The sequence below is a fragment of the Myiozetetes cayanensis genome, unplaced genomic scaffold (genome assembly GCF_022539395.1).
Source record: "Myiozetetes cayanensis isolate MyiCay16 unplaced genomic scaffold, myiCay2020 scf6-25, whole genome shotgun sequence".
In the NCBI taxonomy this organism is placed as follows: domain Eukaryota; kingdom Metazoa; phylum Chordata; class Aves; order Passeriformes; family Tyrannidae; genus Myiozetetes; species Myiozetetes cayanensis.
The window spans coordinates 40940219-42093651 of NW_026087853.1; the positions used below are offsets into that span (position 1 = coordinate 40940219).

A 1153433-nucleotide genomic window follows, 5' to 3' on the forward strand; every position below is an offset into this window, starting at 1 on the left:
GCCTGTTCAAAGTAGTTGCAAGAAATTAAACAGCTGCTGTTTTCTGCCTGCCATATTAAATAGCTGCATTGCATTACTGAATGCAGTCATATGTTTCACCCACTCACTGTCTCCAGCCCTCTTTTTCATTGTCTGCTCAGGGAAATTTTCTCTGAGAACAACAGGGAAAGGTACAAATTTAATTTTCTGAAGTGTCAGGGTCCCACAATTCCAAAGTGAACTCCCTGTATTTTTTTTCAGCCCACTTTGGCTTCCTACGAAGATGGAAGTTCGTATATAAATGTGAAAGATGAATTTAGTATCACATCTCTTTCAGCAAGAAAACAAATATTTCTTAGATGATCTGGGGCATAGTCCTGGTAGCTGAGAGGAGGCAGTGTAAGACACTGAGGAGTTCTCTGTCTCTCTTAATTTAAAATTACTTTTTAGAAAGAAAACTGCAGATTCAAGAAAAAAGTTTAAACTGACAGTTTTCTTGTATGAGCTCATACATCAACTGTGATGAAATGGAGCTGTCTTGGTGGAGTGTATCATTAAAACAGTCCCTCACTTATATCTCACTCCTCCTAAATGCTCAGCTGATTTTCCACCTGGCACTGGAAAACCACCACGTAGGGAGTGATTAAAAAGAAAGAGTGGGAGAAAAAAAAGACATACTGCTTATTTAAATTTGTTATGAACACCTGGTTTTTGACAGATTGGTAGGAAATGACAATAGAAGGCAGTTAAGTAGTATAAAAAAAAAAAGAAATGTGAAGTGGCTCTAAAGAACAATTTGAATTAAAGAATATCTGAAAGACAATTTGTGCATTGTCATTCCATCCATTTCACACAAAAGAGCTTCACAGCAGCTATGGTGTACAGACACATTTGTTCTACATGTGATTGTCTCTAATGAAGATTATAGCTTAAAGCATATTCCATCACAATTCCTCCAAAGTCAAGAGACTGCATTAAACTTCCTTACAGGGAACTATAGCCAAATTGCTTCTACTGTCCACATACACCCTCTTCATATAAGTGTCATTAAAAGTAAAGAACAAACACAAATATGGCTCATGCCAAGATAGGTGAACTTGACCAGTGACGATCACCTCACCACAATCATGAATTATCAGTGTTGTGTGTCCCATGGTCAGGCCTAAGACAGCTTTGATCTTATGGAAATGAATTTTCCTCTGTGAAGATCATTCTGGTAAATTATGCTACAAATGGTATAGTCTGGTACAGCTACTGCAGTTCTTTGGGGGAAATGTAAAGCCATGTTCACAACAGGGAAATCTTGCTGGAAGTATCTATTACAAGATGTGACTACACATCAGTGCCTGTAAGATGGATGGCATAATAAAAACGCAAAAGAGGACACTTCTCAATTCAAATCAACACAGTGAATCCCAGAAAGCCTCTTTTAACAAGATTCAATGACTCCAGGACACAATTGTTGTTACTACATTTCTAACTTATTCTCACTTTCCAATCAGTTATCAATACTGGCAGGACTTAAATGCCTTTGCTGTGGGTAGGAGCTGATAACTTGGGAATTCAGCCCAAGTTAGGGCTGTTGAAAGTCTATGTCTGTGACCTGAAAGCTGTATTCAGATAATACCCTGTTTGGGCACATGTTGCCTACAGCAAGCCCTGATTTCCACATCAGAAATTAAAGCTTGCATGTATTTTAGACTCAAAACTTAGAGCAGGCTGATGAAGCACCACTAAATGAAAAGCTATAGAAGAGCAAAAAGCTGAGAGTAGTAGAAGGAACTTAGGGTCAGAGTCACAGGAGGAGACAAAGTGGCCATCAGCACCATTAAAATTGAATTTTTATTTAAGAAAACCCATAATATTACAGAAAAGAGGAATTTACTCCCACCTTCTGCTTTGCTGCCCCTCCTATTATCTGCCCTCTCTAAATCCCTTCTTGCAAACTCCAGTGAACAGGAACAGAAATCCTAGGAACAGACTCATTTTTGCTCAAGCCATTTAGCAATAAGGCTAGCAATATGAATTGCCAGTCACATCAGGCTATTGTAGTAATCCTTTGTAAGAAGAAATTGGACCATTTTATAGGTCACATCACTTTTTAAAAAATGTAACCTGTGCAACACTGTTTTATACTAGTATGAAAACACAGATCTAAAGCCATTAAACCAAAATGACAATTTGGGGGATGGAACAGAGTCAGACAGCGGCTGGAAACAAAAGATTATTTCTCCTGTGCTTTCTTTACTTAAGAAGCATAAGTATAAAATCCTTTGTAGCAAGTTCAATAAGAAAATCTAGTGGGATTAGCAATTAGCACCATCAGGGTCCTTTTAAACACTGCATCGTCCACACAGAGCCTTTGGGGATCAGAGAGAGAAATCTGAGTTCTTGTTCATTGCTGGACTCCCATGTGGGGAAATTAGCAAGTAACACACACTCATAGGCAGTACCAGCACTTCACAACGAGCCAGCCTAATAGACCACTCACTGAGGATGACATAATATGCCAGCAAGAGTCTGCTCCCAAAAGACACATTGCTGTGGCTGCTGCTGTTGTTGCTATCCAGTTAAAATAACATGCAAGGACATGAAAGAGCAAATAATCCAACGTGCACAGTACTAAAGTGGGACAGAAGTTTATACTTTCAATAAGAGTTTTCTGGAACTTCTTCATTGGTAAAGGCCTTATCTTAAAATTAAAAACCAAAAGCTTTGGCTTGGCCAATCCATACTGGTGGAAACATGAAATTTTTAAAAATCAGATAACAGACATGCGATTTAGAACTGGTAAAGATTTAATATTTTTCTACATATCTAAGTGGGACTTATAAAAAGCTGAATTCTACTTAGTCCCTTTTTTGGGCTGAAAAATTTTTAAAGCAGTAGAGGTATTTCACAACTCTTGCTTTCTTGAGTGCAAAACTACCAAACACTCAAGAGTCAGGTTTGGTGCATTTTCAGGAATCAATACAAGAAGAATCAAGGGGATATGCTATTGCGGAGACCAGGGAAAGAAACAAATTTAGTCTTGTTTGTCTCCAATTCTAGGTCTGCCAAGAACCAGTATGACACCTGTGATGATAGCATCTAAATTGGCTGGAGATTTTTGTAGTGCTGAATTGCAGAACTCCCTGTATGAAGACTGTTCTCACTGTAAAGGGTCCTTGTCCTCATTTGCCCCTTTTAGTCCATTTCTACCCCACCTACCAAAGCAGTTTCTGAACCTTCTGGTTGATCTTGGTAGGGAGGGGAGACACAGCATGATTCACATCATCTCAGCCACAAACCATAGGAAATTATCATGTTCCCTATACAGCTGTCATCTGTATATGCACTTAACAATCTCAGACATCAGTTTCTAGATATAGATTATCCTAAACTTTGAATCAAACACCTTAGAGATGGTAGAAATTGTTCCAGAGCAAGTGTTAGTTCTTTGAAATGTCATTTTCAGCCATGACATTTGAATTTGCTTTTGCTTTTAGACCATGACACATACTATGAAAACTTTTTCTGAAGAAAGAGATATGGGAAGAGAGTGGGAAAATGACAGTTCTTCTGTATCTATCTGTTTCCCAGGCAGGCGTATTAGAAGCATTTTTCTTTTGTTTTTCATAGGCATTATCATGTTTTTCATAATTACCTGATTTTGTTTCCCAGCTAAAACCACTCTAGTTGTAGCTACATGACAATGGAATATGAGGAACTAATTAGTGAGGAAACTGGCTAGTGGAGAATAAATTCAATTACACTGAAATTTAATGAATGCAGAAAAGAGAAAATATAACGTGAGTAAAAAGAACAGTAAATCTTGCATAGGAAGGGAGCAGGTCTATTGTGAATGGGTCCGAATACTCCCTTACAGCTTCTGTGATGACTGCAGATGGTGACAAGGTGACATTTTACGGTTGCTCTCCTGACCTAGACATAAACCAAACATTAAGGGGCTATTTGCAGAAATTGTCTTTCTCTTGAGGCTCTCAGCTGTCTCTGTGAATGTTTTGTCCCTTTCTCCTTCCTTCACTTTTTGTTCCTATAGGCAAAGATGATGAGTTTTATACCCTCCGATGTTCCTCTGCAGAACGTCAGCCTTAAAAATTCAGCTTGAAAGTTTCCCTCCTCCCCCATCTATCTTCTCTCTTCTGTCTCAGAGTGACATCTGGTGTATTGGCTGAGGTCTCCAGGCAGCTTAGTATAGCTCCAGACTCGCCTAGGGCAGCTGGCTAGAGTGATCAAAGGGGACGACTGAGTTGTTTTGTCTTTGCTGAATGTCGGTTTCTTTAAGTCACCTTTGGCTTCTGGGAATTTTCAGAGCAGTTTTTTATTTGCAGATCCCTTTCACACAGTCTCAATAATGGAGGAATGGAAGTAGATTTCAAAGAAACCTTTTCCTTAGTTTTCCTTAGTTCTTGAAATGTGCTCTCCTTCTCCATCCCCCAGTAAATTAAATGGAAGAAATTTTCACCTTGGGAAACAACAGTGCTTCTTTTTAATGGCATGTTCTGTTGTGTACTGGGGAGTCAATGTATATTCTCCACATTTGTTAAGGGGAAATGTAAAACTGCCTTTATTCACAGCAAAGAACATTTTCATCAGAAATGAATATGGAAGACCTTAGAAAGAAGAATGTATGTAGATTAATATTTTGTGATGATGAAGTTCCACTGTCTTGCCAGACTGTCCTCATCTTTTATCCCAGCTTACAATCAACTCCTCACCTGCTTGTTTCCTTGACATAAATACCAGTGACACCAGTCTTTTGAATACACAGTTTCTAAGATAATTTTTTTAGTCTCTGTTCTTCAACCCTATTTCTTTGGGCTTTATCCATGATATTCGAAAAGCTGCTCCTTATGCCTACTACCTAATCCTGCACTTTATGCCCCTTGCCTGTTCCATCTCAATTGACCTCTGAGGCTAATGCTCCTTGAGCCTTTACTCTAACTGGACAGGAGGCAGAATGGTGACTGTTGTGAGCTAATCCTAGTGCCAAATACCTCGAGGGCCAGGCAGTCAGCATTTGTGTTCTGCTAAATTCAGAAAAAAAAGACCTTTTCATGCAGAAAATCAAAGTACAGAATCATTCTGCTGACCATTTCATCTAATCTGAGGGCTAACTGGCATAAGAGACAGCTTTGCTACTTCTGCCAGTTTTCCAGGAGCAAAGCATTTCTGTGCTGAGGGACGTGCTTTGGAAGTATATTCATTTGAAGATACTTGAATTTAAGGAGTGTAGTCTTATGACTTACCTTAGGGGTTGTACCGTTTTGTGGACTGGTTCATAGCAGAAAATCCACCAGCCACGGTGCTCAGTTTTATTTAAAATACAATTGTGCTTTAAAGAGATCCTGATCTAGTGGATTGATTGTAAAGTTTCAGGTTTCTACCTGTGTCTTGAATGCATATTTATTCTCAATGGCAACAGCCTTCTTCATGTAATAACAGGAGTAATTTGCCTTCATCTCAGAGGGAACATGTCACTCATTTACCTCACCTTCCAGCCTGGCAGTCTTCAAGGCTCCTCAGGACACTTTGGACATCCGATGTACACAAGAAAATAATTAGTTATGAATACATGAGCCTCAAGCTCTGCTGAATATCACAGCTTGAAATGCAGGATATGCCTGTTAGTTGAATTCTTGCTTAAGAGCACAGTACAGCGTTACCATGTGTTCAGTGTGAGCAATCATTAGATGAGACATGACAGACTGCTCAGTCATTCAGCCAGAGGTATTAAGGGAGCTGAAGATAGCGTACTTCAAAAGAAGTTAAAATCCTAGAGTGTCTAAGGCTATCTCTCTATTAACAAAGAAAACTCTTCAAAGGAGAGACTGGGGCCTTTGCAGGGTGTGAAGGTGAGGGAAAAGAACATTGGCAAAGGCAGTAAAAATATTAACTGGGAATAGAAAGGGAGATTTAAATGGAAAGAAAAGAAGATCCAGCAGTCAAGTTTACTGGTAACTTCCCTGGTAGTTGAGTTCATCAATGGAAACTAAGATCTGCAATCCTGTTGCCCTATTTCAGTCTTGTGAAAAGTCATGCTTCTTGCTTCTACAGAGAAAAAATAATATTGCTGCTTAAGGAGCTTTGTTTTATTCACTCTAATATGCTGTGGTTTTTAGAGTAAATTATACACTTTCAGTCAACAGAACAGCACTCAAAATCCATGTTTGAAAATACGGCTGGAAGGATGATTTTTGTCCTGAAGGATGATAAAATTTGAGTGAATCCCAAGGAGGTGGTTGTGCTTCCAGGGACAGGTTGAAGCCTGTTTTCACACATCATACAAAAAAATAAAAGAAGTCAATAAAGCAGACAGTTGGGGAAGGAAGAGCAAGACTTACAAACATACGATAATGTGATTTATCAAAGAAGACATGTGAAAAACAGAGTCATCTTTGCAAATTAAAAAAAAAAATCATAATAATTAAATGTCTGACACATTGTCTTTATAAACAGTATTTCCCCAGAAAAAAAATAGTGTGTTTTTTTCCCCCCACACATTAGTCCGTTATCTCGTGAGAGCAAAATACAAATTTCTTTTCATTTCAGGTACTTCCCACATTTACATTACCATAGAAATTGTGATTATTGTTTTTCCCCTGGCAAAGGCTGATTTATGAATATTTCTAAAGGAACTAGACATTTTTCTTGCCTTGGCAAAAATGCGGCTCTTTCCAGTTTGTTGTTCCACACTGTTGTCTGCAAATGATTCACAAATACTAGTTTTTCTGCCTGTTCTGGTTACAAGTAGTTGAATTGAAAAAAAGTCCTTATTGAAATATTTTAAGCTCTTTTTCAGCTTGTAGCAAGTCCATAAACATTTTGTCCAAATGCATTGCTTAAATGTGTTCTGCGGGCACTTCCACCATACTTCAGGTAGTTAATTCTTATCATTAGGAAATGCTCTTTATTGAATCCACTTTTAGGCAGCAGGGAAGTAGCAGTGGTTTGGAGAGAATTTTAGAATTACCTGAGTGAGAATTGCTCCATGTATTACTTTCCCTAAAACTAAGAAGTTCTACAGTTGTTTGGCAAGATGTGCAGTCTCAGTTTTGATCTCTTAAGAATGTTATCAACTCAAAGTAATTGCCTTGACAGGAAAGTTCCTAGCTGAAATGTTTGCATTCATACCTCTAATTTAATATTTCCTGGTCAGACTCAAGTGAGGTATGGGTTTTTTGGGAGGTTGGGGTTTTGGGCTTTTTTTTGTTTGCTTGTTTGGTTGGTTGTTCTTTTTGTTAGTTTGGGGTTTTTTGAGTTTGTTTTTTTCAATGAGGAAAGACCCACTCTTACAGTTTTGCATAAGTTGCTAGGACTTTAATGTTCATTATTCTGTTTGGATTTTGATTTCGCACATACTTTTTCTGAAAATCGGTTGCTCAGCTCTGCATAGATAGTGTTGACAAAAGAAATTTGTTCTGTGATTTTTTTAATGGCCTTTTTCTTTTTCATAAAGCATGATTACTCAAAAGTGTGACATATTTTAATCACCAGTTGATTAAATATGTATGAGACAGGAAACAGTACTGGGTTTTGTGCTCCAGGGCTTTCACCAAATGGGGAAAAGTAAATTTTCATCAGCTCTCAGTCCTGGCAAAAGTTTCCATCATCTCTGCAAGAATCAGGCTGCTCTAAGAAAAAATCACAAATACCTCACCAGAGCTATATCCATGCTTAAGATGGCAGTATTGGATACAGACACCATCTAGCTCTAGGAATCTCACAGAAACTGAACATTTTTGATGGAAAAGCAGTGGTGCATATTAGAGAAAAATGTCCAGATTGGCTTTAAAACGCTGCTAAACTGAAGATCTGACATGGGCTACATTCTGGCTGTGCTGAACTGTAACTACTTCAGTGGTATTAATAAGGTCAAAGCAAACAGCGTGAGAAACTAATGCATGAGCTTCCCCAAAATGCCTTGCTTTGTGGAGGTAGAAACTACTTCACAAGATGTGAAAGGAATTTAACATGATTTTAATCCTAAATCATACTGGTGAATGACATTAGAGAAACCAAGTAATGCCAGTTAAGACAAAGGCATCCCTAGTGTGAGTATTTGGATCCAGCACACTTTTGTCTAGATTTGTGAGGTGTAAACAGAGTGGTCAGACCAACCACAAGGGTCAGTGGCTACTAGGAACTTTCCTGTGGCAAAAACATGCTCTGTGTTGTGGACCAAGTTCAAATGTGAGATTAAATACAGTTTTGCTTCTGACTACACTTCTGATAAGGTGTCAGAAGAGAATTCCCTGGTAAAGCTGGGAATAAGTGTTAAGAAATACATGTAACAGCATCATAAAACAGGGATATTCGCCAGACTTGCCTCCATAAATTCAAGTTTTAGTGTGCTCTGGAAAGAACTGCTAATCATTTGTGCAGAAATCTGCATCTAAACCTATAAAATGAATCTACGTCAGTGGCCAGATTCACCTACAGCAAATACAGAGCCATAACAATTTCCAGTCAAAACGATGCATTGTCATTGTTCTGGTTCTGGCCAGAGCAAGTTAATTTTTGCAGTAACCAGGAGGGGGCACAACCGGGACCCACAGGTTATTCTACACCACCCCACCACATTGCCGGAGGTAGAGGGGAGGGATTCTTTTCTGGGGAGAAGAGGTGGGTGTGTGTGTCGGGGAAGTGGTGGTGGTTGGAGGTGGGGGTGTGTTCCTTGTGAACCACTTTTTTTCGTGTACCCTGTCATTCGTATTGTTGCTGATACTCTTCCTTTTCTTATCTCACTGCTGTTTGCAGTAAATTGTTCTTATCTCAACCCGTGGTCTTTACCTGTTGTGCCTCCAATGCTCCACTCCAGCCACCTGCAGGGAGAAGGGGAGGAGAAGCAAGTGTGTGTCTTGTGGTTTGGAGAGTCTCTCCCTCTCTCCTTGGAGAGACTGGGGAGTACCATTCCTAAATCATGACAGTCATTTATAACAACTGCAACCATTTTACTAGAATGTGGTTTTCAATACAATTGCAAAAAGAAATGTAAAAGCAAGACACATCTATAAACACAGAAAAACAAGATGTGGTTTTGGAAAGAATTGAGAAACTTGATTGCTGAAGATCTGAGTTTGTCTCAGCGTTTTGAGGATATGTACATTACTAAAGCCAAAGGAGAAACCCACTTTCTTTCCACAAAAATTTGCCTTTTCTTCAGGAGCTCTACCAAGTCCTTGATGAGACCTCGCTGTAAAATTTAGCTTTACTGTTTGTGGATGAGTATATTTGTGTTTGGGAAATACAGGGTTTTTTCCCTTTCAGCTGTGCCTCAACATCAGGTACAATAGTAAAGTCTATCATCAATAGGAAATTAATATATAAAGCAGGTTTATCAATCTGTCAATTTTAAATTAAAGATGTAATAATCACATATTTCCAGTTTTAAAAACCGTATTGTATTAGTCAACAGCATGTAGAGCAGCAACTAATGAGCCAGAAGCACTTGAGCAAATGAAGACATTAAGAATTCAGTTCAGTGAAGATTTCATATGAAAAACCTGTCTCAAAAAAATCAACATAACCACTGTCTGACCAGATAACTTTGAGGGATAAGAATTGCTATCCTCAGTACTGTCTTATCTGTTTCAGAAGCAACAGATGCTTTAAAAGTTATTACCTGCTAAGTGGAAAATTACAGACCAGATGGAGGTAATTAATTTGCAATTAAAAAATTGCCACAAACCAAATTATATAATTAATTTTCTGCAAGATATGGTTACACAAAAGATTGGTCTGCCACTTTTAAGACATCCAAAACATTCATAACAGTTATATAAGCTGATGGATGCCAGGGAGTTGGATAAGCATCTACAAATTCCAGTGTGTAGCAAGTTTCAGCGCGGAATTGCAGACCTGGACAATAAACTTTCAGAGCTCTAAAACTTGGTGTTAATCTGGCAGCTTTTTGATTTCAGCTGAAACCTCTGCTTGGAAAGAAATGGAGAAAAAAAAGTAAAAGTTTGTATAGCTACAAACCAAGTTACAGAATGATTTTTCCAAATTGGAATCTACAACTTACATGAAGCTCTGAACCATGAGAGAGCCTATGCTTCCCTGTAAGACTCCTGTAGCTATTGCTTTGACTCCCCAACATACTAAAAGAGCTTTCTTACTATAGACATACATAGCAAATAATCAAGTGATTAGAGGACTCAACCTCCCAAAATTCACTAATAAACCTAGAGCTAGCTTGAGCTTTTTCCATGTGTGTACCAGTGTGCATGTGTGTACCAGTGTGCATATATATATATATATGTGTGTGTGTATACATATTAAATAAAAGTTTCAGGGTCAAGCCTTGCCACATGGTTTTAAAAAAGATATATTTATCTCCTTGATTTTTGAACAATTTAGATATTTTTCATACAGAAAAAAAATCAGTCATGTTTGTTAAGCCATATAAAAACCTTCTAGCTAAACCCTGTGGGATAGAGGGAAAAAAGACTTAAGCTATTTCTCCCAAGAACAACATGCTCAGGACTCTCATCTTACCCTTTATTCAACAGCATCACCACTTCCTTAACATGAAACAGACAAGGAAACATTTCCAGCCAGCTAATGCACTTTGCACTTGCAGAGACCTCCTCTCAAAGGGATGTAGATGTTCAGAATTCCCACCGCTTCTCTCACCACTGTTCTGCACAGCTGTGGCAGCCACTTCACCACAGTGCACTTCGCTACTTCCTGAGCACTGGTGAGTCACACTGTCACACCAGGGCTCTCAGAACCTCTCCAGAGACTGATCACAAGGCATCATACACAGTAACTAAAAGGGTAGGGGAAGAGATGTGAAAGGTTAACTTGGAAACTCCTCATCTTAACTAGGCTCCTTTTAAAAATGTATTTATTTTTATTTAAACGTATCTGCAGAAATCAGTGAAATCTGGTAAAACCACTAGATGTCATGTGAAGTGGGAGATAACAGTAAAAAAAACAACACCAAAATCAAAATCCAAAACTAAAACCAAAAGACCTTAAATTAGAAGAAATTCCTGAATTAGGGGTCCTATGTTAGCAAATTTTGCAAACTGTCTGTCAAACTTAAAGCTGTAAGAACCAGATTGCAACAAAACATAGTGTAATGGAGGTATGGCCACAATGTTATTGGTTGTAATTTCCCCTGGAAATTTAAATAATTTAATAGATAATTCAATTGCTTTCCACTTCTGTGTTCTGGGTAGTAGCATGAAAAGAGCCTTATAAACGCATATACAGGAAACCCTTTGAAACTGCAGCAAGTGTAATTAAATTTGTACTTTCTTTTCATGGCACATGACACCACATTATAGCTAAGAATTCTGTATTTGGCTGCTTCAGGAATGCTACAGAGTGATTCTAATGAAGGCAAAAATGTATGGGTGAGTCCACTGCCCTGCATCCTTTGTATTGTTTTTTTGTTTCCTAAAAAAATTACATAGTTAACCTTCACGTTGATCTTCATTTGCTTTAGCATCTTTGAGAAAAAGTGACTGTGAGATTCTATCTCACTAAATCCTGACCACAGGCTGTGATCTAAGAACAATTTAAATCTTCTTGGAAAATACCAAAGGACATTTTGCAAGGGTGGAAGGAGACCTGACTCAGTGATTCATATATAAAATCATTGTTTCATAGAAGTCTCCCTCCAGAAGATATACTTGGGAGATTTTTCCAGCACTTCAGTTCACATAACTTTGCTTACAGGAAAATGGCAAGAATAACTAAGAGAAGATTTAAAGTGTTAGAGATTGCAGGATATTAGAATCATGGTAAAAGTAGGCAAAAGATGTCTCAAACAAAATATGTAGCATTCGGAATGTTGAAATTGTTGCTTTGTTTGGAGTTGTCTCCTTGTGCCTGATCCTATAATGAAATAATAGAATGTTTGCTTCACAGTGGTACATTCATACACTCAAATGCAGAATTAGTTACAGCGTAATAAGAAAAACATATGCAAATTTGCTGAGTTCTCTTTATGGCTGTTCAAAAATGCTTTTTTTTGATCTGATGTTTTCAAGAACATTTAAATGCATTAATAATTATTTTAACCTTATAAATCAGGTACTCTAAGTGTTAATTCTCTTATTTAAGCAAAAAGACAACACCATAAGGTTTATTTCCAGGTGTTATCCAGTGAACAAAAGGAATAATCTCAGATGGAAACTGATGATTAAGTATAAAAATAAATAGAAAATTTGCCATTAATTTCAGTAATGTATGCTCCTTCTCCAGCTTTAGGTTTTGTGGATTTTTTTTCTCTTTGACTTCCTCAGTATATTCTGAACTACTATGTTAAAAATGGAATACAAGATAATACATTCAGTAACCAAACATGAGTATAAAATTTCATCTTACTCTGCTCTCTTTCTAATAACAATACAACACTTTGGAAACTTCAAATGCATCTGCATACCTAGAATGGTCTACAGGGATTATTTTTACCTAGGTACCATTTAATAGGACAAATGCAATGGTATACTCAGGAACCACCTGTAATGATTCTGAGGAAAAACACAGGCTATGCTCATGACAGCTAAACTTCACAAATGGGCACATCACATTTTAAACTCAAAGCTATTAAATAAAAAAAAAGAAGGATACACTTGAGTGAACAAATAAATTGCTTTGTGGGATGACTAAAGGTGTTCTAAATGTATCTTGAGCAGATATGACAAGAGCTAAAACTGCAGCTTATGACAAAATCAGACCTATTCTAACACACCCATCTCTGACCTTCAAGAACTCTATTATGCAAGAAAAAGGGAATATTCTTATCCCAGTAATTTTCATAGAAACATAGAAAACCCCTCACAATGGTACAAACCACAAAGCCAGAAGCTGATTTGCATTATGCGTCTGTTTCTGGCTGCACCCTTTTCACTGACTGATAAAACAGAAGAAAAAATTACTTGAGTGCCAGCATTTTTCACTTGCACCTCCAGGACTTTGTAGTCTTCCTTGATCCTGCCCAGGTTCTGACTTGCAGTGTCATTTGTACCCAAAGGAAAGAGTAGCAGTGGATAGTATAACGGAATCACAGAATATGCTGAGTTGGAAGGGACACATAAGGATCATCAAATCCAACTCTTAGCCCTTCACAGGACCATCCCCAAGAATCACATCATGTTCCCAAGAGCATTGCCCAAATACTTCCTGAGCTCTGTTAGGCTTGCTGTTGTGACCACTTCTCTGGGGAGCCTGTTCCAGTGCCCAACCACCCTTTGGCTGGAGAACTTTTTTCTAATATTTCACCTAAACCTCCCTTGACAGAAGTCTATGCTCTTGACGAGTTGTGGCACCCTCTCAGCAACATCTCAGGCCTTAGCTCCCAAAAGGGGCCCACCTCACCTGACTCCCTGTCAGTCTGACAGATGGGCACCTCAGTGCTCTTTAGGAGTGACCCACTGACCCACTGAAAGTACTCATCTCTTTTTGCAGTATCCACTGTGTGCTGCTGGTACAGTTTATCCTTGCAGACCTCGCTCGTGGGTGACTGGAGCTGTTAAAGCTTCTGATCTGGTTTTGGTTGTAATACTGGAGAGTGAGGACTGAAGAAGAGTCCTGATTTTGTGGGTCACCAGGGCCAAAGGCGCCTCATTCTCTGTGGTGTCGGCCACAGATGCAAAGTTCTGTAACCACTGATCTATCTCCTCAGCTGCTCTAATGCTGTGCAGCATTTAAACTGAAACAGACCATCAACTTGTGCACATCTTTTGCAAGTACTGACATTTTCTCCAGGAAGAGGGACTGGAGACTCATTGCAACCTGCCATCTGTACTGAAATATCCTTCCTTATCAGTTCAGCGTAGGTGGAAGCCTCAGACATCCCAGGGGTTTTCTCTGTAGAAACATTGTTTTTAACTCACACAAATGCCCACCATCCTGGCAGAGACCTAGGGCACTTCCCTGGGCGGTGGATGTACAGTCAGGGTACGTGGTTCTTGTTATGCGACCTTCTGTGCAAAATACTGTGCAAACTACTGCTCCCTCTCTCTGAGCCCTCTCAATCCCTGTTTGCATGTCCTGCTGAGGATTAAGAGGTAATTAATCCTCTAACACACCCTCAGCTAACTGATCCATCAAGGATAGCCTCTGAGTCCATCATCAGGGAGCTCAATGATAGAGCAAAATAAACACATCTGTACCCACCCTGCTCTTTTTGGACTCAGAATAAACACTTACTCCTAGCTTTCTAAAAGCTTTTAGAAAATATTTTGACTATATGTATTCTTTTGAAAATAACTGGAAGTTTTGCTACAACTAAGTCTTAATTGTGTTTCACGATATCCACTGGTGAAATTCTGTATCTCAACTGAAGTTCTCGTATTTCTTTTTTTCATCTTCTGAGTGGTGACTTTCCAGCACTCTTTTTGCTGGCAGACCATCATGTGGTGACAATTAAATGACACTGATGATCTATTTCTTTTAGTCCTTTTGCTCAGGACTTCCAAGCTTAAACAACTCTAAACAGAAGAGAAACAAACAGGTGAATTATTTCAAGAAGTGTGAAGAGAAAATACATTCTTGAGATTTATGTTTATGTTCTTCCTTTTGCAACAATTTTAGTAATTTAGTCCCATTAAATGCTTATATTGTAAGCCATGCCTGCTTACTCATAATTTTGATAAGAAAATATATCCTGCAAGGTCAATGACAAAATCAGAATTACATCACAGGATCAGGGAAATACTTGTCAGAAGTGTTCTCTAGAGGTCAATTAGTCCACCAACAACTCACTCAGGAACATAAGATCATCTTTCACAGGATGTTGGGATCTGAATTCTCACATTAGCAATACATCCAAAATGGAAGAAATGTAGGTGTAAAGAAATGGGAAATCCTTCAACATGTCTTATTCTTTCCCATTTTGTGCTTTCCCATGCTGCTCCTTACAGACCTAGCTAGAATTTGTTGACAGGAAGGTATAATTTGTTAGTATTCCTGACAGAAATGGAATTAGAATTGGGATGTGTAGTTTTGCAGCTGTCAACCATTAAAACCATAAGTTATAAATCATAGATACCTTCAATGAAATTGTCAGTTTGTGTTGGTTTTTGTACCACCAACATTGCTTTTCTCAATATATATTCATGTTCCATGAATTCCAAATTTCCAGTATGAAATGAGAAATGTCTTACATCTTACCCTGATTTTAACTTTTTTTGAATCATGCTTTTTATTATTTCAAGACTGACCACTTCATTTATAAAATGTGTGTGTTTTCTGGCAGACTGCGCTTAAGCTGTGACTAGAATATTATCACTGAGAAAGGTGAATAATCAATCATAGGAAAAATAAGGTTTGCTGTACTATTCTGCTTGATGATTTGTCCCGCTCTAGGGTTGAGACTGAGTTCTAGGTGCTTAGGCATGTTCACTTTATTGATACTATTAGTCTAAAATTGTCTGAAGAAAGCAATATTTAACTTAAAGGTTAAAGTACTAGTTTCTTTCTCTGACTGGAAAAACAATCAAATTGGATTTACATTTCAGAAATTGGCAAGAAGCAACAGAGGAATAGAACTGAGGCTAAGTAATAATGCATTTTTTTCCTGACTGGCACTGATTTCCCTTAGGACTCTCCTCACTATGTTGTAATGATGAAATTAATGTGCACGTTCACTCTGTAAAAGGTCAGTGTGTCCAAAGAAAGAATGCCCTAAAGTGAAGCTGTTCTAGATTTATTATCAGGCTTCCTGAGGAGCTCACCCATAGAATCCAAGAATGATACTGAAGTCAAAGGCAAACATGAGATGACTGTTTTCTACACATTGCAGACTGTCACAAACTTGTACTTCTGACTGTTTTGTTCTCATCGCAAATTGTTCAACATCTCCCTGGGTTACCCCAGTTCAGCTATACTTTGTAGTGCTCCTATAAAGGACAGACCACGCCAACTACTTTCACAGTGGGTAGACCTGAGCTCCTGAATTTCTTGATCCCGTCAGGCTCTGCAAAGAAAACAGAAGCATGCATAGACATTTGGATATCATCTGGCCTTAATACATTTTTATGCAAAGCAGCATTTATTGGTCATCCAGGCAGGGCTGAGCAAAAATGTCATTTTACAGACTCCTGGCAGTTGCATAGCACATTTACTGCAGTACTTTCCTAAATCTCTTTCTCAAGGTGCCAGTGTCTGCCTTCCTCTCCCTCTCTGACTCCCCTGCAGTTTCTCTGAAGAACTGTGTTTCATATGATTAATTTGATCAGCAGCACAAGGCTGGCAGATGTTCAATAATTTCTGGAAAGGTGTTTTCTTCAGGTTGTTGTCTCAGTTTCTGAATGACCATTTGGCTCTAGGTGAAATCTTTAAATGAAGAACCCAAAGCAATATTTTAACCCATTCTTCCTCTCAGAAATCATCCACCAGCAATTAGCTGATGAAAATATGTGTGGGAACTGCTCTACTCTACATTCAAACATCACAAAGAATGTTTCTTAAAAGTCAACATTGACAATCTCAGTGTCAACAATTGCTAAGTAAAGATTTTTATTTATTTTTTCAAGGTATACAAGTGAAGAAGTTTTCAGATGTTGTGATTTTCAGAGAAGTGAGATTAATTTTTTAGAGAACATGTATATTAATTCATATATCATTTGGTGATTAATTCTACACATTTGAGTCTGGGACAGCATCAGTTGTCGTGGCTTTGGGTAGTTCAAATGGTTTTAAGAGAGCTGTATGTGCTGCATAACTTTTCCTTGCAAAAATAAACATTTTTTAGTTTTGTAAATAAATTTTCTTCTGATGCTCAAACAAGTAGAAACTTTCAGAACTTGACTATTACTCACCGTTATGTTTTGCAGTATCCTATAACTTCTTACAGAAGCATAAGAGGAAATCCAGTTAGGGAACAACACGTTAGAGCGGAGATTTTCTTCAGCTATAGAAATTATTGTAATAAGGATAATTCTTTACTTGTGGGAGGGTGCAGAGAGTGAACTTTGATGGCACTGCAAAGCCTAATTGACTGGTTTGGGGCATACGGGCTTGTTGATTTGGGAGAAGGAAGAGAAAGAAACATTAATGTTGTACAAAGTATTCCTATGACTTTTTTGTAATTTATTATTTATCGCCTGCTATGTGCATAAAGGCTTTTTCCTACTCCACCTGCTTTTGCCCTGTAATAGTCATCAGCCTCCAAGCCTACTATTGTTCATGCAATATTAACATTTTGATCTTGCCAAAATGTTTAGAACAAGAAGCCAGAATACACTTGCACGCTTGCACACAACAGGGATGGCATACTTTCAGATCTCAGAGGCAATATCCCAAGCATATGAATGCACTATGTAAGCAGAACTTGAGTGATTAGAAAAACTGGAGAACTTGGCTGCAGTTGACTATATGAGTAAAAGGTTAAGTAAAGCCTTTCCAGAAATTTTTCTCAGCATAATTACTCAGTGAACTGCATTTCACAGGCTGGAGTGCTTTGAGCAAGACTAACTCTGAGCGGGGCCTGTACTTATAGTTCAAGGTGATTTTTCTTTTCATAGAAGCCAGTGTATTTACAGAAACCACAGGAATGCTATATAAATTTATGTTTAAAATCTTGTCTTCTACTTAGAGGCAGAAGTATATCAGACATTTCGAGTAGGGAGAAACACATCTACTGTTTGTCTGAGAGCAAGCTATGTGAGCATTACAATAATTTAACAAACATTATTTTTTCTCATATTTTACTAGATAAAATGGAATCATTGAATGAACAGCCTCAGTTCAAGCAATCTCTGCTAACTGGTGAGAAATGCCAGTGTATACAACCTTATGAACCACATAAAAAGAGGTATCCCCATTAAAGTACAGTGAGATTGGATCTAATCCTGCAAGTGCCTCATAAGGCTACACCCATAACACTGAGCATTTCAAATTCACAGGAAACCAAAAAAAAAAAAAAATCCAAAAGGCTTACCATGAGAAAAGGTGTTTTATTTTCACTTCAAAAATAATTGAAAGTTCTAATTATACTTTTCACTCTTATAAAGTTATAAATCATATGATCTCAAAAGGCATTGCAATCCCTGATGAACTTAATCTCATAATGCCCAAGAAATAGAAAGCTTCTTTAAATTATATTTTATAGGTCTCATGGGAAACTGTTAGCTTAGCCAAGCATAAAACCAGATCTCCTTACCCCTTTATCTCTGCTTCAGTCATCAAAAAAACTGTCTAACTAATGGCTCTCACTTCTCATTTTATTTTCTTAATTTTCTTTTCAATGAGATAACTCTGGTCTTCTTAAGAGGCATCAAAAAACTGTGACCAAACAAAGTCTAATTTGCTGGAAAACCAAAGTAGTTCTATGCTAGATCTCACTTTTTCAAGTATTTTTATAAAAGGCTTATGCTTTAATTAAAGTAAGTAAAAATAAATTACAGGGAAATGTTGTTTAAGAAGCCAACCATAATGAATTTCATCTCTAGTGAAAATTTTCATGCAACTATGCCTTGGGTGACTTCACTGAAACTGTTAACTAAGATTCTCTTCCCCTTCACCCCTCACCCTCTGTTTTTATTTTCATCCCTCTTGTCAGTCTCTTAAGGAAACTGTTCTTTCTTACCTTTCCTTTCTATATCACAGACAGAAACAGCAGAGATTATATATTTTTTTCTTTTTTAATGGTAGAAATAGATCTTCTTTAACACTTCTGAAATTTCTCCTTTTTATCTTGAATCAGCTGAATTTGAGAACTATAATGAGAAGATGAAATATAAAGAGAACTGCTTTAGAGATAGAAACACATGTCCCACTGTCTAAAGCTTTCCATTCCCTGAGCAGCAGCATGAAAGATGAACCCTGCTATTTTGTTCTGAGCTGCAGTACAGATTCTATGTGAAAAATGGGAGAGGCCCAAGTAAAGAAAACACATAGACAGATCAGCTAGATTTAAAGAAAGAGGGAACCAAACTTTGCCCAAGTATAATGTTGAGAATCCCCAAATGAGGAACATGCAATATTTTTTTCTTTCGCGTAAATTAGTAAAATAATATGAATGAGTTGAGCAGTCTTTTGCCATTTACAAGTGAGATATGAATATGTATCAATAATAGAGATACAGTCAACCTGCTTCTAACTTACCTGAGTACTTGCTATTGATGGGCTGTGGTGTAGGTGGTAGATGTGATTGCAGGATGTAGCATGTTATTTTCATTACATTTTTCTTTTTTACATGGTGATAAAATCTGAAAACAGATTTAACCAAAACACTTTTAAATCTTTTTGAATCCAGGTTGTTTGGGAGCAATGATTGCAATTTAGATTAGTCTAAAGTTCTGTTAGTCTGAGTTCTTTAGCTTTTGCAAAAATTCCAGGGAGAACAAAGAGGTTTGAAAGCCCTAATGTCAGGAAAGTTTAATTTTTTCCAGTGTGCTTGCCTCATGACTTTCTGCAAGCCATCCATATCACATTGAATAGGAATTAAATGCCATAGTTACAAAATCTATGTTTTATCTGAAAACCAAATGCAAAATTAAAAACTAGTGTTATTTTGTTAACCTAGAAAAGGTAGCATTGAATAGGCTGAAAAGAATGTGCACACTCAGAGAGAGAAAATGGGTGTGCCATGAAATCTGGACCATTACTCTTGATGTATGCTACAAAGATGTTTGATTTCTGACAGATGCTCACTGGTAGATTGCAGCTTTTGGTGTCCATATCTTCATAAAACCATAAACAGTGTGCTGCATGAACATTTTTCAAAAGAACATATTCAAAAAATTAATATATAATTTGGATAAAGTTAAACCCTGGCTATCAATAGAGATTAATACAGGAATATTAGCCCTAACTATTGAGTTGAACAGGGAAGAAAAAATAGGGTGTATTTCATAAAAAAACTGTAATAGTGAAGTTTTCTTAGAGTGTGGAATAATCTCCAGGGGGCAGTTGTGGACCTAGGTCAGATATTCACAAGTAGCTAGGATAAAGTAGCAGCTATAAAACTATAGGAAGCAATTCTACATTTAAAAGATTATGTGATCAGTCTGTTGATTTCTCATTTCTGCAAGTGCTTTCAAGATTTCTTGCAGCTTGAGCTTACAGAAAATCTTGTCCTATCCACTCTGTACTGCACATAGCATCCTGGTTGACTTCAGTCTTTCATATTAATCCCACCCTTAGCAGCTCCTTTGTTCCCTGTTATTGCTGAATTGTTGGCTTCTTGTTTTCAACTGCTGCCCTTTCGCTATTGCAATTGTTCTCCTACTCTTGTGACCTTGGCAGGCAGTGAACATTTTTAAGGGGCTAATCAGTACTGGACATAGCACACATCAGGCAATGCTAAGGGGACAAGCCTTACTATTTTATGATGCTTTTTCTATACTTGTTTTGATACACACAGATGTTTGTCCACACAGCTGACACAGATACATACAAGCAAAAGTGATTTATGTTTAACTAAAATGTCTTCTACAGCTTGTCTGAGCATAAAAGTCTTTCAAAAATACAGTCCCCAAATAAGGACTCTGGGGAAACATTTACAAAACGAGATAAAAATGTAAAAAGCACAACACAATTACTTAGCAAGCCAAGTTCCAGTTTAATAATTCATGCCATTCCTCCATGCCATTAGTTGAGATGAGGAAGCAGGGATGGTGACAAAGTGTTTTGAAAAAGCCTCCTAAATGTACACTTTGGGCTTTCTGAATATTTAGCTTTTTGTGTGGCTCAACAGAATCAGCTCCTTGAGAAGTGCATCCTCATCCCACAAATTATGTTTTGATTTATTAACCATTCAAGCTAACTCCTAATTTTAAGTTCTGTAATTCATTAGAGCTGCATTTTTCCCATGATTTGCCCCATACCTACTTCAAAGTTTCACTCTTTCCCCCTTAATTCACACTCTGTCAAAGAAAATGACCTTTTTTCCCCTTAAGCCTTTACTTATATTTGTATGCTCATATAAACCAAGACAGAGTATGAAACTGTCATCTGAACCTAATCACCATCAATATGCAAAATATATACATTACTTTATCCACACTTTCCCCGTAATAAAAAGTAAAATATCTACTTTCTCAATTTCATAGATGCAGAAGAAATTTTTCAGGTAACGAATCTTGCTAAACCCAGTCCCAGTCTCCCCATTTTGACTACTGAACAACACTACTTGTCTTTCAGAATAAAGAATACAATGTCATGCTGTCCCCAACAGGAATTACAGATGTGTCATTCATTTGTTTTGAACAAGAGAAGCAATCTAGCAGGATAAAGGTCTGAGATTACCAGTCTACCATGTGTAATATTCTGGTACCGGAAATAGAGCTGATTGATGTGTCCTGACTGACCCTTTGTTCCTCATGATATATAGTGGGTTAATCATGTAATGTTAAGGATGATGCTGGAAAAGAGGAAAAGGAGATTAACTTTTGCTCCTTGTGGTATATTCTGACACTTCAAGGAGAAAACATAACCCAAACCTGTATAAGGGTTATAGAACTATTCCTTGACAATCCAACTGCCTTTTCCCATCAAGGAATACTGAAAAGAAATGTGAAGTTTTATCATGGTACCATTATAATTTGCACTTATGTAAAACTACAGAGGGTTATGGGATTATATACTGAAAGAGTACAAGTGCATTTATTTTTTTTAAAGTTTTTTTTACACCATTCCACTACAGTTAACTATACCCACAACTCCTACCTATGAGTGGTAAGAGCTAGGCCAATCTTATCGTGAGACTAGGAGAGTTTTCACACTTGAAATTGCAAGAGACTGCACCAAGCTTAGTGGCTCTGCCACAATACACCTCTCTGTGTCCTAGTTTTCTGATTCATCTAAAGAAAGCAGTTATTCTAAACGAAGATTAGGATGGATAGATGTCCATTAAAAACTTCCCATCAGCCTTAATATGTCTGTGAGGGTTACTGCTGCTCTTTGCCACTCCTTTCTGTCAACCTCCTGGCAGCAGGCTGTTCCCCAGCCTGTTCTGAGGACACAGCATTAGGGTAAGAATGAATGCAGAACAGGAAAATCTGGGTTTGCAAGGTTCTGAAGAAAAGGGTGTGAGGGGAAGCTAACAAGAGTAGCAAGTGTTGATGGTACCGACATTAGCAGGTCATCAGGAGGCCAGTAGATGAGGGCAGGGGGTGAGGAAAGACAGGACAAGAATACTGATGACTCACAGCAGTGGACAAGATAGAGAGACTAATGATTAGGTTATTATGGAGTAATAACCTAAAAAAAAAGCAGGAGAGATTATTTTACTAGCCGGCATCCATTGTTGCTTGTTTTATCCCAAGAAATGCTGTAAAGATCGCTTGGATACAGTCTTCTTGGTTTCATGATTGCTGATCAGGCTATTTGGATACACATGTGTAGTGCTGCAGTATGTAAGTACAAAGGTATCAATTTTAGTTACTGAAATCAGCTTTGATTCCAAATGAAATTTTCCTCTCCTGCTAGGATATTGCTTATTGAACTTTGCTACCTTGTTGCTTCAATGCTGCATCAGTTTCTCACAAATCAATAGCTGTCAAAATACTATAATGCAGCCAGGCAGGACTCATCATTAAAATGGAGGGGTGGGCAAAGAACTCTATCCCATAGAATTAAAGTAAATACAGGTAGCAAAGGTGCAAGTGTACCACTTATGCTGCAACAGCATCACTAAAGATGTTTTATTTCTCTCCATGTTGAGCCTTCTTCTACATTCCATTTTCTAGAAGATGTGTCACATTCAAGTTACATTTTGTGGCCGAATGCCAAACATGCTTTTTCTCCTAGAAGTAGTAAGGAATAAGTTAAGATTCTTAATCATCATTATATTAATATAAAAGCTTTTTCTTCCCATTAAGACTTCTTCCTCATTTTTCAGATGTCACTTACAACAATTGATTTGTATCTTGTTAATTTGAAATAATTCAGCTGAGATTGAAAATAATAATTAAAAATAGTTGCATAAATGACACTTATTCTTTAATAGGATTATTATTTCAAGACATTTGTCTAAATGGGCTTCAATGTATTATCGATTTTTTATCATTGCATTTTCTAAAAATAGAATGATTATTTCTTTCATTTTGTCATCATGTTTTCTTGTGTTATGGCTCTCTGAAATTGAAAGTGCATTATACTATGGATCTCTGTTCTTCCTTATACTACTATGTGGTAGCATACAGCTTTCCTCTGCAGCTCAGACTTCTTGTCTTTTACTGAGCTGTATAGAAATGTTATATGTGCTGGCAGAGTCAAATAGCAGATCCAAGTCAGCTAGATGGAGGTTGACAGAAACAAGGATGTAACAAGGAAAAACATGCAGCAGGAGAGGACAAATAAAGATTGAAGAAACATAACATCACAAGGTAACAGTGATAGCTGGGGATTCAGTCCTGAAATTTCTTATTCTACCATTGATTTGCTGGGTACATGTCTTAACCTCCAACTGGGTGGTAGTGGAAAAGAATCCTAGATTTTTGTTTTACACCTCTTCCTTACAATTCATACAGGAGGAGAGGTGACCAAAATCCATGTCCCAGATGACAGCTACATTAGCCAGATACAGATAGCTTTGGCTATCTTAACTTAGTATGAAGAAACATACAAGCTAAACTTGATATCCAAGAAGGTTGTAAACATGAATTCTTAAAATGTTGTTAATATATTAATCCTAACTTAATAATTAAAAAAGATTGGTCACTGGATTATCTGTGCTCAATAGATAGTTTTTAATATTAAAAATGTAAAAAACATTTACATCTAATCATACTTTAAAAGTTTTCATAGATACAATAAGCCAAGCTGCACATAATTATTTCTTATTTTTTTAATTTCATGTGAGTCTTCTCTGACTTTTCATCATCTTGGCTTTCCAGATTTATCTCAAAATGAGAACTTTTTGTCATGCAAATTCAGTCAATAAGCTGTGAAAACCTTCAACTGAGATTTATAATTGTCACAATCACCCTTCTAAATAAACAACTGATAGGAAAAATGTTGGCCAGAAGAAGACAGGAAAGTGAGGAATGAAAAATGTCCTGTTCAGACAGCGGAAGAACACGTTAATCAGTCCCTTTGTGTACTTTTCCTCAGGTCTAGTGCATACCACCATCTAGTGGCTTTGAATATAATATGGAAAATGACACCTCTTTATAGTATCATTCATTTTGGTCTTTGAAACTGAAAATTCTCAACTAAAATTTTACAGGAACTATTATCAGCTATGTAACGTTTCCTGCAGAATTACAATCCAGCAGAATTACATGTGAGATTGCAAACTATCTTGGCCTTGACTAGTACAGAAGTGCCATGCCAGAATAAAAGGCAACAGAGGCAGGAGATAAATATCCCCTAATCCCGTTCTCCTCTCCTCTTGGCACAGAGAGCCTCTGGAAGAGAAGATATAATACTAATCTATAGAGGGAGGGAACTTCTGCCTTTAATAAGGAGGATTTCAAGTACATTATCTGCAATATTGTGTGAGCAGTCAATTAAAAAACATGACTTTGCATCTACCTCAGAATTCTTTTTCAAAAGTGTTTCAGGGGTATTTAATGGTAGAACTTCCTGCTGTAGTATATATAAGGCAGTAGGTAAAAGCAGTGCTATAACATAGGGTTTGTAATTATGGACTTCAAGACCTGAGGTAAATGGTAACTCTTAGGAATTACGTTAATCAAAACTGCATATTTGAGTATAATTTAAAGTGTATGAGCTGTGTGGATCCTGAAATTGTTTCATGATTAGTAAGGCTTTATATAACTGTGATAGATGTTTCTCTGTGTAATGGTAGTGGTCATCTATGTAATTGATAATGACCATCAAAATCTGATCTTGAATTCAACAATGCATAAGTAGTCCCATTGGACCAGATGATCAACTGTATGTGTGGAAGTCATGAGATAGAAGATGGAGAGAAGACTCATGGACTAGATGCTGCATTTTTATTTTATCAGTCAAGTGATACATTTTAATTTCTTCTTGTCAGTTCAGACTACACTGGAACTAGGAATGACTCATTCAAGAAAGCTGGCTAGAAGAGGGACTGGAGGTATTTTCCCATGTAGTTCAGAGACAGGATTTGACTTGGCAGGTGAATTTCCCATACATAGTGAAAAATCATGAAGGTGGGCAGAACTCTGAACAATAAATAGGCAGCAGAAAATAAAGAAAAAGGAAGTGCCATGGAAAGTATACAAAAATAAAATGAAGGTCAGATGGCCTCTCCCCTATTTATGTGCATATCTATTAACAAATTCATTAGATTGTTCACAAAGCTTCCAACAAGCTCAGACCCTCTTCCATAATACAGTGAAATCCCACAAGTTTATTCTGTGACAGACCACAACTTTCTCTCCTAGCAGTGTGTGGGGTTTTTTTTGCCCATGGGAATCATAGGCTGTGACTGGACATACCAGATTTTCTTCCATTAGCGGCCACTGCTCCCTGTGGTGATAATGGAATCAAAAAAACCAAATCAGCTTTATCAGTCAGCTTTTCAGAAAGCAATTTTGGAGAGAACATTCCTATCAGGATCACATGTAGGTTTGTGAAACAAGAATACTTTCCAGAAAAACTACTGTTATTCAATATATTTATCTCTCTCTCTCTCTTTTTCTTTTTTTTCCTAGTTTCTGTAGTAGAAACCATCAAAGATGCTTTGAGAATTGCCAGATATCCTGCTGTTTACTCATAAAAAGCACAGTTTAGGAGATGCATTATAATGGTATTTTAACCAATACTCTCTCTCTTTAATTAGTTTTGGTCCTTTTCTGCATAGAACAAGAGTTTAATATGTGATGGAGATAGTGACACTATGTTTAGTATCTAAAATTGTTCATCCTAAGTAACCAAAATCAGCAACTTATATTTATTTGAACCCTTGGAAATTTCTTACTGTAAGGTTATTGCACAAAAGGGGAACATAAACTTTGGATATGTAAGAAAGAGTAATTAATAGAGGAAAATAAATTATTTTACTACTGTGCTTATCACTCATGAATGTAATATTAAACACATCTTCTTAAAAGAAAGGCAGTTAAAAAGAGTGAAGGAAATACAGAAATTGAAGAACAAAAGGAATAGAGAGAGAGAATAAAAATGTTCACGTGTTTGGCTTGTTAGGGAAAAAATGAGAGTTGATAAATAATTGTACAGCATCTTGATAACAGAAAAGTATTAGATATTGAAGAAGGTGCACCATGTAGTGCAGGTATATGTAACAAGGAATTATGTCTATAATTTTAAGAACTGAAGTTGGAGATATAGCCTGTATCTTTAGCTGTGAGGGTAATTAACCATTGCAAAACATTACTTAGGAAAATTGTCCATTCTTCACCTCTTCAATGAAGGCACAAATTATTGCACTGCAATCAAAATGACTTGATGGAATTCTATGGTCTGTTAGACAAGAGGTTCAATTCAGATGATAAAATTGTATTTTACTGACCTTAAAAATCAATAAAAGGTTTGTAATTTTAAGCCCTAAGTATCGTGAAGATAACTAATCATGCAAATCTGATTTGTCTGTGTTATAATGAATCTTCATACCAAGAAAAACTGTCAGAATAATGTAGTGCAAAAGTAACATTCTCTTCTGCTGCTTCTTCTGCCTGTCTCCATATGGTCACAACTTTGGGACTTGTCATCATATCCATTTCTCCATTACATGTAACAGTTCTGGATTGCTCCTGGAAATAGTTGTTTACAGCCATACCTAAAGTACTGGAATTAAGTGCAGTGTTTTCAGTCACTAGATCTACAATTTGTGGGCAATCATTTTTAGTTCACAGCTATACTCTGGCAACATTGAGGGGAGGGCGATTGGGGGGGGAAGTGTTGAGTACTTCACTTCATGTGTGAAACTGTAATATTGCTTCTAATAACATTGCTCCAGTCTGCATCAGCCCACAAAACACATGGAATTGTGGTGCATTTTCATGCCAGCTGATCTGTTAGATAACTCTATTTGCAATACAAAAGAACTCTCAGTTTTAAGTAGATATCATCTGTCTCCTCACACTTTTTGTATCGCTTCTTTAGCAACAGTATTAAAAATTACACATGATGACACATGTTTGGAGTGGAAGGTGCTGCGTATGGGTGCAAATGATTGCTTCTGTTTAAGCCCCACAGAAATCTATCTGTGATGCTCATAAGTAGTTACAGGAGTTAAAAAAAAGGCATTCCTAATTTCATTCCTCAGAAGAAGGGGAGAGAAATGACTTATAAAGGTAATCAAATAGAGCATCCTGAATAATAATAACAATACAGAGATTGACCAAAGAGATTTAAACACTTTAACACATCCTAGAAAAGAAAATCCATTTTTCTGATAACAGTTAGTGAAGTTGAGCTATGGCAAAATGTAGTTTACAAAATGAATGAGCAACTACAGCACAGGAATAAAAAAATACCCTAATGTACAATCTGGAATGATCAGTCGTCCTTTTGGGGCAGACCTTGTTACCCATCAGTTCAACAGGTATCTGCAATAACAGTCTTCATCATGAGAGCCACTATTGGTTTCTAGCCTATTTGCCCTGATAGCCAGTTACTTCTTATTCTGTGATTTCTTCTATACACTGTTTTGCTCTATTCTAGGCATGAAAAATGTTTGTTAAAGTCACATTATTCACATTCTGTTGTGCAGGTGCTTCATACATATCTAGGGTCAAATCTAGGGTCTTTTATTGACATGAAGTAAATTCTTCTTGTTTAGACTTAAGTTTATCACACCAAAGTAAAGTGGATTAGGTCAATTTAGTGCACGTTGCATATATTTTATTGTTTTGTTTTTTTTTTTTTTAGGCTCTGATAATTGCACTAAATTATTGGAATAGACAAATGTGTCAAGTGTCCTTAAAAACTTCTACCTCCCATTGATTGTTGCATCCATTTCTTCAGCATTCACCCACTTGAAAAGCAAGGCATATAGCCAGTTTTGAATTTGAGCAATGCCTTCTTTGCTTTTGGCCCTAGCTACATGGCACAAAGTGAGTCAATCCACAAATTTAAACAAAGAGGATTTTGCTCTGTCTGCAAAAAAATTATTCAAGCAAATGTGGCAGTAAAAATGCTTTATCTTTAGTCAGGGCAGTGGAGCCATAATTACTGAGCAGCCACTTAAGACTAAATGTACTTTGATTCTAACGACTGATTTCCAGTTGCCAAGCCTGTAATAATCTTGCCAATTTATATTTGATTTTTTACTCATTATGAATATCACAAAACATCCCTAAAAATCTTAGCTTTTAATAAGCCAAAACTTACCTCATTAATGGCTTATTTGATATAATGCACTCGAATAATATGAATCATCCAGTTACAGACTGGTTTTTAATTGCACAAAACCGCCTTGGCTAATCACATATGATGGGTTTGTTTGGATTAAACCTTTTCCCTGCATTTATCAATAGGTTTAGTCAATCCCCACAAACAAATGCCCTTACAAGATCCCCATTTAGGGGACACTTTTGCATAAGTTATTGACATTTACTTTGGGGAAAATCTCATGTTTCTTTTGTTTCTATAACAACAAGGACAGTGTTCATAAACACCTCAAGGCCGAAGAGCGGTTTTGGGGTCTATCACCTTGCTGTTCCTTTGTCTTGAGCCATACACAGTGAGGCATGGAAAGTTTTACAGTGTTTTTCTGCTGCCTGCATCTCTTTTCTCCAACTCATTATCTTTGGTCTTGGCTCTAATTTTACAGTGTCATTTTCAGCTAGTGGTAGTCAAGACTTTTTTCAGCCTTCTAGAGTTTTATTGCCAAATTAATATAGCCTTATGATATCTTAGTATATTTTGGAATTTTACCACAGGTATTTAAAGAGAGCTCAGGTTAGTTTTATACAAAATGTAATGATTCATAAAAACTATGAATTGCTGTATATGAAGTTTTGTGTATAAAAATAGCTGAATAAGTGATTAACAGAACTTTTGGAACAATATTATTTTGTTAATTTCAGTGTGATCTGTCATTGTTCCAGTTGTTGTCTGTCTGGTTACACATAAAAGAACAGGGATAACCCTGCCTTGTCAGAAGTTTAATTATTTTCTCATCCATACTTGGTTTTGAAGCTTTGAAGCTTACTGAAGCAAAGTATGTGGGCAGCGCAGCTGTCACCGTTGTTGCTGTAGCTCCAAGTACCGTAGTCCTGATTCCCATTGTAATGCAATTAATCTTCTGCTTTGCACTACTGGATGAACAAGCATATTTACTGCAGCATAAAATCCTAATTATTTCCTGAACAGATGCATAAAGGGAATTTAAATTAATGGCAAGTGACAAATGTGATAAATGTAGATAACATCTTTAAATACTAATATTCTGCATTGCAGACATTTTTTCAATACTCAGTTTCTAAACCTCCATGGGATATCTTCCCCTTTGTAATGAAGTTGTCTCACAGACAGATGTTTCAGGCAAAGACAGATGTTTCAGGCACCAGGTAACTCCCTCTGGGGACACCTCTGCCCAGAAGACATGGCTCAGTTGTATCTGATTCACCAGGATTGCAGTCCCTGATTCTTCAGTAAGGTGTTTGGAGTCTTTTCATTCCAAACCCTTTGCTTTATAGTCCTGTCATATTTCTGGTCACAAGCTTATGAGTGAGGTCTTCATCCTTGTCTCATTGAACTGTCTTGAAAATTAATGTGTTGCATAGAGATAGAACAGATTTGGGTTTATTTACAAAATTCTTTGCAAAGTAAGTTTGCTAGATGACCTTATGCAGCTGTCATATTAGGAACGTGAACTTCAACAGTGTAGCACCTAATATTTGCCATGGATCCAGAGAAGACTAACCTAAATTTTCATCTTCAAGGCTTCCAAGGACCGTCACTGCATGACATACAACTCTGTTTCATTCACAGAGCACAGACATATTCTAGGATCTGCTTCTGCAGATGCATCAAGGTCTAACTTGACTTGACAAACCACCTCTTATCTTTATGTCTTGTATGTTCTCAATTTTTTGCCAAGGCAAACAAATGTATTGATTTACTACTTTATTTTAGCTATAGCAACAGCCCAAAGCCTGTTAATGAATGCATCCTGCAAGCTATATCCCTTGGCAAAACAAGGGTAGTATCTGGTCTGTGTAGGTGTACTAATGCTTTCATAAAATAATATTTTTGGGGGGTAATGAATAAATTTAAAGCTTTTCATATTGTCTCTGTTCAGATTTTTCTCTGCAGTTGTTCTCATCTTCTTTTACCTAGTCTAAGGCAGCCTTTGACACATCCGTGACTTCAGAACTTCACATAGGTTTCCTTTTTCCCCAGTATCCATTCATTTTTTCCCTACTCTTTAAGGTCCCCGTGTCCAAAAATGTCATATCGCTGGCCATTTTTGCCTCTTTCTAGTTATGTCTTTTTTTTTGGCCAAGTTACTGTTCCATCTTGCCCACTGCTGTTATCAGCTCCTCACAACTTCTTTCTCAAGTGTGCATTAGATTTAGATATCAGTATAATGATACAGCAGGGACTCCAAAAGTGCCACAAATTAGATTTGAAAGCCTGTATTAAAATGAGCTTTCTCTTTCTCTGCATACCAAGGGGGATATTAGGAGAACCTAGGATAACTGGATGTTTACCACTTCCTGGAAATAAATGACACAAGCAGCAGAGTTAAAAGTGCAGACAAATACAAAGGAAAATCAGTGTATATACCAGTAGAATTAATAAGATAAAAACCTAAACCTAGGATTTAATCAGAATATATTTGTCATAGAACATTGTTAGAAGCATTCAGGCTGCTACCTTTTAGCAGTTAACTTCTGCCCTTAGATATGAAGGTTTACATTCTACATTTTTATCATGTCTAAGTTCTCATTATCCATGTAAATGTATAATTCTTTATTAATTCCATTTAAGCTCTTAACCTCAATTATATTCTATGGCAGCAAGTTCCACAGGTTAATGATGCATCATGCTTAAAAAATTTCACCTTTCATCAGCCTTATATTTATCTTTTAGCAGTTCTTTCTTTATGACCCCATTACAATTTACGTAATTTTTTAGAAATTGCCTTTCTTGTACTCCAGGTCTGGATTTTTAAAATTTTGTTTCCTTAAGAGTAGAAAAGTTTGACAGCTTACCTTTTTTATTATTTTAAACAAGGAAGTTCTAAAATAATTAAAATATGTGAGACCAGTGTCAAAATTTTTTCTTTGACCTCAGGGTCCCCTGACAGAACACCTTCCAATATTTTATTTGATAAATAGAACTAATCCAGAAAGTTATCAAGCTCACTTGGTTAAAGCATGGTGCTATTAACACCAAGGTTATGGGTTTGATCCCCTTATGGGTCATTCACTTAAGAGTTGGACTTGATGATCCTTGTGGGTCCCTTCCAGCTCAGAATATTCTTTGATTCTGTGATTTAACATGTGATTTCTGAAACCGATACTTTGTGTGGAAGAAATAACTCTCCACTCAAACTATTGTGCTTGTTAGCAAACTTGATATTGTGTTAATTTTTTCAAGCTGCAAATCAGGAATAAAATAGCAATAAAATCACCTTTTTTCTCAAAAATCTAACCAAACCAAAGACTATAGATGTTATTAGATGAGAACTGGACTACTACAAACATTTAATTGGGCCATGGAAATGTAATTCTCAGGTTATATTTTTCAAATACAGAAACACAGTGCATGCAAAGATAAAATCTATGGAGATAAGCTTTATGGAAGTAGTGTCTTTTCTAGCTTTTCAAGTGTTAGATATAGCCATATTCATAACCTGTTTTCTTCCAGAGTCTCTGACTGATATATTCAGTTTATTGGAAATGTATCTTCTAAATATGACAAATCAATGTTGCCAAAGTATGATTATATTTCTAGACCTCTGTTTCCTAATTCCCATTTTTAGAAGGGCTTATCAAAGGAAACCTTATGACATATATAATGATTTAACTCAATTTTATCTGATTAATACATTCAGTTCTTTTGGGCCTTTGTTTTCCCATATTAATTCCAATATGTTATTATTGCTCAAATTTTGTGATAAATCATTATGAGATTGGCTACAAAAACATTATCTACAACAGAGTGTTACCTGTGGCTCTTCAGGCCATATGTACTTCCAGAAGATACAACAGAAAAGTTTTTAATATGTATTAGACATACATATCCAATACAGCTGTGCAAAAAAAGTTAAGCTCTTCTTTTCTTTGTTTGTCCTTAACAGATAAAAGAAGTTACCTTTTGTTTGACTGAGTTTCTTCCTAGCACAAAACTCTCTAAAAGGGCTTGTAGAAATTCACTTCACCAAGGAAAACAACAGATTTGCTGAATGATTTGGAGTGTGTCATCAGGATGACACTTCCTTCCAGCAAGCCCACCTCAATGTCTTTAAGGTACTCTGTAAACTTGAACAGGTAAAGAGAGATGAGCAAGGAGAGGTAGGTCTTGTGACCATCTTCTCCATACATAAAGGAATAACTCTTGACTTTTGAACTGGTTCCATTGATTTGAAACTGGGGGAAGAATCAGCTTGGAAGCTCACTGGCCCATATCGTCCATGACTGACACTTAAAAGAGGAATTCTTCACCCTTGTCAGTTCTACATTTACACAAATATAGAAAAATAAATCCTTAAAAATGAGCTGAGACTCAAGTTTCATGAATCCATTTTCCTGGCACAAGTTCAATGGACTGAGTTTTATGAAAACTTTAAGAAGAATGAAAATGGAGGTGAAGGTTTATTTTTAATACATCTTTCTGTGTAGCTTTCCCAGTCTCTGTGGACTCTGTTACATAAAAATCCCAAACAATTCCTAGGGTTTCTTTGTTGTGATGACCTTCTTTTACATCCATTCTGCATAACTACAAGTGAGTTACACAATATCATCAGCCCCATAGCTCATAGTTATTTCAGCACAAATTCTCAAAGAATAAATACCATGCCTCTTGCTACAGTATTTGATTGTGGAAACTTAACTAAATCACACTTAGTAAAATCATGGGAAGTCTAATGCATGTCATTTGATAAAATTTACACTAGACTTATTAGAAATCTGACATACGTGTAAAGTAAAAACATTTCTTAAAAGTAGAGTAATATCAGTAATTCTGTGTTAGATTTGTGGAACTGTAGGAAATCATCTGTCCTCCCTATAGTCAGGCTCAGAGAAAATGACAGGCCTGGGAACAGAACCAAATTTTCCCATGTGTTATCCCTATGACAATATTGCCTTTTCCTGCATGCTATGTAGTGCTCTCAGGTTTTGGTGTTCAAGGAATAGTGGGTGAGACCTCTCAGACTGTAATTATACCTAGAATAGAGTGCTGGAAATATATGATACAGTTATTTTCTCTTTTGGTAATCTGTCTTCCATTACTAATTGTAAGAAACAGAGCTGTACAGGAAAAAAAAATCAATTTGAAAGACATTTTTCATTATAAAGTTTGTTTGTTTTATTTTTACTTCTCTTAACATAAACTTTAAAACAAAAGGTCATGTCAATATTAAAGAAAAAAGAGAACACTCTTTTCCCAAAAGGATTAGAATTAAACAATTTCCCTTATGAAGAAGGCTTTTTCACTTTTCCTTAAGAAAGTGCCTATCAAATTGACATATCCATGTTAAAGCTTGTGTTTTTTTAACAAAAGAAACATTCTCTAGAAGAAAAAGAAGATGGTTTCACCAGTTCTAATGAAGATTTTGTGTTTGAAACAGGATAGAAAATTCAATAATTCATGCAGTAAAATAAGACCCAGTTAATTCTAGTTTAGTGGTTCTGCCCTTCAAATCTAATAGAAGGAAACTTGTTCAGTCACGAAGTCAGAAGACAATTCAGAGGTAATCCAGCAAATATGTATGTTGATAGGGAGTAACTGCTTTGTACAGGCTTGTTTTCTGGCCGTAAATATACTTTAGGACTACTCTCCAGGAGAGCTGCCAGTTACCAGTTACATCACTCTTATCAGTTACAGTTGAGCATGAAAGGTTGTTATAGATTGAGGGTGTCAGAATAACCTCACTTCAGATGGTGATTTTTATACAATTCTCCAGTTGTACTACATGACACTTTGCAGCATGACATAAAGGAACAACAGTAAAGTATTCATTACTTGTTATAACTGAGTGAAAATGACAGCAAGTTATGAATGGTCACATATAAAATCTTTACTGTAAGTAGAGATTGCCATGGCCCATTATGGACCCATGTGCGTCAAGGGACAGATGTTTATTATAGTAGAGATTATAGTGTTGGGTCTTTGCTCATCCACAGCTGAATACTCCTGGCTAGAGCATGCAGAGGATTTTTTTTTTTTTTTTGCCTAAATACAAACCCCTATTATCTGGGAGAAGAGAAGGGGCTATACTAGTACCGGTATGGATTTTGGACTTGGTGATGCCACAGGATGGCTTTGGGAGACCAGGATGATGAGTTATTGCAAAAGGTCCATTGGTTTAGACATGGACAAAGACCACATTACTCCACTCAAGTAGCTCATGGGTGACTTTATAGGCCTCAGGACAACCAGTACAGGAAAAAACTTTGTTCAGGGACATTTTTGGTGGTAGCCTTGCTTCAGGAAATTTCAGAACTTCTCATGAAATCTTACTGTGAAAAACTCTTTAGAGAACCATAAGAACAGCAACCTGTGCAAAAGCTGCAGAACAAACATAGAAGATTAGACTTTCTGTCAGGCTGGCCAGCCAACCATCAGTTTTCATGGCTCCCACTGTCTGTCTTTTTCTACCAAAAATGGGTATGTACTGGAGCAAAATTTCAGAACCAAAGACCCTACTAAAAAAAAGAGATTGCAAGACCCCTAGTATCTTGTGAAACAACTCTTCTTTCTCAGAGGCAGATGGTGTCCAATATGAGCTCTTGTATTCATCTGCCCTATGATGACAGCTAAGAAAAGAAGTCATTCATGTAAAAAGATGATAACACTTGACAAGCAAAATCTGTAGTTTATTAATAATTAACAATTATTCCCATGTTCTCTTACTGATTGAATATTTAATAATTTGTTCAGTCAATACCAATGTCTCATTTATTATTCATTAAAGATAAATACTGTGTAGTGCTTTTGGATTGAAATGTGCTATGCCAAGATTATTAAGAGCACCCAGAGTTGATTTATTATTTAGAAATCGATTAAACTTTTGTACAGAATTTAATGACTTAAATAACCTTTCAGTTTTTTAAAGTTAATAATAAGTTTTATTTAAAGATTGGTTATGTGAACATAAGCAGTGATAGTGAAAAAAGAAATTCTCAGACTTAAGTTTAACAATTAAAGTGAGATTTGGAGAGAAAAACGTCACTAATACCAGACCTTTCTCACATACCCACAAGAACTTCCTTCTACTTTTAATGTAAAAGTACAATACTACATGCTGTACCATAAGCTTGTCACCACTTAGTCCAGTCTTCTGAGGAATCATCAGAACTCCACTCCATCCCCTCACCTTCTATCCCCTTCACATTGTGTTACTTGACTTTTTGAAGAGACTCACGTATGATTTCTGGCAGTTTTGTTGTACCCCTTCTTAGTCTGTATCCGGAATAAAGCCAAAGATCAGGAAAGGAAAGTTCCGTCTCTTCACATCCTCTCAGTGGTAACTTACCACCTGAGGAGTATAAGGAGATGAGATGCTTCTTTCTTCTCTGCAAGTGGACAGTCAGACTAGCAGCAAAAGGGCTACTGGCTCTCTTTCTGAAAGGTTTTCTGACTTGACTTATAATGACTAACTACTGAGTGAAACCAGTCTTGAAAATGAAAAGTCTTTGATTTTTATAGCTCCCCAATTTCTAGGGTAAATTGGAAGCTGCAGCCCAGGTCAAGGAATTGAATTTACTTGAGGAGAGTAAGAAGAGAATAAGTCATACTTGGGTGATCAAACAACAACTGTGATATCTATTGTTTATACCTTCAGATTAGAGATGTCTGGATAGAGTATTTTATGCAAAAATTTAGGAAAAAATAAAAACTTCAGTTTACAAGTTTTTCATAAAAAACCCCCAAACAAACCCTTGAGGTATTAACATAAAAAGTGAAGGTTTTCCTGTAGTACTTCCTTTTCAAACTCATTATTCAAGATTTGGAGCTTTTTTTCCTTCCTTCAAATAATGTAGGCCTTCCCAACGTCACTAAAAGAAATTTTTTCTGGTAATTCTTTTCTCAAACACAGGGAACAGCTTGAAAGAGTTCAGCTACCCAAAAATATGTATTGTATGGACTTACAGATTGTAAGGGTAATTGATGTAGGTGACACATGGTTTTATTCTGGCTCTATCAAACTGTATTTCCTGAGGTACCTTTGCTCCCCCATGCTTCTCAGTTAGGCACATGCAGCCATCAGTGTTGGATCAGGCACCAGAAGAAAAACAGATCATAGCTGTTCCCTTCATCCCCCTCCAAGAAGGAATAACAATGCAGAAGAGACCGTGTTTATTAAAATTCACAGATATTCTCTCCCATTCTGGCTCATCCATACTCAAGAAGAATAGGGAGCACCTATGCATCTCCTACATAAATTTACTCCTCTCAAAAGCAGATCTTCCTTTTTTTCTTGTATATACATTGCTGAGGTTATTGATGTGCATTTTCCATGCATGTATTTTTGGGAGAAGAAGGATATTTCTCTGCACACATAAACAATGCTTTATTTCATGAACAGTGCATGTAAATTTCAAACAGAACAGGTAGAAACATTTAATAGTAATTCTTGAAAAAGTACCCAAGCGGTTTGTGCAGCAAAGCAAGGGGTCCCCTGTGTTCAGTGCAGATGCAGCTGTAGCAGAGCACCAGGGCTGGCAGGAATGATGGAGGTTGCTTGGTTATGGAAAGACTTGGTGGAGAAGGGAGGCTTGAGGAGATGGAATTGTTTGTTCAGAAAATGATGTAGCCTTTGGCTGCATCCTAAGAAACTAGACAATTAACAGTGAGTGCCCTGCCATGGGAAGGAGCAATATCTTCTCATCCATCATACAGGAAGCAAGTTAAAATAACTCCTACTCTGTGTGTGACCACAAAGGCTTGACACACAGGCTTTACCCTGAGAGCGTTTCCTCATTAACAGTGAAGGGTAGGGACAGTGTAAATATCACCACTTTTTTGTAGTTCTACCATGATGTTGGTTTTACTGAATCAGAGCCCTGCTTTTCTTTAAATTCAGATGGCTGGAAAGGGAGTGTGTCTGGGCTGAGAAATGATGCTTGGCATTACTGTGAGACAGTGTGGGACTGGATAGAGCAGGGTGAAATTCAGGATGAAAGTGCTGGTCTGAGAAGGACTTCAATAAAGACAAATTTTCTAATTTTTATAAATGCAAGGTATCTATCAGCATATTTCTAAACACATTGTAATTATGATAATTACAATGTTGTAATTAATTTCTTCATGTTATGATTATATAAACCAGAAGAAAATAAAGTGATTACAATATCATTAACATAAATAATCATTAGAAAATACATTAGAAAGACACTCTTGAGTTCTTTAGGACAAATTTTGGTTTTAGGTAAAGAATTTTGACTCTTCTTTAATTTCTGTTAAAAACTAGAACAGTGTCACTTAATACAGTATATCTGAAAGAAAAACAGTCACTAAAAAGACAGGACTTTGATGCTTTTAAGTATGAGTTTTAAGTAGCTTTTAGTGAAGAAGATGTAACCAGCTATGAAAAAGGAAAAAAAAAAAGAGAATTTAAAATAAATACAACTTTGGAAATGTGTAGAGGATTGTGTGCTGTAGAAAATTCTGGTAACTTGAAAGCTTTGCACTTACAGAAACCCATCTTAAAAACTAATCACATCAAGAGAAACACTTTCATCTGAAAATGACTTTGCTGGGCCTATTTATGACAGACTTCATGGATCAAATTCATTGAAAATACAGTTAATGAGATTTTCAGTGGAACTCAGAACCAGGATACGAAACTCAATTTGAAATCTTTTACATGTTATAGCTGGATTTTTTTTTAATGTTGTTTGAAAAAGAGATATGTTTCTATCAGTTTATAACTAATCAGATCATTAGCATGAAGACTTTAGGGCTTTGTACTGTTTGGATATTTATTTTGCCTTTACATCTATTGGGAGGAGTGTAATTCCATTAATAGCAAAAATAAAACCCCAAAAAACCATACCCAAAAACTAAAAATGCATTTTTCTACATTCCTCAAAATAAAAAAATAAAACCGTGAATACATTCTTCTCCTAATAGGATTAACTTTTCAAATGCTTTGGTTTCAGTGTGTAGGTACAGCAGAACCTAACATGTTATGATTTATATGTATATCTGAAAGATGCTCAGAATATATGAATACATGACATCAGACATTTATTGTGACTTCACGAAGATCTGTAAACTGCTAGTTCTGGGCACAGTAATTACACTTCTTACTGGACCTACTGTCTCTAGGGAATATTTTTGCTGGATTGGAATCTTTATTTTGCTTACGAGTCTACAATATTAAAAGTGTGTTAAATATATTTTTTAATAATTAGCATCAGATCTTCAAACCTTACACTGTTACAAAAACGTCAAAAATATTAGAATTGTTTAAATATAATTAAATATTTCAATATAACACACCTAAATGAGAAGGCAGCATGGAAATACTGCACTTTCTCCCTGCCCTTCTCCCCATTTCTAGATAAAATCTTACTCAAAGAATAAGGGAATGTGTGTGATATAAACAGATTTCCATCCTGTCTTTAATTTGGTTGTAAAAAACATCTTCCAATGTGAGATTTCTGTTTTCATCCCTAGAACTGTATTGATCCCTCTACAGTTCAAAGTCTTAGGAAATACAATTCCATGACAAAAATACTGGAGGCTGCCTGCACTTCCCTCCTATGGAATAAAGATAAAATATCAGAAAGAATGTATGGCTTGAGGTCTTGATATTTGGCAGGTTGCTTTTACCTGACCCTTTCCCAGCAAGGAAACTCCTACAGACAGAACAACACACTGAAGCAAAGATTAAAGGAAATGGAGATTATTGCTGGTTTAGGCCATTAGAAGGTCTTTTTCATTTCTGAGGCAGGGATTTTAGTCTCCTAAAGGAGACAGTGATTTAGATGCTCAGTTTATTCAAACTGAATGGTTTATACCTACAAGTATTCTCAGTGTTGCCTTCATGTAAGTTATCTCTTAGATTGGCTGTGTAACAGACCTATTAAAAATAGTTTGTAAAGAGTCTTCTTTCTGACTGATAATGGACAAAATGGACCACAATCCTGGATCTGCTTCCAGCTTTAGTTCTTGGGAATCTGTAAAAAGCCAAAAGGTAACAGAGCATGCAGACTCTCACAATTCTGCCTAAAGCAAAATGCTTTTTAATTAAAGTGTCATAATCCATCAGAAATTCTTGACCACTGTATGAAAGGGTCAGACTGTAATCTTTTGAAGGCAGGAGAATTAAGACCTTTTGCAAATTAATTAAAAAAATATAATAAATTGTTTGTTTTCCTTTTCTAAATTTGATCACACACTGTTACACTCTAACCAAATCACTGGGGAGCACGCAGCTGACAGAGTTTTCTTTCTCTAAGATCATGGGAAGGCTTAAATAAGAACGAGATGATCATATATTGTGTATATATATATATATATGTATATATATAAAATAGTATGTAATATGACTCATCAGTTCCAGGCAATGCTGGAAAAGAGGAAATGGACTTTCAATATTACAGTTGTGCCCATCTTCATACACTCGATCCAAGGTATGAAGTCTCCCTTTTAAATGGATAATTCTCCATTTCCCAAAGTTTGTGAACAGTGTGGTGAGAGTGATAATTACATTTCAAGGATATCAGAAGTGTAACAGTTGGATGAACAAACAGGTGGTATTACAACAGAAGCTTATCTTAGCAGGAACTGTATTTCAGCAACAAACCCTGATGCCCAGTTGCACACCAAGGCCAGCTCTGGGTATGTCTACCTCAGTTATTATACACCAGTGTTTACGTGATCTTGGGCAAAACAACATTTCTCTTCTCTGTCTGAATGCTTTCCATGTGAGATTTTATGGTAAGGTGTTGCCAGTATCCAGCCTTCCCTAATGCCCACAACAGCTTCAGACTGTGGTAACCTCTGTGGGGCGATGGAAAGCCCATCTGTTCATTCAATCTTTAGACTATTGTGCATTAGTCGTGATGAGGTTTTGTTTATAGTCTTCCTACTGTAATAGGTTGGATGCTACCCTTGTGTTTACGTTTTTATAGCATGGAGTTGCAGTTATAAATTTACATTCCCTTCCTTTGCAGGCAGTTCCTGGCAGTATGATGCTGAATGGAATCTAATTGCAAAATAAATTCACCCAGAGGGACCTTTTTTTTTTAACAAATTAAAGCATTCACTTAAAAATAAATCTTTGTAAAATGGCATTAGTTCACAGAGTATCTGCTTCCTAAATGTTAAAAGTGACTAAAAAATCTTATTTAACAGAAGCATTTTAAGAACTATGTCTGATTTGATTCTAGATCAGCAATGGACATTCTGATGTTACCAGATACTTATTCTTTTTATTGTGTATTAAATCTTCTTTACAGATGTCCAATCTGTTCTACTGCAATTTTGACATCAGCAGAAATCATGCAGTCTCAAGAAGGTTACTTGTCATTTTCGTCTGTATGAAGTAAGAATTGTATCTTTACTGTTCAAAACATGTACAAGAGCCCTACCAAAGTTATCTCTGAAGGGCTTCTGTGAATACTAGAGAAGACAAATACACACCTCTTGGGAGAAATCCTGCAGTTATGAGAATCCCATGCTAATTTAATGAAGCTGCTGAGACATTCAGGTAAAGTTTGGGATACTTATCTTATTCAAACTGTTGTGGATTGTCTTATGCCTCTCTATTCATTGCTCATTTAAACAGAGTTTATTCCAACTCCAGCTTTTGTTAAGAGTGATCTTAATAGCCGTTATTTTACTGCTCTGATATTTTTCTAATAAAAAAATAGTAGCTAATTATTGTGGTTGAAATGTCTCTCTTGACATGAGGGAAGCCTTCCTTCACTTTTTTTTGGCTGATCACCACTGGTAGCATTTCAGATGATGGACCCCCTTCATAATTTTGCTAATGCTGTCAAAGTCCAGTGAATCCATTGGCTAAGTACCAACAGCCATATTTCTTTTACTAGGTGCTGACTTTAACTGTGAAATCCCTAATTGGTGTTCAAGACAACGCTTCTGCTTCAAGAATGTTCGAACTTGTTAGGTGGATAAAGTGATGTAAAGGAGTATGGTACAAACTGCAGGTAGCTTGAGGGATTTTCCTTTTTTATTTGTAAATATTTTGGTTCCTTAGGAAGTAAATCTCTGATCTATCAGTGTGAAAAGGGCTAATTTCTGTCTTGCAAGTTCTTTCATTCAAGTCATGAACTATCTCTGCCTGGCATTGTTGGGTCTCACCCAGCTCCTATTTAAAATATTTCTCAAAGGTGCTTATCACATCATGGGCTAGATTATGCTGAGGTGATTTCACTACCAACTTGGGAGCTACTTTCTTGTTACAACCCATCTGTACCCACTCTTGTACTAAATATCTTATTGAAAGCATACACTTTGTGGATTGCAGACTGCTGAATTAAATCAGAATGCAACGGGCATATTCTGCATTTGTTTTAAAAGGCTACAGTCCACTGATTTTCGTAGAATCATGGAATTAACAGGGTTGGAAAAGACCTCCGAAATCATCAAGTCAGTTTTGTGTGTGATGTTCATTTTTCTACCTATACTGGAAAACCCAAAAAGTTCCAAAATTACAGAAGCAAAGATTTGGAATAAAGAGTTGCTGACAAGACCTACATTTTTGTAATTCTTTGAGATATAAGTTAACATAGATGAGCACAAATTTTGTAACTGCTTCAAAGGTCTCTTGAAGATTACTCTGAAACATGGCGCTACTTCACCATGGGGTCAGAACTTTTGGCTACATGAGAAACTTATTCAATCCACTCATGCTTTCTATGTTTCAGGCAAATTAATACAAATGTTGCTGCAATGAAAGAATTGCGGAATTATTGCAATGAAAGTACAGAAAAGTCAGACACTAAGATGTCACAATAGTTCCATTCTTTGAAACAGTTCAGCTCTGCAAGGTTTCACCATAGAAGATCCTCTTGGAGGAGTATTGGAGGAAACAGTGAGTTACACAAATTAATTCCACTAGGATTCTTAGGCCACATATAATTCACTTCTCTACTACTTTACAACTTGAAAAATTAAACTTATTTGCAAAGAGCAAGTGAAAAGCAGATATAAAATACAGCTCTTCTACCTCTGGCAAAATTGTATATAGTCTGTGTAGAAGCAGATTACAAATGGCTAAACAGCAGATAATTTAGGCTACGTATTTCACAAAACTGAATATGAGATAGAGGATGTTTGCAAAACCTAGACAAAATCTCTTAAACAAACACATTGGATTTACAGGCAGGTTCCAGAGAAATTATAGTGAACTATAGAATAAAGTATGTCTGTTTAAAAAAATCTTGACTGAATATTCATTCTATCATAGTTTTTTATTTATGTATCAGCAACTCAAAGAAACCCCAAAGAAGGCCTCAAAAAAAGCTTCCACATTAGAACTGCTGAGTAACTATACAGTTATTAGCATCAGCATAAATTCAGCCTATTAAGCTTGTGCAGTTAAAATTTAAATTGATCTGAGAGGGAGTAGTTTACAGTAGTTTTGAAATGACTGCTTGCTGCAATGAGGAATTGGGTTTTTTCATCATTTGTTATAAGTGATTTCAAATCCTGATCACTGTGCTGCTATTAATTACATTTTCCTGAGACATTCTAATGGAAGATTTTAAAAATAGAAATACAAATTAGGTTTACCCATGTAATTAATTCCTCACCCTTTCCAGGCTGTCATTGAAACTGTCCCTGTATTCCTCAAACTGCCAGTCTGAGTTCTTTTTCTGAGGCCAAGGAACAGCAGCATTAACAGTCTAGTGGTAAAGGAATATCTAAATGGAAAACATTTCTCTTCTTGATTGCTCAAAAATTTCTTATATATGCCCTGCAGATTATTAGCAGAGGTGATTGTCAAGGCTGTGCAAATGGCTGCAAATGTGGAAGATATACATATGTACAAGTGACTGAATAAAAAAGCTGGGTAAAAATGTGCTTTTATTCTGTCACTAATCAAAAAGTATTTCTGCACTATCATCAAGTCATCTCTTCAGCTTTCTTTAATAAGATAAGCAGATAGAATTTTTTAACTTTGTCAATGTAAAACATTTCTGTTATCCTTAGTTAATTTCTGAGGTTCTTCTCTCCACTTTTTAACTTTTTAAAGATCCACTAAAAACATTAGAAGGAATACATGTAATTTTCTGGTTTTCGTTCCATCAATCACATGCAATTATACTTTTCTTATGCCCACTACAACCTTTTCATTTTTCCAGGGATCTTAATATCCAATTTACAAAACTGCATACTAGAAGCTCACCTTGAGTTGCTAGACTGCTATGACCATTTTTATGTTTATCTTATTCTTAAGTCCTCATTCTATACATTTTGGCTGTCTTTGTTGGCTTGGTTGGGTTTTTTCTGAGATAATACCCAACTTCAGTTTTGCCTTCATTATAACAATTTCCTTAGAATGTTTAACTCAGTAATTCAAGCAAATTACTCAGTTCCATTATTATTTAGCATTTCCTGCTTTTTTTACAGCTTGCAATTTTCATTAGTAATTTCAGGCTTTCCCTCATGTCATTGACAGAAATACTAATAGCAGAAGTATAGTAAATGCATAGTGTCAAGCCATGATTGAGCTCTCTCCTTGAATATGAATATCATACCGAGAAATGTTTTTCAAGACCTCTTAGCTAAATTTGTTGATAAATTTTTAAAAAAAAAAAAAAAAAAAAAAAAAAAAAAAAAGTCAAGGCTTCTTGCTACAGATTACAACTCCCTGAAAATGCTTGTGTGTATTAGCAAAAATACCTCCAAACTGTTTGGATTTAGAATGAGATTGGACTATCATGATACCTAAAATTTAGGAAAAAGGGAAGAAATTTAGGAAAGAGAAGTAAGGAAACGAAAAAAACCCACAAAACTATGTCATTAATTATGTCTATAACTGTGTTGTTCTTGCAAACAAGGAATAAATTCTGGTACTGAACATTGCAAGCCATATTATTCTGTTGGAGATGGCTTTTATGGATTTAATAGATTTTAATATATTGTATTATCTTTTCATATATAATCCTTTATTTATTATGTATGTAAACCCTGTTTTCCTATTGGTTAACATTTGGTGCATTGCTCTATTACCCATGCAAGGTTATATTGTCCATCTGTGGTTTTTATTTGAATGTTCTGCCTAAAGTCCACCTCTTGTTTCTATCCTACCTGATAAAAGGCAGGAGCCATGTTGATTAGGCAGGGTTTTTTTGTTCCCCTATGTTGGCTGATCAGTCCAAGTCTGTTCTGTTACCTTAATAAAAAGGTTTTTTTGTTAATTCCCCAAGAAGTGTTGCGGTTTCATTTCATCGAACCCACGCGCCGCATTATTCATTCCTGTTCTGAACGAAACATGCCTTCTAAGTATTGCAAAAGGCCTGAACTCCACCAAATAATGCATTTTCTTACCAAGTATGAATTTTGAACAGGAATGGAGCCTGGAATCGTTGCGTTGTCTCTAGCATAACCTGGAGGTGAAAGTGGAAGGAAAAGTGCAGGACTCACATAAAAACCTAGTAATTCTGAGAAACTGCCTTCAGCTGTTAGACCCTAACTTTGTGTACTTTGTGCAAAGCTGCCAGGACTTGAGAAACAAGTTCTTCATAGTCACTTTTTACATCTCATGCATAACTTGGGATCAAAAATTGCCTGCAAACAAGTAGTGACGTACACCAGCTTAAGACTATGGAATGTCAAAATCCATAGGGTATGTGAACAAACCTTAAAACAAGGGATGTTATTTCAGAAATCAAGTTCTATTTTCAAATAGAAAATGAAGCAAATTAATTGTTTCACTGAATTTATTATCTTCTCCTACTTTTAAATAATATTCCTGGTATAGCAAATAAGACACAGTGTAAACATTTTCAAGAAAAGAGACTTGACAGCTGATATGCAGTAATCTAGTGCCATAAATAGGAATGGAATCCATTAAAAATTATTAGAGGTGTGAATCGTTCCAGAAAAAAAAAAAGAGGAATAAAAATGTTTAAAAATTTTGGTGAGGTAAAACTAGAAATGCTGGGGGACAAAAACAAACAAACAAACAAAAAAGCTTAGGGATAAAAAAGACTTTTCAAGGAAATTCTAACTATTCTGACCAGTGGAGAAGACGATGTCTAGAAACTTGCCCAGCTTCTGATGGTTTCTTCTGATTAGGATGCATTTACTGTCAGCTGAAGGGATTATTGACTTGTTCTTGGTCACGAGAGCATAGAAGAATGAGCAGAAAAAACTAATAAATTAGTATCCTAAACTGTTGTGAACATTAGACTTAATTGTTAGCTTTGGTAGGAAAACAGAAATTCTATTTGTCTGGAAGTTCTCACATTTTGAAAATAATTTTTGTCTTCAACAAAGCAGAAAAGCTGACATTTCAAAACATTTCATAGACTGGGTTTTTTTGTTGTTTTTTGTTTGTTTGGTTGGTTGGTGGTTGGTTTTTGTGGGTTTTGTTTGTTTTGTTGTGGGGTTTTGTTTTGGTTTTTTTTATTGTTGTTGTTGTTGTGGGGTTTTTTTGGATTTTTTTTTTGTTTAGGTTTTTGTTTTAAAAAAACAAAACCAAGAAATCAAACATTGCAGTATTTTATTCTTCAATTCTGCATTATAACTTTGAATTTTTTAAGAAAATCTTTTATAATATTTCCAGAATATGCACACACTTTTTACATGAAATAGCATTGTCCAAACAGAATACTATTTTTTCTAGCCTCTTTACATAATTTTCCTTGCAACAGTTGTACATTAAAAGTAAGATAATAGCTAAATAAAGAATAGTTGCCATCTCTCTTTTCATGGGTTGTTTTAAGAGATAGTGAAATGACTAACTTTGTTTATCTGAATAAGTTTTTACAAGTTTTTCATGATGGAAAATAATTTGCTTATAATTGCAAATAATATTTGCCAGATAATTTTGAATAAATAAACAATAATGGAAATTATCAACGAAAATTATAAACGGAATTGGTAATGAATTATGGCTTAACTCTTTTTAAGTGTACCCAGTTCAAAAATTCATACAAGAAATATTATTTCTCTGTCTTGACAGAGTCAGATTGACATCCAGCATAATGTGTGTGAACTGCTACTTTTAAAATGAGCTTATGAAAATCTCACATTTTTTTTTAACAAAATATAATTATTCAAGCCTCAGATATTTTTTTCGTAACATTTGTAATAGCAAAGCATGAGGACCTGAAGAACACAGAATACGTAATTGAAGCAATTTCAAATGCAATCAAACAATTTGTACTAAGACAATAACAAACATAATTGCAGAAAAATTCCTAGTTTTCAGCTTGAAAAATTAGCAGGTCAGTTTCTATTTGGATGACAACTTGCTGACATACAATCAAGATAATATCTGAATGTATTTTATTTTAAAAGAAGGGGCCATCAAAAATCAGACAAATATTTTGTAATAGAATTCAAGTATTCAGTTTCCCAGAAAAAAACCCAAAAAACAAACAACAAACTTATGCCCATGGTGGACTCTAATAGGAGAGGTTAGGAAAAGGTCAGTACTTCTCTCTCTTTCTAGCATCATCTTTATCAAGAAATTGCACTCTAAAATCCCATATACAGTGTGAAGACTAGCAATGCTGAAAAGATGATAGTCTTATAATGTGGCATAACATCCCTTACTGATAATTCTTTCTATAAGCTTCATAACACAGTTACTTTGCAGATTCATAAATTAAATTTCCGCATAGAACACACACGTCCAAATTGAGGGATCTAAAGTTTTAGTGACTAAACAGAGTTCTTTATTTTCCCCATACCTCCAAAGTCAGTGCTATGGAGCACTTTAAAGCTGGGTAGCTTAGTTCCAGCACTCTTTTGATGCATAGTGATGTTTAATATTTGGATATAAACAGTTTGACTTCCATTGTGAGAGCTTATCAAATCCTAACTCTGACATTAATTATAGGAATTTATGCCATTGATCTCAAGAGAGCCAGCCTTGACACTTCTTTCTTCATCCATTGACAAGAAAAATTTCATTTCTGAGTTCAAATCAACTACTGTTGCTTATATTCCTTGTGGTATTTAAAAACAGAAAGTTAAAGGAATCTTTTTTTTTTTTTCCCCTCTACTTTCAAAATTACGAGCATCAAATGGGAATCAGACACTCCTTTGGGTTGGAAGGAATCTCCAGAGGTCTCAAGTAAAGCCTCCTGTGCAGAGCAGAATGAATCTGTTTTTAATGTTACTTAAGGTTTTGTTGATTTGTGTTTAATTTCACAGTGATTTCTTTTTTTTTTTTTTAAACAGTTATACAGGGGTGCATCTATTCTACTTGACTGGTTGATATGCCAAATCTTTCCCTTCTTTCATACCCATGGTATGATGCTACGGTAAGCCAAAATATCCCAGCAGAAAGTTTTGTGAAGAGCAGGTTTTAGAACAGAAATACCACACAATGAAAGTGGACTAGAATAACTGGTCATTTTAATTGAGACTTCAAGTCTTATAGTTTCACTAATTGACAGGAGAAATGAGATTAGAAAAACTGAAAAATCCTTAGGCTTCAAGACTTTATAAAATGTCTTGCAAGACTTCTTAGGGTTTCTAAAACTCTACCTGCTGAAGTTTACAGATAGTATTTGTTTAACAAGGATAGTTGCTTTATATTTTTATTCACTACATTAAAATATTTGTAATTCTCATGTCTTGTCTGATCAAAAATTTGACACCTTGTATATGTCAAAATGAACACTGAGTATTAGGACCACTTGCTTCTGGACCGCTTGCATTCCATGCATTGTCAATGAATGAAGCTGAAATTGTTATCTGCCTAGCTCAGTAGCTTAGCTGTCTTCAGATAAGACTTCACAGAGGTTGATTAGTTATAGCCAGAGAACCCAATACTTCTCATCTCTTGGAGTATAAAGTAAATATTATCTCAGAATTTCTCTTGCTCTGTGTCAGATGTAGTGTGAGGTGTAAGTTATATTTCTGAAATAACACATAAGAATGCCAGTGTAGGAGGTTCTTTGACATCTTTATCTGGTACCAAAATAATATCGCCTAGATTCATGATACAGAAAGTGTCATAAATCAACATACAAGATGTTGGTTAAAATGGAAAATTCTTGTTAGAAGATGTCAGGTTGTACCATATTGATTTTTTTTTTTTTTTTGAGTGTGTGCTGTGTAAGGCAATTTTTGGCTTGTTTTCTGTTGTATGGATTTGAATTAGAACACATATGAATGCATATTCAGTACTGTATAAGACAGTTTTTGGTTTGTTTTACATTATATGGATTTGAATTAGAATACATGTGAATGCATATTCAGTGAAGATTATTTCTCTGTATTTCACCTTTACAAAAACAGATGCTTCGTCATTTAAACTGCTCAGAAGATCACTGAAATAATCTTTTCATGATGGCTAGGTTGCACACATTTTCTTTTGACTTTCCTGTTCAAACGAAATGGCTGACATGTTCCTGCTCATATATTTCTACTGTCATGTTGAAGATCTAAAATCAGGAATATTTCAGTCACTAGAGTTAGTATTTGAGGGGTTTGAGTGGTTGAAGCCTGGAATTAGAAAGAAGCCCTTTCCAAACATAATTTTTGCTGTCACTGCCCTCCTGTCTTTCTTGTAATATATTTATGCATCACTCAGCCTGAAAATCTTTAGATTCAGATCTTAACTGTGAGATTGGGATGTGTTAATATATGTACCTGTCACTGTCTCAGTGTGACTAGCCTTTATAGATATATTAGTGATCTAATGGTGGCTCACAGCTTTTTCTGTGTGAAAATCCACTCATCTTTACAGTGTGTTTGAATCACAGTTGGAATCTCTTCAGATTTTTATCTGAAGACAGGTTCCCATCTCATTTCCTGCAACTCAGGTGAAAAACTGGCTGAGGCTGAATGCAGAAATCCACATAATCAACATCTTTAATGCCACCAAAGCAAAACAGGGGTCACATTTGTTTACAGAATGAAGGCTCAGTTAAATAAAGGAGAAGGATTTCAATTTCATCCTTATTTGATATGGGCTTTTTTTCCTTCTTTTTCTCAAAAGACAACCAATCTTTGAGTAAAAAATAAAAGGAGAAGCTCTGTCTATACTCGCTTGTATATTCATAAGCAGATCTAAATAATTTAGCAAGAGCTTAATCCTTTTCATTTTTAAATACATTATATTAATCCATTTATATGAGATCATTATTTCTGGCTCTTCTGTGAGGCAGAGACTCATTACCTAACATAGTCTTTTCAGTGACAAAAAAAAAAAAAAGAGAAAAAGGTGGCAAACTTCCATGAATATCAGCAAATACAAGGTTTGTTCCCATTACAGTTTTCATGCTGGTAGCTTTTACCCCTGCTCACAGATGATTAATACTAGTCCACAATCTGAGGCCAAACTCAGTTTCAGTTTTTGCACATAACACTGCTGGCTCAGGTTCTGCTTCCTATGCTTTTCCCCCCTGTTCAGCTACAGGCATCCCCTTCTTTCTGGGATTCTTCCCTTCACCAAGACTGTCTGTTAAGGAAGCGCCTAAATCCAATTCAGGAGTATATTTACGTTCCACAGCTCTCATTTCAGGAACTTTGCAGATATCTAGCCCCAGATAACATACAAGATGGCATTTATAATCATTAAGAGCCCATTACAGTAAATTCACCCTAAATCCTTTCCAAAGGCCAGGCTATCCAGGAAGTCTCTTAGGAGCTAAGTCTGCCCTTTGCAGATCAGACTTTCTGTGTTCCCACAATGCATAATTAAGCTGAAGCACTGCTTGCAACGGGGCGCTGTGGATGCTTAAACATTTACATAGTGTCAAAAAGCAATTAAACAAATTAGAATGGAAAATAGATCCATGAGGGTGTTATTAACTACAGGGATAATGTTTTTGGTTCAGGATATCTCTAAGCCACAAACCCTGGAGCTGGGAAAGTACACCAGAGTCATCACCATGTGACCTCTAGGTAGGCACTCACATATGGCCATCTCTCATAGCAGGATGCCAGGCTAGATGAACTTTTATGTTGATCTGCTACAGCCACTTATCCAAAGTGTGAGGACTGCAACATTTTGAACAGATGCCACAGAGAAAAGCCAATAAAACTTATCCTAAGGGAAGGTTAGATCTGTGGGTTTTTTAGTCAACGATAGCTTTGTTCAAATCAATGAACCACTGAGGACATTCCATCTGAGGTGATTCCAGTTCTGACAGAGGTGAAGACACTTGTATAAATGTGGCTAATCTATGAGGAAAGAGGTGAGTGTGTAGTGGTGTTAATTTCTACAATATTGCCTGTATAAATGAAGACGGATTTAAAATTAATTAAATTTGGTTAATAAAAAAGGGCCATAGTTGGCTGCTGCTCATATGCCTGAATAAAACAGCTGGAAGGCTACAGACTGTTCATAAGAGCTTTACAAAGAACAATTGATTCTCAAATATTTTTATTTTCTTTGTCACTCACATGAAGAGAAAAGAAAGTTTGCTAAGTTATAAAGTTTCTGGGATTTATCTTTGTCTCTTATAACAATAGCAATATGTGAAAGGAGGCTGAGTAGGATATAGGAAAATACTCACCTGTTCAGATATCTGTATTGTGATAAATGAATTAATTTGTACTTAGATTCACTGCATAAGCTCAATTTCTATAGCTCCTTTCATCCAAATGTGTATTCCCTAAGCACTATTCAGATTTACTCAATGGATATATAAATGGTATACAGAAAATACTGGCATTTCTTTAGCAGTACAAAGCAACCCGACCTAAATCTGTAAAGCAGGAAGAGGCTTGTTAATATTCATTGTTCACATGTAGATAACATCTCCACTGAATCAAGTGCTGTCTTTGCTAGTTCTTTGCAGTGAAATTTGGAGTTACATCAGCAGCTAGTTCTGCCCACAGTCCCAAAAGCAGCACAGAAGTGTGAGCTGATGGAATAGTACAGGTGTTACTGATGCAAAATTTAAGGAATGATTAGAAGATTCCCAAATGACTGGGAAAACAATTACCAAGACCATCAGCCTGCATGCTTAAGGGCATTTAAATTGCCACCAAATAGCTCAGAAAAGATTTACATATGTTATGTTACAAGGCTACTCCAGTTGCATTTTCTTCTGCTTTCCAGTGAAGCATTGGATAAAGGACAAGCTGTCTGCCAAAACAGTTGAATAATTTATTTCACAGAGGCATTTGCTTACAGAATTCATTCACTATATTTACATAGAATATTCTCATGGACTTGTAGTGTCTAAGTTAATTGGTCTTTCTATATGTATACAAACCTAATAAACAATTCTAAAAATGCACAAAAATACAATCTGAAATTCTCTCCAGTAGCTAGTTATGCTGCATATTTTATTAAATCTCTGCAGGTTTTTTTTTTCCAGTTGTACCTAAAAGTGTCATAAAAGGCCACTTTAAGGCTGGTTATCCATGAAACAAATGTCATAGCAGTATCTGTAAAAGGTTTTACCCACTTAACAGTGCACAGGGAAATTGAACAACAAAAGGTAGGCTCATGAATTAAAATTACGTATCTTATTTCATTATTTCCATTGCTGTTAGCATGATCACAGTTGGTGGTCATAAAATTAAGATTTTTTTTGTGCACTTAATTTTAAAGGATGAAAACATTCTATTTAGTTCCACCAACAAAAACACATTTCAAAATTTAATGTTCTTTTATTAAACTCTTTCATTTAAAAAATCCTATTTCTTTAAAGATTATTGTGAAGGATAATATGTTTTATTACAATTCTAAGCTAATACTATTTGAAACTGTTGTATGAACACTGGCATAATAACATTTGTTTCGCTTGCAGGGTTTAGCTAGAGAAAAATGTTACATTTGCTAGATGCTTTATATCAAGAAACAGGAAATTTACAGTAGAGATTATGTGCTGAAAGACAGGGAGCATTGATGCATTGCAAAGATTGTTTACGTTCCAGACTGTGTCAGTCCATCTAATTGTGTTTCAGTTAAACTGATTTTCATGTTTTTCTGAGGACTGAGTTGAAAACCTCTAAAGACATTAGAAATTACTTGCTTTTGCTGAATATCAGTTGTCCTCCATACTGGTGGACTTTGGATCCCTAGAGAGCCATGTTGGGTTAATAAAATCACGCTTCACCTCCATGCAGCATGGTGTTGCCCTGTTTTACAAGGTGAAAGACATCCTTGACCTTGAAAGCAAGGGGTAGTGATCTTCTGGGAAAAGTACCTTTATTTCTGCAATGCAGTGCAGTATTGGGTGGGTGGGTGGTTTTTTTGTTTGTTTGGGGTTTTGTTTGGTTGGTTTTGGTTTAGTGGGTTTTGTTTGTTTTTTAAGGTTTTAAATAACAACTGTAATAAACACATTTCAAAATCTTAACTTTCATGCCTTTAAAAACTATGAAATATCCTATTTCTTTAAATTACAAATAATGAGTTTCAATGCAATTCTGTGTGCATGGTTGAAGTTAGAAGTATTGAGAGGGAAGAAACTAGATCTTATCCATATTAGTTCATCACCTCTTTCCAGTAGGAACCAGACAGGCCAGATGACAATGAAAATGAAAGTAATTTCAAATTTTTAACCCTCATAGACCAAGTCGCATTATTATCTCCATCAGATCTGTTCAGTACATCCACTGGGTCAGTTTCTGACTGGTTTTCTCCAGTTCTAGTTGCATTGAAGTATTCCAAAAGTATAATAATTTTGACTATAGTCTGACATGGGAGGTTGAACTTAATTCTTTTCAAATTCAATTTAAAAAGTGTCATGTGTAAAGTGTGTCCACACCATAGCTTTTAGTTTGCCTTTAACATGTCTGCACTGCACCTGAGGACAAACAAATTTTGACTTGCCTTTTGGACCCCGTTACAAGGAGATTTTTAGCATAAAGACAGTGCCCTACCTTACCAGTCTCACAAGACCCTTCAGCGTTACATGACGAAATATCTATCTAAGCATCCATGGTAGTATTATATGATGCTGCTTGGTGATGTTCCTGCTATCAGGCTGTACAATATCTGCAACACAATCAAGGAGACCCTTCATGGCTTTCTGTGGTGAAGCCACAGATACTAGGAGGTGGAAAGGTGCAGCCTTAAGGAGGGGAGTTGTTGTATCTCCTGACTATCATAATTATTCTAAGACCCATTTGAAGGTGCATAGAACTGCTAGTGTGTAGTTTTTCTAGGACAGGGACAAAAGCTGCTGATGGGATCATATTAATTCTGTGCCCCTGGTATACTTCATAGCAGAAACAGGCTTTAGGAAGGTAAAATACACCTTTCACTACATTGCTGGGTTTTACCTTTCTCCATTCATCTGTGATAGACTGTGCATTCAGACCTGCTCTATATTCTTGTAACTAAGGACTTAGACTACCCTTTTCCCAAGTAACCCAGCCTGATGACAGAGAAGTTATTCAGGAAAAAGTTGGGATGATTTCATATGCCAAATGTTCAGTGAGCAGATTGGCATAAGATATCTTAACACTTAAGGATATGACAAAGTGTAGAGAGATGCAAACCTAGAGAGATTTCCATCGTGACACTGTGGGATGCTAGGCTTATCCTGGTATATTCATATCATGAAAAGGAATGGTAAAATGAGGTACTTAGAAAGGACAATGAGAGGATAATTTACCATTTGTATGCAAGCAGACTGAATAAACCTGAAGCTTTTCTGTTTGTTTGTTTGTTTAGATGTTACTAGAGGATACATATTTGTTTCTTGTTATCTCTACTCTGATGAGTGATCCAAACTATCTGAAGCTAAAGGAGCCAACTGATGCATACCAAAGGCTCTGCCAATAGGCAATGGAATATATACATATACTTTTGTTTTTGTGTATTTGTGTTTTTATCAGGCGCTCTGGATAAGAAATCCTATCTCATTAACAGAATTCCATGTTTTGTGGTTATCTCCATTCCCCCGTTTGATAGAAACAGAGATATATGTAATAACATTGAGAATACTGAGAGGTAGCAATGTTTATGAGCACTGATGGCTTCCTCCAGTGAAAGTACCATTGCTTGTTTGCTTTCCAAGTCTCAGAACAGCTCTCTGTTGAATGCTAAAGAGCCACAAGCCTTTGGAAATGAGGTGAGATATTACATGTTGTCTGAAAAGTATGCTGACCAAAACAAATTTTGTAGAGAAAGTCTAAGAATTCCAGACACTTGAATCCAAAGGATGGTACTTTTCACAGTCTAGACAGTCTATTGTAGTGAGTTTTATCTTTTATCTCCAGAAATACTTTTGTTCTAAGTGAAAAATATTTTACTTTGGGCAGGGACAATTTAGCCATTGCTATTGCATAGTCCTGAAGGGAACAGGTGCAGGGCACAAATAGAATCAGACCTGCTGAGCTTGATATGAACTGGTATCACAGGACTCTACCCCAATGACTCAGCTAAGAAAGGAAGAATCTTGTGATTAAACTCCCAGATACAAGTGCTAATTAGAAATTGAAGAAACAAACTCCATCAAAAAATTAGCTGAGGTTTTGTTACACTAGGAGAAAGACAAAGTTGTTGCCTGCTTAGCTGATCAGTATTTTAAAGAATAAACTGTTTCTGTCCTGCACATTTTCATTTTTCTTTAACTTAGAAATGGGTATATGTTTTTCTCTCTCCTTCTTATTCTGTTTTAGACACTAACTTCTTAATGTAAAAAGTGTGTATACTCATATGAATGTTAGGAAGATAACAGGTGTTACCATATGTGACAATTGCCTTTGTCAGTATGGGGCCTTGAACTTGCTTGAAGAATAGTTGGAGTTCTGGGGAGCCAATTTACCTTTCAGGATTCCTGGAGTGAACTCTGCTGAAAACATTAAGAGTGGCTGACTTTTCAGTCTGTGAGGTGTCATGTGCATATATGCATTTAAAGTTTACCAGGAGACCAGATAGAGAAACTAGAATTCCTTTATGTGTTCAGACAGGTATTACCTGGTTATCAGCACTGAAACTTTAGTTTAGATGATACAGAATGTCTCAATACTTAAGAAACATTAAAAATCATGGCACATTTTCAGTCATCCGACTTTAAGTCTTCAGACTGAATGTGAATATGATATTTTTAATCTTGTCACAGGTTAGGATTTTAATGCATTGACCTTGTCACAGGTCAGAATTTCAATGCATTAACTCAAGTGTATTTAGGAGAGCTTATGTGAAAGCATATGGTCCATGGCTCTCTAAATACAGGCTTATCAGGCTCTGGTTCCTGAAACACAAATATTGCATCACGTATTGTGTTTGGAATAACCTTTTGTGCCTTTTCAGGGAGTGGAAATGGAACAGTGGAAATTTTGTCACAGTATATCATATTCAGAGTTAAATCACAGCACAGAGAAAACACAGACTATAATTGTGATTGAGCAAAAAGAAAAAAAGACAATATTAACTAAAAATCTAAGGGCACTTTATTTATCTTGAACATTAAACTAATGCAGTTATTACAGACTTGGAATCAGGGACGTACTTTTCCTCTACTATTCAGAACTGATAAATAGTTAAGGAAAGCTCCCTGAATAATTCTTCTGGAAGCTTTTCCAAAGGCCCCACTATGTGATAAGAATAGACTTTAGGAATTTAAAACCTAAATAACAATGCTTGGTAAAGGGATTAGAAGAATTAGAGTCAGTCGGTGAAGTGAGTGGTGTCAGCAGCAACAGCAGCAACAGCAGCAATGGCTATGTGAGTTCTAGGGGCTGAGCATTAGAACGAGCTGGGCAGGGGGCTCCTAGAGGCAGGGAAGCCCAAGCAAGAGGGCTGAGAGACCTGCCAGGAACACGCCAGGAGCTGGCAGCTGTCTTAGCAAGGCTGATGTGGTGATAATCATTGCCAGGGGCAACCGTAGCAGATTTAAATGGCTCCAGGGAGCGCAGCGAGCAGGGCGTGTAAACAGGTGGTGAGGCAGTTTGTGCAGCAGTTTCCAAGAAAGGCTGCATAGAGAGGGCACAGGAAGGGCTCCTCTCTGTTGGAGAGCCAACAAAGTAGCAGAATCAGAGAGGAGCTGATAGCAGCAGCAGTTAATGCTGAGAAGAATGAGGAAGCCCCTTCTCCCCAGTCTCAATAGTCTGAATTCCCAATGTTAATGGCTGTGATGTGACACAGAGCTCGTTCCCCAGCAGCAGTTGAAGTTGCTGCACCAGTGATGACAGAGGCTTACACCAGAACAGTAGATGTAGCTCCGCAGGCCACTGGTTGTAGAATGCCAGCTGCTCGTCCAGGAAGCTGAGGCTGAGAGTCGTCTTCTCCTCAGAAAGTGTGTCCTTGTTGAGGAGTTATGTCACCAGGTCAAGGAGTTATGCAAGGAAGTAAGAAGGTTGCGTAGCATTCATGAGGACAAGAAAGAAAGAGGATATTCTTGGAGATCTTACAGACACAGGAGTCTCAACCTCCCTCTATATCAGAGATGCAGGTGGGCACTGCACCTCATCTCACAAGAAGTCAGAAGTCAGTAAAAGGCAGACTGGAAACTGAGTCACTCTCCATACAAGGAGGTATCCTCCTGTTCTTCTTGAAGACTTGAAATTAACAAACAGGTTTAGTGTCCTCCAAGCCGAGGAGGAGGTGAGGAAGGCTTGAAATCAAGCAACTGAGCCACCAGACCCTGAGCCACACAGGATCTCCCAGAAGCAGCAGCAAGCAATAGCAGTGGGTGACTTCCTACTGCAGGGGACAGGGGCATCCATCTGCCCACCTGATCTGTTGTCCAGAGAAATTTGTTGCCTGGCCAGGGCTCAAAGCAGAGATGACAGGGAAAGACTGCCAAGGGTTGTCAATACATATGGCTATTACTCCCTGTTGGGAGTAATAATATTGGAGTAATAATGCCATGTTGGACATTAATAATAACAAGATTAAATTTGAAACCATCATACTCAGGGGACACTGGTCAAGGGTCTGGGTGAAGAACAATGTATCCTCATGGGCAAGATATGGGCAAAGGGGGAAAGAGACCTGTGTGGATAAACAAGAAACTCTTGTCATTACTCATAATAACCAATACTCAGCATAATCAGGAAATACACAGAAGATGAAAGCACGCACAGCCCCACTTGGAATGAATGTCATTGGTGACACCAAGCTGGGGGAAGTGGCCAATACCCAGAGTGCCGTGCAGCCCTTCAGAAGGACCTCAACAGGTTGGAGAGATGGGCAGAGAGAGACCTTCTGAAAATCAACAAGGGCAAATGCAGGGTCCTGCACCTGAGGAATAATAACCCCAGGCACCAGTACAGACTGGGGGCCAATCTGTTGGAAAGCAGCTCTGTGTAGAAAAGAAAGACCTGTGGATCCTGATGGACAAAAAGCTGTCCATGAGCCAGCAGTGTGCCCTTGTGGCTATAAAGGTCAATGGTATCCTGGGCTACATCAGTAAAAGCACTGCCAGCAAGTTGAGGGAGGTGGTCCTATCCCTCTACTCAGCCCTGGTGAGGCCTCACCTTGAGTGTTTTGTCCATTTCTTGGCTCCTCAGTACAAGAAAGACATGGTGCTCGTGGAGTGAGTCCAACGGAAGGTGACAAACATGATTTAGGGGACTGGAGCATCTCTCTTACAAGGGCAGGCTCAGCGATTTGGGTCTATTCTGCCTTGAGAAGAGACAACTGAGAGGGGACCCCATCTATGTCTATACATACCTGAAGGGAGAGTGCTAAGAAGATGAATCAGGCTCTTGTCAGTGGTGCCAAGCAACAGGACAAAAGGCAACAGGCAGAAACTGATGCACAGCAAGCTCCACTTGAACACGATGAAAAACTTCTTTACAGTGCAAGTGACTGCTCACTGGGACAGATTGCCCAGAGGGATTGTGGAGTCTCCCTCACTGGAGATATTCAAGAACCATCTGGGTGCAATCCTGTGCAATGTGCTCTAGGATGACTCTGCTTGAGCAAGGAAGTTGGACCAGATGACCCACTGTGATCTCTTCCAGCTTACCCACTGTGTGATTCTGTGATTAATACCTCGAGGTATATTGGGCCTGGGAAGTAAGGGAGGGCTATTGAAGGACTAATGGATTTGAAAGGAAGAAAATACCAAAGCAATGAATATTATGATTTGATTGGGGTACAGAAAGACTGTAGTCTAAGACTAAGGACTTCATATACATTATGCAAGAGAATTTTAATTTGAAAAGAGACAAAGAAAAATTTGGAAGCATACTGTCAGGCAAAAATACATACATGGATAAAGTACTTGTGCATAGCTCAGTAGAACTAGGTGACTGTTCAGTATTCACAAGTAATTCTTTTCTGCTAGTAGATTTAAAATACTTCTTTCATGTTCATAGACATATATGCCTATTTCTCAGTTCTGTGCATACTTGACCAAAGTTATAATATTTTCCTTTCAGCTAAGACCAATTATATATGTAAAAATGCAAATGCAAGAATTTTATGCCCCTGGCCTGAATTTTTATTCTAACCAACTCTTTCCTCCCCCTTCACAGCACATCACACTAGATTTTATATGCAAATGTATTGAAATGGTGCAGCTTCGGTCCCCCCTCTGGTGGGAATGGGCAGAACTGCAGATGCTACAAAAGTGTCTTGTAGCACATACTGGTCGGCTTAATTGCCCTGGAAACATACCTTTTCATTCCTTTTCTGAGCCCTTGTCTCATGCATTTTGTTTTGTGTTAGCTGTGCTTTTTCTTTATTCCCACTGATATAAAGTTGCTCTGGAAGATAGTGACAACAAATTAAAAAAGACCTATGGTGTGTAACAAGGATAGAACAGTTGTATTTCTATGTTGTTATTCCAATGACCTATAGAAAGTAGTAAAGAACTCTTTCACTTCTAATTCTTAAATTCAATGGACAGTATTAGTGAATTTTTTGTAACAAACCAAGTCAGCAACAAAGTCAAGCCCAGAACATGTCAGTGGGAAGGTGGCAAGGGGAAGCTGCCTTCCTATCTGCTTCTTTCATCATCACTTTCCTTCGGAGAACCCTGCATAGCATATTCACCCTATCTTAAGATAAAGTGAAGATAACACTGTCCTGAGGTTAAGCAACAATCATTTACTAATTTAACTGGCTGTGAGAGACTGGACTGTTAATGGTTAATGACTCAAAACAATTGTGGAGATGCCAGGGTGCTTTGCTGAGGCCAGGTTTGCAACCCTCAAGGAGGGGAAGGCTACCAGCTGGACTTTGAGGCTGAGAATAGGCAGATCCTGCAAGGCAGGATGGTATTTTTTATCATGCTAATTGCTTTCCCTAAAACAGCTTGTTCAGTTGTAAAACTTCACCCCTTCCTCCAGGGAAGATCTGTTGGCTTAACTACATTGACATGAGACGGAGCTGTCATGTCTTACAAGGTATTACTAACCATCAAAGACCTCCAAAACCCTCCCAGACTAATTTCTGAGGCCTTCCACCAGAGGACTGAAAGCTCATCCTCCCCCCAGGGGAGGTGTCTGTGTTTTCCCACCTGGCCTGAGCGTATATTAACCCACCTGGGCTTTCTCTCCCACCCCCTCTAGATCAAGACTTTTATGCTTTTGTATTGCCATATCACTATAGATAATAACCAAAACGACTACATGCCTGCTTTCCATTGCAGCCAAGTTGTTCCAAAATAAATGTTACATATATATATATACATTTATAAACACCAATCATTCAGTGTCGTTTCACTCTAATTCACCCCAAGGGATCTATTAACAAGAACCTGGGTTACCATCAACTTCTGGGGCAGGTCATAACACTGGCTTCCAACAACTGCCCTAGGAACAACTGAGGAAGAAGCCCCTCAGATAAGCCTCTTAAAATTCTCACATGTCCCAGATCCTTGTGTTGAGCCCCAAAATCTTGCACTGAACCACACGGGCAGCTCCTTCTCAATCTTGTGGCTGTTCTGTAACACTCAGGCACCTGTCAATCTCAACAAAACAAGGAAGGAGGTCAAACAAAGTAGTATCTTTGCAATAATAAGCTACACGAGTTATGGTAGCTGCTTCAGACAGTTTTAAATACTTCCAACAGATATGAACTAGATATCTTATGGTTTCATGAGCCCTAGTAACTTGCAAGAATGAACATTCTTAGTTTTAATCCTGTTTTAATAGGAGTCCCCTTTACCATCACAATGTATAAGATGACATCCCTGACCTTTACCTTAAAAAGACTGGTAGAAATGTATGTATTTGGCTCTAATAAGTGTATATATGGATCCGTTTTAAAAATACAGCAAGTTCTTTTTCTTTTTATAAGTAAGTTTTCACAAGGAGGTACAATTAGGGAAATGTAATAAGACTCAATTAAAGTTTGCAAATAAGAAAAGATGTTCCAGAAAAGAGATAAAGTTCTGTTTTTATTTTGCAACAATCAAGATTTTAAAGAATTAGGAGGTGGATATCAGAAACACTTGTTCAGCTGGATAGTATATAAATTATTACTACACTAATAGCTCTTGGGTTTCTTTTGTGTTTTTTGGTTTTTTTACAGGTCCCATATTCCTTAATAGTTAAAAGCAATATGTAATGCAAGAGAAACACTTCCATGGAAAGCAAATTTACAATTGCTATATTATGTAGAGGTTATACTGAAATTAATGTCTACCTTATTCTTGAATTTTTGAAGTGTGTTAGCTTCCCTGTGTGTAGAAATAAACATTTTAATGTCATGTGAAACTAATGTTATAATTTTATTTTTTCCTGAAAATTAGACCAGAGCTCTAATCCAGAATCTTGACAGTGGATGCCCCACTTATATTGTAGACTTCTGAATCTCAGTGACAGAGAAAAACTTATGAAAAAATAAACAACCCACACCCCCAAATTCAAACTTAATACTTTTTCTACTATTAAAGTGTCTTTTCAATATTCTAAACTTACAACATCCCTCTGAGAAAAATTTCAGACTACTGTTAAATCCTAAAAATATTCCTGGCTGCCTTTGCCTATCTCTGTAGCACTCTGAAATATTACCTGTACCTGTAGTTATTTAAACCTGATCTTAAAAATTGAGGCAGTAGTTTGAAAAAAAAAAGAAAACAAACCCACAAACTCTTTTTTCAAAGAACAGATGACTGCTAAAAAAATCAAATGGGATTTGGTCCATGGTTGGAGAAACATTACAAAACTTACAGTAACACCACATTTCCAGGGAACTGGCAGCAGAACATCATTTTGTCAGGAGGGTCAATAACAGACATATTTCAGAGAAATTGTCATACATCAATGGGTGCTAGGCATAAAAAAAAAAAGTTAAGTCATGTTAAGAGAAGGTTAAAAAGAAACACAATTATTATATGGTTAAAGATTTAATAATATATCAGGAAATATTTTGTAAAAATTATCTAATGTCAGAAGACATTGAATAACAGGAATGGTTACTTAAGGCAAGTAAATCATAAACTGTATGTAATGAGTAGAAATTCCAGTAGATAGAATTAAGTAACAGTGGAAATGTATTTTCTCATGTAGCATATAGTTTTTTAGAATGGACCCAGGTTTGTAACCCTATCAAGAGCCTACATAGGAGGTGGAATATTTTAAGAGCTAGAAAGGCACCTACCTTCTAGGTAGACTTAATGAACAATAAATTGAGTTGAACATAGGTTTAATGCTCTTGAAAACTGAAAACCCAAGGGCTTTGTGGCATCTTCATGTGCATATAGAAAAAAAAAGCTTATACAAGAATATCAAGAATAAGAATATCAAGAATATCTGTACTTCTTATCTGTATAATAAATTGCACATAAAAAGAGAATTTTGATGCCCTTTGGTGATGTGAGTAACAGCCACAGGTGAAGCAAACAGAAAGCACAGCAAAGAGCCATTGAGAGAGTAAGAGAAAGATGGTAATCTGGCCCAGAAAAGGTCAAGTCGTAAAGTAAAAGAACTTCTGAATGCTCTTGCTTTGAAAGAGGGAGCAAATAAATTGCGTGTTCTTGTTTGTTTCCTTCTATGGTCAGGTTCATGTCCTCTGCAAATAAACAGGACTGCAGCAATGAAATATACAACGCTAAATAGGTATTTTCCCCAAAGGTAAAAGACCACAAAATCTGAATTTTTAGTTTTGTCTATCAAATGGTAATGATATTTTTCTCAGTGTGCAATAGAATTCATGTGGTTTCTTTTTTTTTTTTTTTGGTGCAGCTGTCATGTCAAAAGCTTCTGCTTTTAGAAGAAATATTCACCACAGAGAATCTATGGGACTTTGGTGTTTATAAAACCTATACTAGCAGTTTCTCCAGAAATAAAAAGATGGAATATTTCCAACTGCAAAATCTCACAGACAGAGAGAAAAGTCTGAAGGCAGCTGAAAACTTGTACATCAGGAAGGAATCACAGAATCACTTTGGCTTGGAAGGGACCTTGAAGACCATCTAGTTCCAAGCCCCCTGTCATGGGCAGGGAATCTTTCACTAGACGAGGTTGCTCAAAATTCCATCCAGCTGGCCTTCAACAATTCCAGGAATCCAGCACTTGTCTGGGCAACCTGTTCCAGCATCTCACCACCCTCACAGCACAGAATTTCTTCCTAATATCTGATATAAATCTACCCTACTTCAGTTTAAAGCCATTCCTCCCTATCCTTTATAAAAAGTCCTTCTACAGCTCTCTTGTAGACCCCTTTAGATACTGGAAGGCTGCCCTGTGGTCTTCCTGGAGTCTTTTCTTCTCCAGGTTGAACAACCCCAACTCTCTCTGCCTGCCTTTATAGTGAAGTGCTCCAACCCACTGATAATCTTCATGGCCTTCTCTGGGCTCTCTTCAGCAGGGCCCCATCCCTCTTACGGAGGGGACCTCAGAGCTGGACGCAGTACTCCAGGTGCCATTTCACAAGAGAAGAATAGAGGGGCCGAATCACTTCCCTCAGTGTGCTGGCCATGATTCCTTTGATGAAGCCCAGGGTATGGTTGGCTTTCTGGGCTGCAAGTGCGCGTTGCCAACTCATGTTGAGCTTCACATCAGCCAAAATCCCCCAGGTCAATCTTTCTTCTCTGGGCTTCTTGATTATGAGGATGCTCAACTCCCAGTTGACCCTGAAATAGTGCAGGATCTGCTGCTCCAGCTGAATTCCTACAAATCTATGGGGCCTGATGGGATTCATCCCAGAATCCTCAAAGAGCCATCTGACATCATTGTAAAACCTCTCTCGATGATTTTTGAGCAGTCTTGGGAATTTGGAGAGGTCCCAGCTGACTGGAAGCTAGTGAACATTGCCGCAGTTTTTAAGAAGGGCGGGAAGGAGGACCCTTGAAACTACAGGCCTGTCAGTCTCACTTCAGTGCGTGGTAAAGCTATGGAGAAGATTATTCTGGGAAGTATTGAAAAACACCAGAAAGACAATGCAGCTATTGGTCACAGCGAGCACTGCTTCAGGAGAAGAAAGTCCTGCTTATCCAACCTGATTTCCTCTCATGACAAGGTAACCCACCTAGTCAAGTAACCTTCCCTAGTCAAGGGAAGCCAGTTGATGTAATCTTTTTGGATTTCTATATTGTCTCTCACAGGATCCTTCTGGACAAAATGCCCAGCATACAGCTGGATAAACACACTGTGCAGTGGGTAAGCAATTGGCTCATGGGTTGAGCACAGAGGGTAATAGTGAATAGGGTGACATCAGACTGGTGACCTGTCACTAGTAGGTTCCACAAGGCTCCATCTTAGGCCCTGTGCTCTTCAATGTCTTCATAAATTACTTGGACACAGGACTGGAAGGGATACTAAGCAAGTCTGCAGATGACATAAAACTGGGAGGAGCTGTTGACTCCCTCGACGGCCCAGCAGAGGGACCTCAACAAATTAAAGGACTGGGCAATCACCAAGCACATGTAGTTCAACAATGGGAAGTGCTGGATTCTGCACCTGGGATGGGGAAACCCTGGATGTTTGTACAGACTGAGGAATGAGATTCTGGATAGCAGTGCACTGGAAAGGGACCTGGGAGTCCTGGTCAGTGGCAAGTTGAATATGAGTCAGCAGTGCCCTGGCAGTCAGGAGGGCCAACTGTGTCCTGGGGACATCAGGCAAAGCATTGCCAGCCAGTTGAAGGAGGGGATTGTTCCACTCTGCTCTGCACTGGGGCGGCCTCACCTTGAATATTGTGTGCGGTTTTGGGCACCACAATATCAAAAAGACATTAAACTCTTAGAGAGTGTCCAAAGGAGGGCTACAAAGATGGTGAAGGGCCTTGAGGGGAAGCCATATGAGAGTGGCTGAGGTCACTTGGTCTGTTCAGCCTGGAGGAGTCTGAGGGGAGACACTGTAGTCTACAACTTCCTTGTGGAGGGCAAGAGGAGGGGCAGATACTGGTTTCTGTGGTGCCCAGTGACAGGAGCTGAAGGAATAGCCTGAAGTTGTGTCAGGGGAGGTTTCGGTTGGATATTAGAAAAAGGTTCTTCACCCAGAGTGTGTCTGGGTGCTGGAACAGGCTCCCCTTAGAAGTGGTCACAGCACCAAGCCTGACAGAGTTCAAGAAGCACTTGAATAATACTCTCAGGAACTGAGAGTGACAAATGGTGTGACTCTTGGGGGTGGTCCAATGCAGGGCTAAGGGTTAGAATAGATGATCCTTTTAAGTCCCTTCAACTCAGCATATTCTGTGATGTATCCGTGTTTTTAACTGCCCTGACCCAGGCACAGGACCTTGCACTTTGCTTTGTTGAACTTCATGAGGTTTGCACTGGCCCACATCTTAAGTTTGTCAAGGGCACTCTGGATAGCATCCAGAAGGAAGGAAGGGGCACGGCTATGAAGCTGTTTTTACTTTAAGCAATACCCAAATGCACGTGCAGTACCTTTGTAGAGACAGAAACCAAGAATGAGAAGGCTATAGGCTCCTCAGGAATATCCTAGATAGCTGTGGCACTTTACAGCTATGAGGCCCAAGAGTTTGTTCAGCACTCATCTGTGACAGGTCATGAGCTTAATTTTTTAGTCTAGTTAAGGGGAAATGACCAAGAAGCCCTAAAACGTTACAGAATGAGGGATAATCTGAGCCCACAAAATAAACAGTAAAGAACCACCTGCTATTCCTGCATTAAGAAAGAATCACAAACTATTGTGTACTTCTATGAATACCATCCAGCATCAATAACCCTCTGTTAGAACTGAGGACACTTGCTTTGGTACTAATGGTTGCTTTAGCTGTGAAAGCTGAGAAATCAGTGCTTGCTGTAAAATTATCCAAGCTGAGTTAATGTTTGGGTCCTTCGCCTAAGCATGTTGCTAGGCCTGGTCTTCTGCAGAAACCAGTTTACATTAATTTTTCCACATTCTGTAAGCTTACTTATTCTGTTTGAGTTTTGTCACAAGCTCCTTGCTCATCTATACAAGTCTCCTGCTTGATTTCTTACTCACAGAGATGCACTGATCTTAGGTTGAAGGATGTGATGCTTGAATATTACCAGTTCTATTGGACACCCCTACCTTCTAGAACCTTAACCTATGGGATTCCTCCATGTATGTCCTTGAAGAGGCCAAAGTTAGCTCTCCTGGAGCTCCTGAATCTTATGGTAACTACAGCCAAGGCTGCCTTCAAACTCTACATCCCCAGCCAGGCCTTCCTTGTTTGTCAGTACAAGGTTCAGCAGCACACCTCTACCCATTGACTCCACCACCTATGTCCAAAACTTGTCATCAGTGCTCTGCAGGAGCCTCCTGGACAGTGTGTGCCCTGCTGTGTTGTCTTTCCAGTAGAGATCGGGATGGCTGCAGTCCCCCATGAGCACCAGGGCCTGTGACTGTGACACATCTTTTAGCTGTCTCTAGAATTTCTACTTCCTCTTCCTGGTGGAGTGGCCTGTAGCAAACACCCATAGCAGTGTCACCCATGTTAGCCTGTCCTCAAATTCTTACCCACAAGCTCTCAACTCCTTCTTCATCCGCCCCTCGACAGAGCTCGATACATCCCAGTTGCTCTCTCACATAAAGAACACCTCCACCACCTCCCTTTGCTAGCTTGTCTCTCCTAAAACATACATAGCCATCCATAACAGCATTCCAGTCATGTGAGCTATCTCACCATGTCCCTGTAATTGCAAAGAGGTCATGGCCCTGCAACCACACACAGATCTCTAATTCTTCCTATTTACTCCCCACGCTGTGTGTAAAGCTGCGGGTGGGGATTGAACTCAGTGTCCTTCAAATGAGCATCCTGTGACCTGGCCTCTTGTCTGAGAGAGGCCTCTGACACTAGGCTGTGTTTGATGATATTATGAAAATATTGGTTTTAAAGAACTCAGGTATATAAATTATTCCTAGTTATATTTATCCGTGTGTCAGTTTCACCATTGCAAATGCTGCAGTATGAAAGTCCCAAGAAGGATGATTGCTTTGGGAATTATTCATTTCAGGCTACATCTTACCACACAAGACAGAATGCTTTTCCCCAAATATTTTCTGAGTGTTGTCTAATTCTGATATAACAAACATTATTCTAACCTAGCTAAATATTTACTTGATATTCAAGTAAATATTAGAGTAGACCATGGACAATGCAAAGATAATGGTCAAACTATCAAGATATTTGGTGTGTAAAAAACCAGAATCTGTCCTTTGCTAACATAATTGCTATATTTCTTCTGTGATTTAATGCTGACATATATAGAGAAAGCAATAGATTATAGTCTGGTGCTTGCTTTTTTTTTTTTTTTTAATTTATTTTCCTTTGTTGTGTGAGTTCATTCTCTGATATATAGCATGAAACATCAATAACAAAGAGAAAACAAATAAATTAAAACTCTTTTTGTTTAACTATCACCTGTCAACTAGAGGATCACAACACACTTTTTAAAAAGTATTGTGTCTACTGAATACACACTGAAGTTGATGGGAGTCTTTCCACAGATTTCCCTGTGCTTTGGATCAAGGCTTAGAGAATTAACTCTATTAGCAACCCAGCGGAGTAAAATATGTTTGGGGAAACTCAAAGGTAGAAGAGATACTTAAGTTATACGTGCTGAATTAATAATACTGTGAATAGAATTGAAAATATTTTCAGTCTTGTGTCATGCACCTCAGACACATTGCCAGTCATCAATTGCAATAATTTTAAGACTTATATGTGCTATGCAGAAATAAATACTTCTAGTACTGTAAGAGTAATGAGAGTACTAAATGCAGCAGGACAGAGCAAAGTTAACCTGTTGGACTTCTGTTTGAACAAGATTATAAGAGAAAAAGCAAAGAGTACACCTCTTCCTCTAAATGAAACTCATAATTTTTTATTTATCATCTTACAGAAGAAATATCACTGTTACTCTTGGGGAAAGTACATTTGGTAATTTAAAGCAATTTACTTGGAAATATCTGTGAAACATTAAGGACAGCCTGAAAAAGAAAGCTTTCTACTCAGCATCCTGTCAAAATTATCTGATTCAGTGGTCAAATGGGTTTAAAGTAATGGCCTTCAGGAACATTTTATTTAATTTACAGTAATTTTCTTCTCTTTTCAGCTCTTTAAAAAAACAATAACATATTGATACAGTTTAACATTCTGTGGTTCAAAACAGTTCCAGGCATTCTATGAAACAGTCCTAATCTATAAAATATGGTCTTATCTAAACAAATCATTACATCCATGAGTAACTTTATGTCCATGAGTTATTCCATGGACTTGCAGGGACTATTTACACCTCCTCCCTTAATCATTCACGAAGTGTGCACATTAAAGGCACACAGGTAAATAAATGCTTGTCTGAATACTGCATCAAATTAACAGGCTAGGAGTGGCAGGGTGTTTCAAATTCACCTGTAATTTTCACCAAGGTACTATGACTTTTTAAAATCATACCCATGATAATGGTCGCAGGATGCAACAGAATTTGTGCGGCAAGTAGAAATCCATACTGAAGAGAAAGCACGGAGAAACATGTCTGGAAGTTATCATGATTTGTTAAACTGTGTGCATGATATTTCATACCAGTAGCATGAGAAGTGTAGAAATCAACTGTGTAGTACCAGGACTCTGAAGAGCTGGAAGTGACATGCAGGAGTTGCTTAGAAAGAGAATAAAGGGGGTTATTTAGTAAAGCACTTGACGGTGAGAGGCGGTTCCCCATGTCAGTGCTGTAAACTGGGGCGTAGATAGCTGATGCAGTGATGCTGAACTATGACAGTGACTATCGAGTTACACTACGGAGTGATGGATGTGGGAGCTCTTGGCACCACTGACAGATAATTAGGGAAATTGGCAGGGCTAGAGGGAAGAAAGCTGAGATCTATTGTGAACATAAAGAAGATGAAAACCTGTTGTTGGGAGGCATATAAGGGCTTTTATCTCCAGTAAGTAAGGAGGGAATTGAAAGCTCTCTGATGAAGGTAGGAACTTAGTGTCAGACAGTGGAGGATAACCTGAAGGATGACAATTTGCCAAGCCTGAGCCTGCTGGTTGTGGAGAGCTTGCCATTTGTAAATGAGAAGCTTTTGACATGGGAGAAATATAGAGACAAAAATACTATCTGCAAAGGTGGATGTTACAGAGATTCATGGAAAATACTGACTAAAAATGCAGCGTAAGGCTGAATGCTGTGATCTTTTTTAAGATGACTTGGAACTTAATCGAAGTTAACTACAACAGTTCAGTGTTAGCTGTAATAATAATAATAATCAAGGCAAGGTACACCTTAAGAGTCTTTCAGTGAACTTCTGGAAATCTTATGCGCTAGATACCTGTAACTGCTGAAATCTGCATTAAGCAAATTCTCCTTTGTATGCTATGTCCTTTCACTCTAGTGAAAGTGGATAGGAGTGCTCATGTAGATTGCAGTGTCAAATACTGAAAAAAACACAGAACCTGAGAAGACCTGTGCTTGGTCAGATTAAAGGATCCTTCTAATCCAGTATTGTGCCTCTGATGAGTGGAGATAGGGACAGGGTTGCTGGCAGCCATAGGAGAGCCTAGAGATAATCGGTTGCTATTACGGTGTTAAATCAGGTTACTTTCAATCAGAGATTAAAAAGTTTTTATAAATGTAGCCTAGCTTTACTGCAACATATGTGCATTTTTTTTTTCACTCTACATAAAGTGTACTTAAGGGACTTAATTTACCCCATGTTTCTTACCTGGGCATTCATCGTTTGACTGATAATTATAATGACTATTCTTGGTACTTGGATTCTTTAGAGAGTGGGCTGTAGGTAAAGTACCTTATACTCTTTAGGTGTTTATATCCTTTTACTTTCATTGAGAGTAACTAATTAGAAGGCACATGCCTGAAAACCTTTGATAAGGTAGGCCTTTGTCTCTGCAAACAGATGCTATGCTGCTGATAGTATTGCAACAGTGTAAAGCTACAATGTGGATGGTTTTGTACATAAGCAAGGAATTGGACCTTAGAAAATCCAAGACTCTTTTTTTTTCCTGAATGCCCTACAAAGTATTCTGCAACTTGAGAAAGTTATTCAAGCTCAGCAGATCCTAGTTCTTCTGTAGCCACTTTCAGTCACCAATATCTTTCTCTTTCAAGACACAGTTAGGGCCATGTTTTCAAGATGTTTGTAGAAATATAGGACCAGCTAATTAAAAATTAATAGAAAGGTAAAAAATAGATGCAGATAGCACTGTATTTTACATATTTCCAATTAATTTCTGTATAGTCTACCTATACATTCTTCTTGTTTAGGTAGCGAAACAAAACACTTTCTTGGGATAACGTACAGCAAAGATCTGTTTTCATGACTATCTAAATGTCTTTGTCTCAGTAATACAGATCTCCTCTACGCTGCATTATAGTATTCTACAAGTACAGTCTGAAAATTAATCTCTTCATAATTTTCATTTTGTATCTTATTTCTGGCTCCAGATATCAACAAGAAGTGTATTTTAAGTGAGATTTTGGTTCTTTTGGGGTGTTTAAATATATAGGTCAGCCAAAATATACTTGATCTAAACTGTAACCCCCCAGAAAGGCTGTGAGACTTTGAATTTTATTAGTGAAGTGAGCCTACAGCTAAAATGGTTTCCTTCCCTCTTATGTGCTATTTTCTCACAGTTAGACTGGGGAGCAGAACCTGATTGTATAATAAAATTTACTTAGTATGCAAAATTCCAGATGTGGAATCAATGAAGTGCTCAAACAGAATTTAATGGTGATGATGAGTGACTGATGAAAAATCAGCTCTGTCTTCTAAACCTGGACTAACTCAATGAAGCCATTGAATTGTAGGTGTTCACTAATTTCAGAAATGCCAGTAATTGCTTAATTTCAGTAAATTCAGTAAAAATCCAGTAAATGCAGCTTTTAAAAATGTAAATCATGAGCTTTCTCAGGAAGAACTGCCTCGGTGTTTGTTTTTAAAGGAATATATTGTCTGTACGATTTATGCAGTTGATACTACACAGTGTGACCTATGATCCCAGTGGCCGACTAACAGCGAGGTGCAGATGGGTTAGCATGAATTGATAGCGAGGTACATACAGTGTTCCTTATTTGGGGATTCTGGGATACTATGAGTAAAGTTTCTATTTCTTCTATCAACAGAGTATATATATCACTGTACTCAGTTTAAGTAGATGAGAGGCTATGTGGGAATGTACATGATTTTTATTAGTCAGCTTTGGAGTAAAGTCTGCACCATGTACAATTCCAACAAGTTCACTGCATCTGTCAATGTGTGACAGATTTTTTTTTCCACTTAAGATATAGTTATTATTGTGCCTGGTTGAACAACAGCAGCTTTTTTCTCTTTTCAAGGCTGCTTTTTTTTTTATACCAAGAAAAATAATCTGTCACCCTAACTCTCATTTAGAGTTCAGCCTGTTTATTACTCGTAAAGATCTTGGAGATGCTAGGATCAGGATCAAGGTCAGTATGTGTGAGACAACAGCTTGCAGAAATGGTTATTTTAAAAGCCTGAGGTGAAACATATATAACCAGTATTTTGCTTCTGTGAAACGATAAGCATATTTCTCTAGTTAATGAGAAACACAGTCGTTCTGAATTTGAATTTTATTAACTTGGTATATCAGGTTTCCCCCCCACCCTCCAGTTGTTATCCAACTTTTAGACAGATTTTTCTCTTCATTTTTGCAACATGTAGCAAGGAATAAATTCCCTTCCTTGGCTTACAGACCATCCAAAGTTACACTAATACTTATACATTCAGGAATGTTCTTCCACAAAATTCTTTGCTTTGTTTAACTAAATATGCTCTTTCCCTTACTATCTGTATAAAGCCCTTCAACAGTCCTAAGTTTTTATAGATTACACTGATTCCTATAGTGATATTTTGATTATGAAACTTTTTCTGAAGAGAACTCTTGAACTAAGACTACATCTTTTCAAAGACAATTTGCCCTCAGTGCTGTACAGCGGCTGAGATACAGGACTCATCTATACACAGCTGTATTATGGCTTAGCAGATGACTATGGATGCAAAATAAATTCTCTGAGTATAAATCTCAGTTGAAGAGTATCTAGGCTGAGATATTTTACCTTTCATTTGCAAAGGGTTAAAATATTTCTTCTCAGCTGCACTCAGTAACTCATTTAAATGTTGTAAAACCTTCACAAGTCTAAGCCCTCTATGACATCTTGCTCTGAGCACCTCAGTCCAGGTGCTCATATTTACAGGATAACAATCAAGCCAATGTAGTCACAGGCTTAGTCTCATGTGGCTCCAGCTATGTGAGAATGAAGGTGCTTATATGTAGGCTCACGGAAATAGCTGATAAATATCATTTTATATCAGTGAGTATTACAGGCCATAATAAAAGCTTGTAGCAGCTTGTCAGTATGGCTTTCTTATAGCAGCACGTGCCACATACGGGGAACCAGTGCAGGTTTGTGTGTGCATGGACAGCACAAACACAGAAGTTTCACTGTGAAATCCCTTAAGGTCAGTAGTGAGAAGATCATTGAAACACTGACTTCCTAAAAGAAAAGAAATACGAGTAAGTCCTCAGAATGCCTCATTAGAACCAGGTAACACATGCATAACTGAAGCGCATAAAAGTTCTGATGACTTCCTAAGGTCACATAATGGGTGGAAGCAGCAAGTGCAGAAAACTTTGCCCAGTAGGCCACAAGCAATGAGTAGCTCTAACGCCCCAGGCCTTTAGAGGTTTCCTTGTGTCTCGGAGCTGTAGTAATAACCTTTGTGTGTTTTTATGCTGGTGACTGCACGAGTCAATCTTATTCTGTATGCTGTTAAACTTGTGGTTTTGCTGTGCCTGACCTTGCGCCTTATTTGCTGCATTTCAAGTGCTTTCATGGGAACAGAATTATTAAGCAATAGGCTTTTCCATGGGGTTTATCCTTAAACCATCTGAGAGTTTAATGAATATTAATGTTCCACTGTTTTTTTCCTCTGTTCTTCTCTAATAAGGAGGTAATATGATCCCCATTTTACATATGGAACAGAAATTCAGAACATTTCAGATTAAGAAATGAGTCACAGTACAAGGAGACCAAGATTTTGGATTTCATGCTCTTTGGCACACCCTGACTGCCAGAAGCTGTGAGGAGTCAGTGCCAGGCTGGTGGAGCACAGCTGTTTGGGAGAACTTGTAGCAATTAGTGTCCAACTGGGTGGGGTAGGTGAAGCTTTTCAGGTGCAACCTGGGAGGTGCCTTAAGAGGTTGTGGTGATATAAGCTGTTTGAGGAAAGAGAGAATGTCTCTTATTTTTTCTTTTCTGTGGAGCTCTGTCTTGTTCAGGACTGCTAGTGCGGTTATGTGCTTAGGGGAAAGACTTCTGATTCTAGGTAAGGGAAAATTGCTGAGAAGTGCCTGAGGAGTCTGAATGTAGGACTAGTGAGGAATGCATATGTGATGTGTTTAACTTGCCTTTAGCTAGCTGATGGGGAATTCTGATTAAGGGATAATGTACAGAAATAAAAAAAGATGGGTGTATAAAATTCTTCAATTTCTTTAGGAGTCCTAAGCTTCTGAACTCAGAACCTTTATGTTGTTTGAAGCTTTCTTCTGAAGGTAAGCATCCAATGTTCAAAGAGTGTGCAAAAATTTATTATATTTGCTTTAATATACAAAAATAACTGTGTGGAAATATCATGTGAGAAAATGTTTGCTCTTTCTGTGTAAGGACAGGTTGGGTTGGACACTTGGACAATGGGAAACCTGGCTTCTTTCTTGCTGTGAGTTCTTGTCTGCTTCTTCTAATTCTTAGCTGAGTAGCCTGGTCCCTTGGACTTTTCTCATATTTGCTGCTTCTTTCCTGTTAGCACTTAGTGCAAATTCAGCTTTATGTTCTCGCAATTTTTGGTTCTTCTTGTCTCCCTGTATCTTCAGCTAGGCTGACCTATGCCTTTTATTAGCACAGCTGTCAGCTCATAGTAACTTTGTTGCATGAGTGCTAAATGGGTGTATTAGGTTTTGCATGTTTTTCTTACAAGTTCATAATACTTTCAAAATATGGATAACAGAAACTTTATGATGCTGGTGAGAGTGGCCTGTGAAATTAAAAGTCTTATTCCAAAGTCCAAGTTTGCTAGAAAAATTCAATGAATTAGCTATTACACCGTGCTTAGCAAATCAAAGTAATTTTTACTGTAATTTTTGCTTTCTGAAGTTTTGGTATTAATTTTTCTGCAATGTTTAGCCTGAAGGAGGTACTTGACAGGATATGTATAATCTATAAGTGCTACAGTTATGTAAAATTCTAAACTGTCAATGAGAAAGTATTTCTAAGTTTTTTTTGCTTTTACTTGGAGTGGCTGGCCTAATAAAGTAACCTTAACTATGTTTGGTAAAATCAAAAGCTTTTTAATAATTTGGTGATTAATCCTTTTAAAAAGGCAAATAAAAATGAACATTTTCTTGTTGGAGTCTTTCTAACACTCCACATGGAAAAAACCACTTGTTTTTCTTCCCTAATCGTGTTCTTATGAAGAACCCAATCAGCGGTTTGGGTTTTCTTTGTTGTAAGTTAGCAATGGAAAAGACTTCCTTCATTAGGTGACCTAATGCCCCTCAGTACAGTATTATTCACTATTGTACTCTTATTTTGTCTAGTCTAATATAAAGTGAGAGCTATGCTAGGACTTGCGCTCTTTCCTTTGAGTGACGTTTCCGTAGCTGAAAATAATCTGATTATCATGCATGATTTTCTGGTCTACAATCTAAATTTTTATTTAGCTTAACTTCATCTAACAATTCTTAGTGAAAACTTCTTTGTTATGCAAAATAACTTTCAGCTCCTGAATAAAGGTTAGTCTGCTTTGTTTCCATATGTTCACATATGTCTCCAAGAGCTACATTTTCTACTAGTCTTTTGTTTCCATCTAATGGACCTAAGCCTAAAAAGGTTTTCTCTTCTTACTCCTGATTAGCCCAGGCAACTTGGCAAATGTTCTTTTTCCTGCACAAACTGTTTGCAGTTGGGGTTAACTTTTGAGTAGCTTGTATTTATTTGCTCTTGAGCTGAAGTCCTGTAACAAGCTGTCAGTGTTAGCAACTGGCAACCAGTGGACTCCAGTGAGTCTTAGAATGCATATGACTTGGTTTTTGATGCATGTTATTATAGAGCAGTGTGCTACTGAAGGGGGTGAGTTTTGGTTGGATAGTTTCGAGTTATTCTAAATAAGGATGCGCTTCTGAAAGTTTTCTGGAAGATGTTTATTTTCATTCCTGTACTGTAACTTAAAACTCTTCAATCATACTGTCTCTTGCTTAATCCTTCAGCCTTCTGTTCATGTGAAACCTGGAGTTGTTTTTTTCTTGAGATTTCATTCTTAGTCACAAGTTTTCAAGCTTGCCCTATCTCTCCCTGACACACTGTTCATTTGAAGATATCATTACTCTTATTTCAAATGATCTGCGGAGAAGCTTTTCTTAATGGCTCTTTTTCTTAATTGCTCTCTTTTCATTCTTTCTCCCACCCATGGCAGAAAGAACAGGTTCACTATGATGGCAGCTAATAGGGGTAGCTCATACCCAATTCCATCAGCTTTCATTACAACTCAAAAACATATCTGATGGACCTTTTCAGGCTGTCTTAACTGTGTTTTAGTAATTACAGCAGAGTCCAGGGCATGCAGGTGATCCAGGCAGAAATGGGATGTGAGGTGGTGTATTGACTGCAGTACAGAGAAGCCTTTATCTCTGGATCATCCAGGCCAACTGGCCTGGACAGAACAAATATAGAGAATATGGAGGTAACATTAAAAAGAGCAATCAATTAATGTTTTTAAACAATTCTCTCTAGTGTTGAACTTCAGAGAAATATTTGTTTCTTATGGTTGGCACTAACAGGCCATTGGACCTTTCAGTGTTGAGAAAGAGCTTATATATTTGCATATCAATGTATGTGGCAGGATGGTTTCTGTAATGTGCTTGCAGATTAATCCTTGGTAACAATCTGCTAACAGAAAATAAAAGCACCTGCATGAAAGTTATCTATGTCTGAGCTGCCCACTCAAGCACCTCTGGACCTTGGAGGGTTTGGTCTCCTACTCCCAATTGTAGATGCCTGAAATGATGCCTAAATTATAGTGCCCTGAGGTATGAACTGTTGCTAAGGGTGATTATAAAGGGAGTCTGAAAGCTTGTATATAGATGTAAAATCACACGTAAAAGGACTACTTTAAGGGTAGTTAGTCTTTAATGGTAGTTAAATGCTGTTTTTGCTGAGACCAAAAAGAAAGATGCATCTGTAGGTATCATAATATTATTAAAATTATTATTGCTGAAGCACATACTTAGAAATGCTGCACTGGTTTGAGTGAGGAGGAAAAAAAACCCAATTCCACAACCTTAACTATAAGTCCTAAATGATCTGCTCTTATCTGTCATCTGTAAGCTTAAAATTTAGCACAAGAAAAGCTATCTTTTGCTGTCTGTTGCCCATGGTGATACGTAGGTGCTAGTAAGAAGAATCAAGGAAAATCTTGTGGAAAAAAATGTTTCACTGCACATGTGGAGCATGGCTGTAATGGCTGACAAAAATTGTTTAATAGGAAAATGAGTCACCTAAGCCTGTAAGAGCTTCTATCAGCATATGCATTTCTGAGGTAACAGAACTCAGTGCTCATGCAGTTGCTCTTCACAGAATTAATTTTGAGACCTATTAGGCTCTGGAACAGTCTCCCATGGGAAGTGATGGAAACACTATTGTTCAAACTTTAAAATGAGACTGCAAGGTGGTGAATGCACATTAGAGAGCAGTAACTCAGAGGTTAACTCGGTTGAAAGAGATGGACATAATAGGTCTAATTCCTTGATCAGGCTAAACGTGTTAGTTTTTCTTCTTTAGGCCACATTAATGGGCCAGCTTTGTTTGTCATTGAGCACATTACTCTAGCCCTTAAAGTCTTAAAAGTAAGGTTGTGTACAGGGTTTTATTAACTTCTATACCAATAGTTTTAGCTGCTCTGTTTTGAAGCTAAAGTAGCTTTTACTTTGCAAATTTTGCAGTAGCTGTGACCTCTTAAACATTTACAAGCCTTTGTCTCCATTGTGAAGTGAAATATCTTATTTTAGGCCCAGCTTGGGTTAAGCTAGAAAGTACTAAAATACCGTATTTCAAAATTACGTTGATATATGAAGGAGAAAGTTTGTTGTCACAGAATGCCTCTGAATATAGGTAAAACTCGGAGCTCAGATCTTTTTGTCCTTCCTGTGAATCCTGAAATTGGTCTTTTTTATAAAAATTTTCTCTTATTTTAAGTTATTTCTCAATGCAAACAAATATTAATGATTGACGTGTCAGCTTGCAAGTTTTTAAGTATTATAAAACAACTTTCCAAAATACTGTGCAGTCATAAGCATACAAAAGAGGCTTTATGAACTCTCCCAGTCATCTTGGTAGTCAACTAGAGTCAGTCTACAATGCTCAGATAAACGTATAAAGAACACCTTTTTGATGAAAGAAAACTAATTTTACACTCCTCCAGATATTTTGCCTTGTTTAGCAATGCCTGTTCCCCTATTGCTCAAGTTGATTTGTTGAATTTCTGTGCTGACAAGTGAGACTTGAAAGGAAACCTGGAACTGGGGCTAGAGGGAAAATGGTAGTCTTGAGAGAAAGAATAATGACAAAACCATACCTCAAGCATTCTTAACTGTAGTCAGTAAAACTCAGTGTAAATAATAAACTGCTTATGGGCATAAGGGCTATGGAGAGGTTAGTCAAAGCTCCTGGAGAATTAAAGCATTTGAGAATTGAAATACTGATTCAAGATATATGTGGTAATCACAGCTTCCAGTTTTTCTTTGTTTTAATTTTTTTTTTCCCTGAACGTATGTTAAGTTAAAGGTCATGAAAAGATTTATGACCCACTAAAAAAATCAAATTAAAATCTTCGTCCTACTTAGAAAAGAAATATCTTCTAGGGAATTGAAATGTAATAGTGTAATACCCTGATCGTTTTGGTATCAGTGTTTCTTTGGTATCAGATAAATAAATCCAAAGTGTTTGAGTTTTCATTTAGTAACTTTCATCTTGTTTCTTAAACAGTGATGCAGTATACTCCAACAGTCCAGATGTTTTTAGTAAGTGCTCAGTGATGCAAGAATAGAATCCAGACAATTAATTTGTTTAAATCTTTTTGGTAAAAGGCATACTACACCCTTTAATTCTTGCAGTAGCTCTAGAGAGAGGAAGAGAGATAATGACTGTCACAGAACAATGCAAGCAAATGTAAAAAGCATGCTCATGTTAACTCAATCTGTGGTTCTGTGTATTGGACTATCCTGCTTGCAGCAGCGGCTACTGAAAGCTGAAAGAAGAAAGTACTTTCTCTGCTCTCTTGAGCAGAAAGGCAAAAAATTTCATTTCCTTTGGAAGGGGGGTGTGGTGCAGGAACAAGTATATATCCAAATATAACACCTATGTAGGAGTTTATGGCTTGGATTCTGTGGGCATTTTTTTTTTTTTTTATGGTGATGAGCTGAACTTCTAAAATAACCTTTCTTTTTAATGCTTTCAAACAAGCCTTTAAAACTTTTTCTTTTCTAGTAAGGAAACATACACCTATTTTTTACTTCTGATTTTTTTTGATCAAATTGTATTTTCTACCTAAATCAGGTATAAGGTTTGGAAAATCTGCATTCAAATAATAGCATCCAAATAGCAGAAATCAAGGTGATTATGATTTGTATTTCAGCATTGGGGGATTAATTTGAAATCACAGCCTTGAGGCAATGAATTAGAATAAATTTTTTAGGCAGGAGATTTACATCTGATCATAGGTCTCTATTGGAATTAAAACTCCTGTGATGTAAACTGCTCAGTTTTCCCAAATGGTTGGTTAAAAAAACAGACTGCCACTATATGAAATGCTTACCATTATCTTAGGGCAATAAATATAATACCTAGTATGTTTCTCAAACTCTGAGAAACTCACTTGTGTTAGCTCAGTGAGTTTTAAGATATAAAGAACATGAAAAATCTCTTTGCTGCATTTTTAAGGTTATATTTTTTTCTCTGGAGGAGAGGTTTAGGATGAAAGAATTATTACTATTATTCATATGTCTTTTGCAACAGTACTGTATAGACCCTGACCCTATAATTTTTAGAGAATGCTCAGAACAGTAGACATCTGTTTACCCCTGATCTTGAATATAAACTTTCTAAATATTTCATGAGTTAGCTGGCAATTAATTTTTCTTTCAGATAATATGTTCTTTTGTTTGCTTGCTTTTTTACTTCTCTCACTGTTTGTCTTCTGAAAATGTTTGTGGTTAACAATAGCTTCACAATTCTTGGGAGAAAGAATACTGTGATCACTTTGGAAAGAACCTTAGCATTGTAGAGTTGAGCTCTAAGGATGTCTCAAGTCAAACAGTGGCAGTGGGTGCTGGGTTTCCTTAGGAACACCTGCCACTGCCCTCTAACAGAGGCAGCAAAAGCCACATGTGCTGCTTCACAGTCCCTGCAGTTTTGAGGCTAGTGTATAAATTTACACCATCCATTGATCCTGGCTTGAAGTCAGGACTGGACCAAAGAAAGTCATAGCTGAGAAATTGGTGTGTATTTGCTTCTGATGATTACTAGGATGCTCATCAAGGTAGTGTATGCTCTGCTAGTAGTAGATTCTGGCAGTAATAACTCCTCAAACTTCATCAGCTAGGAGTGCCTGTTCATAGTAGGTGACAGCCTTAACCTCTCTATACGAGCTTCTCAGCTCTTCTTTCACCCCTGCTGTAGTTTGCCAATAGTTTTCTCAGTGTGGGAACTATAGTCTTAAATATGACTATTACTTCATAAAGAAACTGAAAATTAAGAGGAAGAAAAGGAGCTTGAAAATAGCATATGGATTTGGGGTTCGCTAAATCAAATGATGTTGACATAATAAGTGAAACACTGCAAAAATATTTGATGGACTTTGGAGGCTTTTTGTTTTGGGTCAGTACTTTCTCTGCTGAGGGTTTTGCTGAGAAATAAGCTTGTGTGCTTCACTTGTGCTGAATTTAAGTTTTTTAGAGGTGTGACATTGATATTAACTGACAGGTCATCAAGCTAAGCTGAATGAGGTGAGGGCTAGAGTGGGAGGGAGTTGAAGTAAAGTTCCACTTTTACTTTTTTCTTTGTTGGGTTTGGTTTCGGTTTTTTTGTTTGGTTTTTCTTTGGGGGGAGCAGGGGGAGTTGTGGGAAGGGAGTGGTATATCTGCCTAGTTTATATTGTTGTAACCTGCCTTTGTTTTAAGCATAAGGTGGAAACATGAACAAAGATGCTTGTAAGACTGTAGTAGTCAGGGAGTGATGAGATGTTTTGTCTGAAGTGCAGCACGTGCTGCCCCCTGGGGGAAAAACCAAAATCAAAAAGCAAGAAACCCCTGGAAGTGCAAAGGATGTGTTTTCCTTTTGATTAATGTGAAAGTAATTAGCAGGTAGTATGGCTTTAAAAATTACTTAAGGACAGATGACTTAGGACAAAAGTCCTTGCCTGCACCTTTGGGATTATGATGAGCCATATTTGGAAGATACCATTAACAATAACTTATTCTTGCACAACCCTTAATATTTTTCCTCTCCTTTAACATGTAATCTGTGTCACGGAAATTAAAATTAAAATTCAAGTCAGTTCAATTATTTTGGTGTTGCTCCAGTCCCATAGATTGTAAATATTAGATGTATGAATAAATTTAATTAGCTTTGGAGTAACTTTTTTTTATGTACTCAAGAGATTCTGACTGCACCTATAAAAAGGTAGTGGAAAAAGTTGTCCACAGTGGTCTTTGGTCTAGACATGAGGTCTTCCTTACAAAACCTTAACTGACTAGTTAGAACTATAAATGCTATGTCATTGATGAAGTTAATATTCTGAGAGTAGCCAAATTACTCATGCCACAATCTTAGAAAGCAGAACATGCCACTAGCTTCATTAGTACATGCTCTGGGATGATATGCTCTCAAAGAGGAAAGCATCAATGAAGTGCTATAAGCTTGTGGCATGCCTGTGGCATTTTGGTCACTGCACAAGGTGTTAAAGGTTAGTGACAAGTGTTCTAGTGAATAGAGCAAAGTCAATATGAAGGGCAGTTAAATACATCAAGGCTTCTCAGCATGAAGAAAGGAGTCCAGGCTGATTATAATAGAAGACTGAATCTGTGAGTGGCATACTAAAGTGCATAGAGTGTTCCTGTCTCTGACTGTGCAACTCCTTGTGGTAGATAATTAAAGGTTGACACAGTCTACTTGGGAAATACCACCATTTTCTTCCCTTTATCTGATGGTGACCGACACAGGCAAAATTCTGGCTAGATGATCTTGGAATCTTCATTCCAATCTACTGTGTCTGCTCATGTTCCTATGTGGATAGGCATAGTTATGTTTGTGGATGAACAAGAATTCTACCTAAGGTTCATAAGTCAAGAAAACAGCAACACAAGGTCTCATGCAGTGTTGGGAATAGGGTTGTGGAGAAGCAAAATAATTTCAGCAGAGAAAACCAGTTACCGTTTACAATGTCTTCTGTTATTTCAGTAGACTTTCATATAAATAAATCATTTTAATTTAAATTATAAAGCAATTTTAGCTGAAAAAGTGAACAAAAGCCCAAGTGACTATGTGTGATTTATGAAACAGTTCAGGTTTTCTACTTTTTGAAACTGTTTCCTACAGTGCCCTATCTTTCCAGATGCCACAGTCTTCTCATGCTGTGTGGTTTGCAGGTTCACTGACAGTTGAAACTGCAAGGTTTTCTTAAAAGTAGAAGACTTTTACTCAGTGTTAGTGTCAGTGTTGTGGCCACAGTGCTTATGGACAGTGCTGTGTTACATTACAGTCCTCTGTGCTACAGTAACACTACCACGGTCAGCTGGCAAGGAAGCCCGGATGCAGTATCCTATGGCTGGAGTATTTAAAACTCCACAAGCATTTCCACCTTGTTAATCACACTTTGGTTGCTAGAACTTGTGGTAGCTCTTTCTGTTACATAAAGCACCAAACTCATCTCGTGTAGCTCTTTCTACTGGGAACTCTGTCAAGTGTATTTTGTTGCTCTGACCTATGAACTGATTCCTTAACAGTCCCATATAGTTCTAGCTTACTGTAGTAATCCTGGATTTGCTTCTGAGGAATAGTTTATTTTTGCTTCCCAGTTCCTAAAGGAGTCTCAGTCTCCAGTCTCCTGAAGGAATTTGAAGTGTCATCTGCTGCAAAAAGTTGAAATTATGGATGACAAGTGAGACAGCAGTGTTTGCATCCTGAACCTGATGGAGAGGGTCTGAATTACCTGTGGGAAAGCAAAGGCAGTATGACTGCTTTCAAATTTCATGAGTGAATTACAGCTAGGGCTTACTTGCTATAGCAGAATACCCAGGTTCATGCACCAGTGCAGATCCTCTACTTAGACATTTCATGGAAAATCTGTTTTGGTTGTTGGACTGAGAACTCTAAACTCATTTCACAAGTGAAGGGTTTCAGCAGAGCAATTCTCAGTAAAGGAGGGAATTTTGAGCACCTTCATAAATGCAATGCTGGATGTCTGCCTCCACTGACATTCTAAATTTTTCTTTTCCTGCCAGAAATCCTTTCTTTTCTAAAAATATTTACTTGACTCTGCATACTGCTGTCTAATCTAAAGATGGATAATATAGTGCTGATTTGAAAATCCTGACTGGTACAGGACATAAGAATGACCTTTTAAAACATGACTAAAACGAGTTGCTTTGAAACAAATTTTCTAACTGAATATGCTCTTCTGGGTATAGTGTGGTTTCTATACCACCAAACCCTGCTCCTTCCCCCTAACCCCCCTTCCCCTAACCACTACTGCTGTCCTAATCTTCTAGACCATTTTGTACCCTCCTCTCATCCTAAGTAAAATACAATTGCTAGCTCTGATATTCATTAAGTGATAATCCAGATTAATTCAGACTTTGATGTAGAAACAAGTCCTATTTCAGCTGCCAAGAAATCCAGATCGCCCCATGGAAAATGCACACACACATGCACGTACGCACACACGCGCACACAGTATGTAGAATGCCTTAAAGAAACTGTAGCTAACCACCTTATTAGTATTCCTCCCTCCTCTGTGTTTCACTTGCAGCAACAGAGGGCTGAGCAAAATGCAGTAGAACAGGGACAGAGACAGAGCTGGCAATCATCTCGGTGCAGGCTGCTGAATGTAGGGGGGGGGGGATGCAGCAAAGCAAGATTAATAACCTTGCCATAATCCTGTGCACCCTGGAAGGAGATATCTCCGGTGACTGAGCTGTTCTTGTCTTGATTAATTGGACTGAGTGAATGAGTGGCTGGCAATCCACCTGGTTTGGAGGCGACCCCCTGGATTTGCTGATCTCTGAATCCTCTACCCATCTGGGAAGGTAACAGTGAGACATACCATCTGCAGCACACACAGCAGCTATTGGAGGCTACTACTGACAGTTTGCACTACAGTTTTTTGGTGAGCACGAAGCCAGGTATATTGTGTAGTAGGATATTTCTGTGCTGAAGCTACTGAATTTCACAATCTGGTCTTTCAACAACCCCCTACGTTCCCTTTTCCAATTGCCTTTGAGTTCTGGGCTTACTTTTGGCATCGTCTCCTGGACGCATTTTGCTGGGGATGGAAGAGCAGTAAATGGAACCTCTGAAAACTAATTGTTTTGCTTCTGTGTTACTTGAGAAAGAAAAAAGCTGAAAGAATCAAATCTAGCTAGAGGAATTTAAATTTCTTTTTGAGAAGTTTACAGAGGAACTGTATAAAAGGTGAGTCGGGGGGGTTGTCTACCCCTTCTGTTTCCTTGATTGTTTCCTTCTTGTTTGCTTGAAGTGGGGGGGAAAAGGCAAAAACAGTACTAGGTGCATACGGAGTGTGTAGTGTTTGTGAAGTCTTCTTGTAATTTGTATCTCCCATTTCATTTTCTGTTTCCCCTGCATGCCCCCCCCCTTCTCCCCTTGTCATTTCCACAGTAAAAATGCTTGCAAAATAATGATCTATAAGGCTTCTGGAAGATGTTAATTAAATAGCACTAGAAAGCTCCTTTCATTTCAAAGGTATCAGAATTTCTAGGAAGAGAAGTCTTTTTATTAAACAAGCTAAAAATATGTGGAAAGTATCTAGAATGGGCAAGAAATGTAGCTCATACAGTATCTTCAGTGGAAGCCTCCATATTTTCATAAATCTCGTCTAGTTTTTTCTTTGCATTTCAGTCAGCTCTGGAATGATGAATATGTAAGTAAAAAGCTGCTTCTGCTGCTGTTAGCTGAAGTAGAAGGTAGCCGAACAGAAATTTTAGGATTTGTGCATCACTTATGTGAAGTTCATCTGTTTGCTTCTCATTATGCTTTTGAATGCAGCTTCCTTTTCCTTTTTTTTGACTACAGAATTTATACAATATGTAGGACCAAACAGTAACTCATACAAAACAAAGTGCCAATCACAAATGAGTTCTTGTAGACCATTAATTTTTGGGATGAAGGTACTTCTAAGCCCTCAGGTGACCAAAGTAAATGCCTTATTCAGCATGGCTCATGGCACTCCAGATTTTCTGGAGATCTATCAGTCACATTGCTCTGGTGCTACTCGGTGTTTAAACCTGGCACTTATCCTCCCACCTGCACCCCTTTCCACCAATGCAGTTTCTGCAGGACCAGTATGACTGTTGTAGCCTTTCCCATCTTTCTGTTAAATAATAGAAATAAAATACTATTGCATTCCAGTAGAATCAGAGCTCTTGTGGATTGTTTTTTTTAATTGCTGCACTGATAGTACTTAGCATTCCCAATGAGGTAAGAAAACCATCTGTAAATACATTTCAAAGAGCTTCATCCTCCAAATGGAATTACTAGGTACTCACGCCTTCTCAATTACATGAATATAAATTACTAATATTGAAGGATATGGTATCTCTTTGAAATATGACCTAGCTGGATATTTAGTGTAAAAAGATGTGGATCAAAATACAGTTCTACTGAATAACCAGATGCTGAGGGGCTTCTATGTGTACGTATACATATGTAATGTATGTAAAGAAATTGGGAATTACGTCAGATTTATAAGTCCAAGGACACATCAAATAGGATGATCCATTTGGTACAAAGAAGTATAATGACCCTTCTTGTAATAGATCCTGTGCTGTAAAGCTTAAAACTTAATGAAAAGGCTCTGCTTCAGAGTAATCAAATCACTTTGTTATTGCATCCTGTCAGTCAGTCCCTCTATTTCCCACTGGTTTTGCATAATAGCTTTATAGATAAATTAAGGAAGAAAGGAGAAGGGTTATAGGTGTGTTTCTCCTCATTTTCTGGAAGTGATGTCTGTGTTGCATGTGCATTTACTGTATTATGATTATGACAAGCAAATCTTTCTGGGCAGGGTGCAGTTTGCCATAGTTTTCCTTCACTGTACTTTCCTCAAGCCCCCACTGCATGTAGCACAGGAATCTCTTTCATCAGGCAATGAACTATGCTCTCTTTTAACTATGGGGAACAATCTGTGTGTAATAAAGGCTAAAAAGAAAAAAAAGTGTGTGTGTGTGAAGAAATGACAACACATGATTTTTAGAGCCTTACCCTGGTTTTAGAATTGAAGTATGGAATGAGACCATCAAAGCAGAGATGTTGACTGGATGAAAGCATGGGAGAAATGTTCTGCCTGGAGATGAAACTTTCATGTTCTTGTGAAAAAGACAACACATTTGCTCCACTAGTATTTCTATGTATTCTGATGTGTGAAATATAATTTTAGAAGTGTTGCCCTAAACCAAGTAGGAGGGCAGTCACCTGTATGCTGGAAAACTATGTCACCACTCTCGTTATGGTGTCCAGATAATATTATTAATCATCTTTCTCTGGCTTTGCAGGTAGTATTATCTCCTTATATATTGCAGACTAAAACAAATGTGGTTATTCGGCATTTTAACAGATTCACTGAAAAGGAAACTTGGTGCTTCTCTCCCCCTGCTCCCCTAGTTTTGTTGGTTTATTAGACTTTGCTTAGAATTTTTCCTTGATTTCAGTTCTGATTTCCTAATTTAACTGTCACATTTGCAATTTCTTTGGCTTTGTTTGTCCATCTTGTACATGACATTGTGTATCAGATAACATGTTATCGCAGGATCAGTTTTGGTTTCTAATACCACTATTTTTATGGTAAGAATGGAACTGAATACTCAGTGTTAGCAGGTTTTGTGTGGGAACAGGCTTTAGCACCAGTTGGACTGTGGGGTTTTTTTGTTGTTTGTTTGTTGTTTTTGTTGTTGTTTTTTTTCTTTGTGGTTTTGTTGCTTTTTGTTTGTTTTCTTTTAAGGAAAAACCCCAATAGTTAAACTGTTAAAAGAATGTAAAAAAAAAAAAGCTGTTAAAAGTTTCATCTTACTGGTCCTTCAATTTCAATAGCATTTCATAGTGTAATGCCCCATATGCCTTCAGTCTCACCTATTGTGGAAATTGCTTTCTCCTCTGTGCTATTTGGTTGCTTATATGAGCTCAATCCAGTACTCGTGTATCTTGCTGAAATATGAAGGGAAGGCCTGCACAAGTCTAGGAGTGTATTGTAGGTAAAGTCTCTCAGTAGGAATATGGGTACAATGACATTCTTATGATCTGAATTGTCTAAACGTTCTTTTAAGAAGAAGTGGAAGATATAGAAAACCGAAATTTCTTTCTCAGTTCCAGTTAATTGAGCATCTTCCTTTCCTTGTTGCTGAAGTCAACCAACCAGGCACTAACCTTCTCCAGCACATGTTTCTATGTTTCTAAGACCCAGGGTATTTTACACATGAATTCCTTCTTCTTTCTGAAACAAGCTGGGCTGACAACTGGTAAGTAAATCTTGGAGCAGTGTAGTGGCATGCAAGCAAGGGGAGGATGGGAGACAGGAGATGCACCAACAATTCCATGACTTAAACCAAAAGAACAAGCTCTGTGGGATTGCAGAACATGTCATTTTGATTGCTGACTCATTGTGTTGGTCTGCAACATTATCTTACACTACTGAATGACACTAGGCCTGGTTTTGTAATAATGAGGAAGAAAAGAATAGTTTATCAGTAAACACACATTGCTTATGATTGCTTTGACAAATAGTATGATTGCTTTAAATTCATGTACGTGGAGTTAAGGCTCTTAAATCTTTCAGAGAATTAATAATAAGTAAAATTGACTTTTTACCATTTGAGGAAAAGAAATGAAGTTACAAATATATCTTTTCAAGAGACAAGTTAGTTGACTGCAGTAAATGACACTTTTCTTGTATTGCTTTCCTTCTCATTTCATCTGATTCTGTGTCAAAGGATAAAGTTTAGGATAAAAGGAGTGCAAAATTCCAGGCTACCAAACATGGTAGATAATATACTGCTTCAGAGTTTTGAGTTTAAAACCAATTAAAAAAAAAAATTTATTTAGACCTTGTAGCTTCCAGGAATAATGGTCCAAAAGAGTGTTCAGAGCATGGTATACATGAGCAGGTATTTGCTTCTAGAGGCTATTGACAGTGATGAAGTTCTCAAAGTTAAGATTGAAATGACCCAGTGGTATGCTGAGTTCTGTACAGCCATTTCATACTGCAAAGGAGGAAACTTACTGTGTCTGTGTGCTCAGAATCTGCAAGATGCTGCCATGTAAGAATGCTTGCTGCCAAACTTAGAGTGGTTATGTAAGGTAGAATCCTATTGATCCTGGAGGAGGGTGGTGGGCAGAGATTTCTTAAGAACCTGGACACTTTCCTTCTCAGAACATATACTGCAGAGGCAGAATTGTACCAAGAAATCTAGGTCTCTTTCCAGTGTATACTGAATAAACATTTCGTACAGACAACAATTATTGTGTAATATGCTGAAGTTTCTTTACTTAGTTGACCATCAATGGTGAGTATTGTCTGTATTTTGTGCATTGAAAAGGCTAACAAATGTTTAAAACTTAAGTATGTTTAAATGAAGCTCATAACTGCAGACATGAAGGGCTTCTGTTGCAGCATTTTTGACATATCTTTGAGCTTGCAAACTGTGACCGGGAAATTTTCCATGAGGCCCATTCTAACCTCTTTGATAATTTAAGATGTTGTTTTGCTGGGTTAAATTTGTCAAGGGCTCATGAAGTCCAGCACGTACTAGTAATTAGAGAGTCAGATCCAGTCCTGTTATTTGTCCTGTTTACAAGAGTAAGAACAGGATTATATCATTCTTAGCTTAGCTTCTCTGAAATTGCTGATTTGGTGTGAAGTAAAGGTACAGGCAGAGGTGGAAGGACAGTAATTTTTTTTGGAAATGTTTACTTAATTTCATTTAACTCCCTGTGGGAGCAAGAAAGCCTCCCCCTCTCCTTTCTCTTGTTTATTTGTAGGAGAAAATGCACGGGGCAATCAAGCAGTGCGCTTATTTGTTGTAGAATCTTGGCTTGCTTTTTTGAATTTGTTTATCAGTATATAATCTTTACTGTCTTTTCTGCTGTCCCAGGAATAAATTGGCAAATGAGAAAGAAAAGCAACACTTCTGCCCTAGAAATGTTGTGGTTCACCAGCTTATTCAACTAGTAAGGCATTTTGGTATTATTAGGTAAACCTAGGGATGGCACTTCTCTGTGATTTCCATCTCCCCCCTTACTGTTCATCATTTAAACATTGTTGAAAGCTTCACTAATAGCTTCTAGTTGAAGGAACAAAGAAAGTGAATGTTCTGAGATTAGGCCTTTCTACAGAGGCTCTCACACTGCGGCTGCATTTATTTCAACCTATTTTTTGTGTTCTCGGGCGCCACTCACAATAATTGTGCATTTCACGTAAACCTTTAAATCTTCACTATACCCTCAGTTATTTCAGGAAAAAAATATGCACTTCGAAGCTAAATGATCTACCTACTTATGCTTCAAGAGTAGCTTGCTTCTGGAAAGCAGAAAATTCAGTAGTAGAAACTGGAGAGAAAAGGGTGGAATGGATGAAATCAAAGAAAGAAGGAAAAACAGTACAGTGATTACCACAAAGATAAAAAGTAGCTTCATATTCTTGTGAAAGTATAGGCAGTGACTGCATCACACACACTGCATGTGGAAGAAAATTTTAATTTTGCATGCAGCCAAAGTGTATTTTAGCAGTTTGAGTGGGGGAAAATGGGTTGTAGAATGTTCTTTTTAAGCATTTCAAGCATGTGTTTCAGAAATAACACTTAGGATTCAAGTCCACATTTTTATTTTGAATGGGAATTTATAGATATAGCAAGGCTAATAACAGGAGTGGCATTATCAAAACTCCATAAAGGAGTTGGAGATCTCTTGGAAAAAGGTTTGAAAACTTAAACCTTGGACTGGGGTAGTTACAGTCTAGTTCTGAAAACAAATGATCAGAGAGATACAATTTGGAACACATTTGGGTGAAAGGAGTGTATGAACTAGAGAAGAGTGCAGACCCAGAAAAACAAGATGCTTTGTGTGGTTGGAAATTTTTATGGGCATGAGCTAATGAGGTCAAACTGAGATTAGATAGGGTTTTGGGAAGAATTCTGGTAGTGGTAGGTTAACAATAGTTAATGCTAGGATCGGTTGAATTCAGGAAACCTGAAACAAACAAACACATGCAGAAGAGGTAACTTAATGTGTAGGTATGGAAGAACCTTAGAGATAAGATTCAAAAAAAGTGACTAATACATTGAAAATTTGAATCATAAATTATGAAATAATATAACTGAATGGGTAAGTATTTTAATTCCTGGAAAGGAAAGTATAATTTCTGGGGTTCATGAGTTAGACCTTAAAAATTACCACAGTCTATATAATCACCTGTGTCTTCCAGTGAAAAATGTAAGCCAAAACTGTAAACTATGATGATCTTTAGTGACTAAAAAAATAATGAATTTCTTTATATTATTAGCTCTAGAATATGCAGAGGAATTGACTGAGTTAGTGTATGGTTGGATTAATGTAACCTGGCTGTCAGGCGGTGGATACTTTTCTTTCTCCAAGTTTCACGTCACACCTGATCCACATAGGGTTTTTGCCACTGAAGTTTCAGTGGATGCTTGCAGTGGAGTGGGCTGTGTATGGCAGTGCTGCTCAGAAGCACCTCTTGTTTTCCTGTGATCTGTGGGAGAGTATCTGTGCTATTTACTGCAGAGCAAAGAGGCCTCAGGGAGCAAGGATTGCCCTAGCCTTCCTTGGCTCTGTCCTGCCTTGCAACTACCCTGCGATTTAGATGAGGGGTAGGGGAGAGACAGTATAGCCTGACTTGTTAGCTTTCCTTTTCCTCCATTGTCAATGATAGTCAGGGCTTGCTACAGTAACCTGATGCCCTCCTTTTACAGAAGTCACAACCCTTTCAGGCCGAAAAAGATCCCTTCAGACTGGGATTCCCTTGACAATCAGCTTTATAGTTTAAGCAGCTTTATGCAATACTGAAAACAGTGACAGTTGAGAGAGGTAACTAGGAGACTTCTTGTATTATAAATACTTGGCTTGGGAATGTGTACTTAAGGGTCTTAAACTGACTAAAAGAGTCTCCTAATCTGCCTTAATTCTTATTATATTCTTTTTCTGAAGTGGGCGGAGATGCAAGATCTTTTTCATTTAGATGAATAGAGAAGTCCCACACCTGTCTAACATATAAGGATATGTATGTTCCTACTAGACATGTTTACAGAATGTAGAAAGACAGGAGAAACACAGTAAAATGTCTGCCCAAAATACTTATGTAATTTCCCCCTTGAAATCGGAGATATACTGTGAATCATGAACATTTCAATGTTTTTTCTATCTGAAACGTAATAGAAAATTTTTGAGGTCTAGCAGTGGAGAAGCCTAACTCTTTTCATCCTCTCTTATTTGTCAGTGACATAGACTTACATCTTTGTCTCTGTCTAGGAATGAGCCAATTTGAAATGGTTATGGTGGTATCAACAGGAAATATTCTTCCCCAACACCACTCTTCTCTTCACCCTTTTGGATATGGGAAGGGAAACTTCAGAAGCAGAATGTTATAAAGTGATGGCCTTGAGGATGCAGAGGAAGTAGAGATGGATAAAACTACTGCTCTGATATTCATAAATGTTTATTTTGCTGGTGGAAGTGAATTTTTTTATTTTTGAGAGGAGGAGAAAGTGCATTTTGGCAAACCATGATATTTCTAAATCTATGAATATTTTGAAAAATACCACATATTTCAAAATGTAACAAAAGTAATTATTTTGTAAGGTTATTTTGTCCGAGTTTAATATTTATTGTACAGTGAGAGTCCTCTCCTATTTTTTATCAGAAACCATACCTGAGCTTTTAACACGTAAATGCTTTTACTTCTGAATTTTGCTGATAATTCTTTCTTCCTTTCTTTCCGTATTGTTTAACTGTAATTGGTGTACTAGAAGGCTGCTTTCATGATCTTGTCCAGACCCTCAGGCAATGGAAATGAGTAGGTAGTTCCAATAAGGATGTCAGTTTATGAGAATAAACATTTGGCCTCCAGTTGTTCTACAAATTATTGTCTAAATAGTACTTTTCAAATATAGGTGCATTTCTGCAATCACATCAGGCTTAGGCTTTTTTAATTATTTAAGCCCAGTGGTAAGCACTACAAGAGGCAGTGGAGAAAAGGTCACTGGAGCAAGAGGAGCCTGTCTTCTACAAAAGGCCCTGATGTTCTGTTTTATTTTAGTAGGATAACACAGACACTAGAAAACATTAAGAATTTAAGGTTACATGGGCTTTTTACCATTGTTAGTAATAGGACTGGTAAATGCCCTTTGTAACTGTAATACTCTGTTTGAATTTTTCATATGACAGAGGAAAAGAAATGCTTTAATTGTTTCCTTTTCTAAAACAAACTATGAATATACACATACACTAAAAATGTTTTGAGCAAGACTACTAGTGTAATACTGCATTGTTTTGGTTTTTTTTAAACATCTCATCTCAAGGTCTGCTCCTTGACCTGTTGATTTGGGGTTTTTTTCAGTTCTCTAGAGCCTCAATTTTATTTTTAAGACTTGAGGCTATTGAGGAGGAGTTGATGTGTGGGTGATATGAGATGAAACTAATGGGTTTTGTCCTTGCTTTTGTCTGGGAAGTCTTTGTTGAATTCCATTGTTTATGTAGATGAAAGAAAATAATATACCTAATCAATGCTCTTTTTACCCTATTCATTAGACATACTAATTCTGAATAGCAATGGGATTATGTTGTGCATTTAAATGTAGGGAAGTGCTCTGGCTCTTCTAGAGGGAGCAGGCTGTTGACATTAACAAAGTTCAGGTAGGTATGGTCAGAACAACAGTCTTATATTTGATCTACTATAACCATATGCAGCTACTTTGTGATCTGTCTTACTTGGTTTTTGCTTTCTCTATGACCAGTTTTCCTGTAGGGTAAAGAGTGTATAGATTTATATACTGTATAGACTACTAAAACTGTTATTGAGCTATTGCATTAAGCTGGTAAATTGTTCCCCTAGTGCATGGCTACTACCCCTCAGGACAAAAATGAGAAGCTTTCATGTCACCACCTTGTGTACTTCTGACACTTCTGCTATTTCTGATTAACTTGCTTTCTCTGTATTGCAGTAACAAATATCTTTAATGGCATTTCATTATATATATGATGCCCTGAGCTTCATAAGATGAAGAAATACTTTTACTTGCTTGGACTTTCAATTTCTACTTGCAGGTACTCAGCAAGCAGTAATTTTTTGGATTTTTTTGTTGAATGGCTGTTAAAATGCAGTCATTTTGTGAGACAAAGTGATACCTCCTTTTAGAGATTATGCAATTTAAATTGGCAGAACTGGAACAAAATAGGATGCACAATCAATACAATGTTGTAAGGGTCAAAGCTGTGGTTCAGATATTTGGTGTTTTGTTGCCTGTGATCTTTAAAGCCAAAAAGTTTTTATTAAGCTGCTCCTCCACAAGCAGGAGTGAGGGTCAGAACACTAGTATTGCCTTGCTGCTGCCTTTTACATTATGTTCATTGGATGAATAGGCTTAAAACTACACTTCAGTAGTGCAGGACAGATGGGGAAATGGATCATGTTGGAGATGCCTACCTTTGAACTATGTGCAACGAGCCCTGTCTAGAACTGATGCAATTGGTATTTCATATTGAAAGGGTGAGAGGGCAGTAAAAATGGATCACCATGTCAGGATAATGGGCAGCTTTTGTGTCATTTTAGGGTGTAAGGAGGAACTAGACTATCAACAGTGGTTTTGATTCTAAACATTGCTGTTGTTAATTCTTTTTCTTTAGTTGTTTGCGTGCCCTATGCCGGTAAGTATGGAAATGAAATACATAAGCAACTTCTGACTCATTCTCTTCCACAAAGGCTAGTTCAAGAATAATTTGAGAAGCATTCAGCAAGAGTCGAGTCACTGAATCAACTATGAATACTTACTGTATTGGAGGCTATGTCTTCCTTTCCATTGTTTTGCATAGCCCCTGGTTCAATAGTGGGTGTGAAGATCCAACCATAGTCTGTACAGCAACGTATGCAAATATGTCATCTTACAGATTCTGCTCTGGAATTGCAAGGTTCATTGTGTTTCCCTCAAGGGTAGAAACAACAAAAGTAGAACTGTGGGATCAGTTTGAACAATAAGGATGAATATTACATCACCCACCCAGGTGTTGAGCTGCTTTAATTACCTTTTAGGTGCATAGGGAAACCTGAAGAAAGACACTGCTTTCTGAGAACACTGACTGATAAAATAGAATAGTCAGACCTTGCAGCAGCTTTGAGGCTCAGACACCCTGCAGCAGTCCAGTCAGCTTATCCCAGCAAAGGATCTAATTGCAATGTTTGGTAAAATAACTCCGGTAGCGAGAGTTTTAAAGAAGGTAAGGCTGTGGTGCTGAAACTGTAATCACATATTAAGAGGAATCTCTGCCCCCCAAATATGATCCATATGGCATTTAATGAATATGAATATTATAGGCTTCCATCAAAAAGTAATAGGACTACATGGGGATCACTCTTAAATTTATGGAATATAATAAAACATCAGTATAGCGTATTTCTGTTGTACTTGTTGAACTATCCCATAACATTTAATGTTTGGGGGTAATTTTCTATTGAACTTGATTGGAGGATCCAAAACCAGGAAACTATGGTTAAAAAACAGATTTTCACACCCACCTGCCTTAATATGTGTTCCCTTACAGAGCAAATATATTTGAATTTAGGATTTTATCTAGAGTTGAAGTATAGAAAAATAGTGTAACATTTTACGTTATCACACCTGTTGTGGTATAGAAGATTTGTTTAAAGTGTTACCTGAACTTGCTGTTAAAATTGTTTCTATATTTGAGACTTCATCTATATTAGGTAAAACTAATATCACAGCATTGTAATCAGCAGAGGATTTTTTGGGTGTGCAAAGTGGGGAAGAAAGGTGTACAAAGATGGTGACTTTGACTCCTGCTTTTGGAAATTAATGCATTAAGAACTTAAAAATTGGTAAGAGGTGATGGAACTATGCAGGGCTTAAAGTTTTCAGTTCTTGGACATGGCAGAGGCAAAATTGAAACAAAGGGTAGGCATTCATTAGGATGTATGTAGTTTTCCTCTTGTCCAGGCCCAGGAAAGTTTAAACATAAAGTAAAAAAAATTCTAAATCTGAATAAGATGAAGCATTGAGTTCGAGGCAGTCCCTACCATCCTCTACATAAACTCTCTCAACAGTGCATGATGTCAACTTTTTCAGACTTTATTCAGAGTAGCAAAGTATTTATTTAAAAATGCATTCCAGTTCTTATGTATACAGCTAGAAATTGTGTATGTAATATATACAATACACATACAGAGAGCTACTTCTTCAGAAGGTTCAAGTGCTTCTGTCATAATCACTTCTGCTACAACAGAAGCTGATTTTCTGTCCAAAACAATAAAACCTCTTGTACTTGTGAGGTGAACAAATATTAGAAGCTTTTTAAATGACCTTTTTGCTTTTACTTGAGTCTGTGAAAAGAAGGTCAAGTTTAAACTCGAGTTGGAACCACTGTTCCCTGCCCTGCCTTGTCTCCAAACATCTGTTGCACGTTTTCCTAACCATAGCCATTTGCCTCCTCTCCCATAGAAGTGTGTTTCCTCTGCAAATCTTTTATGAACGCTGTATCTCAAGCCCAGCATTAAAAGACCATTTAAGTGAGCCCTATCTCTACTTCAAATCTTTTAATATTTTCCATTTTCTCCCTTTTTTTTTCTTTTTCTCACATCTTACTGCGTTTTATTGTGACTGAAAGTAGAAAATTTAAAAATCGGTTTGTTTTCTTCATGACCTGGAACTGCATGAATCATAGAATCAATCAATCATACAATCATTTGGGTTGGAAGGGGACCTTGAAGATCATCTAATTCCAACACCCTGCTATGGGCAGAGACACCTTCAAGCAGACCATAAGGTCTTAAAGAAGTGCCATTTCTGAATTCAATTTATCATGGTGGAGTGTGAGCCTTGGGAACACAGAGTCACCAGCAGGGCTTCTGAAACACCAGTTCAGCTGTTTTCTCTTGCCTAAATGCAACAGGAGGGGGGACAACGGGGGGTGGGGAGGCGGTGTTAAGGGACTGCTCTGAGGTCATACCAAGCCTGGCTCCTGCAGAGAGCCATGACCCTTGCCTGGCTTAGCTTGTTAAAGCAGCTGGTAAAGAAATATATGGTGGTGGTGCCAACAACTCATTATTTCATTAGCTGTGTGTTTTGTTGTGGCTTAGTGGGCTTACAGGCAAGCACGTAAATTCAATAAAAATTAGGTAAAATGCACTTATTACCTCTCCCAGTCTCCCCCATCCCTTTTCTATATCTTCTCTTATATAGAAATATAATTTATTTTTTGCCCACTTTTGATATCAAAAGCTAGCTGAAGTTTAGGGGGTATTAAGTACTGCATTAAGAAGAGATGTTGATGACAGTACCTTTGCTCAATCAGTTCACTGAGTAGGGAAGGAACTGAGCAGTAGAACAATGATCTAAGCTTACTTCAGACACTGATCAACCAAAAAAGAGAAGGCCTGAATGTTTAGAGAAAGTGTTATGAGGCTTCTGTTTGTGTTATATTAGTTTTGATCACTCTGGCTGATCATTTTGTTTATTTATGTGGAACTGGGCTGGCTAATGTAACCACTAGTGACTGAGCCACCTCTGCCCTGTCTGTTAGAGATGCAGAGGTTGCTGTTTAAGGTACTTGGTTTGATGGAGACTAAAACAATCTTGTAACTATCATGAATAATGGTTATCTCCACTTGGAACAACTGAAGTTTTATAAAATCCATTTCTTTCCTAGATGGAAGGGCACAGATGCCCTGTACCTGTCCCCTTTATATTTTTTTTTTCTGCACTTTTTTCTCTACCACAGGGTTCTTTTGCCAGGTTGGATTTGGTTGATGTGAAGTGTCAGAAGGTAAATGGCAGTACTTTAGGTCTACCAAGTGCTTCTTGAATTTCTAGATGATCAGTATTTCCCCTTGAAAGAGAGAGACTATTTGGCTGTTTATACACTAGAATAGCTGGTAGGGTTAGAGTTATCCTCAGGAATCAGAGTAAAACCCCATTGAGACAAGTACCAAATGTTCAGAACTCTTGTTTTGTGTTTCATGTAGACTGAGGTGTGTATAATCACGTTACTTTTACCTGGGTCATATTTTAAGGTACTTCTTAAGTCATAAGGTCTTAAAGCTGGAAGACCTAAAATCTTGTGTTCTATCCTAAATGAAACCTCTTTAGCAAAGTGCTCTGACCAAGAGCTAAAACTTGTGCAAATTCCACAGCTGCAAAATATTGAAATTTTCTTTATCTCAATTTGAAACTGACCCAAATAGAAGTCATGAGTGTAAAAATTAAGCCCATTTTTTTAATCAGGAGACCAGTCATGTCTAGATTCTAATGGTTTGGAAAGTGATCACAAATCTAAAGTGTATCTCACTAGCAGTATAACAGAGTTTGTGGTGAATTGGAATAACTGTTTCCATTTTTGTGTTAATCCACTTGACTCTTGAACTACAAATCTTACTCTTGGCTTGCCATGTAGAACTAGTCTTGCAATAGGAAATTCAGTGGCTTGATTTACAGATGGGCTAAGTGATTTCATAAGTCATTAATACTTATGAATCCATCAGTGGGGAAAAAAACCTCACTACTTTAAGTGTGTATGCATGATTAATTTTAGATTCAACCTGGAAATACAAAGTGGTCTCTTTTTTATTTCAAAGCATTAAAAATAAATAAATAAATGAGAAAGAAATCTACATCTGTTAAATGGAAGTGTCCATGAAGTTTTCTAAGCTTGGAGTAAGAGTAGTCCTTTCAGGACTATCTTGAAAAAAATCATGGAAATAGGGGTGTTCTTCTTCCAGAGTTCTTTCCAACCATCAAAATTTCTTTGGGAACCAGCAGTCTTTGCTTTTCTGAAAACATTACTCCTTGTGGCAGCTCATTAAATAAGACTACATGTAAGTGAAAGACCGTAGCACAAATCAAACCCATATACATAGAGGACTGTAATACATCTGTTACTGGTAATAAGATAATCAGATGATGGAAGTGATCTGAATTCTAATATACACATGGGGAGGATGGGTGTTCATAGTAAGGCATACTAGAGGTTTATATTTTTAAAACATGTTATAACCATTTCATAATATTTCTCTCTGCATCTTTGTTATAAAAAACAGTAAATGGTCACTTTCCAAACAGAAAATAATACTGAAATATTGGTAATTTTTGTGTGTTCTTGTTGGGGTAACACTTCTAGAGCATCTTGCTGTAAGCTAACACTCACTCCTCCACTAGGTTTTCATATGAGAGAGCATCTTAGACAGTGTATTCAGTGGGCTTGAAGCCCTGTGCACTGTTGACTCTTTCAATTAACAAGATATTACAAATGATCCTTCAGAAAAATCCATCTGCATATGAAATGTGCCATGCTGTACTCTGTGCCACAAGTAAAGGTATTTTTTGTTTAGGATGTTAAAGAATGAATGGACAGTTTAACACATGGCAAGCTACTTCCATATAACTCTTCAAAGGACTAGAACAGAGGCGTGAAGTAGAAAAATAATAATTACTGTTTTCTTGGTTCCTTCTTTAGCTATAAAGAGAGTAATACCAGTGTCCAAAAGATGCAATTTGCAGCATTGTAACTGATTCTTTCTCCTGCTTAGAACCGGACACTTATTAATAATTTGTATAGTTGACAGTAATTTTAGAGCTTTTTTTGAAAACAGTTATTTGCTTCCACTTCTGTCTCACTTTCTTTTCTTATCTGTGTAAACTTTGTCCTTTTCTGGGAAGAAAGGCATTTTTCTTTCCCTCTGGAAATCTCACTTGACATTTAGCAAGGGATGTTTGTAAGAATGTCAGACTGATGAGAGCTGTTTGTTAAAGTCTCACCATGTTCATTCAGCTGAACAATATCTGCTGTTAACAGCCATAATTATTATGAACAGGTTTAAAAGGACAAGCTTATTGTTGTACTTTGGCAACATGCTTTTGAGCTGCTGGTTACCCAATAGTAATACTTGGCACATGACATCGCTTTTTATCATCAAAGTGCTTACAGATATTGACTAATTAAATGCATTAGAGGCTATCTGTTTGTCCCTTGGTTGCGGGGAAGTAAATAACTGCTTCTTCATTTATATTGCACAATTTGTGAGTGTTTGGGTTCCTAATGACAAGTACCAGATAGAGGCATGACCCTTTTGATTGAGTTATGACTTCTGCTGAAGTTTTGCTTGAAGCTTTCAGATGTGGTTTCCATTACCATATACCCTATGGGAGTGCTATCATAGAATCATTAAGAGTTGTAGAATATATATCTTTTCCAACCATATCAAGCTTTTATATCAAGTCCAACCATATAAAGCTTTTCATCTCTGGTAAGGCAAGGCAGTACAGGTGTGGATATGAAATCAAGATGAGGCAGCACGATCACCCTACTGAAGGTGCTGGAAGCTGCAAAAACTAAGAACTTCCATGAACCTTAGGAAAATCAAGTATGTTGAGCTTTGGATTTATGGATATGCAGTATTTGCAATGCAAGTAACATGTCCCACAAGTTGCATTACTGAATCTTACTAGGCCTTTAATTTTTTTTTTTGATCATACAAATTGTTAGTGAGGGCTGTTCTGTAAAGAAAAATGAAACAAAGGCAGCTTACTGGGCATAACACAATTGTCATGGGTCTTCTAATGTTTATTAGATAGCCAAGCATGAGATGTGTAATAAATAAGAGATTCCAGTACTTGATTGAGTATATTTTACTTTATTATGCAGACAGCTCTGGGAAGATATGTAATCAGATACTTGAGCACAGCTCTGGTGACTATTTGTGCTAATTGATAAAAGGGTTGCTGCATAGCAGCCCATGTGGTAATTGGGCCATATGTTAGGAAAAGAAAGCACACGTTTGGCCCTCTGCCTCTCAGTATTGAATCTACCTGCCGTAATGAGACATTATCTTACTTATGTATTTCATGTGTATGACACATAAAATTAGAAATCATAATGTAACTAGATAGCTACTGCAAATGCAAAGCTCTTTTCCCTATGTTTCTGGGAGAACATTGCATTTGTGAAAGTATTTTCGCATAGGTCATCCTGTTAGTTTGTGGTAGAGAAAAATATCTACTTTCCTTAAATTTCTTCTATAGTTTGGAGGAAGGTGATTGCAAGTGATTTTCAATACATGAATTCATTATAAACTATGTAGTTTGCTGTTGGGGCATTATATACATCATTGCAAAGAATTAAGAAATTATGTTTAGCTTGTTAATATTCCTAGTTAACTGAAGTGTTCTCAAAACAGCTGTACTAAGCTTGAAACTGTATGACACATTTGAGCCTTTTAGACTTGAGAGCAGTTATCAAGAGATCTCAAAGATGGATTTTCGTAGACCTTATGTGCCCTTTTTGCATAAGCAAGCAGAATTCACTTTGAAAAGTCCTCCATGGTTACTGATTCTTATTGTGACATTAATAGCTATATTTGTTTAGAAGGCTTGCATGCATAGTAGTTTACTATTCATAATCTGACATTTAGACACTTGAATCAGGATTGAGCTTTTAAAAATTCAGGCCTTTGTTCCCCTGTTGTTTAGATTGTTATCATATTTTAGCTTTATGCCCTCTCATTCCCCATTTTATATGTCTGCAGTTATGGACAAAGTGATCATGAGACTCTGGTTGCTCTCTGACATTGTTGGGAAATTGTAGTCCCTGTCTCTCTGGGCTGATTTTTTTAGCTGACCAGGTGTTGTTTTTCAAGTCCTGAGGTGCTAATATATAATTATAGAGAAGATCATTCACCTTTCTGTTGGCTTGCTAGCTTCCTGTGAACCTTAGTTCCCACTTTACAGCTGCTCTTTTGGAAAAATTGTCTGAACTGCCCCTGAATAGCAATGTTGGCTTTTTCTCTCAATTAAAGATATGCAGTTTGGGGGAGTAGGATGATTCACAACCCTTAAATACAAAAAACTTCTGAGTGCACTTTTTAGGATTTGTCTACTTACCTATTTAGTGATGTCTCGTGTTGAGAATTATTTCTGGTGCAATGGAGCTTATGAAGGGAGAGACCTACACACTTTGAGGCTAAAAATTAGATAGTTCAAAGGACAACCTTGTGTGGGTTTGGAAGGATGTCAGAATGGTGTCTGTCCACAGAATGATCAGCTGTACTTGTATTACTTTTGGCAGATGTCTTAATTTATTTTTTTAAAGACTTCCAATGATGAGGACTACAGAGGCTTCCTAGGCGAATTTGTCCTTTACAGAAAGCTAGTGAGTTGTTATTGAGAAGTTGGCTGTAGAGCTACTATAAATACAACTGATAGTATTAATGCTGTCAGTGCCCTCATCCATGCACCAATATACTCATCCTTATTCCCACTAGAATGTGCCTGGTGACTTCACAGATTCTGGTCCTTTATTTAGAGCATGGCAAATTCTACCAGAAACTGACATTCCGAGGCTCAGTTTGGTTTTGTGCATTCTGCCAACCTATTGCTGGGAGACCTGGGAGTTTGGTTGTGGACTGGTTCTGGGGAGATTTCAGGCATTTCTTCTGGAACTTGACTGAGTAAACAGCCAGCTGCTAAGGACAGTCATGTGAAGAAGTTGTATGTAGGGTTTAGTTTTTCCCTAGTATCTTGTGGTTTGCTATCTGAAGTCACTTTCCTTGTAACCATGTGATCTTCCCTCCAGCAAATATGTCTTCATAAACAGAACATAATTGATTTCATAATGCTTTATGCGAGTAGGGATGTTTCCATACCCAAAAGGTAGGGATACCAGATAAATGATAACAGCAGATGGCACTGGCATTATCAGAGGAAAACAGCTAAAGAAGTTCTTGAGATGGGGAATTTAATCAAAGAATACTGTGCATAAGCTGTCTTTGCATAGTTACCATTTTAGATTCAGCTTATGCTGCTTTTGCTACTTTGCTCTGTTTTCAGCTACAGGCAAATCCTCCCTATGCTCTGTAGACAAAGAACAATGGCAGAGCTGTGGACCCAGGAAGCAACAGGATGCAAGGACATAAGACAGAACTGGTCTCCCATGGCTAGAGTCAGTCTCAGAGTGCTGAGTGACCAAAAGGAGGAGCAGAGATAGGACAAAATGGGAATCATGCCAGTCCTTGAAAACAAGCTTTGCACAAGCACCTGAAGCTAAGCAATCTCCTTGTTTATTTCTCCAGGTGCTCTGTCCGGTTTGATCTGCCAGTTGAGTTCAGTTGCTTGCAGTGCTTGCATGCTGAGATTGATGAAGTCTCCATAATGTGGCTGCATGTTTATCATCTTCCCTTCTTAAAGCACCTATAAGATGAATCAAGTCAGTCTTGAAACTTTGGCTGTGGAGAGAAATGCAGTCCAGTGGTCTTGGCTTGGGGCTAGAAACTGAAATCTGTGTGTGTTGCTCCTGATTTGTGAATAGGTTTTTGTCATAAGCCCTCCCCCCAGCAACTGGAAAAAAATCAAACCCCACTGCGTCTGGGAATGAAGCATTCGCCAGTCTTTGTCTGTCTGGAGAAATGTTTGCTGGTTGTAAAGTGGTTGGAGACCTTGGTACACAACCATAGGTCAAAATATTTTGTCATTGTGTCTACTTTGCATGACACTCTTAAATTGTTTTATTTTATTTCTGATTATCATCCAGGTGTGGATTTTTTTTTTCTGGTGTGAATCCTAAATAATAGAAATGCTTCCCTCAGGCTCTTCTGTTTGAAGTTGTAAGAATATAATTGAAAATACTCATTTTCACTCTCATGAATCCTTTGTTTTGTGGGTGTTGAGTTGTCTATTTCATGTATCACGTGCTACTGCTTTTCTTGCTATTTTGTACATTAGTTTTTAGGCTCTCCAGAAGATAGTTATCTTGTGCTATATGCTGTGCAAATGTAGGAGAAAGATGATTTCTCCCTGCAAGATTCCATGCTTTCATGTGTGAGATGGGGACCATAGACAGACAGATTAAAAAAAAATGTAGTGTGTCAAGGGTTCTTAGCATATGAAACATGATGTAGGCAAAAAAAACACCACAAAACAAAACACCACTTTAGTAATTAGGTTCTCTATTTACAGTCCTTTGCACACCTTTCCAAGAGATACGTTAAAACTACATCACCTGACATCATCTAGCAATCAGGTCCCTGAGAAAGTGCTCTTGGAATGAAAAAGCACGGAGAGGCTATGGAAGACCGAAGATCAGGTTCCTTAGTGGCTCCTTATTGTGGTAATTAAAGTCAAACCCCTTTACTGCCTTGGTGTTCAGCTCGCAGAGGCAGAACGGTGCTGTCTGCCCTTCGGATGCCGCTCGCCGCTCCCACCGAGGTGCCCCGCGGCGACGCTCCCGGCGCGCTGCGGCACTCGCTCCTCGGCAGCGGGCTCTCTCCCGGGCTGTCAGCTTCCAGGACGCTGCCGGTAGCTTGAGAGGAGCTCTGGAGTCCCTAGTGGTGACGGGAGGGAAACGAACAGCTCGTTCTTCCCTTTTTATCCCCGGCGAAGAATGAGACAGGCGCCGCAGCTGACCGCCGTGAACGCTATTCGGCGGCTGGTACGGCATCGCTAGCTTTCCTGGATGCCTTTTGCTGACCTTTTTTTTTTGGCATGCTGTCTTTACGTCTTTAGTCGTGTGGTTGCTGTTTTGTGTCATGCTTGCAGTAAGTTGTTAGCAGGGCTTCTCTGTCCCCCCAGTTTTATTGTATAATTGTATCGCAGTGCCTTCGTCCTGAGGGAACTGCTGTAAGTGAACAACAATAGGAGTGAGTAAGTTGCTTCCCGTGACTTGCTTGTTTTTCTTTTACCTTCGGGACGACTTCCTAATAGTGCAAAATGCAAAGTTTTCCTCTATACTCTGGCAGAATCTGTGAGCACTCATTTTTTATGCTAATTTTAGTCATATTAGTGTTATTAATGGTAAAACTTCTGACTAGTTACTATTTTACCTTCTGGGAAAAAGGCTTATGAATTGTTGTTGTGGGTGTGCTGGAATATTTATTGTAAAGATGAGAATATGGCAACAGTACTGTGGGATGTTAGGTACTGCGTCTCCTCTATGGTTTTTCACCTTTCAACTGAAGTACCTTGCCTCTTATCTACTTCTCACTTCATGATGATGATTTTATGGAATCTGTTGCAGTTCTGTAGGTGTTTGATCATTAGTTTGGTCTGAAATACATTCTGCTATTTGAATATGTACCACCTCTTGCCCCTTGCTTGTGACTTTATACAGAGCAAAGAACAGTTTTGCAATTTGGTGTATGCCAGTGGCACAAAGCCTGGTTGGAACAGACAGCTCCAGTGACAATTAGTGACTTGATTTATGTTGGGTATTGAATGGGCAGGGTAAAAGTGTACATGTTTCACCAAATGTGAAGTAGGACATAGCAGATTGGCAGAATCTGCAGCAAAGGACAAATGTAACCTTAAGTGGGATTTATATCTGTGTATCCAGGTTGCTTTCTGTCATCGTGTAACCAAGGGCTCAGAAGTCACGTGTCCCTTTCTGCAGCATTGGTGCTGTAAGTAGAGTTGCTTAAGGCTGTATATAAAGCCTCACTAAGGTATAATTTAACTATTCCCCCTTCAACTGTGGAAGAGTGAAGAGCACTGTCTCTGTACCTTGTCATCCCGTATGTGCTGCAAAAGATTTTTCTGTCATATCTATACCCACATGTATTGCCTTCCTTTGCATAATTCATAGCTGAAGAATTTGCATTTCCCTGAAGTTGAAAGTTCCAAGAGTGCATTGTAATGATGAGAGAAATGGGGGCAGAAGGAGCTGACTGGGTTTGTTTTTTTTGACCTAGCACTTTTACAAATTTATTTATTGTACAAAAACCTCTTAACTAAGAGGCAGTTGAACTGGTGCCAGCAGAATATTTCAGACTTAAAAGTGACAAGACCCATTTATATTTTTACTTGAAAAAGCATTTTCTGAGCTGCCTCAGCACAAGGTGACCATCTGTCTGTGTCCCCTGCTGACCTAAGAGTGAGGGAAAGATAAACCTTTGACTGTCTCTAGATACAGACATAATCAGTAGTTTGCTTGATCTTTGGTATGGGGAATAGTCATGAGCAAATGGGCAACTGTTGTGGGCAGATATATAATAGGGAGGCTTTTGGTGCTGTACCAGGTATGGAGCTGTTGTCACAGGTGTAATAATATATGAGTAACTTATACTGAGAACCAGTCTCTAGTAGATGGGCATGTAATAAAATGCATAGAACATAGGTTGGGAAAGCTAGAGCAAGTTGAAAGAGCTCACTATTCTTGAAGAAGAGCTTAGCATGTGTGCTGAAGTACACATGTGGCTTTCTTCACAGATCACCATGTGAGTATCTTTCATGTGGGAATCTTTCCTTTTGAAGCAGATGAGTAAAGGACACAAGATACTCTCTTAAACTAAGTTACTAAAATGTCGTTATGTTGTGGGTTTTTCGATTTATTCTTTTTTAATGTGTGTAACAGAGCATATATTAACAAGGCTTTAAAGCACATACTAAAAGGAACTTGGTGAGAGAGCAGTTTAGATGTCATTAGGGGTACTCTTTGTTATGCCTCATGACCTGATGTCATGGGAATAACAACTATTGTGCTAGTTGTCCCAAGTACCATCTCTTCCTTTCCAGAGTGTCACTCTTAAGGCTTCAAGGTCTATTGCGATTTAGGACCTTGAATGTGTGATAGAGGCCATATCAGGTTGGGATGTGGATCATCACAATACCAATAATGTTATTGATGCTGCATGCACTGCTGCTTGACAGAATGATGCAAACATAAAAGACAAAATAATCAATTGTAGCTGAGAAGTACTTAGCTGGGAGAGAGAGGGCATGCTGAAAGGCTGGTATGACCTTTCCAGATCACTGCTCTACTTAGTATAATTAATGAAAAGCTTCCTGCTGAAATGAAATATGTAGATGCTTTTTTTTTGGGCAGGGGAAGGGAGCTTAGGGAAAGATGAAGATACAGCTTTTGAAGAGCCCAAATGACAAAATCTTGTTGTGAAAGAAGGAAGATTGTAAAGAATTAGGCAGCTCAGGTATGCACTGTTTCACTGTCAGATTACTGAAATTAATGCCTGTGTCACTGCATCACTGCAACATGTCTTCAGACACCTCTGGCAATTTCCCTCTTGAGTGAGAATCATTTTTTATCTTCCTGATGCACCAGGCATCTTTTATCAGTGCTCCAGAAGTGCTGTATGGCTTGGCTTTGAAGGAGAGGCTTTTACAATAGGTTAAGAGCTCAGGCAACCATAATTTCGCCTTTGGCAATACTCTGTTTGATCCTCTTTTACAGATCAAATAAGTACAGTGGAAGTCAGGGGAAGTGTTTAGTGTAACAAACCCAAACACCGAGTGACATAGCCTATAAGTGCCCTATGTTAGCTGAAACTTGTATTCAGACAATGCTGCCACTGTTTCCCTGTTTAAAAAGAAAAATGTCTTCAGGTTTCTGCCAACAACCAAAACTGTCCAATTTAAATTTAGTCAATTATTTGTCACTGTCTGGCATATTTTGTCTGAATGGTTATTATACATTTTTTGTCTTTGTTCCCCATGTTTTGGTAGAGCAACAATAGCATGGAGACATTTGTCTTGCAGAAAAACCATCTCTGAGAATCATTCAAACCTGTTTCCTTTGTTATAACAAATTTGTATGCCTGGGAAGTAAAAGAGACTGGTCACTTGTTGTATTTTCCTCTTCTGCTCCTTCTCAATGGTTAGTTACAATATCAAACTGCTTCCTTTGAGGAAAAAAAAAACAAAACAAAACAGTAGTGTGATATTTGGTCCTTCCACAAGCAGAAACAACTAGAGTCAATGTAAAATTGATGTAAAATAGCTTTTGTTTAAAAATATTCTGCTCCTGTTGCATGGTGAATAAATAGTTCTTTTTGAGACCTCAGTGATTTTTAATTTTAGGAGTAACTGTATGGGGCTTTTTGGGGACTAGGATTTTTTTTATTACATTTGAGACTGCAAAACTGCCAGGACTCTTATATAAAAGTTTATTTTTAAAAACTCCATCTAGTACACTGGGAACTGTAGAGTGCACTTCTGTAAGGGACAGACACTCAGTAGGGCAGAGTGATTATGAAGTGAATTTCTTATCTCAGGAAAGAAAACTGCTTTCCAGTTATCCAGGGCTGCAGTCAACACATCCATTTCTTCTCACTTGAAGAATATGGTTTCCATAGTTAAACACTTGGAACAAATGTCAGCAGGTTGCCTTTAACATGTGGTAGAGAGAGGGTGTTCTGGCAGTAGTTGCATTTAAATCTTGAGCAACCTTTATTATGGATTGTGCTGCTAGTGCAGTGCTTCCTATGTACCTACTGTAACGTGACTCTCTGAAAAATTGAAGAGTATTCAAAAATGGCCCACTTGGTTGCTTTTAAAATTCACAACCACCTTCACATCTTATGATGGAGACAAATCTGGATTCAAACTACTGAACAGTTTCCTACAGGCTGTGTCATACCAGTGTCTTAGTAGAAAGGCCCCATGGCATTTAGAGAGTTTGGAAGGCAAGCTAGGAAGCTCCAAGGGTTTTGTTTTATGAAAATGCTGTTCTAATTTCAGCAAAATAAACCATTTGTGAATGGCTGGCTTTTTCAAAACACTTTCCAAAAGCAATAAACAGAGACAAATATGCACAAAAGATTTTTATCAGTCTTTTTTTTCCCCTTTGATAGCTGCAGCTATGGAAGCTGATGACTTTTTTTTGCACAAGGAAAATTGTGTTTTCTTCTGAATGTTTATTCTTCCACACAAAGGGGAAGGACTGATGTCACTGTGAAATCTTCATGAAATTTTGGACAAAGACATAACTTTTGGAAGAGGAATATTAACAATAGTCATCTTGCACTGTATTTTTAGTCTTAAGCATCAGTACTTAAGTGATTTCTCACACTTACTGAAAGCTGATGTAAATGCAATATTCCTGCAGTTAATGTGAATCCCACAGCATTTTGCAAACCTTTAATTGTGTAAAGAACTGGAGAAAAAACATTTTATTTCTTAATTTGACAGTAGAAACTTGCCTTGTTTTTGAGCAGGATGTGTGACCTCCTTTAACCTTTCCATCTGTAAGGATATCAACACATTTAAACAAGTGGATTTTTCAAAGACATGTTGTGGTCTGTTTCCTCCAGTTTTGGCTTACCTGTGTTACTCTGACTCAGTTCAGAGGTGATCTGCCTCTTGAATTTGGCAATACACACTTAGCTCAGCCTTTGTGACTAGCAGTGGAACAGGTATAACTTTTTGGATGCCAATAGCAGCACACTTGTTTAATTGACTCTGATCCTTCACTCTTATCTGCTCAGTGGGATACTTGCAAAGGAGCATGTTCTTCTGCATAGTTTGTATTGAACAGTGAAGCTTTGCTTGATGCAAAAAATTATTCACTGCATGTCAGCCATCTGTTCTCCCAGTCTTTCAGTGGTTTATCTGATCAGTAGAGCTCCTCAGTTTTTTGAGTGAAAAAACGTCAAGTGAGAAAATGGCATTAGTGTTTTTATTGGGCCACCTTCTTTTGGTGCAATAAATAATAGTGAAACATACAAAGGATTAGCAAATCCTTCCTATTCAGCCTAAGCTATATTATCCAGAGGAATTTTGTGTGTGCTAAAATACGAGCAGAGTAACTCTGCTGGCATAAGTTATTTGACTTCTTGAAGGATAACCTGTCACCCTAAAGACAATTTTTTTAAATTTACAATGTACTGTAACTTTCATGGTCTTTTTCCAGTATGTGCCCCCATATGCAGCACGCATTAACGTTGGTACCTTAAAGAATCAAATCCATACTCTTGTGTAGATTACAGAAGGCTGGTATTGTGTAAAGCTGACCAACAGAAAATATAAGAGACAGCAATTTGCAATAAAACCAAAGCCTACCGTGAAATGTTTTTGCTTTTTTCTTGCTCTCCATGTGGGATTAGGGTATTGCTGTTGAGTGTGGGAGCTTGGGGTTCAGGTTGCTGTTTTGACTCCTGCAGAGTGATGAAACCTGTTGGCCTCAATTAGGCAAATCAAGGACCCAAACCTGAATGTTGTGTCATGAATCTCATCAGTGGCCTCTTGCTGAGATGGCTGTACCTTCATGTGTTCCTTTTTCCAACAATCAGAATTGCCTACCAGAGTTTATTTAACACTTCTCAAGTGTAATTTTGTCTGAAATTGCAGTAGGCCAGAGTGCATATTGAAATCTTCTTTTCCTACTTCTAGGCATCACAAAAGCTGAAAAGCATCAATTCTGCTGTTTCCCTTCTGACACTGACTATGAAATTTACTTTTTTATATGGTAAATTCAATTCCACTTGAGTACTATGTATGTATGTGTATATGAATGCATTTGCAGGACTGTTCTTATCAAGACCTAAGTGACTCTAAGTTAGACCTGATGCTGGCTCACTCCATAGGATTGTGTTTTATTGCATTGAAAAGTCAAAGTGCACAGAAATTTTGAACAAGTTAAAGCTACATGACCCTCAAGATAGCATGTGTTCATGGTATTATATATACTAACCAGATATTAAAAAGGTGTTGATTTATCAGACAGCTGCCTATTTCTTTAGTATGCTGAAGAATTTGTAGCTTGTTGCTCAAACCTAATCTTGGAGCAAGGGCTGTTGTGGCATTGGTCTTGCCCATCATGCGTTAGCTCATCGGGGGCTTTTTCAGGTCTGCATATGATCTGTGTTAGCACCTCTATATTGTTTTATAGTCTATGAATTTATAAAGCCTCTAAGGTTTTAGTGTTGCAAGTATTGGTTAAAGTTTCTATGGACAATTTCAGATTATGTTCTTACTTTTGCAAAGATTTCACAACTCTAACTGGTTTTTATCTCTTAATCTTTCTTTTTGTTGCTGTGATGCCTTATCTCTAAATATTAGAGGGTGACTTCTGTGTACAGCTGGATTTGTGTGCTTAAGGTCAGCAAAGTTTGTAGAAGTCTCCTCTAGTACAATAGAAAAACAAAGCACAATTTATTTATTGCTCAGAGAGCACTGTTACAGTTGTTGACCACCAATATGTTTTGTAAACCTTTGGGAAAAGAAGCTGTTGTATTAATTTAACATGATCCAGATAAACCAGTGTGGCTTGTGTTAAGAAAAGTATTTTAGATAGCCCATTATAATGTTTCAGAATCAATACACTAAAGAAAGAGTTGGGCACTGTATTTTGGACTAAACTTCTTTAGAGTATGCTTTCTATAAAGGCTTATTAGGGGAAATAAATTACTTGTATTGAAGGTTTGTTGATTAGAGCTGGTTGAGAGACAGAATAATGTTTGCACTTGAGCAGTTTTCCATAAACCAAGAAAAAAGGTGCTGGCGGAATCTTGTCTCAGAATTGTATGATGTGTTGAGATGCATGCTATTGAAGTCATAGAATCATCAAGTTTGGAAAATAATTCTAAAATCATGCAGTCCAACCATTAACTCAACAGCTACTGTGTTCATTGCTAAACCATGTTCTCAAGTGCCACAGCCACAGATTTTTTTTTTTTTTTTCACACTTCTGTGGGTGGTGACTCAACCACTTCCCTGGGCAGCCTGTTCCATGCTTGATAACCCCTTCAGTGAATAAATTTATGCTAATATCCAATCTAAACCTCCCTTGGCACAAGTCAAGACTATTTCCTCTCATCGTGTCACTTAATTCCTGGGAGAAGAGTCTGAGCTCCACCTGGCTACAGCCTCCACTCAGGTAGTTGTAGAGAGCGATAAGGTTTCCCTGGGCTTCCTTTTCTCCAGACTAAACAACCCAGCTCCCTCAGACACTCCTGATAAGACTAATGCTCCAGTCCCTTCACCACCTCCACTGCCCTTCTCTGGATATGCTCCAGCACCTCAAAGTCCTTTCTGAAGTGAGGGGCCCAGAACTGAACACAGGTTTCGAGGTGTGTCTTCACCAGTGCTGAGTACAGGGGAACGATCACTGCCCTAGTCCTGCTGGCCCCACTTCCTGATAGGCCAGTATGCTGTTGGCCTTCTTGGCCACCTGGGCACACTGATGGCTCATTTGCTGAGCTGGCTGTTGACCAGCACCCCTGGGTCCTTTCTGACCAAGCAGCTTTCCAGCCAGTCTTCACCCAGCCTCTAGCTCTGTATGGAGTTGCTGTGATGCAAGTGCAATAATTGGCACTTCACCTTGTTGAACCTTATACCACTGACCTCAGCCCATTGATCCAGCCTGTCCTAATGCCTCTGTAGAACCTTCCTGCCCTCCAGCAGATTGCCACTCCCATCCATCTTGGTGTGATCTGCAAACTGATAGAAGGTGCACTTGATCCCCTTGTCCATATCATTGATAAAGGTACTATACAGGTAAACACCGCTTCTGACTGGCTGCCAACTGGTTTTAAGACCGTGCACAACCACTCTGTGGGCCCAGCTGTTCAGCCACCTTTCTACCCAGCAAAGACTACACACTCTCACATCATGGGAACCCAGCTTCTCCAGAAGAATGGTGTGGGAAACTGTTTCAAAGGCTTTACTCAAGTGCAGGTAGACAACATCCACAGTCTTTCCATCACCTGCTAAGTGGGTCACCTTTTCATAGAAGGAAATCAGGTCAGTCAAACATGACTTGCCTTCACAAACCCATGCTGGTTGGGCCTGATCCCCTGGTTGCCCTGCACGTGCTGTGTGATGGCACTTAAGATGGTCTGCTCTAAGACTTTTCCTGAGACTGAAGCCAGGCTGACAGACCTCAAAAAAAGGATTTGAATCTGAGACCCCTTGTCTGAGTGAGAATCATATCCTTAGATCAACAAGCTACCATGAACTTTAATAGTTATTTCTAAAAATTTTTCTCATTCCTGAATATTTGAAAATAGAAAGAAATTAAAATTGAGACTTTCATATTCAGTAAGAAAACCTACAAAACCCTAGAAAGCAAATCCCAGCTTTTCTCCTGTTATTTCATTGAGATATTCTGAAACAGAAAATGGAGGAAAGGACATAAGTGACAAAAGGCATCTGAATTGGCAAAAATTTGAAGGATAAAAAAATTGGTACATGTGAGTCTTTTTTTAAAGTTCAAAATGGCTTTTAAAGAGCTTATGAAGTTGTTACGAAGCTAATTCAGTAAGGGCAATAGAAGGGCAAGGTAATGAACTTTAGAACGAGCAGTTTGAAATGATCAAACCCATTGATGGGTTCAGAGTTAAATGCTGCTTTTCTCACACACAAAATCCTGGGCTTTGTTATTGGATTATTGCAAATATCTACTTAGTAGTTAGCTGTGGTCAAAATTATTTAAAAATTACACTTGATAATAGTGTTTTAATAAGAAAGGAATGAGAATATACTAGAAACATGCTGTTGCTGTTTCAACAGAGGATATGTAAAATATTTTCTTGATTTTTTTTGTTTGTTCTCTCTTTATTTTAGAGAAGAAAGAACAGAGTCAGGGCTAGGAAGAAAAAGTTAGAAAGCAGTAAAATCCCCAGGATTTTTCTCTATTCTTAGGGAAAACACTTTCACTGATTGCAGGGGTATATCAGCAAGGCTTTTGTGTGGGAATTGTGATGAACCTCTTAAATAGGGAAGAATCAAGACAACAAGAAGACTGATCTCCTAAGTGTTCATAAGATATTAACAAATGAAGAGAAGTTAAACAAATAGTATAAACTCTGTCATCTGGATTTATCGATTTCTGTGTTTGGACAAGTGGGGGTAATATGCTTATTTAATGAGGAGAGTGAAAAAATAGTCTTTTCAAGCAACACTTGTGGAGAAATTAATTTATTTGCTCTTGAAGCATAACTAGTGAGAATCTCATTTTTTTTCAGAATCTTTTACTAAAAACAATAAAAAGAAAATAAAGAAAATGGGTGGGAAAGAAGTATCTTGTTTCTCTCTCCCTCACCCCTCTCCCTAAGCAGAATAAATGAGATGAAGACAATTTTTCTTGAAATTGGTAAACTAGAGAAAATCAAGATATTTGTGCTGTGGGGTTTTTTTTATTTGCTTGTTTGTTTTTTTGTGGGCTTTTAAGGCAATCTGTAACAGCACAAGAGGATGAAGTAGCTTTGATATTAAAATACAAGAAACTGCAACAGAATTTGATTGAAGAAACTAAAATTTCCTTAAAGAAGAACTTTATCCACAAATACACTGATTTTAAAATGAAGAGAGGACTGTAAGCAAGCTGTGGCATACTAATTTTTGTTCTTTCAAATATGTGCCAACTGCTGACCGTAGGATTTAGGAAGATACTTTTCCTAAAGGAAGGCACTTTGAGCTCTGCAACTCACCTCTGCTTTAATATAAAGCCCTGTTGCTTGTTGCACTCAGATCAGGTGAAGCTTGGGTCAGTAGCCACATCTTGCACATCAGTACTTGTGGTGGTGTTTGCCTATATCACATATATGATTTTTGTCTAATATTATTCAGCTGATCTGTATCTCTTTAACTGTTGTGTCATGACCTAAAAAAAAAAAAAAATGACTTGTACATAAAAATACTGAAGAAAGTATACTACAGAATATAGTGGCATATCTTAGAACTGTACTGCTCTTTAAAAGATCGTGAAGTGAAAAGAGAGGCTCCTGAGATATGTTACTTGTACAGTCTTAAAATGTGCATAAATTATGGTGTCAATTCTGCTTCAGGAATCGGTGACACAACTCCTGGGGTTTATGATATGAGTGGCCTAAGGCAACAGAATTTAAGAAATAATGTGCTTCATTTTTCTTTTCAATGAATTTAGCACCCAACAGGAGTGTGTATTAGCTGTTTGCTAGGACTGCGGTCTTCAGAGTACTGGGGTAACTATGCACTGAGGAATTCTATGAATTTCAGCTGTGTGCATTATTAGGTGTTGAAATCACTGAAAATAGACTATGTCAGCAGTATAACTCTTTGTTAACATTTTCTTGAATATGAAGTGTGAGAATACTTATTTATTTGCTTTCCAGTGTTAGCAGTATGCTTTCAGCCAGACAGTGAATATCGTGCTTTGGGGTTGTCTTTGCCAGTGGCAGAGTTGTTTTCATTTATGGGTATGGTAACTGTTACACATACTTGCATGCATCTTTGTCGTTGGGATTTTTTAGATAAAATATTCTCATTTGTCTCTTAGGATTTTTTTCTCTCTTTTCTCTTTGGAGAAAAGTTAAGTTGTGCTGAAACTGTTAAAACCCCCTGAATATTGAATTCTTCTCTCTCTCTCTCTTTTTTTTTTTTTTTTTGCAAAACCTGACCTGCCAAAGCAATGGTAGCTTAAGCTTCTGAATTCACCTGATTTATCAACAGTTTATCCAGGAAAGCAGGAAAGGCTCTCTAGGACCAATTTAAATAGTTCAATACTGGGATGAAAAAAGTATTGTAGACTTCTCTGTTAAGACTACTGAATATGTCAGTAGATCTTTGGATGGCAACAGGTTTAGTCTTACTTGGTTTTTAGTACTTGGCACAAACTATATAGAGGAGAAGCATGAGGCATTTCTAAGAAAAGGTCATTAGAATGGATTACATTTGCAAGAAGACTATCACTTTCATTAGAATGACTGATGTCTTTGATTCTCCCCACTCCATCAATTCTTTTTCTCAGCTTATTGGAAAATATTCCTTGCCCAAATAAATATTGTAAAGATGATGTAATAATCTTAGTAGAGATGAGCTAGTTGCTAGGTTAATCTGAAATATTTTGTTGGTTGAGAATGTGTTTTTATTTAAAAATGTGTTGATATTTTTATGCCAAACATTATAATGGCAAATGATAGTTTGTTTCAGGTGTCACTTTTCACTTCTTGAAACCCATGGGTGCTGTATATTACTCTTTTTTGTTTTTTTTTTTTTTTTTTTGCTTCCAGTGATGCATCCATGGCAAAGAATGGTACTATGTTTTTGGTGCTTTTATATAAGAGTTTTACTAGTCTCATTACTTCAGTACTGTGGAAATGGTACACACCCATAAACCCCAACCAAAGAAAAAACCTAAACTGGGAAAGAACATGAATATACAGTGCAAAACAAAGATACCATAGAGAGAAGGGGCTAGTATAACATTTTTTCATTCTTTCCTGCTATATGAATTTTTCTGCCATAACTGTTGAGTGCTTTGTATACCAATGACTATTTAGAAGGTATTTTCACTTCAGTTATGCGTGTCTGGGCAGGAAAAGGAAATTCACAGAAAACATAATAGATCAGAGTACGAAAGGAGGTCTGATGGAATAAGATGGTATTTTTCTACATGTTACTTTGTTTTCTGCGAAGAGAATTATTATTAGGCAACTTACGTGTACAGCATCGAGGAATCTAAACACAGAAATTCTGTGTAGCTCCCTAATAATGTGTTTAGAAAAATGCAATTTCATAATACTTCAGTTCTTGAGCATGTAGAAAAGCAAGTTTATTCACTGCTTATTATTGCTACACATTTGCTGAACTCAGTGGTTCGTAAGTTGAGAACATTGAAGTGTTTCTGGTTACGAATATAACATATGACACATATGCTAATTTAAAAATATATTTTAGCTGATTGAACTATTTATGTTGTTACTTAGCACAATTAGAGATGTTCAAAATAGCACTCAGCATTAACTGTTGTACTGTAGCAAATTAGTGTTTCCAATTAATTGCCCCTCTGCATGCGTGATTGCAGCATATGCCTGCTCAGGGTTCAACATCCTGAACAGTATTAATTCAACATGGCTAATAGTTAAAGAAAAGTAATTATTTAAACCTTCCAATGTATGTCTGGATTCTAGTGGTTTCACTGTTGTTCCCCTGCTCCAGTTATCTCTCAGTAAGTTTTTATTTATGTTTATTTTTCCTACTAAGATAGTAATTCTTTGAAGATTTTTTTTTCAAAGTCTTGGTGAAGTTTGGCAGATAACATACCATTCATAAAAGCATCTCTCCACAGGAACTTGATCCACCCAATATTTTTATTTACTGCACCTAAATATGCTAGAAAAACATATTTCCACTGACTGATTTAGAAAGGGAACTGCCTGTAAATCTTATCAAATTTTGATGTAATTTTACCTATATCTAGATCTTTTTTGTAGACTCACAATTCCATGATTGTGTTCTGAAACTTATTTGCCATGTCTGTCAATGAGTAAATGTTGTGTTGATCACTGTGAAATATAGGGTGATTCATAGCCACTTGAGATGTTAGAATATCTTTTGCTCATTGTAGTTAGTAGTTGTATATATTCTGCATATGATTTTATGGATAAGAAATTAGCATAGAGATTAACACAGATGGAGGCAAAGGGTATTTACATTTAATACATTATTTACACTTACTGTCCATAAATACTTTATGTGAAGGCAATGCCAGAGCTTAAGAAGCAGAGATCTCATAGGACTGTAGTTATTGGAGTTTTTTAAATGTGTCTCTAACCTTATTGGGGCTGGGATCTGAAACTTAAGATTCACTAGCACATATATGGTAGCATGTTCTTTGTATGTGCTTTTCCTAAATCATACTTAGTTTAACTCTGAACCAAACTGTAAGATGATCTTGAAACCCATAATTTTTAACTCTGGGAATAATCATTTACCTGGCATGCTTGTATGAAAGTATCAGCTTTGATGAAAACCAATGTGAGTCTCTTTTGCTGTGTTTATGATCATTTAGTTGAGAGGTTGATGTTAGTCAACAGCTGTTATGGAGTCAGAATTTTCCTGGGCTTATTCTGTTATCCTGCCTGGTACCTACCCAATAGGAAAGTGTGTAAGTGAAATCTATTTATGATGCTTGTGTCAGGACGATCATGTTGTACTTCTAACAGGTGCTGAGAAGTAGCTTTTCTGCCCATTCAGACTTAAGAGATAGACTTCTCAACAAGGGAAACCATGAAGTCGTACACCATGCAAGGTGTTTGCAGCTGTCTGATGATGTGGGTGAGCCTTTGCAGCAGCTGCCATTTGAAGGTCATGGTACTTATTAAGTGTCAGTAATACTAATCATAGAACCATCAAGGTTGGAAGAGACTTATTAGATCATCAAGTCCAACCCAGCAGTATCACTCTAATCCTTGAACCACTAAACCATATCATTCAGCGCCAGATCTGGACTCCTCTTAAACACCTCCAGGGATACTGACTCCACCATCTTCTTGGGTGACCTATTCTGATGCTTGACTACCCTAAGAGTGAAAGATATTTTAAATATCTAATTTGAATTTCCCCTGTCTCAGCTTAAGGCCATTTCTTCTAGTCCTCTCACTGCAGGCATGGTAGAAGACATCAATTCCCCTCCCCCCGCTACAACATTCTTTCAAGTGGTTCTAGAGAGCAGTGAGGTCCCCCTAAGCTTCCTCTTCTTGAGACTAAAAAACCTAGCTCCTTCAGCCATTTCTCATGATACATGTTTTTTAGGTCTTTCATGAGCTTTACCACTCTTTGCTGGACTCCAGCATCTCAATGTCCTTTTTAAAGGGATGGACCCAGAACTGAACAGAGTACTAGAAGTGTGACCTCACAGTGCCAAATACATGTGGACAGTCACTTCCTTAGTCCTGCTGTCCATGCTATCTTTGGTACAGCCCAAAATGCCACTGGCCTTCTTGGCCCCCTGGGCACACAGCTGGCTCATGTTCAGCTGCTGTCAACCAGTACCCCGGGTCCCTTTCTGCTGAATGACTCTCAAGTCCCTCTTCCTCCAGCCTGTAGCACTGCATGGGGTTGCTGTGACCCAAGTGCAGGACCTGACACTTATTAAATCTCATGCTGTTGTCATTTGCACATTGATTGAAACTGTCCAGGTCTCTCTGTAGAGCTTTCCTACCCTCCAGTAGATCAACACTTCCACCCAGCGTTGTGTTGTCTGCAAACTTACCAGGTGTGCTCTCAATCTCCATGTCCAGATCATTAAAAAAGATGTTAAACAGGAATGGACCTAAATGGAGCCCTGGGGAACACTGCTAGTGACTGGCTGCCAACTGGATTTAGGTCCATTCACCTCTGGGTCCAGCCATGCAGCTGTTATTTTACTCATTGAAGAGTCCACCCATTCAAACAGTGAGCACCCAGTTTTTCTAGGAGGAAGCTGTGGGAGATGGTGTCAAATGATGAAGTCTAGTTAGACTCCATCCACAGCCTTTCCCTCATTTACTGGGTGGGTCACTTTGTCCTAGAAGATCAGCTTGATCAAACAGGACCTGCTTTCATAAATCCATGTTGACTGGACTTGGTCCCCTGGTTGTCCTGCATGTGCTCTGTAATGGCACTCAGGGTGATCTCTTCCACAACCTTGCCCAGAACCAAGGTTAGGCTGACATGCCTGCAGTTCCCCAGGTCATCCTTTCTTCCAACCCTTCTTGCAGATGGGCATTACATTTGCTAATTTCCTGTCAGCTGGAACTTCTCCAGTAAACCAGGACTGCTGGTAGATGATCAAAAGTGGTTTGACAAGTTCTTTTGCCAATTCTGTCATTACTCTGAGGTGGATTCCATCAGGGCCCATAGACTTGTGAGTGTCTGATTGGCATAGCAGGTCACTAACCATCTCCTCCTGTTAAGGGGACTTCACTCACCTCCCCATCACCAAATTCCGGCTCAGAATGCTGGGTATCCTGAGGACAACTAGTTTTGATATTGAAGGCTGAGGCAAAGAAGGCATTAAGTACCTCTGCCTTTTCCTCATCCCCTGTTTTAAACTATAATGGGCAAATCAAGTTCTAATTGGACTTTAACCCTTATAATCTTCTCCCTACACGACCTCTTGACATCCTTATAGTGCTCCCAAGTTACCTGATCCTCCTTCCAGAGATGATAGATTCTTATTTTTTCCCCTAAGTTCTAGTCTAAGTTCTGTTTAACCAGTCTAGTCTTTTTCCTTGATAGCTTGTCTCTCTACACATGGGGACAGCCTGCTCCTGAATAATTAAAAATTCTTTTTTAGAGCACATGCAGCCTTCCTGGACCTCTTTGCACTTCAGGACTGACTCCCAAGGGACTCTGTCAGTCAATGTCCTAAAACAGGCCAAAGTCTGCCCACTGAAAGTCCAAGGTGGAAGTTCTGCTGGTGCCTCTCTTTACTTCACACAGTATAGAAAACACGAACGTTTTGCAGTCACTATGCCAAGATGACCACCAATCACCACATCACCACTGTTCACAAACAACAGATCTAGGTGGGCACCACCTGGTCTTCACAGATATTAGTGCTGGATGCTTAAACGGCTCATCTCCCACAGTCAGCTTTGCTTCAGCTGTTGTTCAGAGAAGTGACATCAGTAATCCCTCTAGTCTTGTTCAATTTGTTTGATTTTGTTTGATTAAAACATTAGGCTTATAAAGCTCAGGTGCTAGAATTGTATACTTAAGGGCTTGAGCTTTGATGGATATTTTTGTGTGCTGCTAAGACGTCTTGTCTGAAATACTTTTCCTAATGCATGATCTCTGATCTGAACCTGATCACGGTTCATAACAAAGGATGAGACTGGATCTGCAGGCTACTAAATTGATTTACAGTGACCTTGCTTCCTCAGATTTACTTGGGTTTTTAGAGTAATGCTTGAAGTTAGTTTGCAAGAAAGATTCATGGACAGCAGGGAGCAACTTGTACCATGGTAGCTGCAGTCACTTATCAAATGTATCAAGCTTCTTTGAAAAGGATAAACTTAACTATTTTGCCTATTGAAATGCCATAACTTCATTATAGGAATTAAAAACTGTCTCCTTTCTTAAAAGTGCCAAAGAAATTAAGCACCTGTGTGGGCCTCTGCCTGGAAGCTGAAGGTAATACTTTCAGAAAAGTTCAAACCTTTTAAACAATTGTATCAAATTGAAATAGAAATGGATCCATATTGTTGTAACAGTAGTTATATTCTTGAACAAATGGTTATATTGGGCAGCACTGGAGACTGTATGGATCTTTCATATTCTGTATTTACCTGCTCATGATAATGTTTCAATTACTGAATGTCTCTTCATTAACATTTTGTAGTTCAGGGAGAATATCTGGCCACAATATTCTTTTGGCAGAACCAAGTGAAATTGTAGACCTAAGTTATAAACCATGGATTTATTGATAGCAGATTTAGAGAATATATCCTGAATGTAGTAAAAAAATTGCACCTCAACTATTTGTATTACTAGAGAACTTCAGAGAATGAAATGACTGAAAGTTGGAAATCATGCATATCCAGATAGAGTTTCTCAGCTCAGGATCTCTAGGTCCTACTTTTGAAGTTTCTGTAGATTTTTTTGGGGGAGGGCAAGTAATGCAAGCTAATGTATGAATTGGAAAGTCTTGTGTACATTTTTAGAGGAAAGTTGTAATGGTAAAATAAATGCAGCCTACTTATAGAATAGGGGATGGTGGTTTACACTAATAATGTGTGACCATTTATTGAAGTAAGGAGTTCACTTTATGGGCCTTTATCCTTCCTTATTATTTTCATCAAATCTTCTTCTACTAATGATGTAGCTAATTGGAGTTCCACATAATTTTGTTGGTGAAGTTAATATTTCTTGCATCATCAAAAACATGCTGAGCACAGCATTGATTTATGAGCCAACGATAGCCACTTCCATTAGAAGTTCTCTTTTTTATTACCTTCCCCTGTTTATTTTTTCTCCTCTATGTATCTTTTTCTGAGTTCCATTCCAGTTACAGCCTATTACAATTCTGCAAAGATTTGTTTCTCATTTGTTTCTTGTTTGTGTGTTTTGGATCCATATCTCCTCCAACCCCTCCCTGATTTGTTTTGCTTGGTGAGAAAAGTTGAGCAAGGAATTGATTGCCCTGTTTTCTCCTTGTGGTTAAGTGGTCCTTTGCTGCCTTTTGCTGTCAGAGCTGGATTGCTAAAACGTAAGGTGGTTCAACTTTGTTTCACTGAACTCTTTTAAAGAGAACCTACTGCAATTTTTTTTCAAGTCTGGTTTCCTACTGTAAGCATACAAACTTCCTTCCCCTGCTGGCATGTCTGTACCTCTTGGTCATTCAGTTGGTTACCACTGGTATTGACTGAATACAGAATGTAAGTGAAATCAAAGGTACTAGATGAGGTTTTTTTTTTTTTTTTTAATTAAAATGTATATGTAAATTCAGACTAAAGAGAAACTTGAGTATTGATGGAAGTATTACATAGAAGAAATCCAGCAACAAAATGTTTAACCATTTCTATATTTCTGGGAGGGGAAACTCTGATCAAAGCTTGGGAGTTATTAGAGACAGGCATCATAATATCCTATAGGTTTTTTCTGTGTATTGAACTGTTTTGAATGTGTAAGAGTGCACTGTCACAGAATATTTTGTTAAATCCATTAACGTGTCAGTTTGCTTACCTTGGTGACTTCAGTCTTCTCTATTGATTAGCTAAGTTGTCTTGTTTCTTTGCTAAGCTTTTGCTATGTATAGTTTTGCTGTGCTCATTGTGACACAGTGTTACAGGTAATGCCTCAAAATTGTTTTTTAGCCTCACAGGAGGAAAAGTACATGCGTTGTGACTTTTCCCTTTGTGACATCCTGCTCAGTGACCCAGTGAATGAGAAAGAGAAACAAAAGGGGACTTCTGTCTTCATATTCTACTCTGCTGGAATGAAGGAAGCCCAGCTGCTTTTAGACAGCAAGACTGAGGAGAGAACCAGATTACACACTGAGAATAATTAGAACAACATGGATTTAATATCATTATTGCCAGGCATTATTGTAGTCACTGTATTGCAATCTCTTTCTTCCTGGTTTCCATATATATCACAAGGTCCTCGTTTCCATAAATAACACCAGGCTCAGGGCAATCAGAGAAAACAAATTCAGATTCTGTTACCTAAGTTATTGCTCATATATTTCTCTAGCTTCTCTACTGCCTCTTCAATATAACATTTTTCTTTGACCTAGATAACTTCTTATTTGCCTCCTTGAACATGATAACAGAAGTGTTAAGAATTTTCTTCCTTCATTTTAGATGACTTTGAGGATCCTTTATTGATCCTCTTTCCTTATACTTGTCATTTCAACAGCCTTGTAGCATGTATGATAGATACTACCTTCTGAAGGGCGAAAAATAAGAATCAGTGGAGGAAATATAGGGGGAAGAGGAGAGGAAGAAGAGGCTGTACACTTATAAAACCAGTGGTGGTGTTTGTGACTGCAGTAATTCTGAAGGTGAGCTCAGGAATTTTAAATGAAAAATTCTGGCTTCTGTGAGATGTGACAAATTTGAAAGACTGTTATCTGTGACATTCACTGAGAATCCATAGGACTGTGTGCACTGAGTAATGCAGGTGTCTTCTGGAAAATGGAATAATGGAATTTAAGGTGTATAATTAAGAATAAAAAAATTGGGACATAGCTTTATAGAAAAAATATTTAATTAGTAAAAATGTTCCTGGTTATATTGTTGATGTTGATATGTTTTTTTTTGGGGGGGGGAAACCCCATGGAAATCTAATTTCGCAATGGAAGTGCTCACTACATGTATTAGCATTGCTGAGTCAGATTTACTTATTAATTTGTCCCTAAAGCAGACCATACCTGTGTAATTTGACATTCTACAATGGATGAGGAATGTGAGATGCTGCCAGTAACTTACATATACAAGCCATTGGCTTTCGAAAGCACCCATTTTGTGATGCTCTGACTTCTAGTCCCGCATAAGCTGGCCAGGTGTCAGTCAGAACCTGTGTCCATGTGTTCTGCAAGGGATGTGATTATACTAGTTAGCTGATTTACATCAGGACTGTGATGTGGATATTGATGCCCCGGTCTTTGGCACCTGCCTTACTTTGGCTTATCTCGTAGATTGGTCATGGAGCATAAAATCTGACTTGTAGATGAGTGTATCCAAGGCAAGCATGTCTCCTGTGTTTCAGCACTGAATGAGTGCTCAGTTCGTGGGATCACACTGGGTATAGTCAGAAGTATGTGTTCAGCACATGTGCCATTTGAATGCTGAGTTGCTCCTACTGGGTTGTAGCTCCTACTTGGCAGAACTACTTGCCAGTGAGCCATAGCTTTTGGCACAAAAGCTGTAGGTTACTGACTCCTGTAGCAACAAATACGATGATCACTAGGAGTGAGTTAGATTTGAACAGACAGTCTTAATAGTGTCTAAGTCTGACTTGAGTGCATGACCTAATGATCACTTCACATCTGTTTTTGTAATATGTGGATGGAAGGTGTTTTTCTACAAGCCGTGTAATGCTTTGGATTTACTTATTTTTTAAATGGCAAAGATCTGATTTTTAACTTCTGTTTTCTTTTTATTGTAAGTTTCTTTTCACTGAATTGCTGCATATGTTTCCTTTTGTACCCCAACATGTTTTCTGTTCTTGCTCAGTGTTTCTTTTGTGTAATTTTAATTGACTACTTCTCTCTTACTTAGATATGTAACTGCAACTTTGAGGAAAAAGTCCTGACAATTGTTTTATCTCTCCAAATTCAGGTTTTGAATATCTTTAAAATTGATACAGTGCTATTAAAATGTAGTGGAAAACTTTAATATCAGCTTAGCTTACTTAGGTGAATTTAAGATAGCAATTTTTTTTCTGGTATATTCTCTAAAACTTTGGTCAATGGGTAGAGTAATCTCCCAAGCCCATCTGCTTCTAATATTTGAGTGTAAGTAGAACTGGGTTTACGTATAATTTGCAGATGGATAATCCCTGATGGTTGCTGTATTCTCTTAGGGTATCAGCATCAGGAAAAAGTCATAAAACCAGCTGAGCTAGGAAGGTTAAGGAAGGAGCTACTCTCCATTCTGTGTAGTAATCCTATGGAAGTGAAACTGCTGCAGAATCAAAAGCATTTAGGGTGAGGGAATCAAATGGAATAATCTTTAAAAAAAAATACTTCAACTTCAGCAGCCACAGTACTGTGTGCTATTTCCATAAATTCTTGCAAACTAAGCAGGAACTGGTCAAGTTAGTGTAAAACACTGTGTAAAATGTTCTTCATGCAAGACCTGTTTCCCAGAATTCTTCAGGGTTGAACAATGTGGTGTTACTCTGGCACTAAAATTTATTATACTGACAGAGGTGAGGAAAGCAGAAGGTATTGCACAGCAGGGAAGGGAAGGCAGGCCTGCAGATGAAATTTTTTTTTCCTCTAATGGGAAGGAAAATTGATGAATCCAAGAGATACTTTGATACTTTTTGGGAAATTAATATGGACAGAAGATGGCAAGGTGCTAAGATGACTGTTCTGTACATGTGAGAGGCAGGTAATATATATATATATATAAATATATATATAAAAAAAAGAGAAAGAGGATATTGTGTCTGTGGATAAGGATGGAGGCAGTGGAAACAGAGACTGCAAAAGCATATTCTAACTTCGAGTAGAACATTGAATTATTATTTTATTTAAAGGGAACCTCTGTTATGACCAGAATCACAGAATTATTAGGGTTTAAATGGACGTCTGGAGAATATCTAGTCTGACTCCCCTGACAAGGCAGGGTCATCTAGAGCAGGTGATACAGGGACTTGTCCAAGTGGGTTTTGAATTCCTCCAGAGAGAAAGACTCCATAACATCCCTGGTCAGCCTGTTCCAGTGCTCTGCCACCCTGAAAGTGAAGTAATTCTTCCTCATGTTCAGGTGGAACTTATTGTGTTTTAGTTTATGGCCTTTACAGCTCCTTCACTTGCTTCCTCCTTCAATTCCTCCTGTAACTGGGCACCACTGAAAAGAGTCTGGCACCATCCCCTTGGCACCTGCTTTGAGATATTTATATGCATTAATGAGATCCCCTCTCAATCTTTTCTAGACTAAACAGGCCCAGCTCCTGCGGTCTCTTCTCATAAGAGATACTCCACAACACTGATCATCTTTGTGGCCCTCCACTGGGCCCTCTCCAGTAGCTCCTTATCTTTCTTATACTGAGGATCCCAGAATTGGACACAGTACTCCAGATGCAACCTCACTAGGGCCAAATAGAGGGGCAGGATCACCTCCCTTGACCTGTTGGCAATGTTCTTCCTAATGCACCTCTCCTGGCCACGTGGGCATACTGCAGGCTCACAGACAAATTGTCATCCACCAAGACTCCCAGGTCCTTCTCTGCAGAGCTGCTCTCTAGTAGGTCAGCCCCCAGCCTGTACTGGTACTTGGGGTAATTCCTCCCCAGATGCAGTACCCTACACTCACCTGTGTTGCACCTCATTAGGTTTTTCTCAGCCGAACTTACCAGCCCATCAATATCTTTCTGAATGGCAGCACACCTTACTGGTGTATCAGCCCAGTTTTGTATCAACAGACTTGCTTAGGCTACATTCTATTCCTTTGCCCAGATCATTAATAAACCAGCTGAATAAGGCTGGACCCAGTATTGATCTCTGGAGAATACCACTGACTGTAAACGTCCAACTGGATTCTGATCTGCTGATCTGAGCTCTACCATTTAGCCAGTTCTTGATCCACCTTACTGTCTGTTCATCTAACCCACGTTTCCTGAGCTTACCTAGAAGGATGTTACGGGAGACAATGTCAAAAGCTTGCTGAAGTCAAGGTAGACAACATCCACTGCTCTCCTCTTGTTGACCCATCCCCCTATGTCATCACAGAAGATTTTCAGACTGGTCAAGCATGATTTCCCCTTGGTGAATCCTTGCTGACTACTCCTGATGACCTTCCTTTCTTCTATGTGCTTGGAATGATCTCCAGAATGGCCCGTTGTGTCATCTTTCCAGGGGTGGAGGTGAGGCTGACTGGGTGGTAGTTTCCTGGTTCCTCCTTCTTTTCCTTTTTGGTAAGATGGTACTAAATGCATTTCACCTTCTCTGACAATACTGTCTTCAAAGTAGCCTTAAGTGCATGTGCTTTCTACTTTAGAAAGTAGATCAAACGTGACAAAACAGCGTACTGCTATTGAACATCCCTTTTTGTACATAATGGTTTTAGCTGGTTTTGTTAAATAGTTACTTTAAAGTAACAACTAAAAAAAAGAGTTTCACAGCACTGATTTCAGGGTTCTCTTTTTTAGATGAAACATCCTGATTTCTTTTAACCCTTTAGAAACAGTGGAAGATCTTAAATTTTTAAAGATTAAATTACATTTCATCTCATGTTGAGAAAAAATTAATTTGATATGGAACTATTTGCTTGCTTTTTGGAATTAACTAATAGGGCTCATTCTTGTATGTGATACCTCTTTTTATTTTAGATAGTCAATGTGTGATTGAATTTTGATCTTGAATGACTTGATCCTTTCACCTTGAATTTTTCCATATAGTGCCCATATATTATTTTTTTATTATTATTATTTACTTGTAATCTTGAGTACTTGTGTGCCCTAAATATTTTCAAGTTTTCTTCTTGAAATTGATCATATTTACTTCATGGGTAAAATCTGTTTGTGCTCCTGTATAAATATTTTGAGAAATTTGGGAAATTTTTGGTGGAAACTCAGGTTGCTAGCAGTGTATTCTTTAGTAAGGTATTTAGGATACCATGAAGTAGCAAAATCCCCCTCAAAGAGAGCTCTTGTTACATTGGGGAAGCTTTTGTATAGCTTTCAAGGACAAATGGATGGATCTTTTACATAAAGAATACAAAGATAATTGCAGCACCATTTGCAACCATCCTGAAACAAAATAAAATGCCTTGGGGCAACATCTCTAGTTACATGTATTTGAAATTTTCCAGTAAGGATATGCATGGTTTTGTAACCAATATTAACTTTTTCTGAAACTTTCATTGCACCAAAGTGAAATTATACCAATCCTTGTAGCTTTCTGTACTTATTGAGCTGAGAAACATAGCACAACCTACGTTAATGGGTTCTAAATGGTATGGTTTAAACTTGTCTCACAGCTCCACTAGGTTTTGGTATGCTTTTCTGCCCTCATAAATACTTATGGTGGAGCAACTGAGAAAAGTCTTTCCAAGCAAGCCTTTTGACCTTATCAATGCAACCTTACAGAAATTTCCTTTTGCAGTGTGAAAGGCAGAGGAAACAACTGGACCACTGGCTGTGGAGGTGTGAGTCTTAGCCATGTGTCACCAGCAAACTCACTCTCTTGTGATATGGGAAGTGAGATGAACCAACATTCCTAATAGTCTGAATGAACTAAATGCTCACAGTGCAAAGAACTTCTCTGATATGTTTCCTTGCCATTCCTTGTTAAAACTTTAAGGATTTAAAACTAGAAAGATGTACCAATTTCATAAATTGGAATAGCAGATCTTTATTGTGCTCAGTCTTCCTCATCTGTGGAACCGTATCTTCTAGCTCTTTCCCGTGTTATACTGTTGGTGAGAAAATATGGGAGTGCTTATGGAAACTGTAATATGAAAAAAAGAAAATCTTGCTTTCTATTTGGGGGAAACATACTGAATGGCTAGGAAACCCGGAACTTTAATGGTGTGAAAACAGTAGAAGTTGCCTTATAATAGATGAAGGGAAACTAAGGAGAGGAACTCAGTTTTGGATGGCACATAGCTTATTTGCAGGATTGTGTTTGAACAATATCTAGTATCTTTTGGGAGTTTTAAGGATATCTAATTATTGCACACTCTAAAGATAATGGTAAAGGTAGTATAAGCTCTCAAGGATTCTTACTGCAAGAAAATGAGACTGTGTGAGAATATGGGTAGTAGACTCTATAACTTCTAGCTCTTTTTCCATTTCATAATGAGGATCCAATATCTGTTGGAAGTCAATGAGTTTTGAATGCCTTTGTGTTTGCAGCAACTTGAACTGAATTTTCTCTGATTAAATGTGTTGTTCAGATGTGGATGCTGCCCTCTGGGTGCTTGAGTGGTGGTGAGAGGAGTAGAGGTAGGAGCAGCTGGAGACATTAGGCTAGCTGCAGGTTTTGCAGATGCGGGAAAAGAGACTGCATGTAAGCGAGCATGTAAGAGCCCTCCCCTCTGGCAAGCTGTCAGGATCCATTTGGCAAACTGACGCTCAGCCTGAGCGAGGGCTGAGCCTGCCCTGGAGAGCCCAGCTGAGGCAGGTGCTTGTGCACTTGGCAGCAGTTTGGGCTCTGGGCTTTGCTGTCTTGGGAAGGAGGGGTCTGCTGGAAGCTGAGAAATTGCTATGACAAAGAGGTTCTTGTGCCTGGTGATGATGTTATGTAGTAACTACACTGTAAGGGATTGATTTCAGTGTGTATTCAACACAGATAGTAGGGCATAACAGGAGTTTTTCTAAAGTACTTATGGGAGAGAATGTGTTAATGCCCCTCACTGTTTTTTTCTTAATGTAGTTAGGGGTAAAACTTTGAAATAAGTGTTTTAAGCTGTTTACTTCAGTTAGGTTCACTTCAGACTTTCCGTGCCTTTTTTATATGAGTGTACTACCTTAACCCTGCAGATAATATTACACATATATAACATGGTGGCTGTGATGCAGATGATCTGAAGATCAAAACTGCCAATCAGTACTGAAATCATTACTGTATAGGATGTGATTTATGCCATCTAAATGTGTCTAGCTCAAAGTTAAGCATCTGGCCTAAACTACAGTGCTATCCCTCCTTCTATTCTTATAGAGTCAATGTAGGGAAAAGACTTTTTCTATCAAATAATTATTCTGTCTAGATCTTTTATGCACCTAATTTTAGGGTATATTAAATCATATTACTGGCAGTAGATATTTATTATTTAAAGTACCTTGGAAAATTTAGTTGTCTAACCTAAGAAAGTTAAATGAGTTGGATTCTAAATTTTTTTTATGTTCAGGTCAACTGATGTCTCACAATTGGTTTCTTAAAGATGTGAACATAAATATCTAGTATGGCACCTAGTAACTGTTTGGTGTTAACCTTCTTCCTTCTTTCGAAAATACATAAAAAAATAATTCTAAAATAATTTTGCTAATTTTGACTGGATGATTTCAAAAATCAAAACAAATCTGAGAAGCTGAAAAAAAGAATTCAAGAATTGCAGTATCTAAGTCTATTTGCTTTTACTTGTGGCCTAAACAACTGAAGAAAAACAAAGAAAAATTGTGATCTTAGTAAATGTTGCTTCTGTAGTATGCTTAAGTATTATTGAAGTGGTAATCTTACAGTTAAAAACAAATTGAAAGAAAAAAAAGGCAGGAAAACAAGCCTGTGAGCTATGGGTGTTTTGCCTTTGGAGACTGAGTACATTTGGCTGAAGTTCTCATTAGACAATATTAACTATATAACATTTTTCATGATTTTTAAAATGTATTTTGTGGTGTGTTTTGGCATATGACCAGACAAAATAACAAGACTTCCATTTGGAAGTTTGGAATAAAATCCATTTGGAATAAAATCTCTCTGGCAATGCTTGTTTGCATAAATTCTCCATTGGATTTAGCCAACTGAGTGATGTGGCTATAATCATTTTGCTTGCTTAAGCATGTGTGCTATAAAAATAGTGTTTATAATGCAGTTGTCATGTTGATGCAAAAGTCCATTGCTGCCATCTGTGGAGATGTCTGCGTGGTTTCTTAGCTGTAGGTGTTGAGGGGATATATTGTTAGTTAAGATTTTTCCCAGAGAATTGATGTTTAGAACCTTTAGCAATATTTGGGAAAGTCTGAACTCCATCCCTGTCCTTTTGATGTTCCAAATGACCAGGTGCCACCAACTCTGTACATTTAAGTGGTGTGGAGGAATGGCAAGCTTACGAGTCTACTAATATAATAGCATGGCAATGGGATTAGTGTTGATCACTCTGTTCAGGAGAGAGGCCTGATTGAGGGTGATGTCTGGTAATATTATGTTAGGTTTCTGTGTAATCCACTCTGTAATAGCTGCTGTCAGCTTTGACTTTGGACATTAATCACAGTTTGTCCTCCACACATACTCACTCAGCTGGGGTTGAACACCGTAAGCCTTCCCTGTACAACTATCTGTGATTCAATATCAAATTCTAGTCACAGTGTGTCTCCCTCTGTATCAGCAGTCAGGCTACATCAGACTGTCTTCAATCACAGTGAAGTGTGGAGCTGGAAAGGACCTCTATTCATATCTGTTTTCAAGCACTTTTTCAACTCTTAACCTTGACCTAGATTTGTCTAGCTCTCCCAAGAATATATTGTTCATCCAGAACAACATTTTATACACAAGCATTTCTCATGTGTGCTATACCTATCTAAAATGAATGGTAAATGAGACTCTCACTCTGAAGGGTTATTTTGCTATATATTACCTTAGTGCTGATCAATTATAATCAGAGAATTTTACATAAGTGTATTTTCTTAAATGGGAAACCATTTTATTTCTAGAAGCGGTCATGTTTCTTGTAACTTACTCTAATAATCAGTTCTAATCAGATCCAATAACAGCATCTGATACCTCTTCTACCAAGGGCAGCTTATCTTCCTCACAACTTTGTATTTACACAAAGATCATTCCCCAAGATTTAAGTTAGTTAATTTGTGTTTCATTTATGTCAGGCTGCCTGAGGACCTGGGTATACTTATTGACCAGTTCTTTCCCTTTCACAAAAATTGTTACAAGGAAAGATAATTACAATATTGAAGATGAATGATCTAATCCCCTGTCTTGAATTTTCTCATTTTCCTGCATTATTCATATTTTTTGGCTGGATGTGGGAGGCACAAGCAGTATGCTGATGCCCATGCTGGCTGCTGTCTGTCCACTGCCACCTGTTTCTTTCCAGGAGAACATCTAAGGTGAGCACCTGTTCTCCAGCTCGTGATGTAGGAGTGTTGTAGTTTAAATGAACTTAGTATTTGAAACTGTGTTTTCTCTCGTTGCTGTTTCTGAGTTAGCAGCCCTTCAGATTAGCTCTGTATTGGTTCTTCTGGTCAGAGAATCACTATTTCACTTCTGGGGCTTGGGTGAAAAAGGTTGGGTCCCACTGAGAAACTATTTGCTATGAAAGTGACCTCAGTAAAAGGCTGTTATAGGCCCTAAGTTGATAATAAACACTGAGGTTCAATGCAAGACCACAGTAATATGAAAATTTAAAACCAACCTTTTGTGGATGTGATAAAATTGTATCTGCTAGTACCTCAATGATAAAAGCTGATAGGACTTTCACTCCTGACTACACCCAGTGTTTTTTGTAAATCTAAAACTGAATTTTTTCAAGTGATTTTACAACCTTTGTTCTGCTACTTATGTGATTTTTTTTTTCTTTTAGAAGTAATTATTTTCAAAAACAAAACACACTTTTGTAATGTGGATAAGAATCACCAACATTGTTTTGGGATTTATTCTATTTTGCTGAACATAGGTCAGAATTTAAATACATTTGTGAGATTAAATTCCCTCTGGAAGAATACTTCAAGTACAAAATAACATAATGACACTCTGGGACATTCAATACAAAGGTTAATGCAGCAAATGTCCTAATGGTTAATACTCTTTCATACAATTTATGATTTTATTGTATAATCAAGAAAATGTATGACAAAAAAGACAAGGACTTACATTGCTTAATTTGTAGTGACCTGTGTGTATTTATTTTGTAGCTATCTTAGTTAGTTCCTCTGGTAGCTGCACCAATTGGTACCTAAACCAAATATAGTTTGAAATGCAGTCCTAGAGAAAATAATAAAAAGGCAAGATGGAAACATGATGTGAATTCTGATCTGGACCATGCTAGAAGATATTTTCACTTAAATAAATTAATTGCCACTTAGACTGACTCAACTTAGAATGTCTACTGCTGTTTCCAGTGTGGAACTCTATGAAGTCTCTGCAATCCCCTGAGAAACAGGACTGGGTTTATGATGGTTTTTGAACAGAGGAAGGTTCCAAGATAGACAAAATAGGTGATTTTGCAGGATGAAACTGCAGTCTTCTCATCTGTGTGCCTGTTCCACTAGGGAGAATCTTCCCCATGTAAAAGATGTCAGAGAGGGAGAGAAGAACATCCAGCAGATAAGGAACTACACCTCCAGTCTCATTAATTCCACAAAGTAGATGGGAAGAGACAAGAAACTGTTGATGAAAACTGGCAATGATATCTCAAAATTAGTTTGAATGGAAACGTTGATTGAAAGATTGAGTTAAGCAGGTATGAAATCAGATGCCTGAGTCTGTTTTTGCAAGATCAGGTAGTCAGAATGATTGAGTTATTTAAAATACCAATACAGGAGTAACGGAATAGGGACAAAGAATTTTTCTATGGAAAGGGAGGCTGTCTGGGAGGTGATGATCAGTAATCATTAGTCAGTGCTCAGAGGCTATATCAGAGTTGTAATTGCAATCTAAAAGTGAAATTGTGATTGTCACCAATACTAAATGTTAGAGGAACTGTAATTGGGGATTTCCTCACTAGCTTTGGTGAGCAGAAAGAGAACAAAATGCTGGTTTAAGTGAGTTTACTATATTCACTCTTAATTTGGAAAATGAATCTAGATCAGTGTGAGTATCTTTATCTGTCATATCCTTTGTAATGACTGTGCTGCTGCAGCCATTCGTCTGGAATCATTAGAGAAATGATACAAGTTTATATCATCTGTGCTGATGCTGTAAAAGTTCTGCTGGCTGCTGGACACTTGCTTTTCCCTGTGTTTTAATTCCATTCTCTTGTAGTGGCAGTTTGAAGCAGTTTCCATGCTAGGAAATGGAAATTTCAGAGTTGTCATTTTCATTGACTTGTTTACATTTGTCAAACACTGATTATTTTGGGTTATCTCCATATGATACTTTCCCTCCATGCATGGGCAGTTTCATATTGTTTTCCTCCTGTAATAAGTTAATTTCTCCTTTGGGCTGTCTGTTATCTCCTGGGTCCAATTTCACCTACTTATTTCTACTTAATGTTGAGTGGGTTTTCTTTAATTTTTTTTTTTGGGGGGGGTGGTGGTGGTGGTGTAGGTTTTTTGTTGTCAGGGGCAGTTTCTTGTAACTTTCTTGTTTTTGTTTAGAAAGCCACCTCTTTGTCAGTTTGAATTCAGTTTGCTTAATGGAAAGAATTTTGTGGAGCAAAGTTCTGAATGATCCTTGCCTCCTCTGCTGTGTGACTTTGTCATGAGGAAGTACTGCTGTTAGTAGTCCATTAAATATTAATGGCTCTCGTTGCAATTTCTCTCTAATGTACTTTATTTTGATATCAGTCCAAGCTGTGGAAATGAAAACCCCCTCGGGCCCTTACGTAGAATGTAATTTGCTCTGCAGTTTTGGCTGTAAACATGATAATAAATTAGAGGATGTAATGAATATTCATTGAAGCGCACAGGGGTTTTCTTCACCAATGTCTGCTTATTGGTTTCCCTCTGAACTACACCTGATAAGAGATTTGCATGGATGTTGGCAGCCTCAGTGGTTTGGTATGTTCACTGTGTTAGTGATGTTTTTGCATTAGAAAAATATTTACTAAAAAGGGGCCAAAAGTTTTTGTCCTTGCAAAATTCATAGGAGAAAGGAAAAAAATCCCTTGGTCTTCCAAACTGTTTAATGTGGGTTAATAAGTTTAGAGTCATAAATGGTCCTTTTATTGTATGTGGATGTAGCTTCACTACCTTAGTTATCCTTGTGTTGGGATTCTGATCAGCTCCTCACTGGAGCTTCTTGATCGGCTTTGTCAAGTCTTATTGCTCAGCAGGATTAAACCAGGTCAGTTCATAAAATTCAGTTCATAGAAATAATTTTTTTTTTTTCCACATTTCAGTGTCATTTCATCCTTTACAGGAAAACTTGTTCCAGTTTTAGTATTCTCATTTTATTCCTTTGCAATATTGATTCTCTTTTGAACTATTTGGAAATTTACTGTATGTGGGAAGGATTAGGAAGAGTTTGTAACATTAAAGTCACTTAATTTGTGGAGTTGTGATGAGAGCTTGTCAAATTCTAACTTATGAAAAAAATCAGAGTAAACTGTTCCCCTAACTACGTCTCAGTATATAACTATTTTTAGAATATACACTAAGTATCAAGCATGTATTCTACACAGGCTTTGGATGAGGAAAGCTGCAGTTTAGGAAGATTCATACCCTAAGTGGTCTGAAACCTTTTCTATCTACCCATCAGCATTGAACAACCATTACGAATCAGTTACCTTTTTCTTTAGTGGAAAGTACCTAATGCTTTAGCATTCATTTAGAAATTGCATAAATTTTTCTTATAAAATAATTTGGTTAAGTAAAAAGTTTTAACAGACTTTTTTTTTAAACTTTGTCAGTAGCTTTGAGAGGAATAAACAGTCATGTTTTCATGGAGTATTGGGTACTTGATTGACTTGGGATTTCTGAGAGATTTCTGTGGTCTGATTGAGTCAAAGCAGCACTTTGAATCTGGATCTCTCACAGCCTGACCATGGACTTTAACACCTGTTAAGCAGTCAAGTGTATATTTTTCCTTTATACTGGATCATTTTGGGGTACAAATAAAGATGAATCGTTTTCCATCCAGAAAAAGTGATCTCTTAAATCTTTTGACTCTTTTTTTTTTAATTATTATTTTCTATTCAGTTTGATTGTTTTTGTTGCTATTGGTGTTTCTTCATGAAGAAGTTCAAACTTGATCAGGAATTTCTGTGTTAAAACAGTTCTGGTGTCAAGAATATATGTGCAGTGGGAAGGCTTAGGAAAACCAGTAGATTAATTTCAACACCACTTTACTTAATGCTGTTAACAATATGCATTACCAATGGCTACCTCTTAAGCATCATCACTACATATTCAGGTATTTAGTCTATATCAGTCTGCCCTAATTCAGCTATGAGTGTACAGTCAAGTAGAGGTGATGACACTTCATTGGCACTGATAGCTGCAACTACTTGACAGTCTTACTTGAAGGTGGAAGTGATCTTAGATGCTCTTTTGAAGGAGGGAAGGTTGAATGGAAACTAATGTAATGGTGTCTTTTTTCACGTACTTGCTTATTCATTACTGGTATCTTGTCTTTCTCTTCCCTGAATAAGAGTATGGTCTCATTGTCTAGCTTCACTAAGCACCTTTCCCATCTGTATGGTAAAGGCAAAATAGTCCAGCAACACGTCTTTCCTATTTGTTTGACAACTTTTTTGCAGATTTTACTATTTGCATGTCTTGCTCTATCTCATTTGTGCAACTCGATAATAATTCTCTGTTTGTCCCTTTGCAATTAATTTTATTTATGTTTAACTTGGTTAGAAGCTCTGGCTGCTGGTTATGTGATTAGTGATGTAACAATGTCACATGGTACTTATCTATTCTTGCTGGTTGTGCTGTTTTAGTTTGCTTATGCTTGTGCTTGAGGCAGTTGAATGTTAATTATGTCTTGCTGAATATGATTTTACTTCAAGTGCAACAGGTGTCTGCTTCAGAAACACCCATTCTCTGCTGGTACTGGCAAAAACAGTCCTTTGAAGTGTTTATGTTTGTGACACAGATGCCAAAGTTGTTCATTTATTCTTTAGTCCCACTTGGTGGTGTAAACAGAACAGAGAGTAATGTGGTACTCCTCATTTGGAATGTTGACTCTGATTATCAGAAATAATTTAAGATACCTTCATAGGGATACACTGTTACCTTCTTAAAAGAAGCTCGTCTAATGATTTTTAATGTCTGATGACTTAGTGAATAACTCAGCGTCTGTTCTCTCATTAATAGTTTATGTAACTGGTCACTGCTGCTATCATATGGGTAAAATGACTTGTTACCATATGAAATAAGAGCAATATTATCCTACAGTTTAGGAAATGCAGAATCCCCAACAACAATGGGTAATGCAAAATATCTCAGTAAAATCTGACTTTCAACACTGCAGGATTGCAACTTTGACAACTTGTCCCTTCTTGAAGTATACCCACTGTTGGTAATTCTGTGCATTGGCCTGTAATGACTTAGAAGGAATTGCTTCAGCCTCAGCTGGTCAGCTACCTTGTTCACTTGGTTAAGCAGGAATAAACTTTAGAATACTGGACTAAGACTAAAACTGAATACCAGTGTTTTCGGACTATTATAATGTACTGAGCTAATAAGGAATCTGGCCTCACCCAGAGGATGTCATGGCTGGTGCTTTTGATAGACTCTGTTCTGCCAGTGCATACATGTCTCTAGAAACGTGCACACCAGAGCCTTGTGTGTTCTGCTGTTGACCATGCCCAGGTCCCTTTCAGAATACTTAATCATCTTAACTTCTAGCTTTGATGTGGCTAAGACAAATTCCCAAGCTGCAGCTGTTGAACTCTTCAATCTGCTTCTTTCCTGGATGTGTAGAAGGAGCCTATGGATCTCTTGCAGCAGTTTTCCTTTCCCGAGAGCCCTATGCACCAAGAGGGCTCCTGGACTATCCTTGATGTCAGCGATTCTATCTTAGAAGCAATTTCTCAAAGTTTAAACTGTGTCAGTTCATGGCTAAATTATCTTCAAAGCAGCTATGTCATTAAATACAGATCTTTGTAGTCACTATCATCTAGTTAGATCATCTTCTTTCATTTCTGTAGCTAATCTATTGCTACCATTTCCCAGCATACGTATTTTTCATCCTCATACCTCTACTGTGATATCTTTTCTAATATTTGCTGTCAGAGTACATGATTTAAGATTTGTTCAACATTGTATTTAAAAGAAAAAAAAGTAAGCTCCTAATAGTATTTGTGGTTTAAATACACATTCAAAAAAAGGATATTTTTCTAATATCCTACCTTGTCGAAGATGAAGACCCTGTAATAAAAGTAAAACAGAAAAATCATGAAACAAAAAGGAGAGACTTGTGCAGACACATGAGAAGCAAAATAAATTGGCACTCATACAAACAACTCTGATGAAATTATAAGAGCATTTTTAGTGCCTCTGGATATTTCTTATCACTAAAACATAAAATGTAGCTGCTTATTTGAAGTATTTAAGTGGATTCTTTGTCTAATTAGTCTCCATCAAACAGTAGAATTTATTAAGACCAAAGAGGGACATGTTACCTTCAGAGGAAATTATGTACAATGGTAATAATAGTATTAATTAAAATAAAAATCCATAAAACCCAGATGATGAACTTCAGATTCCTGATTCAGTTCATACTCCTTGCATGAAGATAAATCATGCCATGACTCATCTAAAACTTATCAAAAGAAATCATTAATGTATTTGGATATAGTATTTTCACTTGTAACATATGTGAGTCATAAGATGTAGGTTTTATATTAAACTTTTCTGTATCTTAGTGAGTGTTTGTGTTACTTGGAACTGATTGCAAAAAGGTGATAAAGAATGTGTGATTATATTGGCTGATCTTTCAGCTCAGTCAGATTTGTGTGTTGTCATTAATCTGTGATTGATTAGCAGATGACTTTAATGTCTATATATAGCCTGGGATGTAAAAGGATTATGCTGTTAATGTGTAAAGTATATGATTTTGAGATATTAAATCTACCTTATTACCACAAATTATATTTGATCTTCTGCTAATATTCTGAAAGGAATTGAAAATAATAATAAAGAAACCTATCCTTTATCAAAATTCTTTCAAATATCTATAGATTTTTTTTATTAGCCACTTCTTTATCCTTAGGAAAGGACAGCAAGATTAACCAACATGTACTAAGTGGTAATTAAACATCAGATCTCTGAAGTTTTGTGGATTAAGTTATCTTCACAATAGTTGTGCTTTAGTGTAGGCAGTTTTATTTTGAAAATGGCAGAACTAAAAGAAGTGAAATGTTTTACCTGTGCAAAACTTCATCAACAAGGGCATTGGAATGATCAAAATTTAGCAGTTACTCTTACAATTTTTTAAACACTGTTGAAGCTTATTAAAAATCAAATTCCTTTACAGTTTACTTTAGTTAATGATCTTGAGAACAAAAGATTTTAGAACAGGCTTTGAGTTAAATACTGTGGAGAACCTGTTTCTTTTTTTTTTTTCCTTGTTGTGGGTTTTTGTTTTTATTTGTGTTGGTTTTTTTTTTAAATTTTGGATATTTCTAGAAACTTGAGAACTCTTGAGTTTTTCATCATTTCCTTTTCCCAAGAAGTATTGAAAATAACAGCACACAGGAATTGTGAATAACTTGATAAGATTTACTAAAAAAAAATATGATCTATTTGGCTGTTTACCATTTCACATCACCTACCTCTTTTCTTTCTGTGTCTAAGACAGATGTTAGAAATAATTTATTTTTTATATAATGTGCACATTTAGCCACCAGTTATTTTTCTACTGTTTCCTGGTTAAGAAATCCAGGAATGATTGTGATTATCACTGACTTATTTGAAAAAAACACATTCTTTGTTTACTAGAACTATATTTATAGTTTGCTTGTGGTCACAAATAGACAAAGTTTTCAGTTAGAATTTAAAGCTAGTTTCCCAATACTGACTCTAGAAATATAAGTGAAAACTGATTTATACAAACAGTTTTTGGTGAAAATATGTGTAAACGTTTGCCTTTTTATTTCTGGTGAATTGAGAACCAGGATCTTTTCACAGCATTTCAGAAAATGAATGCACTTTTACCTCATCCATTAATGGCTTCAATTATCAGTATAACAGCTGTTGAATATATAAAGCAAGGGCCAACTATAGTGCCAAAATAAATATCTGGGAAAGAGTTATATAGGAGCTATATTGTTATTAAGGAATAATTCAGATCACATAATGACTGTGTTGAATGACCTAGCATTGCATATTTGCTTTGAAAAGTGACAATAAAAGTAGGTATTTTTCTTTATCACACATAGCAGTAAAAAATTCTTTTGAAATTCAATGACTCTGTCTTCAGCAAGGTTATAACCACTGGAGGAGTTTGATTCTATAAATGAAACTTAATTAAATATGAAGCGGCATGAATCAGAACAGAGTCCAGCTGGCTCAGTTGACTTTAGAACTAACAGCAGTGAAACCAATAGAAGCTTTTGTCAACAAATTCATTAGTGGATAATGATGGCTAAAACCATCCATTTTTAATATATTTTTTATTTTTTATTAAAACGTTCTCTTGGACTTTGAATTAATGTGAAGAATGGATCACAGTGCTTGATGCAGTATTGTTTAAAGCGTATTATGAACCCTAATGAGTTGCTCATTGACTTCTCATCACTTGTGTTTCTCTAGTGAGGACAGAAAAATGCTTGTTTTGCTATCTATTCCTTGCATAAATAGTACAGGACAAAACATAACTGTTGACACTGCTTCCAGGTCATCACTTGACTGTCTTTTCTCAATTATCTCAGCAGTTTGATGAATAGGATCCAAGGTCCAGTTTCCCTGTTTTACATTAAGTACAAAAAAGATATCTGGTGAAAGTTTGGGTACGAGAAGGACAGCTCCTGTATATTGCAGTCAGACCAGGAAAGGACTTTGGCATCTGTCTGTTTCATTCAGATCTGTATGTTTAGATCAGTCTTTAAAGGTAGAAGTTAGTGTTTTAGCCCTACTCCATGCTACAAGGCATTTAATTTTACTGAGAGTGTTCAATTGTATTGAAGATTTTTTTTTTCCCCTCTGTTTTGTTTCCTTCCCCCCTCCCCCCAATATGTTAATATAAAGTAGAAACCCACTGCTATGTCAGTGTCTACTAAAGATTTTAAAATAGAAGAGGCCAAATCAATTACATGAGTGTTTAGGAGAGGGAGAGAAGAAGAGGGATCTTCTCCCTGCAGAAGTTTTGATGGGGAAGCTTTGCAGAATGGATTTCTTCTGCATTTTTAGTGGGATAGGCAACAATGTTGGGGGACAACTAAAAAGGTAATTTAAAGCAAGGCAGAAAATCTCCAGTTCAGAAATAAAATCTGCCTTGATAAAATAAAAAAAGAGTATGTTCCTTGTTCCTGCAATGCTAAACTCGCTCTAAGATTAGCATCTGCCTCATTCTTCCTAAGAATCAGTGAGAAATCAGAATGTTGTGATAGTGGTACCAAGACTAATACAAAAACTATGTGCTGTTATTATAACCTTCCTTGGGAAAATGGGGTATAATTGTGAATATAGGAAATGGAAAAGATAGGCTTTTTCATCTGAATTCATATTGACTTTTTTTTTTTTTTGGCAACTGCTGTTAAGAATGGAGCACAGAGACCAGAACAGGGATCAGGTTAATTCTACATTTTGCATTTAAAAACTCTGTATGGTAGCATTAGGGTGGGCAGGACTTGCTGGGTCTGCTGTTTGGGAGGACCAAAAATTAGGACAGTGGTTGTATAAGGAAGGAGAAGCTTATATGGACTGATACATCATACTGAAACTGGTTTGGTGTGGTTCTGTTTTGTTTTGAGGCATGTCAGATAGAGGCACCTTTTGTAATGCAACTACTGATTTATTGGAAAAAATTGTAAAGATCAGCTTGATTTTTAAAAAATAAAATATGACTGGTGCATATACCATGAAGTGAACATCCTGTGTTCTCTCAGAATATGCCTTCATGGAAAAGAATCAACAAGGAATGGGGAGACGAAAAGGTGGTCATGTGAATGTGTCTGTGTAATTGAATGTCTGTTGCTTTTGACCTGATTAAATAGTCTACTTTATCTCTTTCTGCTCTTGGCGTCTGCAGTCATAAATAATCCCTGGGATCTGCACAGTGACAAGGCTGCTGTATGCACTGGATTTCATGCCCTTGCTGTTATGCTTGATGGTGTAACCTGTGAGCATGTTGTGATGTCATACTGCTGGTATGTGTGTAGATAGGTATGAATTTTGAGTATAGGCTACTGACTGTATGCAAAATATAAGCAGACTAGTCAGATCTTTACCCTTTGCAAGTCTTGAGTGTTACCTGTATTAGAGCTTAAGCGAGATTAGTAAATAGGTTGAACAACACATAAAGAGGGCACATTTTTGGCTTTGGGGTTTTTTTAAGCTGCATTTAAACCTGTGTTTAAAAATCCTTTTGCAGTTGCAGTTATAATACAGAAGTGACACTGAAGTCTGGTCTTCTGCTGTTAAATGCAAGCCTCCACTTTGGGCAGTGAAGAAGAGATAGAATTTCTATGTGCTTTTCGCAGACTAGCTTTTGCAGGGTAAAATTCGAATTGGCAAATTATGTTCCTCTTCCAGGTATCAAGCACTCAAGCACTTAGCAAATGTTCCAAACCTAGAATAATGTTCTCTTTCCAAGTCTTTGCTATAATGTATCTCCCACTTTGATAATGTGCGTGATCTCTCTTGCCCAAAGTGCTGTGCTCTTCTGTAGTTAGGTGCTTGTCCTGTTCAATTTCAATAGAGAGGCAAGTGACATGTTAGACTTGTATTGAGACCTTTTAAAGAATTTTTCTATGTGTCAAACTGTGTTCTGCACTTGGACTATGTGTCTGTGACACCGTAATTGGATAGATATGGGAAGCTTTTTTTGGTAGATACTTGGGGGGCAAGGCAGGGGATATGAAAATTTAATGTAAAAGTCATTTCAGATCATGGATTAATTTCTAAAAGGCAGCAGTAATTTCAGCCTCTACCACGTCAGTTACCCTGTAATTTACCTGACTTCTTCACATCTATAGTGCTTACAGATCTGCAAAGTCTGATACACTACATTTTCATTTTGATTAATCTTTCTTTTTCAGCCATGCTGGTAATTCTGAATTTTTGCCAATGCCACTGTGACTTAAAAAAAATTGCAAAGCCACTCCTTTAATTATACTTTTGATTTTTTTTTTTTTAATACTAGTAACTAACATGTAAAGGACTTTATAAATGGTCATGTTAACAGCTGGAATAAGCTTCCATTGCTGCATTGAGCAAGTAATCACTTTTACTTAACTGGACTTACTGCAGTTTGCATCAGTTGAGGATCTCACTAAAGCTGGAAGCAGCAGTTCTAGTGATTGCTTTACTTTCCTGCTTGTTCCTGTTTGTAAATGAAGCACAAGCTTGTATGTATTCTTTTTCTGAAATTTATTCTGCTTACATTTTTCAAGGTTGGTCTTCCTGGATGCTGATGGAAGCCACACCTGTCTGCTAAATTTAGAACAAAGAATGCAGTTTATTTGCAATTCATCAAAATTGGTGTTTCCCTTGGATGAGAACTTGTGTCTATTGGTGCCAATGAGAGCCACCTGCGTCTGTCTAACAGCATAATGTAGACATTGGTAATAAGCTGCAGAATAGGAAAAGGGACTTGTACTCCAGGTGTAATAAAATCAGAAAAATAATAGTGCTAATGAGGCAGGTGGCCCTATATGAGGAAATTACTTTCTCTTCCACTTGGTGAACATAGCGTAATGTAGTCATTTCCAAGTCCTTGTATAAATGGCCTCTTCTGCTTATTCAATAGTAAATGCTACGAAAAATCAGAGAAAAGTATTAAAATATTCTAATCTACATCTCTTTCCTTACAACAGGGAACTGCTCTTTTAAATATAGTAATTTAAGGAGAAAAGGAATAGTTTGAGTTTAATAATGATGTTTTGGTGTTTCAGAATGTGCCGCAAATTTCTCAACTTAAGCTGTAAGTTTAAGTATAAAAAGGCTTAGAAACCTAAACAGTTAAAAAAACCCGTTGGTTGCCATCTTTTAATACATACAAGTCTCAGCATTATTGTTCTTTGTGAGTGCTAGTAAAGTGACCATTTCCATAAAAAAGAAGCTTACCACTTGTAGCATAACAGTGTAATGTCACAGGTAACTTCATTCTTGACAAAATTGTTGTGATGGAATTTGCAATTGGTTGGTCCCAGTGATACCAAGTGGTGTGTATACTCGTGGTAGGGAAGTTAAGATGAAGAACTTAAGAGAATCAGCTGCATTGAATCACTGGCACATAGGAACTGAAAGCAAACCAGAGCAAAGAGCTCTGAATATCTAAAAAGGTGGGTTTACAGGTATACAGAAATAGGTTGTATATTCCGATGAACGTGGCTCTTTGGTTCAAAATAGAAAAAAATTAAATAGAACACTACATAATTTCTTGTGTTAAATCTAACTCCATCATAATGATATGCTTTTATGTGCAATACTTGTGTCTGGCTCTATTTTCATTCTGAAGTGGCTTATTATATTAGCTGCGATGATCCTTACATATTGATAAAGACAAATTCTGAAAGAACATTCTGAAACAAATTATAAAAATGTGCTGGAAAAATTTTATATAGAGAGATTACTATTTTTCAGTTACTAAGATAGCCTTATATTGTCCTGAATAGCAATAGGCTTCTTTACCACAAACAATGATTGATCCTGTATAGTGAAAATGTAATTAAGGTTAATTATAGGGAGGTCATGGAAACTGTAATGAACTCCAGTGCTTATAACACTAAAACTATTCCTTTCAAAAGACAAATATATTAGAAATGTTCAGGATGGAAGGTCAAAAAAGAAGTGTAATTGTTTTGTGTTGGTGTTGTGGTGTGTTTGTGGGGTTTTTTTAATACTATGGTAGCATATTTATGGCAAACTCAGTGAATCCACATAGGAACCATCAGGACAGCATGATGCTAGAGCTTTTCAGTGCTATCTGAGTTTCTTTTGTGTTCATGTTGTAAAAGGGAAGGGAAAAAGAAGCAGTGAGTGGAAAACGAATGTATCCTTGTGAGCCCCTCTGCTAGCAAGTAAGGGGAGCTGTGTGTCCACTTGTTGAACAAGATTAAGGAACTGATGTGGCATGTTAAACCTTTTGTTTTGCTTTGTTAACTCTCTTGATTTGTTCCAGAGTCTGAAAGATGCACAGGAATTGGTAGGGTAGAAGCAATAGGTTGATTGTTACTTGACAGGTTTTATGTCAGCTTAATGTAACGAACTACAGTGTTTGCACACTTAAGACTGACATGCAGCTGAAGGGTGGACTTGCTTTTTCCTTTGCTTGTAGCTCTTTCTACTGTTGCTTTTTTGTGTGTGTGGGGGGTTGTGATGTTTAGTTTAGTTTAGGTAGCTGCACAAAATATTTAAACTAATTTGTTAATCCAGTAATGGACTCATTTATTTAATGCTTTGCAGCAAACTGAACTTACATGTCTTTACATTGCTAGTGTATAGCTTGCAGCTAAATGTTAACCTACTAAACCTATGATTTGTTGATCTAAGATAATCATGAACCCATTTTTAAAGACAACTTGCATGCCACTCCTGTTTTTATTTTGAGATGTAGGCTTTGTAAAAGATGGATACACCTTGGTGTAGGTGATTAACTTTTGACCTGTAGACTGATGAAGAGCTGTTGTTTGACTGCTGTTTTGCTACACTCACCTAATATTAGGTACTTCATCTCAGAGAGTGACTGATAATCACCAATATGATTAGTGCCTGGTACATTAACATGCATTCTAATAAAGTTCTGATTTACATCTCTTATCTACTTCTTACATAAATGACATATGATGCTGTAAAAACAGATGGTGGACTTGGTAACAAAGTCCTTTCTATTTTCTGTCACCTACTGTCAAGTTTAAGGGTTCTGGAGTGTCACTTCCATATACTTGTTATTAACTCATGAAGAGAAGCTCCACGCACTCCTTTGCTGTTGGATCTTGACAGTTTAGTTTAGCTGCTTGTTAATATGACAGAGCACTCAACATTTGATTTAATAATTCAATCTCTCTTTTTCTGAACTGCTCTCTGTGTTTCTGAGGTGGGAGGCATGCTTTAAAGATCTTATGCATATTCAAGGCTTTAAGATAGCTTGGGTTTTTTTACATTCTGGACCATGCGTAGTGATGAAATAGAACCTCTCATTTAAGCTGTAGCATCAAACAAATAATTTTTAGTGGATTCCTTACCACAGAGGTTACAGATGTAGGGTGTTTATGTCTACATGAGCTGAAGGAGCATAATACAATATGTGAGTCATGTCTGTCTGAGATATATAATATTTAAACAGCAAGCAAAACAAGGCTATTTATGAACTTGGAACTGAGGAGCTTACAAGTGCTGATGTGTTTTTTAGCTTTCTGATTTTTTCCAGCAAATTTTTATCAGATACTGATTTGGATATTAAAGTATTACATCTTGTTCACAAAGTGCTAGACGTTCACTCTTTGAAGTTCGATCTTGCTAAAGACTTACTGACCTTGAAGAGTACAGACAAAACAATACTGTTTGCATGTTGATGCCAGCAGTGTTGGCTGAAACTAGGTGTGCTGAAGTGGTGGTTTTTTGAATGCAGCTTCTGGATGAATGAAGCTAGCCAACAGGATTTACAGGGAAGCAGGTTTAAGGATGTTTGGAAGAGGCTTGTTTGGGTACAGGTTTCTGCTCAGTGTTGTTGTAGCATAAATAAAGATCATGGCTTCTGTTTGCAATTTGTGCCATATTTCTTCTTGTTTTGTGTGGAAGTGGGGTTAGTGGTGGAAGGTTTTGTTTAGGGTTTTTTTCAGGAATGCAAGTTACTCTAACAATTGATATATTGTATAGTAGTATTGTATATAGTCTTCCTGTGTAAGACTATTGAGCCGGTATATGTACCCAGAAGACAGATAATCATCACTTGAATTTTTGTATTTAAGTAAATAAAAGTAATCTTTTCTAAGACAGTGAGAGTAGGAGAAATTGTTGTCTGGTAGATGTGAAACAACTTTCTCAAAGAACAGAGGCTACCTGTGACTTGTAGGTGAGATTTAATGAACAGTGGTAAAAAACAAAAACCAATCAACCACAAACATTTATGGACAAATGGATCACTTAAGAGATCCCAGAGGAAAGAGGAGAGAATTGTCCCAAATATTCTGGATCTCTTTTCTGTTCAAATAGAGGATGATATTTAATGTAAATCACTGACTAAACAAGTTCACACTTGGTGCCAATGTATTTTGGTTCATCTTTAGTGGCAGGATGGTGTTGTAGAACTTCTAATTTTTGCCCAGCGTAGAGGGAAATTGTACTCAAAGAATAGACTTCTGGATACATTGGAATCTCTTTAAACTCATGAGGGAAATGCTGAGGGAGTATGGAATCGGCTAGAGCAGAGTCAAAATGGAGAAACACAATAATCAGTCTGCCAGAATATGAAAAGAAATCATGAAACAGCCAAACTCAGAGTTAGGAGCTCAGTTACTATTATTTTTAAGATTAATTGGAATTGCTCATTTCCAGATTTAAACTTGACAGTGTGGTAACTAAAATATGGCTACTTCAGTTCCTGGAATTGAAATGCTAAAATAAATATTTAAGGCCTTATTAAGAATGAGTAAGTGGGTGAAAAAAAAAAAAGTTGCACTCATGTAATAAGGTGTCACTTCTTTCCGAATTCCTGTTAACTAGGAGCAAATGGGCATACTTGCATGCCCGTGATATAAAATGTAAACACAGTAGTTATCATTCTCCTATTAATTGCCAAACCACACAAGAAAATAGAATATTCAATTCATGGCCATTTATAGAATGATGGGAGAAAAATGCTTTACCATAGATAGTTTCAACTTGGATGGCATCTGCTGGAGATGTTGCCAGTGGTGCTGGGTGACCCCTACCCCCACAACCCAAACAACTTCAGCACTCATACAGACTACAATTCAAAAAAACCTTACATACAATGTTTAGTTTTACAATGGGCATAAACCAGGTAGAATAAAACATGACAGAACTAAAAAGTATACAATATAGTAGGATTACGACAAACGTGCAAAAAGAAAGCTCCAAAACAGTAGTAATCATGCTGGGTTCTTGGTGCAGCTAGGTAGAGTTGAAAACAGATGAGATTCCTGAACTAGGAGAGGGGGTTTGGAAAGAAGACTAACTGATGCTTAAGAACAGTTTTCAGAATGTTTTATAATTATGATCTTAAAAAGTATGCTCCATGGGTCAAAACAAAGTTTGTAGAGAAAAAAAAAAAAAAATTGATCTTAAAGTACTTTTTTTTTTTTTTTTGGAACTACAGATGATAATACAAAATGACACAATGGGGTACCTCAGAGTAATAGAAGCATGATGTATAAAAATTGTTAAAAATATATGTGTATTAATAACAAAGTACATTCTTGTTCACAAAGATGTGTGGTGTATGTCTTAGGGACAAAAGGAAATAAAAAGATATGAAGAAGGTATAACTACATGGAGACAGTGGTATTACCAACAATTCAGAAAGATTAGTATGCCCTATTTTTGTTTTGCAGAAATATCAATTAATATAGCTGACAGTTCTTTTCCAGTTTCCTAGTAGTATTAATTGAAGCAAAGTATTTTTAACCTTTGATTCCCATCAAGATATTTGGATTGAACCTCTGGCAGATATTTTAAAACTTATCTGGACAAGTCATCTGTAACATAGAGATATCCTAAATCTTGGAGCATTAGGGAAAATCCAGAAAAAGGTTAATAGCTTTGTATCAATAATTAAGAATGGATGCATGTCTAATCTAATACTTGTGTCTTAAGTGTAAAAAGTAATTATTTCTAAACAGTAAAATAAATTTTTTAAAAAAGCACAATCAAGCTAGCTTTGTATTTTTAATTAAATTCCAAATGTATCTGATAGTGCTTTAGCTTAGAACCTTCTCAGTTCAAATAATCTCTCTGGAATGCATGATGATCATCAGCAAATGAGATTCACAATTAACACAAAGTTAAGAGGTCTGCAAGGTATGGAGAACTATGTCTGAATCCTGGCTCTTCAGAGACCCTAAATTGGATGAGCTTGGGATTCACACCCTGTGCTCCCTTCCTGACTTGAAGCTTGGGTTAGATCTCTGAGTTTAAGGACTTAGTTGGTTCTTCTAGTGAAAGTAAAAGTTCTGTAAAGTGTTCAGTTCTCCTTGCAAGACTTATTGTATTGGTGTGCTGGTGTAGTAATGATGGCGTATTTGGTGCTATGATGGCAGTTGCTCAGATGTCTTGGTATTACAGATGTATTTCTACTAAAATCCACTGGGAATCAGTTCCACCTGGAGGAAAACTATACAGCAGTTAAGATCTCTGGTGATATAGAGTAAAATAAGTGGTTTTCAAGAATCAAGTGAAGGTAATGATATTTTTAGGAGAAGGAGGATACAGTTTGTGAGCTGAAAACTAGTAGAATTAAGCATTTCTACTGTAAATAGAAACAATTTCCAATATTAAATGTTGAGATAGTGTAATGGTAGATAATCCAGAAACTACATTACAAAAATACTGCCTAAGCATGTTTCATTGTAAAATAAAAGCAAGAGGAAGACAACAGAATGGCAAAGAAATGTTTTTAAATAAGACTTGAAGTGCCTTTTCAGTCAGAAAAATATGGATAAAAGCTGCCACCATGCAACAGGAGAAAAAATGATGAAGAAGCAGCTGTGGCAGAAGACTATCTGAGACTATTTACAGAGAAAAAGGTTGTGACAGGAAGGTAATATTTTCCATACAGTGTCATTGGAGCATCTGTGGCTTCTGGTTTTGTTCTTGTTTGTGTAAACTTTTGGCATTAGGGCATGTTGTTGAATCCTGCTTTAGAAAAGATAAAAATTAATAAATACTTAATAAAAATTAAACTGTTTCATTACTTAACTAAAGGACAGAAGGTAAAAAATGCTACATTTTAAGTTGTCATCCTTGCATGCTAATGGTAATGTGCCTTAGTTTCCTCATTTGAATGAAAGGCTGTGAGGGTACTTCTGTAAGAGACTGAGTTTTAAAATACTTAAATCCTGTGAGATACTTGTAGGAAGAGTATTTCTCGATCTAAATTAGTAGTATAATGATGAGAGAGAAGCATGTACAATCTGAGATGTATCACCATTGTATATTTTTCAAGGTAATTAATTTTTAAAGAGAAGAATCAGGGGAAAATCCATCTTTTATTGGGTAAACTTCATTAAAGATGTGCGCACAGTTCATTAATAATGAGATTCTTCGTTTCCATGAGCTTCCTTGTCTATTCATTTTTCTTTCCCACCTGCACTGACAATGGTGGCTGTTTGTTCCCACATACATTCAACAATGCATCATTTGTAAGCTGGCCCTAATTCATTTCATCCCTGTTTGAAAGGCCTGACAGAAAGCCCTGTGAAAAGCCTTTCAATGCAAATGCCAGTTTAATGACTTGGTTCTTTCAGCAGAGGGAAATCTGAGATAACTTGACTTCTTCTCACTGCAAATACAAGAAAATGTTTTCATAAAGCCTCAGACGTGCCATGCTTTTTAACAAGATGCTTTCAGTTTGCAACTAGAATCTGATGGCTTTAGTTTTTAAGCTAAATAAAATCTCAGAATTTTTCTGCAACGTCAACCTCCCACACCTCTGCTTGCATATGAGGGTGGCATGAGGGTGCAAGCTGCCCTTGCTCTGCACCCTCAAAAATGCATCTGCCTTTGAAAGCTTTGATTTGCTTGATTTCCTTGGCGGAGCAGTGTTCTCCTTAAGGATAAACCCTTGTTTAATTAGCTCTTCCTGAACATGTTCAGATATCAAATTATTGAGAAATTACAAGTTTAGTTGCTTTAGTTAAAGCCAAAGAACAAACACATTTAGTCTGTTTCAACAGCCTGCATTTTGTTTTGGTTTTGGGCCACATATTCTTCTTAAATTAATTCTCTTTCATTTCTAAATCATTTGTTTGCTGGATTTTCTCACAGAAAGAGGAAATCAAAGTTATGATAACAGTGGATCTCTCTAGGCAACTTGTGTGCATTTGGTGCAGAGCTTGAAGACAGTGGTTGTAGCATTGACACTGTAAAATAAATTAATACTTTGTTTTTTGTTTAAGTTTACAAACTCACATTAGTTATTGGAAAGCTGTGAGGATCTGACCAGGGATAGAACTAACAGGGTTTACACAGACTATGATAAAGTTTTATCAAAATTAATAATGACAAAAAAAACTAAGAGAGTGACTGCCTTTTCTGTAGATTGGCTGGCCAGGATTTTGAATATAGTAGTGGTATGTCTTTTATGTGACAAACTTCTATGAAGCAAGAACATAAATTTCTCATTTCAAGTTTGACCAGCATTAATAATGTTGCACAAATGATTCCAGTATAATACTCATTTCAGTTGCCTCCTCCACTTGCACATTAGCCTTTGATAAAAAGCATTAAAATATTTTGAATGGTATTCTGTTTTAATATTATTTTTAAAGAGAGATACATAACTAATGTTTGGGATTTCATGAATGTTCTCAAATCTGTAACAGAATATGTCACAGAAGTGCCAGACTTGGCAGTTTCTTGTCCCTGCTGAGCAATATTAGACACAAACCAGTCATCCTGACAGTAGCACCTCTGACTAAGGACTTAGAAATCAGGTTGGAAAAGTGGAGTATAAGACTGAATAATCTAGAAAGGAGAAGAAGAGTGAAGAAAACAAAACTGCTTTAGTGTTATCAAGTTCCATGTAATTCTTTGACAGCTCATTCCCCGCTGATAGTTCTTAAAATCACAAACCCCACGATATTATAGCTGTCATTCAACTAGGAATATTTCTCAGCATCATAATACATGATAATTAGGTAATTACACTTTGCATATTCGCAGTGCTTTGGAAATATGTGCTGGTTACTGATTCATAGCAAGATTATATTCAGTTTTGTCCCTCTTTTACAGACAAGAAGACTGAATCAAAGAGGTTAAGCCATTAGCCAAATCTCCAGAGTGAGTTGGTTTTGGAACCGGTAGTAGTTTGTGCTTCTGAAAACTAAACCTATCTGATGAGTCTGCCTGTCTTTAAAAACTTGGGGGGAGACACTCCCCATCTCTCCCAAGTGCAGCAACTTCAAAACCAGATCTCTTGAAGATCTTCAGTTATGTGTCTCTTATAAAGATTCAAATATGAACTTCTTGAGCAAGCTATTCACTGTTTCAAATACCCTTTTAAAATTAGTACATAATGACATATCAGCTCAATTATCTTAAACCTCCTTGATTGTATTTTGTGCTGTAGTAGTTTTATTAGGATAAATAACCATGTACCATAATAAATATCCATGGATCATGCTGTGCTTTTGTGTGTTGTGTTTGGCTGCCCTTGACACACACACAGGCACATGAAAAACAAAACATTGTAGCTTCTACTATTAAAAGATGTGGAGGAGAGGTGTGTTAGGAAATCACGTTCATATGATTAAGAGCAGAAGCATTTTACAAAATATATTACATATAACAGAAAAAAAGTACAGATATTGAAAGTGACAAAGTATGTTTGTTTTTCCTTGAGTCTAAACTTAATCATTTCAATATGAGCAAATCTTCTTTGTGGTAGTTTGTTTTGGGTGGGTTTTTTGTGTTTGTTTTTAGTTTTTTATGTGTTCTTTTTCCTTCATGTACAATGTCTTTCATTGTTTTTCCACTGGACCAAAGGAGGTCTTGTGTGACTTTCATAACAAGTGATCAGATTGGTGAATGGCATATTGGTCTAGTCTCATTTGTGTTATTTAATATCTTGAGTAATTTACAAAAATCGAGGGCTTTTTTTACAGCAGGAATTGTATTGCCATGTGTGGGAGGAGAAATAGCTGCTATAGATATTTCATATACTGTACAGATAAATTTGTACTGACCTGTCCAAAGTGAGAAAGCAGGCTACAGTGATAGGACCATAAATAATGATTCTCAAGTTTATAACTTGGTGTTGGAATTTGATCTCTTTTTCAGTGCACACTACTGAGATTGCTCTAGTGGAAGGAAAGAATGACTCCTGTGGCAGAGCTATTGCTGGTGTGGAATGTAATGAATCTGAATACCTCAAGTCTGTCTGACCTTCCCTAAAGCACATCTTGTGTGATTTGAATGGGTAGCAGACTGCTACCAGAGCATGTATAACTTGTGTCATTTTGCTGCTTCCTCCTTGCTGACTTCAAGGCAAGGCAGATTTGAATTGGAGAGATGACAGTTTATTCAGAAGTATTTTGGCTGTTTTTGTCTCCATTTGCAAGAAGGGAGCATGTGCCTAAATAAAAGTTCAGTGGGAATACTGGGGGTTTTTCTTTGTTTGGCACAAGTAAGAAATTCCTGGGGTCTAGGTGTCTCTGTCCTTGGTTGTTTTTTGTTGTTTTTTTTTTTAATTCTCTGAATAATATCTGCTACTAGGAACAAAACAAAATCAAATATTAATCTAAATAAAATGATAACAAAGCTAAAAGATTCACTAGGTGAATCTTTAAACTCCCCAGGAATGTGAGGATAACTCAACGATTTAAATAACTTGTCATTATCTGGCTATTATAAATTGGTTTTAATTGAAAAGTATATTGGATTCCAATAATAGTTCTGAAGTACTTTGCATTTTCAGTTGTTTTTGCTTTACTGAGAGGATGATAGTGTATTTCAGGAATATAAACTCACTCGAGCACTCACTGTAGGATTATCCAAATGCTGGACTTCAGTCTGGACCACAGGTAAACTTGTTGCTAGTCCTTATCAGTTTCTAGATGTTCTGTTCTTATGTGACAACCTGTATTATTATTTTCCTGTCTTAAAATCCCAGAATCACAGAATATGCTGAGTTGCAAGGGACCCATCAAAGATTGTCTAGTCCAGCTCCTGGCCCTTCACAGAGCCATCCCCAAGAATCACACCAAATGCCTGAGAGTGTTGTCCAAATGTTTCTTTAGTTCAGACAGGCTTGATGCTGTGACCACTTCCCTGGGGAGCCTGTTCCAGTGATGAATCACTCTTTAGGTGAAAAACTTTTTCCTGATATCCAACCTAAACCTCCTCTGACTCAACTTCATGCCTTTTCCTTGAGTCCTGTCACTAGTCATGAGAGTGGAGAGATTGGTACCTGCTCTTCTGCTTCCCTTTGTGAGGGTACTGTAGACTGCAATGAGGACTCCCTACAGTCTCTTCCAGGCTCAACAAACAGAGTGACCTCAGCCACTTCTCATAAGGCTTCCCCTCCAGACCCTTCACCATCCTTGTGGCTAACCTTTGGACACTCTCTAATAGCTTAATGTCTTTTTTATATTGTGGTCCGCAAAACTGCACACAGGACTTGAGGTGAGGCTGTGCCAGTGCAGAGTAGAGCTGCGCAATCACCTCCCTTGATTGGCTGGTGATGCTTTGCCTTATGTACCCCAGGACACAGTTGTCCCTCCTGGCTGCCAGGGCACTGCTGACTCATATTCAACTTGCCATCAACCAGGTCCCTTTCCACAGTGCTGTTCTACATTTCCCTAGTCTATACACACAGTCAGGTTTGCCTCATCCCAGATGCAGAATCTGGCACTTGTCCTTGTTAAACTTCGTACTGCTGGTGATTGCCCATCTCTCTGATTTGTCAAGGTCTCTATGCCCTCTCTGCCAACAGCTCCTCCTGATTTGGTGTCACTGGCAAACTTAGTATTCCTTTGAGTCCTGTGTCCTGATCGTTAATGAAGACGTTGAAGAGAACTGGGCTGAGAATGGAACCCTGCAGAACCCCACTTAGTGGCTGGATGCCAGTCTGATGTTACCACGTTCACTATAATGCTTTGTGCCTGACCTGTGAGCTAGTTGCTCATCCATCACATAAGATGCTTATCCAGCTGTGTGCTGGATGTTTTGTCCAGAAGGATACTGTGAGAGACAATATAAAAAACTTTACTGAAGTCCAAAATGATTACATCTACTGGTTTCCCCTGATCAATTAAGTGGATAACCCTGCTGTAGAAGGAAATCAGGTTTGATAAGCAGGACTTACCTCTCATGAAGCCTTGCTGACTGTGGCCAGTGCCTGTATTATCTTCCAGGCCTTGTTCAATACTTCACAGAATAATCTTTGCCATGATTTTACTGGGCACTGAAGTCAGACTGACAGGCCTGTAGTTTCCAGGGTCGTCCTTCTTGCTTTTCTTGAAAATTAGGAGAACGTTCACCAGCTTCCAGTCAGCTGGGACTTCTCTGGATTCCCGAGACCAACTGAAAAGCATCAAGAGAGGCTTTGTGATGACGTTAGCTGGCTCCTTAAGGTTTCTTGGATGAATCCCATCAGATCCTGTAGATTTGTAGGGATCCATCTGGAGCAGCAGTTCCTGCACAAGTTTGTAGTCAACTGGGACTTGATCAATCTCATGGTCATGGTCCTCCAGCTCAGGGCACTGAAACCCCCTTGGTCCCTCATTTATGTTATTCTTATCTTAGGTACAGGTAGATTTCATTCCTTGGGTTACTCATAAAGATGGTATACCAACACCAGCAGGCACAGAGATGGTTTGTTTGTTCCTTTGGGGTCCATAGGAAAATTACTTTGCAAGCCTTGGAAAAGTAATTGAATCGCTATTGTGCAGTGAAAAAAAGGTTTGTGTATATGTTATCTGGGGAAAATAAAATAAAAGTCTTATAAACACTAAGTATGAAATTGATGCAGAAAGGAAATAATATAACTGAGGAGTAACAGAGCATACAGGTAGAAATGCTTGAGTCCCAGTAATGTAATCAATTTAACTTATTTGTCTCTTCTCAAAGTGTGCGTGCTTGTAACGTAAAAACAGTGAGTCTGTATGACAAAGCAAAGGAAGTAATAATCTGCTTGCTTTCTTAATAGGCACATGTTGTGTGTATATATATTTATATAGACATAGACACTCATGCCCTTATATTAAAACAGGAAAAGAAATGCAGGAAATTTTTATACAAACCATGAGAAAATCAGTTTTGCAGAGGGGACTGTCATACCAATTGCTGATCCTGTATATAGCACTGAGTAAAAGGAGACACATTTGTGCACACTTAGCTCTGAAAAGCCTAATGGAAAGACCCCACAAGATCTCAAATGTGTTTTTGTAACACAGACTGAAATATGTTAGTATGAGAACACTTAATATAACTCATTTAATTTAACCCCACCTTTAATAAATTTATAACCTGTTGCGCCTTTGGTTTTAATTCTAAAAGGATTTCTTGCCACAGAGTTATTTCAATTACAAGATATGTTGAGCTCTTAAGCCACCAGCTGAAGGCTTGGAACAGTAATTGCAAAAAGGAAGCAGTCTGAAAATAATGTAAATGAAAAGAGACAGGGAATGAAGAACAAGCTATTGAGCAAAGAAGCTGAGGGGAACAGGTTGGTAAATATCTCAGTAGATGTGAAAGGGAGGAGGCAGAATATTTTTATCTAATGAAGAAACAAAAGTAAATCATGAAGAAAAACAGTACTGCCATTTATGGTATGCAGTTGTTTTATCAATGTCTTAAACTACAGAATTAAATAAATGAATATTTCTTTCTGAAAGATTTTTAAGTCACCTTTACCTCATATCGTAGTGATACAAGGTAATAGAAGGAAGCCAGAGAGTTTCTTCTCTTTTCATTTCCAAATAGTTCTTTACTGGGAGCTCATCCAATGTGTAATGCATCATTGGACACGATACTTCTTACTGGATAAGACTTTAAGAAATAGTTTACCCTGCAATACAGAGATTTGAGTTTTTATACATATTTCTCAATGAAATTCATTATGTTAAGGTGCCAAGAATGTTTTTTTAGGGTGTTTGGATAAGCCAGGCACAAGGCTGCTTCTCATATAGTTTAGTTAAGAAATATTTGTGTCTGACTCTTAAGACTATACGTTGAGTCTGACTGCATTTAATCAAGTCCTCCCACCCAGAAGAGGTTCTTTGATTTGGTATGATATACTTAAAAAAAAAAAAAGAAAAAACCTAACAACACTGCTCCCTACCCCCAAACCAGTGAACCAAAGAAACCCCAAATACACAAACAAAATAATTTTTTTTTTAAATTAGTCAGTTAAACAGGATGCACCTGTCATGAACTTGAGTTCTGTGTGTGAATGCTGGTCACTAGTGTCAGACAGAGACTCAAAGAAAATCTTGAAAGTCTGAAGTTCTGGAGTACAGACAAAAGAGAATTTTCAAGAAAAGTTAAGTTTAGGACAGTCAATCTAATTTTGTTTAGAGTGGACAATAACTGTTGTTATAGAATGAGATTTTTTCCAATTCTCAGGCCAGGCTAGAGGAAAGACTTTGTGTTAGAAATTTTTGAATGATTTCTAATACTATCAAATCCAGATGAGCATGTAAATACTGAATTGTGATCACTGTATTTCTGCTATACATCCATTTCAAGTATCTGCATAAGCAAGACCTCCATTGAAAGCTCAAGATGCATCTTTAGGTTTTTATGATAGCTTCCTCCTGATATTGCAGGCCTTCTAGCAAAGTTTTCTGAAGTCAGATATTTATTAGCTATCCAATTTATCACAGCTTAATGTTAGTTGTTAAGAAATACAGAGTTCTTGACATTGTTTATTGCTTTTCTACAGAAGATATGCACAATCTCTAACTCCTTACCACATATGACTTTGCAATGCCCTAGGATCTGATCCTGTGAAGAGTTTATCTGCTGTTAAGATTAGTAATATTATTTATCTTTCCCAAGTGTAAAATTTTTAAGGGTATTTATTGAAGTGTTTTTTTCCTGTTTTGTTTCTGTACAAATCATGCACTTTATTTCCAAGATTTTATTGCATTCTTGATTTTAGTCTTCCTTGTATGTCAAGTGTATGGTTTTCTTTACCTGGAGGGTGGTTGGGCACTGGAACAGGTTCCCCAGGGAAGTGGTCACAGCAACAAGCCTGACAAAGCTCAAAAAGTGTTTGGATGATGCTCTCAGGCCCATGGTGTGACTTTTGGGGATGGTCCTGTGGAGGGCCAGAAATTGGACTCGATGATCCTTGTGGGTCTCTTCCAACTTGGCAGTTCTGTGATTTTCAAAACTTGTCTGTAGCACAATTTCACATTTGATTCTTTCCTAACTAAGAAGGAAAGCTGCATGGTTTGCTTTCATATCTGATATGAATAATTATACTTTGTCTGCATCTTTATAAATTTGAAAGTGATGAGATGAATGAAAGTATTGAATCAGAGAAGACAGTGTGTGATACTAGCAGAGAATTACTATTCAATTTCTTCTTAAGACCTGATGACTTAGAGGAGGCAGTCCACATTCACTTCTGTCAGGTCTGTAATGCTCTACAACACCGGAGGTTTAAGTTTTACCAGTTTTTGTTTTATTCCAAGACCTGTGTATAAAACCTATGAGAAAACTTATAAATACAACTCTCTAATTTTGATCTTTCACTTCTTTTGTTCCAATAATGCCTCTCTGGCTATAAATTACACTGTTTACAGAAATTGTATTTTTCTTTTAGATATGTCTGGAACAGTTCAGCTTTGTGTAGAAATTTCTAGACTACAGTACAATACAGACCAAGCTATGTGTTTAGTTTAGAAATTATATCATGTTAATGAATTCAAACTCTTATCCCTGTTCTTGCTTCCCTGTCTTAGCTCTGATTCCATTTTACAATTTTTTCTCTACTTTTGCTTTATTGCAGTGACTCACTGTGTCCCACCTAGTGCACCCTGAAGCTTCAAACTGGGTGCTGAATTGATTTATCACAATCATGCATTTCTAAAAACTAGATTCTGATGGTTAGTCAGTAGAAGAGAAGCTAAAGAAAAAACATTGGCAAATGAGAACAGTTTTGCATGACCATTGCTGTCTTTGAGAATCATCTTGGTATTGTCACTTTGATCTCTCTTCCTATCTTTTTACACAACAGATCATCATTAAGAAATGTCAGCTCAAGATATGTGATAATGTATCTTTACTCTTATTAGTTCCTTGGAATATTTTGCCTAATTATAAAAGTGCTGGTGAATAGCTTACATTAAAAATGTAGGGAGATCCCATAGCTGTAGGAAACCTCTGATAATTTTGGTATTTAATTTAAGATATAATAAAACACTTTGAAAGTAATGTTACATATAAAAAGCAAACAGGGTCAGCATTTCTACGTGCTGTGAAATGACAAGATGAATACAACTAAAGTACTGCATGAGAAAAAAACCTCTTTTATATTGTCTTTTATATTGATCTCGTGAATGAAAAATACTGAACCTTAGAAATAAAGTCAACTATGACCTAACATTTAACAGATCAGAAACAAGAGTATTGAATAGATTTCTTCCTCTCCATCCTCATGATTGAATTTTTTTTTTAACTACTTAATTCACTCAACTGGAGCATTACATTTACCTTAGCTATTACTTTATTGAGCAGTATGTGTTCCATCCAGATAGTATACTGAAGAACAGAGGTTTTGCATGCCTTTGATCTTAATGTAACACTTTGTTATTTACACAGACTGAGAAAAATTCTGACTTTTCAAATCCCTATATCACACTGAAGATGGTTTTTTTGTTTTAATAAAACCTATTCTAAATTTCTTATAACTCTTCTGAATTCACCAGAAGGCAAACTGGGCTATACTGAAAAGGCACAGGTCTTCAGCAGTGTAATGTACGTTATTGCCAACAGCCTCTTAGTATCAGCTAGATTAGTGGATCCTGTAGTTGGTCACTAATGCTTCCTTTCACGCTAGATCCCTCTTCTGAGATTTAAGATTATATTGTAGATCTGCCATTCTTCTTTATGAAGTGGGATTGGAAAGCAGAGGGAAGGACTGTGGAATCATGGTAAACCAGGAATACATTGTACATGTACAGAATGTGTTCCTTACTCCATGTGGAAGGAAAGACTTGTGTGCTGTCTCCTGGGGGAGTCCTTATTTTTGAGAAGGATGTATTTATTTTAAAAGATCTATCTCAAAATGAAGTTCTCAAACTATATTCAAATATAATCTAAAGGTGTAACTTTTCTCCTCATTTTGTAGTGCCCCCATTTGTAGCTTTCAAATATTGTAGATTTAGCAGTTTAGTTTATTAGTATGCAGAAAAGAACTTTACAAAATGTTAATAGCTTATCTGGCCTATAAGCTATTTTACTACCTAGATCTGCAGCAGAGTTGAGTCAGATTTTGTTAATCTGTGGACACTCATGTGTTTTCTATTTCACATACCTCATGGCTGGTAATGGGGAAACAATAATACTGCTAGTTTACGTCTGGAAGACTGAGGTCCAAGGAGAATTCAAAAAACCTCACTTGAATTTCATGAAAAGAGGCATCTTTAAAATCTGAAAATCACTAGGAATCAATAGATCAGTTTCCAACATTTGGGTTTCCATTCCAAGGCCAACATTTTGCCTGATTGCTGTAAGATTAGCTCATTGGTCTCCTTTTATCTGTGGTCAGTTTCATCTGGTTTGTGATCTTATAATACAATGAAATTCAGTAGTAGGTTGGATGAGTTCCTGGAAGATAGTTAAATGAAGGCTGCTTAATACATTGAAAGCATATTTATTTCAGGAACTGTCTGAGGTGAAAATAGTTCAAAGTTGGGAGCATATTGACTGGAAATACAATCTATGCATTCACTGAACTTGTTTTTCCCACAGGCAACTGTGTGGCCACTGCCGGAGATTGCTCCATTTAGTAGAGCAAAACCCTGTTGGCTTAGTATCACTTAGTATTACTAATTGACCATTATCATTAATGGTCAATAACCTAGGATGTGGAAGATAGTTAAGTAAACAAAAATCTCTGAAACTATGAAATCTTGAATATGTAAAATCATGTCTGCTAAGATTGAGTGAATAAATTTAATGAGATTTTCAGTGTTACTGTCTTGGTAACTTTCACTGTCCATGAAATGTCCATGTTGCACTTAAGGTACGACTAAGCCCCTAAAAACTAAGTAGCATTCAGAGAACACAGTTTTGGGTGTCTTGCAATTTTAAACTCCTGGGCTGACCAAAACGTTAGTTACATAAAAATGCCATATTCCATGGAGCTAGCTCCAGCACTGTCCAGATTGTGAGACATTATTGGAAATCCCTGCAATATCAACTGTTAATGAAAATACTTATCATCATCATCTAATCATAGAATGGTTTGAGTTGGAAGGGGCTTTATTCACCCTGCCCCAGGCAGGGAATAACTAGAGGAATTAATTTACTAATGACTAATGTTACAGGCCCTTTTGTATTGCTTAAGACTTTTCATCATTTATTTTTATGTTCTTATGCATATGTCAGTAGGGAAAGGAGAAAGGAAGACTTAATGGCAAAATTGTTTGTGACCAAACAAAGGTAGGCAATCCTAGCTTTGTGAATTCAGGAAGACAAAACTTGGTTTTCATGTAGCAAGCAAGAAATGTCTGCTTAGACACCCAAAAGTTTAAGATTGAAACTAGAACTGAATTTATGGCATTAGGGTTTATTCCAAAGATGATAAAATATAAATCAAGATCTGTATCTCGCTAGAGGGATGTCTTATGAAGATATGTTCCTCTGTGTTCTTTGCAGTAGTCAAAGGATCATTCCTCTTAAAGGCTTTTCTGGCTAAGGTCCTGGAGAGTTTTCCACCCTCACTTAAAAGTTTCTGTTCTTTGACTAGCCAAGGATTTCTCAGTAGGATTGGGAGCGGTAGGTTCACTTTCTGTTTGTTTGTTTGTTTGTTTGTTGTTTTGTTTTTGGTTTTTTCGTTTTTTTTCGATATAGTGTAAGATATGCACATGAATGCACCTATTGCTCAAGCTTTATAGTATTATCTTTTCCCTTCAAAAATACTTCATCTTCTCTAAGAATGTTTAAATTGCAATTGATATGGCACAATCTGAGAGGAGCATGAATATACCTCTAGGTTGGCTTTTATGTAGAGCCAGCACAAGGCACATGCAGTGCCTTTCGAGAGCAAGTTTAGTCCCATGTTACATCTGGTTAAAAAATCTCCAGATGTGTTCTGCATGAAATTTCAGAGAAAAAGAGCTCTCTTTCCCCTGTGCCTATAACAGAAAGCTGTTTTGTATCTATAATTAGAATCATTAACGATATAAATCATATAAGGAGATTTGTATGAAATACTTTCATGGGACGAATAAAAGGTGCCACATAGAGCATTGATACAACTGTAAGCAGTACCTACTGTAGACAGATTTTTTTTTTTTTGCCTTTCTGGATAGAATATGATTGGTTAATGCTTCTACAGTGAATGCAGCTGCTTAGAGAAAGGCAAATAGAGAAGATAATGACTTTTCATGCTGATATAAAATGCAAAGCACTGTGCCAAAAGAGGCCATTTTTATTTCTCTATGACAGCTCTCAACTTTCAGTAACTCTTAAATTTCAAGCAGTTATAAGCAGCACAGCGTTCCCAGGATATCTGATGGGTACTACAGTTGACTTTAGATTTTGGGTCTTACATTTATATAGATCGACTTTACTTACATTCTTTATGGCTTTACCCATTCCCTTTTTTTTTTTTTTTTTTTTAAATGACCACCATGGACCCTATGTCTGTGTTTTCTGAATAGATGAGTAGAGCTCTGCTTGAAGGATATAGTTCATATTGCAGTTGGGCAATTTTTAAAAAGAAAGAAGGTGGAGAGTAATGGAGCTCTGCCACCCATAGCACAAACTAAATTTATTAACAGGAAATGCAAGTAACCTCCCAAGTTACTTAATGCTAATGGACTTCTGTTTTTTTCTGTTTATTTTGTTTCTAGCAGAGTAAGAGGTGATGAATGCACCTAATGTTTTGAGGGTGCTTGGTGAGAAAAAGCTGAGGAAAATCTTAATCAAGAACTATTTTCCACTTGAGGAAAACTTCTCCAAAAAGCCTATATTTGAGGTAAAGGTTGGAGAAACTTGTTTAATATTCTTAATACAAGAATTAGCTGTGAGATTTCTAGTGTATCTGAGTATCAGTCAGATCACCTGAGTTCATCTTATGAGGAAATTGCTGTGGTTCTGTGGGGTCTGCCCTGCAGGGCACCTTTCCAGGGAGCAAGATCTCTGCCAGGGAGCAGGGCTGGTGGACTCGCTGTGGAAAGCCCCAGCCCTGGGGCATCAGGTGACATCATGGGCCAGACCAAGGTTGGACCAGGGTGCTGACCTATAGGTGAAGTTCAAGGTCAGGCTTGGTGAGAGAACTGAAGTCAGATGTTGCCTCAGGATGGCTGAGCAGGGCCTGTGGGGATGGAGTGGGACATCAGACTTACTTTGGCTGGTTTTCTTTGTGGAATTTGAATGCAACAGTTGGTGTCATCTCACACCCTGGTCTTGCATCAGACAGCAATTACTGTTTTCTGTCTCTTCCATTTCACAGAAATAAATGCTCATTTTATCCTTTCAAATTCCCATTGTTTGCAATTTAATGTTCAGCAGTGATTCTTTGCTCTATCAGCCAGGTAATTGAGTATACCTCACTACTGTTACTGACAGAAATGATTGGCTTGAATGAGAGGCCTATGAAATTTGTTCTTAGACAATATATTGCTTATGCTGCAAGGAAAAAAGGCTACCCAATGTCAGCCACATGTAAATTCTAAATTTCAACAAGAAAGGTAAATATCCCTGTTTTCACAAACAGGTAGAATTTTCATAAATTCATAAAAAACATTAGTATACTCCTGCTGTGACAGGTATCAGTTTTTTTGTACTTTGTATGTATGTTTCTAATTTTAGTCATTAAATATGACATTAATGTTAATTTTGAATTTTGAATTTTAAAGATAAGCTCTAATTTCAGGGATTCATATTGGTAATTAGATATAAAAGCATTTTGTAATATATAGATACTTTTGCACAGAATACTTGTATGGGCTGAATCTATGAATTTGTAAATAAGGAAAGTGTAGAAGAAGAATAGGAATTAAAGGGAAAACTAAAGGGAATCTGAAGTTGAGATCCCTGATAGCAGAACTGCAAGACTGGAGTGACTATCCAGGATGCCCTGCATTTTCAGAATGTCCATTTAATCCACCTTGTGCTTTCAAAACGTGTGCTTTCCATTCCTTTTTTTTTTTTGTTTGTTTTAGTGGTTTTTTTTGGCTCCCATGGTTGTTTTTACAGTGGAAATAATCTGGGATAAATACATGCTTAAATTTATAGGTGATTGATTAATCCAATGAATGATACTTAATAAAATATTCATTTTCACCTTAAGGTACAGAAGGCTTCATAGTTGGTAGGCAAGAATGTACCTGTTTCTAACACCAGAATATTTTTCTCTTTTCTGTCCTGGATATATTCAGCAAATACACTTCTAGTACAATAAGAAGTACTTTTAGGAAATTTAGCTTCCCCCGTTTTCCAGATGTAACCATTACTCCTAGATATAAGCATTATCCCTAACCTTTAATTTCTGTAGATGAATAGTTTGCTATGTATAATTTCAAGGACACAGTACCTGAACTTCTGGTTAACAATTGGTTAATCAGTCCAAGGTATCTAAGGTGCAAGTTAGTTTACATGCACAACTATTCCATTACCAGAAGCCAGACACTTTATTTTTCTTCCTCCTGTCTAAGGCATACTTTTGCTGAGAGAAGTCAAAGACAAAATTAGCATCTGTAAATTGAGAATGCTGGCATTAAATTAAACAGGCAGAGTACAAAGAAAGTTTTTGGTTTTGCAAACCTTACAAAAGCAGTTGCCTATGATTACTGCAGCTGAGAAGCAGCAGCTGTACTGACTTACTGTATGAATTTAGAGAACTAAACTACTGTCAGCATGTTCTCAAAAAACCATAAACATTCAGTGAACATTCACTTTGTTGTATGCTTATAAAGTGCCTAGTTACTTCTGATAGATCCATATTTGTTACATCACTCGTTGACCTCTGGAATGGAATAATGACTTAAAGCAATTACACTTGATTCACATTTTAAGGTCTAATTGATATTCCTAAATTATTCTTATATTTCTGAATTAGAGAGTCTTTGCTAATTAATTTTTATTATATGAAAGAACTACCGAAGTGCCAGAGGTAAATAAGACTGCCAGTGCAATGATGGGATGTCATTCTAAGAGCTGATTGTGATTACAGTTCTTTCTGCATCTCAGCTCAACTCCATGAAGAGAAAGCCTGAACTCTGCCTGTTCAGGAGTTATCAAGAACATTAACAGGCTTAGATGGAAGGAGTACAAAATGGAGACTGTTACTATTTTGTAGGACAGATACTTAGAACATAATTTGTTTCTGATGTATTGCATGCTGACTTTTTCTGAGTGGTCTAGTTCCCAGAGGGGAGGAAGATATGCCCTGAGAGGAAGTTTGCTTGAGAGAAGGTTTAAGCATCTGGAGCTTCTGAAGCCCTCCTGAAAGAGTTGTTCTTGGCTAACGCTTGCAAATGTGCAAAGACATGGACCACTCAAGCAAACCTCTGTCCTCCTTGCCTATGGCCTATTTTTTTCTCTTTGTATTGAATCCTTCTAAATTCTGCTGCATGAAATGTGAATTTCCAGATATATCTGGAATTATATATTAATGATTCCAAGTATAAAGCTACTCATACTAAGACTTTACTTGCTTTTATGCATATATTTGAATTTCACTCTAAACATGATAGCTTTTTTTTGACTTTGTGTACAGGCATTCAGGGATTATAGTCTTTATTCTTTGAATGAATACTGACAATGAGGACATGTCAGCTGTCTTCTAGAGGTCAAATGCTCAAATTTTGTTAATCACAATTTAAGTGAGAAAATACACGGTAAGAAATGTCATGCTTTGATCTCAAGAACATCATCATTTACCTGTTGAATAGTTTAAATAATTCAGTTTTAAAAAATTTCCTACTGTAATATTTCTTTCATATTCTCTCACTAGAGTCTTTTGCTTGGATGTGTAATAGAATACTTCTGTAAAGCTGTTTTGTGCTGAGACTGTGTCTCAGCACAAAACATATGTGTCCTATGGAGGGCAACAAGCAATTGCAGCTTGTACAGGCACATCCACGTGACCTTTAAAATGTCAGTGTATTCTGATGTAATCCTTCTTCCAGTTCATATCAGGCTTGTTTGCATCCTTTTTACCAATGGGAAAGGAGAGGGATATATAAAATGTCAGCAATTACGTATTGGTTAGTAAGAACAATAAATAGGTAGCATTATTAAATTTGCCAACCCTGATGGGGCAGCTGATAAGTCTCTGCTGATCAGCAGTCCTCAGTGATGTGAAGAAGCCAACGTTTATTTTTCCTTGAAACAGTTCAATCTTTTATCATTTTTGCTTTGACTTTTTCAAGTCTTTTTTGGTCTTTGCTCATGCACTTCCTCACATCTTGAAATAACATTTTCAGCAAGAATGAGCCAAGGTCATACCTTAGTGCACACAGTAGGGCCAGGGCTGAGTTTTATGGTCAGGCACAGAAGGAGCTCCAGGTATAGTTTTGGAGTGCTAGTAGAGCTGTTGAACATACTGTTGAACCACCACTCTCTGGCTACTTTGTCAACTGTACCAAAACTATATTAAAACATCTTTGGTATTTCTGTGTGGGCTAAAATGCATACTTTGTACATTAGAAGCCATTATGTAAATATGAACATCACTCTGAAGGAACTAGTTTTAAAATTGAAAGCCTTAACAAGGGATAAACAGTGTGATTAAAATAAAATTAAAAAAAATTAATGATATTTCATAAAAACCAGATGTGGTTTTAGTATCAAAAATATAATTTGCAGATTGCAAAATATGGAAATGCAAGTTTTTATTGATGCAGTTTGTGGAATTTAAGTTTACAGTCTTAAAGTCTGCTTTTATTTCTTCTGAAAAGTTTGTAGTTAGGAGTTAACATTAATTAAAATTAAACTAGTACATTGCACTAATTTTCACTTATTTTTTGTATACCCCATAATGGTGGGCAAGATAAAGCTAGTCCCTTTAAATAGCTTTCAAGCATCTCTGCAAAATAAATTTTGCCTAGGTGGTCTTGAAGTCTCCTGTTAAATTGGTATGTGTTCTGGGATCGGGGATGTCTCATGAAGGATACTTAGCAAGAAAAGCTGAATTTTAAGAATAAACTTCAGAAAGTCAACAGCGAATAAGTTCTGAACACTAAATGATGATTAGAATGCTTTTGTCTATTAGATCTGATTACATAGAACAAAGGTCTGGGCTACTGTGTGTAATGGGTCATTAAACCAAATGAAAAGGACTGTCTTGGGTCAATACTGGTGTTAGGTAATTCTTGTTATTGTAACAGCAAATATTTCATGGTGTCCTTTAAAATTAGAACACTTTCACCATAATTTTCCCCCCCTTCATTTCTTTATTGATAAGCATTTCTGTATTGATAAGCAGGAACATGTTTGTCATAATATTCTATAACTTTCTTCAATTCATGCTTCAGATTTTCTTTGGAAATTCTGCTTTAGACTGACATTTTAGTGTCAGAGAGAAAAAAGATATTTCTGAAAATGGGTTGGGAGACTTATTTACTTTCATACACGTGGTGAAACAGAGAATGCAAGAGGGGTTTTGGTATCCATAAACTAATTTTTTCCTAGGCGTCAGTAAATCAAGTACTACAACTAGAGACTAGTTCAAGAAGCACTGAATTTATTAAGTTTAAGAATTTCTAACAATTTTACTTAAGATAGCAAGTATATATTAAACAGACTTATCATAAACCTTTTCATAGTTTTTCAAGTCACTTGTATATATCTGGCAAGAATGTTTTTATAATTTTAAATTTATATCTTAATACCACTGCATATATACACATCAGCTATATTTGCTTGCTTCTAATCCAATTCTTACTTGTGTTTTGTAGATTGTTAGAAATTTTGGTTAAAAGGTATCTCTCAATCTATGAGGGTGGAGGTTTCAGCAGTTGTCCCTTGGCAGCCCCACCGTCCTGATTAACTTGCCCCTAATGTCTAATCAGAGCCTTCCCAGCTGTGAGCAGTGACGACAGGTTAGACTTGCAGCATCATGAAGTGTGGAGAGAAACATCTCTGACTGGCATAAATTCTAACTCCCATTGCAATAGTTGTAGACTGGTATTAAGTTTCTGCTCAGCTTCCCTTTAGCCTGGCTAAATCAGTTCAGCTCAGGTTTTATGCCCAAAGCATTTAAACTATTTTAAGATGCTTATGTCTCCTGCAAATGAATATTCTTGTTCTTCATCTATGTCTTGTTTTGTTTTCTGTGTTTTTTACAGACTCTTGAGTCTCTTCTTTCTCCTTTGTCAACCTTTTCAGACAAAGTTGAACCATAATTCTGTGCTTATATCATTCAGTCTGGCACGTCTTTGAAAAGTGGTTGTAATCTTTATGTAAATAACTCTTATGGTAGGCTTGATCAACTATAAACCATCCTTTTGACACAATAGATATTTTGTCTGTAATGTTACCTTCATGGCTAGATATTAATGCAGAATATTTAGTGGATTGTGGGAAATATTTTTAAGTGAGCTATTTTGGATGTTTTAAATTATCATAGCTTGCTACTAATGAGCACATCTAATAAATTGGCAGATAAACAGCAGCTAGATATTTTTCAGTGTGTATTTAAAAACCTTCCTTATAAATGTCATGAAGATTTTCACAGCAGTGTCTCAAATGCACTGGCATATTTGTTACGTAGAGTCAGTAGCTGTCAGATTGCTTTCTTCCAGCACTTACTTTTCATCGGTTGGGCATGAGCTTCCTTGGGAGATAAAAATCTTGTTTAGGAAATATTTCCGTTGTCCCTTTTATTTTTGCTGTGAGATAATACAGTGCAACATTACCACATAAAATTCTCTAGCTTACGCTTCAAATATTGATGGTGGAACTATGTTTCAACTGACCTCTAGTTCTGTGGCATAGACATGAATATAAGACTTGGTTTATGCAAGATGCAATTTAAGGAAAGATGCAATATATCAGAAAGAACTGAGAATATAGAGCAAATGAGCTCACAAGAGGTCATTTCTTTTACAGGCTCTTAAGTCACAAGAGCTCATTTTAACTGCAATAAATATGTTTACAAATTCAATGGCAGTGATAAGGAATTTTCAGTTCCAGTCAAACTTTGTTTAGTACACACTAGATACTAGCATAACAAGAAGCGACTTGACACCAATGTCTCCCACTACCTGTACTATAGGCAACCAGTTCATGTCATTAGCAAACAGTTTAAAAAGAGGTAGAAGTACAGAATAGTACTGTATGTTAAGATAAGGGAATCAAAAGTAGTCAAAGAAGAAAGCTGGTGATACAGTAGGTGCAGTGGACACATCCCAGAGGGAATATTTGAAGTTCTTAAAAATGGCAGTGTGTTTTTCCTGTGCAAATGTCTGGAATGTCTTTGCCATGTCTGTTAGGTCTGAGTGATGAATATCTAGAGTAAAATCTTTTAAGGAAAATAGACATACAGTTCACTTTGACCTTCCACCTTATCTTCTCCTGCTGTAATGCTGTATTTGTTATTTAATGACCAGTGTAAAAAGACCAGTAATTTCAGTTAACCATAGCAGAAGGAAGACTACTTTAAGCACACCAGGCTGTTTAGTAGTAGATTTAGCTCTAAAAACAGTCTGTGCTTTTTACTTCACTCCAACATTCATTGTATTATCTATCCTAATGCTTTTTTAATGAAGTATCACTGATGTAACTTTTGACACTTTGATGAGATTTTTAGCTACTAGATATATATTAGAATAAAATTTTGTATGTACTTTTTAATCTGTTTCTTTCATGATAAGAAATTCAGGCTGTTTTATCTGCTTAGAGTGGCTTGGAAAAAATTAAAAACCATGGCTTCAAAATTTCAAGGTTGATGACAACATTATAGATAATTGCTTGGTGTTTAAATATAGTTGATCAGCTTTTCCATGCTGAAGATGGGGGGTGCTTTCCAGTGGAACTACTGAGGTGAACAGCTGCAGCTAGCCTCCACTCTACTTTAACAAAACGTCGAATTTTATGCATTAGATAAAAGATTTACTTAGGAAATACTAAATTTTTTATATTCTTCAGGAGTAGAAAATACAATGTCTTAAAATGTAGGCAATATTTTACCTAATTTGAGTGTTTACAAGTTATTCGGTTTACTCACTTGCCTTTGTCAGCCTGATAACATGTATTTTGACAAAAATATGTGTTTTGATGAAAATATGTTTCAGGAGAGATCCAGCTTTCATCACAGCATACTTGAGTATCAAATGCTGCACAAAATTCCTATTATAATATCTATGGCTCCACAAATATTGAATGAAAATTATTGAATCGCTGCTTAGCTTTTCTAGTTGAAAGCTTTATCAGTGATTTGATCTGTTCTCTTTCTTTAAACGTTAGAAATAAGTTAGTAAACTTCCTTTCCTCCTTCCCTGAGAGAAATTAAAAGATGAAAAGCAATTATGAGTACAGTAGACCTAAATCATAACATTTATATGTAATTAAATTAAAATCAGTTGGGTTGGTTCACTGATTTGTTTCCACTAATCTTAAAGAATTATGTGCCAGAACTATATGTGCCAGTTAAGCCCTTGGATGAACCACTCTGTCATATTTTAGGAGAAACAGCTCAAAGGCAGGATGGCTGGCAGAGGGCTGGCCCAGTTTGTAGAGCACTACAGAGACTTAAGCAGACTCCACATAGTCCAAAATCAAGCTGACATGTGTGGTGCTTCTTGGGAATGGAAAAATCTTCATTTTTATCCCAAAATCTTTGTCCTAGCACTTTTGGCCTTCTTATTCTTTTGAGTCTGTATGTAAATGGTAATCTTGATGGAAAATGTAATTTCATATGTATTTTCTCAAAGAATAGGAATTATTGCTTTTCAGCTTTTTTTTTTTCTTTTTTTTTGGTCAGTTTTTAGGCTTTCTGGATAATTTAGAGAATTACTATCCCAAGAAAGTAAGAGCTGAGAGCAGGTAATTCTCACATCATGCTAATTACTTGATTTCTGTACAATTTTGTACCTTCAAAAGTAGTGAGCAGATATTACAGCTATTTGGAAATATTAGCTGATGTTTTGAGGTGAGAAAATTTCAGATTAAATGTAACTCTTTAGTTTCATTTCTTTTTATGATAGGATGGCTGTAAATTAGAAAAAGAAAGAATAGGATTGGAGCAGTCGTTCAGGAAATATGGCCACATCATGTGTTTGAAACATAAAGACTCGGTGAACCTGGGATTAATTTCACCCAGGAGAAGAGTTTTGTTAACAGATTTGAGTTTACACCCTTACGGGAAACAGACATAATTGGCAGTGGCAGCTGCAATGCAGGTTTGCTGGCGGGGATCCCCTGTGCGAGGGCTGCTGCACAGATGAAGTGCATGTCCAGCTCCCGCCTGTGCTGCCTCCTCCGGCGTTGCTGCAGGGCTGTGCCTGGCGCTGAGGTCTGCATTGCCCACGCTCGGTGCAGGGGGGAAATAAAAGAGTTGAAGGCATGAAAATTATGGTGGAAGTAGATCTACTCGTCCATATGGTAACAACCATCCCTGGTTATTAATGGTTTTGTAGTGAATTGTCTCATGAGAAGCGTTGATGGTAACCGTGCTCCCTACATACGAGAAAAGACCATTCCAATGGGAAGAAGAAATAGAAGTTTGTGCTTTCTTGGCAGTCATATAATTTTTATTTTCTTTCAGTGCTAGGATTTAAAATACTCATAAGGTTATTTAATGATGTTATTATAGAATTTATTTAATATTTATTCCCCATCATAATAAAGTTATTGCCCATCTGTGCTCCATCTTTAGTTGCATGTAGTGACAGATAGCTCCACTTCACAGAGTATTGGTGGAGGTGATTATTACAGATAATTTTCAAAGCTACAAACTCAGAATGAATAAATGGATCAGGAGGGAACTGCAATCTGAAAGGATTTTCTGCAAACCAGTCTCTGAATTCTACCACAAGAATTCCTTAGGCTTGCTTCAGTTTCTGGTGGAAGAGCTATGCAGAGTATCCTGATTGTTTTTGTATTTTAGTAGTACTTTACCAGGGGACTTGGGCAACACTTGTGACCACTAGTGTGACCACTAGTGTGGGGGAGGAGAAAGGAATCCTTTCTCAGAAGCACAATACAGGGAACTTTTGTCCTCTCCTGTTGTTTATGCATTTCTTATTTTTCCATTTCACAACTGCACATATCAGGATTGGCCAATTACCTTGTACTTCAATTCATAGTTTGAACATAAGGTGTTACTTTTGCTTCATGTGACCGATAGTTAATTCTTCTTGACAGGTATCCAAGATGGACATCAGACATTGTTGGTTTTTCTAAATTGCTTCTTTAAAGAAATGGTTTGTTTGTGTGGTGTGATTTAAAATAATCTATTCACTGCTTATGCTGGGCTATGGCATAGCTAAGGCATTTTGAGTCTTGCTTCATGCTAACGTTATTTAGTACAGTCTCTTTTATTACGTGTGTTATAGCAAAGTTAAATCCCTCTGCTTTTCTTGCAGCAAAAGAAAAATGAATTGAATTAATTGAACTCTTCTGTTACTGAATAAGGTGTCTCTATGTTAAAGATTTAAATCAGATGTGGTGGAAAGTGGAAGAATTCTCTAATTAGGAGTTGCTTTAAATACTTTCTCACAGGGATTATCAGCATTTTAATGGGGCAGTTTTTTCATTTCCCTTACCAATACCTGGATTTGTATATCTGTCTGAAGTTTTTATAACTATTAGTGCCTTATGACAGTGTCTCTGAAAAACAGTATTTGATTTATATGACTCACTACCTTTGAATAATTCATTTCTTCATTGTTTACATATATTCTCATAGTACTTTAAAGATTTTTGTCTTCCTAATGTTGATTAATTCATTACCTTCCTTATTTTGAGCCAGTAAGAAACCAGATAATTGAATCTATGTATGAGGTTTGGGTTTTTTTTTTGTTAACCTCAGGTAATAAAGAGGAGAAGGAAGAAGGTGATGTAATTCATGCTACCTTAGTTCCCAGATAGGAAACAAATACATGGAGCAGTTGACACATAATAACTTAAAATGTAGGTACCTGGTTGTACCTGCTATGTACATACATATCTCCTAAAATAAGAGTAAGATACTCTAGAGGAGGGTTGTGCAGGATGTCTCCTGTGAGCTGCTCTGAATATGAAGGTTACCATGTGGCATCCTGCAGAGTAGGAGCTGCTTGTGAAACAAACATGCATAACTTCAGATAATGTTTGCATCAGCATGGCTGTGGGTGGTGGAATCAGGGACCCTGATACATACTGAAAAAAGAGCTATAAAAAAACCTGTCAGCTGAGGTAATGTAGACAAGTTGTATAACATTTAAAAGGACTTACTGAACTGTGAAGACTGACATTTGCATCATAAAATCAGGCTTTGTTTAACTAAGTTAATGCATTTTAAGCTTGTTCTGTCTTTTGGCTTAATAAAATAGGAACAATGGATGATTCCAGAATTGAAAACTGGTTGGCTCCCATTTTTTAAACCATGTCAGGTTTAATTTAGTAGATATATTAATTTTGCCTTTTTAATAGTTGAAAGCAATGAAAGGCTTTCATGAACAATCTGAGCTGTGCTTATGCATGGCACCAAGTTTGACCTTCAAATGCAAGTAGTTTGAATTTTGCATTTTCTACAAAGCAATTCTGGGATCCTGAATGAAGGGAGTGTCCCTTTCTTCCTACCTCCTTTCCTTCTACAAAATGAAGGGACCTTTCCTCCCACCATTTCAAACTAGTGGTTTGCACTGTTGCTATGAAATTACTGAATAGCTTGGGCGAGGAGAACAATAACAAATTCCTCTTGTGCTTTCTCCTCTCCCACTAGTTCCTCCATCTCAGCAGCAGCCATTTCACTACTCTATTTATACTCCCTAAAAGTCTGCTGTGATATAGCCCCTGTTTGCATGAAAAGTCACATGGATTTTTTTTTTTCTCTTAGGTAAAAGTTTTTTCTAAGCTTGATTAGGCTCATGATTCATTAGGTGGGTTTTCCATGGTGTCTCTGTTTTGCTGATATAATACCTCTCAGGTGATGAGAAAATGAAGATGCTCAAAGCAGCTAATACTTCAGCTGATTGATTTCTGCATACTCAGACAAGAGTTATCTGCAGCTTACTTGATGCTTACATCTGCATCCATGATCCCGTTCCTAGTCCCCAGTCCCTGCTTTTTTCTATCCTTTACTATCCTTTTGTGTAAGTGCAATTGCTTGTTTTGACTGCATAGTGTATTAGATCAGGAAACTAATGAGTTAGAAAAAAATAACTTGAAAAAAATAATTACTTTCCAAGTGAATCAGTGAATAGAAAACCCACATCTGGAAAAGGTGTGGATCAAGTTGATAGGTAGAGTTGCACCTGCCCAAGGTACAACAGTTTCTTTTTCTTAAAGGTACAGAAGAATTTTTAAAATTTTAGAGTCAGTTAGGCCAGGATTAATTAGAGCATGCTTTGATCACGTTTCCTGAAAATTAACATATGTACATAGAATTGTCCATTTTTGTAAATATAAGTCTAATTTCATGTTTTTAACATGATGATTAGGAAGTTAGGTTAGTTTGATTTTACTTGGATAGTTCTAGAGCTACTGAATAATGGAATAGCTGCATATTAGGGTTTTTTCCTTCTTTTTAATGTATATTTTTAGGTTTTAAGTTAGTCTGAGGTTATATTGCTATCTTCTGCCAATAAAACCTATAAACAACATTTTGATATTTCTAAAGTTACAGCTAGTGATAGTGCTTGAGCTTATGTAAGGCAAACCTTATCTAAAACTTGGTCTTCTTTTTGCTGTTTCTTATCACATGTACTGTACAAGAATGTCTGCAGAACATAGACTTAATAGAATGTAATTGATTTAATGATGCAGAGCTGTGACTCCAACTAGAAGGACAGACCAATACCTTCCAGCCCAAGTCTATAAATTAAATGCTTTTAGTGTTGGGCAAAATATATTGAATTTTATAAAAAGAAAACATTTTTATGAGCAAAACAATGAATTTGAATTAAATTCGGCAGAAAGTTTAAATGCTAACCTTTTACTTTCTTCTCTTGAAGTTTTTCTGTGGGATAATTTGCTTGGTTGGGTGTGAGGGAAAGGCTACTCATGCAAGGCTACTCATGCTTTCACCCCATGTATTGTTTTGGGATGAACAGAATGTGCTTTTCCATTATGAAAATTTTAATTTTGTTTTTTTGCTTAATTTTATAAAAATAGCTTCATGCATCTGTAGCTTATTTTCCTGTCCCTGATTCAGTCATCAAATGAAAAAAAAAAAAGGAGTTTTATGAGGAACTCTAATTTGTATTTCACTTAAAATGTTGCACTGAATATGCATAGTGCGTTCACGTGACACTGCTCGCTCTAGAGCCACTTTGCTCACTGCTGGCCAACACCAGCCCTGCTACCTGTCTCTCACCACCTGCAGCTAAATGCAATTGTTCTTTGCCTTAACCAGTGGGTACTACAGGGTCAATAGGAAGTACACAGTCACCATAAGCATCTCTGTGGCAGGGACATTTAATTTAAAAATGAGAAATATTAGGATTCATACAATTTTTTAAATAGCTCCTCAGAAATATTTTCTGTTATCTTAGAGTGATACTTTTCTACATTTATCTGTATTAGCAATTTTGTTCATAGTGGTAACAAGCAAATCTAAGCCTCCAAGTAGAGAGAATATTTAGGAAATACAAGCAAAATAATTGAAAAGATGTCTTGTGGGACAAAGTAAAATGACCAAAAGAACATGTTTTATTTTCTACTTAAAAATAGTATTTTGTAGCTGTATCCATTAGAGATCAGAAATTTCTCTTTAGTTTCAAGATTGGCTAAAAACCCCTGCAGATCGAATTAACAAAATGTCCAAATGATCACACTGGCTAAATTATAGTGATTGCCAAATGCTTAGAACACAGCTTCAAAAGTTCTTAAACTTGCTTTGTTAGGAATTGCCAAAGTTTAGAGGCATAGATTGACACCAGAATTTTCTGCTGACCCCATTAGTATAGCCTCTTCTCCTATTCTGTCCTGGAGTATGTATGTTACAGGTGGTTAATTTTGATAATTGTGGTGTGGTGTTTACATTATTTAAGAAGTGTGTAGTATTTAATTAGCTCGAGTAATTATTGGAAAGATACTTTTAAAACCACATTTTTCTTTTAATGTATGTCAGTATGTAGAAGTATGTATTTAATTTTTATGACTATAAATATAAAGCTTTTGCTTACTGGGGTAAAACTGACTGTGATAGAATCCTCATAATGTGAGTTACCTCTGAGACTGCAGAACCAAAAGTACTCTACCCTCATGTAATCACTTTTGAATTTTCGGTAGGCGAATTGGAGTTGCACTGCTTAAATTGGTTTAGGTCACTAGGGAAGACCTTTTAAATGTTTTAATAAATAGGAAGAGTTTTAATTCTGTTTTATACCTACATCGAAAGATGAATTTCCCAGTGAAATTACTTTCTCTTATGAAGTGGAGAACACCATGTTCATCTTTGCATGGCTTCTCAAAATCGAATTTAACCTTCCATCTGCCTTGCATAGCAGTCCACCAAATTGTGCTTTGCCCAACTTGCCTATTTCAGCAAGAAAAATACCTCGGACAGTATTGTCTGTGTTTTTCACAGCTTTTTTATTTAACCTAAGTTTTCCTACTAAAGTGTAGTTTTAGGGGAAAAGCAGGACTTAATGTCAATTTTCCATACTTATTTAAAATATTTAACATCTTCACCACTTTTTTTTTTTTTTTCTATCTAGTTATTTTTCCCCAGCAGCTTCCTTTCCTCCCCAGCAGGTGCCAACTTGGCACCATGCAGGCTTCCTCTGAACTTGGTGATGTGGCTGTTTCCAAGGCTGTTTAACAGGGAGCTCTTATGCGAGCAAGTGCAGCTGGAATTTTGCTCTTCCTCCTCCTCTCCCCAGTGCTCCCCCCGCTTTCCCCCGGCTCACTCAGTGGCAGCAGTGCCCTCACAGCCTGGTGAGCTGGAGAGTGAGAGCACTTTGTCTCCTGCCAGGAGCAAGCCTCACACACGGCTAGGCAGCCTGCCACAGCGAGCTTGGATAGATGCTTGGTTCAATTAGGATAACATGCACCACACGGGTCTGTAGCTGCACATAGCTGCCATGCATCTTTTCTAGCTGAAATGGCACACAGAGCAGCCACTAGTCTGCCCACTCACTTGAAATTCCTTATGCAGAGGCTTTAAAATAAAATCCAACCTCCTTCATGAACTGCACGGGGACATTTTTTTCTGCCTTTCTTGCTTTAAAAGCAATAAACTTCTGACACAGTTGATGGGGCAACTGAGATAATTAATCTATTCAAGAAGAAATAACAACAGTGATCTTGGAATGGATACTGTTTCAGTGTTAAAATGTAGTAAAATGGCGCTACTGCCTGTTGTTAATTTTATTGTTCTCTTACGTTATTTGAACTATAAAAAAGGGCACTGTGAAGTTTATCTTATTAAGGAAATAGGCTGTTCAAGCACAAGAAAGATAACGAAAGGCAGATATATTATCACTTCTTGCAAATAGTTTCTATTTTAGAGCAAAGTTTTGTTGTACCTTAATCATTTTTAACTAAAGTATCTTCATAGTAGATGAGTAAATGTTTATTAAAAAAGTGTAAATACTAATATTAATGTAAGCACTAATATTAGGATGAATTGAGAATTAGCATTTAATAATAACATTATTATAAGCTCTAATATGGAGTTTTGGAGATGATAGAAGTCACAGGGATGTAAATTACTTAACCAAGATTTTATAGTAAGTTGGTGGTAGAGAAAGAACAGGTGAACATTCAGATACTGTCAGTGCTCTTGTATAGATACACTGGAGAATGTCTGGAAAGCCAATCCTTAAACAAACTTGTTCTTGAAATCTCTGGATATTCTTTTCTTTTCCTCACAGTAATTCTGTGAGGAAAAGAAAGATTTAGTAACTTCGAAACTTACTCAGACTGCATAGGTGCCAGCGCTAAGCTTACATAGACATAACATGGGGAACCAGAGGAGTCTCAGTGAGAAAATACGGAACATCAGAAGAAAGCCCAATACCAACTGAAGTGTATGTGACAATGCAGCTCATGTATATTTTGTGTCTCCATGTATAAACATGCGTAGGTACTGTTGTCAGTGATAGAGAGGAATAGGATATGCAGAACCTCAGCACACTATCTCATACTCTGCAAAAGTTGCTGTACTGGAGATGTCTAACCTAGACTTAGCTTCCTGGGGTGGCACTGAGTGTCAGGAACCCACAGTTGCACCCTGTTGAAACGAAACTCAACTTTGAGGGCAAAGCAAGTAACACACTGATGCAGTCAGTCTACCAACTGAAGCATTCTGCTTTAGACATGCTCACACTTTCCTAAGAAACAGGATCACTATAGCACTCATTTATTATCGCTTCCTTGGCTGCACATGCAAATTTAATCCTCTGAATTTCTAAGTGGAGTGAGCAGGGAATCACATAGAGAGGTTCTGTTTCTGGCTTGCCAGTTTACTGCCTCAGACTTCATCTCCTTCACTGTCACCCTTCACCACTGCTCTCTTTAATTTTCTAGGTTTTTTCTCTTCACCTGATTAAGTAGAGAATTTACAATGCTGTATTTTAGTCTTAGTGTTATCTGAGCTGATTGTTTAGAATGGGTGGGAAATTAGCTAGCGGTTTGCATCACATGCTGTACTGTTTTGACTATGTGGTATTTCAAAGAAGTTGTATTAGTTTAAAGTAGGAAGGGATTAGGATCAGCAGGATTGACCAAGAGGGCCAAAGACCTTCTGTGCTGCATTAGGAAGATGATTTCCAACAGTTGAGGGAGGTGATCATGCCCCTTTACTCAGCTCTAGCGAGGCCACATCTGGAGTACTGTGTTCAGTTCTGAGCTCCTTGGTATGAGAGAGACATGGAGCTCCTGGAGCAAGTCCAGTGGAGGGCTGTGAAGGTGATTAAGGGACTGTTCTTATGAGGAACAGCTGAGGGACCTTGTTCAACCTTGAGAAGAGACAACTGAGAGGGGATCTCATCAATACTTATAATTGTGTGAAGGGAGGGTGTCTAGAGGATAGATCAAGGCTCTTGGTGATGCCAAGCAACCTGGCAAGAGGCAACAGGCAGAAGCCAATGCACAGGAAGTTCTGTATGAGGAAGAACTTTACTGTGCAAGTGACTGAGCACTGGATCAGATTACCCAGAGAGATTGTGGAGTCTCCTTCACTGGAGATATTCAAGAACTGACTGGATGCAATCCTGTGCAATGTGCTCTCATATGACCGTGCTTGAGCAGGGAGGTTGGACCAGATGACCCACTATTGTCCCTTCCAACCTTACTCATTCTGTGATTCTGTGATTAGTTGACCTCTTCATTTTACTTTGCTGTAGGCTATTAAATTTTGTCCAATAATTCTATGGAGAAGACAATAGCTTTAGTTTCCTGAGGACTATCATGTTATAGTTTAACTAGTGTGTTTCATGAGACTAGCAGTCAGGGTATCACTGTTGCACAAGGCTTTGCCATGACAGCATATTGATTAATTGACAATTCATATTCCATAACGAGACAAAAGGAGAAAACAGCAGCAACAACAAAATTTTTCCTGCTTGTGTCATCTTACCAAATCTGATGATTAACTTAATATTTGGATACATTAGTGAATGTATCCATTATGTGTTCAGAGCTGGGTTACACTCACAGATACGCTCAGATATACACAAGTCTCAAACAAGTTGTCAAAAAGTTAATGATACCTGAATGCAAAGCTAGTATTGTGAGCATGGTCAGGGCAATTAACATAACTGTAAATACAGATCAGCATGGAAATTAATGGATTCACTGATCACAACCATGGAAGAAACTATTCTACCTATGCATTTTTATCTCTCAAAAACAAATGGCATGCTCTTCCCAGAAAGCATATTCACAGGATGATAGTTAAGTCCCTAGGTTCTGGGCACAGGATATGGTGGGACTCTAGCTTCACCTCTTAGGCCATTTTGCTGTTGGTTCCCTTATTCCTAAGAAATTGAAGTTTGCTTCAAGACTTAATTTTTTCACTTATGCTTTGCTATTAAGAACAGAAAATCTCCATATGACTGTGTGTTTTCCATGTATAAATCTGTCTACAGAGCCATGAAACTGCTTCTTAACTTGCTTTTGGATCAAATGGAGTGAATATGAGCAGTGCTGGTCAAAACACCAGTACAGTGTAGTACAGAGATCACTTCCACATTGAATACTCTCCTTTTACACAAGTTGTGGTGATGCTAAATGCCTAAGTCTGCAACTTCAAGGCAAACTATACTTACCAGATACTTGAAGCCATTGTCTTATGCTAGGCTGTATTACAGTGGGGGGAGTGTGTGTGGAGATTTACTGAATTTTGATGTTCTAACCTCTGTGTAAAAGTACCTATTCTCATTATTAGTATCCTGTTGATCTGTATGTTGCCCTGAGAAGGTACTTGAAAATAATTTTTGTCATAGGTTCAATAATCAAGATACCATACTCTGTTTGGAATAACTCAAGAATATCTGCCCACTAGTAGATATAAGACATCTATGAATCTGTATTTAATCTAGCAACTGAGAGAGACAAATTGCATAGGTTTTCAGCAGTTTTGCAGTCATCATGAAGCATATACAAGTCATGCATATTCCACGAAGGAACAGAGAGAGTATATATGACTATAAGGTACTATTATGGTATCATACAGAGGTATTTCTGCTAGGCTTTATACCAGGTGTACTACTTGCTTAAATTCTCATGCTCAGTTGAAGTAGCTGTGGCAAAGACTCTGTTTTTTACAACCCTCCTGGAATTTCCTGAGAGCTAGAAAATACTGCACTCCTTTATCACTGCTGCCAAAGAAAGAATAGATGTCACTGATCTTGATAGTGGGCATCACTTACTTGAAAAGTTAACAGGTTTTCCCAGTTCTTTCAACACTTGTCAGGAAGGCGATCTAAATCAATTCATAATGGGCAGAACCTGACCAACAACTTAAAATTATAGCTTATTTGATTGTTCTTGATGTATTCCTCTTTTCTCTTTTACTTGTTTCTCCACTTTCCTTTCTGAAATTCATTACTACCGTAGCAGCAAATGGTTTGAATGAGAGTTCACTCTGATTTAATTTCTAGAGAGTTGTGTATTTGTGTTTTCCATTTCACAAAACAAAATAAATAATAAAAAATACATTATAATGTGTTTGCAATAGATTGAATCTCCATTGTAAGAGCCAACCTTGTTTCCCAGCAGAAATCTAACCTATTCTCCTGATAGACATTGTGGAAGTAGATAGTATTGTTGTTGTTATTGTTGCTATTATTATTATTATTTTATTAGATGTTTTGTGCCTTAGGGACAGGACTGTGAGGTGGCAGTTGCTACGGAAACTGCTTTGAAAAAGTGTTATTGAGAATCCATGAATCTGCTTCTAAGACAGCTGCCAATGTAGACATAAATTAGATCTATCCTCATTAGTTAGGTGCTCTCTTTCAGGAGTGGTAGTTGCTAATCAAACATTTTTTCTTATTTGAAAGAAATATTTTTTATGCAATTGTCCTTATTTATGAGAACACTATGGCTGTTAATGGAGTCAATGTTTTCATTAATTTCTTCTTGTTATATATCCTAATGCTGAGTAAAGATGCTTCTTTTCCCAAGATGCTACTAAGGAGAAAAAACTGCTTATTTGTTTTTAATTTCACAAATACCGGTGCCATCTATTCTACAAATACAAGGTGGTAAAGTTGTGTGACTGAATACAGACTTTTTTAGTGTGACCAAACACTTCTTCCTTATGGGTTGGTCCTTGGGGTGATAATTCAGCCACACAGTTTTTTCATAGCTACAGTTGTTTTGCCCGATTAGTCTTATACCCCAGTTTACTCTTCCCGTAGCTCCTCTATGCATAAAATAGAGAATCCATTTTAAACAACCCATGTCATCTAAGCCAATTGCTGCCTTTGGAGAACTAAATGCCGACTCAACTCTGCTTTTTTCAGCATTTCCTTGTAAGGCATTTCAGCAAGTATGCAGTTTTCTTCCTAGGGAAGTGGTGGTTATTCTGTCTTTATGTCCTCATGTGGTCTGAAACTACTTATTCATATGCTGCTTATTTTTTATTTTCCAAACACTCTCTTAAGGGGCATTTTTCTGGACTGAGACCATATCATGTAACCTACAGATGATGTTTCCTCTACATCTGCTCTTCCCAAGAAGAATTTATTTGGTTAGTAGTTGATGATCTTGGTCAGATGGACAAGTATTTTCTGTGTGATATCTGGGTGTATTTTGAGTCTTTCATCATTCTTTTTGTCATTTCATTATATTTGAACCTTTTGTATCTCTGTTTCTGGTTAGTAGAATTAGTATGTTGATAGTCAGAAATTTTCACTGGGAGGGGAGAAACTAATCCTGAACTACCCTTTAGTTAAAAATGTCTTGTTACAAAATACTGTAGGGCTTTCTAATCAAGTTGGGAAAAGGAGCAACTGCTTTCTCCTTTTATATGGAGATAAAAGGAGATAATTACCCTAGGAAATTGAGGCCAGCCAAATTTAAATTAGAAGTGGTTACCTTTTAACATGATGAACTGCTAAAACAAACTATCATGGAAGTCGTATTTTCTTATATTTTCGTGTAATTTCTGTCACTTTACAAAATATGCCTTAGCCAAATACAAGTTAAACTTTCATTAAATGCAAATTAATGAGCTCAGTGTAAAGGCAAATAAGTGACAGACAGAAGTCGAATTAGAATGCTCACTACATCCTCAACCTTAATATATCAGTAACAGTGCAATTTTCCTTTATTTCCATTTTATTTATTACATAATTCACAATATGAAACTAACCATAAATAGTATTTTTGTATAATAGTTTTTGTTGCTAGTTCATGTAAAAATTCTTGAGAACTGAGAGAACAGGGTTTGAGTTGAAGGTAGGAGACTGCCACTATATCTGCATGTCTATAGCAACTCCTTGATGCAAACCTGTAGCCTATGAACAAACAGCACTGTAGCTTTATTGCCATGCTGTAACTTCATTAGGCCCATGTATGTCCTCATTTCACTGGATCTTGTCATCCCACTTGAAATCTCATTCCTGTATGCAGAACCTGGTGTTGCATATGATGGTTTTTTTTCCAGGATGCAAATAACTGCTTACTTGAAGTAACTAGATCTAGCAAAGTAATTTCATTATGAATGAGCTAATAGTAATGAGATTCCTAAAATACTTTGTTGCTTTGTAAAGTACTGGACTAGTTTAAATGAACCTGAACTGCTCTATCTCTGTTTCTGATACTTTCTACTAAAGCAGTCATTTTGTTTTGGTTTTACTTGCTTGCACAAATAAATGTATGTCTTCCTATCCTGTTACATTTTTTTTTCTGTGCTGATAAGGTTGCAGGAGAAAAACATTCTAATTTGTAAAGGGTGGAAATTGTATAATGGATTAAGCGGTTTGTGGCATTTGCATTTTAAACTGTTGTGTCTAATGACTTTATGAGTGGGTTCAATTTAACTTTCATTCAAGATGAAACTTACTCATTATGACTGTTCAAATGTCATTTCTCTACACCTGTGTATGTATAATGTTAGCTGATTATAGTTGTTGGCTGAAATTTGATCATCAGACACCCATTTCATCTATGCTGTTTTTCATTTTGGAAATCGATTTGAATGATTCAGGCTGGGGGGGCTTGTTTGTTAAGCATAGTTTGGGTCATTCAGTTCTTGGACTACAGTATATCAAAGGTTCCTAGAGCTGCTTACCACAGCTAGAAATCTGTATCTGATTGCAGCACATTCCTGATACCTGTTCCAACACCTCAATGCAATGTATGTTATTAGGAGATTAGCAAGTAAGTGAAGAGAGCTCTGTTTGTTATCTCATATTCTGTACAATAATTTTATGGATTTTAATGTCTATAGTTTTTTTTAAGAGCAGCAGAATCAAAATAAGGAACACTACTGATTTAACAGATAAATGCAAACACTAGATAATAGTTTTCTGTGGTAACATTAAAATATACATGGACAATTGCTTTCAGTTGGTATTTGCGGAGGAGCCTGAGATCTTAATGAGTCTTTTAATACAAATTTATTTATAGACATACAGACACATGTATGCACATGCAAATATGATTTTTAAGTTAATACTTTTTTCGAATACTGCTTTCAGTGGCTTAGTTATGTGTATGTTTTGAGGAAAATTATATTTAGAAATATTTTTGTGAGGGGAAAAACATCTACTGTTTTGCTTAAAACTCTTCCTCCAATTGATTACAAAGGACAGGCTATATTTATGCCTTGATTTTATTTAAATTGTTTGGCTCAGGCTTTTTGTTATCTGTTTAACCAGTGATTAATGGTCCTTGATATGTTTTGTGACTTCTCTCAAAATCATCCACATTTTTGTCTGGAACATGAGGCTAGAGAACCCCGGAATACAACCTTTCATCTACTCTGTGCTTCCTATTAATAAAATTATTAGGAACAACATTTACTCGTATTATAGTCATGGGCTTAAAGCACTGCAGAGACTTCCTACATAATTCTGTTTATGCAGGGAATTCTGATGGATTCTGGGGGCCTTATAAACCCAAATGTCACTGGAATTCTGTGGAAGCTTCTGTGAATCTCAACTAACTCATTATGTCCCACTTTACTGTCAGTTTAAAAGTTAAAAAAAAAAAAAAAAGGGAAACAGAAAAGAAGAGGGATACAGAAAACCCCTCACACTTGGTGACTTGTGCTTGGTTACTATAGTGATGAATTCCGTATGAAAACCCACACAGTTCTGATTGGAATCCAGACATGCAGATACTTGTCAGAAAAGAAAACAAAGAAAGAATAAATTCAATAGTATAATACTGAATTGTGGTGGGAACCAAATCTTTTTGGATGAAATTATTACCTGAATTTTAATCTGGATCTTATTGTTTTGGGCACTGATGTTAAATAGTTCTTTCAGACTGATTTTAAGCACAGAAAGTGTTGACACTTAGTGGGGCATGGTGAAGGTAGGCTAAAATTAAACTCAGAGTACATTTATCTTCTTGGATCTTTGATTTCCTTTTGTTTCTAGTTAAAATTAGGTCACCGTCTCTCAAAGTAGTTTCTGCACAGGCTCTGAGATTGGCTTTTGCTTCTGGACTTGAGCACCCTGTAGCTTCCAGGTCCCCATCTGTAGACCTGGGGTATTTCCACACGCTCTTCCAGCTGGGAGAATTCCTGCAACCAATGTCCAGAGGATTTTGTCCCTGAGGCAGTGACAGGAACTGGATGTTCCTTTAGCTTCCCCTCCAAAAGTATCCTGTTCACATGCTTTTTGTTCTTATTCAGTTGAGTTGGGAAATCTACTGCAATTTTCATTGTTACAGATCCTTGTATTCATGTTTCATAGAAATACAAGGATTTTGTTGAATTTATGATTAAAATTATGCCATGATAGCTTATCTGTTTCTTTTCCTCCTGGTAAACAACATGATCAGAAGCTGCAGGCAGGCCTACTCCCTGGAATGATTCCAACTCTAGAAAATGCCATATGAGTATTTTGGAGAGAGCACTCAACCCCAAACAAAGAAATTCTTTAGTTTGTTGAGATGTCAGGAGTCTTTAGTCTGGAAATCCATGTATGGTCTTTTAAGGCTTTTAAGCCTTAAAAAGCCCCAGATTGGCACTAGGATTGCTAGGACACGAGTGGTGAGAAAACTGTAAAGGAGATTCCCTAATGCAGTGTAGATGTATGTGTGTTCTCATTTCTTATTATCAGAACTCTTCTGATCTGGGAACTGTTGCACCGGCAGGAGCACCCAGAGATCTCAGAATCAGCCTGTGAGCAGGAATCCTGGATCCTGCCTCTGCAGAAAGTCCCTTGGCAGTCCTGACTCTGGGTCCTCCTGGTCCAGTCGTCTGGCAGGACTACAAGGAAGGAGAGACTTACCATAGCCTAGGATCTCAGTTCTGGGCTCTCAGGTCAGCTTCTCTTTAAGGGGTGGTAAGGGTGTGATACACCAAAGGTTTCACTGTCTTATTCATGAGCTCTGAGTTTTTACTCTCTCTACAGCTCTGAGATCATCTCAGTTTTGGATTTAATATATATAATATTATCTGTTTTCAATCAATAGTAAAACCAAAGAGGATAATCATCTTGAAATCTCAGATTAAATTTTACAGCTAGCCAAAGTGTCTCATATTCACACTCACTCTAATTCTCCACTGTGCAATTGTCATATCTGAACCTTTTAACACAGGTTTACACTACTGCATCTTCACAGCATAAACTATTCAAACTTAATAAACTTCCTGCTTTGAACAGCTGACCATAGTGAAACAGAATTCACCTTTGTAGTGTTTTAATGTATATCTGTTATTACAAGTCAGAAAAATAATCTCATTAAAGATACTAATAAATTAAGCTAATTACTGCATTCCTGTCTATTAATGAGTACTATATTACATGGATCAGAAGGCTGACTTCAAAATGTTTATATCTCATTATTAATAATTACTTCTATTAAGCTTTTGTCTTTAATGTTGTCTCAGTGCCTTATCTGAACAATGAAAATGCTTTAAAAAAAATTGTAATTTCATTGTTGCTGTCTATAAATACAGAAAATACCAGTTTGGCTTTCAACATTATTTGCAAAGCTTGACTGTTACTGGTAACAGCCATGAATTGAAGAACATGCAGAACTTTAATAGGTGACTTATACAATGTCACATCCAAATGATCCAGACCTGCATTTACTGTGTGTTAACATGTACTTGTACAAAGTCACCTCAAGGGGATTTGGTGATGACCCTTTTAACTTGAAGCCAGTTTAGCGGGACTATAGCAATTCAATCTTCCTTTGTCACTGTGCTGACAGTGTCCTCCACAATCTGAAAGGTCACTCATAAATGAGATCAGCAATTTCTGTCTACTGAAGCTCTAACTAAGGTAACAAGAGCAGTTACAATGAAATTTGATTGAAACAAGTTTACCTCAAAAAACCCTTATCAATAACTCCTTCTCCCCCAGTTCCACCCTGCCCTAGGCAGGTGAGAGAAAGAAACAATGGCAAGTCCCCTCCTGTTTATAGTCACTCAGCTAGATTTAAGTTAGGAGCATATCTAGGAGCTGCCCTATCTTGTCAGACTAGTGGCACACCTACCTATTTTGTCTTGAGGCCAGATAGTGTTTGGTGTTTTTCAAAATGTACAGACCACTCCAAGCTAGGGAGTTACTGATCATGGAAAAATTTCTTTCTGTAGCCCATGTTTAGTTTCTGCTGTGAAACATAAATATTGAACTGCATTATGCCAATATTAAGTATACTGAAATAATTAATTTGATTGTCTCTTAAACCTTTTTACAGATACCATCCAGAGGCAGGTGTAAAGTAGATAAAAGTAACTAAAACTGATTTTCTTTTTGACTCAATTCTTAGGCTGGAAACGAAAGATTATATTCTTTGGAAACCTAAAATACATTTTTGAGATGTCACTTAATTGAAGAAGTTTTGCCAGTGTTGGGGGAAAACAGTTGTTTTGGTGCAGGTTCACTCTACCACGGCTGGAGCAGGTGCTGTTAGAGCCCCACACTATCTCTTCTGAAATTCTAATAGGTCCTGTACCTATAGTCAGCAGAACATCACATCACTCAGGGGAGGGCTCCTTACCCACTGAACTGGAAGTCAGTCATTTTAGCTTAAATAATCAAGTAATATGGTTTGGAGTGTTAGATATCTGAAACAGTTAAAATACTGTCCTGTTGTATTTAACTGGCTGAATTGTGAAACTGCTAAGTTCTGACTAATGGCTGGCTGATGGTAAGGGAGACCTAATGGAACCTTCAGAAAGACTTATGAGTCCAGATAGGTTGGAGAGAAGTCTGTTGGTCTGTTTTAAGAAGAGTTTTATTGGTTATTGTGACACAGCTTAAAGGTGGTAGTTCATTAAGCTTACAATACTTAATCTACATGCCTACACTTTAAAGCTTCACTTAAATACAATGAAGAGTGCCTTCTGAAAGTGGGACTTATTGCTCATATCTTGCTTAGAGGCTTGTGAAAAATTGACTTTTATTTATTTTACTCCTCAAGGAATTCTTCATGTGACACCAATTAAGTATTTTGGTCATGGTGACTCATTTGATAGAGGTGAATGTCCAGATGGTAAAATCACTTGGCATTAATTTGAAGTACAATGAATTGATCTGGAATAGGTATCTCTTGACAGCTCAGCAGTTTGCTAAAATTATAATTTAAAAATAGACAATTAGGGAAATTTAGGTGAGCTTATTAGACATTTAACTAACTCATGTATTGAACTAAAAATAGTCTTAAATGCTGTTAATAGCCAATTTCTTGAAGATTATTGTTTCATTAATTATCCTATTTCAGCATTTTTGTCTTACCAGAATTAAAATATTCTATATGATACTTTTCCTGCTTCTAACTTCCTTTTTCTCTATTGGAGGCAATGAACATTCAGGGGAAGAATCATTCAAATTGTGGGGTTTTTTTGTGTTGGTTTTTTTTTTTTTCTTCATCAGGATTTGGTTACTGTTCAGAGATAGGACAACAAGTTATATTAACTGTTTGCATATTCTTTATATGTGACCTGAAGCAAAACATTTTCATTGCTGTTGTGTAATCCTGGCTTATTTTTCTCTTCTCTCAGTTCCTGATATTTTATTTCTTTTTTTTTTTCTTTTAGATTGTCTGTATACTTTCAAGGCAGATGCTGCTTGTGAAAAGTATTGGACACTTGGGGTTTTGACACTTTGAGCCTCAAGAAATTTTTTCAATATCCATAACAATAGCAAAATTATTCCTTCCTAATAATTACTGGTTTTGTAATTTCTTAAGAAAAGGGAATTAATAAATTTAAAATCATTGGTTTATTACAAGAAGGGGACTCTTTGGAGTCAGGAAGATCAGGTCTTACTCTTGGATAACAAGCTTGCTTGAAAAAAATTTTCATAACTGTATCAAATATAAAGAAGGGGAGGCATCAGTCCTGCTGGAAGTCTTTTCTAGAGTATAATTTCTATCATGATTAAGAAACCTTTTTAATATTTGTCCTCTTTGCAGTTTATAGAATTTCTTAGTGAGTGCAATTTCCATACCTAACATTTGTAGCAACTTATTTAGAAAGGCAACCAATCTTTCTTTAAAAACTCATTGTGAAGATCTGTTATTTCCCCGGTAATCCAACTCAACTTGCTGCTACCATCAATTTGCATTGTTGCTTTTTTCAAGGTTAGAATGCTACTGACTACTGCTTCCAGCTGTTGAAGTTTTTGTGCCTTTCTTTATCAGACTAAAAAGTCTTTATAATATCAAGTGTTTTGCGGTTTTGTGCATCACAAGACCATTAGCAAATTGACTATGTTCTTGCTTTTCTTAAGCCTTTCTCAAAGACTAGAGAAAGGTGTCCCTCACTACCTAGGCAATGAAGCCACATGAACTCCAGAATGCAACCAGTCTGATGAGGCACAGGGTTCCTCTGAACCTGTTAATACTGCATGTCACAAATTAGGATAAAAAAGACTGATGCACACCATTTTGTCTAGATATTTTTAAGAGATTTGTAATTCTAATGTTCAAAGAGAACCCCCACCCACCCACCCCTTCAAATACCTGTCTCCTTCCTGCAACAAACAAAAAAACCCTCCACTTGGTTTATTTTGTGCATTTAGTGTTTGGGGATAGTTAAGAAAAATGAAGAAAATAGCAAAGTGCTGATTTTTAAGACATATTTTTAGTTTATTTTTTCTTTCTACTCTGTAAGCATATTTGCATATATTAATAAGGAACGTTGAGCCTCAAGGACATAACTGCAGTCTAAAAATGTGTTGTTTTGAATTGTTTTTCTATGTTAAGTCCTGGCCTGCTGTAGAGAGACTGATGAGATCCTCTTCTTACCTGGAAGTTTAATGAAATTAATGAGTCTTGCTTTAGTGCTGCTGTAATGTTTGTTGTTGTTGTTGTTGCCTTTTTTTTTTTTTTAATATATATACATATCTCTGCAACAGCCTTTTGCTTGTCCATATAGCTGATAGGAGCAATACTGTGTCTATAAGAGGTGTGGGGTATTGATCCTAGCTGAACACCAGGTGCCCTCAAATCTGTTCTGTCATTCCCCTGTTCAGATGTACAGTGGAGAGAAAATATAATGAAAGGCTTTTGGGTTGAGATAAGAAAAGGGAGAGATCGCCCACAAATTACTGTCACAGGCAGAACAGACTTGACTCAGGGAAATGAATTGAATTTATTGCCAATCAAAATCAGAGTGGGGTAATAAGAAATAAAATTAAATCTTAAACCACCTTCCCTCCACCTATCCTTTGTTCCTGGATTTAGCTCTATTTTCAGATTCTCTGCCTCTCCCCCCAGCAATACAGGGAGACAGACAGTGGGGGCTGCAGTCAGTTCATCACACGTTGTCTCTGCTTCCCTTTCCTCCTCAAAGGGAGGACTCTTGCCACTCTTCTTATCTCCAGCCTGGGATCTCTCCCACAGGAGGCAGTCCTCCATGAACTTTTCTAACCTGAGTCCTTCCCGTGGGCTGCAGTTCTTCATGAACTTTAGCATGGATGTCTTCTACAGGGTACAGACTTTTAGGAACAGGCTTCTCCATCGTGGGTCCCCGCAGGTCACAGCAAAGGCTTCCCACAGCCTCCTTTGGGCATCCACCCGCTCCCATGGACCTCCACGGGCTGCAGGGACACAGCCTGCTGCACCAGGGGCTGCAGAGGAATCTCTGCTCCATCACCTGGAACACCTTCTACCCCTCCTTATTCACTGCCCTGAGAGTCTGCAGAGCTCTTTGTCTCACATATTTTCACTTATCTCTATGCTACTGTTTTTGCCCAGCAGGGTTTTTTCCCCTGCCTTCTTTAAATGTGTTATCACAGTGGTGTTACCAGCGTTGCTGATGGGCTCAGCCTTGGCCAGCAGCAGGTCTGGAGTCGGCTGTGTCAGACATGAGGGAAGTATCTGGCAGCTTCCCACAGAAATCAGTCCTGTAGCCCCCTCACTACCAAAACCTTGCCATGCAAATCCAATAAAACAGACAACACAGTTATTACTTCGTGCCGAACAATAATGGCCTGACATTTTTGGGAACAAGCTTTCTTTCCCCTTCTTATCATTTGTGGTCATTCTGAATTTGTATTAGTCTTAGAGATGAGCACCATCATATTAGTTCTATAAATTCTTTTTCAATGACAGGATTAAAAATGAATATCAAAATACCAGTTGAGGAACAGAGCAGACATTGGACCATATGAGACAATATTATTATTGTTGTTTAAAAGGTTGCAGCCTTGAGAGCGTGTGTATAATCTGGTCATTGTCACTAATCTCTCTAACATATATGCTAGAGGTAACGCCTGTAACAGCCAGCTATATAAATTATGGTTTGCATACATATATCAGTGTGCTGTATTTCAGACTGCACATCAGGATCTCCTGACTTAGTGAGAGAGTAGGAATTGCCTAAATATTTTCATAGATCTCATTTTAAGTTACGAAAGCAAAGCAGTATTTAGAAAATCTGTATGTACTATTAAACCTTATCATGAAGAGAGTATTACAGCCTCATTAAGACCATTTAGTTGAGAAATTCCTGTTACTGAGAGTGTGATCAGAAATAGAATTAAAAAAGTTATGAAGAAATAAATAGATATTTGATTGTCACCAGTTATTAGTATTTTAGAAAGGCTCCTGATATGTCTCAGCTAGTTCTACCTAAGAGGGGAGTAAACAAAGCAATTCCATGATTTTGAGAATACCCAGACTTTTAATTCTTATGTGAATTCAAGATGTTGCATGTAAGTTTGCTCTAACTTAAAAATACATGTGAATCTTTTGGAAGCAGAAAATAACCTTCTGAAAAGGCAGTGACGGGGTTAAAAATGCTGCTGCCACTAGGTGTCATGCTGGGATCATCTCTCGAAGCATGAGTGATTATCAGAGGTGATGGATGAAGGAACGGGATCTCCCTTATGTATTTGAGTATCTAAAATGGTTAATTTTGCAGACTTTAATTGATACATGTGCCTACACAGTATATCTGGAGCGTTCACATATTGCTGGGTGAGAAGGGGTTGGTGCCACACAGCCTAAAGCAATGCAGGTACCGGATGTTTCCTCTTTCATTTCAGATGGCAGAGATCTATCAGAGAGATCCTCGAGTCACACAGACCTGTTAAAATTGGCTCCCATGGGCGTACTTTGCAATATGAGGGGAAAAAAATACGATTTTTTTTTAAATCTTCCTCCAGTATTTCTATCATATAAAACTTAAATAATTGAGCCAAAAAAAAACCTAACCAAAAAACCAAAACAAAAAAAAAAAACACAAAAAACACTAACAATACCCAAACAACCACCAGCTTAAACGTAATACAGCTTTTTATACAGAAAGACAAGAGGAGCAAGAGGAAAAAGGCACAGATTTGAAAAACTGGAACTCCTAGTTTTGCAAAAGAAAAAACTTTTAACGTGGAGGTGATTGATTCCCCAACATGTTGCCCAGAGATGTTGTACAGTCTCCTTGGAGACACTAGAAACCATCTGGATGTGGTCCTGGACAATCAGCTCTTTGTGGCAGGGCGGTTGAATTTAGATGATCTCTAGAGGTGGCTTCCAGCCTCCACCATTCTGTGCTTCTGAGTGTTTCCATTCTTCCTATTATCACTGGGAAAACTCAAAAAACAAATAAAAACCCCAAACGTCACAAACCAACAGAAAAAACCCCAGCCAACCAACACCAACAAAAACACCCACAAAAAAACTCCTATCAAAGAAAACCCCAGGAAATAAACACCCAATCCATAATGTCAAGCATTGTGCTCATAGGCTTTAAATGTCAAATAGCAATGAACATGTAATAGGTTTTGGTTTGGTGTTTTTTTTTTTTTTTTTTTTTTGGTTTTGGTGGGTTTTTGTGTGTGTGTGTGTGGTTTTTTTCCCCCAAAACAGGGGAAAAAAAATCTTTCTTTGCATCAAATATAACTATATTGCTATAAACATAACAGGTGATGAAGTGGGTTCTATCTTTTGAATCTATGAAACCTCCTGTTTTGTCCCAGTCCTACTGTACATAGCTGAAATATGTACACTCAGGTACTGTGAATCATTTGTCACTGTTCTGAAGTTGATTTATGGTTCTCCTCCCTACAGAATCAGGTTTTGTGTTGGAAATCGAATTATTATTTGGGTGTGTATATAAGCATCATCATCAACATGTGCACAGAACTTTTCTCAGTTATTTCAGGTGTCATGAACAACAGCCTTAATACAGTAAATTTGAATTGACCAGGGGGGAAAGGATAACACATTATGTAATATCTGTCCCTTAGTATGATGTTTGTGCCTCACAGACTCAGTTGTATCTATGTTAGCATGGTTGTGCCCTCCATCACAAAAAAATGTGGTTTTATTCCTGTTACATAACTGCCTGGTCTTAGTCTCCCCACCTGAATTCTCCACTTACAAATATAAGACAGACTTCCTTAGAAGTTTTTCTACAAAAAGGAGAGTTTATGTAGGCCAATGCAGTGTGGGAACACCTATGCTGCAAGTTCATCTAATGGATTCTTTTGGATTTCTATTCTGTACATGTGATTTCTACTATCTCGGACTATAATGTGCTGAAATACAAAAAGAATGAAATTTACTTTTGAATTTTTTTTTTTTTTTTTTTGGCTATTGATCTGTATCCATTTGTTGTCTTGGTGCTTCTGGTTTGTTGCATAGTGTTTAACACAGTGAGACCCTAATCTGTGCTCTTTGTGCCACCAACATTGTGGTGAAAAATATATTACTGGTAATTAAAGAAGCAGAAGGATTTTTTATCTGGTATTTTCATTAAGAATGTGTGTGCAGTAATAACGAATACACTTGTATATTACCTCATTTTGGGAGGAATACCTGGGGAGACAGTATTTGAATGTAACATTTTTATGACATTTATGGGGAGAAATGACCTAAAAGAATCCATACAAAATTCTGTGAAGATAAATCAAAAGTGCTACAACTAAAGGAAAAAATGTGCATAGGTACCAAATATGTAATTGATCAAGCAGTGCAGCATTTAGAAGCACATTCAGAGTTACAGGAGACAAGATCCTATAGATAAACAACAAATATTTTGCACTCTCAGGATAGTCAGATCTGTTGCTGTTTATGGAACAATTATGGAGTGGTTCAGCTTCTTCTGGCAGTGATGAGAATGAGGACTCATAGAGTACTATATCCACTGCAGGCTTGGCAGTGTAATAGAGAGATGCAGGAAACTTGGAGAGGGCTGTGTTTGGAATATGATGAACTCATAGCAAATCGTGGTGGTGGTATCTTGGAGGTAAGGAAGGAACTGTTAGATCTGGAAGAAAAAGAAAACAGGGGAGAGGCTAAGACTTTAAAGCATTTTCAAGACCTACAGAGTACTTTTTGGTATAGGACAAGTATGCAGCATCATATAGTACATTTTAATTCTGGATTGAAATGTAATAATAATAAAAAAATCTCAAAAATTTTTCGCCTACCATCATTTAAGACTATTTTTAGTTCCAACAATATCTCAAAATATGGAGATAAAAGAACAACCCCTTGAGCAGTTTGGTGACTGGGCACCTATCTTGATCACTGGGTGTCTGCCAGCCTGAGCTTCAGTTTTTGTCAACCTAGTCTGTCAGAGAGTTCTCATTAGTAAAAATAAATACCTCGTAGATATTATTATTCTGAAACTTGAAATTTAGAGTGGTGATGTAAATATTTTAGACTATTATTTAGACTTACACAATCTAGTTAATAATTGATAAGGTCTTTTCCCTTTTTGAACTTTCACTGTAGAGTAAAAAATGTATTCCTCCTACCCCCAAGGCTGTGTATGGAGCTGTATGGGATTGTAGTTGATAGCATCTTAAACTATTAATTGTTTATTCCTTCTCATAACTTTAGAGAAGATGGGTATTGACAGTTGACCATATATTCACGTAGTTTGTTTTCAGATGCTAACATAGGATTTTTATTAATTTTCCTTTGGACAGATGACTAATGTTGGGTAAGAATGGTTAATCCATTTTCTAGTTTAACAAAGAATATCTATGCAAGTGAGTGGGAATTAATGGTATTACAGTGTGACAAAGATTTTAAAATAGTTACCTAATATCCCTTTTTGGACAAGTATGTGTTTGGCCTAGCATTTGAAACTTCTTCATACTACTACTTAAACTTCTTAAGTCTACTACTATAGTAGACTTAATACTCCTCATTATATGAAACTTTTTTTTAGGTATCTTAATTGTAGATTTCAGAACTTAATCTTCTTTTGGTATTAAAGCTGCTGTCTAGAATTTTTCCACCGTAGAATTTAACTTTCTTAAAAAAAAACACCCCAAAGTCAAAACCAAACCATAAACATTTAGCATGGAAATCTGATTTATGCCATAGGCCCTATTACATAAATACAGTGTGTATCTTCTCTAATGAAGAGCTAAATATTGTACCACTATCCATATTAATAGGAGGTAAAAAAAGGCTCCTTATCAGTACTTTCTGTCTCAGCTTAATGAATGATGAGACAGACTGAGTAATGGTTCACTTAACTAATTTTCTATTAACTAATTTTTTAGCTGTCGGTCACTGGAAAGGCCTCATTATTGCATATGCTGGCTGCCTGTGGTTTGTCCTAACAAACTTGGAAGCAAGTTTTGTAAAAGGTAAATGTATATAAACCCAACTTCAGCCTTTTGAAAAAGAGACAACTCAGGAAATAAAATATAGTAAATAATTTATATTTTCCTGGGTTTGTTTGTCATAATACTGATTAAAGGCATTACAGTGTTCTCTCTTTAGACAAAGACAGTACCAGACATCTCTTGCTAGTAGATTTCCAGGGAAATTGACTAGATGTTCATTAAAGGTTCCTTCCAACACAAACCTTTCTATGATTCTATCATAATATTTCTAAAACAGACAAAAAAACAAGCATTGCATTTCTAGTAAATAAACTCTAATATATTTAGTTGAGTCCCAGTGTGTGTCTTTTCATTCAGCCCTATTGGATGATGTTCACATGGGGCCTTGTTAACCTATCAAACCTGCTTGCCCACCCCCAACTCCTCAGTGGGATAGGGAGGAGAATTTGGGAAAGGTAAAACCTGTGGGATAAGAAGCATTTTAGTAATTGAAATTTAATAATACTAGTGATGAAAAAAAGAGACAACAAAAAAGAGAGAGCGAAATAAACCCCAAGAAGGACAAGTAATATACAATACAGTTGCTCACCACCCACTGACTGATGCCCAGCTCATCCCTGAGCAGCAATCAGCACCTCCTGGTCAACTCCCCTATGTTTATGTACTGAGCATGACATTCTATATTATGGAATATCCATTTGGGTAGTTTGAGTCACCTGTCCTGACTATGCTCCCTCCCAGTTTCTTGCACATCTCCTCACTTGGCAGAGCATGGGAAACTGAAAAGTCCTTGACTTATGGTGGGAACTCTTCAGCAACAGCTAAAAACATCAATGTGTTATCAGCATTATAATTATACTAAATGAAAAACACAGCACTGTACCAGCCCCTAGGAAGAAACTTTACTCTATTCCAGCCAAAACCAGGACAGGTATGATCCTCTATGTAAAAATAATAGTAATAATAATATTTTTTATTATTTTTTAAATTATTTTAAGTTCTGATTTGGGTGGCTCTTCAGCTACAGGTAAAAATGAGTTAGACAAAATTTATTGCTATCAGAGTCTATGTTCAGTTAGAAAAGTTATTTTTAGCTAACACTAGTTTACTGATACTAATGTGTGATCCTGACATGCCTCTTGCTCTTAATTCTCTTTGCCAACCAGCACAGGTTGTTATACTCAGCTGAGCAATGCAACTGCTTTTAGATCTGTGCTCTCAAGTAGGAAAAAACTAAACTTTGGGGAAAAAACCAGCCTATAAATCTTTTAAGAGAGGAATTTTCTTTTTTCTTCCATATCTTTCATTTAGAACTCCATGATTAGTGCAAGTCCTCTGAAATTTGAAAGTGCTCACTGTAATTTATTCACTACTAAAATCTAATTAATTGTAGGCAAAGAAAATGGAAGGTCTTGTTTGCTAGATAGCTTGTCTGTGGTGCAGTTCACTTTGGAACAAGCTGTTTAAATAGAAGGGGTTTGCATAGTCTGAATGAACTTTGAGAAGACATTCAAATGTCACATTTCTCTGAATCTTGTCACAGTGCTCATCCCTTCAGAGACTTATCTTCTGCTAGATATTTACTTAGAAAAGTGGGTAAGAAGCTGCATTTTAACAATCTTTTTCTTGGGGATTTTCTGACATTGGTGTGTCCTTGTTTCACAGAGCATGTCTTCACTGAATGGAATTAATGAGTTTTATCATAGGCTATGCACTACAGACATCTAAGGACGATTGCCTGTAAAGCCAATTATTAGGACTTTGCTTCTCTCTTTGCATTTTATTGATCTGGAATAGGTTGAATGATCATAATACTGTTTGCATTGTAAGGTACAAAACACCTCTGGTGTCACATCACGCTGCATATGTGATATACACTTGTGTATCATATGGTGTGCTTAGATCCAGGGGTCTTGTGTTTTCCCTACCGAATCCATTGTGCTTTGTGTGGCCATGGGACTTACCCATAGACACGTAGTTCTCATTGAGAGCATTGGAATCTCACTGAATTATTTCATCAAGTCTAGAAAAACAGCAATAACGTGTTCCTTCTTAAAGTCTCAGTACCTAGTAGAAAATGTACTGCATTAGTTTTGGTTTAGAAGCCAACCTTTCAAGCAGAGTTAGTATATCCATGATTTTCTAACGGACTTTAAGAAGGGTAGGAGTAGATGATATCAACCTGGAAACTAACAGTCCCATTTGCTTTCACTAAAATATAGGCAGCTGGAGTAGGGCAAGAACAACAGAGTAGTAGTGGGAAAAGTGGGGAAACAGTGATTTCTGTAACTTAAAATTTAGTACACCTGGGAGTGATAAGGCATGAAAACTGAATACAGGCAGAGAAAATGTACATCAGGTTTTGGTTCTGGCCTGTAGGAAGCATGGCTTATTTATGTTTCTCTCTCTCAAAGAGAGAAAACATTTTCAAAGTTTCTTATACGGGATCTCTTATTTTTTCCTTAGAAGTATGCTATAGGAGACATTAGACTATTTTGAAGAATTTTAATTACAGATGGGTTTTGAGAAAGACTTTATATGAACAGTATTTATATGAACTTACTATATGCTTTTGTGTTTTTAGAGTTCTGTTTTTTTAACATGCCTAGACTGATTTTTATTAATTTAGCATGTCTATAATTTCAATTTTCCTTAGTGTATGTGTTCAGAAACTAAAACAACACAGAAGAATGTGATACTTTTGTCAGGATATTGCAATAAAAATTGCAGTCGTGACTGAGGGAAGGGATTATCATATTTTTTTTTTCTTTTTTTTAAGTAAAAATATTGAAATAAAGAGGAAAGGGAGTGTTTCATATTAGCTTAAGTGTTCTTATGAATTAAAACTAGTTTGGGTCAGGGACAAGGGATACTTATGAGAAGTTCACAAATGTCACAAACATGTATGTTCTCCTGTTCAGTAGATTGTTGAGCAGAAGAATATTATGTATTTTAGGGCATTTTGCTCTATCCCCTGAGACTGCAAGGTTGTTTTACCATGAAGGAAAACACCTTGGAAAACCACCGACTCCAGAATTTTTTAATACATTGTTTTTATATAAAGAATTTGTAAGCAAAAATGTTTCACTTTAAAACCTTCATCTCTTGTGAGGTAAAGTCAATAACAGATTTGTGGAGAGCTCCAGAAGGACTTTTCAGCATGTCCAGAAAGCATTCAGTGATGTGTTGTACCCTTGCTGGGGGGGGGGGGAATCTCTTTCCATATCTTTTTCAGACCCAAAGCTTTATGTCACCTTTCTGTTGGACATCTATACAGCATACTTGGATTTTTTTCTTAAAATGTGGTCAGTATCAAGCTGTAGCACAGTATTTTTCAAATTGTGAATTTCTTCCTCCTCTGTAAAGTTGATTGGTTTCCATGACTTCACTCAATGTTTTGAGCATACACTGGAGATGAGGTCTCACTTTATTTATAAAGGTGACAAGCATGAGATTGACCTATTACAAAGTCGATCTTGGTTGCATAGTTTTAACTATAAACATAATAAACAATATCTTGTGTATTTGGCTGACAGGCGATTGGTCGTTATGCAGTTAACAACTGCAGCATAATATGAAAAATTTCCCATTTGTGGGGAATAGTGTTAGTGGAAATTACTGAAAAGATGCAATTCAACAGAAAATTAAACACAGTATATTTACCATAAAACGATTCAGACTCATTAAGCAGATAAGATATATTTTTGAGTGTGACTCTCGGCAATACTGAGATAAAGATGAGAAAACAGATTTAGAGGAGGAGGTAGATATTCCTTGGAAGATCAATGAAAAGAGGTATGATGACACATGCTGGCTTAAGGCTCTTATGTCTAAGTGATGGGGGTAGGAGTAATGTTTATCAAGCACAAGGTGAGTGGGTTGTCTGCTTTTGTGCAGAAAAGCATTTGTTTTGTTGGCATTGTCACATCATGTGTAGTTATATGTGCTGTTTGTGTGGACTTTGACTTCTGGGCTTCACAAATTTTCTGTCTATGTGTTTTTCTTGCATCATTTTAAAATCTCTATCATGACAGATTGTAATCTATTCTGTGTAAGTTACAGTTGGAACTGTGTCACTTTCCCTATATCTGCTTAGCAGGTTCCCATTGGTTTGTTGATGGCTTATTCTGTATTTTTCAACAGTTTCTTTCAGGTTTTTTTCTCAGATTGCAGTTACAACCTAGTATGTTATGCTAATCTCAGCTTCTGAAAATAGTAGGATTGGTCTTTAGCCTCATATAATTTACATATATATTTTTTGTTCTTTCATATAAACCTCACATTCCCTTTCCTGCTTTTTACATTAAGTACACAGCTCAGAATTTGTTTTTGTAGTCCATTTTGCCTGGCTTTAGCAGTGTTCAATGTCCTTTAGCTGCCCTGACCATACAGAAGCTTTATTGTATGTCAGGACTACTAACCACTCCAGCCTTTCTTTCAGGCAGTCCTTTAACTTGATTTGTTCTTGGTATTATGGTTCAGTACTGAGAATGACCAAAGAGTATGACTTTGGTTCTAATTAACTGGTACTGTAGAACACGTATACCATAATCATTCTGGATGATGTCTAACAAATCCTGCTAAAGGTGCAATTCCTAAGCAACACTACCAGGTGCCTGGGCTTCATACATAATAGTCTGCTACTCTTTCTGAAAATAATTTCTGATTGTGTATGTATGCAAATCAACTCTACCATGTGTGCGCAGTCATTTAAGAGCATTGAAGATACGTCAAACTTATTAAAACTTCTGTACAGGAAATCTGCATGAGAAATGTGGTGGAACCACTCATTCCTGACCAGGAAATCCAATGACTGAAGTAAAGGGCATCTGCTTCTGTGTTTAGATACAATAGAGGTGGATTTCAAAGTAGGTGTTACATTCCCATTATTATCTGATAGAGATAATTGCATTTAAAAAAGTATTGATGTGAAATTTTAAAAGCCCTGGTCAGGGATAACAGGACATAATTCTGTTGCATGTGACGTTATTTCAGCTTTTTGGTATTTTCTTCTCTTTGCCTAATAGCTTGCTCAAGTAAATATTCTCTGAGTAGCTCCTCCTGCTGCAGTTTGTACAATCTGATAAACAGAATATAGTTGAGGAAGAAGAAAGAAATACATTCAGTTTGAAGGGAAAACTGAAAAATAATGGAAAGAAAAAGATGGTTTCAGGATCAAAACAGTTCCTCCCTCACACCTGAAATGAGACATGTTGTGTCAAGTCATTCTTTTAAATATCTTTGACTACTGAATTTAACTATTTTTTCTCATAACTTAGATAATTTAAAAAAACCCCATGAATTAAGTACACGATTTAAAAAACTCTCTTAATGCAAGATATTGTGATGCCTGAAAGCCTCTTTCGTAAATAAGATGATCAGTATTTGAAATGCTCCCTTTTCATCTCAAAATATTAGTTTTGAATTGAATAATTATAAATTGAATTCAAATTAACTTTTTTTTTCTTCTCCAAGACTTTATTTTAATAGATGTGCTGCTTATCAGCGAATTTCTAGCATACGGTGTGACGATGAAAACCAGAAAAGGAGGACAGGGAGGAAATCTGTTTTTGTTATGGAGAGTATTGAAAAAATAATCAAATTTTCATATCAGAATTTCTTTAAAAATCAAGCTGAAAACAGAGGAATTCCATCTAAGAAAATCACTTGTAACAGCAGTAAAGATGATACCTCACAGTGGTTTAAATTGCAGGAGTATGTAGCAAAGTGGCTTCTGACATTGCAGATTGTCCTTCCATCATCCAGGCTGTGCCTGCCATAGGTTATCAAATTTTTTAATGCTGCCAACCCATATATAACATTGAATACCTACAATTATAGTGAAACAAATAAGAAAGCCCTTATTTATTTGCAGTTGGTATTTACAATTGCTGTGGTTTGTGCTGTGCAGGTTCACTGACTGATTTCATTTACACTCACCTATCCCTCCCCAATGGAAGGAATTCACTTTTCTGTATGCACCATTTGTGTATTAATGACAGAATTTAATCTATTCAACTTCTACAATTAGCTGTCTTCTCAAGTCATCTTCTTCCTCCTTGCTTTCTTTTCATTGTTTCTCTTTTTTGCTTCATCTTTGCTCAAGAGTAACTTTGTTCTTACTGGCTGAATATACACCTCCATCTCAGAGAATTGCCTCCTAAAAGTACAGTACTTTTGTCCTTCTTTTTTCCCTCTTCTAGATACAATTTTTTCTATGACACTTATTGCTGGACTATTTCAGATCTTATTAAGAACAAAAGAGAGTCAAGGATTCAGAATTTTTGAGCATCATAGCTTTTGTTGGGTTCAGCTGGAGCTGCTGTGTATCCTTGTGCCAAAACATTATAAATTTATGTTTATGGACTTTGCAAAGGGTTGTGCACTCAGTCCACAGCACAGACAGAAATATAATTATTTGATACGTCTTTACATTTCTTTCTACAAAGCTTCCTTTCGTTACACAAATTTACAAAATGTGTATGTTCTACTTTAAAAAGATTGAGTTTAGGAATGGATTAGGAATCCATCTGTGTTGTTCACACAGAGGCAGACAAGTTTTCAATTACCACTAAATATTTTATTACCTTTTTAAAGTGCTGAATTTTCAAAAGTTCTACTGAAATAATTGAACTGCAAAATGCTCTGGAACCTGGAAGACAGCTATTATTTCCAATTTTTTTTTCTCCACTTTGTTTTGACTCCTCTGTGTTTTCTGTGGTTTATGTCATTACTTGATTCAAAAATTTGAATATATGTATGACAAATAAGATAATATCACTTGTCTTCACTGGCTGGAAGGCTATTAACCTAAGAAAGCCTTTCCCTTGGCTCTGGAAAGTCTGAAATGAGTTTGCTTGTTCTGAGGCTGAAACTAGAAGCAAAAGAATGCAAAATGCACAGGAGAGAAAATAGATACTCAAACTATGGTGCTAAGACAGAATGCTTAAGTACTTCCCAATCACTCCATGAAAAGGGGAAAACTCCATCATTTCTGTGTAATGCACAGTTAATGATAAAGTAACACATGTTTTTGAAAGTTATGTTCTTGACTCTTTCATCATTGTTGTACACACAGGATGGATTTTGATGGGACATTTGTAGGATCTGCCACTAGATCTGAGAAGGCAATGGGAAACACGTAGTGGAGGCTGCAGTCAAGCAAACTAGTCTCATTGCCTGAAACCCAAGTGGCTGTTTTCACTCGGTGAAAGGTGAGGGGTCACAAGATTTGAGCAGGATTATAATGGGTCTAAGCCATATTGTAAACATGGTAACGTATTTGAGTGTCTTTCCTGAGTCTTTCTTTGTCTATGTTGTACTATTTACAGTGACCTACAGTGTTGTGATTTCTGTATTGCTCTTGCCTTATCCTTCAAGAATTTCACACACACAAAATTGCAAACAAGAAAGCATTACTCACAAATAATAATGCTGTTTATTTTGTTTAATAAATGAAACTACTTGAGGAAAAAACTACCACTCAACACAAGTAACAGTATAGATATGACCCTTGAATCTTTCCCATTTAGGTGGGAAAGCAAAGAAAGTTTAATATTTTGAGATAGGAAAGACAATAAGCTACCCATTCAATGTGTGAGCTCTCTGTAGTGTAAATTGTGAGCAAGATGAGCAAAACTTCTTCTGTGGGAAGGAGACAGAAAATGTATATTTTGGATGATGTTACTGATATTTCATAAACTGATAAAATCCAACTTACTATTGGATTTTTAGCTAATTCCTCTTTAAGTAGTGTGTTCCAGTGTGATGTGTTGATCTTGACTTGATACCATGTGCCCACCAAGCTGCTCTATCACTCCCTGCAGTTGGACAGGGAAGAGAAAATAAGACAGAAAACAATTCTTAAGTTAGACAAAGCAGTTTACTAAAGCAGAAGCAAAAGATTGTGCATGAACTAGTAAAAGGAAAAAAAACCCAAAGATTTTTCCTGTGCTTCCCACCAGCAAGCAATGTCCGGCCACTTCCCAGGAAGCAGGGCTTCAGCACGGGCAGTGGTTGCTCTGGAAGGTAAATGTTATAGCTAACAAACGACCTCCCTTCTTCCTTCTTTTCTTCACTTTTATATCTGAGCTAATGTCATATGGTCTGGAACCTCCCCTTGGTCAGTTTGGCTCAGCTGTCCTAGTTGTATTCCCTCCCAAGACCTTGCTCATCCCTAGCCTACTGATGGGGGGGCAGAACCTTGGAGGGACAGAACGATGTTGCGCCAGCGCTGCTCAGCAGTAGCTAAAACACTGGTGTGTTATCAACACCTTTTTAGTTACCAATACATAGCACTGTGAGGGCTGATATGGGGAAAATGAACTCTGTCACAGACAGACCCAATATATCCAGGAAGAGCTTTAGTAGTAGTATTTGGTTTATAATTTGTGTAACACTGGAGTATTAATAATTCATTAATAACAAAATTATACTTTATGTTGAGATACATATTTTTTCTACCTATAGAAGTAACTTAGCAAAAAATTTCTTTGGATCTGAATCAGAGTTTCAGTTTCAAAACTCATTATAGATGTGCTGTTTATCAGCAAATTTCTAGCTTATAGTGTAATTAAGAATAAAGGAAATGCCATAATGGCAAGACTGTAGCAGAGTTTAAACTACTTGACCATTGGGGTCAAAAGCTGAAGCTACATTTGACGTGCAGTTTATGTGGCTAGGTATTTATGAAGGTCAGCAAGCAGGTAGAAAGAAATAATTTAATAGTACCATCTCTTTCAGTTCAGTGCTTACTTGAGTAAAGTCAAGGGCAATGTAAACTCCAAAGGTTTAAAAAAACAAATTAAAATGGAACAATTTGAGTATGTAGAGACCAAAATAATGGCATACAATTATTTTTATTGGGTACAGGAAATCTTTTAATCTGTATCTTTTTATCTTTAAAATATTAATCTCAGATATATTCTTCTGTGAAATACTTAATCTGTCTCCCATATATGTCTAAAGGGCCCAATTACCTGTCCCCTTTACAAAATAGCTCATTACAAAATCTGTTTGTTCTTAGCATAAACATTTTTATACTGCAAATGCAATTGCTTGTGATGACAAACAGAGAAAGTACAGATTGCTGTTGGTCTCCCTATTATGTGATACAAGCATACAGTGTCCAACTATCATTGAATGGCCTGGGTTGGAAGTGTAAAGTGTCTACAAAAATCCCAGTGAACACTGTGTAGGTGAGTGACAGCTTGCTGAAGAAATGAGTAGAAAAATATAAAAGAAGAAAGGAATTCAGAATCACACGGTCTAGAAGAGAGAAGGATGCAAAGTTTTGGACAAAAGAGCTTAAGAGGCTGAGCAGACTAAGCAGGATGAGTGGAAACCTCAGTCTAAACTTTGAGCAGGAAAAGATTGTTCAGAAACATAGCTGGAAAATTGCCTTTATTTATGCCACACATGTTTTGTGCTGACCTAGAAAGGAATTGGTACCACAGGCCAGTGGTGAACGGAGTCCTTGGGCTCACTTCTGAAATCATCAGTGGGGAATGTATTTGTGTGTTATGAACTAAAGCCCCTCATTCATCTCTTAGAAGTCATCAGATAATCTGTAGTAATTGCAGTGTCTGTAATAAGTAATATAAATCTTAAATGATTCCTTCTAGGGGGCAGGCTTGATTCAAATCTATCCCAAAAATATATTTTAGAGGGAAAAAAAATTGTAAGTATTTGTTTCTGACATATCTAAATATCTGCTGTGGATCTTTGGCACTGAAAAATCCCTGCCAATTTAGATAAAAGGTTTATGATTTTTTTTCTCCTTCAGATGCTTTTAAGAAAATTAAATACTTGTTGGGGTAGTGGAACCTTTTTGAGTCTTTCAGAACATATCTACCAGTAAAAAAAAATAACAACAAAAATGATTGATAGCTATTGTAGAGCATTTAAAGATATTTGGTTCTGTTCCTGCAGATATAACTAGAACTTTCGCAACATTCATCAGAGAAGAACATTTGACGAACTGTTTGAGTATTTCACTGCAATTTGACTTCAAGAGTAGAGCTTCGAGGAAAACATTAAGGTACATTGTCAGAGCTCAAGGGGAAGAGTTTGACCCTGTCATAGCCTCAGCAGAGTTTTCTCATGAAAAATTCATTCTCCATTCCTAGCACTTTGTCACTGACAGGGAATATATTTAATGAAAAAAAGTATAAACTTTTCTACACATCCAGAGAGTAGAATAAATATAGTATAAAGTGCAGTAGAAATACATTATCTTATAAAAACTCTGCACTTGAAACAGCTTTGTTTTTGTGATGCTTACAGTTCTATAAAGTTATATGTTTCTTAAACATAAAAATTTTGCAAAACCATCTCCAAAAATAATTGCACATTTTTGCTGGAAAAATTAATAACAAAATGTTTCTTCACTTGAAATATAGGGGGTATATCAACCATATCTACTAGCCTGGCTTTTGAAGAATTTCTTTTGATTGAAGCACTGCCTGGTGATTTTCAAAACTATTTTGTTCTTCACAGAGGAAAGCCTCAGGCTGATTTTTCAACCTTATGAGGAATTCCTACTGTCTTTTGGGGATGGAGGGAATAACAGACTATTTAAAGAATTGGATTAGGCTTACAGACAGCAAGACCATCTAAACTCTGCCTGTCAGCTTCATTACTCTTAACTACTTCTGGTTTTCATCCAGCAAGGTCGGTACTCTAGCTTGGTAAATATTTTAGTCATTTACTAAAACTATCACCTGTACTCGTTTAGAAGAATCTGCTTTCTGTTTGTAAGTATTACCATAGAGATGTGTGGCTGCATAAGACCCCAATACACAACAGCTCATACAGATTTACTTCAATGCAGAATTAGGTGAAACTTACCCATGGGAATAAGGAGGCTCAGAAATTCTAGGAGAAATCCCTATAGACCCTTTCCAAAATTAAGTCTAAGTAGGATGAGGGAACCTAGAGCCATAAAAAAGAAGAGAAAGGGAAAAGCAATATTTTTCAACCTGTGGAAAATGTAAAATATTTCTTATGCCAAGTATTCTGTTAGTACTGACTCATATTGACAGTCGTTGATAGATCAGAATTTGTAGATGCCTACAGGGTCAATTGTTGTTATATTAACATTTGTATGTCAGACTATAATTCTGTATGACATTTGGTATTAAAGCTACAAATCCTGATCTAAAGGAGCTTACAAACTAACTTAAATCATTAAGAAAAAATAACGAAGTGTCAACAGTCCAGTATTTTGTGTCTCTGCCATGAAATTTGAAAGACTTTCTTTGCCAGCAAGTAAAGTGTCTGCTTTGATTCTAATGAGTGAGAGAACCTGAGTATCTGGATACTGATTCAGGTAGTGGCCTTACTAGTCTGCCTGTTTAGATATAGCACATAGCCCTCTTGTCTCTAAAGGTAGTCACTGGAGACATATGAAGATCAGAGACTCTTGCCATTGGGACTGCTGTTTTCTAGTAAGCAGAGGCAACTGTGATATAGTTTGAGAGAATTTATTTTATGGAAAGGTCCACTTGCTTCAATAACTTGAAATTGAAAATTATTTTGGAATTTTTCCAGTCAAGCAAATTACATTCCCATTGCACATGCATTAGTATATTATCATGGGATTTTTATATTAAAACCCAGAGGATGCCTAAATAGTTGCTGGTTCAGGAAGATCTTTTGCTAATACCTTCACTTACTGAGTGGAACTGCTCCCTTGCCAGCCCATCCTGCAACAGAGAGGGGAATCACAGCCTACAGGGAGGTTTCCTGAGCTGGGAAACCCTCAGAAAGCACTGAGACTGGCTGGGAGCTGCAGCTGCGGAGGCACAGGTGAAGCCAGGAGGGATGGCAGCTGCTCCCACAGGAAGGATGTGGTGCTTGAAGTCCTGCCAGCTTGACCAGTTTGGATATTAAGAAAAAAAATTTTATGGAAAGTGTTGTTACCCATTGGAACAGGCTACCCAGGGAAGAAGTTGAGTCACCACCCCTGGACGTACTTATTAGCCTCAGTGTTTCAATGATTCTATGATAATGTGTCCTGAAGAGCACCCATGACTTGAAAAAAAATTCATATTGGGTGAAATATCCTTGAAGCTTCATGGCTATGAACATGGTTATTAAAATGCGGGGTATTTTTTAAGGAGGTAGGAGAGTGAAATGTGAAAACCATCACTAACTTAGAAGTAATTTTATAATCAAGTAAGCAAATACTGCAGTATCTGCATCTCAATATTTGAGTAGGTTTTTTCTAAAAAAAAATTAGCATTTTCTAAAGTAATTTTTTTGAATCTTCAAATTTATCTTTCTCATACATTGTTTTCCCAACTTAAGGCTAGTCTAAACTTAGTATATGATGCCCTTGACATCAGAAGAGAGTACTGTATCCAGAGGGAAAACTGTTTTCACTAGTTTCTTCAATCTGTTTTATTTCAGAAAGGTTCCCAGTTGTGGTCCCCTGTCAGAGACCAATGGATCATACTGTGTTTTATTTTACCAGGAATAGTGGTATGCTAACCATGTAGTAGATCTGTAGTCAAGATAGGCAATCTTATTTGAATTCCTTGGTAGTTCTAGAAGTCTTATTCTGGGAAGGAGTTCCTATCATTAGCCTGCCTGAATATGCTATCAAGTGATATGGAACATAATGTCTGAGCTTTGTGAAGAGAAAGGATGAGTTGTGGTGTGTCCTTGACAAAAACATACCATTCTTCCCTGGCATACTGCATAATACTAAAAACAAACACAAAAGTATGTACATATCTCTCTCTGTATGAATTGCAGACTCTACATTTCTCATTTTACTAGCACAATTGCCAGTGACAGCCTTCCTGCAATATGGTGCTCTGTAAAAGGTATAGAGGCCAGTGTAAGGCACCCTGAACTTCAGAAGTTTCTTTGTTCACGTGGATTTCAGTAGAGCTTCATGCTCTAAGGAAACATGTCACAGATAGTAATGGGTCCAGTGTGGTCTTAAAAGAAAAATGGAGAGGAAAAACCTCTAGTATACTGATAAATGTTAAAAGATATTTCCCTAAGTAGAAACTGATTATTGAGAAAACAATGTCTTGTTGAGTTGCCAGAAATCCTGCTCTCTTGGCAGTGGTTTTATATTCATTGAAAATTAAATGCAGATAATAATGCTCCATAGCTTTAAGTGAAACGCAGATAAAAGATGGAAATGACAGAAATATGATTGTTTTGCCTTCACGTCTCTTTATACATTTAGAATCCAGTATTGCTTATGTAAAAAACCCAATAAAAATAAAAATTAAAAGAACTCAGACACATGGGTATCACTTGGATTAAATGTTCTGCTTAGAAAACTTGAACAGGAAAAGAATGAACAGGAACCAGGGATTCTGAGAAGGCTTAGTTAGAATTAGAATAAGTGTAGGGAAAATAGCCTACACTGGTACCAACATAAGAAGTATGGAAAGTGAATGTTTATTTCACAGTTTCTTCTCATTGTCCATTTTAATGTATCGAGGGTATTTAATTTTAAAAAAGTAATTAAAATTAAAATAGTTACAGAATAGTTTTATTGGTTTTATAAATGGATCTGGTTGCTGGTTTGGGAGGCTGAGAGAAGAAAGCAGAAATAGGGAAGATGAGGGAGAGCTCACATTAGAAAGAAATGCAGTATGTGAGGAAATGAGCAGTTTCTCCACAATAGTTTCAGTTCAGGGAGGTGTGTCAGAATTTGAATTTATGTATGAACACATTTCTTTGTCTGAAGAAGGGTACTTCCTCTGCTTTTCTCCATTTGGATGTATGAACTCTGACAACCACATTTCCATTTTATAAATAAATTTAAGTAACAAAGCACTGAAAAAATACTTGTGCTTTTGTCCTGTTCTCAAAGAAAAGCAAGGAGGTAACAGAGCGTGTTATGAACAGTGGGGTTTAAGTAGTAACTTCATGTTTTGACTGCTTTACAATTTATAAGTGAATCCTATGCACTCTTGAGTGCTCATCCCTAACTGCTTAAAAAGAAGACTGGATAGCCCGGTTAAAGGGAAAAATATACTCCTTTGGTCATTAAAGACTCAGACATTTGAACAGCAGTCTGACCATCATTATTTCTTCCAGCTATTCGGGTTATCAAATTGGAAATGGATCATTGCTTCATTTTGCATCACTTCACAATTCATAATGATAAATGTTTTTTAATGGTCAAAGATGTCAGGCCATAATAATAAAGTGGAAATATAATGAATTGGGCAATGAGCTTCTAGGCCAAGACTCCTAAGGTTAAGGGAAAACAGAAAGACTATTAAGCAAGATGTCCCTTCATTCTCTCTGTAAAATGAAACTTCCTGCACACCCTTTCCATTTTACCTTGATTGCAAATTGATTTCTAAAATTTACTTCTATATAATATCTGATTTTGTGAGCAGAGTTAGTTCTGAATTAAATCACCAAATCCAGGCATGTCTGAATTTCATCTGGGCAGCATGATTGAACTCTGTGCCTAGGCTGTTTCCAAAAGCTGTATGAAAGACAGGTTATTTACTCTGTGGCGTGCTTCAACCTGAGCATACTAAAATGCCAACTATGGAAGCAGTTTCCATTGTGGTTTTTAGGTGGCTACCTTACTCAAAATAGCAAGCTTAGTTCAGTATTCAAAGTCACTCCTGACACTCAGATACTAAAAACACAGCTTTAGAGGCAAGCTAATTGTCAAAGTGGTTAGAAATGTAAATACCCACCCTTGGGCAATGCTGGAAGTCATACTGAATTCCTTGACAGATTGTAATTCCAAATACTTTTACTTAATATTTTCTTATTTTTCAACACAGTAATTAGATTTTCTCTCTACTGAATTCTTGACTGCTATTTAATTTTTGGAGCTAAATTTTGAACCAGAACAAAATGAAGTATCAAGTATCCTTACTACTGGTTTGCCCATCAGTTCAAGGTTGAATCCTTTGTTTTATGACTCCTGTATTCTCATTTCTTATAAGTAGATCTAAATATTAGTACCAGAATTAGTCTTACAGTGCTACTGTCTTTCTTTCAACCCCTTAATCTAAAGAATCCTTGGTTCTAGAGAGCTAGGACTGAATGGTACAGAATTTTTCTCCCAAGACTAGGTTATGTCTAAATTTCCCTTTCATCACTAACTTTATTTCACATTGTAATGGTTACTGAATAAGCCCTGTTAGAATCATGGCCTATCAGTGGTGGCAGGTTCCAGGAGGATAACAACACCCTACTGTTCTCTAACCATTGCAGTTTCTTTTCAGTATTCCCATTAATCAGAAGGTCAGAATAAGTATGCTGGACTGTCTATACTACTTGAATACTCACAAGCAGTGTCCTTTTTCAGGAAATTTTTTCAACTAGTTACCCTTTTCTTTCTTACCTTCTTCTTACATAACTCATGGAGCAAGAGTAGAAGAACAGAATACCAAAGAGTAGAGCAAATAAAATATATCTATCGCTTCTTTTTTTGTTTTTGAATCTCTTTTGGTAGTGCCCATAGCAAAAATAAAGCACCCCAGAATCAGATAATATAAAAGGAAAATTAGTGGACAAGTAAAATTTTGAAAGATCTATAGCAGTGATGTCACTACAAATTGATGAGCAGATCATTGGCTTACCAGACTATTACTTGATTTGTAGCTGTTATTTTTATCTTTCTAAAAGGTCAAATGATGTTGACCACTCACTGCTTCTGTGAAGTTAGTGGAAGCTGCAGATATTTATCATCTAGAAAAGTCTCTATGATTCTTACTATGTGAAACTTTTTATTGAAAACGAAGTTTCCTTCTGTTGTGTATTTGATAATAAAAATGTAGTAATTATGATAAATGACTTACAGAACTCAAATCACAAAATTGTTCATTTAGCTTAGTTGATTCTTTTCCCTTTGAAATTATACATGAATGAACAGATGGCAAGCAATCCAAATCCCTGACTGTTCATGGAGTACTGTCATTTCAGATCAAGATTGAAGTTCATTAGCACAGAAGAAATAATCTGTTCTTTTTGTAATGGGACATCTTAGTATCAGGCTTGATCAGAAAGATTCATTTAATAGGTAAAGTAGCAAAGGAGTTTCTGTTGTTTCTAACTCTTGATATTGAAACGTATGGGCTAATGGATACAGTAAAGATGGGTTCTCTTCTTGAATTTACCACTGAATTACTTTGGACAAGTGACTCGTTCATTCATTCTTGATTTCTCTATGTGTGAAATGTGAAATTGTTCTCCAGGGTAGCATAAAATCTGATGAATACTTTAAAAGCACTGCTTTCTTAGGCATAAAATGCTTGCCCATTGATATGTGTTGTGTGCTATCTACTAATCTGGGAAAATACAGAAGGAACCTTATAGCCAAAACTGAGCATGCTTTCTTTTCAACAGTGTTCAGAGATAGGCAATGATATCTGACAACAATAAATCTTTCAAAATGCATTTTCCTTTATGTGGACAAGGAAAGGAGTGACATAAAATGAGCAATGACTCTGCATGGATAGAGGTAAGAGATTAACTGCTTTTTTCAAACCTAGTGATAGGTTCAGATTCTGCTCGTTTGAGTAGTCCTGATTCCGTGAGAGACAAGATGACACAGGAAATAGTGGGCAGTAGAAAATAGAACCTCTGTTAAGTGGACTGTTTCTCAGTACAACTTAGTTTCCATAGATGTTAAAATAATCACAGGACAGCTATGAATCATGTAGAATAACTGCATTATGAGATAGAGAAAATGAAAGAGGCAGGATGGGAGAGGAGGAGGGGAGAGTATTTTTCAGTTGATATATAGAAAAGGTTTTGTAATGAGGAGGTTATTATAATTGGTAGTTGAATGTAGAAGAAAGGTAAAGCAAAGATTATTGCTTCTTCCTTCACACTGACCTTTTTTCCCTTTCAGTGTGATGGGTGAAGGCTTCATGAAAACTCTAGTAGTTATGAGGATAGTACTTTTTTAGTGCAAACTTGTTTTCATTACAAACTTGAACAAAGGTTAAATTGAAGGGATGGTTTGGCAAAGATTTTCTGTCCTTTAACTTTGATTATTCATATTCCCAGGAAGAGAACTATGAATTAGTTTTTCACTGGTTCCAGGAAGCATAGGAGAAAGATCCTTAGTCCTTAGATATTTCAGCTGAACTTATTTGCAACCACTGCTGTGCTTCAGTTCAGTGCAGTATTCAGCTCCAAAGCTGCTGTTCTTTAGCAAGTTAAGTATTACTTCAGAGGTGAAGTTTTAGAGTTGTTACATGCAGGAGTTTTTGGTGAAGTAGAGGACAAAGTGAAAGAATAATGTTGGTGTCGTGGTTTTGCCCAACCGGCCAGCCCCTGGGGTTGAGGATGGTTTTGTCCAGGTGGATTTCCGGACAAAAAGGCCAATCAAAACTCTTAGTGACACCTTTACTAATTACATATTTAAGAAAACGGAAGAGAAAGTCTGTTGTGCAGTTAAAATTAAGAGCAGCAACCATGTAGGAGAGGCAGCAGCCCCCAGGTGGGGCTAAGGCCCCCTCCTCCCCTGGCTTGGACCAGGGACAGGTTTAGCATTGAAACCCCCTTTCTCTCTTGTAAGAGAGTGAAGAAAAAAAACTTCAGAGAAGAGCCTGGGTGAGAAAAGCTGCAGAAGAAATTCCAGCAAAGAGATAACGGAGTGTCCAAGGTCGAAGCTGGCAGCTGGAGGAGAGAGAAGAAAAGTGCGAAGGGAGGCCTGTTTCTCCCCCCTTTCACCCTCTCCCTTCAGCAGGGAAAAGACTAGAAAAAAATAATCCCTGCCACTTGTAGAAGTTTGTTGGAGTCAGGAGACCCTCATGCGGCTCAGAAGAGCTTGTGGATGTACCAGGAAGTCGAGACTTCATGAGAGGGACTGAAATGAGGCAGAGTCCTGTTGAAGATTTATGACCCTGAAGGGATGAGCCTTACGCTGGAGTGAAAGACGGCTTGGGTAAGCTTGGGATCTGAGTGAGAGATCCATGCTGCTGGTGCTGAAGATTTGAGACCCTTACGCCGGAGCGAGAACAACTCGGGTAAGATGTTGGGATCCGAGTGTGGGATCTATGGTAGACCCATGCCGGAGAGGTCTATCAAAGACTGTTCTCCCATGGAGAGGGACCTCCATAGGGAAACAGGGGTGGACTCATAAACCATTATCCCCTGTAACCCCGTGGAAGAAGATCCATGGTAGGCAAGTGTCCCCTTGCAAGTCCGTGGAAGAGAAGACCTTCAGGGCCTGGGTAACCCCCAGCCTCTGGTCTTAGCCCAGGAAGGGGGTAGGCCCAGCCCTGGAGGCTAACACAGAGCAAGAGAAAAAGAGAAAGAGTTCCAGCTGCGACGAGAGTGCTACAGAGTTATTAAAGAGACCTGGAGCTCCGAGAATAGAAAAAGAAACTGCTTCTCCTCCTTGCACTGGTATAAAGGGGGGAGAAGTATTTCTGTAAATACGTAGCACTTTTATTTAAGTAGAATTGTTATAGATGTAGTTATTTAGTAGTTTTTATTTTACTAGTAATAAATATTCATACTTTTTTCCCCAAATCCAGTCTCTTTTGTCTGCAGAAACCTTCTCTCAACTAATAGTAATTGTGTGGGAGGTGTGAAAGCAAATTGACCCAGAGCGAAACCACGACAGTTGGGTAGGACACATCCTGGTGGATATAACTGGATCCAGAGTATCTGAAATTAGCAGATATATGGTGGGTTTACAAATGGAATTTTGAGAGTGTCCTTGGCTAGCAAGCATAGATGGTAAGGAGTTTTTCATCCTTGTACTCAGAGGATCCAGAAAAAAAAAAATCCATATTTTATGGCATATTATTGCCTAATATAGTGTACTTTTGGGGTTTACAGCTTCCTTTCAGCATCTGTTGCAAGTCTTACTGTTATCAAGGAATTTGTGTTAGGTGGGTCATTGATACCTTTTGGAATGGATACTACCTTGTATATTAGTGGAACTGTTGGAGTACCGTTTTAAGGTCTTCATCTCCAAAGCTTTCCAGCTGATCCCTTTTATTGCAGGTATGGGCTTTGACAACATAGGCTTGATCCTGAATGTATTTGTTTCTATTAATGATATCTTGTGTTTGCTGATGCTTGTGTAATTCACGTATCTCCATGTCTCACATGGAGTGAAACTATTTGATGGCTTCTAAAAATATACTTATTTTAAAATCTCTCAGTGTAATTGTGATTTGAGAGTTAGTAGGCCTATTAGCAGTACAGAGATTTTCACTTTCTTCTCCCTAATATACTGTAAATTTGTTAGAATCAACCTTGAATTTGCATTGATTTGCAACAAATAATTAAAATTAATTTCCTAACAAATTGATTTAGGCTGAGCATCTCCTGAACTGCTACGAATACAGAGTATTTGTGAGCAGAGTGTTGAACAGTATTGAACAGAGTGAAGACACAATGACTTCAGCTATCAAGCTTTTGTCATTCATCAACAGGCTAATCTGAGTCATCGTTTTTTGCTCAGTAATAATTTTTCTCATTCATCCTTTGTTCTGCCTTTATTGTTTTTCTGTTTCACTTCTTGTAAACCAATTTCATCAAGAGAAATAGTTGGTATTTGAATGTTGAAAATGCGCCTTGGAGCAACCCATGAGCAGTGCTATAGCATAGCATATAATGCTTACCTTTCTTGGTAGTGTATTCTCTGGAGGCATTTATCAGAGCTATTCAGTGATAGCTTGCAGCATGTGATTAACATGCTACCTGTGGAGCACAAAGGATTGATTTGTTCATTCTGCAAAGAAGCTTCAGTAAAACTTTTCTTATAATATGTGTCTCCTTCTTTGAGGTGCAGAAGAACAGTAAGACTGTCATACTTCTCAGACATGAATGTATCTTTTTCCCTAATGAAAGATTGGTGCATACTCACATTACATTTTTTTACCCTGATAAGAAAAATGATTTTACTACTATTACTTGTTCCATATACATAATTTAAAAAGCATACCACCACAAAATGCTATGGGTTTGTGTGGCTTTTATAATCTTTCTGCACTAAGAAAGAAAATTATACCATCTGATAAACCTAAAGCGTGCATGTGTGTGCATAGTGTGCCTTTTGTGATTCCCATAAAGTAGTAGAATTATTTTACATATTTCCTGTTGCCCTTTCCCTGATGATTTATTTACCAAAATTGCCACTGTTGGCTCAACTCCAGTTGTGTGACTGTTCAGGGTAGTGTTTTAAGGATCTTTTTTTTTAAGTTGTTTTAAGGATCTTCTAATCAACCTGGACTAGATCAATTGCCAGTGTAAGGGTGATCTGCTGGGAAGAGGGAAGGAAGAAGGCTACTAGTTTAACTGCTCATTATTAATCTTCTACTTCTAATAATCTTCTACTTCTAATCCCTTTCATCCATACTTTTATATTGCGTTTTCATATAAGAGTTTTTCCATATCTTTAATAATTTTTGTGTGTCACATAACTTCTACTGATTTTGTATTATTTGTCTTTTGAAATGTTGTTACCAGACAATATGATAATGTAAGTAATCTTAAGCAATGTATTTTAACATAACCATCATTTTTTAGCTGTTTATTTTTACATCCTTTGTTGTACATGGGTGAAACAAGATGTTTACTTCCTTATAGGTCTCTCAAAAGTAACAGAGGTTTTATGTCAAACATTACTGTCTTTTTAGTCAAAAGTCATGTGATCAAACTCTGATAGGCTGTAATATGGTCAAAGTTAACAGAGTCAAAATTAGCCGATTAGAGTATCTGGAAAAATGTAGGTAGATTTGGATGTTCCAAGCTGATGAAGGCTTTATTATGGTTTCTCACTGTCTGTCATTGTGCTAATTACTGTGCAATTAAATAGGTTTTAATCCTGTGGGGTTTTTTTCCTCCTTTTGAAGAGAACTGAGGGGTTGTTTTGTGTGGTAATAGGCTACCCTATGCTAAAAGAAGCATTGTTTCTCTGTGGCATTGAGCCACTAGAGAAAGTTATGACTACACTGATGAATTCCATTCCATTTTTGACCACTCTTTCCAACAAGTGTCTCATTTGTGAGCTGGAGACAACTAATCAGAGAAGTATTACTCTTTCTACTTCGGTTAGAAACAAAAACAGAGCCATTGTTGAGGATGGGGTGGGGTGGGGGGGTTGGGAGGGGGAATAAATCCAGTGGCATATGTGCAAATTAAGCTTTTTGAGACTTAGTCCAACATCTTAATTGAAAGACTTTCTTCTTGCTGGCAATAGGTCTCCTTGCCCTGCACCTCTAGCTTTCCATTTCAAATAATAGTATCCTTGCTGTGTTTGTATTATGAGTAACTGCTGTAGTGGAAATGTAGTTTCAGGCAAGAGGTGCAGTTTATCATTAAGGTTTGATGAGAAAGCTGCAGCAGACCTCTATATATTAGCATTAATAAATAATAAATTCGACATCAGCTTCAGGTTTAGAACTGTAATTTTTAAGTGATTGTTGTAACTGTTTGAATCACTAAAACCATCAAATTATTTTTCTTATGACTTTCTCTGAAAGAAAGACTGTTTGTCTGGAGAGGGGGCACAACCCTGCATGTGGATTTTGTTCATTTTAGAAATAAACAGACTTGTTCTTAATGTCTTCTCAATTACTAAAAAAAAATATAATTCTGGCACTTAGCCTTAGGATTTCCCAAACTGTTGAGGTCATTGAAATTATACCCATGAAGAATATAGCATTACTATTTCTAAGATATAGCTTGAGTGAAACCAAACATATTTTTTTCCTCTCTACCTACTTCAATCCAGTGATGTCAAAGTGATAGCAAGCACTTTCTTGTGGATATTCCTTCCACCCCATAACTATTTTTTTAGAAAAGTAACCTATTGTACATTCTCTTCCTGTTATTTCTTCTGGTTTGATGTATCTCAAGCAAGTATGAGTACATAGCTGTGTTTTCCATCCCATGAATCTGTGTTTATAGCTTTTGGATTTTTTAATTAATTGTCGGAATTGTCACCATACATGCACATATGCAGTGCATTTACTCTCATGATTACCTTTCAACAGATGTGTGTATGTTCTCACTTCAGGAAGATTTTTGAGTTCAGTTCCTAAAGATCAGATCATTAAATCCTACACAGTTCTAGTAAATAAAACAAAATTTGCCTGCACAGTGTTGAATTCTTTTGGTGACTCAGACAACTTCACTTTCCCCCAGCTTGTTGAGTCACTCAGCAGATTGCTTTTTAATACCAAATTTATTTGGATAACCTTCCTGTAGAGGGTTTTATTTCAAGATGATGTCAGGATACTGTATTTCTAGGACATATTTAAAGTTGCTTAATAATTAGATAATTATTTGTGTAAATAATAAAGAAAAACCTTCCTAGTGCTCTGTTTTTGGGGACTTCAGTGTGCCTGGTTACATGAGGAAACTGTTCATAGGAGGAAGCTAGTATCTTTTCTGTGCTCATCTTTGCCCTACATGATTTTTTGTCTGTATCGCATGTCAAGGAAACTTCTGTGTGTGCTTTCTTTCAGCTTTTCCTCCTCCTCCTTGCCTGGGTGTTATCGTGTTGTTTTGCAAAGTCACGAATCCCTGAGATACTCTAAAAAAAATGATTTAATGTACTGATCAATTAATTTGAGGTTTCTTTTTTATAGACTGTTTAGGGGCTCTGTGTCGCTGATTTCAAAGATTCCCTTTTCAGTTATTTCATTTATAAAGGTAGGTTTTCTATTTAATATTAAGAATTAAAATAATGAAAAACATTGTGCAGTTTTTCTGACCCTTGTTTAATTCCCAACCACTTCTTCAGCACAGTTTGAACTGATATAACTTTTTACTGTGGCCCACAGTAATGCTTACAGATATAGTATTATAAGCTACTAATATGATATTTTTTTTTTCACTCCAATCGTCCATGGATTTTGTCTTAATGAGAAAGAAATTTTTAAAAATAGAGAGCTTTTCTGGCATGTCTAATTCTTTTTCTAATGCTGCAGTTTCTTTTCACCTGGCCCCTATTTTCCTGTTTTGCATGTGATATAGAGCAGTAAACAAATCAGAAACATATGAAGGAAAATTAAAGTAAAATAGGCAAAAATGTTATGTTTTTCCAATAAAACAGTTAGTGTAGTTTTGGGATAAATGTTTATTTTTTTAATGCTACAAAACACTGATTTAAAATGCATACTATAATAGATTTGGGCTTTTAATAGCACTGTTATATTCTTTTCAGAAGAGGATTGTGTTCCCAGAAATACTTTATCCTTTGAAAAGGTGTTTGAAGATTTAATAGAGTAAGCATTCTTTTAACCTCATAAGAGATAGAAATAAAAATGGACATGTTGGGTTTATTACATTTCACTGAAAGATCTCCTGGTATATAACACATGCAAGCAAATCCCTGTCTGCGTGCCTTGCTCTTTGAACAGCTTTGTATTGTTCTGCCTTTTCACCTGTTTTAAGTATAGAAGCACAAACCTGTCAACCTGCAAGTATTTTTTGACTTTTGGACAGAACATGCTCCAGAATCACTATCTGGCGTCATAGCAGGCTTGAATCGAGCTGTTGCTTTGCCAAGTAAGACCTAATAAAGGGGTAGGCCTGTTCTGTGGATAATATTGAGATAATGGAAAGTGATACATAAATTTCTGGTTTCATTTCTGAGTGAATTGGAATAATTCAAAATTTAATTAATTAACTGAAAGTCCCAATGAGTAGAAATGTATTAAAAGATGACTTGAGACCAAGATTAGATTTACAGTTTTTCTTTACTAGATGGTTTTCTTATCCCTTATATGATCTGGACCTGCCTGTGTTTATATTGTAGCATTTGCTTCTTATTGTTTTCCCTTTTGGATTTATTCTTGTTAAAGTAGCCAGAGAAAATACATTGCTGATAAAGAATCCTTTAATCTTTTTTTTTTTTCTTTAAGTCTTCAATAAACTTAAATTTTTTCCTTTACCTTCCAAGGAAAACATGCTAAAAATGCCTCTTTTCAGACAATTAGACAATCGGTTCCTAGTTTTTTGGTGGAAATTCCCTTGCTAATTATACAGATGTCTGGAGAAGGCCACAGGTCCCTGTGCTAGGTCTTTAAGGCAGTGGCCCATGGCATTGCCATCTGTTGTACAAGTGCATGATATAAGCTAAGGCTATAGGGAGAACCAAAAAAAGCTCACAAGTCAGAGCAGCACTGATAAATTAATGTGTTGGATTTATGTGAGATTGTAGATATCTACATTTTAATCCTGGCTTTTGCTTTGATGCCTAATGATTTTAATTCTTATTTTTGCATTTCTTCTGCCCTATATGGAAAAGGTGCCTTTTTTTTTTTTTTTTTTTTTTTTTTTAATATGTGTAAGAAATGCTGTTCTGAGGAACAGAAGGATTCTCACTATGTGTTTGAATGCGTACATGTGTGCATTCCTGCATCTGCACATTTGGGTGTATGGTTTACATGTTGGTTTATGATTTAGAAAAAATATTTTCACTAAGCTATTCATGCATTCTGATTAACAGACTTCATATATCACTGCAAGAAAATGCTACTGTAACGAGATTCATATCTTGGTAAAAAAACTGGCATATGCATCTGTGTTCCACTGCTCTTGTCTATGACTAGTGCAAGGTTAGCTTTTCACTTGTTTTTCTGTATTGAATAGCAATCACACCAGTATTGAATCCCATTAACAAAAATGAAGTTAAATTTTGAAACAAAAATTGGAAACTTCCAAAGAAAAACAATTCAGGATTTCTTTTTAAAAAGTCACTGAAAGGAGGAAATGCTGGCACAGTCTGATATTTGCTTCAAACTTCTATCATATATTTCTGGATTAGTCAAGACTGGTTTAAAATTTAAAACTATTTTCTCTGTTCATGAGGTTTAGAGTCTGTGTTAACAAAACCCACATGACCTCAAAAGGGATATGTGTTTATGGGCACTAATTAAGCCAAAGGTCTGCTGTACTTTGCAGTAAGTCAAAGTGAACCATTTTAAATGCTAATGCTAGAACTTTTTGGTTGGGGGAAAATAATGCAGATTTTACATACAGCATTTATAACTGAAATAAGTTTTTGAGATTTGATGAGAGGATGTATTTTTATCTATATTCTTCCATCACAGCAAAAGTTTGCTATTGTTTTCAGAGCAGTTTCTTCCCTTTTGCCACTCTTTTCTGCAGCTAGTGAAACAGTAAGGAAGATTCACTGAAACTATCAATCTTTGAGTGCTTCTGCAATCCATAAGGGAAAATTTTGTCTTGTTTTAGTTTCTTCTGCTGAAATAGTTTTTTTCTGTGTGGTTGGAACAAGAGAGTAGAATAAGAAAAGAAAGTTTCCCATATCTGTTTAAACTCCTTATTCTTCCTTTCTTTGTTTTCTCATCTTTTCTCTATTGTTTCTTCAGATTCAGGAAAAAATTGTCTCCTAAAAGGATTGTTCATTTATTGTAGCTGCAAGCAATTTCAACTCAAATCCCAAAGTACTCAGTAGTCTCTCTTTCAGTTGCATGCTGTCCTTTTTGCAGTGAAATTTATTTCCTGAAGTATTTTTCCTTTTTGAGGTAATTTTTCTTCTTAAGAAAATCTTTCACTTACTTTAAATTGCACTAGAAACCAATAATATAATGTTCTTGCTTACAGTAATCATATTTCCCATGTGGGAATATATGGTGATTTATAAGGAAAGTTTTGCTCTTTAACTTTAATATCTTACAGTTTTAAAAAGTTGTAATTTAGGTCTTGGCTCCTTTAGGAACTCTTCTAGATTCTGTATGGTCAATATTTGCCACTTAGAAGCAAATTCTAAGTGTTTGAATTCCACATACAGATTAAGATTTCAGTGACATTTTTTTCCAATTTTTTATATTGAGAAGTTTCACTTGTTTTTGTGGTAGTGATTGTAGAAGTTTGGTGTGGTTTTTTTTGTTGTTTTTGTGTGTTTTTTCTTTTTTTTTACTTTTTGTCCAGATGCCTTATTTTACTGGAGTTGCTGAATTTCAGAGTCTCTCAATGGAGTATATAAAGTGGATATTAGGATATTTGTGTAGTTCTTGGAGAGCATTGTTTGGAATGGCAACTGGACATATTTAGCTTATGATGTCTTGTGGGTATATCTGGGGGCATTCTGTTCATGTACGTATGACACGGATGGGATTAATTCTCACTTAACAGGGGATGGGAGATTTAGGCTAAAATTTTCAAAGGTACCAGGTGAATCCAGAAAGGTCTTGCCATAGTGGTTTCACTGAATGTCAGATTAATTTTTCTTCATATCATGACCAAACTGAGTCTAATCCTAATTATCCATCCAGCTAGGTCTTCAGACCACTATTCGTATGCCATCTTGAAATATAGTTTCACAGTTGACATTTTTGTTCCAAGTTTTGTGCTGATGTTGAGTCTGAACACAAAATATTTGGGTTTAAGCATTTTCTCTTTTCTCCTTGAGAATTCTAATGTATGAATAATTGTCTTGCTTTGTAGTGGTAATTTTGTTTAATTGAGTTTTCATCTGCTAATGAGAAATTATTTTGTCTGTCACTGCTTTTCCTTATTTCTCAGGTAACTTTTTTTCTGCTGACTTCATATGAATTAAAAAAAATTCTTTCACTTTGCCTAGACCTTAATAGAAGATTGGAACAGAAGTCCTTGGTATCCCACTTTTCATATTTCTTCTTAACTAGGTCGTTATAATACAACAGGCAGAAGCATCCACAAATCATTCTCCATCCAATCATTTCTCGTTTAAACCACTACTAATTCCCTGATGAGATCTTCAGAAGTGAAACGGTAACTATAACTGTAACTGCTTTCTTTTTACTATCTTTTGGCAGTTTTTTGTGTCTCACGTCTGGCTGAAGTTCAAGTACTGAGTCTTAAATTGTGTTTGCTTCCTCTCCTTTAAATTAGGCTTTCTACTTTTTCCATTCTTTCTCCTTAAGTCTTAAAAAGATCTTCTCTAACTCTTTCTCACTGGGTCAAAGCTTTCTTTTAATCTACTTCATCTGAGTGTTCCTCTTCTGTAAGTTTTCCCTTACGCAGAAAGTTACTCTATCCATGAAAAAAAATTTGAGTCTTGCTTTGGAACAAATATTTGTGTATTGAAAATAGTGGAAAAAAAATCAGAAAGTCTATATATACTTTTTACCCCTCCGAAACAAATTCAGAGGGAGGTCTGATAAATTTAGGAAAAAGAATTTGGAATGTCAGGATTGTTTGTGAATTTTCTGAATTGCATGTTGCACACAATGAATTATGACTTTGTAGAAGGATTATTCTTAGAAATAGTAATATGAATTTATTCTTATAAATATTATTAGTATTAATATCGTTTGAGAAGAGGTTCACAAAAACTGCTGTGTAGAAGAAAGAGAACTTTGATGTAATGTGTCACTGTTTTGCTATCAGCCTCATTGATACTACCCAAATAAGTTTTTTTTACCTCTTCTTTAAGGACTTCCTCTGGACAGCTGAATGAAGGAACGATGGTAGTAAGGTAGTTCATATGACTGAGAGCAAAAGCCCACACTATTTCTAATATGGACAGTGATTTTGCTTTTATTTGTCCTATTACACCTTTTTTTTTTTTTTTCTGGAAAGGAGGAACCAAGATATTTCTCTGCTTTTGAACAAAGCCAAATGTTATAAATGTTTGCAATATCTTACATGACTATTAGGATAGAAAACTCTTCTGAGAGCTTTAGAAATCTCTTTTCTAGGAAGTCTTTTGTTTCAGTTTCAAAGTTTAATTACAAAGGAAAAGCTTGACTTCTCCCATGAGAATTTTCTTTTAATAATCTTTCTAATGTAGTTGTCCTCTTACAAATAAGAAATGTTCTTGGTTTAGGAACATGTGGATATTTATTGAAATGTGCACACTCCCCCTGAGCTGTATAATACCTGTTCAGGGACGAAAATTGATATATTCACGATGTCTGGCATCTGTTACAATTGGATATATACAGTTTGTGTTTGCTTGATAATGGAGAGGACTGCTTTTTGCCTTTCATTTCTGTGCATCTGTAGATGGATAGCACGTTACAAATATATTGTTGTTAGTAGTCATTGTTTTGCTGCCTTCAAAACTCTTGCAGTCATTAAAAATGTAATGAATGGCAGTTTAGTAGTTACACTTTATGTACTTTTACTTCAATTCTTGTACTTGGTAGTACTTACACTAGCTGGTATGTATTCCATACTGAATAGTATCTGTGTTCCTCTGGAAAGGCAGAGCTTCAGTGGGTGTGCTGCATACATGGCTGTGAACTTTAGGCTATAAGAAATAGTACTGTTTTCAGAACCACTTGGAGAGGTGGGTTATTCTCATGGTTAAGTCTTGTATCAATTCACCAATAGAAGCAGTTCAGTCCTGCTATACCACTGGTAGCTGTTCATCTTGTGCTCAGTAGTCTTTGGTCCCTACTTTTGGCTATGTGGCCATGCTCTACATACTCTTCTCAGCCTTGGATCAATAATGCTAACAAAGACTGAACCTGAAGGATTTAACAAAGCTGTTACTATACTCTAATACATCCCTAATCAACTTTACTCTGGAAAACAAGGTACAGATCCAGTATTTGAATGGTAAATATGTTGATCATCACTTGATGCTTAGCTTCAGAGGAAGCTTCAGAGGAATCTGATTTGTGAAGATCGGGTAAAAGTTAAGGTAGTTCAGAACAAATATCATGGCATATTTCATTGAATTCAAGTGGAAAGCACAACTTTTGTCAGAAGGTGGATAAGATCTTTAAAGTTAGCAATACACTTCTGTGATGTAATGTAGTTTTTCTTGACTGACCTGGAAGATAGATGACAAGAAACATTCATTTTTCAGAAGAGACTGGTTATGAATTTGAGATGGTCCTTCCTCTTTTTTTTTTTTTTTTTTTAATAGTAGAAATTAACTTTCATTTTCTCGCTTTTCCTGGTCTTATTCTCTAGGGTGAGGTCATGCTGTTCCCCTGACAACATATAAATAGTTATAGTTACGAAAAAATGAAAGGACATTTTTATTTTTGGATCTGAGAGAGAATTTAATTTTTTGGCATTATTCTTCTCTGAAGTCCTGTAAAATTACACCTTTTTTAAAGCTTCTGAGTAGAATTCATGTTGTTATGCCAAGCACCAGAGATGCTTCAAAAATGTATAACACTTGATCACTTTATTGACCTTGAAATGTGTGTTGAAAGGAGTCTGCTAAGCTATGTTCCTGAAGTAATTTACATATTAAAAAGAACATGTTAGTTCTCACATTAGTATGTACAAACTACAGGCTACTTAAGGGCACAGGTGACCTCCTGCATCCCAATTCAGCACTATCTGAAGAACTGTGTATCTTTTGGTCTGCCTAGTAGATGATGCTTTTACTTAAGGATTTTCTGTGGACATTTGATTTATGGGTACTACACATACCCCGTGAAAAATCATTGTGCATCATTAAGTGGATAAGTGAATTTGTAATTACAGTTTTCTTCAGGGGGAAAATACTTTGTAACATATTTTAAAATAGTTGAAGTTTCTTGTATTTTTCTTTTAATTTGAGTGGTTAAGATGAACAGTCTTTGACATTTATAATAAATCGTGTAACTGATGAAGGTTATACAAAAAGACTTGAAATCTTGATTGGAATGTCAGTGGAAGATTAGAAATTGGGTGTACATATTAGGTGAAAAAAATGAAATTTTGTTAAAATTCCCTGTTTCTGAAATGTTTGGGGTTTACCTCACTTTTCTGGAACAAGCTCTCCTGACTTTAATAACTTGGCAACTATAAAAAAATAATCTATTAAGTTATCTACTGATCTATTAGTGTTGGCAAAACAATTTTGTCTGTTTAATGCCATGGTCTACGTAGTAATGGTTTTACATCAGTAAAGAGAATATGAGGATGACTCTGTAGGCCAGGAAATAAACAACAACAACCACCACCAACAAATTTAAAAAAATTACACCAGTCTGCAATTTTCTATCAGTGAAATTTCCAATTAAAAAAGTAATTTACTCCATTTAATTTTCTTTTCAGTGAAGAATTACCTTGGATTTTTTAAAAATTCCAACCTTTTCTCCACACATAATACAGTTACTCTCTGATCTAGATGTATAAATGTGAAATTAATTCCCAGAGAGTAGGATTTGCCTTTAAAGGTAATATTCTGTATTGAGTCTTATAATAAAATGTCCAATTATAAGAAGGTAAATGCTTCTGAAAAAGGGCCTTGCCTGCTGAGAATTAAGCCTCCAATGTTTTCACATCTCCCTAGTGAATGTTTAAAAGCATAAAACAAATGAACAAATTGATTTAAGTTTAGATGTAGGAAACATTATGTGTATGGTAGGCGATTAAATAATTTGGTATGAAGGCATAAAGCATCCATTTTTAATATTGCTTACTGGGTAAAATATGGCTTTTAAAACACCTTTTGATTTCAGATCTAAATAAAAAACATTTAGCAGAATCACAGGATGGTTGAAGTTGGAAAAGGAAAATTATGTAGCTGAATGTGCATTTCACATATATTCAGGACTGAAAGACAACATGAGTTTAATGTACACAGGGGACAGGTAGAAGTGTGTTTATAAGACTGTGTACCTTTCATGTTTGTAAAAAATTTTGTGTTGAATTAGTGCATGTGGTTTAAAAACTTCTAAACATTCTTAGACTTTTAGTTAGTTGTACTGCAGCTTTGCCTTCTTTTTCTTGTATAAAGTATTTATCAAATTTTTTTTCCTCATTGTTGAGGAAATATTTCAAAAGACAGTTTTTATAGTCACCAAGATAATGGTTTATTATATATTTAGTACTCTATGATATGCAAAGGTAAGGAAATCAAGTGCAGAAATGAGATGGTAGTAAATGCTATACAGGAGTAGAGTTCTTAAAATGTTAAATGGGAGGATAAATGAGCAGGAAGAATATGAGAAGGAAATGAAAATGTTATGTGCAGTCTCAGATGGAGGGCGTAAGGGAAGGGACAGAGCATAATGAAAGTTTGGCAATGAGGACTGAGCAACAAAGGGACTGGGTTTTAAATGGAAGGTTAAGAAAGCCCTGTATGAGGCAGAAATTCAGGGCAAAAGTGCAGGTTTCTTTGTGAGGATTCTATCCAGGAGGTATAAACACAGCTATCTGAAAGGCTCCTTGCCTCCTAAGAAACAAGAAAAGAAAAAAAAAATACCGCTTTAATTCCTAGGCAGACTATGCTCTTCAAATACCATGAGGTTCAAATCAAAATGAACAGTGGGAGGATCAGTCCCAGCACATGGCTTCTTTAATACTTAACAATTTAGTACCGGGTGAAATCTGTAATTTCAGAGAACTGAGTCCAGCTATCTTCAGAGTATAAATTGCATGCTCTTTTCTAGACTGTAGCTCTCTCTATTAGCCTTTGATGCTGTCAATTTAGTCTATATCACATTTTCTATGTTAATTCAGAAAGGCCCACTGAACTATTAAATCATAACAATGTCTTTCAGGAAAATAAGCCATCTCTGCAATTATTTTTCAATAATTTTAACTTTAGCATGGGCATTCCTTGGGAATTCATTATCATAGTGAATTCTTTCTGTAAAAGGAAGTAAGAAAATCAATTATCTCTGTTAAGATAACAGAAACAGTCTTAAGCTTAGATGAAGTCTTAATACTTTGAAGATGAACTTTGACTTGCATAAGAAAACAACAGAGATCTTTAAATCCGTGTACAAAAGGAGATATTCCTCATCTGGCATAGTAATTAAGCTAGTGATAGTAGTGCTGGTAGTGTAGTGTTTATTTATGTAGTTTCTAAGCAAAATATAGCACTTGTGGTAAATTAGACTTTATTTGAAGCTCATGGAAATTGGTGAGAGAAATCTCCTTCAGTTCACAAATGGGTAAGTTCATATTTTTGCAGATCTGACACAATACTTTACCACTATAGTATGTCTCTGCTTATAGATCATAGAGCAGTTTGCAATCTTTAACTAAACAAATTCAAACATAATTTTGGCAAATGTTTTCAGGAATAAACTGAGTCAGCAGAATACCTAACCAGAAAGAAATGTAGCAAAAGCAAACATTGGGTTTTGTGTGTTTGAATAGGAGTTAAGCCTCGTTTGTAATTAGTGTTATTTGCTCTATTTCTTCTGGCAGAGTGTTCTACTGTACCTAGAATTTTCCTGGTATATTTTTATTAGAATAGTAATAGTTCACCAGAATCACAGAAATTATTTGTTTCCCCATTGGCAAATTCAGTAGAGTTCTGTTCTCAAGCAGCCACTCATTTCCACAACATTTTGCACATTTTTACTATCAAGTAATTTCTGAAATAGAGACTGGATGTGACACTTAGTACCACAGTCTAGTAACTGTGGTGGTAGTGGATCAAGGGTTGGAATTGATCTCAGTGGTCCTTTCCAACTCATCTGATTCTATGATTCTATGAAATTCTTTTTAAAGTATATTCCTATGAATATTTGCCTAAGAGTTTACTCATCAGTATTAAAATATCAGAGTGGTTGGAACCAAGTTGAAATCTCTTAAACTGCATTTGTCAACTGTGAGATTGTAGAATTCTTAACCCAGCTCTACCATGTGCTGGTTGAACAGAACAAAATTGATTTCTGCTCTGGGTTGTGTCTAATCTAAATAAATAGTAGACTAACATCACTGAGTGTGAGAACACAACATTAGGCTCAAATAATACTGGTTGATTTGATGGCAGTACTAGTTTCAATGCAGTGACAGCAGACTGACTATTAACAGAAATTAGTGATTCAGGAAGCCCTGAAATTAACATGATCAAAAGAAAGGGAGGTGGTAACATAGTGTGCATTATCTCTTTCCAGAAGTTTATTGTTATGCTATACCCACACCACCCACTCCTTTTCTTAGACAAGAGGAGCTTGTGTGTGTGTTACTTTGATAAAATATGGGAAACTGTCCAGATGTTTCTTAATGTTCTAAGTCCAAAAGTCTTGAACCACACACACCAAGTTCTCAGTTATTAGTAATTTACTGGCATGCATCAGTATCCATATTGTTTTTATTTGGTTGGGTTTTAGGATTTTTGTATTTGATAAAGCTTGAACTCCTTATAAACTTAACCTTTTATTCTTATAAGACAAATGAACTAGCCCCAAATAGCTACTTTTTTTTTGCATCTTGTGTTTTTTCTAATGAAAAATTTAAAACTTCCTTTTGGCTTTACTACCTATGGAAAGGAAAAGGCAGATAGCTCAGGAACACAGGCAAAAGATTAAGTAGGGAGGGTTGGAGCAGTGTTGCACTTTGCATTCTGTGATACATTGCTAATATAGTTAGCTCTTACCTTGAAAATTTTAGCATTAATTCATGCAGCAGTAATTCCTCACACCTTGCACGCACCATATACTATGTAATATTAAAGGCATTACACTTCTCAACACGCTTGCTTATTTTGAAGGGATCTAAATTCCAGAGCAAAAAGACTCTAAATGTTTCCATCTTCAGAACAATATTTCTAACTGTTGCTCCTTTTTCCAGAAGTCTTGGACATATTTTCTCCTGTGTGATTAATGCTCTTTATTATTCTGATATTTGAGGGATGAAAATGCAAAGCTAACTCTGGTGCAGAACAATGATCCCGTCTTTGGTTTTATCAAAACATTAACTTGATTACATTCAACCATAATCAATTACTGTAATTTCCAGTATGTGCCCTTTAACCAATATAATGTCTAGAATCAAGCCAGATATTATAAATTAAATGAGAGCTACTCTCTGAGGTTTGCTAGTAGTGATTATTTCAGAAAATGAAATAACAAACAATGTTCTTGCTGGCAGAGCCCTATATAAAAACAAATAGTATAACTTTGTTAGTCATCTTTATTTTATGTTTTCCTAAGAGTAAACTATTCAGACAAAGTGGATTTTTTTAATGACACTAAGCTAAGAAATTTATGAAAAGCACAATCAAATACAGTATTGGAAACCCACACCTTGAGTTTCAACCATGGTTGAACAGGAGGAAGACATATAATCTTACTTTTGAAGAATTGACTGGAATTTGATACAAATCTTATACTAGACTTTATGATGATGCACTGTCATCACCTTCCCCAGTGATGGAATAGTTTCCAGCTGCATTAGGTTTTCAAACAGATGGAGTAGGTAGGCAGTTGAAATTAAATTTACAGCACACCTGAGGAAGGCTAAATGAGGAATTATTTCTCCATTCTCTCTTCCATGAGCACTAGTGTTTCTGATGAGGAAGTGCATGAGAGTACAGTACCTACAGAAGGCATCTTATTAGCTCAAAACCATGAACAGGTCAGACAAGTTGTGTTGCACCACAGAAACCAGGCAAGTTTTTCTTGAAACTATGTATTCTCTCCATCCTGAGGCTGAAAGAGCTGCAATTGCCTAACAGGAAGGTAAAAGCTCATCATGGGAGAATCATAGCACATGTAGCTCTGGGCCAGAAGAGCAATGGTCAATCTGGCTTAATATTCTCTCTGAAAGGATTCATGGGAGCCCTGGGATGGGGAGATCTACAGGAAGAGCATGCCCAAACCTGGTCCCCTCTCCTGTACTTCCCTCTCATTTAGAATCAGGGGTGTTAGAGTGTACGTTTCTCCCATTCCTAAGAATATCAATACGTACTAATTGTTGATCTTTCCTAAACTTAGGATCATGTCACAACTATGGCATCAACATACTTTCTGAATTGGCAAATAAGCTCTTTTCTTACAGGTGAACAATACTTAAAATAGATGTGGTATATTTAATCATTCAGTTCTGTGGTGCTGAGTATGACTTTCAGTTAAAGAGTCAATTATAAATCATATTTTTCTAGAAATGCATTCAGTATTCCCACGTACTTCAATATGGTTTTTTTTCATTAGGAGAAACAAGATATTTAATATAATCAGAATTTTCAGTTATGTCTCATGTATTCTAAATTTTTGGCACTGTAAGGGAAAATTCCCTTCCTAAAAACAAGTGAGTCTTTTTTTTTTCTCTCCTATTTGCAGGTACTTTTTTTATCCTTCATGTGTCTTGGTTTCAGATTTTACTCTGTTCTAGTGTTTATGTTGGAATTTATTTCACACAGTTTTCTCACCATAATTGAAAATTGCTTCACTTTGAGACCTGAGGAATAATATATTACCACCTCTAGATAATGGATATGAGCTTGTAATTTTTTATTTCCCTTAGCTTTAATGCCTTTTTAAGGACTGATATGCTCTATTTTTGAAGCAGCAGCTTGTTGCAGTGACCCATTACCAGATGTTCCTGGATCAAGGTGCTGCTAGAGAGGCATGTCAGGGAAATATGCAAGCTGTAGCTTCTCTCACTGAATAATAATAATAACAATTTTGAATTTGTATCTTGGTAAGTAATAATAGGAAAAAAAAAAAGCAGAGATTATCTTTTGCAGTGTTGATTCCTAAGTGATTTTCGGAAGCCTCTACTGCCTCTGGCAATGTGTATTAAAACCATTATCCTACCATACAGTGTAATAATGACAGAACACATGCTGTGTAATGTAAACTTATAATCCAGTTCTAGGCATATCTTATTAGACTGTCATCTCTCCAAGTAGCAGTAGTGGAATTAAAAAACCAAACAAAACCAAAAGAACTGCAGAAACAAAACACCCATATCCCCCCCCCAAAAAAAAAAAAAAAACCAAAACAAAAAACCCCCAAAACTAACAACACAAGGAACCCCAAATACCCTTCTCTCCCTCCTACCCATCCATTCCAATAGCAATATCTGCCAAGTGATTTTGCACTGATGAAGGTTTTCTTCCTTAAAGAGATTCTTTTCTATTTAGTTTTTATTTGCTTGCCTCAGCAATGAAAGCCAGTTCAATCCAGGCCATGTGTAATCCAGCGAATGATGTGACATCACTATATTTTTACTTAGAGGGGGGAATTTGTTTTCTTTCAAAACAGTCTATCTTAAAGAGTATAGGAAAGTCTCTGGAATGTAGATATTAGGAATGAAACATATGCCATAATCATTCTGTGCATCTGAGTCTAATTTTATAAAAAGGAGCAAACCTGCCTTTCATTTGCTCTTTTTTAGTTTATAAACTAGGACTACATTCAAAGACTTTGTGACAAAATATTTTTCAGCCTCTAACAGTTTTTTTCTTCTAGGGATGTTTGTGAGTTAGGGAAGCATTGGCATGGCAGACATGCAGATAATTAAGTTCCCTGTAAAAAGCTGTTCCAGGCTGTAGAGAAGTATATGCAGCATTTTTTCAGCACTGACTTGAACCTCATCTGTAGTTTCAAAGTTTTTACAGCTTTCATTGACACAACCTCGTGGTGAGAGGAGGGTGCCCTAAGGGGGTGCTTCTTGCAAGACCTTACTATTGCAATGAATTTCTTTTTCCTTGGCGGTTCAGATTCCCTTCATTTTAAAACTCAATTATGTAGTTACATTGACAGAAAACAGTTTCTTGGTGGTTCTGTGTAATATTGTGCTTCATGGGAAGCAAACAGTTATAGAAACTGAAGGTACATGTCTGAGCTCATCTCTATTCTGTGATTATCATGACACTGAGCTTTCTCCCAGCTTTGCATTGGAGACAAAAAAATCTGGGGCATCAGAAAGGACCATTATACCTGCTTTCCTGTGTGTTCAGGTGACATATAGTCTATACTTAGGGTACTGCTTGCTATGATTGCTCCTTTAGATCCTTATTAGCAGTCTTTATGATGAAGCAGTAGATGGAAACAAGCATTTCAGTCTCTTCTTGCTACAAGACGGTGATGTGACCCTTTAGTTACAGCAGCATAACACTTTATTTTACACACAACCTTATGGATTTTTCTCATCTTGTCTAAAATATCACCCAGCTCATTAAGGAGTGAAGAGAAAAAACCCTTTCTTCAAATTTCTCTTTATGTAGCTTGGTTTTGATAATAATTTACTACAGTATTTCCATCTGGTACTTTCTTTGGTCATAAAGAGAGAAATAAAAGAAAAAATTAACATGAAATAGTGAATAACACGTCACTCATAATAATAAGTTTACTCTTATAAGCCAGTTTGGTGCCCCTCCCTCCTCCCCCCCATAGGGAAGGACTTGTGAATCTTGCCATCTTGAATGTTTGGTAGGTACCTTGCACTACAGAAATAAATACATCCAGCAGCTTGGTTTAATGTGTACACATCAGCTGAGACACAAGGAGATGTCTGGGATATGTAAATAGTTGAATAGGAATTTTGTACTGTTCCTTAAATAGCCATTATGTGTACATCAACATTTTGGAAGAAAATTTTCTGGTGAGATTTATATATGAAGAATAATATGAATAATCTGAAGGTGACTTAATCATTCATAGGAAATCTTCCAACTGTCATGTGAATGGTGTGTATCTTAGATGTTTCCATCGCATTATATGATCGGAGTTCTAATGCTGAGTGCTTTTCCTACTCTTATAAAGCTGAATTCTCAGATCCACAAGGATCATTGACTAAAAATCATATCCAAATATCTTAAGAATGTGTACTCCTAAAGGATTTGATTTTTCAAATCGAATTTTGATTTTGATCTTCCTGTGACTAATTACTAGAGGAGAAAGTTTGGATTTGGACTCTTCCTTACCTCAGTCTTGTTTACAGTATCTTTTGCCTACGTGTTTCTGCCATGGGCAGGGTTACCTGCAGCTTTCCTATCTGACACATAAAAGTGATGTGCTGCAAGTGCATTGCTCAAGGCTGAGCTCTTTATCGGGATATGTGGCCAACAGAGCAACCTGATGGACCAGCAGTTGTAAGTACTAAATGTACAATGTAAGTTGTAAATGCTTTATCAGAAATTGAATCTTAGAAACCAAAGATGAACGTACTTGGAATGAACAAGAAAATTAGTGCTGCCAAGACAATATTTGGTAGCCTGTGGGATTTCTCAATAACTTTGAATAGCTTGCCCAGTAGCAGGAAGGAATCATACCATTCAAAATTAAGAAATCCTCTGGCACAGAGACCGGAAGAAGTTCCGATATTCTGTCCTGAAACAGCCAAATATCAACAGTGTTAGAGTGAGGGAAAAATGTTTATTATAAGTTTTTACTGCCAAATGATTATTTAATGTTCTAAATATCCTGAAGAAATAGGCCAGGACTTAAATCTCTGTGATAAAATATTTACAGTTGTCAGGCCAGGCGAGGTGTATGGGGGGGTGGATGGAGTGTTGTATGTGACCTAGATATATCTGAAGTCTTGCTAGATGGCAGAATATGATCTGAGAGGGATGATCCCTGAAGATTCCTATCACATGTCAAAACAAGGGTGGTTGTGAAATTTTTCTCTTGCTGAGATGATCACACCTGAAAAACCTCTTCTCAAGCTATTCACAAATTATTTCCTACATCTAAATTACTTTGAATGGACTTGCTTCTGGTGTATATCACCTAATATTCTATAAATTGCAATAGTACAATCTTCTCTAGTTTATCAGTTAGATAATTGAATTTTCTGTGTACTGTGCAAGGGAAGAGAGCACAAGGAAGTGGAAGAGCCTGTGAGACATAATATAATTTAGGCTTATAAAAAATTACTGATTTTTCTCTCTTCCTGGGAGATGTGACTCTTTGGATTTTCAAAATCTGAAAAAGGTTCTCTTTGGGCAAGATGATTGCACAGTGGCTAATTCTGAATGGAACGTTAAATGGTAAAGGACTAGTGACCTGCCAGTTTTAGCAAATATATCTGGTTTATAATTTAAAATACCCCCACATTATAATTTAAAATTATAATTTAAAATAGCCCTACAGCTCCTCTCCTCCTTTTTCAGCTAGTCATTCATATCCTGCTCTAGGTGTGGTTTCCATTACATGATTTTCTATGTCCTAACAGGGTGCAATAAACTGATCACTTTGCACACCTGAAGAAATGGAAGGCTTTGCAGGGGGATAATAGGGATATGGAACTGGATGGTGGGAGAAGGAGTCACTACAGTGACCAGTTGTTGATGGACTAGAAAATTTTGGTTAAAAGAAACTGTATTAGTGGAGGATTTTTTTCTGCTTCCTGTCTTATTCTTCAGTGATGCTGACAAGGTTATAACTTCACTAGGAATGAAGCACATACACACTTCATTGCTCCAAAAGTAACTGCTAACTGTGTAAAGCAGTAAATGAAGATTTTCCAGTATTTCAAACCGTAATTTCAGAAGACAGGACTATAATCAGCTCTCATGAAGAGTTTTTCAATCAATATTTATTTTACTGCAAATGTTAATACTGACATGTTTTTTAATGCAGCATCCTATTTTTATTACTTCATACTTTTGAAAAGGTATAAGCTTATATTCCATAGTTTAAATAAATTTACACTAGAAAAAAACCTGAGAAATGGGGGAAAAGATATCAAAATAAAATATTGAAGTTGTACCATTTTCCAACTGGCTTTTTGAACCATTAGTAATAGATAATATTGTGTTTTAATTTTCCCCTACAAAATTCTTTTGTCTTTAGGAATTTCATCATGTAGAAGAACTTTACCTTATCCTTTCCTTATGGATGTGAGTGACCTAGTTCATCTTACTGGGTCCCTACAAGACCAAATATGGTTCCCAAGGAGAAGGAAAAAAAGCAATTTTTTCTTTAATTTTTTTGAGGTGAAATGGAAGTTACAATAATAGATTCCACATTTTTTCCAGTGCGAACTGGGTTGATTTGACGAAATTTGATAGGTAGTACTTTCTACAATGTAGTTCCTTAGAGATTCTGAGTAGCAACTCCAGTAGTGTCCTAAGTCACAGAAGTGTGGGAAATCAACTTAACCTGGAATCTGATGTGAGTGTGCACTTTCCAACAACTTCACACAGCTGTAGTTCACCAAGATGTTTGAAAAATTATTGCTATTCCTAGGCTATTTTACATTAACCAAGGATGCTTCCATAGGTATCTATTTTAGTGTTACATGTTTAGGAATGTTTCTTCTTTATTAATGTTTCAGTCACTTGTGCTTGAGTTCTTCCATCATAAGAGTAGTTTAAACTTACACTGGCCTTTGCCTTTGCGATTTACTTAAAACACACAAAAAAGTTTTAGCTTTACCAGCAAGAGTTTACAATGTATTTATTTTTTTCTTGAATATCAGACATATATAATAATATTGGTTTGTTTCATGCTTTGCATTTCCATATCTCTAAGATATGCAGGTGAGATTAAAAAATATACCAGAAATATATCTATAGTGTAATCATAGATGATATTCTGTATCCTGATCTTTTCAGTTGCTGTTGAACTGTAACACACCAAATGTCAGTAATATATACTTTCAAATTGTTGATCGGTTTTCATCTTTTATGTTTGGAATCAATTAAGGGACAGAGTTTAAATAAATTGAGTTGAATTGGTCTTCTAGACATTAAGCCAACCTACAAGTTCCAACTGATAGTCAACAAAGTAAAATGAAAATTTTAGTCTCTTGGTTTGTAAAAGCTCTGCTTGTATTTGTGGTTCAGATTGTTTTACTAAAGATGCAGATATTACAGTTGCCTTCTGAATAACTTGGAGAAAAAAAACAAGTATTTATTACACAAATACTGGCAGGAAAAAGAAAGAGGAAACTGAATTCTACTCAGTTATTTCAGATAAAATTTCAGGCTCCAGTGAAAGCTAAATCTCCAGATTATCTTTTACAACTTTTTTACCTCCACATACTAGTAAGTAATTGAGTGATAATATTTTCAAGGCTGATGCAAAACTGATCTATATGACAGGACTTTACGTATCTGTCGCGTCTCCTTAAGCCTCTGAGATGGGGTGCATTTGAGCCAAAAGACAGCATCAAGGATCAGATGAAGGCTCAAGGGCAATGAGATTGTTGGGGTTAATGTGAATAATGGATTATATGTCTCAGTACTCAGAAATTCATGCTAGGATACCCAAAGAATGCTGTGAATCCTGGACCAAGAACAGCATCTGGATTTCAGCCAGATGTTCAGGGAACAAGGGTCAGAACTCATTCTGAAAGCCTTCCCCTAAAAAGGGCACATAACCAGATCTCTGAAAGCAACATTGTTTGTCTTAAAGCATCTTTGGCATTTTTCTTTCTACTTCACCGAAGGAAGATGGGTATAATATCCCTTACTCTCCCTCTGGTCTAACAGGAAAAGCTAAAGATAAACAAGAGAAATGGCTCAATTGTCTGTAATGAAAAAAATACGCTCAGTGGACACTTTCATTTTACAGCTATTACCCTTAGGGCCTTCCTTGTTCTCTCAACTAGCTTTTGCTGATGATTAAAGTCTTGACTGATCATTATTCTCTGAGGTACTTTGGTAGGATTTATGGCTTAGAAGTGGTTGTCACATATGCCACTAAAGTACTTCACTCTTTTTTTTCCCCATCCTGACACCTACTACAACCAAAAAGGTTTGGCTGGACTGGAGCTTTAATAAAACTGAAGCTTTGCCAGTGATAAAAGGTTTGAGATCAATTTAGTACAAAGACAAACTGTTAAAAACAAAATCACAATGTTTCAGATGAGTATGCCTGGGTAAAATTTAATATTGCTATTTTTGAAAGTATTTTCTGGGTTTTGTATTAGTGTTCAATTGATTAAATCTTGGTCAAATATGTAATGGAAGCTATGTTTGTGTTTTATGTGGACAGCATAAGAAGGGAAAGATTTTTTTATTGGTTTCCTTTAAGGAAAAAAGTAAACCTGAGTATTAAACTGTTCATTTGTAGAGTTGTTACATACAGAAGACACTATTACAGGTACTACACCAGTTCAGTGGAAGATACACCATTTGGGAACCTGCCCAATAGGGTTAAGCCAGAACAACTCAGATGTGAAGCCAATAAACTGAATCACAGAGTTCATAGAGCTGAGGCAAATCCTTAGTGGAAGAACTGTGCAGGTCCTCATCAAAACAATTACTTCAGAAATGTAGAACAATGAAGTATAAGACCACCATTGAGTCAATACCTACTGTATGAACTGAGATTGATAAAATGCTAAAAGTACTGTGAAATTTCTGATCTCTTTAACTAAGTGGGAAAAGCTCAGTCACTATGAAATAACTGAACTGGAAAAGCAGCTGTTCTTTAGAAGAAAAATTTTACTGTACTCTAATTTCCAGTTTTTTACATGAAAAACAGTTGAAACTCAGGCTGTGTCTCCTCAGCAAGTAGAATAGCAAAGGTATCCAGGCTGTAGGATAAATAAGAGTCTGCTGAGGTCAGGGCAGATACTGGCATTTTCATACTCATTGTCAGAGTACTATGTATTATGTATCTGTGATAGTTTAGCTAGATCTGAACTCCAGAAGTGCCTGACTTTACCATTTGAGGAAGTACTATGCTCTTGATCTTACTTTGCTCTTTACTCTTGTGATAGTCACTCAAGAAAGCAAATACCAGTGTTATTTCTCAGTGTACTCGTGTGATGTTTCTCTAGCGGTTCCTCAGTAGTTTCTCAGCTGAGCGGTCAGAACTGTTTTTTCATGGGCTCTGTTGTATGGTGTTGCATGATCTAAGTTAAACCAAAAAATATCTTTCAGAGGCAGTAGGGCTGATGCTCCTTACAGAATATAGTCCTCCACTACAGGTGTGTATTATTAGCTCAAGTAGTAGAGTTGAGGTGATCTCTGTTGGCTTACCCCCATGGGAGACTGGTGAGCAGTGTTACCAGTTCACTTTCACTGTGTGCATGGGAAACAGGGTAGGGTGGTTGTGTGGTGTTTTTTTGTTTGTGTTTTTTTTTTTTTTAAATAATTAGTAATACTTAATATCACAAATCCTTAAAAATGAAAGTAAAGAATATTTTAAGGATTTAGTCATCAAATATTCAAAACATGAATGCTATTGCTACAGCTGCCTGTGATCTCAGAGAGGTGAAACAGCAGATAGGATAAGATTTCCCTACACAATATCTATTTATCACACATTTTTTTGCAAGCCACCAGAGTACATTTTGTATCAGTCACAGACCCTTAAATTAGTCTCCAAGATTATCTAGTCATCTGATTCTCCACTGAGATTACAACTGTGAACTGGAAAGAAAAATCATGTCCTGATCTAATACTAGGAAACCTTTTTAAAAAATCTTGTTCTTCTGACTCCTTAGGAATGACAGCTTTAGTTCTGACAGTTTCAGAAAAAAGACAGGAGAGAGAATTACCTGCTTTCTTGTCAAGTGTCTTACTCTAAATGTACTTGATGCAGCCATTAAAAGCTGTAATGTCCATATAGCTTCTTTTGTTGTCAAAGTTTCCATCTCAAATGCAAAGGTGAGTTGTTGAAAGACTCCCAGCAGATCTAGGCTTTAGCTTTCTCCCGCAGTACATCCCATCTCTCCTTTCTTCTTATCTTATTAACTGTATCAAATTGTGGCTTTTTTTCCTTTTCCCTCAACATGCTCTCTGCCGTTGATTGCCCCCTCAATGAGGCAAGGCTCCAAGACAGAATCCTACAACTAACCCACAGACCAGCATATCTACTGCAGGGATAGAAGTACCATGGGGTGGCCAGCTAAGAGGCAGCCAGCCACTTGGACTGGTGGATGCCATCTGGCTTCCCTGTCAGCACCTACCTGTTTGCTGGCCAAAATACATGAGCTATCTGACTGCTTAGCTGTGCACCCAGAAGGTACCTACTGTTTTGTTAGTTCTCATGGGAAGTGAAATGTCTCAAGAAGTCTATCTCATTTGTTTGACGTGGATTTGAGGAGAGTAATTCATCAGATGAAAAATAATTATATTTCTGTATTGCTGTTTTACTATCAATTTAATAACTCTGAACAGATTTAATAGGATACAGAGTGAAGACAGCTGACAATGAGACACTGGGAGAGAACGTGAAGCCAGCACTTTAAAACTTGTCTACCTCTGTTAACATTAAAATATGGAGTTTGCTAATATATTTCTGAATGACAACAGAAAAAACCAGCTGGTGTAAGCACTGTACTGGAAGCTCTGTTGTTCTGCTCTTAAGACACCCTCTTGTCCTCTTATTGCTGCACTCTCGACTAACTCTCCTTTACAGAGAATGTGTTTACTAACAGTTTGCTTTTGTGGAGGAAGAGGAAATAGATCTTTTGCCAGTAGACTGTAGCTTTTCCCTTTGTTTCTGAGGGTCTTGTTTATGTTAGAAATGTTGTTTGTTATGTGCTAGTTTAACAGAGTTTTAATCAATTTATGACCCCTTTTTAACCCATAAAAAGCTTTCCAGGCTCTTTCAGCACCTTGATGTTAACCTCTGTTGTGTCTTTTGGAGAAAATTGTAAACCTTTTTCTCTTTCGTAGAAAACTACTTTAGTCAATCTTCCTCTCTTAAGTTCCTTGAGTGTTTATACCTAGATTGATTTTCAGAGCATTATCAGATATTTTCTTGTTCTTTTAACGATGGAATATATTTCCTCATGCCAGAAATCTAAAATTTTCATGTTTCCTCATATCCAAAATCTGAAATAACTCCACACCCAGGAAATTAAGTCAGAGAAAACGAGAGAAATTACTGTCATCATAGCAGACATCTGCTGAATCACCTTAGTAATTGCTTGCAGTTGGACTTAGTTTCCAGTGACCATTACAACACTCCCATTAATTGATTGTTTCTGTTTATTCTCCTAAACTTTGTTTGACAGCTGGATGTTTTAGTTTCATGACAGCTAATAATAAGATTTAGAAAAGAGAGGAGGGGCACTGTGCTCAGAAAGCCTTGCAGAACAGTGGTGAATCTACCATGGAGAATACAGACTCTGCTGCTGAGATACTTAAGAGACCCTTACGGTAGTGAAGGAAAAGGAAACCAGAGGGACCCCTATAAGGGACTTGGAGTCAGTTAATGGGAAAACAAAGATGAAGACTGAAATTATTCAATAACAAACAGTATGAAGATTATGTGATGGAAAATGAAAAATAGAAGTGAGAAATGCAGCAAAAGACAAACTGAGAAACTGATACACCTGTTTGCATTTTGGTGATAGAGGTTATTCCTATTTGGGAAAAAGGATGTAAATGGGATCAGCAGTAATGTGATGGCTAGATGTAAAAATAAATAGGATATGGAGGGAGTGAAGAACAGGATGTCTGCAGAGAAATACAGGGCTTGTAGAAGTTGGGTGCTCTATCCATCATGTCCAAAAGACCATGAAGTTTTGATAGCTATTAAGTATACAGGTGGTATAAGCATACACATAGAATACAAAAAAAGGAAACCAATGATTGAATGGATAGAGTCAGGGCCCTTTCAATTCTTTCATATGGGCCTACATTGCTTATCCTCTATCACTTGGGAAGGGAGGTTCTGGGGCTTCTGACATGGAAAAGGCCAGGACGGAGAGCTGAAATGCTGGGATAGCAGGGAGCATGGCATGGGACCACTGAATGTTAAATGAACTTGACTTTCATAAATACTGAATGTTTCATTTCTCTGAAAATATTTGTCAACTATATAATTTTTTTGCATCTCTCAAGCAAAAATGGGTTTATTTTAAGTGATACACAGTTGGTACATTTCCCCACTACTTTGATGCAAAGATGGTATTTGTCTTTGTGTTTGCTGTCCTACTTGTTGGACCAAAAACTCTTTAGTGATGTCCAGCCTTTTAAAAATTCAAGGAGACATCTGGAAAGACTGGTTAGTACAGTCATTTCTACTTTGCAAGTCTAAAGCAGGAGGATTAGCCAAGGGTTGAGATTAAATCCACCTGTTTGTGAATTTGAATTTCTGACAAAGAGCAATTGTATATTGCATAGACCTGTGGTCATATTAATGTTTTGATTTGTATATTATGGCTACCATAAAAATTTCATGTGGCTAGTGGTAATGTTTTGTGTCTTTTGCCTACATTTGCAGTCCAAAAGATTAAAGAAACACAATCCAAGGGCAGAAATATTTTATTCTTAATGCACTGTGTGTTTTACATATTCCAAAATGGAAAAATAGTTCAGTTCCCATGGCAGATGCTTTGGGTTTGGAAACCCACTTTAAAAAGAGCAAATTTGAAAGGCTTTTTGAATGACGTTTTTATTTATACATTAAACCTGATGTCAATGATGTGTGTGGTACTGACTGTTACCAGCTCTGTTAAGATAAGGAACTTGGATAGTACATTTCTATTGATGTTTTAGTGACTTTTTTTTTAAACATCTCAGAATCTGGCTCACAAGACTGAACATTCAAAGTTCCAGCCATACCTAATGAGTATTGCTTTTGAAACCCTTTTCAAAGCTGAGCTCTTAACTGCATATGCAGGTTATATTTATCATCCATCTTATATTCAGAGTCAAATTTTTTACTTCCTTATTTTTTTAAGTCTTCAATATCTTCATTTGGAGGTGGTGTCACTCCCTTTTTGTAGTATGCAAATGACATTGAAATATTTCTTGTAAATCTGTGCATGGAATAAAGGAGTATTTCATCTAAACATGAAAGGGAGAACATATATGCAGTAAATGCAGGCTGGAGTGTGATAGATGAGAAGCTGTGATACTGCAGGGAGGTTTAAATTACTATTAGCAAAAAGCTGCTAATCTTCATGAGATGAAAATTATTACAGGCCAAGATTTTGGAGACTGCAAGGGTGGCAGTTTCATCTGAATTGCCTCTAAAATCCTGTGGGAAATGAGATAACCAACAAGGATTTCAAGTTGGCTTATTCTCCAGCATTCCTAATCTGCTTACTTTATGATGGGGTTTGATGCAATAATATACTTTTCCACTGTGTTGCAAGCTGCTCAGTTTGAGTCCCTAAATTTATATTTTGGCATGAGAAAATAGAAGAATGCTGTCTCAGCTGTCCCGTCATAGTCACTTTGCCTCTCTGTGACAAAAAATAGAGGTTAGAGAGGTCTGCTGAGAAGGTTTGACAGTAAGATAGTGGCAAGGGTTATATTACTCATAAGAACAGCAGCATGACAAAAAAAAAAAAAGTCAAACAAAAAAAACCAATATAGAGAATAAACTTTTCCCCATCCTTTCAGAATATTCTTAGCAAACCCAAATCTGGGGACTCTTTCAAGAAAACCTCAAGCACTAGAACAGTGGAGTTCATTGCCCTTTGACAGGTCATTAACCCATCCTGACAGTGAAAGACAACCAGAGGTAGATGAGAACAGATTTTTAAGAGAGTTAAGTGCAGAGTCCTGTGTTGAAGAAAAAAGGAAGGAGGGGTGTGCTGTCCTTTTCTCTACTGACTTTTTTAAACAGGAATTTCACATATAGCAGTAGTTATTCCTTCAAATATATGTGTCCTGTAGGAGTAGACAAAGATAAGCATGGTTGAATAATGGAGAAGTGACCAGGGATACTTGTAACTGAGTAGTTGTTGAAAATCAGATATCTTTCTCACAACTCTACATCGAGTAGGTTTATGTCTAAACAAAATGAAACAGAGTCTTGTTGCTATCTTCTGTCAGTCTATTTATTGGTTTTGCTAAGCTCAAAAGTAGTGGCCCACATGAGTCTGAAGACATTTGAATTCTGATTTAAGTCTATTACCTTCCTGTGCAGAACAAATCCAAAGGGCTATTTTTGGTTAATATGCATTTATTCTAAATTATTTTTGAACTATCTGGTCTTGAAAGGCTATATAAAAATTTAGTTATTTGTAAAATTTGACCAATTAGCAATTGTATTTTATATCATTCCTACCCATGTATTTCCTGCCCAAACTTGTATGCTTCTGTATTACCATGCATTAACAGTTTTGATGCAGTGCCTTTAAGTATGGCCTTGAACATATATGCTCTCAAATATTCACTCACATCTGTTAGTCTTTGAAATCTTTAGGTGCTCCTCTTCTCTGTTGTCTCCCACAAGGAGGTCCCTAGAATGCCATTGTATTAAATCTAATATCAGTAACAGCCAGTAGACTTTGCCACATGTTTAACCATTATGCTTCCTTCTGAGCTTAGTTCACAAGAGCAAGCATCATATAGAATTTCTGCCAGTTAATTGGTTTTTCTGTCTGCTGCTGTGTCAGAGTGGGCTGGAAAGCAGGATTCTGCAGGTGGTAGCAAAACTTATTAGGTTTACATTCAAGGGAGTTTCCAAAATCCAAGAAAAAGAGATTTAGCAATTGGTTAGTTATGACTCAAAAAGATCTGGAATAAACTCTTGGTAAAAAAATCAAACTCAGCTCTTTTCGTTCGTTAAAGCCTTGTCTTTTGTGAAACCGCCTTGTGAAAAGACGTGTCGACTGATTCCTGCATGAATTCATTGTGGAGCATCATGTAACTTTCCGTGAAATTCAGTGAGGGGGAAGGTGTTAAAGATATTTTGTACATACTGTTTTCTTATTTAGGAGTATTCAAAGCTGGTGTCAGTTGCATAGCAGATTTAAAAGTCAGCTTGCTTCTTTAATTTGTGGTTGATTATATTTTAAATCCAAAAATGAGTTTGAGTGGCTGCTTACTTTTACCATACAGGAAAAAATGAGTGCCACACATATAAAATGAAATCTGGGAACTTCTTTCCTGCCTCTGAGTCATGGAGCACATATAAGACAGCTTTCTGTCAAAAAGGCTGAGTACACATTATGAATAAGTACTACCCTAAACAGTCATAAATAATATTCTTAGCTTTTAATGTATAATTAATATTGAGTACTAGCTGATAACATAGCTGAATAATTATGCCACATTTTAAGACTATTTCTGTCTACTTCAGCCACACAGTCAAGCAGTTAAATAATGACCAGTTCTTTGGGGTTTGACACAGTAATTTTTAGCTACAAATTCCCAGTGAGCTCTTTAAAATTCTGATTAGTAACAACCATTAGTGTTGGCTTATTACTCTGTTTTAGAGACTGAATAAGCAGCCTGCTTTAGTAGGGTAAAGTCTTATGGTGTACTCAGAGTACTAACTGCAGTGGTTCATTTTCCTCTTCCTCTGAAATCAAAGCACCTTCAGTTATCCAGTGGTCCAAGTGGCTGAACTCAGTAATACATCACTCTCAGTTGGGTACCAGACTGCTTTCATGTCCTGATTCCTTGTGACCAGGGCACCCCATCCTACAGTAGGAGTTGAAAGACCTCTCTAGTTCACATATTTAGTGTGGACCTGTGCTAAGTGGTCTGCTTTGAATAAATACACAGAAGAGAATGATTAGCTGAGCCTGCCCACGTGAAATCTGACTGAGGTTAAGTGAGAAGACTGGTCAGGGAGATTGGACAGTTCAGTTACTTTCATGAGTTTCTTCTCAGTCCTCTACTTGAGCACTTCATTAGGACACAACATGCAACCTGGCCTGATTCAAAGGAGCAGATTACTATCTGCAGTAAGATGTAATGTATGCAAATATACCATCATAAAGCTGAATTTTAAATAAAAAACATACACCTTCATTTCTGTGGTTTAGCCTGTAAGGTGACTCAATGTTTAATATACTGTCAAAATTTAAAAGCCATTGTGTGCCTTTGTTTCCTCATTTACAGCAAATGTTACCTTATGTGACTGTAGTGGGGGTTGACCTGATTTAATAGTACAGACTTCTTGGAGATACTTTCCAGAGAAGGTTTCAGTAAAAGCAGAACAAGGGCAAGATACATGGCTTTACAATTATTTAGTACAAGAACTATGCAACAAAAGAATGTTACATGCACTGGAGAATGATAGTTGTGCAGTGAATTGTTTGTAAAACCCACTTTATGCTCAATACCTGCATTTTGTCAATACTTTATGAGTAGCTGTTACAATTTATATTATATACATATATTGATAGTATATTTCACATTGAGTTTACAAATTGTGCATGGATTATAAGGCCATGGATATCAGTACAGGTCTTGGAAAAAGGAAATATTTCAAATTCTAATTATCTTATTTTTAAAGTATTTTTATATACTGCAGTCAAAAAAGCCATAGAATTTTCAATACTAAATAAAAGTATAATGCTTTCAAGGCTACTTAGGACTTCTGCCTGCCTGCTGCTTCTACCTATAGTGTTATTAGAAATGGTTATCTTCTGTCTTTTTTATCCTTTAGTGACGAAAATTAATTTGTGAAGTTTTAGTTTTATTTAAAATAGTAGTTATCTATTTTGATGATCTCTATTTCTTTTCTGAAGAGCTGATTTCCAAAATAATTAGATCTTGTTCTGATTTGACTTCATGTAGGATTTGGTGGCTATTGAGTTACCCTTCCTCTATGTAAACATTTCTTTGAGATTTTATTCCACTCAAATCACTATCTAATGTCTATGTGCTTTCCAGGTTATCAGTTTAGGGTATGTATTAGTCTTTGTTCTGTGTAACAAGTGATATTGGATCTTTAAAAATGGTAATGATAAATCATATCCTTCGATGTAGTTTTACCAGGGGCTTTATTCAAGATGTATTCTTATTATGTAGTTGAACTTTATATATTCATATAGGTGATGTAATTACTGTTGGACATAATGGGTCATCACAGTAAAGAATAGATACTGAGTTTTTATTATTTTTTTGGAATCCAGTTTCCTTATTCTTCCTCGAATGTGTCAATTCACCTGCTTCTCACCACATCCTGGTGTAATTGGAGAGAAGGGCAATGTGTTTGTCTGAGTTTTTTAACTGATCTGCTGGCTCTCAGATTGTCTAGGAGTTCTCAATTTTTTCCCCCCATCTCTCTTAATTTTATCACCTAATCTCTTTGTAGTACACTTTGTCCTTTCCCTTGCCTTGTTTACCCAGACAGGTGATGGCAATGACTCCAACAGGGACACTGCAGGCATGATATATCCGAAATTCATTGCAGAAGGCTGAGGCAGTGGCCTTGAAAGACATCTACTTAATTTCTGTTCCCTGCTATGGATCCAAGCAATTTTCGCTGCTATAAAACTCTGTTTGCTAATGCAATCCAATAACTGATATTTCTGGCATGAATTAATCCTTGCTGGAAATAGCCCCTTTGCTTTCAGTAGAGTTATTTTAGGGATAGATTTAGTCATCTAGCTTGTTAAATTATGTTCCTTTCTTTTCCTTGATTTCCTCCATTCCCACAATGTGAAATCTATAGTCTTCTCTCTTGGGTCAGCATTTTATTTTCAGTGTGAAATATACATTCTGGCTCCAAGGCCATAAACCATTCAAAGAGATTCTATTTCATTAAGGATTAATATCAAGTATTTATTCTACCACTGAATAGAAGGAGCTGAATAGTGGCAGGTCTACTATTTTTGCAAAATGCATTTTTTACAAGAAAGTACCAGGCTAATGATGTGTAAGATTGCATTTATACTATACAGTCCTTTAAATTTCAAAAGAAAACAGAAAATCAGGAGGGGAAAGAGGTGAGAAGATGCATGTGGATTATGCAGCTGACATCCAACAGACCTGAGAGCATCAGAGTAGTAGCAGGCAACTGACTTACCGTGAGTGATTTTTGTCCATGTAAATTCTTGACTTTTCACATCTGCAAAGCTGTTTTGCTAGTTCTACTTATGATTTAGTTTAGTTTTTGTTGGGTTTCTTTTTTTAGTAAGGTCTATTCTATTGCTGTTCTGGAAATGCGCTCTATAAAGGAATGGGTATAATTATGAATCTGTACTTTTGTCGGTCCTTCAAAGAATAACAGGCTGTTCAGGGCATATCAGAACACCCTTTCTGCATCCACCTCAAAGAAATTTAAATTCAATAAGATCAGTTTTCTATTCTGTTCCTGAATTTCCCACAGATTAAAACATTTACACCAGCTATCTAGAAAAATATCCAGACCAATGAAATACTTTCTTGGGTGTCCGAGGCATTTCTTTAACCAATTTGGGGTATTTTTGCTCCCAGTTCTGAACAATACATGCCTGAGTCACACATTTGCAAATATATTGAACGTTAAATCTAAAGTACACAAAAACTAAAATAATATATTGAATATTAAAGTAAGTAGTTAAAAGTTTTATGGAAGTGGTACAGAAGAAAAGGATTGGTTTTGGTGGTGGGTTTTTTTGTTTGTTTTTTGTTTTTTTTTTTTCCCTGTCCATAAAAGTTTGCTGAGACTGATTGTGTATCTGGATCTGTTTCTGGCTTCATTAACAACAGTATTGTCTGTACAAAACATAATCTTTGGCACATGAAGCTGAAAAGAGAAACACCAATTAGTGATACTCAGTCTCTATGGATAAGCTTTTGTTCAGGTTTCAGGGCATAATGTGATCAGTACAAAATACTTATGATAAAGCAACCTGAAGGACAGGCTATATTTCCTTGCTTTGTCTTCCCATGTTAGTGACAGATTCTGAGGTCTTAAACTGGATGAATGCACTGAAATGTCGTTGCAGAGACTAAACATTTTCAGCAGTAAAGGCTGTGCAACCGAGAGATGAAATGGACAGGCCAGGACCAGAAAATAATTCAAAAGGAAGGTAAGGATGAATTAGTCAAACTATACACTACACATAACCAGTAAATGTGGTTCGTATGCTCTTGCTTCCTGCTGCCTAGGTACTTGAAGGTTGTGAGGTTGAAGTTACTAAACAGGGTTCCAGGAAGATCTGAAGCACAGTATGTGGAAAATTGCTGGAGTCTGTACAAAAAGCAAATGGCCTTGTGGATAAATACACTGAGGATGGGTCAGCATAACTTCTATAAAGTGAATCACTCTGTACAAATGTACAAAGCAATGAGCAAGGGAATAAGAAAGGAAGTCCTTGAAATGGTAAATCAGTGATCTAAACATGGGAAACACAGGGAAGGAACAAATGATTGGTTCCTGAAGTCACCAGTGGAGTTCAGAAGTATTTGTGCAGGTACCTGGGCTATCTAGCATATGTAACAATGTGCAACTGGTAGAGTAAGAAAGCTTATTGATGGCTTTAAATGGAAATACTAAAGTTAAGTTGAAGAACTGAAGGAAGATCCTATGCAACTCAGTAGCTGTATAATAAAATGAGAAATGAAATTTGGTGAAGGTAAAGGTTAAATTTTCCATATGGAAAAAGTAAATTTTGATGCTATATGTGAAATGATGAATGCTGAGATGACTTTTTAGTAGTAAGAATCACAATTTGTGAAGTTATACAGCAAAAAGTCCATAGAAGTATCAGTTTAGTATCTACTAGCAAATAAAAAGAAATAGAAAAACAAATTAACTGAAAGGAATTATTAGAAAACAGACAACTTGTGCCACTGTATAAATCCAGAGATCCCCCACACCTTGGATATTTTATATTCCCCTAATTAATTAAATCTTTAATATCTGCATATGTGGATATGAATAACTAGAAGTTAGGAGATAGTAGGGAAAATATGACATGATTGCTCATGACTTGCGTTCTGATGAGGCCAACTTTTGACCACTGAACTGGGATGGAGTATTTGGGATGAACTGGTATGGCAAATCTTACACTTTTTTCTTATGATACAGTAGAATAAATAAAACATCACCTGACTTCTGTTTCTACAGTCCTTCATTTTATTCTTAAAATGAAAAAATTACTTTCTCATTAGTATATGTGCTGAGCCCGTTCTTTGGCACTTCATATTCGCACATAATATAATTTAGTATCTTGGATTTTTTCTAAATTTTAAAAGTTTAAAAACTTTTCTAAGAAATTGCCATGTCTAACAAATTACCATTTTTTACTCATATATTTTTTCTCACACTTAGAACTATTTGATTCTAGTTTGCAAGAATAACTACACCATGCATACAGATTTTTTAAAAAGCTATTCTTCTTATTATTTTCCTCTTTTTATTCATCTCTTCTTTAGCATCGTGCTTTTGGTATCTCTATCACACTGTGAGAAAACTTCCTTTGAAGTGCTCAGCACTTTGAAAGCAGGACAGGAGAGAAGGTGGTCAGAAGTTTCCTCAGAAATCTGCTGAGGCTTGCCTGTTTAGAAACTGAGGAGTAGTGTCCAAAAAACTGAGACTTTTTCAGGTGTCTTTAAATCCCATGTATACTTGATTTGCTAACAGGCGCGAACAAAACAACATGTAGTGGTAACATCGGGTTTAGAGCAACAACACTTCTTTTAGCTATACTTAGTGTGTGAAAAAAAAGGAATGGAGAAGTCAAGTGTAACACGAGCAACAAAAGGACTGAGACCCATGTCACCTCTGCATACCTTTCATTTAGATGGTTGAAAATGCTAGAACCTTCTGAATGCTTTGTAAAAGCTGTTGTTGCTTCCTTATCTGTTTTCCATTTGTATTGTAAGGCGTGAAATTGTAACTTGAGGTAATTTTCAGACTTTCATTCCAAGTCTGGTCACTTGGAATAAAATGCATTACAGATCAGACTAGTTAAACTATTAATTATCAGTGCTATTAATTACAAATTCAGTATCTTCTATCCCTTACCTTTTAATACATCCTTATTGCTGTGATTGTCATAGTCATTCATAAATATTTGCTATTTTTAGCAAACAATTTTCAACTAATGGCATGAAATGAACCATTGAAAATGAGCAATTTATTTGCTTCAGTTATTTGTTATTCGCTGCTTGGTGTATAGCTGGTCTGTACAAAATTTGTTATTATTTTTCAATAGATAACTGAAAACTTTTTAATCTGGCAAATGATAAATGTGGTGATGGAGAGTTAACTCTTGTTCTGATTTTGAGCATTTTTCAGTCATTTAAGTTCTTAACAAATGAAATTATATAAGTAATCCAGTTTAAATATAAATGTAAAAAAACTGGAGATGTACCAGTGGTGGATAAATAGATAAGTGGTAGGGAAGATCACTTCTGAGGAGAAAAGGAGGAGTTATGAGTGGGGCAAGTGTATGCAAGAAGTCATATTTTGTACTGTAGAGATTTACATTAACAGCTGAGTTTGTATTTAGTGGATTTACACTAGTCCCTGCAGTGCTGCTAAGTCATACCAAGAATACCTATACAAAATACTGTGTTTGACCTCTTTTACCTTCCCTGTCTTACTTTTTCTTTTCCCTGCTGCTGTCATTTAATATACATTTGTTAACGAATGAGGGTTAGATTTTTTTTTTTTCTTTTTTAATCTGGCTTTTTTTTTTTTCCCCTTCTACTGGCACTAAGCTTTATAATAGAGCACAAGTGGCTTCTATAGGCCACTTTGAAAACTAACTTAAGACGTAAGTTAGTTTTTGGTTATTTGAGAGACGTTGTGTTAAAGGTAAAATAATAAACAATTCCTTCTTTACTCTGGAGGAAAGATAGGAAATAGAGATCAGAATGGCATCACCAGATACCTTTTGAGAAAAAAATCAGTGATTGTATGCAAAAAAAAAAAAAAGGAAAAAAAAGCCCATGACATTCAAAGGCAAACTAGGGAAATGAGATCTAAATAAAATCACTATGCAAGAAATGACTATACATAATTTATAGACAGCACAGAAAGCATAAAAAATTACGCCCTGTAGTAGCCATCTTAATTGACATTTTTGAAAGGTTGCTTTGATCTGCATCTTCCATCCATATTCCTACTATCTTGATTGATAGTAATGTTAAAGGTGAATGTTATAGTGAGATTTCATTTGCATTTGAAGCAGTCCTGCACATTTGTCTCTTGACTTTCGAACATCCCAGCAATCTAATTTTTTTTTAAATGTTAATTTATGTGTGCAAAAGCTAATGGGATATTAGACCATTTTAAAGCTCTGGAATGTGAATAGAGAAGATTTTTAGATGTTAATTAAAATTGATAAATGTAGTTGAATACTAGAAGGCTATTGTTAAAATTAAAATAGGTCTAATTTAGAAATAATACTGATAACAAGAGGAGTTTGTGCATTGCGACATTCTATGGAGTGTTGTACAGACCATTGGCTTGTGGAGAGGAAACCACATGAAGAGATGTGATGGGATCTTCTGTTCCTTCTGTTGAGATGTTCCATGTTGTAACTGTGAATCTGGGATTATTTGAGAAGGGCGCTTCCACCTTTCTAGCAAAACACAGAGTGAGGGAGTTCCTTCCCCTTCTGTTAGACCTATAGCCATGTGCTAATTTGCAAAAGGAACTGTGAACCCTCAGTTATCTCTTTAGCTGGATGTTTGCTGCTCAGTCCTTGAAAATAGGAGGAAATAAAACTACTGGATCAAACAGAAAATTCAGCTCTAATATTTTCCTTTATTAACTGAATATGTTTTTCTTCTGATTTTTTTTGGAACTGCTGTGCTGTGGCAAATGTCTCTGTAGGGAGGAGTCTGAAACAGGTGGCAGAAGCTCATTGCAGTGCAAAAGGTTCAAACCCCTCTATGTGCAGTTTATAAGTAATTGTGTCGAACTCACAGAAAATTACCAATTCATGCCAAATTAGCAAAAGATTGATATTTTTTTTTATTGTTATTGCATTTCTTTTTAAGCTTTGGAAGCACTAAAAGAAGCAGCAGCAAAATTTACTATTTGTTATGTGCAGATTCACATTGAAATATGGGTCAGCATGCAGTTTTTGGTACCATTGTGTTCTCCATTTGCAAGCTGGAGGCTTCATTTATGAATTGAAAAACAAACAATAAATTAGGTGGGTGACTTTACAGAAATATGAGAGTGAAAAGATGGGTGAATCTGGGAGGTATAATGGGGAAATACACATTATAAAATAAATGTCTCCATTTTAATATTTCCACCTACTCTCCTTATGGTGATACCATGTGGCTCTTCTCAATTTTGTCTGCTTTGATAGTTTCAAACTTTTGAGAGAAGGAATATTTGGGACAATGAAACTGTGAAAGAAAGGAGTTTGTCAGATTGTCCTCTACAAGCTGTAATTCCTGCAAATATTTTGTGCAGAAGGTTAATCAAATCTTTCTACCCTTGAACTTTGCATCTTTTTATTTATGTCCTTAAAAGCACAGTTACGTTTAATATCCCTTCCTGGTCCACTTCATAAAAAATGGTAATGAAGTGGTAAAAACATCTTGGAATGGCCTGCAAGCTGTAAACAAAGCAACTTTTAACAGAACATTCTCTTGTGGAAAAGAAACAGTGGGCTCTGGAATTACTGACAAGGACTGTAATGGAGACAGTTATTAACCTCTTGCCTAAAGGACACCTATTGCCTTCCTTTCATTCATGTGCAACTTTGAGTACTCTATCCATATCTTTGAATGTTTCTACAAGGGAGCTTCTGAACACTTTCTAGGATTTCCTAGTGTTTCTACATACTTCCAAAAGTTTGTGGGAGATAGTTTCAGCAACCTTTTGCTTTTTACTGTTAGTAAAAGACCATCACTACTAAAGCACTTCAGACTGCCATCTGTCTTTTAAACTCTTAACTGAAATATTTTGGCTGTAAACCTACAGTCTGGCTCACAGAATCCAGTATAAAAATATCAGCAAAAAAATAGAACAATGTTGTTAGGAGGGAAGGAAAAAGAAAATTCTGGGGGAGGGGAGAAGAGAAAACCAAAGGAACACAAATTAAAATGGCCCATGAAGAAAAGGCGTCAAAAATTATGCATTCCTGGAATGAGGCCATTTTGAATGAGACCAACTGAAGTAATTAAAACTCCAGCAGATAGAGATGCCTGTGTCTTATTTGCCAGAGTTATTTTTCTATAGTAAAAAGATAGCAGGAAAGGTGAATTACTGAAAGCATATTGTCAAGTTTCCTTCTTTTTTTCTTTCCACCTCCAACTATTTTTTTCCCTTTTCACCTCTTCTCTGGAGGTGAATGGGTCATGACTTCTCTGCTGTGACTCCTCTCCTTCTGTTTTTTATTATCAAAGAACGTCAAACTGTCATTTTGTGTTGATGATATCTCAGCAGAACTTTGGGATGTTGATAATAGGAAAAAAGGAAAACATGGAACATTAATGTACATATACACATAATGAACATAGTGTAATATTAATTGTAACATTAATCTAAATGACAACTGCAGACTTCAAACCTAAACATCAGATCTCTGGATTTTGGCCATATAGACCATATAGGTATGGTTTGGAGTATCAATATTGGTCTGTATCTAAACTCAAGATTAAATAATAACTATATCAGAAATGTGTTCTTTACTGTAACACAATGCAAGTGAAAGGGCTCTTAAACATCATCCAGTTCTGAGCCCTCTGACATGAGCAGGGAACCTTCCACTAGACCAGGTTACCCCAAGCCTTGCCAACCTGGCCTTGAACACTTCCAGGGATGGGACATCCACAGCTTCTCTGAGAAACCTGTTCTAGTGCCTCACCATCCTCATAGTAAAGAATTTCTTCCTAATATTTCTTCTAAACCTTTTTTAGTTTAAAACCATTCCCCCTTGTCCTGTCACTACATGTTCTTGCAAAATGTCCCTCTCCAACTTTCTCTTTTTAGTTATTGGAAGGCTACTGTAAGGTCCCTCCAGAGCTTTCTCTTCTCCAGGATAAGAAACCTCTATTTCTCTCAGCCTTTTTCACAGGGAAGATTCTCTTGTTCCTTTTTTGTGGCTCTCATTCCTTACTATGAAAACATAAATTAAAAATTTGAATGCTAGTCAGTTCCTTCAGTGACTTTCTTCCATGCTCTTTATTGACTAATGGCATTACTATTAAGAAGTTACACTCCTTTGAAGTTGGAGAAACCACCAACTTTCCTTAAATATGCTAATAGTATAATCTTTTATATTTTATTTTCTTGCATTACAGTAAGACTACTTCCACTTTGTCAAGTAAGAAATGTGATCTTACTAGCATGTACCACAACACTATTTAAGTGGCATTACAAGGATTCATGACACAGAAAAGATGTGAGAATCCTCTGACACTCTGCTAAGGAAATTACCTGGAACTGCCAAAATCTGCTGGGAAATTCACATACAAAATGTAAATGATGGTGGAGAGATGAAGCTGGATTAGCAGACTTAAGGGGATTTATGATGAAATAAAGGAAAAGAAAGCTAACACTTTAAGGGCTTTTTTCCCCCTAAAAATCATTGCAACCCTGTTTTATTTTTACTGATAGTCCTCATATGAACATTTTAATTTTCAGTAAAATATTTTTAATAATATTGAAAAGTAGCCTTTTTTTTCAGATGTATCCAAATAAAATTAATAGCATGGTTATAGTAATGTTTCTTTGAAACATTAATTTAATCTATATCATAATTTGAAGTGTTAATATTCACAATGTCTTGGCCAAAATCCAATCATAGTAATTACAGTTAGTGGTTCAAATTTCACCTGGCAGTTTGCAGTGGAGAGAATTGTTTTATTTCTTTCCTGCAACATTACCAGGTTCTCTTAACAGCTGTCATGTAAAGCCCTGGAGAACTATTAATCAGAAAGAATCTTAGTAATATACTGAAATGTAAAGTGTAATTCAAGGATTCAAATCTTAATTTTCAGATTATTTTATAGAGTAATGTTATTAATAGATAAAAATAGACCTTTTGGCAATAACTTATTCTGGTTCTCGGTCAGTAAGGCAAAAAATTTCTGCTTTTTTTTTACTAACATGCTCTAGACAGTGGGTTTATATTAGACACTCATTTTGCAAACTAGTATGTGGCTTATTTCAGGGAGACTACAGAAAAATTCGTCTTTCTGGCCATGTGTCTGGGCCTGTTTCAGAAGCTGTATCACTAGAATAAGGATTTAACTTCTGAGATAAGATCTGAGTTATATTCCATGGCATAGATGTTTTTTTTGTTTGTTTTGTTTTCTGCTATTTGCCTCTTTCTGCTCTTTCTTTTGGTTATTTATTTTTAAAATACATATGCACAAACTGAGGTGTAAGACATGGGCAGTTTATTCTGGGTGATTCTATATTATGGTTTTAAAGGATAGGAAAGGAAATTATTTCTTAGGAGAACCCATATAGTTTTTTCTAAAAATACAAAAGATCTCCATCTTTATTGTCAGAAATATTAGATACCAGTCACAAAAATTAAGACCTCGTTCAGGACAGCTGTTGAATAGATGACAAAAACCTGTGTTTTTTAAGAAACATTATAGTTTGCTTTTAGTGAGTCACAGTGGCATTTTGGAGACACTAGAAGGCTGAGGTTACATTACTACTTTGTTTTTCTTTTAATGATAATGCACTCTGAGTGTAATCGAGACTATTTAAGGGAAATTCACTTTGTTGCAGCATCCATGATAGAGTCACTGCCTAGTGAAAAGGATGTTGGTTTCCTGCCCTGCATTTAATGCAACTTGGTAACATTTAAAAACAAGACAAAACAACAAAACCAAAACAAAACACCAAAAAATCAAATTAAAAAAACTGGTGTGTTTTTTTTCGTTTGGTTGGTTTGGGGTTTTTGTAGCAAATATTTACATATATTTGTATGATGGAAAACATGACTTGGTAATAACAGAAGATCCCAATTAGTATCTTTGGAAGAACGGGTGTGCCACTTCATCCTCCGGAGTAGGACTTAATTGGTACATGGTAAATACTACTAGCTCTCAAAATCTTTTTTTTTTTTTTGTGACTCACAGTATTTAGGGTGTTTCTTCAGGTGCCAAGTTCTGAATCTCTTCAAGTGCATGAGAATCACAACAAGAAGTTGAAATAGAAGCAAGTTTTTGATTCTCTTGATTGCAGACATGAGCTTGATTGTTGAAAGGAAGTAAACCCAAACTTTAGCCATTTTAAAAAAATCTCTTGATTATTTTAAACAATTCATGATTATTTTAGAATTTGAATGATGAACTCAGAACTTCTCAAAGGGACAATGGAGTGTATGTGCTTCTTTTCCTGTCCTATATGCTGCCTGAAACCACTATCTACCAAGGTACCATTTATATAAACCTTTGGTCTAACTCAGCACTTAGAAAACATATTGCCAGATCTATTTAAAATATTGTTTTCTCTTTAAATAAACAAAACAACCCCAAGAATAATACGGTTCCTCTCTTCTACACCTTTCTGTTCCAGGTGCATTGTAACCTTCTTAATGCTTGCAATGCAGTGAGCGTACAAGAGCTTATTATTTCAGAAGTGTACTGAGTACTGAGTTTTGGATTGTTTTTTAATTAACATTTTAATTGCTCATCAAAGTAAATTGAAAGCTATGTTGGAAAAATTGTTCATTTACTAATCCCTTTGGTACCAGTCAATATTAAGCTTCTCTGAAGGTCAAATGTGTGCTTGTGATGGTGGGAATTTTTTTTTGCTGCTATAATGCCAAAGACTTGGTGGGTAGAGATGTTTTTACCATGCCTTGCAATCTGTCTCTGCCTGTGGTGGGGGAACAAAGAGCTATTATCCTGTGCGTAGTTACTTAGGAAAACTTGCTCTGAGATGATGTATTACCTTATTGCTTATCAAAGTCAGTCTTCACTTGTAAACATACAAGATGAGTCTTAAGTGATTAATGCTGGTAGGCAAACTTCCATTTATGACTGCTCTTGGACAGTGTGTGCACTCACAGATGCTCCTCCCACTGCTGAATTATGATCACTGGAATCTAAGCTAAGGCTCAGTTCCTGGAACTGTCTAGGGAAGACATTGAACAGGCAAGGATTTAAGTATTAAATCCATATTAAGCTGGAAGCTGTACTTAAAAGGGTATGAAATAAGTATTTAGATATTGTTTAAACAAGCTGTATAAGTCCTCACTAATTTTTACAGGAAGCAATGAAATGACCTCACTAATCAGTTTGTCTTGCCTTACTTTAAATGTACTTTGGAAAATCTTGTCTTCTCTCCTCAAGTCTCATGTTTTACCTTGCAAAGAACTTACCCTTCTTCAGCTACAAAATCCCTGCTGAGAGGATTCCAACAGACTTTCAACAGGGAACTGAGAAGGAATATTGAAATATTAGGTTTACCTATTTTTTATTTAAATTTAAAGCTTCAAATAATTAATGTGAAGTACTGGAAATTATTTTGCCATCCCACTAGTGCAAAGGCAACAATGTTGTATGGTCTAAAAATTGGTGTGTGAAAAGTAAGAAATGTGAGATGAACCCATCTCTTCCGTTCATGTCTTTTTTCCACATAATTTCCTCAAACTTCCCTTTTGTTCATTCCTTTTAACGAGAAGTTGGGTATCATAGTGTTCATTAACCGTATTATATGTCTTTATGCATTCAGGCAGGGCAATTCACAAGTCTTCTCAACGGTTTTGTTGGATTTTTTCTGATTTTGTACTAAAAATATTTTGTTTTGAAAATATTAATACACTTCTCTGAGGAATGAAAACCGAATAAAATGGAGCAAAAGCTTTTTGTTTCAGAATTAGATTTTTGTTCAAATGTGTGATTATATTTTTACAGTATTTGTGGTTTCTTGCATAGCAGGGTTCCATGATTACATTGTAAATCACCTATGGAACAAATTTCAGGTCTTGACAAACTCAAGTTGCTTTTCTCAAATGCATGAACTTAAAATGGACTAATTGTTATTTAATCTGTAGAGTTTTTAACATATGAAAAATGCTTAAATTCTGCACTTGAAAATATTGTCCTTTTAGTGAAATCTTATTCTAATTTTTCAGAGCAACTAAATGGTCACAATATTTGGTAGAGTTAGCGTAGATTGTTTAAGCCCATCTAAGCCCATGTTAAGAATTTATTTTTACTTCCATGCTAAAATGTAGGCCTTAGTCTTTTCAGTCAACCAATTTCTGAAGCAGAGGCATATTGGAAATTGAGGAAGAAGAAGAAAAAAAAAATAAATCATTGAACTAACTTTGATGAACCTTCAAAGCTCTTCTGGGTATTATAATGGTCACACAACGTTTGAAGTCTTAGAAAAAGCCTATTTTACTTTGTGCTCATTGGTAAATTAGGATAAATTGCTAACTGAGCCTGCAGTTGAAATGTAATTGCCTCATTGTCACTGGAAAGGCTTAAGACAGGAAAGTACACTGCTTATTGCTTTGGAAGTTATAAAAAAGGAAGTCTCTACTATGTTTGAAATGAAAATAAAACAGCTAGAGACTGACCCATTGAAACACTTCATACTTTTCATTGCTAGCAGGAGATCCTCAGTGAGGCAGATCAAATGTAATTATTGAGAGAACATAAAGAAAACATCTTTGTTTACCCTGTTGTAATGAGGACAGCTCAGCAGGATTGGTCCTGAGTGTGCTGGCTTCTGGCTGGTGTACAGGCTTGTATGCTGCAGAATTAGCAGGGATCTTAGTTGTTTAATTACACAGAGTTATTTTTGCTTTTGCAAGCACTAGTGACTTTCTTTTGAAAAGAGGTAGGAGCTTGCAATACTTAATATGCACTTCATATCCTAAAGGAGCTTTACAATTACTAAGCAATTAGTGTGAATGCCGCTTGGGTGTACTTCTATCCCTCCATATGTACGCTGTAGTGATGGATAAAACCTAACCCCGAATAATGTCCATTTACAGATGTAGAAACAAACTAAAATGAGTTCTTTGCTATGTTTGAAATCAAGTTCAGAGAGTAAAGAAGTTGTTTTCCATGTGATAGCTAATCAAAAATCCATTTGGAAATATGTCTGATCATTTTGTACTAGATAAGGGTTTCTTAACTCTAGTACTGGTGTCTGAATCTTGGCTTCCAGTTCTTGTACCCATCTTTTTCTTTCATAAGTATGAGTTTTAACATCCTTTAAACTGGGAGAGAGGGAAGGATACTTGTACTTCTTTGGTTTAGGTGAGAATGTTAATTCCTTAAAGGTATGTTAGTTTCAACTCCGAGAATTCTACTATATTTAAAGAGGACAAAGAGGATCTTTCATCAGGTGACTGTGAACAGAAACCTGATCGAAGAGGTGTGGTTCTCTTACTTGCTGTGCACTACACAGAGCCTCAAGGGTGACAAATCTCTTAACTTCAGTAGTATCAGGCAATGTTAGTATGCTCTTCTGTCTTCCTGAAATCCAGTTAAAAGTTTCTTATAAGAAAGAGCTTTGGCAACTTATATACATAAGAGGCTAAGGCTTTTAAATATAAAAATAGTGAGTGATACATGCAAAGAATATATAAATAATATATCTAAAAAGTAAGTCATCTTACTCTACAGTTGATAACATTTCTTCTTGATCTTTAATTCTTTGGATACTGACCACCACTGAAGCTGAAAACTTTGGCCACAAAGTAATGAGACACCCATGTTTTGTACTGGCATGTGCTCAAAGTTATAATTTTCTCAAGTTTCTCAATGTGTAACATATTTAGTCACAAACAACCCCTTGAACAACCTTGATTTGTCTTTCCAATGGGAAACCCCACAAATTGGTATTGTTTTGTTTGATTTCCAAATTGAAATGGAAAGGTAAATGTCTTGTTTCTTAAAGAACTTATTTTGGTAATTTCAAAAAATGTTATTTAGTGCATACAGTTTTCAAATAACACCTATAATGGCAGAGAAGGATGAAAAATCTTTTTTGTGGGTTGTTCCCCTACTGTCTTCTCTTATTTTGCTAATAAACAGAATGCAGGACACATCTATGAGTTGTAATGTTTCATAGTGTGTGAGCTTTTTGCTAGTATTTTGTGGATGTAGGGTGCTAGAGACCCTAGGTTTATTTGGGGGAATTTTCTTTAATATACATAAAATTTCCATGGAAAGGAAAGTTCAAGAAAAGAATACAAATGTTGCAGTACTTTAATTACTTTACATACTTTAATTACTACTCTAATCACAGGATTATTGCCTATTCTGGAGTAAAAATTATCTTTTTTTCCCCTAAAGAACCCCCAAAATATGGCATTATTTCAGCAGAGTCTGATTTCTTTGTTGTTGTTTGTTTTTGATTAATTTTCAATTTTTTTAGGATGGAAAATAAGTAGATCTACTTACTCAGACCTCAAGTGCTCCAGTGTTCAGCTGGTAAAAGCATTGCTTTGATGGTTAAGTCAATGTGACTATACTTTAAAACAACTGTACATGCTTTGCTTTCATATATAGTCTCTTCCTTTAAGGATGGGAAGGATAGGGAAGGGCTGGGTGCAGATACCCTCCCTGCAGGTAGTAGAAATTAGCATTTGACTGTTAGAGTAATGGTTGCTTCATGTGTTGGAGCAAAAATTGTGGGGAGACCTTTGAATTATTTAATGTGCCTTAAAACCAAGAACAACCTCTGAGAGAAAACATGTGGGACACTATACCTGGTATGTGTAAAATATGGCAATAGAATTAAATAGATAACAAAACTGTTGAGTGAGGAATATTTTTAAAATTAAATTTCATATACTCATTAAGGTTGAAAAATACCTCCAAGATCATCTGTTAACCGCTGACCACATCATCCTACCACTAATCTAACATTGCCAGGTCCACCATTAAACTATGTCCCTAAGCACCACATTGACACATTTTTTGCATACTTCCAAGGAAATTCCACCACTTCCCTGGGAAGCCTACTCCAATGCTTGATAATCCTTTCAGTGGAGACTTTTTTCCTCATGTCCAATCTAAATCTTCCCTAGTAAAACTTGAGATCGTTTCCTCTTGTCCTGTCACTTTTTGCCTGAGAAGAGACTGATCCCTGTCTTGCAACAACCTTGTTTCAAGTAATTGTAGAGAACAAGGTCTCCGTTAAGGAAAAGTCCCTTTCTGATCATCCAGGAACCAGTCTGGTAGTCAGTCCTTGCACCTGAGTTGGGACCAAGGCCACTTCACAGCTACACACCCCACTCTCACACAGTCAGGCCAGGTTTGCTTACTGGCTCGACCTGAGGTTTCCCATAGCAGAGTCTGAGATGCAGATGCTGTTCTCATAACTTAGGGTGATATGTGTATGAGCAGTTGCTTCCTTTCCCACAGTTTGCTACAGCAGGAATTTTTGTCTGGGTGTAGTAAAAAAGATGTGTTAACCAGATCTTATCTTGGTCACCTGGGCATGCTGTGGTGCTCATGTTCAGCCAGCTGTCAATTTATTATTTCTTTATATATTGTTATTATATATAGTGCTGTATGTATTTGTATGAATATATTAATTTATATACCTTTTAGAAGGGCTCAGTTATGTGATCATGTGATCTGACCTGTTGGTACTAGATCAGGTGGGTGTATTTCTGGCAATGTTATATGAGTAATTAGAGTCAGTGCCTGCAAGACAAGGTCACCTACTGGGAGCAGCAATATTAGAGAAAGTATGAGCTGCTGCTGTCCATGATGTAGTTGTATTGCATGGTTTTAGTTTTCAACTTTTTTGCATTCCCTCTCCCTCAAAACAGTTATTTTCTTGATTCTGTGTATTTTTCTGGCTTTCAATTTATGCTATTTATTAAATGCTTCATACTTACTAACTACTTGATACTTTGATTTTCCCTTATAACATTTTTGACAGTCTTTTTATTGAAGGAGAAGATGAAGTGATAATGTAAGAATAAAATAAATGCATTGAGATTTCTCAGGTTCATTTTATCATCTGATGACTCCAGAACATGGTTTCAGCAATGGGGAGGTGATTGAATTTACCTCCATCCTGTGCTCATCTGGATTGTAAAAGGAGACTTGTGTGTTGATTTTCCATCAGGAGGTAGTAGTGTGCAGGCAGAAAAAGAACAGCAGGATTTTCCAATGGTGTTCAATACAGCTAGGGAAGCAGAATTTCAGGCTATTAGAGCACATTTAGCAGGCAGTGTAGGCAAAGCCTTTATGTGCCTGTCTCTAGACGTAGTAAAGGATAACTAATACCAGTCAATATATAAAACAGTGTTTTTAAAATATTGTCTCATCCTTAATGTCTTTGGTGTAAGTAAACCATAATAATCTTAGAGAAAATTAAAGGTATTGAAGGAAAAAAAGAGAAGATATATTCTAGAAAATAGTTATTTTGTCTGTGTGTCTGTCCTTCTCTTGGACAGCTGATAGGGAGGGAGGAAGTTAAAAAAATTTTTGCTTTTCAACAATAATCAGGAAATGGGAAATTTTGTATTGTTCATTTTTGTTGATTTGGTTTTCTGCAAAATGAAGCAGTTTCCTTTTCCAGAGCCTGGGAAAAACAAACACTTCACCAGTTTTACACGATTTTGCATTTCCTCCTGGCTGATCTTTTATGAGTATTTTTTCTCTGACTCATGCCAAGAGCTATTTCAGCTTGACATGCTGTAAGTGCATATTCTGTCTAAAATGAAATGGAGAAACATGAATGATGGATGTGCAGTGGGCTTGCTCACTCCTGTATGCCTTCCTATTGATAAGTAAGCTGGGGTAGCCAGAAATGAACTTGTATTTACTTCAAAGCCATCTGGGCTCCCTTCACTCAGGTTGTCTGTAGCCCTGTGGGTGTCCTCTTCTCTTTGCATTGATTCATACCTCTGGCTGCAGAAGATTTCCACTTGCTTCTTTACCTCAGTCCTTGTAAATAAGTAAAATAAAATAGGCCACTTCTTTACATGGCATCTTTTAAATGTCTGATCTTTCCACTTCCACAGACAGCTAGAACACTCTTTGGTAGCTCTATTAACTTTAGGAGCATGTATTTTCATTTGATTTCTATAGTGTATACATACTGATATTACTACAGCCAGATGTTAACCTGTTGTGCTTCAGTTTTGGAAGTGTAAAGTGAGAAGAGTTTCTTTACACCACAGACTGTTTTGTAGCCTTGCTAATTAACATCAGTAACATTTCACATAGTGAGGGTCAGTTGCTGACAGCAAGAGTCAAGCTTGCTGGCTTCTCCATGAATAATATCTTTATGATTTTGACATTGTGCATTTCAGATGTCCACACTGATTCATTGGATTTTGCATTCCTAGTTAAATGTCTTCTGCCACTGTTATATGACATTTTAACTTGGAACCCATTATCTGGCTACTGTTAGGGGAGGCTGATAAGTAGATTATGAGTGCTGTAATCCCATGTCTAACTGATGCCAGTTAAGTTTGGTTGGTAGGTTTGTCATTTCACACCAATAGGATGTTGATCCCTCATTCAGCTTTCAGATACACGCAAAATTCTTATTTCACAAAATGAAGATGAAGTTGTCTGAAGAGTTCCTGTACCTTACCTCTCCCTTTGCTTCAGCAAATAAATTTCAAGGCATTTTGAGATCTGACTCAACTTCTAAATGCCTGAATTAGACAAATCTGTAATATATTTTCCTCTATTTGCGATAAATTTTGTATCTGTGAAAGCAGTCAGTACAAGTAAATCTCAGTCATGTTAAAGAAATAGAAATAATCCCATGAGTAGGGAAAGCAGATCAAAGTTCTGACCTAGTCTTTTCTTTATCAGGGTAGGAAGCTAAAAGGTGTGCTAGTGCATCAAACAGGACATTGGGAAATCATGGTAACTTTGTGAAACTCATGGCATGCAAGTGGAAACCCCCAGTCACATTTCCATGCATTCAGCAGAAATTTAAAAAAACCCCACAAGAAACAAAGAAACAAATAAATCCCCAGACAGTTACTGTTTTGACCACCTGGAGATGTTGCTACTTGAACCTTGGTTCATGCATTAGTGTTCATTTCAGCAATCATTAGATCTAAAAAAATATCTTGAGCAAGGTAGCCAGAAGTTCTCCATCTCTCCAGTCACAACCAATCTTCAAATTGAGAATGCTAGGTGCTAGTTATTTTATACAGTTGCTGGATTTTTAGGAGAAATTAGCAAATCTACTGTTTCCAGTAGGAGAAATGAAGACTTTTGATTTATAGTCTTTTCTTATATTCCTCTACTCCTTCTGCAGTAGCTTCCATAATTTGAGATATTTTAAAGAATCTAATTGCTTTTACACTTTTACTTTCTCTTACAGATAATTTTAAAAGAATGATGGCTAGAAAATTAACCTTCAGAAGCTGAATAGTGGAAATTTAATGGGCACATATACATAGACTACCTGGTACCCAGTAAATTCTCAGTTCCTAATTTTTACCCTTGTCAGTGTTTTCAGCCACCAGCTGTGGAAAGAACATAGTAAGTCTAAAGCTCTATAATTCATTCTTTTTGTTACATTACTTACTAATTTTTAAACCTACAAGCAACTTGAATCTTGATCATCAAGATTATCTTTTTTCTCTACAGTAATTAGCAATACCTTTTCAATTCAGCTGTGAGATACTAACTGGTTAGGAAAAACCTCATCACATGGAAAACTCCAAATATTTAAAATCAAATATAAGAATGTCCATCATGTGGTTCTATGAGGGCGAAAGAATTTTGAAATAAGTCCTAGCTTAAATTGAAGATGTTGCTTATTCATAGGTTTAAAACAGACTTAAGTTATTAATGTAAAATTTCAGGTCATTAAATGTGCATTTTTCCTCACTCTTCTCTGATCTTGAAAGTGGATTCCTACCTTTCTTCTTTCTTGCTGAGAATCTTAGAATTCAAAAACACATTCTATCAAGACTCTTTAAATAAAAAAATCTGACCATGTTTACATTGAATTGTTTTGCAGCATTCTTTAATATCATTTACACATAACTATTTCTGAGGGGAGACTTTATTGCAGTCTACAGCTTCCTCAAGAGGGGAAGCAGAGGGGTGGGCACTGATCTCTTCTATCTCAGGACCAGTAACAAGACCTGAGGGAATGGCACAAAGCACTGTGAGGGGAGCTTTAGTTTGGATATTAGAAAAAGGTTCTTTACCCAGAGGGTGGTTGGGCACTGGAACAGGCTCCCCAGGGAAGTGGTCACAGCACCAAGCTTGACAGAGTTCAAGAAAGAACCTGGTGTGACTTGGGGATGGTCCTGTGCAGGGCCAGGAGTTGGGCTCGATGATCTTTGTGGGTCCCTTCGAACTCAGAATATTCTATGACTCTCTCTTATTAAGTGATAGAGATGTCTTAATTGGCATGAATCTTAGAGACCTCCTTGTTTTCCTTTCAAATGAACTTTAAGGTTATAAAAATTCAATAGCTTGAAGAGCTCTAGTAAACATCTGAACTTGAATATTAGGCAACCACATTTTGATGGAGAAGTGATGAGATGAATAATTTATTTAATGTTTTCCAAAGGTCTGTACTTTAGTGCTGAAAGTCTTACTTTTCAACACTGCTGACAATTAATAAAAAAGTGTCACTCTGGATTGAAACCACTTTTTTTGTTGTTGCTGATTTGGATTTGAATTACAGTAGAGATGCCTGTGGTGGATTTTACTGGGGAAGTTTTGTATCTGGGAACAAGAGAAGTGAATTCCAGCTCCATGCCGCATTTGTTTATATATAATTTTCATGTCCTGGACAATGTCATTCAAAATTAGCATAGTAGTTCTACTACTATAGTGTGGAATTTAACATGATTGCACATTAGAATACGTGACTTAGGAAAATTGTACAGGTTAGAATCACAAAATAAATCTCTTTTGTGTTTATAAGAGCATGTATATATCATCTAGACTTCTTAGTGAAATCCTAAGTTTGAGCTACTTCTTGCAACGTTCATTGTGTGTGCAAGTAGTTGTCTGCTTATTCTTTCTGTGGAAGAGCTATGAATGGCATAATGAATAGACAGTTTGCTCGAGTCTTGCTTCCTTCTTTTTATGAATAAGTAGGTACTTGGGTGCCCCACTTGCTGAGTATGTCCATGTTGATTTTTTAGTTTATTGTATTGCCATTCACAGTATGCTTGTAGAGCGGCCCAGAAAGAGATTGTTCTTGATGCCTGAATATAATAATATACTTTAGAAATGGGAATAGTTTATTTTGCTGCTTGATTAAATATGTATTATTAAATGTCGCTTAAGCTAAAATTTTCTGAAGAGCCATTAAATGATGTGGCTGATTGATGAATTTTCAAAGCACAAGCCTCTCTTCTGCTTAATCACAGGATCTCTGATATTTTAATTATGTTTTAAGACCTCTTGAAGTGACAAGGTTGATATGAAAAAATAACATGCAATCACAAAATAACTGCATTTATGTTTTGCAAAACACTGAGGTAGCTACACAATAATTAGTTTTGAAGCTATTAAATGAAAACGCACAGCAGTATTCAGGAATATGTGATTACTCAGAGGATTTCTTTATTAAATCTTTAACTTGTATTAAACAATAGGTGTCCCCCTTGCTCCCTTTATGCAACACCTTGTGCTTGATGATGTTAAAAGTATTTTCCAAATTTGGTTAAATTAATTTAGGGGGCAAATCTGCTCAAAGCCAAGGCATATCAGTGACTAAGCATAGACATTACTTAAGACTGAGTGATGCTGTACAATAGGAGGAGGGTGGATGAAAGAAGGTGTAGTACTCCTTTTTGAGATGGATATTTTCAGTGCAAACAGAGAACCACTTCAACAATGACATTGTCAGATCTGAATCACACATTTGAATCTTGTGGTCTGAAATTAAGCAAGCCAGTTTTCTCTCTTTTGCAAATGTAATGCAAATGTAAATCTATAATTTTTATAGGTTATTAATGTTGAAAAAAAAAGTCTTTTCTTGAACAGACATTAAAAAATGTAGCATTTCCTGATTTTCCTAATAGCCTTTATTTATAGTACACCAGCCCATTAAGAGTTACTACACTCTCCTTTTCTCACCTGCTCCCCATCCCACAAAGAATAATCAAAACTCAAAGTAGGACACTTATTTACTGAAGGACAAATACATCAGTGGAAATTTCAAATGCCAGGCAGCAAGCCTGAAAGAAGGATGTTTGTTTCCAGACACGTTCAACATCTGTGTAGCAATGGTTTGTAGTAAAGCCTATAGAAAAGCAAGAAAGAGATATGTTTGCATCTAAAACCTTAGCTTTTACATCAATGCTTCCTTCTCTTTATTATTACTGTAATAATAATAATAACAGCAACAACAATAATAACAATAATAATAGTGATGATGATGATGTCTTCTAGCATCTGTTTTACAAAACAGTTGAATCACCTGTGTGGACTAGAAGGACAGTAATGGATTGGATGTATCTGGATGTGCATAATAATATGTAGTAGAGATGGAGTGCATGTAAAATAGCCATGACAAGACAGAAATCTAAGTCAATTGTGCTTTACTATGAGTGACTCAGAAGAGATGTTTAATAATGTATGCTATCAGAAAGCCAAAGAGGAAAGTTCACAACACGGTAAATTTTAAAAAGGCAAACTTTGAAACATTGTGTGTGATTAGAGTTACTGAGAAGACAATTTGTACCTAGAATGCTTAAAGTTTAAAAGGAGCTACATCAAATTACCAGATGTACCAGGTGGAAGTAATAATTGATGGCAAACATGACACAGGGTTGCATTTGCTCTGGGTCATGCTTTGGGGGCTGCACTGTATTCTGGGAAGCAGAGTTAAACAGCCATGCTCAAGTGCACTGAAACCTACTTGTATAAGCATCTTTTTAAACACACAGCTCTGAGAAATTCTTTCAGTGACTGAATTGCCCATTTTCATCAAGTCTTTCAGGTGTAGAAGGCCTTTTTTTTTGAATAGTGTATATGGGAAAAATGATGGGAGTTATTTACCTTGAGGGAAACAAAGAGCAAGAAAAGGTTCAAGTAACCAGATATTCTGGAGATCATTGCTAACAAGGAGTGTATAATGTATTACCACGGTGTCTGACAACCTGAAAGTGAAAGACAATTAAAAATGCTTCTTGAATTACAGGTTTTATTATAAATGGCAGAGTTAGCAGGAAGATTAATTGCTTTTGGCAGCAGCCAGTTTTCTATCCATTTTTGAAGGAAGCATAAACGTATTTCCACTCTTATACTGTGACTATTCAGGTTTTTACCACTCTCTGAGCCTGAGAAAATGGACGCAGTGTATACGTGAGTTTCAAATATAACAGTAAGTCATAGGTGTAACTTTCACAATGTATATATATATTTGCTATGAATATTTGAAGCTTCATTCTGAATTTAGAAAAAATACTCTGATTAATAATTGAAGTCTTAAAAAAATCCATCCTTTTTCATTAGTTCTGTAACTAAGACATATGGTGCATTATATTTTATTTCAACTTGAAATAATTTCTTTTCAAAACCTTCTGTGTGTTAAAGTAAGTAAAAAAAAATTCCCTTCACTCCTCCTTCCCCTCCCCTTATTGTTCATGTACATTATTACTTACCAAATAGCAATACTATGCTTTGTGCCAGATGAAGGCAGTCACTACCTGTATCTGTTAGGTCAGCAGAATTCCAGTAAGATTGTCCTTGTCTTTTGTGATATATAGAATGACAGAGGGTGGAGTGTGGTCTCTGCATTTTGATGCAGGAAAATCTCAATCTCTAATAAGTGATGTGTTAATGGAAGTGAAGGCTTGAGAGTTTGGGTTCTTTCATTCCTTTCTTCCTCAATGATCTTTTTGTTTTCTTTGTTTTTCATTCCAAATGTTGAATAAGATTATTTGATCATTTCACTACTGACAGAGAACAGTACCATGTCTCTCAGATATTTTTAAGAACATTTACTTCTCCATTCACTGGCATAGAGAAAAAGTAACAGTGAGGCTGTTCTCACATGAGGTACACTGATCTTTACAAGATTTTTTAGGACCATGATTGAATTTTCATGATGCTGCTTTTGTTGGTCTGCACTGTGGCGAATTGGTAATTTGTGGCAGCAGAAGTGGACTAAAACATCCATAAAACTGAGTGACATTGGCTGGTCTGACAGTATAATTAGTCTATAAAAGAGAAGTGTCAGAGTATGTAATTGTCCATTCTAGATTCAGTCAGGATGATATCCTAACATTTCTAGTTTTTAAAAAAGCTCCTTAATGACCAGCACCTTCATTTCTACATTCTACTCTGCACACAAAATAAAACATGTGAATAAGACATCAACCTTGTCCTCGGTATGCAGACATAGATGCAATCCTTGGAGCTTATTGTGAGGTGACAGGTGCTTGATAGAGCAAGCAGCACAAAGGTAGCTGGAGCTGTGACTGCATATGGAGCTGTCTGCTAACTGTTCAGAATTAGAATTCTCTGTTTATGAGTCTGGCCTCCCCTGAGGTTTTTTCTAATTTTAACAGGAGCTGCTCAGTTGAGGCTGACAGAATTTAGCCATAGATACAGTAGCAAGATAGATAACATGTAATCAGAGAGTAACACTTAGGGAGAACCTGTGGTGTCCTCATGCCAGCATAATGACCTTGTGTTTATTAAAATAAATATCCTCGAGCAAGACAGTGCCAAAGAGTTCAATAACAGAAACATTTGCCTCTCCTCCTGCTGCTGAGTGAACAGGGTCTGAAGGTGCCACCTCTAATTGAAAGCAGTCTGCATGATCATAACAGTTAAGGCTAATTTATTTGTTTATGACAAATAACTGCATGCAGAGTACATGGGAAAGGGGTGGTGTAAGGCAAAATTAAGTTAAATTTTCCAGCTGTGCTGAGGAAAGATAGCAAAATCCCTGCACTATTAATATAAGTGATGATGATAATGATGGTAAAAATAAGAAAATAAAAATGTGTCAGGGCTGCTGCAAGCATTTTTCTGATTTATAGGTAGGTTCATGATACTTTTGTCTTTATGGGTCAAGTAGGAATATGTACCATTCAAAACTTGACTTGCTATGTGAGACCTGAACTTGAAAAACAGGAAGCTAAACTGGTCACCAGAAGTCTTCTGTGCTTGATATTATCTCCATCCAGATCCACATGGTCCTGATTCAACTGCTCTACTTGACTGAGTTTTGAGACCAAAATTGGACTTGGATGATCTTCAGAAGACTCTTCCAGCTTAAACTATTCCATCATTCTGTGAAATTGTCTGCTGATAGATCCTGTGTTGTCGACTGACATAATTCCTCAAAATACCCCTGCAAATAGAAAATTCTAGAATTATAGAACTGACATAATTGCTCAAGGTGATGCAGTCATCCTTGTGATATAGGATGCAATCAAGCATGCTTATGTCATTCCTGATACTGCCTTATGAGGAGGATTTGATTTCATGGAATAACCTGACAGCAGCTGTGGAACTCAAGTAGTGCAGCTACTACTTTGCTGGCCATACACTAAGATCAGGTAGTTGAGGACTTTACTCACCCAGGTTTTTGGTATCTCCAAAGATGGACATACCGCATCTTTCTGGGAAATCAGCTGATTATTTGACAACCTTCATGGTAATTTTTTTTCTTGCTTGCATCTAAGCACATTACCCTTGTTGCAGTTTCTGTTAATCTCCTTTCATGTATCGCTGGCACTGTGAAAGAGTGGCTCATGCTCTCTCTGTTCTTGACAGCTTCCCGTTAGGCAGTTAAGTAAGACAGCCCATGAAATTTCTGTTCTGGACTGAACAACCCTAGTTTTCACTGCTTCCTTGTACGTCATGTCCTCCAGACTCTAAATCATACTGGCTGCGCTTCAGTACATCATGTCTTGTAATCTGTGTTTTGTACAAGGAGTACACATGGACAACAGTTGAGTCTCACAACTGCTATAGAGGGAAATAATCACTTTCCTCAATCTGCTGGCTGTCACTTTGCTAATGTAGCCCTGTGTGCAGTTGGCATGGGTTACTCTATCCCAGCGGCAGGACTTTGCACTTGCCCTTGTCAAACTTCATTAGGTCTCTGTCAGCCCAAGTCTGTGGAAGTCTCTCTGAAGGGACTGATTGTGGGGCCAGAGGCATCACAGTGTCCATATTATATTTTATTGTATTATTTTTCAGATGGATAGGATTTTTTTTTCCTAGGACTAACTTGGTTCTTCCTTTTGATGCAGTTTAAATCTGTTACTTTGGTCATGTAATCCCTGGGCATTGAAAATTAATTTGTGCTATCCGCTTTGCTGCAGCTCTTTAGGTATTTGGAAACTTATCATAACCTTCTATTACTCTTTTATAGTTTTTTCTCCTCCTCCCTTTTTCACAACTCATAATCTCTCTGTAATTTTTCTTGTTTCCTCTGGACTATCTGTAGTTGACCCTAATCTTCACTGAAATGCCTGAAATTTGAGGTGATAGTCTGTGTGATTCTTATCCTTGATAGAGGATAATTTCCTACCTTTTCAAGGCTGTGTATTAGCAGGTACATCCCAAATACAATTTACTGCTTTTACAACAGCATAAAATTACATTTAGCTCCTGAACCACGAAACCCTCCAAATCCTTTTCTGTGAAACCATTTTTCCACACTTCTACACTGCTAGGGTAGCAGGTTGCTGACCCTAGATTCAAAATATTCTCCATGTTTTTAAGGATAATTTGACTTGGTTGAGTTTAGTTTTTCAAAGTGTAGTTCCACATTGTCAAGATAACTTTCAGTTCTAGGCTTGTCCTTCCAACTGGAAGCTTTTAGCTTTTAGTATCCTCATCATTAATAAAAACACTGAGTAGGCCTGAATAAATAGGAAACTTCAATAGATGTATTTGTTTCATTTGATGAAACAAATATTGATAATACCTTTTGAGAATTTTCTCTAAGCAACTGTGCCTCTGTGATAATCTGTTTTTATCTAGGTTGTGCTTTTTCCACTTTTATGAGCATGTCAGATGAGGCAGTGTCAAAATCCTGAATTCAAGTGCTAGTATATGAAACCTTCATAAAACCTTTTATATTATTGTAGAAAGAAATTACTCATTTAATTGTTTTGATGTTGGTTCATTTTTTTCTCCCAGTATTTTTCTGATAACTTAAATTTAGTTAAAAACCTGAAACTCTCTAGCTGCGTTTTGTTCCCAAGTATAGAAACAGTTCTTGCCCTCTGTTTCCACCACTGTTCTGTGTAGAAAAGTTGTCATAAAATAACATGTTAAGTGTCAGAAAATTGTCACGGGACACTGTATATGATGCTGAACAGTCTCCTTGACACAGAATTCCTTTCCCAATAACCAGCTCTTTAGTTAAACTTCTTAATTATCATAAGGCAAAATTCTTTCTGTTCACCTAATTTTCTTAGTTTTGTGATGTATACTAGGTGACTATGTACTTCTGTAGGTTTGTACACTTTTATGATACTTGGATTATTATGCAATCAGCTTAGATAGTTGGCATGCATATTCAGTGTCCCTCTTTTCTTCCTTTCTGTGATTATTCCACTTCCTAAATTTTTAGGGTTAGTTGTGTTTTTTCTGCCTCTATGTGTTTCTGTTGCTGTCTCCTCTAGTCATGAGGAGACTTGTAATTTGGTAAGCAAAGTATTTTTTAATCTCTCTGGGCTATATTATGGTGTCATGAAGCACATCCTATAGTTAAAGGAGCCAGAGCCTTTCTGGACCCTCCTCTTCCCAAGCATATACTGTCTTCAGGATGCACCTACTTTCACCCTGAGCCCTGTACATTTGCCTGAAGGTACTGGAAACCCAAAAGCTAATTATGTCAACCCTTACACCACTAATTTGCTTTATAGGCACCTATAATTTCTTAGAGAAGTCCATGTCAAAATCAGTATCTGCATGATTTGTTTATATTCACCAAAACAAGTCAGTAGCTTTAGAGAAAACTTTCAGATACAGTTTCTAAATGATGGATTATCTCCCAGCCCTGTGTATGGGTTATATTAAGACTATTTCAAAATGAACTTTAAGAATTAAAGTATCCTAACTTCCAAAGGAACTGGAAAGTAGATTTCAATCTGATTTCTTTTCCACTCCAGATTCTATATGACTCCATATTGACTGTGGATACATGCCAAGCCAACTTTGATTAGGTCCTCTCATCAATAAGCAATGTCCTTCCAGGAAACCACTTTAATTCAATTAATGTAGCAAGTCAAGCTAGGTCAGAATTGAAATTCAGTAGATATTTGTATAGGAGACACATTTGTTAATTACATACAGTTTTACATAAGGGACCTCATCAGATAAAGGACTTAAAGAGCAAATCCGAAGTGTCCAATTGTAATCAATACATCAATGCACATTCTGTGGAGGTAGAGGTAATTAACAGTGCATGTGTCAGACACTCCATTGGAAATTTAAAAAATGTTACCAGAGAGAGGCAGGGGGGTGGTGGAGGGAAACAGTCAAGTAAATGGTATTTATGTGGAACCCCAATAGTAAAGGTAACTGAAGAAAAGAAATATTCATACTGTCAACGAAATAGGGTCAACATAAAAGTCTGTGTATGATTATATGCAGTAATTGCTGAGGAAATAGTAGAATTTAATGCAGGTCACTTAACAGTATTTGTGAGACTATCTCTACATGTCTTCTACTCTTCATATTTAATATATGGGAAAAAGGCAGGCAACAAAATTGTACTTGATCACAATTTTACTTTAATGGCAAACTCCTGACATGACATTTTAAAGTCTGTCAAATTTAAACAAAAAGATAATGGAGGAGATGATAATGTACATCATGTACTTTTGTTAATTGACAGTATAAGTAGAGTTAGATCATCCCTGGTAGAGACAATCACAGATTGCTGAAGTGAATGGTTAGAGTTTTTCTATGTTCCAACATGAAAAGAAAAAAGCAGAAAATATAAAGCATGCTAATGTCTGAATTACTGATTTTTGTAACAAATGTCTCAGTAATTAAAAGAATTTTGCTTCATGTTTTACTTCATGTGATCTTGTGCTGGTTTCTCAGGAGCATTATATATATCCTCTATCCCAAAAGTATCATGGCATAATTATTGAGTTAGAAGGTAAACATCAAGCAAGATCCTGAAGGGTGGTACTGCTCTTCTGTACATCAGTGTAACTGTTCTATATAATAATGTCCAGATTAGTTTTGTTTTTATGCAGAAGTAAAGATGAGAATATAAATGCTGAGATGAATTCCAAGAAGATACAAGAAAGGCCTGGGAACCATTACCAGTGAAAGACTTCAGAAATTCAGTCTACTAAATTTGTCAAAGTGTTGATTGACAGGTGATCTCATATTAACTTTCAAGTATGTTCTTAAGGAAGAGATTGCACATAGATTGTTCTTTATCAAAAAGTTGCAAATGTGGCCTCCCCTTTTTGTATATGAAATGAACTGATGCTAAAAAAAAGCAGTGCATAATAGCACAGTAGAATTTCTTCTTCACTAGTGGTGTTCACTTTAAGGTCGCAAAACTTTGCATGGGAGGAAGACCTGCTGATTCCAGTTTCCCAGTGATGGCAGTTATATTTTCAGAATGTAATAAACTTCCTGAGTGTAAAGTAGCACTTTCAAGAAGACAACTGTCTCTAATCTTTTTCAGGCCCTGATTTGTTAGCCATGCTGTTTCCATACATCTTCAACTGAAGATGCAACTCTTTTAAACACAGAGCATTAAATCAGTAATAGACATTTGCTAAAATGAAATTGGAGTGGTTGGTAATAACAACAGGCAGGTGCTCAGACAGATTTATTGATGTGTTATAATGATGTGAAGAAACCACAGCGAGAGAGCAGGGACCTGCTTCTTCTGTTTACTTAATGCAGTCTCCTAAGGAAAACACCATATTTCTGAATTTGGGTGGTTTTATTGACACAGTTGCTACCTGAATGAAGTTAGAATTGCAGCCACCAAACTGATTTGTTTTGTCAGATTTTAAAGCTCCAGTCTTCTTTAACAAATAAAACACAAAATAGAAGAGGGAGGCACTTATTGCTCTGTTTAACCACTACTGCTGCGAGAAGATGAAAAAAGCCAATATCCAGGTAGGTGGCTGGTTTGCCTAAATCACATTTACAAGCATGGTACACACAGCCAATAAAAGATATAATCACACTGTATTTTGTGAATCCTACATGGTAATGGGAAAATAGTTGTTTGTCATCGTTACATGTCCACTCTACCAATGGTAGAACTGTCATCCAGAGTGATTACCCCAATGTAACAGAAACTGCAACAGAAGTGTCAAAGTAATTTCAGTAGTTAGAACAGAAGAGTAACTTTGTTTAGGTAGTTTATGACTGATTTAGTAAGCTAGCGTTAAGTGTGGGGCAATAAAGATTTTCCTCCTATGACTTTTTTTTTTAGTTGTTTACTTTATGCTAATAATGTGTGCTTATGCCAATTTTTATCTAAATGCATTATTTTTTTCCTGAACATTATTTAACAAAAAGTTTTAGTCAAATTTAAGCATATTTTTAATGCATTCTTAATTTAAAACAGGGGTTTGAATCTGATTCAAACAAACTGTCAGAGTTTTTTTTGTCTGGAAAGAGAAACAATTGAGATGATCTGTGATGTAACCAGTGTGGTTTCTGAGCTATTGTAATACTTGGTCCCATGTTTCTGCATGTGAATTCTAATAGCTCCTTGATACATAGACCCATTTTATCACCAAGATCTTACTTAATTTGTAGTTGTAAATGGACTGTTTGCAATGAACACAGTTTCAAAAATGAAAAGAGATTTGGACATTGAAATATGTTCTTTTAATGTCATATAGTATTTAGTAAGTCTGTGAAAGTAATGAGAATATTAGTGTGGAATAAAACTCTGCTTAGGTCTCAGGTTCATGGATTTTATAGAAGAATAACCTCATCCTAGATATTGTGAGATTTCCATACCTATGCTGCATTATTTCTAAGTAGACATGTTCTTAGCTGCTCATTTGCAATGCAGATGAAAGAGTGCTCTAGCAGCAAGATTTCAGTCTTTTACCAACAGCTTAAATTTTCATTTAAGAGAATGTTTAAGAGGTGTTCAGAAGATAATATAGCAGAACTCATTAAGAGAAGACAGCAATGTAATACACAAGATCTAATTACTACCACTAACTAAAAGAAAAGTTGAAAAAAAAAAAAGTGTTTTCAGAAATGTCTTAAATCAACTGGTGTAGGACTAGTAATACAAGTGGGAAGATTCCAGCTTCTCAGAACTAAGATAGGCTTTAAAGAATTGGTAGAATCTTCTAGAAAGGATTTTGCATATTAAGATATTATGAAAAAGAAAGAAATTTTAAGAAAAGAAATCATATTGGCTTGTAGCTGTAAGTTGAAAGTGTAGTGCTTGCATTTAGAGAAAACTAGCAGTTCTTTAGGTTTGAAATAGAATGTGATCTCACATCAACTAAGCATGTGTAATGTCATCTTTACAGGATAAAATTTTAAATCAGACCTTGTTCTTTAAGGAAATAAGAAAAAATAATCTATAAGTAATGAATCTGTCTCCAAAAAGTAAATAATCTTTCACCAAAAAGAATCCTTCATCCTAGCTTAAGATCTGCTTACTTCTGTTCACAGAAAAGGGACATTGAAAGGTCTCAGATTGTTTCAGCTAAACCATTGAGGGGATGGAATTTTATAATTTATGATATGCTTGTAATATAATGTATTTAATATAAAAAATTCCATATATATAAAGCATTAGAGGGTAGTTGAGGTTAGAAGGGAACACTGGAATTCAAGGCTCCTGCTCAAAGCCAGGACACCTATGGAGTTGGACTAGGTTGCTCATGGCTTTACCTGAGTCTTAAAAACCTCTGAGGACGCTAAGACAGTAGTTTCTGTTGGCAACCTGATCTCCTGCTTGGTTCTCTCATGATAGAGAAGTCAGAACCTCTCTTCAACTTATGTCTGTTCTTTCCTGACTTCCTTCTGTGCACTAATAATATAATAATGGCCAGTCTTCGCGAGCGAAGATCCGGGGAAGGTCTTTCCACCTTCCAGCCTGCACAGATATCCTCCTGCGGAAACTGACCCTGCCAACTCTCAACCCCCCAAGTCATTTGTTCTGAACAAGCCCAGCTCCCTCCCTTTCTCCTCACAGGGCAAGTGAATCCAGCCCTGACCATCTCAGTGCCCCTTCACTGGAGTTGCTTCTGTTTATTTTTGTCCTTTTTTTTTGTATTGGGAAAAAAAATAATGTGGGTTTTTTTCAGTGATTAAAAACTAACAAATTTGCTTTTGTGTAAAATTTTCTTACTACTGTAGTTTGAGATATTTGTCCCCCAGTTCTTTGGGGACACACTGCTTCTCAATAAAGTCATAAGGCTTCCTGCCAGACTTGGCAGTTTGCTTCTTCTCAGATTTCATGGGAAATCTCAAAATGAAATATAAAGAGGGACAACAGAGAAATGACCTCACTCTACTCGAAATCCCACCATGTGGTACAATTTTTCTTTTTCTTTAGGGTAAAGAAATATTTCTTTAGAGGTTATTCGGATCAAAAATTTTATTTACTCAAGACTGCAGAAACACATTCTTCTGTGACCCAATCAGCTGCTGTGCTACTACCCTGGGAAAGCTTAAAATCTACTTAGTTTCAAGCAAATTTATTTTTATGTGATTGCAGCCCTTTTTTTCTTCTTCTTTATGGCAAGTTGTTGATGCATAGGAGAGGAAGATTGGTTGTCCAGTATGAAAGCTTAAAGCCTGCCATTTGCATGATATGACAAAAGAAATTAGAAAAATTTGTTATCATAGCAACAATAAAACTCTTCCTCTAAATGCATTGAAAAACAACATCTCTCTATGCTCTCCTCCTAAACTGTTAAGAAATTAGAATTCCACTGTATTTTTTGTCCTTGTTCTGTTCCTGAAAACCTAGTATGGAGATAGAGAAGTTTTTGCAAAATTGAACAAAAGTCATCCCTGGTACAGTGTTATTTTGTTTTCTACTGAAGAATGTCCATTGTCAAAGGGACTAATACATCATCATCATAATCATCATCATCAATAGTAATAATAATAATAATAAGAAATCCCATACTTTTTGATATCTTGAAATTTTTCCCTTATGTGAATCATTTTAATATTACAGACAGTACTGCTTTTGAATTTGATCTTTTATACTTCTGTTATACTACTTGATTTTTATTGCTAGTTTATACTGTGTATTTCAAGTTTGCTCCAATATACTGTGAAATATGCTGTGGCTTGGGTAATGATGAAGTGGCGCATCCGTTTTAGATAAAATTCCTTTAACTGCTCTAATTTCAGGGACCGAGCTTGACGGTCCACTCCTTAAAGATGATCACATCCAGCAATCTGTGTCAATGCTCCAGCACATCTTAGCAAAAAGTATTTTGAGGTCAGCAGGCTGCTGCATTGCTTTATACAGTCTTCAATAGAAGTATTTAATTTTATTACTGTCTCACATGTAATGCAAAGAGCTTTATAGTCAGTCAAACTGAGGTAACATGAATTAAACAACTTGTGAAGGAAGGTGTTTGTTTGGTTTGGTTTTAGTTTTTTTCTTCCCTAGATCAAACCTTTCTCTTTATTGGTAGATTCCCCTGACAGAACAATTTTCTCTTGAAATACTAAGTGACATTCAAATAAAATTGAGTCAATTTTAAAAAAGGGTTTTTTTAACCATCAAAGTGAAGTTTGTTTATTTTTCCTTTTTTATCTCTTTTAAATTTCAAAATGTGCTTATATGACTTCAGAATATTTTACATTAAAAACCATTGAAGTTCCAAATTCCCTTGGGTGCTTAAAAAAAAAAAATCTTTCTAATCTTCTCTGTATCTTTTGAGGACAGAGAATTACTGTGCATGGTAAATACATACTAGAGTCAAGAATAAAACTTTTTGAAATATCAGACTCACATTTTAATCATTGTGCACTGTGATGTGCCACAATATTTCACCTTTAAACAGTACCTGTAGTTAAAAATCCAGTCTTTGAACAGAGTGTACTCATTATTATCTTATCTTGATATTTAATTGCTAATGTTATATTTTTGAATACTGTTTGCGTTCCATTTTCAGTAGGCTGACATTGTGACAGCCACCTCAAATCTCCATATTTTAGTGAGATCACTATGCTTTTTAAAATAATTGTCTACTCTCATTTAAGGAAATTGGTTGGCACTCCTGTGCTTGAGTGACACCCTCTGCTAGAGTTAATTTCCCTTCTCCATACCTATGGTAGTACTGACTTGGGGTTATATAGTCATATTCATGTTAGTGAAACAACTTAGCCTGTCTTAAAGCTGCACAGAAAAATGGTTGATAAAGGAAATAGAAATGTAATTTTTTTCCTCCCTGTGACTGTACTGTTGCAATTATTTAGCAGGCAAGTAGCATACACAGTGAATCTGCTGAGCAGCTTCTGTAAAGAGAGCGAAAAAGCAGTTCAGTGCCACAACTGTAATATTTAAATAAATGTACCTGTTTGCTGAAAAATTACTTTGCCACTGTATTCTATAGACACAGAGTGCTGTTTTCTTTCACTACTTCTTGCTTTAGCAGTTTTTCTCACGTATCCAGAAACTGTCATGCAATTTGATTAGCTTCTGTTCTGTAAATTTTTGAACATTCTTACCTAACCTCTAAGGTTTTAAGAAAAAATATTATTTCTCTATGTTAATTATAGGAAAATAAGCAGAAAATTTTCCTCTGCATGTTTATTACCTTGAATTTTATAGTTTGGACCTGTGCTGTGGAATGAAAAATGTGGATTTAGACAGTAGACATTAAGCATTTAGTGTACAACCTGGAGGTGATATAATCATTCTTCAGTATATAACAAATAGTACAATTTTCAGCAGCTACTGCTCTCTTACTTGATAAACTTCTTTTGCAGATTACTTAGAGTTTTTCTCTGGTTTTGTAGTAAGATTTTGTTGTCAGCAGTGATTGTCTGCTCTTCTTTGCTGATCAAACAGCAAACTGACCCTCAGCCAGATGTTTACCTCTGAGGCTGTCTGAATGCCAGGTCTACGATGTCTTTGTTATTCAAGACATCTTCAAAGCATCAAAATTTACCACCATTCTGGAAACACTTCCTCTCCTACATCTCACGCTGTGGCTTTCTTCCCCTTTTCACTTTCAGTGAAGTCCTCATCTTTTTTTCTACTTAAAATCCTTTTTATGGATTCCCTTAACAATATGGTATGTTCAGAAACTTTCCTAATGATAATACTCTCCCATAATATTATGTTAATTCCAAATCATATGCATTTGGGGGAATTCTTTCAAATTCTCTGACAAAATAGTTTTGACTGGAACTAAAATGTTATAGCCACAGCTGGTTTTGCTCCAACTAATCTTTACATTAGAAGGTGTTTCACAGAGAACTGCAGAAGAGAAAATTCATCTTTCTGAAAATTGTCAATATCCATCAGCACTGTAACTGGCTAACAAACTGTTACCAGGGCATATAAAATTACACTGAAAGAATTCTTTTCCTGACCTTCAAACAGGTTAGTGTTACTAGCTTCCAGTAAAAACGCAGGTGATGTATTTTATAGAAATATATTTAAAAATGATATATTTAACCAAACAATCTTAGCAATGCTGAGAGTTATTAGGTTCCAGGACATTGAAATTTCTCAGAACTTTTATATTTATCCTATCACTCCACTGTCAACAGACAAGAAAATATATTCTTGGAGACAGCATTGACCAAAAAAATAGAATCACAGAAGCTGAATTAGTCTGTTGACCTTGTGTATGCGTGTCCTCATCTTCTGTAATGAATTACTTGTTGCTGCACTGCTCAGGCCAGCATTGTACAGTCATCTTATATGTGGGGACTCTGAATACTGGAGAAGTTCAGTCAATCTGTAAGAGTAATAAACTCCACACTGTCCCATAAAGCCCATCCATTTTTTCACATGCTGTACTGCTTTGATTCTTATTAAATAATCCCTCCCAAAATGAAACATCTCCATTTGCTACTTCTGTGACCAGTTTTGTTGACTAAAGAGAATGGAGTATTTGTGGCCTTTGGTGTTTTTGTTTTGATTCTGCTTAAGGACTTTACTATCATGATTGAAATTGAAATCCTGGTAAATTAAGTATTCTGATATAAAGATGCAGTTAGTTTTAATATTTATCTAAAAAATCTCAGAAACTTTTCATTTTGACTAATGGATATTTACAATGCCCAACAATGATTCTTCAGAAAATTGCCTTGTTCATTTATTCAGTACAGCTTCCATCAGAGCTTTGAAAGTGGCCAGGTAAAGGTTCTTGAAAATAACATTCAAGAAATGCTATTAATGGTATGCACTTTCCCAGAGATACTGTCTGTCTCTCTTGCTCTTAAAAATTAAATACTAGATCCAGTCTTGAAACGTGAAGATTTTGGTCTCTTATTAAACTCTCTGATACTTACCACAATATTTTATTACAACTTTATAAAGAACTATTTCTATAAATAGAAATATTTTATATTATGGTTCTTAGTGTGAGAACATAAGCACATTTCTACTGAAAGTGTGGGCACATTATTTGGCTCTTATTTGCTTCCAAAGCATCTAGTGACCATATTCCACTGGCTGTGTTGGAGACTGTTTTCTTCTCAGTGTTTTATGCTTTCTGTTGCTGAAATAAGTCATGTGTCAGGCAGGAGAAGAAAAGGGAGTTATGCTCCTCTGATCACTTCTATGTTTAAATGCCTGCTTAATGTAGTCTTTACTATTTGATTAAGCATTCATCAGTTTTCTGTGTCCTTGCCTGAAGTTTCAAATTATATGTCTTTAGGAAGGAACTTCTTTGTACTTCACTGTTTTCAGGTCTGACTGTTTAGGTATAAAAGTTGTTTTCTGTCTTTGCTGGAATAAATGAGATCCTGAATGTTTGAGTTTTCCTTCAAAAGAAATACATTCTGTTACAAAGTCTGTCAATGAAGTAATGTAATCATTCAGATCAGATGACTACAATACTATCTTTTGGCCTGGAATTTAGAGTAACATGAGAAGTTAGAAATGAAAAATGCTGGAAACTTGGGTTAGTTGTTATATAATGTATTTTCTATGTGTGAATGATATGTTCTGTCTATAATTGACAGATAGATATAAATGTGAATACAGGACACTGCCATCCCAACAGAATGGGATGGCAGTAAATGTCAGCAAGGCTAGAATCAAACATAAATATAGAGAATCCAACAAAAGACCAGCCTTCCAAAACAGTGATTCAGGAGCTGATGGTTTGATCTTGTTTGGGTTTGCAGCTATACCCTAGCAGATATTCCAAGGACTGGACTGTCAGAAACATCCTAATGGTCCAAGAGTGCAGCACTACGGCTTGAGACCACATAGCACCTGTCATTCATGCACATCTTTGTTGTTAGTATCTAAAAACCTTCAGATTTCATGCTGGAGGAGATAGAACTTTTGTGATGAGCAATAGAGAGACAAGAGTAGAGCATTAGGCTTCTGGGTAAACTTTTAAAAAGCTAGCTCAAAGGATGAGGAGGAAATTAAAGTGTTGGGATTGACTGTGTTGTATTTATATGTTATTGCATGTTTGGAGCTCTGGTGCACATGGGAAGTTAGTCACATATGTGTTTAGAACCTTTGTGCCATGCCACAGTACCTGAACTTTGAATCAGGATGCTCCTGATTACTGATTACTTCTGCTCAAGAAGTTTGACTGAGCACGGCTCAGGAAACCAGTTTTCTTTTGTGGGTTGTTACTGTCAGGAATTCAGGTTAGTTACTGTAAAAATGTTCCTAAGAATTGACAATTTATATCCTTGCAATGCTGGTACTGAGAATTACTGGCATACTGTAACCTTAAAACTGTGCAGACTTTAAAACATTTATCTAACTCCTTGTACTGTAAGTAGATTCATGGCCTGACATTGGCTGCTGTCATAATAACAACCATTGTCATAAGAAAGAAATATTCAAATCTGAACTGGTTCAATGTCTGACTTCTGAGAAAACACAACTGACACGAATTCTACAGTCTCAAAATATACTGGTAATTCCCATTATCAGCATTATTTGAGTCCTTCATTTGAGTTGTTCTTCCATTTAATCATCATCATTATAATTCTGGAACCTGTATCTTATTTTCCCCTTGTAAAATATTTTCATTATATGTATTTTGAAAGTATCTTATTTGTCTGAAAGTTTTTCTCAGCTCCCTCAAAGGACAGAGGAAAATAGAATATAAGTCTTAGATATTGATGTGAAATAGTTTTCTGGGTTGGTATCACTTCAAGGTCTCAACTTGAGATGGATGTTGCCTGGGAACTGAGAACCAGGAGAAAGATTCTCTCTTACTAATGACATAGTCTTTTTATCTCCCACCCTTGCCTTCAAGTGTTCTCTGTGTCTAGAGAAGTTGGTCTGAAAATTCATAACCCTAGTTGTGATACCAGAGTTAATAAATATTTTCATAGGAATGTTTAAGCAGAAAAGATAAAGGTAGCCAGGATTTGTTGATATCAGTAATGGAGAAAAAAGGGATAAAGTAAGGGTCATTAAATTACATTGACATGATAATTAACTTAAAAAGTATAAAAGCAGAAAAAAATGGAGTATATCTGTAACGAGATCTTGCACTAAGGCCTACATTTCTCTGCAACTAGAGCAACCTGCTTTAAATAGAATGAGATTTCAACCATGATCAAATGTTGCATTTCTACAGTAAATCAACTACACTAAAAATCAATTCCCAAGTTTTTTCCAATATTCTAACACTATTGAAAATTCACAAAGTTCAGTTTGTTTGAATTCAATGGTCATTCAGATTTTTTTTACGTTATTTTTTTCTGTCATTGAACTTGTCAAAATATGAATCTGAAAGAGAAGATCAGATTTGAAAAACACAGAAAGTTCTGCTTTTTTGTTCTATCCTCATAGAATTTGAGTATAAATACAGAAATTAACTGTGAAGGTAAACTGTGTGTTGATGAAAGTGTATAATGAGTGTTGCATTTAGTTTTGCATCTGAGTCAGTCACAGTTACCAAATTTTTGCTATTGCAGATTTCTCTCTCTCTTTTTTTTTTTTTTTTTAATTTTACATTTGTACCTCATTCTTAATCAGAGAAAGACAAGGAAAAAAGGTCAATAGGTCATTAGCAGGATACTGATTTCTAATGTGGGAATTTCAGGTTTGAGATGCTGTTCACTTGTTCCAGGATTCCAGCTTAAATGTTTAAATGAATTAGGATGTTGAATATTTGTCTATCTGGTGTTGAACAAAAAATATATCAATAATATTAACAATTTTTCATTATAAAATTTTTCTTTGAAAACTATGTTCTCAAAAAATCAAAGGAATGGAAGATACAAAAAATGATAATTGTTAACCTAGATTCTTTACTGAAATGTCTTTGAATCTGATAGTGTAAGATCCTTATCTGTGGCCATTTTATTCTTTCTACTGTTAAGAAAGAAACTGAGAAAGAAGTCAATGCTATTTTATCCTATAGATGAAAAACAGGTGGAAAAAAACATATTAAGTTCTTTCTGCCTATTTGATGATGATGTTGGATTGTTTCACAGCAGTAGAATCTATATGGAAGAGGTTGTTTCTGGCTTCTATTTTACTAATATATAGCAAGTTTTTACTGAAAACCACACTTTCATTATTATACTTTCATACTAGCCAAGCTAATTTTGGTTCATTTTGAGATTAAGTTTTTAAGATAATGATTTTCTAAAATCCTGCTATATTAGAACCTTGCATTCTCTTCTTCCACCAATTTTAAAATGCCATTAAAAAGGACTGTCTTTCAGAATCTTTCCTATAATATGTATACAAGTTGTTTGTAGCTTTTCAATTCACTGAAGTTGTGGAGCTTTTTTTATTCAGCCTTACTGTTTGGTCCATATTTTTCTAGGAATAGAGAGCAGTCTTACACATTTGCAATTGCTATTGTGTTATGTTCTAATTACTGTTAATTTATTCTTGTTCTCTAAAGTTTGGAAGCAATGTCAACAGTCTTTTCCAAGGTAAGCAATTCTATAACATGCCTTCTCTGCACCTACAGAAGTTATATTCTTTGTACTAGAGCACCTGAGAAAATGTAGTTTATAAAAAATTCTGTAGAATTATGTAGAATTTTATATAGGTATATTCCTAAAGTCACTTTAACACCTTATTAGGTGGATGGGAGAGTGGAATATGTTATTTGGGGTGAGATCATAACTCAGAAAAGATAATATAAAACCAGAATGACCATTATACCTTTGGAGCAGAGAAGAGAGAAGGGTGGGAGGACTTCGAAGTGAATCTGAATTGCAAAAAGACTGATGTGCAAGAATTATGGACAGAAATTTAGAATAAACAGTAAGTTTTCTTCTCCATAGATCAGCTGTATCCTATGAAAATAATAATATTAATTAATATTCTCCTAGTGTAACTCTAGCTACTTCCCTTTATGGCCAGTAGATCTCTCAGGGGTTATATGCTGGAATCAATTCCCTTATTGTTTGACTAAATTCACCTCACAACATCTGTCTCAAATCCTGTCTGATCTCTAGCCTCATACAACCTGAAGTTCACTTTCAGAGTTCTTTGCAGTTCTTAAGTTCCCTTGTGTTTCAGTACTCAGGTCTCTTAGGTCTTATCCTCTGAAGTATTTTTTTGATGGAATAGCATTAATTTTCTTCAGAGTAGCTTGTATAGATTTGTGCTGAAAACAGTGTTGATAATACAGGGATGTTTTTGTTATTCCTGAGCAGTGCTTACACAGAGTCAAGACCTGCTCTTCATCTCACACTGCCCCACTAGAGAGTAGGTTGAAGGTGCACAAGAATTTCAGTGGGGACACAGCCAGGAGAGCTGACCCCATGTATCCAAATGGTGTCATGCTCAGCAGTGAAAACTGTGAGGGGGAAGAAAGTTTGCAGGGCTTGATTGTTGCTTGGGACTGGCTGAACACTGGTCAGCTGATGGAGAGCACCTGGGTCTTGACTGGATTTTTTTATCTCGTTTTTTGTTTGGGTTTTTTGTGTGTTTTTTTTTTATTAGCCAACTCAACAGATGAGTTTTCTCAGTTCTGTCATTGCTGTTCTCTCTCCCATCTCACTGCAGGGTGAAAAGTAAGCAAGCATTTGTGTGTGCTTAGCTGCTTACTGGGTTTAAAACACAGCATTAATTCCATTATGCATGTAAGTTCCTTTCATTTTCAGCTCTATACCTTCTCTCCTACTTCTTTTAGCACTTGGTTGCGTTAAGTTTCTTTTCTTCTGATCATCTTTATAACTTTCCTTGTGTTCCTTTTTGCAGAGACTTCCACTGTGGTTTGTTCTCCAGCTATTGTGACTTAAAATCAGTTAGCAATAAAATGATTCCTATTTAAATTAAAAGAAGCTGACAGAAAAATATAATGATAACCATTATTTCATTTTGTTGAATTGCTTTATTTGTTTGACTGTTGGTCTGAATTACTAAAGATTCTGCTCACATGCTGCTGCGAGGTTTCGTGCAGTGCCTTATAATGAATGCGCTGATAGTACAGTGTAGTTTTCTGAAACTATAGATGAATAATTAGCTCTTTTTGAATATGTAGGCCAACAAATGGGAACTCATTTTTGATTAGCAAATTGATAGTTTCTTAATAATAATATTCGAATGCATATTTGTTTATTTCATGTTCATAACAGTTAATCTATAGATAATTCACAAATACTTTCAAACTCATACCCAGCACTTAGAATTTGATTCGTTTCAATTATCTCCATAGTTTTATATCTGTATGAAGAGGTTATACAACAGTCAATGCAATTGAAAATTTTGATCTGTGTGTTTTAGGAGATGGGTAGGTCTCTCTTAAATTCTTCATATTTTCCGTGTGATCTTCAATTTACTTCAGTAGGTAATCTAATATTTGCTTTTAGATCTATGCCTGGTGGCTAGTTTCTTCCCTGATAATACTGACCTAAAACACCCTCAAAAATTTTATTCTCAAACGTAACCCCTTTCTGCTTTAGGAAGCCACATAGGATTCATATTTCAGTACAGTACTGTGCCTTTCCTCTGGCTCTTTTTATGTAACTGGTATAGAAAACTCTTATGCCTATTCATAAGACCATTTCTATTCTGAACAAAATGTGATGGTTTTGATTCTGTTTAAAATCAGTCATTATAAGCAAAATTTCAATTATATTTAAAGATAAATTTTAACTTTAGTAAATGTTTAATTTCTGTTATGAATATAATCATCACATGTGCAAACAGGGGCATGAGTATAATGGTTGCAAAAATTGTGTAATTGAACATAATTACTATTTGGTAATTGTTTTCATGAATGTTATAACGTTTTAGATATTATTTTAAAAAGCACCTGTCTCAGCAACTGTCAGTAACTTCTGAAAATATTCTGTATTTTTATATCAGTGTGTTTAACAATAGTCATGTGGGAACCACCACCCTGTGAGGTCTGAAGAACAAGTCAATGTATGGCCTGCTGCCTCACATAGATCTTTCTTGTGCTTTTATTATAACTGACTGTTCATTGTTACTTTACTGCAGTCATGGTTCCTGTTTTTTAAATACTCCATCAAATTTATGTGAAAAACATTGGGTTCCCATGGCATTGTCTGGACTGCTTTTAAGTTTTCTACTGTTTTAATGCTGTTTATAGAGCTTCATGCAAGTATTTTGATTTTAAGGAAGTAATCCTTGTCCGAAGACCTGTTGGAAAGGAATCAGTTTGCAGCACTCACAAAATTCTAAGAAATTGCCAATGACTGGATTACATGTTTATAAAGACAACAAAGAGAGTTAAATAACATCTTGCATTTTAATTATGAGACGGTCTCAGAATTGAAATGTAACATATATTGTTTTCTCAATTCTGTTTTAGCTGATAGAGTGAGACTCTCCTTTCTATTTGCTTTTGAGAGTGTAGAAATACTGTAACCAAACTGTCATCAGTTTCTTTACATGCAGAGCTGCAATTTCAGGACTGAAAGCATGAGAAGGCTGTTTAAACTTATGATCTCACCTTATTCTTTCTGAGCTGTGTACCTATTTTCCATCTCAAGAAACTTTTATTTTCTCCTCACTAAATTGGAAGATGAAGTAACATGACAAAGTTCACGATGGAGATACAAGAAATTAAGTGAATTTTGCATGTATTAACATGTAAATTTTGAGTGTTCCTTGTCATAGCACCTTAAAGTCCATTGATTTAAAATAGCTCACATTTCTGTGAGTGACCAGGGATTCACAAATACTCATCATCTTTCTCTGTTATTTTTTCCTCGGTAACACGCATACTGCCAGAAATGAAGTAGAATTTGCTTTCTGTATCTACTCTTTTCCTCCAGAGATTTGATACTACACTTTTGAAAGATGTGAAATAGAGGAATAATGTTCAAAATAGAAAAGTAAAGCATTTGGCTAAAATGGAGAAAACATAAGCTAATACCTTCAACATATTCCCTCAACAGCCAAGGTGCCAGCTTGAGATAGCTCTTACTGGAAGGCAGAAGGACTATTCTGGGCTCTGAAAAGATTCTGCATTTTTTCATAATGTTAATAAACTCTGAAAATAGATTGATTACAATAATGTCTTGTCTGGGCAGTACTTGGCTTTGTTCAAAGCATTTATTTTAAGAAGGCAAGAGAGTGGGTGGTTGTATTAGAAGAGTAAGTGCCTAGTGGTGTTACAAAAGAAACAGTCCAAAGCCTTTATAATTTAGTTGTGAGATGTAGTGCAACTGTTCAACCCCAAAGCAACATCACCTGATGTTGTGAAGATCCCTGCAGCCACGGCATTTCTTGCAATAACTTGAGTAATTACTCACAAGCTTTATACACACCTGAAAACTCAAAGTGCTACTCAATTCACTTCTTATCAGCGGCCTTTACTGACTGTTCCTTATGCTACAGTTGTAAAACAAACAAACAAAATATGTAAGGAGATAAACTTGTGAATTGTAGGCACTAGTGTAACTTCATGGCTCTGTATTGAACCAGTACCTTACAAAGAGAGCTTGAAGCTATCACCTTCTCTTCTGGATAAAGCATAGAACTAAACCTGAGCTTTTCTGCAGTAATTACACTATCTTTTGCTTGGCTTTTGAGCAGTAGAAACATTGAGCAAAGCCTGAGCTCTTACAGGTTTTGCAATTCTGCATAGCTGTATAACTTGTGAAATTTGTGGTTTAATACCAACAGCGCTCACTTGAATTGTTTTGTACTGCACTTGTTTTGCCTCTTAGACAGTTGTGTTCTGAATTCTCAGAGGGATTTTTGATTGAGTACTTGTCCATGACAATTTGCATTCCAATGTTTTTAAGGGAAAGAAATAATTTGAAATGTAAGTGATGTTATATAACATTCAGGTATGCTAACCCATTTTAAAGATGAAAATTGAACCTGAAGTAAAGTCCTTAATTGGCCCTTCTGTTTACCCAGCACTACTGAAATTAGGCATAATTCAGTCTTTTTTTTTCTTTTCATTTTTTTTCCGCAAAGAAAGCTCTCTTGTTACATTTTCTTCCTATTTCTCTCATTATAAACATTGTTTCAGTCCCCTCCACACTATTACTTTATGCTTCTGTAAGTTAATTTAAGGGACTGACTAGCACAGAACTCATTTTGTTGTGGGATAATTAGTTGGCCTTGCATCAACTCTGCTGTTCTTCCTGTCATCCAGAAAACTTCATTTACTTTGCATGGTTGTGCAAAGGGTTACCTTTGTAGCCAAAAAAAAAAAAACCAAAAAAACCCAAATCAAAACAAAAAACCCAAACAAACAAACAAACAAAACACAAAGAAAAAACCCACAACAACAACAACAACAAAAACAAAACAAACAAACAAAAAAAAACCACCCCAAAACGAAAAAAAAAAAACCAAAAATGTGTAGTAGAAAAGCAACATAGAGGTGTAGCTATGTAAAAAAAAATGCCTATGTAAGGGAGAGTTTGGAAGGCTGGGTCAAAATATGACTTATAACTACAAAAAAGGTTATGACTTTGTAAGGTGAAGGTTTTAGAAAAATATTATTGAGGTGAGCATGTAACAAGTATCTGAAAAGAAGATGTATTCAGTGATCTATTAATCTTCACAAAAACATTAATTACAGACCTGTATGTAATAATAACAAAGAAAAATACAGGTAAGAATAATTGAAAATGAATTAACACAAATGTAGATTTTATATTTATTGTATCCTGATATCCTGGAAATAGTTAAGTGACTAGGAACTGTTAATGTTGGAGAACTTGCAGGGCAGATGGCTTGAAAATGGTCAACATTGCACCTATCTGGGGCTTACAACAGACTGTAAAGTACATTTGATACATTATCCTGATGCTGAAGCAGCAAGTCAAAATAAAAAAAAAAAGTACAAATGCAATAGAAATGTATGTATGACATAATAATATTTCCACTCCACTTAACTGTGGATGGGATGTTTTGTTTGTATATGGGTGCTGGACAAGTTTTGATAAATATAAAAGTCCTTATAGTAGGAAAAAAATTCAGGTGAAATTCCTGAATACTTATAGTGTTGGTTGTAACACTGAAGGCCGAGATCAGCGGTTTTCATTCTCACTGTAGGTGAGAAAAGAATTTGTAGTTTCTATTTCATGCTTTAGAACACTGTGAATATGATATTAAGAGTAACAGAACAATAGAAAAATAATGCCATGCATGCTGGTATTTTCTAGAAGTAACTAGAGGGTAAGTAAGCAGGCAGAGGGATGTCTGAAGATCCTTGATTCTATTTCAGTAAATTAGCGTGTGTGCTAGATGATTAGTTGAATTCTCCTGAAATCCTGTGTTTGTAGGATATTAATAAATAAATGTAAATGGCAATACTTTGGGGGTGTGGATGTTGAAAAAAATTTTATATTTTTCTGTCTGTAAACTTGCCGTGTATAATCATTATCATTCTCTTAGCTACAATATTTCAAGCCCAACTCCCTCTGTGCTGTAGGCTACACTAATTATATAGTATTGACTAATGTTTGTGTAAAATATGTTAGTACGGTAGCAGCACAAAAAATTGATAATTACAGCAATATTGCATCATGCTGATTAAATGTGTTTTCATCTTTAGAGTATCTCACTTTAATTTACTTTCTTCCCTTACTACTTTTTCTACTTTTAACTCATGGTACTAAACTTTTTAAAGTATAAAAATATTATTATAATATAAAATATTTTTACATAAGATAATTAGTTTCAGCTTTTTGTGATTATTAGTGATAGTTTTGGTCACTATTGGAGAGTGGGCTAGGATACAAAATATTTTGGAGGACTTCATATTTCTACTGCAGATGTGTTTCCTAAAAACATTACTCTCTTCCCTGATCTACTTTCTATGATGTGTCATATTAATGTCTTCTTAAATGTCAGTAAATGGATTTTTTCCCAAAATTTTGCATTTCTTTGCCTTCATTTATTTTTTTTCTCTTTTAAATTTGTAATATTTTTATTCTAGTGATCCTTGCTTCCATATATTGTATAGTCACAATATACAGATGATACCAGCAGCCAGGTATTTCTGTGTGGTCACTGCAGGCATGGACCACACCTATGCTCTTAGGTGGCAGTCCTAATACTATGCAGCCACATGTGTGAAACAAAGCTTCACTGTACTATCCAGGGCAGAGAGACTGCGCTGAACTGCTGCATTTTTAGGCAGGAATAAGTTGTCTTTTACCTGATCCTGTGGAGACATGTCTATGAGAATCAGAGCAAGTGAGCTGCTCTGAATAAATCTTTGGAAATTTTTTTTATAGGAGACGTGGGTTGATTGAGGGGAAAGCTACAGTTACCTGAGAAGTGTAAATGATCCTTTTACTGGGTTTCATATGATGCATTCATCTACTCTCTGTGAACTCGTACACGACTTTTGAACAACTGGAAGTCATTGAACCAGGCAAGCGGTTTTTGAGAGTAACAAAATTAACTAGGTTGAGTCAGAAGGGATCTTTTACAGGTCAGCAGTTTCAATTCCCCTGCTATGGAGAGGGACACCTTCCATTAGATCAAGATGCTCAAAGTCCATCCAATCTGGCCTGTAACACTTTCAAGGATGGGGCATCCACAACTTCATAAGAGAGGTGAAGAGAGGCTGAGGGAGCTGGGGTTGTTCACTCTGGAGGAGAGGAGACTCAGGGGAGACATCACTCTCTACAACTACCTGAAAGGAGGTTGTAGCCAGGTGGGAGTTGGTCTCTTCTCCCAGGCAACTATCAGTAAGACAAGAGGGTATGGTCTCAAGCTCTGCCAGGTGAGGTTTTGGGTGGATATTAGGAAGAAATTCTTCACAGAGAGAGTAATCAGGCATTGGAATGGGCTGCCCGGGGAAGTGGTGGATTCTCCGTCCCTGGATGTTTTTAAGATGAGACTGGATGTGGCACTGAGTGCCATGGTCTAGTAACTGTCTTGGTAGTGGATCGAGGGTTGGGCTTGATGACATTAGACATCCTTTCCAACCTGGTTGATTCTGTGATTCAGCTCTCTGATCATCATTTGGCTCTCCTTTGGCCTTGGTTCAGGAGGTCCAGGTCTTATGTTGGGGCCCCCAGAGCAATATCCTAAACAAAGACTTCAGCCATATTTCTGTTTTTTCCCCTCTCATATACTAAGAAGATTTAACTATTGTGAGATGTTTCTAATACTTTCATTTGTACTATTTCTGTGTCTGTATTTCCAACATTATAAGCCAAGCTAAACTTCACCATGTGTGCTTATAACCAGTCTGTATTTCTTTATGGCTAGATAAATGCAGTATGTCAGAATCACTGTTCCATGAAGGGCTGACAAAACTGGAAAGCTGTATCATGCTACCAGCAGTCATTCCATGAGCACCTGCATGCCATCACTTGTTTCTTTGTAAGAATTTGATAATGAGTGGATGACTTATGATAATGAGAGAATACAACCTATTGTATTCTCTCGCTTCATCTCACTCTCAGTAACATCTTCTCTTAGTCTTGAAAGGTTAAAAGTTACTACACTGATGGAAATCTTCCCAATTTTGTTATTTCAGAATAAATAAGAAACAGAACTTACTAACTAGAAGGTATTTGTTTACAAGTGCAAGAGACAAAAATTTTAAAATTAGTTTAATTTCATACTAGAGGGAATGTTATCCTCTCTTAAACTTCTGTCAGAGCAGAAAAAAATTAACTGGTTCTCATAAATATTCCTGTATTAATCTATAGAGTAGTCTTCATTTGCTTGCAAGTCTACTCCACTGTAAAATTGATTTCACTATAAGAGTCTATTATTCAGCCTACCTGTTTCTTTTCTTCATGTGTTCTCATTAATACATATTGAAAAGGGATAAAGGGAGGTACTCTGGGATTTAATATACAGGATTTTCTTCAAATCCTTCTCACATTAACATTCAAGGAAAATGTGAATTTTTTTTACATAAGAAAAGTGTCGGTGTTTTTTTTTTTTTTTTTGGACAAGATTCTCTTTTTGTTAGACTATTTCTAGAAGGTATTTTTGGTTGCTGTGGTAATGCATTTTCATGTATAACCACAATGCAACTACTGAAAAAACCCTCTAAATAATTTAACCTCGTGTTTTGTTTTGTTTGGTTTTTATTTTGTCTTTCCAGAAATGAATTTCTTTTTTGCAAGAAATCATGATTACTTATTGATGCCAAAAGAAAACGGGCTGATGTTCTTCTGGGTGTTCTGAATAACATGTAAGTGTAACATGTTTACTGTAACACTGATTATGTGTTCAATTTAGGTAGTAATTATGATTTAATTTTAACAAGGAAACAATTGGTTAGAGATGTTTCTTTATTTTTGTCTCTGCAACAAATAAGGTATGGTGACAGATTGTCTGAGATAACACCTTTTGGAAGGTATTTTTATCTCCTCATTTTACTTTGCACATTAATATTTATCAGACTCTACTGATCATTCATAAGCTTCAAAGAGGAAAATTCGTAGCAACAAAAGTCAAAATTAATGGTAATTGATAAGCGAAACCCTAAAAAAATTATACAGGTCCTACCTGGTCAGCAGAATGACCTGATACTAGATAAAAGTCTTTATTTGTTAGCCTCTCCCAAAATAGCAGTATTTTGACCTTTTCTGGTAGAAACTGTGAAAACACAACTGCACAATGGTTGACAGCAGTGTAAACTCTGATTAAAATCTTCAGTTTGGAGGAGACACTAAGTAATATTAATGACCTTCTCAAACTTAATGTGCTAGTACAGAAGGGAAGGCAAAAGGGCCATTTGTTCTTTCCCACAGCAACGTGTGTGGAGCATTGTCTCTGTTCAATAACAAGATTGTTTTGGATATTGCTAGTGGCACGACAATCTTAACTTTTTTTCTCTTTCTGTTTGATTTCATTGCCATAAGCATTTCTTGCCAGATAAAGGCACAGTTCTTGAGATTCATGTTGGATCTCTGAGTATCCATTCAATTTTTGAAAGGCTAATTGATCCAGCTTTGTCCATGATGTTGTTTCAGTCTTTTCTGTGCACAGACATTTGTGGGGACAATTTATGGGTGTCAGTGTTTGGAGATTGAATATCTATCATTCAAACAGTCATGTACTCACACAGAAAGAGGATGTTGAGCATCTTCTTATTCAGTGTTTTCAGTACGATTCCTGTAACTGTTTTTAGAAAAGCTCCAGTCCATTGGTAGAAATTATATCAGTGTTTGAGGTGATGTGTCATATATAGTGACTAGTCCAAGCCTAAATGTGAGGTTTTACACACAGCCAGTCAAATTGGCTTTGTTCAAGTGAACTTTCCAACAGCTCTAAAAAATAAGTTATTTAATAAAAGATGGTATTTTTTGTGAATAAATTATCAGTTGAAGGGAAGAGGGGTTTGAATCTATTGTTGAAGAGTAAGTGGTTCTCAGACTGGGATATAAAAGCTATACAATGGGAACTGCAGAATGTCTGTGTGCTCTGCTGAAAGACTGACAACATGAAGCTGCAAAAATTGTCCTCTAGTTGAAAAAAATAGAGATAAAGTGTTAAAAGTCTTGTTCTATCTGCAAGTTGACACTGATGTCTCTAATCCTTCATTCAGGATTAGACTGGGGGGAAATGAAAACACCAGGCATCCCCTAACAACACCTTATATAGGTTTTTGTTGTTCGTAATTATTTTCTTTAATGGTCACAGGATTTAAGATCAAATTCTTCATTGTTAGGGAAAGAAAACAGATTTTTCATTACTGCATTGTGAAGATGAATTCTTTTACTTGATGTGCTCATTAGATTTTGTGATAGAAGAGATCAATTTGAAATAAAAATTAAATGTTTCATTATACAGACTAAAAGTTAGGTTGCAGTTGGCTTAATATGAATGTGTACCTACTGGCTGTAGCTGATCAGGAAACTTCAGCTTTTTGTATGTGATGTCCTATCGTTTACATTTTCTGGTGTCAGAATCCTTATAATTTTATGATACCCAGTTCTTCTCCCTGCTTTTTGGAAGGGACTCCTAGTCCCTGTTGCTGTAAAAGGTTAGTGAAAGATATGCTATGCACAGTGTTAGTTTATTTGTGCATACCCCAGGCTAGTACCTGTACAGCATGTGTTTTATTTTCAGCACATTCAGCAATCAAAGGTATTCTGGCAGTAACAGGATGGTGTTGGTACTGAAGAGAACTGATCTACATTTTTCCAGATTTTTTTTTCATGTCAGAAGATGCAGATTGGTGGCAACTAAAATACCTGTCCTCAGTCTTTCATCACAACTGGTCCCCTGATAATTTTTAGGAATACCAGTGCCTTTCCAGTAAGAGACAAGCTAATTAAACACAGTTCTATTATGGGAGCTGTCTGCCACAAAGCCTAGAGGGTAGAAATTTTGATATGCTCCTAGTCATGGTATTTTGGTGCTAAGGAGTAGCTCTGGGACAGGAAGGCCTGAAGACCTGAAAGATGAGGTTGGGGTTGGAGTTGGAGCTGGAGTTCTCAATGCTTTGAGAATAGTCTGGCTCAGGGAGCTTCACTTTTGTGGTTAAATTAACATACACCTGCTGGATCAGCATATGGGATTTTTGAGTGCTGACAGTGCATTGGGGGTCTGTGAACCTGAGGCAACTCCTGATGTGTTTCTTTTGTTTCTATAGTGTAAATAATGTCTTTCATTTGCCAGAGTTCTTCCTGATTCAGATTGTTCTGTTTTTACAAAATCATTATTTCGTGAAATAGAAATTCTATTAGGAATTTATTGCCATATGACTTGTGTGTGTGTGTGAAATTAATTATCTGAGTAGCGCTGATAATAATCAAGGTATATATTATTTTAAAGGGATTTTGTGTGGATATTATTCTTCAGTTGAAAACACTTTTTAGGAATGATTGATTTAATTCTTTCTCTCATTAGAGAATCGGCTTCTAACTGAAAACATTTTATACTGTGCAGTTACTTGAGGCACTGTTATTTTCAATTCAACAGAAAATGGCTCTAAGTAAGAGCAGAGAAATGAGTGACATTGTGTTAGGGGACTGTGTATCACAAAATACACAGCTTCAACTTACATGCAAAAACATAATTTAGCTGGGATTATAGAAATTAGATTTCAATCAGTATGCTCTTTGTTATTAATCCATTTTTCTCCTTTCATGTGAAGAGGTCCTAATAACATGTTAGACAAATCATACTCTTTAAAAGCTGATTTGAAATAAAAATGCTTTTGAAGCCTTGTAATTTTGGGCATGCATTTTGTAATAATAATATGTTTCCTTGCTGCTAATGTATTGATGCATACTTGTAAATGTGCACAATGTTGTTTTTTTATTTTTGGTCCAAGCTTATTGTTAGGAATGAAATTGTTCTTCCTATTTAAGCAAATTTGTGAGAGAACTGTGGCAGGTACACTAAGAATACTAAATTTCAAGACCTAATAAAGACCTTAAATTGTAAGAGGTGATTATTAATACGTAGAGTTGAAGTACTTAGAGTAACCTTTTCCTTTAGGGTAAAAGTGGTGGTGTTTGTAGTAGTTATAAATCTTTGATGTTTCATCAGTCTCAGTTACTGTCTGAAGTTCAGGAATCTGTAGTGTGTGCACCTAAGCAAACACTTCTGTGCTATGCATCTGCATAGCGGAACTCTCATATTGATTAGGTTGCTATTAGAATCTTAACTGTACGTCTTTATGAAACTTCATTCTGGCAGACAGTTTTTGTGATACACAGAAAGACACTAATGTATGAGGGCTTTTGATCAACTACTGTGATTATCTTTTTGGTTTCTAGGGCCAGCTTAAAGAACAAAAGACTTATTGTCAAGATGCAGAGAAATTACTGCTAATTTAGTATCATTTCTTAGTTTTTTCTGCTGCTTTTGGTTTAGCAATTTTTTATCTATATCCCCTTAAAATACACTCTTTTAGAGGGAGGGAGAAAAAACAACCCTATCATTTTTGCAGTAGTTTATTTTGTTGAATTATAATCAGAGATCCATTACTTTATAGTCTGGAAACTTCAGCACTATTCTTGTTTCAAAAATGAGCACTAGTTCGGTTCAGTGTCAATGGCTCCTCCATATTTAGTGTCTGTCTGCATTTAATGCTCATAGCTTCTGTGTGGCCTACTTGAATTAATGCTTATATCAGCTGCATCTGTGTAATACTGGATCACTGTGTCCAGTTCTGGGCTCTCTGGTTCAAGAAAGGTGATGAACAACTTGAGAGGGTTCAGCAGAAGGCTGAAAGATGATGAGAGGGCTGGAACATCTCTCTGTTGAAGAGAGACTGGAGGAGTTGTTCCTGTTTAGCCTGGAGAAGAGTGAGAGGGGATCTTATTGATTCATTCAAATATCTTAAGGGCAGGTGTCAAGAGGATGGAGCCAGACTCCTCTCAGTGGTGCCCAACAACAGGAGAAGTGGCAACAGGCACAAACTGAAATACGAGAAGTTCCATCTGAATATGAGGGAAATTTCTTCATGTTGAGGGTGACTGAGCACTGGAACAGGATGCCCAGAGAAGCTGTTGAGTCTTTTTCTCTGGAGATATTTAAAACCCACCAGGACATAATCCTGTGCAACCTGCTCCAGATAAACCTGCTTTAGCAGGGGAGTTGGACTAGATGACCTCCAGAGGTACCTTTCAACTCCAAACAGTTTGTTATTCTATGATACTAGATTCTAAAACAGTTATTCAGCAAAACCTATAGCCACTAAAATATCACTCAAAAATGCACTAAAAATGATTCATAGATTATGGGCCAAGTGTGTTGCTTTCAGTAGAGTCTGTGAAGTTTATAAAAATATCAAAAAGAATAGCATTGTATTTTAAGGTTGAAAAATTTGTTGTCTGAAATTGAAATTAATTTTTGAAATTGATTTTTTTCAATTTCTGTTTGTTTTGTTCTTCTCATCCAAAATAAACAGGGCAGCATTGTTGATAAGCATCACAAAAGAAATTATGCAGATTACAATAATTATGTTGTGATGATGTCTGTGAAGTATTGAGAGTGAAAACATTATTTTTTCAAACAGAGCTACAATTTATTTTTCAAGAATGTTACTAAAGGAATCTGTCTGAAGAAGGGGAGCTTTTCCACCTCGTCAAGTATTATTAATATCTTGCTTTTGTCTCACCACTGTAACTGCTCATCTTGGGCTCCCTGTGAGAGGAGGCTCCAACTGGAGCTGTGTGGTCTTTGCTGTCCACACCTTGTAGTGTTTTCTGATAAAACTTCATTCATGTATTTTGTGATTTTACATAAAAACTTTTATATTTCATACAAAGATACCTCAGCTTCTTCCCACACGTTTACAGTGTGTTACATAAAACACTTTTAATTTCTTTTTCCTTCCCCAAAATTGAAAATGTTTCTCTCCAGTTGTCTTGCCATCATGCATTGCCAAGGAGGGTGCCAAAGGAAAAGCTTCACTTTCTTTTACAGTCATAGCAGTGACTGAGCTTAGTCAGGACTCAGCCAAGAGAACATGAAATTCATTCAGGAGACTCAATTAGGTACTATCCTTCTTATGGGAGGACAGAAGTTGACTTCTCTAAAAGCTCTTTCCAAATGAGTTTTTAAGAAAGATAAGATGAATTGTCTCATAGAACTCAGTATTTTTGTCCCATGAATTTTAAGGAAAGTCGACGTGACTTTTTCAGACTTATGCAACATATTTGAGATCTTTAAATTTAAACTGGAAATCCCATTCTTTGTGGAATGCAAGTTTATCTTGATGGACTGACAATACTTAAGTCAGTCAGTACAAGAAATCATTTCTACCTTGTGATGTTCTACCAGAACCCTTAGTTTTCCAAGTTTTGCCTATGGTGTTAAGTATTTTGCCATCTTGTATACAGTGTGGAAAACAATGTTGAAAGATGGTTTTTCTTTTGTCTTTCAAGGTATAAACTGTGAAAAAAATTATCACATTCTACTATGAAATGATGATTATTCCCAAAGAGTGGCACTACTAGTTATGCAGAGCTAGTTTAAAATTGAATCTCTTCAAATGTGTGCTGTAAGGTGCCTGTAATGCTGTGCGGCATCATCTCAGTGTTACTTCAATCATGCAGTTTTACTGTGTTTTGTTTTTCCCCATAACATTCCACTGTCTTGCAGAGTGATACCAATGATCTTCCTGCTGGTTGGCTCTTGATCTACTAATTCTCTTACTCTGACTTTATAAGCAAAGTCTGCTCTGGGAGCACGCAATTACAAGTGGCAACATATAAAGCTTTTGGAGGCTTTTTACTGGTATTGCTGTTTTAGAAAGAAAATATACTCTATTTTCTCAGACCACTTAAAATACATAATTTTCAGCAGCTTGCTGAGGGAATTTTCAAATTTTTTGAGTTGTTTTTCCCCATCCACCATTTCAACTGAATCCTTTCAAACTTAAAACAGCAAAACTAATGGACAGAATACCTTATTGCTCTTGTACACTCACCAGGATCTAATCTCGTTATGTCCATGGGTAAAAGAACAGCATTCAGGTGATGGAAAAATGTGACACTTTAAGCATGTTCTCTGTGTGGTTCTGTTAAATTAGTCAGTGGTATGTCTGTGGCTTTGTGTCAAAAAAACCCCTGTGCTTACCAGATTACAAGAGGACCTGAATGTTTCTGTTGATGTACTGAGCTTATAAAAAATAGATTTGAAATGCTTCAAACATTAACATCCCCAAAAAGTATAGCTAATATTATTAGGTATCTGAGCTCCTGCCACACACCCAGGGCAGAAACTGAAAGAATAAAAAAGAAGTATTTGATTAGAGGATGTCAAGACCACATTCAATTCAATCTTGTCATAAATATACATGTATATTAAACACAGGTATTTATATCTTTAAATTACATTAAATTTAATTTTATTAATTAAAAATATTTACATTTCTTAGATACTGTCATACTCAACAACCTAGTGCACTGTGTATTATGTATACCATGTATCACATGTTAAATACAACCCTAATCACAAAAATGTAAGGTCTACCAACTCATTTGTATACTTTCAATTATCAGACTACAAATCTGTCTGACAGTGAAATTACAACAGAAGCTTTGTTGTCAATTTGAAGGTCCCTTTGGAACAGAAATCAGATTACATCCTGTGCATCACCAGTTTATGGTCTTGGAATCTAAAATGTTTCTGGTAGCTATGGCATAGTTGATATTGATCAAACTGAAGCTTCTTAAGTTATACTCTAAATGTTGACAAATGCCAGGTTTTTTTGCAGTGTCCATAGAGCTTTGATATACTTACATATAACCATTTCCTGAAGATGAAAAATAAAATACATGTGATTCAATGTTATCCTCCATGACTGCCCTTTAAAATGCAGAACAGTAATTCTAGGTTTGAATTTACTCAAGTTGGAGTGTCCTTGGTTTTTCGGAAAGGCTTGAAGGAATATTTAGCTGTTAACTCTTCTTGTTATATGGTCCTGTGATGTTTTGGACCAAAGAATTGAAAACTCTCATGGGTGACTGAAAAATAAGAAAATACTATATTTTTGTATGTACTTGTTATGAGCTTGTTTTCTGCTAAATAGAAAGAAGTTTCCTTGGTGCTGTTTCCTCAGACTGCTTAGCTAGAGAGTTTGCCATTCTTCCCTTGTTTTCAGAGTTGTTGTTTGCCCTGGCTAGGGCAGAGGTGCAGCTGGCAGCTTGGCCCTAGCACAGGTAGCAGCTGTCCATGCACAGTGTGTTAGCTGAAAGGTTGCAGTTTGTTTTGGAGGCGAGGTGTGTGCCAACACCACAGACATGATGAAATGATCTTGTTTTGAAGGAAAATATTGATAGAAAGTGTTACAGTACTTTGAACTTTCTGCACCAAAGAGGCGTGAGAGAATTGCATTTCTCCCCAGTACTAAAAAATGGTGTTTGAAATTCCCCAGCTTTGAGGTATTGATATCAAAACAACTGCTGCATGCTTTTTTGTAGCTGCTGTTTTACTGGAATCCTGCCAGTACTTATCTTTGTTGAAGTTTCAATCTGTTACAATTCTTCTGTTTGATAAATGTTCCAAACTGTTTTATTAAAAGAAAAGCCTTATACTCTTGTGAATCACATGAAGTATATCCTGCATGTGTTGAAAGTTGAGCAAAGGGGGCAGAATTGATATGGTAAAATTGTATCTATTGACTGAAAAATGGATACCAAGATTTTCAGCTGTGGTTTTCTTCTCTAGGAAACTGCATTATGCCTGAGAATAAATTCCAGCTTTACTTTATGCATTTATTTTGTGACCATAGTAACTATTTCTAATGTTTTTCTCATAAAAATGAAGGTAAATATATAATAGTGTAGTTTGACACTTGCTATGCTGTTGTTTTTCTAGCAGATCTGCTTTCCTTAAAGATAAGATGCCAGGATGTGATTTATCTATATGTCTGTCTACATGACCTAAATATTGATGTCATAGAGAAGATGTATCACTTCAGTTCTGGTACTCATTGCCAGTTTTGCTGGAGAACTGTCAGCTCTGTAAATGGAAATATTTCAAACATAGGGAAAGAGTAATTAAACTTGGATAATGCTGTTTGGCTAAAATAAAACCAAGCTAATTTTTTCACTAAACTCAATTCCAAATCTGTTCAGAGTTCTGAAATATTAGTTTGCCGATATCCTAACTGCCACACACATACTCAGTCCTGTTAACCACTCAATTCTATTTTCTTTTTTAAGATAGATACTTCATGAAATCAAAAGTATCTGTCTCTCTTTATTCGTTCTCAGTTCTGGTGGTCTGTGTCCAGATGTATGTGAATGTTTGATCTTATTATTTAAGGCAACATGTCTTGTGATTTGAGAAAACAGTAGTTTTAATTATGGTATGGGCATGACCATACACTTCTGCCTGAAAAAGCTATATGCTTTCCTTACATTGACTCCCACTATAATGAAGTGATTAGCACAAAAGAATTAAGTGCTATAAGTTGTTTTATTAAGCAGGCATTTTTTGTAAAAAGTCACCCCAATTCTGTTGCTGGCACCTACATAGGCTTAGGTTGCATTAAACTCTGCATTGGTATCTACTATATGTGCTATGGATCTGAAGTCATGGTGGGACCTGTGACTAGAGTGTTCTGTGGGTGCTCTATCAGGCAAAATGAAGAATGCAGCTGTTGCCACCCTGTGCACACCTGAGATGAATCAGAGCAGCAGTGTGGCTTTAGACATCTCTGCTGTTGCACCATGAACGTGACAATGGATCACTTCCATTGTCCAAAACACAATCAAAACGTTCTCGACAAGAGAATAAGAGAGCTGCTGCAAGCTCTCTCAAGGCACTAAAGAAAAAAAATTATTGGAAATCTCCTTGGCTGAGCCCAGAGTGGAAAACCTTAATAGCATTTTTGATATGGGTCTGCAGAAGCCCTTTTCAAAAAGCCTGTGAGTTTTGAGTAAGTCAGTAATAATGCAGAGACAGAATGTGTTTTTACATCATAAAAGACGGTTGGCAGGGATACTCTTTTGGGTATAGAAAGCTGCATTAGGTAAAGGAGCTGATCCAAACCAGATAGCAGTTCCAGAGATACAGAATATCTGCTCCACCATTCTAATCTGAACTGTGAGAGGCAGACATCTGAATGCAGGTATAATCCTAGATGAGATCTATAAAATATTAGTATACCACTCTCATTTTTTCTCAACCTGAGTTCCATTTTATATATTAAAAATGTTTCATAAAAACAACTATGTTTCTGGGTAATTTGATTTGGAGGAAAAAAAAGTGAAAAATTTTAAAGTAACCTTCGAAAAATGGGTGTTGAAGTAATCCCTTTGAGGATATTGTGATTTTTCCTAAGGGAATAGTCCTGTTTCAGAGTCCTATAAGACTAAACTATCACTTAGGAAAAGATGGGATTTTACACAAGCTTCATGGTCCTGGCATCTCTATTAGAAAGTACTTAAATTATTTTCTATTTCAAGTTGGCTAAATCCCCATGTTTCATGCTCCAATTACTGTATGTGTCTTTTAATGTTAATATCTTAGTAAAACAATTGGTAAAAATACTGGTGTAAAACTGATGAATGCTACTTAATTTATATTTCCTAAATGAAAACCAGAAAATATAAAAGAAATCACCTCTTGTTTCCCTTTCACTATATTAGTACCCTTTGAAGCCATTTTTCAAGCATTAGAAGCATTCAGCCAGAGATATGAAAAAGGGATCAGAATTATGAGCAGCAAGCCCCGACTTCCTGCACTTTCTGTGCCCTTTCTGCCAAACCAGAGCAAATGTTTATTTGTTACTCCTCAATGCATGTTATGAATCAGCAGCAAAAAGAAGGACAGATACAGAAAGATGTCATTCAGGGTGAGCCAGAATGATATTTTTGTAGTCCTTGCATTATGCCTTCTGTTTTCTTGATGTTATTGTCCTCATAGGTCCTAAAACCCTTTAAGGAATAAGATGAAATAGCTTTGGTAGTATACTGACTCAATTCCAACTCCTATCTCCTAGTAATTCTCACATGGTATTCTGAACACAACTTCTTCAATTCTATTTCATTTTCATAAGCAGCTATCTTAGTGACCAACAAAGTGCAAAAGTCTCTCTTTCTAGTAGGAAGAGCCAGAAGACACATAAGATACCTAAAATGGACTGAAAAGGTCTGTCCAATGACACGAAGTGGCAGTCGTCCACTTAGAAAGATAAAACTCTGTTGATACAGTGATGATGGAAATGTATTACACAATATATCCAGAATGAAATCTATTTATCTTCACTTGGTTTACTGCTCATTCATAGTTTGTGTTGTGTTTTCACTCATGGAAAAGCTTTGCAATCTTTTACTCTGTTTGAACAGAGTAATTGATGTTGAGATCTGTGATATATTTACTCTCTTTAGTAAAAAAAATGCAAGCAACACTTCCCTTAAAGTATTTGATTTGAAGAACTAGTAAGACATGCTTTAAGGAGTGTAAGCTCCTTATCTTTACTGACAATTTGTCTATATTCCTGGTAATACTTCCCAGATGATAATTAATATCAGTTTGCTTGATACTATCCAAAGAGGACTTTATGTTTCTTGCCATGATGGTCTTTTAGGATCTATCTTTTGATATATTTTGTTCTGTTCATTCTTTTGCTGCTGAAACACAGAAAGTGTTTCCTTCACATAGAAAAAATCCCCCAAAACACCTTTAAAAGTATCATGTTCTTTTTGAGCATGAATGTGCGTGTGTGCTTCCCCATAATCACAATCAACATTTCTTGAGTTTAAATGTAGCTCGTTGGGCTTGTTGTGGTTGGACTTTTCCAGTCTAAATGGTTCTATGATTGTTCAGCTTGCAGTTGGCAATTCTGTTAGAGTTAAGTGGTGTTTTAAGGCAAGGAAGAACTGCAGATGAAACCTGTGATTTTGTGTTGGAGATACTATCCCCCGCAGTGTCCCGACTTCTGCTGGCAACACAGCTGGACTAACTGCCCCAAGAATTTGCTTGTGTATGGCATAGGAAGAGAGATGCATCATCAGTCGTATGTATAATATTCCTTAATACATGGAAGGACTTAGTTTATTAAAGGAAGTCTTCATACCTGCTTAAATATGCTGTATCAAAGTAACTTGGTGGACTGAGACATGGATGTTATTTCTCAGGGAAAAAAAAAAAGGAAAAAAAAGAAAAGAAAAAGCAGCAGTATATTTAGAAAGTCAAAGTTAATGCAAGATTCTGTGAACCCAGAGAACTTTGTCACAGGTTCTCACTTTGTCACAGAAGGATTCAAAGAAACCTGAAAAAGAGATGGTAGAAGTAATTAAATATATTTGAGGAAAAGAATTGGTATCTGTCAATATATTGACAAATTGGCACACTAATTCATCCATAAAGTGCTACAGAAATAGTAGGATGATCATATTTACTGATAGATTAGATTATCCCATCTCTTGAGTCTTCAGAACTGGTTATATGCAAAGGACCTTCACTGAAAAATGCTTACAGAAATAAACCTTACAGAAGCTTACAGAAATAAAACTTCAAATGAAAGCTTGAAGTATACACCAAGAAAAGAAATCATAACAAAGAATTTTTGTAGAACATGGTATCTGACTCTGAAGAAATAGTGTAAGACAAATATATTGCAGTTTTTCCTTGTGTTTTGTTTCTACCAAGAGGGGTAATATTACTTTTGAAATGAAAAATTAAAAAAGACCTGACAGTAGCACTTCTTTCCTGGTAAGGCTTGCTGGGCTCCAGAACCCTAGCCTTAGGAGAACTTTGGTTTTACAGACAGAGGCTCTTGAATGAGAGCCTGATTTTTTACAGGACAGATGTAAGGCTTGTCTGCTACTGTAGGGAAAAATCCATAAAACTCAATTTGTCCCTCTTGAGGAGTTTTCTTCTGTGTTGCCTTGTGTATAGCTTCTGAGAAAATCAGAACAACTACTTTAGTGAACACAAATGTTCCAGCAAACTTCATTGATGTTACTTTTTAGGTCAAGGAGAATAAAATGAAAAAAGGTACTATCAGTAAAAGTCTCACTGAAAGATCACAGAGAATAAGGGAATGTAGTCTGAATACTAAAAAAGTAAACAGCTAGGTAGCATTTTGCAAATTGTAGTTGTTTAATTACAAAATGAAGAAAAATTAATTTAAAAAGAGAATATTTTCAGGATTGTTTGTTTTTTGAGTGACTTTCAGATTTTGGGGGAAAAAATTCTTCCCGGTCTGCTTGGTAAACTGTGCATATGCAATGCTTTGCACTCCCAGATTTTAAGGAAAAAAAATTAAAATAACTTCTCACTTGTTGCTATTTTATGTTTCTGAAAGCTTACTGAGGTAGGTATGATTACTTTTTAAACTGGAGCCTGAAACACACAGAAAGTATAACACCAGCATTAATACCTAAGATTCAGGGTGTTTTCTAATTGATTTTAATCTCTGGCAACATTCAGGTAGATTTTCTGAGATCATTTGTTATTTCTGATACATTCTAAGTGATTTATCTTGATGCATTTGCCAGATGCGTGACTTTAACGTTGATTAGGCTACCAACACTAATCTGACAGAGGTGACAGTATTAAATAGTTAGAACAATACTGAGAATTGTTGTTCATCGGTTGTATCATTGATAAACTGCCTGAACATTAAATATTTCTTTTCCTTGTTTGGTACTTGTAAGCAAGTGTTAATCTGTAGCCTTCGAAATTACATCGAAACCTGCCATAGAAACTAAGTGAAAACAATACCTCTTTTCTACTGACAGGATAAAGTGTTCAATGCTTATATATACCTTGTGATTTCAAAAATAATTCCTGAGGGGACAAAAAAATCCTGGTGGTTACAGGCTTATTCCAATGAAACCTTGAAAGCTTAGAATGGTTCTGATAATAACAAACTATACTTATGTCATAGTAATCTAAAACAACCCCTTACTAGCCACTGTTATGAAAATTAACTCTACCCCAGACAAAACCAGCACAACTTACGATATATGACAGCAGTTTGTTAATAAATTTTGTGAATAATCAGCCTATTATCCTTGCACATACTCAGTAAACCTTGCAGTGTACCAAAAAAGCTAAGTAATTATAAAGGGGAAAAGTTGTCTGGCATTCTGGTAATGTAGCTTGCATATATTCTAATGAACGGAAAAAAACCCAAAACAAAACAAAAATAAAAACAAACCCACAAACAAACAAAAACCCCAACAAAACCACCAACAACAAAACCCCAAATAAAAACAAACAAACAAAACCCGGATGTGTGTTTCTTTAGACAGAGAGAGACTTAGGTGCAGCAAAAAGTAACAATTCGAATACTGGTAGGTGGCAAGACACAGGAACAAGTAAATCATGATGTACATTTATATTATTTTCTTTTATTTCTTAATTTAGCTTTCTGTGCAAAGCTCTGAGATATTGACAGTTAATTTCAGAAATCTTTTTCATTTCATCTTTGAAATGTTCATGTTTTGCTAATGTAATGAAAAAAGAAATTGTGACGTTTCCAAATGAATAATTCTGCTTTACTTAAATTTCTTCAGTGGTGCAAAAAGTTGTCAAATACAGACCTTTCAAGATTATTGTGCTAAAAACCAAAACAGCATTTATCGGTTATATCATGGCTTCAAAGATTTTCCTCTTTTAAAAGTCTGCCTGTATTTTGTGTATATGCAAATAACAAATTTCTGAGATAGCAGATTTATTTTAGGAATATAAAATTCTTAGTGTGTCCATTATTTGAATTAGCCATCAGTTTAAAATCCCAGATAACAGAAGCCTAAATCAAGAAAAAAAAAAAAAGAAACAAACCAGAAAACAAGAAACAAGATCAGCTTTAGGTGGCAGAAATCAACTAAGCTGATAAACTGAATTCAGCTCCAGTATGAAGGAAGTGATGAATCACTAACTGATAGCTTAGGCACAAACAATCTGAATAAAAGGCGTAGCCCACTCTTATATTGTGAGCTAGAAAAACATAATATGTTCTCAACTCACCAGTGGATTTCATTAGTGGGTTTGTGATTTGTTATCTTCCATGTTCTTTATTTCCCTCAGCTTTAAAAATGAATACTGTAATTACTGTTTATTTATTAGATACTTTGAGATGAAGAATTTTAGGGAAGAATGAAAACTTGATTTGTATGTTTCAAGTAATTCTCTAGCTTTGCTCCTCTTTGGTCCCTCTACAAATCAGTTATGAATATAAATAAGTTTTTCGTATTGTTTATTATATATTTTAAGAGACCTAAAATTCAGCAAATCATTATTTTCCAGTGAGACTTTATTTCACTAGGAGTTTTCTGGGCAACTATAAATTAAGCAATTAGTTTATAAAATTGTTTATATTTTAACTGAGAGAGCAAAGCTATTTCTTTTTTGCTTTGTCTCCTTGTTATATTTATCCAATTGCATGGTACAGGTTATGATCAATCATGATTCAAATATAAATTTAGGCTGTTTTCTGAATCCTGTTGCCTTCAGTCTGACAGCTGCTCCCTTGACATCTCCCCAAACTAGTCAGACCTTAGAAGTAAATAATGACAGGCAAACTAAGAACTGTCTCTCATGCTGACAGTCATTTTTCATTCCTGTAAGATGCTGTCAGTTTCTTGGGTGACTGGTTGTGTTTCTTGGACTGCAGCCACATTTGTTTTTATTTTTGAGAAGTTCAAGAGATAGCAGTGTGAAATGAGTGACCCTTTTCATCCTTCATCTTGAACAAAAAGAGAAGAAAATAACCAAGTTGTTTCTATTTCAGCATAAACTTAGCTTTTTCTCTTCTTTTCTTCATACAAATTGAAAGAGTTATTCCATTTAAAATTTTTGAGGAACTTAATCCACTGATTTTTTGCAGTAGTCAAACTGGGCAAACACGTTATCAAAAGTATTTATTCTTGTACATGCAGTCTGTTAATGTGTTTGACTGGTATTTCTGACCCTTTCAAATAAGTGACTACTGTTGTGAAAAAAGAGAAACACAGGAAAAACAAGTTTGTTTTTTTTTTTAACAAAGTAGTCGTGGGATGTTAATGAATAATTTCTGAACTAAGGCCAGATTTTTTTTCTGCTCTTATTATTTCAATGAAAATGCAGTGCCATAAGAGCTATGGAATCAGTCATGTGTACATGAGGAGAAACACACAAATACTAGGAATAGAAAATGCTGACTGAACCATTAGTTGAAAAGTGTTCATCAAATCTGTAAACAAAATAGATAAATAACTAAATAGTGTCCTTTTTCTTTTCCAGTCCTAGAGAGCAATGTGTCCTTTTCCAGTGAAAATGGAATGAATGAAAGGCATTGAAATGTTCAGTAACATTCTCCACAGAGGGGCTGGAAATTAAAATATAAATAAAGCATTTTCATGATGACACTGCATCCAAAAAATCCTTTGAATTTAGGCCAAACAGCTCTAGAGAAAATCAGAAATTCCTAATGCTTCCTGCCAAAGAAAAACAAATATGTTTTCAAATTAAAACCCATGAAGATAGTTGCATATTTGGGGTTATGTTATACAGTAGAAGTGTTGTTTATTGTTTGAGTACATGAATACCAATTGTAGGTCATGGGTTTTAACCCTCAATACAAATGGAAGATATGATATTGATCTTCTAGCCTCAGTTCATAATAGAGTTATCAAAAAAATTGACAAATTTCATTCAGTATACATACATAAGAATTAGTGTGGCAATACAAACTAAGTATGATTTCATCTTTTGTTGCTTTCTGAAGACTCTCCTTTGGAATTCTTTTGATCCCTTGGGCTATATATTTTGTCTCTTTTCAGGTGTGAAGTATACATAGGTACAGGTATTTAACATAGAACGGGTATAATAAGCTAATTTGTAAGTGTCCTTCTCATTATGTGGAAAACCTTGATAGCATGTCTGTTTTTTCCTCAAAGGAAGGTATTTGAAATGTCTCTCCAAAATCTCATATCAGAAGAAATAAATGTGCCATGTCATTAATGGATACTAAAGTGAATGTAGAAGCAGCGTCAAGAAGGAACTACCATTATATTTTGTGCATAGTTAACCTGAATAATCTGTATAACTACAGAAATGACAGAAGTCAGGTATTCAGAAAGGCATGTATAGATAATATCTGTAATGGTGTTAGTGAAAAGCATATGATATTTATTATTTCAGGACATAAATTTAACAAATCCCAGGTATTAGAGATAAATGTGCTCCTTTGGTTAGAATATAATTGTAAAATAGTCTATTTTCACAGGTTCTAATAAGGTTAAAATAATGGAGCAACTCAGATTTAAAATGGCACTTAAAATCTGGGACTTTTTTTGGAGTTACAGAAGTATTGTAATGGTGAAGGCAGCAGAAATAGAATGGAGGGAAATTCCAAATACAAGAGGGAAAAACTTCAGTGACAGATGTCTTTGTCTTGGCAGCACAGAGCATCGTCTTGTTTTTGGTTAATCGCTGTACAAATTTTATGGTGTATAATTATCGTTAATTATAGAGATACACTATCATTATTACGCTGAAAGGAAGATGATAGTTGTGCACAGTCAAACAACTTTCCTCTGTATCTTTTTATTTTCTAGAAGAGATATAGGTTTATAATACTCGTAGGTGTTTCTTCTGTCAGTTTAGGAACAGTATACATAACAATTGTTTCTATTGTCAACTTTCATCACTCATTAGCAGCTTTGAAGAACTGGGAGAAATATCTTGCTTTGGAACTCTGTGTCAGTAGCTGGCAAAGCAAAGCTGAACAGCAGCAGGAAAAAAGATGAGGCTATAACTGTATTGGTGTTGCACACTCTCAAAATTATCTGAGACACTGGTCTGTGCTGGGGAAGGGTATATTCCTCTGTCACCCAAAATTTACCATCATTGCCCCTCAGTCAGGAGTGACTGAGTGGTTCCAAGGTCAGGAAGGAAATACTGTTAAGTCTTGAGAGATGCAAAACAGGCTTTGGATAGCAAGCAGTCTGGAAATATGTCTGCATGCTGCTCTAATGTAAGTTTGCTGCTCCCTGAGGGAAAAGCTTCTCTGTGCCTCTTGGACCATATTGAGACCATTCAGTGCTGTGAAAATACTGGATTATACAACTGGAAATGAGTTGCAAAAGGAAAAACAGTACATCTCATTTTGAAAATTTGAGATATAGGTTTGCTTCTGAACAATCAGAAATATATCATGGACTGTATTTCTCTCTGTCAAAACTGCTAATGTATTTCCAGATCATACTCTTGAGTATTATTTCTCAGAATAAGCTTCTTTCTGGAGTCAGCACTCCTTAATTTATCAAAAATCAGGGAAATAAACATATCAGTGATATATAATCAGATGATGAGTTGCAGTGGAGGAGGAGACAAAGTAAGGGAAGTATTGGAAATTATAGGGTATTATGATTAATTGTATATTCTTTGGAATATCTTATTTATAAATAACAGGTATAGTTCCTTTAGGATTGAAGTCTGCATGTCTTTTAAGAGCTGTAAAACTAAAAGGAAACAGAGGACAGAAGTTTAGAGAGATTTACACATTTTTATTACTTGCTGTAATATAGTGGGTAAGTGTAAAGGCTAAACAGAACGGTACAAGGTAGATGCATGAACACTGAAGAGCAGGTAATCTCAAAACAGCAATTTTCCATAAAGTTAGTTATTGGTTACCTTATATATGTAGAAAGTTATTAGGAATCTAGCGTATGGGGGAGAACTGTGTTTATAGAGAAGATTTTAATTTCATATATAGAGGACAGTGAAAAAATACTACTAATAATGATAAGGCCAAGGTGTGAGAATCAACAGCTGTGTTCTCCAAAAGTCACTAAGTTAGAAACTATGCAGTCCTGTCATTCATTTTGATGTTTTGAAAAAGTATTTTAAAAGCAGTAGGCCTAGTATATAGTACCTCAGATTGAATAGGAATTTGTTGCTTCACCTTACATTGACCAGAAGAAATTTAAGGAGGGCAATGACTGGAATTTGTTACATGAAAGTATAAATTGAGGAAAAATACAGTTTCAGCTCCTCAAAATTGGTCTTTGACTGTAATTATATCTTGTCATTTTCTTGTCATTGTCAATGGCTCTGTCATACAAATGTCAGTGTGCTAATGATGTGATGATGACATAAAATTAGGAGAAAAAGTAAGTCCATCTAGTCAGCAAAATACTGATTTAGAATACAGAATTAATCCAGTAATTTTACAAACTGGAGAGACAGAAATGGGATGCGATTCATTAGCTTAAAAGGCAAGTCCTACACTAGGGTAAAAGCAAATAATATTTTTTGCCAAAGCTTTTAGTCAGTTGTGACAAAGAAATATCTGAGTCCTTGTGATCAATCCAGTACAAGGAAAACTTTCATAGGACATTGGTGAGATTGAATATATGGACTATTGTACAGATGTGCATATTATGAGCAATAAAACCTAACTGTAGTTATCAAATTCCTGAATTTACATCATGACAGTGAATAGAGAGATAAAAAGCTTTTTTTGTGATAGGAATCTAAAATAACAAAATCCAAACCCAAAAGACACGTAAATATTTTACTTTTTTCTGTGCAGTTTTAGTAGAGGATTACACAGTGTGTTTACTGTGATAGGATAGAAGAGGACCATGTTTCATGGGAGATTCTTGAGTTGGCTCAGTTAATTCATGTACTGCCTCATACAGCTCTAGATGTTCAGTTAGTCTTGGAATACCCGAAAATTTAATTTTGTGTAAACTACACTATTCAGAGCTGTTTTGCTTGTTTTATTCTAAGGACTTTGCTGCATGATGCATTGGAGAATGAAATCTAAAATGAGCAGGGTCCAGAACCTTGGATACTGATTAAAACTCCAAAGGAATACCAATAGTATTGTCAGAAAACTGTCAGAAATTAAGTAGTTTTTTATGGTGTCAATGAAAAGTAATAGCCAAGTTCAAAACATAAAAGTGTTGAAATTTTAAAGTAAAAGTCCCATGGTGACTCTTTAGATTAAATTACTCCTACTCAGTTGTATCTTCTTTGAGTACAGTAAAAGTGATATCCATCAATGTTGGATTGGAGGCTTGGTCCAGAATTCAAAGCTACCTTCTGCAGAGTTTTTGACTGAAGAAGGATGTGACTTTTATTTATATGCATCTTCTTTTGTAGGTGGAGGTAAGTTAGCACTACCTGCTTCTGAAACTATCAGCAAATATTTGTGCCATCTGGTTGTGACAAACTATTTATATGCCCGAAAGAGTGAGAAAAGAAAAACAGAGTAGAAAGCAAAGTCAGAATACTAAATGAAATCACTTACTGCAAGTTACTTAATAATTATTTGGGAGGTGAGAAGGGTGTCATTTTATTTTCCATTCATATTAATTGTAGTGATACAAAGAGTTAAGAATGAAGAAAATAAGACTTAAGTCTTAAGGTCTTAAGACCTAAAGAGCAGCAGTCTAGTGAAAACAGTTTTAGTGCCAACATACTAACATCCTCAGGAAAGATGAAATACAGGGGGACTGCTCTCCTGGGTTTTTTTAAAATGGAACTGAACAAAGCATGTCAGAATACATAACAGTGAATATTGTTTTTTTAAATGAACTAGTTCTTTTCCGGTAATTGATGTCAAGGCAGAATTAACGCTTCCAGAAAGTGAGAGCTTGGTATAAAAGAACAGAAGCTTGATTTATTAGGAAATTTTGCCCCTTTTCCAGAGCTACTTAGTTAGCCTGGAAAGCCCTGTTAGCCATACTTAGGCTGAAGAGGTGTGTATTTCTTAAAACTCTATCTCATTATAACAGCTGGAAAAAAATACGTCTGCAAAAGAACAGATCTTGTGGTTAAATTATTAAAACTAATAGAGAAATATTCAATGCAACCAAGATAAAGAGACTTATAGGTACCCACTGCATTTTTTTTTTTACAAATAGGGTAGTGATTTGTCATCATTTAAATAATAATCTTCAAACAGAAAATAAGGAAGATATTTTATTTTATAGAAACTGTAATATTCATAAGAAAATACACTATAAATTACACGTCAAGAGCTTCATATAATGGAGGTCTTTAAATCACTGTCTCAGGAAATTTATTCCTTGGCTTTTTGGAATAGTAGATAGGTTAATTGCCCATCCAGGATTTATCTAGTGTTTATTGTGCAGAAGACACAATAAACATTGAGCACCTGGTGAAATGATATTTCACCAGGTGCTCAATGTTTTTACATGGGATATTGACAAGAAATGTAGAAAAAAATACCTTAACTATGCTGAACCTGAGGAAAACTTAATCAATTGAGAAATCCTAACAAAAATGTTATTAAATCATAGTTTACATTTCTTTTTAAATATGCACTTGTTTAATTATATTTTGAAAAAATATAAATAAACAATAACATTTGTAGATATAGAGGACTTGTTAAAGGATAGAGGTTAATGTAACAAGTTTCTCATTCTTTGAAAGTTGAACTAGCCATTAATGATATTTCTGACATGGAATAAAACAGTATACTAAATCGCCAAAAAGTCTTTTGCAGCAGATTTAAAATTGTAATGTCTATTAAGATGGCAAAAATGGAACCAGTGACAGTTCAGTTCTCTTCTTTTTAACCAGAGAATACTAAATGGCAGTTATTTTTGCTTCGGTTTACAGGTCAAGGAAGAGCATTCCCCTTACTTTCATTCTCAGGTCACCAGCACCCTTCTTCCACCATCCCACCTTGTCATCTGAGAGACCTGATCAGAGAAATACTCATTCTCTTTTCCAGGCAAAGCTGGGACATATTAAAAACATTATATTGATTCTGAGGAAAATTGCTGCTATAATGGCACAGGTCTAGCAGCTTCCCAATGGCTTCCTACAACTTGTTGCTTGCTATCTCCCATGTGGACTACAGGAGAGTTACTGCCATGTCATGGTAATATGTGTGAGGTGTGCAAAGACTAGATACACAGTCAGGCACTTGAATGGTGACAGGCCTCTACATGATTAGATTTAAGTTCTATCTAAATGCTTGTCAGGTTGCATTTGAGTCTGCTTTCAGTTTCATATGTTAATGCTACACAGTTCTGTATAAAACTTGACTTAACGTTGGTAACAAAACAATGAACTTATGAAGTAGAAGGATCAAAAAACCCCACACTATTAATAAATTTGAGAAAGGAATTTCTGCTATAGCTCGTTAAGTATTCTCTATTTTCATCACAATTACATTGTTTACCTGAAATTGAATGTGCTTTTTCCTTTGAGGAACTACTTTTGTTTGGTTGGTTTTTTTTTTTAAATTGTTGTATTAGGAGCCCTGGAGACATGCATAGCATGGCTTTGTGCTTACCCAACCACTTTGTGTCAGAGGTACTTAAGTGTAGTTGAGGTTTTGTAATTGGAGGAAATTTTTCATAAATTTATTTCTTTTGGTTGGTTGGTTGGTTGGGTTTTTTGTTTGGTTGGTTGGTTTTTTTGTGTGTGTGGTTTTTTTGTTTTGTTTTGGGTTTTTTGCTTGTTTTTTTTTTTTTTTGTCTGCCCAGGCAACAAGTTAACTTTGTGCTATTTGTGATATGCTTTGTTGTTGGTCTTACTCAAATATCTGCCCAATAGGGAAGTCCTGGCTACCCTAAAAGGCATTTCACAGAAACAGCTGAAAATGCATAAAAATACTTTCCTTACCCAAAATAGACCTAAAGAACAAGCAGTCTAGTGGTTCCCATTTCTCTTCCTAATTCCTGAATAAGTTGTTTTTTCTCTTGCAACCTATATTGGCTGTAGCATATAGTAGCTGACCAACTTTCATATCTTTGCTGAATAGAACTTTTATTTCATAATAGAATACAATTTTTATAGGACAATTTTAAAAAAAAATACTGATTTAGATATACCTTTTACATTCTTAGAAAGAGTCATCTTTTCCATATTAGCTATACCAGGTAATTGTTATCCATTATTTCTTTTTCATTTATGGGATCATTATTCACTTACTGTTGAGGTAGGCAAAGATTACATTACCATCTGAAGTATGTATACATTGCTTGATATACAGAGAAGTCCAGATATACTTTTCAAGAAATCAACATTAAAGTTATATACTTAAGTATGGCTATGTATGGTTCATAAGGATATAAATGTTTAGAAATTCCACTGGTTTATTATAGTCTGATTTGTTTGCCTCTTTTTTTGCTTTTCTTTGTTGTTCCTTCTTTTCTCAGCTAATATCAGCATGTATAATAGGGCAGCAACTTGGAAAATTGTCACTTTGTTGAGTGGCACTTACGCGATTACAAGACCACCCAAGGCAAATTGAATCTTAAAACATTCTGAGCAGTGAAGGAGGGATTTCCAGTGGGGATGAGAAAATACAAATTCAGCAGTAAATTTATACTGTAAAGGCTTCTTTTATGTGTTCCATATTCAGGTGGTGTTTTCAAATTACGGTAAACAATAGCATCTACAATACTCAGAGGAATAGAGACTTGTGTTATGAGGGAGATCTGGAAGAGGATGACATTTTTAATGTAGAAAAAGGAGCAGTGAGAGGGTACCATGCTTATTTTCTCTAAATACATGATGACAAAAACCAGAGCAGGAAGAATCTATTAAAACCCAGTACTGGCAGATAAATAAATGGAGAAATTAAGCATGAATATATTTTGGTGAAATATTTTAGAAAGGAATTGTATAGTCTAGATTGAAAAAAAATGCTAACTTTCTGGGAAAAGGAAGAATTCTTATCGCAATTCTTGACAGCTTCTGATGATTATGACTGTGCTTGCTTGACAGCAAGAAGTTGGATCTAGTGACCTCTGCATTCTCAGGTATATTTCTGTTGTCTACTTGCCTCCCTTCCTCTAACCCCTGGCATCTCAATATGCAAAATCCCTTGTCCTTTGTCTTTGGATGCCTGTCTACTTTTCTGAGACAAAAATTTTTCTTCATTTTGTTTTTTCCTTTCAGCCAGCAGGTCTTACTTAGGAGAACTGCAAAAGGAAGGCTACAAACATGAGTAAAACCAGTTGTTCTACTGAGTGCTCTCATTAAAATATCAGAGCAGTTGGGACTAACCTCAAGGTGTTTCTCAGTTTCTGAAGTTCTTGGTAGATGGGCTGTAGGCAAATATAAATGGTCTTTATAGTCCTCTGTGGGTTTGCCCGACAGAGAATGGTTTGAAAAGGGAATATGGGGAAGTCTGTAGAGTAGTGGATCTTTATTCCATCTAGGGACCATCTATTGAGTATTGCATTTTATTAACTTTCTTTTATTCTTGATGTTCAAGTCACATTAAATAAAATTATTTAATTAAAGAGATTTATAGTAGAAATGGATGTAACAATCTGATACCGTGTAAATGTCTTGAATTTCAGAAGGGGTCAGTCTTTAAAGACTTTGCTGATAATGTAAATCACTGTAAAAAAACTAATATGCTACAGCAAATCCATTATACAAAACTGAAACACAACTGTTCCTCTGGAGTGATGTATGGCAGCTCTTCAATAACACATACAAACACTGGAGACTAAAAAGAGATTAAAAGGACAGGATTTTAGCCATACGGTCAGCACTGCAGTAAGTATATAAAAGAGAAAAACTGTTTCAGATGAGTGCTGGAAATTTTTTTCTTTACTTCTACTTGCAGAGGTTAATAAGAAAAACTGAAGGAAGTGTTTCTCCTCAGAGAACCCATTGTTCACAGGGTTGAATTATTTTACAAATGCTGAGATTCAAATTTCTTCTGTTAATAATTCACTTCAGAATGCATTTGAAAAGGCCTCAGATGGGGTGAATTTTACAGCTAATTTTAGTCTTCAGTTATAACTCTTTTGAGAGCTATTGAATTGCTGGAATTTTCAGAGAGGAAAAGGAAATTTTTAAGTGTCAACAGTGTCTATTATGGCTATCGTCCTTGGTGTTTCCCTTGGAATATTGGAAATTGGAGGCTTTGTATATGAAAAGATCCTATATGGTCAAGATTTCATGTACTACCTTGCTTATATTTATGATACTTCTGCTATTTTGAAATCTGCTGAAAAGGTTCTTGAATTCAACAGTACCCAAGAATTAGTTTTTTTACTGGTTTTAACTAATTTGGGAAAGCAGAAGCAAAGATAGACCAAATAGAAGTCATATATCAAACAAGGGTCTTTCCATATAGTTTCTCTGCCATTGAAAAAGAAAAAAAAGCATCTGTTTAGGTTCTTTAAATACTGGAGCATGCTGAAGTGGCTGCTCAGTGCAGAGAAAGGAGATGCCCATGTATGGTCATGCTCCCAACATGAATAAGTGATGCTTCCATTAGTCACAGTCACAGATGGGTATGCTTTATAGTTTTATCTCTTTCATTAGACTCAATTATTCTGTAATTGTCCTCCCTTTCTTTTATGATGGCTTTTGTGCTGGTGCAGGCTATCAATTGATAACCCTGAAGACTATAATCCTCTATTGGCAGATTAGGTATAAGGTATACAAATGCAATGCAAGTTTTTTTAACTGTTGCTCCTGAAACCTCACTCGTTGAAACCTTGTTTATAAACTGGAGAAGCTCTGTCTGCACAACCAATTTACTGAAGATTTTATAGACATTCTTCATCCTTCTGGTTCTTCTATTTAGGCAGCACTGCAATCACCAGGTGGTTCTATCAGTTTGTTCCATATAAATGAAGAAACCAAGAGGTAAACAGTTGATAGACTGACTAGAGCTCTTCAGTGAACTGATTATGTTCTAATACTACTGTACTGTTTTTCACAATTTGCACTGGGTTTTTTCAGGTTTGAATTTGAACTAAGTTTGACTTTTGGGCTTCCACTATGTCTGACTTTGTTTTGGACTTTATTTATTGGTTTAAACAACACACACATGTACACACATCCATGACCCTAGCAAATTTGTGCTATTCCCAACCATTCAAAGTTTCATGATTCAAATTAAAAACATACCTCTTGTTTGTCTACAATATTTATAAATGTGTTGTACTGGTTTTGCATATGGTATTTGAATTTGTACCTTAGTTACTTTAAATGCTCACAAAGTTAAAAAAATTAATGATTACAAAGCCGGTCAAGGCTCAGTGTAGAAAGAATTCTACTTAAAGATATTTTACCCAGCTTTGCTAAAAGAGCTGTGCTTGGACTTAAATTCTTTATACAAATTCTGTCATAATTTATTAAGCCACTGTGACTTGGAAATGCTCAAATTGAAAAAAAAAACCACAACAAAGATCAAAAAAAGAAGTTTATTGTTCTAGTTCTGGAATGTGCTTTAGACCTTTAAAGTAGTTTATGCACAAAGTAGCGCTTTCTTTCCTGAATTAATACTGTAGGGAGAAGGAAAGGCCATGCAAATTAATTTTAATAAACCCACAACATTCAATTCCTTTACAAAAAAAGTAAAACCAGTAAAGCTTAAATAGTTTATGGACCAAATAATATAACAGTCCATACACTATTTCTAGGGAAAAACAGTAAGTTTCTAAAGGGAAAATATTTTCAGTGGACTTGATGTTTACTTGAAAACAAACTGCAATTAGCAATCAAAAAAGCAACACTAAGTTTTGATTTGAAACCATTTAGTCCTTCTAGAATAATGGACAAGTTACTCTGTGTGTGTCTGTGGTTAGGCAGAAGATAAAATTACAAACACAGGTTTGCAATTCCTAGGGATACAGAGAGGCTTTGTGGCCCCACAGTACACACTGCACCAAGGGGTAATAGTGAATGGAAGAATCATCTCTCTTTCTATAGTACTCTGTGTTTCCGCTCTGATGGTGTCTGGCTGCAGTACTGAGATATCTCCTAATTAAAAATTTCCCCAAACCAGAAAACTTGTCTTTGGTGGTAGGTTGTTGTTTTGGTTTACTTGTTTATATGTTGCTTTATACTCAACATCAAATTTAACCTGAATTTCTGTGTTCAGTACTAAAGAGCATGATGCAACATTATTTTCTGAAAGGGGAAATTACCATTCTGAGTAATTTTTGAGTTTGTGGTGTGTTGCTCCCTAAAGACAGCTTTCTACAAAAAGCAGCCCAGGTACTCAGGTTACTTGATTGTACATGTTCTTGCTAGAATCAAGAATGGGAGATATTGAGCAACGTAAGAGGTAATGTACTCAGCAGTACATAGTTGCTGCATTACCTTTGTGATCAATTTGCAACATTTTGCATTTAAAATATTATCTAAAGATAGTAAGCTAGCTAAGAATCATTATTCTTTTCATTTTCAAATAGCACAGTTGAGATGCTGTGATGTTCAGGTACTTGATAAAAGTTTACATAGAGAATGAGGACCATCTTTGCTTGGTAATACCATCGTATTACTGGAAAAATAGTGGGCAATATTTTTATTAAGCACAGATATAACCTTTAAAGAAATAGCCTTTTAAAAAGTTTCTTTTACAACCACAATCAACTAACATGGTCTATGGAAGGAAAACCAGTTGTTTCAGGACTTTACAAATTAAAAAAGAACCTTACAGTTTTAACGTAGAGTACTGTAATTGCCTCAAGATGAACAGGTATGTGCATATTTTACAATAAGTTTTGAATGAAGGCAACTTCAGCTTTATCATATTTTATCCAGCCCTTTAATTCATTTCAAAGGTAAGACAGATTATTGCTAAATTGATTTCTTCATCTTTCTAATTTTAAATTATAAGAATTATTTTAGCACAGTAAAGAACTATAAAAATATTTCATACCCATGTTAAAAAATGTCCCATCTAAAGTTTGACATACTAAAAGAGGATTTTTTGGATAGAGTTCATATGATACACAGTATACTGAGACTGTGGGAAGAAGTTTTATGGTGCCATTTGGCCTTTCTGTAGCATTATTTTCTTATACATATTTACGCAGGAGCTGGAGGCGGATCCCTTGACCTTCTTATCAGTATGACAGGATTCATGAAATACCTGCTGAAATTAGGGTGTTGAATAACTCAGACAAATTAATTCTTCTAAGGAATTGAAAAGGAAGGAAAAAAAAAAAAAAAAAAAAAGGAAAATCCTCAGTAGCAAGGTAAATTAAACCTAAACTACTTTTTCTTTGATTCTTTGCACACCATATTTAACCTAAGGACCTAGGTTTGATGGCTGAACAATGGGTTGCTAGTACTTCTCCAGTACTTATTGTCTTTAGAATAGAAACATTTAAACCTCTTAAACTGTCCAAAATAGGAGAATATTAATTGTATTTATTCTATTTGTTACAAGTCTTCAACTGTCTTTACAAAATTATGAAATTGAAATATTCTTCCTTATGACTACAATCAAGTATGACTTCAGTGTGTTTGCTCTCAATTTTTAACAGATACTGACCAAATTTTCTTATCACATAATGCTTGTAATGTCTGTTACATGACAAATATAAGTACAATATTAAACTATTCCTACTGATTATAAATGTCTGGATAATTGTAATGCAACCTCAGATTCAGATGATGTAATTTGTCAAGGACACACTTTCTAAGCAGAACCAGATTCACTTTCTTTGCCAGTGAGATCTATAACTTTTGACCAGTACACTTGTAGGAAATCCTTCCAGCTTCTGAAAACAAGAGAAATTTCTATGTTGGCACTTTGATAAGAATTTGTATCACTAGATAAGATAGGCAGAAATTGTAGGAAATAAGTGGTATATGTAGCATGAGCTTGCTGCTTTTTAAATTTGCAGTGGAGGCTTGATTTAGTTGCCTAAATCTAGCCTCCAGCTGCTTTTCCAGATGGGCATGAGTCTCCCATAGATCCTGTTATATCTGCCAGATTCTTGACAATGTCTCACATAATCCTGGAGCATGACAAATAGCATTAGGCATTTATATTTAAGCAACAGATTGAGCCCTGTATGTTTAAATACCAAGAGTATATGTCACTTAAGCTTTACTGAGGAACATCAAGAAGCACTGTGGAAAAGTAAAGTGTTTCTGAGCTGGGATCAGAACAAATTCAGTAGTTTAGTTCATTGTGAATCAGGATTTAACTGCAGACCATCAAAGGAGACAGTAGTATGAGTTCAATAGATGGAATTAATATTATCTAAACTCAAATCAAATTCAGTATTCATTTAGAATAATGCTTTCTAATAATTCTACATTAAAAACAAAACAAACAAAACCCCCAACAATAACAAAACAAACAAAATACAGAAAAAGAAAAAGGAGAATACACCTCCAAGAGAACAGGAATATTATTTCTGGTTTCTTGTCTATTTAGAAGTTTGGCTAATACTACTCTGTATAAAAGCACCCTATGGTTTTTAAATGGACAAGATATTTACATCTACCTACTAATCTAAAGGGCTGACAGTGTTCATCTGTGCTGTTAAACCACTGCTGTGTTCTGTCTCATAGTTGGCTGCACTTCAGTAGTAAACGGAATTAGTCTATTATTACAGAGTTGTGAAGTGCTTCGAGGTCTGTCAGAATATATGATATTTTGTGACTGCTAGACAAATAGGAAAATATTTCAATCATTTTAAACTCTTAAAAGATTAAAAATTTAAAATACATATTTTCATTTTCATTAGCATTATGACTTCTTTTTAGCTTTACAGGAAAAAGAAATTCTGAAGAAGTGTTACACTGAGAATTATCCAGCCCGCCCTCCCTTTTTGGTTTTTTTTTTTTTTTTTCCAGAAATATATAGTAGGTGTTTGAATGGCAAGGAAATATATTAACTTGGATTTTTGTGGAGGTTTTGGCTCCTAATTGCTAAAATGTTGTAGGTTGCTACTAAGACATTGCATTGGGAACTCGATGATACTGCAGGTCAGTGCTGGAGATCTGTTTGGTGATCTGTGTAGTGTGTGTTCTGCCAGAATCTTGATTACCACTAAAATTTTTTTTTACTAAACTTTCTTTTGTTTGCTTGTATGTTTGTTTGTTTACTAAAAGATGTTAAAATATAGGATAAATGAGAAGAGGTATTTTAGGAGGGGTAGCCCTAAGTAACTGACCTTGATATGTTGTCACAAACTGCTTTGGAAACCCCATTAGGTATACAGAGGGGAGAAGGAAAAACCCCACAAGACCCCCTACCCAAATCAGTACGGGAATATACCAGGCCAAAAAATCCTGTACTTGCTTTAAGATGGATGACCAAGAAACCCCTATTACATTTTGTTAATTCTTCATGAAGAAACAGAGGACAGAATTGTCAGGATTTTAGATTTCTTTTCGAGGCAAACCAGTAGTAGAGACAGTGTAAAAAATATAAGCAAATTACAGAGAGAATGATTAAAAAATGTAGCATATGAAAGATTTATTTTTGAACAGTTCATTCCTTGAATGCTTACTTTATACTAAATATTTGGCAATTATTAAATAAAACTTCTTTACTTAATGATCTGAAAAAACAATTGGGAAAGAAGTAAACAGGCTTCTCTACAGCCCAGAAATTATGATTCATGGTAGTAGCTAGGCTAAGTTGTATTACAGTCTAAAATGAGAAGACAGCACCAGGTGTGTTTGAATAAATAGATTCCAGGTGGTATAATCTCCAAATATTGGATGCCACATGGAAGATAATTTTTTCATGAACTGCATCCCGGTATACAAGATAATCCAAGACATGAAACATTTGCACCAAGGTTACAAATACTCAAGAATAAGTGAAATGTCAAGTATATTTCTAGCTGTTATTTCAGTCAGCAAAAGCCCTTTCAAAATTTCTTGACAAACATAAAGAAAAACATGTGTGCATGAATTCTGAATAGGTCTCTCCTCCCTGATTCCATTTTAAAATCCTGAGAACTGCTGGTTATGAATGGTTTTTAACACCACGTACAGTATTGGTCACAATTTAGCTGCAGTTCTGAGATTAATTGAAAAAAACCCAAAAGACATAGTTAGCTACAAAGCCTACAAGTGTCATCACAGGTTTGAGATTACATATGCACATTTTTTATTACAAAATGCACATATAGCACTCAATTTGCATTTTTATTGATTTTGTTCCCCCCCCCCATCTGGAAATGACTAAATACACAGTGTCTTCTGAAAGTGACAACTTGCAACAAATGTATACGTTTGAATGTCTTAAAATCCTTTTTTTTTTTTTTTTCCTGTAAATTTGGACTTAGATTCTGTTTGAAACTGGCAATACCCCTACTGAGTGAGAACTAGTGTGGGATCATATTCCTTTCTCTCAATCTTATTGCTGAACCATATGGACTTTGGGTTCCCTATAGCTCTGAAAAGTATCTTTCTTTCACCACTTTGGTTTTGCTTGTAGAACTCTATTTTGCACTTATTTGAGTAAATCCCACAACAACATGTTGAGTTCTTTTTTTGTGGTTCTTCAGTGCAAAGCATTGCAAGAATCATGGATATGAGTATTCTACCAGTATGGTCGTTCCTGGTAATAGCAACAGGTGCAACGTATCAGTGAGACAACAGAACACAGGATTTCTTGTGCTCCTGTATGTAAATTTTGTCTTGGTGAACAGAAGTAACCACAGTGTTATCTGTTATGCTGGCATTACTGCAAAAACTTGTTTGAGAAAGAATCAGGCAGCTGAGGGCATGGAAGCATCTGTCTGGAGACACGCTCTTGGAAGGAAGCACAAGGAACAGCCTTGAAGGACTGTGGCCTGCAGGTGAACCATGCAGCAAGAGTACTGAGAAAGAGAGCTGCAATAAAACCTGAAGAAGCAAAGAACATCTGAGAAAAAAAGCAAAATGTGGGAGAGTAAAGCAGGAAGAAACACAAAGCATTTGAGAGAAACCATTGTGGACATGACTGACATCCTCTGCTGCCTATTGCCTGCTAGGGGAATTGGGATGAATTTGATAACCTTCAGTGAAAATAAGGCAAGCTTAGACTAGGAAGTGGAGAAGAGGTGGGTTTGAGTTAAATTGAACCTGGAGAAGGAGAAGGAAGGCTGTTTATTAAGTGTTTACCTGATTGTGTTTTGGTTTGTTGGTTTGGTTTTTTGTTTTGGTTGGTTGGTTTTTTTGTGTTTTTTTTTTTTTTTCTTTTTCTTTTGCTCTGTACCTGTCTTGGTGTTCAAAAGTGTTAATTAGGAGCAAATTAAATCAAGTAAAAATTCCCTAAGTTGAGACTATTGTTTGTTGCATATACACATAAGGCTGAAAAAAGAAATTGCATATGTAACACTAAAATAAATCAACAGTGACTGAAAGCCTGAACAGCTTAATTTCTAAAACTAGATCTGATATTAGGTATCCATATTTTTCTCAGAACATCTGTATTTTAGTTTTTCAACCTGGGAAAGCAAATATTTACAATCGATCACCAGCCTCGTACAGGGTTAAATACTCTCTCATATAATAGGCTTTTCGTGTGAAGGATAACCAGGAGGTAATGCTTGCACTACTCTCTTGTGATTTAATATAGTCCTAAGCATTTGCTTCGTTTAAAATAATTAGAAATTATGAAAAGCGTTTCCAAAAGCATGTGTAAATGTTTTTGCTACATTTTCCCTGTCAGCATACATTTAAATAAAACACACTTCCCACACACACCCACATACAGACTTTCCACCCTCCACTCTGCAAACATCCCTTCATCCTTAACTTTTATATTTAGTGCTAGGACCACTGGTTTTAATAGTGCCACTCAAATGCATAGTTATGTTCACATTTACTTTGAGGCTTTTAGCCCCAGGGCTTACTTTCTTTGTGGAGTTTAGTGAACTGAGCCAGATCACTGAGCCAGGGAGCTGGCTCCATTTTTGTAGGTATTTGAGGAGAGTAATCTGTTGCTATATCTTCAAATGTCAAAGGAGATACATGCCCCACTCCCACCCCACCCCTGCTCAACTTCTGCCTACAAGATTGAAGATACACATTCTTCCTTCAATGTGATTTAAGATCTGTGAGTTCAACCACCAGGAAAGATAAAATTTGGTGTCAATATTTTCTTTATCCAGGTGAGCATATTCTATAGAAATGTCCTGTGAATGGAATTATGGAATCCAAATATCATTGCATCCATCTCAAAAAAACCCAACAAAAATAAATCATGAGACAATGGTTTGGGTTGGAAGGGACCTTAAAGATCACCTAGTAAAGATGATCTCTAGAAGGTAAAGAGGAGCACATATGTAGAATCAAACAATTTAGAGACACCAAGCTAAAATATTATTATGCACTCCCTTGGCATACTTTAGGGTAGTAGTAATTTTCCTAACAGATAGTTTGACAGATAACAAATACTAAAAAAAGGCAATTATTTCCTCTCCCTTACCTATTTTCTATGGCTTTTAAACAAAACTTATGAGAAATATCCCTTATTTCAAACTCAAAACCTGTCTTTTCCATGCAAAATGCATACCAGTTGCCTCTCAAATTTCATTTACTCTATGTAATTGCACACAAATTATCACTTTACCTCATGTTTCCCTCATGCTTTTATTATAGGATATTGAATAGGAGGTCAAAGCAGTGAAAATCTGCCACCTCCTATGCTGTTACTAACATTTTTATTACCAGCTTCTCTGACATCTTCTGTATGATGCTAGAAGTGACAAAAACAAGCATCTAGTGAGCAAAGGTCAACAGAAATGTTTGGGTTGTGTGGAGGGACTGGAAAGTGAAAAGTGCCCAGCAGTAAAAAATTGTTGTTCTGATATTTCTTTCTCTGAACATCATCTCCACTGTTCTTTACAATCTCCTTTAATCAGTACTCTTCTAATGTTCAGCCTAGAGATCTAAGCCACTGAAGAAGACTGTTAGGTTGTATGAAATAAAAACATGCACCGTATATTGGAATGATTTAAAATGTAGGTCATGAGATATCAAGCTGAAGTTTAGGAAATGCTGTACAAGAAGTCTGGCCAGCCTGCCAAGAGGCATGCTGAATGTGAATGCATTATAGAATATAACTTAGAGATGCGTTCTACATTTTAAACTTAACAGATAGTGCAAAGAATATCTAGAAATAGGCTATCTGTTTTTGTAGATGATCTTTTTTCTATCTTACATGATTGTTATAGTTGTTTTCTAAAATATTATTTCTATGATAGATGTTGAAATAGGTATAAAAGGACCTTGTCAAAACAGTATTCCTTTTTTTCTTTCCCACTAGATTTGCAGATTTATCATAACTTGGTGTTGGTTATTGGTCTTCCTTCATTAGTTCCTCAGTTACGATAGTTCCCAATAGAGCTCTTCTAATTTGTTGTCTGAAAGTTATTTTTCTAATAAATTTATTAATACAGCTTTACAGGGAGCTAAACTATTATTTTAGGCATAGGTTAACTATTGTGGAAAATATAGCAATAATATGAATGTTTTCTTACTGTTTCCTTTTGAATTAAATGGTATATATGTCATAAATTTATCAAACTAAGTTGGCACTGTTTAGATGCACCTCTTAAGCCTTATACTGCTAGTAACTAGGGGGGGATTTTTATTGGGAATAATTTTTTAGGGAAAAGGGATTTGAGATCAGTTTGCGCATTCACCCTAAAATTCCCACATGAGTGTGTACTTGTTTTTCTTTATTTTGGTAAAGACTTAGTTTTTCTTTTAAGGGAAAAAAACCCTCATAGTACATATCAGGTAAAACAGAAACTCTAATCAGTGATTCTTTGGACATCTCATATATTGCAGATGTGTGATTTTGGAGGGGTTCAGCAATCCAGATGAAATGGGCAGCAGGTGTTGGAAATTTGGCTGCTATGTCGTTTCCTACTGTTTAATCTGTTCGTTTTAGTGTCAAAAGGAATTACAAGATAGACCAGTCATTGCCTGATGATTTAGCAGGTGAATTGTGGCAAATATTATTGTATCGACTAGAGTAAGCATTAGGGTCACTGAGGGATCAAGTTTCCCTTCTTTGACTGAATGTGCTGTACTGTTTTCTGACCCTCCCGATGGCCTAACACCTCCCTCACTTATCTCTTAAGATAAAGGCAGCTTTGACAGAAAATAAAATCCTTGCTTCTTTCTCAAAGGACACATTAAAGATGCAATGGAGTACATGCCTGTCATTCTGTTGAATTACCCTGTTTGTGAAGAAGGTGATAATGTTTTTAAGTGGCTTCAATTATCTAGTTCTCCTCAGCTCCCTGGCAAAACCATTTGAGATTATTCTGGTCTGGAAGAGAGCTGAAACAGCTAGAGCTTGAAACAGCTCCTAAGTGTTGGAGTTTAGTTACATAAATCCTATAGAAACAAAATGCATACTGATCTCTTTAGGTTTACTGAATTTGCAAAACTGGATGTGGAGACCACAACTCAAGTGTATCTTGACTTTAGGATTTCATTTATATTTGAAACAAATGTAGAAGATTGGACTGTGGGAGAAAGATGTTAGTGAGAAAATTGAGAATAGGACTTGGTCTGATTGCTTCATTTTAGATGATTTTTAGTAGCATAATAGCAGGTAGTGTATAGTAATGTAGTAATTTTTTGTAAAATTTTCTTTCCAGTTTTCCCAACAAATGAAAGATTAGTAAAAAGATAAGTGAAAGTATTGCACTTCCACCAGACCTTTAATGCATAGCAAGTTAAGTCTAGTTCACCAGTTGTAGAAATGGGAGTTGAAAAAATTAGGGCCCCATTTTCTGTAAATCAAACTCACTTCAGTGCTTTATCATATCTGTCCTTGGCCAAATCACTTAGCCTTCTACTTTGTCCTTTTTACCATGTATCTCACTGCTTAAGGATCTCAATTTTCATACATTAGTGCAGACAATCACTGACAGTGATAACATCTGAGGCTACCTCTTATTACACTTACAAAAGCATATGAGAAATTATGTGTTTACAGTTTGTGTATAGTCACACACAGTTCATCAGAAAAATAAAAGCTGACTAGTCAGCAGATGTAATATATTTATGAAAATACAACTTTGTGAGCTTGATATTTTCAGCAGCCAGACAATACTGAGAAACCCAAGTAGGACAGAATTTAGCCTCAGAATTTACATGTGGGAGAGGTTTATGGAGAAATTGATATGGTTCCATATCTTGGAGGAGGAAGAGGAGATGTTAGAGAGGTAAAGGGTTATAAGCCATGAATTTCAAGCAAAAGTTCTTTTGATGAGTTCATCAACAGAAAATTTTGACGTTTGGTCTCCATGAGTATTTGAAAAAGATAATTTGCAGTAAAAATTTCATATATAAAATATTACAGCTTAGATGCCATGGATCTGTGTATCCTCTAGTTGTGAGCTGCTATCTTCAACCCCTTTACATCTACTAAATCGTATATTGAAATAAAATATAGATTGCTATCTTTTCTAGTAGTTACTTTCCTTTAGAAAAAATGCATATGTTAAATAAATGTTCAATTGCCATATATGTATATTTAATGGTGTGAAATATCATGATAAATTGCTGAGACTGCTGGTTTTGGTTACATTACAGTTCTTTGTGTCTATAATAACCTCTAATCTAATAAACTTTTCTAATATTGTTGGTAATACACTTTTAGATATTTCTTATCTTTTTGTGTCTTTTTAATAGTTTCTGTTCTCCCCTTCATCAGAATCTGTGCCATCCTTAGTAGTAGAATTTTGACACCTCTGTCCACTGTAATATCTCATCTTTCTTGCATTTATCAAAGGTGAAAATTGTCAAAAAAATGTTAGTAGTTTTCACTGTCTCTTTTAGAGGTGTTATGTGCTCTGTGGAGACTAGCTCAGAGATGGAAAAAAAATGTTCAAGGTTTTGCTGCTATTCTTAGAAAGTTTTCTTCTTAGAAGTATGATAGCAGGAATTTATGCAACTGATGTTTTGAAATTTATTAAGGTGTTAACAGTAATGGCACCAGGATACACATATATATTATCCACTAAAAATTACTAAATAACACTATTCAAAGTTAAAAATTAAAGACATGGGTAAAAATGCGGAGCCACATGGGAAAGCCACAGTAAAAAAAAACCCACAAAAACAAATCAATACATGGAAATGATGTACAATGTGCTTTACTTATTTTATGAAACTTGTCTATTTTCAAGTGTATTTCGTTTCAAGGACAAAACAGTGTATAGTGGTAGCATACAGAATCAACAGGTGGTTCTTGTTGTGTGCTAAAATAGGTTAGGTGTTATTGAATCTTCATTTAATTACAGTGAAAGAAAAGCAACTTTTACTCCCCTGAGAAAACCTTGATAGGAAACAGCCCATCAGCAAGAACCTGACTGTACCTGGCAGGGACACAGGCATTTTTTTCAGGGTGGCTGAAGAGGCCCTCTTCTCCACAGCTGGTTTTCAGTTATGAACATGTATGTTTGGTATGAATACTGAAATACTGACGTGCTACATTTGTCATGCTTGTTCTAATGTTTCTCTGTGGTAAGGTGAGTTCTAAGGAAAGAGTGTTTTTTAAGTATAATGAAAATATTCTATGAGTAGACATTTGTGGATTCTGTGACAGAAACTGATAGTTTCCTATTGAATGTATCACATAAATGAAAGTAACGCGTTACTTTAAATAGCACACGAATCTGCTTAGAAAATGCAAGTAGTCATGAAAGAATCCTACCAATACAGTACCTTTTGTGCCCTCTAGCTGAAACTGCTCTGTAGGAGGGGTTTAAGGGTTGCTCAACACTGAACGCTGTTAGTAATGATACAGTACTAGGCCTATGACCTATTTTCAGAACTAACTGAAGTTCAAAGAGAGCTTATGGTTCACCTGAAGGTCTTGCAATTTGAATTATTTGCTTCTCTTCTGTCTTTCAGTGAATATGTTAAAGAATAGAGTGTACACAGGGAAAACGGATGCCACCTCCTTCATGGTCTCATTGGCTAATGTGATAAAGATGAGAATCATTGTATTGGGTTTGAGTGGAAAGGTTTCGGTAGTTGGAGCATACAGGGGAGGCTTTTGCAAGGAGCTGTTACAACCTTCCCGTGTGTCTGAAAGAGCCACTGACCATTGCTGAGACCCTGTGATACCATATTCAAGAACAGGGGGGAAATCCTTCCTGCAGAAGAGCAGTCAGAGAGGAGTGTGAATATGTGAGAGAAACAGCCCTGCAGACACCAAGGTCAGTGAAGGAGGAGGAGCAGGAGGTGTTCCAGGTGCCAGAGCAGAGATTCCCTTGCAGCCCATGTTGAAGACCACGGTGAGGCAGTGCCCCTGCAGTGCCCCTGCAGCTCATGGTGAACACCATGGTGACACAGGCTGTGCCCCTGCAGCCCACAGATGTCCCTAGTGGGGCAAATATCCTCTTTGAGGATGTGGGATGACCCACATCCATTTTCATATGGGAGGACCCCATACTGGAGCAGGTAGATGTCCAAAGGAGGCTGTGATCCTGTGAGAAGCCTGCAGTTGTGCAGTCACCTGGCAGGACCTGTGGCCCATGGGTGACCCACACTGGAGCAGGATCATGGTAGGATGTATGACTCCACAGGGTGCCCTTGCTGGAGCAGCCTGCTTCTGAAGGACTGCACCCTGTGGAAGAAACCCATGTTGGAGAAGTTCAGGAAGAAGTGCAGCCTACGGGAAGCAGTTGTGTTGGAGAAGTTCATGGAGAACTGTCTCTTGTGGGGGGTACCTCATGCTGGAGCAGGGGAAAAGTGTGAGGAGTCCTCCCTCTGAGGAAGAAGGAACAGGGGAGATGTGATGAACTGATCATAATCCCCAATCCCTGTACCCTTGTGCCACTGGCAGGCAATGGTGTAGAGAAAACTGGGAGTAAGACTGAGCCTAGAAACAAGGAAGTGGTGACAGGAAGGTGTTTTAAGATTTAGTTTTTATTTCTCATTATCCTACACTGATTTCATTGGCAATAAGTTAAGTTAATATCCTGAGTTGAGTCTTGCCCATGACTGTATTTGGTGATTGATCTTTCCCTGTCCTTATCATGAATTTTTTGCTATACTTACTCTTCTCATATCCTGATGAGGAGAGAGGAGTGATAGAACAGCCTGTTGAGCACCTGTCATCCACTCAGGGTCACCCCAACACAGTCGTGTAGAGTTTACAAATAGATAAAGTAGATGAGACCACCCTTCTGCCCATGTCTTCTGCCGTGGTTCAGAGGTGTGAATTCCCAAGGTTCCTTTAAAGAATTACTGTTTTGTGGTTATTCCACTCATGTGTTCTAACTCCTTACACTAAAGGAAACCTTGGTGATGAAAGATGACCCCTCACAACAAATCATACCTAAGACGCCAGACCAAACACTGAAATGTGAGTTCCCACAAGTCACTACTCTAAACAGCAATTGAAATACTTCAGGGACCTGTACCTGACAACCTAATGTTCAAGAAATATGATGAATGAAAAGATATATAATTGCAAGGAAGACATTTGACATTTTCATTTAGTTAGGATTCTAACTGCAGTTATTTGTAAAGATCACAGGTTTTTTTTTCTTTGCAAGGGGTCACTTGTAGTACAGGAGATAGCTCAGTAAAAAAATGCCTACCTTTAACCTGTGATATTGTTTGCTTTGCTGAAGGTTGATTTTGACTTTGGATTTGATTTTTATTTTTACAGTGAATATGATTCTCTATTACCTTCTGGATATGTTTCTAGGTCTGGAGTTCCCTAAAATAAACCAAAATGCTTCACCTCTGTGTTCTAGAACTGATTGAATCATTCTGAACTAGTCTGAATCAGTCTGAACTAGTATCTTTGTTTAACATAGTAAATTCTACCATTTATTGAGGGATTGTTTGTGAACTTTCCTGTTGTGTGTTCTGTTGTATGCAGGCCAGTGTTACGTTGCTCTCAGAGAGGGACCACTCTTTGAAATGGTGCTGGTTTTGCTGTATGTTGTATTTTATCCTGTGTAAAGCATTACTCTGAGCTAGAGGCATGTGAGCATCCAGCTGTTTCACAGGGCATGACCTTTTGTTGGATCACTTCAGTGATAGGGATAGGTTTTACCCTGTCTACTTTTTAAAAGTAGTATTACTGCTCTTCATTACTGTGGGTGTATTATTGTTTCCATTACTTGCAGAAGAAACTGTGTTTCTTTTCTCTTGTAACACTATGAAATACTTATCAGGGATATTACTGAATATAAATCAATAGCAGTAGTGCACTAATGCAAGTGCTTCTTTTTCCTGAGAAATGGAGACTGGCAAGGTTATCAGGGAAGGATACAGGTGTCACATTTTGTACATATCTCACTGGATGTTGTACTCAAGAAATTCATTTAACACTTCTGCCCATTTGTTGTTATAAATGAGAATTGTTGCACTGTACCAAGTAAATCTATTTATGAAATAAAGCTGAAATGCAGTAAGAAACCCTGAATTTCTTACACTGTTTTCAGAGAGGGAAGATGTGAAAACATTACTTAAAAGCCCTATTTTCTTTTTAAGGGATTAAGTTGTTAAATGAAATGGATACATTTCAGAATTAATAGTATAATTGCCTCAAAAATAAGGACCTTTTTTAACAAAGTAAAGTAACAAGGAAGGAGAGAGAGGAAAAAATCCACACTGTTGATCATTCCAAATTTCACTTTCTGTCTGAGACTGTTAAAAAACTTATCATTTAAATAAGATTTTAAACATCAGAAAATATTCTCTGTTGTATAAAAAAGTATACAAAAGGATACCAGAAGGTCCTCCCTATCCTTCTCCTCTAGAAGAGTACACCTGCAGTGTGTCCTGAAACATGATAATCTAACCGAATTTTAGAACATTAGTGATCCAGAATTGTGTATGTGTTCTAGTTCTTACTTGCAGAAATTATCCTAAAATGTGTTTATAATATAATATTTCTTTCTGAGCTACCCAGAATGCTCAATAGAAAATAGTTTAATCTGTTTGCAATGGTCTTTTACATTTCTCAGTCGTGTCTTCTTTAAACTGAGTAACAGCTATTTGTTTCATCTGCTGTCACAGAGTACAGATTCTAGATCAGTGTTCGCTGTCTAGCAGTGAGACTTCCCATTACAGAGATAATTCTGAGTTGAAGCCATTTTCCAGGGAAGGGTAGACTGAAAATGCAATTTCCCATTGTCTCACAGACAATTTCTAGTCTACGCTTTAAGGTTTCGTAATTACTTTTTTCATTAAGCCTGCTTATTTTGACTTGAGGTCAGTTTCTGACCCATAATATTCCATTTGCTGCTGATCTTTACAGGTCAGTGCTTTCTGCAAAGACTTGAGTCTGAATTATTTAATCATAACAAATACTCTTTTTTATCTGTTGGTACGTATTGATAAGATTAGTTTTTATGCTCAGAAATGTGATGAAAGTCTTTACAGTTCTTTTGCATGGGAGAGTTTAAGCTTACTATCCATGAAGTATTTCCATTACGGGGAACTGCTTTACTTCAGTCCTGCATCGACTGCTGCATAAATACTTGTTTTGTGCTGAACCCTTTCTAGGCAGTCCACTAGGACATGGTCTTACAGCGCTTCATTTGCAATAGCTTCTCTCACTGACTTATATATGTTTTTCCTAGAACATGCTGAGAGTATCTAGTAGTGTACCAACATGCCCCTGGCTTTTCATAACATGTCTCTTTTGGTTGTCTTGATCTCATCATTGCCTTTCATGTAGTGTGTCAGTAAATGGATATGGAGCTCAAACTATTTTTATTTGAAATCTATTGACTTTTAGTATCCTCAAGTAACACTAAGAATAAAACTAAGGCCTGTTTGGAATGAGAACGACAGGTTATTAGCCTTCTATACTACAGACATTAATTTTTGGTTTACTCTGTCAGCTAGCCAGTGGAAAAGGAAAGAAACACAAAGCATAACCTCTACATGTATACGCAATTGGATTTCACTAATTTACGCTTGTGATTACATTTTTTTTTATCTTTATATTTTTTTTTTCTTTGGGGAATGATCTGCTTTTCACCTGGTTCGAAACTCTCATATACATAAATCAGGTCCCCTGCATATCATCTATGACCAGCAGAGAGACTTTCACTTTTAGGATGAGGTTGCTCATTCAGTTTGCTTTGTGTGTGTCTGTGAATAGACTATTTCCCCAGTATGGCATTTTGGGGATTTATCAAACCTGTGTTGAATTTGGTAAACTGAGTCAATTTTGAGAATTTTTACTTCTTTTATCATATTTGAATTTGGAACACCATGAGTTTTGCAACATTTTACGTTTTCTTTTTCTTATTTTTATTCATTGATAGTTATTTTAAGGAATAGATACTCTCCATTTTCTCAGGTTTTCCTCCATTTCAGTGAAATTCATATTCATTTAGAGGTTTGGGGTTTTTTAATGTTAATTGTTTTGTCCATTCAAAAAGACCCATAAACACATATTAATGACTAAATGCATCACTGAATCCCATGTGTAATTTTTTTTTTTTGCATATGTATTGACATACATAAGAGGCAACCAGAACTTCTAGAATATCTCCTACATTTATTTCTTTGTTTACTGATTTCAGTGTTTAACTGTACATACACAAAAATTAGACATTTTTCTTAGGGCTAACATATTTTCATTTTGGACTTCTGAAGTTCCTTCAATACTTGAATTGTATTCAATTTTTAGAAATGGCAAGAGAACAAAAATACCTTAGTGATCTGTTAGAGAAACTTTAATTATAGTGGTTGCAGGGGTGAAGAGAGACAGTGGGTCATGTCTTTATTACAACACATCTAATTAGGTAGTGTAGATAAAGCTTTCCCTTCTTACAGTATATCTCATTTTTGATGAAAATCCAACAGCTGATTGGGCTGGAGTTAAAGAGTAAGTTTCAGGTCAGCCAGTGCACTCAGATGTTGCTTTCCCATTGAAGCCACACTCAGTCAAGGCAACAGGAGTCAGTTTTAATGAGGCTGGAGCTGCCTGTGAAGGAGATAGATCATAAATTAGTCACACAAGAAAAAGAAGGCATAAAAGGACATACAGATGAGATAAAGTAGTTTTGGCAGACAAAGAAACATGGTTTCCTACTGATGGCACTCACAAATCCTTCAAAATGAAAGTAGCAGATGGCAGGGGTATTGTCAATAAGTTGGAGTGACAATTCTTTAGAAACTGAATATTTTCAAGGATATTCCTCTGATGAAGAATCAGAGATGGGATTTTCTGAATTTTGGTTGCAGTCTCCTATTTGTCCTCATGCAAGACAGACCACTTTGGACTGTGTTAAAGTTCACCTCATCCCATAACAGTGATGTCCATTTTGTGTTTACAACTACATGAGCAAATGATAATGTCAAAGCTGTGAATTTTGATGGAAAATCTGAAGCCTGGATTTATGGTAAATTAAATTAAACTCTGAAGACAGTCTATTCAGAGAAGCTGGCTTCTTATCTTGGAAGGGGCTGTGGTTTTTTTTCCTACTTCATACTGGAATGTGTCTTCCAAATGTTAGTAAATTTATCCTCATAATGAAATGATAATTTAGGAAAACATTGTTAAGTCTGTTTACCCACAAATAACTGAGACAAAACTTGAGTAGGGAGGCCTTAATGACTGTATATTTCTTTTATTTTATTATTTATAATTATTTATTATTTATTACCTTATAACCACTAGCTTCTTAAACCTTTTAAAAACCCAGTTGTGTATTTAGAGTATGTATATTGAGCAGCTGTATTATATTGATGTTGTTCTGTAGTGTTCAACCATGCAAACCCAGCAAAATTCTTGCAGAAGCAAATTACAGATTGTGCATGGACAAGATCTGAGGAAACTGAGGCCCCTATAAAGAAGCCACTTGCCTAAGATTGCATGAGTAGTCTGAAGTATAGATGCGGAAGAGTTTTGTGACTGCACCACAAGCACAAGGCCATCCTTCTTCCTTGTAGTGTCTCTGGGTAGAAATATATTTGTTTTGTTGGTGGGTTTAGATGAGAAAATGGAAGTGTCATGAATACACTTACTACTTTTTTCAGCGAAGTTCAGAAAATATAAGTCTTGATATTCTTTATATGTATGAACTGTCATTATAAAAGGTATGCCAATTATAGCTTTTCAGCTAATTTATTGGTTTGATACATCATGAATCAAATAACTCACTAGGTTTATTCATTATAGGCAGAAATACTCAACTCTTCCAGTATAGCTAATTCTTGCAATTCTGCAAACCTTAACTACTGTGAGTGGTTCCATCTAAGTCAATTAGTTTAATGAAGCTTACTTAGAGTAATAGGAATTAAGTCACTGCTGAAAAATAAGCTACTACAAACTATGTTCTGTGTGATAATTTATGCAAAAAACATTGTTGATTCTAGGGATACAGTGGCAAAATATTTCAGTAATTAAACATGTCAGAAAAAGCCATATTAAACTGCTTAAATGAAGAACTCTTTCCTGGCATAAGATAATATTTTCCTCTTTAGATTTTATTTGAGCATGTAGAAGCTGTTTGCAATCTGTGCTCAACTGAATCAGCACAATTGAACATTCTCACTATTTGGAGCATTTAAAACCCTGAATCAGATCCTAAAAACCTCTATTCCCTTGTTTTCTGAATCTCTAAGTATTTTGAAGTATTTGGAGAGTATTTTGAAGTTTTGTGGTTTGCTTTGGTTGTTTGGCTGTTTGGTTTGGGGGGTGGTGGTGTTTGGGGTTTTTTGGTGGGCTTTTATTCTTTCTTCTTTTGACATGTGTAACATTAGAATCTGGTTACTGAGAAAAGCATGCAAATTAACATTTTGAAAAATGGATTAGTTCTTGAGTAGTGCTTTAAAGAGAAACCCAGCATAACAAAATACGTGCTGAAACACTAGGACCTGCCAGCATTACTAATGATGTCCTTTTTCAAACAATCTGCTTTCTACAAAATTATTGGTAAATTTGGTCATGATATGTAATTAATTGTCATTTGAATGAAAGACAAATGATATATTAGATAGTCTTTCTGTACCAGTGTGAATTTTAAGAAAGGAGTCTCAAAGCATTTTTTTAATAAAACTTGTATAGAGTGACAGCACATCAGGATGAACTGGTTTAAGGGATCAGTGTTCAGAGGCTGCAGACCGCCAAGACACCCTGAATATTTCCTTTTTGTACTGCTGTTCTGCTTTACTTAATAACAGTATATCAGAATGTCTTGACTTTTCTTCTGGCTACCAAAACAGAAGTCCTCAGAGATAATCGCCCCCTCATTTTTTAAAGAGAAATATACACTCACCAAGAAAACCCAGGATATATTATCGTATTTATTTATTTATTCAGTTTTTGATGTCTATTTCTGTTGATGGTGTTTCAGAGATGATAACTTCACTGTTAGGATCAGTGAGCTATGAAACTGTATATTTCTAGGCTTTACTCTGACTAGCAAAAAGCCTAGAGGATGGTAATTTCCTTTCTACTCTGAAAAGTTTTCTTTACAGCTGGAAAATGACCTTTAATGGTTTAGGAGAAAAACAACATGTTTACTGGAAGAAAGTAAACTTCCACAGACTTTTCAGACCTTTTCCCCTGTTTTCCTTCAATGCCTGATTATTTGATAGAATTTTTTAAATGCACTAATTTAACATTGGAATCCAAATTTCAGGGGAAGAGCATACAAACAGGAAGAGTAAAATATCTGTTTAGCCTAGCGATAGAGCTAAGCTTTCGTTCATTGCAGCATGTTCTGTGCCATCTGCACACACTGTTCTGATTGTTGTCAGCCAGGATAACTGACTGCTTCCCCAGTTTGGCAGATTCAATAAGGCTCCTGTTCAGAGGTGTATGGGAGATAAAAATTGAGGAAGACTTCAGTAAACAGGTAAATGCAGAATCCAAGAGGATGATTCTTGAAACAACTGTCCTGAGTGGCTTTGGTTTTGTTCATTAATTTTTCTACAGGAAGGCCTGCATTTATTTAAGAAGCATTCTAGTGTTCATCTTGTCTTCCTAACATCACAATCTCAAACACATGAGTACATTTTAAATGTTTTAAACAAAGAGCTAGAGGTCTAAAACTTAGGTTGATCTGAAAAGGTTGTTGAACCAAGGTTCCGCACTTCCTGGAGGGCATTAGGTGATTTTTTTCTCCCTCACAGCCTTATTTTCTGAGTCTAATAAACTATTTCACTTTCAAAAATAAAAGGAAAAAGTCTTTTAGAAATCATAGAAGTCTTCAGGTGTGCTCCCCAGCTATGCTGTCAGAGAGCTTTCCTGGTTTAGCTGTTTCTTCAGAAGATGTTTCTCCTTCCTAGACTTTCAAACAGGCCTGATAGCTTATGTTAAAACATACCAACTTTATCTTATAAATGCTCAGGAATTTAAAAACTATGTAGGAGTTTAGGTCCTGCTTGATTGTCCTAGTAAAGAACTTCTTGAAAGCCTCTTGATCAGCTATTAACTAACTTTTAAAAAACCACAGAAATTCAAGATGACTTAAAGTGAAAACTGACAAAAAAAGTGAGTTTTACTTTGACTTTACCAAGTCTGAAATGGGAAACACAATTTCTTCACTTTACCAAAGACAGGTAATTTATGTCATTGTAAAGAAACAAGGCTGTCTTTGTGTGGCATTTAGATTATCTTCAGGGTTTTTGTTAGCTTACTCCTTGCTTGTACTCTGTTCTGTGGAGGACTGTATTCTGAGTATTCCTCAACAATTCTTCACAGCCGTATTCACAAAAAATCCCCACTGAAAAACCTTGGTTAACTAACTCGACTGAGAGTCTTCTATATGCTTTTGAAGCTTCCTATTGATTTGATCTTAATTTTACTTGATTTTCGAATGTATAAATTAATAATTTTCCAAACAGAAAAATAAATCTCTTTTATTTGGCATATCGAACATCTGCAGATAAAGATGACCTATGTGATCAAATGAAAAGAACTAAAATATATGCATTGGTCTGATTTGACAATAAATTTATAAGCTATAATGATGCTTATATTTCATTTCTTGGTGATTGAATTAAAAGGTTTAGGGACTCTGAGGGCCAAAAATAATTAAGAGAGAGATCACATTGGAAAGGTTGATATTTCAATAACAACCAATATCCTTATCACATCAGAAAAATATACCTGCTTAGACAGTATGCCAGAGTCTGTGTGGATATAGTGGTTTTTGTAAGCCAGACTGGGCAAGTCTCTTAAAATAGTTAATCTGCTCTCAGAAACACTCTGAAGCACTACTGAAATAGAGCTGAACTCAGTTATGTTTCCTCAGTACTTTTCTATACAAAATTTATTCAACTCAAGGCAGGCTGCCTTTACAACCCTCACCATTTGAAGTTGCAGATAATGCAATACTTTACATGCAAACGAGCTTCAGTGAATTCTGCAAGGTTCTTATTCCTAGTAGCAGTGAAGTGTGAAGATAAGCTTGTGACTTGCACATCATATTTCTCAAGTAACTTATTAAAACTGACTCTTATGTTTTAGAGATGATTGTTAATGTGAACAACTCCATTGAGATGAATGGAGAAAACATCTTCTCTCTGAGGTATCTTTGCTGTCTTTTCAGGCCATCTATTTGCAGCCCAACCTGATATCAAGTTTGCATACAAAAAGTTTTTTTCACAATCATGAGGTCCAGCTATATTTTCTTGACTTGAACCTTTGCTGAAGTTACAGATACAATACTTCAAAGACTGATAAATTTGGCTGGAATCAACAAAAAATGTCTTTTTATTTTTCAGTTCTTTTCCTCAAGGAGTTATTTTCAAAAGGTAACAACAATCATTTAATTTGTTAGTCTGTTAGTTTATTATTCAAAATTTGGACTAGCTTTTCTTACAAATACTTACAGTACTTGTAAGCTTGAAAGATCCTAAAGGGTTAACCTAGCTAGAATATAAACCTGCTTTGTTTGCCATCAAGCAGCAAACTACTTGCTTGTTCATTTTGATTACTTATTATGAAAGTTGATTATTTATTATCAGGTAGCTATTATCTGCTCTAGAAAAAAAAATTAATTCTGGTTTATTCAGCTCAACTGAAATGACATTCCTCCCTACCCCCAAATTCTCTCTTTTATGCTACAGTATTTTATAGTATGTTATTCAACTGTTGGCACAGTTTCACTGCACCCAATTGAGAAATGCTTTACATTTGGTCACCTTTTGTCTCAGTAACATGTTGAGCTAGGCAGATAATTCATTCACAGAATTTAATTCTTTGTTCAGTAGCCAAGTTATGAAATTAAACATAAATTAAATGGATTTCAGTTTTTCCCACATGAAGATTTTTCATTTGTCATGTAAGGTTGAATGGATACATCAGAAATTTTGAATTTCAGAGGTGGGGTTTTTTGCATGAAAGCAGTGGAGTTTTAGAAATAAATTCCTAAATTGCACAAAGAATTGAAATAGAGCAAGAAGTACTGGTTGTGCTGATGACACATCTATTATCTTCCCAGAAAATGGTATTTAGAAAGCTCAGCTGAAACAGGTGAAATAGTATGATTTAGCCTTCTATCTCTTAATGTGTGTTTATATGGGTATCCCACTTCTGTAAACAGCACACTTTACCTTGTATGGCATGCTGTAGTTCCCCAAGTTGAGGGATGGTTTAAGTTACTGTAAAACTTAATCACTGTTAATTATTTTTAACAATAATCTAAACATGAAAAACTTTTCCTGAAACCAAGATTATTATTTAAATGGAACTTTTGTCTGTCACTAACCAGAAATTTATGGCAATATCTTTACCTAGAGCCAGTTACTACTCATATATGTTCATGTGTCTAGTATATTTCTTTAAATGCTTGAAATAAAGTATCCATGTCACATAAGGGTGACAAATATATTCTGGGAGGCTGAAAAAACTGGTGCAGAGGATGAGGTAAAAGCATGACTCTTGGTTAAATATTAAGGTCACATGATTTTACTTATAATTTAATTGTACACTGTGTAATGAGAGAAACACATGCACATTCTGTTTACATTTTAAATTAGAAAAATTAAGGAGACTTCTAAACAGCTTCCTGAAACTGAAACAAAATAATATACAGGACACATGCATTAAAGAAAGTAGACAAGACCTAATTACTTGATTTAGTTAAAAATGCTTTGAATGTAGTTATAGAAAATATACTTTTAAGGACAATCTAGGCCAAGCAAGGAACAGTAATTAGGTATACAGCAAAGCTTTCTGATCCTAAAATACATTCCAGCCTCTTTTATGTGAAAACCACATAAAAGCAGGCTGTAATAGCTGTTGAGAGTCCATCTCACTAGCATTGCTGCTTTTTAAAAGAATTTTCTCTATCAAATCAGTACCTAAGGAAGAAGTTTGTACAGTATTGAGGTAACTGAACAGACATGTGAGAAATTAAGCTGAACATATTAAGCCAGTGCCCTTCTTACACCTAACATGCAGTCTTTCCTAGAGTCCTAAGTTCTGACTAAACTAATACATCTTTTTAAAGCAGGCAAGTGAGCTGTGAATTTGACTTAGAGCCTGTGCTTGCTGCCTTCTCTGTGTTTGTCAGCACAAGAGTTACAGTGTCATAAAGAAAAAATTCCCTTCTGGTGCTAGAATTATTACCAGAAAGGGAAGTCAAAGGAAGTGAAATCTGCTTGGTTTGTTGGTGTTGTAGAAATTCTTCATTTAGTAAGGAGCAAGAAAACATAAGCAACTGCCAAAATAGTTGTTTTGTATGTCTATATTAGTTCTGCGTTACTCTTTTCTGCAGCAAACAATATCCTTGTAGTGCACATTTCCTGAATGATGAAAAGAATATTTGTCAGTGGTGTCTAGAGCTCACTTGCTACATACAGCCATTAAACATATTTCTTGTTTTACCTGCTTCTAGCCCCAAAACAGGCTTTTTTTAAAAAAAACTGTAATGAGCTGTGAATTCCAGTGAATTCAGGTAAGACTGCATGAATGAATTCTAGTGTTGGCTGGAAGGACAAATAATTGCAACTGAGGAAATCAGATTCACAATCATCAAATACACTCCATGAAAGCACACTTATGCACACAGAACAGGTCATCTACCAAAAGGGAATATAGTGCAGTTGACTATAGCTATACTATAAAATCTGTTTAGGTACTGATGGTATTTAGAAATATGTAAAATTTCTGTGGAAAGCAGGCATGTCAACTGTTGACATGCTTTCTAAAAATCTTTTCTGTACACCTAAGCATCTGATGTCAACTGCTTCACAGTATCAAGTCTAAATAAAGTGAAATGCACAGTATCCTGGGCACTAGGAGCAAGTAGGAACTTGTATTTAAACACAAGTTGAAAACAAGTGGTGTAAGTTTAACTTAATTTTACGCCATCTGCTAGGAAAATGTGGCTGTTATCTGTGTAGTAGAAAAGTCTGGGGCACAAAAAGTGGTTCTCTAAAGTGCAGAAACTATTATGTTTCATAAAATTAAGCTCTCTAATGGGCCTGTATGAGTTTTGGTTTCTGGCCTACATATTTGAAAGTGTTTCATAGTGTTGCCCTGACTATAGAATCAAAAATTCAGATAACCAAGTCTCTCATATTTTGAGGGGAAGGATTCCATGTCTCCAATCTGTGCTGAACTTAATGTTGTGTAAGTCCAAGACTACCCAAGTATTTGAGGGATTTGAAAGCATATTTTTAATTTCCTAGAGTATTTTGGAAGGCAGTTAGTAGATTTGCTGAGTATCATTTAGTAATTTGCAGAGAATGTATGTCTGGGAAATGTGTTTGTAATATTAAGGGCAGGAAGTGTGAGGAGATTCAGAAGAAAATGTGTGCACTGGAAACCATTACAGAGAATCATCAGTGATATTTGATAAGCAGTGAATGGAAATGAGTTGCCGAACTGTACCATTTTACATAGCCAGGTAACTTCTTGTAACTAGGTATTATGCTCTGGAATGCGCTTTAAAACACTGTTGTCATAGAAAGGAAAAGGTAGCTTAAAATCTTGATTATAATAATGGCCAGTCTTCGCGAGCGAAGATCTGGGGAAGGTCTTTCCACCTTCCAGCCTGCGCATTGGATTTTTTAGGTGAGACACAGTGTGCGCGGAACTGAGCCCACCCTTTAATCCTAAGGTTCATCTGCCGGGGCCAAGCGAGCTTGGACGGTGGCAGCGAGGTCCTTAGGACGTAGATGGGTTGCCTTTAAGGGCTAACGAGCCCCACCTGCCCGGGAGTGGCCCTGACCGGGAATCGAACCCGGGTCTCCGCGGTGATAGCGCGGCGCCTTTACCACTAGACCACCAGGGGCTCCAATCTTGATTATATATAGGCATAAATTACTGATTTAATACTTACTTATTTTTTTAAAACTCTAATAGATTTGAATTGAAACACTGAGGCCTGAGATTTTTACCAGCTTTGTCGCTGTATTCATCTTCAGTTTCCTGATAAAGTGAGATACAAAAAATTTTCTGTGTCTGGGGTTTTAAACTAATACTCAAGAGAGAAAAAAGTAAATTCAGGAGAAATTGAGGCATCTTGCTTGCTTTATTGTACCTTTGTAATTTTTGACATCAGTGAATTCAATTTCCAGATTTGAAGAAAGCCAGGAAATGCTTTGAGACAGGATTTTTTTCTAAATTTTAATCTTTGTATGCTTTTTAGGAAATCAGAGGCTAATATGCATATTTTTGTAAAATAATTCTTTGTATAATGCATTTCACCTCATTGACTTCGTTGTTTATAAAATTTGCATTCCTAATGATTGTTTTTAATCTAGGATTCCTTTTGTTTGGGGTTTAGATCAGTTTAAAGGAAGTACTGAAAATGAAAGACAGAAAAAATAATTTATCAAATGAATCATATGAGAAAACTGTGCAAAAATTCAGCGGTCCTCATTTAACTCCTAATTGGAATATTTTCATGAAAGATTGTCTACCTCAATTATCCTAGTTTACTAGAGAACAAATACAAAGAAAACTTCCGTGGCTGATTGTGTTTGATCTGCTGTCATTAAAATATCTATACCCAAATGTAGTTCCTCATGTGAAAATACAGGTGACACTGAAGTGAGAGAGAGCATGAAGAAAGTAAACATAATGAGAGGGTCTTTCGTTAAGGTCTGAAGATTTGAAATTGGCTACAGTTTATAGAGAGTTAATTTTCATTGCTTGTAGAGAAATTGAAATAATGCAGTTATCCCAAGTCCTAAAAATCACTGGAAGTTGGTTACAACTAGAAAATAAAAAGTATACTATAGAGTAATGAGTTATATTACAGCAGGAAAATGTTACTCATTTGACTTTTTTTTCTTTTTTTGCAAAATCATATAGTCTTTAGAAGAATAACTGTTCCCTTTTTTTTAGGGGAACATTTAATGTTACTTTTCTTTGGGAGAATTAATTTTATAAAATTGCTTTTTGAGAGGTTCTGCTGAAGTATCTCGTGGATTATAAAACAAAACTGAACATTCATGTTGCAGTTAAGTGTCTAAGTTAGGCAAAAGATGGGACTACAGTGAAACATTTAAATCTGAAGGTGTATTACAATGAGTTTCATGGAACCCTAGAATTAGAATGGTTTGGGTTTGAGAGGACCTTTAAAGATCATGTGGCCCAACCCTCCTGGCCCTGTAATGGGCAGGGGCATCTCCAACCAGAGCATGTGGATCAAAGCCCCGTCCAACCTGACTTTGAACACTTCCAGGGATGGGAAATTTTATGGCATTACTGTTCAGGGTCAGGAATCCAGAAATTCTGTCTAAACTAGATTTTTTTTTTTTTTTTTTGTGGTCAGCACCAGCTTTAAGGTAATTTTAAAGTTTTATGTTGCATCTATGTTATCAACATAAACATTGTGTCTTGGAAGTACATGGAGTCCAGAATTTGCGAATCAACTGAGTTATCTGAAAATGAAGTATTTTGGGGTTTTTGACAGGAATTTCTGTATCCAAGTACTTTCAGCTGTGGTAACAGTACAAGAGAACTTAGGAAGAAAAACCAAACTGTTCTGTTTAACTGTGGATGTTAGGCAATGACAAATTAAAAGCTGGTGCTGCAGGCACCATATTCTGATGATCCCTCACAGAAAGGGCTACACTATCTCAAAATGCTTTGGGCTTCTTGTCTGTTAGTTTAGATTTAAAGGAAATAGATGCATGTATCACTGTATTATAAAATATATTTACAAGTCAAGGAAACATAATATTATGAAAGCTGAGAGCAGCCTTGGCTATAGAGAACATAGAATTGTGGACTTCAGTATAGGGTGAGGAGGAAGCAGGGCAGCAAGTAAGATTACAGCCATGGACTTCAGGAAATCTAAATTTCCCTTCTTCAGGGATCTTCTGGGAAGAATCCCATACAAACAAGTTGTGCAGGGAAGAGGGTCCAAGTGAGTTGATTGATATTCAAGGATCGCTTCCTCCAGGCTCAAGAACAATGTATCCTAATGAGCAAGAAATTGTGCAAAGGGGGCAAGAGACCTGCATAGATTAATAAAGAACTCTGGTCATTACTCAAGTGTGAGCAGGAAATACACAGGAGATGGAAACAAGGTCAGGCCACTTTGAATGAGTACAGAGAGATTGTCAGAGTAAGTAGAAATGAGACAAGGAAGGCCAAGGTGCACCTGGAATTAAGTCAACAGCAGCAAGAAGGGCTGCTTCAAATACATCAGTAACAAAAGAATAATTAAGGATAATGTGGACCCACTGCTAAATGGAGGGGAGGGCCTGGTAACAGAAGATGCAGAGAAGGCAGAGTTACTGAACACCTTCTTTGCATCGGTCTTCACTGACAAGACCAGTCCTTGGGAATCTCTGATACAGAAGACCAGCGTGAAGGAATGTTGGAAGAAAGACTTTCCTTTGGTCAAGGAGGATTTGGTTAGAGAACACCTAGGCAAACTTGACATCAGCAAATTAATAGGCCCTGATTCAATGCATCCACAAGGGCTGACAGAGCTGGTGGACATCATGGTGAGGCCACTCACAATCAGCTTTGAAAGGTCATGGTGATCAGGAGAGGTGTCTGAGGACTAAAAGAAAGAAAAAGTCTTCAAAAAAGGCAAGAAGGAGGACCCAGGGAACTACTGGCCAGTCAGCCTCACCTTAATTACTGGGCCATATTATGAAGCACCTCATTCTGGAGGCCATCTCTAACCACCTGGATGACAAGAAGGTGATCAGGAGTAGCCAGCACTGATTCACTAAAGCTAAATTGATTCACTAAAGCTATATCATGTTTGACCAACTTGATTGACTTCTATGAAGAAATAACTACCATGGTGGATGAGGGGAGAGCAGTGGATATTGTCTACCTCAGCTTCAGCAAGGCTTTTGACACTGTCTCTCACAACATACCCATAGACAAACTCAGGGAGTGTGGATGATAAGGTGGATTGAGAACTGGCTGAATGGGAGATCCCAGAGAGTCATAATCAGCTGCACAGCATCTAGTTGGAGGTCTGTCACTGGTGTTGTCCCCCAGGGTTCGATACTGCATCCAGTCTTGTTTAAATTATTTACAATGACTTGGATGAAGGGGCAGCTACCTCCTCAGCCAATTCTCTGTTGACACAAAACTGTAAGGAGTGGCTGATGCCCCAGAGGGCTATGCTGCCATTCAGAAGGACCTTGATAGGTTAGAGAGGTGGGTAGTGAGGGACCATCTGAAATTCAGCAAGGGCAAGTGCAGGGTCCTACTCCTGGGGAAGAATAACCACAGACACCAGTACAGGCCAGGGGCTGACGTGCTGGAAAGCAGCTCTGTGGATAAAGACCTGGGAGTTCTGGTGCCAACAAGCTGTCTATGAGCCAACAGTGTGTCCTCATGGCCAAGAAGCCAAATAGTACCCTGAGGTGCATTAGGAAGAGCACTGACAGTAAGTTGAGGAAGATGATCCTGCTCCTCTAATCAACCATGGTGAGGCCACATCTGGAGTGCTGTGTCCAGTTCTGGGCTCCTCAGTACCAGAGAGACATGGAGCTCATGGGTGGGTCCAGTGGAGTGCAACAAAGTTGATTAAGGGACTGTAGGAAAGTCTGAGGGAAGTGGACCTGTTCAGCCTCAAGAAGAGAAAACTGATAAGGGACGTCATCACTGTTTATAAGTATCTGAATGAAGGTTGTCAAGAGGATGGAGAAAGGCCCTTCTTGGTGGTGCCAAGCAACAGGACAACAGGCAATGGACAGAAACTAATGCACAGCAAGTTCCATCTAAACTTGATGAAGAACTTCTTTACTGTGCAGGCAGCCACGCACTGGAACAGATTACCCAGAGATGTTTTCCTCATTGCAGATATTCAGGATCTGTCTGAATGAGATCCAGTGCATTGTACTCTATGATGATCCTGCCTGATCAGGGAGGTTGGACCAGGTGACCCACTATGGTCTCTTCCAGCATTACCGATTCTGTAATTATATTATATTATTCTACTATTATTAAGATTAGTGAATCACCATTCTCTCTAAAATGTCCATATTTTCTGCTAGTGCTCTAAAAAATGGAATAATTTAATATATTGCAAAAATGCAAGAACCCCAAGACAGAATCATAATATCTGTTTAAACTGATGGATTATACATCAAAGATGTATAAACTTTTACCATGTTTAATACCAGTGAGACTGATGCACAAGTACAGTTTTTATGTACAATAGAAAGTGTTAGATTGAATAGGAATAATATCTATTTGCAACAGGTGTGGCAGTCTTAGAAAACACTGTAATTACTTAAATTCAATTTAACCAAATTGTGAAAAGCAACACATACTGCCTCATAAAATGATGTACTTTTTACATTAAAGTAGTGTCTTTTGTGTCAGTAAGTAACTATCTAATTCTCTACTCCATCCCATGATGAAGTAGAAGAGTTATTCAAGCTAGTGAAGGTGAAAATAGCAATGAAAGATTGTGGAGATACGAGGCTGTTACGACCTGTCCCAGAGGGTGAAGGTAACCCAGGTTCTTGTTAATAGATCCCTTAGGATGCATTAGAGTGAAACAACACTGAATGATCAGTGTTTGCAAATATATATATATGTAGGGTTTATTTTAGAACAATTTAGTTGCAATGGAAAGGAGGTATGTATCCATTTTGGTTGTTATCTATTGTAATATAGCAATATGAAAGCATAAAGATATCAATTAGGAAAGGATAAGGGAAAACAAAGAAAGAAAGAGAAAGAAAGGACAAGAATAGAAAGATATCACCACCTGTGGATCCTGTGATGAGACTTGATTGTTGTAATTTTAGGTTTATTCCACTGATCGAAGTTATGGTTGCAGTCTTGTTCTGTTGTGAGTGGGGGAAGCCCACCAAACACAACGTCTGATGGGTTAATATACACTCAGGTTCAAGTGGGAACCCCCAGGTACTTTCCCTGGGGGAAAACTTTCAATCCTCTGGTGGAAGGCCTCAGAAATGAATCTGAGGGTGCTCTGTGGGTCTTTGATGGTTTATGACACAGCATAATTGAGCCAGTTATGCCCCATCAGAAGGGATGAGTTACCCTCAGGCTACATGTGAGAGTGAATGTGAATATCCCATGTACATGTGACATTCTTTGGGGCATGGGGGAAGGAGTGGTGTAAGGAAGGACAATTGGCATGATAAAGAACACTATCCTGTCTCCATATAGTCTACTTCTTATCTGGCTCAGATCCCAGCTTGTATCTGGTGGTGGGTTTTCAGCCCCTCTGTCTTATGCAGACCGGAGGCTTCATCATCACACAACCAAAAACTCACCTCCTTCCCCTTGAGGGGTGTAAATCTGTCCTCAGCAAAGCTCCCTGCTACCTCCACAGCAGGGCTAAGGGTTGGTCTCTTCCAACTCAGCATATTCTGTGATTCTGTGGACTGGGATAAAAATACTCATTGCTTTATGAGCTGAGTGCACTGAGGCAAAGGTGTCGATCAGATATCAGTGTTACACCTGTATGCTGTGTAAATATAATTCAGTGTGATATTTGGCTCAGATTATTGACATAGTTTGGATATTTGAGGCTTGCAATTCTTTTTCAAAATTCTTTTGCCACTTCTAGTTGTATTGTTTTGAATAGTTCCTCCATTACCAAGGGGAAAGGTAGATAATTTCTTTGCCACTTAAGTTAGATGAGAGAATGGCAGATTGTTTGGGTTTTTTTACTAAGTATGAATAAATGTGTCCATGCACTTTAGCCCCCCCACACACTACTTTAGGAAGAGAAATAATTGTTCAGGGCCACTCTGACTTAATCAGAGGATGTGACAAAATGCTACTGTAGTAAGGTGAGACGTGGCTAAAAGCAAATCTGCCAAAACTATAATTAAGGTAGATGGAAACCTATATTAATGAAACTCATTAAGAAGCTGATGCAAGAAGAAAATGTGGTTTGAGAATAATTATTTGAAAGCAAAATCATCAAGACTTATTCTGTGAAGTAAAAAACAGTTATGCATTTAATGACAGTTTGAAATTAAAAGAATGTAAAGGATTGCAAATCAATAACAATAAAAAGTGCACTAAGCTAATGGATCCCTTGTTTCAAATTGAAAGTGACAGTTTTGAATTCTAGAGTAAATCCTTAGTGATGGCCCTTTTCATTACCACACAGCAGCCCTTGCCATTTTAGCTTCCACAGCTGTACTCACTCAGCTACGTGCTGCTTTGATCTATGACTCTATTTGCCATGCCTTTCAGGGATAGGGAAGTGGGAACTCATTACTGAAAAACACCCGAGTGATTTGGAAGATAGATTTTCATGTCACCAGCTGATCCCTGAGGCTCAACATCCACCCTTTGAACAGAAAGTTAAGTAAAACCTGAGAAGATGTTTTCCATGTTGCTCTTTCAAAAGGGACCTTGCTGACTAACTGATTTAATGGGCATATCTGTTTACAGGCACTTCTGTGTTTTCCAGTAGAGTAAATGCTTTTCCTTGTAGCAGAGAAATAGGTTGGTGGGTGTTTTCACTCCTGTCTCCTGCTTTAAGTTGTGTGCTATTCCAATTATACTCTGGATTGCTCATGCTTGACATGTAGGAGTTGAAATAATCAGAACTGATTGGAATAATCAAGATGAAATAATGCAATATTATACCATGGGAAAATATTCTGTAGATGGAGGTGCTTTTGTCTCCCCCTGTCTCCTGAATTTCCTTAATGCTGCATTCATCCTTTCCTGTAAGACATTTCTGATAGTTTTTCCTCTTAATTACTCTTAAAATATTTTAATCAGGAAAAAAATCAGAAGTACCCTATGTTTACTGGTATATTAATGAGTGTGCTTCAAGGCAGCAGCTGGGTTGTATGAATAATTAGTTTTGTTTCTCAAGATAAATAAAGGATGACTCCAACAAAAATCACATAAGGCTTCCTTTTTAATATTATTGAAAATATTCTTATTTTATTTATGTTTTTAACAGGACGTCTAACATTTTTGGAGTGAACACATGTGGAGAAAATATAATTGAGAAGAGATAGAAACAATTTTGTATTAGTAAAATATTAAAAGTCTTTGAACTAAATGTTTCTATGATCATTTTTTCAGAGTGTCTGTAAAATAATAATAACTCATTCCGTATTCCAAACAGGATAAATCTTCTGTTTAAAATGTGGTAGACAGCTGTTCTGCTATCATATAAAATATTGGAAGAAGTGATAATTTAATGATTAGTGGAAATTGTCAGAGTCATTTTGATATTATCTAAATAGCTGACATTCAGATAATTAGAATTGTTTGGACATTTAATTATTGCTAAAATATATTTTATACCTAATTCCTTCTTCCTCAGATTTGGGGTCTAATCCTCTGCCTTTGTAATTAACAGAAAAAATTCTGAGCTTCAGTTTTGAGCTTCATATTATTCACACATTCATTTCCCCAGAAAAACAAATGGCTAAAATGAACCAAGGCCAAGAGAGTTGGGACTGTTTAGCCTGGAGCACAAGGCTTAGGAGGGATACTTATTAATGTTTATAAATACCTGAAGGGGGGGGGGGTGTAAAGAAGACAAAGCCATGCTCTTTTCAGGTGCACAGTGACAAGATCAGAGGCAATGGGCACAAATTGGAACACAGAAAGTGGCCTTAGAATATCAGAAATACTTTTTGCAGTGTGAGGGTCCTGAGCACTGGCATAGATTGCAGTACTGGAAAAGGAGATTGAGTCTACCTCTTTACAGATTTTCTGGGGCCATCTGGAGATTGTCCATCTTATGTGTTGATGTTAGCATAGTTCTGGAATTGTTTAGTGATACAGTTGAACTTCCACCAATGAAATCAGCAGTATTGATATTGGTTTCAATGACAGAAGTACTGTGTTTTGTTAGAAGTATTAATTAGTATTACTGTTATGCTTATAGGATTAAAGAAGAAGAATTAAAACTGGGAACTTCAAGTTGAAAGTTGTATTTCTGGTTTAGTTGATGGCTCACTCTCTGACCTGGGGCAAGCTCTTTTAATTATCTGTGCCTTCATTTTCCAATTTGTAGAACCCAGAAAATAAAATGTATCCACCTTGCAGGGATGTTGTTTCAATTAGTGCTTGTAAAGTGCTCTGAGCTCCACAGGTAAAAGACACCATAGCAGTTAAGAACTATTGTTGTTTTTATATCATTATAATACATGTTAACTTAGCTCCGTGACATTAATCTTCATTTATCAAGAGACTTATAACTCACTCCTGGCTAGCTCTCTTGCATTATAATTTTCTCTATATACTGAAGATACATGTTACATTGGTATATAACGATGCTAAATTTTATATCTGTATGCACTATATATTCATGAGATAACAGATATTTTTTCAGGCTGCTGGAAATAATTTTTGCATATTGACTGTAGTGATTTTACACTTGGCTGATGTTATTTTACCTGTTCTTATAATATATTGTAATTAATTAATACATTTGTTTTAAGTGGGACTAAAATGAAGTGTTGTGTCATGTGGCATTATTGCACTTTGTTGAAGTTTACCAGTATGAAAATCATAATGTGCATTTGTGTACTTGCTTTGGTAACTGCATTATTGCATATCAAACCTTAGGACAACTACAACACATCACCCTGAAGAATGAAACTTTTTTCCTGCACACAATGTCTAATATATTATTTTTATTGTACCTGAAATAGAGAACTTATACTATCAGGATTTGTTGCATGACATTCACTTGCAGAGCTGTATCCCTCAATTAGTAATCAAACATATTGCATAATGCCAAAAGAGTTTTGAAGGGAAAGAGCTATGCAAAGAAGTATTAACAGTAGGTGATGTGGTGTCAACTGATTGATGTTCTTGCTTTATGCATCAGAGATAATCTGGTAACATGGTGAATTATGGTAGAAAGACCTGAAGGGGAAACCATATAAGGAGCTTGAGGTAATTTGGTCTGTTCAGCCTGGAGGAGACTGAGGGAAGACACCTCATTGCAGTCTACAACTTCCTAGTGAGAAGAGGGGGAGCAGGCACTGATGTCTTCTCTGTGGTGACTGGTGATAGGACCTGAGTGAACGTCATGAAACTGTGTCAGGGGAAGTTTAGGTTGGATATTAGGAAAAAGTTCTTTAGCCAAAGAGTGGTTGGGCACTGGAACAGGCTCCCCAGGAACGTGGTCACAGCACCAAGCCTGACAGAGTTCAAGAAGTGTTTGGACAATGCCCTCAGGCACATGGTGTGATTCTTGGGGTTGCCCTGTTCAGGGCTAAGGTTTGGACTCAATGATTCTTGTGGTTCCCTTCCAACTCAGGATTCTATGAATCTATGGATCTCTCCATCATGTGTAAATAGTTAGTTTTAAATAAAGGGTATCTGCAATTTTTTTTCACTTTATTTCTGTTTGCTTTACAAGCTTTATAGGTAATTTTTTTGCTAATGCCCTCCTGTTGTTTTCAGAGTTGCTTGACATTTTGCGAAAGGTGAGGAGTCATTTTTGTCTATTAGTATTGTTTCAGATACTTTACTGATGTAAGTGAATATGAATATAAAAATATAATATCTATAAATATTATAAGTTATATCAATTAATATTAATTATCTTAATTAGCTAATATCAATATTATTGTTAATTATTTTAAATAGTTTAATGTAAAATTGTATGATTAATCAATAAATATTGGTTTTTAGATAACATAAATAAGTGAATATGTAAACTATATATTTGATTGTAAAATCTAGCATGGTTTTTGTTGTTTTGCTATATGTGGTTATCATATGGTATGTAATAGCCAACAAAAGTTATGGTTCATAATGACAAATAGATGATGGTCAAGGGGTTGCTGCAGAAACTGACAGTGATGTTTTAAGTGTTCTTGCTTTACAGTGTATTTCTAAGGACTCAGTCCTCTCATCTCTTGGACCATAGGACAGATTATTCAGTAATGTCAGAAGTAGTTCAATGTAGTTGGTGTGGTTTTGAGTTTAAGCACACCAGATGCTTTCATGGAGTACTTTGCACTGACAGAGGAGGATTGTTATTTATATCACTTCTCTTGTGGGGAAGAAAGCTGTAGCAAGGAGACTGTTAGGGTGAAAAGTGTAAATAGACAGCCATAGAGGCTTTTACAATTGTTTGACCAAAGCCACACTTCAGCCTCTTTTGCTTTAAAATAAAAAGTCTAGGTTCATACTGAAGTACAGCGATGTGTTTAGGATAATTGTATATATAAGTTTAGGTATCTATAAAACTGTTTTCATTGTGAAGATGGGATCCTTAGGTGAATATTTACAGACTGAAGAGACTTTTTCCTATCTAGATTAATTATTATGCTATTTCACTTCTAAGAGTATGATTTTTCATCAAAGCCTGTGTCATTTTACAGACGTGTCAAACTGGTAATAGTGAGTAAGAGGAGATTAATTAATTAAAGTATCACTTCTGTCACAAACAAATATTATACCATGTGTTTTTCATTAGTACTTGAATGTCTTCTTTTGCATTTACTGGTTTTACATACTAACAGAAAAAAACCACTGAATATAAGGGGTCTCTACTTGTATTAGTGTTGCCAGTTATATTTAGAATAGATGTTTTGCTGCCATTTTAACCTCAAGCAAAGAAACTGTTGCCCCAACCAGTCTAATTTAATTGATGTCACAACTGAACAGAAGTGGTTAATCCCCAGCAACGTCTAATGTTTTCGTGAATTTAGGTACATAATGAGATAAAGGGTACATTCATGTTGTGCAGAGCATTTAATCTGGAAGTTAAAGTGTCTACTCAAAAATAAGACTTTTAACAACTTGATTTGATTTTGATCTTGAGCACTCTTCCTTCCTACTTACGGAAACACTGAAACATTTTAAAGTTCTATAGTTATATTTTTCAAGACATACTTTAGAAGAGTATTTTTGGTGTATGTGTGTGTAAAAAAACAGACTGTGAATTCTCTGAAGTAAAAAAAAAGTTTAATTAAGGTCTTCCAGAATATTTAAACTTGACAGAAATATGTTCTCAGTAGAAGTTCTGCCTTGGATTGAAATGGAGTTTGGGTTCAATCTCTTAAGTCTCAGTACTTCTTTGCACTTGATCTGAACTGAGAAATTCTGAGATTAACTGGATAAAAAAAATTTAAGTCAGACATTGAATTTGTGGTTTTACTTTTTTTCTAGCATGTCAAACAGTCTTTATTAACCACATTTCTTCATTGGCTTTTCTGGTACAGTTTCAAATTCCCTCCCTAATCATCATTGCATGTCTTTTCATTAAAATAGTTGACCTTCATAAAAATAAGTTACTTCTTTCTTTCCCTCTTTCTCTCTTTTCCTTTTTCCTTCTTTTCCCTTCCTGTTGCCAATCATATGTCAAACTGGTATCATGTCAAATGCAATGTATGAATAGTTTGGCACAGTTGATGTCCTGCAGCCTTTTATCGGTGTTTGCTTCCAAGTGAATATTTTTAATTGGATGATGCCAATAAGAACTCTGTTTGTCACTGAGCTGCATGTATCATGCATGTAGCTTGCTGTCCTTTTTCTTTCTCACCCCTAACTATATTCTATTAAAAAAAATATATATTTTTTTTTTGGCAAGGTATTTGATTGATTTTAAAGCAGATAATATGAGAGACAATTTGTCAAGCTTAGCTGGTTTCTGAAAGTATTTTGTGGTGAGTAGTATCTGTGAAAACAAAACTATTGAGAGAATAACTATTATAATAATGAAAGTATTTATTTTAGTTGCACATTGTTCATGAAAGAAAAGTCACTTTGCTGCTACTAAATCTTATTTTGATGCAAACTGTTTTAATATTTCTTCCCGAAGATGTTTTTTGTTGTTATGTTATTAAGCAAGAGATGCAGTTTTGGTAAGAGACAATTGTCTGTCACTGTGTAGTGTTAGACTGTCACCTTCCCCAGGTTGTGAGAGATACTGAACTCATGCTCAGGTTGGACAGTATTTGAGCTCTGCTAAAGAAGGCTAGAAAAGACACTCCATTCAAACTGAAAAACAAATTTGTGAAATATGAAGGGAAGAAAGAAAGGAGAACATAAATGGAAGAGAGTATACAATGTATGCAAAGTTATTTCATAGAAAGAACAGAGAAAGGTCAACAGAAAAAATTAAAGCCTGTAAGATATTTACATTCGTTAATGTTAGTGGATTACCATCAGATGGTATATGTGGATGAGCTGCAAACAGGATGATGAAACAGATTTCGAAATACTGGATAAACTTTTTAGTATAGCTAACTGCTGCTTTATCCTGCTGTTGGCACACTAATTTATACAGGGAGATGGTGATTATTAAAATGATAATCAAAGTTAGGAATCATATATGCCTGATGAGACGTTTTGCAAGTTTGCATTGAAATTAAACTCCACTTTGCAGATTGAAGGGAGTAGCCCACCATCACTGCATTTCTGAGAATACGAGTTAAAGAAAGAAACACAAAATTCTGAACATACATGGTATGGTTTTGCTTATTGCAATTGATATAATTGTTAGCTTGGAAGGTAGACAAGAAAATCTGTATATGCTCTCATCTTTAAGTGTTTATGTGGCCAAGAGAAAGTACTGCAATTCTCATGTTAAAAGCATTAAATTAAAAGTAATCCTGGATTAATTTAATGATTGTGTTATTGGGAAAGCATCAGGTTGCTTATGCTCACAGAAACTTGGTCATGGTGTTCTTCAAAGAATTCCTTTGTTCACATTCATGAATATATTTCTAGTCTTCTTTAGCAGGATATTTGATCCTGATCCTAAAAAGTGTTGATCTGCCAAAAAGTTCAAATTATTTTATTGAACTTTGATAATCTAAATTCATGTCAAGATAAAGCTTTTTTGTTTGGTTGAATGCTCTTTCTCTAGAATATGTACATCTAAATCACTCAACAACAACAAAAACCCAAAAAACAAAGACCAAACACAAACAAACAAACAAACAAATGAACAAAATCCCTGTGGAGTACAGAAATTTTCTTATGGAGCATTTTTTGCCAGTATTACATGAGAGAGGCAACTAAGAGACTACGTCATCCTTTGAATGATGGAGTATTTTGGTTTCCCTATTAAAGAGAGGCTATCCATTAGCGTCCATTAGAGTACAGTCCGGGTCACCCATCGTACAACATAATTATTGTTCCTAGAGCAAAATTAGAGTTGGATCCTTACAGAAAGGAAGTAAACTTACAGTTTTTTATGAAGGACAAATGATTTACATAGGCCAAAAAAAAAGAATTACTGGTTTCAGTAAAAATTGCTGGAGGGACTTTTCAGTTCATCCTCAGGTGTACTGGTCTGTGAAAGTACTAAGTACTTCATAATACTTGTTATACTTGTGATTTCTGTGACATTACATCATATAATCAGGGGTACTGCTGATTTTTCTCTTGTTATGTTTAATAAAATCTGAAGTCTCCAGCATAAAACTGTGCATTCCTTAAATAAATTCATTTAGAAGTATGAGTGCTTTTAGTTGTGGTGAGTGGTCATTAACAGCAGGCAATGGCAATTCTTTAGGGCTTCTTTGTTTTTGTTTTGGGGTTTTCTTGGTTGGGTTTTTATTGTTGCTGTTGTTTTGGGTTTTTAGATTGATTGTGTTGTGCTTTAACCCCAGCTGGCAACTAAGCCCCATACAGCTGCTTGCTCACTCCTCCCTGGTGGATAGGGGAAAGAGTTGGAAGAGTAAAGGTGAAAAAACTTGTGGGTTGAGATAAAGACAGTTTGATAGATAAAGTTAAAGCCATCTGCACAAGCAGAGGAAAACAAGGAATTAAGTCACTGATTCCCATGGGCAGGCAGGTGTTCAGCCAAGGTTCGGGTGTTCTCCAGGAAAGCAGGGCCCCATCACACAGAACGGTTACTGGGATGACAAACATCATCACTTCGAACGCCAACCCCACTTCCTTCTTTCCTCAGATTTATATGCTAAGCATGAAACCATGTGATCTGGAATATCCCTATGATCCATTGGAGTCAGTTGTCTCAGCTGTGTCCCCTCCCACCTTCTTATGCACACCTCCTTGCCGTGGTGTGGTGAGGTGAGAAGCAGAAAAGGCCTTGACGCTGTGCGAATGCCACTCAGCAATAACAAAAGCATCTCTATATTGTCAACCCAGTGTTCACCACAAATCCCAAACACAGGCACTGTGAAGAAAATTAACTCTACCCCAGCCAAAACCAGCACAGTTTGCTTTTTCTGTGTATTGTTTTTAAATGGTGACCAAGAGGTACACAGATGAATTGGCTGTATTTCTGTCATTTGTAAAATTGGTTAATTTCTTGTGAACATTCCTATACATTGTTAATTTAGGTTATAATTTGAAGTTGGGAATAAAAAAAAAAAAAGGTAGTTTATAGTTAGCTAGAATCTCTGTGAAATATTGTTTAAAAAGTTTCATATATTTTGATTGAAGTTTTAAATGAGTGTTCAAAATTTAGGAATCATTGTGCAGTTCTTATTTCTGTTCTAGGTATTGTAGAAGTACTAATGTTTCATCAGTTGGAGTTATCAGATTATGTTTTCCTGATGTTCACTGTTCCCTGCAAGCGCCTATTCCACTGTTCTGCTCACAGAACTGCCTTCATAACTTAGTTGACAATAGTGTGGATGATTTCAGGAGAGGAAACTTGGTACAACACACTTTACTCTCCACTAGTGATATTTGCTATGCAAAGTTCAGAGAATCGGAAAATTACTGTTAAAAGTGGTTGAGATATTCCTCTGAAGATAGGAAGGGAGCAATTGTATTAAATGTCGTATTTTCTGTTATCGCTTTTCTGAATATGACAGCACTATAAAACGCTACCAACATTTGTATGGTACCCTATAATGTATCTATCAACTGGCCTTCATCTTCTCTTATAACAATACATGAATTAAGTATGTTTACAGTTGGCAGCAATCCATCTGAGTGCTGGGATATAGCACTGGAATTATGTGGTACTCTCCAGCCCTTTCTCTTCTTCCCTTTAAAGAGCATGATGACATTCTCACAATTTAAAAGGTATTATACAGAAGAAAATTGTACACTTTTGGCTTCTGACAGTTGAAGAGAATTACTGACCATTTAAATACATGCTTTGTCCAAGTAAGTGATTCATATGTGAGTTTACATAATGTCTTGTGTTAGTTTCAGTGAAAGTGAAGAACAGCTTGCAAAATACAGACTCACACTTTTAAAAATCATTATTCGATTATATGTTTTAGAGTAAAAGCAAACATCCATCTTTGTTCTTCCTTTCCTACAGTGTTTCTCTAGTAATTTCAAAAGCCAAAAAGAAAATAAACAAAGCAGTAGTAGACAAATGTCTTAGATTTTTACATTGTTATTCTTGTACATTTGGTGTGGCACCATTGAGCTGGTGTTGGATCAAATAATGAAATTTTATGTAGGTATTTATACAACTTAATTAATATGCAAAAATTATGCTAAAATTTTCATCAAATACTGTGCAGTTACTATAAAAATTGGAATGGAATTATGCTGAGTGATTAAAATGGTTGCCACATGAGGCATGCCATGAAGAGAGTGGTATAATTTGTGACAAGAGAGCAGGAAAAGGTCCGTTGGAGGTAATGTCACACTCTCTGAACCAGTCTGGATTACTTCTGCTATACACAAAGAGACAGCAAGCAGGATATGCTCCATTTAAAAGTAAAAAGCAGTAATTTATTGACTGAGACACAAAGAAATTAACTAGGACTAGGGATAAACTAGGCTAACCACTAATATGCTTCATCACTCTTGATGAGACACTTGGGGATGAAAAAGGGTCAGCTGCTACTGCTCTTTGAAATCAGGTGATCTGTGATGTTCCTGTATTGCCAGGTTCCAGTTCTGTTTTTCTGCTTAGATTTTTTATACTTTTTATCACATCCATGTTTTTTTCTCTTGAATCTTTAAGCTGCTTGACAGTCCTTTTCTCCTCTATTTTACCTCTGTAGTTTTACCTTTCACGTCTTGCATGGCTGTAGGCTTTTTGTTTTGTCACAGCTCTTTCCTGTAACCTAGTGGGTTTCTAAAAGGTCCTAGCCAGTTATGCACCTGCTCTGTGTCAAAACTGAGGTGGAGTGACAGAAAACTGAATCCCTCCAGAGAGAAGTAGAGATCTTTTTATTTTAGTCTGACAGCTCAAACCTGAAGTAATCTTGGTTCCATGAAGTCAATACTAGTGTTACTCTTGAATTAAGGAGGCCTAAAATGTCCTCTTCAGTCTCTATATGCTCAGTCCTGAGACTTTTCAGCAATTACTCTTCTTAACTGCATTTTAAATTAATAATGGTGATTTTATTTTGATATCTACTTCATACGTAACGCTGCTTGTTCAAAGAGGATGTACATATCTTTTTTTCAGATGTACATTCTGCTACTCGTTCATCCAAGAAAAAAGATGACTTGTTTGTCCCAAGAGCTAACCTGATTCTTAGAGGTAGGATTCCTTAAATATTTTAGATTCTTCAGGAGTCAGAGGAAAGTAACATAGAAAAACTAAAGTTATAGTAAAAATGAATTGATATTTTTATAAACAGAGGTTTGCAGTAGGGTTGACAAGGATGAAACATAAGACTTCTGTTTTGCGTATTTGCCTTCTGATTTCCAGAGTACTATAACAGATGAATGATAAGGTTGCAAAATGGATAACTTTTCCTTGTCTTTCATTTTCAACACTACACATGTCGTGTTTCTTCAAAATTTCTTATCATACCCTTCCTTCTCAACTTTGAAATAGTACCAGGAAAAGAAATAAGTGGTTGAAGAAGACAGAGTTTTGGGAAATTAACAATGGAGTTTATTAGGAGGATGAAAAACTCTTCAGGCTCTCATCCAGCCATGACCTGCTTGTCACAGTGTAATGCTCTTCCTTCTAATGTGCTGGCTCTAATGCATGGAGAAAAAAAAAAAAAAAAATTTAAAAAATGCTTTAGCTCTGCTTTTGGAATCCATCCAGAAATATTTTCCCCTAAGCTTGTAACAAACAGCTGCCAGGACTCCATGAGTCCCTAAACATACAGTACTGAGTACTCCTCATGAACACTATGTTAATTATGTGCTTGGTCACCACTTTCAGAGAGGACTGATTCAAAGATATACAAAGAAGAAACAAGGACTTCAGTGACATTTGCTCTACTTTCTGCCAAAAAAAAAAAAAAGAAAGAAAAAAAAAGAGAACAAAACCATAAAAATGTCTTTGTTTTATGCTTCATTTCCATGGCTTATTCAATTGAACAGTTATGAAAGTGGAGTATGCTGTAGGTATCTTCAGTTTCACTTGTCTATCCTTTCAATATATTGAGAACTTTGTTTGCAAGTCTGAGCTTTAACCCTCTGTTATAAACTCATGGCTGGACAAGCCCAACCACTTGAATTATGCTTCAGATGCATATTTCTGAGAAGTTTAAAGTTATCATATTGACTTCTAAAGCTCAATAAAAGTTATACCAGTATCCATGGTATCTGAATTTTCATCCATGGAAGAATGGTTAACTAAATGCAGGAAGATTTAGGACACAACCAGGAAGCAAAAGGTTTATAAAGAAGATGATGTGGACTTAATTGTCTGACCTGAACAAGATAAACTTTCATGTGTGTTTTGGAACAGAATAAATTATGTATTCATAGCTTGTACAAAAACACCAAACCCCACTGGATTGGGAAACTTTAAAGAGAACTAAACTTTATGTTTTAGTAGCATATGTAGTTCAGTGGGTGGTGCTCTTCCCTCTTCATACTATTTATGAACCAGCCATTGAGGCTGTGATAGAAGAGAGGCTCAAACATTTTGACCCTAGAGGTCTGTGGTTATTTGGTAATTGTTGAGAACATGTCACTGTAATAAGGACAATAAACGTTAAGAGCATGTTTCAGATGAAGTTTGCCTGTCGTCCCCCTCCTTTTGCTCCTTCCCCTGAACTGTAAGTGTGGATGGGGGCCTATATATTCTCTTAGTTTTGTGCCCAAAAGCATTTCTGACTGAAGTAGCTATGTTGACATGTTTCTGCCTCATTTGCCCAGTAGGTTTCTTAATCATAGTTAGTCATCTTTCTATATGTTCTTCATTGGATGATCAGCCCTTCCCCTGCTAACAGTTAACATACACCTATGCCCCTGTCCCATCCCCCTCCTCCCCCCCAGAAAAAATGAACAAACAAACAGAAAAAAGATGTGGAAAACCAGTAATTGTCATAACTGCCCCAGGTATGGATAACAAACTCTCTCATGGGTATTTTCGAGTGGTCACTCTTCTTCCTTACCTTCTTTGCAGTGTTTTACCAGTAATATCCCTCCAGCACACTATTCAGAACTCAGGAAGGCAGGGCATTGCTGGAGTCTCAGCTCTTCCTATATCATTAATGCATTAGAAGAAATTCCCAATTTAATTCCAGATACTGGTCTATTTTATTAAATATTCATTCCATCAGTCCTTTCTTGGGCACGTCAACTTCTTGCTGTAATGCATAGAACACTGTGGGCTGTTTCAAGTAGTTGGGGAAGAGACATCAGAAGGCAAACCACAGTGCAAAACTGTGCATGAGAAATTCGTTCATTCCTGTTGATACTCTTTTGAGTGCTATCACAAAGCAGCCAGTCAGCTGTGCTTGGCTTCTGGAATTTAAAAAGAATGATGTTGCACTTCCAACGTACAATTTGGAGGTGCCAAACAGGTACCACTGAGTTGTCAGATCTTGTTTGACCTTTCCAAGCTATGTATCAACATAATATTGACTCAAGTTTTTCTATGTCAAAGTGTAACTTTAAATACAATCATATGGCAGTATTTGGTGAGTTAATAATATTCCATTCTCACACCTTTTTGATTCTGCTTCAGAGTCTCTGCCATTGTGAAAAGAGAAGCTGCTTCTGCTTTTCAGCTGTTAGAAGTGACCAAGATCTTACAGGCTTGTCTGTCAATGTAATGCAAACTTTTACACATGAAACCATGTCTGTAGTCCTATGAACATGAGCTTATATGGACATCTTTATTATAGGAAGGTTGAAAGGTTTTTTTCTATGAGGAATATAAGTCTGTCTTAAAGTCCGATATAAATTTAGGTTGCTAAAGTGCTTTTATATTAAATGAATCCTATTTGTTTACAGTGGTCATTATAAAAATGAACTCATGCCAGAAAATCAGTATAGTTTCAATTTTTGTTTTGTAGGAACATTCTGCTGGATGGTTGGCATTCATATGTTAGCAGTTTTTGAATTTTATTAATTATGACATGTTTCTAACATGTAATTTATTACATGTTTTATTACATGTAGAACCCTTCTCAATCTTTGTTTGCGAAGCCTAGCCATGATGATGACGTTTCTACTTTTTATCATAAGATTTTTTGTTTTGAATCTTCTTAAGACATTATCATGTTTCCATTAACGTTTGTTTTAATTGAGACTAAATGTCTAAAAACGTGGTAAAAGGTAAGTAGATCTTTAAGATTATTCTGTGTGGGGTCTGGTTATAGCATGGGTGCTGGCGGAGCATCCTGGGAGTTGTAGTTGTAAGTGCTCTGTCACACAAGCACAGTTAAATGCTTGTATAGGATTGGCTGATAAGGTCACATGTTGTGACGTGTCAGCATTTGAAACTACTGTATAAGTTGTGCCTCTTTCAATAAACCATGCTTTTTCTTACACACCATATTGGTGTCCTCATGGTCCTTGGGACCCATTACTTATTATATTAATATAACTGCTACAATTCTAAGATTTTATTTTGTATGATATATGATATTAATAATGCCCTACAAGAAGAAAACCTGAGAACTTTATTGTAATAGTGTAGTTCAGAAAGGAAGCATGACAGCTGTACATTACTGATAATTGAATTTACTGAGCTTCTTAGCACTATGCAAGTGAGTCTTTGAATAAAATCATTTAACATTTACTATGGGAGATGTCAGAATTTTAATTAGACTTTTTTACAGAAAGGTAATACCATATATTTTTGCATCTATGTAGGTGCACACTTTTTAAATACTTCTATTAATCAAAGTTTAATCTTAAAATAGATAAATATGGCAGCATTTTCTCTGTGTAAATTTTACTAGTTATGCGCTTCCTGGTTTTGAGATAAAGAAAAAATATTTTTCTTCAAAATATTTTTATGCCCACAGTTTTAAGATAGTGATACCAGATCATTTGCCTAACTAAATGGTACTTTGACTTAAACATACTTACAAGAGAGTGGAAGCTTCAGTATGTATCGTTACAATTACAGGAAACTTGTGATTTTTTATTGCATTAGGTGACAAGTGAAGCTGGGCTTGCAGTTGCTTTCCCTCTTATTATTTTCTTATGCTCCTTTTGATCTTACTGAAGTCCTCAGTAAAGTTTTTACCCATAGTCTCTTATTCACTTAACAGTGAGGAAGAAATTGCCAACATGTAAAAAAAAATCAATCTATGTGATTCATTAGTTGAACCAACACTGTTAAAATTTATATTCTGCTTTTTAAGTTCTCTTCCACATGGTTACAAAATTTATATAATCAGTTTCTTTTATTGCAGTATGTTTTCAAAAATCTTATGTTTTTCCCCACATTTGGAGTTTTATGTATTTAATAACAATTACTTGAATGACTTTCTTTTGTTGTTATATTTAAGAATCAAAGGATTTATTTTTATTTACAAGATGACTGCTAATTTAAGCTCCTAGAATCTAAGGTGCCTTATTTCAGTACAATAAGGACTTGTCTTTCCTCTTTCCATGGTTTCAAGTTGTCCTTAATTTCTTTGAAAGTCAGTTTGAAATGCAGGTGCTTATCAACCCTTTAAAAGAGGCAACAGATGACTCAAGGCTGTAGGCATTAGCGTATAAATTAAGAAATCTTTTACCTTTAACAATAGTCTCTCCAAGTGGGTGGATATGAGAAAGATCTAGTAATACAGCTACTTACACTGTTTCTGCACTGTGGATGAGGAGAAAAATTAAGTCTCCAGGGCTGTCAATCCAGCGTGAAATTCAGATATTTTAAAAATTATTGTTTTAGCTTTGTGAGTCATTCTATGATACATAAGGATATACGCAATAAATAGATAATGGGTTAGATCTAGCCAAAGTGTTTCAGTGTGACACTGGAGATGCACTTGTTATGCTTCTTTGTCTTTGTGTCATTTTTTAGCAATATTTCTAGGTATGTAAAAGCAATGATTCAAGGTTAGGTAAATTCTGCTCATTATCTTCATATTTAAAAAAAAAAGGCAAAGAAAATATAGCAAAAATGTGTGATTGTCATTTCAGACACATAGATTCATCTCAATCTCTGATTCAGTTCCAGTCGTCATATCTGATTTCTCAAAACAAGTCCTGCAACAGAGCTGATAACACATAATGTTGTATGAAAACAGAAGAACTTGTGAAGATCTAAAATTCTGCATAAATCTAGTAGCAGTTTGTTTGCTGCACAAACAACAATTTTGATTATCATTGATTCAGCCTTAATGAACAGAGATGCATTTAGTCATGCAGTTATTCAGCATTTAGATATGTAGCTATAATATTTGACTCAGTGTCAGCATTGATGCTGGAATTTTAAATGCTAAACACTGATCAGTATACTCAGTAGTGTGTGGAAAAGTTTGTATCAATTGGTTGGTGTTTTTTTTGCCCAGTGGAATGTGTTAAAGAGAAATAAGGGAGAATAAAATATATTCAGTGCTTCTCTGATTAAAACCAATTAAGACTATGGTTTCGTAGTAGTAATACAGTTTACTGACACTGGTTCCCTCTTCTGCGAGACCCCCATATCATGTATTTCCTTTCTTTTAACCTGTCTTAAGAAACAAAACTCCCTGAATTTAGCTGACTGTAGATAAGAAAAGACAGTTGTCCCCACCATTACAGAACTCCCACCATTTCAGTGTTCAGAAGTCTTCTGTTTTTATTAAGAAATGCATTATGGTATGCACATTTGATTTTATGACACTGTCCTTTACCTTAAAAGTTCCTTGTGTCTTTCTACTTTTAACCAGCCAATGTATTTACAGGCTGTAATCATACCTTCTCTTAACCTTCATTTTTCTAAGTAAATGAGCTAAGCATTTTCCACTTGCTCTTATAAGATTGTATTCTGTTCTTTTGATGATGATCCAGTTATCTTCTACAGCTTGAATTTATATTCCTTCCACATGGATTGTCATCTGCTGAAGCCCACATTAGGATTTGTGCAGTTGCATTAAAAGAGGAATACTACCTGATGCTTTATGGGAATGTTCTCTTGGTTATCCAGTAACTGTTTAGTAGCATTTAACTTTTCACCGTAGTCCTCCCATATTTAATGTAAATCATTTTTACTCAGTGAGTGAAAGACCTTGGATGTACAATTGAATGTCATCCTATTTCTTTTCTCCATTTTCAAATGGAGAAGACAGATAAAATAATCAGACTTTATATGCATGGAAAAAACCCATTGGGTTTCTTACTACAAGTATCTGTCAGGTTAGGGATGGACAATGTACCTTCAGTCAAACTACGTTGCATTGTACTATATTTTTCATGTATCTGCATCTCGGATAACTTTAATCTTATGATTTTTCTCTGAAAATTCCCAGAGCTGCAGCTCTTGGGAGCTTTGTTCCCACTGTTTTTGAGTAACTTTAATATTTAGTATTTATTAATCTGTAATCAAATATGTATATATACATATGTCTGTGATAATAGATTATATAACACTTTTTGACCTTCCTTTTTTCTCTTTTTTTTTTTTTTCTGTCTTGGCTTTTGCTATGTTCAAATCAGAAATCATAGTAATTATCATGAAAAAAAGTTATTGTTTTCCAGCTGAATCTACCTAAATTCCTAAAAAGTCTGAATTAAGAGGATAGGATAATCATCAAAAGATAATACTCGCTGTATGTATATCCAGACTGCACAGCCCAGCCACTTCACCGTTGAATATCCCTGCCACCTACATGCCTGATTAAATGGACTCTACACAAAGAAGCAATGTATAGTTAAAATTTTTATCCCCCTACAGGGCTGTCTTGCTTTCTGCAGTTGTAAACACATCTCCACACAGGTTTTTTCAATACTCCAGTGATATAAGATCATGTCACTGCATTATTGATTGATCGCTATAAAAATAATAAAATTGACTGCTTTCAGAATTGCTATGTTTTAACACAGTTCATAAAATTTGTAATGTTCTACCAAGGTTAACTTTAAGGTTAATTCAAGTTTACTTGAATTAGAACATTAGAAATTAGAACATTAGAAATTAGAAGTTTACTTGAATTAACACACACAGGAAAAAAAGTATATCTTTGTATTTTATTCCATCTAGACTCTGGATATATTTGTAATACTTTGTCACTTTTGTTTCTTTGCATCCATCTCAGATAATGATTTATTCTTCTTTTGTTTTCCTTCTTATGCAATGTATGCAGTTAGGAAAGTTAGAAAAGTCATATGCGACTGACATACTAGTGGTTATATAATACTCATGAGACCTTACAATATTTACAAGTAAAAATTTTGACCACAAACCCACAGTGGATTTGCTGACTTCTTCTGAATTTAATTAAGAGGGCAAGAAGGATGACTATTATTACAATAAGCTATTACAGCATTTTACAAAGGAGAAATATTTTTCTGATGGAGTATTTTCTTATTATCTATGGACAGAAGGTCAAAGAAACTACTGTGACCGAAGTGACATACCATCCTTGATCTGTGGCCATCTGAACCACATGTGAGTAATGGCCGGTGATCATATAAATCAGCAAGCAGAGGTGATAGGGAGATGATTTTTTATCGTAACTCTCTCTCTTATCTCTCTATCCACAGAATTTGAATCTCAGATTGTCAACAAAGCCATTATTCCACTCATTGGTCAATGTGTGTTCATTTGCTGCTGACTGATGCAGGGATTGATTGCAGCACTGTGTGCTGGTGTTTTTCTTAGGTTCATTTTTCCAAGGGCAGTTATGTGTAATCCTCACAGAATCACAGAATATTCTGAGTTGGAAGGGACCCAAAAGTATCATCAAGTACAACTGGTAGTGACCCCCAAGGGACCCACAAGAATCATCAAATCCAACCACTAGAAAATGTCCCCCATGGAGATTAAATCCACAACCTTGGCATAGCTAGCACCAGACTCTAACCAACTGAGACAATCTTCGGGTCACCACAAAGCTGCTCACTCACTCATCCACCACTCCGTGGTGGTATGGAAAAGAGAATCGCAATAGACAGGGTTGAGATAAAGACAGTTTAATAGATAGAGCAAAGGCCATGCCTGCAAGTAAATCAAAATAAGGAATTTATTCACTTCCCTGGGTTCTATTGTGCATGTAGGTTACTTGGGAAAACCAAATGCCATCACTCTAATTGTGTTTCTCCCTTGCCTCTTCCTTCTTCTACCCCATATACTGAGCATGATGCCATATGGTATGGAATGCCCCTTTGGTGAACTGAGGTCAGCTGTCCTGGCTGTGTCCTCCCCCAGCCTCCTTGTTGGTGAAGTGGGGTGGGGTGAGGAGCAGAAAAGCCCTTGACCTTGTGTAAGTGTTGCTCAGCAGTAGTGAAAACATCTCTGTGCTCTCAACACTGTTTCCAGCAAAAATCCAAACACAGCCCCTTACTAACTACTGTGAAAACTCTATCCCAGACAAAACCATCACCTCAGTTCAGCTGTGTCATAATAACAGATCATAACTTATGATTATTAGGTGAAAAAATACTTAAATAATAATTCACACATGGGGAAAATCAAGGACAAAGGAGTGATGAAAATTTACATTTCTTCTATAGGAAATTATTGTAGTGGTTGTTATGGTTTGTGTGCTAATTTTTTCTTTATTTTTATTGGTCTGGTAGTTGTTTTTTTTAACTTTGTTAAAAGAGGTCATATGTATGTTTTCACACACTTGGGGGGGAGGTTCTGTTCATAGATGGATCTAGGAAGAGAAGGAAGAAAAAGTAAATCAGTAGGTTCTCTGGAAAAAAGCTAAGCTTTTGACTCCAATTTACCTTAATATGTAGCCTACATGGGTGTCTTATTGCTGAAATATATAAATGCTATTAAAAAAAAAATCTCATGTCTTTCACCAAAAGTGTTTGCTGTTTATTTTATGATATGAAAAATGTCTTTTAATTGAAATTAGTCTCTGGAGGGTAAAATGACCTATGACAATACTTGAAAGAAGTACCTTGATATGGCACTCTGAACAGCATATAATGAAATAAATCAAACCATACTGAAAATAAACAGAACCACATGACAACTTTCTGTATATTGCTGACTGTGAAAGGCCCATATAGAAGATGAGATATATTGGCTCTATCCAGTTAAAGGTCTCTATTTGGATCAAAAGTTTTTAAGGACACTGATGTTTAGTAGGCCGATGTTTAGTTTTACACTATTTCTAGTAAATATGGATTGATTTTACTAGGAAATATCAAGAACTAAATCTGTAAACCTGCAAAGTATAGTAAGAAATATATATTTCTATAAATGTTTAGATTACAGGGGTTTAGATGTTTTTCTCTTTGCTTGCTTATTTAATTTTTAATTTCAGTCATTTTTGAGTGATAATGATGACATGATTTCTTTTGTCTTTCTCGGGGATCTAGGTGTCTTATATTCATAAATTGCAGAATGTGTATCAGCTTGTCTTTAATTCTGAGCAAACACTAAGGGAAGGATAATACGATGCTTTTTACAATATAATTCTACTATGAGGCTCAAATTCTATTTCTAAGACATTTGTAAAATGTAATAGCAATTCCGTAAACTCAGGCTAGTCTGATTGCAGGATGTTACTTATTTAAATTTCATTTATCCATATCTGTATATTAATGAGAATAGTATAGTTCTTTTTTTATATGAATTAGGTATGGACTAAGGTTTTTAGATGTCTATGGATTCTAATTAGATGATCAAATTCTGTGACTTAAATTATTCAATTGTTAATGAATAAATATGAAGTTTATTTTTTTAAGCAACATAAGTATGAAATTTTTCTGGTTTAACAACCTTTACTTTTCTGATTAAATATTGTCCTGTCTTGATAAATTAAATAATTGGAATTTGCAAATCACAGTGTGGAAAATAGTTTCATTTTCTGCATATGTAAATAGTAATTATAATAAGTCTATTCACTCTGTGCAGAAGTTGTTTTCCCTTTTTGTGGTAAGACAATTCTAAACTGACCTTCTTAAGTGAATAGCATTTGTCACAGGGTATATGAAGATGACTTAAGTCCAGACATAAATCTGTACTGAAACCCTGTAATGACTCAGCTTCAGTTCTTTCAGTGTAAGCCTCAGTGTAGACATTTATGTTCCAGAATGTGTCATATCTTGATTTAGTTTAAGCCAGCTAAAAATAACTTAGATCAATATAATGCAGTGTTAAAATTAGGAATGTTTACACAAAGGCTTAAAATATGAGTAGTCTTTACACTGAAATGTTGTGCAAACTGTATAAATAAACCAAAAAAGCTTTACAACCAGTAAAAATTTCTGCTGCACTGTCCTGTTTCCCAGTCTATCTCAAAACTATCACATCCCAAGCTGTTTCTGTTACGTTTAGGAGGTGAAGGGACAGATTTGAACATGAAGTGAGAAGGGTTTCCTCTCAGGAAACCTTTTGTGCCTGAGAGAAGGCACACTGAATCAGCTCCTGGTGCTCCTTCCCACTTTTTTTGAGCCGTGCTGCTTCCCTTACAAGGATGAGGGGGAGGCTTTCCTGCTGCTGCTGTCTTTTGGAAGCAAATGAATCCTGGGCATCCCATAATTAAAGAAAACTGTTTTAATTTTGCTTTGCAATACATGTAATCTTTTACACCTGTGTGAGACAGGTATGAAATGTTCCTGTTCTGATTTGCTTGTGGAGTGCACTTGTGTAGTGTTCATCCTGCACAGGTGCTACTGATTCCATCAAAAACCAAACTAGAGAATGAGTGGCAAAAGGGTGACTCATGTCAGGGAAAGTTATTCACTGTTTTGTTCACAGTACTTTTAATTTTTTTAGGAATGGAGAAGTGAAGATTTTATAGAGGAGGGAAATGAAAATATCATTAAGAATGGAGAAATACACCCTCAGAATAAATCAGGTAGTTTAAAGCAAGAACAGAATAAGAAAATGTCTTTGTAAAAAGTGCCTAAAGTGTGGTCTATACCCCATGCAGTGGGGTATAGTTTAAGAAATAGTTTATCAATCTGTCTTTAATTAATCAATCCATTTTATATGGCTGGGAACACTGTATAGTGGTTCATTCATTCAAGCCATTTTCTATGTGTGATACATGAATATTGTTTAAAAAATAAAACAATAATCTTAATTTAAAGCATTTTTAAAATTTCTGTAGTTGAAAGCTGAGTCAATTTACTTCGCTGAGGGTACTAGAAGTCCCTTTCAGAATTAGAATATAGGAAACATTTTAGTCTTTTTTTTTAACTCAGCTGATAAGTAAGAGAAATAGGTGTGCCTATTTTATTTCACATTCTGCAACTGTGACTACACCAACAAATTGTATGATTTATTTGCTTAGTAAGAACAATCAAGTGAGTTCCGTAAAATCCCAAGTGTAAATCCAACCTAAGATTGGATTTATGTGTGGTACTTTGACTCCTATTTAGGAGCCAGATTCCTTTCAGCATAGAACCATCACAAAACAAGGAAATTCTTCTGAATGGGGTATTGAAAATTTACATAATGTAGGAAATTCTGGATAACCATATGAGCTTGCAGAATACATTTTTTTTTCATAACATTATACATGGGCAAAGCAAATCCATATAATTCAGTCGCAGTCACCACTCATCAGGAAATGATAATACCATGGATTTTTTCTAATTTTTCACTTGTGTAATGTGAAATAATTTGACCTTGATATTCCTGTGAAGGATGAGAAGGACTGTAAAATAAGGTCTTACTTAAATGCAACATGGCAACAGATGAGAGAACTTGTCGTTTCACAACCATGTAGCAAAGTATTTGCTGTGGAAACAGAGAAATCACATCAGATTGGGAAATAGTATTTTTAAAGGAGAAAATGCGATGTAGTGATATGTACACTGTCAAACTAACAAAAAGCAGAACCCAATCTGAATTTGAAATTAAAGGGTCAAAAAAGAATTTAAAGTTTTGAGACACCAACAGGTTGTTGAAATACAATAGCATGTGGTAAGGGTTTTAACAAGAAAATGTTGTGCTAGTAGATGAAAGATCAGTCTTTCCTTCAGTGGCCTTTCTATTGTAGGAATGTGTTCAGGAGATAGGATTCTGAGATGTTAGAGTCAGTATGAGAAATAAATAAACTTGTGCTCACTTTAGCACATCTGTAAAACGTTATAGATGTCTTCGAAATATTGCAGTAGATGGCCTTCAGAGATGCCTTCCAATCCCAGAGATTCTGTTCGTGATTCCCAAATACAGAATGAAAATATTTCAGTAATTAATCTTATGTGTAATTGTATTTATACTCCAGGCAGCTCCTCAATTACAATTATAATGTAATCGTTGTTTAACTGTAAAAAGATTACTGATAACTGTTGTTATTACTTCTATTATGAAAACATCAGTATAAGGTTGTTATCACTGATATATGCATTTTATAAATAGTTCTGTCTATTGTTTACACACACAAATATAAAGCATATGATGAATTACCATTGCCATTTTAGAGATGGAAAACAGGCTGAAAGATAAATCCTTATGCTCAATGCTTTTTTTAAGCATAATGCCCGTTACCACCCTTAGTGACCCATTTTAAATATATGGCTGAATTAGAAACTGAATCGCAGTAGTCAGTCCCTGTGTTATGAGTACCTGTTCCAACATCCATTTCCCTGAATTGTGTTTGAAAGCAGAAGAGGAACCCAGTGGTGATGGTTACCACCATACACAGTGTATATGTGAGTATGAACTCTGTGTTGTTGTTGAAATACCTCAACTAACTACTGGTAAAGCTGGATTAGTATTAGGTGCTAATTGATTCTGTGATATATTAAAAAAGACAGGACAGATTAAGAAAGCTTTTCATTGAAGAAATACCTTAACACTTTAATACAAAGTGGCAGTTATTTCTGTAATTACTGAATGAAATTTGCTGTCTGTACAAAGAAGGAAGGTATGTGATCTAGTTTGCAGACTGGAATGCCATCTGATCTGTTTATCTACTGCTGCCAGTGATAGTTCATGTCATCCCTGTGAAGGATAAACTTCAGCTTTCCCTTATATAATAGAAAATTTAGCTGTGGTATAATCTGTGACTGTGAATGTGTCTGATGCATTTTTCTCTCATGTGTCTATTTTTATCCCCTGATTATTCTCATTTCTTATGAAAGATGAATAATATATCAGTGGTGTAGGTGTATGTGTAAAGCTTTTTTTCCTTTTAAAAAAAATAACACTTTTTACTTTTACATTCTATTTCTTATAAATTGTATTAATATATTTTTTCTGTAAGATTCAGTATGTTTCTATTTCTATTTTTATATTCCATAAATTTGAGGAAGAATATGTTTATAATAGCTGTGCCCAAATGGAAATTTTGATGGTAAGAGACTATTAGACCCCTCCAGTTAAGTTTTAAATAATCGTTTATTGCTTTTATAGATACTGAAGTGAATCTTTCTTCTATATGTAGAAAGCAGTCAGCAGAGACAAGAAGCTGACAATAGAGTAATTTAATTACAGTTAATTAATAAATCCACCAGGTCACGAAAAGCTAATGAAAGCAAGCAGTAATGTATCTTTGGGATAGGAAATTGCTGTTTGGGGAAAACAAGATCTAAGTGATCAAAACATTCCTTTCATTTCCATACTACCTATTAACTAGATAAATCTTTTTTAGTAATTCAGAATTGTTATATATGTAACTGATGAGATGTGATACACAAGAGAAACTGCAAATATTACAGTATCTCAAATTCAGCTCATTATTAGTTATAATGAAATGTTACCACACTTTTTTTCACTGAGTTTTCCTTCCCACATTGCCTTCAAATATAGAAGAAATGAGCCTTCTGGAATTCAAGTGACTTCATATTTTCTGTGCAAGTATTTGATGTTTGGCATGAGTTTGTCAGATACCATACATCTGTGATCTGTTGATTAATTAGAGATCACCATATTTACTACCAGATGTTTTTTTAATTCAAAAGAGAAATTACATGTCCAGGTATTTGAACAGCTACATTGTGTGCAAAATTAATATGGTACACACCTGCCTTAGAATTTTGATGTTCTTCAGTGGAATGGCATGAAGTAGTTCCAGATGAATAAAATATATAGGTAGCCATTAATGTCTGTCACACGTATATAAAACTGCAATGAAAGCAGACTGGTGAAAAGCTTGTCCTAAGAGATAAAAAAAGCCTCATATTGTTCCGAACTTCAGTTAGTAGGGAAGATTTATGTATGTCATGGTGGTACCTGGCATTTAATTCATGTCAGGAAGTAGCTCTACTGTGGCAGGCTGTTTGTGAGCAAAGAATACCCAAGTTCCCAGGTGCTCCCTAGCATTGTACATTTGGCATTGCTGAATGTACAGGTCCTGCCAAATGCTATAAAATACTATAAACATTGGAAAAAAACCCCAACTACAAAATAACCGGCAGCATTTCAATGTATGCAGTTCAGAAAAGGATACTGACTCTTCTTTGCCATTGAGTTATGATATGAATTGGTGGATATTTTGTCCGGTCAATGGAAAAATGGCTGTAACACAGATTACCCACAAGTTTCACACTATTATTAAAGTTATTGTTGATTAAAATAAACAGAACAGAATACAGTCTCTAGTCAAAACCAGGTAAATTCTCTTTCCTTTTCTATGTTTATAGATTGTATGTTTTAGAGGGTCTGCCTAAAAAAATTTAACTGCTTGTACTTTAGAGGTTATTTCATTATTAATCCTGAGATTTCTAACCGTGTTCATTCTAAACTACATGATAATCTCAGACTCTGTCAGTGTGAGACACACTACACCATGAAATTTTATCTTTTTTTCCCCTCAACACACACAGGTTGCCAGAAAAATGGAATGTGCAACGGAGATTGTTAATATGGACATATCCTAAGATACAGCGTACCACTTGAGAAAGTAAATACATTACACTTTGGCTTGAAGGAAAATTAACTCTGCCATGAGTTAATGAAAACAGGTAAACTGAAAATTACTTTCCTTCCATTCTTTCATTCATTAATATCGTGTACCTACTAAGGGCTGCTATTAACTTCTTTCAAAACTTTATTCTTGGTTGTTCGTGTATAACTTTTTTTACATTCACATATGGTTGTATGAGAGAAAAAGTGTTTAAATGTATGATTGGTGAACAATGTTTAGGATGCATCTCAAAATGACTTTTAAGATAGTAACTGTAGGCTCTCTACGGGCAGCAGAAGTAAATAGGGTATGAATTTCTTGTGACTCATCTATGCCAGTCTTGTAGTCAGGTTTGTTTGTGCTTAAAGCATAAAAGAAAGCTAAGTATTATTTAATTAAAAGTTTAAAAAGTCCACATGCAGTCCAAGGCATGTGGAGTGAAGCAACCATAGAACCTTTTATTGTTGTTGTGAGCACAGTCTTGTATTTTGTATTTGTACAGAGGAATACTGAATTGTGAGAGAAATTTAGGGCATAGAAGATCTTTCAGTCTGATTTTTCACTCTGTTGCATTTTTTGTGCAGTCATGATTGTGAAAAAAGAATTTGAATGGCTATGAGCACCAGAATGGGAATTTTACATTTTCACTTTTCATATAATTAAATGGATTTTAAAACCTTTTGGTGGTGAAGGAACAGTTTAGATTTTTTTTTTCTTGTGTTAGTATTTTCTGAGACATTTTCCTACAGGCAAGTATGCTATTAGGTGAGAATTATTTTGAATTGTGAGTTTTATAACCATCTGGGTCTTAAAAAAAGTTTTCAAGATGAAAAAATCTGGCAAAATTAGAAATAATGGTATAAGAATATCAGGACTTTTTTTTTCTATTATCTTTTCTTCTCTCCAAAACCCCACAGTCTTTATGAATCAAAGATTATTTTCTTCTAAAGAATACTTCGGCATTTTTTTGGTATTTCAAATGTATAGAAAATGATTTTACTGAAGAGCAGTTTTTAGTGTGCCTTATAGTAATATTCTGTGATAACACTATTAGAAATTGATGGGAAATGATCAATGTCATGTTTTGAAAACTGTTAAGAGGTGTTTTGTGAAAGTTTTGATGTGTTGATGCAATATAATTGGAGAACTTGCAGTAATGGTGATTAACTAATTTTGAATACATTTGCAATAGTTGGTATTAATTGAAAGGCAAACTGAAGTAAGATAGAAATTCTAAATTTTCTAAGTCTCATAAATGGGAAAATATGATGGCTGTAGACCTGCCTACATTGTCATTTAGTCTTTTTTCTCTTCCCCATAGGAAAAAAAAAGAATTAAAACTAATTCTGTACTATAGGTATTTATTTTATTACTTCCACTTGTCTTTGAGACTTCTTATCTCCAATCTGTGTACCACCTGTAGGGTAGAATTCTGCTCATTTATTTATATATGTCTTGGAGCTTCAGGGTTTTATGGTTTTTGGCATACTATTGTGGTCATATCAGCAAGTTTTTTGGCTAATATATAATATTCCTCAAATCATATGTCAGGGTACAGGTAGTACCACTGTTAGTCTTATAGTTACGGAAAAAAAAATACATTTTTGTATTACTTTTTTATTACAGAAGAGAATTTTTGTGTATGAAAAACTTTCGTTCCATAAACTTCTGCTTGAAGTGTATGTTTTTTATAATGCTGGAGGAAGCACAAATGGCATATATGGTGTTTATATTATCTACTTATACTACTCATACTATTGTCTTCTGAATTAAATTAGAAATTCACAGCCTTGGGTATTCAGTTTTCGTGGCAGGGTTTTGGTAGTGGGAGGGCTACAGGGGTGGCTTCTGTGAGAAGCTGCCAGAATCTTCCCCCGTGTCTGATGGAGTCAATTCCAGCTGGCCCTGACATGGACCCACCATGGACTCCTCAGTGATAGTGGCAGCGCTGCTGCCTGCACAACAGCAGCAGTAGTGAGAAGAGGGGAGTGAGAATATATGAAGGAAACAGCTCTGCAGACTGCAAGGTCAGGGAAGAAGGAGAGGGAGGAGGTGCTCTGGGCAGCCCGTGGTTCAACCCATGTTGAGACTGGCTGTGCCCCCGCAGCCCACAGTGGAGCAGAAATCTACTCCTCCAGCTGAGGAAAGGAGTGATAGAAAGGTTTTAGGGGCAACAAGACCTCATTATCTAATATTGGACATGAATTGGACAAACCTATAGCATTTAAAGTACTTTGTACTAAATGCACTTGTTATGATGTTGCTGTTTTTTCTTGGGTAACTTAACTTTAAATAATATCATAGTGTTTTAACACATTTTGTTGTAATGGACAGAAAAATTGGAGTTTATGACAGACTTTAATGCAAAAAAATTTCAGGTGTATTACATGTAATTTAGCAACAATCCCTTCATAAAAGCCTTAACAGCGAAAAGTAACTCTATCTTCCTCTTCTACTGTAACTTAAGCAAATGCAAGGTTGAAAGCTCGGCAATTTTCATAACTTTTGAACAGGAAGGGACTTGTATAAAATGCAACTCCCTTCTGAAAGAGTTGACCCTTCTAAAATTTATTTACAATGGAGCAAATCTTTTCAAATATGTCTCAGAAAACCCTTAGGCTGAGCTATTCCTTCCATCACTTAAGGAGATAAATAGATGTGCTTTAGTCATTTTGCTGTTACAGGTCAAATTCTGCATTGCATCTCAAAGTTTAGACAATCTCTCTTTTTGAGGGAAGAGAAGAAGAACATTCCAAATAATAGCTGTTATAAACCACCAACAGATGGCATTTATTTTCCAAATTTTATACTCACTTTGGGTAATGAATTGGACCTACTGAACCTTTGTCCTCTTACAATTTGTCATCTGCATCAGCAAAAATTCCTTGGAGCTTTTCCCAAGGACCAGGATGAGAACCAATGGACTGTGAGAAAATGCTTGCAGGTTCTTCAGGCTTTAAGTACAAAACAACAGTTGAAAATAATGGCTCAATACTTTGTATCTTTGTGACTTTGTAATCCAGATTGTATGGTCCTCAAAATGTTATAAAATAATGAAAACTATTTCAATACTTAGTCTTTAATGTGCTCCAGAAGGAAAAGATTGATGATGTACTATGCTGAAAGATGCTTGAAAAATCTATGAAAATAGTAGCCTTGAAGTCATAAATTCATTTATCCTAAACTCCTTGGAAAACTATTACTCCTGAATAAGGTTTTCTAACTGACCAATGAAATTTCAAAGCAACAGCTGTTTTAGTAACATTAGGCTTTCATTCTTAGGCGAGAAATGTTGAAAACTTCAGTATTAGTGGTTACTGGTACTCTTTAAATCCTCATACTTAGATGCAGGAAGAGACTAATTACTGTGAGACTAATGGGGGAGGGCAAAAAACCCCAAAGGACAGAAGTCTAAATGACAAAAGAAAAAAGCTAGCAAATATATTTTAAAATATTTCAAACCCTTTTGGATTAAGGAGTTTTTATGTGACCTTATGTGACATTCAAGAGGAGCAGTTGTTATTCCAGAATGATGAGTTAGTCCTCAAGCAACTGACCTGCCATGAACAGGTAAAGGTATTTTGGAAGATAATATAAACTCTTGGAGCCAGTAGCTAATGACAACTGCTTCTTACTGTTCATCTGCAGAAAGATGGATTTGCTTTCTACTTGGGGACTAGTTTTTTACTGGCACATTTTCTTCATCACATTTTAAATTAAAAATGAGGCCATAACAATTGTAGTTAAAAGATGACAGAAATGGCTCTCAATATTTTAAATTATGTTGGATTAAAGGATGTCTTATAAATACTTACATTATTTTGGAAGAAAATAATTAGGGTGGCAGGTCTATTGTAAGCATCAGTTTTTTTCAACCACTTTTTTTTCTTTATATCCTATTTTAAATGTAGGCATAGAGGACATTTTCACAAGTAAAAATTTAAGCACAATTCCAATTGAAATACATAAGAATAATTTTTCCTCATTTCCCACAGTGTCTGAAATATTTAGCATAAATCTGTGAGTATTGTGTCTTTCCTGATGCATAGGAAGTTTATGGACAGCTCTGCTTCTAATTCAAAGTGTGTACTATATGGCCTGGACTATTCTGTGAATTATACCTATATTGTCTAAGCAAACAACTTTGTGACTCAAATGACTGTTTCTCTTCACCCTTCTTGCTGCCACCTCAGGTAGTTTCCATATTGAGCTACATCATTATGTTGCTGATCAAATATTGCACTGAAAATCTCCAACAGTTTTAAATTCCTTGAGAGGAAGAATCCTCTCAAGTTTGCTTTTACCAGGAAACAAATAACACTGCTTAGGAAAATGATCAGTACTCTTAAAGCTACTGAATATACTAAGTCAGAACTGGTACAGTTCTTAGTAATAATTTCTTTAATTTAAAACTCTCTCACCACAGTTTGAAAAAAAAAAAATAAAAAAAGTTAATCATGTGATTCAGTGTAGATATCATACCAGGCACCCTCTTGGAATGTAACACATCAAGTAGCAAAAGAATTTATGACTATTGTTTCTCTTATCCATCTGCCTATAGATGTTTTGCCATTCAAGATCCTTGATAAATCACTTGAAATGGATAACTTCTTTCTCTTTTGCATATGATCTCTTATTTTTTTATTTTTTACCCACAAACCCTCATATATCCAACGCTGCAAAATTATGGGATACCAAAACTTAGAGATTCAGAAGTGAATATTTCCCACCTCTTAGGACAGAGGGTGAGGCTCTATTTCTTACTGAAATAAAAATAATGAATATGAGGCTCTGCAGGGGCTTCTGAGACATTTATATAGACTGTGAAGATGAATTAATGAGGAAAGTGGAGGGGATGAATGAAGATCATAGTTTCATGGTTAAGTGTATTATCATAGGAACATCACACAAAATGGTATATAATTAAATGATTAGTTGCAAGGGTAGAAAGGTCTCTAAAAAGTATTATCTTTTACTGTCTTGATTCACATATCTGGCTTAATGTGTGATTTAATGAAAAATTAAGCACTCTTAAATTACTGATACCATCAGGTGTCTGTATTTTATATGTTATTGTGTGTTTAACTGCATGTTAGAAGTCCACCTTTAATTGAAAAAATAGGAATTAATACAGAAAGAAATGTGCATAATTTTCAGTGAACACCAGAAATATGTGTAGAATTGCTCGAGCTGTGTATGAGAACCCCCTGAGCAAGGCTGACATATGGCTGGTGATATCCTGTAGGGAAATGTAGAGTGCAAGGAGGTAATAATAATCCTTCTTAGAAAATAAAGGTCACAAGTGATAGTAAATGCCAAGAAATCATCAGGGATTTTTTTTATAGCCTATTGGGTCAGTAAAACCTCAGTAGGCTCATATATTTCTTTAACTGTAAAAAAAAAAAAAAAAAAGGATTCAATTTGGATCAGGGAATATAAGGGTTTGTGAATGAAGTAGAGAAACTGCATTAAGGGGAATTTGATGACTCCATGATAGATAAGCTTGTCAATACTTTAATTTCAAAATGGACTTTGTATATATAGTTAACTTACTTTAACTAGCTTTAATTCACTAAACTACAGTTCAACTATTCCATCTAACTCAGCCATCCCTTTAGACCAGGCTTTATAATGAATTTTTGCATTATGAGAGTCATCATACAGGAAAATTACAAGTTTTTCTAGTAGACATATAGATAACAACAACAAATTGAATTACAAAACAAATTTTAAGCTTAGTGAAATTTATATGTCTGTAAAAATACTGAACTCTATCAAAATATTTTATTGTCTACTAATCTATTTGTCCTGTTTCCAGATGTAAGAATTTAATCCAGTATGCTTTTTATGCATACTGGATTAAAGATCAGTGAAATTTATATGTCTGTAAAAATACTGAACTCTATCAAAATATTTTATTGTCTACTAATCTATTTGTCCTTTTTCCAGATAAGACTTTAATCCAGTATGCTTTTTATGCCTAAGCAAACTGTCACCAGATTACTTGAGAAACCCTAAGAATATAGTTTTGTATTTCATGCTAATATCAAAATACAGTGCTGCATTATATTTTAGTAATATTACTAAGCTGGTTTCTTCTAGTCATTGGGAAATGAGAGTTAGTCCTCACTCAGTATGGTTCGGATTCTGTGTTAGTAATAGTTGATACCATTAGATAAGTGCATGATTCTTTTGCAGTTGCATTAATAGGAAATTCTTAGATGCTTATAGCCTTGCGTATTTGGGCCATAGGAACTTTGGCTTTGTAACCATGTTTGTAAAAATAAACAGGGAAGCTAAAACTGCACTGATGGCTGTAGTGCCTTTTTTGGATTATTGCCACTATGACTGGGAAAATCATTCATGAGATTATTCCAGCAATTATACAGGGCTATAGATCCAGTAAAGTGCATGCCTTATATAGCAAAACAATAAAAAACCAAAATAGCAGAGTGAAGAGCAAAGGAAAGTCATTTCACTTAGGTTTTGTCAAATGCAACACTGTATTCACTCATTTGATATGGCATCCATCCAGCTCCTTGGTCTCTTTGTCCTCTGTCCTTCACACTAGATATATAAGATGTATAAAGAAAGTGTGTGGACTTAGTTGAAGTCAGTATTCTTTAACTATTAGCATTTTAGTGCTTTGAGGAATTACCCTCTCATTGAATTAGACTACCTTCTGCCCTTTAGCCTCCAGTGATGCAAGAAAAGGACTAACTCTGAAACTGATTGTATGCAGTTTTTTTAAATGTTAGAACTCCTTTCAGAGTAACAAGCAGGTATGATGAGGAGGAAGAAATAAATGCTTTTGTTCAGCTTTGCATTTGCATTTGCATGCTCTTTTATGCTAGATATGTAAATGTTTTATAGCTGTAAATTAAGGATTGACTGGAACCTGTAGATATAGCTCAATAAACAACCTGTACTTCCTAAATTATTTTACAACGTAAGATTTAGGACCATTACACTTCCCTAAAATGGCAGGCTTTGCCTTTTTTTTTTTTTTTTTTCTTTTTTTTTTTTTAAATTATAGTTGCAGGTCAGATCTTCCTTCCATGCCTAAGTTTAGTCAAGGATCGTTGCATTTTTATACAATTAATTGACAGTGAAAGGTTCCTATACTTAGAATAAGAGGGAATCGGGGTGTTCTAAAAGAAAAGACAAAGAATGAGAGGAAGGTAACAAAACTGCAAGGTTTGTCTTGGTGTGGACTGTGATAATGACTTTTATATGTCATGCTGTCAAAGTGGATCCAAATACAAGGAGGAAGGAGGCAAGACAGTAACATCTTGGCTGGGGCTGATCAGTCTGTCTGTTTCATTTACCCAAAGTGTCTTCAGTCCTGTTCCCATTTCTGTCATTTTGGAAGGAGCTTAGATTTCTTTCTTCCAGCTTCATGCTGCAAATGTAAAGTGTTTTAGACTTATTATTCCTTTATATAGATAAAGAAAAATGAATTATGATTGTAGAAACTCCTGAATTTTGCACATGAGAAAAAGCAGTTTCTGCCCTCTCTCCAGTGCTGCTCTGTAGAAAGATGGGTGATCAGCTTTGAGAAGAAAAATTTCTTTAATACTGCTGGATTTATGAAAGGTTTGCATCACATTAAAACTTGCATGTTGTTACTGAGTTTTTTGAAGAATATGGAGAGTAAAACTGTGTAATACTTTTTTCTGCCTTTATTTTTCAGATATAAGGAGGAGCTTTCATACAGCCAATTGTGCTGCTCAGTTATTTTGTGGTGGAAGATAGTGGGAACATAAAATGTATGTTTTGAAAAACTCACTTATTCTATGAAAGGGATCACAGATTTTCTGATTCTGTGACCTCCAGTGCCAAAATCTTCATGTGTCTGAGAGGTGTCAGACGTATGCTGCATACCTCAGAAAACTGACACTAGCAGAGTAGTTCGTAGGTGGGGGACAATAAAAGCTTCTTAGGGGTTCTTAGTTCCCTGTTAAGTGGATGGGCCTCAGCCTGCAGATGTAACTGGACTCTTGAGATACCCTGTGGTGTTAGCTTTGCAGTTCCTTCCACAGGTGTAGAAGCGGCACCTACACTATGATTGTACTGTAACTCAGCAGCACCTACACTGTGATTGCTTTGCTGTTCTGGATGCTCTCTGTGGACAGGAGAGAAATAGTGGCTTTGATGGATTCAGTGGCCCTCTGGAGAGGTACTTTTGCTTGCCAAATAAGTGCTAAGGCTGCTCAGGTATGTAGTTTATACCAGCTATCTGACTTGTAGATAGCAAAAGTCAGTTGAAATAAATCCCATCGTGGGTGATCCAAGCAAAATTTTGTACCCACTTCCAGCTCAGTTTGCTCAGATGAGTCTTGTCTGTTGCCTACTCTGAGGGAAAAGCACCACGCAATTGGCATAGACATATAGGAACAAATAAAATATTAAGGTGGTTAGTAACCACAAATATTTTTTGAGGAATATTATGGAAAGTTTTGAAAAACTTCTGGAAATTAGCGCAGCTTTCCTGAAGTCAATAGATTTAAGCTATCTGAAAATTTGTTCCATACATTTTAAAAACTAAAATTATTTGTCAGTAAGGATGTTGGCTTGACCATGGTTTTGTTGTACAGATGGGATGATATCAAATTTCCCAGGTCACTTTCCCTTCAGCAAATGCATTGGAAGCCTGTTCTGATCTTACTGTACCCATTTAATCATTATTATTTTTTGCTGCTATTGCAAAGAATGGTGCCCATTTTAGTTTGACTGGTGATTTTTCTGAACATCAGTCTGCTGTGCACTGTACTGAGATCCACCAAACTTATTTCAAATCACAAGTGAGAACATCCCACCCTTTACTCCTCCACACACTGCTCTTAATATAGGGATTGTATTCACATCAAAGCTGTCAGAATGTTTCTGTGATCTCATTAGCTATACTTATTTCTACCTACAGAATAAATGAATCATCAACTGAAACAGCACTGAAGACCAACTGGTAAAACTCACATGGGTATATGTATATCCATGCTGAGAATAGATATCTTCTCAAGTCTGTAGATTCAAGTTGTTAAAACTGCCAGTTTTGCAGACCTAAAAAGGGTTAAGTCATTTTTGAGATGAAATTGGGTCTAAAGTCTTTAACATGGAAACAAAATTCTTAAACCCACTAAAAAATAGTTTTATATTTCATATAGCATATGAATAAAAATTATTTCTGTTTATAGAACACTAAAGGAAGTGAACCAAAGATATGTTTTAATGTTTGTGGATTTTTTTTCTCTGTTTTTGTTTATGTAGTTAAAATTCAGAGTAATTTCATTTTATGATTGTGTGATGTAAATTACATAGGTGGTACCAAACAGAAATTAGCTGAGTGAGTTCAGCCAATTTAAATGCTTCTGAATATAAGCATTCACTGTAGGGGAGTGAGATCATGTTAAATGAGAAAATGAAGAGAAATTGAACATAGGTGGAAGCTAGGTGTTAAGTAGGTGAGATAGGTGTATTGGTGGTGGATGACAGCAGGTATAGGAGCCTCACAGTGAAAAACTAAAAGGAATCTAATGTCTAGCTACTGATTACTTATATACTATTTGAAGATAATTTTAGAAGCTCAGTTGGGAAGTGTGGTGACTGAAAACTAAAATCTGTAATAACCAGCAGCCCTTTGCCTAGAGAGGCTGGGCAATACAGAGTGTGTCTGTCAGCAAGCTGAGGCAGGTACCTCTCTGAAAGTTGAGAACTCTCATTCACTCTTCATGGATGAGAGAGAGAAATAGGCCTAGCAAAGAAAAGATGGAGAATTCAGTCTTGATTTGGTGGACATGGAATTCTTCTTATTCTGTATCCTCTTTCTTTACATCTACAGACTTGACAAAGTGAGATTTATTCTGCTGACAAGGAACGTAAAGTGAAGGAAAACATAAAACACTACATCTTCTCTTTCTTCTTCGGTGAAACAGAGATATGCAGTCTAAAAGCATTCTTTGTACAGAGGCACTCCATGTGTCACTGCCACACACAACTCCTCTATGCCTGTGCAGAACCAATCTAGTGGAATAAGTAAATGTATGACCAATGAAAACAAATCTTGCACTAGTACACACACACACAAATATTCTGAATTGCAGGAGAAACAGATTTTCCCTGTAGAGCTTTGACAGGAGTTTGTGTCTGCATCTTTCTCATTTCCAGACACAAGAACAATAAATCTGAACTAGAATTAAGAACTCCTACCTGCACAACTGAAACTCCATACTTCCAGAATTCAATGTCATATATTTTTTGAGTTATAAAATTCTTACAAATGGAGGAGTGACTTCTGTAAAGGGTCATGAGTACAGAATAGTGTTCCTCGTGATGCTGTGGGGAATTTCCCAAACTATGACTTTGAGATTGAAGTACATTGCATCAAAATTACATTTCCTTAATAGTCTCTTGCAATCATTCAGTCATGTCACCTTATTATCAAATGCTGGAAAACCTCTGTAGATATCCAATTCTACATCATGCAATACATTATTCTGAGACAAATTTTTATAGACCAAAATGTAAACCTACTAAGTACCAATAAGCTGTGTAACCCCAAAAGCAAAAAATTGCTGTGTAGATTCAGACCTTGTCAGACAGGGAAACATTCTTCTCAGGTAAATTGGCTGAATGTTTTGAAGTTTTACATGAACAGTGACCTTCAAAAATCTGGTATTTTAGTATCATGAAGTCAAGTAATAAATTATGTGATACAGTATAGCTGATTTAGCTGATTCTGTTCACTGCCAGTCTGCATATCTGTATGTCTAGATCAAGGAACTAAGAATTTCAGTGCAAAGGCTTTGAATGTCCTGCAGTCAGCTTGTGTCCAGTCAGGCTGACTGCATTTGGAAACCACGGAGTTAGGAGTTGGCAGTGGCATCCTGCCAAAGGCAAATGAAGAAGGCAGCATGAAGAATGAAGCATGAGCTACAGGAGAGGACAGAAAGGAGTATATGGGAGGGAGCAATCTGTGATAGTCTAATTTGTCTATTGTAATCTATTGTCCAATTTATCTCATTCATCTATTTTATCTCTGTATTTTTTATTTATCTTACTTCTAACTGTTTTAGTGTAAGCAGAGAGGCTGTAGAATCTAGAAAAACAGCGTGAGAGGCATAGCTTGAGCCAATATAAATCAGGGTACTTCCATTGAAGACTGAGAATCTGGCCATTAATATCATGTAAAGTTACTGGAGTTTGATTTCCAGGAGAGTTGACAGAGCACACACATCTCAGGGTGAAGTAAATGGAAGAGACAGGCTCAGTATCTCTGAAAATCAGGTCTGTGATTTCTAATATGTCATAGGAATTTATAAATAAAAGAATAAATTCTGCTATATTTTACAACCTGCAAGCCAACAACCCTAGCCATAGTTACACAGCTGTGTGTGGTAAACAAGTATAATTCAGCTGATGGGGAATCCTGGTTTTGTTTTTTTGTGTGTGGGTTGGTTTTGGTTTTTTTGCATTTTAGGTTAATTCTGAAAACACTTTTGCTTCCAGATATATTTTCTATGTTATGAACCACCATTTTGTTTACAGATCCCAGTTAAATTATGTTAATAGGTCTCATAAAGAAACATAGTACATTAGGGAAGATGGAAGAGGCTGAGTAATACCTATGAAATATTTAAGAAAACTGAGTACAAGCTTTGCTGCAGGGATCCACTGAAGCTTTAAATACAAATTCTCTTTCAGTACGGAGTAGGCAAAGTCTAGAAAAATACCACTTTCTAGTTCAGGCAGGTAGCATTAACAACTATCAGGTTCAATTGAATTTTGCCTGTGCTATGATCTGACCATCCTCGAGGCACCATGCTGCCCATGAAGGTGACAGAATAAGAATTATTTTCTCCATGGAGTTTTCACACACATAAGGAATCGTGGTGATTCATTGTACAGATAATCATTAAAAGCAAAGTGCTATGCTAAAACCAGATTTGAATTCTGTGACTGTGTATGTTTGTATGGATAAAAAGAAAGGAAGCATGGGGCGTAAGTCAAAAACCTGAAGTAATGTAAACTTCTGTTACACTTGACATTTGAGCTTTTCCAGTGAGTTCTTTGTGTAAAAGTCCATTCCTGGGCATTACTGTCACTTCTGCTTTCTCTATGGAACATTAACTCTGTTTTCATTGCTCACATCTAGCAATGATCAGATGAAGCGTGGCATATCCAAGCTGATAACCTATGATTTGCTTTCTTTATATACAGACATACACACATATTTCAGTACCATCCTTTTCATGCTGGCTTGTTTTGTTAAAATGCTGGTTCTTCCATATAGAAGAACAAAACCAAAACCAACAACAAACAAAAACAACAGAACAAAAAACCCACCACCAAAACCAAAACCAAATCCCAAACAACGAAAATCTCCTTTTTTTTTTTTTTTTTTTTTTCCTTTGCTGATGAAACATTCAGAGATGTGCTTGTGAAATGATATAACTGACCCATCAGGTTGGATCTTAACAGACTATAAGGTATAAGGCTCAAGCATTATACCTGCTGTGCAAGTTGGTTCGTCTTTCAGGATTATTTTGTTTAGGATGAAAAGAATTACAGGAGGGATGTATCTCTGCTCTGCATGTCATTCTGTTTTGGGGATTTGCTAGTGAAAAACCTTGCTTTGGGAACTAAGACTGATGCAACAAGCTACTTCTCTGATCTTCCATTTCGGGTGATGTTAGTGTAGTCTGAGATACCCACTGAAAAGTGTGGAGATAAACTGTTTTGCAAAACTGTTGGTGTGGTAGCTTGAAAGGAATATGCATAGCACAACTATCTGGTGTAGGCAGAGGAGTTTTGTTGACAGGACAACTGGAGGCTGAAACAATAGGAAAGTTGTTAATCTGGGATGTAATGCAATCATCTATTTACAGAAGTCTACAAGATTTAGTTTTACATAGCTTTCTAGTTATCATCTGTTATTACATCAACTGACCTGTTAATAACTCTTATTGAGTTTAGGGTGATCTGAACTAGGGTGATAGGATAGAAAGTTTGGTCCTCTGTACATTTTAAGTGTTATGGTATTTTCTATAACATAGGGCTATCGTGTGTCTTGTAATATAGGTCATAGCCTAACTATGCTAGAGAAATGAGGAATTCTAGTAGACAAAGTAAAGAAGAATGTGATGGGGGCAGAAGGGTAGAAAGAAAAGTATGGTGGTTGTATAATGGAAGTGATTAGAACCATATGTTGTATTAAAACTTTTGAAGTGTTAATTTTCCCTTGCCTCTGCAGGCTCTCCTAGTCTCCATAAGAAGAGAGGACAAAGATGAAACAGATCATACAGAGACTTATAGAGGCAAGTGAGAGTTAAGCCACTGTCCACAAGGATTAATATTCCAGTGGTCAGTATGTTGAAAAGCAGTGGATAAAGTAAGAGAAGGTGGAAGTATCTTGCATTTGTATTTATACTGTATTTCTTCTCTTGAGTACTGATTGTTAGGTAACTTTGAAAAGAAAAAATGCAGGTGTGCTGCAGATTTAAACATCTCCTATACCTGAAGTCTCTAACTTGAAATCACTAATTCACTAGGAATATCTTATGTCCATATGTGATAATCGCTAATTTTCAGAATTGCTCAATTCTTCATGCGGATCTGTGACGTTTTCAGATTTAGAGATAGACAAGTGCATGAACTTCACTAATTTCCATATCGTGTGTGGAAAATTATCCAGAATTTTTTGCATTAAAATTCAAAGTTCATACAGCACACCTTCCATATAGCATTGCTGCAGATTAAATTCACTTATGCATTAGGAAAGGTGCCAATGTAATCATAATAGAAGGCTAAAGTGCTGAAATGATAAAGTAGTTTTTTTTTGCTGCCTTCCTTGGCACGTGTTCAGCACCCCACTTTGATTCAGACATCATTCACCCTTTGGTAAGACTCTTGAGAGTAATAGTAAATTATGTATTATGAACCTGATTTTTTAGGAGAGGATGTGAAGCACATTGGAAATCTGGTACAAAATAACTGCAGGTTTTTCAGATCACGTATATAACAGTTCTGGAAATTTGGTTCTTATGCCTGTGTACTTCTGAATTAAGGACTTCCTTACAGTGACTCTTCAATAAAAGTCAGAGGAAATAATCCGTGTTTGGACATGTGCCAGGCAGAAGAGCAGCCACTCCCCCAAGATCATCAGCTGGACTAAGTGCATTGAATTGTTTTGTTCATGAAGTGACGTCATCTGTGTCAAAATCATATAGCATGTCATTTTCCTGTGCACTCAGACTGATTGATTAGTTCCCAGTCATTCTAAATGTATTTCTGTTAAATAGTTTGTAGAGCTAATAGCTTTTGAAAGGATTTTTTTTTAATAGAAAAAGGTCATTAGTCCCAATAACAATTTGAAAGGAGCTGCTGCTTTTGACATTTTATTTTTGTTTCAGCATTTCCCATAGATATACTGTTTGCATTAATTTTTATTGGAAATATTATGAAAATATTTATTGACATTTCTTACTTGAGGCTGATCTAATAATCAGTGAATGATAAAGATCATTTTGATGACTTCCTAATAATTTCCCAAATACTCAAAAGAACAAAAAAGACATTTCTTAAAAACACAGTAATGTGAAAACAATATTTTATACTGCTTAAAAAATGTTTTATGCATGTTTGCTTGTTTAAATTTGTAACGCATTTTAATGCTTGAAAACATGTTTTCCTCTCCAGTAATTACAATTTTAAGTTATCATTTGGAGACACTCCTTTTGTGTTTCATAGGAAGGTGTCAAATAGATACTGTGTTCCACCTACAAACCTAAGGGTTGTACCTGTTGATGAGATGGGCCTTTTAAAATATATATACATATAGGCAAATACATACATATATTGGTGATCAAGTAGTTGTAATAAGAATGAGTCATGATTTGTTATTCAAGGACAGATAAATAGTGGTAATAACATAAAATCTTCACTTTTTTCTTTCTGGTTCAGAAGTGTAGGCAAAAATATGACTGAACATGTTTTTTAATGAGATAAATTATTTCTTAGACAAGGCTTCATTCAAAAGTGCGAAAGCTGTAATTAGGCACAGATTGATTGTATCATTCAACAGTGAAAACCAGGGGGAGATCTTGTTCTGAATAATTGCTCTAGATTAAAATCCAATAGTAAAGTCTGGCAGGAAGAGACTTCTACTAGGAATTTAGGTATAATCTGGGGATTTACCATCTGGAGGTGGTGGGAGAATCTGAACATATTGGTCAGAGAATGACTGTATGCTGACAGTATTAGGTAGCAGGGAAATGACAAAGCAAGTTCTAGAAGGCATTAAGTGAGAATTATTAGCAGCCTTAGAGGAACACTACTGCCATTGCTACATAAGCCATATGTAGTGTGACATATCAGATACTATTCTAAGAAGAAATAATGTGATTTCAAATAGAGTGGGGAGAGCTGTAGTGCCGTTTAGATAACATGAAAAGACATGGCCTGTGTAGTGTAATCCAGCTGAAGTTGAGAGAAGGTGAATTTCTATAAACATATTGAAGGGGGAGAATAATTATGTTATAAGAAAAGATTAGGACCATATAAATTATTATTACCCAGTCATAAATGAACTGAGAATAGATATGAAGAAGGTCTGCGATAAGATGTGAAGTGAGATTCTAAAATGATTTCTAAGTAGATTGGAGTCAGAGCAACTAAATGGTTTTAAGGTGAAGCTTGAAATAAGCCTGTGAAACAGGTTATGTAAATATGTCAAAAAAATTCCTGGCATAAGAAGTATGAACATATTGATATCTGATGTTCAGTATATCTAAAGGGTGTTGGAAGAAGTCTTTTCAGCCTCTAATTTGCACTTTTATTTGTGTTAATTTTAAGCTTCAAAGCTTTCCTGGTCATTTAATGAGGTCAGGAAGGCTTTTTCTTCTTTTCTTTCTCTTCTGTTGTTGCAGAATTCAGTGTTTAAATCACCAGAACTAAAACCCAAGAGGAGGAGATATGGTAGCAAGTTGCATTGGAATTAAATTCTCCTAAATGTTTTATTGGTGTATCCTAATAATATATTTAGGTTTAAGTTCTTCTCCATATTTAAGATCAGAATGAAATTTAATCATGTCAGTTGAAGTTAGTATGACTATCAAGTTAGTATTTTTGTAATGCTGTCTTTTTTTAGGGTGATCTGGAAATTGTATATAATAAATTCCTTTCTATCATTTTTATATAAGATATGTATGATATTACAATCATCTTTGATCTCTTCAATTCTCTTTCTATGGTTCATTATCTCGTTCTGTCTCTTACTGTGTTACATACACATGGATAGCCAAACAACCTTAGCAAAGAATCACAGAAGTCATTGAGAAATAATTTTGATAAAAACATCCCTTTTTCCAGTACAGGGTTGATATTTTAGTGTATGTGGAGTATATCTGTACTGAAAGACACTGAAGGAATTTTCTAGAATATTAATTCTTCAATGTCAGAAAGATAACTGGACGAAGACACATTAGATGCTCTCTATTTTGTTTGTACAAACTAAAATGACAGTTGTATGAGCCCATGTAAAGTGACAGCTTGAAAGGAAGAACTTCAATATGTAAGAAACTTACTTTCAAGCACCATAAACATAATTCTTATTTATAATTCTTATTTAGAATTGTTTAGAATTTACATATATGTTATTGATGATTTACATATACAAATAGTAACAGCTGCTTGTATGTGCAAAGTCTTGTGCCTCTATAATTACATAGACAGTTTTCAATCTTATTTGTGTATCAGAAGTGACTTTTCCTTCTCCCTGAGAACTTTTCCTACTCAAATGGAAAAGACCTATATATCAGGCAGGTAGAAAACTATAAAAATCTCATTAAAGTCTTTGCCTGGCAACTCAGAACTGCTGCTAATAACATAACAGCAATTACTCTTATTTCACAAAAGAAATACAGTGTACACTGTCTGGATCCACTTTAGGTTTAGGTTGTGTTTGCTCAGGGTTTTGTAATCTGGGAGACAGCAGTTTTGACTTAGAATTGTCTCCAAAAGGCTCTGATAAGGCCATGTAAGGAGTGAGAATGGCCTGGGGTGAAAGCTGCACATGAGATCCTTGCACTGTATCCTGACTGGAAGATGTACTAGAGTTCTGATAGAGTTGCAGTAACCTGAAGTGGACAATGGACCTCACGTTTAAGTAGTAAGCTCAGACAAGCTTAAAGTGAGTAGTCTTGAAACTAAAAATGGTAATCTTGTAGTCAGGTAAGTAAGGAAGAAATGGTAATCTTGTAGTAAGGTAATCAGGAAGTCTCCAGCTTCTCTGTTAATTATATAGTAAGCAGTCTGAATGAAGGGTTAAAATAGGCACCCACATTCAATTTTTGTAAGGTAAAACAGTTCTGTCAAACAGTCTTCAAAGTTTATGATCAAGGAATATAGAGGGAAAAGCAGGTCCTCTCTGTGTGGTTTGGATAAACCTTTTTTATTCCCACTTCTGCCTCTTCCCCGTGGTACTCACGCAGATTAAAACAGCTCAACGCTGTGCAAACTGTTTCTTTTACAAACTGTTTCAGCTTAATTTCAAATCCCAGTTTCACTGGGTATCCTCTGATTTATACTCACAGGTGCTATGGGTGCTACAGGTTGCTAGGGGATAAATTCGACTGCAGTGTCTTCTTAGGCAAATCAAAGCATTCTTTATGTGTAATTTCTAACATTTGGGACATATAAACACCTGATAATCTTCCTGATACTAGGTCAGCTGCATTTGTGCTCCAGTGTATGGACAGCAATTTGGAATTTTTTCCTATCTCTAATGCTTTTGATTTACCACCTCCACTCTTCTCTCTAGTTTTTCTGCCCAGTATGTAAAATGCCTATATTTTCTATATTATTAGAAACAGTTCACATAAAAACCTGACTGCTAGTACTTCTTGAGTGAGTGGTATCTGATTCCATTATAACAGTAACCATCTCCTCTGGGGAGGGTATATAACTCAAATGTTATTTTCTGTGGGGCTTGAAATTTGATAAAGTCTGAGTCCTGCCATGTAACCTTAGAGTAAGTACAACAATTTTCAAAAATCTGAAGTTAATTGTCTTGGGTTTTTTGTTGGTTTGTTTGTTTTTCTTTATGCAAAAGCATAAAAATATAGTAATGTTTTTGTCGACATCCTTCTTTTTCTCTATTGAGGTATAGACTGGGGAGTCAATCTGTAAACAACCTGTGAATTATCTCCGACATTGTATGTCAATCCGCTATTATTATTTTGTCATATTCTTGTCCATTATGCCTTGTATTCAGAAGACAGCAAACAGGTTACATGGTGTGGAGTTTGGAAGACTGTTGAAATCCAAAGAGCTGTTGCCTAAAAGGAACAATATCATGGCTATATGCCAACTATTTTTATTCAGACTAAATGCAAAGAATTACTGTTTTGCAGGGGTAGGAAAGTCTTCCAAAAATGGATACAGGAATAGTTAGAAGTCCAACAAAGAAAGTTTGCTGAGATAGCCCAGTGGATAAAAAAATGAAAAAAGAAAATGGAGGGAAGGAGGTGTGTTTAGAGTAGGATTAAATACAGCTAAAAGTGAAGGCTACAAATTTTGAGACCGAGAAGACTTCTCAGTCTGAAGATGTGTGATTGCAATAAGGATGACTACCATAATACTGTAGATAGCTAAAGGGCAGATAGAGAGTCTAATAGAAGAAATGGTACAAAAGAAGTTTGTATTTCATTTGGTTGAATAAAGTTCTATGTGTTTTAAAGGTGCTTAGTATTAGAAAATGTTTACAAAATATATTCTGCTTTCCTTGAATTAACATTTCTATCTGAAATTTTGTACTTTGAACCCTAGAACTCATGCAAATCTGTGTGTTTAAACTAGTGGCATTTGTTGTTTTGTTGTCCAGTCTTCTGTCATCATTTTTGTTGGGAACCACTGTAGAATGAAATCGAAACTGTATCATAAAATAACCTGCAAGTCAATGAACTTCCAAGAAATCACAGCCAAATCTTTTTGTGAATTTTCATTTTTGTGACATGGGGGACCATGTTTCCTGGGTGCACAGTTCTGGGTAGCCTGTTTCCATGTTTTCCCAGGAGCTGGGGGGGGACAGACTCTGTTGCACTAGAATGGGAAGCCATGCAGTTGTCTAGGAGCCCTGCATCATCTGCTTTTTGGCTAAAGTGGGGGATGAAGCTTGATAAAGTTTTCCACTTCGATAGAGACTTTCTTTAGATTTTAGGAAATCTATTGTGCTTCAACAGTAGACTTCATGTCTAAATTATTTATTCTTGATTTATATTTTTAGTAGTTGAATCTTGAAGATGAGCCTATAGGTTATTTGCACATACCAGACATCAATACATGTACACGCACACACAAATATAATTTTTATATCTTTATACATTCTTGCCAGATAAAACAATTCCTTATTCTTTTTAAGGAAAGTTACATTTTTGATGTAATGAGAAACTAATGATTATATTTAAAAGGTAAAATGTAATGTATTTCTAAAAAATTTTGCCTGGCAATTTTTTTTTCAAGAGCAGTAAATATGTCATACGAATAGAATTCCAAATTTTTTCAATGGTTACTGCCAATTAAAAAGAAATTTATCAATTTCCTTGAGGTTAAGGATCCACTTAACTAAAATATTACATAAACCTTTATTCCCCTTCTTCTTCATCTTCTTTTTTTGGTTATTTTTGCTTTTTGCTTCTCTTTTCTACTTCTTCCCTCTTATTACATTTTTCCCTTTTTTCTTTTCTTTCTTTTTTTTTTCCCATTTCTTTTTGAAGGCTTTATTTTACCTTTTTAATAGCAATGGCTGGTCTGCTCAGTAGAAGTGGTGTGGACCCTTAATCGTAGAGTCATAGAATATGCTAAGTTGGAAGGGATAATTCCAATTTTTTAACTTTTCAAAGTCATTACAGGCACATTGTGAACTAATTCACAGCAAAATTTATAGAACTTTAGATTTTACTCATCTACATGTGAGCAGGTCCATTGAGTTACTACTGGGTGTGAATAAAATAACATCCTATTGTATATCAGTGATATAACTTTTTTTATACAGTTATGCAATTTTAGATCCTGTTCTTCCTACCTAAAAAAAGAAATGAAGCCTGAAATTTGTGAAAAATATATTCTCGTTTCAAGGCTGTTCTTTTATCTGACTTATTATGCTGCCATCATCTTTATATCATGCAAATGCTGCCCTTTTCATACTGAAGTATGATGAGTAGGTATTTAATGAAGGCTTATAAAACAATTGTACCAGAATGCAGTAATGTCAGGAAAACATTAGTGTGCCAATATCTAGTGCATATATTAGCACAGTAGATGCTCTATATGGACATAATTAGTGTAGTCTTTCAGCATAGGGACTGATTGTAGAGGAAATGCAGCCCCATTCCTAGAACTATATATTCAATAACATGCTAGTCATGTTCAGGGGGGGACACACTGCAGTTTTCAGAGCTGGAGTAGATGTAATGTTTTGTTGTAGCTGATATTGAAGCAGCTGTGTTCTGAGATAAAGTATGGAGTATGTTCAGCATCACAGCTGCTGTGCTGTGCTTAATTTGACAGTGAGAAAGGGCTTCACAGTAATCCTGTTTGCTGTAAAGATAGTGTACATGGAAACCATGGGCAATAAGACTTTACATTGACATCCTAACCTTTACTATTCATTTATCATTACATTTATTATTACAGTTCTTTTCTGGAATTAGGTACGATTTTCAGCAATACTATTACAGTTCTGCTATTTTGTGAGTTTTAGTTGGGATCTCCACCTGATAGCTAGTTTAAATAACACAGTTTTCTAGTTATAAGAGTTTTCTACTATGTAAGAAATTACTTTTGCCCTCTGACAATGTCTGGAGGACCTGAGCTGGAATTGTCTTAGCATCTCTCTGTCCTTATCTTTCAATAAATACTTAACATAAAGCTTGTAGCTCCTTATGCATTTAGTACATTATGTCTTCTAGCATTATATTATAACCTAAATAAGAAAAGGTTGTTTGGGAAGAGGGTTTTAGAAATTACAAATTGCCTTTTTTTACCTACTTTATAAAATTTAATTAATATTCACCCATCTGTCTCCTTCCACTTCCTGCTTCTCTACTTATGCAAATAAGGCTATCAGTTTAGTGTGGAGGCTGGCAGGCCATTAAGGGGAGTGCAAATGCATTGGAAAAGCAGAGTCTTCTTGTTTCTTATAGTTAAGAGACTGGCTTTGAGAAAGCATTACTCCAAGTATGGAACATAAATAAAATCTAATGCCAGTTTATCAGAACAGTCTATTTCAACAGTTTATGGGAGGTGTGCCAGGGAAGAGTGGTGTGTATTTCTGCAGGAATCTGCATCGTGAAGTGAGTCAAGGAACTGACTAAAAGTCAAATCATGTAGGCTGTTGATGAAGCCAGCACAGGATCAAGACCAGTTTCTTAAGGCACTTTGCAGCCCAGTCACACACAGAATCACACAGCATCATTTAGGTTTGAAAAAACCTCTGAGATTGAGTCCAACCTTGTCAAGTAGTTCACAGCACTAAGTGCCATGTCCAGTCATTTCTTGAAGACTTCCAGGAATGGTGACTATACCACCTCCCTGGGCAGCCCATTCCAATGCTTAACCACTTTTCTGTGAAAAAATTATTCCTGGTGTCCAGCCCTGGTGCAGCTTGAGGCTCTTGTCCTGTTGCTAGTTGCCTGGGAGAAGAGGTTGACATCCACCTTGCTATAACCTTCTTTCAGGTAGTTGTAGAGAGCAATAAAGCCATAAGGTCTCCCCTGAGCCTACTTTTCTTCAGGCTAAACAAACCCAGCCTCTTCAGCCCCTCCTTTTAAGACTTGTGTTCAAGTCCCTTTACAGGCCTGGTTGCCCTTCTATGGACCTGCTCCAGCACCTCAGTGTCGTCCTTGTAGTGAGAGGCCCAGAACTGAATACAGATTTCAAGCTGCAGCCACACCAGTGCCAAGGAGTAGAGAAGACAATCAGTTCCCTGGTCCTGCTGGCCCCACTATTACTGATACAGACCAGGATGCCATTGGTCTTCTTGGCCACCTGGGCACACTGCTGGCTTGTGTTCAGCCAGTTGTGGACCAGCGCCCTCGGGTCCTTTTCTACTGGACACTTTCCAGCCACTCTTCCCCCAGTCTGTAGCGCTGCCTGGGGTTGTTGTGACTGAAGTGCAGCACCTGGCACTTTGCCTTGTAGAACCTCATATCATTGGTGTTGGCACATGATCCCTCTGTAGAGCCTTCCTACGCTACAGCAGATCAACACTCCCACTCAACCTAATGTCTTCCAGGCAACTGTATCTTCCTAAGGTTGCGCTTTGCATGATTCCTTGATCTTAATCCCCTTTATAAGATTTTTTTTTTTTTTTGGTAGGTAGGAAGGGGAGGATAATGGTTGAAATTTGGTCATTGGAGGTCTGCATGTGCTTTGCTGAATCCTAATCCAAGCCTTATTTGTCATCAGCCATAAAATCTTTAATATCTCCATCCACCATAATCATTAACATATTCATTATACGGTGAACAGATATTATACAGATGTTGTTAATGCTATTACATGAATGAGCAAATAAGACACAGACTGAATGCTAGATCCATAAAGAGAAATTCCTGACTCTGGGTCTAGCAATTAAATTGGGCTTCTGAACTCTAGGGTTTATATATATGCACTATCCAAAGAGTATCTATTCATAGTTATGATAAGAGTAGGAAGGAAAGGGGGGCTATAAATTCCCTCCAGTATGAGAACAGTTTGTATTGCAAATAATTGCAACAGACTGAAGAGGGCTCTTTGTTTTCTCTCTTTATTTTTCAAGTGTTCATTTCTGACCATGCCTACTCTGAAAAGTGGATCATACTGGAATGAACTTTTTAGCTTTTCTCATTTCCTGATTGATATATGGCTTGGAGCTTGAGGTCTTATACCTCTCAAAAATTGTTCTATTTCACATGTTCTTATTAAGCCTATTAGTTCTAATGCTTATCTGAATTCTGTTAATCTCCGGTTTTCTGTGCTATCTTAGCACAGCTAAAACTATATATTGAAGGTACTCTGTGTTTTAAACTAAAAAAAAAAAAAATTTCTAAAAAAACCCCTACTTTTGGCTGTAATTGAATATTGACCTGATTGTGTTCTTCTTTGAGTAGTAAAGATAAGAAACTCCAAGGAAGTTCTCCCAGCGTGGGTTTGGAGAATCTCTTTTGCATTGGCAGTATAACTGTGTGTGATCACCACGGATTTTTTAGATTGTCTCCAAATTACAAACAAGTGGCCAAGATCATCCATATCAGAGCCTTGAGTGCACTCTCACGCTCTTATGGCCCAGACCAGCCTCACCTTGGACCTCCATCCATCCACATCCCTGCCCATAATCTGAAGGGCTCCATGTTGGCTCAGTCCTGAGTGTTAAGCCTCTGTCTGAGCTATGCTGTCAGTGCTCGTGCTAGTGCTGGCTAGCTCAGGTATTCCTGTGCCTAGACATAGATCCTGTTGACCTGAGCCCTAACCCGTGGACTGACCTCCTTGCTTGACCTGCCTTGCCCTTCTGAACCTGCTTTGTGATATCTGGACAATATCACACTCTGATGACCCTTAATTGCTTCTGACCTGCAGATTGTTTTTCTGATTTGATCTTGGTCCTGCCTTATTGCTGTGAACCTTCCTGCTGATTTACACTCTTGGTTGAACCTGGCCTTGATGTCTGGATCTGCTCCATCTCTGTGGGGGCTCTGCCCTGCTAATCTTTTTATCTCATTTGACTCTTGTCTCCTCAACATTTAGGTAGCAGCTAACCCTTGCTATGCCTTGGTTGATCATTGTGGGTTCAAACATGTGATGAGGAATGATAGAATTACTATCTGTGGAATCTAGCTCATCATACTTTATGACACAATGGTCAAATAGAGACTGAGGAAGCAAGGAGTTTAAAATGAAGGCGTTTTTATGAACCTACCTTAGAAAATTCTGAAACCATTCTTCATGTTTAAGTGGTATCCTTTCTTGCATGATACATAAGTAGAAAAGTTCAAGTCTGAAAGCTGGTGGAAGGACTTGCTGGGATTTTCTTGTCCTTGTCAGAGTAGATTTCATGGTAAGGCCTTTGGGTATTCTGCAGACAGGACTTGCTGTTCCTTTCCATTGTAAGTACGTTATATGATTATCAATTTAGTTGAGATCTCTTTGTTCCTGGTACATGTTTTCTAATAAAAAGTATAATATTAGTGTCTAATACATAGTCCTAAATATCTATATATCTATATCTATATATAGTATCTAATAGATAGCCTTAAAAAATAAAGGGTACTCCTCTTGCTAATAGGTGTTGTAGTTGTTGACCTTCACAATGACTGTCAACCAAAAAATTTTCTGGTACTAGAAAACAGACTTTGATTAAAAATATGTATGTGGAATATATTCATGGTGTAATATCTGTGGTAAAATATTTGTTAAAGATTTATGCCTTTGTAAATGGGAGAAGATCTTGACATTTCTCGGTTGTCCAGTAGGTGTTCTGGCAGGCACATAGCTGCTGTCTTCACTTGGTCATAACAAGTACATCTCAAAACTACTTACAGTGCCTTCAGATTCTAGGTTTTTTTTATAAGTCTTATCTTTATAAAAGAAGTAAGACTTACTGGTGAGATTATCACTGGGGATCCTTTCTAATTTCATACAATGAAGATAGTTTTATTTTTGTTATGTTCAATACTAAGTTTGGAAGGATGAATCTGAGGTTTTACATCACCAAATGCTAGGTTATGGTGTGTACAGAAGTAGAAAGTATTGTAGAGGACGCAGTACTGGTATTCTTCAGACTTCATGGTGTGTTAGTTAAACATAGTTTGGATTTTAAAGTGCTTTCAGAAGAAGGACAGAGATTCTTGTCCTTCCTTTTCTATTTCCAATTATTTGTCCTAAAATGCTTCTGAAGCTCCTCTGATATAGCTACTACCTAAATGAGACAGTCTTAAAATGTTCAGTGATGCAATCAGCAAAACAAAACATTTTGTTGGAAATGAAAGACTAGGTAGTGCAGATACTGATCTTCATTAGATAGCTACATATTTAAGTAATTAAGTAAACACATCTGAAAACAGCTTAGAGATGCATGTTTCTTCATTACTCAGGTATTGATTTAGTCATCAGAATGGTATCATGCCTGTGCTGTATTTGAGAGAGCAGGTACTGTAAGCTGATAGAAGCATATTGCACAGCGTATTAGCGGAAATTTTTGACTGCGTGGTTCTAGGATATAAAATTCCAAAGCTTAAGGGTGCAATTTTCTCAGTTTAAGTTTTACACTTCTATTTCCTACATTTATTTTTAGCAGCTGAAATGTTCCCCTAGAAAATACCATAAGAAGACAAATGAGAATGTTGAGATTGCAACATGAGTTGTAAAATTATGCAGCCCATTTTGGGACTTGCATCTATAGTTTCTGAATTATAGAGCCACTCACCTTCATGGTTTTTAGTCCATGCTTATATGTCTCTTTTTTCCAGATGTAACAAGAAAAAAAGTCAGCATCAGCTTTTCATTTTTTGTAGCATTCAAAATGAAACTTCTACAAGTCTCAAGTTAAAAAAACTAATGTATTTTCACTTAGCACAAAAAACTACTTAAAATGAGCATTTAAAGGCAAGGATTCTTAACAAAATGTTTTGGTAATAGTAACACTAACATTTCTTTTAAATTTACTTATCAGAATGGAGGACAGATCTAGACTAGGCTTTTGAAATTTATTTGAAATAGAAGAAAATTTTATGAGTGGAGTTTATTCATTGCTTAGCTGGAAAGCTTGTTTTATATAGAAATGCCTCTAAAAGAAGTTTCCACTTGTAAACAAGCATCTTTACTCCTGAAGTAGTTATCTTTAAAGACAGGTTATATGTTTTAACACAGGATTTAGACCCACCTGACGGCTGCACTAAGGGGCACTTTTCTTTGATCCATAGATAAAAAAGTTTTGTGTTACTAGTAGAGAGATAGCAGACAGTTCTTGTTTCACTTCATTTTTGGTCATTTTTGGGGGTATGTACAAGAAAAGGAGACGGAGTATTAGTGCAATATAGCGTTTTCCAAATAAAACCAACATCAAAATGTGCCAAGCATTAGTGCCCTTAGTGTAAAACACTGATGCTTAAGTTAGAAGTTTGAGCACCATTCAGGACAGCTGGCATTCTGTATTGTATGAAGTACTCTGCATACACTGAGTACACAGAGTAGCATCCAGTTGAATCTCTAGCTCAGTGACTGAGGCCAAATCTAAAAAAAAAATAGATTGGTGTTTTTTCCTGCTGTTTTTTTACCTGCTGTTCCTTATAGTTCCAGACCAACCTGTTAACCTGAAAATAATCATTCTCTTTGTGTTCAGGCTGTATTTTGTATAGTTTAGCATTTTGGCTTACCTTTTCCTGAGGATTTGGAAGAGTTTCTTCCATATTTTTGACAACAGAAAGTCCAGTCAGTATTTAAACTTACTTGGCTGTAATAACTTGATATTCCAGTGTTTAAAGTAATATATCTATTAGGAACTATCCTCTGGTGGTCTGAAAATTGTCTGGAGTGTACAGGTAGCTATGAATCATAGTTACTGTATTGTTCTGATTACTGCCCTGGAAGCAGCCTTTAAGGAGTTATAGATCAAGTCCACAAGTGTTAAAGTGTTAATGGGCTCATCCACTGCAGCAAACACTACAGCTTACATGAATCCTAAGTTGCACTTTTGAAATCTAACCTTTCATGTTCTTCGATAAAAAGTGGAAACAAATACAAATAGTTTATATAGCAAAATGAAGGAGAAGAGCTAGCATTAAGATATCAAATGGTGATCGCTGAAATCTACATTCTTATTACTATAAATTTCATTTCTGTCAACCTAACATGCCAAGTGGCACGTATGGCAGCAGTTTCTTAGCCAAGAACTGAAACCAAGACAAGTGTTCTGAGTGTGGTAACTCAGTGCAAACAAGACCTAAGGGTATTGAGCTGTGTTCTGAGCTGCAGACCAAAAACTGAGAGGACAATACCTGAAACTGTTGGACAGGTATAGCACAACACCATGTGAATGGTTGTACTTCAGCTTGACCTACCCCTGGCTATACCCCTTAGCCATTTAATTTATTGAATATAGCATCTTTCTGCTTGGTATTCCTCTCCCCACTGTGGGTCAGGTACACTACTTAATAGCCCACAGTATGACTCTTCATGCTTTTGGATATGCAAGAAAAGCGGAATATATTTAGATGGGAATTACAACCATTTTATAATGCTGAAAAATCCATGACTCTCTAGCTGGTACCCATACTGATATAGTCAAAATGGAAAGAAAAAAGGTGAGTCTAACAGTTTGTGTGAGGGTAAAAGTTCAGGGGCATGAGAACCCTCCAAGTATTGGTTGCCTAATTTCCTACAAGGGTTCTTCAGTTGTTTTCAAAGTTAGAACTGTCAGGACTATAGCAATATGCTGAAATCTAATAAGTCTAATGCTGGAAGAAATAATAATAAAAATATTGTAGTTCTTGATCTTTTAATTTTGCATATGTTTGATAATTTATTTTCGTGCAAAAAGTACAGCATATGAGGACATGCACTCACATGGTTACTGAACACCTACTGAAGAGGAAAACTTTCCTTTGAGCAATAATGTTTGACTAGTGTAAATAGCATGTTCCTAAGATGACTTATATAAAGACCGTGTGACAAATTAAAACTGTCATGTTTCTGAGACCAAGGCATAAATCCAAAAAATTAATCTCAGGGAGTTTGGGGTGGAGATAAAGAGAGGAAAGAGTGGGAACAGAAAGGAGAAGGAGAGAATATCTAAGCTCTTTGAGGGCATAGAAGAATAAGTGATCGGCTTTTTCTGTTTAATGGCAACTGATAGGGAATCCGTAACCTTTTTATTAATTCATTATATGAACTGAGAATAAAATTCAGTTTCAGAGATGGAATTTCCCTAGAAGGAGTGATTTTCCTGTCTGAAGGATTTTAAGTATTATTAAAAGAATAAAGCTTGTAAATTGGACCCGTGGACTGCAGGTTGATTCCTAAGGTTGTCTTATGCATCCCAACCTGTATTTTAATTTGTGTATTAACACTTGTAAAGATAATGTGTGTGTGTTTGAAGACTTTTATTCTTTGCCAGAGGTAACCTGGTCTTCAGTGGTAGATTTTCTAGTGTCTCTGATGGCTTGTTTCTCCCTTTGATAAGGATAGACAGCAGCATTGTTGCCTGACCTATGTGGGAGCTGCTCTAAGCCAAAGGTCTAATACTGTTCCCCACTTGAATTCCTAATGCCTGGCCTGACCTGGCCCAGCCTGGCCAACCTGTGCTGTGGTTGCCCCTGTCCGATCTCACTAAATCTGCCTCATCACTAGCATAAAAGTTAATTGATAGTTATTTTGAGCAAATCTAGGAATTATGCATCTGATCTGGATGGTATCCATGTTGATCTGTTTGTTCTAGAAAGTCTTTTAGAGATTTTGATGATTAAATCACATGCATATTCTAGAAAATTCTCTGAATATATATTGAAATGAGACACTTGGATCAACCAAGGTAGCAGAAAACACTGAATGAACTATTTCACATGTAGGTTATATGAATTTAATACATTGGGTTTATAAATCTGGAAGGCATTGGTGGCAACCTAGTGCTTTCTGAAAGTGCTTGGGACTTTTCACTGAAGGGTAAAAATTATTATTATTGTGTGTGTATATTTAAGTTTAGACTTTACAACACAACTTTCAGACTTCAGTCGGGTAGTCCAGAGCTGAATGGAAGAAACATCTTCTAGTGAAGTAACTGAAACTCTTTTCAAGTTAATATAGTTTACTCACACACTCCAAAGATCAGCTCAAAAGGCTATGAAGAATGATTTTATCAGTCCAACTTTACCTCTGAATCCAAAGGACCTTTTACTTAGCACTTTAAGGAGTACTGAAGGCACTTTTATATTTACAGTTTTTGACAATGCAGTCAGCCTCACAGGCCTTTCTTCCTAAATTAAATAAAATCTGCAGTGCAAACTATGCAAATGTATTTTGTCATTCTCTCCCCAGAGTTGCCTCTTGGTATTTTATCACAGTGAACATGATTAGGTTAGAATAGTGGTTTTCCTACAAACACCTGTTGTACATCTAAAGGGTAAAAAAAAAAAAAAACCACCCAAACCTGAAAAAAAACCAGAAAACAAACAAGGAGAGGGAAAAACTCCTAACCCATGGCCTTGTGTCAGGGAAAATTGTTTCTGTTTTCTCCTCAGAGACTAACACTGGCAGATGTAAATGTGAAATCACTGTATGATATCCAACATTAAAAGAGTGTTTGTGATCACTTCATGTGTGTGGTTTCTGTAGCACAGCCTAAATTTCTTTGTCTGGGTAACTAGAAAAGTTAAGATTGTCAACACTTAAACTGACTAGATCAGTAATCCACGGAGCTCACACAGAACTTTTTCCAGATGAAATCTAGGGCTGAGGGTCAGAAATTTCTTTCTTTTACTTCGTCATTCACTAGCATAAAAGTTAATTGTGGAAAGGGTAATGCCAACTCCTATCAGCAGGGCCTGAATCTAATTAGCAAAGGAATGGATGTTACACTCTGTGAATTTTTGATTACTAGAAGAAGTATAGTAAGCAGGAAGAATGGATTACATCCTTTACTGACAGCAGATGTGTACAGAGTGATTAGTGCCCTTGTCAAGTAATGGTGTTTGTCACTGCCAGAGATGCCACTCATGAGGAACTCATTCACTTTATGTGCTTTCCATTCTCCATGCTAGCAAAAAAACACAGTTGTTTTGTTTTAACTTTAGTCTATCATCTATGAAGTTGTCAAGTCATTCCATATCAGGACTTGTGTTGCATTTTAAGTTTTACTTAGCTTAATACCTTGTAGTTTTGGGGCTATCTAAATCTAACTCAGCTAGAGCAAGTGAAGATAATAATGAAGTGACTTGCACTACTGAAGCCTTTCAGGTAGCATTTTTATTTAATGAGTCCTCAACAGTCTGACTACTCCTCAACCAAAAACACTCAGCACTCCCTCAGAATCATTACAATTAAGGCATAATATTGATCCATTTCCCTAGCAGAAGCAATAATCTGTCATTTAGAGACTGTATCATACCACAGTCAAACAAGTATTGCAGAAACAAATAATAGAATAATACAGCCATATATTAGATTCTGCTCTGAAAATAATGAGAAATACTACCCCTTAGATGATGCACAGACTTTCAAAACAGTAATTTAAATGTGTTTGAGTATCAGGAGAGTTTGCTTAATAGATAAAGATGTATTATTTACACTGGCATTGTCTAAATTGAAATTCAGGAATGGAAGAAAAGAATGAACCTTAAAGCTGGAGACACAGTAGGTGTCTTGTCTATTCATCTCCTACAAAGCCTAATTGTTTTTTCCTACATTTTCTTTTAATTTCCATAGGTAGTTGTCCAAACAAATCAACCATGAAAGGTGTATGAGTTCAGTGAACAAGCAAAAAGCTTGAGCTAGTAAATGCACAGCCTCAAGCAATGCTCCTGGTGCCTTTTTCTGTAGTTGTCGTAGTAGCTTTATGTATCTTATGATGAATGATGTGATACAGCATACTGACAAATCTCTGGGTGTGAGACATCTCCAAGACTACAAAAGACTGAAGTGAGACCGACATGCCTGCAGTTTCCAGAGTTCTCCATCTTGTGCTTTTTTAAAACTGGGACAACGTTCACCAGATTCCAGTCATCTGGGAGCTCTCTGTATTCCTAAGACTGTTCAAAAAGCATCAAGAGAGGTTTTTCAAAGAGATCAACCAGCTCTTCTAGGATTCTGGGATGAATCCCATCAGGCCTTATAGATTTGTAGGCATCCAGCTTGAGCAGCAAATGTCGTACAATTTCACAATCAACCGGGAGTTCATTCTCGTAGTCATGGTCATCCAGCTCAGGCCACTGCGACTCCCTTGGTCCATTATCCATGTTGAAGACAGAGGCAAAGAAAGTGTCGACCACCTCTGCCTTGTCTCTGTCCCTGTTTGTCAGGTGACCATCCTCATTCTGTAATGGTGATGATATTTCTATACTACCTATTGCCGTTAATGTATTTGAAAGAATCCTTTTTATTGTCCCCCACACTTCTGGCCAGCTTCAGTGCCAGTTGAGCTTTGGCTGTGCAAATTGTCCGGTCTGTCATTTGACCCTATGGAACCCCTGTCCTGGCTTTTTCCCGCTTGCTCTATGGGATGGGCAGTGAGGAGCCAGGACACCTCATGATTTCTGCAGGGTGCAGACAGACTGCATCTCGTGACACTGTAATGCAACCTTTAACATCTGAGGTAAGTACCCTTAATGTTTTCTGGTCAGTTTTTTTTTTTCTTGGTTGTTCCTTCTGAAGTTGTTTTACTCCATTTCTTCTTTGATAGTTATTTTGAGCGAATCTAGGAATTATGCATCTGATCTGGATGGTATCCATGTTCTAGAAAGTCTTTTAGAGATTTTGATGATTAAATCACATGCATATTCTAGAGAATTCTCTGAATATATATTGAAATGAGACACTTGGATCAACCAAGGTAGGAGAAAACACTGAATGAACTATTTCACATGTAGGTTATATGAATTTAATACATTGGGTTTATAAATCTGGAAGGCATTGGTGGCAACCTAGTGCTTTCTGAAAGTGCTTGGGACTTTTCACTGAAGCGTAAAAATTATTATTATTGTGTGTGTATATTTAAGTTTAGACTTTACAACACAATTTTTAGACTTCAGTCGGGTAGTCCAGAGCTGAATGGAAGAAACATCTTCTAGTGAAGTAACTGAAACTCTTTTGAAGTTAATATAGTTTACTCACACACTCCAAAGATCAGCTCAAAAGGCTATGAAGAATGATTTTATCAGTCCAACTTTACCTCTGAATCCAAAGGACCTTTTACTTAGCACTTTAAGGAGTACTGAAGGCACTTTTATATTTACAGTTTTTGACAATGCAGTCAGCCTCACAGGCCTTTCTTCCTAAATTAAATAAAATCTGCAGTGCAAACTATGCAAATGTATTTTGTCATTCTCTCCCCAGAGTTGCCTCTTGGTATTTTATCACAGTGAACATGATTAGGTTAGAATAGTGGTTTTCCTACAAACACCTGTTGTACATCTAAAGGGTAAAAAAAAAAAAAAAAAAAACCAAACCTGAAAAAAACAGAAAACAAACAAGGAGAGGGAAAAACTCCTAACCCATGGCCTTGTGTCAGGGAAAATTGTTTCTATTTTCTCCTCAGAGACTGAGATTAACACTGGCAGATGTAAATGTGAAATCACTGTATGATATCCAACATTAAAAGAGTGTTTGTGATCACTTCATGTGTGTGGTTTCTGTAGCCCAGCCTAAATTTCTTTGTCTGGGTAACTAGAAAAGTTAAGATTGTCAACACTTTAACTGACTAAATCAGTAATCCATGGAGCTCACATAGAACTTTTTCTAGATGAAATCTAGGGCTGAGGGTCAGAAATTTCTTTCTTTTGCTTCGTCATTCGCTATCATAGAAGTTAATTGTGGAAAGGGTAATGCCAACTCCTATCAGCAGGGCCTGAATCTAATTAGCAAAGGAATGGATGTTACACTCTGTGAATTTTTGATTACTAGAAGAAGTATAGTAAGCAGGAAGAATGGATTACATCCTCTACTGACAGCAGATGTGTACAGAGTGATTAGTGCCCTTGTCAAGTAATGGTGTTTGTCACTGCCAGAGATGCCACTCATGAGGAACTCATTCACTTTATGTGCTTTCCATTCTCCATGCTAGCAAAAAACCACAGTTGTTTTGTTTTAACTTTAATCTATCATCTATGAAGTTGTCAAGTCATTCCATATCAGGACTTGTGTTGCATTTTAAGTTTTACTTAGCTTAATACCTTGTAGTTTTGGGGCTATCTAAATCTAACTCAGTTAGAGCAAGTGAAGATAATAATGAAGTGACTTGCACTACTGAAGCCTTTCAGGTAGCATTTTTATTTAATGAGTCCTCAACAGTCTGACTACTCCTCAACCAAAAACACTCAGCACTCCCTCAGAATCATTACAATTAAGGCATAATATTGATCCATTTCCCTAGCAGAAGCAATAATCTGTCATTTAGAGACTGTATCATACCACAGTCAAACAAGTATTGCAGAAACAAATAATAGAATAATACAGCCATATATTAGATTCTGCTCTGAAAATAATGAGAAATACTACCCCTTAGATGATGCACAGACTTTCAAAACAGTAATTTAAATGTGTATGAGTATCAGGAGAGTTTGCTTAATAGATAAAGATGTATTATTTACACTGGCATTGTCTAAATTGAAATTCAGGAATGGAAGAAAAGAATGAACCTTAAAGCTGTTCTGGTGGAATAAGTGGCTGGAGACACAGTAGGTGTCTTGTCTATTCATCTCCTACAAAGCCTAATTGTTTTTTCCTACATTTTCTTTTCATTTCCATAGGTAGTTGTCCAAACAAACCAACCATGAAAGGTGTATGAGTTCAGTGAACAAGCAAAAAGCTTGAGCTAGTAAATGCACAGCCTCAAGCAATGCTCCTGGTGCCTTTTTCTGTAGTTGTCGTAGTAGCTTTATGTATCTTATGATGAATGATGTGATACAGCATACTGACAAATCTCTGGGTGTGAGACATCTCCAAGACTACAAAAGCTGCATATATTTGTGAGCACACTTGCATTAAAATTAATATTCCCTGGGGAGCATTTTAATGGGTTTATAAGTTAGACCTGCAACAGCGTAGGGATCTAACTTTACTTATGATAAGATTATCTATATATAGTTGTGTAAGACATGAGTTTCAGGTAGTTTTAATGCCAACAATACTCTCTTGCATAGTGTTTTCTAAAAATACTGAGGAAAATATGCATATATGAGAAAAAATATCTGCCACAGTTCTGAGAAACCTGAACTAAGGTAAAAAATAAAAGTAAAGTAGTAGTATAGTAATACAATAAAACATGTAGTTATCCATACCTGCTTATCCTACAGCAGTTTCCATACTTTCTTTGAAAATCAAAGCAGAATATGTCCTATTAAGAAATTGAGATGCTAAGTAAGCAGTTACAATTAAAGAAATAGTTGAACTGTTCATTGATGTTACTGGTTTGTCACCTCGGTATTCAAATATTCCATGAGTAACTAAGCTGAATAACTCTGTTACGGTGTAGGTATTCATATTTTCACTGTAGAGCTATAGAAACTAAAATAACTTTATTGGCTTCAGAGGAATCTGTCTCTTCTGAACCAGTTAAGGCAGAGCAATATGGATTTCAAGTGTAGTGCCTTTTAAAAGAGAATGAGAATCTGAGGAAAGATTTCAGACCTATATGCTTGGCAGTTAATGGGCAATTGCACAGCATCCAAATTAAAACTAATATTTATATTTCTTGTTCATTGTTTTTCTGAAGCTAGTTCTGTGTGACCATACCTTTCAATGCAAGGTTTACACTCCCAAAATCTTCTTTCATATCAAAATGATTTAGCTTGTACATCTGTCATTGATTTAATAACAACTGGATAAAAATATTGTGGTCTGATGCACTTGGAGTTTTTCAGAATTGCTATCAAAAAGATCTTTATTGACCAGATTTATTTACAAAATATTCACTTAAGCCTAACACAAAGATCAGTGTGGCACTGAGATGATAGTTATTTACGACGTAAACATGTGGCACCTAAAGAAAGTTGAAACACCTGTCATCATGCACTTCAAAGACATTGAACAATATTTTATGGTTCATGCTGTTCTAAAAGCTTTATGCAAGTTGATTCAGTTCAGCAGTGCCTTCAAGGTCTGTGTGTTTCTGATCTATATGAATAGAAGCACAAGTAGAAAATTCTTGCCCTGGTTTTAGAATTAAAATATTCTTATATATTCAGATTGTATATGTTACACTTGAAGGCATGCTTGCCAAAATGGGTAAATGATTTCTGAAGAAGTTTACAAGGAAATTACGAGTAAGTCAATGATAAGGCTGATTGCAAAGACATGTGGGATGGCAAAGCTACTGTTTTTTCCCTGCATCTGTCTTGTGCCTCTGGTGCAGAAAAACTGAAATGTAAACAGTAAACACTCTCCACATGGATCCAGATCATCTCTGGTATTTTTGCAATCCAGTCTCTGGATCTGGAAAGTTATTGCTCCCTACATAAGCCATAATTTCAAATGGTTTACGAAGTTTATGTAAGGGTAGCTCTTTATACATTCCTGTCTTTTTCACTAATTAAATCTGAGGGCTCTACTGAGACAATGGCCTTTTGTATCCTATCCTATCCTTCTCCCAAAATAGCAGTGTAAAACTGTCAGAGACCATTTCTGTGCAAGATTAGTGTTGGCTTATAAATACACTGAGTTGAGGCAAAAAAACCAACAGAAATGAAACCACTTCAATCTAGTTCAGGCAAATAAATACAGATGTGTTTGATTCCTTTTTTGATTGTCTTAAATGAACTATCTTATTGGCTGCTCAAAACCAATTGAATGATCTAAACCCAAAACAGCTGATGTGACAGAAAATTTAGAAAAGTGTGCAAAAAGGAAGAGTTCTGAGGCCTTTGCTTTTTTTGCCTTCGTTTCATTCATGGGGTCAGCAGCCGTGTAGTAAATTCATAGAATCGTACAGAATTGTTTCACTTAGTGTTTCCTGGAGTTGCTAAATTTATAGACTAGATGCAGTCTTGAGTAGGTATTGCCATTATATCTATATAGATTTCAAGTTCAGCACTCTGATGATGTCTGCTCTGTGTGGTGGAAACAGTTCACAGAATGCAGTTGTGTTTTTCAGCTTAGGTCTAAGTTGAGTTCTTGTATAATTCTCAACTCCCTTGAATTATGACCATGATAGACCATAATAATTTTTTCAAGGCAAAGCTATATTTGTTTAATGTGAAAATATTTTGAAAAAATTACCTCATGCTGTGTTTGCCTCTAGGTGTCTTACCATTTACGTGGGGACCTTAGACTCACCTTCTAAAGAGACACTTCCAGGCTTTCCTCTCTCTTTGCTTGTCTTCATGACAGAGCTGAATGATATCACATCTCACAGACTCTGACAAATCTTACTGGAAATGAAGTAACTTTTTAACTCTTTTTAACTATTTTCATGCTTTGCTCTCCTCTAGTAAAAGGCAGTTTTTCTATTCTGTGTATTAATGATTTTAAAACTTAATAGCTTTGTTGTTTTTAAACAACTTCCAGGGTTGTGTACTTTTGTACAGAAGTAATTCTGTTCCTCTTTTTTTTCCTCCAAACCCTAGTAAAGCTAAGGTGCAAAGAAATAATAGACATAACTTTGCAATATCTTCTACTTCCTGGACCAACCATGTTTATAAATTTATTGTGTCATTGTATTTAGTATTATATATAAATTATCAACTTGAGAAATAGATTCCACACTACTAACATGTACCATCTCTACTGCTTTATTGCTGCATGACAACCTATCATACTTTGTAACTGTGTGCAGAACAGGAAGTCATTAATATATGAAAGAACATGGCATTTTTGAAAGACCTTTCCTCTTAGGATAAAAGAATAAAACAGTAGTTAATGCTCCTTTTGGCCATGTTTCTGCTGACTGCTGAGGCAGACATTCTAGACTCAAACAACTTGTCGCTGTAATTACTTATATTCATTAGTGAGTGTTTCAGCAATCACTGGGAATTTGCATGGAGTAAAGTCAGCTAATTTAGTTACATAAACCTGCAAAAAAATTCTTTAACCTACCTCCTGCCCTCTTATATTTTAAGGCAAAACTCAGATGAAAGGCAGACATACACAAAACCTTCATACTTCTAGCAGCTTGATTTATCATGAAAAGATTAGTCTAGTAAGGAATCCTACTCTATTTATTCAGAACTGTACTCTGAGATAGCATTCAGAATAGCATAATAATAGACATTAGTGTCTCAGTGAATAGCAAAAATGACTATTTTTTTAGTCACTAGCATAAATCTATTCTAGTTGAATAACGACGGAATATATTCTAGCAGGTTGTCTCAGTCCAATTGCTCAGTAGACACAGATATCATGGGTACTGTCAGTTGTCAGTTGCACAGGTGGCCAAGTCATCTGGAAGCCACAAAGAGTGTGTAATAACGACCAAGCTATGCTTTAATATCTAAAACCAGACTCTGATCTTCTCAAAGTGCAGGTGGTATGGAGCAATTTTGCAAATGCAGCATTACTTCTATTGCTGAGCATGGTGTCTGTACTCTCTCAAACGCTGAAAACTCCCTCATAATGTTGTGTCTATGCATTCTAAGTTTCAAAATCACTTAAAACTTTAGAACAATTCTTGAATGTGGCTATCTGCAGTATGGGCTACTGTGAGAGGTTAATCTTTGTACTTCATATCATGCATGGAGATTTCTAAAGTAGTATTTATTTCCTAAGAAACAACCCCTGATCTTGCTGGCTTCATAGTGACAAGCACGTTTTACAATTTATTTTCTCAGAGGTGAAAAGTTTATTCTTAAAAGCAGGAAATTAATTTTGAATCTCTGCCAAAGCTGTTTATTTGCTGAAACTAAATTATTCACAGCAGAAGTAGTTTTGATGAATCAATCAACTTGAAATAATATACATAGTGGAAAGGAGAAAATTTCTACAAATATTGAAATGTCCTCTTTCAAAATATTATTTTTAATAGCAGTTTTTTAGTTTGAAATACTGACAAAATTAGCTTAAGAAAACAAAAAAAAATAAGATCATGACTGTAAAATGTAATATTTTATCTAGCCCCAACTGAACCTGTTGAGAAATTCTTGACTCTGTGTTTTAAATTCTTTTCAAATAAGGAAATTAATATATTAGTAGGGAAAAAATATTCTCATTCAGTTCTTGCAGGAAACAGCTGCTTGGGTCTGGAAAGTGAACAGCTACCTGTTACAGGGTTGGCAAACATTAATGCATTCATTTATCTTTAGATTATATAAAAAGTACATAACATAATTTAGGCATAGTGATATCCTGAAGTACACATTTAAAACAACTTTCAAGTGTTCGTGTAAAACACTGATTTGGTATTTCAAGTGCATGACACAATGTTCTTGTAGGAAGTTCTGACACTAAAAGGGTCTGCACTTTGCAATATATAGCATTTAAATAAAATTACAGATCAGTATTACTTCGTAGCCCTACTTTTGGCCGTATTGACAAACAGAAAATCAAAGTAAAACCAGCCTTGACTGACCTTTTCCACTTTGTTTCCCAGAAGTTTCTTATTTTTTCAGACCTTAAAACTAGACAAATTTCTACTGAAAATAATTTCAAAATAAGAACCATTTATAATCTGAATCTGAAAAATACCTATGGTTTTCAAACATTTGTGGGGTTTTTTTCCAAATAAAAATTAGCAACTGACTTCCAGAGAATACACCATTCTCTTCTGCCAAATTAATATATTGTCCAACTAAGAAAAAAGTTACCAGGTCTTCTCATGTCCATCCTCTTTCGAGAATGTACTGTAGTATTTAAAGTCACTCATCATAGAGGAATTGCTTGACATAACTCACCATGCTTCCTGTATTAAACATAATGGAGACATCTGTGTGTGGACTGACTCCATAGCAATCTGCTTCCTGGCTAAAAGAAAAAATGGTGCAGGTGTACAAGGTAAGCAGAAATAATTCTGCAATAATTTGGACGTCTAAATATGGCATTTAAGTGAAAGGTTTTGAAGTAAGTGGAAATATTTTCCTTGTCTGTTCATCCTTTGATGTTGGCTTAAAATATCTTTCAGGAAATACAAACTGATCTTGGTAGAACCTTTTTTTAGGAGACTAGAAATATGTTTATTGCTCAGAGACACAAAATGGGATCAAACCTTAAATGCCTTATGATCAGCTGCTATGAAATTTTAATAGAACATCATATGTTCAATTGGCTCAAAAAAGTTGCAGCAAACTGCTCTTTACTCTGACTTAAGTTTGGATCATAGGTTCTGCAAAAATTGAATGTAATGGTAAACAAGAAATCTTAACTGTGTGTTTTCTGTGGTGCAAATTTTTGTCAGGAGACTCTTCTCTGAAGATGAGACAACCATAGTGAGATGTCCCAGTTGCATGTGGAGCTTTGACAGCATATTTCTTTGGACCGTAGGACAAGAAAGTGCAATTAACATAAATGCTGTCAGGTGCTGCACCGAATCTGTATTGACTGTGTTGATTGCTGACATCTCATTTTCTCCATCTCTCATGGGGGGAGGAGAAGTGTTGTTGTTTTGAGCATCGAGCCTGCTTAATAATAGCTTCTGAAATGATCATTTTGCAGCATAACTTTTCTGGCAGGTGTCATGGTTTGCTGTGGCTGGGTTCCAGTGCTACACTTTATTCTGATACTGGTTCTTCATATGCTAGCATTCAGAATTCATATAAACCACAGTTATGCACTGCTGCTTTAACTAATCTTAGAATAATAGAATCATAGAATGGTTTGGTTTGCAAGGGACCTTTTAAAGATCATCTAGTTCCATTCTTCCTGCCATGGGCAAGGACACCTTCCACTGCATCAGGTTGTTCAAAACTTGGCCTTGAAGACTTCCAGGGATGGGGCATCCACAACTTCTCCAGGTAACCTGTTCCAGTGCCTCACCATTCTCCCAGTAAAGAATTTCTTCCTTGTATCTAATCTAAATCTACTGTCTTTCAGTTTACAGTCATTCCTCCTTGTCCTGTCACTACATGCCTTTGTAAAAAGTCCCTCTCTAGCTCTCTTGTAGGCTTCCCCCACCATAGCTTGTAAATAAAATAATATTATAAAGTACTTTGAGGATATTGTTAAAAACACCCAGCTCTAGAATTCATGCAATTACTGGTGGTATGTTTAGCAGTGATGTTAGAAGGATTGTAGATAAGGGCTTTAAGAAAAGGGTAAGTTCTTTTAAAAACAGACTGACTTGAGGAAAGCTTTGTGACACACAGAATAAAAAAAGAATTGGGAAAAGTGAGAAAAGAATTGCTTCAAACCAGTGGCCTTCAAGAAGATGCTGTAGTTCACTGAACTGGACCAAATTATCCAACAAATATATTCAGTAACTTGTTGTGACTAAGGGCAAAACAGAATGTTTACAAGAAGTGAGCTTCTCGAAGAGTAATAAGACTGGCTTAAGTTGAGGACACAAGTAAAGTGCTGGTAAAAACTTTTGTCCCTAGCTTTCATAAAGTCAGAATCCCCCTTAATTGAAGTTATTGAAATTCAAGAAATTGAAATTACTTGATTCCTTGGTAAACTTAGATGTAAGCTTTGGTGCACCATCAATTATGGTAGCTTTTATGCTTTATTTCAGATTTTTAAAATGTTTTGACCTGTCCTCTGGGGCAAAGTAAAGAATCTAGTAAGCCATATCCATCATATTTTTTATTTGGTCCAAGACCAAATTTGGCCCTGTAGGTTTCTCTGTGGTGCCCCTGTGAACCACAATGGAAGAGGTATTCTTAGTCAGAGGTTTGGCTCCCACTGGAGTCCAGAAAAATTCAGTATTAAAATTATAGTTAGGAAAAACTGATTCTCATCAGTCTTTGTCACAACAAGCCATGCTGGTATGCCAAGAGAGATTTTTCACCTTTCTTTAACTATAAAACAACAACATCACTGACAGGTGTCTTACCTGCCTGGACTTTACCTTCTCCTTCTGTGTACAGTCTGTAGAAAATTTCAAGCTGTCTTGTTTTCTGTCTTGCAGTTGCTTCTTGGAAATGGGAATAGGAACTATTTCTTCTCTCCAGAGTCAGTCTCATTTTTAATGAACTCTAATGGGCTTCTTTGAACTCCATCATTATGGAGATCTATAAATAGTAAAAAGAATAAAATTCCAGGACACTGATATTTAAGAATGGTGAGCTCTGAGTAAACCAGGTAACACAAAAGCAGCTTTTCTGTGTCAGGCTTTCAACAACATTATTTTTCATTATAATCTGCAGTGCAGTAGATTATAAATTCATAATTTGATACAAATTTATCTTACTCTGTCAATAAACCTTTCAAAAAGGCTTATTTGTGTGTCCTGTTGAAAGAGAAATTGTTACAATTCAGTGTCTTCTACTTGCTTTTCCCTGCATTAATGTAGCTCATCTACTGTATGGATCCTATCTGCCATTGCTAGACAAAAATGGGTCCATATTTTTTTAAGAATTCATGGGGAAGGGAATAAAATTTCTTTATTTCTCCTTATAAATTAAAACAACATGACAAGTACACTAATTGACCACAGGAAAAAAGATTGACTGTTACATTCTCATGTCAGATTGCAGTTTTGGGTCTATAGCTGACAAGTGCTAGAGGAAGAGATAGTAATGTTGAAGAAATGACACTAACAGTTTACTTTGGAGACAGAATGGAGGAAACGAGGATATTCAGTATTAACTGTATAGAATGTCTGGACAAGGCATATTGAACAGGATGGAAAAAAAGGATATTACAGTTCACATACATCAAAGAGAGGGTCACACTACAGGTTGTTCTGGAGACAATTGTAATTGCATTAGCAGTGCTGAGCTTGACATTAAGTGTCATGTTCAATTCCAGCTTATTTAAGGTGATACCTCTGGTTGTAAGAGTGGTGAAAAGGCAGATGAATGTTTTATCTAATAATAACTGGGAGATCGATGGGAGTTTGGCCTAACACTGATGAAAGGAATAGAGAAAAATGTATCTACAATGTTGTGTTATTAAGCAATACTTTTCTATGTGAATGTTTAATTTAGATTCGGTCTCTTATCTTATTGTAACAGAAATATGTATGTTTACATCGCTATTTCCAGTCAAAAGATTCTTTCTGTGCCTCTTTCAGCACAATTTAAATGTGATCTGTATCACTGGGCACTGCAAAACCAGTGCTAACATGTAATTTGATGCCTGCCATCTTTTTTTTTTATTGGTTTACGGTTTTTAACCACTCCAGATTGTTTAAAAAAAGTATTATTTTCTTTAACAGGTCCAAGACAGAAATAAATGTAATACTCTGATTTTTCAGTTAACATTGGAAGTGAAATGAGGGCTAGATAACTTACATGTACAGTCGATGTCTCCAGGATGTCCAGAAGTCTCTTAGGGGTTTCCAATACAAAATTTGACATGTAGAAATCATGGGAAACCACAAAATATTCTTTGAATTATACTTGGAGTAATATTGCAATAGAAATAGAAAAATCTTTCTGTAAGCAAGAGATATAGAGTAGCCCTAAAGGAAGGTCTGAAATATGGCTCTATGTTTGATGCTCATCTGCTTTCATGACAAGCTAAAGCAAGATATCTCATTGTTTCTCTCCAGTTGCCACTGAAATAGGGGATAAATGGCAGTGAAATGTGTGAATGCATTCTGAAACTTCTTCAGAGATCTGTCTTGAATAGTCATTTTTAAGTTTATGGTGCTGGTGGTCAGGCATAATTGTGGCATTTTATGTCATCCTGTGTGAGACCATATTATTGGCTTGTGTGAGCAGGCACCTTCGTGAGTACCTGAGTATGATTTGGAATCGGGTAATAATCCATCACCAGAATGAAATTAGGAGCATTGTTATTACTATTTCCACTGAAGTACTGACTGAAAAGTCAAATTCAAAAAAAGGCTTCATTATACTATGTACTGGATAGGAAGAGAACAAAGATGTTCCTTCTACAAAAGAACTCCCAGTCAGAGCTTTAGATAAAATATGGTAAGACAGTAAATAGGAATGAGATAAAGGGTTGAGGTTACATTAGTAACATGTGAGGAATTCATGATTACTGATAACATTGTCCAGATATTAGAGACCTATCAGGGATATGGGTAAGGAAGGTTATAAATGGTTTTTAAATTGGTAAGATGGCACTAAACTATGTGTGCATATGCAAATTTAAAATGCTCTGGAAGTTATTTATGGGAAGCATGAATGTGCAAAGCATCATTGGGGAAAATTCAGGAGACTATAGTACGAAAAATTCAGATGTTCCAAGACTGTAAGGTGCCCTAATGTAAGAAAGAAAAATTTGTTTGATGTTGTGTAAGTGATGGGACTAGTGGTAAAATGAAAAGGTGAGCAGGACAGAAGGTTTATAAGTGAGATTTGGAAGAATATTCAAATATAACTATCATAAGATGAAGGGATGAGGATGGAAGAATTCAGTGATCAAGAGAGATGAAAAAAAAAGCTTCAATAAGATCGTTATCACTCTATACAGGCACAGCAACCACATCTTCAGTAAACTGCAAAGGAAAAAGTATAGAGACTCCTGTTTTGTCAGATCAGCACATATTTGTCCAGTAGAGTGAGTGTCTAAATACACTTTCACTGCAGCTGAACTCTGCAGTGAAAAAAAATTGGTTTCAATGAAACTTTCATCAAGAAAGCACAAATATATAGTACAAAACTAAGTGAGGATGAGATAAAGATGCTGTCCTACCTGATAAGAAGTGATCTGAGGTGAAAACTTATGCCCCAGTTCAGGTGGAAGAAGACTTTCCCCTAGTTTTCTGACATGTCATGCCTCTGTTCTCATCAGGAGACCACAGAATCTTGATAATCTGACTTCTCCATTTATATGGAAGTGTTTTAAAAGCTCTAGCATTCCTCATAAAAGCACCAGAGCACTCTATAGTTTGCTGCTATAAAGGTTGACTTAAAGAGAACAACCAGACTGTGAGTCTAGATGATGGATAATTTCCTACATCCTTTATTCACACCTGATTGCTACCAAATTACTCTATGTGATCCTCATGATCTACATTATGGTATTCAATGAAATAACTGATTTTTTAGGGAATCACACAAAGCAGATACTTCAGTTTAGTTCTAATTTGGCTGTTTCTGAAGCTATTATGGTTCTGGTTTAGTCCTAGCTAATAACATTCATTAATATACATTTTATTTAAATACATTTGAGTTGGATCACTGTAGTAAATACATCATTAAGCAAAGAGTCGTATAATTATAATGGAGTTCAAAATGTGACTTCATCTAGGGAAATATTTTTGCTCCCTACTTTACCTGCTGAAGCCTGGTTACCATTTGGCTTTCCAATGCTGCACCATCACTTCTCTGAAAGTTTCTCAGACTTTCTAAGGACTGGACAGAAGACACTGCACCATATTGCACTGAAGAGTGATTCCCCCATGGTAACTGGAAACTGAGGATTAGTGGATGGAAAAACTTAACACCCACTAAGACCCTGCCTTCCTCTTGCTCTAATTAAAGTCCTGTACAGACATGCTTGAAACAGAAGCATGAGATACATACATGCAGTCATGATTATGTCTGCAAGTGACCTCTGTCAGTGGAGTTTCCGAAAGGTCTCTCAGAGAGGAGCCCTTACAGGCAAAAGTGGAATGTTGTAAGCTATCCAGCTCTTCAATATGTGATACAGGAATGAAGATATGGTTGTCATATCTACACTTAAGTAGAGTTCCCTTTAAAAATGAAGATAAGTTCACTTCATAGCAAAGATGACCCTGTAATAATTTGTGGAATAAAACACTATGGTAAATATTCTCATACAAGAAAAATGGAGAGACACTGTTTACAAGAGCATGTAGTGACAGGGCAAGGGGGAATGGTTTTAAGCTAAAAGAAAGTAGGTTCATACTAGATATTAGGAAGAAATTTTTGACTGTCAGTGTAGTGAGGCACTTGAACAGGTTTCCCGGAGAAGCTGTGGATGCCCCATCCCTGGAAGTGTTTAAGACCAAGCTGGATGGGTCTCTGAGCAACCTGGCCTAGTGAAACGTGTCTCTGCCCATGGCAGGGGGGTTGATATGAGATGACCTTTAAGGTCCCTTCTAACCCAAATTATTTTGTGATTATGATTCTTGTCTTAGTCTCTTAATGTTTTTCTTCCAATAGAGAGTAATTAAGTGTGAAATTCATGATGATTTATATTTACTCATAGGAGATGTTGTCTGATGTTGTATTTATATTGAATATCAGAATGCTTAGCTGAAATGTACTTTGAGTGGGCATTTTTTGCCTCGGTGAGTTGGAGAAGCAACTAGTAGTTTCAGCTATTAGCAACTATTAGTACTGATTTCAGTAGTGGAAAAATGTGAGCTAAGCAAGCATGTTTTGTGTCACTAAATCTTGAATACCCTTATCTGCAGAATTACTCAAATTTGTAGTCTAGAGAGTTAGTTTTAAGCTAGATTAAATATGTTATTGCTTCCTTTTATTAGTGTAATGTCCTCATTTCATAAAAGTGCATTTTTGCTTAATGCCTGCGTAATACACTACTAATTGCCTTTGTATGTGTGATAGTATATTTCAGACTCTCAGCTTTTAACTTTTTTTCCTTTTTTTCAGCAAACTTTAAAAAAAAAAAACAAAGAAAGAATTTTTCATTTCTTCATATTGAGAGAAATTGATATTCAGGGAGTATATCCTAGGCATCAATTTTAGGTTACCCAGGCATCTAATTAATAGACTCTAATGTGATTCAAAGCATTAAAATTTAAGCCCTAATGTAGTCTCTGAAATCAGTGAAGTGCATCCAAAAGTTGATTTAGAGCACTTAAATTATGTTAGAAGAAAAAATACTATATCTGACTTGCATAAGACTAAGTAATTTTATGTGAAAATACACTTTAAAATTTATGTGCTTAAGTCAGTCCTTAATGCTAATCTTAAACAACCAAACACATTGTACTAAGAAGAAGTAATTCTGTTCTTTGAGTCTGGGGAACCAATGAGGTAGCAGTTTCTACACCAATATAAATTATTTGCATTTAATGGTGGTTTTTGTATTTTAAAAGCAGTACATGATGTTGATTTTACATTCCTACTTTTCATCTATGGGAAGAGTGATAATATGTAATGCATTAGCAAGTTTTTTAAAAAGCAAAAATACTTCATTAATTCAAGTACGTTATTAAGAATCTTCTAGAAAACCATCTAGTAAGTACAACTATGTAAAAAAAAAAAGGCACTTTTTATCCACATTTAAGAGTTATATTATTAAAAGGGAAAAAAAAATTTAGGTAGTCTTCAATATCTTTTGCAGAACACTTAATAACCATCAGTGTTTTATTAAAATATAAAGGCCTGAAGGAGATTAAAGAAAAGTGTTATTTGTTGAAAATATTTTGCACTTCTGACTATGTTTAGGTTGGACAAAGATTAAAAAACCCCACAAACTTTATTTACAATATTCTTTGTATTCTATATAGGTTTAAAAACCCTTATTAGAAAGAAGAATAAGTGAACAAGTGAGAACATGATAATGGTTATAAAAATTTCATCATATAAGATGAAAAATATGCATATTTTAGCCAATAGTCACTTTTTGACACTTCATATTTCCCAGTAGGTGAAAGAAAACAAAACCCTCTTGTGGTGTCTTAAAGGAAACAAATTATCTCTACAACAAAAATAAACTAATAAAGAAAGCCACATCCCTCTAAGAAAGCATTTCACAACTACATAATCAATTGTATGCTAGCAAGGATAGTGAAAATAATTTGCAGCGAGCTAATGTAACAGAAATAAATCCATAATTGTTTGAACAATAAATACATTAATAAAATCTTGTGTTTCCTTCCAAACGGTTTTTGGACATAGTAAATTTTTGTAGATAGTTTGTTATTTTGGTTGTGTTTCTCTGTTTCATTTCATCTCTACTTGGAAATTTTGATTGGTGGATCTGTGCCAGGAAAACATCAGTGTTAATGTCATCACAATTGAACCCTCTGACATGCAGTACTGAATTAGTACTGAGAATGAAAATATTACTGCTATTGTTGCTTTGAACCTCAGCTAAAATAGTCTAAAACACTTTGGAAATGTTGACAGAAAGTGGTGGCAACAAACTTCTGATTTCTGAATCCATTGCAATATTTAAAATCAAATAGATATGTGTGACACTGTGGGCAGACAAAAGTAAGTTCATTTCGTTTGTATTAATTGGAAACCACATGAACTTAGTGTGCTGTTGAGCCCGAACTGCTGCAATGTATGTTGACTCTCAGGAGAGGTTACTGTCTTAGAATGAGTATCACATTATTCCGTTTTCATAGCTCCTGTGTGGGAAGAATGAGACACTTTTTTATAATCGTTGGTGTTTCTAGAAAGAGTTTTATAATAGTGATGACATTCATGTGTGAAAAACAATGCCTAGAACAGGGCTGTAAGTGGGAGGAAGGGGGTTGAAGTGAAAGAAGTGTGAACACAGTGTTATGCTCTTGGGTCTGATGTCTCATAGATGATGTAGCCTCTGTAAGAAGGCAAGATACTCTGGGTCAGACAGCATAGCTGATGTAACCTACCCCAGAGTTCCCTCAGCAATAAAGATGGAATGTCTTGCCTTCTTCTAGTGAGTTCATGTGAACATACTCAAAACAACAATTTTTGGGCTTTTTCCACTTGGTGTGTTTTTGTTTTGTTTTGTTTTAAGATGCAGAAGTTATGATTGATTACTGCTCATCAATCCAATTAATGTTCTGGATATATAGAGAAGAAACCTCTTTAGCCCACAGCTATGTCTGTGAATCATTCATATTTGGTAGTATAACCTTTATCTCTAGTTGCACTTCTTCCTAAAATGGTGATTGTAAGACTTGAAATTTTCTTTTGACTGTAAAGCACTGGAAAATGAGAATCTTCCTGACACTTCTGGTGTATTTTAATATAGTCTGAGATGCTTACCTACCACTGCATCAACCTCCAGCTGAGTCATTAAACAAAATGATCTAAGATTCCACGACTTCTTTGAAGGATTCCAGTCACATACATTTAAATCACAGTTTGTAGTGAGACAAAGAATCCCCTAGATGTCTGGATTTAGATTTTAGGTTCTTGATACTGAATTGTCATTGTTTCCTTAAATAACAGGGCTTAACAGCTCTGGAAATCATACTACATACATATAGGTACCAGAACACTTAGATGGTCCAAATTCCAGGCAGAGCCAGGACGATTTTTTTAATGCAAATTGGTAAACAACACTGAGAGGTACCTACAGATATGGTGATTATCAATCACTTCTTAAATGAAAATATTAAAATATAAATTACAGCTGAAATAGAACTGCAAAAACACGGGGTGAGACACATCAAGATACTTTGTTTAAGATGCCGTGGTACATAATAACAGTATCACCTGCTCATAAAGTCTTTGCTTATGTGGCCAACACTTTCATATCTGCATGTTTGATCTTTGTCAGTAGATCTTGTCAGTGAAGGGCTCACAAGATCTCAAGCAAGCCTTTTTTTTCCTCCTTTTGTTGTTGGCTAAATTAGTTAATGACATAGTTGTGTGGATTGAAGAGAATTCTTAATTTGTGATTTAGTAAATTTTTTCTTTGTTTCTTTTTGTTTCCTACCGCCAGACGAAGTGGCAGGAATTATTAGGGTAGGCTGAACGTTTTACCAATGTGAAAATTTGTCAAAGTAGATTCTTTGGTTGTCTATCTGAATCTTTGAGAGTTTTGAAGAATGTATATCTTTGGTAATATTTTGTCAACCTTTCTGCAGTGCTGACGTCATTCACACAATATATTTCCTCCTGTTGCACTCAAGAAATGGTTACATGACTAAGAACCTCTAGACTGATTCTGCTTGATTCAATGTGTTCATGGAGGGGGTGGGTGACTGTGTTTCTTATCTCAGCAGCATGACTGGAACATGCATGTTATACAATACAATTTCTGAACATATATAGGATATATACATATATCTCATGTATACAGAAATAATACTACTACAATCAAGATGAGTGCATAATCTGAGCTCCAGACTGTTCCTAGCACCAAAATCCATCCTTTCAGGATGCCTGTGCTTGAGACTGAAATTAGATTACTACAAACCTGATCATTACTTATATTTGGGGACATCGGTGTTCCTTTAGAAATCAGTGTAAGGAAGGCCTTTGAAGAGAACTAGCCTTTTTTTTTTTTTTTTTAATCTGTTTGTTTGTTTGTTTGTTTTGTTTTTGTTGTTGTTATTTTTTTTGCTTTTAGTGCAAAAGCAGTGGGCTTTGCTAAAGGATTTACAACATTTGCTTGTGAACTCTAGGGTGAGCATTTGGAATAACCATTGTTTCTTTTTTTAAATATAAATATGTGTATGCCAGATCAGCCCTGTAGACTTTCCTTGAGTGAGCAATGCTAGCAGGTGACTGCTTTGCCCTTCAGGCTGCACTCTGGACCTCCCTGCACAATGCATTCGTGCATTCTGTGATGTCTCTGATATTTAAAATTAGGTACATGTGTAAGCACAATGCTGGATCAGAGCTACAGTGCAGTGCCAGCACTCTGTGCAGCACAGCACAGTCAAATGCTCTGCAACAGAGCATGTTGAGAGGAAGAGAGGTGTGGTGAGCACAGTCAAGAATATTATGCTTTGATTCTGTTTACCAGGTGAAACCTCACCTGTGCTGAATGACTTGACAGCAGCACACCTGCATGCCCTCCTGAAATGCAGGCACGAGCATGTTACCAAGTGTCCAAATCATGATTAGACCATATTCAAATGTGACATTATAAAAATATTGTTTGGGACTTAAATAATTTTCATTACCTATTAAAATTTGCATATTATATTTGTTTTGTGCCTTTGATGGTTGTATTCCATTCCTTTCTTATTCATGTTCCAGATTCCATCAAAACTGTGTGTATGACGTAGGGAGACGAACAAACTTTTAAAAATACTTAAGAGGGGGAGACAGGTAGGGAGAAGTAACATGTAAACAGGGTTCATGGTTTTGAGTTGATTTTTCGTTTTTCAACAAGCAGAACAAAACTAGGTGATCTCTACTTCTTTAGCATCCAGATGATTCAGCTGGCTGTAATTAATGCACACCACTTGCTGTTTTCAGACACAAAGACACATTGTGATTCTGATGAAGGCTCTATGCCTTTAGTTGTGGTATTTGTTTGGTACAAACTAAGCCTCAGTAAGGGAGTTCTAAAAATTGCCTTGTGCCTAGGATGAAATAAAAGTTAAAGGCAAGTGATGCAGAAAGGCTTATGTTCATGTTATAGCCGGATGATAACTGAAAGGAATGTGAGGGCTATTTAGAAAAAACTTTACTAGATAAAAGCACCTTTGGGGTAGTTTCAATGCTACAGGGAATGCGATGAGAAGTATGGCACAGGGAGATGTCTGAGAGAGCAGAGTTCCCCAAAATATGCAATTGCAATTTGAGAATGCACATCTTTCCTGGACGAGCTGCTTCTCTATGTATTTGACTCTTGCCTATTAAAAATTCTATAAGCATAAGACTTAGGCATTGCTGTGCAGGTATGTAAAAACATAGATGAAAGCTGTGATGCTTTGGGAGCAGAACTTAAAGGTTGTAGAGACTAAAGGTAATAAGTCAAGTTTCAGGAACCTCCTTCTCCAACTCTGGACTATCTTTGTTATTCTCTTCTGTAGTGATGTGTTTGTATTTTGTTTTAGCTCCATATGTTAAAGACTGTGGATAATAAAAAGAAAAGATAAAAAGAAAAAGGTTAGTGTTTCCTTTCAGTTTTGTAAAGCTGGTAACTTGTTTGTATTTACTGTGTGTATGTTAGAGGTCAGATGTGTGTAAAGAGTTATATCAATTAATAGTTAATACAAATATATTTGCAAACTGAAATCCCAGCCATGTCTGTGCTGTGTGTGCAGTAAACATTCCAGGGTAGGGTCTTTTATTCAAAGTGATAAGCCTTGCTGGAATACTTTTGAATAGTATTTTTCCAATTTATCTTTGACTGTATATATATTGGAGATAAATTTTAAAGTTATAAAGTTATACTTAGAAAAACATATCGAGAAATAAAAAGCTATTCAAAACAAAAATTGACAAATTCTGCAGCCACACACTGTGGTCACTAGATTAAGAAGAAATTAACTGCTTCTTTTCCTTGAGTTGCATGGTGGCAGATTTAGTTGGTTTTCTACATTATATAGCATATACCATTTACTGTTTTAGGTTACTTCGGTGTGTGACTTAAAATTGGATGGTCTTCATAAATAAAAAAAAATGTGCTAGCTATGTATACTATCCTGTAGTTTAAAATCCTGGCCCAAATGCTACAGGGTTAAAGCATTACTTGTTTTTCAAGGAATATAATTAGATCCTACACAAAAGTGCTTTGCTTGGAAAGACAAGTTATTGACAGGAAAATGCATGTATAAAAGAAGCAGTAATGTTTATTTGGCAAATTTTGTTTTTATAATTAAGCCATCTGGTGTATCTAGTAAGATTATATAAATATCAGTGTAGCTGTCCTAGAAACACATGTTTACAGAATACCTGTGGTGCTTATTAGTAGAAAGTTCTCAAGAAATGCAGATCTAGCAGAGAGAGTCTAGAAGGCATGATTTCCAGGCTAGATAGAGCTCTCCAAAATTAATAGCAGAGAAAAAGTATCTCTGCATTGGGATATCTACAGGTAGTTTGACTATTGGTCACCTCATCAAAAACCAGTCACAGGAATAAACGAAGGTAGGCAGTGAATGATAACATCTCTGTGAATGACTTGTAAATCATTGTTACATATAGTTGGCTAAAACACCGCACTTGTCCCCTTCAGGTATTTGTGTCGGTGCCAAATGTTTGATAAAAAAGAATTGTTTCAGTATGGTAGTGAGCTCTAATGCAAGGGTGAAACCAGCAAGCAGCAAACCATAAGTCATACAGACAAGTCTAGGGTGCCAGTTAAATGGTACAATGAGAACAGAACAGATATAATTTATACACGCTCAGTAATTTCAATGTTTAAAAATTATTACTGAAACCTTATAGCATTCAAGTAAAGCAGATACTATTAGTCATTTCATTCTTTTCTACATGAAAACTTCTGATCTTGTGATCTGGAAGTTCTGGTATCTTTGGGAGCTGAACTCTGGATTTCTCATTCAGCAGCAAGTTTTGGATCACACTTTATCCAACTTTGCTTTCCCTTGAACCTTTTGCTATAATGCATACCAAGAAAAATGAATGCAAATTGCATATATAATACTGCAAAAATCAAATTCTTTACTACCTTGTGTTTGAGCTTGCACATACATTTCACTCTTTCTGACTCTAGGGGTTATTACAGGTTTAAAAAAATGGGCATAAAATTGTTATGGTGAATAATCAGACTTTATTTATTTGTTGATATAAATAGTTTAAAGATGAGCTCCAAAACTCAAAGACTGGATGAGGTCTAAACAAAGCTGTTTGTATCTGTGATATTTAATTAAGTTTTATAATTCTGCCCACATTCTATATAATAATACAAAATCTTAGGGAATTTATGTGCATGTTCTTAAATTACTGACATTATACAGAAGCTCATTATTTGAATAATCTTTCTGAACAGGACCACTGTGCTCTCACAAGATACTTTGTACCTAATATTGAAGTTTGAACCTGTTCTAAAGAGAAATAATATTAAGCAGTTAAAAATAAATTACTTTTCTTTTAATCTGACATTTAAGAAACATAGGGTTTCACTTTTCATCTTAGAAATCATAGAGCCATATAATCATAATATGGTTTGTGTTGGAAGCGACCTTAAAGATCATCTTGTTCCAATTCCCCTACCAATGGCAGGGACACCTTCCACTAGACCAGGTTGCTCAAAGCCCCATCCAACGTGGTCTTGAACTCTTTCAAGGCTGGGGCATCCAAAGCTGATGATTGTATTCAATGTCCTTAAATTTATCTGACACCTTTCTATTGTTGTACTGAAATGGTAAAAAAAATCCAGCAGAACACCTGACTCTCTTCCCTCCCAACCCTCTTCTCTACCAAAGAAACCCAAAGAACCCCTAAAATGTATAACCTATGCATTGCTCCCTCTTTGATAGAGTTATACTTTTGCTTTTCATAAAAATATTTCTCTATAAACATAACTGATCAACCTTTATGATGTTCTTTATGATTCTTGAAGGTGGAAACAAATGTATAAATATGGGTTTAGGCCTTCACCATCTTGACATTCAAACAATATTCAAATATTCATTTGTTAACCTTCAGCTTCTGATTTTCCCGCTTGAGGAATTTGTTTGTTATGGTCCCTCTATCAGCAATTTGGAAAAAGCACATACCACAGAATCAGAATATGCTGAGTTGACCACACAAAGGTCATCAAGTCCAACCCCTGGCCCTGCACAGAACCATTCCCAAGAGTCACACCATGTGCCTGAGAGCATTGTCCAAACACTTGAACTCTGTCAGGCTTGGTGCTGTGACCACGTCCCTGGGGAGCCTGTTCCAGTGCCCAACCACCCTTTGGGAAAAGAACTTTTTCCTAATATCCAACCTAAACCTCCCCTGACACAAATTCTGGCCATTCCTCAGGTCCTGTAACTGATCACCACAGAGAAGAGGTCAGTGTCTGCCCCTTCTCTTCCCCTCACAAGGAAGTTGTGGACTGCAATGAGGTCTCCCCTCAGTCTCCTCCAGGCTGAACAGGCCAAGTGACCTCAGCCACTCCTCACGCAGCTTCCCTTCAAGGCCCTTCACCATCTTCCTTGCCCTCCTTTAGACTCTCTCTAATAGCTTAATATTTTTCTTATATTGCAGTGACCAAAACTGCACACAATATTCAAGGTGAGGCCACACTAGTGCAGAGTAGAGTGAGACAATCTTGACCGGCTGGCAATGTTGTGCCTGATGCCCCCCGAGGACTCGGTTGGCCCTCCTGGCTGTCAGGGCACTGCTGGCTCATATTCAATTTTCCCTAAATCAGGACCCCAAGGTGCCTTTCTGTGGCACTGCTTTCCAGCATCTCATTCCCAGTCTGTCCATACATCCGGATGCCCCGTCCCAGAGGCAGAATCCAGCACTTCCTGTTGTTGAACTTCATGTGGTTGGTGAGTGCCCAGCCCTAGTTTGTCGAGGTTTCTCTGTACAGTCTCCCTGCTTCTGAAGGAGTCAACAGTTCCTCCTGGTTTTCTATCTATCTGGAGTCCTCCTTGAAAATTAGGAAAATGTTCATCAGCTTCCAGTCAACTGTGACCTCTCTGGATGTCTTGAACCACAAGAATCACTTGCGTGTTATGTTCCTGTGCTTTGCATGTGTAGCATGTCCACTTGTTGTGTGACTTGCCATTATGATTTGGAACATACTTTATCTTTTGCTTCCTGACTTCCTTGTCTTTTGGGGAATATGTGTTTGAAAAGCTGTCAGGTTTTCTATGTGCTAATGCAGCAGTAGTACTGATTTACTTTCCTCTGAGAAGAGATATTTAAGAACTTTGCAAAGAAAATTATACCTCATGCAGTTCTTTGTCATTTACTATACATTCGGAGCCAAGTAAATGAGTCCAGGTAAAGAACTAAAATCTTCCCCAGAACACTGTATGTTGATTTTGAATTTTGGAGTGTAGCTTTTAAAACTGGGATTAGAATCAGCTTTCTCCAGTAGTAGCAGGACCACTCTTTTCATAGGAATTCCCAGACTGGTTTATCTGCTGGTTAACGACCATTGGAGTATCTTGTGTATGCCACAAAGGACCATTTGGACAGCAGCCATCCTCAGCAGAGCCTGTTGACTGTCAGGGCTGTAACAGCTGCAATATTTCTTGAGTTGCCAGAAAACCCTTTAACTCTGCACTTTTGATCATAACTTCTTCCCAGATCAAGCCACACTGTAAGTATTAGTTATGTATCCATTTTTCCACTGGTCCATTAGTGTCATCTATGTGTCCCAAGATGAATTCACACTACCTCTATGAAAATAATTTTTTGCTAGTTAAAAGAGTTCTGTGGTCCTCTACATGATGTCTCATCTTTTAGTGACTTTCTGCTTTAGGAAGTGTACCATCTTGGACTGTTGCTGGACTATGAGATACTGATCTTGTTTCATCTCTTTAGTTAAAGGTAGAGAGTAAGAGAGAAGATTTAGGATGCTTGGCCCCAAGGAGACAAAAAGGCTTGTTTCAATGGTAACATTCTTATCACTGTAACTGACAGTAGAACTCACCTAGAAAAAAAAAAATTAAAAAATATTCCCTTTTTTCACACTTTGAGCTCCAGAGCAAGCTCCACATGATTTGCTCCCTCAGAGAATTGTGCAGAGAGAATATGAAACATATACTGACAAAAATTCGAATAATGCATATAATAGTTGAAAGTAAGTCAAGGGAATGCAGAGAAAACAACAGCAAAAGCTAACAGCTTAAAGAGTAGGCAGAGAAACAGGAGAAAAAGGTAGTCATAAATGAAAGCACATGCACTTATTGTGCAGATTCAAGTTTTTGATGCAACTTTTGGCTATTTCTACAATAATTACCTTAAAATAAAAAATGCCGTGAAAAGACTCACTTACATATTTCCCATATTTTTTCATCATTGTTCTGTGAAATACTACAAACAAACCACCCTTCAAAATACTAAAATGCTACAAATTATTTGGTAGTTACAAGAGATAATATTTTCTTTTTTTCATGAAGTTCTTTATTCAATTAAACCAGAATATTTGATCACAAAGTAGAAATTATTTGTCTTTACCCTTTGGACAAGCTTTGCTCTTCAAAGTGCTGTCATTTACCTCAACATGTTCAAGTTTAGGATGTCTTTTCATTGAAAGCAAATTGAAAATGAAGAATCTATCTGAACATCAAGCATTTGGACAGACATAAATTATATATATTCATTAAGTAAATTACAAATGACACCTTCAGAGCTGAGACTTGAAAGTTCTATAACACAAATGAGACAGATATAAAGAAAATTAGTGTGAGAAAAGCAACAAATGCTCTACCCAGAAAAAAAAATAACCCTGTCATGTGATGTAGAAGGTAGATGACTTCCCAAATTCTGTGAGAATCCTGTCTGCCTCTTCAGAAATAAAAATAGTTTTAAAATTATGCTCCACCTAACTGGAGAATAAATATGAATTACTTTGGTTATTCTTTCAGATCTACTGTTTGTTTTCTGAACTGTTACATAACAAATACAATCACACAAGTGTTGGGTAGAGCACTTTTTAGTAAAACTGTAAATGCAATAGCAATTTCACAAACTCTGGAGGGATTTGTCTCTGGGAGGTAATTAAAAAAACCAAACCACATAGTCCTTGCATAAGAAAAAAAAATTAAAAACCTTGTGGAAAATCAACTTCTTCCCTTCTTTCAAAATAACTATTTTAAAGATTTTTGCCAACCCCTCCTATTATATTTCCAGTCTAATCTTCTCTGTCAGATTTACTACCTAGAATTAGTTTAAAATTTTAATTTGATTAATGTACAAACAAGCAAACAAACAAAAACCAATAACCAACTCTAAAAGGTACATTTCTGGATTTATGATTGCATAGACATATAAGGTTGCCATCTGGTAAAGAGATGCTGTATTTATTGTTTTCAACTTGTGTTGTCCCTATACTTTTCAGAGTAATGCCATATGCTTGTTTGCTTTTTAATGTATAGGGCAATATATAAAAAATATACAACAAAATGGAAAGGAATTTCATTTTGCTGAAGCCTCAATGAGAATTAAAGTGCCCCAGAAGTAATTGGGTTAATGCTGTCTTAGTTTAAGAACTTAAGTCTATGTGCCTGCATGGCCAAGATTCCACACCTAAATTTACGTTTCTAGTTGAGATTTTACACACTTGATTGGAATGACAGTAGTGGGTATATACTTTTGAGACCTAAGGTGGGAAGTATCCTTGGGATTTTCCAGTAAATCCCATTTTGCCAGCTGTTTTAAGTTTGCCCAAAACTTTTTACACTTAGATTAACTGCTTAAAAGCACAACTTGCCATTGGAGCGCATGAGTCATAAAACATCGCCTGCAATTTTAAGCAGTCAAATCAAATAATCACTTTCATAAATATTATGTGTGTGGAGAAGGGCAGATTTATGAGGAGTCAGTGCATGATTGGAGTGCTTAACTCGACCTGCAGCCAGTTGTCCTATGGAGCTGGCAAGAAAATTTGGTATCAAAACTTAGATGTTTTCCTTTAATTGTCATATTAATATGCTGGAATTTTCTAGCAATGCTAGAAAATTTCTAGGTCAATGCTGCTGGGGAACAATTATTATAGTGTGTTTTGTAATGGGAATCTAGATATGCTTTCTGAGATATTTTTATGATTTTCTGCTTCTTTTATTAATTTCTTCTTAGTGTGCTATCAGTTCCTCAAAAACCTTGCTCACTTAAGGCCTGACCACAAAACATTCAAATCCACTGTTAGATGTATCTGACAGAAATCTGACTAATTTTAGTTAGGATACACATAAGCAGAGATGTCATACCATATGGAGTCACTTTTACACCAACAGCCTTTTAGACCATACTCCTGTGCGTGAGAATTCAGAAATTTAGTTACTCTCTCCCTGAGTGTCTGTAAAATTAATGCACTTTAGATTCTGTAAAACAGAAAGGATTTTGTAAAGCCATGGGAGGTTATTAGCCAGTGTTATTTTAAAATTAATTTCTCTTTCAGTTTGGGATGAATGTTCTATTTGTATTTTAATTTAACAAGGCATAATGCTTTCTTTTTGGCACATGGTAACAGAGTATGGGAAATTGAACAAGACTGGCAGATCCCTGAGAAATGGCAGTAGGGATTTGTGTAAATGAAGACTATTATGGTGCAAACTTGTTTCAATGAAAACAAGATATATTTTAAATTTCCAAGGGACATAACTAGTTCTTTTATCTGAAAAAGATCTTATTTTTGGGTAGAAGATTATCTTGCCATAAAAATGTATGTTAAATTACAGACTAAAAAGTTTGGGCAAATTTTTTTTTTTTTCATTTTCTTTTAAAGTTAAATATAGACTGGCTATTTCTGGGTCCACATGAAATTTCTATATTAAGATCCTGGATATCAGTTTGAGCTTACCATGGCTAAAATTTTGCATTCTTCATTATATGTGGACTGGAAGACTTTGTCATTAGAAATTATGAGCATTTTCCAAGATTGGTATAGATTTGATCACCAGCTGCTAAGTGTCAACACTGATGATCTTAAGTTTACTGTTGTCTTTGGGTCTTTCTATATTTATTATATATATGTATATTTCAGACAAATCACTCTTGCTTTGCCTGTGCCTCAGTAAAAAGAAGTTTTGTAACAAATATAGTTGAGCTAAAGCCAGGTTAATAAAACTTTCTGCATATATGAATCTATAGGAGTTGCAATGTGAATCAACTACAGCAGCCTTCCTTTCAAAATGTGGCTGTGGAGGAAGGTAATGCAGCCATTGCCTTTCAAAGTACGAGTGGATAGCTAAGGCACTCAGTTCAGATAAAGGACACCAGGGCCTGTGCCTGTTGTATTTTAGATCTATTTGCACTTTTCCAAAGAGAGAGGTTATGTGGCAGCTGAAAGTCATATTGGTATGTCATAACTATTACAGTTTAGGGTGATATCTCTCTCTGCTTGCTGTTAAATTCTCTCATTCATTTTCATCATTCACGCTATGCCTAATAACAAACCAGATTCAGTTATTAATTCTTTGCAGACATTGAAATATGAAGCTATCATCTTCATCTGCTTGAAATTATTCCAGAACACATCCTCAAGGTTTATATGGATTAAGAAGATCCTGGAATGTCTGGAACTATAAGAACTTGATGTGCTTATCATTTTCTTTGCTTCTAAAGGAAAAGCTTTTGATGCAGAGTACTGCAGAACAAAACATGGTATAGTTTCCCAAATAGATGGGGGATAGCAGGTGATCATGCATTTCTATTTAAACAATCTCACAAGAGTTTTGATGATTATATAAAATCATGGTCTTCGAGATAGATATAGAGCATGGCTTCTTTAAGTAAAAGTTAAAGCAGTTCTTACCAAAATGCATCTAATCTTTCTTGTTAGGAAGTTCATTAAATAATACAGTGTAATGTATTTATAATCATTACTTCATAATAGATTCTTATGTAAATGTCATGAATGAGTAGTTAAGGTCACTTAAAGATGCACTAACAAAGGTAATAGCAAAAGCCAGTTTAATATAAATTTGCAAAAGCAAAAAATGGGGCTAACCAACTTATGGGGTTCATGAGAGAGACACAATTTTTGAACAGTTTCAGTTACAGGGAAAACCCCCAACATAACAGCTAGAGGATACTAATGATTGACATTATCTTGTTGCTATCCCCATATATGTTCAACCCAATAACATCTTGTAACAGAACAGGAGTACCATTGTTATAGGTCGCTTATCAACTGCTCCCAAAGCTCCCCAGCTACTTGGTAAATCTTGGGAGTCATCATCAGACTGTGAATATGGTATAAGTGAGATCCTTCTGACTCATAGTTAGCCCAAACCCAGTGCCTCCAGATTCTGTGGCTCTTTAGGAACGTACTCCACTCTTCCTTTCGATTCATGCACCTGAAAATGGATTATATTAGGAATTAAATTAAATTGATTGTTTCCAGGATTGGAATGTGGTTTGTGGGATATTGTTTTTGAAGACAATGCTTAAGTTTTACCTTATCTGTCCCTCTGCTTCATGGATACACTATGGTATGATCTCATTCTGCCAGTACTACCATTTTTAAGGAAACAGTGATGACTTTTGAAGGTATTTCTTTCTAGAGAAGTATAGGAAAATGCAGCTGATACATCTATCATGTGAGTGCAAAATTTAAGTGCTTGTTTGACATCAAATAGAATGTTCTTATTCCATACCTAGAGACTTTCTGTAAATTAAAATTTGTATTAATCTACCGTAACGGATGTGGGTGATAGAGATACCATGAAGGAGTTGTTCAGGAACAATATGACACTCTTTCTGTTCTGTACCTTTTGCATGGATGATTAACCAGGAGGTTTCTGTTCACTAACATTTCCACTGAAAATCTATACTTCAAAACTTGAAAATGCAGACTTCCCATATATTTTTATTTTAATATGGTGATATATAAGATGTGGTTGTTGCTGAACTTATTTTTGATTCATTTTCATCCTTGAATCAGATATTTTCACAGAGCTGAAGAAGCAGAAACTAGATTATTTGGCTAGGAAAAAAAAATTTCTGTAGAAATAACAGTGTTAAAAAATTTGAGGTTAGTTAAAAATGATGTAAGTTGACTATAAACCCAAGCTCCAAAGTACTATATTTTGTGTTACCACGAGACTGAATCTATTAAAGGAATAGAATTTTCTTTTCATAAAAAGACATCTTAGACACTCATTATTATATTGAGGGTTAAAGAATAAATTAAGAGTTAGGCTTTTCATCCCTTTCTCCTTTTTTTTTTTTTTTTGTCTGTTTGTTTGGTTGGTTTGGTTTGTTTTTTTCATAAAACGTGGTGAAAAGTAGCAAAAAATATTTAGATTCGCTTTCCATAAAACTGATGTGCTTGTTTTTTAGGACGTCCTGTTGTTTTAATCAGAGGATCACTTGATGCTGACATTGATCTTTAGATCAGACACAGCTTGCATGTGTGCATGCATGCTGCTTCCTATAATGGCATGAAGGTGGAAGCAGTTGGGTAGCATATGCTGTTAATCTGCTGCATGGTTACACTGAATTTGCCCATTAAAGCTGTGTGAAAGTAAAGCTGCATGATGATTGATGGGGCTGGACATTTTCGTACAACATATGGCTATGGAATCCCAGGTATTTTGATGCCTTTTTTTTTTTTTTTTTTTTTGTCAGTTGAGAAACTTAGTCTATTTCTGATTCAATTCATCCTATTACCATAGAAGATGCTGTGAAAGATTCAGAATCTTCTACAGGGTTAACCATTTTGACACGTGAGATACCATATGACTGAGTAAATAACTATCTGGTGTTTTTCTGAAATATAACTTTTCAAAATAATAGGAAATATGATATTTATTCTAAATGAGATTGAAAGCCCAGCCTTTGCAAGAAGTAGGAGTTGCTTGTGTTCATTAATACTTCCACACAATTTTTGTATTGTTTTTGTCATTATAAATTATAGTATGAATTCTGTTCAAATTCTAGTGTGGCTAGTAACTGTCTTCTTATTTCCTAAGTACTTTTCCCTATATTTTTCCAATTAGAGGGTTTCTTCTTCTGTAATTGTTTTGTCATGTTTCCATGAGTACTTTACTAAAATTTTGCCTTTATTTCATGACCAATACAACAATTTTTGATGTCTTCCTCTGCACTTTATGAAGTCATTTGAAGCTGGTTGAAATTAAAACAAAAAACAATCTGAAAGTGAGCCATAGTAATATAATATAATTTTTATTGTATTTTATATCTACTTTGATTCACTTAACTTCCACTTTGTCATTAATTTTTGAATGATAGCACTATCTCATTTTGAAGTATTCACTTTTCTAGCTGACTATGAGGGCAGACTTAAATTGTGGGGATTCCAGACAAGAGAGAACAGTATATGCCCCCTGACAAGTTCTGGCTGTGACAGTGCAAATGAGTTTTTATCTCTTCTTCACCACCTTACAGAACTGTACAAACCATATGGGGTCAGTGCACAACAATCATGAAAAATGTAGGACAGGAGGAGCATCAGGGACAAGTATGCAGTCAACCATGACAAAAGCCATTTACTTAAATTGTAACATGTTATCTGAATGGGTGGAAATTCATTTATTGACTATAACTAAAGTTCATCCTACTGCCTGGATTTTAGAATTAGAAATTGCTGATTAGAAACTTTTAGTGGTCATTTCTTTTAAATTACTAATCATCTAGAAGACCAATGACTCAGTCTCTGATAAGGAAAAAACTAGCCTGCCCAGCAATGCTTATCCCTCTTAATAGATTATGGATTATTTTTATGTGTGCTATGGTTTCAAACCAGTTTCCATAAGGCATAGCTAGAAGCCAGATTCCATTACTTTAGTTCTTTTAATTACCCGTGTGATCTGTCTGCATTTTCTTTTTCTAGTTGTGGTGACTGTGTCAGAGCAGCCCCTTCAAAACCCTGAATTTGTTAAAAAGTACTGCAGAGCCCTATAGTTCAGTACTCGTGCCCTATAATTCAGTACTCATGCCCGTATTAGAAGTGGGGTGTTGGAAAAGGATAGGTAAGGAAGAAAAAAAGTCTGGTAGCATTACTCCTTCTACTACCTAAAGGACAATACACCTTCATTAGGTAATGAGAAGGCTTTTTTTATTGTCAGTATGTTGAATAAAAGGGAGATGTCTGCATCATGCAATTGATTTTTTGAATGTATTTGAGGTAAATTGTGGGGAGAGACTGCTACTGAGACAGTCAGTGTCATTTCAGCCATTTTAAATATCAATTTGTCTTTAATAGAAGGGAAAAGGATATAACACAATGTATTACAACACAGTAATACTTTGTTGTTTGCATAGCACCTTGGAAAATGAGAAGTGAAACGGCCTGTTGAGCATGTGGTGCGATAGGTGAGGCCAGAGAACTATGAGTCAGCTTTGCTTCTGAGTGGATATAGTACAGAAGACAAGTATCAATAATACCATTATAAAGCAGAGTGCTTGCTATGCTGTATATGCATGGTAATGTACATTCATGCAGAACCAGCAATCTCTGCTGATCCATGTCAGTGTCCATCCTGTGGACCTCAGGATGCTACCTGAGGTCAGGAACAATAGCACAGTGTGTATGCAAGAACCAGCAGCGCTGTGAGGCTTGAATAGCCTGAGCTCAGTTCCTGTCTCTGCAACAAGTTCTGTATAGTTTGAAACAGGTCCTTTAGACTTATTTACCTTTTTTGGGGGGGATGTATAATAGATAACAGGTAATAGATAATCAAATAGATAATCAAAATACATACATTCAGGGGCTAGAATATACTGTCATACTAGCACAATCATAGAATCATTTAGGTTGGAAAAGACCTTTCAAGTCCAACCATTAATCTAACACTGTCAAGTCCACAACTAAACCCTGTCCCTCAATGTCATATCCACGTATTTTAAATACCTCCAGGGATGGTGACTCAACCACTTCCCTGAACAGGCTGTTACAGTGCTTTACCACCCTTTTGGTGAAGAAATTTTTTCTAACATCCAACCTAAACCTCCCCTGGCACAACTTGAGGCCTTTTCCTCTAATCCTATTGCTTTTTATTTGGAAAAGAAACCAACACCCACCATAATAAATAAATAACACCATGCAAGATGATTTTTCTGAGCCATAGGTATCCTATGGAAGCCACCTACCTGCAACCTCTAAAATGCCTGCTGTCTGTGGTGTTTAGGACTCTAACTACGGAAGAACCCTGGCTATACTAGATGAGATTTGATCACTTGATTGCTAGATAATTTAGTTTAAATGTAATCTGGTTTTCCCAAGCTGTGTTCAGATAAAGTTCTGTGTTCATCATTCCTGCACAGTTATCAGCCACCATATTTTACTGTGCAAAAATGATTGAGACTTAAAAAAAAAAAAAAGAAAACGTCCTTCAGTTGAGAAAGCTAAGTTAAGGGAACCTGACTAGGGAATTCAAAAGTTTGGCAGAACATCAAGAGCGAGGTCTGTCTGCTCATGAATGGCATAATGAAATTCTTAAAAACTAATGGTTGCAAAACCTAATTTTACAGCTCATGCTATAAGATTAACTACCATGTAAAAGCATAGCAGGTTAAGGTGCAAAATACCATATGATTTATAGAAGTAATCTGATTGCAGATGTTTGATATTTTGATTTCATAGTTCTTAAAAGTGAAGTATCAACTCTTTTTATATGTTTCTTTTGTAAAAAACCTTTATTTAAACTATCATTCTGTATAACAAACAATGACTGGATTCAAGTTTCCATGACAGGATATCAGCAAGCATTCATCTTATTTTCATGTTCCTTCTATAGGGCTACCTCCCATACCAGAAGGGATACTATCACTTTGGGTCACAAAAACAAACCCACCACACTACCAAGCCAAAAAGTGGAGTTCAGGTATCTAAAAAATCTTTCACTCCTTAGAAGGCATTCATATAAAGCTGAGACTCATAGAAACTTCATTTGATTTTAACTCTACAGGCTCTTTATAATTTTACAGCTCTTAGTTTGATCAGTAGTATTTCACTATCTTTACACATTTTACAGAATTATCCCTAATAATGTCTTACAGCTTCATCCAAACAGTTTCCAAGGCTTTAATGATCTGGCAAGAAGACTTGATTTGTTCAGCATTAGACTAGTTGCCTAAATGAAATATATAAACAGTATGTCCTACTCACAAGATTTTTGTACTCAAAATTGTCTGACTTGTATTTTTGAAAGCAGTATATTCAGTTTAAAAACCTGCCATGTTGAAAGAAAATCTGCTAATGCAGGAGGTAGTGTTTATCACAGTGAATTCAAAATGACTTGAAGTATTTTGATAAAATAATATTTTTTATATATACATACACACACTGTTGACATGATTGAAAAATCTCTATATTATCTAAAAGTAATTTTATCATTTTATCCCAGCTGCCCTCATCTGACCTTGATAGAAGCCCAAAATGAATTTTCAGTGACTGTACAAAGCAGATCGTAGAATCATAGAATCATAGAATCATAGAAGGAGATGGGTTGGAAAGGACCTCTGAGATCATCAAGTCCAACCCTTGATCCACTACTACCACAGTTACTAGACTATGACACTAAGTGCCACATCCAATCTCTTCTTAAATACCTCCAGAGATGGAGAATCCACCACCTCCCTGGGTAGCCCATTCCAGTGTTGCTTCTTTGGAGGTGACAAAATAATATTTCAATTTCCAAAGGTTCCCAATTTTTAAAAGCAATAGGGCAGATATATAAAGGTATTTTTGCATCCAGGAAAACAATATTAGCCAAGAATCAATCTTATTTATTTCATCAAGGTCTTAGAGGTGTTAGTTGTTTTGGATCTTTTATAAACCTCATTGGGTTGTTGTCTGGTTTTAACTGACTAAATAAGTTTGATAATATGATCTTTATGTAGTGAAAATCTGAAATTTTTACTGAACCCTTGACATGAAGTTGAACTAGAATGAGCTTAAGGAAACAATTAGCTTTAAGGAAACAAGAAGTTTATATATTACTACATTCCAATTATGAAGAATACATTGAACATATATATTGTTTTAGCAGTTGCACTAATGTCTAATATATGAATCTGAAACATTGTTCATTATTGTCTCCTTTACAGTTATTTTTCAGGTGCAAGAGGGTATTGTTTATATTTTTATGGTGGCTAATGCCTTTCAAAAACAATTAATTTCTTTTTTAAAGATGATTTTTATCTTAAACATTTTCTTAATATAGGAAAAATTTAATTTTCCCCCCTCTGTTAGATTGTAAAAAGAAACTCTAAAAAACTAAAAAAATAGCAAGCAGAACAGAAAAGACCAGCAAAACTGATATATGAGAAAGGAAAAGTGTAAGTTGATTGCAAAAAGGTAACTACATTTTTTAAGGCTGGTTGTTTAGTGCTGGTTAAATAATAGTTTTTTTCCAGATGCTATTAAAAAAAAAAATTTAGTTGCAATTGATTGGAAATTTCCAATATAGAAGAATAAAAAAAAAAGCCACTCAACTAGCATTATATGCAGGTATTTTACCATTAATAAGCTTGATTTTGTGATATGCTCCACAGTTCCAGTACATTTAACATATTTTTATTCCTCCATACACACCTTGTCAGTTTTATTTTAAAGGTGTCAAATAAAAATGAAAAAACATTTATATACCCTTTGAGTATTCTGGAATGTCTTACCTTTCTGATCAAACACAGGATGCCTGGTCAAAAGTGAAGAGTAATGGTGGGTGAAGCAACAACTAGCTTATTTGCATCAAGTGACAGCTGGGCGACTCTGAGGGAGTTCTCTCTTACTCTCTTCCTCCTGAAATTTTCATCTAATGGTTTTGACACTTAAGGAAAATTATCATGTCTGCCTTTTTTTTTTTTTTCCTGATAAAGCACTTTTGATACAGATCAGTGCATCTGAATGTCCCTTTATTTTTAATGGTGCGGCAATGTTAGATACTGACAGCTGGAAACCTTAATTGAGCAGATGACAGGAAAGTAACGGACATTTGCAATCACGTATTTTGTCTGACCTTGTATTTAATATCAAAGGGTAAATGTTCATTTTTCTTGGAAACCTTGAAGAAATTGAGGGAAGACAGAGGCAGGTGAGAATCTGATCTTTCTTTGAGATACAATAATATTGTTACAGGAAATATGCATGTCACATTTCACCTTGTCTTTTATAAAAGTAAGGATCTTTCTTTGTTTGTGGTGATTATACATAACATTGTGTTGTGGAAGCCTATCCATAATTCTTTTAGCCCCATAAAATACTGTAACAAAAATGAGGACAAAATAAAAATAGATCATGAAATTTTCCTGGTTGGAAATCGGTCATGTAATTAAAAAACCTGCAATAATTCATCATTAGATTTCTGATCAGTCTAATGACCAACATCATATCTTAAGAACTCAAAGTATTTTGGCATTTTCTTGGGGTTTAGGTTTTGGGTTTTTTGGAGGGGATTGGTTTGGGGTAATTTTTCAGATGAAGGTAAGATTCAAGCAATCCAGCACCTATCCCTGCCTGTTGTATACTTCTAATCCCCACTGTTGCTCTAAATAAGAGTCTTCTTTGTGACCAGCAGAGATTAGCAATTTGTATTCCTCAAGTATGAGGGATCACTACTTCAATTCACATGACTACAAGCATACTTTGAAAATCAACTTCAGTAATTAGGTTCTATAGGTTGACTACACACTGCATATTTAAGTATTTTCTTCTCTCTTACAATGCACAGTATGCAGTAAAATTAATAAAACCAAACTAGCATTTTCAGATCTTAAACAGATATTTAAGATTCTGGTGCTGCTATAATGATAGTTTCATACTTTGCTTATATCTTTGTAGATTAAATCTGGATTTATTCTAATGATACATAGAGGCAGTTCTCATTCTATATTAATGCTAATGTCTCTGATATCTGCTCATAGATGTATGAATGTTTAATAGAGAAAAAGCTTTCACTTTTTTTTTATTTGGGTAAACCCACTTGTCTTTCAGTCCAGTATTCACATATTGATTGTACCTGCAAATATTATCTGCTTTATTTCAGTGAGAGTAGAGATAGGAACTTGTTCCATGAGGGAGTTTTCAAAAAGACTTATTTGCCAAAAGAAAGCGCTGAAACTGTGAAGGAAGCTAATGATTTACCGTTTGGTATGATCTCAACAAATATTCTCACTGGGAAGTCAGGAATTCTCTTGTTTGACATCAGAGTTATTACCTAGAATCTCAGTTATCTCTTGTGCAAAAAAAACCTAAAAAAACAAGCATAGGTCTACAAAAGCTGGTCTATAAAAACTGATCAGCAAAAACTGATGTTCTTTATTCTTAGTTGATATGAATTTTACACAGTCAACTACAATGATTTCTCTTACCAGCAAGGATGGCCTAATGAGAACATGAAGCTGACCAGGCAAAACCTGTACAATAGGTGAAAGAGACATGAGGTGACAGGGAAGGTGTGATGGGAGGGAACCTAGGCTTCTGGAAGTTATAAGGATATTTCTTAGAAAATTTCTGTGTTTATTTTATGCTTCTAGAGATACAGATAGAAAAGATCTTTACCATACTCTGTTAAAGCTCTGACATAAAACTAATACTGTGAATGTCAGGTTGGTAACCTTCATGTCATAGTCAAATAAGAATTGATTAATCGTATTTCACCTCTGAAAATTTTATCTTTCTCTCTCCATTGGTTACAATGAGTGACCTCGTTCTTCTTTTGCATTCTTTCCTTACAGGCAGTCTGCTTGGTCAATGCAAAGTGAGTAGCAAAGACTCCCAGTCAGAGCAGTAGAGTTTTCCCCTCGTTTTACTCTATCTGGTAGAAATGTCTGTGCAGTTGAAAATCTAATGAAGAATGGCTGTAGCCAGAAATAACTGCAACAGTCCTGAACATTAAAGGTATTTACATGCTTCTACCATGTCCAGAGCCTTAGCTGGAAAAAGGGTACAATTTGATAACTTGTTCTCATCAGTACCTATTACCACAATTTAGGCACATGATGTGTTGTCTTACACCACCTCTATGATGTAGGCCACACCTTACTGTATAGAAAGAATGTTTTGTATTTTCCTAAAGCATTGGCATAGGAAAACACACCCTTCCAGTTGCATTTTTTACCTGTTCCTATAGAAACTGAAAAATGTGTGATTCTAGGAGCTCTAATAGTCCTGTGCTCAGCTCAGCTTCCAGTCAGCTTCACTGCCAGTCCCTATTTCACTGGGACAGCTGAGCCCCTAGAAAATTAAGTACCATCCCCAAGAGTTCCCTAAAAATTCTTCTTAGAACAGAAGTATGTCTTAAGCAGCTACTTTCTACATCTCCATTCTTACTGTTTCCTGCACCTGTGACTGTCAGGAAAAATTTGGCTAACAGTCTGTCAAGTTTTGAGAAACTTTTTGGGAGTTGGGTAACTATATAATCATGAGATGTTGTTATTATTGCAGTTGGTCTTCCTGTGCAAATATGTGTTTGTTTTACACTTGTATCTACAAAGGTTGTACAGAAACTGTTTTTAAAAATCTACAAAACTAGCTAATTCTCTGGGGAAGTGGGGAGAAGAACCTTTCATTGCACTTCTCTTCTGAAATGCATCACTGACATGCAGTGGAGGGAATACGCAGTAAATTCAATTAATAATGGATTTTTTCACCTTTCAGCTTCCAAAAGAGAATGTTTCTTGCATTCTGTAGAGTTTTATTTTATTAGCCACACAAAGAGAAATAATGCTTCATTTAACTATGTCAAAACCAATCTAAACTCTCTGCTATTTACTTTCCTTTCTATAAATTTTAATGCATTTTTAATTCCACACCACTGGTTGGCAAACCAACCATTGAAGTTATTGCTGCCCTGTAATGTATTTCAGTCATTTCTAATAAACCTGGACTTTAGGATGATTTATTATTATCTCTGTACACTATGAAAATGGATTTGCTGCCTATGCTGGTTTTCAGCCCTTTCATTACTATGGGTAGATATAAATAAGATTGAAGAAACAAAGAGAAATAACTAATTGGAATACAGACAATTTCTAATCTTGGGTTCTTTTGTGAGGAAAAAACATGTCTGAGGGAGTAAATACAGAAAATGGATTAGTATTTTATGTGTTTAAAGGAAAATATCCTGAAATTAGAGCAGCAAATAGATTAAAATCTATTTCAACAGAAGTTTTTATTTAAAAAGGTGTGTTGTTTTCTCTTTGATATTAACCCTGACATGTTCTGTAGCCTCACTCTTAAGACATTATGAAAATATGTAAATTTATGTTGTAAAAATCTGTATCTTATTGATTTAAGATTTCATCAAGAAAGTTGAAAAATATTAAAAAATAAAATTATTGAAATTTTATTAAAATATTCTATCAAAATGTTGTATCATAAACCAACATTTTCCTCGGAATTTGTTTGTTCAAATACAATACTTATTCACAATTCTCATTTTCTGGAAGTCACATCAAAATTGCCTTATTTATCACATCTATTACAGGAAAGTAATTACTATAAAAACAAAGCATATTCGTTTGTGTTAAGTTTTGTACAAGTCAGAGTGATATACAATTGAGTTCAGGTTATTTTCATCCTTGATTTCTTAAGAGTTTTCTGTGTGTCCTTAAAAGTTTTTCTGGTTTTAGAATTGTTCTGTTCCTTTGTGTGACTGTTCCTTGTAACCCAACATTTACATGCTGAGTGTTTTTCATGGAAGAGGAAAAAGATTTTCAGCTACCGTTATGACTGGCAGCTGAGCAGCTTTTTCAATTGCTCTCCTTCAAGCTGAGTTTACTTTATTCAGAAATTGCCCAGGGAATGTCAGGTGAAAGTGAACAAATTTATCTATTCTTTCTTTTTACTTGCTTGTGGCTAGAGGCTCCCAGTTTCTAGAGCAGATAGTATTGCAAATTCCTACCAAGTCTTTTATAATGATTTACCTTTCTTAAAAGAGCTTACAGAACCTTTAAAATTACTTTCAGCATATTTTGAAGGGAGGAGCTATTTCAGGAAATGTTGTCTTGCAAAATTTCCTTGAAACATTAACTTTCTGCCTGTATAAGGCTAAATTAACCCGGTTTTTCTTTAATAACGACGCTGTATGGCTTCTTTACTGAAATCTTGGCCTACTGAAATATATCATTAGGCAAGTTTGATTGCTTCTTAATAGCTCACATATTTTAAAAAAATTCTATTTTATCTTTACCAAGTTGCTTTATGAGTCGTCACAGCCTGCACACAGCCAGCTGACACTGAGGACAGTTTTTGTAGGGACTATCATATCTTCATACATCTTTATCTATGTGGTAAGTCTTGTTTGTGTAGGATTTGAGTGTAAAGTACCCACATGGTACATTAGAACAAATCTGTTTCATTTTGGTAATGTAAAAATACACTTGGCACTTTGTGAATCAGCTTATCTATTTTTAAAAAGTAGATGATGACAAGGTATGCTAATCATTATTTTATGCTTCTGCTGGGTTACTAACAATAGTTCTACTAGATAGGTATTTAAATATATCAACTCTTGTGAGAAATTCATGATCTAACAGATTCAAATTTGCTAAGGTTTATAAAGCATCTTGAAAGGTCATGTATTGATATTAAATTAGTCCCTCCTCATGATAGTCTGCAACTTCTAATCAGTGGGAGGTACAAATACAAGCTAGATTACAAATGGAATGTGATTATAAACTAGATCACAGAGGAAAGGGATCTCACGTAGATTTTATTGATATATGTCAGATGGCTTTTTCTACAGCAACTATAAAAGCCAAATGAAAATCCATACTTTCTACAGCAAATTAAAGAATTCATAAAGGGCTAATTTGTTCATTTTTTTATTCTACCTTCTTATTGTTCTGTCTGATTTTCTGTGTCTTTATGATTAGGTGTCATTTTCAGAGCAGATGGCAGTAGTTGGTGAGAGGGAACCTTCGCCTACATGTATGCAAATTTTTTTAGTGTTTTTCTTCACACTGGTGACATACTTCCCCATATGTTGAACTTTATCAGTATTTGACCTTAAAATCTCAGAGGAGCAAAGAATAAACATTTTTAAGACATGGGTAAGAGTGACAAGAATAAATAGAGGTCAGTGGATTAATTTACAAGTAAAGTTTAATTGAGCTTAATTTGTAGTATATCATTTAGTGGAATTAATTGAGTTTTGTATGGATCAAAGGGACAGTGATATACATATCATAATGTCTCTGAAGGGTATAAACTGCAATGACTGAAGTGTGGCTGGAACTCAGTGTGGACAGTGCAGAGAATTATCTTCAGAACTCAGGGAATAGAAAGAAAAAAGTTATGCTGCCTCTTAGTAAATAGAGGGCAGGTTTCTTCACCTTGGCATCAACAAACAAGTAATTTTTAGATTTATATCAGACCTTTCACATCAGCTAATTTGAATATAGACAGCTATTTTGCCATTCTGTATTATGAGTCAGGCACAATCAGGCCCAAATATCAAAACAGACTAACATGAAAATTGTATGTAAGTACCACTACCAAACAGCTTGACAGTGGAAACATAATTGTGGTGAACTGATTTAGCAGATCCCTTGGAACTGGACATAACTGAGTCAAGGTCCAAATCTCAATTCAATATTCTAGATTTTTAGTGCAGAAGTTTTATGTTAACTTTCAAGTTCAAAACTTTTCCCATACCTACTATAAGACTATTCAAACACCATTCTTCTAAATATCCCCTAAAAAATGTCAATTTTTCATCTCGGATTTGATTACTCTTTGAGCTCAACATTTAATCTTCTTTCTTCACATTTTCTGAAGCAATTGGAAGCCATTAAGGGCACTTTTCTTCCTCTTTCTGCCCTACAGCATTTTTTTAGCTCTGCAAAATGTTGTTTAAACATTGGAAAGAAAAAAAGTACTGTCAGGACTGGGAAACAGTGGAACAGGCTTCCCAGAAAGGTTGTGGTGTGTCTATCCTGGGCAGTCTGCACTGGTTTGAGCAGAGAGCCTGGATGAGATGATCTCCAGAGGTCCCTTCCATCTTCAAGTATTTTGTGATTGTACTTTGGTTCCCCTAACTGAGTAATGATTAGAAACTTATGTTATGTTTTACAATATAATTTTTTTCTCTAAAGAACACGTTTTGCAACAAATCCATTGCAACCTTTGCTTGAAATTATTTTTTATATATATTTTGTTATTAATTCTAAGGGCTGAGTAAACTTCATCATATCTACTTTAAACATTAATTTTAATTAAAAATAAAACAGTCCTATAATTTTAAACCCTGTTGAACTGTAACACAATCATCATTCTTATTTTGTCTGGCTAATAAATTGGTCTGTTTTATTACTAGATTCTCTGTAGTAACTGGGTTTATATATTGGAACTGTTCTTGTGTGTTGAAGTAAAATTATAAAAGTAGTCCTTACTAATAGTTCTGTTTTAATTTTGTTCTTTAAGTAAATAATCTACATACTTTTAGTTGCTAATAAGATTGAACTAAGTTCTGACAGTCCTGACTCTCCACCTGTTTTCTTCTCCTTTTCCCCTCCACAGTAGTGAAAGTGTACAGAAATACTTTTTGCAGTGAATATCTAGTACTGGTATTTATTTTGATAGGAAGAAATCTAATAAAAATGAATGACCAGTTTTCCCTAAATTGATGACTTATAGAGGTTTCCTTCAATCTAGAACATTGAAGGGATTAATTCCTGAAGAATTAGTTTAGCCAGAAATTAATGCTGCACACCTCAATCAATCAAAGGAATTTAAATACCCGAAGGGAAAGTTGAAATGAAAATAGGCTGTTTCTAAATGCTGACAAACAGGAAAACCAATATGACAGGCTTGGGCTCTGCATCCAGTAAAATCCCCAAGTTTATTTTGGCTTGCAATGTCTTCAGCAATTACTCTAATTATCTAATTGTGTGGATTATGAGGTGATTGTGGTTTGGTTTTGTTGTTCTTTACTCTTGATCAAAGTACATGGTTGGTCCCAGCATCTTCATAGCATCCGAAAAACCTGTGACAGTGTCTGCCTATTTATAGCAGATGTTTCTGTTTTGAAATTACCTGTATCAGACTTGTACACAAATCATTAAGTCATATACTAGGATGGCTGGTGGCATAAAGGACCTTTTGCAAACAAGTGATAAAAGTATACATCTATCAAAGATCCAGCATCTAAAGTGTGTCTCTAATTCCATGCGCACACTTTGCCAGGAGTAAGGAAGAAACAACTAATATTGATCCCTTCATTTATTTAGAGGCAGCAGTCTGAAATTTGTCCTTTGCAATATTTTGTGTTGCAATGTTGTCATTGAAACATGAAATAAAAAAACAAGGTAGTTGTTTATAGCCCGCAAAATTTCTATGGCAAAACAAGCTTCTTTTTCCATATTCTTCTCTATTCAGGATTTAAAAAGAAATATTAGTCCCCTTAATTTGTCTGTGATGTTTTTTTGGATAAATAGACTAAACCAATTTTTTTGTAGTTGTTGAATACTGTAACTTGGCTTGAACAAACTGGTTGTGAATTCCAGGTCATTGCTTATGCATATGACTTGTAAAAGTCTTGAATTTCTGCCCTTCTGCAGCTCTAGTCTCAATTATTAACCAGGATACTTGTGATACTGGCTTCAATCCAAAAAATCACTTGGACCTGTGCTTAATTTTAAGAATGCAAACAGTCTTTTTATGTGTAATGATGCTGTACATCTGCTTACATGCTTTGTCTGACTGGGACCAGTATTACAGTATAGTAGAATAAAAATTGGTTTAAATGCCGTTACTGTTAATGCCAAAGAATAAACATTGAGTTCACTTAGTTTTTCCTCATAGTCTTTAAAAATCATACATCTTGACTCACATGACTTGGAAAATATCTTTCAGTCTATGTATTTCTTTGAATATGTTCTCTTTGAAATGTAGTTAGTGACAGTGGGTATTAGACCCACATAGAAAATAAAAGGTAAAAAAAGTTATCAAGATTCACCTAGTTAAAAATATTATTTCTTCTAGTACTATATAAAACTGGATGGTTTCTCATTATAAATTTTTACTGAAGTTTTGGAAGAAGAGGGTTGAATTTTACATTTATGGAAATTAAGAATTAGTCAAGGTATATATCACTGCATAACTCAGATTTTCCTCCAAATTAATTCATGATTGGAATATTCAGACTTGCCTACTGACATAAAAGTTGACTTTTTCGTTTTTAAAAACCACAATAATAAACCTCTTCATAGAGGTGTTATTTATGTTTTACCTCTGTAATTTTCTCTGCATACTTATAATAAACAGATAAAATGTGATTCCACTGAGTAGGTAAGTAATACTTTATTTTCAACATATTTTCACTTATCTGAAATCAGATTGGTATCTTCTTCAATGTATTGGTTATTTGCAAATATTTGATGTTTAAATTACATTAATAATTCTTCTGCAGTTCAATAAGCAGCAACTTACTACGAATTTTTGAATTTTTAAATATGAAAGAAATTAGTTGTTTCTGATACAGTGCAGAGATAATCTGCTCCTATCTCATACGTCTCTGACTTCAGCTTCTGCTCTGAATATATATAATAAATTGAAAATATTCTACTGCAGATAACTACAATATTTTTGTAATTTTTGAGAAAGATCTCTCTTAGTAAACAAATTTACTATACTATATCCGGAGGGAAAAAAACCCACCAAAACCAGAAATGAGATGAGTTAAAAACAAACAAACAAGCAAAACAATTGGTGAGTGAGCACTGGTGATTCCTAAGGCAATAATATTTGCCTAACATTAGTTATGTTTTATTAACTACCTAAATGCCCAGATATATATTTTTCCCCTGAAATACCTTGGCCTGCACTAAAGAAAAGTATAAATCTACACAGTTTATTTTGCTCACTGAGTTAAAAAAGAAGTTGACAGTCTCCTATACAGTGGATAAAAGTATTTAAAGACCAAGGTTCAAGTCCTCCCTTGCGTTTGGAGAGGTACCTTCATCATTTTCTGTCTTAGGTAGAAGAAATAAGGAGAAAAGTCTTTCTCAAAAAGTCTGCCCTTCTTGAAGAGAGGGATCTATCCATCAAAGAGCTGACTTACTGAGTGCAGTTTCCATGAATGTTATCCTACTGAGCAACAGGCTTGCATCTGAGAATTATAATGACCAAGATGAGTGGCCTTTGCCCTTCTTTAAACCTTTTTCTAAGACCAAGATCTCTGAGGATGTAGGCACTCTTAGTGCTTTAAGTAACATCCATTGAAGCAACATGCTAGAAGATTTCATTCAGTTCAGACTGAGTTAAGCAAATGGAAAAATATACAAAACACTGGTCTTGGTCTTTTTGTTGAAAGAGCAATATTTTATATAAATTATTATTTCAATCAACTGTCCTGCTTTCAGAGAGCCTGTTATTCAATTTATGAGTTGAAGGACAGCAGCTGACCACTGTAAATTGCTGAAGTGGAAGGAAAAGTAGTTAACTCTGGGAATATTTAAATTGCATTTTGGCTCAGTTCACTCTTTTAAGCATCCAGTCAATTACATCTTATGATATTCCTAATTTCATTCTGTCTTCCTAAGAAACTGTATAAATACCTTTCTTCATATTGACAGTGTTTACAGTAAATAAAAAAAATGTCATAAGGAATTTTGAAGTAGTTTTAGAGGTCTTGCTGGGAGTGTAGAACAGAATTAAGCAAAGGGCTACTGATGAACATAGAATATAAAAGATGAAGGAATTAAGAAGTTACATAGATTGATCTTGGTTTAAATGCCTTAACATTAAACAGTCTTTTTTTAAGACTATCAACAAAATAATCTCTGTGGTCTCAAAAACTTAATTGCATCGGGGCATACATCTTCAAAAAACATTTCTATGTGCAGATGGTGCATGAGTGAGTTGAACGTAACTAGAGAATGTACTTCTTACAAAAGTATTTTCCATGTATAAGAATTATTTGTGTGGACTCTCTATATGCGCACACACACATAATTAATTTTTTCAATATATAATACTCTAACAATTTTGGATTATGAGTTTTGAGCTAAAAAAAGCTACAAGCTCTCACCTAATGGCCCTGACATTTATTTTTATTCTGTAGATATGCAGTTAATCAAGATGCACAGTCTCTGATAAAAATATTTCTTCTCAGGGTGTAAAGATTGCACATCCATTATTATCTTCCTAAGGAGAAAAAAAGCCACGAGTTTTCTGTTGCTAGGGAAGGTTGCACTACATATGTCTGGTTTCTTATGTGGTCTTCATTATTGTAGTATCATAACATTCTCAAAACAGATGGAGAGATGTATGGTGAAAATAAATTCAAAATTACACAGGAAGTCAATAGCAGAGTTAGAAGCTTAAATGAGTCTCCCAGTTTGTTTAATATAAAATTGTCCATTCATTGTAAGAAAGATGCATTATCTGAAGTAAGAAACTTTGGCATACTTTCCAGAAATCATAACAAGCTGTTGATACATGGAAAAATAAAGGTCTTATATAATTATTAGGGGTCCCTGCTTGAAGATTAGGTCATTATAGTTCTCCTAAAGCTACCTTTTCAATTTTTTTTTTTTTAATAATTATTAACCAGAAACTTTGTTAATTTAATTTTTTTTTCCAAAAAATACGGGTTTTTAAATCATGTTGAGAAATGACCCTGAAATTGTCCACCCCCTAAGTCTTCAATTTCTTAACACTGGTTCTGCTAGCCAGATCTCTGCTACTTAGGTATTTAACTCCATGATGTAGGTTGCATCTGCTATTTCACTATATACTGGAAGGTGCTTTTCAACATTCTTATATTTTTTCCCCTGTGGTTAATACAGGCCTTGGTTTTTTATAACAAGTGAAAAAATACAAATTTAATAACCCATCTGTATCCTGATTTTCATCTCCATTTCTCCTTTACCTTTAGGCTATACTGTTTTATAGACTGTAGCTATGATGATTGTTGTTGTTGTTTATTTTTTTATGGAACTTTTACTTTCAAAACAGCTTTGTATACATTTGGACTGGAAATATACTGGAGCCAAAATGGAGACCCCTTTAGATCATACAGAAATAGTAAAGCATATCCCAAGAATTGGATTTTATGTATCAAATTTAGTACAAGAAGGTAGTTATATTCTGCAGCCAAAATACCATTAGGGCAAATACTTTTGAATTTAAGGTACCAAATCTTTAATCAGTATAAAACATTACCCCTTCAGGCTGCAACTAATTGGAGCTATTTATCATTTGCTTAGCTGTTAAATGAACTATTTCTATGTTGGAATGTTACAGCTGTTTCTTAACACTGAACAATATTTCAAAATAGTTTAAGTGAGGAAACAGAGAAAAACCTGCTGAAAATGTAGTCAGTTTCCTCAAACTATAATGTTCTGAAGATTCTAGAACTAAAAATAGCCATATTTTCTCCAAAGGCATCCCATTTCAATAACTACATGTGGTTAATGATGAACCTGAGATGAAAGAGTTCAGCAGAGGTTTTAAGTGCCAGTCTTAGATGCTGGCTTAGATTGTTTCTCTGTAAAAAAGGACTCCAACCTGGCTACCATGTTGCTGACACTGCAGTGTTTCTATCCAAATACAGCTAATCCTGCTCTAGCATTTTTTTTACAATCAGAACCTGAGACTATATTATAATATGATGACAGCAGTTTGCAGTAGAGGCAGTGTATTCCTTTTACAAAATTGCTTAGACTTTAAGTCTTAGTGTAAACTAAAGACACTATTATAACATATTTAATTATCTTTTCCCCCCCCCTTTCCTGTTTATTACATTAATTTAATTTGTTTAATCTGCATGCCAGTTATGCTTTCAGTGGCATAATTCTTTGTTTCCTAGACCTTTAGCTTGGTTGATATGCTTTAATTGTAGTGTTTCCTAGATTAATTTTTGGCACCACGGTTTTATCCTATCTCCAGTTCTGATGTTTAATCCAATATGCTAATGTATTTTTACAAAGCAAGGAGACTCATGTGTGTTAGTGGGCAGCAACAGGCACTTCAGAATTTGGAAGCAATTTCTAGAATCTCTACCTTATGTTGTCTAAAATGGAAATTACTTTATTAAAAATAACTTGTTTCACCTCAGTGCGCCTGTTTCTATGCAACAGCAAAGGCACCTGTGTCCTATTAATACTTACATTATGCAGCACATTTGGAAATGTTATAACTCAGGTGGATGATCCTCCTGGGAACCACATATACTACTCTTGGCTCAGCTCTTTCTCTTGGTACATGTCAAGTTGCTAAATGATTTTTGGGTTACTTCAATGTGTTTGACGCTTGAATTCTTAAAAACATGATACTCAGGCAAGTAAGAAGAAACTGATTCCAGATGGCTGTTAGCAGATCTCCATGTTCTGGTTGTCCAATATTGATTTTGAATCTATCCACTCTTTTGTACTACCCTTTAAAAAGAAAGAGATACATAGCTGGTAGATTGTTTATATTCGCTTGCCTCTAGTTCTGTCTGTTGTTCAGCTAGAGATAATAAAGTCTCTCATGATGCTTCTTGTCTAGGTCACTTTTTTTGCTATATCAAAGATTGTGGATATATATTTAAGAGGATTTGCTACTTTACTACTGTAGCAATGTTAATTTAATATTCACATTAACATATGGCAATTGGAACTCAAGCTTCGGGTGACTCCCACGGAAAAGATGAAGAAGAAATTTTACTTCTTTTACCCTAAATCTTATCCAATTTGCCCCAATACCAATAGTGTAAATTGACATCAACATTATGGAACCAGGTTGCATATTACTTCGTTAGTTAAATAGGCTGTGAAACTTTTTATTTTCTGCCATGGCACCACTATGCACGACTAGTAGTGGTATACTAGGAAATGCCCAATCCTATGTTATAGTTCATTTCTAGTAACCAAAGACTGACTGAATAAAATATGGATCTTTAATTATGGAACTCAGTGGTGATTATCCAAGACTTTTATTTCCTTTTATTTAGAATAACATCTTCCCTTAGCTACTTCATAATTTTCCTTAAATCAGTATTTTAAAAGACAATAACACTTTAGGTTTTTGCAGTATTGTACAACAAGGAAGCCTGCTATGAGTAGTAAAGCAATCACCCAGGATGAGTGGAGCTCTATTGAAAGAGACCTAAAGAGGTCAACTAGGCTATCCCTATCTCAAAACTAAGATGAAATATAACTAGTTCCTGACATGTGTTTATCTAGCTCATTCTTAAAAATCTCACCTAGCCACCACCCAGATTTCACAGGATCCCTTGGCTGGCAAATAAGTCATATGAAACTTCACTGAACCTGATTCTGATAGCCTTTTTTCAAACATGTTTGGGTCTTTTTTCAGTTGTAGCTTTTTCATTCTCTCCTATCTTTAATGACATGGTAAGTTGGTGAAAGTTTGAACCACTGATAACCTCGAGAAGATGTGATCATTGTCTAAGCAGAGTGTCTTCACTGTATTTATTTGGTTCAGAACATAAATTATACATATTATATCCCTACAGACATGATTTGTAACCTGGTGGGAGGAACACAGTGGCTAGTGTCTTTTCATTTCTTTGAAATTTTAAAAAAATGACTGAAAAAAAAGTATGGAAAAAATAGAGCATGTGATACTTAAAAATCTGAGATTAGTTGTGTCAGAACTATCATCAATCATTAGTTAGTGCTTGAGGTTAGTAAGGAATTTTTACCACTATTAGAATAGTAAGGACCTTTTTGGTTGGTTGTTGTTCTGATTTGTGTCATATTCTATATTATAGAGCCTGGACCAGTCTCTAGGGTCATGCTTGCAAGAGGTTGCAAGTGACTGTTGGGATAACTGTGTAAATAAGAGAACTAATGTAAAAGATCTGTTCTAACTCACACAGTAAAAATCCTGTTAATATAGTGTTCTTCCTAACAGTCTTTTCAAGTGCTTTTTAATTAATTAATGTCCTATCATCACTTAAATAGTTCTTACATGTTTTACTTCATTGGAAAGCTTGTGAGACACTCTGTTTGCATTTTGGCTAAAGAAAATTATATCAGTCTCCAGGGTAGCCAGTTTAGATAGAATTAAATACACTAACCACCACCACTTCTGCAGAAGTCAAGCTTATTAATTACTATATTTTTATTTTTTATTTCATTTTAAATATACTTTTTTATCTATTTACTTTTTGCTCTGTTTGAAATGGAAACTGATACTGTCTCTGTAGTGCAGAATGCTTCATTTCTCAGGGTCATGTTTCCATTGAGTCCCAGATGTCAAGTGCTTTCATGGAACAAATAATTAATTTTTTTTCTGATGCTTTCCTAGATAAGCCCCTTGTCAAATCCTGACAACTTGTGAAGATTTTAGATTTTGGGACAGAAGGTATAGCCCTGATTTCATGAAAGTGAAAATGTGTATGACTACTGCAGCATATGATTTATGAAATGATTGTGTTACTCTGTTAACCATTACATCATATCTGCTTCTGCCATGTTTCTGACGATACTTATTTTTCTGCTAGAAGTAGAGAAATTATACACATAACTCAAAAGTATGTATTTAATTTTGATTAAATATTTCTTTTGAGATGAAAAATATTTAAGAAAGGATTATGGTTTGTTTGTAGAATAAATCTCTTTAAAGGACTAAAGGATTATTCTTGTAACTGTCAATATACAACCTTCCAGTGCTTTAGGAAATAGGATTTGTAAATGGACTAAGGCAGTACTATGGATATAGGATTTTAAAATCTCAGTAATATGTTCTTACTATTGTATATTAGCCAAAACAGAAACATACTCTTACTGTTCCTATGTTCATTCATACATGAGATTACATGATGACTGGTCTTCCTGACCAAATCAATGACACCGATCTTAATTGCAGAATTAACAGTTTGAATGTTGGTTACTAGTCTTCTTTTGAAATTTGTCCTGAGCCCCATTCCTAACAAGTGTTCAAATATTTAAATTTACAGGCATTTTTGTTGATATAAGGATAAACGAAGAAGATCGTATTGGGTTGTGGGCTTTTTGGTGTGTTGTGGGCTTTTTTTTTTCCTGTAGCCTTAAATTTGGCTAAACTAGAACTTAAAGCTGAAAGTTTTCACTACTAGAGACAACTCTTCCAGTTTTTTATTTTGTTATTTAGGATTCTTGTCATATCACTATGCTGATTCAAGTCTGTAGCACATTACAACATTCTAAATTGACATTTGGTTCTGCCATATGTCATTCTGTGTTGTGGCACACCAGAGTAATATCATGTTTTATCAAGTTTATCAATACTTAATTTATCCTTAACATAGTTTTATCTAATCCACTTATTCATTTGACTTATATTCTTAGTCACTAAATGCCAAAGCACAGACACATAGTTTCTCCTGGAAGATGGTATTTTGATGCTGTAGTATAGGAGGAGTTTAGTACTAGTTTAGTTAAAAGACAATTCTCTTACATTATAGAATTTTCTCTGGTAAGTTTTCAAATGGATTGATTTGGAGATTCTACCAACAAGATATGACAATTTATCAATTAGATTAAAAGACTAAGGCTAGAATGTGTGAATTAAAAGAGTGAGTTTCTTGGGCCTAGTTAGTTGTTCACTATCAGTAATACTTAATTATGCCATTAAGGCTGTTTTTCTCCATTTGGAGTATAACAAAGTCAGAGCAGGGAATTAGAGTATAATTTGTCAAGAAAAATTAAAAGGCTTGACTGGTTAACAATGTCTGTTATTTTATATTACACAGCAAAACAGTTTTAAAAAAATGCATTGCTGAAAAAGGTAAAGGGAGCAGGTAGACAACAACTATTACAGATGAAACAATGATCTGGAGACACTCGGTTTTTATTATAATAATGATATTTTCCTTTTTTTTTTTCTTTTTAAATAAATGCATGGTAAAGTGGCTAATTAGGATCTGGGTATGTGAAAGAACATTTCTGTGATGCAGTAATTTTGTCCATTCAATCATGCTGTAAAAAACACTAAGCGTAAGAGCTCAAATAAGGTAGAAAATTTCTAAAAGGCAAAACGAAATTATTCCATGGAAATGAGGTTGATTTCACACATATTTGTCTGAAGGCTGGTTGTTCACTTAGTTTTACTGCTGCATTGCCCATAATAAGTCATAACAACAACAAAAGGAAAGCTTGCAAATACTGAAATTATTTTACTACAAACCAAATTATCTTGAAAATGAAATGTAAATTCATAGAAGGGGTGATATGTAAAAGGAGAGGAATTTTAACTTATGTAATTATTACTGTCACCTGTAGGAATGTCATGAATAATTTGCTTCTACTGTGCCTTTCATTTGTCTTTTGCACAGAATGATATTCTGACTGAATGCTGTGGATTGGAGGGAGTTCAGGTGTTTCCTTAGAAAAATATAGTTAAGAATTCTTTTCTGTCCTGTCTGTTTTCTATTTAATGTAACCCTTTAAAATGTACATATGTACATGTACTTTGAAGTGAACTATAAAGAAGGAAGTTTTGCAAATACCATATGGATATATTTTCGCACTGAATAATTGTTACAGGAGCCTCAATTGTTAACATAATACATTATATTCTTTCTCTGATCAGTTGGTCACTAAAAACTTAATCCAAAGTTCAGTCAAGTGAGCTGAAAGTATCTACTACTGCAGCGTTAAATGTAGTAATGGCAGCAGGAGTATGTTTTCCTTTTTGTCTTCCCTCCCAGGTTACAATCACTTATGCAATGGAAAACAATGAGACTTTTTATGTAAGTAGCACAGATCTAGTGACTAAAATATTTCACCTATTGATAGCGGTTTCCTGCTGCATATTTTGATACATATGGATCTTAGCAGATGGTAAATTTCTAGTTCCCTTCATTGAAACTGCCCTACCTGTATCCTCTTTCTCCCCTCCAAGAAAATGCCCTACCAATGAGGTCAATAGCAGATAGTCTTAAATTCCATTCATATGATAAAATAATATTTATTCCTAGAAAGGAGACTTGTATTTTGCTTGAAAGTGATAGCTCAGAAACCACTATGGAAATGCATCAGCAGATGACTAAAAGCAATCCTTGCTAATAACGTTTCATCCCTTGGTGTATCTGTCACGTAATTGTTCATTTAATCTTTGCAAATTTAATAATTCATTAATAGAAACTTATTAATGGTTATTATATGACTTAAGAGCCTAAGTCTTATAATCATAGATTAAATACACAAGTAGAAACCAGAAACCCATTGGAAACCACCAATTAATTTTAGGTCTGTAAGTGCCACTGACACTATGGAAAACAGAACTTAGGTTTATAAATCATTTAAGCACTTAAATATTCTTATGTTATGTTGTTGCTATAAAACAGATACAAAATTTTCTGGTATCAGCTATTGAATCTGGGATAATGATATTAGTGTAATTTTTTATTTTGTTTTGTTTTAAAACTTTATAAGCGTGAAAGCAACAACCATTTTACTCAGTAAATTTTAAGTCCAACAGGAGTAAAGAGTTGAGTAAATTTCTCTGTTCTAGTTGAAGATACTTCATCATAAAACCCCTCTGATAAGGGGTAAACCTCAAAAACCTTACACAGTGTCAGGTATTTATCTTTCCTAAAATAAGCACGATCAACATGTCGGTTCTGAGTTCTGTTTACAGGTAAGGGAAGAGAATATATCAAAGAGGAATAAACTACTAAGGAAGCTCTCAGAATTGCCTGCACATGAATTCCTACCAGATTTAATAATGATCTGATTAGTAGTGTGTTTGCTGGAAGCTTGCACATTGCTCTTGTGACTTCTTCTATTCTTGGATTTCTTAGTAGTAAAGTTTCAGATATCACCAACATCAAACAGCAGGACTGAACATCTGCTGCCCTCATAAACTTTCATTAGATATCTTCTCTGATGTCTCTGAGTGCAAGCCCAAGTATGGTCTTGGAGATGTAGTATATGGATGCGTTTTCTAGGGCAGATGGCCAAATTAAAATTATTTATTTATATAGCACAGATACACTATTAAATCTACATAAATTAGTCCAATAAAATACATACTACAGAGGAAGGGGAAGAGATGGCTTGATGCATAAAAAAAAAAGATATTGAGTTAGCTTAAAAAAAATTTAAGTGGGAAAATATGAGCATGGTAAATTTTAATAATAGTGTGCTAAAATAAGTAGTCATATATGCTACTTTTTGCATAAATAGAAGACTAGTGTATTATGCTGGCAATTCTCTATAGGAATCACAATATATAGTGAATATATATCTGTACACATACACAGAGTCTTGTGTGAATTACAATATATGGGCTGCAGGTAAGGATGGAACAATTAAAAAAAGCATCTATGTATGTTTCAGTGTTTTGTTCTAGAGAGTTTTTGCTTTCAGAAGTGAATCTGCTTCCCTCAGTCATAAATATAACAGAAGTATTGTTGCACATTTTTAAATTTTAATCAGAGTACTAAGCTACTGTAGAGCCCATTATGAAAAATAGTAATGAAAATACCTTATAAGTAATACTCTTGACTAATTCTTGATACAAAAAGTATATGGGTGGAGATTAAATAAATAACTATGTATTTCTTTAATTATCTGCACACTGTCTTAATCTAAAAATAGGAATTACTATAACTTTAACCAAAATAATATTTGCAGAGAATGTTCTACACAAGCAATCTGAAAAGTTGTGGGTTTTATCCCCCGGGAACAAAATATGAGATTTTGATCTTTTTTTAACATTTCAGAATTTCAGATATATATAACAGATGAGCAGGGAGGATTGTCATTGATTTTTGAAATTTAAATCAATTTATTATGAAATGGGATAAATATCAATGCATCCAGTGCAGTATTTATCACCTTTACTATGAAGCTTCTTGTCTAGTAAGAAGAAAGGTGAGGGAGGGCAGGGCAGCCCTCAGTGAAAGGCTGCTGAAGGATCCTATTGGATCTGCATTCAGTATGACAGCATTTCAAATGAATAAATTCAGGTAGGCCAGGAATTTGAATGTATTTGAAATTAAGCCAGTTTTGATCTGCAAATACCACAGATTTCAGTGTTTGTCTGGTTTGATCTGACCAAAAGTGTGCTTGGAACAAGCCAAAGCATAGCATACAGATGTTCCAGGACTTCTTAGTCCATGCTTCTCTAGCTAATTAATCAAATACTCTCTTTTGCAGAGCGTATAAATCAGATCTTCCAAAAAGTTTATGTTTCATAAAGTACTTTCCCTGACTAAAACCCGCATGAAACTCTTTAATGTTCGTAGACACCAGTCACTCTGCTTAGAGAGAAAGTCTCCATTTCTTATGCAAAAAATCCTCCCACTCCAGAGCGGTTTACTGTGTCATTTCAGATATCTGTCTCTAGTCTATGTATTTTAATGTCAATAGAATATGCTTCTGTTTTTTCTCCCTTAACATTTTGGCAAATGTGAAAGTGATCAATTGACCATCTGATCGACTCAGTCAAGTTGCCTGTCAGACTTCTCAAATTGCTGACTCCATCTGGTATGAAGTCAGGAAAACTGACTGAAAACAAGTTCTAAATTTATTTTTTGACTCCTTAACCTTTTCAGTGAGTTCCACCCATGAATTCAAACCGGCAGTAAGAAAGGCCAGGTAATTACTTTGTGATAAGAAGAGCAGCACTGAAGGATTTGCCTGGGGCTCAGAACACTGATGGTTGGATAAAACTGAGCAAAGTCCATGGCCCCAGAAGACTACTGAGGCTGGATCTGCTGTAGGCTAATATGCTTAGAGGAAAGGTCAGGCAGTTGTGGAAGCCTGAACAGCAGACTGTCTCTCAGCTCTGTGGCTGGCAGTGTTCAGGAGCTGAGTGGGCAGCACAAAGGGATTGATTTAAATGAGTTGACTGATTCCTCTTTTCTTTAGGCCTATATTCCCCCGACATGTGAGCAGGTGTCTGTACTGTCACTGCAAACAATTGGAGCTTTAATGTGAGCCTCCTGCATAATTGCACTGGGAACATGAGAGGTCTCTGGCCCTGGGTCTAAAACTTTGGTCCCATCCTTCTTTCATGCATTTATGTTAGAATGAATGTTCTGAGCAGAAAGAAATTATTTCTTCTTTTCTAGATGCCAGCATATTTCTAGGGAAAATATTATTCTTCGTTACATCCTGTTACATATCAGCCTCCCACCTTGATATAAGTGGCTAATTGTTTCTATTGGCAACCACTAAAACAAAAGAGAAGCTTTTTATCTTTGATTTATGACAGAAGCCAGAATAACATTTGGGAAGAACATAGTAGTGGTTTCACTTTCAGTAATTCCCATCTCTGCCTCGTTTCATCTGAGTGCAGTTAGGAACACAGCCAGGTGCCTTCAGCATAGCCACAGCCTTCAGTAGTTGTTTCCACAAGTAGTGATTACACACAAAATGATGGAGGACTGCCTGCATTCCTCTTCAACTTGTTAATACAGTAGCTTTTGTTTACTTGAACATCTTGCTTCTAAGATTGTGTAAGAAGGATAGACTAAATAGAAAGACTTCAAAAATTCAGTTATCTCTTAAAACTTCTCTCTACTTAATAATCTTCCTTTGTTACCAGTGTGGGTTTTTTTCCCAAGAGATATAATAAAATTGACTTAAAACTAATGCAAGATGTGCAATTTTTCACCTGGGAATAAATTTGTCTTCTATATAAAATAAAACTATTGACTAGGATGCTCTCATAGTCTGAAATTGTGTTTGTCTTCTTAATCCTCTTAATCATGTTTTTAAATATGAATTGTGCAGCCAGCCATTACAGAAAAATAGTTAGAGGATGTTTGTCTGATTGTCAGGGAAATTCTATAAGATTTTCAGTATGCTATTTGAATATGGCAGTTGGTAAGATTTTTCTATTATAACCTTATTAAATTCCATTCCAATCATGAAAGCATTTTCCTGAAAGAAAGATGAAAAGAGAAAGAGGTTTCTATACTACTATTTTCTCTTTCAGTATTCTCAGTGTTTTCAACCAATTTTGCATCTTTTGTTGTTGTTCTTCTCAATGTCCTCTTTCTTTATATGAATCATAAGAGATATTTTAAAACCTGTTGGACCGGAAAACTACAAACTAAAAACTTCCATCTCTACTGAAATAACTGAGTCAGAAGGAATTCCTTTCTGTGGGCTGAGTTGTGACCCAACCTGTCACTGGCTTTTTAATCATCTAAATAGCAGGTACTTCTCAAAACCACTTGGAAATCATGACGTTGAGATCACACCCTGTTCAGATGTAAACTGCTAAATAGTCAACATCAGATAGTAATTTAACTTCCATCTTGACTGATGGTTATGAATGTAACTGGGAAAACACCTTCAAATGGGTTAAGCAAATGAATGTTTATATTATTTACATCTACTGGTTAGTTTCACTCTGCCTTTATTTCTTGATTAGGTTTTGAGGGACAAAATGTTTATGGTAGTTTGTTATTTCTTTGCCTTTAATTAAAGACTGAGTTATAACTTCTGTTACCAATTAATAATTTTGGTATCAAAAATATGAAAACAATTTAGCTCCTGTGAAGTTCTCTGAGTGGAAATGAAGATAGAATGTGGATAAATATTGTAAATCTTCCACATGCACGTTGGAATTGCAGTTTTTCTACTATCATCTCAATGTGGAGCTCTGACAAAACCTGAACCTACTGGAAAAATATTTTTTTGTGTTCAACTTAGGAAAGGAATTGAAGTCACAATTTTCACATAATATGGGACTGGGGCAATGACAACAATAGTCAGCAAAAGATAATTTACGTTTACTTAGAATCTCATTTGTGTTTTAAAAATACACTAATTATTTACTCAGTGTAAAGATTTGACAGTCACTTAAATTTCAAACCTTTATTTTCATTGCCTTACCTTGACTCAGAAAACTTGTAATTAAGTGGGATTATTAGATAGGTTTTAGCTGTATGTTCATGGGAAATCTCACTGCCAGAGTGTAGCATGAGACTTCTCTATTGTCTTTTAAGCTGCTATAGTATATATATATATATATATATATGTATATGGAAAAATCCCCAGACTTAGAAGGAAAAGTGTGTCTTGTGTAAAATATAAACGCAACCAGAAATGTTCTGTCAACAGAATTGTAACCAAAAAGAGCTGAGGGCATTGTTTAATTTCTGTTATCACCTCTAGGTTAGTTTATGGAGGCCATTAGTAAACTTTTCTGTGTGAAGGTACTTGTAGACTCTGCTGTTCATGCATACGCAGAAGAGGTTTATAGAAGCACTCTGGTGCCTTGAAATGACTTCTTCTCGGAATGAGTGTCTGTGGCAGTGCTAAATGATTCCTAACAGAGCAGTGCCATAGGCACTTTTAGTAAAATTTAGAAGCTGATAAAAAGAGGCAAACTGTATGCAGAAATCCTACTGTCCATCTGCAGCACAAGTCTAGCAGACATGAACAGCAAAATCTTCTGACGTTCAGTAAACCCTGTAAGAGGTCTCCAGAGGGACTGCTTCTAGGAGTTGAACTGTAACCTTTTTCTCTGTGGGCGTCTCAGTCTTTGTGTCGCTGCAAAAAAAATGTTAGGCAGTGCTCTAAACTTGATGTTGCCTATGACACTGTCATCTTTACCCTTGAGAGGTAAGATAAACATGCTGATCTATTTCATAGAGATGATAAAGAATGCTGTCTTCTTGCTGATATAGATATAACCCACTGTCTTAATAGTAAAGGGTTTTCTATACTGTTACCACTACAGGAATGCATATAATGCACCTCCATCTATCAAAACACAATTGTTTCCCTGCCAGTCTGTATTGCAACTTGCTTTGGAGAACAGCACTAGTGGTACTGTGATTCTAACAGGGAAAGTGAGTGCTGTCCTATTTGCTACAGATGACTTAAGAAAATAATAGAATAATGTATAGGTCTTTGTCTGCAGGCACTTTTCAGTTCCCTGAAATTTTGGTAAGGGTACTGGGTGTGTTCTTCTAGGAATAATTTTTGTGGATTTGCTGCTAATTTAAATTCTACACAGCTGAACAAAATAATCAGCAGTATTTACCAGATACTAGAGGTGATATTTTTCCAATTCAGACTTTTGAAATTTTGAAAATATAGCTGGTTAAAATTTTCTGCTCCTGAAAATGAAGAAAAATGTATTTTTACAGGCTACACTGTTGAGTACAAAATGAAATATTTTGATAGCAGAGATGCATCCAGAAAGTTACTTTGCAATGAAAAAATAAAATATTTTTTGTTATCTGCAAAGTTTATGTAAAGGGAATCTGAGAAGTAAATTCTCTGTTCATGTCCTGGAGCCACTGCCCCTGGAAATCTAGGGGGATCCTTCTCTCTGAGCTATTATTATTCTGAGGTATTAGAATTCATAAAGATAGAATGTTTTACATTAAATGTTATAATTTTGACAAGTTTATTAGCACCAGTAATAGTTTGGGCCATCTTTGTAGTGCTGCTTGAATCAAGGCAGTCTATGAGAAGAGAAGAATCAGCTTTCTACACTTAAAACGCTTTTCAGTAAAATTGGAAAGCTTTGTTATTGGCTCATCAAGAGAGCTCTCAAGATTTTCAGAAAAAGTAACTAATCTTCCTAAGTGCAGAAGACTACTTTCCTGACTACACTGGTATAACTCTGAATATTTGGAAGTAGAATAGCTGGATGTTAGAATAACCCATATAGTCTAAATGTCCATGTACCAGTTGGTATTTACTTCTGCTTTAAGCCACACACTACTCAATTAAAATTTTTTTACCTATACATTCTGCTGTTTTGATTATAAGAGTTGGGAACATTTGCAGTCTCTTCTGTTCACTTCAAAGTCGGTAACTTTATCAACTCTACCTATGCCAAATACTGCTCTGCAGCATCTGGCTGTTAAGCTGTTTAATCTCCCTGGGAGAATCTTGATTTAAATCCATGACTAACAATCATATATAGATATGTCCAAGACGGATGCCTTTCAGCTTTTGTAACATTTGATATTGGGGTCTATAATAAAGTCAGTCTACTTCTCAGAACTTTCCAAGTATTTTTTTTTCCCCTGCAACTCATCCTGAAATAAGGTTGTGGTTTAAATATGTAAGATATTTAGTTGTCTTTCTGAGCTCAAGGAGAGTTTGAAGACATTACTTATTTCTGTGTTTCATCTTGAGATCTTCAAGACACAAGATTTATGGTACCATTTTTTTCACATTTGAGTGTTGCTGCTTCAACACTTGTAGTTGTGGACACCAAAATTATTCTTGTGTCTTGAAAGGATAGTTAAAAGCAGTAATAAAAAGCTAGTATATGTACATGTAACTGGCTAAATCCGGTGAATATATTTCTAACAAGAAACATATTAACATTATGAAAATATGAACATTAGAAAAAAAAATAAGCACTATCTAGTATTATTGTTAACTTTCTAATGGTAGTTCTTAGAAAAAATGCTGAGGCAGAAACGTTTACCTTGTCTCTAGATTCAAATATTTCCCTTTGCCTTTTTAGAATAATTATTCTTTTCCTACCTGTATTGCAAAAGGGCTCCTACCTCACTGAAAATAACCTAATTGTTTGGGAATTACGGGAAAATTATTTAATATGAAAAATTAAATTTCAAATTTATTTTTTGACATCAGTAATTTTTTTTTTCTTTTAATATGTTGATCTCTATTTCTAGATGTGTCCCCTAGGGCTGTGTTTTGGGGCCAGTCCTGTTTAACATCTTTATTGATGATCTGGACGTGGGGATTGAGTACACCCTCTATAAATTTGCAGATGACACCAGCATGGGTGGGAGTGTTGATCTGCTTGAGGGTAGGAGGACTCTACAGAGGGATTTGGGCTAAGGACAACTGTGTGAGGTTCAATAAGACAAAGTGCCGGGTCCTACACTTGTGTCACTACAACCCCAGGCAGTGCTACAGGCTGGCAGAAGAGCAGCTTGGAGCTGTTCAGTAGAAAGGGACTTAGGGGTGCTGGCTGATCAGCACTGTGCCCAGGTGTCCTAGAAGCCAATGGCATCTTGGCCTGTATCCAGAATATTGTGGCCAACAGGACTAGGGGAATGATTGTCCCCCTGTACTTGGCATTAGTGAGGCTGCACCTTGAATACTGCATTCACTTCTGTGCACCTCACTTTAAAAATGACACTTAGCTGCTGGAGTGTGTCCAGCAAAGAGTGGCAAGGTGTGAAAGGTCTAGAAAACATATCTTATGAGGAATGACTGAGGAAGCTGGGTTTGTTTAGTCTCGAGAAGAGGCTCAGCGGGGACCTTATTGCTCTCTAGAACCACCTGAAAGGAGGCTGTAGCAAGGTGGGGATCAGTCTGTCATGCCTGCAGTGAGAGGACTGGAGGAAATGGGCTTAAGCTGACACAGGGAAGATTCACAGCAGGTATTAGAAAAAGATTTTTCACTGGTAGGGTGGCCAAGCAATGGAATAAGATATCTAGGGTGGTGGTGGAGTCACCACCTCTGCAGGTGTTTAAGAGGCATCTGATTCTGGCAATGGATGATATGATTTAGTGGTTTAGGGGTACAGGAGCAGAGCTGGGTGGGCAGTTGGACTTAATGATCTTAAAGGCCTCTTCCAACCTTGATGATTCAATTATTCTAAAAGTATATAGCTTTTAAACTTTTTGTGTTTAATTGCTCTCTGCCTTTTTTTTCCTGTCCCTGAAGGGAAAAGTTTTGCTAAAGCATTTCTTTTGCAAAATTGATTTTCAGCTAAAAAAAAAAAAGATCAGATTTTTTTTTTTTCTTTTAAGACATCAAAACTCCCTTTTTCCCCTAATAGAGAAAACTACTTTCCTACAAATGTGAACAAATATCAATTGAATAAACAAATAATTTAGACATTAGTAGCTGTGTGATACAAACAGGGAAAGATAAGTTCATGACTTCATAAGAAACATGGCTAATTATATCTGGAATCTCACAGTTGGTTTTTGCAACAGCTTTGCACATATATCTGTAGAGTACCATGTCTGTCTTAAATGTATTTTTGACCATAACTTGACAGTGCTCCTGTATATACAATCAATAACAAGTAAATACCAAGGGGTGCAACAATAAAGCCATACAGAACACTGGGACATTTGAAATATGTGTGGGTTTAGATTAAATTATTCAATTTTGTGTGATTCCAATACATTCTATTGCTTAAATGCTAAAGATCTGAATCCTTTAGTGCTTCTGTACTCACCTATTATACATAAGATGCACAGACTTATGTCTCTTGAAGATGTAATAATCAAAGCCAAATTCTAATGACTGTAAATATCAACCATTACATTCTATATGTTTCATTTTGTAAAAAAATGATGTAGTGGGGAAAAAGAAAAGGTGGGGTAGCCTAGTACAAGTTTTTGGTGGTATATAACTGCCCAAAATGGCAATGTGACCATACAATGAACATTAACATCTTTTCTTGTAAAAGGAACTGCAGTTTCATAAGCAACCTTTTATTAGTAAGCCCTTTAAATACTGGAACACAGATCAAGCAAGCACTAAAAAGGCAAGCTGTTCATTACTGCAAAAATGTCCTCTCATTACAACACGCTATCTAATATTCATGACTTTGAAAATTATTTGGGATTTGTATCATTCCATTTCAGGGCAGGGGGGTGTGAGCAATGATACACAGAAAATATTTCTGTTGTACCAAAAAATTTTGAATAGAATCTTTGCCTGGTAAGTGCTCAGACTACATAATATATCGCTGATGAATGATAATCACAGCGATTTCACAGCGATAATCATATACTGACGAATTTTTTTGTGAATATTATTCTTCCATTTATATAAATTAAGAACATTTTTTAAAAACACAAATAGTCTTCATATTTTCATTTTTCCTATTAGCTATTTCATATTTCAGTTGTTTGTTTTCATCATGTCAATGCTGCTTCATGTGTCCACTCAACATTACAATAGTATCCTCTAAAAATGAGCAAAGAAAAGAGTAAAGGTGCAGGAGAAGAATGGACAAAGAACTCTTACTCCTTTACACCAACAGCTTTTTTTGGGTTATTTGATGCTTTTAAAAAAAAAAAAAAAAAAGTGTGTTCTACCAAAAGCTTTAAAGAAAACAAGCCTTTTTAATAGTCTTGTAAAATATTGTTACTCAGTTCCCATTGTTATACAATATTTTTTAATATTTTATATATATTAACAGGAAATATGCATTTTTGTTACTGTCATTTGAAGTGAAATTATCTCAAAATAATTGTTATATCCATTATTTTTTTATCATATTAGACATCATATTTATCGGGTATGCTGTAAACATTTTTAATTCACTGAATGTCAGTTAAAACTAAAGGAGTTTTTCTTATTTTCCCTCTTTTTATGTATCTTTGTGATCTTTTTGTTGATTTCTCTATTCTTATATTTCTTGTCAGTCGTAATAGATGTTACAGATTTGTGCTGTGAGTTTCAATACAAGTCTTACAAGGCTCATGCTAATGCTGTCTAGACTGTTTCTATTTAAATTGTGAGAATGTGACCTACTTTCATCTCTGTCACTGCATCTGCAGATTCTTCTATTCATGTCATATTAATTCATCCAAGTTTAATGATTGTCCTGCCTCATTAGCTGGGCTTACAGGACACATATGGGAGACCTCCACCAGGTCAAAACTCATTTCTTAGTCATGCCAAGAAAGTTGTCACCATGTTTATCATACCCTTTGTGACCCAATGATCTCAAGTAAATATTTCTACTAGTTATTATTAATGGTTGCTGAGATACATTTCACAGAGTTTGACAAAACCACTTTGTGATGGTCTCTCTGAACTTAAATGATGTGGCTAATATTCATTCTTATGCCTGCAGATGCAGCAACAAGAATTGAATTTTAATACTGACTCATTTTTTCCTTGAGTACTGAATAGAAAAAAATATCTTTCACTTTCAATTTGTGTCTTGATGCTACATTTCATTACAGCTTTTGCCAGAGTTTGATGCTTTTTGTTCCTTTGTAAATGTAGAAATTTCTTGAATGTCTTTTACTGGTATTTGCTGGTTTTCCTACCATCCATTAGCTGATTAGTAAATTAGAAAGCATGTCAACATATTTCACTAAAGAAAACTGGAGTGGACATGTTTCACATAGCTGTCCATGAAGGCAACTGGATTTGTCAATTCTGTATTTAGATCCTCTGGAATATCTGAGCAGTTTCGTAGGGAAATTGCCTCAAACTCTTCTTAAAACAATGCAGCTTCAATGCTCCAACTATTTTCATAAGCAGTAGTGTTTTAATTATTAATGTCTGCATGGTATGGAATATAATATTTCTTAATTATAAAAGAAGATAAAAATGCCTCAAGTTACCCAGTTCATAATAGTTTTATGACCAATTTCTTATTTGATCTTTCTACCCCCAAACTTACTGGTTCTTATTTTGTCTATTTAGCAGTGGTTTTCAAGGGGTTAAAGAGTGTAATTATTGCATGTTCATGTGATAAATTTGGCTTTCTGACCTAGTTGTTGAAATGCTGCATGTTGTGTGGAGATTATGGTTCCATAGCAAGATTTAGTTGGCATTTATTCATGTTTATTCTTACCATGCTGCAGTGCAGTCGAAATACAATACTTCTGATAAACAGCAATGTACACACAGGATCAGAAAGATGTCCTGAAAGTCAGTTCCTTGAGACATGACTGATGTGGATCTTCAGAAAGCTGATTGTGAAAGACATAAATACTCCTTGCCTATTAAGATCTTGTAGGTGTGATAAGTATTAGACCATAATTAGTTGATATACACATCATTCCAACAGAGGAGTTATTCCACAAATAGCTTGCTAATAACTTATCAATAGGAAGTCTTCTTTATCTTAGCAGCTGAAGTAGTCCACTGTACAAAGGTTTCACCCAGGAGCTATAGACTATTTAAATCCTCAAGTAGAATTTAAGTGATTTATAAATAGTTGCTAGGCCTTCTGGTGGGTTTCTACATGGCTGTGTATTGTACTGAAGGGATAAATGAGGATCTTTGATAGTAGGAGTATGACGTGGCTGCTGAAATACAAACTGTATTCAGCACACAGTTGGCTTCAGCACATGACAGACAGTTGTCTTTGCTGCTTTGCTGTTCAAATTAAAGAAAAAGCAGATTATCCTAAAACTAGAGAATTAGTAAATTTTCATACAATTTTTTTTTAGACTTTGAGAATCTCAGTGCTTTTCATTGAGATTATTAATTATCCTTCTAAGAGGATAATTTGTTTGTTTGGGTTTTTTGGTGTTGTGGTGTTTGGATTTTGGGGAGGGGTGTTTGTTTTTGTGGGTTTGTTGGTTTGTTTTGTGTGTTGGTTTTGTTTGTTTTTCTTGTGGTGGGATGATTTTTTTTTTGGCAGGGCGGGAGGGGAATATTTTTGAATATGAAACAGAGCTGCTATGAACATAAGTGTCTCATTGTGTAAGTTGTATTTGGACTAGGTCTTCTAAAAGTGAATGTACATTTGCAATTAGCTGTGACTCAGAGAGCATTAAAACCCTGCAGTGAATTAGTTTAATTGTATATAAAATCTGAGAAAATTCAAAACTTAGAATTATACTTCTAAAAGTAGAAGAAAAAGTTTCCTTCTTCTTAGTTAAAGATCCTGTCATGTTAACATTACCACAGTAACTGAACAAACAGAAATCTTTCAAGAATTTTTTACAAAACTTCACTTGAAGTTGAAAGTCTCTCATCACAAGGAGAAGGGACTGAACACTAACAAGGCTAAATAATGCATCAAGTAGTTCAAGAAATCTGGGATTTAGTAGGAAACTAAAGGGTTTTCAAATGTAAGCCTAGGACGGAAAGTTGTGAGTTTTCTGAATACCATAGCTCTCAATACCCTGATTGACCTTTGATTTATAAGTTGGCTTTCACAATGTTTTAACTACTGGTTGTAAGTATTATTCAAGATGTCATTGAGATGAACTCAATTTTACAGTGAATTTTTTTGTTTAGGATTATAGTACCAAAGTAATTGTTTTAAAACTAGTGGTTTTGAGAATAGCCTAGAGCATAAGATATTCAGAATTCTTTTCCTCTGTACTTCTATGGGAAATAGTCCTTTTTTTTTTTTTTTTATGTCAAGCACTCAGCAAGTGCCCATGTCAGAAGCTTTTCATAACTTCCCAGAGCAGCTTAGAATGGTTGAGTTCACAAGAATATATTTGTTTCCATTAATTCATTCTTACAAGGAATGGAAAAAATGGAAAAAAAATGTAGATGTCAGTCCTGTACAGGTAGAGATGTGGCTTCCCCAACTGATAACATTGTAATGTAGATGTGATGCCAATTGAATGCGATAAACAATTTTTCTATAGTGTTGCCTAAAATTGGCTCTTAAAAGACAGGCATTCTTTATTACGACACGTTCCATGATCACAGCACACCATGTGCCCCGGGAATCAGCTTGCCAAAGTGCACACAGAGGTATCTTCACTACAGCTTATATGTCAACATTACCTGATTATTCATTTTTCATCCCCCACATATCCCAACACCTATTAGCACAAATACATGTCCCTATAAGATCTCTGAGGGGCTTCACTGAGGGTCCCTAGTGGTCATCTGTGTCTGGAGCCCCCAAAGTTGTAAGTGACCAACTTATGAACTTCTTCGAGTTATAGAGAAACTTGGTGTTGCTTGGCTGGCTTCTTCAGTTCCCTTCTTTGTTGTTTCTTTACTTTGCTTGGTTAGTACCTTTAAACCACTTGGCTCAGCTATATGTAGTTTCTATGGTACATTCCACTGCAAAAACTGTTAGTTCTTCTTGCATCTCAAAACTCAAATATCAATATATGCCCTTCAGATAGTATGGTCTAAATGATACACTCAGGTTTTTGAGTTGGTTTATGATCAATGATGATGCAAGGAGCCGGGTAACATTATTTTTATTTTTCACTTTCTCTCCACAGATCTCTTAGTCACTAAAATTCAGTTATAGAGAGTATGTGCTCTTCATTCTATTTAAGATTAAAATATTCATGTATTGTAAGTGCTGAAAAAGCACTGTAAGATGATACTCAGCACCAATGCTCTTATTAAACCCAACAATATACTTAAAGAGATTTTCAAACAGTAGTTGGGTTTTTTTCCCTAAAAACCCACACAATCATTTTCACAGGAATGACAAAGACATTGTTGCATGCAATGGTTTGTACCTTGTCATGCATCAACATTGTCTGTTTTCAAATGTAGAGTGAACAGTTGAAAATCATCACTCTGAGTCACACACAGTGACATTTTTCTCTCCATCTTCATTTTTTGCTATAACATTTATTGTTTATTTCTCTCTTTCTTGAATTAATGATCTAAACTACAAATATTAAGAGATCTGGGTATCTGAGATGCATTGTTCAGATATGAATTTAAGCAAGTATAATTAAAGGGGTGGTATGCGGTCTCTTACCCTTGTAAGACACAGTACTGTGTTTAACACAGAAGCTTCAAATGAGAAAAACAAATGGAAACCAAACAAAAAAAAGGTAGATGGAAAACCATAATGCTAAGCATAGACAGAACCATCTGAATAACAAAATAATAGATATGTTATTAGAATGATTTGAGATTTACTTAACACTGAATCTGACAAAGGATTGCAGAATATGATGTAGAAAATAATCCAGAAGTACTTGAGGATATGGACAAAACCTTTATAAATTGATTGACATTTTCAAAAGTAGCTTTTAAACATATACATGGCAATCTTGGCAAAACAGTTTTCTATGAATAAGTTATCTTTTAAGGAGAGATTGTGTATCTGTTAGTAATTAGGATTTTGAGGTTATTGAAAGTGTTTACATTTTAACCTTTGAGTTTGTGTAAAGCTTTCCTTTCCAAAGACACAAAGCATGAATGCAAGCCTGTTTTATGATCATCCAGCTAACCCATTTAAATACAAAATCAAAAAGCAAAAGTATACTAGGGTCAAATTAAAATTTTCTCTCATTTTCTTCCTACTAAAGCCATTTTTAAAAAAATAATTTCAGACCAAAAGGCATGGGGGTTTTTTTGATCTCATGTACAATTTTATACTTTGTTCTGGATTTCTGAGGTTTTTAATGTCTTTTTTATTGCTGTTCAAAGTACAAACTTGTTCTTAGTTTTGAAATGGTGAATAGACTGGTTTGTAGTAACTCATTTTAAAATATTGAGAATATGTTTGTGCTCTTTACAGCCTGTATTTTGACTCTCATAATATAAAACGGCAGTGATTTTCCCATGGATTGCAAGAATAACTTGTTTTCTTCAAACACCAACTGTAATAAAATAAATTAATTAAACTTGTGTCTTAAAGTAATTATGGTGATTTTCAAGAGACAGACAAACTGTTTATGCTTATTTGGGAGTAAGTTCATGTGAATAAATTACAAGAATATCACAAAAACTCTCTGAGCTAAATATTCTGAAATTTTTTTCTAAGGGAAATGAATTGATCTTCTCCCTTGGTACTTAGTTTATACAGATCATTAGAACGTGGCAAGTCCAACTAGTAGATGTGTGCAAATTCCCCAATTCTAGTGGCAAGGTCATTTTTTCTAAATTCAAAGGCAGGTTACTTTTTTGCACAGAGGAAAACAATTTCATTTGAGTGGCAACTGAAGTTCAGAGTAATATACTGAATTAACTGTCTTGTTTCATTTAGCAATGAACTGTCCTTTCCAAGACAATGAAGGTGCCAAGTATGGTTTAGGACAGCTGTATCTTGACCTTTTTTTGTTTGTGAGTCAAAGCAGGAGAGAGGTGTGATCATGAAAGGTTTATTTAAATTCCTTTCTACAGCACCTTGAGCTCATGTTATACAAATTCATGTAACTTTCAAGTGTTTTAAATATTTTTGTTTCCCATTGGACAAATCTGGTGAATCTAGGAAGAAACAAAATATTCTTCCCTGCCTTGCCATCTTGTTACTGAGATAGCTACCACAGGTGTTATAGGCCGTGCTTCCTATTTTGATGTGAATGTCAGACTTTCTCATATGGTAAACTGCAACAGAATCTGACATGGACTAAAGATTTCTAGTAAAGCACAAATTTCCTGGGCTTGATCCCACAAGTAAAATTGTGCTAGCTTTACAGCTGCAAAAAATCACACAGTCACAGAATGGATAAAGTTTCAAGGACCACTGGAGGTCATCTAGTCCAACCTCCCTGCTCAGGGAGGTTGTCTTTGTTGAATTTCAAAAGGTCCCTCTCTACCCATCTCTCCAACCTGTCAAGGTCCTTCTAAATGGCAGCACAGCTGTTTAGGACATCAGCCACTCCTCCCAGCTTTGTGTTGTCAATGAACTTGCTGAGGATGCATCTGCCCCCTCATCCAAGTCATTAATGAATAAGTTAAACAAGACTGGTCCCAGAATTTAACCTTGGGGACATCCCTAGTGACAGGCCTCCAACTAGACCCTGATCAAAGGGTGTCACTGATCAAAGCCCTCTGAGCTCTGCCATTTAGCCAGTTCCCAATCCACCTTGCCATCCACACATCCAGCCTGCACTTCCTGAGCTCACCTATGAGGATATCATGGGAGACAGTGTTGAAAGCCTTGTTGAAGTACAGATAAGCAATATCCACTGCTCTCCCCTTATCTGTCTGACCAGTTGTCTCATAATAGAAAGCATCATCTTTGGTGAATGCATGCTGACTACTCCTGATCACCTTCTTATCTTCCACATGATTTGTTCCACAAATAGGTGGGACTTACTTAAATGTGTCAGGGAAAGTATATACATTCCAGGGATGGCAATAGTTCAGCTCATAAGGTTTTATAGCTTTCATTTGTCAATTGCAGATTCTTACAGCTGGTAGAAAGGCTAGTCTTTGCTGAAGATTACTAAGCATGGAGCTGTTGTCTTCAAAAGGTTTGTTTCATACTAACAGAATGACTGAAGTTTATTTTACTCTAATACCTTGTGACCACTAAGGCTGTTGCAAAGCATCTGTATGGTTCAACATTGTTAATCAAATGGTTTTGTTTTCAGTGTCTAAATTTGTGGCAAATTCAAGTGACATTAGAATGTTTTTGTTTTCTCTTTTTACTTTTCTAGTAACTTGAGAATTATTCAAGGATGAATTCATTTGGATTTATCAGGATTTAAGATAAGGCTGGAAAATGTAGGAAATGCAGGCATAAAATGTGTGCTTTGTAATTTAAGGTCATATAAATACAAATGCTTGGTATGCAATCACTTTCTCCTGTAAAGTGACATTACATAGAAACAGATTTGAGTGCCATTAGAGTGATTATTGAGGGCAAGGAGAATATCAAGAGTTGACTCGTGTATTTGTGGAGTCCCCCCTGGAATGGGGGACTTAAAAGTTCATTTATTTCTGTTAGGTGATTTGAACATTTTGGGACTGGAATTACAATCAAGGTTGCAGTTTGCAAAAGTTTGTGGTTAAATATTCTTAAAGCTAAAAGGTTTTTTCCTCCACTCTTCCACTTTTCTTCTGTTGCTGTGAATTAAGTTGAATTTTTGCTTTAACTCATGCAGGTGCCAATTTATAATATATGCATACAAGTTAGCCTTGCTTATTTTGTCCTACCAGCTGTGTTCTGGAGGTACAGGACTGTAGAGTTATGATTTTTTTTTCCTGTTTGGAATAATTGTAAATCAATCTTGGTATTTTTAAGGCTTCATGTGAAATTTGTATTTTTATTATCATTAATGCATATTTTAGGAGTTGATGACAACACATCCTAACTCTTTAAATAACCCATTTAGTATAAATCATGTGCAACCCAACAGATATAAGTTAAGACAATACTCTGCAATTTCATGGCTAGCCTTTCACAGCTCTGTGGTCATGTCTTATATGCATGGAAAAAAAGGCATATGTAGCCAGAATTGTATCTGCTGCATTTTCCATCAGTCTCACCTTCACTGAAACCTGTACAGAGTAAGTTTCTTGATGAAACAGCATTAAATGAAAGATCCTTTAGATCTTTACAATACACATTTGTTTTTGTAAACAGTAATAAGAAAGAAAACAATTTGGTCTCTTTTTGCTCTAGTTTTTTAATCAGCTGGTTTTGTTTCAGATTCCTTGATCTATGATAGAGCTGGCAGGCAGCACAGAAGACTGTCAGAGTGAGACATCTCTATTGCGTGTCTGAACTTTGGCACAATAATGACAACTATCAGGAAATACCTCAATTTATATGCTGATCCCTAATAGATTTTTCATGTCTTCTGATAATTTAGTTTTCTATTTCCTCATATGAAACCTCTTAAATTCTATCAGTATCTCCAAGTTATTTTCTCTAGGTTAATATTTTAATAATAATGATAATAATAATAATGGCCAGTCTTCGCGAGCGAAGATCCGGGGAAGGTCTTTCCACCTTCCAGCCTGCGCATTGGATTTTTTTTTTTTTAGGTGAGACACAGTGTGCGCGGAACGTTAATATTTTAGAGCTATATTTACATGGAAAATTATTTTTATTCTGCTTGTAAAGAGCAAACAAAGTCAGTGTATGCATACACATGTGTATGTATATATAAAACAAATACAAGTGATGGTCATTTTCTATAGGTGAACAAATAATCACAGAATTGTAGAATATTCTGAGTTGGAAGGGACCTCCAAGGATCATCAAAGTCCAAATCTTGGCCCTGCAATTTAGCTTTTTTTATGAAAGTACTCTGACAAAGTCATTGTGTGCACTTGCTTGAGAAAGTCCAGTAGGAAATGCCTGGTAATCTTTAGAAATATTTAAGAATAAATCTTTAGTAGCCATTTGGCCTACCATTTCAATAGACTTGCACCATGTTTGGTCACAGACTATCTTATACTTTCTCAGGTTTTTCAAGTATCATTTAAAAGCAGAATATTTTTATAACCTTAGTAATTCTGTTTCATAGTATATTTGTATTCTAAAATTACCTATGATTAAATATTGTATTTTGTATAATTTTATTTGGATTATATATTTTACTTTCTGTAAACTTAAATATCAGGATACTAGAAAAATCTTTACATAATTTTAATCAAGATTTTAAAGGAACTTGCTGCATGTTATCATTCCTGAAACTTCTTTTTAGCCTGACTTCAGAAACATATATCTAATAACAGCAAAAATGTATGTAGGCTAAATTAGACCAGTTTTGTCTGGAATGATTCGATGCAATCTGAAATGGAAAACACAGCTGCTTCTGACACATTCAGGTAATAGTTATACTGTAATGGTTATATTTTATGTGTATTTAAAAGACTGGAATTTGAGCTTAACATTTCTATGTTGGGTAATTTAATCCCCTCTAACTTGATTTTCAATAGTGAATATATCCAGGGTCCTAGAGTATCACAGGGAACAACGGGATGCCATTAAAACCTCACAGAGGAAAACTGGATGTCTCACAACGCCCAGTTGATAATTTTGCATAATTGTCATAACTTCTGTAGCTAATCTTGCTGAGATACTGGAGATACAGATGTTCTCTGTTCATTCTTAATTCCTTGATCCCACCTTTTCAGGTTTTAGAGTTGCCTTTTCAGTATTTTCATTCTACATTTAAAAGTCTCTTTTGTTCCTTAGGAAACATTTCTAGTGCATAGACTAGCTTAGCTGGTGTTTATTCCTCTGTCATCATGCAGTAGGCTCCCATTCGATCGACATTGGTTACCATCATTGCAAGGGTGAATTCAGCTCCAAGGACAGCAAAGGCAGCATTCCTAAGCCTTTTCTCTCTCTTGGTGTCTCCCAGCTTTTACGTTAATAATAGGGGAAGAAAACCCCAAAACTCTGGGGTGGTAAAAAATCAGATAATGTTGGCAAGAGAGATTGTAGGCTCTTGTAGGTGTTGTAAGTCTCCACTGGATGTACCCTGAGATACCTGCTCTAATCAGATCTATTTTGAGCAGGAGATTAGACTGGATGACCCCTTCCCATCCAAAATTATTACTTCATAATTTAATTTTTCCCTTTTAAATTAACAAAAAACAAAACAACAACATAACAAAACAAAAAAACCCAAACAAACAAACAACAAAAAAAACCCAACAAAACCTAACAAAACCCAACAAACCCCCAAATGAGAATCTTTTAGAGAGAGCATCACATTCTGCATTAATATAACTTCTCTCTCCTTTACTTGTTTTCAACTTGCTTGTTTGTTCCTTAAAAAACATAAAGATTTGTTTTTATACCAAGTTTTGCTAGAAGTCATTGGATAACAATTCTGAATGTCATGAAAAATTAATCATACATGGTGCAGTGCTTATTGAAAGACACTGACTTTTTAATGAAGATATGAATATATAAATCATTTCTTGTTTTCAATTTGATATTCATCCTGACCTTTCCATATCACGTTTGCCATCAACTATGTTGTCCTAAATTGCTAGCTTACTCTTGTGCTCAAATTGTTCAGTGAGTTAAGAAATTGTCACACAATAAGGACCATGTTTTCTACTGCTTAAACCATTAAATTCCTGGTCAAGTTAGACACTTTTCTTCAGGTCCTTTGATATCAGTGTCTTTTGAATAACGATAAAAAAATATGATGACACTTACATGATTGTATTTTGTCTACTAAAATTTTTAAAGAAATTAAACAAGAATGTTCTTGATGTGAAAATTCTGTGTGGTACTGCTGTGAATCATTTACCAGAATGAGGCTGGTACATTTTATTGGTCTGTAAGGTGGTTCCTATGCAATTATTTTAGACCCTCTGATGAAAAGATCTGCATCAATACAATTTAATGTATGGAGGTTTTGCTAATTTAAAGGTAATAAGCTTACAGGGTGTTTTATATATATATATATAAAATAATATTACTAATAAATTCATGTTCTTGGTAGAGGAGCATATCATTAGCTCCTCTTAGAAGTTTCCTAGGAAATGCTCTGCACCTCAATCATAATTGCTCAAACTCTTGGTGTAACAAGGAATATTACAGTGTGATTTGTATCCTATTATACAATATATTCTAAAAGAAGCCTATTAGCATGAGTGAAGTAGAGATAAGGTTTGAAAGTGCTGATACCGGCTGCTAGAAGGTCTCATGCGGGGCTGGTTATAATGGTACTACAGTAATGCTTTCTGACCTGGTAAGTATGTTTGAGAATTATTTCTCTGAATTGCTGCTAAAGTCTGACTTCCAGTTTTGTATTCTTGACTCCTGATCAGAAGTTTATTAAAAAAACCAACCAAAGCCAAAACAAAACAAATCAACCAACCAACCAAAAAACCAAACAAAACAAACAAAAACCCCCCCCCCAAAAAACAAAAAAGAAAACCCCAAACCCCTTAAACAGAAAGTGCTGCTGCATATGGGGAAAGAAAACAGAGAGCAGCAGAAACACTGAAGAATTTATTACAATATTGCAATAATTTTAAAGTTGGGGTTGGAAAATGAATTTTTCCATTGTGATTTCATTTTCTTCAAATACTCAAGGAAGCATATTCTTATTGGAAGTAGCACAAAATGTTTTGTTCACATAAGCTAATTTTCACATATATAAAATCTGGTTTTAATTTTTTTTTTTAATAGCTATAACTTGAGATTTTCTTGTTCAGAAAATCTTCTGACTTCAGACTGCCTTCTTTGCCTAATTTACTCACCTTGTTTGTGCATGTTTAAATCTGGTGCTTATATCTGATTTCCTTACTTTGCTGCCTTATTTCTTTTCATTCTTCCTGGGTGATTTTAGATTTTTATATTTGTGCATTCTCTCACCCTGCAGATTCTACCTTCTCTTGATTATCCTTTTTCCTCAGTGCAAAGCATTGTGCTGACACCCATACCCATACAACTATTTACGTTTGACCTATTCTTTGTTCATATCACTTTCTGCAAGACCAATGTATGTGGTTGAATAATATTTAGTGAGTACTTTGAATCCAGAATTCTGACTCCATCTCAGGAAGACTTTTCAAATATGTCTTCATTTATAATAGATGAATTTTGTTCATTGTTAGTAAGCAGTTGATAATCCCTCTAGCTTGTGCTGCCAGATCCGTTTCACAAAGAGCAGCAAACCTGTGCTTGGATTGTTACTGAGGTATTTCCCCCAAATGACCTATGCCTCTGCAGTCCCTCTCAGTGCTGTTCAGCACCGATAATGTGCATACTGTCTGCTGTGCATTATGACAGTCTGAGTGACACACCATGCAATGAATAATAATGTGTCATAGCTGCAAGTAGTTAGAGCTTCCCTCACTTCTAGCACCTTGCCTAATGTGCCTCTCCCACACAGTTTTGTGACAAAGGGCTGAGATATATTTATATACTTGCTCTCATTTAACCAAAGCAGAAATTCTTGTCATTCTAGAGCTTAGCATGCAAGGTCTTCATCAGCATGGTTGCCCTATAAATATCCCACTTAACTGTCTTACAGAATCAAATCCCAAAGGTGGGCATGGGTATAATACAGAAGTAGTCTGGAGAAAACATTCCTGAAGTAGGAATGTATAAAATGCAGATGTTTGAAGTTTTCTGCAGCAAGGTAGGGAAGAAGTATCTCAAATGTTTTCTCTGTCATAGTATTAGCATATTCTGGACATAAATTTGTATTTCTGAATAATTTGTCTAGTGCATTTTCTTTCTGCATAGAATCATCCTCGTCATGACAAGTTTTAGTTTGTTTTGAGTTTCTGGTTTTTTTTTTTTACTGACCAGCAGGCTTAATGACTGACTCATATCCTGCCATGTACTGCCTCCCACCTAATACCATACTGACAAGCTGCTGGTTTTCTTCTGTTCAAAAGAAATAAGAAATAGAAATTAAGTCTTTCAAAAAATGGGATAGCCACCAATATCTTGGTATGATTAACCTGACATGGATGGTGATGACTACCTGTACGATATACTCCCTAACCCTGCAAGGTCTAAACACTTTTTATATAGTAGCAAGTGAAGAAATAGTGTTGTCATCTGAAAGGCTTTTAGAAATGAAAACATATGGTGGTTAGCTGATTAATACACTTAGACAAAATCTGTAAATCACAGAAAGTTCCAAATCCACATGTTTAAGCACCTGAATACCTTTTAAAATCTATCCTAGAGTCTATGCTTGTATAATAAAGTCAGGTTTTTTTATGTTTTGATGTTGTTCAGAAAAGCTTAAATTGAAAAATTTCAGCAAGTTCAATTACTTATATGAACAAGAAGAATTTCTTATCTTAAACATGGTATTTTAACAGGAAAAATGCCAGTGCCACTCTGCCTACAAACAAGCAGAAAATCCTAGACTATCAAGTTCAAGGACCAAACTGCATCTGTCTCTCTAAAAGTATATACTTCACAATATCTAAAAGCTAGTTTATTGTAGAATAAATATATAAATTTTCTCAATTCTTTTAGTCACAGATTTTTGAAAACTTTTTTTATGAAAATATCCATTCCTAAATTGTTTTTGACTATAGAAAATCCATGCCAGATACATTTAAACACTGCTAAACATGTCATGCTAAACATGTATGCACCCAGATATATGTATCTGTATAAAAATAGTAAAGTATACTGTATGTACTTAAGGACCACAGATGGTTAACTTCTGCTTCCAGACCTATGCCTTCATATATGGAGTTATTAAATGTGTTTTCCAAAAGTGATGATTCATTGTCAGTTGGCTCATCTTTGGAGAACACATTTTAAATGGAGCTGGATTTAACAAATATTGCTGTGCCTGCTTCTGAAAATAAGGCCTACTTGAAACATTTTAAGTGAAAGTCCATGTCCCTTGACCTCCTGATTTTTATAAAAAATATTTGTGAATAAGCAACGGAAAAATTTTTGGAAAATGTATAAACTTCAGTGTTCTGTTCTAATTTTCTTAATATGAACCCTTCTTATTGTTCAAAGCCTATCCGTACTGTAATCTTTGATGCCAATGCTACTTCCATCTCTTAAATTATAGATTTTTTTTATATTTTCACCTACACACAAAGTAAATAAAGTGTAAAGCAAATACAGTTTCAAGGAAATGCAGACTCAATGTAAACTAGTGGAATAGTGCAAAAGAAGAGAAATAGAATGTCTGAAAAACCCAAAAAACATTTGGTACAAATTTTTTTTATCCACACTTCTGTGGTTTTTTCCCTGATCCCAAACAATCCTATAACCATGATGTGCAGCTTCTTAAAACAATGTTTCATCCCTTACAGGTTTTTTTATCCTGTTCATCACCAGAAATACTCCCCTTAACAAGCAACTCTTCCCTAGATTGTGTAGATCGGATCTGATTCAGTAAGGTGAATTTTGATTTTAAACTGCACCATACCACCTGGGAATGAAGTTTGGAGAGATGGTAGGAAAGCTGAGCCTAAAGTATCATTGAATAAAAAAAAGAAATACACTTCTAATAATCATTATTTATACCATCATTTTCATCACTTGTGACTGACAGGATTTCCTAACTCCTTATCAGGATTTCTAACATGTGGTCAATAAAGAATGACAGAAGTTCTCAATCACAAATTCCTTCTAGAACTTTTCAAAGGATCCTGCTCTAGTGGGGACAAAGAGGTTTATTTGTATTAAACCCTTTTCCTCTTGTTTCCAAAATACAAAGTTACCTTTTCTAGTTGTAACCTTTCCAGGGTTTATGTGCAAATCCAATGCAAATGAGTCTTGGCTATTCTTCTACTTACACCACTTTATGAAGTGAAAGTTATAGAACTACCTGTTATGGAATAATCTTGTATTCTTTTTAGAAATTACACCCCAGTGGACTAGACAGACTATTGGTCTGTTCTGGAGTGGCAGTAGCCAATTAAATTCTGAAAGAATTTCAAGAGGCTCATTATTGTCTTGTAATTTTTCATCCATCTCTTTAAGATTATACTGAAAGATGGTTTGGTATTTCATACACTCTTTTTAATGATGTACAGTTTTAATGGGCATATGGAGTTAGAAGGGAGACCTGAGCACTTGATGAGAAAATCCAAACAACCCAAGGTTGAAGAATCATTTTTTAACTAACCTAGACCATATTTCAGAACATTTGTGAGTATATATATGGTGCTTCCTGCCTTCATTCATTACTAGGTCCTAAGTTGTTCCCTGACTTTCCATCTCTCTAGTTTACAGAAAAGAATGATAATTATTTAGAGGGGTGGGGGTTTACCCTATTTGCTTCCTTGTATTTTTCCTATTTGCCTTGCCTAGTGTAATGCACATCATACTGTGGTTGTAGTGCTACATCATGCACTGACACTGCTGTGAAACTTTACTCACCCTAGCCCAAATAACATTGAGTCCATCCTGTTTAACACACTCAATAAGTATTATTTCCATTTTACAGGCAAGGTGGCAAGTATGGAGAGAATCATATAATTTATCCTGATGATACAATTCCAGTGAGTCCTGGATATAACACTTTTGATGTCCACACCACTAGTTGCAGTCCTACAAGCACTGAAGGTAAGGAAGTAGGTTCTTACGTGTATTATATGCATTATAATATTTAAATCCATTTGAATTTGGATAAACTTGAAAAAAAGTTTTTGTTGTTTTCTATTAGGCAAGGAAAAGCTATTAGTGATTTAAGAAAAAAAAAAAAAGAGAAAAGGAGATGAAAAACCCCACAAAAACTGTGAAAGCACATGTTTTCTTTTTTCATATTGACCAATAAGGGCTAAGTGGAAATTTGTATGATGTGTAAAATTTTGGGCATAGAAGATGCTGAAGATATTTAGCTGAAGTAATTTATTTTATACATACTTGAAAATATGTCTTGAAAATTACAGTTATCTCCTTGAGTATTATTATTTTTGCCAAGAAAATTTCTTTTTTATTTTTTCCATTTTGACAATTTGCCCTTTGTATGCAACATTTTCACTCCAATTTATTGAAAGCTGTAGCTTTCCTTAAGTTCTTGTATGATTAAAGCAAACTATTATGTTTTTTATGATGACAGTTTTGAAATATTCAATGCTACTTTTCCTTTAGCTCAGAATTTAAAATTAAATATTTTTCCCCATACAAGAATTTCACTTTGAATCAATAAATCCTCACAAAATAGGAGGACTAGGTAGGACAATATGGCTGCTAGGTTGTTTCTTAGTAAAGTTCTGAAGCATATGTGGTTAAGATTTTGTTATCAATAAATGCAAATTGTATTTTCCAGTCACAATAACTCCACAGGTAAGAAATTAAGATACCTGATACATTCATCTCTTTGTCAGAATATCATACTTTTGCTATTTAAAATTCACTGAGTGAAAAATTGCTGTTATACTGCAAAGATATTATTTCTAAAGTAATGCATCATTCCTGCCCAAGTCTAGTTGTCTATATTCTTAACTTTTACTTTCTTAAAAATTCAGTTTAAAACACACGGTCCTTCTTTTTCACTCAACTAATATTTTCCAACCTCAACAATTCTATGATTCTGTGATTCAGAAAACCAAATACCTATTAAATGGGGCATGAATGTAAAAGTGAAGGACTATGTTCTGTTCTCATCTACACCTGCATCAATCTGGAGGTGCTCCATTGAAATCAAAGGAGTTATTTCTCCCTGTGGAGTGAATTTACAACAATTTAATGTCGATGGCTCTCAGTTGTGAAAAGGATGGAATTCACCTACGGTCAAATTCTAAATTAGTGCCACAAGAAAATGACAGGATTTGAGTCAGATTTTTTAATGTCGAATACAACAGTTCATTTCAGTCAAAGGTATTCACATTTTATAAGCTGAAAAACATGGCCATTGACAAGAACTGGAAATTGGAACAGAAAAATACAAAGCCATTCTTCTCAGAAGGATACTCTGTAAAACTGTATTATCTAGGTCAGCAGAAATTTTGTCACTGGCCTCAGTGGAACCAGAATTCTTCTGTTGGGTACAAAGCAACATTTCTGCTACTTTTTTTTTACTATGTAGTTAGTTTTGTGAATATATGTATAAGGATCCTTACCCTAACTCTTTTATTATTAGCCTAACTCATATATATGCCCTGGTCAGAATTGTAACACAACAGTTCTGAAAGCAAAAATTAGGAAAAGCTTAATTTATTGTTTTGTTAGTAGTTTGTCTTTTTACTATTTTTTTCCTCAAAGCATCATCTCTTTTAGAAAAAACCACAAACTTCTGCTAGTTCTCAGCTGAATGCTAGACACACAATTCTCCTAAGTACACAAGTGAATAAGAGAATCTAAGAGCACTTTAGAAAAAGTATTTTTACTTTCCTTCTATGTAAACACTTTTAGGAACTATTAAATTACAGAATCATAGAATACATGAGGGTGAAAGGGACGTTCAAACGTCATCTAGTCCAACCCCACTGCTCAAGCAGGGCCACCTAGAGCAAATTACCTAAGGCCATGTCCAGATGACTTCTGAATGTCTCCAAGGAGGAAGACTGGACACAGTACTCAGGTGTGACCTCACTTGGGCTGAGTAGAGGGGAAAGATCATCTCTTTCAACCTGCTGGCAATGCTTTGCCTAGTGCAGCCCAGGAAACCATTGGGCTTCTTTGCAGCAAGGGCGTGTTGCTGTCTCATGTTCAGCTTGGTGAGTTGGCTGTCTCTGCATAATGGAAGCTTTGACAATATGGGATTCAATTCCATAAGCAGAAATTCTAGAAAGTTTTTTGAGAATATGGTTTCCTTCCAAAGGAAACAACAAACTCCACCATTCAGTTCCATCTTTACCAGAAAAAAAAAGTATTACAATATTATGAAGAGTTGAATTTATTGAATGGTCATGTAAACAGCCTTGTGCCAAAATCATATGTGCTGTGATTTTACCCGGATTTTCCTTTCCTGAAAGGAGGATATCATTTCTTTTATTTCTTCCAAGGCACTATGACCCAAGAGAAATTACCTACAAAACAAAATTTCTCACTAGAACTGTAAACATTAAAAAAAAGTGAAAATTAATAAATGATGTAGCATCAGTCAGCTGCTAATTTTGACGGATATGCACCTGATTTTAGTGTATGTTGTATTAAAAGAATTGAACAATAATCAGTGAAATGACATAAACAGGAAATTATGTACCGTGAGCTGTGATTACATTACAAAATTTGAAGTATTCCTGTGAGATTATGTATGACATATTTTATGTAGTCTGAGATTTTTAGGACCTCTTTTGAATTCCTAAACTGATTAATGAGCTTGATCCTGTATCCATGCAGTCGAAAGTATATTTTCCAGCAATAATTTTTGTTCCCTTTTGAAAGTAGTAAGATATAAGAGAATGTAAGTACTTTTTTCATATGCAAACAGATTATTGACAGAAAAGCTAAATAGAATAGAAAGAATATTATGTTCCAGAGTTTCCTTTATGACTTCTAATTTTTTATTTAAAAGGAAGGCAGGGCTGTCACTGACTTAGGAAAATCTTGCAACTGCTTTTCACTTTGTCTGAGCAAAGTCATCTGGTTTCACTTCTTTCCTTAAAATTGGGCTATGCTTATTCAATTATTATGTTTTTCTACATGTTTATGTACAGGTCAGAATCCTCTTTCCTTAAGTGTTAGCCATGTTTCTCTTCCATCAAATGTCTGAAAATTTTGAATATCTAGTCTTTTCCACCAGTGGCTTCCAGTGTTAATCACATAGAACTACAGAATTTGTCCTGTCTGTCAGGAAGGAAAAGGTGCTTTATAATGGTCTATTGTCCATGTTTATTATGTGAAGATTTGCCAGTACATATGTTTGAGTTTTGTTATCCTCCCATACTCAGGACTGGGCAAGGTTGTTACGTTATACAAAAAACAAAGTTCCTTTGCCGATCTGTCTTTTGTTCCCTTCACAATTCACTACTTTGACTCATGGTGATTTTGGTCCATAAGAGGAAACATAAGCCAGTGGCATCTGCTATGTGCTTGGGATTTTGTACCACAGCAGCAGTGGCTATTCTGCACGCTGCGTGGTAGCACTGCCAAGGCAGCTCCCAGGCAGGGAGGAGAGCAGGCAACAGCTGCTCTTAACAGTTGCTGTCCACCTGAGTGTGCTCAGAGGTGGGCAGTAAGCATGAAGGGTAGTATTTCCCTAGATTAGGAACTGAACAGAATGCCCTAGGATATTTCCTCTGTCTCACCTTGTCAAGGTTTGTAAAACATTGCATTGTGTCCATCATCCAATGTTTTCCATTGTGCTTTTGGGTATCAGCTCACCATGTTGGATGACTTTTGTGAACTGATATGTAGGGAATTGATTTTCTTGTCTGGAAAATCTGCAAAATAAGAGATTTAAGGTAATGTACAAACAATACTGTTTGGAGGCAACAACATATAATGTACTGCAAGAAAAACAAAACATAAGTCTCTCTAGAGCCTAAGGACAGTCTTTTAATGTTTGATTAATGAATGAGTTTTTGTGATAATACCAAAATATATGTTTTAAGTAGGTTTAACACATAGGTAGCTTGTATGCTTGTAAAACAGATAATGCAATTATATTTTTTTTGTTTAGTATAAGGACATTTACTTTTTCATGAAGCATGACACATCATCTTATAGATATCACAAGTTAGGTGACTTTAAATTTATGTTCTAAGAAGCTAATCATGCTATCTCCTATGTTTATTAGGTGATAAAAGCTAATTGATGTATTAAAAATAACAAACTTTAAGATGGAAGATCATATCATAGCCTAGAGCATATCTTTAGACTGGCTTTGTATTTAGTCACATCTATGCCATCAAATATATTATTTTCTATTTAAGTACTGTCATCTGTAAGAAATTTGTATTTTGATGTCATTTGAATAATATCAAAATTAGAAAATATACACATTTCACTGAAAGTGAAATATTAGTTTGTATCAACAGAGATACTGTAGCTATTGCAGATGCTTTTACTTTAGGTTCTGATTAGATGCCCAGAAGTTTTGTCTTCTGTACCTGATGCCCATATATTTGTTTAATTTGGTTATAGAAACCTTTATTTTCACTCACAGGCTCTTTAATATTAGCAGGAAACTTTTTAAAGAGACAGTAGAGAAATCATATTAGGCTGTGATGTTTTTATTCTTCTGGGAAAAGGAACAAGTTTGTGGTTTTTTAGATTTTGAGTAGTAAGAAGAAAAAGACTCTCATAAGACGTTAGAGAAAAAGATTGTTACTTGTCAGCAACTTCATCTCCTATCACACTCGCAGCCTTCTCCAAAATCCCCAAAGACTTTTTTAGCATTCCTGAAAGACTGTTAGGTTTGGGTTATTAATTATTACTACAGACTCAGCCTTTCACCCTTTGTAGGTAATTTATGTTTGCCATTGATTTTGGGGATAGTAAGATCAGATGCTAAATAATATAACAGCGATTAAGGGCCTGGTTCCAGTTGCTTAACTTATATCTGGTAGAACTTTCTCACCAGAAAGCTTGTTGAGTCAGTAGAATAAATCTGAAAGTCAGTGTTAATGATTCAGTAAGTGTTACTTGACTGAACTCAACTAGCTTATGGATTTTATAATTCTGTAAAAAACTTCTAATATGACATATAACTTAAAAATTTATTTTATTTTCAAGATGCCAGTTTCACACTGAAGCTGAAGCCTAAGTAAGGATACCAAACATAACTTGACTATTTGAGAGAGGACTGAGGAAAGAGCTAGTTTTATTATTATATGCGTGGAATAACTCAGAGTTATTGCTTAATATTTAAAGTTTGCTATAATTACCATGAAAGCACCTGACATTCTCTTTTTGGGGCTTGTGTGGAGGAGTTAGATCTATAAATAATTTCTTTCTGATTTTGAGAGAGACAAATGCCAGCACATACATCATCTACATTCTGTTTCCATTAAGCAGATAGCATATCTGACCTTGTACATACAAAGTTTTCTGTAAATTTTTTATTAAATTTAGATCCCTGAAAAAAAACAAGACATAAGCCCAATTCTGAGCATTTTAGGTGACATAGATAAATACTTCTAACATAAGTAGATAAGTACATAACAAACATGGCAACACTTTAGTAGCCCAAATTAGAGAACCAGTTTACAAAATTCTAAAATGCTGGTCAGACTTCATTCTAATCTAACTGTGCCAGATTTGATAGATACACCTGGACATTGTACTCTTGTGTTGCTGTCACTTAACAGCTCACTGGAGCATTGACTTAAACTCACTGAAATCTTGAAGCACTTCAAAGACCTTTTGCCCTGGAGCAACTGCAAAAATGGAGTTTTAGGTAATTTATATGTGTATACAAGTTTTGAACAAATACTTATTTCTGTAATTAGAAAACAGATTGTCTTTGCGTGTAAATTATTTCCACTGCTACATTTTTTGCAGATATAACTTTATACCTCCTTTTATATTATTGTCATGCCTCTGCAGCTGTGACTGGAGTACCTGTGAATACTGGTTGCTCTGTACTTCTTTTGCAAAAACAACTTTATACCTCATTTCATTTTGCTGTCATTTCCTCTGCCTCAGAGGCTAGTCTGCTACCTGTGAATGCTGGCTGAACTGTCAGAATCATGCAGGCTTTTAAGAAAATGAGTTTTGACATTCCTTTCTTTAAGATGATCCCTTGTTTTTCAATTACTGTTTTCTGACATGATTTCTTCAGGTAACCTTAAGTTTGTTCCCAAACTGTCAAGCAGGTGGCAGCAATGCCACGTCGGAGCAGCTTCCAGCCCTTTTCCCTGACATCAAGTGTTAATGCAATTGACCAATCAGTGCTAAGATGATGGGAGGTAATTGGGTAATTGTATTTTACTGATCCCAAGCAGAGAAAAGAAGGGCGGGAGGGGGGGAGGGAGGGGCAGGGGGTGAAGAAGAGGTGGGGGAAAACAAACAAAAAAACCCACCAAAAACCGAAAAAAAAAAAAGGAGGAGAGAGAGAGAGGAAGAGGGAGAGAGAGAGAGAGAACGGAAGGGGAGAAGGAGGAGTGTAGCCAGAGAGACTGGCCCTGGGACATTTGCAAATCCTAGGGTGCCACTGAAAGGAGGGGAGTTACTGAAAGCAGAGAGACTGAAAAGCGGAGCTACTCGCAGCAACAACAGCAGCTGTCAGGAACTGGATATATACATACATGCGTACGTACATGCACACACAGGGAGAATTCAAGCTGAAGCTAATAGGAGGGAGGAAGCGTTTCGGCTGTGCAAAGGGCTATGCTTATCAGGGATGAAACTAAAAGCTGAAAGAGGCGGCTGCGCTCCTGGGACTGTGTCATCTTGGAAGGGAGGGAGGCAGGAAGGAAGGAAGAAAAGGGGGAAGATAACTGGCGTGTGGAAGAAGATGGGAGACTAACTCACTGCTGTGCTGAAGGGAAATCCAACTTGTACATCTGAACTACACCAGGCTGAGCTTGGAAATGAGATCAGAACTGCATTGAAACAGAGGAAGGCAGGAAAAGAGGGGCTGAGATGGAAGAGCTTTTATCCTTCCTGTCTCTCCTTCCCTCTCTCTCCTCAAAGAAGAAATAGAAGTTTATCCGTCTCCGTGCTACTGGATCTGTATAGCTACTGGACAAAAGATGGAGAGGAAGCTGAAATGAAAAGCAAAGGGTGCTTCTGAAATTTACAGCTAAGAGGACGAATCACATCTTCCCGGGCGTCTGTGTGCTCCATCGGGGGAGTTTTAACATCAGAAGGATTTTGAGAAGTCGGGGGGGGAGGGGGATGGGGGGGGGGCAAAGGCGAGAGTGGGCGCTAAAAACACCCGTCCCAAGTGTTTAAAAAATAACGAGGTGATGGATTTATTCTTGACAGCTGGTGGGAACCTTGAATTTTTCTCTACTCCCTCTCTGCTTCATTTAATTTAATGCGAAATTATGAAAATGCAGAGGAGTTGGAAGGAAGGCAAAAGGATATATCGTGGAGTTTGAAACAAGGAGAGGGTGCTGATGCTGTGGATTGCTGGCTTCTTGCCGAAATCAAAAATCCAATTGCGCACTGGGTTGTGATTGGAAATCTAATCAGATCTTTGGAGAGGGGGGAGAGAGACTAAAAGTTTATTGTTTTGACAGACAGAAATAAAAATTTAAATGCAAAAGGAGATTCTTTTCTAAAGGAGTGTGGGCTAATAGAGAAAAAGAAGAATGGGAATCCCCATTCTAATGTGGAGACACATGGATTGGATAATTGATAGTGCAGCAAAGAAGGGGGAAAAAGAAAATTGCCTGGCAAGACCTGGATCTTAAGTGTCACAACAAAATTACATTAAAAGAATACAGATGGAGGATTGCTTAAAAAGAAATACAGCCCTCTCTGCTCTCCAGAGAAAAAACAAATAAAGAGCAATGGGGAGCAGTGGAGCCAGAGAGGCAGAAAACCTTAGAAAAAGGAAACTAAGCAAAGGATCCACAGTGGAATGAAAAGTTTCAGAAAAGAGAAGGACCATTCCTCCTCTACAAGGATTTTTGTTTTTTTTCCTGTTATTTGAAACCACTATTCTCCAGCGAAGGCAAACATCAACATTACCACTACAGCAATTTCAAGCAGGAAAGTTGAAAGCCACAGAGAAAATAAAGGACAGAGAAGAAGAAAGTGAAATTGCCAGAGGGGGAGAGTTCAGCAGTGTTGGGTTGGATTGGCACCTGTATGGACTGAAATTTCTGGGAAATTGCAATTGGATATCCTTTATTTTTATTTTCTTTCTTGTTTTTAATTTTGGTTTCATTGCTGAAATGAAATAGTTTTCTAACCCCTCCCCCACCCGGGTTTTTCATAATCACTCGGATTTCCAGCTGGATAGTCTTTGATGATACAGTGAGTACACTTTCCATTTTATTATTTTTTGGAGAAGGAAATTTGCCCCATTACCTCTCTTCTTTCACCCTTATTCATCTTTTCTCTGTCTTTTCTCCCACCTGAATAAAGAACCTGACTGTATTTTGCTAATGGCTGGAGGGGGGTGGTTTGGAGGAGAGAAGGGAAGGAATGAGGATAGAACTGAATTCTCACAGTAGCTCAGATTCCTGTTAGTAAAATTCGAAGCCTTCTAGGGTGCTGCAGGCACCTGCCAGTGTGTCCTTATAGCATGTGTAAATGTTCCCTAGCAAAGAAATCTTTTGAGAAAGCCCTTGCAGTGAGTGGGGGGTGCTGCCTGATTGCCCAGTCTCTACAAACGGATGCAAGTTGCATAGAATTGGATACACAGAGGAGGTTTATTTATTTAGTAAGTGTTTGAAATAGTTGAAGGCTCCAATTAGAATGCTGTTTTCCTGTCTAACATTGCAGATCAATATGGTGTATTAACAGGAAAATTTTATAATCAAGGAGTGTGGTGAAGGATGGCTTTTGTCGGAAGTGGAGGGGGGGTGTAGGGCAAGGGCTTTTAGTGGATTCTGAGGAGACAATCTGAGAGAAATGGCACATTTTACTCTCCATTGCTAAAAAAGGACAGTAACAGGCAGAGAGAGGACTATTAAAGGGGAGTTTAGAAAACTGCTGTTTCAGCCACCCATGCCTTCCAGATCTCTTAGGAAATTCTTTGTGATTTTGTGGTGGATCCTTCAGGTTCCCTAGGACTCTCATGGCAGTTGAAGGAGATTTACTTTGATTGACAAGCAGTGAGAGGATACTGAGGTGTTAAGGATTTTTGTTACTATACTGATAATGACAATAGTTAAAAAGTGGCTTGTAGATGGTTAGGTTCACAGATTAACAGTGATGTGTAACAGACCAGTAAATATTTCTCCCTTCCTGGAGAAATGTGGTGTGGGGGTGTGGAATAAAGAGAGGATAACATGGTGTTTAAAATAAAGGTCTGTATTTTCCTGTGGGGAAGTGATACTTCCGTCCCCTCTCCTGGCATGACTGTGTAGCCTCTGGGTAGGGAGTTTTCTTTCCCTGTCTTCCCCTTCTATCCTCCCTCACCTCTGTCCTCTTCAACCTTGGCCTTCACAAGTAAAGGCTCCAGCTGAAAGTATTAGGCCAAAAGTGGTGGAGAATGAGAGGGAGAAAGAGCTAATTAAATGAGCCATTGAACAGAAATGGATTTTTTTTTTTTTTTGGCAGGCAAGGTGCAGAACTACCTTTGCCACTCATTTTGCTTTTCTCTAGCTGCAATATTCTGGAGAAAAGGAGAGAAGACAGGAGTGGAAGAAGTGTTGGTAGAGCCAGATTTTAGCTCTTTGTTTTTTCTGGCATCATTTCTCATTTAACAAGCTTCCTGCATTAAACAACCAAACCAGAGCTCTAACTTGCTTGGATAAATACACAAATTTATATTAGCCTCCTCCTTTTTTCCCCTCTTTCTCTATTCACTTACATCGCTACTGTTAATTCACGTAAATATCCTGAATCTTTTGGCATAATGGAAATGAGAACTTCTGCCTCTCAAAGGTGTGCCACGTGCTTCTGTTTGGAGGTCATGCCTCTTAAATGTTGGCTACTTCGAAAGGATTAAGATTTAGGGTTCAATTCTGCTCATAAGGAAATCTCTGGGAGTTTTTGTTTGGCCACACTAACAAATCAGACCCTTTGTACTGTAGTGTTCAGAAGAAGAAGGAAACAGGCACAGCAAAAATTGTTCCTTCCAGCTCCAATTATTCTCATCTTTCTCAATATAGCTGAATCCCTTTAGTATGAAGTGCTTTAGCCTCATTTATTTCTTTGGGTACATGTTTCCTAGTGGGACACTAAATGGGTAATAAGTTTTTTAGCATCTGAAAATAAATGCAAAACTCTGTTGTCCGTTCCTTCATGTATCATTATAAGTCTGTGCCCTATTGTGGGCTACACTTACATCAGCAGTTGCAGTAATAGAACAGCTAAATTTATGTTAAGCTGCTGCTGAGTAATTACTGAAGGAAAAAGAAGCTGGCTAAGGAAAAGGCATTTCCAAGCTTTTCCCTGGATTGCTATCAAGTGAACACATAAACAGAAAATTTGTCAGTTATCTATTGTCAAAACCTATCATAGGTACCCCATTCCTTATGTTCAATAACTAGTCAGAAGTATTTTCTTGATGTGATAAGAAAGCACTGGGAAAATTTAGTCACTGATTTGGGCTGAAATAGGCAAACCTTGTCAACACTAAAAAGCTAGGGATGCATATCTGCTTCCAAAGAGGCAATAGTTTCACACTTCAGTGAATCATTCACTTAATACACTAGCCAAAAGACACATGGAACAGCCCAGATTTTAACTCATTCAGTGTCAAATGGGAATGAGTATAACATTTCTCAGTATTTTTCTTGGAGCTTATCCAGAGCCCAAAGGGTTGATCATAAAATAAACAGCCAGAAACAAAAATCCAAATATCCAGCTAAATGAGGAGCAGTAAATCTCAAGCAGAGGCAAGAGCTGGCTGTCTCTGCTACTTCCCTCACATGTGTCTGAGCACAGGTGTATCACTCAGTAGTACACGCTGGTCCTGCAGGCTGTCTCCTCTTCAAACCATGGACCTTTTTGGTAGTGACCACAGGCAGCTGGGATTTTGGCACTGTACCGGGAACCATTATGTGTGTATTTAGGCTCTAAATTCTAGTACAGAAAGAAAAATAAAGCTATATTGGAGGGTCCTGATCTATTTGTTCTAATTGTTCTCCAGAAGGTCAGAGATCACATACCTAAGCTTCAGGTATTCTTGGCAAACTCTGTGTTAGTAATGCAAGGGGGTGGCTAGTCTGCGTCTTTTCTCATGTCAGGAATGATTTGCTCTGATGTGGAATTGAAGCAGGTCCAGTTTGCTGGAGTGGCAAATTTTGTGTCACAATATCTCCTAGCCTGATACCACTGACAAGTGAAAAATGGACTTTAAGATTAGGTGAGACCCAAGGGAAAAGGCTCTAGATATGAGCCAATACAAGCAAGTGTGGGACCGGTAGAAAACAAAGGGATGCCAGAGGTGTTGCTATGGCTTCCTATATATAGGCTTTAACATTATTTACCTTTGACCTAAAAAGCTGTCTCCCATTTGGCATGAAGATTCTTGCTGTTGCAGTATGTGGCAGGAAGGTGTTGAATGGGGCTCGGGACAGGATTTTAGCACGTTTTGAAAGAGCTTGGTGCTGGTGGAAACTCACAAGCCAGGCTATCCAAGTTGCAGTGTATTCACTTAAGGAGTGCACTTTGCACAGCAACAGTGTGCAAGAGCTTCCATCTTGGTCTTGCTAGAGTGGCTTCATGTTGGCTTGGAGGTATGTCTTTGTCTCTGATGGCTAGTGAGGGAATGAGGAGAGAAGGGAAGGTACTGGAGTTAGTGTTGCTTTCATTCTGGGATGAGAATTACTCTGAAGACATGCAATTAGCACCCACTAAGTAACTTCTAGAGCAGTCAAGCTGACTGGGCTTCAGGTTACTATTATCAAGGGCCTTTTATCCCATTGCCAGCTACTCTATGAAAAACAAGCCTCCTTCAGCCTGCCCAGATGAGAAGGATTTAGTAATAGCAAGAGCCATGCTTGTGTGGAAGGCAGCCTTGCAGCATGCTTGAGTCTAGCAGCTTGGTCAAGGAGCTGCCATTGGAAAGGGTCCTGACTCTACTTTTTGCAATGGCAGAAGACTTGGGGATTAGCTTGTTACATTTTAGAGTGCTTTATTTAATGATGCAATTCAGAGGGGAAAAAAAAAGTACCTGTTATTTAGCTGTACTATCACAGTCATTTTTTTTCTCCTAGGAGGTAGAAATGGGGAAACAAGAGGGGAGATGAGTGTGCTAGTGGTGTGTTTTAATTGCATATTCACAAGCTCCAATCCATGGAAGTGAATTAATGTGTAGTTCCTGGTAGGGGGTCTGGATACTTTGCTATCTGTTAGTGGAAAAGGCAAAAATCAGACGCTTGTGCATGCACATAATAAAAGAGAAACAGGATTTACATTTGGTATCCAAGGAAGCGAGAGCAGAATCCTGCAGGGCTTTCTGTTCATTGTTTAAATGTTACCATAGCAATATCTCAGGGCACAAGTTACATGTTTTCCACTTCTGCAGTTGAGCTCGCCTTTTCTCTCTCTCTCCCTCTCTCTGCATCTCTCTGTTTCTCTCGATATTCTAAACAACTAAGAGTATCTCCACAGAACTTTGCACAGCAATAGGGAATGGTGGTTAAAGGCTCTGTTATCTGATGGCTTATGTCTATCTGCATGTTCTTCACTAACATTTGCTAATATGTTCGAAATCCAGTTGGGAGGAAATTGTTGGATAGAAGTGGAGTGTGAGACTCTTGTTAAGAGATTGAGCATATTACAATATTTTGTGCAGTGGTGATATGTTAATTGGATAGCTGCAGGCAAGCAAAGTGTAGCAGTTGCTGACAATTAGAAACAACAATGAACTTCCCAGGACGAAATCTATTCCTTGGGCAGATTAAAATGCATTTCAGGTATATACCAGATCTTATGTAAATTTAAATACTAACACCACTGTAATAAGTCTTGAAATTCTGTTTTCACAGTGCTGAGACAAGATTTACCCTTGCTGCTTGTGAAAGGGAGAGAGGCAGCATCAGACCACTGAATAAAATCTATCATAGTGTTTGCTGCAGAGCTTGTACTTGTTATGTTAGGACTGTGGGGGAGCAATATAACCAGGATCAAGGAGAATTAAAAAGGAAGCCAACTGACCCCCCCCCAAAAAAGCAAAAAACTCCAGCAACAATTATTTCACTTGCAGTAGAGAAAGCTTACTTAGAAGTAGTACAGCAAGAGAAGTTAAATAAATTACATTTTGTCTGCAAACCAGCAGCAAATCAGAGCATCTAGTAATGCTTCTTGTGTTTGAGGAATCAGTTATTTGACACCTATGGGATTCATACAGTTCTGTGCATTAAAATAATCCTCAGAAATATGGATGTGATTTCCTTTCATGTTTGTATAGACACTACAGTATGAACTGACTTCTAGAAGGCCCAGGAATCAGTGGTTTTTCTTCACTAGTCATATAAAAATGATTGCTCTGAGGGCCAGACCTGATTCTAAAAGGCAGTGGTAGCAATTTGCAAAAAACTGTTAGTGTTGTTCAGATCTGCAGCATATTTTAATTTTGCTAACAAACCTTTCTTCACTTTCATGTCAATAATCTCTTCATTCACATACCATGTTTCATGGGAAGTAAAGCCAAGCACATAAAGAGCCTTTTTACCTGTGTGGGGAGTGCAGCATGAGTCATAACAGTGCACTTTAGTCATAATCTTAAGCAAAAGGCTGTCTTAAGACCTTAAGCAGGCACTAATTCTGTTCATTTACTTTGAACTTACCCCAGAATCTTTGAGATGGCAAAAAAGGCAGTTGTATCCTTAGTAATTATTTCAGGAGGACTGATCCTAATCTGTGGTTTTTTGTTTGGTTTTCCTTTATTTCCAGAAATAAACAATAGAATATGTATTTATATTTGCAAACATAAAAAGGTGATCTAAATACCATTCTGAATTAATATGCCATAAAATTCAAAATTTCCAAATATTTCATGTTCCTTTGCCACTCCAACTGACATTCCAGGTGTTAGTTCTTCTATTTCATAAGTGTGTAATGTAATAATTGATTAATAAACCTTACTGCCGCAGCAAATAGTCTATGCTGCCTCAGTCTATATTAACAAAACCGGCTAATTTGTTAAATTGCATAGTTTAGGGATGAATTCTCAGTCATAGCTAGGATGGTGTAATCTCTGTGTATTGACTATTCAAATCAATAACTGAATATTGTGACATTATAATTAACAAAAATGCTATAGCTTACCTTTTAAAAGCTAGAAGAGGCTCTGTAGGGACATAAAAGGGTTAAGTTTTCCCTTCCTCAATGCAGGCAAGTTTCAAATGAAGTGTACAAAAATGTATTCAATTCCATGAGCTTCTTTGCTGACGGGCATATATGCTGTGTTAAGGGTTCTTTACTGAGCTGTTTGGCTTCACAAGAATTTTCTTTGCCACTACTTTGTTTGGGAGCCCTTATTGGACAGGAAGGTTCTTCTACAAGTGGTTATGTATTATTTTCCAGGGGGAAGCTTTTGTATTTGTTACATCCTTTAAATAACTGAGGTTCATTTTTGTTAAGTTTGTTGATAACACGGCTACTAAAGGGGATGGTGACCCCATTAGCCTTTCAGGTTGCTCATATGCAGTGCACAGCCTACTACTTCAATAAGAGTTTTATTGCATTTAACGCCCTTGTGAATTTTGACTGTATATGGTGCAGGGAATTAAAACCATAATGGATTTCTCCTTTGAACTGGAAAGAGGTCGAAAAACCTCCCCTTCAGTGAATGTTCATATTGATATCCCTCTTTCTGTAATGTACATTTTACTGAGTAGTCTGGCCCTGAAGATTGAGTTACATACATTAAGTAAAGGCCTGGAGGTATCTGTTAAAGACTACTGAATCAAACCATAGCAGAGGATGGCTTAGTCCTTAGGTAACTTTCCATAACATGTGGAAAAAATAATTGTATTTTTTAATGGGAAATTTCAGGTTTGGGGATATGTATGAAAATGTCATGCAGTAGTTGTAGAATGTCATTAAAAGTTGCAGAGAAATATAGATAATAAATTCCTATCGAAAAAGATATTGCATCTAACTTAAAGTAACAACCAGATAAGATTTTTTTTGTGGCAAAGAAAGATAAAGTTGATAATTGCCTATGGCAAATGAAAGATAAAAAGCAGCTGATGATGCTGCTGCAGAAACCTATCTTCTAAACCCGAAGAAAATTATAAGGAAAATTGATTGAAAAGAACATATAAACAGGAGGCTGTGTTAATATTAAGTGGACAGTTTCTAGGAATATGTTGTTTTGTCATAGAAGAACAGAAATCGTAAAAGAATTCACATTTGACCATGAGTCTGTCTTTGACACAGGGGAAAATGAAGTAAAAATTAACAATTAAACCAAAATCAAAATAACTAGTATAGACTATGGAAAAAAGAGGAAATCATATAAAAACCCCTGTAAAGAATAAGGTTTAAAATGAGTACAACTGATCTGAAAGGAGAGAAACATTGTGTTTTTGTGGTCATCTCAGATTACACCAGAAATAATAGATTATTACTGTTCCTTTTGCTGCTTTTATTGACCATATCTTATGAAGAACTGTTGGCAGTAGTAATGCATGACTGTCAGAATAATAAATTTAATATTTCTATTTTGTATCTGGAAAAATTATTATTAAAATTTTTATCATGAAAAGAAAAAATAAGTCAAAGGATATTGGGAAATATCTATTAGGGACAAATATTTTTAAATGAACAGTAGTCCTGCTATACTTTTTCAGAGTCATCCAGAGTACATATCTAGAAAACACTCCAATTATACAAGTGTGATGAACTTGGTAACCATTAAGCATTTAGCCTGACATAAACTTTAGGCAGTGTAACAGAAAACACAACACAGGATTCAGCCAACAGAGACTTAAGGCAGGGAAGAGTTACACGGCAATAGTATGGTATTATGGGAAATATTTTCTTTCGAGCAAACAATTTGACCCTTTCAAATTACAAGGCTGGTAGATAGAAGTCACCATGGAAATAAAGTGCACTCAAACTTTAAAGAACATAGGATACCTAAGTAGCTTAGAAGCACTGACCAGATATTCCAAAGTGCGTATTGTGAGGAAATTTGTTTGAATGGATTATACAGATATTGTAACTCTTTTTATAATAGTTGCGCCCATGTTCTAGATAGATCACTGACAGAAAATTACACTTAATGTAAGTCTAGAGCCCACAGTTAGCAGAATGACCTAGGTAAGAACAGCTGTTAAGAAGGGTATGTGAGCGTAACCTGTGTCAATAAAATAACTGAGCTAACTGAGAGGTCATTTCCTGAAACTGATGACGTTAAAGAGGAGAATTAAACCAAAGAAGCAACACCAAAACTTCAAACTAAAAAACAAAACAAAAACAAACAAACAAAAGCACACCAAGCAAAACCAAAACCCACAAAAAACCAAAACCAAACAACAACAAAAAAGTTGTTTGGTTTTTTTTTTTGTTTACAAAACAAAAACCACACCAAACAACCTTGCCCCTTCCACCCCAGTAGCCAAAAATAAACCCAAAACATTTCTGAAACAAAGCTTGAAAAAGTGTATAAATGAAGCATGAAGTTTTTAAGCGTGAATGGCTGGGCAAGTTAGAGAAACAGAGCAAAAAACTTGTTTGATGCTACCAGTCTTGACCCATTTCATTGCAACCTTTGGCTTGGTCTGACTGAGCTGCCTTTGTACAATGTACAGCTTAATGGAGTCACTGCCCAGGGTGCAACACGTAAGGACATGCACCTTGTAAGAGCGTGCATGAACTGTGTCTTATGCTTTCTTCCCAACTTGTCCATTAGGACATAGCATGGGACCACACAGAGCTGGACCACCCAAATCTGGAGAGGCAGAGTAGGAGCAAGTAGGGGCACCTGCTCTCCCAGAAGTGTGGATGTGTTTGTAACCAACATGGCTTATGAGGATATCTAAATGATATTACTTTGGAGGGTTAATTATATAAAGGTATTCAAAAGTTTTAAAGTGTTTGTTACCATTTTGTAAGTATTTAGTATGGTGGTTTATTTGTTGTAGTGTTGATCCTGAGCTGGCAGTGAATTCTGGATAATTGAATGTTTTTTGGGGCTATAGTGATGTGATTTAAGTCACATGAATTGAGAAGTTTTTCCTTGAGACCAAGTGTTGGCAGCTTGATAAATAAGACAGGCATACTGTGTAATATTGGATGCAAAAACTTATGTATATGAAGGACAGATGCAGAATGAAGGACACTCATCTATAAAAACAAGCTGAAAAGTATTTGAGATTACAACAAGCAAGGATTTCCCCGTGAGCTCCCACAGTGGTAGTGTTAAAAAACACTGTCATGCAAGAGAAACAGGAGAGTAATTTTAACAATGTCAGTGGGAAAACTGAAATGCTGTTTACTTTTGAATTTGTCCGGATTTAAAAAACTTTGTTGAAAAGAATGGAGAAACAAAGTTATTCAATGCTGAATAAAAAAGAAAAAAACCAGTACCCTAACATTATTCTATTAATTAAGAAACCCCAGAACTTATGTGATTTGTTTTTAAGGAAAAAACCAGAAGTTTAAATTTTTTGTAATATAGAAAAAAAATTCTAAGAAAGAGCAATAGATAGAAACTGAGGTCTCATAAATTCAGATTTGAAATTAAGGGCAGAATTTTAATGTTGAAAATAATTTTCCATTTTTAAAATTCATGGAGAAGTTGTATTTTCTCTCTCTTGTGGAGTCCTTGTACACAAATGTCTTTGTGGAAGACTGTTGTAGTGAAGTATGCATTATTGTATTTCATATATTTTGATATTCAGAAAGGCAGAGTAGGTGATTCTGAGATCCCTGTACCCTCAACCTGTGATTCTGCAGGTAGATGGAATGTAGCCTGGGCTTCTATAACCAAGTTTCCAGTCCTGTTATCAACAAATGTTGTCTAGCTTGCAATGTGTAGAACATCTGCTGAGATTTCTATCAGAACACCAAAGAAGTTTTTAGGTGATCTGCTGCTTTGTGACAGTAGTCTGACTCAGTCTCAGTCCTCAGACTTCTGCTTAGTTGGTAAAATGTCTTTTGAAATCTGTGAATTTGTCAAATATGAAATCTTTTATAGATATTAATTTTGAAGGCTGTGCTGAGGGTGAACAAATATCATGTGTATTTGCTTTTCCACTCAGTACTCAATCCACTAACTTATCTATGTGACCAGACTTCTACCTCCTTCATAGTTGTCTTCATAGTGTAGAGATTAACAAGCTTTAGGTGCTGTACTTCTGAAATATTCTTTTCAGTAACCTGGATCAACAGCCTAAAGAAGTCCATTTGTTTAAGCTGACACAGGAGTTCAACACCTAGATCAAACCCAAACAAAATTATTGTCTCCAAGCTTTTATCTGGTTTAGGCTTCCAATATGAACCCAGATATGATCTTTGCAGTAGTTGGTCTTGGTACCAGACTCCTTTCCAAGTCTGAGACACACTAAATACAGGGGTGCCAAAGGTGGTATATCCATTTCTCTCTGCTTACTGGACACTGAAATGCTTAGCAACCATTCACAGCAAGAAAAAGATGCAGACAGAGCAATCTTCAGGCCAGAAATGTGTTTTTCTGTCTTCATAAAACAACTCCATTTGAGGACTTGATTGTACTTGTTTACTTCTTTTGCTAATTCATATCCTTGGTTTGGGAAAACAGAGAAGAAGAAAGAATGAAGTGAACTTACCCCTGCCTCTCTGCATAATAATTTTTGGTACTGTAGGTTGAAATTATATGGAGTCTCAGTGGGCTGTCGTCTCATATTTCTAGTTACTCTCCACCTTTTTTGAACACTGTTCTAAACACTTCTGAAAAAAATTTCTGATGGAAATCTAAAACAAATATGTATATTTCATACTTACTGGTGAGGTAGGTAGGTTTTCACTTCCTCTGTTTAGAGTTTTATGGCCCAAGTCAATTTTTTTATATAAATTGTGTTTCCTGTATTCATGAGCATTCCTGGAAATTTGGGCAGTTTCATTGTTACAGTTGTGTGTAGTGAGCCGAGAGATCACGGAATCTGGGAAAGTATTCTCTAAGGTAGCGAAGGGCGTTCCTAATGTTAGGAAGCTCAGGATGAGGTTAGGGACAAAGTTATACTTCTAGCTTTGCTATTCTTTTCTATATTGTTCTCCTTTTTGCACCCTTTACTGCAGTCTGGCTTTGGATAGATTACCTTACTTTTGCAGGATTTATAAAAATGAATTAAGTGATCTCACATGCTTGCTTATGGGAGAAAACAATGTGGATGATGTGAGTATAACAAGCTAACCTGCATGAGCTTGCACTAAGATTGCTGGCATAGTTACTGCATATTAGGTTACAAAAGGTGTTAATGCTAAGAATGTCCATCTAGAGAAGCGGTGTAGTAATCAGTATTTTGAAAATTCATACCCTATCTCAATTCTCATGCATTATTCTGCATGTATGTTCCATACAGTATAGACCTGGATTTTCAAGAAAGGAGGTTACATATCCCTTACTGGTCCCAGAGAAATCAGTAAATTTCCCTACTATGGAAATCCTACCAAACCAATCATATAGAATAATTTTCTTATAACCTTATTTGTAGTCTGATCTCCCTCAGCATTTTGTAATTTCACGAGATACCCTTCTCTCACATAGCCCTATTTTTTTTTGTGCACACTTTATGCAATGTTTCATCCCTTGTATTTTAAATAAAATGAGAAATAAACTAAGTATAGCTAAAATTTGGTATCATCATTCCATTAACTTAGTTACAATAGGTGAACATTTGGGAATTGGAAAAACAAGGCCTAAGTCTATCAGACACTGTTTGGGACAGTCCTTTGCTCTTGCCTCTCCCAGTCCTTTCTCCAAATTCTCTTGTCAGAGGTTCAGGTAACTGTTTCTAAAACCATTGACCAACCCTAGGACCAGACAAATGACTACAGAGACCAATATGGACTTGTTTTGCATACTAGGAAAACTGACTGACTGGGCTTCTCCTCACTCCTTATGGGTATTGCCTGGCAATAGCTCATCTCCTCCCAGTGGCACCAGAGTTCACAAGGTCTTTTTCTCATGCAGCACTTCCAAAGAGTGCCTTGCTGCCAGAGGTCTCCTGAAGACTAGGACTATCACTGAATGGTCATGGCAATTGGGAGAGGTGTCTGAAGAGACTGAAGGAAAGCTAACAGTTGCCTGTTTCTCAGCACTTCTCTAACTCTCTTTAATGAAACGTTAAAAATCAAGATATAACAGTGTTCTTGCCAGCTTTTCTATGCAGATGGAGCTATGGACCAAAATGAAGCCTCACTGAAACTAAAGCAAATTCTATATTGAGGAAAAAATGTACTAGAGAAGTTGTCAGTTTAATTTTACTGGTATGAGCTGAACTACTTTCACTGCTAAAGCTATATATTCATGTAAGTGTATGTATATGTGTTTAAGTGGATAGGTTGCTCCTAAAAGTTTTAACGTGTAGTTGGCCTTATGACATATTGAAGTTGTGGTTCTTTGCACAGGTGGTTGTATTGTATAAAAGTAGCAGGGAAATAGTATTTTCTACATATTTTTATACATATATATTTAGCAAAGCACCTGCTTCCATATATCTTTTTTTTTTTCCCTAAGAGTGGGATATAAATTTCCAAACATTAGTCATGTAGCTCTCAGATGAGTTATAGCTTTGACGACATGGCAGCTAGGTAAAAAAATAACTGCTTTCAGAAATGTTTAAGAAGAAATAATTTTTTTTCCAAAACAAGTAAAAATATCACCTACCTCCCAAAAGCAAGAAAAAACATCAGATCTTGCTTCACATCTTTCTCACTCTCTATCATTTCCAATAATACCTTTTAAAGAGAAAATGCAATTTGGATATAGTAGAATAAACAGTCTTGTGTACTGTAGTGGTCACCCCTAGAGATTCCTGTGGCCTCTTACTCATTTTCTGAAACAAACCTCACAAACTCTATATGTTCCTTTTCTCGTCTCTTTATCTTAAGAGAAATTACTTCCGTAATTATACAACCATCACTCTCTATTTATAAGAGTTCAGACATCAAAACCAACTTCATATCATTTTAGAAATGGGAATGGGATTTAAGAAGAGGGTTTGTGAACTTAAGCTTTAAGTTGTATGAGAGGTCCTTGTACAAAATGCATTTTGTAAGCACAGTTTTTATTGCAATCTGTATCACCGTACATAAAAAAAATGTTTTAGCACAGAGTAAGAGATGAAAACAAAAATCCATGTGCATCTTTTATCTTAAATATTCCATTTGTGATGTAATTCTGGAGTCATAAATCAAACATTTTTTTCTTATCTTTCTATTGTTAAGAAAGGTCTTCCTTGATCTGTGAACAATTTCATACCGCTAACTATTTTATATTCAGACTCCTAGTGACTTTTTTACTACTGAGTTATCTTACTTCAGGCATAAATTGAATTGAACAAACAAACAAACAAATTTCTTCCTTAGAGTTAGGTAAGATCACAAGCCTACCAATTCTTACTCTTAAGAGTAGATAATTACAATCATAGGCTTATTCAAATATTGCTTTGATATTCTAGTTCTAACCAAGTAAATCAGGAGTATTCAAACAAAATCTCGTCAGGCTTTCTACGTATTATACACCAAAATTATTATTCATTTGTTTCAAATTCATACATTAGAAAGGTTGAAAAGCATAGTGACGAAACTCTTTTCCCTGGACACTGTGAAATTTTACCTACTCTGTCAGTGTTGTCAATTGTCACTGGTCACATTAAAACTATAAAGTTATGTCATAATTCATAAATTTTGTTGTTTCTGTTTGAATTGATGTGTCATCTTAGTATGCATTTAGTAGATAAAATGCTTCCTACTGATGAATGACAGGTTCTCTAGTTCCCCATGAACACAGAGATTTCCTTTTTTACCTTGAACCCGGGAAACTGATTTCTTTACTTTGTCTTAGTGGAAGATTATGACCAGTTCAATCAAACTGTCAAAGATCTAGACAGCTACTTGCCAAGTATAATATATATATCTGCAAGTGACTATAAGAGTTTTGGCTGTGTTAAGGTCTAGGACCTGATGCAGCTAACTTTATCTTTTGTTGGAGGTATTTAGTCACATCAATACTTGCTTTTTGTCTCTTATGATCAATTTGCTTCTTGAGTCATAGCAAATATGTATGGAAAGATACAAAGTCAGCAACTGGACTGGTGTTATGCATTGTTATTGAAATGGTAATGAATCTAATCACCTCCTTTCAACCTACTTTCTAGTTATGTAAACACTCATCCCCTCCCTTCTCTGCAAATAAGCAGATGGAGAGTATATGGACTTTGAAATGTGACTCAGAGGTCAAGAGATTTAGAGTCTCAGGAGGAAAGTGAAATTCACAGCAAAGGACAATTTATCGTGACCAACCTGCCCCTAGACACATCCCAGCACAACCAAAGGGCTTGGTGGTGGCTCGATTTCTCACATTGTCAGTTGCCATGAGTTTGCATAGGAAGGCATATCTGCTACTTAGTTAGAAGTAACCTGATGAGTAAAAACTTTTATTTGAGAAAGGGTTTTCAAGATCAGATCTTAGGCTGAAAGTAAAGTTTTCAGTGGACTGTGCCTGTACAGGAATCATTGTTTATAATTTTTTAAGTGGAAATTCAGTAAAATTCAGTAGGGAGAAAACATAGTGTTGGGTTCGTTCCTTTTTTTCCCCTACTTTAATTTTATTTTTGTTTTTCTTTTTATTTTTCCTTATGACTATCTGTGGAGGTAACAACACAATTAAAACACTGAAATCGATATCACCTGCATGTTTGCCTTTGCTTGGCAAATTAAATATCTTTTACGAATTGAGTTAAACATAGAGTCTTTGTCTTTTAGCGCATTGGTGAATTGCTTAATTGTTTATTGATCTCATAATCATTCCATTCTTTATTCTTTTCATCCCTCCTCCCCCCAACCCCTCCTTTCCTACCCTTAGCTTTACTTCATCCTCTTTTAAAAGTTCTGGAAAATGTTTATATTGATTCAGAATTCCTTATCAAAGTTCTGTGCATTGCTTAAATTCCATGTTACTAGAATAACTTAGAATAGAAGTCACATAGAGGTACCTCAACAGTTAATTAACCAAATAAAGGAGGAATTGTCCACAGGTTCAGAATTCATTTCTCATATTGGAGGCAGAAGATAGTTGTGGTAGATTTTGCAACAGGCTACACCCACAGGGTCATATTTTATTAAACTGAGAAAACTGGATGAGTCAGAGCCACAACTGTATAGGAATTTAAAGAAAATAATTGACACTGTCTCTCAAACATAGAGTATTTTTCTTTACTTTTGTGGTGGGCGTTAGGGATCAAGATGATACTTTTTTTTTTTTTTTTTTTTTTTTGCATTTTGCTTTGGTTTGCATTCCACAAAGCAGATCTGCTTCATACATGATTTTTGTACCCATTATACTCCCCTCCTTTACTCTTCATCAAAAAATTCCTGACAATGTTCATCTGGTTTTCAAATCGACCCAATTTGTCTCTTCTGTAATAGCAGAGTTGTTTCACTATTATAGTAATAGTGTATGTGCAACAGTGGTCTGAAAGTAAAAAGCTAAAGGACTGTTTCAAATTTTAGCATGGCAAGTTACCCTCCATCCTCTGTGTTCATAAATGAAAATAATTGGGCTGCAATGCCAAGAAATTAGTACCCTAACACAACTCCATAATGCTGTGAAAACAGCATTGCATAACTGTGGTTCCACTGAATGGTATCATTATGACTAAAATTATCTAACATTCTGTTGTCTTTTTGTTCAAATCTGGCAAGAATTGGACTATCTCACCATGGTACATAATACGTTTTCTAAATATGGGTGAAAACCTAGAACATTCTTTGGAACAAGTATTCCCTAAATACAGCATAAGTGAATGGGAAATGCTGGCCTTATTTGGTGATACAGTGAAATATGATCAGCACATCAATCATCTTTAAAAGGAAGTAAATGCCTGATACTAGATTGAAAATAAATTAAATTGAATATATCTCGTTCTTCAGACAGTATGTTCAAAAGTAAAAATGTACACTTATTTTTAAAATCCTAATCTCCAATATTTTGAAAGAATTGAAATAAAACAAAATTACTATTTTTAAAATGTAAATTTCCTTTTAAAGCTCATTGTGTATTACCTCATGCTACCGATAAACTTACCCAAACAGTGTAAATAGCTATTCCTAGTTAGTTCTAGTTATTCCTAGTAATTCTTCTTGAATAAATGTGAATGAGATGTGAGTAAATGAGAGACAGTTGTTATGCACCATGACTAAAAGCAAGAAGTGATGGTCTGGAGCGAATTCTCTTCAAAGAACAAGCATATACAATATTAATGCCTTGGGACAAAGAATCCCCAATTTAAATTTTATGGATTTTGTGTTTCTAGTTTCTTTATCATCAGTATTCCAGAAGGCATGGGAATTAGCTACCACCATTATCTGTGATAGCAGAGGGTATAAATTGAAGCCCTCAAACTTCAGTTCTTTGGGTAAGACAACTAAACCTATATCTGAACACTTTACATACATAGCTTGCCTGTGTCAAAGAATCTCAAAAGCTTCAGTTCTCATGGATTTCAGCTCCTAGAGCACTGCTAAAAAAAGTTGATTTTTACCATAAAGTAAATCTTGTATTTAATCAGATCTGTCTTTCAAATAAAAAAGAATTAGTGTAGTTTGGCTTTATGTTTGTTTATCCAAAGATTATGTTGCAAGATTATATGTCAGTGTACTTGAATAGACTAGAAGATGAATGATCACTTCACAGTCCTATGGTACATGCTATGCAAATACTTACTAAATAGAACTGATAAATGTAGTTTAGCTTAATTGTGCAATCACATATATTGCTAGTTCCAATATATATATATACAACACATGCAGCTTAAGTCTACTCTATCAGAGTGGCATATACAGCACTTCCACAGTGTGCTTTATTTCTTACCTGATTCTTTTATAAAATCTGTTTTCACTTTGCTAAAATCAGAGTGTTACAGAGAACATACACAGTAACTGACTTGCTGTGTTAGTAACTCACTACTCTGCACTGAGGAAAATATAGCACTATTTAATATCAAATGTGCAATCAAGGAACAGCTGGGTTTCTCTTGCAGTGTCCCAGGGCTGGCCAAGAAAATTAAATCAAGACATTGAATAATTATTCTCATTGTTCATATTGATGCATTAGATCCTATCTAAGACCAAATAGAGTGCCACTATACATTAAAAGAACCATTTCCTCCTTTCGTCACTTGTCCTAAAAAGTCATTTAATACAGTGGTAATTCTTAAAAAAATTGTCCTTTGCTGTAAATTTCTCTTCCATAGTTTCTACCACTGTTCTGTGTTGTTGTACAAATAAAATGGACTGAAGGAAGTCCAGAATAATCAAGATGCAGTAACCCAGAGGTACTAATGTTAAATGGAGCTCTTTGCCTACAAGACAAACATTTCATGCTTGCTTCTGTGTAGGGCAGAGTAAATGCAGCAAACTTTAGCAGTGCTGTTATGTTTAAATATTATGTGTCATTATTTGGTTAGAAACATATTGTTAATTAATAACAAATGGATTAACTAAAAACCCTACTTAAAATAAAGGTAACTTTAATGTATTTATAAAACATTTATAAATATATTTATAAAAACAAAAGTGTATTGAAAAGTATAATTAGTCCATGACCACAAAAGTCATACCTATGTGAAAAACCCAGCTTGAAAATCCATGTTATTTTATTGTGCATGAGATGACAATACAGATGGGAGTAAACACGAAGTTAGACTGAACAGCTGTTCAACTCCTTCAGCAGGGGAAGGAATATCCAGGAAGAATCCCAGGAAGGGAATTGTGATTTAGTTACAGTTCCAAATCAGACAATGCCTTGATCCATAAAGAAAACAATTTATTGCAATCTGTTCTTTTTATTACCTTCTTTATATAAGCCCTTTTCAACTTACTTTTATGTTATAAAAGCAGTGCTAAGATACTTTTTATTCTACTTTTTCTATTGTCCTTTCTGAAAAAGAAATATGGAGACTGGGTGATCCTACAAGAATAGGGATGGTTTACCAGATCAGGATTAGATCTCTCTACCAGGCAGGATTGAGCCATAGAAGAGAAATGCAAGTACAAATTTGGATTACAAAGTCATTAGAGGCCATAGTTGTTCAGCACCTTTTACGCTCTTGGGAAAGATTATTAAGCAAATGCAAGTGATTTTAAAATGAAACATTCTGCTCTTTCAAAATAGTGGCTGTTAATTTTAACTTCTAATATTGTGCATAATATTGGATTATATCACATATAAAATTCAGTATATGACAACTACAATACTAGATCTGTGCCTATCTAAAACCATGATTTTTCCCTTGTTTCTGTAAGTTGGAAGTTTAGATAAAAAAAAACTTTCTTTTTTTCCCTACTTTTTTTAATAGTATTTTAGACTTTGTTTTCAAAATACAGTGCCTAAAAAACCCTTCAAACTACCTAAAAATTGTTACACTTCTACATACTTAATTTCTGTATATTTGTTAGTTAATTTTTTTGTGTATTTAAGAGAAAATATTTGTGAATATGTCTGTGCAAGTGTTGCTACTTTTATAACTTAATAATATCAGGAAATGATTGTATGGAAAGACTACTGGAAATCATCTTGACCATTTGTTTTCCCAAAGCAGGGCTATCAGTAGCACTACTTCAAATCAGGCCCTGATTTGTCTAGTTTAGTTTTAAAATCTTTCAAGAACAGATGTACCAGAAGAACAGTCATTTTTACTCCTGTGCTGCATCAATATCTGCCTCCTAACAGAGAAGTTTTTTCCTCATGTCTGGTCTTGAATACTACCCTGCAATTTTTAGCTGTTGTCCCTGCTTTTGATCTGTCACTCCTGAAAAGAGTTTGTTGTGATCATCTTTGTAAATCCCCTTAAACGACTGCAGACTGCCAACAGAGCAGCACCCCCTAATCTCCTCTCTGTCAGACAAAACCAATCATACTCCTTCAACCTCTCTTCCTAGGAGCATACTGTAGATCCTGGCACTTTTGGTCCCTCTTCAGTTTCTCTACATCCTTCTTGAAATCTGGGGCCCAAAACTGGATCCAGTGTTTTAGTAGCAGATTGAGAAGGACAGTTGATAACTTCCCTTGACGTGCTGACCCCTGTACTCCTAACAATCCAGTATGAGGTTTGGCAAGCTTGTAGTGATTAGTGCACAGTGCTCAGTGGAAATGCTTGTGTTCAACCTGCCATCCAGTATGACCTCCAAGTTCTTTCCCTCAGAGTTTGTACTTGAACGGTCAGTATGCCTGTGTTGAGCCATGCTGGTTGCAGACATTTGAACTTTTTGAATTTCAGCATATTTCTGTTGACTCAGTCCTTAAGTTTCTCAAAATCCCCTTCTTTCAGGAAATGAACTATGTAATGGTGTTTGAAAATATGGTTCTGGGTTTAGATTGCTTATTTCTAAATTCAATAGAGTTTACTTCCCTTTTCCACTAAGGAAAAAAAAACAACTTTTTTTTTAATACAGTATTTCTCTCTATGTTTCTTGGTAGAATCATATAGTTTCTCTGTTTTGCAGATGTATGATAAACACAAATATACCCATTATTCTGACATGACTGACCATTCTACAAGTAACGATACCATCAATGGCAAATATTGTTGATACCCTTCTGTTCTCAGCCAGAAATGAGAGCCTAGGCACAGGACATGGGAGCAGAAGGATCCACGTGCTACTGTGGTTCTTAATTCGCTCTGTATAGCTATTAGAGCAAGTTTCAGTCATATCTTCAGTTTTACCACTCATAGTTTGCTCAGTGGACTTGCTCTTGGGTGCTAGAACATGCTGAGAATCCTCTGATCAAAAAAAAAAAAACCACCTAAAAATCCAAAACCGTCAAGCAACAAAGTTTATCACACAATAAACTGTCAAATAGTTCATCTAGCCTAGTATGTCAGATGTGTTTTTTAAATAGTAAGTGAATGCTTCTGCTTTGGTTGAGATATCATTAGCAGGTACATGCTGCAGGTAGACAACATTATTTAACTGTTTCTTTGTCTCCCTTCCCCATGAACAGAAAAAAGGGAACAGAGCAGAGCTGAATCAAACATTTGCTAATTTCATGTCAAATTCTGTAAATTCTTTGGAAACATTTCTTTGCATTAATCAAAAATAAATACAAATGTTATGTTTGGGGTCGCTTGTTTGGTTGCTTTTTTCCTCATGAAATAACTTAATTTCAAAATTTCCTTTCATTGTGTTACAAATAAGAAAACAAAAGGTCTAAAATCTCCTTGTAATTCAAATAAGATTAGTGTTCAGTGGGGACTAGCAATGCTTTGATAATATTCTGTGCAATTTTTCTCCCAAGCTTAGCTCAGTACATGTAGATTTTCAGGGATTCACAGATAAATTAGATTCCAAGAACTTTTTGTATGTTCTCCTGTATAGAGTTCCTTTCTCATTCAGGTTCCTATGATATATGACGTATCAGTGGGCCATGAGATTGTAGTACTACAGGTTATTTGTGTTTTACTTTCCTATTACAGTAAAATCTTTCCCACACAGACACCATGCAGCTCAGTGCCAGATATGCAGAACCCCTGCTATTCCTTTCTTATCTGTATCTTCAGTGAAGTCTGCCAATTGTTGAATTTCACCAACATTTAAGATTAATTTAATAGAGAGAGCAAGTATGTGAAATAGATCAGTTTAAATCATATTTTCAGACTATCAATCAAAAAATATATTTTTTCCTGGGGTTGAAATTGAAAGCTGATAAGAACTGCTGAGAATTTAAAAAAACCCTCAATTTTAAATTATGCCTTTTCACTTTGTATGAAGAAACAAGTGCAGATAGATTTACTTCCTTTAAAAGATCCTGCTCTTACACACCAAAACCCAAGCCCATTAAACAACTATGTATATACAGATGTTTCTGTCCCATACACCCCACCAAAAGGCAGTAGAAGCACTTAGATAATCTCCCAGATTATTACAGACCACAAGTAAAAATCAAGTTAGTCAAACTGAATAACATGTAAAGATAATTTTTAATATTATTTGATTTTTTATTTCCTTCATTGGGACTAAAACGTTTGGCATTTTGTTGAATGACATGAAAATTCCATTTGTTAACATTGAGTACAATAGTAAGAATGTTGAGAGGACTGAGATGTAAAATCTTACAGTTCAGATACTTGTTACAAGAGACTGAAAGTAGATAATGATTTTTGTATTAAAAAATTATAATATAAGCATTTTATAGGGGTTTTAAGGGGCATATAATTCTGGAAGAATTTAAATGTTAGTAGCTATTGGCAGAAAATGTGCTATTAGGATATTAGTGACTATCTTTGTACTTTTCCTCCTTTTGCCTTTGACATTTGAAAGTGTTTGAAAAAAATCTTGGAAAAATGTGGATATGAGTAAAAGCACCCTAGAAATTAATTTCATTTCGCCTTTAGCAGATATAGAGAATTTCAACAAAGATATAAAGTTAAGAGATATTTCTTGCGTTTAAAATATAGTTTCCCAGTAAAGCCAGAACTAGTTTGATTTTTATTTTTTTTAAACAAGGAGAGAGAAGTATTTATTTCCTTTTGTAATAAAAAACTTTTGAATCCTACTTTTTAGACTTGTATTAACAATAAATCTTTTCTCTAAAATACTTTCAGGCTTCTAAGCCTTTTGTTCTCTTTGGAAGAGCCTTAATCTACTCTTTGAGTGAACTTTGTATGTGGACTTAGGCATGTGGTAAAGAGTCATGATACTTAACATTTTCTCCAGCCCAGATCTTTCCTCACCCATTCATCTGTTTTTTTATAAGGTCACTGACTTTTGTTATAGATGACCTTATAAAAATCATGTGCCTGCAGAAAGCTACATTATAAGGGAGGAATGTTGAACACTGTGTCCAGATGTTGCTTAAAATAGGTTTTTGAGATATAAAGAACCAAATACGAAAACATTTGGGTAAACATAGTGATTATACAGATTGTTCCTTTAAAGCAGAAGGAAAAAGAAGGGAAATGAGGTCACATCTGTTTTGATAGTGCTTTCAAAAAGAAGAGGAAGGGAGAAAGAAAAGGAAAGAAAGACATGTTTAAAGTGTAGTGGTGCTCCAGAATGATTGACTAGAAGAAGTAATCTCAAAGACAATAAGGCAAATATAGATGATTTACCCTTCTGTGTCATCAGTACACAATTGTTTCGTGCTGTCTCATGCTTTGTCTACTCTATTTCCAAACGTTCCTGCCTTAGAGAATTGTGTCTCTATTGGATAGATTTCAGTCTCATGAAATGTTTTGCTACTATTCAGCTTATTTACCTTCATTTCAGACTATTGTTGTTTTCTTGGCATTTCATTCTCCCTGTATCACACTATATTTTTCATCCTGAAGATATGTAACCTTCATATATATATATAAAATCACTTTTTTTTTTTTTTTTTTTTTAAATTTAGCTATGTTGGACTAATCCGTCCTTCTAAAAATAAGTTTTTCTTATCACTCTTCCGTCTCTGAGCATTTTGTTTGTCATCATCATTTTGCATACAAGATGGCTAGACTGAGGGTGACTTTGCATCTGTGATTGCATCAGACTCATGTAAGGTATATAATGGAGATGATAGACTGGAATAATGTGAAGTACATTGGTAAAATTTTTTACACTTTTAAAAAAAAAATAATACTTTGAATCCAGTATTCCTTCAGGTGTAAGAAATATACATGATCAAGGCTGTGGTGACTGACAGTATTCCTTCTCAGAGACAACCATTCCTTGTCAGAGGGAAAGAGTAGGGGCAAAGGACAGTTATTTGGACTTCCTCTGCCCTGAAGGCAAAAAGTTTCTGAATTTGAGAGAAAATTTGTATTTTTGTCAACGAGCTTTCAGACTTTCTTCTACAGAGTTTCTTTTCACTGAGGCTACTTGAGATTGAGTATATCTGTATTAGGAATGTATACTTATTTTGAAGTTAAAAGTTTAAAACTTATTCAAAGCTTCATACAGGCTTTATTTAATTTTGATTCATTTAAATACAAAAAAATGTAATAGCGTAATAAAACTTAGCAGTTATGTAGAATTCCATTTATGAAATATTTTATTGATTTTCAGTAATTAGATCATTCCAGTTCTTAGAAGTTGGTTAAAATTACATAGTCCTTTTTCAAAAGAATGAATTGCCAACATTTTTTAATGGGCTATGTTAGATGTGTTGGTATACAAGTAACCAAATTTAAATGTCTGCAAAGTCTAAATTTACAAAATGTTGATGATACCTAACTTTGAATTCACTGGGATTTTGGTAACCCTGAAGTTCAGGCCATAAGGTTTCCATCACTGGGTATCCAAAATCAGAATTTTAAAAAAGTGCCTTGATCTTTTCTTTTTTTAAAAATTCCAACTAAGCAACCAAAAAAAAAAAAAAAAACCACACCAAAAAAACCCCACCAACATGAAACCACAAAACACCAAAAATCCCTATGACTATAATTCAACCTTTTAGAACTCTAGACTTACAGTAGAGCACCAAGTTAAGATTACAGATATTTCATTTATTATATCACATTTTTTAGTATAAACATGATTTAATGTATTCAGAACAAGAGTATTCATTGTGAAACTAATGGGCCCAAACTGCAGTGTTTTTTCTTATAGCAGTATTTTTAATGTGATACTTCCTAGAATGTCAGAACAAATTCAGAGAGTGTTAATATTTTTTATATTTCATAGGAAAAAAAAAAGAAAAAAAAAGAGAAGTAACAAAATTAGTAGTGTTTTAAAAAAGTGACCCAAGAATATGTTATGTATATATATTCAGAGTGTTGTGCTGCCATCCAGAGGGGCCTGGAAAGGCTGGACAAATGGGCTGACAGGAACCTCATGAACTTCAATACAGAGAGGTGAAAAGTCCTGTATCTGGGGACGAACAATCCCTTGCACCACTGCAGGGCTAAAGGCCACTCAATCTGGGATTTTAAGCATGGGTTTTGTACCAGATTACTTCCAAAGGTTCCTTCCAATCTCAGCCATTGTGTGATTTTGTGATATTCCAAATGCACTGCTCTGTGTAAGCACTATATTAATGAAATTACTATTTCACTATTTCCTTTATGGAACTCTTAGTGACTGTTTTCATCAGGTCAGGCATTTCATGGCAACCAATGACCATCTGAAATAGTTGAAGCCAATTTTAGTGAAGAATAGCCAATCTACAACTCTTTACTGGTGTTAGACTCCGTCATAATTAATCAAAATTTATAAAATACTCCTTTATTTCTGTTTTTTTTCTTCCTTTTAAATATTCTATATCTCACAACTTTAACTTGCTGTTGGTATTATAAAGTTTAATTTATATACATATATGGCATATGCAAAAATAAAGAAAATAATAGGAATGCATATTCTGTAGGTTCAGCACACCAAAAAGTTTGCAATGGGTTGTGTCTTATGAAGCATCATTACCATATGAAGTGGTACATAATAGGTAACTAACATTATATATATATTATATATATATATATATATACCCCAAGATGGTAATTACTCCATTAGTATTACAGTTCAAATTAATATCTCTCCAGCAGACCAATAACCACATCACACTATTTTTTGTGAAAGAGTTGCTTCTCATTAGAAGAAAAGTAATTGTTTGGTGATTTTGGATAAGCAGAAGACTTCTGTTCAGAACAAATAATTTTTTCAAAGTGCAGTCAGGACACTTGGCCCATCACTGTATTATTTCTCTGGGTTTTACATCCTTTGTCTTTATCTTGCTTTATATCAAAGGATCAAGAAATCCAAGAGGATATTTTTTACCCAAATTTATTGTTGCATTTTCATGTCCTTAAGATGATGGATGAGATGACTTACTGCATTACTAAGTGGACTGTTGCTTTTGTCATATCCTTCTGAAGCAGAGAAAAGATACTTGTAAATTCTCAGAAACTACCTTTGGGGTGGGAGATGAATCTTCTTTTCTTGTTCTGCTATTGATCAAACTACCAGTTGTCCTCATATATATCTTAGTTCTTATTGGCTACTTGGTAGTACTTGAGTGCTGTTTTACTTCTTTTTTATCAATTGTCATGTTTCTTTGTTGTGCAGACCTAGTTTTGGCTGATAAATAATGACAATTATTCCCAATAATGAAAGTCACTAGAAGTCCTTATGTTTAATTTTTGCATCCAGCTTCCTGTGATTTTATATTCCTAGTGGAAATAACACAGATGCCGTTAACTTACTGAAACTTGGTTTTCAATTTTTTTATTGTTTTAAACTCCAATAATTAGGTTGCCTATTATACTAATAGTTGTTTAGGTTGTGTATGTGTTGAAAATATATCTGAATTGGATGTAAATATAAAGCATTGACATAGATATTTGTATATAGATATAATATAGTTCAAATATCAGAAAAACATGATGAAATTCAGAACTTTGATCTTGTGATTCTGCTTGTTGACCGGTCCACTGGAACATCTAAAAAACTGACATTATTTTTGAATGCACAGATTTCTTTTTTAAATTGGGTTTGATACTGTGATTGCAGTAAGTAATGACTTGCTCTTATGCTAAGTATGCTTTCTTCTACCTGATTTTAAGGACTGTTGAGGGCTGCTAGGATGGATCCTGAGTAAACAGTTTTATTAGCAATTTAATTCTGTTGGGTGCTGAAAATATTCTCTTTCCACTGAATGCTACTGAAGGTTGCTAGGCACCTCAAAGGGTTAGTGACTATCGCAGCTTGCTTAGCACATGGTACTACATATGTCACTTGCAATCTCCGAGTAGAACATGCTTATACTGCTGTTACTATAGATTATTCTCTGTGGTTTTGAAGTTGTTTTTCTGTGCTGTCCATCCCTTATAAAATGGTAACATTCTGTGCATGGGGACTTCTGGATCCAGCAAAAATAAGTCACTGAAGATGTGGGAACAGGAAAGACTTGAGATTTTTGTATGAGAGCAATAAAAATAATTAGTCTCTGGAACATTTAATAGAAAAACTCTCCAGAACATCAAACCAGCCAATGACTGAGGCAGTGTGACAGTAATAATAAATCTTTATTTTCTTCCAACCTTTTTTAGGTCCTTGTTCTTTTAGTGTTGTTTGTTGTGACATGTGTGTTCCCACATACTCTATGTAATGCCAGCAGTATATAGGATGCACATACCACAGAACAAACGGATCTGAAAGCCTCAGGGCTTTGAACTGCCCTTTTATTTCATGTATCCTCTTGCAGAACTACTCACAGAATGACATGCTTTACTGCATGTCACCTTATTGCTTTATTATTAGCCTTCATAAAGGTCAGATGGGCCTGACTCAAATTCATGAGGAAACAATGCTGTACAAAGTTGGTTTTCCTCATTTGCCTCTGCTGAAGGACCTGCATATTTTTCTGAGGTCTGCAACAGTATTTTTAATATCATGTCGAAAGCAGAGAACCATTTTCAATTCCCATTGCGGTAATCAATGAGATGTAAAATTGCAGCAGTTCCATGCTGCCTAGAGCCTCTCCTGACAAACCTCGTTTGGTTTGTCAGAATGCATAAAGCACTCATAAGACCGTAGCATTAGCTCTCTTTCTCTCTGATGCGAATGAACACAGAAAGAAACCAGCTCTTAAGGAGACATTTTCATTTGCTTAAATAACCCTGCCATGGCTGCAGTACAGCAAAATCTTTCTGTGCTATGCATATTTCGTAGGATGGAAATAGGAACCATTAGCTGTATGTGTAATACCAAAAAAAGCAAGAAGCCCATGGACTAGCTCAACAATTATTTAATTTCTGAAAAGTTCTTCACACATAGAAAGTCAGTCAAGGTAACAGTCCAGGTACACTGTATTTTTTAGCATACTTGTGATTACTCAGGAAGGTTACATTTGATTGCTGTGCTGCTGTCTGTGACAGTCTGGAACTTTATAAGATAAATGTAGAATTTGCATCCTCCTTTTACAAAGACAGAGAAATCTTTCACCTTAAGTAAAATAAATTTTCTAGGTACTTAGCTTTAAGCTACTAACTCTAAGCCATTGGAAGAAGTCAGCAGTCAGGAATCCACTGAATTATGAATATATAAATTAATTTCATAGTTCTTTAGGAACTATTTTAAATTTTATATTTAGGAGGAAGAAATGTTCAATGCTGCATATTTCGGAAGTATGTGGAGTATGGTCCCAAATATTTTCCTGTGAGTGTCATTATAGATGGAGTGATTGGGTAGCTTATGACATTAGCAACGGGTAAGAAGCTTCTTGTCTATGCCTCTGATGCTGATAACTGCAGTCATCCCTTATCAATTCCTTGGAAGTGTTTATAAAGTGTTCTGTTCTCATTCCCCTTGCTACTGAAGCAAACATCAGTTTTGTATAATGACATTTCTCTTGACTATCTTAGCTGATAAACAAAGAATTGAATGAATATTTGTAAATTAGGTATTCTTTCTCTGCACTGATTATTCTTTGAGCATAGAAATTAAGTGGATTGCAAGGTTCTATCTCATTCTAGAGCTGGCTTTTAGAACTATATGTCAATTTTTTTTACTTTGCTTAATGTTGATTTTTCTAATGAATAAATATGAGTAGAAAGGCAACATCTAGCTTTTCCAAGCTTTCATAAATTGTGTTAAACTTCTTGTCAGTGAAAAAAAAAATCCTGATTGTACTTTAAAATTGGGATTTTGTCATATTTTAAGGATTTTTGTTTCAAGTATTCCAACTACTCTCTTAACTGGCAAGTCAGCAAAATATGCTTTCGACTCATGATTGTATTGCATAATCTGAATTTAAGAAAATGCAGACTTTGGAAGTAAAAACATGTAACACCAGGCAAAAGAATAGAGGGAGAGCTGGATATGTTGGAATCACTCTCTGCACGTGACTGCGTCAGGAGCTCAGTTGCTGTGCTCACCAGCTGTGAGATCTGGGCCACAGGTAGGGGGAAATCAGAGGAAATGCGGAGGAGGTCTGAAATTCTTCATGAGAGAATTTATTTTTCTCTTAACCATTAAAACCAGTCTTAGGCAAAGATATGTCACAAACATGATGGTCCGATTTCAGAAGTCTAATAGCAACATAATTTGCTGGGTTTGTGGGTTTTCTTAGAGATTTTTAATTGCTTAGGGACCACAACTGCTTCTCAAGTTGAAACTTGGACTCACTATATACCAGATCTCAACAAAAGATTAGATTTTATTTCTGAAGAGCATTTGAAGAAAGGGGGAAAGCATGGGAATTTTGGTTGCACGTTTTAAATTTATAGAGATATTTTTATAGCAAAAATTACGTTCCTTCTGTAATACTTTGTTACCTGCTGGAATTTTCTTGCACATAGATTGTCATCTGAATTTGTGTTTTGAAAGGTTTGGAAATTCCATAAACATTTGTTTCTAGATATGTTCTTTTATTCTTATTTTTTTAGCACGTAGGACTTCAATACAGCTATTGTGGATTTCCTTATGTTACTGAACACAAGAGTAAAATATGGTCCAGGTTTTTTCTTTATACCTCATGTTCTGAGCTCTGTCCCCTGGTTCTGTATGCATTGCTACTAGACAAGTTAAGTAGTTCTAGAGCACAATTACCTGATCTGTAGAGAGGTTGCCTCATGAGTTCCTGTACAGTCCAGACCTGGACAATTGCAGTCACACAAGGTATGATTATTTTTTCTTTCTTTTTTACTTTCCTTAATCTTGGATAAAAATAGCCTTCCATGGAAATGTTATGAATGTTCAGACAGAAATTCAAAAAGTGATGAAGCTTTTAGCCTGCAGTCCTTTAGGTAATATTTTTAACAGTCTTTTCAAGAGGTTAAAACTCTGAACATATGGTAGCGCTCAGTGAGGTCTTCTCTTCATCCTTGGTGAAGTATGACTAGGCAACCAAGAATAAAAAGCAGAAGTTTTTTCTACTGTAGGTTTATTTGAGCTTAAATCTTTTCTTGATCTCTGTTGAAAAGGTATTCATGCTTTGAGTATGCTGTTAAGGAGAATATAAGTTTGTTGGTTTTGGGGGTATATTCCAGGATATTAATTGGTATATTTTGTATGTAATATCCATACCTACTTTCTGGTCTTTGAAATACTCTTGTGAACAATGTCTAACATCGACTGTAAAGACTGCAATTGATTTCAGGACCAGCTTTGGGTTACCGATCTTAAAGGGCTGGTGCCTTTTATATGGTCTGGTTACAATAGTATTAATCCCAAATAAAGGAATCGGAACACAGCACTACCATTTCATATCCAGATCACCACCTTGTCTGCTCCTTCTTTTCCTTCTAACCCTAGAAGTTTTATATAGCTAGCAAACTTGGCTCTGCTTCAGGCATATGAAGCCTAGTCTTACTGCTTTCAACAACTACCTGAAAGGTAGTGAGGTGGGAGTCACATTCTTCTCACAGGTAACAAGTGACAGGATGAATGGAAATGGCCTCAAGTTGCGGCAGTGGTGGTTTAGATTCCTAGATAGTAGGAAAAATTTCTTCACAGGTTGTCAAATATTAGACCAGGCTGCCCAGGGAAGTGGTTAAGTCACCATCCCTGGAAGTGTTTTTTGAACACTTTGTGGATGTAGCACTTGAGGGCATGGTTTAATGGTGAACATTGTGGTGGTTCTGGCTGACAGACTTGGTGATCATAGGGGTCTTTTTCAACCTTAATGATTCTATGAAATAGACTTCTTTTCTGGAAGAGCTGAATTTTAGCCCATCAAGCTGAAGCAGAAATTGAACTGAGTATCACTCTTTCCTTGCAAGAACTCTAGGTGCTAGATTATATGCAAAAGAAGAAAGTTTACACTCCTCATCCTTTAAATAAGCAATTGTTCCCCCTAGGATGTGTGGGTACTCCAGACTCTTAATTATATTAAACAGAATTTTCATGGCTTATTACACATGCATTGCAATGGATTAAAAAAAAAAAAAAAAGTAGACTAAATATAAGTGTAGAATTAAAAAAAAAGAGGGGGTGGGGAGAAAGACATTACAAATTGCAGTTCTTCATTTGCAATCAAAAAAGGGGTCAATAAAGTATAGATAATTTTAGGTACAGCTGTGATTCACAGCCCATATAAATTAATACTTGAGATGGTAAAATTCTGCTTGCAAATATTTTTTAAATGCTGAACCAGATAGCCTTCTTGCAAAGTCTAAGTCTGCTATGAGATGATACGAAGCCTACTAGATGATAACTTTACTGCAATCTGAAAATCAGAACTGCACTTCTTGGGGAGAAGAATTTACAAGTTGAGTCCATATATCTTAATGAGGACTCATATGAAAATGTCAGCTCTGCCTATGGTTATGTTTGTGCCATTTTCTATTGATTTGTTTCATTTTGCTTGTGTGCATACTTCTTTTGCATGAATATGGTGTGGCAGATCTGGAAAACTGGGGTGTCAAGGTGGAACTGATAACATTTTTTACATAATAGTAATCAGTGTAACAAGAAGAAAACAAATGTTCCTGGTAGAGATGTGGTAACTATTCCTTTTTCACTCTTCGGAGGGAAAAGAATTAGTTTTAAATTGGAGGTAATTATCTCCTTTTAAAAGGAGATAAAAGGATTTTTATGTCCTTCTCATGTCTAAAGCCCCAGTTTTTTTTCCCAATGATGTTCAGAGACTTTTCTTGCTTCTTTCCATCTATTAAAGTTGGATCATCTAGTCTGAACCATCAGCATTGTACTGTATGACCTGTATGACCAATCACACATAATCAATCTATTGATTTATAGGCTTTCATTTGGTTTAGCTATATTTTTTTTTGAAAATTTGTCAAAACCATCATTATTACCAGGGAAATACATAATTATTTTATGAACAATTTGCAGATAGGAAAGCAACTGTTATTTTTAACTGCTTTGCAGTATACTAGTAGACTGCACCTTTGTAGTAGCACTCAAAACCTTTCAACCTTTAATTTCTAATGGCTCTAAACTGATTGTTTTGTGGGTTTTTTTTTCAGTTTTCGATAACAATTTTGGTATTTTTTCCTGTTCATTTGCAGGTAGCACTGCATACCACCTTCCAGTAATGCATGCCTCAGCAATTTCTACTCAATGTGTTACAGGAAATAACACTAGCTTTGCTTCAGTCCCTGATTGTCAGTCTTCACCCTATATTCACCTCAACCACGATATGTGATTATGCACATATACTATAAAAAAATTCATTAGTATAAGGCAAATCATATACTTCAAATCCTTACGAATTAAATTCTTCAGCCAGAAAGCAGACATCTTTGAAAATCTTTCTTTTTGATATTTCAAGGATTTTTTTATCCTCATGTATTACACCAGCAAATGATGTTACCTTCTTTTGCAATACCTCGAGGGTACAAAGAGCAGAAAATAGATTAAATAATGGGGTAGTCTTTTGTGTTATTATTATATTTGAAACTTTCTGTATTTAGAAGCTCTCTAACTTGCGAAATGCATTGTGTCCACTTAAACTAGTGAGTAGGAGCATCATGTAACTCCTTTTATATGACAGAATTATCGAATAGTTTGGATCAGAAGGGACCTTAAAGGTCACCTAGTGCCAGCCCCTTGTCTTCAGTGCTTTGTTTTTGAAACTGATTTTCATAAATTCCCTTATAATTACTGATTGAAAACTCCAGCAACTGGGTATTGAGTAGGTTAAAGATTCCTAAAATTATGATCTCAGCGACATATGCAACATCAGGGGAACAGTATTTCATAGGAAAGAGGAATAATTAATATACTTTATGATAATAATTAATATTAAGAGAATTTTAGTTTCAGTTTTGAAAAGAAAAACCAATAGTTTTAGCTGCTTTTCAAAAAAAAAAGGACTTTCTGTAATCAAAAAAGGTCTCTGTAATTCAGAATTGCTTTCTGAAATTTTCTGTGACTTTCAATCTTTAAAGGCTGTCATCTTCCTTTTTTGTAGAGATAATGATCCTTGCAGACTCTCTGAGGATCTTCCATTATGGTATGGCAAAATTCCTTATAATTATTGCTAAACTAGAGCTACTTCAGATATCCTAGTAGGGAGGGTGAACATAAGTTTCAAATTAAGAATTCAGTAGAATTCAGTAGCATTTATCCTATTGCTGTTGTTGACAAGATGAGTTGATTTTTCACATAAGATTATTTTTTTTTCTATCTGGCCCACTCTTGGTTTCATTTCAGCCACACTGAATTTAGCAGTTGATGAAGTGGGCACTAATGTATTTATTTTGCTGTATTTAAAATGCTAGGCGACACTATCAAACGTTCTTCAATCTCTTTTCTTTCTGTTTATGAATATCACACTGTGTTGTACAAACACAGCAGGGATGAAAGCTAACACAAATGCATATTTGTGTCTACAGCACAAAAATGTGTATTTATAGATGAACAAAACAGGTCAAATCTTTCATAGTAAAAAATAAATTAAACAGCCATTTGTCAGACAAGTATCTGGAGACTATTATTACTAGTCAATAGAACATATCTTAAAATGGGAAAGAATATTGTCAGGGGAAAGTATTTTTAATGACATTTTGTGTTTATAAACACACACAGACACTCACATTAAAGAGACACCAGTCTACCCTGTACTGCTGCAGTTAGGCTGAGCAAGACAAATAGTCTAGAAGATTGGTTTAACACATATTAACTCGTTTATTGATTAGATGTACAAAACATTTCCAATCAATATTATATGAGTGAATAGTTTTGCTGCAGCAGATCACATGAAAAAGGTGAGAATATTATTTTAGAATTTAGAATTTATACCTTATCTCAATTTATTTTGGAGAGATAGCCATGCAGAATTACATAATCCCAATCTGTTTAGCTCAAATGCAGAAATATAAAAATATTAACATACCAGACGTGCAACTATTCTTTCTTTTGCTTTTATCTGGCATTCTTGAAAGAAGAAAAATGAAAAGTGCAGTATACACAGAAATTATTGGTCTTATGCAGGACAATAATCCTTACTCAAGATTTCATGAAGCTGAAAGATCAGGAAAAAATGTAGTTATAACCTTGACAAGAAATAATCAAGGTTTATGGGGGCTTGGGCATTTCTGAAGTGTGAAAAAGTTCTCTTCTTATAAGCACATAAAATAAAAGAGAGCTCTGAAACAGCAGAATATGTCAAAAACTGAGGGAAATAAAAACTGATAAGAACATCTTTTCAAATCACCAAGAAAACACCAGTAGCTAGTTTTACTGCACAGTGAGTCAGCAGTTATTCAGAGGTGAGATTTAATTTAACTTCTTAACTTTACGGGTAGCACTGAATTTGTATTTTCTCTGTGTACCCTCTGTCGAAATTCTTACTTTGGCATAGTACACTATGATTTTCCTATTTTATTAACTTTACTCTTGCTTGTTATCTAACATGTAAATGACCAAAGCTCACACACATTTTCACTGACAGCTTGCAAGTGATTCAAATTCATAAATAATAGAATCTAATGCTATTTCACATGTTGTAAGATACCCAAGACTTCAGGATCAGGCAGATAAGACATTGAATCTACAACAAACCTGTGTTCTTCTGGAATGGCAACCGAGTAGTAACCAGTAGTAAATGAGTATAACAACCTCCTTTCTTTTTGTCATTTGAATACTACCCTGTTAGTGATATTTATTAAAAATAGTAGGAACTGTGCACTTGTTTGTTCTTTTCTGCTTATTTATTTTCTTCACTATGTCATCATGGTAGCACATGCTATTGTGTTTAGTTTTTCTTTAATAAATCTTCCTTTTACTGCAGCTCTTTCCATTCCTTTGCAATCTATAAAAATAAAACTGCTTTGAGAACAGTTACTAAAGCCTGATTATAACTTCAATGAGCTTTTCATATTTATTAGAAAATATTTAAAGATTTTAGACCAAATTTTGTACATTTACTGGCATAAGTCTGAAGTAAAATCAGTGCAGTTGAAACGAGGAGCTGAGCATTGGAATATTGATTGTTTTCAAAAGATTTATTGTAATTCTCCTTGGTGAGTTAGATATTCAAGCAAAGATTATACTTATTATATTGATGATCATTTTCTTTTTTGCTTTTTCCTAGTTAAACTTTATTTTCTATGTCATGACCTTTTTCCAATCCTTCTTTAATATTTCATTTTGCCATAGTCCCTATCTAGAAAACCGAGGCATTTTGCATCCCTCTCTTTTAACAAACAGAAGGAAGAAGGAAGAAAGATGGGCAAAATTAGTCATTTTTTGTACAGCTCTTCTTTTATTAGCATAAGTGCAAGGCAGGGGAGATTTTGTAGTCTAAATGTAGTAGATTAAGTACCTACTTAGTATTTGAAATTTAGGATGGGACTGCTTGCAACTTATTTTTCCATATATCTGAAGAGACTTCATTTTCTCTGGTTGAATCTCCTTTGCTAGCTGCTTTGGCACAGTTAAATTTTGTTCATTCTGTAGAAAAGAGATATATATGTAACAATTTTTTATAAAAATGCATAGGAAAAGATCTTTCTCTCTGTTGTCTATTTACATGTTTCAGACTTCTCACAAAAGTAAGTTAAAAAACAGATATGTAAGTCTGTGGTTCCAGTGCTCTTCATTAGGTTTATTTTCAGAAAGTTTTACTTAACATTGAAAAGCATATGAAATTATGATCATACTTTGCAAGGAGAAGAAACACCACAAGCTCAAGTTTTGCTGCAATAATCATACTCTGTGAAAAATTAACATATGTAAGCAAACTCATTCTCAATAAGCAACTACTTAATTGTGGATTACATTTGGAATTTATTTGTATTACAATAACTCTGAGGAGTACAAATCGAGATGTCTGCTGGGAATTTCAAACTTATATTACTGTGTAAAGTGACAGAGGGAAAGGAAAATTGTTTATAGTGAGCCCACAAATAGAAAAAGAAATCCCAAATCTCTGTTTACTTCCAGTAACTTTATTCCTCCTGTTTATTGAAAAATTTTGCACATTTTAGTTTCCATGGATGTTTTCACTGTTCATAAGTAGCTGTAAAAAATTACGCTCTTTTAACCAGCAGCTTATTTTTTAATAGTTTCTATTATTCATGTTTTTCTTCTGTTTTATTTCACTGGACACTGATATATCATCCAACATCTATTTTTGTTACCTGTTATAGTATTCAGGAGATTTTTTAAATATTCTTCTTTTCTAATATTAAATTTGGAGTAAATAATTATTGATACCTGAATATATATATAAACACCAAGATTTACAAATGCTTCCATAATCCTACAAGTGTCGTCATGTTTAAAACAACCTAATTTTTATGTATTTATCTCTGTTAGTAAGAAATTGAGAGTGGAAGTTAGAAAATCTGGTTTCAGGTTCATGTTCTGTCACAGATTCTTTGCATGTCTCTTAACGGCAAAACACAGCTTCAGGTCAACTTGATCAGGAAAAAACATTAATGAAGTGATTAAGGCGTGTTGAGATGTCTTAAGACATACAGGTCTTTTATGTTTCAGGCTTCCATTTGATGCAGAAGTAGATGAAAAGTTTTCCATCTGTGTTGAGGGTTGGAAGTAGTGAGACATAAAACCCACACCACCACTGTGTGACTACAAGCTATGAATACTTGGCCTGCCTTTACCACATCATTTGAAAGAGCCTGTTAGTCTGTTCAGAGCATGTATTTGACCATCTTTTTTTCTCTCTATTTTTTCCCCTTTTTTTTTCTCTTTCTCTTTTTTTTTTTTTTTCTTTTTTTCTGATTGTAGGAGATGGCTGTGTTGATCAGGGCATAAAGTATTTGCAAAGTGCTGGTTGAATAGAATTGGCAAGAAAATAAGTATTTTTTAATCTAGCATAGAGGCATTTTCTGTGGCATCCTCAATTTTGCACTAATAATGAAGGAAAACAAAACCAACCCAAACAAACAAAAGCACACACACCGGTAAAACCCAACCAAAACCCAAAAATCCCCAAAACAAACCTGAGGAAATAGGCTTTTCCACAAGACAAGCTGGTGGCTGGTTCAGGGACAGATAGCCCATATCCAATTTCAAACTACTGATTATAATCAGCAGTCCCATGTATAAGTTCCAAATTGTCCTGCTTTGAGCCACAGACACAACAGATCAGCTTTAATCTCCATTTCCTGCCAGTGTGTGGTTGATACAGGAACTGTTGGTGACCCAGTACAGTAGCACAAACTCTGTCTTCATGTTAAGCAAAAGCTCCAGTCTGCATGAGAAAAATAATCTTCCATAGGCACCTCGATCAGTGTAAAAAAGCTTATCAATAAATCAAATCAACAAGGAGGGAGAGAAATATTAATGCCTATTACATCAGTGGCTTCCTACAGAGACTAAGCTTTTGTCTACTGGAAACTGGGATTTGCTTAGTTTCCAAGCAATATCAAGGGAACTACCTCTCTTTTCAAAACCAAGGACTGGGTCCTTCACTGAGACACTGAGGTGGCATGTTTGCAATCCAGTGTTAGAAGGAAGGAACAAACAGGTCTTTGTTTCTGTATCCTCCTTATAGACATTCTCATAAATAAATATATAAATGAAAACTCTCCAGAATTAGTATAGACTAAGAAAGCTCTGTGAAGGTTGCTAGGCAGCCGAGGCCAAAAGAATAAAAAGCAGGGATGTCTTTGAAAAACAGAGTCAGTGACTTATGGGTTATCTGAAGTAATGATTTTCTTAATTGTCTCTTGTCATAAATAAGAGACAGTAGAATTTATTTTTCTTTAGTAAATGAGCAGTGCTTTTAAAATATTTGAAACAAAAGACCAGTTTTATATTTCATTCCTATCAGTATTTTCAAGCTATGAAATATTATGAAATATTATTATTATTTCTAATATTTATTTATTTATTGACTGAATCAGAAATTTGTTGTACTATATCCAGGTTATAACCTCAAAATTATTTAGCAGAATAATTAATTTTTAAACTTCTGTCCAATTTAAATTTTTACCACAATGTGCATGTAAGACTCCATATGAAGGAAGTTTCCAGTGCTGGAAGGCATATCTTGCCATCAAGAGATATACACAGATGTGTTTCACTGTCACAAATGAAAGAAAAACACCTAATTTCTACCACCATGCCCTGTATGATCTCTGATGAAGCTAGTCATTACAGAACTATAGTGGTAACTACCCCCTTCCTGTTACTGCTCAACAGTGCAAAATTACAGGCATTTCCAATAGGCAAGGTTGTTATCTGCAAGATTAGGTGATCACATTATTGACTAATTGCCTTTGAAATCTCTGTTTATGTTTGTGCCTTAAAGTCTTCTTGAAATTAACTGTGCCTTCAGTAGATCTCTTGTACATACAAGTACATTGAGGGGGCACTGGAATCCTGCAATTCTCCTCTCTTCTCAGGTAGTGCAATGACAGCTTTAGATCATGTTTTAGTCTACCTGAGTTATTCTCTCCAGTGTCTTCAATATATGTCTCAAGAAGATTTAATTGCTGCATCACAGTTTTTCAATGTGTTTCTTCCACAGGGTGGATGCTGTGGGGGGGTCCAGGCAACTCTGTGGAACAGTCTCCAATGGGCTAGTAGGATGAGAAGGTCCAGGGGTAGTTTGGGAAACGAGGAGAAACATCACCTCTCAAGACGGTAAACCTACTGAAAAGGTAATTCGTGCTAGGATATTGTTATGCAGTCAGATTTTCAGGCTCTACAGATGTGCTGGAATGCATGGCAGAAAACTTTTAAACAAGGCGAGCACAAACCTTTGCTGTTGTCTGTGTGTACAGAGTCTTCTGAATATCTTTCCAGAGCTTCCTAAACTGTGCTGAGTTTCAATTCCCATCCATGTGTGAGGGAGAATTTGGACACTATATCTTAAAGGGTTTTTCTTTTCTTCCTATGGACTCGTTAGAGCATACAAATCACAAGTTTACAGTAACTTTCTAAGAAATTCCTCATAGGAATTTAAACTCCTGAAAATGACAGCTTATCAGCCATTTAACAATTTAGCATAGTAAAATGTTGCTTAACAGGGAGAGGTAATAGTTTTATTCTTAAATGTACATAGTCTTGTTTTATTGGGTTGTTTCAGTCTCACCTTCCAGGTTTAGCTATTGTGTTTGTGGAAACTCTTTTTCTCCCCCAAAGCCTTCAATATGGATATTTATGTTGCTAGCATTTCAGAATTCCAAGACAATGTGCAAACTAAAGATCTGTCATCCCTCAGAGTAACTGTAGAGCTTCTTCCTTCATATTAAAAGGCAAAGTTGAGCCATGAAGCACCAGAACACTAAGTTTCTCTGCTGTCCCAAAAGCCCAGCTATATGGTGTATTTTTGAGCCCAGTTAACTTATGATATGTTCATGCTATACTCGCATTTCTTGGTTCTCAGCTAAAATCAAGTTTGCTGAACAAACTGATTTTGTCCACTCATCCTAAACCAATCATTTCCCATGGTACATTTTGAAATATCTGACAGGTTGACTTGCTGCTTTCCTTTATTAAAGTGCCTTAATGTATGCAGTAAGAAATATAACAATGGAAAATCACACTGGTAGAAAGTGCAGTGGGATTTTTGATGCAGAAGTTTTCATAAGAATCTATTTCTGCATCTCTTGAGGCACCAAAAAAGCACAAAAAATCATTTAGTGAGGAAAGGGTTTTTTTTCTTTGCTCAGGAGTATAGATGTTTTGGCTGGTTGAGTACTATGTTAGGCTTTCAAATGTGTCTGGGAAATACCTTCCTTTTTGTTGCTGGTGAGCTCCCTCCAGCTCCCTGACATTCCTTAATTGAAACCATTTAGAGAATCCACTGCTGCAGTTCACAAATTATTTCCATACTTCACCATGCCTCGCTAGGCTTGGCAGCTACCAGAATACTGACCAATCTGCACTCATGCACTGAGAGTTACATCTTTGTGTAACCTGTAGATGTGGTAGAGAGTCTGAAGCCTTTCCTTCTGAAAAGAACAGAAACTACTTTATTAGTTGGGTGAAGTTATAAATGGATTTGTGATGGAAGAAAGGTTTGATACAGGAAAGTGAGAGTAAACATAAGTCTTGCCTTCTGCACTTATACAAATGGTGATAGTTTTTATCTTATTTTCAAGTATCTCCCACTCAAAATTGTTGCTAATCAGTTCAAACTAGCTTAATTAGATTTTCTGTTATCTAGAAGAAATGAGTTTGCATGGCTTTTTGTTAATGAGGGCCCAGTAGTCTTTACAAAAAATTGCACCAGTTGGTTTTAGGTAATTTACTATAAACAAAAGACAAGAAAAGCTTTCTTATGGATGGAACTCGTCTGAGATCCAGAGGATCTGGCGTCAGTCCCTTCCTGTCTTTCATGTGTCTTCTCAGTGCATTTTCCACCTATAATATGGGTAGACTCCCACTGAACTTATGTAATGTTCTTTTGTTGATGCTGTAGTGATAATCCTTTCTCAAAAGAGGGAAAAGGATGTTTGTGTGGGAGTCAACACGTCTCATAGAAAGAGCTTTAAACTAGATTTGAAGAGATGAAACCAGGCTCACTAGAGAAAAGCCTAGGGGTGGCATGCCAATATTTGTGGGACAGTGTGTCAGAGATCACTCACCAAATACCATTGCAGGCAAAACAGACTCCAGTTGAGTATATCAACTGAATTTATCACTAACAACATTCAGAGCAGGATAATGAGAAGTAAAATAAATCTTAAAAGTACCCTTCCCCCAACCCCCTCCTTCCTGAGCTCTACTACATCCCTGCCAGCAGCACAGGGAGACAGGGTGTGAGGGTGATGGTCAGTTCATCACATATTGTTCCTGCCACTACTCAGGGACAGGAGTCCTTCCCCTGTTCCATCGAGGTGTCTCTCCCACAGGAGACAGTCCTTTATTAATTTCTCCAGTGTGAGTACATACTACTGACAACAGTTCTCCATGAACTGCTGCAATGTGAGTCACTCTTCCACGAGGTGTAGTACATCAGGCACAGCCTGCTCCATTGTGGGTCCCCCACAGGGTCACAAGTCCTACTAGGAAACCTGCTCCAGCATGGGCTCCTCTCTCCATGGGTCCACAAGTTCCTGCCAGGAGCCTGCTCCAGCATGTGTTTCCCATGGGTTCACAGCCCTCCTTCGGTCATCCACTTGCTCCAGTGTGGGTCTCTTCCATGGGCTGCAGGTGGATCTTTGCACCCCTGTGGTCCTCCACCAGCTCTTCTTGGGCTGCAATTACATCTGTACAATAACTTTTATTCCTTCTTAAATATGTTATCACAGAGCCATTACCACCATTGTTAATTGGCCCAACCTTGGCCAGCAACAAATCCATCCTGGAGCTATCTGGCATTGGCTCTGCCAGACATGCAAGAAGCTTCTTGCAGCTTCTCACAGAAGCCACCTCTGTAGCACCCCCACCCCCCTCCTCCACTACAAAGTCTGGCCACTTTGTATTGGGTTTCAATACAAAAAATAAACAAGAGGAACTAGAAGCTTTGCCTCAGTCCCAGAGCAATGACATCATTGGCATAAGCAAAACCTGTTGGGATGAGTCTTGTGACTAGTGTGTTATGGTGGACAGTTATAGGCTCTTCAGGAGGGAAAGGCAAAGCAGATGAGGTGGAGATGTGTCACTGTATATAAGGGAGGGGTTGGATTGTGTGATACGTACAGTTGGCAGCAGCATGATTGAGAGCCTCTGAGTAAGGATGAAGGGGAAAGCAAATAAAAAGATATTGTTTTGGGTGTCTGCTATCAACCATCCAGCCAGGACAACATCATGAATGAACTATTCTACAAGGAATTGATCAAGTTGATCTCTAGATCAACTGGCCTTCTCCTTATGGTTAATTTTACCTTTCCAGGCATCAACTGGAAATATCATACAGTGGACACAAACAGGTCAAGGAAATTTGTGGAGCACATTGAAGAAAACTTCTTGGTGCAGGTACAAAGGAAGCCAACTAGGAAAGCTATCTTCATAGCTTTGTTGTTTGTAAACAGAGATAAACTCATGGGTGAAGTGGTGATTGGTAACTGTCTTGGTCACAGTGACCATGAAGTAGTTGAATTTCAAATCACTGGTGTCAGAAGAAAAACTGCTAGCAAATCTTTAGCCCTGGATATGAGGAGAGCTAACTGTGGACTACTGAAGGAACTAGTAAGGCACCCTGGAAGTCTGCTTGTGAAAATGCTGGGGTCCCTTAATACTGGTCACTTTTTAAGAGCATAGGAGCAGGCAATTCCAAAATGTCAGAAATAAAGCAAGCAGGGCAGAAAATTAGCTTGACTAAGCAGTGATCTTCCAGAAGTTGGGTAGAAAAGGAAAGTGTATGGAGATTGGCAGCAAGGACAAGTGACAGTGAAGGACTACAAATATGCTGTTTGCCACTGTAGGGTGAAAATTAGTGCAGCTAAAACTCGATTAGAGTTCAAGCTGGCCAGCACTGTGTAGGACAACAAAAATAAGCTAGCAACCTAAGGAGGATATGAGATAACATTGGTCCATTACCTGATGAGGTCAGTCATCTCACAAACAAGGATGTAGACGAAGCAGAAATATTTAGTGTCTTCTTTACCTTATTATTTGACACTAATAATGGGCCCTGGAACACCCAGAGCCCTGTGTTGGAAGACTGTGACTGGAGGGCTGATAAACTCCCAGCTGACCCTGAACTTGCTTCTCCAGCTAGATGCACATAAATTTATGGAGCCCAATGAGATTCATCCCAAGATACTGAAAGAGCCAGCTAATGTTATCGTGGGGCCTCTAGCCATTATTTTTCAATAGTCTTGGGAGTCTAGAGGGGTCCTAGTTGAATGGAATCTGACAAATGTCCCAATTCAAAATACTATGAAGAAAGACTGGTAGTTACAGGATTGTTGTTCTCACTTCAGTGCCTGGTAAAATTATGGGGAAGGTTATTCTGGAAGTTATTGAAAAACCCTGGAGAGATCACACATTCATTGGTCATACCTAGCATGGGTTCATGAGGGGAAAGTCCTTCCTAACTAACTTAATTTCCTTTTATTACAAGGTTGCCTGCCTAGTTGACCAAGGATAGCCAGTAGATGTGGTGGTTTGGGATTTTAGCAAAGTTTTTGATACTCTCTCTCACAGTATCCTTCTGGACAAAATGTCCAGGACACATCTAGACAAGTCCATAATATGCTGGGTGAACTATTGGCTGCTGGGTTGGGCTCAAAGGATTATACTAAATGTAGAGTAGAGGGGCTTTACAGTGAGATCTGGATAGATGAGAAACCTGAACCATCACCAATAATGAAATTTAACAAGAGCAAGGGGCAGGATTCTCCACTTGGGACAGGGTAATATGGTTGTATGTACAAATCAGAGGAAAAGAGTTTGAAAATCAGACCTGCAGAATGAGAACTGGGGAACTGGGTTGATGGCAAGTTCAATATGAGTCAACAGTGCTCTGGCAGTCAGAAAGGCCAACTGTTATCTAGGATGCATCAGGCACAGTCCTGTGAGAAACAGGGAGATGGACTTGATAATCCTTATGGGTCCCTTCCAACCTGAGATATTCTAGAAGTCTATGAATCTAACCTCAGTGCCATAGAGAATAATTTGAATTCCAGACTTTACAGTGGGAAGTTACAATCCCTCAAGACAAATATGGAAAGAAACTGAAATTAGGGGAGATGACGTGAGATCTTCATCTACAACATAATAAATGAAGTTTGAACTTCTCCACTCTTAAGCTTTCTGAGAAATCTGAAGCTTAATGGATTGATGTTTCAGTCTCTAATTCACTGTTTTAAATTATGTTTCATGTGAACTGTTCTGGAAATGCCATTTTAACTGAAGGTAGGGGAAGATAAGAGTGCTGTTTTAATATAACTTGAAATCTTGATGGTAAAAGGTAATTTATATTTTCGGTAAAAGGCTTTCATCTTCAGTGGAATCTAATGATAATTATATTGATCTGATATCAGTACTGAATCTGAATAGATTCTGCTTCTGGTGGGAACTACAAATGTTTCACATTTTTCCAGCAAATAGAGTTCTTTCTGTCCATTTCTTTGGCTGGTCATTTTACAAGTAGTTGCATTTTGCTGGTCTGTTTTATAGATACTTTCTTTTGGTCTATTTTAAGATGAATGGCTCGGAATTTTCAGTCACTGTGCCCCTTTCAGGGTATTTATAGTAAAGTCGTAGTAGTCAATGATGGGTTTGATTTTGTTGCTTGTTTTGTAACAGCTAAGAAACCATCTGTGTTCCATGATTTATGGAAAAGTTCAAACCTTTCAAATTAGGTGAAGGGTATACAGCTTCAGAATTAATTATGTTCTTAAACACAGTGAAAATCTCCATTTGAGAAGGAGTCATGTCCCAAAGTTTGTAATAGAAGAAATGAGGTATTCAACTCAAACCTGAGGTTCCTTTTCACCTAACAACAATTCCAATAGCCATGTTAGAACAAAACTTGTGTTTTGAATGCCTGTGTGCACAACAGGCTCTACACAGCTGGAGATTGATAAGGCTACAGTCACAAAGCATGTGCATGCAAAATTGGCAGAGCCATTTGCTAGCAGGCAAGAGAGCACCAAGAGATCTCTAGGGTTTTTTCTTTGAAGAAAGAACCCTTAGACAGAACCAAAGTCTGTCTTTGGTCAAAGAGTCAAATAGAGACAGGAGAACTTAGCAGCAATTCCTTCGATATATCACAAAAAACCTGAAGACTGTGACATCACAAGAATAGACCATTGGATCTCTGAAATGGTCAAAAAAATCAAATGTGAAAGAGATGAGTTATCAGGCAGCCTTCACCTGCATTGCTGAATGCAATTTAAATTGCTCTCTCCAGTGGCTGATAACACTGTATATAATACATCTGGTATGTTTTGTATTATTTTTATTTAAATTTACTATGTGAAATTTTGCCTTCATTAAAAAGTGGTCAAAAAGCTGGTCCTCTCAGTGTGTCAGAATGCCAATGATTCACTCTTTCAATTTGCTTCTTTCCTTTCCTCCTCTCTGTATGTTGGGCTTTGTTCATCTGCCATTTTTTTCTTTTTTTTTTTTTTTTACCTGTTATTATTTAATTTCTTTCTAATTATGCTCCTCTTATTATGATAAATTATGATCTCCCATTTAATTCCTCAAGTTCTGTTATGATAGGTGGCAGAAAATTGGTCTTCTGATACTGAACAAGAACAATTTCTGGTATTTACTCTTTGTAAGACTGAATGTTTAATCACCTTCCTCTCAGTGTTCTGGTCCCTGTACTGTTCCAGGATCATGTCCTGCAATTTTTAACGCGTCCTTTAGTGGAAATTTTGCTTGGACTACAGTAGAATAAAACTAGGAATAGAAAAGTTGATCTGACCAAATAATAATTATTTTTCCCTAATTCCCTAGACATCTTAGGGAATTGCAAATGATGAGTTGTTGACTTGGCAACATAAAATTGGTAGATAAATAAAATGAGCTCCAAACTACTTTAAACTTCTTCTGGCAAAAGAGAACATGTTAAAACAGGGCAAAAGGAAGGGAAAGAATTTACACTTATATACATCAAGCAAGCAGATCTGTTTTTATTGAAGTGATATTTGTATCTGTCATAGATAGGTGAGGTCTGTCAAAAGTAGTTAATATATGAGAAATCATAAGCATAGTAACTTTTATTTATATCCAGTGTCTGGTATAATATTTATCATAAAGTTATTGAAATCTGTAATAAGAACTGAAGATTGAGCAGGGTGGATTAGGCAATATGACTACTGCAGAAGCAGAATTAATACAGCTTACATAGACAAGGTCTCTGACTGCAGCTAGAACTCCCCAGAACATTTCAACCCATATCAAAGTAGCTGGAGATGGAAGTTATCCTTGTGGACCCTCATGAAATGAGGGAAAGGGGCTGAATTCATGTCTGTGAGGCCTTTAAGCAAGAGCTCATTGAAGGAAATTTGCATGAGGGAGTGAATGAAACATACGTGTAAGCATACATTAGAACAGTATTTTAGAGCATTTGGGTTTGGTTTTTTGTTGTTTGTTTTTTTTTCCCCTTACAACCTCTGTTTGTATGAATTTTGCAAAACCTTAATCTCAAGTTTTGATAGGTATAACTCTTTCTTGTATTGAAGCCTGCCTCATGTTGGGGAGCAGGATGCATCACAGGAAAACAATAGGGCTGTCTACTCTGCTAGATGTAAAAAGTCAGAAGAATATGTATGCAGGTAGTGGAAACAGTGCACCTTCAGACTCAAGTGCTGAGAGTGCTTCCTCCTGCTCTGTTAAGCATCATTATGCGAACTGTGAATGCCAAATAACAGCTTTTGGGAAGGAATTCCCTCTGGCAGAACAGTCCTCTGTTCTTCCTGCTTAGAAACAGATGGCAAAGAGTCAGCCCACATCACCAGGCAGACCTGGATATTCTGTGCCTCTTTAGGCTGAAGATTACTTTAATCCAGTAAGTCATTGTTCATTTTGGTCAAACAGATATTTGAACTGACTTAAAATGAAATAAAAATTATTTTGGGAATAATCCCTGCAAATGAGCAGTACATGCAAGGCTGATTTTATAAAATATGGACCATAGAAGCCAACAGAAATGAACTAAACTGTGAAAATATTTCTAATATATTACAACATTTGTTTATATTGGCCAAGTAGACTGTTATATATTGTCATAATATTATTTCCAATAGTTTTCTAACAATTGTCATGTTATGGCAATGCCTTTCATAGTTTCTGAAAAAAGAGAGATCCCTGTATCATTCAGATGCTTCAATATCTTTATTTAATCCTCTTCATTTATAGCTATGTCTTTTTTTTTTTTTTTTTTTTTTACTGGGCTGATTAAAAGAATATTTGACTACTTCACAGTCATTCATTCCTTTAGTTGCATAAAGTAACACTCTGAACACAGTGAGCCTCTGATCAATAAGAAAAATACAGTACATCAGAATGAAAATGGCAGCACATTGGCTAATGTAGTAAATAACCAAGCAGCACAGAAGTCCTCAACTTTTCTGAATATTACATTCAAAAATGTATTTCTTTGGCAAGATTTCACGTTTAGAAGCTGTAGAATTGAAACTGAATGGGTAATTTCTTTATCTTTGCAACTTCTGTTTGATCATTACTCCAATGCACCGAATTGGATTGATTGTGTTAGTAATAACAAATTCAAGCTGCATATAAACTTTATGCATCCTGGATGGTTGCAGGGTGAAGTCAATGATTATTCAATTGCTTAAATCAAAATTCTTATTAACATGATTAGCAGCAAAAGGGTAAAAAGTATATCCTGTGTTTAGGAATTTGTGCAAAGCAATAACACCATTGCTGTGTCTCTGCTATGTCAGAGTCAGGTGATCAAACAGTGCTAGCTAATTACTCTCTTGAACAGCAATTCAAGGTCAAATGATGATGGTTGGCATCTTTTCTTAGCTCCATATTTGGGAAATTTGGCTTCATTGCTATTTTCTTCTGAAATATTCTGAGGGGCTTTTTTTTCTTCTAGTCATTCTGTTCAGACAGAATGCCACCAGAAATGTTTTTCTAATGACCTTTTCACTCTCCCAGTGTAACAGGCTGATGAGATTTAAATAACAGCTGAGGACTAGTAAAAAAAATCTGAATAAACCAGATGTACAGCCATTTACAATAGTTTTATTTTTTATCTTTTTATCTCCTATTTTTTCTAGATTAAAAACACAATATGAATAATGTTTTAGAAGGTGAAAAATGAAATCGGATTTTCATGGGATTTAATCTCATGTGTGAGAAATGTAAAGCTAATCTACTTAGGAATGCTTTGCTTGAACTTATTGGCATGCATCTTCAGTTCCATTTTGCTGAATGTGTTCTTCAGCCTCCTTCATTTATGGGTGTGGAATATTAGACATTACTTATCTTATTTGCCAAAGTTTCATATTTTCCTGAGCCAAGTGTGAACAGAGAATTTCCTGTAGTAGATCCTAATGTGGAGTTTGATGAGAATTTCATAATTAAAACTGTAAGTTATGATGTCTACACAATAAAGTAAGAAGGAGTCTTTATTCCACCAAGCTTTGAACTGACTTCCTAAAAAAAAAGTATTCTTGGTTCTCATAGAATATCACTTTATTCATCCTTCTATTTTCAACTTACTAGTATAATGAGGAAACCTGTAAAAACTAAATTAGGGATCACCCAGATGAGAAAATTTTATTAATATCTTTATAGTGAAGGATAAAGCCTCTGTTTTTAGTCTCAGAAGATTTCTGAAGTGATCATAGAACAAACAAGAGAAATAGGAAAAAAACCCCACATCTTCAGAAAACAAAGGACTTCGGTAAATATAGCCTGATCTGAAACCTCTTAATTCTTGATTTTCATGAGGGATACTGGAACTTTGCCTGTGTAATAGCTTACCTCTCCATTCAGCTATATGAAGGTATTGAATTTTTATTTCTTTCATTTTCTTACTAGCTTGGACAGAAAATTCTTGAGTGTTGATTAACTTGTATGTATGCATCTTGATGATTTACACATTACTACAGATAAAGTATTAAGTGTTGTAAACAAGTGAAATGAAAGAGAGGAAGAACTGATTTAGAATGCAGAAGAGATATCTTTTGGCTATAATAGTTAAGTTTTATTTTGAAAAAAAAGAGGGAAATTATGTCGGGTCAGAGGGAGGTTTCAGAGCACTGATGTATGATGTTCAGAACCATGCCTGCCACAGTGTCATACAAAAGACACCACAATTATTATCTCCAGTACCTTGCAGATGAAAAGGACAAATTCAGTCTCATTATAATACACTATGTTCTTCACTTGAAGAGGCTCTGTATCTCCTAGTCATGCCTATGAATTTAGAGCTCTTAAGGAATTATATTGAACTGGATAAGTAGACAACTGTGGTGAACCTTGTACTTCTCTCTATATACCTTTATTGATTATAATGAGCACTAAAATGAAAGTAAATTTATGAGGTCTGTAAAACCTGTTAATAGTAAATTAATTTGAAACTTCTTAGATTTATTATTTTATTCCCATTTTAATAATATTTTTATGACTGTTACTGTGCTACTCCTATGAAAATTGCATCACAAATGTGCATGCACAATCTATTAACAACTCTATTTTTTCCTTGCTTCATTTTCTTTGACAAGCCTCACTGAAATACAAATTTACCATACTTCTTCACCTCCTTCTTTTCCCCTCTTCAAAAGGAGTGTAGTTCATCTGTAAGGATTGCTATGGTAGAAAATCTTTTATATTTCCAGTAAAATGTGGGAGGGATAGAATGGTTATACTGTATACATCTACATAAATATTATTATATTATCCTCAAGTGCATGTTTTAGTCATTCCTTCCCTTATGTTCACCATCCACTGAGACCTTGCTTCATTCATTGCACAGGAAAACTTAAAAAAAGGAACAGCAGAGAAAGATATTTCTTGATTTTTTTTTTTCTTCTTCTTATTAGGAATTTTAATATTTTTCAACACATTCTCAGGAATTCCTGTATAAACAGCCAGAGGTCTGTACATGGAGGGGAAGCAGACTATTGAGTTGAGCTCAGCAGCATATCTGATAAAGGAGGGTTCCTCCCTAGACCTGATTTTTTTCCTCTGGTGGTAGGTAGCATACATGTAAAGGTTTTCAAGGACTAAATATCCCAGATGCCCTGACTTGAGCTGCTCTTTGTGTATTTTGCACTCCATCAGTTTCTCTACAAAAGAAAAGGGAGAAATTAATTTATAATATGAATTTGGTTTGGTTAGATTTAACTTGGTATTGTTTATATAACTTAAAAAGAAAATTGATTAACTTGCCAATTTTTTCCTCTCACAACTTTGAAGAGCTGTTTTTGGTCTCCTTTGAGGTACTCTTATTCTGCATTTAATCAATGCCTCTGTATTCACTTGGTCATGTAGTTCAATCCTTGCAATCTTCAATAGCCTCATCATATTCAGTTCTTTTAAAGACCTCATGAAAACACTGAAAAAATTCTTCTTGGAAAAATTCTGCCATCATCTCATTGATTTTGTTTGCATCAAATGATGATTTTTTTTTTGTTTGTTTCTTATGTTGCTGACTCACCCTGTCCTTCTGTACTCCAGATACGTACAGTGGTTTCCATACACCCTCCGTCATTCTGTCTTCCAGATTGGTGTTCTAGTTAGTAATTAGCCTTTGTCCTTGTGTCCCCTGTCTCTATTTCCACTCTTTCTTGACATAGCAGCTCATTTTCTTAAATTTATTCTGTCCCTGTTTTTTGCTCCATGACTGTTTATGGGGTTACATGATGAAACAGAAGGATCTATTTTAAAAGTATTCTGCCTTTACAGGGAGGCTTGTTATTAACCTGGGACTTATAACCTGGTTGTCCAGAAGTCTCTACAGTGAGTGGAATTGTACTAGCACAACCAAATGCATATTCAGGGAATGGAAAGATGGCTGGTGATACAGGAGGCAGGATCTTCCTGAGAAAGATACAGTTGCCAAGAGAAATAGCTGTGAAAAAATGGTCTATTTCCTTGCCATCTCTCCCCAGATCTTTTACTTTAATGATTACATTTAGCTAACTTTCTGAAAGGTAAAGGCCCTCTCAGCTCATCTGTTTTGGAGTGATCTCCACCAGTCAGTATTAACAAGTCCCCCCAGGACAGGAGACTGAAAAACAACTGTGCTTATTGACTTTCTCATTTTGGAGGAGCTAAAGTGTTTCCAGCAATTAAAGGTAATTTGAAGCTTTCTGGGAAGTGTAGAAATTGGAGTTAGTAATAATAGTGTCTCTTATTTCCCAGCCCTGCAGGAACTGAGCTGTTGCTCACTGATAGCTCCCTTTTTTAACCTTTGTATGACCTCCAAGGGATTTATGACCCACAGTTAGAGAACACAGTACTAGTAAGTGTCCTTCTTGGTCTCAGATGCCACCCTTCTGTGCATAAAATGTGTCATCTGCTCTTCTCTTATGACTCTGCTCTCCTTTGGAACACTATCATTCTCAGGAGTATTGCAACATGCAATATTGATATTACCAGGAGATTTATGGCAGGAATGTGGAGCCATGCATAAATCTTGTTAAGCAGTTTGAGTTAACTAGGCACAAGTAGATGAAAGCCAAGATCCCGTTGGACAGAACCTCATGGCAAGGGATGACAAGCAATGACATAAAGATGGCACCTTCTTACCTAGTATTTGCTCTTAGTTATCTTTGTAGTGTATTTTACTGACAGAAGTACATGTTTTATACAATTACACCAAATCACTGTTGCTATAGAAGGAGCTGGCTCCTGTTCCGCTGTAAGCATTGTGACTTATTAGGGATTTTACATTCAGTGGGAATGATGTAAGGTGCTGAACACTTTGGGCTGGATTTCCAGTCTAGTGTTTGTGATCACATTACTTACAAAGAATGGGTATTCTTACCCATCAGTGGACAAATAAGACTACAGCTTCTCTCTCTCTTTTTTTTTTTTTTTTTTTTTTTTTTGGTTTGGGTGGGGGTATTTTTTGTTTTGTATGGGGGTTTTTGATTTTTTTGGTTGGTAGGTTTTGATTCGTTGGTAGACTGGTTTAGTTTTGTTTGTTTTTAATTTTATTACCCGTTGAGGCATATAAACCTAAAATGCATGCTTAAATTCTTTCTCAGCATTTCTCTCGAGCTGATTCAAAACTGGCTCCATCTCAAATGTTCTTGCTGTTATTGCTTATCACAATAAATGATTCCTATCAGATATTCTAAGCTCTTTCCAGTGCTGCAAGACATCCCTCAATATCAGAGTGTGGTCTAGGTATGCTGAAATAAAATGAGGAATATTCACTAATTTTTTTTTCAAGTTTATAGCAAGGTGAAATCTGATACTTACATAATATGACTATGATTTGAAATGAGCCATTAAATGGCTGGTTCAGTCATGCAGTATTTGCCTTCATCTTTCTGGAGAATACAAGGGATTTTTCTTCTCCTATGTTTTATTTCCTGATTTCTTTCCTGTCAGTGTGTTGAGTTACATAATATGTTCAAATAACAAATGAGTTTGAGAATTTCTGCTACTACAATCCACATGATGTGGAAGGTCTTCAGATATAACTTGGAAGAAACAGGAGAAAACCCCAAGAAAATCAGTCAGAAAGATTAAACTTTGAACCAAAGTCAGCTTCTATAGGGCATTGTACCACTCCAGCACATCCCTCATCTTTGGACAGCAATTAATTTGCCTTTCCATTAAACACTTTTTTTTTTTTTATGAGCCCCAAGTCATTCACAGAAATTTTTTTGTAGCGCTTCAAGTAATAAGACTGTCTGATACTGTGAGGCTCTAAGTACTCTGATGCTCAGTTTCAGGTTGTGGAGCTTTTGGGTGACCAGTGCTTTCCAAAATTCAGATCTTTAGCTTAGTGCTGAACATTTTGTGTCGGAAGGCCCAGATATTTGGCATAATATATATCTAAGAGGAGAAATTGGCTGCATTTTGAAACCAAGATTGTAGAACATTATTTTAAAATAATCTTTCCATATGCATTTCATTTTCTCTGGTTACAGTGCCTATTACACTCTGAGCTCATAAAGCACCTGGACATGTACTTAATTGACAAGTTAATGAGTAGTGTTGCTTTACTCATGACTCTCACATGCAAAAAGCTGGCCATGGGGAAGCTAGAGCCTCCAAAACAAATGATGAAAAAAGAAGAGGGAATATTAAAAATACAGTGATTTACCTTTTTCCTTTTGGATGAAACAAGAAAAATTAATATAGAAAGTGTTTGATTTGATGTTGGTGGCTTAACAGTAGCGTGCCTTAATGCATGTCTTCAAGAAGTGTGTTGTTCTGAAGAGGAATTATGAAGGTGGTGACAAGAGCTATATGGACAGCAAGCAGCAACTTATCAATGGTGAATGCCTAGAACTGAATAGAATGGGAAAGATGGCAAGTAGAAGAAAACAAGGTGAGCTTCTATACTGTTTCATAAAGAGCTCTGTGGTAATCAAGTTTTAGAAATTTGGAATTTTAAAATTTTAACTGCTTTCTTAAGTGATATATGCAGTGTGGGAGATGCAATTACATTGCTGAAAGCATAGCTGCAGCAAAAATATATGCTGTAGACAAGTATTTAAAATAACGGTGGTGCGTAGAAGAAACCTGACAAGTTGTGAAAATTGGAACTGTATCGCTTCTTGCATGATATTCTGGGAACTATGTTAAAAGGAAACAGGACTAATCCTAATGAAACATGACCTCTCCACTGTGCCAAACTACTATAAACTGAACCTGACTGGCTGCTGCACAGGTGACATTTTTTAATCCAATTTAATGGATTCCAGCGCTTACCAAGCCTCCCATTGATTGCAATCTATGTCATTTTTTCATTTGCCTGGTTTGCATTTCAATTATCATTCCACCTCATTTGCCTCTTCCGATCAGGTGAGTATCTAGAAAATGTCTACCATGAAAATAATCCCAACATTGCATGTAATTTGCTGTAATGATTCTATGCCACCTTCATTTCACTTTATGTTCAGTTAATAACTGAATCGCACTTCAGAGATAGAACTTGTTCTTTACATTCCATGTTTTCCAGGCTCAGTATGCTCATTGCTCCTCATTGAGTTTTGATTCCTTACTGCACTTACTTTTAAATCTGTGATGGTCAAAACCCTCTTTCATGCATCAAACATATATTTTTCCTTACTGTATTCCTCATAAAAGAAAGTTGAATTCTCAGGTCTTAGTTTTAAAGAGAACCAAGCAACCCAATTTTTTCTTTTACCACTGTTTTTGTATTATACAGTCTTGTATATGTCATGTAAGCTGTCCATGCCTAAGGTTAATAGTCTTTAAAATGAATATTATACTACTTAATTCACTGGAATATTGTGATCTAATTAATGAATCCTTTGAAAAATTCTTTTGAAGTTCCCATTTGTAAGGTGCTTTATAAATATGCAATAGTGATAGCAATAAATTTATTTTATTTCCTGGGTTTCAGCCCAGTATCGTATGGATTTGGGAATGCTACTTTGTTTTTTTCTCCCCACACATAGTGCTTCATTCTTTGGGTCATAACTACATTCTTTCATATCCTAGTTCCTCCTCTAAGTAATGATTGTTTCTTGTGCATAGATGTATCAAAGAGAATTTTAAAGATCTTTTATTCATTTTCAATATAAACCGCTGAAGTCCTTAATTAAAAAATAAGCCTCTTGAAAAATGTAGATTATTTTCCTTTCAACCTTGTGTGCAGTTTAGAAGCATGCAGTGAAAATATGCTGTTTACAGGTGAGGCATACTTCCTGGACTGAAAGTCTTAAAGAGGCCAGAACATGTAGAGAATTATTAATGCTTTTTGGTACCATGAAATATTATCACACATTACTCCAGGTGGGATCTCTTGAGAGCGGAGCAGTGGGAGAGAGTCACCTCTCCTGACCTGCTGGCCATGCTGCTTTCGATGAAGCCTGGGGTACAGTGGGCTTTCTGGGCTGCAAGCATGCACTGCTGGCTCTTGTTCAGTTTTCATCCACCAGTACATCCAGCCCTTCTCTACAGGACTGCTCTCAATCCTGTCATCCCCCAGCATGTATTGACACAAGGGGTTGCCCTGGCCCAGGTGCAGGAGCTTCCACTTGGCCTTGTTGAACTTCATGAGGTTCTTCACATGGGCGCACTTCTCCAGCAAATTATCCATTTCCTTTTTAATTAAAATTTACTCCAGTTCTGTATGTGACAAGAATCTATCCTCACAATATGAGTATATCTCACATATAAGTGAAAGCATGGCTGTAGATCAAGATCCCAAGAATGGCATCCTCCTCCTATGTTAAAGCAAAATACTCCATTTTATTTACATCTTATTTATACTTTAACTTGCCTTAATTTCAAATTATGCCATTAGCAAGTTCACAAGAATGAAGTAGGGCTATTTAACAGCTGAAGTGGCTTCCTAGAAAACTGCCAAGTTTTTGGCATCACTGACAATTTCCCTGGCACTACTATATCTCATGTAAGATAGCTAACTTCATTAAAGCTGAAATATTAGCTGTCGGAGAGGCAGACAACTGAGGCTATAGTTCTCTACCCAACTATTGCTTAATCATTTCTATTCATTAGTGAAGAAAGGATTAATGAACATTTACTTATCTATAAAAATATAGACATCACCAATTGCTGTGAGTTTATGAAACTAAAAGAATAGAAGAGGCAGAACCTTTTTAATATGCCTGAGAACAATATTCGTGTTATTTGAGTTTAGGGAATAAAATGGGGTAAATATTAACAGACTGTCAGAGAATAACATTTGTAATACTGTAGTAAGAATTATTCTGCATATCTTTCATACACCTTTACGAATATTGGAAACACAACATCTGCAAATTTTAATTATATCCTTACTGCTCCATTGAGAGTTAACATTTTTAGCCCTGCTGTGATGAAAAGCTGTGTAGTAGTATTTTTTTTTAATAGAACTACAAACTGTCTCCTAATCTTGGAGGGGGAAGCAACATATTCTTTTTTCTATATTTATATTTAATTTGCAGTAGTCCCTCAGGCATTTTAAACATTTACTTATATAACCATATAAGTCAGTGAGATAAATTTATATTATGATCAAAATACTTATGAATTCATGAAGTCTAAAATTTAGGAAACATATTATAGAAGATTATAATACATTTTAAAATCTAACTTTTTATCCTTCAGATATAGTCTGAAGTCAGAAATGGCTGCTTGCAGGTGTAATTCAGGTTTTTAAAGGAATATAATTATTTTTGACAAGTGATTCACATCATAATTTCACATCTTTTTGCCTTTGCTATTAGAGGAATATATGTGATATTAAAGTTTTAAGTATTTTTCTCAGTTTCCTGTAATTTGGGAAGCAATCAAGGAATAAACAAGAAATTGATTTTATTTCCTCAAGGCTCTGATTTCTGAAAGCTCTTATATAGCAACATTTTAATGGGTGCTGATGTCTGGGCCTAGGCAAAAGCAGCTGTTTTCAAAATTCTGACCCTGGGTAATTCTGTAAAAGCCCGTAGGGATTCAGAGACAATAGAGATACTGTAGCTTGAACCTTGACCTTTTACATTTCTTCTAACAGCTCTAGATTAAACACAAAGGATTTTTTTTTTAAATTGAAAAATGCTGTTGAAGACATGATAGATATTAAAAAATAGAGAACATAAGGAAACACCATGCAAGGGATAGTTTAATTTCTAAGCCTTTTTGCTCCATTTTTATTATTCTCTGTAGTTAAATATTAATAGAGACAGTGCTACTTAACCAAAGTCATTCCTATCATCTAACTGGCCCACATAGAATTAAGGTAGAATGAACTTCAGCTCTTTAAGTGAGCAGGAGATAACAATGCAGCATGACACAGAAATGATTGAATTTGCTAGCAGTGTTTGTGCAATGCTTGCTAATTTACAAGGGCTATTTCAAGTGATTCAGTGGCTGGGATTCCTTAGGGGCAGTTCTCTTGGGCACTGAAACTGAATCAACGTTTAAATGGTTTTACTTTTAGACTAGCTTAGAAAAATCATAAGTAAATAGATTTTTTCATGATTAATACAGCAACTGCAAATCATGCAAGGATCATTTGCTTTTTAAAAGGAGAGAAAACTGTTCTCATTTGTTGGGGCCTTTTGCACTGTGTTAAAACTGTGAAGTAATGTAAAATGCAGGTTGCTGGACTATGACAAGTCCAAGTACTCACTGATCTGGATGAATCCACTCCCCCCTTTTGTAGATAATGAATCTGCTGTGAAGGAAATAAACTGAGCTGCAAGTCAAAGATATGAATTCTCTCTGTTATGCCACTGATATGCCTGTGCCAAGGCATCCCACCTTTCCCTGCTTTAGGTCTCCTTTGCCTAGAGACAGGAGAGGTAATGACCCCTTTCAAAAGAACATCCAAGTAATTATATCATAACTATATCATGAAATATTCACAGTGTGTTATTTCCACCCCTTAAGTTATAGTTCCAAACTATAGAAACTCCTATTGTTATTTTCCTTTGCAACATCCAGTATGTTTTCAAATATAACTGGTAATGTTTTGCTGCAGTGCCCACATTTCAGTACAATAACATGAGGGAGATTGCTTTGCCTCTCTATTTTTCCTCTTTCTGAGTATTTGCAAAGGGGAACAGGAGGCTAAACATTTGCCATGTTGGTGCAATAAATACCTGTGCCCACTTTAGTGATGTAAAATCCAATAAAGCAGGAATTTGAGGGCTGGATGTCTTTTTCATAACAGAAAGGAAGGTGACATTTTGGCAAAGGCATAGATTGGGAGCAAGAGACAAGTCTTATGTTCTTGCCTTCTTGATTTAATGTATATTAGTGGGATAAAATCAAATCAAAATCAAAAATCCTTTTTAATTAGGCAATGGCTTTTCTTTTGTAAACTGTTGGCTTCGGTGAAACTGCTCAGGCTTCATCATTGCTGGTTGCCACTTGTGCACCTATACTAACTTTTTTTTTTTTTTTTTAATCATTCTCACTCTATATAAGATAATTTAATTAAACAAATCATCTTGCATCTGTCCTTGCTTTTAAGGTCAGTTCTGGGGTAAGATCCATACAGCATTACCATCATGATTTGAACTTCCACATGTTACTGCAATATATTTAGTAACTGTATTGAATTTATGAAGTACTGAAGGATTTAAACATTTTTGTCTTACAAAACCTCTGGAGGGAAAGTTATAAAATGCAATTCTAAAAATACCTAGGGATTTGGAAACCCCCAAATGGCAATCCTTTGTCATCAAAATAAGGAAAATAGATTTTTCTCTTTGTCTTCTCCCTAAGGAACTCCTAAGATTTTCAACATTTCAAAAGGGGTTCCTGGAACAACCAAAGTTGGAAGTTGCCTAAAGAAACACCCTGGATAATACAGAAAAACAGTGATACTTCCTCTGTCTTATACATAGCCAAATAGTATGAAGTGAAGGTGTTGTTCTTGCTAAGAAGTAATTCAGGCGCTATGATATGAAGACTGTTGCTTAACTCTTAATATTGCTGTTGTTGCCTATTTTACATGCCCTTCCAATTCCTTCAATTTTCCTTGACTTCTCCAGTTGTGAAGTAAAGAAAACTTCTTACAGGGTCCTTTGGCTACATCTGCATAAGGCCCCTCAGCTTCTGCCAGTTTTAATACTTTAAAACTTTATAGATTTACCAGATGAAATTCCTTACCCAAATCTGTGTCCTTGAGTTCTAAATTTTTTGAACAAACAGGCAACTTCTGTCTCTGAACTATTGTTTCTTTTTGCACACACTTATTAAGATGTGATTTATTTTTCTTTTTCGCTTTTAGACAAAGGAATTCAGTTCATTTCCTTGTACAAATAACTCAAAAGTAAAAGTAAAGACCTGAAAGGACTGCTGGGAATTGAATAGCACTGATGATTAATGGCCTGTTGCCTCTGAAAACTGCAAGTCAGATATGAAATTTCTTTGATAACAAAATTGGAATTGTATATTTCAGTTCATATACCTATTCAGACATATATTACTGTATGTGCATGCTTTCTTCCTGATGTAGACATGAACTTTCCATGGAAATTTTTGTTGAATTAAAGGGGTTATTTTGCAATTTCTGTTAATGCAAGAGCCTTTGGAGCTTATGAAATGACACTGAATTGGACAGGAGTCTCAGATCCAGTGGCTGGACACAGCCGCAATGGTTGAGATTCAAATGTCAGTCAAGTTTGGGGAGCTAGCAGTAGACATATTGAACTAATCTCCAAAGGAAGTTGGTTTATAGCCAGCTGATGTTTCCCATTAGGAACAATTACCATGTTTGAGAACATAATTAGAAGGGTAGAGCTTCTTAAGTCTGGCTTCACTGTGATGTCTCTGTAAAAACATAGGCTTTAAATTTTTCTTTTTTCCTATTCTTACCTCCTGTTCTATTCATATTGAAGTGAATTTCATTAGATATTTACTCTGGAACCTACTTCTATTTATTTAAAGTTTATAAAACCATTTTGTCTATTTCATTTCCATTTTGAGGGGCACAGTGTGAGAATCATCATATTTGAATTATGGAAATACTTCCATATGAATTACAACTGGAGATCTCTACTGTACCTAGATAAATGACTGCAAATGTCCTCTCTGACAGAAGATATTTCTCCCTGATGGAGTTTATTGCTCTGTATCTTTGATAGTAATAAGAAGTTTGAAAATACTCCACCAATTAAGGAATATATGGCAACTGTCCATGATTGTCATTAGTGGCAAATTTCTTGTATTTTGAAGATGCCACTCTATAAAATAATGAGGAAAACGTGCTGGCTCCAGGGCAATCTACGCTGAAGCAATGTACAATTTGTCACTAACCAGGAGTGACACCAGGCAGAGCCATGCCTTAGAGTTTTTATCCACATCATTAAACAACTGGAGTTTTGCCCACAAGTTAGGGCAGAAGACTGATGCTGGAGACTTTGGGTTATAGTTGTGCTTCTGATTTTTTCATGGGATTAAACAAATCATCTTGCATGTGTCCTCACTTTTAAGGTCAATATTTGGGTAAGATTCTTACAGCATTTCTATCATGATTTGGACTTCCACATTGTTACTGTGATATACTCAGTAACCGTAATGAAAAATAATGTAGTTCACCTTTGCATAAGAGACATTTGAGTGTAAAGTATACATTAGCCTTGGTTGAATAGATTAGTCTTCAATAAGAAAGATCAACCTATTATTGTCCAGATAGACATGAGAATATATGTCATCTGGTTCCAACCCATGTTATCAATCTAGACTGTTAAATCTTTTCTCAATGGATACAGTTACTTTGTGTAAGTCTTTGTCTTATCTTTGTAAAAAGCTCTATTCATGTGGAGAATGCAGTAGTTTTACCCCTATCTTCTTTTCTTTTTATAAGAACCATTAACATTATGAGATGTATAGCCATTAGTCAGCTATTTGTTTGTAGTTTTAGAATGGGGCTGGGCCTTAATGAAAAAAGAAAATGCTACTGCTACAGAGTTAAGAGAGAGCATATGGCAGTTTGTATAAACCTTGTTGCAGCTCATTACTTTTAAACAATAGAAACAAGAGGGTTTTTTATTGAGCACTAGAGATGCACTAGATCTATACGTCTGGCTTTGACTGTGGAACCATGAAGAAGACCATTCACTTAAATAATTCAGCCCAGATTTTACACTGGTCTCAAAAGTGCTGAGTCAAGACTGTAGTCAAGTCGTACATATCCAGGGCAACATAAGATACAAAGCCAACTCTCTGTGCTAGGCTCCTTTGAAAATCTTAGTTTTAATGTAATTAAACAACATAGTGAGTTCCAGTCGCCTTGATGGTTGGAGTTTCACACACCTAGCTGACAGTTTCACTGTATTGCTGTATTATGTCTCTACTTTGATTAGGCCCAAATACATTTAATTAGCAGGTTGTTTGATCAATTAGATAATGAACACAAAAGTCACCCTCTTGCTTGAATGTGTGTCGAACAACTATTTTAATCTTAGGGACAGATCCTCTAGAAAAGAGAGGAAACCAATATAATTAAGATGTGAGCACGCAAAAATGTCTACATGACTCTGGAGCATGAAACTAAAAATATTTTGAACTCTAAAACATAGAAGACACAGAGTTCTATGAATGTAAACTCTGAAGTTTTCAATTGAGTTATCATTTGGTTACGTCTATGATGAATAGGAGAAAGATATTTGAAAGTGTCTTTGCTCCCACTTCACTGATTTCTCTAGCACCAGAGCTAGGCTAATACTGAGCCAAAATTTAATGTCATTTAGTACCTATGCAGCATTCTCAGAAAATGCTCCTGAGTCTGTAATGAAAAACAATACATAAAAAACCAAAAACAAGGGAAAAAAATAAAAAAAAAGGAACAACCAAAAAAAAAATCCTCATAACCATTTTCTAGAAAACACTTACTAGCAAAATTCTGACACATTGGGATGAAAATAAGTGGAAGTTTCCCTTCAGACTATCAGAAAAATGAATTCTAGGAAAAAAATAAAATAAAATACTGAGCCGTTTTGAGGGTCTGGCTTATCTCCCTGCTTCTGTATTTGTACTCTGCAATTTCAGCTTAGACATCTAGATGTTCTCCTACATTAATTCTTGGGAGTATAAGTAAAGAATTAGTAGTTGATGCAAAATAAGTTGCAGTAACAATTAACATGTCCATTTTTTAATAGCTGCAGTGACTATATCAAGGATTCAAACACTGATCAAATTCCCTCTGACATAAAAACTTTGGCCAAATACACAAACAAAGAAGAAAGGAAGCACTTTTTCAGCTGTTCTAAATAATTCAAGACATAGAAACTTATTCTGGAAGGTGTGGGAATGAGAAACAATAATTTGTATGTGTGCACACCAAGCAGACGTGCATACGTGTTCATATGTTCAAATACATGTGTCTATAGCACTCATATCAGATATTTCTGTTAATTGTGTTTTCCTGTCATGAAGGTTAACTTTGAAACATGCTTTACAGGAGAAGGAATAAACTGTTTTCTAGTTGTCTTATTTTACTGTGTAGCATTGGCAGTATGTAAACTGTTCAAAAAACCAGGAAAATAAATGATTTCTGCATTATGTCTGCATTAGTGGTGAATTGTGTGGAATCCTATTATTGCTTGGGTATTTGTTTGTACTATAGTAGTGCATGGTGTCTGTTAGAGTGTCAGTGGAGATACTTGATAGAGTTTTTATTTCAGGATTGTAGATAATCTGTCGAATTGTTTATTATTATGTTATGCTATTGGAAAACATCTCCACTGACTCAACAACTTTATACACCACTTGAATTAAGAGAGATTTCTTGAAGTTTGGCTTTGTTGTTTATGTTTTGGGTTTTTTTTAAATATTAGATTTGATAAAGAGAAATTATTAATGTAACTACCTGTGTAACTACCTGGTAACAGCAAAATTAAAATATCCCACTTGGTATGCAGATACCAGTCCAATTAGGACAGAGTTAATTATGTTCTATTGACTCCACCACCATCAATGTTAACTGTTTAAGAGTTTTGTTTTGAACATTACTCATGCTTTGTGGGATGTATTCTCCATTTTCTTTTTTGTGCTTTATTCACTCACTTTTTTTCATAGTTAACTCTCGAATTCTTGAAGAAAAGCAAAATCAAAATGGTAGGCTTCTTCATGTCTGGCAAAGTCAGTTTTGTGTTTGTTCTTTCCATTTTCTTTTCATATCAATGTGCTATCATTTGTGCTATTAATGTGCTATCATAATGCTTTTCATTTCACTTGAAAGTCTCTCACTTAGGACAATTAGTCCTTTGGAAGATCTGGTCAACATATTCCCTTAAATGTATGATATTGCTAATGTTTCTCGTCCCTACAACCTAACAGGAACAAAAGAATGGTCTTTCCGAGTTAGACCATAGGTCCATATACTTCAGTATCTTTTTACAACAGTAGCAGAGATTAGACACATAGGAAAGAATACAGGAAAAGAACAAAGCATAATAATAATGCATTTATTTACGTTCTAGTATTTTCAACTTATGACTTCATTGGGATGTTATTTTTTGTGATACGCTTGATAATTTTTCATTGTGCTAGCTTGTCTCCTCAGTTTTTAATGCAAGGTCACTCAAGTAACTGTTTTTATCGTGATGAATTGCTCAGGTATTCTATTTTTCGAGAAGGAATTATATGAACACAACAAAGAACTAGGGCTTGTGAACTGTTTATGCTTCCTCCATAGCTAGGTTCAGTCTCTGACTGCTTTCAGCTCCGATGAATTTCTGAGCCTGAAGTAGATTTATATTTAATACGTCTTACTGGTTTACTCTACCAAATACTTGGCTAGCATCCGTTTGTATAACTATATGCTTTCTGAAAAAGTACTTTTGTGTCCTGATACACACACTTTTTACTTCCTAATGCTTGTGTAGAGAGACACAGCAAAATCTGGTCAATTCCTATTCGTTATTTCTATATCATATGCTTTTGTATAGACTTCCATTATTTTGCCCTCCTTTGTCTCTTTTACAGAATTCTAGTCCATTTTGCCAAGTCCCATATAGAATCTGTTCCATGTCTTTCATCACCTCAAAAACTGTTCTTTAAACTTTCTTCAGTTCCACTATATCCTTTTTAAAATGTGGCACAGTGTTCTAGAAGCAGGACTGTCACAAAATCACAGAATGGGTGAAGTTGGAAGTGACCACAGTGTGTCATCTGGTCCAACCTTCCTGATCAAACAGGGTCATCCTAGAGCACATTCCATAAGATTCCAGTGCTTGGTCAACCACAAAGTAAAGAAGTTCTTCCTCATATTCAGGTGGAAGTACATCAGTTTCTGTTTGTTGCCTCTTGTCTTATTGCTTGGCACCACTGAGAAGACCCTGGATCCATCCTCTTGACACCCTTGCTTCAGCTACTTATAGACGTTGATGAGGTCCCCTCAGTTTTCTCTTTTCCAAGCTAAACAGGCACAGCTTCCTCAGCCTGTTCTTGTAAGAGATGTTCAAGTGTCCTCATCATCTTTGTCTCTCTCTGTTGGACCTGCTCCAGGAGCTCCATATCTTTCTGGTACTGGAGAGCCCAGAACTGGACACAGCATTCCAGATGTGGCCTTACCAAGCTGAGTAGAGGGGCAGGATCACCTCCCTCAGCCTGCTGGCAGTGCTCTTCCTAATCTACCCCAGGATTCCATTGGCTTTCTCAGCCACAAGGGCACTCTTCTGGCTCACAGACAGCTTGTTGTCCACCTGGATCCCCAGCTCCTTCTCCACAGAGCTGCTTTCCAGCAGGTCAGGCCCCAGGCTGTGCTGGTGCTTGGGGTTATTTTCCCCCAGGTGTAGGACCCCGCATTTGTCTTTGTTGAATTTCAGAAGGTCCCTCTCTGCCCATCTCTCCAACCTGTCAGGTCCTTCTAAATGTTAGCACAGCTCTCTGGGGCATCAGGCACTCCTCCCAGCTTTGTGTCATCAGTGAACTTGCTGAGGAGGCATCTGCCCCTCATCCAAGTCATTAATGAATAATTTAAACAAGACTGGTTCCAGGATTGAACCTTGGGGACACCCTCAGTGACAGGCCTCCAGCTAGACTCTGTGCTGTGTCAGTGATCAGAACCCTCTGAGCTCTGCCGTTCAGCCAGTTCCCAGTCCACCCCACCATCCACACTCCTGAGTTTGCCTCTGAGGATGTTGTGAGAGACAGTGTTGATTGAAAGTCTTGCTGACATTAAGCATTTAAAGAGGGAATGGCAATGTTCTTATTTTCTATTATTTCCCTAATAATTCCTGATCTTAATATGTATTTTTGTGACTGCTGTAAAACTGTTTGTGTAGAGTTATTCATTATTACGTCACAATGCTCCTCTGCACCGCTTTTCCCCTGCATTAGAGAATGAATGTATCTCCATTATCCTTGCCATCCTGCTGACAATCCCATTCTTCCTACACGTGCTTATCCCTTTATGCAGTAAAACTTTATGGATGATGAAACTCATTACTGCACAAATAAATAATAAAAGAAAAAAAATTGAATTGCAGAACGAGCTTCACAAATTCGGTGTGACCTAGGAAGTCGGAGATACTGTTTCAAGCAAACTGAAGTGTGGGGGGGGAAAAATAAAGTTTCATGAGCTGCTGAGGAAACCTGCACTCCTTACATTAGCCTAGGTATGAAGATGGGCAACAAGAATCTCTTGGAGGATCAGCTTCAGCCAGACTTAGAGATCTTCAAAGGGAGATACTCCAGGACCATCAGGTCCTTCACTCTGCAGCAGGCAGAAAGATGGTCTCAGATAATGCCTCTAAATAGGGCTGACACAGTTTCTGGGCTTCTCACTCCAATGAAAGCTCTGATAAATTTGTCTTATTGCCAAGGATTTTGTGAAAAAAATAATGTCTTGTAAAATTCCTGACCAGTCTTATTATTCAACCCACTAAGCATAAAATCAAATCTAGGAGGTGGCTACTAACTCTCAGGAAAGCCTGGTTTTATTTTATTAAAAACAGAAAAAAGCAGTGGATATTTACACATGGACTGTAGCTGCTTCTGCAGCAAATCCCAGTATAGAAATGTGGCCAGTGGTTATTTCAAAGTGCAAAAAGTATCAAGTCTGACTGCAGAATGGTAAGATAATTTGACACTTAAAAATAATAGTTCATTATAAATCATAAGGATTGTCAATAGCAGCACAATGACTCACCAAAGCAGGTAACTCATTATCGTGACCTAAATAAAAAGTAGGAATGGTTCTGTTGAAGAGAAAAGATTAAGGCATTCTGAGAAAGGTAAGCAGCTAAGTTTGAGGAGGTCTATATAGAAACATTAATATTTTTAGATGTTAAGCTAATTTATTACATTCATGCAAAGCTTAACCACAGAAAATACATTAGTTTTAGACTCTACCCTGTGTATAAAGGATCCTGGGAAATGTGCCTGCTACTAATAATAGCGTAAATTATTAAAGCTGACAGAATTTTTATAGCTAATGCATGTGCTCTTTGCACTCTACAGTTTATTCATCTTGGACAATGAATAAAGACCAATCAAGTTTTGTTTCTGCAGTTCATGTGCCAACACAATGCTGTTATTTGTGATCATAGCACTGCAGAAAAATTTTAAAATATAGAGGAGAAAAGGTGAAAAAGTGGCAAATAGTCCCTTAGGTTTTAATTAAATTTTCTGTTGACAGTACATTCTTGTAATATTCCTTTCTTTAATGGAAAATATAAATAACTAAAGAATGCAAATTTAAATATGTGTCCAATGGCTTTATTAATCTAATTATTAGGACTGACATTGCTCTTCATGGTCTTTCTAGCAAGCAAAAATTAATTTTTGTTCTTGGAAAAAAGCTATTTTTTAAAAAAAAATATAATCTTTAGAGAGATTTATGAAAAGAAGTGATTAAAAAAATGGTTTGTCTTTGAGCTCAAAGAAAGGGAATTAGCAAATACAAAAACAATGTTGTCAATCATCTCTGTACCTTACCACGTTTTTGAATGCTTACATTTCATTTATAGCCACCACCAGTAAAACAACTTTAAAATATGTTTTGAGCATGCTATGTTCAGGCACTTGAGTTTGCTTTCTAAGAGTTAACTTTCAAACAATTAATCAAATAGTATTTGGGAACCGGGCATTGATTTTAATGAAGACAAGCTGGCTGAGATAAGTGTATATTTTTAGAAATGTTGGGTAACTTGGAAAATATACAGACAGACTTTGCCAGCTGAGGTCTAGAGAAATTTGTATAGTTTTTTACAATTCTTGTATATCATATTCTGCTGAGTATTTCTAATAGTTTTTAGAAGATATACCCAATGCAAATGAAGTTGCAATGTATTCACACATTTATCGTTGTCGTACATAATTTATCATAATAGATATATATACTTCTTCCTAAATATGGTGCAGAAGGCTTATGCTGTAGATTTATTTTTGAACTGTGGTCATGGGAGTTAGAATTGCTTTTGTATGTGAAAAGCTTTTTGACAAAAACTTTGGAGCATGCCTTTTCCTCTAATTACTCTTTTTGTGAAACTTGTCCATGCTCAGAGCTTCTCTGACTGCCTTATTCCTCATTACTCTCTTCCCACTTTCAGGGTATGAATAGCTATCAGTACATGATTTTTCTTTCACATTTTGCCAAGGGAGATCTCTACTGTGCACAGCAATGTGCCAGTGATTTAAAAGAATCCTTCTCTGCAGGAAGCAATAACACTAGAAATGACTTAAACAAAACCTAAAATGTCACCTTAGACTAATGATAAATTCCTTCATGAAGCAGTACAGAGTTGACACTTGTGTGAGATCCCTTAAAACACAGATTAAGAAGAGAAAATTAAACTTGAAATGACAGGAAACAAATCCAGCTCCCTCTTCCTGGAAATAGTTGAGTACAGTATGTTGATTATTCTCAGACAAACTGATCTCACAGACAGTGACCTTACATCAGCATAAAGAACAGCTAACAACATGGCTTTAGATGGCTGGCAACGTTATCTATTGTTCATCATTTAAAAAATGCATAGCTATCTGTCTTGGAGCTAGCCCGTCTGTAGCTTCATTTGTATGTCCCCTCATATGCAGGGAGACAGTTGAGGAACTGCCTTACTTGCTCAACCTAGAGATTATTTTCATCCATTTTCCCATCTCTGAGAGTGGGCAGTAAAAGTGCTATAGTGGAAAATATAGAATTCCTTCACATAAAATAGCCTGTAAGTAAGGGAATTTTCATTGAAATTCATCTCATTATATATATCAATGCCTGTTTGGAATTGAATGGCTTTATAACTTTTTTATTCAGTTCAATAAAGTTGTTGTTTTAAAACCATTTGAGATTTTCATAGTACCAACAAACACCCCTTGACACCCACATTTAAATCTAGATAAGCCTCTACCCCTCAAGGTACCTCTTAGTGGTGAATAGCAGAGACCAGCTGCTTTTCTAGGGAGGGCATCAGTGTTTGTAGAGATTCCTTGGTTTTAGTGGAGCACAGATGTGAGAGCATAACACTGGGGAGCTGTTTCTGTGAGCTGCAGCTTTCCTGAATAAGGACTTTTACATGTCCTATAGGGACGCTCCGGTATCACGTAACACCACTACATTTGGCTGCACAAGACTGCAAAAAATAGACATTTATAACATTTAGCTGAATCCTGAGGTTGGAATCTTCAGCTTCTTTTAGGATCAATTAGAAATGGGATCTTAACTCAGATAGTCCCTGCACACATCACCATTTCCCTCTCAGCTGCTCAGCTGCGTGTAAGAGTTGAAATGTAATTTTGCCTTGGGCACGGAGCCAGTCCCTGAAACATTGAAAGAAGTGATAGTTCAAGGCTGCTCTTTTACTTCTTTTCATCACTGCTGAGTGTTGTTTTACTTTCCTTATTTCAGAAAGAAACCAATCTTCCAGTGTGTGGGCTGTCAACAGCTCCCTCGCGCTCTCATTTTTTTCTGCGGTACAGCCCAACAGGGACTGCTGGCCATCCACAATATTTCCTCACCCTGGCTGCTCTGCCCCCAGCCACCCAGCCTCCTTTGCCTGCAGTGTATACCCATAAATTCCCCCAGGCAGACACTCCACTGCAGGCGGTGTGATCACTAAGGCAGCAGCTGTGGTTGGATAAAGAGATCTAGCAGTCTGCTTCCTGCAGGGAGAGATTTTACCATATTGGATCAGGTCACAAAACCATGACATCCAGCATCTTGCTTTAAGCAATGAGCAATACCTGATGTTTCAAATGAAGCTGAAAGCACCTGACAATGCAACTGGAGAATTGTGTCTGGCAGAAGAAAAGAGTTTATTTTACTGGCTCTGGGTGCTTATGGAATGAAAACTCAGCTATTTCTGTGATAGATCATAAAGCCATGAGTCCTTTCTGTGTCTGGAGCTGGACTTGGGAACAATTTAGCAATAATGACGGTCTGTCTTTAATTGGTCTGGGAAAAAAACATGATAAGAGCCAGAGATGACGTGACTTGGTGAAAAAGGTCTTTTCTATCTTTTCATATGTATTTGGAGGCAAGTTGGAATTTTACTGGCCAAACTAACAAAACTCATTGAATTACATGCTGCTAAACCTAACACACTGTGCTGTTAACACTGGTTCATTATATTTATTGCTGATTGCGGTGCCACTGGTATGGAACACTGTGTTCAGATAAAGCTCCTCCGAAGCACCAATTTGTAGAAAGAGGGGAACCCTGATAACGATGTACAAATTAAGATATCTTTAACGGCTTATAAAAACACTGTCCATCCACAGCTGTTTTTAGAAACTGATAACGATTTCCTTGTTCTAGTGATCATGTAATTTTAAAATCAGTGATCTTTGCTGATTTTTATTGGTTCTGATAATTTTGATTGAATTGTGTATGCTTATAATAAGACTGAAATGTTCTGATTAATTTAATTTGATTTTCAAGGTTTCAGAAAGACCAAAACCATGGGTGACAGATTTTTAGATGAAACCATTGATAATGCAGAGTTTCAGGAGATTGTCTTAGTATATGCTGAATCCCAGCTGCAGTACTCTGTATATCACTGTTATGCTGGTGGATATGTTTTTAAATGCAACACCTAATCCATAACCCAAAGTATTTTATGGATATAAGGATATCAATTGTACCATAAGAACTGCTTTTTAAAAGACAAAAAGTCTTCAAAAAGAAAGATTTTCGAAGTGATGCAATCTTAGAAAAGTCAGGGTGAATTTTAGATAGACCATACAGATCTGTTCCTATGTTAGTAGATTTGTTTCCCTGTGCTACTAATTCCAAAGAATGAACTAGAACTGAAAATTTAATGTAATTTAAATATTGAGCTACCAACTTCTATTTTTTTAAAATGTGAATTTTTTAGTCACATAAGAAAATATATTTACCGATTCCATAAAACACATTTGAAGGAGATTTTGAGTGATTCTGGGGACTGGAATGTAATTCTCTCATGTTTGTGTCTGACCCAATACAGACACCACTAATTAGGAGAATGCTCTTTTGGTTCACTGTGCAAAGATTACCTTCATTTCAGTGAAGGCAAAATATTGGGTCCTGATTTAAAAATAGGTATTGCAGACGTTCCACAGAGGAAAGCTCTTTCAAATATCTCCTTGGGTACATGCAGTTCCCTGCATTTGTGCTTAGTAGTAGAGCATAATTAGATTTCAAATTACTGGATCATGTGACTATCCTCAAACAAGGCTAGGCTAGGGTGAGTCAGTAGGCAAGTGAGTTAATTTCCTCTTTTGAGACCATAATTCCAGTTCCTATCTCTTTTTTAAGTGTATGTCTCTGTGAAATATATATGTTTTGGTATGTTTATACATATATGTATTCACCTCTCAACTGACTGCAGCTGGGCTAACATCCTTAGCAGGATGAAATAGAATTTGTAAATGTCATTATTTGTCTGCAACTCCACACTGCAAACAAGTATCTGAGGAACTGGTCTTAGCAGCTTTAAGGCATGATTATTCTATGAAATAGAAAATGGTAACGAAGGCACTCATCTTCCCATTTCACTACCTCTCCCCAGAAGCAATTCAGTTTCATTTGCATGGCACAATATTCAAGTTGTTGAATCCTAGTCTCTCAGGATTGTCCCAAAGGACTGGCAATGGTTTCAGATCCTCTGCATAAACATCCACTGCACACTATAATTCTGCATATTCTCAGATCCATCATTTTTCTTATTTCTATCTGGAGTGCAACACTAGTAAGAACTTATTAAGGGATAACACTAAATTAAGGAGAGAAGACATCGCAACATGGTGCTCTTTCTAACTTAGAAATAGGTGATCTATATATTACTCAACTGAACTGAATATAAGAAGACTTTTAAAACTCCAAGAAAATTACAACAAACAATGCAAAAACAAGCCACAAAAAGTAGCTCTGGCTCAGTCCCTCCACACTAGGTAGACACCTTACTCCCACTTCAGGAATTAAGGATTTTATTACTGTGACACGTGCTGGCTTCAGTCCTTTAAATCTCCAGGTATTTATGCTTATCTGTAACTGACCCACAAGACAATACATATGAGTAAGAGAGGACCAGGAGGTAGCTTTTAGCAGGGCTGAATAGAGATTTTCTAAAAATTGAACAGGACTGCATTTCTTTTATTCTAAAAGCACATGGAGTGAAATGAACCTCTTGTGGAAAGAAAGTGTTTTTCTAATTATTTTACTGGGGCCAGCATTTCCTCCACAGAACCTAATTAAAATGATTTCTTTTAGATAGTGGTTTGGGGTTATCTTGTAGGATGGATAAAACTCTCTTGTAAAGTCTGTAGAAATTAAATTGTTTAGATTTTTATCCCCAGGCTCTGCAAAAAGTATTTTCAGGTTTCTGAATAGTTTATTATGATCAAAACCACTGTGTATATTTCAGTGTATTGCATAACAGGCTATTGTTCAGTAAGTTCTGTTGGCAGTGGTTTTGGAAGGGGGGAGGAGAGGAAGAAAAAAAGGAAAGAAAAAATTAAAAAGAGGGCAACTTATTAAGAAAATATGTTTTCTAATTATTTTTTTGTTCTGTCAAGCCCTATGTTTTTTCTATTATTTAGTTCTTTACCACTTAAATTATAGGTATATCAGAAGGTCAGAGGAATAACTGACCATAGATCTATTTAATTTATAATTACAAAAGAGCATTTTTCATGCTTAGTTTGCTGGTGTGCAACCTTTTCAGTTGCACATGAATCAGTGGCAATAATGAGCCAAATATGGATGTAGTAATTAGCTGAGATGAGCTTCTTGATTTCCCTCCCCCTCTTGCTTTTTTTTTTGTTTTTTGGGTCTGACCCTTTATTGAGACTATACAGCTCTATGATCTCGAGTCAGGAAGCTACTCTGCTGAGTTTCAAGATCAAATCAGCTTTAGCTCAGATTGACTAATGATGCCGACGGCATCTTTCAGCACCAGGGTGTAAATTTATAATCTTCAGTATTGCAGCACAAAACTTCTGCTATATGGATCGCAGAAATAACTGCATTAGCTGTGGCACAAGACTGTTTTCTTCAACTAAGAGTTGCAATTGCAACTACTGGCAAATGTCACATACGCCACTCAGCTTTGTTGTGATTGAACAAGGGATAGGGTAAAAAACCCTAAACTGCTTTCAAAAGCCAAGTTTTAATTCTGTTTCTCCATAACAGGTTTAAGTTTAACTTGTGAAGATTGATCTTTTACCATTGTGCAGATACAACAGGTATCTGATCCTACATGTGGGCAAGCAAGTATAGGAGGGAAAAAATCCCTGAAAGACTGGCTTTGTTTGGACAAATGCTACCTCAATGTCCAGCAAACCTAGAGTACTACCCTCTTAGGTGAGTATGAATAACTTTCTTCTTATACCAACATCTTGAGTGATACTGTACAATATATCAGAATTGCATTTTTAAATGTAGTTTGAACAATAAACTACAGATCTCCATTCAACTATAGAACGATTTTTGAAGTGCAATCTCCTGGAAAAGCCTTTTTGCATTTCTCATATTTTGCAGCCAGCTGCTTTTAGTAACAAGAAAAAATTTAGCAGCTCATACTTGGGAATAAGAAAGGAATCAACATCAAAGATTATGGGTACTTTTTTTCTAATACAGTCCTGAAAGTTTTATACATTTTGTTCTAACTCATCTGAAGTGCTGTTAGGCCTCATTAAGATCAAACATTCAAAGTAATGGAAGGCTGTGATCTTCTCCAACATACATTGTTAACTCATTTTAAGATAGACCTGTAGCTTTAAACAGAAAGGTGCTATTTCTGCTATTGCATAAGAGAATTTGATATTGGTAAGGGGTATGACATTTGCCTGAAGGGGCAAGTGGCAAACAGCAATGTCATAGAAACATGTAGAAGCAATCATCCCAACTTCTCTTTTGAAGTCCTCATAATCATTTCACTAGTGAATGGCAATGAGTTATCCTTGAGTGAGCTGACTGGGAAAACAGGGAGATAAACTGATTAATTTAATTTCTTCAGTTCAAAATAACTGATCATTTAGTACCTGGTCATGAAAGTATACCTAAGGTGGATTTAATAGTATTGCAAAAATAACATTGTTTAGACAAAAAAAGAAAGCCTGAATTTGGAAACTTTGATCCTAAATTTGTTTGTCAGTTTTGGCATGGCTTTGGCAAGTCCTAATTCATCGGGAGAGAAGTGAATATAGAATTTAAATACTTATAATCTAAACCTTTTAATGTCTTTATTCCAGAGGGAAGACTCTCACACATATCAAACACTGAATTCCTCATAGCCATCATCCACACCTACTGAAAACCTCCCCTTGTTTATTCTTTGTGACAGAAATCCAATTGTCTTTGTAAAGGACAGAGACACAAGCTGTTGTAGAGGATATTTTTGACCCTGCTGTTGATTAAGTTGAAACATTTTTGAGAAATAGTACATTAAATATAATTTTCATAAGAATATAATGAACTAATTACCAAATATTAAAAAACTAATCTTCGTTGTTGCTCATTAACAGTGCACAAAGAGGTGTTGTATCCTTTGTTGTTTTTGCTTTTCTTAAGTGTACATACATTTGCCCTCAATTTCCTGACAACAGCACTTAGATAAAAATGTTGGATCAGGAGTTTGAGAAACTATTTAAATGGATGCAGTGAAACAGACCCTGTGCCAGTGAAGCTACACTGATTTATACAAGCTGTGGATCTGGCCTATGAATTTTATTTTTGACAGTAACCACTATTACAGCATAGTCAGGACTTTCTACAGGCATTCTTCATGACATAGAGCACTAGCTCAGCATTCATAACTAATTTTGTGTTGAATGAAATGATCTTTATGCACTGAATTGAAATTGAAACTTCCCATTGGAAGAACATTCCAAAAATAGCAAAATTCAGCATCTGTTTAGAACAGAGAACCTTTTTCTCAGGGGAATGAAAAGTCAGGTCACTTTAGTTGGAGTATGAAGTCTGGATTTTGAATGTTATTCATGTTATTGATGATTGAGCCACCATGTGATAGGCAGAGTGGCATGGCCATTATATTGCAAATGGAATCAGCCATTATTCTTTGCAGCCTGCAAGAAAGGTGAAGCAAGTCCCAGTTCAAAATCCTTGAATCAACAGTCTGAAAATCAGAATTTCAATAAGAAGGTAGTAGCCCTATACTAACTTCCAGGTATACTATCTGCTGTGTCTATCTGTTCATACTGTTCAGTAATAACTAATAAAATTATTCCTCTCATTTCCTAGTATATTCTGACTTCGTCCTTTAGTAAAAATCGGGAGATAATAAAAGCAAAGATCAATTGAATACAGTCTAGTAAGTGCATTGCTCACTCTTAAGTACTGCTTATTAAATTTAATTTTGAAAAGTTAGGCTGTGTTTAGTATAAATGTGAGGAATCTTGGTGAGAAGAAAAGCACCCCAAACCATTGAAAGAAAAAAAAAAATTCCTTTTTGCTACTGTATAATTTTGAACTTAGCAATTTGTCTTCACTTAAGAAAAAAAAAGAATTTGCTGGCAACTTGGACACCAGGCTGCAGGTAAATGAAATTTTAAAAGGAGGATTTAGTTAGTATTCTTTAAGAAGGAAAAATGAATTTTGTCAATTGTTTGACGATCCTTAATTAAGTTGAAAGGTGACTTACTATGCTACTTTTGTACATTAAGGAGAAACTATTAAGCTGTTTTGCTGACTTTAGTATACTGCAGTCTTGCAGGTTACATTGCTGGGCAGCTTTGGGGAGCTGCAGAAAACTTCCTCCCTTTAAACAGCTGTAAAGTATTATGAAAAGATTTTAATACAGCTTTGCTCTGTCCCCGGGGTTACCTATAGAGTGGACTTTAAATCCCAGTATTTGCCTGGGAGTGTTAATTTGTTACTTGTTTCAAGTAAGAAAAGAAACAGCTGTTGCTCAAGACAGTCTGAACATCAAATGCTAAATGTTAATAGATCCCACCAAATGATGGTTACTGTCTTAGGAGAAGGTAAAATAATTCATGGCTAACTGCTCCCAAATAATCTCTCATACCCTGTCTCACTAAGGACAAATGCCAGGGATAAGAGAGGCTGTCTAGCATGTGCTTCTGCAAATACTGATAGAAAGATTTTCAGTATGCTTAACTTACTGTTGACTAAATGATGTAGGGCACTAGTCTGCTCACATTGGATACCTAGCTTTCTCCTGAAAAAGAGCCATTGTGTCTGCTGAACAAAATGGAGAGTTACGAGAAGCAATTTTGCCAAATTCTTAAAAGCAGATTGTTCTCCCAACCTAATTCTACAGCAGTGCTCTAGTGCTGTTCTGACAGAGGTACTCTTAACATGGTACAGGTGAATGAGAAATCTACTCCACTTGGAGTCAGATCCTTTTTTGAAAATGGACTTTCCAAAACAATAGAGAATTTTACACTAATTGTGCTTGTTGAATTTAAGCATAGATTTATAGCTCTCATTTCTAAATTTTGACTTTGATTTCAGCTGAAGATAGCCATCTTCAGTATTTCTTGATGGTAAACTGTAAGAACTGTTAAAAAATTGCTATGTTTCCAGAAATAGCTAGATTTCAGTGGAGAATAAGGTAATTGTGATATATGTTATATATTTTGTTTGTCAGTGTAGGATTTAAAACTCACAGGGAAACTTCTAGATAAAAATCAATACATAACTCTAAGCTATTACCATCTATTAGTCAACAGTCCCTCTCCAGCTTTCTTGTATCCCCCCTTTAGATACTGGAAGGTCGCTCAAAGGTCTCCCTAGAGACCTAATTCTTGAAGAATGGATTTGTGTAGTTTAGAGGGTAACAAGGATCACAAACTTCAACTGGAATAACAAACATTTGATTTCATTGACTTGAATGGAGCAATGCCAGTTTGTCCCATCTGAGAATTAGACTAAATTCAGAAAATTTCTTAGAATTATGGAGAAAAACCTTGCCTTCACAATACTGGAAAGGAAAAAAATTGTAATGAAAATAATCCACAGGACTGTGTTATGTATATTGCTTTCTTTTCACCCATATTAAAAAAAAAAAAAAAAAAAAAAGCTTTTTCATCATCCCCTAGTGATAGCTTAGGTTTAGATCTATGGCTCCAGTGTTAGAGGAAGTTCTTAAACCTGTGCATGTTCCTTATCTCTGATACACAGTAGCTCTCCTGTCTTTTCATGAAATCCTTTTCAAATTTAGATCCCAGTTCAGAAATCAGGTCTCATGAAGGAAATTTCTGTGTTTCTACGTGAACAATGTGAGACAAGACTCCCGGTAGTCTTTGCTGGTTCTAGTTGTTGTGATTACATCTTGTCACTTCCTGAGCTTTGTTAAGTATTAAGCTTATGAACAGCAATATGAATAAAGAAATTAAGGTGTTTTTTTCCCAAGATGTTTGAACCCAGGTTTTAAAATCATTCTTGCAGATCAAGGGCAGTCATTGACAGACAATTACTTGGTAATAGCTGCCATTAAGCATGCTTGCATAAGTGGATACAGCTAGAAATAGGCAAATAACTGTATTTGCCTATGGGCAAATAGCAAAATCCACTCTACAATTAATTGTGTAATCTTCCAAGCTAAAAAGTCTACCATATGATACAGGTCTGCAAGGCAGCACAGTGCTGGGGACATACATGCTATATAGCATTGATATCTAAATGCAATGTTCGCAGTTACATTTATCATTGTTCTTAGCAGCTCACAACCACGTGTGACTGGTAGGAAATACTCTGCTAAGAGGGTGCGTGATGATGCCAAAAGTCATCAGATGCGTGCTTCATGGGATGACTGAGCTATCAGTGTGCACTTCAAGTGCACACATGGGTGCCTGACAATGACTCCTTGAAAATATTTCATATACTTATCCACATGCATCTTTCTGAAGTAGAGAGTATAGAAAAGAATCCAGGAAACACTTATCAGACAGAGATAAGTAGACATATTAGCACTTTCATCATTCAGTTTTATTTTTTATGTTCTCAGACTAGAACAATAGTTAGAATTCAAAAATTCAGGAAGTATTTTCTTTATAAAATAGTTTTTTTTAAAACAGTTGAGGTATATTTAAGTGTATTGGGTATACCTATGCATGCAGAAATGCATGTGTTTGAATAAAAGCTTCACTGACTGTGTTGTGTTTTATTACTATCTTTAACTATTTAACAGATCACATTTTTTCCTATAGTTAACTCTGTGTCTTTCAATGTACAGAATGAAAAAAAAAACCACCTGAATTCAGTACTTGGGCCTTTATAAGTAAAATTCTCATTTTCTTGAAGCTATTTGTTACTGTAAGGTATGACAGCTGCTTTAAATTTGTGTTGAGTGTGTCTATACAACTTTCAGTGACTATACTGTAGGGTAGGTATATACCTAGTATGGAACATTTAATCTGTAAATGGTTAAAATTTTACAAAGCGGTAAGAAACTGAAAACAGCATTTCCCAATGGCAGATGTTGGACCCCCTTAATAATAGGTGTATCTCTGTTATCTGTGATAAATGTTTGTATTGCTATACAGGCCAACATATAGTAATGGAAAGCTTTATTGCAAGCAATCATATTTATATCCTTGAATAATATCAAATATCAAATTTATTCTACTTTGGACAGATAATTTCAAATTTGTTTTGAACCCTGGATTCACTCTTCCTATACATTTTTAAAATAGCAGTGTAATTTTTGGAAATCTTAAGAATCCAATATGATAACATATTGACATTTTTAAATATTATATTACTTTTTTTATAGCACACTTTCATATGTATGAACTCTTTTTTAGATGTCTCAGTTACTAATTTTTCCTTTTACATTCTGTGACAATTGTAATTAAATAAAAATCACATTTCCATCTCCCTGAAAACTATCCTAAAAGGATGGCATCAAAGCTCTAGTGCTTACATCATCAATAATCTGCAACTGCTCCATACAGCAAATTCTTATTGATATATGACATGGAGTCTTGACTCCACTGAAACCAAAGGCAAAATTCCGATTTTTTTCTGTAGGAGTAAATTTTTATCTATGATTTTCTCTACTTACAAATGAAAGTCTAGTGGTGGGCTCATGAACATAGAATACTGTATCAGCACTTAAGAGTCTGAAGAGCTGAACAAGCAGGCAGCACTGCTCATACTGGGCATTGTATCCTGTTGGTAACTTGAAGGAGATAAATAGCACTTCAGTGAAAATGATCATTTACTAAAAAAGTATGTGCTAGCTTTCCTGAATTTCCCTTTGATGTAATAGTGCTTTGAATTTGGCCAGTGATTTCAAGAAGCAGGCAATAAGCAACTTGTGTAGAGAAGATATTCCATCAAATAAATATATTCATCAATATTAACACCATGTGAAAATGTAAAGTAATCTATTATTTTTCTCTGTAAGACTTACTGCAAGGTAAAGTTTCAGAGAGATAACATCTATCCTATCCCTATAATTTATGATTCTTGGATTTATAGATGGTCTGGACAGAAAGAGAATAACTCATATAATTGGCCGTTGTTTCTCACAAATTCCTTTAAAACCTTTGATTTTCACAAAGCTGCTTTCCAAGCTTTCTTTATTAATGATGACTTTTCCAGGCTGATCTACATTATCACTACCTGAATCAGTTGATATATTCTGCAAAGATTTGCACTATGTTTTGGATACTTCAGGAAAACACATTGGGATGGATGATATGGGATTGTGCTAGTGTCACATTTCAGCACATATAGAAAAAGAATGCTCCAGTATTAAGTTTTTCAGAATTAATTTAACATTTGAATAAAATGAAAACAGGTTAAAATAAAAATAAAAATGCATAATTATTTTTGTTTACCATGTTAAAGAAGTCAAAACAGTTATAAAATTGGACTTAGTTCTATCTCTATAATTTTGCTTCCAGTGCTTGACTAAGCCCTAAAATGGGAAGGATGTTTATTAAGGTAAAATCCAAATGTCATCTTATATATATATATGTGACCCTATGACTATGCTTTATACAAAGATACTTGGGAGTTAATGAACTTATTATTAGAATCTAGTAGTTAAAACATTAGTAATTAGTCACTTTAGAGTGAACCTGGTTTTGGAACATGCTATCTTTCAACAGTACTGTGGTCCAGATGTTTTTTGCAGAAGAACTGACATTGAGAGAATATAGTTGCTGCAAATGAGATTTGAAGAGTTCACATCAGGCTGACCTCATGCCAGGAAAGGTCACGGAGCAGATCATCTTGAGTGCCATTGCACAGCATGTGCAGGACAATCAGAGGATCAGGACCAGCCAGCATGAGTTTGGGAATGCTTGATCAGGAATGCTTGGGTCCTGCTTGACCAGCCTAGTCTCCTTCTATGACAAGGTGACCCACTTAGTGGATGAGAGAAAGGCTGTGGATTTTGTCTACCTGGATTTTAGTAAAGCCTTTGACATTGTCTCCCACAGCACTTTCCCATGGCTTGGATGTATGTACTCTTGGTTGGGTAAAAACCTGGACAAATGGCTGGGCCCAGAAAGTGGTGGTGAATGGAGTTTCATTCAGCTGGTGGCTGGTCACAGGTGATGTCCCCAGGACTCAGCGCGGGGGCCAGTCCTGTTTAATATCTTTGCTAGATCATCAAATAAGAACGAGGTGATCGAGTGCACCCTCTGTTCGCAGATGACACCAAGCTGAGTGGGAGTGGGATCTGCTGGAAGGTAGGAAGGCTTTGCAGAGGGATCTGGACAATCTGAGTCCATGGGCTTAGGCCGATAGCATGACGTTTAACAAGGCAAAGGGCAGGGTTGTGTTCTTGGGTCACAACAATCCCAGGCAACACTACAAGCTTGGGGGAAAGTGGCTGGAAAACTGCCTGGTGGAAAATGACCTGGGGTGCTGGTTGATAGTCAGATGAACATGAGCCAGCAGTGTGCCCAGGTGACCAAGAAGGCCAATGGCATCCTGGCCTGTATCAGAAATAGCCAGGCTAGTAGGACTAGAGAAGTGATCATCCCCCTCTGTACTCAGCTCTGGTGAGGCTGCACCTTGAACCCTGTGTTCAGTCTTGGGCCCAAGAAAGACATTGGAGTGAGTCCAGAGAAGGGCAATGAGGATGCTGAAAGGGGCTGGAACATAAGCTATATGAGGAGTATATGAGGAAGCTGGGGTTTTATAGTCTGGAGAAAAGGATGCTCAGGGAAGGTCTTATCCCTCTCTATACCTACCTGAAGGGAGGTTATAGTGAGGTGGGGATCAGCCTCTTCTCCAAGGCACCTAGCAATAGGACAATGGGAAATGGCCTCCAGTTGCACCAGGGGAGGTTTAGATTGGATAATAGGAAAAATTTCTTCACTGAGAGGGTGCTCAAGGTTGGAACAGGCTGCCCAGGGAAGTGAGATTGAGTCACCATCCCTGGAGGTATTTAAAAGATGTGTAGATGTGGCACTTAGGGACATGGTTTAGTGGAGAAGTTGACAGTGTCAGATTACTAGTTGGACTAAATGATGTTAGAGGTCTTTTAGAACTGAAACAATTCTATGATTCTATGGTTCTGTGTTGTCCTAGATTGGTGCAGTGGCACCAGAAGATACTTTGCCTACTTGCATAAAAACCATTTATGAATCTTTTAGCTATTACACACTTCCCTTTCCTTCTCCAGCTAGTGAGGCTATTTCCCTGAAGATGAACTGTTGTTCTTTTTCAAGTGATTTAAATCTTCTTAGTTGGATGGCCCCAAATGATAATGAATATGAAACGTCATGTTTTGCCACTTGTAAATTCCTATGGAAGGAATTTTCTTTCAGTTTTTTTTAGACATTTATATTTAAAAAGCGGGTTAAAGTTTGCCAAGACTTGTCTGACATGATGGTTATTCCAATGCTTTTCTGTGGTCAAGGATCAGAAGATCATAGCACATATATTAGCGAGCCTGTCCAAGAAGAAGTTTTGAGAACAGTTCACAGGGAAAAGATGACAGTAGGTCCCCAGAAGTCCCTACCCATTATCATTGTAGCAAGGATTGGAATGGGTCTCAAGTGATCCACATCGATGTCTGTGATCTGTTCTCTGGGTAGAAGAGACATCAGTGAGTTCCAAGAAGAAATACCACAGCAAGCATTATAAATTCTAATTTCAATCTCTCAATGTACTTCTTCAGACTTGCCATCTATAGTGTCAACAACTTGTGGAAAATGCTTGTTAATGTCTCAGAACCAGAATGGCATCTGAAGGAACATAGAAAGGGGAAGGAATGAGAGAAAGAATATGTAGATGAAATTACAATTTCAGGATGTTTAATGCATTTCTGGAATGTGTACAAATACTTTGATAAGAAGAATAATACAGGAATCTGTAGAATAGGACAGAGCATTTCCTAATATTTAATAAAATTTATTTTTAAATGTCATGACATGTTGGTCACACCCTTTAGCACATAGTTTAAGTCCACATTCTGCTGGAAGTGTGGTTTCATATGTCTGGGCCTCTATTCTGCCTCTGCTAATGACACTGTTCATTATAGCACATCCACTTGGACTCTTGTAGTTTGCTGGAGCAAGATTCATCCATGCTTTGTATAGAAGCAGACTCAGTCTTTGTGCTCTTAGGGCCAGGCTGGAACAGTGCACTAAGACACATTTTCCTGAGGTCAGTAACAAGCTTATGTTTGCTATATGGCTATCATTTGGAGCAACACACATTGCATTTAGTCAGCATTGAGTGGGAAGCTCATGTTTGCAAAGTGTCACATAGAGACATGCTAAGTTTTGGCAATTGATTTAACCCATTATTGCCTCAGTTTCTTCAGCCATAAACAAGAATATTACCTGTCTCTTTTACGGAGGACCTGTGAGGATGTGTTTATACCTCACATCTTATTAAGGCAGTCCAATGAAGGATGGATTGTTGCCAAAAACTCTCATTGTATGCAAAGGGCCCTGAGGCCACTACGTTCATGCACATCCAAACAACAGAACTATCAGGTCAAAGTTTGTTGTTCAGATCCAGGAAAATACTTGTAAGTAGATGTTATAGTTCCCCTGAGTCATCACATAGTTTCACTCTTAATTTTAGTTCACTAGCTGCCTCCTAAATTGAATTGAAACATTCTCCCACTAGTAATATTTAAAGATGTACAAACACTGTATGCAAGAGCACCTGTGACCAATTCATTGCCCAGCAGTGATAGATCTGGTAATAATGTGCATGCTATTCTGGCTGTATTGCACTTTGGTAACACCTAGGGTTTAATTGAAATACACCCTGACCTTGGTTTTGTTCATGAAGCATAGAATGGACATAATTACTATGAATCTACTGAGGGATATTATGGAAAAATGTCATATTACTAATTTTGGCTCCTTACACCCTTTGGGGAAAAAAAAATAATCACAGATTTCAGTAAAAAACAATGTATTGCAGTTTCATAGAAGTCCTAAACAAGTAATTTTCCAAAAAATTAAGTTATTATATTTCTCTATACCTATTTTTCTCTCAAAACACTATCACAGTAGGATAATTGCATTGCCCCTAACAGTTTCATATTCCTTCATAATTAAATAAACAGCTTGTAAATTGCAGACCACAAAGGGCCTGTGTTCCACTCTTACCTTAAGGGGTTTCCATAGCTACCAAGGACAAGAAGTTTAACCATCATTTACCAGACTCGAGGCTATTTGCAGCCTTAACTTTTTAACTCATGTCTCTTTTTCTCTTTGTTGCTTTATTTATTAGCAGAATGAGGGAGTAATTTGGACTCAGTTAGCCACTACAAATGCAGTGATGCAAAATGGACTCTGGTGCTTTAGTGTGTTATTAGCTGGATATGTTTCTCCCAGAAGGTATTTTGAAATAATACATACTAACAATACAGACTATAGTTACCATGGCTATGAAATAGCTACCAAACACTTTTCCAACTCAGTATCAGATAATTCAGATCTTAAAAAAGGAAAACAGGAAACCTTTCTTGACACAACATCATGCCATAGAAGTATTTAGACAGATACCTATTTTAATGCATATCCCAAAAAACATTGATGCAGATTTTACATGGCTGCTTTAATACAATTTCCTTTAATCTCCTCTGTTTTGCATATTACAAAATGCATTTGGAAAAACTGCACTTGGTAAGGCACAAACTTGATTTTTTTATGCCTCTGAAATAGACAGTTCTCTGATTTGCTAATATCAAAATAATCTTCAAATGTTTTAAAATTACTTCAGATTTTACCAGAGCATCTGTGTTGCCAAAGTGTAGAAAGGTAGAGAAAACTGCTACTGATCACCAACTGTATTAAATGCTCATCAAACTAAAATATTTCTGTCTTCTAGTTTATGTTATCTACTGAGGTCAAGATCTCAGGAAGCCTCAAATCATGATGGGTATGGGTAACAACCACATTCAGTAGACAAACAAATATTGTAATTTAGAAAATGATTTGAGATTTAAAAACTAGATTCCAACTTTCTTAATGCCTATTTTCTTACTCTAATTGCCTTTTTTTGTTGTTGTTGTTTCTCTTCATTGTACTGGCTACATTTGTATATTCTCAGACTGTGGTGTTCTGACCTGACATTTCCCACATCTGTTTTTATAGTTTGTGAGTAGGAAGAAAATTCTGGAAGGAAAGAGGGCTAAGGTCTTGGATTCCATTTTTGCCTTTCCATCTTTTAAAAGACACACATTTTAATGTTTCATATACTTAAATTGCAGATTTTTGCCTACCACTTTAAAATGCTGCAGTATGTTGTTGAAAAGTATGTTAATTTATACCATTTAATTTTTCCATGTATAAAAATTGAAATATTCTACCAGACCAAAACTAATTTGTTTGAATTAAAGTATCACTGTGTTATGTTTAAGTAGATGTTGTTAAATCACTGCTAGTCTACTAAAAACAGAGGAATAGTATAGTGTTTCAAAAAATAACCCCAGTGTGACAGGACTGAAAATTTCGCTGTTTTGGAGCAGTGCTTTAGAACAGCATACAACTTTTTATTAAGGGTTGATTTTATACTAATTTTGTTGTGGTTCATAGATGCCTTCCTAATGTGGATCTGTGATTTTACTTTGATAATAAATGAAAAAAATAATTAAGTAAGCATAGTTATAAAAATAATGCAGTTTAATTGTTGCTCACTGAAGTGTTTCTGGCATAAGACAGAGAAATCCTGAAGGTTCTTGTATGACTTCCCCTTATATCATGGTTGGCACATAAGATGTAGTGGCAGGCATCTGTAACTAAGAGAATTTTCTTATAAGGCTGTTGTAAAATTCCTACTGTCCAGATATCTGTTAAATACATAAATACCCCCTACATAAATATCTCTCCAGAAAAATATATAAGATGAAAAAAATAACAAAACTTCTGAGAAGCTGTTTTATCAACTGAATTAGTGAAGCAAAATGGAACTTGAGTAACCCAAGGGATCAATGATGAGGTAGAAAACCTTTTTACCTTTATGTAATTGGTTTGAATCAAGCCCAAGTCAATATAGAACAAAAGTTTCTAATGTCTACATGGGGTCTTGAGAAAATGAACCCAAATTAACTTTGAAAAGGGACTAGCTAAACTACATTACATCCTTTTATGAACACTCTTAATTGAAATTACAGTGGCTTTGATTCAATTTAGCTTAAATTAAATTCGAAATACGAATGTCCACGCAAAGATTTAATGTAATATAATTAACCCACTTAAAAGTTAATTCCAATTAAAATTCTAGAACGTTTCTAGGTGCACTAGTACCAAGTTATATTGTTGTGGCTTTTATGAAAGAATTTAAGTTAGTCCATCATGAATAGTTCATAGATTTCTCCTATTCACACTCACTGTGAGTAGTCTGAACAGATAAGTTAGGTCTGTTTTGTCCTCTTTGCCCTTTGAGTGACACCCATGGAAAGAACAATAAAGAAGTCAAATAACTCCTCTTATTAAAACTAAATCTGTCCTAAAGAAATATTCATTACATATCATCTGATGTTTTCTATGGTTTTCCTATGAAAGTAGCAAATATTATGAGTTGTACTGGGGATACAAACTGCAAATTATGCTTAAGAGTAAAATAACATTTATAAATAGAGGGAAACACCAGACTGATACAGATTCAAACACTGTAAGTTATCCTAATTTCCAGCTAAAATGCAAATATTTTTGCCTGGACCAATGTACACTCAAATTCTCATTTTTAAAATGTTTATTTCATGTTAATTTCTATTACCTGAAGTTAAAGAGAAAATTTTAAAGCTAGGAAGACATGAGAGGGGAAACATGAAATCATGCTGGAAAATGAGACTTGTGAAATAAAGCTGTTTTCTGTATAACAAAATGAAAGAAAAGAAGAAAAAGGCAGATTGGGTCAAACTCATCCTTGACTGAACTCTCTTGAAATCAGTGGTGATTTAGGAGGATTGAATGTGTCCAATCACATTTAGGTCTTTCACGTCAGTGTCTTAGTGATTCAGCTGGGTCTTGAAAGGCTTGCAGAAGAGAACTGGGAAGTATCTGGGGTACAGCAATACCCACTTTGCCTCCTACACTTACGTGCTTGAACAGGCCACAGAAAATCCCAACTATGTCCCAGAGCAAAACAGTGAAACATGCAAAGAGAATAATATGCACTGGGAGTGTTTTGATTTGTCTGGTCTCATGAGTAATCAGTTTGCATTGCAGGGCTGTCTATCTAACCCTCTTTGGCCTCAACTGTATTTAACTAAAAATAAAATAAAAACCAAATAGATAAAAACTGCTGGACTTTAAAATGTCGCAGGTTTTAGACATTATTGCAATGCCCCCCTTTACTGTTGAGAGTTTTAAAATCCTATAGCACTGAAAAGGGAAAACTAATTTTTAAGAATGGAGGAAAAGATACAGAGCCATATAGTTGCAGTCATGGGGTTTCATTGTAAAACAATCTGTTTAAAAAAAAAACCCATACACTTCAGACAGGAGTCAGTCCATGAGGAAAATGAAAAGTAAGATTAGGAAGAGATGAGATCTACTGTTAACCAGTTCACTGATATTGCATGATGATTACTACAATGTTTTGTTAAGAACATAGTATGTGTTCCTTTGTTAGTGGCAAAGGCATTCAGTGGAGAAAGAGAATGGTGTCATTGTACTGAATAGGGGCAGGGAACAGCATGCAAAGTGCTTGTACTGCTCTTGAGCTGAAAACTCTAGTCCTTGGGGGTTCAGCCAGGTGGAAAGGTATTTCAGGACAGAAAGTGGGGGAGGTGAGGTAGGCAGAAGGGTATGGTGAGTGAATCCCTAGCAATGTGGTTCCATCAGCGCAACCCTTTACAGCCATCTGGGGACACACATGTGAGGCTGCAGGACCATTTGCTGAGCAGATGTTGGTAGAGGATTTCTGACCCCAGTGGAGCTGCCTGCCCACAGTTCAGTCCCTGTTCTGGGATGAGGGTTAACCCTCATGTGTTTCAGTATTTTGTGAAGCTAAAGCATGTTGTGTGCTTGTCTGTTTGTATCTACGCTGAAATTCCTTTGGCTTCCTCTGCTGGCATTGCTGCCAAAAGGGGATCAGTCTCAGGCCCTGAGAGCATTCAGAGTTCCTGAAAAGAGAGTCAAAAGAGTCACTTCTGCATAAGGTCATCCTGGGATTTGTACTTATTTTTATTGCTGTACTCCATGCTCTATTCCATACAGAAAGTATTTTCAATTTTTTAGTACCGATACTACCAGAAGATTATGCGTCCCAGCATAATTAGTTGCTTGACGCACCTAACTGCTCTCACATGTTTGGAAATCTGCAGTTTAATTTGCAACTCTAGAGTGGCTTGTTTTCCTAAAAATGTGCAGATATCATTGCAAAGAGTTTTTCTCTCAAAAAAAGGTGTGATGTACAGCATACATAACTGTGCTATATAAAGTGAAGCAAAGATGCATTTTCTGAATGCATCCACATATTTGTCAACTCGAAAGTGATTTGAATGCTCCTCATCCTGAAATTTTCTATGACATGGGCTGAGGGAGACTTTTGATGCTTTAACTGTGCTTCAGTTGAGACTTAACTGTGATGTACTTGTGATGATTTATTTTACTGATATAGTTTAAATACCTGATATCTGATTAATTTTGTCTATACAGTCAATGGCACATCTCAGGATTTCATGGCAGATATACAGTACAAACCGAAATGTGCTAGATCCCACTGTATCTTAAACCATATACTGGGATAAAGCCATGGCCTTTGCACTGCACAGCTCTGCTGCTGAGACAGTTATTCATAGACCCACAGACTAGATGGAAAGCTAAGTATGAGTTGCTAACAACAACTAAACTACCAGTGATCCAGCTAAGGGTCACTGGAGCTTGGGGAAATATCTTTGCCACCTCATTAGGCAGATCTTTGGAAATGGTGTAGAAGTTCTTTTTTTGTAATCAAAGCCCACCATTACAGGAAAATCCTTCAGTGATCAGAATAAGCACAGTTCACTTTCTCCTGGTAATATAACAAAAGGAGAACAAAGCACATCAGTCTCAAGACCTAATTAAAAAAATAATAATTTGGGATACTATTACAATGCGCATAAGAAGACATCTCTGGCAAAGTTAGATTTCAATAGCATAACTACTGCATCCTTCAAGCTGCCTCTAAGGAAAGCTGCACTGTGCATATCTGTAGAGGTAGACTAGCTCTGTCATTCCTTGCTTCATCTTCTGCATTGGATCTTAAGAGGGCAATGTTTTTTGCTCAGAGGAAAATGTGTAGTACATCAAGACTAACTAAGTGTCAGATAAGCTATAGAGAGGAGAACATGCATATCAAATGCTGATTTCAAAAAAAGATTTTTTTTTCCTGTGGAAGTAGAAAACAAAACAAACAACTCTCCATATATGTCTAGGGATGTCTCCAAGGCCATAAAGAGAATATACATTACTGTATTAAAATAACGGATGATGTATGCTTTGATAATTAGAACAGTGCCACAGACAGACTTAAGGTCATGTTTGGAAACACAATTGATAATTGTACTGTGTCTTGGGAACTCACTGTGCAGGAAGGAAATTCTTAGCATTTTAAACTACATTTTAAGTCTGTACAGCAGAGGGCACTAGTGCTACTGCATTGGCCATAAAGTTGCTATTTTAGTACTGGAAAAATGGAAAAAAAAATAACTTAGAAGACAAAGAGCTGTCAACAAAGACTGAAGCTGGTTGATGGTCTGTGTTCCATGTGTGGGTTTGTAAAGCTAAATGTGTCTCTAGCATAATAGGTATTGAATAGCAAATTACTCTAGTACAGAGTTCCAGATGGATCTTTATGTAAAGGCCATTAAGATATTTCCATAATGTTCTTCAAGGCTTTAAATTAATTTTACATTGTATTTTTGTGTAGGCTAATTTTTTCCAGGGTATTTCCAAAGTATTTATGATTTATAATTACCCTGATGTGAAATGCCTGCACCAAGACTTCCTGAATATTTAAGTTCTGAGCTGTGGAAAACCACCAGTATAAAAGAAAGGACCTTTTTAATACATTCCTACTGCCACTAAGAATCTTACTGCAGTATTAGCCTCATGCAAAGCTCACTAGTTGGAAGGGAGAACTTGCAAGGTATATGCTTCCCTAGCATATTTTCTACTGGTCATAGTTGCTTTTTTGGATCATCAGCTGCCCTTTATTTCAGCAGCACCAAGTTCAAGACCAATAATGGTCTTATGCTAAAAACTGCATTTTGCTTCCTATAGTGACAACAAAGAGGGAGAAAAGTTGAGCTGTGTAAATAAATCCAATGTAAAATCAAATAGTGGAACAAAAGCTAAGATTTGCTCTCACTACCTCCCTGAAAATGTTGTGGAGGGGTGATGGTATAGATCTTCTGTATTTATATATTAAACAAGATCCAGCTTAGACACAGAAAGATCAAACATATCAACACATATGAAAACATATTTAGAACTTTATATCCCCATCTCACAAAACTGTGATCCTGTCTTCTTCAGAGAAGCTAACAATTCCTGGGTAACCAAGCCTGTATTTGAAGTATACACTGATTTGAATCTTACAGAAACCTGATGGTGTCAGACTTTCCTGGAGGTCTTTGATAGATTGTAGTACTGAGACACATGTTTGATTGAGACATCACTAGCACATGACTAGGGAAAACAGTAAATGTAGAAGCCGTGGGCAATTTTTGCCTTCAGCACAAGGAAAAAGCTGTTCTATGTGAATGATTCATTGTTTGAGTCAATAACCAAAGATGGAAAGGATATAGGGAATTTATTTTAAGAACATAAAACAAAAGCATTTCTTTCAAAAATCTGTTTGCAATTGAGACATGGAAATATTTTGGTTTAGGTTGGGCAATATTTGCTAATCAGTCTCATGAATAATTTATATGTTATAATGAAGTAGTGTATTCAAGTAAAATGGTTTTAGCTGTTTGGGTTTTTTTCTTTTTACACCCAATGAGCGTATGTGTAGTGATGAAAAGGGAAGATTTGCTGAATAAAAGAGTAGGTGAAGACAATGGTGGTTAATACAGTTAGGCTCAAGAAGTTGGAACAGGAGGAAAGTGCCTCGAAGTGCTTGCAGCATGGTTTGGGATCATCAGTTTCATGGAGGTTAACAAAGAACAATTGAAGGAACTTTATGCATTATCTAGTGTTGAGAGCTTGCTCTCTCACGACTTTTCTTATTTCTCTATATTTTCTTGTTCTACAAATGCCGTAGTTTTCCTGGTCCTTCAGGGTATCCAGGATACAGGAATGAGAGCAGAAAGTAGCAAAAAGAAAGGTAGAGAAACTGTATGACATCTTGCAAAGCTGGCCTTTAACAGTGAATGGGTCTGAGATAGAAGATTCCCATGCCTCTACAAACCACTTGTGCTGCCTGTGCCACACCAGCCTTACACAAGGATAACTGAAACCTCTGAAGCTGGGCATAGCAGGCTGAGTTCTCATCTCAGATCCAGTGAAGACATAACATTGCACCAGTTTAATGGTAAAATAATTGATTTGATGTGCTTTTGTGTCTGTTTTATTATATGTTAATGGAATTCACTATTTAGTCCAAGCATTTAGGGGATAAGTTTTAGAAAGATTTTAAAAATGAGAAAGGAAAAACAAATTACTGAAGAAAACACAAACAGAAACAAACAAAATCAATACCCCTCAAAAAAAAAAAAAAAAAAAAAAGACAGAAACACTAATAGAGTTACATTAAATATCACAGAAAATGGTTAATTACTATTCAACAGAAAAATTCATGGGTCAAGGATCTTGACTAAGGACCCTAAAATTGATATTACACTCTAATATCATTCTTTTGGACAGAAGGGTCAGATTTTTCTTCATAACAGGGTAAGAAAAATGGAAACTATTTGTTTCTAACACCCACTATTTGTGGATAATTTTACTACATCTGGGTTTTTGATGTAATTGAACTTGAATTTTAATGATTAGCGAGTTTCTCTGTATATTCTGTTCCGTAGCTCTGAAGAGACCTTACAAGTGACCTTGTAAGCCTGCAGTAAAAACAGAGGTGTGTACAGCAGCTGCCCCTCATCTAGTCTAGTGCATTATCCCAAACCCATGAAGCTGATGTTTGGACGTACAGTTGTTGGCAGAGGGAAGGGACAGAGAGGTGGGAGCAGTACCATCTAACAATACAGCCACAGGGTTCTCCAGTGTCATATGACAGAAGTGTAAGCTGCAGAGAGAGAAGCTGAATGACTTGCTCAAGGTTGCAAAACACATTAGTTTCATGAATCTTTCATTACAAGAATTACGTTTTATAAATAGCACATACAGAGCATATCAAACAAACAGAAAAAGCCCAGACTTCTCAGTTCCCTTCACTGGTTCTTAACCATTATATTGGCTTTCTCTGAAGTAAATTATTAAAATTGAGATGAAAACACTTTTTAACTCTGAACCATTTTAACAAGTTTTTTAAAAATGCAGAAATTAATTCTCAAAACCACATTATCTGAATATATAATTAGAAAAAAACTTTCATTAAATGAATTGCTGTGAGATGAAAGTTAATATATTTTTCCTGGGGTTTTTTTGGTTGCTTTTTTTTTTTTTTTACATGAAATGAAACAATTTGGAGCGTGGAGTGGAAAACCACTGCCTTATGGTATTTTGTTTTACTGAATATATGTATTATCCATCTGGTTGCTCTAGGTTATAAATACGCTTTAAGCTTGCTGTAAATTATAAGACTTCACTTTTGGTTGATTTATAGGAAATGTCATTAATCTCAACAACAGAGGGATCTTGAACTGAGCAGCAGATTGAAAATGAACTGAGGGCTGGGGACTTTAAAAACTGCCACAAATGAATCAGTACTGAAGTTCTTAAAATGGTAATGATCATTTGCAGTGTAAAGGTGTTTTTTCCCCTCACAGTAAGATCTGTAGAATTTTTTTAGAGTTTTTTCAAGGTGCCAGTGAAACTGTGAATCCTTAAGCTACAGAGATATTTTTCAGCATTTAAATGGCTATTCTTATTTTTGTGTTCAGTACACATTTGCTAATGAGTGTTTCTCTGCTGCTGGTGCCAAACAAAAGAATTGAGGAGGAAATATCATGAAATTGGATGATGCTGTTTAACGGTAGGGAAAAACTGATGCTCAGCATGTTTCTTTTCATTCCTCTTGTAATAGACAAGATCTTGCCCTGTCATTTGCATGACCTGCTACATTCAGGCTTAGAGACTTTACTTTTAGTTAAACCCTGATTCCAGAATCATATTTGCATAGACAAAATTTTTTACCCAAGCAGGTCTCTACTTGCTCTTCATATTATATGTAGTCTTGCCTTATAATGTGTAAAAAAATGTTAACACCTTGAATATTCTGAAGATTCCTATCTTACTATATTCCTATCTTACTAATTTTTGCCTTTTGAGACCCTTGAAATTTCTTTCATCTCTCCCAAGTTACAATACTTCCTTTAGGTATCCACTGTGGTTGAACTTCTTATGCGCCATCCAGCTATGTGCATTATACATTGGAATGTGCAGGAAAAGCTAGTCTCTGGCATTTTCTTATCTTATTGACAATTGCAGTTGATATACATAAATGTACAGAAAAATATTAGAAATTCTAAGGACTCGAGAAGCCTTTGTTTAGAGAACACACTTAAGTATTTGAGATTAATTTAATGTTCTCCTTCTCCCTTCTTCCTTTCTTTCAGACTATTCAAACTCCAGAAGGACCAACACCAAATAAATTATGAATGTTGAACAAGATGACCTTACATCCACAGCAGATAATGATAGGTCCTAGGTTTAACAGGGCCCTATTTGACCCCCTGCTTGTGGTGCTGTTGGCTCTTCAGCTTCTGGTGGTGGCTGGTCTAGTGAGGGCTCAAACTTGCCCTTCTGTCTGCTCCTGCAGCAACCAGTTCAGTAAAGTGATCTGTGTGCGGAAAAATCTGAGGGACGTGCCAGACGGCATCTCCACCAACACCCGGTTACTCAATCTCCATGAGAACCAGATCCAAATCATTAAAGTTAATAGCTTCAAGCATCTGAGACACCTAGAAATCCTGCAGCTCAGCAGGAATCACATCAGAACAATTGAAATAGGGGCTTTCAATGGTCTGGCCAATCTCAACACTTTGGAACTCTTTGACAATCGTCTGACCACTATCCCAAATGGGGCTTTTGTATACCTGTCAAAATTGAAGGAACTGTGGTTGAGAAACAACCCCATTGAGAGCATCCCTTCTTATGCTTTTAACAGAATCCCTTCTCTCCGGAGGTTGGATTTGGGGGAATTGAAAAGGCTTTCATACATCTCAGAAGGTGCCTTTGAAGGTCTGTCCAATTTGAGATATTTGAACCTTGCCATGTGCAATCTTCGAGAGATTCCTAACCTTACCCCGCTTGTAAAACTGGATGAGTTAGATCTTTCTGGGAATCACCTGACTGCCATCCGGCCAGGTTCTTTCCAAGGGTTGATGCATCTTCAGAAATTGTGGATGATACAGTCCCAAATTCAAGTGATAGAAAGGAATGCTTTTGATAACCTTCAGTCACTTGTAGAGATCAACCTGGCACACAACAATCTAACACTACTGCCTCATGACCTGTTCACGCCACTTCGCCTCGAAAGGATCCACTTGCATCACAATCCCTGGAACTGCAACTGTGATATCCTTTGGCTCAGCTGGTGGATTAAAGACAAGGCACCCTCCAATACTGCATGCTGCGCCCGTTGCCACACACCTCCCAGTTTAAAAGGAAGGTACATTGGTGAGCTGGACCTGAATTACTTCACGTGTTATGCTCCAGTCATAGTGGAGCCACCAGCAGACCTCAACGTCACAGAAGGCATGGCTGCAGAGATGAAATGCCGGGCATCAACCTCCCTGACCTCTGTATCTTGGATTACTCCAAATGGATCTGTTATGACACATGGGGCGTACAGAGTTCGGATTGCTGTGCTCAGTGATGGCACATTAAATTTTACAAAGGTAACTCTGCAAGACACGGGTTTGTATACATGCATGGTGAGTAACTCTGTTGGGAATACCACAGCTTCTGCCACACTGAATGTGACTGCCCTGGATAACCCTGGTTACACGTACTTTTCAACTGTCACGGTAGAGACTGTGGAACCTTCTCAGGATGAGGCACAGACCACAGAGCAGGTTGGGCCCACACCAGTTACCAACTGGGAAACCACTAACATGACAACCTCACTCACTCCACAGAGCACAAGATCTACAGAAAAAACTTTCACCATTCCTGTGACGGACGCAAACAATGGGATCCCGGGAATAGATGAGGTTATGAAGACTACCAAAATCATAATTGGTTGTTTTGTGGCTATCACTCTCATGGCTGCTGTGATGCTGGTAATTTTCTACAAAATGAGGAAACAGCATCACCGGCAGAACCATCATGCTCCAACACGGACTGTAGAGATCATTAATGTGGATGATGAGCTTACAGGTGACACACCCATAGAGAGTCATTTGCCCATGCCAGCAATAGAGCATGAGCACCTAAATCACTATAACTCTTATAAATCTCCTTTCAACCACACAACAACAGTTAACACAATAAATTCAATACACAGTTCAGTGCATGAACCGTTATTGATCCGAATGAACTCAAAAGACAATGTACAAGAGACTCAGATCTGAAACATTTATGACATTATGGGGGGTGAGGGGTGGGAACAACAAAAGATGGTTTATAAAACAAATGACACAAATGACTGGGCTAAATCTACTGTTTCAAAAGTGTCTTTACAAAGAAAAAGAAATTTATTTATTAAAAATTCTATTGTGATCTAAAGCAGACAAAATTATGTGTATTCCTCAGAACCTGTTTTTGCTGCAGTTATTTACCCTCCTCGTACCCCTTTTCCTGCCCAACCTACCCTGACTCCCATTTGCCATATTTTTCATAGGAGATCTTGATTCCCTAAAAGAACTGATCTAGGAAATTTTGTAAGAATTCTGTTACACTTTGGGAATTTTTATGGTGAATTCTAGTGGTGAGATTCAGTCTATTTTGTCACTTTCTCTTTTTTTTTCTTTTGTTTTCTCATGCCCTCTTTGAAATTATTCATCAGAGAATGGAATAATAACAGTAACTCTGCAAGTGAAAAAAACACAAGCAAGCAAACCTTTTTTTTTTCCATGTGATTATTTGCTCTGTATTTAGTAAAAGCACCATTCTGTGAAAAAAATGGAAAAAAAAGAAACAAAAGAATGCAAAAGAAAAACAACAAAAAAATTAATTTACTTGTGAAAACCCATAAAACCCATGATCTTTTAAGCAATTCTAGAACCAGAGTTTGTAGTTCAAACACTAAACTAAGATTATAAATAAAATATTGATTTTTTTCTGTACTTGGATATAGCTCATTTTTAGTGTGGCTTTAAACATCAAGTTTGTTAAAATTCTTATGATAATCTGCTGTTATGGTCCAAAAATACAATCACTTTAAAGAGAATAATTAAACCATTTTGGATCATTACTGAAGAACAGCATAGTTATCATTTTAGTTTATGTAAGCAGCATACTGGCAAAACAAGGTTGTTTGATTTCTAATGCAGGATTGAGATCATTCCTTGTAATGGTGTTTGCAATTATTTGTATTACACCACAAGATGCATTTCACAATGCCAGAAAAGTATTGCATGGAGTCTCAGTTATCAATGAATTTATTAGACAAAGCTGAAAATTTTGTTCTACTTTTTAACTGTCTAGAAGAAATTTAATCCTTCTATCATAGCTAGTGGTTTTCAGTTCAGTTGTTCTGGGGCTCCTAAACACAAATATGAAAAAAGTTTAGCTGTCTATAATACCAGTAATCAGAGCTGTATCTCTATGAGCAAAATCAAATCAAAATGCTGTTAATGGAGTAAGTCACAGGAAGAACTCTGAGGATTCTGGTTTGAAAAATAGAAAGAACAAAGACTAATCAGAGGACCCTATAAGTTACTGTCATTTGCATGACATTAGAGTCCCCATAGAGTAACCAGTTTGCATTAATTTCAAATCAATTAATTTTTACCAATAGGAGATGTACACTCTTTGCCTTTCTTTTTATATACATTCTCTGGATTTAGGTTATTGGTATAGGAATGGTGTATACTGTGCATGCTGAAAACTGAAAGGAAGGCTCTGTGTAAGAAAACCAGCTTCAGGACGCTGTGTTCTTCCAAGTAGAAGTTCTGCCAAATTAAAGCACTTTATGCATTGGGAACTGAATAGAAACATTTTAAGATTATTTAAATTAGGAAAAAAGAATCTTATATATCATCTCTGAATGTCTTTTCACGTGTTTTCTCTCTTAACTACCCTTACTGAGAAGTTTTAGTGTCCTATGCCAGGTAAATACTGTTCTTGTCACAATCTCTTCGGGCCTTTCTAGTATGTAATAGCATACTAGATGAATAGCAGGATGAAGACTCTACTGAATGGTATACTTCTATTATGTAAATTTAAGATGGAATTCTGATAGTTTGTGGAGCTAAACATCTCTCATTGGATGCCCAGTTGTCAAGGTTGCAAGTGTAGATAGGTGACAATGAATCACACCCTGCAAGGAGTCTGATAAGTATAATACAGAATGAAACCCAAAGATCTATAATAATCTTCAAGAAACATTTGGCAAGACATTATCCTTTGATGTACTACATGAAAAATAATATCTACTCTAAGGGAATTTTAATAGAGGACAAAGATGGACCTGAATGTAAAATGTTGCAGTTGTGATTCCTAGCTCTGCCTCTTTCTACAAAGTGCAGTAGAGCATTTCGTTGGTGAGTTCTTTTAAGCACTGGGAGAGAGTCCATACAAAACCACTGCAGTTACACATTCCTATGTGTTCTTTGTTCATATGGCTAGTAACACTGTGTCCATGACCAATACTTTTATGAAAATTGAAAAAAAATCTGTCCAGGAAGCCTAAATCTGGACCATCTTTAATTACTGAGTTTATACTAAAAGATTTTGGCTACTCTGTAACCAATACTTGTGAAAACAGTTACGGTCAACATGGTTTTATAAACAAGTAGTTTTTTATTAACTCCTAAATGTTATGTATAGGAGACCTATAAGAAAAAAAGGTACAGCTGTTGTCAAGTAGGGAACTGGACCGGTGACAATCTTTGATCCTTTTTGGTGTAATACAAAATAATATCAGTGACCGGTTTAAACAATATTACATTTTTACTGAGTGTTAATCCAGTTTCATCAGCTAATCAAAAAAAATCAGATGTTCCTGCTTGCTCTTAATAAGCATAAAGGAAAAGCATTTGTGTGTGTTTGGTTGGGTAAGTATGTATGTGTTATATGTCAGCTATTTTCCCATCCTCTTCCCTATCCTTCTTGGAACCACAGATATTATTTCTGACTTCTTACTTCTATAAAACACCCATTGCCTTTGCAGATTAATTAAATACCAGAGTTGAAGAAGATCACAGTTTAAATGATGGACTGAGCTCTGCAGTAAAGTGAGAGGAGTGCTGTGCTCTGTTGTTTTGATTCTCAAATCACATGCCAGTGTGTCCGGTTAGTGCTTCAGAGATGACAACATTAAGAATCAAGCCTGTATTGCCTATATGACAAATCATAACTGATACAAAGCTTTAATGAAATTTCTCTTGGAGGTGACTGCATTGTGTGTGATGTAAAAAAATCATGGAAGAAAAAGTTGTGATCTTGATTATGATCTATTGCTTTCTAGTAGGCTCAAGAGAAAGGACAAATTATTCTTCAGTTCACCTGATGGAGTTTGAAGATTTTTGTCTGCTGTCCTATACAAATAGAAACTGCAAATCATTTTCTTTCTGGGATTTTCATCAAGTCTTACAAATCTTACCATATGCAGAGATAACATGAAAATCAAAGCAAGTTCCATTCAATTCACCATAGAAAATGGGCATTTTATTTTCTTTCAAAAAGGGCTGTGTGAAAATTATTACAGTAATTGTATCTTTTTGCTAAAATACTCAACATATTAAAATTTATATGTAATCATTCCAAGATTCCCTGTCCCCACTGTTCACAGGTTGATAACAGAATTAAAGAGAAGACAACTAAATTAATATTCTACTTTATTATACCAGTATCATTGTCTTATGAAAATATTTAATAACAGCTGTTACAAGTTTTTATATGTAAGATACAACCACTAATGTAGTCTTTTCAATGAGGAGCATAGAAAATCTTTACAAAATTTTCACCCTCTCTAAAGTTTATATCCAATTTTTTACATGAGCCAAGTACACAATTTTTGAAATTTTCACTTTTTTTTCCAAGTCCAGGAGGTGAACGTCTAGGAAATGTTAGGAGCTACCTTGCAATTTTATACCAAAAGAAGTAAATGAAGAAATAATTTATCCTTATCTTCAAGATCTAATAAAACCAGTTAGACTTCAGTGCCTGGGTTTTTGTTTTTCTTAGTAGGGCTATTTAGTTTATCTTTTTTTCATTTGTGCAAGTGTTGCCAAGAAAAATCTCATTTCTAAAATTCAATCTACAGTTTGTCTGAAGATAATGGTGAACATTTTATTGTGGAGGTGGTATTATATATTAGTATTACAACTAACTAACACACAGGTGGTATTATATATTAGTATTACAACTAACTAACACACAGAGTCATCACTACCAACATAGCAAAGGTTCATGAGCCGAGGATGGGTTTAGTGTGATTCTGGGAAACCTACCAGGTAAATCTGCAATTCCTGTTGGCTGTGCAGCCTCACTTTGTATTGGTGTCCCATGAGAGCATGGTAGTCGTGTCTGGTTTCCAGCTGGAAGAGCACAGCAGGGCAGAAGACCTTTGGGTTGGGAATAACTTCATTGACTGCTCCCCACTTAAGAGCAGAAGTAATCAGGGTGTAACAGCTCAGGTCCAGACATGCAGTGTATGACTAGAAATGAGGGAAATATTTTTTGTTTGTTTATTTATCACATTTAATCACAAGCAGGTTGTAAGACTTAGTGCACACCTTATCAATGGAAAACTTGAAGAACAAAAAAAGTCACAAACCTACAGTGTTTTACACAAATGGAAAAGTCATACTTTGAAAAAATGCTAATGCTGGTTTGAACAATTAAGACTTTAATAGTTAGGTGTTATTTATTTCAATAAAATAAACCATGATTTTCTTAGGTAAGAGATTCTAAAAATATATTTATTTAATTTGTCTTGGTTTTACTCCTTGCTTTTGTATGTTTATAACGTACACCTAGATTGTTAATCAGAGTGCTCTCTAAAGGGCTAAATCAGTGAACCCTGACTGACTTTCATAAGAAAGAAATATTTCTTGTACTGTAACTGCAGTGACATATGGAATTTTGGAATGAGGAAGAGGCACTGAAATGATGACATCATCAGATGATTTTACAGCCATCTTTTGTAAAATAAGAAAGAGGAAAATAGTCTGTCATTTTTAAGAACTTTGAAAAGCAAATCTTATGTTAAGGTACGAAACCTTAGCAGAACTAAAACAAAAGAAACAAATCAACCTAAACAACAGAACAAATTAGAATATTATTGGGCTTGACAGGAACAATAAGATGTAATGTTTAAAGCAAGAAGTGGGAGTTATATATCCCAGGTAATATTTACATATTTTCTAAAACACAAATTGCAAACTTAAAAATTAAGGTTACTTTTCTACGTATGATTCAGCTTCTGCAAGGATTCTAACTGCCTTATTCATAGTTTTCTGTTTTCTTCTTACATTTTGCAGCATATGTACAATATAATCTGGGCTTTCAGCTCTGGAACAGTTTCCCACACAGAACATGCAAAGGAATTCTCTGTTAAGTCATTCAAATGCCACTTGTTGGAGGTTCATGTCTAGTACTCTCTGGGGCTTTTTCCAATCTACTTGAAATGGCTTGAACAGTGAAAGATTCTTTGATTTCTTTGATCCTCTGCTACTCTAGCAATATATGATTAATATCTTAGTTTGGAAAAGATGGTTTTGCATGGATTATATTTTCAACAAATTTAAAATATGAACTGCAATTTTATTTTATTTTAGTAAAAACTTTTGAACTGTCTTGACTTGAAAAAGTACTTCTGTTCCTTTCACAGCAGCTCAGGTAATGCAAACAAATTACAAATATAAATCTAAAAACAGAAACTACATCTTGGAAAGCTATGTGTGCAGATGTGTCTGTTTATATGTATTATTTAAGAAGTGATTCTACAGGTGAGATTAAAGGAATAAAGGAAAGAAGGTATAAAAAAGAGAAAGATGAAATAAATGAGTCGAGAGAACCTAGTAAAACAGGACTGGAGTCAGTGAACCACAGAATTAATCCAAACCCTATAAGTAATTTAATTCCATAAGATGTAATTCAATTTGATTTAATTTGCTCATTTAACTCCTCAAAAGAACACTTAGTTGTCTGAGAAAGGAGGTGGAAAATGGAGTTCTGATTTTGTCAGTACACACATGATATCAAGCAGGTTTTCCTTTTCCTTGTCCTCCTTGGCTTTCCATTTCTGTCTAGCTGTTCAATTATCATTTTCTGAAACTGTCTTCCTGAGGCACCCGCCTCTCCAGCTTGTCTTGGGAGTGAATCCCAGTGGTCAGTGAGACAGAAGATAGGTCAGTGGTGTGTTACTAAGCAAAGCCTTTGCAGATTTGGGTGCTAGGTGTTTAAGTTCACTAACTTTTAAACAGATGGTTCCTATTTGACACAGGAAGGTAGTTTCATAAATAATTTATAGTTTTTTTAATATTGCATGTAAGATCAGGGTTGTTGATCACCTGCCACATCTTAATTCACTATCTTCCACATTGAAAGAGGGTTGTTTCTTTTTTCCTTGTTAGACCATACCTTTCTTCGTGAGGAAAAAAGATCAAAAATTTCATCAAATTCTAAGGACCTTGAGAACGAATATCAACGTCTTTGAAAATTCAGACTATAAAATGATGGCAAATTGTATACAACTACACACAAAAAACCCCCTCAATAAGTAGCAATGCTCTAAGATTCCTAGAGAGCAAATCCCTAAAAGAACAATCATCAAGGCATTAACAGACTGAATAAACACAGGGACTGACAACTTTCATGGTTTTTGCTGAGACTTCCGTATCAGAGATTGTTCTGTTCTCCTAGTTTATTTTTTTTAATACATTCTACTCCCTATGTTAGCAGCATTTCCATCAAGATGGACATGATTAATTATTGTTGGAAATGTTGTCACTTCCTGTTTCTACCTGGAGAAACACTGACTGTGGATGTTTATCTTTTCAACTCTGCTGATTTCTGACACTTGTGTGGGGAAGCAATCAATTCTGTACTGAAAAGAAAGCTTTTGTCCACTTAACACAACAATAAAATAATAAAAGGCTGAAGCAGGCAAGGAAGAATGAAATAAAATGCAGTGGTAATGGTTAGGAAAGAGTCCTAAGGAAAAAAAAAAACATTACAGGGAGACAAAAAATATATAACAAAGATGAAGGAAGTTAAAAAGGAGTGCAAAGCTATTCTTTTCTTCTCATTTCATACATTTGGTTTCCTGGTATATCTATAATAGTTGAACTCACTGATGAATGCATTCTAAATAAATCCCATTGGAAACTCTCTGAGGGATTATTTTAAAAATTACAAAAGCAAGATATTTAAGTTGGAACTCTGAAAAGAAACTATTCATACTTTACAAGTAGAAAACAGTTTCCCAGAAGTAGAAATTTGCATTCTGTGAGAAACCAGTAGAAATTTCTACATGCAAGTATCACTTTTACATTAATTTCTGATGATTTTCAAATTGGGTGAATGAAAATTAATCTGGAAGAAGCACTAAAATGAACAAGGATGGTATTAGTAAACTGATTGATTTAGTAGAACTTTCCATTTTTATCCTCTGGAGCTATTTTCAGTAATACAATATTTTCCTTTAGGAAATAAGAAAATCTTTGTATATTTTTTGTACATTTTTTCCTCTTTTATTTCCTCAAGTGGGGATAACATTTTAGGCTGTCTAACACAACTGGTATTAGAATTTTGGAAAAAGAAAGATACCTTGTGAAACACCTTTTTTTTTGTGATTTTGTAGCATGCTTTTGCTTTTTGTTTTAGGTTTCTCTTTCTTGCCTTTGCAGAATAATAGAAGGAAATTATAAGGTATAAAAACTGACTCTATGATGAAATTTTTGAAGGTAAAAAATGTCCTTACTATTTTCATGCAAGATTTTTATGTCCTTACTATTTTCTTACTTTCATTCTCATTTGGTAGCACGAAAGGGTAGGAAACCCAAATAAATCTTCCTTATAACTCTTTTCATGATTCTTTAGGATTTTGGATATGCTATTTTCCTTCACTAGTCAAATGAATATTCGATGAATTTTATTATATTTCAGATTACAAGCTTTTTCCTTTGTCTCTATTTACAATTATTTTCTGTATCTTCAGTTTTCCCTCAACATATTTTCTCAAAAGCTGGGTCTTTTTAAATTATGTATTTTCTCCATGATGCATGTTGTAGGATCTAAATCTGCATTGCCCAGCTATGTATCCTCCTGAACTTCATGGTGGCTCTCATTCAGTACGTTCATTGCCTTGCTTGCTTGTATCACTCTTTGTGTCTGAGTCTCAGTTTGTACAGCCATTAGGAATTTTTCCTCTCCACAAACACAAAGTATTGATAGTAAATGAAAGTGTGGAACAGTATGACTGTCCAGCACTTGCTTCAAGGCTTAGCAGTAAAACAAAATAAATTCAAATTTCCAGGCTTCTATGGCACTTGTGGTTTGGCTGCAGAAAGTCAGCAGAACATCCTGACTGATATGAGGTTATTAATCTCTTGTGCATATCTTGACATAGGAAGATGATACCTCTGAGGAGGATGACAATCCTCCATCTCCTCTAAAGTCTGTTTGACAACCTTAGTAGAAAAAAGGCTGGTTTTTTTAGTAAGATGGTTTCTTATTTAAAATTTCTGTAACCTGTTGGTAGTTTAGATTTCTGCAATTGTATTTCATACATGGTTGATGGAGGTGACACATGACTGTCATTCAGTTGACTTCACTGAACAATTGGATCAGCCTGTTTCTAAATGTATTTTCCTTCTGCTGACCACAGATAATTACGGGTCTTTTTTAAAACGACTTCTAAGTACTGCTAGCAGGGCTATGGAAGCACATTACTAGGAATTATGTCAAAATGTTACAGTTGTGGATCTAATCGATTGGTAGTGGTCTGTTGCTTTAGTTTAGTTTTAAAGTTGTGATCTGACACGTTGCTATATTGGTTCAGTAGGGGAAATAATTTTGTTCTTTTAAAGTGTTAATTAAGTCCTAAAAGAACTGATGGGCTGAGAACCAAGTCCTTCACACAGCTTTGACTTTAGAGTGTACCAGAAATGTATGAGAAGTGTTCATCTCTTCCAGGTTTTTTTCCATGAGAAATGTAGTTCTCTGTATGAACATTTACTGTAAGTTTTAAACTCTATCAGGCCCTTACCAGATGCATTATAAATAGGCCACAGTATATTCATTATGGGGTAATAAACCTAATACCTCTTCCTCCTGTGTTCAGCCTTGGATTAAATTTCTGTATCTTCATTTCAGTTTCCATGAAGTGCTCTACGTTAGTGCAGCTGCAAAGTGTTTGATAACTAAGAGCCTGTCTTTGCGGGATGAGTTATGCAAAAGTAAATGTGTCATCGCTATATGTCTGTTGTTTGGGTACAAACTGCTCTCCATCCATCCCTTATGGAAACTTCCAGTAGTCATGTTTGCAATCCCACTTGATACAATTAATTCTTTTTATTCCATTTCATTTCTCAGGGTGTTTCCAAGGAATGGCACAAGCAATGGCAAGAAGAAAGAAGTTGGTGATTTTACTTACAGAACATTCATGCATCCAGATAATTATAGAATGTCTTGGTTTGGAAGGGAACTTACAGATCACTAGTTCCAACCCCCCTGCCAGGGGCAGGGACAATGTTTAAGTAAAGTGTCTATGAAAAAAAATACTAGAAGAAATCAATCAGTCAAGGTGCAAAAGATAAGAAACGAATATAAATTCCATTATTTTCTCTACTGTAGACACACACACATATTTACATATATACATATATAGAGAGATACTTACATCCACTCTTTTCTGGCACTGTTGCTTTCAGCAGGTCTCTGGAGAGCAGTGCAGACACAGTGAAGATGCAGTACACTTCTCATGTAGTGATTAGCTGCCCACTGGCATGCATAGCAGAGGAAGGAAGTAAGACACAAAGGCTTTCACTAAAGGTAAAATTTCTGGTGGGGAGAGAGTTCCTCTATGCCTGAGGTAAGAGTTGACCCCATATATACAATGCAGTGAGTCTGAAGGATCTGCTCTATCACAGGAAACTATGGTTCATTATGTATAAATAGGGGAAAGAGTACTCTTGTTTATGTATCTGAAAGTGGGATAAAGGGAATGTAGTAAGCAGTTTCCCCATTTGCAAAATGTATTTGGAAAAACAAATATGAAAAGCAGTGTGAATGTTGCTGTTGCTCTTTTTGCTGAGATTGGACTTTTTTTCTTTTGTTTCTCAAGCATTCAACACTTCTCTTTGACAATTTCAAATGGAAGAGTCAATGAGCCATGGTCTCCAAGCAAAACTAATACATGATTTTATGGTATTACTTGATTGTAAATGCCATCTTTTGTGCCTGTTAGGCATCTGCGACAGCACTGCCAAAGCCAGTGACAGAACATTCAGATGGTGTGAGATGTGACCAAATAGTGCAACACCCTTATTTGTGTACTACTACTCTTGTAGCTTTCTCAACCATTAGCTCTGAGACAAAGGGAAAAGCAAACAGCAATTCCATCCTCCAGGAAGAAAGTGAAGGGATATAAAAGAAAGGTACAGGCACAGATGCATGAAACAATCAGAAGAGACACAGAGCTGGGGAACATACTTAACTTTTGAAAAATTGTAGGAAATGTCTTCCCTCTTCACCCCAGAGGAAGGCTTCTCTTAAGTAAGCTCTTGCAGATTCTTGTGGATATTTTTCCCCTATAGGAGCACAGTCAGCCTTATCTATTTCAATCTTATCTTAAATATGGAGGACTGTGAAGTGTTCAATCTTCAGGAAGATTGATTCAACTAAAGTGTAGAAAGCCCTTAAAGAAAGGAAAGGACATAGTAAGGAACTAGGACTTAACTGTTGTAAACAAAGAAATACTCATGCTGATAGGGGTACGAAGGAATTGCTGTCTTTTATTGCTCCATGAAATCTTTCCAGGGTTGTCTATCAGGCAAATTACAAATACTTATTCACAATTCCCTTCCTTCCCAATTGTTAGATGGAAGTTGTAATAAAATTGTATCAGTTGTTTCCTCCCAATGTGAAGTTAGTGCGGTGTGTCCTGAGGCAGCAGGGCTTCCTCCGCCAGGGCCAGAGCTTTTCCCCAGGACACATTTGGGCACATTTGGAGAGGGGAGGGTTTTGCAGCCCGTGGATGAGAAGAGAAACAAGGTTGCTGAGACACTCCCGTGATGTAGCACTGAGCTTTTCCCTTTTGGGATGGAAAACCAGTTTTGCTCAGAACTCAGAGGTGCTGCAGAGTTTGCAGCTTACAGTGAGTTGAGTGAAGGGCACGGTGAGCAAGGGAAGTTTCAATTCTGTTTCCTTTCATCTCTTTAAAAGGCTAATTACTTTAGCATATATGCATATGTATTTAAAAGTCTCTGGCTTTTGTGTTTAAAATATTTTTTTTATCATTTTTGAACTCAGAGTGGGAAGAGGTCTTCTTATGTTAAAGTTCAGGCTGCCTTTGGTTCTCATTAGTGAAACATGATATCTATTATAGAGCAATCTGGGGCAAAGATCAGTTAAATGTCAGTGTATCACAAGTAGAAAGCTATCTTTCTTCTTTTCTCTCTTATTTTGTGAATGCTGAACTTACATCCTTCTGGGCTGTAGTATATATGATATAAGTGTCCTACAATGTATGATTATTGTTGCATTAACATCAATGTTTTTTGAAATAGTCAGAAGAATCAATATTCAAGCCTGTGCCTTTATTCTTGGCACTAAATCGCCATGCTCTCAATATTGATAAATTATGTGACCAAAAAGGTGGGCTTATTGTTTATTTATAATTCTATTTTACTTTTCAAGGCTGAACATAATTCTTTGAATGCCTAGTGTTCAACTCCTTTCATCAGGTTTGAATACATTTCTAAAATAAATTTATTTAAGCAGCCTGCTTCCTCGACATGTGTTGTAACATGGCACAGAGCAGCAGTATGCTGTAGAATCAGTACTTTCAAAATTCCGTGCTGTTCTGTCAGTTAATAAAGAGCACAGAAACAAAACAAGTATTTCCTAACTCCAGCATTCAAATGCAAAGGTGTATTCTTTGGCCAATGTAAGTAACCCAAACATTGCTCCGTTATGAGAACTGAAGAGCAAAGCTTACAATAAACTCTGTTTTCTTGTTTTCCAAAATAGAAAGGCTAAGTATAAAAGAGCAGTATGAACACCTAAGAGTATGAGTGATTATGAAGAGTATATGTATTTAAAATATTTTAAAATGTTTAATTTAATAATAAATAATTATCAGGAGTAGCATCACTGAGTAAATCTTGCATAGCCAGTATAGCTTAAGCATTTTAAATACATTTCTTTACCTGATGATTAATCTTGTCACGTTGCTACTACTAGCAGATTGTTCTATTATCAAGAAAGTATAATGAGGCAAACTTAGACAATAAAAAAAGTAACATAATTTATTCTTTCTGACTAGCATATGATAAAAATTTTATGTAGATATCAGTGAGAAATTTGATTTGACTTGTTGTCTTCCAATTTTAAAACTAACCCAGGGGAAAATCTGGGATATAGTGATGTTCTCCAAGATGCCCCAAGTTTTTTTGACTCTAAAATTATTTTCCTAGGGCAAAGTGTAAAAGTTTCTGGGCAATGTCATAGAAGAAAAATAATTTTGGATCAAATCACTAATAAAGAATTTGCATCAGTATCCTGACTCTTAAGTTAGAAGTGGGTTATAGAGCAGCTGTCAGAGGTTCATGGTTACTGAACTGTGAGAAAAGGGGCCTTCAGCAGTAAAATATGAGGAGAAAGCCTTAGCTTGCAGCCAGCTACAGAGAATAGGCCATAAAAGGATTTGAGAGCAAGCTGTATGGTTGGTATGATGCAAAGGAGAGAGCTGTCACAGTGCTGCAGGCAGTACACATACTGGGATAGGTGATCTCATTAAGCACCAGTCTGATGTAATCATGTTGTTCATGCTGGTTTACTGTTTGGTGCTGGACAATGCATTTGTACTTTAATGGAATCACAGTTTGAGATTCACGATCAGTAACAATATCAAAGCTGTTCACTGCATATTTCGGATCCTGTTTTTTTCCTTTCATTGGTTGTTGCCCAGTCCTGTAATGCCGGGTCATACTGGATTTGCCTTCAAATGAAGCTCTGCATGTCCTGAGACATAAATGGTACCAGTGGGGAGTACTGAAGGGGCAGATTCCACGGCTAAGAGAAGGAGAGAAGAGCAGGTCCTGGAACAGAGTGGGCTGCACATCTTAGGAAGATGGAAAATATGCTCTCCACAGTGTGAAGGCCTGCAAGAAATCAGATTTGGCGGTCAAAAAGAAATTAGTAAAGGGTCTTGTGTCCTAAAAAATTCACTAGAATTGTGGTACCTGATATGACATTGTTACTTCATTGGAAAGATTCCAGAAAAAATGTTATCAACTGTTAACTGCTACAACTGGCTCTGGCTTAAACACTTGGAGAAGACTAAGTCAAGTCTTAGCCAAAGAACCTCAAATACTTAGTAGATGAAGTTGGTATATCTGACATCAGTCACTTTCATTTGGATTCAGTGCCTCAGGACTGGCAGTGAAGGCTATATATATAAGTTTTATGCTACCAGGAACATGCTTTTCTTGATATAACTATCATCTGTCTTTCAGCCTTCTCCAACTGCTTTCTTGTCTGTAAGATTTAACTGCTTTGCATAGTTCTCACAGTATCATAGTAAATTAACACAATGTCCACAGCTTGAGGTCTTAGATTAAAAAAAAAAAAAATAGAGGGAAAAAAAAAGAAAAAAAAGCTTGTGTGTATGTGAAAAGCAGACAGAAAAGTGAAGTTTTCTAAATGCCTAAAATTTAATTAAGGAACTTCTCATGCTGTTATATCCAGAGAGCAGACAAGATGTTTGCAAAAACAATAATCTTGTATGACTTACCCCACGCCCCAAGTAATATTTATTTTGTGAAAAGATTTTCCCTTAAAAAGCACTACATTCTCAGGGTTGTATAGCTAGGTCTTTTGAAATCAGAATCTGGCTGCTCAGGCAACCATGACATTTTAAATTGCTTGATTATTTGTCTGTGGGGGATGACCATTTTATTGCCTGAAATAACACAATTATGTCGCATCCCTCAATGCAATGGCTGTCAAAAACAGTAGATAAAGAAACAAACTGAGCTTGTTTCAAGTATATTTTGGATGGTAATTATTTGAGGATACAAACAGGAATTGTGAAGCAGTACCCAAGAGGCTGGAAATCTCACTTCTGAATAAACAGTAAGCACTTATAATGCATTCAAGCCTCTAAGATTATTAACCCTCTTTTGTTCTGTAAGCCATGTATACTAGAAGCGATTAAATTGAACTTGTTTGTCAATGAATCAATCTTGTTGCAATGTGGAAGAGCATAGCTCACCCATCGGAGAATGTTCATAACCAAAAAGAATTGAATTATGCTGTAACTGAGTTGAGCTGCAAGGAGACACTTTCAGATTGAAATCCCATAAATTAAATTTGTACATTTATTTAAATACGTGTGTTATACTTTCTCTTTTATAAGGGTTGTACAATGATTTCCAGTAATGCAGAAACCAGGGTGACTCTTTAGTCCAGACAACTAGATATAAGAACTGTATTAGTTATGCATGCCTTGTATATTTGAAATGGTTCTCCATTTTTCTAAGAGCCTTCAACTTACTTCTCCTTACAGTGCTGCAAGGATGTGATGATGGTTGTTCTGCAGTTTCACGAGTGCTGCATAGTCTATAGGAGAGTTACAAATGTTCAACTCAGCATGGGAATGCTACCTCCAAAGGATTTAGAAAAATTCATCTTTAAGGGTATATAATAAACTTTATTGAGGGATATGGACTTTTCAAAGTGAGAAATGAAAATTCCCACTCTTTGCAGAAAATGTGGTACAGTTTTGTGTCTATTAGTTTGATTTGTTAATTTTAAAATATTCCCTGCAAATAAGGAACTACAGAAGAGAGAGTGGTTCCACACAGCATCAAGCTTTGATATGCACAAAGCCTTAGTTACTGACTTTTTTTCCCCCTTGAATTCCACTCTCAAATCCCTAACTGTGTATATATATCTATAATATATATATTTTTGTTTATTTATATATGCCTTTGTGCATCTTTATTTTTCTGAAGCTACTACAGCTTGAACCGTTTATGATTAAAGTTGCCCAGATCAGAAAGCTCAGTGCAAAGCAGAGTTTCCATCCAATATATATATGATAACAAATAAGGATATGATATATTAAATAGAAAAGCAGTGTAAAATTGGGAAGTAACTATCAAATGGAACAGGAAACAGCGACCAAATGGAAAAAAGCCCTCCTAGGACTACTGCATTCAGATGGTTAGTATGGACAGATTGTAAAACTAACTTTGAAATTCCCAAAAGGTATGCAATTTGTTAACTCTGTTTGCTTAAGTATGAAGTTAAGATATGGGAAAGGGTAGACAGAATTCTAGAAAAGGTGATGAGATCCAGCATTATGATATCATGTCAGTTGTCCCACTTTTTCCAGGAATCAAGCAACTGAAACATGGAGATGCATAAAAGGCACGTGGAAGCCAATGATCTCTAGAGGAGTTAGGTACCTTTTACACAGCTCATTAAGACTGAAAGAGTGGGTTTAAAACCTTTATGTTTTGGTTTAACATAATATTAATAACTTATTAGGAATTTTGCCTTCATATGAAAATTAAATGATGGGGTGATTTTCATTGCCAGTGTAAATTTGCCTCCCACAATACTGGACTTTTAAAGACTTTTTTCACAATGTTTGTTCTCGGTTGTCAGTTTTTGAGTAAAATTATTAATATTAGAGACTTTTGATAAAGCACACTAGCATGAAGAACACTCACACAAATTTCATTTAACATAATGTATGGGGGGTTTTTTTGAGATTGACAATTGAGCCTCTTTGGGAGGAGGCTGAGTGTGAGTACATACAAGTGTGTAAGAAACTTCATTCATAAATTACTGCAATGAAACTGAAAACAGTCATTTCAGCTTCTTCTCTTTCATATGCAACATGTGCAGTGGAAAACTCTTTCCATTTAATAAGCTTCTAAAGCTCTTGAGGCAAATCTGTAGGCCTTTATCACTAAGTGAGCTCAAACTTTTAAGTGTAAATAAAAAAAAAAAAAAAGCTTGGGCTTATTTATTTGTTCTTTTGAAAAGAATACCCTTGGGAGAAAGCAAGTACCTTCAAATACCATTAGAGAAGCAATGAAATAGATGTAATATTTATATATCTTAATGGCTTGATGAGAGAGCTGAATCATGCTGAAGGATTTGCTAGCCCTTTCATATATCATAAAGCAAGACATTAAGCCCCATGCAAAATTCATCCCATGTTGATTCTTTTAAAGCTTATCAGGAATTTTAGTGGTATGCTTGGTTTTTTTGTTTTTAATTTGTTTTGCTTTAATTTCTTTATTGTCAGTGGAACGCATTTTTTCTTGTAGTTTTTCAGTGGAGCCAGCAGCAGAAAAGAGTAAACAAAGGCATTTGAAATTGTCTTCTGAGGATATTTACTTTTGATGGCAAATTTTGCTACTAATTCAAGTTACTTCCACTGGACTCCAAATAAGTATCCAGCTTTGAACAATCCATTGAACAGTTTTCAAGCTTTTTCTATCAGGAGTCATTAAATCAAATCTTATATTTTCTTCTGCACAATTCTACTAGTGAATGATTTCAATTTAAAAGAACATACTATTTGGGCTTAACCCTTAATGTGAAATTGCCTCTCACATAATCCTAGCTATGACAGATGTTCCAGTGTTTTACTGGAAATTGCTCTAAGTTTTTTGTTGACTATAGTAGTGTTTGACCATTTTATAGGTAGGTTTTACAATTTTTTGCTATGTAAATAAAATGCAGTGCTCTTTCGATTGAATAAAAATTACCCTTTGAGGTTATTTCTCTTCTATAACACTTTTATTATGATTTAAAAGCAGTGACTTCTGTCTGTATTTTGTGTGAAATTTCCCCCTAAATATCTTCCAGTATATAATGGTGAATACCTCTCCTGAATACATCCATATGAATACATGAACATAGCAATGTTCATGCATCACACATAATGTGTGGTATAAATATAATAATTTGTACTTCAGCTTAAAAAATCTGTTAAGGGAAATAGCATACAGATGTGATGTTTTAGAGATAAAGTAGTGGGATAACAAAGGTTTTGTGTTCAAAGAGATGCAGGGTTTTTATAGCTGATCCAAATATGCAATATTCAGTGTCTTTCTCATCACATGTTTTGAAAGAACCCTGGGCTGAGGTGGACATTCATTCACATTAGTTCATGGATTTTCTGAAAAATCCAAGGATCAGTGACGTATGGTTTGGATCAGTTTTTCTTAGTTTAAAGGAAAAGGTTAAATGGAAACTCAAATTATGATGAAATCACCATGTTGACAAACTGCTTTTTGTATCCTCTTGACAGATTTCTGTGGTTTCTGCACTAGATTTAGAAATACCTGTGCCACTGTGAGTCCCAAACACAAGAGCACTTAGTTACTTATTATGTTATATCATATTATATTATACTATATTATATATTATGCTCATTGTTATTTTTTAAAAAGAAATACTACTTCCATATTTACATAGCTTGTCACATCGTCATTTGAGCAAAACCTTCCCCGGGGATGTGTTTGGTACTTGGTCACTTGTCTGTCCTAAGTGAGACTGGCAATAACCAGAAGATGACAAAGTCTGCTCACAAAGAAGCAGCAGGTACTTCTGTTTTGGCACAAGGACTTTCTAAACATTATGCTGCTGCTCTCTATTTGAGTTTTTTTGATGGTGATACAGATTTCTGTGTGCAAATTCTCAGAAAATGAGAGTTGAGTATGTCTGCTGACCTTGCAGGAGCTACACTACTTGAGAATCTAATCTAAATACCTCATCTGTGACTCCAGATAAATTACCATCCACTGTCCCCATTGTGTGTTTCATTTAAATTTTGCTCTGTTGCTCTTTTTCTATGAAATAATAAAGCAGATCATGGAGCATCATCAAAAGCTCGATAGGCATTCATGTCTATTCTGAGTACCTGCAATTATACACCTCCAGGGTAAGAGAACTCTGCATCACAATCCCCTTGGAAACTGCAGTCATCCAGACAGAGCACAGTTTACAGTATTCCCAGACCAGCATTTGCTACTCACGTTTATACCTGAAGCACAGAGAAACTATTCAAATTATATTCAAGGATGGGAGATATCAGAAAATACAGAGGGGCTTTTTTGTTTGTTTGTTGGTTGGTTGTTTTTTTTAGGTAAATGGATAATTCTGTTCCTGATTTTAATTCAGACACTGAAGACTTCAAGATGGTAGGGTCAATAAAATCATACCTACCATAACATATTTAAAATGTAATATATTGAAGAGTAAATTCTTATGCTAAATCACGTGTGATCAGATTTCTGGGATTTAAAAATGTTTGTTGCTATCAGTTGTGCAGGAAGGTTGTTTTAGGTCCTTATAGGAATTTCAACAGCTAGGAAGGAAGCACATCATCCTGAGAACAAGACTGACATAACACTTGATTGTTGTTTGGCATAATTACTAATAACAGGGTACAAACAATACAGAGGACTCAGGAGGAGCATCATATTACTTTTTTTTTCCCCAGTTCCTGATTACTGTGTCACATGTTGAGTCCTGGTTTGTGGCTTGGAAGAGTTCTGTCACTGCTGGTCTTCTCAGTGAACAAAGAAAAAAAAGTGTAATGGAGTCAAAGGGAATTTCTTATAAAGAGATGTGATGTTTTAGAGATAAAATGATGGGATGCAACAACAGCCAGGTGACTAAGTGAACAGTGTTATTTTATCACCTCTTAGAAAATCTGTGATTTGCAGGCAGTTGTCTAATTTGCACTGTCATGTGATTTTCTAATGTTTCTCTATGGAAGAGCAAGGAGGTAACCTTGGGCTATTAGTCTTTTAGAAAATTTATCTTTTAAAGGAAATGCTTGAAGAAGATCATGGAATACTTGGGGTAGAGACGAAGGTCTCCAGGCTTTCAGATTCTGTCAATTAGAAAGTTCAATGACAAGTGCTGTAGTAGGAAAGTCAGAAATTCGTTGTGAAGGGAATACTTTTGTGGAAAGGAAGTAGAAGATAATGAACATGACACATGTATACCTTCCCCAATTGATATAAAATAAACTGTAACTATAGAAAAGGTAGTAGAAAGATTAATAACCTCTGACATTGCCATTATAACCCTTTGGCAAAAATATGCTGTGACCAGATTTGTTGTGGGAGGTTGATGTACAGGTGAACATATTTTCTTTTCTCAAAGATGCTTCTGAATCCTGCTAGAAGTGAAAAACTATATACACATACATCATTTCTGTATTTCCACAATAATTTGGGATACTATTAAATGAAAATATGATGAAGATATATACAAAAACCTATGTACTTACCTGTGTTTTGTTACTACGTCTAAAGTTTTAAAGCATGTTTGACATATCAGTTATTGAATAGCACATTGTTCATAATGGCCTCTTGAAATTCTGAGTGGGTACATCATGTTCAGATAGGAGATAATGCAATTTTTTAGCAGATGGCTATATTTGATATCCCTGTGGAATATGTGGAAAAAGCACCATGGCTTTGTTCTGATAAAAAGACTGCTGCAGTGGCCAGCAACACGCACATACATACACACATCCTAGAGATGTAATTTTACCATCAGGTAATGAATTTTTATTTCTGTATTTGCTAGTTAACAAATTTCTGAAGTTCATGCCCAAACCCAAAAACCTGCTTTGGGCTGGCTTACAAAATTTTTCTGGTTACCTAGCAACAAGCAGGAGGGATGTGGGGGAGCAGAAGTGCTCTGAGGCAATATACGGCAGCAATAGTGTCAGTTCAGCAAAGCAGACTTTATATAGGTCGCTATATTTATATAGGTATCTCTGTTAAATTAATATGGTTATTGAAATGCAATAACTGCGAGTGTTCCATGGTCTGACACTGGCATCTCCTCACACGAACCTGCCAGAGTGGCAGCTTCTATGCCCAATATATTCTCAGATCTTTAGAAAAAGAATTAAACATCAGCAGAAGAGGAGGGTGGTAAAGCAGAACAGAACAGAGAATTTGACTGGAGGTTTATTAGCTCTTATCAAATATGCTAGGTTCTATTTTTTTCATGCTTTGTAAAGGTAGCATCTTGTACAGAGGAAGAAAATTCATTTTACAGTTTTTGTCTGCACTAGAAATATTAAGTATGCTTCCCAAGGACTTTAGTATGCATTCATCAATTCAAATATTTCTGAGTTCTGTGTCTGAAAGGGAAAAAACCCCAATCAAACCAAAAAATACTAATTCAGTTGTTGTTTATGAAATAAATTCTGATGTTAGTATGTCCAATAAAATTATTTTCCAGTGTGAATTTGAGCATTTCCATTAGGAAGAGAAGAGGGAAACAATTATGGAACAGTCTAGGGGAAAAAAGGACCCTATTCTCAATTAAACAAAAGTTTGTAAGAATTGAGAACTAGGAAGAATGTAATTATTTTAATTGAAAAATAAAATACAAATTTTATTTAAAAATATACACTTAGTTTCAATGAAAAAATATAATGTACTTGAAATGCCAATTCTGAAAAATTTATTAATTCACTGTCATTGATCAGAGATTTTCTTAGGATTAAGTGCAAAGAAGAAACTGAGCCAATAAAGTCATTACCCATAGACAGAAAAAAAGGTAATTTCTTGATTGAACTTGGAATGCCTTAAAGTGGGCATAGGGTGTTTGGTGGTTTTTTTTTGTTGTGGTGATGGGTTTTGGTTTTTGTTTGTTTGTTTGCATGTTGTTTTGGGGGTTGTTTATGTTTTTGCATTGTTGTTTTTTGTATAAACAAGGAAAAAAGCATATTTTTCATTATGAACAACATCTATGATGATAAGTGTGGATTTCTAAGGAAATTCTGTAGTCTGATGTCTACAAATTTGTATCAGGATGACTTATTCTCCACTTCTTAAGAATAGCTCTGATATAAGCATAGAACTTCTTTAGCACAGGACAGTGAGACCAGCAGGGAGCTGGTATGGCACCAGTGTAACAGTGTTACCAGTGGATGATAAGAGTGCATGCAAAACACTTGAAAATATGGCCAAGTTCAGTGCCTGTCCCAGGTGATGCAGCTGGTGCCTGAATATGGTCTTTCACATTCTGGAGATACCATCTTTGAGTCCTTGCTTTCTGTAGGACCTCAGCCCCACCTCTCTTCTTCCTCTTTTCTCACACATGAATCATTATGAGAGAAATTCTTGACTGCAACTAATGGATCCTACTGCTTAAACATTTACAACTTCTCCAATATAAAATGTTTGATGGGTTATTATAAATTATTTAATGAGATGTCATAAACTAAAGATACATGTGATCCCCTCTAATCCTCCTCAGTACCACCCTCCTTAGCCTGCTGCTGTAAAACATTAAAAGCCTTCTTTGTTATGTGTTAATTGGTATTAATGGGGTTAATCTTTGTGAAGCAGAGATTATCTTGCTTTAGTCAGACATTCAAGGGAGAACTTAATTAATCGAAGGCAAAAACCCCAGAAATATAGAAGGACTTGCATACTGATGCAGCCTGTTCCACAGTCACACATGCAGGTGTTGGGCTGCACTGTTCATTTTCAGAAGCATGTCTCAAAACCAGATTTACACTGTTATTATAGAATGAGAGAATAGTTTGGGTCAGAAAGAACTTTAAAGATCATGGGCATGGGCAGTGACACCTTCCACTAAAACAGGTTGCTCAAAGCCCATCCAGCCTGGTCTTGAACACTTCTAATCTTAATCTAACATCTAATCTTTCAATTTAAAGCCATTGCCCCTTGTCACCATAAGTGCCTCTTCACTGAGTGTCCATGCACCACAGTAAGAGGATAAATTGAGTGGAACACTGATGTTTATATGTATTTCATTTTTATATCTTTATAATTTCTTAAAATCTATTAGGTGAGTTTTTCTGTCTTACAAAAGACAAAGGAAGACAAAAAAGAGAAAATAGGGTGCATTATTTATGTGAATTATTCAACTAGTCTGCTAGGTAAATATAATCATAGTAGAAGACTCAGAAAATTTTATCCTATCACAAGGATACAATATTATTGAATGCAAGTAATTAAAGAATGGGATTTGTTTTCAAATATAGATATATTCACTGGAGAGAGGCAGCATGGTCACAAAAGGAGAAGTATTGATTGCACAATATTCTCTAGTGAAAAAACAGTCCACACAGGCTTGTGCCTTTTTTTAGTATTTTAATGTACAGTGTTCATAGTCTTGGTACTCACTATCTGTTGTTTAAAATTATCTGTAATCTTCACATCATTAATATCCGTATTCTCTTTTCTAAGATCTGCAGCCTCTGGAGACTGAAGTTTCAAAGAGAATTTCTGTAAAAGTTAACTTTCACACTGTACTCAAGCTGATTTGATCTTTTTCCTTGATGACTGCAGAAAATTTTCAAGTATATCTTATAATTTTCTAAAACAATTTAATCTCAGTAGCTGTTTGGGAGCATAACTGAAGCTATGTGCGTATTTTAGAAGGAGTATTGTTTAACCATTCTCTAAATGTATTGGTATTTGCTCACTAAGGGATTTGGGGCCAGCAGGAAGTTTCTACCCCCTTCCCTTGAGTAGAACTTCAGTACCCATTCTGGAAGCCTCAGACTCCTTCATCAGTTGTTGCTGGCTTCCCACTGGGGAATTATGGCAAGAACCTTCAGTTTGGTACTCACCCTCTACTTTTTCAGGGCTTTCATAAATATGGTTAAGCTCCCTTGTTTCTTGACAGCTAGAAGATTTAAAAGCTCTATGTTATCTTTGAATTTAACCAGAAACATATTTTAAAATTATTTCAGTAGCCTTGATGAGTTCAGATTTCAAGTTCAAAAATCTTTTCTCATGATGTGTAACAGTACTTCGAATCAAATAGAAAGAAATAACACTTAAAAAACATTTCCATCTGTAGTGTGTGATAACGATCCAGACATTCAAATTTGATTTCCACAACAATGGCAAGTTCTATTGATGTAATTAGTGCCTTCATGTAAAACTGCTATATGTTTTCCTTCTTTTCCTTTGAAAATTTTGGCTATATAAAGTTAAATATTCCTCTAGTGTGTGACAGTTCAGTGTGAACTGTTATTTTATATTTTTTAAGATTTTGAGAAAAAATGCAGCTGATATATATGAACGTTAATAGCCTTCATGCAGAAGAGTGATGAAGAATTGATTGAGTTACAAAGCTGGTCCTGTTTCTCCTGCAGCCACTGTCTTGACCTATATGCAACTCTTATTACCATGTCCTTTTTGTGGAAGCAAAACACTCTCATGTCAAATGCTTGAAAACTATTTGAAAACACAACCTACTGATTGAAAAGAAGAAAATGCTAGGTAGTTATATATGATAGACCCATGTGGAAGAGTACATAAAGAAATAAAATTAACTGTTGGGGTTTTTTTACACTGAGAAATTAAAAAGTCCAGGGGAAATAAGAACAGAAGGAATACATAATATGTATGTACATAGTTGGTTCCATTAAGTCAGAATATGGCAACTTTCTCTATAACAAATATAGGCAACAACTCTCAGTTTTGAGTATGTAGTGTAAGAAAAAAAATTATAATACACAATTCCACTTTATATCAAAACCAGGATAATCTCAGTGTGAATAGAACTTCATATCCATCTCTAAATTACAATATACTGCATACCACAGGAGATAATTTGAAATGAGTCCTCACATTCTTTAAGTTTCTATAAAATTTCAGCATTCAGAAAGTAACATTTGAAGCAAACATTTTTTCTATGAAGGACAAAGACGCTAAAGACTATTTTCCTTTTTTCCTGAAATATTGAACAGATTTTCTCCTGAACTCTGTGTTACTGTAGTAAATTCACTAAGTATTTCTCAGTTTGCAGATTCAGAGATTATAGTACTTTTGAATTAACGATGAAAAAGCAGCTGCATTCAGCACCCACACCCCAACCAACAATAAAAAAATTCTCTAAGATGTATTTTGCCCCTATTTGCTTCCTATGCTCATTTTTATCAGATGCTGGATAATTTTTACATATATTTGCCATGATAAACAATTAGTTCTTTGCTTTGAATATAGTCACAAAAACAATAGGCAAGTAGTACTTTTTAGACTGTTGTAGAAACAGTCACACCATTCAACCTAGTAACCTCTCTTGGCAAAGCTAATAGTAGATGCCTTGGAGAAATATGTTGTTAGAAATCATAAAAATAAAATGGTAGCATAGAAATACACTTCCCCAAGCTTATATTCTAAGCTTCTTGTCATCAGCAGCTGAGATATCCCAGTATAAGAGGTTTCAACTGCATTGTTTATGGGACTTACTTCCATGAACATCTCTAGTCACTTTCTAAAGACATTTGGATTTTGTAACACCCTGTGGCGATGTGTTCCATAATTTAATTAAGTATAGCATGAAAAAGTACATCTGTTTATTTTATACCTGCCACCTAATTATTTCATTTAATGCCTCCTAGTTTTTCTCTTATGTAGAAAAAATGAATAAACATGCTAATTCTCCCTCTTCATGCCATTCATTATTCACTGGTTTTTCACATGTCTTGTTCATTGACCCTCCTCCAAACTGAGGAATCTTCTAATTAATCTTTCTCTATTTTCAATCAGTGCTATACTTCAGATTATCATTGCCCTCTTTTATTTTCTAGAAATGTTTTTAGGAACCGTACCAGATTATCAGTATTTTTAAGACGAGGTAATATAAAACCAAAATGTTATTCCAGGTGTGGATCTAACATCATTGGTACAATGGTGCTTCCTGTTCTCTCTGTATATTTCCTAGTAACTTTGAACATCTGGTTGTCTTTCTGATAGCTGTTGAGCTGCTGATTTAAAAGAACTACCAGTGCTATTATCAAGATTTTTCTCCCAAATAGCAGCAGATCCTTTGGAATCGGTTACTGTGTGTGTTTAGTTAGAGTAGTTCCTTTCCCACGTGGATTACTTTGCATGCTACTGCTAGTTCGTCTGTGCATATTCATAATTCAGGCTGACTACTGATTAATGTTGGTTTCTAAAAAGCAGCTGTGTGACCCCAAGGAGACGCATGCATTAAACCCCAGCAACTCATTTTGTGTAGGCTGCTGAAGAGACAGATGAAAATGACTCCTGCTCTCTGTTCACCTGGGCTAATTTCAAAACAATGTCATAGGAGTGAAATGCTCTGTATTCTTATTACAAGTCTCTGGAGTTTACCCAGTTAAATTCATTTGTGATTCAAAATTTGTTTATCTTGAAAGATGTGCTCTGCTCCTTATAGAGCTGAAAACAAATAATAGATTTATACATTTTTTCTGCACAAGTCCCAAAGGAAGATAAATTTTTTAAAAAGCCACAAATGCTACTGTCAAGAAACAAACCCATTTGTTATTTACAGATACCAAAGTGTCAAGTGAAACTGTACTCATTTCTCACCACAACTTCATGTACATATGTAAATAAGCATTAAAATAAAGGTTAATTTGATGATCTATTGATGAAACCCCGTTGACAGCAGTGCCCTGGGTGTTATTCAAGCCCCTGAGCACAGCACAGTAAGTCTTTGAAATGATTTTTACTCTCTGAACGAGGAAAAGCAGCACTATTTGACCTGAATTTATGAGTGTTGCTTATCAATGTTAGCATTAATTTTCTGAGACTAAACAGAGCTGCAAGAAGTAGAACACAATCAAGTTCCCAAAGGTGTGTTGGCGTGTTCTGCCACTTTCTATTATATGCATTTAGGGTGCATTGCTTTAATTATAAAAAGTAGGATCAAAAAGCTTTAAAAATATATCAATTCAAAGAATTTATAAATTCAAAGGTTTGTTTCAGAATAATATACTGCCACTGTTTAACATGTAAGTACTGCTTAAAATGCATTATGCATTTCCTCCTTCTTTATTTGCTTTTAAAGCGCTCATGTCAGAATTCTGAAGTCCTTCTGCACTAGACACCATTCTCCAGAGTACTGAGATCATCCTTTAACAAAAATAACTCTGCTGCCTGCTTCTTGATGTAATACTATCTTTCCAGTGTTAATCATTATAGCAACCAAACATAACACAGTATCTAGTGTCTGTGGCAGGGAAGTATTATCTTCTCCCACTTTACAAATGTTAATGTGAAGAAGAATAAAATATCAAGAAGCATAACTGTTGCCTCAGACTGCTGCTGTGACTTCCCATAGCTTCTGAAATCACTGCCGTGGGATGACCATTCTCCAGCCCAGGCTCAAAGGTAGGAAGAACCAAGCATACGTCTCAGGAAAGCATAGGACAATTAATTAACTTGGTCTTACTGGTCAGACATCCTTCAGTCAGTAGAGCTGTAACTTTAAGCAGCAGTAAATATTCTCACTGAAGCTGATGTGAGTTAATTGGAACTGACAATGAGATCAGAATTGGTAACTGACACTGCAGCTATCAGTAATAGTAAGGATTAGATCAAGCAGGTAATTCAGTCTTGCAGCTACTTCTGCAAGGTTGTCTTTTTATTGTATCTTTAAAAGGCTTCTCTGGGTGAATTCAGACATCCGACTGTATAGGCAATGGACTTGTCTTCTAATCTTGACCATTTTTGATTGATAAAAATTCTCTTTCTTTTCTCTCACAAATCTTCTATTTCAATAGATTTCATATTATCTACACCTATCTTAGATTAATGGAGTATGTTGTACCAAACACACTTTTAAAATATGTAAGGAAATTCATACACAAGGAGGAAGGAAATTGTTATGAAACAGGTACCTAGAAACAGGAAAAGGTAAAATATGTGATTAAAATAAAACCCTGTAGTTTAAAGTTATAGTTTCAGGATTATCTATTTGTAACCAACCATTTCAAAAGTAAATGCATCATACTGAGATAAATGGGAAGTAGGGCAACTTAGTTCATTCCAAACCTTTATATAATGACTGCCTCATAATTGATGGGAAAAAAGTAGAATAAAACAGGCACAGTCTAATACTTTTAAGAAGTGGCACCAGGACTTTTCTTTCTTTTTAACATTTTACTCAGATTTATGATGAATTAACCAGTCCATTTTTACATGTACAGGCTTCACTGGGGGGGGCAGAGTTAGAGGCAGTGGCGCAGTGAAGCACAGAAGAACCCAAGTGGTAGTGGCAAGCACTGGAGATATGCTATGGAAAGCTACATTCTGAACAAACCCTGCCAGCTTTTTCTGCTTCCCATGCTCCAAATAAGAGTCTGTTAACTTAACTGAGCACTAAGGTTTTACCATAATTTCCCTTTCTATCTGGGAGGGAATGAAGCCTTGGAAAAAAAATGCTGGAATTCCTCTTATAGTTGGCATCTTTCAGTTATCACAGGGATACCAGCAGTGATAAATTGCACTATAATTGGAGTCTGTAAACTCATTCTGTATTAACATGATGTCTTAAAGTACTTTGGTTTTGCTAACACTATTAAAAAAAATCTTTGCCTTTAGCTGCTTGAGACCACTAATAATCAGTATCCCTGTAACTCAAGCTTCATGTGGCAGTTCATTATTTTGTACTGTATTTTCTGGCAATCATCAGAGATTGTTCTTAATAGGTGTTAAAACTAGGAGGCTGTAACGATATGCCATTTCACTACTCAGCTATGGTTTTATTACAGTTGATGCATAGTCCAATTTGGTAAAACTTTTCTCCCCCAAAAGCACGTCCTCAAATGTATGTACTAAGTTTTATAGGTAGTAATACACAGATTCTAAAATAGATCTCAAGTGCTCCAGAAGTTGCTATGGAAAGACAATGTCTACTTTCAATACAGTTTTACAGACAGACTAACTGAGACTTGGGAGGTGAAATGAAATATTAAGTCAGTAACTAGACAGCACGAGCTCTTACTTCAAGCTGAAATAAGGTAAAAAAGAGATTATGTTGTGTTCATTGAGATGATCTGACATTCCAGATATGTGTGTTTATATATATAACACTCACATATATATAAGCACATATATATAAATACACACATGCACTAAAAGTATGTACACACATAAATACTAAATATACACACACACACACCATAATACGTATATATGAATCTATATACAAGACAGTCTCTCCTGAGACAAGAACCATTCTATGAAAAAGAAAACTCCCAGATTCCTCTATTACATAATCTTTTAATAAATTAGGTACAGTGCAATTAAACACCACAATCTGTTTGTGTAGGTACATATAAACAAAATGCTGGCATAGTGATAATTAACCTTACTTTCACCCCAGATTTAAATTAAGTAAATGCTTTGTAAGGGGAAGCCTGTCTCCTGGCTTGCCTGCTTTATGGTTCCCTAGGAATGTCTGTTTTCTTCTGCAGTTGTAAGGCAAAAGGATATAGACCCTGATCTGTTTGAGTCAGTGGCATATTTAATCAGCTCAATGAAGGTCATACAAATGTTTCTGCAGTATATACAGTAGATGCTTTAATGAACAGTTATTGCAGTCCATCACTACTCAACATCAAAGTTTCACTGGGACTTATGTCATGGAGAAACAACCACAGGTTTTCTTATACCACTTATTGAGGTCATAGAATGATGGAATCATTAAGATTGGGAAAGACCCCCAAGATCATCAAGTCCAACCATTAACCCAGCTCCACCATGTTCACCACTAAACCATGTCCCTAAGTTCCCCATCTACATGTATTTTAAGTACCTATCCAGGAGTAGTGATTCTGACACTTCCCTTGGTAGCCTGTTCCACTGCCTCACCACCCTTTCAGTGAAGCAATTTTTTCCTAATATCCAATAAAAACCTCCCTTTGTGGAACTTGAGGCCATTCCCTCCTATCCTATCACTTCTTACTTGGCAGAAGAGACAAAGCCTCACCTGCCTACAACCTCCTTTCAGGAAGTTATAGAGAGTGATAAGGTCCCCCACGAGCTTCCTTTTCTCCCTACAAAACAAACTCATCTCCCTAAGCCTCTCCTCATATGACTTGTGCTCCACACCCTTCACCAGCTCTGTTGCCTGTCTCTGGACATGCTCCAGCATCTCAATGTCTTTCTTGCTGTGAGAGGCCCAAAACCAAACACAAGTTTCAAGGTGCAGCCTCACCGGTGCCAAATAAAGAGGACAATCACTTCCCTGGTCCTGCTGGCCAGGCTATCTCTGATACAGGCCAGGATACCACTGGCCTTCTTGGCCACCTTGGGGACACTGCTGGCCATCACTGTCAACCAGCACCTGCAGATTCTTAACCATCAAGTAGCAACTGGCTCCAACACTGAGCCAGGGCGAACACCACTGGCTGCCAGCTAGATGTAACTCCATTCATCACCCCTCTCTGGGCTCAGCCACCCAGTCAGTTCTTTACCTACTGATGAGTGCACAGAAGCCAGTTTCTTCAGGAGAAAGCTATGGGCAACAGTGTCAAAGGCTTTACTAAAGTGCAGGTAGACAACATCCACAGCCTTTCCCTCACCCACTAAACAGGTCACCTTGTCATAGAAGGAGAAGATTCCTTAGCCTTTTGACTTCCCCTCTTATCTCCACCACCAGGCTGAGAAGACTGTCCACCTGCTCACAGCTCACGTCGCTGTTGTTTCTGCTGCCATCTCATAACCAGTGACAGGCTCTGGCCCTCCCTGCAGATCTGAAAGGCTGCATGTTTTCGTGGAAGCTCTGCCTGGGTCACCACCTCCTTCCTTGCGCGGGTAGAGGATGTGGCTTTCAGCCGAGTGGATACTCCGCTTGCGCTCTCTCGGCAGGATGGTGGCGACTGGCTGAGCTCACCTCTGCAGCTGCAGCGGGACCGTGCCCACCCTGCGCCCGCCCCGCCCTGCCCGTGCGGGGGCAGCAGCCGCCCCATCGGTCCCTCCTGGACCCGTCTGCGCTGCCCCATCGCGATGTTCGTGCTCCCTGCGGGGAGCGGAGGTCGCTCTCCGTTCTCACTACTGTGTCTGGATGGTTTATGAAAACTCCCCACGGTCTCCCCCGGCGCGACCCTCGGCTCCAGAGCAGGTCTGCAGGAGCAATTCGCCTTGGCGACTTCGCTGAAATGACTTCATTCTTGTTTGCCTATTAACCCCTGTGACACCACAGTATTAAAGCTGTTCCAAGAGTGGCAGGCCTTTTTCAGCACTTCGTGCTCATTTGAGTATATGCTTGTGTTTCAAAAGTATCCTAAGACAATTTGATTTGAAACTACAGACAAATTGGGAACAATCCTTAGTGGCAATTTCCTAATGGAAACCAAAGGATTTATCTTGCTAAAACAAGTAACATTGTAAGGCACATGCACATGCATGCATACAATTCCTGCTTAGGAAGCATGCATACAATTCCTGCTTAGGAAGGATTTAGATTTTGTTATTATGTCCTGAGACACTGCAGATATGATTGACTTGGACGCTGGAAGTTACTCCTTAATTCTTGCAATTTCATTTACCTTAGGAAGGTAGGCGAAATTCCAGCTGAAATTTCAGCTTTAAATGTTTTGTCAGTAAACTCTGTGTGCTCTTTCTTTGGCTTTTGATACATATTTTATCTTCTGTGCCAAAGATAACTGATAGTAATGTATTCTTAGAGGACAAGGTTATGCCTGCAAGGTGTCAAGCTCCCTTGTTTTACACATCTTTTATAGCAGCATATTCATCATTTTGTTGCACAATGCAATCTGGACATCACTTAATATCTAACCTTTTTAGTAGAAGGTAGTGCCTTTGTTACCTGGAGATCTCAGATATAGACAGCTTGTAGTATGTCAACTCTGTCATTTCAGTTTGGACCATGAATGTGATTTTGAAGACAGTTCTTCAGTCAGTCTCAATTTCAGAGTACATTCAATCAAAAGATGTTCTCCAGGACAAAACTAGTATTTCCAGCTGCTGATGAATGCATAGTCTCTGGGTCAAGACTAGAGCCAGTCCAAAGCAAAACCTATTTTTAATGTCACTGTGGATGCTGAGTCCTAAGCACCAAGTGTTCTGCTCTATAGAATGCCAGCTTAGTCTGAGCCCTAGTGAGATCACGCAGAATAAAGCATTAACACAGAGTTTTAAATTGACTTTAAAAGAGTGATAACAATGTTCTAAAATGAACAATATTTGAGAAAATGCAAATCACCAGGGTTTCCCAAGCTCCCTTTAAAGATAACAGTTCATTATTAAAAATGTTGCAGTATTTTGATCCAGAGCACTGTAGCTAACAGAAGTGCTGAAACTATATGGAAAAGAACAATATAATAAAATATTTGTTCAAAAATATAAAACAAATCCATTCAAAATTTTGTCCAAGGTTGGACACTGCGTGCTATGCCAAATTTGTTGAGCAAATTTTTTCTCAGTGATTTTAAACACCGTAATTTAGGTACATTATTGTTCTACTGAAAAGAATCTGTTTAACAGTTTCATATACTACATAAGTTTAAACACATGCTAATACAGTTCAGACCTATTACTTTTTAATCACAGTCAGATTATATTGTTCCACAAAGTGTATTCCAACATGGTGGGGGGGAGCAGTTAGAAAAGACTGTAACCTGTCAAGGTGAACTGGCTCTCAAGAAATCATGTACGGTTTCAGACTGTAGCAGGCAAAATAGTTTTAGAACCAGCAAAGAAGTATTGATACTACTGTACAAATCAGTAGCAAGAATGCATCCAGAGCAAGTGTCCATGACTGCTAAGTTCAAAGAGCAGGTAAAGACAAGAGCAAATAAAATAATCAAAAGAACAGAAAACCTGTTTTATGGACAAGAACAACATGATGTTTAATGTGATAAAACTAAGACTGAGAGAGAAGATGATTGTTCACTATGAATGTCTCAGAAGATAAATATCAGAGATGAAGAAAGCTGCTTAAGTTGAAGGATAATTTAGGCACTAGAATAAATGGAGATAAACTCACTAGGAGTCAATTTAGCCCATAAGGAAGTTAGAATGAGGCTTTCTCATGTCTGGAAAGGAGAAGAAGAGAAAATTATGCAGCTGATTTAAAGACACAACTTAAATTATTTATGAATGTGAACCCACAGGAAATCACCATTCAAAAAAGTCCAAAATGAATGACCACCCAGAGACCTTCAATTTTCCATCTTCATAGTTTAGATGATAAGGACAGCCTTGATCTTCACAGAATTTTCATTGTAAACATGTTTTTTTTTCTATAAACATCTGCACCAGATTGCTTGCAACCTCAAAGAGCAGTAAAGGATTTATTCAGAATTCACAGAGATTCTGAAAGCTACATATAACCTGGAAAATAATATGATTGAGCTTATATGTGTCATGCATTTTGACAATAGATTATAGATGACCTTGAACTTTTTAGGAGCTTAAAGATTTCCATCTCATTATAAAGAAATTTAATTCAACCATGATATTCATCTGGAACTCTCAGCACAGATAATTAAATATTTAATAATAAAAAGAGGATGATGAACGTCTTTCTAACATCTCAGCTCTGCATGTAAATGACATCAAAATATTAAATGGGGAATGATTGGCAGCAAATGTAAAGGAAGTTGCTCCTAATAACAACTTCATAAATTTGATGCTGACTTCTCTAAAGTTGATCTTGGTATTGAATTCTCTAGTGTTGATCAGTATAGTCAAGACCAAAATGTGTTTAAGAGTAGCTTATGTAAGTTTAATATACCTTAGGTCAGTGAAAAATTATGTAAAAGTTTCCTGAATAAGACGTGATGTTGGCACGGGAACGGGCACCATATTTCCTTTGTCTGGAGACTACTCGTGTGTGATCTTTGGGAAGTGTCCACTATCTTGTGTTGGTTTTTTTTTTTCTTCCCATTGGTGAATACCCTTTAGTGGGTAAAACACCTTCTGTTTTTTTTGCTATTAATACTGTTGTTGTTATTGTACATGTCTTATTCCATTGCTTTGTGCATTTAAACTGTTATTTCAATCCATAGTCTCTCCTTTATTGTCCCTCTCATAATGGAGGAGGCAGGGTAAAGGCAGTGGCTTATTTGGAGTTTAGTTTCCTGCTGGTGTTAAAACCAGCACACTATTAATATTAAAAATAATTTCATAAATTTTCATTACCATTGATAGTCAAACACTTTTTTTTGATATGTCATTTTTAATTTTTTTTTTTTTCCTGGAAAGTCTGCATCGTAAGATCAAACTTCTGAAAAAGAAGTTACATAATACCTGTGGTTGGAGAGATCCTTTCTCACCTTTACCTCACTTTTTTACTATAGATAAAGTACATTCCATGTGTCTTCCTCCTTTCATTTTTACCATTCTATTAAGATCACTTGTGAACCTTTCTTTATTTTGCTTCTATTTTGGCAGAACACACATTGGAATGACCAGTTAGCTGAAAACTAGAAACATAGCAGTTATCAAAAGATTTGATTTGCTCTGAAATGGTAATGGAGTCTCATATGGATTGATTTATTTCCCATTAGAAAGTTGTGGGGTTTTAGTAATTTAAAAAAATCATATAATTGCCTTTCATGTTTAGTGAATATTTAAGTTAGTTTACTCTTACAAACTGATTTAGTTCTCAAAAGTTGAGCAATTTCCAATAATCTCTTGTTGATTGTCAAGGACTTTATGCCTGTGAAATAAAAAATAGACTGTGAACCTCTGTTCTCACATTCAGTGATAAACTACAAAAACAAATCCTGCTTTATAGTTCATTGATTTTATACTAGTTATGCCCTTCTGAAGGAAATTTTTTTTCCACACACACAAAGCAAGGTGGAATAAAAAAGAATTATTATTTTCACAGAATTATTGATACTGTTCATTGCAAATATTATTTTTGCCTTAGGAAAAGGTATCTGTTTTGAAAATACCATGGACAAGGACAAATCAAGGAAATTTGTATTTCATGTATAACTACTTAAGTATACTCATAATTTCTATTTCTATTAATCCTTGCAGTTCCAAGTGCTTTCTAAGGCCAAGCACTGAACTCACTGAATCTCTTGACAAGCACGACAAACAATTTCCATAGCTGAATAAGAGGAAATAAAATTCTTGAAGCACAAGAAGGAAATTATAGCAATGATGCAGCAGCATTACACTTCAGGCTATCTGTTGTTTCTGAGTAAGGAAGTACCTACTGACTGTGTTCTACTAATCTTTGTTTACTTTGTTTATAAGTAGTGCTTTGGAATTAAAAAAAAAAAAAAGAGAAATCTAAATGCCTTTAATTTTGCCACTGTGGAGGAAAAAATAATACCTGATTATTTTCTAGAATAATTACTTTATGATGAGTGCACAGTAGATGGCTTCAAGCACGATTTTCTATTCATTGCTATCTATTTATTTGATATTGAAGATAGCGTGATTCTAAAGCATATCATATATTACCTAAACTCAAAATTTATTTATTTTGAATAACTTTTTCGGGGGGGTGTTCATTCATTATTTCTGTCTCCTTTGGTGTCCACTACACAAGGTTATTTCTGTAATTTTAAAGGCAACTTTTAAGGCTCTTATTTTGCAGTAGAAATCCTCTGATGTTTACAATTTAACTTGTAAAGGGAGAAAACTGCAATTTGGTCCTTTAGCTTCCTAAAACTGTCTGAATGTTTTCCTCTTTTTCAGCATTATAGGTGCATGTATGCATGTATGTGCATGTTCCTAACTCATTGCAAATGTGCTTAATGGTCTGAGACATTAGTTGATGGCTAGTATTGTTCAGAGAGGGAAATTCGAAGTGAAGGCTGCTGCTTGCCATTGCTAGATATCAATGTGAATGTAAATTCCATTAACATACATGCTGGGATGTGAGCTAAATCAATGTGTAAGCTTGTAAAACAAGTTAGATCACTGATTTTTGTGTGACAGTAGAAGAGGAAAATATGTCTCCAGCAGAAAAAGAAAATAAGTTCCTGTATTTTTTTTCCAGAAATAAAGCAAGAAAGACTATTGAGTCGTTAGGGAATTATTTGATATCTTTAATACTTTATATGTCAGAGTTTGAAGCTGTTTTGCTTTAGAACTATTAATTATACTTCTTTTGGGAAAAGAAAAATTGGGGAAGAAAAAATAATTGTTTCAAGAGGCCTAATATCACCTGGGATTAATATTAAAATAGCTGTGACAACAGAGTAGATATGTGGAGGAAAATTGTTTCTGAGGTCACTCTTCCTAAAAGTAGATCCTATATTTTTTGAGGAAACTTCATTCTCTATTCAGAGTTGGGATCTCAGCTGACCACCCAGGAGTGTCTTCAGTTTCATCACTACCTGCTTTTTGCAGTTTCTTACCATTCCTCACAGCGTTACCAGCAGATATAGAACTAGGGAGGAACACATATACACATTAAAAATACATAAATAAAACTCATGTGGTATGACAAGGCTAAATGATACCCTCGTTTTCTTTATCAACTTCTCTTTCAGGATTTCAAGATGCTTAAAAAACACACCAAAATCAATTTATTTTAGCAACACCCTTCTATTCTCATGGTCTGTTTAAAACCTCATGGAAAGTACAAGGCAACTAAGAAAAAAATGTCCAAAGTTTCACTTTCATTTTTGCACATGTGCTTCTGTATCCAGTAATCATAATTTTTTTAAATTTTAATGAAGTTAGGATTTATGAATTTATTTTATTATTACCAGATGTTAAGCAAAAATTTTAATATAAATAAATTTAAATTAGAAATCTTTGTGCTTTACAACGGAGCACTGATGTGGAAGTCATTGTTCAGGGCTGACAGTTTTATAAAATGAAGAGCATTCTTCAGTTTCTGGCTTCAGAAGTTATAGAAGAGCTAAACTGACATTACAGAACTCTGAAATTCAGGTGCTTTCAAACTGGTTAGGCATTCAGAAATCAACCTATCAATGACTATTGCTCATTATAGGCAGTTAAGCCAGAAGTTTAATCAAAATGCACTTCTCATCAGAAGACAGGTATGTGCTGATTTGTAAGCAAGGCTGTAACAAGATACATATTGAATCACAACTTTGAAGAGAATAAAAGTAGATTGCACTGAAATGGAAAGAAACTAATTGAGAAGACTCAAACCTGAATCCATTTCTTTTGCTTTAGAAATCTGGTATCACTACTTTTTTATGGCCTTTTCCCTTCCAAAAGTTATTTAAAGTACCTATTATTTTAAATACACCTAATTTTAATTTCCATGTTTGCAGTAAGCATATGTGTCTCACAAGTATAGGAAAAAATAAAACTACAGTAAATAAAAAAATATGTTTTTATACAATAGTCTTAGTCATTCTATTCCTATTTTGCTTGTATATAGTCTCAACTTCTCTTCAACTACTATATAAAGTGAATGTAAAAAGCTTTTTTCATTTCAGGTGAAAAGAAACCAAGATTTTTTTCCCTGTGGTGAACCAGACCCAAGCTCTGCTTAAATGAGAGAGTGTGTGTGGGTGTGTTTGTATGACAAAGAAATACGATAATGTCCAAAATCTAATATTCCAGATAAAACTGTAAGAATTCCACATTCATTCTTGTCTTTGTTTTTGGCAGTTGGAGATTTCTTAAATCAGAGATTATCCGGAAGTTTAATCTTCTTTCCAAAATTTTTTAAACTTGATTCCTTTAGTTCAGGATAACACTGAGTTTTTCTAAAACACTCAGTCTATCATATTCTTGACGTCAGATCTTCCCATTTTCAATGAATAACACAACTTAATCCTGTAGAATTGAAATAAAAAAAAATAAAGTTTGTATTTTGTGAATTATTTGTTTCTTTGTTTTAATTTTAATTTTAAATGTTTGCATTTGCCACAGACTTATTTGAAGATATTTTCGCAACATTGGTTTCCCATTATCTGAAGATAAGAACATGTCACTATTTGCCAAACTGTACTATAGTTAAGATTAATGGTAGAAAGAACTATTTTCCAGTTTGCTCAGGTAAATATTCATACTTCACAAAAATTATCTTAGGCCACCTAAGCACTTTTTCAATGTGCTAATTTTGCCAATGAATACCGATTTTGATGAGTGTCAAAGGGATCCTTCAAATTACTGGATTTAGTAGAAATATACTGCAGAGTTGAACTGTTTGTTGCTCTATTTAGAAGTATTACTAGCACTGTGTACAATTTTTGAACTTTTTTTAACACCACCTTATTCTCAAATGGGTTTTTTAAAAAATAAATCTATCATTATTTGTGTGAAGAAAATGTATTTAAGGTATTCACAATTATAGTACGAGACAATCAAAACAAAAAACATATCAAAAACAAACAAGCAAAATAATCTCCTTTTTATGTATTTTTCAGTTTGTGATCAATTTTGTGATGTGAGTCTATGGACTTGGATCAACAGAGGGTAATATGATGTCTTTATCTTCCCCAGTAACTGTTATGTGTAATGGGGCCCTGTTTTCCTGGGGATGGCTCAACACCTGCCTGCCCATGGGAAGTGGTGAGTGAATTCTTTGTTTTGCATTGCTTTCAAGTGTGGCTTTTCCTTTACCTATTACACTATTTTTTATCTCAATCCATAAGCTTTCTCACTTTTACTCTTCCAATTCTCTCCTTCATTGCACTGGAAAGGGGCAGGAAGGGGCGAGCAGCTGCGTGGGGCTCGGTTGCTGACTGGGGCTAAATGGTAACAGCATGACTGTATTTCTGTATTGCTGTTTTGCCTGGCCTATCAGTTAGCTTATTGGTCTCAACAGCAGAAAAATATCAGACATTTCTCCAATAGCCACTGTTTTATGAGAAAGATTGATTAAAGTAAGAAGTTCAGAGCTACACACTCTGAAATGAAAGTTCCTCGTTCCTCAGGTGTAGGCCTGGACATTCATCATCTCTCATTTACTAAGTCCCAGTGGACAGTGAAATTTGAATCACTCCATTCCTCCTTGCAACAGCTTCAGGAAGAGGGACAGTAATGGTGTGTCTCCCCTGGTTTTCACTGTCCTGCTTAAGCCATAACCACCAGTGGGGGTTGTGATTGCTGCATTCAGCATACTCTGGACTTTGGTGGGAACAGATGGCATCATGGTAGCCAAGGGCTGTCTGGAACAGTGACTCAGATGTCTTGCCAGTCCGCAAATATAAATGAATCATCTTAGTTTATAAACACTGGACAGCCCAGGGCCTGTTGAGTTCTTCACAGCAGTAGGATGCATGCCAGGATCTCCCTTTGAGTAGGGGCACCTCTCAAGGTTACTCCTTGAGGCTGAGAGATTCTTTGCCACAGCAGATCCTCAGTAAGTCATTGATAGTATGCTAAACTTTGAAATCATGTCTAAGTGACATGAGAGATTGATTGTGAACATATAATCCTTTAGATATAAACCATTAACCAAGTTTGGGACTAGGATTGGATCCATCTGCATCTAGACTGCTCTCTAAGAAGAAAGTTAGAAAGCAAGAGTGTCCCTTCTGAATATTGTCACTCGATAGGATGGTCTCCCAGACAGCTTTATTTGACCCTTTCCTCTGTGCAGTACATACTCAGGTGCACCTTGTCACTGGATATTATTAAACCACTGTCCCACTTACCATTAAATTTTGTTAACTCACTGTTTTGTATCAATAAGGTATGTTGCTGCTTCTGTTCTATGGGTGAAGCACATCACTCCATTTGGGACAGGGAACAAAAGAACTTGACCAGAACTTATTGCCTGGGGGAGTGCTAGGCAGGCTAAAAAGTGCATAAGAAAACAGTCTCAGAAAACATTTTACCAAATTTTACCAAATGTTCCAGTGTCCACTCTTAGCTGACCTTTCTAGCGTAGATCTCAGTGTTTGGGGACCTCAGTGATGGGAATTTATAAAGCCGAAGGATGGTGAGTGCTTCTAGACAAAAACTGAACACAGGCCTTAAAGGTGAGTGTGATGGAAAGGCATCTGTTTATATACAGAACTGTATATAAAACTAGGACCTGTACTGCTATAATTGTCTTTGACTTAAACAGTATTTCCTGACTACATGATTAAGGTGAAATAAATACTACTACTAATAAAAGGGTACTAATTATAAATAATAAAACTACTGAATGTCACAAAATTACATAAAGCCTGGCACAAAATTTGCTGCAAGCGCTGGTGATTAGGACTGCAGTTTAGCCAGTGCTGATTATGTCATTTATGAACTAGAACAGACTAAGAACAATAAATTAGAGAATTCACAGGAGATTCATGAGAGATCAGAGTGTTTTTACATATGCCATTAGGGATGCTTTATTTACCATAGTTTATCAGGTGTAGAAACTCTGGCAGAAGTGGCCTTTGAAAGAGCAAACTTGTCCAGCTCTTGATTTTGAGCTATATTGTTGAAGTCTTTGTCCTTTGATATTATGTATGTGCTATTAAGTCTGATTCTTAGCTCCAGGTTTGAATGCCTGGAGTGGTGGATGACCACTCTTAATACAAACTTTGTGGATAGACTCACATTTACATGAAAATCAGCTTTGTGTTTACATTTTGTGTTATGCACTCTCATATCTTTGAGATCCTCAGGTGCAAACCAGAAGCACATGTATGTTTCTGAAAAATAGCCTGTGAAAATGGTGGTATTTATATTATGTAAATGACTTAGGAGATGTAATACCACCTTTCGATGAGTGCACAGCACTGTGATAAATTTAAAATGTCAGTGCCTTGTTCTAATTTACAATTTTAAAAAAACATTGAACCTTTAATGGCCCTGTAAATGAGGCTGTGGAAATCTTCCAGACTTCTTAGGTTCTTTGTTAGCCTCTTCCAGCTAGGTATGATGTATTCCAAATCTAACTTGCTTTCTGATTTCCCCAACTCTGTTTTCTTCCTACACTCTATAGCATTTTTTATTTTCTCTTCTTACCCCTGAGTCCTAGAATTGTTCCAGTGGTGCAACAGTTCTCTCACAGGCTGGCAACAATATACCATAACTGCTACAATTACTGTTTGTTTCAACAAAGCCTGCTACTTATTTCTGATTTTTTTGTCATAAGTCACTCAACATTTCCACTTTGTATTCCAAGAACAATATTGGTGATAAAAATCTAAAGATGAGGAAAGTGGAGTTTAAGTACCTTTGGTAAGGTACTCAATAGAAACCAAAACATAGATGAATGTGAGTAGAAAAAGACAATGTGTTCCACATGCAACTCAGGGGTAGCAGACTTACAATGATAAGAAAATTACTTTTGTAGTTATTTGAAATCTTTCATGTGAGCACAGTACTATATCATGCTATGAAACTACATAGCCAGAAAAAATAATTACATTTGGGAATAATATTCTCCGGAAAAAAAGGAACAATTGTGGGACAATATATGATTTTTCACTTTAGTCTACAGTGAAGATTACAGACTGATATTTTCGTGTAAGCTGCTGTAAGCATTTTCCCCTTGAAAATATTTTAGCAGGGAAGTACTCACAGAGGGCTCTGGATCTGGACATCCTGCTAAATATTAAGTTGTTCCAGCTTTTGCTCACCTTCCTCGCTTCTTCATTCTACATTTTTTCACATCAAAGGTGGTGTTACATCTCCTGAGTCATCCTTTTCTGTGTTCTGAAAGTCTGGTCACATGCCTGGGGCGGCTTTCATCACCTTATCAGACAAAGTAGAGCAATGAGAAAGTGTCAGAGCTGTTTATAAGTGCTCACTGTCTTGGAAAGGGTAAAGAGACATTGAGGGCTAGGAGCAGGGCTGACAGGAGTGAAACTGGTGCTGAGGAAGCCAGTCCAACCAAAAGAAAGATGATGATACCCAAGTACCACAGGTAACAGAATTATTTTCTTTTTCATCTGAGTAATTATATTGTACAACATTTTATTGCCTTGGCTGATTTCTTGAGTACTTAAGGGAATTAGGAAGACTGCAGTTTACAAATTTTCTTTTCCCTTCATGTAAGTTGAACAGAACCCCTAGTAAACTCTAAGTATTCAAGCAATAGGAAGTCTAGAAACAATTATTTACATTACATTCAAGAAAACACAGTATGCTTACGTAAAAACAAATTGTTATTAATTCTGTAGGCACCACTAAAACCTCTGCATTAGTCCTGCACAGTAATGTGGTACTGCAACAACTTCATATTTTGAGTATGCCAGTCATTAATGCCACTGTTATTGGGTCCCTGGAAAGGAAAATGCAGGGGTTTTTTGATCTTCCCTCATGTACCTGACTTCAGTCTATGCTCATATCAGAGCATATATGAAGTGACCTACTTAGCTTCAATCTGTTTTGACTTATAAAGCTGTAGTAAGCTTTTCTTTTTCAGAGTCATTAAACCCAGTTTTTGTTTATTTTATTGTAAGTTTTGAAACTTTGAAATCTGGAATGCTGGTAATCATTAGGAAGTTTGTGTGGTTAATATGTTGTACTTTCTTCCTCCTCTTTGACCTGCAGGGTTAGATTTTTATTAGGATCTTCAAAATTCATTAGCTTTCAAATTTTTTATAGATTCAGATTACACCAATCTTTAGTCTCCTCTATTTATAATGTTTCCAGCTGCAGCTCATCCTAGCTTTGGGGTTCCCATATCCATGATAATGTGATATGCTGGCATATACATATCTCCTTTAAATCCAACCTTACAAGTAATTTATAAAAATAGTTCATAATTAATTGAGTTTTTAATTTGCCTTTTGGTGCAGCACCCCTGGATGCACAGCATTAAAGGTTCTATTGAAGTGTGGCCTGATTAACTGATTAATAGATTAATAGATTTTGCTTTTTACAGGAGCCTCTTACATATGTGAGCATAATTATATTCTATCACTTTCAAGGAAAAATGGAGTAATTCAGGCAGAGAAAGGCTTTGGTCTTGTTATTTAATTAGTTTCATGTTCTGTGAAAAGGCCAGATTGACAATTCTGAAAAATCAAATTCTCTTTATTCATAGCACTTTTCAGCATTGAACTGACCCCCCACCTGGTACCCATAACTCCCTTATGTTTACCAGAGTGCTCCAACCTCAAGCAGAATTAATGTAGAGGGATTAATTTACTGCAGAACTCTGAATTGTCTTGAATTTAATTATTCAAATTCATGCAACTCAAATTCTTCTTATTTTCTAGCTCTTTTTCCTTTCTTCCAAAGTCCTTTCCTGTGGTATTTGGATAGGATTTACCTTTCCACAGCATCTCTGAAAGCTTCAAATCTCACCTCTTTTGCAGATTAATGGCTGTCTTGGGAGTGCAGGAAGGTACTACTCAACCCTTGCAGTGTGTCTGAGATAGAAAAGGCCATGATAGCTCTATCTTCTTTGTAAGAAATGAGATTAAAGGATCTCTTTTAACATGCATTTGCAAAAATGTGGCCATTTTTTTAGAAAATATTTGAAAGTGCATTCATCTGCATATTTTGTGTGGTTCCTTGGAATCTTCCAAAATCTATACACAAATGATCTGAGGACTTATAGGGATATTTCATATATTGCTAGTGTTAAGTATTTGTAGGAGTGACAAATTTGTGTGTCTATATACCTAAAATACCTTTTACCTGTAAATAGAATGTTATTTGTTGTAAAGCACCTGCAAGAAAATATTTAAGATTAGTTTCATCTACTTCCGATGAACAAGATAAAGTATTTCAAGCTGGGATGAAAATTACAATTACTTTACAGAAAGAAGCATATCACTTCCTATACAGTAGCATTTGAAATTAAGAAGAGAAATGATAAAACTAAGTCATTCATTACCATAAATAATGAAGGCTGACTGGGTTTGACAGGAAAACCCTCATTGCCAGTACAGCAACAACCTGATGTATAACAACTAACCAGTGCCACAAAGTATGAAAGAAAAAAACAAGCGCAATTTCTTCTAATGAAAATTGCTTATGTGCACTTGTTTGCTATTTCATGACATGAGCTGCAGCATTGTACACGTTGATTTATCTCTGGCTTTTAAAAGTATTTAAGGGTAGACATTTCTACATTTTATGGTACACCTTAGGGGTTTTTTTGTATTCAACTCCTTTCTAACACTGGATTTTGTTGTTGACTTGAAACACTTTCTGAAATTTTATTTCTGTGCCTTTGAGACACGTTGCTGATGCATGTGACTCCTTCACATTCTTTTTTTCTTTGCTAGGACTTTCTTCAACAGAGAGGCATATAAGTAAAGCTGGTATTAATATATAGGTTTCAGGTTTCACTTTTGCTGGAGGTCCACATATCATCCCATCCCAGTTTACAATGATTTTTCTGTTCTTCAGTCGTTATTTTTACTCTCACATCCTAAAGATTGTGTTTGTGTATACTGACTACAGTTTGAAGCGGGTACGTATAGAGTCAAGAGTCACTATGGTAGCATTTCCTTGCTCTGCTATCCTTGCCTGGGAATTCCCTGAAACACTGTAGGTAGTTAAGGTGGTTTTCATTACGATAAAAAGCACAACTCATAAGCCAGGGAGTATTCACAGCCTAAAATATTCACCTTGGAAGATGAACTTTGGGACTTTCTTCTGTTTTGTTTGAAGTTCTTGCTGACTAACTACTATAGTCAACTGATATTGATCAATATTAATATTGATGCCAGCTTGAGTTGAGTACACACTTAGAAAATAAAACAAATTCAATGACCTGTATTCAACAGTGACAATATTTGGGGGTTTTGTTTGTTTTTTTCCTAGGAATAAGAAGAAATATATTTACCAGCTCAAAAATCTTTCATTGTTGAGCTGCATTGCTGCATTGTACAGCTGGAAATACCTCTAGCATTTGCAACCAGTAAGAATAAATCTCTTCTATATGGTGCAAATACCTCTTACCAAGAAAACAAGCCTGTCTCCTGCGTTTTCTTGAGTGAAAGATTTGGAGTTAATTGAGCAAGCAGCAAAGTTTTAATCCTATATAGTGTTTACTTCTAAAATGGTATCTTTCAACCATGATACTTCAGTCCTGGAAATGCCTTTGTAGCAGAAAATTGTGAGGGCGGTCCTTCAGCTGTTACTGTGATTCTCTGCAGTCCTAACCCTTCATCTATTTGCAGTGTTGGGATTCACACTCCTTCACCTCTCCTGTGTACCACAAGCAGTAGTAATTCTTATCAGTCATTCTCTACTGTTTCAGCATAACATTTTGATCTTGGCTTGGGCAAGTTTCTAAAGTAACTTTTCTATACTCCTGACACAGCTTTGTCAGAACACCTCAGTCCTGATGTTCTATATTCCCTGGATCTGGGTCTTCCTTGCACAGAAATACACAGAACTTGAAAAGTTTCTATGTCCTTTTGAAATGTGCAAAAGTGTGAAAGAAAATATGAACATTCTCAGGAATTTTAACAAACTTTATTCCTGAGCTGAGATTTAAAAGGACACTATCTTTACATTCTTTTTGTTGTTATTGATGATGAGTGCTACATCAAATCAACTTTTTCTCATTGTAATGTCCATCTCAATGTTGTATGTCTCTGGATGGAGAGTTAACATTTTTTTGGAGTCAGGGTAATCAAACTGGTGTGTCAGCCTCACCATTATTTAACCTTGAAATACAAATTGAGATGGTAAGTAATGTTACAAAAAGAGAAGTCCAAGTATTTTGAATCTAAAATGTTCTCACACACTATTTTTTCACCCTCAAAAAGATTAAATTAGTTCAGTACAGCTCTGGTTATAATGATCTGATTCTTGATGCTACTGTGATTAAACCGGGTGCATTAAAGTAAGCAATGATAAATTAAAAGCACAGTAGAAATCTTAGTGGGTGTGAGCAGATGAGTAATCTTAATTAGAAATAAAATATGCCCATTATTCTGTGCTATAAATGGACTTCTATATTATGAATTGAAGAGACAAAAACTTGATGTGTGGTGCAGTGCCATATTAGAGAGAAGTTCTGTACAAGCATACGTAGTAAAGCCTTTTCTTAGTTCATTAAGAACAAACACAAGTTTTCAAGGTGCCTCAAGGTGCGTCAGTAACATTTCTTTGCATGTACAAAACCAGATGCAAGCAGTGACCTTTCTCTTAAACATTCAGATTTTCATAATTCATTTAGAAAATGCCTTGTAAGTACTTTTCTTAAAAGCAGTTACACAGTATATTCACATTAATTTTTCTTCCCAACACTTCCCAAACTACGTAACACAATTGGTACTGTTTTAAAATCCATATAAAATGGCAGAAATTTGAGGTTGAAAAGTGATTACTTAAAGCCCAAGAAAGCCAAGAAAAATCTGTGTCTTTCAGTTTAGTGGCTCTACATGATCAACATGTATGATGGAATTCTCCACACAAAGTATATGGATATAATTTGCTTTTGTGAGAAGTTGTTTTTTATTCCAAAGTAGCACTCACTATTGTCTTGCTTCAGTAGTAGAGTCTCGTGAAATTTCTATTGCTTCTCAGTAGCAACAGAAAAATGGACTGTATCAGTTGGGTTGTCTATTGATAACACAAAATCACATTTCAGCCTGTTGAATCAAAACTTTCTGATCCCTGTCAAATTCCAAAACCCGATTACACACTATTCCAGTTGTGAACAAATTCTTAAAGAAATGTTTGAGTCTGTCCCTTTTGTGATTTCTGTGTGTGGAGCTACATAGATCCTATACTTAAAAAAAACAATTACAAAATTATGTCTCTTCCCAGGACCTAAGTATTTCAGAGCATTTGGAGCTCTAGGAGGCAGTCTAAGGTGTAATTTTCACTTCTACCACAGATAACGTTGACCTGAAACTGATAGTCTTAAGATCATACAGCCCAAAAACTTTTTCCATTACAATTATGAACAAAAATAAGAAAATTAATCCCAGTGCTTATCTCTGTAACCTAGAGCTCTGAATTTATAGCAGTGAGAAAATTTTGGTTTTGAAACTAGGATTTGTCCCATAGAGCCAAAGACTCAGTGAAAGTAATCATACTTCTACTATAATTAGTCTGCAGTATAGCAATAAACTAACTTAGATAATTAACTGAACAAAGAATAACCACATCACCTCTGAGTGCTGACAGCTGGTACTCTGTGTTTGCCAACATTCCCTGTTGTGTTAAATTTAGTTATGCTGAAATATTCTGCATGCATTGTACTTGTATTGAAAGATCTTGGTTTGCCTTATAACAACACTGTTCTTCATGCAGCTCAGCAATCTGAGGACTGAAGGTTACAGGGACAGAGAACTCACTAAGTTGGAGACTATGATCTAATAACTTTGTTCTACTTTACACCTCTGACCCTCATTTCAAAAATTATTCACATGCGGGTGACTGCCAAATTCTTACTGTCTGCTTTATACAACATTTTCACTGATCCTAAACTGCACAGGATCTGAGGCAGCCACCTTATGAGCTCATATATCACATTTATAAGCATCTCTAGAGACAGCTGCTGTAGAGGTACAGATAATGCAGAAGATATTCCATGGACTGCAAAGTTTGAGGGCTTGTAGTCTTGAATTGCAAGTGGAAAACAAGGTACGTTCTGGCTCTTGCTCATGTTTTGCTTATACCATCCCAATTTCACTGAAGTATAATTTATTTGCTTCTTTCCTGCATGGTGACATAATGAATCTATGAGTTAATCCTGAGAAAGCATGCAAAATTGGTAATTACCTTGCTTTAGACTCACTAATGCTGGAATGAGCTTTTCTAGTTGGTCCAAGGAAGACGTAGCGTGTTAATCCTTACATTCAATACACACTCTAAATCACATGTATTTTTCCATTTTATTCCAGTACCAGAGGTAACATGATGAGAGGACAAGTCTTAGAGAGATCTCTATACTAAGTTTGTTTTGCATTTAAGTATATTATGGCACTGTGTCGTGTGTGCCTTTTATAAACCTGAAATGAATACGTTTCTGCCACTCTCCAAGGTTAGACTAATATTAATGAAAGCCTTTAAGTATGTTATTCATTTTTTTCCCTGTTAAATCTATAGATTTCCTGCTGCCTTTTTTTTTTTTTTTTAATAGAATTATGCTAACTGCAAAAGGAGTGAATATGAAGAAGTCAATTCCTACACAATCAAATTCAAAGTTAGCCCAGTATTTAGTAAAGATTCAATGCATTTACAATACTTTGGACTAGACTCTCAGTAAAACAGTACTCAGGCCTAGTCTCTCCTGGGGATTTTTTGGAGTACAAAGGTAGTACAGCATAGCACTCCACTCCCACTAGAGTACATGGAGAGATTTAAGTGTATATACCGGTACTAAAACCTAACTTTGAGCAACATGCCTCATAATTCTTTGAACCTATTCAACCTTCCCTTTCCCTTGTGCTCTAGAGCCCAGGAATTTGCAAGAAAATGCTATTTCTGCTTCTGGTGTGCAAGAAACATTCATACCTAGATACAAGCTAATCTAGGTGGTGATGATGTTCACTTACCTTTCTTACTATAATAGTAATTGTAACAATTGTTAAACAAAAGGTCAACATTCAGCTACTCTCTTGGCCTAATGGAGATAAAATCTATCTTCTAGAAGATAATGTGAATCACTAGGCTCTAGATTTGAAGATGTTTCATGAACTTGGTCCAGAAACTGCTTGCTGGTCCTGAGTTGAATGGCCTGGCTCATCTTGTCTACATTCTTAAACTTCTTATTTTACCCAAAATGATGTTTCTGCTATGCAAGATGCCAACGGGGAACAGGTCTCAACACATTCTCTGAGTGGAGTTTGATCTGTACCAGCAAGATCAAACAGTTCTCAGGAATGAACAGGGGAAAGAATGAACTAACAGATAAGTAGATTTGATCTTGCTAGATTTAGGTGTGAGCTACTTAGCTTGGACCCTTTCTTTGCATGCTCAGAAATGTAACTTGAAGGACAACAGACCTTTGAAACCGAACACAGGCAGAGGCTGCTGAGGTACACTAGGTTAAGAACACACATATGAATGATTTTCACTGATGTGGGCCTAGCAGTTTAGGAAATGCCCAACCAATATGCCATTTCCACATAAGTTTTGAAGTTATAATTATAATGGCAGAATCCTTAAATCTGTTTTAATATTTGCTAGTAGATGTGTGCATGCCTTTGGTACTGTGGTCTTAATAGTAAATTGACAAGGATAATATGCTCTGGCAGGGATTAAACACTGAACATTCAACTTTTGATTTTTACTTTGGATTTTTACTTTGGATTTTTACTTTGCTTTCTCTTTTCACTTATACTCTCTTTAGTGGACAGCTTCAGTCCAGGAACTTGGCATGAGGCTATCAGGCTTCCTCACTGGATTTATCAAAGACAGCCACACAAATGAAGAAAGTTCAGACTGACACTCTTTGAGGTTATAGAATTTAAACAAATTCATGTTGGTCCTTTTTCAGAAATAACTCTCCTTACACACCTTGCATTGCCCTCTTTTTTTATGCTCACCTCAGACTAATTGCCACCCTTTAACCTGCAGTGACTTTAACATCAAATCTCTGTTCTGCAGCTATTAGCTGTGCACACTGAAGTAGATGGCTCAAAGAGTTTGGGACTGTGGTAGAACTGGAAGATGATAAATAGGGTTTTCTTCCTATGTTTTATTAGCTGACACTGCCACCCTGTGAATTTATGTCCTTCTTCCTAAATAGATATACATATGTCCATTTGGAAATTACACCTTCTGTGGTACACCTTTGTCTCTTGGCACTGAAAATAATGAGCTGAAATTTAAGTGAACCTTTGTCATGGGTTTTTTGTTATTTTACACACACTGTTTGATTTCATTTCACTGCTCCCTAAGATGACTTAGAAAAAAAAGTAAATATAAGAAATACAAACTATCTAGCATCAGATTTTGCATATAGCAACCCAACAAATGATTCAGTAATTATAGGCTTCCAAGAAAGCTGACTAATATATCTTGAAATAGATTTGATCAGCTATTGGAAATTACATCCTTTACAAGGAGCTAAGTTTAGAAGATTTTTTTGCTATCAATATAATGCATTTTCCCCTGTAAACATTTTTCCATCTTGGTATTAGCAGTTCCTCAATCTTAAAGAAGTATTTCTTCCATACAAATACTTTAATTTTTTAAATAAGCCATCTAACTGCATGACAGTATTCTGTATAGCTCACACTAACAGCTCATAGGTGCCTGTTATGCAACCAAAGCTGTAAGACACCCTTGGCATGTTGCAGGTTTTTCATAAACACTGGAATAAGATCCATTATCATATCTGTCAAACCATAATGTAAGTGAAAAATGTAAGCTCTGCCTCCTTACTGTAACAACAGAGTCCTGGAAAGGCATCTTTGTGGCTGTCAGTGCAGTGTGAATGTATCTCTGGGGTAGTTAAATTCTGTTATAACTCTTCAGCATTTTATGTGGCAGTATTTCAGGAAAGACCAGGTTTGTATTTGTTTGGATGTTTCCTCAGGTTTCTCAGGTGGAAATCAGCATCAGAGGCAATCAGTAGTTCTGTACACTAAGGAAGAGTAATTCTAAAAGGCAAAAACAGCTACAGGAGTAATATTGGGTTTTACAGTATGTTCCAAACCTTGCATGTCAAACACCTTCAATTTCTAAATGAAAAAATATTTATGGAAGAAGGGATCTGCTGTTCTTTTAATTTAGTTCTTGAGTAATTATAGTGTTTTTTTTTTCCTTGAGTCTTTAGTTTAAAAATGTAATTTTTGGTCTGCTGAACGTTTTGTGTTTCAGATTCATTGGTTAGAAAGATTTGGTAGCCAAATTCTGTTTCCATGATGTCTTGCAATTCTCCTGGAAGTGGAGGGAAATCCCAAATGTCCTTTACGGACGATGGTAATATTGATGAGAGGTATTAAGGATGAAGTGTTTCAACTGCTGATTCTTATAGCCATTCTTCTTACCAATTGGAAAAAAAAGGCTTTGATCTCTAAACAGTCAAATACTTTTCTCAATAGTTAAATTCACATAAAAATAGAGGTAAATAATATTCCTCTGAAGAATGAATATTTGATGAATTTAAGATATTAATTCTAAAACCTTCAATTGTGATCTTGAAAAAATCAGGCAATGTAGTACTGAATACATAGCTAGAAATTTTCTTCTAAAATGCCTTTTTTCATTAATGAAGTCAAAATTCACACAGAAATGCTTCTCTTCTGAGGTCCTGAAATGTAGCAAAAAGTTCAGTGAGTTTCCTGATGTATTAATCTCTTAAAACAAGATAGCAATCTATTAAAACAAGGATTGTGAACAGGGCTTTACATGAAAGTTCACACTGAAATGCAGAGGGCATTGCAGAGCCACTTGCCTGGTGTCAGTTAAGATAAAGCAGACAAACTGGTAAAAAAGAAAAGTTCCATATTTCTACTGTGCATTTCTGAAAACAAAACTTGTATTAGTCATTTTAGCTTCATTTAACCTGTAACACTGTGATAGGTTCCAGTGCCCAACCACCCTCTGGGTGAAGCACCTTTTTCTAATATCAAACCTAAACCTCCCCTGACACAACTTCAGGTCATTCACTCGTGTCCTGTTACTGGTCACCAGAGAGAAGAGATCAGTGTCTGCCCCTCCACTTCCCCTTGTGAGGTAGCTGTTCCCTACAGAGGTAGCTGTAGGGTGCTGTGAGGTCTCCCCTCGGTTTCGTCTTGTCCAGGCTGAACAAGCGAAGTGACTTAGGATACTCCTTGTATGATTTCCCCTCCAGACCCTTCACCATCTTCATAGCTCATCTTTGGATGCTCTCTAATACCCTTCTTACATTGTGGCGCCCAAAAGTGCGCAGAGGACTTAAGCTGAGGCCAGTGAAGAGCAGAGCAGGACAATCACCTGCCTTGACTGGCTGGTGATGCTTTGCCTGGTGCACCCCAGGACATGATTGGCCCTCCTGGCTGGCAGGGTACTGCTGATTCATATTTAACTTGTCACTGACAATTGACTTATCATTTTGCTATATAAATACCCTGATTTTTCTCATCCCTGATGACTGTGTTAAATATTAAAAAAAAAGAGAGAGACACTTGTGTCCACTGCTCTAATCAAAGTCAAAATAAATTTGTTTCAGCTCTTGTGAATCCCAAGTAAATACAGCATCTTCTTCTAGTCTCAGTTGCAGATTCTCAGTGCTTTTGGCAGGATAGACCTGGGCATATCCCAAGCCTTAGTATTTCCTACAGCGCTGCTCGCTTTACTATTTTTGGGGAATGGATTTTTTTATTTATTTTATGCTTGATTGTTGCTCCTAATTGTTGTGCTGCAATCAAGATCCTACTGCTCCTCTGGACATCTAATGGCTAAATTTTACATCATGTTTAATTTCTAATGGTGATTAGACACTCAGTTTTCATACTGAGTGTCTGTTAGAATGCTTCTACTCAAATCTCAGTCTTTAAATAGTTACATGGATGCACATTCTCAAAAAATATCTGATGTGAAAACTGAACTGTTCTTAATATGTCCTGTAGTATGTGGGTACTAGATTGGATTTTTTTCAGGTATTTAGGTAGACAGGCATCAAAGTACCTCTAATTACCACATGATATTAGAAATCATAAAAATACATGAAGAAACTTTTAAATAGTGATAAAACAGTAAAACTCTGTTGGATCAGTTATTGTGTTCCAAATTATTTGACTGTAATAGGAAATACATAAATATATCCAAGGACAAAACCTTACCTTTGAGGTCTGAAAGCTTGATGATGCTGTACTTTTTAGAACACAAAAAATGTTAAATAGTTTCAGAGGCCTGAATGGACCTTTAATGAATCTCAGTAATGGAGAAGTTACATAGAATGAATGGAGATAATTAACAGATTGAAGTTCTGCAAGCAACAAGTAATTGGATTATTGGTGGATAATTTGTTTCCACAGACATTTTTACTATCTGGTCATATGCAATATTTCGTTCTTATCTTTTAATTCAAAAGAAAATTGTCTTTCAAACCTTGGATTATCCCCAGTATGATCTTGGATATTAAGTTACTGGAAGAGAAACGTACCACTTAAAAATATTCTTTTTAATGATTGTCCAGAAGTCTCACTTTAATTTGAAATAGCAATTATTTCATTTTGTTACGATGGTTGTACTGTCAAGATCCCGTAAGGTTTGACAGAAGGATTGTCTCTTTATTTTTCAGACACTGCACGTATATTAGCAGTGATGTTCTTAAGGAAGGGACTATGGTACATTCATTAAAAAAGACAATAAGGAAATTGTAATAAGCTTCATAAGATCAAACAAAACTAATTGGTAAATTATAGGTTTGAAATCTGAAACAGCTTATTGAATCTGCATTTGTGCATGTTGCTGGACTCTGGTATCAATATAATCCTGAATTATGGACAGCCTGATACAAACCTTTCCTGTATTTCCTTCCTTCATACAGAGTAGAATTGTTTTCTCTTTCAGTCTCATAATCTTACCCTATAAAATGTCTTTTGTTCCCCTCTGCGGAAGAGTCGAAATTGCTGCTACTTCCCTTCCCTTTATATTTGTCTCCCATATGAATAGCATAAATAGATTTATCCTCTATCAAATAAAGCATTCCAACATCCACACAAACTTTTTTTTTCTTGCCTTCCTTCCTATCTGTGTGGTTTTTAAATACTCCAAGAATTATTATTAATGATTTTTAAAAAAACATGTAGTCAATGTCTTTGGCCAACTTAATTTGATGGGTTTTTTCAAGATTAATGTTAGTGTCAATTGGATTTTTTTCTCCTTAGGAATTGTTTTAATGACTCTGCTGCTCGGTAAGCCATGGTCCTTGAAAGCAAACCAAAGTACATTGCTTTTCTGTGCACTAACTCAACAATCCAGTCAGCTAGAACAGGCAAAATGGAACACAAAACGCAATAAAATTTACATTGATTGGATGTGAACCTCAGTTATTGCAATATAGCTGTCTAGATGGATTGAGAATTTGGTGGCTATTCATTTCTGGTTTTGTTTTAGTAGAGAGAAAATAAAGATACCGTGGTCTTGTATTGACAGTGGGTACTTAGATTAAGCTTCTCTGATTTCTTCTCCAGGGATGCTTAAAATTCCCCTATCTTGGCAGAATAAATACAGTTCCATTAGGAATGGGACAGTAGAAATTTCCAACTAATGTGATGAAGACAGGCAATTCCCTATTTTTATATTATGAAGAAGTGTGATCTCTGACATCATGTCACATAACCTGATTGCCACTTACTGATTGGAAAAGTTTGTTCTATTTCACCTTTTATCATCTCCAAATGAGAACATTTGACAGACTGATACGAAAAGTAAACATTTTTCACCATTGTATGAAATTTCTTTTTGGCCACAGAAATCCAATTAAGCTCACATAATCATGTCCTCCAACATAAAAACAATAAACTAAGTCAGAGATAACACCAGTTAAACCTCTGATATGCTTAATCAAAATCTGAAAGGATCTTTTTGGATCAAGACTTGACTTGTTAAAATTTGGTGCTATGCCTGTCAGTAAGAAGAGCAGTGATTTCTGTTTGTGTGTTTTATGGTTAATTTACTATGGGTTATTGTAAATCCATGTTTCTTTTTGCAGGTGTCATCAGAAGTACATATCTTCTCTGACAATGATGGCTGGAAGCATTCCATGATCTTGAAAACCATTTTCCATACTGATCCATATTGCTGCAATGTCAAACTCCAATGTGTATGTTCTCTATATCATAATAAAAATTCAGTGAATTTTCTTTCTTTAGAGTTTTGGAGGCTTTTTTTTCCACTCCACAAACTGTTTCCATAATTTACTAAAGAATTTTGAAGAGGCAGACATTGATTGAAAAATTCTGGTTAAAAACCAAAAAGTAAAAATTGGTGACTTGATAACTGAGATCCCACTTTTTGCAGCATGGCATGATGTCAAGTCATCCATTTCACATGTCACTGCTGCTACAGAGGACAGTGTTAGAACTCTATTATTGCCAAAGACATTTGACATTTCAAATGGTGATATTGCATCAGGAATATTCTCCATGCCCTAAGCATGAACAAATCCCATATAATATTACTTAGCTGAAAGAGGTAATAGAATTCAGCACTGAGCAAGTAGGCAATCAGCAGAGATTCCACCATCATCCTAAGTAGAATTACTAGTTATAAATGTAATAGGGGTGGCAAATTTGTATTTGAATTAATTGTTGTATAAGATAATTATTATACCATATATAAATGGATAGATAAAAAGAACATTCTGTATCATTATTTGAGGCTTTGTGATTAAGTTCATAAGATAACTTGGCAAGGTACATAAAAAATTATCATTGTGTCCACTTCTAGTTAACGTGTTCAGGATGATTCAGTTGGTTCATTGAATTCTCTTCTGCTTTGGTTGAAAACTGTCACTCTCATTTCACAACCCTACAGGATAGGGAGCAACTGCTAAGCAGAGTCTTTTTGGTTGGATCCATTCAGAAAAGTAAAAATAGGCTGCAAATGGTCTGATTTGGCCTATGAGAATGAATGTATAGGTGTGAAAAGGTTAACCTTTAAGCTTCAAAACAAACAGGAAAGCAAGGAAAGGTACTTCTGGAGAAAATGAACTGACGAAAACATGGTTTTAAGACTCCACTTACATTCCCTTAGCACAGTTTCTGATGCTTTTTGCACTTTTAGCATTGAGTTGTGTAGGCATGATAGCAAAAAAAAAAAAGCAAAACATAAACCAGACATGACTAATATAACTGTCAGTCTCAAAACAACATATGGCTTTAGGGCAACAGAGAAAGGAGAGTCTTGGGCTTAGTGTACTGGGCAAGCCCAGTGAGAAGTCCATTATCACATGGGAAGACTGAAAAACATTGCTTAAACTACATCCAAAAAGAGTGGCACAGTATTACTGCCCAGGGCCTTCTTTTTAACCAGCTGTGGGTTCATATTGAAGTGCTTTATTGAGATAGAAGACATTGAAACAAAATGCAAAAGGGAAAGATGAAAGATTTAGTTAAAAATTTTGACACAGGGATTATATGAGCTGGAACCATAATTCATTGTTGGAATTCCTGGGGTGACTATAATCCGAAGCCTAAGAAATTACTCATTTATGAGCACATATATGAGAAATCTGACATTAATAAAATTTGATGGTGTGACTCATATGACTAGAATGCTAGAATCAGTGGTAATGGGCTATGTAAGTGATGAAAACAAAGTGAGGAGACATTTTATGCAAAAGGTCTCTTTCTGTGTGAGGCTGAAAGACAACAATTGGCTCCCTAAGGGCATGCTTGTTATTTTAGAAAAAAGAAAATAAATCTCCTTTGTTATCGTAGTGGACTTTAACCTGAGAGACTTGCTTGAATATTTACCAATTGTTAAATATTGTTAGAATTTCTAAAAATTATAGATTGCATCTTCATGAGTCAAAAGAAGCTGTCTGAGGCATAGGAAAAAAAAATTATTAGGTATGATTTCATTATGAAAAAGAACTGTGAGCTGAATAATATAGAGGAAAACCAAAGAGAAAAATGTAAATGGCTTCTGGGAGTCACATTAAGACCATTTTACAGTATAAATGGGAAAAGTTGACAAAACTCATATTTTTTAAACTATATATTGGTTAAGAGTAGAAATGGAAAGAAATTTATAACGAACCAAGAAAAAAAGGAAAATTATAGCATTTAATGTAATACAACTACTTTATAGAAAATGGATAAAAGGAAGGAAAAATCACTCCTCAATAAGAGATCTTTGAAAAACTGGTTAAGAGTAAAGAATTTTCATAGTAGTACTAGTATAGTTTAATGCTATTGTAATATAGCACTGAATGGAAATAGAAAAAGTGTCAGTAGCAACATACTGAAAGCTAAAATATTCAATAACTATACATTATATTTGGGAGGCAGGTATGTCAGAGTCAATCCTAGCAGAAAGATGCCTGCTTCCAAAGGAATTTGTAAAGAACAGGAATGTGATCTGCATTTTCCAAGCAGAGGACACTAAACTGAGACTCCCAGGTCTTCCTCCAAAACTGCACTTGGAAGGTGATATCAGTATGTTTAAATAAAGTAAGTACAAGAAATTTATATTTGTGCATGTTGCTGCCATGACTACTATTGACATACTTCATCCAAGTCTTGTGCTCACAGCTGAGAATAATAACAAAAATGGAGAAGGTTCAAATAAGATTTACATGTTATGTCACTGTTGGTTGGAAAATGTTCTTTAGGATTTGATATTGACTTCCTTCTTACTCTACTTAGTCTGTTTTCTCAGTAATTATAGTCCCGCATTGGAGACCAGAGGTGATTACAGACAGTCATGAGAACATAGATCATATGCTTAAATATGGCAGGGAGAATAGGTTAGAATTTGAATAAATCATTAGCTTTGATTGCTGATTTGACTCTTTTTCATTGTGTTTGCTCTCTACCTTTGAGCATGACACTTGTCTAAGTAACACATGAGTGTTTCAGGGTACGCATTTCTCCTTGTTTTACCATTTTAAGCAGAACATTTTCCATTTTTAGATTCTTAGTGAGAAAAAAGTAAGAACATAATAAATGCTCTATTAGTTGGGACTAATGTTCTGTCTGGCCCATAGCAGGGTGTGTTAGGACTGGATGATCTTTAAGGTCCCTTACAACCCCTTAACATTCTATTATTTTATGATTCTATGATACTTAGGGATAAATAATAATCAATGTAGTATATAAGTAGAAAGCTTAAAAGTACCATTCAAATGCAAAGAATAATCACCTATTGTTTGAAATTGATATGGAAATTCCAGCTGATGAACATGTGGAAGAAATGTCACATTTTAATGGTGTAGTTTAACTGTGAGGTGAGGTAAGAAAGAAGAATGTGTGGATGCTAAGACTCTTGACTGCCTCAAAACTTGTGGCTGTGCCACTCTTGCCTCAGGAGAGGAAACAGAAGTGGGGAAGAAAGTTTGAGCCAACCCTGACATGGGCTGCAGTTTCACAGAATCACAGAATATGCTGAGTTGGAAGGGACCCACAAGGATCATCAAGTCCAGCTCCTGGCCCTGCATAGGACCATCCCCAAGGGTCACACCATGTGCCTGAGAGTATAATCCAAATGCTACTTTCTGTCCCTGCTTATTCCTGCCCAAGCTGAGGTAGGGAGCTGTGCTCCAGAGTGTTCTGGAGGTGACAGCCCCTACAGTCCTGGTCCATCTCTTACCCTTCTCTGAAGAAATGTTGACTGAGTATTTTCCTGCCTGTCCTACAACAGGGCTGCACTGAGTTGTACAAAGAGAGAAGGGAGTTCCAGAAAAAAAGAGGGGGTGGGCTGTTTGGCCAAGAGGAAAGCATGAACAAGGAGACAAAGAAAAAAAATAAAGAGAGAAAAGCCCTTCCCATATGATTTTCCTCATGGCCTGCCCCTGTTCCCTCACATTTTGCTTACCTCTCTCAACTCTCCTCCTACTCTGTCTTAATCACAAAATTTTGCAACAAAAAATTTTCAGTATGTTGGTAAATTTATTTTTGCTCTTAGTCCTATCAGCATTTTCAGCTCTCTCATTATGAATATATGAGGAACTGATACTTAAAATACTAAACTGTATATTAAAATAACAAGATACTTTGATAAACAGAAATGAATCCCCAAAGTGAGCCTGATATATGCTGTTTTGATGTAAATCCCAAAAGCAAGTCTGAAATAGTTGGTTTTGATGGCTCATTCCATTGCAATGACACATAAAAAGGAGAGAGGCTTTTTCCAAATGAAACATTGTTGACTAAAAGGTAGACATATGGAGAAAAACAAAACACAACTCAAATCCACCTAGGACATCTGCAACAGTGTAATTAAAGAGTTGATTTCTTCTCTGATATTTAAAATAGAAAAAGTAATTTCTTCAGATTATATAACATCAAATACTTCCTTGAAAAAAAGCAGAAAAGCAAAACTGCATAACTAAGATTTGATACATTAAGGTACAATCTACTGCTGACTCAAAATTGGTCAGTAATGATTAGTGCTGGACAAACATAACAGAGCAGTATTTGGGAACATTCATTCTCAGTTAAAGGATTAATTCACTTGGCAAATCTCTCTTTAATTTCATGGTCATTTCTGTAAGGCAAGTTTATAATTCTACAAGTGTTGGGCACAAGGGTTTATATTTATATTTGGATGATGTGCATTTTTGTTTTTCATGAAAATTGCCAGACCAAGTTACAATTTCTTGGAGGAAGACACATTGAGAAATTACAGTCATCATTTGTTGGTTCAATGCTTCCCTAAAAACCATTCAGACATTTGTTAAAATGCTTATTTTTATGGAGTCAGAATTCTGTGATTCTGTCATGAGATGCTCTATCTGTGATGAAAATGTAGCATCAGTTTTGGTGTGCACATGAGCAGTTACAGAAAGTTTTGAATTCTGGAAAGTGTAAAGAAGCTCTTTGCTATTTATCTAAAATAAAGTCAAAATGATCAGAAAGAACTGTGTAATAATTTACAGAATATTCTGAGTTGGAAGGGATCCACAAAGATCATCAAGTCCAACTCTTAAGTGAATGGCCTGCATGTGTATTGAACCCACAATCTTGGCCTTATTAACACCGTGTTCTAACCAAATAAGGCAATTCCTGGCTTTCTAACATACCAAAAAATGATACCTCCAGAGAGTGAAGCCTAAACACTATAAGTTTAGACAGGAAATGAGGTCTGTATTTTCTAACTGTTGCAGTAAAAGGATGTAAACTTGTATTCTTCACTCAAAGCCTGGTGGTTCATGCCTCATGAAGGAATTGTTGAGTGAGCCTCACTGACTTTGTGGTATGTATTATGACAGTAGATCTAAGCCTTCTTATGGTAGAAGCAGTGAAACAGTCACCCAATTCGCCAAAATCATTTAGCCTACACATGTAAGGCCAAGGTTTCAGTGTTCTACTTTTTAATTCCTCAGGCTCAATTGTTCTATAATCTCAAAACTCATAGTTTTTGCTAAAGAGCAGTGAGCACCCAAGCTGGCAACAGGATGTTTTTGTTTTTGCATTCGAATGATAGTAGAAACCACATGTTACACAGAAGTGGTGGGCCAAATGAACATGATGTTGTTTTTAACTGGGAGAGTAATGTTCACATGGTAGGGCAAAAAATGTGAAAGACACAGAAGTTGCAGTAAATGCTTATCAAATAAGTAGCAAAAAGGAAAACTTCCTTTGTTTGTCATAGCTTGCTTGCACTGCTAGGCTGCTTTATTTCTGATGTTGAAGGGAATCTGTCTTCAAAGATACTTAAGAATAAACTTTCCAACATCTGAGGAATGTAAAAAACCAGTGAATAATGAGGACATATTTATGTTGCTCCTCAAATCAAAGGGAAATTTGAAAGCATTAATAAAAAAGGCACCCTGAGTAGCTAAACCTGTACTAATGCCACAGGGATGACAGGATGACTTAAAATATAGTTCCAATTCCATTTAAAGTGTTGAAAGGGGTAATCTTTACAACTGGATGTTATCCTTACTGAATTTTTACATCCTTTATATTTGTCTTTTTCAGGGTCACAAGAATGTGATTTTCTCTTTCAAATTAAAATAAGGATATGCAGACCTAAAAGACTTGCCTATAGAGAATGTGGTTTTCATGATAACACACAACATTTTTAACTACCATGAAGCAACCAAAAAAGTGGTCCTACCAGATCAGTAGATTTTGAAATTGATCACTTTTCAGCTGAAGTTTATGATGCAGAAGAGTTTAAGAATGTATCAGCAAAGAGTTTAAGAATGTATTTATTTATATCATATATGTAGTTGCATTGACTGCAGTGAACTGTAGATACTGTACCAAAACTTACTGTGTGCTCAACTGTGCTGCTGCATAAATGACCACTTCCATTAACACTGAACACCTCTTCTTCAGATCTCTTGAAAATGTCATGGATGATCCTCATATAGGCTCTAACTATCTAACTGGATCAATGGGCAAATTTCTGTATATTCACAATGTCTACAAATACAAGATGAAGGTCACAAATCCTGATAAACAGACCAAAGAAACACACATATCTTGAGTAACATTAGTATGAATTTATCTTCTTGCAATCTTAGAAAGCAGATGAAAAATTCTAATCACAACACTTATTTTTTGAAACAAGGAATAAGTTTGGAAAGAGAATAGGAGAGTATTCCTATATTTACACTAGATTTGTCAATCATGGTAAAGAGCTTTAGCCTGTTGGATTCCAATCACAGATGATAATTTCATTGCAAAAAAACCCAAAGCAGGTAATGGTATGTGTTCTGCAAAAATGATGTTGGAATGATTTGTTAACTAAATTTCCCAAGAGACAAAAGTTTGTTACACGGTAGTATTTTCTTCTCTACCAGTCACAAAGCAGTCATCCAGCTACATTTTCCCAGACTTTCCAGCCTGTCCCCTCCCTCCTGTCCTCTATTTTCATCATATATGAATAGGTTTCATGTTTCAGATCTGAATGTTAATGAATTATTAAAAATTTAATTAAGGGTACATATTTACACTTCAAAGTTTAAATGTGAGCTGTTAACTATTCACAAATATGAGCAGTTTAGCAAAAAAATTAAGTCAATTTTTTCCACCTCTTTGCAGGAATCTTCCTGCTATGAATCTTTGCAAATCTTATACACAAATGTAAAAATAGATGAAACGAAAAGAAGGGAAGAAATCATGGAAATTATTTCAACCCACTTGGTTTTATTGGTGTTTCAGAGGTGGCAACTCTGATTCAACTTCATTCTTTTTTCCCAGATGTTTAAAGTGCCGTTACATTAGATTCCTTATGCATTGTATACCATGCTAAAATGTTGTTTAATTTCCAGAGTGTTTAAGTTCCACTTTTTGTAAGGGTTTTCATAGTTTTAATCTCTATCTGTATAAAATATATATAAAACTGGAGTTTGGATTTTAGGGAGATTAAATCCTGAACTTATATATATATCTTTGAAAATCAATCTCTCACATTCTCACCCTACCCCCTTCCTTCTAAAATTTTTATTACCAACTATATAAACCTTCAATCTTTAATATTTTCTTAAAACCTGAATTTTGGCCTTGATATCTTTTAGGAATGGGTATTGGATGCGGACTAGACATTCTATATGATCGTTTTATGTGTTTTTATCTTATACTTACAACAGTCAAAACAAGCTACGTAATTTAATATTATTTTACAGTATATTTTTTCTTCAGAAACAGACAAGAAGATAAATTTTTTTTCTTCTTTTTTTTTTTTTTTTTAATATTCTACCAGGAATTTCTGTTTCAGAAATGGTACACATGTCAAGAAATAACATCAGTCACACACATGGTTCAATTAAATAGATCTTCCTGTCACGGATGTTTCATACTTCCTCATCAGAAGAAGAAACAGAAAAGGAATATTAAATAATATTCCTGTTATCAGATTTTTTTCTATTAAGTCAATACTCTTGTGTGACTTAGATGTCACAAAAAACATCAATGACACAAATAAATGAAATTTCTTGCTTCAGTAATAATTCTTTTCGATATGTTTATACTGTTAGCATTTGAAACGGAAGGCATTTGTCAAGTCATGTTGGCGAAGCTTTTTGTAGAGAGCATCTCCAGGTTTATCTTAGCCAACAGCAGTCATTTTAGAGTATTTTGCAGAGAAGAACATCTTCAAATTTCATCTTGGACAACAATAATCCTCTTGGGTCTGAAGCCCAGAATGTAGCAGGCTGTGTTAATGCTTCTTCAGACCCCAAAACTACCTCACAGGAAGTCAAATAATCATGATTTTCTTCTCAGAGGACAAACAGTAGATTTTGAAGGCTCTGAATTGTCATGACAGTTCCTCTTTTCCCCATTTATGATATACCTACACAAGATGCATAAAAGTTTCTACTTCTTTCAGGTGTTTGTTGGTGGCAATATGAAATTACTAACACAAGTATTTAATTTTATAGACATACGAAAAGTTTTGAGAAAGAAAAAGATAATGAAGGAGATTAGGAATATCAAACTCTAAAATTAAAATATATAATAGGAGATTAACATATACAAATCACAATTTTACATACTGCTTGTCTTAACTGCTACTGGGTAAAACTGCTACTGAGATCAAACCAGTGTAACATCAAATTGCTTTACATATGGCTGATTCCATTTTACTTTCATTGTTTTCCAGAAAAAAAAGGATATTTCTCTGCCTCAAGTTTTAGTGATGTGTTTCAATACTGTATTTGATGCAATACAATCCATTCCTCAATACTAAAGGAAAGAAAATCAGTCTGTAACTGTAGACAAGGACAAAGTATAAACCTGTGTACCCTGAGAAAACATTAGAATAAATGTTATTCAGAAGTTTTACACAAAATAATAAATAATGTTGTCTGCTTGAAAATATCACTACTTAGTATGAGTGGAATTCAGTTTGTTTTTGTGATAACACTTCATGCAACAATGACCTTCTTCTCAAAATAAGAGAAAACATCCTGTTTTTTAAATATACTGTGCAATGGTTGAAGTTCAAACTAATCCATGCCCAGGTATTTTTGAAAGAAAATTTTTCATCATGAAGAAGTAGTTAAGTTTTCTGGTTTGAAGCCCTCTTGGCAATTAAATGAGATCATTTCCCCTCTGTGCAGTTCTGAACAGATAGCAAGTAGTTTATTTCAGACATAATCCAGTGTTGAAAGGATGGCACTACTATTGATGAGTGCATTTATATATTATGATAAATATTGTCCTGAAACTGTGAGCATGAGCAGATTTGTTACCCATACAAGTTGCAAGCCTGCAAAAACAAATCTTTCTCATGGCAAGCTATCCAGATCTTCTAGATTAACATAGAACCAACTAGTTCTGGATCATTCATCTCATTATCTGCTGTTATTTTACATATTGGTATAAGTAAACATCAATGATTAGACCATCATTTCTCAGTGCTAGACCCCTTTGCCATTAACAGCTGTCCTGTTAAAAGATCTTGGGAAAAGCTGGATCTAGCACCCATGAGCTAGGAAAATACTTATTCTGATAAGGCTTTTAAGGAATTAACTCTGTGGTATTAAGTTAGAAGATTGATTCACTAGATTTCAGAAAGTGTAGGTTACTTTCCTGTCTCAGGCACCAAAATGATGTATGACCACACACAGGTAACCTGCTTCTGCATATTGTTACTTGTTTCTCTTTCTTATACAGTAGGTGAAAATGTGTGGCCAGATTCCTGTCTTTTTCTAATTTCTGGTCACACAAAACTATTTCTTCAGTAGAATGGATGCTTATATTAAGGAAAAATTGTGCAAAAATTTTTCAAGGATTTGTTTTTAATTACTAGCTCATTGGACTTTCTGAAACTAAAATGTGGAGTTTTTGTATCTCTGTATAGCTCCACAGTAGCTGCATGTGACACAATTTATAAAACTGATATATGTTAAGTATTTGATTTGGGACTTAGAACAGATCTTTGAATGTTCTGTTTTAGGTGCTTAGTATAGGATTGTGCTCTCCTTAACATCTGGAAAATTATTCTACAAAAATAACTAATAATATTTAGTTTTGTCATAGAAATACCTTGTACTTTGTTTATTGTTCTGGAGAGCTGTTGAGTAATACAAGCAATCCTGATAAGTTTTGTGCTTACCAAAAATAAATGGAAAAGGCCTGGGATGGTCCATTTGGGTTGTAAATGAGAAAAAGAAAGTTGCTTAATTGCAATAAAAGTTCATCTGTGAAAAAAACAATTTGCAAACAGTACAGGGATTATGCTATACTTAGATATTCACTGATGCAGGGAGCAGACTGAAAGTCTTCCAAGTATGCTGCTTCATTGGCTAAGAGTCATTTCCCCATTTTCCTTGGCTCAGTGATTATTTAAATATTTTCTAGAAAGTGGAAGAGTTTCAATGGAAGTGACACTTCTCAGAAAATGTAAGGGCTTATATCTGCTAATGTTCTGACCTAGTTGAGCATTTAGGAAGCAGCAGTGTTACTGTCTTTTTATAGGTTATATATAGCTTAGATTTCTAGCTCCAGTAAAAAAACATAATCATGAGTAATAACTGACAGAATCCCCAGTGGCTGAGAAAGTGACGCAAAGCAGTGTCCTTTTTGTTGGTATTTGTGCTAGAGAAATATTCCTGTGAGTTCCTGGCCTGTAGAAATCCTTTTTTTTTTTTTTTTTTTAGTTAGTTAATTCACTCCGTACATTATATGGGGATCTTGAGGGCTCACTTTGGAAGTGTGAATACCCTGACAGGACAAGGCTGGTGAGAAATAGGAAGTGAAAGTCATTTATATCCTAGTTTGATGTGACAGGATAGAATGTCCTTGTGAACTTGAAATGTCCTTCCACAAAACACATAATGCACACCTAAGCACATCAAAAATTGTAAAAATTGAAGAAAATGTAAATACTATAAGAAATAGGGACACAGACTCTCATCAGAACCTAATGCAAATAAAGATCTGACCCACAATGCTGTGCACATTGTTAATGAATCAATTATAAACAGTAGGAGCCTATTCTTCTCTCAAGGCACAGATATAACTCCTATTGATTCTAAATGATTTTTCAAATTGTAAGTCATTTACATATCTAAAGTAAAGAAAAGAAAATGTGAAAAAATCAAATTAAGTAGGACTCTTACAGGTAATCTATATCTTTCCTTTTCTGTGCCTTTAAGTCTTACTGGGCATAAATGGTATTGAACAACCATAGAAACTCACTGTTTTCAGGAAAGATACCTAGTGTTGACTACATGTGTCACATTATATATGAGTTTGCTTTTTCCATTATTGTTTGAGATGTGATTTCATTAAGGATTTGCATTAGAAGACCAAGTGGTTGATGTTGAAATGGGGTCAGACCAATATATTTTAGACAGGAGCTAACTAAATAGTCATAGTGAATATTCAACATGAACTGTGCATTTTTTTTAATCTTCTTTGAGGACATACTTATTCACTAGTTTTTGTCAATGTAGCAATTTAACACTTGTACAAAAAGGAGGAAAAATTTGAGATGTAAGTTATTTCCATAGTAAGCTGTTTCCTGGCACTTCTACATGTCTGGAAGTATCTTCAAACTATATGTAGGTGGACATTCAGATCATCTGTTATCTGGAACCTTGATGTGTGACATATGTTCTTCTCTAGAAATGCTTTTTAAAGATTGTGGGCTCTTTCCTGCACCTTCTCCTAGTTGATTGTTATATTATGGTTGTTGACTGTACAGATAACTATCTTTAGTAAACAGAAGAATTTTTGTTCCACAGATAATTTTCAACACCTATGAATGTAAGACCTTATATACTGGACAATCTTTCATCAAAACTTAGGAGAATTAAAACTTCCCTGCACAAATGTGTATGAATGAGACTTAATAAGAAGGCATTTGATTGAACCAGGTATAAATTGGGTATTAAATAAATATACATAAACTATGTTCTACAGTGTTCAATCAGCTCTGGCAATCAGTTCCCCTGCCAAAGTTATCTGCTGCATTCCCATGTATGCTGAATATGCTGCTTTACTGATCTCACTGCACATGAGACATAACTTACTAGATTTGTACTTAGTACTCCCATATCAAAATGAAACATGAAGATGCAAGAATTTTTTATAAATATTGCAATCCTTACAGGAAATCACAATAGTTGCTAACAGCAGACTAGTTCATTGTTTATGAATGTGTGCATTAAAGACACTTGAAGAAATGACAGGAAAATATTCTCCCATTAGGCCCTGTTTATGGTTCAATAGTTAATTAATTGCTATCTTGCCCTCTGTTTAAGCATATGCTTAGATACCTTTCTGACTATATGTACTTTGCTGAATGAAGGTTTAAATGCATGCCTATTATAGTTGTGATAATCTGCCTAATTATATATTGTGTATAGATTAGACTAATGTGTTTAAACAGTACACACTAAATTTTCTTGGAAAATGGTCCATCCAAACATAAGCAGGGATATAGCTGGGTCAAGACAGAATTTGTCTGGAGAAAGGATGTGGTGTTAGGTGAAATGTAATACTAACTTGAATGGATGTTATAATGGATAAAAAGGGGCTTATCTTACTACTCTGACAAAAAGAAAAAGAATCAGGGTTCTGGTATAGCCTATACATGAAGTACTTCAGAGACCCAAAGCTGATGTTCCTTTAATGGACCAGAAAGACAGGCATGATATTGCAGGTACTCAGAATCATCAAGGAAGACAGTGGCAAGCAATGTTTAATGGAAGGGAGGAGTCAGAGAATTCCTTCATCTGTGTTCAAATAGACATCTTTGAGGAAATCCTATGATTAGAGTCTGAAGATATTTTTGGACAGAAAAAGCAAGACTGGGACACTTGGGATTAACTCAGAAGCAGAAGATAAATTTGTGTCAATAAATGATACAGACCCAGACTGGATAAACAACAGACCATGTGGTGGGCTGACACTTGTCAGCAGCTAAACTCCCACTCTGCCTTTTGGTCACTCCTCTATCCCAAGAGATGGGAAGAAAAAAAAAATTAAGGAAGGTAAAGAGAATTGTGGGTTGAGACAATGATACTTTAGTAAGAGAAGCAGAAACTGTGTGCAAGTCAAGCAAAATAAGGAAATGATTCACTACTTGCCACAGCAGGAAAATCTCCCTCTGCTTCCTGGGAATGAGCATCTCAGCACATCAAATGGCTGCAACCATTTTAAAAGTAATGCGATAAGGCAATTAGGGCCACCTACGATGTTTTTTTTTTTTATTGTTTCTAAACATAAGAAAGACATGGAGAAGCACAGAGATAGAGAGACAGAGAGGCAAATGTTAAATGTCAGTTTAACTATATTTGTATGCTATTATTTCCTATTAGCATGAGAAGAGGGTATAGACCCTAAATGTTCAGTTCATAAGCTTATATAAGTACAAACATACAAAAGAACCTTTGTTCCTACAATGAAAACAGTCTTCAAATTATTAGTGTTTAATTTTCTTTTTCTGAAGTACAGTTTCCTTAATGTTTCCTACATGGGTTTTTTTGTCTCATTTATATTGTTACTGACTTTAGATAAAATCTGTTTATCCAATTTATTTAACTGCTAAAAGAGCTAAAGTTTGATAAAACATGTTAATTGCATTCTGTTTCAAAATTGTTTCCATTAGCTACTTTCTATTTAATTGTAGCAAATCTAAACCAATTAAGGAAGAGAGTTTTCTTCAATCTTTAATACTCAAATAGCCACCACAAATGCATTATGGATGTAAATACTGCATTTGCTTCATGAGATATTGGATAAAATATTTAATTACTTTACAGTGATATGTAATTTCCGTTAAAAGTTTATATGCATACTAATCTTTAAAGTGTTTTCAATAAAAGAAATTTATGATATATGACTACTAGTTAAGGGAATACTGTCAAGTCTGAATGTAAAATACTAGGTTTCAAGTCTTTACATATTACAACAATTAATTTTTTGAAATATAATATTTCTATTAATTTTGAAAGGATGTGCCTAACAACATGTGTTTTCATGCTGCATTTACAGAAGGAACTTGCATTTATCTTGAACCCTTGCATCTAAGATGCAAGTACATACACATTCAACAAAAGCTGGAAATACCAACATATTTGGTATTTGGGGTTTGAGTATGGGCAGTGTAAGATTGTTATTTCATCCGAAGTTCTCTGTGTATTCATAAAGTTTGCATTAGAATCTAAACTAATTGGAGTTTCCCTCCTTTCAACCACCTTTAAAAAGCCAGGCTAAATTCTCATTTCAGGCCACTATAATTTACTAACTATAATCTAGTGGGTTAAATGAAAAAAGGCATTTGATTCCTGTGATTTATGACATAGATTGATGGCATAGACCATTCAGGAGAAAACAAAGTCTCTGGAATCATTAAACTAAAACTGATTACAGCTGCTAGTAGAATAATTTTATGTATCTTATCAGGTACAGCAGAACTGGATTCTTTCCTAATCAGGAGACATAAGTGTGTGGACACTTGCAACATTTAGAAACTGAAGCTTTACTGTAGATAGAGGCCTCTCAATAAAACCTGCTTTAAATATTGATTAATTACTCTAAAATAAGCTAAGGTGGAATAGGGATTGGACAGTGGGGATAATAGGAAGATAATTTAATAAACAATGCTGCTTGGTAGATCTTCTGAACAAATGAGGACATTTAAAATATCAGTATTTCCCAAGATGGAGGAATAAGTTTTATGGTAGAAAATATAAATAGCAAATCAGAGTGAAGAATTTTCATTACTGGGGACTAGTGTAGTGGGGATGTAAGCCATAAATGATCTCAATTGGCAGAGGCAGCTTGGACAGTCTTACTATCAGTGATATACTTACACGTATAATTAAAAGTGTGAAACTAAAATGCATTTAACACGTTGTACAGACTGAGCCATTTTTTATAATTGATAAGAATACAAAATCATGACATGTTGATAAGAAACATTACAATATGGACACTGGAATATATTCATATGTGGAATAAATAGTCACTGCTTGTATCTCAATCTCTTTTTTAGTCACAGAATCCCAGAATATTTTGAGTTGAAAGGGACCCACAAAGATCATCAAGTCCAGTTCTTAAGTGAATGGCCCATACGGGGACTGAACACACAAACTTGGCATTAGTTTTACCATGTTCTGGTTCCTTGTCTGATGATATTCTACTTCATGTAGTCTTTGTGAGATTTTTAAGTATTGTAATATATATGTCTATGTGTTTATTAATAGCTGCATATCAAGATGCATACAGTCTTGTAACATACCTAGAAAATTACTGAAAGTGTTTCTGCAAAAATTAATCTTACTTGGTGACTTATGCTTAATTGGTCTACTTTGGTGAAGGCATTCACCATTTTTTTTAAGGAGAATGGATGCTGCACTTCCACTACATTGCTACGAAAATCCTTTTCAGTTTTACTCAAACAAGATGAATAACATTCTAGACAAGGCTTTAAAGGTGGTTCACATAAAGATTTCAGTTTACTTAGGTCCTGGTGAAAACTGAAAACAGGACATATACAAGTTTTAGCCTTAGTCTGGTGTATTTGCATACTTTAATACTTACAAATACTTATAAATGTAGCAAACAGTGCAAAGAATTCCATTAGCAGCGCCAGGAAGTACAGCAAGGGATAAGCCATTAGAACCCAGAGAACTTCCAATATATAAAATTGTTGATGCTGCACTGTACATATGCTTCATGTTTATATTTTGTGCTTCTCATTCAAGGGAATCTAAAGCTCCATTGGAAACACTGAGTAACACTGCAACATTTTTAACTACTGTTTGGGACTTCAGTGTAGGTCTTTATGAGGCAGTACAGTCATAAGCTGTCTCGCATTTTTTTTTGTCACTAGCCTGATAAGTCTTATATCCTTATGGGAAAGTGTATTAAGCAGGAGGAGAGCATCTTGCATAAACATTCATGGTTAGAGCATCTCCAAACAAAATAAAATAAGTGAGCTGGATACTGTTCAGTCTAAGAAAAGAATTAAACTCATTCTTTCAATCCCTGCATGAGCATCCTACATATAATTTCCAGTATAATTTCCAGCACACTCTTTTCCATCAGCAGTATAATGAGCAATGTCCTGACAGCTATTGTGCATTCTGTGAATGTATGCTAGTATTGCACAGAGGAGCAGACTTGCACACTCCCAGAGTGTCCTGACTTTCACAGTTGTTCAACAGCTCTGAAATGTCTCTACTTTTGCATTTAGCAAAGATTGAGAATTTCAACTTTGAGCAACTATTTATTTCCAAAACATAACTAAGGACTTCTGACATGTATACAATTTTGTAGAAATCCACATGTATTGCACATTTAAATAGATGTCTCATCTCGACTAAGCTTCCACAATGTAGCTTGTCAACAAGTTCATCCTCCCATACATCTTGTGTGGTAGTTTTGTTAGATAGTAGATATAATTTTTATCCTCTCTTAAAAGCAGAAAAACTGACAGGAGAAAATGAAGTCATTCTTGTCTTATTTTTGGGGATGTCCTGGCAACAGAAAGTGTACTGGGTTTATGTAAGAATATTACATGCAGAGCTTATGAAAGAATAAGCCTACCTGAAAATTGTCAAGAGCTACCCACTTTCAATCATTCCTTCTTTCTTAAGTATATAACAAATGACGGAAAAAAAAATCCTTCCTACGCAGTATTAAAGGGCCATATGGTACTAAAAAAAAAAAAAACACAAACCAAAACACACCAAAATTTATGCAGTTTTGTCATTTTTGCTTAAACCAGTATAGTTCCTGAAGGACAGAATAATTATACCCATAAGACTCACAGAAAATAGCAGTGGTGGAAATGTGCTGTAGTGGAATCAAATCAATAACTCTGAGACTACTTGGAGATCATTTTAAATATTACTCTCTGCTCTCCCTAGATTTGAGCTATTGATTTAAAAATTTCTGTCAAGTCTTCTTTTCTGCATAATTATATCCTATACTTGTTTCTGTTGTTTATTTGTTTGTTTGTTTTATAATGAAACAGGAAAACATGACATTTAGATGAATATGTTATTGACTATGAAAAGGCTCAACATGATGCTGGTCTTTCCCACTTTTTCCAGGTAATTTTTGTTTTCATAAACATGAATGTAATTTGGAAAGCTGTATGCAATATCATGAATTAATTGTAGTCTTTTCAAATAAGAGCAGGTAAGATACACTTATCTTTGAATAAATGAAGAACTTAATATAAATATTTACAATAGAGCATCAACTCAATGTTTTCTTAAAGATTTTCTTTCTATTTCATCTAAAGAATTTCATTGAAATGTAAGCAGAAATGGCTGATCAATTGTACTAGCTTGAGGCTCATTCTCTGAGGTGCTGAGTATCCTTCATTTTCATGGAAGGGAGGTGAGACAGCTTAGCATTTCACAGATATTTGCAGTGAGTGGTTATATAGATACCTTTTCTAAGAAACAGATATGTTTGCAGAATTTCATCTTTACCAGAGATGTTGCTCAACCACAGAGATATAGCTTAAAATCCTGAAAAATTTAGTTAAATCTGCTGAAAACATCAAAATTAAGGTTTATATTTGCCACCTCATTCCCCCATACCCCTGACATCCCTTGGAATATGCAACAGCATGATTTTATTCTGTGGTTAAATGTTCCTATTAACTGGCTAAAGTGCACTGAATGTTTGCTTTGCATTTATTTAGAATAAATTCCAATCTATCAAATGATAGTTCTGAAAAAAATAAGAGAAACATAAACCTTACATGAATACTCATATGAACACATTTATATGCTATAATCTTCTGTTACTAACTAGTATCGGACTAAAACATGGACAGTGCATGACCTGTGAATTCAAAGAGAATAATTTTGTCATTCTAGGATTGTGTGATGTGGTTTGAAACCCAACACTGCCATTTGCTATGGCTTATGTTGTTGCAATATTTCACTGTTACAGTCCAAAACGTACTGAAAGCTATGGTAAAAAAAAAAAAAAAGAGCTTTTCAAGGTGCTTCCCTGTGGATTCTTTGAATGAGGGAGCAAATCATAGAATCATCTAGGTTGGAAAACACCATTAAGATCATCAGTCCAACTGTAAATCTACCACTGCTAAGTCCAACAGGTATAAACTGTGCCTCAAACACCACATCTACACGTCTTTTAAGTATCTTCAGGAATGGTAACTCAGATACTTACCTGGGCAACCTATTCCAATGATTAACAATCCTTTTCATTAAGATTTTTTTTTTCCCCTAATATCCAGTCTAAACCTCCCCTGGCTCAACTTGAGGCTGTTTCCTCTTGTCCTATTACTAGTTCTTTGGAAAAGAGACCCACCTCACTACAACCTCCATAAAATACACTGCCTTTCCATCATCCACTAAGCAGGGTCACCTTGTCATAGAAGGAGACCAGGCTGGTCAAGCAGGACCTGCCTTTCATAAACCAATGCTGACTGGGCCTGATCCCCAGGTTTTTCTGTTGTGTGATGGCACTCAAGATGATGTGCTCCACGATCTTTCTCAGCACCAAAGTCAGACTGACAGACCTATAGGTCCCCAAATCCTCTTCCTGGTGCTTCTTGTAGATGAACATGAATGATGATAATGATCTTCCTTATTTTACAAGCTCTTTTTAAACCTTTGAATCATAAAATGCTCTGCATACTTCACTGGTTTATAAACTATGTACTTGATCTTTCTTTCCTTACAAAAGAGAGACATTTTGTTTTCCACTGAAATAGGCCTTTTGTTTTGATTCTTGATGAGTCATAATCTAATTTTTCGTGCTTTAGACTGTATGTATGAATGTATGTATGTATATGTATAAATAAATAAATAAATGCATTACTAGTATCACTGGTTGTATTTAATGTTTGTAAGGAACCACGGTCATTTGGAAGCTAATATATGGCAACAAACAGAAGAGTTTTTAAAATGTTTTTAAGAAAGGCAGACATATTCAAAGGTATATGGAATTTGCACAAATGGCAGTAGATGTAAAAAAAGTGAGGCATCACATAATTGTGCAATTTTCTATATTAATATTACCAACAGGCAGGCTGTAGATGTCTGTTTATATAATAAAAGATGGTAAAGTGTGTTGTCAAATTTAGCTAGACAACTAAAATCTAAAAACTAATGTTTTAGCGCTATGTAAATTTAATTGGACTAAACTGGACCAAAGGGTCATAGATGTTTATGCAATGCTGTTACTGGTCAGTGCAGAAAATGGGGTCAAGGTTTCAAGCAAAACAAGGAGGAAAACAGAATTCCGGATTTTATGGTATACTAATAAATCCTAGATAGAAGCTCTGAACTGCAAAACTAAATGTGTACATCTTTGCACAGCAACAGTACATCTACTGAGAGTATAGTGTAACACTGTAAGTGCGAAGCTTTGCTTTACTGTCAAATTGAAGAAACTCATCATTAAAACAAAGTTAATCTCAGATCTTTGAAAAAGTTAAATGTACTTGCACTTACTTGTTAAAACATTATAATGATGCTCATTAATATTCATATTAATGATAATTTTCTTCAAAATGCAGATAATAATATTTTGGGGGGGGGGACACCAAAAAACAAAACCATAGGGAGTACTTTACAAACAATAATGTAAATCAGTTCATTCTAATATGACCATGGTGGTTTACCAGAAGAATCTGGAAATCTTTACTGATGGTGAGGAGTTGTACTGGGCATTTGGCTACTGCTGATCTGTTCTCAGCTGCCAATGAGATTTCAGAGGGCAGCTTTGGAACTTCTGGTGGAGCTGGAAAGACATATGAGTTTCTTATTGCCTAGGTGAACTTGGGGAAAGAAGCAAATTCTAAAAATGTTTTTATAAAATCTGTGTAGTATTGTCATCAGATCTTGCCATTGACACAATGCTAGAGAACCACAATGAGTCAAAGAACTGTGAACAGATTTAAGGTTTTTTTGAATTGTCACTTGCCTGAAGTTTGAAAATGTAATTGGTCTTAAGAATACTCTAGTATAGATTGTAGGAATAGAATTCTTCAAAAATATTCAGTATTAAAAATGAGACAATTTAGAAATGTAGAAGGTGTGATGGCCAGAGATGAAGCAACAAAAAGTTATTGCAATTTTGTAAGACATCATCAATTTAGATTTCATGATTTTCATTTTGCTAGCATCTTTGTAATACAGTGATTCTGTGACTTTCCAATGCAACATAAATCTTTCATTTAGTGAAGGAAACCATTAATGGTTTGCTTGCAGGAGGGGTTGTGTGGTTTGGGCTTGTTTTTTATTTTTAAAATAATTTCTTATTTTAAAAGGAATGTATTTTGTGTGCAAGTACTACCCCTTCAAACCATGGAAATAGCATGTTTTCAACAGCCTCTTGTTATCTCACAATGTCCAAAAAATTGTCCTTTAATATAACTTTAACTAAACTAATCTAACTGTGTATGAGTTACACGTAATGACATGCTTAAACATAGAATGCATTCTTTAAAGATACTTTTTCAAAACAGGATACCATAAATTCTTTCTTATGAAGTTATTTTTAAGATAGTAAACAAAGTAAACCAATCTTTTTAAGTGTTGTATGCATGATTTGAACTATGGACTTTTTTACCAAAAAAGAAAAATTATGAGTTTTTTCAGGAACATTCTGTTTTATTCAGAGATTAAATTTTGATAAAGATTAGATAATGTGAGTTATTTGCAAAATGAACTGCTTAATCAGTCAATATAATATATAAATCTCTGGAAGTTTTGTGGATGGAGTTGTTATAAACCTGGCTTAGTGGAAGGTATTCCTGCCCATGGCAGGGAGGTTGGAATGAGATGATCTTTAAAGTCCCTTCCAACCTAAATCCTTGTACAAATCTATGATTCTTTGAAAGTTCTATGTTAAGATTCAATGTATTATAATCCAATTTGGGACATCTTTGCAAAGTATCTTCTTTTCTGTTTTTCAGTCTTTTTAGTCTCAAAATTAAGACTGTGAATTAATTGATTGTGCACTTTGTTTTGCTTTTTACAAAATTTTGAAGACTGTTTTCATACAATTCTTTTATTCTATCTTCATGGTTTGTACTAGTTATGATTCTTATCACACTTCCCAAACTGAAGTGAAATTCTACTAGTTTTAACTAATTTTGTATTCATTTTCTAAGATCTCTGTCTGTCAGTATTTGTATCTCAATGTTCACTTCCTGAACTTTACTGAAGTATGATAAAAAATTTGCTTATGGTAGGTGGATATAAAGAATAATGATCTTATTAATTGTTCTTCCTCAAAAGAAGCATAATGTTGGTGGAAAACTTCACAATTTTGAATTTAAAATTAAAGAGGTCTTGATTCAAGATAAAAATAAATACTGTAAATATTGCAGTCACCTATTTGAAAAACTACTGTGCCTCTTTTGCTTTTAGAGCAAGCTGAGAATCAACGTATGAGACAATATAGTTGTTGACAAGACCATCAGGTCTCATTCATATTCCAGGTTTCCTGAACATCCCCAGTATGGTGTCATTTCAAAGGATGGGGAAGACGTGTCATTGTAACATAGAGAATCATGTCAGGTTTTATATTTGATTTTGCACTTTACAAATTGGAACTAGATTTTCTCTGGCTTAATCTAAAGCACAGTCTAGACAGAAAGCATCTTGAGGGCATTTACTGATGGCATTTTGAAATACGGTAGCGGTTTTTATTGACTGCTCTCTGCTTGGTCTCTAGTCTGTCATCTGTACTTCTGTGCCCTAATGAAATGCCACTGAGACTGCAGTGAAGCATAACCACCCTTTTGCTACCAGAGCACCAGATTTGCATTTTTTTATAGCATATAGGGTCATAGCTGAAAAGCATAGCCAGTGAAAGAAATATATAAGGCAATTGCAAAGAAAGAAAGAAAAAACAAACAAGGAGAAAATTCTCATACAGAAAAGAAACACAACAGTGGTGCAGTATGGTTTCTTCAGGTTTGTTTCTCATTTAGTTCAAATATTTGATGCATACTTAAATCAGTATTAATTTCATTGATTTTTTGATAGTGAAGTTGAAATTTTCTTTACAGAACTGGAAATGAAAATGGAAATGAAATTGAAAACTGCTAAAAGGTGTAAAGAATTCTTAGTGGTCCTCATATTGTGGAAGAAAGATGTGGCTGCACACTAAATTGAAAAATACCTGGAAATGTGGCTGAATGATTCCTCTATATTCAGAACTATGACAATTCCATCTATTTTTTGCTACTTACAAAGTTTCCATGTCTTCTGGTTTGAGTCTCAGCTGAGTGAGAAAATGTCTATCCCACTACAGGAAATGGAATGCTTCTATGTAATGCATTTTTTTTTTGATAATTAATTTACTATGAGAGCCCTTAAACACTGCAGCCAAGCTGTCAGAGACCTAAGCTGGCAGAGATCTAATCTTTAAAATTACTTTCAGACCCCTTTCAGTTTGTCCAATGAGTTTAGCTGTTGGTAAGGTGTTGGAAAATACTGTGTTAAATCATGCATTGTTGCTTCATTATATTGCTTGGTATGGACTGAAAAACTATTTTATTCCTATTAAGTTAAATAATTGCTAAAGAGTCCACTTTCCCAAATAGTCATCCTAGTTCAATTACCTGATTGAATTCAAAACATTGGAAGTTTACTGAAAGTAAGTAAGGGCTAGAAGAAACTGAAGCTGAAACCATGAGACAGACCTAGCCAAATTCAGCAGTGACTGGTATTTGTGGGTTTTTGTCTTGTACGTAGAAATATCGACATAGTCCTAGTTGTTATTTTTTTTGTTTTTGTTGAAGGATTATTTAGCTGATTTCATTGCATTTTTTGAAACTAGGCATACAGTGTTCATGTAAATGACAGAGTAAAGGCAATGGTTATTCTGGGCTCTCAAGAGTGTTTGCCTATTTATGTAGATATTATAGTTTAGACCACTGAGGAGGAACTACATGATGGGATTGAGCACTGGAGTTTAAGGCTGCATTGTCAGGAGTATTGCAGGATATCATGGAGGTTTTACTGTATTCTTTGTAAAGTGATTAAATCTTCTCATTTTCAACCCTGTCGAGATAGTGTGATCAGTTATTCTCTAGTACACACTAAATTCTCACACATGTATGTGAAAACACAGTTTGGTTTTACTGACATTGAACAAGGAGCCTTTAATTTTGGCATTATAAGCAGGGTTTTCACTGATGTGGTGGATAATGTTTTGACCTGCTCAAGGTTTATTTTACATTGTTGTTAACATCTTTCCTTAATCATGAAAGTTCAGCTGTCAGGAAGAGACAAAGTTTATCATAATTTTTTCCTTCCCCTTTTTAGCTAGGAAGCTAATTCAATAACAGATGCTGTTTCAAACTTTCACAAGAATGGAAGAATGCATATAATGTCCTCAGGTACACACCTACAGTGGTCCTGCCAAGAGTAAGCAATGGGTTTCAACAAGGAATGTTGACCTCAAGCTTACTCTAAAATGTAATGTTTTAGAGGAATCACTGGACCAAAGAAATCAGAATGAAATTTTCACTTCTTTTGCAGAATTGTAGTAAAGACATTCGGTATTAGTGAAAACTTCAATATCTCATCCTTTTCTCTGTAATTCAGGATTTTCTACAGTTGTATTCCAACATGCAGGAACTTTGATACAAGAAAATTGTCATTCAGCATTCAAGTTACTGGCAAGAGCAGGCAGCAAGAATTCATCTTACTTCTGTTGAAATCAGTGACAACCTCATTGAATGCAATGACTCTGGATTGAAGTCCGGATTTGCTGTGAACAGAGATTGCTGAGCTGATCTGGGTGGCTCCTCTGCTTGTTTCTCATCTGTTGTTACTTGTCTGTATGAGAAGGCGAGAGAAGATAAGACATTTAATTAAACCAATGTAGTTTAACACAGTGATATATTAATAGGTCTTTTCAGTAAAAACCAAACCAAACCAAACCAAACAAAGAAACACCGAAACTTTTCCTGATTATTTTATGTTGCCTGGGAAGTAGTTTCAGCTAAGCTTAAGTAGTGATTTGCTTTCCAAGAGGATAGTCACTGAAGGGTTATATTAAGGGAACACAAGTGACGAAGTTTTCCATGGTGCTGAGGAATTAGATAGTGAGCCTTCTGACAGAGAGAGGCTGTATCTTTGTTATGCATATACAGCTGTATAACAAATATGTCTCTAATCCTGAGAGACATCTTTGTCAACTGCAGTACTACATGTAATAGACAGCTAAGGGTTGCATTTGCCAGTTTGTAAGTGATGATCACAGAATGCAGTTCTGTTCTGCTCTCTTCTATTTCTGTTAGTACAGCAGCTAGGAAAAACAGTAAGTGTACAAGTCAATTTATAAAACTCAACTCTTTTTGCAATGAAATGCAGAAAATATGATGAAAAATTCATTCTTAGCTCATCTACCAATCCTAATAATTTTAATATGGTCTCTTTTTTTATTCATACAGGGCATAATCTGTCAACTTCTTCATTCCTTCAAAATTTGTACCGTTTCTGCTTCAATTTAAGTAAGTGTTATACTTTCTGAACAATCAAGCACTATTTTGCACAGGTAGAAATGTTGGTACAAGCGCCAGGCAATAAAAAAATCAGACCTTAAATATCCATTTTGAGCCCTCTTTGTGCCCCTTAAACATGAGTCACTCTTGGCAGGAACATCCAGACTTTCACGTGCACACAAATGGTATTCTGTTTTGACTGGCTATGCTTCAGTAAATGATTTATATATTAACAAAGAGCCAATGACAGCCTGATTTTGGATCTGAAACCCTGGACTGAATCCATTGCAGGCTCTGGCACTGATGATTCTTGATTGCAAATGTTCACAATGGTAGCGTTGGCAGGGTAATAAAAAAAAACTTATTTCTGTCTTCTGAATGGTTGTCTTGAACAGATCATGATTTTCTTCTTCAACTGACCCCTAAATGTAGCAGATAATAAGACAGAAATTGGGGATGAATCTAAGCCAATTATCAGAAAAATCTTTCTGTACATGTACTAAACAATTAAAAGTGCAAGATTCACCATTGTTCTTGGAAACAATAGAAGAGCAATACACTGTTTACATTCCAATTATATTTTAATTAGGTTTGTAGTTGAGCTAAAATAAGTAGTTCATAGGTATTAAACTGCCTATTTATACAGACATAAATTTCACTTGAGATAGGTGATTCTCTGGAAAATAAGGACTGTATATGCTGGAACCACATTAAAACCTTTTAAAGGGGCATTTTGGATTGCTGGTTATCTGTTGCATAATATGTTTCATTTATATTATTGAAAATTAGTACATTTTGATGGCATTTTTAATAGCAGCTGTAGTTCATTATTAGTGTTTCACTGGAGTCCAATTTAAATCATGTATAGTCAGTGCATAAGTGTTCAGATTTTCTTTGTGTTGTTGGCAATAATTGTATACTCTGATGTTAAAAGAGGAAGAATGACAAGAAATATGTGATAGTTCTGAAGACAATAATAGTCTCTGATACCTCAAAAATTAGGTCTATGAAAGTGTTTCGAAACATTAAATACTATATCACCTACTTTTCAATGTACACTGGTAATAGTGAAACCACATGTGTTGTGGTACATATCTAAGCATAAGAATCACAAAAATAGTAGACAGTAGAAGAAGAAAATATCAACAAGAACCTTTTTTCTTAAATACCTGTCTTTCTGTGGGATATGCTAGTCAGTTGTTAATTCTACTAATGAACTTTTGTATCAAGATTGCATTCTTTCTTTTATGGAAGAAGGCAGAAGCTGTGTGGGTAGAATACTTATGCATAGGCCAAGAAACCCATATTCTGCTCTCTCTCTGAAAGAATTCAAACTTCCAGCTTTCAATAGTCAGTTGTAGCTTTAACTTATAAGGAAATCTGAAATAGAAGATTTTGTTGAAGGTGATACACTCTGCATGTATTATTTATATATTATAACAGGTGGACCAGTTGGATGAGAGGTACAAATTCCCAAGTAATTAATAAAAAAGAGCAAGCAACTATGTTGAAACTTGGATTTCTTTTTTTCAAGAGTCTTGTAAAATATAGAATTATATTGCTTTTCTTATTTAATGAGCTGATGAATGGTATAAATTTCTTTAACTTGGAGAGCAGCAGATGTGTTCTGCCTCAGAACACCTTGGATGTTTACAAATTTTGAATAATCATCTGAGCTATGAATCAATGACTTCAAGCAGCCAAAACAATGGAACGTAAGTCTGCATCCCACGTAAATTATTGTCCTGTGCTAGATTTAAGAAATAGATTTTAAAAATCCTGTTGGTGCAAAGACCAGTCAATGTGTTAGATGCAACTGTATGACATAGAGTTATATTATTTTGTTTTGGTATTCTACTCCTTCAACTGTCCCTTCTATCTACTGTATTGGTATAAATGTTGAGGTTCTCCCAGATACATAGGAGAGGGAAGTAGAAGGGCTACTGTGTGAGTGCTTTCCCCATGTGTAGAATAGGGCATTTAACCAAAAACAAAGAAGCTATACAGCTTCGATACAGCTTGTTTTCACCACTGAATTCCGATCTGTGGAGTGCAACTATGTACTTCCACAAAAAGTAGTGCTAAAGCCTTTGGAAAGGACTGTAAGAGCTAGCTCTGGAGAAGAAGAGAAATCATGGAAAAGTGACATACAAACAGGCCTAGAATGCATCAGCCTAGAATGTCAACTAAGGAATTTTAATGCTGAGAATGAATGAAGGCTGTACTGTGCAAAGGAATGCTGTACAGAAAACCCAATGTTACTGAAGATTTAAGTCACTTAGTTCATATGACAGGGCACTTTAGCAGACTCAGTTTAGATATAGAAAAAATGCAGTCATCTTCTAACTTAATAACCATTATACCTCCTGGTGGAATATATGAAGAGATCAACAATTCAGAAGTCCTTGACTGTTGGGGAAGGAGGACGTGCTACTAAGTTTGCTTAGTTAAATAACAGTTATCTGTTATTTCCAACAAATAAAGTAGTTCTGTTATTTAAATGTCTTACAGTATCAGATAAGATTGCAGAGAGATACAGAGACTGTCTCAGTACTTTCTCAGTTTCAGTAAGTAACTGCTACAGGAAAACTCAGTGTTTCAAAAGTTTTTGCTTTTGAAATACAAGCAGTTTTCTGTTTCCCATGTCAGTCAATATCATTTTTATAGGGACACTGAATTGCTCATTGTCAGTGACCTAGAAGACTTGTGTCCAAAATTGTACAGATATATCAGGATATGGTAATTTTTGTAAATGAAAAAATCATACCTACACATTTTTTGTCCAAACATGGGTTAAAATTTTTTCATGAGATCTCTCTGAAAATACAGATTTCAATTAGAGCAGTATGAACGGAAACTAACATATTTTTCAGAACATAATTGAGTCAGTTCACCTTACCTTGCAGTTCCAAATTAGATTTCAAACCTACAACAGGCTTCCAGTTTTCTCAGGTAAGTGTGGATCTGCTACATGTGCCTGGCCTGGGACTGGACTTTTCATTTGTCCCACGGCTGGGATGGGCCAGTTCCAGGTTCTAGGACAGCTCACCTAGATATTAAAGTAGGATTCCTTCAGTAGTGTTTGCAAAAATAAAAACTTATTTCCTTCAAGGAACTATTTTGGCATTTCAAGCCTGTTCTTTTAAGAACTTAATTTCTATTTATTTTAAAGGGAGAAATGGTGGAACAGAGACAAGTTTTGCCAAATGTCATTCCAGCAGCCAGTGAAAGAGGCTTTAGTCATATAGTAGTGAAACAAAGTGGTGTTTTTGTAATGTGGATATCTTAATACTAGGGACTATCTAATATACAACTATGTCTACTCTTCAGTAAGCATAAATGCAGTAAAATATAGTCATCAAGCTCTGGATTTAGTTCTTCAAAAGGAAATAACCAATATCTCAGGAAAATGTGAAATCATCCTTCTCATTATTATTCATATCTTCTCCTCTCAGAGGTGTTTGTAAGCACTGTAAATATCTATGTGTTGTTTTTTTTTTTCCTCCAGTGTGGACTACTGTGAAGTTTTATTAAATAAAATGGCTATACTGACTGCCATAGGCTGCTTCTTAGGTTCACATCATCAGTATGTTACTTAGGTTAAAACAGGATTCTGCTTTGAAAATAGAGTACCTAGGTTTTTATTACTACTTTTTTTTTAATTTTTTATTCACTCATTTGAAAAAAAGGTCTCTTTGCCATTGTTAGCTTTTTCACTTCATGCTGTTTAGTATTTCCACATTCACATAGTTTCAGCACTAGCTCTGAAGACTTAAAAACTGAAGCAAGCTTTGAATTAGTCTAGTAAGTGTAGGTGAAAAGAAAGTAAAAGTGATGACATTGCCTGCAACAGAAATATTTTGTAGTAAATAATTTTAAAAGTTTTTATTCCAGTCAACTCAGTATTATAGCTGAGCCCCCACTAAATGACAAAACCTCAATCATAAATTTGCATTACTAGTTCAGTGTTTTCAGGGTGAAAACTACTGTAGTGTACCAAGACAAACAGATGTTTGTCTTGATCTGAGGCTGAAGACAGTAACAAAACTCTAAACATAAGTAGCAAGAATTCTCAAGGTCTTGGTTTTTTTTGGTTTTCCTTTTTTTTTTTTTTTTCCTTTTTTTTTTTTTATCCTTCTCTATCAAGGATAATGGAAGGGACTTCTGAAGTTCTGTAATTTTCATTCTTAGGAAAAATTTGAAAATTTAAGATGCATAAAGCAGAACTCTTCTGGTGGAATAATCAGTCAATTTACATAAGGCTTGTATTCACTCAGAACCTTAAAGTCTGGACTTTGTTGGCATTTGACTGCAACACCCACAAGAAAAATCAGGGAACTGCAGGAAGCAATATCAAAGATTTAGTCAGTGTGGTTGGTGAATTAATGGCCTGAGTCAAAGCAAAAAATCTTCAGACTGTGTTCTACTCTAAATGCTACAAACTGGATCTTTTCTCTGTTACTGTTTATTATGCTGTAGGAACAAAGCACAACCTCTACATCATGCATCTCCTCTTAATGTTAAGCATCACATAAACAAGCAGCAGAGGATACAATCATGAAAGCTTACAATCTATGTGTCAGGTTTTGAGAAGAAGAGGAAAAAGGCCATTTAAGTATCTTTTCTGAGCAGAAGTAGCAATCTCGGTTTTTTACCTTGACTGTTGCATTTTTTTTCCCTTTCCTTTTCAACTTAGTAGTGAAATGAGAGACTGAAAGCAGAATAAGCTTTCTAAAGACTCAGTAATTTTTGTGGAGGATTTTTCTTATGCTTTAAAGGTTGCTAATGGAAAGAATTTTGTTGTTGTAAACATCTTAATTCTCCCACAAAGTTATTGACGTATTTGTAAAAGGTAACGGATTGAGCCCCAGTGTTATACATAGGTAAACTTTGTATCTTTGGTTGGTTAACAAGAGATTCTGCAAATTTTTTTTTCTCCTAAAATGTGCTTTAAACCAATTAAAGGAATTACTGGTTTTCACCTTACATGAGCTTTCAGTTCACTTGAGGGAAAATCTAAACTTGAATGTTTAGGAATTCTTCAGGGTGAAATGTATTATATCAACGTAAAGTAGAATGAGATTCTGAAACTGCCTCATAAGGTCAAATCTTAATAATTGATAAACTGAATGGCAAGAGAAGTCTTTGGAAATTTTAGCAGAGTAATAGATATTCATGACATGAAATCAAGAACAGTTCATAAAAATCAAGGACAGTAATTCCTTATTGATATTTACCTTCCCTCTATCCTCAATGGTTACCAATTCAGTGCAGGTATCCTACACATTGAGATGAGCCTAAATCAGGTGGTTTTTTTTGATTGTTTGTTTTGTTTTATGTTTTTTTTGTTTGTTTTGTGGTTTTTTTTTGTTTTGTTTTGGTTTGGTTTGGTTTGGTTTTTTGCTTTCTTTAAGAAAAAAAAGGCACTGAGGTACCTCAATGTTGTGGAAAAAGAGGTGGATTCTGGGTTTGGTGTTTGAGGCTGAGAGATTGTTTTTTCAGGATAAAAAAAATTGGAGTAGTCTAACTTTCAAAATCTAAATACACAGCATTTCTTAGATCTCTCCTTTGCAGAGGTCTAGATGAGTTGTGAACAGTTTAACAATTTCCTTAAACTAACTCTTATTCACATAATTTTTTAACAACGTTTCAAGTGTTTGCAACCAGAAAACTTATTTGTGCAAAGTATCTGTATAGATATGGAAGATTAAATTTAACTTGAAAGCACTCCCATGACTTAAAGCTGTGTAAACTTGTTACTCGACTAACATGTATTTCATCTGTTGCTTGCATGTAGCTTGTATCAGAATTGGATCCATATTTTCTTTCCAAATATAAAAAACATCAAGAGAACCAACTTCTCTGGAAAGCAAAGGCCATCTTTCAGTCAAACAGTAAAAATGTGCAGTTATTAACATTTGCTAAGGCAGCTCATGTGCCACACTGGAAAGTACCATGGCTTTTGGATGGCTGTGCACTGTGCAACTCTGATCAGTTTTACACTTTTCTCTGGATTGGCTTTGTCTGATAGAGTGTATTCCTTAGTTTTGAGTACAAAAGGAAGAGAAGTATGATTGTTGTGTGTGTTTTTAAGCATAAATGCATCCCCACAAAGACTTGATTTTGCAGTTTACAAATATTAAATGGTTGCAAAAATGCCTCCTGGCAACTACAGGTATTTGCAGCCTGGGTTCAAATAAGTCCAATCAATTTCTAGTTTTCTGAAGTTTTGCAAAAAACCAATTCCTTACATGGATGCCTCTGAAAAACATGTAAAGGATTCAGTAATTCATCTCTTAATTAGAAGAGACTTCCCAAGAAACCAGTTTCTCTTAAATTTGGGAACTTAGAGCTTGAATTGAAGTATGAAATCTATTTAAAAATCCTTGAGGTTCTCTTCTCAACATAAGACTACTTAGTTGTTGGGGTTTTTTTTAAATAACCTGAAGGGAAAAATAAATTTACTCCTCAAAGAGAGAGAGATTACAAGCAGCAAATTTATGGGCTAGATCTTCAGTTATTCTCTTTTTATTGAGACTAGAATCTTACGAAAAATGAATAGCATTTGTCTACTCATAGAGTCTAGTTCAGTCCTAGCAGTTACCCCACAGAAAAATGCAAGTTCAGGGAAAAAGGATTAACCATATTATTTTTTTGTTATTTTTTCCTACCAAATACCTCATGAATTAATAAAAATACATTATTTTACTTCAGTTATCTCTGAAACAACAGTAATGTTTAATATTCAGATTTTAAATAATTTAATTTTACCCATTTTTTTTTAAAATAGATATACAGAGGTTGTGCTGGAATACCTGCATTTTTCAAATTCACATTTCTGTCCAATCAAAATCAATGGTGCATTGTTAGCATAAAAGTACAGGCAATGGGAACCAGTTGAGCAGTTCCTATTGCATGGAAACATTTTCAAGAGAGTTACTGCAGAATTCTCAGGATTAATGTGTGCTGAAACACTGAGGTCAACAATAATCATTGCCTTTTACACTATAGAAACTGAAGTTAAGTACTTACATAAGGAGTTAAGCAGATGTCACATTTTTACACTTTTTTTCTTTTTTTTCTTTTTTTTTTTTTTGGGACAGGAAAGGACCTTTTTGCAAACCTGACCTTCATATTATTTGAATAAAATATGGCAATTTCAATCCTATTGGTGCATGGGGATAGCAGCAAATTTATTTTATTAATTCCTGTGGGCGTATATCTTCACTTATTTCATCCTCCACTAGTCAAAATGTCAGGTGTTTTACCAGGAAGCAGATTTCTATTTTTCACAGAAAAAAAATGAATGCTGGAGGATGGCTTTAAAAGGTTTCATGAAGACGCTTATTAATCTAGCACTGTCTGATAGAAAAGAAGTAGAAAAACTTTTAAGGGTTTTTTCTTTATTTATTTCTTAAATAACATTTATTTATTTGGAAGAATTTTTAAAAACTCGGGGAAGGAGGCTGTACTTTTAGCTGGAATATTTCTTCGCCTGAGTGAACAGAAACAAGTGTCTGCCTTTGATAACTGTGCAGACATTAGACTCTGAATATTAAAGAGGGTTGGCAGCTACAGTATAAACTGGGGCACTTGCCATTTCTGGACAAACTGTGTCATTCTTACTGGAAAGTCAGATAGTAAATGCTTCAGCATTTGTCTGCTGTGTTTCTTTTTCAGCAAAATACAAAATGAAGAATAAATGAACTGAACTGGGAATTCTTTAATCTAGTTATTTTCAAGAGATGAGTTTCCAATTTAGCTTTAAATGTGCTTTTATTTAGTGGAATACCAGAGCTCAGAGGGAGGTAGTTTGCTGCATGTATAACAAAATGCTGGATAAAAAACAGACAGTAGGAAAAAAAAGGACTGCTCTGGTCATTACAATGCCTCTAAATATTTGGACAAGCAGAAAGGTAAATCAATCTGCAGTATCTCCTTGATAATCTGTAAAAAAACAGCCAGTGTTCTGTAATGTGATATATTGCAAAACATTGCTTGTATGACTTCTGTTAGGATAGGTATCATCATGTTCCTGAAGAAGCTGCATGCCTATGATTGGTGAGATTACTGCCTGCTGTTCATTTAGATAGTGCACATTTTAATCCTCAGAAGATCTGTGGTTGTTTGAAGGTAGTGTCTCTCTGCTATGGATTAAAGCTGACCTGGAGATGGCAAATGCTTTTTGTATCTAGGGCCAAAACTTGAAGCTTTTCTTGCTGGTGTCAGATAAAAAAGATAATTGACTCTGGTACTTTGAGAGGGAGGCTGTTAGTCTGGAAATGCTGGTAGCTCTTACCACCAGTCCACTCCCATTAACAAAAGGGACCTGTGCTTGGTTTCTCATCCTACTAGTGTTTCGTACACCTGCAAAGCAGCGATTTCACCACTCTTAGGGGGTTTGTAATTTTAATGGTTTTTTTAAGTGCAACATCTTTGTGATCTGATTGTATGCGAGGGAGCACTTTACAGTTTTGTTATCATGCTTTCTGCCCATACTGGCTCAGTTTGATGCCTGTGGTATGAGGAAACCATTACTCAGCTCAAGTACCTAGCACAAAGAATTTCTCTAGAGTATGAAGTGACTCGTCTATATGAAATTACTAGACATGTTCTAGTATAGTGAGAATTAATATTTCGCATATGTGAAATCCACATATGCCATTAATAGTTCTTTGAGACATTAGTTTGTGTGATGTTGGAAACAATGGGTTTTATAACACCTGATTGATCTTTTTAAATTACATTGCATGTGTTTATCAGAGTTGTTTGTATTTGAATTTTGCATATTTCTGTCCTGCTGAGCATGATGGGTAAAAATTCTGCCTTTTGAACAAACCTACTTCAAGACTCCACTGTCACCTCCCTGGCTTTTTTTTTTTACCTTCTCCTGTCTCCTTGTTTTGCTTCAAGATTTTAATTATCGTATTCAGAGTGATTTGCACTTCTATAGCTAAGCTCTCAAAGTGCTGATCAAACATTAATAAAGCTTCACAGTGGAGCTGCTCGATATTTTGATCACCTTTTTCATGGAACACACATATTCATCAAAACCAAGAACCTGTTTTGATAAATTTTCTATTTAGAAAGCATTCTGACAGAGTTCTGAAGCACACAAACTCTGCATATTTCAACAAGAATTCCACATATCTTGGAAATAGCTTTTCATTTGGGTGATAATTAATAATTTAAAAAAGCAAAACCAAATTATGCATCTTAAAAGCATAAAAATAAAACACTTAAATTGATAAGGTGTGAATTGATCAAACGTTTAGTTTCCAAATATCTGCAAAATTTCAGTTGAGTGTCCCATTTGAGATCAAGGAAAGAAATGCAAAAAGAAATTGAAGAACATAAATAAATCACTGAACTCTATTGCACCAGATACCACACCAGATACCAAGTTTTGTACTAAAAAAATAGCAAGAAAGAAGACAGTTTGTATAATATAATGTATGCCTGATGTATAACTAGTAAAATCTCAGGTACCTTACAGGTAGCACTGTTTCTCTGACTATTCACAGGAACACACTCTGGAGTAAGCAAAATCAGACAATTCCAGGAGCAGTGTTCACTTTTCTGTTTTATTCTTTCTGTACTAAACTATAGCTGATATTATGTCACACCAATTAATGCTTTTAATGAATTTTAGGCTAAGAATATGGGAATTCGTAATTTTCATTGGCAAAATTAAGGTTCATGGAGTTTTATTGTTAACTCACTAACCCTGTAGATATTTTTTTTTCAGTTTTTTAAGAAATTCGTACATATTAACACAGTTAAGTGCTACTGTACTGTATTATACAGTATATATAATATACTATATTATACTATTTCAGGAGCAGCATATATAAGCATGTAAACAAAAGCTGATTTAACCTGTGTATGCATTTGCATCACACTGCACGTAAGCCAAATGACATACAGGTTTTATACACATGAGAACTCTAAGGTAGCAGTCCAAAGAAATCATTTAGAGCTTGTTTTTGTCAGGGTCTTGGTTGGAAATTGATCTGATCTGTTTATGGACAGATGACATCAATGCTAAATGCTAAGGAAGGAGAAAATACACAGTAATTAGTCCCAAAGCTATTTTCTAAGTCCTGGATAGGAAGCTCCATTCTGCAGGGTCCTGGGTCCGTGGAAGGATGCTGGAGGCTCTCAGCTCTCTGCTGGAAGATGCACACAATCCATGCTGCATAGCAGCACTCAGTATCTTCCAGGATGAATCCCATCAAGATCAGCAAGCACACTGATCTGAGAGCAGCCTGATCCAAGGTTTTAATTTAATTTCTGCTCTCCAGAATCAGGAAGTTCATCAGTAAGATCCGCTGTCATTTGGCACAATAGGATTATAGGGTCAGCAGTTAGATGCTGTCATGAAGACAATATGCTTACCACTGGCATTTCTTATTCCTTTCTCATTTAGAAATTATGTTCAACATTTAGCTGATTTTTCTCAGCAATCAAATGCATAGGCTTTAAATAATTAAGCTTTTTAGCTACCTCAGTGGTATAGTAATAAGCTTCACTCAACTGATAATCCTTTGTGGGGTCAGAATTACATTGAGGAACTTAAGGAAATATACTGTTATAGTGACTAGTCTGTGCCTGTAGCTCTGTTTGTTGGATTTTTTGTTTGTTTGTTTTCTGAATAATATATTAAAGTATTACAAGAGGCATATTAATTGGACTTGCTTGTGCCAAGGCACAGTGATTTGGTCAGTTCTCTTAATTTCACAGATTTTTCCCAAGTTAATTAATATTAACTTGCTGTTATTCTTCTCTTTTGGAGATTTGCCACTCTGTACTCTCTGTGTTGTGCTAACCAAAACAAGGTAATATTCAAAGAAAGATTAGCAATGGCAGGCTGTTATTTAAGTCTCTTCCTGAAGTGGTGTCACCAGTGGACAAACAATGCATAAAATTTTGTTTCTAAGAATTACTCAGCAAAATTTTGCACAAAGCTAGTTTCACATAGATGTGAATTAGAGAATCAAGCCTAGGAATGTGGGCTAAAAATCAGTACTTGATTGCCTTTTCTCTGCTTCTCTCTCAGTCTATGCTGTATGCCTCAAATATCAAGAATCATTTTCATATATCTTTGAAAAGTTTTAACTTTAGGAGACACTTCTCTGGGGAGGAATGTCAGGTGGGTTTTGTTTTCCAAAGTAACATTGCTCAGTTTTTACTCAGTTAGCTCTAAATGTGTCTCCTTTCAGTATCTGATTGCTTTTTGATTTTGTTTTGGGGTGTCTTGCATAATGAAGTACATGCCTAACATAGCTTTCTATGCTCCACTTCAGAGACTAATGTGGGAGGGAGTGAGAAGTTCTCAAAAGCTACCAGGATCTACCTTTACCTTTCAAAATTCTTTATGTCTTGCCTAAGGACAAATAAAAAAATCTGTGTTGTGCTGAGAACTGAATTTTTTTCAAGTGTTTTTTTCCTCAAGCACATATCTATTATTCTGAAGTGCTAACCTAGCATAATTTAATTTATGAAATCTGATGAGAATGCAATCCTTTTTTATATAAGTTCAAGCTAATTTACTTTTTGCGTTATTATAAAAGTTCCAAGCAATATGTAATTCTGCAATTCAATTCAATATGCAATTCTGCAATTTCATGTTTTGCACTGAAACATATGAGAGTACCAACTGGTAAAGGTGTTCCACATAGAAGGGCAAAGTATTCAATGGCCCAGTTCACTGCCTGGGATGTGTAGGTTTCACTGGGCTATCCTAGCAACATCAGACTTCTGTCAGGCTAACCTATGCCCATCATACTTGTATAACTTTAGAATACCTTTGAGTTTCTATCTTCTGAATACATTGCATTCTATCATGCACTTGCACCCTTGGTATTTTTGAAGTTTGCAGAACTGGCACCAGTAACACAGCACTCAAAAATCTGCTGCATAGAAGTTGAAAGGTGAAAACAATTATCTACCAAAGCCTATCTACATATAATTTTTTTTCATTCGCTGAACATGAAAATGGTTCAGTACCATCCCAAGTTATTATTGCTGTAAACGAGTTATTCAAGCATCTGGTTATTAGTATATAGAAAGGAGACTTTTGAGAGTGTTTTCTGGTTTTTTTTTGTGAAGCATTACAACTACTGTGTTTATGAGCATTTGAAGATTCTCCAGTGTTTAATGTTTTATATTTACAGTGCTCTAGATTTGAGAGAATTCCAGATCAGTGAAGAACAGTAAAATGCTTGATTAAAAATAAACCACTTTAAACCAAAACAGTTTCTGGCTTTTCTTCCTCTGCAGTTTCCATGGAATTCTTATGGCAGTTTGCTAGAAAATATGATTTGGTTTTATGACTCTTTTAAAGTCATAGTTTTAAGTTTAAAATAACTCCACCATAATGCTGGAAGTAGTTCTATACTAGTAAAGGAAAAATAGCTGGGAGATTTTATGGTCTACAGATGAAATGGAAACCTTACTCACAAGTTCTGTTTGCAAGGAAGTAGAGAAATTGCAATCTTTAATGAATCTTTTGAACATTGAAATTTTTAAAAGAGTAAGAATTCTAGAAATATCTTCCATTCTCTATAGCTCTGTTGTTCCAAAGGATATATTTTCTTTCTTTAGACCCACCTGAAGATAACCTAAATTACTAGCTGTGGTCCTCCTTAGATTTTCCTGGGACTTTCTCAAACTTAAAATACTGAGTTTGTGTTACTTTTTACATAAATCTCCACAGAAGTAGCAAACTGGACTGACACATCAATTACAAGTTTTGAAAAAAAAAAAACCAGTATAAATTTTATGAATCTGATTTTTTCCTGTGCTGCAAGCTGGAAGTGTGATAAGCAGGAAAACATATACTTACCAGCCTATGCTTTAGCTATAAGCTGTCTCAGTTTTGGCACCAAACTTTTCCTGTAAGAATGGAGCTCAGTCAATAAGACTCTCTTGAGGCATTTATGCTAAAGTATCTGGATCTGAAAAGATATTTGTATATAAATTACAATAGAACCTGGCAGTAATAACATCTTTTATATTCTGTCTTCATTAGTAGGTCCTGAAAACTCTAGTTCTACCTGTGTTCTTCCTGATGTCATCTTGTCTATATGGAAAACACTATCAGTAAGAAGCCAAAGTTACTGACTTACATGCAGGAAAAATGCATAGAAGCAGAGTTAATGTCTGACACAAAGAAAGCTTCCTGAATTAAGTACATCAATCTCCAATAAAGCTTAAATTGATAAAAATAAAGGAAAAATTCAAAAAGGAATTGTATCACTCATGAAATTAAGTGAAACTACTGAAAAAAATTAAGCATGTAATTTTGCCTTTCTAGTATTTGGGTGATGAATACCCTAGAGTTTTTAATAGCCCAGGAGAAAGAATAGATTAGTTATCAAACTGATACACAGGAGTTTGAAAAACACCACAGTCAGTCCCACATAGAGTCTCATTTTTAAGATATCAACTTCATATGAATAATAGGAAAGAAGGTAGCTTGTAGGAATGTTTTTCATAATTTTGTGACCATTAATCTGGAGGATTCCTTATTTAAGACTAGTTTATGATTGAAAGGCTACAGCCACCATAAGGTTTTATGGAAGTTACTGGTCCCAAACTTTAAATACCAGTTAAATTTTTCCCAATGTTCCAAGATGAAACATTTTGGATGGAAAATTGTACAATATTACAGTGCATTCACTTAGCATATTAATGATTGTTCCTGTTCATGAAGATATTCCCATAACAAATTTGAAATGTTACAAAAGGTGAGAAAAGCAGAACAGTCATTATAGAGTGGAGGGAAGTTAATCACATCAAGTTTTGGTGTCTCCCTGAGAACTAGCTGAATTGTTTTTAGGCTACACTGACTGTATTAGGTTAGCACTGACTACAATGACAGATTGGACAACTGTTTTGTAGAGAAGGACTTATTTTGTAAACATCAAGACTGGGTGAAACCATCCTTTGAAATTCAATGCATGAAGAAAGGTAGTAAGAGGAGAATACAGCACTTAATCATACAGATTGAACTTCCTAGAACTGTGAAAAGTAGTGGAAATTGTTCAAACAAGTTCTTCATGTCTTCATGAAGCCTAAGTAATAATGTTCTGCCTTTGTACAAAGTTGGTGTGCTTGTTAGAAGGGAAAATACTTTGCAACATATAGAAAAAGAAAAAAAAAACCTAACAGAAGAGTACATGAGGAGAAGAGTAAGAGGAATAATTTTTAGGAGTGTGTAATTACTAGCAATTGTTTAAGAGGCAGCTAGTGGGTGGTATCCGACCACACTGAACAGGACATTCAGTCAGGACACTAGGCACGAGACAGTATGATAAATATCTGAGTTAAAATAATGAGGAGAAAATAGAACATAGACAAAGAGAACTGATTATGTAACGGGCAAATAATTTTTTACTATATTATGGAAATCAGATGTTTAAGCAAAATGGCCCTTAAAAATTTGTTATTGTTTTAACAAAGAGAGGATGTAGGCTAAAAGTGGGATATCAGATAATGTATCTTTTGAGAAAAAGACAATGGTGAACTTGAACCCATAAAAATATGTGTTTTAAAATAACTAGAGTAGCTAATGGAACAAAAGTAAACCCAAGAATGTGTGTTTCCTCTGTATTCTTATCCCACCAGACAGAAATAGCATTATTATAAAACACAGTTACAGGATATGTCTCAGATATAAGAATTGTGGGAAGCCAACTACAGTAATGGTAGGCAATGAATCATAATTTGATTTTGTGCATTTATATGTTTTTTTAAAGAGTGTAAACCTAAACACAAAACTCTTAGCCCAGGGTAATCACATTCTAATGGTATCAATTAAAAAAAAATAATAATTTACACATTTGGTGAATAATTGGCACAAAAAAAGTGCAGCAATTCTCTTGACTTTGTGATTGTCAGTGGCTAGCATATTGTTTGACATGAAGCTTAAAAGACTACCTGATTGCTTAACCATCAAATGATATAAACAAAGAGACTCTAAATTCTAATAGCAGAAAAAGGTCAAAAAGAAAATATAGTGTGATAGAACATCGTGTGTGACCCTTTGTAGGAGCAAGATAATGTTGTGTGCAAGATGAGTTATTCTTGGCTTCTCAAAGATGACTGTTAAGTGAGAACAGACCCAGAAAGGAGCTGAAATCTTCTACAGTAGGAAGATGGGGGGGGAAAAAAAAAAAAAAAAAGAAAGAAAAACATGAAGCCCTGAAATGCTTAAACTAAACAGGAGAAGAAAGATTAAATAGCACAATTTAAAACAGTCAGACAACCACAACATTTGAGTAAAACAAAATGCTTATCCCATAAGTTGCATTAGAGACCAGTTCAGAGACTGCTTCTGAAATAGATATTATAAATGTATGTTACAAATATTTTCCTTTAGAAAATAAAGGATGCCATGTACTCACCATTACACAGCTTTGGACACTGCATCAGGCTGCCCAGGGAAGTGGTCACAGCATCAAGTCTGCCAGAGTTCAAGAAGCATTTGGATGATACTCTCAGGCACATGGTGTGACTCTTGGGTGTGGTCCTGTGTAGGGTCAGGAGTTGGACTCGATGGTCCTTGTGGGTCCCTTCCAACTTGGTATATTCTGTGATTTTGTGAACAGTTCTGAGTAAGACTAATGTTATGAATACCTTGGGCTCATATGTCCCTAACACAAATTCTTGAAAGCAATTGTTAGTTATACTAAAGACTCTTCGTAAATATAAGAGCACATTGAATACACGTTATCACACCACCTGTGAATACTGCCTGATTTCAGTTTCTTGTCCTCTTCCCACTCTCTCCTCACTGTTTATTCCCGTTTGTCTAAAATGTATTTAACAATTTCCTACATTCCATTTCTATTGTTGTTATTGAAATTCTTTCAAAGATTCACTTTTTCCTCAGTGCCAGCAAATATAGTCCTGATATGTTTTCTGTGATGGTGTTTTGACAGAGGAGAAAAAGAGGTATGTCAAAGAAGCAGAAAACAATTTTGAATATTCACTTTCCTGCTACATCCATCTTTTTATTTCTTTTCTTTCTTGTAGTATTTTATAAGGAGAAGACTATTTTTGCATTTGAACTTCCCTAGCCAAACTTGAATAATTAATTGTCACCTAAAAAAGAGACAACATTTTAGTTAATGACTTGGAGGCACATTTTATAGTTTATTGCTTCAAAAGACCTTATTCTTTATTAATTTTTTTATAATATATTATTATAATATATTAATTGCAGATTTAAATGGTGTTGATGAAGGAAGAATCAAATCTGGAGAAATTATAAGAATTAGGAGACTGATAAACTATAACCTATAATCTAGGAGACTAGATCCTATCTGGCTGTTATCTGCTTCGTTGCTTTCAGTCATCGTTAGTGTTGTGTGCTGCCATGTGCTCCAGGAGAGCAGAAGGAAACACAACCGCGCCAGTAGGGAAGGATCACAGACTATTTAGCATCTTACTTTCCAAGGAAAGTGTAGTTCTCATTCTCCTCTTTGGATACAATATAAGCCCTGGTTTTTATGCTGATCCTTAAATTGACACTGTTGTCACTCTGATATAAATGGTTACATGAAACCTCTAGGAGGTACTTGGGGTATTCAGTAAATCACTGAGTTTGACCTCACAACAATGGAAGTTATAGGGCCTTTACAGTACTCTTTTCTGTGAATTGGAATCAGAGGTGGACAACACATAGAACTCATTCCCAGAAACATATATATAGTTGGCATTTTTTTCGGTCTATTCTTCTAGCTTCTGTTGTTTGACCTTCCTAAATTACGCAATCTATCTCAAAAATCTGAGTTCTTGAAACATGTTCTCACACAGGACAAAAGAAAATTCTTCGGCACTTCCTGAAAAATTGCTGATCTGCTCTCAGAGGTCATCAAAGAGTGGCTATGTATCACCATACTATCTTTAAAAAAAAAGTCCCTATTCTGCAGAATGTGTTATGATGTTGAGCATCAATTAGTAGTATAGATGTGAAAATATAAATACATACTATTTCCTGACTTCTTCCTACTTTGGTGAGCAGAATATGGGTCAAAAGAACAGAGTATTCACAATGGAGATGTGAATTTTGGCACTAAGTTTTGGAAATTTCAGGATTAAATAGTGCTCTCGTATAGCCTTGCTCCTTGTAAAGTCCCTAGATGCCACTTTCCCTTGTGTAAGTCCCAAAAGTTTTAAAGTCAGAGTAAAAATGCCACTTTCTAGTAAAGTGAAGAGCAGTTTTCTATAGGTTTGGGGTTTTGTCTTTTCCAAGACTTCTATTTACTTGGGTTTACTATTGAAATCTCAGTATTTCTTCCTTTCAAGTGAAATAATGACATTTTGTTGACTCATGTTTTGGGTGATCAGTTAGTAACACTAAAGGAGTATGATTTGAGAAAACTACTCATCATTAACTCTCTGGAAGTCTATGACTTGTAAGACACTTTCCGAAATATTAAGGAAGGTAAGCCACAAGTATTTTTTTCTTGTTGTTGTTGCAGTTTTTGTTCTCTGCTCTTCTTAGTACCCTGTTCACCTACAGATTATATATTTGTGTGCCTTATGTAATTACTGGAAAATAAATAGTGATAGTAATATATATGTGGAAAATATGAAGCACATAATTTTTTTGGTATTTACTGGCTTGACAGAGCAACCCAAACTAGGAAGAATTTGCACTGAAAATAGGCAAATATTAATTGCTTTCATTCTATATAGTTATATATAAAACCAGTAAAGGAAAAGGAACTTTTATATGTATGACATGCTAAACCAAATTGGGCAGAGTACCAGTGTGTGCTGTGAAGAAAAGTGCGCTGAAAAAAAATTATGCTGAAAGCATGCGAAAAAGCATTCTCAAAATAAACTCTAATCTTTTCTAACAGAAAAACTTTGGATCTGAAATGCATGGGTTTTTTATCCAAAAGCTGAGGTTTGGTTTTCTGTACTGATCTCCTTCATTAAAAACCATTTCAAAAATAGTAATAGGACAAAATCCAAAAGTGCAAACAATTGAAGGAAAATAAGCTGTAGAAAGAAAATGTTGGAAAAAAACTGGAAAGAAGTTCTAGATAAGATTCTTAGACTAATTTCTGCTCCCCTTTTTTAAGTAAAAATAAGCAAGAGAAGAAAAAAATAATTTAAATATCACTATTTACTCCTCCTTTGTTCTGAAAATGCTCCATTTTTTAAAGGGGAAGATTTGCTGATTCATGTGTCATGGAGAGTAGAAATGTCCTCAATTTCTGTGGAGTGAAAACATCAGCAATTTTTCAGCATGAGGAGGCAGAAAGCTTGACTAAAAGTACATAAAAGCACATTTGAAATATGGAGAAAAACAAGCTAAAAATATTACTTGGATGAGCATAACCTATTTAGGTGTTGCAAAACCACTGCCAGATTATGTGGGTCCTATATTTCCAGAGCTCTTACAAGGTCATCCATTAAACCTGATTTCTTTTCAAATGTCTCATTTCAACTGTATTTAGCAGAGTTGCTGTCTAGTTGCACACATCTACTTCTAGCTCTTCAGTTCACTTCATCTCTTGATTATAACCTTTCTACCAAATGAGTGAAGCATCAATGGTGATTGAAATTACCAGTCTGGGAATAGAGTCAAATTCAGAGTAAACATTTGAGTTAACTTGAGGGAAATCATGCTGAATTTTTTTAATCTCTTTCTTACACAGCAAGAAAAATGTGGACTTAAATGTGTGTGAGCACTGAGAGACTAGGATCAGTTTTCATTGTTGAGGATCCATATTATATGAATAGGTGAATGCAGTTATATGGATTTTCACACATTCCTCCTTTCCAACATCTTTAATACCAACAGACACCTGTCTTAGAAATACAACTGATATAGTGTTGTAGAGGAAAGTAACTATATTCTTTGTGTTCGATTTTTTCAATAGGAAATAAACCCTATCACAGCTGATATCACTTCTAATCCACTGCTGCACGTATAGCAAGCTACACAAACCTCCTGGGCTGTACAAAGCTTCAGAATACTTCTAGGATATCCAGAAAAATTAAGAACAAGATAAGGTAAGAATTCTGGAAATTCAGATCAGGAAGTCCTAGAAAGCCAAGTGAATTTCTATGAGGAAGAGGAATTCTTGAAACTCTGAGACTGTTTTCTGAGTTGAAAAAAAAAATCAAGTCACAATCATTAAAACAAAGCAAACAAACAAAAAAAGAACCCACACCAAACAAACACCACCAACAAAACCCCCAAACAAACAAAGAAACACACACAAAAAAGTGAAAACTGCTTCTTTTTCTCAGAGCTTTTCTTTTTTTTTTAATGAAAAGGCAGAATTTTCTTATCTAGGAAGGAGAAATTAGGAAAGATGTCAAAATCACAACAGATACATGCATTTCGTCCCTTTAAGCACTTCATATCACCTGTCTTACTTGAATAGGTCCAACTGTAGAGACATGCTTTCAATGTTCATACAGTGATAAGTAACAAAGAGCTTGAGATTTTTGCTGGGACATTTCCAGCTCTTTAGGGAAAGGATTATTTTGCAGAATAGATGGAACAAGCCACCTTCATGGGGTGAGGTAAGATATTCAGGAAGAAAGAAAAATTTTCAGAACTTACAAAGGTTTGAAACAAGTGGTATTGTGGACTCATTTGGGTTCTTTTTTTTTTTTTTTTTTTTTTCCCCAAAAATTTTCAGCTAACATATACTGTACAAGTTCCACTGTGCTTATTTCACTGAGCATCCCAAAATCCAGCTCTCCAGCATTCATCTTGGGAGCATGGGAAATAACCCCTTTATAAAGGCTAGGGTCCCTGTTCAGTCATGAGGGAATAAGTTTTCCCACCACAAGGTCAGAATGGATTCCATTTTGTATAGAATATAGTCTGGAGAAAAAGGTCCTTCACAGAGTCTGACCTATATCAACCCAAAGCACTTATTATTTTTCTAATTTATTGTGAAAGTAACAGTATCTTAGAAAGTGCAGAGACCAGTCTTCTTCCTTTATCGTTCTCAGGCAATAGAAGAGAAGGAGGACAACATTAAAACAAACCCCCAAAACCCAAGAACAAAACCAATCGAAACAGACTAAAGCAACAAAAAGAACAAAACAAACTGCTTTAATCATTTGCCCCTAATAAACCAGTACTAGATACAATAGTGGTCATAATGATTAGCCATTTGAAATTTCAGAAATTTAAATGAAACCCTAACTCATAAAACCCAACCTATTCTTCAGAGCAGGTCAGTCCTAAGAGGATATCTATTAGACGGCCTACTGTGAGATTTAAATGTCTACACATTCAAGATTTAAAAAAGGAGGAAAAAGCTGAAGTAAGATATGAAGCAGTAAAACTGGTGCATACTGACCCTTCTAAGAGGTTACAAAGTAATACCCACAACACAGCATTCCCAGGGCCTTTTGGGACCATGGCATCAAATAAAGTTCCCCTGACATATTTCTGGGTTCTCAGTTTTTTTGCTAAAGATATGACTCAAAGTGTTATGCCTGAGTCTCCTGAAAGAAACAGAAACATGAAGGGAAGAAAACAGAACTGAAGAAAGAGTCTACTGAGAATTTCTCAGAGTAAATGTTATCTTCATTATGAAATCCTGGCTTACAGGACTTTTAAGTGGCAAACCACAATGGCTGAATCCACTTCTGATTGTCAATTACCAACACGGTTGTTGGTGACAAGAGAAATTCAGTCTGATGCTTTCAGAAGCATAACTGCCAATTTTGTAAAAAGTATATTTTTCCCTCCTAATCCACAACTTTATCCACTGTCCTTCCCAGACAGGCCAGTTTCAATAAAAAGCTGGGAAGATCTCCTTCAATGGCCCAGTGATATTCACTTGTAATACCCAATAGTTTTTTTTCTGGTCTTGCTGGATATATGTCTATAAATATGAAGCAAATTGCATTTAAGTTTTACTCTTGGAAGTATTAGGAGTCTGGGAGTAGTTTGTAGGATATTCTCCTGCCACCGTTAGGTAAAATTGGTAGAGCAGGTCAAGAGATTACTCTCCATATCTGCAATCCCAAAGCTGAAGGGAGGTATTCCAAAGCACATGTACAAATCTCTAGTAATAAACAGCAAGGCAGCTATATTTTAGATTTTGATTTAGATTTTGATACAAACTCCTGTCATACACTTTTCCCCAAATCATATTTTGTCTTCATATCATCTATACTGTCTGGAAATCCTGAAAGTGGAAGATGAATGGGTCAAAATACATTTACAGATTTACATTTTGGAGCCTACTTAGTTGATATTCAGCTTCCACTGATAAAAGAATTTCTAAAATTGTAACATTTCATACCAAGCCATTTACACAAGGGATTCTTACCAGTGGTAAATTTCCTGATATTTCTTTTTAATTGTGGCATCTGTTAAGGTTTTTCTTTTTAAAAATATCAGAGCATCTCTGAATGCTGTTAGATAGATATTTTCAAGATTCAACTGGTATGTATTTTTACTGGAAATGCTAATTGAAGGAGTAATGAAAACACATCAATCTTTCTTAATTTTAACTCAAAATGTTATCTTGTTACACAGTCACAGATTAAAAATTATCAAATGGTTCACACGTTTTATTTATCATTATTCTAAAACCAATTTAAAATTCTTTCCCTTCTTTAGACTGTGTCATATGTAAAGTAAATTTCATCTGTATTTTTTAGATGCCTAAATGTGTAGAATGACTGGCAGAAAGAAAAAATCTTAAAAGATTGCCAAAAGCTATCAAGCCTTGATATTTTAAAACAATTATGTCTGCAAAAAATAACACATAGGATTGTGTGTAGGTCTGTTCGTGGGCAAAAGCTAAAAACTATCATGAGCCAAACTTTTTTACAAGGTTTTATGGGGATAGAGGGCTTGGAGGAAGATATGAGAGAGAAGGTTGTGGAGATAGTCTGTTATTTGAAAAAATGAAAGTATACCGGGTCTAAAATGTTTTGAAATATGATAGCACTTTTTTCTAATTTGAACTTTAGACAGCATATTGACATTAAATCAATTTGGTAATATGGAAGGGCTTACTTAAGAAAGGATCAGAGAAATCCAAACTGATATTGACATCTCCCCAGGCCCTATCTTGCTTTATTCTCAGTAGCAACAATGTCAAAAAGACTAGATCAAAATCCCAAAAAGGATTAACATTTTTTCTTTGAAAATTTCTCTACTTATGAACACACAGTCTGTGTTTCTGCCTTTAGAATATTAACTCAGCTTTGTTTAGGGGTCTCTTTAGTCATGGAGTTTGTTCTGAGTTTAAGTGACGTGTGAGCTTGAAGAAACTTACCAGCTATGGTCAAACTTAGCGGACAGTGAAGTACTGCCTTCTCAACCTCACAGTAAACGCTGACAAGTGGAAATAGTCTATGAATAATAGCTAGTACAGTATGCTCAGCTCTCTTATTTCATCTCCCTCCTTGTGTTACAAATCCACACTGGCATGAATATAATTTTTACTTGCTGAGCCCCCTGGGGAGGGAAATAAATAAAAATTAGCATTTGAACAAAAGAATCTATTCGAGATTTGCATTAAATGCTTTGTATTCACTGTGTGATGGATGTACTCCCTCTTTCTTGCGGCACAGAAGTTATTTAAAGGTCCAGCTGAAATGAGTTTCATAATGAAGGAATACATGAAAACAAATGCTGCAAAGACCTGTTGTGCTGTCTATCTATCTGACTTACAGGAGTAAATGTAGTAACGGAAATATGAGTAGGAGGATGCTACTGAAACTTTGATAGTAGGACTAAGAAGTAAAGCAAGACTGTCAATAGATTCTTAAGAAAACAATGACAGCACGATAAGCAGCAGCACAATGTTTCACATTGCACTTTTTTTCCCCAGCAGGAGTTTTACATACTTGTAGGATTTTGAACATCTGAAATGCTGATCATCCATGCCTTAAAAAAGCAAGTTCAAATCTGAGTTCTGTTCATTGCATTAAAAAGCAAGAAAAGTTCTGTTAGAATTTTTTGTATATTTTCCTAAAGTAACTGCAGATTTTTTTTTTTCCAGGATTCTTTCTAACTTTCACAGCTAAGGTCCAGTTCTACATGATCTTCAGCTGTGTTATTGGAGTTACTGTAGCCATATTAGATTAGAGATCTCAAAAAGGAGAAAGATATTAAAATCATGAAACATCTAGAGAGAAAAACAATCTAGTTGCAAATAAGACAAATTAATTCTTTACTCATGTTTCCTATGAGAAAGATAGGAAATTCTCAAGAAAGTATCCAGGAAAGTGCAATTACCCTAAAAAGTATCAAACAAATTACTCAATCTCCCATCAGTCTTATGATTGAAAAAAAGAATGGTAAAATAAAAAGTGAAGAAGTAAAATATATTAAATATTTCAAGAATTCGATAATTTTCATCTTTCTTTCCCTGCATTAAGAGAAGCTTGAGGAAGGAAATAATGATGAAATGGTGACTAACAATCCTGAACTTCACTGCAAAAATAAAGTTTAGTCAGAATAAAATTGTGTAAATTGATACTACAGATTGCTACATAGATCTATTTCCACTCAAATGCACTAAACCTACATGTGCCCAAGACCCTTAATGGACTAGCACTAGAGAAAGATATAATTTCCATAGGTAAATAAGGCAGGAAAACAAGGAAGAATAACCAAAGAGGCAAGCAGAGAAGGCAAGGACTTATTGGAGTAAGGAAGGTCAAAGGTAGATGCAGTGGGGAGCTGTTCATTAACCCACAACTCCCTGGACCCACAGGTACAAGGGGGAGCTGCCTCCCTTCAAGTCAGCTCTACACAGAATCATCCAGGGACATTCTCAAGACTGGGTGATGCCAGGAGTACATACCCACCCTGTCCACTAATGTTGCTGAATGTCCCTGTCATGTCACATAGTGAGGGATTCTCACTCCTGACTTGTGTTGTAGTCCATGGTGAAACGAAGAACAACAGAAACTAAGAGAAAGAGAGATTATTAAAGTAAGTATGGATTTCTGAGAGCTGAAATTTCTGAGAATGGCAGAGAAAGTAGAACAGAAAAAAAGATATTATCTTCCACATGTATTTGTTTCATTTGCTGGACAGAGAATACTCTTTAAAGATTTTGTAATGTGCCTTTAAGAAAGTATTTCCAATCTCTTTCCTTAGTGTTGTGATCTGTTCATTCCCTTTCACCAGGCACTCCATACAGAGGGCAAAGATCAATATCACATTACTCTGAGAGGGTCATTGTAATTTTTTCCAGCGCATTAGGCACAAATATTATATTGGCAGACAATTGCAACATTGCAGAACATCACTGAGAATTTCACTAATTGATGTAAAACCAAAACCATGCTATGCATGTTGTAAAGACCTCTTCAATCAAACATGGAAAACGACTTGCAAGTTTTTATTTATATCTATGAGATAATTTTGCAGCATAAGGTTCTGCTGTGTGTAAGATGTATAGGGATGGAAAAAAATCCAAACAATACCAAACCAGAGAATGAAGAACCTTTGTCATTCTTCTTAGAGAATTTCCTGCTAGAGATAAGTATTGACACAGTAGTGCCAGGGACTGAATATGATAAAACTGTTATCCTGATGAGTTTTCTGTAACACATGCATCCCAAATTCCATGAGAAACTTCATCTCCCATATTACCTTCAGTGTCCAAGACCATATTTAGACATTGACATGGTTTATCCTGTATAGCCTGCCTTAGCAAATCTGTTAGGCATAAATTATGAATCATTTTTTTCCTAACACAAAATCTTGAAAGGTTGCACTAAGAATAGTATTTTAGAATCACTATTGTTTAGGTGCAAAAATAATCTATTAGCTTGATATACATACTTGCAGGTTGTTTTCAAAATTACAGTTAGTTTATGGATATCAGTTTATAACTGCTATTACAAATCATTATTTTAAAAGAATCACATTAAAAGGCACCCTACCAGTGCAGACGCTGTAGCAGACAGAAATACATATTAAATGGGGAAAAACAAAGCTTTCTTTAAAAACAAAAAAGGACACAGTTGCTGCTATGATATCAGAGTAGTCGTGCTGATCAGTGAGTTATGATCTTCACCTCATCTGCCCAGGTCACATACTATATGGTGTATGATGCTAATGGAATTATGCATGACAGTTCTATCAGCTCCAAAGACATTTGCTTCTGCTTAACATGATTGCATTGAAGGAATTCATAATTATTTATCACTTACTGTAAGGAATAGTGCCCTCAATATAACTGAAAAGAGACAACTTGAATATGGATAACACGTATTCCTCTTCTATAACTTTTTGACAATTGCTTTTCATTCTACTGAGTTTGACATTTTTTCTTCAGTCCCCTCCCTGATACTGGTTTCATTTGGCTGATGTCAACACATCTTTTTTCTGAGTACTGTGAATCTGTACTGAAATTATAATTTTGGTTGTGTTTCCTTTTTTTTTTTTTTTTTTCATTATTAGTTCAAGGATATGCAAAACTGGGGATTGGTAAATACTTCAACGAAGCTGTTCAGATATTAAGAGGTCCTGTCCTTTCCTCAAGCACCTTCATGGAGGGTGTGACTTTTGTGTTTCTTTGACACTTTTAATATTCCTTCTTTCCAACCTTCCAAGCACTAAATTTCTCAAGGTATACAACAGATTCAAATAGTTTCTTTGATATTACATTAGTTTTACAACTAAAAGAAAAGCAGATTCCAACAATTTTGCAGAAAAATGGGCAATGAAAGTGGATATGTAGCAACTGTTAATCCTTTTGGAGCTCAAATAAAGTTAGAATGCTAAAGACAAAACTTCCAGTAGCAACATTCTTCTTTAGTGGGCAGCTTTCAACTGCTAGTGAACTCATCTTTGTGTATTTCAGGTATTCTGATTTATGGCGAGAGCTGTGAAGCCACAGGCTCTGCAGACAGAACATATATTTAAAGTTTAAGTAAGGCCTGTCCTCACTAGGTTGCACTACTCTTATGACTGTAGCACTGTTTTTGAATGATTCTCATTGTTGCAGCACTTGCTGAACATATGTGCCTTGTATGGACTTTACAGCTGTATCTTCAACTGTCCTTCTATGATATCTCCCTTCAGTTCTTATCTAGGTTTTGATGTTCATCTTCTGTCTTTGAATTTATGCCTCAATTTAAAGCCCTATGGAGCTGGAACAACGTTTATTTTATGGTTACATGCGAGAAACTAAATCAGGTCTTATGATGTGATCTTGTAGCCAACACTACATTATAAAAATGTGAATCATATAGACCCCTCTAGTTCCTAAAATTGCAAGTCTTATGTAATCATTTGTTATCTTGTCTGAAAATTATGAGTCTTTTCCCTATTCTACTGAAGGAAATAGGAGCGTAAAAGACTTCAAGTGGCCCCAGTGTATACTGTGAGAGCAAAAAGTCCTGATTCTTGGTGAACGCAACATGTGCCTGCTAATGACAGCTAAATTTAAATACTCTCTCCCTGTCTGAATACCAGCCTTAACTCCCTTACTCAGCTTGAAATCATTAAATTCATTAACTTCAGAACATTAATTCGTAATTTACTGCAGACTTACTGTGGCATGAGTGGAGCCTGTATTCCTCCTCACTAGATAGTATCTCCATGTTAACAGCCTTGGGCTTCTGAGACACCTTGTGCCTGACTGATTTGCTGTGCCTTGGGGTTTGTTGATGTTTCATCCATTTTCATTTTCAAGCTCAAATGCTCAAAGGTCCTGATCCTGCAATACCTACACCTTTGGTTTTTAAGGGGATTAAAGGACTGTGAGCTTAAGTAAGATTTGAAAAACTTTGGGTCATACTGCCAAAGCAGGGCTAGGCTGCATCAGGGAATGCACCTTGGCATGACAGTTGATGTCTGCACTTCTCCATCTGTTTGCACAAGTTGGATAACAAGTGCAAAGTTTTGTCAGGGCAGCTTGACCTTTCCTGGTTATTAGAGTTCAAGTAGCAATATATGCAGCAGCTGGCAAAAATATGGACTCTGAGAACCTTTGTAAAAAAAAATACTATGTTGAAAAACCACAAATGAGTGTCTTGGGACTGTTTACTATCAGCTACTTTTACTCTTTCCAAAGCTGTTGGATTTCCTTCCTGATATGAGCCACCAATTTTTTTTACTTTGTTTTCCCCCTGAGACAGTCATTAAGAGACCTGCTGAATTCATTTTTTGTGTCTAATTTTTACATTATCCTAGAACATCATTTATGCATATGCAAAAAGTACCAAATAAAAATTTGAGTATTATTGTAATAAAATTTCAATCCATTCTGAAAAAATCTGCATATTGGTTTCTCTGCTATAGGCAGATCTGCATAGGACATCTGTCAAAAGGGTGTTAAAATGTTTGAAGTGTTAATATTTGTGTAGTCTTTGGAAGAATATTTATGTTTTATATTAATCTTATGAGGAAAGTGAGTGCTATCATTGTTTTTAATGCTTTAATCTCAGAGAGATAAAATAGCAGTTTCCAAACATGAGAATTTTTTTTAAATAATGTATTACATTTGTTCTGTAACTATACATTAGCAATCCAAGGACCAAAGGCTGGAGCAGCAACTGTGTCTTTTCCTTTCATAGTTGTTGCAGAGAGTTAGTCAATGTTTGTGTCAGTGTGCTTTGACTGCCTAGTAATGACTGCTGAAGCATCATCAGAGGGTTCTAGATATGTTTCTCAAAAGGCAGTTGGATGCACTACTTCTAATTTGATAGTTCATGTATTTACAACAGCTTCTGTCTTTTGTATGTGGAGGATTATACAGGTAGGTATATAAACATCAGTTCCTGTTTTTACTGGTGGGAAAAGTCAACAGGCTCAGACTCTGGGCTGTAGCCAAAATGTTCTTTGATATGAAAAATTGTACTAATTGGCTTTAAGATTCTTCAGGTGGTCTCATCCTGAAGCTTTACTGGTTCCCATCCAGCCTTGATTCTGTTTCCATCTGGTTCCCAGTGAAAGTTTTCATCATTCCAAGGGACTTAAGGATCATCATTATGCAGGGCCTTTCTGTTCTTATCTTCTTTTATCTGAAAACCGTCTAGAACTGCATCTTGAAGGATATACCATCACACCCACTATTGTGATTCTGTGACATCTATTGATTCCCTGTTGCCAGTTAAGAGAGCCTTGAAATATCTTTGAGTACAACAGATCTGCAACCCTGCATTATGCAACAAAGGATCTCACCTGCAGGTTACAAACCAGATAAGGAATCATGGACATGGAAAAAAATGTAACCAAATTACTAAAAAAGTGAACAAATTTGTCTGTAAAAACATTTGTAAATCCAGAGAAGAAATTCCAATATCATTTATGTACTTGTAACACAGCATAATTAAGGCAAGAAGTAGATTTTGACTAATTTTTATAAAATATTTTAATGACTTGAGGTCTGTCTCCACTTTAAATTCAAACATTGCTCTGTGATCTAGTTGCAGGCACATAACTTTTTTTTTCAAGACATAATATTTATTAACCGAATCCAACAACTGATAGTCACCTGAGCAATTACTTGCATGAAAATTATTTGGTAAAGACAGTAACAAATATTTGTTTGCATTTATTATGAGGAGATATTTGATGGAAATAATCTTGTAGCCATAACCCCAAATGTACAACTAGATGAACAATATTTTCATTAAAATATTTGATAGTTTGAATACAGATATTTAGAGGAGCCATGTGATACTTTGTACAAATTCATATGTGTTACTCTTAAAATTCTTCAGAATAGTCATATTTTAAGGGAGGTTTATGGGAAATAGTTAATTTTTTAAAATTCTGTATTTCTTATATATATCTAGTCTAACATAAGGTCAAGATATAGACATCTATTATAATTTTTATATATATTAAAAAAAAGACTAGGACACAGTACTAGCAAGCTATTTCTACTATTTACTAGTGTCTTCTCTATATAGCTTTGTTGTGTGTGAAAGGGCAGTACCTTTTTATAGCTGAGAGGACAAAGCACTTTGAACAGGCAGTATGAGCAGGACTACTGCAAGTTTTGTTCACTTTCTTATTAATTTTCTTACATTTTTATTCAGTGTTATTGGAAATTTTCCCCCAGCTAAGCCTTCACACCACAGCCATTGGCAAGCAGCACTTACCCTTAGATTCATGTTATTAAAAAACATGTTAATGCACAGTGACAGTGCCCTTATATTGCTATACCTACAGGACTAGAAGAGTGAAGTAGGACTAAGCCACAAGAGACTCAAGGATAACTTCTGTCATGCACAGATACGGCCTGTGCTACCTGGACATAGGGACAGCAAATAGTGCCTGACCCTGTTTTATTTGTTGCTGTAGATACACTTTCACATTTAAACTACGAATCCCATACTTAAAGGATTGTGGTTACTTGTGGACTAAAGTTTGCTGTTCTTTATAGGAGAGAAATGGGAAGCAGACTCTTAAATACACAGCTATTTTCTCAGGAACAAAGCATGAATGCTCCATCTACTTTTTATTATGGTTATTTAAAAAATCACTTGTTCTCTTATGAAAAACATAGAAAACTATGGTCTGCTAAGGAAAATAAATATATACAGTCAATTTTACATCTCAGCAAAATAGGATACTTCCAGGTAACCTTGAGGTATATGTTGCATGGTGTCATTAGGAAAATTATTTTAATTGTTTTTTTAAAAATTTATTTTATATATATTTATTTTTATGACAAGAGAAAAATCATATAATTCCATTTATTCCTGTAAATTTTCTTTTCCCCTCAAATTATTTAGGGTTCTGCATTTTAAATAAAGCTGTTATTTATGTCCAAATAATCTATTAAAGGTAAGTGCTGCTTTCCAAGCAGATACGTAGTAGCTGAGACAAAAATTCAGACTTTTAAATAACCACTTTCACATTTGGGGTTTCATTACACCTAGGTGGTGACCTAGTTCAACCCTACTTAATTTTTAATATCTCATGAAAACACTGTCTAGGGTGTATGGCTGAATGCACAGTGAACAGCTGAGTTGGTCCATAGTTTGTGATTAAAGTTATATTTAGTGGAAACAAACAAGTACAGAGGAATTTGATTAGAAAAAAAAAAAGAATTGATGGATCAGTCTTTAATCAGTCTCTGAAGTGAGAAAACGCGTCCAGCTGCTCGTCATGTTCTCTGGGCTTAATCAAGTTTCTGACCAAGTTATCCCCTCTTTTAATTGTAGTGTACTGTAATATTTCAAAATTCTTATTTAGTGCCTTATTCTGAAAATAGTACTATTGATTTCCATGAGATTGTACCTATGGTAGGAAATTATTTATCAGAAGCTGTTATAAATGCTATGGAACATGTATCAGAAACTACTATATTGTATAATTTTTGAGATAACCTTCCTTTTGTTCAGCTGTCAGAAATTTTACTCGAACTCCCTTGTCTTTCCTTTTCACAGAATATTTTGAATGTAGTGGCTTAAAGTTAGTGCCATCTTCAGAGTCTGATGATCCTTTGTGAATTCCTTCCAGCTCAGGATATCCTATAATGGATGGGAATCCGGATTTTGTTTGGACAGCTATTTTAATGGCCCACTATATATCTCCTCTAAAGATGTGAAGTGCAGGCAAATGACCTCTTATTGCACTACTCCACCTCCCTCCCTCCACCGAAAAAAAAACACCCCAAAAACCAACAACCTTATTTCTCATAAATAAATTGGAAAGATGAATCAACCGTTATCAATACTCTTTAACTATCCTAGATTTACATGGCTTATCAAAGTCTTCCCTATCAGCAACTTCTTTTCACTATATTGGATGAGAGAAAGGATGAAAGAAAAGCAAACAAGCAAAAAGGCTCCACACTAGCCTGAGGCTGAAGTAAATGTATTTTAAAACTATGCCCAACCACTGTGACAAGAGCAGTGTGCTGTAAAGGGGTTGGCAGCATCCAGCTGGAGGAATTAAATCTTGCTTGTATGGCAAACACTTAATAAGTTTTTGCTGTGTTGATGGAAATGCTTAATCCAGATCTGCCCATAGGATGTCTGTAACCAAGAAAAGCATATTTAGGAAGTGTCTTTTTGTCTCCAAGCCACTAGAATATGTCCCAACTGCAAAGTAATAGAACTGCAAAATACAGTGAAATAAAAGTTCTCCAGTTTTGTCATAGAACTGATGTCTGCAAACTGAAATACTACACAGTGCTAAAACTGAGTGTCTTTCACTAAAAGAGCACTCAGAGATCAGAGTTCACATCACTGTATTCTAAGCACTATCTTAATTGCATTAGAAAATAAAATTATTTCTACAACCCTTAATATGTTATGCGATTTCTCTTCCTGTATGAATCTTAGGTAACTCTAACAAAAATGCTCACTCACACATCGTAAACCTTGAAGGTGAAAAATAGTTCCTCCAACTTGTGTGGATAAGACCTTTCCTTTTAGAGGAGATGACTTTCCTAATACACTGTCAGTGCTAAAGTCATATTCTAAACACTGAGGGGACACAGCAAAGTGTCAAAAAATATCTGTGAAGTATTTCTGTTACTTTTATCACAATGCTACTGTGCTGCAAGTACTTAGCTTTAAAATAGGTGTCTTTTTGATTTTCTTTCTATTAGAGCTGTGGGCATTTGGTGGGTTGGTTATCTTTTATTATATAAATAAATATCTTAATTAATTTAATTAAATGAAGTTCATAAAACCTAGCAGCGGCTTAATTAGAATTAATGGAGAAATTAAAAAAATATTTAATGTGAGGCCAATGTGAAAATTAATCAGAAGAAAGATGCTACAGAAAATAGAAACAAACATCCTGACAATAATCCAAATTTTAGGCTGAGTTCAGCTAGTGCCAAACAGAACATGCAACACTTCCCATGAGCTTGAAGTTTAGAGCTTGTAATGGTAATGTGGACCAGCTACACAACAAAGAACAATATTTGTGCTAAGCTTTGGGATACATATTTAAACAAATATAAATATGGAAACATTCCTTATGACAAGGATTTATTATAGACTTGATTTAGTACAGAGAATTTCACTATAAGGTGTACAAAAATTCCGATCTAGTTCCTTGGGATAGAAAGGAGAGCTCAGTTGTCCATATTGATGCAAAATAATTTACCAAAAATTTTGCAGCGTTTGTTTCCAGAGGTATTATTTAATTAAGTAGGAAAGTGGAGCTTAGGACTCCAGAATTTCATTGATAGATCTGCCAGCGGTAGGCAAACTTATTTCCTGTGAGTCTTATTCATGTGGAATTTAATTGCTTGTTTTTAAAAAAATGGTTTTGGAAGCAAAGTTCTCAAGACTGGTTGATTATTTCTGGTCCTCCAGTACAATCAGCAACCTGTATAGTTGTGTCAGTGTAACTGTGAGATTGTGAAGCAGATTCTCAAAATGATCCAGGTTTAAAAGAAGCCTTCAGAAGTGTGTTTGTTTATTTAATTCTGATCATGATTTGAAACATCTGATTTGTACTAGAGCTCTGTAAACTGTTGTATTGAAACAGCTGAAGAGTCAATAAAGTGATATTGGGATAGGATTGAACAGTTAGGGGTAAGATTACTGGGAATTGGTAAAGCTTACTTTACTACCAAAAATGTTTTGAATAAATTTACTTCAGTGACTTTCAAAGCTGCAGGAAGGGATTTCACTATCTTCCACCCATGTTCTATCAGAGAACAGGCTACCACTTGTTAAATTTTTTGCATTATTACTAGGTGCACCACTTTCTGGGAAAGAAAACAAAAACCAAACCAAACCAACCAACCAAACCAGACCAATCAACCAAACCAAACCAATCAATCAACCAAAAAACACCCAAAAGCGTAATATTTTGTTCTCTCTACCTACAGCTACATTTTGAGCTGATTGATGCCCTTTTTAAAAACCAAAGACTTGATTTGATTAGAACTTTCAGTATCTCAGAAATGCAAACAGTTCTAAAATTTTTGACTCTTTAAAAATGAATAAATAAATGGATAAGTAAATTGTTACTCTTGAATGTGTATTTTTGTAACAGTATTTTTCTTCCAGACTCATGGAGAAATAGAACTGCTGAATTGTTATATTGCATCAGAACATCATCACATTAAAAAATAAAATTAAAAAATACTGCTATTTCAGAAGTTGTGGAAATACCTAAAACTTTGCTATGGGTGTTTTTAATTTTGCTTTTTTATTTTTTTTTTTCTAAACAAGATTCTTGGAAGTACTAGGGCTTAGGCAACAGGGGGATTAGCAGAGAACATCACTGAATAAAGCTGTGTGTCCTCTAGGGCAAGGGAGTAGAAAAGGAGAACAAAGAAAGGAAACACAACCTAGAGGTGGAATGGAGGGACAGTAGGTACATTGCTGAAGCTGACAGAGAACAACCAATAAAAATGTCACCCTTTGGCACCAGTGCCCCAAAGGTTTTTTTGTAATTGCTCTGGAGGACCAAACTGCTGAGCCATGATACAGTATTTGTTCAATTAAAACTAAGATGCATCTATGATGATATAAAGGCACATTGAGATCTGATGACACTGGTGCCAAAGGAGACATATGGACACTAATGGTAGAATTTCTCTTTTCCCGAGTTAGTGTTTAACATGGCCACCAAGAGAGTCTTAAGAATCTTTCCCACTAGGGAGCATAGAAGACACTCCTGATAACACTCTTAGTAGAAATGAGTTAAGCTGGGAAAATAGTTCAAGAAGTAGGGTTCTGAGTTTTTTGTTTCTGCCTCTTTGAGTTCCTCTCTTGTATTGCTAATCTGAATTTCAGGTTTGAATTAGAGCAAGATCTCAATCAGAATTCATCTGAAACTGCTGTGCTGCAAAGCAGAAACCAAAAATTGGGTATTTTTTGTCTGGACTGACAAATCCTATTAGGTCATCCAAAGCTTAAGATGAGGGATTTGGCACACAATATCTGCATACTTGTAGTCTGCTTTTTCAGACCAGGGTTGAGATTGGGTTTGTGCCTGAGTTTACTACCCGTAAAACCGCTTTTGCACAGCAAAAGTACAAATCCTGTCTTATTATCCTTCTTACCTTTGCAGTGCTCAGGTCAGTGAATGGCTGGGATGTGGGTGCAGGAGTAATAGTTCTGGTCTTTGCAAGAGCGAAGTGATGCTGTGTTGATACATTCCTATTAAGACTGTTGACAGATATTTGCTCTTCCGTTTTGCTCCAGAATAAAGGCAAAGTCAGGTTAAACTATTGGTGAAGAGCAGTGGGAAAGTGCTCACATACAAATGTGTTGACTGGCTGGCTAATGATGCTACCAAAGAACTTTTTCTCCTCTGTTTCTCTTTGGAATAAAGAATTTTAAACTAATCATCTGTGATTTATATTGATCTGGCTAATTGTACTGGAACAGAAAGAAGGACAGGGCCTCTGTCTGGGAGACTAATATAGTGCCCTTCACCTCTCCTCCAAGGCTCTGTTTGTGCCCTAATCTCAACAAAGTAAGGCTAGGACTACAGGATCAAAGTTCAAGTATCAAACCCTAATTATGCATGTCGCCAAGATCTCTATTTCAGATGATGTGTATTACAGAGAAACATACAGCTATAGGTTCTTTGAAAACCAACTTTTTACTCTGATATAAATGTGACCTTTGTCACATTTATCTGTCACTTCCCATGATAGAGTCCCAGATGCTGAACTCCAGCTTCCTGATTTTAAAGAAATCAAATACAGATTCTGGCTATGTTGAAGGGTCCATATGCATGAGACAGCTTTTAATCTAATCCCTAACCTAATACTGCATTATATAACAAATGCAGTATTACTGTAGTTTAAAATGCAAATGAATTAAGTTTAAAAATAAAACTAAGCAGGGAATTACATTTGTATAGTGGTACCAGTCCAGTTATGATGGTATATTTCCCCATGTAAGCCTTAAGTATTACTTTTCAAATCTACAGATGTAAACAAGTTCTGGACCAAATAAACTTGAAAGCAACACTTGAACAATATGCCCTTCCAGGAGTCTCATATCATATACACAGATGCCCAGTTCCCAGATTACTTCATTTTATGTTCAAATTACCTCTAAATATGAAGAATGAAAGCCAGTTTTCAGTTCTGCAATGTGGTATGGCTTCTTTCTCGGAGCTCTTACTAGTAAAACCCTTTCTTCAAAGGTTTGGGGCACAATCACCTCACATTAAAATCAATACATATTTTAACATTGAATGATAATGAGGAAAACTCAAACCTCTAAATTCTGAGGTCTTTCATCTGCTTCTAATAGTGTTGATAGTAGTTATCTAAATAATGAATTCTTTCTCAAGAAGGGTGAATCCTTAAGGTCTAATGTGTTTTCAGACCTACAGCAGTTAAAAAAAAATGTAAGTTAATGTGGGTTTTTTTTGAGGTAAAAAGTTCTGGAATTTAAAATTTTATATTCCTATACTTTTTGATGTTAAAATCACAACAAAGAATACAAGAATTGGGAATGGGAAGATGGATGTAGATTTACAGATCAAACTGACCATGAATTGTTTACCTTGAAAAATGAAGTGATAACTTTTAATCACATGCTGCTTATAGTTCAGTCTAATCAGAATTGATTTGTTGGGCATTTTTGTTTGATTTTTTTTGTTGGTTTTGGGGTTTGTTTGTTTGTTTGTTTATGGTGGTTGTTGTTGTTGTTTTAGGGTTTTTTTTATGTGAGACTTCGAAAATCAGAAATGACTCATATGTATCCCACACTTCTTTATATTTGTTTACAACCAGCAAAATGATGTTATCAACATATTATCTTTGGACTTTAAATCTACTCAGCCACTATATAAATGGATTTGACATGTGCAAAGTCTGCTACTGAGATTTATGGTGGATGTTTATTAAAGTATTAGGGAGCAATGAAGCTGTTCATGGTTGTGCTACTATATATTTCACTTCATATTTACCAATAAGGAATGCATAAACATAGCAAGGATTTCAACAACTAAAATTAAGAATACTTTTTTCCCCCTAATCGCTTTCTGCCTTGGAAATTCTTACATGACCAGATTGGGGGTAGGTGGGGGAGGAGGAGGGAGAAAGAGGCACATTCTACTATACTAGAACTTAAATTGAATATAAGTAGATTAAAATATTTACTTTGATATGGATACCTTCAATACCCAAGGCCTCTAATATCTTAAATAATCTATGCATGAAGTATTCTCAGCTATGCCCACAAAAGATTTAGGCACCTAAACCTGAGATGTTGGTCAGTTTTCACTTTAGCTACTATGTGCCTCTTGCCAGTGCCTATATTCCAGTGTTCCAACAGCATCTCATTTTCTTGTTATTGAAGTTCCCTGAGCACCTAAAAAATCAACTTTTGAATGCTCCCAATAGTAACTCAGTCTGTACCAGACTAAGCACCTAAGAATGAATTCAAGCTTACACACTTCCTTGGTGTAGGACACAGTAAATTCTTCTGTCTTATTTAGGGATCACTCACTCTGTCTTCAGCTGTGACTGTTCATTGGTGCCTAGGACAGCCTGCAAACATTAGAGAAGTGGACATTATCATCTACTTTCCTACAAGACTCCCCAGTTCCCCAGCAATTTGAGGTTCAGAGAATTCCTGAATTTAAATGTGTCTTGTATTCAATAGTTCTTGATGGATATGTTTTTCTTCCAGTCTTTTTTAAAAAGCCTTTGAAGAGTTTCAGCACTCAAAATACTATTGTTAAACTATTTCATGGATTGAAATGGTATTTTATCGAGGAGCATTTCCATTCCTTCATTTTAAACCTCATATGATGCTTTCTATTTTTTTTGTTTTGGAGGAGAATCCTATTTACGTTTTCCATGCCACCTCCAATTTTACAGACCTTCATCATATTCCCTGCTCATCTTTCTCTTCCAGGTTGAAAACTATTAAATTACCTATTTTTTCATCATACAAAAGCAATACCATATCTTTGAACATCATTTCCAGCCTTCTCTTCATCTCTTCCATTTTATCACATTCTTTTTGAAATACAAAGGCCAGAACTGAATAAGTATTCAAGATTCAGATGCATCATGGATTTAACTATGGCATAAAAAGGCTTCCTTTTTCGATTTCTATTACTTTTGAAATAGTTCCTGGCCTTCTATTTGCTTCCTCAATAATTATTGATAATTAACTTGATATTTCTGGAATTTATGATTATAAATCGTATCACAATCATGAATAGTAATAATTAGTTTAGATGCCTTTTACATATAAGTAAACCAAGAATATACTTTTCTCTATATGCATTGCTTAACATTTATTCATATTTAATTTTGGCTTTTATGATGGAGTTACTCAGTTTTATGAACTTCTTTCCTGCAGACAATCATCTTTCTTGCCTGTAGTAATTTATTTGTCACCATAACTTGGCCACCTCTCCCATTTCATCTCCTTTCTGATTAATTTGTGATGATGTGAAACAACAGATACTAATGCAGGGCCACATATGAGACATTCCTCTGCTTTATAAGCTGACTGGTCTTAGCATATTTCCTTTATGTTACAGATTTCGTTCTCCATGTAAAAATGTTCCTTTTTATTCTGAGAACTTAATTTCTCTAAGAGGCTTTGGTGAAAGACTTTGCAAAATGTTATGTGAAAATCAAAGCAGACTACACCAGCTAGATGTCTCTTGCCAGTATGATTATCAACTTTTTCAATGAATTTCACTGGATTTGTGTGACATGACTCATGCTGATTCTTCACCAATATATAATATTTAACACATTTGGCTCCTAAATTTCATTTTTAGAAAACATTCTATCAATTTACATTATAAAGATATCAGATTTACTCATCTGTAGATAAGTTAAGGAGCCTAGAATGTCAGGGAGAGACAGAACTTAAAAGCATGGTGTCGTGATGCTAAGGCCCTTTGTGAAATTAATCCATATTTGCAGGAAATAAAATTCATACAGAATATACAGATATTTTGAACCTGAAACAAAGTTTTGACACTGATCTCTTGGGATAATTCACGATTCAGACTTTTCATACTGGGGCCTTAACGGGTTATTAATATTCTAACTGCCTAAATTTGCTTTCTCTTTCATTCCCCGTATGAAAGCTAAGTATTATCTTGTCTCCTTGGCTGCTAAGCAACCATAATAATGCCTCTCACAATCAGCCTAACAGATAGCTGTGACTGCTGTTTACTTTGTCTGTTGGTGGTAATAATATATGAATGTAAATAAAAGATGGCAGGGAATGGCAATAACATAACAAATGTCACCGAAACTTATGAGAACTATAAAGTTAACACTCAGGCTATACAGGCAGTTGAGAGAGTTTCATGACAGGGTCCGAAATTGAAGGAAGAGAAGCAATCCCTGTTGTGGGAGTGAGCTGGCAACTCATTAACTGTAAATTAATTTCCTTATTTAACAGTTTATGAACAGTGTTAATCATATCAGTGTCTGAGTTCTTATAATCAGTAGTGGATTTATTCTCAGATCACCTGAGTTACATTAGAAGCATTGTTTCCCTTTCTACTGGAGCACAAAAAAGACGAGTAGATCTTGCTTAATTTAGCACCCATGCAAACCCCTATGAGTGAAGAATTAAGATCTTAAAATCCACCCCCACAAAAAAAAATATTAAAGATGTTAAATATTAGTATTGTGTATTAAGATGTTTCTTTATGTAAACCAAATGGTATGGATTTTATTTTCATTGATCTCATACAAACAACCTTTAATCTCATGATATTTTGATTTTGCAGTATATTTCTAAAACAGTAATTGCATTATTTCTTATGAATAATTTCTTTATTTTAATGATCAAGACTTTTCTTCAATGTGATGCAAAGTTAACAGAATTTTAGCACTACCTTTTGCTTTGTTGAAACACAAACCCTCAGGTGTACCAAAAATTCCAGTAAATTTTGATCCTGTAGAAGTTATTAAGATCTTAAAACTGTAAATGATGCTCTTTATAGTTTCCCTTCAAAAGTGAAGCTTAGTGTGTCCACACTGAAATTGTGCAGCTCACCTGCAATCCACATCAGGAGATTAACATCAAAGAGCAGGATTCAGTCAGGTGTCTAATGCTTGCTCAGCTGCTGACGAACATCCAGACTGCCAGTTACCATGATAGTTCTTGTTATTTACTTCTTACCATTGAAATGAATCCACCAGTTTGCAAACTGAAAACTTATCAGATGATAACAAATGTTGTCTATTAATATAATACTTAGCATGTTATAATAACAGTTCTTCTTTTCTAAGTGCTTTACCAGAAGAAGTTAGAATTGAACCAATAAACTCAAGGTCAAATGTTCTTTTCACCGAAAATAAATTCTCAAAAGGAAAGTCGAGGAGCACTAAAATCAATTAAGAAAGTGTGAGGTACTATTGGAGCAAAGGTAAAATTTCTTTCTACAGAATATAAACTGAAAATGGCAAAAGAGATCAAAACCATGAAGTACTTAAGGGTGAGAACATGCTATTTAAGTACCTTGCATCTTACTTGTGTTTTATTTGCTACATTATTGTCTGATTTTAAACAAAAGTTTTATCACATTTCTGCCATGTCTGTGGCAGAAAGATCTTGTGATCTTCATGTTTGCAAAAGGGAAGTCTGTCTGTCTTTTATATTTAGAGTTATGCAAGGATTTCTTTTTAAATGGGTCATGTTAAAATAAGATTTGATATCAGTGCTCCAAACAAGAATAACAGGGTAGTAAAAATCTTTATGTTTCAAAATGTTATTTCTGATTAATAGTGATGAAATGCAACTAATACCTTTTAAAAGAAGTGACATTCTACTATTACATAGTAATTATATAATAATAATTGCATTAAAACTTAAAAATAATTAAAATGCAAGATTTTTATTTGCAGGACAGTTGTACAGATGTAATATCACTTTCAGCAAAACTCCTTAGCAGATCAGTTTGTTATTTTCTTCACATGTCATAACATGTGACATGCTATTTTACATGTTTTGGAAAGTGGGACTTTGTAGAGATAGAACATGGGAGATCAATGTCATCATTGAAAATCCATGCAACATGACAATTTCCCAGGTCCAAAACTTGATAGAAGAATATAAAATCTTTTTAACAGGTACTGTTAATGTTCAACAGAGTTGTTAAGGAAGTCCACTAGAGAGCATGGTTGGGAATGCATAAGGAGAGAAATTTGGAACATTTTTCATATACAATGTTGTTTTCAGCAGTGAAGTCTCAGATAGTTGAAAATTTCATTGAAACTTACAGGAAATTGAATATATTTAAGTGAATGAGCTCTTAATAGGACAGACAATTGTAATTATCATACAAATAATGGTCCATTCATTCATATGATGATGGGGGGGAAAAAAAAAAAAAAAAAAAAAAGAGGGCAATCCAGCAAAGCCAACTAGAATAAATCAATAATTGGAGAATTTATCTTACGGAGAAAGTGCTAGGGAACTTACTTTAAAACACAAAGAAGACATAAAGCTTGATTTCTGCAAGGTGCTGGATTTGTCTAGAGAAATATTAAATGCAGTAAACTCAGCAGAATCTAAGGTGCTGAGAAGCTGGAGAGATAAAATCTGTTTGGTTTCATCTGACAGCAATGAAAAGGTGGTATATGCTGGATGGTGTATAGCCTTACTATCAAGTCCTCTTATTCCCACTATATATTGGGAATATAGTATATATTAAAAATATAGTATAAGATACTACATGCCTCAACACTGGTCCCAAATATTGCTACAAAATTCAATTTATTTTCCATCTATGAAAATTATGAAAGATGCTTTTTTCCCCCTAAACTACTCAGGTATATCTGTCTAAGACTCGGTGCCCAATGCAAAAATATACTGGATAGAACTCACTGAAAATTTGTCTTTAAAACATCTTTTCTAGGAATAGAATAGGTTCAGCAAAGGAACAAAAGTTTTCATGGGAATGTTTTTTAGAATTGAGATTCAGAATGGATTTGTGATTATAGCACTCCATTGAATTCAAAGCTGTCCTTTTCCTCACCCCACTTCTCCATGGCTCAACTAATAGTCACAGTCTATGTTTCAAATCACCCCTGGCAGACGACCTAAAACCTTCTTCCAGGCCAGTTTATCAGCAATTCTAGTATGCTTACTTTTTTTGTAAGATAAACAGTTTCTTAAACCTAAGGTTTGCACAAATTAAACTCCTGCCTTAACTTTTTGCTGGCTTGTCACTAGATCCAAGTGAAGAAAGGTGCTTCTGGGTGTATTTAGTCTCCATGTCTTTCACCAGGGCCCTGAGTGCTTATCTGCAACATTTCCTTCTATTGCTGTATTTGTCCATAGGAGTGAGAGAAAACTTCAGAATTCACTTAGGAGTATTTATTTTTAGGTAGATATTGACAGTCAAAGATGCCCACATAAAATAGCAGGCTTCTTACAAAACAGTGAAAAGTAACAATTGGAACAATTGAATTACAAAACAAAAAATCCAGAATGCTCACATGCTACAGGAAAGAAATGAAAACAAGAAATATTTTTCTATTTTTCAAAAAGCAGAGCTGATGTAACAGATCATGTTCTAGTGCACTTTGCTCAGTGGCAGAGCTACAAAAAATGAAAATGGATTCATGCTAATTTTAAGCCTCCAGGTTCTCACTCCTGGGGTTCTACACTCACCAATGATTAGTTCAGAAGCTTGGCAGACAGTAGTGTTTTGCCTGCAACTGTGCCAATGGGAATTACTCAAGCATAGAGACTAATCTCAGACAAAGCAGCTGTGAGGAAAAGTCACAGACAGAAAGCCTTTTAGGGACATACAGGCAAATTCTTAGTTCTTGTCACTTAGCTAAAACATCACAACATGAGTAAAGAACATATATATATACATATATATATATACATAGCATGATATTGCTGTTGGTCTTTTTTATCAATAAAAAAGTGTAAGTTATATTTCTATTCAACATATTGTCATCAAAGAAATTTATTTTTGGGTTATAGCCTCAGTAGTGGAAATTGGTATTTTCTATGGAGCTATCATGACAACTTTTGTTCATAACTTGGCTTCTTTTTTTAAAGCTTGTACGCAAATAGCCAAAATAATATAAGCATTATATGAGGTGTTTCCTAGCAGAGGGTAAACAGAGTTCAAGCTGATTGTGGTGCATTCACTCCATCTGGAAAATATTTCCTCTAACTGTTCTTAAAGAAAGAGATTGACAGAGTCAGAACTCAGCATGAGAGCGAAATTTTTGAATTCTCTTGCATTGTAGAGAGCATGTAGGTTAATTACCATCTTAAGATGTTGTGAAGGTAGCACAACCAGAGTGTGAAGCACAGAGATCAGAGGTGACTTCACCCCATGCAAGCTGAATGTAAAGGAAAGCAGCAACAACATCTGAAAATTTAGGTTGAAGTGCTCAGTTATTGTATGCATTGTTACAATTTTTAGGAGGAAGGGAAGTTGGAGAAATGGATATGCTACTAACTGTTTGTCACTTCATGTGTTCCAAAAACTGTATGCTCTTATGCAGTTAAAGACAGCTTCCTAACAGTGTTACTATCAAGGTGACTTTGATTTTAGTTGCCCCAAGCCTCTGTGGTTGCTTTCTGTAGCATTTTAAACCAGTAGGGGTCTGTGACATTGTTTATTAGAGAAACTGCTGGGTTTTGGATTCTTTTTGCCTGCTTTAGATCTTTGGATGACAGTTCAAAGCTGTCAATCCCTTTAAGGGAGAAATTTAGAAAGGTAGAAGAAAAAAAACAACATTCCCAGGGAGGTAGAGGAGGAAAGTAGATGCCAGGACTCTTCCTTGAATCATACAAGTCGTGGATAATTCAGTACACATGCTATATGCTGCAAAATAAGACAAGTAATTAGATACATATCCTTATGTAATTTTGAAATGTAGGAATCTAACTTCTGATGCTTGTCGACAGTACTTCTTCCCCCAGTTCAGAGGCCATTGAGCTCTATCTATAGATTATGTCATTCTATCAATAAGGAAGCCTTTGCATGCAAAATTTTCCTAATAACTCTGGGGCCTGCTAAGTAGGGTTCCAGTGCTGACTGGAATATCCTATTCCCACAGTTGTCTGTTCTCAATTAGCCTATTTTACATGATAACATTAGCTATTAGCAAATATTTTTGACAAGGCATAATGAAACAGTGTATTTTCACAGAGCTCAGAAGAAAAATATTGATATATTGATATCAGTAATCAGTAAATATGTCTTTTATCTGCAGTAATTTTTAGCACGTGAGGAGATGGATGGAATGCTTTAATATAAATAAAAACTGTTATTTTTCAAAGCACGAGATTTTCACTTTTGCTTGCCTTCCAACTACTTCTCACTAGAAAGTGCCAGTGGCCTAAGCACACTACTTCATAACTTTTTAATACTTCTTTAGAGTCATACGGTATTTAATGATTGAAAGTAATTTTCAAAGAGTGGCTTTATATATTGTTTGATGAAAGGAGACAAAGGATAACATTCCTTGTTTCTACCTAAAATGATTAGGATCAAAACTACTTTTCAGCATCTGTAGTGCTCATAATTCAACACATACAGACTATTTTTGGATTAATACAATTAAAAAATGCTAATAGGACATAATTGTGGCTTTGCCAGATATTATTATGCTAAAGATGCTCCAGTTCTGACTCTCTATAGCACATTGAGAACCTACTGGCATGCCTTGCTCTTTTACATAAGCATAAAGCTTAGCCTACAGCACTTTTATTTCCTTTTACCATCATCACAAGACTGGAGCTATAAATATTAACTTTCATGAAGTATGTTTGTTGCAGAAACATTACTGAAAAACTTCCCTGTCATCTCAGGTTAAATTATTACTTGCCTTCTACACCAGATGTTCTTCTGCCTGTGAGACTGTTCTTGTTTGGGGAGACATTTAGGACCTCACAGAATCTGATAAAAAGATGATCATAAATAGCAGTGAGGGGAGGGGGGGGATACTAAAGAGTTTCAAGATACTCAGAGACCAAGACAAAAATATTTTTTCTCTTTTTAGAAAGAGGCTTATTTTATTCTACATATACAATGAAGCTACTGTGGTAAGTGCAAGAAGGATGAATGTTAAATTACAGATAGCAGCTTCAAGCTATCTATTAAATATCACTCAGTTTGTATAAACCTCTTCAAAGGTTTCAAAAGAACATAGCTATAGGATCTTCAATTATCTTTCTCAGGGAGACTTTCTCACTTTTTTGTACAAAGTGCCTGGTTAGGCATATTTAAGGCAATAGTGACAAGTTAAATGTCATATAATGTGTCACAGCTGTGTTGTCTTATATAAGATCATCAAGGAGTGAATCACTGCAATGTCTCTGTTAAAGACAAAGGTGTATTTTAAGAGCATTTTGAGAGCAAAGGCTCAATACAGCGGAGCAAAGACGGCTTTGTGTTGGCAGCACTTTCTGCAGGAAACCAGTTGGGTGCTTGCCAGCTTGTGCACTTGCATGCAAAAGCCATCTTCTTTCTGTAGCATTTTAGGGACAGCACAACATGGAATAGCATAACACAGCATAGCCCAAGGTCAGGTAGTACCTTAAAAGCAGTGAAAAGGCCTGAAGAGATGGATTGCTGAATCTGAAGGCTTCATCAAGAGAAGCCAGGATCTGAATCTTCTTGAGTGCAGAAATTTGACAGAAAGGAAAGGGACAGTCTTTTGGCACAAGGGTTCCTAAGCCTAAGCTTGAGTAAAAGCCAGCCCTTCAGCCCCACCCACCCAGGCTAAAGTAGCTCCCAAGAAAATGGGTAAGTGCTTAGCAGTCAGGTATTGACAGGTTTTTTTGACAGGCAAGATTTATTCAGAGCCTTCCTAGCTTTCAGGACTTTGGGAATGTTCAAATATGGTTTTGCAAATATTTGATTTTGAGGAATCTACATTCTCCAATAGAAGATTTTTCAGCTGAAGAATTTCTGTCAGGTTCTGTCAAACTTTTCTCTGCTTGGCATATTTGACCTTTCAGCAGCTCTCCTACTAGTTCTGACACGTATGGCTCAACTCAGTGCCATGAAGTGCTTCATTTTACTGGCAAGAAATTTGTTCCTTAGTGAGAGATGGTAACATGACATTTAAAGTCACAGTCTTCTCTAACTCCCAGTGTACCTCTGTTCAGTTTAAGTGTATATTGTTCCATTTTCACCATTACCCATCAGAAGTGGAGTGGAACATCAATCCCAGTTATTGAATTTTCTCAGATGACAAAACCCAGGCAGACATATTTCCTTGCAAAATATAAATATTATTTGCAAATGTTCATCTTGTTTGTTAATGCAGTTTGAAAAAAACAGCAGTGACAATTTGGCATTGAAATAAATTTAATTTTCTTTCTAATTAAGCAGCAATGAGTACAGAAATTCAATAAAAGCAAGCAGCAACAAGGGGACTGAGTCATTTACCTTTTTCTATTATACTATAATCATGTTATATAGAGAGGCTTTCATGACCCTTAGAGCCACTTGAGAATGTAACAAACAGCATCAGGTCCCACTCTGTCAACAACAAAGATTTTTGTCAATGTAGTACTGTCACTACCAGTAAGATTTTGTGCTTTTATATGTCATTTTGCTTTAATCTAGAATTTTAAAATGTTCTAACATTTATTTTTATACCACACATTAGGCTGTTGCTTAGTGAAGTAACTGCAACATTCAATATATATATAGTTCATGGACTTATGCCACTAACCTCATCTTGTTTCCATGGTTTTCTCTTGTTCTCCACACATCTAGTCTGTTTTTAAATCAGGTGTTATACATAACTTTGGGAGGAGGAATTATGAGGCAATCGCAAACAGAAACTGAGAGAGCTGGGACATTGAGATTAGATTGCTTCCTGTTTATCTGGGAATGGTCAGTTGAAACAAAGACTGAGAATCAGGATACTAGGAGTTTATTTGTACTTCTGTCACCAGTGCATTCTATGAACTGAGGCAAATCACTTTATCTCATTAAAAAATAGAATAGTAAAATTTATCTCCAAAGGCTTGTGCAGAGCCACCAGCAAAACTCTGTTTCTTTATGCCTATCTCAGTTGAATTATTTTCCTTTCTTGTAGAAACTAAAATAGTTGGTTTCCATTTGTTTGGTGAAAACAAAATCCTGATGGTTTTTAATACCAAAAAATTGACTTGAAACTGAAAAAATCCTTTGAGTTTTTTTCCCAGTAAAAAGGACACTTGTGGGGGGGAAAAAAAAAAAAAAGTGTTGAATGAACCACTTTCTACTGGGGATAAGATGCTTTGATGGAAATTTTTTTATCATTTCTGGTACTGTATGTCTGAGATATATTACCAAAACAGGCAGTCTAAAGTAAAACTGAAGCAGGCAGGAGATGGGATAACCCATCCTAATAAATTTTGCTAGAGGTGAATTTGAGTGTTGTTGGGCTATTTTTATGTTAGTTCAGTGCTTAGGGAAAGAAAAGTGTTAATGGTCTATCTGATTTCTAAGATTCTCTCTACTCCCTTTTAAAATTGTCATATTTATTTCCAGCTTACACAAGCGTGAGAACAACCAACAAGCATTTGTAGAAATTGTAAAATAAGAATTCAGAAAATTAATTTACATTTGGGCAGACTGTTTTCAAATATCGGGAACATTGAGAACGTGACCAAAAAAATCTGCTGAAATAGGCAATCAATTGTTCAGGAGTTGTCATGTTTCCCATATTTTAAATTAAAGTGAAAAAGGCTTAAGGGGAAAAATTCTCATATATTTCTTTATCTGTGCCTGTAATTCTGGCCTACACTGTTGGGACAGATATCAGTGCATGACATCTAGTGGTAGATGAAAGAGATCCATTGATCTGTGCTATCAAGGAAAGGTTCTTAAATTACTGCATCCACATGTACCCAGAACAAAGGAAAATTATTCTTATCTAAAATGATCATATAGGAAAAATTTCTTTTTTAAACATCCCTGACAATAGATCCAGACTGCACTAGAGAACCCATTTCAAGATGTTGGTCAGCATTCTCAACAATTTTCTAAATTCCCTTCACTACCTTTTTTTTTTGTTTGTTTCTCCCTCCTGTTCACCTTTCTTTTACCTCCTGGCAAGCAAAAAAGGTTCCTAAAAATGGTTTGATGTTTCTTTTCAGAATTACTTTTTCTGACAAATTAATGCTTTACTAAGAACTGTTTTGCCAGATGTATTCGTAATTTTTCTAAAGATAAAGAGTCATCCCTGAAAAAAAAACACGAACAAGCCAAAAAACCAAAAACAAAACCAAGAAATCCCAGAAGCAACTACAACAAAAAAAATCCAAAAAAGAACACCAACCCCAAAATGAAACTTCTTTCTCAAGTCTACAGCAAGCCACTACAAGTTCAAAGTGGGGACGATGTTTCATTTGGACAAAACAAGATATATGCTTGTAAAGCACCAGATTATCTTATTTCAAGTGAGACTGCAGATGAGTTGACCTGATAATAGAATGTTAAATGGAAACTGTCAGACCAAAATATTAAAATCAGCAAAAACATTGACAAGTGAAAACAGGATTCTTGTAAAATAAATTCATGAGCAGCTATGACTGGATGGTGCCAACCATGCCATTCTAAGTCAGCAAGTATACTAGTTTTCCATTTATTTCCCTAATATAAAATTCACCTAAGTTCTTTCAAACTGAAAGAAATTTTCAAATTGAAAAATAATACATCAACAAGTGGGGTGGGAATGATTTTTTTTTCTTTAGACATTTGCATGCTAATCCTGATTTAATTTGACATATTAAATGACCATAAAATGGATAATATTTATGAGAGAATGTCCAGCCCTGGAAATGTACTGGCTACTTTCCACCAAGGACAAAGGAGCCAAAAGCATGGAAGGTTTAGCAGGTACACAAGGCATGTGGTATTTTAGCCACATGTATGAACAAGCTTGGAAAAATAAGGGCTTGAGGTGGGTTGACAGAGGGAAGCAGCTGAGACTCAGCTATTATTCAGATAAACGTCTACATAAATAGGTATGGGCATGAATCTGAATTATCATCCTGAACTCTACCTCCTGGACCATATAGTAGTAATAATCATTAACCTTTTCTAAGGTCTGCATACAAAGATCATCCTTTTAACATAATGGCAAAGACATCACAGGGACAGAATGCAGCACATAAATAACAGAAATGGTCTGTGAAAGGACAATGCAGAAACAAATTTTCTACTGAGCCTCCTTTGGTTACAATGACCTTTGCAGAGTCCTTAATTTCACTGAGAGTTCATACAGCTGCAAAAGAAATGTTATGGAAATATTTTTTATATAATGTGAATCAATAATACAGAATTAGTTACTTTTGGTAAACAGGATGTCTAATTAGGCTGCAACTAGTGTCTTTTGAATCATGCTTTCTCTGGTACCTCTGCAAGACCATACACTAAAAACTCCTTAGGATGATCTGTTTAGAAAGTGGCAAATACAATAAAATAGCCAAAACATTCCTGACCTTTTGTACAGAGCTACTGTTGGAATTGTTGCCATTACCCATTTGTAAAATCAGGAGCTGCAGCAAGACTGGGTAAAAATGAACAGTGGTCACTTTGCATGTAAAATAGGCCAGAAAACTCTTGTTCCTGTAGTTCCTCACGATTTTCCTTCTTGATCCACCCCCTCACACGACACACACACACACAGAGACATTTACACGGTCTCCCTCTCTCTCTCTCTCATTCTCTCTCTCTCTCTCTCTCTCTCTCTCTCTGACTGTCTCCACGGTAACAGCAGCATCGGGATTTTGCTACTGCTGCTTGTTTGCTGCCTTTGCACAGGGAACCACTCACCCAGCCCTGCTTAGGCTTGGATGATGCAGCATCATCCACCAGTAACTCTCCATGTGTCTGAAGGGCCATTCGCTGTACTATAGCCACACAGTGGGCTGTAGTACCCCATGGATGCTGCCATTCCCTTTGGCCGTGAGTGGTTTATGCTGGCAGGTGCTAAAGTGCTTCCTAACATTTGTACATTAGGCAGAGGGATTAAGTACGTGTAGATTCATTTGTGCAGGGAATTATGAACTCGAGACAAGAAGCGCATGGTATAATGAATCCCTAGGAACAGAAATACCCTCTTTTCGAAACTTGGAGAAGGGATACATTGCTACTGAAGAGGCTGCAGTTTGCAGTGCCTCCAGGCAGTAGTCATACTACTTAATACAACAGCACAAATCCCCAAAGGAACAAAAGTCAACTCTGATGCACCATGAAAGTCAAGAGTACAGAGGGTAAGACAGAATTTTGCCCACTTTAGGCTTTTGATGCAAGAGGAAGGACCTAAACATGTGCAGAGGAGGTAAAAGTCCTCTGTTCCAACAAATCTCATGGAAACTGATAAGAATGCTTTTTCCTGTCTGCTGATAAACACCTTTCTGAGCTGGTAAGTGAAAGTTGGTGATAGGTGCCATCTTTATAAAAGATCATGGTTAAAGTCCATCATAGAAGATACTGAAAAAAGAAACACGTGTTCCATATTTTTTAATAACACTGAGGAAAAATGTGTATCTGATGGTCAATAATTTTTGTGCCAAGAATTTGTCTTAAACAGTGAAATTTTGCTTAGTGGTATTGTATTACCTATCATGTTATGTTGTCTAAGCCATAAGGTTAGCATTAGCCCAATGCTGTTCTATTACCTTTAATTAAAAATTTCCTTTTTTTCTTTTTAATGTTCTGCTTTCTAAAGAGGACAAAAATCAGAACTGTTGCACAATGGAAAGCTGGCCAAACATCCAGAAATAGGAAAGCTTTCACTGCTTCCCAAGAGGGTGGTTTGTAACTTTAAGAAGCAGAACAAGAGCGCTAAATCTTGAACACTGAGTCTTAGAACTTGAGTGATGCTATCTGGAATTCCAAATTCTGTGTTTATGACATAATAATAGCAATAATAATAACATATTTCATTCATAACTTCTGTATAACATTTTGTCCTACAGCTGTGTATCCACAGTCATCACTGATATAAATTAAGCTCTGCGATAGATGTTGGCAAACAAACAGATCAGGGAAAATCAGCATGCAGCACAGCAAGAGAAACAAAGACAAATTTTGGTCAAGGACTCAGGGACAAATCCTGCTGACAGTGAAATTGCCGTAGGCTCTTTAATGGCCATGCAGCATAGAAAGACCAATGCATAGTAAATGTCATGGCATTCCATTTATTCGCTCTTTATATACTGTTTAAATCCTTCCTATGGAACACAGTCTTTCCAACAGTGCTCTTCATTCACCATTCTAGTGCAGAAATTCTTTTTTCTTTTTTTTGGTTTTCATGTCACACATCATTGTTTTGCCCATTTCTTTCACATATGCCCTTAGAATTTTTTACTGTTCTTGTATAAAAGAAGTCCAGTCAGTCAGCAAAGGTCACTAATTAGCCTATCCAGTACCTCTGGTACTCTTTCTTTCTCCTATTTCTACCATGATACTTATTACGGAAAGCAAGCTAGGAAACACTTGTGCTTAAAGAGCTAGGTTAGTATTTCAAACATATGTTCAAAATAAGATTTGTTCTCAAAATCTTCAAATGATAGCTGTTAATTTAATCATATGTTCCTGTTAGTGTTGAATCTCTCTTGCATGTTTTATTCTGTTATTCACATCACACTCTTGAATTGCCTGTTATCATTAGGGTTAAGTAATCTCCCTGAGTCAAGTGATGTACTTTAAGAAGTGTGCATTTCTATTGAGCCTCAATCCTAATGAGGATGTTAGGGTGCAAATACATTTTAAAAGTCCTCATCATGGTTAATTAAACGTATGGATAGTGAGGGCTTTTTTGGTCACTTTTTTTTCTTTCTTTAACTGTTTTTTTAAACTTAGGGCTTTTTTTTTGTGAATGAGATCATTAGGGAAGTATGTCCCTCAGCCTCAAATCCCACATAGCAAAAGCAGCTGAGTTTTGAGGAAATTAATTCAAACAAAAAAAAGAGAACAAGAGAGACAGACTTCACTGATGTGTGCCCACTGGGAAGTGGCTGAACTGCGAACAGGAATGTAGTGAGCCTGGATTGTAGCATGAAATACAGAAGTAAAATCCAAAAGGAAAGAAAAAGAAATGAAAAAAAAGCAAGAACCCCTGCAGCCATTGCATTTGACTTTCTAATAATGTCAGTCTCAGAGGAGAGGAGAGATGGAAATGAGAAAAGGTGCACTTGTGATGCAGTCATTCTTGCTGTCATTGCCTTTATGGCTTTTCAGCAGGCCACAAAAGGCCAATCCACTAGAATATGAATGAGATACAGTCATGGCCCCACCAAGTAAGTACGAGGCATCAGACCTCCCTGTTTGGGTCCTAATAGCTTTTTCTGGCTTAGTAATCTCTCACTGTAGAGGAGAAACAAGACAAGACAAAAAAAAAAAAAAGGGATTTTAACTCCTCATACCCTGTCTCTGCTCACTTTTCTTTGATTATTGTTATGAAGGGCTTCAGAGAACTGGAAGATTTAATAGTCGTTAGGGATTAGGTGAAGTAAAACCCTTTTGGAGTGAGTTTTACACCCATCAACTAGTCTTCTGGATTAAATATGCAATATTTAGTTATGTGTGGAAAGATTTGACAGATAGGCATGAGGGGGAAAAAAAGTATTCACAAGACAGATTTTAAACAGCTGATGTTTTCCACTAAATATGTGTCTGAAATTCCTTAGGAGACAGGAGAGGTGCCTTAGGAGGAGATATTTGACATCACCAGTGCATCAAAGGTGTATCTGCTCTGCCTTTCCTAACAATTGTACTGAAGACAGGTTTCGCTGAATTCGGTTGTGATTCAGACACATTCCCAGACTCATATTTAAGACTCTGATACATTGTTCTGCCCCTTTAGGAGCTGCGCAGGGTTCAGAAATAGTAAACCATAACAACAGAAAATTTCAGATGACAGAGGGGAGCTTTGTGTTATTCAGCAGAGCACTGCGCGGAGCACCTCAAGCAAACTTACTCTGGAACCAGTAGTGTAGCTACATGCTGAAATAATCTTACTTATGAAGACTATGCTGTTTTGATTGAGTTAGAGAAAGCTCACCTTGTGAAAAGTATATTTTACCACACAGATACGCCTGCTCAGTTGAAGGTAGCTCAGGGGTACGTATGGGCTCCATGCTCCGTGGTCTGGTGTGCTATGAACACACACAGTGTTTACTCTGTAGACAACCAAGGATCCTCTGCTGGCAGCGCTAACGCAGGAAGCATGGGAGCAAGCTTTGCTCCAGCCCACATGCTCCTGTTGACAATAAGATAATTGTACACTAATTGCAACTTTAGCTAATTAATTCTGTCCTATAAGTAGCCAAATATTACTGGTCCCATTAAGATCAGATTTGTACAACAAGATAAGGTAATTTGGACTAAGGCCATTTCAGAACGTCAGAGTAATATTTATAACACAAAACACTTTGCTAGATCATGTTAGCTCTTAGTCTCTGCTGTTGACAGCCTTATAAACTAATTGGAAGTAGAAGTATCAGAGCTGCAGACTAGAATGAATTAAATGTATATACAAACCCAGCTCTTCGCTGAGTGTTTGAGATACATGTGATTTAAACACTGTTTATACTTCAATGATATTTATTTCATTACACAAAATCTTTGTGCCCGTGAAATGCAGAAATATTCCTTGACATAGGACTTCAGTTACTATTATTGTCAGAAAATCAGTTAATATTTTTTTTAATACACTTTATTTTGTATCTCTAAGTTATTTGAAATAAGATAGCTGAATAAAACATTTTTTGGGGGTATTTGTTTTACTTGATTTATCAAGAAGATAGTGCTGTTGGAAAAAAATGAGTCTTTGGCAATGTAGCTACCCTTGAGGTTTTGAATATTATAGGTTTGGACAAGGAGGATTAAGTTGTTTGACAAAATGTTTTTCTCAGACAATGTGAATTTGATTAAGGTGATTCCTGCAGGATGAGAGTCGAATCAGTTTAACTTATTTCTAGAGAAAATAAACTGAGAAGATTGATCTATATTTTAATAAAAAGCATTCTGCAGTGCTATTTCTTAAGTTCACCAGCTGAAAGTAAGAGGCCTTACTACTTCCTACATGGCACAACCATAGCCTAAAAAAGAATGACTTTTGCATTTAAAATTTGGGTCTCCTGTTCAGCCTAAACCTTGCACAGGACCTGTTAATTGTGTTAAATATGCAAATAAGTTATTACCTTCAATTTCTGATGCATCCATTTTTAGCAGGAAAAGAAGCAGCATAGTTTTCCTGATGCACTCAGTGCAAGGCAGAGATGGGAACAGAAACTGAGTCACTCTTTTAACAATATTGTGTCACCAACAACATTGAAAACCATAATCTGATTCTTAAGTCATCTTTAATGAGGTTGTATATATGTATCACTGTGCTCTAGGAAAATGCACTTTGAACCACTGACTTTGTCTGTCTTTACCACCATCTGTTTATACTTTCCTATATTTGTTGTTTTTCTTCTTGTTTCTTCTCCTCATTTCTGATATAAATTATATTACTATAATCTCTTTATTTGTTTTTCTTTTCTTTCTCTTTCTTTCTTTCTTTCTTTCCTTCTTTCTTTCTTTTTCTTTCTTTCTTTTTCTTTCTTTTTCTTTCTTTCTCTCTTTCTTTCTTTCTTTCTTTCTTCCTTCCTTTCTTTCTCTCTTGCTTTCTCCTTTCTTCCTTTCTTCTTTTCTTTCTCCTTTTCTTTCTTCCTTCCTTAATTTCTTTCTTCTTTTCTTTCTTCTTTCATTTCTTCCTCTTTTTTCCTTTCTTTGTCTTTTTTCTGTTCTTCCTCTTTCTTCATTTCTTCCTTTCCTGCCTCCCTTTCTCCCTCCTCCTAGGTAAAGCTATCCATATTGTAGGAAAGAATTGCAAGAGTATTTTCTTGTCCAGAGTTTAGATGCTCCAATACATCACTTTAATCTCTTATCACCTTTCCTCATATTTCAAGAAACGAAACTTGTAAAGACTAAAAAAAAAGCAATAAAATTATAAATTATTCTTATTCTAAGTTCATATCTCCCACCCACACCTGTTCTACATGAATATCTGCCCTTCAGCACTGTCAGGGCAAGACTGAGTCATGGAAAAACAACTGTAATAATATGACAAATATATGATAGAAATTGTTAAGCTACTTGATTTAGCCTCTAGCAATCTTTTCAAGTTTAAAAGAAGTGACTTCCTGTGTTGCATGATGCCATTGAGAAGTTTCACATGCAACTTCAATGTACACAATACCCATTTTGTAGCAGTAACATCTCATATCCAAATCTGCTTGATTTTCTGTTCTTAAGTTGCCATGGAGAATTTACGTAGTCCCATCTTTTGTCTTGCTGAATTATGCAATTTGCAAGATACCTCCAGTGTCCATTCATCTTCTCCCAATATATGGAAATTCAAGCAACTTAATTGTACATACACAGCTTTCCTAGTTTCAGCCAGGACAGGGTTAATTTTTACAGCAGCCAGAAAGGGGATGTGGCCAGGCCCTAATGTTATTCAATACCATCTCACATAATCTGCAAGGTGTGAGAGTAAGGGACTCACTCTCTTGCTTCTGGCCAAGGTGAAAGAATGGCGTGGTGGGAAGAGCCAGTCAGTATTTTGCCATGGTTTTTCTGTCAATCATTTATTTTTCTTACACCTTTTGTTATTGATATTGGCGTTTTTTTATCTTTCTGTGCTTCCAATTGTAAACTCCATCCCCAGAGCAGGAAAGGGGAGAGGATGAGAGAGGAGAAGGGAGTAGTAAGTCACGGAGCAAACAAGTAGCATCTGGTTTAGGAGAGTCTTGGTTGATGGGGTGGGCAGTAGAGTGGGGAGGGCCATTTCTTAAACCACATCAATGGCATAGTGTATCCTGTAAACAAATCTATCAATCCCAGGATCCATAAGAAAAGCTTTTCTCCCTCAAACCAGATTCTTGACCCATGAAGACTCGGCCTTTTGTAGAGATATGTACAGTGTGTTTCAGAGTGAGGATTAAAAAAAGAAAGACATATAAAAATAAATAAAATTTAATAAGAAGCAACTTTCACTATTGAAATAATTTATAATTTCTGAATCAGAAAACAAAAACCAATTATGTTGAAGCAAAGTAACCTGGATTTATACATGTTCACATTGTTCAAATATATAAGTAATGTATGAACATACACTTTATATGTATGTATGTGCATATTATGTGTATGAACAATGTATGAACACAGTGCACTTTATGATGAGGTGGAGAAAAATGTTTGAAATACTCTGTTCATAAAAGACCCTAAGTTTTCACATAGAGAAATTCAATTCTTCAGATTGATAGAAATACTAAATATGTACAGGTTTGAGGTAAACCCACACTTTATCCTTAACTAATTTTATTTTAACATTAAAGGTACAAATCCTGATTTGCAATGAAGGGAAAAAAACTGCTAAGTGAGTACTTCTGAGTAAAAATACTAAATTTGGTGATGTTTGGGTTCATTTTATAATAATAATAATTTGTTACTGAGAAGTGTTTGAATAAGGTCTAGAAAATTACATACAAAGAAACTATAAGCTTTGAGTTTCTGATGACTTCTTTCACCTTAGAATTTCTCTCTGAAATGTAATACTTAATATTCATCATTCAATATTCACTTGTTCCAAGTATCAAAATAAAGATGCATAACCCAAGTAGCCAAGAACATCTGAAATGCTGAATACTACATTGCTTAATGTATATTCTGTGAAGTATTTCACAGTTTTTCATTAAAAACTCTCAATCAACTTATTGATTACATACAGACATATAAGAAACAGAAGCTAAACAAGGCTGGTTTTCAAACAATTTATTCATCAAAACAGGGGTGATACAGTCATAACATTATTCATTAAGAACAGCTTGAATAATTTGACCTGAAATACATTATTTAACAGGAATAAATATTTTAAACCAATATATCTAATCAAAGGTGATTTAACCACTGCTTGTCAGCAAATAATCCACTGACAATTGTCCTTTCCTGTTGAATGAATCAACATAATGAACAACTGCTGAAGCAAAAGGAAGTATAATTTATCATTAGAAAAATAAACTGTATATGTATGAGAATGATAATTTAATCCTAGACCCATCTCAGTTTTACAAAACCAGTGCATTAAAGAAAATGTAGAAATAATTGTAGCAACAGAAATAACAATCATTTAAATGTTATTAAAAAATTATTAATCATGGAAAAACTACTAGATCAACAAGTCTCTACTCATATCAGGCATTTCTTACCTACTGTTACTTTTAGGCAATTGAAGGTAGTGCAGAACTAGAGAAATAAAACAAAGAAAGTAGAAAATTGTTTGTTTTCTTTTTTTAAATAGTAAGTGGCAAAAAGACAGAAAAGCAAGATTTAATTCTGTCTTTCAGTGCATTTCAGTTAGTCTCTGACCAGATTTGTATGTTCTAAGGAAGAAAAACCAAATATCCAAATCACACAAATTTATATCTTTTGGGTTAAAAAAAATGGCCTTCAAGTTTGGAGCACTGAAAAAAATGATGATGAAATTTATTTTAACCATTTCCATTATATAACCTATATACATGTAGGATATATGTATGCTGGTCACATTAGACCTCCATATACTCATTATAGAAGTGTGTGTGTGTGTGTGCAGTGTGTGAAAGAAAAATTGAAAAACTCTAAAATAGGCAATAGGATTTTTTTTCTGAAATAAGTAGAGAACTAATTAAATCAACAGTGGCGATTTGCACAAGCCTGTGGTAATCATTTCAAGAAATTATTGTTTTTAGGATTCGATGTTTTTTGTTCTGTTCATCTCCCTGACTACATTCTCTTCTTGTCTTCTTTAAAATGGCTGGCAAACTTTCAGTTGAAAACCTTGTCCTGTCTCAGTCTGTTAACTTCCTAAAATTTCATGGTAATTTGGGAAGTAAATGTGACTGCCTTGTGACAGGTGTAGCAGACATAAAAGGAAATTATGTCAGAGAAAGAGCTATATTAGCTAATTAGATATCTGGAAAGTGTTTTAAATATACATGAGTTGGATAGTTATGTATACAATTTGTCTTCAATATTTAACTCTTTTTTTTTCCCTTTTTTATGCGTATCTGTGGAAAGACTGGAAACTGGTAAAGGACAGGCATATAATTTACTGAAAAGAAAGCCTCAGTGCAATCTCAGTGTCAGAGGAATGAGAAACAATGAAACTAACTCTTTAAACATTTCAAGAAAAAAAAAAAAGGTCCTGTAAGTGCCTTTTGGCACTTGAGACTAAAAAAATCCGTGGACAGTAAGTAATTTGAGAAAAAGTAGAAATGGCAAATGCACCCCTGTTATGCAGCTGAATAGGATATTGGATGCTATTCTGTGGGAAGGAAGTGGGCATGGAAAATTAGCTACAGCAAAAGAGCCAGCAACATATACTAAACTTGAAGAATTTCAGATCTGCAGGCATGAATTATTCGTAACTGAAGAGATGGAATTAACTAGATAAAAAACTCTATGAAACTTTAATATTTATAGCTAGTAAATATGGAAAACCCAGGAATAATAGAAAAGAACTAGAGGACGACCATTTCCATTTCACTAACAGTTTAAAAATAATGGGCATCTTCAGGCTGATTAGGCTGGAAAACTAGCTGGATAGGTAGTAATTTATGACTCTGTTGAGATCCTTGTGCATGTAGCACTTTTTTTTTAGTTTACAAAAAACTTTTAGGACATAATGTCGTGTTTGTCAAAACACAGTCCACCAGTGGTATACTCATACAACATTTTGCAGATGTTTTGACAGGTTATGTCTTGATTTTCTATAAAGATGGAATTGATTCAGAATAAAACAATAAAACCTCCATAAAGTTTTGTTGTTCAAAGTTATCTTTTTGGGTTTTTTCCTAACCACTTCTGAACAAGTAGAACAAATATATACTGTATTAATGATTTGCATCAGTGGTGGCTCTGAGCCATGTAACCATGAGCTGTGAGATAACAACTATGATGAAATAAATAAAGTCGTATCGATATTATTGTTGTATCATGGTGCGAAGCATTAGACAGTGGATGCAGCAAATCAGAGAAGGAAACACAATGTTACGGCAAATGAGTTTTTAGATGTGATATGAGAATGTCTCTACAGTGTTTGGTTGATCTGCCTTGCTTATATACTCAGGATTATATTGTTCACTTAATTTATAGTTCAGACAGGAATTTCCTCCTGGATTAGACTGATAAATTTCTGATGCTGGTTTTATTTTCCAACCTTTCTCTAAAATACATAGTACACTTATAATCATATGGATATCATCCCTTGAGAACATCTCAGTTTTTTTACTGCTGATTTTCTGTCAGAATGTACTAAGAATAGAAAAGCACAAGCCTCTCTGTCCTAAAAAATTTAATCAACATTGTGGTAAATGAAAGAAATAGTGCGTTGTGTGTCTTTTTGATGATAACTACGTATGTTCCTTAACATAACACCAACCAAATAAAGGTAATAATGTCATAGCTGTTCCATGTGTTTACTTCAATTTTTTTCTAGCGCAAATATAGCTTGATTAAAAAATTTAGAGTTAATAACTTTCACTACATATACTAAATGTTCATTTGTGGTGAAACTAAGTGATCTAATGGTTCCTCCTGGTCCTAAGCATTCTGAATGTGGAATGTGATATGGTGCTTAAATGAGGGAAGATCAGCTTCTTTCTTTTTCACATGGCAGCAGAGTGTGGCTGATAAATAAACATCAGTCCTGAGACATTCTTTAAGCATCTAAGGTCTTTGTTTCTTTGCTATCCAAATTTGGAATACCTTGTCTAGTTTTATCATCAAGACATTTATATTGTGATGCTTATCAAACATTTCAGCTCTATATTTTTCCCCTTTTCAATCCTTATTCTGCTAAAATTGTGTCTTATTTCGTGCAGGCAAACTTAAAAACCTGTCCTAAACAGAAAGCTTTTCTTCAGTACGAACCAAGACAGAGTTACCTGCTTCTGGCACATTTTATTACCAACTAGGTTGCCTTGAAGAATCATCACAGGAATATTCACCCAATCCGGCTTTACACACTTAATTCAGTGGGCTGCAATGGTTGACTAAAGTTAGAACATATAAACACCTGCTTCCCTTCCTCCTAGATGAGCATATATAATGCAACACTTGACATCTGATGAGTTCACTGAGTGGTAGATATTTCATCATTGCAAAAAAGGTGTGTGTGGTGCAGGTGTACAGAATTACAAGAGTATGTGACAAAAGAAGGGAGTCTGTTTGTAGTTAATAAGCTATATGTTAAAACCTTCTTTTCTGAATTTCCTGTCAGAAATTAACTAATTCCCCAACAAGCACACAAAAGGCATTAAAAACAAAAAAAGAGTGTGTACTTCAATTATGTCTGGACATATTTCTCAAGTCAAATAGCCATCAAAACAGCTGTGATCCTTTTGTTCTTGGCCATTATCAGAGAGTTTGTCTGAAAAATTTTATTATTTTCATGGTTTCTACACAGATTTGGCTACATGACTGAATTCATATCACACATAAAAGACATTGACCTATGACGGAGCCTTTCTGTTCTGTGGAAATATAGCACTTGCAGTAAACACTTGCAAACAAGGCTTAGAAGCTATCCTAGAGAATCAACAGATTTCTGTAAAAGGCAATAGAGATGCTTTTTACTCTCTTTCTGTTATGTACTTTTGTTCATTAAGCTAGGACTTGAAAAGGAGTAAATCTGAATATTACATGTGGGGCTAGAGCAAGAGGGTTCCCATAACAAAATGATGAACATGTTAAGGTTCTTTTCTCTCTTTGATCTTTAATCTCTGCACATTGAAGTCCCTTCCTACAAATCAGCTGCATGAAAAAAAAAAAAGCCCTTTTATTGATTTAATCAATTTTAAAAAGTCATGAGATGATTTAATGCTGTCATACATGTTAAATAATCCAGTTTTTCAAAAGTGCTTCTTCACATGAAAATAAAATTTATGTAATATGTAAGTACTAGATGATTTATACTGAAGAACATTGTAATGCAATTGTATCAATGATAAATTTATTGCAGAGTTGCTAAGCTCAGTCTATTTCTTTCTGACTCCTGATCTCTGTCAATTATCTGAAGTATAATTTCAATAAAAATTTGAATCTATTTTTGATATAGAGATTAGTTAGAACCCCTGCTCTCCCTCCCTCAATCTGCATTTCTAAATTTTTAGCTGTATTTCTAATAGAGTTTTCACTATCATCAACTAAAATGAAAGAACAATTGACTTGCTCAAAATCATATTCACAATTCTATATATTTCTAACATTTAAAAGTATTTGAAAAATATTGTTAGGATAAGGTAGTTTTCCTTGATATTCAGTCTCTAGAACCTCAGAGGTGTTTGATTTTAGGTCAGTTCATAATGTAAACCCTGTTCCAATCTGAGTCTATAATCAACAACTTAAATTTTTTATTCCTGATGTTTCTATTCCATTATGAGGTTTCTATTGTGGTGGGTAGTTGATTTTGGTGCAGCTTTAGAACAACTTCATCAAGATAATTCTATTTTTTTTAAATGTAAAGCATCAAAAATAAATTTATTGAAAAAGAAATTAGGTAATTAAGGATTTTAGGTGCTTTCACTTATTTTTATGAGCATATAATTATAATGTGATTTGCCACTTAACTGAATACTTAGAGATTCCTCAGAGAAACTTAATAGTCTTGATGGCATTGTTCTTCAAAGATAAGCCACAGTGAGGGAATAAAGTGTTGCCATGCCCTTCGTGTGAGAAACACAAAGAGTTGTAAAAAACCAAGGGAGCACATATGCCAATTTTTAAGTAATTAGGGGGAATTTTTCAGTTGTAGTTGAAAGAAAAGTCTTTCTTCATACAACCTTTGCAAAACAAAATTTCAGCCTGAATATTCCTGGTTATTAGTATTTATAATCAGTATCTTCTAAATCAACATGCTGTACTTCCTTTTATACAATCGCTGAAACAATAAACTTCTTTTGACATTAAAACTAAAAATTATACTTAGGATAGAAAAGGTGTAAACAGTAGGTTTACAGACCTTATAAGCTGAAAGAACCATTTATAAACTTAAACTTATATTTTTATTTTTAAAATTTTAAATTAATTTGCATAAATGGGAAAGAAATTTTGTCAAGCGGGTGTTTATTCTCAAAATCAGTAACAGTAGAAGTGCTCCTTTTCTAATAATTAGAAGAGAAATTTTAAGACCTAATTTGGGAATCTGAATTGAATTTTTTCTCTTTTATTATTAGTTATTCTTTATCAATTTGCTGGATTGAGAAGTACTTCAAGAGGACCAAATTTCTGTGATGCAGAAATTATCATTTCCTATTACTGTGAAGAAATGATTCACCTGTTTATAGCTAGATGATTACTTGTAATTAGGCTTAACACGGGTAGAGTTAATTCTTATAGTGGATTTTTCTTAAATGTAAAAGCTCTTAGTAAAACCATCTCAGTTCTACTGAAGAGCACAAGCATATTGGTCCTTGCAGAGGTGACAGATCTTCTGTGATGGAAACGTCCACTGATGGTGCTTTGGACTGCAGTAAATCTTAACATGAAAGATTTTGTCTGAAATGGAGTCCTGGTCTGCCTGATCCATACCTATTTTAAAAATGTATATACAAGCATACAGGTTTTAAATTATGATTTTTTTTTTCTTCATTATTGAAAGCTTTAAGCCATTACCATGGAAACTGTTTGCATCAGACTACTACTTTTCTCTCCAGCTATTTCAGTTTCATTAAATCCTTGCTAATACTTTATTATTCACTATCTTTTAAACCCACATGCATTTCAGTATCTAATTTACTTAACAAATTGTGTCTGACAAGAGAGAAAAACTTATAGCACAATAAACAACACTATTAATTACTCTGTGGAGCAGTGAGCCACTGTGTTTGTCAGCAACATTACACCTTCAAAATAATGGCACCCAGTAATTAAGTATGAACATATTCTATTATTAGACCATATATCCTTTTTCTTACATTTATTTATAATAGAGAAAAGTGAAGTTGCATTTATTATAGCTGTAGCCTTTATCCCACTAAAACAAAGCAAGAGCAAAAGAAAAACACATTCAGTATGAGAACATATAAGAAAAATGATGTCACTATGGCAACCAAAATGTCATTTGTTATACTTTACTCATTAAAGTATTAGAAATTATTAAAAGGTAAAGAAAGTCCTCTAAATTTAGAAAGGTCATCAGTTGCAAAGTATTTATTTCTGGAAGACCAGGTGGTTACAGTTTAGGGACTGTATCTTAAATCGCTTATTTACATGATCAAGTTCTCATTCATTTAGAAATTTTCATTCATCTTATGAAATTTTCCTGCTTAAACAGTTCCTGCACAGAAGATATTAAGATGACATTCCTATCTTGAAAATACCAATTTATGTAAAATTCAACCTAACTGTAATTGTCTTCAGCATCACACCAAAGTAACGAAGATGAGATGTTGACCTCTACTCAGAGAAAGCTGAAATCTGCTTTAAAATCACTACATAGTGAAAATTACATATAATGAGAAGAGTGACGGTTACTTAACTACTTTTCTAAAGGTTGTGAAATACACCTCTTTGAAAGTACATTTACTTTGGAACCAAGTTGGATTGTGTGTTCTGGGATCTGGCTGTGCAGCTAAAGAAATTGGAAGGAGAAATCCTTGGAAAGAAAAAATCACAATGTTCAAGTTTGCTTTTGAGAGTTGTGAGTCATTTTGCTTTTTGAGACCTTGCGAGTTTAATGTGCCAGCTCTATTGTGCTCTAGCAGGTACCTGAGCAGTGTCGGAGTTGAAATGCCATTACATTGGACTGGTTCACATGATTCATAGCCATTTTATTCAAGTTGCTGAATTTCCTTTAAATTACTGCCATGGTTCCTGTATGGGTAAGCAATATATACTTCAGCTTGTTCTTTTAAACCATGCAAGCAGATATAAAAACAGCTTTATACGCTTAAACTATAGCTTATAATATTTTCTTCTTCCTTCAAACCACCCAAAACAAGAAAGAATAGTTGATGATTTCCTTACATAAGGAATCTTTTTAGTTTAATTATTTCTCTCTATTTCTTTAAGGGCTTTCTTAGAACATGTGAACCAAGCAAATATTTATACTTTGATAATTTAACTAGTCCTAATGTATATTGGATATAGCAGGTTGTTTTGATTTTTTTTAACCAATGAGACAGTAACCAGCTGGCCAAGATACTTTTGGTGACACAAGCACCACTTTATCCTTATATTTTTAAGGAAATCTATATGCACTGCTAATCATCATGTGTTACAGAAACATCTGATCACATGCTTGTGATCAGTAGCTGTTCTGAAAATACCTTTGCTGTACTGCATACAGACTTATGTAATTATTGCTATCATATTGTTCTTCCAGTTTCTCTATTCATTAACATTATGATAATTTCTACCTTGTGAGTTAGATACTTCATATATCATGATATTTTTGTTTCCTTTAGAGAAAGACTATTTTAGCATTTTTTACATAATTAACAAGAATAAAAAGTAAATAAATGTATAGGTTTGTATCCTGAGCCCTGGTATTGCTGAGAGCAATTCTGCTGGAAGCTTTTTTCAGGTCTTATGAGAGACCCTACTACCTTTAGAGAGACACCTGAGAAAGCCACTTAAGTTGGCTTCAATGCAAATGCCCATGTGGAGCTTGAAAGGCTTTGTAGAAAGTATTGTCACCCTTGCAATCTGCACATATATCCCTCTGGTCCAATTACTGTTAGAAGTAGAAATGGACTTTCAAAAAATAATTCAGTTCTTTGATGTCTCAAAATGCCTATAGGTGGACTACTGCCACCATCAGTACTTTTCTCCAGATGCTTTTGAAGACATGTAAGCTCTCTCTCACCCCTCTGGTAAATAATGTCAGGAGACAGACATAAAAAAACCCCCAGGTTTTCAGAAACACATAGTTCACATACTTGTGATCAGTGTTGGTTAAAATTGTCTTGAAAATTCAGCACTGTACCAGACATACACATTGTTCTATCAAAATACCATCCCTGTTTCTGCAGTAGCCTGACACACATATATAAATGCTTTGATTGTATCACAAATTGTCATGAGGATAATGATATATGAACAAAGAGAATGTCATTTTGAAAGAATCGATCAATCAGCTATAACAAAATGAACACCTGCAATAAGATAGCAATTTTAATAAACACTAGAGTCGGATCACATTTTCCTCTGAAATTTTTATCAGATCCACATAAAATATGAATTCAGGGTCTTTTTCATCAAATTAGTTTGGCTATAAAATAAAGATGTTTTTCAACTTCAGTTTGTTTAATTAAACAGTATTTTATTTAGAAATATAAATGTTTTAACTATGGCCGCAAGTAGGCATTTAAAGTGGGATTCTCTATATTTAAATTGGCTAAATAAATAATGTTGTTCAGAAAAGCAATAGTATCTAGTCTATCTGCATCTCTAGGAGCACTACTTTTTCTTTCTAGCCCTGAAGCTACTGAAAAGAAAACAGGAGTGAGAGACTTGTTTCTAAATATTTTTCATCTTTATATAGCTTTTCATAGAGGCTGGCTGAATCATTTTCTGAATAAACCTGTCTCTACTGATTATACATGGAGTACATGTTGCTAAGTCTAAGCATTTCAGTCTCAGGTTTCATTGTTTTACCTGAAACTCCTCCCATTCCCATCCACTTCCCTTTTTTTGTTGTTTTTGTTGTTTGTTGTTCTGCTTGTTCAGTCAGCAAGCCAGAAAAAAATTGAAAATCAGCTTTTTTTATAGTTCTACAAATGTTAAATATACTGAATATTCCCATCACAGTAATACTAGCGGTCACAATCAATTCTAAGCCTGTTGTGTAGAGCTATGTACAAATTGGTTGAGAACAACAGTCCATTCTCCAAACTGTTTATTGACTATTAGCTAGGACATAATTCATGGATAAAATAAAAAAAGGAATAGGAAGGAGTCAATGTCAACAATAACAACTGAGTCTTTTAGTATCAGCAGTAACAGTAATCACTAAAGAAATTAAAGCAAATTGACTGATCAGTTCTTTGTTCAACAGAATGCAGGGGGAAAAGAGAGAAAAATAGGAACATCAAATAATGTAATACATATGAAAGATAAATGATGGCACCATTTACAATTAGAAAATATGAGATGCTCATACTGCAGACATAACATTTTTGCAACATAAACCTAATCTGAATTCAGTGAATCTATCATTCCACCTAGCCTAATCTGTCACCAACACTCATGAGTGTAGCAGGCTAGCAATCTTGAAATACATAGATTTGACTTTAAAAGTTGCCAGATTTCTTAGTGCCAGAGTATTAGAGCAATAGAGGTATATTTGAGATTGATCTGAGTCTGAACTATTGATAACACAGAGACTGAGAAACTAGAATCAAAAGTCCTGTAAAAAACCCATTTAAATAAAAGCTCTTTAATTGGGTACAGCTTTAGGCATAGGAGGACAATGCAGATAATCTCATGAGATGGTCCCACCAATGGCTGTATGATAGAAGTTGTTAGATAAACCAAATGTCAATAGCACAACAAATGAGAAAGTTCTCATCCACTTATCATAAATGTGTTGAATTTTCTCCTTCTGACAGTTTGAATAGATGATGCTGTCATCCAGCTTCACCTTAGGGGATTATTAAAATCCACAGCATTAGATGCCATCTGTGAGCAAAACATGAAAGATACCATGTGCAATTGCCCTTGGGATATTAAGGATATACTACAATCCTCTGGTGATATGTTTTTCCCTGGCAACTTTTAAATTGTGCAACATGAAGTGAATGAAGCAGTCAAAATATGATTTCAACAAGAAAGTTTGTTTGGAAAGCCTTTTTTTTTTTTTCAACCCCACAGTGCTTTCCTATACACAGGGTGTTCCACTGAGGTAATTCCTCTTTCTTTGTGTTCCACTCCCAAAAGAATGTTACGTACAAACAGAAAAAATTGTAATAGCCTCCATGTGAAGAGAAGGATGTTGCCATAGGGCATCCATGGCCATAGCTGTGGGTCACCTGGCATGGTTACGGGGTACTTGGCATAGCAAGTGGGGCGTCTTGACATGGGGAAATTGGGGCATCCAATATAGTGATCAGGTAAATGGTGCTTCCATGGGGCATGTGGAATGGTGGTGGGGCACAGTGGCACCAGTGGAGTCATGGGGCACTCAACATGGTCATCAGGGCTTTAGGGTTAGGGTTGTGGGGTTTTTTTGCAGGGAGTAACTTCAGGGCCTTATCAGAAAGGACAGTACATATAAGAAGTTTTGCATAGGGTTTGTACCTTATGATCGAGATGTTTTCATGTTTGATTGCCAGAAACAGATTCTTCAGAATCTGTCAGAAACATCATCCAGACATAGTCTTCATAACTTCCTTCTATGTCTGTGCTATCCACTTACTACAAGACTTCTAGAAGTAGGAACCAGCAGGCTGCACTGTCCTCTCTGTTCTGAGTCTGCTCTGATAGTCTAAGTTTCCTAGTCTGAGGCTAACCTGGTCGTGTATAAACTGAGTCTACACCCACGGCTTGGCAAAGTATGTAAATTTCCACATTACTCATAATAACTAAATTAACAAATCACTACACCTTTAAGGATTGGGTGCAAAATACATACAAAACTTATGTCTAGTCTTGGTTTCATTATTATTAATGAGGTACTTTGTGTTTGCAGCTGAACAGTAAAAGCACTGCTAGAGACCACTGACCACAGAAGGTTGGTTCTAGTTCTAACATTTCTGACTTTTGACTGGTTAAATAGCTCATAAATAAACTAAAATAAACTGTTCAACTTCATTAAGCTTATAAAGAGACACTGTTGACATACATAATTGATATTTTCCATTGAATCCTAACCCACTTTCATCCCAACTTTTCCACTCCCCTATAATAATGAAACATTCTTAAGGGACGGTTCCATGAGTTTTATACAAGCTACCACTCACAATCTCGAGCTACCAATGTAAAGTCTTTCTGATACACTGTTATCAGACTGAATGTCTGTATATTCAGTGGAATCCAGCTTAAAGGAATATGAAAATAAATTAACTATTAAATTTATTAATTAAAATATTCATTCTGGTGGAAAATTGAAAGGTTATAATATGAAACTCTTAATTTAGCAAGTCCATATAGCCTGTTAAGTGCTGTATGTTCCCTATACAGCAAAGTCAGATCCCTCCAGAAACTTATTTAGTTACTCTGAATTTGAGCTCAAAAGAATTTCTCATTTTTATTCACTACAGAGATTACATATGTAGATTAATCTCCAAATTTGGCTACTTAAATGGTATAATTAGCATAAGAATAGTCCACAGCATGTGATTTTTACCTGTAGCCACACACTAAGATCAGTTACGCAATCAGGACCACCCTGTAGATCCCAAGACAAAAATAATACCATATACATTTGTAAGGGGCACTGGAGTCCTAAACTGTATTTCGGTCCTGACTGAAGCAGTGTGTTACTGATGAAAAAGTAGTAATTCTTTGTGGGCTTCTTTTTCAGCCTTGGTCTCTCTTCTGAGACTACCAATTGCAAACTGTTGGAAAATTCTATAGCAGGGTTTCTTTCTTTGTGGACTCCTGTCATTTAACATGTAGGTTGAAATGCCAGTAGTTTTACACAGTTCATCTGATGGTCACTTGGTAACACTTACACTTAGTCACTGGGACTTGCCTTATACTAGAACTGATGACCGAAGTGTGACCATTCTATGTGTTGTCAGCCATCCAGTCTGACATGGTCATATTTTCCTATATTAAAATACAACATAAGGTTCTCTGCTTTTAAAACTGCATTTCACCACTGGTCACCTCAAAGAATGAGTCAATGATGTGCAAGAATTGTCCTCCCTGGTCTGAAAAGCCAAGCACACTAGTGGCTATATTAATAAAGCATAGAAAATAAATTGGTTTTCACATTTTGGTGAAAACACCTTATTTTTCACCTATGGAAATTTAACCTCCTTTTGGTACATATGTGCACTCAAGTATTACTAGATTTTACACAGAAAATTTTCAGCCTAAAAGACAAAAATAAATAAAATGTGAACACCCTGCAGACATTTGTCAACTTGGAGTTGAAAATTAATAATACTCTTATTTTTCTTATAAAATGTCCACATGTAGAAAACTTCTCTTTGACACAGTGGCTGGGTCTCTGTACAAAGACTGAATTTTATGAATTGTTTTCTTTATATGGAATGGCATGGCAGAAAGCCTGAAAATAAGAATAGGAGTATTGACATCAGTAACTATAGCAGCACAAACAAAATGAGGAGGGATGTACCGAGAACTGAGATATAAGGTCACATAATACTCTGCAGATTTAGAGGTGAGAATGAGAACTTTAACATGATGGCAAAGAAGGAAATGAAGAAGGGAATTACAAGAATCGAATTCAAAGATTATGATTGATAGGACAAGAAAATTATTACAAATGCCAAGAACAGAAGTTTTATTTTCAAATATTTGCCTCCTATTTTGAGCACACAGGTTTTTACTGTAAATGTGTGTACTAACTTTCCAGTATTTTCCACATGCATGTTAGAATTATGCCCAATATAGAAAAGGTCATATGAAATATGTTCAGATTTGTGCATTCAAACAGTGTTTCATGACTTTGCATGCAGATGTGACACAAAAAAATAGCTTTTCAAAACTTGTGAAAGAAGAGCCTTGAAACAAAAAATAACATGAAGAACTACACTCTTCATAAATGAAAGACTCTCTACTTTGTACTGTAATTGTTTGTTTTAAACCTTTTTAATGATGTGTACCTTGTTCAGCACAAATTACCAGACATGTATATTGGTGGGAACCGTGAACAGTCTTGTAAAAGGTCTGACATGGTGTTGCTGCATTTGTCCCGTTTTACCCCACTAATGTTAAACTCCAAGACAAGAACAGCCAAGTTCTGGACTATGTGTCCTGGTGAATCAAGTTAATTTCAGTTGTAGGTGTCCTCTGTGATCTTTTTGTCATGAGAAAAACTCCACACATTTCTTTAATTGCAGCATAACTCTGTTAGTTTATCGGGGCAAGGAAAACCAGCCACAGTGTACAGATGTGTGTGTCTAATTTCTGTGCTTTTGAAAAAATAAGGTTTTATTTTAATTATATCTTTTAATATTTTGTCTATGTAGTGGAACAGAAGCAGCTAAAATTCATGAAAAAACTTAGTCATATTGTGATTTCCATACACACAGACATGAAGGAATCAGAAGTTATTACATAGTTTCCTTAAAGCAGCAGTAACATCTTTATGGTTATTAGCACATTAATTGCAACAGTGATTTCTCCAAATACCATTATTTAACCACACGACTGTCATTTTTATCCTAGCCAAGCCTACAGAATCATTCTGACTCAAATACCTACATCTATTGTAATGGATATGGTTTAAAATGAAGAAATAAAAAATACTGGTGTGAAAACTTCATCAGCACCAGGGCTCAGTGGCTGAGAGCTGCTGGTGACCTGATTCCAGTTAGGGGTTAGCAAAAATCTTCTGCTTTGAAACAGAGAAAAAGTACAATTTGGAAACTTTGATGAAGCTGTCAAGCTCTGAAAGTCAGAGACTACCCTGGGGACAAAGATAATATTACTGGGTAGAACAAGCACTTTTGGTTAAGAAAGATTCATTCTCTTAGAGGTGTGGGTGGAGGATAAAAAGTCTTTTAAGCTATTTTCTGGTGGAATTATGTTGTCAGAGGTTTTGTCTTTCTGGCTTTTAAAATATACACAGAACAAGGACATCATTAATATGACAATTTCATAATGAACTTTTTAACTGTGTCTTGTTTTCAGCTGAAGAAGGACAAAACCTGTTGTTTAACTTACTTTCAAATACACTCTTAATTGAATGAGTGGTAATTTTATTTCTTATTTAAATAGACTATTTTTTCTCCTTTAGAACATCCAAGAGAATAAAAAAAGCAGGTGTATAGAACACTTGCAGAGAGGTGTTAGATGAACAGATCAGAGAGAAAATTTTCAAGTAGATCAATCATAGAAAACAAGTGTGGAAGAAGTTTTATAGATCGTCTAGTTCACTTCGTATTTTTACCTTTAAACTGGACAGATAAACAGTCTAAACTGTTGAAGGACAACATTACCTGTGCTTTGATGTTGCAAGGTAGTGTTTCTTTCTTTCTTTCCCTTCTACTCAAATGCACAAGCTGCTGTGATACCTATTATTTTATGAATGTTTCTAATCTGCACTTAGTGTACATATCTGAAATTCATCTGTATTGTAACTATTTGTTGTAAGAAACAAAATAAAATCAGAATCTTCTCAATTTCCCAAACAGCAGTGGCTAGGATAAAGCGCGGAAACAGATCAAATTTTCTTAGACTGAATATATTTATGTGGTATTAGAATTGCTCAACCTGACAGGAAAGATATTTGTTACTACAGAAATACTGAAGAACGGGATTTGGTCAAGTTCTGGGAAATATTTTGGTAAAATCAAATCAAATTTCAGGCTTACTAGAATATACTTTTTTGATTACTTGACTACATTTTTTTCTTTTAAAAAAAAAGGAAAGGGTAATACCTAAAATACCTATTCTTCTGATTAATAGCTGGTTAACACTGACTTTTCTTCCAATACCTGATGTCTCCTTTTTACGTCAGAAGAGATCTGAGACTAATGAACACCAAGAATTTATTAGATATATTTTTCAAATCCAGGAAATAATGCTAACAGGATTATATGTAGTATCAAGATTTACAGGTGAAAACTGAAAAAGTATAGCAAAAATAACTTTCAAATGACAGTAAGAGTTTTCTTGAAATAGGCTTCAAAAAGTGGTATCTGAAGAGCAAACAGTAATTTCTTAATGTGATACCCACATTTCATTGCTCTATAACCAACTTATCAAAAACCTGGAACTAGAGCATGCAATCTGTATCTGCATGCCAAACATCTTTTCTTAGCAGTGGGACAGAGACTGTAATTCTTGTGGCTTTAAATTAAAAAGTTTCACATGAGGTCCTCACTTTGTCCAGTTCAAGCAGAACTTCCGTGAACTATGCAGCTCCACAATTTAAACCATTATGAAAAATAAATATTGACTTAAATTCGATAAAAAGACTCATACTGAAGCCCATGTGCAGACCAAGTTCAAACTAAGATGGTTGCACATTAAAGAGAAATCACTATATTTTAAGTACTATACCATATGTAATATGTGACAATGATATGGGGACTGAATGAGGTCTAGATTTCCAGCATCTCTCTAGCAGCATGCCAATTCTTACTTTTATAAAAAGTTGCTTGATTATTTAAGAACCACTGACTAGGTAAAATAGCTAATGCTTTCTCTGACGTTGTGACAATGTAGCTTGTTTTCTTTCTTTTTTTTTTTTTCTCCTTTTTTTTTTTTCTTTTTTTTTTATTATCTGGTATGCTGAGTTGTTCAGTACACACTAACGGTAAATCTCAGCTTATTTCTCTTGATATAGTACTGGGGAGAAAATAATCTCTTTATACTAAAATTGATATGTAAAGAGCCTTGGTTAGAGTTAAAAATTATGTATTTTAAAGATTCTACACAGACTCCTGAGGTTTGAGTAGTTTTTGTTGCCATAGTAACTGTATGTAATAGTTCAGAAAGTTTTTTTATTTCTTTCTTTTGGGTTTTTTTACATGAGAAAATGAAATCACTAGGAACACTTACCTAATGACTAAATAGCAGAGAGTTCTTTATGTTTTGAACTGTTCAGATGTAAGATTTTGATGTAAGATGAAAGTCTTCAATGTGTCATACAATTAAATCAGCAGAAAGCCTAATTAACTGTTTCAATCTGACTAATTGCTAATCAAGGAATTTGGTAACTACCTTCACAGTTAGTAAACTGAACTAGTGATGTAAAGATGTATACAGCATTGGTTTCGCTACTATTACATTAATTAGTTGAATTCCAATTACATTGGACCTAGCATATTAGCAAACTATATAGATACCATTAAAAATGTTTCAAAACCCATAGGACTTTTACCTTCTTGTATGGGTGAAGACTAAGGTCTTTTCCATGAACAAATCACAGCAAGGAAACAAAAGTACTAGAACATGAAAACAAAAAAAAGAGACTGTAACTTGTTTTCTCTCTGGAAGGTGACTAAAATCACACTGCTCTAGTTCAGTAACTTAATATCTGTTTAATGACATGATCTGTCTTTCTATTGTTACAATATATGCCTAACGTTTGATAATATAAATACTAGCTCAGAAGAGATTATGGGTTCTCATCATAAAGAAAGACAAGATGGTTAGTTTCCATTGACTTTAACAAGAACTGTGATGTTGATATAGCTGTATGAAACTACATAAAATATAACAGACTCATCTTCTGAAACATCTGAAGAAAAGACAAAGGAAGAGGCACCATATAAATCATGCTCTGGTCAGAAAAAAAAATAATTTTTGCTTTTCATACTTCTTTCATGAGATCTGAGTACAAAAATCAGCCTGAAGACTTGACACATACATATTTATCTTTTTTTATAACATAAATTTGTCCATCCTTCCACTCTGTTGTGTGTAGGTCAATCTCTTCTCAATCCCATCCATACCATCCTTTTCATGGAATATGTTCCTACTCAAATAGGAGCCTAGAAACTCAGCATTAAATTTCCGAGCTTTGAGGGTGGTATTCTCAGCATCTAAAAGGTAAGTAGTGGCAGGGAGACATAGCTGATCTCTCCAGTTCAATTCAGACCCATCTAGCTGCACACTTACTTGGTTATACTCTTCCAGGGCCTCCCAAGTATTTGTCATATACATTTTTCCAAAATATTTGCAGCCTCATAAAAGCACAAATTTGGATTGGAATCAACAGGTTCTATAACAGTAGGTATACAGCCCCATATAAAGCTAAACTACTTGACTTTTCATCAATGTCCACTTCTGCTACATAATACTATTATTTCTCAACACTGAACAATACCTTTTTCTTCTCTAAATAGAATGAATATTCATGTGACTATAAAGTAGGCCATTAGTAATTTGACATTTGGCACTTCATCCACTTAATTCAAATGAAACAGGATTTATACACTTGAAACCACCACGTTAATTCCACCATATGTTTTTGCCTTGAACAAAAAGACAAAGCTGAATCTACATTTGTCAGCTATGTGTCCATAGTGTTAATTTTGCTGGTTCTTTTCAATGGAGGTAAAAAGACAGACTTTACAGCATACACTGCAATGACAATAAAAAATTGTGAAAAAATCTAATGCAGTTATATTACTTTAAAACTGCCTTCAGGACTTTCAACTTGGCCATATATTTAAACTACAGAATTTGAGGCAGTTTGGGTAATTTGGGTAATTATACGGTATAGATATAATAATTTTATATATATATATATATATGGATATATATATGATTTGGTCATTATTAATTCCTGAAATATCATAGGTAATATAGTTAATAATAGAGATAAAAGAGTTTATAAGATTTATTTTATATTTAAATGTGCCTGTCTGGAATTAGTGTAACTCTTATCTGACTACAAACAATTCATACAGAACAAAAAGTAAAAATGTGACTAAAAAATAAAAATAAAAATAATAATAATAATAATAAAAAAATAAAAAAAACACCAACACCTAAAAGAAAAGAAAAAGAACCCCAAAATCTTTATTAGACTTTCAGAGAGAAGATTCTTAGGTGGACAAAACAAAATATGCAATAGCATATGGCCCAGGTTTTAGGTTTCCCTCCTATTCTTTAGATCTGTGTGTCCTGAGAAGCTACCTGTGGATGCCCTGTATACCCTAATGCCCTATTGGCCTGTGTGCCATTCCTGCCATTCCTCCTCATTCTTTTAGGCCCTGTTATTCCAATTTGTTCTATGTTCATAATGTCCCTAATGTTTATATACAAATCTGTATGCCAATATGAGCTAAAAGGCTAAAATACATAGCAAAATCAAGAATAAATACCTTGTTATCCTAAAAAGATTCTCATCACCATGTAGGGAACTCATCACACTTGATCATCAAACGCCTGCTAAGCTCTATGCAATTCACAAACCAGATTCAGTGGAGACTCTCACGCACTGAGGATTTGCTACCAGAAAAAGTAAAACAGAACTGAAACTCAAAAATGTCAAACTGTTGTGAAGAAATTAAGAATTCTGTCTTGTTTGAAACCACAGGCAGTGTGGAAATGACAAGTTGTAATACTTTCACAGAGTAGCACCTAAAAATCCCTCACTTGCTCTTGCCTGACTAACACTCATTTTACCATCTGAAAGGACTGTAGTCGGACAGATACAGCAAAGAGAAACTGAATAACTGAAGTTTTACCACCATCCCCAAAGAGCAAAATTAGAAGATATTTGCTTTTCTTTCTGATAAGTTATGCTGATGCTGAATATAATATGAAATGTGCTATAATATAGAATTCTTCAGGTTTTGTGATGGAGTAGCATAACTACAGAACTGCATGATAGATAATAGAATCTACAAGTTTTTCTTACTGAAGTTTTGAAAGATGATAATAGCATAAGTACTTTTATCCTGATACAGCATGAGTCATCTGTCTTAGGCCTACATTGGATATTATTAACATATTTATTTTCTGTTACCTACTATGCAATGTTAGCAACATTGGAATCATTAAGTGAAAAAGATCCCCTGTGCTACCTTTTCTAAATGTTTCAGTTTATCCAAGATATCAGTAGCTGTAGGAACAGTAGTACTGGCAAGTAGAAAATGAACCAGTCTTTTTCAGTCTCTCCCTTTTTACCTAGTTAGTTGTCTGTACCTTCTGTAAGGGTTAATTATGGATCCATTTTATAGGATCTAAAAAGTAGTATCATTCATCTGCTTCTTGCAATAACATAGCAGCTAATATATTCAGAGTAAAAATGAAAATTGAACATTAGCACACATTAAATGATAGAGAACGATATAATGCAAAGTCTAATTTTATATATACTTTTGTTTGCTTGGGAATGTGTAGAAACCTTATAAATTCCCTTTTATGGATAGTTATGCCTTTTTTAATCAAAGTTAGATTTAATTTCTTACAGCTGAAGTACTAGTTACTTGTGATGAAGCCCACCTACTTGAGACATCTATTCTAGGAAGAGATGAATCACTTCTCGTTGTGCCTCTCTTTCTCTTGACTATGGATGAAGCATGAGGGAGTAATCATCTAAAAATAAGACATCTAATCTGAGCTAAAGGTAGGCCAGAGGAATCCTAGGATAACTAGCTAAATATGTAGTATTGTTTAGTGCTCAAAAAAAGAAGCCATATTGGAAAAGCTGAGCACAAGAGACAGTTTTTTAAAATACATATGTCAGCAGATATTAGGTATCATCAACACATTTTGAAATGAAAATGGATCAAAAGCTAAGACTTGTGACACCTATAGATTTTAAAGTGCATTAGGTAGGATGCAGTTGGTATTACTAAGCCTCGAATCCAAAGATAAATGTACATTGTGAATAAGTCTATATAAGTATTTTACATGGCTGGGATGACACAGCCACCTGTAATCTATTAGCATTTTACATAACTGTGAGCAGATGTGACCCACAAATAGGCAAAGAAAGACAAGTGTATTTGTACACGGAAGGCATACAAGTAACAAAAGTTGCCAAACAGAGGAAAAGGTAATGACAATGGATTGCAAATGGGTGGGACATCTACCCGAAGAAACAAGAAGGGTGGTAAGTGGTATGGAGAGAAGAGAAACCACCTTTTGCAGAGACCAAATAGCATAAAAATGTTAGGCATTTCCAAGTAAGGAAAATCAGAGGAGAAAGAATAAATTGCCTGTCACTTTTCCTTTTTTTTTTTTCTTTTTTTTTTTTTAACATTGAAAACTTAGAAAGCAACATTTCTGAAAAATAGATTATTGCATGTTGAATAATAACAAACTTACTTCATAGAGATTAAGGTTAAAGTGCAATAAACTGTGGTCATAAAAAAGCATGTGGTAAAATGTGTTTAACAGGATGGTCACACTGTTTAGTAGAAGGTGATAAGATACACAGAGACATACATATATCTTGAGGAAGACAAAGAGGCGCATAAAATAGTGCGCATAAAATAGTGCATTTTAGTTTTATACAACTCTTCTAAAGTGACTGAGGTCTTAGTTAAGAAGCTGAACATATAGCTCAGTGACTTGGACCTTTGTTGTCGAGTTGTGCCTTGAAATTGTAGTCAGTTTAAAAATGTGTGAGGCTTTATTAAACACATTTTTCAAACAGTTGCAGCTCTGGAGGGAGAGTGTTCCACATCCCTAGTCTTTATAAAATAGCCACTTTCCTATTTATTGGTCTTCATGCTTTGTGATCATTTATGGCTGCTAACACAGAGATGCAAGAAACAGTTATCTTCCTTGCCATGCACAGGAATAAAAGCTCTTCCTTTACTCAAAGTTAGCCTTTCTTTAAGAAATCTGAACTCAACACTATCCTGACCTAGATGATCTGTGACTGAGGAGTTACTAATTAACACTTTCTTCTATCTTTCCTATTATCATCATACTGCAGAATAGATAAGAGACTACAATTCTTGCTTCAGTTCTCTGCCTTTGGTCGAACCCATTATTTTAATTAACTGTGTTACTGCAAGGGAAGGAAATATCCATTTGCCATTTCTGAGGAGGAACACCACTAATAAAGAAATAGGAAGGCCAGGCCAAAAGGCCACAGCTGTAGGTTGGGTTCATATTAATGGCCCAATGTGAAAATAAGGATAACTGATTCGTGTAGTTAAGTGGCTTAAACAAGAAGCAGAGAAGCAGGGAACAAAATGTCTCCTGACATTCTTGTTGCAAGTAAATATATTGGGCAAACTATGCATCAAGGAATTAGATATCACTGTGATGGAAGTGTAGAGGACTGACATCACAATAATAAAATATTTTAAAACAAAATTTACAAAGTTCATTCATTACAGTGTTTTAATCACAAAAAAAACCAAAAAGGCAAATTTAAATCTCAGATCTCCAGAATCAATCTCATTTTATTTTTTTATTACTGTAAGTGCAGTCCACAGAGAAAGCAAGGTTGCTCTGTAATTAATTTTTTGTTCAGATGCTGCTTCACTGCTCTTAACTCAGCCCCCTGGATCCTTTGGAAAAGCAGTTTCCTGAATCACAGGTTGGAGTCTACTGCAAATTCTGACGTTGTTGGGTCCTTTTTAGCAGATGGCACAAGCAGAAATTTGGTCATGTGTTAAATCTTTCTGTTTGGTATTCTCAGTCATTCCTCTTAGAGTTTTCCTTCTGTCGTGCTTTAAGCCCAGACAGAAACTAAGTACCAGGCAGCTGCTCGTGTGCTCCCCTCACCTCACCCTGTTGGGGAGGAGGATTGGAAAGAAAAGGTAAACCTCATGGGTTGAGAGAAGACAATGTAATAATCGAAACAAAATGTAATAACAACTAATAACAATCTGATCATACCAATAATGACAATAATAATAGTAATGGTGAGGGGAGAGAAAGTAACAGAACCCAAGAGAAACAAGTGATGCACAATACAGTTACTCACCACCCACTAACTGATACTCAGCCCATTCCCTAGCAGCAGTAATCCCCTTTTTGGGTAACTCCCCGCAGTTTATATACTCTGCATGATATTCTATGGCATGGAATATCCCTTTAGCCTACTTGTGTCACCAGTCCTGGTTATACTCCCTCCCAGCTTTTTGTGCAACTCCTCACTAGCAAAGCATGAGACGTCAGAAAGTCCTTGGCTTAGGATAAGCACTGCTTAGCAGCAACCAGAACATCAGTGTGTAATCATTATTTTCATACTAAATCCAAAAAACACAACGCTATACCAGCTACTAAGGATAAAATGAACTCTCTCTCAGCTGAAACCAGGACATCCTGAGCTCTATGTGGAGCAAACTGGCTGCAGAATACTACTTAGAACGGTATGTTTCTAGGCCTGGGAGAAAGATTTTTTTTCATATCTGATAGCTTTTTGTTAGAGAATACACCTAGATATGACTAGAGCATAGTTCTTCAGCATTTCTAACAATCAATTGCCTCTGTAAAAGAAATCAAACAAGTCTTAAGAAAGAAGCTGTAGGTGGCCCATCCTGTCACATAGCGTCTCCCATCTCTGAGTACAAGAGGTTTTCATTAGACAAAGATCGGTAAGCATTCAGGAAGAAAAAAAAAAGTAGATTGAGAAAGAGCAGTAAAACAATTCTGTTCAGAGCTCTTACAGATTCATTAATGTTGTCTTTGATCTTCCTATTCTGGGGCTGGTTCTACACTTTCATTTTATTTTCAAGCTTTGCTGCCCTCAGCGTTCTCCTATAGGAGTAGCATTTTGTGACATAATTCAAAAAGGTATATAATTCATTAAATAATTTAAAAATTATAACATTTATAAATTTTACCTACGTCCCTTGACAAGGTATTTGTAGTAGTAAGCCTGGGAAACTAATGTGCCTAGAGCAATTCTATAGCTGTATAAAAGACACATATGGGGTGTTCCAGACTAGGAGTTTTGAGAACTTGCTAAGTGCCTCCACTCAGTATGAAGTATATTCTGAACGTTTTCATGAAGGGTTTGGCACCTAGACTACTTTCCACTGGTTTTTAGCACCACTCAGTTTATGTCAAACACACACTGAATATACTGTACCCACCTTTCACTGGTATGGCTATGGGCTGTCATGAAAGCCAACTGTATTTCTTAAAACTTACATTAGCATTTCAATAAACAATAATAATAAAATCAATCAAGTAGAAAGGGGTCAAGGCTTAGAATTTGCTCAAGCTCAGTTTGGATCGGCAAGTGTCCAAAAGATACGTTGATCCAGCAGCAGGGCTGAGATCAGAGATTTTCTACAGCATTCAGTAGGAATGCTTATGGTACTCAATGTCTGAAATATTAAATTTGTTGAGAACACATCCCTGCCATAACACAGAAAATAAACAACTCCCTCAACCCAAAATTTCATTTGAAATACATTCTAAAATGAAATTGATTTACATTCAAAATACTGGAAATTGTTATATTTTTCTTTCTAGAGTTAATAATTTTGCTTGCCCCAATCAATCAAACTAAGTTGAAATGAGACAATTGATTACCCCAGTACAACACGGCAGCTTTAAAGAATGAGTGTGCCAAGAAATTATTCATAAAACCTTTTTCTGTGCAGTCCACATAGGAAACATCTCTTCATCACTGAAGAGAGAGTGCCGGAGGCTCATAAGGTCAGTGCCATTTTTTTTTCCTTTTTTTTTTTTTAAAGATATTCTGTTGTATATAAAGCTTGCTGGTTTGGCACTAATACAACATGTGCACTTATGATATAGAGAGGAAATCTGTCTGCTTGTCTCACTGTTTATATTTATATAGTCGCTGCTCAGCCCTAAAGCTGTTCTTCAGATCTCTAGCTAAAATAAATGTCACACACTGCTGAATTATTATAAAAATAATTCTGTTTATTTACAAATATGACAACAAGCTGGTAACTTACTGAGATTCTTGAAAGGATTTTCAGTCTTTACAGAAATACTTTCCAACCTATTTGCACTCACCCTGAATATCATATTCTAAATCCAGCTATTAAACACTTGCCAAAAGATGTGTCCAGTCTTAGTACCTGTGTATTATGATGAATATAAAGGATATTATCAAGTAATGGGAAAATACTCTTTACGAAAGATAAAACTGCTCACTACCTTTTCACTTTTTATGACTGTATTTGACAACAACTTTTATCTCATCTTCCAGAGTGCAGTAGGATTTAAGCAGGATGAGGAGATGAGAATAAAAATTGAGAATGAGGTTTAAAATTAAATAGTATACATTGATAATCTAATAATGATAACAATGAAATGCAGGATATTTTTGCTTAGTACCAGTATTTTATTATGTAATATATGTTTTTTGCACATGTAACAAAGAGGATCCATCTCTCAACATACACATATTTCTTTCAAAATCTGAAAAACCAGCAAAATGTCTATCAGCTCCACTATCAATACACAAATAAATACAAAAATTATCTATTGGAATATTCAATATGATTTTGACTACAGATGACTTGTTCTGAAATATTTTAAAAAGTGAAATAATTTCATTAAAAATTTCCTCATGATGATCCGAACCAATATATGGATAGAACTAGACTAAATAATTTTAACATATCAGCCAATATTGATATTGGCTTCTGCAGCAATTGCCATATAATATTCATATTCATAAACAGGTGAAGTAAGGGGCTGCAAGAGTAAGGTAAGTGAATAAGAAGAAAGGGAACACAGTTCTGACAGCTTCTTTTACTGTTCTGACAGCTTCTTTTACTGTTTTTTCTAACCAGCTTTTATAAATTATCTTCACATAGACTTTATCTGAAAAATATATGAACTGTTATTAACACTTATGAACCTAAATAAAGGAGATAGTAATAAATTTATATACATAATATCTCTGTTGAGTAAAGGCCCATTTAGAAAAGCTTTGCCTGTGTCAGTTCTTCAAAACATAGAAGTTAACAAGGTATTGGAAAATCTGTTCAGTATGAAAGCTCTTCGGGAGTTTGAAACATTTGACCTTAGAGGAAGTGTGGATAGCTCGTTGTGGTGTATATGTATTCCAAAAGAGACACAGAATGCATGAAAGTTTACTTCCTCTTTACAGCAAAATAGCAAAAATCATAAGGTATTTTCTCAATTTATAATTCAGTGAGCATCAATGAAGGCCTTTTCCTCCAGAAACAATTATTAGCTTGAAGAATTCTCATAGGAGTAGTGATTACATTGTATTGGGTAATCTTATTTAGAACAAGTAACCAGGATCAATTCAAAAAGTTGAGGAATACATATGTAATATCGGTCTTGTGTTGAGCTCTTTCTGGTGTAAGGACTTTATATTGCACTGTCGAATAATATCGGTAAAGTTGTTTCTATGAAAACTAGAGATTTCTGTCTCATGTCAGGGAATATTAATAGATAAGAATTTCTCCCCTCCTTCTCTCTTTAATGAACTCATCATCATAATACCTGATAGGCATATTAAAAATCACAGAAGTCAGATATAGCAAAAATCCTGAACTGAGATGAGTATCCCTTTAGTTGGTGGGATCTTTTCACTGGTTGCTGGCTTGAAGAGTGCAGAGAGCAAGAACTGATTTATTCTTGTAGGTTGATGTAGATTTTCTACTTTTAATAAATGAATACTAGCCTGTGGGTTAGTCCACTGACAAAAAACTTAAGGAGATAGGCCCGAGTCATGTAGAAGAGAGATGTATGGGATCACTACCAGCAGGAGATGAAAGATGGAGAACCTCTATCTGAGTGTTCAGTCCCTTGGGAAAGTCAGCCATGGAGCATGGCCCCACTTCTGGGGCAGCAGTACTGAGCAGGAATGTGATCAAACAGGAGGCAGAAGGCAGGGAGTATGCTTAGCAGTTTAGGTGTTGGTACGCAATGATATCAAGCCCCTCAATATTTGAACCCTTCAAGATTTGAATAGGAGTTTGAGTCTAATTTTTTTTTGTGGTGGTTTTGTGTGTTTTTTTTTTGTTTTTTTTTTTTTTTTGTTGTTAATCAGTAGCTATAGCTAGACAATTGTGATAAAGCAATTTCATTGTGAATGCCACATGCTTGGCTAATCTTTTGTTTCAAGGAAAAGGCAAGGCAAGATGAATGGGCTGTCTGGATGATAGCAACCAGGAGTGAAAGTCAGCAGAACTGAGCACTAACTAGAGGGAAAGGTAATTCTGGTAGTGGAAGATCATGACTACTGACTCATTGACCTGCTACTCAAAATGGACCCAAACTCAAACAGAGAGAAGAACTGTGCCTGTGGACTACTCAACATCAGAAGCAAAAGATAAAACTGGAAAATGGGGGTTGAGTACTAATTAATAAAAAAGATTTTCAATCTGTAACCTATGAATGGTGATGGCCTTGTTTGTTAAAATGTACAAGTGGTGTAAAGTTTTGATGATCAGGGAGCCAGCCTTTTGTGGGTTACCACCTAGCTCCCTACTTTGCTCAAACGGGAATAAAAAATAGAAATACCTCACCTCGGTTTGTGACTGGGAGCTGCACATCAGTAACAAGCCCATGTCTGAGACGACACCAACAGCTGCAAAGATTTTGGTAACTTCTGCAGATAGAATTGTTGCATTTTGTTTCCCAAGCTTAGTGGATTGCTACAGATCTCAAGTCTGTAAACTAACAAGGAGCTCATTTCTCTCCATAATTCTACTCTACCAGTGCAATTGTGGAATTGTTGGGACAGTGTGTTAATCTTCTAATGTTGAAACACAATATAAGAAATCATTCCCTTTACAATTTAGATAAGTGCTGATGAATTTCTGTGAGATGTAGTTGGGAAAAAAACTAAAGAATAGTCTAGTTACTAAACTGAACTCTGGAATGGAGGTGGTGGGGACATAGATATCATATGCATTTTTAAATTAGATTCCATATTATCAAATAATTAAATAGTCCAAATATGCAATTACACTTCAGTCTGAAAAAACAAAACAAAACAAAACAAAAACTTTTTTCTAGACCAGCAAAATCTTCTGAGAGTTCAACACCATAATTAGGTATCAACATTTTCACTGTCTTGCTAAGAAACTTTGAACGTTTTGTCAGATTACAGTCTTCTAGCCAAATTGTCTAAAATGTATGGTGACCACTGCTACCTGGTACTCCATTAAAAATTAAAAAAGACAGTGTGTTATAAATATATTTTTCTCTCCAGAAAAAAGGAAACTGAAGGTAATAGTAACTTAGATTTGCTCTTTCTTCCTGTAAAAAAGCTATAGTTTTCTATAGTTTGGTAAATAATAACACCTGAAATAAAATATGAGAAATGACAGGAAGAAATCACAGAAAGAGTGATTGGGCATTGGAATGGGCTCCCCAGAGAGGTGGTGGAGTCCCTGTCCCTGGAGGTGTTTAAGAAAAGACTGGATGTGGCACTTAGTGACAAGGTCTAGTAGAGAAAGTGATGTTTGGTCATAGTTTGGAGCCAGTGATCTCAGAGGTCTTTTCCAGCTTAACTGATTCTGTGATTCTGTAACAGTGCATTTCATTTGTTTCAACATTTTGCAGAGAATGAAGAGAGAACAATTGTTCTTGTGTGGAGAAAGGAGAAAGAAAAAAAACCCTTCTGACTACGCTAGAGTACAGAAAGTTCATATACAGTTAGAAATCAAGAAGACAGTATTTTCTGGATGCTAGAGATGGTAGTGGAAAAACAGATTGCCTGGGATCTGCCCACACAGCAGCAAAACCATCAGGCTTTCAGCCACAATAAATTACTGGTGTTTAGAATAGCTTGACAGGGAAAAATCAAAACCAACCAAACAATAAATAATATCACTTATCTGTACTTCTAAGTTTCAAACTGGATTGTCTAAAGTGGCAGAAAAAGTCATCAGGACAATGAGGCAGAGTCAGAAAGTTCAAGGATAAGCTCTTTTCCCAATGTGTAATTAGAAGAAGTTCATAAACACCTTCTCCCATTTAGGCCAACTTTTTGACTCTGAGGTTGAAATTTTTGATGGTATAAAATAGATTAGATTATATAACTCTTTGGCTATAAACATATGATGTATAACCTCTAGAAATGTTCAGAACTATATTAACAAAGACAAAAATGTAAAATACAGTAAAGGTATTTATTTTTATAACAACTTAAATCAATTGGTACCTTAGTAGTACTACTTTCAGTAGTATTAAATGAAAAAAAGATTTAGCCAGTTTAACATTTTAATTTTTCTCCTGTTAGCATTATAAAATGTAAAACCATTTAAAACAATTCTGTGATGTAACAATTATGTGAAAGAGGCACATGGGGAAAAGTGACAAGTTCATTTGATTTCTATATCTGGACTTGCCATTCCTCAACTAAATTTAGAACACAAACAGTATAAAAAACATTATGGACAAGTTTTAGTCTGAGATTTTAATAAAGAAACTTGTGTATGGAATTCAGATGCAGACTATTGAGAGAGAAATAGCTTCAAAAATTTAGTTTTTTTTTTATTTGACTTTCTAAACTCTCAAAATTTTTATAACTTAGGACTTCTTTTATGTCTTTACAGATTAATCCAATTGGAATTTACAAAAAAGTATGAGAATTTCAAAGCCAAAATTAAAATTTCCATTTCAGAGCTGGTGAAGCCCACAGATACAGAAGCCCACAGGTTTGTTTGTACTCTCTGTACTTTTCTTATATAATTCTGAGCAAAGAATCCAGTCCAGCAGATTTTTGATTCTGTAAACTGCAGATTAGGATTCATTCTTACAGTTAAGGAGTGACATTGATATTCCTACAAGTTACTACAACAGTTCCTTTTAATTAAATCAGACACTGCTGAAGAGAGAAAGACAAAACAGGTTGAAGTGGTGAAAGGTAATCAGAAACTCGCAGAAATGCAAGCTTTTTTAAGAGATTCACTGTTATTGCCTCAACTACTTCAAAAATAGACAAGTGTATGAAGAATTAACATATGTAAAATCTTACATTAAAGTGAGATTTAGAGGCAGTAATACAGCAGGAAAGCAGCCTGCAGCCAACAAAAGTACTGCACAGTGGGAGGCTTATCCCAACAAACAACAATTCGCACCTGTTAATTACTCTGAATAGGCTTGCACACAATGCTAGTCAGGGCACTTATCCATTGTTTAGAAGCAATACTAATGTAATCTCTTACGCTATTGTTATAAGTGAAATGAAAGATTAACATGAGCCATTTCCTTGCAAATCATCAATTAACTCATCAGAGCGTTTGCCAGAGGACCCATAAAGATCCAGAATGTTAAACCTATGTAAATATAAATTTCAACTTTGCTGACAATTATGGTAAAGTTGTGAGATTACACAAACTGTATTTCAGGTAAACTTCTGTTTAAACCATCATTTGTTATTTAAAATCTAAAATACACGTTCATGTCAAGAATAATAAAGAACAAACAAACAAAAACCCCAAAACAAACCAACCAACCAAACAAAACACCCTCACAGAAATTTCACTTACAATTCCAACAGTTTCTAATTAGAAAGCATGTCAATAAAATTTGAAAGCTTTAAACCAATATTTAAGTAATCTGAACACTAGTCAAAATCTAACCATTTAACTTAGTACACTTGACTGACTTAAAACTTTTGTCATTTCATTCTATTTTTTTCATGGTAATGCTTGGATGAATGCAGACTGAAGGCATGAAATATTGTTCAAATTCCTCCCTGTAGCCCTCTAGGTTATATTATAAAAAAACTGAAATAATTTTTGGGGACATCCCTGACTAAAGAGAATAATAACTAGTTGTAAGGGCCGACTAAGTAAAGTCACAATACCAATTGTTGAGGTAGTGGGAAAAAGAACTTTGTGTCCATTCTTACAACCTACTGAACATACAATTGGAGATATTAAACTGATTCATGAGTTTCTATATATGCCTGAATGTCCCCTTCCATTGTTAGGATAAAATTATTATTCAAGTGATATGGTCAAATAACTTCTTTGGAAAACTCTGTACAGCTACACAGCCCAAAAGAAATTAAATAGAATGCTCAAATCTATTTTTTAATGGACCTGACCTTGGAAGAACCTGAGAATGACATCCCTAATGTAGTACTGAATCTGGTAATTTTTCTGGTATGGGTTTCAAAGAAACCAGGTAAGCAAAGAATGTGACTCCACTTAAAAAAAAAAAACCTCAAATCAGTAGCAAATGTGGTGAGTATAAATCAATACTCTATTAGACTGAAAACATGTAAAGGATTGGAGTCCTTGCTAAATACTTTCATGCAGTATGGATTGCTTAGAGAGTGTAAATCTGAATTTAATACTCCTATTTTATCAGCAAAGAAGCCTCATTCTCAGGAGTACAGACTGATACAGTATTTCAAAGCAATAAACCAAATAAACGTGGACATAAACTCTACCATACCAAACTCCAGGTGTAATCTCACCAGAGTGGAATAAAGGAGGAGAATCACCTCCCTCAACCTGCTGGTCATGCTTATTTTGATGTAGCCCAGGATATGGTTGGCTGGGCTGCAAGCACAGATTGCTATGTCAAGTCCAGCTTCTCCTCCACCTGAACTCCAAATCCTTTTCCTCAGGGGTCCTCTCAATCTATTCTTGGCCCACCCTTTATTAGTGCTTGGTATTGCCCCTATCCATTGTTAGAAGCAGTTTGTTAAATCAGACTCAATATTTGTCCCACTAAAACTCACTTATTGTTATTGGGTTTTCTTTCTGTCATCCCTTGGTCTACCACTTTCATCTCGCCTGCTAAGGTGCCTAGGACAAAGGCCATATAGCTTTCAGATTTTGTTTCCACATATGACCTAAGAAAATATCATGCTATCTTTAAAAAAACATGTCTGGTGAAGAACCCTTGAATGGGTGAATTCACAAACACTGCACAATGTCCAGTGTCACTCTCATGTCAATGACCAGAATGCCCTTGCATCATTTTCACAGCAGTTAGCTATCTTTGTGCTTGGGCCATAATGGGCTGCATTTGTGTGAGGAGCACTGAGATCTTTATGTCAAAGAACACTGCATCAAAAAGCACAAAATCTGTCTACACATCACCAAAGAAACCTAAGAGGCTCTTGGGTTTCCTGAGGTTAATCCAGTTTACATTAGTTCTGAGTATTTTGCATATTGTCACTTATTCATCTCAATAGGGTGCAAATAGAGCTGGATGGCCATCTGTCCCTTGTTTCAGCTGCCAGCAATCAGCCACTTGGCAGGGCTAAACAAAGAATATCTCCATTATATTTAAAGACATACTGGACATTTTGCCGTGAGATTCCTGCCAGCAGTTCTATATTTAGCAAGCATTTTAGTAAAAAGATGCAAAATTGAAAGCAGGTGGAGTGCTTCAGCTTCAACTGAGTCTGAAGAATAAGTTGAGACAAACATTGAAGTTTTTCAAGAATTTTTAAAGTTTGCTAAATTTATTTACAATGTATTTTTGTCCTTGCATTTTACAAATCAGGGACATGCTGAATGAGCATGTTCTCCCACCTCATTCTCAAAACAGACTGGAGTGACATATATCTTCAGGTATCTTCATCTTCTGACTCAGCAAATATCCTTTCCAGATTGAAGTGGGGTAAATCTGAACTAAATAAACACTAACCTAATAGTACAGTTGATACAAGTTTTTGTTTCCAAACATGAAAAAGAAATAAACAAATAACCTTCTCCACACACACTTAAAATCTTCAAAATACTAGTGAACATTGCTGAAATTTCAATATCTACCTGCCCATCAGGACATAATCCCAAAGAGCAACGTTTGCCTGTCAGAATTAAGGAGAAATATATTCCTCATTGTCCCTCCAAGTTTCAAAACCACAAACAAATTTGAATAACTACATATAACCAAGCATAATTACACATTGTGTGAGATCTGCTGCTCAAGCTGGACCTCTACAAATCGATGGGACTTGATGGGATTCATCCAAGAATCTTCAAAGAACTGGCTGATATCATCGCAAACCCTCTCTCAATGCTTTTGAGCCATCTTGGAAATTTGGAAAGGTCCTAGCTGACTGGAAGCTGATGAAGGTTGTCTCGATTTTCAAGAAAGAGAAGGAGGAGGACCCTGGAAACTACAGGTCTGTCAGTCTGACTTCAGTTATGGAGAAGTTAGCCTGGTAAAGTTATGGAGATGATTATTCTGGGAAGAATTGATAAACAGCTGAAAGACAATGCTGCCATCAGTCACAGCCAGCATGGCTTCATGAGAGGAATGTCCTGCTTATCAAACTTGATTTCCTTTTATGTCAAGTTAACACACCTAGTTCATCAAGGGAAGCCAGATGATGTAATCTTTCTGAATTTCAGTAAAGCTTTTGATACCGTCTCATAGGATCCTTCTGGACAAAAAGTCCAGCACACAGATAGATAAACACATCATGTGGTGGGTGAGCAACTGGCTTATGGATGGAGCACAGAGGATAAGTGAACGGGGCAACATCAAACCTGTCACTTGTGGGGTTCCACAGGACTCCATCTTGGGCTCTGTGCTTTTCAGCATATCATAAATGACTTGGATGCAGGACTGGAAGGGATACTAAGCAAGTTTTCAGATGACTCAAAACTGGAAGGAGGTGTTGGCTCCCTCGAAGGCAGGGAAGTCCTGCAGAGAGACCTCAACAAATTAGAAGACTGGGCAATCACCAGCCACATGGAATTCAACAAAGGGAAGTGCCGGATTCTGCACTTGGAATGGGGCAACCCAGGATGTTCATACAGACTGGGGAATGAGATGCTGGAAAGCAGTGCTGCAGAAAGGGGCCTGGGGATCTTGGTCGATGGCAAGTTGAATATGAGTCAGCAGTGCCCTGGCAGCCAGGAGGGACAACCATGTCCTGAGGGGCAGCAGGCAAAGCATCGCCAGCCAGTTGAGGGAGGTGGCTGTCCTGCTCTGCTCTGCACTTGGGCAGTCTCACCTTGAATATTGTGTGCAGTTTTGACCACCACAATATAAGAAAGATATTCAGCTACTAGAGAGCATCCAAAGGAGGGTAACAAAGATGGTGAAGGGCCTTGAGGGGAAGCCATATGAGGAGAAGCTGAGGTCACTTGGTCTGTTCAGCCTGGAGAAGAGGACACTGAGGGGAAACCTCATTGCAGTTACAACTTCCTCATGAGGGGAAGAGGAGTGGGAGGCACGTGATTTCTTCTCTGTGGCAATCAGCGACAGGACCTGAGGAAATAGCCTGAAGTTGTGTCAGGGGAGGTTTAGATTGGATATTCAAACAGGATTCTTCACCCAGAGAGAGGCTGGGCACTGGAACACTCTTCCCAGGGAAGTGGTCACAGCACCAAGCCTGGCAGAGTTCAACAAGCATTTGGGCAATACTCTCGGGCACATGGTGTGACTCTTGAGGATGATGCTGTACAGGGCTAAGGTTTAGACTCAAGTTCCTTGTGGTTCACTTCCAACTCAGCATATTCTGGGATTCTGTGATTAATGAAAGATGTAAAACTTTGTAGTAGCTGGCAAGAAACACAAAGCAAACACAAACAAACAAACAAACACATAGGAGACTCACCATTTGCTGAACATTTACCAGCAGAGGCTTTAAGGGACTGCTATGGTTTAGCCATTTAGGTCACTCTGGTCTTGAATAGACTTCAGCAGCATTTCCCATGGCTTATCCAAAGCATTTCTTAAACAAATGCTGCTTATGACTCATTAAAAAAAAAGGTCTATCCAAAAGTTGCCTTTTCCACAATATTACAGATATTTAAATACATTTTCCATACAGTTCCAATCTAGTTTAAATTTCTTTCCCCAGGGATGTACGGTATCTGATAAGCATAACATACTATATTACTGCAAAAATTATCTTCAAAAAGAAACACCTATATGACTCTTTGTAGCTTAAATTTTCTTAATAATCACTGACATTTCTGAGTTTTTTTCTGATTTTTTGTTTGTTGTTTGTTCCCTTTTTTTTTTTTTTTTTAAGTTACAGTAACCTATGTTAGAGGCTTTCACAGGCATATGACTCTGTGATCAAAGTTACCAAGGAAATGAACCACTGCTTGGTCACTGAAAAACATTAATTCAAAGGAACTAAAATCCCTGTTCATCAGTTCAACTAAGGTACTACCCTATTTCTTTTAAGTTACAAACACAGGCATATGCTAATCACCATTGGTTAACTTATCACATTTATTACTTTACTAGAATTATGAATGAAAACAAAAATCCTTAAGTGAAAAAAATTTAATTAAATAATTTTAATGCTAAAACTGCTCAACAGATTACACTTGTACTTAACAGCATCAGAATGATTATGCTGATTGATGGTCCTGAGAAAAATAAGTTGAAGCTCTATGCAAGGCTGATGAGCAATAAGTTTCAAGCCAGTTTTGATAAAGTAATGCATCATTAATGTATATTTGCTGAATATAATCCTGTGAGAAGATTTAGAATTTTGATGACAAAATCTGGAATCTTCAGCCAAATTTAAGCTCATGAACTATGTAGATTTTAAGCATTAGAAGTAGGCAGATTTCAGATTCTTTTGAGTGATGACTGTATCAATTAAAACCACCATTAATAATTCTGTAATCTGATTAAAAAATGCAAACTTTTTTAGATATGAAAGAAAAATGCTGAATCTTAAGTTAACAGACGGTAGTGGAAACTTTGTTTCATGTGACCCACAGCTTTAGCTAAATTAAAGACCTCTGTTTCTCATTTGGAATAGGGTTTTTTCCTTGCATCATTGTAGATTAGTTAAACATCCTTTAAAAACTAAATTATAAGGTGTGCTTTGCTACCAGCACAAAATGGGCTTTTATTAGAATTAAAGTCCATTTAAAATAGGGTGATACAGACATTAAGTTTTCCAAAACACTTTCAATGCTAAATACAAGCAACAAATCTTATAATGTGAGATCTAATGGAACAAAGCAACTAGCCTAATCTCAAGATTCACTGTCACTGCTTAAACCTCCACGTACCATACGGTTTTGGTTTGTGTATTGCAAGCATCAAGAACAGATTTTAACAAAAGTTCTCAAAGTATGATGCCAATAGCTTCAGTAGGTGCCATGTAAAGTTTTCATGATATTGTTTCATATGTTATTGAAATAAAAAGATTACAGACTTCATTTCATGAACTTTTTGGACAGGAAAAAAAATCACAGTAGAGTTGAATGGATTTTTCACAAGAATCTTCTTAGAAGAATTTTCTTGGAATTAGTCAGCAGAAGAAAATGGAAAACTGAGAGCTTTCAAATAAGACAGAAAATGAGAACCTTTTATGATATGACCACAATTCAATTTTAGGAATTTAGTATTCAACAACATAAAGAGAAATAAAGAATCTCCTTCTTTTGAATATATGCAATCCACATTTGTAATACATCAGATTTATTTTACTTATTTAGAATAAATGTCAAGAGATTTTAAAAAAAGACATCAGGTTCTCCTCTGCATTGGTATCCATTCTTGTGGTATTGTCAGTAGCTGATTATTGCTCTCTAGGATTTTCCAGCTAATCTATATAAGTCACAGGAGATGGCATATAAACCGTGATATATCAGAGGTTCTTGGCCTTCAGTCACCCATCTTGCCCCAGCTGTTCAGCAATCTTTGCCCTGAGAATGGATTGTAGGTGAATACTTAGTTTGATGTGATGGGTGAACAGTGATACCATTACTGCATGGACAAATAACACAGGCTAAACTCATGCCTTGTCAAATTCCATTAGAATGAATATACTTACACCAGGGATCAAAGTAGTTTGTTGGTGGATAAGCGTTCACAAGGGTAGTAAATTATTGTGGTACCTTTCTTCCCAGAAATGATCTGGTGCTCAAAAATACAACAATAGTTTCATTCTTGAAGCAAAAAAGGAGCAATAAACTCACAATCACAGGCATTATTGCCATCATATTAGTATTGTCTTTGTATGCTCTTCATTGGGTTTACCTGCTTATCAGTCAATTTTGGTATTAGATTCACACAATCTAGCCAAAATATAACTTATAAAGTAGAATGTCAAAAGACAAGCAACTTTGCCTGAAATTTAGGGTTTTTAACTCAGTTAATAATTCTACAAACCCATGCAGCTTTTGGTGCAGTTCTCATTCCAGGAATTTTCTCTCATATATATGTACATAGGAAATACTGTTGGAGCACTACAGCAGGGGTGTTCAGTCCTTCCATCCACAGTCAGTCACCGTGATGCTCATGTCCATATGTGGGATCCAGAATCTGTTGAAAGGACAACAAGGAAAAAGGATATCAGCTTTTTTGTCCTCATGTCCTACTTATTTCCTAGTTTGGTGATTATGCACAGGTATGGGATATGTCTTTGTACCATTTTTGAGCTGATGGTGATCCATCCAGCAGCAGTTCATATTGTTCTTTGTATTCAAAACTGAATGACTTGCAAAGCTTCAGGTATATGTGCTGGAGTCTTGACAGTGCTCTGTGGCCATCTGTTACCTTCCAGGTAAAGTCTAACCTCTACTTGCTTCTGTATTTAGCTTGATCCAAAAGGTGTTGGACTCATGAGAGAACTCTCATATAATGAAAGACTGAATCAGACTCACACTTACTTGTGAAAAGCTGATACTCATTACTTGACTGGGATTAGTCAGACAACTGATCAGTGTCATAGAGCAGAAACATTCCATAATCCTTTAAACAGGCTCTGAAGAGTTATTATTAAGCCACGTTTAGGTTTTGACACTTGTATTTAATGTAACAATTTAATTAATAACAAACAAAACCACCTTTGGTTTCTTTCTCACCTGAGCTGCTGATCTACTACAGTTTAAAGATATAAGATCTGTGCTTCTGTCCTTTTGGCTCCATCAGTCACTACCAGTTTAGGATCATCAGCTTTTTTTCCACTGGTTGACTACTCTAAGAATTATTTACTGGAGGACAGAGAGAAGGATACAGGCTCATTTTCACAGGAGAAAACATCAAAAGTCGAAAAGAAATAGTTTTATTTCTGTATTAAAGTTATGATAAATTGACACTGAAGAAATAAAGTATATGAAACTTTAGAGATTACTCTTCAGAATTCCTTTCTGAAGAGAAAAATGGAAAGAGAAAAAGAACAGAGATTTAGCTTGATGTTGAAAATGTGAAAGGACCAAATATTTTATCGGTGTAACTAAGCATAACTCAACTCAGTTTCAGTAGAACTCTCTGTATCCATTAATAGTAGCTACATTTCAGACACACTAAATGCTTTGTTTATTCTGCTTTAAATTCATAGGACTAGATGTAGTACACAGTCTACTCCAGGCATGGGTAGAAGTGATAAAAAAGTTTGAAGAGATACAAAAGTTACATAACAGAAAAGGGTCATAAACCCTTTTTATATTAGAGGCTGGGAAGGAGAACAGAACTACTAGTGTGCCAGTGCCCCATGAAAAATGGATTATTGTCAGTGGGAATGAAAGAAGGCCATGATCTCCACTAATTTAAAGTTCCTTCCCAGCATTTTTCCCTCTGTCTAATCTGTCAGTCTATAGTTTTATACTACTTTTAGTCCTCTGCATTTTGTTTAACAAGTTTTTAAAACAACACAATTTTGGATCACATGATCATTAAATAAATTTCTACTTTATGCTAATATGCTTATTACAGAGTTGAAAATTTCTATTGCAAACATTTTGGTTTGAAAATTATTTTTACATTCTCATATATATATGTGTGTAAAAAGCAGCGTGATATTGTTACGATTGATTTTGATTCAGATTGTATGAAAGCCATATAGTGTAATATCCCTGTGCTCTACTCTTCTAACAACATATACATCAGAGATAGAGAAAAATACTAAAGGAAACATCCTCATCACTTATCTCATCTTTCTCCCTTTTTAGGTTTGCCTTTCCCATTGTGTAATTTATTATCCTTAATAAATTACAAATTTATCAAATATAAAAGATCTGGTTTTAGAATGAAACAAGGCTGACATCTTAAATGACTAGTGACCACTTGTGTCCACGGTACTTCTCTGTTCTACTATTTGAGACAGTAATTGAAAGATATAGTAGGTAACCCAGCAAAACTATCTTTTTTTTTTTTCTTTTTGGAGACTACTGATCTTAATGCATTGATCCTTATTTAGAAAGAAATCTGAAAAATAGCTTTCAGACTAGTTGTGATCAGCAGCTGGCTAGCAATTAAAAGGTCTTATAGTGGGTGAGTTCAGATAGCTCTTTCCTGGAAAACATGCATTTGTTTCCAAAGGAAATTGTTGAATATTCATTTCAGATGTCATTGCTTTTTAAAACTTCTACTGAGAGGAATCCAACATTAGTGTGCTTTTTAGCTCAGTCTGATTCTTTCTCTTCAATTTAATACAGTTTTATGGAAATTACAAATGAACTGTGAGAAGAAAGGGAGAAGAAATTTTTTTGGCAAGCTTTAATATCCTGTCAGCAAGTTCTCCAGAAAGAGTTAAGAAATTCTGATAGGATGGATATTCTTTTTTCCTTCCCTCCATCCTCTTGCTTACTAAAAATAAAATGTTTGAAGATACACAGTTTCATAGAAAATCACTGCAATAAAAAGTCCCCATTATAGAGTGTCAATGGATGTGATAACATGCATAATTTACCTTGGGGGAGTATGTAATTAGAAAATTAACCTTTTACATTTCTCTCCTTAATCAGCTGCAACAAATGACTAGAGAATAACACATTAACAGCTGTATTTACTGTATTTACATGCTATTAACGAGAAATTGACTATGCTTGAAGAAAGAATTGAGTCTGTGTATGAAAAATACAGTGTTTGAGATGGCATGGTGGCTCACTGTACTCTTTTTTAATTTCCTTTCATTCTGTATTATCAACTTCAGGTATCCTAAGGACATGTTAAAGCATCTCAGCTTTTCCTGTTTCCAGGAACAAGTGTATTTGTCTTGTCTTTCTCCCATGGTGACCTCAGCTTTGAAAAGATTTAACAAAAAAGGGCTATTTAATACCAATCCTAATGACTCTTTTTAAAAATGAGATTAATATTTTTCTATTAAGAAATGGATAGACACCAATTTCATTATGAAAGAGCTGTCTACAAGTAATAATGAATTTTAATCACCATGAATTTTATCTGAAATTATTCATGTAACAAAATTAAAGTCTCCATATCTGACTTCCAATATCCAGAATATTTCTGTTCCAGTATTGTCAGTTATACAAAACCTCATGTCTGTGGTGGTCTCAGAGGTATTTAGGATGACGACAAGAGTTATAAAATCCAATAGTGGATTTCTCTCTTTTTATACATTGTGTTATCTGTCAGAAATGACAAGGGGTATAAGAGGACCTTCTCCCTTCTACCGAGTACTGAAACAAGGTAATTTCTGTCATTCTGAAGATTATTGCCCTTTAACAATAAATATACATAAAGATTTCTCAGGAAATGCAATAGAGTTTCACTAGTAAGTGGAAAAAAGTTGGAAAACAAGGAGCAGTCAGGTTCTGGGAGAATAAAGAACTGCTCCAGAAGATGTAAGGATTACCATAACTGAGATTGACACAAGCCCCTCACAGTAAGGAAAAAAAGAATATTTAGGAAAAATGCTTTGACTGTGACTTTTCAGAATATCTAACATCTCACTAGTGATCCTTTCTTTATCGGGAAAATTTAGAAAATGGTAACAAGCCAAACTCAAGATCTGTGCCTCTCTGCCGGGGTTATGTAAACTTGGACAAAACATTCGTCCTCTCTGAGTTTCAATTTCCTTGTCTGTCAGTTTAAGACAGTAATAATCCCTAACCTCAGATTTGCTGATTGTTGATTGACTGAATGCAATAATATTTAAAATCTTGTGCAGGTACAATTGGAATCTGTATCATAGGTGTCTTAAAAAAACATAAATAAATTTCTGTTCCATATACAGTAGTTTTATTCAGGTTTTATTTTGTTTTGTTTTGTTGTTTTTCTCCTCTGCTATTCCTGGAGAATACTCCATGGAAATTACTTTTTATACAGTTATCTGAGACACCTTATTCTGATTATGTACTTCACTCATACTACTTCAGAGACCGAGTCTTAGAAACATAAGCAGAATCTGGTAAGCCAGGTTTGATCAACAGAAAGACTGAAATGTACATATTGAAACTAGCTCATGAAGGTGTTTCACTGCAACTAGGCAGAGAGGGCTCAAGTGGTCCCTTTTCAGAGTAAAGTTCCTTTGAGGAGAGGAGTCCCAGCCCACAATTCAAGATTTTATCAACTTGGTAATGAGTGAGGCTTAACATATGGCAAATGAACAGGAGTCACAGACTGGACTGATTGCTAGAATCACTAGAAGAAGCAGAGGGGTGAAGCACCACTACCTTTTCCTTCTCTGGTGAAAGAATTTTAAATACCAAGCAGCTACATTTGTGCTTTTCAAGGTTTTCTACCAATGCATGCAGTTGTTTCCTGATCAGAACTAGATCTGGCTCCTCAAGCAGCTTCATGTGAAGGAAGTGAAAACTTTGTCTACCTTCTACCCTAATGGAGGTGAGCTCTCCAAAGCTGAGCTGTACAGAAAGGCTAAGATGGATCTTAAGCAAAACTTTTGCTGGTACACCAACTTTTATCACAATTCTGTGGTAATGTTGGTACATATTCACCTACGTACTGTACTAATAGACTTGTAAGTACACTACATGCACACAGAAGTACGTGCAGCATCACAGGGTGTGTGACATGGTATACACATGTGTGATATTATGTACATATATGCATGTATATAGACATTTTTGTTATTATCTCCACGTAAACTCAATAATCTCCCTGTGCAAACAAGAGATATATTCTACCAGATTACAGCAGTTTAAAATTGATCAGGATGTTGGTTTCACTTACTTGACAAGCCATACCCCAAATATAGTATGACAGTCTTAAAATAAATCTATTTGGTTCAGCTGCAGAATATTATTTCCCTTGGAATCTTTAAAATGGGTTGTCAGAATGTATTCAATTATGTTTAAGTTGTTTTCCTGTAGAGTATAGGAATGCTTAAAGGGGCATATTCTGGACTGTATTTTATAATCTGCACGGGTTATTATGAATTCTCACATTTTTCATCAATAGAACTATAGATGAATCAGTTCATTGCTTCAGGTGAAAACAGAGCTTGTACAATTTGATTTAGTATATTGTACTGATATGTATTCTTAAACTTAAACAACTGCTTCAGCTGTAATTATTAGAGCAGTTGAGAAGATGCTGACCTGTTTTTTGCTTTACAGCTGCATCACAGAGAATATTGGCCACTCTGTATAATTTTTGAAATGACAATGAGTGCAATCTATTTCATCATATAACTGCAAGGTCAGTCCTGATAAACTGCTGTCTGCAAGGTTCTGAGAAATATATAATAGTAACTGCTAACCTTCAGTACCTAAAAAATAGAAATGCCTCCAGAGACTTGTATTACAAATTTCATTTTATATAATTACCAAATCAAAGTAACAATATGCCTTATTGAGACATCACACTGATGGTGATCATAGTTGGTAACTTATTTGCTAGCTTGTTAACAAATGAGCTATTCTGAGAGCCATTACTGCCCTTCAATTAATTGAAATATGCAATAAAAGCACAGTTCATATGCAAGAACACTATTTTTAATCTTCTAATACTGCATGCATCAAGTTTCCCATCATTATATCAAAGTGCTATGCCTTTTTACTAGCAGTAAAATCAATAACCTTGATTATAATTGATGAATGTTAAACATTTCAGAAGTTCATAGAAGTCCTTCCACTTGTGATACCTTCATTTAGTTTATTTGGCTTATTCTCTTTTCAGAGAAAGGTGACAAACTGATGAAAACAACACATATCATTGTATATTAATTCAGTCCTGTCCAGACCAAAGAACAGAAATAACAATGTAAAAAATGACAGAAGAGTATTACCTAGAGTTGGAAACTCTCCTAAAACTTTAAAGTTTTAATACCTCCAATATCATTAATCTAGTTATTATTAACTATTTTGTCAGACCTAGAAGTACCATTTTTAATTTAATATCTGTTGGCAGCAGCTGCAAAACATTAAAGATCCTAGAAAGCTCAGTGTAAAGAACAGACTCACAGGACATATATAAGCAATATAGTTCGTAGTATATTTCAAAATGGAAGTCATAGAATCATAAAATGGTTTTGGGTTGGAGGGAACATTTAAGATCATCTAGTCACAACCCCCCTGCCAAGGGCAGAGGCATTTTCCACTCCATCAGGCTCCTCAAAGCTCTATCCAACCTGACCTTCAACACTTTCAGAGTTTGAAACTTTGGCAGTCGTCTATGCAAGCAGGGACCGGGTCAAGAGCAAATGTGCGCAGATTTAAAGGGCTCCAGGGAGCATGAGCAGCCCACAGCACAGCAAACAGGAGCAGGCAGACAGGGGTGTGGCACAGCAGTGAGGGTGTGACACAGCAGTGAGGGTGTGACACAGCAGTGAGGGTGTGAGACATTTCACACAGGTGGGGCAAGCAGGAAGGGCTCCTCTCTGACCATCTGGGGGCAGCCAACGGAGGCAGAAAGCCCAAGTCTTATTAGCATACTAGCTTTAGCTTCCTCAGTCACGGTGTTGACACACTGTAAAGTTCAGTCCCTTGTATCTGGTGAAGGCTTTGAGGAACTAAAGGATACTTTCAAGTCAATTGCCCATGTCCTTATGGGGGACTTCAACTTGTGAGAAATTAAGTGGGAGCATCACACAGCTGGTACCACCCGGGTCAGAAGATTCCTAAAAAAACTGGACAACTTTATGGAACAAGTCTTAAGGGAGAAGACTTGGAGAGATGATCTCCTTGATCTGCTGCTTGTCAACAGAGACAATCCCTTGAGCAAAGTGGAGATTGGTGGCTGTCTTGGCCACAGCGACCATGAAGTGATTGAGTTTAAAATCTCTGTTGACAGGAGGAAAAGTACCAGCAAAACCTCAACCCTGGACATGAGAAGAGCAGAATTCAGGCTGCTATCCAGACCCATTCCAGGAACCTCTTGAATTGCTTATGCCCTTCTGTGTTGTCCTTCCAACAAATATTGGAGTGGTTGAAGTCTCCCATGAAGACCAGGGATTGTGAACAGGAGGCTACTCCGCAATGTCTATAGAGAGCCACTTCCACTCATCCTTCGTGGCTGGGCAGCCTGTAGCAGACCCCCACTATAATATTACCTGTTCCTGTTGTCCCTTGAATCCTGATCCATAAGCTCTCAGTCAGCTCTTCATCCATCCTTAGGCACGGCTCCAGGCACTGCAGCTGGATACGGACACAGAGGGTGGCATCCTCTCTTGGCATTCCCTGCCTGTACCCTTCCATTACAACACTCTCCCTTCAGCATCGCCATCTGGGTGTAGGCATCAGCCACTCCTCAGGTAGGAGGTGGAGACCAGCAAGCAGGAGTGGCAGCCTTAGTTCTCAGACAAGCACCCATGGTTCTGCCTTGAGGGTCAGGTAGGATGAGTGCCCAGTTGCTCAAGCCTCTGCAGTCAGGCAGAGGAATGTCCTACCTTTCAGAGACATCCGCTCCATCCCCTTTCTTTGCAAACTCGAAATAGGCTTTCCAAACAACAGGCTCTCCAGGGCCACCTCATGTGGGAGGGCCACCATACCTCCATAGCTGCTCTCCAGGGAGCTTCCATCTCCCAGCCAGGTCACCATTTCAGGAAACCTCCCTGTAGACCCCAAACCCCTGCTCTGATCTGGGGAACACTTAGTTTTCTTATTTCATTCTTTGGTATTTGTACAAAGGGAACAAAGTTTATGAGTCAAATGGCAAACATCAATGTGGACTAGTCTAAAGACAAAGAAGATAAATTTAAGGTCATTGTTTTAATTTTAGTAATATTTAAAATTACTAATAATACTGTATCAACCCTTTTACTGGACTACCAGATAAAACTGATTTGACCCTGAATCTGGAATCATGAAATGCTTCTGTCAAATGAGCCAATGCACATGATTTAGAGTATATTCTCACTAGAAGGTGGTAGTTGATACCTGAAAAGCTACAGTAATGTAAACATAGGTCCATAGAAATGCTGTTAAAATAAAAACAACGAGTCAAGAGGTTGGTTTTGGTTTTGTTTTGCTTGCATTTGAATTTTTCTGTAGGTTTTTTTTTTGTGTGTGTGGGGGTTTTTTTGTTTGTTTGGTTGGTGGTTTGTTTTTTTTTATTATTTGTTGATTTTGTTTTGTGTGATTTTTTTTTTTAAACAATGTTTGAAATTTGAGTTCAGCAGCCCTTTGCAACAGCTCTATGAGTTCTATCAGTCTGCAGTATTTCCTGTGCACATCCTAAAGTGCATGTTCTATCAGAGATAATTGTTAGCCTTCCCCGAAATTGCCTCATCCTGGCAGTGGATGAGCAACACTACTTCAATATTGCCCACAATCCCAGTTATAAGAACTTGGAGGAGAAATATTTAAAGCTTACAACACTGACAGAAAAGGATGAATTTTTGGTTAATGGTTTCTTCTATGGATGAATACTATAATTTTCATAAGAAAAACAAGGTGTGAACTTTAAAAGCTGTATACAACAAGATGATTTGTAGGTGTCTGAAAGCTAAGATTAAATGTGAGTGGGTGGTAAATAATAAATCAGTAAGGCAGTTTTGTTTTATTCAGTATTATAACAACTCTGAGCCATGCAGGGACTAATCATCAAGAAAATATGACAGTATTCTTATAATATTTGCAATTTATTTCTCTTTACATAACTTATTTCTCTACAATATGGCTTAAGAACACTGAATCCAAACTCTTGGGCAAAATTCTCTTTTTGTACCAAACCATCAATAAGACTTTTTTTTTTTTTTTTTAATTCTAAAAATTAATTTTGAAGAAATACAGGGGGAGGTAGGTCTGTCTCAGGAAACGTAGACTATTTTTGTTGGAAATCTGGTATTTTAAGAAGTAATACTCCAGTGCCTCATAAACCAGAATGCTTCAGGGCACTTTATGTTGGATCCATCTCAGTAAACATCAGACAACTAAAAGTTGTCATCTAAACTAGTAATCTAGTCTTCCTTTATAGTCAGTGGAGAGAAATAAACACCTTCAGGGAGTGATTCATCTCATTGAAGATGAGCATCTAAGACAGCTTAGACTAATTGTCTGCCTACAATGTCTAGTTCTCTCAATAAAGAGAGCTTATACAACTAGCTTAGACTGAGACAATCTTTAAGACATTGAAATCAGGCTAGACAAATCCCACATTACATGCTTGTTCAGAATCAAAGAACAGAGAAGAAGAGAAAAATAACAATAGTTTAAGATTAAATTGTTCGAAGAATAAGTTAACATACTTAACAAATATTTTCAAGTTATCTCTTTCAGCTGCTTACTTTTAAGTACTTGACTAGTATAGAAATGGTGTTCTGAAGTACATTCTGCAGCTGTTCTTAAATGAAATTTGTTGAAAGATCTTGTGATATCTACATTTCAAAGTATAAGTTTCATTAACAGGAATGAAAATTATGCCTTTACATTTTTAAACTTGGAAAGTATAGATTATAGTGTGAATTTTGAGAAGCAGAACAGTTAAGAGAAAAGAATAAGGCTGTTCTAGTGGGGTTTTTGAAACACAAATCCTCAAATCATAAAACCAAAGGCAAAAAATAAAAATAATCTATCTCCTTATGCATCCATATACCTGTACTATAGCAAAAGATAATCACAATGGCATAAGATTTGCAGTCATAATGAACACAGAATAAGTCTTAAGAGATCAGTAAAGAAGTAAAATCTCATTACAGTGCAGATTACCATGTCAGGAGGTCTGAGTCAATTAGAAAAAAGTTTGGACTTGGTAAAGCATAAGCAGTTGAATAGTGGAAACTGATTTGTAAAGCATCATCATCAGTGGTAAATTCAGTGGCATTTCCTGTTTTTATTTAAGTGTTTTCACCCATAGTGGGTTGACCCTGGCTGGATGCCACATACTCATTACAGCCACTCTCTCACCCCGCTCTGCAACTGGACAGAGGAGAGAAAAAAACATCAAAGGATTCATGAGTTAAGAGCTGGGAGAAATTCACTTATTTATCACCATCATGGGCAAAACAGACTCAAAGTTGTGATGTTAATTAAATTTATTACTAACAGGGTCAGAACAAAAGAGTCAAAAGTAAAATAATCTTAAAAACACCTTCCTCCCACCCTTCCTTCCTTCCACGTTCTCTGTCGTCCCCCCCCCCCCAGTGGTGCAGGGGGACAGGGAATGGGCGTTAAAATCAGTTGTTGTTTCTGCCTCTGCTCAGGGAGAGGAGTCCTTCCCCTACTCCTGTGGAGTCCCTCTCATGGTAAACAGTCCTTGATGGACCACTCTGGTGTGAGTCCATCCCTCGGGCAGCAGTTCTTCCCGAACTGCTGTCCTGTGGGTCACTTTTCCATGGGGTGCAGTCCTTCACCAATGAGCTGTACCGGTGTGGGTCCCCACAGGGACCACAAGTCCTACCAGGGAAAAACCTGCTCCAGCACGGGCTCCTTTCTCCACAGGCTGCAGGTCCCCAGCAGGACCCTGCTCCACCTTGGGCCTCCCACAGGGTTACAGCCTCCTTCAGATATCCACCTGCTCCAGCATGGGTTCCTCCGTGGGCTGCAGGGGCACAGCTGCTCCACCATGAGGCTTCAGCTACAGGACCTGGAGCACCTCCTTCCCCTTCTTCTGCACTGACCTTGGTGTCTATCTTGCTGATCCCATGTTCTCACTCCACTCTTCCCTGTCTGGAATTCTTTCTGCGCAATAACTTTCTGTTCTTAAATATATCATCACAGAGACGTTACTATTACTCTTGATTGCCTCGGCCTTGGCCAAAGGCAGGAAGCTCATCCTGGAGCCAGCTGGCATTGGCTCCACCAGCCAGGGAAAGCTTTTAACAGAAACCACCCTGGTAGCTGCCCCTCCATTACCAAAACCTAGCCACAGAAACCCACTGTATCACCATAGTCTTTCACTATACAGATGACAAAGTGAAAGTGATTAACTAAGTTTAAATTTGTTGAATTCATATTATTTGATACTTAGGATCCCCTTTATCCAATATATAGCTGATAATGGTCTGCTCTGCAATGATATCTAAATATTACTTGAACACTGAAGGCATAACTGATTTTTTTATTTAATGTGGCTTTAGTTTTGCCAATTAAATCTCTGTTGTTTGTTAATTCAAAAAGTACCTAAAATTCACTGAGACAATCCATGCGAATTTTAAATGACATTTGTGAAAAATTTGCAAAGAAAGAGAATGTCATATCAACAACAGATAAACTGTTTGCTAAGAATGGGGAACAAAACTACAGCTTGTTATAGCAGTATTCAGGGCTTAATAAACACTTTCTACATATGCCACAGGGTGTTCACATAAATACAATCATTAAGTGTACCTAAGAATCTATACCCTTCAACTCCTATTCCATAACCTCCTCTATGCTATCCAGTTCTAAGTACTGGTAAATGCTTCACAGCAGATATATTCAGAGCATTGCTGCTATAGGGTACGAGGAAAATCATAGCAAGTCTACAAGAGCGGTGTGCTCACTGGGATGCTCACATTTGGCAAAGATTCAAGATTTAATGTAAAGCAAAAGACTATAAACAGTTTGAAGATGTTTGTCCTCTGAATGGTGCCTGGCCCTAGGGCCTTCCCCTGCTGCAGAGAGCTGACCTCTGACAGCTGTTTGTTTGTGCCTTACTCGTAAACTGCATTACTGCAGTGAACAGCTGCTGGGAATGAGGTGATAAAGAATTATGGTCTAATGATTAGGTCATTAGGTCTTCCTGACAAATGGTTAGTATTAATGAGTGGTTAAAATTAATATCTTTATTTTGGCTTCTGACAAATTATCCCCCATTTGCTATTTCTTTGATTATATATTATTAGCTTTCTATAAACTTTTCTTAGATGACTTTTATTCCAGTTCTTTGAGATATTCCAAAACACCAATGAGAACTAAAAGCTTTTCCATCTCATGTCATGAGAAGACTAACTTTAAAAAAACATGTGGGCATCCTAGTCTTCCAGACTTGTTGTATGGAAGAGTGTGGACCATTTCCAATTCCAGTCCAATGTGCTCTAAGCTGGACACAATGAAACAGCCATAGCTAATTCACTTCCTTGGAAATGCCAAAATATTTACTAAGAACCTTGTCAACACTTCTTATTTTTGTTGCTTTTATTGTTGCGATTATTTCAAGCTAGTGTCTTGTAATTGTGATGATTAACAGATTTGATATTGAGATTTACATTAAAAAAAATAGGAAACAACCTAGCGTACCATCAATTTAAATCTGTCAGCTGAAGAAAATTCAAATTGAAAAATAATTTTCAAAGTAGGACACTGGGACTTTCAAACAAGAGTATCATGAAAAGCCTACCTTCTGTTATCAGCAAGCACATTGCCAGCTCTGTATCTATTTACAGAACAAATTTTGACCTTGACACCTCTATTCATGTGTGTGAGAATTCTGGGGGTCTTCATAGCAGAGGCAGAGTAACAGCTTCATGCAAAATAGATATCAGAACATGGGAAATCCAAGCCCCAAAGTGTTTTACTGAATCCCCTGTGCTTTACAGAGGTAGAAGCCAACATCCCCCATACTGCTGTATGCTGCACTCAAGGGTCTCCCAGTGGCCCAGCAAGTTTGTGATTACTACACAGTCTTAGTCACTAGCAGGACTCTGACTGTGCAGCCAGGTGGGCTTATGCTCAGTCTTCTTTCCCTTTAGCAACCCATCCGAAAAGATGTGATTCAATGCAGGAACAATGCAGGATAAATTCTGCATTAAAGAGGCCTTTTTCGTTACACTATATCATTAATACCTGAAACTACTTGACAACACTTTCTCTGCTGTGGAAATGTTATCTGTGAAATTTCTGGCATACAAAATTCCATTCGCTGATCCATCATCCATTTATTAATATCTCTTTCCCAATTTTTACATAGTCCTTTTACAAAAAGGTGTATTTCACTTTAATATGTCCTTCTTGAGATAAATAAACCCCCACATTTCTTCATGCTTCAGTAATAAAAAGAGGTAAAGAAATCAGGTTTATATCAGACCTGGCTCACTAAGAGTCAGGGATACCTCATATGAGCACAGAGCCAAGTCAGGGACTCTGCCCTTCTTATTGGTACATGTTTGTTACACAAAGAGTTTGCTTCATTGTTTTCAAGACTTAATCCTTGGATAAGGATAAAGGTGGAGTAGTTTCTTATCAGTAAAAAGTGTTTAGGGTATAAAAAACCTGAAGATACGAATTAATTCCAACTATTACAAAACCAAAATAAGAGGCACTAGTTTCAGGCCTTCATGAATTGTGATGTTGTTCCACTTGTGGTCATATTTTATCTAGTGCTTTTTTTGTCAGTTTTACTCTGCCTTTCAGACGTTTGCTCAGCTGCCATAAAAAAAGTTGGTCAATTACACTGGTTAAGTGGATGTGCCTTCAGTGGAGGTCAAACATTTTGTTCTGACTGGAAAAAATAGCCTTTATTTGGGCTTGAAAGTTTTCCTATGTTTATAACCCCTAAGGTTTGACATGTAAGAGAAACACAAAGTGTAAATAAACATAATGATAAACAGTCTTTTACCGGTTCTCAGTTGAGACCTTAGTTAATTTTTTCAAGCTCTTTTTTTTTTAAACTCAAATCTTTTTTAAATCTCTGAATTTAAGTGAAACATTTGTAATTTCTTTCACGAATATTCTGAATATTTAAAGGAGCGAATAACCAGCTTTCAAACATGCAATAGGTTTCTATCTCTTTGAGGATTCAATTGCATACATAGATAATCAGAAATAATTTTTCCAGAATGTTTAAAGAAATCTTTCTTTCTTTCCTTCCAGTCTTCAGTTGTGTCTGTCTCCCTTTTAGCAAGTAGTGGCTTGGCAGAGATATTATATAATTGACATATACATGAACTCAAATTGACTGAGTCAACACTGATTTCAATTTTTTTTTTTTTTTTAAATATATCTCCATAGCACCTGGTGTTATTTTAATACTGTATAAAAAGAAGGGTGTTTTTAAATAAGTGCATGCAAACAAGAGATGGCATTATGTGCTACAAACTTTGGGGCTGATTACTCATTTCATAGCCCCTAGTAATAGGTAGCAGCATTGTTTTATTTTTTTAAAACAGTTGGAATTGCTTTTCCTCCTACTGTAAAACATCTTTCTCAGATCCATTTTTATTGAACAAGAGTAACTTGGCAATTATTTTCCTCCTTTTTCTCCAGGGATTGCAATTGTGATTCTTTGAAGTTTATTCTGAATTACCTTTATATTCCTATTTCTTTCTCACTTTTTTTTTCCTAAGCTTTCTATTAAAAAAAAATGAAAACATTAAATTTAATTAGAAATTCTGGTGCCTCATCAGTATGATACGAATCTTGACTCTTGATTAGAAGAATAAAATACATATCTATCTAAATGTAACAGGATTCATATTGTTTATTTGCATGTATTAACTTTCGCAATGTTTTACAATGTGAATACACAAGTTATGTAGAACAAAAGCTGAATAATAACCTTTTTTATGTTCTGTGCCCCATTATAAATGCTGACAGTAGGTGAATGCAACAGTGGTGGTCTAGACATTTGATTGATCTGTGAAATAGATTTTGTTCCAAAGTAAGCATATCGAAGGGAGTTCTGAGCTCTATTGTATTTTTACCATTTAACATTAAAAAATGTATATTATATATAAAAGTACAAAATTGATACTTTTGTTATCTTTTCCAGTAAAGGAAAAAAAACCAGCTAATAAACCTTCCCCCATCAAAAAACAAACCACTTCTTCAAACAAGTACTTTAAAGAATAGATAAGTATTTTGCTGTGTTGTAAAAGATCAAAAGATAGCCTCTGCCAATTCATATAGGAAATATTAATTCCATTTTTCCGGTTAGGGAGTTCTCACTATACTTTCCTGGTTTCTCTATTTAATTTTCATTATTTGTGCTTACATGTTTTATGATCTGCAGAAAAGCCATGTTTGATAAAAACTTATTCAGTCAATTTTTTTCATAATTTTAAAATATATTTTCTTTTTTTATTACTATTCATATATTTCAAGAATTTGTTTTTATGAAGTGCTTTCTTCCTTTCAGATTTTAATTTTTTAATTGGCCAAAAATTCACCTGCCAAAAATCTATCCATGTCATTTTTTCCACAACCTCTTGCTTACTTTGTCAAAAGGATCTGACATTAGCTTAGCCCAAGACTCTTAGGCTGAATCATTTACATAAATCACATATCAAAACATGAAAATCATAGGAAACACAGAGGGAAAAACGGAGGGAACAGCTGTGAGACCCAGAATTCATAAGACTGAAAATCTGCAAGCTCAGATAAATTTTATGGTAAATTTTTCTCATAAGAAGTTCAAGGAAGTGATAACAGTTTAACTTCAAACCCTTGAAGTACTACTTAAACATAGAAGCACTAAACACAAATAGAGATCTAATCTATCTCTAGATATATTTTTACACTATATAAATGCTATAAAAAATAATGGGTTCTAGAGCTTTCTAAATAAATAATTTTAATAAAACAAGCACAAACCCAGAGGAAAACAGAGCAGAATCTTCAACAAGCAAGAGAAACACACATTAAAATGAGGTGCTAAAACTGATCATACTATTGTGAATGGTAAACTCATCAAAATGCCCTTCACTGCAATAGTGAATTGAATATCAAGGTAAATTTGCTTCACCATCTTTCTATTTTAAAAGAGCAATTGAAATACATACAGAAAGGGAAAGCTGTCAAATTACGGTGTAACGTCATTAGCTCAGCCTCTCATGCAAGTCTAGATCTTTAACACAATTGCTTGGAGCTGGAAAGAGGCAAATGCTAGTGTTGAACTCTCCTTATTACAGAATATATTGAATGCTATTGATTTCCTGAATCCATTTGTTCCTTGATGAATTTTTAACTTGTTTTGGGACATCAAATTAATATTTGAATGCCCACAAAAAGATCACTGTGCACAGAGCCAGTCTCCAGATATGTCACCTGGTTTCCATGATCTCTAATTTAAACCACACAGATCATGATCTTTAAGGAACGTATAACGTTTCATAAAATTGGGGTATGAAATAAACTGTATTGGCTGCACTGTTTCCTTTCCCAAAGCAGCCCTTCTAGTGCTGTGGTTTGTATTGGCAACTAGAAAGGTATTGATAACAAAACTGTGTTTTGGCTACTGCTGAGCTAGTCTTCACATAACATCAAGGCTCTTTGCTGTTTCTCCAACTTCTTCCTCTCCGTCTCACCCTGACTCCAAAGGCCAGGAGGCTGAGGATAGTCAAGAGTTTGGGAGGGGACATAGCCAGCACAGCTGATCTGAATTAACCAACATAATATTCCTTGCTATGTAGTGTGCTCATCAATAAAAGCTGAAAGAAAGGAGGAGGAAAGTGGGCATTTGATATTAAGACATTTGTCTTCATGAGCAACTACTTCATGTACTGAGGCCTTGCTTCCAGGAAATGGCCAGACATCGCTTCCAATGGGAAGTTGAGGATAAATCTTTTTTTTCCCCTTTGCTTCCATGTACAGCCTTGCTTTTTTTTTTTTTTATTAAACTGCCTTTATCTTGACTTGTGAGTTCATTTTCATCTCATTTTCTTCTCCCCTTTCCTGCTGAGGAAGGGGAATAATAGACTGGCTTGGTGGGCATATGGCAAGCAGTGAAGGTCTACCCACCCCCAAAACCCATTACATGTTTTGTAGGAAGTATCTATTCAACTAGCTGCTTCCTATTAAAACTTCATCCAATTTAACAACCTTTGAAACTATAAGGAAAATTAATCTCTACTGTAAATCATTAAATTTGAATTTTACCAGTAGTAGATTTAGGTCATTGAATATAATACTTGTCTGAACCATATAATGAACTTTCTTCATTGGAGTTTACAGGATTTATATTTCCTCTTTATCACTGACAAATGCACGGTTGTAACTTAGTAAAGAAAATCTAGTATTAAATACTTGGAAAAACTGGTTGTAGAAAGTCCAATACACTAGTTTTGAAAAACTTAGTGTTCTCCCCTCTTTCCCCACTCCCATTTTTTGGATCTTTTTCATTAAATGACCTGCCTGGATCCAATACACGAGATAAAGAATAATATTTTTTAATATCCTGTGTACCATATTCATTTCCTGCACATTTCAGTGTGCAGCACTGACTTAAATTCTGTGACATTTCTCTGTTCCTTCTAGTTGTACTGATCATCTTATAAGTAGTATACATCTGATACTCCTGTCAGATACTTTAATTGTATTTAAATGTTTATGAGTTGCTGTTTTACCTATGGCTTTTAAAAAAATAAATATTTAACAATAAATATTTCAAAGAAAATGTGTTTAGTTATTCAAGTTGTTTTCTGAGATATATCAGCTTAGACATATCTTGGTAGTTTTGTTCTGACCTTTTGACATGTGTTGTTTGAAGTTACTGAAGAACTGTGATTATGAGAATCACAGCATAAACTGAGTGGGTAGGCTCCTGTTTACCCACCTGTTTCTCCAGTTCAGAAACAAATGTTTTTGTCTTTACTGACAGAATTGTATTGTGTACGTGTATATATGCATTTGAACACACAAGTATTCATTTGCACACGCACATATGTACTATTTCAATGTGAATGTGTAATTGTGAGGAATAATGCCAAACCTAATTATTCAGGTTCTACCTGGAGGATGTGAGTCATGTATGTTAATTAGCTAGAGAATAAAAGGTGATTTTTTTTTTTTTTGAAGCTCCCAAAGCAAGACCATTGCCATATGTTATCAAGCATCAGTAAGATAATGAAGTTTCTGCACCTAAGATAATAGTTTGAAATTAAAAAATACTTTCTGTGAAATAATAGGTACATAGTAAGTTTAGGGCTAGACTATCACTTCTGTAGCTCTAGGCTGATTCTATAAATGTAAAATTTTATTGTAACTTCCTTTTAAAATTGACTTAGAAACAAACAAAAAAACACCCTCTGCAACAAATAGGCAAATGAATAAGTAAAACAGAATTCAAAACAGGTGCAAAACAGATAGTTTTAGAGAGAAGTTTTTTTTATCTCCAGAAAACTTTTGTCAAGAAGGTTTCAAAAGCAACTTTGCCAAGCTTTGCAAGACATATTCAAATCTTTGATAAATTCTTGTTAACTGAGCTTTGATAACAATAATCATGCTATTTTTGTGGAGTACATAATTAAATGTGCACTTCAGGATACATTCCTTCATTCACAGCAATCTTACTGTTTCTTACTTCTTTTGACACAGGCATCTATAACAGTTTTTTTGACTTGGTTTGTTGGGATTTTTTTTTGCCAGAAGGTCACATGAACCCAGATTAAAGCAAATTAAATGCAAAACACTGGAAAAAATATCATATAATTATGGGTCTGCCATTAAAAGCTTTGGAAAGTTTTAAAATTTGACCTTAAGCTGGAGATTTAGCTCATTACTGGTCTTCAGAGATGGATAGTTTTGAAAAAACAGCGGTGACTATGGCTTCCTTCAGCCTTTTAAAATAAATAATCCATGGCATTTTCATAGAAAGCTAGAAGTGCACAGATTAGATCTTTAAACCACAAGGTGGTGTCAGCTATTAAAGGTTACTTCAAGCAGTAGCCAATTCAACTGCTCCTATCAGCTCAAGGTATGACCCAAAACGTCTAACTATTGTAGTCTAAATCAGCAAATCTGTAAGAATACAAAATAGAAGCAAAGCAAACCTATGGTTTGTGTTGTCAAATGAATTGTCAACTGAGACTCTTCTAAATGCCTGTTACCCCTAGAAGTTCAAATGGGTGCAACATACTTTAAAAGTTAGTATTAAGTTTACTTTTCTCACAATGACCTTGAAACAGTGTCCCTCTCATTTTAGTAGTTTTCCATCACACTGTGAAAACAGAAATAAGAAAAAAAAAATCACAGTCAGCCTTTCAGAAGTAGCCTCTGGTCAAAATAAATCCCATTCTACTTATTCATGCCACTGGATTTAGACAATTCCCCCTTATCACTGAATGTGAAAAAGAATTTCCCTTATATTAGCACTAGATAAGTAAAGAATAGAAATTATCCAATTGCAGCATAGCATTTATGCACAGTGATATATGCTATTATTTATATTAGTGTGAACACAAAGTGTTTCTATTTCAGAACCATATACAGCTTCTGTAGGAAAAATAAATAAGTAATTAAACAAAAAAAAACCCAAGCCTCCTAATGATATTCAAAACCTAGGCCCAGAGGTCCTACCATCAAGAGCAGAGGCATAGATGTATCACAACTAGTCCCTAAGGACTTTGTCTGCCAAGGGAATCCTTATATATCTAACATCACTATGGTCACTCATTTGCCATCATTTCTGGCCTCAGCTATGCGGGTTATTGCTGTAAGAAACAGCCATGAAGAAATGCTTTTCTGGAACAGAGTGCTGAGGTCAGAGGCAGGCAGATACCCTCTGGTTTGGTTCAGCCCTCAGATGGTCCCAGAGTTCACTGACAGGGGAGGGGAACTTCACTGCATCCCTCTCCTACCAGTTTGATGCCAGGGCCAGCAAGACATGCCCAAAGCCTGGAAAGGAATTGCAGGAGAGCATCTGAAGAGCAGCAGAAGGGAATTCCAGTCACTCCAGCCAGTAAGTCAGCTTCATTGGGGATCTAACTTAATGTCTCTGTGAAAACGCACATAGAATGAGAAACAAATTGGAGGAGTTAGCAAGGCATATGCCTACATGGCTACGATCTCATTGACATCACAAGAGATGTGGTGGGATGGCTTGTGTGACTGGAGTGTTGGAGTGAAAGGATACAGGCTCTTGAAGAAGGACGGGCAGGGAAGACAAGGAGCGAATGTCACCCTTTGTGTCAATGACCAGCTGCAGTGCAAGGAGCTGCACCTGGGGTTAGAGGAGGATCAGGATTAAAGGTCAGTCAGAGAGAGGTGACAGTATAGTGGGGATTTGCTACAAGCTGCTGACAAGGAGGGATGAGTGAATGAGGTCCTCTTATAGGCAGAGAGGAGGAACCTCTTGTTGACAAGACCTGGTCCTCATGGGAAATTTCAACTACCCTGTTATCTCTTAAAGGAACCATACAGAATTAAATCAGGCCAAGGACATCAAGAACAAAAGCTTCTGTAGGTACATTGGTGATAAAAGAAAGAGTAAGGGAAAATATGGGACCTCTGCATAAGGAAACAGGAGACCTCATTACCCAGGACATGGAGAAGGCTGAGGTGCTTAATGACTCTTTGCCTTGATCTTCATGGGCAAGTGCTCCAGCTACACTGGCCGAGTCACACAAGGCAGAGCTTTGAGCAACCTGGTCTAGTGAAAGGTGTCTCTGCACACAGCAAGGGGCTTGGAACTAGATGATCTTTAATGTTTCTTCCAACAAAACCATTCTATGATTTTGCCTTTCAGTGTAAGGTGCTGGGGCAGCACAAGCAAATGTCTGGGCTGGGGAGCTGAGGCTGATGGCAAACAGGGTAGGCAAGACAACAGCCTCACCAGCAAGGATACCAACCTGAAATACGTGAGCAAGCCAAGTGTGAATAGTCCAGAGACCCCAACTAGGATCAGACAGCTGTTGTTAGAGAAATCTGTAGTGATGAACGAGGTCCAAGGTCTACCTGGGGAGCCAGGTCAGTAGGTTTAGTCAGGACCAGCAAGAGACACAGCCAGGTTCAACAAATCAGCCAAGAAGCTCAGGGGGGAACTAAATGTTGCTATGGAGGAGAGGGAATGTGAGGCAGCCCCCAAGAAGTCTCCTCACAGCTTTCCCTCAGTCATGTCAACACAGAGGTTCATCTGATGCTGGTTACGGAGCTGTTAGAGCTGGGGGAGCACAGGCAGCTCAAGTGTAGAGGCAGCAGGCACTGCCAGTGTCCCTCGGGCTACCTGGAAAAATCACCTTGGTCTGCACCCAACTCTGCAGCTTAAGCTTTCCTTGGGCAGTGTGATGGCAATGTTTTTCTGTTTCTTTCCCTTTCTTTAAAGCTTGAATGGGAGAAAAATCAAAAATGAGTTGTCAAGGACTTACTTAAAATTAATAAAGATGACTTCTATATATTGAAAACTGGACACATATCTCTGATGTTACAAATAATAATCAGAAACAGCTACAGCGAGTAAAATAAATTTGATAACACTTTAAGTTGATTAGCCTGAGAAGAACATATTGTGGCTTGCAAGAATGAGAATAAGAAGGCAAAGAGAGAGAAGGGAAAAGTCTCCAAAAGCAGTTTTATGCTCAGAGCAACAGAGGCTGGAACACTAGCAGTTGGAAAATTCACATTTGTGTGTCTTCTTTAACACATTTATCTTAAGTTTTCAAGGATATTATGCATCACAAAATTGAGATGGATTTTGTAATATCAAGTTCATGTTTGATGATATAAGAAAAGAAGGAGAAGTTCAAAGCATTATGAAAGAAAAATGCATTGCCTCAATATCCCTGGACAAGGAGGCAGCAGTATCCCAATTGCTGTCTAACACCTAATGTATAAAGACTATTGTAAAGGCATAGTAGGTGTTCTTTTTGCCTACATACTAACTGCAGTGCCAGCAGAAGGAAAAACTCTTATTTATTTATTATATACCTTTTTTTTTTTATCACTGGAATAAAAAAGACTCTGTGGGAAATGATAATTCTGTTCTTTTCTGCATATTTCTGACATGTGGATAAATAATTAAGAAAGTGTTTTCTTTTATCAATGTCAAAAAGTTAGGAACGTCGCAGGACTGTAGCTTTGTAAGAGATTTTTACATGAGAGTTTGTGAAAGTGCCAGACTGAAAAGTTTCTCTCCACAGGGAAGAAGTGTAAAATGACAAGTCAGTTTTTACCATTCCTCTCCAAACTTCTTTAAATCCACCTTCAAAACAAACTCAACAATTTAAAGCTCATCTGTCATTAATCATTCAGGTTTTTCACTTCTTTGCAGTCTGCTAGCCCAGCTGCTAGTTATTTAAAAATATTGTATTTTCCACCATTAGCTGAATTTGGAATACCAATTAATTTTATCCTACATCCATGACAGGAGAGCAACATTTGATACTTCTCTAGAATTTAGTCATTATATGAATCATCAACCCTGTGGTCTTCCATTCTGTAAGTCTGAAATAAAGGCCATTTAAAGTGCAGGTATATGTCAACTTATATAATAAAGTTACCATACAGGTTCTTTGGCTCAGTAAATACCATCAGTGATAGTCAGTGTAGCTATCTATTTCTGCTGGTTGCATTCTGACCTCTGCCCCTTAACTTTGCAAGCTGAAAATGTCACCTTAGGAAGGGTCTCAGAATTGTTAACACTGGTACCTCTGTATTGCCAACAGCAACAGTACTCTTAGATCAAAAATTAACTGCAGGTAAGATTTTACTAGTCTATTCCAAAAGATTTGCTCTTGAAAGCAGTGTTTGCAATATGCAGTTACACCTCTACAATATGCTTAAAAGGAAATAGAAATCCATTCTGACTAAGAACAGTTCTGTCTTACCCTTTTGCCCAGCGTATGCAAAACCTTTCTACCTGTCAGGTAGACATTTGGGAGACTTTAACTCTGCAGTGGGTAATGTTAGCATGATATGTGCCCTTACAGTATAGCTGAGCCAGTGATGATACCACTGAAAAATTTTGGTTATCTTACAGAGGCCAGAACAGTGGACATTCCCCTTAGTGTTTGAGAGGGAGAAAGGAAGGGTAATTCTCATACTGCTTTGTCCAGCAGCAGACCCTTTCATGCTTACCTGCTACCAAAAATATCAGCTCTTGCCTATATCAGTTGAAATTTGTCAAAAAAACTTGTATTTCTGTCTTCTGTCTGTCAGAAAACTTGAGACCAATTTGAATGTTTGCAACTTTTCACATTAGAAATGGCAACAGATAAAACCCCCAAACACTTAAACACATTGTTTAAACACTTTAGCACATTAAAATTAAACACAGAGCTGCTTCTTGGTGTTTCTGCCTAGCACTAAGTACTTTCCCAGTTAGTTCAGCAAGTTAAGTCATCTCTCTTAGCTAACACAGCACTTAAAATAATGAATCTAAACAAAATGAGGAAGGTGCCACTGCTGGTTTGCTCTGTGTTTTTCACTCCAAAATGCTCTCTAGCACTGAAACTTCAGCAGACAGTTCTGCAGCACCAGTAACTTGTTTGTGTAGTGTTGTTTATGTTCATCAATCCTCACAGCTCCATTGGCCTTCAGGTTAAGCAGATAATGTTATGATTTTTACTGGCTTTAATTTCTAAGACTTACTTTTTTCTCTTTGATTTTAGTTGGATTGCTTGTTCTCCTGATGAAAATCTGATTTAAAAAGCACAGTAAATATCAGATAGTATTGGAGAACCAATTCACAACAGAAATATATATATGTGTTGTTCAGATATACCCTGGAAAAGTTTCTTGCCCCAAATTCGCAAAGCTAGAGAACTGTTTTCTTTACCTTAATGTTAAAGGCTTTGAGTGCCAAATCAAGGTGATAGCCCTGCAGCAATGTCTGAAAGAGTAGCACACAGTCAGACATGAATCATCATGTAGCAAGGACTTGTGGTAAAATAAACCGTGGGATCCTCTAACTCCCAGGAACTCCCTTTAGTAAAGGAAAAGAATCAAGTAAGAAAATAGCCAGGAGAACCAGACTGTTTTGTTTTCCTTTAAAGGTTGTTATGTCTCAAAGGTTAAATGTGCACAAATGATTAAACAAATATTATTTCTCACTATATCACATGTCCATTGGTGTCACTCATTAAAAACTCCTTTCATGTGTCAGGATAAAATGGGCATAAGGACACCCCCACCAACCACTCAAATAAGTGTCATATGGTATTGGTGATTTTTTTTTCTTTTCTAATAAATTAAATGTTTGTATTTAAAGAGCTTTTGCTTTTCTAGATGAGCCATTTCCTGTTTGTTTATTCTGCAGTAATAGTATCTATTATTAATACAAAGAAAAGGATTATCAATAGTATCAAATCTAACTTTTGTCTTAAGATAACTACGGTTTCTAGTATGTTGCTGTCAAAACCATAATTGAAACAGGATATTTTTTTTTTAAATGTCAACAAGCAATAGTGGTAACTTCAACACGTTTCCCAAAGTTCACACAGAGAGTCGAAAGTCTTAAAGGAACACACCACAAAATGTCAAGGCAACTGAACTAGTTGTGGTTTGGCTTTTATCAGACACTAGTGGTGTGTTCCATTTGATTATTTTTTATGCATTTCCATAAATAATAATATCCTGTGGAATGCACAGTTCAAGGGAAAAAAATAGAGGCACTTTTTCTGAGTGTTGTTTATCTATCTCCCTTCTGAAATAAATCTTATTTTGTTCTTTTCTTCATCTTTTCTTATTCTGCATAAAAATACGTTCTGTCTCCTGAAAACATATATTACCCTATGTTTACTAGTACCTTTGGCCTCTTACATTACTATATTTACTGCCCTGGAACACCTCTACTGTTCCTGGATGCACCTCTTGCTTGTACTATCTCAGTACTGCATTTTTCAGTACAAACTGTCTTCCATATGAACACTACATTAAGTCAACTAAACAACAAATAAGGGCCATAGACTCAGTTCCATCATCAAAACAAATTTCTTCTGACAAATGTGACTCAGTAAGACATTTCTTTTTCAACTTCACTATGTTCTGTTCTGTTGAGCATTGAATGCAATAAAATACTCAACCTTGTGATGAAAACACAGATTACAACACTTAGAAAACACATGGATCAAACAAACACTGGTACTTCAGAAAGGCTTTATAAATTAATAGTCCCAATGACATCTATAGCAGTCTGCACATAAAGATGTCTTTCACAGGCATTTGTACATATGAGAATATTTGAGAATCTCAAGTAGTATGAGCCTGTCCATTTTCACTTCATGTTTTAAAAAGTTAATTCCGTTTAGAACTGATTGAAAAGTAGTTATCAGTTAACCATTTAATGACAGAGTGAAAAATATTTATGAAAAACATTTACAAATATTTTTCTATTAATTTCAGCAAACTCTTCCTTTCCTTTTTGCTTTCCTTTTTCTTCCATCTTTTTATTTCTTTTTTCTATCCAAGAACAAAGGTGAAAGCAGGATGAAACCAAAATTTAAACAATTGAATATGTTGATTTTATTCCACTTAGTTTTTTATTTTCTCCTAAAAACCAGATAGTAGAAAAGAGTTCATCTGGTCTGAGCAGTTTGTAAGATAATGCTTACATTTTTCTGCATTTTTCAGTAATTACCCTAAAAAGAGAGACACAGTCAATATTTATTTAATTCTCTAAGTGCACTAGAAGGATCAGCATTGCTCAGTATGACACAACTGTTTCCACTGGCTTGTGCCTAAACTTGTTAAATGTTCCCATGTTTCTTCACAACTTCAAATGGTATTTCTCAGTTTGCAGAAAAATGGTAAATGAAATAAAACTTACACTGAAATAGAAGTGAAACTAAATTCATAATGAAGCAAAGAGTGTTGAAAATGTGAGTTGTTGACAGGTATTGATAAATGTTAGAGATATGGGAGCTCATCTGAAATTTAACTAGACTATGCAAACAACCACATCTAAGCCAGCAGAAACGATGTGTTGAAACCTTCATTAATTTTCAAAATCAGAGGGGCTGAAGCTTAAATCTTTTCCCTTTCAGCTGACACCATTAAGGTGCTTCTCTATTTAATAAAAAAATCTAAATATACAAATGAACAAACCAAAACTCAGCAGACTTTTCCAAACCTCAACAAAATCTGTCTACATGATGACTACTTCTTCCCCCTTTCACACTCTCAGGTTATGTAATTTCTGTAAAATTCAAGGTTTAACTTTAGTTTTATGAAATTGTTTATACAGGTCAAAACATGTTTGAAAGCAACAAGGAAAACAGATCAACAGACTTTGTACAGAACTCCTGAAAGGAGCATTTCATTAAAGCCTTTCCAATCAAAAAGAAAAAAAAGATTCCATATAGTACCATTTAATCATTGATTATATTACATGAAAACTATTTCTGAAGAAATTAGTTTTCTGTCACATATAAATTAAACGTGCCATTTTCTGGATTGTGTTTCCCTGCAGCACCTCAGTGCTTCCTTTGCAAGAAAAGCTGACAGGGTGAAGTCTGACAGAGCTTCCCTATCAGGAGAGAAAGTCTTAATGTGGTTGCACGAGGCCTAGTGTTTCCTTTCCAAATCAAAATCAGAGTACGGTAGTTTCTTGTAATGATGTTTCATCTTCTGAGAGACTAAAATAAATTAAAAAATGAATAAAGGTGATCTTAAGGAACATAAAAGAATATTTGAGTTTATCAAGCCTAAGGCCCTCTAACACTGTCACCTTTTCGGAAAACCAAACTTGATACAAGGGACTCAGAATAAAACAACTCCTTTAGAATTTTTTTCTAAATTTCTTCGTTATACATCTGCTAAACTGAAACAATTGCCATGCGCTTTTTTAATTTTTGTTAAGCAGAGGCCAAATTAGCATATGAAAAGGGTCAGAAATCTCACATAATTTTTGGTTTGCCTGTTGTGAAGAGTTTTAGTACCATTTATTACTCCATTTCCCTTTCAGGGACATGTAACATTTATTAATATTGGCAATCAGTAACATTTATTAATATTGGCAATCAGACCAATAATAGATTTAGGTGTTGGAATACTTTTTTTTTAACAACATCAACACAAGAAAAGTGAAGCATGTTGCAAACATACAGTGCAGCAGCTACTTTGTTTTAACTTGCCTTACTTCTCGGTGAGCTTGCACAGTGTGCATCAGTAATAATGCTAAGGGTTAAAGGAGAATCAGGCCCGAAATATGGAATAATGTTTAGATTTTTTACTTTCTTTTTCTTCATTGTTCATAGTCAAGTGATCTCCCTGAGGTAAAGACTGGCATTCCTTACAGATTTACATGCCTTTAATAGATTACGGTACTACATTTTGACCTTTGATGTAAGAAAATAGACATCTTGCAAAACACTAGATAGTCCTTACAGCTTTTGAAATCAGACGTTTCTCTAAGTCTGGGTTTGTCTTTTCTCCTGAAAGAAGATTCTGCTGGTGTCAGAAGCTGGTTTGAAATCAATTCAAGAGCAATGATTTTTTGCTTCTATAAAAGCATAAAAAAAAGATAAAAAAGCAAATCTCAAAGAAAAGCAGGTATGTATTCCCTTTGGCATTCTGTTGTCAAATTATTCATGATGTCAGATACCTCCTATGCACCTACAAACATTAAATTATGAAGAAGAAAGAAAGCAATAAGCATAGATAGAAGCTGCACAAGAATCATTTGAAGCAGTAGGAAGAAGAGATGGTTCAAGCAAACAAACTTGGAAGAAAAGCTGCAGTGTAAGCACTCGGACTCCATGAGTGTGAACACATTCTTAGTTGTGGTTGTATATCTCAAGTTAAAGAATAAAAAAAGTGCAGTATAATAAAAAGACTTAAACAGAATGTCAGCTAAAGCATTATGAAGCACATGAAGTGGGCAAGCCTAAAAATATAACAATAACTTTCCCCCAAATATGACCATGAAGAAAATTTGAAAATTATGCACACATTGAAAATACTATTTAATTTTCATATATCTATAAACAGGCTCTGTTCATTCAGTCATAACTTCTAGGAAGAGTCACTTCTGACTTTGAAACTGTACCTTCTACCATTTCTTTTGTTTGTATCTAACAAACCTTCAGGGAGAAAAAAACAGGGTGTTGATTGAAGTTTATAGTCAGATGATCTTTTCATAAATTCAAGCAAATTGAGTCAAAAATGCAGACCAGCTTTGGTTTTTAGTATGATAAATTCACTAAAAAATCTCATCCCTTCCAAAATTATTCATCAAATGTTAATACTCTAAATAATTTGTGAAGAAATGGATAGAAGAGACTCTTCTACTGCTCAATCTCTTTCAATGACATATTCATCTCTACTTCCAAAGAATACCCCCCATGGGGCCTCCACAGATAATGACATGGATGATATGGACTTCCCCATATCAATAAACCCAGCTAAATATTTGCCAAATTTCTGACAGTCTGGATCTTTACTTCTTGCCTCTATTGAATGTACCAAAACCAAGTGTTTCCTTTTGGGTTAGTTTAGTCACTCACATTCCAAAAAATGTTCACTGTTTCTGTGAGGAGTCAAAAAAAAAAAAAAAAAAAAACCCACACAAAAAACCCCATTAAAAACACAAACAAACAAACAAACAAACAAAAACCAAAAACAAACCAACAACAACAGCAAAATGTAAAAGTTGCTTATTTGAAAAGTCACAGTAATTAACTTATTAAATCTTGTCCCAGACATCCTTATATCCTTGTGAAAAATATTTTTTTATTCTTCAGTTCAGTGTATTCTTGATTTTGGACTTTACATATATTGGAGCTGAAGCAAAATTTTAATGCTAGTTTTTATGTATCAGACTTAAAAATCATATTCATTTGACACTTAGAATTGCGAAACATTTGTTGTGGTCAAAGTGAAGGTAGATTAGAGGACAGACTTAGTGATGTGCTAATGGCAAATGACAAATGCAATTTCCCTATAAAATTCCTTATGTACCTAACAACACTGCATCTGTATTACTCCTAGAGACAGTCAGAAAATCTTTTATTCAGATTCTTAACAGCATTATGCTTCTATTGAGCAATATTGTGAGCACAAGGAGCAAACTGAGCAGTCAGTAGTTTCAAACCATGCTAGCTTTGATGGAAAAGCAATTATAAGGCTCTAAACACCCCTCAACCATTTGAATGTCAAGGCATATTGCAGATCCTTATTTGTAGTTGTAAGCTGGATCTGTGAAAAGATCTAGGTAAAAAATAACCTGCTGAAGAAATTAAAAGCCAGAGGACAGAGGACAAATATTTTATTGGTTATTGGCACATTGCCATATGTCACTGCATCATAACAACAAGCAAGCAGAAATGAACAGTCTCAAGTGGAAACTTCTGACCCAAGGTCTTCCAGTGAAGGCTATGTATTTAGAAAATTTATTCTTTAGCCTTTGAGTTCAATAGCATGCGAAAAAGTAAAAAAACCCTCAAAACCAAAAACAACCAAGCAAACCAAAAGAAACAAACAAAAAAACACCACAACCCAAATCCTCCACAACAGACAACCCCCTCCAAAAAAAAACCCCAAAACCAAAACCCCTCCAAAACCTAACCAACTAAAAGAAACAAAAACACCCCACCAAAACTCTGCACACTAGCTAACCTAAGCAGCATAATATTTCCCAACATGTTGTTATTTGCAGGTTGTATTAGGTCAGGTTGAAGTAGTTTTAGAAAGTCACATATATAAGAAATTCTTTAATTTTCCAAAATATTTAAATTTTAGTACATTTGCTGCCTTGTTCAATTTTAAACATCAGCAGAACCTTTGAATTTCATGTTGTAGAACAACTCTATACATCAAAATCTCTTTTCATTCCTATTTAAAATAAAAATTAATGATCCCACTTTAGGTGTGCAGATAAAAAGGAAACTTCACAGATACCTGCTTCCACAGCTTCATTTCCCTAGTACAGACTGTCTACTCTACAGACATGATACAGATTTTAAAAGTAAAAATGTCGTTCCATATCTATATAGTGATCAAATTTATATTTAGTGCTTTTTGTTTATAAAATGTTCAGTGTCAGAGCCCTTAGACCTAGTCTTATTTCCCAAACTTTTTCACTCACAGTAGAAGCATTTCCTCAGTGGTACTCACACAAGTGGATCAGAGGTGGTGCTTTGAGCAGAGGGCATTCCTAAACCAGCACTGATGTTGATGATGCATTGGGCAACCCTGGTCTGAAGGTAAGTAAAGTCCTGTTGATAAATTGCTAACAAAAAAGCCACTGGATAATAGAGTACTTCAGACCCTATGAAGATTCCCCTGCTAGGGAAAAATCCCAAAAACTTGCAACTTCTTATCACTGGTCTCTTCCCCAGCGTTTAGTGTTCTCCTTTGAATTTGTGTGAGTACTAGTTTTGCAATCTCGAAAATTTCTGACACAAATATTTAACCTATTTATATTACTCTAGCCACAGGACAACAGAATAATTCAATCAAAAGTAGAGAACAAAAAAGGTGAAAGATGCTTTGGGGAAAAGGCAGACAACGTGGAGACTTGTGAACAATTAAAGAGGTAAGGTAAGTAGTTACTATATTGCTTGTTATAATCTACCTAGGTCATGTAAATTGAGTAAAAACTCAGTTGCAGTATTTTAATATATCTCAGAAAAGAAGTCTGATGGAAATTAAGAAGAAACCAATGCAAGTGCTCTGAATCAGACTTCTGATGAACTTATCTGACCGTATATAGAGAGATTAGACTCATCAAGCAACAGAAGAGCGCCACAGCTTTTACACATTCTTTTGCTTTATCTAAAAGCAGAACGGAAGAGCAGACTAGATTTGATATGCACTCAATGAGAAAAGAAACAAGTGAAATTCACCAGGAAAAATCAGCAGACAAACAAATTTTCAGGTGTCCTGTAAGGGCCCTTTAAATTTTCAAGCAGTTATTCAAAAAGTAATGACAACCATTTCATGATTCTTTATACTTAAAGAATGAATTATATAACATAAGTTGATCTTAATCAAAATGGATACTACTAAGTCTCTTTGCTGTAGACAAACTTGTATAAAAGACAATTTCTGCTGAATTAGTCAATTATTTATTCACTTATTCTTGAAAAGCCTCCAGTAAAACACAGCTTCACTCAGAAGAACTACCTAACTGTCACGTTTTACATTTTTCATTCCTTATAACAAGACTGATCTTATTTTTACAATTTTTTTTTAATGCAGATATTTTTTTCCCCCATACACTGGTGACTAATGGATTCTTCAAGAAAAATGCGTCTGAAATGTCCACAATATATAAATTCTAGAAGTATTCAATGAGAGAATCTCATTAGAGTCCTGATCTGTTAATATCTCACTCTGCATATGACATTACATTTAGGAAAACTGGTTATATGTGTATGTTCAATTGAAAACACTGCCCTAGCAGCTTGGTTCTTGCTTAGAACAAGTTTTAATTTGACCATTGCAAGTGTGAAATGGAAATCTGAAGCAGGCTGAATTATACATTTTCACTGAAGTTTACAGTTCATCTTGCAGGAGCATCTTTGTGCTAGTTGTGAACACATTATGTGGGCCCCTGGGGCAGAGAGAAAAGAAAAAGCAGACAAAATGATTTGGTAACTATAAAGGAATTTCTTCTTTTCAGAACTATAGCCCATGCCACAGGATAATGATTTATCTGAATGCATTCATTGATTTGTCTAGCTTATATATTGCTGGTCAGGTGTGGATAATTTTTATTTATTTTAAGTGTTTTGCCTGACCTGGAATAGGAGGAGGAAGGAAAAGCTTTAATTATTTAAACTATTTCTACCCACATTTTCTAGTTAAGGTATGAACTTCCCAGGTCTGTCTTTCTATTTATTTACCTGTAATAATATTTCTGAAGAGACCAATTATTTTTCACTGATCAGTATGTAAAACAGAACTATATGGGAGGTCATAGTAAGGAACTTTGTTGTAGTAGCATGAAGGCTCCCAAGACCAGAATATCACAAGATTATCATCTTTATAAGTGTACTGATTTTGACTGGGGAAGAGTTAATTTTCTTCACAGTGGCTATCATGTGGCCTGTATTTTGCATTTGTGCTGAATACAGGATTGATAATACAGATAAGTTTTTTGTTATTGCTGAGCAGGACTTACACAGAGCCAAGGCCTTTTCTTATTTTCATAATAAGTTATTTTCATAACTGCCACACTGTTGAGGAGGTTGGGGGTGAATGAGAAGTTGCGAGGAGACACATGTGGGACAGGTGACCCCAACTGACCAAAGGGATATTCCAGACCATATGACACCATGCTCAGTATATAAACCTTGGGAGAAAAATGGGAGATGTTTGGAGTGATGGCGTTTGTCTTCCTAAGTAACTGCTGTGTGTGAAGAGGTCCTGTTTTCCTGGAGATGGCTGAAGAACTGCCTGCCAATGGGAAGCAGAGAATTAATTCCTTGTTTGGCTTTGCTTGCATGCCTGGCTTTTGCTTTACCTATTAAACTGTCTTTAACTCAATCCACAAGTTTTCTGGCTTTTACCTTCCGATTCTCTCTCTGATTCTGCTGGTGGGAGAGGGACTGAGCAGCTATGTTATTTATGGTTGCTGACTGGGGTTAAACCATTACAATGAGGAAAAGGCAAAAGTATTACTTTAAAAGTTTGACCAAAAAAGACATCAGCATCCCTATGACTAGTAGCTTTATAAGTATTTTGTGATATCTGCCACTAGGTGCTCAGCTTTAAAAGTTTCTGTGGGTTGACTCAAGCATCTTTTTTATTATGTCATCAAATATCACCATAGTTCTTGCAAAATTAAGATAGAAAATCAGTGCCTACAAAACTTTTACAAAAGTACAACTTGTCTCTCTTGTAGCAAACATTCCACTGAAGTAGTGAAGGACTGAGCTGACAGTAACATAAGACAGCATTACATGAGAAAAAGTTACATATGTTAACTGCATTGTTATTCTTACTTTCACTGTAACAATTACCTCTGGTTTATTAATTTTTTGAATTTTAAGATTTCAGTTATATTAATAATTAATACTTAGTTATCCCTGTATTTTAAGAATGCTTCCTCTTTATCCATAAACAAGACTGAATGCAACAAAATCCAGAGTATATGTTGAACTGTGATACAAAAAATACTGATGTCTGAAGTAGTGGTCTACGGTTTTATGACTTCAATTAGGTATACCTTATGCTGTCTGCACTTGTACTATCTAGTGAACTGGGAAAATGGAATGCAATGCCTTGGTGAAGTAGTCAGATGGGGGAAAACGTTATGCCTTTTTTTTTTTTTTTTTTAATTTTTAGATCAACTTTGTTTTCTTGATTGTTACAATGTTTTCAATAGAGGCAATTAATTTTATTTCATTATTTCTGCAGTCAAACTGCAGTGTAGTAATTACTAACACCTTTTGGGTTTGATTTAAGGGAGAAATTCCTTTGGTTGAGGTGAGCCAGGGATCAGAGCAAAACATTAATGGTCTGATTTCACAGAGAGCAGAAGAGGGGTATTCTGTGATTTACAGAGTAGTACTAACACTTACATACCTTTTGCTTCTGAGCAACAGCTTCTCTTAAGAAGATAGCACTCTGAAGGTGGTGTCTGCCTGGCTTGTTTCTTCTATGTGCTGTGCTGTGAAGTGACCCCTTCTGTCCCCTTGCATGTCACTGCTGGAGTGTTTGTGCAGCCACCATCCCCATCTCTCAGGAAGCAGTGACTGTATTGCCATTTTAGTAATCACAGTCTACCCAGGCTGCTCACTGTTAGAGCCAAATTTGCTATCACCAAAATAGAGGAGTTATTACAATTCCTATCTTTGTATTTTCCCAAGAGTCTCCTAATGGTTTATTACAGACTACTGCTTCTGAGCCCCTGTTAGGAGGTGTGCTATAAATAAATGGGCAATTAAATGGTGCCTGAAGAAGAGAAGAAACAGGTTGGGAGGATTTCAAAGATTTGGAAGTACCTTAGAGATACAAGAAAGACTGTGATTTTAGGCAACTCTAAACAGATTGTTTTTAGGCTCCAAGAAATGAAAATAATAAAGAGAGGAACCTTCTCTGCCTGGCTGACTAAAGCCTAGGAATTCCAAACTGTGAGGTATTATCGTAATGATGATCTTGGAAAGGGAAAGAAGTAGGTACTAAATATCTTGAATTTAGATTATACTGTAAGACACTTTACAAAAAGAAAGAAGAAAAAACCCAAACAAAATCTGGGAAATTTTGTTACAAGAATATTACTAAAAACTACATTTACTTAATAAATAGATTAGTATGGTTACATGTATAAAATCATAATGGCTGTGTTTTCATTCAGCTTAGCCAAAATGCCCAGATCCTTGGATATTGAAGTTTCCAGACATGACCAAGAGGCATATAAGCATTGCTGTTCAAAGACAGTCAGAACCTATTAGTCTATGTCTTGTTTCACATTAAATATTGATGCTTCAGATGTTTTGGCTCTTAAAAACTTTGGGTTTGATTTATTTAGAAATAAATAATATATATCTATATATGGAAGAAAATTAAATTCTGGTCATGCTATTTATTAAAATTTTAGTGACTACAAATTCAGCAAGTTTGTAGAGTTATTTTCCTCGAGAATTTCTACTTCCTGCTGAGCTTGTGATGTAGGGAACAAAAGTGAATTTGGAACAGCAGTAGGATTTTAAATAGCAGTATAGCAAATCTTTAACAAATGTTATTCTAGAAATATGGTGACTTCAGCTTCAGGGAGGCTAGAGTGCTGTCAGAATTTCATCAATGATTCCATTTAGGCTACGAAATGGGGCAATGAAAACTTCATGTGATATAACACAACAGAGATTTTCTGCCAAAAAAGCTGGAAGAAATTTCTGAATCACCTACTGGGGATTCTTCTACTACACAAATCAATATATTTTTACATAACTGTCCCCAACACTGAAACTTTTAGAAAAGTATCCAGTCTTGAAAAGATTTGAAAAGATGATGAATCCACTACTTTTTTCTGTAGATATTCTAAAATTTAATTGCCAATATTGTGAAAAGTACACGCACTAATTTTTAATTTGTCTGTCTCAACAATTGGAAGTGCTGGTTCCTGTAGTGGCTTTCTTTTCTAAACAAACACTGATTCATGCCAGTGTAAAGATAATGTGAAAAAATGAATGAGCATATCCTAAGGGAAAGATGATTATAATTCATTAGTACTGAGAGCTGCTGATTAATATTTCATGGGTATCACTCAGACTACAGACATGAAAATAGTCATAACCAGTATCGGACATAATGGTCAAAAAAACCAGGACTATTATTATTATTATTATTTTAAACATTACATTTTTCTCATGCTACTTAGGACTGCTCAGAGAAATATATACTTTTTTTGGTTTTATAGCCACAATCAGATAAAAATATGGCTGTACAATGTTTACAGGCAGAAGAGAGTGAAAACCAAACCATGAAGATAAATAATAATTGAAAAAACAAAACAAAACAAAACAAAAAGATTTTGCAGCAGATTTCCACCTCTTACTATGACTCAGGTAAATGTTTGTTTGTTTGTTTTCAAAAAGACGTTAAAAGTATTTCCAGTTTATAATGAAATTTTGTTTTGATTCTCTAAGAAACTATGACTATTTGAGTTGTAATGAAAAACAAGCACCTGGGACTAAAGAATGGTTATGTTCTAGACTGCTTAAAATTCAAACTAGTACTTGCAATAAATGAATTTTGGTCTAGTTCTATCAAACTTGTATTACAGGCACAACCTCATTAGGAGTACTTGGACACAGCCATCCAAGCTTTTGGAGCAATAGAATCCCATAACATCTAAATTTGGGAACACACATTAGCCACCCATTTCGAAAAGTAGTTCTAATACAAACTGTTTTACTTCTCCTCTGGTTCATTATTTATTTTATTTGAGCTGAGTTACTAAAGCTTTGATTTCAGGAACACATTCCAAGAACAAAAGACAATGGTATACAACTTGTTTTAGAAACACATAACGTATATTTAGAGGCTTGCTTGTGATAGACTTTGTTATTGATTAATTGAAGAAATATACAAATGAATCTTTCAGTTCAAGCTTTGAGCCATTCCTCAAAGCCTTGAGGACACTGTACCTTAATGAACATTAAAAATATTTTTTTTTAAAATATGCACAAATTCTGCCAAAAATGTGTAAAAATTTTAATTTTTTCCCCTTGAGGGACTGGAGCCAAGTTCTTATGGTGAATGAGAAGAAGGAGCAGAACAGGCAAATACCCAGTCTGTTCAAACTTTTATTACATGTTCAAAGTAAATTCCTGAATAAAAGTTAATGCTAAAAGACAGAAAATTAAGTAAACATAAAAATTAAGGGATATTATAGATGAAAACTTTCATGGTCACACAAAATATTTATGACAATAAATGAAGTTTTCAGAGAAGTTGTTTTACTGGAACTCAAATTTTGACGTCCAAACAGTATGCAAGATACTAACATATTTTAAAGTAGCAGATTGTTGTTGATGAAAGATTAAAAAGTCCAGCAAAACCAGATGTTATGGGTAAAGTTTCCTTTGCTTTCAGTTGCTTAGTTTTGCTTTTGTTTGAAAAAAAAATCACAGAATAGTTTAGATTGGAAGGGATCTTTAAGATCATCGAGTTCCAGCTCACCTGCTGTGAGCAGGTTGCTCAGAGCCCCATTCAACCCTCAGCACTTTCAGGGATGAGGCATCCACAGCTTCTCTGGGCAACCTGTGCCAGTACCTCAACACATAAGTACTGTTATAAACATAAATAATTTCCAAATGAAATAATGTTTTGAGATTTGTTTTTTTGGGGGCTTTTGTTTTTGTTTGTTTGTTTGTTGTTTTTTTTTTGTTGTTATTGGTGGTGTGGAGTTTTTTTATTTGTTGGGGGGGATATTTTTTCCTTCTTTTTCTAAGGTAAAAACATGCAATTTATTAGATTAGGAATTAAGAAGTAACTATTAACCTAAGGAAAAATATGGGAAGAAGAACATTTCTAGATAACCAAAATCAAATATCAAAAGACTTATATTCTGGTTTATAGATGAAAGGCAGAAAAGCAAGAGCAGAAAGAAATTAGACATCTCACTTTCTTGTCCATTCTGTTAAGAACAGCAAAATGTATTATATTTTATGTAAAGAAAAATCTATAAAATTTAGCTTTAGGATAAGCTTCCACAGGTTATTAAATGTATTAGTTCATCCTAGAGAAAAAAATTAACACTCAGAACCTCATTCACAGCCTCATTTCTTCCCATAAGTGTCCTTGACTCTCAATTTCCTTGTTATTCTGCTAAATTTACAACTGAAACTCTAGGCAGTGTGGAACTATCCAAGGCAGCTGTAGTTTTCATAATTCACAACCACAAGAACCATCCAAGGTCAGAAGTTGCTTAGATCTTCTTGACTCCGATGATGCCCAGTGTCACCTGAGCAGAGGGAAGAAGTGACAGGAACAGTACAGAAACTCTCAGAAGTTTTGTTCAGTTGTGCAGTTTCAAGTACAAGGATTTTTAATGGACTACTTGTGGTATTTTCATTTGTGGATTTCAAACAGTTTAATTTTACAAACATTAAAAATATCCTTAAGTGTGTTTCGTTGATATTGTAAATGGGTTTTGGGATAAAAAAACCACAACAATGTTCTCTGTGGGTGGGAGGTAAGGAGGGAGAAATAACTCACAAACTTATTGTAGGGAGAATTTTTTATCACTTGAAATTTGACATATAAAAATTCTTATTATTATTGCTCCATCTCTCTACCGTCTACAGAAGCCAGAATAATCCTGAGAACTTGACAGCAACAAAAGGGGAATCACCATCTTCTGTAGGGATGGGAAATGTCATCTGCACATACACTCTCATCCAATCAGATGCTGAAAGCAACATGGATTTAGAACAAAGTTAACCATCTCAGGATCCATATCCCTAAGCATATTTATTTTAAGCCTGCAGATAGCCTGGAAGTCTAATTCAGAGAGATGCCAAACTCTTCCCCCATTCTGTGGGATGCCTTATTTTTCTTATCCTAACACTGTGAATATTCTCTCTTTTCTGAATAGGCCCGTAGTAGGAAAACAGTTACTTGATCCATCATGGGTTAACTAACACAATCCTCAATTTTTCTACTGCAAAGCCTATACAGAGCTCACTGGCCCTAATTGATTTATTGATTTATTCATAATGAGAAAACAGTGTGCATAAAGCAGATGCTAAACATAACGAGCCATAACTTTAAACCCAAACAGGATCAGTAGCATGGCTAACAGAAAATTATTTCTGTAAATTATTAAGATTTTGATGGTGCCATGGTAGTAGGAATTGGTTCTTTCATTCACAAAATGTGGAGTGCATTATAATTACAGGGCCATCTTCTTCCCCCAGAAGTATTCTGTGGTGGAAGGAGGAAAAGATTTGAGCTCTTTTTTTTTGGTAAAAGAAGGAGAGTGATGAAACCCATGTAGGGTTTGCTATTTGTTCAAAGGAAACCACTAAACCTTTTGACAATACACACCAGGGCACAACAGAAATTCAGTCAGGATTGCCTGACTGAGCATATGCTATTTCAGGATCTCTCCTGATTGTACTTACAGCACATGAAACTAGATTTATTTAGTTATCACAGCAGCCTATTCTGTACCATTATTTTTTCCTAATACGTATTAAAAAAAAATCTGATTCTATCAGAGAGGGATCTAACCTCCCAAGAGTGAAGTTCAGAAGGACTGAGCTGAATGCAGACATTCATTCAACCTTAATATAGGGACTAGACAGAGGGCAGAACACAGATCATTTCCACTTAATAATAGGAGAAAAAGGGTTGAGGTTTCTTTTGGCCCATTTTTAATTCTATTGTCTTTTAATAAAAATAAATAAATAAAACTGACTCATTTTCCTCTGCAGTCAGTGCACAAAAGAGAATAAAAGCAGGCTACACTCTAACAAAACTCAGATGAAAAGTACCACATAGAGAGAGGTGGAAAACCCACTGACCGCTAGCAGATGGAAGCACTGAACTAAGCTGAGGTTGGCAGGCTTGGCATAGGCTATAAAAGCCGAAGAGCCCGTACAGTGCAGAACTAAGGTTAAGGAGGGCAAAAGCAAACACTGAAGAATAGTTTTGGCTTCACTTTTGTTTAAGCTACTCACCTGTAATCTTTCTTTTCAGACATTTATTTATTTATTTCAGCACAAACAAATAAAGTCAGTTCTCTATTTTTCCCTCCCTCTTCTACAGGAAATTCTAGTAAATTACAGATACAGAGATCTTGGTTCTTTCTCCTCACTTCGTGCATTCACTGACTGCTGTAGAAATACAGCTATGCCTTTGAAACTCAGGGCTACTGTAATTTTAAGAGGGAATTCAAGCAGGTCTGGGTTTTGCTGGGTGTAATGAATGTCTTGATAATTTCAGAATGATACAGTTATAGTAAAGAACATTCTTATAATATTTGGAATTCAAAGTCAACTACTTTGAATTTTAACTTTATGAACATCATAATTTGAAGTATCTATAACACTTCTCTTATAGTAAGTCCTTGGTAAGTATTTAGACTTTTTACAGCATTTGACCTGCTTGCTAAAACAATATGTATAGCTAGCATTATGAACAGTATGCATTTTCAGCAAAGAAAAAAGAAGAAAATTAAAGAAAAGGATGAAAGAGAGAAAAGGCAAAAAAAAGGTACTCTGAATAAAGGGATTTACAGTGTTTGTAGTTTACATATTATGTAATGTAGACCTGTATGGAATAAAGGTGTTCTAAAATTTGTAGAGATTTTTGGACCAATAAGACCAACAACTATTGAAAAATAATTTAAAAAAGGTTGTCATCTGTCTTTACAAGAATAATCCCCATTTTCTTAGCCTAGAAGTTTTTTATTGCAAAGGCAGGAGGCATGTCTGTCCACAGTTGTGAAATGAACTGTGAAGTGTATTTTCAAAATAAAATTTTCAAGCTGGCATTTAGCCACCGGCTGTGGCTATCATCTCTCTTTACATATTGCTTTAGCAGACACACTTAGATCCTGAGCAATTTTCTTAGAGCCTGCATATATCACTATGGTTTTAAAGAAAGCTTCTTCACACATTGATAAAAGACTAAAGAGAAGTACTTTTAAACTGATTATTTACATAGCACTGCCTTGTGAAGTTTTTACTGTATGCGTTGTATATCTCCAAAGTATTTAAAAAAATAATCTTCATGTTCTTCACCCCCCCTGCATAAATTCACTGTAGCTGCAGTGATGTTTCCACTCTAACAGTGTCATATGTCAAACAGAAAAAACTGTCACTGACTATGGATTTTGGAAGGCATATGATTGTGGTCAAATACACAGGCTGTTAAGCAGAAGAGGTAAAACAACGTAATAAATGCCTTATTCTGAAGACAGCTCAACATGCCCAAAGATTTTAAGAGGGTCAGGATTAGAAGCAATAGGCTAAACTGATTTCAGTTTAGGTTCCACCCTTCAACCCACCAAGGCTGCTTAATCTTCTCTACAACATATAAATTATGTTTTTAACAGATGCTGTGTTCTGTGGCTTTAACTAGTGTTGTCTGACCAGCAGGAGTACATGAAAGTTTGAATAATCTGAGAATTAGGAGTAGCAATCATTCTCTACCATATAAGTGAAAAAAAATCAACATGATCTGAGGATAAGGCCCAAAAGAGTGCTTTGAAAACCTAGAAATGAACTTAAATTTCCTAAACATATGGCCAGTACCTTACTTGAAGTAACATCAGAAATCTTGGAGCACTGCCTTCTAACTAGAGCAGTTAAGACCTACAGAAAGTAGAGCATTTTTTTTTTCTTTTTAGTAGAATAAAAATAGTAAATTTAGTAGAATAAAAAGTAAAATACTTGAGGATACTCTGACCACTCTGGTTTTATCTTGCCAATGAAGGATACCACCGAATGATCTCAAGGAATATTGTATTGGAAGAAATGTAATTATAAGAATAGGAACAAATCATATTTTCATGGAGTAATGAGACTGACTTTAACATTATTATCTGTTATTTGCAACTGACTCAAGGTTTTATACTAGCTCAGCTGACTGACATAATTGGGATCCTGTGTTCTCAATATGAAAATACATTTCTTCACATCACTGAAGCTGTGAGAAGCGGGGGAGTAACATATAACACCTTTGGGCTCAAAGGAAGAAACAACAGGCTGGGATTTGAATCGATACTTTTAAAGTCGGTTACTTCCTCCAACACTGCATTAATTTGAACAGAAAACACAGATGAATGGAGAGACCATTAAATTCTTTTTTACTGATATCATTCCACCAACTACTGTTAGAATATGATAATCTGAGGAGAAGACAGTTTCCTTACCCATTATTGCAAAGAAACATAGATGCTTATTTTTAACGTGTACATAAGGGAAAGTAGCGTAATTGTAATGCAATATGTCTTTAAAGTCGTTAAAATATTTAAAATACAATTAAATGTGAGAAACTATGCCTTTATGTCTTATTGATATTGTTATTGTTTATTGTATATATATATTGTCATATTTATATTGGTTTTGCAAATCAAACTTTTGTTATTTTATTTATACCTTTTTCCTTTTCTTTTTTGTGTGCTAACATAATTTGTGCCACAATATCCTAACAACTAATTTAATATCTGAAATCATTCCCTCACAATCCTAGGCCAGTACATAATACAGAAAGGAGAAATATCCATCCCTCCATCTCCCCCTCACACCCAATTTTGTAAAAATAAAATGAGACAACATTAGTATATCTTCCAAGATATCTATCATGAGACAAGAGAGAGATATGTATGTGTTTCAGCTCTTACATTCTTCTGCCTATACCCAGAAGCACAAAATTTGATTATCTTGATTTGATCATGCATAAAATACATTTTGTATAAGACCTGGAATTACCCAATGCTATTAAAATTACTTTGTGAGAAAAATCTGAATGTCAATTACTGAATCCTTCTAGCAAAGAACTTCACAGTTTATGATTAGATGCTGCAAACTTTTCCCTGCTTCCTAATTAAAAAAAATATGCCTACTATTATTTACTGGTCTGCTTGTATTGACAGGAAATGTCTTTCTTAGCTCAGAAAACACAACCACAAATACAAGAGGGCACACTCATCTGCAAAATTTATGCCAACTGACTCTAGATGGCATATTTGCTAAGGTATGTGTCACTGAGCTTTCTCAGTGTTAACAGTGTAGAAGCCAATCATCAGGGAGGGAGTTTCACCAGAGAAATTCTTTTAATTTTATGAGAAAAATAAGATACTTTGGCAAAAGGTTTTACAGGAGTAAAACACAACCAGAAAAAAAGCATTTCACTAAAACACTCAGCACAAAGATCCATTTCACAGAAAACACTCTACAAACAATCAATATACCAGCTTTAGTAAAATACAATTAATTGGTTTTAAGTTACCCACAAGAGAAGGAAAAGAGTAAAAGAAGAGATACTTAACTTTATTACATTCCTTTTCAGAAACTGTCCACCTAAAGTCACAGGTGGAAAAAGAGGCAAGGACTTTGAACAGCTGACATACTAAGTTAGACAAGAAACTCATCTCTGTTAGTGACCTGTAACAGTTGTTTAGGGAGAGATCCTAAGCAAAAGGTTATGATCACCATGTCAGCTCTTAGCAGATCAGTGGTTTAAGAAACTGTCTGTTAACAATTCTTTTTTCCTGTATATATTTACCTAAACTACTTATGAGACCACAGCTCAGAAACAGTCACAAATAACATTTTTAGTGACCCTTCTCCCCCAATAAGGAGATAGCACCATGGTGTTTTACTCAACATTGGGAATAACTTTACTTAATTTTTTAGATGCATTTGCAGAAAATAAATGTGTCTATTATAAATCAAAGGACACCTTTTTTTAAAGATGCTCTCACAGAGTTTGAAACAATTTATTTTAGTTATTAATGCTTTGAGGCATATATTACAACTGCGATATCTAAATATAACTGCTGAAATTATATGCCCTTTCTTTTTAACTACATCACTGAGGATAAAGAGACAATTCTCATTCACATATCAAAGTGGATTAACCTTGTACCCTTTGTCTGTCTACTGACATTTCTCTGTCAGACAATAGGACTGCTAAATTGAAGTAATTTTGTGAGTCACTTCACTGTTGAATAGTTACAGTGCAAATAAGTATAAAGCTGTTAAACAATTAATTTTCTGTTATGAGACACAGGACAGTTCAGTGATATTACAGGACACTCACTCTGTGGCAAGGAAGGAAAATTACATAAGCTACATTTATAAAATGACATATCCGCTGGACTAAAATTAATTTAATTTCCCTGCTTCATAAAATATAGCCAGGTTATTTCCAAAGACTGGAATAAGTGCTAAGAAAGAACTTTATTTGGTTGTATTTTAGCAACATTTCATAAAACATAGATGATTCATAAATAAATAAAACTATTATCATAGAAATGCACAAAATATGCATAAGCAAAAATTACTCAGTTACTGAAAGTCTCCCTTTTGCTTACTGTGACAGTAAATTTTCAAAAGTGAACTTAGGCATAATATTTTCTCTCAGTTTATTGCATAGTTTAACTGGAGGGTGTTTTGCACACTGTAATTTCCTGTCAATAAATGTACTTGCATTAAATTCTCAGAAAATGAATCCTTTTTTGTTTGTTTGTTTGTTTTTGTTTTTAGCTGAATCCTTCCCATTTCCCTAAACCCAAATTCATAGATTCAAATGGTTATATTCTTAGCTGAGCTAACCATTTTCCTGCTAATTATTATTTGAACTATTTTTCAATAACTCGTGGAATCCATTGTAGGTTATTGAAACTCTATAAGGAAGCTGAGACCATATTGCATTTTTACAACAAATGGTAGATGAAGGAGCACTAAAAGAAGAACCTTGCAAACTGCATGTACTTAGAACAACTGTTATGTAGAACACTGGTATAATGCAAAAGTCTGTGTAAACACTTTCTTACAAGACAAATAACTTACATGTATGCCCAAACACAGTTCCACCTCATGAAGTATTCCACCATCCATGGATCTGATAATGGATCAATTTCCCCATTTCAGATGCAATACTTTCTCTTCCTATGAATAGTTCACTAAGGTACGTCTCTTCACATCTGTGCATAAGATACCTCTGCCCATATACTTCATCTCTGCATATCTCTTCCTAACTTTGTGCCATAGCATTCTTCTGGTTATTCTCCATGGTTCAGCCCTGTTGACTTCTTTCTACGTCCTAAGAATTTCTTTTACTCCTTATCTTACTCCACTTAGTATGTCTTAGGTGACTAAATTGATACACAGCCTTTCAGAAAGCTATCCTTTCTTTACCAATCTCTGCCTGCATACCGTAGGCAATTCTCAGCCATCCTGACGTTGTTACACAACTATCTTCTCTTCCCAGATTCTGATCTACCTGAATAATTCTTACAGCTCTCAAAATTTTTTCTACCCTTATGGTGAGTTGTATTTCAGCATGGTTCTCCTCAAGCTTAAGTGATTCTATGCCCAGCTTTTAAACACTATTCAAAAGTTCAATCACAGAATCAGGTAATATTTTGAGTTGGAATCCAGGGTAAAAACATCTAATGATGTTCTTATGTTTGGATCAAAACAAAGTTCTTGATTGAATCTCAACAACTGGATTGGAATATAAATAAGAGAAGAAAAATTTTCTTTAGATTATGAAATCTGTGATTAATAAAAAGTAAAACCACATTAGAAGTGCAGTAAGAAAATGGTAAGAGGTATATTTTGTCCTTTGGTACATGAATAAAAGTTAGCCCAGTATACTAGAGGAGAAGGTAGGTCCACAGCTGTAAACTAAGAAAAAGGATATGAAGTTTCACTTTTTGATAAAGAATTCCAGATTTGTCACAATTACAGATAAAATGCAGGATTGTAAATATGTTTCTATAAAGGGTCCAGCATGCACATATTAAAATAGGAGGTCTGAATGATGATTTTGGTACCCAGACTCATTCAACCTGAGATTCTAATTAAATGTTCTCAATAATTCTTAATATAAGTGCACAACTAAACTTTAGTTGTCATGATGAATCTGTTTGTGGCTTTCAGATACAGTTTTCTCTTATTATGTGATCTTTCTATTTCTTCTTTTTGAACTTTGGTATTTTTGTGTTTGTATCCAATCTTACTACATTTGAATGTAGCCTGATCTACATTAATGAACTGATATATTTCTTAAGTTTTTTTAAGAGTAGCAGGGACTTAGCAAAAAATAGTCTTTGTGCAGAGGGAGACCACTAGAAGAATGTCTCTGATAAATACAGGCAGTCAAAGGCAATCTTTGATTAAAAAGATTAGGCTCCATCTCTTCATCACTTTATCATAACATAAATTTATGAGATTTCTTTTAATTTATCCAGTTGTTAGGACTAGAAAGGGTCAGACTTTTAGAATCAGTGTGTCTGTTTCTCTTTCACGTGGTAGAAAGATCTTAGCTTATGGATGTGATTAGCCACATCATATAACATTCAAACTCATATGCTCTAAATGCTATGTATTATATCCTTTTACCATGCTTACTTTGATAGTGCTCTTCTGTAAATTTCTTCAAGGAATGAAAAAGATCTGTAATTTTTTATAATTTCAGCTGTTGTATTGAATTGATTTTCTCAAACCATAATAATATATGACTGATGCATTGAAACAAGGCACCACAATATCAGGTTTTCTTCTGGAAACACTCTTTGACAGAGAATATCAATGTCTTACTAGCTAGAGGAATACTGTAAATAGAGTCTGCCTGGCACAACTGTTAAGTATAAATTTAGCATAGTTTAAAATTCACGTACAGATACAGAAGTCTTTTATTCTGTTTTACTTCTTGAGGAGGTGTGTTTCCTTCAAATCTAAGCAACAATTAACAAGTGATGGCCTGGCCACATCTTAATGGCTTTGCAAACAACTCTTTGAAGTGCAAGAAAAATCAGAACCTTCAACATCTAAAACCCATAGGAGCATATGCAGGTGTCTCTGCTATCGATCATAACTGCACTATTAGAAGAAGAGCTCTTCAGATGGAAAAAATTCAAAACCGAGTGAGAAAATATACATGTAAAATCCTTCATCTACAAAGGGGGTATATGCAAATTCTCTTTATCTCAAAAGACAAAAGAGAGCAGAAGATTTTGGCTACAGCTTTTTCTAACAGATACATGCATTGAATAGCCTAGTGGTCTACAAAGAAAGGTTGAAATAGTGAAACACAAGTAAACCCCTCTGCTCAATTTTTTTCTTACTCATTACTGGATGTCCTCAGTACTGAAGATTCACAGACAAGGACTGTCCATCACAGAAAAAGATTTCAAATTCTTTCTTCAGAAAATTATCTGACCATCTTTTTTTCATTAGGAAAGACTATTTGTTTTCTTCGCTTTCAACATGTGTTTGCTTTTTATATCAGATATCCCTACAAAGTACTATCAGCATCTGCTACAGGAAAACAGAGATACAAGAAAACTTCCTTGCTGATGTGATGGCTATAAGAAATCTCCTAAATATACTGATTCCCAGCTAAGAGCCTGAGAAGACAATGAGAAGAAACACTGCCTCCATGTTTGGTTACTGTCTGTACTTTGCTCAGGAATTTAATTCCCATTGAATAAACAAATCCTTGGATATTTGAAGCACACATTATTAGTATAAAAGAAAAGAGTTAAATTATTCATGGAGATAGACAACTGTTTTTCTCATAAGCAGTAGATTTATATTCAGGGAATTTCCCAAATACTCTAGAGGCATGCTCACCTCTCAAGAAAATATACTAGAAGGCACATTAAATTTAGAACTAATATTCTTTGTCAGATAAAATTTCATTACAGATCAATGTCCTATTCTGTATTCTTAAACTAATGAAGACAAAATATCTGAATAGATGAAAAAAACCCCAAACATATGAAGTATCATATTTGCTTGAATGTATTCTTCCATTAATCAGTGATTACAACTGCCTTAACTAGGACAACATCTATATTACTCTGATTTGTAGTGATTAAGATTCCTGTCTTCCATAGCTTTGTCTAAGCCTTCTTTGTGTCTATGCGTGCTTTGGGACTCCAAAGAGCAAATAGCAATGAGTTTCTAAGACAGAAACAAAGAAAATCACTAATTTTATTTGTTTTGGGTTTTTTGTTTAAAAAAAAAACACACATATGGGACATACTGAATAATTTCAATGTCTTGCAATATGGAAATAAAAGTTTTATTTACTTTCTTCATATTATTCATTTTAAGGATTTCTGTCTTATCTCCCCTATTTTATGCCTTTGCCAGGAAGAGAAAATCACGTCTATTTTGCTGTCATCCCTTCTATTCTTTTTCACATTTCTAACTTCTGCTGTACCTTCCTAGGAAAATACCTAGGATTCATTCATAGGTGTTTATATGCTAGGGGAGATCTTATCAAGTTGGTATAGGAATTAATGTAATTTCAAATCTCCTTCAGTCTTAACTAGGGAAAAAAAAAGAAATTTCCATTCTTTTTCTTTTACCAGTCCCTTTATACTTTTCTTTTTCTTTTTTTTCATTGATTCTGAACTGCACAGTATACTATTTTCTTGCTGAAGCATATTTTCAGAGTTATTTCAGTCTTTCAAGAAGCATGCAATCTCCTTCATTCAGCAACTTAGATCTGAAAGACTGCAATCATTCCTGTTCCTGTTTGACCTAATGAAATGAACATTATTAGGCAGGTAAAATGCCAAGTCTCCTTCTCTAAAAAATTAATAGTATTTCAAGTTCCTTGAGTTTATGATACAGCAAACTATTAAAGGCACACTTTATAAAACATATTCTAAAAATTGGTGTTTTCAATCAGTCACAAATGGAGTTAGATTTCTTTCACTTAGCATACTTCTCATGATTTATTTTTAAAATTACTACAGAAAGCAAAATAATTCTATTTTGGAAGTAATTTTTTAGGTTAAAATAAAATATCTCACATTTAAAAAATATATAATGGTTAAATTTAATGTTTCTTTTTACTTACTCTGATGGAGTAACTATTGTTAGTTTTTGTGATTCCTTTATGATACATTTAAAATAAAGGTAAGAACAGAAGGTGTTTACAGGATGGGTTTCTGGGTGGCAGACTGGTTATAATTCATTTTAACATGGGGCTTGTATGGATTTTTCAAGAAATGAGCTAACGTGTTGAAATGCTCTGAACATAACAGGTAGAGAGGGCAGACAATAAATGGCTAATTTAATGTTTAAAAATTAGTTATGTTGCCTCAGAAACCATTGTAAATATGGTTTCTCTATTCTTCTGGACAGTTTGTAATATATCAGTATGGAATAGTTTAAGTACTACTCAGATAGCCAACAGGCAGACAAGAAAATTATGCCATTCTATTATTTATGTACATGGGACTGTGTAAATGTGTAAAATACCACATGATTCCATTGGCATTATTGATTTTTCTTATTGTGCATTACAAAACACAAGATATCTAAAAAAGCTACATCCCTGTCACCACAAGCTCATCATTAAGTACACAGAACTGTCTCATATTTCATTTCCTAAGCTAACTCAAACCTCTCCATATTGCATGCTGTAACAGATTATTATTTCATACCAGAAGGAGTTCTCATGCCTTTTCGTGATAAAAAATTGTGAACCATGGAAACAGTGATGCAATTCTCCAATCAGTCTGGCCATGCCATTTCATTTTTTGCTTATTTGCAGTTTCAGTGTTTAATCCTCAGCAGAATTATTCAACCTTTGACCACATAAGACATATAATAGCAAGTCAGCGTTTAACATCCCACAGGTAGTTTTATCTTCAACTGGGTCTTCTATAAGGAATGCAATGCAAAAGAAGCTCCCACCCCTTAAAAACTTAAAAAATAAATTAAAGAATAGGAAAAAAATAATAAACACACACAAAAAATTTTCTGATTTTTTGTTACTTTAGTGGTAGTGATACATATTTCTACAAAATCTGGAGTGAGTAGAAGTATGCATCCAGGTTTACATCCATTTCTGGTTACACCTCTTGCACTGGTAAAGCTAGTATGCAGTCAAGAGTGATGGGAGAGCGCCTCAAATACAGTGAGGGACATACTCCCTCCTATAGAAGTTTTTAATAGCACAACATGTGGGACTATTCCAAACTGGAAGAGTTCCAGTGATGCAACTCAACAGTATTCACATTATCCATGAAGTACTCAAGACGAGCAGGACTTGCGCTCTTTTTGCTTTGCAAGACTGATTACGCTTTCACACAAGAAGGCTTCCAGCAACACAGAGGAACTGTGTATGAGATCCTAACTTCAGAAAAGTGGTTCACACAGTCCCATCCAGAGCCATCTTATCCCAAACAAGGAGGAATGGAGATCTCTCTTAGAGAATGAGTATGTACTGATATTGTGTTGCAACGACAGCATGTCTTTGCCTGGAGACACCACTGCTGTTACCAGCGGTAAATATAATTCCATATAGCAACCAAGTAAGACTATGCTCCAATACAGTATTTCCCAGCATATGCTATCAGTTCTATCAGGAACTGGTACATACAGCCAGAGATCATGTCTGCTGATCCCTATTGCATTTTGTCTGACCCCAAAACCATCAGAGGCTGCCCAAAAAAACCAATCTGGTATTGAATAGTTGTATGGAATCGATTAGCAGAAGCAGTTTTTATTTTCCTTGTGAATCATTCCCAGTGTGCTATATTGGAGACTATTTTTTCCATTAGAATTTGGTTTGTGTTTTATTTTGGTTTGTTTTTTTTTTTTTTCCTCCAGAATCAACTTTTTTTCTTCCTCATTTTCTCCCAGTCCCTAAATTTTGTTGGACATGAATCTCCACTCATGTCCAACAAAACTTGGACTTTTACAGAGATAATCTGACTTGACCTGGAATAGTCATCACTCCTCAGGGATAGACAGCACAGGGTATATGAAAGCTTCTTACTCCATGCAAGGGCGTGTGGGAACCTCAATATCAGTTAGAATCTAAGATCCCTGTATATCCATTTCCTCAGATGGACTGGACAGATAGGATACCACTGTTTGTTACCATTACAGGGAGTTTTGTAAATATGAGGACTTGTACCTCAAAGTGAGTTCATCCCTCATGAAAAGTCTACTTGGAATAAAACTGTCTCCTACTTTTTATGTCCTGTTTCAGGTCTTGCTTTTGATTTAATATTTGTGATACTCCTCTACAAGATTCCCTACAAAAATTCCTTTAATATTTGTAGGTCATTTTATATCCATCAGTGACAGCTCTTTTTACAAAATAATGACTACTTTTAAAAGTGAAAAAAGGACTCTTTGGAGAGAAAAGTGTAGTCTTTTCCAGATCATGAATAAAGCAGGACAAATCAGTCAGTCACGAGATGAAGAATATTACTGTAAAGTGAAAAATCTAGTTTTGGAAACATTAACAAATTTTACCATAAATTTGCAAAGTACTTTAGCAGTGGAAAGCTAACTAGGAAAAAAATGGCAGAGGCTTCTCTGAAATTTTACTTTAAATAGAAAGCATCAGCATTTGCAATGAGCATGAAAAAAAAACCAATTTCTGGATGCATATGTGCCCAGGTGGCCAGGAAGGCCAATGGTATCCTGGCCTGCATCAAGAACAGTGTGGCCAGCAGGAGCAGGGAAGTGATCCTTCCCCTGTACTCAACCCTGGTGAGGTCACACCTGAAGTGCAGTGTCCAGCTCTGGGCCCCTCAGTTCAGGAAGGACATTGAAGTGCTGGAGCAGGTCCAGAGAAGAGCAGCCAGGCTGGTGAAGGGACTCAAACACCAGCCCTATGAGGAGGGTCTGAGGGAGCTGGGGTTGTTTAGCCTGGAGAAGGCTGAGGAGTGACCTCATCACTCTCTACAACTACTTCAGAGGACGTTGTAGCCGGGTGCGGGGTCGGTCTCTTCTCCCAGGCAATCAGCAGTAGGACAAGAGGTCACGGTCTTAAGCTGTGCCAGAGGAGATTTAAGTTGGATATTAGGAAGAAATTCTTTGCGGAGAGGGTAATCAGGCATTGGAATGGGCTGCCTGGGGAGGTAGTGGATTCACCATCCTTGGAGGTTTTTAACATGTGGCACTGAGTGATATGGTCTAGTAACCACGGTGGTGTTGGATCAAGGGTGGGACTTGATGATCTTAGAGGTCTTTTTCAACCCAGTTGATTCTATGGTTCTGTGATTCTATGATTCTCTGATTGTATAATTTCCTAATTAAAGACCTAGTAATGGAGCAGAGCAAATAATTCAGCTAGCTTACTTTTTGAGAATTATGATGGAAGTTTATACTTCTGTTAGTGGCCTTGTAGATAAAAGACACAAATCAGTTTCCAAGGCTGTCAACACTTTTCTTGAGTGTTAAATTCATTTTTAGAGTACTGTTAAATTATGAAATAGTCATTTAAAAAAGAAATATGCTTCCTGTGTTTTAGATAATGATTGTAACTCTCTATTTCATATAGACTAGTGTAAAAAAACCTGACTATAAAGAATTGATAGGGAATGAAATTCCAGGAAAGACCTTTATTTCTCATGAATAATTGAAGTGTTTATCTAGTATTATTATCTGCAAAGTGAGGACACAGGTTCAGTACCAATGTCAAATTACAAATCTAATTTTATGACTGTTGTTTCTTCTTTCAGCAGAGAGGGAATAATTGTTCAACTTGAGAGGAACAAGAAAAAGGTGTGATGAAGGACTAGGATTTTAAAATAAATGTGGTTCATAGATATGGACGGAATGATAAGAAAAAAAGCTAAAACTCACCTGCTCAGAGGAGGTTCTGGCTCTCTTCATACCTGACCCTCAGCAAAAATTATTAGAAGTTATTTTCAAACATATGTGACAAAGAAGTGATCTAGATAAAATCCATTCATAGATTACAGGGACTGTCAGGGCCATGAGGGTATCCTCACTTTTCTGAAGATCTGGCTGCTGACACTCAGTGTGGCCAGCTGCTGGCACAGAGTGCAGCCTGTGATCTCGAGAAGGCAGCTCTGCAGGAACCTCTGCTAGGGCTGACCTTCCTGCCCCAGGGGGCCCTCAGCCTGCTGTTTCACTTTACTTTGCCCATGATGGATCTAACTGGCACATACCCTGACACAACTCTGCAGCAAAGTGGTCATTATGTAAAGAAGGAAAAGAAGAATGTTTTGCCAGAAGAAAAGGTATTACAGAAAAGCAAGTAAGAGAAGTACGGGTGCACTTAATCAAAGCCTAGGGACAGTTCAGAGCCACAATTTAGGCATTGAACTCATAATTCTGAGCTGCGTGGCAGCACAACTATCTGTCTGATTACTTCAATGTCTCTCTTTTCTTGAGCTCACTCTAGTGTTAATTAATGATCAACACTGAATGAGGGAAATGATTATCTAGGCCTTCCGGCAGAGGAAAAAACCAGATAGAACACTGGTACGATTTCCTAAAATCTCTGGATAAGGTTAAGAAGAGAAGAAATGGAATATCCAAGGATTTCCTGGAAAAAAAAAAAAAAAAAAAGAGGAAAAAGGTCTTCCTTACATCCAATATGCATCCAAACTTTTTCAGTTTAATCTAAATTAATTTAAACTAATTTAAAACACATGATTAAATTGCTGCAGCCATCTTAGGAAGAGCACTTACAGTTATGGAATGCAACTGGCCATTGACACTGAAAAGTACTGAAAAGAATGAAACTAATTTTTCTGTAGTATCAAGAATGAAACAAGCAAACCTTGCAGAATATTTATTAGAAAAGAAGTCATCATAATTTCAATATAAGTCCCCAAAACCAGCACGACCTCTTTCAGCAGCCTTCTGAGGCTAGGCTTTTTCAGTTCCTTAAGATTTTAAGCTTTTTGATATAGGTCTTTATTTATTCCTTTGGAATTCTTCATTCAGCCTGGCTCCAGTTTAAAAATGCAGTTTGAACAACTTTGTTTTTCCTTTTTTACTCTCCTAAGCATAAATAGGCAAATTCTTTAACCCTTAAGTTTCCATTATGATACAAATGATAATACACTATTGAAAACAACATCGAGAGATTCATTTAAGCGCTGTTTAGAATATACAGAGCTGTAGAACTTCTTCTTTTTCTTTTCCTGACTCTATTATGGTACATATCCATAATAACACAGGGGTTTGTGATTTCCTTTAATTGGAAATTTAAAATTCACTACATTGAAATGTTATTTTATCAAATAGAGATTTTTGAATAGTAAAAAATTTGCCTTTTGTTTTCCCAGAAGTTTCCTCTATAGTAATGAAGTTTAACTACTAATCTTACTAATCTCCAACCTTTCTATAGGTAAGTGAAGTAATTAATCAATGTCATATTTAGGGATTCCTTTTCTACAATTATATTCAATAATATTTTTTACCATTAGCTGCTCTGGTTTTCACTTAACCTGATAGGCTAACTCAACTTGACAGGCTTTTTAACTGCATAATTTTTTTTCCCCATTGGTTTCACAAGATAGAAACTTTTCCAGAAACGAAAGGAGAAACAAATAACTCATATAAATACTGTATACAGACACTGCTTACACAGTTTGCTCATGTGGAAGTTCATTGAGTAGATTCTTAGGAAATGAGGTATAAATACAACACAAAATAAAATTTAAAAAAAGAGTAACAAGCTCTAATTGCCTTACTGTTAAAACGTAGATGTCAGAGTATGAGAGATAGATTTGCTGGGACAATTTTCTAGAAACAATAGAAAGAAGACCTAGAAAATACTTTGTTCTTAAAAAATTGAATAATTGAACAGTTCACAGACATAATGAAAGTGATTTATAATACTTCTAAGATATTGTTATATAACAACTGAGAAACTTAAAATCAAGTAACATGATTCATGTAATTGCTAATATTACAGTTTAGCAATTTAAAACCAGAAATGCCACGTGAGAGAGAAAGGGAAAATAAGCATACATTATAAACTGTTCTTCTCCTCTTACAAATACGCATTTCCTTTGCCTCAAGCTCCTTCACAGCTACTATTTGTAAAATCTATACGTGGAGAGCTTGCACTTATTCATAAAAAAAGATCATTTTGTGATTCACTTAACTGTTCAATATCTTGGCCACACTGTGGCCGTGATGGGCAATTTTATTGAAAGATGAGTTAGGCATTTTGCACTGATCCAGGTAACACCAGTGCAAAGGTCAGTTCCCTGGGGTAGCAATGCAGGGATATTAATCATCCCTCATACTGAAAAGTGGCCTTATTCTCATATGACAGTCTGCAGTTCTATGGATTCTAGGACTTGAAGGCTACGGGAAAGTCAAAAGACAGAATTCAGCAGCTTAATCCCAGTGCTTCATGTATTAATATATTTCCCAAAAGGCAGAAATATGAAAAACAAAGTCCACACAATATGAGTTCTTATCATCAAAATTGAAATTATACAAACATACCAGCTTTCCTCTATGAAAGGGAGAAATTAGAGCTTTACAACTTATTAATTAACAAAAATTTTGCTATTCTTATGAGGATCTAAGAACTGTAAGATCTGTAAAAAGTGGTAAAATTTTTATTAATTTTGTCTCTTTGATTTTTTCCCCCTATTCTCTTCTTCATAGTAGAATACTTTACATTTCCATTTCTTTCCTAAGCTTTTCTGAGGAAAAGCTTATATACATGTAATAATGTATTTTCAAATGAAGTCCGACATATGTGACTAATTAGAAAGACTGACAGAAGGTGCATATCTGCTTTGCTAAGCCAAAAAGTGCATGAAATAATAGGCAGCAGTAAAGACAAGTTCTGTGCTGTCTTAAATGAAGTAAGTACAATCAAGAGACAGAATCTGTTCAAAGGGACCATAGAAAAAAATTCTCCTTTTCCTCTCCTTACAATTTCTGTGGCATTATAATGCACACCTTCAGCTTGCCTCTCATTGCAGAACTTTCCAGTGTGAGCAAAAGCCTGGATGATCATATACCTACAATTTTCTCCTACTGGAAAATCCAGAAGAGGATTTTAGCTAGTAATCAGTGCAGAAAGAATCTCTAATTATATTTACAGGTTCTATTACTCCCCAGCCCCAAATTCCCAAATTCCATAAAAACACTTTACAGCATTAGAATGTATTCTTCTTTGTAATTAGTCTTTCTAAATGTTATTAAAAATATTAAGTAGCTCTTGGTTATGAAAGAACTGTCAAAAATTAATTAGCTCTGAACTCATTTTATTTTAAATAGTAGGGTCAAGATTCTTTTCTTTGGCAGAGAGAAAAATGTAGAAATGTAGTTGTCCATGACAAAGTCATTGCAATTGTTTGTGAAGGAACCTCATGAAACATTAGTTGGCAACATCACCAACATAATCAAATGTAGGTGACTAGAACATTCATTGTAATCTTCAAACATTAAATTATAAAACATGAATCACATTGCTCATTTTGGTTTGTTTTCTTCCTGCATGAATGAAAAACTTAAACATTGTATTTTGGGCTGAATAAAATTTTTGACTTGAAAAAAAAATTAACTAGAAATATTGAGGCAATAGTGCACAGAAAAAACACCACTCAGCTCTTGAAATAAAAACAAAGGATCAACTAACATCTCAAAACTGACAGACTGTTATAATATGAAAAAAATCAAACAAGTTTCAATAAATAATAACGAGAGCATAGTTACAAAAACATTATGTATATAGAATATAAATACATATTTCATATATATTATTTAATATAAAATATATAATATTTGCATTTACATGTATCTCTATATAACTTACTACCCCTTCTAAGGTATTGGGGCAAACAGCCAGGAAATTGTAATGCGTTCCTTAATTATAACAGATACCCTAAAATGAGAGGCATAAGATAATATTAGAGGCCCCACAGATAAAAACACAGATGGCATTAGAGGTTTTAGAACATGACAAAAGTAAATCTTGTAACAAGGTGTATTGGGTTTTGCTGCGATGGCGGTAATTTTCTCCAAAGCAGCCCTCATAGTGCTGTGCTTTTTACTGGTAGCTAGAAAGGTGTTGATAACTCTCCAGTGTTACTTCAGGCTACTGCTGAGCAGAGCTGGCACAGCATCAATGCTGTCTCTCCAACAGTATATCCCCTAAAGGTCAAGAGGCTGGGGGTGGGCAAAATCTTGTAAGGGGATAAAACCAGAACAGTTGGCCCAAATTAACTGAAGGGCTGTTTCATATTATATGACATCTGCTCAGATAAAAAACTAAGAAAAGAAGAAGAAAGGCAGGGCTATTTGCTATTTACGATGTTTGCCTTCCAATGCAACCATACATGCTGAAGCCCTGCTTCTCAGAGAGTGGCTGGACATTACTTGCTGATGGGATATAGAGTATAAAATATTTGTGGGTTTACTTTTTCGTTAGGTTATGCGTGCACAACCTTTCACTTTTGCTTTAGTAAACTGCTTTATCTCAACCTACAAGTTGTTATCCATATTATCTTCTCTCCCCTATTCAACTGAGGAGGGGGAGTGGCTTGCTGGGCACTTGGCATCAGGCCAAGATCAGGCTACCACACAAGGGCATATCCATGGCTCAGCTGTGCTAATGAAGCCTTTAGTTATGTATTAGAGAGCTACACCCTTACAGATGTTGAAAATTAAAAAGACCTTGCTATTGGTGGAAATGATACTACTGTATAGGGATCACATGATTTTGTTTAGAATTGTCTAACAACATGTAGAAGCTACCCATAAGTAAAAGCATAGGCCAAGGTGTCTGTAGACATATACAAATCTGCAACAAAGTCTTTTAGTTGGGCAATCGTTCATTCAAAAAATCCTGCTCATGGTATGTGATTCCAATTTTGACACAAGGGAAAAAAACAGCTATTCAAGTATGACAAGTCAAATTCCACTTATGCTGAGAAACAGGAGACTTGAACCAAAATCACATTTATTCAATGTAAGCATCTTATCACTGCATATTAGAGTCATTACATTTCTTGGCTTACTTCTGAAACCTAATGAATATTTTAAACACTATATGCATTTTTATGTTGGAGAATGATACCTTCTTTGTAGAAGGATGATTTGCAAACCCCTATGGGGATATCCAATAAATACTCCTTGTGTCTTCAGCCATTTTTATTGAACATTCAAAGTCTACTGAATCAAGTTCATTACATTCTATTCATCTTTATAATTTGTGATATAATTGCTCATTTACTTGGCTTTTAAGATAAATTACCTGAAACAAAAGGGTAGCAAATAACTAATTTTGCAACATGCCAGTTTTTCTTAGGTTGCTTTTATACATTTTTCTTTTAGTGTCATTTTTCTTTTTTAGGCTGAAATTATTTGACAAATCCAGCTTAATTCTATAGATAATTTGACCTGTACTTCAAAATTCTATTTTTATGGCAAATGTGTTTCAAATTTTTTTAACGACAACAATTTACTTCAATTCAAGTTCTGGATCACATCATTAATGATATGGTTGAGAATGAAAACTGTAGAAAAAGATAACGGTACTCTATTTTTAGGTTCCACATCCCTCTTCATTATCCATTTATTTTTAAAGTTTTTTTCTAAATATTTTTATTTTAATATGTTGAATATTAATGAGAAAACAAAATTTCAGGATTTAACAGAATATTCTGAGTTGGAAGGGACCCACAGGTATCATCAAGTCCAACTCTTAAGTGAATGGCCCATGTGGGCCTTGGTGTTAGTACCATGCTCCAATCAACTGAGCTAATATCAGTGCTGTTTAGTTTCATGCGGAGATTGGGATACATGTCTGAATAATTAATAATTCTGGAAAGAGAGGCAAAACCAGTAACTTTTGACTAAAAAGAATTTTTACATTAATTCAGACTTTAATGGAGCAACAATAATTTATAAAGAAATTGGTCTTGCAAAACTTCACTATTCCAAACTGACTACCTGTGGAGAACTTTATTTTAAGCTGCTATTACATGTCAGGTTTCACAACACAGTAAAAAAAGAAAAACTTGTTACTTTAGGACTAGACTAATCTTGAAAAGTGTAATATTAATTATTTTTGCTTCTTCTACTGCTTATGATTATTTCTCATCTTATGAAACAAATCATCCATTTTTCTATCTTGCCAGATAACTTCTGAAAGTAATTTTCACTGTCGGCTGCTTGCAGAAAATATTCAGTAATCATATTTTGAAGATATTTCTATTCCAGTTTAAGTAACAAGTAACAGTTTCCACAGTGCACAAAAGTGTTCTTTTCATGCCATGACTGGCATGAATTTAATCTGTAAAAACTTAGTATAGGAATTTTATAAGAATATTTTGTGAACTGTATATAAAGTAATAATAATAATACATTATTATTTCAATTTTCCCCCACTAATGAATTAAAACAGTGAGATAGATGAACTTCAGAAGATACATTTTAACCATCAAAATAAACCCTTTGTTAAATTTCTTTTTGGGAATATATAAAGGATTACGTGGTGCTTAGTCTTGGTAGCAGAACTGCAACTAAAGAGTACAAACTGGGAAATTTAGAAAAATATTCAAAACATTATTTTGTGCAAGTTACTGAATATAAATATAGAAAATTCAATAAAATCCTGACTATACTGAAGCCATGTGGGATTCTTTCTGTCTGTAAATGAAAATGGAAGTTTTTTAATCTTTTATCTATATTGTTAGCATCAACTGTAAATCATTAAAAATTTCAATATTTTACAAGTGTTTATTTTTTTTCATAATTCTTAAGTTATTGAGTCCAATGCTACCATCTTCATGCAGTTGAGAACAGAGTTAAAATCCGGGTGCTGCTAAGACAATGAAGAACAATACTTTCAATAGTCTGGAGAAATATAAATGGCAGATTGAATTTTAGATTAATCCCTTACCATATCACCCAAGACATTCAATCTTTGACTCATGAAATTGTTGAAAAGAAACAGTAGTGACAAAACATTAAATAAAAAAAATTCCAACCAAAACACCTCACTATATTTAAACATGTATTTCTGACAAGGGGGAGACTTTGAACAGAAGACAGACATAGAAATATGTCATCTTTAAAGCTAAAATGAAACGGAAAGATGTATGGATCTGATGCAGTCATATAAAATAGAGATGTGAAAAGCAAAATGGTTCTTCAAAATGATATTCCATGACTCACAATACTCTAGTTACAGTAAGGATAGCTGAAAGATAACCTTGGTGTTTGTTGAGGTGTAACAGATGAGCAAAAGGAGACACATTCAAATTATATTAATTTACAGTTTTTTGGAATAACACAATCTATTTGCCTTAGGTCTGGGCACCCAGCTAAGTTGAGAAGAATACCAAGAAACCTGTGACCAAATAAGGAGTGGATGGAATGCTTGGGAGGATCAGGTGTACAAACTAGCACTTGTTTCTCCTCTCCCTACCTGAGTCCAAAGATGCTGCTATCTCATCAAACCCTGCCTTGCCCTTAGTCATCCAGCAGAACTTCCAGCCCCTGACATCCCTTTGATAAATAGGAAGCAGGTGTTGTCTCAAGAATGGCTATTAATCTCCTCACAAGATGAAAGTAAATGGAGGATATGAGCCATGTTTTGTAATTACTGATTCATGCACACCCTCCTGAGAATAAAAAGTATCAACTCTTCCTACTTTGAAGATGGATTGGTTTGAATTGATACATCATCACTCAGAAATTAATAAACCTGTTTTAGAAAAGTTTCATCAAATCTGCTTGTTCAAACCTGCTTGTTTAGAAACACTTCGAAATATAAATCTGACTTCTTTCTGCTAGGCTATACCTTTTTCCTTCTGACTGATTTTGACTTCAGGAAGTTATTACATTCTGAAAAAAGACAATAAGAACCATTTTAGGTTACCTATGTTCTTAAGGCAGTCTTATTACAGTTTTATACTTTTAAACATATCCTGAAAGCATTACAATGAAAATCGTAAGATCATATGTGTAGTTGGTATAGTTTCATTATTTATGGATAATGGAAGAATGAGAGGAATAATGAGATTCAATTATCTACAAGCTAACAGGAAATAAATTAACTTTACCTCACTGTGTAGTTTTATAGCCTATTTTTATACCGCATACTAAATATTACAATCTCTTTCCAAGAGGTTCAAGTGGACCCTGAGAAGAGACACTGACAAATCAAATTGGGAAGAAGGATCTCATGGATGGTTTTGCCACTTTCATGATTTTTGGTTATCAAGACGGGAATAAACTTCAAGTTTTCCAAATTTGGAATTAAAAAAAGAGAAAAGCATCACAGCTGCAATCACTTGTAACAACTGGGTAATAAACCAGTGATTTAAGCACTAGGAAGATGAACTTCTGTCTCTTATATCCCATATATAAAAATTATAATTAAAAATCATGTAGCTGGAGGGTGTTATAATAACACATATTAAATTATTGTGGGCTACAAGATCTAGTAGTTCCCTGTTTGCAATGGTCACTCTTTCCTCAGGTCTACATACGATATGAAAGGAGAAGGGAGGGAATCTGTACTTATTCAAGCTCGATTGCTCTGGTGTGGCAAAAATGATTTTAGCTTCCAAATTATGTAGGAATACCCAGTATTAGAAACTATATAAATACTGAAATGAAACATTTCAGGCCTTTATTTCTATATTCCTAATGAAATTAGAAACAGCTGGTATATTAATTGCCAGGGTTAGAGTAAAGCAGTACTTTGACAAAGCTACTTTTCACAGCCTAATCTACCCTCTTCAGCAAGTAACAAAGGACTTAGTTCATAAACTGTTTCCAAATTTAGTACCTAGAGTGTTTCATATGCAGACAGTAGTGTAGAGCTGGCCTGTATATCTGTTTGGCATATATTTCATGGGCAACAATCTTATCATTAGTATACAAATACAGTTGCAGTAGTAATAATATAAATAAGGAAAGGTTATCACTGTGATGTTTAAACACTGATTTAATGAAAGCACAACTGCTTCAAGATCCTTTAGCATCCTTTATATTTTCTATCTCTTGTTCATTTCTCATTGGAAGACATTTTCTTCTTTCTTAACATATCCTTCCTTCATTCTGTGACCCTCAATTTATCTCCCAAAAAGGTTTTCTACAGGATGTTTCAGTGGGAGTTCTGTGAGATGCTTTATTACGCTCTATCAGTTATTTTTCTTTAGAAGCATGTTAGTCTAGTCTTTCTTCCTCTATGACTCTTTCATTTTGTTATACTAAAAGCAAACTATGGACCTTAAATATTTTAAGCATTGCTAAATCAAGGCAAGCACCCATATCCAAGATGAATAATGTTACAGTAAATGTAAAATACTCAAAGCCTTGTAAATATTTTAAATCTGTTTCTGAAGATTTGCAAACATTTATGCTAATGCTGGAAGTAGTGAAAGGCCATCAGAAAGAGAATTGGGACTGTCATCATTAAGTAACAAAACTTGCAGCCCTTGTGCTGAAATAGTTCTGTGTCTCAGATATGAATTTCTTTGTGTTCTGTTTTGGAACTTGATAACACAAAAAGGAATCAAACATCTCATTCGTAGAGAAAACAAAGCAGTAAGGGAAAGCAATGATAGCACTGAGGGAAAACTTAAGAGATGGTACTATAGAATGAAGAGTTCTTATTAAAGGCTAACTAAAGATGTCTTAAAACTGATGAAATGACCCCCATGCTAATGAAAAACATGATGAGATTAGATAAGGCAAAAAATCCTTTCAAAGCAGGAGAAATTCAGCAACAGTATTTCCTGGAGGAGTCCTCAGCACTGGGGATGGTTACAAAGAAGAAATGTTGAAGCGAAAAGACCAGAGAAAACTGTGAAATCCTGCTGCTCCCAGACAGAAAAGCAATCACAAAGAAATCTTTAAGAAGTAGGGTAAGACAAGTTCTTTCCCTGGGATCAGCATGAAAGTCCAGACCAGACTACTACTAGTTTTGTAGAAATGGAGAGGCTTTCCTGATTGGCCCATATCATCTCGCATCCAATACCCTTCATTGCTTTCATAAGGTAACACTCTGCATTGTTATAGAATATAATATGAAACAAAAGTGAACATCTCAGAGCAAGTATAGAGTCACTGAATTTTATTCCCCCCTTCTGTTGTTTGCTTTGCTTCCTTTACCTAAATGTTTCATGTTAATTTTGTCAACCTTGAGAAATTATTCCCCTAAAATTATAGCTCTAGATATGACCCTAGGCATGTTTCTGTGCTATTTCCTTTCAGTCAAGTATTTTATTTTTGAGACTTTCACAGTTGCTATTGATTTGGTACAGAAAGTACTGAAGAATTTTGTCACCATAGGAACTGAGTTAAACACAAAACATCTGTCTTAACAAAAACCATTTTTTTTTAGTTCTAGTTATGTAGAAGGAAAAATTTTCATATATACTCATCTCTACTTGTTTCTTCCAATGACCAGGAAACAGAGGAGAGGGGCAGAAGCATGCAGAAAAATAAAAATAAGCTTTACGATAATTTCAACCTATATAAATAGACAAGGCAGCAGAAGTCAATCCTGATTTACTATGATTTGTAAACTGAATATTTTAAGGCACACTCTAGAACTTCTATGTGATCTGATTCCTTATAATCTTTGTAAAGTCACCTTCCAAAAGCTGTTGATTTTTAATTCATTTTGCTTTATAATTCATGATAAAGAAGTGTTTTGTTTTGGTTAGGGATTTTTTTAACTCGTATTTGAAGAAATGGTAATGGTAAGATTTCACTCAAGACTCAGTATTCTACTGTGTATGTGCAGGTTGAATTGTACAACAAAAGCAAAGGAACACCTTTCCCTTGACATAATTTTTCCATTACTAAGCTGACCTTTAAATGTACCATTTTTTTAGGCAAACATCATTGTATAAAATTAGCCACAGCTTTCTTTTTTTGTGCAAGCAAATCTTGATTACTTGCCTCTCTGTAGAGCTGCAACTCAGTTTAATAATTGAAGCTTCTCTGCTTATCAGCTTTAGAAACCAAAAGTGTGTGTTCTGCTATAAATCATACTCACTGCTGCATTTCATTTTAATGCATGGTAGCAGAACACCAATATAATTGGTGCAATCTCTTATTTACAGATATGTTGCAAGAAACAGGTGGCAACCTATTTTTTGTGCTGTAAGAGAAAAAGAACCTTAACCACACCTTAAGTAATGTTCTAGAAATTATACCCATCCTAGGATAGAATTCATTCATTCTCACTCACAATAACCTTTGATTCTGTTATAATGACTTATATAGATTTTCTTATAAATTCTCAGATGGGACCTTTGCTCTGCTTATATCTGTGGTAGAATAATGCAATAAAACAGTAAGAGAAATTACTCTGTAAAAAGTATACAATTCCATATTTTTCTCATTTGCTGACTTACTATACATAGCCAATTTCTTCTGCTTAGAAATGAAATGATAAGGAATGTCTTTTTTATCAGTAGCAGAAGTATTGTAAAGTAACACAGAAATATGCAGGAAATCAATGGTAGAGTTTTATTTCCAGTTTTATAAACAGTGAAACACAATCAAAACTAATAATTCCTGCTATACTACTCAGTCCTATCTGTCTGAATTACATGGTGACCAGCAACATTTGCCATAGATCTGTGATTAGTTATAGGTAGAAGTGATTTGAGATTGAACTAGGAGGCAATATATTGAAGGCATTTCAGTTATTTCTCACTTGTATTGAAACTGTATAACTCGTGAAGGAGTGAGTATGGAAGTAAAATTGTTGGAAACTGTTTTGAAGAATACTTCAGGTAAAAATATCCAAATTTGGTGAAAGATTAAAGACATCACTGTGTGAATAATTCCAGCACAACACTAATATGCAATACATTATTTGATTTTTTTAAAATACTGACTGTTTTATACAAATTGATGGAATACTGCCTTCATTATTTTTCTGAATCATGTGAATTCATTACAATAGGAATTTGGTTCAATTTAGTACTCCATCAGAATTTTTCTGTAACAAAATAATTTTTCTGAAAAGAATGAGACTTTAATTTTTAAAATGGTTCATTCCACACAGGAACATCATTAGCTGGCAAAAGCACTGCTTATGGTAAAACTGAGGGTGAAAATGTAAAGTGATATCAAATACACATTTCCTGAGTGAGACCTATTAAGTAACAGAACAATCTCACCAGGGAAGTGCCATGAGTTGTTTCACTTGGCACATTTTAAGTGGGTTGGAAAAACACTGTAATATTTTCTTTCATTAAAAGAAAGCACTAGTATTTTACACTGTTATTTTCATCTCCAGTTTCTGTTTTTGTACTGTTCTAGTTTATTAATTTCATTTGCTGTGGTTGATCTATATAGAGGACTGTGTGGGTTCATTTACAAAGTGCTTATGCAATGGAAACCTGCACAGCAGAACTCAAACGTATTTTAAAAAAAGAATAAAAAATAACTTCCATCTTCTTTCCCTTCTTTAAATAAGAATTTCCATGGAGAGCAATTGAAACAGAATTAATCAAACCAGAGGAACCTCCTTCACACAAGAAAACCAACAGCATGTTGGCTTTGTGATGCAGTGAGGACACAAAAAGTGTTCCCTGCTCCTGCAGAGGCTCCTGATGCTGCCTCTTCTGATGCCAAACCGGCTGCTATCACCACATTGCCTGCTGTTGGTGCTGTTTCATGCTTTTGTATGAAGGGCCAAGGGAACACTTTGTCCTGTGCCAAGTGAGGAATAAAGCAGTTTGGGAAAGCAAACAATGTAACCAATAGCGCAGAAGACCAATAAACCCAGCCAATTACTCCTTGGAACAAAGGACTAATAATAATAATAATAAAAATAATTTTTTAAAAAAAGCATAATGACATAAATTCAGACCAAGTTTTGAACTTCATGAGAGCCATGGGAAAATGTCAAATATATCACACCGGAGATTTTGAACAGGATTACAGACAAAACTTTGGTAGCAATAGCAAGTAAATATTTAGTTTAGTTGCAATTGCCCCTGGTAAAATGACATATAAGGAAGCAGAATATATTCAGTAGTGTAATTTTTAAAATCCTTTGTACATTTAGAGCCAATACCAGATGTGATGTTTTCCTCTGACATTCAATAGTTTATTCACTGACTCAACACCTATTAAATGACAACACTTAAAATTGCTGACATAAACAAACCTTTTTGGTTCTGGAATAATTTACTATGGATGTCAAGAAAATAAGCCAGCTATTTACAAGCAAAGCCAAGTTGCCATCTGGGCCTGCCAAAAGTAGAGCCCGATAAGTGAAATCTGGTGTTCTACTGGGGTTTAGGCACCAAACTATGAAAACCTGGCATTCATTTCATGCAGGTCACAAAACAATAGCCTGTTAATAAAGCAGCTATATAGTTGAGTTAAACTCATTACCTTCTTATGTAGTAATCTTTATAACCCATAGTTTAATTTTTGAAGTGTCTTGTTCCTTAAGCTTCTTTCCATTGACACTTAATGGTAAATATTAATGAATAAAAGTACAAAGCATTCTTAGTATTTATAAATATATATAAGTAATTATATTTGGTATTATATTTTCCCAAAAAATTTTGTGTACAGATCTATATTATGTATAACTTCAACCATTAATATTAAATAGCCATTTCAAGTTGGAATGCAGCTTTTATTAAAGCATGCAGTCAAGAATTAGTCAAGAGCCACGAATGACATAGCATCTTTACTGAAGTACGAACCACTGCCAACTCTGGTAGAGCTTCTAGATGGAAAATGATATTAGTCAGGTCAGCACTTAGACAGAGGAACAGGTTTTAAATACAGATTTCCCCTGTAGGGAAAAGTGATATAGGATCTTCTAAAAAATCTTATTATGCCTCATCCTAAAATTTGCACTTGCAGGTATATATTGGTCTTTAGCGAAACATTCACTAGCAAGCCAAAGAAAAGAATATCGTCTTCTCAGTCACTGATAACCAGCTGTTGTAATAGGAGGGTGGCAGCTGGAGTTCTTCCATCCAGGTACAGACATGGCTCCATCTCTTTCAGTCTGTAAGCGTGTGGCAGGCTTCCAGCTGACTGTGATCAATGGTAGTGGTGCAGCTTCTGCAGCAAATACTGGTCAAAGCTTGCTTATGGAAATTCACCCTGTTAACTATATCCCTATGGGAAACATACTAACTTGTGACAGAGAAAACAAGAGCAGCACTTTTACGAGTTCCATAGAGAAAATATGTTGATTTTCATCTCCTCACTCTGCTTCACACAAGCCAATAACTCCTCTATAGGAAACTGAAGTTTCCAGAGATATAAACACCAGACTTGCTTAGGTACTGAATTTAATTTGACACAACAATTTCTAGAGGATTTCCTAAGTGTGCTGTCAGAAACTGGTATTGTCATCTCACAATTACTTTTGTTTGCCATTTAGTTTAGATTTGTGATTCCTTTAGGCTATATACCAGTTGTATATCCTATGACAGTGACACTTTATGATGATGAAAATTGCTGTCATGTCTTTGTTCAGGCAACTCTGAATGTGCTCTGACAACACTGGGACAAGTTTTGGCTGGAAAAGTAGAAGCAAAGAAGACCATACAGGTTTCTACACCTTCTATACACCTAACAGGTGCAAATTTCATGAAAAAAATCTATCCTCCATCATACACTCGTATGGTAACCTCAGTTATCAAATTTTATTTATGAAAATCAATTCATAAATAGCATTACTAGCAAATTCAGGTTGCAAAACATTTCCTTCAAAGTAAATGGCAACTGTTTTCCATTAACATTAAAACAACAACAACAACAACAACAACAAAAAGAAAGAAAAAACCAACCAACCACCAACCAAACCAAACCAAACAAAACAAAACAAAATAAAACAAAACAAAACAAAACCACCCAGTACTTAGTTAGATTCAGGTCTTTCAGGTTCTTCTCTTTATCACCAACAGGTTAATTGAAAATAAAGATCAGCCAACTTAACTAACATGATGGTGAAGAATTATGAAAGTCAAAGACTCAGTGCTAAATTTTTGAAAAAGTGCTACCACTAACAAAGCAGTTTAAATAGGAATTTCCTTCTCAAATTGTGCTTGCACAAGGCAATCTTCTTATGCCTTATGCATGGAAGGTGTGTTGTCTTGCTTACAATGGTCACTTGTTTTTCTGAAGCTTAATCTCAATGTATAAAATAGCAACATGTGACATTGTGAAATCAGGTTTTCCAGTAGCACTGTGGTATGTTTGGTGAAGTGAGAAGAAATAATTTTTATATAAACCAACAAAACTACTAGTGCCAATAATGTGCTAACAGTGTGGAAAAAAACCAAAACAACAAACTGTGAAAAGAACACTTCCCAAAAATTAATTATTCTTTCTCCTTGCAACCAGTTGTTCCAGGGGGGAAAAAAAATCAAAGAAAATTTGGGAATATTTTGTAAATTAAGATTTGACTTATATACTTAATTATTAGCATTATTGAATATTCATTCAGGTAGGATCTTTGCCTGGGTAACATGCTAATATGAAACAGTTCCAGAGGCACAACTTTATTACAAAATTTATGTAGCCTAAAGTCTCAACAGTTTCTAAGATTTAAAATTTCAAAATAGTGTTTTAAACCACTTTAAAATTCCTTTTGACCAGGTGACAAGAAATACTTGAGACAGTGTTAATTAAGATTTTTTTAAAATTAAGTATAAATTCAATGCAATATAACATGACTTTGAAAATAATCGTGATTCATGTCCCTTAAAGAATCTGTTTTTATGTTTATATTTTGCAGTCCATAGAAGTACCAATCAAAAACCTAAGTCAAAGGAGTATAGTGTGAATGTGGACTTAGATCTAAACATGCAAAGATAACATACTTTCACAGAGGTATATCAAAAATCTATCAATTTGACCTTTTGTTTACAGTTTTATCCAGATGAAACATAACATGGCTTTTTAGCATTTGAACCAAATGACAGAAATGCTTCGTGATCCTCCATTATATCTATTGTATGTTCATACTTTAAATATTCACTACGTGTTTAGTGATGGGTATTTGCTCCTCTTTGTGCTTTTGGCAAGTTTAGGCCTCTTCTGATCAACACCTTGGGAATGCTGCCAGCAGAAGAGCAGTGTAAATCTGAGATTTAATAAGATGCAAGTTCACCTGTGCATATGTATACACACCCACATGAACCAATGATACTACCAGTCATCAGAATGTAGGCTTGAGAGAAAAGACCTCATCATCTCAGCATTCACTTCTAAAACAGACTGTATTGAAGAGATCTAGTGATAAATGCAGCTCTGTCAAAGTGTCACTACCCTACTAAAATTCAAGATATTTTCCTTTGATGTTGATGATGATTATGAAGAGAGACTCAGGAGCCTGTGAAATGTAATATCCTGTATTTTTATATCCTTGTTTGGTTTTTCACAAAGTCAGATGGAACCCATCACATTCCTTTAACTTTGCACATGCAGCAACACAAAAGGGCAGCTAAAGACTCAGCTCATAGTAGCAAACGTATTACCCAGTGAAACACAAGCTGCTGAGTTGGGCATAAACTAGACTATTCAGTTGCTAGGTTCAGGTCTCTCATGTATAGATTCAGGATATGAGTTGTATGGACTTAGCATCTCTAAGTTTTGTTTAAACACAAGGATTATCTTGGTAGAATTGCAGAATAGATCTCAAACTCAAATAGAAATAATGTCTATGTATGTCAAAATATGATCTCGCACTCCATTCACTGATACCTTTTCCTTTCCTTTTCTGCTTTTTATTTCCTGTTAACTTGCCATGCTGCTGAGTCAATTAATTAAGGGTTTTTTTACAGAAAGAGATATACAGATCTGTAATTTCATTTGAATTTTAATTCAAATAAAATCCTTTGGATGAAGCAGCTGCTGATATTCAAATTTTAAAGCTACTTTACAGTTAAAGCAAAACCTGATCTTAATTCAGTTCTGCTACCTTGCTGTCATGGTTAAGGATATTTACTTTTTAATGTAACAAAAAACATTAAAACATCTTCTATAGCATAGAACTTAATAACATATGCTGGATGATACTGTTGCCAGTGCTAGAAACCTATGCATTGCTTGAGCTGTGTCATTAAATTATGCATAATTCTCTTGATCCTCGTCCTAAAATCATGCTGGCTGACAGCTATTTACACCCAAGTAAGTCTCTCATTTTGTTTTCTATAATTCACAAAATCGTTATGTCTCCAACAACCTGAATAGTACCCACTAACTTCTTGAATAACAGATACAGGTTCTCTTTCGCATTTCAAATTTTTATGTACATTTTAAATGCTTTAACACTATAGGTGGTGGTTACTGTAGATATGAAAAGGGAATATCTGCACAGAGCATCAGCAGTTGCTTTAGCTCTTTTGCCACTTTTCTCATAAAAGCCTGATTGCAACTTCTTCACTTATGCAGAATATCTTCCTCAACAGAATTCAGAGTCAGGAATTGAAGTAATATTGTCTGGATTCAATATGATAGTTCTTGCAATAGAATTATGCAGCAAAGTTAGTTTTGCAAATATGGTTTCCTGTAAGTGTGCATACATTGTGTGTGTCTGTCTATATCCAGTTGTGCTTCCATGATGAGCTTATGGGTTGCTTGTCAGAATCCACTAAAATGCATTTAATTTCCAGCTGCACCTGTTCTAACCCGCTTTTGCCCCACAGCTATTTTGTCTCTACTAACAGAACAGTAGGAAACATCTATTTTCTCATACAATGGACTATCATCATCATAAGTTATGTTTCTGAATAGTTATGTAAAATAGTTAACTAGAATCAGAACAATAATTCTATTATTCATCATAGACGTGGCTTTTGCTTCCTCTGTTTTTGTGGCTCCATCAGCTTTAATACTTCACACTATCTGAAGAGCTGAAGACAATAAGCTAGGAAACAGTATTGTGGCCTACAATTTTCTGTTGTGAAATTTCTGGAACTTTTCTACTATTGGCATGGGGATCAAGATTGCCATATTGATTAAACACTTTTGTAAGAAGAATGACAAAAGTGTGCACAGACTAGTATCCTATGTCCAGGAGCAGATATGTTGACTCTCCCCTGAGGGACCATTTATACTTTATCCAGTAGCTGGCTTTTTTTTCTTTTATTTCAAAGAACTGAAGACTGACCTTCAACAGAATATCAATATGGAGTGACTAAAGATTAATAGATTTCCTAAAAGTCTGTAATCAGGAGCTGCCAGATCCAAAACTTTTCCAAGAACCCTCTATACCCATTTTCCTCAACTCCTTAATAGGTGATAATACTTGAACACAAGCATTAGTTTAGTTTACAAACAAAATAGCAAATTATTATCTTGCTATTGAGGGTGCTCTAATGTCACTACTGACTGGCTATTGAATTTGATTTAAAGACGTTAATTTTGACCTCGACATGACAACATATTTAAAATGAGCGCAGTAGCACATGACCATACGTACATTAATAAGAACATGTGCTCTCTAATGAAAAGCATTCTTGTTTCAATCAGAAAACTATAGGAAAGTTGTTTCTCGTGAAGACCAGATGTTAAATTTTTCCCTTTACCTACAGCTGACAGTTTCAATCTCTAACTCTTTGCAGATTTAAGAACAAAGAATAGTGTATACAGGCCCAAAATATATTCAGCTCTGTTGTGGTTTAACCCCAGAGAACCACCAAGCCCCACACAGCTGCTCACTCACTCCCACACTAGCAGGATCAGGTAGACAAGGGTAAAAGCCAGGGAACTTGTAGGCTGAGATAGACAGTTTAATAGAAAAAGCAGAAGTCATGCACAGAAGAAAAGCAAAATGATGAATTAATGGACTACTTCCCATGGGTAGGCAGGTGTTCAGCCACCTCCAGAGCCCCATCACATGTAACAGTTACTTGGGAAGATAAACACCATCACTTGAAATGTCTTCTCCTTCCTCCTTCTTCCTCCCAGCTTTATATACTGAGCATGATGTCATACAGTACAGAATATCCTTTTGGTCTGTTTGGCTCCCATGTCCCACCTGTCTCCTCCCAGCCTCCCATACACCTCCAACTTCCGTGACAGTGTGGCAGTACTAAAGGCAGAAGAGGCCTTGGCTCTGTGTAAGACCTGCTCAGCAATAACAAAATATATTATCAACCCTCTATATTATCCTGTGTTCAGCACAAATCCAAAACACAGCTCCATACCACCCACCATGAGGTAAATTAACTCTAATGCAGCTAAAACTAGAACAAACTGCAAAGATTGCTCACAGCTACAGTAGTGTAAGATTTTATTCCCCGTATTTTTAGGAATTCTGATTTTATTTCTATGATAAATTCTGTCTTTAAAATACATGTGCTAGCTCTGGACACATTACTCTAAACTTGATTGTGTAGTTTAAAAACATTATTTACTCCAGAAAAGCCTTTTATTTTCAAAATATAAGCTGAACCCATAGAACGTGACTATTACCTAAGGAAGATAATTCTTCTGAAGAATTTAACATGAACTGAAAAATAATTCTCCAACCACTCTTCAATTTTTTTCAATTTCAACACAAGCTTCCCCTGAGACAGAAAAAAATTCAACTCATTAAAATATTTAATAAACACTCACATGTGCATGCTCACATAGAAATAAAAATTAATCTCAGCCTTTGCTTTCTAATACTTCCTGAAATCCAATAGCTATTTGTTGAGGACAGGTACTTCAAATTCAAATTGCCAGCTACTCATTGAAGAGGTGTCACTAAGGGTTACCAGTCTTTTGCAAATTGCTAGAAAGCAAGAAAACACAAAGAGTGCATTGAGAATGCAGTTTATACTGTGCAGACCAAAGCAGCATTGCCCCTACAACCCAGGAAGATCCACAGTGAAGCAGAGATCCACCTGCAGCGTAGCAGGTGAATTCCCAAAGGAGGCTGTAACCCCGTGGGAAGCCTGAACAGGACCCCAGTCCTGGCAGGAAAGGTGGACCCAGGGAGAGAGGAGCCCATGCTGGAGCAGGTTTGCTGGCAGGCTTGGACAACCATGCGGGACCCACACCGGAGCAGCCTGTTCCTGAAGGACTGTACCCCATGGAAAGGATCCACGCTGGAGAAGTGCATGGACTGTCTCTCGTCTGAGGGACTGCATCCTGAGGCAGGAGAAGGACTCTTCCATCAGAGGAGGAAGGAGTGGCAGAAATAATGTGTTACAAACTGATTGTTTACTGTACCCTGCACCACTTGAAAGGAGGAAGGAGAGAACCAGAATAAAGTTAAGCCTGGGAAAGGAGTGGTGGGAGAAAGGTGTTTTAAAGATTTTTGTTTACTTCTCATTATTCTACTCTGATTTGATTGGTAATAAATTCAATTAATTTCCCCAAGTTGAGTCAGTTTTGCTTGTGATGGTAATTCCTGAGTGATCTCTCTCTGCCCTTATCTCAACTCATGTACCTTTGTTATATTTTCTCTCCCCTGTGCAGCAAGGAGCAGAGTGATAGAGCAGCTTTGGTCGGCACCTGGCATTCAGCCAATGTCAAACCACCACAAGGGTATACTCTAAATATCTACATATCTGAAATTCTTTCAGCCTTGAAAAGAAAAACTGAGGTGGCTTAAGCACTTTTGCATCTCATTAAAGAGGAATCCTTTCTTTCCTAAAGATTACATAACCCCTAATTGAATGTCCTTTTTTTTCCAAGTACCGTATGCATCTAATTTCTTGCTTAAAGTCAAAATATGTATTATAACTAATAACTTATTTAATGATCATGATTTACACATGATAAGTTACCAGCGAGGACAGTAAAATCCAGCAGTCCTTTTAATGCAAAATAGCATCCATTATGTTTGAGTTAGCACAGAACCACCATGATATTTTGGACCTGAAGAAGCAATCATTACACATAGTGACAAGAATTTACTCTTTCTTATTTCTCAGAGTGTTTTCACTGGCTTCATTTGAACTTCAGACCTTATTCTAAAACCATATTTGCACATTGCCTATGAACAAAGGCTTACTGAAATGATTAAAGATTGAAAGTCTAAATCAAAATGCCTAAGAAAGATAAATGGAAAGGAGCCAAAAGATCTTTGTTTATTTGAACTACTATTGTGTTACAGACAATATAATTAAAACACATCAAAATTAAATGGGTAATCAATGAACCTTGAACTGCTAGCTGAGAATAAATACTAAGAGAATAATTGCATTGAAAATGGAAAATTATTCCATGTTCTGAAACATCTGACTCATAAATAAAGCTTTCCTTAAAGGTCCTATTCCTAAATCTTATATCTCTTTCTTCCTAGAGTGGGAAACATCATCTTTCTATGTAGCAATGTGGAGATTTTTTTCTCTGTAGTAGTGTAGAAATTAATTCTGAGGAAAACATACATGTTCTCAAATTAAGGATGTAGGTTCTAACCACAACATGCAAATAGCACACATTCTAGTAGAAGCAAGAGTCAGAGCTGAAAGTGTGTGTGGATGAAAGTCCATATTGAGGTATATGACAACCATGAGATAGTGGGAGTTCAGTGAATCTATTTTCCTAGTTTATAGTCCTTGCTGTATCCAGCAGGGGGGAGAGAAGGAGACTTGCAGACTGAGATATCCATCACAGATAACCTTACCATATATTGCTACATTACCCTGTGTAGTAGATGCATTTCTTCTTTGTTGCATGCTAGCACAGAGATAAATAAAACTCTCAAATTTACCCCATTCAGTGGATTGACCTACATTTCACTGCACTCTGAACCCTTTCACTTTAGGTGACATTCCTTTTTGAATGAGGTAAAATTACTTAGGCATAACTACGCAATGAGTGTTAACCTTTTTGGCAGGTTAAGGTCCAGAGAGGTCAAGATATGCTGATAATATTTTTATCTGAATAACATGTATACACCATACTGTAAATAACTAACTTGATTTACCAGACATTTTAAAATTTTATGGTCCACACGACAAATATTGCAGTTAGAAAAAGAAAGTGAAACAGTGAAGAGAATTGCATTTTTGCCTGCCCGAGGTAACAGAATCATGTCTCATTTGAGGTTTTCAAAATGCTTCTAATTAGTAGATAACTAATTTCACACCTCCTCTCTGCAAATTACAGAGATTCAACAGTGTGGGGCATGATCCTCAAATCACCTAGTCCTCAGTATTACCTAGCAGCTCACTTCCACTGGAACCACCTGACACACAAAAAATTAACAATAACACAACTTATTCCAGGGTTTGCCTGTTAAAAGTAATACATCTATCTCTCCTCATCCTTCTGAAATATTTAATCACCAAGGGGTAAATCAGGTGCAGAAGCCACACAGCCTTATCCATGCTCCAAAGATCCAAGTAGTTCAGCTCACATAGTAGATTCCATTTGTTTCCAGACTGCACTTGTGCCAGTTGCAATTCAGTTTTCAAAAGGTGCACTTATAATACAGCAAGTTTTGAATAAAATATACTCATGTGATGAAAGGTTTCCAGGAGCACATTGTAAATGCCAGTCAGCAATTTGATAAAATCTGACAGACCTTCACACCATTTCCTCTCTCTCAGTTATTAATTAGGAAACAAATTTAGAAGGCTTCTGCTTCTCAAAATTTTATCACCTGAAAAAACTTACAGTCACATCCTTATTCAAAGAAATTATTGGTTATACCTGAATTTCTTTTAATTAACAGGAAAAGCTCCTTGAATATTGTTTGTGGGTAATTCACTATATAAGCAAACAGAATGCTGACAGATAGGAATAATTCAGGTCTCATGCAGAGGTTAGGCATGTAAGAATTCATTAACTTAACAAAATCACTGAGATTCAGTAATAAAAACTGCCTGCACTTTTTGTAGGTGTAAGGCTTCATAAAAAATCAAACTTTATTAAACAAAATGAAAAGGTGTTTTAAAAATTTTGTCAGGAGGATTGACTTTTATGAGCTTGTAGTTTGGCTAGTGAAATTATTTTAGTGACATGAAGCTTTTAGTTCTCTTTTCATATAAATGTAATAAAAATAGATTGTCCCTAAGAAAAAGATACAACTGGGGATTTCTCTCCCATCTTTTTTTTTTTTTTCAGGTATACAATATATCTAGAGAAAGAATGCAGAAAAGGGATGTTAAAATTTGAAGTAAAAATTTACTCTTCTGTTGTCAGTCTATATCTAATAAGATATTTCTGAGAAGTGATAGATGTAGTTTTTATTTGGTTTATTTTTATTCTTTTCACCTAGGAGGAAGAAAGTAGAACAAGATCCCAATTAAAATGGAAAATATCATGCTTAACCACTTGAGTAATTTAAAAATACTGTATAACATTGGTTTTGAGTAGTGAATTCTACTCCGTTATTTTTTATATGATAAACTGTGAATCTCCTGTAAATATCTTGCATCTTGGCTGACTTGGAAATAATTGCATGTTAACTGACCTGGGTGGAACAATACTACTACAATAAAGTTTAAGAGGGCTTTAATTAGAAACAAGGAAACAAAATTCAGGTATATATATAACTGGTAACTATAACTGGTAAATCCGTGTGTCTGTTTTCAGATCAATCCTCAACAACTGTTCAGTAAGGAACAGGTAAGAGGGCACCTTTATGTCCTTTTCTTCACAGTGCTCATACTAAGAGAAAACTCTTTTGACTGCCTGGGACTTACTTTGGCCTTCTATGTCATCCAGAGGAGCTAGATTTTGGGGAAGGAGGAAGAGCCTTGCAACATCAGTTTTACAACTTAATGTCAGGGACAAAAAAGAGAGCTACTTAGACATTGATATTGTTTTTTTCAATGCCGAGATGGTAAAGATGTATAAGGAGGTGAAGGAAGAAGGTTTTTTTGTTTCTCCTTGAAAATGAGAGAGAAGAGTGAAAAAAGATTTTTTTAAGCATTTTTTACATGATTACAGGAATGCCATCCATCTCTTTAGAAGCATCATCGAACGGAAACAATACTAAAGTTGAAAGTACTGGTTCAAGTACAAATGTATGAGAACACTTTTAGGGTGGAAGTAGAAGAAAGTTTCTAATTGTCAGCTCAGTGAGGTATTGAAACAACTTTGAATTTTACAGCAAGTTCTACAAATTATAGACTCAAGAATCATTGTTTGGGAAAGACCACTAAAACCAGAGTCCAGCTGTTAACCTAGCACCACCATGTTCATCACTAAACCATGTCCCCAAGTATATATATACATATATATATACATATCCATACTTCCAGGGATGGTGATTCTATCACTTCCCTGTGCAGCCTACTCCCATGCCTGAACATGCTTTCAGTAAAGAAACTTTTCCTGATATCCAATCTATACCTCCCCTGGGGCAACTTGAGACCATTTTGTCTTCTTGTTCTATTTCTTCTTAAGTGGGAAAGGATACTGACCCCAACCTCACTGTAACCTCCTTTCAGGTAGTTATAGAGGCTCCCTTGAGTCTCCTTTTTTCCAGGTTAAACAACCTCTGCTCCCTCAGCTGCTCCTGAGTTGCTAGAATTAATACATATCACTGTGCTATACAAAATTTCTCTGCAAGGTATTGCTTATGATATTTTTTGTTTGTTTGTTTTAAATAAAAAAGAAAAATGGAGCTAGACTCATCATTTGTATATTTAAATAATTTGATTTATAATTTGAATCTTTAGTGATGATGCACTGCTGACTCAGTTTAGGCTCACTGGAATTAGGGCCTATTCCGTTTATTTTCTTTATTGACATGTGACACGCTAAAAGGATATTTCAGAAATGTTTTACTTAGTTTAAATTTATTATTTCTCATGAGAAAATTGAAATTTGAATTGATAGAACCATTTTGAAGAAATACAGAAATCCTTCATAAAATAGTAGCAGAAATATTGCCACCTGAATTACCTGTTTTGCATAGCTTTTCAGGGGAGTCAATATGGACTATAAAACCCTACAGCACCCAAAGCTTGTATATGGGCCTTAAAACCTTATGCTTCAATGTAACTGGAGAAAATCTTTGCACAATATACATAAGTGAAAACATCAAAATTGCACATATCTATTTTCATTATATGTTAATGTCTAAATTTTATATATTGTTTAGACAATGCAATAAGAAATATGCTTGTACTTAGTCTCTGGTTCATGTCCCACCTGCTCAACACTGTTCGGTGTAAAAGAAACAAAAGCTGCCCTGAGAGGATATCTGAAATATTTCATTTCAGAAGGATTTAGGAGTGAGAAAAACCTTATGTAATTACTTCCAACATAGGTTATTCAGCGTTTATCAGTGGAAAATCTAAGTTAGAGCTGTGAGGAGTTTTAAACAGTGAAATTATAAGATAACAAATACTAGTGGAAATAGATCTTAACAGAAAACATTTTTATCTGTACGAAAATGTTCCAGGAAGTGGAGCATTTGCTCTTAAAGGTGCAAGTACCCTACTTCTAACTTCTTCTAATACAAGGCATGCCAAGTATGTGAAGGGAATGAGAAAGTGTCATAAAAAGTTTGCAATCTCCACTATCCACCAGAACCCTGGTACTAAGGAAAACAATCCCAGGTACAGTATTGACCCAATCCAAGAGGAACCTCCTTAGTGGACAGTACAGTAGCAGACAGAGACTTTGTATTCTCCTTACTTTGAAATCAGCTACTTAACAGGATTGCTTTTCCTGTGCCAAGTGCTCTGCTACTATGACTACACTGCTTTTGATGTGATACCTGGTTTCTTTGAAGCTAAATGGTACTCCATGCACAGTGCTGCAATTTGCAGTATTGGGGGACCAATAAAGTGGCTTAAAAGTTAGCCACTTTTCCTCTTTGGGTCTTTCAAGTGTAAACTTATCACAGCTGATAACTGAGTCTACTGCTGTTAAAATGAGCTCTGAGTAGACATATAAATTTTTTTGTTTGTTTGTTTACCAAGATTTTATCCTCTGAAATATGCCTTGTGTTTTCTCCAGGCTGAGAAAACTGTCATTGCTACCTACCTTCATTTGTTTCTGTTGGTATGGTTATGATGATACATGCATAATACACTCAAGGCTGCTAGATACACTGATACTGCAAAAGATAACTGATACTCTTCCCAGTATACCTGTAAGATAGACAGTATTATTATTCTTTCAGTTTAGTAAATTGTGATAGAAAGAGAAAAATTAGTAGTCTGTGGTGATAATGAGAGACCTATCCCATTTGTGTTGAAATCATTAGGATAATACCTCCAGCTATTGTGAGAGTAGAATCGATAAATCCAAGGAGTTGGTTCACACCTGAAAACATTTATAGTCTTTAGCAAGAGTGAAGTACAGTAAGTATAATTTTTCTATTTTCTTGTAAAGACACCAAACCAATGTGCTATTTTTGCCACTAGTCTGTAGGACTTGATATTTTCCTTTGTTTACATAGGAATTATTCCATCTCTGCTTCCAAGACAAAGGCATGCAGTTTCATGGTAGCAGAAAGATTATTTTCAGTAAGGTGGACAAGATGCTTAAACATAAACAGAGATCTTATAAACACTGAAATGTAATTTTGAAGATGATAGGTTAATGCCCAACTCTTGCAAATGGCAACCTGATAAATTGGCTGTGATTTTCTTTAGGCACTGATGAGGGAAATAGAGAATAGTGAGATCGATATGATCTCTTGTGCACTACCATATTAGGCATGTCCTGTCTTTGGGAATAGTATGATAACACTCCCTCTTATGAAAAGCTAAAAAAGAAATAAGTAGTCTAAAAAGATCAGAAAAGATAGGAAGTGTGGGAATAGTTTTTGTGGGGTTTTGTTGTTGATTTTTTTAATATTTTGTTCTACATTATTGTCTTTGCTGGTTTAGCAGCTGGTACTGAGGTGGCTCAAGGGAAGAAAAAAGATACAAGACTTCTATTTAGTAATATAGAAAGAAATGTGATTTGGAACCACAGTATCATGCCTACTGTGGCAGAACATATTCATGATGTTCCTGAAGATTCAACCTAGGTTAAAGATGGTATAAATTTCATGTCTTATCTGAAACATTAATTATCTTCTGAAAAATGCCAGGTTTCCTAAAGAAAAGTATTGACTCTATTAAAGACTCTAGTCTAGACTCTATATAGTCTTTTCATCAGGGAGAAGTATCAAATATCATTTGCTTCTAGTATTTGAAATAATCAATCAATTACATATCTGAAATAATGAATGAATTATATATCATGAATTTCATAAAATTGAGGGAAGTGCATCAAATATTTTAAACTCATCCTTCTGCATGCTTGGAAAATCAATAAATAAGATACAGAGCTGATAAATTATTTAAACTAGAATAAAAGAAGCAATAAGCACTGCTTTTATCCACCTGTGCTTTCAATATGATGCTTTTGATTTATGAATAAGCTGCACTTTAACCCACATAAAATGGTCCTTCTTTCTCTTTTATTGCTGTTATTTTTTAATACAGTTACATGTGCTAAAAATGAAAACAAAGTAATGGAAAATCTCTTCTATTAACAGAATCATTGCTACATAACATTGCTCCCAGGTGCTCAAAGGGCATCTACTCATGTCTTGTGTAGCTTTCAACAGGCTGAAAAGGTAATAAACTGACAGCACACAGAGAGGGTAGATGAGCTACTGCACCGGGGAACGTGTGCTGCAAGAATAGGTGCCCAGTCATGAGCAACCATGAGTCACAATTTCCTTATGTAAAGACAGCAGAGTCATCACTAAGCAGAATTAAGTTATTAGTGCACTACAACTTTCCAAATGCAAAACTATATTGGGTTGAGGATCTCCCAATATTTATGGTACTGAAGAGGACAAATTCTGCAGAAATAGTGATGTAAATAGATTTTTTATAATGGTGTGACTAGAATCACAGCTTGGGTTGGAAGAGACCTTGAAGATCATCTAGTTCCAACCCGCCTGCCACAGGCAGGGATTCCACCCACTGCTTGCATTGGTGTAGGGGCATTTCATCTGGGCTATCAACCTTTTCACCTTATGGGAGGAGCCATCTCTTAATTCCTTTGGGAAAATTGGCAGGTGTTTCTCTGTTGATCCCTAGGGTGTTGTTCTCTCTCTGACATTCAGAACAACATCCTTTCTCCTCATCAAGTCTAGTTTAAAGCCCTGCTAATAAACCCAGCCAGCTTGCTACTCAGAATGCTCTTATCCCACTTGATCAGGTGTTCCCTATTGGATGTCAATATGCCCAGGCTCCTGAAGGTGTGTCCCAGATCATAGAATCCAAAACGCTGAGTGTGGTACCATCTGCAGAGCCAGTCATTTATTCTGTCTGTTCACCTACTTCTTCCTGGGTCCCAGTCTGCAGCTTTGTCCCTGACAGAAGAGAACACTAGCTGTGACTACACAAATTTCTGTGTAGCATTACTCCAGAGCTAATCATAAATGCCACCTTTAGTCTGATTATGCAGATCGGAGCTCAGAGAAGGCATATTTGCCCTAGATTTTATGCTGCTATAAGTTACACTATTGCCTTGCTGCTATATGTGTATTTTCTGACATTTTACAAAATTAGAGCATCTGAAGGAGAAGTGTTTCTGTGTAAGTATTGTTCACATAATGGCAGAGCATTTCAGCACATTCTTGTAAAAGTGCCATGTCCTACATGTTTATTTTCCCATTTGCAAAATTCTATTTTCACATGTGGCAAGAATTCAGTTTAGCACACCGTTTTCTAGGTGTACTATATGAAAACTGTCTTGAAGGTTCTCAGGGTTTTTTTTATCAGTGCTATCATGACAGGGAAGAAATATTTTTTCCATAAAATGTTTAATGAAACCTAATTTTGCTCTATCAAGTTTGTTTTTTTTTTTTAAATTTTGAAATTCTAATAAGAATAACATGAAAATCTATCAAAGGAAAAAATGCTCCATGAGTATAATATGTTTTCCTCTCAGAATCAATCCTTTCAATATTTCCTTTCACAACTTTTGTTTCTAAATTAAGCTTTATATATTATAACTTTAACAGTAAAATCAAACCAGTGCATAAAAGAAATCATGAAACAAATGTTTTAAATATTTTACAAGAAAACAATGATATTTTGTATTTGTATTTTTCCCACTAAAATTGACATAAATTTTGAATTAAAGTTCTAACTATCCTTTAGCTTTGAGTTTATTGGTGTTCTACACACGCAAATATTCCTACATGGGATGTTTTATTCTTTTATTTACATGTCTGCTCTTAAGTAAGATTTTCAGATTTCTTCTTCCTTCTGCAAGACTACTGGCAAACTGTATTGAAATGTAAAGAAAGGAATTTCCAAAGATACCTCTTATTAAATATTTGCAGCATAATACTGATTCTGGAATATCAGAGCACAAACAATTCTTTGTGACCATGAAAGTGTCTAAGGTAGCAATTACATGTAACTTTTATTTTTCTTCTAAATTGTATAGCTACAAATATTCTAAGAAGAATACAGGTATTAAACATGTCAATTGAAGTTCCAGCTCCTAAACTCTTCAGAGGCTTGTTAATACCTTGTTACAGAACCAAAAATATTAATTTCTTTTGTTCACTTCCCACCAGAAAAACATAATTGGACTCAGTGCATTTAAAACTGTCATTCACTAATTACCCAGACACCACCAGTATGACAGTCCCTCTACACAGACTGCAATTTGCATTAATTTCAAAAGCATTCAGGTTGTTTTCCTACCATCCCAACACAAAGCAAAATAAAGAGTGAAGTAATTTTAAAAATATAGAATTTAGTAAAGGTGAAGAAGTTTGTTTCTTCTGCTGTTATAACATTTTAAACACTGATGATTCTTTGGCTCTGGAAAGGAATCTACCAACTGTAGCTGCAAGTAAACAGAATCTGAGCTTTTCTTTTGAAATTCTCTTGCAAATTTACATGGAATATTCTGCATAATTTTGCAAGGCAAACCTATGTGATGGTATTCACATCTTTAGACAAAAAATAGCCTAGTAGGTTCAGGATGAAAGACAGAAGCTAAATTTTGCTTGGTTTCAGCAGAATTTTCTGTATAAAATCTCAGTTTAATATTTTTCCCACATTTTCTTTATATTCCTTCTCTGACTGACCTGAATTGCTTTCATTCTATTGCTTTTCCTCTACTGTGCATTTCTAATTGTGTATGGTAAAGATACACTAGCGTCTCTGGATTTTGGGTTCTCTAGCTAATGTGTCACAGGGGGTGGCAGTGTTCCTTTTCAATCAGCAGAATTATTATTTAGATTTTAAAGACAAATTCTGTAATTGTTGCTTTCTTTTCTAGTTGTTTTGCTTTGTTTTGTTGCTTTGCTTTCCTATTATACTGGCTGCTCTTACTGATAGAAATTATTGTTTGCAATGCTACTAAATTGTATTTAAGAAAATGGTGTATTTCATAGCATAAAAACATTGTTTAAAAACAATTTTAAGTTGGAAAAACCTCTTCAGGTATACCGATAATCAGAAAAAAATTGACTGGCTAATGAACTCTGTATTAGGAAAGGAAAAAAACTTTTTTTTACCTTCCTTAATAAACTGGAGTGTCCTGTGATATCCTGGAAAACCACTAATTTTCAAGTGGAAACGTTGTAGAATATTTTTCAGGTCGATTACAGACGATCCAAGTCCGTAAGTCTTTTTGGAAATTCTACAGGGAGTTGCTTAGCCTTGGACTTTGGAATATAGATGAGTTTCTAAATATTTTTTTTCAAAAGAGTGAGCACAAACCAGGAAGCAAATCTGCAGAAAAACAAAGATGAGCACAACGCACCAGACTCCAAGGGTTAAGACTTAAATATCACAGTAGTGTTTCACTGAAATTGATATTGAGGTTTAGATAAAGACATTTATAAATGTGCTGTTAGAAGTGTGTTAAACCTGTACAAATCAGCATTCTCTAATAGTTCATATATAACAAAAACAATGAGCAGAGCTGAGTAGGGTTGAACTTTTTTTTTTTTCCTGACACTTTTATGTTCGGCCACTTTTGGAGAAGTAACCCACCCACCCCACCCCCAATATTACAGCTGTTTCAATCATTATTGCTTGATTTAATACATGTGCAATGAGTTGAAATGTAGCCCTCCACAGATGGTGGCTCAGCCCACAGTACACAAATGCTGAAGGGCAAGCTCTGTCTTTAATTAAAATTGCCTAACACTAGCTGTGTAGTTTTCAGTTCCAAAACAATAATCGTTCAGCCTGAAATTTTCTACTGACACTTTCCATTTTGGAAATTCTCTTTCAGGTTAGTGGGATTTTGTTTGGGCAGAAAGAGGAGGAGGAGAAAGAAAATGAGAGATATCCTCATTAGGACACGCTCTCTAGCTTCTGTGCATCATATAAAACAGACAAACCATTAGTTTGAGACAGACATAGAGTAGGTTATGGGCATGAAAGACAATAACAGTAGAATATTATTAATACAAACACCTTCTGCTAATAAAATTACATACAGAACTAGATACCTCTTTAATCAGCATTTAATTTTGGTCTTTTATTATTGATAGGTCTTTGTCTTGGGAAAGGCATTAGTTCAAGGCTTAACATAGAAGTAATACAGATGAATGGATTAGCCCTTCAGGAGGGGGATTAATAATTTTAATGAGAATATTATAATTAAGCAAGTTTGAACTGATGATTAAAGAGTCTTGCATGCCTGGAATTTTAATGGAGTTATTGTTGAGTAAGCATGATAATGTATGTAAAATGTATGGTATCTGTGTTAAAGAGCTAAGATACTCTTTTTTGGAATGCTTGAAAAAGTAATGGAAAAGACTTTGGAAAAGGTCTGAATTCTACAAACCAGGTGTTGAGATTATACACTTTCAGATAGAAGATTCAGGGATTGCATTCACTATTCACTACATTTTATTAATAATAAATTTTTAATACAAACCACGATATTTTATATTAAAAGGAGCTATCCAAAATCAAATAATCTCAATCAAATACCCAGCGAAGCATTTGGGTGACCTAATTTCTCTCTATATTGAGGGAAATTATATTTACAGAGTACTCTCAGCAGTGAGATGCCAATAAACTTTACCTACTCTTAGAAACAAATTTAAATGGGAAGGGGTAAATGGAAAAATGTACTGTAATTGAATATTTATTTTTAAACACCTAAATTAATCAGATAATGACATAATAATGCTCCGTTTTCTTGTATTTTACTGATTGACACCAGCCATTTGATTAAATAATTGAAAAAGTGATTGTATGAAAATTCAAATAAATAAAAGCCCACTTCTTGATACCAGGGTAAATGTTGATAGATTCACTTATGTTCTTTTCGCATGCACGTGCTATGTATTTCACGGTTGGAGACACTAAAAAGAGCATGTCAATTCAGTAAATATCCCAAATTTTATATGTCTGAATATTTGGCCTCACATTGCTTTTTCTGTTCTGTTATTCCCTGCACTGCAGTCTGGCATTTTGCCCATCTGTGACAGTACCTATGCAATCACAAAGGAATGCTGTGTACATAGAGAATTTGAATTGCATGTTCTGAAGTAACAGTATAGCAAGGTGTCTATTAGAACAATGATAAGAATCATGGTAAGAAAACATGTAGGAAACAGTTTTCTGATCACTAAGTATTTTTAGGCTATTAAGTGCTGCTGTCTTTTTCTTGGGCTCCATCACTTTATTTTATATGCTGAACACAGTTTCCACTGAAAAATATGTGATAGGATGTACTTAAACACAAAGAGCCAATGATGGTTAGGCTACTCACATAAAAAGTAAGAAACCATGGTTCAAATCTATGGAATTTGAAGATCTCCTTATTCCAGAGGATATTTTAAGCACTCTCTTCGCATAGCAACAGGTTTTGAAATAAAGCATATAAATTTCTTTACATATAACATCTATAAATATATATATATTATACATTCTTTGTCAGTATTTCCATCCCTGATATTTTCAAACCACAAAAAAAAAACTGGATACATGAAAACCCATTTAAAAATGCAGTGAAGAGTTAGTGAAACAAGAGCAATGTAGCAATACCCTTGTCGTGGTTTAGGAATCGTAATCCCCAATTCAGGTCTCCCACCAAGACTCTCCAAACCACACTACCACTCGTTCACTCTTCATCCTCCTCTTCTGCCCCTCCCTGAAAATGGATGGAGAGGAGAACTGGAGACACAAAAGGCAAAGATCACAGGTTGAGGTAAGAACAATTTACTGAAAACAATGAGATAAGAAAAGGAACAGCAACAATATCAACAACAAAACTGTACAAAAGAGAGAGTGATTCACATGAAATATGTGCCCTGCTTTCCCATGGATGGATCAACACCTATCTGTCCATGGGAAGTGGTGACTGAATTCCTTGTTTTGCTTTGCTCATATGTGTGTCTTTTGCTTTACCTGTTGAACAGTCTTCATCTCATCCCATGCATTTTCTCACTTTTACTCCACTTTCCCCCATCCCACCAGAGGTGGAGTGAGGGAGCAACTGTGTGATTACTCATGACATGGTGATAAAAAATAGTTCAAAATAAAACAGGTTTTGTTAATCCTGACTTTTTATACTAATGGAGTACTATGGATATTTATATTATACTGTATTCATTTATCCAAGGCAAGTTTGAATATGTCATAACTATGGTTACATTAAATATTTGCAAGGAAATTCTAAAGATGCTGGGCCTGTTTCGCACCTTTTTTTGTACCAGCATGTCCATATTAATTTCACAGAATCACTGAATTTTTTGGGTTGGAAGGGAACTGTGGAGATTGTCTAGTCCAACTCCGGTCCCAAGGCAGGGTAACCTAGTGCAGATGACACTGCAACTCCTCCAGATGGGTTTTGAATGTCTCCAGAGAGGGGACTCCATGACCTCCCTGGCCAGGCTGTTCCACTGCTCTCAAAGTAAAGTTCTCCTTCATGTTAACGTAGAACTTCTTGTGTTCTAGCTAATGGCCATTACTCCTCATCCTGTCACTGGGCACAATGAAAGGAGCCTGGCACCATCCTCTCTGAGATATTTACATGCATTAATGAGATCCCCTCTCAGTCATCTCTTGTTTAGACTAAATAGGCCCAGCTCCCTCAGTCTCTCCTCATAAGAGAGATACTCCAGTCTCTTAATAATCTTTGTGACCCTCCATTGGATCCTTGATTTATTTAGGTAAAGCAAGGTACAAAACAGCCAACAGAACTGGGGTCCTCACCTAGTAAATGTGTCAAAATGGTTATGCATCTCAGAGACTAGTTTTATATGTACAGACTTTTGTCAATATGGAGCATAATATTTCAGTCAGTAGAACAAACAGGTTAGATTTCTACAGGGTGATTTAGGGTGATATCAAGGGCATTCTATTAGAGACAAAAGGAAAACAGTATATTATTTTACACAACAACAAAAAACCTCACACAAATGAGCAGAAGTTCCCTAAAAAAACCCAGAATTCTCATCACAGGCATCATGCATCCATTTCTAAATTGGCATTTGGTGTCACAAGAAGAATTTATCTAGAGACAGAAGAATTCTATAGGTATAAAAATACTCAAAAATTAAGTCCCATAGGAGAACAGTATCTCATCAAAAAGCAAGAATATACAAAAAATTTTGCATGTTATTATCCTGTAGCACTGAGGACAGCTACTGATTTAACAAGACAATACTAATATAACTGCAGCACAAATGTGCATCTTGTTTGATTTTTTCAGATCTTAAAACTGAAGAGAATTCTATATCTACACCTTAAGCATACCTTAATATACGTTCCCATAAGAAAAAGTCTTATCTCTGCATAGAACTTAATCAAAAATTGTGCACCAGTTAAGACTACTGAAATTTCAAGTTTAGTCTCATATAAAATATGCACTCAGATTCTCCTCTGCTTTGGGAAGAAGATCCCATTCACAAACTGAAATCCTGAAGTATTTATTCTGTTTATTCTCTGCTTTTTCTCAGATAGTATCTTAGCTGCAGTTAGAGGATATGAAATCTTTCTGAATGTGTTCATGTACTGGAGGAAGAATTAGTGGAATTATGAATAAAATCCAAAATTAATGGGTTCTATTGCTGAGAGAGGAGTGATTGAAAATGGGGGGGAAAGCAACAGGGAAGGGAAAGAAAAAATAAACTCAGCATATTTTATGGGGGTTTATTGTGATAACAGTAATTTTAGCTTGAATTTCTTTGTGCAGATATCTTAAGTACTATGTAATTACTGTAGAATTTTGTGGATTTTGATCTGCAATTTTTCTGCATATACTTAATAATTATCATGGAATAGTAAGTTTTTATTCAAGCAAGGCAGCCATTGAGTATTGACCTAATAAGTAGATATTTCAAACTTCATTTGTTTTATTTCTATCCAAATGAACGTGGCAAATAAAATCTAAATTCAATGCAAAAAAAAAAAGTCAGTAGTTTAATAAAGGAAAGTTATAAAGATGGAAGAACTTTAATCATTTTCATGCCCTTAAAGTATCAACCTGTCAGCAAGTATCTATTAGATAGTTATCTCAGAATTGCTTGGATTTTAAAAATAATACAAACATCATTTTTTTTTTAAATATCTGCATAGCAAGCAGGAGAGGAATGAGTCCAAGAGTAGAACAGATTAGAGGGCTTTGTATTAATGGAGCAATTATTTATTACTCATTAAAAAACGATTAGTAAAACATTGTTATTTATGATAAGCCATAAGCAGCATGCTGCTAAACAGTTGGCAATAGAAATTAGAAAATAATAATATCTATTAGTTGGAAAGTTAATTTGTCTCAAAATTGTTTTCTTCAAATGTTTAGCATACTTTTTGTTTGTTTTTAGAGCAATGACAGTTAAAAAATTTTTATTAAACTCCTCTTTATGATAATATTGGCATTTGTATATACTCTGCTTCTGCTCATAACTTGTGTCTTAGCTGTTCTGTATCTGTCACTTATATATGCATGTTGCTTCAAACTCCATAACAAGTGAGCACTATTGATTATTTTCCCCCATCCATCTTATCTCAGATGCAGACCTCCAGTTAGCAAAGCTGAAGAAGTGTTTCCCTACTAGCAAAGTGTACAATGCAAAATGTATTGTGTTAATAAATCATTTATACTTATGAACTTTTTGAGACGGACAAAAGTTTCCACACTTTGATTTACATGTAAATATTCAACATTGAGCTTTGCAGCATTTTCCATCAGGACTGAGGAGATGAACTTTTCTTTTTTTTTTTTTTTTATTTTTCTTTCCCTTGTAGTATAGAAGACTTACTGCACAATCTTCTTAGAACCTCCACATCCATGTGTATTATAATGTATACACTAAGGAACATTATCACAGACACAGATATTTAAGTTTTCTAAAGATTTAAGTGGGATATAGTGCATTTATTTAAAATCAGTGCAATTGGTTTAATTATAATTTCATAATTTCTTTTTATTAACAGTAGGTTTAAACGTACAGATTTGCCAAGAATAGTTTATTTTAAAATAAAATAAAAATGCTGAAAACCTCGCTAAGCAAAATATTAAGGTTTACCAAGCACCTAGAATTATGCCTCCACCTTGCTTCTAACTGCAATAACTCCAACTTGGCTAATTATATTAGTTCTAAACTCATATGTGCTCATTAGCAGGATCATGAAGCCAGACAACTTCTTTAAGAAGGAAACTGTTAGTGATGGTTTTGACCTTTTTATAGTTGTTTGGCAGTTCAAGTGTGTGTAGGATGTAGCGCATTTTTAGGTTTAATTTTCATTTCTGCCCAAGAGATTTGAACTTGCATCTCCTACTTCCCATGAGAAGGCCATTACAAATAACCTGTATGCACCTCTCTTGTTGGAGCTGTTCACCTGCTCAAAAGGAAGCCGAGATTAATTGGGCCCCGGGGAAGAACTGTACAGTAGCTTGGTTTATCATGGATGTTTAAAACTTGACTGTAAAAATCCCAGTTGATTACCCTAAATTACAGAGTCTCAGTTATATGTTTGCATTAAATTGCTGTTAGATAAAACACATAAAATCAGAAGAGAACAAAACTCTCAAAGGAGAGTCTCAAACACACTATGAAGCTCAGCTCCCAAGAGCACACTCTAAGTCCTGGGAAACCTGTAGTCCTGACTGTCCAGTAGCACAGTTTAAACAGGAGGGATAGAAAACAGCCTCATCTAGCATCACTTAAAACACTGGGATCAAGACACTCTAATGAGAAGCATGATATAATCCACCTGAGATTAAAAAGGAAATGAATCCATATTTTATACTTTCTGGGCAATTTTTATAACAATTTGCTTCAAAATCAAAATACTGGATCAATCATCTACTACTACTACCTAATATTTTCTTTAAATTTAATTTGTATTGAATATAACAGATATACCCTGAACAGTGAATGCTAAGTGCAGTGAATGATAAGTGTTTTAAGAGGTTTTGAGCTAGTTTGCTTGATGCATTCACCAAATTAATTGGAAGCATACACACAATTACTATGTGTCAGCTGGACGGTAGTCATTAGAACAAACTAGCAAAGAGCCTATGAGTGTTTTTAATCCATTTTGATTTAGCAACTTACGCTGAACCCCATGGGCTCATCGTTGTACTGAAACTGAACTCAAAGAGAGCTCTTGCTGGACAGCATTTAAAAGAGATGCTTGGCCTTTCTTTGCCTGTGCCTGTGCTGATCCACTCTGCTCCCATACAAACCTGATCAGGTCGTATCAGACTTTCCCTTGTTTGCTTACACAGAGTACAGTATTAAAAATATGAGTTACTTTCTGGGAGCCACCTGATCCTACCTCTTTACCCCAGAGTACTTCCTGTCTGCCTTAGAAGGCTGAGGACTCAGTTCAAACTGAGAACTCTCAGTTTTGACCAGTATTTACACTAGCAAATACAAAAGAACACAAAAATATTTGTGTTCTTCCCACATCTAATTCAGATAGAAAAAAAGGAAAAATACTGATTTAGTTAAAAGATAATGAAGCATAATTAATACCAGAGAAAACAATTGTTCTGTGAACAACTTGAAATGTTAAATTAATTAATCTGAAGGAAGCAATAGTCCCATGTCAGACCTACAAATAAAACCCGGATTTTCTAACACAATAATTTTCTATTATATCCACTGGTTTGTTTCCTAAGATTAATACTTTTGTGACTTTTCTAAGACTTATGTCTTAGAGACATAAAAAATCTTAGTTATATGGAAAAATGACATATTCTTAAAAAAAAACCCCACACCAATCCAACAGCAATAACAACATAAAAAAAAAAAAAAAGAGTAAAAATACCAAATCAACAAGAAGGTAAAAGCTGTAAGTCCAGTTTTATAGAAAGAACAAAATCAAAACTATTGCAAATGTAGACTTCTCCAAAACACATAAATTGCAAACTTGGGTATTGCAATTGTGTCAGCTACTTCCTTTTTTCTGTAAGATAAAACTAACTTGGAAGTAACCTCTTCTATCTACCCCTTTTTGGAGGTTTGGGAAGAGAATCATTCTTAAATTCTGCTCAAAATGATATCATATTCAGCAGTTTTGCAACTGAGTAATAAGAATTTTAGATGTAAGGCTTACCAAAACAATTAAATACAACAGGCATGTGAATTCCTAATCATCAACACTGATTCAGGTATTTAAACAATTTGGATTTGAAAATGATCAAAGAATGATTTCAGTAGTATTTATATGTATATTATACCCAAATAATTCAACTAAAAAACAAAGATTAAAGGTTTGAAATGAAAGTTTTAAAAGTTAGAAGATACACGGTGCCTATATTTTCGACATACCCCTATTCTCATGCAATTTTGTCTTCTACTTTACTTGTCCCAAAAAATCTGTCTCAATGTTTCTCCTCATATCTTTCAATATCTCTAACAAATCCTAATAAAAGTATGCCTCACTCTAAGATTCTTGTTTCCTCAACTGACAGCGTTTGTTTTCCTTCAATCTCAGCTCAGCTTTTCTTCATCGTCCATCTATATTTTCTCAATCACAGTCCTGGAACCAAAGATATTTATCAAGTGATACGTGGCAAGTAAACTTTTTGACCATTTATTTAATGCTTAAATAAAAACAATATTCAGAGTTCTATAATGGAAAATGAAAGCTCATAGTGTATTATCTTCTGTTAAACCTCCTTGAGTTGCATGAGAATTTTTTTTTATATCAAATCATTAAAAAAATAAAAATATGGAGACAGTTGAGGACACCACCCTTCCAAATTAGGAATGTCTGATATCCCATTAAAACTTACATTTTTGACTTATATAAAATTTAATGATATGTAAACAGAAAAGAGAAAACCCAGTTCCTTGCTTTTCAGAAAACCCATTGCATCATGCAATTAAGCAAGTTCCTCTCTCAAAAATTCATATAATCAAAGGATTACATTGCAATGTCTTTGAAACCACATACAATCCATGATTAGGGGATTTACAGAAAAGGTTGTTTTTTCTTTTATTTTTTTCTTCCTTGGTTACAGTATTGTGTATCATAATAATGTGTGTGTTTTCATTACTAATACTTTATTTTCTCACTATACAAAGAGTGTGTCAAATGATGTTATCTGAATTATTGCATTATAAAGTGATATGTATCAATATGTACATCTCATATGTTTACAAGTTGATCAAGAACTGTAGCATTGCAGTGGAAGAAAGAAAAAAGGAAAGCTGTGCTGTCACTGAGCAACTATATTTCAGACATGTTTGTCTTACTGCCAACACACAAAGCAAGTTTTCTCACAACCACTGAAACCTGACATAAAGCACAACACAGCTAAAAATTATCTATAGAGATCTAACTGCATGATTATTTTAAGGAAATTATACAACACGAAAAGAGAGAAATTAGGTTTTAACAATTATAGAGTCATTACAGTATTGGGTGGATCAGGAATATGAAGGTATTTTTTTCTGTATTCTAACCTGTTCAGATCAAAAGAATAATGTACAATTTAATTTTAACTTTTAATTTATTTTAAAAATAAGTTACCTCTGAGCAGAAAAATCATAGGAAAGTAAGATAGGTTATAATTTGTGCAGTTATGTCATTATTTGTGACGATTACAGTTATAAATGTAATACTGATTTCTTGACTCACCACAGAGGTGTATAGATTCTGTGAAACAGAAGAGGGTAGAATTTTGAATTAATGACATTCAACAGCTGTAAGCATACAAATAGAAAAATCTTTGTTATATTTTTCATTAACAAGGTACCCATGAATAAATCTAGCTTGGATTTTTTAGATCTGAGTTTCAATGTCACATCAAATAAAAACAAAAACAGTGAAAACAGTAGTATTCCTGTTAACTAAGTTGATTGAAGGTCACATAGGTGTTGTAGTCAGAAAACAAACAACACAATAAAAAAAAATCCCCCTTTTCAGAATAGAGAGAAAATTTATCAACTTTCTTGTCATCAGTACTAAATATGTCATATATATATCATCTTACATTAAGTTTTTAAATTTAGGTCATACTTCAGTCTACTCTCTGCTAATTAGATGAGAATATTAACTAACTTTGCAAAGTTGACATTTCAAAGTTTTGAATCTAAACTCAATGGTTTACTGTGAGCCAAAGAATAAGATGCATTTCAGTATGTTCAAATTGTGATTTGTTTGCCATCATGCTCACAACAATGAAATGTGTCTTCTGTTTGTAAACCTTCAAAGAATCAGAAATAGAAGTAAAATAATTCAAATAAATCTCAATGTATAAATCTCATATATATAAATCTCAGTGTCATCTCTTTTATAAATGGAGATACATAATCTGCCTCTCCTTTAGGTTCTAAACGTGCAACATGAAACAATTTGGAAAGAAAGATCTGATCAGTGATTCTTGGCTTCTGTTCTCGCTGTTGCTGGCTGCTGAAGAAAGGACTGTTTTCAGCAGACAAAAATTGACAGAAATACATAAGCTATGTTGGCAAGCAAGTTCACACTTGGCCTTTACCAGTTGGTGCATCAAGCTGATAGCTGGCCAAAAATACATTACAACAAAATAAAAACATACTGACCTTAAAAGGATGAAAAATGTCCATCACACTTGCCCCCCACTACACACATGTGCATATATAAGAGAGAAAAAGAGGTGCAAACCCAGAACTGGAACTCAGACAGACAGGGTAAAATTGGTAATATTCTTTCTCCCATCCCTGCAGTGACTGTTGCTTCTTCCACTCCAGTAAGACACAGCTTTCCTCAATTATTACCAAGCTCATTTGTTCCCCTCAAAGGACCTTGTTTTCTACATGACCTCAGGCACTGAGATTTTTTTTTTGGTTTTCCCTGCAATGCTATATGAAGCTGCTGGGAGCTGCAGAAGATATATTAATCACAGCTGTTTGTTATAGCCTGTGGAATGCAAAGCTTTTTTGTTTATTTGTTTGTTTGAGACAAACCATTCATTCTGAAGCTTCAGAAGAAAAAAAAAGAGAAGAAAGATTTGGTAGATCATTTTCAGCAGCAGTAGTATTATTACACAATTATTTCAGAAGTACTAATTATTTCATTATGTGGGGAAAGGATTTCTTAACTTTTATTCCTAGATCTTACTGGAGGAGGTGCCCCAAATATGGAATTTAGCAAAAAGCCTAATTCAGTTACCTTCATGGTGCCTAAGGTTTTATTAAATAAATTTTATCTGTATTTTTAGGCAGTTTTAGATTCTGGCTAATAGATGACTTTCACTGAACAAGTGTTTGAGGTACTTGGTTATGCTTTTGGGGTTTTTTTAAATTTTAAGGAATTAAATATACAACAGGTGTAAAGACCAAAAATTCAAAATTATTTGAATGCTGCTACCAATCCATTCTAAATGTGCTTCAACTGACCTATTTTATAATCAGTTAGTACAGTGTTATGCATTATCTATTAATATACTATTATGCATGCCTCCCAATCAGTGTTAATGAACACTGAAATCAATTAGGAAGTAAAATAGAAAAATAGAAAGTCCATAACAAGTGCACTTGTTATTCAGCACCTAGGTTAAGTAACTAAGTCAAAAGTCTTAAGAGGATGAATTTTCATTTATTATCAAAACAGAAGTCCCAAGTGTTTTGAAATGAATGGTTAAAAGATCTCAAAGGTTATGTTCTGATTATATTGCTAGAAGAAAAGGATATTAAAGAAGAAAAAAGTTTCAAATCTAGTGAGTCACACTTTGCACAGATTAGGAGGCAATTCTAGAAAAGGTGAAGAGAGTTAATCTGATTTTTCTGATTTATAAGCATCTCACATTGAAACGGAGTAAGTTAAAAAAATGTGGACTTCAGTTATTGATAACTGATGCTGGGTGTGTATAATCATTATGTTTATTAGCCTTCACATTTTAAACAAGACTGGTTTTAACACCAAAGAAAATAGTAAAATGGTAGCAAGAAACATGCCTAAAACATGTCCAAGAAAGAGGATATTACTTTTTTTTACTCTCCACTCAAAACTTGGAATCATAAATTTGAAGATCAGAGATCTGAAAGGACAGCACCTCCATTCCTGTGATGAATTTCTCTGTGCTCTGCTTAGCCCGAAACCTGCTGTTAAGGTTTTGTTCTTTCCAGGCCTTCAGCCTACATTAATCCCCACATTTGGTGACATTACATTTAGATCTATTTGAACTTGAGAACTTTCCAGAACAAAAATAAAATGGGCTCAAAAACTCCCTGTATTTTGTAATCTAAAAATTTCACCTGAAACTGACTAGTATTCAGATGTAATATCAATGACTACTCACTTCCAATTCCTTCCATAAATAAACTGTTAGTCTAAAAAATTGTTTTAACCAGAAAAAAACACGGTGAATCCACAATCAATATTTGTAAGAATAGAACATTTTTCTTTCCTTTTTAATTCTGAGTATGATAATTCAGTAAATAAGAACACTGTGCTAATAGGTTTTTGTGTCTGAGATTGGCACAGTGCTGTCCCACTCCTTTGTCCAACTACTCTGTTTCATGTTGTTGACTTCTGTCATTTACATCTTTTGAAAGTGAAAGAAATAGAAGAAATGAGGTATGAAACTACATCATCAGTACCAGAGCTATAAGAATGTAATGTACCTGTGCCATGTATGGATGAAATTAGAGAAACATTTTGTTTTAGGTAATCTAGTAATTAGTGTATCAGAAGAACTTATGAAGGAAAAATTAAGTCTAGGGAAAAATATCCATACACCACAAAGAGGAGCACATGCAAGGTGATGTAGGTTTTGCTTTAAACACTTGGAAGGTAAGATAAAAGCAACTTGGATCTGCTAGAAAATTTTCACCTTCAGAGAACATCAAAAAAGCTTCAAATGAAACACTGCCTTGGGCACTGTCATATTTAATTTTTATAAGGAATGAATGTATTTTCACATTTTTATTTTTAAGCCATATTGTGCTTTCTTGGCATTTACACTGTATGGATGAAAAAAAAAATGTTTGGAGAATTAGACCGAAAAAATGCTGTACATGCAAATATCAATGTCTATCAGATGCACATAGTGCACCACTTCATAACAACAGCAAGCTTGTGCTGACCTGTGGTAAGATCTGGACTCTCCTGATTCAGTGTTGAAACTGTTCCTAGCTCAAATGCAGATGCACTCAGGGTTGAAGGTCACCACAGGTGTAACTTTGCCAGTCAGTGGATAGGAGAGTGGAAGGCCTAAACCTTACCAATGGGAGATGAATCTGATAGAGCACAGATTGATTGTAGCAATAACTCTATTGATCAACTACAGTCCTTGAAACCTCTGTGTAGCTTGAGGAACATTAGTACTTGTGATTCAAGGAAAAATGAAAATACCCAAAAGGTCAAATAGAAAGGAGATTACCTGTCAGTCAGTAATTTCCAGCAGCATAACAGATGTGAAGGTGACATTAGGATGGGGAGTGAATACTGCTCAGAAGCTATCCAGCCATTAGCATCTTTCATTATAGAAGCTGTAGACATTACTATAATTTTAGTTCTTTGAATAGAATAGACACTAGTGAAAATATTCAACTAGCAAATCAATTGCTCAGTCTACAGCATATGAGAATCAATCACATAAAGCAAATAGCTTCAAGTATTCAGACAAATGTTTAAACTTAATTTAATGTACACCCTGTAAGAACCAGAAGAAAGGATAGTTAAGTTACTTTCTAAATATCAGAATTTTACATATCTCTATAAAACCTGATGTGTTTGAAGCCCATAGCTAGGAATCCATGTATCCCTGGTTATGTTTTCTGATTGGGATATGTTGTTAATTATAGCTGAATTTTGACTGTCAAAGTCGAAAAGGAAAAGATTATAAAATTATCTTCTCAACATTTTCCCACTTACCAGTATTCAAGAAAGACAGAAGCTATAAGATTAAGGTAGTGAATATTTTTCAGGACAGAAAATATAAAGAAAGCAGTTCGATTTTGTGCAATGTGGTCTAAAACCAACTAACTTATTCTTACAGATCTGTTCCTAATTGATCATGCTACCTGCTGACTAGATTTTTAAATATACTGGGTGGGTTATTGTCAGAAATGGGTTAACAGATTTTCTGGCTTCTATCACTGTTGCGTTGTACCTCCAGGTGTCAGGTTTGGCTGAAGTCAGAAGAATAGGTTTCTGGGATGATGCCTGAGAAATATAGGAGAGCACTTGTTTATTGAGAGGTTTAGCAAGTGCCATATTCTAGATTAGAAGATGTTGGCTCCTGGAGCCTTTCTGCAGATTATCTTGGAAAGCTAAACATAACAAAAAAGATTACTTAATGAAAACTATGATACATTCATATTTAAGGTCAAATAACAGAAAAAAAATTAAAAGTCATAATCTCAAAACCTATCATGGTAAAATTTGCTATGAGAAACAATGATTCTGAGAAGGACTCATGGATAGTGATAAATGAACTCTCTGTGCTTTGCAGCACACAATATAAAACATGTTATCCTTGAATAAGCAAAAAAGAGAACACCAAGTAAGATTAAGAGGAACATATAACCTCTCATCTGACATTTGTTGACTACTACTGTAACAATGTTGTTAATAAATCAGGGTGAATGTTGATAATGTGAAGAGAACCTTACAATAAAAGAAGCTCAAGGAGCTACTGTAGCATCTGAAAAGAACATAAACTTCAAAATCAAAAAGTAAAAGAGGGCTTCGTGTTCTGGTAGCCATAAACTAGGTTAAGTTTGTTCTACAGTAGTTATCACTGAATGTAGATTGATTAATACAGACTAGATCATAATGCTCCTTGTTAATTTAAAGTGCAAATTAGTTATTAGAAAAGTTGGCTGCTGTGGATTTTCTGTAATTGTTTATTTTTTATTCAATAGTGTTTTCTACACAAAACTCCCGTTCAAACAGGAGTACATTCAGATTCATCAGCAGCTTCAGAAGTCAACAAGAAATAAAGTGCTTTATTTTGCATAGGCTGCATCTGCATTAATTAAAGAATTTTTTAAAAATTAGCAAGTTTTGAAGTCATGCATATCTTTATTTATATCTCAACAAAATCTCTATCTAATTGAGTGTTTTCCAGTGATGCCCATATTCTCACTAACAGTAAACAATTGTATCATAGAATCATAGAATATCATGGACTGGAAGCAACCCACAAGAATCATCAGAGTCCAGGTCCTTTCACTGCACAGGAGAGGCCCAAGAATCACACCAAATGCCTGTGTATCCATCTCTCCCTCCAGAAGTAGTGACTGAAGAAGAAACAATTCTGAACAATTAAAACAGAAGCAAGCTCTGCACCTCAGTTCGGTACCTGCTATATCTATTTCAGAAAGGACATTTTGGTTTACAGATTTTTATGATGAAGAGCTTACCAAAAAGCATGTTAGACAAACTAGAAAAACATTTAATAGGAGAGACAGATAATGAAAGATTGAAGTCCAGTGGTACAAATATGAACCAAGTGGATCTCTTTTTTTACTACCATTTACAGCTCAATTTTTTAAAGTAGAAATAATTGCTCAAAGAAAAGTAAGTTTTTCTTCTATTCTACCTCCAGGCACTCTAGAATACATTCAGTTATCACAATGGTTCTCCAATCTTTTTATGTATCTGTCCTACAGGACTTAATATTTGCTTAATATTTTTGCAGTCTCCCCAAAAACAAAACGTCCATTGATTCTTGCTATTATTACAATTGAAAAACCACACTACCTTGTCCTCCACTAAGTGGAGCTTTTGGGAAATAATTAAATTTTCACCATTATTTGGAATAGATACATCCCTTCTTATTCAAGACACCATGTACATTTGAGTTTCAGATGTCAGTCTTGCAGAGTTGTATGTATGTCTAAATTTCTCTGCATCTAGTAGTGCTATTGGGAGGGTTAAATAACTTCAAGAGTTTAAAGTATCTTTCAAAGTCCAGTGGTGAACAATGTGAATAAAGGAATCCTTGATTTGCTTGTACCTTTTTCTTTTTTTCTTTAATTAATGTATGACTCTTGGAAGAGACACATAAAGTATGTAAATTAAGCCCATTGATTTTGAACATTAATCTATATTCAGGAATAAAAATATATTGATACATAATAACACAAGCTTACAAAACAAAGAAACAGAAACACATCTGGTATTCACTAAGCCTGTTGGCATGTACCAGTGAATTTGCAATCAGGCATGGAAACAGCAAGACTCATGAAGCCTACATTTTTAGAGCTATAGCAGTTGTACTATAAATTATTCTGCATCTACGTCTACATAAATAGCAAAGACAGATGCACAATGTTAGTACCAGTTTTACAAAATATTATTCCAGTCAGCAAGATGCTGCAATAAATAGATTAATCTTTATTGATGTCTTTGGTATTCATCAACAGCATTAATTAAGAAGAATTAATTTGGAGTTAATGCAACTTCAATATGAATTGCCCATGGTGTTTACTTGTAAATTCAGCTTTTGAGGACCAACTTCACCTCCTTCACTTTCAAATCAAACTTGATTTCTACACTATTCCATATGAATGATGGACTTCCAAGCCCCGTTACTGATTTTTTTATGTTCATTGATATATATCAGAATAATGGTCCATCCAGTGCGTCTCCTTTCAGTTTTGTTCCTAACTAAAAATTCTGGTAAAAAGATTTTAACCCAGTTGACTAAGACACTGTTGAACATCTGCATGACTGTTTTTTCCTGGAGAAAAATAGTAGGGATTTTTTAAAGTTTCAAGTATTATCATAAAATCAAGTACTATTATAAAGATCCTCATACATAATTTGGGAGTAACTAGAAAAACTCCCTCATTTGAACGGATAGTAATCCATAAATCCTAAAAAAATGTTTCTGAGTTTCATTAATCATGTACATACACATATATGTGAGTAGGTGTGTGCATATGCACACATATACACACAAACACACGTGTTGTGGTCTTCCAGCTGTACACAGGATGGTGAGGTGTGCTAGAGCAGATAAAAAGCATTACGGGCTATCTACGATTATAGGCATTGCTGTGGAGGTAAAAACTCATTTTAGGAGTATTCAGTACACCGTGCATGATGAAGTTTTGGTGTATTTGCAAGTTAATCACACAAAAGTTCCCATCTATGCCTTTCACCTGAGTTTTAAACTGTTTTCTTAGCACATTTGCCAGTTTGTAAGTATGAGGAACTGTTCTGCTCTCTAATTGCAATATTGTAGCACGTGGAAGTACCTGAACAGGAGGCATCAGGTTTTGTCCTAACTTTTGCAATTCCTTCCAACGAAGCCAAAAATTCCAGCTCCAGGTGTCCCTGAAGAGGAAAAATTAATTATGGCAAAACAGCAAATGCATTTTAACTAATAAATGCATAGTAAAAACTTAACAATTAAGTGAAAGGATTGCTTACTAAGTCTGTGTGCATTGTATGCCTAAAAAAAAAACCCACCGTCTTCTAGTTTTCTCATTGCCTTCCTCAGAAACCAGTTAAATGTTTATTCACTAAAATAAACATTTGTATTAAATTCTAAATTAACAAACATGGAATTAAAGCAAAAGTCACTCTTATCAATCGTCTCTCTTGGAGTAATTAAAATTCATTCAATTTATGTCAAGTTGTTACCTTGAGTGAATATCAAACCTCATTAACAGTAGAATTGAAAATAAAGAACAAAAAAGGTACAATAACACCTTATAGAATTCACAGTACTTTATTTTATCCTGGATATATTGTTCTATTTCTTCATTTGTTTTCATTAACTCCAAGTACCATAGAAACAATAAGTGAAATGGAAGCAGGGTAGAAATGTCTTAGGAGGTACATAAAATCTGAAAAAGCAAATACCATCACCTTTAGGCTGTAGCATTTTATTCAAATCCATAGCAATAGAGGTTCACCCAGCTTTGCTTCGCAGTGCTGACCAAAGACTGCATGTCTCGGCCTTCATCATCAGGAAACAAGAATACATTTCAGAAGCACATACAGGTTCAATGAGACTAGAAGTGTGTGAAGTAAAAGGCAGAGGAGGATGCATTTTCCTAGAGTTATCTGCAATGCTGAAGATATCAATATGAATACATTGTGTGGACAAGCAGAAAACTTTCATCAAGTTCACAGGGGTATCTGTTCAGTGTTCAGGATATTCCTAACTCATAGATGGGTACAGCCAAAGATCTTTCATTTGACACAACCAGGTCACATTCTAACATCATATTCTAACATCACATTCTAACATCACATTCTAATAGCTACGCCAAAGTTTCACATATCTGTGAAGGTGCTACTTAAAGTAGAACAACCTGACCAGTAATCAAAGTGCTTTTTTTTTCTGTTTCTACAGTAGATGCAAGAACCATTGATTACTTATCAAAAGAACAGGCTAATTTGTTGAGGACTGTGAAGAAAATCATTACAGGACTTGAAGCATTAGGAGAGTCCCCTTGAAAAGTACAATTTAAAAAAAGAGCAATTCAACAGAGGTTTTATAGATTTTCAGTTTACCTGGTAGTTTGACAACAGGCTTTGAAAAGTCATTGATATCACATGGAATATGATTTAATTTTATAAAATTACAACTAATTAGTGCTGCTTATTTCATGTTGCCCTTACATCTCCCTTCTAGATTTTTGACTGCTCTTTGTTATTTCTTGAACTCTGGTTTTTAATGCCATATAAAGTCTCCATTACTAATCTACAGGGAATTATAGGACAGAACTACTGTTAAGAGATGTCCAGAGAATAAACACTTCAAAATCTGGTGGTTAAAAGATGGAGATTGGATTACTATTCATTACAGAGGTCAAAAAGTAAGAAGAAATTGCATGAAATCTTGTCATTTAACTTTTACTAAAATTGCTTTCAGCTAAGTTTTCCTAGCATACACTTTATACTCCATATACTTTTATTCCATTCAAATTTTATTTCTCATGCAAGCCTTAAGACTGTATTTTCAAAAAGCCAAACCAAGGAAGAACAACAACAATAACAACAAAAAACCAAGCCATAACAAAAACAAAACCAAATAAAACCAAAACAAAACAAAAACCCTCCACTAAAGAAGAATCCAAATAAAACCTAAAACGAATATAGAACTCCAGTACTGATGTTTTTCAGTTGACATGCGTGTATTTGCATGTATTTCTTAAAAAAGAAGATCTCTGGTTCAGTAGAGGAAGCTGTGGTAAGTAATCAGAAGGATGAGTTTACCCTGTGAAATGAGTGAAACGGATTGGTGTTTGCAATGTCACATATTTGAAGCAGAAGCTGAATTTTGATGCCTTTGACTGTCAGGACTCTATGTCTTTTGCTTAATAGTACCTGACTTCACTTTCTTCCTGTCTCAAGAGAGAGGGAAAATTTAAAAAAAACAATAGGAAGGAGGAATAAATCAGGAAAATATATTAAATTATTTTTTTTTACTCATTTAACTTATATTCTTCTCCAGTTATCAGCACAGATACTGTCTGCTTCAGAATATTGGTAACAAGGGGGAATTTTTCCAAAAAGAGAGTCATAGTCAGAAGACAAATGCTCTATCCATTGATATATTTCAGCGAGTGTCCTGGGTTATCGTGTTCATGTTGAACTAAAGAATATTGCAGTAATAATGCATGACAACCTGCTTGTTTCACAGACCTGTCATAGAGTAAGAATGTTTTCTTCCTCAGAATCCAAGCTTCCAAAATCCCAGACTTCTGCTGTGATGAATAAGCACATACTATAACTTCTGAGACACAGATTTGTTCTTGCACCAAAACACAACAACAACCACCAGGAAAAACAAAACAAAACAAAACAACATCAAAGCAACAAAACAAACTAACAGTTTGAGATCTCCCAGCTTGGAAATTTCCCACAGTGCACTTGAGTTCCTCATATATCAATGAACTAGCAAACAGTCTTAAACTATCAACATCTCAAAAATACCTAAGGCTAGGGCAGGTGTTTTGTAGCCATGACAGAGCACTTCACTGCTAGACAGCTCCTTGCTGAATTGGTTTAGACTGTGTAAGCTGGAATAAATCATAGAATTGCTTTGATTTACAACCACATAGACTGTTGATATAGACATCTTTGTTTCTTTTTCTGACCTCATCTGTACCTTCTTGGCTGCTCAGAGGCACAGTCAAAAGAACTGACCTCAATTTTTGTCAAGATAATACATAATAAATAAGTAAATAAACACTAATAACCCCCCAAAACAACAACAAAATCACAAATAAAACATCTACCACTCACAAAGAATAAACCCACCAACCTATGTAAAATTTATTAAGCAGAAAACTGTTCACAGTAAAGATGCCCAATTTTCATACCATAGTTTTTGAGGATGGTATTTCAATGACAAGGCAATTTTCTTCCCTAATTTGAGTTTTGTGATGTAAAACAAAAGCCACAGAGATCTAAACATGATGTTCCTTTAGATGAACTGGCACTGCTAAATTCTTCTTTGCTAAAGATCATTAGGGAGTTTTATGTCCATAGAAAAAGTAAGGTTTCCCAGTAAAAATAATTAGTCTGATGTAGTCATTGTTTTGGTCTGCTAGTTTATAGGCTACATTTTGTACCTTAAAGTAAATAGCAGGTGCAATTGGTTTGCAGTGGAATAAGAAAGGCCATCCCCTCAGGTACTGTGTTTCTGATGATCCATAAAAAAGGTTTGTAATGAGCTGGCAATTGACATTGATTATCATTTAAAGGCAGTGAAAACACACAGACTGTGTTGCAAAGTTTTCCCTGCTAAGTGAAACCCAAAACTATGCAGAGCAGAATTCGTGTTTCCCTGAAGGAGAAGTATGAGTTTCAGACAACACAGTTCCTCTTATTTACCATTCAGAGGCAGTTGCAGCTATGTGAAAATTTGGGAAAGAAAAAGCTTTTTATTCTTTTGCGTCTTGAAGTATAGTAAAATCACTAACTTGTATTCAGTACGCTGAAATATCAGGATACAAATTCATGGGTAGACAGCAGTATTTCTGTGCTGTATGTTGTCAGGATGCTGATAACAGATTGTATTTTTTGTTCTTTGTCATTCAGTCGTGTGTGTTCATTAGAGTAGCTCACACCTGAGTGTCATACTGTTCACCAACCCTGGAGATTGCTGGCATTCTAAATACAAACAGGGACCTGTTGTTTTCAGGACACTTGATGTTAAAAATTGATAAAAAGTAGTTTTTGGGAAATCAGACTTACTATTTGTAACTTGAAGTTGAGCAGTTCCATCAGGCTATCATAAAATAGAACCATCACTTCCATTGCCCTGTTAACTTCTCTGCCAGAAGTTCATGGTGTCAATAATACAGTGGAGGGCTGTGATAGTTTCTCCTTCATCCGGCTTCATCCTTCATCCAGCATCAGCTTCCACCCCCAAAAAGAAGAGCAAAAGGAGTGAACAGTTGCCTGAATAGGCATTTTCGAAAGTGACATGACTTAAGCACAAAAAAATTCTCTCTATTTGAGCATTGAAACAAGAATAACAAATAATATGAAATATGGTGAGGATGTGGGTTACCACATCTGAACCTCATGAGATTGTAAAGTACGATTAGATCCTAATCAGTGATAAAACTAGCTCATTTTAGAAATTAACACTCCTTCCACAAGCTGTCGCTGTATTCAAAGTGCAAGTTAAGCTACAGTATCTAACTACGTTTTCCTAGCTTGTTGGATATTCTTCTAATTCTGTCACCCAAAACAATGCTGCCTTGGAAGCAACTCTATAGAAGGCAATTTCACTTTTAAGGGAAGTTACTTTGCCTAACAGTGTGTCATAGCTATGTCTAATGACATGACTGGCTCTCATGTGAAGGACATAGAGAGTGGGAAGTAACATGATAACTTCAAATGCACTACATTTTAAAGAAAGTAGGATAATACAGAGAAATGATGTATTTTATCAACAGAAGCATGAACAGGCTAAAAATTAATATACCAACTCAGACCAAAAAAATTTGGTCTTTTTTAGTCTTCTATTTCCACCTGTGATGAACTTTTTCACTCTTGTATTGAATAAGGAAGTGCACTATAAAACACATAGAAGAAGAATTCCTGCTCATTGACCCTGAAGTATTTTGTGTGTTTGAGCTCAGTCATCAATAACTTCTTTACAAGTGGTTACAGAATAACAATAAAGTAAATTGTATTCCTTGTTCAATACTTACAACTGTTTGTTGGCCAGTTTGTGCTTCAGAAATAGAACATTATTTAATAACTTTGCTTACAATTAGGATGGCAGGGCAAAACACATTTGTACACAGAACAAAAATTTTTTATGAATTGACCTTTTTTTTTTTTTTTTTGAATCAGTGAGACATCAGACCTTCCATGCAGTATCCCAAGCATCTCTATGAATGCACAGAGAAGTCATGTGTTGTAATGATTTTGGCCCTTAATTGTATATTTAGGCATTAATTGTACATTTAGGCATTTAACTAAATCAGAGGGACCTCATTATGAAATTATTTCTATAAGAAAAAAGTGTGTCTGTTATTATTATTTCTTTATTAAGAGAACCTACTATGATTTCAATTTTTAGACATTTCAGTAGTGTGTTTCATGCAAACAAAACCTTTTGCTGTTTACTTTAGCTGCTAGTTTTGTTCATAGCTCCCTGCAGCACCCCACCGTTTTGGAGACATTTGCAGGTAGTCTAGCCCCAGTCAGAAAGCATCACCTCTGCAATCACCACAATCAGCTCCTTTGACTGCAGCACAGGTCATCACACCTATTGATTACATGGCAATTTTTTGTGCTAAACTGAATCCCATAGGAATATAATCAGTGGTGCTCAAAGCACCTTTACGCTTTATTGAGAGTCCTCTTAGGTTAATAAGCAGAAGAATGATCAGTTTCTGACTCCAACAGGCTGAAATTTTAGGTACCTGCACAGGCTTCAGGATTATGACAGTTTTAGGTATCCATATAAGTGGATTTGCACGTGGCTAAAGGAAACTTTTCTAGCATCTCTTAAGATAGGATTTTGTGGTGCACAAACTGTATGCATTTATGTAACATTTTAGCTGTAAAATGAATGAAAGAAAAAATTTGCTTTTGTTTTCCAAAGGAAGATAATTAAGAATTAGGCATTCGAAACATTAGTCATGAAATACAACACAATACTACTACTGAGTGAACATGCAATAGTTTGAAAACGTAGAATTAAATCTAAATCAACCTAAATTTTATCTCTGTATTGATTAGATTAAAATTTAATTCTCAAAAGTAACTAAATAATTTCTTGTATTAGGAGATACTTTTCAATTATAAAACTTTCTTCTACTGGACCTCTATAATGAATCTTTTTCATCAGATCTTCATTCAAGATGTACTACTACCTAATTTAAGTGTCTTCTTTACAGTTATTTATGGATATCAAGTAAATAGACCATTTTAAATATTTTTATAAAGGAATGTTAATTTCTTTATTTTAAGTAGATTATAGATCTGTTTAGCTACAGTGGCTTCTCAATCCCCTAGTATTCACAGTGATCAGTTGAAATGCGGTAGTACTGAAACCAACTCCAGACCACAAATTCCAGTTCATGGAAAGTTTTTGTGTCTTTGACTTTGATGATGTGATAATATGAATAAAATCTAAACATGAGTGAGCCCCGTAAAGCAGGTTTCTTAGATATATTCAAGTAGCTAAGCCCTTCATATTGCTTATGACTATTAATTGCCTTCTCATACCATCTGAAGTGGTGCACAGCATTAATGAGGTTCTAAAATTCCAGTAAACTATAGTCACTAGCATTAGATCAAACTCAAAAGACACATTTTTTAATTATCAAACTATTTCATTCTTTTCTCAATTAAAATATAATATAAAATGTTTTACAATGGAAATGCTGTTGCACCTTTTCTCTTAAACTGAACTTACATTTTTTATGATAGCTTAATGAGAGATTTTGAAAAATTCATAGAATGTTAAATGAATAAAAGAAAAATAAAAATGAAAGTCCTGTGATTTGGAAAGATGTGGAATATATCCTTAGTTCATAGGAAAACACTGGAACAAAAAGGGAAATTATTTCACAGGTACATAGTGTTCAAGAGAAGAGATGATCTTATACTGCAAGAATGGCTTTATGTTGTAATAAAATCTCTTTCACACGTGTGGAGGAGTTCTAAATATTACCTTGTCAGAAGTTACACAGCAGTGTAACATTCAGCCTCACTTTATTCCTTGTACAAAATACTAGAATGACTGCTGTGTTCTACCTCTGTGATTGCTTCAGAAACCCCAAAAAACCCAAAATACATAACACACCCCCCCACCACCCTTAAAAAAAAAGAAAACCACAAAAAACACACACACCAAACTCTACCAATCCAGCTGGGAAATGAGTTAATATTGTCTTTTGTTGAGGTTAACATGAACATCTGTTGAGCCAAGTACTGTTTTAAATCAGGCTAAAGCAAGACTTTGCTTCACTAGGACACCTTTCTTATGTGCTTTTTAATGAAAGCAGCCTTTGTGAATCATTAGTCTATGTAGTGTCAGGTGAAGTAGTTTGTACCTGTCCTATCCCTGAACTACTGAGCACTGTACTTGATTTAGAAGCCCCAAATGCACAGACTGTTGAGATGAATTTCTAGCAGAGTTCAAATCACAAAACAGGGTGGCAAGAATATCTATTCATAAATACATACAGGACCCTCAAACAACAAGGATGTACTTTTTTAAAGTCTATCTATATCTCTCGAGAATTTTGATTAGAACACGTTTAGCTTATAAATAGTTAATATCTATTAAAATATGTACAGAAATATGACTTCTAATCTGAAGGCATACGAGAACACTATCCCAAATTTATCTGAAAAAGAAATGTGGGCTTTATGATTTTTTAAATTTTTTTTTTTAAGCAAACAAGGTATTGGTTGTGGAGCTCCTGGTGCTAAAATATTCTCGTTCTTGGAAGTGACTAAGGTGATGGTAGAGTTTAGGATGACAGGTTACATCCACTGACCACTGAATGATACCAACATTTTAATTTTTTTTACTCAGTTTATTAGTAGGAGGAACAAAACATGTCTCTGAAAAGCTAAACAGAATCTGTCAACTGGACTGACCACTTTTCTAAATATGGCTTGTCAATTTTCTTTTTTTAAATGACTGATAAAAAAAAAGTACATTTGAGAAATGGTTACAGTAGAGCTAGGAAAAGAGGTAACAGGCTACTATGTGCTATTTTTTTGGTTTATATATCTTAGTAATACATTTGACCCTTAAGAATTGAATGGGAAACTCACATTCTTGTAAAAATCTGCAATGCCTTAAGCGACTCTTTTTGAATCTTTTTGAGTCACTGAGCCTCAGGATAAGGCTTTTCAAACAATTCTTTACCTCTCCTAGAATAAGGATATTGTATTTTCTTTCTGAAACACAAAAAGAAAATATAATTTCAGATAATTCCCCTTTTAATGATAAAGTAATAATAACAGACATTTTTAGATACGGTAGTATAGTGGGATTTTTAGGACTCTGTAGTAGAGTAGTAGAGAGAAGACTCTTTGTCAGACATGAGAAACACATCACTGATAATGTAGATGATTATGATGACATTTATTGCTAATACAGTATCTAAATATTGCTAATGCAGTCTATAGTATAAGCAGGTCTATAGGGTTGTAATATCTCTGGAATGCATCAACTATGGGAATATCCAGAGAGTTCCTCCTGCAATTCCCATCTGGTGTTCTTATTTTAGGACAGATCTCATTGCCTATCAAAGACAATTGAGAACGGAGAGGGGAGAACACACGGAAAGACCTGACTATCTTTCAGACTCATCAGGCCAATCATGTGACAATTTCTTGTATTTTTTCTCACCTTAAAGACAAGTGCATTTTCCCCCCACTCTGCCTGAGTGTTATATACAGAATGGCTATATACAAGTGCATACAATTTGTGGGCACTTAGACATACTTTGTGGGTCTAAGCATCTACAACATCTCAAGGTCCCATCCACAATACAAGATCTTTATTTTCTATCTAGAGATATCCTTTCTTAAGTTCTGGACTTTATCACACTATTCATTAATGGTGTTCACACAAAAGTCAGGAGTACCAATGAAATATGCTAAGATTAAAACCAGGAGGAGCACTGTTACTGCAAACCCCCCACAAACAAGCAAACAAACAGTAATGCACAAAACGAAAAAAAACCCTCTCAAAAAAACCAAATCAAACCAAACAAAAATCACAAACAAAAAAAAAAAAAAAAAACCAACAAACACACACGCACACAAAAAAACCTCCAAAGAAACAAAGCAAACCCAACAAGCCAAAGCAAACCAAACCAAACCAAAAAAATCTAGTTAACCTTGAGGTGACTACACAGAAAAAGGTTAAAAGTGTAGTGATATTCCATGCAAAGTTCAGCACCTGAAGACGATAGAGGTGAAGTTTTGTTCTGAGATTATGAATTGGAAGTAAAAGCCAGAAAGAACATGAGGATACCAGTTAATCAGCGGCTGAATGTCAGGCATCATGGAGAAGGTAAACGTAACCCTAGGATGTAATGTGCATTTTCTAGTAAGATATTTTCACCAAAGGAAATAAGTTAGTAATTACATTGTACAGAGCATTGATAGGAGTTTTAATGTAATACTGTATTCAACATCTATATAAAACTTTATATATATATATACATTCACATAAAATATGTGCATATATCTAAGAAAAAGAAATTAAACGAGAAAATGCTCAGAAAAGACTCCAAAACATGGTCCTTGGACTGTTGCTCATTTAAAGCGTCACTTCATTTATGTTAACCTTGTAATATACAGAAGAGGACTAGACTTTTCTCTTTAAATGTCCAGGGAAAAAACATCTTTCACATTTGGACAACAATGGTACAAAGCCTCTTTACTATAAACTCTCTATAAATACAGTTTTCAAGTAAAGTAGTTATTATGGTTGGATAATAGTGACATGATGGCATTTTTAAAACAGATCTATGAGCCAGATACTTGTTTTACATTGGAGAACTAATCAGTCTTTTAGCAATAAATTGATACTTCTGTATTTTGCAGACATTGAATTCAAGGTCATTTCCTTCCAGAAACAAAAATTTCTACCACAGGTCTTTTCATACATGTAAGCATGACTTTTTTCCCCTTATTTTCTGACATTATAAAAAGAAATAGTTCTGAATATCTGGAATAATATGGGAAAATTATGTAGTAGCTACATCATTTTTCAAACACTCTCTCCACTGTACGGGTCTCTGTCCATTTAGGAAGATTAGCAGGTAGAAGGAAGCCTTGGATCTCTCTTCCTGAATGTTTAGATGCTGCTTTACCAATGAAAGATGAATCTCAAATATAAAAATAAAGCTTAAAAACTGTTCTCTTACTACTTTTTTCCATTATGTGATTTCACTATGAGTGTTTGAAAGCAGAATTTGTCAGACATCTGTAGTAAAGGGTGCTACAAAAATGAAAATATTTAATTAGTGTAGATATATAATTATTACAGACAAAAATAGTATTTTGTTATTGGATGCAAATAGCTTCAGATATTTTTCTAGCATTCTGACTTTAAGTCAGAATAATAGTCTCTGAAAAGCTTGAGTCATCCTCTGGTAGTTATATTAAAAGCTGTCAATAATCACTGTCTACTTTTAGAAAAAAGTAAACAAATCCAAAGTAGGTTAAAAAAATGCTCAAGCTCATACATGCATAGGAAAGAACATGGCCATTAATAAATCCATCCATACCTAGTTTTGATAAGCTAATTCATCTGACTAAAAAAGTCAAGCAGAACTCAGACAACACACAGAACCTTTTCCTATTCTACACTTACTGTAATCAGAGTTACTTTAGGACATTCTCATGGTCTGTGAAATTACTTTACTACAAGTACTCCAATCTATTAAACTCGGGTTTGTCTTCACACAGTGTAAGAAATATAATATTTGATCTTAATTAGTTGAAGGAGAACAAGCAACAATCAAGTTTCTTCCTATACTGACACGAGCTGCTTACATATATTCATGCTTAAACATGTACTGCCACCTGTGGTTCAGGCAACAGTTTTAAACTTACTATGCATTTGAAGAGGCAGTAATGTTACTCAATTCCAGTGGATTAGGAAAAAAAAATATTAAAAATGAAGTATTAAACTAAATAAGTTCACATTTTATTTGATACTACAATGCTTTGTTTAGAAAGTAGTACTTTGATTCTTATGAACATGAAAGTAAACAAGCTCAAATTCACTGAACTTATCTTTTTTGAAGCCCCAATTTGTATTTAAGCAAGCAAGAACTAGATATTTCACACAGAACCTTATCAGAATAATATCTTCATGAATTTTTTTTTTATCCTTTTACAAATTCTTTATGTATTTACAACTGAAAGTAAACTTTGAGTAGAAATGGCTTTGCTAAAGAATGCAGCATAGCCAGGTGCTGCTCATTGTCAATGCACAAAATCTTCAACTGTTCACAGTTACGTATTTGAATCCAGGCTGAAAGCAAACAGCCCAAGCCCAGGCCAAGCAATACAGCAGAATAGCTGAAGAGAGTGCAAGAAGTAAAGAGCTACTTCATACTAGCTCCTACAAGGTACATTACCTTATCTCAAACTTTTACTCATCTGTCTTCAGCCACCCAAATCTACTCCAACACTGTGGTGACTGAATTTTCCCTAAACAAATGAGAAGCCTTCACCAGTTCTATACTTTCTAAGACTCACGATACCTGTACAGTTATCAGGATTCTACTTACATCAGCAGACCCTACAATCTCCCCCTAGGCCCTTAGTCTGGGCTGATACGGTGCAGCTGTGAGACCTTGGAAGATGCTTCAGTTGAAAAGAGCTATTAGAAGCCTTGTCTAGATTCTCCCATACAGTCTTTCTGTTTGAGAGCTGCATTAAATTCAGGTCTTTGCCCTCGACCCTTATCAAGACTTGTCCTTACCTGTGGCAGTTGTATTTGTGCTCAGCCTTGCACCTGATCTTGAATCTGGTCTAACACTGCAGACTTGTCCACTGAGCACTGAAATGTTAGCTGATCTCCAGGTCTGTTCTGTCCTTCCTGTCAGGTTGTACTTTTCACCTGGCAGGGCACTGCCTCTGTCTCTCCTGCTGTTATCCTTGACTCCTGGCTCAATTTGCTTTCCAGAGCCACCACTTTTGCTGCTCCCTGGCAAGAACTTCTTGCATCATAATTTTGAGAGACAAAAAGGAGACCTATGGAAAGCTGAAAGATAAAGTTATCAGAGTAATAGCTGTTGTTGCATTAGTTTTCAGACAGTAAGCATAAAGTAATAGTTTTGTTGCCTAAATGGCTGTGGGGAAAAAAGACTCCAAGCCAAATTAGGTAGGAGATAAGATAAGGATACAAAAGCTTTAATGAGCCCCCAGGCTTTCTGGAATACCCTCAGCGCGCGCTCCGGAAATACAGATGTCCACAGTTTTTATAATGATTTTTGCCCAATCCCTGTCCTGTTACCACCCAGGTTCTGCCCCCGCCACGCCTCTTGGGAATTGGGTCTGGGGGCTTTTTGGGACCCCCTCTTCTTCATCTTCATCTTCCTCAGAGCACGTAATGTCCTTGGAGGCCTTCCAGAATTCTAGGCCTGAAGGTTGTTGGGTCTATGGCTATATCTTGTTCCGTAGGGTTAGGGTGTTCTTCTACAATTCTACCTTGAAAAAGAGACTAAACAGGCTGTGGAATTTAGGGAATTGATAGGGGAATGGGTAACAGGGGTTTGAGCTGGTGTGTTAAGGGTAAAGGGATAATATGCTGCTACTCTAAAATCTACATTTACTACATAACTACTTCTAAAATCTACAAAAATTTAAAAAATTAAAACATCAAAACTCCAAGGTATCAGTTTCATATCTTAAAATCCAATGGGTACAGACAGCTACATTATTATGACTGAAAGCTATTGACGGACCTTTTTGAAAGTGAAATTATCACTCAAGAGTTTTAGACGAAGAAAATTCTAATGTGTCCAACTGTTGTAGAAAATGAATTAAAAGCAATTGCATTAGAGTATTCCTACATGCCTGAGGTAGACATCTATCAAGACATTCAGATGTATTTGATTTTAATATAAGTGAAGGTTTTTTCACCATCTTTTAGGAAATGAACAATGAAAAAGTGATTTGTTTAAACACTCAGGTTAAGTTAGTTGTCAGTAATCTAGAACACTAAACAGAAGGTCATATTTTTCATCCCCTAGAAAGATTCTTTGGAGAAGAGTGACAGATGAAAATAATAAAAAAATAGAAAAAAAATTTAAAAAGACAAGGAAGGTGTCAGAGATTTTTAGTAGTACTTTGATCTCCATCTTTCATCTTTAGAGTAGTAAAACTAGGGAGTAATTTTTTAAGGTAGCCATTGAGTTGAGTCTGGCTGGACATGGCTCTGCTTGTGAAAGCTGGTGTGTGATGCCTTCATATCATTTACTTTCTGTCTCTTTGTTTATTAAAAAGTCTTTATCTTGACCCACAATTCTTGTTTTCACTTTTGCTCTTCTAGTTCTCTCCCCCATCTTGCTAAGAGAGAAGCAAAGGAGAGTGGTGAGAAGGCAGTGAGCAAGACTGATGCTTCAGTGTTGGCTTAGGTCAACCAACAATCAAGACAATGCCACAGATTATGTTCATGATTCATTTCCAGATCACCTCTGCTATAACTGAAGAGTAATGCCGTGAGAAGTCTGTATTGTCTTTCTGGGATACAAAGGAAAATGTGTGTACCTTTTTGTTCAGCTGCCAAAATCTTGCTGCACTTCCTTGCTCTATCGTGAAGTCACACTAACTGCCCCAGGCTTTAACAGGAGAGTAAGGTTTTGCTTCCAGTAAATAAAATCATTCTAGCATACTATAGAATAAAACAAAGGTTATCCTTGAGGTTTAAATGTCAAAAGGAGACCTTGAGAGTGCTGGTTGCACATCCCAGTTCTGGCACAAATTTTAGCTTACAGCATGAACTGTCATTCTGTTCAAGGTTCTAACTAAAACTCTTGCCCTTGGTTCAGCACATGTAAAAAATGGTAATAATTATTTCTTCTGTTCTTTCTCAAATAAATCTTTTTAGAGTCTAGCCTCTTTTGCCTGTCTCATGTCATAATATTTTAACCGCTACTATAACACCTTTAAGCCATTGTTATAAGAGTCTCTCTCAGATGATTGCAAGTATCTTGCCTATATATGAGGAAGACCATTTTGGTCATTACAGCTCATTTTTAGTTCTCAATTCAGACAGAGTAATAAACTGTCATGGTGACAAAATTATGCAATTGTACAAAGGTTTTGCTGCTGATTTGGACTTCAGTAATAGGTGGGAACCGGTTGTTTCTGATCCAGAAGCCAGGAGCAGCTCATCATTATCTTCCAATGTTAATGGGTTTAAAAATGCAACCATTTTATTAAAAAAAAAAAATCATTATTGAAATTATTTCTCTGCATGACATTCTGCAATGATTAGACCCAAAACAGAGTTTGCATTTTTGGTCTCTCACTGAAAATAGTGCTACGTAGATAATGAATTAAAACAATATAGTCATTTTCAGAAACTGTGATAAAAAATGGAGCAAAAGGAGGAAAGGTTTATAAGCACTGTATTAAATGACATGAGCCTGAATGAGCCTGATGAGAATGACTGCATGGATAAATTGTGTCTAACACTGCCTCCAGAAGCTGAAAGCCTAGTCCACAATTTTAAGACAAAGCACAGTCCCTAAGCTTCTGAATTTAGCATTTTAAATTAGTGTAGTCTAATCCAAATATCCTTTAAATCTAAAAACCCTAAACAATGAACTGTAGAACTTTTTTTTGTAACTAGAACAAAAATGTCATACTTGTGCTTATATTTAAATTAGAAAATTATTCTCTAATTTATCTGTATCCTGTATTCATCAGTCTAGATTTCTGTGGTTTTTGCTTACATTGAAAAACACCTCTGGGATTTCACTGAATTCTAAGGAGTGAATGCATTGACTGAGACCTTGGAATCTGAAGCTTCTTATTTCCGAGGGGAACGTTTGTTATAGTCATCATCACATCATGCACCCGAGGGCAGACAGGAATGTAACCAAGCCTCAGAATGAGCCACGGAGAGGCATTAAAAAGAACACTTAAAGAACACAAAAGAACACTTAAAACAGACACACTCTTGAAAATACTTCACTACTTAGGTTTTAAATTTTTCTAATGCACACTAATTTTTTGTTACAAGCCTTTGTATTTACATGCAGGGGTTGTAGCCAAAATCTATGAGCAAATTAGTTTAAAATTTATCCCTAGGAACATCTTCTCAAGTGTTTGAAATGTTTCTTATCCAATATAGCTGGAATGGTCCTTGCTGTTATTACAATAGTAATAAAACTTGTAATGCATTTCATATCTCATGTCTGTGGCTCAACTTGTATTTAACCTTTAGTGTTCTTTAGCTGTGTATGGAGCAGTAACACTGAAAACATGCTTCTATTTATCACTGTATGCTAACCTTAATGCATAACATTTAGCAGTTTTCCAATAAGCTGCAATTGCAAATGGTGACATTATCATAACAGATATTCAGTGTACTTTTCCTAGCCATGTGTAATAGAGATAAGAATTTCTCTGTGCCAGACCAAACACTGTGGCCAGAAGGGAGTATTAGGGTGTGCTTTTATAATAGACTTTGTGTCTAACTGATTTAGAACATACGCTCTTTGCCCCACATTCATCCAGGCATGCACAAAAAGTGATTGAAAAGTATCTTTATCACTTCTCCTAGTCTCTATAACCCTGGCAGTTCAGCTTAAATTTACAGTAGGAAAGACCAAATGAATCAATAAAACAGAATGAAATGCGTTATAAGTGTCTCTCTGTCACAGTAGATGTGATTCTGCTTGGCACTGGAATATTGATCTTTTGCATAAAATTAATTATTGCCACAGAATTAATTCAGGAGAATACAGGATAAACAAATGCAATCTGTAAGGTGAGTCTCACACATGCTGCAATTAAAATTGTATTCTTTTATTCCATCACAATCTGTGTCAGTTCCAAAGTTGGGTACCTTCTCTGTTTTCTTTGAATAACCATTTATTCTATGAGTTGTTCTCAAATTAATAGGAATGCCTATTATAGGGTCATGTTTTGATTTTAATGATAGCCACTTTCCCACTATAACTTTATGGGCTCCTTTCCTTAATCTTCTTGATCATATGCAGTGTGCATTGGCCAATACTGTTTCTCCTGTTTTTTCACGCCAGATGTGACTGTCCTGTTTGTTAAAGAAGTAGAAAAAACATGCTAACCATGATGGAATGATGCAAAAAAAAAAAAAGATTAACTAAATAAAAATGCAGTATGTCCCTGGAAAATTCTAATGAAACTTAGGAAAATCTAAAAAACATGAATACAGAGAACTGACTTCAAGTTAAAAATTACTCTCACTTATGCATACAGTGAATAACAGATCATAAAGAGAATATGGTTATGGACTCCACAGAGTTGTACTTAGTGTGACTTTTGTGTGAATGGCACCATAGACAGCACAGGAAAATAAAGTAGAAAGAAAGATACTGAACACAATAGTCATAAAAGTCTTTAAGACATTAAGAAATGGTACATATAAATAAACGAGGGTTGTTCCAGAGATCTTGGGCAACAGACAGGCATTATATACAACATATTTTTGTGAATATATCACTGATGTTGAATTCACTTTACAGTATTGTCTTGTTTACCTTTTCCAGACAAAATTTAGGAAAGCTACATTCAGTGTTTGGATGAGTTTTAAGTAAATATTCCTCTATCTGTATTATTACTCTTCTTGAATGACAGCAAACAGTTTTTTCTTCCAGCATAGGATTATTCTAATTCCAACATCAAACTCCCTTGGTTAATCAAAATTATATATTATCATCCTGATTGCAATCATCCATCAAAGATTATTTCCTCCTGCAGTTTATACAGTACATAATCAGTGCAGAAGAAAAACAAACCAAGTTTATAAAGTAAAACCAGTAGTTGTTAACTGTGTAGTAAATAAAACTCTAAAGTGGACAGCAATAGTCTGGCACTAGTAGGTGTCCCACATATATATATATATCATGCTTTTCATAAACTCACGTTAGATCATCCCACAGCCTTATTAACATATGACTTCTGTTTGTTTGTTTGTTTTTACCTGATATAAATATCCTCCTATAAAGATGTGAAACTTCCTGGTTACAAAAGTTTAAGTCAGAAATAATTGATACGTAGTCGCTGAAGATTTCTAGGGAAACTTCATGTTTCTTTGCTGCTACTTAAAGCACAGACACTGATCTTGTCCTTATCTGCCTCTATGCTGTCTTTATTCATCAGCCAGAATGTCTTTCAGGTTTGTTATCAACTAGGAGATAAACCAGATGGTCTTAACCAACCAGAGATAGCAATATTAAGAAACAGTGCTTTTATTTCAGATTCATTCAAAACACACAAGGAATATAAAAGTAAAACAAGTAATTCAATAATAATACCTTGAAGTTTTGGATTGGGTTTTCCATGCTTTCTCCAGACTGCGTGTCTGACTCAGTCAGAGCCCTGGACTTCAACTTACAAAGTTAGAAGGCAACATCTATTTTCTACACACCGCAATTTCAACTGAAATTGCCTCAGTTTCAACAATGTATTACAGAAATACACAAATCAGCAAACAATTGTCTAAAATAATAATTTATGGTGGTAATAACAATAAAATAATAATAATAATAATAATAATAATAATAATAATAATAATAATAATAAATCTGGTCAGCATACTACTACAAAACACCTTGCATTACTCCTTAAAGATTGATGACTAACTTTGGTGGACTGTAGCCATTAAGAAAAAAATCCTTCCAAATCTATGTCTAAGTTTTTTATAGGCAAAAGAAGAGTTGCTGCTCAATTTTTACCCACCAAGAGGCAGAAATGTATAACTCAGTTATATGCTAATGGTTAATTCACAAATCTCTTGAGTACTTGACTGATTAAATTGTAAGTTGCCAAATGATTACAGGTGACACTAAAAGTCAGTCCAGGTTAAATCAGAAGCTATCATCTAGCTTATAAATCAGAAGAAAGAAAAAAAGAAAGGTCTCCTTTTGTTATCAAAGACAGGATGTACTTGAAGAAAACAAGTTTTAAAGGATCATTTCAAAAGTATGAAAAACCAATAAAGCTTATCTTGGTGACACATGTCTGATGATGGAAAGGCATTGTGGAAGTTATGAAATCCTGAATGGGGATGGTATGTGCTCAGCTGCAAGACTCCTCCAGTTTATATGTACATAACTTTAGGACTTGGGCCCTTTTGCCTGACATAACACATTGGAACACATCGTAAGTATATAATCATGACTCTTTGTTTATGTATTTTTAGATGCTTCTTTTTCATGCTCTTCAGATTGCATAATGAAGCAGACTAATAGAATAATTCTTCAATTCAAAAAGAAATTATTTGTTTAAGAAGTACATGAAGTGCTATCAGTCTACACTGAAATTAACAAAAAACCACAGAGATGCCTTCACATAATTAAGTATTTAAAGGCTGAACCTGATAATTTATTTGATATTTGTTAAAATTGCTTGTTTTTAATTATTTATTCTGGTTTTTCAAAGGAATTATTAGGTTTGAATATGTGAGGTAGGTTTTATGGTTCCTGCAATTTTTGGAGACTTGGCTTTTGGAAATAAGAAATGAATGAACATGTAGACAATACTGTTACATTAAGAAAGATCTAAAAATATTTCAAACACCATGGGCCCAGAAGGATTAACAAATTCAGACTAACCAAGTTTTAGGAAAAGAGAAACAAAGAAGTAGAAAAATATTGACCTCAAAAAACCCAAACAGAAATAACAATGGATATACCTGCATCTGATGACTTAAAAGACATGTTCGTGTGAAAAAAAAAAAAAGAAAAAAAAGACAAAATGTGTTCTTGAAGGGATTCATGGTAAAATAAGTAATATAATGGAGAGTGGACAGGAGGTAGCTTGTGGTTTTGGAATACCTATTGTAAAGTCCACAGGCAAGTTAAGATTAAATTTTCTCTTCTCCTTATAAGAGAAATCAGACCTGCAGTGGCAGATGCAACAGAAATAGATAAAAAATAAAATGTAAATTGCCTAATTAGGATTTTGGGCCTTGCTCAATTATGAAAAAAATATATTATTTTGTGTAACAGATTTGATTCACACAGTCGTTTCATTGGAGCTAAATCTTACTTATAGCATCCTTAACTATATTGGTCTTGGACAATGTAATTTTGTAAATAAATTATATAGGCTAGGGAACTTGATAAACTAGTTCAAAGAACTAAAAAGATTTACAAAACTTAGAGTAAATGAAAAAATGAAATAAAAGTAACAAATATTTTATAGAGTTGTAGGTTCTGACTCTTTTGAATTGCTATCTACTTAGATATAACAATATAAAAATGCTTACATAGTGTAAAGATATGTCTTTTAAAGTTTCCTGCCCATGGAAACACTTTTCTTTCTTTGCAACACTAGTTGCTATGCCAGAAAACATTTTTAAGACACAGCATACAAATGGTGACTTGCAGATGAATGGGTCAAACTCAAAAGGTCATGTCAGTTTAATTTCATGGTAGGAAATGAGAAATTGCTGATGGGTCAGAGAAAATGGGATCTGAGTACTCATATCCATCTGCTTCTTGGGGTATATATGGAGAGAGGCTTTTTAATCCCATCTGTTTGTGGTAGCCAGAGCACAGGTTGTATGATCAGCACTTAGTAACTGGCTTCTCTTGACACAAGTGTAATTCAAGTTTGGTGTTTTTATTTCATATTTTTGTAACATCAGCAGAATGAATCCAAGCTTTAAAGATATTCTTGACTTTTACTATCCTCATTTAAAATATAGCTGAGCTTAGAAAATATTTTCAAATGCATGCAGACTATAAGGTTGCAAGCAGAATCTGAAAGTACTACCTAATGTTTCAGACCAAAGTCTAGCGTCTGATCCAAAGTTGTCCTTTAGAAATCTTTAGATTTCATTAAAAAAAACAGTAACTTGTGTTGATTTGTAGGCTAATAGGATTGGTCAAATGTAAAACAGGGACAAATGCATAACAGGGAACTGAACTGGCTGAAAATGATCCAGATAAATTTATTCTGATGCAACATTCAACATTGCTGAGCAGAAAATCCTCAGTGAGCTTGATTGCTGATGAGAATCATAGGAATTAGCAAACAGCATGTGAGTGAGTTCCTGATTTTATAGGAGGGACATAGATAAAACAGGCAGAAAGAGAACTCAGTAACTATTTCTTAGTATTTCCTGACATTTTCCTACACTCTTTAATTTTTCCCCTCTCCATGAATATTACTATATTTTATTTCTAGAGAACATTTTTATCTGAAGGTATTAAAGCCCTTTAAAAGTCAAAGGATTTCTTAAAGCAGTCTACAACGTGTACATTTTGTATCCATGAAAAAATGTTGAAACCAAGGGAAAAATCAAAATCTTCATTTATGAAAAGTTAAGAATTCAAACTCACATGAAAGCACTTAGTGGTGAAGTGTAATTTTTTATACAAGCAACATCCACAGATTCATTTAAAAAATTGTAGGATCATGCTGTTTATTCAGACATATTTAGCTGATTGAATGCAAACAGCTTGCTCTCAGTGAATTACTTAAGACACATAGTGAATTAATGACAGATTAGAAAATAGCACACAGGTGCCTCAGGCATCCAATTGTTTTCCTATGTTAAAAGCATCTTTCTGCTTGACATAGCAATGAATTTCAAATTAAAAAAAGTCCTGGTGTTGGTTTACCATGAGGCATCTAGTGGATGTAAAATGAGCAACTTACTTCTATTATTCTAAACTGATCTGGGAGGAAGAAATCAAGCAAGACTAAAGAAGTTGTGTGTTCTCATTTACATAACTGTAACCCATTAGAAAACTGTGCTACATTAAACAAGATAAGACAGCTAAGATCTGATTAGATATATGGCACAGAAAATAAAAAAAATAATTGTACTAGTCTATGACTTCCTTGCAGATACTACTCGTGGGAATAAAGGGGTAAAATACTACATCAAAGAAGTGGAAAAACAGGATGGGGAGAACAGACTTTATGAGACTAATTTCCCAGGATCTGCTAACAGGTATGAGGTGAGTGTGATACCCAGAAACAGAAGGTACAAGAATATGCTAAAAGAGATTTCATTCGTTACCAATTCTAAGCTTGGTCAAGGTCTGTTGCAAGGATAAAATTAAATATGCTCCTAACTTTGTAATTAAGACTGAAACTTAGATACTTCCTAGAATCTTTGCATCTCATAAATTAGGAGATTCTAGAAAAAGACACAGCACCATTAGCTTGCTTGGTTACATGTCCATGACAAGAATTTCACTGTGAAAGGAGGAACAGTAATGCCTGCTGAAACTGGCATTGGGGTTCACAATAGCACACACTTGACATTTCACACCAAGTGGCCCTCAAAAAAAAATAACCCATAATACTGTTTCTTACTCCTTCTCCCTTGCAATTTTCTTGCCAAAAATCTTCCCCTTATTAGTCTGTCTCTGAGCTTTCCAGACCACCACTCTCATATCCAATGCTGTTCTCTGGTAAATAATTTCAACTGGAATTTCCACATATAAGCAGGCATGATGTGTTCATTCATTATCTTCAAAAAGTCCCTCATTGCTGAACAAGTGCTTAGGTACCAAACTCGTGGACATTCTCTACCTTAATGTGTTCTTTTCACTGTCACTCAGGCTCTTCTTATACCCTCACAAACAGCCTTTCTTTCTCTTCACATGATACTTCCCCTGAGCAGTGAGGAAGCTGCAGTAGCTCTCTCCTGAAAAGGTTGGTCTTAGCAAACTAGGCAGGGACCGTTTATAGTGAGTTTTATTACTACCTGTCTTGTTTTCCCTCAAACTGCCTTAATATACTTTGATATTTGCTGCAACAATGGACTATGGTGTGGTAGCACAGGCATTGAGGGTCCAATCAGATAACAAAAATCACTTTGCAGTAGCTCAGAGTGTACAAATGATGATTCAGGAGCATTACGCTATTGGTTACTTGTGATCATAGAAATCAGAGATGGAGAAGATCCTTCAGGATATCTTGTCATCTTTTAATACCAGAGAGAGATGGATAAATGTCCCTGGGTCACATTTACCAGTCTTTTATCTAGTCCAGTTTTACGTATTTCATATTTGTCTCAGGAAGGTAAAAGAATTATCATCATGGGAAATTTTTCTTAGTGTTCAGTCTTAAATTTCTTTGCTTAATATAATCCTGCATGTTTACATAATGAGCTTAGTAAGCTATAAAGAGAGAAAGAGCACTTGCTGGCCAAGCAGGTTTCTGCAAAACTCTTTCAACTACATCAGAGAACTTGTACCATCGTTCTCGGCCCTGGTGACATATGCAGTAATTGGGGAACATTTCACTTCCACTGACATAATGAATCCAATATTGTGTGTGTAATATGAAGGTGATTAGAACAGAGAAAAAGTTAGCTATAGACAATACGAAGTAACTTTTTTCCTGTGCATTAATATGGGATCTTCTGCAATTGGTGTAAGATTTGTTATTAATAGACTAAGGAATTCCTATATGCATTAAACTGTCCATCTCAAAATGAGTGTGGTTGAATTTTGTTATCAGTAGTACCAATGGCAGTGTACCTGGAGATCTCAAAACCCAAAATATGTTCTGAATTCTTTCCTTTCACTTCCCTTCCCTCAGGTAACTGATACATACATTTTCCCTCTGATTCTCCTACAGTTATCTTCTTAACTTATAGCTACCTATATATAATCTGGTGTGTTGTCATTGGCAGTAACCAGAAGGTGGTGGTTCAGAAAGATTCATAAAGAATGTGACTGACTTTCTATACTTTGCTAGCTCCTAGAGTTATGTATCACATGAATTATCCTAAAGGGAGGTCATATCCTTCTCAATGCATCTTAAGATATAATAATCCCTACTCACTTTTCTTAAAGAAAACTTTCTAGTTTGGGTTTTTAACCTGTTCATGTTACCAAGGACAACATACTTGTGTCAGTGACTTGTAGTAATCACTACTGCATATTATATAGGAAAAAATAAATCTCCTTTAAACTTCTAAAAAAAATACTAAACTTCTATACTTGCACCCTTCTCCCTGAATTTTCTCTTTTGGGAGAATTTATTCTTTTTACAATTTGTTCATGGCCAATCTCCCACTCCTCTCATCTGTTTTTCAGAGTTAAATAGCTCTTAATTCACACATTAGACTTCCAATAAATTGAGCATTTTAGTGGGTTTTTTTTCCGTATCTTCCCAACTTTGTCATATCTGTTTTGAAAGAACTGCATGCAATACCCTAGATTTTGCTTCATTCATCAGTACAGTTTTTCTGTTTGCTTCTCAATTCCTTTGCTAATACTTGCTGATGTTCAGTTAGGGAATTTTTTTTTTTACAGTTGCTGAATTTTCAGCTGATAGTGACACATCAAATAACTTTTTTAAGCAAGTAAAAACAAAATTTAAAAAAATCTATTTTAGTGTTTCACATGATTGTTTTCACCTGTGTGCCTTATTTTGCACTTATGACACTGGGTTTCTTTTGCCATTTCATTGCAAAGTCAGTCAGTAAAAGACTAAATTTTGGTTAGATGGAATCATTTTATATCATCAGCAAACTTTGTCAATTCACTAGTAGTCCCTTTTACTAAAGAATATACATTCCAGCATAGATTCGCAATAGCATTCCTCTGGTAACTTATGGCAGAGAACAAACTTCAGTTTGAGACAAGCATGTCATCGCAAACTGCCCCTTCTCTTGGTGTTCTGCAATGAAGAGATTCAAGACTCCCTACATATTCCTCAGAACTGATGAGCAGGGCTTGCAAATTATGGAAAACTGTATGATCACAAATTTGAAGAGGAAGTCATTTATATCCTCTCTTTCTGACTCGATAGAACAACTTCTCAAACTTCTGTCTTCTGGTATTTTATATTTCCTCCTTGGTTTTGTATATAATGCTTTTGTTCTCATAGAACAGAAATTTTATTTCTAAGTTTCCTATGTTTACGTCCAAAATTCTTATGATCAAAATGGACTGGTAAACCACTATATCGTATCTAGATCAAAAAGGATTGTATTCATAATTAAATAATATTTCATGATGCCTTTTCCCCCTTTTCAAATAAAGAAATAATTTGGAATCTATTATGCTGAGGTTTGCATTGAGAAGACAAACTTATTTATACATACACAGTATGATATAGAAAACATGAGAAGTCACCTTATTAATCTGGAATAACAGAATCAAATGAAACTGAACTATATTTATCATTTAATATTTTGCACCAAGTGCCAGGAAAATTCTTGTTTTCAGGGAACTTCTAAAATGTATTAATTATAAGATTGCATTCATGATATTACTCAAGAAAAGAATTAATTGTTCTGTAACACATCTTTAATCATATTTTCTTTCTGTCACTTGACTAGTATAGTAGTATTGATTTTGCTTACCATCAATCTTTCTAACTTTCTCCTGAAACAGTAGTTTAAAACAATGAAGTGATTCAACACTGAAGTTACAGAAATTTTACCTATTTTCCATTTAATCACAGGTTTTGAACTGCTACTTAGGTTTTATTAATATTTTAGATTCTAGATTTTCTTACATATTTCAAATATTTTGATCTCATCTGAATTCCACTTTCAATTTAATTAAGTCTTGTTTCAAAAACATATGGAAATACTTAGGACATAGACAAGGAAAAAAAAGAAATAACCAAACATCTAGAAACCAATCAATCAGAACACTAATTGCAAAAGAAAGCCCTAGGAAAATATCAATTCATTAGACAAACTACAACAAAACGTAGTCTAGTGGGCTAATACTTCTAGTATCTCTCTACATTAGTCAAACCCACAGAAACATCAACAAAGGTAGGAAGTACAATTAATTCCAGATACAAAGGAATTAAATTTTGATAAGAAAATATTTAAAAGTATTGAAGGACCTTGTACCTACATTGCAAGTGGAACATCTATCCGGTGTTTCAATATGTGATTTTGATCTTTGTTTTTCTGAGAGGGAAGCTGATTCAAACACATCAGTGATGTGCTTCTGTAAGTACTACAGGACTTCATATGTAGACATAAGGAAAATTTTCATCAAAAATAACTCCTTCTTGGTACTACATTGCTATCCTTGCTACAATTACATTAGCAAACATTTTAAAAAGAAAAACACTTTCTAATAACAAACAGAGAAATGATTGACGGCAAATACTGATTAGTCTAATTTCCTCCTACAACAAAGTGAAAAGCCTCCTGAAGAGGGGAAGCAGTAAATGAGACCAGCTGGTTAGACAGCTGCTCTGAAGAAAGAGATTTAGGAGACCTAGTTGTCCACCAGCTGATCGGGGTGTTGTGCTTTTTGGGAAAGAAAAAGCATGTGGCAGATTTAAACAAAGTACCTTTTCTATGGATATTCACAAAATCTCAGCTGGAGTCCTGTTTTCAGACTAACATTTCAAGCAGGGTTATTGAGGACAGAGGTGTACACTGAGTGTGAGTAGAAGTTTAGGTATGATGCTCAGGGAGGGATCAAAAGAGTGGGAGCTGCTAACCATAACAATGAGAAGACTGAACACAAATGTGATAAGTGCTCTTAGTCAGCTGTTAGCCAAGAGGGGAACAAGCTGTGGCTCACAATAAATATGATGAGATTTACACTAAGTAAGTTTTTAACAGAAGGTCTGTGGTTTGTTTTTTGGGGTTTTGTTTGTTTGTTTGTTTTTAATAATGAGTCAAATTCCTGGCAAAATTACGAACACTATGACTGGTGAATTTTAAGAGTTGGCAGACAAATATCTAATAAAACCAAAAGAATTAATAGGCCTTTGGCAGAAAAATGAGCTTAGCTTCTGAACTGTGCTCCAGCCTAGTGCTCTAACTTTTTATGACTGAAGAACGAGAGGTTTTTCTCTCTACTCTCAAAACCCACATTTAAACTAACAATTTCCTTAAAAACACAGAGAAATACTAATACAGATATTCAAAAGTACCAAGTGCCTAATATTTCTAACCTTTTTGAGAGCTATGGGTGTATTTATGTTAGACATGATTATAATGCCTTATCCGTAACACTTACATTTCTGTTTATATTATTTCTTATGTGAAACAGACTAGTGATTTAAGACTCTTTTCCTTGGTATGAACTGGTACTTTTACATTTTAAACAAGTATTTCTTAGTTCTTTTCAGTACTAGCATAGAGTAACATCCTCTGGTCAGTAAATGTAAGTAAAATCAAGTATACTGAAATAGTCTTGAGCTTGTCTTTGGGAACATCATAAAAATTTAAATCTACATATCAGTTGTGTCTGTTATAAACCTAAGAAGAAAGAGCTACATTGCAGTGTAGATTAATTTACTTTATTAACAAAATCTAAATTAAAAAAAAAAGGGAGAGACATAGCTGTTGAAAGCTTGTGTTTTAAAAATAAATGAAAGTAATAAAAGCATTCATAAAACAAATTACTTTTACTTTATTATTTAATTTGTCTTAATAATGAAAAATGTAAAAATACTAAGGGATAAGTTGTTGGGTGTTTTTGTTTGGTTTTGGGGTTTGTTTGTTTGTTCGGGTTTTTGTTTGTTTTTGGGGTTTTTTGTGTGTTTTGTTTGTGGTTTTTTGTGTGTGTTTTGTGGTTTTTGGGTTTTTTTGTTTTTTTTTTTTTTAATTAAAAAAAGGCAGCAAACCCAACCAACCAAAACAACAACAGCAAAACTCCTATACTCAGGAAGCAGTGACTCATGTTTTCCAGAATCTTTGTTTAGTCCCTGATGCAGTTTTGCAAATATCTTTACTTTCTTCTCCCTCAGTTCCTCATATACCTGAAACTAGGAAGGATATTGTAAAATTTCATTGTTGGTCAATCCTTAGAAAGTAAGTAATATAAAAAGAAAAGCATTGTTATTTTTTCATAATGTACCTGTTTTTTACAAAAGAATATTATAGCAATTTTGAGTACTCAAACACATACATGGCAGTAATGTTTTGCTATTCAGTCACACAAGGAACTTAACCCCACTAAAGCTGATCCTTGATTTAGATAGTATGCTGATCAGTTTTGGCAGTACCCCTTGAAATATCTGGCAATCTGTCAGACTGTTATAATTTCAGAAGAGCTAATTTTCCTTTCAGATGAGGTGCAGCATTAGACATGTATTTTCTTTGTTACAGCAGATGTAGAACCCAGCAGCCAAGTGATCAACACACACCCCAGCTTTGCCCTGCTGCAAATGTTTCAGTTATCAAACATATGGTCTGATGTTGCGAGTCTTGCTTAAATATTGTATCTGAAATCAGCTGTGCAAGAACACTGAAGCCAGGGAGCACTCCACTCGGTTTTGAATAGCAGAATTTCACCCAGCCACTTGCAAACTGCTCTCTGTTAGGCTGACACAGACATTCCTTTCAAGTTGCAGATGCTGAGAGATAGATGTTATTTCACATAATGCTCCTAATCCCCCTCAAATATTTTAAATAGCAGAAAAGAATATAAAGAGAAAAAGGGTAGTGAAGGTTTTAATGGGACAATGAAAATGCTGTAGTTCCAAAAAAACTGTAAGTTTAGTCTCAAAATGTTTTGAAAACTATTTAATTTTCAGAACACCTTGTGAGAAAGTTACATGGTATATTGTAGACACTTTTCCTGCTATTAGGAAAAGACTTTTTGGTGAAGACCTGTTGAACAATCCACATCAATAACTGTATCAATAATTATATAGTATTCTATCTAAATCCAAGAACAGAAAAATGTAGGAATTTGCTGCAGTTTATAAAAGTACTCTATATAATCATTATTGATCATATATTTCATTTGGTTTTGACTGGAATTTTAAGATGCTTTCTTTTATTATATTTGTTATAGTGGGAGGTAGACAATTTGAAATTTCTACCATAAGCTTGGAAACAAAAAAAGCCAAACAAATACAAAAAAACCCCAACAAAATAATAATAATCAACAAAAAAAGTGGTAGTACTGCAGAAACAGTGATATCACAATACAAAAGTAATTTCAATGTAATAACACTACCTTTTAAACATCTCTCAGTTTGGAAAACCAAAAATGATAGCAAGACATATGAAAAACCTGTATTTTTCTCCTCTGTGATTTTAACTTTTGAACTTAAATTCCAGTTTGTAAATTTGTAAGATTTTGTTAAAGATGATTCTACATTTGAATGAGTTTAATGTACCATCCATAGTTCTAATGATATTTATACATTATATTCTTATTTGGTGCTCTCTCTGGGTTACCAAGGGAATTTTTATCAGTACTTCATAAGTGCTAGATGTCAATTACTTCAAGAGCCTAGAATGTCTTTCAGAAGTCAGAAAAGTAACAAAACCACACATATGAGCATGATTGGTGAAGCTGATGATTGGTGAAGTTGATAACAACTTCTTTCTCCAAGTGACAAAGAAGCAAAAGAGGACAAGTTCTATGCTGGACCTCTCCTACAAGGAGACGCTTATGGGTAATGCGAGCTCAAGGGTAGCCTGGGCTGCAGTGACAATGAAATAATGGAGACTGAGATAGTTCAGGCAGTGAGAAGGGCACTCAGCAAGCTCAATGCCATGAACTTCAGGAGAGCAGACTTTGGCTTCTACAGGTATCTGCTTGGTAGAGTGTCATGGAATAAAAACATGTAGAGAAACACTCTAAATTGGAGAGACATGGATTTTATAGACAGACTACTCAGTGGATAAGGAATTGGTAGAACGGTTACACTCAAGAAGTTGTGGTCAATGGCTCAAAGTCCAGGTGAAGACCAGTGGTGAGTGGAGTTTGTCAGGGCTCAGCACTGGGACTGGCACTGTTCAGCATCTTTGTTATTGAATTGGTCAGTGAGACTGAGTGCACTCACTGCAAGACTGTCAATGACCAACTGTGTGGTGCAGCTGACACACTCAAAGGAAGAAATGCCATCCATAGGGACCATGATGGACTTGAGAGGTGGGACGGTGATAACATCATGAAGTTCGACAAGGCCAAGTAGGGGCACGCGTGTGGGTTGGGGCAATACCAAACACAAAAACAGGCTGGGCTGAGAATGGATTGAGAACAGCCATGAGGAGAAGGACTTAGGTATGTTGGTGGATGAGAGGCTGGACATGACATAGCAAAGTGCCCTTGCAGCCCAGAAAGTGAATTGTATTCTCGGCTACATCAAAAGCAGTGTGGCCAGCAGTTTGAGGGAGGTGATTCTCCCCCTCTACTCCGCTCTTCCAAGACCTCAGCTGGAGTGCTGCACCCAGCTCTGGAGTTCCAACATAAGAAAGAACAGACCTGTTGGAGCAGGTCCAGAGGAGAGTTACAAGAATGATCAGAGGAATTTGCACCTCTCTTATGAAGACAGGCTGAGAGAGTTGGGGTTGTTCAGCCTGGAGAAGAAAAGGTTCCTGGGAGATCTTAGAGCAGCCCTCTGGGAATTGTGAGTACAGTAATTACCCTAGGTTTGCTTTTCTTAGCATATTTTCCACCTGTGCAAGTGGTTTGTAAGAGAGAAACATAAGCTTAATTTCATTTATGATATACAAAGTATAGGCATTGTTTTGTTACATTTTAACATTTTTTTTTCAATTTTTCCTAGTTTATTATAACATACATCGTGGTAACTGAGTTCTAATATTCAAAGATTGTAGTACTCAAACACTTTACAGATGGCCTATATTTTACATGGAAACTTTTCAACTTTTTTTCCCTCTATTTCTAACTAAAGGGTTCTTTTGAATTGTGTCCATTTTCCTTTTGCTTTTTATTTCCTTTCAGTGACATTAAGCTTTGGGGAAAATTTAAAAAGCATATAATTGGATGAATATGTAGACATTTCCTTCCAATCTCTAGAGTGGTTTGTCAATGTTTTTAAGGGAATGAAGTTTTGTGGAATATAGACTCATTTGTCATACTGATGTTTCAAAAAAGCCACTGATATTCAACTTCTGATTCTCTATCCCATTCTTTCTACAGAAAATAAAATATTAACCAATCATTAAGACATAACACAGTAAAGAATAAATCACTAAATTAGTAAATGTCCCAGTAAGAAATAAAAAAATCTTTAATTCATATTCCAAAATTAAATATTTTAAAATAAATGGAATATTTTTTTGTATCAATACAGAAAATATAAGGATACATGGATTCTCATTTCAGGTTTTGTCTTATGTTGCTCCCATTCTCCACTTAGTGTAAGAATAGTAATGGTTCTATTTTACATTTATGATTAGTTTTCATTGTTCTGATTATTGAAAGATTTTGGAAGTCAGCCACTAGTTAACTGCTTCTGAAGACCGAGATTTTTCTTTTTGTATACTAGCTGATACTTTATTTAAAAAAACTTGAACGCAATATGTCTATTTAGTTTTGACCACTTTCACTGAAACTAGACATGCGGTCCACTTCCCAAAATGACAGCGTCCTTGCTATTTTCTTGTTTTATTGTCATGTGGATCATAAACCAGAGTCAGAGAATTGACAGACTTTTCTCAGTCTGCATCTTCCAAGAACAGACTGCTATGACATTAAATGAAAGAACAGATTTGTTAGCACATGTGTTTTTGGTCAGGTGAGCAGAATGAGGAGAAGAATATTTAAGAGAAAACAATAATTCCTTGGTTTATTAAATGAGGAAAACAGGCAAACTGTGAAGGCAATTAGAAAGCCACTTTTAAATTCCTGCACCAGTGGCCAGAAAGGTAGAAGTATAAAGTTCAAAATGTAAGAAATTTGAAATATAGTCTGAAAAGAAAAGAACAGTCATTACTAAAAATACTTAGTGCCTTAAGTGGTCTGCAGGTTATGGAGGGGGTTAGAAAACTGATCACTCCAAAATCTCTTGCAAAGTCCTTGCCTCAGCATATAAAGTAATTCTGAACCTATAGAAGTGAATGGGGAGGGACTATAAGAAGAAGTGAAGACTGATTTCAAATTCCTCTCAGTTTAGCTAAACTGTAATAAAGAGGACATGTGGTAACAGTAACTAATTGTCCAGTAGTAAACTGGGAGATGAACAGAAACAATTGATCCTTTATTAGAAATTGTTTCCAAGGAACATAATCTAGTTTTATGATAGTTTTCTCTGTATAATTGCTAGAGCTACACATCACTGGCCAATTACACTTAAGTCTTTTGAACAAAGTACAGAAGACAAATTATGTCTCAACCTTATTTGTCAGGAGGCTGCCTTAATTTTTCTATTTTATTTTCTGGAATTAATAATGCATTACCTTCTTTCAAATGTTATTTTCAGGTGCTTTTCCAAGCACTGCCAGGTTACATATGCTTGAACAAATCTTCTTTAAAGAAATTACATGTGTAACCTTGAGGCAATGTACTCCTGAGAGGAAGATTAACCTTTAGTTGCATTTACATTATTTTTGGAGCATGACTAACCTTTTACTTGAAAGTACCAAACAGCAGGAATTGGACTATTTACAGATGGACCAAACTTGCTGATTGAAAGCCAGATTCTGCTTTTGGTGAATTAGGACTTTTGTTAAAGACATCTGTAAAAGATCAGTTATTCCTTTTGTGTTTAAACTTTGATTTTCAGACACTCTTGAGTAGTTACGATTTCAACCATTGCCACGAGGAGTGAAGAGGCTCACAGTCTCTCAAAATAGGGACCCTTTAACTCAGGTACATTTTTCCCCCCATCTGGACTATATTATGACTAGGATATATCAATGAAAACACTTCAGATGCTTTAACTGCAACTGAGTGTACTTAAAATGGCATACACTTACTCCCTTATTCCCATTTTTTAAATTCAAATTTATCAGTCCAAGCAGACAGAAAAAAGAAAAAAATTGGTTCCACGGTTAACAGTACTGTCACTAAACAAAATGGAAGAGAGATTTGTAAAGCTAAAGATACAATAGATACAATTGTATTTGATTACAGTTCAGAAATGATTCCTCTGTGAATGTTCTTCATTACATCAAATCTTTACATTGCATCTTTACCTTGCTGCAACTAATGGGAATTTACAGCAGAGGGCAGAACTAGGTAGTCAGCAAATTTTCCACTGGCTAATATCCATACTGTTCTTTCCCAGTGAAAGTTTTGTTGTTTTCTGGGAGATTTTTTGGTGTGTGGATTGGGTGCTGATAGTCTGTTCTTGAACGAAAATGTGAAATGAATCCATTTCAATTCTTTCCACAGAAAAGCCAACAGTGGCTATAAAACAAACACAAGTATCTGGTATTTACTTGATGACACCTTCTTTAGTCAAGACAAAGCCTTTGAATCTAAAGACACAATTTTTTCTACTTAAGTATTCATAAATCTGATAATATTCCTTATCTTGGTGATTTCAATAAGCAAGAAGTCTCATATTTTAACTTCCAAATATTGACCAGAAAGGAAACTGCCTTCACCAGTAAGAGTATAGAAAACAGAATACCAAGTAGAATTTGATACTAAGGAAAGGGATATTCTGAAATCAACTCAGGCTACATTTCTATATGTTATTGTAATATAGAAAACATCAGATATTAAGTCAAGGACAGGAAAGACATCCTGATTTCTTTCAGCTGAAGATCATACCAAAAAACCTTTCGGAGGCACCCAAATGAGTTTACATAACTTTATGTAGACAAGTAATGTAAAATTCAACTCTCTTCATGTTTCTGATTTTTTTAAACTATACTAGACCTTTCTCAGGCCTGTCATATTTACTGGTTTAGCTAAAACTTGGTGCAGTAAATTCATGAGCTGGGTAGAGGTTAGCCCTGAAACTCTTCTGGTCTAAGAATTTTTTACCACAAGAACAGGATGTGATCTCTTCACAGACAAATGCTGTCAGAATGCAACTGGTGATGTAGTTTAGAATGATCTTTAATATATATTGTATAGCTTATCCTTACCCTATGTCTCTGAAGCACCATGAAACACTTCAGCTGCATCCTTTCCAGGGGACAGTGAAATCTACTGTGCATAGGTGTAAAAAAGTTGTTGAGATCATCTCTGCTGTTCTTCTAAATGATGTGTGAATGGGCTCAAAAAACTTAATGCACCTTTGAGAAGCATGAGTGAAAGTACCTTGGGTATACTTTTTAGTGCTATGTGTCATATTTTTCTGTTCTTGCTGTTACATAAATTGTGACTGGACTAGATAAGAAAAAAAGCTTATTTTTTACCCAGTACTCCCGCTATTTTAAAAGAGTCTATTTGGGGTAAATCAAGGTAAAATTCAGCGTGAACTAACTTACAATAATTTGCTGTGGCGACGTGACCCATGTCACTGAGCCCAGATTGAGATTTCCCTTCTGTAGAGGACAAGAATATCTGTTCAACAGAAAACAAGCAAAGGGTTTTGTTGAAACACTGTGGAGTTCTTTCACAGTATGTAAAAGAAACACACCAGATAAATTTTAATATAACTTCCACTGGTGCAACTGGAAGCTATTGATTTTGAAAGCTTATTGAAATGTAACAAAGAACCACGCTGCTAATAAGGAAGAGTTTATAGTAGAGTTAACACATCAGTGTTTCATCAGGGCTTTAATTTTAATGTCTGTTTCAAGGGCTGCAGTAGAATTAAAGGCAAGTATCATGTTTGACCTTTTTTTTCCTTCCTTTTCTATAAGATGTGAAGATAGCAGAGAGGCTGTGTCTGTGTTGAAATGCACATTGTGTTTGTATGTTTTCCTGCCTTGTCAGTTTAGAGGAATCTGTTATATCAGACAGAGGATTTGGGGATTGCAGACTTAGTGCTATACAGATCATCAAGCTAAAGTCTTCATCTTCTCATTGCTTTATTTTTAGCATCTTATTGCTAACTTTTGTGAAGAGTCTTGTCATAAATTCTGCTAATAGTTCAGTTTGAAATACTCACTTTGGTGTGAAGTGTATTGTATCAACATGAACAGAAATGTTTGAAACGAGTTCTGAATATGTGTCATAATTACAGCACACATTCTGTATACTGACTGTATGTATTAAAACATTAATATTATGTTTGCTGTCATGGTGAAAACAAGAGATGTTTTCGTGTTTGTTTTCATAGTTCTTTACTGTGAGGGTGGTGAGGCACTGGAATAGGTTGCCCAGAGAAGCTGTGGATGTCCCATCTCTGTGAGTGTTCAAGGCCAAGTTGGATGGGGCTTTGAGAAACTAAAAGCTGTCCCTGCCAATGACAAGGGTATTGAAACTGGGTGATCTTTAAGATCTCTTCCAACCCAGATAATTCTATAATCCTGGAATGTCATTTTTGAATAAGAGCTGAGAGTTCTCAGTCCTTGAAGAAGACATTTGTTGCTTTAAGGGGTTGAGTTTTTACATAACCTGAAAGTTAGGATCCTGTGAACATACATTAGGTCTATATGGTATGATCTTCAGCTGAAAGAAATCAGGATGTCTTTCCTGTCCTTGACTTAATATCTAATGTTTTCTATATTACAATATAGAGGAGGCTAGTATTGGAATTTAGGTTAGTTTTATCTTCTTTTGATAACAAAGTGGAACACACAAGACATTTGTCAGATCATAAACCAGATCCTTATTCTCTTAACAGGTTGTTGACATTCCCAGAGTAACTCTCAATTAGTACCAGTGGGAGGATAAAGAGTCTGAGGTTTTTTTATTATTCAGGATAAGTTGCTAAAAGGTAGATATAAAAAAAGTTTTTTATATTTGAGATGAGATCCACTTTACTCTTTTCCCTGAAAGCTTCTTTTTTTCCTACCTAAGCTTTTACAAGAGTGAATCATGAGAATTTTCTCTGCAATTATTCTGGTTGGGGAATATTTTTCTAGGAACCAACAGATATGACTTCTAAATTTTCCTGAGTAGGTGCATATGTAGTGCTTTGCCATATGATCACATTTCACTTTTCTTCCTGAAGAGGATGGTCAGTTAAAACTGGAAGAGACTTCATGAATTATAGGAGATAAACCTTGGTTTTTTTACAACCTTGTCAAAGAACAATTGGAAGTTTGGTTGTTGCAGAGTAGAAATAGTTTATGCATATGTGGCCCACCTGAGAATATAATAGAAGAACTGTGCAGTTTTTAAAATGAGTAAGTGACACATTCCTATAGCAGATTCCATTTAGTAAGTAAAAAAATAATAGATAAATAGAAAAGAAATGTTCTGGGTTTTTGAATAATTGCTTATTTATCAGATATGCTTATGACTGATTTTTATCTCACTCAAATGGAAGACTAAGAATTTGCCAAGTTCATGGTAACTCATGACAAATTCTGCCTCAGTATTTCAGATGTACTGTGTTCTAAATGTCCCATTAATATTGCCTTGATTACAGATGGTTTCATAGACATCTTTGTGCCTCCACAAGAATACATCATCAGAAAAATAAACCTTCATGTGAATGCATCTGTATGACTCATCTGAGCAAACCTTAAAAAACCCAGAGAAAAATGATGGCTGAATGTTATCAACACACAATTTGTGACTTTAACATAATTTTTATTTTCTGTAAGTTTGAAAATTGTGCTCATATTTAATATGAGAAAATCAGCTTTAACTGAAAAATATACAAAGTAAAAAATCAATCTCCCTACTTCCACAAGACATTTTTCGGGTTCCAGGAAATTTCAAGAAGCTAAAGATTATGATGTTTTGATTTAGTCTAGCCTTTAAACTTTTAGAACCTCCTTTAATATTTGACTTCTAGAACTTTCATTTTTAAAGTTTTCACTCTAACAAAGGTTATCTACTTCTTCCCTTTTGTAGGAAAAATTAAATTCTTATGTACAATAATTATGTACAATAATGTTTTCCTGAACAAGATAATTGACTGAGTATACTCACTTGCCTGTAAAATTACCTGAGTTGAATGACTTAAATCTTTGCTGGAGAGCATTCCTCTGAGAAAAGTGAAAAATAGAACATGATGGTGTTTCTGTTGCTCTGAACAGAAATTAAGTGCTATCCACCTATCTTGGGGAGCAATGACGAGGCATCACGCTTTTAACAAGCGGAAGCCAGGAAGTCAAGTCAGAACACCTTGGCTATTAATTTTTACAGTAAATCAGAACAGAGAAATTAAGATTCTTCGGGCAAGCAAGGTAGACAACTTTTCTAAGCGAGTCCACGTTAAGATATGGCTTGATCCTGTAAACAGCAGGACTCTGCAGAGTGTATTTCAGTTAACCAATAACATTGCCTTTTGTTTTTTTCTTTTTAATTAGGTTTCGTGATTCAGTGTAATTGGTTTTGATCACTTTATTTCTTCAGAAACTAGGAGTTTTAACGCAGTTGTTTCTATGGACTCTGGAGAATTCAGACAAGATCACAGTTACTGAAGGTATGTCAGACAGGAAGAAAACAAGGGGGCTTCCTCTGACACTGAAGTCATGCTGGGGACTCTTTCAAAGAGTTGGAAATGTGTCTTCAACCTGACTACACAGAAAAGAGAGCTTGTGCTCTGAGTGTAACAGACGAGCAAATGACTTTCAGCAGTAGAGTTTTTACTGAACTGAGGATCAAATCTCTGAGTTCTACATTTCAGTTGTGGTTTCAGTGTGTCATTTTCTATTGTTATAAGAATGAGATCTTGGTCATGATATAGAGAGCAAGTTAATCTCATTTTATTAAACTTAGCAACAGCAATATCTTCTAGCATGGTATCAGACCATCTCTATTTAGGATTATGTTTTTTTTGCCATGGGTTCTGAGTGATCAGGAAGGCATTAGGCTTGTGTATTTCTGACAACTTTAAAAGTCACTATTTTTCTATATAGGAAAGAAAATCTAAAAAAGGAATGAATTTATTTGAACAGCAGCAGTGGTAAAACAACAAAATCATGGTATGCTATTTATGGATAATAAAGCAGTAGAGAAAGCAAGAACAGACGAAAACATCCGTGGTTGCTATTGTTCATCATAGTTCATTAAGAACAGTCTCAGATAGTTTGCACATGCAGTTTCATAGAGCAGATTTTTGTATTTTTAATCATAGATATTTAATGCAGACTTAATGTGAACTAAAACAACAACCTAGCCTAAAGAGGCATTGCTATCTAATACCTGCAAAAACACCTATGAAAGGTTAGAAAGATGATATTTCTTCTTCCTTTTTTATTCAGCACGAACATTTGTAAATATTTACATGTATTTATTTGTATGAGTGCAATGAACTTCTCAAATGTAAAAATTTTCAGAGAATGGACTGTCTTTAGATATCTCTTATTTAGAAAGGTAACATGGAGCCCCTTCTGGTTTCCCACCTACACAAATATTGAATAAGAACAACAAGAAAAAATCAAGTAATAATAGCCATTTTTTTTGTCATGTAAAAAACCTGTAACTCCTAATTCACTGTATAATAGAGAGTACTATGAGTCATGGTGGTATTCTGAGTTTGGATACTCTTAAACCACACATAAACATTAGGCTGTTAGAAAACCGATAAATAGGTTGGAGTGGTTTATTTAGCAATAAGATATACATAATGAATAATGAAAAAGCCTTTCTAAACCTGAGTTTCAAATATGGTAAGAAAAACAATAAGCATTTTCATCTTGTAGTATTCTGTTAAAATGAATTCCATTAGTTATGTGGTTATAATTTACTTATTTTGAGAGGGCTGAAGTTAAGAAATAGTTGAATGTTTTAACCCTCCTCTCCATAAGTAAATATATCCTCTCATCTGGGAATAAACATCCTTTATTTCCTATACATATAATTGTTCTATTTTAACTCCTTTCTTGGATGTAAATTCATGTCCTAGGTTGGGTTTTGTTTATTTATTTCTTTTTTCCTATAAGCCTGAGTTACTTCTTCAAATTCTGTTTTACTTTTTTTTTTTTTTTTGGGGGGGGGGAATTTTTTTGTGTGTGTATGTTTTTTGAATCTTTCAATTTAGAAAACTCAAGATTTCCTGATATGGCCCTATTAATCTCTTACTAGCATTCTTGTCTTTTACCTGATATGGAACAGTTTGCCACTGTTGAATTAATATGATTCCTTTAAATATCTGCCAGGTCTGTTTTATCCCTTAGAATAGTCTTCCATGCCCCTTACAATGAGTTTCCTCAGGTCTTTGAGGACTGCTTTTTCTGAAGTCCAGTGTCTTCATTTTGCTATCACTCCTTTCTATCCTTAAAATGAGAAGCACCACTGAAAGTAATTTTTACTGTTATTCTAGCATTTTTGTATTTAACTTAATTTAAGTAAAATAGTTCATCTTTTGATAATTTGCTACAGCTTATGATAACGCTGATCCCAAGATTTTCCAAAAATCTTCCAAGTAATCTGAAGCTCGCTTGGCTAACAGATATTCAATAATTAAAGGTTCCTATTATTACCAGGTCCTACTTTGTGAATAATTCTCGTAGTCATTTAGAAAAAACCACAAACACATTATTCACCTCTTTCCTGAATAGATATTTCTTTAATAGAACTTATCATGATATCGTCCTCCTTCTTCCTCGTTACCTTCACAGTGAGAGAGCATCCTCTTATCCCTAAAAAAGTGTTACACTTTTAATAATGTATTTAGAAAAGTGCTGCAGAGCATCTGACTATTTTTCTTCCATATCTACATTTTTTGAGACAATTTTTAATTCTAGTTCAGATTGCTCTTGTCACAAGCATTTCTTCATCATTCTCATCTTATTCGCTAGTGATGGTTAACAAAGCAGAACCTGTTGGCAGAAACTAATGGGGATCAATTTAATAGTCTTCTTGAAATAATAAAAAAAAAATCCTTTGCTTTCTTGGAATATTGTCAACTGGCTTTAGTTCCTGCAAGTCAATCTTATATATTCAATAAAAGCAACTAAAGTTCCTCATATAACAAATAAAAATTCTATGATTTCACACTGTGAAAAATCTGCACCATTACAAAAGCCAGAAACCTAGTGTTCTCCACAGACATGAAAGTTACTGTTCTAATTTCTCCATATCATCCACTCACAAATGAATATTGTTGTGTCCATTAACTTTGAATGCATTCATGGATAAATAAGGACTTTGAAATAATCTGACACAAAGCTGGCTTGGCAGGGTTTTGAGATTTAATTGAACTTTGTTTTAATTCACAATTAATTTGTTTTGTTTACTTTCTGATGGCATTAGCAAACATATTAAAAAGGAGGTACAAATAAAATTTGTGCCAATTACATATGAGAATAATTGGATTTTATTAATCCAAGGATTCATGAAATCAATTTATTTATTGGTACTCTTAGTTCAGACACCTCATTATTCCTCACACTAATTAATCACAGTCACTAATGAGTAGTTTCGAAATGGGACTGTTTACTCGTTTGTCCAGAATGGAAGGTTCCTTAAGCAACCATTGATATTTACTTCAGGGAAACAAGTTTTCTAAATAAATTAATACATTTCCAAAAAAAATACACGAGACTGTAAGATAACAGCAGCCTTCTTGGTTCAAAATGAGATATTTAAAGATTATTATTCCAGTACTGTCTGAGTTTGAGCAAAGGACTTATATTTAGCTTTTTCAATGTGTTTTTACTTGGCAAGGATAAATGCATATAAAAATGGAGGATTAACAAATACTGTAAACAAAAATAAGGTTATGCAGAGGTCTTTACTGAATAACCGTAATAGCTTTTGGAGGCTATCTTCCTTGTGTCTCCATACATCCAGTCTGGAAGTACAACCCATCTTTTCTGGTGTCATGTAGAGAAAACACACTAAATGTGAGAGCTAGCAAGTAGCATATTACAGAGATTATGCCCCTCAGAGAGATGTAAGAGAAAACCCACTTGCAAAGAAGACCTTATTTCTGATGCAATAAAAGATTTGCTAATTCAAAAAGTGAATATGGACAACATATTTGTATTTTAACTGATGAGACCAAAGGAAGGGGAATAAAGTCAGGATGATCAGAAAAAATAATTTCTGATGAACAAAATGGGACAATATTGGAGAGGTTGAAGAATAAGTAATAAAAAAATGATGTTAAGCCCCCCTCCCCCAAACTCATTCCAAAACAACCAACCAAACAAAACAAAAGAAAAATGGGAAAACAGGAAATAGCAAAGACAAGGAAAATAATTTTAGTTGTAAGGCTACAAGATAAAAAGTAACTCCCAAAGAACATGAGGAAAAAAACTCTCTTTAAGAGCATATTTCAGAAAAGGCAAAAATACCAGAAAGCTGAGTAGAGAGGAAGAAAAGTCTGTGAAACAACAGTGTGAAGAGCAAGGTCAGCAAAGGAGTGGGGAGGGGGAGGAGATGCTCCAGGCAGAGCAGAGATTCTCTTGCAGCCTGTGAAAGAGCCCACAGTGGAGATGGTGTTTTCCTGCAGGCAAGTCCTCACTGAGCAGAAATCCACACTGCAGCCCATGAAGGAAGGACACCGTGCTGGAGCAGTAGGATATTTCCTGAAGGAATTGTGACCAATGGAAAGCCCATTCTGGAGCAAGGGAAAAGTGTGGACAGAAAGGAGCTGAAGAAAGGCATTGCTCAGGGAAGGTGTAGGGAGAGTTAGAAGAATCAGGAGCGAAGGAGTGATGTTGAGCCTGGGAAAGGGAAAGGTGATGGTTTAATTTTGTCTTTGTCCTTACCCAAATCCATTTTAACTGCCAGTAGATGAAATTAATTTTCCCCAAGGTGAGCCTGTTTTGCCTGCAACAGGAATTGGTAAATGATCTCCCTGTCTTTATCTTAACCCACATGCTTTTTCATCTTATTTTCTCCCTGTGTTCTGTTGAGGAGGAAGAGTGAGGGAGGAGCTGGGTAGACTGGGTTGGCCTTGGCATCTGACCAAGGTCAACCTGGCTCACAGTTACCGACAAAAAGAACAAAGTATATTGATATTGTCATTTCTGGACTGGACTCATTCCATGTTTTTTTTTTTTCCCTGTGGATAACTCAGTTTAAAAAAAGTATTGGTAATATTAGTTTAATTTGTACCTTTATAAATACCACCATTTTTCATTTTAAATTGCCTATGACTGATGGTTTCAACTTTCATTAAAAAGTGAAAGTATTTATTAAAAATTATTAGTTAAAATTATTTTTGCTAAGTAAGATGCAATTTAAGGCCAAAAAGTAATTTATAAACAACAGAAATAATAAAAACGCTTTTTTTCTCAGTATGTATGTCTTATGGCAGAAGTTATGATATCTAGTTAGCTGCCAATGTCAGTAATAGGTTATATTACAATTAGGATATTTTAATACCTTTCTCTTTGGATTCTTTGATGTCTAATAAGTGCTGAATTAATCCCCTATTTTCTCAGTAGAAGTGGCACTACGACAAGGATCATTTCTATCCGGCAGTCACTTTAAAAAAAATGTGTAGGAACTTTGAAAAGCTATGTATATCTGACAAACATCTTTCAAATCAATTAGCAGACACAAACTACGGTTTCTTTGCTCAAAAAGAAGACATTTGCTGAGAAAAACCAGTGAATGAACCAGCTGCCTGAAAATATATTTTTTAAAAAGAACTTTGTCAAAGCTAAAATTAGCACCCTTTCTAGTATAACTTCAACATATCTGTTGATCAATGTTAATGAAAAACAATATTCTAAGGGAAAGGATTTCCTTTAAAGTGCTTATGAAGCTCCCATCATTTTCACACTATTCTTGCTGCCCTGCAAAATATATTAAAGAAAAAATATCCAGATAGAAAAACATATTAGGCTATATTAGAGCTACACTTCAAAACATAAAGAAAAAAGTAAAAGTTTTCCAGTTAAAACCAGCCATTTTGGAAGTGTCTAAGTCAAACTTAAAAGGACAGATCTGCATCCATTGTCATTGCCATTAAATCTACTAAAATTATTTTTTGCATTTATCTTTAAATATAGGTGTGCTAACGAGAAAATGGAATCAATAGTTTTCAATATAAAAATATTTTCTCTTCAAAATTTTCTACTATTTCTGCTCTTTTGTTTGCACATTGTCATGCAGAAATTAAATCTGGTGTTTATCATTACCTCTATCAAAGCAGTTAATTTTGTCATTTGCAGTCCTCAGAAACACAACATGCAACAAGTGTTTGTGCAATGGGTTCTCAATACAATATTGGAGCAAGTCAACAATCAAACAGTTATTTGACAGGTGCAAAGTATTTTAAAGTCTGATTTCCGCACACCTAATTATTCCTAAGTAAAGGTCTGCATGGTTGCTACTACTGGTAGTGATCATACAAAATTCTCTAGTTTTTCAGTAGTTTAAAAATTTCATCTCTTTAACTAAACTAATACTGTAAGACCCATTTAGGGTTATTTTTATTGTTAATCTTCACTATCAACCTCCTCTATATAAATGTGCTGGTTTTTCCTGGGATAGAGTCAATTTTCTTCAGAGTAGCTGGTATGGGGCTGTGTTTGGATTTATGTTGGAAGCAGTGTTGATAACACAGATGTTTTACATACTGCTGAGCAGCCTTTACATGAGGTCAAGGCCTTTTCTGCTCCTCACCCCACCCCACCAGTGAAGAGTCTGGGGGTGAACAAGAAGCTGTGAGAGGACACAGCTGGGACAGCTGACCCCAGCTGACCATAGGGATATTCCAGACCATATAATGTCATGCTCAGCTAATAAAGCTGGAGGAAGTAAGAGGAAAGGGAGGATGATCAGGGGGGCTGAGCACCTGTCTGCCCATGGGAAGTGGTGAGTGAATTCCTTGTTTTGCTTTATGTGTAGATGCATCTTCTGCTTTACCCACTGAACTGTCTTTATCTCAACCCACAAGTTTTCTCACTTTTACTCTTTTGATTCTCTTCCTCATCCCGCTGGTGGCAAGTAACCAAGTAGTTGTGTGGGGCTTAGTTGTCAGACAGAGTTTAACCATGACAATATAAAATAATAGGAGTGTAATAAATTAATAAATACTTCTAGTACTCACGGCAATAATAGGCATCTATAAGAAATTATTGTGCATAAGATTTCTTCACTGCATCTCTCTTTAACTAAGAATTTATGGTTATATATGTAACACATTTCTATATATTCTAATTATCACAAATGTTTCAAATACTTAAAGGGTTTTTTCTTCCTTCATATATCAAACATGCTAATGTAAATTTTTTGCTTTATTATATGATGCTTAAAATTGCAAACTGGATTTTTAAAATTTCAGTTCAGTACAATTATAGCTGAACTGAAGTTCTTTTCCACAGTAGACACTGTGAGCTAAAACTTGCCACCTCAGTTCACTTTTTACAGCTGGAAAATACATGACAAACACAATCATATCCCAGTAGTTCCCCATGGCAGCTCAGACTTAAAACATAATTCAAATGATATCTCACTAGAGAAAGAAAACAACAAAAAACACCTCCAAACTTACATTGATAAAGAGAAAAAGATATTGTACTCTACCACTTTTTAGAAATCAAAAATATTACTTTGTACTCCAGAAGGTAGAACTGCCTCTGGGAAAGTCATTGCAGCACTTTTTAGATAAAAATCAATGTTAGAAAAAAAAATAAATTTTAGAATAGTCAGGGACTGTGAGCATGATAATGAACTTTAGCACCCAATTAGGTAGGGAATATCTAAGCTCTTCAAAGCTCCATTTATGTATGAACTAGATCAAAGTTCTCTGTCAACTGTCTTTGAAGAAAAGCATTTACAATTCTTCTTTTCCTTCTTGCCCTGCCATCTGATTTTCCCCTCCTACTTTGAGGCTGCTGACAACCTCTATTGGCATCTCTCAGCAAATCACTGAGCGGGTCAGGGAGAGATGGCTGGAGGAAACATTTAACTTTTACATGGAAGTTGAATCATTGTCATCTACAGAGCTTAGTGTGGATTTCTTATTCCTGATATAATTTTAAAATGTAGAAGAGAATATGGAATAATAGAATCACAGAATGTCTTGGGTTGAAAAGGGCTGTAAAGATCATCTTGTTCCATGAAAGCAAATTTTGATATATGATTGTCCAAAGCTGAAAACAAAACTTGGTCTCCAAAAATACACTTGTAGGACCTAAGCAGACAAGTGTCCAGTCCAACTCTCTAAACATAGACAGGATTAAAAATTAGAAAGTTAATCAAGCATCAGCATGCATATTGATGTCAGATAATTTTGTTGTTTGCACAGTATCTAGCACCATTAATTTTAAAAGCATTCAAAATTTCAGTAAAAATCACCTTAATGTCATATTATGACTAATAATCAAATAAATATGACAAATTCTGTAAAAATAATTTTTGTGTATATTTTGACATTTAAAGTATACCTTCATGTACTTATCTCTCCATTAAGAAAATTGAAATCTTGGCAATTATTCCTCCAGTGGACTTTGAAGAATCATGATTACAAACACTGAATCAAAAAACAATTACTAGATAAAATACTGTGGGTCCATGGGCACATAAAAGTAAAAAAAACCCTCAAAATAATGTATTTCCTGTTCTAAGTTGTCAGATTTTTGTAATAATCGGCCTTTTGGTCTCCCTAGCGTCAAGAGAAAGGCTTTACCAAATACATTTGTTCCTCTGTGTTATTGCCTTCAAACCAAATACATTCTTTATTAGTCTAATAACTTAGTTAATAAGTAGTTTCCTGGATGCACTAGATCTGGAACAGGAATCATCAGGAAAAAGATATCGTAATGATGTCAGACATGAAGTTTTCTTGTGGGAAGTTCTGTATAAATAAAGCTCCCTGGTCAAAAGCATTACAAGGAATCTTCATTAGTGTACCATTTCAAAAGTACATTTTTTCAATCCAAATCATGAATGGTATTATGAATTATTAGTATTTCTCATGGTACCTTGTGCTCTTTTGAGAACTGCAGCAGATCAAAACATAGCACTACCTAGGAAAATGGAAGGTTCTGGTAACAGTGCTGAAGACAGCAGCTTGAAAATCCAGTTTCTAAAGATGCTTTTTAAAGAAGCAAATTAAAAGAAGCATGAACTGAAAATTTAATGAATTAAAATCATATTACAGTCCTTCCATGATTTTTGGATGGAGTCAACAGCACTGCATAGATCAAATTCTTTAGAGTTTATGCCATTAAATACTTGAGAATTTGCCTGTAGTAGTCAGGCAAAAAAACCCCCAAATTGGTCTTCCTTAGTTAAACCTCACATTGCCTTGATTTTTGTCAGTTTTTTGTCAGAAAAATGGTTTCAGAATTTGATTTTGTAAGTTTCCAATTATATTCAATACTTTATAGAATTTTTCAGTTAAAAAAGAGTAATATTTTCATTGTGAATACTCAATTCCTATACTTTAATCATGCAGCTAAGTTCCCACCTACAAATCCAAAAGTGAGGAAGGTTCCAATGAATAATAATAAGAAAATATCTTTGCGAAATATTTTTGCATTGCATTTTCAATTCAAATAAAAAATTTAAATTATTCTTATGATTCTTCAAAGTGACATCATCTCTTTAGTTCAAACCATAGCCAAGAAAATAATCTGGTAGTAAATACTTTATCCAAAGTATTGTTTGTAATCATCTGAGGTTTTTTCCATTGAATACTACAGTCCAAATACAGCTTTCTAATATTTTTTGTTGAAATTCTTATGAGTATGTTTTAAAATTTATATATATTGCTCTTTAAGTTTTCATTACTTTTTTAACATTCCTTGGAATTCAAGGCTTCCCATTTTAAATGTTTTTGACTATTTAAAAAAAAATTACAAGTAGAAATAAGGAAAATTGTTTTAACAGTGGATAACTATTAACTTGTTTTAATTTTATTTTTATAGAGCATACCTCACTGCATTTAAACCCTTAAATTTGAAGAAAAGGGAAACTAAGTAAAATGTTTTTCTCCTGTGTTGTTTGTGCTAAGGAGGCATCTAGAAACCATAATAAAGTATGATAATACTAAGGAAAGAAATTCTAAGATACAATACCTGTGCAAAAAAATCTGTTCTCTAAAAAGAAGAGATAGAGTCACAAAAGAAAAGACACAGAACAACAAAATGATTGTCAGGGTTATACAGCACATCAGTGTAAGTGGACAACGAAGCCTGTATTTCCTATAAGCCTGCACACTTTCTTAATTCCTGAAACTATGTTGCCTTTTGTATTCAGTTAATCAATATATCAACACTATAGTGTTAATTTACACCTTTTTTTCAAAGAAGAATACATAGATACGAAGTAATGAACACCCATAAACCAAGGATAAGCAGATAAGAAACATCACTTTCTCAATTATTTCATAGTTGAAAAATGAAAACTCCAAGACCTCAATTCTCTGTAACAGTGTCACTAGAAATACGCCAGTGCACAACCTGCATTAGTGAGGAGGAGAAGGCCCAGAACATTTAAATGATTTGCAACAGATGATATGGGAAATCTATAGTAAAACATTTACCTTGGATTGCTTAACTCCCAACACTGCATCTTAATCACAGAATGCTTCTTCCTCCCTAAACTTAATGTGATAAATGGACAAACCTAAACCTAACTCTCCCCCCACTCTCATGGTATTTTAGGAACTCTCATTAATTTTGATGGGTTTTCTCTGAGCACAGCTTCAGACTGAAGTTTGACCTTATAGTTTTTGGATTTTTTTGTTTTGTTCTGTTTTGTTTTAAAATGGTTGATACTTTATTAAAAGCAAAAATTACTACTACTTCTAAAAAATATCTTCTTTGTTTCAATCTTCTTTTTACCTTTTATTCATTCTTAGTATTTGACATTTTGGTTAAAAGCATGTTTTGGGATACAGTATATTTTCCAAAGTTTAGAAACTATTTTAATAACTGTGTTAAATCCTCTGTAGATTATATATTTAAGTTATAAGAATTTTAATCCGTCTGGGTCAAAGAAGATTAAATGACACATACATACTCTCCCTATATAGCACTGATTTATCGAATGTTATTCTAATTCTTATGTTATAAATAATTTCAAAACAATTATATATTTACTATGAAACATGTTATATCCTCTGAATTCTTTGAAACTTTACCTTGGAGCTCCTTTTCAGCATTTTCAGGCCTAAGAATTAAAAGGTTCAAAGAAGAAGAGGTAGAATAAGCACACAAACTTTACCATAGCAAGAAACTGTTATTGTAGATAGGCTTCCTGAGAATAGTTGTGGAGCAATATGTTTGTAGAAATAAACTAAAAAGTTTGTTTTAATAGAAGGGAATATAGTTTATTCTGAAATTAATTCAGATATGGATTTTTCCTTTCTGCTTGAAAGTTTACTTGTTTGGTTTGAACAAACAGGAAGAATGGCATATGAAATGGCAAGATGACATCTAACAGAATCCTTGAAAACAACTCTGTATACACTATCTAACTCACCCGGCCCATTGAGAATTTAGACGATGGAAAGCTTGAATTTAATATTTCTTAGTAGGACCAATTTGCTATAAATTAAAATAGCATTTTTGGGATGTGGATTTGCTTGAGAAATTTCAACTCAGTAAAAATGAAGTCATTCATTGTACTTGTTAAAAACGGGGTTTGGATTCCTGGAAGCAGTATCTTCAATATCAGCTTGGAATTAGGGGCACAGACATGTTGTCAGTAAGACAAGTGTTCATTAAGATAGTTGGATGTGCTTCATGAATACGCCACACAGATGTACACTCAGAACATGTTGTTAAAAGACTGAAAATTTATGTAGGTTACTCTAAAAATAGTCTAAATTTGGCCTCTAACAATTAAATATTAACAGGGATTGTTTATATCAAACACATAAATTGGTTTAGAAATTTAACAATTTAAGATTCAGTTTCTAAATATCATGCATGACCTACTTCCCTTTGGCCAAAGGATAAGGCAAAATGCATATTTTCATATTCTACTATATTCATATTCTGCTACATTCTATATTCATATTTTTATTTTCCACTACATCAGTTGTCTCTTAGGCCACAAGCCTCATTTTCTTAACACACTTCCATTTTATCCAAAACTACCCACACTAGCTGTAATGTGACGAACGTTGAAGGTGGATAGTGAAGGGGGACCTTTTACCCCTGGCTCCAGGGGGGAGCGTGCCCTCCTCCTCCTCCCCCCCAACCTCGTGACATCTCATGGCCCCCAGAGAGACCAGGACACCAGCAGCAAGCAGGAAGAGCAGGCAGAGAGAATTTATTGTTCTGGGTAGCCACTTAAATAGCTCTTAGGGGGATTACAAGGTGATCATTAGGAGTCCAGGAGGTCTTACAAACCAACCAATTACAAGAAAGGGTTAATAACCAATAGGGAGACTTTCAGGTATCTCTCAGGACATTCCAAAGTAGAGACAAAGACTGAGAATCCTGGGAAGAAGAAAGGTTTACACAAAGAGTTACAAGGCCATTTTGGGAGCATGTTCACTTTAAAAAACATTACAACTTCTACATCAAAGTTACCCCAACACTGTAAAGCTGGGAAAAAATGCCTACAGGAGTCTGTGTTTACTTACATTCTTTTTCCTAGATATTGTTGTTATCAGATATTAGAAGAGATGATAATCTCAACTAGCAGCCAGATGGGGAAGGAGAGGAAAGGTGCAACAGGCAAAGAACCAAAGTTTATCATGCCTTTCACTCCTTACTTTTTACATATGGTTTCAAGAAAAATCCAGAACTATCCTGAACATCTTGATTTGTAATAATACACCATACTGATTCTGTACATTAGCAATGTGTCTACACCATACAGACCACATCTATAAAGTGACACTGGCATAAATAACACTGATAATGGTATTGCAAGCAAAGATATGTTATATCACTGTTCATACTTACAGGTAATTTCAGATTATTTTCTATTTCTTTTACTGGTCCATCTACAACTATCCATGAAGCAGTATTTCACAAAACTTTTACCTAAAACCCATGTCATTTACTATGTATACTGTATTACATTAGGGTGAGGGATGATTGTAAGTCCATTCAAACAACCTAGAAGCCTTGTTGCAAAATAACCTGTATTATTGTGGCAACTATTTAATTTAATTGATTGCAGGGAGAAAACAATCAGATTTTCCATCTAGTATAGTTACCAGTTTGTCAGAAGATCAGGAGATGAAGGATCATAAAAATTAGAGAAATAATACCAAACACAAAGTGTGTCACAGCTGAAATCATATCAGAAAGGCACAGCACAGAGACCTTTCCTGTATAAAGATCCACGATGTCATTCCCCTGTAACAGACTTCTAACTCCTTCTGTTTGCTCTCCATTCTGCTCACATCAGTACAGGGGCACTTCAAAGAGGCAGCCAAGTGTGCTAATTCCCTACTACATGCTTGAGAGCTTTCTCCTAGAAGACGTTCTTCAGGCATTTAGTTATTTACATGTCTACCTCACAAAGTTCCGCTTCAGCTTCAGCTGGGCAGCTTGTTGTTGAATATAACTTTTCCCCATGTAGTCAAATGCATCCTGTCTCTTCCAAAGAGCTGTTGAGTGTCATAAGGGTCCCATGGTCATAGAGACCAAAACCCTGTTGACACCACAAGCTACACAGTACACTGGATCCAGTGAGTATTCCTCAGACCTTTCTACCTTACCAGTGGGATTAAAAACCCACTTGGATACCAATTGCCTAGAGCACTCCACCGAGAATCCTATAGTAAGACTTCCTACGCCCCAACTCACCCCAGCAGTATCACTAGTGCTTACATAGAAAAGCAACAAGGTAGCAGTCAAAAGCAAGAAGAGCCTCTGTAGCCTCTCCACAATATCTCAAATGCAACCCCCTATGAAGAAACAAACAAATAAACCTCCCCAAGGGACAAATCAAATAAGCAGATGGGTGTCTCTGTGCCCTGCAGTAGGGAGTCTCCTACCATTGTCACTCCCTGCTTCCTTCTAATGGTTGTGTGTGTGACTCAGATTCATCCATCTGAGGTGCTCCATTTTGACAGCACTCCAAGACTCTGATCTGCTACAAGGGCAGTTGACCTATTCTGTAACTGTAAATTGGGAGATAGGGTAGGACCTTTTTCCTGGTAAGAGAAATCATCAGCTTCTGGTCTTCATTGCAATGGGAGTCTTCACTGCTGATTTCACAGGTACAGGATCTTTCTACCCCTGCAGTTGGAGATTCAGAGTCCTGAAACTGAACAGCACAGAGGAGATCTGGTTGATCTCTTTCTTATAATTTCTGATACTGCACAGTCTGCTAACCTCCACACAAGCACTTGGCAGCACAGCTTCTCAACAACTGGCATCTCCTGCAGGCTAAAAGTTTGTATGACCAAGACTCCACAACAGGTCTTGGGAAATCCCCACAGCCAGAAAACATGCAGAGCTGCAGCTTCCTTGCATAGTCCTGTATGGTTCTAAGAGCCTATCAGCAACTGGACAGTCATTCTTGCAGAACTGGAGGAAAAAGCTGTGCTGTGTGATCATGGGATCACCATACATAAGAACATATAAGCCGCACAGGAAAAGCTTGCTAGTCTGCTGGGGTAGAATTTATTTTCTTCATAGCAAATAGCATGGGGCTGTGTTTGCATCTGTGCTAAAAACAGCAGTGCTAAGACAGGGACATTTTTGTTTTTGCTAAGAAGTGCTCAACAGAATCAGAGCCTTTTCAGCTCCTCATCCCACCAGACAGGGGGCTCAAAAGAAGTTGGGAGAGGACACTGCTAGGAAAACAGACACCAACTAGCCGAAGGGATATCCCACACTATATGACATCGTAGCTGGGGGGAAAAAGAAGAAGGCAGGGGGATGGGATGATCAGAGTTATGATGTTCATCTTACCAAGTAACTATTATGAGTGGTGGAGCTCTGCTTTCTGAGGATAGCTGAACACCTGCCTGCCAAAAGGAAGTGGTGAACTAATTCCTTATTTTATTTTGCTTGTCTGCACTTGGCTTTTGCTTCACCTATTGAACTGTGTTTATCTCAACCCCTGAACTTTCTCACTTTTATCATTCTGATTGTCTCCCCCATCCCACCAGGGGTGAGTGAGCAAATGTCTGCGTGGTGCTTGACTGCTAGCTGGAGTTAAACCCTGACACCACCCTGCTGCATAAACTGCCTGGTACTTAACAGGATGAGAGAGCTTGATCCTCCCTAGTCCAAGGTGGGCTGGAACAAAGCCTTATCAACCACAGCTGACTGAGTTCGTTAGGAGTTGCTAGGGCTACCTTTACTTTGTTCTTAACCTTACCTCTTAGCAGCAGAAACCTTCAGAGGGTTCAAAGGAGTTCTTGTATCCCAGGCACGGTGCCCAGAAATTTTGACAAGATCTCAAGAAAATCTGAAATAAGCAGAGCCCAAAAACTTCTGTGCAAACCACTGCATCTGTTGGCTGCCTCTGGGAGCTGTGCTGTTACCTACCATAAAAGCCTACATTTGGGCTGTGGTATATTTTCTTCCTTTAGCTGAAACATTAAAGCATTATGGTAAGCAGAGGATAAACACTGCTTGCTTAAGGCAACGTTCTTAATTTGGATTTGTTTTCTGTGTATTTCTCAATACATAGTAAAGACTATTCCTAAATTTATATATGTTAAATGTCTCTTTCAGCAGATAGTGCTTAAGGAAACTTCTGGATCAAGGTTTAAAAATTTTAATTTTTATTACACATTCATAGAAAAGGAGTAGTTTCATATAGCAATTTAAATTTAGTTTTGAGTGTGAAAGAGGATTTAATCAAAGAGATACTTCATCACCCAATATCTAATTATAAAATTAGAGATTAGACCATAGAATCTACCTGAATTGTAACACATTTTCAAACATACTTCTTACTTTATATATATCACTTTCTTTATTTGGAAAGACTCGAAATACTAACTCAGTTGAAATGGTAAATTTCAGAGGTTTTATTATAGGGATATTCACACATTAATCTATACATAACTTAAGGTCCACAAAGGTCTGAATATATATTTTGAATGAATTTATTGCTGCTTTGTGTAGTGACCATGTCAAGAAGTATCTTAACAAGTGGCAGTCAGATGCTGTATAAAAAACAGTTCAAAAGCATAAATAATACAATTCTTTGGGCTATTAAAGAAATATTATGCAGAACAGTAAAATATTATTCTTTAAATCAGAAAGAGATCCAAAGAATTAATAGTAAATGGAGCCATTCAAAGTCATGTTCATTACACAGTAAGTTTTTCTTCCTTATGCATATAATCTTGTTTAAAGAGAAAATATCTCTTTGATGTTGACCACTCAAGTAAATGTCTGTATTTGGGATGTCTTTTATGCAAATGAGAATGAGTAGAATCATTCCTATCCTAAACATGACTAATTCACTAATAACCCTACCATCTGTGTAATGAATCACATAACTCTTCCTACCAAAGGAAAAGGAAGAACAGAAAAATGTTGTGAATAGGAAGGAAAATAGCAAGAAACAAGCAAATATTTTATTTCAGAATCATTGCATCATCAAGAAAATGGCATCTTTGACAAATGCTGCCATGTAAATGGACATCAAGAATCATTTTTTCAGTTACAATGGCCAATTTTCTCCTGAATACAGACTTGCATGCACTGGGAGTGGCCTATGGAAATACCTGGTTTACTTTATTTTTCCCCAAACATTAAGTTCTCTCCAATAATGGATATTATTACTCTCTTCTTTGGCTTTTTTTAGAGGTTGAATTTTCTTTTCCTTTTGAAAATTATCTGCCAATTGAGTGCAAGAGTAGCTGATTCATAAAAAAAAGGAATGCAAAATCTACTCCTACCAGGTAAGTGAAAAACAGAAGATGATTTCCTGTCCTTCTCCTTATTTTTCTAAGTTTACCTACATAACCTGCTATCACTTTGAGGTATCCCATAGTTCAGGAAAAATATTTTCGGTACACCTTTGAACGCTTATCAGTGCAATATTGAAGGTTCAGAGATAGCAATACCAATATTACCAACAATTTTAAGAGCAACAAGAACCCTGAATAAACAGCATTATTTTCAAAAGGTCATTCAGTACAATTGAGCTCTGCTATCTTACATCAAAACATATACAGGATGTTATTGCTAAGAATGTTAGATGACATTCAAAGCAAAGGCTTGCTGTAAAGGGAAGACTATAATGGCTATTTTCAGTAACTTGCCATTTAGTTCTGTCATTGATAAGCCGCATAATATCACAGGACATCCATTGCTTTTTGTTTTGAGCTGGAAACTCTATTCTGAAATGTACCTGAAAATAAAATGAAATCAAGTTTCATTAAATTTATTGCAGAACTATATTTAATTTTACAAAGTTTAAGAAATTTGTTTGTTAACTGAACTTAGACATGAAGTACTGTTCTTTACTGTCTGATAATTAAAAAAAGCAAATTTCTGGAGACAGAAATAGAAAAACCATTTCACACCACAGTTAACAATTCCCTGAATTGACTAGTTTTCAAATTACCAAAAACTAACAGAATAAGTGTTACTGAATGAATGAAAGGAGGATCATAAGATCATAACATCATAGAATGGTCTGGGTTAGTTAAAAGTCTTCTCTTTCTAAACTTCCCTACCATGGGCAAGGACACCTTCCACTAGACTGGGTTGTTCAAAACCCTACCCGACCTGACATTCAACACTTCCAGAGACAGAGCATCTACAACTTCTTTGGGCAACCTGTGCCAGTGTCTCACCACTCTCACAATAAAGAATGTCTTTCTAATATCTAATATAAAGCTACATTCTGTGAGCTTAGAGCCATTCTCCCTTGCTCTATCCCTCCATGCCACTGTAAAATGTCCCTCTCCATCTTTCTTTTAGGTGCCCTTTATGTACTGGAAGGCTGGTGCAAGGTCTCCCCAGAGTTGTATCCGGGTAGAACAATCCCAACTCTCTCAGCCTGTATGAGTAGGAGAGGTAGTCCAGTCCTCTGATCATCTTTGTGGTTCTCCTCTGGACTCACTCCAGCAGGTCCTTGTCCTCACTGTGTTGGGGGCCCCAGAGCAGGATGGAATACTATGAGTGGAGTCTTGTAAGAGCAGAGTAGAGAAGGATAATCTTATTCTTTTAACCAGCTGGCCACACTTTTTTTTTTGATGCAGCCTTTCTGGACCGCAACTGCACATTGCTGGGTCGTGCAAGCCTCTCATTCACAAACCACCAAGTCCTTCTCCATCAGGGCTGCTCTCAATCTGTTCTTGGCCCAGCCTATATTTGTACTAGTCCCAGTCCATATGCAGGACCTTTCATTTGACCTTGTTGAACTTCCTGATGTTTGCACAGGCCCACCTCTCAATCCTGTCAACGTCTCTCAGATGACATTCTTTTTCTGCAGGATGTTGACTGCACCACACAGCTTGATATCAGCAAACTTGCTGAGAGTACACTTGGTACCACTGTCCATGTCGGTGACTATAATCTATTGAATATTAACTACATAAACTATTAACTATGTAAGCTATTAACTGTAAACAATTAACATTTCATTGTGCTCATAGTTTTTTAAATATTAATTTGAAAAATAATTCCTCTAACTACAGCTAATAAATGGAGTACTCATAATCATAACAACAAACCATTCTGCCATAAACTGCAAATAATCTCAAACACAAATTAATAGGTTAATAAATTGACTTTTATTACTCTAAAATATTAACAAAAAGTCTGCTATACTGAGTTCTCATTATAGGCATATATATTCCATGTTGGAATACTTATGCTAGGAGAGTCTTGTTCTCTGTAGTATGACAATAAGACAGGCCCTGGAAGTTGAGGCTCTGTGCTGCTGCCTTGGGGAACCCTCACCACACCAGGTCTCCTAGGGAGTCTCCAGTCTGACTGCAACCTGACCCCATCTTAGTCACTGCACAGAGCAACTCAGTGGCAAGGAACAGCATATCTGCTCTTTATTAAACAAATAAGGATGGATAGAAAAAAATAAATATGCTGTGGGTAATTGCCAAAATGTGGGGATTTTTTTTTCCTTCTGAATGCATCGCAAAAGGCAAGATAGATTTGCATTTTTATTTTTCAGGCCCAGATTCTTCAGGTTTTTTTGGTGTGTGTGTTGTGGTTTTTTTTCCCTGTAGAAAAGTTATATGTTTTAAAATTTACGACAGAGGTAAACATCTCTCATTATTTCAGAAGTGACACAGTTTAAGGCTACTGAACAAACATAAATGAAACCTAGTGCATTGTGACATCTGTACTTTCAGTATCCCCTTTCTGAATATTAAATGCAACGAGGTATCCATCTGAATAGGAAGCACATCAAAAAAACCTCAAGTTTGTCTTCTCAGAGTATGGCATACCACTTGTATCATAGTTATGTCTCAGAGTATAGGGAATAAAAATCGATAATTTAACTTACTATTTATTCTTTCTGAAAAGTTTGATTTTAGATGGACTTCTCAAAAGATTTAATATTTGTTTCTAAGAATGAAGTACTTGAGTTGATGGGCACCACTAACTTCATTTTTCTTGATCATTTAGCCTGTTCCTCCTCATGACTTATTGGTAGCCTCTTGGAATAATTCTGAACAATATACTGCACAATGTAGAGTGCACTATATCTCATCATTTTATGACTTTTTATTGCTGCTATATTTTTCTATGACCCTAAGATGCATTAGATATGATAAATATTATAGCTATTTCATAGAACACTGTGAAGCACATTTACATTTCTGATATGAAGTATTGGTACTCTCATTTGGGCTGCTTTCATGGTATGGCAATTGAAATCCAGTTGAACCTTGCCTGAAACCACACTTAAGTTAATTGTCATTATTCACGTGTTTTAATAAGCTTTTGGCTACACTTTAATGAAGCTTGGAAAAGCTTGTCATCATAGATCCAAAACCTGCAAATGTTTGGTCAGAATAATCGTGTCTTACCCTGAAACAGAATGAGCAGTCATCCACAAAAGAGTGGGAAAATGTGTAATCAGTGGGGCTCCTTTTCAAGCTATAATATTTATGAGCTATTAATCATAGTGGTGAATAGGATTTAATCCTTTTTCTGCAGAAACAGAGGCTTACACTCAGAAGTTATTGGGCTGTTGGAGACATTAATCTCCAAAAAATATATCCATTTAAACTAAAGTTGCTATTAGGTATGCATATTAAGGTATGTAACGGGATTAATACCCAGAAATTTTAACCTGGAGGAGAATGAAAGTAACCTTAGTCAAGATGTATGAAAATTTCTACAGTGAAGAGAGGAATCTACACTTATCACTTATTTTAACACCTCAAATATTTTTTAATATTAAATGTTTTCAAAGCATTTCAGGTATGTACATGTGCTTGAATATACTATATTATCTTGCTATTACACCTCCAGAAATATGTAAAGAAAATGCTGATACTAAAATAACAGCTGTGTTAGATACAGAACTATCACACAAAACCACACAATAACACATTAATATTTCAAAGCAAATAGCCATTTTATTTGCCATTATTTTTAACTGATATCCAATAGAGTTCACAGTAGTACTTCAATAACACAGCTATCTATGTATGTTCTTATTAAGACACATACAGATATTTAGGATGGGCTTTTAAAATTATTAATGCTGTTATAATTTATCATTGAAATGAGTCATCATTGCATTCTAGCCTGCATATTCAAAAAAATAGCCTTCCATCTTTTACAATGCAAGTGATGATTTTGAGTTATATTCATTGAAACAGAGGTCTGAGAAGAAAATCACTGTGGATGCATAATAAGAAGATTTAAGAATATTAGTGTTCCAAGTCTCTCCAGAAAAAAAAATACCAAACAAACTAGATCATCCCAAAAGAACAAGAGAACTGTTTTACAAAATGGGAAGATACCATCAAGCAGACTGCAGACATATTTTTTTCCTTCTATTTATTCTTCTCAAAAATCTGTCTTTCATTGGCATTTTGGCCTTTTGAAGCACTTCTTGTTGCTTTTTGAAGTCTTCTATCTTCTATATTCAGATATGTTTTATTTTCATTGACAGAGGGAAAACTGCAGCAGGCTAACATTTTAGTTTTACTTTTAGAAGTTTGGAAGTAGAAACATTAGATCAAGTGTATGCGAAAGATTGTAGCATGCAGAACTACGAAGCCACTTTACCTATATCTATAATAGATTCATAAATTAATTTCAAATTTTTAATAAGAGCCCACCTTCTGAAGGGTCTAGAGAATAAGTCATATGAATAGTGTCTGAGGGAGCTGGGGTTGTTTAGCCTGGTAAAAGGAGGCTCGAGGGAGATCTTATTGCTCTTTACAACTATGTGAAAGGAGGGTGTAGAAAGGTGGGGGATGACTTCTCCTAGGCAACTAAGGCATGTTCAGATTGGACATCAAGAAGAATTTCTTCATGGAAAGGATCGTTAAGCACTAGAATGGACTGCCCAGGGACATGGTGGAGTCACCATCCCTGGAGGTGTTTCTTTTACTGTAAAAGACTGGACATGACACTTGGCTCTATAGTCTCATTGACAAGGTGGTGATTATTAAAAGGTTGGACTCAACCATCTTGGAGGTCTTTTCCAACCTAAATGATTCTGGGATTCTTATGAATAACACTTTCAAACTTCAGCAAAATGGAAATCAGTGTGAAGGCCTACAGGAGCTTTTGGCAGCTGAATGTATGTGCTATATGATTACAACCAGATTGTGATTTTTGTTCTAAAAGAAACAAACAAAACTCCTACATATATCAAGCTTAAGAGAAGATGCAGTATCTAGCATTACATAGGAAGAAAAATTGTGCTTTACTTCATTAAGCCCAGTTTTAAGGAGTTTCAGTTTTGAGCATAAACCTCCCTTGCACATCTCCAATGCTGGAAAACAAGGATATGTGTATAGTAAGGAACTTGACAATGACTTACATTTACACAGAAAGATATTTTAAAACTGCATTATTTGAGGCATAAATAAAGCTCTTTAATGAGATTTGCACTTTAAATTTTCTTCTCAGTTAGACTGGGATAACAAATCACAAATTAATCTTACTCTATGTTTTTTATAGACTAGTCACTGACTAAATTAATTACTTTGAATCTTTCTTTATCCAGTACAAATAAATGTTTAGTCTTCAGCTTTCATTTAATATTTGACCTGGAACAATATGTTCTTTCTTGAGAGTTTATTATTTGAATAATTTAATTTAAGAAATACAAATCACAAAAGGAATGAATTTATAAAGGAGTTAATACCTTCTTAGGTTTCTGTAGTTTCAATTTTATTTTTATTTTTATTTTTTTAATTCTTATTTATTATGCACTGGGTACAGAATCAACAGGTTTTCATAGGACTCCTTATGTTTTTTAATCCATTGGTTCCATAAACTCATAGGAAATTGATCTGAAAAGTAAAATAAAAAAGTAAATAAATAAAAATAAATAGAAGAGTAGTACTGAGTACAAGAAGAGTAGTATTGAAAACAGCAAGGAATAAGATAGAATGTTCATTAAGTGTAAAATATATTTATCCCTGACTCAGCTTCTGTACTGTTGGGTCTGGCAACTCAGTCTCTTAGCTTCCAGACAAATTTTCCTTTTATTTTCCTTTGTCCATTAATTCAATGTAGAATAACAGATACAAATGCAAAGTCAGTATAAAAAAAAAAAAAAGCCTTTACACTGATTTGACAAGAATCATAAAATAAGGTTACACAAACAAGAATTATCCTTGAAGTAATCCAATTATTGGAGTAACAAAAATGCCAATTAGAACTGTCATATAAGAAGCAAGCATGGAAGACATTGGAGATCTGCAGGGAAATGTCTGGAACATAGAGAAAGGTGAAAAGGACAGATAATGGGGAAGACAAACCCTGTTATGCATGAGAGAAATCTGTGGCTGCTGCCAATTTTGTACTTTAGAAATTATTTTTATATGGAAGTAGCACTGGGATTTGATACTTACCATTACTTTGTTTTTTACTAAATAAAATACATTTAAATCCCAGGGGTTAAAATTACTTCATTAATGGAGAATAAAAGAGAAGATCAAAGCATGTTCTAAAGATTATTTTCATTCTTAGAATATGATCTGACATCAGTTTCTTCATGAAACATCCTGAAAATAGATGGTGAACCTTAACTGGGAGCTCCTAACTCAAAGAAATTTTTCAGTTTTTATTTCAATCTCTTTAGTACATATTTCATATATACTAAAATTAAAGAAGTTAACTTAATTTCATTCTTATTCTTTTCCACCAAAAAAAAAATTCAATTTTTTTTTTTAAAAAGTATTTCCTCTGTCATTGCCCTATCTGAAATTTATCTTCAATTTCTAAAGCTATTTCTTCATAACTTAAAAAAATTTCTAAAGAGGTGGGACATATGGGTCACATTCAGTTCAACTTTCATGGAACTATTGTAGAATCAGAACTTTAGTCTCCATAAGAAATCTATCCAGAAAGTCCTACATCACAGAAATAGCAGAGCATGACAAAACTGCATTTCTGACGGTCCAGTGACCCAAGTAAACACGAGGTCACAAGCCAGGTCCAAGGTCAATCCGGGAAATCCAGGCAATCCAAGAATGGGGCTGGAGACTGGCACTGCACTGATTAGCTTGACAGCAATTGGTGGCCTTGGGCTGAGCAGGAAGGGGGCTTCTGGGACCATTGATGGGAGTAGGTGGAGTCTCCAGAGAAGAAGGCTGCTCAGAGCTGTGGAACAGTGTGAGGCCCTGACAGTGATATTAAACATTTGCTCCAGTGAATAACTCTGCTTGTACACAGATGTGCCAGACACACTGCTCTCCTGGGCCAAGCACACAGATGGACAACAGCAACTGAAATACCAGGCTATTTAAGTGGAAATGCCTGACCCAGTGAATGCCCCCCTTCACAGGGAGTGAGTCTAGGGAAGTGTATATGATCTAATTCAGAAGAGAGAATGGAAGGTGCAGGTATTCAACTGTGAAAATTACAGAAATGGGAGAGAATTGGTGAAACTCACAGAACAAAGGACTTATCCCAACAGAAAAAAGATGAGAAATAAGCATAAGCGGCAGGCAGAAACTCTATTTCTAAAAAAAATATCTAAAAAAGCAACTAAAATAATTTGCTACAAAGCAGGGGGGAAAAAAAAAAAAGAAAAAAGATTTTTCTTTCATTTGTGGACAATTCCTGAGCTACAAGGGAAAGTTCATGATGTGTCTGTGACCTCAGCCTATTGAATGCTCAAGACAAATACTGAAACACACCATTAATGTGAAGCTTTTTGTTTTGACAATACCAGTATATATCATTAAAAAAGAAACACTTTCAGGATGTGACACAATAACTGCTTTTTGCTGGAATTTTTGGTGTACATGTGTCTGGGGATTTTTTTCAAGTCTTTTCAACTGTGTGCTCCTAAAAAGACAAACTGAAAAGCTAAAATCCCAAGAAAAATAGTTGGGAAAATCATGTGTTTTAGATTCTGGAGAGTCTGGGTAAATGTTGCTAGTCCTCACAGAAGAGAGAAAAATAACTGAGTTTAGAATGAGAGAGATATTCTTTGCCCAGAAGAATTGCATCATTTCTACAGTTTGATTAAAACTGATAAATAAAGAGGAATGTTCAGACTAAAAGGTTTATTATGTCATCAATATGCAAAGTCTCCTTTCAACTATTCAAGTCACTTGGTCAAGACAGATGTGTGTTGTTAATTTGTTGTTTTCCAGTAATTATGAATGATTTGCTAATACTGATGTTTACTATCCTGAAATAGTAAATTTGAGGCTGTTCCTCCAAGTCTGGCCTGCCCTTCTTCCTCCCTGGAGGCAGTGGAAGAATCCCTGTCGGGTCCCTGCAAGGTCCCTATCTTGCCCCTTTGAGGACCCCCTGTCATTCCCAGCAACCTGTGTCTTAGGGAGCAGTTGGCCTACCCCGTGACAGGACAAGAGCAAATTTATAACCACTATGGCAATGTATGCAGCTTCTGTGACTGGCCTGTTCAAATCATCAAACCTTTTCATTTATTTATCTCTTTTGATATTCTAGATAAGAAACAAACTCTTGAAAAAACGTCTGCAGTTGTTTAGGATTATATTTCCTTGACCCTCAAAATTGTACTGTTTGTTAAAACAGCTTTTTGTTTTGCAGAGACAAGATCCTTAGAATAGCTTAGTCTTTGCACATTTTTCTTGAAAAATAATTAATGATAGAACACGTAATATCCAATAAAGAATGGAACTTTTTGTTCCAGTTCCACTTGCTTTCAGATTTTGATTTTCCCAATGAGATTTCCCTGCACTTAAATGTTAATACATTAATCATTGTGGCTCAAGATGATATGAATTTAAATTTAAAGGAATATTATTAAATCATCCTTGTTTATTGTGCCTTATTACAAACAGTCTTGAATTTCAAGAACATTTGGATCTCTCTTGAATCTGTGACTGTTGTTTGTTCCTAAAACGAAATTGTCCAATACACTTAACCAACAATTTTGGGACAGGTGGCAGGACTGAAACCTAGATGATAATCCAGATTTTGCATCTAACCTATCTGTTACACAATGATTTTGTCACAGGTGATGTATGCAAAAAAAAAAAAATCTTGCTTTAGGAAGCTTTCTACAAGAAGGTTAAACTATATTTTTCCAAGACAAATAATAAATGGCATTCTTTATGTCATATATCATATACATATCACTTCAGTGGATTAAACAGAAAAAAGTGAATAGTAATATGAAGATGTGATACAATTATCAGTAAGGAAAAATAGTATCGGTGGTAAAGGAAGGATATGTCCTATGAACACCAATACTGATACAAAAGAAACACTAACACAAAGGAAATATTTTCATTAGTCTAATATATACTCTTCTTACTATTTACAATGTAACAATCAAATTTTTTTTCTGCCTTTAAAATGCATATGTAAGTGTGTGTAAGTTGGAGATGGGAATACAGGAAAAGTGAAACCAGTGCTCTAATATGTTGAAAACACATTAGAAGTTTAATGCTGTGAATAGTTAGGCAGTTATCATTCACCTAATTTCAGTTTTATATGTCTCAGTTCAGGAAAACTGGGAGATAAAACTACAGCAAACATTCTACATGAAAGATAGATGTGACATGATGATAGTTCTTGCTGTTAAAATAGATATTAAACCTTGTTTAGAAAAAAATGAATCAGGTAGTTAAGATTTTTTGTGTGTGTGTTAGGCTTTCTGTGTGCATGTAACTTAGCATAGGAGTTGCAAACCTTTCACAGAGAGCTTGCCAGACTGATTTTTGACTGTTCCAAATTACAGGTGTTCTGTATGACAGCAGAAATTCACTTAGATACAAGAAATACTGCCTTTCAAATAGACAAGTTTTTGCTGGTAATATCCCGTGGTAGTTTGTCTCTGAAAAGAAATATTCACTGGTTTTCAGCCCTTCCAAAATTTTGTCCTCCATGTGACTGAGGTGGGAGTCACTGACACTAAATACTCTTTCAATATGGCTTGTCTTCCACTGTCCTGTATAGCCTCACAGCATGCCATTTAATGGCTGTATGCTCTCTTTGCCAGGTTGTATTTTAGGGCGACTTTTAGTACCTACAATTAGTGTATGAAAATTGACCATGATAAGTTTATCTGCCATTGCCTAAATTATAAGCTCATATTAATTTTATTATGTATGCTATTTATTTTGCAGATAAGAACCTATTATTAATGAATATTTACTTTATTTGGGAACACCTGACATAAGAATTTGGACTGTAATTACATGTGTTTTACAATAATAGGTCGTGTAAAGAAAGAGGAAAATATATACTGAAAGCATTTAGTAGGGAGAAGGTTTCTACAGTGAATTGTTACTCAACCATAATGCTGTACCAGCATGTGCTCCAGGTGATGTTAAATGTGAATAGATATAAAACTGAGGTCTTGTGGTTGGAAAAAACCTGCTTATATTTATAATAAGAGAAGTTACTTTCTATAACATGCTCAGACTTCATACCAGATGAGCACTTTCAGATTCTTTATATTTTCTCAAAATTTTGTCCCAACATATCTGTGGCCCTGATTACTCTGCTCACTATTCAGTTAAGAAGAGCCTGAAACAATATCTGAGTTAAACTGGTATCTGGAAAGGAAACACAGAAACAGAGCCAAAGATGTCTATGAACAAAACAAAGGTATCTTGAAAAGAAAACTTAATGAGAAAAAAAAAAAAAAAATCTGAGGAGGAATTCCCCAATGGAATATTCTTGGATATCTAAAGAATAACATAGATCACCTCTACAAGTTGTCCAAGTTGTTTTGTAGTGATTGGTAATTCTACTTACATAGATTTAGATAAGCAAGAAAGTTCTGCAGCAAGTTCGCCTACCCTCCAGTTGTCCAGAGATACTTTGACAGACATTTGATAAAACAAGAAATTAAAATATTCTTGTATGTTGTGCTTTGAATAATATTGACTGAGAGAGAATCTTTTGTCATTTCCCCATAATTAAAGACATTTTTTAAGACCAGAATTCTCTTTTTACCTAGGCATGAAAATGATTTGCGATAAATTTCAGCTGTTCTTTATGAAAAAGAGTAAGAATATTGGAGCAAAATTGCCCTTCAACAGCAGTTGTGTTCTATATTTTTTATTCCCTTTTTTTGAGGAGCCTTGATATCCTAGTTTTTAACTGCTTCTCTTACACAATATGCATTATTATCATGGACCTGATGTTGTAGATAAGTTCTAGCTTCCAAAAACTTAGCTGAACACCTGGCTGACAGGGCTTGCAATGTAGTAGGCATCTGTGTGAGTAATTAATAGTGTATTGTTCATACACTTTTAGGAAAAGTGAATAATTGAAAAAATAATTTTAAAAAGCTTCCAGAGTTAGCACTTAAAATTCCTGATGGAATTATATAAAGTCTATCACAGAGTAGTGGTGGGACTGTTAAGATAAATATATAATTTTCTGATATACTATTAGCACTTTCTTTGAACTAAACCAAACCAAACCGACCAACCAACCAATCAAACAAACAAACAAAATAAAACAAAAAATTATAGCCTTATCAACAAAGCCATTTAGATTAATGAATTTCATAATAAAGGTATTCAATTCTACTTACATTCCTAGGGCACTTTTAACCATCTGTCTTAACTGAGTTTTCCTTTCACTGGCCAAGGATTTCAAAAATTTGTAACAAGTGTCTTGAGACAACCTTGCATTGATTAAGGTAAACCATTTGGAGAAACTGATATTAACTATTTAAGATAATCAGTAGTTAGAGAATCCATATAAGTTCCAGACCCTGTCATAAAAGTTACTCCAGTTTTTATCCCTTTCTCATATTTAATTCAACTTGAGTTCAATGCTACTCCCAACAGGAGCAAAAAACCTCCCACTATAGTCATCATCCTGATTATTGCTGATGGCTTAATGGTACTCATCTCATGATCTCTAATTGAATATAAATGTACTGTGTAAAAACTTACATCACCTGATGCTTATATTTTTCCTTTTGTTCTGTTAGTCTCTTTTGCATTTATTTTTCAAATGAAATGCTAAGGAAAGGTACTTATCTTCTTGTATATCATTCCAAGCCCAGCAAAAGAATATTGTGTTATTTCTGTCAAATAGGTGTGATTAGAGTGCAGTACTAAGGTAAATGGTTGAAAAAGTAAAGAATGGGAGAAGTTCTCAGTAGATTCTAAAGGTAAGATTGAAATGTACCACACTCACTGCATGGTCACCTTTAGCATCAGCATCCAGAATATTCTAAATAAAGGGTTTTCATACACAAATTTTCCAGGAGAAAGCCAAGATACTCATCTACTACATTCCAGAAAAGGGATTTTCATAGGTAATGCAATATTTTTTTATTTTTCTAAACAGTGGGGCTGATACTATAAGAAAGAAGAAGGACAAATGTGAAGAGTCGCCCTTGTAAGAGGCAGTAAGTTGAGATGAATGCTTGAATTCACTAAGGTATGTTATAGTATTATGTAAGTGTTGTAATTTGTATTGACAGTATCTGTTACTTGTCATGGCCCAGAGGGTGTTAAATTAGATACAAATTTGAAAATGTAAATATTACATGTTCCATTCAAAGTTAAATTTTCTATATATATCTGAAACAATGAATAAATCTGAGGTTTTCTCTTTTCCCTCTACACACAGAACACATACATTAAAACAAAGTACATTATTGGGTGCCCTTAGAGATCTTTAAGGAAATGTAGTCGACAAGTGGCTGAACTGCAGATAGAGCTGGCGGTCTTATTAATTGAATAGCAGTCTTGATATGTAGGTGACCAAGACAATCTTCTCTTATTACAACCCTTTCAAGAATGCTACAATGTTTCCCCACCAAAACCAAAACAACCAACAATCAAAAAACAAGCCCACAAAAGCCTCCACCAAAACAAATAATTTGGAAATGGTATGGATTTCCTATCTTAGTCAAATGAGACTGAAAAATATAACATTTCTTCCATGTCCATATGAATTAGAACATTAAATTAATAGACAATATGAAAAACATTCCAAGATCTGTATTATCTTAATTTGAATTTTTTTGCTCAGTATCTTTTCAATTAAAACCAAGTTTACTTCTTTTTCTTTTCATTCTGTGGACAATTATTTTGTCCACAGGTATAATCTTTCAGGAACAGTTGATGCATAACAAGAGCCTTATTTGCCTTCTGAGTTACTGAGTTGTTTGTTAGGATATTGATCGAGTTATGATGACAATAGTTTTCTGGTTTCTTACAAACCAATAAAAGTTATTATTATCAGAACAATGTACAATTTCTTTTTTCCTACATATAGATATACCTTCATTTTTTACAAACTAGAAAAAAATTTAGTAAATAACTTTTCAGCTAAGTGGCATAAATTGGACCTGAATGCTACTATATTGCTGTTTCCCATCATTCCATACATGGAAGGCTTTCAAGGAGAGCTGTGTGGTCCACTAGAAGATCATCAGGCACTCAGGTCATAACTTAGAAAAACTTTCAGTGTCGACCTTGGTTTGTTTGTTCTCTGATCCCCCAATGCTTCTGAAGACGGCAGAGTGAACACTTTGAAGTACATGGGATATTTTAGCCATGGTAGTTAGTGAGCTTGTGCCATTAAGTCTTTTGCAACTTCAATTCTTCCTATTCATCCTTCTTCCTGATGGAAAAATATTAATTGTCTTTAGACACGTGATTGGACCTATTGCTGTAAACTCTCTTCACTTTGTCTTGCTGAATTTGTGTCTTTCATAGAATCAGAAACAAAAAGGAAATGGATTTATCTTTTATTTTTTCATGTAATAAATTTCACATGTTCCTTTTCACCTTTTTTGATCCTGCATGTTCTTCCAATGGCAATATTGATGACATATGACATTTACTATATTTCTTACCACACCCCAATATAAGTCATGTAACCAGTTCAACTCATAAACAAAAACTAGACTTTCTTGCTACTTTATATTTTGAGTGTTCTTTTAGGATTCTATAATTAAGATCAAACATGTTGAGAGACATACTCATAAAAGCATAGATAAAGCCTTATCTAATTCAAATACTTATTTAAGAAGAGTATCATGACTCAGAAATGCCAGTTTGTTTATGTGTATTTGTGAGTATTTAGCTCCCTTCAAAAGCAAAATATTCTTTAAAGAGACTTATTAATATGCATGTAGATTTAAAATCAGAAAGAAAAAATCACCATGAATGAATACCAATGCATATTAAAAACACAGTGGAAAAAAAAAATCTCAATATCTAATCAGTGAAAATCTAGGACTCTCTGATTTCAAAATAAAACCAAATGTCACCTGCTTGCCCTTCTTGACTTAATTAATTCAAGGTACCAGTCCACAAATGTCAATATATGCTGCCCATGAGAAAACGAAGTCCACTCTTAGGGTGCTAAACACTGGAGTACAGTCTGTGATTTTGACACAGAGTTACAGTACTTCTGTAACTGTATCAGTACACTCTTTTTTCCTCAAACTCTTTAAAAAAAAAAATCACTTTAACCTACAAAAAAGAATGTGTACTGTTACATCTCTACTATGTGCATACAATTTATGTCAGTGTAGTCATGAGTTTCTTGTACCTCTCTAAATTACGATGGCTGGGTATATAAATCTTGTTTAAGCTTAAATTCATGCAGGGGAATACAGATCTACAACAGATAATGTTTTTGTTTATAACATTTTTCCAAAACCCTCTGTACATTTTCCTATTTTCAAAATAAGTGTATAGAGAACACAGTGGAATTTATGCTTTTTTCTTGCCTTGTACATTTAAAACATAAAGCTCTTTTCCAAAGGACAAAGAACTGAAAATATTTGATCATTACTGATCATCATTGTGCTATTCAGAAAACCTCAGCTCACTGGCATTTTATTGACACTGTAAGCACACAGTTTACATAATTTGCAGTGCACCCCAATGTTATTAACCTTGTAACATACAAAATAAGAGCAACATTAGCAGTCAGCTCACTGGTGTTGCATGAGGAGGAGTAAGTCTGAGGAGGAGTAGTTAATAGCAGCTAATTCTCTAAACCCCAGTAAGAAATACAACTTTCCTTAATCATCATTTAGTACAGTTTCATATCTGGTCTCAAACCTTCCTGACAGTTATTGGATACGATGCCATTTGGCTGTATTTTCCTACCCTAACAGCAAATATAGCCAAATGACATGGAATTCTCACTTACATTGCTCTGCATTACAGCTCCAAGAAATTTCACTATGACTTTTCATTTATGCCCTTTTAGATCCTACTCACAATTACACTTTATCCTTTTGAACATATATTATAATTTCTCAGTGACCTTAGGCTTATTCTGTAATTGCTCCTAACTTAGGACTGGTGAAAATAAATACATAAATAAAGATATAACTAAAATAACCGGTATATTTGCCTCACATATTTTATAAGCACATTCTATTTTTTTTCCATCCATGAAAACCAAATACTTCAATCTGTCTCAAGCTTTAGCTTTTCATCATATTCCCTTTCACTCTTGATCTTAATCCAAGCTGGAGCATGTGACAGAAAGCAAGCATGAAGGTAATAAGAACATCTTGATTACAAACTTGTGGAATAGCTTAGATAACAGACAACATTTTTTTTTCTGAAAGGAATTATTTATGTTCCTTGGATCAAATCATCTGTAATTTTTAAGGGTGAAAGGAAGTAGGTATTTGTCTTTCAGTTGACTCAATCAATTGAAAGCAGAAATCTCTAAGCTACTGAGGATAGTGGTGGCAATAGATTTCCCCATGCACCAGAAAAAATACTACTTGTCTATACTAAGCCTCACTGGATCAGAATTTATTACAACAGTAGCACATTTTAGTTGATTACCATGGCTGTATTTGGTCCTGAATTCCTATTTTTTTTCATTGAAAGAACAATGAGAAAAAAATTTTCTGTTGATATTTAAATAATCTTGGTCACATTAATATGGAGATACTGAACATACTGTTACCCGAAATAAAATTCTGTGTTGTGGGTGATATGCTGATTTGAAACAGAATCTTTCCCAGCTCAATGAAGCTCAATGAAGCGTGTTCCAAAACCTATTTTCTTATTTTTTGGTAAAGCAGCCAAGTAGGCAATTTGAAAATAGAAAAAGTAGGGTTTGCAGGCTTCAGAGTGCTGGTCCACACTCCCTGACCTCAGCCATCCCAGTAGGCAGCTGGTCTGTGGGAGGTGCACCTGCCCTAGCAGGGCTCAAGGCTCTCTAGTGGGTGACCTGTGAGTGACCTCAACCATGTAGGCACCAGCTTCAGGTATGTGCTGCCAACTCCCTGTACTGGCTGACCCCCACCTTGTCTACATGGGGGCTGTTGTGGGGCAGGTCAGACCTCCCTGCCAGTGAGGACCAATGTGACCACATTTGACCACAGATGGGATATGACTATGGTATGAAGGGAACCCTGACAGGTCACGACAGAGTTCTGTCCTTCCTCCTTGGAGCATCACAGCTGCAGTCGGTGACTATCATCTGGATGATGCCCAAGGGAACTCCTCAAGGCTGACATTGAGTGATTGCACATTCTGAGTTACAATTTCTAAAATCTTGAGAATTCGTACTTCAGTCAGGTAGTGGCAATTCCATTTGACATCACAAATCTACATTCAAATATTGACAGAGCTTTAATTGGTTTAACTGGTTTATCTGGTTTAACTGGCTTATAAAATAAATCTCATTTGAATATATTATCATAAGCCTTCTCGACACTGTTTCAGGATCAGGATTTTATTTCTCTTCTTAGATATACTTTGGTATGTTCTTTTATTTTTTCCAAAAATTAGTTAAATGAAGGACTGAAGTATATGAAGCAAAGAACCTTTTTTTTTTTTTTTTTTGCTTAAACTTTTTTCTGTTCACAAGAGTAAAAAACTAGATTCTTGGGAATAAATCATAGGGAGGTGGGTTATTTTTAAATATAAGTCTAATTTTGTTCACAAATATATGTTCCAATATTATATATACACCTAACTATCATATTCAGACTTTTTTACTCATACTGACTCCTGGTGATTAAATAAGGTTTTTTGTATCTCCTTTGAGTTGTTTATCAATAGTTGTTGTTGGAAACATCATGCTGCATTGGAAGGTTTCTGCTGCTGTTCATATAGTTAACTATATCCACTGCTCATCTTTTGTTTTGGCCTCTAGACAGATGGTTTTAGAGAATGTAGAGGAAGTTAAGAATAGGAAAATGCACACTTCCTTTGTGTCTGTCAGTTCCTAAGAACACTTAAATCTTACTAAATTTAGTTTTCGATAATCTGAATGTACCAAAGAGTTCCACATTTTATCATGACTCTGAACCAGAATATATCTTACCAGGATTTATAGTTGCCACATCAATTTTTCATGTCATTCAAGGATTTTACATTATATTTTTTTAATCCAAATACTCATTTTGCATTTACCTCACTCAATCATCTGTTTTTTTGAGATAGTCTTTGATTTTCTCAATCAAAAATATTAAGATTTCTGATCATTTTACTCTTAAAGGTTTCTGATCATTTTGTAATGCCCTTAAAGTAATGGATATTTAACTCATAAAATATTGAGCAGATATAGTATGTTGCATTAATTAATGACTACTTGTAATAAAATTTTAATAGTGGGTCTTTGTAATGATCTATGAAATAACTGAGACTAGAGCACATTTTGTTATACCTCGTTGACAAAAATCTAGTTCATCTCTAGTTCACTTTGAATGGATTTTAAAATGGTAAAGTGTGATTCTTTGAATGAATATGATATGCACTGTTAAATTAAGGTCATTATTTAATGTTAATATTACAAGCTTAAAGATTGCCTCAAAATAATAAACAAAAAAAAGAAGTAAATGAAAATTTTTCAATTATTTTATCTAAAAAGTATAACAACGTGCAAGTAACTTCTAGAATCTCTCATGATAAGATTATATCATCTGAGCCTGGAATTTCAATACCTTGAAGTTTATGAAACATAGGAGAATATATTAAAAAAATAATTCTAACATTCACCTGCACATTTATTTAGTACAGTCCGAGGTAGATAATAAGAGATAAAGACTGCTATGACTTTGTATTGACTTTTAGATTATTTATACACAAAGGGAAGGACACAAAATGGAAAAAAAATGAGATTATGCACTTCAAGGTTTTAACTTCTTTTTAAAATCCTAATTTATTTGTTCTCTTTTTCAGAAATTACTTTAGAATTTCTGAATTTCAGAAATTACTTCAGAATTTATTGGACAATATTAATAATTAATTTGTGTTAAAAATTGATAATGGTGGTATATCTTCTAAGTTTCTCACTCATTTGGTGTAAATGTTGTGATGGACTGAACAGATCATAACAAATGTTTATTTGAAGATATGAACTTAAATAATCCTCATAGCTCTGAAATAGCTCCCTTATACATGATTATCTAAGAAATGAGGATTATATGTCACTGTGAACAGCCACTTCTTTCCCTTGCTGAGTGGGTTTAATAGTAGCCAAAACTCCTTTAAGAGGACAAACCCAGTATCACCAGATCCTTAACAGGGGTTTTCTGAAGGAGGCAAGAATGGAGTATATTAGGAGCTAGGAAAAATCCAAACACCCAAATATCAAAGCCAGCATGCTGTACAGCCCTATAATTTTCTTTGAATGAAAGTTACAAATTAGAACAATTTGTACTACTTTCTATTTTCCTATGAGGTGATGGAACAGAGATAAATAAACAAACAAACAAAAACACAACAAGCCAGAACTCTTAAGGGGTTTACTGTGATTGTACATCATTGCATTCTGATAGACCTCCCACTGCTTCGTGGGATGTTTGTAAGCTTTCAATCTCTAATTGAGAGTGAAACATAATGTACTCCATATTGGCATAGACATTAACAAATGATTAATAAATCTGTATGGATATTTATCAAAAAGTTGGTGAATATATATCACAGACATGCTTGTGTGGCAAAGTGGATCTCAGTATTAAAATCCCAGCAGTGATGCATTCAAATAATTCCAGAAAAAAAGAGTGGAAAATTCTTAATACATTACTGAAATATTTATATTCATCTCCTTTTCTGATCTATATTGATTTGATAATGTCTCAGGTGCATTACATTTATATTATGTCTCTACTATAGTAAAAATATAGCTTTCTTGTCCTGGATCACTCAGAAAGGATGCTACTGCCCTTCATGATGCCAAAGACATTAAGAATGTGTTATCATTTCCATAACTGAATGAATAAAAATCACTTCTGGAATGAGATACATTAATTGCATTAACCAAGACATCAGACCAGCTTTGGGATCTTTCTTCATTTTGTGGAGATTCCACACTTGGAAAACATAGAAATTGTCACAGCAGACAGAAGGCAATTCCAGTGAATATAATTGTATCAAATAGAATTTTTTTGAAGTTCAAGTTACACCATGAAGATAAAGTTGAACTAACAGCTTATCTGGGAATTCAAGAGCAACCTGAGATCTGGAAACTCTAAAGTTTAATCCCTTTGGTACTAGAGGAGAAGCATTAGTTCAGTACTTAAACCATAAACCAGAGATAAGTTTGCTCTACTAAATCACTTCTGTCATGTTACAGTTGCTTTTGTCCAACTGTTGCTCTCCAAATTTCAGCCTCTTCTGTGACAGGGAGAAAGAAAAATCATGGCCAAGGAAAAGATCACAAACCCCCACAAGTAATGCAACCTAATTGCTACATCCATGACAACAACTGACTTGAAACAAGCCCCAAAATATTAGGTTCCAAATTTCTCTGAACTTCTCTAATGACAGAACACAAGATGCAGACCTCTTGGAAGACTGAACTAGGTTCTGTCCTGTATCAGATATCACCAACTGACATAACCAATACATTCTGAAGTCACTTCTTACATAAGAAAAAAACCCAATCTTATTTTCTGTTTTCACAAGAATTTTCAATGCTAGATATTAAAAAAAATCATTGATTGGCTTGCAAGCCTACAGATTTATACACTAAAGAAATTTCCTAAGAAATTGCTGAATATGAATAAATTATCATAAATCATACCTACAACATTTTTCTATTATGGTAAAAGTGCTCAGACTCTACAGGTATTAGAAATGCCTATACATTATAAAAATGTAAATTGAACAAGCCGAATTTTTTTCTCAATTTTGGTCTGTATTTAGATTCTTACAAAATCCTCACTAGCAAACTGATTGTAATCCTAACTCTCCAGTACAGAAAATGTGTTAACTGTATTCTAGAAAACAATCCCTCTTCCCATCTTTGGGAAAGAAAAAAAAAGGAAAGAAAAGAAAAAGATGTTGACAACTTTGGAAACTTCCAAGGCAATTTTGTTTACAGAATAGTAATTAAAAAAGTTCCACTCTATCAGAATCTATTAAAAATAAAACCAATTAAATCCTTCATATGAAAATACATATAGAATTCTCATGTAACCTTAATGCAATATGACAGCATTCAATACCATGTCATATTTTCAATTTATTGAATCTTTTCCATCTGTACACATTGTATTTTCAGCATTACATAAAACAATTTCCTTCTGGGGTGATTTTTTTTTTTAAAATTTCATAACAAATTAGCTATCCTTCCTTTGCATAAATTTAGCTTTAGATTAATTTATTCATAATTTTAAAAAGCTGAGAGCAAAATAGGACTAAATACGACCCCATATTTCTGGGTTTTTACAGAAATAAAAACACTGTAGGGACTGTAAAATAAAATTTATACATTTTAAAGAGGTTTCTATGAGTAGGTAAGTTTAGAAAATTTCCTGCTGCAGGTCATATGAGCTTTTTGTCATAGCAAATGTGATAACTTATGTCTGTCATCTAGATATTTGCAGAAGTTTTCCATTGCTAAGTGATGATTGGGTTGATACCTGGGAGTTGTGATTTTAGACACTTTGGATGATTTTGGAACTCAAGCAATAAAAAGAATTAGTCCTGTTTACTGGGATGTTTTCGTCTAATGCCATTTTTATAGTCTGCTTTTAAGATTCATTTACTTTTAGTAATGTTTGAAAGGAAGAGAAGTGAGAGGTCACGTACTTTTGTAACCACCACATGAGAACTTGCAAACACACTTACCAACCTGGATGAGAGTATTTTTTTCTCTTACATCTCTTCAAACCTACTTCCTCTGCCCAAAGCTGTTTCAGCTCATTACCTGGGCATTTCTCTTCCTCTTTCTCCTTCAAGACACTACTGTTTCAAGTAAAACTGGCTTGGTTTGGTAAAATTCACTTTGTTGTATATTTAGGCAAACATCTCAAGTTACGTGTTGGGTAGAGTGAAAATTGCCAAAGACAGACAATGTCTCTAAGGCTTACTGCTGTGCTGCAGTCACAGTGTGTTGTTTTCTTCTGGAAAGCTCCTGGAAGTATCAGAACAGATAAAAGAAAAGTAAGAAAAAACATCAACAAGACCTTGAGAGGAGGACAATTTAAACAAATAGCGGAAGAATTGACACTGTGTTACTGGCATGGAAAGAGCTACATAAATGAAATGCTATATCATTGGAGAAATTGCAATGTGGCATTAGACTTCTAAACATGCTCAATATCAATGATATTTTATTCAGAAACTGTGCACTTTGGCCCAAATCTGCTCCATTGGACACACTATTGCAATTTATCTAATTTCAGAAGATGAATGAGGTTAACTCTGAGTACTTTTGAAAAATCCAGGTTAGATATTTGTAGAAGGCTGAACACAGTTAAATAGAATGGGATGCCTTCACAGCTAATGTAAGTAACCTGATTAACCTCACAGGGAGGTAAAAAAGTGACCAAGAAGAAGAAAACAGTACTTTGAAAATGGATCATATTTTGTGTTGAGAAAGAAAAATACAAACAAATCTGAGAAAAAAATTTCTGAAGTGGAAGTGACTTGTCATACTAGTGACAGAAACCCATAGATAATTGCTTTTATTTCCTGAATTTACAATGATTATCCTTTTGATCTCCCTGTTCCTTGCTCTACAATACAGATCTGGGCATCTTCTGTTACAGGATTTGCATAGCCTCTGGAAAAATAATATACTGAAAACTACAAAGCATTCAAGAGTAAGACAGTTTGGGTTTTTTTTCTTTTATTTTTGAGTATTTTTCTACCTATTTAGCAAGGATAAAAATAAATCCAGTTCAATTAAGACCTCCATTTGGAATGTTGAGTGCATCAACAAACAGTGTAGGGAAATTCTAAAGGAAACATCCTTTTGTCAGGTTTCTAGAGAAAACTACATAATGAATGTGATTTTGCTGACCTAAAACTGCATTTTCCAATTAAGAAAGATATTTTTCAGGAGAAAATGTATGTCCTTCTAAGAAAACAAGACTTTTGGGTGATAGAAACTGCAAGTTTTTCAAATTTCTTGACTATTTTTCAGAGGCAGTGAGTAATAGCTCTGACAGGGGGAACGCAATATCATCTCCAGCATTGCTGGAGAGTTTTGGAAACATACTCTTCACTGGTAACACTATTGGTCATAACTACATAATCAGAATTTATTAGAATTCTATTTCACACACAAAAGAATTTGAAGACAAAAAATAACAAGAACAACTAAATTTAAGTTCCAATTCCTGAATTTTTCTGGCAATCTATGTAGAGTGAAAGATAATTTCTATTGAGAGAACAGAGTTCCTCTAGTTTACTGAGTTTTCTTTTACCGAATTTAATTTTACATTTTAATTTGAAGTTTTAAGGCTTAAATTGAGCATTAAGCAGAATTGCAATAATTAAATCACTAAAGAGAAAAAAGTATAGCAGTTATTATTTATCATATTTTTTTCTGCTTTATAATCTGAAATGTAATGTCCACATTAATTTCTCTCAGTAATTTGTCCAAATACATATATTAAGCAAATTTGTTCATAGACAAAGATTTAGAGTCATTTGAAATAGAATCTGTTTGGTTTTCAACATTCTGAGATCAAAAGCTCAGACTAAAACTTTTATGCACATTTTCTTTTTCTTATGCCCACTATGTGACTTTAAAGAATTGGAACCAACAAGGTACTGAAAAACTTTATGACAGGATTTAAGATTGTTTTAATAATCAAGATGATTATTAGTAATTTTACAAGCTGTTTTAATTTCCTTTCCATGCATAAACAGAAACCACTGACACAGAAGGTATACTCAGCACATCAGCTTTTGTTCTTATAAAAAAGACTATCAGAGAAATACAGAAGGATAGAGAATGTGAGTTTTGGTTTAAATACCACTTGTACTAAAATCTCACTTATTTTGCAGAATTAAAACCAATTTTAGTTTTGAAAAAGATTTTTTTTTTTTTTAACAGAAGTCAGTAATTCCTGGTTCTTATAATTTTTTAGCTTGGACTATAATAGGTTGACAATTTCACTACAGACAAAAAATAACCTTAATGATGGAGTACAAAATATGTGACTAAACAGGACTTCTGATGAAACTTGTCTAGTCCAAACAAATAAACAAAAGCATCTACAACAAGACAGCAACAATAACATAAAATTTCAGTGTTCGACAGTATTTGGATACCTTTTAGCAATCACTCTTTTCTCTTAAACTCAATTAGAGACATGGCTCTTGATTTTATACTGTCAAAGTGTCTCTCAAGATTTTTCCATTAACACTAGGTTTTTTGGAATGTGGTGAACTTTTCTAGAAATGAGAAAATACAAATGACAAGTGAAATACTTCAACAAACCATCATTCTGAGTGTTCTTATGCCATCAAGATGAGGCTTGAGTTTCCATAGGAAAACAACATTGTATTTAACATGATTGTTCCTTTGAACCACAATAGCATTTCAGTAGCTTTTTAAACTATTAAAGAAAAATACTCCAGATTCTTTGTAATACTTGAAAAATATTTCTTGTCAACAATCTCATGAAGTTCCCATATTGTGGTATTTTTTCTCAATAAGAAAATTGTGTTTTGTTTGATACTTCTGTGTATCAAATCCTTTTCTCAAGTGTGTTACTTGTAAAAATACCAACTGCAAGAAATTTTACAAAAGTGGGGACAAGAGTAGTCAGAAATTTTGCAACATTTAGTTCAGGGACATTGGCAGACCAATCCCTACTCAATAGTTTCTAAATGGAGAAAAGTGATACTTTTCATCCTACTCTGTGTTCTGAAGTTGTTGAATGTGCCTTGTTTTTTAGTTCAGCCTGTTGGATTTGGCTGAGGTGAAATTAATTTACCCTATAGGAGCCCCCATAGTGCTCTGATGTGTATTGGTATCTAGAAAGGAGCATTTTGGCTACTGCTGAGCAGTGCCCTCACAACATCAGTGCTGTCCCTGCTACGTTTGTCTCACAATAGGCTGACAGGGGGCAAGATCCTGGGAGGGGACACAACCAGGACATCTGACCCAAACTGACCAAAGGGATATTCCATATCATGTGACATCTGCTCTGCAATAAAAGCTAAGCAAAAAGAAGAAGAGAAGGGACATTTGTTATTTATGACATCTGTCTTCCAGAGCAACCGCTACGTGTACTAAAGACCAACTTCCCAGAAAGTGTCCAGACATCACCTGCTGAGCAGAATTAGAGAATAAAATCTTTTGTTTTCCTGTCTTTTCATGCATGAAACATTTGCTTTTGCTTTAATTAACTGCCTTTATCTCAACCCCTTGCTGACCTGTTAAAGAAGGAAGTGATAGAGTGACTTGGTGGGCACCTGGTGTCCAGCCTAGGTCAACCCATCACGTTCAAGAACTTTGTAGACATGATAATATATTTTGATATAGTCATTTCCATTTATTTAATATATCTTTAAAGACTTGAGTACATTAAAACCCAAAATCAATCAAAAAAGAAAATGTTTTCTAATATACTATTTTAAAGCTTCTTTAGAACTTAACAGAAAATAAAAATCTGCTTCTAAAAAGTCTAAAGAACTGCACTTTCCAAATGTGACACCATCAAACTGTAATTGAACTCACTTCCTTTTTAAATATTAAGTCTTTAAGTATATGATATCTTTCCGAGATTTTGTTTTTAAAGAGATTTCTTGCTGGTTATCTTGAGCTCAGAACAAATTGTTCTTATCTTTCCAAGCTTTCATTGTTGTCTTATGGAATTAAAGTTATAGTATAAAATAGCATAAAGCAGTTTAATCATAACAGTTAAGATAAATATAGATAAGACGTTTCATGAATAACTATACTAAGACATTAACAGATAACAAAAAAATTTTTTAAATTAAGCTTAGCTTAAAAAATTAGTTAAGGCAAAATGGAAATCTTACATTCTCTAATAAGTTCTAAGTCTTCCAGGAATTGTATAAACATATTTGTATATTTTACATACAAATATACTTTCACTTTTTCCCTGGCTGACAAACCCCGGAAATATTCCAGATGATTTTTATTTCCAATTAAGCTTGAACACTGTAATAAAATAAGCAAGAAACCCCAAGTATTGTCAAAATCCTAAGATAATAAACATCTTTAAATTGTGTGAAGATGAAGGTAGTTCTGTCATGACCTCATACTGTATAAATAAGTAGAAATGAAGTTATACCTGAACTAACTTCTAAGGTAAATTGCCTGTTCTTGTTGATAATACGTGTTCTCCGAAGTTGAACATTATTAATATAGAGGTAACAGGTTAAGGCTTTACAAAATCCATCAAGATTATGTGATTTAATTTTCATTTTGACATAAATATATGGTGTACTCCAGAAAGTGATAGTGAGTCTGCAGCGAGAGAGTCTTTCATACTACAAGAGGAATGGAGCCAAAAATTAATATGTTTAAAACTTTACTTATGACTGAAATTCTAGTACTGTTTGGTTTAATCCTCATTACATGACATGATTTCTGAAATTTATTTTCAGGAGCCAGTAGGTCTCTATACATTTTTTAAAGGACCTCTTGCACTTACCTAAGCACAAGAAACCAAAATACACTTGACTAAGTTTCATAACTATTTTCTCACTCTCTTTTTCTACATTACCAGAAAGAAAAATACACTATAAAAGTCAAAATGAATAATGGTAAATTATGGTAATTTAATAAATAATTATATGTGTAAAGACAAACTACTTCAAAAGATTTTTAAAATCCTTGTGTAAACATTGACCTAAAAATTCATGTATGGATTAAGCTATGGATTAGCTCAATAGACCTAGTGAGCATATTTCCACTCTCATTAGAACAGGTGGATTAATAACAGGAGACAAATAATACAGGATTTCCTGTTTCAGCATAGTTCTACATTTCCAAAATGTTTTCCTTTGTCTAACAGTGAACTTAGAATAGGAACAACAAAACTAAAATATGTAAGAAAAATAAAGCTTTTTTCATACAACTCTATTATTACCTAATAACAAAAGATCAAATAGAAATAAAATGTGTTTGAGTTTAGGCTGTAATCTTTGGAGTTTTAGACTTCGCTTTTCCTAGTCTTTTGTTCCTCCATTTTCCTTTATCACTGATGACAGGAAAACAATCCTCTTTCCTCACACTTCTACTTTTAAACAGCCTTTGGCTAAACTCTCATCTCCTCTCTAAATCAGACTTCTTGGTTTCTGTAAAAGCTGTGTAAAGAAATATTTATCTTTGTCTTGTCTGAGCTAAACACTTAATGCCAAAACTTATCCTGATTCTCAGTGAACCAGAGAATGGTGGCATAGATATAAGGGTAGCCAGCAATGAGCCATATTCCTGTGTTAGAGCAAAAGACTCTGGTACTGTCTGAAGGGGAGATAGACTGGAACATGATTTATTGTTGAAACAAGAGCCAGTATGTGACTTCAGCAAGTAGCAGGAAATTTTACATAAGCAACAAAGATCTTCTCTACATTTAAAGGTGCTTAATCTATTTTTTTTCCACATAAAACCTACAATGTACTCTCTGCCAAAACACATGGTTCTGTTTAGGGTCATTCTTACCTGCTCAAATAGAAAAGGGATCTGGTAGTAATACTGAAGAAGAAAAGACTTCTACAGGATAAATGATAACAGAGGAGAGGAGGCTCTTATTTCACATCATATTAAATTCTTCCCTTCCTCCAGCTCCATTGGTATTGTGTTTGTTACAATCTCTTTCCCCAATTTTATTTTAGCCCTACTAAGATAAGTGCAAATGGGAAGCAAACACTCTATGATTTACACCCTACTCTATTCACTTGCCTGAGATTCACTTGCCTTACAGAAGTGGAAATTAGCACAGATTAAAGCAGACTAATTTATAAGCTGTCTTTCCATGATGTCAAATTCACTTTGTACTTAAAACCAACACAACCAGTCTTCCTTCATTTATTACAGTGTTAAAGATGAAGGAATGTATTTATGCAGCAAAGTTGGTTAATAATTAAAAAAAAAAAAGAAACAACCATAGAATAGAAAATACTTGCATCCCACAGGTAAAATCCATGAAGTTTAGAATTTTCAATTAGATATTGGATACACACACTCTTCTTGCTATCACAAGTTCTGTTTTGGAATAAGGGGCTTCTCAAAATCTTTCTGAATGCACAAGACAAACTTAAGTCAGAAAACTGAGGAAATGTCATGAGATGAGGTTTTTCCATTAAGTGATAGACTTATACACATAAGATGCACTATAAAAATTGTCTCAACTCTGGTATTTCTGAATACATAGTTTGGAAGATTATTAATGGTTGTGCCCTATGTTTTTCAAAGCATTTTCCACTCAGTCCATGCCTAGGTACACTTCACAGGTTTTTGTCCCCTCATACCATACATATTAATTCTGATAAACGAGTATGAAGAATGGGCTTTAGCTAACTTAAGAGTTATGTATGAACTCATGAACTGGGCATCATGCCTGTCTTCTAGCCAGATATCACCTTCACTACACTTGCAGAAATATAATTTTTTTACTCCTATCTCTTTGACAAATATGGTCAATACCAACAGATTCAAGAATTTTTTGAGGGTACAATTTTTTGACGGTGTATGGGAAGAAGAGAAGACCATGATATTAGTGTCCTTCTCTTAGTCATAAAACCTTATTTCCTGAAATAAATTATGTTAAAATGCATATTCCAAAGGCAAAGATGAAGAAAAAGAAAAAATCCCCAAACCTCTGTCTTTAAATTACTGAGCAATCATAAATGCTGCTCGTTTTCTTTTTTTTTTTTTTCAGTAATGCCTCGATGATGATGATGTCTGCATGTGCATTGCCAAAAGTTCATTAGAAATGCTATCATGTATACTGCTTGTTACATATGTCTCTCTTGTGACAAACTCCTTAATGTCATTTGGGAGTCAGAGCAGATTTTATAACAGACTTATTATGGGTATAACAGAGTCAAGATTTGAAAAATATGTAAATGAATTGAGCTGCCTTTGACTTATTGAGAAGCATCATAACTGTTATATTGATACATTTGTTAGTAAATGAGTAAGCAAATAACTCTAGTTTCACAATTCCCACTTTAATGGAGCTATTGAGCTAACAAAAGGCAATTTTTCAATGTTTATAAAAACATATTCACAGTTGCAATCATTTTCTTGAGGAATTATTATAAAGTATTTGGATAATTCATAATTTATGGTAGTAAGGTTTGAAAGCTTGCTACCCAACTGGACACAAAACCTTACTATTAAACTGATCACTTTTCCTGAGAACCAGAGGGGTTTATTAATTTCTTCTAATCTGTTTCAAGTATATTTATCAGGTTTTCCAAAGAAAGTGTTGATTTTAAATGTAAGTTGTTTTTCCTCTTACTGATGACTAGAACCATTGGACATTTTTCAAGGAAATTGTCCTGTTTGGGAGCTCACTTAGAATACATGAAAATATCTTACCTATGAACAGCGGCAGAACTTCAAGGGCTTTTATATTTTGTCTCAAAAAGCCACATGTAAAGAATATAAAGTCAAGATCCCTTGGGATTTGATTCAGTTATAAAGGCCACAGGAATGAGAAATAAATTCCCGCTTTTAAAGAGCTATTTTTCATTTTCCATTTATACAGGTCTCTTTGCAGAACTAGCAACAAGGCTGTCCATCTGTGTCTTTATTATGCATACTAATCATATAAGAGTGCCATTCTTGAATTACATCAGATCTAGAAAAAGAAAAGATAAATAAAATCATATCACTAAATATAATTGTCACAATAAATGTATTGGAAAGAATGCATACAGAATAGAAATAAAAATTTGTTTTCAGGTACACTAAGCTGCGAACTATCCCTAATCTTAACAGTTGGAAAAATAAAAATCAATGTCACTGCTGAAAGTATAATCCAAGAATTAAATCAGAAGTGACACTATAATGACCTTCCTCTACTCTGAATTAATATTTAGAAAAGCTCCTTATTTTCTGTTCTTATTTATTTAATGTCATTCTCTGTACCACTGGGACCTACCAACCATGATAATTGTTTTGTTAGAGGACAGACTAACATAAGGTTTAACAGCAAAGGTGTTTGAGATCATTTTCATCTTAATAGAACATACTAACAATTTAACATGTAGATATAACTGCTTTCCTTCCCTATTAAACACTTAAAGCTTCTTTAATATTAGTCTGGCTTTACTGAGAGGAGAGACTTCTAGCTTTGACTATGCTCCCATTATGGGCAGAGAGAATGTAGTTCCTTTTTTGCCAAGGTGCTATTGGGGCTTCAGAATCAGTCATAATGCAGCAATAACCATCATGAGCCCATAAACCCCTAAAAGTCAGAAATTGAGAATGCAATTAAATAAAATGCAGCATGTTTTTGCATGCAGTCTGTTTACAGTAGTTTCATAAAGCAAATTAACTAAAATTAGACTCTGAATACTATCAGTGTAATATTTCATTCACTTACTAGAGCACTTAAGTACAACAGTACATGAAGGACACAACATTCAGTAAGGAATTTTATGGAGTTTTCTTTCTCTATTCAGAGAAAGAGTTTCATTTTTTCACACACAAGAAAAACATCTAAACAAGTTAGTTATATAACCACAATCAATCCTATCAGCTAAAGTTTGAATCTGAAAGACAGAATGGGTTTTCATTCACCAACGAACAGAGTTTTGTAATTCAGAGACTAGGTACAACCATCATACTTAGCAGAATCTCATCTGTGTTCATTTATTTAGATTGTTACATCTTCTACACAAAAATATTTAAATGATTACAAAACAAAAATGCAAAAGCATAAATCTCTAACATATAATAGTTATATATCTCTGCTCATACTTAATTTGAATAAGAACTAGTTTACTATTTTGAATGGAAGTGGAACAGATTACTTGAATTGGGCCCTTTGTAGAAATGAAGAGCAGAGGAAATAAGATTAATATTCTTTGTTTAAAATTTTTAAGAGTTGTAAAAATTGAGGCAGGTGTGTTAGTATGTTAGTACAGAAACTATAAAACTTGAGCCTGAAAAAAGATAAAATAGAGTAGTGAGAAGAACAGGATAGAGAAAGCGATTATATAGAAAAGCCAAACATCAGCAGCTTGTTTCCACCAACCCTGTATTTTATAAAGAAGATTTATATGAAATGCATAACACTATGTTAATGTATGTATTCAGTATATGTAGAAATTCAAATGCAGTTTCTGATTTATGGGGTAAAACATTTTAAAACTCTGCCCCAGGGGTAAAATGTACTGGGTGATCCTAATACTTTGCGACAAATAATAGTCTTTGCAAAGCAATCAATTAAGTCACAGTCACAAAACTATTAACCTCATTTGTGAGAAACACTGTGGTTTTAAATTTAAAATTCAGGGGAATTACACTTTCCCGAGAAACATAGATTGAAGGGTTTATTTTATTTTGCATAAGATACTCAACATAAATGATGGGGAAGAAAACAAAAGGAACAAAATAAGAAAAAAAGAAGAGCTCCAAAAATACAGTTAGATCCTCAGTCTGAAAAGTAAGAAGAATAGGCAACAATGATCAATTCAAGGACTTCTTTTCAGAGAATTCTCTGTAATTTTGCCTGGTCTCTAGGGTTTGTTTGTTATCTATAATCTTACCCTTTCTTATCAGTCACATACATCCCTGTCTTGCTTATGCTTCACTAAGGTTTTCTTTCTTTTCCCTCATTACCCATGTAACTTATTCTGTCCTAAGTAAATGCAAAGAAATAAACAGCTATTTCGTGGTACCCATTTTTCACTGCCTCTTTCACGCATTCCTCTGGGAATAAACAAGTAAATAAATGTCTAGACCAGAGAGGCCCTCTTAGGATTCTAAGAGAAATGGATATAAAATATAAAACTGTTTATGAAATAACAGGGATGTTATTAAAAGAACGAATATCTTTTCACTAATTATCTTTTCCTTTGTCTGTAATAGACATTGCCTAAATGCCAAAACAGGAGTTGAGACATTTATAAGTGCAAAAGGTTTGAATTCTTTTTCTGATCTCTTAAAATTTGGCAATTCTTTGAGGTTCACTTCATATAATTACCATGTTAGACTACTCCTCCAGATCCTGGATGTGATATTTCATCTCTTTAAATTAGTTGTAAATCTTATCTTTCTATTAATATTTCTTTTGTATTACATTTCATATATTTTATAAATGCTGGGTATTTAAAAACAAATATGCAGAAAACCCTTGAGGGCTTCATGAAGTGAGACACCTACACAAACAACAAGCTAAATCCAGGCTGTTTAGCGGCACCAGCAATAACAAAGCACTGAGTGTTGTTACCCAAAACCAATTCAAAATGCATCTGCTTTTTTCTCAAAGTGATAAATAGAATTGTGTCTGACATTTAAGTCCTCCTAGAAAAAATTCACATTGAGACATTACATTGAATATAACTCTAATATGAACCTTTGTGTACTGTCTTGGTTATTTAACATTATGTGGTAGAGTTTATTTTAAATTTATACAAGGTAGATATTTGTCTACTATTTTTCCATATAAATCACTGCATACTGATGCCTGTCCATATTAATCTAAACCTTGAATGGTAGCAGATTTATTTTTGTTTCCCTACAACATATGTATGATCCAAATATCAGTAGCCACAGCATTTAAATAAATGAACTGATCTAACATTTTGATACTGTCTCACATTTGGAATATTAGGTGATATACACATTATACACATTAGGTGAACTTCAGTATGTCTGAATTTTTTCTGTTCCTAGGGGTATCATCTCATGACTATTACATGCATCAACATCAGCAAGCACAATGGAGATGCAAAAGTATTACAGTGCATAACCTTCAGGAAACAGATTTAGCTATCATTTAAACTGGGCTCATGCTCAGAGACTGTAGGATAGAACCCATAGAATCCAGTTCCACAAAGCTCAGCAACAGACTAAATATTATATCTGATGATGAGAGCAAGCTGAAACGTTTGTGAGATCAAATGCTGTAATGAGAAATCAGGCATACTACTTCTCAGGTAACACTTTTTTTCACGTATTATAATATCCAAAAGTAAGAAAGTGCCTTTAAAATTTCAGCATACAGACACATGGCTCTTCAGTATCAGGGTGCTGATGGGAGGGCAATTTTGAACGATCTGGCTCTTAATCATTTTATGAGTGTCGTATCTATAGCAGATACCCCGAGTTTGGAATAAAAAATGTAGGACTCCAGAACAGCTAATTACTTCTTGGAAAAGTAGGATAAAATAGTAATCATTGACTTGGGCTTGTTAAAGGAAACTTACCAATAGAGTACAAAGAGCATACTAAGAGTTCTCTATTTTTCCCACACAAGATGATTACTGGCATGGGGATGCCCCAAAAATAACATTGGACTATACCATAAAAAATAATAATAATAAAAAATAATATTACAAATAATGGCCAGTCTTCGCGAGCGAAGATCCAGGGAAGGTCTTTACACCTTCCAGCCTGCGCATTGGATTTTTTAGGTGAGACACAGTGTGTGCGGAACTGAGCCCACCCTTTAATCCTAAGGTTCATCTGCCGGGGCCAAGCGAGCTTGGACGGTGGCAGCGAGGTCCTTAGGACGTAGGTGGGTTGCCTTTAAGGGCTAACGAGCTCCATCAGCCCGGGAGTGGCCCTGACCGGGAATCGAACCCGGGCCTCGGCAGTGATAGCGCCGCGCCTTTACCACTAGACCACCAGGGGCTCCTATTACAAATAAAATAAATAAAATAAACCAAACCAAACCAACAAACTAAAAAAGATAATCTTCCAATATATTACAAGACAGCTAGAGTAATGGACATCTGTGGATTCCAGAAGCAATTGAACAAGATAAAATGGAGACTGAGTAGGTAATTATTTCAAAATGTAAGATGGGAAACCAACTCCCTTCCTTTGAAAAAAAAGAGGATTTTCTTACCTATGCCTGCATCTACTGACTACTTTTTATTTTCTTCATAATTTCAATGGCCCAGCCATATATAGATTGAAATATTTGTTGAGCCACTGAAGCTAAGGAAAATATAAGTCGGTTCTTTTATATCATCTTTTATATAAGACCTAGGAGTATATACTGGTACTGAAAAAAAAAAAAAAAGGTAATGGAGGAAGAATTTTTTATTAAAACATAGAATAAAGTAAAAAAAATGTGGATGCATTTCAGGACACTTTGGGTAAATATAGAACCAGTACTTATGACAAATCTAATGTATGTTTCTTTTTTCAACTTCTAATTTCTCTTTTAAATAAAAAAACCCATGCACATGGGCTATAAGATCTATAGCTACTATTTTTTGCTACTACTGTTGTGTATACTTTCACTATAAGTCATTTGCAGATTACGTAGTTGTCCTTTTCCTCATAAAAATAAGCAATATAGGAGATACAGGGATGAAACATGCTTAATAAAATCCCAGGGATGAGGAAATGGAAAGGGTCAAGACTCTTTCTTACTTGTTTATTACTTTATCACTTTGTTTATCAACATTTTCCCATTGTTACACAAAGTCATGATTATTTTATTTGGATTTGCAGTATAATGGGAAATGGTTTTGTTCTACAGTGTATAAATGCACACATTTTAGTAAAACTCTCTTTTTGGGTAAACACAAAAACAGCGTCAAAAACATTTTAGCTCAGATCTTCTGAAGAAATTTGTTCATTTGCCAAAATGTTTCTATTTACCCTTTAAAACTAGCCTAAAATGAGGGCAGTTGCATCCAATATTTTTGCCCCTTGTCACCAAAATTATTCATCTGCTACATGAGGAATTATAATTACTCAAATTCCTAACTGCTCCTATGTACTGTAGCATCCGTTTAGATGGATGATGGTATTTTAACTAATCAGAGGTGGTCTGAGCAGAAGTTTCACAAGAACATACATATATCACATATACCAATGATACTCAGTGATGATTTGTTTGCACTAGCACTTCTCTCTGAGGATGAAATAAAGTGAAAAAAGAGGTCTTGAGAACAAATGGCCGTTGGTAATATAACCCCCCCCCCAAAAAAAAAAAATAAAGAGAACACCAAAACCAGATCTTCTTGTGGGCATTGACTAAACAGACTATACCATAAACAAATTACCAGACTCCGAGGCAGAAAAGAGCATTTTTTCTTTTTAATTTAATACATGTAAGTCATGCCTGCAAAACATTACAGGAAGTTCATAGTTTGGAAAAGACCTCTGATATCGAGTCCAGTAAATGATCAAACACCATCTTGTCAATTAGACCATGGCACTAGACCATGCCACATCCATTCTTTTCTTAAACCCCTTCAGGGATGGTGACTCCACCACCTCACTGGGCAACCCATTCCAATGCCCAATTACTCTTTCTGTGAAGGACTTCTTCCTCATGTCCAACCTAAACCTAACCTGGCACAGCTCAAGACCATGTCCCCTTGTCCTATTGCTGATTGCCTGGAAGAGGAGATCAACTCCCATCTGGCTACAACCTCCTATCAGATAGTTGCAGAGAACAATAAGGTCTTCCCTAAGCCTTCTCTTCTCCAAGCTAAACAACCCCAGTTTCCTCAGCTTCTCCTCACAGAATTTGTGCTCTAGACCCTTCTCCAGCCTCATTACCCTTCTATGGACACACTCCAGCACCTCAATGCCCTTCATGCTAATATTTTTACCACTTTTTTCAAAATCAGTAAGAGCTATAGATATATTAAAAAACCTAGACTCTAAACACTGTCTAAGTAGAAATATTTATTCTGCTCACATAAGTAATATCAGCATACCTTTGTCTTCAGTAGTATTTAGGTGACTGAAACAGTTATGGCCTGGAAGTACACTGCTCATTTAAATCATAACAGCTTGTACTGCAGGTACTCACAGTCTTTCATTTCAGGCCACTTACTATATGAATAGTCAAAATAGTTTAGTTTATTTTAGACCAGATAAAATTCCTCTTTTGCATTTTACATGAATAAATATGAACTTTATAAGGTCTGAGGGGGGCAAAAAACCTGCCAATCACTGGATAAATGTTTAAAGCTCATTTTATTGTTTTGCAGCTGTTGCCCTTTGCTGAAGAAAATTTCCTGTGCTGCAGACTCTCAATAGCAGCGTGTCATTTTAAGAATGCAATTAGAAACACATCTGTTGTTCTAGGACCTTTAGACTGAGCAAGTCCTCTGTAAATCAGACAGGAATATTTTTTAAAAGTAAACCTTTTCAGGATGCTCAATCTCTCTGCCTTCCACCACCTTATTATATTAAAAACCCCCAACAGTTAAGTATCCAGATTTCTGTTTTGATCCCAAAACATACATGACCTAGCAACCAATATTTAATTTATTTCACTGCATTCTAGAAACAAGCAAGTTTTTCAGGTGACTTATTACCCTGGACCTTAAAGAAAAGAAAGAGGCTTTAGTTAGATGGTAAAAACTAAAGAATTATGTCTTTTGTCTTCTTAGAGTTTCAAATGAATGGTAGAAGAACAACTTGCAGTTTGAATTTTAACTCAGGAAGTCTCAAGTTTTGACAGTCTGTTCACAGGCTAGTGCAAGATTTGACTGCAGGCTGGAGTTTATTTCAAACTTACTCTCCTCTTTTATTCTGTCTTCAGGCCGAATGTTACTCTTCAGTTAAACTATAGCAATTAGTAACCAAAAGATGAATATGAACAGCTTCCTAACATCTCAGCTGCTGTGTTTGCCATGCAGACAGTATAGATCAGCATACACCCAATTAAGTGGGCATAATTGTAATCCAGTTTAATGACACAAACTAGCTTCAGAGGCTTAATTAGTAGAACAAGAAGATATATGCCTGAAACTTGGGCACTGTTCTGTACGTAAGGGGGGCATTGCAAGAGAAATTACAAGTCAGAAAGAATATGAACGATCACGTTATTATTTGCTCTAAATTTAACCCTTAAAAAATCTACTATGACTAAAATTTGTCCTAAAAAGTAAGGGTCCTGGTACCTCTGATTAGCAATCCCATTTTAGAAGAGAATAACAATGAAACAAGAAAAAATAACTTATAAAATGAACATGCTGTCTAGGCATAACTAATAAAAAATAGACTTTGGGCTGTGACAAATCTTTCATTTTCACTGTTTAAGATGCCACTTTATCCACAAGTAGCTGAAACATTCTCTTGTTGACTAAGGAAGGATCCCCTTTCATTATTAGTATAGTGCTTTGGGTATTAGGGGTTTACTCTCAGATACTGTCAGAGACAGCTTTTTAAACTCTGAAGACCTCTAAATATATGTGACTTAGAAATGATAACCACAGGATTATATTTTTCATAAAGTGATATGTTGATGAGGGCTCTCTAGTAGTCTCTAAATGATATTTGCCTTGAAATCTAGCTAAAAAAATCTAAAGGATAGACTTAATGAGTAACAAACAGCATGCAAAGAGGTCTGCTGATGTTTTTGGAATTCATCCCTGGAGATCAGACAATACACATGGCTCATTGACCCTTCAGACCACTTGCTATTTTCCTGCTGGTGTTTTATTATTTATCAGTGGTAAGTGTTATAGCACTGTAATGAATTTAAGGGTCCAGCTCTGCTTTAGAACACTTACTGGGTAAAAAACCACACATTTACTTCTTGTCATCACTATACTATATGGATGTAAGACAAATGAAAGAAACAAAAAGGGTATTTTTGTTTTGACAACAGATTTGAGGGTTATGAATCTTCTGGTTTCCATAGAGACGGTTCATCTTTGAGTTAGTTTGATGCTATGAAGTAGCTCAGAGAAGCAAGCAACTACCACGAGATCTGGTGGCAATGTGCAGTTTGGAAGTGATCACTAGTCAAAATGCATATTTTCTTCTGTGGATTGAGTTCTATCTAAAAATGTATATTTCTAAAGGATATCCTAAAAAAGAATAACGTGCTTGCTGCTCCTAGATCAACCAGTTTCCATAGGAGGCTTAGAATAATGCTTTCCAGGACTTGCTACCCCAGGATGTGTGAACCAATCTGCCCCAATTAACAGTAATTGAAGGGAAGCCTCAGAACTTCCTCCTTAGTCCAGTTGCCTAGGTAGTAAAGACTATGAAGAAATTCAATCTCTTTATATTAAAGTTTTAACTAACACTATAATGCTAAGAAGCAAGAACTTTTAACTATTTCACTGAGCATCATTTCCCCCTCAGAGACTTTTTTTCTGAGACTAAGATGCCAATCCTCTTTCACTTCAAAGAGCTTTTCTCTTCCTTAGATATAAATAGATCACTGCAGACTACTGGAGACATAGAAAACCTGTAGAGATTTACAGCATAAAAAGCCTGAAACTTAACCAAACTGCTTTTTCATTTTCCATGTACCAAGCTTTCTTTTTGAAAGGCTCCCATTCCTCATTTCACCAAAAGGCTAGGTCTTTCTCCTTGTAAGGCAGACTACTGTCTTACACTTCTGTTTCTAGTAGGTTTTCAGTTGGCAACAGCCTTATCCAAATCACAGATCTACCCTCCACAAAACTTCAGGCCTCCTTCCTTGGTTAGCAATGCTTTATTTTGAGCAGGTGTAACCTGGCATGTGGTTGGCAATAACTCCATTTAACCCATATAAATGAATCCCATACTTTCTTATTATGATATAGTGCCTGTCTTCTATATATTTGTTATTCTTGAGGGTACTAGTAGCTCTTACTGAGCAATAAAAATACGTAGAATTTGCTTGCTTCTTTGTTGTTCATGCTGTCAATTTTTTATTTTCACCACTTGGTGTCTTTGTTTCCATCTTTTTCCTGAGTTGTCACTTTTCCTTCTGTTCAGTAAATTTCTATATTAAACTTACCTATGGAGAAGCAACTGCAGTTCTTCACTGTTGAGACTGTATGGGTAACTAGTGTAGATTTTTTTACCTGTCATTTTTCATGGCAGGTTTATATATCTGCATATAACCACTAAATATTTTCTGTATCATAAGCTAAAAAAACATCCTGACTGTGGAAAATGACCTCATATAGAGCAGAAAGTTACTTATTTCCATCACTGCAGGATAGCAGTTGTTTTCTTTGTTCTTTGGCATAGGAAGACTGAAAATAGAATTTATTAGTGCTAGGACTGTATATACCTTCCAAAATATATCTCATTATAATTCTAGTCTGGTAAGCAGTTTACTCCCATATTTGCTACCATTTGAAATATAAACCTATTCCGGTAGTGTTGCTTAGTGTTGCATATTCTGAAATTCAGAAATTCACAGTAATTATGATTACAACAGATGTTTTTAACTTACAAAAGTACCGAATTATTTTTTTTTTCAAAATTGTTCTATTTTTAGATAATTGTTGATTGATTTATTCATAATTTTTTTAGGATTTCAGGAAAGTCAATCCTATAACTCTCAGCTCAATAGGGGTAATTAAATATTGAATATTATCCCACATTCCTTGTGAGTGTATATTTTAAATATCTCTGGACACGTTATATCCATTTATTTTTCAAAGTAAGTGATGGAAGATGAAGCAAACAGAGGACTTGTATCTCGCTTACTTATGCATATATGAGAACTAGAAAAGGTCCCACAAACCTTGTCGTATTTGGATTTCCTGTAGAGAAAGAACTGTGTAAACAGCATCTTTGAATTCAGTGCCCAAGTTTTCCTAGGGGAACATACAATCACTCAGGGGGTGGATTTGTTATCAAATGAAGTAAAAAACCAACCATCTTTTGGAATGACAGAAGTGTTCTTCTTGATTGTAATTTCAGAACAAAATTGTTATTATTTCTCCTTCTGCAGTGGGGGAATGCAAAGAGTGCATAACTCTCATTTTTAAGCAAAGAAAATATTCTTGTGTCACAAGTCTTTGGACTCAACTCAGCCACAAGAAATCACATTTAAAAAAGAAGGTAATTTATGACTTGTAGTTCCTAGAATGAAATCTTTGTCTCACTGAACTTGATGGCAAAATTCCTGCAAACTGCAATTGAACGTGGCTTCTGCAGAAGTCCTCACTGACTGTGAGATGTAATTGCTCTAATTGTAAGATCACACGTCCTACTTGATTCGAAATACATAACTACATACATACATAGCTTCTGTCAGTTGTGATTGTTTGGAAGGTAAAAATCCATATTGTCCCTTATATTAGGTATTCTTTTGCAGCATTTCATTTGCAAAATCCAATCAGAAACACATCTGTCATTCCCAGGTACCTTCTTCTGTAAGTGACCATAAACCAAATCATTCAACAGTAATTTATTCACTCCTATTCCCTCTGTAAGATATAATTAGAGTCTAAAGTAAAAATGACTTCTTAATTCCATAGAAAAATCTATTTCTTTTTATTTTAAAACTATGTCGATCACATTCAAATTGTAAACATAAACCATTTGGGAAAAAAAATCCTCCTGAATAAACCTATTTATGAAGAGAAACTCATCAACAGTGATGTTTCACCAGAAATTTCTATCAACGCATATAAACTTAGAGAAGCCAAATCAAAAGCCACAAAAAAATCTGATTTTTGAATGAAAGAATGCCAGATAGAGAAAATTGTCACAAGAATCTCCAAATAAATAAAAAACAAAACAAAACAAAGCAAAACCAAACAAAAAACCAAACAAAAAACCAGGAGAGAAACAGAAAAAATTAGTATGTGTTTCTTTTAAAAGGACATGCAGAACAGCAAGCCCAGATCTTTTCTTGGAAGTGCAGAAAACACTTGCAGATCTAAAATGTTGACTGATGATTCAAGTACAGTTTTAGATGTACAGTCTACACTAAGCAAGCTCTCTCGTTCTTTTAGGACAGTTTGTCTCCTGAACAGCCCTGGAGATAATTGTCTTTGTGTCTGAACTAGGACTACTATGGTGCGTTCTTCCAATAAGACTTCCTCTAATTCAGATATGAAACCAACTTTTTTATTAGTCATTTTATAACCTGTAGATTAATACATCTAGGGATGTGCTGTTATTATAGATGCAATTACCTTGGAGGAAAAGAGTGGATAAATATGAAGGTAACCTAATGCAAGAGTGTTCTTCTCAACGTCAACTTTTATCAGCAAATTAAAATGCCTTATCATGTTTAAGTTTCGTGTGTGAGCTCAATTAAGTATCCTATTCAGGAGGTGGGCAAGGAAGTCAAATGGAGCAAGTGTATGAAGGCACTGTTAGTGTCGGACAACAAGAGACATAGTAGTCAACTACTGAAAGTCCTGATATTCTGCCTTGTTTTGATCTTGAGTAGTTTGACCCTTCATTCTACCATTAAATTGACTAATTGCCAGCAATTAATTTAGTCAGTACCTATAATTTTATATGAATTGTGGGATAAGCATCATTCTTTTCTCTGTTTCTAATGAGCTTGATACAGAGGAGTCTTATATCCTTGCTGCCACAGTTCTAGGTCAAAGCGCATTTTAAATAGATCAGCTATGAAGGTTGGTGGCTCTTTGGAAAGAGTATATTAATTTCTCCCTAGCCACAAAGAATATTATACTATTTCCACATCCAGTTATTCACCACTCAGTGGAGAATGCTATAGAAATGAAATCTCTACACAGAGAAATTTTGCTGATGTAGAGATGTATTCAGATTTTTAGCTTCTTATGCCCTGCAAAGAGTGTATTAATATTAGGGCATGTAGAATGGGCAATTAGAATCTTACAGTTTGAAAATATTGTTTAGTTTGCTAAATATAATGCAAAAAACTGTACAGGCAGCTCTATAGAGAACATTTTAAATTTACAATCTTTTTTCATTTACTGTAAGAAGGCTTTCATATATTTGAATGTTGAGTGTTCTCAGAGGTTGTATGCTCCTTGCTGCCTTTGCATAGTAAAAGCTGTTTACAACAGGGTTTCTTCAACTTTCTTTTGCTGATTAATGACAAACCAATATAACACACATACAGATAGTCAGCACATTGTGTTTATGGGAAAAGAAACTTATCAGCAGTCTTCTCCTGAAGTGCTCTGGACTGTCTAAGGATCTAAAATGTAACACTTGAGTGTTATGTTACTATCATAAAATATTGCAAGCAACTTGCAGAAACAAGCTAGATGGTCATATCAGAATAATTAATAAGATGCACTCTGTAACATCTATTTGCATAATTTCATATATAATTGTCCAGATAAAATTGACAGAATTGTCTGACTTTAAATAAAAATATTCATGACTCGCAGATGTTAAGCAATCTTCACAACTCATAGTATTTTGTCATGAACAGATATTTGATATATAAGTGAGAGTAAAGCTATTACTGTCTTTCAAAATATGTATGAATATCTATTTTGATTTGCTAAGCACTCAAATCAAGTGAAAAGGGAAACAAATTAGTGAGTCTAACTGTTCGCCATCTCCTTCAGTTGTCAGTGTTAAGTCACCTGGAGTACAAAGCCTCACCAGAAATTATAGCCATTGCTTCATCTAATACTTATTATCAAACTGCACATTACCACTGATTTTTCAATTACCTTAAGAATGAAAAATAGACAGAACAGTGAACAGTGAGTACAGTGGAAACAAAAACAAACAAACAACAAAATATTTCGAACCTGAAGTATAAACTGGAATATTTTGATAAAGAAAGTATGTGTGGGTGAGATATTTTCCTGAGTCTGCTGTTTGCACCTGGTCAAGAACTGTCAATTTTACTGACTTCTTGCTCTATATGTTTTATTTACCTAGTTTACAGACCTTGGAGGAATATTCTCAGACTGTACTTGCACTTTATCTTGCTGATGTTCACTGTTTTAATAATAATAATGTCTGACTTTTGAAAAAAAATATAAGTATAAATGCAGTACTGGATTCTGAAAAGTCTACCTAATTTTCTAAAACTAAAGCACTTTTGTGGCTTCCTAAAGAGTATCATGGTCACTGAATGGCTTTTTAACACTACCCTGTTTTTCATATCAAGCCTTTAAGATGCAAAGCCCTGTGAGCTAAAGAAGTGTCTCCAGACACATGAGCTGGTGTTAAATAACATTGCTATAGGCAGAATAAAAACTTGAAATGTAAATTATCAGTCTTTAACTGGAAATTTGCTTCTTGGTATTTAGGAAATTCTGGTAAAGGATCAGTTTAGTGATCTAGGACTTCACAGTTCATGAAAGCAAACATTTATGATCACAAATCAACAAATTTTCAACACTGTTTCTTTCCTATATTTAGCAGGCACCCAGAAACACACAGGCCTGTCAACATGAACATTACACAGATAATAGATTTCAAGCTAGTAAATACCTTGAATCTGGCAAGCTGTATCTCTGTTACATAAAATTTTTCTCTTTCTTCTTTTTGTGTAGATTGCTGACTTTTCTACCGATTTGTTCTTCATGTATATTTTACTATTTCTTTCCCACATTTTTTCAAAATTAAGCCACGTTTTTGCAGATTTCCTTACACAGAAATTTCTTTACTATCAATACTAAATAGAATTTTCCTTCCCTTCTCCCCATCCTTGCCTGTTTCATTGCCATTGCTAGTTATAGGATATTTCTCTCATTTCAGAACCTAGTTTCTTCACTCCCACAGGACTGACCATATCTCATGAGAGCTCTTCATGGATAAAGAGACTTTAAAAGGTTGTCTCTTTCTTTCCCTTACCTGCTGTTGCTATTCCAGAATGGTAGTGTTATTTAATATCTTTCTCAATAAATACTGCATAGTAATTACTATCCCAATCACAGTCCATGTTCACAGGGGAACACTGAAAGAAGGTATTTTTTTTTTTTTCTTTTAAAAAAATTCAGTACCCCATTTATAAAAACACTTTTACTAGAAAGATGAGAGAAGAGTGGAAAATGGAGAACAAGGGTAAAAAAGCAAGAGTTTATGCCTTTCAAATCTCAAGAGAGTAAAACAAGAAAAAATAACTCCTACATATTTGAATAATTTCTTAGGCATAAGCAAAGAAGCAACGAGTACACATATAAATACCTTTCTGTATAATGAATAGATAACTATGAACCCACTCACTGATTGCAGTAGTAGGCTTTTATTGGGGTAGAACTGTAGGGACCCTGGGGTACTCTGTCACTCTCAAAACTCTTAAACATTTTAGTCTCCAAAGGCTTTGCTGAAAGCTCATGCCTCTCTCTTGCATAAACAAAGACTTGGGACCACTAATATAAATGATAGATCAAAATTTAGTAAGTGAAGAATATGTCAAGAGACAAAGCAAAGGTGAAAAATATCATCAAAATATTGTTATATTATCATGTGAAAACCATCAAGATTGTCTGAAAGACATTGTTTTGTTTTATTATGCTGCTTTTTAAAAACCAAAATTTAGTTGCTCAATTTGAGCTTCATACGATCTCTTAAGAAAACTCATCCAAATATATAAATGTGCATGAATTAAGCTCTATGTATATAAAGTATAAGAAACACAAGGAGACTGTATTTGATTTTATTTTCCTTTAAGAAATTTTTCATCTTAGCATATAATCTTTTATAAGTATCCTGATTTTGTGTTCCAAGTACTATAAAATCAACACAATTTAGGAAATTTAAAAGGACTGCCAACAATGACCATCACCTCCCTTCCCCCAAAATAAAAGCTCTGCATTGTGTAATTATGAAACTGTGAAGAAAAAATGTTTAAGGAGACGAATTTAGAGACGAATGACCCAGTTGTGTAGGTAAAGTGCGCAGACATGGAAACTGAAGGAAGTTTTATATACAGAAGGAAAATTTTTTTTCGGAACAGTGAGTATTTCTTTATGAAGCCCCCATATCATTAACCTCAGATAGTGAATGTTCATAATGTGTTTTGAGATCCTTCTATTAAATTAGTGTGTTGCTATTTACAAAACCTGATCCATGAGCCAACCAACACACCAAACTGGTCAACATGTTAATGATTAAACCTTTATCAGAACTTAATGTAGTTCCAGGCCTTATAAAAGATTCACAATTCTCCACAGTTTGGCATGTTATTCAGTCTCAGATGAATGTTAGTAGCCAATATATTTCCCAGGACTTGTATTTTAAATTTGGGCCTGAAGAAAATATCTTTTCCTTCCATTTAAGGGTAAAAGATTTTAAATATTCAGGTCATCCTGCATTTTCTCAAACCTCAATTTTCATTTTCATCCTTTGCTTAAAAAGTTGCAAAAGTAAATAATACATTTCCTTTTTAGTTCCTTTCATTGGAAATCTATATAGGATGATTTCTGAGTCAGAAAAAATGGCAAAGGAAGCCAATCCTCCCATGCAACATATGTTTCTCTAAGATCCTACTGCCAAGAAATCATCTCCTGCCAAGCCAGACTCATCACCACTCCCAAGGGGTGGAGTTCTCTTTGGTTTCCATTTCAGCTGAATTAGCCATATCTGCTAATTCTTTTTAAGCTCTTCCAGAAGCTACAAGAAAGCTAAGTGGGTTAAAAAGATGTCTGGAGGGGGTTTGAAGAAGAAATAATCTTCTTTATTCTGGAGGATATACAACAGAAAACATATAAGCTAGTAGAAATACTCAATTCCTTATAATCACCATTCACTATGGCTTTACCCACCTCATTTTCTGAGCTATTATTTGGTACATTTTTAAAGTTATATTTCTTTACTTTCTTCTCAGTCTCATCTCTTATTCTTGTTTATGCAGTACACTGTGCCTTATCTGAAAATTTAAATTATGCATTAATACAGAAGGAGCATCAAACATATTAAGGAAAAAGTGTTTCAGAGAGTACTGCACATATTTATATTTCATGGCTTTCCTTATGGACAGAAGAAAAACTTAGAGTGTGCCTCTGGAAAACACACAACATTATGATAAAAACGCTAAAGCGAAAAGATGAAAAATAGATTATAAATTAAATTATTTTTGGTTATATCAGTTCTCTGTACTGAAAATAAGGAACAGAAAAATCATAATTGTCTGCATTTTTGGCATATAAAAGGATATAAAGCTATTAGAGAGTGTTCAAAAGAAGGGTTACAAAGATGGTGAAGGGTCTAGATGGGAAGACGTACGAGGAACAGCTGAGGTCACATGGCTTGTTCAGCCTACAGAGTAGGAGACTGCAAGTAGACCTCATTGCTGTCTTCAGCCTCCTCACAAGGGGCAGCAGATAAGCAGACACTGATCTCTTCTCTCAGATGACCAGTTACAGAACCTGAGGGAATGGCCTGAAGTTGTGTCAGGGGAGGTTTAGATTGGATATCAGGAAAAAAATTCTAACCCAGAGAGTGATTGGGCACTGGAACAGGCTGTCCCAGGAAAGTGGTCACAGCACCAAACCTGACAGAGTTCAAGAAGCATTTGGACAATGCCTTCAGGCACATGCTGTGACTCTTGGGGCTGTCCTGTGCAAGACCAGGAGGTGGACACAATTCTCCTCGTGAGTCCCTTCCAATGTAGGATATCCTATGACATTATGATTCTATGAACAGCTGAAGTGTTACACAAGTCTAAAACTGTAGAATCCATTCAGTAACATCTAAAGCCAAAATATGCAAAATAGTTCTAATTTCACTGCATAAGTTCTGATATAATTGAAAATTCAATTAATGACCTCCAAAGCTGTGTGCACCATTCAGATACTATGTACATCTATTTCCATCTTTGTGGGACTAGTGTATAATTAGTGCATAACTTGCATACCATTTAAAACTTGCTGGAGTCACTACATTATTCTCTTAAATGTATATACAGCTTTTATCATGTGTTAAGTATATCTTATTATATGGGCTAAGATAATTCTACTTGCAAAACCTGTTATATATATGCCTCCACAAAAAAACCAAATTGATAATGCATTAAGAAAAGCAGAATTTTGTGCTTTATAAAATATAATTTTCTCAAACCATTTGGTATAGAATATATGTAATATATACTATGTCAATCTCATTAGAAGGAAATGAGACCTTAAATTCTCATCTTTTGCCAATAGTTGAACCACAGTCACTATTATTCCTGAAAATTATAAGTGTCTGATGTAAAAAATCCATTAACCATATCAGCTTTTACAGTTTCATTCAAGCATGCCTGTCATTCTGCCTTCTACACAATTGTAGAAAGGTATATCAGAAATGGATCCTATGACAGACATAAATCTTGATAAATAAGACAGTGAACTGTATCCTCTTCCAAAATACCTCATGCAACCTACAGACTTCCCAGCCCTATTTGGTTCCAGTGTTTGAGGTCAGATAACGTATGGAGAGATAATTGTACAGTATCTTCTTACCAACCTCCAGAGAAAGATGAACTACTCCTTGGTGGAATGTTTTAGCTTAACTACTTATGCAGTTAGAAAGTTTATCCTTAATATCCAGTGATAATCCTCTTAACTGCAAAGCAAGCTAATTAAACAGCTATTTAACAAGTCTTCATCACAAACATTTAGTATTTCATATATTACAGCCTAACAGATATATCAGTGTCAGAATAGTGAACAGGGTAGTGGGACCTCCTTTCACTGCAGTAGAGACAAACATCATTTAAAGACAATATTACTTGTGTACTTTATTTCTTAAGTTTTATATGCTTCAGATTGGTGACAATGTTGCTTCAAGTTGCACTGTGTGAGATGCAATATTAATTTTTATAAAGAATGTATATGTAACTATAACTACACATTGAATTTATGGTTTTATATAACCAAATCAGGCCCATGTACTATAAGAAAGACTATTTAATATTTATGTAATATAAAAATGAGTGATACTTGAGAATAGATTAATTTTCTTCCTTTTTAATGGGGATGAAAAAGGAAATTGAATTTAACTTTCTTTAAAAACCTGAATAGAAACATAGTTTTCAATAAGCAGAAGAATATAAATTTATCTCTGACCAAGGTATGCAAAAGAAAAAAATACTCAATAGGGTCAGTATTTGAACAAAAATCGTATCCAGAAGCAACTCGTGAGCTGTCAGTTCAATAAACATAGTCTGTCAAAGAATAGATTCTTCGTTCACAGTTTGGTATCCTGAGCACACAGTGTCCAATCTTGTGTCATTTACCTCATGACTCTACAGAGTAAACAGTGAGATTTATAAAAATCTTTTATATATGTCTATAAATTAATATATTTTCCTTCCTAACATCTTCAACCACTTCTAGAGGATTTGTTAGCTGTAGGTATTGTATACTAGCACTAACTCAGTAATTGTAGTAATATGTGTGCAAATCATCTAAGGTTAAGGAAAAGCTAAACTTTTTACAATTTTGTGGAAAGGATAAAAATCTGACATTTACTTCTTTCTGTGTGTGACTTTTACTTATGGCCGAAGGTAGTTTCACATCTGCACTAAATCTCAGCAGACATCCAGAAAGGAAGAAAGTAAATGTTCAAATTCAGCTCAGAGCTCTGTGTCCTTTTGAAGTTGCTTTGCATAATTACTGATGTTGCCTCTTAGTGAGAGAGTAATTCCTTCACTTCACTCTGTTCCGTCTTTACCATGGAACAGAACTTTCATTTTGTGACCTTCACCAAGCCTACCCACAGTGAAAATCTACTTCAAAATTTTGTGTGGACTCAAGATGGAACATTATGTCATTATTTCTTGAAAGAGCAAATTCTCAGTGTTTTGCTATCATGGCTACATAACAACTCTAGGGATAAATGAAATGGACCATCACTGTTCATTTAAATGGCATAACAAAAATCTATTAATAAATATAGAATTTGAAGAAAATGGAAGAAAAGGAGCACTTATTAGACATTCTATAATGAAAAAAGAAGGGTGTTCTAGGAAATTTCAAAGGAAGTAATACAATGAAAAGGCTTCACACTTTATGGTAAATAGTTATTTGCAGAGCACTGTATCACAAAACCTTGAAAATAGGAATGGATTCAAAGGACTTCTCTATTTTTGGTCATTAAACAAGTCAGTGTGGATGCGACTTCCAGATGAGAAAATCTGTACACCATTAATTCCAGGAATCTGGATGAGTATTATAACAAGAGGATCAATCATCTGTCTCTATCTCACCTTTTCTTAACTTATTCCTTTCTCATATGCTACTGATTAATGTCTGAGACAGGATGACCAGACTTTTCATCTGGTATGTATGATTAATTCTTATATTCTAATACCTCCATTTCCAACTCCTGTTTAATACATTAAGAGATCTCAGCCTATGAACAGCTAGAATTATCAATCTTATTCACACATTATGCTGGGGGGTTTGTGCATAAACCCAGAAGAGTCCTATGTCTCAGACATCCTAGACTGTACTGGCTATATTAATGTTAAAACCAGCACCTAATAAAACAAAATGAATGTAAGATGCAGTATAGTTTTATATCTAAGTAGACTTTATTTGAGGCTTGCTCTCTGATGTGCATTTAAATATTTGTGAAAAGAGGATTTTGCCTCTTCTTAGTCAGTAGAACAAAATGGTCTGAGTTTGCTTAGCACAAGTTAGATAATTAATCAAATATTTTCATTTTGTTACTACTGTTGATGAAGGAATTTACAGTTGTTTCTATCTGTGAAGTCACTCCTCAGGCTTTGACACTATTTGGGTCAGATAAAATTCATGGATGAATCAGATGATAGAAAAGAGACTTGAAAATGGAAAGGATACTTAGAAACAACCACAGAAAAGAGACCACCATATGGCTGCATGAAATTGTAAATGTTGATTTATTGTTCTTCCTGTAGGCATTGTCATATTCATAGAAATAAAGACGGAAAACAACCCAAACCACTTTCACCAACCAATGGGCATGTCATGGCTTAGTGGATATTTTTGAAATTGTCAGATATTATGCATCTCCCTCATTTTCTACAATGTACTGAAAAAGGCTTTCTCTTCACTAAAGAAAAAAATATGATACTTCCTTTTGGTAGAATTATCATGTTTACAGTCCACGATGTTTTTTTCTTAAATTTCTATGACTCTTTCTTCTACATTATTCAAATCCAACATGTCTTATTGATCAGGATAAACTGAACACTTACTCACAGTCTTTAGGAGTTACTGTTTATCATTTCCTAATACCTTGAGGGTATTGAGGGCATTTTCCTTTCCAAAATACCATTTGTCCTGATAAAATCTCCAGTGTCTGTTACTTTCATCTATGAAATATTAGAGTCAAATATTTTTTGAACAAATATGTTTTGGGTTGTTTTTTACAGATCTGTACTTGTGCAATGTCAAAAAGAGGTATGTTTTCTCTTTGTAACTCAAAGAGACCATATATGATTATTTTTCCCTTTTTTGTTCAGTGTAAAAGTGGCATAAGATGCCATTATTGACCATAAGGGATTTCTCTGTAATACCCTGGTAACCACCTTAGTTACACATATTATTCCAATGAATATTTATTTTTAAATGTAAATTTTAACTGAGTAAAAGTACTGTGTGTGCTCTATTAGCAGGAATTTCATAATTTCAACAATTTTTATATGTTTTCCACGTAATGTTTTTAATTATTCTCTGTTCTCTCAAGAACTTGGGACGACACTTTCCATATGAAGGGTACATTATAGACAGGTCAAACCTGTAGAGTTATATTTCAACATTTCTACCCATGAAGCCTTGCACTTTTGGGTGAAGAATCAGTTGCACATAAACTAGGGGGTTTCTATTCTCACAAGCAAGGAAAAAAGCATAAAAAAGTAGAATAGGCAGAAATAGTACTAGTTTGTACATATCATCAGCATGAGAGAGGAGAAAATATGGTTAATCACGTAAATCTCAGTGAGTTTTGCAGAGTTAAAAATCACATTTGGTCTCAACCATTAAAAAAAAAAAAGTTAAAAAGCAGTTGTAATATGACTAGGCTACAAATAATGCAGAATAATGGCTTGCCTATCTGGTTGTGAAACAGAATGAGTTTTAAGTAGACTTAGGAAACCCAGGCACACTAAACTATAACTTTTCACTTTTCTCCTTCTCTTCCTTTCCCTCCCCTAGCTTCATTTCTTGAAGGTCATACCTAATAATCTGTTCTCTGGCATTCAAGATAAAGCAAAAGTTAAGAATTCTTGACCATGAATGACATTGTTATCAAAGAGTGCTGAGAAGATTTGTGGGTTAAAAAGGTGATCTTCTTTGAAAACATAATAAACTGTTAAAGATATCTGGTTAATGTTTATACCAGTGATTTACTTTTGTAAATAAATCAAAAAATAAAGAAAACAAAGAAGGTTATTTGTTGAACTGTAATGCCAGAGAAATTTTTCCACATTAATCACAAGGAAGCCTTAATTTTTCCAAGTTATCATTCTTTGCAGTTTGTTAAGTTTTGAGAGTTTGGTAAGTCTCATTGGAATCTGTATAATGAATCTTACATGACTGCATTTTAATTTATTGTCACTCAAAAGGTTACTGTTGAACAAAGAAATAATCCCACAGTATTTCTAGTCTAATCAGAAACAGAAAAAGTCTGAAACAGAATCCTATTTTTGAGATTAGTCTAAATCTCTCAAACTCAGTTGTGTGTTCAAGAAGCTAAAGCCTTTTCTCAGAAGGGAGACTGGGTCTCTACCTGCTGTATTTCTAAGTAGGTGAAATTTCTTTCAAGTCCCTCTCTGACACATCAAATGCACAAGTATATCAGTGAAACTGAACCAGTATAGGACCAGTGATAGACAAATATATTAGATTATGCTGAACAACATGCTGCTGCTGCTGCTGCTGCTACCTGAGGTCCTTTTCTTGAAGCTCAGAACATGAGTGCAGCAAATATTTCTCTATGCAAAATATCACAAGTGAGAATAACTTAGGTCTTTCCTTAAAATTATTAAACCCAATGTCTTACCAGGTTTCTGAAAATTATTCTTAACCTGTATTTAGACACTTCCAAAAATGTTACACATAACCACGAATGACCTGTGCTGCATGTGTAAGGTGATACACGTGTACTACTGCCTGTCATGTCTGTTGCATTATATCAGTGATAACGTCTATACACCAGGTTAATGACCATCTATGCTTTGAGCAAAGGAGTGTTATTGATAACTTTCTAAATGGTACCTCTAACAGAGGAAGCAATATGGAACTATGCTGTTCTCTCCATAGCTCTACATACCTCTCTCAAACTATGACTTTACAAGAACCAGAACAAAGTTCTCACAATTGAAGCAGCTTAGAAATCTTACTATACAGGTGTATAACAAGACACTGTCTTGGGACTAAGCATCTTACTCCAGGATTTGTGACTAAATTCATCATTTTGATTAAGAGCAAGAAATGCTTATTTAAATTAGACAACATTCTGAATCTTTTATGACAGTATCCTGGGTTAAAAACAGTCGTTTGACTGCACATTTCATTTCATAAGGTGGCCAGGTGGAGAACAAAAAAGAATGCGCAAAATGAGGAAAAGTGAGAAAAAAAGTTCCATCTGATTCCAGTTACCATTCACAAACTTAGAAAACATACAGGTTTGTTAACAGAATTTTGATAAGTGTGTCTAATTTGCTTGCACTGAAATGCAGTTCCTTTATCCAGTGCCGTTATGCATTGTTTCCTCAGATGAAAAGATCCTTAAGATCATTTCAGAGGGTATATGTATTTATTACTTGTATTTCATGGCTTACTGACATTCTTATTTAAACTAGACAACATACTGAACCTCTAAGCATGTTGCCACATAGATGAATTTTTAAGGCTTTAAGGAAATCTACAGTGGCTACAGAGAAAGCATTTAACAGACCTGGTAGCTGTTTCTCTGTATATAACTGAGCTGTTAAAGTTTGATTAAATGTTTGTTGGAGAAAACATGTAGTGCAGCAGTGTTGCTGTCAACAATCTTGTGTACTATACATAAAAAAAAAAAGTATTTTCTAATACAAGTCAATCTAAATACAATCTAATTATTCACATCAAGTTAGTGTTCAATTGCCTTTGTGAATATAGACTACCATTCTTGTGATTTACATAAATTTAAATTCAACTGCTGCCAAAAGTTCTCGAAAGTCATTCATTGGGCATTCAGAAAAAGGGCATTTTGTTACAGAAAATCAGTGTATTTGATGGAATTTATCCTGAGAGGAAGGAAACCTGTACAACAAGTATAAATTCAATACTTCAGGCCTAAAACTTAATTATAGGGAAATCTATGATAAAACTCCCAATAACTTCAATGTTAACCGGATTTTATGATAGGTCTATAGACTGCCTTATGCAATACAGTAGTTTTTGGGCAGTGACAAATGCTTTTGTCTATATTAAACATAATATCCTGATGTATCCTTGATAACTTTGAGATTCATTAGTGCTAGTATGTGATACTGAAAGTTATTCTGCCTGAGAAGAGTTCTTTAATCTGAATCATAACATATAAGGAAATAGTTTCATAAGGATCAAACCCTAGAAACTGAGGCATCACTCTCTGATAACGTTTACAATCATAGAAAACATAGAAGACCTCACCAGCATGTAAATGGGCTTGCAGGAGTACAAGGGAGGAGAAGGAGAGGGCCTGATAGCTGTCCTGTGGACTGTGTGAAAATCTGGAATGATTCTTTCATCTCTCAAAAAAAGTGATTTTACTTCTGGAAAATCCTGATAGTTGTGATAGATTACATGTGTTTTACAAACTATTTTGGAAACTGGTCTTTAAATTAAAGTAATATATATACAGAATAAATTACATAGCCACAATTCTCAACATGAAGAGTCCGTCTTAACCAAAGATGTCTGATTTTTGTAACAAATAGTAACAACCTCTTGGAAGAACTAAAGATCCATACAAATGAGGTTCACAGGAGGATTAAGTAATATAATATTCAGTTATGTTATTATACAGACTAAATATCCATTTATTAAGAAAAAGATCAGAATATAGTCCACTAAATAGTTTTTAAAAGGAGTTTGAAAATTGTTTTTAACCAAAAAAGTTGCTTCTAAGTGAAGGATCAAATTATGAAAGGCTTAAGTTTCTCAATAAAGTCAGAAACAGTAATCAATTCCATAAAATTGAGATATTATGTTCATAATTAAACACATAACTGATTCTAATTTCAAAAGGTCCTCCCAATTTTGGCAAATAAATAGTTTTTCTCCTTCCTGATATAAATTATCATACTCTTACAATATATTTTGCTGCTTTTAGATGCCTACTCTCTATTTTGTTCCTTGCTCTTATATACAACAAATGGAATTTATTAAAGAAAATATCTTTGCAATTATTTTAGCAGTGATGATGTCTCAAAAATATATAGGTGAATGGTAGTCTCAGGTAGACAATGTAAGTACCACAAAATTTTACATCAAAAGCTAGGACCACAGCACAGAGATTATTACTCCTCAGGTAAGGGATTTCCTAGAAGTACCATAATTCACCATCTTAACCTCACTGAGTTAAATAGCCTTGCATGCACATAAAATTAAAAATCAATATTTTTACATCAGAAACTATCAACATGATAAATCAGAAACTTTACTCTCAGGGTACTTTCCTCCCAGGAAAATGGGTTTTTATAATAGTATTCTGACTCTCCATAATTTATTCAACCTGGTAAATTATAATGAAAGAGGTTATACTTAATTTACAAGGTTTCTAAATTATTATAAATTGTGACTCTTTTTCATTTGAAAAGTATTCAAATTTATCTTAACTTCTTAGAAAGAAGTGCTGGATCACAGGTTTTAGATTGGAGAAGGAAGCATAGAGAAAAAATAAATCCTTGGGTAGAAAAACTGGAATATGAACAGCCCTAAAAGGAGGAAAGAAAAATGAAATCTGGAAATACAATAAAGGTACTAGAAGAGAGAAAACAAAATCAAAGAAAAGCCTAGGAAGAAAACAGGATGACATTCAAGAAAGACAATTCTTCCATTTTCACCTGAGCCAACACATCACCAATGCACTGCTGAATATGATCCTCTCAACAGACCCTATTTATTGAAATTATTTTCTGGACAAGAAGGTAATTTTTATAGAGCACAGAAATGGTTTTAAGGCATCAAAAAGTGTACAACATTGTATTACTGCTTCAAAAGCCTACTGGTCCAATCCATCTAGTCATACACAAAAAATAATAATTAAAAAAAAAAAAAAAAAAAAAAAAAAAAAAAGAAACCAAAGACTAGTCAGATTTATAAAGAGGTTGAAGCATTGAAGCACTTGCACTGGTACAAACCCAGTGAGCCATTTATTTCCTTTACAATAAGCATGAGACTTTGGCACAGCAAGACACTATAACCACAGAAGACAAAGTACAATGCTTCTGTACTGTAGTCCTTGATTCCAGAGTGGTGACAGAATTCCTCAACATTCATATATCATGGTTGAGAAAGCTACAGACAGGAATCTGGAAATGGTCAGTATTCAGGGTAGATATACAAAGGACATACCCTAGAACCAACTCTATCACTTGTGCACAGTATTGCACACTTTTTTTGACACATGGCTTCCTGGGATTCTCTGCACAGAAAATTGAATATTTATTTTTAAATGTTCAATTAAAGTAGAAGGATCACTAGTATGTTTGTGTAGCTTCTTCTTGCACTTTTAGTGCACAACAGCAACTCTGAAAACAAATGCTTGGAAGTTTTGTGGACAGTGTCTTATTATGCTTGGTATTAGAAGCCTAGGAAGTGTCAAATTGTGTACCTTTTTCTGGTTTACATTATATCACGTCTATTAGCTTTCTGAAGAAAAAATGTGTTCTGCCATTTGTAAAAGAAGGGATGTACATATCTCTTCTAACAACATGATTAAGTAAACTAAGAATTTAAGAGTAGTATGAATTTCCCTAACTTTCAGACAGGCTGAAATATCTCTACTATACAGATTTACCACAGGCATATGGATGCGTTTTGTATTAGTTTTCTAGAAAACAACTTTGTTCAATGTACTTATTGGACAAAATAACATTTGGCATTCCTACAACCACGTGTTGATGACGTAACAATACATCACTGAGCACAGTGGGCCCAATTGTAAATCATTGCTGCATGAATAACTAGTAAAAACCATGTATAGAAAAGCTCCTCTGCACCAACTGTAGTTTTTTTTTCCTTCTATGCATATTTTTATTAATAAAATATAAACTTACATTTTTACTAATTAGACTACATAATTACTAGTAGCCTTTACCTAATGAAAATTTGTTTTAAATACAAAATTGAATGACTTTGCATAACAAAATAAAAACACTAAACACATTTTTAAAAAATCCATCTAGTTATTAATGAAGCAGAAGATTTGACAACTCTGCCATGGAGAAACTGTGGAACTTGTCAAATTTATCTGTAATTTACACTAGAGACTTCCTTTATCATTTGCCACTGCCAGAACATGTTGTAATTCCTCCAGAATCACCTAAAAGGAGTAAACATATATTTCTTCTGAATCAGCAGTTCCTGTTTAAAAGATATAGTGAAGTACCAGGAAACAAGATGTCAAATGGCTCAAAAATGTACCCATTATTTTATGTTATGTTGGACACAGAATTTAGCATATGCATAAATGCACAAATGACTGCTTAATACACTGTACAACCAGTTTAGCCATCTGAAACTAATACAGTACAAACATGTATTAAAAGGAAATAGCTTCTAGTGTGCTTGGCTGTCTGGTCTGAGATTTGCACAAAAGAAAGCATCTTTCATTGAGGAGACTAGGAAATGAATTTGCAAGTGGAATTTTTAATATCAATTAAGTCATTACTTTCCCAGCAATCAAATGAACTTGACACTGCTAGAATGCACTGGATTGGCAAAAACAGGCTTTAAAATCCTTCACCAAGTGGATATAGGTATTTTACAACATGTTCCATTTTCATGCATTTTTTAGAGGTGTAGATCATTTCACTGATCATGAAACCAATAGTTTTAGCTTTACTTTGTTGGAAGGGCAGAATAAATGCCAAATAACACCTTCAACCCTCTTTATCTTTTGATGAGTCTTTTGGGTTGTAGACACTGTATGTGTCATGAAATTAAAAAAAAAATATTTAATTGTAACTATGTCATTTGGATAATCTTTGCACTATATTAGTACAAATACCAGTTAAGTCTTGTGGATCCACTTAACCAACAGTAAACTTTTTCTTTGTTACCTACTGCTATTCTTGTCCTGTTTAGCAGAAACCCTATCCCAGGGTAGTTTTGCTGCCTCTGCAGCCAGGAGAGTATCGGTTTCTCTTAACAGTGCCTGTAAAGATACCAGTTAATACCAACTGTGATATTTATCTCCAGTACAAACTTGGATGGGAAGCAGAGTGAGTTTGACTACTTTGCTCTCCAGTGTGTGAAATGCCATCCATGGCAACAACAGGTTTTAACCAAGTGGACCCTCTTTGAAGCCTAAACAAAAAGGACCAAATTTCCTGCCAAGTCATGAATTTATTTAAAATCTCCCATTTTATAACCGACTGCCATTAACTGTTATCAAGTACTGAGACCATTTGGGATGAGAGCCATATGAGAATAAAAATTTTCTCCCAGTGTTAGCTCAATATTAAAACAATTTAGAGACTGTGTTTATCTTTTGCAATGTTTTGAGCATTTTGGCTATTGTGAGCCAGCATTTGACATATATCCAGCTCTCTGTAGCACTATTTCTGGAATTTACCTGTCTTAAAGCTGTTTTCTTCCTTCTGTACACTTCTCAGGCTTTTGCAGCTTTGCTAGGTAAGGAATGTTAAATAAGACCTGTATGCCATGACCCTCAATACAGTATTTCCTTGAATCTAATTAATGCAACTGCTAGGATCAGATAATTGGATCTAAATTTCGTAGAGTCCCCAGACAGCCTTTGCATTCTGCCACTGTTTCTGTAATTGGCTGAGACAGCATGGGCCTCCCCAGCTCAGACATGCAGAGATGGTTTGAGTTTCGCAGCTCTCACTGTCAGAGATGATTAGGTGCCAATACAGCTGGAAAGGAGACAAACAGATTTGTTTCTCAGATGAAAGTTAGAAACTACAGTGCGCTGATACTCACTACTGACTGAAAGACTGGCTTGGATTACCTTATTAGGTACTCATTTGGCTCTCAGTCAAGGAACCTGACAGATTTTTTTGCTGTTGGTGAGGAACTAATTTTTGTTTACATTTTTTTGTAACGACTCATCTTATGCTTGCGTCTTTTGAATGAGAACTAGTGGGGGAGAAAAGAAGAACAGCAAAAATTTACAATCTCAAATCAATTAATAGTCCAAAGAAATTTTGCTCAGCCAGAATGGTTGAACAGACAACAGATGCTCATCGATGTCGGGAGTCTCAGGACAGATTTAATTAACTTTTTTTTCTATCCTAATTGCTTCTAAATAATCTACTGTATTATCTTAGCAATTATTTTTTTTTCTTTTTCAACCACCCCATAATGTAATATCAATAGAAACTTTATACTTATAATGAGACTATTTTTTGTGTTTTTAATAAAAGCAAGGAAACTTTTTTTTTTTTTAATAAGGAATTCCTTATAAGCTTTAATAGATATAGAAAACGAGTAGAAAAGGATAAAAGAGAAAAATATGGTGTTAACTTTGCTATGTGACTTTTTCCATATTCTTGGACCAGCTTTTCCTGGATGGTTTCCAATCAGTACTGTGCACAATTTTTAAAGTATATAACTGTCTAAAGCAGCAATTGGTCATGGTGATTTTACCCCAACACACAGCTAAGTTCCACGCAACTCGTTTGCTCACTCCCTTCCAAAAGGGATGGGGGAGAGAATTGGAAGGGAATCAGAAGGAAAAGTGAGAAAATTCATGGGTTGAGATAAAGACAGTTTAATAGGTAAAGGAAAAAAACACGCAGCCAAGTAAAGTAAAATAGGAAATTAATTCACCACTTCCCATCGGCAGGCAGGTGTTCAGCCACCCCTGGGAAATCAGGACTCCATCATGCATAGTGTCTTCTTGGGAGGACAAACACCATAGCTTCTAAGGTCCCTCCTTCCTTCATCTTCCTCCAGCTTTACATGCTGAGCACGATGACATATGTATGGAACATCCCTTTGATCAGTTGGGGTCAGCTTTCCCAACTATGTCCCCTCACAACTTCTGTGATCACCTCCCTTGCTGACAGGGCAGTGCAACAAGACAAAAAGATTCTTGACTCTGTGTAAGGATTGGTCAACAATAATGAAAATAGTCCTGTGATATCAACTCTATTCCTAGCACAAATCCAAAACATAGCTATATACTAGCTACCATGGATACAGTTTTCTCTGGAATGAAATACAGCAGACTACAACCATATCTTAATGCCATGAATTCAGAACGGATGTGATGGAAGTATTTGGAAGTGAATTGTAGAATTTCAGGCATGCTTTTGTTTACATTTATATTTAATCTCCAAGTACTCTATCAACAACTGAAAATCATATATAAATACAAAATACTAATTAAGCCTTGAAAAAATGGTGTTTTTCCTTCCAATACCCTCTGATACAGACAGTCTTTGATGTTCTAAGCTTATGATTGTGATTGAGATGGCTTGGCTCATCTTCAAAGGGGGCAGTTAAAACCCAAGTGTTCTCTTCTTTCTTCCCCACGTTCCACTCTGTATCCTTAGTGTTTATATGAAATGATTCCATGAACTGAGACCAGTCTGGTCCCCTTTTTCATAGCTTCTACCTTGTGCAGGTTTTACTTTGCAAGTGATCTTCTGTTCCAGTTTCTTCAAATGGATATTGCCTTCTTCGAGAAGCGCCAGACTATGAAATGTTATCCCAATCTCTTTTTTTAAACCAGTAAGATAAAATATTTCACCTGACATCTTTAATCAATCAGTTTTGTGGCATATCAAGCACCAAGACATGCAAGGTAAGTTTCATAAGTTGATTTCCCTCCCCTCCCCTCCCCTCTCTCCTCTCTTCTCCTTCCCCTCCCTTCTCCTTGCCTTGCCTTGCCTTGCCATGCCTTGCTTTGCCTTGCCTTGCCTTGCCATGCCTTGCTTTGCCTTACCTTACCTTGCCTTCCCTTCCCTTCCCTTCCTTTTCCCTTCCCTTCCTTCTTCCTCCTCTTCCTCTTAACCTCCTCTTCCTCCTACCCTTCCCTTCCCTTCCTGTCCTCTCCTCCTCTTAACCTTCCATTCTAACCCCTCCTTCAGTATTCCCCTCCCTTCATCCTTCCAGTCTCCTCTCCTTCCTCATGCTCTCTTCCTATTCATTCAGTTTTTTGCTTCTCTTTATTTTCCCTCTGTAGCTATTCTATAGATGCTGCAAGTTTTCCTAAACATTTCTTTAAGAAACAAACAACCCTTCTCTTTTTGAAGAAACCACCTGCCTGAGATAAAATTACATCTAGAGAACTTAATTAAGATTATTTTTTTAAATTTCTTTTAAAGAACACAGGATAATTATAACTACAGTAATGAAATACATTCAGAACTTTCATATGATTGCAGCAGAATGGAAAGATGTGGCATCTGATAGTAACTCACAGATAAGGTGTGTAAAACAAGTGGTGAATGTTATGTCCCAAAAATAAAATAATCTTTTGTTTTGGAGGCAATAGCAAATGGTGTGATTCTGATGTGGATCATATACCAAGGTTTCAAGAAATATTTTCTTTTTCCAGATGAAACTAACTTCATATACACATATGAAATATATAGATATAAATATATATGAAATATATAAATATATAAAACAAATAGATCACCTCCAATTTATGACTTTTTTTTTCAAGAACTAGATAACTAAAAGACACCAAGAATATTCTGACAGCTGTTTCTAAGACTCCTACAATTTTTCTGAGTTTTGTAATTTCTAGTTTATTTTAATTGTTGTTTTAACTCCTATTTCTGGATAGAACTATTCAGTGTTATTTACAAGTTCTATACAAACTCAACATACACCAATACTGAAAGGCAAATAATGCTCAGCATACTTGTAGATTTTACTGAAAAGGTCTTATATTTCATACTCCGTAAGTTTTGTGGACTTCATTGTTGACTAATTGTTGATCACACAATTTTAATTCTTGACCTATATAATTACTACTAAGGAGTAATATAATACTGTTATAAACCTATGAGTCCACGTGGTTCTGCTTAGGAGCATTTGCTTATATACAGTGTGTTCCTGTGCTAAAAACCCAAAAGGTTTGGAAGAACAAGGACACTGCAGTAAAAGAAAATAAGAGAATGTGACAGTTCTTTCCAAAACTTACAGTCTCTGACTATTCAGAAGCTGGCATTAATTGAGATAAAATCATCATAAAATGAACATCAATATAACATGATTTTTTATTAGAGGAAAAGGGATTATTTCAAAGAGGAAAAAAAGTGTTCTTATTAACAAAAGTCCACTATTCTACTCGACCAAATTCTATCTATTGGGTGTTACCACACAGCTACCCACGTGGAGTATGAAAGCAGGGTAAAAATCAGAGGACCAAGTTAAGAATTTACATGCCTTCATTTTATTTTCATTTTATTACATCTCAAATAAAGCTAGAGATTTCTTTCCTCTTCAGTTGGGAAAGAAAAAAACAATAGGTAAAAAAAAGAAAAGAAAATAGGAAAAAGGCTATTCACCTATTGAGAAAAGAGACTTCTCTTCACTAAATCATTTTTTATAGTATTATTTTTATAAAAAATTCAGAGCCTAGTTCAGGGACAGAGAAGAAATTACTCCCACCCCTAGGGTATGAGGAACTCATTTAGCTCTGATGGAATACAGGGAAACTATATGAAACACTTCATTTTGTACTCCAGTTTGGAAGTATAGCCATGTTGTAATATTTCTGTACCAACATGCTCCTGTCAACATTCCTTCACTCAGGTTATCACAGTGAGTGGGTGTATTGCCAGTGTAGTCTGTTCTGAATTCCTTGGAAGGCTTTATACCCTCTGGATGGGAAGATAATCTGTACTTTGATGATGTGATATTAACATTACTGCAGTTAGAATAAGAGTTGCAGAAAATACTTTAATAGCCACAATATGATCCTTTATTTTTTTTTTGGGCACCTTGCAGTAGACACCACCTCATGCACCCCACTGTCATGGGTCTCCAGCTCCTCTTTGTGGATGACAACAGTGGCTGCAGCTGAAACAATTTGAGAACTTCCAGCATTTTGACTCAGCACCCCTTCTGCTTGTTCCTCTACTGCTAGCAATCCAGAGGCTGTGTTCAGTTTTGAGTTTAATCAAGGATATGTACTTTAACTTCCATGCACTTTCTACAGCTCTGGAGGTCCCAAATACTAAAGATCCCTTCTGAAACTGTGTGAATTCCTTCTGTGTAGTTGGGAACAAAAATAACCCTCTGAGATAATTTTGTCATTTGTAATTCTCCATTTAAAGAAATACAGAAGGAGAGTAAGCATACACTCTCTGAGATATCCGCACATTCATACCAAAAAAATCAGTAGAAAATCATTACACTAAACAGTCTGTAAATGTTTCATGGAACAACAATTGCTTATCCAAGCCATTTGGAAAGTAGCTATATGTCAAATGCATTTGCAATGATGAAGGCTGATTTGGACATTCATTAAAAATAAAGTGACATATTTCTGAAATATATTCACAGCATAACTCCTAGTCATAATTACTCAGGGATCTTTTTTATTTGGTTGGTTTGTTTTGTTTTCTTTTATTTTATCCAGAAAGTACAAGATAGTGTTTATTTCTGACTTTCTTTTTTATCTATCATAGTCTGTTTATATATTTAATCAGGATCAATTTTGTCTGGTACCAGCTCAATATTCCTAATGTCATTAGTTTCTGTCATGCATAATTTTATATTCTGTTAAGAAACAGAATTTGAAATTAGCATATGTGCAGAAGCATTAAGAAATAGAAGCATTTTTCTCAACTGAAAAGGTCAAGTACTTGTAAATCTTTGTCAGAATTGAAGCAGCACAAATGCACTGCAGTGTCAGTGGTCCAGAAACGTACTGCATTTAATGCCAAGGTACTTCTTGAGCATCGACAGTGCAAAAAGCTGTATCAGCTTGTAAAAATCATAGAATAAAAAATTATCTGCAGTCATCAATATAAAATATGATACAGGAATCCTGAGTAATAAAGTAATAAAAGTAAAGATACTTAATCTGGAGAATATATTGAGGCACCAGAATATAAACTGGCAAAAAGTAAGGTGGCAAAAAGATTCTACAGAACCTGAAAAAAGATAATTCTACTCTGACAATGGACAGATAGCTATCATCCCTATTTTATTATCCATACTTGGAATATGTAGTTAGGACAAATTTTCTTCATTATATTTTATTTTGAGGTGTTCTGAAATTTCTATTACAGTTGTTCAAAATGGATAAAAACCAATACCATAAGTCTTTAATCTAAAAGTAATATTACTTTTTGCAAGTAATACTGAAGTAGGGACCATACATGTGAGTGATTTTTCACAGACTGAAGTGAAAGGAAAGAATGCTAGATCAGGAATCAGGAAATCATTTAGTTTTAGGCTTAAATCAGGAAATTACTGATTTAATAACTTCTCTTCTTGAAATTAGCATGGCATATCACTGTGGTTAGAAGTTTTACATAACAGTTTATATTATATATTCATATATTAATTGATATTACTTTTAAAACTATACTTAAATTGCAAAGCACAGAAATAAATGTCAGCATCTTGTATCATCTGGTTACTGAGAAATAAATGTTCCCCTTTTTGTTTAAGGTTAAATTGTACAATTTTTGTTAATTCAACTACTGCAAGTAGTGCTCATATTATAGTTTATACTTTTCTCTGAAATTTCTGGCATTGGCTAGCATCAGAAATCAGCCAGATAAAATAACTGGTTTACCCTACTTACGAATAGCTAAGAATTTTTTATTGTCAAAATCTGAGACACTGAAACACCACAAAGACTATTTCTGAAACCAGCATCCTCTATTTTCTTTGCATTACACATGGAGTACAAAGAGTGTTTGAAGATCTTTGCTCATGTCTTGAGAAGCAATGATTCTCAGTGCCTTCACACCAACACTGAACATTTTTAATGCATTTGTAGACAATTTCAGTTTTGGAAACATAAGGCCTGTTACAATACTTCTTGCTTCTTTATTTCTTCTGAATAAAAAGTGTAGTCTTCTTCACGTGTCTTTTTTTTTTTTTTTTAACTGCTGCTACACATAGACTTGGCAAATTTTAGAGCTAAGTAACTGTCCACTCAGATGGTGACTGGTCCTGGAGACAGGTGCCTAAACTAGATGACTAAACTCCTTAAGCACTGCTCTAATTTGCTTTTATATCACTGTGCTGCTGAAGTTCACAGAATCATGGTTTGAGTTGGGAGGGACCTTAAAGATGATCTAGTTCCAGTCTCCTGACAAAAGGGTGATCAGGATAATCTAGGACCACTAGACCAGGTTGCTCAAAATCCCCATCCAACTGTTCTTGAACACTTCCAGAAATGGGGCATCCACATCTTCTCTGGGCAACCTCACCACCCTCACGGTAAAGAATTTCTTCGTAACATCTAATGTAAACCTACCTTCTTTTGGTTTAAAGCCATTTCCCTTAATCCTTACACACCCTTTTAAAAAGTCCCTTTCTGGCTTACTTGTAAGGCCTCCTTTAAGTACTGGAAGGCCACAATGAGGTCTCCCCAGCACCTTCTCTTCTCCAGGATGAACAGCTCCTCCCAGCTCTCTCAGCTTCTCTTCACAGAAGAGGTGCTCCAGCTCTCTGATCATCTTCATGTCCCTTCTCAGCACTTACTCCAGCAGGTCCATGTCTTTCTTATGTTGAGGGCCCCAGAGCTGAACACAGCACATCAGGTGGGGCCTCATGACAGTGGAGTAGAGGGACAAAGTCATCTCCCTTGATCTACTAGCCACACTTATCTTGATGTAGCCCAGGATACAGTTGGTTTCTGGGCTGCAAGTGCATATTGCCAGCTCATGTTGAGTTTCTCGTTAACCATCAGCCCCCAAGTCCTTCTCTGCAGGGCTGCTCTCAATCACATTTCAGCCCAGCTCATAGGTGTGCCTGGGATTGCCCCAACCCAGTTGTAGGGCCTTGTACTTGTCCTTGTTGAAATTTATGAGGTCCTCATGGGCCCACCTCTTGAACCTGTCAGGATCCCTCTGAATGTCATCCCTTCCCTCCAGAGTGTCGATCACACCACACAGCTGGGTGTCATTGGGAAACTTGCCAAGGGTGCACTCAATTCCCACTGTTCACACCCCTGAAAAAAAATGTTAAAAACTTCCAGTTCCAATACCAACCCCTGAGGGACACCACTCATCACTGCTCTGTACTTGGATATTGTGCCATTGATCGCAACTGTTGGAGTGTGACCATCCATCCAATTCCTTATCCACCAAGTGATCCATCCATCAAATCTGTGTTTCTTCAGTTTAGAGAAAAGGGCGTTGTGTGGAACAGTGTCATCGGCTTTGCACAAGTCCAGGTGAGTGATGTCAGTAACTGCTTCTGGAACTGCCATAGTCTCAGAAATGAGGGTGTTCCTCACATCTGAAGAAGATAAAGACTCAGAAGTAAATCTTTTGATGATCAATCAGGAAACCACCATCCCTACCTCTTCTCCCTCCTCCTCCCCCACAGGATGAATGCTTTGTTTTAAAACTCAGTCACAGAAATTATCTCTAAAATGGTATTTTGAGATAGTAAAAAAAATTACTGTAACTGACTATAACAAGGACTTTTATTATACCAACAAATGAACTGTATCACACAAAATAAGCTCTTGAAAGAGATAGAAAAGATTTCTGTCAGACAAGTTTCACAACCAAGTTTTTATATTTTAATATCATCATTTTTTAAATGGAATTTTATGGTTTTGTTATGTCAGTGTTCAGGCCCCTGAGGACAGTTATCCTCATGTGAGACAATTTTGCAGTTAAAACATTCTTTCAGGAAATAAAAAAACCTCTCAGCTATTACAGATTCCAAGTTACACATTGACCTGCTCCCACCTATAGATTTTCTTTTTACATTATACCTTCAACATTCGTGTGATTAAATGCAATGCATTAACCATGAGCAAACAATTTCCATAAATATTGATTATTTTCTTTCTTATGTTGTCTGGTGCAAAATTACCCTCGTAGTCTAGAAATAACCTGGGTGCTTTTCTTTAAATACTTTTCTTTAATAATACTTTTCTTTAAATACTTTGTTTAAGGCCCCCTACTCAAGAAGTTGTAGGCACCAACACTCCTGCCATGTCACTAAGCATTAGGCATGTTGCTCACCTTGTTAGAGATACCAAGTTTCTAGTGCACACATTTGTCTTTTCTGAGCATAATGTAATGTCCTTGACAACTGAAATATCACTTGTCTTTTACCTTACAAATTCTTTAATACTTAGGTTTCTATTTTTATTCTTCTGGGACTAATAGTGTATTAATAATGCTTAATGTTCAAATTATGTGATCTACCACCTGCAAACAGGTAATTTTATTTAAATAATAAACTGATTGAAGTTAACTGAACTGTAGAAGCAGGAGTAATAGAATGTATTTGGTCAACAGTAGCTCCATTTATACTTTATTTTTATGGTAAATTCACTTAACTTGTTATCATTCCTTTGCTTTCCAAAACAAGCACCAGAAAAGACCTTTGCTTCTAATACACCACATGAAGAAACACCTTACTCAAAAGCTAAAAACTGTTTAATACTTCTATATTTTTTAGTTATATAGCTACTACAAACCAAAGTAAGTTTAACTTGCCACACCACAGTAGCATATTCTTCTTAAGTTTGGGATAACTTAAAAAAATATAGCATAGTCAATAATGTTCAGTGTTGCTATGCAGCACTATCTTTTAATGGTACACAAGGGTAGTCTCAAAAGGAGGACTACCACTTATTAGGAAGCCTTGTTGTTACTATGATTAATATAATTTAAGTATCATGCATAGAATTTTCAGTGTGATCACTGTAAACCATACAGAAGGATTGAGTTGTGGTCCATGGCTCTATGTCCAGGTGAAAGCTGGTGACAACTGGTATCCCTCAAGACTCTGTCTTGGGACTGGTGCTCTTTAACTCACAGAGAAGCTGTGGATGCCCCAAAAAATGTTCAAGATCATGCTGGATGGGGCCTTGAACAATCTGGCCTTGTGGCAGGGAGGTTGGAACTAGATCATCATGAAGGTCACTTCCAAGTACTTCTGTGATTCTGTGATGATTTTACGATTGTTTTACAGCAGCTTTTGGAACTACAACAAATCTGCACAGACCACATATTTGGTTTGAGTCACTTAACCAGTACCTACTAGTATAAATATAACAGTATATTTGTGTATTTTTAACCTCATACTCAGCAATGCCTTTCAAAACATCCGGTTTTGTTTGTTTGTTTTGTGGGTTTTGTTTGTTTGGTTTGGGTTTTGTTTGGTTGGTTTGGGTTTTGTTTGGTTGGTTTTGGTTTTGGGGTTTTTTTGTGAAGAAAGCCTCTTTACTGGTTGAGGACTTCGAGAATCCCAAGGAGTTGAAAAGTCTTCTACATCAGACTTAGAAGTCTCACCTGTATCAGAATATACTTACAGTAGCCTTCAGAATATACTTGAACTTATATCCTGAATATATCCTGAATTTATAGATAATCCATTACATAAGATTTTTGAGTTAGAGAAAATATGACCTAGGAAACTGTTTTGAATGCTAAATCAGCTATAGCTCCACCTCCTTTTTTGGTTAAGTAGAGTGCAAAAGCTCAGACTTGTTTTGGATTACTCTGGAAAAAAAGGTCTTTCACTTTGCATCTTAATCAGAATAGAATTTAATTGTTTTCAATCTCTATTGAGTATATTAAAACAGCCAACAATTGTGATTTCAACATCTCAAATTCTATCACTGAATTCAGCACTAAAGTAATCAAAGTCATAGAAAATACACATATTTCCTGGTTTCATGAATATTCCTTAATGCACACACTCCTGATGCAGATTATATCATGCCCCATGACTAAGTCAGTAAGAGTAAATAAGAAGTAGCACTTACACTGTATTGCATTCTTTTAGTGGGCATTTTTGATACAGAAATGCTGACACTGAACCTGCTTTTCATCTCAAAGGATGAAATAGGATATCAGGTTACTATGCACAAGGTTAATTTTTGGTCAGTTGAATTGCACATTGAAAAAAGAAAAATAATTCAATTTTGAACAGAATACGATGGTCACTTCTCATTGAAATATGTTCTCTAAAGAGCAATCTGTTTCTGTTGGGAACTCATTGACAGAAATTAGTGCAATCTTCTGTCAGCAGCTGCTGTTTACTTAAGATACTAAAATTTGTGGGTTTCAGTTTAAAGTCATGTACCAACTAGTAGTTAGAAACAAAAAAATCCTATCAAATTAGGAGATGTCTTAACACTTTGTTATAATATATCAGTGAGTTGTCCCACACCAGCATGCTTGGGATTCTACCCTTATCCTTTAAAATATCTTGCCCTGCTCACTGTCAAAGACTTTATTTCTCGGAAACAAAGACACCAAATTAAATACAATCAGGTCTGATTCTTTTTTTTTTTTAAATCCTATGTTCAAAGTTTCTGTGAAAAAGTGTTTACTGTTTGCAATTGTAGTACAAATATCACAAAATATTGTGTTTCATTACATCCAGGACACTTCAAAGTTTACATGAGAATCCCAGAATACTCCTAAAAAAAGTCTAGTTAAAGCAAGTTTCTTACAAAATATGCTATTAGAAACCAAATTTCAGCCTGGACAAGGAAAAGATTCCTGTTGACTGGAGTTTGGGTTTGTTTTTGCCTGCCAACATGTGTCCTTTTTCTCCATCCCTGTACTAGAAGAATGATTGATAATTAAACATTTATCTAGACTGAAAATTAGAATTAAAACATCCTGTTGATGATCTTCTCAATTTCCCTTGGGATGGAAAACACACAATACAATAAAAATAAAGACTTTTGAGTTTCCAGGAAGAAAATAAGTTTGTTGGACAAAGGTAGGGGTGGAGGTGGAGAGAATGAAAGAGATTATTTTAAACTCAGTCATATCTTTTGTCTTGGAATACCGACACTAATTTTTTAAGGCAGAGAATTGATTGTGGGGATTTAAAAATAAAGTCACCTTAGGCATAACACTACTCCTCACTTAGACAATGGAATTTTAACCATTTCAATTTGGAAATGTTGAAACATTTTATTTCAATTGAAAGTAAAAAAATTTTTACATTTTAAAATAATTTATTGTTTTCTGAATTTTCCATACTTTTCTCACTGAGCAAATATACCTTTTTTTTACTATTTTTTACAAGTTTTTGTTATTTACTGCTCATTTTTTGTCACAAATTCTTTCTCATAAAATGTGAAGGTATATTTTCTCCTTATGCAGATGTATTTTCATGGTTAAAAAGAGAGAAGGGGAAATCTATAAAAAATTTAATTCTTGCCCATTCCGTTCTCTTCTGAGCTAGTAACAAGTAGATGTTTACATTCATCTATAGTAAATTGATATAATTGTCTTGTTGCCAGCTGTTTTTTGTTTTGATTTGCCAGCTGTATATGAATTCATAACTTTTAAAGGTAGAAATATTATCTTTCAATACATTTACAGAATATCTAGAAAAATAATATTACTGAGGATATATTTAGCAATCGTGAAAGACAGACATAAAAGTGTTTTGGCATGCAAGGAGAGCCATACAACCATTTCATATTTTAGGAGAAAAAGAGAGTGAAAAACAACCCACTTGAGAATAAAAGCTTTGAAAAATGAAATCTGCTTTTCTCTGTTTTTCATATTTCAAAGTTATTTAGTTCACCTTCAATTAGAATATACACTGCATGCCTATGAGCAGACCTGGATTCAACACAGGATTTATAATGAAGCATTATTTACTGCCAGATATCCTGGAAATCTTAGACCATCTGGTTTCAAAACATACTTGTAGATGATTATCTGCTTAAGAATTAATTAGGAACACATGTTAACTGTTATGATAGCAAAATTGTTGACATTTTCTTATATGTCTTTTGTAAAGCAACCATTTTCCAAATCAGATTCCAGTATAGGATGAAGTAATGAAATAAAAGGTAGACTTCACTGGGATTAAAATCCATGTTCCTTGTCCAATAATAAGATCTAAAAGAATTACACTGTAGTTTTCATACTTCCCATACTGGTTGTATCTCTCCCCATCATATGAAAGATAATATACCTAAGTGTAACTTAAGGAACACAACTAAAATGGCACAATGTAAAATAGAAAACCTAGTGAGATTCAGAGGCTTAAGGATAACTGAAGTATATATTTATTTTCTCGACTTAGTTCTCTTTTCATTTTTCCACATAAAAGAAATGTTTGTGGTGTTTCTAGTTAAATAATTGCCCTTAGAAAAACATCAAATGTGGAATTTTCTAAAAATAGCATGTTAACTTAAAAAGTTACTTGTTTTTTCACAGCATGATGTGACTTTTTAAAACAAAGAATGTTGGTAGCTTGTGTAAGCACAAACAATAAATTATTGAGACAAAGTAAGTCATCAACTGGTCCACTTGTTTGCTCCAAGTCACTGAGAAATAAAATGCCTAAGTAGCTTAGGCTATCATTAGATTGTTAGGGTTTCTGGTGAATATTTATAAAAATGTAGTTCAGTTAGAATGAAACATCTTTTGAATCTGGAAGGAAGAGTATCTCTTTAAACTTTCTGACCTCCATATTTTGTTGTCAATCTGTGCACAGAATCAGCCATATGAAAGGATCTTTTAAAAAAATAAGCCATTAACAAAAACAAAACAAAACCCCCAAAAACCCTCCAAAATACCCCAAATCCCCCTTCCTATCTCTGATACTAACCCTGCTCAATGGGCAAAAAGCAAGATAAAACACTAGAGTTTAAATTTAAAAGGATTTTTCAATTCAGTTTTTTATTTGATAAAACTATTTTTTCTGATAGTGTTTTGAAATCTGGTGTTTCCCATTTCTTTAGTCCACAAAAAAAATGGTAATTTCATTCAGTAGGGGTTCAATACTTGAAATTTGTGATTATGGAAATGACCACAAGTGAAAGGACTTTTAGGCCTTAAGTTTGTGCAACTGCTTACTAATGTATTTTTGTACAATATTAAGCCTGAAGGCTACATAGTAATGTATCTTTACAAAGCTTGGTAATTTCTGCAAAATAGTAACTGCTGTGGAGCTTTTGTTTTTATACACTGGGCAAAAGCACTAAATTCTTTACCCTGATAAGGGATAATGGAATGGCTATCTTACTGTTTACTTAAGTCTATCTCCTACCCTCTTCTCACATCCTTAGGCACAGTATTAGTGCTTGACACCACTAAAATATCATTTAAGCATAGGTGAGAAACACTGAGTGTTACAATTCATGCCAAAAACTTTGGTTACTTTTGAAATAAGTTAGAAGAAAGAATCCTGGCCATCCCCATATCACCATTGTTGAAACAGAGCTCAAATCAGTCCAGCAGTTTAATTACCTGGGAAGCATCATCTCCTCAGACGGTAAGATTGATGCAGAAATAGACAACAGGTTAGCAAAGGCATACAGAGCTTTTGGTAAACTCCATAAAAGAGTGTGGCAAAACAAACACCTAAAGAGAAGTACAAAGATCAGCATTTACAGAGCCGTTGTACTGTCTACTCTTTTATATGGATCCAAACCATGGGTCATTTACCGCCACCACTTGCGCATCTTAGAACGCTTCCATCAGCACTGCCTCCATACAATCCTAAACATCCACTGGACTGACTTTGTGACCAACACGTCTGTCCTTGAACAGGCAGCAGTCACGAGCATTGAGGCCATGCTGCTGAGAACACAGCTGCATTGGTGTGGAGACACACCATCTATAACGCTGCTGCTGCTTTTGAGAACACACTCAGGATCACTCTCAAGGAGAAAAGACAACGCAGAAAGAATCACATCTCGTCGATATCACCTGGGGAGTCTTTCTGCTGTGCCTTCTGCAACTGGACTTGTCTATCTCGCATTGGCCTTTTTAGCCATCAGCACTCTTGTAGCAAGCGTGGGTAAAGCCCTTCTCAAACCTTCGTTCGTGAAGCCCAGCCATGAGTGACATAGAGGATAACACAACACAAAGAACAGCAGAAAATCAATTTATTCATCCTAAATCATGTTTCCAACTTAAGAAGTATTTACAGTTCTGATGGTTAAACCCAGTCTGTAAAGAAATTTTCAACAGCAATAATTGTTAGTTAAGGGCTAGAGAAAGCAAAGATCATGATAACATACATATATTTATATGTATACACATATATATACACATACAAATTTACAATTCCTTAAGAATTCCGTAGCATTTAAAAATGTATAAATTATTATACATTATCTATATTATTTGATTAGTTATATGAATTATATTAGTTTCAGTTATATCTTGAATATACTAAATATGCTTAATTTTCCTACTCAAACAAGAAAATCTACAGCAACATAAACCTTCACAATGACTAATCTTTGTTTACCAGTGCAGTTTTCACACTTTCTTAACTATATTAATATAGATAAAGCTACACAATTTTCCAGGTATTCACTTCAGCTGTGATGTGTAGCAAGATTTAAGTGGTCGAAATCCTCATTAATTATTTTTCTAAGGTACCAAAAAAATTTCAATCTGGTCAAATATAATACAGGGTTAAAAATATGAAAATGATTAAACATGATGTAGATAGACAGAGACAGTTCTATCTGCCAAAAATATACAGGAACACCTACATTAATAGACTTGTCCTCAGAAAAAGAAAAAAATAATAAATTATTCATTTAAGCAAGTTTGATATCTTAAAGGCTTACGCAGTAGTTGATATAAAAAGGATCTACCATTTTAAATGGATCTAGACATGACCATTAGTACTAACTGTCTTTTTACTGGCATATCAAACCAATTATCTTGCTTCTCTCCAGAAAGAAAAGTGATACTGTCATGCAGTGTGTGCCAAAGATTCAATTCAAAAGAGTTTCTGCAGCTGATTTGTTGTAACAAAGCATTAATGTTTTCACTGAAAAAGCTGGAGAGAGAACAAGAAAAAAAATTGTGGTCAAGTTACACTTTAGTCCTTGTAAGTATAAGTCATTATCATAAATTGATATTTCTCTTTCACTGACTTCCACCAAGTGAGGGTATTTCAATTTGCAGTGCATATTAAGGCACTTCTTTCTTTTTAACTGCTATTACCCAGCTTATCATCATGATTATTGTTGAAAGATGCTATAATTATAAGGATTAATTACTAGGCAGAACAATAGAACCACATATCTTAAATTAGCAATATGTCAGATTCCAGAAGCTTTCAAATAGGGAAAAATCACAATGCTTGGTAGGTCAGACAAGAATATGAAAATGTATTTTTTTGTTATTACAATGCTTTTGTGCTGATATGTAAAAATGGTAATGAGTCGTCCTCTTCTTCTGCATAAGGACATCTTTTTATATTTGCAAAAACTCTTTAAGTGCTAATTAGGTAAGTACCCATCAAAAATCAAATTAGGAACAATTAACACTCGTTGCTACTGCTAAGGAAAAATAAAAGAAAGAAACATATTTGGCATCATGTAAATTTTACTGAGGTGTTTTACTTGAAATGAGGGCACATCAAAGTACTTCACTGTGCAAGTACTGAAAAATCCCAAGTTATAGCTTTTCCTTTGTAACAACTAATCATTATTCAAGCAGAGACCAGGACTTCTTATCAAGAATAGCTGAAGATATACTATGTTGAATGTCATCATTATTACAAAGAAAAAATTCTAAGTGAGCTAAAACTCTTGAACAATACAGCCACAATTACAGTCAAAGATCAGGTGTGTGTGTGAGGGGTGACTTTGGCAATGTTTTCCTGTTCTTTGTACACATGAACATAAAAGAACTCAACAGAAAGGTGATGGTATGTTGCATTTCTGCTATTTTCTCTTAAAGCACCTTGCAATCTAATCTATTACCTGTCAAAATACTCGCTATATAAACTCAACAGACACATCACTGATAAAAAGACTTCTGTATGTCCTCTGTCATTAGCAATTTCTACACATCTGTATAGGCTTCTCAGTTATCTGGAATGATGAGCAAATTGATTTCAAGAAGACAATGAACTTTCATGAGGAGCAAGAACATTTAATTTCTTACAAAAACTATTTTCCAAGTCAGACACAAGATGGGATGCTTCGCGATTTCAAATATTTTCTTTTGAGGACCTAACACTGAGAGATGGCAAGGGAACTTGGTGATACAATATAGCCCTTACAAGATATCATATAAAGTTCTGTAGCAAAAAAAGAGACAGAAAACAACAGCAAAGAGCCAGGTAGAATATGATTGATAGAAACAATTAATAATTTAATACATGGCCTTGTTGCAGTTTTATGTCAGTGACCCCTGATACTTCTGTTTAAGATTTCATTTTCTCTTCCAGTTGTCTTCCATGTTCTTTGCCACTTACCAGGCTGATATTCACTTAAATTAAGTATCTTTTCAAATAATTAGCACCATTGAGAAATTACACAATATTTAACTCTGAAAACTGTATTATGTTGGAAGCTGTTCTATTTTATCAAAGAATGCATTTACACCTCGTGTGTATTTTACAGAACCATATGTCCTGCAAAGTACATGTTTATCATTATGAGGTTTCATCTGCAGGGCTCTAGCCAACCTGAAGTTTTCTAAAGTATTTCTTCAAGTTTCTCTCTCTTCAAAACTTAATCAGGTTACCCAAATTAACTAGTATGTATAGAATTTTCATGTCTTCTATAATTTCTCCTAACAAACTACTGAAGCGTTGAAGGTATTTTAAATCCACCTTCAGTTAAGCAGTGATGCAAGTCCAAGGGTAAATGACAGCCATCTACATTACATAATTTTTTCCCAGGACTTCTATCCATACTCACTTCAAAGTTCCAGAACTGGAATTCATTCATTCATGCCCTAAGTAAACTAACAAGACCAAGGACTCTTCTATGTGTAACACAAGCTCTACCTGTATGCACTTATTTAAGGTCAAGTATTTATACAGAAGTTGATCAAAAGGTTAGCATTCCTGCTTCCTGAGAAGTTCAAATATGTCGTGGGTTGGGGTGGTACAGGACATGGGTTTCAGGATACCAGCTTGCTTTATTGCAACAGTGTATCTACCTTTATACAGTTCTGGGTGACACATGTATACACAGCATTGGTTTACCACTATCATAACAACTCATGATTGGACACACAGCCACATTTCTTAACACAATAGGTTAGCATTCCTAACAGGAAACCCACTCTGTGTTACAGTCCTACTGTCCGTGGTTAACCCTCTGCCAGGTGTAAGAAGTTCCATCTTCAGTATCTCAGTTTACAGAGAGCCCAGATCCAGCTGGGCTCCCCCACACAAATAAAAATTTCTATTACAATATGAAATACAGAAATTTAAAGTAACTCATCAAAACAAATCTAATCCTTTCTTTCAACCTCCACTGTCACAAATTTCATATTAAATGAAACAAAGCCTGAAGGCAATTGTAGCTTGACTCTCTCCTTAAAAGCTAGGTTTGACAGTGACAGCTGTCCGTCATTGCATCAAAATCCTCAGAGAGTTTGTAAATTATATACATTTCCCTGCTAAAAGCACCTGTGAAGTCAAATGTAAATTAATCATTCTTCAAGGCGGGGGGGTGGAAACTGGTCAGTTAAGGCTAGTCTTACTCACTTACCCCCCATGTCCACAAGTCTTTTAATGGTGAGAAAATAAGTAAGAATCATATTGCTAGAAATAGTTAACCTCTGTAACTGCTTTATTTCTGAATTAGATTGATTAATTGCTCAGATGTTACAGTTTTAAATTTGTAATATTTATGATAACTTTTGTTACAAAGAGAAGAAATCAGAGTAATATGATAGAAGGAACAGCAAACTGGAGAAAGGGGTCAAGATGCTCCATTTTAGAACAGCAAAAGCATTTGTAGAAAATTGGACTTTTAGTACTCTTCCTCTTCATATTGTGTTTTGGTGCAATTCTAAATATAGATTCCAAGGCTTAGGTTAAGAGGAAATTGAGTACATCATATTATTGTGTTGTAGCTTCCAGAAAACATTTATTATACTTATGCTAAGTGAATTTCTACTCAGACTAATAGAGCACTCTGACATTACGACTTCATATAAAACCATACAGCAGATGACTGACTTTTCCAGGACTAGGAAAAAAAATTGTGTTTGAGACAAATCCAAACTACCACGGAAACCTCCTATCCTTGTTTTTTTATAATAATTGCTTGACACCAGCATGGGATTTCAATAAAGCTGTATTATAAATATCCATTTTTAGCATTTCTCAGGGGGAATTAATTTCTGGCTTCAGTTAGTGAGTTTGCCTGGATGAAATATGTCTGAATGGATTCAGAAAGTTGTCAATCAGTTAAGTTTTGACAAAGCAAAAGTTTCAAATTATATCATATATTTGTGTATGTTAAATCATCAGTATTTTAGAGCTAGAAATACTTCTGTGTCAGCTGTCAAGGTCTATTCTGAAGTTTAGACAAGAGATAACTGGGGAGCAGAAACACATCTCCAGCAGAAGCATTTTATTTCACAATCTAAATTCAAAACATGTTTTCAGTAAGTCTGTGCGGGAAGGGACACATGCGTACATTCAGTACAAAATAAGTTGACATTTTCTTCTCTCCTTTACAATTTTTATATTAGTTTACAATAAGAACTCCTTAGTAGATTACAGATAAAGGTAGTTTCAGTTTCAGAATGATCTGTAACACTTCAGTTGTCAGACACAACTCTGTCTGGATACATCCATGTTGCAACTAAATTTATTTATTTTACCCCAAAGAAACTGGTATTTATTAAAAAACAAACAGACAAAACAAAACAAACACAAAACCCCCCATAAAAATGTCAAAAGTCCCTTAAAATTTAAAAAAATACCTTTGGAAAGAAAGAAAGATAAGCATATTCCTTCCTCGGGGAACTTAGTGATTGCTATCAAGACCCTTACAAAGACAGTGAAGGCTGGAGACATTTTTTATGGCCTGTACCTTGCTTTTCCCTATGTTTCACACCATGTTTTGGCCAAAGTTAGCCATATGCTTGTGACCTTACTACTAGATAATAATTTTAATATATTGTGTGTGTAAGTATATGAAGAAAGGAACGTCTGCATATTCAAAAAACAAATCACCATTGAACCACCATGTCCATATTCATACTCTGCTCTCATTCTTCCAATTCATCCCATTCTACTTCTAGTTTTTATCTCTAAGATAACCAGCACAGTTGGTTGATATAGAATCTAAGAGGAATCATCATGCTGAAAGACTGCATTCCACTACCTTTTCATGCAACCAGATCACACAATCTGATTTTATGCATACAAAAATTTAGGAGTGAAAAAAACCCCAAACACTACTGACTCTTAGTGGATTTTACTATCCCAGCTGCCTGGACAATTCACCTACACCATGTAACCTAACAACAAAATTTCATTTTCTAAACCACTATAACATTTAAAAGGAAAAACAACATTTTTCATTGTGGTGGGCTGTCTGTGGCTGAATGCCAGATACCCACCAAGCCACTGTATTGCTCCCTTCCTCAACTGGTCAGGAGAGAGAAACTGTAATGAAAGGCTCAAGGATCAAGATAAGGACATGGTGAGATCGCGCAGTGATTGTCCTCATGGGCAAAATAGACTCAGCTCAGAAAATTTAATTTATCGCCAAAAAATCAGAATAGGGTAATGAGAAGTAAAATCAAATCTTAAAACGTTTTCCCTCCACCCCTTTGCTCTTCACAGGTTCAGTGGCACTGACACAGTCTGCCTCACCATGCTCTTTACTGTAGGCTGCAGATGGCAGCTACTGGCATCTGTAGCACCTCCTCCACTTTCTTCACTGACCTTGGTGTCTGCAGAGCTGTTTCCTTCGCATATTCTCACTCCTCTCTCCTGGCTGCTGTGTAGCAGTTTCCCCCCTTCTTAAATACATTATCCCAGAGGAGCTGCCAACTTCACGAATGGGCTTAGCCTTTGCCAGTGACAGGTTCCTCTTGGACCAGGCTGGTGTTTACTTTATTGGACACTGGGGAAGCTTCCAGCATTTTCTCACAGAAGCCAACCCTGTAGCCTTCACCACTGCCGAAACTTTTCATGCAAGGCTTTTGTAAATAGACACAATAGTCATCATAACTGCATAAGAAAATTGTTTGTAGGACACAGATACTTGCTGGCCTGATAGAAAAAGCTATGGGAGTGAAGAGTCTGTGGGACTTTAGTCCTCTTCAGGGAAAGGCATTTAAGTATAATCAATTCAATAAATAATGTTCTTATACGGACATAAATTGAGTGAAATTTGTCAATTAAAGGGACAAACTGTTCCTTGAAGAATGTAAACAAAGGGAAACTAAATCAGGCCCACTAAAATTTCCTTATCAGGCTCCCTAAATACATGACTAGGATAATTAATTTCATTTTATCTACAGACTGTTAAAAAGATCCTTTATTACATTTTGCACAATGATACAGCTGTCTGTGGTAGTGATCTAACAAACTGATTTCTTTTAAGCCTTTCACTTTTCTCTGATCAGTTACAAGTAATGGGGTATATCAATCTCTCCACTTCCCCTTCTAACTCCCCAATCTGAAAGAACATTAATCTGATGTTAATATTGACCTGCTCTAGTCACAACTTCTAAAAAAACCCTTCACTAAGGCAACAGACAGTGGATTTTTAGGAAATTTCTAAGTTTTTGTGACCATCATCCCAAAATATATATTTTCTGTTAGAAGCTGAAATAAAATTCAAACTACCACTACAAAAATCCATGCATCAGACTTCTGAGTTTCAGTCTGACAAATTACAGAGAGGTCCTCAGTGGACTGACACATCTATATTGTACAGTATTATAAAATATTATAGAACAATGTTTCTGCACAGCCTACTTGGAACAAGAGTGTTCATGAATATTTGGTTTCATTTTCAAATGTCACTTTTGAGAGATCTATTACATACTGTAGCAATAACCTAGGCTGAGTGATTCTTCCTTTAAAAGTAAGTGTGCTGACTTACATTGTTGGCAAGAAATTTAAGGGCTGCTCAGTAAGGAACAAAAAATCCTTTGAGGCCCCAGTGTTCTGAGAAATAGTCAACATGCAGTGTAAAGCTAATACTTTCTCACAGCAGACTCTCCCCCATCTTTTCTTTTGCAGCTCTAAATGACTGTGCTCCAAATGTGATCAATTATTTTACCATATTAGCCACTGACTACACTCAGATGTTATCAGCTCTTTGTAAAGAGGCCTGCTAGTGGAAAAGATACAGACTTCTGAAGAAATAGAGAAGATGTCAAGGTAACAGCAACGATAGAATGTCCTTGAACATATGTGCTCAACTATAAACCTGTGCCATATGCAAAGTGTTGGACATTCTTTACACTGCAAAAAACCACTGGATATTACTGAAAGGTTATTTTTGGGGGGGCTGATGAGAAATAGGGTCTGACTTCTGGAAATTAAAGTTTTAAATTTTTGCAAGTTCTTATTAAAACTTTCTAAATTTGTGGAAACTTTGATATTTCTCAATATCACCATTGATCACGTTGACATTGAAACAATCTTGAAATGAACACAGCAATTAACATTGCTTTAATCACTATTATAAACCTCCTGAGAGCAGTCACTGCAATAAAATTGGCATATTAAATATATGAAAAAATAATTGCAGGTGCAACTAAACATGACTAATGATCAGACAACAGCTTCCACATGAGAAGAATATTAAATAGTTTTGCACTCTTATAAAGCCAGGATTGTTAACTCATTGGTTTGTTTGAATAGAGCATAGATCAGGAGGACAGAGAATCTCCATAAACACAACGCACTATTTTCATGCTGTGTTATAAAATCTTTTGCACATTTAAAACATAGGTATTTGTAAATTTCAATGGATCACAAAATATATGTAATAATAGAGCCTGATAGGGAGCATCTGAGACTCTGTGTGACAGTTTTCACATGAGCTTTACCATACTATAACATTTCCTTTATGGAAATTAAGATCTGGTAGACTTCTGTTGGAAAATATTTTGTAAATAATGGCGTTTACCATCTTCAGGACTGCCGACAGTGTTGTAAGCTTGTTATTTTGAGGCTTGTATCTAAATATCATAGAATGGTCTGGGTTGGAAGGGACTCTTAAAGATCATCTAGTTCCAACCCTCTTGCCGTGGGCAGGAACACCTTTCACTAGATCAGGTTGCTCATGGCCCCATCCAGCCTGGCCTTAAACAGCTCCAGGAACAGAGGAATCCACACCTTCTCTGGGCAACGTGGGCCAGTGCCTCATCACTGCCACAGTAAAGAATTTTTTCCTACTATCTAATCTAAACCTGACCTCTTTATGTTTAAAGACCTTAGGAGGTAATGTTTAAAAAGTGATCAGCATTGATGGACCCCAGCACCAGTAAACACTTCGTCAAAAGCTGAAGAAGTTTAACACTTAAAATCTTAGTTCACTAGTGTGAAGTAGAGTGGGTTTTTTTGCGTTTTTTTTTTTTTTCCTTAGTTAGTGAGTGTTTTGTTCACAGAATTGTCAACTTCCTCTAAAAATGTGAATTATTAGGTCTGATGTGTACCGCTGAAATGAGAGATTCTGCTTCTTCTTTTGAGGGTAGCTGCGCATCTTGATGAAGAAAGTTTCAGAGACACAGGGCTGTCATAAAAAAGCATAAATAAATCATATAAAGGAACAGCAAGTCTGCAGCTCATAGCAAGACAGATTTTAAAAACCAACAGACAGGACTCAAAGGTCATGAAAAGGAAATTCCCAAGGTAGTGTAAAGTAGTTCTTGACACTCAGGAAAGTCAGGGTTGACTGAAACAAAGTTTCAAAGCAAGGACTTTTTTTGAAAGAATATAGGAGGTAACGAGAAAGTTATTTATAATCTGGCTCTTCTTTCTTCCTTTCTCTCTCTAGTTAGATTGAAAATAAAATATTAATTATTAGCATATGCATTAAAGTTCTGTTTGATTTGTTGTCCTGTTAAAGTAGTCTTATTTTCTTGTAGAGTTTGGTCTTAATTTGCTTCCATTGTTACAAGTCTTGGCAAACTCTCTAGTAGAACTGTACAACTGTAGTTGTAGGGATTTTTTCTTCTCTACAGCTGACTGTTTTGATCACTTTTTCTCTCAACCTTGACTTTTGTTAATGTACCAGGTAGAAAACACTTAAAGCTAAGGGGGTGATGATTTTTTAAAATTTTTAATAATGTGATCATCTATCTGACAAATTTATATTAATCCAGTATTTCATATATGAACATAAAATTATGTTCCATAGCTTTCTAATAATTATGACTTTTCAGCTTCTTGGATTTGAATCAGTGATTATATCAAAGGGGAGATTTGTGTTTTAATTAAAAATATCTCTTTCATAACCTAGCAATGATATTCTTAATAGAATAAAAATATATACTTCTATCCTAGTAATGTTATGAAATACAAGGTGTAAACTGGCTCTTATAAAATACACATTAATGGAAATAATTTCCTAAAGGAAGAAAATAAGCCATGGAAGGATGCACACCTAGGACCAACTTGCTTGCTTTGACAGAATCAACCATAAAAGGCCTAACAGAATTTGAAGCATCTTTTTCTATTGATAATAATTTTACTTTTTTTTTTTTCACCAAGTTTTTCTGGTTAAAATTCCCATCCAATCATAAGTGCAATGAAAACAAGGTAAAGAATTATAATTGACACCAAGAGAGAAGATGTTCATTTAAAACCCACAACAATTATGTAGATAGATTGTAGGCATAATAAACAGCCACAGGAGGGAGGGAGAGACAAACAATTACTCTAATGGAGAGGAGGATATTTTGATTTACATTAAATACTACCCACAGTAAGATATCCACATTAAGTGACATGCATGACAGCTATATAAGACACACTTGTGTCCTCAGGAAGCAGGACAGAAAGAATAAGAAATAGGATATTCTACTGCAGCTGAAGTAGTTCCCTATATTTATGAAGCTGTGAGAATATGTCTGCTTTCTACCAAAGCCAAAGTCAATTCTTTTTGTTGAACCTTCCTTTTTAGTGTCATTTTCAGTTGAGAAATAAAAGTATCTGACATTGCAAATAGTTGGAAAGCAAGAGAAAAGGGAATGGAGAAAGGAAGAAGAAAATCCAGCACTAGAACTCCAAGACAGGCAAATTTGTTTTAACTGCTCGTTACAGATCATACTGAGAAGTCCATCATTTTTTCATTAATGTATAGATAAAGACATATTTTCCAAAGAAGAGGGTTTTTTTCAGAATTGGTGTATTATTAACATTTGAGGTACAACACAGTTGCTATTAGATTAAGGTAAGGTAATTGACATGCAAACAGGAAGGAAAACCTGATCTATTTGCAAGTGCTAATAACTTTAAGCTTTTCTCATCAAATTCTTGGATATTAAGGCATCAAATAAATGCAATATTAAAATAATGCACTTATTTAAGCAGGAAATCTATTCAACTAGGGTGTATATACTATAGTTTTCTTTATATATTTTAGTACAATTGTGCACAAGTTCCTACAATTGTGGAAAATGATCCATAATGGAAGACAAGACTCTGTTTTCCCTTACATAATAGTTCACCATAAGGAGTTAATGGATTTCAGAAAATGTATGCTTGAAGTACTCTTTAGGTAGAGCTGTTGTTATTTTAAAAAAGCAAAAATCTTCACAGTAATACAGTTCACTCAACCCCAATATTATAGCTGATCTTCCTTGCATCTAATCTCTTATTAATTTGAATTAAATATGAACTAGCCATTGCATTCAAAATCCCGTTTTGACTGTTGATTTATCAAAAGCTATGCTTTGTTTTATTTCTGTGTATCTGGATGGAGATAAAAGTCTTGTCTTCATACAAAATAAAGTCTAAAGAGTGACAAACAATGAATTTAGGAAGACAAGGGTCTTCAAAAGTGTAAGGAAATAGAGATATTTTTTGTTATATTCAAAACTTCAACTATTTGACTCAAATACATTGATTAAGACGGCTTCTCTGGCCTCATTGAATTGCTGGTGTTGAGAATAAGAGAAAATTTCAAATTTGCAAATCAGAAATTAATGCTAATTTAGACTGAATAATTTACCCTTTCTTTCACTTCTATGAAGATCCTAAAAATCTTAGACACCAAACTTGTATGGTATCACCGCCCTCCTCTAAACCTGAAGGGTTTTTTTTAGTATTTTTATTGTTATTGCATGCAGATATAAAAAGAACTTATGTTACACATACAAGCATTTTCCTTTGTATAAGATGTAAAAAGACTGGTGTGATATAGTAGGTGAAAAAGAAAGGAAAAAATTAAACTTTCTTACACCTTGTTCACCTTTGTAGATGTTATGTGTCATGGATGTGCACCTTCCTTGGTTTCTTCTGTATATTGCAGTGGAGAGTAAATCTCAACATCCTATTTATCATAATTTCAGTGTCTTTAAAATTCTTCTGGATTTTGGATACTACTGTTCCTCTTTATGGTATTATTGCCAGATAGCCTAATCTTCCACATCTGTAATGATTTGAATGAGTGAAGAAAGCAATTTGTTTTATTTCAGGCAAAGTGCACATGTTTAAAGCTTTCCACAAATTGCTAAGAAAAGACTAGTAATATCTAATGCTGACAAGCCACAGAAAATCAAAAATACAACTTTAAAAACTGAACGGTAAACATGCTATTACTAGCTTTCTATGCTTTTCATCTTCAGGCATTTTCATAGTATCTGATTCTGGATTCCCTTTTTTAAAACAAAAGAAAACAAAATAAAAAGAATTCTGTCAGCATTTGTTAATTAGGAGTTGATTTATCAAATTTGCTGCAACTTATTTTGCTGATTTTCCTCTGTTGAAACAGATCTTGCCTTTAATTAATGGATAATAACACTGATAACAAGGACATTTTAATCACTGAGCACTGATGATAGATGGTTTGCCTGCTTAATTGAATTGTTACTTACCAGCATATTGTCTTTGAGAATACTGTGATTTGGATTCAAAGATGGAAGGCACATTGTCGGGTAATGTGAAAATCATGTTAGTTTGTAACAGAGAAACTACTGACTTTTTTTCCAGATTTCAACTTGAAAACTGAGCATTTGAGTCTTATATTTTTCTCCTCCTGTTTATCTGGCATTTTATATGTATAAAACATGGAGAGCAGAGTATATGTGCACACCATCAATGTTTGCTAATAGAAATATCCTTATTCTACAACCACATAATTGATTTTGCATATTTATAAATTAATATGTGGAATGTTTAAAAAAAAAAAAAAGAAAATATTACATAAGAATTATGCTCTAGGTTCTTTAATACAATTTCTGTTAACTGTTGGTAGTGTAATTTAATAGGTTACTTCAGAGCACATTTGGATTTTAACTCTGTTTCGTTACTGTTTTGCCTAATTTGAAGAGATGGTCTATGTAAAAATAGGTAAATCTCCTAAAGTAGAAATAGAAAGCATTAGAAAAAAATTATAATTTTAAGTGCAACATATTTAAATATCTGTATTAAACAATATAGGAAATATAACCAAAGAAAATCAAAGGAATCTGGTTTAGCTAAAGAGCAAGGCAAAGTAGAAAAAATGTTGGGAAGGAATCTTTCACTGAATATCTACATTAAACAAACAAACAAACAAACAAAAACATATTCTAAACTCAGGAAAATTAAATGTAAACACATAAAAAGTCAGGCCAAAATCAGTTTAGAGAACAAATAAAATGAAGCATAGTGTCTAATATTTGTTTATTGAAATACATTAAAGCAAACAGCCTTCCAGAGAGTTTGTTGAAGCCAAAAGACAATCCAGATATAAAATATACTACTGTAGAAGAAAAATGCAAATGACCTGCTTATATGTTTATGGTTCAAGATCTTTAATGAGATTCACCAGTCTTCATGAAGGATTATTAGTTGATCCCTTCTAAATGAAGAATCACTAGATGCAGCTAACAGAGCAGATAGACAAATGTAGAAACAGGACACCTGCCAAGACTAGGCAATATTTTACCTGTAATTGTAAATGAATATGAAATACCTAATATACTACTATGTAAAATGACACAATTGTTTTTCTAGGATTCTACAAGTCTGAATAACTGAAACTGATAAGACTGATATTTCTATTAGGCGAATTAATAGGATATATAATAAAAAATACAGTGTTGGAGCGCTCATAAGTGAACAGCATACTAGGCAAGAGTTGTCGTGATTTTAGAAGCTATCTCATAAGTCTTCTTCAGTTCCTTGAAAGAACTGTAAGAAGGGGAAACCAGTTAAAAATCCCACTTTTTGAAGTATAAGATGACTTTGGATATGGTCTTTATTACAAAATAGCAAAGGAGGACATACTGAATAAGAATGAATGGTCCCATGGTGAAGGTCACCCATGAACTTCCACAAGACATATATTGTTAAATGCACGCATTCACAATGTGAAAAATGCTGTGAATAGCAGTGACAGAACTTGGTTGTGATTTTGACTTATTTGGGAGAGTAGAAACAGAATCTCAATATGAAGAACTGCAGTATCTCCTTACACTACTCAGTGATTAAGTAATAAAATGTCAATGTGAAAATTGAATGTAGTTAAATATAAAGTATCCCTCTCTCCACTCCATCAGTTTTAAGTTTATACATATAGTAATGTACTCAGAGCCTAAATCCCACAGTTCAGAAATGAGACATTTCAGTTATGATAAGTAATTCTAAGAAAATACCAACGTGTTAGCAGCCAGAAGAACAAACTGAATCCTAGAAACTACTGGGGAAGAAATAGCAAATAAAATAAGATCATTATGCACTTGTATAAATGGATTGGCTCCATGGAATGCCATATGCAGTAAATCTCCCTTCCTCTGTCTCAAGAAAGATACAGTAAAGCTGCAAAGGATTTAGAGAAATACCAAGGCCAAGCAAAAGTATATAGCATGTTCTGTAGGGAGAACAACTGAGCAGATTAGGTTGAAAAATTCATGAATGAGGGAGAAGACCATGGAAAGCTGTTTAACAATCCAAACTTTGGAGAGCTGATCAGGCATAATGAACCACCATTCCCTTCACCACATGAAGCATCTTCTCACTTGTCTCTTCCTTAAAATATTTTTGTACTGATTTTATGCCATATAAACTGTGTAAACACATTTAGTACATGAGCCTTCATACCAGCAGGTTATAAACTTGTGTAATTTCCAGAGGCATTTTAGAGAAACCTGTTGATAATAGATTCTTTTTTCTACTAAAAATTACTGAACAGTTACTCCCTCATAATGCTGCTTTTAGAATTTTGCTTTTTTTTTTTTCCTGACCAATGAGAAAAAAAAGAAGGAAAAAACTTTTTTTCCCCCTGTTTCTTGAAGATCAAGGATTGGACTAGCCTCAAAGATGCTGGAAAAATTACATCATTTTATTCTTGTTTTCCAGGTTTCTCCAATGCTAGTTAACTCTTGAAGACTCTCCCTGATTACCCTGTGATACACTCAAAGATGTCAAAAAAATAAATATAAAAGGATTCAAAGTATTGTGTAAGCAGGTTTAAGTCTAAGTAGTGTTCATTATTTGAAGATTACACCATTTTTTCTAGAATGTTTGGTCACTTGTTCCTGTACTTTCAGCTTTGACTGACTTATTACAGTTTTGGTGTTTTCTAAGCCAAGTAACAATAAGTAATGCTAAGCAATAGTACTTGCATCTACATTTACAAAAATTCACATTAACCTCGTAAAAGATATCATTCCCAAGACTCAAAATAACATTTGTATTGGAATGTTCACAGTTAAGTGGGGAGGGAGGGAGGGAAGGTAAAGCAAAAAAGTATCAGATTCATTAAAAAACCTCTCCAGAATTTGAAATTTCTGAGAGTTCTTCATGTGTAATAATCTTGAAATTAGCATTTGCTAAGCCTTTTAGCATATGAAGTACATAATAAAGGCAGGAACCAAGCAGAAATCTTCTGATTTACAGATTGAAGAGAATAAAGGCATTATTGTTTTAAGGGACTGCAGGAGATTGAACCCTTTTTTTCATTTACATTACATTCAATTGACAGTCCATTTCAGCAACCACTGATACCTTAGACCCAGTCTATTAAATAGTAAGCCTGCACATACTGCTAGTTTTATCTGTCAATTGGGGTTAAATCTACACTAATCCCTTGTCGTGGTTTTGTCCTGGTTCAATTTACTTTTACACCCCATACAATTACTACTAGTTGAGAGAAGGTTTATGTAGACAAAAAGAGACTGAACTGAAAAAAAGTATGAGTATTTATTATTAACAAACTAAAACTAAATAATTATATCTACAATAATTTTACTTAAGTAAAAGGTATTATGTATTTACAAAAGATACTTCTCCCCCCACCTCCCTTTATATCAGTCCAAGGAGGAGAAGCAGTCCTTTTCTGTTCTCAGAATTCCAGCTCTCTCTCTCTTCAGTAACTCTACAGCACTTTCGTCGCAGTTGGAACTTTTTCTCCTTCTTCTCTATGTCAGCCTCCAGGGCTGGGCTTACCCCCCTCCTTGGCTAAAACCGAAGGCTGGGGGTTACTCAGGTCCTGAAGGGTCTCCTTCCATAGGCTTGCAAGGGGACACTTGCTTACTATGGATCTTCTTCCACAGGGTTACAGGGGATAATGGTTTAAGAGTTCACCCCTGTTTCCCTATGGAGGTCCCTCCCCATGGGAGAACAGTCCTTGATTGACTTCTCGGCATGGGTCTAGTCTGGATCCCTTACTCGGATCCCAATATCCCACCTGAGCCATTTTCTGCTCCAGCGTAGGTTCTCTCTAGCACCAGCAGCACGGATCCCACACATGGATCCCAACATCCCTACCTGAACCGTTTGTGTTCCAGCGTAGGTTCTAATACCAGTCAGGGTCATAAATCTTCAACAGCAGCAGCATGGATCTCTCGCTGAGATCCCAAACTTATTTGAGCCGTCTCGCTCCAGCATAAGCATCGATCCCTTCGAGGGTCACAAAGTCTTTAACAGGACTCTGCCTCATCTGAGCCGCTTTTACTCCAGCATAAGGCTTTCTCTCTGTTAAAGTCACAAATCTCTGGTGCATCCACAAGCTCCTCTGTGAGCCGCATGGGGGTCTCTTCACTCCAGCAAACTTCTACAGGTGGCAGGGTTTTATTTTTCAGTCTTTACCCTGCTGAAGGGAGGGAGAGCGAAAAGGGAGAAAAACAGCAGCTCTCCCCCCTTCGAACTTTTCTTCTCTCTCCTGTTGCAGCTTCAGTTGCCAGCTTCGACCTTGAAGTCCTGTTATCTCATGGCTGGAATTCTTCTGCAGCGATTTCTCGTCTAAGCAGTTCGTCTTTTAAACCTTTTTTTTTTCTTCACTCTCTCACAAGAGAGAAGGGAGGCTTCAGTACTACACCTGCCCCCCCCGGCCCAAGCCGGGGAGGAGGGGGCCTTGGCCCTCCTCGGGCCCACTACCTTCTCTCCTACATGGCTGCTGCTCCTAATTTCAACTGCGCCACAACCTTCTCTTCCGTTTTCTTAAAGATGTAATTAGCAAAGGCGTCACTGAACTTTTTGATTGGTTTTTTGTCCGGAAATCACCTGGACAAAACCATCCTCAGCCCCAGAGATGGGCTGGTGGGCAAAACCACGACATCCCTGCTGTAGAGTTGGAAATGGAATTTGGAAAGGGGTAGGAGAATTCAGCCTATTGAGTCACAGGTCGGGGCTCACCAAAGTTGCTTTGCTACTAACCAGGACTGATTACTTTTCAAATGCACAAGGTAGGACAGACATTATTGTTCTTCTTCCTCAGACTAGTATGAAGTATCTAAGGATTTGGGGTGGTTCTTGATATCTTAAAGTAAAAAAAAAAATACTTTCTTAAAGTATCCTCTTCTATTTTTTGTGTGTGCTCTACAAATAACAACTTTTTTAACATTAGAGAAGTTACTATTTATTTATTTATCATCCATTTCCTTATTAGTTAGACTTTGGTGCAGTCGTAAAGAAAGGGAGTGGATGCATTTAATATTTGGTATGATGCCTTACTGCAAAATATAAGCTGGGGACTTCTAAAATATGGACTGTTTTGCTAACCATTGGAAACATTTAGCAAAGATTTGCTTGACTCAGAATCTTAGATCCAAATACTTCTAGGAAACTAGAGCCACATTTTCAATCCTTGTGCTCATCTGTACAAGGGCAAGAAAAGCAATAAGAAGACAAAACTATTTGTTCTAAACTCGTAGATTATTTGGTGTTTAAATACACATTTTGTTGTGATATGTGTTAACAGTTAAATGCACATGTGCATTTGCAGAGACACCTCAGAAAAAGTTTTAGTATATTGGCTTATGTATTAACATTATATACTAAAGAAGAGTCTTAAAAGGACTAAGAATAGGAAGGTTTGACACTTTGATGTTGGAGGAAAAGACCTCTGCTAATGCTTAGCAGAAGATGCAAGCAGAAATCCCAAATGGATCTCATGGAAAGCAATCTCAAATCTGAAATTAACATTTTACAAGAACAGTTCTTTCTCTCTAAATTAGTGTTACTTTTAATGCTGAGGGTAATCTTGGGTGTCAGGTTTACATAGGTATGGATTTTCGATTTTCTGCTTCTAATGAATTTAGGGAATGCCTTGTTTGAAATTTTATACTGAGTTGTATGTCTTTAGTGGAGTGGTGAACATAGGGGGAGAAAGAAAAAGATAAACCTTAGAAATAGTTTCAGCATTTTAAATTCAAAGTGTTGTCATTTAAGACTTGTTTAAAACTTGGAATGATTGCCTGGTTGGAGATACCTGTCTTCTTTTGTGAATCATTTATAACTTTATATAAGACTTAACATGATGGTACTACAAACTCCACATCACTGTCTTGTTAGTACAAATATAATATGATAAAAATTAGTTTGTGAATCTTCAAGGTCCTAAACATTACTTATAAATAAATTATTGCTTTTATTAGTATTCTGTATGGAGAAGATGCTTGTTGTATGGGATCAACCACCAAATTGAAACTTCAATCAAAGTTTCAAATATCCAAAATTGCACTAAGCCAGCCATAAACTCTTCAGTTCCTGTTCTAATTTGGGGAAAGTAGCATAGATGAATTTTCCTCTAATGTGTTTCTGATTTAGCATATCAAAAAGCAGAATCAACTCCAATGGTTTTTGAGGCTGATGAAGGCTAAAACATCTGAGACGTTCAGTAGTACATCTAAAGCTTCTCAACTTTTTAATGGGGGAAAAAAGACAAAGCTTTTCAAGATCTACTTGTTGCAAATGTGCTGTACTTAGTCTGTTTCTGGGGTGGGTGAAGGAAAAGATATTAAAGGCTTATTTCTTAAAACCCTTTTGAAATGTTCGTAATAACTTTCTTTTTTAAAAAAATAATTTTTCAGAACCCATACAGGTAGGGAAATCTGGAAACCATCTTTGGCGTGAATTGGTTCCAGTAACAGCCAGCTGTGTTGAGGCAATTAAAAGCCGATCCTGGAACATCTATGACAAGAGACATCCTGTTGGTCTGGAAATTAGTAAATTGAAGTGAAATTATAAGTAATTAGCTGCCACACTTTCACAAACCCTATGAAAATTATTTTAAAACATCTAACAGCTGTTGTCTAATAAAGAGAAACAGTCTAGTTGCTGCAGAACATTTTAAGCGCCACTAACAGAAATGTTAGAATTCAATGAAGGCTGGCTGCTACATGACAGCAGTAAAACCAGAAAAGATGGTGCTGAAGAACAGGTGCTATCAAAATGTGGGCAGCAGATGTGTGAAACTAAACGTGTAACTGTCACATATACCACTGACTGAGTTTCTCTAAAGCAATTATACACAGGGACCAGTTAAACTCAGCTGAGGACTCTTCCCTCTTGTTAGTATCTTGTCAGGTTCACTACACTATTTAACATAGGGGACATGACTGTCCCCTACTTTCTTCCTTCTTGAAAGAAACAAATGCTGAACAACAAATTGTTTGGTCTTGATGAAACAGTCCTTCAGCTGAAACTCTGTAGAGGATACCAGTATTCCATATCTTGATAAAGATTGGTTGGTTTTTATTCTTTTGTGTGAATTCCTAAGCACTATTCCATGGACAATGTTGCATATTAGCTGAAGGCAGCATATAATGATTGCAACATAATTGTTGCCACTGCTGTTTTAATTTACAGTTTGTGTTTGTTTTGTCCTTCCCTTGCATGTGCTAACAGCATGTTTATATCAGAAATGTGAGTTCCCATGATGAACAAGCTAATTACGTAAAACCTGACATCCCTCTCCAAATCCCAAATTAAAACAATTCTTCTCACCATAGGGTTATTCCGTTTCACATGTAGGTCTTTTTGTTATTACAATTTTTTTTTTTACTGTTTTCTTGATCTGAGGTTTAAACAAAGAGTTATGAGGGTGCATTATGAATCCCAAGCATAAATGTTACATAGCCTCTATCTCATTATTTGATGCTGGAAAGACTTTTTCCCTCAATAAAATCTGAAAGCAGATACAAACAACTCATAGAGAGACAGGACTTTTTCTCTAATGTATTATTAACAAATTTGAGAAGTATCTTACCAAGAAGGAAGCAATAACATCAGTCTTCAAAAATGTTCTTCAATAATGTCCTAATTGAAACTGTTAACATTTAATCTGTAATGTCTGAAATTCAGTCAAAAAGTGAGCTGTTTATATGTTTAAAGGTGACTGAAACATGTCCCCCAGAAATTATCCTGAAATTCCTATATATTGAAATGTTATTTGTGATCTTATTGATGTTACTTCTTTCAAATATAGGAGACTTTTTTTTCTGGAATTCTGCAGAATTGATTCCATATTAGTATTCACTGCTATGTAAGTCCAACCATTAACCCAGTCCCTTTCCTGTTCACTCCAGCGATGGAAATTCACCCACTTCCCTGGGCAGCCCATTCCAATGCTTCAACACCCTTTCAGTGAAGATTTTTTTCTAATATCTAATCTAAAACTTCCCTGGTGCAACTTGAGACCATTTCTTCTGGTCCTGTCACTTATTACCTGGGAAAAGAGACTGATCCTCACCTTGCTACAACCTCCTTTCAGGTAGTTGTAGAGAGTGATAGGGTCTATTAGAGACTATTTAGTTGGGCTTTGAAGTATTTAATACCCTATTTCTCTTCAATCAATTAGTTTATAATGCTTACTTAAAGTAAACTCCTATTAATATATTAGCTGAAATTAACTGATAAGAATTGTGCAAAAGTGCTACTTTTAGTCAGGTGTGTATCAGTTATTAAGGGACATATGAGATTGCACACACTCCAGAAACAAATAGCTTTTGCTTTTAGGAGACGAGTAGTGAGATTGTACTTGACATTTTACAGAAGAAGAAAGAGAAGGTTAAAGATGACTTCTGGTCTTCTACCCATCCATGTGTGGCAGAGCAAAGATCCAATAAAAACTTGTCTGATATTGGCAGTGATAAAAGAATGCAAAATTTTGTTTGAAGGCAGAATTCTTCTTGAAATTTGCAAAAATAAAAATTCCCCAGACATCTTCTCTCACAGTTCCTTTTAATGCCTGGATTTGGGGAAATTCCATAATAACTTTATTAGTGACATAAGGCTTACTATATTCCAACAAAATCCTGGTCAGAGTACCAAACAAAACATGCTCATGCTATGCCTGCAAATACTTCTATTGATTAGATATGAAATTTGGAAGAAACTTGTTCCTAAAATACAGCATCACAGCCTTTTCCAGATGATGACACTGTATGTCTCTCTGGAGAAAACATTCTAATGTGTGTTCAGACTCATTCTGACATACAGAGAAAATTAGACATCTATCTTTTTGCTACAGAAAGACATTTGAAAATTTTTCAGCTCCTGCAATAGCTCTTCTAGGGAATGTAGAGTTAAGTGTATTGAGGTATTTATCTACTACCTTTCTGTTTGCCTGACTAGCACTAGGGTTATATACATTTGCTGATGGACAATAAGAAATGCCAAATTTTAATTTGTGTGATTTTCTGTAAAATTTTGAGGCCTTACCCAAAGACTTGTGAAATGAATTATTACACCTGAGTAGTTATCTGAGTACTACATGTCCACTACAAATACAGCTAAGAAAATGAATAAGGCAAGATACCCCTACTGAGGAAAGGAAACATAGAAGAAAAAAAAATAGCCATTTCAATTTAGAAAAACTCAGCCATCCATAGTATTCCAAGGTACTTCTTTAGACAAATTTTGTCCTCCTAGACCTCAGAACAGTGTTATGGGTTTCTCTTCCTCTTTTCAAACTTTGCTTTTCTCATACTTCAGTGTCTGCATTGAAAGGTCCAGCTGCAGGCAGGACAATTGAGAATTTAGCCGCTGGGAAAAGACAGACTAATAGTAAGACCATATCATAGATTCCATTCTCATATTTACTGTTCTCCAGACACAGAAGCCATGTCAGAGTGGGTGTTCTTAATGCTTTCTAGCTGTGTCTGTCACTAAGTCTATCTAAACCTTTTAGGGTGGAAAGGAAGTGTAACCATACGACTTATATGCTTTCTTATCCTGAACACATTTAGCAGATTGAGTATTGTTTCTCTAAGGGAAAAGAACTCTCTTTTTCTTCACAGATAAATTCCCTAGGATATGAGCATTCAATTCTGTAAAACTTATTAACTGACATTTAGAAAATATGTTTACTTTTTTCCTGTGAGGCAGAATATCTAAGGAAAAAAAAATCATAAAACCTATAGCACGTCAGTGAAACAGAAAGTTATGCAAATTTGCTTCCCTTCCTTTCCCCTTCCCCTTCCTTTTCCCCTTTCTCTTCCCCTTCCCTTTCCCCTTCCCCTTTCCCAACAGTAATATTAAGTGAAAGCCTATATGAAGTATCTAAGTAAGTTTGCCAATGATACTAAATTGTAGACTGCCCTCAAAGACAGGGAGGCCCTGCAGAGAGATGTCAACAAATTAGAGAACTGGTCAATCACCAACCATATGAAGTTCAACAAAGGAAAGTACCGGATTCTGCACCTGGGAAATGGCAACCCTGGATGTACACACAGACTGGGGAATGAGATGCTGGAAAGCAGTGCCACAGAAAGGGACCTGGAGGTCCTGACTGATGGCAAGTTGAATACGAGTCATTGTGCCCTGGCAACCAGGAGGGTCAACTGTGTCCTGGGGGGCATCAGGAAAAGCATCGCCAGCCAATTGAGGGAGGGGGTTGTCCTGTTCTGCTCTGCACTGGTGCGGCCTCATCTCAAGTCCTTTGTGCAGTTTTGGGCACCACAATATAGGAAGGATATAAAACTGTTAGAGACTATCCAAAAGAGGGCTATGAGGATGGTGAAGGGCCTTGATGGAAAGTCATATGAGGAGCAACTGACATCACTTGGTCTGTTCATCCAGGGGAAGAGGACACTGAGGGGAGACCTCATTGCAGTCTATAACTTCCTCATGAGGGGAAGAGGGGCTGGCACTGGCCTTTCCTCTGTGGTGACCAGTGACAGGACCCAAGGGAATGACCTGAAGTTGTGTCAGGGGAGGTTTAGTTTGAATATTAGAAAGAGGTTCTCCACCCAGAGAGTGGTTGGGCACTAGAACAGACTCCATCGTCACAGCACAGTGCTTGACAGAGTTCAAGAAGTGTTTGGACAATATTCTCAGGTAAATGGTGGGATTCTTGAGGCTACCCTGTGCAGTGCCAGAAGTTGGATTCAATGATCCTAGGGGGTCACTTCCAACTCTGGATAAGTTCCATGCTTATATGAACAACTGATGTGTTACACAAGTCTAAAACTCACTAATTTAACATAAAACTGTGAAAATTATTTTTAAATAAACGTAACTTGTTTTGTTGTTGTTGTTGTTTTGTTTGGTTTTGGTTTTTTTTTTTAATTATTATTATTCCAAATTGCTTACATCATTTATCTTTGACTGGAGAAGTGACATCCTTTTTAATTGTCAAAAAATCTTTCTGTTGAAATATAGTTTTGATTAGACAATGTGCACATACCTTTTGATTCAGTGTGCACATATCTTTCATGAAAACAGTTGTACTTGCTTATAAGTAGTAATGTAGAGCTGTTAAATAGCAATTTATTTTCTGAATGCCAGATCTTTCAGTTGGCTGCACACTCCAGTTATGACATTTGCTGTTTTATTAGCCTAGTACTGATGAATGAAAGGAAAAGGTCTCATCACAAGAGGGTTTATATGAAGCAGTTTATATGAATGGGAGAGAGACAGGATTAGCTAGACCTTATATTGACAACATTTTTATTTTTTTCTGAAGGGTTGTGAAGGTGATCTACAGGTCATATGGCCCTCTGTACCCCAGATTGAACTAACTTTCCTTGCACTACTCAGGACATTTTTTTGTATAGCATAATCTTCAAAACTTCCAAAGCTGGAAATTTCCCAGACAATCTTATTAGTACGTAATGACACTGTATTTATACCATTATGTAAAAAGAATCTGCCATCTCCTCTTATCATCCCCTGCAGCCTGTGGTAGACAGCTCCCTTTCCCCAGCTCTCCTTCACACTGAAAACTCTTTAAAGTTACCTCAATTGAACTGTTACAACATCAGTTTCCGAGTGTCCTCTTCCATTGTCCATCACATGATCACTTAACAAAGCTAGTAATAATAAACTGCATTTACTGGTATAGAGTAGCTTCTGATTAAGGTTAACCTAAATTTTATGCAAAGTGCTTCAGATTATGGTAGCTAAAAATTAGTTGCAAATGAGTGATCAGTGGTTTGCAATGATCATTATTTTATCTGTCCATTTGTGACACTACAGAACCAAATAAAACTTTTTCAAAGGAAAAAAATTAGTCAGATTTTAAAAGTTATATATTAACATTTACTATTAACAGATTTTTTAAAAAATTATCCAGTAACTGACTTCTACAGTATTTTCTCTCTTACAGTTTAGCAGTCTTGGGAATCCTGAGAGGTCCCAGATGACTGGAAACTGGCAAACAATGTCCTAATTTTCAAGATCAAGAAGGAAGACCCCAGAAACTACAGGTCTGTTAGTCTCACTAGTTAAGTGCCTGGTAAACATATGGAGAAGATTATTCTGGGAGGTACTGAAAACCAACTGAAAGACAATAGTCACTGGTCACAGCCAGCACTGCTTCATGAGGCAAAAGTTCAGCTTATCAAACCTGATCTCCTGTTATGACAAGGTAACCCTTCAGGGGAAGCCAGCTGATATAATCTTCTTGGATTTCAGTGAAGCTTTCAATACTCCCTCTCCCAGGATCCTTTGGAGCAAAATATCCAGCACACAGCTGGATAAACATATCATGTCATAGGTGAACAATTGGCTCATGGGTCAAGCACAGACTGTGATAGTGAATGGGGTAAGATCAGACTGGTGACCTGTCACTGGAGGGCTTCCCTCAAAGGCAGGGAGGCCCTGCAGAAAGATATCAACAAACAGAGGACTGGTCAATCACCAACCATATGAAGTTCAACAAAGGAAAGTACCAGATTCTGCACCTGGGAAATGGCAACCCTGGAATGTACACACAGACTGGGGAATGAGATGCTGGAAAGCAGTGCCACAGAAAGGGACCTGGAGGTCCTGACTGATGGCAAGTTGAATACGAGTCATTGTGCCCTGGCAGCCAGGAGGGTTACTGTGTCCTGGGGGGCATCAGGAAAAGCATCGCCAGCCAATTGAGGGAGGGGGTTGTCCTGTTCTGCTCTGCACTGGTGCGGCCTCATCTCAAGTCCTTTGTGCAGTTTTGGGCACCACAATATAGGAAGGATATAAAACTATTAGAGACCATCCAAAAGAGGGCTATGAGGATGGTGAAGGGCCTTGATGGAAAGTCATATGAGGAGCAACTGACATCACTTGGTCTGTTCATCCAGGGGAAGAGGACACTGAGGGGAGATGTCATTGCAGTCTATAACTTCCTCATGAGGGGAAGAGGGGCTGGCACTGGCCTTTTCTCTGTGGTGACCAGTGACAGGACCCAAGGGAATGACCTGAAGTTGTGTCAGGGGAGGTTTAGTTTGAATATTAGAAAAAGGTTCTCTACCCAGAGAGCGTTTGGGCACTAGAATAGTCTCCCCAAGGAAGTGGTCACAGCACAGTGCCTGACAGAGCTCAAGAAGTGTTTGGACAATACTCTCAGGCACATGGTGTGACTTTTGTGGATGGCGCTGTGCAAGGGCAAGAGTTTGACTCGATGATCCTTGTGGGACCCTTTCAACTTGGCATATTTTGTGATTATTTTGCCTTTGAGTAAATAGTTTTAACTGCAATGAAAACTGTTGTCCTGAAGTCAGAAAGACTACAGTTGAGAGACTACTGAACAAAAATTCAATTTCTGTCCTGGCATTTCTGGTAAACCTATTCCTCGGAAGAGTTTTAAAACCCTGATGACAGATAAAGACTTTCAAAGAAAAAAATTGAAAATAAGTATATAATGTCAGTGAGATTTTCACAAAAGCTAATATTCTTCATCATATATGGACCAAAATACAAGATATTAATATAATTCACTGAATCATTCAGTGTTCAGAAGTGTGGAAATGTATATCCAATGTTTCCTTCTGTTCGATATGTGCATGACTAAATTTTTTTATCTTATCAGTTTCTTATGTATCTTTTTCTCATAAAACTTCCCATTTTGTAAAAGCACAATGCAGAACTATTCAGATGAGATTTACTGGTCTTGATCAAGACCCTGAGCATTGCCAAAGGTATGTCCAAGTTCTACATTTCTGTTGGCAATCCTGTATCATTCCTTCAAGCTCTCAGGAAAAAAACTGTAACTGTGTATCTGTAGTTCCAGGCTCTGAAGAACTGGTTGAATTGAGACTGTTGAACATCTGTCTACTCAGTAGACCAGGGTAAAATAAGGTTTTATTAAAAACCCCCAAGTTTTAAAAGAAGTTATGCCCTTGAGTTGGAAAGTAGATCTGTGGAAAGGGTTTACAAGAAACTCAGTTTATCCATAATGTATTTTCAGGTAGCAATAACTGCATTTGCTGCCAGGTGCCTCATTCCCCAAGCAGCAAACATTAAAATGTGCTGATTTATGTTGTGTGTTCATAATGGGATTTCTTTGGCTGAAATATCTGATGCCATTTTATATGAAGATGTTTCCAAATTGGAAGTGTTGAACGGACAGTCCTTATGATGGAATTGTAAGGGGAAAATATGGATACAGAATTTAGTCTTCTTCAAATGGGAAAGGAAGTTTCATTGTAATAACATGCTTTGGACCCTGAAACAACACGACATAATCAGACTTCCCTCATAATTCCTTGTATTACTTTTATTAGTTTAAAATCAAACATATAATTATTGTTGAATGTGAATAAGCAGGTTAAGATAACACAAGTAAATCAGAAAAGAACTAAAAATTTCCTTCATCAATGTGTGATGAAATAAACTGAGGACTGAAATGAGAAGGAGTGTGAAAACAGACAGAAATTTGTAGTTATCGAGATTTAAAAAGATAAGATCCCATAATATATTGGAGGTAAGTGCTATGCTGGTACTGAGCATCAAAAGAAAAAACAAACATTAAGCTGAGACAGCGAAAAATTCCCAAGACCGGAAAAAAAAATTATGCTTCTGTTTTGAAAATTATTTATTTATTTAAATTCTACTGTCAATAGAAGTCTATTGAAAATTTTTCATCTACCAACACCTATTTGTTGTACAAGGAATAAAAGAACATCCTGGTATTTTTGTTAGCTTGGGAATACTGATAATTTTGTCAACTGAAATAGTGGAATTAAACAAGCAATACAATGAATAGATTCTACAAAGATTAACTGTACTAGAAAAGAAATAAATAAAAACTAATTTTAAATAGTGTTATTTATGTAGGTTTTGGCCTCAAGTGAGATCTTAATAACAGTAAGATGTTCCTTGTGTTTTCTGTAACACACATGTTAAGGACTTAAAGCCGTTGCTAATATTAAAGGGGTAGGTGAACATTAGTGTGCTTGGGAGTGCAGAGATGAGAGGAGGTGTGTTTTCTTTAGTGAATATCAACACTGATCTGCTGGACAGCAGTGTTTTTTATGTTAGTGCAACTGATGTTTATATGGGTGCTGATAAAGGCACTGCTCTCTCTGTAGTGCTCTCTGTGGCCATGCATGTTAAATATTGTGTGATTATCTGTAATGTGTCCTTCTGGAACACACATTCAACTTTGCTGCTGGCTGAACTTACAAACTTGAACAACAGCAACTGCATTGATCAGGCTGGGATGGAGAGACCTCTTAGATCTAAGCATGCAACAGGTCTGCTTGTAGCAGTCAAGAAGAAGGAATGGGTCTTGGCACATTCTGGAGTCAACAATTCACATAACACAATTAACAGACATAGTTTGTCCAGAAAATGTGACCATCAAGTTTTAAAGCTGTGAGGACAGTTGCAAGAACCAGTACCAGATGTGATTAAAAACCACTGTCTGCCTGGTACCTTTTAACACTGGCTACTCTGATGACTACTGCTATCCCTTTTGTAATTTTCCTTTGTCTTTTACTGCTTGATGTGAGGCAGAACTGGCTTGTCTATCTATTAAGTCAGTGCTTGCAATGAAGTAATGACCCCTTCCCTGTCTATGCACTTGACATTGTCTATCTCTGGTGTCATATTATTGGTTTTCTTGCCTTGAATTCCTTCCCAAGCAATTCCTCTAAAGACTGATTGTGATTACATGGGGCACAACCTGTTTTATTTCCTACTAGTCTATGTTGACCTTTCTTGTACATAAGTGTGCATTTGGACATGAAGAGGGAAATGGAAGTATAAATGAGGGAAGTAGGAGCTGCCTACATTCTCTGCCAGTTTGTCACAGGATAGCCATGGCACTGTAACACAATAACCAGATGTTAATACCTTTTACATCTTCAGACCACACACCAATTTCACAATGGTGCACTCTGAGAATTGATCAATTACTGTGTACAACAATGCCAGGGAGTATATAGGAACTAGTTTATTCAAATACTACTTCAAACAATTGAATTCAGGAAACTAATTCCTGGAATTATTAATGATAGTACACAAAACTATCTTTTAAAGCAAAAAAACCCAACAACTTTTAAAGCACAAACATATACACATATCACTCAGATATAACTTGTTACCATTACATACTAAGAACAGTCAATACCAAAACTCTATAGGAGAAGTATTGTCTCCTCAGCTCCTTAGAGTAACTAGATCTACCAGCACCATTTCTCTGTGACCATGAGGGATTTCATCACCGCTCTCACCAACCCCTTTCTTTACCATGTTAGACTTACATCACTACTCTCTTTCATTTACTGTTGCTGGGTTCTTTCTCATTCCACTGTTGGGTTTAATGTCCAGGTAGAGCTATTATTTCTTCATTTTACTCTTAGGTCATTACTATCACTAATACCTGAGCAAGCAACATTTACTTACTTCGAGCAAGCATGCTCAGGGTTAGTCACAACTATCCTTTCTTTCATCCAATAACTGTACAGATTGTTGTATGAATTTTTGTCTCTGGCATATAGGAGTTTTGTACAATCAGGCAAGGAAAACTGGTCAAGAAATCCTAGTCTCTTTTCTTAGTCCTGTTGGGTGTTACTTGTATGACATCAGACAAGTTCATTACAATTACGGGTATATTGAATGTTTTGGGGGTTACTGCCTTTCTAATGTCCACTCAAGTACAAAAATGAGAGGGTATTTGTAAAATTAAGCATAAGAATCTAAAAAATAAAGTTAATAATGTGTTTAATATCATTACAAATGCGTTGTAAATCTACAGCCTTTATAATGTTTGGTAGACTTAAAAAAACCCAACACACAATAAAAACGATATGTAATTTATGATTGCATACTAAAACCTAATTTTAAAGACAGTAGGAATGCAAAGTCAGTAAGGAAAAGATGGAATCAATATCACCTATCTTCAGTGTTCAGTGTGGTAACTTTGTTACCACCTACAAAACATTTCTTCAAAGAGCCTTGGTGGTCAGTGTTTATGAACACTGAAAGAAAATTATATAATGGGTGGTTGTTCAATGTAAATGAAGCTTGAGGATACAAATTATTCTTTTGAAAACTTGCTCACACTTGTTTTGAATACAAAATGTATAGTTATTTAAATAAAATTGTTGTGTTGTTCATTACTGCAGTTGCAGTGCTTTACATCACAGACTAATTTCTCCTCAGAAACATCATTCTAAACAGATGTTATATATTCAGAGTACAAGTTACAGGATCTATACTGTTTCTTAAAATATTTCCTGATTAAATTAATAGTGTTCAGTTTAACCTGTAAATCCCCTGACATCTTAAGACTCAGACACTTGTAGACAGTAGCACTTGACCTTGACACTCTCAATGAAAACAACAAGATAGCTGGCAGACTATTTGTGAGGGTCCTCGATTTGGAAATTAACTTCCTTATCAATTAATTGGTCTAGGATTCAGTTTTTTAGAAATCTAAATATGTTATAAAACCTATCTGGTTTTTTGTCTTCCATTTTTCTATTTTAGAACCCGAGAAAATGGCCAGGTGAATTCCATATATTTAATTTAAGAAATTATATTATAGGCACTGTAAAACAGATAACTGAACTTTTCTTATGAATACAGAATGCTAACAACATTATGTAAATATTTCAAAATTACTGGTCTTTGTTTTAGCTATATTTGTTTTCATTTGCATTACCTTGTAGTATGTTTCATAAATAGATTTATATGTAGGAATACTTACTGAAAAAAGCTTTTGCAATCCATTATTATAGGACAATCACTTTATTTATGCCCTATTTTTAATATTGATTTGAGTATTTCTATATTGAATATGTTATTTTTATTTCCTTGACCTCTGAGTTTGTTGGTTCATTTCATTTTCAAAATAGTTCAAAGTCTTTGGTCATGCTCATTTTTTTTTCTTTCTTTCTTAAAAGAAGATATGTAGAGAACCTGGAATCTTATTTTCATTAAATTTGTATTTTCAACTGAAACATCTCAAAATAATAAGTTGAAATCAAATGCACATTTAAGAAAACATCTCCCAAAAGACAATATAAAATTTACCTAAATGTGTGGGTTTTTATGACTCATGAGGGAAAATGCTTAACACATCAAGCATAAAATGTTATCTCAGTAATTTTCCAGAATAACCACTGATTTTAAGTGGGGAAAATACTGCTTTTTCACTTCATATACAGGTTCTAATTTAAAAAAGTTCCTACTTAGAGGAAAAAATATCATAAAAAGATGCATTTTCTTCAAGTTTGTGATGTTTATAATATTCCATTTATATACTATTTTAATTTATGCTGTAGGTTGAAGATCTATTTTTATCTTTTACTGCCTATGACTTTTCTCAAAATTAAGATATCTACTACTGTGAACCTCTTTGAAACTACATTTAAAGCATTTTTGACTGAGAGTTTACTTATCTGCTACTAAACAGTTTTCCTTGGCTCTCATGAAAAATTTTGCTGATGTAATGGACCTACTTGTAATCTATTGGTGCTTGAAAAATCTGTGAACAACTGGCAAATTAATATTGCATGAGCTACTGTTTTACATAACACAATAAAGAGAAAAAACTTTATTTCTGTGTGTCATTTTTATGTACACCTATTTATGCTTTGAAAGATGTTGAGGGAGGAAGAGAAGGAGGTCTAAGCAGCATTACCTTCTGGGGTGTCAGAGATGGAGGAAAATTTCTGTTTGTTTTCAGCAAAGGAGTGTGGAATCGTGCTGTCTTCCTGAAAAAATGTAACCACTCTGGACTTTATAAGAGACTGTCTAATTTACTCATGGAATGCAGCAAAACAAGTCCTGTGCAAAAAAAAATGGAAATTCAAGAGCATTCAAGAGGAAGATGTACAGTCATCTTAGTCAAACCTATTGCTCATGAATCAGCTACTACATAATCAGAAGATGCTTGGATTTTGTTGGGTTTATTTGTTAACATCCTCTTTAGCTGTTATTTGAGATTCTTCTAAAAAAATATTTGTACGAAATAAGCATGGTAGTTCTGCAGGTAACTCACTGTGCAGTAATATGAAGTTTGTCTTGTTTTATTGTCTCAGTTCAATAGCTGAAACTTCAAGCAATAGCTAACGCTGGAACATATTGTTATTCAGCCTCATTTATTTAATATACTTGATGGAAAACAAGGAAGTCTTTGGTTAAACTGTCAAAAAAGAGGGACTGGCTAGTATTGCCCTTGTCTGGCAGGCTTCTAGAATCCAGGTTTCAGTCTCTGGTCTGGGGAAACATGAGTCTTCGTTGTTCTCCATATTCAGAAATCAGTTGTGCAGTTATACCAGTTTTACTACTTTCATGTTTAACTTCTTCACTTTTGAAGGGATTTTATTTTGTACCTCTGCAAAACCTGTAAGCAGTGCACAGGCAGACTGTGTTGTTAGGGGAAATATAAGGCAAATAAATTGTTATCTGTGGAAGAATTATCTCAGGCTCAGAGGATTAGCATAAAGAACAGTGACAGAGAGCACATTGTTACCAGTTGTCCCGGATAAATATTTTACACACATAGTGGTACTGCATTAATATTGATGATATATTGATATTTCCCACATTTGCTATATAAATGAATAAACTACTGGAGCAAACAGCCTGAAGGAGTGGGATGATTTGTCACTCTGTAGCTTCCCCAATTTTCTATCTTCTCAAGGCTGTACATTATGAAGAATAACAAATGGAATTCATATGACTCCCTTATTAACATACATTAACTGTATCAGAGTGTGCCTCATGGTTTACTAGGGTCAGTTCAGGAGCACCTCAATATCTTTGGGCAACCTTCTCTTCCTTAGAGGGAGCTAACAAATAAGACATCTCCAAGGGAAAAAAAAAAACTTTTCATGTTGTTTTTGGTCTCTGGTAAAGTTGTAAAACAGGTTCAACCAATTAACTTGCCCATGACAATCATTTTATTGACAACCTTTATCAAATGGTTTGTATTTTTTAATTATGCTATTTAGAAATGCACTAGATTGTCTATCACTTTTGGTCATAATGGGTTTCCTGACTACCAAAGGTTGTACTCTCTGTTTACAGTATCCATAGGACTCAGTGTTTCTGTTTCTGTCACTGTTTCTGTGTTGATTTTTTGTTAATATTTTGTTTGTAATAGATTCTGTAGTCAGGGTTACTGTACTAGATGCAGCACAGAAACATTACAAGGCAGGCCTTAGCTCAGTTTGTAATCTAACCTAGGGAAAAGGAGAAGATAAGGTCCCATCTTAAAACTACATATGCAGCTCAGTGTCACCTCAGGACACAAGACATTTTTACTTGTTTCATTGCTAATTACTCAGGAGAAAATTTTTGAATGAAGCATTAAGACTTTTTAACCCAAAATGATCAAGAGGTTGAAATGTCTCCTTTTTTTCGTTTGGTTTGGTTTTGTGTTGGGGGATTCAGGGATTTCTGTATGTTTGTTTTGTGGGTTTTTTTAGTAGTTGTTGAGGGTTTGTTTGATGCTATTTTGGCTTTGAGGGGGTTGTGTGTGTGTGTATTTATGTGATTTGGTTTTATTTTTTGGTTGGTGATTTGCTTGATTGCTTTGTTGATTAATAAAAGGATTGTTTTTTGTTTGTTCATTTCTTTTTTCACTGACCAACCCATCTTCTAATATTTAGCTATAAAAATCAACTTATATTTAGCCTATCTCCGGCAAGAGTTTGGAGAGTGAATGCTTTTACTAATGGTTGAGCTCCCATGAAGAAAGAACCACAGATATGTAATCAAGCCAAGCAATGCAGTGTAGTTCTACTATTGGCTTGATTTAATTGTTTTTATAGACAACTTATGGCTGATGAAGATTTTAATCATAAGTGTTACCATATAATTGGATGTCGAGGTACAGTGTGCCGGATTTCTCTATATTCCAGAGAATATTATTCTACTAAACATTTTCAGAGCTAATTAGCACATTGCAGTAGATATGATTACACTTTCAGTTGGCACAGCATTTTCTTGTTGATTGCAGGGTAGTAAACAGTTCCCTTTGGTGCCTTTTCCTCTCATCTGGAGCACAGAATCTAACTGCTGTGACCACTTATGTGACAAATTTGGCAGATGCAAGATCCCAGATGGAAAGCTCTCAAATTTGTGTTTCCAGTGTAGCATCTGGGTATTTGGTTGGTTTCCTGGCTGATTCCTTACAAGATCTCCTGGGCTGCTTCTACATAGTTTCCAGTTATAGCAGCTGCACTGAGAATTGTGGAACTGTGATATACCAGACTATTTGACAGGGCCCCTTCATTTGCATCACCTACTGAAGTTATAACTTCCTTTAACTACACAAACCCTCCAAATTCTGCTACCTAAAATTATCATAGTGACCAGAGAGTTAGTTTATTTGAATCTACAACAATTCTGCTCCACTGTTTGAGAGAAGTGAAGAATCTACTGCCAGTTAGAGGTCACATTTCATTCTCTTTTCTAAGATAGTTCACAGTATTAATAATTTTAAAATATAGTTATTTAGAATGAAACATACTATGTGCAAGTAATTGTATTATTGATAATAACCCTGAGCTTGACATATACTTGTTCTATTGCAAATGATGGCTTGCTTTGTGTTGGGACTAAGAAAGTACATTTGTGCTTCTAACTGTCAGTTAGTTGGCAAAACAAATATTGAAGTTAAAAATATTTTAAATAAGTTAAGATACAGTAACAGAATAAGCAAAGGAAATCCATATAGATAGTCAGTATTCTTTATATCCTCTGATATTTCTCTTCTGAAAAAATTTTCTTTGAAAATACAGAATATGCTTAGAAAGCAGTCTATTTCAAATTCTTTAGAAAATCTCTTCAATCAGAGTGCCAATTAAAATGTTTGCATTAGCAATTTAAGTGTAACAGTTGCATACATTAGGTATCTATTTGCTATCTACAGGAATAGTAATACATAAGAATCCTCACTGAAAGACTCCCTAATTTCAAAAAATATGAATGATACTTTTAAAGTGCTAGGCAAAGTCTGCAGTTTAATCAAACTGAATGAAGTTTTTTTGTGCTTCATGTGGTACTTTTCTTGTTAAATAAAAAAGAAAAACCACAGACAACCCAACAACCAAAAACCCAAAACAAAGCCAACAAAACATCAGAAAATACATGAGAGTGTTTATTTCTATTATTCTTATATTTTGAATCCTGAAACTCCAAGGGATTTATTTTTGCTATTCAGGATTACAAAACAATAATTTCTGAATATTATAATGGCATTCCGAACATGACCGTCAACAAACGTAATGAGGGACTTTAAACAGCATTAAGGACAGTGATGGAAGTCATGATTTCTCATACCATTCAATGAAAGTAATTCAGTAAGAGGTGAAATCATATGTGTCTGTTCTTAGTCATTTGACTGTTGGATGCGGGTAAATCTCAGGATGAACTGTGGATTCAGAACAAGTAAGGCTGTATATGTATATGTTCAACTTGAAGATTCTGTAAATGTCAGAATTAAACTACTACTTTCTTAAGAACACGTCACAGTAGATTGTGAAAATTAGAGAATTTTCACATTTGTTCTATCAAGGCTTCAGACTCAAGTTTTTTGTGAAGTGTTTTATTGCATGCATGACTGCTCTGCAAAGAAAGACCTCTCTTAAATTCTTATGTAGTGACCTCAAATTTCAACCACTGACTTATGGTGATAATATCCATAGTGTTTTCTATCTGTTAGTTTGATGGTTTGTCTTTACATCGTAGTCAGGATCACTGGAATACTAATAAAATTTCTTTCCTCTCTAGTGTTCATTATATATTATAATATGCTTAACATTTCATAATTCATGGTTCTTACATTTATTTAAATAGCAGCACTGTTTCTCCAAATACTGAAAATTTTAATCTTTTCTTATGGATTTTTTAAAGCAGCATCATCAAAAAAAAATTAAATTACTTTGCTGTGGGTTTTGTAGCCAAGATTTTTATAAAATGAAAAATATGTATTCATGTAGAAAACATGACAATTTGTGAAGATTTACTCATAACAACCCTTTTACGGACCATCATGTAGAGATTTAGAGAAACCACCATTTTCTCTCACTCTTACCCTCTTGTTACTTAACTCTAGCCTTAAGAAAATTTAAGTAACACTATATGCAAGTCTGAAAAAGAAGCAATTAATTGGCATGAGGTTTCCTTTATGCTACTGGGGAAGAAAAGCATCATCATTTTTATTAGTTCATGATATGGTTTATGGTTTAGGTGGACATCTTGTAAAAACTATGAACCTATGAGAATCATGATAGCATGCAACATTTGCTACACTTTAAAGAAAATGGAGAAAATATTGTGTAGGAATTAAAATTTATTCATTATTTAATATTTCAACAGAATCAAGTATTTTAGGGTCTGTGACAGAATCTGACACCTCATACAAATCCACAGTAACTTCTCTGAGACTAAAATTTTTTCCAGAGTAGTATCACTAAACTGATACCACTGTTCAGTTTTTGACTCTTCTATTGATCAGGGTCTGCTTTATTATTATCTTTTTAGATATTTAATTTCATTCTTTCAGTAGTTCATTATCTTGCATTAATTGCACCTTTTAAATACTGGTAGTTATCTATTTCTAGTATTGTATTAAAGGCTATTGTGTTGCTGAAAGTTTGGCTTTGCAGATAAGATCTAAACCTGAAGTCTTATCACATTTCTCTGCTAAAGATCTCACAGCATTGTTTTGCAAGAATAATGTGTTACCATCAGTTTCTTCTATAAACTGCAGTTAGCTTAATTACATTCTGTCTTCCTAAATTCCTTCTGTAGTGTCATTTTGGTAAGTCATTTTTCACTTTCTGTCTTAAAACTGTTGTGCAATACTACTTTATGCTGTCGAACATCTGCTGTATTCCACCCCAGTGGTGTCTGATTCGCTGGTAGATGAAGTGATTGCTGTGTGCCTGATTTATATAATACAGTTTGGTATCCTTTGGGATAAATATAAATGCAATGTGTTGTAACAAATCTGTAGTCAGAAAGGACTTTCTGGTTGTCACTATGTTGCAAGTTATACCAATTCCGAACATCACAAGCAGCAGTGATGGAACAGTAGAATAAGTTTTTAAATGCATTTGACTCTAAGCTAAAAGAATTCATAGAAATAGAAATTATGACATGCAGCTGAACAGCTGTTATCCCAGCCCATAGAAGACTTTGCTAGATTTCCTGACAAGACTGATTCCTACCATTCCCCTGGCACAAAATGAATAGTTCCTGAGAGAAGGAAGTACCCTGAAGACCACTGAATTAAAAGGATCTGACTAAATCTTCCTTTTTCATACCTGAAATTTCCATCAGCAAATTGGATGGGGTGTGTGGTACCCCAAGTATTACCCTTGGAAACTTTACATTTTTCATTACAGCCCCAACAACAGTGATACAGAAAATGGTTCAGCAGTGTTACGTCTATCCTGGTAATAAATGATAAAGATACTATGAGTTAATTGTTTACCTTTCATTTTTGTAAGTATTCTTCATGGTTCTAGAGAAGAAAAATGTCTCCTAAAACTGTCTATTCTAAAGTGCTTGTCCCTCTCAAAAAATGTACGAAGAGAATGTTTTCAGAGAACAGAGAAAAGTTCCTCCACCATTGGCCAATACTTATGCATTTGTGTGTGTTTTCTTTTACATTTCTCTGTGGATTTTCTTTCCCAGAAGTGTTCCTGAACCAAAGTCAAATTCACTTTTTTTCCAAAAGATTATAGCTGAATGTCCTGGTTCCAGCCAGGACAGGATTAATTTTTTCAGTAGCCAGGAATGCCATGGCTAGGACCTAGAGGTTATTCTATACCCTCTCAGATAACTTTTCAAGGACAGGAAAGGGCTTTCTTCTGGTCAAGTAAACAAGTAAAACTGGAGGAGCAAATGGTCAGGTATTGTCAGAGGGATTCTGTATGAATCGCTCGCCTTTTTCTTGTACCTCTATCATTAGTATTGTTGCTGCTACTGTTTTCTTATCTCTTTGCTGTTTCCAGCAAAGCATTCTCATCTCAATAAGATATATCTTACTTTTGTGCCTCTAGTTCTCCTCACCATAGGGGAGGGGGAAGTGAGCGAGTGGCACTTTGGTTGGAGTGGTTTCAGCAGGAACACTAAACTGGAGAATAACATTCCTAAACTCCTAAACTGTGTTTTTTTAACTGTGGGCTTTTTCTCAGACAGTTAAGTGTTTATCACACAACACTGTAAAATTGCTTTTCCCTTCTCCATAATCTGAAGAATTAGCCTTGTCTCAAAGTACTCTCGAGAGACATATTTACCTTTTGCCTTTCAGGGACAACGTGACACTTCTTTGTCCATTGGAATCCAAGTCACACTAGCATGGTTAAAAATTCTAGGTAAAAAAAATCTCTAAAATAACAAACAATTTTAAAATAACTTAGATACTCAGGAATGATGACAACTCATTGCTGAGCAAGAAGATTGAACTGCTTATAAACCAAAAAATCTGCAATACAGTGAGACAAATCCATATAAAGTCTACTACTTATTAGGAAGTATAGTTCATAAAATTCTATTGTTGCCCTTTGAAATTTTGAGCAGTCTTGCTAGACTTGTCAAATAAGAAACCTAATTCCAGCTGCTTGAATAAATATACTGTCATTCTTAAAACAAATAATAAATTAATTTCAATGTGTCTGTAGACTCTTTAGTCTCCAGTTTAGGCTTGGTAAATCAGATATATGCAACCTAGTTAAAAGAGAAAATAATGACAACTTATATAGTACTGAAATGCCCATAATGCCTACTCCCCCTGTTTATGTTAGGAAGTGAATATGTCCTTTAAACTGTTGATTAAAGTAGCTCAGAAGATGCCATACAGAATTCTTGAGTTAATAATGTCAGATAAACTGCTGGTAGATACAAGGGAACTCGTAAGAAGAAGGAAGGGAGAAGCAGCGCAATGTGTTGCTTTGTTCCTGAGTTTCAATTCACAGTAGAAAAACTAAATGCATGATATTTATTAAAACAGCCACGTCTTCTTTGTCTACTATAATAAAATTCTGCATTTAAATATATGTCATGATGTTACATGCTACAAACATATAATACATCAAGGAGTATCTAGAATCAGTATACTGTTCAAAAGATAATAACTTTGATTTAAGGAATTCTTTTTTTTTTTTGTTCTCTTATGCAATTCAGGGAGGGAAAGAAGGGAGAGAAACTCTAGGAGTTTGGTGAAGTAATTTTTCATTTTCTTTTATAAGCTTTCCTTTTGCCGGTTCTTTAAATATAATGACAGACACTACGATACATTGATCCATATGTTATTGTTCTTCAGTCAGCATAAAAGGATGGTAATTTACTGATGATTAAATCTTCAAAAGGAGTATCAGTTTAGAAGTTCAGCTGAATTTGATGCAGCTTATTTGAACCATTTGGACCTCAAAGGTCTCTTTCATTAAAACTTAGAGCAAATATTTTCTTTTCTTCTGAGAATTCCAGTCCTTTTCTACTGAATATATGACAGGAACAGTGGTTCTCATTGTCTCCCTAATTGTAAGTGATTCTTACTGAACCAGGTTATGACTACTGCTATAGGAAGAAGAGGATTTGCAATGGGTAAATTTTATAACCTAGAGAAAAATAAAAAATCCAAAGCTTTTAAAAACTATTCTTAAACACATATATATCGATTACAGGAATTTAACAGATTTGTGAACTAATTAAATCTCCGAGACATTATTTTCTTTATTTTTTTTCCTGACTTGCACCTAAACACAGAGATGAGTCTTGTATATACATTTTCTATTTAACATGAAAAAGAGAATTAAATTTAATACTTTTGCTTTCTCTATATCTGTCTACAATTAGACAGTAGGCACATTGGGGCCACTTACTTGCTAGTATTGATGGAAAGAAATCAAGAGCTCCCTGAAGAAAGGATAGTGGAGTTGCAAATAGAGATGACTTAAGAGGATTTCATGTCTCTCCTGGAAAAAAAAAAAAAAAAAAAGAAAAACCAACCAACAACCATGCTACATTCTTAACATCTTAAGGCTCTGTAATTCATTGTATAAAGTACCTCGTCAAACAACCTTGCTGGATCTAATTCTGGCCAAAAGAGTTCTCCAGAGACTTTCTACATGAAAGAAACAACAACTTTATGGGTTGTCAATACTCTACTAAGCAGTATGTTAAAACAGTTTTAAGGCTTAATTCAGGTTTAAGTGGAATAACCTTGTGACTACAGACTATATGGCTGCTCTCCATTCACTCGTCCCCCATTGTATAGGTATAACCAGAATTACCCTGTCCCAGGTGGAGAATCCTGCACTTGGTCTTGTTAAATTTCATGTGATTGTTGATTGCCCAGCTTTCAGTCTATCCAGATCTCACCATAAGGCATCTCTAAATCAAACCTACTTGATGTACCTTTGACTCTTGCATGCCTATCATTTACACAAATATTAGAGAGCACTGGCCCTAAAACTGAGACCAGGAGAACACCCCTGCTGATTGGGTGCCATCCTGGTGTAATCCCATTTACTGTAACCCTTTGACCCCAGCTCAGAAGCCAGGGGTTCACCCAGCACATTATGGACTTTTTTAGCTGTGTGGTGGACCTTTTGTCCAGAAGGATACTGTGAAAGACAGTATCAAAAACTATGCTGAAATTAAACAAACAAACAAACAAACAAAACCAAAAACAAACTAAACAAAACCACATTTACTGACTTCCCTTGGTCAACTAGACAGGTGACCTTGTCATAAAAGGAAATTAAATTGTGTGCAGACCGTGACCAATGAGTTGACTTTCAATAGTGCTTCAATAACTCCCAGAATTCTTCACAATTTTACCAGGCGCTGAAGTGAGACTGACAGACCTTTAATTTCAGGGTCTTCCTTCTCACCCTTTGAAAACTGGGATAACATTTGACAGCTTCACTTCAGCTGGGACCTCTCCAGACTCCCAAGACCACTGAAAAATAATAGTAAGAGGAAGGTGTCTTGATGGCATCAGTGAGATCTTTCAGGACCCTGCGATGAATCACATCAGGTCCCATAGACTCAAGTGTATACAATTGCAGCAGCAAGTTTCAAAGAAGTTTGGAGTAGGATGGGAATTTACCATCTACCAGTCACGGTCTTTCACCATCCTCTGAGGGTCCCAGGGCCCATAATCAGTTGTAAAGGCAAAGAAGACATTAAACATCTCTGCTTTGTCTATGTCCCTATTTGTGAGATGACCGACCTCATCAAGTAACAGACCAATTTCTGACCCTATTTTTGCTGTCCACATATTTAAAAAGCTCTTTTTGTTGTTCTTCACTGTGAGGTCCAACTTGAACTCTAAACAAGCTTTGGCCGTGCAAATTTTCTCCTTACAGTGGTGAACAGAATCTCTGTAGTCTTTTCTTCCAATGTCCATACACTTTCCTTTTCTACCTCAAATCTAGAAGATTCCTGCTCAATATTATCACAAAACAAACAAACAAACAAACAAAAACCAAAAACCACCAAAGCCCCCAGACAATAGAATCTTCTTTATTTTTTGCACAACATATTTGTTCTGAAGTTCCTAAGCATGGCAAGAAGTCAGTTAGAGAATGCCTATCCTTTCAGTATTAAAACTACTCTGTCTTAATATGATAGCTGTAAAATTAAATTGCAATTGATAAAAAGACATATATAATTCATTATTAGAGCGAAAGGATGTCCTTGCAAAGATCAGCGTTCATAAAAATTATTTGTGTGTGAATAATGGAATATTGGCTTAACAAATGCTTTGTGATGCAGTGTTTAGACTTCACACTACAATACTATGCCAAAGGCAATTTGCAAAGTCATCCTGTAGCTCATAATTTATATTTAACATAAGTATCTTAGTAAGATAACTAATTAATGCACTTGGACTTAGTTGAGAGTTGAGATTACTGAATTTTCACTAGAAAGGTAGTAGAATAAATTAGTCAAAAGATGCAAATAAATGTTTATAAATTTCTTATCCTGGCAGTTTTTAAAATTTTGAGCTCCTGGTGAAATAAATTTAGATCAGTATCTCTAGGAAAAAAATAATCAGGTGCCTATTAGTATTAAAAGGCTGAGAAAACTAGATTCTGGTATATTTCAAAACCTCAAAAACTAGGAAGTCAAGAAATAATTTATATTTTTCTTTTAAAATCTTGAGAATGTAATGAAATCTTCATCATTGTGAAAAATTAGCCAAATCAAATCATGATTTCTAAAACAACCCTGTAATATTTAGAATCAACATCAGTTTCCCTTGACACTTCCCATCTCACTTTATTATTTTGCTTTATGACTTGTTCCAAAAAATTCTTCCATTTCTCTAAAGTCATGCTAGTGCTATTCCTACCATTAGAGTAACTCTGCACCATGATTTTTTTTTCATATGTGCATTAATTTACACTTTCTGTAGTTTTCCTCTACCTGACACTGATCTACTAGGGGAAAAAAATCATTGATTTTTTTTGCAATCCCTGTGAAGTGGTGATCCAATACTAACTGTTATTCAGAGTGGTCTTTCTAATCATCTTTATTTTCTGGAGTTTTGCTGAAACCTCTCTTATATCTATACCAGAGCACAGATTTTTCCTGGTTTAAGTATGGATGAAATACCCTAGCCATCCTTTTTACTTAAAAATAGAAACTGAGCATCTGTGGAGCAGCAGAAAATCCTCTGGGTTTTTTCTGACCTACAATGCAAGAGGGACTTGTGAAACAGAGTTTATTGCTAATATATTTACATGCATGTGTGTGTGTGTGTTTATGCATTGGCATTCCACTTCTAGAGTGACTCTAGCTCAGAGACTAACATAGCAGCTATAGAAGATTTTAACTACTAGGGACTATGTAATGAAAATAACCTTCTTTTCACTTTCAGTTCTACAGGGATTCACAAGCACAACTTCCTTTGTGAAGGCTGAATTCTAATGGAGGTCTTAGTTTTTCAGGCAATGTATTTTCAAGGGTCACCCTCTATCCTTCTCTAAAAATTTTAAGTCCGCTGTTCATTTATAGCAGTGAGTCTTCCTGAGTATGCTGGGTTTTTTTTCACCTCAAAACATAAGACAAATTTGAACATGCATATAGATACAAAGGAACAGTATTAGCTCACTGGAGAAACAGAGTATCAGGTAAAGGCAATCTCCTTTGAATGATTCACCTTCACACTTCTGTCTTTTGACTTAGGCCAGAGCTTCATTATAAATAAACAGAAAGAAAAAATTGTGGTTATAAAGAGACTCCTGAAGGCAAGCAAAAGTAAAAACTAAAGAAATTTTAAAAATCCCTATGAAGACTAAACTAGTAGTAATTACATATTTTGGCAATTACTTAAAGCTTCACACACCAGCCAGCCTTTCAGCCTGTATGCAGCCGTAAGCAGGCAGGCACTCAGCAATCCCAGCACTGCATAATCATCCAGTGAGAAATCAACTTGGGAGTGTGATGTGATGCTTTCCTATGAATTGGATGATGACAAATGATGATGATCAACCAGAAGATAAACAATAACAAGTAGGCTTAATGACAACATTGCAAGATTCATTGGCACCAATACATTCATTGCCCACTGGCACAGTCCCCTGGATATGTTGCATTTCTTGTGCCAAATTGGAATCCTCTCCATAATTACTTTTCCCTCTCAGTTATGTTTATAATCCATTTTACTGTCCAAAAAGTAAATTTTTAGCTCATCATCAAAAAAGAGGGATTTTTTAAACTTAATTTTGATGAAGATAGTAAGATAGGTTTTTTAAGAGTCTCTTATAATTCTTTCTGTTAGAAAACATACATATATAAAGTATATAAAAGAGAACAAGGGTTGAATTCATAAATATGTTTGATATTGAAATCCTCATGCTAAAAATGGTGTCAATCAGAGTGAGAAGTGGTATTGTGCCCATGAAATTGAAGTTGGCTGACATATTGGTCTGATGGGCTGAGATGCTTTCTATGGTAGGAAGATCAAGGACTCAAGAGTGAAAGCATGCAGATGGGTGAAAGAGCTTGGAAATAGCATGTATATGGCAATATAGGGAGAACTGATGTATTAGCGCTTTGGGGCTCCATTTGAATTCCTAATTATCCTTCAGTTTAGTACCCTGGCTGCATCAAATTGCTCAGCAAAAAATCTCCAACTACAAATGTGAGCATTATTACAAAACCTAGATAAAGCTGAAATTGCTGGCTGTAAACATGCTTGTATAATTGCTTTATATTTTGAAAAAAGCAAAACAAACAAATTAAAAAAACAAAACAAAACTAACCCAAAACTAGAATTATTATAAAAGTTATATACAGTAAATAAATAAAAAGTATATGTGGGGAAGGAAAAAATCAAACATAAAAGTTCCTTCTCAGCTTTGAAGACTGAGTGAGCATCCAGCAAAACAAGATCTAGATAAATTTCTCAGTAAGGCCTGAATTAAATATTTTGCACAGATTCTTAGTTATTGAAAAATCTGTCAACTTCATTCTAAACCCATGTTATCTCACTAAATTAATGATGCTGATCACAGTTGGGAATATGAACTCCCTTTGCGTGTTTCTACTTGTTACTGCTGTTCTTATGTTTTTCCTCGCTTGTAAACCATAACAGCTTTAGATCACTGTTGATGTTTGGATTGTCTCTAGCTTTGAGGACATCAACACTGACTGAGTTTTTTTAATTTTTTTGTGATTATTGTGGAACAAATAAATTTCAGACTTCTCACCTATCTAGCATATTACTTATAAAATACTTCAGTTTTACTGATCTGAGTTTCGTGGTACTTCATTGCAGGGCATACCAGATGCAGTGAAATGTGTGTATCAATAACAAGTCCTTCAAGAGAAGCTTGGTTCATATTTACAGCAGAAAGACATGTTTATTTTTCTTATTTATTTTCCTCTGGGCAGCATCCACTTGGTATGCCATGTGAACCATGGAAGGTGTTTGGTACTCAGGACATAAAATCAAGTTACTCAAAACAGTTGATGTTCTCTTTTTTAAGCACAAGGTGTCCATCTGTTTCCTGCACAAAAACATATTTATAAAAAGATCTTTTTTTAATAAGTTTAAATTTTGAGGTTGCCCCTGAGAAATGATACCAGATGAGTTAAAAATTAACTCATTAGAACAAAAAGAATTTTAAGTAAATCAGCTCTTTTCTGTCTCTCTCTCTTTCAAATAAGAACATACTGACTTTGGTGTAAGTGTAAACCATATATCCTTTTTATAATCACAGAATAATAAATAATTTTAATGAATATTTAATTCATAGGAGTAGTTAAAAAGCATATTCTAGTATAAAAAAAAATATAGAACTAAAGGGAATCAAACCATGATACTACACTTAAAAAAAGGTATATTTCCCTAATGAGTTTTGAAGCTAAGAATGAAGAAGTTCAGAACATTTTCATTAAGGCAATAGAAACCTCCACATTAAGCTGTTTGAAAGTTTTAAAATTTGGGCACCAAAAAATCATGAATTACATAAAAACATTTCTTCAGTTTTCATTTTTTATTAATATAATCAATGAGTACACCTTACTATGTAATATAGTAAACAAAGAAAAGCAAGTGGGTATGTAGCAAAAGAATATGTGATATGAAGATATTTATTTAGTACCAGGCAGCACTCTAGTAGCCTGAGAATTAGAAAACTATTAAACAATATTTATCAAAGGTTTTATCTATGGGAATGGCTAAAAGCAAGTTTTTTCTAGTAAAAAGATTCCTTAAAAAATTATTTTCAAGACTTGTCCATCCAATCATCTCCTCTGACTCAAATATAAACCCATACCAACAATTTTATGAATTCTAGACCATTCTACCTGTAAGCAGCTAGCATGGTGAGAATTGTCCCAGATGCATTCACCGAGACATTTTGTTCCCTTCATTTTTGTTTCTCTGCACATCTGCCTGTCATATAAAACCTTTCTCTTAGGGTGTTTCTAAAGAAGATTGCAACAGACTGAACATGGATTACTAAAGCTTGGCTTCATACAGTGTTTTTGTGACATTTATACTTAAAGAATCAGAAGAGACTCAGTAGATCAGGACTGAAATTAAAAAAGGAAGACAATTTTTTATTATAAAAACCATAGGATCAAAAGATAATTCATCTTGGGAGAAACCTCAGTATGTCATCTACTTCAGCTTGAGCTAAAAGAAGGGTCAGCTATGAGGTCAGATCAGATTTCTCAGTTTTTTATCCAGATAATGCTTGAAGTCCCCCAAGGATGGAGGTTGCACAACTTCTCTGGACAACATGTTTCAGTGTTCTTATATTCCACACAGTGAAAGTTTCCCCTTATATTCAGCCTGGACGTCTCATTTCAAATTATGCAGACTGTTGATCAACCTTTCACTATGCACTTCTGATTACAACCAGCTTCATCTTACTAATAACCTTAAATACAACTCCTTCAGACAAAAAGCCAAATCTAATAATAACATGTAAACCTACAACTTCTTGCTATTAGCTTGTGGCTTTTTAAAGGATGGAGAAAGATTAAGACCTCTTATCATGAGCTACAGAAGAGTGCCATAATATTACACCAAAAATGATGGTAAAACATAATGGAATAATGAAAATGGAGTGATTTAATGCATCTAGTTATAGACTAACAGAAAAAATTCTGTTATAAACTGAAGTATCTTTAGTTGGAAAAGAGAAGTGAAGAAAGAAATAGGTGTGTTAACTTATCAAAAGATGATTATGAGTTATAAATGTGATATAGCTGAGAAAAAGGCAGATATACTTCTGGGATGCTTGAGGTAAAGTACAGACAGGAAAAAAAGTGACATTGTACAACACCATCAGCTAGACCTTATGTGCAAGGCTGTGTACACATGTGATTACTGCAATCAAAACAGATGAGCTCAACCTGGAACAGAAATGTTAAGTGTTATTAGGGTAACTGAAATGGAGAGCCCGAAAAGAAATACACCTAAGCAGAAAGAATATTTCGTATGAGGAGCAAGCCTGGAGCAAGCCATCCACTTTTAGAAGAGCTCTCCAAACAATAATAAAGAAAATACAGGCCTATTGCTACTTTTACAGGCCTTACTACACAGGTGCAGGGGATATGTTGCAAATGGAGTGATGCACTTCACTCGTAAGAGAGCAGTAACAATATACTTTGGTGTGATTAGCAGCATACTCTAACCAACTGAGCTTTTGTGAGTTTGCATTTATTTAATGCTGATTTGAATAAAGTAAATCAACCATGAACTTCTAAAGATTTTTATAGTATTTCTAGAGGTTTTTATAATATGTGCAAATACTTCCCAATTATGTTAGGCTTGGTCATATTTTTAAATTTTTGTTTATCCATTTATTTTATTTTTACATATATTACTGTTGATATTTCTTGAATACAGTATTCATATATTTTACTAAAGGGTAAGGAGTTGAAAAGATAATATTTTTTACTTATAGATCATAATTTTTTCAAAGGAACTTTAAAGCATTATAAAAGATGCTAAATTAACTAAACTCACCATTGTAATTTTCCTCCCTTTGCAGAAGAGTGAGTTTTGGTTTCAGTGTGTTAAATGCTTCACAGTGCATAAACCTAATGCTAAAATATAGAATTCAGTCCAAGTAAATGGCTTCAGTAAGTTTTTGCCATAAAGAATTGCTGATAATAAAGGCAAAAAAATTACAGTCTATACACTACAATTCACAAATTATCTAATTTACAGCCTTTTCTCATGACAGAATACTGATTCAATTCATAAATACCTGAAAATAAACAGAACTGTAATATTTTGGAAAACCTTAAGTAAGTGCAGTAAAGATAAAAGAGTCTTAGCTTAATGCAACTAGTTTTGACAGTAATATACATGATAGACATAGCCTTTCTCCCCTCTTGTTCCATACATGCATTAATTTGCTAACCTGCACCTATATTTTTTACATAACATACTGGCCATGAAGTAATACCTGGAAGTTTCAAAATATTTACCAAAAAAAGCCACAAACAAGGGTACATTAATATTAAAGATTTAGTAAAATAGATGAATGTGGTTCATATCGTTGGTTAACCAGAACATCAAATGCACCTTTTTTTCTACAACATGAGACAATGACTTTGCAAATTTGTGATCTGAACATCAGCTGCTACACTGAAATGCTAGATCACCAACACAGGACATATGACCATGTTTGCAGTTGCAAACAGAAAACATTATTTTATGGACCGCATGCAACACATAATTGAAACAAACTCTTATATGATTGTGTCTTTCAAATGGTTAGTTCCCATTCCACAAATACATAGCTTGGTTGACAACTGCATTTTGGCATTAAAAACTTTGTTTCATTTAAAAAAAAACCAAACAAAAAACAGATAAATAGCCCATCTTCATATACAAATATCTCTTAGTCCACTTGAATTTGTTAGTGGGAACCATAAACTCCTGAGCTGAAATCCCAGTTTTATTGGTATGATATGGACCAGTTAAGTGAAATTATGCTTTTTTTTATATTTCCAATTAGAAAAATCAAAAAATCTAAGTTGTTCAAATTAAACACAGTCCTCATTAAGGAATGGATTAGAATAGCACTTGGCATGTCTAGAAAAGAGATTTCTGTTATAAGTTTTAATTAGAAGTGTTATCTTTGTAATAAATCAAGAAAACTGGGTAAGATATTTACTATTCTTATAAAACAATATCCTTAAAAGAGTAATGAATACAAAACAAAATTATTAAAAATCAGAAAATAAAAACAATTATGATGGCACCCTTAGTTTTGTCCTTTTTTTCATATATATTAGAATACAGTTTTCAGTAAGGGAACCACATGCTATTCAACTAAATCTTGACTTTTATAAGTGTTTAAGTGTTTATAAATATATAAATTGGAAAACACAAAACACCTGTCATTTACCTTGTGGGGTTCTGTGATTTGTAGCTTGCTACACAAAGCCATCGTTAAAAAAGAATTTTACTTACTTTCTTGATTATATTTTCTCTCTTTTTTTTTTTTCTATTTCTAAAAACAAAAATAAAAAACAGCATCTCTAAGTGCCCTGAGAGAGCTAAAACATATCAGTGTATGGTCATGCTAATTATTCTCTTTTGTCTAGATGAAACATAGGTTTGTATTTGGTTTTAATGTACTCCTAAATGCCGTGTTCTTAAATGTTAAAGCAGCAATTCTCTTCCACCATAAAAAGGATGGGAAAATGTGTTTTTGTAAATCATTTGCAATTTAGTTAGATTAAACTCTCCTTTATTCATGTAGTTAAGCATAATTTCGAGTATTTATTGTGGGACAAAGAGATACATACTGAGAAAAAAAATTAGAAGAGAGTACAGGAAAGAAAGAAAACAAGAAACTAGAAAAATTCTGTCTGGTGGATTGTGGTCTATTTGATTCTTATCCCTGTTTCTCTTCTTAGAAGCGTGCAACTTTTACAGTTTTAGTTATCACAGAACCACAGAATGGTTAGGATTGAAATGCACCTCTGAAGATCATTGCTAAAGCACGTTCATCTAGTGTAAATTGTACAGGATTGTATCCAGCTGAGATTGACTATCTCCAGAGAAGGAGACTCCACAACCTTCCTGGGCAGCCTGCTCCAGTGCTCTAAGTAAAGCCTACTCCAGCTGCAATTTGTGCCCATTGTCCTTTATCCTGTAGCTGGGCACCACTGAAAAGAGTCTGGCTCCATCCTCCTTATGCCCACCCTTAGGATATTTGTAGGCACTGACAGTAGGCATTCTCAGTCCTTGTAGAAGAAATTCTCCAGTCCCCTAATCATCTCTATAGCCCTCCACTGGACCCAATCCAGGAGCTCCATGTCTTTCTTGAACTGAGAAGCGCAGAACTGGACACAGCACTCCATATGCAGCCTTACTAGGGCTGATTGTAGAGGCAGGATCTCCTCTCTCAACCTGCTAGCAGTGATATTCCTAAAGCACCCCAGGATCCCACTGGCCTTCTTGCTGTCCACTAGAACCCTCAGGTCCTTCTCTGCAGAGCTCATTTCCAGCAGATCAGCCCCTAACATATACAGCTGCCTGGGGTTATTCTTCTCCAAGTGTGGGACTCTACACTTACCCTTCTTGAACTTCATCAGGTTCTTTGCCAAACCCTCCAGCCTGTGCAGGTCTTGCTGAAGAGCAACAGCACACCCTTCTGGGGATATTATCCCCAAACAGTATAGATTACGCTTAGTTGTATTAGTATTAGTATAAGCCATCTGGTCTTAGAGTAAACACCATGAGGATGAATTAGCAATGGTGATACTTAAACCAAGTAAACATAAGTATTTTGGTATTCACATGTCAACGTTTGCTTTGAATTGGCAGTTATTGTCAGTTCCTTCTATATCTAAGAGAGTCTGGTAGAATTAGAACTATTAGGCTTTGTGACAAACCATTTGGTGAACTCTGTTGTATATATATGCACAGTCTACAGAGTAACATGGAAATAACCTGGATACTTTTAAAATCCAGAAGCACAGTAATATTTCACTATTCTGTTTGTGGTGCTGTTGCTTCTAAGTTTCACTATTATTTAAATTAGTATATTGAAATGTAGTTTAAATCAACTTATAGTGCTGTTCCATTTAGACTTTAACTACTATTTGAGAAAGGTAATTGAAATCTATTTCAGCATCTACATACAACACAGCAGTCAGAAAAATTACATAGTTTAACTCCTGTATTTTACAGGGCGGAGCAATAAACATTGGAGGGAGCAATAAACACTGGAGAATTAGGTATGACAATGGAAAAATAGAATGAGAATCACTTTATCTGGACCGACAAAATTTAATTAGAATGACTGCATGCATTTCAATACCCATTGTTCAAAAATGTTTTCTCTGATATTATATGAAATCTTTGTCCTATTGACATGTTCTTTCCACATTTTCAAATGCAATATTGTTTCAAAACCAAACCCATTTAAAACAAGGATCTTATCTCGATACTAATAATTTTTTAGTTTTGAAATGTCTCAGCTTTTCTAATATTTGGAGTTTTTCAGCACAATTATTAAATTGTTAGTTTTTCACAAATAAGCCAAAATATAAAATTAAAACTTCAAAGGGTTTTTGTAAATTGTGTTAAAAGAAAACAAAATTAAGAGATTGGTTTATAGTGGTCCTACATACTGACTTCTATATATAACTATGTTTACAATTTAGGGCTCTCTCAATACCAGAACTTAGTTATTTGGTAATATCTGTTACAGAAAAGTAGAAAGTATGATTCTTTTAAAACATGAGATGTGTGAATCAAAAGGATGTAAGAAAGACCTCAGAAGCATATTAGATCACGCAGAGATATTTGAACACTTAAACAAATATAATGCTTATCTATATTAGCTATTTTCGAATTATGTTTAGTCAAAAAGTCTACAGCAGGCTCAAAACTATCTAATGAATTCAAAAGAATTAATGAGGAGTTTTTAGTCTTAAGGAACTATGCAGTGTCCAGTGAAAAAGACATTTTGTTGGAAGATTCCAAACATTCTCAACTGTTCATCCACATTATTGTAAAAATATTTTGTTGATATATTTGTAATCACTTACCAAGACTTCCAAAATACTTATTTAAATAAAACTTTCAAATGCTTGGCTACAAGAGATTGCTCAGACAGTTTTAGGCAGAGTAGACATGGTTTCTTTTTTTCATGGGGAACTTTGGAAGGAATAAAATTAAAGTAGAAGAAAGAGGTTTTGTATGCAAGACAAGGCTAAGAGAAATCTTCTTCCCTAGAGTTGGCTCCCTTAGGCCTTGATTTCAGACAGTGCTTCAAGGTAGACCCTTGGGTTAATTTCACGAAAAGTGGAAGTGCAAGGTGAAGTGACAGTCTTTACAATTGGTCAGGAAAATAAACACAACCAGAGTTTTAAGCAAGGTCGAAGTCCTGCAAATATAAGGTCTAATCCTGGTCTCCTCAAATGACTTCCAGTTTTTCTTTGGCTTCACTGAGATACACAGTGCAAATTCAGCTTTTATAAAGAATTCGGAGAAGGTCCAAGCACTTTTTTTAAACCAAAGGATTTCATAAATAGAACTTTTATCCTAGGCTGGCTGTTTCAATAGGACTTATATGTGTAAAGGTTTTCTGTGCTGAAGATAGTCCCTAAATGTATAATCCCTGCTGAGCAAGCTGGTTAGGGGAAGCTGCCACCCTGTCTGTAGCACTCAGCAGGCATGCAATTTAAACACTGGGGAGTTTAGGTACTCTTTGTAACACTGAGCATTCTGCTCCAAAGAGCTTAGAAGTGCAAAGCCAGTGAATGTAACCTGTCTTCTGTTAATACTGCACTTTGGTGTGCTTGAATTGCATTTCACTTTTCCTCTCTTGTTTTCCCTTCAAAAAATAAAGAAGAAAATCCCTGTGAATATAAGAAAGCCTATTTTTCATAGACAAATAGACCCATGAATAACAAAGGTTTGAAGTAAATTTCTGAAAATGTACCCTCTCAGAGTTTACCAGAATGCTTCTAAAGTGAGGTAAAATAACTCTTTACATGTTGTTGAGAGAGAGACACTAAAAAATAAGATCTCTCTTTGTCAGAACTCCTGTGTGTCTGTAGAGCTAGTTGGAAATGATAAAATTGTGTTACCCAGTGAGGAAGAAATTAACAAAAATTGTCATGAGATATTTGCCGTGTTATCATTAGATAATACAATAGAGTTGTTTCTGCTAAATATTCTTATTGCTTTCAGTGCACATGTATTTACTATGTAGGTATTATAAAAACACATGTTACTTCTTCCTCTGGAAACCACTGCTATAGCAAAGTTTTTGGTATATGTTTGATCTGTTATTAGGAGGGAAAGTACCCTGAAATGTGGAATTTTAAAGTCAATTACACTTATTTGGAGTTACTTTTTTAATTTCCAATATGATTTTGACTAAATGTATCTTAATCATCTTTTAAATGGCCAAATAAACTCTTGTCTCACTAGAGTTTTCTAGCCAAGATTTAATTACAACTACTGTATTTCATTTTTTCACGTTGTTCATTCAGCGTCCATTGATTTTAGACTGAGAGAGGGTCTCTGGACAATTTCTTTGTGTGTAGATAAGAATAACTTTAGGTTTTCTTGAGATAGATCAGCAGCAAAGGAATCTTGAGAGCTGCTTGAGGGTGGATTTTGTAAGTGAAAACTACTATATAAGATAGTCATCTATTACTAAAATTTTTTTTAGAATCTTGTGTATTACATAAAGAGCATGGATTAGATACAAGAATTCAAAGTTCTAGGACTCACAGACTTTTGGGCTTCTTGACAACTGGGCTTCTGCTTCAGAAGGTCAAAACACAATATACTATATTTGGTGATACACCTCTAAACAGCAAGCACCTAGTAGTTAATTCAACTTTTCTTCAGAAACTGAAGGCAGCTTAGATTTGTGTTTTGCTTCTTCCAAACACTTGCAAATTTAAACTCAGGTTTTCAGCAGCCCATTATGTGCTATCTGAGAGTAGTTCATACCATTATTTACATTGACAGTAGTAGCTATTACTTTTCATTCCTTTTTGAAAAAGATATATTTGTGCTGTTTGGCATTGTGCTAGATTTCAGACCAGATATGTTCAAATATCAGAAAACAGTGATGTATTGATACAGCACAATTTATCATGCTGTAGAAAGCAGGAAAATTGCTAACCTTCCCTGAGGCAGAAGGAAGATTGTCACAAAGACTGGAAGGTGCTGAGGTAGGGATGTTGTCAATGTGTAACAGGGGGTTTTGGTTTTGTTTTTTCCCAGAATTGGCTAAAAATACAGAAGGTTAATATCCTTTATCTCAGGATACCTAATGCTATTTTGGCAGTGCAAAATATTTTAATTTTCCTTTGAAAATTTACAGATTGTCACATTATGAGATATCAGTAGTAATAATGTGTCATTAAATAATGGATGCAGAAATTAATATAAGAAACCTTGAAATATTTTTAGGTATATTGTATTTAGAGGACTAAGAAAAATCAGATGACATTTCTCTCAGCAGTAGTATTAATAAAAAAGTACAAAAAGCAATTGGTGGATATTTATATAAAGAAAAAGAATTGGAGACAAATTTATGTAGACTTATGGCAAAATCACTGTTGAATTGGACGAATAGTTCCTTTCACTTGGATATCCAGAAAATAAGTAGATCCAAGCTAGACTTTCAAATCAAAGAGAATGTCTGTAATGGACTAGTACAGGATATACTCAAGCTACTGCTAAGTGTGTTAAATCCAGGGAAATGAAGTGGGATTGCTTGGAAGTTGATAGGATAAAAAATAAAATATGATGTAGTTATTCTTGCAGTATGAAAATAGAGAGACAAATATTTGCATAGGAAGAAGAGTGCTGAGATGCAGTCAAGGGTTTCTAAGTAGCTTTTCAGTGGAAATAAAATTTGGGATTGCAATGTAGATAATAGGTAATACAGCTTGACCCAGACTGACTCTCTTCAGGACAGTTAAACTTTTATATACCACCATATTCTGGAGAATCTTTTGAGTAGAATAAGCAATTTCTTGCTTAGTTAAATCAAATACAGTAGTAAGTAAAAGTCAGTCTGCTTATTTTTTAAGCTTCATTTCCTCCTCCTCCTCCTCTCTCTTTGCATGCCCTCAAAACATTTACTGTCATTTTTATGAATATTTACATGCTGTACTAAAAGTCATATTAAAATTGGTTTATGCACAATGTGAAATACTTTCTTACACCACAAATTAGAACTGTGGAATTTTTACTTCTATATTTTTACAGTGGAAAATTGAAGTTATCAATATAGACAGATATCTTTGGAGTTAAGGGACCACTTTGACTAGTTTGTAGTAAGGCAATTTTATACTTTAAACGAAAAGAAGTAAGGTAGTTCGCAGTAAGGTAGTCTGTAGTAAGGTAATTTAACCCTTAAAAGGACCATTTGAACACACATATTTAGAGCTGAACATTAAAAGAATCAGCTACTCAGAATGGGAAAATCAACTTCATAAGACATTTTCAGTACTATGACCTGAAGTTTTCCTTATAATATCAGTAAACAATATCCAGTATTTAAAAGAAATCTTTAAAAACCATCACACTGCTATCAAAATCATAACATTTACTGATAACACAGCATAGGATTTCATGGAGACAAACGCAAATATGCTCACATATTCTTTATCTTTTTTCCCCATACTTTTTTTTAAATAAAGAGTTAGGATAATAGCAAATCAAAACTTTAGCTTTAAATTGCAACCTGGATTTCAGGCCTGGACACACTGCTTAGATTGGGAAAATCTGTTTTTCCCTAATTTTTTCATGACATCCTTTCTCTTCCCTCACAGTACAAAGCCCATGCTGTGTGCCTTCTGAGGATCTTGGAAGACTTACCAGTTCTTGGTTTGGGAACCAAGTGTCAAATCAGAGAAATCTTCCTGTATTAATGAAAAGGCTACAAGTGCAAGAGGAAGGGGTAGTCAGGGAAAGGGATTTTTCACAGCAGTTTCCATGATAGTACCACCACAACATCAGAGGGATACTGAGTGGGAACAAAAGTATGAAGATAACACCATAATAGTCTCTGCCTAATAAAGAGAAGATCAATTTGGGAAAAAAAAAAAAAGACACAATAAGAAGGACATATTTATGACATTGAGTTGTGTGAAGCTGGTTACCAAGCTCAAGTACTATTAACATTCCAGCAGAAACATAATGTGCTACAAGCAGAAATTGGAAATAACAATGAGGAAAAAATCTCCAAAGCTAATTTTGTTTTTGCCCTTGAAATTCCCTGAGAAAGAAGGTGAAATTATTGTCATTCATAAAAAAAAATTGGTTTTGGTTTTCTGTCTCATTCTAAAGTTTCAAAGACTCTAATTGATGGATTCACTTTAGTTTTATTAAAAATTTCTTTTTCATGAATTGAAACTTGTAAAATATTCTTAGAAAAGTTTATAGAATATTCTCTCTTTGGAGGCTCATCAAATATTACTGGATAGTAAAAATTATGCAGTTCTCTCCCTCAATATTCTATTAGGATGGTTTGACATATCAGTAATGAATAAAATAGACTACATAAATCTCATAATATAAAAACAGTATGTATAAATACTTGACCAAATCCAAATGTGTGAGTAATCGAGTCTTGATACTTGTCACAACTGATGGCATTGCTCGGAACTTACAGAAGCAAACCCTACAAGAAACAAAACTGTGCATATAGCTATCAAAATTGGCTTGGAACAAAAAACAGAGAAAAGAGGACAGATTTAGGAATAAAATACTGATCAATGTCAACATCCATTTAAGCATCCATTCTGGTCCACAATGGAGTTTAAGATATATAGAAACATATTTAAATAGTTGGGGAATAAATATTGTGAATAGGACTTGGTGTTAACAGATTTTACACAAAATATGGAAAACAGACTGTTGTGAAATTAGTGTTTTGAGGTCACTCATACAACTCTAAAGTGAAGATTGACCAAATATCACAGGAGTACTGTTTTAGCTGTGCTGTGCAAGTCCTCTCTCAGTTTTGCCTTTTGAAGTTATCTCACTGCTTTTAAATAGCTACACCAATGAGGCTACTGGGAGAGGTAAACCATCTATTTGGCTGTTTGGGACACATTAGCATTTTCAGTTTAGAGTAGCAGTATACTTTTGAAGGAAATGTTTATCTTTTGTATTTGGTGTAGTTCGTTTCGTGTCATAGAGCATCCCTGAAAGAAGAACACAAGAATCATGTTTTAACAAAGATAAATTATAATGATGCCTAATCTAATGCATTAAAATTGCTAATGATCACTGAGTCTACAGGACCAGACTAGAACTACTTTGAGAGAAAAATCCCTGAAATGACAATATTGTAGTTGTCAAGTGTCTAGTATATTTTTTTCTGCCTACAAATTTAATCCTTTTGAGACATAGAACTTGCTCATGAAGCTTAGCTTTGTTATGATTTAGGAGTTTAAATTTTTACCTAGCTAAGGTACTACAAGATGTTAGTTCAAAACACATTTATAAAATAAAGGTTTAGAAGAACAAGGTCAAATAGTAAAACTACTAAATGTTCAGTTTCATTGCAATTTGAATAAAAAACATTTTGATGCTACTATTGTCTCAAGGTTCTAGAACTATAGTAGTAGCTTCCTTTAACACTATTGAACCACTTCAAATATTGGATAATATATTTTTTCCCTGAACAAATGGAAAAAAACCCACAACTGTAATTTTACACATTTAGCCATGAAGTGTACATTAACTGGCATTTTATATTTTGTTTTTTGTGCTTTTAATAGTTAGTATTTACTAAAATTTAGTTCTGTAGGAATGACTACATCCCCAGGCTTATTTTTCAAATATATACCTCAGAGTGCAATAACAACATGCTTTTAAGAGGTTCACTCACATAATGCTTCAAATCTGAGGTTCAAGAGAGTCTTTGAAAAAGAAAAATTTCTTACTTTGAAATTGACAACATATAAATAAAAAAAAAGATCCTTCTCCAAAGATTTAATAAAAGTAAATAACCATTTCTTCAGATAGAATTAAAATTATTAGAATTTAAATGCAGTACATAAAGAAATACGAAGTGAGTGCAAAAAGAACCTTGGAATAGACTGCTTGAAGAATTATAGTGAGACCTTTCAAAAATCAGTGTAGCAATTTATTATTGTATGAAGGTTGAGTCTAATAACTACAGTTGTATAGATCACTGTTGCCTAAGGTAAAATCTTACTTGTATATACAAATATATTTGTACACATTAAAATGTGTAAAATAATCAAATTAATTCTACTGAATTGTAGCAATCAAGATTTAAATTTGTGCATCTTTGATGGTAAAATATTTAATATTTCTTGAAATTTGATGGTATTTTGGCTAGCAAAAGGGAGAAGTAGGGGGTGGTGATAAATACAAAAGAGGTGAAAGCGTGAGAACACAAAAATAGCTGAATGACAAGACAAAACTTTTTTTTTTTTTTTTTTTAAATCTTATCTTTTTAGGTCTAATTTAAGTAGTGCATGAACACAGGATCCTTCCCCTGCCCCCAGCCCCCCAGTAGTGATTACAGCAGAATACAGAAATACAAAAATCTCTCTTGCCACTTATACACTGTGTTGTGAGAACAAGACAGAGCTCTAAATCTATATCTATTCATAAACTTTCCTTTTCACAGAAACCTTAAAGCCTGGTAGGTTATTTCCTGATCTTGAATACTGCTAACCGGCTTCTAGCTATAGTCCATCACACTGATTATATGACTGAGGAGTCCTGGTGTTTATTCTTCCTCAATAAAGTACCTGTTCTAATGTCTGTTCTAAAAGATGAATCAATCACCTTGGAACGGATGTGCATATTTGTGCTATACACTAATTACAGAGTAGAGAAAGGGTTGGATAAACTGCAGAGGGGAAGGAAGGAATTATAGTTGCCATGGGCTCACTAGTAGACCTATTTTTTATTTTTTTTTTTTTTTACGTTGTGTAGCTTAATCACCAACTTTAACCACTGCAAAGAAGGAGATGCAGACCCTCGTGTTTTATGCAAAAGAATGTTAGGATTGCAAAAGAGTAGTGACAAATAGTTTTTTCCTTACTTCTACAAATTTAAATAGAAGGTTGCAAGGTAAATAACCAGATGCCATGACAGTTTAGAAAGTCTTCACAGGTAAGTCACACTGGTTTATCTAATTTGAAGCTTTCAACTTAGTCCTTCTGCTCAGTGATTCTTAACACAATGTGACTACAAGTTGGAAAAGATTCTCTTGTGCTTTACTTTCCCAACCTACTTTACAGAGCAAAACCTAGGTCTCTGATACAAAATACCCTTCTATTTTCCTAAAAAACCCAAAAAAGACCCAAACCAAAACAAACAAGCAAACAAAAACAACAAAAAACACTAAACAAACAAAAAAGCAAAAACCAAACCAAAATCAGGTTTGTGCAGGAATTGGTTTAGGTATCTTTCAGGTTACAGTACAAATATCCTGAATTTTTAATCTGTAACTAAAGTGAATAATTTGTTATGATTTTAATCTAGCCCTGACTTCACAAAAACATTAGCATGAAGGTAAAATTATGAATTTTGTACTTAACTTACTTTCTTCCACTGATTTGTTGGGGTCCATGCAGTTTGTTGAATAACTGAACTGGCCATCATTTGTCCATTCTTTTTGAAGTCACCTGCCAAATATAGGATGACAGAGAACAAATGTCTTATGGTAATACTTTTGTTTGTTTTTTTCTCATATTTCTGTGTACGTCATTCCTCGTCACAGAATACCCTCTCAAACCTTACGCTATAAATTTCCTCCTTATATCTCTCATTACTCTAATGTGGTGATGTTCTTATCAGGTTTTAGCTGATTTATGTTGTCCAGTGTCATTCTGCTTAGCCTGACTACCTTTCACATGAAGATGTTACATGTAAAGGTCAGGTATTAGCTATTTAACTACAAAACCTGCATTTTAATTTTATCTCTTAAATCTGGGACTTTACAATATCATTTCCACCAGGACATTTACCCAGCAAATTTTCATTCCTAAATAATTTCTTATGTATAGAATTTCTTCTAATTTTCCTTTGCAGGCAGGATTCTCCGATCTCTTCTGAATATTTATGTGCTGATCCATAATAAGAAGGGGCAGCCTTTTTCTGAAGGGGGACTTCTTACCTGAGTCAAGCAATTCTAACTCATGATTAGAAGGTGGTAGCAATCCTGTTTCTTCTGCACTGACACCCATTGCAGTCAATAGGCAAGGGTAGGAAATAATAGCTTGAAGCATCCAGATTCTGCTCTCACTGACATGCATATGCCTTCAAGTCATGTGTAGAAAAGTAGTTTTAATATATAATGCTCCCATAATGTCACTAACATATGTTGTGCCAGCAGCAAATAGGTTGTATCAGAATCTCTTCCATTTTCTTCCATCCTGACATTATAGATAATAATTTTTAAATGTTGAACACTGGGGCAATTCTAGATGAACCATACATACAGTCACAGAAAGCAAGTATGACACATAAAACTCATCATGTCTACAATAGTGAGTCACTCCACTCATGTATAGATTAACTTCTGATGACAGCGTTCCCTCCACTTCACATATGTAATTTATCTGGACACACACAGTAAAAGTTTTGCTGCAAGCCAGTAGTTTGAGTTGCCAAGCACTGGGAAAAGCAACCTGTTCTCATAGAAACAGATGAGAAGCTTCATCCTGTTTTATACAGGATCTTGGTAACTGCATTTGATATATAACAATGAGCATCTAAATGGTGACTATCAGTTTTCTTGAACATAAGGGAATTTCCATGGGATTTCTTCCAGAATTTTTTTTTATTCAATGGACAAAAAATGTAGTGTTGTACTTCAATTGCCATGTCTGTATCCAAATATCTCTTGTAGAAATGTGAAAACAACAGTATCTCTCCAGATTCTCGTCTTAACCAGCATTGTTGCTATGCCTTCTGCAACCACACACCAGAGCCTGAAATCTGTTTTTCCACTTCAGCTGAAAAAATTATAAGTTTTTAATTATTATTATTACTTCCACTGAGGCCAAGTACTCCTTATTCTGGGGTAGTTTGGCTTCTCTGCCTCTGACTTTGCTTGAGCCCAGAGCATAACATCTGGGGGTTGCTATGCCCCTCTTGGGAAGGGATAGCTTCTCCCACTCTACCCCAGCACAGGGTTAATGAAACACAGAAAATCCTAAGAAATGTAAGGGAAAGAGGAAGTTAATAGAATTCTCTTTGCTAACCAGGAAATATATAAATAAGCAAATCCAATGGTGGACTAAGTTGATGAGCTATACTGCTCCCATCTGCTTCCCTAATGTGGAACACTTGCAGCCCATTCCTCAGATGCCTCTCAACAACCCAGAGTTTTTTCTGTTAGCCTGGCAAATGTATTTCCCCTTTCTGTCCAATTATCAGTCTGTTTTATCTCTGTCTTTAACACGTTTGAGCTGGAGTTATTTCATGCACCTGCATAGAAAAATGGAAGGGGAAAAGAGAAGGTTCTCTTTCAATCTTTCAAGGACCACTCTGTTCAGCTTTCTTAATAGAAAAACAGATGCCTGGGACATAGGAGACTGGGGTTGTTAAATGGTTTGTTGCTTTGTAGCAATCTGATCTATCTGCATGATTGCTCAGCCTTTTCCTGTGGCTGAAAGTAGTGAAGAGATGATGGCTTGCTTCTTTTTTGTGTCTTTGAAATAAATATATTTTTTTTAATTCCCAAATTTCTTATTATCTTTGCATTTTTTTAAACTTTACAGCCATTAGTCTATGACCCTAATTGCTTGATCTCCTTCCTGGTGCTGTCTTACTATAACTAAAGTCTTTTGACATTAAATTTGCAATTACTTATAATTCTTCTCATGGTAGTAATAAGTATTGGTATGTATCCTGAATACAAATGTAATTGTCTATTTTCAAATTATGAAGCTGCATCTGTCTTATTGAACTGTGGAACAAAATATGTTTTCCTACAGCTCATGCAACCTTTCAGGCCAAAGGTTTTCTCTCATACATATCCTTGAAATCTAATTAACAAGTCAAACTAGGACTGCCACTTCTTCTAATTTCTCTCCATCAAGGGAGTTTTAGCAACTTTTATTTTTCAAGAAAACTTCCCACATCACTTCTAGGAAAATAAGACATCAGTCAACATCTGAAAATTCAGTATGTTGAACTACATTAATTTTGTTGAAGGATGATATATTGATCAGGATTCATTGACATGGAGAGGGAAATAAATTATGCAGAATCTCTATAATCAAACAGAATGAACACTGAAAAACTAATCAAAACAAACAAACAATCTCTTTCCCTGATTTTTTTTTTTTTGTCTCCCACCAAAACACCACACAAATTAAAAAAAACTGTCAACAAAAGAAGGCTCAAGAAGAGAATCTCAGTTATGACATTTATAGGAAAAAAATCAAGGCTATTTAGGAAATCATAAAGTATCTCAGCTCCAGTTAATATGAAACAACAGCAGGTACTTGAGTCTACTCTCTGTCTGACAGGTAAAATCAAGGACTGGAGATAACAGCAGAGTCAAAAGTAATTTGGTCCCCACCACTTATGGAAGATGCCTGTTGAAGAAATGCCAAGTAAAGCCAAATAATCTCTGAATCAAATAAAAAAGCTATGCCTTCACAGCAAAACCTTTAGTGAAAAATCAATTTGCATATTGCTACTAAGGAAATGCTGCACATTAAACACTAGCACAAAGAGGAGATTTTCTTTTTTTTTAATTTTAAATTCATTAGCACAAAAAGCAGATATTCTCTTTTTATCATTCTTATATGTAAATTCTTTAATGTTATTAAAATGTAAGCATTTAAAATTCAAATTTTAAACCAATCTTTCTTTTGTAGATTTGTATAACAGTAACTTAATCATTATCTTTATAATTTACACCTTCTTAGTGGTTCCTTTAATTGTGATTCTATCCAAAGCAGGAAATATTTGTGATAAGACTGTTCTCATAATTACATTCAGCCTCAATTCTTGAAAACCTGTTCCACAGTCACTGAAATCCAGATAAGATTGATTTAAGCAAGCTACTTTGTGAATCAAATACTGCTTATTTATAGTCCCCAAACACACAGAGAACTTCTGGTCTCTGGGACACCCACAGTCAACTGCCTTTAATGTCTGGAATGACATTTTACAAACTTTCATAGCACTGGATTATGAGCATGAGTAGAAAGAAAAATGTGGAGACTACTTTTCCTTTCTCCTTCCTGCCTTCCTTGCTTTACACACACGCACAAAAAATTATTCAAAGCATAAGAGGTTGGTGTTACTGTATGTAATACATACCACATTCTAATTACTAAAATTATCCACTTTCAGACATCTCAGTAAAAATAACAAATTTTATTGGGAGAAATCAAATACAGTGTAAAAAAGATATTTCCAGCAAATTAAGTGTACAGATGTTTCGTTGGGTGTTTCAGTGGGACATTTTTATTAATGAGGATATTACAGTACTTTAAGGCAAGTAGTAAATACAAGCAAGTTTCTTTACATCTGTTAAACTCCAGCTACATAGAGAAGTAGCCACTCTTTCTTAGTCATTCATTTTGGGGTACTGTTTTGGGGTTCTTTTCCTCTCCAAAGGTGTTGCAGTGATGATATTTACAAATATCTATGTGGCAAAAAGCAACTTCTGAATGCATTTTTAGTTCTTAAAGTAATAAATGTTTCTCTGGAACAGTCTGCTATGTGATCCTTCCAAACTTTTCAGTTACTTTATACTCTGCATTGATTAATTTTGTGTATCTAAACAAAGCCACTTATAGAGAGGAAAAGAATGTTAGTTATGGTTACAAAAAATGAGCTATTGCTAAGGGGGTGCATGGAAATTGTTTCTAAAAGGGAGAGATAAGTATATTGTTTGAGTCAGGAGAATGCTTACCTGTTACTATTATGGAAATCTGCTTCTAAGTTCCATCACTTTCCCCACTTCCACCACTGGGACTGTAAATCAGAACATGCAATGAGGGTAACTGAATAGTTGTTGGGTTCTAGTTCTTTTTGATACTCTGAATATGGATTTATAGTAGCATTCACTGTATCTTAGGTCTCTTCGCCCACCCTCCTCTTCTTTTACATATATATATTTATTTGCCTTTTTTTCTTGAATTTAGAACTGTTAGCCTGGAAAAACCGCAAGACTTTTTATGTGTTTCAAGGTTACTGACAATGTATGCTCCATTCATCTTAATATGTTCACTTTCCAGTGTGCTTCCCCTGAAAGCCTGCCTCAGAGTTTGTGAAAAATAAGCATTTTCCTGGCAATACAAATGTTACTTGTCTGCACTACTCAGTAACTTCACTTCCAGTCACACTTTTAAAGAGGCAGAAATCCGTCACTGCATTTCACAGGGAGCCAAAAAAACTTGTGCATATGAGGCTTGTTCTAAAACTATGAACTCTCTCTGGGCATTGAGATTTCTCTTGTTCCTGATTAGCTTAGGTTTACATTGGTTTCTGAGCTGCTCCTATGCATGAAAATTGGTATGCCTGTGTATTTACAGAAACCCAGACTTTTGATTAGCTGGTGGCTAAGCTTAATGGATCCAGAGTTTTCCTTCCATTCAGTCCTAGGGTATTTATCTTCAATTTGACACATTAAAATATCTTTTGATAGGGACATAAACATAAAATTTGGCAGATATTTCCTCTTAGTCTCAACTGGAAAATAGACTGAACAACTAGCAGTCTCCCAAATTACATTGCTATGTATTAAAATTCTCTCTGAGACAAGTTGATCTAATGAATTCAGGTAAAACTAACTCACATCCAGATAATAGCATCATCAGATCTGGGAATCTGAGAGTTATTTAAGTTATATTTCTATTCTCTTTGTATTTGAAGACTGAAGATAATAGCTCTGTTTTACCACTCCTGTGCAATAATGCATTTTAGCACTGCTCTTGAACTGATCTCAATTACTGGAAAAGTTGCAGTCTGAGGGCCTCAGGACCTCTTGTGAGAAAAAAGCTACTTAACAGTCTTTATGATTAAGAGTCATGGGGTAGAAAGATAATTTTCATTCTCTTTTGCATAACCTTGAGGACATTGCAATTACTTACAGAACAATAACATTTCCTTGGGTTCTTCTGGCAAGCCTGGTGATACCATAATGGACAGTGGCAAACAAATAGTAACAAATAAGCAAACAAAGATCTGTGTGGGGAAGGTGAAGAAAGAAACCAGCATTAGAGGAACTGTTGTTTACCAAATGAAAAACATATTGTTTTCTTCTGAATCCTGTCATAGGAAATAAAGCACTAAGAAATGTAAATTTACCTTGTCGTAGCTCATCGCAGGACTTATCTATAAACTCTATGCCCTAGATATGGTTCTTCAAGAGCTTTTGGAAAACTGGTACCTTTATTTTATGAATAATTACAAACAAAAGCAGATTTTTTTCTTGAACTGTGCAGGAGAGTGTGCTGATATCCAGAGAGAAATCTGAAAGGTTAGGCACTGTCATATTAAACTCAGTTGATACTACATGTTTTACTTGTGGGCATTCTGTGAAGCAACAAAAGAAGTTATATATTATGAATTAGAATAGTGTTATCTCTGAAAAAGTACAAGGCTAACTGACAAGACAAGATGCATCAATGCCACTGCTTCAGTTTTCCGTTCTCTTTATTTAGTATGCCTTTCCTCTGAAATATTAAATGCTTCAAGTATTCTTTTTAATTCAGCTCTTGGATTCCTCTTATGCCAACACTAAGCTGGAAATAGAAGAGTTAAATCAGTTCCCATCTCACATATGTTCCCCATTGCTTAGCTTTTTTTTTACATGCCGCCTATCTGAAGCTGATTGACTCTGGAGTTTCTGGCATGTTAGACAGATAGAATGGGTGATTAAATAGCACAACCTGAAAATGAAAGCTTGAAGAGGCAGCTTTGTTCTTTCAACTATTAGCTGAGGACAGTATTTATTCACCTTGTTTCTCTTGTGTATATTAATCTCATCAGAGTTGCAGTCCAGAGCTCCTGCTGTGGGAAGATACCATCAGCAGTCCCTGGAACATGGAATCTTGCATTTAGAAAAACTTCTGACAACTGCAGCAGTGCAATACAGCTCCTTGCTGTCCGTGAGCACTGAGGGCAGTTGTAGGTAAGCCCTGGAGGAACTGGAGCCAAAACCCAACGGCACTGCCCATGGAGTCTGTGCAGAGCAGATGGTGCCTATGAGGCCCTGACACTCACGACTCGTAAGGCTTCAGCTTTTGGTTTTCAGGAGCCTTTGCAATTGTGCCTTATATTACAGCCATATAGTATACTGGTTTTGGAGTTCATACGATTGGTGCCTTAACAGCAGGATTCAGTATTTGTTTATCAGCTGTACAAAGCTAATTCCCATCCTGATCTGATTGTAGTAAGTTGCTCATTATGTTAAAAATAAGATTCTTCATGTTGTTGTTTGTTCTCCAGTATTCTTAGGCTGATTGACTCAAGGATAAGACCTTCCTTGTGTATCACTAAATATTAGCTAAACTCTCTCATCACTTCTTCTTTTTTGATCTGAAGCACATAGTAGAATAAGTCTCAGGATTTGTCATGCTTTACCAAACTCTTAGATAGCAATTCTTAATTCTAATCTTTCCTTTTGACATCTTTTATTATTTTAGTATTTCATAACAACTCATAACACTTTTGAAATTTCACCTTTCTCAGTGACAGATAATTTTTCTTTGTTTTCAGCTTGTGACAGTGGAAAGTACAAGACAATTTATATTTGGATCTTCTTGACTGCAGCTTTTCCCTTTGTTTTTGTTTTTTTTTTTTTTTTTAACTTGAGTGCTGTTGTTTGTTTGGGGTTGGTTGGGTTTTTTTGTTTGTTTGTTTTCACTGGGAGGTACTAAAAAATTAGTGCTGTTCTGTGCTGCATTTTGTTTGTTCATGTGTTGGCAGTGGCGAACTTCTGCATGGCTCTCTCCAAATTGAGTCCTCATGCAAATAAATGACATTTCTTGATGTCAATCAAAACAATCCCTAATTTGTTGCTGACTAAATGCACAAGGTTTAGTCAGTTCTAATGCATTCTTCATATCCAACAAAAAGTGTTGTTCTATTGACATTTGCCAGCCATTAACTGCTTGCACAAAACAAGCTTTCAAGTTATCCTTGTACAGACTTACTATACAGTTGAAATTTCTTTTGTTCTGCTCATATGTCACAGAAATTCAGAGGGTTTGTAATACCACAACCTAACATCCAAGGCTTTGTTTCTCTGATAAAGAAGTCTTAAACAGAATCTGCTTTTTTTGAACAATAAAAGATTTCTTTTATCTCAAATATATTTAATGGAAACTTTGAGTTGTGCAAAGATAAACAAAACATTAAATTCTAACTACCTTTAAAACAAATTTATGATTTCATGACTATTGTTAACTTTCTGGGAATTTCGTGACCACTTCAGTAGGGCCAGGATTTATTTTTTATGATGAATGTCAGTTTTGATGTTTGGTATCCCCTATTTTGTATTTAGCACATCATGTTTTCAAAATGCTTCAAAGTCCCTCACAAGTTTCGTTAAAAAATACCAACAAGTATCTGAAGTTACAAGTTACAAACAAGGTCAATAACATCTGCAACACTCAGTTTCTGCTCTGAATCTGTTCAAACTTTTAACTGCTTCAAACTCATCACTGCTACAATAACCTTATTAGCCTTTTATACACAGTAAAGATGTAAAGAGAGGGATAGGAAAAAAGGTTTCCATTATGCAATACAATCAAGAGCACCTGTGCTAGAATTCATGAGCATTCTTGAGCAGGCAGCTGCATATTTTCAACATCCTGATGAGGCAGGGGGGGAAAAAAGAGAGCAGTTGACTGACTGTACAGATTGTAAGACACAACAAAATATCAAGTGCTTTGTTTTCTTACTCAGGCATTTGATTATCCTGTTCCCCTTTTAGAACTGCTGACTTCCTTATACTTCTGTGTATATAATATGTTTGTATAGTTAATTTCACACGTATCTTCATTATAAATACAAAACAATATTGGAATGATGTTTGCCAAAAAGTATAGTTTACACTACTGGTTCTGCGAAGTTAAATACTTGAAGCGTTGCTGAACACCTTTATTCCTAAATTTATCATTTAGGAGAGACCATTCTAATTAACAATCATCCTGACCATATTAGGCAATTGATTTTTTTACATATATTTTATTTTATTTTATTTTGGGGAGGTTTTTTCTACAGTTTCTATTCATATTTTTCCTATCCTAAATTTGTCTGGGCTGCATCCTAGATAGGTAAGTTTATAATACAGGAAGTTTTATTTGACCTCTCCCATGACTTGCAGCTGTGGAACTCCCTTTTCCTGATTCATACACCTGCTGCAATTAAGGGTCACAAGGTGGATCTTGACTGCATTGTCTGCTTTTGGCCTCTACCAACAGGGACTAGAAAAGTTATTTCTAAGAGTTTATTGCATTCTTCAAGTGGAAATTCTGAAAACAGCTGATCATAGATGTCTCCTGCAGGTAACTTCTCTGATGCTGAGGGAAGACTGTAGGTAATCATGCTTCCTCAGGTTATCCTAAGGGGTAGACATGTGTGAAGAAGATGAACAATGGCCTCTGAAAGCTGAAGCATGGCAAAGTTCCCATGAACAAATTTTCCTTGGTTTAGCAGAAGAAAACAGAAACATGTTATTGTGACTTATGCTCCAGTGGGACTTACCACTAACATCCTTATAAATGAGAGGTATTAGCAAGCCTCCATGAAGCACTGAGGTTTGTCTCTTGCCAAGGTACCGTGTTACAGAACAAAAGCAGGAACCACTGGCAGTATTTGGTCTGCATGTCTGTCTGTAGGTAGCATCATATTTTGCATTCTGACTTGGGGTCTCTTGTTTATAGCTTTTTGAGTTCTATTCATAGAATTATATTACAGGCAGGGTAGGAGAGGTGGAGGGGTGGCTCTATATGTTAGAGAGTCCCTTGACTCTGTAGAACTTGAGGTCACCAATGATAAGGTTGAGTGCCTATGGATCAGAATCAGGGGGAAGGCCAACAAGGCTGACATCCTAATGGGAGTCTGTTATAGACCACCACAACCAGGATGAGGAAGGGGATGAATTATTCCACAAGCAGATGGCAGATGTCTCAAAATCGCCAGCCCTTGTTCTTGTGGGGGACTTCAACTTGCCAGATATCTGCTGGGAGCTCAACACGGCAGAGAAGAGGCAGTCTAAGAGATTCCTGGAGTGTATAGAGGATAGTTACCTGCTGCAGCTGGTAAATGAACCTAGCAGGGGGTGGGGCCCCACTTGACCTGTTGTTTACAAACAAAGAGAGGCTGGTAGGAGATGTAGTGGTCAGAGGCCGTCTGGGGCCCAGTGACCATGAAATAATAGAGTTTACAATACTCAGGGATACAAGGAAGGCCGGAGGGCAGATTTTGGCCTGTTCAGAAGACTGGTCCAGAGCATACCCTGAGAAAAAACCCTTGAAAACAAGGGGGTGCAGGAGGGATGGACACACTTCAAGAAGGAAGTCTTGAGTGCACAGGAACAGGCTGTACCAGTGTGCCAAAAGGCAAGCCGGCAAGGTAGGCGACCAGCTTGGTTGAACAGGGAGATTCTGAAGGAAATCAGGGATAAAAAGAAAGCTTACAGACTATGGAAAATAGGGCTGGCTACTCAGGATGAGTTTAGGAGTATAACTAGGTCATGCAGAAAGAAAATTAGAGAGACAAGAGCGCAATTTGAAGTCAATTTGGCTACTTCTGTTAAGAATAACAAAAAGCGCTTCTATAAATACATTCATAACAAAAGGAGGGGCAAGGAAAACCTCCATTCCTTGTTGGACTTGGGGGGAAACATAGTTAACAGGGATGAGGAGAAGGCTGAGGTACTTAACACCTACTTTGCCTCAGTATTCACCAGTAGGACAGGTGGCCCTCAGGACAACTGGCCTCTGGAGCTGGTAGACAGGGACAGGAAGCCGAATAGTCCCCCTGTATTCCAGGAGGAAATAGTCAGTGACTTACTGAGCCACCTGGATCCACACAAGTCCATGGGACCAGATGGGATCCATCCTAGGGTGATGAGGGAGCATTCAGAAGAGCTTGCTAAGCCACTCTCCATCATTTACCAACAGTCCTGGCTCTCTGGGGGGGTCCCAGGTGATTGGAAGTTGGTAAATGTCACGCCAATCTACGAAAAGGTCTGCAAGGAGGACCTGGGAAACTCCAGGCCTGTCAGCCTGACCTCAGTGCCTGGCAAGGTTATGGAGCAGATCATCCTGAGTGCAATCACACAGCACCCACAGGATGGACAAGGGATCAGAGCCAGCCAGCATGGGTTTAGGAGAGGCAGATCCTGTTTGACCAACCTGATCTCCTTTTATGATCAGGTGACTCACCTGGTGGATGAGGGGAAGGCTGTGGATGTATCTGTCTGGACTTCAGTAAAGTCTTTGACAGAAAGTTCAGTTCTGGGCCCCTCAGTTCAGGAAGGATATTGAGGTGCTGGAGCAGATCCAGAGAAGAGCAACCAGGCTGGTGAAGGGACTTGAGCACAAGTCCTATGAGGAGAGGCTGAGGGAGCTGGGGTTGTTTAGTCTGGAGAAGAGGAGGCTCAGGGGTAACCTCATCACTCTCTACAACTACCTGAAAGGAGGTTGTAGCCAGGTGGGGGTCGGTCTCTTCTCCCAGGCAATCAGCAATAGGACAAGAGGGCACAGGCTTAAGCTCTGTCAGGGGAGGTTTAGTTGGATATTAGAAAGAAGTTTTTTACAGAGAGAGTGATCAGGTGTTGGAATGGCCTGCCCAGAGAGGTGGTGTATTCGCTGTCCCTGGAGGTTTTTAAGATGAGGTTGGATGTGGCACTGAGTGCCATGATCTGGTAATCACAGTGGGGTTGGAACAAGGGTTGGACTTGATGATCTCGAAGATCTTTTCCAACCCAGTTAATTCTATGATTCTATGTATTTTACATATATACTATAATTCATCTATACAGAGTACTGGATGTTCCACTAGAATTGGAAAATAACTATATACATGTATTCAGAATTCCAAAGACCATATTCACATCTCTCATATGTCAGAGTGTTCCAGAAATAACTCTATTGAGTTCTATCAACTGATGTTGAATTTGTATAACTGAGAACAAAAGTAGGAATTGACCTCTTTTCTGTATCCTCACTTGTAAGATCATCTTTCCCAGTATAATATGCTGTCTGAAAAAGGAGTGTAAAACAAAAAGAAGAAAAATACTGAAAACTAGAATGGCTGAAAATTCATCTCAAACATTGAAATATAATTGAATAATGTATTTCCTTAAAATTAGTCTAATTATAATTCCTCTCTCAAAATCATGTAACATTATGTTGCTGTTCATCATCTCCTTTGTTTATTACTATTTGATTGAGTAGTATTTTCCTCTCCTTTAAAAAGACTCTTATTTCTCCTAAATTAATTTTAAAGACAACTACTTTATTAGTGTGGCTTTATTAGTGTGTTTGGGGTCAAATACATTAAATAGGCTCTTTCACAGGAAACCATTTACTATGTGAGTTGTCCTACTAAGGTAAATACAGCACTGAACAACAGAAGCAGCACAGCTAGCAGCAAATTTGAAAAATAAATACAGCAACATCCATGAAATATTTGTTACATGAGTATGACTAAACCAAAATATCTGATAAAGTTTCACATCTCAAGCAATTTGTTTAACACAAATCATTATATAGACATACAGCTGAAAAGTGCCTTCCTGCATTGTGGGCCACAAAAGGAGTTGAGAGGATGCCCGGGGCATATTAATAAAGCATGTTCTAGGAGCCCTGAAGGGATTTGTACTGAGAGGTGCTGATATGTGCTTAGTATCAGATGGGTCCAAATGAAGATACTGAGGATCCAAAAGCAATGAAACTATATTAGTCTGACACTTTAAACTAGGAATAATACAGAAAAAATTAACAAGATAGACAAAGGAGACAACTATACTGAATTGGAGAAAACCACATATATTAAATTTCTTCACATTGGAAAAGACATGAAGAGAGATATGAATGATATGGAGAAGGTGAAGAGAGAATAACTATTCAGTTTCCCTTAAGACTAAAACTGGCAGACACCTCATTAAATTACCAGTTATTTAATTTAAAATAAGCAAAAGAGGGGTTTTCTTGTCCTCCATCACTCAGCTACACAGTAGAACAGTGCACTATAACATGCTATATTGTGTAAAAAAATGCGAGTTTAAAAAAACCTGCATAACTGCCCAAACTCATGAAGCATATATCCAGCAACTGTTCCTTTGTTGTTTTCCAGGTTAAGTTCTTTCACAGTCTCATCCTCAGAAGTGTTCAACCTAGTTTTTGCCCAAAGGAGATTATAGTCTCCACTGAAATGTTCATTCTCTGTCACAAATCTGTCAAAGACTGTATACACTGCTTTGAAAAATCAATTTCATGCATAAATTTTAAAAAGTTTCTGTTGCAGAAAACAAATGCACAGTAGCAGTCTCTTCAGGCTAATTTTAAATCTTACTTTTAACTGGTCTCTAAAGCCCTTAAGAAAGACTCATCTGCTGCTCCTTCATTCCAAAATGTTGTGAATGTTAATTGGCTTGTTGGTGGATATCAACCTGGTACCACTGAAGAGTCATATGTAATCTTCATTCATTTTGTACCAAATTATGCATACAAACACTTGCCTTACATTAAAGAGACTAAGGTTGCAATGCTGATGATTTAAAAGTTGTCAAGATGAGCCTTCATTGCATTCACTGGTCCCACACATTATAATGAAGTCTAGATCACATGGTTTTCTATTACTTTTTCTACAGAACTCTGTTACAAGGACTATGGTATGATATGGAGTTCTTTAGGCTTGAAAAACATAAAACAATTAAAAACCCCATTGTATTGACAACAGATGTCATCGTGATATTTTCAGGATAAGCCACTATATTTGCAGTCTTCAAATTCCTGCTCTTCCTGGACAAGCACTCGGGACTTGAACTAAATGCTACACTGGTGCCCAGTCTTATTGTCAGTAGTGTCTCCTCAGGGAAGTTCATTATGGAATTATAATTGTAGAGAAATCATCTATGATAGGATGGATGGGCTCAATAAGAATAGAATGGTTCAGGTTTCAGCTCTTAAATACTAAGAAGCAGTTGTTGAAGGCTGGTTTTCAAAACAAAAACATTGGAGTAAATTGTCATGAAATAGCAAACGACACATCCCTGACACAGAGGTGACTCCAAGCTAAATTTCATCTGCCAGTTGAAATGTCAATGTGATAAGAGTTATACTTTGAAATTTAAGAATGGAAAAACTGCTGGTTTTCTAAAACAAGTATATATTTGTCATAAAAAATTTCAGTCCTAGCATATAAAACTTGGAAGTGTTCCATTAAGAAAAAAATTGGATGACTGTACTAATTTTATGTAATAATATATGTAAATGTATACAGCCAGTAATGACTGAAAAACAGAAAGGTAAACAGTTTACTCATTGACTTGACAGATTCCAACATACAACAGTTAGACAACAGCATAATATTTTGAAATATACTTACGGTTCTTTATATGGAAGCTAGTAGGAAATCCACGTGACAAAAAAAGTAAGGAGATATTGGTTTGTTTTATATTATCATGTTAGTTATTTCTGAGTAGTGATTATTATAAAATAATATTTTATTTCATACAAACACAAATATTTCCTGGTGATTATGTTATACTGATTATTTATTTGAGCAGTGGAGGAAGTATATTTTTAACATGGTAAATAGAGATACCAATTCCAGATCTTTCCTGTTGTGCTTAAAGAAGCTCCTAAGGAACACAGATTTTTTTAAATCACTGCTATGAAAATGAATACAACTGGATAGAATGGGCTAAAATATTTACCTGTGATAGTTTTCAATGCTCTGCAGACACATATTTGCCTACCATGCCATATGAATAAGTAAAATAGGATGAAATGTTTGTGTTTTCGTGCCAATCTACAAGAAATCCCAAGGAATTTCTCTTCCTGAGAAAACTATACCATATATAATAAGAAATTCTTCAGTTTCTTGGAAAATGCCCTCAAGTGGAGGAACGGATGGTTTATAACCATGAATGATTTCCACACCGCCCCCCCATACACATAAATGTTGTAACTTCATTTTATTGCAAATGCTAGCAAAGTTCTCCCAGCTGATAACAGTATTTATCCAAGCTCTGTGAAAGTGGTTTACAGCATCCTAACTAAAAGTGAAATGAGGAAGGATGAAATAATTATATATTTATATTATATTAATAATATAATATTAAATAAATATTATAATCCTGCCAATACCTGGAAGATAAGCAAGAATAAGAAGAGCTCTGACTATTTTTAAGTTTATTTTTATTTTTGATGGATTTAATTGCTTTTGTTTTCCTCACAAATGTTAAATTCATTTTGCAGAAGTGAAGGCTCTCCAAATGGTTTTAGTATTGCATTGACCAGTGATCTGGTTCTTCACTGACTCATGTCAGAGGCAAACCCTGCTGATATGCAGGACTGTGGCAAGATAAGCTGTGCAGGAAGAAAACCTGATTGTAAAAGTATGTCACTTAAATGTTCACATACCCAGGAGCTGGGCCGCTGAAGAACCATGGAAACAACCACAAGGTGGTTTAAGGTGCTAAGATTGAAGTGGCTCAGGTGAATCTCGACTGACAACATAAGGGTGAATTAATTATAGCTTGGTGAGCCCATGGCACCTCAGGCTGTCAAAGAAGAGATGCAATATGTAGGTAGGTTCAGGATCTAGGGGTGGACTTGAACATGGACACCATGACACAAGTTATCTACTAATGTGAAATGTGCTTCAGTCAAATCAACCAAGCATTTAAAGCCTTTCTGGTATGGAAAATGGCTGAAATATAAAGATGGGGAGGTCTGACCGATTATATTACACTCCCACAAAAAAAAAGTCAAGGCAAATGCCATGTGTTAACAACACTGGAAGCAACCACTGGATAGCAGGAAACATATCCTGTGCCCCATGTTACAGCCCAGAACGCTATCCTGGGCCTTGAGAAACAGATCTTACAGTGCCATGACATCCCAGAAAGAATAGAGTCAGACAGTGGGACTCATTTCTGAAAGAACCTCAAAGATACCTGGTGGGACCAAGATGAGTTACTCTGTACCTGCATTTAGTTAACCTGAATCAAAAGGGAGGATAGACCTTGGCTAAGTGCTTTGAAAATGTTATTTCTCAAAGTGGAAAACCACTTTGAACAGCCTGCATGACAAGTGTGTGTTTTTCTCTAGTGGTTGAACACAGCCACCACATGATGCAAGTGTGAATGTCTTGGATCAGGGCACTGGTTTTAGACAATCCTGGGAATTCCAGTCAACTAGAAGAAAAACACTGGGTGCTGTTTATGAGAGAATATGAATAAAAGGAGAACACCGAAAAGTGTCAGTGGACAAGTTCCAAAACTGAACTTTGTGTGTGCAGCCCCATTTTCTCCTTCAGAGCCCATAACACCTGGGCCAAAAAGAATGGCATTGAGTGGGTTTATCACATCCACTACTATGCACCAGTCCTCAGGAAAACTGAATAATATATTGAACTGTTAAAGACAACACTGAGATCAATGGTTGTTGGGCCATTCAAACGTTGGGATACACATTTAACAAAAGCTACATGGTTACTTAACTATAGGAGATCTGACAGTCAAGCTGACCTTGCCCAATCAAAATTCTTATGTAATATAGAAGGGGACAAGGTTCCTGTAGTGCACATAAAAATATACTGGGGAAGGTAGCCTTGCTTATTCCTACCCCAGACAAAGTCAAACCTTATCCATGGGATTCCTTTTGCTCACTGGACACACTTGATGGGTAATGTGGGAGAGATGCAGAAGTCCAATGTGTAGCTTTGGAGATTTGATTTTAGGTGAGAATAGCCAATAATTTGGATTGCATGATGTGATGGTACTGTACATCATCCCTGCTATGGTTGCTAAATGCCATATCAATAGTATTACACTAAGAATCACACTCATTAATGAAGAATGAATTTTAGTGGAATCAGAACTGGCTTCAACATGCAACACTACACACTACCTCTCCTGTTCATAAGGATCATCAGGATACAGCCCAAAGTCATGACTAGCCCAACAGACATTTTAAAGGGATAGCCCATAGACTGTGGAAGTGATATATGTGAGTATATATCAAAAGATAAGAAAGGTAGTAGTGACTAATTGGGATGTATTGGAAAGTGTCAGACTGGGGCATGATGTACATGGTATAAAGTAAGGAGGGGATATTGTCCTGGCTTTGGAAGGGATAGAGTTAATTTCATTCCTTCTAGCTGGTTCCTTATAGTACTATGTTTTGGATTTAGGATGATGACAATTATAAGAATACACTGATGTTTTAGCTGTTATTAAGTGGTGTTTGTACTAAGTAAAGGAGTTTTTAGCTTCTCATTCTATCAGGTCAGCAAGGAGTCTGGGATTACACAAGAGGTCAGGAGGGGATACAGCCAAAGACATATTTTATACCATATGACAACATTTTCAGCATATAAACTAGGAGTAAAGTGGCTTGGGGGCTACTGCTCAGGAATAGGCTGAGCATCATTTAGTTGATGGTGAGAAGTTTTTTTTTCAATTGCAACACCTGTTTTTTGTGGGTTTTAACTTTCTCTCCCTTTGTTATTTTACTTTTCATTACAAATTGTTGTCGTAGTTGTTATTATTATTACTAAATTATCAAACTCTTTGTATCTCAGCCCACAAGTTTTCTTTTTAAGCTTTCTGCTTCTCATCACCATCCTGCTGTGTGGGAGTGAGTGAGCAGCTGTGTGGTCCTTAATTGCTGGCTGGTGACAGTGTTAAACAGAGTTAGCTTGTTAGAAATACTATGTGTCTCTAAATACCCTTAGTGACACTATATTCATTTTCCTCAGTCTTTCATATGAGAAAAAAACAAACAAACAAACAAAAACCTATCCACAAATATTTTTCATATTTTTAAGGGGTCCTCTATTGCTTTACAGGGTATGTGGGCTGCATTACAAAGTTTTCCCACTCTGTACATCTTAATTTGAAAAAGCTTTATTTGTCAGATTTTACTACATTGTTAAATGTCTGTAAATACAAATACTAAGTTCTGAAGAGGCCATTTGTCTGAACTAAGTTCTAATGGTAGCAATGTGATGAAGAGAGACAAAGTGCCATCTAGTGAAAGTAATAATTTAACATAAAGAAAAGATTAAGATCTTACTGAAGATTAGTTTGACAGTGTCAATTCCCAGATGTGGGTGAATATAGCTGGTGTTTTATTAAGATGTACGCAGGGTTGTGCAGCAAGGCAATTATTGCAATTATTCAAATCTATGAGTACTCTGTGAATTTTTGCAGGTTTTTTAAGGAAAAAAAATCACATATTTAATACTTTTTATGTGTACAAAGTGAATCATGGTTAAGTTGTGCTGGAAGTGCTGTGGTTATTCTGTAAGAGAATTCCCTTCTGAGACACCAACACTTCAGTACAATGCAGAGCTTGTGTGGCACCAGTACAATGTAAACACTATGCAGGACTGAACTGTTGAGGTCAACAAGCAACCAACATGCTTTTCAGAAAAAAAGGAATCAGGGAAAGAGGGAAATTAAATTGGGAACTTCTACCTCTCACTATCATCTGCTTTGAATGTATTTTACACAAATTGCACAGAGCGATTTTGCTAAAGTCATTAAAGATCTGAATCATTGCATTTGGGGTATTTCCCCATACTAAATAAAAGAAAATTTTTTAAGAAATAGAAAAGAAGATCCACTGAGTCACTGTGAAGAAATCTGAGCTAATTAAATCTCAGAGTAAAGGTAATCTGAGACACTATACCACTAAGCAAATCAAAGATTACCTTTTGATTTTCAAACACCAAGGAATGACAAAAGTTTTCCTTAGATTACGGAGATAGAGTATACTAAGTATATACTAAGTATATTTAATCCAAGAATTTATATAACCGTCAATATGGATGCTTTTATGGGAATATTGTTTTCAGAGGGAAACAAAAGCAAAATGTTAAGTTCTGTCCTTCTGTCATTCATCCCTAATTCCTGATTGTTTTACAGCATTTAATTACTCTGTATCACTGTGCCTTCTAATTGCAGTGCTTCTCTGCAGTCCTTCAACTATTAAAAGAAGGCAAACACTTCAGCGTCACAGTCCGAGTCTTGTGAATATCTCTGCACTGGGGTAAGTGAAACAGGCTGGGGAAATAAAATCACGTTTGTGTTATTGCATCCCATTCATTGTTAAGCACATTGCTAACAGTTCAGCCTTCCTCAAACTGCTTGTAACCAGAATGGCTGATGCACCTATGTTTATAAATACACATTCCTCGAACATAAAAGAAATTACCAGTAGCAGAGTTAATGTGGCAAAAATTGCCTGCATGTAAACTCCTTTTCAAATCTTCTTACCAATCACCTTCATTGAAATTTCAGAACTGAACCTGACCCCCTAAATCAATATTATTGGTATTTCTCATCTCTGAAAATACATTTGATATCTTGATATCCTGAGAGAAAGAACCTCAAAAAAAGCTCCTTTTTCCTTGTGTATGTGAAAGATTAAATTAAAGATTTTGAAGTGACCTCATTTACACAATGCTGGCACTTTTTGCTTAATTTCCCTGGACCTTTATTATTTAATTTGTACCCAACACATTTCTGCATTATTTAGAATATCATGTCTTTCTTTTAACTAGCTTGTTGTTTTACCAGTGTTACTTCCCATTCTCATGGTAAACTTACTTTAAAAACCTAAAGTTATAAAGTTAAAAGTTTAAAAGTTACTGTATTGATAATTTGATGTCCCTTTATCTACAAGCCTCCTACTCAAGCTGAAAGGGTTTATGAATACTATGTAAATCTACATCATAATCAACTGCTGTGCCTTTACTGTCTTGGCAAAAAGGAGCTTCCTTTCTACAAATTTATTTAAGATTCATAGCACTGGAATCTGAAAGGACTGGAAAAGCAGAGGAGGTACTGTAAGCAAATAGTTGCTAAAATCATATCAGGAAGGATTTGGAATGGGTCTGTGAATGGGAAAAGTAGTTAGGAAAATTAAGCTGACCACTACAAAAAAACCCCAACAAAACACAACAACAAAAACCAAACAAACAAAACCACAAACAAATAAAAACAAAAATAAACCCACAACAATGAAACCCAAAACAAAAACCAACAAACAAACCAAAAACAACAACAAACAAACAAAAAACTGTTGCAGAGACAGAAGGGTGAAACAATCCTATTTCCATTGTTCCTAGGATGTATCCTGTTAATGCATCCCAGGACACTTGTGTCCCCCGGCACGCTGGAGCAATAACAAAGGAACAGTGCCAAGCCTGATAGTTCATTTATTAGTTTATTCTACCTGTGAGCCAAGCACAAAAAGAAACAGAACCTGACACTTTGAGGTTAGCTGATTTATTTAAATTCTTCCCTACTTCTATCTTTGTTTTATTTTATTTTTAGTTCCCTCTTAGCATTACTTTTGAATAAGAAGTTCCAAGTATGCTTAATCATTGAAAAGTTCCTGACAGTTTCTATAAAAGCAGTAACATTTTCTTTTATTGTAGCTTATGTTGCAGAAAGAGTAGACTTAGAAGCAATAAATATTGAAGCTCAAGGAGAAGGCTGAGGATTAATTTCTTTGAATGATTTCTACATATGCTATAGTGTTTCGGTACATAACGCTAATCTCTCAGTGTTTTATACAATACAGCTGGCAGTAAATCTTCTTACTTGCTGTGGCATATATTGCTAATTAAATAGTTCTATCCTGCCCGAATTTCCTTTTACATGTTCACTTATGTTTCCTAATTTTCTGCTTACACATTGAATCAGTGATTTATCCCATATTTCCCCTTTCTGATGCAAATAAAAGTAAGCAGAGCTGGGGAAAAAAAAAATAGTTGAATACTGTTTGCTATGGAGAAACAGTGGGGAAAGAAGAGCACACCAGCAACAGAGACATCAAGCCTCAAACTCAGACCTGAGCTCTACTACACCATATCATATAACTTTACATCAGGAAAGTCTCAGTGTCCTGTATACTACATATACTGTCTTTGTTTGCCTCGTAGGATAAGGATCTAACATCTAGTTATCACAAATAAGAATACTCACATCTTTCATATAAAAACTTAAAATCCTAAGCTATTAAAACGGTAGAACACCTAGAAGTTAGTGTGGTAAATTTACTTTTCTTGAGTAATCTTCAGTTCTGTGAGTGTACTTTAGGATGTCAGTAAAATTGGCAGGATTTAAAACCTTGTCAAATAGAAATTTAGGAAAATTTAACTATGGTACATAATTTCACTGCAAAGTTATTGAAAAAAACATTACTACACAAAAAATCTAATAGGTAAAAATCTAAAATAATACACTGGAAGGGGTTTAAAAATTCTTTACAAAAGTATATGTACATAATCTATATTCAGTAAGACACATGACCATATATTTTTACACACATTTTCTTGTTAATAAAAAAGTCAATGTATTCTCAACATTTATACACTTGATTTGAAAATTTATGTCTTTTAGAAGCAGGAAAATGGTCAAAATTCTAGCTGATGGTTTGAAAACACAAGTCCTTGTGTGTTTTATTCATCAATGCTTTACAAAATAGTTCCTGTGGGTTTTTCTCATAATGCTTTCTTAAAAGTATTGAACTGAGAAATCCATTAATAAAAACAGTTACACTTTAAAAAAAAATCTTTACCTTTTCTGCTGAGAAATCACTTGGTAAGTTATGTCAGGTCATATCAGCAGCATTGGACTGCCCATATACTGCAGTGTGACTGATGCAGGCTGACAAGACATGCAATCCAGTGATATGTTAATGGGATGGGGAATGGGGCGGGGGCATGAAAGATGGAAATGAATTTGTCTCAGAAGACAAGATGTGAATGTACACAACCAGAATCACAACTGGCCTCAGTGGTTGTCTTCCTGTAATTTCAACAGGGATCTGAGTACTGCCTGTCCTTTCATTTATAAAGCTAGCTCTTTCATTGTAGCCTGGAGTTGTACATGGGAGGTACTGAAATAAGTAGCCCTAAATTGTCTCACTGTAGAGAGCCCCACACAAATCTTATCATGTCCTGCTTTAAAAGTCATTTGAAAGTGCTTCAATAAGACTCCAGTCAGTGCTTAGACCTTGCAGAGGTTCTCTGCAGAAACTTAGATATTGTACAGTTGTGGTTTTACTTTCAGTATCTCAGTTAAAAACACATTTTTAACCAACGAACATGCTTTAACATAAGCACTCAGAAAAGCATACATTTGCATATGAATCACTTCACTCCAGTTCAAAGAAAAGCTCTTAACCTTCAAAGACATTTCATCATTTGCAGAAAGCTAGTTTCATACCATTGCTTATGCTCTACTGAGTATCAATGATTCAGAGACACAGAGTTGTGTTAAATATGAAGCCTACAGACAACAAGCAGCCATAATTCTATTTTCTTGGCAAATGAGCATTAAGCCTACTTAGTGCAATTTCAGTAATTCAAGATGAAGTGGAGACAAGGGGTAGGCAGCTAATGAGGAGTGTTGGTCTGTCAGTATAACAATTCTCTTGTCAGTTACTCTGTGCACAACTCCTTAAGTTGCTAAAAATAACTCAACATGGTATTTAATATGCTGTCATAGTATGTGAAACAGCAGTCATGCTACTTAGGCACCAAGTTAAAAACCAAAACTACACCTGAGTTTTATGTAAGCCAAAACAATCCAAGGAATACCCTCATCAGAGCTGCATCTACTCAGTTTATATGTCAGTCAAAGCTTTAACGAAAATATCCTTTTAGGGGACAAATGTTCCTTTACCGATGAATATTGGGGTATTTTACAAAACTTAGCAAAGCTCTGTAGCCTTCTGAGTCCAGAGAGACAGGTTTGCATTTATGTTGCCCACAGCACTGTAACATTTGAGTCTGTTGTAAAAATTGGTAAAAATATTGTCACCTACACAATAATATCTAAACCTCCTGTACAGTAATATCTATAATTTTTTCTATTTATATAAAGTAAGAAAAGAAAACAGAGGCACTATAATAAAACTCAAGCACAGAACAAGCAAAAAAAGCATGGTTTTTAACATTTTTTGGGGAAATTACCTCCAGCAACAGACTTGGTAATAAAATTAAGTTAGCACTCCCTTCTTCAAATTGCCTGCTTTAACTACTAAAAGTTCTCTGTATCAGATAAATTTTGATGTCGGCATCCCACGCAGTTCAGTACCTACTTAAACATTGGAAGGCAATCTAAAAACACCACAGCAGACACAGCTTAAATTTCCCTTGGCATTAAAGTGTTAAAGATTCTTAGATAGCTCTAAAAATATTTGGCAAGGTGATGGTTTGGATCCTAACATCTTCATCTTATTCCTAGCTAATTATAAGAATGTTTAGAAATCATTAGTCATAGTAGCTTGGAATTGACAGGAGTAGTAGAATTAACTACAGCAAATACGTACAAGTAAAGAAACTCTCACAGTCTTGAGAATACCTGAGATATTCTGTAGATTTGTAATGAACACTGTAGCTACCAAAAGGATTATAAACTGTTACATGATAATCCATACTTGAAATCTGCTCCTTTAAAGTCCAATAAATTATTTATAATGTATCATTTCACTGGTGCTTTTCTGATTTTCATTATGACTTTGAGTTTCTATTTTTTATTATTATTTGAACATTATTGAGCATGGTAACATGAAAAAAGGGATTGCTATGCACCCAAATGCATTTGTCACTCTCTTTTATTGCAAATTTTGAGTGATTGAATCCAAATTTTATAAATTCTCCTTAAATTATATTTGCCCATGGCATGCATAGTGATTCCTTTAACAGGAAAAATACATGCCCTTTTTACAAGGCAAGGGATCCTAGCTACTCTAGCATTAGCAGGCATCATTAGGACACTGCTAGGTACAGCTGAATAAGCTTTGCCTCTGTTATGTCATCTATATTCAAGCCATTAAAAGTAAAATTGTAAGCTGTTATGTAGTTGTCATATCAGGAGGAAGTCTTATTCTGATTTAATTAAATTTTTTTGGCAACAGATAAAGACAGAGAGTGGAAATAATTAAGCCTATATAGGTTATTCCTTTCATTATTCAAGGAGAAAAATCTCTAACATTTTATTCTTCACTGGGTTTTTTCAGGAGACTGTTTTCTCAGGTTATTGCCATTTATTAATGTGTTGATTCACTTTAGCAGGACTGATATCTCTAGTGGGTCATAATTCATTCCTGTTGAATCCCCAACATGCAGAAGCTGTTTCAAAGGATTCTTACCAAGTAGTTACAGATAACCTATCATCTGAAATCAGTGTGATGTGTTTAAAGTTGAAGACAGCTGCAGTGCACAAATTTGGATTGAATCGCTTGGCCACTGCCCAGACTAATCTGCTTCTGGAAGATTTTCACCCAAAAGTGCTATGAATAGGCTGCTCAAGAGGACTCAAGGCCAGATCAAAGAACTTGCAAGTCTAGTACCTTATTTTAAGGTAGATGCAGAAAAAAGGGAGACCAGAAGGTTCTGATAAGCCTTCTTACATTGCACAGAGCATTGAACACCTTCACATGGCATTCAGAGCAGTACAAGGTGCAGCAAGACGCTTAAATCAGTCCTGTACTTATTATCTTCCTACTACCAGCTCACTTGGAAATGCTGAATCTTAAATCCTAGCTTTATTCAGCTATAGAAGAAATTGTATTACCCCCTCTGAGGATTCAATTCCTCCACCCATTGAAATGAGAAAGAAAATTCAGTCCCCAAACACTCATAAAGGTAGTGGCTTGGTCATTCCCTTTTTATTTAAAAGTTTATTGTTAGACCACAGTAATGAAGTTGGAAAGCAGGTTTATTTTTTTCTCTACACATTGGAATTTACAGTCATTTCCTCAGTTCCATGACTAGTTATATGAAAAAAACTCTCTATTCTTTGTTTGTTCATTGTTATATAGTAAATAAGTTGCTACACTGTAGCAAAGCTACAGGGAGAGATGGAGAGTTAATTGTAAAACCAAGCCAATTTCACTCACATGCTTATTATGATACCTGCGTACTCAGGAGAACTATAGAATGCGTATTTCAGATGATGCTTGTCCTCCAGCCAAAAGACATGCCTCCAGGTGATTTGACCATGAGTTCAGGTGATGGACTGGGTGACAGAGGATATCAGCTATTCAGTCCTGGTTACAGGTCCTTTCAGATGTTAATAACATGATGAATTTGGATGTGGTTTGCACCACTTGAAGTTCACACAGATTTTAGTCTGCCATCCCACATGGGTGAGTCATTAAGAATTAGGCATTGTCCTGTCTGCTGCACTGGGTGTCCTAAGAACACTAACAGAGTCATGAGTACACAAAGAGTGTTACAGCTCTTCATCTGCCTTTGGTCTGTCATTTCCACACCCAGTCAGTCCTGGCTGTTCCTTTTCACATTAATCTTAATGTTCCAGCTACTATTTCCTACAGTTACAAGGATATACAGAAGACAGGAAGACGGGCCCAGGCATGAAAAGCAAGAGACACTTTTCATCTGTCCAGCAATTGTTTGGAAAAAAAAAATTAAAAAAATAAGAAATTAGTAACAAGTGACCACATCCACAGACTAGCATTTAGTGCGGTTCACTTTCCTGCATTTTTCTATCAGAACTGCTGTAGTTTAAATTCAGGACAGAATAGTGGATGACTTTTTCAACACTGTGCACAAAGTGGATATGATTGACATTAATGTGTTGGTATGGGAAAGCAGGTAATATCATGTAAATTGCCATTGCAAGGTACCTGTTCCAGGACCAAATGAAGAAGGTTCAGCATTACATAAATTGACAAAGGCCTGCATTAACCTGCATGCCAGCTACACAGTTTGCACAGTCTGATTTCATTTCACTTTTGATATCAGGTCCCCTTCCAGATTAATACTATAATAGCCAGGAAGATATTTGGCCTCCTGTGATGTGCCTCATTGCTATATCATCCTGGGTCATTCCTTCTATTTCATTTGTCTTCTCACTTGGGAACACAGATTATTAACATATTTCTACTAAACATATGAAAAGGTATATATTTTCACATCATAACCTTTGTGTAGATGAAAATGAGCATTCCTCATTCCTTTGCCAAGCAAACTCTTGTTCAGCTGAATGTTTCTTATTGTGCCAAGAATATACTTGGCTACTTTATAGTATTAAAAATTATGTGGCTTAGGTTATTCTAATTAACACAGAAGTGTGTGGCCATAGTTTCTTCCTCTCTGTCTACCAGAATAGTTTTTAAATCAAAAGTTTTAACACTATAATCAACAATCCTAAGAGTAGACTTGTTAAAAAAACATAGCCTGTGAGATGTTATTACACTGAAGACAAAAGATGAACTTAGAGTAATAATGACATTTTGTAGTTATGCACAGTTTTTCATACTGAATGGTACCAAAATGTTTTATAAATTAATACACACAAGCAGGAATTCTCAGCTAAAAGAGGGAGTGTAACTGAAGGAGTAGGCATACATTTTGGCAAAAGTATTTCTCTCTGAGAAGTTCAGATGAGTCCTTTTATTTACTTAGTTTGGAAGCAGGAACTGCAGAGTGACACTGGTAGTTTTTTCCTGATTACAAATAATTCATTCAATAAAGATTATTTTATGAATATATGTATTCCAAAATATTTACAAAGTACTCTTTTTCACTACAGTTTATCTGATGGAATGAGCTGTCACATGAGCTGTACCAATACAATCTCTTGCAAAAATTAATCTTACTATGTACCTCCATAATTAACTAATGTAGCTCCCATTTTGAGTACATTATTTAAATCTTATTTAAACAATTGTTTTGTCTTCATTTGGAAATATTTTTTAAGGTGTAATGGGTTGAAATAGAAATATCTGGCTGAATTTCTCTCCTACATTTTCTGCTGCAAATAAACTTTTATTTAGCTAATTATTGCCAAAGTAATACAGATGCAATAAACAAGCCAAACTTTCCATTAACACTATTTTGCACACAGAGAACTGTTACAAATCGGGTTCAGAATAATATTCTACATTTGTCATTCCTTCCAGTTTTCCAAGAAGCTAGTTAGATTATGTCTCTCCCTATGTTTCCTCTTAATAATATACTTTCGGCCTATTTTCTCATTAAGTCACTGCCTCAGTTGGATCCAGAGTTAAGACTTTACCATCAAGCCATCCTGCCCAGCAGCCTAAACAAAGGCTAAACTCTCAGTCTGGGATCTCCCCCTATTTCCCCTTGCCAGCAAAAGGGCAAAGAGATAATCTCAACTTGAACAAATGGCTGCACTGAAGTGTATTCGACTCCAAAGTGGTGAAACAAATGTACCTCAGGTACCGTGTGCAGACTGTTAAAACTATTCATTAGAATTCTTCTCAGCTATGCTAGTCCAGCATTTCAGCTACTAATCCAGGTTAACAGCTCTCCATTTTTTGAGAGAGGCAATAAACAAGAAGATGGCATTTTAAAGGCATCATTGGAGGAAAGCATTAGGCAGTGCATGGCTTAAATTAAGTTTTGTCCTACACAAACTTGCCTTAATAAACTTTCAACTTGTCAAGATTGCAGTTGAAACACTTTTGAGATCCAGCACTTCAGTGTAACTAATATTCTTCTTGACATTTGAAATATTATGTGAGGAGCTTCAGGTGTAAAGTGCATTGTAGACAAAAGACTTTCTTGCCTCAAAAAAACCCTCATAAAATGGTTGAATTGTCAGGAAAGTGACAGCCAGTAAGGGACAAGAATGCAAATGGATTTAGAGCTGCGGTAGCTCCTGAAGGACACAGGTATTAAGTTAAGTGACAATCTGGACACATCTCTGGACTTACATTCTCCTCTCTACTCTCATCCTTGAGTGCACCCTACAGACCACAAGGCTAGCCTAAAGCACAAGGCTTGAGCCAAGTTTAAAACTAAGCCAAGGGAGGATGACACATGCTATTGACTTATATCTGAGCTAGATTGTTGAAGGGTTCAGTTCAGGAAAAGTTGACTGAGGGTTATTCCTTTATACCATATTTGTGATTCACTGAGAAAAAATAGCATGTCAAGGTACTAAATTCTCATCTATACTGGTATAAAAAGTAAAAATCAGTGATGTACTGAGTAGCCATAAATTTTAGGAAATAACATTTTCCACTTAAAAAACCCCAACTTATTACCACCTATTCCCAAATACACAAATATGGGATTTGGTACATTTTTTGTTTCTTGTTTTTGTTTCTTTTCCATTAGCCATTTTGATTCCTGAGTATCAAAGATGAGAAAGAGCTACCTAAACTTCTTTGTAGTACAGCATAGGCATCAACCTTTCTTATCTTTAGTCCCCTCATAATATATTTGAATTTTTCCCCAGTCTATTTCTAAGAACTTCTGCTATTCTCAAACTATGTTAATAGCAAATATAGTTGCCTTGTGTCACATTTCTCATCAGCTAATTTTGTTCATAGTAAACCACATTGGAAGATCCTCACAGTTCTTACATCCTAGGTTTCACTATCAGACAGCAGATCCAAAATTTTCAGGAGTCAATTTTTCCATTTTACTTGGTGCACTTGTTGCCACAGCTCCTGCAGAAAAAAAAAAAAATAATAAAAAAATCACTATAAGCCCCTGGCTCTAAATTGGTTCTTATTGGGTACTGTATATGGCTGTATATTACACCATTGGCTTTTCTATGCAAATATAAATACCAGTTTAATACTCTGACAGGTTTATTTTTTTCTAGATCTGATCTACCCAGGCTGCCAGGTTTGTGTTTGGGGGGCTGACAGCTGGCAAAGCAGTGGTGGTTGCCAGAAGCTCCCCTAGGTGGTCATACTGAATATCACGAGTTTCAGGATCAACATTTCTAAAAGCCATGAAATTTACAGTAACACCTGCTTTCCAAAATAGGATGTGAAATACAAACCATGTTATGCTATCACATCTTAAAAGCACAGAGCAGTTATAACCCTGCTGTCCGAAACACAAGCCATAAGTTTTGTTATACCTCATCAAACCATTTCCACACTTCTAATGCTAGTCTTGGCTGAATTAATAGTGCTCCTGCTTTTGCCAGAGACGCGTAAAACCATTCTGACCCCGCTTCAACAAGCCTCTTCTAGTCACGAGATCATAGTGACCATAAGGTCATGCAGAGACATTAACTTGCCAATCTGTCCAGACTAACAGCCCAGGTCCATAGGCAGTCAAACACAGATCTATCTGCACATTGGTGGAAAATGCTGATACAGCAAATTAACCCTCATCCAAGCCACAGCTCACATTCAAAGTACCTCAGTGAGAGGTACCAGATGTAGTCCTTGACTGTACAATCTTTTCCGATTCTTCTTGAAATTTCATCCTGTTCCCAAAACTTCAGAGTAAAGGGACACATTAGTCCAACATTTGACCCACTAAATTCAAAGACAAAATAGGGAAAAAATCAATCTCCATTCACATATTCCAATTCTAAACATACATTTTTTTCAATGAAGGACCTAAAATAAAGGTAACTACATGTGATACTATTCCAGTGGACAGCAATCTTCCTCATTACAACATCACTTTATGATTGCAATGGCAGAGTGCTGTGACCAAGGGGTGCTGGAGAACTGCCAGCTTTTGAAGATCACACAAGTACCTGCTTGATCTCTCTACAGAAACCTGTTTATTTCCACCTCAGAGGGAAGGCAGGAAGACTCTGCCACAAATCATATTATTAAAGTCAAGCAGTGAAAAATACCTATTTTGACTCAGGCACATAACAGCAAATTCAAATATAATTGAGCTTCATAGGTGGAGAACAACTGTGTATTTTCCTCTATTTTGCAATAACATACTTCCTCCCCTCTCAACTAACTTCAAAGATTTTTTTTAAGTCAGAAAACCAAATTTGGTACCTTAAAGGTAAGACCACCTGTGAAGTGGGATACTAAAAAGGAGAAACAACCAATAGCACAACCAAAACCCTAAGACAACCTCAAACTGAACGCCTCAGAATGAATTTAAATGGCACCTCAGAATCCATCCATATGCAGGGCAGCAGAAGTGGGGGAGAGCAGGTGGGGTTCCTCAGGGCTATAATGTAACCAGTGCTCTCAGGGCCCTGACACACCTGGAGGGCACAATCCATTGCGTGAGGATTGCCTAGAGAACTATAAAAGTCTGAGGAAGTTGGAGCAATTTGGGGTTTATATATAGCTGTTAGGTAAGGTAGGATTTTTTAGTTTGTTTGTTTTGTCAGCAAAGATAAATGTTAGTTAAAAAATTTACTGAAAACTAGGACTGTTTTAACCAGAGTATTGTTTTAAGTCCTCTCTGCCACTTTGACTGCTTTTCTGTTCTTTGCTAAGGATTTTAAATGTCCTGGAAGCAACGAGATTGATTGTGGTACAGTATGAATGTATATATGCTTATGTGTTGTGTATTTCTGTCAATACATATGTGAGCAGCATACACTTCTGTAGTATGTTGTCACTTTAAAAAAAGAATTGTAATATACACAGGAGGTAGGGAAAAAAAAAATCATTGAAACTGAAGTTCAGGCTGCCGAGTTCATAATAAAACATCAAAATTACCCACTCTTCTTAGCTGGTGAACAACTGTAAAGATATAAAAGTCAATATAAGGAGCAGGTGTTCAGGCACCACTCTTAAGCACTACTAATATGTTTTCAAGTATGCTTTTTCCACTTCTAGACTGGTGATCAAACTCTGCTAGGTATGTCAGCTGTACAGGCTCTGGCTAGTCCCACTACTGTTAAGAGAAGAAATGTAATTTACCAAAGATGATGAGCTTCTGTCAGCCTGAATGGAGCTGCCCGTCCATTGTGTTGTTGCCCAGTACTTTAGGCACTAAAGACTTGGGGAAAAAAAAAAAAAAAAAATGATAACTCTTTGTCTGTGTGCTCAGGACAGATAGAATCCCACTTTGTACCCCTAACTAGGAAGAAAATAACTGTTATCTGGTGAGTTTCCTTGCTTTTTCTCTTTGTCTCTCCCTCATTTTACTGAGATAAGAACAGCATATTTTGCAAATACTGTATGTTCTTGCATGATAATTTTGATTATCACTCTTTACTCCCATGCATCTTTGTTAGACTGAAGAAATGCATTTCACAGGGAAAACTAGGAAAATATAGATATAACAGAGTCTTCTGATATTATTCCTTAATCTACTGCTTCCTTTATCTTCTATGGGCCTTAGATACCTGTTTTCAATACTTGCTTTAGTTTCCAGCAACAGTTGAGACTATTATACTATCGTGCATGGGTATATGGTGAATGTTCTATGTTTGCAATCCAGTGTGCATTCTTCCAGTTTCGTATGCTGTGTTACCGGCAAAAGCCTGTAGTTGTGTGGATTTCTTAAAAAAAAATCTAAATTTCAGAAATTGCTTGCGAATCGTTTATGGCTAATGCCATGCTGTAATTGTAGGTATGAATTTAGGTCTTTTGATTGTTGGCTGCAAAATGATTTTGGGAAAGCACTGACACCTATTTGTTTTATGTGTTATTTCTTGGAAAGCTCAGTGCTTCCAAGCAATGTGATGGCACAGAATCCTACCAGTGTTCCCCTTTGGCCTCTGCCAATATTGGCAGTATAGTAAGTTTTAATGTGTCAGGAAAACATTGTTACCAATTTGCATTAGAAATAAACACAAGTATGGGTACTGCAACATATCAAAAAGCAGGAAATGTTTTTATATTAATACCTCTGGGCAGTTACTGTTGTCCTATTTTTAAAAAATCTGATAAAACTCCCTTCATTGGGTGACAGGATGTTCTAAAATTGGTTTGAAGAAAAGTAAGCAGGTTTTTGCAAATCCTCTGGTGTTCTGTTTCCATAGTAGACTATTGTAGGTGTTGTTTCTTTCAGGTAATGGCTTTAAATGTTGCACCATGATAGTCAATAAAGTTATTCAGTAAAAAGACAATAAAACTGGTATTAACCTCAGAGACCACAGAAGAATAGAGTTTATCAAACAGAGGTCAATAGCACTTGTTACTTCTCTATGGTTTACCATGGGATCAAAGGTAATGAAACAGTGACTTGAGCAGGATAGAACGAACCTGTCTATGTAATATACTGCAATAGCAAAAAGTTTACTCTGCTCTTTTAGAGGTTGCAGCTGCCACTTTGTCACTGAGCTACACAAAGCACATCTAAAGTATGTATAATTCTCAGCCCAATATCTAAGGATTAGTTAATGTGGTTTGTTTATGAGTTTTCTGAAATTCAGTGGTGAATGTGACAAAGGTCATTTGGATTCTCTTTAATCTTACTTGTTTGCACATAAAATGTTTTTTCCCAGCCAAATTGTCAGTAAATTTTGCTGACAATGGAGGTAATATTTGTGAATACTTCTTGATATATTGTTCGGCAAACAGTGCATCTGATTTATCTTGTTTGATTTTAGGTTTGTTTTTTTTAATTGTTGTTGTTGTTGCATGTCCTTCTCAGAAAATAGTGTTTACAACTGTTCTGACTACATATAAAAGTTTGACTTGATTAATTTATGAAAAACCTCAAAAATCTACATGGATTACCTTTTGCAGGTACACAATTTTTCCAATATACCTAGTTAGGAATATTTTCTTTGGGAACATTGATTCAGATGCTAGTGTAAAAATGAAAACATATGAATAATGAAATCATCATAGCTTTTCTTTCATTAAGTATTTTTTCCTGTAAAATAAAAAGAGAACAATTTGACATAAACAGAGTGTCAGCTTATTCCTTGGTCAGGACTCTGCTTTAGCTATATCGATTATCCCAGTAAGCTTTTCAGGATACTTGAAGCTGATATGAGGCACAGACAGGTGTTTTCTGATATTCTGGCACTCAATGCCAAGCTGCTCTTAGTACAGAGCATTAGATGAATAGATTACACACCTCCCAAAAGACCCGTGCAGTGACAAAAGATTTGCCTTTTTCTGGATATGGAGTCATGCTACCTTTAAGTCACATGGTATGTTCCCTTCTTCAGGTACTCAGTATAAGCACACTTCACAGATGCTTATATTTAATAGGTCCAAGAGCTTTCTGGTCTACAGTAATACCTTACCTCTTTATATCTCTGCCAACAGAGCTTCCTGCTCAAGAAGCATTTCTCCAGATGTGGCAGGTTTTCTGTGAAGTTGGTACAACCTGCACTTGTTTCTCACAGTCACAGTCCAGGCTGTACCACTAATTACTCTCAGCAAAAGCCCCGCTTCTTTCCCAAGCCCATCAAGAATTTTTTTATTGTTTTATGTGAAGTCTTGGAGATATTTTTGTCCACAAAGCCTCTCTGATTCCAATGGTTCCTCATAAGAGTACTGAAACCATCACTCTTATTCAGCTTTGCATTGTCTTGAAACTAGCAAATCATTCTATTGCACACTAGTGAGGCTGAAGGAATTTCTTTCATTCCAAATATTCTGCATAAAGAGCATTAATTTACCATGTGCCTTTACGTACTGATTATTGTTTATGATCTGTAACATTTCTTTTTACCGTTGGATGTACTGGTGGAGGTTGGTTTATTTGTTTGTGGTTTGTTTGGGGTTTTTTGGGGCTTTAGAGCCTTCATTACCATCAATTGCTTTTCCATGCTTGAACAATCAGTGTGCTTCAATTAAAGCGTTTCTGTCTCTTCCACTGTGCTTTGCCTGCAGAAATCAATCATGCTGAAGAAGTATAGGCAGAATAATTTCCTTCGAAGACCTTGTGTTCTACAGACATAAATCTCAGTTTTTTCCAGGAAAATGTTAACCTTTCAGCATTTTAGAATAAGTGTCTTTTAACAATTGGATTGTTTCTACAGCACCAGTGCTAGTCTTAATTTCCAGGTCTCATGACCTCGGGGTTAACCATCAACTCCTGCTTCATTTCTATTGCCCTTTACTATTAAATTTCTAATTCCTAGAACCAACTTTTTTTGTTTGATTTCTTTTTTTTTCTTTTTTTTTTTTTTGTTTATCTTTGTTTTGTGGAGTTTTGTTTGGTTTTGTGGGGAAGGGTGGACATGCTCCACTCAGAGACATCAACATCTTTATGCTGTGTATGACTACATGGTTGCAAAAGATGTTCTCATTGTATGACTTTGATGCACTTGACCCCACTGGAGACCCAAGTTTGATTTAAGTTATAACTAAATAGTCTCAACATCTCAATGTCATCCAAACAGCCTTTACAACTGGTTTTATCAGCAATTCCACTTGCAATGGATCTACAGTACACATGCTAGTTTTCCAGGTGCTAAAAAGCACCTTAAGAAAAAGCTGTTAACTACTTCAACACTCATTGAAAGGGAGGTTTCAGAGAGAAAAAAGTATTTTTTGGGGTCCAGTAAAGAATATTGTAAAAATGATAATAAGCTTTTATGTTCTTTCTTAAATGATAAAATAATCACGGTGCACTTTTGTGGCTTAATTCTCTGTTTCATTTCAGAAGCTGATATGAGTAGGTACTTCACAGAATACACAAAGTGTGTCTGGTGTGCATCCCAGTTATGCTCTAGGTACCACTGAGTAGTAATAGAGCCATTAATCTAGAAAGAAAAAAAAAAAAAAAAAGAGCGATACCTGTTACTTCAGAGCACTTGTACCTTCCTCTATTATGTTCTCTGATTGTGACACTTAAGGATGTGCTGTCCACGGTACTAAAGTGTAAAACAATAGACTATTTGATTGCCTCTCTTAGCTCTAAACATTGTTTAAAATCGTGTATGTCCCCTCTCTGCGTAGTTTTTTGCATGTAGAGAAGATTCCCAATGAAAAGGGGCAATAGGTTTATGCTGGGCTAGAGAATTTGCAAGCTTAATCAAAATTAATTTTTTTTGTGATGTATTTCTCCATGGAATTTATTTAAGGCCTGTTCCACACTTTAATTTTGATTTTTGATTTTTTATGACTTTATGCAATTGCCAAATGCAAAAAAATTTTCCATGCTGCAATTTCTGAAGACCAATTAGTTCCTTACCAACTTCAGAATACATGCTTAAGTCTGCCAAAAGCAGTAACTGCGTATATGTTCACTTAATTACAATGAGATTTTTTTATACCAATACAATCAACTGTAATCAGAATTAGAGCTATATATTTTAAAAACGTAGTTAACTAAATAAGCAGTTACAGTTTAGTTCAAATGGATAAGTAGATGTTCAGATGCTGTTTCCTCTATCTTATCACGGATTATGATGTTAAAGCTTTGAAAAGCCATTTTCTCTTGAAGAATTTATAGACTGTGAACCGTGGAATCAAGTGCACCATCAGCAAGTTTGGAGCTGTGTGGTGTGGTTGACGCACTGGACAGATGGGATATCATTCAGAGGGACCTGGACAAGCTTGAGAAGTGGGCTCATGAGAAACTCATGAACCTCAACAAGGCCAAGTGCAAGGTCCTGCACCTGAATAAGAGCAAACCAGTATAGGTTGAGAGATGAAGGGATTGAAAGAAGCCCTTCTGAGAAGAACTTGAGGGAACTGATGAATAAAAAGTTGCATGTGAGGTCTATCCTGGACTGCATCAAAAGAAGCAGGACCAGAAGGTCGAGTGAGGTGATTCTACCCCTCTATTCCACTCTTATGAGACCCCATCTGGAGTGCTGTGTTCACCTCTGGAGTCTTCAGTACAGAAACAACACAGATGTGTTGGAACAGGTCCAGAGAACAGCCACAAAAAGATCAAAGGACTGGAGTACCTCTCCTAGAAAGAAAGGCTGAAAGACTTGGGTATGTTCAGATTGCAGAGGAGAAGGCTCTGGGGAGACCTCTTTAGGCTTTTCAATACTTAAAGGGGGCCTATAAGAAAGATGGGGACAGACTTTTTTGTAGGGCCTATTGAGGTAGAACAAGGGGTAATGGTTTTAAACTGAAAGAGGGTAGATTTAGATTAGATATAAGGAAGAACTTCTCTACAGTGAGGGTGGTGAAACACTGGTGCAGGTTGCCCAAATAGGTGTTAGATGTCCCATCCCTATAAACATTAAAGGTCAGGTTGGATAGTTCTCTGAACAATTTGATCAAGTTGTCCCTCCTTATTACAGAGGGGATTGCACCAGATGATCATCAACTCCATCTATCCTATGATTCTGTGGATTCCACTTGAGTCCACCTGCACCTTTCAGATGAAGCTGTATGTGGCTGATATTGTGACTTCAAATTCTGATACTTGTTAGCAATTAAACAGGAAATAGTTTTTATAAGTTCAACTGGTCAAATGCTTCTCAAAGCCAACTTAGATATTTCTGCTTCGTTTCAGCAAGTAATTCAGACTATTTCATTCCTGGTTTTGCATAGTTGATATTCAGTAGTAGATATGATTGCCTCTGAACCCTTCTTTTACATATTCAGATGGTAATATAAAGGTTTCTAAAACACATTCTGAAACAGTGATGTCTCTTGGATGCTACTTAAAATGCAATCATCGTGAAATAGGTGCTTAGCATTTGGAATGTTCTTTTTCATTTTGGACATTTTGAGAAACATTAGCAGAGAAGAAATACAAGAAAGAGCAACTATACATGATTGCAGATCAGGACGAAATCAAATTCTAGCATACAAAAATGTTTTTATCTTGTCTGAATGAAGCTGGGAAGAAATGTGTTTGAAAACTGTAGTAGTGGTATTTGTCCCATCTAAATTTTTCCAATATACAACTCGCCTTCATTTTGGGACTTCAGGAAGGATTCTTAGAATCAGAGTTACAGCTTTGACACACCCTGAAGGATATTGCCCAACCTCTGACCTGTGAGACCGTATTAGAAGGCAAAATGCAACTCTTGGAAAGTTGTTGAAGAAAAGACTCTCCAGAAAGTTCAGGGTGGCACATAGGAATAGGCTTTGGGACAGGGAAAAGGTAAGGTTGCTTTGGAATTCAGGACCAAGTGATGTAGTAGATTTCTGTGTCAGCACAAGGCTCCTGGTTAGGAGGTGAGTGTTGCCATGTTAAGGCCTTATCCTAAGAACTGCCAACTGCTCTGTGTTTTGGGAATGGGGGATAGTAGAGGTTACTGATATAGCTTGACAAATCAGAAGGATAACTTGTCCCACCATCATGCCTGTTCATGTGGGAGTGGAGAGCTATGAAAAAGCCTTTGGAAGGTCTGGATTTCACCTGGGGATAAAGACCTCTCTGAAGGAAAGATGGGCTCTCAGAACAACTGGCATTTGTGTTGATGCCTGTGGAAGAGAATTTCATTACCACGTACTTGTTCTGATACTTCAGAATAAGTGTTGTTTTTGTTTCTGGATGGTTGATGAGTCACCTGAAATCAGACTGTCACAGCAACCATGAGAATAATCATGGATCATGAGAGGGTGAAGGAGGAAGTAAGAAGTAGGTACCATGATCTGTCAGGATCCAGACTGCTTCTAAGCAAGAATTTACACAGTCTTTAAGATCTACATTCCAAAAAAAACCATCTGCTTTGGTTCTACTGATGTTGAACTAAGCATAATGGTACAGAAGAATTACGTGCAATGTAAGGAAAAGATGTCTTAATGTTGATAGGGGAATGTAAAATATCAGCAAAGCAAGTGATGTATATTGCATCAAATGATTCACTAAAATAACACTAGACAAAACATTGAAGACATGTTGCAGTAATGGAAACAAGAAATTAATGATTCAATATCAAGAATTTTACTACTGAGCTCTTGCTGAGATAAACTGCTGAGAAGTCTGTATACCTTTTTACAAATTATCTAAAGTATCCTCTGCCTAACTAAAATAATGGGCTCAATGCATCTCATCTGCAATATTCTGAAGTGGATATAGTGGGATTTCTGAGACTATCTCCCATCTGAAAAACTTGATGTGCCGTTACCAAAACCAGGAAAATTTATCATGAACCTTCGTTATTTGATCCAAACTTTTAAGCTATGATTTCTAAACAGATTATTTCACTCAAAATGAATCATGTTTTGAAATGCATTGTCACCTCGATGTTTTAACCAAAAGTACTAATTTAGTGATTATTTTTTATTCTGCATTTGTAAGTCTTCAGAATTCTGAAATTAGGTTCACATGGATATGGAGTTTCTATGACTATTCACATAAATCAAAGGACCAATATATACCCTTGAATTATGTGTGGTATTGCTGTGTAATCTGTGCCAGAGCCAAAATTGAGATCATATACTGAAAAGAAAAATTAATTACTTAATGCTTAAGAAATGTCTGGATCATGCTTCAGGAAGGATTAAGTATAACAAATAATTAATACAATTTTAACCTATGTCAGTCAGTAGAATAATATAAAATTTCAAGGAAAAAAGCTAGACATACTTCACTGTCTCCCACAAACAGAAAGAAAGAGGATAATCAGAATATGTAATTAGTGGAAAGAAGTGAGAAACACTCATTACCTTCATGAAATCTAAAATGAAGTCCTGATTAAGATTTATAATTAATGCTTTTCAAACAGTGATCTTTAAATCCTACTTGTTTTATGCAAAGAATATTCTTCTTGGTTTTCACTCTTCATTTTATTCTTGATTCACTTCCTTCTTTTTGTCTGGAAAATAACTGATAATTAAAGATACCATAAAATTTTTTAAATCTCTTTTCCATGTCAGTAGTCTCTAAATTTTGCCACAGGTATTTGGGAAAGGAAGAATTGCAAAGGTAGTCTTTTTCTAAGTAGTGTTTAAGAGATAATTCCAAAACTGAAAACAAACAAACAAACAAACAAAAAACCAAAAATCACAAACAAACAAAAAAACCACAACTATTTTATGCCTTAAGTTTTCCTTTAGTTTCTTTGAAGCTATAATTTGAGTGGCTACTGAAGAACTTTTTGACAATGAGGTTGGTGAAACACTGGCACAGGTTGCCCAAAGAGGTGGTAGATATCACATCTCTGGAAACGTCCAAGGTCAGGTTGATGGACCTCTGAACAACATGATCTACCTGACGATGTCCCTGCTCAGTGCAAGGTTGGCTTTTGGTCAATGGTCAATGACTGTTTCTCGAACCTTATTCCTTGTGCTTGCACTGTGCTGTGTTGTGCTTATCTCCAGGAGCTAGATAATGGACTTTTTTCCTAGAAAAGGGCTGCCCTACCACTGTATGGCTTTGTTCTCCAGGCCACATTTTATTCTTTGTCCCTGCATGTTCTTACCAGCAATCCTTAGTTGTCTCCACAACCATCTAGCTATGGGTGTTTAACACATACATATTAACTTGCTTGTCTTCCAGGCTTCTACACAGGTAGCCAGAACCTGATATTTAGAATATTATTTATACACTGAGTACTGGCTGTGAAAGTTCTGCTGTCTTGTCTGTTGTATAGACAAACAACTTTTCATGCAGGAAATTTTGCATTTATTTATTTTATTTTCTCTTACTTTATGGCCAAGAGGACAGTATGAATAAATGCAGCCAGTCACATGATAAAGTAATTGAAGGTCAGGTGTGATATGTTTCTTGTCTCCAAGATTCCTTATTTTACCGCTCGTGTCATGCCCATAAAAATAAGCAGCTTTAAAAATTGACAGATTTATCATCTTGACATGCAATTTTCTGGGTAACTTTTCCAAAGCTGTGGTTAAGCTATGAGGCTATTTCTATTTGGGAAAATAAACTGATTATGATGTTGCACAGATTTTTTATACTATATTCATTTTTTTTCTTGAGGTCTAACCTTGGTATGTGGTTCTGAGCATATTGGATTCCTGTGGCTGATAATTATGCTCAGTGGCTAAGAACTGGAGAAAAAGTCATGGTGCTGTATTGATGGTGTTGAAAATAGTGTGATTTTAGTCAGTCTTTGGAGCAAAGAGTTGAAGCCTCAATGCACTGAATATTTCCTTTAGGCAAAAATTATTATTTTAAAAGTTAGTAGCATATTGCGTATGGAAACACCAGCAGCATTATAAGAGCTATGCGGCAAACAGGAGAAGAGGGATAAAATGGGGAAGTGTATGATCATAACCACGAAAACACAGGAAGTCAGGTTTAAAAATCAGTGGTGAAATGTGACATTTGCCTTATAGATGATTAAAGCTGAGTAATTATTTTGAAACAGCTTTACAGGGAAACAGACTATTTACTTCGCAGAGAGACTGTCATTTCAGGAGAGATGAAACTGGTTGTGTGTAGCCAAAAGTATTAAAGTCAACAGAGAGCAACTGTAACAAGTTTGTAATTTTTCTCAGGTCAGTCTACTCCAAACTAAATTCAGCAAACTAAAGAATTATTGCATTGCAATCATCATGAAGTGCAACAAGGCCAAGCGCAAGGTCCTGCACCTGGTCAGTACAATCCCAAGAACCAATACAGATTGAACAGAGAACGGACTGAGACCAGCTCTGAAGAGAAAACCTTGAGGATGTTGATGGATGTAAGCTTGTCATGAGCCAGTAATGTGCACTTGCACATCAGAGTATCCTTGGCTGCATCAACAGAAGCAAGTCAGTTACTCCAATGTAAGAAAGACATGGACCTGATGAAGCAAGTTCAGAGGAGGGCTGGGAAGATTAACTGAGGCTAGAGCACCTCTCCTATGAAGACAGGAAGAGAGTTGGAATTTTTCAATCTGAAGAAGGCTCCAGGGAGATCTTAGAGCAGCCTTCCAGTAGCTAAAAGGAGTATACAAGAAATTTGGAGAGCGATTGTTTACAGGGGCATGCAGTGACAGGACAAAGGGGAATTGCTTTAAACTGAAAGAGGATAGGTTTAGATTAGATATTGGGAAGAAATTCTTTACTGTGAGGGTGGTGAGACACTGGAAGGGGTTGTCCAGCAAAGCTGTGGCTGTCAATTGCCCGAAGGTGGAAAACTGCCTGGCTGGAAGCGGCCTGGGGTGCTGATTGACAGCTGACTGAACACGAGCCAGCAGTTAGCCCAGGTGGCCAAGAAGACAAACGACATCCTGTTTTATATGAGAAATAGTGTGACCATGGGGCCTAGAGCAGTGATTGTCCCCCTGTACTTGGCACTGGTAAGGCTGCACCACAGGGACTGTGTTCAGTTTTGGGCCCCTCACTGCAAAAAAGACATTGAGGACCTAGAGTGTGTCAAGAAAAAGGAAATGAAGCTGGTGAAGAGTTTGGAACATAAGTCCAATGAGGAACAGCTTAGGATACTAGGGTTATTCACTCCTGAGAAAAGAAGGTTTAAGGGAAATCTTATTGCCTACTACAACTGCCTGAAAGGACGTTGTGGCTAGGTGGGGATCAGCCTCTTCCCCCAGGCAACTAAAAACAGGGCAGTGGTAAAGAGCCTCAAGTTGTGCCAGGGGAGTCTCAGGTTGGATACTGGGAAAAATTGCTACACTGAAAAAGTGGTTAAGCATTGGAACAGGTCACCCAGGGAAATGGTGGAGTTGCCATCTCTGGAAGAGGGAAAAATGGATGTGGCACTTTGCAATATAGTTTTGTGGGCTTGATAGTAATAGGTAAAAGGCTGGACTTCATGATCTTGGAGGTCTTTTCTAACTTTAGTGATTCTGTGATTCTATGATGTGTTCAAGACCAGTTGGATGGGGCTTTAAGCTGTCCAGTCTAGTGAAATGTGACCCTGCCCCTGGCAGGGGGTTAGAACAAAATGATCTTGAAGGTCCCTTCCAAACCAAACCATTCTATAACTATAAAGGGGAAATTGGCTTTATGAAAAAAGCAGTAAAATAATTAACCACTGTGGATGTTAGCTGAAGTAGCTTCAGATTATGCTGGCTAATTTTCAGTGAAAATTGAAGAAATGCATTTTGCTCTGTATCCCTCTTTTCCTGTAGACTGGAGTGTGTGAAGAAGTTCTGTGGCCTGAACCAAGCTCATCATGATAGGAAAAGAGGAAAACTGAACACAGACAGCTATGAGTGTGAACAAGGGCAGACTCTGAGTGCAGCCATCCATTTCTTTATCTGTTTCTGAAGGACAGAAGATAGAGGAGGATCCCATCTATCAGCGAAAGTTATGATGAATTTCAGAGAGTATGTGACTTCTTTACTAGCCATAAAAAACCTGCAGCATTCTTATGCTAGAAAGTCCTAGTTTTCACAGAAATGATGGGCAAGGGTTAAGGCTGCCTTTCAATCTCTCAGGTTATGTCTCCAACTGCAGCTTGAAATAAATTGTTCTGTGTATGAACAAAGGACTCAATTCTCCTGGGCTGCTAACTTCACACTCTTCTCATGTACAGAAGTCAAATAGAAAACAAAGAAATCAAACAGCTGTAAGACCTGATGAAGTAGCTGAAATAGGAGACCCAGAGGACTGCAAGTATGATATAGCAAGAAAAATATCATTCCCATATGAGTAGTGCATCATGTCAACTCTATTACTGCCAAGGTAGGAACAAGTGAACAGATAAGAACACTTTAAAAAGAATAAAATAAACAAATATCCTCATCTGAAAACCAATCTCCTTTTTGTTGCAGTTAGTATATAAATTTTGGTTAAAAAAAACCCAACAAATTTTATAATAAGCTGATGTAAGGTCAAAGGTTTACCAGCCTAGGTAACTTCCTGTATTTGCACCTGTGGAATGTAGATATGGCTGTAAAACAAGACAGAGAAAACTCCAACTATCCAGAAAAATACGAAGTTGGCTTTGTGCATATTATCAGTGGTGATACAGGATAATAACCTCCTTCCACTAAGGAATGCACGCTTTAAGTTAGAGAGTATAATGAATCATGTTTTGTGTTAAACATAGTTTACAAACACAAAGCTAGTCCTCTAATTGAATCATTATTTTCAGAACTGTTCTTTCAGACTTCAAAGGGCAGGACTACCAGGCTGTGTTTTAGAATGTGGTAGAGAGGGGACCTTCATCTTTTGTTTTCTATTTCTAATTCATCTGAAAACTGGTGAGGTTGTAGCTTACTTGAACATGTAGACTGTCATTAATCTACTAACCTTCAGAGACAAAGCAGAAATGATCTAATACTAATGTGTCTGTGAAGGGGTATAAAGCAGCTTAAATTTAGAATCCAAGGTTAATGTCCAGCAAACTGATGAAATAAACTGGCTGTCCTTGAAAAGTATTCACTTATTTGTTTTTAAGCCCCTAATCCCATCAGCATCTGCCTTATTCAAATCTGATAAAAATGTTGGAAGTGTTCAGTTCACTTAGTACAAAAAAGACTAATCCTGCACTGATTTATAGTGAGAATAATTTTTAAAACCTGACCTTTCAGTATTACAGCATTCCAGTCAAAAAGTGAATTCTCTCCTAAAGTAGATTCTCCCCTAAATTTTTCAAAAACACTGCAAAGAGCAAAAAGAGGAAATGGCTTACCTGAATGCCATTTAGATCTTTTCATTTCCATCTTCCTCTAAACCATGCTGAAACTTACTTGAATTTAGGATAGCTGTAGTTTGCTTATTGTTTGTTGCTTTTTGTCTTTAGTCAGCATCACTTATCCTTGCTGTTAATATGACCAGGTTCTTTAAACCTGATAACAGCAAAAAAAATTCAACTCTATGAATATAAAAATAACAACTAAGTTAATATAATTAGGGTACCTATTTCAGGCAACTAAATTTAGAAGTTGATTTTATTTTCTTTTTTCCTTTAAGACCTAATTCAGATATTAACTGTTTGCTGGAATTTTACTGGCTTCATATCTCTCAAATTAGATCAGATCAGATCAGACCAATCAGCTTTTGAAAAGGAAAGTTTTATTTCACTCCTCACAGTGTTCAAATACACTGTGGTACCAACATAAATGAGAAATATCTGAATTTAAAAAGGAGAAGTGGAATTACTTAATATTGATGAGGGTAATGCCTAACACCAAAAATTTTCAGTGATTGGAAATATCTTGAATAACACTTTGGCCTTGTGTTAGTTTATTCCTGTATGCCTTTAGAATTATGTTATCACTACACTGGCATTTAGAAAGCTACAGCAGCACTTACCTAGTTAAGAGAAATTTTATAAAGTGACAAAAGAACAGTAAATAGATAGCCTACATATTTCAAGGATTATTTTCTATTATTAATCTTTTTTTTTCTTAAGCCAAATGTGGTCAAAGGTCCTTATTCCTCAACATTAGCTAAGAGACTGCTGAAGGGAGACAAGCTCTTGCATTAAGTCTGGAAGAGAAAAATTATATTAAAGACCCTCTCAGAAGTGCAGTCAGGGTTGCATGACAAGACTTTCTGTTTTGATATTTTCCTTCAACTTCTGTGCTGATAAATATAACACATTGCAGAAAAGATTTTTTTTTTTAATTACACTTAATTATTGGGTTGGAGACACCAGCAGCCATCAGTTTTAAGTTGCAGAAAACATACCTTTTTACATATAAACTGACAAATCCTTTAAACTTTTTACCCCTTTTCTGATCATTAGAAATTCTTTATCCCATGTAGAAGTCACTGAAGAAGTTTTAGTCAAATACTGATATAAAAATTCAAATTTTGATTGTACGCTTTGGATGGGACTTTCATACAAAAGTGAATAACTTAAAAGACCTCTTGACTTTCAGTGGAAAAACCCTTCTCTCTGAAAAAAAAAAATGGAAATTTTTTTCTAAGAATTAAACATTCATGAATGTTTATTCTTGAATTTGTATGATTAAAGTTATTTAAAAATAGAATTCTAGAAACAAGAATGAGGATTGAGTACATATGGAGAGTTATTTGTAAAGTAAGTGGTCTCATGAGTTAGAGACTGGTTTAATCTAATTACTGAATTAGAATATTTTCTAGATATGGAAAAACATATCTAAGTCACAATGTAGATTTGTCTTTCTACAGAAAATCATAAGCCCAAATTTTGCACTGCAGGTTGCATGTGACTTCTGGGAATGAACTACACTCAGTCTTTACTGAGATGTCACCTCCATGGTTTTACCAGTGCTTACTCTTACTGTCCTGAGAGGTAAACAAACAATTGAAATAATAAAACAGTCTAACCAGAGGCTGATAAATTTGTTATATAGTTTTTTTTTTAATTATTTGGGTGACTTATAAAGACATTCAGTTTACAGAACACTTAATAGAAGTATATATATAATATTTTTCCTAATATATAAGCTTACCAGCAAGTATTCTCATGATTTATTTCTCGTAAGAGCTGGCATTGTTCAAGAAAGTCATAGGATTGCATTCAATTTAGGTACACACTCAATGCTGACCTTGTGCTAAGGTAGAATTATTGCAGATAGGTTGGATTTGCTGTTGTAGTGAGGACTTTCCAAACGCTGCATTTAAAACTTTAAAGTTTAATACTCCTCAAAGTCAACTATGTCCACAAATTTGTTCAGTTTTGTGACTATCTTTTCCATCTGTACCCACTAATGCTCCCTTTTGTTCACTATGATAACCAATGTTCTTTTGCTTCATTGTCATTTCATTTTGTCATCTGAGTGCATTGTAGGAAGGGAGATTCCTATGTGTATATATTTTTGTGAAGCATGTAACCTTCGGAGAATAAAATGATTAATTTCTAGATCCAGCAGATATAAGAGGTTCTAAAACAAGTTAACTCATAGGAATGTCCTGACTATTCCTATACAGTATGTGTATACAAATATATACCTGTCATGGTTCTTTCCTCCTTGCAGCCTCAGTGTTTGGTAAGGTACATATTTGGTGGCATATTTTGGGAAAATATTGTTTCCCTCTGAGCTCTGACCAATACAACTTCCAGAGAAGTAATGATTTGAGACCTGAGCTAAGTTGTCTTCTCTTTCCCTAAGTATTAGTACAGTGCAACATTACGGAAAAGTATGACTTTCATAATTACTTGTGCCCATTGTTCAGTTCATAAATAGTTACAGTGTTACTTTTAGTTCACATATGCCCTGTATGCTTCACTTTTCGTCAGTGAGCACACAATGACTTCCCTTTGTATAAAGTTATTTTCAGACAGAAAGCATCAGGCTTCTGAAAATTATTACTCTTTAAGATAGAGAGATCAACTAGATCCTTGATATATGAGAGGAAAAAGCATGAAAGGGCACTTCAAGGTTGGAGGGTTTTTCTCTTAAAAGAAAAGTATCCTGAGCCAAAGTTTCATGTGATTATTAGTCACTGTTCCACTGTTCCAATAAATATAAAGTTAAAATTGAACATGCATTTACAGGAATTGATCTCTAGAGAGTCCAGAATGTGTTGTTCCATTGTAGTGCCTCTGTAGTGGTATATGCATTTTTGGTCTCAATGTGCACTGCTTTGTCAGAGGCAATGTTCAACCAAAAGTTTTCCTAGAAAGTTCTCAACTGTTTACATGTACCAGGATTGAAATCACAGTAGTCTTCATCTTTCTCTAAGACAAGCTGGTTGAATTAATGTTAGGACTCCAGTTTCTCTGTTCTACTGCCAGATTCAGTAACCACAATGATCAAAGATTATGACAGTATGAAACACTTTATTATGATTTTCATTATTAAATGCCGTTTTCCTATGACCTATTGTACATGGCAAAGAGAGAAGTTATTACTGAGTGTGTAACATTATTGGTTAGTAGCTACCAAAAAAACCAAACAAAACCCCAAATAACAACAGAACCCAATACAATTTTTATGTGGAGAAAAGCTGTTGCATAGTTTGGTATATTCATAACAGTGTTTTCTAATAGCAATTCTGATAGTGGTAAATGACAGTTATTAGGCTTTAGTGATTACATAGGAGCAGCTGACATCTAATGGATCAAGATTAATTACTCTGATTACAGTGCTAGCCTCTACAGACTACAATTTTTTTGAGATGTTTAGGATGATTAAAAAAAAATTAACATGATAATTTGAGTCACCGTGCTACACATATATCAAGATTTCTTTACCATTTAATCATAAAGTTCTAGTTTGAAAAGCTGTAAACATATATCATGTTACTGCTAATATTCACTGACAATCAAGGACCACTTAAAAAGAAAAAATGGAACTGATGTCTAGCGTAGTCACAAAAATTATGAGGTTCTCATCACTTATAGATGTTTCCAGTCATAGGTATGATTTTATTCTGCAACTAGCTAGCAATTCCTAGAACAGCATGAAGTGATATGACATTTAGAGTCCTTTTATTTGCCAGTATTCCAGGTGACCTCTGCTTTCAAACAACTGAAATTTAAGTTAGGTGGGCACTGCAACAATTGTGGGAGGGGAAAAGCCACCCAACATGAACTTATTTTTAACAGTTCTGCTTTTTCTTAATGTAGTATCAATATAGTTTTCCCAACTGAAAATATGGTTAATGCTTGTTTCTGTGAAGCTTACAACATTAATGTAGATAGTAATGTTAAAGTCACTGAGATGCTTTTCATAAATAAGCCTAAACCATTCAACCATTCTTATTAAGTTTCAAGCGGTATAAGGACACAATTTAAAACCAAAAGGCACAGATGACAGAAGTTGTACACCCCATCTGATTTGTCCTTGAAAATCATGTAACCACTACAAAGGAAATAAAACATTTTTAGAAGTAAAAGTTTATTACTGCCACACACTGCTAGAGCATATCTCCCAATACTTACAGTTCCACACTTGGTTGTTTCTCACTGTGGCACCACAAGGTTTATCTCTACACAGCACTACCTGGTTGCACACGTTGGTAAATCAAACTATATCCATATACCAATCAAACCATAATACCTGCCACTAGAACCTGTGAGAAACATTTCCTCAAAGAACAGTATTTTAAAAAGCTGGGATGTTTCCATGAAGTCTTGTATCTTTCAACTTCAGTATGAAAAATGCACTCCACATCTCACCTAAAACGTCTCCAGTCATCTCTTTCTGTAGTTGATCTTGCAGCAATTAACATGTCAGATGGGAGCAAAATATTTTTGTGATCTATGGAAAATAGATGCCACATGTCCTCAGTCAGTGAAGGACTGATAAGATGTGCACTGAGGTAAGCCTGTAGTGAAAGCATAAAATTTTCCAAGTCACTTTCTCATTTTGCATAATTTACTTGATTGTTCTCTTTTCTCCAAAAAAGCTGTGCTGGTAACGAAATTTCTTATAAGACATCAGGTATGTAGTGTATTTAATGCATTTTTTTCATTCCTCTCTTTGTAATAAAAAAATGTTATTCCCTATCTTTTTTCAGATTATTAATCTTAATATAATCTATTGAGTTTTCCATTTGAAAACTGTAAATAGTTTTCTTACCTCAGTACTCAGTGGGCTCTATCTGACCACAGTAATTTCTTACAATTTTAAATTAAAATTTGACTATGTTCACATCAAGCACTACACACTAGAATATTATGACAACTATAGTTTCCTCGGAATTTATAATATATAACTGTAGGTTGGCTTTCAAGATTACTTTTAAATGGTTATCTTTTCATTACAGAACTTGAATTATAGGCAGACACCCAAGTTATTGTTCCTTTCTTCTGTCAGCTTTTTTGAAACTAACCACAGGATCTGGTATTGCTTATATTTAGAGCCTAGCCTCAGGCTGAACACTATTTTGACAGTGTATTAGCACTGGGGTAAAAAATACATTTATCAAGCCAAATAAGCCTAAATGGATTAAAAATAAATGAAAACCCCAGAAATTAGATGTTATATTTACAGGATCAAGATATAATTACATATTAATTCATATTTCGATGTCCCTTGCATGCAATAAATAACAACACTACATGTGCTGTCATGTTAGAAAAATGACTACGTATCATTTTTCAAGAGAGGTTCATCTAATCTAACTATTTTTAGTATCTCCATTTGTGGTTTTTCAATCCGCTATAATAGAAAAGGATAGGCACATCTGGGGCATGGTTCATCTCATTTGAAAATAGACTTTTAAAATGTTATTGGAAACACACTCTAAATGTGAAAATGTGATTTCTCTTACGTTTTTTTTTTTTTTTTAAAAAAAAAAAAAAGGAATGAAAAGAAGGCCTTCACAGTGCCTGACTTGCAGTCACAACATCCATATGTAGTGAAAAGATAACATCTAAAGCCTGTCAGGCAATGGATGTAGTTTGGTCCAAGGAAACCCACCCTACTGAGGGAAGTAGGACCTTCATTGAGGCTCAAGAGAGGAATGTCTGAGAGAAAGCTTGGAAGCAGTTTTAGAAACTACCTTTTAGGTTTTAATTATAACATAATCTCTGATCTGATTCTGAAGGAACCTGTAACACTTTTGGGAGGCAGACCATACTTATTGAATACATAACTATTAAATGCATTCATTTAATCATGCCATCTGAATCCTTCACTCATTCTAATTCTCATTCCTAGTTACTGTCTAGGGGAACATTTTAATTACTACTTTTTCCAGTCTAGAGACATATGTAGAATAACAAGGTTGTAACATTTCCAGCCACTCTAGCTTAATTTTCTCTTCATTTATTTATACTTTCAATGTTTCTGTGAGCATTGTAGTAGTAACTCAAACATGTCCTATTCTTCAAAAGTAATAGACAACAACAAAATCTAAAGGGCAAGGGAAAAAAAGCAGCCAGTGAAATACATACTTACTAGAATTTACATGTCAGAAAATTTGGAAAACTTGATGAAGTGTACAACATGTGAATTTAGAACAGGAATCTCGTCATGCAACAGGAGAATAAATCTGATTTTCCTTGGAAAGAACTAGTGAAAGTGTCAACAAAATTAGGCTTAAACAGGCAAAAGCTTCACACATTGTTTATTACGATTTTTTTTTTGTAGAATAAATATCTACATTGCTTTGCCTTTCATCCTTTTGAAACCAGCAAGTATAGTTTTTCCCAAAGTCTTTCCTTCAAATTCACCATTAATCTGACTAATAAGTGCTTACATTCCCAGCTAATTGAAGTTACAACCTTTTTTTATGGGTGAGAGTCCTCCTTTCATTGAAAGTGGTGTACAAAATGTCTAAGCCCTCAGCTTTAGTGTACTTCAGTGAACCTGTATTCTTTATCCTCCATTGAAAGGTTTCTGGGGACTGTCAATTCCCTCAAAGAGAAAAAAGGTTCTCCAAACTAAGTCTTCACCAAAAGCCCCTGCCAGCTCACTACCTACTTCAAAATTTTGTACAACCAAGAGAAAAAGTTTGTTAGTTTCTGTAGGAAAGAGAATGAAAAATACTGCCCAGTGTTGTATGGCTTCTTTTTAATTTCATTGTTTTCCTTCTTTAGGTACCTATGGACAGAGATATTTCTGTCAGGAATGGATGTGACTGAATATAAAATTCCATTTTCACAGATGATATTTAAATCTATTTAAATCTATTCTTTATTACCATCTTTACCAGTAAAATTTTAGTCACCTATCTACAGAAAAAGGGCACAAAAACATTAGCAATTTAATTCTTGTAAATTGATTAAAAAGTTTTTAATGTATGCTACTTGCATAGCTTTTCCATGTTGCTGGGATCTACTTAAGTAAAAAAGCAAAAATGAAAGACTGATTGTGTGATTGAAAGAGAGTAACTATACTTACTTTTAAGCTTTATTTTTGTGATTGAAATATATCTGAGTACGTCTCTATTTGACCTTCACTCAGTGGTTTCTGACAAAGATAAGGGTGTTTTAAGAGGTGTAACTTCCTCATTTGAAAATTTCAATCCAGATCTTACCTACTGTAGAGTGATTGTGGTTTAAGATGGCTCCAGTTCTGTAATAATGTCTGGGCACTTTTACATTCCTTACCAGAGATGGAGAGCTCTTTCATATTCTAAGTCTTCTGGGGAAAAATCAATTGGAGTATTATCTCATTGAAATACTACTTTCATGTTTTTAATGTGTAACTTCTGTATTTTAATTGATCTATATATTCACCAAAAAGCCTTGACTGGCATTATAGGACTATATATTCATATTAAGGGTACCTCAAAAAATCTGTTTCACAGTCATGCTCCTCGGGCTAATACTTCTCACATCTTTAAAGAGCTTACATAATGGCTTTGCACTACAGGAGCATAACAAATGTTACCTAGTCATTGTCCAACCTAAAACAAAGATTACCTAAAGGGAAAGCTCTAATGCTGGTGGCAGCAATGCATTGCCAGTGAGTCAGCCATATCTTTTGTGGAAAGAGGCTGCTTTAGCAAGCTGTGTATCTAGAAAGCTCTTCTCTCTACAACAGGTCAGAGCATGTCTAATTAACTAACAATTTGCTTATCATAGGCTGAGGTAAGTGAAATACTCTATGATTATATGATAATATGTTTGCATCTTTGTCTGATCTCCAACCTGCTCAGAACAGGATGCACAGATAAATTATTTTATTTCATGAATATTCTTAGGAGAGAGAGAGATATCTCTCACTGAACTAATTTTATTTTATTCCTATAACTAGGTTGCTATTATTTCTTATGGCAAATTTCAACCTCTTTTGTATGCACTGCATAATAAAGGAGTTACTAAAACTGGCAAACTCTTAATTTTATTTTGTTTCATCATATTTTCTCTTGGGTTTAGGACCTTCTGTAGTAGAAACACAGAAAAGCAGTAACAATTCAAATTCCAAAGTCTTCCTATTACTCATTATATATGTATAAAAGGTTCATGTAATATGTCCTATTATGTCTGCTGTAGGTAAAGGCTTTTCTATTATTCCCACATAATTTCTCTAGAGAAAAATACCCAGTTTACTTCTTTTTCTATTTTTTCTGCCAAACAAGCCTAGAAGCACAGATAATCTGTACATCTACACTTACAGATTCTGTAGTGTAAGTGATGTTGCAACATTATTTAAAGTGATTTCTGCATTTCACTTAGTTAAGGTCTTGCTGTTATAACCCTACAGTTATTCATGAAGAACAGACAGTAAAAGCTAGGTTGTGCTAGTTGGGCCTGTTGTAGGTGACATCTGGCTTGGTGGCATCAGTGTATCTAAGAACTCAAGGTAATGATCAAATCAGTATAATGCTGTCCCCTTGTACTCCTCAAATACCCCAGTGGGCCTTGTAGATGTCCTTTCCTTCACTACATAGTTTTCCATAGTGCTTAAAGAGATTTGGACACTATTTAAAGAATATTGCCTGTGGTTTTAGTTGTATGTGAAGCAGAGCAAATATTTATATCCAACATATGTTTTTGATAGAGGTTTTGGCTTAAAACTTGTTCAGTACTTAACAGTACTAAGCTGTTGAAATAGGTGCAGATTTAGACTGCTTGGCGTAAGGAACTGCCAGGGACAGAATATAGTCATATTAGTACATAGTAATTACAAGTGGCGTTTGATATCATATCAGGGTAATAGCTGCTAATGTTCTTCTATCTGTACCAGAAGACAATTGGTTAACCACACTTTCAATGTCTGGACAGGTTGGTGATTGTTCCATATGCGGTAAAGTGATTAAATATTTACACACATTTAGTAATGCGATCAGATTCCCTGCTGCAAGTTAGAGAGGGAGGAGGAAGGGGGAAGTAGAGAAAGAAGGTGAAAAGGTTAGCAGTGAATATAGAATATAGGTGAGAGAATCAGCTTTTTTACTTGAATAGCTGAGCATGCATTTTCTATTGAGTAGTAGAGATTTAACAGGAAGCTTGTTTTTGCTTATTGAAATGCAGCTTCACAAATGCTGAGAGAATGCCTGAACTGACCTCAATCTTTGGGACATAATCACATTTTCATATGAATCAAAAATGCTTAGACAGTTCTTCAGAAAGGAATTTCTATAGGCAGTGTTTCCTTTGCCTTATGTACTATAACAAAACTATAAAACAACAATATGGTGATTAGGCTGAAGAGGAGAGAGATAATCTTCTACACACTTTTTCTCTTCCTTAAAAGAAATAATTTCATTTTCTTGAGATACTAAGTCTACCTCTACAGAAGTACAGATGTCCACAGTTCTATAGGATATTCAAAAAACATACTTTTTCTCTTTTGACACCTCACAAGAGTTTTATAAAACTTCACAAATTCTTTTGATAGAACTGGCACGGTATTTTGTGCCCATACTCTGCTTTGTCATCCATGAACCATTACATCAGTGGTAGGAACTAAGTAAAACTTATGTGTGGGTAAAACTTATATGTGGTTGAAAGCTACCATTTTTACTGGTACTAGACACTGAATTATGGACTTTTCAAGAGAAAAATATTGATTTCAACAACCTTAAGTAAAAAGCTAGGACATTGGTTGGATATTAGAAAGAAGTTCTTTACAGAGAGAGTGATCAGGCATTGGAATGGCCTGCCCAGAAGAGGTGGTGGATTCACCTTCCCTGGAGGTTTTTAAGATGAGGCTGGATGTGGCACTGAGTGCCCTGATCTGGTAATCACAGTGGAGTTGGATCAAGGGTTGGACTTGATGATCTCGGAGGTCTCTTCCAACCCAGTTAATTCTATGATTCTATGATTGTGCTGTAAATTTAATATAATTGCATTATAATGTTTTGACAGGACACACATGATAATACATAATTAGAGCTAAACAGTTTCACTTTATTTTATGTCTGGTATAATATATTCCTTTGAAAAGTGTGATTAAAGTTGTCATAAAGCAACTTGTAAACTTGAATTGAAATTATGAATAATTCCATATAAATAACATTTGTGAAGTACAAGATTCTGAGACTTGAACTTGATGACTTCACAAGTTACTTTCAGCCTCAGTAATCCTGTAATTCTGAACTTGCACAATTTCTTTATTTAATACATTGCTTAGATTGGACATCTACAAAACTGATGATTGCAGCACGAGGAAGGAAGGATCAGGGTTTGATTTGTTACAGTTTATTATGGTTCTAATATCACATATTCACATGGTGTCTTTGTGCAGTGAACCTTATGCCAGCTTCTCAGCCTAGGTGTGCGTGCACACTGTGAATGCCTGGAGCAGTAAGGCCTGGAGGACATTGCATCTGCCTTACAAGAGGTGTAATCTACACCATGTTCTAGTATACAACTTCTAACGGTGTTTTATCAAGAGAGAAATTTCTTGAGACTTATCAGTGTTGCGCTTAAGTTCATACTAAGAGATTTCAGCTATTAATCACTGGAGAAATGTACACCCAAAAGAATCTGCTTGCACACCAAGTCACCAATGCCTGTTCAAGTGTGGGCCAAAGGTCAGCATGCTCCTATATCAAATAGAGATTTGAATCTCTGTGTAGGCCCATGTCATTAATCACAAGTTACAGAATTCTGAGTAAGGTTTGCACTGCTTATTGATGTTTCTTTTGCCCAAAATTCTTAAATAATCATGCTAAAATTAAAGAAAGCATGCAAGAATGAAAATGGCTGTAGTCTGAAGCTACCATCTTGATGTCATTTCATGGGGAAACTGCTGTGTCCAACTAAATTTTATTTCATGCCAAGTGCATCAGTGTCAACATATGATACCTTTTTTTCCACAGTAAGTTGCCAGTCTTCTTCCTCTCTTACTCTCTTTTTCTCTATTCTTCTCACTTATCTAACTATCTCCTTTAAGTTTGGTATTTTCTATGAAGGTAAAATATGAGCATGAAAATATTCTGAGATGGATGAGAGAAAGGATCTCTCAAGGTATATCTCAGTCTGGGTGTTATCCCTGCGAGATGATTCAGTTTCCTTTTTAGCACCTTTTGTGAAAAAGAGCCCTGCAGAACCCAAACCAAAACAGAGTTACTGTGCAAATAGAAATCATAACAAGATTTTTTTTTTTGGCTTTTTTACTTTCTTTAGTCAAGTTGTGAAATTGAAACCAAATAAACAACTGCTGGAACCAACCACATTGCAGTTGTTTGTATGATGTACTCTAGTAATGCAATACAGGACATATAGCAGAGTAGCTGTTCCCAGCTCCTCCACAGTTGAAAAGAATGTGAGACAACTGCATGCCTTACTGGCTAAAGTCTCCTTGCTATGGGCTGGATTGCCTTGCTATGGTTGAATCCTCGCTTCCAGCCTACCTGGTCATAACCCAGAATTGTGGATACTCATTGTTACTTATTTCTGTATCCCTTTTTTTGCTTGGACAACAGATTCCTCCAACTGACAACTGTAGGCTTGGTAAAACTAAGTTACTAGGTCCATTGGTACTATTTATGTTAATTTTGGGAAAATGGTGGAGAATTATCTGGTTGACTAAGATCTAAACTGACAAGTTGGAATGTATTTACTAAGGGTCCCCACCACACCTCACTTCCATCTTTTAAAGCAAGACTTGGGATTGGCAAGCAATGTCATTGGCAATATATTTGTACAGATGTTGTCCAGCCTTTTGTATCAATTCATGGTATTATGCCATATCATGTACATCTATGCCCAGCACAACCTTAACAATAAAAGAGGTAATCAAGTAGCACAATAGAGGCATAAAGCTCTTTTAGGCTTTGTGTTAGCTATTTTCTGCAGAGCACAATATGCCTCACTGGGTCTATTCTAAGTAAAATGTTGTTTGTAGATACAGTTCCAACAGTCCAGCTGTAATCTTATGGAGTGTTTTGAGCAGCAGTTTGAGCACTAGTGCTCAAATCATAGGTTCCTTATTTTGTCTGTAAACACAGAATTACACTTATCAACATACTAATTAATGTATACTGTTTGGTTTGAAATGTTTAGTTACCATTAGCTATGTCCTTAAAATGTATTGCTCAGTTCATAACCACAAGTATTGTAGAATTAATTCTGTCTCCATTTTGTGTGTCCCTGATAATGCAGAAGTAATTTTTATCATTGGGCCACCCACATAATCATTAAAAATGTCATTCAGGATATGACTTACAAAGGGGACAAGTGCATCAGACAGATTTTTAATTTTCTCCTGTTTTAGGTCTTATTGTTTTGCAGCGAGACAGTATATTACTAGGGGTAAGAGTATTGATTTTCATACATGTGAGATCCATCCCTATTTAGGTGTGATAATATCATCTTGATTTCTACTGATAGTACATTCAGGTAACAGTAATCCTATTTGAATAGAATTGAAGAAGATGACAATAAATACTGTGTGCACCTGAATTCTAAATTTATATCAGGAAGTATGTGAAAATTACTACAAACATCAAGTTGCTCATTTATGGAGAGTGGTCTAGAGTAACTTCACAGGTGTGCTTTCCTACTAAAGGTTATATTTTATACTGTCTTGCACAAGATTGAAGTTATGGGCCAGAAGTATTCATAGTCCTGCTCATGTAACCTCATGACCTCCTCGTCTGCCTTTCTATTGCACCAAAATGGAATCCTTTAAGTATTACTGTGATGATTCAGTAAATCCAAATTGGTCTCAAAACAACTATCAAGAAAACAGGGAGAATGACATATAGCATGTGCAACTGCTAGTCAGGAAACAAAAATGTGCTATGTTTTCAGATCTCTGAAGAGTAGTAAATGTCACTTGAAACACAGATAGTATTTATAGTGACATAAAACCACAGTAGAGTGTCCTAAAATAACCCTTCATTTTTAAAATTGACACATACTCTATCCTTTTCAGCAAGGAAATACACGTCTTTGTTTTCACCCACCTCCACTGCATTTCTGTGAAACAGCCTCGCTGCAGCTGTAATTCAAAACACCACAGCTTTTCCTGAGTCAAAAATGTTACAACAATCATCTGGTTAGAAATAGGAGGAGATGAAAGGCACACTGTCAATATTTACTTCTACTCAAACTTTTATTTCTTCTTGGTACCTCATGTGTCAAAATTACCCTGATTCCAATTCACAAATTTTACATTGTGAAACAAGCTCACTATCAATTTATAGAACAGATGTGGACCCCAAGTGTGTATATTCATCTCTGCTATTTCAGACTTTTTGAATCTTCATTAGTGACCTGGAAACCTCAGAAAAACAGGTCTTTTGATCAGTGAGAATTGAGATAATCATTATTAATACAGAAACTTTCTATTAAAAAGTCTTCAAATAGATTTTTGCTAATTAATACCTCACCAGTATTGTAAAAAGTTAATTTTCACAGAAATAGCAAATAAATGGAAAAAAGGAAGCTTGCAGAAAGCTTGTGAAAGTTATCTAAGCTTTTGTTGAAAAGATTTGAAGGGAGAACAGTGTACTATTCAGTCTCAATGAGTTCATTAATCCCCAGTGGCTATCTCATACAAATACGTAGGCCCACATTGAAGCTCAAAAAAATATCTCATTGCTATTTGGGACAAATGTAGGGGTAGCTATTGTTAGAGAGGAATAGTTGTTCTTTATTCATGTTGGTTTTAGGGGTTAAGAATCTGCTCATTTGAAGCTGTTAGGCTAAATCAGCTCCCATTAGCTCCTCAGATATGTTTTGGGTGTTTTTTAAACAAATTAATTAGAAGACCTTGATATTCTACCTTATGCTAAACTACACATGTTATAATTGTGAGGATAATTGGATATATATCCCCACTCTACAGTAGTCATTTAATAGCAGATGGTGCCTTGATGTCTCATTTTTCAAAAATATGGTAGATTACATTCACTAGTATGCTACAGAGAATCATCATAAATAATTGCCACTAAAGGAGTTGGCAAATTAAAAACATATATTATGACATACATTTCAATAGAATTCGAAATGGTTCCTACCTATTCAGAGAGAACTTGTAAAGTGCTGTAGAGTGCTTTGAAATACATGATGCTGCATACTAATAATTGATTTTATTATACATTTGTCTGCCTATTAGCAGACTGCATTTTTCATGTAACTTACCTTTGTTATATTCATGTCACGCTCCGTTGTTTTTTCTAGGGTTCTCAGTTGCAGAATTTTAAATCATTCTGTAAAGTTTATTCATTTGGCTTTGCCTTTTAATGGTAGGCTTTTATATTTAATTAAGATTTTGGTGGCATCTGCTCCAGAAGTGCTATATAAACGTTATGATTCATATATATATGAATTATAAATATTTTGTTACAGTGAAAACCAACACACAGAACTCCCAACACCTACACATAAGTAGGAGAGCCATAAAATGCCTGAAGTTGAAAGTTTTTTACATGTAAAACTTTCCCTGGTTTTGTGACAAAAAGTTAGATAACCATGGACCGATTTCTAATTATTTCTTATTATATCACTCTATCTGTTTTAACGTCAATATATCAACTATTTGAAGACGTCAACAATTGTTTCACCCATGAAATATACAGAAATGACATTTCCTCCTTCATGTGGGCTAGGAATAAACTTTTTGCAAATTATAGTCTTTGGACTTCCAGATACCTGAGTATTGTTTATCTGTCTCAGTGACTGAAATTGTTGCTACAATGGTATTTTCTAAGACTTGAAAGTACACAGGTATCTTCAGATCTTGAACTTATGTGGTGTCTTAAGATCAGAAATGCAGAGAGACAAATGGTTTTATTTTTCTCTACCAAAAAATGTTACTACTCACCTTTTTGGTGTTTATGTAAGGTAAATTTGAGTGTTCTAATCACTGCTCAACTCATTGGTAGACAGTTTTATCTTTAGGATTGACTAGTTTTAAATTCATGCCATCACAGTAAACACAAGAAATGTTTTAATTTTTCTGGTGGACTTCAACAATTATTTGCAAAAGCTTGTAATAGGTCAAGGTTTGGAATACTGAATAAAGCATATGACCACCTCTCAAAAAGTATTCTATCTGTCAAGCCCTCAACTCTTTCTGGCAAAAATAAAGGCATGCCTAAATTAAAATATGGGAACTTGGTAAGCATGGAAGCTGGACATATAATGTGTATATTCGGTAAAAACTCACATTTATTCCAATTAATTGTCCCTTTTTTCCCCTGAATCCATGTTTAGCTATCTCAACATTCTTTGACATAGAGTTCTAAAATTTAACCTTCAGCTGAATGATAAGTTGCTGTGTCTCTTGGAATTGTGTCCCGCTAGCCTCAACTGATACTTTCTAACTCTTGCATTACAAGAGGTAATTCTAATTTCATTCTAACCCATGCTTCCCATGTCCTTTATACTATACAGATCCCTAGTTTATCTCATCCTTAGTCTTCCCTTTTCTGCACTGCACAGTACTAGCTTGTTGAGCCATTCACTCTGTGGAAGTCATGCCACTTTCATAATAATCAATATAACTAAATTGGCTTTTTTAGTTTATAAACCAAGAAAATTATTATTTTTATGATTATAGAATAAATTCTTAATTTTTTATTCTTAGAAGAAAGGGATGCAATGGAAGAGAAACAGAACTGAAACACAATCCTTAAATAATTCCTGGAAAAAATATTAAGACATAGAATTAAAACATTCATATTAACTCTTAGTCTAACTTTTAATTTCACAGTTAATGATGTAATATATGCATATTCATTATTTGTGACATGTACAAGTCTATATACAAGTCTAGTATCCACTGACTAGCCAAATACTCAGAATTATAGAATACCTCAGGTTGGAGGGAACATCAGAGGGTCTTTAGTCAAACCTAGAGCTCTAAGAAAGATCATCTCTGAGATCAGACCAAGCTGCTCTGAGTCTTTGTTCAGTCTGGTCTTTAAAACCCCCAGGGATGTACAACATCCTTGGGCAACCTGTTCAAGTGTTTGACTGTCCTAACGGAGAAAGTTTTTTTTTCCAGTCTGAACCCAAACTGGATCTCTTTTGAGCAGCAAATAGACGAAATTACTAATTTTATTTTTTTTCCCTAACTTACTGGATAAAAACCTACCCAGGATCAGAGTGTACTCTGACAACTGGAGAGTTCTATAACTGAACTCACACGTCATTTTGAGATAGGAACCGTAAGCAAACCACACGAGCCGAACTGGAGCTAGCTTACATACAATGCATTTTTTTAGTGCCCTGAAGGATATGGAGTACACATACATGTCCTTATCAACTTCCCAAAATATAGGTTAAACAAAAATGGGGTGTAATGCAGAAACTACTTCAACTACATGCAATGAGTCTCTATCTGCCTGAACATTCTCCAGAACTGTTAATGTAAAATCCTTCTGAGGAACATAAAAGAAAATGGTTGACACTCAGACAAAAAAAATTAATTTTCTCATGGGTACAGCTTCATGCTATTGTACACCTTTGCAAAATTTTACTTATGCATGTTAAAGGGAGACTGTAACGTGGACAAGTGTTAGTAGAGGCAACTACGCTGACTGAGAAGGTAAAGCTTATTTCACAACAGACAACTAGCAGATCTTGGCTTGTTTAATCTAGAAAAGGAAACAAAAAGGAAAGCTGAGCAGGAATTTATTGTTCTCTATAATTTCATCAGGAGAATAAACACAGAGAAAATAAGAGCTACTGAATTTAAAGAAGAGATTTAATGTCAGTATAGGAGCAAACTTAGGATGTATAAAAATTTAGACTGTGAAATAAGTTTTTAGTCATCATAAGCATAGATTTCTTGAACAGATTTCCATTAGAAATTGTAGAGACAAAGAACATGTAATTTTTAAAAAGAGTTTATAATGGTTTATGAAAGAGTTGTTTGTGACTGCAGATGACTGGATCTGGTGAAAGATTTCCTTTTTGATATTCTAAGTTCAGCAACTGACCTTGTCTCTTAGGGACTTATTCTCAGAAATGCTAAACTCAGTTCAAATTTATTTAATCTTGTCCTTCTGAGAGCAATTCCTTCATCTGTAAAATGGATGTGCCACTTAAGTAGAATGAACATTTATAACCCTTAAGATAATTAAAAAAAAAATCAGTGAAAATTAGAACACATCTTGAATATTTTTAGAAACAACATAAGAATGTCAGATTTCCAAGGTTAATTAGGTTGTAACAGAAATAGGCAGCTAAATTGATGAGAATGTTTGAAAAACTTATAATGCAAAATTAAACCTGAACCATGGTGTAAGCTTTCTACAGGGGCTCTACTGTGAATGAAGAAACTCTACTAGCACAGTACACAGTTTAGGAGCATACAGCAATTATTTACTTATTAAATTTCATATGGAATAACTACTAATAACACTTGCAGCTTAAACACTTGAATGCACATATTGCAGACATGTCATATGTCTCTGCTAGTAAAACAATCCTTTTACAGGAGGTGAAGGTGTGTTCACTGTTGCCTAAGGTGTTGCTGCACCACTGCATTTAAATGCTTTTTCCTAGATTTTTATACAATTCTGTACTGATATTTTTCTCTCGAGTCATTAAGTTAGTAATTGTTGACATCTCTGCTTTTGCCTTTCTTTTCTTGCATTGAATTAAATTTTATTTCCTCTAAGGGGAATAAAATTTTTAATGAGCCAAATTCAGATATTTGTGTTTTAAAAAGGCAGGCTTTGCATCACACACAGCTGAATTCCTAGGCTGAGTTATAGAAGTATCATCTCCAAATGATCCAAACTTCGAGGTCTGTAGATCCAGCATTAAGTATAGTAACTGCCCTCCTCCAGCATCTATTACTCAAGTCTGAGAATACTCAGGGTAAAAATTAATTCTCTTACTCTGTCTCCTTACTCGTAATTGTAATTCATGCACTAAGGAAATTGAAGGCCTTTCTTTACTTAATTGTAGTTTTGCTCTATAGGTTGATTCCATTACATGAATATATTAGGAGAAGGAACATCTCTAATAAGAATTACATTGCAAACATAAAAATATTGCTGGGAAGGGGCGAAGTTAGATTTGCATCATAAAAAGAGTGGAAAATGACTGACGTTTAGAGTTTATGGCATTTTGAGATGAGCCATCGAGACAGAAACATTTTTCTAAAGTGGACCATTTCATTATTTGGAAGACATTTTTCAGCATGACAATAGCAATCACTGTTTACAGAACAATCATGTCTGTACACTCACCCTCTAAGTTTTTTGTGCTGATTGCCTCTTCAAAACTGTGGATATCTGGAAACAAATGTAAGTGCTAGAAATTTTGACAGCTGACTGTTTGACCTTGGCTTTATATTTTCTAGAAAGAGACAGCTTGGCTTTAAGCAGAAGCTATTTTAGCTTTCGTTCTGCCTGGGTTTTGATAAAGTTTCCATTTGAACCAACAGCCCTCCCTTTTCTGAATAAATGACCTGTTAAAATGAAGCAGGAAGTTATTACAACTGGGAGTGTAAAGCTTCTTAAATGAGGTTAGACTTTTGAACTTTGAATTATCAAAAACGATGTACTGCTTTGGGTTGACATCATTATGTTTACTGTGCATTAAAACTAGAACAATAAAGGTTAGGCAAAATTCTGAGCTTTTAGATATAAAATATTAGTAAAGTACCAAGTGATCCACAAGCTCACATGATAAGCATTGCTTACCTACTGTTGCTTGCCAGTATAAAGTGTTGTAGTAATGTGTATTACTACATATTTACTTGGCAGGGGGGCTGAACCTTGACAATTCCTTCTAACCTTAACAATTCTGTGATTCTATATGCTAAATGCTATATGTTTTTATGCAATTAGCAAATCCCTAAAAATTATAGAAGGACTGCCATTCTAAATGACAAATTCTTTGCATAAATTATTCTCAAATATTCAAAGTAGAAAAGTCATTGTTCAAATTGTTTCACCTTTTACAACTGACTTACAATAATCCCTAGAAGAGACCAATCCATGTTATTTTGTGCACTCTTCTATTAGAAACTGTCATCAGTAATAATTTCCCTTCTTAGTGTTCCTCCTGAATATCTGTTAGATTTATACTGAACCCATTGCTATTTTTCCTGTTGATATCAGGACGCTTAACAGATCAAAGAGCTTTGCAAGAGTTTTTACCAGTCATGACATTAACAGTTCCTTCCTTCATTTTGTGTCATGGTACTTTATTTCCCTGTTTGAATTTTCTAAAACTTTCTAAGGATGAGGTAACTAGACTTATTTGATTGGTGACAAATTGACATCAACAAGCATATTTACAGTGAAACTATTACTCTGATCTATGCAAGTATGTATCCTTACATATTTTCCGACACCAATTCAATATATGTAAAATATGTTACTGACTTCTGTATTCCTTAGTTATTACATATTTTTCTAGCTCATTCCTTATTCTAAAAAAAAAGAGTGAATTTTTGACAGTATTAAAACTTGCCAGATATATTAAAGTTCTGATTTCTTCCTAAAAAAAAAAAAAAGAAAAAAAATCCACAACAAAACAACAGCAAAACAAACAAACAAACCAACCAGTTGAGATTTTCATAGTAACTCATTTAAACCTTTGTTCTAGTTCTTACAGAAATGGGGACACAAAGCAGAATCCACTGAAAATGCTTTTATGATGTGAAGAATAGGATTCAATATATTTCTTCTATCTTTAATTCTGTAAAATGTTGCCCTTCATAAGGACTCCTCATTTTCATCAGATAAACCTTCAAAGAAAGCTTTTTTGATCATTCAACAATTCTACTTATTTACTGAAGGTGCTTATTTTTCCAAAATTTGCTACAATCTCTGCTGGCACTAAGTAGTCTTCTAGTATTTGCTGTTTGACACTGACGTTCTTTTTTGTCTTCAGGATGGTGTCATTTTCTCAGGTGTATTAATGATTGGGGAATATCAAAAGACACCTAATGAGAAATCACATGTGTGAGAAAGGATGTCGTATTTCCAAGCATGATTGAAAGTCCCCCTGAATTTGACCCTGATATCTTATTTCCCTATCACTCTCACAGTTTCAAGTCAGTCACACACTGCTTGACACAACCACATCAATCAAATGGACTGTTTTAAGTTATTATACAGCAGTTTACATTGTCCAAACTTGTCCTAAACTTCATAGATATTTTTTCCAGCTTCTCACTGCAATGAAATGAATAGTAGCAAGGCTTACTAGGACTATAGCCATAGACAGAAATCTTGCATATTCACTGTGAAATCTTAAAGGGTTATTACTAACTGTTGTAGCAGCAGAAATTGAATATTTAAAATTACAGAGAGGTTGTACTCTCTCTTCTCATCATTTTTGCTGAAGAAATGAGGGAACTCCATTATCTGTGGGGTATTTTATTCTTCACTACTGATCTTTATATTTGCTTTCCATTTGCATAGACACGAGATACATTTAGAGACTTAGATTCACTGGTTCACCAAAAGTCATTTATCATACCTGTGGCTGATGGGAAAAGGGAGTCCAACAGCACTCTATCTGCCAGGCAAAATAAATAGACACGATGACCTCTCTTGTTTCAGAGGGAATTATAGTATTAAATGAATAAATTAAAAAAAAAAATTAAAAGTCCCAATAGATTTGAACCCTTTCTTATTGTTTGTTTTCTAACCAAATATTAATTTTCATAAAGTAAAAATGGTTATAAATAATGTAATTAAGAATAATGGTATGTTAATCTTCTATCCCTAAGCTTCCACTTAATTGCTTGAAGGGCGATGCATTTGGATCTGATACTTATTTGCTGGGGATGATTGCTTAGCCACTTACTGTATTAATATTGACAGATGTCCCAGAGAGATAATGAGTGAAAGCATATCAGTAGTTTGCAGTCATTTAATGTTAGCATATAATGCTACTTAATACATGTTGACTTCTACATTTAGCTTCTGTGGTGAACAGAGAAACAGCATGAGAGATTTTTCCAGATTTTTTTCCATCAAATAAATGAAAAATGACATGGAAATAAGCCTTCTAAAATGAAAAATTTATCGTTTCATTCCACCCATAGGGAATGAAATAACATTAGTTTTTCAGGTGCATTTATAGATGCTTACATGTGGTTTTAGAAAAGCTTTTAAACACTAACTATGATAGAAATTCTCCTCTCAAAGGCTTTATAAACTTTAGAGTATTAGGGGGACCAAAGTTTTTCAGCAAATTTTCACCTCTGAAAATTCATGGGGAAAAGAAAGAAACAAAGACTGATAAAAGTAAAAAATTCTACCACTACAGGGAGTGTTGTACTCTTCCACAACATATTCTAAAGCATTTCCTGGTCTAGATTTGAAAATGTTGAGTGATTAATCTCTCAACTTCCCTTTATTAGTTCCCTAGCTCTAAATGTGTGAAGAATTTGCAATACTTCTTTTTTAATGTCAAGGAAATGCAAATACTAGTAGTAGTAGCAAAAAACAAAACAAAAAAAAAAAGGGGAGGAAATGTTTAATGATTTTTTGAGGATTCTGAAACGTACATTGTACAGGTACCTGTTTCTGTCACAGTTCATCTGACATGCAGTAACAAAGCAGAATGAATACATGAATATAAATACCTGTCTTAATATGCACCACTGGCAAATCTTCTCATGTAGTAATACCTAAATTAAAATTATGTATTCTGAAAGTTATCTAGGAGCTTGATATTTTTACGACTATTCTTTGATTCCGTATCAAATTTGAAAAGTGTAGCTAAAAATGTTTAGAGAAATTGGCTTGCTGCCCGACTGATATTACTTCCAATATACCTTTGAGCAGGGTGTTAAGTTTTTATCTTTTCTTAGCCAGGAAATGCAGAAAAATATTAAATATATTCATGTAGTGGTAAGAAAAAAAAAGGAAAGGAGAGAAAAATACTCTTTATGCAATGGTAATGGTAGTAGCTGACATCATATGCTCTCAATACATATACCTGTTTTGTTTCATATGACCCCCAGTTTGGTCAATGTACTTCCATTGCCTTTTAGAAGGCATAGATTGTTTCAGTATGTAGAAACTGCTCTAGTCTACTGTATCTCTCTTATAAGTTAAAGAATCTGTATAGAATCATAAAATACAGTGAGTTGGAAGGCATCCATCAGGATCAGTGAGTCTGACTCCTGTCCCTGTACAGGAACCCCCCAAGACTAATACCACCATGAGCCTGCGAATATTTTTCAAACTCTTCTTGCACTCTGTCAGGTTTGGTGCTTCCCTGGGGGGCCTGTTCCAGTGCTCAGCCACACTCTGGGAGAAAAACCTTTTCCTGATACCCATCCTAGGCCTCATCTGACTCAACTTCATACCATCTTCCTCTCACTGGTCACAATAGTAAAGAGATCAGTACTTGCCTCTCTGTTTCCGCTCGTGAGGAAGTAGTAACTGTGATGAGGTCTCCCCTCAGTCTCCTGTTATCCAGGCTAAACCGATCAAGTGACCTCAGGCTTCTCCTCCAGACCCTTCACCCTCCTCTTGGCCCTCCTATGGATGCTCTCTAATAGCTTAATGTCTTTTTTATATTGTGGTGGCCAAAACTGAACACAGAACTCAAGGTGAAGCTGCACCAGTGCAGAGTCAAGCGGGATAATCACCTTCTTTGACCAACTGTGCTTAATGCACCCTGGAACACCTAGATAAATAATAGTCTATTTTTATTCACTGCAGTTCTTCCTTCAGCTGTTGCTGCAAAATCAACAGTTACTTAAGAGCAGCCATGAGCCACTGTACTCTCTTGAGGAATTCTTTATCAAATTAGATAATATATTGAACAATGTATCAAAACGTGAATGAACAGCATGGGCTAAATGCACTGTAAATGTTGTCTGTAGAGGAAATGGCATGAAGAGTTGCTTTGGAAGAGGTCAATATGTGAACAAATTATTCAGTAAATGTAGCCTTTGTTTTATTGGCTCACCAAGCACCAGAATGGATTGCAGCCCAGTTAATACAGACAGGAGTACAGACTGGGAGAATTTGGTTACTGTGAGGAATAGCCTGTTTGTTTGTCATTGGAAAGAGCAAAATCCATAAAAAGTTATGTAAGACTTTATTCACCAGTTGAAAATATAATCTGATTGAAACCAATCACAGAAGAAAAACTCTGTGTGTTCATTAAGTCAGGAGCTGCATGCTTCAAGCTAGGTGTTCTTTTCCCATATAAGCCGCTTATGTCTATGAGTACTTTTGAGCACCTCTGTTTATCAGGAACAAGAGAGAGATATGACAGTTTTAGATAAAAGATTCAAACATGGACATCCTGGTAACACTCTGTTGTTATCCTCCAGCTGAAGAAAGTAGTTTTGATTAAAAAAGAAAAAAAAAAGAGCCTAGATGGAGGAACTCCTTCAGATGTGCTGCTCTTCCTGCTGAGACAAGTCAAAGACTCCAACTTTCTCATGAAGACAAATTAGGTCTCCCAGGGATTTGAATATATTTCAGAGTGCAAGTTAGGTGTCTTACAGCAGTACTGATCACCAAGGATGCTGTCAGCTGGGTGATAGATTTAAAACCACAAGATTCTTTATTTCTCTGTAGAAACTGGTATTTTTAACAAGGTTCAGTTTTATGCTGTGGTAAAAGAACATATTATTACCATTTTCCAGGGTATACAGTGTATACTCTAGAAAAGCTAAGATCCATAGCTAGAGTTCTCATGACTGAATTCTCTATAACTTATTCTGTGCCCAAGAATAGACCAATAGGTTATGAATGCAGTAATTAAAAAAATAAGACAGTTTATAATTAAAGGCATCAGCATGCACAATTAATTTTGTCTTTTCATGTCTTCTGTCAAGCTGTTCAGCCCAGGGTTTCTCTACTCATCAGCAGCCATGAATAACTGCACATTTCGGAAAATGTCCTTTTTTTTTTTGTTATACTGTGATATCATTATGATATGATATGTTATAATGTGACATCATTTAGTGGCCTGTAGAAAGACTTGTATTTTTAATGTAACTGGCAAACAGCCCTGAAAGTCTTGACTCAATTTTTGCTCAGTGAATGTTGTAGTCTCCTAAACAAACTGTCTGGGTAAGGCTGAGTTCAAATGGTAACAGTGAGACTTTCTTCCTATTTAAAAGAAAGGAAGAAAAAAAATATTGATGTGTGGGATAAAGTCGGTTTTCCTGATATTTTATTCATATTTGGAGACTATATATTTCAGTTTTAAAGTTTTAGTTGGCTAGATTTCTGAGATTATACTAAAACATATGAACTTTTGGATTGTCTGTCTCATTGTCTGTCTTATTTCACAAGTGCAGAATTTTCTTTAGCCAGCTAAACCTTTATTTTTGCTAATTTTTGTCTGTGACCATTGATAATCTTCCTAGCATGCACATTCTCTTGGTTGTGCAGCTGTTGAACTAGCTTCACCTATATTTATGTCCCTATTTCATCCATTTTCTACAGACAGTCAAGAAAAGGTTTTTCCTTTAGGTTTACCAATACTATACTTGCATGTCTCTGCTTAAAATTTCTTTTGTATGTGTGAAATTTCATTTAAATTAGTTCGTTTCTGGACTGTGAGTTACCCTTCTATCTGATGATAATTTTGATAATGTGAATGCTGGCATTTGTTCTCATGTCACAAAGTAATATTGTTGAAAGCTTGTCTTCAGTTTATGCACATTTAAACATCTATATGCCAGTCTGGTGTTTAGCTAACTGGCTATCACAAGAAAAATATAATAGTCTATTTTATGTGTATATTAGATTAATGTAATTTCTTAATCTAAGATTCTTCAGTACTTAGCCCAAAGCTCATGTCAGTCATTTCCATGTTTCTCCATATTTTCCTACTATCACACTTGAGATTTTTATTATTTCCTTTTTCCAAATGGAAGAAGTTAAATTCTGGCTAAGACTGAGAAAGCAAATAGAAAACCTCCTGGTGCTACAGAGACATGAAATGTCATTTGACAAGAAACTGAACTTATTAAATGAACAGAAATTACACTTCTATTGTAAAGATGTACTGTATTATATACATGCAATTTCATTCCATTATTTCATTCAATTTCTTAGGCTCGAATCTGGTTGTGGATTAAATAGAAGCATTTAAGGTTCTCAAGTCTCAGTTGTTTTACATGTAATGATCCTATGGAAAACAAATAACTCACACCGGGAGAAATCAGAGTTTGTAAGCAGTAGCTTTCATGCTGCATGACTAAATTTTTTTTTGAAGTTTGTATTGCATTTAAGAACAAAAGTTGTGATCCTGTTTTTTTCAGAAGACTTGTTTGAACTTACACAGTCACTTGAACTTGGGTTTTTCACATGGGTGATCAGGAAAATTCAAATGAATCAGTAAAAAGAATATGACTCTATCCCTGGAAAAAATATCAAGAAACTCCTGGGATTTTTTTTTTTCCAACTATACTGTATATGATTTTGCTAGGTGGTAATGGATAACCATTCAAGTTAAAAAAAAAACAAACACCACAAAAACAACAATAAAAACCAACAACAAAACAACCCCAAAAGAACAAAACACCCAACCAGATTTTAAAAAAAAAAAAAAAATCACGCTTGTGCCCTGTTACATTAAAGGAACTGAACATGAAAGCAGCTGAAAGATGTTGTCTTATAGAGCATGAAGTGGTAAGGAAAATATTTTTATTACGATAAAAAAAAAAAAGGAGGAATGAGACAGTCTAGTTGTTTTGTAATGCATTGATGGAGAACTGCTCTTTGCCATTCTATTCACAGACCTTCCATTAGCAGGTTTACCTTCTTGCAGAAAAAAATGTCTGAGTATCTGCTGGATCATACAGATCATAGGACACGTGGCATGTACTCCCAAGGAAGTTCTATTTTATGGCATGAAAACTTTCCTCTACTAAGTGCAGTAGCACTGCCAATAGGCTTGTGATTGGCTGTTAATTCAAACCACTACAAAATCAATTTGCTACCATGTAATAGCAATTAGACCTCATTTTCATGTTGCCTTTAACAAAATATTAAGAGTTTGTCTACAGTACCATGTTTTAATAGACAATAATTCCTCTCTGTTCATTAACTGGAAACATTAATACAAGGATTTAAACAGAATTTATCTGACAAAGTAAAACTCTTTAAGGTGCAACTAGGTGTATTTCTAAAATGATTTTTCAAAAATAATAACAAAACAAAAAAGCAATGAACATCCCCTTTAAATTATTTTAGACTTTTTCTACAATTTCAAACACTTAAAATGATTCATAAAAGCCAACTAAAAGCTAGCCTGTCTGCTCAGCAGGAGGGATTCATATATCCCTTTTGCACAATCCTCACTGAGGTATGATGAAATGGGGTGAAGGTAAAAGGAATAGTAAGTTTCTAGACTTGAAAGTGACAAAATGTCTAGTTACTCCTCAGAGGAACTGAAGGGGAAAAATCAATTACAATGTCTTTGCATCTGAAAATATGGCTCATACCTCTGCATGGTGCATTATCATCAGAGCTGAGCACATGAGAGAGCAAAAAGAGAATGGGAGACAACTGAGGAAGTGATCACCAGAGGATGCATTAGAAATTCAGCAAGCTGAAAGCAATTTCAGTTAGAAAGGAAGAAAGAAAAATGTTTTGATGTTAATTCATTCATGCTTCGCCATTTGACTTGCAGGCAGGGCTATCGGCTTTGTAGCTTACTGAAAGCAGGTAGAAATTTTTATACCTGATTCTGATTTCTCTTAATGCTGAAGCAAACCAGAAAGTAATCCAATAAAATCAGCCCAGAAGTATTTATATAAGATTAGTGTAAAAATCAGACCCCTTATATTTCTGTGACATAAATCTGTCGGATTAATGTCTATCTCTTTCAGACACCCATCAATTCTTCGGACAGAATTAATAAATGTAACTCAGAGCTGTTTCTGAAGTAACTGCAAGCACTTTAATTGTCAACTACTTCCTCTTCTAAGAGGGGAATCAGAATTTACCTTCCCTTCCTGAGGGAGATATATACATCTTAGGAAAACTCAAAAGCAGTTTATAAAATGTGTTTTGTTTCAGTTCTGGATGAAAGGGCCTTGGTTTTCCAAGCAGGTCAGTCAGCCCAATTACAGCAGAAAGTAAAAGGCCTGGACCAATAACCATACCCACTCTTTGTTTGGGATCACTGCAAGCACTGACTGCAAAGTAATGACAGTGCTTCTGCTCTCCACATACTGCAGTCAATTACGCTTTGCTACTGCAGTGTTAGAACATCTAATACTCTTTAACTCTGAAGAAAATGTGGGCAATTCATACAGAAATTTCGAGGGATGCCATTCTGTGATGGCCAGACAAGGTAAAAGCAGTTATTTTAGATATTGACACCTTTCCAGTTTAAAGCATACTTCATTTTAGGCATACTGCTAAATTAGTAGAGCTGCATCTGATGTCTGGCTACCAGATCTTGTTCATGTGATTTTGGTAACTTTTCTTTAAGAATATCACCCTGTTCCCCTGCAACATAGTTTGTCTCCCTTTTCACACTTCATTCACCCGTCATCTGCAAAAAACAAAAGCTTGTTACCAATATAATACAGAGAAACCTATTTGGTCCTAAACCAGGGCCATTACAAGGTGGAGTACAAGCCAGCAAAAATACAGCTCTGAAGGACCAGCAGCTGTCTTGAAATACTGTGCTTGTGGTGAAATTGCTGCAAATGCCTACTTTTTCACTGACTTAATTTGCACTTCATTGAACTGGAACAGGATTCATACTTTCAAACTTTTCTGTTCAGACACAAGAAAAAGACTATATTAGCTGCTATGATGTATACTGAACATTTAGCCAGTTAACAGGATCTATCAATTTGTTTAGTCCATCTAGTTCAGGCAAAATCAGACAAAAAACTTTAGTTCTCTTTAGTGCATTAACTGATTTGCAGACAACTGTCACTAGAAAAGAGCTGAATCAGTGGATTTGACTAATATTTTGGACTTCATTACTGGGGCCAGAACTCAAGCAGCAGAAAGGTGCCCCTCCATAACTACCCTGTCTGTGAGACGTATGATCCTTCTACAATTTTTCCCCCAATATTTGTGATTTTTATGTAATAGAAATATTTCAGTTATCATCAATTTATATTGCATAACATTGTTCAGAGACAAGATTTTGACACACTTGTAAAAATGGTTAACCAACCTTGTTGAAATGAAATGATTATGTAAAAAATGCAAGCTTAAATCAAAAGTATGGCACAAGAGAGACTTTTCTTAATTATTCCATATTAAAAACTAGGGCTTAATACTTCTATTGGTAATTACTTACAAGAAACAGTGTTTTTAAAGCATACACATATCTGAAAGCAGTGTGAACAATATGTATCTAAAATATGTCCACCAGGATTAGTTTTGGTATTCCTTCACTCTACCTGATAAAATAACTAAATTATGGAACAGAAAGTGCCATAAGTTATATGTGAAATTATATGTAAGCAAGATTTCTGGTTTTAAAAGCTCCAGAGGAACAAGGTCTTCATTTAAGGGTCAATTACCACAGCTTACATAGCTTGGCATTTAGTATAAAAAGACTGGATAGAGATCCTCTAGAATAAAATGCTTTCTTGACCACGGCCTCAGAGTCATTTGAACTTTCCCTGTGACTATTTCCTAACTTATACCTATCACAGGGGAAACAAAACCCCTCAAACTGTAACTGTTAACAGTTGTGTGTAGGGGTAAATGTCTCTAACTGAACCACTGAACCTTAAAGCAGAGCCTGCTCCTTGCTAACTGCAACTGTTATGGACTGCTTGTAAATGCTGAGAACACTGGCTCTAAAGAAAAGTGGCATGTCCCAAGTCCTCCAGTTAACAGAGACATGAAACACAGGTGGCTGCTCTCACATTGAGTTATACATACAGATTATTCAGGTAGGGAAAATGAAGGGCTGGGGATTCTGAAAAGAAGAGCATGTGGTGGAAAATAAGATTACCTAAAAGAGGTAGTCTTCATAATACAAATGTAACCCAGAAAGAAGAAAGCAAGGATCCTACCTGGAGGAATGATCCTGGAAGTGGGGGAAGATCCTGAGGATTAGAAGGGTTTCATGAGCCATAATTCCTCTAAGACCTACAAAAATGAGAACAACTGTACTTATGCCCTATGGTTTAACATCTCTGTTTTAATGATTTCTTGGTGTCTTTATAATATTTTGTTCTCTTTGGTGTACATATCCACTTGTTTTTTATTGTAGGGCTACATAAAAGTTATGATTGTTTTGATTTGTAAGTAGCTAGCTGTTGAAAAAAACCTTGCTGATAATTTTGGAATTGTATTACGTTTTTGAAGATATAAAAGCACAAGCACACCTGTTAAAAATTGGACGGGCCAAACATGACCATCGCTACTTAAGATTCTGCTAAGATTTTATGTCCATGACCATAGCTTTACAGGATGATCCCAAGATCATTTATTTGAACCTATCCATAGATTATTGCAGGGAAAGCAAGTATTAAACACTCTATGAGAGAATAAAGATGATTTAATGGTGACTTTGGTAACAGCTTCTCTTAATATTTTTCTAAGCCTCAGAGACTAAGGATTTGGGTGCATTGCTTTAGGGAGGATTATTTAATTTTTAGAATACTAGCATGCATCACAACTACCCTTTTTTCTTCCCCCTGTTGAGTTATAGGAAGATCAGTGTCCCCATTCTTAGAAAAGAGGGCAATCTGTTTAAATAATAAGCAGTGGGAAATTAGTTTATGGTTCAAAATCAAGTTTGGAATCTCTTCTAGGGAGACAAAAGCAGATTAGATATATCCTTAACAGGAAATATTGCCATAGAAACTGAGGGAATACTTACCAACAGTTTGAAGCACAGAGATAGAACTTATTTTAATTTTGGGGGGCCTTTTATTATTACAAAATCCTTGCAGCTTCAGCAGAAGCGATATCTATAATCCCCTGAGATTTATGCCTTTATTTTACTTTTTATCCTTCATGATGTACTAACCTCTATAAACTTCTCTGGCCTGCAGAAACATTCTAACTTCAATTCATTATTTCATCATAATGAAACTTATTTCAAGGCACATTAGGCTTTTCCAGCCAGAACACTAATATAATATGTTTGTTTCAAACAAACAAACAAATGAAAAAAAGTGGTGATGGGAGGGACATTTTTTCATTCAGCACTCAGTGAACTGAGACTGTCTCAAAATCTCTGGTTGGCTTCAGAGCTATTAGCTGTATTGTGCTTGCTTTAACTGTATTGAGAAGAATAGAAATGTATAGGAAGAAAGTGATTCATGTACTTTTAAGGGAAAACTTGGTGTCAGATAAATATCTCAAGGAGAAAAACACAAAAAGTACAAAAAAGCTATCAGGGCAATTTCACCTGGAAGTTTCCAGTTACTGTCCTGGGAATTGCAGCAACATTGGCAGAGCCTTCAAAAGAATACAGTTTTTGTATACAGATACATAAGAATGGAGGTGATCATCTCCCTTCTGTCTTTTCTCTACATATAGTTTTTTCCCAAAATAAATCTGTCCATGTGTCATGGTTTAAACCAGCTGACCAACAATCATTTTCTCACTCTCCACCCTGCCCAATGAGATGGAGTAGCGAAAGAGAAAAAAGGTAAAACCCAAGGGTTGAGATAAATTAAAAACAAAACAAAACAAAACAAAACCAAAAACAAACAAGTGGAAGTAATTTGTTAACTAAACTTCTATATTGCATCAATTTTTGAATGACATAAAAAAGGAATCATACATTAAAGGACCATTGGTAATGTGAAAGTGAAATAGTACCTTTAGTCAGGAAATCTATCCTTATCTTTCAGTGCTATGAAATGTAGACTGAATGCTTCTACCTAAATATTCATAAGTATACAGTAATAGAAAGATGACAACACTCCCAAGAAACATGAATAAATTTCACTTTCCAGGACAGCTGGGGGAAAAACAAAAGATGCCAAGAATATGGCTGAATTAGACAGAAAATTTATTAATCCAATTTATCAGAGAACTGCTAGGCATTATTTTATACACTGTAAATATGTTGCAATTGTAAGAAAGACAATGTCAACCCATTGTTGGACTCTTCTTCCCCAAGTCACATGGAGTTATGAGAATTAGAGAGGGGAAGTGTTTTTACACTCCTACTGTATCAAAGATAAGTAATTTCAACTCATTTGTCAAAGAGGTTCCTGTTGGTTAATTTTCAGTTTCAGCTTATCAGGAGGCATTTTGTCATGCAAATAAATATGTAGTGCACAAGAAAGTTCTATCCCTTAAGCCACATTAACTCAAACCTAACCCCTAGATGAACTGCCTTTAGATAACTGGCTTGCTTATAAATAAGTTTTAAAAATAAACCAAACCAAAAAAACACGTACTTTCTACTCTGGTAATAAGCAAATAATCCCCTTCCCAATCCATACCACACCTCTCCTCTTTGTTCTTCAACCTTAAAAAAGCCAAGGGGCAGAATGCCCAAGAACTAAGGTATAATTCTTGTCAGTCCATTATACTTAGTTATTTAGTGCATGACACTGCAGATAGCTCTTTTCTGTATGCTTGGGTAAAGTTTTTTAGGAGTTAAATTAAAGGAAAAAAAGTTAAATTAAAGTTAAAAAAAGGAAAAAAGAACTTCAGTTAAAAAGTTTACTTTGCATGCTTATATGATTTATGATTTCATGAGACATGAGAATCTCATTCCAGAAAAAAAAAAATCAGTTTCATAAGTGTGACATTTTCAAACCACGTAAGTGAAGTACTAGTGAAAAATGTGATTTTATTTCTACAAAACTGTCAGATTATGGCATACTTGATATCTCATAGTAATAGAGGAAAAGGAGGAAAAAAGATTCCATAATCGCCCTCTTAGTTGCCACCAAGCTGCCCCTGTGAATTGTGTAGAAGACCAATAGATGTGTTGCCTTCCTTATCTGTAAAATGCAATCTCATCTTTGGTTTGAAAGCAAAACAGAAACATACCCAAAATCTCCAGTCATTCACTTCCATTCTTTTTTAATTGAATGTTTATGTGCATTGGTCTCTCAGCACTCTACTGATAACAAAATTCCTTTCAACTCTCTAAGCTATGAACTCTGTTTCCAAAGGAGACTGTATCTTCACTGGGATTCTTCTTCAAAAACTATCATGGTTTAATTTTTCCCCTTTTCTTCTCTATCCCTGTGTAAGGCTCCAAAGATTTTTCTTTCAGCTTCCTAAAGAGGCAGAAACAGGTTTCTCTATTTCTCACTTTGCTCCCCTGCACTGAGATAAACTTGGGTGGCAGCCAGTTGAGGGGATTAAAATGGGAAGAAAATAACTTCAAATCAAATATTTAGCTGATATCTTTCCTCCTAGATTATCAGCAGGAGATGTGCATATATGTTTTTGGAAAAGTCACTGCTCAGCAAACCATCTGCTTTTGATTGCAAAGTAACTGTAAAAAAATTAATAATATGTAACATCTAGCAAATGCACTTCAAAAAATCTAGGAACGACTGACTGCTAGAAATACAGATAAAAAGTTGCTATTTATTATTTAAATTGATGTTAAAAAATAAATGGGTATTCTGCACTACTGCATACAGGCTGCACACTGTACAGAAAAGCCCTGACAGAGTGTAGGTCAAGCCACACAGCAGGAGTAGCAATAGAATCTCAGATGTGCATAGGCTGCTAGGATTTTGTCCTGAGCTAATCATTGGAGACACAGTGAGTGGGACCTCAGAAGATGGATCTTTCACTGCAGCCCTGGCCCTTGTTCCGCTGAGGACGTGGCCCTATTTGTGTTCTGCACCAGGCATTAGTAATAGGCTTTGGGCAATGGGATAGCTGGCTGCCCTGCACAGGAGAGGCACAAACCACCCTGGGACAGTTCCAGTTGCTCCTGAGAGGATGAGAGAAACCAGTGCCCACCAAATACTTCAGTCAGTTGGAGGAGAGCATGGTACCTTGCGTGACCTTATTTCTTAAAAAGAATGGTAATGGCCACGGAGGGCCATTGATGGAGTAAAATGCTGGTGGCAGTTGCCCTGGAATGCCCAGGAGAGACACTGCCTTGGGGGACACATGACAAGACAACTTGGGTGAATGCCAGATTGGGCATGGCCTGAAGTGGGAGTAGCCAGGGTGGCCTGAAGAGTCTGGTGGAAACTGTGGTGGTGCCCCAGCTCTATATGGGGGAAGGTGCATGCAACATGTGGACAGGAGAGAAATGGGGAGCCCAAGGGGACCCATGAAGGTGCTGGCAGAGCAGGGAATTGCTTAGAAAGAACTGAGACTGGTCTTTTCTTAGTTCCTGCCTGGTGTCCCAGAGCCCTGTCCCTCACCACATGCAGCGTGGTGACCGATAGCTCTGAGAGCTGTGGTTAGCCCATGTTGTATTTCTGTGGGCTCACCATGCTTTGAGTGGGTGGCTGGAGGGAGATGGACCACCCAGCAGAGCAGGGTCAGGCTGAGGGCCCTTGTCCAGGCAATGGGCTGCTAACCTGGGTAGTGGCCATCGCCCTGAGTGCTGCAGGGGCAGCCTGGGAGCTAGGAGGGGCTAACTGGGGCTGAGCCAGGCCTCTCCAACCTTGCAGAAGGAAGAAAAGAGCTCATGAAGGCTGCCTAGTTCCAACGGCTGAGCAGACCTATGGAAAGGGGACCATGACTGCCCAGAAATCCTATTCTCCTCCACAGTCAAGAACAAAGCCTGAACTCTATAATAAATGTTCAGTTTATTCTGATATTGAACTAATAAGATAGATAAGGGGTGGAAAATGGGTATTTCCACTATTGCAACATTTTTGGTTTTGTTGGGGTGTTAACCCTTAAATCCTAGTCTGCAAGCATGAGCAGTTGAAGTTCCTGAGGAGTAAATGCAATAGAGTAAACCAAATAATCTGTTTACTGGTGCAAGGAGTGGAGTACACCTGCAGGCATGTGCACATGTTACTGATGTCAATTATTGTCTTACAAGAAGAGAATATTTGGTAACACATATATGCTAAACTTGTGATGATGTTAAAGGAACTTAAAATGGATAAATATTCAAATTACTCTTGAATAATCTAATTCAAGGAGGTATCTGCAATGTACCCTGTAGGAGGGAAAGTCTGTGAACTACCCTGAGCCAATCATAGCTGGTTCCAATGTGAAATAAATGAAAACAACTCATTAAATGCCAAAGTTTCCCCCAATCAGAGGAACACATGGAGGTGCTAAAATATGTGTAAGAAAGGGAGTAACTTCTAGAAACAGAAGACTTAAAGACCTGAACACATAAAAAATGAAAGATGTAAGGACATGGAGGGAGACCTGAAGTTGTGTTAGGAGAAAAAGGAAGGAAGCAGTGGAGAGACAAAAATTTAAAGTGGAGATGCACTCTTGGAAAGAGGTGCTCCATGGCAGAGGCATATGTCCCTGAGGGGAATTCAATCCTAAAGTGACCCATATCAAAACAAGGATATTCCTGTGGATAAACTGTACCAGAGCAGCGACTCTCCAAAAAGGTCTGTGGCCTGTAGGTGAGCTATGCTGGAATAAATGCTAAAGGGCCTATAGCCTATAGAGGAACCCATGGTGAAGAAAAGGAATAGTACTGAGGAACAGTAGAGGAAACAAGTAAGAACCATGAAGTAATAACAAAATTATGCCAGTCATTATGCACTGATCCCAACCTCCAGCTTCATATGTTGCCTCACCAGTGGAGGTGTAAAAGGGTCTGAGTTTAATATACAGTGAAAACAAGAAAAGCTGAAAGTAGGAAGAGAGAAGAGGTGTGTCCTTAAGTGTTTGTTCCCTTTTTTCTTCAATACCAGAATCAGTAATCAGATGAATGTTAATGGACACTAAATTAAGTGAAATTCCCTTAGTCAACAGTGCCCATGACATACCCATGCTGTGTGATTACAAGGCAAAGTTCAGTTGTGAACTCTGTAGACAATTATTCAAGAATGATGCAGTAGAAAATTTGAGTGTGCATTCCAGATAATGAGTCAAATGTTCTGGCTACTTGTCTGAATAGAAAATCAGTCTATGCAGACAGTTGCTGGAGTTGCCAAGGTGAGCAGGTGTACAAGGGCATTTCCTGCACCAGGAAATCTCAAGGAAAGCTGAGAGACCTGACAGGAGTCCAGGGGTCATGCAACAGTCCCCCTTTCCTCCCCTTTCCCCTCCATGAAACAAACCCCTAGGGAGCCCTAGCAACCAGACACTCTGCGAACAGAGTGGGCAGGAAAGGAATGGCACTGTAGCTCTGCCAGCTCAGCCAGGGAGCAATGGTACTCACCCAGTGGAAAGCCACAGCCTCTCTAAGCTCTGCATTCACAACTGAGGCAGCTACCCAGACAGAGCTCCAGTGGAAACATGCTGCCACCCAGCTGTAAGGTACAAGGTATGTCCTGCTCTTATGCCAGTGCAACACCAGCAGTGAGAATAGTGAGTTTAAGATGCTTATCCAACAAAGGCTTACTTATGTAAGCTTTTCCACAGTAGGTAAATTCTGTCTGCACTATAACCAATGGAAGCTTTACCAGTGTCTTAACTAGGACTAGGGTTTAGCCTCAAAGTCAGTGGTGTTACTTACAGGGTATAAAGTGAATTACATGAGTAAACCTAGGAGAACTAGAACCAATTTTATTCATGGTGTCTTACAGTACTATATGGATTGATTTTGGGGTTATTAGATTTTAGTGACTGCAAAGCTTGTTTTATCACACTGGTTTGCAAGTTCACAGAATAATGCCGAGATTAAAGGTGCATCTTTATTTAACTTCAAGATCTTATATTGCTTATAAAATTGCAGTTACACAAAATGCTGTTCTCAGAACTTACTTACAAAATGGACAGGTGCCAAACAGGTAAAACAGATTCTGTGTTTCAATACGAGACATAGCTTGCTCATATTTAAACCTACTATCTATAGATAATTCACATTTTAGAAATGTGTGGGTAATGTGGCCTAACGCCACTCATTAACTGTCATTATCCATTTCAGAGGTGAAACTAATTTGCTAGATTTGTGTTCTCTTTTAGCTCATGTGGGAGATGAAATGTAATTTCTAGGGTAGGTAATACAAGTTTCCTCTGAAGAAAAAAATTCAAATGTGGATAATGAATTATGTTGTTTGTATACTAAAATATGGTATAACAATTTTCTATGGCTTTGTGAAAGCAAATTTCAGTGCCTTTAAAAATGAGTGTAAATGTAAAATAAGTTCAGATTGATTGCATTTAAACAAAAATAATATCTGTTGATTCCTGATCATGATTTTTCAGATAATTTGGATTATAAAACATCTAATTGGTGCTAAGTTAGTGTTTTCTATTTTGTTTTGATTACCACCTGAGTCAGATGTGTTAACTGTGGTAGTATCAAGTAAGTGTCCTTCCCCATGCTCTTCGCCAGCAATAACCTCTGCTGTTATTCATCCCTTCCCTCACCTCTTGCTCTACTTCAGCTTCCCATGCTTCTTCCCCCAAATATCCCGTGCTCCCATCCTTCAGCCTCCATTCTGCCTGGAAGTTTTCAGCTAACTACGGAAAGGGGAAGTTATAAACAAGGGAAAAAAACGTGAAGTTCACAGAACTGGTAACTTCCTGCAGTTACATTATTAACATTAGCAGTGTCTTTCATGTTAAGGGAAATTTGATCACCAGCTGTAGAGATGACTATCAGACCATGTGAAGAATACTTCAAGAGGACAGTGTAGACGGATGGCCAGCTGCAAGCTTGTGTGTCAATGTCAATTTATCTTTTACAATTTTAGGCCACACAGTAAAGTGGATTAAAGACCTCAGCCATCAACAAACACTCTGGCAAATCCACAACCTGTCAGCAGTTCCTCTGCCTCAGCTGAGCTGAAAAGAAAGGAAGTGATGGTAAATCAATAGTGCTTAATTGTCATATGCAATACTGCACAATGGCAACACTGAACAGCCAAGTTTTTGTGATAGTTCTCTGCTTTGAGGAAAGCATAGAGTAGATGCATCTTTCTGGAAATAGATTCTAATAGTCTCTGTGTTTGACAATTAAATTGTTCCTTTCCTGATGATTTCCAAATATACATGAGAAGGGGATTGCTCTCTAGCACTATATTGAAATCACAAATATTGATGTGACTATCTACAGGACTTCCAGTTCATTTCAAGGTACTCATTCACTACTAATATTTCTCTCAGAAGAAAATGTAAATTGATTTAGTACACATGAATCTATGGAAATCATTGTGGGAGAATGTACTGAAATGGTGTATAATTTTCTTTATCAATTTAGAAATCATACAACACAACATCATTTGGCCTGAAAGAGATAATAGCAATGCACTGTTCATGTGAGCATATGTCTGTGATGCAATGTGATCCTCGAGTTAGAGGAGAGCTGAAGTTCAACTTTGCATTCCAAATGTTAAATGTTTGTTAACATGTGAAGCTTAAATTACATGTTTCTGTATCTCTTGCCTGATATTTATATGGATATCAGTTTTTATTACTCTAGCTCATTGTGATATCTGAAACAATTTATTGTGGTTTCTCTGTAAGATATAACATCATTGAAAGCACACCTGAGCCAATACTTTATATGCAAGTTTTAACATATATATCATAGAAGTAGTTGATGGACAGCTTCGAATTTTTCACATTTTTTCTCTGTTATAACACTGTGCCCCAGGTTTTTTTTTCCTCTGTTCTTCTTACCAATGTATGTTTGCTGTGTCATCTTGTTTCTTATCTTGAAAGGGGATTTATACTGATAAGCCATAATCAGTCATTTTTAACTGTAAATGTCATGCCTTTTTTAGAGAAAAAAAAATTGTTTTATTTCTACTTAAAGTAGTGCCTTTGTCCAATTCACTCTTTGACTTGGATAAGCAATGAAGAGGAAAACTTAATGAATTTTGTTTTTTCTGAGTTTTCTGAGTTATCTGTTGCATGTATCAAGCACAGAAATACAACCAACTCCCCCTCTATCCCAACTTTAATAATGCTACCATTACCATGTTTTTCTCTCTGATGACCAGGAAAAATTGCAGATGTTATGTGGTAAACAGCAGAACACCGTAATTTTAGGTTGTGCAACATCTCTTTTGCTTGGAGTTACTTTCTACCAATTGAATAGGCTAACTGTCCTAAAATTTCCTCTCTCTGGGTTAGTGCTGTCTCAAACTGGTTAGTCATGGTGCTGAGTTGTACCACACCAGAATTTCAGTGTTAATTTCCTCTGCTTAAGGAAACTGTCATGTGCCAATGCCTGAAAGTTGAACATTTCTCATCTTTGAACTTTCTGTTCCTCTAATAAAATGCTTATACCTTAACTTTTATCTTTTCACCAGTTGCACCCAGTGCAACTCTTAAATCAGTGATACTACACCTTAAAAGTTGGAAATGTTTAGTGACCTCTTATTAATAAAGTCCAAGTAGCTTTTGTTTTTTAATAGTTTAGTCTTACAATTTTATTTCAAATCAGAAATTTTATTTTAATATGTATACATTACATATCCTTTTATATTGTATTAAAACTCAGGAAGACATTTACCCATTCTCTTCAGTTTCTATTTACTTTTGTAGTTGAATTAGTTGAACTAACATGTGACTGAATTTCCTTAGGCAGTGACGTTCTTTATTTAGTTTTGAATGTACCTTCTAATTGTACAAAACTAATGTATTAAGATAGAAATACCTTGGTATATCTTCCTCTGTTCTTAAGTGTACCACATTACTGTGAAGTGCAGTCCAATGTGATGCCCTTTTATCATTGATATGAACTGAGACTGTGAGTTTCACTCTTGTTTAGCCATTCCATATGTACAATTTTCCAAGCAGTATGCTGGGAGCCTGAGCAAAATTATCTTCTTTAAGCAGAAAAGAATGAAAACATGTTTATAGGCAAGATGGAAATTGGAGATGACTACGTATTTAGTACGAAATTAAAAAAATTAAGAAAAAAAAAATGAACTGTGTGAAATAGAACCCCTCCACACACTATTCTCCCTCTGGGAAAATGAATGAGAAAGGGAATGCACTGTAAATGTTAGTCATATTGTTTAATGTACTATTCAAAGGTATTCAAATATTAGAGCAAGGACAGTTAATTTGTGAATAAAACAGGAAGAAGAATATGCACATTTAAATATAGTCTTATGCTTCTACTTGGAATACTTAAATGAGCTAAATCTAATATCTGTTTTATGTATTATATGTTTTATGCATTATGTTTTAAGTCCCTCCTCAATTCCTATTTAAAGGAACATTGATTTTGTTATATAAGTAACAATATACCATACAAGTGTGTTTCTTAAACAAACAAAAAAATCCCAAATCTAGTCAACATGTTGTGCTTTGCATGTGTTCTGATGGTGTACAAATTTTCCCTCTAAATAATACTGAGTTATCTTCACTTTGGATGTACATAAATGTTAAAATTTTCACTGCCAGATAGACATACTCTTTTCAAAGTTCTTCTTTTAAAATTGTTATTTGAAGAAACCAACACTGCAGGTAAATTTTAAGGTAGTTTTCTGTGTGTAAGATCCAGGTGCACCCTGTCTTAATGCAAAGAACACAAAAGGAAATTGTGTGAAATGTGCTGTATGGTAGCTACATAGAACAACATTAGGACTATTTCTGTGTTGACCTTTTAGATATTTGAGGCTTTTTTTCTTTATCCAGTATTCTAGTTCTATATTCTCTGTTATAATTTTATATCAATGTATTGGTTGAGTTTTTCTTAATTGTGACAGATTTGACCACTGGTGGCCTGAGGTTTATTCACCAGTTTTCTTTCATTCTAGGTTACGCATTGCTATAATTTTGTGGTGAGGACATTGCTGCGTCAGCATGGCAATAAATTGTGAATAATGTCTCTGCAAATGGGTTATTCTAGTACATCTCACCAGTACTTACATGCTTGAGTGACTACAGCCAAATGCTTTTCCTTAGTCATTATGAAATCCTCATTCTCACCTCTTATGTAATCCTAGCCCAAGCTACCTCTCATTCTTAAGTCTGAGTATTTTCCTTGGAGCAATGACATAAGAACAGCAATGATTCACTTTCTGATACGCCTACACAACGGCAGAAGCTTGCCAAGTTAGAGAATGAAATGCCCAAGGTCAGTGACAGTGCAATGTAGAAACTTTGTGAAACATATAAACACCTTAATCTTAAAAAAAAGAAAAAGCAATGAACTAAACTGGAGATACCATTTTCTCACAGCATATATTAACTTCTTGATGGAGTGTTTTATTTAAGAAGTTCTTTAAAGTACAAGGTATTTCCAGTCTTTCATTCAGATATGTAGTAAAAAGCACTTGACTTTCAAGAAAAATTAAATTTTTCATATTTGGCTTTCCATCTTAGCCCTTGTTTACTGCTGCATTTTTTAAGCTCTACAATGGCACACAGAAAATATCTCTTCCCACACCAATTTCTTAACTACAGAAGTATAATATATTTTGCCTACCTCTTCTATTCCTGTGGTTTGATTTTTCTTAAACCATGGCCCAGCTTCACTGGGAAGCACCTATGATACTAATGTCTAAACTGTTCTACAACTTAGAATGTTTTTTGGAAATAGTGCATGGTGCCTTGAAGTACTTTGGGGAAAAAAAAATCAAGTCAATATTTCCCATTTTTCTGATGGAAACACAGATTAAATTGATGTGCCATGATCCTTTTGATTTTCTCCTGAAGAAAAAAACTGTGAAGAGGAGATTATGATTTGAGTTATAAATTTAGAAGAAATCCTAATATCTAGACAGGAAGAGAAACTGGGATAGACCTTCTGTGCTTAACATTTGGTCCTATCTATGCTTTCCCTGTTGCTTTCTATTAGTCAGTTTTACATTTTCCCAGCTGCTTTTGTATAACACTTGCCATGTTCTATGGATTGTATAAAACATTTGGGCATGTCAGTTGAGGGATCAAAATCATTCTGCTTGACTATGATACCAGAGTTTTTGTAACTTTAATACATAATACATATATGTGTTGAAAGTGTGTATTAATACCAGGTATTAACAGATTTTTTTCCCTCCTAAGTAATGATGGCAACAGTGACTTTCCTAGGAGGTCTAAAATACTACTGGAAATCATATGTAAACTCTGCAATTGCTATGATTTTTACTAACTCAATCTCCAAGTGGAATTGCTGTGTATTATATGACTCTTATTTATGAGAAGCAGAACTAAGAATGCAAAGTATCCCCAGGAAATACAAGATTTGTTGTGGGACATCCATTCTACAGCAATAAAAATGGGACAAGTAAGGAAGGCAAGTTTGGGAGATTTCTTTTTGGTAGGTTGACAGAATTTTGACTTATAACAACTTGCTTTTTGCACAATTTTAAACTTTTATGATACTAAACTGGGAGGAGCTGTTGACTCCCTTGAAGGCAGAGAGGTCCTTCAGTGACACCCAGATAAATTAGAGCGTTGGTCAATCACCAACGACATGAAGTTTAGCAAAGACAAGAGCCAGATTCTGTACATGGGACAGACCAACCTTGGATGTGCACACAGACTGGGAAACGAGAGGCTGAAGAGCAGCACTCAGGAAACCATTAACAGCAAGCTGAATACAAGTCAGCAGTGCCCTGGCAGCTAGGAGGGCCAACCTTGTCCTGGAGGGCATCAGGCAAAGCATTGTCAGCCAGTTGAGGGAAGGGATTGTCCTGCTCTGCTCTGCACTGAGATGACCTCGCCTTGAATATTTTATGTAGTTTTGTGCACCACAATAGAAGAAAGATATTTAGCTCTTAGACAACATCCAGAAGATGCCAATGAAGATAGTGAAAGGTCTAGAGGGTAAGTCATATGTGGAGTGGCTGAGATCACTTGGCTTGTTCAGCCTGGAGGAGACTGAGGGGAAACCTTATAGCTGTCTACAGCTTCCTCACTAAGGGATGCAGAATGGCAGGCACTAATCTCTGTGGTGACCAGTTGCAGAACCTGTGGGAATGGCATGAAATTGTGTCAGGAGAGATTTATGTTGGATATTAGGAAATGGTTCTTAACCCAGAGGGTGTTTGGGTACTGGAACAGGCCCTCCAGGGAAGTAGTCACAGCACCAATCCTGATAGAATGCAAGAAGTATTTGGACAATATTCTCAAGCACATGATGTGATCCTTGGGGTAGTTTTTTACAGGACCAGGAACTGGACTTTTATGACCCTTGTGTATGCCTTCCAACTAAGAAGATTCTATGATACTATGATTTAATTTGTAATCAGGTAGTAAGCTGCATTAATAAGATATGAAGTATATATATTGTATATTACTACAACTTCTACAGTTTAAATACTAGTTAAAGATGCTCTAGTGAAAAATACAACCTTCCCTGAGACTTTCACTTCAGTGGCCAGGAATCAGAGGTGTCTCTTGAAATAAGCATATCTTTACAATGCAGTCTAGTGCCTTGTGTGATAGGCTTTCTCCTCTTAAATTTGATGCAGTAAAGGAACTAAGTGTCATTGGCTGATTTTGGATGCTTTAGGTGTAATTACAAAACATTACTGGCTTTGAAATAAAGCCAGATATGTAAAGTTTTATGAAAATAGTGTTATACTAAATGGTTCTTAATATTGTTTTCTGTTGTTAACAACCATGTAATTGCTTCCAATTCCCACAAGAATAAAATAGAAGGGGATCCTAAATAGCAGTGGATAGTAAATAATGACCATAAAAACATTGCACATAACTAGTGCTTTAAAGTATGGATATCAAGATACAGTTCTATCTCTGGGGATCAAAACCTAGAAATAATCCACAATTCAGCTCCCTTGTTAACTTAATTTTACTTAGTTTATTGTAAAAGAATATAAGTAAATGGAGAACAAGCTGAAATCTGAAAGGTTACAGACACCAGCACTGAAAGTAGAACTCTTTGAACTCTATTACAATTTCACAAAATGTAAAAAATACTCTGGAGAGATAATTCTCTGTGAGAACCAACATTGCTTTTATGTGATACACCAAAGCAAAGTAAAACTTAGACGTGAAAACTTGCAAAAACAGGAAAAATGTACCATGGACAGGTTTTAGAGGTACATAGAATAGACATCAGCACATTTCATCAGGTTGATACATTTTAGAAATAATGATTAGAATAAAGCCAAGTTTTTTTGTATGATTCCTTATACATTATTCTGCAAAGTCCATAGGAACTGTTGTAGCCCTTGAATAACCAGTGTCACATCACTTGGACTAAATGATTACCTTGAAATTCTGCATGTGACTAATGTGTGTACACAGATCATTTCCAATAAACTTGGTGGCATCTTTAAGTCTCTGCAGATCAACACTCAAAATAATTTCATCACAGGAAAATTGCAGTAAACAAGAAAATGAGACAGCTCCAAATAAAGACTACTCTTGGTAACTTTAGGCAGAATGACACAGGTGTTACACTGGTGTTCGCTTGATCAAGCTGTTATGATGGTGCTTGTGAATCTTAAGTCTCGAAGAAGGTTGAAGGCTACATCTCCATATGATCAATTAAGCGCAAGTATGTATCATTATTATGATATGAAGAATTATAACTGTGCCATGTTCACAAGTTTAATAAATCACTAATATTGTTAGAAGTTAGGATTTCTACACATTTATGTACTTTTTAGGGCAGCTATATAGTATTAGATTTCCATCACATAGAATAAGAGAATCTATTAAAACATAATTAAGACAATTTTTTTACCTTGCTTAAGTAAGACTTCCAGTTCCAGAGGGAGATTTTTCCTGGGCAATGAATGCTTGCATAGCCAGTCTCCAGTGGCGTATTTAATTTCTTCCACTTTTTCTATTGGTTCAATAGGCTACTGGAAACTGAATGAGGAGGGAGGAAGACAAATTTTCAGGAACAAAAATATTTCATTCCTAAATGGATTCAATCCCTAGAAGACTGGTGTGTGTTCAGAAATGCCAAGGGTTTTCTAAAGCTACTGTGTGAGTGTTCATTGAAAATTACTGTCTTTTCTATTTCTTTTGCACATGTTTAGACACTGAATTCTTTTGGCTATAAAAATTCAGATTTTTTGTAGGAATTATACCTCCTAAAATATTAAATAAGGAGAGTACAACTTACATGTTACAAAGTGAGATACATGAAAAATTGGAATAAATGTGGAAATATGAAAGAGGAAATATAAATCACTTTTAATTGAGGTATGAAATATATTAATGTATTGAAGTTGGAGGGAAAAAAAAACAAGAACAACACTACATACTTCTGCCAAATAATGTGGAAAGCATTCATTGTATTCTCCTCTGATAACAGCAGTAAGACTCAAAAAAAAGTCCCCAGTTGTAAGATAGAATAATTTTAATTCAGGAAGAACTGCATAAAAGGGAATGCTGAATGTAACACTCGTTTTTAAGGATCCATATTTCTTCACAAAAACAAAAATCCCAAAAATATGCTTTGGTTTGAAAAGATTATTCACTCTGTTAGTAAGCTCCTATGGGTGACTACTTCAACCAGTTTTGCTTTTAATATGTTCCTTTTAGCTAGTGCCTATCTCAGGGAATCCCTTCGTCAGGAGAAAGTTCCTTTTTCAAATAAACTTCCATTTTTAAATACTACTAAAACAATACAATAGTCAATTATACAATAAAATTCATCATTTACTTTGAAGAAATGTATAATTTGACCCATAAAACCCTTGTGCCCACACCTGGTGCTTTCAGTGGTTCTGCTGCATGCATTTTTTAGTATGCTTTTGGGCTGATTTTGTTACAGTAATTATTGTGGCCTTTTAAATACATTTTGATGATGTAGATTTCTGTGCAGGGCTTTTGTATGTATTTGGTGGATAAGTGAAATATAGCTTAATAGATAATAAGTAAATAGAGTATTGCACATTATAGTTCAATAGCTGTTGTGCTATCTAACTATGGAAGGAGATTGCTTAAATGCTGATGTGAGGGAAAAGGGCTTCAGGAAGAGGGGAGTTCTGGCATTAATTTCAGTGAGAATAAGGCAGGTTTTAAGATTGTTGGTAGTAAAAGGCAGAACATTATGGTGACTACTGCAGTAAGCAGAGTGTGTGTAGCCACCTAAGACAAAGAGTTTACTAGCATAGGAATGCTCTCTTCTGTGACAGTCGGTCTGGTGACAAATCTGGGCTTAAATTGGTAGCATAGATACTGACTTGAGATTCAGAGTTTTCATATATAGGGAATTTCCCTGATCTGCAGATCATTTACAGCTAATTCAAGTATGCTAGACAGTCTGTTGTTAGCAGACTGTTTCATGGGTTTCTGTGGGGCCTTAATACAGCTGGAGAACATTCTATCAAGATAAAATGCTGCATGTGAGCATACAGAGTCATTACAATATTCCTTTTCCTTCCACTTCTGCTTTTAAAAAGTAGCACTGAGGATGGCAAAGCCCAAAAACTTTACTTAGAACACCTGTACTTATAACTTACTTGCCCTGAAGAGGAATGAGGAATAGTAATATGTAGTAAGTGCTGGCAAGGGTGCAGCAGGCTACACGACAGTTTATTTAACAAAAGAACTAAGCCTGGAATCAATTAAAACTCAATTGTATACTGCAATTGGGAAACAAATAGATTTTGTTCCTTGCAATACTCCTACTTTTGCACATTAAATTCTTTACTGATTTACAGTCAGCTCTAAACTAACTCTTTCTTGATCAATGTGATCCAAATATAGCCTCAGATAAAGAATGGGCTATAAAAAAGTAAAAAGGCTGGCAAATGTTCCTCTCGATTATTCTTCAACCCAGATGTCAAAGTCAGGTCACAGGCTTTTGTTGTAGTATCTTTACTTTTCTTATCAATACAAATGCTTATGCTCTTCACATCTCCATCAACTCTCATACCAGCATGATCACAAAAAGCAGGGTTATGTGTGTAGGTTTTGTGTATGTGATCACAGAATCACAGAATCATTTAGGCTGAAAAATATCTCTGAGGCCATCAAGTCCAACCTCTGACCATTCACCACCTTGCTAACTAGACCATAACACAAGGTGACAAGTTGTCTTAGTTTAAAGACAAATATTGGGGCAGGAACTCCAATAAAATGGACTCTCTCCCCTAAAATAGAGATACAAAAATGAGAGGAGGTATAAGTGAAAAAAACCAAACAACAATTTACTGACCAGGAAAACAGCAGCACCCCAAAAATACAAAGGAAACGGCTTACCCACAAAAAAAGGAATGTTCACTGTGTCACATGGTCCCCTGGGAACAAAGAGGAAAGAGAATACTGGAGACTCCTGCCTGCCAACCACCTTCATCTGTCTAACTAAACAAAAGAAACAATGGAAGAACACAACCAAAAGCCAAAAACTCAAGAAAACAGTGTTGCTCACAAGGAATTACACTATTAAACCAGCCACTCTACATCCTTGGTTAGGTTCAGGTCTTAACTACAGCAGTGATATTAGTTCAGTCTCGTTATTCCCTGCCTGGTATTCCCTCCAGCACAGTGTATTGGCCCACTTGGCTTGGTTGGGCTGCAGAGCAGCAGCAGGGGCTGTCCCAGCATGGATGAGCTGTGGGAGCAGCAATTCACATGGTATGAGCTGAGTCAGTTTGGTGCTGGTCTGGGCAAATGGTTCTTGTTCCCCATAGGTGTTGCTACAGCACTGGTGGTAGCATGAGAGTACCCCCTGGGCTGCTTTGATTTTAAAATTTGGTATTTCTACTTACCCTAATTTGACTTTTGATTGGCAGTTAATAAATTATTTCCTCAAGTCAAGTCTCTTTTTCCCTGGTTGGTACTTGGAGAGTGATCTCCCTGTTTTTGTCTCAACTCGTGACCCTTTGGTCATTTTTTTCTCCCCCATCCTCATGAGGAGAGGGTTAGATAGAAGCAGTTTGGTGGGTACCTGGTGTCTAGCCAAGGTCAACCCACCACTAATTGTCTATGAAATAACCATAACAATTGTCCTTATCACTCTGAATTTAAGTAACATATATTTTTCAGAGTGGCCAGAGTCAGTGGTTGTGAAACACTCATAATTTCCAGTTACCCAGTTTATAGCAAAAGATACTCTCACTGGTGGCCATGTTTTAGTCTAAATTCATGTCCTGAATAATCTAAGATAATAAAAAGGTTGTAGTTTGAATGAGTAAACATTTAAACTAATTTTTAATATAATAAAAATAATTATTTCTGGATTTGTTTATAGTCTCAGCAAGGTTGAGACCTGTTATCCAACATGAACTGCTAATTGCATCAACTAAATCACCTTTGCCATTTTTATAGATAAATGTCTGGCACCCTGATTTTTCTTATTCTGTTGCAAAATACAATATTGTAAGAAGGGCCATGAAAACCTAACCATGAAGCTGAATAGAATTAAAATAGAAATGAGTCATTAAATGTGTGCATTCTTAGTGCTGTTATTAATATCATTAGTAATCATCAGCTTTGGCTAAGATTTTAAAAAATGAATAAATCAAATACAAAAATAAAAATAAACTAGGAAATCTGTAGTCTTGATCTGTGCTATCACATTCTAATTTCCATTGACTTAGAATGTCAAATGGTTAAGTTCAGCTTTTCCTTAATTTTCTTTTTGTATGGATTTTTAAGTACAAATTATTTCCTGTAAAATTCTGCATAAATTTGGTAGTATAACATAGTTGAATTCATACAAATTAAATTGAATAAATCACAGGTCTACATCTTCTCAAGACAAGTAATATAGAAATTGTCAGGGTATTGCAGAGACTGAGAGTTCCCTGGGGTCTGCGACCTGTCCCACCATCCCCACTGAGGCCATCCAAGGACAACCCCAACACAGGACATCAGGCACTTCTGCAGGGGCAGGAACAATGGGGTCAGGCTGTAATGTCAGTCTGAGAATGGGGGACAGAAAACAGGGTAAGACACAGCTTCAGAATGGCTGGGCAGGACCACAGGGACATGGCCAGGCTGGGTAACTGTTAGGTGCTGCTATCTATTCTGTTATTCAGTTCGTCTTCTGGTATAATTAGAGCATACAGACAGTTGCTGTAAGCTATTCTAAGCTGCAGTGATAACCAAATTAGTTTGCCTAGTGCTCTGAGAGACTGCTTCCCCAATACTTTAGACTTGTAGTAATTTTGGAAAAATAGAAGCTTGGATAGCTCAGCAGGCTCTATCTGTCCATGCACCCTGTCTGATTAAAGGTTACCAGGTAGAAGATAGTGGTATGAGAAGGATATAAAAAACCAGTGTATTGGATTCATGTTTTAATTGCAACTGTGCCTTTAAAATAAAATCCTAAAATTTGGATAAGAATGGCAAATTTTAAAACAATTTTTTAAATGCTAACTATTTCCTGACTTTAAACAGAAGGATTATGGTCAGAAGCAGGTACATTCAGAAAAGGAATTATTTGAATATACTTTGATTTGCTTTGCCCAGGACTATTAACATTTATAGAAACTATCCTGCCTGGGCAGAGAAAGAGATAGGATGACCTAATAGGTCTTTTCCATCTCTTAGTACTATTGTTCTGCTATTACATTAAATACATTAAAAATAGATTTTCATAACACACTGGAACAGCTTCAAGCAAACCATTTCAATTTCTGAGGAACATAATAAATATGTAATTTAAATACTGAATAAAAACATATTTACTGATGTGTCCGCATTTATTCTTCCATTGGAGATTACCAAAGTACTCTCCCTAAATAATCTCTCTTCACTGATTGAAGTCACACACTCAGAGGAAAGACTGAGGTTTTGTACCTTAGAGCATATTGCCTTATTTTTAAAACCTGTAAGAGCAAGTTTTGAAAGTAGGAGTAGTCCTAAATCATTGATGAATTCCAACAGGAATTCTTTGGTCATAGTACCATGCTTAGCTTTGAAAAATGCACTTTGAACCTACTTTAAAAGAGCTACATATACATTGCTATGCTGGATTTTCCAGCTCTAGTTACCAGATGGCTGTTCTGGTTTAGTTCAACTGTATTGTCTCCACATGTTCCTATGCAGCTGTTTAATTCTCTTCAAAGTTGTAGTACCAAATTTCATGTGCAAAAGACACCAGACTGATCTAAAAAAGCAGATTGCAACCATCCCTCTTCAGGTTACATTCGGGCAAATACAAAACCATGTGCAAGATATACATAATTTAAAAATACTAATAATTTAAAAACAGCTACTAGTTTATACAACATATAATGTAGCTACAGGAGCAAGCTGCTAGATGCTAAATGTTCACTATCCCTGCCAGTACATCTAATGAATCTTTCACCAACTGGTCATTGATGAGGTGGGGAAGAGTGAGCCTTCTTTGCTCCTTGGATCAAGTTGAGCCTTGACGTTGGTGAGCTGCTCTCTGCCTAATCTCTATTTTTTCTTTTTATGCTTTGGTAACTTTTTCTGATAGCATTTTTCCTGCTGAATACTTGAGCTACTCACAGTCCTCTTTTTGTCAAGTTTATCTGTCTTTGGTTTTATCTCCCTGTCATGGTTTAACCCCATCCAGAAACCAAGTAGCAGCCACTTGCTCACCACCAGCAAGACTGGATAAAGAATCAGAAAAGTAATTGAGAAAACTCATGGGTTGAGATAAGTTTAATAGGTAAAGGAAAAGCTGAATGTGCAAGCAAGCAAAATGAAGAATTGATTCACTGCTTAATGGGGAAGGTGTTCAGCCATCTCCAGGAAAGCAAGACTCCATCACGCTTAATGGTTACTTGGGGAGACAAATGCCATAACTTCAAACATGCCCCCCTTCCTCCTTCTTCCCTCTACTTTAAATACTGAACATGATATCATATGCTCTGGAATATCGCTTGGGATCAGCTGTCCCAGCTGTGTTTCCTCACACTTTCCCATGCACCCACAGCTCACTTTCTAGCATGGCAGTATGAAAAGCAGAAGAGTCCTTAGCTTTGTGTAAACCCTGCTTAACAACAACAAAAACATCTCTATGTTATCAACAGTTTCCAGCACAAATCCAAAACATAGTCCCATACTAGCCACGGTAAAGAATATTAACTCTACCCAAGCCAAAACCATCAGACTTCTTTAACTGTATGGTCAAGCAGGAAGTCAGCACATGTATAATAGAATTCACTAACTCATTGTTCTTCATACCTTAGGAAAATCATGGTTGTTCTGCCATAAAATCCAGCTGAGCTATTAAACCTTGTCAGATCCAATCTGACTCTACTATGCAGTCAATTCACATGTTTCTGAATCTCTAACACTGTTAACCCACAGCCTGGTTAATTGAAAGGTGCATATTTGATAATATTATGATTATGAAAGCATTAGTATTTTATTTGGCAATTCTTGAGGAAAGGACATTAGTCTTTGCTGCTTCATTTGTGAAAAGGGCAGAGTTCAACAACTGCGGGCCAAACTACAGGCTATCTTTTAGAAATGTATCATACCTCCAGTAAATTACTTTGAAACATGATGAAATAACATTCACTTATTTAGGTCTAATACTTTTTGATTCTTCACAATGTTAAGATATTATTGTAAATTGGAATATTTAATTTATATATTATGTTTAATTTATAAATTAATTTATATATTTATATATTTATAACTTTGCCTTTCAATCACTGGATCTTATTATGATTTTATCTATCAGATTAAAGGACTTCACTGGATTTTCATTAATCAAATTTTAAGAAAGGGAAAAGGAGAACTTCTAAGAACTATAAGCTTAATGAGCTAACTAAATACTGGGAGCAGAACTTAAAAAATGTGAGGTAAAAATTGTAAATATGAATTTTCTAGGTCTATATATAAAGTCTATATATGAAGAGAAAAACGTAATTAATGAAGCAGACTCAGAATTTTATTATAATAGCAATAAAGTTTGTCTGGCAAAGTTAAAGTAGGGCTTTGCCATGCTTGTGTAACAGGAAACAAAATCCACAGACTGCTTCTGGTGGAAAAGTATAAGAGTAATATACATCAGTGTTCTTTGTTTTGCTCCTTTTTGGGTTGAAACAAAGCGATATATCGTGTAGATACGTTAGTCTCATGTTGGTTTTAAGAATTTATATTTTAAGACTTCCCTATTTTTACAACAAAAACATATGCATCACACACCTTTCTGTTAATCTACTTGTGTTCTGTCATGGGGAGAGATACTGGGAGTCACTCTTTATCTAAGGATAGAACTTAGTAAAGGATTTTTTGTTATTAAAAAGACCAGCTCTAACTTTGGTTTTATATTCTTTAGAATATATGGCAGCTGAAAGAAAGAATTAGAAATAGAAAAGAATGAAGGCTAATCCTCAATTTAGCAGCATGAATTAAAAAGATCACTTTCAAGGCCTGCTACTTTCCATTCCAAAAATCTTAATAGCAGCGTCCCTTTCTCAGTGTGATCCTTCTTATCATTCAATAAAGGAAACCTTTTTTTAAAGAAAAAGAAACGGATATGAGAGTTTTAGTAAAGTTTTCAAAGAGCACGATGTTGTCATACAAATTAGAAGAAAAAGATCTCTTCATACAAATCTGTCTATGAAGAAATCAGAATTTGAACGTAGGATATGGGTTATTGTTCATTTCAGATCTAAGTAACCTAGAGAAACTGTCTGTTTAGGGTTGATTTGAAATCATATACTTATATATGTATAAATATAGGTTCCTGTGTTCCTTTCCACTTTCTTCCTTTTTAAATTTCTTAAAATATCAAGCAGTCTACAGATCAGCTGCTGTTGTTCCCATGGCCAGCCATTGGTTTCAGAGAGTAACAACTGGCAGCCATGCAGCTCTGCTGCCAGCAGGTCCTTCCTCCTTCCCTCCTCTGCGTCAGTGAACTCCAGCATCTGAAGAATAGTGATAGCAATGCAGTCAAGAGAGTTTTGGAGTAGTTTTAATTGTTCCCTTGTGCTGTGGTGTTAGGAGTGATTCAGATGTCCTACTAACTAATCTTACATTTCCATTCCATGTTACTTGAGGGCCCTGTCAGTTTCCTTCAGTTCCCTGAGATTTAATTTTCACATTACAATTTTGTCACCAAACAAATGCCATTGGAAGCTGTTTCTTTAGCAAATCTTATTTTAGTGAAAAGTAGAGGAAGCATGGAACAAGATTTCCCCAGACAACTAAAGCAATAAAAATAGAATGTATCTCTTTAAAGAGACTTTCATTCCGATTTCTAATAAAACAGACAAATTCATCTTTCTCTTCTTCTTTCTTTTTCCATTTTTTGTCCCAAAGTTTAATAGAGATTATAGTAGTGTGGTTCCATATAATATCAGAGAATCTAATTATTCTTATTAGGAATCATGAAATACTTCTAAGCAGTACTGTGTTACATACCATTTCAAATCATATTTAATTATTATCTCCTAAATGAAAGGAAGGAATGAAAAACTATGAAGACTGCACAGATGATCTATTTTAATTCACTCCCTAGACCTTGAGCTCCTAATTTGATTATGATATGAAACATTTGTGGGGACCACTAATTCCATTGCAATCTTCATTTCATATGCCCCGACTGATGGCTCAACTTCTCTTAATAAGCTTTTGCAGAAAGCATCAGATTCCTTTGGGACTTTTTATTACTTTTCCTTTTAACAAAGCAAAGAATACTTTCTGACCTCAAGTCTGCAGTTAACATGACAGCAGATGAGAATGCTGAAATCACAACTGTGGCTTTATTTCCTTCCACTGGGTGACTTTCTTCATTTTAAATGGGTACAGGACCAGGGAAGGACTATTATTGGCAGAAGGAGAATTGTATTATTAGCTGCATCATTTGTATGTGCAACTGAGTATCTGAAATTAAACTAATTGTGATTGTCTCTATACATACTTGGGAACTTCCCAGTTTGGTTTGATGACAGAATTTGAAGGAGTGATTTTTTTCTTTTTTCCCTTCACATGGTAGATCAATATTCTACTTTCCACTTAATTTTTAAACCTTTTCCCTTACTTTTCTTTAAACTGTCTGCCAAATGGGAAAAATACTAGGGTGAAAATATTAAAGAATTGCACACTAAGAGACAATAGTTTTCTGTCCTGTTTACTCATACCTAGGGAATTAATTGAAAAATTTGAAGTAGAGGCAGATAAAAATACTGAAAGGTATTTATAATTGAAAGATGTTGCTCAGTTCTCCTCTGCAGCTTCATTAGTTTATTAAGAGCCTTGTATTACCAAAATACCCCTGAAGAAGTTAGAATACTTTACTATGACATTTGCCTAATGTATGCATTTCCTGTACTGATGTTTTATGGAGGCAGACAAAGAGAACAACATGACAAGTAAACATTTATTCTTTCAGTGCAGCAGACTCTGCCTAGAGTAAAATGGGGACATATTTTCCTGTATTCTACTGCAGAGCTTCTGTGGATACATGGAAAAGTTTCTGGACTTTTTGGGGGGAATGGACACCTGACAGGCACTATGTGTCTTTGGGAACTCTTTATATGCTGACTATTTTGAATCATAAGATAACACAACAATGAAATTAAAAAATATCCAAACAACAGAACTGGTGATGTCAGAAAAAAGAGGAGCTCTTTAGAGCATGTTAACTAAATATAAATCGGCCCAAATGAAAACTGTAGGATTGGAATATTTATTTCAAGACAATTAGAATAGGTACTGATGTTTTTCATAAGACTTTTAGTTGGGACCTGTAATTTGTGTCCTCTCTATGATGGGCTTTTTCATATGAAGGACATTGCTGCACAAATGCAGCCAGTTCCTGCTTTCTCAGGTTTCCAAAGGAAGAAGGAAGAATCTATAGTTTGTTAAATAACATAGTTAGGTGTGGTTTCTTATCAGTTGTTGAGACCTATGCTTGAAACAGAAGAGACTTTCATAAGAAACGGTACTAAGGATACATCCTGGATCAAGCTGTGAGGAGATTTCTGGTGAAAAGACTATATTACTCACCTCCAGCTTTTTCATACCATTTGTGTGGCACTGCACTTTGTTAATAAGCCCTGCCAATTAACAGACAGATGACTTCTCACAGTTCAGAGAAAGTTTTCCACAAGTGCCACTAAACTGCTTTTAGGGGCCCAAATTTGTTCAGGTTCCCTTTCTCAGCCCGCACTTGTGTCAATCATTATATCACAAAAAAGATTAACAACTTAGTAGGCAACAATCAAATGCCCTATATGCACACCCTTTGCTTGTTGTCTGCTTGTCTTCATGAATCTTGCAACGTATCCGGCCCCTGGACAGTCTGTTGCTTAATGTGTTCTCTATATTTAGTCATCATTCTAAGCTATAACTCTTCCCAAATCTTTAGAGATAACCTTTATCTTTAGACTTGCTTCCGAGAACCAAAAAACTAAAAACAGTATAGCATTTCAGTCCTGGACACATAAGTCACCACTGAATCTGTATTGATGTATATATATTGAACTGGTTTCTGTTAAGCACTCTGCCTAAGATTTAGGCATGGCAAAGTTTCACAGTACAGCTTTTTGAGGATGAAGCCGACTCAGATTTCATGCATTTTCAACAGCAGGTCAGTCTGAAAGGTTTATCTGATTGTTTTTCTTTCCAGAAGAGAGTTTTCACTTCTGTTTGCACTGTAGAGCCAGAGGAGATAATGAGCTGGATTCTGTTCTGCCTCAGTACCTACAGAATTAACAGCTAGATTCTTATTTTAAAAATAATTTTGAGGGAGTTATAATGAAGGTAATTAAACAATTTGTTAATATTTTTGTGTCCCTATGTAAATTACAAGGACTAGATGCTGAGAATTCTTAAGAGAATGTGTTTGAATCTTATCATCAAACCTACAGCTCCCAGTTACATGGAAAAAAATAAAGAAAACTACTTCAAGCAAAGACAGTAAAAGAACTCTAATGGCAGTATATTTGTTGTCTAAAACAGTTTGCTGCAAATTACATGTTCTAAAGTAAGAGTATATATTCCACAATCCAAAATTACATTCAAAAGACAAAATAAAAAATAATTACTGCCTTGTGTAAGAAGCCTCAGGAGTGACAAAGAAAATGGTTGAAAATTTGTGTGACTGTTGGAACTATTTTATTAAAAATTGCTAAATTTGTACAGAAGAAAGATGGTAGAAATATTCAAACACATGAACACCATAGTGACAATTCATCAGAACAACCAGGTGGGACATTTTTGTATCCATGAAATACACTACAAAATTTAATTTGCTCTCTCCAAGCATTCCTGGCTGCTGTCATCTTTACAAACCTGTGGCTACACGTCTTCCACTTCACTGCCAGTTTTAACTTCTGCAGTAGCAGCAGTACTTAAAGTGTTATTTCCTTCTCTAAAATTTCTTAGTTATGTTGGTTTTTTTCAGACCAGAAGTTAGTATTAATCTGAACAGCCTATTCCACCTAATTGCATAGGCTTTTCCTTTAGACACCTCTGTTCTTCCTGATAAGAGCATTTGCCATTTCACAAAAACATGCATACTGTGTTACTCACCTCCTAGTTGATGAGGCAACCTCCTTTAAACTAAAGCATGGTGGGACCTCCTGTAAGGAATTGTATGGGACCTGCTGCTTTAAGTTCTCAGTTCTTCTTGAACTGATAGAAGGAGTTCTACTAGGAAATGAAGACAAAGCCAGAGATAGCTTCATTTCAATGTGATTCTGAATTTTTGTTTGTTTGTTTATTTTAACCTTCTCTGTTAGGAGACAGTCATTGTCTGCAGACTTCACAGAATGCACTTTTGTGTCTTTGGTAGGGATCAAAGGATAGAAGGAAATTTTTCTGTAGATTTCTGAAGTTTTCTATAGTTTAGTAAATCTAGCACAGATATACCATAATGTCTGTCCTTTTAGGATAGATTAAATTATCTCCTATATATGTAACACACTGAGCTAGCACCACACTTGAGTATTGTAAAAGTTTAACTCCTTTCCTTAGATGCTAATTTTATTATTATTTCTATTTTATTTATTATTATATATTTTATTGACAGAGAACAAATTAAGATTTGTGTAATATTTTTCTTGCTTTTTCTTTATAATTTCCTTATAATCCAATGCCTCTTTCTTTTTCCCAGGATCACTTTTGGTTTCACCTCAAATTCATTAGAATACTGATAGGAAAAATATGGATTTTATTTATGATGTCAAGTTTCTATTTTTACCCCAAGTAGATGCTTTGTTTAACTATTGGTTTACTCTATGTGTGTTCCTTCAAGAAAGAATGATTCTTTTTTTTAATAGAAAGTTGTTCTGTACTTTCAAGAAAATAATAGTGAAACGAGATTGCAGACTGTCACACCACTTGTGAAGTCTTGCTGTTACTGTAAGATTGTTCACTATGCCTCTTAAATATTTTCAAGTAACTCAGAAGATTTCATGAAAGAAAGAAACAATAAAAATAAATTAATTTAAATAAATTCTCTTCAACACTCTCTGTGTTGCTGTTGTTTCGTGAAATGATATTACTGCAAGTTTAGGTATTTAACTTTAGTTCACAGTTACTCCTCTTAGATCAATAGCTGCTTTTTCTGCCAAGATTTATTTGAAATACCTTGGTAACATGAATGGCCCTGCAACTTGGGCAAGTATCTTCAGTTTACCATACCTGAGTTCCTCTTATTGCTTAAAAAAAAAAAAAAAAAAAAAAAAGACCATATTGATCATTTTCTCTCCGGGCTAAGTACAAAGAGAACAGGCAAGTTGATGGTGTTGACGGTCTCCACTGATGGGCAAACTATGTTTAGAGGTTTTCTTCTGTCTTGTAGATGTAAAGATGATTGATTGGAGTTTCTTACTTTTCAAGTTTCTAAACAGTTTAGTTCTGTAAGTTAATCTGCTTGTGGTGTAAGCAGATCAAGTGTCTTAAGTTGAAATGTCTTAAGTTGAAATGTCTTAAGTTGAAATATCACAACTACCTGTTACTATTGATATTGGCGCCACGTAGTACTTTGAACAGAAAATAAAATGGACTGAAAGAGCAGTAGATGTTGGCCTGAAATATTTGAGCCAACATTATTAATTTGAAAAGCTCATCATCATCATGGCTAGGCTTTGCAAACGAAGATTTGAGAAGGGCTCTACCCACGCTTGCTACAAGCATGCTGATGGCTAAAAAGGCCAATGCGAGATAGACGATTAATTTGAAAAGCTACTACAACCACAAATTGTGCTAGCTCTGGAGTACTTTGGAGCCTTGAATAAAGGAGGTAAATAGCCACAGTTCAAAGTAGGAAGAGGCCTATATATGTGTATAAATATGTTCATATGATATATCCATGCTATTTCAGCCTGAAAATTCAGCCCTTGCTTCCATCAGTAATACTTTGATACTGGGTTAATGGAGTTTATGGTGAAAATTAAATTATTAAAATTGATAAGGGGAAGGAACTGGTGCGTACTGTACCCTAGTCTTTCAAAATCTATTAGTCTCTTATGGATGCTATCTTCATTTACCTCCAACAGTTCAATTAATCTTAATTAGACTTGTTTATTAGGAGGTTTGAGTATGTGTATTTCGCTATGAAGCTTTTCTGGTGCAGTCCAAACAGACTGAAAAAGAAGTGCAATCAATTAAATGATGTAGAGAAGTAGGAAATGAAGAGTGTTTCAGTAGGATGTAGGTAATGTGTGATCCTAGAGATGCATTGCACCTTTAAATCTTTACTATTTCTAGAAAATCAGTTGAAATACCTCCCTGAAGTCACTCTGCAAACACAGGCAATGAAGGGAATATATTAGACCCAGTATCTCCATGACAGCGCCTGTATTAAAAATGGATGGACAGCTTCCGAATACCCATTGTTTGCTGTCTCCACAGATAGGATTCAGCTAATGAAACAGCTAATTAGATTTTTGTAATCCTGTCGTCATTGTTTGAGAGTGACACTTTGCTTGAATTTCTCATGTGGATCTCTTCAGTCTAGGAAGAAATACTTTTTTCAGGCCAATTTGGCTCTTGTCACTTTGCTGGAATGGCAGTTCCCTCTGTTGGTGTAATGAAATCACTGCTTTTCCAAACAGAACTATGTCACTCAGCATTTAAATAGAAAAGAACAAGAAAATGAGGATATGATTAGTCAAACAGGCCTTGTGTTCAAAATCCATTTCTGAAATCAAATAGTAGAATTGGATTGAGTTCATAATGGAAGAATTACTTAGGTATTATTGCAAACCATATTGCATATTCATAGACTTGCTGAATGTGCATGGATTTGTCAGGCATTCTCCACTCTCCACTCCTCATTTCTATCCAGTACAGATGCAGTGAAGGGATAACCAAGTGAAAAGCCGTTTAAATTAAGAAGTGATTAAGGCAAATTTGGGTGGATGCTGAATGTTAATCTCACAGGCTACATGTAAGAAGGTGCGACTTTCAGTGGTAGCTCTCTGACTTCAGCAGTGCATCGTGATGAGACTAATATATGAGAGATAGTAGTCCTTGAAGCTTAATTGAGTTGTGTGTTGTTTTTTCTAAAAAAGTTTCCTTGGCAATAGTATTTCTGATGGTATTGATTTCTAATGGTAGTTGGGAACTATATTCCCTTAGAGATTCTTGTAAAATCCCTGCAATTAGAGAAACAAAACTGCACTGACCAGGAAAGCTATATTAATTCATAACTCAATATAATTTGACCCAGATCGCCTGCATTCCTGTGTGGATGGTCCCCTGCCATCTGTAGGGCTCTGAGTTCTACCCAAGAGAAGCTCATTGGGCAGTTCAAATTATACTCTGAAAAGTCTTTGCAATAAGAGTCTCTATACTTAGTATGTTAAAATAACAAAGTTGAGTGAATCAGCTTGCAAATTGCTAACCTTCAGGGCAGGTACAGTCTGTTGAACAACCCTGTGATGTCAAGTACATTCTCCAGACTTATATGATATAATAAACACTGTTATTTAATTCAAAGTATTTGTGTGAGTCTATATAGCAAATTACCTGCACAACTGACTAGATTATAGAACTACTTCAAAAAGTATTTTGCCTGACTGATATTCTTTTAATATTAACACCACAAGCCTATTTGGTTTAATTGTTATATATAAACTGTATATATGAATGTCCTGTATTTCTATAGCACATCTGCATACAGAATCTCAAGGACTTAATGCATAGCCTATCTCATGACATCTCTGTTGTGGCTGATGCCATCTCCACAGTGTTCTTAGGCAAACTTGAACAAAGAAATTCAGTTCTTGAGTCAAGTCAAAGGCCACACAGAATTCAATATAGGATCTCCTAACTGAGCTTCTGTTGTTAGTGAGTCTGTCTTATGGGTTTCTTTTCATGGTATTTGCGACTGGTTTGACTCTTTTTCTTCATGAAACAGAAAAGCTGTGGTTTTCAGGAACTTGGGTCTAATGTTGAAGCAGGGGTACTTACACTTTCAGTTACTATTTTAAGTGAGAAGACAACAATTTTCTGTGATCAGATGTGATCTACAGAGTTAGTATCCTTAAAATATTAAAAAAGGAAAAAAATGAGAAGAATGAAAAGAATAATTGCAAAGAGAATTTGGAAAAATGTTTCAAATTTTTAACAGCTAATTCTATTTCTGTAAAATTTCATCAAGTTTTAGCTCCACTTTTCATTAATTTTCTTTTCCATTGCCCTTCCATGTCTGTCTTACGTACATTAAGAAATCAGCTGAACAACTTATTTGGTTTCTACAGATGCTGGTATCCACATTTTGAGTAACCAAGATGTTCTGTTTTCAGAATACACATGAAATGGACTAAATTACATGGTACATAAATACTTTCACAGCATTGTTGAAAGCCTGATATTCTTTTTCATGGATCTTTAAATGTTTAAACATTATACTTAGTGTATATGTCTAAGAGGTTTTGTCTCATAATTTTTAGTTTGTTTTGTTTTTATAAATTGTTGATAATTTTTTGTAAAAACCATTTATAAATAAAGTAGTATTTACTTCTACAAGAGAAACTGCCAAATTTTAATCATAATCTTTTAGTATTTTTTGAAAAAGCTACAATTCTTTTTAGATACTGAAAAATTTTGCTTCTTTTTTCTCTTGCTGATATTGAAATACTTTTCTTTCTGAAAATAAGAATGGCTTAACTAGAGGAAGATGAATTTCTTCAAAATACTTTAGACCTGTCCTTACCTAAAAGCACTATTTTTATCTTGTATAGGTCATGTCAACATTTCAAGGATGCTAAAAAGAGCAAATTATATTTTTTTCTGGTAGTGTTGGTTCATCTTTTTAAATACAGACATTGGCTAGGAAGAAATAGAAGAAAAAGTATTTTCCCATTCTTCTTGAGTTTTGAGGTATTAATGAGTTTGATCACTACAGAAAAAAAGTCAGTCCTCCTAGTAACATAATTTTAATTTAAAACCCTCTGAGTCATCCAGTCTTTCATCATAGTTATTTGTTATTAGTGGTAATTGCATGAAAAGGAAGTTGTGTGTCTGTTCCTGCTGCTTATTCTCCGCTAGAAAGCATAATCCTTTGTTTGTGGACAGCACAATTAGCAGATTTGGAGATCATAATTATTTCATACCCGGGGCTTGGAAGAAACCTGAGGAAAAGACACTCTTAAGCCTTGTCTGAAAATTGAATTTACTTTGAGCTATTTTTCAAAGTTTCAGTTGTTGGACACATGAATATATCTGTAAAATGCTCAATCCACAAGTATGTGTGTGAATGGATTACTGGAAAATTTGTATGAAACAGTGCTGATCTAGTTACCGTACGCAAGGCAAAACACAACAATAACAAAAAGAAATCCAAAATAAGGACACAAGGTGTAGCACAAAAGTAATGATCCAGACAACATATTATCTTACAATAATTTTCTTAATGGACTAATAGACAATAGATTTGATATTCTCATGTATCTCACCAAATTTATACGAGCTACCCTGACTGAGAAGTCTGAGAATGAGAGAAACAAATACCTAACTACCTGGTAGACCAAGAAGTAGTATCTTTTTCTTTCCCACTGGTAACTTTATGTTCTTGTAATAAGTGTTGATATGGTATCTTTGGCCATATTTCCAGTGTAGGTGTGATGGTGTACAAATACATGAATTTTCCAGTTCATTATCTGATACAAGTTCAAACAAACATACATGCTTCAAAAGACAAATTTATAACAAATTTGTAAATTAGCTAACTTAACTAAAGCAGCAGTGATAATAAGAGTCACGTGTAACTGTTCCAGTTCAATTATGGAACATTCTGGTATTTCTGTTCACACTGGATGTACATTTTATCAGACAGCAGCTGATGACAATTTTTGCTCTGTAATAAATCATATTTTCTGTTTTAAAAAGTAGCAACGGATTTCAGTTTGGTAATATATCCATACTTTGTATCACTAAGACTCAGTATAGACAGTGTGCTCAGGGACTAGAAATTGCTGAGATTAAAAATCAAGTCATCTTAAATCCAGAACTTTCTGGTTTGGTTTATTTCCACGTCTCTGATTTTAAGAAGTATCTGGTGACTTTGGTGCCTGGGATGAAATTTTATTTCTGTAGGTCCAACACATCTGTAAAAGAGCAATCTACTCTTGATTTCTTCATCTCCATTTCTTCAGAAAAATGGCCAGCCAAATTGGCAATTTTCTATCAGTAGGAGTAATTTGACAAGAATACAGAGCTCAGTTTTACACTTTGAGCTGAGCTAGTAGCTAAAACAGCAAAAAAATTCCTCCACCGAGGCTGAGCATACTTGATTTGTGGTTACTGAAAAAGTTAATGTTAAACCTTGAAATACATTTTTCTTAACAGAGTCAGTTTAAAGTAGAGCAACATTAAAACAATACTTAAACATGTCAAATAAAACATATTAGCATCTGTTTTGTTTTGCCAAACCTATAGTTCAATTTAATTTTAATTTATAACCTATTTAATCACAAGTAGGAAGAAAACACAAAAGTGGGTAGTTTATACTTTAAAAAACCTTATTTGACCTGTAAGAGCATTTAGCAGTTGCTGTTGAAACATGAATCCATTACATATGCCAAAAATATAAAAGAATATTGTATATTCTGAAGAATTTGTCTAAACAGAAGTGGTATGTAAGTACAGCTAGGGAATGAAAATTACAGATTTGATGATATGAGCACACTGCATAACTTTTAGCATGTGGAGTTTGTTGTTTTTATTTCTGAACAAACTCTTTCATAATGTGAAATATTCTGCACAGATCTGTACCATCTTGTTGTTCTCTAAGTGTTCTTTCAAACACCATTACCATCAGTTGCTCTTCTTTATGTAGTTTCCAATATTTCTTTGCTGGTCTGTTTTTTTCTTCATATATGGCAATCCCCAAATACATATGCACTAACTAACTTTTGAGAAAATGGCCTGATTTAGAGGCCAAGGCTCTAAAAGAAGTACTAGATGGGACACATTTTTTTGGTAAAAAGCCATCCATCATCCCACTGGTAACAGTGGAGCATGTCTGTTTATAGAAAAGATATCAGCATGGAGTTGCCTGGAAAGCAGATCTGCTGTAATCCTGTACTTCTGAAATCTAGACCTACAGAACAGTTTTGTTTATTGGCATTCCTTAGTGTCCCAGAATCTCCTTGCAAAGATATTACTTGGAAGGACAAATGTAAAATGGAGGGGAAACAAGTCCTGGGAACTCATGCGCTCTCTAATTGCTTTTTCGCAGAAAGATAGTAATAAATAAAATTTAGCCCTCTTCCTTGTTTTCTAGCAGTTATTTACTATGAAAGAGATTTGTATATCTGTTTATAAAAATATTTGATAGCTACTGACATATCTTTCAGCAACCAAAGTCAGTGTTTTACACATCAGATTGGTCAATCAAAAGCTTAGTCCAAAAGTCAGCAGTGCTTCTGAGCAGAAATATTGAAAACCTGACAGTAACATTAACTTGTGTTAAATGTGGCATCACTTCTGCTTATGGGACCCTTACAGCTATTAATTAAAAAAAAAAACCAAAAAATTAGGGTAGAGTCCAGTGTTGAGGAATATATCTTCTTTGTGTAGCTCAGTTTGCAAGCTGCCGATTGAGATGCAGATTGAGCTCTGGGTAGGAGCCTGAGGCATGAGGTCATGAACTGCTAAGACTTTGGTTAACAAATGGCAAGAAGATGGGTGTCCACTGGGTGAGTGGAAGCTGAGAGATGCAGCAGAAGACTGAAGATCATTGGCACTAACCAGGTGGAAGGACAGTGGGAGACACAGTAGGAGCAAAGGACTTGGGAGGAAGAGTGAGATTTGAGTGAGGGTAAACTGTGAGAAGACAAAAACCCAGGGCTCATTTGTTGGAGGAGCCTCCTCAGAGGCACCAGCTCGGGCAGTTTCTGTGTTACTGTATCATGAATAAATAGCTTTATGGAATGGGACATCTGAGACTCTGCTACGGAAAACCAGGGGTCGAACCGGTAAGGAAACCTGGTCTGACTGTGTGAGAATGGAGTGTGCAGAGAGTCAAGTGGGGCACTCATGGGCTCACTGCAGCTGCCTGCTGTGAAGCTTCTGCATGCAGCTTCAATCAGAAATGATAGCTATCATGAAATTGCATTCTTGTAAAAACTGCTAGAGGCCTAGTCACCCTAATAGCACCCGCTGATCTTCTGTGCACTCGTGGGATTTTCTTCAGTTGCCTTTTCCCTGATAGAATGTGTTTCACAGAAACAGACTTTATATTCTTGTTATGGATTCTGCAAAAAATAAACAAAAAAATCAAAAACAAATATATATTTTCTCCATTCTTTAATTAAAAAAAAAAAAAGGAAGCAATAATTTTAAATAATAAAGTGTTTAAATGTGTCAAACTTAAGGTGAGAAAAAACTCCCTACACCTATCTCACAGAATATTATAGTATTCTGTTGATCTTGCTTCATATAAATCCATATATTTTTTGTTTGAAGCCTTTGGTTATGTGTTAAGATACTTCCTGAAAACATCACCTTTCATTCCTATGGCATGTTTATTGGTCAGAATATCTGAGGAACAATAGGCTGTTTACTAAACACCTTTTCAAGGAAGATGAATGAATAACTGACTTTCTGTTCTTTCTGGACATTAACTTGACCAAAGAAAGACCTTTTTTAAATTTTGATTTTGCTTTGCATCTCAGCAGAAGAATCTCTGTATAGATATAATTTCTTAGAAGCTGGGCCCCCAGTATTGGTCAGACATTTCACAAGACAGTTTAAAATTTCCACAGAGCAATTAACCTGTTTGAAAGTGACCATTCACTGAAGCTGTGAAACTAGGTACTGCACATAAAAATGTGGTTTAGGCTTCGAATTGCTGGTGATAAGAAGATGGTGGTGCTTGTTGAGTAACTAAGGGCACCTAATGCAATGGGAACATTAAACAAAGGTAGAAAGAACCCAGTGAGGTAGTCCATGGGAACAGTTGTGTCTTACCATGGTGCAAACGGCAGGTTTTGCTGATGCTGTGCAGTACAAATGAATACTCAGACTGTGAAAGAAAGTTGCTTTTCTTTTCTGGCTTAAAAATGCATTTTGCCACTATTTATGCTTATTCAACCCATTGTTAATATAGCATATCTTATACATTTATGGCAAGTGTCTGCCTAATAGAGGAACTCTCAGTTCTTTATATTGTAAACTTGTATGAGGAAGGACTCACAACAAGATTGTATCACTGAATAATTGTTATATTTGACAATTAGGCTAATATAAATGCCTCTTCTCCGTAAAACAGATATGAAAGTAATGATATAAATGTACATATAAAAAAAAATTCTAACTTTTAAAAAAACCCTACTATATAGGTGCTTGCAATTAAATATAAACATAATAAAATAATAAAAACAGTACCTAAGAAGGGACAGAAAAATCTTGAAGTAGTTTCTTTTACAAGTATAAACTTTCTTGCTTCCACACCAAGTGAACAATGCCCTCTGCTGATTGTGGGGAGAAAAATGGCTAAAGATCTGGAAAAATATACCTGAGACAAAACTATAACATAAGATAAACTAAATTAATTCTTCTCATGTTTACTGACATATCTAAGTCTCTGTCTATAACTTGTTTGTTTTCTGCAGATTATATACGTATATGTATATGTATATTTGATGAAATATGTTTGAGGTGATACTTGCAAAGGTTCCATACATACCCATTTTTGTGTAAATTAAGCCATTGAATAATATAAAAGATGCTGATGTCAGTGCATTTTTCAGACTAGATGGGTGGTATGGTTGTATGCATGTATTTGTCAGTGTGATTCTAAAACTGAATGACCTATGGTGAGAATGGAAATTCTGTTAAAATCTACAGATAAAACTTAGAGAATTGGAATTGTCTCTGTATTACTAAGTACCTCCCAAACAGTTTGTGCCTCCCTAAAGTGCTTGAGAAGAGGGAAGAAGGGAAGCGAAGTATTACAATGCTTTGTAATGCTTTGAAATGGTGATTAATATGTGTGTTCCTTGATTCCAGAGAACTTGGACCTTTTCTGAAATATAATTCTCCAGCTAATTATTTACTTCCCAACACTTTGACAGTGGGGGAAACTGAAGGCAACATTCCTGAACTCATTACTGCAGTTTTGGAGACTGGAATTCTGAGGTGGAAAATGTGGGTCTGAAGAATCTCCTTCAAAATTCTGAAGGACAAAAATTACTGTGTTTTTTCCATTATCTGTTTACTGGAAGCTCTTGTGAGTAGCAGAATTTTTTGAAAGTCTCAAAAACTGTCTGTTTGCAAGGGTCTTTTTTGTTTTTACCACTCCCTCCCTTCTGCTCAGTGCTTATGATGAAAACCTTCTGAGTCAGGTTTTGAATCGAGACATTCTGTGATGCTCTGGTAACTACTACATTTTAGTTCTTGCTTGATAAAGACCTTGGTGTTTGACTGCTCCTTTGAGACCTTTGTGTCATTAGAATCATAAAATTACAGAATGTCTTGAGTTGGAAGGGGCCTTAAAGAATCCAGTTCCAACCCCTGCCATGGTCAGGGAAACCTTCCACTAGAACAAGTTGCTCAGAGCCCTGCCCAACCTTGGCTCAATACTGCCAGGGATAGGGCATCCACAACTTCTCTAGGCAAGAAGTTCAACTGTCTCGCTGTCCTCTGAGTAAAGAATTTCATCCATATACCTGGGTTTATTCTTTCCAGATTTCTCAAACACTGAAGAATTTGAATGCTGCAAAAGTGGTTTTTTTGTGAAATGTGTCATGTAAGAATCAATACATGTCAATCATCTTTGTCTTAAGGATTTAGATAATATGCCTGAAAAACAAGAATGTCTGAATAACAATTTAAAAAAAAAGGGTTTTTTCTCTCTACAATACACATAGGCTTGTAGAAAAAATAAAAAAAAAAAAAAAAAAAAAAAAGGGAATGCTTAACTAGTGGAATGACAAATTAGTGATGCTTACCTAGACACCACTGTGTCTCAGGATGTAATATAACATCACTTCTCTCACATCTGCATCCAATTAACAGCTGGTTTAAAACTGATAATGTTCAACTGGATTGATACTTTGGTTAGTATAATGTTTTTCTCTCAATAAATGTTGGTGTTCCAGATGAACACATTTTTCTTGTTTTATATGAGAGATGGATAATTGTTGAATGCCCACTTAATTCTATTTTAATCTCTGCATTCTAGAATACATATCAACAGTAATGCATTTTTAGAGTCTTCTCAGTTACATTTGATGATTTTAGACACTATGATAGAAACTTCCCTCCAGATTTGCAGACAAACAAACAAAAAACCCCAAGCCCCAGTTCTGCGCATGACTGTGAACTTTTGGCCTTACTGGGCTTAGTGGGAAAATTATTATTGCTTCAAACAATAGGATCCTGCAGACTTATATTGAAGCTGGATTACTGTATTAAAAAATGCTCACTTGAGTAAGGACATGCAGATAAAAAGTCTCTCTGTACCAAGATCTCCCATCCATGTCAGAAACACTTATTCCTTGCATATATGTATTTGTAACTGTAGCAGAATCAGCTCTGTCGTTGCTGTCCTATTGATCAGCTGGTGTTTCCTGATGTCATATCTGCATATTGGATATCTCCCAATGACAAAGGGAGCAGCCAACTGTCATACATTCCTCTCTCCTGTTATGTATTGTGATTCAGCCAAACCAGTGTTCTGTTCAGAAAAGAAAAGTAACCTGGATTTGAGAGTGCATCTGGATATGTTTTTAACACCTACTTTGCACCATCATCTGACAAGAATACCAGTAGGAAGGGGTTATTACAGTGCAGTGCAGTATTAAACCTCACTACAATGAGAAAAACCCTTCATCTTAAGACCAATTGAAGCAATATTGAATGCTTTTTAGGCTATTGTGCTGTACTTTTCTGTCTGATGCATGTCTCCTGGGTTTGCTTTCTTTCTTTAGATTTTAAAAAATGCTTTTGACTCTGTTCTGTAGCTGTTGTTGTTGCATTCTTTTTAGTGTTTGGTTTTGGTTTGTTTGGGGTTCCACCCCCCACCCCCAGGATTAATTAGCTTTTCTTTTTCTACAGATTTAAATGTCCAAAGTGCAATCTAGAACAAATGAGGAGTGCAAAGGAAAAAAATGTTAATGATGTTTTAGTCTTACGTCTCAAAGAAAAACTCTAGTAAATCTTGTACTTAAATCTTCGAGGTTCTTATTGTGTTTTAATTTTAATACGAAGGCATAAAAGTAAATGGTAGCTTATGGGTATTTGCATCAAACAAGTGTTGTGTTTAGGCTGAATGTGGTTTATATATTTTAAAACAAACGTTTTGTACCATAGACATTTTAAAGACTAAACTACATCCTGATCCCAAATTCATTCAAAGATGTTGTATTCTGCCAGTAGAAATGATGTGGGAAAGTGATGGAAGGGATGGGGGAGGATTGTCTTTCTTTGAAACTGGCATAGTTTGTCCAACAGTCCTTGCTTCTGCTGTGTTTTGCTACAGCAAGTGTGAGAGAACATGTGTTATTAGCACTTCCAGAAGGGACTGTTTGCTTCTAGCTTTTGTCAGACTCTGAGGACATCTCGAGTAGACTGACAAACTCATTAAATAATAACAAAAGTTTCATTAAGGGGTTAAATTTTTAATTTGAAGTGCAGTACATTATTCAACCCTTGTACCTACTGATTATAGGCAGAAAGTAAATATTTAAACATTGATGCTCTGACTGTTATCTCTGTGACCAACTGTGTGGTATTACAGAACAGTATATCAAGTAAAGAGGACTAATGTACTGAACTGCAGGGAATTTTTTAGAGGCCAAATATGTTAACTTAAAAACGGGGAGGGACATTAGGAAGAAAAAAACTATCATATTTCTTAGTGCTAATAGCTTTAGGTGAGTACTGTGTGTACTGAACAGACTGCCTATGTACTTTACTGTTGCCTAGCCATGATTTTTCTGTTCAGCTGCATTATGATCTGATTATTAATATTGCAACTTGAAATATTAAAACCATGTCAGACAGCTGTTTCAACCTCCCTCTTTTATACTGCAACCACTTATATTCATGTTTACCTTATAAAAATTCCACTTTTTCATAACAAAAGACTGAGGACTCCAAATTGGTTTACAGCATTTCTTATACAATTTAAAAATCTAAAAATATTCTCAGATTTATCACGCTGACAATTGCATCATTATTTTTCTCACTTCCACAGTCTTCCCAGTACAAGGTTTGTGATGTTTTGCAGCATGTTGTTAAAAGCTGTGGAGGAATTTGGCAGCTATGGCATAGCCTTTTTGGATGTATTTTGTACACCTCATTTGGTTCTCGCTAGTACTGTTGAATATGGTAGAATGTATAAAATCACCTAATCTCACTCAGATGTCAATTTTTTAATTTGAAAATATATATGTTGTTCTAATCTTATATCTTTGTGCCTTTTTTCCCCACAGCACAATGAATCAATGGAATTTTTCCGGGATCAGCACTTTCAGGACAGTTATAATGAGCAAGCTTAAAAAAACCCAAATTTGTGCATTGCTATGGCTAAGTCATAGGCATCAAAGGTATAGTGTGACAAAGAGAAAGGATATTTCCTGAAATGAAAATACATAACAAATGTAATTCATTAGAGTTTTGGAGAGAGTAACAATTTATCTACTATAGGAGCACTGAGTGTTTATAAATTAATGCATTTATCATTTGGTGCATTGTTTTGGATCCAAACGATTGCTTGAAATAATGATGCCTTACAGAGGTTTGGTTCAAGCTTTTAAATGTACTTATTTCTTATGCAGTTGTACACATAGACACCTCTACAGGACTTGAGCTGTTCTGAGGATTGAGCAAACCCCTCCACAGAAACCTTTTCAAGTATCAATACATGATAGATACACTTAAATCAGCTCACAGCAATAATTACTCAAAGCAAAGTGCCCAGTAAAAGCATAAGCCAGTATGAAAATACAAAACATTTATTGTACATATCTGCAAAAAGAGAGGATGTAATGTTGTGGAGTAGAAGTACAGAGGAGATACGCCTTTATTTTTAAGGGACATCACAGAAGACCTGGCAATCTAGATAAGCTTTTCACAGACTGTTGACTCCACAGGGCATATGAACTGCTGATAGCCATCATTTACTCTACAGAGTTTATTTGCTACATTTTCAGAAGTTCTGTGTATCTAAAATTTTATTTTCCACTCATACCCCTACAGAAGTGATGTGAACATATTGTGCTGTTCATAAAAATATATAAATGTGAATTTGTGAAAAAAATTGCTCACATGAGAAATTCTAGAGTTCTAGTGTGTGTTATTTAGTGGTGTAACACTTGCAAACACTTTCTACCTGTTCATGACAATGTCACATTTTGGAAAACACTGTAGTCATAAACAACCTTCAATTTTTAAAAGCAATTTGACAAAATGTTTTGCTGCTAATAATAGTTTATCTGAGATATGGATACTGATATTTTGATTACAGAATTTTTTGTGTATTACAGAAAAGTCTAACACTTGCAATGGTCAGAAGGATTATATTTCTTTATATGCTTACTAAACATCATTTCTACAATTCCTAACAGTGTAGACAGTAAGCACTCTTCCAAAAATTGTCAATGGCAAAAGAAGAAGCAATGCCAATAGCCATTGCATCTGTTGCTCAAAACTGCATAATTATTAGAAACTTTAAGTAAATAGATCTTAAAGGTCTGCCTCACCTTATTTTAAATTATAGGAAGTCTTTTTTCTGGCATAATATTGTGTGCATCTTTGGGCACCACAGTATAAGAAACATATTAAGCTATTAGAGAGTGCTCAAAGGATGGTAAAAGAGATGGTGAAGGGCCTTGAGGTGAAGCTGTATGAGGAGCGGCTGAGGGCACTTGATCTGTTCAGCCTGGGGAAGAGGAGACTGAGGGGAGACCTCATTGGAGTTACAGCTTCCTCTTGAGGGGAAGAGGAGGGGCAGATACTGATCTCTTCTCTGTGGTAATCAGTGATCAGGTGACAGGACCTGAGGGAATGGCCTGAAGTTGTGTCAGGGAAGGTTTAGGTTGGATGTAAGGAAAGGGTTCTTCACTCAGAGAGTGGTTGGGCACTGGAACAGGCTCCTCAAGGAAGCGGTCACAGCACCAAGCCTGACAGAGTTCAAGAAGTGTTTGGAAGATACTCTTGGGTACATGGTGTGACTCCTAGGATGGTCTTGTGAGGGTTGGACTTGATGATCCTTTTGTCATCCTTCCAACTCAGTATATTCTGTGATTCTGTGAACCATATTCCTTTGTATATATGTAATGATTTTCAGCTTTCCTTTGTAAAAACACTAGTTCTGTGGCAGCTTTTTGCAGAAGTGTTATTTTTTTGGATGCATTCCATTTTCTCTGAACATGAGTTCCACTGTCTTTTACACTTGTAAGAAGAAGTACTGCTGAATCCAAAGCCTGTTTCAAGGTCAACTTTACATTCAGAAAAATTGGAAGTAGTATTACTCATTTTGTGAGTCATGAATTGAATGTGAGATAATATAGGCTCTGCCTCTGCAAAACTGAGTAGTTGGCTTTCCTCAGAGTTCTGCATTCAGCTTGAAGCTGGAGGATTCAGGTGCTCTAGAAATCATTGCTACTTGTCAACCATTCTTTCCGTCCTGCGTAAAGTACATAATCAAATTGAGCATACTGTTTGAACCATCATTGAATACTACAGATTAAGATCACAATCTATTCATTCCTTGTACATTTGGTGTCACTTCTCATCTGTAAACTAGATCTACTTAAACGGCTATTTATTTGTGTTTTGTTGATTCCAACTGATCCCATAGGAAAGCATTCCTATTAGCATATTTTAGTATGCATCATTAACATAGTTTTTAAAATGGTCAAATTTGCTGTTTCCCTAGATTAGGAATGTACTGCTGACTTTAGTCCCTACATACTGTGCTTCGGTTCATATTGTAGAACCTTTTTGGAGTATTCAGCTGGAATTTAGCTAAAGAACACACAGTAATAGACAATACTAGGTATTCAGGAAAACCATTGCAAATGCTTAAAACAGCTGTTTGTTCTTTAGCATCAACTATTTTGTTCTACAGAGCTTATTCTGCTATACCACACTACTTACTAATGTAGAAACTTACACTTGAAATGACAGTGAACTTTTCAAACTACTTTTTAAGAGACTTGTATTTTTTGAAGATGTACAGTCTCCTTGTGTGTGTTTGATTTACTTGGAGTCTTGAGTGATTCCTTTTTTTGACACAATTCAAATGTTTTGTTATTTTTCATTTTAAGCATTCTCAATCATTTCAAGTGATACTGATCCACTAATATTTCATCCCCAGTCAACTTAGACAACAAGTATGTAATTTTTAGATCTAAAAAATTTTCTGAAAGGTTTGAAGGTGATATTAGATAGGTATTTGGACCTTTTGCAGCTTCCTGAGTTATTCCCTTCTGTGTTTATTTGTAGATTATTGTCTGACCTTTTTAATCACTTCTTAGCTCCATGATTTTGACACTTATGCTTCAGTTCTGCAACAAAAAAAAAATTGTATGTACTCTAACATTTAGGCACCCCAGCATAATACCCCCAACCCCCCGATAAATCCCTGAAACTATTATTTGGAATCCTATTAAAAAAATCCGTAATAGAAATTATGCAAAGTAGAACAGTGCTGTAACACTCAGATTTTGTTTCACTGACCATTTGCCATTTGATTACCAACATGGTAGAACCTGAAGGTATGTTGCTATAACTATTTAATATAGCCTTCAATATAAAAAATAAAAGTCTTTTCATAATTATCAACTATGAACTCAACAGTATTTAATATTATTATTACATACACTGCTGCATGCATATTAAGTGTAATATTCCTTCTCAGTGGGCTGTAAAATTGCATTCACCTACCTCATAATTACAGAACCTTCATGTGTATGTATCTTCTGCTAAGAATTCATCATACCTTCCCTCTTTTGCTTAATACACAAGTCTAGGAATTTATTGCAATTTTTATCTGGAGCAGTAGATTTCTAGCTCTAACTCTGGATGTTTCATATTCAAAGATAGTCTGGAATAGCAGCTGTTAAACATTAAGAACAGATATATCAGCAGTTATAGATTCTAGAATTGTTACTTGGCACAAACGTCTTTTTTTATTAATGTACACACAAAGCCTACAAAGTTGCCTCTGGAATCAGAGCTGACTGTAACAAATCTACAGTTCTAGTCTACTATTGTCATTTTCTGAAACAATCTTGTCAAAATACAGTAATTTTTTTTCCCTATGGTTACAAGAACATTTGCTAATGAGGTGACCTTTGTATGATACATCAATTTCTGTTCTTGGTATTGCATATCTGACATTCTAAGAACTACCAGCAAGTATATGGCTATTATGAAGTAAAATAAGTTAGACATAAGCAGTAGCTCCTATTATTTCCAGTCCAATGGACTGAAATAAAATACTAAATCAGTGTCTGAAAAAGGATATATAAGAGGACACCAATTCAAAACTAAATTTATTTAATTAATGCATTTCACTAATCAAACATTGTCTATCCATAGCAATTCCACTTAGTAGGAAACTGAAATGAAATATCTACCATGACAGAACTTTATGTGAGTGACTAGATAGTTGAAAAATATTGAGATAGATCTAAAAAGCAGAAAAGGAAAATAATGAGGGGATTCACAACTGCTTTATAATTATCAATTTTTGTCAGGAATGGCAAACAGCACTATTACCCCATGCTAATTTGTTACCACTCACTCATAGGGGTCTTAATTTCAAGAGCACAAAGTGTCAGTAAAAGTAGTCTTATTCCTGTTCACATATATGAAGTTCTTTTAATGTTATTAATTTGCTCAGAGAGGAAAACTTGTAATTCTTTTAACTTTCACAAAGTTTTTTATTAAAAAAAAAAAAAGAGGCAATTTCTTTGGAAAGAAGTAAATGTTGAGCATCATTTTAGTGTAACCTTCAAGTCTCAGTTGACTTGTGCAAGTCACATAGTAAAAAGGTATAGTTTCAGCTATGTTTCCCAATCCAAAATAATTGTTTAGGGAATTTTGTCTGCTATCAGTTGGGGTTTTAGCTGAACATGTTCAACAGAAACTCAGAAATAAAAAATTTACTACCTTTATTTGAATTATACCTCTGTTTCAAGATTTTGATCTTCAATGTACAAGTGTTTTGACTGAAACAGTTATAAATTGCATGTTTTATCCTCTAGATTACTTTTGTGCTCTTACAGACCTGAATAACCTCGTCTGGAAAATTTCGGGAAAATTTTGTAATGTATGTATTTGCTTGCCATTAAGTTACACAATTACTAGTGAAGTTAAACATAGATCACATTGTCTTAGAATCACTAAGGTTGAAAAAGACCCTTAAAATCATAGAGTCTCATCATTATGCTAACACTACTAAGTCCATCATGAAACCATGTCCACAGATATCATGTCTACACAACTTTTAAATACATTCAGGGATTGTGACTCAACCACTTCCCTGGACCACCTGGGGAATGCTTGACCACCCTTTCAGTGAAGAAATTTTTTCCTGATATCCAATCTAAACTTCCCCTAGCACAATTTGAGGACATTTCTTGTCCTACTGTCATGGAGTTAGACAAAAACAACTTCACGCAGCTCATACATTCAGACAAACTGATTTGCAATGAAAACCGATGCCCAAAACTAGTAAACAACAGGTGTAACCATGATGGCACTCCAAAGACATTTAACAGGTTACAGGTTTAGTTTATCAATTAGGGATACTGTTGTTACAATGACGAGCAATGATGCAAAATGTGCATGCCTGCACACACACAAGAAACTCCTCTCCCCCATGGGTACCATAATTGGTACCCTGAAGGTTGGTTCGCTTCACCCAAAGTGTTGAAGGATCACTCAAGGGTATCCAGTAGAAAAATAGTCACTCACCCATGACTATATAGTTAATTACTATATTATTATAGTATATATAATAATAGTTATGTATACTCTTTTATAGTTGAATATTATTATTATTATTATTTAGTTGAAACTATTATTATATAGTTGAAATTATTATATAGTCTTAGTAGAATAGTATAGACTATTCAACTTCTATACCCTAGATAAAACTAACACAACTGGGTTTTTTTCTTTGTACAAAGAAATGTAATGTTTAAAATCATGAGCTACAAAAACCTAGTATTCTCCATTATTCAACATGAAATTGATAAAGCCATAAAATACTGTTATTACAGAAGTGCAGTGAACTCCTCCTCCCCCAGCTTTCATTTAATAATATATACAAACACAAAAGACAAACATATTAAAAGCCTGCACTGCAATTTTATAGGATGTTATCCATTGTCTGATGATATAAATGGAGCTAAAATGTTCATTATTATTATAATTTCTATGCCAAATCATTTTAATCTGTATATTCTCACAAATTCCTGATGAGGAAAGTAGGTACTGTCACTTCAATTTTACAGATAGGCTTAGAGAGAAATGTACTTGCCCATGTCTTTGAAGGGGACAGGAGCTGAGGTCAATACTCTCAAGTCTCAGGAACTAATTATTAGTTTGTCTTCTTTATAACTTGCAAAAGAAATTCTACATTGGCATATCTAGGGAATGAGTTCCTGTGTTTGTTAACAATAGAGGTAAGTCTGCACTGAAAGAAAATTTATGTTCATCCTTATTGAGAGGGACAGGTGAGTGAGGAACAATAGAACAGTATTTATGTCTATTCAACTCTTTGTATCTCAGCTGAGGCTACCAAAGGAATGCTGGTTAATACTGATGGATTTTATGATAGATCTTTTGACAACCAGAAAGTGGAAAAGCATCGCCAGCTTATTTCGTATAACTGGCTTATTTCCTAAAAAATACCTCAAAATGGCTTTCAGTGGTTTTGGACAATCAGAAATTTGAAAGGTGTAAGTATGGATTTATCAGTGGGTGACTGGATGTAACAATGGAAATGGATATATTAAATAATATAATAATTATTTATTCAATAATAACACAAATATTAAATATTTGAATATCTTATTACTTTAGAATTGTTCTGTTTGGAGAAGAGCAAACTTGAAAGATGGCCTTCAGTTCATGTTGCAGTTTAATTTTACAATTAGAAAGTTAAATGTCTTTCGATTCCTAGGTAGATACCAAGCTTTTAAAAACAGATGAGATTTTTTAATCTTCTACAGCTGAACAGCCGCTGATTTGCCAGAGAAATTAACTCCTGTGATCTAGACCTGTGTGTAGGTAACCAGATAGTAGATAACAAAAAAAAAAAAAAAAAAAAAGGAAGAAGAAGAAGAAGCTTAAATTTCTCTAAAGCTTAAATAATAGTAAAATTTGGTATTGGAAGAATCCACTTCATTTTCCCAGAAATGGCATCCATAAAAGTACATCTCAGAATGTGAAAAAAGCTCTGGGGATAGCTAAGTCACAAGAATCATCCCTTTATCTGTCCCATTTCTAACTCTATAAACTCTTTACTTGAAGATCTGCTAGGTCTTATGCAAGTAGCTCCTGGGACCCATAAAGAAAATCTTTTTAGACGAATGGTTAAATTGGTTGTTAAATATTAAATGTCTACCTGTAGCACCGACTCTTAAGTGCCTCAGGGTTTTGAAAGAATTAAAATTAGTTCTTTCTGAATTCTTATGTTACTTACCAGGTTTTCAGACAGTTTTTTCATCTACCCTGCTGATGGCCTTAGGGTATGACAAAGTCAGTTAGTATTAAGATGCAAAGAAATTCCACCAATTATTTGTGAAAATCACTTTTTAAGTTCCTACAGTAGCTGGCAGATATTTGACATTTTGAAACTGCTAAGTAAACTATAACACTTTTAATCACAACTACATAACACATCTCTTTTTCATTACGAGACCACATTTAATCTCACTTCCTATCATACAAATTAAGGAACTCCATGGACTACTTGGGGTGGATAACACTAAAATAATTAACAATACATTGAAGTGTTCCTGCTGAGTGAAATCACATTTTGTGCTTCAGAAATAAAGCATTAAAGCTAAATATGAAATGCCTGGCACTGCAACACAGAGAGCCTCTCTACAAAGTGACTGTGTTTCAATGACACTTCCATAGGATTCTGGCACAAAGAGCAGTCTTTCTATCTCCTGGATTACTTTTGGCCAAACTTAGCACAGCAACACAGTGTGTGGGTTGTGCAGCCCATACGTAAGTTCACTACAGGTGAGAGTGCAGCTTTGCCCTTCTGCCTTCCCCCACTGTCTGTTGTAATAAAGGTTAAAGAAAGTAATTGGGGATTGTAAACATCAATATTCACTCACAGGGAGAAATTCTCTGAAGAAATGTCAGAAGCAGTAATTTATGCATGGAATATGATCGTTGTCTTGAACACTTCTGTGGAAAAAGTAGAATTTCAAGTTTCTCTCTGAACTGTCTTTATTAATACAAGTTCTGAATTACCATGCCAAAGTTAAACTATTTCATAAGTAAACTATAAAAGTGGTCAGAGGTATGAAGAAATTTAATTAAATGTGAAATTATAGATGGGGTAGGAGTAGAGAATGCTGAGTTGATAGATGCACCACATTTTAGGATGCATACTTGAATAAGGATATTTTTGAAGCAACATAAGGGGTAATAGATAGGAAAATAGAATTAAAATATAGACAAAATGTTCTAACTGGAGGATCACTTCATATAAAAAAAGTTTTCGTAAATTTAGCACTAGATACATTTCAGGTAATTTGGTAAATAAAAAAGTGTGGAATAACAAAGTCTAACACTGAGATGAAGTGATTTGCGTTAGCTAGATTGTCTTTTTCATCTTTTGATTATTTAGCTCTATTTCTCACTTGAACTGGCTGGTTTGGACAAACTGTCATTATCTCTATATTTGCTCATCCAATTTTAACTTTGACCATCTCTAAGCTGTGTCAGCGGAAGCAACACTGTCAAAGAAATACTCTGTCTTTGGAGTTGTATTTTTAGATCATGAATGATCAAATGAGAGCTAAGCTTTGCTACAGTTTTTCAGTATAGCAGTTGGGTCTATTTCTTTTAAACTGCTTTTAAAATGATCACTGTAGATGGACTCACAAAATCACAGAATATGCCGAGTTGGAAGGGAACACAAGGATCATCAAGTCCAAGATAATGCGAGATCTGAGTATGTGGATTAGCCACACAAGGCAAGCCATTATCCAATTGCTGGGGCAGTCATCTGTCACTAGTTAGATGCAAACACTCCCATGGTGTCTTCTGAGCAAGCAACCTTCTACTTATGGTGAGGAGGCACGACAAGTTTAAAGTATATTTCCCAGAAAATGTGTGATGGATTGGAAGACTATTACACTCTGAGTACTGCCTAGAGACATGCATTTCACTAGAAGCAAATATCTGTGTAGCAATTATCTGCTGTCACTGTTTGCTACAGTCTCATCAGTGCTCACATATTAGGCAAAATCAAAATAAATAATTAAAATTACGGTATCAAGGTTTTTCCTCAAAGTTTCCTATGAAAAATAGTATCAATGCAGAATGAACAATTTTACATTATGAAAATTTTGTCTTGGCTTATGCTGTATAGAGCAGGTGTTCCTTGGATGAAACATTCGGGTCCTTATGAACATAACTTTGTGTACCTAGAACCCTGGAGGGATATTCGGAATAATGGTACTCGTAAGGAGAGATGGAATATTTTATATGAGGAAGTTTCTTAAATGAGTGCTGCATGCATACTTGATACTGTCTGGTTGCATAAAAGGAAACTTGCTTAACCACTGTAGAGGTCTCAGAGGACATGTCACAGAGATGGTACTTCTAGCATATTACCTAACTGGTCTAAATTCATCAGTGGAAGTAGTTCTAGTTGCATACACAACTCTGATAATCATCCTGTGTGATACAGCTGGTTCTTCTTATATTTCACTTTCTATTTATGTTTAGGATGATTTTTGGGGGGGAGGGGGCTGTTTTATTTTAAATCCAAATCTTCACAAGTAAGTACGAAACATATACTTGTTTTCAAAGACATATGCCTGAAGTGTCTGCTTTTCCAGAATTTCCTTGGACTCTGGTAATCCCATAGGTGAGCAGACAGAAAATCAGGCAGTTTGTTGTTCCCAGCCTTTCTGCCTTTATTCAGTAATTCATCAAAACCAATCTGTTTTCTCAAAGTGCTTCCATTTGGCAGATCAGTATTTTGCAACAAAAGTTCTGTTTAATCAGAAAAATCCTGTTTAATTTGGTTCATTATATGGTAGGAGAGAGACAAAACAGATGCATTTCAGTCTACTAATCACAGAGCTTGACTGGATGAGTTTCAATCACGTCTCTATCCTCTTTGTCTTAATTGCTGTTACTAATACTAAGATTGTAGCTATGAAACCTGCAGGCTGCATTGCAGCTTTTTATATTGGCAGCTGTTGAACATGCATTTTCAAAATTAGCACTATGTACTTAACATCTTATGTGTGGAATACCATCTTCTGAGTGAATGTTGTTCAAGTGTGCTTTGCAGACATCATTTGCAGGTCACTTAAACTTCAGAGGATTCCTCCTTATGGTCATGGTGGTTGATAGCATCTGAAGTATACACTAAAAATAATACATTTGTAAATGAAATTAAGGTTCAGGTTAATACAGTATCTCTGATCTTGGAAGTTGGAATGACCTTAAGTATGGGATTACAGATGCATAAATGTATATAAATCTTTTCTTGAATTAATGACTGAATACTTAACATATAATCAGCAAAGGAAACATCTAAATTGTGCACTGAATCTAATAAATAGGACAGCTGTGACCAAATACGTAGCTTACCAGTTTCTGGCTGGTATAGAGCTAATTTTCTTCCCAGCACCTGGTATGGTTTTGTGTTTTGAATTTAGTGAGACTAATGCTGATAACATACTGATGTTTTTGGTGTTGCTAGGTAGTGCTTACCCAAAATCAAGGACTTTTTGATTTACCACACTCTGCCAGTGAGAAGGTGCATAAGAAGCTGGTAGGGAGCATGGCCAGGAGAGCTGACCCAAATTAGCCAAGGGAATATTCCATAATATAGACCATCATGCTCATTACATAAACTGGAGGGAGCTGGCTGGAAGGTACTAGTCTGTTCTGGCTGGGCATCAGTCACCAAGTGTTGAGCAATTGTGTTGTGCATCAATTCATTTTCTTGGGTTATTTCCCTTTATTAATATTATTATTATAATCATTATTACCATCATCATCATCAATCAATCATCACCGTCATTGTCAATTATATTTTACTTTATTTCAATTATTGAATTGTTCTTATCTCAACCCATACTTTTTTCAGTTCTCCTCCCCATCACGCTGGATGAAGGCAGACTGAGCAGTTGGCTGTGTGGTACATATTTGCTAGCCAGGGTTAAACAATGAAACCTAATAAGAATAACTGAATAGAATAAACATAATTTCTTTACTAATTTTGTTAAAATAGGAAAATTCTAATTTTTAATAATATTTTTCATAAAATTGTTGGTGTTCTCAGCAGTGACAATGCCTCGAATTTAAATATTCTGCTGACTTGTTTTATGGTTTTGTGTCATTACTGGTTTTTTTGTTTAGTTAGAATGAGTTTTTGTGAGAAAATACCTGTCATCAAAAGGTAAACTGTTCAAGAAAACTGATGAGAAACTTTGTGAGCCCACACAAAGCCCTCTCTTTTTTTTTTTTCCTCAGGAAGAGATCTATTCTGGAATATCCAATAACTACATGGTTAGAACATTTGAGGGAAACAAGAAACTGAAGCACAACTTACTGCTTTGCCCTGGAAACATCACTACTCTCTACAAATGATCTAGTCACTTTGAGGCATAGCAATGTTTTGCTTTTGCTCAAGTATACAGTAAAATGTAGTTAATGTGCTGGTATTATAATTTTAAAAGTTTGACTACAAAGAAAATGCATGAGAAAATAGTACCTTTCGGCATATACACTTGTCCAGCTGGTGTAGAGACATTTGATACAGCCTGAGAGCAGCTTTCCACAGTCACAGCTCTGAATAACTTTCAAGCAGCAATGCAGGAGAAACAATAAATCAGGGACTCACAAGGATCATCCAGTCCATCTCCTTCCCCTGCACAGGACAGCCCCAAGAGTCACACCATGTGCGTGATTGTCCAAACACTCCTTGAACTCTGTCAGGCTTGGTGCTGTGACCACTTCCCCAGGGAGCCTGTTCCAGTCCCCAGCCACCATTTGGGTGAAGAACCTTTTCTTAATATCCAGCCCAAATCTCTCTGAGACAGCTTCTGAGACAGGTCCTGTCAGTGGTCACCACGGAGAAGAGATCAGTGTCTGCTGCTCCACTTCCCCTCACATGGAAGTTGCAGACTGCAATGAGGTCTCCCCTCAGTCTCCTCCAACCTGAACAGACCTCACCTGCTCTTCGTATGACTTTCCCTCAAGGCCCTCAATGGACAGATATGTTAGTATGAATAGAAGAGAATTCAACTATATCTAATAAACATATTGTTTAGCCAACAAATTAAGAGACTATTTACTATTTTTCTTGAGTTCTTCCTTTGAAACTTATGTAAATTTTGTCTATTTTGTTCAGTAAAAGAAACTTGCATGCTTAAAATACTTGGAGAGAAAACAGATGGTACAGTGACTCTGAGATTAGCTCAGCTGATTTAGAGTATGGTGCTAATAATGCCAAGGTCATGAGTTTAATGCCTATATAGGCCATTCGCTCAACAGTTGGACTTTATGATCCTGTGGGTCCCTTCCAACTCAGAATATACTGTGAGTTATAAAGCTCTTATAATTATGCTAAAAATGTGGTTCTCTGGCTGATCTGGGAATCCCAAAAGAAAAACTAATTTATTTTATATCCATGAATGGGAAAGTTCATTAAACTTCAGGCTTGGGAAACAGTTTAGTATTGATTGTGGTTAAGACCAGAGGGCTAAGAACTGGGAGGCTTGGCTACCGTATTAAATTCTTGAGCAAATTTGCTCTGTGACCTGGGAAAAATTAATTAATTTACACTCTATACCTCAAATCTAGTCAATTTTTTTAAGTCAATCACTTAAATCAAAAGAAAAATAATTTAGTTTTGTGATCTTTTGAATTTAACTACA

At 35.6% G+C, this 1153433-nt stretch overlaps 1 protein-coding gene across 15 annotated transcripts; it reads left to right on the top strand.

Annotated features, from left to right (window-relative positions):
* The first annotated feature begins 82517 nt into the window (after positions 1-82517).
* Positions 82518-581024, top strand: LRRC4C (leucine rich repeat containing 4C). 15 transcript variants are annotated; one of them, XM_050337122.1, is made up of 8 exons: positions 82518-83153; positions 290362-290451; positions 371674-371811; positions 479783-479901; positions 525329-525461; positions 558407-558577; positions 577400-577519; positions 578352-581024. In XM_050337122.1, the coding sequence occupies exon 8, from the start codon at positions 578394-578396 to the stop codon at positions 580308-580310; it is 1917 nt and encodes a 638-aa protein (XP_050193079.1). In that variant the 5' UTR covers positions 82518-83153; positions 290362-290451; positions 371674-371811; positions 479783-479901; positions 525329-525461; positions 558407-558577; positions 577400-577519; positions 578352-578393; the 3' UTR covers positions 580311-581024. The 15 variants fall into 15 exon arrangements, with proteins under 15 accessions (XP_050193079.1, XP_050193080.1, XP_050193081.1 ...); XM_050337123.1 differs by having other exon boundaries at positions 577400-577499; XM_050337124.1 differs by lacking the exon at positions 577400-577519 and adding an exon at positions 577677-577768.
* Positions 581025-1153433: the final 572409 nt, after the last annotated feature.

Coding starts and splice junctions, on each gene's coding strand:
- LRRC4C (XM_050337122.1), top strand. CDS start 578,394: ATGTTGAACAAGATGACCTTACATCCACAGCAGATAATGATAGGTCCT.